Here is a 1,153,433-nt window from a genome sequence, read left to right on the forward strand (position 1 = left end):
GCCAACTTGAACCTCTTGGTAATTAAGGAAACCACTTCCTTTTGAGGAATAGGGGACACTTTCCCAAGGACCCGTGAGTGGTAGGACAGGAAAGAGGGAAGACTTGAGGTGTGTATTGGGGGTGCAGGCTGGGACCGTGGCATTGGCCACAGTCTGGCTGATCTGTGACTCATCAAATGCTCTCTTGTGGCGTTTGACCACACCTGGGGAGAGAGACAGACTCCAAAGTGCAGAATGAGGAGGTCAGACCTTTAGACCCATGGCATGAGCTGTGGTGGTGATGCCTTTTCTAATCTCCTGGTAGTAAGAGTCAGAAATGTCAGATTATCCTCATAATTGGCAGAGGAATCTGGGATTCCTCAGAAATGAATGTTGGTGGAGACTGGTTGATCTGATGTAATTATTTGTGTGTTTCCTCCAGGGTGTCAGGATCCAGATCAAATGCGTTCATGAGGTTTAAGACAACTGCCAAAGACGGCCTGTTGATGTGGAGGGGAGACAGCCCCATGAGACCCAACAGTGACTTCATTTCCTTGGGCCTTCGGGATGGAGCCCTGGTGTTCAGGTAACCCCTACTCCAGGTGCTTTCTACATCACCTCGCGATTTTTCTCAGACGGTACAGATCACGCCAAACAGAGGGTTGCAGAGGGAGCCAGAGCACAGTCTGCTAGAATTAGCAGCTGCCTGCAGCTCCGAGTTAGTTTGAGGCTCCTGGTCCTTCTTTCCAATATCCATCGCTAGAGCAGCAGTTGGTCAGCTATAGCCTGACGGCCAAATCTGGCACGCCACCCATTTTTGTAATGAAGTTTTATCAGAATACTGCCACCCTCATTCATTTATGTATTGTCAGTGACTGCTTTCATGAGACAGTGATACGCTTGAGTAGTTTCAATAGGGACTGTATGGCAAAGCCTGAAATATTTATTATCTGGCCCTCTAGAGGAAAATTTTGTGACTCCTGTTCTAGTATGTTACTGCCATATACTCCCCACTTACAAATTAGGAAGTAGTCGAAAGAGGACTTTGATCCTGCCAAGCATGGACTCGGGTATTTGGCCCAGTGCTCTCCAGCTCAGGAAGATCTGAAGATTTAGTCTAGAGAACTTTCTTTATATTCTGACTCTGCTCCCTATTCACTCTGGAGCCTTGGGAAGGAGAATGCCTGCTTTGTCCAATCTCCCACTGCAAAGAACAAAGCACAGATTCATATCTCAATAGGGCAACCCAACATTTGGATTTTTAAAAGTGCTTCTTGGGTGATAACGGATAAGCCAGTTCCAGAAGTTCTAACATCTTTTACGTCGGTTTAGACTGCTCTCAAATTTGTCAAATGGGTTCCTATGAAGTAGCTAAAGGATTACCTGGATGACTTCTCACCACCAGAAGCTGGGTGGCAGCTGGGTGCTAGCGGGATTCCCAAGGGGCAGGCGCCAGCTGTGTACTGTGGAAAAGCTTCTCTACAGATTGTGATAGCACAGCCTCACTTGAGGTTAGAAATCTCTTGTTTAGACCAGTGATCCTCAAATTGTGGTCTCCGGACCCACAGCATCAGCATCTCCTGGGAACTTATTAAAAATACAAATTTTCAGGCTCCACCCCGACCTACTGAACCAGAAAAATTCTGGAGATGGGACCCAGCAATCTGTTAACTGTTTCTCCACGTGATTCTGAAGCCTGCTAAGGTTTGAAACCCCTACTCACCATCTGTTCCATGGGGACAGGAATTTCTCTGGCTTTTCCTTCTTTAATCCCCCCTCTGGTGACTAGCACGAGTGTTCATTAAATGATATGGAATTAATTGGAATTGAAATAGACGAAAGTGAGAGCGGAACTGCAGAGAAGATGAAGGCTTAATTGTGAGGCTTCAGTGGGTCATGCGCTGGGATTGCTGACAGCCAGGGTAGAATGCTATGTCTTTGCAATTCGAATAAAAGGCATTTCGAAAGGAAATGTCACTTGTCCAACAGCACGCTTGGCCCTACCCAGCAGAGCGTGCTCAGCGATGTAACCCTATGGTTGTTGAGGACTTTGGGGTACCGCGTGTGGTTGAAAGCTGGAGAGAGCAGTTCTCACCACCTCCGTCCCCTCCCCCGGGCCCTGAGGTCAAATGCTGAGCTCTTCACACCCCAGTTTCAGGCTGGCTGCCGCAAAGCCATTTTCTTGTGGTTTTCCTGTGGTTAACCTCGCCAAGGCCTCAAGTACTTGATTGTGCCCAGAAAAGGGAACTGAAACAGTAGCTCAGCCGTGGGTGGGAGGCCCAACTTCCCCCTAAACCGCCAGTGAAAACCCAGCTGGACAGGGAAGCTCGATCTGCTCGGGGCCCCTCACAGCCCCCGCTGGCTCTCACACCCGGCCCTGGGCAGACCCCCAGGCCCCCGGGCACCCTTCTTACAACTCCACGCCATCCCGATGTATTTCTTTTCTTACCATCTCTTTCTCAGGTTTCTGGAAATAGGCCCCGTGTTTTCCTCTTAAGCCTGGAGTTCTGGCTGTGCTCTGCGTAAAGGGCACAGCACTCAGTCTCCACCGGAGGCAGGCAGACATCTGAACTCTTCCCTGGGCCCCAGGCCCAGCGCGGCTGCTTTGCTGCATTTCCTGCCTCTGGGCAGCCACTCCCCCCAACATTACTCACCCAACACAGAAGTATGGAAGCCCTGCGGGAGGCTGGGCACAGAGAGGAATCAGAGTGTGGCCACTGGTTTGAAACTGTCAGCATACAGAGAGTCATCTGCGGGGCTCGTGTTAGAGGTTACTGGATTCCTGGGCCCACACCCAGAGATGCTGGTGGAGGAAGTCCCGCTGTGCGCCAGAATCTCATTGGAAGCCATCAGGAACCACCACACCCTGAGAAACAGGGTCTGAAGTGGTCACAAGCATGGGCTTCAGAGTCAGACGTGCCGGATTCCCACGGCCACGTGATCTCCTGCAAGTTACTGACATCCGTAAAAGGAAACGGTTAGTCATGAGGACTGAATGAGTTAATTCATAGAAAGGCCTTAGTGCAGGGCCTGGCATATCTAGTTATTAGTGATAATGATTATCCTTGATCGGGTGTTTTCTATGTTCTAAAAACTCCGATCGCTAACATATGTCAGGAAGTTGGCACGATATATCTACGAAATAAAATTTAGCTATTATTATTGTTATGGTTGTTATTATTCTGAATAAGGCCCTGCCCTCAAGCAGCTTACATCAGTGGAACCTAGAGAATGAACTGGTTGATTGGGTAGATGAACCATTTTTGAGGTTTTGGTGTTTGATCCAGGTCCAAAGCAAACAGTAGGAAACCTAAGATAATACAATATAATCTCAGCTTTCTTCACCTAAATGCTTGTCCTTTTGCTAATTTGGAGCTCAGAGCACTTCAACCAGAGAATAAGGAAAAACAGTGGAATTCTAAAAAAAAAAATTATGTATGGTTTTGGTGCAAGGTGAAGTAAAAGAAAGGGAATCAGCGTGCTCAGTGATGAGTGTCGTTTTTGCTGTTTGTTTCGTTGCATTTTGTTTTATGATTATGTTTAGGGCATGAAGCCAGGTGTGTGAATATCACTTTACGGGCGATCTTTCCCACTAATTTTCCATGTGACCTTGATAACATTTTCATGCAGCAGAGAAAGGAAAGCAGTCTGACATTAGCAGAGTACCCTGTGCTATACTTTAAAGGAGGCCTAAGTATAAGTGCCACCATAAGGACCCCACCTGATGGCATTTCCTGGTGGCCCACCTTGGCGCTCAGCCTCCTAGCCTTCCATGAGCACCAAATTGAGTAGGTACTCTTGGATCAGGTTAACCGATTCACTCTAACCGGATACACAGGACGTTGATAGAGAAACCAGGTGTGCATTTATTGGTTCATTTATTCGTTCATTCACGTGTTTTTACCTTTTTTAAAAAATTGAGGTATAACTAAGTGAAGTGAGTCAGAGAAAGACAAATATTATACGATCTCACTCGTATGTGGAATCTAAAAAAAACGTGATGCAAATGAACTTACCTACAAAACAGAAGCACACTCACAGACATAGAAAACAAACTTATGGTTACCGAAGGGGAAGGGGGTTGGGAGGGATAAATTAGGAGTTTGGGATTAACAGATACACAGTTCTATATATAAAATGAACAACAAGGTCCTACTGTACAGCACAGGGAACTACATTCAATATCCTGTAATAGCCTATAATGGAAAAGAATCTGGAAAAGATTCTGGAAAAGACTGGTATATACTTCACTGTACACCAGAAACTAATGCAACGCTGTAATTCAGCTATACTTCAGTTTTTAAAAATTGAGGTATAATTTACATAAAGTGCAAAATACTAGGCGTACAGCTCAGTACATTTTTAAACATGTAAACACCTGTGTAACCACCACCCAGAACAAGGTATAGAACATTCCCCCACCCACACCCAGGAAGGCTCCCTCATGCCCTGTCCCAACGAAGGCAACCACTAATCTTGGTCATTTATTATTTAAAAGAAAGAGAAGTTCCAGGGTGATGTATCAGGTGTCTGGGGGAGCAGGAGTTTATTCGGAGGGTCTGAAATCAGAGAAAGTCGGTGGGGGGGGGTTGGAGAGTCAGGCCAGAGATGTGCCAACTGGGCCACACCACCACCTGCAGTGATGGCTGGATTCCTGTCTGCTGAGTTCAGCGTTTGCTCCCTTGAATGCAGTCTGGCTCATTGCATGAACAGGCGTGTTATCAGGCTGGAGAACAGAAGAAGAAGGCCCGGCCTTCGTCCGAACACAACTGAAAAGGTTTCCATTCACTTGATTACAATCACATTCCAGTCTAGTGCCACTGCAGCTATACCCAAGTCACCTTGATTCTGACACCTGGGTGTTTCTGGACGTTCTGGTTACATATTTACAGCCTGTTGGTTTACTCTCACACATGACTACTCTTCCAGGAGAGGCTTGATAAGTTTATCTCTTGGCGGCAACTTTCTCCTATTGCTAGCTCCCCCAGGTTGTATTGTTTGATGCTATATCCAAGCTGCATTAAGTACTGCGTATATTTGGGGCAGTGGGATTATTTGTTTGGCTCCTACTCTGTGCTGTGCTCTTTACATATGTTATCTTACTGAATCTTCCCTAAGACCCTTCAGGGAAGGTATTATTACCCCATTTCACAGATTCGAAAATTTAGGCTCAGAGAAACGAAGCAAATTGCCCAAGATCACAGAACTAGTAATTGGCGAGGCTGGGAATTGAGGCAGATTCATCTAATCCAAGTGTCTAGGCTCCTTCTATCACCCCGTTCTGCCTCTCATAAAAGCCCACATAGTAATTCAGCTGCATTTCTGCCAACCAGCTCTCAGCCCTTCCTTATACTCATTCATTTCTTCAACAAGCATTTGGCCACTAAATAATGAAATCTGAAAATTCCACCTCCAGGCTGCTTCGTACAAGGAGACACTTGATGTGGGAAAATTCATTAGAAAACAGTGGAGTTTTCTGGGTCAGAGCAACAGCTTTGTCTCAGAGTTTGTCAAGTCACCCGAGTTCTATTCTTGGTTAAATGTCGATGGGCTGTGTGACTTCTTTGAGGCTCCAGTATTAAAGAAAGGACCCATAGTGCTTCCCTGGGGAAAGCCAAAGCTTTCTATTTTTGCTCCTTTCTTATACTGAGTGCATGCAAGAGCTCAGTGACTAATGCGGGTTTCCTCTCAATATTCCTGTTTCTTGGCCAACGAGCTAAAGGAGAGACATGTCCCCTTACAAGATGAGGAGAGGGTTGTCTAGGTGGAATACATTTTCCTTCAAAAGCATGATTACATAGGCTTTATTATTTTATCAAGGGGAGGTCTAGAGAGCTGGCCCAGTGCCCGGCCTAGAATCGTCACTCACCAAATATTTGTTGTATTGAATTAAATTAGAATAATTGAATGAACACTGAAATAAGAGGGTTATTTCTCTCTGGTAAACAACATATGCATGTCTTCTGATCCCCTTAGCATATCACAGTATCTGGCAACCGAAATAGGAAATAGAAAGCTACCGAGTAAAATGTGGCAGGGTCGGGGGCAGGGAAGACACCAAGTTCAAGTCCTGTACGTTAGCTCTGAGATTTTAGGCAACTTCCCGTAAATTCTTTGGGGCTCAGCTTGCTCTGCAATGTTTCGCTCTGTTTTGTCTTTTGAAAAGTAAAAACACATGTATTAGTTTCTGAGGACTGCCATAATAACTCACCACAAATTGGGTGACTTAAAGCAATAGAAATGTATTCTCGCACAGTTCTGGAGGCTAGAATTTCAACCTGGAGCTGTTGGCAGGGTGTCTTCTTCCTGGGAGCTCTGAGGGAGTCTGTTCTATGACTCTCCCCTGGCTTCTGATGGTTGCTGGCAATCCTTGGTGTTCCTTGGCTTAGAGATGCAACGTTCCAGTCCCATCTTCATGTGGCGTTCTTCTCCGTATGTCTTTGTCTCTGTGTCAAAATCTCCACTTTTTATAAGGACACCGGTCATATTGGATTTAGGGCCTCCCTAACCCCATATAACCCCCGTATAACCCCTCTTAACTAATTACATATGCAAAGACCTTGTTTCCAAATAAGGTCACATTTTGAGATTCTGGGCGGACATTAATTTTGGGGGGATACTATTCAACCTAGTATTGATACAGCACATTACAAACGATAAAGCCCTTTTGTTCCTTATACTCTAATACTGTACATAGAGCCTAAAATAAATCAACCTTGAGGACATGATATTAAGTGAAAAAAGCCAGTTACAAAGAGACAAACACTGTATGACCCTACTCATACAAGGTACATAGGGCAGTCAAACTCATAGAAACAGAAAGAATGGTTGTTGCCGAGGGCTGGGGGAGGGCGAGATGGCAAGTTGTTTAATGGGTAGAGGGTTTCAGTTTTACAAGATGAAAAAGTTCTGGAATTGGTTGCATAGCAATGTGAATATACTTAACACTGAACTGTACACTTAAAAATGGTTAAGACTGTAAACTTTACCACAGTTAAAAATAAAAAACCAGTTTTGGTCACTCATGGCCTAATCTGGGGACCTAGTGTCTTTATAACATTGTTTTGTTTTGTGTTAAAGAAACTACATCCTGAGCTCCAAAGAACTTTCGCAGTGAGAATCATTTGTGAACGACCATCGGTGTGTACATCAATGTTTTATTCTGTTCTCTGTCTTGTTCTTCTCCGACACCTTTAGCTATAACCTGGGCAGTGGTGTAGCATCCATCATGGTGAACGGTTCATTCAATGACGGTCGGTGGCACCGAGTCAAGGCTGTTCGGTGAGTACCTGCCACAGTGTGAGACAGAGCTGACGGGATGTACTCTCCAATTCCCTTTAGTCCCATTTCCTGTTCCCCATCCTGGCCTGGCATCCAAGTATCCTTGATCCGGGTCATTAGGTCATCTCGGTACCAACTCCCACCTGTGCCCTTTACTAACACTAGCGGGCCAGAGAGGCTGAACTCCCGAATCTTCACTCAGCAGAGATCTTCTAGAGAAAGAACTTCGATGGCTAAACTTGAAGAAGCCCTCACCTTCCACGGAGATCTAGATATCTCTAGTGAGATAAGATTTTAGGGCAGGTGGACTTTGAGGAGATTCCAGAATGCTGGAAGCCAGGTCTATACCCCATAGTAAGAAGAATAGGAAATCCAGGTATTCCCCCAAGGAAATGACTGAGCCAGGTCACAGCACAGTCAACAAAAGCCATCCAGCACACAGGGCTTCCAGTCTGCTTCCTGGTGCTCAACACTTATCTGTGTGGCAGTTGGGGATCACTAGGCATTTGAAAAAAGTTTCCAGTATGAAAGATGGATATCAGAACAAATAGATATAACGAAGCAACTTGGAGGAAACAGAGACTATGAATGAAAAAAATGATGAAAACATGAATATCATCAGTGAGGTAGGAGAGGCTATTAACCCAAGAAACAAGAAGTGACTGCTATAAAAAAGGAACATTAAAAGACCAATAAAGAACTCGTCAAAAAAAGAGGAAGAAAAGAGGGAGAAGGAGAAGAAGTGTGGCTGGTTTTTGGAAACCACCTTAAAAAACTGCAAAGCCCTTGCCACAGATGAGCACCTCCATTCCACTGTCCTCAGAGTCACTTTTGGGTGACTCTCTGGGTCCTTTAGAAACCTCAAAGCCATTCTTCGTCCTCCCTGAGAGTAATCTTCTACAAACAAAGACTACTGCATTGGCTTCCCATTGTGTTTAGAATCACATCCACACTCACCATGTGTCACCATGTCACCACCACTCCTCCTGTTAAAGTTCTTCTCTGGTTCCCTCTCACCTTCAGGATAAATTCTAACTAAGCTCCTTATGCCCTTCACCATCTGCTTCTGGCTTCATCTTTTACTACTCTATTCCCACCTCTAGAATTCTCTATGCTCAGTCTGTACCAACCCCTATGTCTTTTCTCTCACTGCCGTTGTCACTTCCTGTCTGCATTAGCCTTCTCCTTCACCTGACCCACCCAGCCTTCAAAACGCACCTCAGAGTCTTTCTTCAGAAGCTTTCCCTGGGCTTCTGTTCTCTTCCCGTAGAATTCCACAGCTCCCGGCAGCCATTCTTCTACCATAGAGCGGTGACACTGTGTGATCACCAGCAATTTGATTTTTTGTTTGTCTTAGGAATGTCGGTGGTTTTTTGTTTGTTTGTTCTTGTTTGTTTCATTTTGGCAGCTCCATAATTTAGTATAGTGCCTGGTGCTTAGTAAGGACTTCAGTAATACATTTGTATTAAAATGAATGCATGATTGAATTATTGAATGAAGCTCCAAAAATGGTGGCGGTTTTTACAGGGATGGCCAATCAGGAAAGATAACTGTGGATGACTATGGGGCCAGAACAGGCAAGTCACCTGGCATGATGAGGCAGCTCAACATCAATGGAGCTCTGTATGTGGGTAAGTGACCTTGACCTTTGACGAAACCTAAATTAGGCCAGTGCGTTTTCTTTTTAGCCTTCCGTTTGTCATGCTGGGGCTTCCCAAAGCTGTGTACCTCACTGGGTCGGTCAGATACTTGGAAATCAGGAAGCTCTCCAGATATTCCATTCTTCCATGTTTTGAACTTCTGACTCATGGCTGAGGGGTCAGGAAGCACTTAGATGATTTTGTGCTGTGGACCGATCCACCAGGAAAACCCTGCTTTTCTTGTTTATAGAACAGGAGCCTGCTAAATATAGCTCCTTGAATTCTCCCTGAGGAAGGAGGATCTGTCTTCCCGGCCCCCTCAGAGTTAGAATGAGTGGTATTTTTGTACATAGCTTAGAACCCACTAATGCTGACACATCAACATGAAAAGATACCTCTATCTGTATGATATTTCCTACAAGTGAACAATCAAAAGCATTCAACATCAGTGTATTTCTCTTGGTTTAAGATAACATCACCTCTTACCACACATACTACATTTTGTTGACATTATACAACATTTCAAAATTTACCAGGTACTATTTGGTTTTAAGTGGTCAAGTAGGTCAGAAATCACTTATGAGGTGGATACTTCTAGGCTCTGATTGTGTATCAAATTGATCCAAGTCAGCTTGTTCCTTCAAGGATAATTATAAATTAGACAGCTGCGATGTCCTGAGTTCTAGGTACCGCAGCCTCACCTATCCTGTCGGCTGAGGGAAGCCTTGGTCAGCAGACACTCAGGCATACTGAAGAGACATCCTTCCCTTTGACTCACGTCATCTTCCTTTGGCCTCCTGGCAGGTGGAATGGAAGAAATTGCTCTGCACGCTAACAGGCTGTACACGCGGGGCCTCGTGGGCTGCATTTCTCATTTCACCCTGTCCACCGATTACCACATTTCCCTCGTGGAAGACGCCGTGGATGGGAAAAACATCAACACTTGTGGAGCCCAGTAACACCAGTTGGCTCTGCCCAAGGGACAGAACCTTCTATCCTGAGAAACCCGGGGGCTCCAAGACCTTGCCTGACACCACACACAGAGGCACGGGGACCAGGTGTGTTTCCTTTCATCAAGGAGCAAGTACACCCTGATGGGAAACTAGGACCAAGACAGGAGTCCCTGGGTGGCCTTTCCTGCTGACATTCTGTGGGCCAAACCCAACGGAATGCTCTGTGTAGGAAGCATCGGACTTCGTCCGTTGAATGTGTAGTGGCCGCCAGAGATCACACATCACAGCGAATTTCCGAGGCTGTCTGCTGTAGCTCAATGACTGTGTTGTGATTCATAGTTTGTAAGAAAAAAAAAAAAGAAAGAAAGGAAAAAAAAAGAGAGAGAGACCCAAAGGGCAGTATTAAAATACTTCTCTCCTCCCCTGACTCTTGACACTCTTACTGATAGCAGAATGACCGTAAGACCTTGAACCTCAAATTTCTCTACTTTGGCCCACAAATTACTAGGATTAACCCCTTCCCCTCCTCACTGGCTGGTTCAATGTGCTCTGACTATGAAAATAAGGATTAAGGGAGACTAGAGATAGAATCATAATTATAAAGCTGCCCCCTGGAAGTTTACCTTTAATGAGAAATCCTTACTTTTTATAATGCAAATCTAAGAAAATGGGCACCATGACTTCGTAGCTGTCCTTTTGTATGTGTATATTTTTTATAGCTACAGATTGTCCACACAGTATACTTTTGCAAGTTTGGGTGGACAACCCTGAATTCTTTGCACACTTCCTAAGAATTTTCTCTCAAAGGAGACTTGTCTGGGCCCTTTGTGGCATTAGCAGAGTGGGGTAGGTAACTTGGGGTGGGCACTTCGGGGAGCTGACTGTTCTCTCTCGGTAACTGATGACTCAAGGAGGTGACTGTGAAGCTTCCAGAAGAAGCAGATGGAAAGGCACATGTATTACTGAGGTGGGTCACTGTCATTCTGGTCTGAAGTGGGGGGGTGTCTGTAGTGAACTTGAATAAAGAAGATGAACAAGGCTACAGCACATTCATTTAGTCATTCGTTCACCTGTGGAGGGGTTACGGATCCCTCCCGAGGCGGTGTCTAGAAATGGACACGAATACAGTCAGTGCTTCTCAGGCTGGGCTGGGGGTGCCCTCAGCCTGGTCTGAGCATCTGGGCAAGAACCAGAGAAGCGGGGCTGCTTCCTTCTGAGCCATCACAGTGCCACGTGGTGACCCCGGAAACAGCTGGCTCACTGGCAGATCCCCATGGCAGGACTTGCTAAGGGCAGGTGAGATGAATGCTACCACCAAAGAGGTGGGAAATGTGATCCACCTCACACAAGCGCCTATAATTAGTCCCATCGTGACTCTGCTCTTGCTTGCGTAGCAGGCGGTCGGTGAAGGCTTCGAGCTTTGTGCCAAGCACAGTTTTAGGCACATTAAGGGTTCTAAAAAAATGAATAAACTAGAGACGTTCACCTTGAGCGTCACCCTTCCGCCTCCTGTCTTTAGGAACCTTCGATGACCAGGATCCTTCCTCTCAGAGCAATAATGCTCACAACAACAGCGATCTCTCCTCTCCTGCGTACATCACCTGTGAGTGCGGAGTGGAGAAAGCCACGTGGTAGAGAGTGGGTGTCACCCCCAGGTGACCTCCCCGTCACCCTCACCTCAACACCGTTTCCTTGGAGACATCCGGGGTCAGTGCTTCCCAAGATATAATGGAGTTGCTTTCACAACTCCAATTGATTCACATTTTGAATCGATAAAAAAGTCACGGTGATTTTGGAAAAATGTCCAGTTGAGCTGAAGCCAGGAGAGTTGTGCTGCGGATGGGCTGTTGTGCCCTGCAAGTGTCATCCTGAGAAAAAGCACGGTAGCCCGGGGCTGGGGGCTCGGGAGTGATGGACAGGATGAATTGCCTTTCCCTAGGTGGGCTAGAAAAAGAGAGGTGACACGTGACGAAATCAGAGCCGTAGAGAGGCTGCGGGTGAGAAGGCAGCAGAATAGGGGGACCCAAGAGGAGCTGATCACGTGGGAGGGCTCAGCGTGGGAGAACAGGGTAAGAGACAGTATATCCCAAGCTCTTTCACCCTCTCAGTGGCCAAAATTCGGGAAACATGGGATGAGTTTACAGCAGAGGTGGTTGGGGGAATATAAACTTTGTCCTGAAGCTGAGGGATTAGACCCGGGTTCAGATGGGCAGGACAGCCGAGGAGAACTCAGCCTGGTTTTGTGGGTCCCCCGGTTTCCTCTCTAAGTGTATCTGCTATCTATCGCCACAATAATGCTGCACGACAAACAACCACAGAACCTCAGCGGCATATCGCAAGGTGTGCTGACTGCTTCCATGCCTCGAGGGGTCAGCTTGGCATTTCTGCTGATCCTGGCTGGGCTTGACTAGGCGGTCCTTCTGGTCTCAGTGGGTCTCGTTCACACGTGTAGGGTGGCCCGCTTGTCGTCGCCTTGGCTGGGATGGGGAGGTGACTTGGGTCTGCTCCACCCTCCTGCTGGACCCGTGAGCTAGGCTGACGCGCCCTTCACACGGTGATGGAGGAGGGTGAGAGCACTGGAACTGAGGTCCAAGGCGTTTTACAGCCGGGGATTGGCGCTGCCTCATGTCGCCTTTGCCACATTGTGCTAGTCAAAGTCCGTACACCCAAGAGATGAAGAAATAGACTGTCTCCATTGTGAGAGCAACTACAGAGTCACGCAGCACCGGGCATGGATTCAGGGAGGGTGGAAAATCAGGGCCGTTAGTGCAACCAATCCCCCACCGCAAGTCCTGTGCTGTTGGGGAAATGGTGCAACAGGGATGAGGTGACCCCTGGCAGGAGTTCATCCGTGGGGTCCCTGGGGCTGGGCGGAGGCCTGGGAGGTGGTGGTCACGGGCCCAGCGAGGGGCGCCTGCCTTTTCCAGCCCCGCCTGCTGTGCCCCTGCTGTGCCCCCTTCGTCCACCTGCTGCCTGGTACCCGGCAGCCGTGTTGTCATGCTGAGGAGGAGGGCCTGGCAGGGGATGGGATCTGCGCCACGGCTTTTGGGCAGCGGCTCTGTGCAGGGGCATGTCAGGGAAGGCTGGCTGCGCGCTTGGCTGAAGGAAGAACTTTGAGGAGAAGCCAGGGAGCTCGAAGGTTAACGCCATCCCTGTCCCGCCCAGGAAGGATATTATGAAGCCTGGGTTACTGAAAAGCTTTTGTCCCACAATCAGCATCTGAGAAAATTCTCCAGAACTTCCCATGTGTTCTAAGCAAGGACGGCTGGGGTGCTGTCAAGAAGGGGAAGGGGAAGCTGTGACCAAGTGAGAGAGTGGCATGGACATATATACACTACCAAATGTAAAATAGGTAGTGGGAAGCAGCCGGATAGCACAGGGAGATCAGCTCGGTGCTTTGTGACCGCCTGGAGGGGTGGGAGGGAGACGCAAGAGGGAGGGGATATGGGGATATATGTATACGTATAGCTGATTCACTTTGTTATACAGCAGAAACTAACACACCATTGTAAAGCAATTATACTCCAATAAAGATGTTAAAAAAAAAAAAAAGGGGACTGTTCTTGCTTTTCCTACAAAAACTGACTTGCGCACCGGCATGTGCTTCCTCTAAGCTCGCCTGGGGGCTCTTTCTCAAAAAGGTCTGCGGGGTCATCTTTGTCCCCGTGCTGCCCCAGGGCCCGAGGCGCGGCAGCTTGGTGACCCTGCCGCTCAGGCACCTCTGAGCGGCTGCTGGTCTCCCGCCCTCTTCTTTGCCTTCCATTTCTGGGCCCGGGCCTGTCCAGCCCCCAGGCCCCTCCAACACAAACAGGCCCTCTGCTTTCCACATGCCCACAGCCCGGGCTTCAGAGGAACCGGTGCTTCCCTTCCGGTCCCCTCGCCTCCCTCCCTCCACCGCCCACCTCTTCTCTCCCCCTTGCAAGGAGCCGTCTCCTCCCCGAGTGGGCGGAGGGATCTCGGAAATGTGCCCGGAGCTGGCGGGCCCAGTGCTTTCCACTTGGAGGAAGTGCTGCATTTTTCACCTTTCACCCAGAAAAATAGGATTCTCAGCAAGCTTGTTTTTAGCACAGAGAGCTCCCAAAGGAAAGAGAAGAGCGGGTAGGAGGGGCTCGCAGCCCCTCGCAGAGCTCTGACAGCCGGCCCCCTGCCGCCAAGGCTGCTCTCCCCGGGGAGGGAAGCACCAAGGGGCAGCCTGGGGGCGGGGCTGGCTGAGGGTGAGAATAAAGGCAGAGAATTCCAGCTCCACATGGAAAGACGATTCATCCTTGAGGAGAGGGGCTTGGACGGAGCATTTACTGCTTGCTTCCCCGTCCCTTCCTGGTCTCTTCTAGGAACACCCAGTCGCTGCCCTTGCAGGTGGAGGGGGGGGCGGGTAAGGTGTGTGCCCTGAGACAGCCAGTCCCTTAGCTGAGAAGGGTGTGTGTTTAGCTTGTCAAAGGCAGGAAAGAAGAGCTCTGGGACTACCATCCAGAAGGAGCCCAGAGGGACGAGGGCTGCCAGCACGAAGTCCAAGATGAGAATCCGAAGTAAGGGATTTGTGCTGCTTTCAGCCCAGTCTGCATCGTTACTTGCCAAGATGGAAAAGGGGGGTCATTCAAGTGCATCAGCACTGGGTATTCTACAGCTCACACTGAACAAACAAGGGAAATATTAGTGGCCCCGCCTCAGCCTCGGGGAGGCCCTGGAGCACGAGGTCTGAAGGCATTTAAGCTGGTGCGTCCTGGTGGAAGTGACAGGCTGTCATTAGGAAGTTCCAGTTTACAGGTGGCTGCATTCAGGCAGCAAAATGACTAATCCAGTTCTACAGCATGGTCTTGCTGCTGAGACAGGCCCTGTGAGTAACTGCACTTCAACCTCATGTTCAAAGAATGTTCACATATTTGATCTCAGCAACAGACCTCCTTTGATGACAGCCAGAGCACATGGGCAAGGCCAGTTTGACTCACAAAGACGAACGCTGGCCAGAAAGACCGAGTGACTTGCTGCTGGTCCTACCACAGGACACAACCACGGTGCTTCACTGTGGAACTTTGCTGCCCCTTACCCAACCTTCAGTCAGATGCAGCGGCCCGTGGCTTGTTCAGGGGCGCTCTGGGGCTCCCTCCGGTTAGCTGTCATTGGCAGGAGAGTCTTGTGGGTGAGGGGCATTTGGGCAGAGGCCAGTCCCCTAGTGTCTGCCTGCTGGGCTCTCATCACAGCTCCAAGTCTGCTTTCTTCCAAAGCTCTCCCATCGCAAGGACTGTGGGTTGAACAAATCTGAAAGCAGAGACCAGAGCCACTCCATCGGAGAGGGATTCAGGGCCCCCGACGGACAATGAGGTCTGGGCTTGAAGTCTTTTCCTTCTCTCCTCTGGCTTCTCCTCCACAAATGACCTCCAGCACTCAGGGGAGTTGCTGCAAGCTATTTCCAAGCAGTGGTGTGCCCCCCTGGGCCCCTGCCCAGCCCTGGCCAAGCTGAGGGCAGCAGGAGCAGGGCAGGCAGCAGAAACAAACTCCCTGCCTCTCCTCCTGCCCTTGCTAAGACCTCTTTATCCTAGAAAGTGCACGGCTCCCAGGAGCACCCGCCTTTTCCTGGAAAGACGTGCGAGGAACTATGTGTCTCAGCGCTTGGGCTGCGTTTGCTGCCTTTCTCGTTGCCTCTTTTTGTCTCTCTGACTTGATCAAGGTCCAAAAGGTTTACCAAGGCACAGAGATCTTTGAACACGTGGTAAGGCCTCCCCCCCATGTCCCAGCTGCCCACCTTCAAGCAAGGGCCCGGCCTGGGGCTCTGGCCGCCTCGGACAGCCTGGTGCTAAGGGGCTGCACCTCCAGCTTGGCTAAAGGAGGACTTGGATGGGAATATCTGTGAGAAGGAAGGCCAGGGAAGCGCAAGGAATCTGCTCATCTATGCTCACTTAGAAAAAAAAACAACTGGCACCAGGCCAGAGGATTAGCTATGGAAATCCCTGTTAGGAACCTGGCTGAAGGAAAGTAGAGGCAGAGTAAAGGGACTCTCAGTCAAGAGGACTGTGGAGGAGACAGGGTGAGGGTACAAGGCCTGCTGCATGGTGACTCCCAGCCCTGGCGGCAGGCATTCCTTGCTCTCACAGACCTTAGGGTTCACGGGGCAACTGTGGGCAGGGTGGGTATGAAACGGGGGGGCACTGTCCAGTAGAGTAGAAAATGAGCCCACTAGTTGTCCAGGCCACATATTCGCCTCAGAAATAAGAATAAGCTGTGTGATCTCCTGGTCCAGCGCCTCAGAGGATTTGCCCAGGGTTGGGGCCTGATTCACGGTCACATGACTACCTTCGGAGGCTGTGGGGTTGTTAGGATGGGGTGTGGATGCGAAATGCTTTCCTGGATCCTCACAAGCACTGCTGGAGCGGCCCCTCCGTGGAAACTCACTGTATGCGAACCAGCCTGGACGAGGCACCGGGGAGACATAAAGGCCAGTGAAGTCTCTGTTCCTCAAACCAGCATCGGCCAGGCCTGTGGGGTCCTTGGAGACTCGGGCCCTCTTCGAAGCCCACTGGGCACCTGCTTCTTCCGAGGCAGCAGGAGACCGTCTTTCTGAGCGGCCTGGTCTCTCTTGTAAGAGCTCTCCTGATTAGGTTAGGCCCGCCCTGTGCGGCCTCCCTTTTCATTAACACAGGGTCCACTGCTGAGCAACCTGATTGTGGGAGTGCCTTCCCGTCATAGGCACAGGCCGGGCCACACTCCAGGGGGTGGGATTGTACCAGGTGTGTAGAGCCGGGCCCAGGAGCCCCAGGGACCATCTTAGAACCTGCCTCCGCCAACCGTCTTCACCTCTGACCCCAGTCCCTCCCACCTCCAGACCGTACTTCCCCAGAGACCTGCTTTGTCTCCTTCAAGTGCACTTTATGCCCTGTGCTATCCCATCTGAAGAATGTGCCACAGTCTGCTACTTCCCCAAACCATGCGTCAAACCAAGACTCCCAGGATAAGAGAACTTCTATTCCCAGAGAGCATGGCAGTCTTTTACAATTTCTCCTTATATCAATAAGTAATGCAGTATCCTGTTTCCCCTGGGTCCTGGAACCGTCACCAATGACTAGGGGCCCAGCTTGGAATTCAGTGGATGAGCCCTGAGCAGCCCCTGTTCCAAGCTCCTGCTGGCCGCCCCATCATCCTAGAGGACACAGCACGTAAGCAGTAGGACTCTGCATTAGGTCACAATCTTCACTAGTCGCTCAGTGGTGAAAACCACATATGGCAGCATAGGAGAGCTGGTTTGGGAGTTCTTGAGCATCACGGGCCAGTGGTACCTAGTGTGAATTCAAGTGTGGCTTCTTAATACTGAAAAAAATCAGTGCCAAACAGCTTCACCTGAGTTTTAAAGTCATCCATTATTTAATGAAAAGTGTGAACAGTACAAACGTCCAGAATGCTGAATTTAAAGAATTCATCTGTACTTTGGAATCTTATATATCCATGAAAGAATAATGTCATAAAATATCTTATCGATATTCAAAGATTTTCAAAATGTTATATATAAGAATCAAGGTTGGGCTTCCCTGGTGGCGCAAGTGGTTAAGAGTCCGCCTGCCGATGCAGGGGACACGGGTTCGTGCCCCGGTCCGGGAAGATCTCACATGCCGCGGAGCGGCTGGGACCGTGAGCTATGGCCGCTGAGCCTGCGCGTCCGGAGCCTGTGCTCTGCAACGGGAGAGGCCACAGCAGTGGGAGGCCCGCGTACCGCAAAAAAAAAAAAAAAAAGAAAGAAAGAAAAAAAAAAGAATCAAGTTCCAAAATAGAATATACAATATAATTATATATGTATGCATACAGGTACAAACATATGAAAATATGTGTAAATATATATATATACATACACATTCACATAGAAAAATGTCTGAAAGGACAAAAAGTAAAACGTTAAAAATAGCTAATGCTGCATGAGAAGGTTGAGGGATTTTTTTTCTTTTTCCTTTTATCTATTCTCTAGGTTTTCTTCAGGGAGTCTATAGTGCCAATTTATTGTTCTGTCCACTCAGAATATCACCTTCCTTCTTTTGGGGGACTGGTCCTCTTCCAACTCTAACGATGTGGTACTTGTGGAAGTGGCCCTTGAATAGAACTTCTGTTGGGCCAAACGACTGCACCAGCGATGGACACGTGACACAGGCCAGGCCAACGAGAGTCCTCCCTGGGAGCCGAGAGGAAGGGCACCCTCTTCTCTCTGAATGTAAGGCTGTAGACTTGGAGGAGCCTGGAACCATGGGTCCAGCTCTTTGGGGACGTCTGGCCTGAGAGTTTCGGTGTAGAGGAGAGCTATGTGTCAGTTCTGGGTGGAGTACGAGACTATAGCCCAGTGCAGCCTGCAGCAAGTACCAGGGCACCTGCCCATCAAGTAAATGCCTGGGAGATGGGGCAAGGATTGTCTCCTAGAGAAGCAGATATGCGATTGGGGAGAGAGAGATGCGGGCAGGAACGAATCGCTTGATGATGCAAATTGTCACTTTGCAGGAAGGATGGAGAGAACCCCGACAGAGAGGGTGAAATACATTTTAAAGCGGGAAGAGGTGGGGAATGGGCAGTGGGTGGGAGAAGGGCCCTAACCTGTGGTCACTTCCAATAAAGCCCATTTATCCCCTATCTGCTCCTGTCAAAGAGATAACAGGATGACGGCAAATCTCCTTTGAGGAGAACAAAGGGTAGCTGCATGCAACAAATACTGGAGCATCTACCATGAACAGCAGGATCTTCTCCCAGATGACCTGGGAAGACTCCTTCCTCTTCCGAGGCATGCCAGCTCCACGAGGACTGCCCTGTCTTTCCATCCTTGGAGACTCTTCCACAGGCGTGTCACCTCTCTGTAAGATAATATTTCTAATATCTACGGAAACATATTAAACTGCTTTTTCTTTCAAGGCGCAATTGTTTAAAGAATATTCATCAAGCACTTGTGATGCGGCGGACACTACGCTAAGCTCTGTGGATGCAGCCGTTCGACTCCTGCTATCAACCGAAGCCTTAGGAGTGTGCTCAGACCGCGGAGAGGTGGGCGCGCTGGGAAGGCAGACGACGGGGCTCCCAGGAGCCTGGAAAGACTTACTCTGGCAGCGCCGCTTAGACGGAGACCGGAAGTTACCCAAGTGAAGAAAGGTGAAGCCTACAGCATCCGGTCCCATGGGAAGAGATCCCCTGCTTTAATTAGCAGGCCTCCTGCTGGCTAACTCCCCTCTGGGTACCTGAGCGATGTCACTAACCTAAGGCGCATCTGAGCCAGTTTTAAGGCATTTACATCTTTAAGGTGCTGGTCAGAAAGTCCGAGGTGCTCCTGAGGTTTCTCAAGGGATACAGGAGCGTGTAACAACCCGACATCTGTTCTGTCGGGAGCGTTGTGTCCGCTACCTGGCATCTCCGCAACTGCGCAAAGGTAGGTGATCAAGACCCACAGCTCGGAGCTGAGGTCAATGAGGTGAGAGGTGGAGGAATTTCTCTGGGGTTGCCCAGGTAGTCAGTGGTGGTGAAACTGGCCGGGAGCCAGGGCTGCGCAGCTCACACGAGGCAGCCGCTGCCCGGGGCGTGACACCTGCAGAAGCCACAGAAAAGGAAAGGAGCCACAAAAGGTGACCGAGAAAGTCAGACTCCAGGTCAGACTCCAGGTACATCTCTGAAGACGGTGCGTCGTCTGCACTGGTCCTTGGGCAATTTGGGACCAGGAAGGGCCACGTGTTAATGCTCTGCTTCCTCAAGGCTTCCCGCCTCTCCATCAACTCGAGGAAAATGTGGGTGGGGTGTGTGTGCAAGGCCTCTAGCGCCAGGAAGAGAACCAGACCCGCCCTGCTTCTGAAGGCTGAGTCCAGAGTGAAGACCCAGCTCTGCGGCCGAGATCAAGTTGGCTGGGGACAGCAGGGGGAAAAGGTTTCAATGTCAGCTGAGACTTGAAATTCTTTCTCATCTTGCAAACTTGTGGGGATGGATAATTACGAGCTCCATGCACGGCAGTTGTACTCATTTTAACCTGATTCCCACTTAACAGTTTCTATCAAAATCATCCTTAAAAGCTTTTCTTGTTTCTTTAATCTGAAAGTAATTACTCTGGGATAAAAATCATCTCAGGTTTAATCCCAAATCAGTTTAAGACATCTGTTACTTCAGCTTCATTGGTTCTTGCAGACTGAATAAGTACTTTTAATTCAATTCTATTATTAGTCACTCCGGGGGAAGGGTAATGGATCAAATGTATAGGCCATTGAAAACCAGTTCTTACACAGGCCTTTTGTAATGAACTTGTTTGTACGCTAACATTTTAGTGTGATGTTGAATACCATACATGAAAAACATTACTCATACACCTCTATTTTGCTTTCCCCTAATAACTACATCATTCCTCTCCTTTCGATCCTTTCAAACTTCCTGGGGTTGATGGTGCTATACATTTTGGCTCAAGAACTCACCATCTGGGAAACTAGATATGCACTGAGGTCTCCATAAAGGGCAGACCACATGTATGAGCTCTTAAATAGTACTTAAATAGTAACATGTGTTTCACAGTTAATTTAAAATTGGTCTACAGTTTCTTCATAATACATCAGTTGTTACTCTGGGTGAGCGTAGGCTACATAAGACTGAAGACTTAATTTCTCCCCTTATGAAATTCTATTTAAGATCACTTCATCCTTCAAAATTACTGAGGTTTTGCTGAATCAATGACTATATTTCCAAATTCAAAAACTTGATAATAAAATTTTGATATATTTCTAGAATTTCAAGAAATGTTTAGGTTATCCTCAGAGAAGAACAATTAAAAACCATACTTTAAGGGCCAGTATTTATTTAGTATGTGTTTTATGATGTTGGCTCCCCACTATCTGATTATTTTATGGTAACCTGTCCGGTAAATAGAATATAGATTTAAGAAAACTTATGGGAGATTATATCAATGGCATAGCAATATATTAAAATATTAAAAATTTAGTCAGAGCCCTATGTGACTGCTTCATAACCACTATAATTCTTATGAGATAGAACCAAAAGTATTAACAACAACAAAGCAGGAGCCACTTCTCCTAAGTGCCTAAAACAGGAGTAAAAAAAAAAAACCCAAAATAATGCCCAAATCTGTCAGTGTAAGTTGTAAGAAAATATATTTATTTTTTCCATGACAATACTATGATAAAATTGTTAAATACATGCATGTTTTAAAAACAAACATAGGTAACATCTTTAGAGTTAACAGCCAAGCATACTAGTTTAACATTTAAGGTGTCTTAGTAATAGGTTACTTATATTCTATGTTCTTGCTATTAACCATGTCTCCCAAAAGATATGGAAACTAAATTCTGAAATTCTACAATATAAAATGTCCAAATTTTTCCTTCTAACAGCAACATAATCTCCAAATTTGCATAAGGTAGAAAACACTTCAGTTGTCGTCTCTGTAAGCGGAGTTGTTTTATTCCATATTAAACTCGGACTTTCGTGAATCAGACTGAATATCACACAAATATACTGCAATCTATAGTCTGCTTCCTGCATATGCATATTTAAATGTTTCCTGATATGATTAAGCACGATTTTAGGTACAGAACATCACAACTGATCATTCAGATTAAAAAAAAAAAAGTCTGTAGTGGTAACGTTTCAAGAAATGAAAAATGAAACAGTTCTGGATTTGCAGTTTCTCCCTATCTTTCAGCTACATTTGCACACACCTGACCAAACAAAAATTAGTAAACAGTTACTAGTATTTATACAAAACTGAAAATATTTAACATATAACATCCCCTTTAAAAAAAACACTCATTCTACAAACAACCTTATAAAAGACAAAAACTTATGTCTGTTCACAGTATGTGTATTTTGTAAACAGTAATTCACTATAATGCAATTTTGAAAGTAAAAAATGGTAACTTCCTAGCATTATAAGGACCTCTGACTTGTGGCCAGCTAATGAAAGAGAAAGAAAGGTAACATACTCCTACTAGGAAAACTGAGTGTTCTAAAATGACTTTACCTTTGGACATACCTTCAGGTGGCACCATCTCAAATTTAGGATGTCTCTCTATCCAAGCCTATCTTTTTCAAGCAATTCTGAATTGAAATGTAAGAAAATGCCTTGCTCCTTTTGGAGAAAATAATTGGATAAAACAAATCCCAATCCCAGGGTATCATGTAATACCTACCCTTCCACAACAGTGAATGGAATAGGGTTTCTTTTTGTGTGTTGTATTCATAACGTATTCACAGTTTTCTGAAACGTTATGTTGGAAGGGAAAAATTAAATTGAAGGATATATCACAAATAATGGGAAAAAGTATTGAAAATCAAACTGGGGACAGAGTATTTGAAAAAAAATTATGAAAATCATTATTCAGTACTGTTTTCTACGATCAACTACAAAAATACTAATGTTAAGGTTAAACCTAACAGTTAACTTGTCCATGTTTTTTAATGAAAATTGCATTACCACCTAGAAATCTTCCGACCTTTTATAATATACCACCGGAATGCTGAGGAAAAATAGTAAGTTCAGAAATTGAAAGTTACCCATTTAAAATGGAGTAATTCTTAAGGGAAGTACATTTTAAATGTATAAGGAAATCCAATACATTTAAGTGAGCCATTCAGTCAGGTATACAAAGTATTTTTGGCTTAAGTGCAGCATAAGGTCTATATTGTTAGTGTTTTTGTTTGTTTTAAAGTTCTGATTGGCTACTGCAAAGGCAATCTTAGAAGATATATGTAAATGTAATAAAAACCAATTCCTTAGCAATTAAACAGTCATTTTTTTCCCCCATTCACATCTCTCTGTTTTTAGGGTATTCAGTTTTAGCAACCAAAAAGTAATATGTTATTACTGTTTTGTATTTGGTTAGTATTTAAGAGCTTTTGAATTTATTGTTTCTACGTTTCTTCAACTAGGCACTTGCACATAGGAAAAAAAATTCAGAGAGTTTCCCTCTTAAAAACATCACTTTTCATTTTCATAAAAATGTTGCACAGTTAGAATTTGTCTTGCACAGGTAAATTCTCTTGATAACATGGACATGTATAATCCAAAATATTAACATTCTTAATAGAGGAAGAAACAAATGCTACCCATGGTCAAAATTAATAGAATCCTGTCATGACTCAGTGTCATAATTATAAGGGTTTGGATATATTCAAATCACATCCCCTGAAATTTTACCATATACAATAAAGCCTGACATTTCAATGAACAGAATGTTGTTCTTTAATCCATTATCAGCATTAAAAACAGTTCCTTTGTATTATAATTAACATGAATATGATCATGTAATAGTTAAGACAAAAGTACTAACTGAAAAGGAATAAAAATCTCACCACCCTATTGAAATAAGAGGTTTAAATATTAATAGCCCTGGTACATAATCCACGGAGGTATCAATAGACCAAATTCAAAACAAGCCATTAACAATGATATTCTAAGGTCATGTCTAAAAGCTGCATTTCCAGTAGGTTTAGTCACAACTCATTCTCTTTTGTGAAAGATTTTCTTCTGGATATAAAAAATAAAGATGGGCATGGTACCATGAAACGTTGTTTCAGCAGGAAATACCAGTTTAAAATAATGCTTTGAAGAAAGAGTTTATCAGGAGAATGAGTGCTTATCCTAGTCAGTTAAGCGCATACATCAATGTGTTGTTGATTTACTAGAAACACCTGGTCGGTACAAACATGTCCCACGTTGTGTACCCATCAAATAAAAAGATACTGTGAACACTCAGAATTAGGTTGGAATAAGAAAGATATCTAGTGATGCTTTTGCATGAGTCTTTCTCAAGTTTTCACTCAAACTGTGGAGTCACTTCTAGAGTAGATTTGAATCTTCAAGCCAATGGTCTCAGATCTACACAAGCTAGATCTTGACACATACCACCTTTCAGGAAAACTCTGTTGAATCTGCACATTCTGGGATGGAACTCAGTCAATAAAAAATTGACTGAACTTCCATTGATTAGCTAATGATCCTACATTTGACTTCCGAGATGCCCGATTTTATACTTTCAAAATAAGGATAAAAAGGCATTTTATAAAAGATATACAAATTTTAACATGGTTCAAAACATAAAACAGTAAAAATTAAATAGAAAAAAAAAGTTTTATCTGGTTATGTGCCTGAGCAGTAGAAAACTTTGAGATAACATTTTCTGCATACTGACAGGTTAGGGAGTACTTTCATTTCAAGCTATCATAAAATTGATTCCAAATTCCTTTTGGAAGAAAATGTTCCCTAGTCTCCTTCACTAAACTACATCTAATTATTCAAATACAGAAAAGCCTGTAATGTTCTTTAAATATGGACGGTATGAAGACAATTAAGAAATTACAGGACTAATTTCCAACAAGAATACAAGTTGCATGAAGGTTTAAGAATGTGACTTTTACCACAGTTTCCAAGAGGGCAAGAGGAGTAGATGTTCTAAACGCAATCCTTCAGATCCATGAACCATGAAAGCAATGCTGGTATGGAAAATGAGGCTGAAACTTTTCCGTGAATGGCTGCCTCTGTGTCTAAGCTGCAGGAACAAAGCACCTCTATCACCTAAGCACATAAACACCCAATTCAACTACCCAGATACTCGGGCCATAATGTCAAATCCAGGCTTCTACAGGTTCAGCACACTGAAGACTTCAATCGTATATGGATGCTAATCCATGCAATACATAATTTACAAGGTCTGTCTAATGTCAAAAGCCTAGCTAAGTCTTCCAAGAATACTTTTATGTTAAATAGTGTTTATTTAAGATGGCCACTCGCAAGAGAAATGCAGTCAAAATGACCACCAGAATCTCCATTCCTCACAAGGGAAGCTTGATCTGAAACTGGCTGATAAGTTAACTGGCTTGTAGGAGATGTGAAAATGTATCCTTTACACAGCACTGATCAAGACATAATGGGATATACTTCTGCTTCAGACATTTAGAATTCTCTAACCAATGACTGGTCTCTAGTTGGAAACTTTAGCAGGAAAGAGGGGTTTCCCAATTATTCTCCCAGTCAGGAAGCGCTGGAGGGAACACATCTAGCCTCCCCTTCTAAGCAGCCTTTAGTTAGCCCTCCCCCAGAGAGAGGAGCGAATGTGACTGGACAGAGAAAGGCCCTATTAGACCACCTGTCACCCGTGTGCATGGTCCTGGCACTGACAAACAGTGCACGTTTGCCAGGGTCTCCAGTGCCACAAGCAACCAGAGATATGTGACAGAGGGTGTTTTCTCTCTCCCCAGCTCCCTCCTCTCGCCCTGTCCCCATGTGCCCAGGTGGGGCAGGGGTTGGGAAGTAATCCCTTCCCATCTGTAGAGCAGGTCTAGCAATCCTCAATTCACCAGGAAAAGATAAGGAAAACTGTTTTGACCTCAGACCTAAACCACACTCTTCTAAGCATATCCCAGGTTATAAGGAGCCTGCCCAGACTAACAGAGTGATACTCTGCTTCTCATTAACCCAGTGATCTGGCGTATGGATCTCCAGAGGCAGGGGAGAGGTAAGCTGCACTCTGGATCCTTTTCCTGCAGAAAAAGCTGTGAAGTCTTGGATGGTCTGATAGGACTCAAGAGCCCCGGTGACATTCACCATTAGCCAAACAAATGAGTCATAATGTAGGTTAGATAGGGCTCTGGATACAGATGGTCACAGTTGAAACGCATATGCATTAATGGCAGAGATCAAACAATCTCTTCTGGCCTTTTCCCGTTACCTCAGGTTAGTGGAGTTTAGATCAGTAAACTTCTACCTTGGCCAACACTTATCCTAAAGAGAGGTGGTACACGATTGGTGAGTTTTGATGGGGAAAAAGGCATGAGCTGGGGGCAAGAGGGGTGTGGTAATGACAAACTTCTGCAGGAAGAGAAGGCAGGCCCAGGTCTGAGTGTCTGGGGTGGAAGCAAAGGGAAGGAGCCCAACAGGAGAAATGAGAAGACAGAGCGAACTGTTTACAGGTGGCTCTGGTTTGATATAATGTTCATTGTTGAAAATTTCTGTGAGCTATTATGTAGTTTTACTACACTATTTGTATACATAATTAATTGTATTTCACTCCACATGTTCATATATCAAGAAGCTCAGGAATTTAATTGAATCCTAGCAATTAAAATCAGGATTCATAAACAGAGTACCTAAACAGACTTTCTCCCTTGTCACCCTTATTGTGGGTTTTTTCCACAACATGGTTTTTACAATGATACATTATGGGCTAGAAAAAAAATAACTGATCCACTATGTGCAAACACATTACAGAGCCTCAGATGATAAAAAAAAAAAAAAAGGCATATCTTGACTTCTTTAGATCTTCCAAATTCTCAAGTACTTTGGCCTTAACTCAAAATACATAGACAGCCTGAGGGCAGGGAAAATATACACTTTTTAGATTTTCAGTTTGCTTTTCCAAGAACCACATTCATTCTAGACATCACTTATGAAAACCAGTGGTGGGCAGAGGATGCTGTGAGGACACAACTCTGGACGACTCCCAGAGCAACTGCTGCACCTTTAACACAGGTATGCCCACGAATTCAAAGCCATCTTATGATATTCCACATAAAATAGCCCTTGAGTAACTGTCCCTATAAGAAGCATTATCTTTTTAGTTTTACATGTAAAAATCTGAGGACTGAATCAGATAGTCTGGACTGATGACCCTTTAATAGGGAGGAACTGCTAAGATGCACAGTGAGGAGGAACACCTGCTAGGAGGTGTCAGAGGTCGTCACTGCCTGGGCAACCGGGGCTCAAAGCGTGGTCTTCTCAGGAGGGACTGAGGCCAATCCGAACTATACAGACGGCTAATGCCGCCAGATATTGCTTAGTAGTCGTCTCAAATAGTAAGTCACTGGAATTACATGCTTATGAGGAATACTGAATTTGCTCATATATTTATAAAGCTGACACTGTCACCAAAAAACAAAACAATGAATTTTTAAAAAATCTTAAGATCTACAGTCCTAGAAACTTAGTTTTAAATATTAGGGCAACCTAATAAAGGAAGCTAGCATAAAAGCTAAAAAATAATGGAATGGTGTGAAAAATCTTCTAAAGCAAGAAGACATGATTCTGATTTGAGCTGGTCAGTGTCACGCTTGTTTTCCAAGTTTGTACCCCTGAGAAAACTGTTTGGTAACCATTATACAGTAGGCACAGAAATCAACATACTTTATCAAACAAAACACTAAACAGGTGTTGCTGTTGATACATTAAAAATTATATTAGTTTTCTTAAATGCTGTGGATAGAGAATAATGTTAAAAGTTTTAAAATCTGTGCTTGTTTTTCATCTAGAATGGAGCAAATGTCAGGCAAATAAACTTCATCTGTTACTCTGACATTTTTCTCCCTTGCCTGCAAATCTGCTTACAATTCCATAAGGTATATGCATGAGAAAACCTGATGAACAACAGAGCAGAATACAGTTGCTGTGGGATTTGTTTTGCACGTATGGACCAGGCAGTATCCGTTATTGAAACGCTTCCTAAAGGTAAAGCAATGTGAGAATTCTTTGGCTCGAATCACAAATAGCTCCGAACTGTGAGTTGTGTGCACTGAATTTCTGAGTTACTGTGTTTTGGCTTTGAGACCACATCAGAAGCACATTAACACTTTCAGTGTAACTTGCATGAGTAAAGTCCACCTCACTTAGCAACACTTCACAGGATCCCTCCAATGAATGCCAGTGCTGACCCGGCAACAGGAGCTCATTGAGATGGTAGACTGAAGTGACAGGGAGACACTGTTAATCGTTTGGTTTGTTCTGAAAAAAGTTTGTGAAGGACCAGCCTCCTCCATTAGATTTAGGAGAATCTTCATCTTTAGGAGGAATCAAAAATTGCCGGGAGTTAATGGAGCATGGACTTCCAAAAGAGACAATTTCACTGTTGCTGTCTGTGGACCTAGGTGAGTCTGGAGATACTAAGTTCCAAGTATTTACATTTGCCTGAGGTCTGTAACCTGCACTTTTGTCTAAATCATCTGTAGCCAGATCTTCTACAGTAGAAGTAACGAGGAGGTGCATTTGTGGCTTATAGCCTGTCCCCGCTGCAGGGTCGTTTTTGGGTTCTTCCTCTGGTTTTGCCTGAGGCTGGTACATGGACTGAATGTCAATGTAAATGACTTGTGAGGCCCCTCCGGCTTCATCCGCTCCTGGGTTCACTATCTCTTCCTCAATGACCGGTGGACAATAGGATACAACCACATGGTTTTCCGGTTGCACATCAGTGTTATCTTCTGGACGCTCAGCTACTGGAGAAATTATTTCTGTATCTTCTATTTTAGGAACTGTTGATCGAGTTTCCAGAACCTCGACATTATTTGGGGTACAAGGATTCATTTCCAATGTTTTAAGAGCGCTGTTTCCCTAGAAATAAGTTTTAAAACAGGGATTAGGATGCCACGAAACGCTGCTGCAATGCCTCTCCTACAAAAAGCAGCATTATTTTATATTGTTTTTCACAGTTGCTCATAAAAATGTGTCTCTACTATTCTGTAGTGCATACTAGAGCAAAGCTACTTTCTTTTCTACATATCAGTAATTTTCCTTGGTCTTAATAGTAGTGAAAAAAAAGACCATGTACAAACAATTTAAAACTAATAATTTTAGAAGTTCAGCAGTTCAAGCACTGCTATTTTCTCAATACATTTTACTCTGGATGACACTGACATGTTAAAAACTCTTCACAAAAAACTAAAAAGGGAAGTCAGTACTTCAAAGGTAAACGTAAGAAAATAAAGGATTACCTCACAGACACTCTTTTGAAACTGTAAAGCTTTACAATTTTCTGGATTTGGAATATCAGGGTAGAAGGTTTCTTTAATCCTTTAAATAAAGATGATTAAGTACATTTAATAATAAGATTATCAATTAGACAATAAATAAGTTAATAAGTTATCAGGCTTATTTTGACGTTTCATATGAATACTCTAATGAATATCTGAGATAAAAATGGAAGATCATTTTCAGCGTGATCAGTCACTAGAGCTTTCAATATAATGCACTGAGAGGTTCCTATCTGAAAAGCAGAAACAGTACTTCTGTTCCTAGAACTACAGTGTCTTATGTTTCTTATGGAAATGGAAAGCAAAGAATTAAAATGGTGATTGTGCTATCAAGTCAAAAGTCAAATACGGGCATTACTCATGGCCAAAATATTCATACTGCAGACAGTCAACTACTTGGGAACGTGTTTGCATTATGTAGTTCTCTACTGCTCAAAACAGGCTCTGGATTATCAGAAAAAGGAAGGCTATCAATCTTGAGCAAAAACTAAACACAAACAAAAAGGAAATTTGCTTAGTGCCCTATCATATGTATAGCTGTTAAAAAACCTTTATTATTTGAAATTCCTGCAGGAAAAAGAAATGTTGTTAATGTAAGTCCGAAATGCTCTAACTTCTAAACTATCTCCTAACTTTATCTTTTTTTTTGTATTGAAATCATTTTTAAAATGTGATTTTGGGTAATGAGAATATGGTTACCAAACAGGGTATTCTACGGTTCTAAACTGTTACTATTTTGATTTATAAGCCAGGATTGCTAGAGTACATTCTCTTCTTTATCATGAATGACGGCCTTTTTAAGGCCAGTGAGGACAGTCTATGCATGAACATAGCCAGGTGCCACAAGCCCAGCCCAGGACAGCTCCTGCTGGCTGACCACGAGGCACTCTCTCCCGAGCCCCGCGCTTACCCTACCTCACTTCGCTCAGCTCACACCACTCCCTCCGCTGCTGCACCGGGACACACACTTCTCACTTTCTCCAGAAGATCAAGCTCTTTCCAGTTTCTGGGCCCTCAGAGAATCTATTCTCTCTGCCTGGCACATTCTCTCCCTCTCCTTCCCCTTTGGGACCCTGCTGCAGTGGAACGTCCACAGGGAAGCCTGACCACCTCCTGTGACGTGATTCCCCGCTATTCTCCTCATGCCGCCCGTGTCCTTCCTAGCACCCACTCACAATCTGTACCCATATATTTATTAAATGCTTATGGGTTTCACGTCCATCCTCCCCACTATCCTATAATTCTAATGACCATTCTTATTTTAGTTCACCACTATGTCCCCCTTCACATGGGAGGGGTCATTCTTATTTGTTGAATAAATGACCAGATTTTCTAAATAGGTCACCAGGACAAGTGATACCTCAATCATTAAACTACATTTAATCTTGCATATAGCTATTGACCTATTTATGCCTATAAATATTTTTTTAGTACAACTGCTATTACTTTAATTAGTAAATATAGTAGGGAAAAATTTATACTTTTACTTTGTAAATTTTAAAACCTTTAAATAATGTGCCATGTTCTTGCCTAATGTTAATTCCAATATTAATTCTGACCAATACAAATATTTTTTACTACCTTGTTTCCACCAAAAAGTTGTACTTATTTTTTAACACATAAACTAAATAATCATGCCCTTAAGAACAAAACAGCAAGGGTAAATCATTACCATTCTCGTTTCCGATAGCAAAGGATACTCGTTACCACTCCGACAATGACAGCCACTGCCACTGGGATGAGAATGGCAATAATCAATGCCACAGCTGAAAAGAGAATGTTGTAGGTATTCAAATCAATATTTTTAGTATGAACCAGAGAATAAATTCGCATTATAAGATATTTAAGTCAGCAGATTATTTGAAAAAAAAATCCAAACTGCTCCAGGGAAACTGAAAAACTATTAAAATATAATCTTAAAAAGTATTGTAATAATTTTTATACTAACACTTAAATTCTTCAGAGCAGTGTTCCTCTACCTTGGCACTACTGACATCTTAGGGCAGATACTTCTTTCTTGTGTGCTTTGCAGGGAGGAGGCTGTCACATGCATTGTAGGAAGTTTAACAGCATCCTTGGGCTTCTAATGACCAGATACCAGTAGCAGCAACCAAAACTGTCACCAGACACTGCCAACTGTCCCCTAGGAGGCAAAATCACCCCCAGCTGAGAACCATCTCTACATGGTCCTTTATTTAAGGGCATGTATGAACTCCAGCCCAGGGCTAGAGAATAAGCCCGTGATCAAACGAAAGTTCTTTGCTGTTGACAAGCTAGTCAAGTCCATCACTCTTCTCTAATTTCCATCTCAAATTTATGAGTGTTGTGCTTTATGCTTTTTTTTGTTTTGTTTTGTTTTTGTTTTTTTTTTGACGGTACGCGGGCCTCTCACTGTTGTGGAGCGCAGGCTCCGGACGCGCAAGCCCAGCGGCCATGGCTCACGGGCCCAGCTGCTCCGCGGCATGTGGGATCTTCCCGGACCGGAGCACGAACCCGTGTCCCCTGCATCGGCAGGCGGACTCTCAACCACTGCGCCACCAGGGAAGCCCTATGCTTTTTTTTAAGGCTATTTCTTACACTCTTCCCTGGATATGCCAAAAATCACAGAATATTTTGGGTAAAAAAAATTTTAAACCAGTTGACCGTTATTATAAGTTCAACATGAATTTAGAACTCTAGACTTCAGAGGTACCCTTAATTCATTAATTTCTTAAGTACGCATTAGGCAATAACTGGTAAGAATAAATATGAATATCTCATGGCCTTTCAGTACTGCCCTCCACCCACTATAAAAGTGTAACAAAATATGAAATTTTAAAAAGCGGCATTCCTATATAAACAAAAATCACTGGAAATACAATGCACTTAAGTTCGGAAAGCAACTCGATGACAACATTTAACTCACAATTTTCCTTTGTCACCACAAACATGCTCTTCTCTGGCCCCATTCCTCCATCTGTATAGGCTCGCAAGACCAGATGGTAACTTGTTTTACCTTGAAGATCAGCAATTCTCAGTGTCTTCTGGGATATGTCGGTAATATTCTTAACCTTTATGTCAGAACGACCTATTTTTAAAGTGAAGAAGATTATTACTGATCTCTATACCATCTTAATCACATGGTTACTCAAAGCTGTCACATTCACATCCTTTTTAAATGAGTCTGAATGCTGGTCGCCTCCAGGGCCAAGGCCCGTGGAGCCAGCCAGAGCCATGTTCAAGTTCTACCTCTGCCAGGTAGTAGCTATGTTATCTGTACCTATTATTTAAATGCCTCTGAACCTGAGTTTCTCTAACTATGAAATAGAATATCATGACTTAGCTCTCAGGGCTCTGTGAAGTTTTCGTGCACATTCTCTAGAATAATACCTGGCCTATAGCAGGCAATCAATAAAAGTCTCTTCTTTTTCTTTTACTAAGAGCATGAAAACCCACCGCAACCAAAACTCACTGGGGCAGGGACACTGTCACTCAGGCTGATCATGCCTGTGAGTCAAGCGAGAAACTCAAGGAAGCGAGATCATAAATCAACAGAGATCGCTTCAAACCACGCAGGAAACGAGGCAGTGCATCTGAGTTCTCAAATGAGAGATTAGAGAGGACGCCCTTGAACCATTTTGAAAGGAAGTGTGGAGAATTGTTTAAATTGTTAAATTATTTTTTAAATTTTAACCAAAAAAATGCAGCTTAATAGTTTAAAACTAAATCGTACTATATGGCTAAAAACAAAAAGTAGCAGTTTCCTGCCAGCATCTTTCCCCACCACGAACAATCACTTCAAAATCAAGTTACCGGTCTCTTTGGGTACTGACTTCCATGTTTTGAAATAAACTTAAATTGGCAGTGCTTGATTTTTAAATATTAGACATTAGCTCTAACACACAACCACTACCCCTTCTCCCCTCGAGCCCACGTCATTCATAGAGAAACATCAAGACATTTGGTAACTTCAGTGTTCACACTGTAGTGGTCATGTAAATACAAATTGCTACTAAGACAAACTGCTTGGCATGATCGCGTTTCCTTTCTTATCTTTCTGTTGTTATAACTGCTTTTCTTCCTTATTTGCTTAATGTACCAATTACTGATCCGTCCAACACCCTCCAACGAATATTCCATACAAGTTTCCATGTGGTCCAAAACAACAACATCCCAGGGCCGCTGCTTCCCCCAGCTGCGGGCCACTCCCCCCAGGCTGCTTCCCGGGGCGTCTGCTCTGGACTGGAAGTCTTCTAGGTGCTCTCATCCTAGAACTCCCTGCCCCACTATTTCCTCGTATTGACACACACTCTTCTAGGAGCTTCTGGAGAAGGGATACATGGGGGAAGTAATATGTGCAGCCTTCCATGTCTAAAGAGGTCTTCATTCTACACTCATAGATAGTAGTACAGATACTACTGTATCTGTAGATAGATTGGCTGAGTACAGAATTTAAGGTTGAAAATAATTTTCACTCAGTACTTTGAAGATGTAGCTGCGATATCTTCTAGTATCTGGTACATTGTTGAGAGGCCTGCTACCATTCTTATTCTTGATCCTTGCACAAGAGATGCTTTTCTGATCGTTTCTAGGATTTTTTCTCTACATATCAGGTGCTCTGAAAATTCATGGTGACATACTTCAGCACAGATCTTTTTCTCTATTTATTTTACTGTGTGTTTAATGGCACCTTTTACTGTATATACTGAGGTCTTTCAGTTTTGGGACATTTTTTTCTTGTGCTATTACTTTGATAATTTCCCTCTTTCCATTCCACTCTTCTCTCTTAACTCTTATAAAGGAGGACAGTGCAGGTCTTTGACTCAAACTCCAACTTTCTAATCTTTTACCTCCAAGTCTTCTCCTTTGCCTTTGTCTCAATTTCAGAAGAATTTCCCCATTTTTCATTTAATTTCTCCACTTGTATTTAATTCCTTAAAAATTTCTTTGATCACATTTTTAATTCTGAGGAATTCTTAACTGTCTTCTGTTTGTTCCTTTTTATAACATCATGTCTTTTCAATAAATACAGTATACGTCAACTATCCAAGGATAGTTTTGTTTCAAATTTCTCTGTTTTCCCACATTGCATCCATTTCCTCTGGTTTCTCCTGGTGTCTGTCTTTCAGGTTAGAAGCTTTGTCAATCATCTGGTTACCCCTGGTTGTTCGTCATGTTCGGGAGTGAGCCACTAAAAGGCTCACTGGAAGCCTGGTGTACATAGGTGGGGTTTACTGGGGGGTGGGCTTCACTTATATCATGGATGAGGAATGACCAGGTGGGTTCCTGGCTTTTCATTGGGATAATCCCCCAAATATCAGCACCTTTTATGTCTTTCCTCAGGAACCACTTACTCTAATCCTCTCATCTCCTGCCCAGAAAACAGGCCTAGCTGAAGATGTCCTATGAAGCAGATGGGAAGGAGGAAGAGGGAGAGTCACAGGGTTTGCTACAGTATCCCTTGTCTGGAAGCTCTCTGGTCCAGAATAAACCTCTTGTTCTCATGCAGGGGAGAGAGCACTCACATGAGCTACATGAAGCTGGTGTAGGACTTGGGGGTTCTAACTGCTCCTTACAGACTTACAATCAACTCCCGCTGTTCAGCCCAGATTCATCCTAACCATTGGCCTCCGCTTCTGGTGCTGCAGAATGAACCAAATTACTTCTCACTGATGCCCAACGGTCCACCTAGACTGCCCCGCCCTCCACTCCTCTAGGTCACTCGGCCCACTTCCACACCCAGCGTTTCCAAATCCTCTTTTGTGCCTCTCCAGTTCTCTGTGTCTTTGTGGCTTTATGCATTGTTCTTTTTTCTCTATTTTGCTCTAAGTTTTAGTGACCAATCCACCCTAACTAGAAGTCTACATGTTAGAATTTGAACTGGTTCAAGTGTAAAATTTCTGAGCACCTGAGGGAAATGACACTAGAGTCTGGATGTTTGCAGGATCTGATATTTAGGGTTTCCCTCAACTTTGAAGGTTCAGGAAATGCAGAACTTAGTGGTCTGTGGGAGGCTCATGTTTACGCAGCTGCTCTCGGGACGTGACTAAGCTAATGCCCAGTTGGTCAGCATCTCCCTGTGGCGTTGTTGTTCTCTACTTGTCAGGCATTAAATATTATAATTAAAATGGTTTCTTTCCAAGGAAAGGTCATTAAGGAAAATAAAAGCTTTCAAATTGAAGAGATGATACGCTTGTGTTGTTCAGCCATGAATAAAAATCATCTGGCTTCCAACAGAAATGTAATTTAGGGTTTAAAGCCCAAAGTCTGCACAAACATTTCTGTATTTGTAAATTTGAGGATTCTCAAAGGTCTGTGGACATACGCTTACCACTTGTCAAGGACTAACTGTACTTTTTAAGATTTAATAGATACACACATCCCCAATCAAATCAATTAAGTTTCGTAGCTCATTAAGGTCGTGGCTAACTGTGTGGATGGCTCTTTGTCAGATAAAAGGAGACTCTGAAGCCATTCTTTAGGTTCCTGAGTTTTCTCCTTCATTAGTGTAAGTACAGGAAGACCTTTTTTTTTTTTGCGGTACGCGGGCTTCTCACTGTTGTGGCCTCTCCCGTTGCGGAGCACAGGTTCTGGACGCGCAGGCTCAGCGGCCATGGCTCATGGGCCCAGCCACTCCGCGGCATGTGGGATCTTCCCGGACCGGGGTATGAACCCGTGTCCCCTGCATCGGCAGGCGGACTCTCAACCACTGCGCCACCAGGGAAGCCCAGACCTCTTTTTTTTTTTTTTTTTAAAGTAACCTTCATAAGATGCTATGTTATAGATCAGGCAAGATTAGGGAGATGCTCTCTGTCCTGTGGGGCTCACAATCAAAGGCCTCGGAATAAATGATTTAAATGATTTCTGAAAGACTACATGCCATTGATCACATAATAAAATCTTTAAAATCTCATATTCATCAAATGACTGCATTTTCCCTTCCTTATTTTTCAGAGCATTCTGGAAGTCTGAATAAACTACTCAGTAGCTTCTTTACTTCTTGTTTTTCTTTCCTCCTCTTTTTTTTTTTTTTTGTAGTTAATAAAGAACTTCCAAGAAACAGTATACTTATTCTAGTAATTTACTTACCCGATTCCAAAACCCTCATCTTAGATGTGTCTCTCTCTCCTTTTTCAAAGTAAAATAAATACCCTCTTAAAAAGCCTCTAAGCTCTTCCACAGGAATTTCTTCCCATTTCACTAATATCGAATCTGCAGACGTATCCTCAACAGTAAAATTTGGTGCAACAACTGGAGCTGTAAAAGGAAAAAAGTCAATAGCTAAAGGAGGGTTTACTAATACAGAGCAAGACATTAAGGTTTAATGAGATTTCTAGCCTCAAAAATAGCTAAACTTGTAATCAGAACTTTATTTAATCATAAACTTTCACAGATATTATCACAAGCACTTTTGCTGTGAAGATACAAAGGCAGAACTTACAACTTTCACACATAAAACATATCTAGGGAGGTAACCTATGCAAAATCTTTAAATGGCTACTAGAATAGGCTTTACTCACACTTCCCCTCTTTACTGATAGTCTTGAATAAGTTAATAGTCTTAAAACTTTGTGTAAGTGTAAATTAAATATTTTTGACGTCCAAATTAAGATTTAATTTTCTTAATGACAACAGTAAAATTATGAAACATAAACATGAAACAAATGAAAAATAAGTAATTATAATTTTACAGTTATCATACAAATTATTTTTCTTCCTTGTACTAATAAACATCTCAATTCAACCTATTTTTAGAATTCAATCTGAAAACTGATGTTGTTTTATAATTTCTCATATTACCTTGAACGCTAAGAAAACTTACCCATTTAACTTACCCAATTCTTCTACATATCCAATTATAGAACGTAGTAATTGATATCCTTGATTTCTGCACCCGTACACGAAAAAATTATATCTTACACCTGGCCGAAACTGATCTATAAGATGAACACAACCAGTAAACGTTCCTAAGTACATATTACTATGAATATCTATTTTAGAAATATCAAATTTATAATAACTCACTTTGAAATTTCCAAAACTAATTTTAAAAAGGTTACAGAAAATCCACATTTTCAAAATTGGTAAATATTCAGAGTGAAAACTGACTCAATAAAAATTAAACTCACTTCTGTTGTAATGAAAAGTTTAGTATTATAACATGACATCACCTTGAAGGGCAAAAATGGTAATCAAGGTTTTCATTTTGTTCCTTCAAATTAAGCAATGACAACTTCTTCCCAGATTTGGTCTAGGGTCAGTTTTCTAACCAATCCCAGGCCCATGTCATGCCTCTGAAAAAGCCCTTCCCTAACTAGTGTTATCTGTGGGTTGGAAAGAACCCACTGCTCTTCCCTTGTTCCAAGAAGCAGATACTAAAATGTCCACTCTAGTTGGACACTTCAGTGTTAAAGGAAATGGGCCATAGAGTCTATTCCTCTTTACAGCATCAGCATTTAGTGCCCTTGACTTAACTCCACAAGACATAGAAGAGAAGCACCTTAACTTCGATCAAAGTTAATCACTTTTAAATGCCTCCTCGATACAATGCAACGTGTAAAGTGTTAGGACCACAGAGGTGGATGTATAACAAGGCCCCTGGCCTGGAGCAGTTGGCAGAGAGGTGGCAGGACAGATGAGGAGGGGTAACCGTAAGACCCTGTGTTAGACTAGAGGGATCTATCACAGAGCCTGTGGCCCCTTCAATGAGGGACCAAGTGAGCCTAAGAAGATCAGAAAAAGCCACCAGGAAGTGACGTTTGAACAGAGCCTTGAAGGGTACTTAGTAGCTCACCTGCAGTGATCAAGGAAAAAGACACTGCCTGGGGGGAAAATGGCAGCCTATGGGATTGCATTTAATTTGTGGAATACAATTATTCTAGTGTGGTTAAAGCACTTGGTCCCGGATTCAGAACACCAGTGGTCTTCAGGCTCAAAAGTGAGATGGTTACCTCTAAAATCACTCTGCAACTTTTGCTGGGGGGGACAAGTATACTTGAGGTTCTGATTTTACACCACATGTATGTTAGTAAACCTGTACCTAGTTTTATATTACGATTATGCATACCAAAATTCTATAGGGTTCTTCCGCCTGAAAAAGAAAAAGAGCCTGAGGGGTTAGAGCATCAGGAATGTGTTTTGAGATCATAAAAGAGAGAGGATAGTTGAAAGAGTGGGTGACTGAATAAGAAAGGAACAGGAAACATGCAGGTTTTGTCCACACCCTGTCCTAGCAGCCACTTAAAGCTCTGAATTGCTTTAAAGTTAAATCCTGGTGTGATCACATACTAGTTTTGTGACCTTGGGCAAGTTACCCAACTTCTCGGAGCCTTTGTCTTCTGAGCCACTACAGGGCCTTTGTTCACCTGCCTCAGCATCAAAAGTCTTCCTTTTCATCCTACAGGTCTCAGCTTAAACTCACATCCCAGATATTCCATCTAAAGAGACGCCTCTTCACATCACTCCACCCTGCCCCAGTCCATTCTGATTATTCTCAAGTCCTTTGTACTCAGTAACCTGGGCCCTGGGCAAACAAGGGCAAAAGGATGGTGAGTGACATCATTACAATTATAAATAATGCTGTGTTGAACACTCAGGTGTAAATCTGTGCTGCTCTCGGATTATTTCTTAGAATAAACCCCTAGACAAGCAATGACTAGATCAAAGCCTATGAGTCGTTTCACACACATACTGCCACAAACTGCCTTCCAGAAAAGTTAAACCAATCCACACCCAGCCCAGTGGTGAGGGGAACAGTCACTGCATTGCAACCAGTCACTCCATATGTTGCTCTTTTTAAAAATATTTTTTTGGTAGGGAGCATGCTGTAGTGTATACGGAAGTAGAAACATAATGGTGTACACATAAAACTTACATAATGTTATAAACCAACGTTACCCCAATAAAAAGTAAATTTAAAAAATATCTTTAAAGAACTTTAATTGCGAGACACTCACCAGATTCTATTACAGTTTCAGTGCTGTTTGAAGGGACTTTTTTCCAGTCCATGAGGCAGGGTTCAGACCGAGATGAGTTACACCATTTAATCACATAGTCACAAGTCACGTTGGGGTCATAATTCCAAGTGAGCAGAATCCCATTTCCCATTCCAACAGCCTGCTCTATTTTGAGATCATCTTCAAGAAAGAAGGATATTTTACCAGTGTTAAAAATAATGTTTTAAGGTACATCTCATGAAAATGGGCAAGAGTTATAAAAATCACTTTACCGTGCAGACATTGCAAAATAGTGCTAAACTAGATAAACCTTTAGCAAAGTTTAGAAGTGCTGCTCTGTTGTTTTCGTTTTAACTAGGGCAATTACCTGTGCATATATATTAACTCAGCAGCTGGAAAAAAAACAATGAAAAAGCACCTAGGATCAGGCAGTGACATAACTGGGCCGGGACACGAGGATCAAGAGCCATGAAGGATGGGGCAGAGGGAATACAGGCACTAGAGGGTGGCATGGCAGCTCGGGGGCGGGGGCGGAGAAGCAGGCGGGAGGCTGGTGAAGAACACGTGTGGGTGTCAGAATCCCCCGTCTCCTCGTCCACTGTGGGTGTGAGCTCCACGAGAGCAGACGGGGGCTTGTGCCTGCAACTCCAGCCCTGAGCACAGGTCATGCAAAGCAGGAGCACGATGCCATGCAGTGAATGAGTGGGTGGGCCAGCCCCTCTCTTCCTTTCAAGGGAGACTGCTACCCCATGGGTGGGCTGAAGGCATTGTGGAGACACGACAGTGATGAAATGCTGTGGGGTGAGGTGGGATGGGATGGTCGGTGTGGGCAGAGAGGGGAAAGCATCCGCGAGCACGGATGGGTGAGGTGCAGAGGCTGGCAGAAGGGGGCCATGCTGAGGTTTGGTTTCCTCATCCTGCCAGATCTCAGCCTAGGCGATAAGGGAGGCCCAAGGTTGGGGGTGAGGAATTAGCATGGGTTAGGACAGCGTGGCCAACGGGAGAGGGAAATTTTCCAAGAAATAGGGGAAAGAAGTAATTTCTCTAACTGATGTATATTTAAGGGTTCAGTAAAAAGCCATGGAAAGGTTTTTTGAACAAAATTTGCATTCATAAGCAACTACTACTAGACACAAGACCACAACTTGGCTGGGAATACAGAAGACTTCGGATATGACAGCTTCTTGACTCAATGTGACTAAAAATCCACAAGGTAGCCTGCGCTGAGGCTGCAAGGCCTCTGAGTCGGGAAATCCTCAAGGAACAATGATTTGTTCCAAGCTGCAGTAACTGTCTGGAAGCTGATAGCCAGACCATTGTTAGTTCTGTAAATTACTGTGTCCTGATGGACACACAGAAAAGGTAGGAATATAGTTCTTGAATTAAAAGATAACATAGTGAGAGCCATTAAATACCTAATTTAAACCAGCAGGTTATCTTGCTATGGGCGTTCACATCTCTCTCCCTTTTCTTTCTTTTGACTCCATACCACTACCTGCAGACCTCTCTTCTACGGTATGCACTGCTGTCTGGGCTCTGGACAATATTGTGTGTCTCAGAATGTACGGTGTGTCCCCAATTCCCTCCTTCTGATGTGCCCACAACTGACTGAAATGAAGAACCAGTTACATAACAAGCAGTAAGACACTGCCTCAAGCAAGAACTGGAAAGATACTTAGGACCCAAGCCGGACCAAATTTTCTGCCTCTCCGAGTGGGTAGTCATAGAAAGGTGCTCCCATATTAGTGTGGGATAGCAAGGGGGACCAGGGAATGACTCAGAAGAGGAGTTAACTAGAAGAGGCAGGAGTGGCCACTGAAAACTTGTGACTCAAAAAGCTGTCAAGGCAGCTAAGGAGGAATGGACTAGGCACTGGTAATCCATCAAATTTACAGGGGGGCACTAAGGAATTTTAAAATTACACTGCAGTTGTTTTCTTAAAGCTTACACTGAAGATCTAATTTAGACATTAAGAAGAATTTCTTATCAGTAAAGGATTCCTATTAATAAAGAATGCCTTATCAACAGAGCTGCCATTTAAAATGAGTATTTGTTCCTGCCTCACAGTTTGAAAATAGCCCAGCTGGCTAAGTATCAACTGTCGTGGTCTTGGGGAGATATGTGAAAATGGTATCTGAATAAACTGTTAAGATATTTCTAAGAGTAAAGTCCACTACCATAACTCTACAACATTACGTGTTAAAGTAACTGGGTTTAGTAATATTTTATCCATCCGTGTAGATGCTTCGAGTCAATATTAATGACTGCTGCCTCTCAACGTCAACACGTGACATTAATCTGCCTGTTCCTCCGTACGCATCAGGAGCAGCAGGGTATACGAGAAGAAAGCTGACATTTATGAGAGCAAGCAACACCTTCCAAATGTTGCACCTTAATTTCTTGTTCTTATATACTGCTTTTATCTTAAGTACTCACCATTTGGAATTTCCATACTAGCTATTTTAGAAGGTGGCGATGAGCCCACAGAATTTTTTGCCACCACACTGATGATGTAGTCACTTTTATCAAGTTGTATTTCTGCCTTATGTTGAGGATCAGGAATTTCAGAAAGGGATTGTGTTTCCTCGTCGGACGAACATGATACATTATAGGAGAGTATTTTTCCATTAGCTTCATTAATGGGTAAAGGCTACAGAAACAGAAAAATAAATTCTGTTATAAAAACCTGCGAGGAGTGATTATGTGACAAGGCAAGGCCATCGGGTCCAAACTGGACACTCTGCTAATCTTAAGAAAGTAACGTTAGAAAAGATGAAGTCGTTAACAGTGCACAACACAGATTTAAAATCCACTGAGATAAATCAGGAAAGTGATTCTGAAGAAACACTACACTTGCTGTAAGCAGTAAGAGCACACAGAAATATAAAAATTAAGTAACAAAATATTTAGCCTCATATTTTTCAGAACTAAACCAAAAGGAGTGATGAGCAACATTCTTCTACTTAAAAAATAAAATATTAAAAAGTATGGCATCATGTTTTTTTAAACAGTTTTTGCTTTCTCATTTTAAAGGAGTACTTGCTGATTATAGAAAACATGGAAAATACTAAAAAGTTGGAAGAAAGCAAGAAAAGTCTCCCATATTCCCATCTCTTAAATACACTTACCTTGTGATATTTCCTTCAAGTTGTTTACCTAGATGGAGATTTTTATTAAAATTGTTTCAATCATACTATACAATTTACATTTTTTGCTCTTCTATAATAAAAATCTGTCCATAATACAGTTATATACATTTTAATAGCTTTATATTTCATGTATCATTTTTATCACTTTACTTGAATATTCCTTAAATAAGTGAAATTTAAGTTGTTCCCAATTTTTCACAATACTAAAATGAATCTTTTGGTGCAACATATTTTTTTCATGACTAGGATTAATATTTTAATGTGAGTTCCCAAAATTGGACTTACTCGATAAAAGGAAAAAAAAAAAAAAGAAGTTTGAATGTTTAACATCTTTATTGGAGTATAATTACTTTACAGTGCTGTTAGTTTCTGCTTTATAACAAAATGAATCACCTATACATATACATATATCCCCATATCTCCTCCCTCTTGCTTCTCCCTCCCACCCTCCCAATCCCACCCCTCCAGGTGGTCACAAAGCACCGAGCTGGTCTCCCTGTGCTATGCAGCTGCTTCCCACTAGCTATCTGTTTTACGTTTGGTAGTGTATATATGTCCATGCCACTCTCTCACTTCGTCCCAGCTTACCCTTCCCCGTGTCCTCAAGTCCATTCTCAACGTCTGTGTCTTTATTCCTCTCCTGCCCCTAGGTTGTTCAGAAACATTATTTTTTTTTTAAGATTCCATACAGATGTGTTTGCATATGGTATTTGTTCTTCTCTTTCTGACTTACTTCACTCTGGATAACAGACTCTCTAGGTCCATCCACCTCACTACAAATAACTCAATTTCATTTCTTTTTATGGCTTAGTAATACTCCATTGTATATATGTGCCACATCTTCTTTATCTATTCATCTGTCAATGGACACTTAGGTTGCTTCCATGTCCTGGCTATGGTAAATAGAGCTACAATGAACACTGTGGTACATGACTCTTTCAATTATGGTTTTCTCAGGGTACATGCCCAGCAAAGGGATCGCTGGGTAATATGGTAGTTCTATTTTTAGTTTTTTAAGGAACCTCCATACTGTTCTCCATAGTGGCTGTATCAATTTACATTCCTACCAACAGTGCAAGAGGGTTCCCTTTTCGCCACACCCTCTCCAGCATTTATTGTTTGTAGATTTTCTGATGATGGCCATTCTGACTGGTGTGAGGTGACACCTCATTGTAGTTTTGATTTGCATTTCTCTAATAATTATAGATGTGGAGCATCCTTTCATGTGTTTGTTGGCAATCTGTATATCTTCTTTGGAGAAATGTCTATTTAGGTCTTCTGCCCAGTTTTGGATTGGGTTGTTTGTTTTTTTGATATTGAGCTGCATGAGCTGCCTGTAAATTTTGGAGATTAATCTTTTGTCAGTTGCTTCATTTGCAAATATTTTCTCCCACTCTGAGGGTTGTCTTTACATCTTGTTTATGGTTTCCTTTGCTGTGCAAAAGCTTTTAAGTTTCATTAGGTCCCATTTGTTCATTTTTGTTTTAATTTCCATTTCTCTAGGAGGTGGGTCAAAAAGGATCTTGCTGTGATTATGTCATAGAGTGTTCTGCCTATGTTTTCTTCTAAGAGTTTTATAGTCTCTGGACTTACATTTAGGTCTTCAATCCATTTTGAGTTTATTTTTGTGTATGGCGTTAGGGAGTGTTCTAATTTCATTCTTTTGCATGTAGCTGGTCAAGTTTTCCCAGCACCACTTATTGAAGAGGCTGTCTTTTCTCCATTGTATGTTCTTGCCTCCTTTATCAAAAATAAGGTGACCATATGTGTTTGGGTTTATCTCTGGGCTTTCTATCCTGTTCCGTTGATCTATATTTCTGTTTTTGTGCCAATGCCACACTCTCTTGATTACTGTACCTTTGTAGTATAGCCTGAAGTCAGGGAGCCTGATTCCTCCAGCTCCGTTTTTTCTTTCTCAACATTGCTTTGGCTATTCGGGGTCTTTTGTGTTTCCACACAAATTGTGAAGTTTTTTGTTCTGGTTCTGTGAAAAATGCCCTAGGTAGTTTGACAGGGATTGCAATGAATCTGTAGACTGCTTTGGGTAGTAGAGTCATTTTCACAATGTTGATTCTTCCAATCCAAGAACATGGTATATCTCTCCATCTGTTTGTATCATCTTTAACTTCTTTCATCAGTGTCTTATAGTTTTCTGCATACAGGTATTTTGTCTCCTTAGGCAAGTTTATTCCTAGGTATTTTATTCTTTTTGTTGCAATGGTAAGTGGGAGTGTTTCCTTAATTTCTCTTTCATATTTTTCATCATTAGTGTATAGGAATGCAAGAGATTTCTGTCCATTAATTTTGTATCCTGCTACTTTACCAAATTCATTGATTAGCTCTAGTAGTTTTCTGGTAGCATCTTTAGGATTCTCTATGTATAGTATCATGTCATCTGCAAACAGTGACAGCTTTACTTCTTTTCTGATTTGTGTTCCTTTTATTTCTCTCTCTTCTCTGATTTCTGTGGCTAAAACTTCCAAAACTATGTTGAATAATAGTGGTGAGAGTGGACAACCTTGTCTTTTTCCTGATCTTAGAGGAAACGGTTTCAGTTTTTCACCATTGAGAACGATGTTGGCTGTGGGTCTGTCATATATGGCCTTTATTATGTTGAGGAAAGTTCCCCCTATGCCTACTTTCTGGAGGGTTTTTTATCATAAATGGGTGTTGAATTTTGTCAAAAGCTTTTTCTGCATCTATTGAGATGATCATACGGTTTTTCTCCTTCAATTTGTTAATATGGTTTATCACATTGATTGATTTGCGTTATTGAAGAATCCTTGCACTTCTGGGATGAAACCCACTTGATCATAGTGTATTATCCTTTAAATGTGCTGTTGGATTCTGTTTGCTAGTATTTTGTTGAGGAATTTTGCATCGAAGTTCATCAGTGATATTGGCCTGTCATTTTCTTTCTTTGTGACATCTTTGTCTGGTTTTGGTATCAGGGTGATGGTGGCCTTGTAGAATGAGTTTGGGAGTGTTCCTCCCTCTGCAATATTTTGGAAGAGTTTGAGAAGGACAGGTGTTAGCTCTTCTCTAAATGTGTGATAGAATTCGCCCCTGAAGCCATCTGGTCCTGGGCTTTTGTCTGCTGGAAGATTTTTAATCACATTTTCAATTTCAGTGCTTGTGTTTGTTGTGTTCATATTTTCTTTTTTTAAAGAAACTGCTTTTATTTATTTATTTTTGGCTGTGTTGGGTCTTCGTTTCTGTGCAAGGGCTTTCTCTAGTTGCGGCTAGCAGTGGCCACTCTTCATCGTGGTGTGCAGGCCTTTCACTGTCGCGGCCTCTCTTGTTGCGGGGCACAGGCTCCAGATGCACAGGCTCAGTAGTTGTGGCTCACAGGCCTAGTTGCTCTGCAGCACGTGGGATCTTCCCAGACCAGGGCTTGAACCTGTGTCCCCTGCATTGGCAGGCAGATTCTCAACCACTGCGCCACCAGGGAAGCCCCCATATTTTCTATTTCTTCCTGGTTTAGTCTCAGAAGGTTGTGCTTTCCAAAGAATTTGTCCATTTCTTCCAGGTTGTCCATTTTACTGGCATAGAGTTGCTTGTAGTAATCTCTCATGATCCTTTGTATTTTTGCAGTGTCAGTTGTTACTTCTCCTTTTTCATTTCTAATTTTGTTGATTTGAGTCTTCTCCCTTTTTTGCTTGATGAGTCTGGCTAACAGTTTATCAATTTTGTTTATCTTCTCAAAGAGCCAGCTTTTTATTGATCTTTGCTACTGTTTTCTTCATTTCTTTTTCATTTATTTCTGATATGATCTTTATGATTTCTTTCCTTCTGCTAACTTTGGGGTTTCTTTGTTCTTCTGTCTCGAATTGCTTTAGGTGTAAGGTTAGGTTGTTTATTTGAGATGTTTCTTGTTTCTTGAGGCAGGCTTGTATTGCTATAAACTTCCCTCTCAGAACTGCTTTTGCTGCATCCCATAGGTCTTGGGTTGTCATGTTTTCATTGTCATTTGTTTCTAGGTATTTTTTGAGTTCCTCTGGTTTCTTCAGTGATCCTTGGTTATTTAGTAGTGTATTGTTTAGCCTCCATGTGTTTGTATTTTTTACAGATTTTTTCCTGTAATTGACATGTAGTCTTATACCGTTGTGGTTGGAAAAGATACTTGATAAGATTTCAATTTTCTGAAATTTACCAAGGCTTCATTTGTGACCCAAGATATGATCTATCCTGGAGAACGTTCCATAAGCACTTGAGAAGAAAGTGTATTCTGTTGTTTTTGGATGGAATGTCCTATAAATATCAATTAAGTCCACCTTTTTAATGTATCATTTAAAGCTTCTGTTTCCTTATTTATTGTCATTTTGGATGATCTGTCCATTGGTGAAAGTGGGGTGTTAAAGTCCCCTACTATGATTTTGTTACTGTCGATTTCCCCTTTTATGGCTGTTAGGATTTGCCTTTTGTATTGAGGTGCTCCTAGGATGGGTGCATGAATATTTACAATTGTTATATCTTCTTCTTGGATCGATCCCTTGATCATTATGTAATGTCCTTCTTTGTCTCTTCTAATAGTCTTTATTTTAAAGTCTATTTTGTCTGATATGAGAATTGCTACTCCAGCTTTCCTTTGATTTCCATTTGCATGGAATATCTTTTTCCATCTCCTCACTTTCAGTCTGTACGTGTCCCTAGGTCTGAAGTGGGTCTCTTGTGGACAGCACATATACGGGTCTTGTTTTTGTATCCATTCAGCCAGGCTATGTCTTTTGGTTGCAGCATTTAATCCATTTACATTTAAGGTAGTTAACGATATGTATGTTCCTATTACCATTTTGTTAATTGTTTTAGGTTTGTAATTTTAAGTTATTTCCTTCTCTTGTGTTTCCTGACTCGAGAACTTCTTTTAGCATTTGTTTTAAAGCTGGTTTGGTGGTGCTGAATTCTCTTAGCTTTTGCTTATCTCTAAAGCTCTTAATTTCTCCGTCAAATCTGAATGAGATCCTTGCTGGGTAGAGTAATCTTGGTTGTAGGTTTTTCCCTTTCATCACTTTAAATATGTCCTGCCAATGCCTTCTGGTTTGGAGAGTTTCTGCTGAAAGATCAGATGTTAACCTTATGCGGATTCCCTTGTATGTTATTTGTTGCTTTTCCCTTGATGCTTTTAATATTTTTTCTTTGTATTTAAGTTTTGATAGTTTGATTAATATGTGTCTTGGCATGTTTCTCCTTGGATTTATCCTGTATGGGACTCTCTGCACTTCCTGGACTTGATGACTATTTCCCTTCCCATATTAGGGAAGTTTTCAGCTATAATCTCTTCAAATATTTTCTCAGTCCCTTTTTCTCTTCTTCTTCTGGGACCCCTACAGTTCCAATGTTGGTGCATTTAATGTTGTCCCAGAGGTCTCAGAGACTGTCCTCAATTCTTTTCGTTCTTTTTTCTTTATTCTGCTCTGCGGTAGTTATTTCCACTATTTTATCTTCCAGTCACTTATCCCTTGTTCTGCCTCAGTTATTCTGCTATTGATTCCTTCTAGAGAACTTTTAACTTCGCTTATTGTGTTGTTCATCATTGTTTGTTTGCTCTTTACTTCTTCTAGGTCCTTGTGAAACGTTTCTTGTGTTTTCTCCATTCTATTTCCACGATTTTGGATCACCTTTACTATCATTACTCTGAATTCTTTTTCAGGTCGACTGCCTATTTCCCTTCATTTGTTTGGTCTGGTGGGTTTTTACCTTGCTCCTTCATCTGCTGTGTGTTTCTCTGTCTTCTCATTTGGCTTAACTTACTGTGTTTGGGGTCTCCTTTTCGCAGGCTGCAGGTTCGTAGTTCCCGTTGTTTTTGGTGTCTGCCTCCATTGGATAAGGTTGGTTCAGTAGGTTGTGTAGGCTTCCTGGTGGAGGGGACTCATGCCAGTGTTCTGGGGGATGAGGCTGGATCTTGTCTTTCTGGTGTGCAGGACCACGTCCAGTGGTGTGTTCTGGGGTGTCTGTGACCTTATTATGATTTTAGGCAGCCTCTCTGCTAATGGGTGGGGTTGTGTTCCTGTCTTGCTAGTTGTTTGGCACAGGGTGTCCAGCACTGTAGCTTGCTGGTTGTTGAGTGGAGCTGGGTCTTAGTGTTGAGATGGAGATCTCTGGGAGAGCTTTCACCGTTTGGTATTACGTGGAGCTGGGAGGTCTTGGTGGACCAATGTCCTGAACTTGGCTCTCCCACCTCAGAGGCTCAGGCCTGACACCCGGCCTGAGCACCAAGACCCTGTCAGCCACATAGCTCAGAAGAAAAGGGAGAAGAAAAAGACAGAAAAAAATAAAATAAAGTTATTAAAATACAAAATAAAAAAAATTATTAAAAATAACCAAAATTGGGCTTCCCTGGTGGCGCAGTGGTTGATAATCCACATGCCAATGCAGGGGACACAGGGTCGAGCCCTGGTCCAGGAAGATCCCACATGCCGTGGAGCACCTAAGCCCATGCGCCACAACTTCTGAACCTGCACTCCAGAGCCTGAGAGCCACAGCTACTGAAGCCTGCGTGCCTAGAGCCCGTGCTCCGCAAGAAGAGAAGCCACTGCAATGAGAAGCCTGCGCACAGCAACAAAGAGTAGCCCCCACTCGCCACAACTAGGGATAAGCCCACGCACAGAAAGAAAGACCCAATGCAGCCAAAAATAAATAAATAAATGTATAAATTAATTAACTAATTAATTAATCAAATAATTAAAAGTAATAAAGAAAATAAAAGAAGGGAAGAAGGGAGCAACCAAACCCAAAAACAAATCCATCAATGACAATAAGTGCTAGAAACTATACAAAAACAAAGAAAACAAAAAAAACGGACAGACACACCCCTAGGACAAATGGTAAAAGCAAAGCTATACAGACAAATTCACACAAAGAAGCATACACATACACACTCACAAAAAGAGAAAAAGGAAAAAATATATGTATGTATATAAAAAAAAAAGGAAGAGAGCAACCAAATCAATAAACAAATCTACCAATGATAATAAACTCTAAATACTAAACTAAGATAAACATAAAACCAGAAACAAATTAGATGCAGAAAGCAAACCCCAAGTCTACAATTTCTCCCGAAGTCCACTGCCTCAACTTTGCGATGATTCGTTGACTATTCAGGTATTCCACAGACGCATGGTACATCAAGTTGATTGTGGAGATTTAATCCGCTGCTCCTGAGACTACTGGGAGAGATTTCCCTTCGTCTTCTTTTTTCACACAGCTCCTGGGGTTCAGCTTTAGACTTGGCCCCGCCTCTGCGTGTAGGTCACCTGAGGGCGTCTGTTCTTCGCTCAGACAGGACGGGGTTAAAGGGGCAGCTGATTAGGGGGCTCTGGCTCACTCAGGCTTGAGGGAGGGAGGGGAACGGAATGCGGGGCGAGCCTGCAGCGGCAGAGGCCTGCCTGATGTTGCACCCGCCTGAGGCGCACTGTGTATTCTCCCAGGGAAGTTGTCCCTGGATCATGGGACCCTGGCAGTGGCGGGCTGCACAGGCTCCCCAGAAGGGAGGTGTGGAGAGTGAACTGTGCTCGCCACTCACATGCTTCTTGGTGGCTGCAGCAGCAGCCTTAGTGTCTCATGCCTGTCTCTGTTGTCCACGCTGATAGCCGCGGCTCATGCCCGTCTCTGGAGCTCGTTTAGGCGGTGCTCTGAATCCCCTCTCCTTGTCCACCCCAAAACAATGGTCTCTTGTCTCTTAGGCATTTCCAGACTTTATCCCATACTTCCTCCTGGCTAGCTGTGGTATACTAGCCCCCTTCAGGCTGTGTTCACGCAGCCAACCCCAGTCCTATCCCTGGGGTCTGACCTCGGAAGCCCGAGCCTCAGTTCCCAGCCCCGCCCACCCCGGCGGGTGAGCAGACAAGCCTCTCAGGCTGTTCGGCACCGATCCTCTGTGTGGGAATCTCACCTCTTTGTCCTCTGCACCCCCGTTGCTGCGCTCTCCTCTGTGGCTCCGAAGCTTCCCCCCCCGCCACCCCCTGTCTCCGCCAGTGAAGGGGCTTCCTAGTGTGTGGAAACTTTTCCTCCTTCACAGCTCCCTCCTAGAGGTGCAGGTCCCGTCCCTATTCTTTTGTCTCTGTTTTTTCTTTCTTTCTTTTGCCCTTCCCAGGTATGTGGGGAGTTTCTTGCCTTTTGGCAAGTCTGAGGTCTTCTGCCAGCATTCAGTAGGTGTTCTGTAGGAGTTGTTCCATGTGTAGATGTATTTCTGATGTATTTGTGGGGAGGAAGGCGATCTCCACGTCTTACTCCTCCGCCATCTTGAAGGTCTCCCTCACATTCAAACTTCTTTATTTATATAGCTAAACTGCTTTTTAAAATAATTGCTCCAATTCATATAACAGTGCATGGGACCCTCTGATCCAGACTGACATTGACATTAATACTCTGCTGAAGACACTGCTCCAGCAGAGTTCCCCGATGGCTCTCCAATGGCCTGGTAAAGTGGACATGTTACCATCCTAAGACTTGTGGGTTTCATTTGATACTATTCATTCCTTCACACACACCCCCTCCCCTGGTTTCTGCAAAAGCTATTTTCTTCTGGTCTTCCTGCCTCTCTGGCCTTCCCAATCTCCCCTGCTGGATCCTCCTCCTTTGCTGGTCCTTTATATCCTGCCATCACCTACAGTTCCACTCTTGGCCTCTTTCTACCCTGCATGCTCTCCCTGAGTGATCCCAGTTATTTGCTTACTCACAGCTATGCCTTTAGCTCAGACCTCTCCCGAGCTCCAGAGCCTTACATCAAACCACCTCCTACTGAACTGTACTCAGATCTCCTTGTGGCACATGTTTAAAAAACTTAACATGTCCAAAACAACTTAATTTTCCAACCAAATATGGCAGAACCGTCAACTAGTCACTGAAGTTAGAATCCAAATTGCTTCAGTATTTTTAATCCTTGGTTAAACATTTATCTCGTTTGAACAATATTCTAAACTTTCTCACATTGAAGTAATTTATATAATTGTTACTATATTATTGTGAAATCTGACAGACAACTGAGAGTAGCCAGGGGATTTGCTAATCAAGAGTAAGAGGGGATGCACAGTCATATACAGACAACCTCGAAGCAATGGAATTTGTACACAACTTGCTCACAGACTTCAAAGATTTACTTTACTTAAAGCTGTAATGATGTCAAATTTTTATAAAAATAATAGTTTAAATTTAAATAACAAAATTCACTGTTTAAAAGAATCTGGTTATAAAACTGTTCCTGTGAAATCTGGTGTAGAAGACAATTGTTCATGGTTTTGATGTTCATAAATCAGATAAAAAAATATAGCAACAAAAACATCTGCTCTGGTAAGGAAAAGCTAGTAAAACATAATGCAGTTCATATTTTATCTAGAATTTTAGAAAACTATGTAAAACTTTATAATTGTCATATGATAATGCAATTTACTTAGGGGACAACAAATTACACATGATATATATATAAAGTTGGTTTCCTAGTCATTGAATTGAAAATGTAACATAAACACTTGAGATTCTAACTTGTGGTTTCTGGCTGCATTTCTGACTAAAGTGAGAGAGATGGAATTCATGAAATCTTTACAGGCCTCATAAAATCAAACTAAAGAATGCTCAGCTCTTGACACAGACATCCTCACTACAGTGACTGGTGCATCTGCAGTGATGTGGAATCTGGGGCTTTCAGAAGCCAGGTTACATTCTCAGCAATACTGTACGCTAAGCCAGTCTGGGAAATCCTGGCTGCCTGATAACCCAGGTACCATATGTAAGTTAAGTAGTTCAGCATAATAAAGTTATTTAAATATTCAAGGAAGAATTAGATATTTACCTTCCAATATATTATTAAATTTTTTCCGTCAGAACTCCACTCTCTCCAAGTATCTGGTCCCTTTGAAGGAACTAGAAAAGAGATTTTAAAGTTGGTATTTGAAGATGCATACTATGTAAGTTGATAAGATCAATAAGTGGGATGGTGGTATTTGAAATTTTTGTCTAGGTTTTTGAAATTCTCAATAAAAATGTGAAGAAGTCAGTGGCTTCCACTCAGAAAATGGAGCAATGGAAAAGCTGAGCTCCAAATGTCTACAAAACACAAGGCCCCTTACAATGGGTTAAAATCACCCTCAAGTCCCTCAGAAATGGGTCCAAGGCTGCCTCTCCATCTCACATCCGTCTCTCCCCCCTTACTCAAGCTGGCTCTGGCTACACACTGGTTTCCTGGCTGCTCCTCAAACATGCCAAGGACACCTGCCCCAGGCTTTCTGCACTTCCTATGCCCTCTCTTCCTCTGCCTAGAACTTTTCTCCTCTGAATTAACCACGTAGCTTCCTTCACCACTTCCTTTATATCTCAGATCAAGTGTTACCTATTAGTGAAGTCTCTTCCAGCTACTCTATTTAAAATTGCAACCTCCCTCCTCAACCTCCTGGCCTTCATTCCCTAGCCCTCTCTCTAGGTTTTATTTTTTTCTGTGGCACTCACTGCCACCCAATATGCTACTGTATACATATTTTTAAAACTCATTTCTAATCCTTTATCCTATAAACTCCATGGACAGAGATTGCTGTTTTATTCCCTGCTATATTCCTAGTAACTAGAACAATTCCTGACACATGGTGGATACTCAACAAGTATTTGTTAAATGAATTAATGCCTTCATCTTAATGAGGCATAAATAAAATGTTTCCTCTTGGCAACAACAGCTCATCAACTGAAAGCAAAAGCAGCCAGTCTCCAAAATGACCAATGATATTGGTCTCGCTTCCTGACATTCATGCCCTTGTGTGGTCCCTCTCACACTGTATCAGCGTTGGCCTGTGTGACAAGTAGGGTACGGCAGATGTGATGTATGTCCCTTCTGAGGCTAGGACATAAAAGACATTGTGGAGGTTGCCTTGATCTCTCTTTGATCACTAAGTCTGGGACTTGCTGGTTGCCATGTTGAGGACACTCCAGCAGCCCTATGCAGAGGCCCACGTGGTGAGGAACCGAGGCCTCCTGCCAACAGGCATGTGACTGAACCATCCTGAAAGGCAATCCTCTAGCCCCAATCAAGCCTGCAGCCCCTATCCACATCCTGACTGTAGCCTCAGCTAAGCTGTCTAAATTTCTGATCCACAGACACTGTGAGATAACAAACGTTTGCTGTTCTAAGCCACTGAGTTCTGAGGTAATTTGTCATAGCAATAGATAACTAACACACTCTCTCCCTGGACTCAAGCATGATCCAAACAATTCTTACATGTACTGTAAGGATCCTCGCTCATCTTTCTAGTCTTCATGTAGAGAGACAAAATCTGGGTTAATACCTGTCCTTTTCTGTCTTACTGTTTGTTAAATTTTTTGGAAGAAGTTTTATATTCCCTGTATTATATAGTTCAAATAAAGCTTTTGCTATCTTTTGTTGAATGATTTCTGAAAATTACACCTATTTCTAAATTTTTTGCTTTGTTTTAAAGCTGACATCTGCTTAATCAAGAACAGTATCTCATTCTGTCTTTAGAAATTATCATACTTAGATAACCAGTTACCTGATTTTATAGACATATTGACCTGGGCGTACCACAGAAACTAAAGTTCAAGAACTTGTAGTCCCATCCATTTCTCAGGCCTAGGTCACAAATAAAAATTCCACCAAATTAGCTTTATTAAAAATTGTTTTCAATAAAGGGATACTCTAAATAGGTTATGAAAACTCCAGGAATAGGAGGAAAGAGTGTGAGAAAAATCACTCCATAATCTTACTATGGTTTCAAGTTTGGTTTCCTATGTATCATTTTAATACAGTTGCAATCATATTGTGGATAGGGTAGCCTAGTCCTTTCACATAACACATGCCAAGCATTTTTCCATATTATCACAAAACTTGAAAAACCATCATTTAAAATGTCTGTATGATATTTTACTAGCAGGCATTATATAGTTACACAATTTATCTAAACATTCTCCTGCTTTTAGTCACTTTGGTGACATTTTCTTTTAAAAACAAAATTTCAGGATCCATAGTAATAATTAGCCGTAAGTCATTCAGTTAACTTACTGGCTTCTGTGGTTAAATATTGTTTTTCATTGCTCCACTTGCTCCATTTCCAGAAGGGGTCAGTACAACAACGAATCCGAAAAGTATATATAGTATATGGATTTAATTTATCCACAGCAGCAAGATAACTTGAATTTTCTATTCCTTTCATTGTGACATTCCGCTATTAGAAACAAATATATATATTACATATATAATATCACATGTATATAAATACATACATACACTCATATACTTTTTTTAGAAGAAAGCCTCCCAAATTTGTAACATAAATTGACTGAATGTCATAAGAGTTTACCTCTATAAAACCAAAGACAGTTCATCCACTATATTTTAATTCTTATATAAATGCTAAATCAGTGAAATTATGTTCTGCAACAGCAATAAATAAAATTGAAGTATCTTTTTAGTCCAAATGTTGGATCTAAGTAATAATGGTCAATTAATTATGCAGAGAAGATGATATTCAGTCAATGGTTAATGGTAATGCAATATACCTTAATATAACTTAGTAATCTAAGATGACCTTGAGGATTAAATACATTATTCAGATGATATCTGGAAACTGACTGGGGGCAGGCATCATCTTATGCATCTTTCTTTATATGGCACTTAGAACCTCTAGTGTGGTGCTGAACATGTAGACTATTCAATATTTTTAACTAAATAAATTAAGATGAAGCAATTCTAAACAAATTTGAGGATCTGCATGTCTCAGGAAGGTCTCTGAGTTCCCAATTACTTATTGCAAAGAGGCTTTCTGGGTTACGTTTTGCAGTTTGACTGATTTTCTAGAAATTATCAATAAGTTTCCAAGTGACTATTTAAGTACATCATTTATTTTGGACCTACCCCAAATTACAAGATGGTGCAGCATAAAAGTCAACCTAAGTATGTAAAGTGTACTAAAAAGCCGTGCTTTGACTTGTAACGCCCCATTATAACTTGCTCCTACGGCTGCACTTAGCAACTTTAAAAATCACATCTTCTCTTTGGTGCCGATTAGTCCATTAACTAACACCAACAGTTACAGCAAAAACTACTAATTCATTCACAAGTTTATTGAGCACCAGTTACATGCCAGGTACTATACCAGACCTGGAAATAGTCTGAGTAGTAGAAGTCAAACTTACGTTCTATAATATCCGGTATTATAACTGTTTTTAAGTGCTAAATATAATGCTGTTATGATATTGATATATAATGTCTTCACACTTAGTAAATCTCTATAATAAGTAATCTGAGCGCTTGTGCATACCAATTTACTTAATTCTTTTTGAAAACTAAGTATTTTATCCAAAATAATCTCAAAGGAAGTTTATAGAAGAATCTTACTCACCAATTCATGTACTGAGTTAGTTTTATTAATTTCAATTTGACATAACAGTTTAATCTTTGCAAAGCTGCCCGGTAAATGCCAGGAAAGTGTAACAGCTGTTGAACTGATATCCTTCACTTTGACTGAAGTAGGAATATGGGGATGAACTGTAAATACAATTTTCAAAGATTACTTTGAAAGCTCTTTTCTAATATGACAAGTGAGAGTCAAAGAAAACAAAAAACAGAAGAGATGTCATCAGTGCTGATCAACAACGTTCCACCCACTGTTGTGTGGAATACAAATCTCACCTTTACTGCTGACACCAGGCCAGCGTTGTTTAAGAACCATTCACGCTCAAGGTTTCTCAGCTGGCATCAGAAATACTAAAAGGTAGTAAGTCAGTCTCTACCTTTAAGGACCCCCTCATTTACTTGGGGACTGACAAACAGAAAGAAGGAAAATCAACAAGAGTATATACATTAAGTCCTAAATGCGTGGTACAGATATTCACTGCTACAGGAATTTAGATGTAAGTGCAGATATACAGTGAAGATAGGACTTAAGATGAGCTTTGAAGGATGAATCAGAATGAAACTGGCAAAACAGTTGCAGAAAATCATTTCAGGCTGGGGTCTTGGCAAGAACAAAGGTACAGTGAAGCAAACCGCACATTACACTGGTGATAGTGCATATACCAAATTGAGTGATGGGAAAGAATCATGTGGAAGATATGGCTGAAATGGCAGAGGGCAGAAAAAAAATATAGAACTGCCATGCAAGTATGAGATGTAGCTTTTGTGACCTTATGGGAAAAATCAAGACATAACAAAAAAGATGAGAAGGAATAACTGATAAAAGTGACATATTCACAAGTAAGGCAACCTCGCGCCCCTGACTGTCTCTAAGAGGAGGCCTCTACGCCACTGCTCTGTGTGTTGCAGAGCCTGGCACAGAGTAGATACACATGGAATGACCACAGGAATGAGTGCCAAAAAGACAGGCCTCCTTTATTTCTATTTTGAGCTGTGCCTTAATAGGGTTGGTAAAAATCCAGAAATCATCAGCAGTAAAAAGGAACAAACTATTTACTGATACACACTTGGATGGATCTCAAGGACATCATCCTTAGTAAAAAATGCCAACCTCTAAAGGTTAAATAGTGTACAACTCCATTTACACACCATTCCCAAAATAACAAAACAATAGCGATGAGGAAGAGACTAGCTGTTTTCCAGGAACAGAGATTCTAGCACGCGCCTGTGTGTGTTGATGGGGGTGTGGGTGGTGTTGCTACAGTGACAGCGGGAGGCGGTTCCTGTGGGCGACAGAAGAATTCTGTATCTGAACTGTATTGGTGGGTTACATGAATCTGTAAGTGGATCCGGTGCACAGAACTGCACACACACACACACACACACACACACACACACACACAATTAAATGCATATAAAAACTGGTGAAAACTGAGCAAGGTCAGTAGTCTGGTTCAGTGTTGAACCAGGGTCAACTGCCTAATTTGGACATGGTACTACAGTTACATAACATGCTACCACTGAGAAAGTCAGATGAAGGACTGTAATTATTTTTACAACCACCTGTCAGTCTACAACTGTTTCAAAATAAAAAGGTTTTAAAAACTGGGCAGGGCTTCCCTGGTGGCGTAGTGGTTGAGAGTCCACCTGCCAACGCAGGGGACACAGGTTCGTGCCCCGGTCCGGGAAGATCCCACATGCCGCGGAGCAGCTGGGCCCGTTAGCCATGGCCGCTGAGCCTGCGCTCTGCCACGGGAGAGGCCACAACAGTGAGAGGCCCGCGTACCGCAAAAAAAAAAAAAAGAAAAAAAAAATTGGGCAAAAAACTATTTCAGAAATCAAAAACTATCAGATAAAGCCACTTACAATTTCTATGAAACAATTAATTCAAATTTTTATTTGAATTTAATAAAACAGTGAAACTTGAAATTATAAAGATTTTTAAATGAAATTTACAAAATTAGTATTAAGTAAATATAAAGGAAATAATCAGTAAAAAGAAATCCCTAGAAGCACTTTTCATTAATCTCGAGACATTTTACCACTTCTAAAGTTATGTTTAAGACACTGGTTTAGGCAGCAGCTTACCTTTTTCAGTTATGTTAACTAAAAGTGTTGATTCTGATTGACCCAGAGGATTTCGAGCATTCAACGTAAAATTGTATATTTCTTGATTTGGAAGCATTTGAAAGAATAACTGATAGCTTTCATTTGTGGGCAACTCAACTCTTTTAAATCTAACATATTTTCCTGAAAAACTGAATTAAGAGAACATTAAAGAATATTAAAATAATTTCAAAATGGCAAGAGATTTATTGCAGGAAAAGACGAACGGGTAAATTTCTAATAAATGTTTTTTTTTAAAAGTCTGTATTTCTAATTATAGATACACTACATACTCAGGGAAGAAAATATATACAAGGCAGAAAACAGAAGAAAAAAATCAGCCATTAAGCCCACTACCCAGAGGATTCATATATGAGGATTCTTCCTTCTAGAGGCTTTTTAAAAAAGACAACAAGATATCGAGTCTGCATGTGTTTAAAATGCAGTATTTATAGTATACCCAATTTTCTACAGCATATTTTGTTTTATATTTGTTCTCATAAATGAAACAGAGCATCTTCTTATATCATTTAATATCCTTCCAAGGTACTCCTCACTGTTCTGACAACCTTTCCCAGAGACTTTTACCTTTCAAATAAAGTGTAACTTGTATTGCGTGGGCCCACCAAGAACGTCGGTCTTCCTGGATTCCAAGTGCATATAATCTCTTTTAAGTCATATGTCTCACAGTTCAGTTTTTGAGGAATATCAGGTGGATCTAATAAAAAAAAAAAGAAAAAAAAGTAGTTACTTTGATTATGTATATTTTCTCTGAAAACGTTATGTTTCATAAATGTTAATTACATTTTGGACAATTTCCTTAAAAAATCATTTGCTTACATTTTGAATGGTGCAGGAATTACCATTCTTTGTGTAGCATGTTGTTTCAGAGTTCATATTACATTAGGAGTGATGGATTAACATATACTTAAGAGTGACCATTAGCTCATTTGGAAACTCCCCAATAGCAACCTGAAGAGATCAACTATCATGTTTTCCCCTTAAATCCCATTTCAGAGTCCATCAAATCTCTCAAAGGAACCTTTGTCCAACTAGTTAAATCAGAAAAATCTACAGGTTAATAGTATTATTACCTATCCTCTTTTTACTGTGATTTGAAAAGAAGTACCAAATCATAAGTCAGTATAAGCCATGGTACAAGTTTCAGAGTTCTTAAATAAGTTATAAGGACTATTATTTACAAAGTCACTCTTGGTAAAATTCTACATATCCCTATATTCCAAGTGACTACTGATCTTTTGTTGTTTTTCTTCTTTAATGAGACTGTTCTGTTTTTGTAGGGGCAAGACTAGAAAAAGAAAAAAAGTTGTTTTGTTTTTGTTTTGTGAGACAGAGTGATAAATAAAAATTCTACAGTCTGACACTGATTATAGAAAGTGATATTTCTGTAATCTTACTTAACCAAGCATATACAGAAACTGATATTTCCTACTGTCATATTTATCCAAACTATCTTCCATGGAGGTAAGTTTTGTTAAACGACTATCTACTCATTGAAAAAGTCTAAAAGATAACTTTATTTTTAAAAACCTGAATTTTTAAAATAGTCCTTAGTTTATCAAACAAGACTTAGAAAATTTCACATACTTTCCCCAGAGATAAGCATTACATCCTTCAAGTATCTTAGGTAACATTAAGAGAAGTAATGAGTATTTATATGAAAGTTTACCAACTGGATAATAAAACTAACACTGACATATTTATTTTGAAAACTGTTTTAAACTTAAGGACAAACTTTTGGTCGTTTTATTAAATTCACATACCCCAAATTTTGAGGATATTTAAAATGCTGATTATTTTAGGATCTGGCAGATATATTAAGTTGACTTAAAATCCAAATAACAGGAGCAAACTAGACAGAAGTAGAAGGAAAAATTGAAGGAGAAATAAATATGAGAGGGCAGTACTTGAAATATACTGATTTTCTTTTCAAAGAAATTCACTTACAAAAGAATCAAGTGAAGCTAAGTAAAAGCTCAGTATAAATCAATTGTCTTTCTATATAGCAGTCTATAGAAAACGCAATTTAAAAACATCAATTTTTAATAGCACCAGAAAACATCAAACACCTAGGAATAAATTTACCAAAAGATATAAAAGACCTCATATCACTAAAATAAATCAAAGAAAATCTAAATAAATGGAAGGCTATACCATGTTCATGGTTTGGAAGACTCAATATTGTAAGAATAAAAATCCTCCTAAATTGATAGATTTAATGTAATATCAATCAAAATCCTGGCACGTTTGAATGTGTATGTGTGTATGTAGGGGAAAACTGACAAGCTGATTCTAACATTCTTTTCAGCCTTTTCAGTAATGGATGGGATAACAGGCTACCCATAAGGGAAAGGAAAGTAAATCTTGATCCCTAACTCACACCACAGTCTGCCCTTGCTGCAAGTTTCTAAAGAGCTCCCTCTGAAGTGAAGTGTTACTGTTGTTCCTGAAATGACAAATATTGATCAATATTTCAACCTCCAAATGTTATAAATGAAAGCTAAATTATGAACTAAATAGCACTATGATAAAAGATTAGAACATTGTTAGAAACAATAAAAACAGTGAATATTCTCATCTTTTAAGTTTTAATTTTTTATTTCATTCTTTTAAGTGAGTATCTCACTTTTTGGTATCACTTATCAAGCAGTTTCACTACACTGGTTCTTTACTTAGACTCCATGATCATTTGTGAGGAATGTTGCACATCACTTCCTAAAATTCCATTTAGGAAAGAAAATTTAATTTTTTAAATTTCTAAAATTTAAATTTGAATATATCCTCACTCTCACTTGAATTCCAAAATGCCTTACTGGAAGGCAAAAAGAGAGTAAGGTTACAGCCATCAAGCTGAGAAGGGCACCTAATCCCCTTCCCTTGGGAATCTATCAGCAACTGAATGTAATTTATCATAAATTTCTATGGAAGTAAAAAAGTGACTGAAAGCGGCTGATCCACAGCATAACTGACAATCATAAGGAAAAAAAAAGCATAAGAAAAATCACTGAGTGAGCAAAAGAAAATGACAAAATCCATTCACTACATTTCACACACTTTATTCATGAGACCCTTGGACCACTAGAAACTTTAAGTTCCGAATGTGAGCAGGAAGGGAAGCACTGCTGGAGGCAAAGCCATCAGTGCATTATAACATTACAGTTACCACAGGGGAGGGGACAGAAAAACTCTAAATACAAAAGTATCTGTGGGGCTTCCCTGGTGGCGCAGTGGTTGAGAGTCCGCCTGCCAATGCAGGGGACATGGGTTCGTGCCCCGGTCCGGGAAGATTCCCACATGCCGCGGAGAGGCTGGGCCCGTGAGCCATGGCCACTGAACCTGCACGTCCGGAGCCTGTGCTCCGCAACGGGAGAGGCCACAACAGTGAGAGGCCCGCGTACCGCAAAAAAAAAAAAGTATCTGTGGATGCACAACACAAGCCATATAGGTAGGGCAGTCCACCCACAACAACTTTTGGAAACGTCATGGAATGTAGAAGTGACCAGGTTAAAAGATGCCCCTGCATTACGGAGAGTACATCAGACACAGAACACAGTGAGAGGGGGACTCTTCCTCCCCCCATGTCCTGCAGCCACCCTCCTCTCATCAGAGAAGTGTAGGTTATGCTTTTGAAAGATTTTGTGTAAAATCATTACAATTTCTTTAATTCAGGTACTTTAAAAAAAGGTATGCTTTAATTAGGTGGGAAATTAATTTATATGAAAAAATTCCTAAATGATGTAGGAGTAAGAAATATTATATACTACCTGCCCTTGACTCAACAAAGCTGTTAACTAAGAATTTAAACTAAAAATTAGCAGATGAATGTTTCAAATCTTTATTACAAAAGCTACAAATTATATAGATACAGGTATGTAGAAAACAAGCTTAGAACTCATCTTAAAACAAGCAAAAATGCTGGTACCCTCATATGTCATTTGTATCAAAGAATAAAAAAATAAGAAAGAAATAAAATCATCCCCCGGAAAAAGCATTAAGGCTTTCAAAGAGGACCAAAACAGATTAATAGGAACTCTTTTCTTAAAAAAAAGAAAATTATATACTTACATCCTGCAAAAATAACTGTTCCAAACATGTTATCTTCTACGGAGAAAACCACATTTGTTCCACTACTTTCGGAAGCAGAAATATTACGGATCTTGATTGCAACATTTTTCCCATCAAGATGGATAAGGGGACAATATGTACTGCCAATCTGTGCTGATAACACTTCTTCTTGAGTCACACAACATACTGTTATATCTGAGCCTACAAGTAGCACTCTGTCTTGAGGAAAAACCTTAGTCTGAGAATCAGGAGACCCTAGAAAGAGCAAAAGGAATTATAAATACTTTAGAAGTCTTTTACATAAATTAGCCCAGTGTACATAAAACACACTGTTAGGTACTTTGTAATTATGGTGGCCCAAAGATAAGGTATGCCCCCCAGGTTTCAAAGGAGCAAGACATACACAAGAAATAAAAATGTGTGTGGTTTTATTTACTTATGACGGGGTGATGGGGGGGGGAGTAGAGGGGACTGCAGGTCGCCGTGTAAGGTCACAGGTTAATATCTAAGAAGTCTAAACGTTCAAATTAAGTGGGTCTATCCACATGTGAAAAATCCACACCAAGAAAAAGGTACACATTAAATAATTCCATTCCTTTGAAATTATTCTATGTATTTAGATCAGATGTCCTAATTTCCATCAGCTTACATGCATGGTTAAATACTCCACATCCTAAAAAGCACTTTCTAAAAAAAATCCCAACTCTGTAGGTTAAAGTCACCCTTTTGTTTTTATTTTCCTAAATAGCCAATTTAAAAATATTATCTCTAGTCTCCTTTCTACCTACTCACTCTTTAATCTACTGCAACCTGGCTTCTACTCTGGCCACTTTACTAAATGGCTCCACGGCCTAACTGCTCAATCCAGTGGCCACGTCGTAGTAATCTTTCCTTCAGCTTCCACAGCATCTGGTATGTTGCCTAAAGTCTTCCTTCTCAAAACTCCCTTCTCTCTTGGGGTGTAGACTACTTACTTGTGCTACTCTTAACCCTCTGGCTGCTGTTTGTTTTGCTGGCCTCATTTTCTTCCATCCTCCCCTCCTCATACAAGCTTCTAAGAGATGTGTCCTTGGTCTTCATGCCCCTTTCCTTGAGTTACGTTAACCTCCAAGATTTAAAAATTTTCACATCACGTATGTTAACGATTCTCAAATACACAGTTGACCCTTGAACAACACGGGTTTGAACTGCATGGGTTCACTTACGTGTGGATTTTTTTCAATAGTAAATACTACAGTACTACAGGATTTGCGGTTGGTTGAATCCTCGGATGTGGAAGCACACATACGGAGGTTCCACGGGTATGGAGGGCTAACTATAAATTATGTGTGGATTTTCCACTACATGGAGGGTCGGAGCCCCTGGGGGTTACCCAGTTGTTCAAGGGTCAACTGTATATCTCCAGTTCGAACTAATCACCTGGATGCCGAATTTGTATTCCCAACTGACAATGAGAAATTGCTCCCACGCACTTCACAGCTACCTCAAGCTCAACACATTAAAATTGAAATTTATCTTTCCCACCTAGTTTGTTCATATAGTTTCTGTCTCATTGGACAGCATCACCAGCTACCCAGCTGCCCAAACTAATAGTCATCTTCGGCTCTATTTCTCCCCTACCAGTCACTAATTCTAATTCGGTCTCTTCAGTGTTTTCATACTTCTTCCCTCTTTTCATTTCTAAACCCAGGTGTCCTATTTTATACCTTCACTGTCTTTTGCTGAACTACAAGATTCTCCTTATTAATCTGCCTGCTTCCAGTCCTTCCTCCCTCTGATCCATTTCTCCATATTGTCACTAGAGTAAATAATCTACAATGATTACCAGCCTTTTAAAGCACTTTATTTTATTGTCAACAATTTTCTAGGCCCTCTCTCACACTGCCAACATTATACCTGCATGAGTTTTATTCAATGTACAGATGATTTTTGATATACCTGCAGATTCACACTGTTAATTTTATTTTATTTTTTTGGCATGCGGGATCTTAGCTCCCCGACCAGGGGTCAAACTTGCGCCCCCTTCATTGCAAGCTCGGAGTCTTAACCACTGGACTGCCAGGCAAGTCCTATACTTGCGGATTCCCATGTTCTCTGCAGTAACTGCAGCTCACAGCAGTCTGCTCTATGGGCAAGAAATTGGGAGCTCTATTTTAAAAATATGGACTTGATCTCATTACCGCCTACATAAAATTTTTAAATGTTCTCCCAATGTCTATTCAAAGTGATTTTTTAAACCTGGATGTTTATCTAATCACTCAGTATGTTCTTTAAAAATACAGATTTCTGAAGCCTATCTCAGAGTTTTTGAATCAAAATGTTCTGGGGCAGAAGACTTGGAAGATCCCCAGGTGACCCTCATGCATCCAAATGGGGTTCAGAGAACTAAAACCGTGAGCTAAACCCTACCCTTAAGCAAGACTAATCTAATTCATCTGAAATGAAAATCCTTTAAATATGCACTTACAAGAGATGTTCTTCAGTGGGCTCCAGTCGCTCCACTCTTTGCGACCAGAGAACTGAGGATCATCAATGTAGCATCTAATTCCCACATAGTGAGTGGCGCACTCCAAGGGCATGTCTGAGGTCCAGCTCCAGTGATGAATTGTATCTCTGCCATTCAGAGTTGTATTGTGGGTCACCTACAAAATGAACACAAACACAAAATTCTATTTCCAAGTACTATGTCCTGCTTTCTCTTAGGGTTAAAAAAAACACAACAGACTGTATACAATTACCAGCTAAGTAAATCAAAGCTTTGTTCTTTTGTAAAACTATCTGTTTTCTATAAGGCATAAAAGGAGAGTTGTAGTAACAATAATTATGATTCATTTATGTTTACTTCTTCAACTTTAGGGCCTACTTCATTATTACACAAGTTGTTAATATTCCAAAACATTCAATACAGTTCATGAGAAAATACACCATTGCCTAAAATGGTCCCATTTTCCATGGAGAAAAAACAGTTAATGCTTTTTTTATCTCCAAGGGTTAAAGTCAAAGAGAGGAGAGCATTTCGACAAAATAAACTATTATTTTAGACTGGATTATTTTTTTATATAAGTGTCATATATTTCAAATTTTATTTTTAAATATGCAACTTATAATAATATAGAAAGCTTAATTTCAATTGTGGAAAATGGGCAAGATTTCAACCAAATATATGAGGATATACTAAAAGAGACCTTGGGACTTCTGGTTAAAGACAACAGATTAAATAAATGTACTTCCTTCTCTTTACTTCATGAAATTCCTCTAGAACAAAAGTACAAGATTTTTTTTTTTTTAAAGGCACAGATGCACAAGGGCAAAAAATTGAAGAAACAATACTGGTAAGATTCTGGACACTGGAAAGCAGATGGGCAATGGTAACTAACTACGCATTCTAAAGGCTGGGGCACTCCTGCCTTCTTCCCTACTCAGCCCCCAGGATACTGATGGCCAGGTACATACTCACCAGGTAAGAGTCTAAGCAAACTTTTCTAAGGAGCATATGAACAGGTCAAGATAAAAACCTAAAATAATATTAAGATTTTTCCAGCTTGACAGCCCATCCTAATCACATACAGTGATGCCCCAGCCAACAAGTCCCACCCAGGCAAACAAAAGTTCCAATTAGACTTGTTTTATTTTTCAAGAACCACTCACTTAAATATGAGCAGCAACCAGGATGACCAGAAAGTGGAGAAAAAGTTCTAATGTGAAAGTCAAAGATCAAAACAACAACAACAAAAAAGCAATGTGAAAAAACAGAATGCACAGAAAGAAAAAAAATTTTAAATCACTGATATCCTCAAAGATAAGAAGAGATATTGCATCCATGAAACAAGAAAATGATAAATTTTTTTTAAAAAAAGGACTAAGAAAAGGGATCGCTTGTATATTAAAAAGTATATTAATAGAAATTCAAAAGTGCAAGATAAACTTTAGGAAAAATTGCTCAGAAAATAGAGCAAAATACTGATGGAATGTAAGAATGATAAGATAATTAGAGGAAAGGTCAGAAAGGTACAATTTCTAAAGAACAGAAGTTCTAAGAAAAAAAGGAGGAAAAAGAGATGAGGAAATCAAAGACATAAAATAAGAATTTCCCAAGCTGACAGGCATGTGTTTTCAGACTGAAAGGGGCCTAAAGAGTGTCCAGCACAAGAGATGAAGATAGATCTACAATGAGAAGCAAATGGAACAATGCCTTCAAAATCTTGAGAAAATTTTCCAACCTAGGATCTTTTACCCAGCTAAACTAGCAATCATGAGTGAATGCAGAATAGACATCTTCAGAAATGTAGTATCTCAATGTAGTCATCAAGTAGCATCTTACATTCCCACCGGAAGGGTATGAAAGTTCCAATCCTTCTGCATCTTCTCAATATTTGGAATTGACAGTCTTTTAAATTTTCCTGGCAACTAATTTAAATTTTTTTAAATAAAATATATCTGTAAGCCACCACCGCAGTTAGCAGAGAGTATCTACAAAAAATAGCAAATAACTACTAGAATTTATGCTTCCACCAAAATGAGGAAACAAGGAATTCAGGAAAAAGAGGATCCATCATAAGACAACTATAAAAGGAATCCTCTGAATGAGGATAAACCATAGCTTCCTAACAAATGTGTTGAAAAACATAGAGGTTTGTCTTGAATGGGTTATAGGTATACCCAGGTATTAATCTCTTCAAACCAAGGGTTGGCTACTGGGAGTGGAGGCTGCTGGAGCTCCTGAGAAACCTCAGAATACTCAGCTATTTGCCACACTTTGTGCTATACAAATATTTGGCAGCATCCACATGAGCTCTTACATGAAAAGGGTCAGGAAGTAAGTCAGAAGGCCCCCCGAGAGATGTATTCAGAAAGACAAAACTGATGTTTGTTTGAACATTTCGACAGATAGAAAGAATTTAGGATTGAATTAATGAAGCAGACAAATAAAAACTATAAGTACAAGACAATACAAGAAGATGTACAAAAAAAAGGAAAAGAATAGTAAACACTATTTGGTTCAGTTATAAATAGTGTTTACATTACTGTAATCCAAATAATGAATACTGGTCTACCAAAAATTATAACATAATGATATTGGAAAAAAATAAGAAGTGGAGAGAGAGAGAGAGAGAGAGAGAGAGAGAGAGAGCGCGTGCGTGTGCGTGCACACGCATGTGAGTGCACATACGTGCGAGTGTGTGTCCCTGGGCTGGGAAGTGAGGCAGGACTAAATTCTCATTTTCCATTGTGGGAAGTTAATAAAACATTGCTCAAAAACCTGAAATAATAATAACAGCAACATAAGCAGGCTATCTGGAAAAATGGAGACAAATAATAAAAGAATCAGCTAAAAGAATTCCTTGTTTACAAGAGAGAAAAATGAGAGGAGGAGAGAGGGCTGCATAACTCCCAGGCATCATTCACATCCTGGCTTGCGCAGTGCAAAGCTTCCACAGCTGTTTGTGAGGCTGCGGGCAGAAAATGTCAAGTTATAAATGAAACACTATAAATTAAACTTATAAATGAAACTCACATTTATAGTGTTTCATGATCTTTAAGCTATTACAAAATAATAGCATTATAACCTGTCATAAAATGACTGATTATAAGCAATTCTACCTTAAATACTAATACTAATAATATAATTATAAATAAAAATGTCATATTTTACTATGGACAGGAGTAACTTTTTAAAATTAATTTGTTCTAGCTCTATTTTTCTTGCCTCTTGCTATTTTTCCCCATAGAAAGATTTTTCTCCAAAGATCATATTCCAAAAAGTAGGGAATTACTATCTTGCCATTGCTGTCTTGTTACACACCTTGTGGCAATGAGTTACATGACCTTAGAATAATATTTCTATTCATTTATGTTTGATTTCACTTACATGTCAAAGAGTATCCCTCTTACTCCAGCATCCCTAAGTCAGTTAAAAAAACAAACAAACCATCTAGCTCCCAAAGGAAGTAATAACAACTAATAGCTGTTTAGTAGCTTTATAAATATCATATCATTTACTACAGCAAATATTAGCACCATTTTACAAATAAGAAAAAGGAGGTTTTGAGAAGTCATCCTAAGCCAGTAAGTAGTAACGCAGAATATAAAATGTTAGGCCATAAAAAAAGCTACACAATACAATTTTAAATAAGTAATAGTTTTGAGACAACAATGGTAGAGCTATATCACAGTCAGCTGCAAATCGGACTGACACACAAGAATTGCCATTAAAACTCAAGAAAAGAGAGAGCATTTTTACACTGAGGTAATTAGAATGGGCTTTAAAATAAGGGATAGGATTTGACCTGGGTCTTGAAATGTGTATTCAATTTGTATAGGTGAAAAGGAAAGGGAGGGCATCTTAGATGAAAATAAGTATACTGATTATGTAATACAATACAGATGGTACTGGTTAAGGAAGAGCACAGACTCTGGAATCAACTGTCTGGGTTTGATTCCTGGCTCCTCCACTTAATGTCTTCCTGTGACTCTGTATCTTCATCTGTAAAATGGGGGTGATGCTAATAGAGCCTCCCCCAGGGGCCTGTTGTGAAGATGCAAACTATTAACATATAGAGAGCTTTCACAATAGTGCCGGGAAGGGGAATGCCAGAAGCATTGGAAACAAGATAACTACAATTATGGCTGCTATTGTTTCAGGATGTAATACATAGGTTGTCAAAAAGGAAAAATAATACAGTGACTACGAAATACAGAATAATCCTATTTATTATCTTTACTATTTTATCTATGTACTTAGGCAAATAAACTGTAAAATCATGGTCTTCTAATTCTTAAGTCTGTAACTAGGCATATTTCAAGTGCATTAAAGAGGAAAAGAGGAAAAGGATGAAAGAGGGAATTCCCATGTACTAGCTGTCAATACTTTTCACTGCTATATCTCACTATTCCTTAGATTAATAACAAACTAAAGATGGATCATTAGGAAACTATTCATAAACAAGATTTTAAAATTAGATAAAAAAAAACCATGTACTATTAAATATAAGAATGTTATTTTGGATTCAGATAAATTCAAACTTACAGATTTATTCCAACTTACAGATTTATACAAACTTATAGATTTATACTTATAGATTTCTCAACAATTACTATGGCTAAATATGTTGCAAAACATTTATTTTTATGTCTGTGTTAGATAATTTATAGTAATATATAAATTAAATTATATGTATATTTTTAATTTCATTTATGTAAAAACATGCATATAAAAAAGGTTTGACAGGAATACACAAAGATATTGTTTACTATGTTCAAGTGGCAGAATCATGGATCAATCCTCCCTTAATTTCCTGAACTTCCTATAATGGTTACACATTATTTCATTAATTTAGTGAGTTTTTTAGGCATAGCATACAGTTTTTAATGAACCCCCAAAGGATATCTGATTTACTTCTTTAATAATCTAAAGGTTCACTGTTGCCACTTTAAAATTATAAAAAAGTATTCAGTTTCTTTAATGTCACAGGAAAAAAACTATTTTTGTTCAAACTTACTAATTTTACGATTTCCATATTCTTTTTACGTAGAACTTTAATTTCCCAGATGACATCTGAGTGATGTGGAAAAACAGAACCCTTGTCATTCCACTTTAGGTGTAATGTAGAAGTTGAGAAATCAGCAGACAAATCCAAGATCTCTGGAACATCTGGAATGAAGGCTTAAAAAAAGGAAACAAAAGATAAAACTTAGTCAAATAAGTAACTATTTTTCATATTATAATCCCATTAATCAACTAATGTTAAACTCTACTTCTTGATCAAAAAACAATTAAGGATTAAATTCTTGCACCTCCTACTGAAAAAAGAGAATAAATACATGTATTTATTTGTATAAGCAGCTCCCAGTTGTTCATCAGCCAAATCTGAGAAAATTATTTACCAGCCCGCTGTTTCAAATCCGTAATACATCTTCTAATACAAACAGCAACTGAGTTCCCACAACATGCCAGTGTCACTGGGTCTGAAATCTCCAAGCAGACAACATTGGAGAGAAGTAAAAAAGCTCCCTTTGTATAGATTATGGAGAGCTGGCCTTGGTAAACCTTTCCATCTGTTTTCTCTGCACCCTTCCCCACTCATCTCCAGTCACAGCCTGCAATGCTAGGGAAAGTTACCCACTTGAGGATGCAATGAGCTACTACTGGCATAGGCAGCAGTAAACAGCAGCAAGACCGTGGTAGTGACCAAAGCACTGAGTTGAGGAAGCCAACAAGGTTCTAAGAAGTACTTGGCAGGATCTGGGAAGTCCTTCAGAAAGGCTGGTTTGCAGTGGTGTGCAACAGGTCTGTAGGTGACTGAGAAAGAGATAAGGTGATCCAGCAGGAGACAGCTGGAGAAAGCCTGGCTATAGTAATAAGGATGTGGCTCAGGACGCCATATATGGAAAAGAAAGGACAAAATCTAATGGGCATTTCAAAGAAATCACTGGATCAAAGAAATGAAGGATTAGTAATAACAAGACATGAAAACATCTAAGATTTCTTCAAGTCACTAGCCCAGAAAGCAGGAAGAAAGGCAAAAGGAACCAGGGACAATTGTGAAGAGATGTGGGGGTCTGGCCATGGATGACTAAGTGTTGGGGAAAAAAAGACCATCAACGGAGGGGGGAGGTGCAGACAGTAAGTGAGAATGGGGACCAATCAGAGAGTGCACACAGACTCAAGAGGAGCTCGCTGAGTGCAGCTCAGAAATGAACATAACACACCGACACAAAACAGCCGAAGCTTGTTTGAGAGCTAGTGACACAGTCACACCTTCAAGGAGCCAGAGACCCCAGCAAGAATCCCGAGAGGGAATGACGTAGAAGCAGAAGGAAACCAGAGGAAATCTGGGATCACTGAGATACAAAGAAATGGGTTGCCGTCCAGGCCCAAGAAAACAGAGTTCAGAGAGGAAGGCTGAGAAAAGACCACTGGTGCTCTTTTGATGCTGGTGAGGGTACCGTCAATTCCTGAGAAAGAAGGCTGGCAGGGCAGTAGGCTCTGAAGCTGTAGTACAAAAGGTTAAGAGAAAAACCATGCTCAAGGATAGAGCCTCTCACAGGGAGAAACTGGTAAACTTAAAAAAAACAAAACAAAAAGGTAGCCGAAAGAGTAAGGTATTCTTCAACATCTTCAAGTCTTCCTACCTATAAGGAATGAGTATATTAATGAAAAATGTGGGGATCAGTGGAAAACACACAAGGTATGAGCCTGTTCCGTTCTATGAAATTCAGGCTTTCTGGTATGAAGGGCTCTTTCTTGCCTGTGCTCTCCTCAAATGACAGCAAGGTGAAGGTAAGTTGAAAGAAATCCAGAGTCACAGGCTCTCAGGCCCCATATCTATCCTAGTGCTGCCCCACGAAGTTCAAGGACCATTAAGTAAAGTCACTTCCAGCACAACTGCGAGAGCTGACAGAGAGAGGGTGGCTGAACGTGCTGAAGAACAAAAATGGCAAAGCAGACTAATATAATATAAATTATATGTAATATAACTGAGTCCTGGAACTTAAAAGTAAGTTTTTACTAAACTTACTTAAAATGTACTGATCACAGTGCTCTACACTGGATTTACGTAAAATGTTTAGGGTTGCACAGGAAACAGAACATGTGGATTAAAGCCTAAAATATGCAGCAGTCAACAGTTACACAGCTACATAAGGACAGTGGAGGATGCTTTACACGAGAAGTTTAAGTGGGAAACTGCTTTTAAAAAAGAAGGAGCAAATGAGGAGTAACAAGCTGATTCAGTGCCAGGAGGGACAAGTTCAAGGTGGCAAGGCAACCACACAGGGCAGAGGCTGCCAAGAACACGGATCCTTCAAATGTTCCAAGATGTCACAACGTAGTAACTTGAAATTATTAAACATGAGAGTACTTTATTAAGGCAGCACTCATCTATTAAAATGCTTCCCTCCCTGAAAAGTACACATAATTAACATTTTATCTAAATAGCAGTGGGCTATTCTTCAAAACCCAAGTCGTATCTAATATTTCCAGCTAAAGACAGTAACAGCCATAATTACAAATGAAAAGATTAAACACAGTTTTTTCACGACTTCATAGTATACTTCTTCATTGTATGCCAGGGAAGTTCCCCTAAGCTCCCACGAACTGTCATCTGCATTTTTCTCCAGCTAAAATACACTTGAGGACAATGTTAGCTTGCTTTCTAGAAACTACAAACTCTGCAGCTAGAAAAAATTTCATCAGTCTTGTTTATTTTTTAAATAAAGCTGGTTTATCTTTACCCATAACCTCCATGCCCCTTCTGCCTTAGAACATCAGAAGATGGTAGCTTTCCCAGCTCTTTTATAGGATCCACATTATTTATTCTGCCTCATACAGATGCAAATTTTTAGGTTATTTTAAGAAACTTAGAGATTAAAAATCTTACAAAGACTTATTTTTGTGCTTTCCCTTGTCAATTAGAAGCTTATTAGAGGGGACTTTCCCAGTGGCGCAGTGGTTAAGAATCCGCCTGCCAATGCAGGGGACATAGGTTCAATCCCTGGTCGGGGAAGATCCCACATGCTGCGGAGCAACTAAGCCCATGCACCACAACTACTGAGTATGCACTCTAGAGCCCGTGAGCCACAACTACTGAGACCGTGTGTCACAACTACTGAAGTCCACGTGCTCTAGAAGCCTGCGTGCCACAACTACTGAGCCCGCATGCTGCAACTACTGAAGCCTGCGCACCTAGAGCCCGTGCTCCACAACAAGAGAAGCCCGCGCACCGCAACAAAGAGTAGCCCCCGCTTGCCACAACTAGAGAAAGCCCACGTGCAGCAACAAAGACCCAACACAGCCAAAAATAAATAAAATTTAAAAAAAGAAGCTTATTAGATATATGTATATGTGTTAAACATCTTATTTGCTTTATATGTATACTTTTGAAAGCATCTTAAGATTTGGAGAAAACTTAATTTCTCATACTTTTATTTAGTAGCAAACTGCCAAAGAACCCAAATCTTCTAATGCACAGCTCCACTATCATTTCACAGCATCTCTTGCATATGACAGGTGTTCAAAGGTTTGCTGATGGACCCACCTCCCTCTCTTATATTCATCTAATTTGCTTTTCATTTTCCTATCAGTATTTTTCTTACTTGAGTAGCAGTAGTAATATCTTAGTGTTAGGATACTGTTAATCTAATATTCAAATCACAATGAGGCCCATTATTATTAAAAATGCTGTCAACAAATTACATGCTATGCAAAAACAGTGAACTATTAATCAAGTAAGTCACCTAGAGTCTGTCCTGATTTGCCTTTCGAATTCTAACACTTATCTTCAAGTAGCTTCCCAGACAGAACCTTCGCAATCCCTACTGAAAAAGCAGACAGCACAAACTGGCTCTCTGACAGAGTCCTGGGGAAATTTTTAAAAATCTGGAATAAAATTAAGTTAGATTCCCTCATACCTTAGTACAAAATAATTCCAGATGGATGAAAGATTTAAGCATGATAACAAAACCAAAAACTCATGAAGAAAAATATCAAGAGATTCTATTATATAAAAATGAAAATCGGTGGTATAAAAAAACACCACAAAGTTTAAATTTTAAACTTGGAAAAGTATTTGTAGCAAATAGGACAGAAGTGATAACCATACTATACAGAAAGCTCTTGTGAACTAATGAGGAAAAAGATGAATTTCAACATGAGAGAAAATTTACAAAGGATATAAATAGTTCAGAAAAGAATAAAAATGATAATTTAGAAGAGTAATCACAGAAATATAAAAACAACAGCGCTATAATTTGGGGGCCATCAGATTGAAATCGCAAAACTAAGAGAGAGAGACAATACCCAGTCCTGGCAAGGATGCAGACAAGCAGGCAGGCTCTAATATGATGTCTGTGGGAATGCAAAAAGATTCAAAATGTGGGGGGAACAACTGGTAGCGGACATCAAGAGTCATAAAAAGCGGATGTCTTTAATGTAGCATTCCCAATTCTAGTAATTTAGCCTAAGAAAATCATCACACAAATCCAGCAACATATATGTGCAAAAACTGTTCATTAAAGCATTGGTAATAATGCTGAAAGACTAGAAATAAAAATCTCAATGTTAATAATCAATGACAATCCCAAACTCCCTAGCTATCCCTCCCCCACACACTTCCCGCCCCCCGCCCCGGTTTGAAATTGACATGTACACACTGCTGTATCTTAAATGGATAACCAACAGTAGGATGACCTACTGCATAGCACAGGGAACTCTGCTCAATATTATGTAACAACCTAAATGGGAAAAGAATTTTTAAAAGAACAGATACATGTATATGTATAACTGAAAAAAAAAAGACATCAATCTAGTTCAATTTTAACAAGGCCTCTATTTAAAAGGATGTGGTAATTGGTTATAATAAAATAGTATAAGTAAAAAAAATTTTTAATAAAATATATAATTTGCTAAAAATAAAATAAAATACAATTTGCTAAAAAAAAAATCAATGACAAAGTAATTATGGTACCTCCATTCAATGGAATACTAGGCAGCTATAATGTAGATTTATTTACATAATAACTTGAAAATCTATATCTTCTGATAAGCCTATAATAAAGTAATATAAACTTTACTGTTTAATACACACACACACACACACACACACACACACACACACACACATAGAGAACACATGTAAGCATTAACAATATTTCTTCCTGGGTATTGGGATCATGGCTGATCTGCACAAAACCATCTCACATGTATCTCACATACAACTACAGAAAGAAAATAACAAACATGGCTCTTCTCTATCTTGAAAACAGCCCTAAGTAGCACTTTACCCAGACAATACTTCAGCCAGAAAATGAGACCGGTTCTAAGTCCCTGGACAGCATGCTTTGCTATTATCCTTTCAAAATCTGTGCTATGTCAGACACAGACCACTCCAAACATGCACCTTGCCTGTAAAATTGGAGAGATCACCAAGTTGCTTATATTTTCTTTCCCTTGCTTCAAAATAAGTCATCCTTATAAGACTCACTGTAATATCATTATGATGCCATCCCATAATAGTTGTCAGAAGGCAACAAACCTGCCTACCCCACCATTAAGAGAGTCAAGACCACTGGAGTTTTTAAGGTCTCATTGCATGGCAAAATTTCCATCTCCAAGAGCCTGGATTTATTTCATGCTTCCACCCAGCTTGTAACATACGTCCTAGGCATTCGGTCAACACATCTATAAAAAATGCCTGCTATGTGCAAGGCACTGGACTAGACACTAGGTGTAGAAGACAAAGTCTCTGCCCTCAGGGAACCCATTTTCTTGTAGAGGAAATACACAGGAAGCACCTAATTATATAATAAATTATTTATGCAATTGTGAGAAATACCACAAAAGAGAAATACAGACTGCCTAAAGGAACGTTAAGAAAGGAATGGGGTCTCCTCTGGGAGGGGATGATCAAAGACTATTTCCTAAGGATGGCTGAGGAATTCTGAAAGGCATGCAGGAATCGACGAAGTAGAGGGGTAGGAGAAGAGAATCCAACCGGGGGAAGAACCTTAACTTGTGTGACGTCTATTTGACTGACCAGAGGAAGAGTTTGCTTCCATCTTGATCTTGACTATGCTCCACAATTGGAAGTATGGTCGCAGGGTAAATGAGAATATTAGTTTAACAAAATATATAAAAGAATGGTAAATTCCTGTCAATTATAAAGCAGCACAATACTAACAAAGGCACCATTCTGAGTTATTTTCAAATCAATTTTCTTTTCAAATACTTACAAACGTTTTTTTCATTTAGTGTGAATTTACTTATAAAACTTCCAAAATCATGTAAAGGGTTTATTGTTATTTCATGATCACCAGGTAAAAGAGCTGGGATTTTAACATTTTTCTCCAATCGATAACAAGAATGGGACCTGCAATATAAGAAATCAAATTTTAATTAGCAGATAAAATGGAGCGCAATTTTCATAAAAACTTGATTAACACAAAATTCAGTGGAAAATACTTTGTTCTTTTGTATACAAAAATATGACAGGTTACATCGCATTTTAAGACTGCAAAAAAGCGAGGTAAATGGAAAGTCCATCAATGTGGTGGTAGGAAAAATAACCAGACTGTATCAGAAAGTCAAGAGAGTAAGCAGAGACGATTCTATCAAGAAACTCAGGGCTTTAGCATGGCCTTCAAACCCCGCCCAACCCTGCCTTTGCACACACCCTGCCCCCCACACCCCCCTTCTGGACCGACCACTACAGGGTCCCCATCACTGAGGCTTCAACCAGCTTGTCTGCTCCTCTGTTTTGCCTCACGGTTCACTCGTACAAAATGTTCTCATGTTCTCATCAGCTCCGCTTTCAAAGTGCTTCTAGTTCCCACCCATTACCTCTCAGACAAAAGTGAATTTTTCTTCTGTGGTTCCATGGCCCTCTGTATCTTTATAGGGCATGTTTACACGCTTTGTTATTCACATACATTTCTAATTTCCCATAAAATTTTAATTCAAGCAAAAGGACTCTGGGTGTCTCCTGCATCACCGCCCTGCCCCGCACAGGCCTCTTCACATTCCTAAGCGAATTTAGGACTGAGGACTTGAAAGGGTCGGCTAACCTCACGTGTGTGGGTTTCTTTACGTGCCAGCAACACAAAACCACCCGAATTCTCTAAATCATGCTTTTTCATACATTGATACCATTGTACCCAATATTCTCTCAGATTGGAATGGCTTTCTGTCCTGTTTCTGCTGAGAAAACTGAGTATTCCTACTCCACCACCACGCTTCTGACAGCCTCTCTGGACCTCACACTCCTTAGTCAACGCTCCCTCAGACCATCACAGACAATTAGCATCAGCGCTTAATCCACAGCCTCATTATGCTCTGCTTCTCGTGAACTCCTGGAGCCAGGATAACTTCTTCTCTGTGGATTCTGCAGTGGTCAGTAGTGCTATTTACCAGATTTTTCGGATTCTCCCCTTCTGGATTCACAGGAGGATTGCACTTCCCTGCTCCTCTGAAACAAGGCACGGCCATGTGATATTAGTTGTAGAGAAAGTGAGTGAAAGTCACAGTTTCTAAAAGCCAGGAAGGCTCTAAAAGCCAGGCAGGCTCTGCTCCCCTCCCATCCTGGTGCACTGGGAGATGAGGGCCCCCTGGCCTGTGGCCCTGAGGGAGGGAAAAGGGGCAGAGATGCCAGCTGACCTCAAGATAGACACAAAACTCAAGCAGGAGTAATCCTTTATTTTCACTGCAGAAAATAAGGACACAAGATTCGAGGGTTGTTTCTGCAATAAAACCAAGCTCGTCCTGGCTGATAAATTACCATCACACTTAGACTAATGTTCAACAAATGTACACCAACTGGGAAAAAATCTGAGTGTATTTAAATCCACATTTATGTCAATTTACATTAGGACCACTTATCAGCACACTGGTGCTTGGAGCTCTGCACTGAACTTCTCTGGAATTGCTAAACAACTCAGAGCCCTGCCGGGATTAGGAAGGAGCAAGGAGAGTGCTCTGACTTCCAGACAGCCCGAAGGCTTCCACTCCAAGCTCCGGGACTTGCAGCCACTCCAAGATTACCTAAGACGGTAAGGCAGTGTGACGGAACCTACCACTTGCCTCCTAATGTCCACTTCCCCCCTTTCCTTAGTAACACTGCCCCAGGTTTATCCGAGTACATTGCCATCAGCTATGAGAACACATCACCTAGCCTCTTATGCAAATAAGTTTAGCCACTGCACTAAGTTCTGCCAATGAGATGTAAGCAGAGGTGTTGTACAGGACTTCTTAGAAGTCTTCCTAAAGCAAACCATTTCCTTCCCGCTTTCTGGAAGGCAGAAATGACAGCCACTCCTGAAGCATCATCTTGAACCAAGAGATCACACCCTCAAGATGGCTGAGTAGCATGAAAAAGAGGAACCTGGGCCTCTCATGGCCATGTGCACCCACGTTGGCCTTGAACCGCCTACTCCAGACCTTTCACATGACAGTAAGTGCCTGTCTATTACTGACATTTTCTGTTAGGCAGAGTCAAACTTGAACTTCATTGATACAGGTAGGCACTGGTTTAGGATAGACCAGTAAAACTTCCCCACAGACGATCAGAATCCACAGCCCATGAGAAGTGTTTCCCATGCTCAACATTCACACGATAAAAGAATCAAAGTTGTGGCCAGGAGAAGGGTTTGTTTCTATCCTGACTGAAGTAAGATTCAGATTTTTAGAAAATAGAGAGCTAAGATTGAAAATTTCTTTTAAAAATTTCCAGAATAAAATCTTCATATTCTAAATTTAAAGACAAAGAACCTTCAGATTATAACTATAAATTAACCAAAGTATTTCCATTACCCGTTTTCAAAGCAAACTTCATAAGCAGCACCATGGCCTGCTCCAGAGGGTGCTCTCCAAGAGCAGTCCCACACTTGTAAATTGTTAGTTATACACTTCAAATCACGAGGAGTCCCTGGAGAAGGAGAAACAAAACACACACATACGCACACGCACACGCACACGCACATGCACACAAAATGCTTATTAATTTAACTGCACTGTAAAAGTCAACAAGTGAAACCGTCCCCAGCCGTAAGTACAAGCATATGTGTCTGCAGAAGGCCCATGTTCTTTATGCAGAGATGAACCTGCAGTCACAGGAGGTGACTGGTTTTATATTTCTTTTTGTAGCTTTGGTTTAAAAAAGCTAGTGAGTAAACTGATGAAAGAGGGTCAACCACTAGACCACTTAGGGGTTAGGCCTCTCTCAAAAATTCCACTTCCAGACAACTAAGATAAATAGAGGGAGTGGCTATATGGATTCAATGAAGGGACCAAGAGAGCGCCTGGGAGAATTTTAGTCTCCAGTGACCCCATTTGCAAAAAAGTAAAATTAAAAAAAAAAAAAACAACTCTAAGACTTTAAGTAAAAACTATGTACCTCCTATGCCACAAACACAGCTCCTAAGTACTCCTAACTACTAGTGCTTCACAGCTTGTTACCAGACTGCCACCTACACAGAAATCCCATAGCCAATCTTTAGATTTTTATGAAGCACATCACATAAACAGTAATAAACTCACATGAGTCTCTGAAAAATATATATTTTGTGTAGGCCTAAACAACTGAAAAGTAACAAATAATTCAGAAGATTACAGTCCTAATAGTATTTACTCACATCTATAAAATAACATTAGATCATGGAATACATAAGCACTATACAATGAAAAACTGTCATTCTAAAAAGACAGTGAAAAGAAAGAAAGGAGAGGACTTGAGGGAGGGAAAGAGAGAGAACAAAAGGAAGGAAGGAAAAGAGGGAGGGAGGGGAAAAGCAATTAAGAGTGTGTAAAAGGTATTCTATCTCAAATTCTCTATATAAATGTCTATTAAAAAGGGTTTTTCTTTAATTTTTACATGTGATTGGTATCATATTCACTACAGCAATGAATTATAAAGCTCTTTATGTAAGACAGAAAACAAAAACATTAGAAACACATTAGAAATCATTAGTAATCATAATAAAGTTATTTAGTAGTAATTTGGGGGGAAAAGAGAAGACCTCTTTAATTATGGAAATAATATAAAAACTAAACTCAGAGGCAGAAGGATGAAAATGCTCTTTATAGAGTAAGCTAGATAACACCTACAAACATTCTTAACGTTTTTAAGTAAAATGAAAACAAATCATATATTTCTTAAAGCAGATATCTGGATTTAATTTATGTGACATTCTGAAAGGCAAAATTACAGACAGAAAATAGACGAGTGCTGGCTGGAGGTGGGGATGGCGGGCTGTCAGCAGAGGAGCAGGGGCATTTTCTGGAATGACGGACTGGTCTGTATCTTGGCTGTGCAGGTGGATACATGTCTGTATGCATCCGTCAAAACTCACAGAACTTTATCCTAAAAGGGTGAATTTTACTGTATATAAGTTATACCTTAATTTTTTAATGGGGAAAGAATATTTAGATCTATCTTTATGGGCCTTTTTAAAAGAAACTAGAAGTACATGAAAAAAAAATCACATAGAAATGGATTTTAACCACAACCTGAAGCGTTCAATAAAGTCTCAAGATCGCTTCTTAAGTAAAACAGTAATGACATTGCAATCAGTTCATTTTCTCTGACTCTGATGCACTTACTTCTTTTCTGGCTGTTTACTTGATTCATTAGATATAGAAGAAGAACTGTTAATAAGAGCCACTGGAAATTTGAAGTCATCCTCATTCTTTTACTGTCCCCCATCCGGGATGGTCGTTTCAAACATAAGGAAATGTCCATCATCTGTGCAATGTAGTCAGTTCTGCATGAGAAGAATTTCAAATGGTGTTCAAACTGGTCCAAGGACACTCCTTATCCTGTGCACATCAACACTGAAAATGGATACTGACAAATACCAAAACATGCTGCACATTAAAGCCATGGAGACACCAGACTCAGCTACCCTGGCTTTAGGAGATGTGACAATCGGACACAGCTGTTGCTCCAGGATCCATTATAGGGTCAGGATAGGCTTCAAATTCAAGATTATAACTAAGCACATATTTATCAACACTCCAGTACTGCTAGAGTATAGAAAAGCAGTGCATAAAACTGAGGTTTTGACAATTTTAAGTGATATGGCATTTTTAATTTTAATTAGTATATATTAACTTTTATAGTCACTTCTTCATGACAAGTAATGTTGGTTTTCTTTTCCATGTACACTGTGATATTAAGTTTCTATTTTACATAAATTTAAATAGTTTAAAGAAAAAATTAGGGTCATTAATCACATATGGGGGATTGCAGATGTGACAAAAATACTGACAATGACATACAAATGACTAAAGTGTAACAAACACTTCAACAACTGTAACGGGGAAGGGACTATCAGTAGACGAGAGATTTCAACACATTTCTGTTGAAAACTGAGAGCGCGCAGACGAGCGGTGACTGCATCTGGCGGGTGGTAGGGAGGGGCTTCAGCGGAGGGAGGCATTGTTCAGCCCAACATACCCATCAGCCTAGCGAGTGCCAGGCCCTGCTCCAGGCACCAAAGGTGCAACACCGAGCTAGACGAAGTCCCTGCCCTCAAGGAGCTTAGACGCTAGTTCTAGAGACACATACATAAACAGGTAAGGTCCTGATACGAACTTTAAAAACTCGAGTAAGTCAATGTGCATGACAGTGTGTGAGTGAAGGTCTAGCATCTGAGCTGGGATCTGACTGATGAGAAGACTGACATGGTAAGATCAGGGAAAGAGTAGCAAGAGCAAATACAAGGACCTAAGACAAGGACAGCTTACCAGGTTCAAAGGTCAGGGAGAGGGGCTGACAGGAGGTGGGCTGGCCAGGCCACAGAGGGCCTTTGGTCATCAAAAGGATAAGGGCTTTAACAGGTCGAGATAAGCAGCAGCCACTGGAGTGTTTTAATCAGGGGAGATCCATGAACCGACCTGTACTTTGGGAAGATTTCTCTAGCTGCTACATAGAGAACGGACTCTAGGGGAGAAGAGAGGCAGAAGAACCAGAGTCCAAATGAAATAATCAGTGGTGAGGACCCTCTGCTAAGGTTTTCAAGAGTGGAGGTGGTGATAGGTGGTCAGATTCAGGATCTGTACAAGAGATGGAGGGTATTATCAATCCACTACAGGCAGGACAGAGTGGTGGTTAAAAACACAGGCTCTGAATCCCAGCTTTTGCGCCTACTGTGTAACCTCAACCACTCTGTGCCTCGGTTTCCCCATCTGTAAAGCAGGGATGATAACTGTATTTTTCTCATAAGTTTGTTGTCAAGATTAAATGAGTAAATATATGCAAAGCACTTGGAATAGTGCCAACAACATTTATGTGCTATAAGTGTACTTTGTGTATTATATGAGGTATAGGGAGAAGAGAGAAGGCAAACATGACTACTAGATTTGGTGGAAAAACAATACTGGATGGATATGGTGCCACTTAAATCTTCTGTGCGTGCGTGAAGGAGGATGCAGTGATTCATGGGGCTGAAGCTCAAGGATTCCAAGATTTGTTTATAGAAGTCAACTCTGACATGCTCCTACACCCCACTCCCAACAGAAATGTTCTCCTACAGAACATAAAAGAATTGTTGAGGACACAGAGCAGCTAACAAAGACATGGGTGTCAAAGAGGAAAGCCTTCCACACCTGAACCTGAGGGATTCCTCCGAGTAATGATGTTCGCATCCACTGTTGTTGAATGAAGCTTGCCAGACAACAAGTCCTCCGAATGTGCTGAAAACTCCTTGTCAGACCTAATATTGCCTCATTTTTATATTGGGATAGACAACTAAGGATCATAAAACATATAAGAAAGCCTAAATCATTGAAGAGAAATTAAGGATAAACAGGATCACCAAAAGGAAAATAAAGATTACTCCCAGAGGAAATAGGGATAATGTGAGAAATAGGAAAAGTAAAAAAAAAAAAAAAAAACAAAAAGAAAATCACCTCTAAATAGTACTCTCTGAGCGGGCATGGCACAGTCATAAAAACAAGAAGACGATGCAATGAAAAAGGAATAATCAGAAATAAAAATAACTCTTACACATTACATACATTGACTGATAGTAAAAGATTTCTAATGACAGATGAAACATTGAGTAATCTTTCAGAATACACAAAAGACAGAAATAGAAAATGTGAGAAGAGATATGAGAAACAGGAACTTGAAAAAGGAAAGGTGATCGAACATCTAAATAACTGGAACCCAACAAGAGGATTCAAGAAACATGTTTCTTAGTGAAAGCAAACAGCAAGATGGCTGCCTGGCTACTGCTGAGCACTGTCACAAACCCGGGAAGCGAATCCCAATAGCACAAATGATCATGACCAAACATACACGAGGCACAAGCATACATTTCAAAAGTGTTCACAATTATTTTCTGGATGAATAACTTCCTACTCAATCACAGCTTCGCAGAGCTTACTTATTAAAATGAAAATGTATTCATGGAATGTCTAAAATGCCAATTGCTAAAGTTATAGAATTACGTGGCGTGTACAGGAATAACTTAATAAAGGAGACCAAACCATGACCAAAATAATCACAAACCATATTCACTGACTGTCTAAACATTATCCTGAAATGAGACCATCCCTCACGACAAGTTCACAGTTGTCTAGGAGAGAGGAGTGTGTCCCACGAAGTGGCAGGCGGGGGATGGAGGCGGCTGAGGATGAGCTTGGGACTGGGTACTGTGGGCCAAGGCTCTCATCCTGGCTCCGTTACTAATTAGCGGTGTGACTGAGTGCAGATCACTTAATCCACCCCCCCGCCAACCTCCCCGGCTTCAGCCTCAACCGGAGTGGCACGGAGGCAAGCTCTGCCCAGAGTACCTAGGAGAGACCTCCCCAAGTTAAGTTGGGATATTCCGTTCCTGTTGGCAGGCACAAGCACAAGGTCAGCAGTGCCAGCAGCACTGTGCCAACAGTGCCAGCCCCACCCATGAGGGACATGACTGAGCAGGTCTGCGAGGGTCAGGGTGGGGTGCTTGGGAATAGAACAATCAATGGCACTGTCGCCAAGGCCAGCTTACCTGAAAACAGGCAAGATGATAAAGAGGACTTTCTTGTTATAACATTTACACAGAAAACTTTGAGCAAGTCATTAGGCCATATTATATTATGCTTGTAATAGATCTGACTCCTCTATCAAATGGACTTATTTGAGGCCGGAACAATACATGAACAGAGCCCTCCAGTGCACCTCCAGGAAAACAGGGACCCATAAAACTTGTCCCTGCTCCCTCCTGATAGATGCATTGTCAGAACTTACTTTTTTCCCACCAATGGCTTATTCTTTAGAGGAAAGCACATTTTTATCAAATTTCAGGAGCTAATTTTCAAAATTAGAGTAGCTGTCTTTTGACATCAGAAGAATGCAAATGTAAATTTCTAAAGGGGTGAGACGGGGAAGAAACTACTCAGGCAGGTGCCAACCAGAGCTCTGTGTCCTTGGTGGGGACAGCCACCTGCTCTAAAGGTGGCAGCAATGGGCCTTGCTTTGCCAGATTTTCCTTTTTCAAGACTAGGTAGAAATCTGGGATTTTACATGAAATACTCAAATTTGTAAACATAAGCAACTAACTCATATTTTTATACATTCTAAAGGCCAAACAAAATACACCTTCAGGCTGCATCCTGCCCAAGGGCTACCAGGTTCGTATCCTGCTCAATGTAATTATTTTAAAGGATTCAAAAATGTCAAAAAATGCTTCAGTTTAGGAAAACTGATCATGCAGAATCAATGTATAAAATTGAACACAAAGAAAAAAATCTGTCTTCTGCTTGTTAGTTCTTGTGTCTTTGCGTGTATCCTGCCCTCTGTCTTAGGCGTCTGAGCGGCCGGGGCTCGGCCACCAACCACATAAGCGTGGTCCCTCCCTTGAACGTGGGCACACAGGTGCTCTGTTTGCTTTCTCATCGGCTTTGACAGTTCTGCCTCTAGGCTACGTGAGGTTCTGGACTTTTCTGCTGAGGATACAGTAGTTAGAAAAAAGAGTGGAGAAAAGTGAAGCTGAAGGCAGAGGAGCACCAGAAGCTGCAGTCCTGATGTGTTCTGTTTAGTTGTTACGCTCGTTTTCTCTTTTCCGGGGGGTGGAGGGGAGATAGGTGGGCAGAGGGGGAGCAGGAACATGACAGAGAGTGAGTGAGCGCGTTCTGCTGGTGAGAATCTACTCCGGCCTGGAAGGGGGCTTGAGAAACACCTGCTCAGGCACAGATCGGTGAGCAAAGACGACCCAAAGCGTCTTTATTCCGAGCCTCTATTCTTGTAGCCACAGTGAGATAACTCCCTTGTCATTAACACACGAAGGAATGAAACACTGGAAGGAGAAAGCTGCTTAATCACAGCACAGCAAAATAAATGTGCAAGTAGTTCGGTGAGCCTGCAGGAGAGGAGGTGCCTGGGTGGCCACCCCGACAGCCAGGTGGGAAGGCAGATAGTGTCCTACTGCCAAGTCCCATCCTCCTTAGTGTCCCTTTTTTTTTTTTCTCACTGTTTCCTGTTAGGGAACATAAAAATCATTAAAAAACTCTGACCAGCAACCACTCTCCTAATTCCACTCCCCACTCCTATCCGCCTACTCACAAGAGCTTAAGTTCCTCAAGCACTGCCCTCTGAAGGAATGCTCTCCAGGAACAGAAACTTTGCAGGTAGGTAGACTCTACTGTATTATTAAAGTGAAGTGTGGGGATTTAAGTAAAATGAGAGATGTACCTATGGAAAACCCCAACCTGGCCGGACTGGAAAGCTCAGTTTGGGAAGGCAGATGGAGACCAGACTGTGTAGGGAGACGTAAAGGTTTGAAGGAAGAGGGAAGCTTGAAGGAAGTGGTGTTTAAAGGAGACCGATTAAGAGAAAACTGCAATAACAAGAACATACACAGAATCCATATTCAACTGAAAAAATCTAGTCCTCAAAGATGCCACCAAGTACCCAGCACAATGAATTTAAAAAGACTCCTTCCACAGTACAGCACCCATAATAACTGCGTAAAAGAAGCTCTGAAAAGCTTCCAGGGAGGGGGAGGGGGAGGGGGAGGTCCCATCCAGGACCCAGGAATGAGCGCAACATGGGAGCAGCTCCCTGAGCCAGGACTCTGCGACTGCCCTGTAAGCCCCACGAACCCTCTACCGTCACACGGGGAAGGTGACGGCGCTATCTCCAGAGCGGGCCACGGGTGTACAGGAGACACTGGGTGTGTGGTCAGTAAGCACTCTGGGGGAGGAGAGGGGAGGCAGGGAGGAGAGGAAAACACAGACTTAGCACTGAAAGCTAAAGAGAACGTCTTCCAAAAGCCGAGTGAAAATTACTTTCACGCTTGACTTCTATACTCAAACTATTAATTAAGTGAGAGAATAAAATACATTTTATAAAGACATGCCAGATCTCAAAAGATATTTCTTCCTTGCAGCCATTCTCTGGAGACTACTAGAGGACATGATTCACCAAAAAAATGAGGCAGAAAACCAAAAATGAGAAAAATGATCCATGAAACTCTTTTAACCCAGGAAAGAAGCCCTGTGCCTCCCCTCCAATCTCATTCCAGGTTACACTAAAATTGATTCCATTCTCCAAGCTGCCGGACCCCTTCATGACTCTTTACATTTGCACATGTTTTCCCTTCTGCCTGGAGTTCACTCTGTACTCCTTTCTGCCACCCTCTCCTCAATTCACCTGGAGACTGCTGGTGGGAGTCAGGAAGAGCTCATTATCACCTTTGTGATACCTTCCTCTTCCCCAAAGGTCTGATGCTCCTTCTTCTGCTTCCAGGACACTTTAATTACATCTCTATTACAGAGGTTGCACAAACTGTGACCTGTGGGCCAGATTCGACCCACCTCTGCTTTTGTAAATAAAGTTTTACTAGAACAGAGCCACACCCATTTGTTTACATACTGCCCAAGGCTGCTTTCACATCCTCATGTTGGGACTGAACAGATTCCCCAGAGACTGCAAGGTCAGCAAACCTAAAATACTGACTACCTGGCCCCTACTAGAAAGTTTGCTGATCTCTTCCCAATTCTGTAATTCCTCCAACAGACTATAAGCTCCTTGAGAGGAAATGCTGTCTCCCTGTTCACTGTAAGGCACTTCCCCCTTCCCCCCACCCCATCAGTGTCCAAGCACAGCTCCTGGTCCTCAGCACTCGAAGCTCAAGCTGGCTGACAGGTGAGTGAACACCAAGATGTAAATGAGTATGTATATGTCTGCACACTATGCTCTGATTGCCAGGCTTCACCACTAACCCAAGTACTGCCAACACTGGGAAGCTAAGTTCGGGCTGTAGTTCCCAAACCATGCACTAAAGTGCCCCAAGGCACAGAAGCAAATGAACTGGCGTACCACAGCATATTTTAAAATTTCAGAGGAAACACAGTGACATCTATCCAACACTATGCGAACCTATAGCTAAAGGTAGTTTGGTTTCAACACTAGGTCATGCCACATTCCTCTCAATGACGTCATATCTTTGTGAAGTGGGAGGGAAGGCTTGTTGGATGCTGTGATAAAACACAAGTACCAACCAAAAATCAATGTAGAGGTGGAAACAAGAGTGGCAGTGCCCAATCTGTTTCTAAGGTTTGAGAAGCTGTGCGGTACCCAAACAGGTACATATACGTGGCTTTTTAAGAATAAAATAAAGATATTATTTCCTTTACGTTGATATGCATTATTCTCTGACACTGCTACTCAAGTGTCAGGTCATAAATACTCATTAATTTGACTGGACCTACTACTTCATAAAAAGAACTGTTAGGTTACTTCTTTTGACCTGGGGGTACTATAAGAACATTAATGAGAGAGGGCAGACAGCAGAAACAAGAAGAACTACAATCCTGCAGCCTGTGGAACTAAAACCACATTCACAGAAAGATAGAGGAGATGAGAAGGCAGAGGGCTATGTACCAGATGAAGGAACAAGATGAAACCCCAGAAAAACAACTAAATGAAGTGAAGATAGGCAACCTTCCAGAAAAAGAATTCAGAATATTGATAGTGAAAATGATCCCGGACCTCAGAAAAAAATGCAGGAAAAGATTGAGAAGATGCAAGAAATGTTTAACAAAGACCTAGAAAAATTAAAGAACAAGCAAAGAGAGATGTACAATACAATAAATGAAATGAAAATTACACTAAAAGGAAACAACAGCAGAATAACTGAGGCAGAAGAATGGATAAGTGACATGGAAGACAGACTGCTGGAATTCACTGATGCGGAACAGAATAAAGAAAAAAGAATGAAAAGAAATGAAGACAGTCTAAGAGACCTCTGGGACAACATTAAACACAACAACATTCGCATTATAGGGGTCCCAGAAGAAGAAAGCGAGAAAGGACCAGAGAAAATATTTGAAGAGATTATAGTCGAAAACTTCCCTAACATGGGAAAGCAAATAACCACCCAAGTCCAGGAAGGCCAGAGAGTCCCATACAAGATAAACCCAAGGAGAAACACTCCGAGACACACAGTAATCAAATTGGCAAAAATTAAAGACAAAGAAAAATTACTGAAAACAGGAAGGGAAAAATGACAAATAACAAACAAGGGAACTCCCATAAGGTTAGCACCTGATTTCTCAGCAGAAACTCTACAAGCCAGAAGGGAGTGGCATGATGTACTTACAGTGATGAAAGGGAAGAACCTAAAACCAAGATTACTCTACCCGACAAGGATCTAATTCAGAATCGATGGAGAAATCAAAAATGTTACAGACAAACAAAAGCTAAGAGAATGCAGCACCACGAAACCAGCACTACAGCAAATGCTAAAGGAACTTCTCTAAGTGGGAAAAACAAGAGAAGAAAAGGACCTACAAAAACAAACCCAAAACAATTAACAAAAGGGTAACAGGAACATATATATCGATAATTACCTTAAACATGAATGGATTAAATGCTCCAACCAAAAGACACAGGCTTGCTGAATGGATACAAAAACAAAACCCATATATATGCTGTCTACAAGACACCCACTTCAGACCTAGGGAAACATACAGAGTGAAAGTGAGAGGGTGGAAAAAGGTATTCCATGAAAATGGAAATCAAAAGAAAGCTGGAGAAGTAATACTCATATCAGACAAAATAGACTTTAAAATAAAAAATGTTACAAGAGACAAGGAAGGACACTACATAATGATCAAGGGATCAATCCAAGAAGAAGATATAACAATTATAAATATATATGCTCCCAACATAGGAGCACCTCAATACATAAAGCAACTGATAAGAGCTATAAAAGCGGAAATTGACAGTAACACAATAATACTGGGGGAATTTAACACCTCATTTACACCAATGGACAGATGATCCAAAATGAAAATAAATAAGGAAACAGAAGGTTTAACTGACACAATAGACCACATAGATTTAATTGATATTTATAGGACACTCCATCTAGAAACAGCAGATTACAGTTTCTTCTCAAGTGCACACGAAACATTCTCCAGGAGAGATCATATCATGTGTCACATATCAAGCCTCAGTACATTTAACAAAACTGAAATCATATCAAGCATCTTTTCTGACCACAACACTATGACATTAGAAATCAATTACAGGGAAAAAGACATAAAAAACAGAAACACATGGAGGCTAAACAATACATCACTGAATAACCAAGAGATCACTGAAGAAATCAAAGAGGAAATCAAAAAATACCTAGAGACAAATGACAATGAAAACACAATGATCCAAAACCTACGGGATGCAGCAAAAGCAGTTCTAAGAGGGAAGTTTACAGCAATATAATCCTACCTCAAGAAACAACAAACATCTCAGGTAAACAATCTAACCTTACACCTAAAGGAACTACAGAAAGAAGAACAAACAAAACTCAAAGTTAGCAGAAGGAAAGAGCTCATAAAGATCAGAGCAGAAATAAATGAAATAGAAACAAAGAAAACAGTAGCAAAGATCAATAAAACTAAAAGCTGGTTCTTTGAGAAGATAAACAAAATTGATAAACCATTAGCCAGATTCATCAAGAAAAAGAGGGAGAGGACTCAAATCAATAAAATTAGAAATGAAAAAGGAGAAGTTACAACAGACATCACAGAAATACAAAGCATCCTAAGAGACTACTACAGGCAACTCTATGCCAATAAAATGGAAAACCTGGAAGAAATGGACAAATTCTTAGAAAGGTATAACCTTCCAAGACTGAAGCAGGAAGAAATAGAAAATATGAACAGATCAATCACAAGTAGTGAAATTGAAACTGTGATTAAAAATCTTCCAACAAACATAAGTCCAGGAACAGATGGCTTCACAGGTGAATTCTACCAAACATTTAGAGAAGAGCTAACACCCATCCTTCTCAAACTCTTCCAAAAATTGCAGAGGAAGGAACACTCCCAAACTCATTCTGTGAGGCCACCATCACCCTGATAGCAAAACCAGAGAAAGACACTACAAAAAAAGAAAATTACACACCAATATCACTGATGAATATAGATGCAAAAATCCTCAACAAAATACAAGCAAACAGAATCCAACAACACATTAAAAGGATCACATACCATGTCAAGTGGGATTTCTCCCAGGGATGCAAGGATTCTTCAGTATACGCAAATCAATCAATGTGATACACCATATTAACAAACTGAAGAATAAAAACCATACGATCATCTCAATAGATGCAGAAAAAGCTTCTGACAAAATTCAACACCCATTTATGATAAATACTCTCCAGAAAGTGGGCATAGAGGGAACCTACCTCAATATAGTGAAGGCCATATACGATAAACCCACTGCAGATATCATTCTCAATGGTGAAACACTGAATGCATTTCTTCTAGGATCAGGAACAAGACAAGGATGTCCACTCTCACCACTATTATTCAACATAGTTTTGGAAGTCCTAGCCACAGCAATCAGAGAAATAAAAGGAATACATATTGGAAAAGAAGAAGTAAAACTATCACTGTTTGCAGATGACATGATACTATACATCGAAAACCCTAAAGATGTCACCAGAACACTACTAGGGCTAATCAATGAATTTGGTAAACTTGCAGGATACAAAATTAATGCACAGAAATCTCTTGCATTCGTATACATTAATGATGAAAAATCTGAAAGAGATATTAAGGAAACACTCCCATTTACCACTGCAACAGAAAGAATAAAATACCTAGGAAAAAACCTACCTAGGGAGACAAAAGACCTGTATGCAGAAAACTATAAGACACTGATGAAAGAAATTAAAGATGATACTAACAGATGGAGAGATATACCATGTTCTTGGATTGGAAGAATCAATATTGTGAAAATTACTATATTACCCAAAGCAATCTACAGATTCAGTGCAATCCCTATCAAATTACCCATGACATTTTTTACAGAACTAAAACAAAAAATCTTAAAATTTGTATGGAGACACAAAAGACACCAAATAGCTAAAGCAATCTGGAGGGAAAAAAACAGAGCTGGAGGAATTAGACTCCCTGATTTCAGACTATACTACAAAGCTACAGTAGTCAAGACAATATGGTACTGGCAGAAAAACAGAAACATAGATCAATGGAACAGGATAGAAAGCCCAGAGATAAACTCACGCACCTATGGTCAACTAATCTATGACAAAGGAGGCAAGGATATACAATGGAGAAAAGACAGTCTCTTCAATAAGTGGTGCTGGGAAAACTGGAGAGCTACATGCAAAAGAATGAAATTAGAACATTCCCTAACACCATACATAAAAATATACTCAAACTGGATTACAGACCTAAATGTAAGACCGGACATTATAAAACTCTTAGAGGAAAACATAGGAAGAACACTCTTTGACATAAATCACAGCGAGATCTTTTTTGATCCACCTCCTAGAGTAATGGAAATAAAAACAAAAGTAAACGAACGGGACCTAATGACACTTCAAAGCTTTTCCACAGCAAAGGAAAACATAAACAAGATGAAAAGACAACCCTCAGAATGGGAGAAAATATTTGCAAATGAATCAATGGACAAAGGATTAATCTCCAAAATGTATAAACAGCTCATGAAGCTCAATAGTAGAAAAACAAACAACCCAATCCAAAAATGGTCAGAAGACCTAAATAGACATTTCTCCAAAGAAGACATACAGATGGCCAAGAAGCACATGGAAAGCTGCTCAACATCACTAATTAGTAGAGAAATGCAAATCAAAACTACATGAGATATCACTTCACACCAGGAAGAATGGGCATCATCAGAAAGTCTACAAACAGCAAATGCTGGAGAGGGAGTGAAGAAGAGGGAACCCTCTTGCACTTGGTGGGAATGTAAATTGATACAGATACTATGGAGAACAGTATGGAGGTTCCTTAAAAAACTAAAAATAGAATTACCATATGATCCTGCAATCCCACTCCTGGACATATACCCAGAGAAAACCATAATTCAAAAAGACACATGGACCCAATGTTCATTGCAGCACTATTTACAATAGCCAGGACATGGAAGCAACCTAAATGCCCATCGAAGGATGAATGGATAAAGAAGATGTGCTACATATATACAACGGAATATTACTCAGCCATAAAAAGGAACGAAATTGGGTCATTTGTAGAGACGTGGCTGGATCTAGAGACTGTCATACTGAGTGAAGTAAGTCAGAAAGAGGAAAATAAATATCGTATATTAACGCATATATGTGGAACCTAGAAAAGTGGCACAGATGAACCGGTTTGCAGGGCAGAAATTGAGACACAGATGTAGAGAACAAACATATGGACACCGGGGGGAGAAATGTCGGGGGTGGGGGTTTGGGGGTGTGATGAATTGGGAGATTGGGATTGACATGTATACACGAATATGTATAAAATGGGTAACTAATGAGAACCTGCTGGATAAAATAAAATAAATAATAAACAAATTTTAAAAATGTATATTTCGTCATTCCTTAAGGACCTCATTTGAGTGGATTTGTGCAGATAAGCAAGCAATTGTCCAGTAGATGGTTAAACAGTAACTGGGAAGATACCTGGAAATACGTATTTAGAAGTCATCAGTTATAAGTGATGGTTAAAGCCACAAGAGTAGAGGATGCTGTTCAGTGAAGGAATGTGGGGTGAAGGAGCAGTGGGTTAAAGGAGTTCCACCAAGGATGTTGAGAAGGAATGGGGTCCTAATGGCATCTCAAGTCAGTGGAGGAAGGATTGTGTTATTTAATAAAAAGTGTTGGGACAATTGGTAGCATTTGGTGGGAAGAGGGGAAAGCTGGGCCCCTGACTCATATTGTTCACCAGAATTAATTTTATATGGATTAAACCTTAAAATGTTAAAAGGCTTAATTGTACTTGAAGACAATATAGGTGACAATTTATAAAATATTCACATGAGAAAGAGGTTTATAGTCAGAAACCATAAAGGACAAAATTGAGAAATATGACTTAATGAAAGTCAAACAGAAACCTCGCTAGAAAGTAAGAGAACTGGGAGATATATTTGCAATGTATATAACACAGTTAATATGCACATTGTGATATTTCTTTCTAATTGAGCAGTAAGGAACAGATTAATGCCTAATTAAAAAGGTAGACAAAAGATAGAATAAGCAGTGTACAAATAAAGCATTGTAACTCACCAATAAACATGAAAATGTATTTTGATTACGTAAGCAAGGAAATGAGATTTATGGCTAGCAGTTGGAAGAGATTAAAATTTAAAAAAAAAAGATAACCCTTGATAGTAGAGAGTGTGGGGAAGTGTGGATGGGGAATGGAGCTGACCCTTGATAGTAGAGAGTGTGGGGAAGTGTGGATTGGGGAATGGAGCTGTTCCTCATTCTTTTTGAAGGTGAGCTTTTATCATGTTTTTTTTCATGTTAAAAATCTCTTGACATGTTTCTGAACAAGAAGGAATGTTCTTCAGGTCGTTTCTTTACTACAATTTCACCTTTGTGATAGAAGGAAGAAACAAGTTCATTTGTCTGATAGACGCTTGTTGACATTTCTTGAAGGCTGTTGAAGTCACTCCTATTATAGCAGAGCTGAGGTGAGACATGAGTGGATAGATGTCCCTCTTTGGTGGGGTGGGGCTTCCAGGGGCCTCTGCAAGATGGGAAGCGTTGGCAAGTGGAGAATGTTGGTGGGTGGAAAGAGCCATTCCCTGGAGCTGTGGTTTGAGGAGAGGCCTGAGGCCTGTGGGAGTGAGGAAGTTTGGGGAGTCACCGGTCTTCAGCTGTACTGTGGAGTGCATGGAGGTAGCCCGCTGGTGTCCACTGGAAGGGCCTGGTCTACCAGGCAGAGCAGGGACTTGATGCTGGAGCAGCAGGGGCCTTCGAAGGGTTTTAAGCACCTGAGTGATGTGCTCCAATTTGTTATGACATGCTGAAGTTGATAACAAAAAGGTTCTTGAATGAACAGGGAAGTCCTCGCCGGAATGATGACCAAAACTGACAGAGAGGAATGTCAGGATCCCGAGAAACAAAAAATCTGGATGACAATGTACAAAAAATTCCTAGGACATTCAGAAAAACATAAGCTAGATTCTTATAACATAGCAAAGGTTGAATTTCAGTGTTATTCTCCTGCATGCACAAGGCAGACTAAAATATGATACTGGAATCCCTAAGCACTTGATCTGTCCTCTAATTTATATTCCAAACTTTCTTGGTTCATAGTGTCCTTAGTGTTTCATTAATGGTTTTTTTTGTTTTTGTTTTTTTTATAATACAGCAGGTTCTCATTAGTTATCCATTTGATACACATCAGTGTATACATGTCAATCCCAATCCCCCAATTCATCACACCACCATCCAGACCCCCTGCCGCTTTCCCCCTTGGTGTCCATATGTTTGTTCTCTACATCTGTGTCTCAATTTCTGCCCTGCAAACCGGTTCATCTGTGCCATTTTTCTAGCTTCCACATATATGCGTTAATATACGATATTTATTTTCCTCTTTCTGACTTACTTCACTCAGTATGACAGTCTAGATCCAGCCACATCTCTACAAATGACCCAATTTCGTTCCTTTTTATGGCTGAGTAATATTCCATTGTGTATATGTACCACTTCTTCTTTATCCATTCATCCTTCGATGGGCATTTAGGTTGCTTCCATGACCTGGCTATTGTAACCAGTGCTGCAATGAACACTGTGGTACATGACTCTTTTTGAATTATGGTTTTCTCTGGGTACATGCCCAGTAGTGGGATTGCTGGGTCATATGGTAATTCTATTTTTAGTTTTTTAAGGAACCTGCATACTCTTCTCCACAGTGGCTGTATCAATTTACATTCCCACCAACAGTACAAGAGGGTTCCCTGTTCTCCACGCCCTCTCCAGCATTTGCTGTTTGTAGAATTTCTGATGATACCCATTCTGACTGGTGTGAGGTGAAACCTCATTGTAGTTTTGATTTGCATTTCTCTAATAATTAGTGATGTTGAGCAGCTTTCCATGTGCTTCTTGGCCATCTGTATGTCCTCTTTGGAGAAATGTCTATTTAGGTCTTCTGACCATTTTTGGATTGGGTTGTTTGTTTTTCTACTATTGAGCTGCATGAGCTGTTTATATATTTTGGAGATTAATCCTTTGTCCATTGATTCGTTTGCAAATATTTTCTCCCATTCTGAGGGTTGTCTTTTTGTCTTGTTTAGGCTTTTCTTTGCTGTGGAAAAGCTTTGAAGTGTCATTAGGTCCCATTTGTTTGCTTTTGATTTTAGTTCCATTACTCTAGAAGGTGGATCAAAAAAAGATCTTGCTGTGATTTATGTCAGAGTGTTCTTCCTATGTTTTCCTCTAAGAGTTTTATAGTGTCCAGTCTTACATTTAGGTCTTGATTCCATTTTGAGTTTATTTTTGTGTATGGTGTTAGTGAGTGTTCTAATTTCATTCTTTTACATGTAGCTCTCCAGTTTTCCCAGCACCACTTATTGAAGAGACTGTCTTTTCTCCATTGTATATCCTTGCCTCCTTTGTCATAGATTAGTTGACCATAGGTGCGTGGGTTTATCTCTGGGCTTTCTATCCTGTTCCATTGATCTATGTTTGTTTTTCTGCCAGTACCATATTGTCTTGATTACTGTAGCTTTGTAGTATGGTCTGAAGTCAGGGAGTCTGATTCCTCCAGCTGTTTTTTTCCCTCCAGACTGCTTTAGCTATTTGGTGTCTTTTGTGTCTCCATACAAATTTTAAGATTTTTCGTTTTAGTTCTGTAAAAACTGCCATTGGTAATTTGATAGGGATTGCACTGAATCTGTAGATTGCTTTGGGTAATATAGTCAATACTTTCACAATATTGATTCCTCCAATCCAAGAACATGGTATATCTCTCCATCTGTCTGTATCATCTTTAATTTCTTTCATCAGTGTCTTACAGTTTTCTGCATACAGGTCTTTTGTCTCCCTAGGTAGGTTTTTTCCTAGGTATTTTATTCTTTCTGTTGCAGTGGTAAATGGGAGTGTTTCCTTAATTTATCTTTCAGATTTTTCATCATTATTGTATATGAATGCAAGAGATTTCTGTGCATTAATTTTGTATCCTGCAAGTTTACCAAATTCATTGATTAGCCCTAGTAGTGTTCTGGTGACATCTTTAGGGTTTTCGATGTATAGTATCATGTCATCTGCAAACAGTGATAGTTTTACTTCTTCTTTTCCAATATGTATTCCTTTTATTTCTTTTTTTTCTCTGATTGCCGTGGCTAGGACTTCCAAAACTATGTTGAATAACAGTGGTGAGAGTGGACATCCTTGTCTTGTTCCTGATCCTAGAAGAAATGCATTCAGTGTTTCACCATTGAGAATGATGTCTGCAGTGGGTTTATCGTATATGGCCTTCATTATATTGAGGTAGGTTCCCTCTATGCTCACTTTCTGGAAAGTGTTTATCATAAATGGGTGTTGAATTTTGTCAAAAGCTTTTCTGCATCTATTGAGATGACCGTATGGTTTTTATTCTTCAATTTGTTAATATGGTGTATCACATTGATTGATTTGCGTATACTGAAGAATCCTTGCATCCCTGGGAGAAATCCCACTTGATCATGGTATATGATCCTTTTAATGTGTTGTTGGATTCTGTTTGCTTCTATTTTGTTGAGGATTTTTGCATCTATATTCATCAGTGATATTGGTGTGTAATTTTCTTTTTTTGTAGTATCTTTCTCTGGTTTTGCTATCAGGGTGATGGTGGCCTCACAGAATGAGTTTGGGAGTGTTCCTTCCTCTGCAATTTTTTGGAAGAGTTTGAGAAGGATGGGTGTTAGCTCTTCTCTAAATGTTTGGTAGAATTCACCTGTGAAGCCATCTGGTCCTGGGCTTTTGTTTGTTGGAAGATTTTTAATCACAGTTTCAATTTCATTACTTGTGATTGGTCTGTTCATATTTTCTATTTCTTCCTGCTTCAGTCTTGGAAGGTTATACCTTTCTAAGAATTTGTCCATTTCTTCCAGGTTGTCCACTTTATTGGCATAGAGTTGCCTGTAGTAGTCTCTTAGGATGTTTTGTATTTCTGTGATGTCTGTTGTAACTTCTCCTTTTTCATTTCTAATTTTATTGATTTGAGTCCTCTCCCTCTTTTTCTTGATGAATCTGGCTAATGGTTTATCAATTTTGTTTATCTTCTCAAAGAACCAGCTTTTAGTTTTATTGATCTTTGCTGCTGTTTTCTTTGTTTCTATTTCATTTATTTCTGCTCTGATCTTTATGAGCTCTTTCCTTCTGCTAACTTTGGGTTTTGTTTGTTCTTCTTTCTGTAGTTCCTTTAGGTGTAAGGTTAGATTGTTTACCTGAGATGTTTGTTGTTTCTTGAGGTAGGATTATATTGCTATAAACTTCCCTCTTAGAACTGCTTTTGCTGCATCCCATAGGTTTTGGATCATCGCGTTTTCATTGTCATTTGTCTCTAGGTATTTTTTGATTTCCTCTTTGATTTCTTCAGTGATCTCTTGGTTATTCAGTGATGTATTGTTTAGCCTCCATGTTTTTGTGTTTTTTACGTTTTTTTCCCTGTAATTGATTTCTGATCTCATAGCATTGTGGTCAGAAAAGATGCTTGATATAATTTCAATTTTCTTAAATTTACTGAGGCTTGAGTTGTGACCAAAGATGTGATCTATCCTGGAGAATGTTCCATGCGCACTTGAGAAGAAAGTGTAATATGCTGTTTTTGGATGGAATATTCTATAAATATCAATTAAATCTAACTGGTCTATCGTTTCATTTAAAGTGTCTGTTTCCTTATTAATTTTCTGTTTGGATGATCTGTCCATTGGTGTTAGTGAGGTGTTGAAGTCCCCCACTATTACTGTATTACTGTCGATTTCCTCTTTTGTAGCTATTAGCAGTTGCCTTATTTATTGAGGTGCTCATATGTTGGGTGCATATATATTTATAATTGTTATATCTTTTTCTTGGGTTGATTCCCTGATCATTATGTAGTATCCTTCCTTGTCTCTTGCAACATTCTTTATTTTAAAGTTTATTTTATCTGATATGAGTATTGCTACTCCAGCTTTCTTCTGATTTCCATTTGCATGGAATATCTTTTTCCATCCCCTCACTTTCTGTCTGTATGCGTCCCTAGGTCTGAAGTGGGTGCCTTGTAGACAGCATATATACGGGTCCTGTTTTTGTATCCATTCAGCGAGCCTGTGGCTTTTGGTTGGAGCATTTAATCCATTCACGTTTAAGGTAATTATCCATATGCATGTTCCTATTGCCATTTTCTTAATTTTTTTTTTTTTTTTTTTTTTTTGCCGTACGCGGGCCTCTCACTGTTGTGGCCTCTCCCGTTGCGGAGCACAGGCTCTGGACGTGCAGGGTCAGCGGCCATGGCTGATGGGCCCAGCCCCTCTGCGGCATGTGGGATCTTCCTGGACCGGGGCACTAAGCCGTGTCCCCTGCATCAGCAGGCGGACTCTCAACCACTGCACCACCAGGGAAGCCCTGGGTTTGTTTTTGTAGGTCCTTTTTTTCTCTTGTGTTTCCCACTTAGAGAAGTTCCTTTAGCATTTGCTGTAGAGCTAGCTGGTTTGGTGGTGCTGAATTCTCTTAGCTTTTGCTTGTCTGTAACACTTTTGATTTCTCCATCAAATCTGAATGAGAAACTTTCCAGGTAGGATAACCTTGGTTGTAAGTTCTTCCCTTTCATCACTTTAAATATGTCATGCCACTTCCTTCTGTCCTGTAGAGTTTCTGCTGAGAAATCAGCTGTTAACCTTATGGGAGTTCCCTAGTATGTTATTTATTGTTTTTCCCTTGCTGCTTTCAATAATTTTTCTTTGTCTTTAATTTTTGCCAATTTGATTACTCTGTGTCTCGGCCTACTGCTCCTTGGGTTTATCCTGTATGGGACTCTCTGCCTTTCCTGGATTTGTGTGGCTGTTTCCTTTCCTATGTTAGGGAAGTTTTTAACTATAATCTCTTCCAATATTTTCTCCGGTCTTTTCTCTCTCTCTTCTCCTTCTGGGACCTCTATAATTCGAATGTTGTTGTGTTTAATGTTGTCGCAGAGGTCTCTTAGGCTGTCTTCATTTCTTTTCATTCTTGTTCCTTTATTCTGTTCTACAGGAGTGAAGTCCACCGTTCTGTCTTCCAGGTCACTTATCTGTTCTTCTGCCTCATTTATTCTGCTATTGATTTCTTCTAGTGTATTTTTCATTTCAGTTATTGTATTGTTCATCTGTTTGTTCTTTAATTCTTCTAGGTCTTTGTTAAACATTTCTTGCATCTTCTCGATCTTTGCCTCCATTCTTTTTCCGAGGTCCTGGATCATCTTCACTATCATTATTCTGAATTCTTTTTCTGGAAGGTTGCCTATCTCTACTTCATTTAGTTGTTTCTCTGGGGTTTTATCTTGTTCCTTCATCTGGTACATAGCCCTCTGCCTTTTCATCTCATCTAACTTTCTGTGAATGTGGTTTTAGTTTCACAGGGCTGCAGGACTGTAGTTCTTCTTGCTTCTGCTCTGACAAAATATTTTGATGCTACATATCCACTGAGATATTTCACAGATTTCTCAAAAAACTCCACTTGTGCAAAATAAACTCACCTTCTCTTCCAAACCTGCCCCGTGACAGGCCCATCTCCATTCATGGCACCAGTCTCTCCTGGGTCACACTCAACTCCTCCTCCTTCTCACCCTTCCCACCTACTCACCAGTTTTACATCCAAAAACACACCTTGACTCTCTGCCCTAGAACCTACCCCTACTTCCATTCCCACTGCTCTGGCAGGCCCTCATCAGCATCTCTGGCATAGGTCGTTCACATCAGTACTTAATTCATCCCATGGCCTCTGGCAAGGGCCTCCCACAGTCCATCTCTCACATGACTCACCTGGCTCTGAGCAGCATCTCCATCTAAGTCTCATCATTCATCCAAACTCCTGGCCAAATGTCTGGAGGCTGTCACACCAACTGCCCCTCTACTCCTGTCTTTGGGGCAGCTCTGGCTCTTGGCTCTCTCAAAGACCATCACGTCCAGATACTGGTGGTCTCTTCATGTTTCTGCTGCACTGTGGTGAATCTCCACTTTGGTCATTTATCATATCACACCAAGTATTACAAAGACTATTCTTTCCCTCCCTCCCACTCTCATTTCCCATTAATTATAAGTTCCCTAACAGCAGAGATTTGTCTTTCCAACATTCCTACATCTAAGAGGGCTTTACATGCACTACATATTCCAGATTCATTTAGTGAATTAAACAAATCCATCCAAATGACATCTTTGGTAAGGACTTAAAATATTTTGATAACACCCAGTTATTTCTTTACATTCTGAAGAGAAAGTTGAATGCTATGCTTTTGAATGCACCTGTCTGCTACAGATAAATTTATGAACAAAAAGCCAATATTGGATCAAATTGCTGGAGGCTTTTCACAAAATAGATGGAGTAAAACTATCCTTACTGCCCTTTCTAAACTCTAAGAGGAAAAAAATTGATAATTATGTAATCGTTTTGAGTGATTGAAATGTTGGTTTTAGCTAAGTTTACCATAATACAGAATTCATAAATACCACTTTTGAGATACCATGCACTGTTTACGTATTGTTTATTACAGGCAAGGCACTGTTTTAAGTTCTTCAAATGCAATATTGGATTTTAATCCCTATAACGACCTTATGGCGGTCCGTATCATCATTGTCCCCCTTTTTATAACACAGAACACGAGGCACAGAGAGGTTTTTGATGCTTGCTTGAGGTCCGGCAGCTAGACAGGGGCCAAACTTGTATTTAAATCCAGATCTGGCTATAAATCTCATCTCTAGACTATCACACTAAACTGAAAAACATGGAGCAGAAAACTCACTGAAGCAGAGTCAGGAATCCAGGGCTCCAGTCCCCACTCCACCACTGACTGGGTGGCAGGCATGAGACCTCGGGCAAATCCCTCACATCTCTAAAACCACACAGGTATGACCCAGGGCCTACTTTCCCCACTTCAAATGTCATAAGAAATTTATAGCTGTTTTCTTCTCAGGACACCTTGCTTGTCACATCTATGAACTCGGATATCTAGAATGTGAGCAGGAATGCTGCTCCCCCTACCCTGCCCAGCTGAGTGCCATTCCTGGCAGAAATACCACTTGCTTTACCAAGCCCTTCCAACCATTACAGTAGGACAAAGGTCAGGCAGTCGATGTCAGGAAACAAAACAGCCAACAGCTACCATCTTACTGTTCTCCTTCAAACTCAAAGTACACTTCCGATTGGTTAGCTCTTGACTCAGCATGTGTAAGCCCAGACATCCCCCGAGGGCCAGGCCGATGAAGGGGGTGACGCTGGCCACAGGAAACACAGTGAGGAGGACGGCAGGGCTGTGGTGGGCGGCCTCCAGCTAGCGCCTAACTCTTGTATTACCACCGGTTAGGAACATGCGCCCAGTGTAGTCACAGACTTTCAAGGTTTTCAAAAACAGCCAGAAATGCAGGGTTTTTTTTTCTTTAATGTGAAATCACCTTATTTTTAAATGCTGGCAACTAATTCCAATTTTTTCAAAAAAACAGTATGTGGGCCAAACAAAACACATTTGCAGGCCCAATAGAATTCTTGGAGCGCCAGTTAACAACCTGTTTCAAAATGTATGGGCGTGAAAAAATTCTTGTCTTGCTGTTGAAATAATCTCAAAATATAAACGGTTTGAAGACATATATTTCAGGGCACAGATATTGACCAAAATGTGCCTGAATGTTTTAACATTCTTTAGGGCTGGAATCTGAAAGTTCTGTTCTCCAAAAGAATTCGAATGGCTTTTTCTTTCTTTTTTTTTTTTAATAAATTTATTTATTTATTTTTGGCCACAATGGGTCTTTATTTCTGCGCGCAGGCTTTCTCTAGTTGCAGCAAGGGGGGCTACTCTTCGTTGAGGTGTGCGGGCTTCTCACTGCGGTGGCTTTTCCTGTTGTGGAGCATGGGTTCTAGGCACGCGGGCTTCAGTAGTTGTGGCACGCGGGCTCAATAGTTGTGGCTTGCGGGCTGTGGCGCGCAGGCTCAGTAGTTGTGGCACACGGGCTTAGCTGCTCTGCGGCTTGTGGGATCTTCCCGGGACAGGACTCGAACCCGTGCCCCCTGCATTGGCAGGCAGATTCTTAACCACTGCGCCACCAGGGAAGCCCCAGTGAATGGCCTTTTCTTGATTGGTCATATTATTCAATCCCAGATCTCAAAATCCTAAGCATCATTTTAGAATACAAATGCTTCTCAAAAAAACCAAAAACTAAAATAAAATCTTTAGCATTTGACCAGGGTTACAAGGTCTTCTAAGTATGTGGAAGCACAGCATTCACCTAACGTTTACTTGAGTCTTCTACATAAGATGGAACAGAGAATGAAAAATACAACAGAACCTGAAATAACTGTCATTTGTCAAAACTATCTTGGAAATGGGCATCTTATCAAGATAGCAGATTCTACAGACTAGAAACATGTGAGCCTGATGCTGATCCTGGATAAGATTACAGAACACATTAGGAAAGGGACCCTAATCCAATACACCCCAGCCCCACCTCACCCCCAACTTGACAAGGCCAATGAACTGGGAAAGCCAGCATCAGAATCAGACATGAAGTGTCTGGCTTTGAAGAAGACCTTTCCTGACGTCTGAGAGATGTTTATGAGCAAGATGAAGGTTGTATAAAAAAGAGTGAAGGGGGCTCTTTCACCACGTGATCAATGATACTCAAAGGGTGCTAATTAATCGATGATGCCAACCTGGACGAAGATTATGGACAGATGTGACAGAGTTCTGTTTTCTTAACATTTTCATTAATGAAATGGAGGAAGATACAGGAATCACATTTCTCAAATTTGTGGACCAAAAAATGGGCAAAGTAGCAAATATATTGTACATAATAATGAGGATGCTAACAAATTAATCTAACAAACTAATCCAATAAGATAAATTTAGCATTGATAATTTCAGGGTCCCAAATAAAATGGTTATGATGATGACAATAACACACAGAAAATAAACAAATACAGTTTGGAGGAGATATGACTTAACAGCAGCATGTGGGAAAAACACAAAAGACCGGTTAGTGAAATGGACCAATAATGTAATGTAACTGCCAAAATAACAAGAAGAGGGACAACTCTCTTGTCTCCTCATTTTATGATAATATCTAAAATCCTGTCCTCTGGTGGTATTAAAATTGAGGGATTCATTTTTAGTCTAAAAAATGAGTAAGTAGGTAATCTAACATTAAAGTATTATTAATATGAAACATAATCTATTATTGTTGTCTTTATTACTGTCCAAATTATTATAAATTCTTGCTTCAATATAAACCTTACTCAAAGTATTCTTATCCCTTCTCTCCATAGGTGCAACCTGCTCCCTATTGTTTTTCCCCAGCTTTACTGAGGTACAACTGACAAATAAAATTGTATGGATTTGAAGTATACAGCATGATGATTTGACGTGTGTATATGTACGCTGTGAAATGATCACCACAACCGAGTTAATAAGACATCTGTCACCTCATAGCTTTCTTTTCCATGTGTGGTAAAAATGCTTAAGATTTACTCTCATAACAAATTTCAGGTATACAATACCGTATTATTAACTATAGATCCCCAGAATTTATTCATCTTATAGCTGAAAGTTTGTGCCCTCTGACCAACATCTTTAGCTCAAGCGGCTACTTCATCACTCCCACTTCACCTACTCACTATTTTATAACCACCCACACTTAGGATCTCTCAAACTTTTAGCAATGTAAGGGTAAGGCATCAGTAGATCTGTGTTTGATAGCTTTAAACACATTGAATGCTTTCTCACCATTTGAGTTTAATCAAAAGCTTTAAGAAAAGGGCATGATGAATTGAGCATGGGAAGAGCAGAGTCATTACTGCTGCACGTGTCACTATTAGGAAATAATGCCTCAACATCATTAGGAAAGTAAAGACAAACTTCCAGGGCCGGGCCTGGCTAGGGCCTTGTTGGGGCTTCTTCCCCTTGGTCTGCACTCCTGCCAGGTTGCTCCCTGGTCTCTGGATTCCCAAGCCTCCATGACACAAGCTGGAGGCCCCCTTCTGAATCGTCGGTCTCACATGCCTGAAATTTTCCATGGTTCTCCCTGGCCTACAGAGAAGGTGCCAGCTGTCAGCATGGCATGAGGCTCTCTGCTGTTCCAAGCCGCCTAACTTCAGTCCCACCTACCTTTGCCCTCTGACCCACACTGGCCCTGTGCTCGAGTCCCAACAAACACGGCAGGCTCTGCTGTCCTCTGTGTCACTGCACACCTTATCCTCTACCCAGAATGTCTTTCCCACCCCACTCTTCCCTGTCCATTTAACAAACACCAACTCGCCCTTCAAAACTCAGCTCACATCAGCTCAAGGTTGCTCCAGATCCAACCTTCCTCTGTGTCTTTCCTTATTGGTCCCCAAAACTGAGACAAATTTCAGTTGCCATTCATCGAGACTATCAGTGTTGTCTATCTTGTAGTAGAATTAAGAAGTAAAATATTCCTTATGTTTTTATCAGAAGCATAAAGACAAAAGGCAGATCAGACCCACTCAGCAATGTCTGTGACCTCTTCTGTCCCTGTAAGCATTTGAGTTTTTGATCCCAGCAATACAGCCCATAGAATGCGTGAGTACAGCAATCACAACTTTGACTATTTGTAAGTGAGCTGAAAAGTTCCAAAACAGAGTCACCTGTACTTTTATTGAAGCTTGCATTTGAGAAAGAGTAAGTTGGCTAAATTCTACGTCTAGACGACAGCCTGAGGTCTGCAGGTCAACACAGTTTGGTTGTTCTCCCTTTACTATTACATACTCAGTACATCTCAAGAGAGATAAAGGGTATTTCTTTGTGAAAAGAGATCCCCCCACCACCATTAAGAAAAAGAAAGCTAATTGCTGGCTCCAGCGGAGGCCAATGGAGTGGAATAGGCCATGGAAAGCAATGGTGTAGATGGAAAAAATGTGAGATAAAGAAAGAATAAAATGTTGGCTTTGCTAGTGGCTCCAACCTGTGACATGACTTCTACATTCTTTCTACACAGGAACAAGAAAAAATGATTTATGAAACTGTCTTCTTTTATTAGGCTGTATCAGGGAAATAAAATGCAAGGTCAGTATTTGTCATAAAGGTCCCGAGACTCTTCTCATGAACACTGAGGGTGTACTTTATATCAAAACATTTACAGCTGCTGCCAAAACTGTCCCTACACAAGGAACACATTACAAAATTAATGTATTCTTATATACCGTCAAATGGAAACCTTAAACTGCAGGCTTTCTGCCCTCATCCTCAGTGAGACCACGTGCTGGAATTTCTCAAATGGGGTATCGATAAATTCTATCCACCCTAAATTTATTAGTAGGAACCCACAGCAGTAATTTTACACTAGATAATCTCAAAAAGGCATATCCTTCACAGAGGATATAGAGTAGCAATTTTAATACTATTAGCCCAGGATATTCTCACAGATACATAATGCAAGTCATCACTAAATCATCAGTAAATGTCAAGGTGAAATAACCTAGTCTGCTCCTCCTGTACTTGGTAGAACAAGCAAGAGGCAATGTTTGTGTTCATTGAAAAGTAACATCACAACAGTTTCTTTTAAAATCGCAGGAGAGGAAATGAGGCCCACTTGATTGTCAGCTGCTGTAACACACCTTTTACCGAGTGGGTGTGCCTCCTGGCCCTGAAGTGCTCTGATCACTTTCCTTGTCATGCAAGTAGTGGGGGCGTGTCTGCCCTGCCCACTGCTGCATATCTGATGCCTACCTGCTGCCTGGGGAAAAAAAGGCCCTTAATAGTTGCTGAATGAATGAATCACATTTCATTTTAACAACTCTATAAAAGGAAAAGAGATCGGACCCTGACTTTTGAGAACTTATCATACAGAACTACGGAAACCGATAACAGAAGGAAACAGAAGAAGAAAAAAAGCTTTTGATTCAAAATAAAATTTCTTGGCACTGGAAAGCATTTCAGTTTTAAAGTAAATAATAACTCAACAAAATATTTCTCAGTGACCAGAAGCAATGAAATATTTTGTCAGAATGTCATAAAGTGCTTCTTACAACAGTTGATATGTTATTCTGCTTAGAAATCCTACATTAGTAGGAATATTGGCCTTAATCATAATAGAATAGTGAGGGAAAGGTAACATTTATCTAACACATACTACTCGCAGGCATGATGAGGTGGAATTATTCCCTTTTACAGGTAAGAAATCAGACACAGAACCTGTCCAAGTTCTGTGGGTTGCCTAACCAGTAAATGAAAAAAGGAAGCTGCTCTCATTCTCTTTACTACATAATATGCTCCTTATGTAGGAAATTCAGGAAAATAAAACTAGTAGTCACCTGTAATTTCAGCACAAGGAGATATTCTCACCTAACATCTGGTGTATAGTCTTCCCGGCATTTTCCTACGTAACAGGTAGAAAACTGCACACTCCTGCTCGCTCGCTCACTCTCTCTACCTCTTTCTCCAAAAACAAAAAAAAAAACCTTAGATCCACTTACACGTGCTGTTTTGCAATCTGCTTTTTCACTTTACAAATTTTGAGTATCTTTCCAAATCAATAAATACTTCTTACCTCACTGTCAATGAAGAAAGGGTTTTTCATTACAAGTATTGATATATACCACAATTTATGTAATCCATCTCCCTATTATTGAGCATTTAAGTTGTTTCTAGCTTATAACTATCATAAAGAAAGCTACAAAAATCATTTTTGCAAACTAAAGGTTGGGTTTTTGGTGTACTTTTTGTGGAGGTCACCAGAATCTGGAGACGAGTTTCCAAGCTTGGGGGAGCACCCCACCCCTCGAAATCTGAGACACCCCACTACGTGGACTTCCCGCCAAGTGAAGAATCACTGTGCGGGGAGAAAGCTACTGACAGGAATACGGTGCCCACAGGCACCGCGTAGGCGAGAACCACTGCTATAGACTGGTCTCTGTGCACACACTTTATTTTTTTTTCCTTAGTTTAAATTCCTAGTGGTGGAAATGCCTGACTAAGGGACATGGCACATTTTTGAGGCTTTCGGTGAGTAATAAACAAAATTGCCCTCCTGGAAAGTTATAACAATTGAAACAGCCACCAGCAGCATTTGAAAGTGACAATCCCCAAAAACCTAATGGTTAGCTAGATTTGTTTGTAACCAACCAAATCCCTATATGGCTCTAAGTTTTAAAAATAGTGAAACTATTGATAAAACATATCTAGAAAAATAGCAAACAATTCAGACAACAAATGCTAAATTTTGAAGTACATATGTTTTCAAATACAAAATATAAAACTTAAATGACACCGGATCCCAGCAGACTGAACAGAATGAATATTACAAGATCTAGTGATACCAGGCTCTGAAAATTGCCAAGTTAGTCAGTAAAACACATCTTCATTTGCCCATCTGGCTAATATTAGGCTTAATAGTTTGGGCTTTAATAGCAACATGCTCTATTGTTTAACAAGAAAAGAAACTCATGAAATCATGTATTCTTTCAAATTTTATAAGTATTATCTTATAGCTAATGTGCAATCTTAAGTTCTCAAAATTCTCTTATGTATTCATTTATTCAACAAATATCTGGGCTGGGCACTGTTCTATGGAGACACAGCAGTGAACCCCACAAATTTCCTGCTGTTCCAGAGGGGAGCTCAGAATCCTGCAGTTAGGAATCAGCAAATCGTGGTTACAAACACCAGTCTGGAACTACTGGATTCTTAGGCAAATTAGAACACCTGTGGGGCTTGGTTTATCAGTAAACTTAAAAAAGTTGACCAGATGATCCGAGGCCCCTTCTGCCCCTTAAATTCTATACCTTCTTTGGTTTTGTCGGAATGCGTAAGCTCCTATTACTCGTAAATGTTTTGCATTTTAAGTTATATACAGGACTATATATAGTCCTTCCTTAGAAATCAGAATGAAGCTCTCAGCCCCCTCCTCCCAAATTTTACATCTACAGTAAAACTCTGGTGATCCAGGTAACTTCAAGGAATGATACAGAATAAGGTTCGTGTTAGATGAAGACTTATGCTCCCAATTTTAACTGTGTGTTTGAAAAGGATCCTAAGATGTTCTTGCCTCCTTGCCTTTTGAACTGCACTATAAATACTACAGCATGAAACATGAAACAGGACCCACTGGTGTGGCGGCAGGTCTCCAAGCCTGGGACTGGGAAGGCTGGCACCCAGCTTTAAGGTGGCATGCCGGCAGCTGCAGCACTAAGTCGTGATGGTGGAGTCTCACCTCTCTCCAGCTTACCCTCAACCCCAATTCAAAGGCACATTCTGTCTACAGAGTGTCTACAATTCACTGCCCCACCAGCATTTTCAATATGAGAAATGGGAAGCATTACTTCTGCCACCACTTGTTATTTTCCACCACATGCTCCCACCACCGCTGTTTCAACTGTCCTCCCATCCAGGGTTTCCTTGGAGAAGGCTGCTCCTGCAAGCAGTGAGAAGAAGGCAAGGGGCCTCAGTATCCCAAGTCACCCTTAGGGAAGAGCCACACACTTTATGGGAGTATTAGCGCCTTCTTGTGGTCTTCCAGGATACTGCCACTTAATAATACAGATACAGATTCTCAGCCAGGGGCACGTACTGATTCCAAGTCTTCCTCTGTACCTGCCCTACAAACCAGAAGAATGGGTAGAGGCAAGATTTTCTCACCTCTCTGCAAAAGTACGTGAAAAATTCACCCACCAGAAGGTTTTCTTCAACTTCCAACATAAACGCATAAAACAGTATTTGATAAGCACAACCTTTGCTCACACGAGCAGCAGCAGCAGCAAGGACTGGTGAGGAATGCATATGCGTCGTAAACTTTAGGCAATGTAAGACAAATCTGGACCTGCTGCATCTCTGTAGTTCACAAAGGAAAGGTAAAGGTAGTAGTAAAAGTACTTTAACTCAAGCATCTAAGCCTCAATGTACCACAGACCTATAAAACAGATGCTTGTGGGCTTCCGCAATTTGCCTGAAGACCTTTCACTGCAAGGAGAAAAACAAAGGTAACTTGATTTAAGATTTTAAAGTCACAGAATCCATCCTTTACATAGCATGTGCACAGAGCTTAAGAGAGAATGCTGGAAGATAAAATTATCTTATATGGGAACAACTTATTGGGTTCAGGTATCAACCAATTAGGATAGGAAATAAAAAATCAACCCCCCTCATTCTGCAAGATCACAACTCCTGATATGGAACAGGACCTCAAAAGTCACAGTTAAGAAAAAAACAACAGATTCTAATTAGGCATCTTACAACAATTGCTTGGCACAAAATTCATTTCCCAAGCTTTCAGTTAATATAAAGGAACATATATTCAGAATGACAAACAGATTAGAAGTTGGGAAGAGGAAATACCACAGTTCCTGATACTCCCTAAAATAGAACACACACACATTCTTCCTGTGAGAATAAAAGTACCTGCATAAAATACATACATTTTATGTGCTCATTAGTCTGTCATCTGCCCAAAAGGATTCAAACATTCACTATACCAAAAAAGGCATCTCTGAAATTTTTACCCTTGGGCAAATGGCTAATCCACTAAAATCAAAGATGGAACTTTTAACTAAATTACTCAGAAATCACTATAATGTCCTGGAAAATTAGGCGTGCTTTTAAGGCTTCATACTCTAATTTCAGGGAATAGAAATCAAATGCAACTGACTTAAAGCAACAATTTGAGAGGGTGTGTTAACAGCAGACCAGATTTGGTAATGTCAAGGGCCAGAGCCAAGATGGAAAACTCAACTAAAAGACTCCCAAGTCTAGGTATTCTGACCAAAACCAGGCAAGATTATTTCTTAAACTCTCTAATTATTCATTAATTCTATAAATATTCACAGCCCATTCTGACCAAGGCTGTTCCTGGCATGGGGGAAGCAATGAGGAACAAGCAGATCAGTGCCTGCCCTCCTGGAGCTTCCAGCAGATGGAGGAACTCCACCACCCAAGGTCTCCTTCCCACTTCTATAAATGTTCCTTGACATATGCAAATACCCAGGACACTAATCCCAGTGCCTTCTCTCTCCTGCCAGCCACTTTTTCATCATAAATTCCAGCCACACAGGCAGCCCTCTGTTCCTCTGGCGTGCAAGGCTCAGCCCCACTGCAGGGCCTTTGCATGTGCTGCTCCCTCTGCCTGAGTCACCATTCTCCAAAAACACACTCAACTCTCAGTTCAAATCTCTCCACCTCAGAGAGGCTTCCAGGGCCACTCAGTCTAAAACAGCAGCCCCTACCCTGCCCCTGTTTGCCACAGCAAACCTATTTTATCACTTTTCCAGCACTTATCACTCTCTAATATTATTGCCTTTATTGCTTCTCTGCTTTTTATCCACCTCCCTCACTAAGATGTGAACTCATTAGAAGGGCATCTATCTGTCCTGTGCACTGCTATATTCTTAGTTGCTAGAAAGTTGCCTGGAATATACAGATGCAATATTAGCAGTCCTGTAGCACAACGACAGGTACTGAATAACAAAGGAAAAAGAAAACACCTTAAATGTGAAAAGATTTGCTTGGTCAGTTAAAAAAAAAAAAGGATTATTACAGTTTCTTACATTAGTCCTAAAATCATTCTCAGAAATAAGCATAATGGAAATACAAAGCTTAACATTGGCTAATATTCAAATTATATACTGTATTTGGCTCAAGTGCTAGCTAGCATTAGTCTTACTTCTACAATTTACTCTGCTTTAAAAGCACTCTAAGAGACCTCAAATTTTAATTTAAAAGGGCCAAATATTTTCTAAAAGCATACTCCCTCTTAAAAGTTATGAATAACCTTCTCCCAAAGTGTACAATTTATAACCATACTATAGCAACATTAAAATATGAGATACTGGTGATAATCTACAGAAGGCAGGGATGTTAGTGCCTAATGGCAAACAAGTTTTACAACTGATAAACTGCCTTTAACTTCAACTTAATCAAAGGTACAAGCGTTTTCTCCATGTTCAAAATATTCAAACTCTTAAGAATTTTTCTTACAGATTATTCTTTTTTTTTTTTTTTTGCGGTACGCGGGCCTCTCACTGTTGTGGCCTCTCCCGTTGCGGAGCACAGGCTCTGGACGCACAGGCTCAGCGGCCATGGTGCACGGGCCCAGCCACTCCGCGGCACGTGGGATCTTCCCGGACCGGGGCACAAACCCGTGTCCCCTGCATCGGCAGGCTGACTCTCAACCACTGCGCCACCAGGAAAGCCCTCTTACAGATTATTCTTAACAACTTATATCTATTCTTTTATTTCTTTTGTTGAAACAAAGAGCTAAGGTGTTAATCAAGGAATATGACCTTAGTAACTGGCCTTGATGTCTCAGGCTTCACCACAAAGACACCAAAGATCCTTATGGATTGCTTTGAAATTATATAAAAGGAAAGGGTGTACATTGGAGAGAAGGGGCATATATTTCCTGGACATGATGCAAAGAAGTAAGTTACTCCTGCCTTTGGGCCTTTGGGAATAATTGAAACCCACTTAAAAACCTCAAAAACTAATGTTTTACAATAATTCTACAGCAAAATAGTAGAAACAACCTACCGCAATGAAGAAGAGGTTAAATAAATTACGTTTCATCCTTAATGGAGTACGCAGCAGCTGTTAGAGAATGAGACAGCTCTTAGGTACTGATGTAGAGACTGCCAAGATTTAGTACTCTGCAGGGAGGGGAGGGCAGGGAGCTGGTGCAGAACAGAGTACACAATGCATCCTCATTTGTGGAAACACAAATAAAAAGAACACATACAAAATGTTTATACTAGCATAGGCTTTATCTGGAAAGATATACACAGGAGTTAGTAACCCTGGGTCCTGGGGAGAACAGGGTGCAATGAGGCCTGGCGGGGGGGAGAGAGGTATACTTTCCACTCTATAGCTTTTTATACATACTGAATCTTCTACAGTGTGCACAGGTTGCCTGTCCCACAAATTAATATGATAAATCTTGATGTCATAATAATTTATACTATTGCCAACATATTATTCAGTGAGGACCATCAATAAGCAAAAGCTTTCAAAAATCACAAAAGTTTGTTCTCTTCAACAGCAAAGTTCCTGATCCTTATTTCCCAGAAAAGAATCCCAGTCTCCACTAACTAGAGAGGAGCACTTGTGATCTCACCTATTACAAAGCAAATAAGCCTCAGTTCAACTCTTGGAAGGGAAATCTAAATCGAGCTTGTACCTACCTAATGAAGCCTCCAAATCAACAGTTTCCCCTTGGCTCTAAAACAGAAAGTCAACGTAAGAAACAAGTAAGAGCACAGTGTTTTTAAAAACACACGCTATACTTAGGTTTCCTTTCCCCTGCCAGGCTTAGACGAGGAACCCTCCGATACTTGTGAAATGTGAGTTCAGATCTGTGGCAAAATCAGCATTTAAGGGAAGGGGCAAGCATCATTTGCACTAAACGAACGCTTTAATTTTTCTCTTCTGGGGAGGGGAATTTGCTTTAAATTTAACCTAAGAATCATTTTGGGACCCCTGACTAAATGATACTACTAAGTCACTTAATTTTACTCCAAGCAAATTTTTTTTTAAAGACAAATCTGAAACTGAAAACGAACAAATCAGAAGGCAAACTTTAAACTGAAACCTTTCTGTTGAAAAATGTATCTTAAAAGAACACATTAAAAAACTGCAAAAAATTCATTTCCATACAAACGCCATTTGGTATCAGTATATATGCTATATCAATATTTGACTGCAATAACACACCCATACAAAAAGGAACACACAGGTACCCAACCGCAAATAAAACACCTCATATATTTCTGGTAGCCAAAGGTGTGGACGCGGGATGGTGGAGGCCAGAATCATGTTATTCAAGGCGTAAATTCACAGCATTTGAAGCACAGAGTTTTCTGTCAGACACAACTCAGGATTCCAGCTCTGTCTTTTGAAATGACGCATTAAAAGTGTCATCCTTTACGAAGCCTAACTTTGATCGCCAACTCTTTAACTGGTTTTCATCAGTATAGCGCCTTCGGATACAAGCACATAAAATACAGGTGAATCAAATACACCATGAATACGGAAGGGACAGAGAACTAGTTTAATGAAAAGTTGAGGCACGGGGTCACGAAATCACTTGGTTGATTACATCCCTTAACAAAAATAAAAATTCAAGCTCCTTCCCATCCCCCAGGTAGCCTGTGGCCTCAGAGCTCGCTGCCCTACGTGGGGTAGAAGTTCGCAGCCGGGGAGTCGGCGTCCTCTGGGAGCCGAGGGTGGCCCAAGGGTGCTTGGAGAGCGGCGCGACCTGGCGCGCCCCACCCCCCGCTCCCGGTCACTCCTCTCGGACGCTCCCCGACACCCGGGCCGAAGCCGGCCGGAGCGCTGCCCCCCGCCCCCCGCGGGCCGCCGGGCGCTCGCGGCGACGCGCCCACGGGACTGGGCTCCAGGCTCCGCGGCTCCCACTCGCCGCGCCTTGCGCCGCGCCCACCCGCTCCCCGTACTCACAAGCCGCTCCCGCGCCGCTATCTCGCCATCCCCGGCCGTCAGCTTGGCCGCCTCGGCCGCCGCCCGGGGGCTGCCAGGAGTCCGCAGTCGCGCGGGGTCTGGAGGCGTAGAGGAGGGGGGCCGGGCACAACCCGCCGCCGCCGCCGCCGCCGTCTTGCCTCCCCGGTCCCAGCGCTGGGCTGCACCAGGCGGCCACGGGCAAGGGTCGGCCCGCTGCCCTCCGCGAGCCCCGGGAGCCGCCGCCGCCGCCAGAGCCGCGCGGAGGCAACAGTAACGGCCACGGCCAGTGGCGAGACGCTCCAGCGGGGACTGCGGAGCGCGGGGGCGGTGCCTGCACGCCGCTCGGCGGGGGGCGCTGCTGCCCCGGCCCCGCCCCCGGCCCCGGCCCCGGCCCCGCCCCGCCGCCCGCGCGCCCCCGCCGGAAGCCTTCCGCGCGCCCCCGCCACCGCCCCCCGCGGCGGGGCCGCGCGCGTCCGGCGCTCGCCGCGGGGCCGCCCCTCGGAGCAGGAGGGGAGCGGCCGCGCGCGGGGGCCGAGCACCGAGGGAGGTGCTTCCGCGGAGAGTCCAGTCGCGAGGCCAATCTCGGGAGGTCATGGAAGAGTCGGGGAGAGGAGCGGCCCAGCTGGTGCAAATGCTCAGGGAAGGCCTGCCTAGCGCGCGGCGGCCCTGTGCGGAGAGCAGCTCCCAAAACGCTGTCAGTGCGCTTTGCAGACATTGCATAGAGGAGAGGACGACGCGGGGCCGTGTTTTAGCTTCCTTTGTAAGGGCACACGAAAACCAGCCTCTACGCCTGGGCGGGGATAGGGGGAGCGATTGCTTAGATTTTATGAGTTACCTAAAATGTCCCCATGGCTGGGGCGCTGCCACTCAGGCCACTTTCCTCCTCCCCGATGCAGGGCTCCTTCAGCCCGAGAGGGCCCGCAGGAGCATTCTGAGAGTATCCTGGAGCCATCTAGTCTTGCCTCCAAGGCGTGGTGGGCTTATTTGTGCGGAGAAAAAACGGATCCCTTAATGGGGTGAGATTTTTCCTCCTTGCATTGTTCCCATTTCCGCAGTTTCACTTGGCCTCGATTTTCTTCCAGAGTAATGCACCAAATGTAATTAGCTGGAGAGTGTTTGATGGCGCAGAATCGTGGTTTGAAGATGTTTACGCTCTATGCCGGACGCGTTTGATGATGTTCTCTTCGACACAATTAATTTTGCAACGTTCAGAAATGTGCCAGATGGAGCCCCTGGCACGCAGAGTCACAGGGCTCTGCAGACACACCTTCAATAGGAAGCCAGCTTGTTTGTTTCATTTGTGATTTATTTGATGCACCAGCACCAAGGCCAACGTGTTTTTTAGAGAACTTTGGATGAAATTCCAGAGCAATTTCTAAATTAGCAAAACGAAGCTTATTTTCTGAGATAACATTTCCCTGTTGATAATGTAACTAAAATGGGCGCAAAACACCAGCAAGTACATTGATTGAAAAGTAGGCTCCCTAAATGAAAATATGTGTTTCACAGTAAGACATGGTCCCCACTAGTCTTCTAAGGGCCAGCTTCATCTGTGTTCATATTTTGAATGCCAAAACTAAATGCTTCCTATTATCCCTAAGACCTAGTTTGCAAAACAGTCTTCTACTATGTGTACTGGAACCTCTGTTTAAGATGTACAACGTTGCTTTTTCCGTTACCCTGGTTCTTGAGTCCTTGGTGGTTTGGGAAATTTATCTTATTTTTAAATTTTTTAATGGACAAAGGGGTTCAACAAAGGCACAAGTGCCTAGGGTCTAAGAAAATCGTGATGCAGCCCCTACATAGAGTTGAGAAATTCCTTTCATAGGAAAAAATTCTAGTTAATTTTAAGCATATTACATAGAACGCTAACTTCTGTGACTTTGTTTTATATATATATATATATATATATATATATATATATAAAGAGAAAAAGATACAAAGAAAAAAGAGAGAGACATAGAAACATTTGGGGGAATAATAATGCCTATCATCTATTGGATACATACTGTGTCTGGCACCATCTGTCACCTCATTTGATCTGCACAACACACCTGTAAAATAGGTACTGTTATCACACCTAGGGGTTGATGCAGGTTTTATGAGAAATTTACACAATTTGGGTGGTCCTCCCAAAGGAAAAAGAAAAACAAAACAATATAGCACACCCAAGCTGCTCCAGCACTACCCAACCCAAGGGAAAGTGACAAAGGGAAAATCCAAATAGAAAGAGACCTCAATCTCAGCTGATGGTGGTTAAAATATCTTACTTTTGCCAGCTGTACAAAAACATGACCACCTGAATGTATTGCTAGGTCTCCTGCCAGGGTCTTGGATGTGGGGCTGGAAAGATGCCTTAAAGCTTATGCTTTGATTAGCTAATTGCCTCCAACGTATACCCTCATTTCATAGGTTAGGAAACTCAGGAACTTGCCACAGCTTCTAAGGAGCATCTCAGTTCCCGCACCGTGCTGAGGTCTGAGGTCTGGTTTGAAAAGCGGTGTTAGACACACTTTTCATGAGAAATAATGGATTTTATATCTCCATAACAAAACCAGGGCTTTAAAAATATGTTAGTAATTTTCAGATTATGACCAGAAACTCAGTGTGCAGTACTTGATATGGTCCTGCTATCTGAGTTGATAGTAGTAAAATTTCCTTAACTATTGTTTAAAAGGTGAATTAATCACTGTGGATTCTTAAAGGAATTTCAACTCAATTTTGCCTGCCATGGATTGACACCATTTTTATTTCCCTTGTCATAGACCAGTCTATGTTGTAAATACTATTTTATATAATAATTACTTCTTTTTTTACAGAAAAACCTAAGATGTTGCAAACTAAGTATCAGAACATAAAGTTGTTTCGTTTGAAGTTTATGTTGTATAATATGAAGAGTCTGACAGTTCTCATTCAATGTTTGTTGAACAAATGAAGAATGAAATGGAAATGATTACATAATTAGAAGTAAGAAGGTAGATTATATAATAAGCTAAAATTGAATGGGAATGAAGCAGCAAAAATGTTGAACTTAAACTACTTGCTGGATAAGCAGAGCTGATTTCTTTGTTAATTATTTTATGCCCAAGATTTGTGCTCTTCTTTCTAGCTATTGGCTTTTCTTTTCTCCCTGCATTTCTGTTTTATTCATTAAAAAAAATTTTTTTGTAAATAAGATTTCATTTGAAATGCTTAAATATAAAAAAAATCTTTAAGTGAAAGAAAAATCATAATCACACCTGTAATGAAAATTTTGGAAATGAAAGGCTTTATTCTTTGAAAGGATCACTCACAAAAGCAGCAAATGTAAGATGATGGGATTTTGTTATTAAATTACTCATATCTTGGCCCATACACAGGCTTCTTGGGATGTGTGATCTAACATGCATACTGTTTACCAATCAGTGGGACAAGATATGGCTTTGTTCCTGGAAGAAATTTTGGAAACAAATAAAAATCTACAAATTAAGCATAGCTATTAGCCAGCGAATAGTTGAAATGAGTGAAGTGCTTCATTTTAAGCCTGACTAATAAATGTAGATTTAAATTGGTTTATTTTAGAGCGCAGTTTTGGACAAGATACAAAACTTTAATTAGATATATGACAGGAAGATACATGAGCATAATCATCTAATTTTCTCTAGATGTTATGTTCTTTACCCAAAGTGGTTTGGAATGTTATTTGAGGGGCATGAAAAATGCAATAAACACCATGAAAGATATTATCTTCCCTGGATTCTGTTTAAAATATTCTCTTTCAAATAGAAAGATTTCAGGGGTGTTATGTAAACTATTTTGGTAAATTATTATATCCCCATCATGGCCACAACAGGATTGCATTTTGTCTTTTGCTTATTTATACTGTGCCTTCTTTCAAAGAGACTTAAGGTGGTTTACAATGAAAGACAAATATTAAACAAAAAAACAAAAACAAACAAACCTTAAAACTTAGCACAAAACTTAGCTCCAGGTTTCCCCATAGCCAAATGAAATAGGGGAAATGAAGGTTTTTGTAACTCTCATTGTCAAGTGCAAGGAATCATAAAGCAGAATTTATTTAGGAGAAAGTCTTTTCTAGCTCAAGCTTGGAGAGGAATTTGTCATAAGGGTCCTTATATGATGGATATTCAAACGTCTAAGTTAACAGGGACACTGGACAACGCATCACTGGTTTTGGCCATCTTTTGATGACAGGCAGAGCTGATATATTTTTTCTGGTGAATAACTTTGAAATTGCTATTGTTGAAAGTAAGTAGTGAGACTCCTATAGAGTTTTTTTTTTTTTTATTCTACCCTACGAAGGCAAGCCAAGGACATAATATCAAATCTTGGTTTTCCCAGTTTCTTTCTTTATAAAAAGGACTAATTAAAAGTACCTGTCAGAGGGTGGCAGAGAGGACAAATGAGTTAATTTCTATAAAACCTCTTACCGTGCTGCGTTGAATATTCTATAGTTTTCCTCAGGCAAGGGGTGTACATAATAGTTTTTCCTCCCTTCTTATAATGTCTTTCATGGTATACCACCTCAAGTCCCTCTTGGAAGAATGCATGGTGTATGTGCCTGACAAAAAGTCAGCAGTAAATATTAGCTACAGATAGTATCATTATTACCACTTCTAAATCTATCAAAGCAGGTAGATGAGCCTGTTTGGGGCTACATGTAGTAGGGAGGGGGTTATAAATCCTGTTATCCTCAATGGGTAAAGCTTAGGAATTAGAAATTGTTTGATTTGAGAAGCACTGAGTAAGGGGGCGTCCTTTCCCCCGAGAGACTAACATTTAGTTAACTCCCTGGGTCCTAAGACCTGTCACCTCAAGAATCCTGTTAAAATTCTCATACTTCTGAGAGGTTAAAAGTCTTAAGCTGTTAAGGCTAACTCCCAGAGCCAGAGCCTAGGGTTGGGGAGGGAGTACCAAGAGTGTGGAGAGAGCCACTGAAGGCAGGAGAGGACGCCACTAGCAAATCCTCTCTTTCTGGAATAAACCCTGCCTGCCCCCTCTGCTCTGCCCCCTTCTCCATCCCTCCCTTTAGGTCCCAATGAACTGCTGTCTGATTGAAACTTCATTTCAAATCCTTGCCGTCCTCTCACTCAGTCACTTTCCTGTTTCTCTTCCTGCCTCTCCCATCTTCTCTTTTCTGCATATGTGTCCACTCACATCACACATCTTATCTTTCGGTCCTCCATCGCTTCAAATTTTATCTCTTCCTTTTGACTTACCAAGCTCTCTCCTCTGTCCTTGCTTTTCTCTTTCTTTCCCTATATTCTTTATGTATTGTCTAGAATCACTGAGGGGCAACACAAGACATTCAAATTGATGCTACATTATTCCTTATAGTCCATCATAGACCCAGAATCCTGTGCTCATATTCTCAGTTGAGCTAATGGATCCCACAAAAGAGCTATTTACTCCAATCTCGGTGGCGATATTAAGCCCATTATTTAATTTGTTCCTACAGCTACTGCACTCAGTGTGTTGCCAGAGGCATCTTGCACAGATGGAAAAAGAAGCCAAAAGATTAAGGAATTGAGCTGCGGTCAAGCCAGAGGTAGTGGAGTGGTTCGAAATCAGACCCAGATTCCTTAAATCCTTGAATGTATTATTCTAACTAGTGCACTTAATCCACAGCCTTCAATGTACTGTACAAGACCAAAAAATCTAAAACCGAAAGAAAGTGAGTTTTTGCTTCCAGTTTCTGACTGTGGAGAATTTTCAATGGCTACATATTTGCCAGCAGAATTAACTGAAGGTCTCTAACATCGGGTAGCTGAAAAATAACAAGTCAGTTAAATAATTAATTTTAATAACTGCAATGTCCCTGGAGTTTCCTTTGGGCACCTAATCTGGTATACCGCCTGGGTCTCATATTGGAAAACAGAAGTGGCCATCCCTGTGGCAGCTCCGGCCAACAGCGACATTGCTATTGATGATTTCCCTGCTGGAACTTAAGGTAACTGAGGATACCACTCTCAAAGAAGTCTGCAGCTCTGAGATTCTTTTCTGTGACCTGCCCAAGAAATCTGGGTTTTCTGGTTGTTTAATCACAGAATCTTACACTGAAAGAGCTGCCAGAAACCTTAACGCTACCTAAATTAAGATACCATCCAATTCAAACCCGAGTGCTCATAGAATCTCATTCTACCCACCTAGATAGGCCTAACCTGGACTACATCGATTAATCTAAGCTCGCTAGATTTTTTTCTTAACGCTAGGAAAGAGAAACAGGTGTACTTGTGACCCTCAAGTTGAGAGATGAGTATTGATTGGTGATTAACATGAATAGTCTCAGCTCTGGGCACTTTCTTTGTGTTCTAGGTATTAGTCCCACCTACAGGTGAAGAGACCGAAGCTCAAAGAAGTAAAATAACAAAGATTTGAATTCCAGTCTAATTCGAAAGTCATTATAGTGATTTAGAAGACACTGGCTAAAAGTAGGGTTCAGAACACTTACTTGCTAGATACCAGCAATGAACATTTATTGAGCACTTACAGAGTGCCAGGTACCGTGTACCAACTCACTCCATCCTCTTTGCAACCCTGTGAGTTGCAGGGAGGGTTGTCACCCCCATTTACAAAGGAGGCCACACGGACGTTGACAACTGTGTAATTCAAGCCCCCGCAGTCTGCCTCCAAAACCTACACTCCTGATTACTGGACGCTGTGTTCCACTATCAGTGCCAGTCTGACTGCTAACCCTTTTGCCGCTTCTAGTTTCAGGAGCTTCACTAGGATCTCACCTACAATTTGTTGCTGCTGTAGGTGAGGTTCTGACAAAGTTGAGCTTTGACCGAGTGCTATACAGAACCCTTCTCAACCTGAAGGCATGGTCTGAATGTTCTCCAGTCTCTCCTTAGTGCAATTTGCTCCTCTCCTTTGCCTCTGTCGGCATGAATCTAACTCTTTCTCTCATTACATCCCTGTTTCGGATTTTATTACTCAGTGAGATAGATGACGTGCTGTTTCTTCTGGGTATTATTTGCATTCTGCCATCTCGTACAGGACTGTGTCTGCAGGGCCTGGCCCATCCCACTGTCCCCAAGCTTCTCCCCTCTGCACTGAGACCCCACGATCAGATTTTCACACTACCGTTTACCTCTGTGGGGTTACTGCTTCCCTCCAAATGAAAGTGTCTCTGTATTCAAAACCCCAACAGCCAGGAGCATCCCCAGATGCTTCCAACGGATTTAAAGAGAGTATAGGTTTTGCTTCTGCCATACGACAACATCTTTACACACAGCAGTTTTGCTAGGAGTTTCTTAGAATTACACAAGAATTATATTTATTGAGCCCTGGATTTTCAATACAGTTGTCCATCTTTAGGAAATAAGAAATTTCAGTTAAAGAAAAAAGAATATCAATAATTCACAAATACAGTTTTCAGTATAATAAACATGAGTGAAGACTGATCAATGACGATTCCTTTCCTGCACATGGTAGAAATGCAACCCTTACTAAGTTTGCAATGCAGGGCAAAAAAGGGGTTGGGGAGAGAGCATGAAAAAACATAAAATCTTTTAGATGACCGTGGAGATTTGTGATCGGGTCTGTGGAAGGAAGATCAATCCTAAATGAAGGGATGCGTGATGGGCAGGTTTATGAGGAAACATAAGATGGGATAAAAACATTCCTCTGTCATCAATTTTAGATTTTTAAATTCAATATTCAATACATATTCATTGAGCCGCTTACTACATACAAGTGCTAAGGATACGACAGTGAGCAAAACAAACAGAGCCCTTACCCTCATGAAGTTTGCATTGTAAGACCCTTTCAAAACATAGTCAGAGGGTAATCAATTTCCTATTAGTTAAGTAAAAATAGTTTTCTATTGCTCTCTGTTTTTCATTTTTTGTTCCTATCATATCACTAGATTAAGTTTCATGCTTAAATGCTTAAAACCTTAACATCTGATTTCTCAAAGACCCAAGGTTAATTACAGCTCACAAAAGTATTAGAAATTAACATGTACTATCCAGCCTAAAATACATAGGAAATTTGTTGTTCCTTTGATTTTAAACCTTTTTTATTGGCTAAAAGTCAAAATAAAATATGTATACACCTTAGTTGGCTTTAAATCAACTCTTTCTTTACTTTAGGTATTTTCTAATTGCTATTCAAGGGAGAGGGAAACAAAAGAATTGGTTTTTTTTCCCAGCCACTAACACAGCAATAGATCTACATATTAATATTATTTTTATTCTTAGTTCCCTTATCTGCTGTCTCTATACTCTGGCTCACTAGTTTCCAAAGATGTTAAGAAGTTAATCCGAGTTTTATGAAAAAAGGGACTCCCTAATCAGAGAAGTTTGGGTGACAATGGGTTAAATAAGTCAAACAGCCTTTTAGATTATAGGCCATTGTAGAGCCATTAGTTCATTACAGATCTCCAATTATAATATAATGTGATGTGATGCAATGTGATAATACAATATAACATAATATACGGTGTAGAGGACACCGCCCAATATTCATTCTCCCATCTTTCTGTAACAATATCCTGATTTCCCATTAGAGAGCCACCCCTACCCCATTCTTAGTCCTTCAGTTCTGGGGGTCCATTTCCCATTGCCTTGCTTTAGAAATGGTCATAAGATGAGTGATGTGCTGGTAAGTATTTAACAACCAATTCTCCACAGAAAAAAAGCCCTTGATTTATAGCATTTGCCAATTTCCATGGTGTAAATATCACCGTGGCCAGTTTCAAGCTACCAAGTGAAATTACTGAATGTGGAGTTGGGAAGAGATGTGCAGAGTTGAGTTGTAGGGGCCTCTAGCACACCATATCAGATACATCCCAGACTCAGAATCAAAACACATCCCTCTGGGTGCATGACTCAAGCCAGACCAGCTCCTTAGGTCTGATTCCCTGAATTTTTTTTTTTGGTGGGGGGAAACTGTTGTGGAAGAGGCAGTGTGTTTAGCTGGGTTTGCTGATTGAAGGAATTGGAACCAATTCTGGTGATCTACTTGCCATTTGGTCCATTTCAAAGGAGGCTGGCTGAGAGTGCAGTAACTCAGAGAAGAGAAGGACAGAGCTGAGAGGTGAAGAGGGACCAAGTTCTGGTATCGCTCTTTGAGTCCCTGGATCTGGACCAGCCTGAGCCTCTGGACTCTGCAGTTACATGAGCCATTAAGTCCCCTTCCCCTTCCTTCCTTTCTCTGTCTCTCTCTGTCTCTGTCTCTTTCTTTGCTTATTTATTTATTTTTCTTTTATTACATCTGTTTGGATTGGGTTCTGTTCCATTGAAAGAATATGGCCATGCTATTCTTTTTTTCAAAGAGCCTCTCATGAGACTAATATTCCCCAGAGCAACTTGGGAACTGCTGTTCTAGCTTATTCTCCCCCATTCACTTTACGGGGTACTGGACACTCTGAGGAACTTCCACTTCTCTGTCTTTACCTAGAAACCTGAATTGGTAACCGTCTTCTAAACTTCTGATGTGACTATTCTAAAGACTGTTCAGATTCAACATATTCAAAATGAAACTCATTTTTCTTTCTACTGAAAGTACACTCCTCCTATGTCCCTGGTTTTCATTAACTTATACACAAATTATGTTCCTGGCCAGAGATATAACAGAGAAGGACACAATTCTTGTCCTCATGGAGCTCTCATTCTAGAGGGAAAAACACACCATCAAATAGGTAAATAATACAATGTCAATGTCAACTTGAAATAAGTACTTTGCAAAAAAAATAAAGTGGGTTTGAGGGATAGAAAATGACAGAGGTTGCTATTCTAAATGGGGTAACTGGGGAGGCTTCCCAGAGAAGGAGTTTTTGAACAAAGAGGTATAAATTAAATGAGAGATGGAACCTAGGGAATATCTGGGGACCAATGTGTGCATGGCTGAATGTTCCAGAAATGCAAAGAGGCCAGGGTGACTGGAACGTGGGTAGCGTGGGAAGCATGGAGAGGTTGGAGAGGCATCAGGGGGCCAGGTTAGGGGGTGCATTGTAGGGAGGATAAGGACTTTTTATTTTCTTCTGTATGTGATCCCTCTGGCATATGTGTGAAGAGTGGATCATCCCTGTGATGGTCAAGAAGAGAAACAGGGAGGTCATTAATGGGCCTTTTACAGTTGTCCAGTGGAGACACCATGATAGCTTAGACTGTGATTCTTCTAGCTACCTTGGTTGGGCATCTTTGACTTGCCTTCTCTTTCACTTGCTTCATACCCGCAGAGATGCCCAACGGTGGGTTTTGTTCCTGCAAAGCACCATGTAGCCATTGGAAGCAGGTTGATTTTCCCAGGATGAAGACTTAAGGCAGGAAGGAGGAGGTTGATTAGGGAGTGCTCTTGGGATAACAGCCTTTCGAAGAGAAAAGGAAGGAGGCAGGATTGGGCAGAGAAAAAAGTTCAACTGCAATGCAAGGAGTTCTGAAGCTGGGATGATCCTTCAGAGCTGTCCCCAGCTGGAGTGAGGGGTAGGGGCCTTTATACCCCTGCAGCAATCAGTCACTGGATGCCGGTCATCCCGGCAAGAGGGCATGACCTTGGATAAAGGGTCTTGACAGCTGAGGGCTCTCTGATGGCAGCATTCCCGGTGACTTAGAGAGTAAGACCTTTGTTCCTGAAGAGGGGTCTGGGCACTATATCACAATATCCACTACACCATCCCTTTTTACATTTGTTACTGAAACTGCCCTGATTTAATTTCTCATTCCTCCTGCTTAGGCTATAGCCCACCATGTTATCTCCAGAATTATACTCCAAGGAAAAGCCAAATTGCTCCTTGTTGCCTATAGAATTATATTTAGTCTCCTTAGCACAGTGTTCAGAACCTTCTAAAAGCCACCCATCATCTCCCTACTGCCCGTCTCACAATCTATGTAGACAAGCCTATTTGGCACGCCGTATAATCCATGCTGTTGCTTGAACCTGAAATGTTCTCCTCCCGCTTTATCTATCAAAATTGCATCCTTCAGGGCTCGCTCAAATTCTACCTTCTTCTTTCCCCAGAATTTCTATTCTAGTAATTCATTCCATTCAGCCGGGACAGAGTTGCTTATTTCTTAGCTGGGTAAGCACAGTAATGAAGTCCTCATCATTTCACCCCCCTCAGTCCCCAGCAGCATTTAGCAGAGTGGGCTCTCCATAAATGTGGGGTGACTTGCACTATTTCAGCTTTCATCAAATGCTAGACAATATCCTGAGATGGCAGTAGAGCAGAGTGGTCAAGCAGGACTTCTAGATCTCTACTACCTGGGTTCAAATATGGCTCCATCACTTACTAGGTCCATAATCCTGGGCAAATTTAACCTTTTATGCCCCAGTTTACCCATCTGTAAAATCCTCATTTTCATAATCATTACGCCTACTTCATAGGGCTGTTGTCAGGATTAAACGAATTAGTATAACTAGAGCATTTAGAACAGGGGCTGCTACTTAATAAGCACCTATAAGTGTTGGCTCATAATAGGGTCCGTGTCACACCAGTGCCCTGTTGACCTGTGCTTACCCGTGCTCATCAAGACAGCCACAGAGGAGACCGTTGCCCTCTCTAAGCATGATATATTTAGTGAAGGGGCCTTCACACAGCTCTTCTGCAGGGATATCTGTTAACAGAGCTCTTGTTTTCCTCTTATGAACATTCCTTTAATGAGTGAGGATATTCTTGCAAAATGTTCTGGAATTCTCTGCTTTCCTGGGGCTCTTTCAATCTGGACTCAGACCTGGTTTTATAATGAATATTATGCACTTTTCCAATGTTGCAAGCGCAAAGCATAACATTTTTAAGTGAACAGATTCACAGACACTTTTGAACTGGAAAGATCTTTAGAGATCACCTAGTCCAGGAGACAAGAAAACAAGGAGATTATGTGACTTGTCTAATTGATAATATAAACATATCCCAGTTATTAAAGGACAAAGTTACTCAATAACATTAACCAGTTTTTACCCAAAGACACTAGTTTCTTCAGTATGTATAACTCAAACAAAAGTAGATCTAACTTGCTAATTCTCCATAGAACAAAAAAAGGAACGTTGTTTATTTCTCAGACTTACTGTTTAATTGAAAATTTCGCCTTGATTTGGTACAATACCTAGTAGTTTCATACTTAGCTTTTCTTGTGAGAACAAATAGTGTCCATTATTATTCAGTTACGTATTCATTCATTTACTCAAAAGATATTTGTGGAGTGCCTTTTATGTACCAAGCAGTGAACTGAAAGTTGGAAACTTTTAAAATGAATCAGCCCTAGTGTTCTGAGACTGGCCCACATCTGTGGAATCTGTGTGTCTGCTGGGTCGTTCAAATTCAAGGGACTTCAGAACATGGGTTCAGGCTAGGAATTGACCTTTATCAGCCAAAGGTTAAATATTGTCAGTTGCAAAGTCATACATATACAACCAATATACAATCAACATACGACCATATATACAACCAATTCTTATTAAGTGAGAATGGTTCTCTAAAAACAAGCAAATGCTACAGACTGGTCTCTTCCTCCCTCTCTCTCTTTCTCCCACTGATTGAGCTCCACAAAATCCAGGACCAAAAAAGATGGCATTCCAAATTTTTTTGTAGCACAGCATCATGTTATTATAACACAATATCAGTGCAGATGTTATCATGTTTCTCTGATATGTTAATAAGTGTTAGATGAAAAAAAATTTCCACGGTCACATCAATTTGGAAAATTCTGGTGCAAGAGCATTAAAGAGGTTTCTTGCAGTGTGCTTCATTTCCTGAACCTTTAACTTGCTGATATGCATCATGGATCTCTACGAGGGGATAAAGTATTTGACCTAAGTCAAATTAATTTGCCTCTGGAACCCTCTGTTTGCAGTGCATTGTCCGTGAATATTTCTGAACCCAAGGTCAATTCTGTAAGCCTCTATAATCCACCGTCCATTAGGTACTGCTTTTTTTTAATTAAAAAGAAATCCTTTTATAGTTTAAGCCTATCTTTCATATCATATGATATTTCATGTTATATTTTAATATTATTTTTATAGAGAAAAATGACTCAAAATCATCAGTGTAAGAATCTTATCTGTACTTGAAGATCGTTATTAAAGCACTCCTCTGCATATGTGCTACCAGCTGCTGATCCAGCTCTCATGGCAGACATCTCCAATCCATCAAAGAACTCTTTCCATGCAGATCTGAAAGAGGTACGAAATCTTTCTCAATGCCAGGCTTTAGACAACAATTTCCAATCCATGAAATTTGGCCTGCTAGATTGAAATGATCTTGCCTTCATTGTTAACAATATCCACCCCTTACACTGTGCCTACTACGTGCCAAGCATTTTGTGAGTCCTTTTACTTAGAATCCCTCACTTCATCTCCATTTTGACTGCCATCACACTGGCCAGCATCTCTCACCCAGACTATTTCAGTCACCTCCTAACCAATCATATTGCTTCCTTCTGCACTAAGAGAACAATGTGAAACACTTCCATGGTCTCCAAGGCCAGCAGGATTTGGACCCTCCCCAATCTCTACACCTATCACTCTCCTGAGGTGCCGTCATGGATCCACAGCTGGATCGGCAAGTCTGAAAGCTCAGCCTTCTCAGTCCACTATGAGGGGATGAAGCCCTAGGGAATCGAGTCATGCTAATCAACTCACCAGAGATGAATGTGTACTGCACAATGTTAATTTATTAATTTACAATGAGAAGTGGAGCAATCCAACCGACCAGATGTTCGTGTTGGCATGTTTGTGACCTCTTTCTGGAAGCTATAAAGAGTAGTCATTGAGAGCTTGTGGGCTGGAATCAGACTGCCTGAGTGTGAATCCTGCCTCTGTGCTTACTAACTGGGTGATTTCAGGCAAGTCGGTCAGTGTTCCTTTCAGTGTCTACTTCCCCGTCAGTAAAACGCGGATAGTAATAAAACATACCTCCCTGGATTGTTGGGATGAGGATTAAATGAGAATATATACTTGTTACGTCCTGCTTAGAATGGAAGTTGGTACACAGTAACGCAATAAATATTAGCTACTGTTACTAGAGTGGAGATCTACTCAAACTAAGTTAATATCAGCGCAAAAAGAATTAAACAATATTAAACAGATTTTTTTCAAGTTGTGTTAACTTCATAAATTACTATTTATGTATTCATCCATTTAATAGTTATGGATACTCAAATAATTTCATACACCATGAGATTCACTTTGTAGTCCCATATCCCATAAATGTAAATGAATTCATGGATAAATATGGAAATGCACAAATCAATCTGTATCTTTGCACTTATCCCATTTTGTCAATTTCCCAGCTCTCTCCTTACTTTCAGTTTAAAACCTTTAAAAATCAATTGTTGGGCTTCCCTGGTGGCGCAGCGGTTGAGAGTCCGCCTGCCGATGCAGGGGACACGGGTTCGTGCCCCGGTCCAGGAAGATCCCACATGCCGCGGAGCGGCTGGGCCCGTGAGCCATGGCCGCTGAGCCTGCGCGTCCGGAGCCTGTGCTCCGCAACGAGAGAGGCCACAACAGTGAGAGGCCCGTGTACCGCAAAAAAAAAAAAAAAAAAAAAAATCAATTGTTATAAATTTCATCACTTAAAAAGTCTGCCTGCCCCCCATCTCATCTCTCCCTGCTCCTCCGTGTGCCTTCTGTCTGCACACTCACTGGCTCTTTTCCTCACACCTGCCAAGCTTCTTCCCTCCTTAGATTTCCCTTGTGCTGTTTCATCTGCTGCAATTCTCACCCCAACCCTTGTCCTGGCTCATGTCTGCTTGGCCTCAGAGAAGCCTCCCTGACCCCCAGACTAGGTTTGATCCCTTCATTGAACTTACCATAATTGTAATTAACTGATCATCGTTCAGTGTATTATTCCCAGTAAAATCAATGAGGACAAGGACCCTTCTTTTTTGTTCACCGCTGAGTCCCCAGTACCCTGCACATAGGTAAGTATTCACTCAATAGGTATTGAGTGAATGAATTTAATCTTCTCAACAGCCTGTATTTCCTGCAATGGAAAAGTCAAAGCTTCGAGCTGTCAAGTGATGCACCCAAGTCACACAGTCATATTTGGTAGAGCAAGGTTCACACTCAAGTCTTTCTGACTCCTACCCAAGCCCCTTACTACCCCACATGGCTGCCACTTGATTTCTGCAAGTTACATGCCTATCTACACACATTGTTCTCTGTAGCTTCAACTACACTCTACTCTGCATCCTTGCTGTCGCAGTGTTTTCTATCCTGGGCTCTGGGCTTTTTCTTTCATTCTTGAACTAATCCAAATCTTCCCTATCATATTTATACAACTTGTTTACTGATCTAGCTATAATATGCTACATTTCATCTTATTAAGACATCTTTTCTCTCCTACAACCCTGCAATTCCACTCCTAGATGTATACCCACCAGAGATGTGTACATGTGTTCACTAAAAGGCATGTACTGGAATTTTCATAGAGCGCTACTCGTAATAACCTGAAACTGGAAACTATCCAAATGCCCATCCAAGTAGAATAGACTATTTTATCTTCACACAATGGCATATTATATGACAATGAGAATGAACAATCTACAACTTTACGTGACAGTATGGGTGAATCTTACAAACGTAATGTTGAGGGGAAAAAGTCAAGTACGTATTATATGATTCTATTTATAAAACGTTCAAAAACTGGCAAACTAATTTATAGTATTACAAGTCAGGATGGTGGCTACTCTTGGAAGAGTAATGATTGGAGATTGGAGGAAATGGTGAAGGTTTTCATGACACCAATGCCGTTCTGTTTCTTGATCTGGGTGCTAGTTAGGTATTGGTGTTTTGCTTGTGGAAATGCATCAGTATGTGCATTTATAATGTGTACACTGTTCTTTATGTATAATAGACTTCAATAACAGGTTTTATGAAACAACTTCATATTTGTTTGTTTCTGACTACTTCAATTTACAGAGACTATTTTGAAATCTAATGCTAGTGTCCGACCTGCTGGCCACTATTTGCCCAGATGGGAGCTTCCTGTGCATATAAAGAGCTCACTTTGAATTGTTTAAAGTCTCACTTGGAAAAAAAAAAAAAGCCCCCAGTGGTGTCAACCCAGAATGTCTCCAGACATTCCCAAATGTCCCCTGGGAAACAAATTGACCCCAGTTGAGAACGACCGGCTTAAAATGGCTTAGATGATTTCCTCACCTACATCCCTCACCGGCTTTCTCTCTCAACTTCCTTTCTGCCCCTCACTTGTACAAATCCAGCCATCTGGCCTCCTTGCTGTCCTCTGAATACACCAGACACGCTCTCACTCACTTCTGCACCAGCTGTTTCCTCTGCCTGTAATGGTCCCCTCCAGGTATCTGTGGGCTCACCCCCTCACCTCCTTCAAGGATATGCCCAAAGGTCACCTTCTCAGTGAGCCTTTCCCTGGCCTCTTTATTTAAAATTTGAATCCTCCATACTCCCTGTCTCTCCACCTGGGTTTATCTTTCTCCAGAGCACTTATTGCCTGATAACCTGGCAAAAAGTTTATTTATTTTGTTTGATGCCTGTCTCCCTTATGAAAATATAAGATCCAAAGGGGCAAGAATTTTGTTTTCTTCACTGCTCTATCCCATGCCTCGAACAGTGCCTGAAACATAGTAGATGCTCAATTAAAACTTGTTGAATAAATGAATGAATAAATAAATAAATGAATACAATCTAGAGCCCAGTTCAGTGTCTGACATTCAAATGACATCCAGAATGCTTTAGGATTTAATCACTGTGCTTCTTCTGTCTTACTGTTCTTCTTGTAACCCCCATCCCCCAAGATTAGGGTCTACCCCTTAACTCCAGATGGCACCATGACTTTGGTTGACTAGCACTCTTGATTGTGACTACTTCCTTCCTTCCCACCACCTCTGGTCATGCTAAGCCCACCTGCCAGGATATTCACCTCCTCATCCCTCACATCCACCTTCCTAGTGCAGGCTACTTGTCTGGATCACCACCTTCCTGTCCCTAGATTCTCTGGGTGTTGGGACCCTCTGTTGCCTCTCCTTCCCTGCCCTGAACCTGCACACTGTCCTCATCCCTCCTCTTCTCTCAGCAACACCCTCACCCACCACCTTCCCAGAGGTAGAGATGGGTCTGATCCCCAGTTCTGACATGACCTACTGATGTCCCCAACTCCACAACTTCCTTCTGTCAAAATCTTGGAAAACTCAAGAGATGACATCTCTCGTTTCTCTGTTTGTTTACCACAAAACCTGAAATTGTGGCAGGCCTTTCTTTCCATGAAAGGCTGCCGGAGTTTTCTTGTTTCCACTTAACTGTAATGCGAGCCAGCACTCAGAGCCATAGAAATCTGATACCATTCAGTAATCGAACAACTGTAAATGCCAAGAGTCAAGATGCCTCACGTGAAGGAGAACTTGGAGTCAAGGTTGGTCATCATTTTTGTTGCGTTAACGTGACAATAGACAGTTTCCTTGGCAGACATCACAATAATGTTAGCAGGGACTTCAACTTTACGTGACAGTATGGGTGAATCTTACAAACATAATGTTGAGGGAAAAATGTCAAGTACGTATTATATGATTCTATTTATAAAACGTTCAAAAACTGGCAAACTAATTTATAGTATTACAAGTCAGGATGGTGGCTACTCTTGGAAGAGTAATGATTGGAGACTGGAGGAAATGGTGATGGTTTTCATGACACCGATGACGTTCTGTTTCTTGATCTGGGTGCTAGTTAGGTATTGGTGTTAGTAGTTAGTAGTTAGTTGCCTGTGATAAGCAAGAATCAAGTAACCAGACACATAATATTTCTACCTCAGGTTCGCTTGCATGCCTGTTGGGGGGAGGCATTTGGGGCAAAAATCCAGATATACCCAAAGTAGAAACCTGTAAAACTTGGCAAGGCAACACTCTTAAAACTAAATTTTTACCTAGAAATAGATCTGTGGACACATTCCCTAAGTGCTCACACAAACAAAACCATTGCTGGAACCATAATGCGTTTGCCTGTGATAAAATTGAAGATCATTTATCAAACTGTCCATGGAATCCATGATTTGAACTGACACTGATGACATAAACAGATACTCGAGGTTATAAGAATCATGAATAGCTCAAGGAATTCAAGGACACTAGTTGAAAAGATTATTATGATTTGGTTTCTGGACATCTGGCCATGAGATCCCGCCAACCCACTCTCCCTCCTCCCTCCTCTCTCTTCCCATGATGACTTCTAACAGTTTTCCTACAAGCTACCAAAGGAAGGAGCTGACAGACATAAGCCCTCCATGCCCTTGAACTTTTCAGTGCTTGAGTGCTATGCGGGAGGACAGCCATCTATCCCCCTCACAATGGCCAGGAGGCTGTGGGGGCAGGACAAGAGTCTGCTTTTCTGGCTGGTTCTCTGTTTTCTACACTGATCTGAAAATGATAAATACCCTTGTTACTTTATCAGGCCTGCAGAGGAGGAAATGTGATGTGAGAAAGGGCAGAAACGGCTCAATCTCTGTGATCACACAAGTTATGTATGGATTATACACATTGGAGCTACTTCTCTGCAGTCAGATGTTGAAATCTTGAGTGCTAAGGTTGTCAACATCTAGATAGAGTTTAATAGTCTTCCTAAATACATCTCATTCTATTAATTGTGCTCCCTTTATGTTTTGAGCATTAACAAATAAAAGTGTTATGTTTTGATTTTTTAAAAAAAGGAAGCGATATTTTTTAAAAAAAATCTCATGTTTGGAATTTCCCAAGTCTCTGGTAAAATGCCCAAATATCTAGATCTTGGCAGAGTTCCAAATTGGCTCAGAAATGTCTCCACAGTGCTTCAGTGAATGGTGGCATAATGCAAAACATGTTGATCCTGTGTTGAGTCATTAATTAGTGACATTTATTGAACACTCGTTGTATACAAGGCATCATACTAACACAGTATACAAACAAAAATAAGAGAAAGGGAGCCTAATTATACCAGGGGGACAAGCAGAGGAAGCTTTCTTTAGGTAAAAGGAAAAGGGTAATGGAGAAACAACTTTACTTATAAACTTCCTTACGTTAGCGTTGTTCCCTGATAATGAATAAGTGAAAATACAAGCTATAAATAGAAAGACACAGCAAAATCCAAAACCTGTTTTTGTCAAGAGACTTGATGCAGAGCATCTTGGTTAATACTCATAAGTGAGTCAGTAAAGGTCATAATAAAGACTGAACTGCTTTTCTCTGTGATATTTTGAGAACTCTGTAGCAAACAGCTCTGATCTCAGCCTTTGGTAATTGACTTAAAGGGACAAGAGGTTGCCAGCATTTTTTCCCCTTAAACTTTATGCATCTATAGAAAATCTGGCCTCCATCAAACTAAATAATTGTGAATTTCAAGCAAAATTAATTAGGTATGTAGGCTCAACATATCTAGTGGAAAAAATTCATTAACATGCAACCTTGAAGTAGAAAACACAGGTTCCTATGACTGCACTTAGACCTAACTGCAGTCTGTAACATTGGGTTCCTTTCTGATATTTTCCCAAGAAGGAATAGGCACAGGTTGCTTAATTGAAACACTTTGGAATAAAATTGCTTGCTTTATTCATTTTAGAAAAAAAAAATCCCCTTTGGGGGAAAGGAAAATCCAGTGTGTGAGTTCCCTTCCCTGTCAGACTGCTGATCCAGAGCAGGAGAAGTATCATCAAGTCTATGGTAGACAGATTGAATTTTCCCTGCCCGGTTTTCATTATCCCCTTCCTGCTGGGAATAGCAGGAACTTTTTTCTTTTGGGGAACATTTGTGATTCAATAGCTGTAACCCATTCCTGTCTCCAGAGATGAACACATGGCCCAATAGGGCATTTCTGGCCACAATGACTGGGTCAAAGATTGGCCTTGACCCAAGCCAGACCAATGAGACCCAGTTTGGGGATTACTAAATTGGTGGCCACCATCTTGTTCCTCATGAGAGAATCTGCCTGAGAGTGAAGCTAACACAGAGGAAAGCAGAGCTGAGAGATGGAAAAAACCCCCAAAAAGCCCCCAAAAAACCCCCAGGTACTTGAAGCTATCTTTTGAGCATCTAGATCCAACTATAAGTGAAACCCTGATTCTGGCTGACATTCTTTACACTGTCTACCTCCCTATTCCTTACCTGCTGGTCATTCCCTGTCCAACTTCCAGGACTTCTACCTGATCACATCCTGCCAAACTTCTCTGGTGCAAATCACCTGCCTAGACTTCCCCCTGCCCCCGTCCCCAGACCCTCCAGGTAGTGCCCTGCTGGTGGGTCTTCCTCCCATGAGGACCTACACACTACCCTCATTTTGCCCTCTTACCTGCAACATCTCCCACTCCCAACACCTTCCCAAAGGCAGGTCTGGTCTCCAGTTCCAACATGTCCACCATGCTCAACCACCAACTAAACTTCATTCCCTCAAAACCATGAACATTTTAGTTCTGTAACCAACAAATTTGGTTCACTTCAGGCGGTTTGAATTCGGTTTCTGTCACTTGCAACTTGAAAGTGCTTGATCTTCATAGGTAACAGAACTTAATTTTTTCGAGCAGATTGATTTCTTTGGAAGAGTCAAGGGTTACCTAGAGTCAGGCTTTTTGAATATTACAGGCATTCAAGCACAGAGTAGCATTTTGTGCACAAAATATTTTTCAGTAAAATATAATGAAATATAAACTAAAATGTGATGAAACTAATTATACATGCATCTAGTAATACAAAAGAGGAGTCTCTATGGTGCCTCTTTAAATTGAAATGACATTTCTTTAAATACGTGTTATACAACTGGTAATTAAATGAGTGGCTTTAGAGCAACACACTCAATTGTGGCTGACAGACCACCTGCACTGGTAATATCTTGGGAGACTGGTTTAAAATTCAGATTCCCTGGACACATTCCAGGGCCACTGAATCAAAATTTCTGGGAATTAGGTCTCAAATTGTTCATTTTGGATGAAATTCCAGGTAATTTTCTAGGCATACAAGAGTTTGAGCGCCATTTGCTTTAAGTCTTATTGCGCATATATATATATATATATATATATATATAAAATATTTAATAAACCTTCAAGTGTTACTGTCTGAACCTAAAGAATAATTCAAAGAACATCTCATCATTGATAAGACTGAAACTGAATGGGTGCACCTGTAAAAAGCAGTAAGGTTCAGGTAATTTATAAATGCTTAGAGGCCAGATGTAGTCAGCTCAGGCTAACATCACTGTGGTAACAAATAACCTAAAATATTAATGGCTTACAACTTGAAGGGTTTATTTCTTATGCATTTCCATTTCCAACACAGGACATTCCAGAACTCAGGGCTATTGGAACAACCTTTCTCTAGGACATAGTTGAGTCGGTCTTGTAACGGAAGGTAAAGAGAAGAGGGTGACTGCAGGCTGGCTCTTAAAGTCTCTGCTTGGAAGCGACACACGTTACTTGCAGCCATATTCCATTGACCAAAGCAGGTCACATCACCATTCCTGTGTTCAGTGGAGTAGGGAAGGATAATCCTATAGAAGAGGATACTAAAGGGAGGAACAGCAAACATTTTGAACAGAAATATAATCCACCACATAGGACATTTGATAAAGAATTTCATGTGTTCTTGAAAAAAATAATGGGGGGATCTATGGTCAGGTAAGTCTGGGGACTGCTGCTTACTCTAGCCCTCCCTGGAGCTGCTAAAGACTCTCAGAAGTCCTGCAATGGAAAAAAAAAAGTTAATCATTTAACCCCATGTTTCCAAGCTTTGTTTCCATGGATGCCTTTTTGAACACCATCTCAACACACCTCAACAATCTGAAGTTCACTGGGCAAAGACGTCATTTGTGTGGTAGAAAAAATAACATTTTCTTCATCCTCTACTACAAAGCATGCTTGTGGGATGTTCCTAGCCAAATATTGTGTAATAACTTCTGTGTAGCTTCAAGCTCTTCATGCGTTTAAAAAATTCTGGTATTTTACTAAGTCATCAAAAAACCTTAGTATTTTCTAAGTCTATGCAAATATCCTTCATGTTATTCCAACTAGTTACAGGCTGTTGAAATTTAGTAGCGTTACTGGAGAGCACTTAAGGAGTGAATCTAATAAGCCGGTTCTTCCAGGTATGGTGAGAGTGTTCCAGAAAAGATTTTACTTTTAAATCTTTCTCATTACCATGTTTGGAATTAGGCAATTCCTGTAAATTGAAGCGATGCACTTTTTTTCCATTTGCGGGAACCTGTCATTTTAAAAGATCATAAGCATTTCTGCAGTTATTAATAAGCATAAAAGTACTCAATTCTATGAGTGTCATGATGGGGGAGATCATTTCCTGCTTTTTCTCTACCTCCACCCAATGCATCCTTGCACCTCCACTGGGATGCTGGTGATGTATGAGGTTTTTGCTGCTGTGTAAGTGGAGGTTCTTGTTTCTTAGTCATTGCGTGGCTGGAGCATATGCCACAAGCAGAGGTGGTTGTGGCCATCTCCCAATTTTTCCAGTGTTAACACTTTTATGGTGTTCACTGGTGGTGAACACCTTTATGAAAACCCATCCTCTGTTCTCTGATGCTTTTCTCTCCTGTATCACTGCCTCTCAGTCTTCCCCTGGCTCTTCCTCCTATCTACTCCTTAAATTATTGGGTTCTTCTGATTCTTCCCTTGGCCTTCTCTCAACTCACTCTACACCTGCCAAGATGAATGAGTCCACTCTCTCGGCCTTCTGCCCCACCTGGATCTGTCTCCACCTTGCTCCTCTGCTTTGGTACCATATTCTAAGTGCTGACGAATCATCTCCACCTGTTGCTGCATATCGGCCTCACAATGAATGTATCCCAAACAAAACTCTTCATTTTCCTCCCAAACTTGTTCTTGTATTCCCTGTTTCCATTCATTGTTTCACTACCTGTTTAGTCTCCTGAGTATAAAATGGGACCTTATCTCTGACCTCCCCATTTCTTCTACCCAGAGCTCCAACTCATGCCACATTCTGTGCAATCTCAGAAGTATGAGACTTGAGACTTCCTCTCTGTCTCCAAGTACTTCCTTGGTTCAGATGCTGGCCCCCATTTGCCTGGATTCTGAGTGTGTGGTGTCACGGTGAAGAGTATGGATTCTGGCACCCGGACAGCTTGGGATGGAACTCTGACTCTAACTGCTTCTTGTAGACTGACCAAGCCAAGTTATTTAACCTCTCCATGCTTCAATTTCCTCTTCTACAGGGAAGGATCATTGCAGTACCTACCAAGTGGGGTTGTTGTGAAGATTGCTTTGGTAAATACATACAAAATGCCTGGCACAGAGTAAATACGCAATAAATGTTAGTTTCTAGTATCATAACAACTTTTTAGCTAATTTCACTGGTAACAGTATTTTTCCACTCTCATTAGACTCATCTTCCTAAGAAACAAATCTTATCACGTCACTCCTTAGCTTCTACTGGCTTTCCACCATTTAAAGAATAGCATTCAACTTTCTTAGCAGGACCTGTAAGACCCTTCAAAAATCTCTTCCTAACTACCATTTTGGGTTTATTTCTGGCCACCTAGGCTTTAAACGCTGAGTCTACACTAAACTTCTCACCATTCCTCAAACACTCCATACCCAGGGATAATTCTGCACCTTTGCCTGTTCTACTTCTGTGTTAGTCAGCTCTCCTAAGTTATGATGCTATAACAACCATCCCCAGGTCTCAGAGGTTTTTCAACGACACAGGTTTATTTCTTACTTACATTACATATTGTCTGCAGGGTAGCTTCAGCTCTACTCCAGGAGTCTTCTTTACTCTGAGATCCACGCTAAATGAGCAGTCCCTTTCTGGAAATGGTTTTATCGTGTGGCAAAGAGAAAAGAGTGACTTTGGAATGTCATGATGGATTTTAAAGGTTTGCTCAGAAGCGGCACAAAGCACTTCTACTCAAATTTTATTGGCCAAAGTAAGTCACCTGGCCAAGTGTGACCTTAATTGGGGCGGGGAAGTATAAACCTCTCCTGTCCCTGTATATCTTTCCCTATACTAGGGACATGAAACAAATAATTAGAAACAAGAATATAGTCTCCCGTCGTTCCCTATATTTGAAATGCCATCACATGTCCCTGCACCAGGAAGTTAGTTCACTTCCCAGCATCCTCTCAGGACTCCACTCCCACTTTTAATAAAGTGCTTGTCAGACTATACTAAGAGTATCTGTTTACATCCCCCTTTCTCTCATGGGCAAAGGCTACAACTTCTTGATTTCTCTATCCCTGGCTCTAAGCCTCCTAGGACTCAGAACATGTCAACAGAATGAATGAATGAGGAGGTTTGTTGCTTGGCCATTTATAGGCAAGGCTGGTTAAACTTTTCTGCTAATATGCAGTGGTAAATGGCCAAGTAACTAAGGAACTCCTTCATGCACGCAGAAACAAGACTTGACCAGTGAGAAGCCAGTGTGTTTTTTCTCCTCCATGCCCACCAAATATTGTCATTTTCTTATTTTGCTCTTAGTCCATTGCTGTGTACCAAGAAAAAATGCCTTGGAAAGATAGTATTTCTGCATATAGTCTTAGAAATTTATATACATGTAATATTCAAATGAAAACAGATTATGCCTATATAGTATTTGTCAAAACTTTGTTTCAAATCCAGTTATCTATTGAAAAGACTATACCAGTAAAAACCATCTTGATGAACCATCAATAAGTATCATCTTTGGTAACGTTCTGGGAAGATACTAAATCAAATTGCTAAGATATTCGGTTTAACCTCCTAAGTATTGCAAGTATCTTCCCCCGTCATCTCTCCCCTCCAGCACTGTCTTAATTTGGGTTCTCCTCACCTGCACTTTTACTACAGAGTCCTACTTGGTTTCCCTCTGCCCAGAATACTCTCCTGCAATCAAGAATGCCTTGATTGATGAAAGATGCCTTTGCATCAGGCATCATCTTCCTTCTGAACTCTCTCCAATGTCCTCTCTTTAGCATCCAACAACAGGGTTAAATCCTGTCCCTGTATATCTTTTTATCATTGTGTTTTATCACATCGCATTGTAATTATTTGTTTATGCATCTGTTTCCTCTTAATGGAGTGAGTCTTTTGACAGCAGGTATTGTGGTGTCCAGTTCTTAATCAGAGCAGAGTGCCCTTGCACATACATAAGGTGCTCAATTAATGTTTGTTACACTGAGTTGCTGTTGAACTGAAGGCAAAAATTATGGCTTACACGTTTTGTGCTATGTAATACAGTACAATTGAAAACACTTTTTTGATCTGGTGTTTTAATGTGTGAGAATATTTTCATGATTCATGAAGAATGTAGTGTTTCTTATGTTTTGATTTAATTAATATGAATTTTAACTTTTATATGTAAGCTCTGTGGAAAACTTTTTGGAAATGAACCAATTCTTATGAGAATTTATTAGTATCCTAAGAAAAAAGTCTTTAAAAAATATTCTTCATAGGACACTGTATGGCTACAGAAATTTAGAAGATACAATGTCTCTTTATTATCCTTGCCACCAAAAACAAAAATGAAATTTTTACTGAGACGTAAAAACTACAGAAAGAGAATTTAAGCTATGTGTGTCTTAGAAAAACAGTACAACATGCTAATTTGACCAGATCTTCTGAGAGAAAGGAAGCCAAGTGCAAATACATTTACCTAATTTAGCTCAAGAATGAAATTTTCAGTTTTGGTAACTCTAACACATGTTATGTAAGAGATCATGTGTATAAGAGGGAGAGAAAAAGGGTGAAAGAGGTTGTAATTAAAGTAAATCTTCCCAGAACCCTGGATTGCACCAGGAACGTGGCCAGAATAAGCAAGGCTACTGACTTTTGCCAGGGTCATGTTTAGAGGTTACTTTATCATAGCCCTTGCTTGAAAAACATAATTTGAGCAAAGAAGAGCTCCCAATGTTCAGTGATCTCCATGTGCTTCCCATTAGGGTCGGAAGAAGAAATGCTGTGGTATCTTCCGCAAATGGAATGGAATGGGAATTTTCAGATCCCTTTCCGACTTGGCAAGAGATGTCATGCTGGACATCAGGAAGATCCAGCTATTTCTAGAGTACGGGGACACACAGTCACACAGAGTCACCTAGGAACCATCGTGAATGGTTACTTAGTCACTCGTCTTCTGTGTAGGAAAACATCTAGCTCAGCTCAGAATGGCTATCTACCTTAATCTAAATAACATCATCATTTTTATTTAAATTTATTTATTTATATTTTATTTATTTTTGGCTGCGCTGGGTCTTTGTTGCTGCGCACATGTTTTCTCTAGTTGCGGCGAGCAGGGGCTACTCTTCCTTGCGGTGCGCGGGCTTCTCCTTGTGGTGGCTCCTCTTTGTTGTGGAGCACGGGCTTTAGGCACGGGGGCTTCAGTAGTTGTGGCTCGTGGGCTCTAGAGCAAAGGCTCAGTAGTTGTGGCACACGGGCTTAGTTGCTCTGCGGCATGTGGGATCATCCCGGATCAGGGCCATGTCGCCTGCATTGGCAGGATTCTTAACGACTGTGCCACCGGGGAAGCCCAACATCATGAATTTGAAAGTCTAAAATATTAGACAAGCAAAATATTATTAGTGAGTTCCTTTGCTAGCTGAGCTCAGATTTGGAAGCTCCCTGAAATGGCCTGTCAAATCTTCACTTATTCACCCAGCCCTACTAAGAGAGCATGACAGATCACACAGGAGTGTCAGTGCCCTTCCCCACCTCCCATCGGCAACCAGGATAGTGTGAAGACCAAGCCAAGTGTAGCATCACTGTCAGTTTCTTATCCAATATCCACTTCCCTCTTTTTCCTCACTAAACACTCGTCCAGCTAAATATTCTCTTTCCCAGCCCATAAAACACAAGTAGATATTTGCCTGGGAGTTCTGATAAAGCCTCTGACTTCCTGTTAAAAGGAGACAGAGATAACACTCTCTTCCTGCTTTCAAAGCACATGTGACGTCTGAACTATGGCAAACATCTTGGAACATCTTGAAACATGAGGCTATAAGGATAGCAGAGCAGAAACATAGAATGACTTGGGTCCCTCATGGCATTGTGAGCTGCAAACAGTGCCAGCAATCACCTAACTCTGGATTTTTGTAATGTGTGAAAAAGAATCCCCTATTTGTTGAAGTTACTATTGTTCTATTACTTGCAGCCAAACATATCCCTAACTTATATTCCACGTCTATTAACGGAAGCTCAATTAGGGATGCTCAGAGAAAAGCCAGTCTCAGGCTACTAGTAGTAGAGAGCTAATAGTTTAGAAGAGGTAGCAGATAGATTTTTCTCCCCCTTTCCAAATGTTCCTTCATTTCCCCTGCAACACACTCATGAAATTTTGGACCAGTCATAGAAGATGGAATTAAAAGTTCCCATTTTAAAACATCAGTCCTGATACATGACATACCAACATTATGACTTCATTTTTTTGAATCATGAAGTTTATTCCAATACTAAGAATCATCAGTATCTATCCTACCCATGTTAGACTTCAGCAAAGTTTGTAACTTAAGAGGCCTGGTCAGTTGAAAATAAAAGAAGTCTCACACTTATTTATAATTTTTAATAAAAGAAGATACAACTTTATTACATCAAATTTTATATAATCTGGTCTCCATTATGAAAATCCTATCTTTAAATTCCAGCTAGAGGTACAGTATTCACCTTTTATTACTCAAGTTTAAGACTCAGGTATAAGACTTTCATGTGGATTCCATAATTATCTTTTGCAAATTGTATTTTTATATGATATTGACTACAGTCATTTTCCATGTGCTAACATGTAGGTTTCTATAGGCATAGATCCTATTTCTGTTTAAAAAAAAACTCTCCGAACTGGTAACATCTGGTTGATGGACTGGGTTATGGATGTTTGCACCTGGAGCATAGCCAGACCCGAGGTGCATGCAAACATACAATTACACTCGATCCATCACATCAAAGCCATTTTCTGTCCTGGCTCCAATTTTGGTTTGGCACATTGTTTCATCTTGTTCTGCTCTAAAACTCTCCAATTGTATTTAGAAGAATGGGTACAAATGGGCAGCTTGCTTATCTTCCTTTAACTCTCCCATTTGGAGAAGTGCCCACCAAAGAATTTAGAAATGAAACAAATTCATCACTTAAACATTTCTATTAATGATAATAGCCAACAATGGCTGAGATATTTACCAGGTGCCAAGAGTGGTTCTGAACTTGATACAACATCATCTCCTTTAGCCCTCACAAGTCTGGGAGGAGATCTCAGTCTCCTGATACTCAGTCCTTCACGCATCCAGTCAGTGTGTGTTACGAGCAGCCACTGTGCTGGACTCTGGGACTGCAGTAGAGAACAAGGTAAGCCCAATGCTCCCTGCTCTACGCCGGATCCACCCTCTACATGTACACGGATATCTCATGGAGTCTAATGCAGTGGGAAGAGATATCACAGTGCAGCAAGGCTGAAGAAAGAGGGAAACAAAGAGCACAGGAGGAGCCCTAACCTAGGGTGGGGTGGGAGGTAAAATCTCACTCAGCAAATGACGTTTAAGCCTAGACATTCAGGGTTATTCACTTAATGGGGGAGGAGGTACTGGTGCTGGGGATGAAATCATTCCAGGCAGATGAGACAAGATGTTGTTGGATCACACAGGGGCAAGACAGGGCCAGACAGCACTTCCGAGGGGACTGAAAAAGAGCACTATTGCTGGAGCTAAGAGAAGCAGGGATAGAAGGGTGAGAGGGACCAGATCTCGTGGGCCGTGCTTGGGACTTTATCCTAAAGGCAAGGTGAAGCTATCTAGAGTGGTAGCTGTCACTGTTTTGTGTGACTGGGAATGTGGGGGGGGGGAGGGGGAGGGGGATGGAGAGAGAGAAGAATGATCAGATTTAAATGCAGATTCAGAGAAATTAGCATCTTTGTCCAAAGTTACTCCAAAGCTAGAATCTGATCCCAGCGTGCTTGATTCCCATCCTTTGCTCTGAACCCATCATTCTTTACCATCTTTTAACTTTACCAGCTTCATCCTAGTCAGGGTACCTTATTTCTATCGAATCCACCAGAAGACCATTCAAAAACACGCGCATCTAGTGCTTACTATGTATATAAGGTGTAGGGATTCAAAGGCCCTGCCTTCTGTTCCTTCTCCGTGGTGACAGTGGAATTTGGAATCTGTATTCTGACCCCATCCATTTATCCATGTCCCAAGGTTCATTTTTTTTAATTTTATTTTTTAATTAATTAATTTTTGGCTGTGTTGGGTCTTCATCGCTGTGCGTGGGCTTCCTCTAGTTGCGGCGAGCAGGGGCTACTCTTTGTTGCAGTGCACGGGCTTCTCATCGCGGTGGCTTTTGTTACGGAGCACGGGCTCTAGGCGCGTGGGCTGCAGTAGTTGCGGCACGTGGGCTCAGTAGTTGTGGCGCACAGGCTTAGTTGCTCCGTGACACGTGGGATCTTCCCAGACCAGGGCTCGAACCCGTGTCCCCTACATTGGCAGGTGGATTCTCAACCACTGCACCACCAGGGAGGTCCCTCATTTTATTTTTAAAAAATTTATGTACACTAACATTCACTAATTTTTTTTTTTTTTTAATTTTGTCTGCGTCGTGTCTTCGCATGCCGCGACTAAGAAGTCCTCATGCTGCAACCAAGGCCCATTTTATTTTTGACCGATAGCAACATCATGTCAGAGTGAAGGTTAACTGCAGCTGGGGGTGGTGAAGGAAACCATTCTCCTGCTAGCAGAATCCCCACCATCTGATCTAATTCCGACAACAACCTTGGGAAGTGGGTACCCTGCTGCCGATGAGTAGACTGGGGTTCAGAAGGTTAAATCACCAGCCCAAGGTCACACAGGTAGAAAGTTCCAGAACCGGGAGACCAGCATCTGTCCTCTCGGAATCAAACTCTCAGGGCTACACAGTCAAGCAGTTTCTCTCTGATTAGTTCACTCCTGACAAGGGAGGTAGGGAGACAATGGGAAGAGGAAGGGGCTTAAGGGAAATTATTTTAACACAAAGAATATTGTATAAAGCGTGGTATGAGACTGTCCAATTATTCTCCATGGCTTTAAATATTTTTAACCAACCCTATTGTTATAAAGCCCCACAAAAGTCATTACTACACAGAAAGGAAATGGATTTTCAATTCTAACTAAATCCCAAAGCACATTTTTACTTTCCAATTTTTTTTTCTTTAGGTTAAAAGTTGTACCTATTTAGGGTTGTTAGTAGGACATATGATTTTGCTCAGACAAATAAGTAAGGCATAAAATATTTACAAAATGCAGAGGTAATATTTGCTTAGGTCTTTGAGTACCTTTTTAAAAAGGCCTTAGATCCCTGCGGATTAATCAAGCACCTCTCAGATCTTGTCTTTTCAATGCTCAGCAAAGGAATGGCTCCTAATAGGATAAAAGGTATATGAAGACCTGAACTTGGGAATTTGCCTGCATGTTTTTCTTTAGAACTAGGTTTGCTTTGGCAAGTTTTATAAAATGCTCTGAGCTTTTCACTTTATTTTTCAGATCATCTACCCCATCATCTCAACCATTTACTATAGGTTAGCAATGTTTTTATATACTCTACCTATCTACCTATCAGAATTAAATGGATCAGATTATTATTGATAATGGATCAGATATATATTATTATATATTTCTTAATATTAATTGTGCTTTTACATTGAGGAGATCTATGATACTGTTGTCATGTTTTACATGGAATGTAAAACTGGAATACTGCCGTCTTTAAGTGTCATGCTAATCCCTCTCCCATTTTTTTTTTTACAAGTAACTATTGATCTTGCTAGACCATGTTTAAACAGGAAATAGTAACGCGTAGTGTTATACTTCAAAGAACTATGAATACTAAAGTGAATGCTCCTTAATTGTAAAAAAAAAAAAAGAATAAAATGGATCAAAGTGATTTTGCTTATTAAAAACAATTAGATTTTTAGCAAAAATCAATTCTCAAATAAATGAAATTGAACCTCAAATTATATGGGAAAAAACTTGTTCCTGAAATGCTGTAAAATTCAAATCTAGAGTCATTAAATTCAGAAAATTAGGGGAGAGGGTAGGGATAAGAGTTGATTACCTTATTCAGTTAAAGAAGAGTATATAGAAAATACTGGAATGGAAGTATAGCATTATTCAAATTTTACTTACATATTAGAGAAAAGGTCAGAGGGCAAAAAAGAAAAGAAAGTGTGTGTGTGTCCTTCTCCACCTCTCCTTTGTCCTCAGATAGGAAGTAGCCCCACCATTTAAAAGTGGAGTCCCTAGGGAAAGGAAAAAAATCCCTCGCTAAATCTCCCAGATCAATTTGGACACTCAGAATGACTGGAGTTGGAAGGGTGGCAAAATTTGTTCCTTTCACAATTTAGAAACTCTCCTCTCTTAATTGGAACTAAGGCCTTTGCACGCTTATCTCATTTAATTGTCATAAGCCCAGAGGTAGATCACATATTGATTATTCCCGTCTAACTTATACTATTCTGAGACACAATCAATCAAGTAACTTACCAGAAGTGACTCAGTTAGTAAAGGCAAGATCTAGAATTAGACTCAAGTCTTTTTTCTTATTTTCCCTTCCTGCCCTGAATATAAAAATATAGGCTTTTATCATTTACTTTCTGGCAATAAATTATTTCCACAAGACAATAGATTGCTGAAAAGCATCCTTTAACGGTGATGGGTAGAGACAGATCCTATAGGGGAGGTTGATTTGCAAGCTGGGGACTTTCTGGGACAACTGGCCAAGTAGAGATGAGGGGAGGGTACCAGGAGGTGGGAGAGGGATCCTGTAACATACGGAGGTGGGAAAACATTTTGTCACTTTTCCCTGGACCCTAGAGACCCATGTACCATTGTGAACATCGTTTTGGTGTTTCCTTTGACATGCTGTGTCCACACGTGTGCCTGGCATAGCATACAAAGGGAAAGCAGCCGTACTAGTATAGTAGAATACGTAACTGAGGACCTCCATATAACTGCTATTTCAAAGGGCAAACACTGTTTCAAAAATGATAGTAAATAATAAGAACTGTCATTTATGAAGTGCTTATTACACGTCAACTATCATCGATTTTTAATGATTAAAAATCATTAACATTTAATGATTTCTCTCTATGTATCAGACACTGTTCTAAGATCTTTGCATATATAATCCCACTCGACTCTCACAGTTATTCAATCCAGTAGATACCGTCACTATCCTCCTTTATAGACGAGGAAACGAAGGCACAGGCCGAAGAGCTACTTGTCCAAGAACACAGGAGCCAAGCCCGGGGATTTGACTCCAGGGACTCTAAATGATTTACATGTTTTATTCAAAAGATTTGTGTTGACTCCCTGCTACATGCCAGGCTCTGAGCGAAAGGTGACAAAAACCCTGCCCTCCTGGAACTTACAGTCTAGCAGGGAGCAGCGAGCAGGCAAGTGATAATATAAACAAATGCGTAATTGGTGCCGGGAACTCTGAAGGGTTTACAGTGCTATGCCCTAGTTTCCTTTAGTCATCACAACACTATTCCTATTCTTCACTGCAGAAGCAAGGTTTAGGGAGAGAAAGAAAAAATATTTAAGCGTTTGGCTGAGGACAATTGACTCAGACCCTCCCAAGTTACGAATCAATTATTTCTTCTGGGGGCATGTTGCCATTAGCAAATCATTTAGCTTGCAAGCCTAAGCGGTAATTACAATTACGTGCACATTAAGAGTTCCAGAACACGAGTTTTACTTTAGCACAACTTGCCCTATTTTTATATGCAAAGATTTCCTACTACTTATATAACAGAGACCCGGCATTTAACTGACGACTCACATGGGCACACAGGCAAGAAACACTCAGCCAGGGAGTCCGTGCTTATACTTTAAATTTTCATCTGTTTTGTGGAATGTAGACTTTGGATTAAAGACTGTTTATTTCTGTTCAAAGCACTGGAAATAAAAGGTTTGTGCAGATGTTTTAAGGACACCATATAGATTATTCACAAACTTTTGTGGTCAGTTGAGCCACTATAGTCAGGACTAATGACTCACTCTGAACTAGGTTTTGTTGGTTCTTAAAATATTGTTTCAGTCTTGTCCTTAGCAAAGTTAATGTGTTCATCACAAACATTGCTAGCTGGGGAAGCAGTGGTAGGGGTGAGATTCTGTGAAATATTCCACGTGACCAAGTCTGTTTCCAATGTCCCAGTCATTCCCAGGCTACTTTTGACTCAAGGAGCATTCTAAGCTGGGAGACACCTCGAACTGGAGCCTCTGGTCCAAACCCTTCATTCCATGAAGGAGAAAGCTGAGTCCCTAATATGACCAATGTCACGGGCCTGCTGGTGACACAGATGTGCTCAGAATGCCAGCCTCCTGACAGCCACCATCCGCATCTCCTTACTCATGCCGTGCTGAGTGCTGGACTGAAACTCTTCATTCTGTTCATTTCCTTTGATGTCATTGTTTCTTCTCTTCCCACTCTTTCAGCCCTTAAGTGTTGTGTCACAATCCTCTAAAATGGCGTGTATTAACCCACTTACAATGGCTTGTAGAAACTGCCAACTAAAGCATGAGTTATGTAATTCTACTCTGTTTTCCAGGGGTATTAGACAGAAAACACTTAACAGATGGAGACATAAAAAGGCATAGACAAGGAACATGGGAGAGCCTCATAAATAAATTTTACAAGACACCTTAATGTTCTGTGTAAGAAAAGAATATATTGGATGGTGATAAACGTGACAGATGTGGGAGCTGTGTATTTCAGCAATGAACGGGGTCAGGCAGAATTTAGTTGCTTTTCTAACTTGTCAGAGAAGATTCAAGAGGAAAGGGAGGATTTCAAGTATAAAGGCAGGGGAAAATTTATGAATGCTATCAGGATGGGTGATCTGGCATAGGCAAAAACTTAAACCTGTGCTGTCCAAAATAGTAGCTATTGGCCACATGGGGCTAAGGTGAAATTATTAAAATTAAATAGAATTTTAAAATTCAGGGCTTCCCTGGTGGCGCAGTGGTTGAGAGTCCGCCTGCTGATGCAGGGGACGCGGGTTCGCGCCCTGGTCCGGGAAGATCCCACGTGCTCCGGAGCGGCTGGGCCTGTGAGCCATGGCCGCTGAGCCTGCGCGTCTGGAGCCTGTGCTCCGCAACGGGAGAGGCCGCAACAGTGAGAGGCCCGCGTACCGCCAAAAAAAAAAAAATTCAGTTCCTCCATTGCACTAGCCACATTTCAAGTGCTCAGTAACCACATGAAACTAGTGGCTACTGTATTGGGTGTCACAGGTATAGAACATTTTCAACATTGCGGAAAGGTCTTTGGGACAGCATTGACATAAAAGATGTATCGTAGTAGGGGAGGAAGGGATGAATGGAGAAAGGGGACCATAAAGTAATGTTTACCAACAAATAAGGTTGTACTAGTTAAAGAGAAACAAGGGAGATGGGATACACTGAAGTCATCCAGAGAAGGAACCTAAATTAGGTTTGCTCTTAGACTCAAGGCATTGGCTAAATTAAAAAAAAAAAAAATCGTGTGTCTCTGTGCAGAAAAAACCCTGTGGTTTTAGCTGGTAGACATTCCTTTGTACAAAGAAAAGTATACCTTCCACCAAACTATAAAACAGTAAAACGATCAGTGGTTTCCAGGGCCTGGGGAGGGGAAGCAAGGGAGGGAGGTGTGGGGAAGTGAAACACAGGGAGTTTTTAGAGCAGTGAAACTCTTCTGTATGATACAAACATGGTGAATACAAGGCATTATATATTTGCCAAAACCTGTAGAATGTACAACACAAAGAGGGAACCCTTTAGTTCATAATAATGGATTAATATTGGTTCATCCATTGTAACAAATATACCCCAACTAATGAAAGGTGTTGATAATAGAGGAAATGGGAGGTGGGGCGGGAGGGAGTGCGTGAGAGTATGTGGGAACACTGTAATTTCTGTTCAGTTTTTCTGTAAACCTAAAATGCTCTAAGAAATAAAACCTAAGAATTAACTATTTCTCGTAAAATAGTTTCAAGCACTCTAAAAGTCTTCATTTTCACATAAACACTGAGATGACAATAAAACCCATTAATCTAGTGTCAGCTGATAACCTAATGTGATTGTGTTGATATATATATATAGACTTGTCACGTAAAAAGAAAACAAAACAAAACAGCGTACCTTCTTCCAGCTGTCCACAGCACAATGTCACCCGCTCATCTTGGTGAGCAGAACACGAGCTGGATTTCAGTCCACACTTGCCGCCTTCCTGAGGTGTCTTTGTGCAGTGCACGAACTGCACAGCTGTACACAGTGGCTCTAGTGGACCCCATCCATTGCTATTGTGGGGCTCCAAACAGTGACTGGGGACAAAGAAGGACCCTCTCTCTAGGGTGCCAGTGACTGACTGGAGGAAGAGTCTATTGAGAATAGATCACAGTAAACTATATAAGAAATAAAGAGCCCAACACTCAGAAGTGCTAGGAAAGTTGAGTGGTAAGATGCCAAAAGGGACACAGAAAACAAAGCCAGGAAGACAGGAGCCAATACTGTGCCTTGAAGCCTACATCTGAGATGCAGCAGCAGCAGCAGTTCCCTCTCTGAGCTGGAATTCGGAGCTGATAGTGGTCTTGGCAAACTCAGTTCTGCACGGTGAAGGGCCGGGTATCTGGTGGGAGAGACAGCTTTGGGAGAGAGGGTTAGGATTTGAGGATGATCACCCCAGGAGGCTATATATGCTCATATGGCATAGGCTGGGGGCTGGAGGGAAAGAGGAGAAGAAAAATGCATCCCAGCAATGCCTGGAATGCATCAGCTGGGCAAAACAAAACTCCTGGGAAAACCAAGCTGTGTCTTGGATTGTGGTTCAAGGAACTAGTAAGGGGATACAGAGCTTTTCCTTCTAAGCTATCTGTGCGAGCCCAACCCAGGTGAGGAGTTAGCAACGTGCTTCAGATGTCAGCGTGAAAGGAACTGATGGGGCCAGTCTGACCTTCTAGTATTTGAGTAATCCTGAAAAGAACCACCTGTCACAATAGGTAACCCTAGCAGCCAGCTTCACGGAATGACTGGGAAGGGAAGCTGAATTGTCTCAGCCACGAGGGGAGTCTCTTCAGAACAGAAGTGGAGCGCTGTGGAAATTTTCTCCTGCCCCTGTGTGTCTAAGTCAGATCTTCCTCAAGCCTGGCTTTGGATCCTGCATCCAAATCACCCTGGGATACTTATTATCAAGGCAGACTCCCCAGGGCCCAACCTGGACCAAATGAAGCGGTATCTTTAGGGACGGAGTCTGGGAACCTGCATTTTCATCAGCTCCCTCAGTGATTGTTAGGTACTCGGAAGTTTGAAGGTTATGGATAGAGACTGGTTCTCCTCAAACTCTAGCGTGCATTAAAATCACCTGGAGAGGGCTTCCCTGGTGGCGCAGTGGTTGAGAGTCTGCCTGCCGATGCAGGGGACACGGGTTCGTGCCCCGGTCCGGGAAGATCCCACATGCCGCAGAGCGGCTGTGCCCGTGAGCCATGGCCGCTGAGCCCGCGCGTCCGGAGCCTGTTGCTCCGCAACGGGAGAGGCCACAACAGTGAGAGGCCCGTGTACCGCAAAAAAACAAAAACAAACAAACAAACAAAAAATCACCTGGAGATAATTGTTAGCACAGATGCTGGCCACACTTCCAGAGCTGCTGATTCAGTATCTGGGGTGGAGCCAGAGAATCTATATTTCTAACAAGTTCCCAGGTGATGCTGTTGGATTTAGGGCCTACACTTGGAGAACCACAGCAGCACATAGAGAATCTTTCTTCACCTGGTAATTTCTTAAAAGCTACGGAAGTAGAAAATTCCACTTATCATTCATCCGCATAATTGAACTAGTTCCTACCACCTTGTTATTCAGGTGACTAATACCCATGACCTCCTTCTCACCTTGTTAGATAACTTGGAGCTTTAAATTGACAACATGAAAAGGAATCTCACCTGGCCAGCCCTAATCTTGCCTCTTGTCCTGCTTCCAAATGTTTATATTATTATCAGCCCTGTCCTTTTCTCCTGTTTGGTGGTGACCTGCAGAAAACCATTCAGCTTTGTGTTACTCTGGCCTTCAACAACTAAGATCAGCCCCTTTCTTTACTTGCCATAAAGAGATACCCTGCAAAAAAAGAAAACTGCTTACAAAAAAAGAGAAACCTGAAAATATTCTGAAATTCAAAAAGTGTTATTTTGGGGAGTCTTCTGGGACAGGATGTCCCCATCATCAGCTAGAGGAAGCCCAGATGCTGACAAACGCTATTTTGCCTTGCACAGATCAAAGAGAGGCATTTATTGAAGGAAGGGATGGAAGTATTTGATGAGGCCCTTCTGCAGACTCCTCGTAAACAGGATAGGCCCTATCAATGAAAGCTTATACGCAGCCAGGCCTCCATGCCCAGGAACAATGGAGCAGCGAGCACAGTGGATGGCAAGGAAAGAGCCTCGGTCCTGACAAGATTGTTCTGCCAAGAGAACTGCCGTAAACAGGATTAGCTGTAATGAGATTATCAACTCAGGACCTGGAGATCTGAGCTGGAGAGTTCAGTGTTGCATAAGGAAAAGACACAGAAGTAGCTTGTAGGGTGAGAGGATTACAAAGCAAAGGGCAGGGGCTTTCCCTTCCTGGACCCCTCTGGACCAAGGATGCCATCTCTTGTGGACTGAAACAATAGTGTGCTTGCAAATATTGCTTTGCAGGAGCAGAAGAACCTGCAGCTAAAGCCTTAAAGAAGTGGTTCTCGGGCTTCCCTGGTGGCGGAGTGGTTGAGAGTCCGCCTGCCGATGCAGGGGACGTGGGTTCGTGCCCCGGTCCGGGAAGATCCCACATGCCGCGGAGCGGCTGGGCCCGTGAGCCATGGCTGCTGAGCCTGCGTGTCCGGAGCCTGTGCTCCGCAACGGGAGAGGCCACAACAGTGAGAGGCCTGCATACCGCAAAAAACAAACAAACAAAAAAACAAAGAAGTGGTTCTCAATCAGAGGACACAGGCAATGTCTGGAGACATTTTTTGGTTGTCACAACTGGTTGGGAGGTGCTATTAGCATCTAAGGGCAGAGGCCAGGGAAGGTGCTCAAAGTCATACAAGGCACGGGAACAGCTTCCCCCTTCCAACAAAGAATTACCCAGCCCCAAATGCTTGAGAACACCTGTGCTGGAGTGATTAAGAGGGAATCCAGATAGGATTTTGATAAATGATAAGCTGGATCCTGAGCATGGGAAGGGGGAAGAGGCAGGGGGGTGGGGGGGGGGTGAGGGAAGGGAGGGGCGTTGGGAAGAGCGGGCAAGCATTTATGGAACCTGAATCTTGAGAGATGTTATCGCTCCCCAGGAGGTGAAAACTAATTCTTGGGGAATGAAGACACATAATTATTTATGTATAAAGTACAGTATGTCTATAGTACCTGAACACTTGAGCGGCATTTTTGTGATATTAAAATTTCATGGGAAGCAGCAAAGTGATTAGGGAAAAAAAATGTCTCAAAAGGCTCCTTAGGGAGATGATAATGAAAGAAAGGTCAAGAAACACTGGTCTATATTAGAATCTGGATGGACATGCATCCTGTAGCTGCATCCAGGAATCATGTGGTGGGATCCTTCTAAGAGATGAATGGGTGGCCGTGGCTCCGGGACTTAAGACTGGTTCCTTTTTGCCTTAGGGATAAAATATAAATAGCCTTGTGTTTGAAGGCACACTTTCCCAGTGGCCACCACCACAGCGAAAGTCAGCACTCTTATTCTCAGCCACAGTGAATCACTCCTGTGCTACTCCCACCTCACTGGGCCCTTTCCTCTCCTTCCCCCAACATCCTTCAGGGGCTAACTGCAGCTCCTCCACGAAGGCAAAGGACTGACAGCAGCTCTAACTCCCTCAGCCCCTGGCTGCCTGCCCCTTCTCTGTGCTTCCCTAGAGGAGAAAGGTAGTTTATTTTTATTGTAGCATCATTTCCACTTTATTGTAATAACTCACTGTCTCGAGGGCAGGCATCTGCACCCCACACAATGTCTGGCCCATAGTAGACCGTCAATACTTATTTGTTAAAATATGAGAGAATTTGCACTCACTGCCCTCTTTGAGATAGCAATGAGCATCCCCATCCTACAGAGAGATGCCTGGATTTCCTGGATGAGGAATGGGTGTGCCCTTCCATGCCCCTTTTTGGGTCCTAAACCTCACCCAGACCTTGGCCAAGAAAGAGAGGAAGAGCAGGCTTCCCAGGATCTGTGCTTCCAGCGAAAGAACATCACTTAGAAATGGGTCACAGATAAAACAAAGAGCAAGGACAGAAAGTGAGTCAGAGATATGAGTTTTAAAATTCAAGGCTTTTCCTTTCTCTTGACTCCAGGGGACGAGTCAAGACGGTGGAATAGGAGGACGCGGAATTTGTCGCTCCTCACAAGTGCACCAAGAATTCATCTACAGATGGAACAGTTCCCACAGAGCACCTGCTGAACATTAGCGGAAGACTTTTGACACCTAAAAGAATGAAAGAAAGAAGGAAAAAAGAAAAGAGGAATCATAAAAAGGACCAGCAACCCTGGCAGGAAGCCAAAGGTGAGGGGAGGTCTCCACACTCAGAAAAGCTCCCTCACGGTGGGGAAATCAGCTGGGACAGAAAAGGACCTTCAGGGGATCAAAGGAGAGCACAGCCGACAGTCCACGAAAGGTAGGACAAAGTAAGAACTGCACGCATGGTCTACACTGCAGCTCTGCACATTCCAGGCTGAATCATGAGTCGTCTGTTGTGAAAGGGAGCTGGCTGCTGGAAAGTGGGGTTTGGAGGGCGAACCCAGGGAGGGGACAGCTGTTGGCTGTGAAAAGACAGCCTGAAGGGACAGGAGTAAGGAGCTTCACAACCAGGAAAGTCTGAGGAAAAAGCCTGAAATACCATAAAAGCAAGGTGTCATTGTTGAGTGGTACGCAAAGGGTGGAGCCCTTTCCCCAACTGCTGACTTCTTCAGCCTCCACGGGCACTGGGAGGGCTCCCACCTGAGCAGACCTGCTCCCCACTTGGGCCAGGGTCTCCTCCACCTACGTGGGCTCCGGGGGCCTGAGCACTGCCCATCCGAAAGCCTCCTTGGGGATCAGCCCTGGGTGCCCCTTCCTGGGACGAGAGTCCGCTGATGCTGGCAGGGACTGAGTGCTAAAGCATGGGGTTGGGAGAACGGATCTGGGGAGTGGAACACCGTTGGCTGCATGGATACAACAGAGGGGACGGGAGTGAGGGGCTCCGCAGCCAGGAATGCCCCTAGATGAAGCATGGTGCCATTGTTGAGAGGTTGGGGGTAGGGGCCGCCACAGCTCCCACACACCAGCTCCTGCCTCCGTGGACACTGGAAGGGACTCCCACCAGAGTGAGCACGTCACAGTCTCTTCCAACTGCCTGCTGGTCTCCACTGTCACAGGCAACTTGCGGACACTCCAACTGTGGCCACGGTACCCCTGCCCCGGCCTGCGTGAGTAAGTGTGCCCCAAGCAGCCTCTGCTTTTTCTCCCTCTCACCTGGGCTGGGAACAGACACCTGAGGGCGGCACACATGCAGAGTTGGGGTCGAAACCAAAGCTGAGTCCCAAGGGCGGTGCGACTAAGGAAGAGGAATGAAAATCCTTCCATGTAGCTGCGCAAGCTATGGATTAAATCCCCGAGATCAGCTGGGTAAATCCAGCCTCTGTGGCATACCTGAATAGACAACAAGTGTTCCCACCTCTGAGACCAGTCTAGCCTTTGCAGCAGTGGACTTTGGGGGCAAGTACACGTCGGAATCGGGCCAGGTCAGAGTCTGAGCTGCCCCTACAATGCTCACAGCAGGTGCAGAGACCTACCTAGAGGTAGTGGAGGGCCCCCTGGGGAGGCAGGGATAGGCTCTGGCTCACTGTGGGAGCAAGGACACTGATGGAGGAGGCCCCAGGAAAATAGTCTTATTACTATTATTCTTTATTTGCTTCTTTTTGCTCAGTTGTTGGTATTGTTGCTTTTATTATTTTTTATGTTATTTTAAATTTTTATTATTTAAAAATTTTTTAATATTGATATAATTTAAAGTTTCTATTTTTATTTTACTTTTTTGTTGCTTTGTGGTTTTCTTCTTGTTTTTTCTTTTTTCCATTGTTTTTGTCTATTTTATGTTTTCTTCGCTTTTTTGTTTGTTTGCTTTTTGTTTTATTTTTCATTCTTTGCTTCTTTTAGTTTAGTCCTTATTGACTGTTCTCATATTAAAATTCTTTTGTTTGTTTGTCTGTTCCCTTCGTGTTTTTGGTCTGTTGGTTTTTTCTCTGTTGTTTTTTCTTTTTTCTGTGTGTGTTGTGTTGTTGCTGCTGTTTGCTGTTGCTTTTGCTATTTGTCTTGGGTTTTGTTTGTCTTTTTCTCTTTTCATTTTTTTTTCCTTTTCTTTTCTTTTCTTTCTTTTTGCTTGGGCTGCCCTGTGTGGCTTGCGGGCTCTTGGTTACCCGGCCAGGAGTTGGGCCTGGGTCTCCCAGGTGGGTACATAGAGTCCAGGATGCTGGACTGCCAGAGAATTCCCAGGCCCAGGGAATATTAATTGGCGTGCATGCTCTGGGAGGTATCTGTATCGACACTAAGACCCAGCCCCACACAACTGCCTACAGGCTCCAGTGCTGGATACCTCATGCCAAACAACCAGCAAGACAGGAACACAACCCCACCCATCAGTAGACAGGCTGCCTAAAGTACTAACCTCACAGACACACCCAAAACACACCACCTGACAAAGCCCTGCCCTTCAGAGGGAAAGGACTCAACTCCACCCGCCAGAGCACAGGCACCAGGCCCTCCCACCAGGAAGCCTACACAAGCCCCTGAACCAACCTCACTCACCAGGGGGCAGACGACAGAAGCAAGAGGAACTACAACCCTGCAGCCTGTGGAAAGAAGACCATAAACACAGTAGGTTAGACAAAATGAGATGACAGAGAAATATGTTGCAGATGAAGGAGCAAGGTAAAAACCCACAAGACCAAATAAATGAAGAGGAAATAGGCAATCTACCTGAAATAGAATTCAGAGTAAAGATAGTAAAGGTGATCCAAGATCTCAGATACAGAATGGAGGCATGGATCGAGAAGATACAAGAAATGTTTAACAAGGACCTAGAACAACTAAGGAACAAACAATCAGTGATGAACAACGCAATGACTGAAATGAAAAATACACCAGAAGGAATCAACAGCAGAATAACTGAGGCAGAAGAATGAATAAGTGAGCTGGAAGATAGAATGGTGGAAATAATTGTCGAGGAGCAGAATAAAGAAAAAAGAATGAAAAGAATTGAGGATAGTCTCAGAGACCTCTGGAAAACATTTGAATTATAGGGGTCCCAGAAGAAGAAGAGAAAGGGAAAGGGCCTGAGAAAATATTTGAAGTGATTATAGTTGAAAACTTCCCTAACATGAAAGGAAACAGTCAATAAAGTCTAGAAGATACACCAGGGACCATGCTGAGGTTCCACTTACACAGTTTGAAAATCATTGCCTTAAAGTCCTAGAGCTAAGATAAGCATTTTTGGTAAAGTGCCCCGAAATGTGATTGTCAGTGTTCTGGCACCAGTACTAACAGGGTCACCAGCCCAAGTACATAGTCCTTCAGGCAGAGTAGTAACAGCGAAGATGGAAAGACTCGGTGGGCAGGCAGAAGTGCCCATGTGGAGAGTGGAGGGCAGGCCACGAGCTAAGGTGCGGCTCCGTGTTGTCATTAGTAGAGAGAAGGCTGAGTCATAGGTGGTCCTTGAAACTGTGGGAGTGGGTGCAATCACAGAGGGATGAAAGTTTATAGTGACAACAGGGTTGAGGGGGGAAGACGGCAAACTCAATGTCTTGTATTTTCAGTTAATTTTTTAGGTGCAGCTTATTGTCTCAATTAGATCGCAGACTCCTTGGTGTTGTGGGGAGCTTTGGACACTTAAAAACATTTTTTTTTTTTGGTCATCTTAGTGCCTTGGACCAAGTAGATGCTTAAGAATTAAATAAATGAATGAATTAAAACTGTTTCCTCCATCATTAAACTTCTGGAAAGAACTTTCTTTTTGCCTCCACTTCCCTTACTTTCAACAATTTGGGTTCTCCACCGTCTTGTGACTGACATGTCTCTTTAGCAAGTTGCCTATGACTTCTGTGTTGCCAAATCCATTGACCTCTTCTCGAGTCACAGTTACCAAACTCAGGTTCAGCTGCTCACCACTCAAAAGCCAAAAATTCAAGAGGCAAATGTCAATAGAAAGGAAAGGTGCTTTAATCAGAAAAGCCAGCAATCTGGGGAGAAGGTGGACACATGTCCCGAGACTAACTCCGAAGATTGTGCTCGGCTATGACAGTCTTTAAAGGGCAAAAAGGGGAAAGAATCCCAGTGAGTCACTGAGGCAGGAGGTTGGATACTGCATCATTATCCATTGCATGCAGACTGGCTGACTCTTTCTTCAGATATTATCTTGCCTGTGTGATCTGCCTGCAGGATCGCTAAGGGGGCTGTTGGGGGTAAGGAGCTAGTCATTTTTTAACTGCTTCGTTCTTCATTCTTCTTTTTATCTAGGAGAAGAATCAACAGGTTAAGCAAGGCATGGTGTGCCTTCAGGAGCCCGTAAGTCAGGAGTTAGGTTAAATTGCCTAGTGATCTCATTCCTATAATAGGTTCTTTTCAGGTTAGAGGAGAATAGAAATGGGCAAACAAGAAAAGAGCAAAAGAGCCGCTTTCATCGTTTTCTGCAAACTCTGCAGCGTTCAGCACTGCGACCACCCCTCCTTCATTTACTCTCACCTCCCATGGTTTCCATATCACCACGTTCTCTTGGTTCTTTTTCAATTTTCTTGACTATTACTGTATAGCCTCCCTTGCTGGCCTTGTTCCTCTCTTAGTCCCCTGAAAGCAAAGGCTAACTTAAATTTCTTTTTGTCTCTCTCCTTTTCCAAACTCTACCTTGACAATGGCATTCATGGTCTTAGGGACAGCTTCTATGAAGAAGACTTCTGAATCTAAGACTCAAACCCTGATGTCTTTCCTGATCATTTTGGACCTAGTCCTCTGGACTTGAGTGAAGGAGCAGAGTGCAGGCTCCCTTTCACAAAGTGGCCAGCAGCCCTGGGTTAATGCTGAAAGACAACACTGGTCTGGTGGACTAGACAAGGACAGAGGCAGAGTGGGGGGGATGCAGCAGGAAGGTTGACCTTAGAGGGAGGGACCAGTCAACTAGGACACAAACTTGAAGGACTGGAGTAAAGATGGGAGGAGGAAGAGGTGAAAGGTACAGGCAGATCTGGTGTCACCTCAAGTTTTCTCTCATGGACCTGGAGTTCTGACCATGGCACAGCTCTTCCATGGGTTAGTGCCCCCCTGAGAGGATCAGAAACAACAGTTAGGTGCTGATTTCCACATCACACTTCCATGAGGCTCTGCCACACCACTGCACTGGGACCTCCTTCTTCCTTCAGGCTCACTTGGCATCTGTTCTCCAGAGTTCTGCACTTGGCTCTCCTCTTTTTATTTCCAATTTCACTTTGCTGGGTGATCTCACCCCCTCCCATGGCTTGAGACATTATTTTTAGGTTGACAACTCCCAAATATATATCTCCAGCCTAAAATCCAGACCATTAATTCTACCTATTGATTCCATAAAAACCTAAAAAATCAACATGCCCAAATGGAAGCTGTTGTCTTCTCCAAGCTGACTCAGTTCCTCTACCGGTCCTCTCTCTCCTGATAATGATACAATCGGCCACCTGGTTATTCAAACCAGAAACTGAAGAGTCATCTTTGACTCATCTACCTTCTTCCATTCCTAAGTCAACTCTGCCTCTTAATCATTTGTTCATTTTTCACACTTTTCCTTCTCTACTGCCAATTTCTTGGTTATCCCCCATCATCTCTCACCTGGATGGTCCAACAGTTTCCTAACCAGTCACTTGTGTCTTTTCCCAACCCCCCAATCTGTCCTCCAGGTCACTCCGTAACTTCCTTTTCAAAGAGGGAAGTTGATGAGCTCTCTCCACGGTTCAATAACTTCTCACTGCACACGGCCAGATAAAATGTAAACACAGTGCCTGGCCCACAATCTCCTTCCTCATTTGCTCTCTTCCTTCTAGGTTTATTTACAGCCATTTTCCAAGTAGCACTTCAGGCTTCATCTACATCTAGTGGCAATCTCCCCAAGAGCCTTTCTCTTTCCTAATTCCATATCTTTGTGCATGCGTGCCATTAGTCGGCATGCCCTTTTCCTTTATCCTGGTGGATGCCAACTCATCCTTGAATGCTCAGCTCTTGTATCAGCTTCTCTTTGAAGTCTTCTCTGACGTCTTCTTATTTCTCTACACCCTTCCACCACCACATTCCTGTACATACCTGGAATCTAGCACTTAGTGGACTGAATTGTAATTTCTCCTTGAGGCTTTCATCTTCCCCACTAAAATCTGAGCTCCTGGAGGACGGGACCCTGTCTTGCGATTTCTCTCTATTCCACAGCTAGCACTGGGCTTCTAAAACTGTGTTCTTCAGAATTCTAGTCCCATGAGTTATTGAAAGGTATTACTCACAGGAGGATGTAGGGTCAAATATGTTTGGGGAAAGCTGCGTATTGACAATACATAAGAGCTCAGGGAAGGCTTTCAGCAGAAACCTGTTTGATCTGGTTTAACTCAGTCCCTTCAAATTCCAGGGCAAGAGGAGACCTTTAAACAGATCCTTATAACATATGTGCAAGGGACAAATGTGGAGATGTGCCTTGGGTGACACGGGAGAACAGAGAAGGGGCTGAACCAGGCTCAAGGGGCTCAGGAGCATATCTGGAGGAAGCAATCTCCATCTCTCACAACAGGATAGTCACCAATGTAACCCCCAGGAGGGAAACTCTCTGGTATTCTAATACTTCCAGAGAATGACCTTCAGAATTGAATGTGAATATCAGAAGCATTTCATTATGCAAAGCAAGTCAAGTCCTCCAGGATGGCCCCCCCTCTCTTCAAAGCTGTGGTCAGAATCAACTTGGAACTGGCCTTCCCCAGGCTGAACCCCATCCCCAAACTCAACTCACTTCACACCTTCCAGCTATTACCCTATGGTTGTTTATATTTTCTTGTGTATGACCTAGTGGTCTTTAATCTCAATACTCTAGGCTTCCTGAGGGCAGGCATTGGTTATTTACACTGTTCTCCTGCAGACTCTGAAAGTCCCAAGCACATAGTGGGTACTCAATGCATGTTTACTGAATGTAGTAAACACAAGCATAATTTAATATTTGAGGTAGCAAAAATGCAAATGTGATAACACAGAACCTGAGCTTGGATACTTGGGGCCCTGGGGGATGGGACAGACACTTTTTGCACTGCTTCTACCCAGAAGAAAGTGAATTCACTAGTTCCAATTTTTTAACTCCCAGACCCATGGATGGGAGAAAGGGGCAGAGGAGCATCTGTGACTTGGATATCCAGCACATTCCCCCAAAGAAGGCCAATCATTTTAAAGGCATCAAGCTGTATTTACAGCTTTGCACAGAGGCAGCACCACATAGGGGTTTAGGGCAAGGGCTGTGCTCAGTGCATGGACTGCAATCCTGGCTTCACCACTTGCTACTCTGTGACTCTGGGGAAATTACTTGACCTCTCTGTGTGTTTCCTCATCTGTAAAATGGGGATGATAATCCTAGTAGCTACCTCCTAGGATTCTTATGAAGACTAAATCTCCTCCTCTCCATTTGACATACAAGGAAAACAATGCCCAGAGAAGGTAAGTAACTTTCCCCAAATCCCACAGCAAGCCAGTGGTAGAACCAGGATTGTTGGAAGACTGGTAAAGTCAGGTGCATGGGGTTATATGCAGTAGTATAGGTAACAAGAGTCACAAACTTGGAATTGACTTAGAGGTGATCATGATGGTATCAACAATATCTTTCAACTTGCCAATCAGAATATGGGACTGTGCATCAACCCTACCCCTGTCTCTAGAAAGGATGTTTCTTTCAGACATAATCTATGCATTTATAAACATTTTTTTTTAACTAGACAAATGAGATCATAGTTTCATAGTGATACAGGCTTCATCCCCAATGCACAGATGAGGAAAAAGACGTACAGTGAGTGACTCAGCAGCTCACCACTAGAATCTCCTGGATGCCTGCCTGGGCTTCTGTCAGATGCACTTGGGTGAATTTCTATTCCGTATTATTACTGAGGTCTTCTTGTTAAGAACACGTTCTTTGGGTTTCCTGCTTATCTCTAAGCTGAAGAAAATGAGTGTGTGTTCTTTTCTTTTCTTTTTTTTTTCCTGTTTGCCTTTTCAACCTTCAGCTTCCATGACCTTAAAAAAAAAAAAGGAAGCACAAGCTGAACTGGTCTAAAAGCAGCCTGTTTGCAACATGATATGGGACCTGGACCTGAGCAGCTAAACCCTGGTGTAGGGTTCTCTAAACACATTTCAACCATTTTTCCAAGTGGCAATTGGTTTATTTCCATCGAGACACTTGAAGATGATAAATCTGCAGTACATTTCCTACTCCACTGAAGGAGCAATGGTAAAATGGTAGTTACGTATATCAGAAGGGAAAATAGCTAATGGAAATTTTTTTTTTTTACTTTGAAGAATAGGCACATTCTAACAGTCCTTGTATTTAGCCAAATGCATTGTTAAGGTTAGAATCGTTAATGCAACATTATCATAGTCCACAGTTTTATTAAGATTGATTTTTTTTTTTTTTTTTTGGCGGTACGCGGGCCTCTCACTGTTGCGGCCCCTCCCGTTGCGGAGCACAGGCTCCGGACGCGTAGGCTCAGCGGCCATGGCTCACGGGCCCAGCTGCTCCGCGGCATGTGGGATCTTCCCGGACCGGGATACCAACCCGTGTCCCCTGCATCGGCAGGCGGACTCTCAACCACTGCGCCACCAGGGAAGCCCAAGATTGATATTTGATGGACCAGATAACCTCTAACGCTCGGACATCACTTTCTGCTTTAAAATGCATGATTCTGTATAAAAATAAAGTCATTTGCTCCTTAAACCTGGGAAACCTGGTGAACATGTGAACCAACTCTGAAAAGTGTTACTGAGTTGTTTCTGTTTGTTTCAAAGAGTTTACTGTACATATGTAAATAAATGTGTGTATATATAGTACTATCCATTGTTTTGCCAAAAGCCATAATCCCCTTTGTCAGTATAGGCATAATGAGGGATCTTTCTGTATGAGAATGGCATAGAGAAGCACAGATAAAGTGACGGTCCCTTCCAAGTCTAAATGGTAGAATTCTATGATTCAAACTGTGGCGTCAGGACTAATCTCGTAGGCTTTGGCAATTGCTCCCTCTTCCCTTCTCTAACCTCTTTCTCCTCTTTTATCTAAGGAGAGTGAGGTAGGTAAATATGACTAAATTTATGAGTGGAAGGAAATGCAGTGTAACTTTAAGGTCCTCCTTTAATACCTATGACTAATGAAACATTCATTATGGTGTTAAATAAATCCTCAGGAGATTTCAAAACAAAGTTGCTCTTCTTTTCATTCCATTAACTTACCATCCAGGGGTCCCCACCTTATCAAAGATCGCTCCTTCTCATTGGCTGTCCTCAGTAGTCCAATCCAAATACAACTGTTTCGTCCTTTAAAAGTGGCATTCGAGTCCCCTCCCAACCCTTCTACAAGCCTCCCATGTTTCACTCCATTAGCCCCAAGGTTGAACCAACATCTTCCCTCCTCCTGGAGTCCGTTACTGCTACCACCTCCTGGCTGCGTGGCATCGCTCCCTTAATCCAGATCCTTAGTATGACCAGCTGAGGTCTCTCCCACCATCCTCTAGCCCACAGTCACACCACTATGACCACCTTCAGGGTTCTTCTTGCTGCCTTGGCCAAAATCCCCATCTCCACCAATGTCTTCACACTGACACAGCCATACTTGCCTTCCTTTGCCAATACTTACAAAAGCCATGGCCTCCCAGTCACCACCAAATTCTCCATCAGAGCTTCTGCTGCTGTATCTCTAAAATATGTCAACCAAGAGTGATTTTGCACGCCCTACCCGCCACCCCACTGGGGGTCATTTGACAACGTCTGGAGACAGTTTTTGGTTGTCACAACTTGGGGAGGGGAGTGCTATTGGCATTTAGTGGGTAAAGGGGTGCTGCTAAACTTCCTCACAATGCACAGGACAGTTCCTTGCAACAAAGAAGTATCCAGCCTCAAATATCAACAGCGCCGAGGTTGAAAAACCCTGCTCTGGGAAATAGTGGAGGCCTCTATTCTCTTTTGGTACCTTTGGCAGAAAAACAAAACAAAACAAAACAAGACAAAACAAAAATCTATCCTCCTGGCACACACAGTGGAACCCACTGTTCTTTCCCCCACTCCTCAGCTCAAGACTGGAGAAAACAAGCAGGATCTTGTAGAACCAGCATCTTCATTCCTCATGTGGGTTCTTCTCTCTCCTGGGCAGGAATTGGGAAAGAGGGGCTCCATCTGGGCAGAAGAACCCATTCAGACCAATGGTTTTCAAACCAGACTACATCACACAATCATGTCATTTCAAATATTTTAAATATTTAGAATGCAGATACTCAGAACTCAAACTGAATTTGTCAGGGATGGAGTCTGGGTGATATTTTTTTTAAAACCCCCCAGATAATACCAACGTGCAGCCAGGGCTAATAACCCCCTGGGCTGGCAGCCTGATCATGGCGGGGAGAGCAAACCTCCCCAAAGAGCTGTGGGAAATTATTCTTCTGGGGCCTTTTAGCATTATAGAGCATCCAGCCTCCCAGCAGGAGTGAAATCTTTCAACAGTGTGGTCAGCCTTGGTCATCTGGGCAAATGCAGATTGTCTGAGGGTCTTTACTCAAAGTCCTTCTATATCTCACACTGGGGCTTACTCTAATTTTTAATATTTATCAAAATCAGGAAAAGACAGTAAGTCAAAGGTTAAAAGCTATCTTCATAATTAAGCACTTCCTGATAGCTATTTATTTGTCTTGGGGAAAAAATGCTGTTTTCCTCTTGCAGAAAGATAAAATAATCCTAAATTAAAGCTTTAAGATGAATTATGGCTTATGACAAATAATGGGATAGTATCATGTCACAAACATTGTCTCTATGAAATATAGCCAGTCTAATTCTGGACATTTCCTCCCTGTTTCAAAACAATGGAGTCTTTACAAGGCAAACTCATCTAGCATTAACTTTGGAATCATTACTGTGCTCTCACTGATGAAACTGATAAAATAAAAATACTTTTCAATGCTTAAGAATCTCATTAAATAATCTGTAACTTAAGTAAATCATATCTGATTTCCGTTTCTTCCTTATTCTTCTGCAGCCACACACTCAGCATTCTAGAGTAGAATAAACATTGGACCCCAAGTTGAGAAGCCTGAAGCCTAGTTCACACCATAGTATCACTTTAGCAAGTCACTTTCTCTAGACTGTTTCTGAGTCAGTATAGTGATGGTGCCACCAGGTGATAGGTAAAATCCTTTTCAAGTTAAGGAATTAGCAAGAAGGCAACTTTAAATAACAATGAGGTGCCTGGTTTTCTGCCTTGGCATATAGTGTGGAAACATGGTATGTATCAATCAACAAATATTTACTGAGCCCTCTTGCTAAGAAAAATATGGGGCATTGCTATAGAGAATTCAAAGAAATAGCTATTATATCTCTCAGGTTTTACTATAAATAAGATTGTAACTTGGTTGGAGAGATACAGTCACATCGGATAAAAACATTTAGAAATGCCAATTGGTATTTCATTAAATCAGTGAACATTTATTGGAAACCTATTGCACGAATTAGATCCTAACCTAATGAATATCACAGGTAACAGTGCTGCTAGGTTTAGGGAGCGGTGGAAACTTTTCCTTTACATAAACTTCAGTAACAAACTCCATTAACACTGCAGTTTGTGGCATGGTGTTATCTACTGTCTCAAGTATCTTTCAAGTACCTAACTTACTGCTGTGGAAATAATATCTGTTTCTCCTATTTCTGGGTAATTCTAGAAATTCTCTCCCTGTCATCTGTTCCGGCTGAGGTGATCACCTCTCCTGTGAATGTTCCAGTGAATGTTTCTAAGTTGAGAATAATTATCAATAATTTGGCAGCTAATTTAATTAAATATGCATGAACTGTGTACTTAGTAGGATACGCGCATCCCAAGCATTGTGTTGAATGCTGGCAATACAGAGAGTACCTATTATTTATAACTTGCCTATGTAGCTCATAGTCAAGCAAGGAAAAATGCATGGAAATAATTAAATTGCGGTACACTGTGATAAATGTACAATAAGGTCTGTTCAGTGTTCAGAGGTAGCTCATTCATTCATTCATTTAACAAATATGTATTTAGTGCCTATTTCCTCTGGTCAGTATCCCAGGCATGTAGCATACATTGGGGAAAGAAACAGACACCATCCTTAGCCTTAAAGAGCTTGCAGCTTAATGGAAGAATAGACAATAAACAAGTGAACGAACAAACAAGAACAGTATGTAATTTCTAAAAATATTAAGTTCTATAAAGGAAACAAACAGGTTGCAGTGACAATGGAAGAGGTGGACCTACACTTTTTTTAAAAAAATTTATTTATTTATTTTTCGCTACATTGGGTTTTCATTGCTGTGTGCGGGCTTTCTCTAGTTTTGGCAAGCTGGGGCTACTCTTCGTTGTGTTGCACGGGCTTCTCATTGCAGTGGCTTCTCTTGTTGCGAAGCACGGGCTCTAGGCACATGGGCATCAGTAGTTGTGGCACACGGGCTCAGGAGTTGCAGCTCACGGGCTTCATTGCTCCGTGGCATGTGGGATCTTCCCGGACCAGGGCTCGAACCTGCGTCCCCTGCCTTGGCAGGTGGATTCTTAACCACTGCGCCACCAGGGAAGCCCTGGACCTACACTCTTGAAGTGGTCCCTAGAAAGTTTTCTCAGACGAGCCCATCATGCCAAGAGCAGAGGTGAGATGCCCCCAGGTCAGGGGGCACAGCACGGGCTAGGCCTCAGAGACAGGAGGGAGTGTGGTGTGTCGGGGGCCTCAATCAGGTGCATGGTTAGAGAGGAGTGGTGTGGAGATGAGGTTGAAGGCAGAGCACACAGGGCTCTGTGCACCATGGAATAGAATGTAATATAAAGCCCAAGGAAAAGCCGTTAGAGGCTGTTCAATCAGGGATGGTGAGGATCCATTTAGGTTTTAGCAAATAACTCTGGGTGCTAAATGGAGACTGTATTCAAGTGGGACATTTGTGTTTCTGGGAAGGCCATAGGGGAGGTTGAGTGACCCGGACTGGGCTGGTGGCAGTGGGAATCCAAGAAAAAAAAAAAAAGCCCTGGAGTTGAGGTTTATTTTGAAGAAAGAAGCAGTAGGACTGTGATGGATGGGGGGAGAGCAAGGGAAAGAGAAGGTTCCCATGAAGGTGTCAAGGAGGTCAGTGCACACACATGCCTGAAGCTCGGGAAAGGGCTCAGAGCTGGGGACAAAAATGAACAAGCCTCTGGCAATGGCCTGGTGTCAAATAATAGAAAGAGGTAAAGTCAGTTACAGAATTGGATTGAGAGGGAGCCCTGTCCCGAGTGATCCCAACATTCATGTGCTCTGCTCGAGGTCCCTGAACGGTTTCATGTCACCACGTATAGGAAGCAACGCGGTGGGAATGGATTGATCAGGATACAGCATTGACTGTTGTCTGTTTCCATAAGCAGAAAGAGTAGAAAACAGAAAGCTCCTTGATCCATAAGAGAGGAAGTGGGGCAGATTCCTGGGAAGCTAAGGAAGCACATCTTCCAGCTCCTGCACTAGTACCAATGGACCCCTTACAAGGCCCTGGATATAATTTTGTATTTGGAAATTTGGTACTTTTTCTTGAGAGGATCCCCAAATTATGTAAGCTCAAGCCTCACAGAATCTAGCTCTACCTCTGATGGAGAAAATTAAGGAACAGAGCATGAAATCAAAGCCCCCAGTGACCTGACAATTTGACTCCTGATGGGGCCTTTTGATGCAACTGAGTGCTGAATCAGCTAGAAGTTGTGGCAGAGTCTTTAAGAAAAGCTTTATTGTTGAAAGCTACTTCCCGACCTATTCACATGCACCTCAGCCAGAAGTGGTGACCACATTGTGCAAAAGAAGGGAAAAGCCTAGGTCAAGGTTGGGAAAATGGAGTTCAGCCCCGGGCAGCAAGGTGGCCACCAGAACACCTTGTGTGCAACTAACAGAACGTACCCATCCCGCCAACAAAGAGAACTTCTAATTATGCAAACCCAAAAAGCTTGAAAAAGAGGAGGAAGAACAAAAATGGATAGGCAGACTAGCTACCTAATTTGCAGGGCCCAGTGCAAAATGGAAATGTGGACGGGCTTTTGTTCAAAAAGTATTAAGAATTTCAAGATAATGACAGCAGAGCATAGAGCCAAGTGCAGGGGTGGTTCTAAGCAGGGGCCCTATATGGCTCTACAGGTCACGTGCCCATGAAGTCAGACCTGGGGACAGGAGAAAACTTAGGGATATCACATCTATTGGGAATGTACTATATTGCAGACACAGGGCAAGACATTCATAATTCATTTTATCTTCATAACCACGCTGTAAGAGAAATACTACCAACATTCCACAGGTGAGAAAAAATCTCAAAAAGTTAGTTTTTTGCACACACACAGGTAGTATGTTTGTGTGAGTTTAAGGGGAGGGAGAAAAGAGACGAGAAGTCATTGCCCAATGACTTCAGAACCAGGAACATATGGGCTTCTATTATTAAGCTCATTTAACAAAGCCAAGATGTCAAAACGGCTTGATTCCTATTCTTGCGAACCACAGTTGAGGCAGTGAATAGGAAATTGAAAACACAGTTGTCCTTTACCATTTCCTTGAACCATTTAGCTTTGTGCTACTGCAGGGAGGTTGTCATTCCAACAAAAGCAGACGTGTTTGGAAGCTTCTAGACTTTCAGCTTTTGTATTTAGCTACTCTGGTTGGCACAGGGTTAAATGACTACTGCTTTATTTGCAATTTATTTATATTAAAAGTGAAATGTCAAGTTCACACAGGGTGAAATAAAGGCCACTTTATAAACATGCAAACAAACACAAGTGTTCGCTGCCAAAAATATCCAATCAAACCAAACCAGAGACAAGAAATATCTCCTCAGCTCAAACGGTACAGTCCTTCCACATGGCCTCTTCAACAGAGGAAAGAAAATCCCGAAACTCAGGACCAAACTTAATCAAATGCTAATTTAAGGTTGTCCCTTAGTGGACACCAAGTTAAAGGGGAGTTGCTACTTATCCAGTTAATGTGAGCACTGTGGACACCCACATTACAAACTGAGGGGAAAAATAATCTAATAAGGAATTGGAATTTTTAGTATTTTGCCAACAGTCTTTACTGGCTTGAACACTTTCCTATTGTCACTCATGCTTGTCCATTTACACACACCTATAAAGCATCATTAAGATTCCTTTTATACAAAGAAAATTGTTTACTTGAGTATAAACATACACACACATGCTTATATGCTTCAAACATAGGTGTTCTTAGCCTTTATGATGCTTTAGCAAGGAGGGTAATAGTAGGACCTGCATACTCCTGAATCCCAGAGATGACAGATGTGCGGCTTGTAAAGTACATGGGGATCCGACATGATTATCACCAAGGAGACACGACCTGGTATCGGTACAAAGAGCTGGAGTTGAGCCTGGAATTTGCCTGTGCCAACTCTGTGGCCCTTGAAACTGGTGAAACGGGTTTGGCACTTACTTTGTTCTCTACCCGTGGAACTCAGGGATTCCACTGAGAGGTGAGTCTATGGGATCGTGGGTCTGGTACCTTTTCTGAGAAGGGAGGAAATGGAAACTGGCATCTTTTCTTTCACCCATCACCTTATATAAAAGTAACAGGGAGGCCTACAAATTCAATCTCTCCATGTGAGGAAACAGTCCCCCATTGGTATGAAAACAGCAGGTATAACATGTTTGGTGAGCTCACAGGTCTGGTCTTAAACGAGGAATTTAGGTTATTCTCACAGCCTGGTCACTAACTGAGATATGTTTTGGCCTACTCCACGAATAAGACACAGTTGAGATCTTGTTCCTAATTCCAGAGGTAGGGGAAACCCTGCATTTCTTAAGCAAATAGCACAACATGAAACAAAGCCCAATACTTATTCCAGTAAAGCTTGAATCAATTTATTAGCATATATGTGGTATAAAATTAGCTGACTTACCTACAGGAAGGAAGTCACTGGAAGAACAATCTTTATTGATCTTGCAAAAAAAGGAGGCCAGAATATCCTCGTATCTGTTTTTATGGAATGTCACTACCAATGACGTGCAGGGGCCGAGTGCTCAGAGCAGGTGGTTTCTGCTGTAGCGATAAAGTGCACAGAGGCCAGAGTTAGGCAGCTGGTTCAAATCGCATCTCCGCTAGTTTCTGACTTTGCTAACCTCTCAGCATCAGTTTCATCGTCTGTGAAACAGGGATATTAATGTCATCCCCTGAAGGTGCTGCTATTTCCTACTTATAATCTATGCTTCCTTTCTTCCTTTTCAGAAGCATGAGTTTCTTCAGTTTTGTGATATTTTGTTAGAACTTTGTTTCCCAGACTTTGATAAAGTTAGGGTGGCCATGTGACTCAGTTCTGGTAAATGAACACACGCAGATGTCATTGAGTGGGACTCTCCCGATGGAGACAGATTCAACTGGCAAACGCTTTTGCTCTTCACATCCCCCCTCTCCCTGCCTGGAACGTGCTATGGCACTCAGAGATGGAGCAGCCACTGAGAAATGAAGTCACACCCTAAGAGCGAAGGAACAAGGAGGCTTAAGAAGCCTTGCTTCTTGAGCAGTTGCACATATCCTGGATTGCCTATTCCTGAGGTCCTTGTTATATTGAGAGAAGAAGAAGGAAGAGGAGGAGAAGGAGGAGGGGGAGGGGGAAAGGGTGGGAGGAGGGGGAGGGGGAAAAGGTGGGAGGAGGGGGGGATAGGGTGGGAGGAGAAGGAGGAGGGGGAAAGGGTGGGAGGAGGGGGAGGGGGAAAAGGTGGGAGGAGGGGGAGGGGGAGGGGGTGGGAGGAGAAGGAGGAGGGGGAAAGGGTGGGAGGAGGGGGAGGAGATGGAGAAGGGAGAGAGGAGAGGAAGGGAAGGAAGGAGAAGAGGAGGACGCTGCCGCCTGCTAAGACAAGCCACATGTAGCCAAATGCAACCATGGCTGATATATTACCTATCAAGGTTGGTGTGAAGAATTTATATGAGTGACATTCTTAGCACAGAGCCTGGAACAAGGACTTTAGGAATAGTGATGTATACTGAGTTACTTATAGGAAGAAACTATTAGCAGAGTAACATGAGGGCCATCCCCAGCCGTAGAGGAATAATTCCCTGCTAAGGCAGGTACCTACCTCCGCCTGAACCAGGTGACTTGCCTTCTGGCTGCATCGTTCCTCCCATGGCACTGGGGAAGCCTGTGGAGTGCTGCTTCCCTGGCAGCTGCACAGCCCCTGTCATTTCTCTTGCCCCCTACTTGCCTCTAGAAGTGGTACCATGTCCAATGTCGTTTCAAGACCGGTGGACCCAGTATGATGTTGAATCCCATTAAAATTCTTGTCTGTTTTCTTTTAATTGCACTTCATAGGGAATGCTAATTAAACTCTTAAAAGAACCAGATGTGGTACCTGGCACAGGAATTTGTCTGAAAATCTAATTTAATGACTGTTTCTCCTAATAACTTCCACACCCAAAGAGTCAAGAAAGGCGGTCTTCCCAGGAATGGAGAGAGTCTTCTAACACTAGCAGTACCAAAACTGTGATGGTAGCACCTCAAAGACCCCACACGTGTAACATATGTGATGAACATGGGATGACCTCGCCCTTGCTGGTTTCATCACAGTTTCAAGATGACAAAAGAAGCATTTACAACACGAAGTAAGCTTGTATTGCCATTCAGATGTAATGTTAGTTTGGTTCATTACAAAGGGAGCTGTTTGTCAAAGGCACAAACTTTCAGTTATAAGATGAATAAGTTCTGGGAATCTAATGAACAGCAGAGTGATTCTGGTTAATAATTATTATATACTCGAAAAGTTGTGAAAAGAGTAAATCTTTAACGTTCTCACCACAAAAAAAGAATTAACTATTACGCATTAGCTAACACTATGGTGGTAATCATTTTGCAACATACAAGCGTATCAAATTAACTTGTTAAGTGTATCAAATCAACACCTTAAACTTACACAATGTTATATGTCAATTATATCTCAATAAAGTGAAAAACAATCACATAAAAGAAAAGAAAAAACAGAAGAAGAAGAAAACTGCCAAACTATTTTCCAAAGTGGTTGTTCTGTTTTGCATTCCCAGGAGCAGTGGATGAGAGTCCCAGTTTTCTTGGTTTGTTCGCATAAATTTGTACTTCCATCTGGTACCATTTTCCGTCCGCCTGAAGGACTTCTGTTAACACTTCTTGTGATGAAGTTCTGGTCTGCTGGTGATGTATTCTGTCAATTTTTCTATGTCTGAAAGTCTTTATTGCACCTTTGTTTTAGAAAGACAACGTTGCTAATGACAGCTTCAGGACTTTAAGGTATTGCTCCACTGGCATCTTGCTTACATTTTTTCTAACAAGAAATTTGCTGCCATCCTTATCCTTGTTAATGTGTCTTTTTTACTGACTGCTTTTAAGATGTTCTCATCGTCTCTGGTTTAGAGTAATTTGATTACGATGTGTCTTATCGTGATTTTCCTCATTGTTTTTGTGCTTGGAGTTAATTGAGTTTCTTGGATCTGTGGGTTTCTAGTTTTCACCAAATCTGGAAACTTTTTGGTCATCATTTCTACCAATATTTTTTCTATATGAGTTATTTAATGCTGTGTGACAAATAACTCCAAAATTTAGCAGCTGAAAACAATGCACACTTATTATCTCACACTCCCTGCGGGTCAGGAATCTAGGTACAGCTTAGCTGGGTGCCTCTAGCTCTGAAGCTCTCATGCAGTTACAACCAAGGAGCTACTGGCAGATGTCAGAAGACCTGATTCCAAGCTCACTCACATGTTTGTTGGAAGTCTACATTCCTTGCCAGGTAGACCTCTCTACAAAAATGCCTCATGATGTGGTATCTGGCTTCTCCAGAGAAAAGACATCCCAGAGGGTGAGAGAGAGAGAGAGAGAGACCTCCCAAGATAGAATCCAGAATCTTTTTGTAATCTAATTTTGGAATTTATAGCCCATCACTTCTGCCATATTTCCTTTATTAGAAGTGAGGTAATAAGTGAATCCCACACTCGATAGGTGGGGATTAAAGAAGGTCATGAATGCCAGGAGGCAAGGGTCACTGGGGGAGCCATCCTAGAAGGTGCCTACTACTCCCACTTCTCCTTCGGGAACTACAATTACACATTTATTAGGCCACTTGAAGTTGTCACACCTCAGTGATGCTCTGTTTTGTTTCTTTGTCTTTTAATTCAGTTTTCTCTCTGTACTTCATTTTGGATCATTTCTCTTGTTCTGTCTTCACATTTGTTAATCTTTTCCACTAAAATGTCCAGTTAGCTATCAATCCAATCCAGTGCATTTTTCATCTCATTCATTGTACTTTTCATCTTTAAAAGTTCAATTTGGGTCCTTACTATATCTTCTACATCTCTACTTAACTCTTCAAACATGTGAAATAGACTCATGGTCATTGTCAATTCTGGGTCAGTTCCAACTGGTTGCTTTTTCTCCTCCAAGTTTCCTGCTTCTTGGTACTTTTTTATTAGATGCTACACATTGTGAATTTTACCCTGTTGGGTGTTGGATATTTTTGTATTCCTATAAACATTTTTAGCTTGTTTTGGGACAGAGTTAAACTCCAACAGAGTTACTTGGAAAGAGTTTGAGCCTTGTGGATATGCTTTTTAAGATTTGTTAGGTGGGAGTGGAGCAGTGTTCAGTGTTCAATGATTAAAGCGAATTAGTCCTCACTACTGAGGCAAGACCCATCTGTGTACCCCACCCCATTCCGCATGAATCAGGATGGTGTTCAGTCTATAATGTAAGAACAGGCATTATTTCTGGCCTCATATGGGAGCTGAACATTGTCACCTCTTGCCCTTTTGGATGGTTCTTCCTGTGGCTTCCAGTAGTTTATCACATACCTGATCTTATCAGTTAAATACACTCAAAGGAGCATCTTTCTGGAGTTTCCTCTCTGTGGATCTGTCTCTCCTCTCTAGTGTTCTGCCCTGAGAACTCTGGCTGCTTTGCTCTCCTCCGTATCTTAGATGTATCTCCTCAACCCAGGGTGTCCTCTGGGTTTCCCTTCCCTGCACTATGTCCTGTAAATTATCTCAAAGCAGTGAGTTGGGACAATGACAGGTCTCACTTGGTTTTATTCCTGTCTCACATAGATCACTGTCCTTTGTTGCCTGATATTCAGTATCTTGAACACCATTGTTTCACATACTTTTAAAGGTTTGGGTTGTTTCGAGAGAGAGAGAGAGAGAGAGAGAGAGTCATTCTGGTCCTTGTTACTCCATCTTGGTTGGAAGCAGAATTCTGGTCTCCAGGCAAAACATTTTTTGTTTGTTTGTTTTGTTTGCGGCACACGGGCCTCTCACTGTTGTGGCCTCTCCCGTTGCGGAGCACAGGCTCTGGACGCACAGGCTCAGCGGTCATGGCCCACGGGCCCAGCCGCTCCACGGCATGTGGGATCTTCCTGGACCGGGGCATGAACCCGTGTCCCCTGCGTCGGCAGGCTGACTCTCAACCACTGCGCCACCAGGGAAGCCCCAGGCAAAACATTTTGAGTGGACATCAGCAACCTTGCTGACGTTTATTCTTTCCTTTCTTTATAGTGGATAGGGATAAAGGAGAAACCCTGGTGTGTATGGAGACAGGTTAGGGGAGAAGGAAAGGAAGGGTTAATTTTTTCTCCACGTTTAGAAGCTGCTTTTTACAACCCTACCCACATATTATTCCACTAAAACTCATCTCTCATGCTGTCATTGGATTTTTTTTTAATTAATTAATTTATTTTTGCTGTGTTGGGTCTTTGTTTCTGTGCGAGGGCTTTCTCTAGTTGTGGCAAGCGGGGGCCACTCTTCAACGCAGTGCGCAGGCCTCTCACTATCGCGGCCTCTCTTGTGGCGGAGCACAGGCTCCAGACACGCAGGCTCAGTAGTTGTGGCTCATGGGCCTAGTTGCTCCGCAGCATATGGGATCCTCCCAGACCAGGGCTCGAACCCGTGTCCCCTGCATTAGCAGGCAGATTCTCAATCACCGTGCCACCAGGGAAGCCCCTGTCATTGGATTTTTGTCATAGGCTATCCACCCATGGTTTTGAGGCTCACAAATGTTCAGATCTTTTTCTTACAACCTGGCACTAAGTTAAGGCCAGATTCTGGCTACAAGTGTCTTAGAAGATAATCTTTCTTGGTTCATGTCTATGTGGCAAATTAAGAAGCTGATTCATCTCTAGTAGTTACACCAAACCATTTGGTGCTGTTCAACAACGGCCATTAATATGTCAGCAGCATCTCTGTACAAATCCCATCCTCTGCCTGTGAAAAGAATACTAATTAGTTTGACTATACCAGAATCCAATTAGCATTCCCTCTTCTCATCTAATTTTTTTAAACATAATTTTGTTAATGTGAATTTTAATAGTGATTTATGGTCACCGCATCCCTTTAGCTTCTCATGTAACTAGGTACCTCCTTTTTGAGGTCAAAGTCCAACAAGAGCTGCCTTGCTCATAATTCTCGTTCTTTTCCATTTCCTGTTACAATATTTTTGTAATATTTGTAATCTTCTACTTTTAATCATACTTAACTACACCCCATTCTCAGGCTGACTTAGTGCGCTCTTAATGGCAGACTCCACAAAGCACATGTTTCCTGGAAAGGCTGTTCTGCATTAGCTGGGAAGGACAGGAAATGTTCATGTCAACACTCTGAGAACCATAGTCTCCTACGACCAGAGGAAGCGAGTTCACACCAAGTTATGTAACCCAGAGGGTTTGTCAAATGCTTTAGTCAGGGGAGGGGGACAGTATCAGCTTAAAAGCAGCTTGGACATTTCTGAAAGGAGGAAAAGAGCCTTGATAAGCACATCTGATTAAATATTTTTTTCTGCCCTGGAATTTGTTATGAACCTGACATTTTTCTTAGTAATACACTGACTTCCACAATCTACATAGATAAGTACCAAATAATTACCAGAAAAATAATGCTGCAGTGTGGGAAATGGCACCCTCCCAATCTGAAGGAGTCAATGTGCATTCCTAAGCCCTTACTGGAGAATCACTAAAGCACATAGGAGAAACAGATGTGACAGCCTTGAGGTGAGAGGAAGCTTCTTGGAGCTCTAAGAATTTGAGGCAATCAAGATTGTTGTGGGTAAGGGCACAAGTTCTAGGGCATGACTCTCCGGGTTCAAACCTCAGTTCTACTACTTTCTAGCTCTGTGAACTTGGGAAAATTACTCAACATTTCTGTGCCTCGATTTTGCCTTCTGTGAGATGGAGACATAATAGTATCTACTTCATAGAATTGTTGTCCTGTGACAACTGGATTAAAATAAGCTAATAAATGGAAACTTTTAGACCAGTGCCTGTCACATAACAGTGTTAGCTGCTATGTTTCCTTTTTTGATTAATTGAAATATTTTTGAATATAACATTGTGTAAATTTAAAGTGTACAATGTGTTATATATTGTACAGTCAGACCTTGAGATATTGCTGATTTAGTTCCAGACCACAGCAATAAAGCCAGTATAATGATAAAGCGAGTTGCAAGAATTTTGTGGTTTCTCAGTGCATATAAAAGTTATCTTTACACTATACTGTAGTCTATTAAGTGTGCAATAGCATTATGTCTAAAAATACAACCGCATACCTTAATTAAAAAAATACTTTGTTGCTAAAAAATGCTAACAATCATCTGAGCCTTCCAAGAGTTGTAATCTTTTTGCTGGTGGAGGGTCTTGCCTCCATGTTGATGGGTGCTGACTGATCAGGCTGGTGGTGGCTGAAGGCTGAGGTGGCCGTGACAATTTCTTAACATAAGACACAATGAAGTTTGCAGCATTGATTGACACCTACTTTCACAAGCCATTTCCCTGTGGCATGCAATGCTGCTGATAGCATTTTACCCACAATAGAACTTCTTTCCAAATTGGAGTCAATCCTTTCAAACCCTGCTTCTGCTGGATATGCTAAATCCTTTGCTGTCATTTCAACAACCTCCACAACATCTTCAGCAGGAGTAGGTTCCATCTCAAAAACCCAATTTGTTTGTACATAAGAAACAATTCCTCATCCACCAAAGTTTTATCATCAGATTGCAGCAATTCAGCCACATCTTCAGGCTCCACGTCTAATTCTATTTCTCTTGCTATTTCCACCACATCTGTACTTATTTCCTCCACCGAAGTCTTGAACGCCTCAAAGTCATCCATGAAGGTTGGAATCAACTTCTTGCAAACTCCTGTGAATGTGGATATTTTGACCTCTTCCCACGAATCATAAATGTTCTTAATGGCATCTAGAATGGTGAAACCTTTCCAGAAGGTTTTTAACTTACTTTGCCCAGATCCATCAAAAGATTCACTATCTATGGCAGCTATAGACTTATAAACTGTATTTCTTAAGTAATAAAGTTGAAAGTCAAATTATTCCTTGATCCTTGGACTGCAGAATGGATGTTGTGTTAGCAGACATGAAACATTAATCTCACTGTACAACTTCATCAGAGCTCTTGGGTGACCAGGCGCATTGTCAGTGAGCAGTAATATTTTTTTTTGAATTTTATTATATTTATGTTTTTATACAGCAGGTTCCTATTAGTCATCCATTTTATACACATCAGTGTATACATGTCAATCCCCATCTCCCAAATCATCACACACCCACACCCCCGTCGCTTTCCCCCCTTGGTGTCCTTACGTTTGTTCTCTACATCTGTGTCTCAATTTCTGCCCTGCAAATCGGTTCATCTGTACCATTTTTCTAGGTTCCACATATATGTGTTAATATACAATACCTGTTTTTCTCTTTCTGATTTACTTCACTCTGTATGACAGTCTCTAGATCCATCCACGTTTCTACAAATGACTAAATTTTGCTCCTTTTTTATGACTGAGTAATATTCTGTTGTATATATGTGTCACGTCTTCTTTATCCATTTGTCTGTCAATGGACACTTAGGTTGCTTCCGTGTCCTGGCTATTGTAAATAGTGCTGCAGTGAACATTGGGGTGCATGTGTCTTTTTGAATTATGGTTTTCTCAGGGTATATGCCCAGTAGTGGGATTGCTGGGTCATATGGTAATTCTATTTTTAGCTTTTTAAGAAACCTCTGTGCTGTTCTCCATAGTGTCTGTATCAATTTACATTCCTACCAACACTGCGAGAGGGTTCCCTTTTCTCCACACCCTCTCCAGCATTAGTTGTTTGTAGATTTTCTGATGATGCCCATTCTAACTGGTGTGAGGTGATACCTCATTGTAATTTTGATTTGCATTTTTCTAATGATTAGTGATGTTGAGCATCCTTTCATGTGTTTGTTGGCAATCTGTATATCTTCTTTGGGGAAATGTCTGTTTAGGTCTTCTGCCCATTTTTGGATTGGGTTGTTTGTTTTTTTGATATTGAACTGCATGAGCTGCTTGTATATTTTGGAGATTAATCCTTTGTCTGTTGCTTCATTTGCAAATATTTTCTTCCATTCACAGGGTTTTATTTTAATCTTGTTTGTAGCTTCCTTTGCTGTGCAAAAGCTTTTAAGTTTCATTAGGTCCCATTTGTTTATTTTTGTTTTTATTTCCATTTCTCTAGGAGGTGGGTCAAAAAGGATCTTGCTATGATTTATGTCATAGAGTGTTCTCTATGTTCTATGTTTTCCTCTAAGAGTTTTATAGTGTCTGGCATTACATTTAGGTCTTTAACCCATTTTGACTTTATTTTTGTTTATGGTGCTGGGGAGTGTTCTAATTTCATTATTTTACATGTAGCTGTCCAGTTTTCCCAGCAGCACTTATTGAAGAAACTGTCTTTTCTCCATTGTATATCCTTACCTCTTTTGTCATAGATTAGTTGACCATAGGCATGTGGGTTTATCTCTGGCTTTCTATCTTGTTCCATTCATCTATATTTCTGTTTTTGTGCCAGTACCATAGTGTCTTGATTACTGTAGCTTTGTAGTATAGTCTGAAGTCAGGGAGTCTGATTCCTCCAGCTCGGATTTTTTCCCTCAAGACTCGTTTGGCTATTCGGGGTCTTTTGTGTCTTCATACAAATTGTGAAATTTTTTGTTCTAGTTCTGTGAAAAATGCCATTGGTACTTTGATAGGGATTACATTGAATCTGTAGATTGCTTTGGGTAGTATAGTCATTTTCACAATGTTGATTCTTCCAATCCAACAACATGGTATATCCCTCCATCTGTTGGTATCACCTTTAATTTCTTTCATCAGTGTCTTACAGTTTTCTGCATACAGGTTTTTGTCTCCCTAGGTAGGTTTATTCCTAGGTATTTTATTCTTTTTGTTGCAATGGTGAATGGGAGTGTTTCCTTAATTTCTCTTTCAGATTTTTCATCATTATTGTATATGAATGCAAGAGATTTCTGTGCATTAATTTTGTATCCTGCAACTTTACCAAACTCATTGATTAGATCTAGTAGTTCTCTGGTGGCATCTTTAGGATTCTCTATGTATAGTATCATGTCATCTGCAAACAGTGACAGTTTTACTTCTTCTTTTCCAATTTGTATTCCTTTTATTTCTTTTTCTTCTCTGATTGCTGTGGCTAGGACTTCCAAAACTATGTTCAATAATAGTGGTGAGAGTGGACATCCTTGTCTTGTTCCTGATTTTAGAGGAAATGCTTTCAGTTTTTCACCATTGAGAATGATGTTTGCTGTGGGTTTGTCATATATGGCCTTTAGTATGTTGAGGTAGGTTCCCTCTATGCCCACTTTCTGGAGAGTTTTTATCATAAATGGGTGTTGAATTTTGTTAAAAGATTTCTCTGCATCTACTGAGATGATCATGTGGTTCTTCTTCTTCAATTTGTTAATATGGTGTATCACATTGATTGAGTTGTGTATATTGAAGAATCCTTGCATCCCTGGGAGAAATCCCAGTTGACCATGGTGTATGGTCCTTTTAATGTGTTGTTGGATTCTGTTTGCTGGTATTTTGTTGAGGATTTTTGCATTGATATTCATCAGTGATATTGGTCTGTAATTTTCTTTTTTTGTAGTATCTTTCTCTGGTTTTGGTATCAGGGTGATGGTGGCCTCATAGAATGAGTTTGGGAGTGTTCCTTCCTCTGAAATTTTTTGGAAGAGTTTGAGAAGGATGGGTGTCAGTTGTTCTCTAAATGTTTGATAGAATTCACCTGTGAAGCCATCTGGTCCTGGACTTTTGTTTGTTGGAAGATTTTTAATCACAGTTTCAATATCATTATTTGTGATTTGTCTATTCACATTTTCTATTTCTTCCTGGTTCAGTCTTGGAAGGTTATACCTTTCTAAGAATTTGTCCATTTCTTCCAGGTTGTCCATTTTATTGGCATAGAATTGTTTGTAGTAGTCTCTTAGGATGCTTTATATTTCTGCGGTGTCTGTTGTAACTTCTCCTGTTTCATTTCTAATTTTATTGGTTTGAGTCCTCTCCCTCTTTTTCTTGATGAGTCTGGCTAATGGTTTATCAATTTTGTTTATCATCTCAAAGAACAAGCTTTTAGTTTTATTGATCCTTGCTACTGTTTTCTTTGTTTCTATTTCATTTATTTCTGCTCTGATCTTTATGATTTCTTTCCTTCTGCTAACTTTGGGTTTTGTTTGTTCTTCTTTCTGTAGTTCCTTTAGGTGTAAGGTTAGATTGTTTGTTTGAGATTTTTCTTGTGTCTTGAGGTAGGCTTGTATTGCTATAAACTTCCTTCTTAGAATTGCTTTTGCTGCATCCCATAGGTTTTGCATCGTTGTGTTGTCATTGTCACTCGTCTCTAGGTATTTTTTGATTTCCTCAGTGATCTCTTGTTTATTTAGTAACATATTGTTTGGCCTCCATGTGTTTGTGTTTTTTACATTTTTTTCCCTGTAATTGAATTCTAATCTCATGGCATTGTGGTCAGAAAAGATCTTGATATGATTTCAATTTTCTTAAATTTACTGAGGCTTGATTTGTGACCCAAGATGTGATCTATCCTGGAGAATGGTCCGTGCGCACTTGAGAAGTAAATGTATCTAGTGAGCAGTAATATTTTGATAGGAATCTTTTTTTCTGAGCAATAGGTCTCAACAGTGGGCTTAAAATATTCAGTAAACCATGTTGTCAACAGATGTGCTGTCATCTAGGCTTTGTTGTTCCATTAGTAGAGCACAGGCAGAGTAGATTTAGCATAATTCTTTAGACCCTAGGATTTCCAAAATGGTAAATGAGCATTGGTTTCACCTTCAAGTCACCAGCTACATTAGCCCCTAACAAAAGAGTCAGCCTGTGCTTTGAAGCTTTGAAGCCAGGCTTTGACTGCTCCTCTCTAGCTATGAAGCTCCTAGATGTCATCTTCTTCCAATATAAGGCTGTTTCATCCACACTGAGCATCTGTTGTTTAGTGTAGTCACCTTCATTGATGATCTGAGATAGATCTTCTGGATAAGTTGCTGCAGCTTCTACATCAGCACTTGCTGCGTCACCTTGTACTTTTATGTTATGGAGATGGTTCCTTTCCTTCAACCTCGTGAACCAACCTCTGCTAGCTTCAAACTTTTGTTCTGCAGCTTCCTCACCTCTCTCAGCCTTCACAGAATTGAAGAGAGTTAGGGCCTTGCTCTGGATTAGGTTTTGGCTTAAGGGAATGTTAGGGCTGGTTTGATCTTCTATCCAGACCACTCAAACTTTCTCCACATCAGCAATAAGGCTGTTTCACTTTGTTATCATTCTTCTGTTCACTGGAGTAGCATTTTTAATTTTCTTCAAGAACTTTTCCTTTGCATTCAGAACTCGGCTCCCTGTTTGACACAAGAGGCCTAGGTTTCGGCTTATCTCAGCTTTAGACAGGCTTTCCTCACTAAGCTTGATCATTTTTTGCTTTTGCTTTAAAATGAGAGATGTGTGGCTTTTCCCTTCACTTCAACACTTAGGGGCCATTGTAGGGTTATTAACTGGCCTAATTTCAATATTGTTGTATCTCAGGGAATAGGGAGTGAGAGAGATGGGGGAATGGCCCATTGGTGGAACTGTCAGAACACACACGTTTATTGATTAAGATTGCCATCTTATATGGGCGCAGTTTGTGCCCCCTCCCAATTACAATAGTAACATCAAAGATCACTGATCACAGATCACCATAACAAATATAATAATAATAATGAAAAAGTTTGAAATATTGTGAGAATTACCAAAATATGACACAGACACAGGAAGTGAACAGACGCTGTTTGAAAAATGCTGCTGACAGGCTTGCTGGATACAGGTTTACCAAAAATCTTCAGTTTGTAAAAAAATGCAATATCTTTGAAGTGCAATAAAGTGAAGCACAATAAAATGAGATATTCCTGTAACATGATTGCCATTGCAGGGATAATGGAACTCCTAACTCATTCCATTAGTGTCCTTTCTTGTTTGTGGTGGAAATTGTTAAGATGTACTCTTAGCAAGTTTGATGACTATAATGCAATATTGTTGTCTATATTCACTATACTTTGCAACAGATCTCCAGGACTTATTTTTCTGCTAGTTGTAAATTTGTACCCTAAAACATCTCTCCTATTTCCTCACCATACCCTGTCTCCAGTAACTGCTATTTTACCACTATTTTATTTTACCTAAGTTTGACCTTTTTAGATTTCAAATATAAATGATACCATACAGTAGTTGTCTTTCTTAGTCTGACTTACCTCACTTAACATAATGTCCTCAAGGTCTTGTTTTTTTTTTTTAAAGGGCAAAGATTTAATTAATTTATTTATTTTCGTTAAGGGTTTAATGCCCTTTTTTTAAAAGAACATCTTTATAGGAGTATAATTGCTTTAACATGGTGTGTTAGTTTCTGCTTTATAACAAAGTGAATTAGTTATACATATACATATGTCCCCATATCTCTTCCCTCTTGCGTCTCTCTCCCTCCCACCCTCCCTATCTCACCCCTCTAGGTGGTCACAAAGCACAGAGCTGAGCTCCCTGTGCAACGCAGCTGCTTCCCACTAGCTATTTATTTTACGTTTGGCAGTGTATATATGTCCATGCCACTCTCTCACTTTGTCCCAGCTTACCCTTCCCCCTCCCCGTATCCTCAAGTCCATTCCCTAGTAGGTCGGCATCTTTATTCCCATCTTGCCCCTAGGTTCTTCATGAGCATTTTTTTTTCTTTTAGATACCATATATATGTGTTAGCATACGGTATTTGTTTTTCACTTTCTGACTTACCTCACTCTGTATGACAGTCTCTAGGTCCATCCACCTCACTAAAAATAACTCAGTTTTGTTCCTTTTTATGGCTGAGTAATATTCCATTGTATATATGTGCCACATCTTCTTTATCCATTCATCTGTTGATAGACATTTAGGTTGCTACCATTTCATGGCTATTGTAAATAGAGCTGCAATGAACATTTTGGTACATGACTTGTTTTGAATTATGGTTTTCTCAGGGTATATGCCCAGTAGTGGGATTGCTGGGTTGTGTGATAGTTCTATGTTTAGTTTTTTAATGAACCTCCATACTGTTCTCCATAGTGGCTCTATCAATTTACATTCCCAGCAACACTGCAGGAGGGCTCCCTTTTCTCCACACCCTCTCCAGCATTTACTGTTTGTAGATTTTTTGATGATGGCCATTCTGACTGGGGTGAGATGATATCTCATTGTAGTTTTGATTTGCATTTCTCTAATGATTAATGATGTTGAGCATTCTTTCATGTGTCTGTTGGTAATCTGTATATCATCTTTGGAGAAATGTCTATGTAGGCCTTCTGCCCATTTTTGGATTGGGTTGTTTATTTTTTGATATTGAGCCACATGAGCTGCTTGTATATTTTGGAGATTAATCCTTTGTCAGTTGCTTCATTTGCGAATATTCTCTCCCATTCTGAGATTTTTATGGTTTCCTTTGCTGTGCAAAAGCTTTTAAGTTTCATTAGGTACCATTTGTTTATTTTTATTTCCATTTCTCTAGGAGGTGTGTCAAAATGGATCTTGCTGTGATTTATGTCATAGAGTGTTCTGCCTATGTTTTCCTCTAAGAGTTTTATAGTGTCTGGCCTTACATTTAGGTCTTTAATCCATTTTGACTTTATTTTTGTGTATGGTGTTATGGAGTGTTCTAATTTCATTCTTTTACATGTAGCTCTCCAGTTTTCCCAGCAGCACTTATTGAAAAGGCTCTCTTTTTTCCGTTGTATATTCTTGCCTCCTTTATCAAAGATGAGGTGACCATATGTGTGTGGGTTTATCTCTGGGCTTTCTATCCTGTTCCATTGATCTATATTTCTATTTCTGTGCCAGTACCATACTGTCTTGATTACTGTAGCTTTTTAGTTTTGTCTGAAGTCAGGGAGCCTGATTCCTTTAGCTCCGTTTTTCTTTCTCAAGACTCCTTTGGCTATTCGGGGTCTTTTGTGTTTCCATACAAATTGTGAAATTTTTTGTTCTAGTTCTGTGAAAAGTGCCACTGGTAGTTTGATAGGGATTGCATTAAATCTGTAGATTGCTTTGGGTAGTAGAGCCATTTTCATAATATTGATTCTTCCAATCCAAGATATCTCTCCATCTATTTGTATCATCTTTAAATTCTTTCATCAGTGTCTTATAGCTTTCTGCATACAGGTCTTTTGTCTCCTTAGGTAGGTTATTCCTAGTTACTTTATTCTTTTTGCTGCAATGGTAAATGGGAGTGTTTCCATAATTTCCCCTTCAGATTTTTCATCATTAGTGTATAGGAATGCAAGGGATTTCTGTCCATTAATTTTGTATCCTGCTACTTTACCAAATTCATTGATTAGCTCTAGTAGTTTTCTGGTAGCATCTTTAGGATTCTCTATGTATAGTATCATGTCATCTGCAAACAGTGACAGCTTTACTTCTTTTCCGATTTGTATTCCTTTTATTTCTCTTTCTTCTCTGATTTCTGTGGCTAAAACTTCCAAAACTATGTTGAATAATAGTGGTGAGAGTGGGCAACCTTGTCTTGTTCCTGATCATAGTGGAAATGGTTTCAGTTTTTCACCATTGAGGACGATGTTGGCTGTGGGTTCGTCATGTATGGCCTTTATTATGTTGAGGTAAGTTCCCTCTATTCCTACTTTCTTGAGGGTGTTCTATCATAAATCGGTGTTGAATTTTGTCAAAAGCTTTTTGTGCATCTATTGAGATGATCATATGGTTTCTCTCCTTAAATTTGTTAATATGGTGTATCACATTGATTGATTTGCATATATTGAAGAATCCTTGCATTCCTGGGATAAACCCCACTTGATTATAGTGTATGATCCTTTTAACGTGCTGTTGGATTCTGTTTGCTAGTATTTTGTTTAGGATTTTTGCATCTATGTTCCTCAGTTATATTGGCCTATAGCTTTCTTTCTTTGTGACATTTTTGTCTGATTTTGGTATCAGAGTGATGGTGGCCTCATAGAATGAGTTTGGGAGTGTTTCTCCCTCTGCTGTATTTTGGAAGAGTTTGACAAGGATAGGTGTTAGCTCTTCTCTAAATGTTTGATAGAATTCGGCTGTGAAGCCATCTGGTCCTGGGCTTTTGCTCGTTGGAAGATTTTTAATCACAGTTTCAATTTCAGTGCTTGTGATTGGCCTGTTCATATTTTCTATTTCTTCCTGGTTCAGTCTTGGAAGGTTGTACATTTCTACGAATTTGTCCATTTCTTCCAGGTTGTCCATTTTATTGGCATATAGTTGCTTGTAGTAATCTCTCATAATCCTTTGTATTTCTGCAGTGCCAGTTGTTACTTCTCCTTTTTCATTTCTAATTCTATTGATTTGTGTCTTCTCCCTCTTTTTTTTCATAAGTCTGGCTAATGGCTTATCAATTTTGTTTATCTTCTCAAAGAACCAGCTTTTAATTTTATTGATCTTCGCTATTGTTTCCTTCATTTCTTTTTCATTTATTTCTGATCGGATCTTTATGATTTCTTTCCTTTTGCTAACTTTGGGAGTTTTTTTCTTCTTCTTTCTCTAATTGCTTTAGGTGTAAGGTTATTTTGTTTATTTGACATGTTTCTTTTTTCTTAAGGTAGGATTGTATTGCTATAAACTTCCCTCTTATAAATGTTTTTGCTGCACCCCATAGGTTTGGTTTATCGTGTTTTCACTGTCATTTGTTTCTAGGTATTTTTTTATTTCCTCTTTGATTTCTTCAGTGATGTCTGGATTATTAAGTAGTGTGTTGTTTAGTCTCCATGTGTTTGTATTTCTTACAGATTTTTTCCTGTAATTAATATCTAGTCTCATACTGTTGTGGTCGGAAAAGATACTTGATATGATTTCAATTTTTGTAAATTTACCAAGGCTTGATTTGTGACCCAAGATATGACCTATCTTGGAGAATGTTCCATGAGCACTTGAGAAGAATGTGTATTGTGCTGTTTTTGGATGGAATGTCCTATAAATATCAATTAAGTCCAGCTTGTTTAATGTATCATTTAAAGCTTGCATTCCTTATTCATTTTCATTTTGGATGATCTGTCCATTGGTGAAAGTGGGCTGTTAAAGTCCCCTGCTATGATTGTGTTATTGCCGATTTCCCCTTTTATGGCTGTTTGCATTTGCCTTATGTATTGAGATACTCCTATGTTGGGTGCATAAATATTTACAATTGTTACATCTTCCTCTTGGATTGATCCCTTGATCATTATGTAGTGTCCTTCTTTTTCTCTTGTAATAGTCGTTGTTTTAAAGTCTATTTTGTCTGACATGAGAATTGCTACTCCAGCTTTCTTTTGATTTCCATTTGCATGGAATATCTTCTTCCAACACCTCTCTTTCAGACTGTATGTGTCCCTGGGTCTGAAGTGGATCTATTGTAGACAGCATATATACGGGTCTTGTTTTTGTATCCATTCAGCCAGTCTATGTCTTTTGGTTGGAGCATTTATCCCATTTACATTTAAGGTAATTATCGATATGTGTGTTCCTATTACCATTTTCTTAATTGTTTTGGGTTTGTTATTGTAGGTCTTTTCCTTCCCTTGTGTTTCCTGCCTAGAGAAGTTCCTTTAGAATTTGCTGTAAACCTGGTTTGGTGGTGCTGAATTCTCTTAGCTTTTGCTTGCCTGTAAAACTTTTAATTTCTCCGCCAAATCTGAATGAGATCCTTGCTGGGTAGAGTAATCTTGGTTGTAGTTTGTTCTCTTTCATCAGTTTAAATATGTCCTGCCACTCCCTTCTGGCTTGCAGAGTTTCTGCTGAAAGATCAGCTGTTATCCTTATGGGGTTTCCCTTATGTGTTATTTTTCTTTGCTGCTTTTAATATTTGTTCTTTGTATTTAATTTTTGATAGTCTGATTAATGTGTCTTGGCGTGGTTTTTCTTGGATTTATCCTGTATGGGACTCTCTGTGCTTCCTGGACTTGATTAACTATTTCCTTTCCCATATTAGGGAAGTTTTCACCTATAATCTCTTCCAATATTTTCTCAGTCCCTTTCTTTTTCTCTTCTTCTTCTGGGACCCCTATAATTCGAATGTTGGTGCCTTTAATGTTGTTCCAGATGTCTCTGAGACTGTCCTCCATTCTTTTCATTCTTTTTCCTTTATTCTGCTCTGCAGTAGTTATTTCCACTATTTTATCTTCCAGGTCACTTATCCGTTCTTCTGCCTCAGTTATTCTACTATTGATTGCTTCTAAAGAAGTTTTAGTTTCATTTATTGTGTTGTTCATCACTGTTCGTTTGCTCTTTAGTTCTTCTAGGTCCTTGTTAAATGTTTCTTGTATTTTCTCCATTCTATTTCCAAGATTTTGGATCATCTTTACTATAATTATTCTGAATCCTTTTTCAGGTAGATTGCCTATTTCCTCTTCATTTGTTAGGTCTGGTGAGTTTTTACCTTGCTCCTTCATATGCTGTGTGTTTCTCTGTCTTCTCATTTTGCTTAACTTACTGCGTTTGGGGTCTCCTTTTTGCAGGCTGCAGGTTCATAGTTCCCGTTGTTTTTGGTGTCTGTCCGCAGTGGCTAAGGTTGGTTCAGTGGGTTGTGTAGGCTTCCTGGTGGAGGCGACTAGTGCCTGTGTTCTGGTGGATGAGCCTGGATTTGTCTTTCTGGTGGGCAGGTCCAATTTTGGTGGTGTGTTTTGGGGTGTCTGTGATCTTATTATTTTTGGCAGCCTCTCTGCTAATGCGCAGGGTTAAGTTCCTGTCTTGTAAGTTTTTTAGCATAGGGTGTCCAGCACTGTAGCTTGCTTGTCGTTGAGTGGAGCTGGGTCTTGGCATTGAGATGGAGATCTCTGGGAGATTTTCGCCGTTTCATATTACGTGGAGCTGGGAGGTCTCTTGTGGACCAGTGTCCTGAACTTGGCTGTCCCACCTCAGTGGTACAGCCCTGACACCTGGCTGGCACACTAAGAGCCTGTCCTCCACATGGCTCAGAATAAAAGGGAGAAAGAAAGGAAAGAAAGAAAGAAGAAGATAAAATAAAATTATTAAAATAAAAAATAATTTTTAAGAAAAACATTTTTTGTAAATAATAAAAATAAACAACAAAAAAACGGATAGCCAGAACCCTAGGACAAATGGTAAAAGCAAAGCTATACAGACAAAATCACACACAGAAGCATACACACACTCAGAAAAGGAGAAAAAGGGAAAAAATATATATATATATCATTGCTCCTAATGTCCACCTCCTCAGTTGGGGATGATTCGTTGTCTATTCAGGTATTCCGCAGATGCAGGGTACATCAAATTGATTGTGGAGATTTAATCCACTGTTCCTGAGCTGCTGGGAGAGATTTCCCTTTGTCTTCTTTGTTCGCACAGCTCCCGGGGTTCAGCTTTGGATTTGGCCCCGCCTCTGCGTGTAGGTCGCCTGAGGGCGTCTGTTCTTCGCTCAGACGGGACGGTGTTAAAGGAGTAGCTGATTCCGGGGCTCTGGCTCACTCAAGCCGGGGGGAGGGAGGGGTACGGAATGCAGAACGCGGGGCGAGCCTCGGGGGCAGAGGCCAGTGTGATGTTGCAACAGCCTGAGACGCGTCGTGTGTTCTCCCGGGGAAGCTGTCCCTGGATCACGGGACCCTGGCAGTGGCGGGCTGCACAGGCTCCTGGGAGGGGAGGTGTGGATAGTGACCTGTGCTCACACACAGGCTTCTTGGTGGCGGCGGCAGCAGCCTTAGCGTCTCATGCCCGTCTCTGGGGCCCGCGCTCATAGCCATGGCTCACGCCCATCTCTGGAGCTCCTTTAAGCAGTGCTGTTAATCCCCTCTCCTCGCGCACCAGGAAACAAAGAGACAAGAAAAAGTCTCTTGCCTCTTCGGCAGGTCCAGACTTTCTCCCGGACTCCCTCCCGGCTAGCCGTGGTGCACTAACCCCTTCAGGCTGTGTTCACGCCGCCAACGCCAGTCCTCTCCCTGGGATCTAACTGAAGCCCGAGCCTCAGCTCCCAGCCCTGCCCGCCCCAGCGGGTGAGCAGACAAGCCTCTCAGGCTGGTGAGTGCCGGTCAGCACCGATCCTCTGTGCGGGAATCTCCTCGCTTTGCCCTCCGCACCCCTGTTGCTGTGCTCTCCTCCGCGGCTCCGAAGCTTCTCCCCTCCGCCACCCACAGTCTCCGCCCGCGAAGGGGCTTCCTAGTGTGTGGAAACCTTTCCTCCTTCACAGCTCCCTCCCACTGGTGCAGGTCCTGTCCCTATTCTTTTGTCTCTGTTTATTTTTTTTTTCTTTTGCTCTACCCAGGTACGTGGGGAGTTTCTTGCCTTTTGGGAAGTCTGAGGTCTTCTGCCAGCGTTCAGTAGGTGGTCTGTAGGAGTTGTTCCGCGTGTAGATGTATTTCTGATGTATTTGTGGGGAGGAAGGTGATCTCCGCATCTTACTCTTCCGCCATCTTGAAGCTCCTCTCAAAGTCTTGCCGAAAGATTTAACCAGGGGTTAGGTCTGAGTGGTTCAATATGGTATCCAGTAACATGTAACTATTAAGTGATTCAAGTGAGTCTAAGGTGACAGAATAATTGAATTTAAATTTTGGGTTTTTTTAAATTGAAGTAAGGTTGATTTACAATATTGTATTAGTTCCAGCTGTACAGCAAAGTGATTCAGTTATACATACATGTAAGTTTTCCATTATAGGTTACTACAAGATATTTAGTATAGTTCTGTGTGCTATACTGTAGGTCCTTGTTGTTTATCTATTTTATATATAGTGGTGTGTAACTGTTAATCCCAAGCTCCTAATTTATTCCTCCCCCACCTTTCCCCTGTAGTAACCATAGGTTTGTTTTCTATGTTTATGAGTCTGTTTCTGTCTTATAAATAAGTTCATTTATGTCATTTTTTTACATTCCACATGTAAGTGATATCATATGATATTTGTCTTTGTCTGACAATTCACTAAGTATGATAATCTCTAGGTCCATCCATGTTGCTGCAAGTTACATTATTTCATTCTTTTTTTATGGCTAAGCAGTATTCCATGGTATATATGTACCACATCTTCTTTATCCATTCATCTCTCAGTGGGCTTTTAGGTTTTTTCCATGTCTAGGTTATTGTAAATAATGCTGCTGTGAACATTGGGGTGCATGTATCTTTTTGAACTAGAGTTTTCATCTTTTCCAGACATATGCTCAGGACTGGGATTGTTGGATCACATGGTAACTCTATTTTTAGTTTTCTAAGGAAACTCCATACTGTTTTCCATAGTGCCTGCACCGATTTACATTCCCACCAACAGTGTAGGAGGGTTCCCTTTTCTCCACACCCTTGCCAGCACTTACTACTTGTAGACTTTTTGATGATGGCTATTCTGACCGTTGTGAGGTGATATCTCATTGTAGTTTTGATTTGCATTTCTCTAATAATTAGCGATGTTGAGCATCTTTTCATGAGCCTGTTGGCCATCTCTATGTCTTCTTTGGATAAATGTCTATTTAGGTCTTATACCCATTTTTTTAAAAATTAATTAATTAATTAATTTATGGCTGTGTTGGGTCTTCGTTTCTGTGCGAGGGCTTTCTCTAGTGGTGGCAAGTGGGGGCCACTCTTCATCGCGGTGCGCGGGCCTCTCACCATTGCGGTCTCTCCTGTTGCGGAGCACAGGCTCCAGACGTGCAGGCTCAGCAATTGTGGCCCACGGGCCCAGCTGCTCCGCGGCACGTGGGATCTTTCCAGACCAGGGCCCGAACCCGTGTCCCCTGCATCGGCAGGCGGATTCCCAACCACTGCGCCACCAGGGAAGCCCCTTATACCCATTTTTTGATTGAGTTATTTGTTTTTGTTTTTTGATATTGAGCTATATGAGCTATTTGTATATTTTGGGAAACTCTGTTTATTTTTTGTTTATTTGTTTTTTTGCACTCTAATCCTAGCTTTATTCAACACAATTCTTTTAGTCTACACAACAAAGTACAAACACAACATTATCTAAAATGCTACAAAGCTGCAAAACTCAAAGCAGAAAATTTATAGTACTGACTGTAAAATAAAAGCCAAAAAAAGCAATGTACACATTTCCAAAGTGACCTGCATGACCACCATGAATACTAGCACAACAGGGGGTTCTGTGATGACCCAGCAGAGCTGGCTCTCAACTTGCTCACCAGTTTCAGAGAGAAAGGGAGACGTGGGTGTGAGTGTGTGCATGTGCCTGCACGCACATGAGTACATGTGAAAAGAACCATTTGGGGCAGATAACAGGGGCTATTTGACCCTAGAGGTCAGAAGAGGACTCAAGCAGGGGAGCAGGGCCAGACGAATGGGAATGGCAGTTGCATAAAAGCACGCCCTTTCTTAATTTTTTTTTTTTTTTTTTTTGCGGTACGCGGGCCTCTCTCTGTTGTGGCCTCTCCCGTTGCGGAGCACAAGCTCCGGACGCGCAGGCTCAGCGGCCATGGCTCACGGGCCCAGCCGCTCCGCGGCATGTGGGATCTTCCCGGACCGGGGCACGAACCCGTGTCCCCTGCATCGGCAGGCGGACTCTCAACAACTGTGCCACCAGGGAAACCCTATTTTTAATTGATTTTAAACTAATACTTGATTCAGTTATGGAATAATTTTAAGTATGTTTGGAACAATTTGGATATGCAAATTTATTCTTTAAAGTATAAATTTTATTAAATCTAAATACGGATCAAGTATTTCTGATAAAAATTTGGTGTCCAGATTTTGTAGATAAAGTATAAGAAAAAAAGATGGCAAAATATTGATATTTTAAAAATATTGAGTGCATGTTAAAATGATAATATTTGGGATATTGAGTGAAATAAAATATATTAAAATTATTTTCCCCTTTCTCGTTTTACTTTTTAAATATGGCTACTAGAACATTTAAAATTATGTACGTGGCTCATATCATATTGAACAGGGCAGGGCTAGAGTATGAAGGAGCTTATTTGCTCTGCTTAAACGTTTGGGCTTTATCCTGAAAGCCATGGGAAGAAACAGGATCGAATTTACATATTCCATATTTACCTATCAGAAAATTTACCCTGGCAGCAATTTTAAGGAAATGGATTTGAAGGAAATAAGACCAGAGCTATGGAGATCATTCAGCTGAAGAAATGTAGGCAAGAGAAAATCGTGGTGTGAATAGTGGATGGCGGTGTGGATAGGGGAAGCAGGCATATTGTAGATTGCATATTGTAGATTGCATACTGAGGTAGATTTCCTCAGTAAGACTGAATGAGCAGTGTCCAGGTTGACTCTAGGCTATGAGGACTGGGGACCTGGATAGATTCTCTGGGACGAAGCCTAGAGGATGACGAATGGAACTTAATTTACGTGTCAGACTAAGTGCCACCCCTGATTCCTTCAGCTCATTTAATCAAATTGCACTGGCTCCCACAGCCAAAATATTGCTTTTAGGAACTACTAGCTTTCCTATACTTTCCCAAATATGCTCCTAAGTTAAGAAGCACAAAATTAAGTCCTGAAACTACCTCTCTCTACCTCTCCTTAAAAACAACAACAAACAATCCAGAAATCTTGCAATCTCGTCACTACCACTTGGTGAACATAGTTAACAGCCCTCATTTTGTACTCAAAGAGCTTCTGGAATGCAAAGGGAATATTTTAAAAATGAGGATGAAAGAGAAGGTTTGGGGGAGACATTCCTCCCCAAGGGAAGCAATGCAGTTCCATGGAAACAACGGAGGCTTGGAGTCCAGACACATCTGCCCTTAGATCCTAGTTCTGCTCCTTTCCGGTTCTAACTCCTGGCACATGAAAGACTCACGGTGAATATCTGTTGAACAGATGCAGTTTACGTAACTCCTCCGAGCCTCAGTTTCCTGATCTGAATAAACGAGGCAATGATTTTCACTATGAAGAGTTGTTTTGCCCATGAGATCAGCTTGTATATCTGACACTTAAAACTCATTAAATGATATTTTTGATTACATCTTGGAATAAAATTAAAATTTGAGGCAAAACTCAAATGCTGCGCATGACCCACTTTCCATCCAGACTACCATTTTTCAGATTTCCAGGGCAAGGTGGACATGGCTGGCATATATCACCTAAATCATAAGGTGAACCTAAGCCCCAGACTCTTGTGAGCATCAACCTTCAGCTTTCTCTCCAGCAAGTCTCCAGGCAGCACAGTGGGATCACTACCATGGCTTTTGTTAATTGTCTTCTTTTCCTTGTCCTTCTCCCCCACCTCCATGCCCCCTGGGGAAGAAATCTTAGAAACTCAAAATGCTAAAAAGAGGACAAGAGGGATCTGAGCCAGAACAAAGGTGTTGGATTACCCACATATTCATTAACTAAAGTTGGCTGTTCCTGAAATGGCAGCTGACGCTATTGTGTATTAACTGAAAGGATCACCGCCTGTGACCTGCCCTCCTTTCCATGCTGAGTGTGTAGCAGCAGTCTCCAAGTTTTGCTTTTTATCACAGCTTAACAAATATTTAGGCGTAAAGTACAAAAAGCAGGCCAATCACTCTTCTCTGTCATCTAAGAACAACTCTTCTTCCCAAACATTTTGCAAGGAACTAACCCACTCTCACCCACTGGGCTGGAAAGGGGACACCTAAGAGCCATTAAGAAGTATGGGGCAGGCTGCACGTCCAGTGAAATGGCCAAGAAATGGAAAGCTTGTCCAGACATTGGCATGATAACGTTCCCAGAGAAACAAGGTCCTGAACCTTTCATCCATCAAACCAGCGTTTGCAGAGTGGCTCTGTTGTATCCTCTAATGTCTGATCCCACTGGAAGATATGATCCGGGTCCTCGAGAACCTTATCATTTATCAAGATCAGCAAAACACACACTTGAAAGAAATAGAAGTCAACTAAGCACTTAATGGGTGATATTGGCTCACAAGTGGAAGAAGTGTTTCCAGAAAGGAGAATCGATGCGGGCTGCCAATGCTGAAAAGGTGTACGTGAAGAGGATAGAGGTTAAGCGAGGCTATGAAGGGTGAGTAAGATTTCAGTAAAGAAGCAATGGAGGGAGGATGTTGGAAAGTTCTGATGTGTTTGGGGTGGGGCTGGGGAGGGAGGTTCAGAGGCAAGCAGGTGCTGATAAGTGAAGTACATGCTACCCACTCAACATCCTCACCCTCACACTATATTTCACTCAATCCTCTCCTCAGTTTCCCTCCTCTCTCAAGCCTCACCTCACACTTTTCTTTTGTTAACCTTAAATTCCCTCTCTTCAATATCTGTATCCACCACCGTTGCTCGTAAATGGACTTAAAATCACTTCTAATGTCTTGTGTATGGAATTCTTAGCTTCCAAACAAAAGTAAAGACCCTTGTGAGTTCCCAGCACAAGGCAGAACGCATGCTCAGTGAATACTACCCAGGGGCTGAAATTGAATTTATTTCCCTCCACAGCAAGCCCCTGAGAGGACCAAAGAGTTCCATGGCTGCTGTCCTGGCATTCTGGAGAGACGTGGGGGACCGAATTTTGCTAAAAACTGCAAAAGAATCCTTAGGGGAGACAAGAGCTCTGAAATTGTAGGGTCATTTGATAGCTAGCATTGAAAGCACTCAGTTTGTCTGTCTCTCTGTTTCTTTTTCTTTCCTGCCTTCTCTTTATTTATTTAAATTTTTTTTTCCAGAATTTCCCACAAGTGGGTTCATTCACAAAGAGAAAGCCAAGTTTTGGGTACAACACCTTCACAAAACAGAGGCCTTTGAAAACATTGGTCTGGATCCAGACACAATGCCCTTCCCCCACCTCACTCCATCCCTAAATTACTCCCTATAATTTGTTCAGCTTGATGCTGCCCTGAGTGTCCAGGCGGTTGGGACCCTCAGCCCCTTTGGGACAAGAAGGGAAAGGCATCCTTCCTCTCCTCTCCTCTCAGAGGCTCTGAGGCAGCTGGCCCTCTGCCTGGCTATGCCAGAAAGTGGCATGACCACCAGGGTGACTGTGGTCAGCACAGGAAGAAAATCTCGGGTATTCACAGCTAAACTATGGTCTGAGAAATGCTGGCGACTGAGGGTTGGCTGGGTAAAGGAGCGAGAATAGCAGCAGAAATGCACTCTTTGACTCTGCTTCTCCCCAAAACAGCCTCTGCAAGAACCAGAGAAAGGATCCCAATGTTCATGGTGGGGCTGGGCAGTGGCAGCTCCACGGTGAATGCCAGTGCTGGCTCAGCAGGGCTCTCCTTTGGGGTCTTCTTGAGGGTAGCAGCGATTCTCAAGGTCCTTCCCATGACATGGGAGTAGCATTCTTTGACCCTAAGAAAGAGTCCCCTGGAGCCCAGGATTTTCCAGTCCAGTTGAAAATCCCAGATGCCTCTTCCACTGGAGACACTGTTCCCATTATTTCTGAGCTCTAGTCACATCAGCTTGTCCTGCGGAGACCCTAGGACCTGCATCACCGAGTTGAGTAAGGAATCTACCCATATTAGTTGGACTTTTTCTTTCAATTGCTCCTTTTCACAGTGGAACAGAAGTAGGGCAGACTTCTCTCATGGTACCTGTGTCTGGCCTCTGCATAACTAAACTTCTTCTGTCCTTAACTCACCGCCTTACGTGGGCCCTAAAGAGCTGGGAAACAGATAGGAAGTTCGCTCTTTCTCTTTCACCCCCTTTCTGTTTCATCTTGTTCTTTAAAACACATGAGCCTGGATGTGGACAAACATATTTGTAGCAGAAGCTTGCAGCCTGGGACAGGGTCATGTGCTCTATGCTCCTTATTATTTTTATTCACTTAAGAGAATCAGAAAAAGCACAGGAGGCCCTCAGGACATGCAAATTAAATGTGGCAGCTAAAATTGGCATCTTCAGGAGCAGCTCAAGCAGGCTGGCACCCACCAAGCAAAGCATTTCAAAGAAGTTGAGGCTGCTTGGCCAAACTGAGGAACACCTTGGGGTGGGAGTAGGGGTGGCAGTCGAGAGGAAGCAAGTCCTCTCTCCTTAGAAGTGAGCTTTGCACACTGTCCTCCCGCTAAAGAAAACAGGAGCGGGGCTCACTTATCCACAGGCCTGCAATGTGGACGATCGTTTTTTTCTTCCGTAAAGGCTGATGTTTAAAGAAAATCCTCTGGCGGGCCGACTGCAGTTTTGTTGGTACCAGAGCAATAGAGCTCTTGGTTATAAATACGCGAAGCATAATGAAAAGATTACGGCTCCGTGGCCAGGGTGCAAATTGGTCTGGGTTGTTTACTGCCTGAGGAATGCCTTCCCTCCACCCTTCTCTCCCAGTGCAATCCCACACACAGAGGAGAGTCCACGAAGACAAAGACCTTTTCACATCCCATTTCTCTGCTTCCCAGACCTTGCTCCATTGTGGACCTGGCCACGTCAACGTGAGGATCCACCCCTGGGCAGGAAGGGCAAGATGGAAGGGAGGCAGTGAAGGAAACAGACTCCCTGATCCAGGACTGGCCAGTCTGTTGGGGGCCTCATCGGGTTCTGTACAATGCTTGGCTCACACAGAGAGGGTTGGTATTGGACTAGCCATGGATTTGGGTCGGCTTCAATGATCTCTGAGAGATAAGGGGAGGACACTGAACTTTCCCAGTGTCCATGCTGGCGTGGATGTACATCTTTAGGGCCAGGCTAAATCTGTTCTAGAAGAGGGTGACTGAATGGGTGATTAAATCCCAGGCTTGGAATCCTGGCTTTGTCATTTATGAGCCCTGGGTTCTTGGACACGTGACTTGGCCTCTTTCCCCACATTGGCTTTCTCTGCCCTGTGAAGTTGAAATGAGCCAAGGAACACAAAGTCTCATGCCCGGGACATGGGACGTGCTTAGTCAGTGAAGGCTATCACCAGAGCACCAGATACCGGGGTGATGGGGAGTTAGGAATGGCCTTTCACTGTCTGTCCGCGGCTTCCCAGGACCCTGAGTTTACTTGAAATCTCTTTCCTGCCTTAGCTCTGCTGAAGCCTCTGGTTTCAGTCTCCCATCAGCCTGGGACTGCTACTACTTGCTGCTGTTCTTATGCCAAATCTTAGAGTTCACCACTCTGTCTTCATGGGCAGCTTAGTATTTTAATCCTTCTCTTCTCCTGCCCTGTCACTTTCCTCAAGAAAATAACATCATGTACCACAGCCCAGAAATGGGGCAGAAGAGTTTCCTCACTCGATTCAGGGTTAGGTTTTAAATCTTTGCATTTGATCCCAGGGGTTTCCTCGGCTAGATCAGTGAGGCAATTTGCACATGGATGCTTAGCTTGTCTGTAAAAGCCAGGTCTGGAATTTAGTCTCCTAAGCATGAAAGAGATAAAGGGAAGATAATTCTATCAGAGCCCTGACGGTAAACAGTGGCGCCCTCAAACTGGATAATGTGAGGGCTTGATGCAAGGACTATTGACAAAGATGTGGGCAGGGTGTAGGGGAACCACAAGGGATAATGCAGTACCCCAGAGCAAGTAACAATGGGGATGGTTAGCACCTCTAAACCAGAAGGGGCCGGGAGAGGGGGCTGTTACCAGAAGTGGATTCACAGAGCGGTGAGGAAGGGGCTGTTTGACAGAAGCTGTGACCCTCAGCTGAGGGATCCAGGCTTGGCAGCCCCACGAGATAGGAGCAGGGGGAATAGTGCCCCCAGCCTCGCTCTCCTCCCTCCTCCGTATCTCCTGCCCATGCAGAGCTCCCCTCTGGCTGAATCTGCTCAGGAGCTGGAAGGGATGAGACCCATGTGGGAATCCCTACTGGTCAGCCTTCCCTGCCGTGGGCAGAGAGCAGGGTAGAGAAGAGCACGTTAGGGAAACAGAAGACAAGAAGCCTTGTGTGTTGGAGCAGGGGTGCAGGGAGTGGGAATCAGTAATACACAGAAGACCTGCACTGATCTCAGTAAGTATAAAATCTGGATACCCTTGTCAGTGAGCCCTCACCCTCTCAACCTACAACCTACTGATTCCTACTAATTTCTCTCCCTGTCTCTCTCTCTCTCTCTCTAGCAAAATATCCAATTTCCATGGAACTATTTCTTCTTTTAAACAGGCTACAAGTTGTTTAGTAATATATTATGAAATTTACAAATAATGAATAATTAAACTAGAGTAGTCACAACAAAACAAAACACTGTATGGTAATAATATCAGTAAGACTTGCAGTAAGAAAGAGCCTTACTAGAATGTTTTTCCATATCGCTCACCTCCCTCCGGAAAGCTGAGGCATGTGAAGTACACCTACGCCCACCACCTTTCTCCTCTCAGTGCCCATCCATCAAGGAAGGAGACACAATGCTTCCAGCCCCTTAGTGCTTTCAGAACATGCTCAGTTACTTTTTCTTTGTGGCCACCATCAAGTCAATCAGACTCACTGATGCCAGCACTTTTCTCCTCCTTGCCTTCATGAAAACATTTGTCCTGTGTCCCATGCCTTAGAGACCATATTCTTCCAGAAAACTACTAAAATAACTTGTGAACAAGATTTTAGGTCCAACAGTACTTTCTGTAGTATCTTCTTTATTCAAACTTCTTTCGTATCTTTCCACCTCAGAGCTTGTTATTTTTAGTTGTCCTGTCTCTGGGGTTAACAGTGAAGAGCAGAACTTCTCTCTGGCCTCCTTTTTTCACCGTGTTGACTGAAGATTAAAATCCTTATATGGAAGTTTTCCTTAGGTTGGGTTCCCTGGAAACAGATTCCGAGGCAGAGAGTTGCAGGCCGAAAATTTATCGGGGAAGCGTCTTGGGAGATGGATGTACCCATAAGAACCTGGGGAAGGTAGGACTGGGGAAGGCAGAAGCTGAGCCACAGAAGCGTCAGCCATTCCTAGGGAAGCTCTGGAGCTGGGATGGACCTTCAGAGATGTCCTAATTGAGGCAAATGTAACAACATTTGCAGCTTCACATCAGCCAGTCATTGGCCACTAGCTGTCCCTGGGAAAGAGGAGAACCTTAGGTGAAGTGGTTCTCTGTAGCCAAGGACAATTCTTAGTGAGCCATGTAGCTATGACCTGCCAGCAGCTGAAGGTCCTAAGACCCAGGGCACGCTGTTCCTGAAGAGAGGACCTTGACAGAGTCCCGCAGCATCCATTCTAGGCCACTCAGATCCACTTGCATCTCATAGTAATTTTGCTCCATCTGGAAACAGCATCTCCAGGGTTCTGGTTAGTCTTGTTTCTTGCTAAAATTTAGAAGCACTAATGGGATGAACAATAGCCCAACAGCTGCAGTTGACCTTTCATTCATAACTGATACTCATGGTCCTTATCCTCTACCACTCACCCCAGGTTTCTCTCACATTCAGCCAACACATCTACTTGTCCAGGTAGATCAAGTAGTGGGGGTCCTAGACCCTCTTTGCTGAGTTACCAAGTCCTTCTCAGGCTGTGGCTGGTGCCTGTGCATGAACCACTAAACCCAGGCGTGGGAGCACCAGAAGACACCCATCCAAGGCCCTACAAGCAAAAAAGGCAAACCCATACCTGGAACGTGTGTCAGTCCTAGTCAAGATAAACTACTCCTCCACCTAGAGTGGAAAAGATTCAAAGGAATTGATTTGATACCAAACTGCTGACTGGTCTACTTGAGTGCCACATTGGAGACCCGCCATTACTCTTTGTTACAGGCAGGTCGGATGGACATTAACAGCAACATTAGCTAAACCAGCCCTTGTGAGTGAGTATGCTGTTGGGCCCATGCATAAGCCTTCATCTCCGCCATCATGGCAGCTCTATTCATGAGTCCATTGTACAAGCATTGGGCTGAAGAAAACAGAGGCTGGATGACATTTACTAACAGAGCCACTTGGTTATTTAGTACCTCTTCTGCAGTGTATGCTATCTGGTAGTGCCACCACCGCAGGCCCAGCCAAGTGCCTCCTTCCCAGACGTCTTTGTCCCCCATCTTTCAATTGTTCTCTTAAAAACCCTGGCACGCTAGCCAGGCCATCTGCCACATGCTCTGCTTCCGAGGACCACTCCAGATACCACCTGTTCTAGGTGGGGTGCCCTGGAAACCAGACTCTGTGATAGAGTGCAGAAGGTTTATTTTGGAGTGCACTCAGGAGACACATTTTTAAGAAACTGAGCAAGCAGAACTGGGGAGAGGGGCAAATTGAAGCAAGGAGTGCAGACTTTTTTTATTCTCACATCAGTTAGTCGTTGGCCACAGGGTGCCCCAGTGAGGAGGTCATAATCTTAGATGAGACATATCTTCAGCAGAGGGCAATTCTTAGTAAGGGATAAAACTATGTGTTGTCAAGAGAAAATATTTCCAGTAGCTTGGAGATGGTTATGTCAGTCCTGAAGAAGAAACTTAGGCAGTGGATCACAGTAGCCACTACAGTGTTAGACCATCAGTTTGTTCTAATTTAGGTTCAAGTTTCCTCTATTTCTGTGTAAGAAACTACCCAAAGCTTAGTGGCTTAAAACAATATGAACATTTATTATCACACAGTTTCTGTGGATCAGGGATTTAGGAGCAGCTTAACTGTTTGATCCTGGATCAGGGTCTCTCACAGGTTGTAAAGAAGATGTTGGCTGAGCCTGCAGTCCTCTGAAGGCCTGACTGGGGCTGGAGAATCCACTTTCACAATGACTCACAAATACTGCTTGCACATTGGTGATGGCTGTTGGCAAGAAGCCTCAATTCCTGGCCACATGAACCTTTCCATAATGCTGCTACGAGAGTCCTCATAACAGAGTGGCTGACTGATCCCTGGGCACGTGATCCAAGAGAGAGCAATGCAGAAGCCGCAATGTCTTTTATGACCCAATCTCAAAAGTTATACACTGTCACATCTATAAATTCTTTTGGTAATCACATTGTCCCTATTCATTGTGGAAAGATGCTATACAAGGGCATGAATACTGGAAGGCAAAGACCATTGGGGTCATTTTGGAGACTAGCTACAACAAAGAGGTAGCTAGTCTACCTCTACTTCACAAATCTAGAAGTCTTGAACCAAAGGTCCTTCTGTCAAATGCTCATGTCATTTTAATATTAACTCAGTGTCTAAGAGGGGTGGGGGCTAAAGAGCTATGAATAGCCAGGACTTGAAGGTGGTTGGAATCCATCACTTCCCTCCCTGCTACATTGTTTAATAGAGTACATGCAACTATGTTTCCGGAAAGCAGTCCATCACCATAATAATATTCTTGTGCTGTAGATTATACCAACATTTAAAATATATTATTTATTGCCCTAGAAATAGGTTGAAAAGTCATATTATTGTGCTCAAAGAGCTTGTGCCAAAAAAATCGCATTGCTTCTGATTGAGGTCTTCTCACATTTTCCAGGATTCTGTAGAAAAGCTTATATATCATCATCTTGGAAATCCAAACACTAAATAGTGGTCTTATGATTATTTTACACTTTTATTCAAGACAAAGTATCTAAGTTAATGATTGGTGACTACGCGCATAAACAATTATTAAGGCCTGTTAGCTAGTGCTCCAAAGGTAAAGACCTAAACTTGGCTTGGGGGACACTACAAAGAAAGAAAAATACATGGTTCCTGCTCTTAAAGACATTGGTATCATGTGAGGGAGATAGCACAAACCCATAATGATCTCATAAGAACTAAGCAGATGTAGAAACCAAACTGGAAACTTCCAAGGAAACAAAATCTTAGCAAAGTTCTCTCTGGCCTCCATTGATCATCAAACACTTTTCTAACCTAGAAACAAGCCCAATTTGAAAATTGAAGAGCAAATCCCTCCTGCTAGCTTTATGTCAGGGATGAAATGGGAGAGGTGAGGAGGGGTCTGTAGTCCTTACTGCCCGTCACCTTAGTGGCCCAGAGGAGTCAACCCCAGCTATAAATGGAACGTTGCCTCCAAGATGCCCTCTCTACCCACCAGATCACTCCACATCCCCTTGACTGAGGGATGCCCTTTTGCCCAAGGTTGTAATTCATTTCCATGACTACCAGGAAGGCCAGAACAACACATTCCTCCCAACAGGAACTACATTTATTTTGTAGGTAGAAAATCAACATCCTTTATTTTGTGGAGACGTGTACAATTGGTTTAAAAGCATTGTACTCAGGTCTGATAGGAAAAGTCTATGTGACCTGAGCTTAGCTGACATGCTGGGCTTGGAATCAAGTGGACTGAGATCTTTCATTTATTTACTCACCCATTCAACAAATTTATTGCTCATGCAGGTACTGTGTTAGGCAAGGAGAACATAGACCTTAAAAGAATAAATAAATAAAAGAGTCCCTGTTTTAAGATCCTCAAGTTTAAAGGGAAAATAGACAAATATGATATTAATTCATAAACCCTGTGATAGAAACGTGCGATGAGCGTTGGGAGAAAAATCTTAGAATTTGTTAGGTAAAGATAGGGAAGAAAATGTGCTCTAAGCAAAAGAAACAACATTTTCTAAGATACAGAAACCAGAAAGAACATGATTTGTTCAGTTAATTGCGAACTCTAGCTGGACTTTGGGGAATTTGTGGGGAACAGGTAAGAGATAAAGCTGACAAAAGTCTGATCTGGACAGATTTGGCGAGCCTTGTCTAAGAGTTAGGGTTTATTCTGAAGGTAGTTTAGAGCTTCTGAAAGATGTTAAGTGGAGTGCAATGATTATATTTGCTAAAAAAAAAAAAATCACTCTGGGAACAGTAAAGAAGAAGGATAAGAATGGATCAGAATGGATCCCCAGGGAATTCCCACATTTACGAGGGAAAACAGAGCCAAGAGGAAAACCGAGATGGAGTAGTCAAAGGATTAAGAGGAAATCCAAGTGAGAGTGGTTTTGTGGACTAGAAGGAGAGTATTTCAAGTAGGGAGAGACAAGAGCATCCAATGCCATACAGAGAATAAAGAAGGCAAGGATTGAAATATGTCCATTAGAGTAGCAACCAGGAAGGCATTAGAGACGTTAGTGAGAGGAATTTTGTGAAGTGGGAGAGGTAGACTGTGGGTAAGGGGAAAACGGGAGCCAGGAAGAAGAGACAGAGAGGACCACCTTTTTAAACATCCTGGCTCTGAAGGGATGAAAGTCCCTCATTAGAGGAAACATGCAATGTAAGGATTTTATTCTATTTTTTTTTTTTGAAGATCAGGGAGATTTGAGCATATTCCCATGTGAGTGAAAGATACAGGAAAGAGCGCAGGTAATTAAAGGGGCAAATTCCTGAAGATGTGGGAAGGAACAGGATCTAGGGCATGGTCGCAGGGCTTTGCCTGAGACTAAAGACACCTCTTCCATGGTCTAATGAGAGTGCGGGGGAAAGATGGCAGTGCTGAAGTGGAGGGGTCTCCCTCTGACACTTCTGCTGCTGTCTGTGAAGTAGAGAGTAAGGTCTCTGCTGGGAGTGTAGGGGCAGGTGTTGGTGGGCTTGAAGACTTGGGACAGCTAGAACAGTTGGAAATAGGCACTGTGGAGAGTGGGGGAGAGAGCCTGTCTAGGTGAACTTGGAAGCAGTCTTGTGTTAAGAGGAGGGCTTCTCTCCTCTGATATGGGAGGAAAGAGAAAGTCTGGTGCTGCGAGATTCTGTGATGTCGGGGAATTCAGGTAACTTCCCAGACTTCCTTCTTCCTTGTGTGAATTCTCTCTGAGGTTTCTCCCATGTTAGCTCTCAGTTCTGTTTCTTTTCTTACTCCTTTAAAAAAAAAGTAACTATACATCAACAAACTGGCAGTGTGTCATAACTGAGGGGAGATGGCACTTCCTCTCTATGTGCCTGAAATAACAAAGTGATTCAGCTTCTGGTGTATTAATTAGAGTCCAGTTAACTTCCATGAAAATAGAATCTATTGTACCATCTTTATATATTTAAACCTTTAGTGACAGCAACTCCTGGAACACATCCAGAGCAAAGCCCTGGCAAGGCTCTCAATCTACGACAATGCTTGTTTTCTGAACATGTTAGATGGTTGCGCTCAATTCAATAAGCATTTAGGAAGCAACATCTGTGTACCTGCAACTATCTCGTCAAATCTAGATAAAATTCTCCTGTTTTGTTTGGGGCACAAATAACAACTCTATATCATTGTGTATCTCATTTATGGAAAATTCTATAACCACAGTAATGGTATAACTCTTAGAAGTTTATTTTTGACAATTCTTTCTTCCAAAATTCTTCCATGATTTAAAAACAAAACAAGAACACACACACAAACAAAATTCAAGCCCTCCTCTAGCTAATTACTGCTCACTCTGACAGCCCAAGCACTGAAATGGGGGGAAAGGCTTGAAGATGAGATCAGTTTATGAGAATGGAGAAGAAAATAATAAACTCAAATCCCTCAACCAATTATTTCTCAGAAACAAAACTTGTGTCTCTTTGGCCTTGCTTTTATTTTGGGAAACGCAGAAGCCCTGGGCAGGGGTGGCCTTTCCTTTGACTTGGTGTTTGGGCCATTCCCACTGAGAGCTCAGGGAACTGGTTCTCCTCCCTCCAGAGCTATTACTTTCATTTGGAGAGCCTGACACCTCATCATGGTGGGAAGGTGGGACAATCACTTGGCTTGTGCAGCCAGCACTTTCTCATTTTAATTATACTACAGGGAGAAGCATGCAGCTTGCTGCCTTCAGTCCAAGGGCAGCCATGGTGCTGCCTTCAACCCAAGGGCAGGATTGGAGAATGGGCTCTTCTGCTTTTCTCCTTCTGATGACCTGGGTTCTATTGTTCAAGGACCACATCCTTTCAAAACATTTTACATTAGCAGCCATACTCCATATCATTTATCTAGTCATTTGTTGAGTTTACTCTCTGTCTTCCTGTGAAACTGTACAACCAAGAAGGTGGCATTAGGCCTCTTTTCTTTACTCCTATTTCCCCAGTACCTGGAACAAGTAGGTGCTCAGTAAGTATTTGCTCAATAAGTATTTGAGTTAATTAAATGAGAATTAAACTGAAAGAACTCATGTTGATTCTCTTTCCACAATCATATATTCCCAGAGGTGGGAAGGAGGTAAGAATGGTGAGGACTTTGACTTTGATTCCTGAGCATCTGTAAACTATGAAGTTCCCAGCTTAAATGGTGGAATAAAGTTTTCTCTCCCTTGAAACTCATGGCTAGAAGTATGAGGATTGTTATAACTCCTGCCTCTTCCAAATGAGGCTGAAGAGACCTGTGGGTGGCTGTTCATGTCACTCTCATGGGATGAATAACTGGTGTTTTGGGTAATGCCAGCAGCATTACAGAGTCATACATTTTGAGCCACTTTCTAAGAGAGTTTAGCCTATGGAATCCTTATATATTTCTAAAATCAAACTATGTTGGCTCTTATTGGGATAATCATACACATTATTTTTCAAATGGGATACTTAGAGATTGAAAGGGGGAGCTATTAATTACACTGGACAAAAGGCATAAATTGGGACTTGCCTAGAAAAACCAGGTTGAATATATGATTACTTAGTAATTGGAATTTATTTATAAGACTTTTAGAAACATGAGGTCCATGGAGAGCAAAACATATCAAAGTGGAGTGACGAAGCCTTTAAGAAGTCTTTCTTCTGCTACTGGGCACAGTTTTTCACAAATTATCCCAAGTAGGAAAGACCAATCCTCAATCACTGGTGGGAACCTCTCCCATCTCAACAAGTTCCTTGATACTCACACTTTCTATCCACATAAATCGTGCATACTTGTTGTGAAGACAGAAACGCCAGCTATGAGCAATTAGGAACAACCTTTTTTTTTCCCCCTTGAGCCAAATAATTCCAAGGCCTTTATATCAGTTTCCTTCTTATGTTATTTTCCAGTCACTTTATCAGATTTCCTGGTCTCCTCTGTGCCTTTTCCAAGGTTCTCTTTGGGTGCCCCTAACATGTGATACACAGAATCAAGCCCAGTATTGCAGGAAGGATCTGGCCGACTTGATTTACAACTGTACCATAGCTGCGAAAACGATCTCGCAAGGGAATGCAGCCCTGGTTCTCAGCCTCTGTTACAGGTCAACATTCATCTCTGAACATTCCTTTAAGAATTTAAAGCCTACCAGTGCTACCCGTTAGGCCCTGACCACACTGTCATCTCCCAGACAGCAACAGCTTGTTCTGGAGTAATCTTTCAGTAACGAGCTACCACAAAGACCTCTAAGCTTATCTTGCCTAAACATGAGATGTGAACGACTTTGTTAATTTTGCCATTGTAGAGTACTCCTTTCACAGGCATTTTGCACAGGAAAAAGTGAGCAGGTACTTGAATGCCACAAACAATGTTGAGAATGTGGGAACTGTCTCATGCTGCTGGGACAGTCAGCGCCCAAGAGGCCCGCCTGGCAAGAGGAACACGATGGTTGAATGCACGCATTGTGTCATCCTTGATTCTTGCTTGGCCGACCCAGACACGCAGACTCCAAGACTGACAGGGCCTAAAGGGCCCCTCCAGGTGGGCAAATGCACCCCCCTCACCTTATGAATGACAAGACTGGACGGCAGGTTCTTCCTGTCAAGACAGGCCTTAGAGAGGATGGAACAATGTGTCTCTAAACATCATTTGGGGTTTTAGTAAAGTCCGTGCCTCTTTCATCTGATATGATTTCTTCCAAAAAGCAAGAGCTGTTCCTAACTTCCGGATCTCTTTCAACACAGTTGCTTTAATAAGGAACAAAAGAAAAATGAGTTTAACATCTCTTTACACTGAAATCTTCTATGGGGGAGATAAATCAAGCACTCCTCATTTCTGTTCAAGCTTCAACAAGCTGCAAAACATTGAATCTTACCTCCACCTGGAAAAGTTTGGGGAGAGTTGAACTATCTCACAAGACTGAGGGGAGTTTGTTATTTAAAAGATCCCTGAAGAAATCTTTCTGTAAAAGAAAGAATTCCTCATTCCATCCTCTTTTCTTTCTTTCTTTGATGTTTTATAAATTATATTTTCAGAGATTGTGGCTGGGCAAAGTGAAGACTGTTTGTACTTTCAAAGTCTGGAGTTTATACTAAAAATAATTGGTATTAGACCAAAGGATGTGGAGGTATGTTTCCCTTCCACATGGGCTCTCCTTCTGAAGAGGGTTATATCCGTCCCTGTGCGCCACCCTTCCCACGCTCAATTCAAAGCCAATAATTGTAGTAACAATCATTTTCATTGTATGCCTTCCCTATCATTCTTAGCTTCTGTGGGCAGATATCTGAAAACTGGGCTTTGCTTGGTCAGTCACACAAACTGAAAGTACATTTTTGTCCTGTCATTGACCGATAGCTTATTCCTGACAGCAAGAATGACCCCAGATCTTGTCAGAAATAGAAACACAGAAATTGAAATCATGTGGCCTCCCTCTGTAGAGGTTTTAAATGGGGCCAGGAAGGAACAGGCTTCATCCTTGAGGGGCGTTTCACCTCCAGGAGCCCAATCTCTCACTCAAAAATATCTGGTATTTATCGGGCAATAAACTAGCGATTGCAATTAAGTCCAGTAAATGCTGATGGCTCTTCATTTTACATTCTTAATATCGACACTATATTCTGACAGACCTGGTCCAGGAAGTCTCCCCAGCTTGACTGAATCAGATTCATGGGGATTTCTGTGCTTGCCTATAAGCTGAAGCGCATTTCCCCTCTTCCTTCCTTCCTTCCCTCCTTCCTTCCTTCCTTTCTTCTTTCCTTCTTTCCTTCCTTACCCCCTTCCTTCCCTCCTTCCCCCTTCCCCCTTTCCTTCCTTCCTTCCTTCCTACCTTCCCTCCTTCCCCTTCCTTCCCCCCTTCCTTCCTTCTTTCCTTTCCCCTTCCTTCCTTCCTACCTTCCTTCCCCCTTCCTTCCTTCTTTCCTTCCTTCCCCCCTTCCTTCCTTCCTTCCTACCTTCCCTCCTTCCTTCCTTCCTTCCTTCTCTCTCTCTCTCTCCTTTCCTTCTTCGCACGTTTTTGGAAGAGAAAATTGTGGTGATGGACAGTGACCAGAAGGGAACTCCAGCCTCTGGAAAACCTTGTTAGTGATGTGGTAAAAAGAAAATTTGTCAAACTCTACGGAGGCCAGCTGAAGCCAAAGTTATGGATTGATTCCTTTTATTTTCTCTAGGATAAAATTACTTAGAAGGCAGAGAGCAGATCCCTTCTATATGAGATACAATATTAGTAGATTGTGGGAGGTTGATAAACAAAGTTAGCTGAAGTTTAGTAGCATTTGTTAGTAGCCTCCCAAGCTCCCATATACTAATCTGACCTTCCCAATTTCGATCTGAGAATTCATATCATCCCAGGGAAGCCAGTCTAAACGAATCCATGTATCCATACTCCTTTCTACGGGGATCATTGGGGTGAACGTGCAACTTAATCTAGTCCAACAGCTTCTAAGGACTTCTGTTGGGAATGCTGGGACAAAGATGCTCTCTCCTCTGGATATGAACAAGGATTCACATGTTATATAACAGAAGCTGCTTGCAGCCATCCCGCGACAGAAAGTATCACAGGATAAAGCCAATTTCATGGGAGGCAAAGCAGACAGAAAGAAATCAGGTCCATTTTGGCTTCCTTGAGCCACTGGATTGAACTGTACTTGAAACCAAACCTACAGCTAGATTTTTCGGTTAGGTTGAGCCAATAAATCCCTTTTACTGTTTAAGCTGAGTTGAGTTGAATTTTCCTGTATACACAACCCAAATATTTTTAATTTAGAAAATCCACATCTTTGACTAAAGGAAACAATGTGGGGCAGGATGGTACACACACACACACACACAGAAAGAGAGAGAGAAAGAGAGAGAGAGAGCACTTGGTCTCTGCACAATGCATTAGAATTCTTTGGGGAATACACACTGTGTAAGACACACCCTTAACTTGGTAGTCTAACTGTAAAATAAAATCAATGCACATGTTCAGTATTAGAAACTAATATGCAAATGGCATGCAGTGGTACAAAATGTAGTGCTCCCAGAGAAGGGGGAAGGTCAATGAAAGAGGATGAGAGGCTTCACGGAGGAGGTGAGATTTAGGCAAGCACATGTGGGAGACAGCTGGATGAAGAAGAGAAAAATAAGGTGAGGAACGTAAGCCAAGAGACCCTGAGCTCTAAGGCACCTTTAAAGGATTGTGACCCCCAAAGCCCCAAGCTCCATCAGCTTGCTTTGTATACTATCCAGCATGGTTTCTGGTGATGCGATAATAATAAGCTGAAACTGACCCTTTACTAAGAAAACCAATAGAAGCTCTCTCTGGGCGCACACCACCACTTTCCCATGTGCAAAAGTCTAGGTGAAATTCAGCTGTCTAGGCTCTTCCCTTTCAGTTCCCTGCATAATTTCTGCCTCTGAGTTACAGGAAATTTCTTTCTGAAAAGCCATTTGGAGACAGATTGTAATATAATGCTCTCGAGCATTCCACTGTAACGATCGATAAAGGCAGCACTCCCTGCAGAAATAATCAAACACAGGATGGGATCTAATATGCACAGAGCTGATGTTTTAACTAGACTCAAGAAACTCACTGACTCTTTGCTCGAAGCTGTGGCCCAGTTCATCTTCCTGCCTTTGTCTTATATTTTTATATACTTTTAAGGTCAAGCTTTTTGAAGTAGCTTATAGTTATTTTATTCTATTTTAGTTGTTCAAGGCTGCAACCAAGGTCAAATCTACATAAAAATAAGCATGCCAGCAACCAGCAAAGAGTCTGTTATTCTAGGAAGAAATAACATGGCATCGTGACCCTGGGTCCCCCATGCGCCCTCCTCACACTCTCCCTTTGACTCTTTAAGGAAGAGGCTGAATGCTCATGGCTAGTATGTGCCAAGTAAACCAGAAGTGCTTTCTTGGAGAAGATAAGCTTTTCTAGTAAAAAGACATCCTGTCCATACTGAATCACCATGGAGTGGAGGATGGGAGATCGTGGCGGGACATCATTTTCATTCTATTAACTGGGTTAGGAACAAGATGAAAAACAGTGTCTCTTGTTCTTTGTCTTCTCACCATGACTGTGTTTGCCTTCCCTTTCTGGAACTGTTCTCTGTGGATGTGTCCCACAGTCATCAGATCAACATTCTGAGCTTGTGCTTAAAAACCACCTTTGGAGGATGCTTAATGCATCTTAAATAATAATGAGTCATAAGCAACAACAACACCCTCTGCATAAGATTTAAAGAAAATCATTCTCACTACGATGGTTGTTTTTAAATCTTTAGAAAATGTGAAGGAATTTATATTATAGTAACTAAAGAAATAGGATCCTTCAGATATTCCTGAGCTCAAGGCAGCATTCAGAGCTTTGACAAAGGGATTTTGGTGTTATCTTTAAGTGAAAATTGGCATCACTACAATTTATTAAATGGATGTTACTCTTCCCACCATCCCACCCATGGTGGCCCCCGCCCCCTACATATTCATATAATTATAGAATTAGAAGAGGACAGTGATATCAGAGCCCTGTATGACTGAACTGGGGTCGGAGATGTTCAAGAACGTAATGATAGTGCAAGCATTTATTCTCGTGGGAGTAGGTTTATCAAGAAAGTGTCACTTGCCCCAGGCGGTTGAGAGGCCAGTACCTCTTCAAAAGTACTAAAGACATTAAAGACCCATTACTACTGCTCAGCAAGGAATGAACTATTGACACTCAGCACAACATTGATGAAGATCAGAGTAATTATGCTCAATGAAAGTAGCCAGATTCCATTTATACAAATTCTCAGAAAATGTAAACTACTCCACAGCGATAGAAAGTAGGTCAGTGGTTGTCTGGGGTAGGGAGGAAATGCAAGTAGGGGCACAAGAAAACTTTTCAAGTTGAATCATACAATCATTATATTAATTGTCAACTAAAAAATTGGCACTTGCCGTCTACCTCTACAAGGATTAAATCACGAGCTGCTACAGCCGCTGCCCTTCAACACCCCCTGAAAGGAGTTCAGGGTGGAGATCAGGAATGAGGCACTCTGTGCTCTGGGAAAAACTGGCAGAACAGGTCTTCGGATACTTAGATATTTTCAGAAGCAGATTTGATGAGCCCAATTCTTGCATCTCCTCTTATCTAGAAAAGCACTAAAATCATGAATGATGACGTCTGCTCCTCGTGACCAGCAGCAAGTCTCTGCCATACAGTGTGCTTGACTGCACATCCCCCTTCACCAAAATCATATACAGCACTGACCTTCCCCCTACCTCTTTGGAGCGGCTCCTCAGGGCTCTCTGAAATGCTGTCTCCCAGGCTATAGTCCTCATTTTGCCCCAAATAAAACTTAACTCACGACTCTCACGTTGTGCTTTTTTGTTTTTCAGTCAACAAATTGTGGTGATGTTTTTACAGGTGTATTCATACCTCAAAATGTATCAAATTATACACTTTAAATGGGTGCACTTTATTGTTTGGTACCTCAATAAAGCTGTTTTTGAAATGCAGTGATGGAACAAATAGACAACTGGGGATGAGGGAATGACGAGAGAAAAAAAAGTGAGGGACTATTTCTCCTAGTGCAGCCCAGACACTTTTACTGGGGTGCAGTTCCTTCCAGTTTCAACCTAGTGTCTCAAAAATGAATTCTTGTCCTGATACTTTATGCCTCTAGAAAAGGACCTTACCTAAACCACAGCAAATGGATTACAAGATAACCACTTGTAACTAATACATTTATTTCAACATCTAAAGAAATCCTCTCTTACTTTTTGGATATATCTTATCACCTACACACCGTATATACATTAATAATATCTTTCTTCTGGATACTTAATACCCCTTTTTTATATATATATAAATTTATTTATTTATATATGGCTGTGTTGGGTCTTCGTTGCTGTGCATGAACTTTCTCTAGTTGCGGTGAGTGGGGGCTACTCTTCGTTGGTGAGCGGGGGCTACTCTTCGTTGCTGTGCGTGGGCTTCTCATTGTCGTGGCTTCTCTTGTTGCGAAGCACGGGGTCTAGGCGCACGGGCTTCAGTAGTTGTGGCACGCGGGCTCGGCAGTTGTGGCTTGCGGGCTCTAGAGCGCAGGCTCAGTAGTTATGGCTCAGGGGCTTAGTTGCTCCGCGGCATGTGGGATCTTCCCGGACCAGGGCTCGAACCCGTGTCCCCTGCATTGGCAGGTGGATTCTTAACCACTGCGCCACCAGAAATACTTAATACTCCTTATTGGTTGCTGTAAGAGTTTTGATGGGAAAGGTTTTACAACGCTCAGTCCTTAAATAATACATGTAATTGTGGGAAAATAGATGGGCACTGGATGATTGACTCGGCTCCTCCAAAAAAAAAAAATCTGTGGCAGGGAAGAAAAAGTTAAACACAGATGGAAGATATGTAATAAGCAAATGCAATGAGAGGCCCTTGATGGGATGACTGTTGAATCAAATCAATTGTAAATAGACTTCTTTGTAACAACTGGGAGCTTTTAGGTATAGTGAGTGGGAAATGATATTAAAGAGCTTCATGAGCGGGAAAATGGCATGGCTGCACATGAAAATATCTACAGTGCTTAGAGCTGCGTACAGAAGTACCAGGGGGAGATATGACTGAGGCCTGGGATTTGCCTTAAAATTCTTTAGCTGAGAAAAGTGGGGAAGGCATGGAGCAACTGTGGCAAAACTCTTAATAACTGTTGAATCTGGGTGATGGCATTGGGGGATTCAGTAAGCTATTCTTTTTACTTTTGTATATACTTGAATGTTTCAAAATGAAACATTTTTCAAGAATTTGTTAAAGGACTTGTTACATTTAGAAAGAGGAGAGGGGCATGAATTCAAGAGGTGACCAAAGAAGAAAGGAAAGAATTGACCTGCGAATGAGCACAGGGATTGAGAGAGTGGGAGCTGCGGTGGGTGGGCTGTTGGGTGGTGGGTACGGAACTGCCTCAAGTCTATTTCTAGACTAGAAATACAGCCTGCCTGAGTGACATTGGAAAAACTGGAGAAACTGCTTGACCTCCCAGGTGTGTGTGAGGAGTAATGGCCTTGTCTGCAGCCCCAGTGGATGCATTGAGTTATTCAAGGGCCTCATATTCTCCCAACTGCCCTTCTGAGCTATGATGGCTCTGTCCTCTCCAAACTGCTCCTGGATCAGATGACAGGAGGCCAGCCCGCACGTTCTGCTCCTGTCCCCAGTGACGTTGATTTTCCAGGAGCCACGTAATCTCAGAAACACTACCATTTTCTCTGATGCATTTGAAGTTGGAAATCCATCTCTCTGTCTTGGGACTCTTTATCCCTTGTGGTCCCCCTCCCAGTGGCACCACAGACAAGGACCAGGCGACAAGAAAAAGTGAGATGACCCCAAACAAGCTCTCCCTCTACGTTTACAGGGCAAACCATGACTTCTCAAGGCCCACAAATTATAGGGAGAGAAAGGGTGGAAAAATCCAAGAAAAAAACACCCAACCATACCACCCATAAAAACATGCCAGATGGGAGGGGAAGATGACTATAATTCTACTGGGTTTCAAATGTATTTATTTAGTTCAGTCATTTATGAAACAAAACCCAGAAATTCCAGGCATCTCTCCTAAACAAAAGAACCACTAATGTTTGTTTCTGGTCAGCATGGAAAACTTGGTTAGAACCCAAATGTTAGACATAGGTTCCTAAGGAAGGTCCCTTACAGCCAGGCCTCAGATATGGAGGGCCTGCCATGCACATTCTTATCTAGCTGTCAGAGTTCAACACAGAGTTACCAACAACTGGAAAAACATTCAAGAGATGCTCTTCCTACCTATGTCAAGGGGAAACTTCCTCCCGAACAGTCACCAAAAAAGAAGTAAAGGTAATTATTCAAACCACAGCACTGCTAAATTTTCTCACTGCCCCGAGCCCCCCAAAGAAATCTTCATTCAGACTATGTAGATTCTACAATGTTATCAGTCATCAACAGATTTCAACCTTCCTTGAAAGTGCTTCCAATTGTTTCAGTGGCTAAAACAACCTAAATCAACACTGGATATAGCAAAGAAAACAAACCACTTATAAACGTTCTCATACCTGCCAAAACTGGAAAGCTATAAATAGGGCAAGCACTGTTCAAAAATATTTCTCAGGGAGAAAACAGGCGGAAAAGAGTGAATAATTTTCAAAGAAGGATTTTTTTTAGTTAGTTCATTTTGCAACTTGGAATTTCTGTGGCCATAAGGAAGGGAGGAAAACATAACTCAGCCATGGTAATATGTTTCCTACACCCATAGGATGTTAAAATGCTGTCAGCTTGATGGAAGCAATCACATTGCATACGATATTGATAGAGTGTTTCAGTCAGTGTGTCATTTCTCCTATAGCTTCTGACAGAAAGCAATTTTTTTAATACCATTATTAGCCCTTTTGTACTTTTAAGAAAATAAGCTGTTTTCTTCCCAGAGAAACCTTAGTTTGTCAAGGTCATTTAACTACTAAACCAGAACCAAGGTTCAAACAATACTGAACTGACCAACTCTCTCATTAATCATGCAATCTGCTGTATTTGTTTTGCAAGCATTTAACTCTATTGTTAAGCGGTCACTATTGTAGTTCTAAGGACCAGAGATCTTTGGAGTTGAATTATTTTGAGTTGGAATCTTGCTTCTGCCATTACTAGCTGTGTAAGCCAGGGTAAGTTCTTAAACTCAACCTGCTTTGGTGATTCCAGAAGTGTCCCATGTGGTTTGCTTCTTAGAACCTTGTGATTAGTTGATCTGGCTACTGATTCAATGATTGAAAATACGTCTATTTAGGGGAAAAGTCTGAGGGGATAAAATTATGTCTTTCGTGTGCAGAATACTACCACACCACTAATTTTCTCTTCTGTAAATTGAAAATTAAATGAAATAGCGTATGTAAAGTGCTCAACATAATGTGTGGCAATACAAGTATTCAGTAAATGATGTAGTTATTGTTAATAAATACCTTCTGATTAGAATTACAGATCCATCATTTCCTAGATTAAAAGGACTTCATTTATATGTACATATATGAACATAAAATGACAATAAATGCGATATACATGTAAATGACACCATTTTTCCAAGGGACGGTTTGATCCAAAAATGCTGGTGAAGCCAGGAACTTCATCTTCCTCCTCTACAGCCCAGCCTTGGCAACCCTGCTTCAAAATAGATGCTTTGTTCATTCTTTCACTAGTTTCCTCCCTTCTGTTTGGAATCTGAAATATTCTTTTTTTGGTTTCTGACCCTATGAAGGAGAAGAGCTACCAGACCAAGAGTATTCAGAGCCTGGGATTAAATCCTGAGGTGGCCCTGCCTTTATATGTGAAACTGCAACCTTGCTGCAGACCCTGAAGGACTTGTCACTCTAGGAAATGTTTCTCAAGGTCAAAAAGAAAATCAACAGGACTAAAGACTGACTATGGACCCCAGCATGTTGAGCTGTTTCATTCCTTTTGAGGGGCATTTTTAGAAACATGCCATTGCTTAATTTATGTAAGAAATACATACTGTGTGTGGTCCCCCAATATGCATATGTGCTACCCATGTGTAGGTTTTAATATTGTTTTTCGTTCTTTCTTATCTTAAGGTCTATATGTCCTAGAAAAGCATGGTGGGAAGGCTTTGTTTCTACTAAGCGAGCTGCTCTTCCAGAAGAGACGGGTAAAAAGATGTGTTATCTGGGTCCCCTGAGAAGCAGATGCCAAGATGGGATTAAACATGCTAGGATTTAATAGGGGAAATTTCTGTGACAGACCACATGTAGGCAGCTCATGTGGCTGGGAGTGTCCACGTGAGACCGATTCCAAACAGAGAGGAGGAAAGAAGTGTGGGCGGATGCATCCTAGATGGCCCTGCCGGCTACAGGAGTTTATCCGGGTCGCCAGGGAGTCCAGGAGTGAAAGTCAGCTGTCAGAGGAGTCCTGAGTCACCCAGGAACAGGCCTGCCTTGGAATCACTGCTGTGTACAGTCACGGGCTAGGCCCAGCCTGAAGACAGTGTGACCTTGGTGCAAACAGGAGCTGGATCTCAGATCACAGCAGCTGGAGTCAGTTCTGCTCCCTGCAGCTGGAGGTTTCTGAGACACATTCTCATGGCTGCCCCAGGAGAAACAAGCACCAACTGCTGCAGGATCTCTTACAGAGAACTCAGGCGGCTGGAGAAGGGAGAGAGGCTGCCTGCGGAAAATAGGGGCTGACCCCTTCCCACCCCAGGACACACACACACACAGTGAACACATATACAGTGCGGGAGACCTACATATTCTTAAAGGCACAAATACGCCTCTTTCTGCAAAATAGTATGCATCAGAGAAAGTCCCCGCAGCTCTGTGGGCTTGGGGTGCTGGCAAGGGGACCACTGTCATGTTGACCATGGTTACTTACAGCCAGCTCCGAAGCAGAGGGAACAATGTGTCTTCCTTCTGGACAGGAAACATGTCTTAGAGGGGCAGTTAGCTGAAGAGATGAGAAGGAGAAAGAAGAAAGAAGAAAAGGAGAGAAGAGCAGAGAGAGAGGGTGAGAGAAAGCCAAGAGCTTCTGATTCACATTCAGGCCTCCGTTCTGTGCTTTGCGTGTAACAGAGAAAAGGCCAGTAGAGCCCAGTGAGCTCAGTCAAATTCCCCCAGAGGGAGGGGACATTGGCAGCTGGGGGCAGGAAACCTTCTGCAGTGGGTCAAGTCAGTCAATGAAATGCCTCTGGCGAGGTCGGTGGGGTCTCAGCAGAGCAGTGTCAGTGATGATCTGTAAGCACTGGAACCCACCCTCCATGGGAGGCACAGAGCCGAGTGGAGGACAAGCCTTCCACGGGGTAGAAACTGGATAAACTGAGAATCCAGGCCGAGCCGGAGGGGAAGAGCCCAGAGTGGGAGCAACCATACCCAGGCAATGCCCTGCTAGTCGATGTTTGAGGAGAGCCTTGCAATTCACTCAACAAACAGTATGGACGACCTGCCAATCTTTATGCCCGGTACAGGGGATGCAATCCATTGTGAGAAAAAATAGAGGTCGTCCTTGCCCACATGGGGCTACGTTTTATTTGGGGAGATAGTATTAATAAAATAACCTGCAAATAAGTGTCAGATTGTGACTATGGTAAGTGCTCTGAAGGGGGATACGCACTGGTGCCATGAAAAGATATTTATCTGGTTTATTCCAGAAAGTCAGAAAAGGTCCCTTGAGGAAGTGACTGTCAGCTGAGATCTGAAGTGTCAGACAGCCTTAAACTTGCACACAGGAGAGGGCAGAGTGCTGCAAGCAGAGAAAGCACGTACGCCCCAGCCCTGCGGTGGGAGCAGAAATGGTGCGTGGGATACTGGAATAGAGACAGAGGCCGGGGGAGCCTCCAGACAAGATGCTGGAGGTGCGGCAGGGGCAAGATTAAGGTCTAGTGGGCCATGTTAGTGTCTTCATTTTTGTCCCAGGAGCAGGCGGAGGCTATGGAAAGGCTTTAAAGTGGAGAAGGGATATGATGAGATTGGCATTCTGAGGAAAAAAAAAAATCATTCTAGCTGCAGTGTGGAGCTGACTTGGAGAAGGTGAGAGAGAATGCAGGCAGAATAGTTAGTGCAAGAGAGGCTGGTGGACTTGAGCAGGATGGAAGTGAAGGGGATTCAAGGGATGATTAGGGGACCAAATCGAAATGAGTTGGCAATGACTTAGACATGGGCTGAGAGAGCCGGAGTCCTGCTGAGGTTTCTGGCTTGTGGGGATGCCTTCACTGAGAGGGGGAACACAGCAGAAGGACCAGGCTTGGGATGGAGATGGGAAATGTTCCTCTGAGACACCCAGGAAGAAATATCAAGTAGGCAATTGTATTCATGGCTCTAGTTTCTGACAGTCAGGGTGGGAAGGTAGCTTCTGTTGCATTCTGTTGCACTCTCCTTAGGATGGATGTATGGGGGAGAAGGGATACACTGGCAAAGAGAGTCAGTGGGCCTGGGCATGTGGGTGTTTGCACCTCCGTGCCTCTCTCTCCAGGGCAATTGGAACCGCTGTCTATCCTGGGTGCTTGAGTTAGGCTGCTCAAGAATTTCTGACACTGGATAAACAGCGCTTGAAAGAACCCGGTTAGCAAAGGATCAGAGGAGACCTAGGAGGGGGCTCTTGAGTCCTTGACAGAGGGAAGTTCTGGGGCCTCGTATTTGTCCTTCATACCCCTAATGTGAGCCACTCATAGTCTAACAGCACTGCTGACCTTTGCTGTGATTTGGTTTCCTGGGAACCCAGAAAAGCACAGCATGTTCCTGTACGTGGACACAGTGTTATCTTTGGCTTGGCCTGAGGCTACCCCAGGTGCAGAACAGTGGAGGTGGTGCTGCTACCACTTGGAGGACAGAAGCTGGGACCATAGCCGGGTCCTCCTGCTTCCCTCGCCCAGAGTGTGGGGTACAGATGCTCCATGAGGAGAAACAGAGAACTGGTTTCCCCATGAAGTTGTACAAATGAGTACCAACAGGTCCAAAAGGGTTCCAGGAAGTTGGGTACGGGCACCAATGCATTGCTTGAGAGCCCGGGGGGCAACTGGACCCCCTCCTCCCATGGAACACCCCTGGGTGCTACTATCAGCAAGGGAATAATGGGTGGCTGAACCCTGGGTCTGTCTGATTGATCTGTTTTTATATTTCCTTAGATGTTGAAACTCTTTCCACCCGGGCACGGGGACAGACTTAATCCCCTGAATTTGGGAGAAGGAATGAAGGATGGTGTCTCAGTTCCTGCTTCTCCTCTTTTAGGGTCTATTTGCATGAAACATGTATTTTCATGTGTTAGAGAGTTTAGCAGTAAAGACCCTGCCCCTGTGGGCAAGACTTGCAGTTTTCCCTCCTCGCCTCTGATGGGGTGGGTAAGTTGTATTCTGCAGTATCCTCCTAGGAAACCCGTCTGGCCTTCCTATTAATCTCTGCTTTCTAATATCAGCTTTAGCAATACTAAATGTGACTTTAAAAACATCTCCATCTGCCCACTTTTCATGTCTATGTTGAGCAGAAAACAGGACTGTCACTGTTGGGCCTTTTAAAACTCCAACATATACAGAAGAGTATGGAGAACATCAACCCTAGGCGAGCTTTCTACGGCTTAAAAGTGAAGCATCCTTCCAGGTGAGAGAATTTACCCCATTGAGAGAATTGAGCTTAACCTGCCAACTGCTATATCGAATATGATCTGGTACAAGTATAGAATGGATACTTTTTTCCATCAATAAGTGTGAAGTGGTCATACAGCGATTATAATGCAGGGAAAACTGAAGCAAACTCTTTTTGTGTCTTTCCCGCACTCACAGACTGGCCAGGGAGAATATGTTTCCATTTGCTCCTTCAGGTCCATTTCCACCCTTCTCCACTCTGCCATGCGCCCCAGGAGGCTGGCCGGGAAGAACAGCATCAATGGTTCAGCCAATAAAAGGCACCGGAAGGAGGAGAGAGGTTGACAGAGAGGTCAGGGTATTTTTGACCTTAGTCTCTGCTGTTGTGGTCCTGTTCTTCTCCTGAGGGTCAAACTCCTATCAGACGGCTCCTCTCCCACATTACAGCTCTGACTAAATTCCAATAACTCCACCTTTTCTTTGGCCCCTTCAAGCTTCAGGGCAGTAATGGCCACTCCCCATCATCAGCCCCCTTGGTGCTTCACCATCCCTTCTGACTCCATACCCCTGGCCATGCCTCTACAAATAGCACCCCCCCCTTTTTTTTGTTTTTTGCGGTACGCGGGCCTCTCACCACTGTGGCCTCTCCCATTGCGGAGCACAGGCTCCGGACGTGCAGGCTCAGTGGCCATGGCTCACGGGCCCAGCCGCTCCATGGCATGTGGGATCTTCCCGGACCCGGGCACAAACCCGCACCCCCTGCATCGGCAGGCGGACCCCCAACCACTGTGCCACCGGGGAAGCCCTAGGCCCCTTTTTAATACTCTTAGATTACCACCTTGAATACACTGTTTTCTGTTGAGACCCGAGCACTACACTACGTTACCAAGAGTGGATCAAAAGACATCTGAATTTCAGTCCAGATTCTTTGCCGTGTTCACACATTCGCTGCCGTGTATGCAACCAGTTACCAACTAGGGAGATGTCTCTTTGGGACACTCTGCCGCTCGCATGCCTATCTCCCTGCACAGACACAGTTCCCAAGCTGTCTCCAGTCAGGCTACCAGCAGGGAGAGCACTTAAGCATTGTGGGTATCTGCATTAGAAACACCTGAAGCTCCATGTGACTTAGAACCTTTGCCACCCTAGAATCTGCCCCACCCCATTAAATTTAGAGATGGAGAAAAGTTATTAATGTGATTATAAACTTCACAATGCCTTATTTGATTAGAAACTCTTTTACTCTTTGCTGTGTCCAAAACTAAATAAATTATTGGGATCAGATATGGTATTCATTAGTCTTAATCCATGGGACATCCAATTTGCTTTCATAGCATCTGGTGAATACCCTAGAGTTAGGCAGGTGCAAAAACTTAAGGATGATTTTCTTTATTGGACATTTTCCTGCTGGTCCCCAAAGTAGAGGAGTTTGGCTTTACTGATTCTGGATAACAGAGAATAATGCACTTAACTAACATTTATCCAGCATATATTGCGAGGTAGATGCTATACTAGGCATTTTACATGTAAAACTCCCAATATCCACAACAATGGTGCAAAAAGTTATTATCACTTCATTTTACAAATGAGGAAACTGAAGCCCAGAGAGGGGAACTGATTTTCCTAACGAGAAAGAACTAGTATTGATCAGGATTTGGACATGGGTTAAAAACTTCTAAAAGACTTATTTCATCTGCCATTTTGGTCCCTTGTTTCTGGGCAGACATACGGTTTGAACTTTGTCATTAACGAGCTTTGTGATGTTGGACAATTCTCTTTACCTCTCTGGGCTTCAGTTTCCTTATCTGTGAAATGAAGAGGCAGAGCTAAAGAAATTTAAGCTCCAAAATTACTGGATACTAATGTGTATGTAAACGTATTACCCCATAATGGGTTGTTTCAGTCAGGATTCAGAAGTCACTCTAGCTATTTAAACAGAAAGAAATTCAATACAGAAAGTTAGGTGCTTACAAAGGCAATTGGAAGGAAGAGAGGAGCAGGAACTGGGGTGATCTGCCAGGAATGATGCCCAGAACAATCCTGCTGAGATGCGGGACCCCTGGGCTAGAGGCAGGTGATAAAGCAAAACGATTATGGGCTTGACATCAAATAGCCCTTGGTAACACCTCCAGCTTTCCCACTTATGAGTGTGGCAATGTAGATAGCCTTTCTGAGCCCTATAAAATCAGATGACAAATGTGAAAATATCTAGCACATAGTAGGTAGTCAATTAAGTTGTGCCCTTGTGCCCTCTTCCCTCCTCCTGAGGTAGAAATATGCTTATCTGGAAATAGAAGGAAACATGTGCAAGCTGGAACAATGGGAAATAATGATAAAGAGGTAAGATGGGGCCAGAGAATAGGTTTTCCTAAAAAAAAGGTAGGTAAACAAGCTTGAATTATCTAGGCAATAGGGGCTGATGGCAGTTTTTAGATAGAAAAATGATATGAGAAATTTGGTGCTTTGGCAAGATAAATATGACAACCATATTCAAGAAGTTGTTCTCTCAATGGTTAATAAGAGATGCATTCCTTTGTCAGTCTCTTTAAAAGAATGTTCCTTCTAATTTCATGGAAAATGCCCCTTGGGAAGCCACAGCGTAGACTATAATCCTTGTTTAGTAGGAAATATTTAATTGAAACAATGCCTCTCTTAGTTAAGCATAGAAGAATATTGTATCCTTCCAATAGGTGTGGTACTGTGGGCCTGGGACATAGGCTCCCTGAGTCCTAGACAGAGGGCTGAGAAATAGAGTGGTCATGGTAAGAAGACCTAACTCCAGTAAGATAGTGTCCCTCTAAAGGTACACAACAGGGAAGCCACGGAACAAGAAGTTACATCAACCAGGAAAGCTAAAGTATACCCCATCCCACAACTATGTGGGAATCACACAGATAAGAAAACAGCAGAGATCCTCCAATCGGCCCAGGCATGAGTTTTCAACCTCTTAGTAACATGGGATCTGTAAAATCACTTAGGATCTCAAATGATTACAACTTGAGTGACCTTAGACATAGAAAAAAGTTTGTAGTTCCTTCCAATGTCAAGAAATTTTACAAATAAAATCTACCTTGGAGTGTATCTAGTAGTTGCTTAAATACACATCTGGTAGGTGCTTAATAAATTTGGAGTGAACAAATTATCTACCAAAACTCTCTCATGATTTTTTTCAGTTCTATTGAGATATAATTGCCATACAACATTGTACTAGCCCAAGATGTACTAAACATAATGATTTGATACATGTATGCCTTGCTAAATGACCACAATAGGTTTAGTTAACATCAGTCACCTCACATAGTTGCAGTTTTTTTTCTTGTGATTAGAACTTTAAAGGTCTACTTTCTTAGCAACTTTCAAATGTGTGATAGGGTATTGTTAACTCTAGTAACTGTGCTGTGCATTACTTCCCCAGGACTTATTTATCTTATAACTGGAAGTTTGTACCTTTTGACCACTTTTACCACCTCGCTCCCTGCCCCATTCCCTGCCTCTGGCAACCACCAATCTGTTCTCTATTTCTGTGAGTTTGGTTTTTATAGATTTCACATGTAAATGAAGTCATACAGTATTTGTCTTTCTCTGCCTGACCTACTTCATTAGCATAATGCCCTCAAGGTCCATCCATGTTATTGTAAATGGCAGGATTTCCTCCCTTTTTATGGCTGAATAACATGTATACTGCATTTTCCTTATCCATTCATCCGTTGATGGACGCTTAGGTTGTTTCCATGTCTTGGCTATTATAAATAATGCTGCAACAAACATGGGGATGCATATATCTTTTCAAGATAGTGATTTCATCTCCTTGGGATATATACCCAGAAGTGGAATTGCTGGATCCTATGGAAGTTCTATTTTTAATGTTTTGAGGAATCTCCACTGTTTTCCATATCGGCTGCACCAATTGACATTCATACCAACAGTGCACGGGGGTTCGTTTTTCTCCACATCTTCACCAGCACTTGTTATCTCTTGTCTTTTTGGTAAGAGCCATTTAACAGGGGTAAGGTGATATCTCACTGTGTTGATTTGCATTTCCCTGGTGATTAGTGACGTTGAGCACTTTTTCATGTACCTGTTGGCCATCTGTATGTCTTCTTTGGGAAAATGTCTATTTATTTCCTCTGCCCATTTTTACTCAGATTAGTTTTTTTTTTTTTGCTATTGAGTTGTGTATGTTCTTTATATATTTTGGATATGAAACCTCTATCAGACATGTGATTTGCAAATTTCCCCATTTCGTAGGTGCTTTTTCATTTTGTTGCTTCTTTTGTTATGCAGAGGCTCTTCAGTTTGGTATACTTCCGTTTGTTTATTCTTGCTTTTGCTTTTGGTGTTAAATCCATAAAAACGTTGCCAAGACTGATGTCAAGGAGCTTACCACCTATGTTTTCCTCTGTGAGCTTTATGATCAGAAGTCTTACATTCAAATCTTAATCCAGTTTGAGGTTAATCTTTAATCCAGTTTGAGTTTAATCCAGATTTTTGTGTACAGTGTAAGACTGGGGTCCAGTTTCATTCTTTGAATACAGCTGTCCAGTTTTCCCAACACCATTTATTGATGAGACTATCATTTCCTCATTGTATATTCTTGGCTCCTTTGTTGTAAATTAATTGACCATATAGGCATGGGTTTGTTTCTGGGCTCTCTATTATATACCATTGATTTATGTGTCTGTTTTTATGCCAATACTATAATGTTTTGATTACTATATATTTGTGATATAGTTTGAAATCAGGAAGCATGATGCTTTCACCTTTGTTCTTCTTTCTCAAGATTGCTTTGGCTATTTAGGGTTTTTTGTGGTTCCTTACAAATTCTAGGATTATTTTTTTCTATTTTTGTGAAAAATGCCATTGAAATTTTTGATAGGGATTGCATTGAACCTGTAGGTCACTTTAGGTAGTAAAACATTTTAACAATGTCAATTCCTCCAGTCCATGAGCACATAGTATCTTTCTATTTATTTGTGTCATCTTCAAGTTCTTTCATCAGTTTCTCATAGTTTTTAGTGTACAGATCTTTCACCTCCTTGGTCAAATTTATTCGTAGGAGTTTTATTATTATTATTTTAGATTTATTTATTTATTTTGGGCTGTGTTGGGTCTTCATTTCTGTGCGAGGGCTTTCTCTAGTTGTGGCAAGCGGGGGCCACTCTTCATCGCGGTGCGCGGGCCTTTCACTATCGCGGCCTCTCTTGTTGCGGAGCACAGGCTCCAGGCGCGCAGCCTCAGTAGTTGTGGCTCACGGGCCTAGTTGCTCGGCGGCATGCGGGATCTTCCCAGACCAGGGCTCGAACCCGTGTCCCCTGCATTAGCAGGCAGATTCTCAACCACTGCGCCACCAGGGAAGCCCAGTTTTATTATTTTTGCTGCAATTGTAAATGAGATTTTTTAAAAAATTTGTCTTTCTGATAGTTTGTATTAGTGTATAGAAATGCAACTGATTTTTGTATATTAATTTTGTATCCTGCAACTTTACTGAATTTGTTCATTAGTTCTCACAGTTTTTTGGTAGTCTTTAGGGTTTTCTATATATAATATCATGTAATCTGTAAATAGAGACAGTTTTACTGCTTCTTTTCCAATTTAGATGCCCTTTATTTCTTTTTCTTGCTTAATTGCTCTGGTTAGGACTTCCAGTACTATGTTGAATAAAAGTGGTGAGAGTATCTTTGTCTTATTACTTATCTTAGAGGAAATGCTTTCAACTTTTCACCATTGAGTGTGATATTAGCTGTGCACTTGTTACATATGGCCTTATTATGTTGAGGTATGTTCCTTCTTTGCCCATTTTGTTGAGAGTTGTTATCATGAATGGATGTTGAATTCTGTTGAATGCTTTCTCTGCACCTATTGAGATGATCATATGATTTTTATCCTTCATTTTGTTGATGTGATATATCACATTGATTGACTTGCAGGTGTTGAACCATGCTTGCATCCCTCAAAAAGTCCCATTGGATCATACTGTATAATCTTTGTAATGAATTGTTGAATTCAGTTTGCTAATATTTTGTTGAGAATTTTTGTATTATATTCATCAGGGATACTGGACTATAATCTTTTTTTTCTTGTAGTGTCCTTGTCTGGTTTTGATGTCACAGTAATGCTGGCTCCATAAAATAAGTTTGGGAGTATTCCCTTCTCTTCCGTTTTTTTGGAATAGTTTGAGAAGGACCAGTATTAATTCCTCTTTAAATGTCTGGTAGAATTAACCAGTGAAGCCATGTGGTCCTGAACTTTTGTTTGTTGAGAGATTTTTGATTACTGATTCATTCTCCTTACTAGTAATTTGTCTGTTCAGATTTTCTATTTCTTCATGTTTGTAGATTATGTTTCCAGAAACTTATACTATGTTGTCCAATAGAAGAAGAAAGAGAACAAAAGGATTACAAAACAACCAGAAAATAATTAACAAAATGGCAATAGTAAGTCCATACATATCAATAATTACTTTAAGTGTAAAGGTACTAAATTCTCCAATCAAAAGACACAGAATGACCAAATGGATAAAAAAACAAGACTCAATTATATGCTGTCTACAAAAGAACCACTTCAGCTTTAAGGACACACACCGACTCAAAGTAAAGAAATGGAAAAAGACATTCCATGCAAATGAAACCAAAAGAAAGCTAAGGTAGCAATACTTTTTTAAAAATATTTTCTCATCCCTCACTCAGAGGCTGTAGATACACAGAGTGATTTATTTTATTTTATTTTATTTTTTTAAAGGGATTTTGCTTTTTTAAAAATTTTTATTTATTTATTTATGGCTGTGTTGGCTCTTCGTTTCTGTGCGAGGGCTCTCTCTAGTTGTGGCGAGCGGGGGTCACTCTTCATCACGGTGCGCGGGCCTCTCACTATTGCGGCCTCTCCTGTTGCGGAGCACAGGCTCCAGACACGCAGGCTCAGCAATTGTGGCTCACGGGGCAGGCTGCTCCGCGGCATGTGGGATCTTCCCAGACCAGGGCTCGAACCCGTGTCCCCTGCATTGGCAGGCAGATTCTCAACCACCCAGGTAGCTATACTTATATCAGACAAAATAGAAGCCCAGGTAGCTATACTTATATCAGACAAAATAGACTTTAAAACAAAGAGTTTAATAAGACAAAGAAGGTCATTATATAATGCTAAAGGGATCAATCCAACAAGAGGCTATAACATTTATATATATTTTTGCACCCAACATAGGAGCACCTAAATATATAAAGCAAATATTTGACACACCTGAAGGGAGAAATATACAGCAATACAATAATGTAAGAGAATTTAATACCCTACTTTCAACAATGGGTAGATTATCCAGACAGAAAATCAATAAAGAAACACTGGACTTAAGATACATGTTAGATCAGATGAACTTAACAGACATTATAGAACATCCCATTCAAAAGCAACAGAATACACATTTTTCTCAAGTACACACAGAACATTCTCCAGGATAAATTATATGTTTAGCCAAAATCGAAGTCTTTAACTTAACTTTACATCTCAAGGAACTAGAAAAAGAAGAACAACTAAGAACAAACAAAGCCCAAAGTTAGTAGAAAGAAGGAAATAACAAAGACCACAGAAGAAATAAATAAATAGACTAAAAATACAATAGAAAAGATCAATGAAACTAAGAGTTGGTGTTTTGAAAAGATAAACAAGATAGATAAGCCTTTAGCTAGACTCACCAAGAAAAAAAGAGAGAAGACTCAAGTAAATAAAATTAGAAATGAAAGAGGAGACTACAGCTCATACTACAGAAATACAAAGGATTATAAGAGACTACTATGACCAATTATATGCCAATAAAAGTCTTCATTTTTAAAATGAAGTAGCCAAAAACTGAAGTGTTAAGTAACTGGACCAAGGTCACCAACAAGATAGAGCCAGGTCTAAAACTCAAGTCTCCTGACTTTCAATTGAACGTTTTATCTTACTCCATGTTGCCTTTGGCTCTTGTGTCTGAGGGAATTGGGTGTACATACATCATGGTATTGCCTATGAGCAATGTTTAGGATCAAAAACAGATAATTATAGCCATCTTCCTGGGCCTCTATTAGGTTCTTGTGACCCACAGGTCTCCATGGTGACATCCAGGAGTGGAAGCACCATTTCTACAATGCACTCAAGAGAGTCATACCAAGAACATGGCTTGTAGAGCCAAGCTGAAGGACAAGTTATGGGGTAGGGGCTGGCTCAGTATGCATGGATTTCTTCTGAACCCTCAATTTTTACTGAAAGTACTAAACATCTCCTCTGGCTTCCTCTGGTGTCAAAACATGAACACTACAGAGGCAAAGTGGGGTCTTGAAATACTACTAACAAATCTGACACATATACAAGGGACCAAGAAAGTAAGAAGGAAAAAAATGAAGAGATAAAAGAGGAGAGAGAGAGAGGGAGAGGGAGAGAGACAGACAGAAAGAGAGACAGAGAGGGAAAGTGAGAGAGCAGAATAAGAGCTAGAACAGGGAGACAGTAAATAGATGCATATGCCAATGAAGCCATTTTTTCCTGGGCCACACCCTCCATCAGAAATCTGAAAGCTGGGCTCTTTTTCAGGATCTCTGAAGCTGTTTTGAGTTTCTTTCCATAGTTTCTAGGCGACTGTTTTTCACCAGGATCCCTGTGGGTTATTCTCTCAGCTCAGTGAGGGCTATTGACAAACACTGGTTCTTCCTTGGAGGTAAAGAGTGACTTCTGTGAGGCTGAGGGAGAAAGTCTAACATCTCTAAGAGTTAAGACCCCCCAGCTTAAAAAGTTGTCACAGCCGCCACTCCTGCCAGTGGGAGCATCTTGCCAGTTGCCTCAGTAACAGCAGATGCTTCACAGTGCGGCCCTTGGCGACAGTAACAAGGAGCACTGACTCTGCTCACAAACAACAGAAGCTCCTGTGATGAACCATGGAGATAACTGTCGGCATTTACTTATGTCAGTGCCTTTTTTAAGCCTCAGCATCTCTCAACTCATCTAGCAGCTTCTGTGCTTTGCAACAGGAGGAAGATTGCATACAACTCTCTCAGCCCTACCTCTAGAGGCCAACTCCCAGCAAGTTCCTGGTACCCTTTGGCCAACAATTTCACATTTTCATATACACCTTAGAAAAAAGTCTCATATTTGTTCGCAAGGAGACCTGCAAAGTGACTCACTGAAGCATTCTTTGTGATGGAAAAATCTTGGAAACTACTTAAACATTCATCCACTGGATATGAGATAAACACACGTTGTGCATTTGTAGAGTTTACATTAAATAGAGTAGATAAAATGAACAAAACGGAGCCAAATGTAGCAACCAGGCTGAATTTCAGAAATATAATAGTGAGGAAGAAAAACTATATACAGAAGGATACTTTTTATATAAAGTTTGAAAGCATGTACAATTATGCTTTTTACTATACATGGAGGGAGTGGGAAGGAACCTGAAGAAAGTGAGAAAAAAATCATGGCAATATTTGGGGAAAGAGGATTCAAAGTAGAGAAAAAAGCAAGGGCCTAAGGCCTGAGGTGAAAACGTATTTAATGAGTTTCAGTAAGAGCAAGCAGGTGGATGTGGCTGGAGCAGAACATGTCGGGGAAGGGAGAGTATAGGAAATAAGGTCAGAGAGGTAGCCAATTGTCAGAACATGAACGACGGCCTTGCAGTTGCCATTGGAAAGTTTTGGCCCAGAAGCCTGTGGTATGAGGCCTAAAATTAAGGCCCAATATTATGTCCTGCACTGACATGGGTGGGGGGGGAGTAAGAAGGCCTCCAATGTCACACCAGAAGGGCTGCCCCCCATTCTGCTTCTGCAGAAAATATCCCCTTGCCAAACACCCCTCTTAACAACTGGACCAGTTAGAGTTCCTGCTTACCCCAGAATTATTCAACCAATCACATCCTCCTGTGGGAACCAGTGGGCACCATTCCCTCTTAATACTACAAAGCCTCCCTGTTACCACTCCTGGCGCTTCACTCTGTTCCTGAGTGCAACTCCCACGCAGCCATGTGTGGTGTGCAGTGGACTCCTCCCCTAGACTGTGAGTGTATGTGGATGTGCTGTCATCAGTCTCATCTGTCCAGTGCCCAGGAAATGGCTACAATGGTCTGTGCTTGATCCCAGACACAGAATCCCCCCGTCGCCAATGGGGTGAATAGGAAACAATGGTAACAGAGTCACATGATTTGACTTATGCTTTAAATGGATACTGGCTTCTGTTGAGAATGAGCTACGAGGAGGTGAAAACAAAAACACAACTACCAGATATGGGGTGGGGGCCTGATCCAGACATGACCATCATCTCACATAGAGGACAGTGGAAGAGGCGGTGGAGAGATGGGCCTGGATCTGAGATCAAATGTGGGTGTGAAAGAAAACGTCACTACTTTTGTTCCGATAACTGGTTGCCATTTTTTCATGCTGGAAAACTGGGAGAAGGGCTGTTGTACAGTGAAACTCCCTGTCTTATACAAGTTGTCGCACAAATCAGAAAAAAAGGGAAAGAGTCTAACTCATTTGGTTTTAATACCATATCCAGGGCAAGAAGACAAAATTGTCTATAGATATAGGTTCACTTATGAACATGCACATGAAAACCCTAATTAAAATATCAGCAATTAGAATTCAATGATGACGAGGAGCTTCAAGATGGCGGAAGAGCAAGACGCGGAGATCACCTTCCTCCCCAGAGATACATCCGAAATACATCCACATGTGGATCAATTCCTACAGAACACCTACTGAATGCTGGCAGAAGACCTCAGACCTCCCAAAAGGCAAGAAATTCCCCACATACCTGGGTAGGGCAAAAGAAAAAAGAATAAACAGAGACAAAAGGATAGGGACAGGACCTGCACCAGTGGGAGGGAGCTGTGAAGGAGGAAAGGTTTCCACACACTAGGAAGCCCCTTCGCGGGCGGAGACTGCGGGTGGCGAAGGGGGAAAGCTTCAGAGCCACGGAGGAGAGCGCAGCAACAGGGGTGCGGAGGGCAAAGCAGAGAGATTCCCGCACAGAGGATCAGGGCCGACCAGCACTCACCAGCCTGAGAGGCTTGTCTGCTCACCCGCCGGGGCGGGCGGGGCTGGGAGTTGAGGCTCGGGCTTCGGCTGCCGGGACAGGACTGGCGGCGTGAACACAGCCTGCAGGGGGTTGGTGCACCACGGCTAGCCAGGAGGGAGTCCGGGGAAAAGTCTGGACCTGCCGAAGAGGCAAGAGACTTTTTCTTCCCTCTTTGTTTCCTGGTGCAAGAGGAGAGGGGATTAAGAGCACTGCATAAAGGAGCTCCAGAGACAGGCGCGAGCTGCGGCTAACAGCGCAGACCCCAGAGACGGGCATGAGACACTAACACTGCTGCCGCCGCCACCAAGAAGCCTGTGAACAACCACAGGTCACTACCGCACCTCCCCTCGCGGAAGCCTGTGCAGCCCACCACTGCCAGGGTCCCGTGATGCAGGGACAACTTCCCCGGGAGAATGCACAGTGCTCCTCAGGCTGGTGCAACGTCACTCTGGCCTCTGCCGCCGCAGGCTCTCCCCGCATCCGTACCCCTCCCTCCCCACGGCCTGAGTGAGCCAGAGCCCACGAAGCAGCTGCTCCTTTAACCCCGTCCTGTCTGAGCAAAGAACAGATGCCCTCCGGCGACCTACACGCAGAGGCGGGGCCAAATCCGAAGCTGAACCCCGGGAGCTGTTCGAACAAAGAAGAGAAAGGGAAATCTCTCCCAGCAGCCTCAGAAGCAGAGGATTAAATCTCCACAATCAACTTGATGTACCTGCATCTGTGGAATACCTGAATAGACAACGAATCATCCCAAATTGAGGAGGTGGACTTTGAGAGCAAGGTTTATTACTTTTTCCCCTTTTCCTCTTTGTGTGAGTGTGTATGTGTATGCTTCTCTGTGTGATTTTGTCTTTATAGCTTTGCTTTTACCATGTGTCCTAAGGTTCTGTCTGTCCTTTTTTTTTTTCTTAAAAAAATTTTTTTTAGTAATTATTTTTTATTTTAATAACTTTATTTTATTTATTTCACTTTATTTTATTTTATCTTCTTTCTCTCTTTCTTTCTTTTCTACCTTTTATTCTGAGCTGTGTGGATGAAAGGCCCTTGGTGCTCCAGCCAGGCATCAGGGCTGTGCCTCTGAGGTGGGAGAGCCAAGTTCAGGACACTGGTCCACAAGAGACCTCCCAGCTCCACGTAATATGAAATGGCAAAAATCTCCCAGAGATCTCCATCTCAATGCCAAGATCCAGCTTCACTCAACAACCAGCAAGCTACAGTGCTGGACATCCTATGCCAAACAACTAGCAAGACAGGAACACAACCCCACCCATTAGCAGAGAGGCTGGCTAAAATCATAATAAGGCCACAGATATCCCAAAACACACCACCGGACAAGGACCTGACCACCAGAAAGACAAGATCCAGCCTCATCCACCAGAACACAGGCACTAGTTCCCTCCACCAGGAAGCCTACAAAACCCACTGAACCTACCTTAGCCACTGGGGACAGACACCGAAAACAACGGGAACTATGAACCTGCAGCCTGCGAAAAGGAGACCCCAAACACAGCAAGTGAAGCAAAATGAGGACAGAGAAACACAGAGCAGATGAAGGAGCAAGGTAAAAACCTACCAGACCTAATAAATGAAGAGGAAATAGGCAGTCGACCTGAAAAAGAATTCAGAATAATGATAGTAAACATGATCCAAAATCTTGGAAATAGAATAGAGAAAATACAAGATATGTTTAACAAGGACCTAGAAGAACTAAAGAGCAAACAAACAGTGATGAACAACACAATAAATGAAATTAAAAATTCTCTAGAAGGGATCAATAGCAAAATAACTGACACAGAAGAACGGATAAGTGACCTGGAAGATAAAATAGTGGAAATAACTACTGCAGAGCAGAATAAAGGAAAAAGAATGAAAAGAATGGAGGACACTCTCAGAGACCTCTGGGACAACATTAATGCACCAACATTCGAATTATAGGAGTCCCAGAAGAAGAAGAGAAAACGAAAGGGACTGAGAAAATATTTGAAGAGATTATAGTTGAGAATTTCCCTTATTTGGGAAAGGAAATAGTTAATCAAGTCCAGGAAGCACAGAGAGTCCCATACAGGATAAATCCAAGGAGAAACACACCAAGACATATATTAATCAAACTATCAAAAGTTAAATACAAAGAAAAAATATTGAAAGCAGCAAGGGAAAAACAACAAATAATACACAAGGGAATCCCCATAAGGTTAACAGTTGATCTTTCAGCAGAAACTCTGCAAGCCAGAAGGGAGTGGCAGAACATATTTAAAGTGATGCAGGAGAAAAACCTACAACCAAGATTACTCTACCCAGCAAGGATCTCATTCAGATTTGATGGAGAAATTAAAACTTTTACAGACAAGCAAAAGCTAAGAGAATTCAGCACCACCAAACCAGCTATACAACAAATGCTAAAGGAACTTATATAGCCAGGAAACAAAAGAGAAGGAAAAGACCTACAATAACAAACCCCAAACAATTAAGAAAATGGTAATAGGAACATACATATCAATAATTACCTTAAATGTAAATGAATTAAATGCTCCAACCAAAAGACATAGACTGGCTGAATGGATACAAAAACAAGACCTGTATAAATGTTGTCTACAATAGACCCACTTCAGACCTAGGGACACATACAGACTGAAAGTGAGGGGATGGAAAAAGGTATTCCATGCAAATGGAAATCAAAAGAAAGCTGGAGTAGCAATTCTCATATCAGACAAAATGACTTTAAAATAAAGACTATTACAAGAGACAAAGAAGGAAACTACATAATGATCAAAGGAACGATCCAAGAAGAAGATATAACAATTGTAAATATTTGCGCACCCAACATAGGAGCACCTCAATACATAAGGCAAATGCAAGCAGCCATAAAACGGGAAATCGACAGTAACACAATCATAGGTAGGGGACTTTAACACCCCACTTTCACCAATGGACAGATCATGCAAAATGAAAATAAATAAGGAAACACAAGCTTTAAATGATACATTAAACAAGATGGACTTAATATTTATAGGACATTCCATCCAAACACAACAGAATACACATTCTTCTCAAGTGCTCATGGAACATTCTGCAGGATAGGTCACATCTTGGGTCACAAATCAAACCTGGGTAAATTTAAGAAAATTGAAATCATATGAAGTATCTTTTCCAACCACAATACTATGAGACTAGATATCAATTACAGGAAAAGATCTGTAAAAAGTACAAACACATGGCGGCTAAACAACACACTACTTAATAACCAAGAGATCACTGAAGAAATCAAAGAGAGGAAATTAAAAAATACCCAGAAACAAATGTCAATGAAAACACAACGACCCAAAACCTATGGGATGCAGCAAAAGTAGTTCTAGGAGGGAAGCTTATAGCAATACAATCTTACCTTAAAAAATAAGAAACATCTCAAATAAACAACCTAACCTTACACCTATAGCAATTAGAGAAAGAAGAACAAAAAAACCCCGAAGTTAGAAGGAAAGGAATCATAAAGATCAGATCAGAAATAAATAAAAAAGAAATGAAGGAAACAATAGCGAAGGTCAATAAAAGTAAAAGGTGGTTCTTTGAGAAGATAAACAAAATTGATAAACCACTAGTCAGACTCATCAAGAAAAAAACGGAGGAAACTCAAATCAATAGAATTAGAAATGAAAAAGAAGTAACTGCAGAAATACAAAGGATCATGAGAGATTACTACAAGCAACTATATGCCAATAAGATGGACAACCTAGAAGAAATGGGCAAATTCGTAGAAATGCACAACCTTCTGAGACTGAACCAGGAAGAAATAGAGAATATGAACAGACCAATCACAAGCACTGAAATTGAAACTGTGATTAAATATCTTCCGACAAACAAAAGCCCAGGACCAGATGGCTTCACAGGCGAACTCTATGAAACATTTAGAGAAGAGTTAACACCTATCCTTCTCAAACTCTTCCAAAATATAGCAGAGGGAGGAACACTCCCAAACTCATTCTACGAGGCCACCATCACCCTGATGCCAAAACCAGACAAAGATGTTACAAAGAAAGAAAACTACAGGCCAATATCGCTGATGAGCATAGATGCAAAAATCCTCAACAAAATACTAGCAAAAAGAATCCAACAGCACATTAAAAGGATAATACACTATGATCAAGTGGGGTTTATCCCAGGAATGCAAGGATTCTTCAGTATACGCAAATCAATCAGTGTGACGAACCATATTAACAAATTGCAGGAGAAAAACCATATGATCATCTCAATCGATGCAGAGAAAGCTTCTGACAAAATTCAACACCCATTTATGATAAAAACCCTCCAGAAAGCAGGCATAGAGGAAATTTTACTCAACATAATAAAGGCCATATATGACAAACCCACAGCCAACATCATCCTCAATGGTGAAAAAATGAAAACATTTCCACTAAGATCAGGAACAAGACAAGGTTGCCCACACTCACCACTATTATTCAACATAGTTTTGGAAGTTTTAGCCACAGAAATCAGAGAAGAAAAAGAAATAAAAGGAATCCAAATCGGAAAAGAAGAAGTAAAGCTGTCACTGTTTGCAGATGACATGATACTATACATAGAGAATCCTAAAGATGCTACCAGAAAACTACTAGAGCTAATCAATGAACCTGGAAAAATAGCAGGATAGAAAATTAATGGACAGAAATCTCTTGCATTCCTATACAATAATGATGAAAAATCTGAAAGAGAAATTAAGAAAACACTCCCATTTACCATTGCAATAAAAAGAATACAATATCTAGGAATAAACCTACAAAAGTAGAAAAAAGACCTGCATGCAGAAAACTATAAGACACTGATGAAAGAAAGATGATACAAATAGATGGAGAGATATACTATTTTCTTGGATTGGAAGAATCAATATTGTGAAAATGACTGTACTACCCAAAGCAATCTACAGATTCATTGCAATCCCTATCAAATTACCACTGGTATTTTTCACAGAACTAGAACAAAAAATTTCACAATTTGTATGGAAACACAAAAGACCCTGAATAGCGAAAGCAATCTTGAGAAAGAAAAACGGAGCTGGAGGAATCAGGCTCCCTGACTTCAGACTAAACTACAAAGCTACAGTAATCAATACAATATGGTACTGGCACAAAAACTGAAATATAGATCAATGGAACAAGATAGAAAGTCCAGAGATAAAGTCACGCACATATGGTCACCTTATCTTTGATAAAGGAGGCAAGAATATACAGTGGAGAAGAGACAGCCTCTTCAATAAGTGGTGCTGGGAAAACTGGACAGCTACATGTAAAAGTATGAAATTAGAACACTCCCTAACACCATACACAAAAATAAACTCAAAATGGATTAAAGAGCTAAATGTTAGACCGGACACTATCAAACTCTTAGAGGAAAACACAGGCAGAACACTCTATGACATAAATCACAGCAAGATCCTTTTTGACCCACCTCCTAGAGAAATGGAAATAAAAACATAAATAAACAAATGGGACCTAATGAAACTTGAAAGCTTTTGCACAGCAAAGGAAACCATAAACAAGACGAAAAGGCAACCCTCAGAGTGGGAGAAAATATTTGCAGACGAAGCAACTGACAAAAGGTTAATCTCCAAAATATACAAGCAACTCATACAGCACAATATCAAAAAAACAAACAACCCAATCCAAAAATGGGCAGAAGACTTTAATAGACATTTTTCCAAAAAAGATACACAGACTGTCAACAAACACATGGATGGATGCTCAACATCACTAATCATTAGAGAAATGCAAATCAAAACTGCAATGAGGTATCACCTCACACCAGTCAGAATGGCCATCACCAAAAAATCTACAAACAATAAATGCTGGCGAGGGTGGGGAGAAAAGGGAACCCTCTTGCCATGTTGGTTGGAATGTAACTGATACAGCCACTGTGGAGAACAGTATGGAGGTTCCTTAAAAAACTAAAAATAGAACTACCATATGACCCAGCAATCCCACTACTGGGCATATACCCTGAGAAAACCATAATTCAAAAAGAGTCATGTACCATAAATGTTCATTGCAGCTCTATTTACAATAGCCAGGACATGGAAGCAACCTAAATGTCCATCAACAGATGAATGCATAAAGAAGATGTGGCACATATATACAATGGAATATTACTCAGCCACAAAAAGGAACAAAATTGAGTTATTTGTAGTGAGGTGGATGGACCTAGAATCTGTCATACAGAGTGAAGTATGTCAGAAGGAGAAAAACAAATACCATTTGCTAACACATATATATGGAATCTAAGGAAAAAAAAAAAAAAAGGTCATGAAGAACCTAGGGGCAAGACGGGAATAAAGACACAGACCTACTAGAGAATGGACTTGAGGATATGGGGAGGGGGATGGGTAAGCTGTGCGAAAGTGAGAGAGTGGCATGTACATATATACACTACCAAACGTAAAATAAATAGCTAGTGGGAAGCAACCGCATAGCACAGGGAGATCAGCTCTGTGCTTTGTGACCACCTAGAGGGGTGTGATAGGGAGTTTGGGAGGGAGGGAGATGCAAGAGGGAAGATATATGGGAACACATGTATATGTATAGCTGATTCACTTTGTTATATAGCAGAAACTAACACACCATTGTAAAGCAATTATACTCCAGTAAAGATGTTAAAAAAATAATAATAGTCGCTCTCGGCCGGGAGGTACCGAGCCCTCCCAGCACTCCCCTCCTCTCCTCCCTCCGGCCCTCCGGCCTGCCTTTCCCTGCGGCACTGCCACCCCCCCACCTTCGCCCCAGCCCTCTTCTCTTCCCGCCGAGCGAGCCGCGGCGGCGGCGGCAGCAGCAGCAGCAGCCAGAAGAGGAGCCGGAGGCGGTGGTGGCCGGGTAGCCCATGGCGTACAGTCAGGGAGGCAGCAAGAAGAAAGTCTGCTACTACTACTACGATGGTGATATTGGAAATTATTATTACGGACAGGGTCATCCCATGAAACCTCATAGGATCCGCATGACCCATAACTTGCTGCTAAATTATGGCTTGTATAGAAAAATGGAAATATATAGTCCCCATAAAGCCACTGCTGAAGAAATGACAAAATACCACAGCGATGAGTACATCAAATTTCTACGTTCAATAAGACCAGATAACACGTTCGAGTATAGTATGCAGATGCAGAGATTTAATGGTGGAGAGGATTGTCCAGTGTTTGCTGGGCTCTTTGAGTTCTGTCAGCTTTCATCTGGTGGTTCAGTGGCTGGGGCTGCGAAGTTAAACCGACAACAAACTGATATGGCCGTTAACTGGGCTGGAGGATTACATCATGCTAAGAAATCAGAAGCATCAGTATTCTGTTATGTTAATGATATTGTGCTTGCCATCCTTGAATTACTAAAGTATCATCAGAGAGTCTTATATATTGATATTGATATCCATCATGGTGATGGTGTTGAAGAAGCTTTTTATACAACAGATCGTGTAATGACTGTATCATTCCATAAATATGGGGAATACCTTCCTGGAACGGGAGACTTGAGGGATATTGGTGCAGGAAAAGGCAGATACTATGCTGTCAATTTTCCGATGAGGGATGGTATAGATGATGAATCATATGGACAGATATTTAAGCCTATCATCTCAAAAGTGATGGAGATGCATCAACCTAGTGCTGTGGTGCTACAGTGTGGTGCAGACTCGCTATCCGGTGATAGACTTGGCTGCTTCAATTTGACAGTCAAAGGTCATGCTAAATGTGTAGAAGTTGTGAAAACTTTCAATTTACCATTACTGATGCTTGGGGGAGGTGGATACACAATCCCCAATGTTGCTCGATGTTGGACATATGACACTGCTGTTGCCCTTGATTGTGAGATTCCCAGTGAATTGGCATATAATGATTACTTTGAGTATTTTGGACCAGACTTCAAACTGCATATTAGTCCTTCAAACATGACAAACCAGAACACTCCAGAATATATGGAAAAGATAAAACAGCGTTTATTTGAAAATTTACGCATGTTGCCACATGCAGCTGGCGTCCAAATGCAAGCTATTCCAGAAGAGGCAGTTCATGAAGACAGTGGAGATGAAGATGGAGAGGATCCAGACAAGAGAATTTCTATTCGAGCATCAGACAAACGGATAGCTTGTGATGAAGAATTCTCAGATTCTGAGGACGAAGGAGAGGGAGGTCGCAGAAATGTGGCTGATCATAAGAAAGGAGCAAAGAAAGCGAGAATTGAAGAAGACAAGAAGGAAACGGAGGACAAAAAAACAGATGTTAAAGAAGAAGATAAGTCCAAGGACAATAGTGGTGAAAAAAACAGATACCAAAGGAGCCAAACCAGAAGAGCTCAGCAATTCTTGAATTTGAGAGTCTCATCACTTTCAGTGAGAAAATATTGGGAAGAAAAATGTTTTCTTTTTGAAGACTTCTGGCTTCATTTTATACTACTTTGGCATGGACTGTATTTATTTTCAAAATGGCTTTTTTTGGTTTTGTTTTTCTTGGCAAGTTTTATTGTGAGTTTTCTAATTATGAAGCAAAATTTCTTTTCTCCACCAAGCTTTATGTGATAGTATTTAAAACTGATGTGTTATTATGTCAAAAAACTGCTCTATTCAAGAAGTAATTGGCCGTTCTGAGCTGATTCTTCCATCTTTTGTAATTATCTTTATTAAAAAATTGTACTTGGTAAAAAAAAAAACAAACAACAAAAAATAATAATAAATAAATACTAAGAATTCAATGATGAAATTAAAACATAAAGCATGATCAAATAGGGCCCATTTAAGAAAAATGGTTTAAGAAATGAAAATATAAAACTATTAAAATAATTCATCACGTTAATGAACTAAAGAAGCAAAATTACATGAGTATCTCAACAAAAGCAGAAAAAGCACTGGATACAATTCAATTTCTATGTTTTTTTAATAAACTCTTAGAAAACTAAGAATAGAGGGAAGCTTCTTTAACCTGATAAGGGCTTTCTACCAACCATCTACTGCAATCATCAAGTTTAATTTAAAAGTTTAGCTGCAATTTCCTTAAGGTCAAGAACAAGACATGAATGACTTGGTATCATTGCCACTCTTTAACACAGTACAGGAAGTCCTGGTCACTGCATTAAGAACATGAAGGAAGGAGACCAAATTGTTATTATTTCCAGTTAAAATATCATGATCAAATGCACAGAAAACCTAAGAAATCAGTAAACTGCTAAAATTAAAAGGGAGTTCAGCAAGTTTGTTAGGTATAAAAACAATGTGTAAAATTTAATAGTGTTCCTATGAATAGGCAATAACTCGATAGGCAACGTAATAGAATGTAAGATACTATTAATGGTAGCAACAAAAACTATAAAGTATGTAGATATCAACCAAAGAAAGAACATCTTTATAGAGAATAAATTTTAAACTATTAAAGCACAAATCAGAAAACCTAAACAAATGAAACATTAAACAACATATAGATTAACACCTTGCTCTGACATCATCGAATTAAGTTTTCCTTGATTAGTTTCGAAATTCAATGCAATTACAATCAAAATCCCAGAGTGAAATTTTTAACATGAAAAACAATTCCAAAATTTATGTAGAAAAATAAGAATTTTCAAAGAGTTAAGGCAAAATCAAAAAAGAAGATATATCAGATATCGGAACACATTACAAACGAAGGAAACCTTTATTGATAAAGCTAACAGAAGTGGCAGACTGTTAGCTTTATCAATAAAGTGGCAGACTGGGAGAAAATAATGACAACAGCTAAAACCCACAAATAATTAAATTTTAAAATACGTGAAGAAACTTTTGTAATTCAGTGTCCTCAAGTCTATTCTCCATGTCTGAATCTTTATTCCTGTCCTGCCCCTAGGTTCATCAGAATCATTTTTTTTTTTTAGATTCCATATATAAGTGTTAGCATATGGTATTTGTTTTTCTCTTTCTGACATGCTTCACTCTGTATGACAGACTCTAGTCCATCCACCTCACTACAAATAACTCAATTTTGTTCCTTTTTGTGGCTGAGTAATATCCCATTGTATATATGTGCCACATTTTCTTTATCCATTCATCTGTCGATGGACACTTAGGTTGCTTCCATGTCCTGGCTATTGTAAATAGTGCTGAATGAACATTGTGGTACATGTCTCTTTTTGAATTATGGTTTTCTCAGGGTATATGCCCAGTAGTGGCATTGCTGGGTCATATGGTAGTTCTATTTTCAGTTTTTTAAGGACCCTCCATACATGGCATGTTTAAATCCATGTGGCTGTCAGTATTTCTGGCCAATGGAGCACTGTGAAAGGAATGAAAAATACAGATAATAGAAAAGGTCATTTATCCACACTGACTCTTTTTAAAAGATATACAGTAATGCAATTTCCAAATCATGCCAATGATTGTCCAAAATTAGAAGGAAAAGTGCCTACAGAGTTAGGAAGAGGAAATTACAAAGCAGGGTTTTAGGTATCAGCGTGTACTAAGCCAGGTAAGCAGACTGTGGAGAGTACCTCGAGGGCCATCATTTTGAGACCCTGCAAAGTAGATAAGGAAGGGAAATTTAAAACCAGGGCTCTCCACCCACCCTCCAGAAGAATGCTTTAATTTCTTTGTCTCTAATATCAAACGTGGGGGCTAGCAAGCTGCTGCCAACAGCTGGAAGCCTGCCATTCTGACGGAATGCTGCTATCCCTGTGAAGGCATCAATATCATGAACAATTCTGAACACATGAGAAGAGCCACCAAGGCCATACAAAAATCTGGGGGCCCAGCCAGGATCAGAACACCAGCCTCAGCCACAATGTTAAATACAGTGAGAGTGCATATGGGGGTGGGAGTCAAAACAGGATGGTTTCCAAGAACCCAATGCTTGAAAGCCCAAAGACAGAATCTTGAGGATGCCCTGGCGTAAGCAGCATTGTTATTCAACTAAATAGACCCCTGCCCTTCTTGCTTACTTTCCTTCTCTCTCTCTTCCTCAGCTATGTCCTACTGCTTTTTCATGCCTCCAAATGTAGAGCTTTTTGGTATTGGCTCTGTAATCCAGTGCATACGTTCCTATCTCTGGGGGCAAACAATTGCACTGTATGTGAATTTTCCCCTACCGCGTGCCAAAAGAAAGTCAAATGTCTTCTGTTCGCTGTCCTTTACGCTGTCTTTCTATTAGATTTCTTCCTGTGAACTCTGACTTCTGCTGGTAATCTATTTTCACCCTTTCAGCAGCAATGAAAACTCAGAGTGATGTTCAATCTTTGTGGGATAACAGAGAGCAAATCATTAACTCTGAGTACACTCCAACGCCAAGCAAGGTTTTCCCCAAAAATCACTCCTTGGAAAAAAGAGGGAATTGCTTTATATTCTGAGTTTCTTACTAGAGGATGTTCTCATCCTTATTTTATTTCTAATAACACCATTCTTTTCAGGGAAGACACACTATCCTGAAACACTCATAATCAATGCAAGATTCTGATGTTTATAAGTGGAATCGGTGAACTTTAATACATATTTATTTTTTCTTTCCCTTGTATGAATGGCCTCATATTTGCAAGAGTGGATGTTGATGGGAACAAGCCTTCTAAATATCATTTTTTTAAATATTACAGTAAGTGGTTACATAGTGGATGTTGAAAATATGTAACTGCAGGATGAAAGAAAACAACTGTCACAGTACTATGCTGTGGCTTGGAATAAAACTGAAATACGATAGTGGAGAAAATATGACTATAGTAACATTATGTAAAATATGAAATAATATATAAAGTGATATTAAAATATCAATTTTCTAAGTGTACAAAATGATTAAATATATGTAACTAAGTTAATAACTTAAGTTTTTATACGTAGGTGATCGGTGCTTTTTAGGTACATCTCTAAAATTTTTGGTGAGGGGGGATGGGGGGACTTATTCAGAGGATGGCAGAGGGTCTCATGTTTGGCATTGCCTTCTACTAGGGCATGTACAGTAGATATACAGACAGTGGCTGAATACTAACTATGGTTCCTGGGGAAGAACTACCAACACTTCACAGCGAGTTCTTTTCTTTCCTCAGTGTTATTGTGAAAGTATGTTTGCCTAACAGTCCTTATCTTGATTCCAGATCCTTAGTAAATGTTGGCTATTTTCTACACATGACCATGGTAGTTTGTGAAAAAAGCACTCTGGGTCCTACACAAGGAAATGAGTGTTTGAAGTATTACTTCAAAAGTAGCCACTTTAGGAGACTCTATACATCTATTCAAAGAATGCCAGTCACGGGCCAAGGCTGCTGCGGAAGCTGTTTTGAGGATTGACTTCCAAGAGTCAGTTCATAGGCCAAGTGACAGAGCCAGGCTCTGCCCTTTATAGGCAGCCCTGTTATTCTAGTTTTTAACCCCAAATGGTTACACTCACGCCATTTGCCAGATTGGCCTCTGGATGACTTTCAGCTCTTTCCAGAAATCGTTAAATCCACTCCCTTCCACTGGCTCCCATCCCCCAACCCCAGCCCAAAGGATGAAGACTTGGCACAGAGCGGGACGCTCAGAAAAATGCTTCGCGAACTCCGAAGACAGTTCCACAAGAGGAGTTCCAAATGTTTAGAGGAAAAACAACACAGTTAGAGTAAGTATATGACCTCCCAATGAGAATGAGCTGAAAAGAGACAACATTCCTTTGAGTTTAAGTACAGGGAGATTTGTTTTTAAAAATCACTTTATATTCTTACCTCATGTTTGAAATGTGCAAGCCTTGCATTTCATACCAGGTTGTCAGGTATAGCAAATACTTGTATCTGCTTACTGTTTAATCAAAATAGAAAGCCTTAGGCTTTTTTTTTTTTTTTTAGGGATGAACCTTATAAACCGAAGCGCAATTTACAAACCTGCTATGTCCTTTAGCAAGAATCAGTGAAGTAAAATGAATGTGCAAACTTGGATTCTTTAGCAAAACAGTGAAAGCATCATCTCAAGTAACAATGCTAAACATGGAACTACAGGCAAGGATGATGCAGTATAGCTCATCTTCAGTTATTCATTAATAGAGTGTCTGAAAGTTAAAGTCATACGGACTTGTCTCATTTGCAGCCCTGGTTAATAATATTAATATCTTTCCTCCTACATTTTGGTTCCAACATGTTACATTCTCTTCATATATCATATTCTGGTTCTATCTTTACTGGGCAGTTATTTTGTTATAAATTTATTAGTATTCATTTTTCAACACAATCTCCCAGCACATAACCTATTCCCTGTTTGGAAAGTACGCATTTTTAGAAACTTATTTTTATTCTTTCAAGCCACTAGGGTATCTTTTAGTAAGTTCACTGAGGCAGTAATTTCCCAAGTAGGAGTAGCTGACCCTTTAAATATTGTCAAATGGCCAACTTGTGAGTTGATAGGAAGATCCAATAAACGCAGACATAATGCAACCCAAACCAGTTAAGAAATATGACTTTGGGGATTTAAAAAGAGAAAGTGAGTCCAGGGAGATGTGCTAATTCTTTTGGAGAGAACTGTAAAATTAGGGAATGAAGGAAAACAAATTAGACTTTACATGTTTGGATATCAGAAGAGCATTTGATTCAGAAGAGGAATCTTACGGTTAGATTAATTCAAGCTGGGTTGACTATTTGAAGAGTAAGATGCATAATTGTCATATGGTACTGGTTAGACTCACAGATCTCAACGCCTCTAGAGAGAGCATGGGGGTGCCAAAAACAGACCATGAAGGTGAGTCCTTTCACTGTGCAGTAGTTTTAGGAAACTTCTTCCAGGAACTTCACCCAGAGGAAAACCCAAAGGAAACAAAAACAATTTACATTTGTCCACACTACAGCATTTCTCTGGATTCTGCCAGGTACTTTTTAGGTATTCTCAGATCAATTCCTCACTCCCACCTCCGGCACCTCACTGCAGCAATAGCGACATTGAGAGTGTGTTTGCAGTTGTCAAATGCTTTCCGCCTACATGATTGGCTCAGATCCACACAACCATTTTGTGGCTTAGATTTGTTTCTTCCACTTGAATGTAAGCTCCAGGAGGGAGGAATTTTGTCTCTCTGATCTACTGTTATATCCTCAGAACCCAGAAGAGTGCCAGGTACGTGGAAGACATCAGCAACCTTTTGTTGACTTTTATGGGTGAGGAAACTCAGGGACTTCCAGAGAGTAATAATGACATATTTGTTTAACTCCCTGAAATCTTCAGACAGCTGTTCTATTTATCCTGTTTTTGCAGACTCCCATATTCTACGAGGGCGAGGGCACTACCTTCCTTTTTTGTCATAATTATTATACACACATACACTAATACATATATATTTGCTATTGTTTCTTGTTTTTTACTTAACCTTTCTCCTGAACAATTACATCTAAGAAATCATGAGTTTGGTGTGCTAGTTATATAATAAATTGTTTTCTAATACACATAAAAATAAATACTAAGCTTTAAATTTAAAAAGGAATAAAAACTTTGGGCATGTACCACCAGAAATCATCTCACATGGTACAAGGTGCTATGCCTACCACATTTGGGCCGACACTGTTATACTGGATCCTTATAATAACCCTGTAGGAGAGGTCTCATGAGCAAAGCAGAGTAGGCACTGTTAGCTCATTTACCAGTGAGTTAACTGAGGGGGATGGACACAGGGTCACACAGCTAATAAGTGGTAGATTTAGAACTCTGAACCCCGCAGTATTCCTCATCGCCAATTTACTCTCTTCCACTATTTTACTACTCCCCCAGCATTCCTGGGGAAATCTACAGCTAAGCTGGTATCTGCTCTTTCTTGGGGTGGCTGCCTACACTAAGGGTCTAGCTTAGAGCTGTTTGAAAGCAATCTTGAAAGCGTGAAACAGACACCTTAGGTAGGCCTTAATTTGTAATTGTAGTCAAAGGAGGAAGCACGTGCTAAAAAATTGTTGGTGAAAACTGTGTCTCATTGGTAATAATGAGCACAGGACAGAAAAGGGTAGAGAGTTGGGCGGTGAAAGGAAAAAAATAGAAATTAGCTTAGAAAAACATACTCCCAGGACGCTTATTTGCATGTACTATAAAACCAGGTAAGGCTCATTTGACATAATCGTGTCAACAACAGTTCAAGTAGATGAGCCTGCCTACTATGTACCAGGTCTGTTACCTGCACTATCTCATGTATTCCTCATGGCAGGTAGGTTTCTCGCTCAGAGTAACCTTCTCAGGGTCACAGACCTGAGAGAGAACAGAAACAGATTTTGAACAGGGTCTCTCTAGTACATTCTTTCCTTTCCCTCTCTGCAGTTGTTACCTCAGTGGTGGTGAAGCATTCATATTAGCCTTCAGTACATGTTTACATTTTGGTCAGATGACGAGACCAAATAATGCTGTACACCAAAGCTAAAAGCTTACATGACCTATAGGCCTGTTGGGATGGGCAGCTCTGAGATGTGGTCATGGCTTTGTGGTCCATATTCATCTGAGATCTGGCCTAGACCTTTGGACGACTATGAAGCAGCTATAGGAGCTGTTTTATACCAACTTACATTGAGTGGACCAAGGGTCCCTACTGAACTGTGCAGTAAAGTCCTGAAGTTGCCTAAGGTGCCCACAAAATCCTTAGGACTGGTCTGAATGAACAAAGTGAGCCAAGGTCAAGTGGCTGAAAGTCCAAAAAAGAAGCCTTCCAAGGCTGCCATAATCTTGGCCCATATTTTTTAAAGTGACTGGAATGATCTCGCATCTGAGTTCAAGAAAAGATGATAAGGGAAGTGTCAAAATCTATCCTCCCAGCTATCATTCTGCTGACTGATAGCTTCGTGTGCTATATATACAGCTCTCAGCTCTCCCGTGCATTTAGCATCATGTTCTGATAGATGGTAGATGTCAAAGAACAGATGGTCTAGGGAGCCAGAGATGTTTTTTTCCAAATACATCCCCTGTCTTTAACCTTTCAGCAGGCTATGATGAAAACACCTTATAAATCTATTTTTTTAAACCACTTAGTATTTTAAACCAAAGAGAGAAAGTAAAAAACAAAACCAAAACTCTTTAGCAATGCATCTCAGTTCACACACCTTAGGATCAGGAAGTCTTGACCAAAGTCTAAACAAAACACCCTCTGTAATTCCAGCCCATTACTCTATCCTCAACAGAAACTAAAGAGAAAGCTCTCACAATGGGGAAAACGCCCACATTTTGAAGGGTCGGGCAAGGAAGCTCCAGTTGACTACCTATGGAGGAGTGGAGAGAAATTAGGAATTCCAGGACTCACACGAGGCTGGTGGCTTTATATGGCAAGGAAGAAACGTCACAGAACAGGATGTACAGAGCTGCAGAAAAACGAGTTCCATATGGAGAGGGGAAAGGAACAGAAGGCCTGCCTGTGTTTCTTCAGACAGTATCTCTTTAGAAAAGCTAAGCTTGTAATTAGGGTCATAATTTCTTAAATTCTCTCTTGCAACTGTGCATCACTTCAGGGTGTTCCTTAAAGGTTATTTAGCTATTTTTAAAAACTTCCTTACTCTAGTTTTTTTTTTTTTCTTTTACTGAATTCTTTTAAAAAGCCAACTGTTCCCTCAAGAAGTCTAGCGATTCTAACTCAGAGGCTCTGGTCCAAATCACCACTGCTCACCTGATAACACACAAAGTACCTAGAAGGAACTGTGAGCTTTCTAACTTCTGCTATAAAAATGGGATCAACATCACAATCCTGTGTCAAAGCATTAGTCACTAAAATGTACCCCAAGACCCCCTTGATCACCCAGCCTAGGAGAGGACATTCAAAGAAAATAGGTAACAGTCAGCAACAATCAGTAGCTCTTGTTGGCTCTTCCATGAGGGGTTCTAAGAACCAGGCTCCCCTAGGTGTTTCCCTTCCTGGAGGACAGCAAGGTGATTTGGGTGGCGTTTAAGTTCCCCTGCTCTCCCCCTACATCTCCTGGTGACTTCACTTAGTTGCTATAGCTGCTCTTACTTCTACGTGATGGTGGAGTTAGGCTTATTGGCCATTTCTGTATCACCTCATTCTTCCCATTTCTGTGGCTTTCTTTTCCACTCCCTCTCTCATGGAGGGCTCAGGATGGCTTTTTCTTTGCCATAACTGCTGCTGTTTCGCTGAGATGGAGAAAGGAGGAAGGGGATGAGAGGACGGAAGATTGAGGTGTCAGGATTTTACTCTTCAGTGTTACAGCTCTCACTAAGCTCCTCAAAGCTACTTTTACTCTCCTGATTTCTCACTGTGTCTAAAACGGACCACTAGGGTGTCCATTCTTTCACAAATCACTATTTCCAAGAGGGACTTGGAAAAAGTTCCCTTGGACATTTGGGACTCTCTACATAATGTCAGATTCCTAAGCTTTTAAACTAAACTCCCGGGACTTCCCTGGTGGTCCAGCGGTTAAGACTCTGCGCTCCCAACGTGGCGGGGGGGGCCGGGTTCGATCCCTGATCAGGGGACTAGATCCCTCATGCCGCAACTAAAAATGATCCCGCATGTCCCAACTAAAAATGATCCCACGTGCCCCAACTAAAAATGATCCCGCATGTCCCAACTAAAGATCCCATGTGCCACAACTAAGACCCAGCACAGCCAAATAAATAACTAAATATTAAAAAATAAATAAATAGATAAACTAAACTTCCCCCAATCAGCCAGATGCCTTGGGACCTTTTCTCTCTCCTGCTCAGGAGGAGTTGTCACTCCTGTCCAATATGCTACTACATCCATTCCCTATATGCCCCAGTATCTTCGACTATCAGTACAAGCATCCAGCCCTTTCTCCTTAAGTCTCCTTTACTCCATTAGTGTTTCTCCCAGGGATCTATAAGGTTCTCAAGCAAATGGGACACTCAGAAGCATATTGTGAGCCATGATGTTTTCTAAAATGGGTGTGTAGATTAATTCCTCACTTTCTCCCAGGGCTCTTAAACTCTAACAGCAAAAATTTTGTAACCCAAAGTGGAAGACAAGTTATAAAGCATGCCCAGCCCCCTGCCATGTCTATCAGCTTCCTTTAGCAGGCAACCTAGCTTCCTCCTGGCCACCAGCCATACCTGGGGACCTCATATTGCAGGAGGTAGGATTGAGAGCAACTGGCAAGTCTCTATTCTTGAACTATTGGTGACAGACCTATTGTGTCACTTGTGGGGACCTGCCCTCTCATCCTGGAGCCATTCTTCTTCGTTGTGATGTGGGTCTCTCCTCTTGACCTTCCCTTCTGAAATCATATTGCTTTCAGTATTTTTTGAGAATCTAGCTGGTGGCTCCAATCTGCTTCCATAGAAACTGCTTCCTGTGCTCAAGAAACTCTCAGATTCCGAATTCATGGGGTCAAGAGGAGGCCCCTCTTCTTAGTGGCTGTCTTCTTGATTGAGATCCTGTTGAAATGCAGACAGCTAAAATCTGCCTTCCCCAAATGGGTCAATTTGACCTACATCCCTGGCTTCTCCTATGCTGCCACCCCGAAACCTGGGTGTTGATATACCGGAAAACAAACCAACCACAAAACAACCACATTAAAGTGTGTGTGTGTGTGTATCTACACACACACACACACACACACACACACACACACCCCTCATGCATTCCATTGTGTTGTAGTGGCCAACAGCAGTCTTTAACATTTAAGAATTGGTGGAATCTCTTTTTTTTTTTTTTTTTTGCCCGTGTCCCCTCAGCCACTGCGCCACCAGGGAAGCCCAGTGGAATCTCTTTAATTAGTAACATTTAAAACTAGAAGAGGGCTTCCCTGGTGGCGCAGTGGTTGAGAGTCCGCCTGCCGATGCAGGGGACACGGGTTCATGCCCCGGTCCGCGAGGATCCCACATGCCGCAAAGCAGCTGAGCCCGTGAGCCGTGGCCGCTGAGCCTGTGTGTCCGGAGCCTCTGCTCCGCAATGGGAGAGGCCACAACAGTGAGAGGCCTGCATAACGCAAAAAAAAAAAAAACTAGAAAAGACTCAACATCAAAAGGAAATAATGACAATTTTGAAATATTAACACTTTGAGCTTATTAGAGTCCTCCCATAGCTCTGAAAGGACATCATGGGTATGTTCACTTTTGTTTTTTTGGCCATGCCGTGTGGCTTGCAGGATCTTAGTTCCCCGACCAGGGATTGAACTAGGGCCACTGCAATGAAAGCGCCAAGTCTTAACCACTGGACTGCCAGGGAAATGCCCCATATGTTCACATTTATTCTTTGATTTATTTTAACCTTTCTAAAGCTATGGTGCTTTTCACACATAAACAAAATTGAGAAAGTAGTATACCGAATCCTTGTGAACCCAACATGCAGATTCAACAGTTATCAACCCAGACTTAGTCCTATTTCATCTATAAAATACACACACATTCCTCTTCCACGCTCCCTGGATTACTTTTTTTTCATTCAGTTGGATTTATTTCATAGTACCAAAGTGTACTATTCAAATTAATGGTACAAAAATGAGCGTTGAGTTAAAATCTTACAAAACCTCATAATCTCTGCAAAACCTCATAATTTTATGAGTTTTTTTGTTAAAGAAAGAAAAAGTATAATTGACTTACAATATTATAGTAGTTTCAGGTGTACAACATAGTGATTTGATATTTTTAGACATTACAAAATGATCACCACAATAAGTCTAGTTACTATTTGTCACCATACAAAGTTGTTACAATATTATTTCTATATTCACTATGCTGTACATTATTTATTTTATAACTGGAATATATCTTCTTGTTGGATTGATCCCTTTATCATTATGTAATGTCCTGCTTTGTCTCTTACAGTTTTTGTTTTAAACTCTATCTTGCCTGATATAAGTTTTGCTACCTCAGATTTCTTTTCATTTTCGTTGCAGGGAATACTTTTTTCTAACCCCTCACTTTCAGTCTAGGTGCATCTTTAGTTCTGAAGTGAGTTTCTTGTAGGTAGCATATACATGGGTCTTGTTTTGTCATTCATTCAGCCACTCTATGTCTTTTGATTGGAGCATTTAGTTCATTGGTAGGTATGTACTTATTGCCATTTTGCTGTTTTCTCGTTGTTGTTTTACTTCTTTTTTGTTCCTTTCCTCTTTTGCTCTCTTTCCTTGTGATTTGGTGACTACTTTTAGTGTTATGTTTGGATCCCTTTCTCTTTCTCTGTGTGTGTATCTATTATAGAATTATGGTTGTGGTTACCATGAGGTTCGTATATAACAACATATGTATATATGGTTATTTTAAGTCGATGATCTTTTAAGTTCTAACGCATTCTAACAATCCTGCCATTTTACTCCTCTCCTCCCTTCCATGTTTAATGCTTTTGATATCATATTTTACATCTTTTTGTTTTCTGTATCCTTCAACTATTTATTGTGGATATAGACAATTTACTACTTTTGTTTTTTAACCTTCCTACTAGTTTTTTTTATTTTAATTAATTAATTAATTTATTTTTGCTGTGTTGGGTCTTCATTTCTGTGCAAGGGCTTTCTCTAGTTGTGGCAAACGGGGGCCACTCTTCATCGTGGTGCGTGGGCCTCTCACTATTGTGGCCTCTCGTTGCGGAGCACAGGCTCCAGATGTGCAGGCTCAGTAGTTGTGGCTCACAGGCCTAGTTGCTCCATGGCATGTGGGATCTTCCCAGACCAGGGCTCGAACCCATGTCCACTGCATTGGCAGGCAGATTCTCAACCACTGTGCCACCAGGGAAGCCCTTCCTACTAGTTTTATAAGTGATTGATCTACTACCTTTACTGTATGTTTGCCTTTACCAGTGAGATTTTTCATTTCATAATTTTCATATTTCTAATTGTAGTCCTTTCTTTTCCACTTAGAGAAGTCCTTTTAACATTTCTTATAAAGCTCCTTTAGTGGTGCTGAACTCTTTTAGCTTTTGCTTATCTGTAAAACTATTTATTCTCTCATCAAATCTGAATGATAGCCTTGACAGGTAGAGTAGTCTTGGGTTTTTTCCTTTCATCACTTTGAATATATACCATGCCAATCCCTCAGGCCTGAAAACTTTCTTCTGAAAAGTCAGCTGGTAGTCTTATGGGATCTCCCTTGTACATAACTAGTTGCTTATCTCTTGCTGCTTTTAAGATTTTTTCTGGATCTTTAATTTTTGCCTAAATTTTAATTGTAACATGTCTTGGTGTGAACCTCTTTGGGTTTATCTTGATTGGGGCTCCCTGTGATTCCTAGATTTGAATGTCTGTTTCCTTCCCCATGTTAGGGAAGTTTTCAGCTATTATTTCTTCAAATAAGTTCTTTGCTCCTTTCTCTCTCTCTTCTCCTTCTGAGATGCCTAAGATGTGAATATTATTAAGCTGATGTTGTCCCAGAGGTCTCTTAAACTATCCTGATTTTTTTAAATTGTTTTTTCTTTTCTCTGTTCAGCTTGGGTGATTTTCACTACTTTGTCTTCCAGTTCACTAATTTACTCCTCTGTATCATCTAACCTACTACTGATTCCTTCTAGTGTATTTTTTACTTCAGTAATTGTATTTTCAGCTCTATTTGGTTATTTTTTATATTTTCTAACCATTTGTTAAACTTCTCACTGTATTCATCCATTTTCTCTGAAATTCACTGAGCATCTTTATGATCATTACCTCAACTTCTTTATGGGTAGATTGCTTAGCTCCACTTTGCTTAGTTCTTCTTCTGGGGTTTTGACCTGTTCCTTTGCTTTGAACGTATTCCTCTGTCTCCTCATTTTATCTAATTCTCTGTGTTTATTTCTATGTATTAGGTAAGTTGGTTACATTTCCCAGTCTTAGAGAAGTGGCCTTATAGAGAAGTCTTTGGGGTCCAGCAGCACCTTCCCTCTGGCCACCAGATCTATATGCTCTAGAGGTACCCCCTATATGGGCTTCATGGGCCCTTCTGTTGTGGCAGGACTGACTACTGTGGGCAAGCTGGTAGGCAGAACTTGCTCCCAGCCCAGCTGGCTGCCAGGCCCTGCCTTGTGCAGTGGCTGCCAGCCCATTGGTGGGTGGGACCAGGTCCTGGGGCTACTAGATTATTCTGAAACAAATCCCACATTTTATACCATTTCATCCATAAGTATTTCAGTATATATCTCTAAATGATAAGGATTCATTAAAAAATTATACCTAAAACATTTGAAATAATTCCTTAAATGTCATAATAGATCCAATTAGTATTAAAATTTCCCCTATTATTTTATAAAATTGTTTCTAATAGCTGCTTTTTTGAAATCAGGATCCAAAAAGTTCCACCCATTGCATTTGGTTGATGTGTCTCAAGTCTCAAAAAATACAGCTCCTTCCCTCTTTTCTTTCATCTTTGCAATTTATTTGTTAAAGCCACTAGGTTATTTACCCTGCATAGATTCCCACTGTCTAGATTTTGCTAATTTTATTTCCAAACTGTTGTGTAAGATGCTCCTCGACCCCCTTATTTCCTGTGAACTAAAAATTAGATCTAGAGTGTCACCTGATTCAGGTTCCATTTGTGTGTGTGTGTGTGTGTGTGTGTGTGAATACTTCACAGATGGTGTTGTGTACCATCTTCAGGAGGTATGTTATTATTGTCTCTCTTTTTGTGATGTTAGCAGCCATTATTTATTAAAAACTGCTTAAACCCAAATTTTTTTCTGAGGTGATATTATACATACTTTAAACTGTTCATTAGAAACACCTTCAAGTTTTATTGCAGTCTTAGCCCATTTTCATTTCCATTAGCTAAATAACATTCTTTTAAGCATCAGCTTCCAAAATTTCCGTCAGTCACGCCCGTACGTCATTTCTTCTGAAGTGAGATGGTTACATTTGCCCTGATTCTTCCTCCACCTCCTTCCCACCCCTTACATCCCCCAGGAAGGGAATATGAATATCTTGATGGTACATTTCGTATTTTATAGCAATACCTTTAGAGTACTGTCTTGTTTTTACAGTATTTTTCCTCTGCCTGTCCCATAGTGACTGTTTTCGTAAACTATTGAACTTGCCTCTAAGATTCTGATTACCAATTTCAATGTGTGGGCTTTTTTCCACATACCACCGAACAATTCTCTGACACCAGTCAGATGACTTACAATTCAACTCAATTCCTGAACTATCTGCCTGGAGATAGCATCAGATTCTAGAAATTAAGGGCTCTGTCCCGTAAGATCGCCCTACCACTTCAGATGTCAACTACAAGTCTAGTATTTTACCTGTGATTTGGACTGACTGGTAATGAATCAGAGGTCCCCAGAGCCCCTCCTTGGGTTTGATTAATATGCTAGGGCAGCTCACAGAGCTCAGGAAACCAGCGTACTCACTACATTATCGGTTTCTTATAAAGGATATTAAAGGATACTAATCTATAGCTAGAGGAAGAGATATATAGGCAAGGTCCCAAACAAAGGAGCTTCTGTCTTTGTGGTTTGGGGCCTGGCACAGAGATACATGGAAGTATTCTGGTTTGAGAATGTTCCTCAAACCCTGTCCTTTGGATTTTTATAGAAGCTTCATTACATAGACATGATCGATTATATCATTGGCCATCACCGAATGATTCAACCGCTAGCCTCTCTCCTCTGCCTAGAGGTCCAGGGGGATGGGACTGAAAGTTCCAACCTTCAGTCATGTGGTTGGTTCCCCTGGCAACTAGCATCCATCTGTAGATTCTCTCCAAAAGTCACTTTTATATAAACTCAGCTGTGGTTAACAGGGATTTGTTATGACTATCAAGACAACTTTAATGTTCTTATCACTTAGGAAATTCCAAGGGTTTTAGGAGCTCTATGCCAGAAACGGAGATGAAGACCAAATATATATTTTTTACTATAAATCACATCTTCCTTTTCTTTCTCATTTTGACTTCTGCTCATGCACAGTATTCACAATACATGAAAGTTTTGTTTCTCTGCTGCTGATAACCTAAAGTCCCATAAGTTGGAGGTCTTGGCTCAACCTTCTCTTTTGTTTGTCTTCAGTCTCTTGCCTAATCCAGGCAATGTTGACCACTCTTACTGAAATGCCCTTCCTTTTCTAGGATCACTCTCTCTGGTTTTCCTCCTACCTCTCATATTACTTTTTCTTGTTCTCCTTCAAAGTCATCTCTTCCTCTGTCCATTCCTGAAATGTGAGTTTTGCCCAGGATTTTGTCTTTGGTCCTCTTCTCCTTTCACATGACGCTGAGTGAACTGATTCATCCTCTTGGCATCAACAACCAACATAGGAGCATGACTCCCAGTTCTAGATCTTCTGCCAAGGCTTCTCTTCTTAGCTGTAGGACTGCACATCTAGCTGTTTACTAGAAATCACTCCCAGATAATTCTGCCTCAGTAGGAATGGAACAGAGCACATTACCTCTCATTTCCAGCTTGCCTTGCCCCCCACCCTCCCACCCCCACCTCCTTACTTCATTCTCTAGCTCTGTGAATCACACTACTGTCAACCACAGTCATCAGCTCAGAAACCTGGGCTCCTCCTAGGCTCCTTTCTCTTCCATCACGTCTGATCCATCACCATTCATGCTAACTGCTCCTATTCATGCTTTCTCATACTCGTCCCCTTTGCCATTACCATCAGCCCTTATTGCCTAACTTGTTTGCCTGCTTCCCAAATTCTGCCCCTTCCATTCATCCTTCACACTGCTGCCAGAATAATCTTTCTAAAACACAAATCTGAGTTATGGTACTTTACACTTAAATTCCAAACTCCTTGATACGGCAGTCTTCATTCAACCTTTGGCCATGGTCTCTGCAGCCCATACGATGTACATTCCAAAGGTTATATGCAGTAACACATGACCGTTTACTAATACATTGCCTGGCTCGATATACAGCAACTAGTTTCCATTTTTGGCCTAAATGTTTGCTCTTCTTCTTGTGTCATATGCCATTCCATGCCATTGTGTATTTGTACATGCTCTCTCATCCTCCCCAACCCCTCCTGGCCTGTCTTCCCTTTTTCCACCTGGGTGGTACTTACTTATCTTTTAACCCTCAGTTCAACTCTATTCACTTCAGGAAGGCTTTTTTGAAACCATATGTAATTAAACACCTCTTCTCTGTGTTCCTAAAAATTCCTCCATTACTTCTGTCATGGCCTCTACATAGTTCAGTATTGATTTACTTGCCTCACAGACTGTAAGCAATGTGTAGTAGTTCTTGAGGTTTAATATTTATATCCCCAGTAATAGACTCAGTGCCTGGCCCATTGTGGGTGTTCAGTCAAGGCAAAAATGAATGAAGCCCAGAGAAAGACAAATACCATATCACTTATATGTGGAATCTAAGAAAATGATACAAATGAGCTTATTTACAAAACAGAAACAGCCTCACAGACACAGGAAAGAAATGTATGGTTACCAAAGGGGGAAGGCAGGGAAGGGATAACTTAGGAACTTGGTATTAAGAGATACACACGACTATATATAAAACAGATAACAAGGACCTACTGTGTAGGACAGGTAATTCTATTTGATATCTTAGCCTACAATGGAAAAGAATATGTATATATAAATATATATATGTATATTTGAATCACTTCACTGTACAACTGAAACTAACACAACGTTGTAAATCAACTATACTTCAGTTTAAAAAATGAAGCCCAGTCATTTCTACCTCTATACACTCATAGTGTGTTCAGGCCCTCATCGTCTCTACTTGGATAACCATAATTACTTACAAGTTGCTTTTCCTGGTTTCAGTCTCCATCCCAGTGAATGCATCTTTCAGCTCTGATCGTACCATTTTCCTCCTTAAAAGTCCACCGCTCTCCAATTCTGATATGGCCCCTCAGTAGAGCAGGGGTCCTATTGAAAGCTGGGATCGTTGTACTGTGCATATAAAAGGTGTGAAGGCAGAAAACTGGTTGAGAAACACTAGCCTATAAAATTAAATCCAGGATTATCAGCATGGTTCCAAAAGGTCATGTGATTTGGTTTCTCTTCTAACCTCCTAACTGCCTTGGACCCAGCTATTCTAGACCTTCACTCTTTCACCCAAACCAGAATGCCCTGGGCTCTCCTGCATTGGTTTTTGCATAATATGAAGGCTTGAATTTCTTTCTTTCACAAAATCTTCATCCTTCAAGATCCATTAGAAATGCCACCTCCTCTGTGAAACCTTCCTTGACTCTGTGTCCTCCAGCATGTTATGAATCTCATCACTCTTCCACTTAAGGTCCAAATTCCTATTTCAGTGACTGCATTTTATCTTTACTCCACTCTGTATCATGTTATGGAGGGAGGTGCTGATATCACCGTCCCTCAGTAGGGTATAAAATCCTTAATGAAGATGGAAGGTGTTTATTGTACTTATTTTGTAGCATCATACCTGCCTACGCCCTCCTCTAGCCCCGAGCACCTAACACAGTTCTCAACTGTCAATATTCGCAGATCTGATTTGCATTTTTCTTAGAAAAAGTGGTTCTTCTCCTACAGCCCAGTTACTGGAACTCACCATTCCCTCCATTTGTGGACACTAATTCCTAAAGTCTCTTGCTCTTTTGCTTCTCATAGTGGACCTTTGGCCTTACCTCACCTTGAATCCTTAAATTCTTCATATTTCCTTCTGTCAGAACTTTCCTGGGGGAAAAAACATTCTACCCTAATCCCTTTAAGAAATACTATCATTTTAGCACGCTCAAGATTTCTTTCATCTCATTCCCTTCTATTCATACTTCAGACCCCACATCTGTTTCCTTTAAGAGACCAATCATTCCCTGCATACCCTGCTTTCATATACTAAGCCTTTATGTCTCTCCATTTCTGCTTCCCACCTCCAGTGGAACACCTTCAGAACCTCTTTTTAAAATCTTGACTCTTTAAAAACTCTTATTCTCCATCCATTCTTATGCTGTCTTCCCAACACAAAAATGAGAAATGGAACCCTCTTCCCTGATTGAAAAAACCTTGCTCAGATAAAGCCCAGGCTTCAGCATCCCAACTTCATCCACTAGAACTGAAGTGTCATTGTTGCCTTTAATCACATTTATTTTATAGCCTCCATAAAGCAATAAAATATTTCAATCCACACACTATGCAAACAGTCGGCTGCAGCCAGCTATAACTTAGGAAGAGAAAAACTTGGCCCAAGCTATTTCATGAGGTGGGTTTGGGTGGAAGAGGACATTCCTCCTGTGCTTTTCTTTTCCTCTCACCTTCTTCCTAAGAGTCCCTCTGTTATCTCCCCTTTTCCCAATTTGCTTTTGCATCCTGCTTCCTCTCTATTTGGATTCTAATTGGACCTTCCTTTCCCTTTCATTCTCTTTAAATAGCTTCTGCCTTTGAACACCTCAGTCTGTACTGATGTGAATTATCTTATCATCTCCTTCTCTGCACATTCACTGTACATTTTGTGTGGTCTGTTTACTGCCATGTGTTTGCAGAGGGAGTACATCATGGAGATCAGTGTCCTGGCTGGGGCATCAGGTAGCATTTGGATGCTCTGCTCAGCCTCTTTCTAGTTGTCTAATCATGGGCAGGTTGTTTAACATCTCTGGGCCCCAATTTCCTCATCAGTAAAGCAGATGTAACAGGAGTACTTAGTTCATGATGAAGATTAACATTAGCACTCATTACCATCACTCTTTGGCTCAAACTGGATTAAGGAACATTGGTCTTTCACCCAGATTTGCATAACCATATAGGCTCGATTCATCACCCCCACTACCGTTTTTTTTTAATTTTTTAACTTTATTTTATTTATCTTTTTATACAGCAGTTTCTTATTAGTTATCCACTTTATAGATATTAGTGTATACATGTCAATCCCAATCTCCCAATTCATTCCACAACTACAACCCCCAAGACTGTCCCCCCTTGGTGTGCATACGTTTGTTCTCTACATCTGTGTCTCAATTAATGCCCTGCAAACCAGTTCATCTGTACCATTTTTCTAGGTTCTACATATATGTGTTAATACACAATATTCGTTTTTCTCTCTCTGACTTACTTCACTCTGTATGACAGTCTCCAGATCCATTCACGTCTCTACAAATGACCCAATTTCGTTCCTTTTTATGGCTGAGTAATATTCCATTGTGTATATGTACCACATCTTCTTTATCCATTCAACTGTTGATGGGCATTTAGGTTGCTTCCATGTCCTGGCTATTGTAAACAGTGCTGCAATGAACACTGGGGTGCACGTGTCCTTTTGAATTATGGTTTTCTCTGGGTATATGCCCAGTGGTGGGATTGCTGGGTCATATGGTAAATCTATTTTTACTTTTTTAAAGAACCTCCATGCTGTTCTCCATAGTGGCTGTACTCAATTTACATTCCCACCAACAGTGCAAGAGTGTTCCCTTTTCTTCACACCCTCTCCAGCATTTGTTGTTTGTAGGTTTTCTGATGATGCCCATTGTAACTGGTGTGAGGTGATACCTCACTGTAGTTTTGATTTGCATTTCTCTAATAATTAGTGATGTTGAGCAGCTTTTCATGTGCTTCTTGGCCATCTGTATGTCTTCTTTGGAGAAATGCCTATTTAGGTCTTCTGCCCATTTTTGGATTGGGTTGTTTGTTTTTCTACTATTGAGCTGCATGAGCTGTTTATATGTTTCAGAGATTAATCCTTTCTCCATTGATTCATTTGCAAATATTTTCTCCCATTCTGAGGGTTGTCTTTTTGTCTTGTTTATGGTTTCCTTTGCTGTGCAAAAGCTTTTAAGTGTCACTAGGTCCCATTTGTTTATTTTGTTTTCATTTCCATTACTCTAGGAGGTGGATCAAAAAAGATCTTGCTGTGATTTATGTCAAAGGGTGTTCTTCTTATGTTTTCCTCTAAAGTTTTATAGTGTCCAGTCTTACATTTAGGTCTCTATTCCATTTTGAGTTTATTTTTGTGTACGGTGTTAGGGAGTGTTCTACTTTCATTTTTTACAGGTAGCTGTCCAGTTTTCCCAGCACCACTTACTGAAGAGACTGTCTTTTCTCCATTGTATATACTTGCCTCCTTTGTCATAGATTAGTTGATCCTAGGTGTGTGGGTTTATCTCTGGGCTTTCTATCCTGTTCCATTCATCTATATTTCTGTTTTTCTGCCAGTACCATATTGTCTTGATTACTGTAGCTTTGTAGTATAGTCTGAAGTCAGGGAGTCCGATTCCTCCAACTCTGTTTTTTTCCCTCAAGACTGCTTTGGCTATCTGTGATCTTTTGTGTCTACATACAAATTTTAAGATTTTTTTGTTCTAGTTCTGTAAAAAATGCCATTGGTAATTTGACAGGGATTGCATTGACTCTGTAGATTGCTTTGGGTAGTATAGTCATTTTCACAATATTGATTCTTCCAATCCAAGAACATGGCATATCTCTCTATCTGTTGGTATCATCTTTAATTTTTTTCATCAGTGTCTTATAGTTTTCTGCATACAGGTCTTTTGTCTCCCTAGGTAGGTTTATTCCTAGATATTATATCCGTTTTGTTGCAATGGTAAATGGGAGTGTTTCCTTAACTTCTCTTCCAGATTTTTCATCATTACTGTATAGGAATGCAAGAGATTTCTGGGCATTAATTGTGTATACTGCTACTTTAACAAATTCATTGATTAGCTCTAGTAGTTTTCTGGTGGCATCTTTAGGGTTCTCTATGTATAGTGTCATGGCATCTGCAAACAGTGACAGTTTTACTTCTTCTTTTCCAATTTGTATTCCTTTTTTTCTTTTTCTTCTCTGATTGCCGGGGCTAGGACTTCCAAAACTATGTTGAATAATAGTGGCGAGAGTGGACATCCTTGTCTTGTTCTTGATCTTAGCGGAAATGCTTTCAGTTTTTCACCATTGAGAATGATGTTTACTGTAGGTTTGTCGTATATGGCCTTTATTTTGTTGAGGTAGATTCCTTCTATGCTCACTTTCTGGAGAGTTTTTATCATAAATGGGTGTTGAATTTTGTCAAAAGCTTTTTCTGCATCTATTGAGATGATCATATGGTTTTTCAATTTTTTAATATGATGTATCACATTGATTGAGTTGTGTATATTGAAGAATCCTTGCATCCCTGGGATAAATCCCACTTGATCATGGTGTATGATCCTTTTAATGTGTTGCTGGATTCTGTTTACTAGTATTTTGTTGAGGATTTTGCCACTATATTCATCAATGATATTGTTCTGTAATTTTCTTTTTTGTAGTATCTTTGTTTGGTTTTGGTATCAGGGTGATGGTGGCCTCGTAGAATGAGTTTGGGAGTGTTCCTTCCTCTGCAGTTTTTTGGAAGAGTTTGAGAAGGATGGGTGTTAGCTCTTCTCTAAATGTTTGATAGAATTCACCTGTGAAGCCATCTGGTCCTGGAGTTTTGTTTGTTGAAAGATTTTTAATCACAGTTTCAATTTCATTCCTTGTGTTTGGTCTGTTCATAGTTTCTATTTCTTCCTGGTTCAGTACTGGAAGGTTATACCTTTCTAAGAATTTGTCCATTTCTTCCAGGTTGTCCATTTTATTGGCATAGAGTTGCTTGTAGTAGTCTCTAATGATGCTTTGTATTTCTGAGATGTCCATTGTAACTTCTCCTTTTTCATTTCTAATTTTATTGATTTGAGTCCTCTACCTCTTTTTCTTGATGAGTCTGGCTAAACGTTTATCAATTTTGTTTACCTTCTCAAAGAATCAGCTTTTAGTTTTATTGATCTCTGCTATTGTTTTGTTTCTATTTCATTTATTTCTGCTCTGATCTTTATGATTTCTTTCCTTCTACTAACTTTGGGTTTTATTTGTTAATCTTTCTCTAGTTCCTTTAGGTGTAAGGTTAGATTGTTTATTTGAGATTTTTCTGTTTCTTGAGGTAGTCTTGTATTGCTATAAACTTCCCTCTTAGAACTGCTTTTGTTGCATCCCATAGGTTTTGGATCATCATGTTTTGTTGTAATTTGTTTCTAGGTTTTTTTAAAATTTCCTCTCTGATTTCTTCAGTGATCTCTTGGTTATTTAGTACTGTATTGTTTGCCCTCCATGTGTTTGTGTTTTTTTCCATTTTTTCCCCTGTAATTGATTTCTAATCTCATAGCGTTGTGGTCAGAAAAGATGCTTGATGTGATTTCAATTTTCTTAAATTTACTGAGGTTTGATTTGTGACCCAAGATGTAATCTAGCCTGGAGAATGTTCTGTGTGCACTTGAGAAGAAAGTGTAATATGCTGTTTTTGGATGGAATGTCCTATAAATATCAATTAAATCTATCTGGTCTATTGTGTCATTTAAAGCTTGTGTTTCCTTATTAACTATCTGTTTGGATGAGCTGGCCATTGCTGTAAGTGAGGTGTTAACGTCCCTCATTATTATTGTGTTACTGTTGATTTCCTCTTTTAGAGCTGTTAGCAGTTGCCTTATGTATTGAGGTGCTCCTATGTTGGGTGCATATATACTTATAATTGTTATATCTTCTTCTTGAATTGATCCCTTGATCATTATGTAGTGTCCTTTCTTGTCTCTTGTAACATCCTTTATTTTAAAGTCTATTTTATGTGATATGAGTATTGCTACTCCAGCTTTCTTTTGACTTCCATTTGCATGGAATATCTTTTTCCATCCCCTCACTTTCAGTCTGTATGTGTTCCTAGGTCTGAAGTGGGTCTCTTGTAGGCAGCACATATATGGGTATTGTTTTTGTATCCATTCAGTGAGCCTGTGTCTTTTGGTTGGAGCATTTAATCCATTCACGTTTAAGGTAATTATCAATATGTATGTTCCTATTACCATTTTCTTAATTGTTATGGGTTTGTTTTTGTAGGTCCTTTTCTTCTCTTGTGTTTCCCACTTAGAGAAGTTCCTTTAGTGTTTATTTTAGAGCTGGTTTCGTGGTGCTGAATTCCCTTGGCTTTTGCTTTTCTGTAAAGCTTTTGATTTCTCAGTCGAATCTGAATGAGATTCTTGCCGGGTAGAGTAATGCTGGCTGTAGGTTCTTGCCTTTCATCACTTTAAATATATCACGCCACTCCCTTCTGGCTTGTAGAGTTTCTGCTGAGAAATCAGCTGTTAACCTTATGGGAGTTCCCTTGTATGTTGTTTGTTGTTCTTCCCTTGTTGCTTTCAATAATTTTTCTTTGTCTTTAACTTTGGCCAATTTGATTACTATGTGTCTGGGCGTGTTTCTCCTTGGGTTTATCCTGCCTGGGACTCTGTGATCTTCCTGGACTTGGGTGGTTATTTCCTTTCCCATGTTAGGGAAGGTTTCGACTATAATCTTTTCAAATATTTTCTCGGGTCCTTTCTCTCTCTCTTCTCCTTCTGGGACCCCTATAATGCAAATGTTGTTGTGTTTAATGTTGTCCCAGAGGTCTCTTATGCTGTTTTTATTTCTTTTCATTCTTTTTTCTTTATTCTGTTCCACAGAAGGAATTCCACCATTCTGTCTTCCAGGTCACTTATCCGTTCTTCTGCCTCAGTTATTCTGCTATTGATTCCTTCTAGTGTGTTTTTCATTTCAGTTATTGTATTGTTCATCTCTGTTTGTTTGTTCTTTAATTCTTCTAGGTGTTTGTTCTTTAATTCTTCTAGGTCTTTGTTAAACATTTCTTTCATCTTCTCGATCTTTGCCTCCATTCTTTTTCTGAGGTCCTGGATCATCTTCACTATCATTATTCTGAATTCTTTTTCTGGAAGGTTGCCTATCTCCACTTCATTTAGTTGTTTTTCTGGGGTTTTATCTTGTTCCTTCATCTGGTACATAGGCCTCTGACTTTTCATCTTATCTATGTTTCTGTGAATGTGGTTTTTTTTCCGCAGGCTGCAGGATTGTAGTTCTTCTTGCTTCTGCTCTCTGCCCTCTGGTGGATGAGGCTATCTAAGAGGCTTGTGCAAGTTTCCTGATGGGAGGGACGGGTGGTGGGTAGAGCTGACTGTTGCTGTGGTGGCAGAGCTCAGTAAAACTTTAATCCATTTGACTGCTGACGGGTGGGGCTGGGTACCCTCTCTGTTGGTTGTTTGGCCTGAGGCAACCCAACACCAGGGCCTACCTGGGCTCTTTGGTGGGGCTAATGGCAGACTCTGGGAGGGCTCATGCCAAGGATTACTTCCCAGAACTTCTGCTGCCGATGTCCTTGTCCTCACGGTGAGCCACAGCCACCCCCTCCTCTGCAGGAGACCCACCAACACCAGCAGGTAGGTCTGGTTCAGTCTCCTATGGGGTCACTGCTCCTTCCCCTGGGTCCCAATGTGCACACTCCTTTTGTGTGCCCTCCAAGAGTCCCCACCACCATTTTTAAAACAAGTGTGTGTTGGGGATGTCTCTGGCAAAGAAAAAACTGGTAAGTTGTACATCATCTCTGTCTTAAACGATCTGACCCAAGGACTTGGGGTTCTGTTAGGTTTCTGAACCTACCCATAAGCTTTATAGCCACCCGGGATGCCTTTGGAATTTGTTCCTGGTTTGCTAAGATCCCCTGAGAGTATATGGTAGGCCACCATAGTATCCAGGAGCAGCAGGACTAGGGGTGGAAAGATCCAGAAATTTTCTCCCTCTGTGAGGTGTCACCAGTCCTCCAGGAAAAAAAAACAGAGCTCTAACTTCCAGGGGAATCCCATCATCCATTAAAGTCTTCAGAGCTGGGTCCAGAACAAGCACCAAGCTGGGACAACAAGCACCCTCAGCCAATTTCCCAAGGACCAGGACACCAGGTCTTCAATTCGGACAGGAAAAAAAAAAAAATTCAAAAGGTTGGGTGACTCGGGCATATTAACCGTGTGACTCTAGGCAAGTCGATTGCCCTCTCTGGACCTTGGTTTCCTGATCTCCGGAGGAGAGGGCTGGATCTATGAAGAGTCGGAATTAGTTGATCATTAAGATCTCTTTCATCATGAGCATTCATAATTCTATAAGGCAGCTCTTCCTCAGCCAGGCCCGTAATGTGCCCAGGTACATAGGTATCCATACCCATCCTGGATTATCCAGTACAGCAATGACTTCAAATATTTTCTCTAATTCTCAAAGCAAGTGCACATTATTTACTTTAGAAAATATTGCGAATTTGAGAGTAGCTCCTGCTCATTGACAATAACGCCGGCTTATTTCCTTGCATGTGTTCAGTCGCAGCCCTCTTGATAGAGGCCAGGGCTTGATAGAATGTGTGACCCCACTTATACCCTCATCCCCAGAAGCTGGCTAAGCCCAGCTTGGGAGCAAAGCTTTTTTCAAATTTAACCAGCACTTATGTGGCACTTACAGTATGCCAGGCAGTGCTCTAAGACTATGCAGACAGTAATTCATTTAATGTTCATACCACATGAATCGAGAATTTTTAGTATTCCCATTTACATATGGGAAGCAGAGGCAAAGAGAGGTTAACAAAGTGGCCAAGTCACACAGCCAGTGGGTAGCCTAGCCAGCTCTTAACCCTACTCTAACCTGCTACTGTCAGCTCCAGGCACTTGGGTGGAGCAGTTAGTGTTGCTGGACCCTCTGCCCTGGCTCATGGTCTGTGTTTCTTCCTTACTTTACTGTCTCCAATTTCCAAGGGCTCGTCTCAGTGAATCTCTTAGCAGATCTTCAGGCTTCGATCTCTACGTGACTGTGATGTAGTGGAAGATGCTCTGTTCTCCCAGTCAAAACACATGTGTCACATCCCCATCTCACCTTTTACTGGTTCTGTGACTTCAGACACCCATCACCTGCCTCTACTAGCCTCATTTTAAAATGAGGCTATTAGTACCTGCTCAGCAACAGAGGGGAAATCCACTGAGCCCACACCTGGAAAAGTACCTTGAAAGTTACAAAGTGACATATAAATTAAGGGATAATGTCAGCATCTGGCACCTCGCATGTGATAGTCATGTATTACACATTTGTTGAATTGATCGTAGGCAAGAAGCAACACAAAATTTAGGAGAGCATACTGATTCAGGAACATGTCTAAGCCCTAGCTAGGCTTGCAATAGAGGAAACCATCAAATCATTATTTCCCTAAGCCCTCGTATCTCTAAAATGATCTGCTCTAAACAGGCACATTTTCCTCAAAGAAGCTCAGAAGCCAGAGGTTCTGGAACACACGTGTGTGTCCTGTGGAACCAGGGATGAGGTGGGCCAAACCACAGGCCTGGGTTCGGGGGGATGGGTGGTAAAGGAAGCGGCCTGGGGAACTTAGGTCTGTGTCTACTGAGGTCAGTCATCTGCTCAGGGGGTCCTGTAAGCTTGATGACAAGGACCAAAATGGGTGCCAGCCAGAGACAAGTTTTAGCTAAATCTAAATAAGAGACTTAAAATACCTACCTTCTCGACCCCTGAAAATAGAAACTTGAAATCAACAGCCCCTGATTCCACCCTGAGTCTGAGACGGGTCCAGCTAGTCCCCACTGATGACAATGGCAAACGCCCCAGCCACCACGGGCACTGGTGGGGCGCCTCAGGCTTCAGGTGGCTCTCAGTTCAAGCTCCGCTCAGCTCTACTGACTTAGAGGAATTAGGGAGCCTCTGAATGTCAGCATTGTCCCCTTTTCAATGAAAAAACAGTTGTTCTAAAAAAGTAATCAAATAAACAGGACCTGCTGGATTAGAGGAATCTCTGTGAGCTTCCAGGAAACAACATTCCCACCACCGGCTCATTTTCATGGGGGAAGCACAGCCTGCGGGCAGAGTGGAGACTTGTTAGACACCATCTGCTCTGTGTACCGGAGAAGTGGGAGCACTGGGGCAGCCAGGGCTACTGAGAAACTGCGGTGCCCAGGAGGGAAATCAACACTGCCCCACATATATTCTAGGAAGAGAAAGTGTGGGCTTGATGTGAGAAAGGCAGAATCCGCACCACTGAATCCCCAAATATTTTTACGGGGGGTTGAAAGCAAAAAAATTTACCAAAAACTCCCCACAAGCCCAAACAAAGCTTCAGTGTGTTCCCATTTGCAGCCAGCCTGATAATCACACCCTTCGTGTCTTCTGCAGCTGGGCTGGAACTCAGCGAGTGGAAGGCGCTTCCTATAAACAAAGGCTCCTTGCCTCCTCCTGTTCCCGGGCCTCCACCTCCGCCCCTCTCTGCAGAGCCAGCAGGTCAAACAACTGCTTAACCTCTTGGCTTAATTAAAATTTTGGTTCCCTCTTGCAAACTAAGAGCCAGAGATAAAGGAGAAATAGATTGGTCACTGGAACTCATGAAGGAAGCTTGCATGCAGGCAACGGGCTGCTCTGTGTCCTACCCACCCCCGATACTGGATCTGTGCAAACTGAGGCTGGCTGAGATCCCCTCCGAGGCTGCAAGGCTCTGCTCTTGGGAGAACACAGCATCACTCTGCCCACCTGAGCTCCAAGCAAGGGCTGCAGTTCTTGGAAGATGGTTTCAGTAAGATAGTAGAAACTCAGAATTCTAATCCACAACCAAACCATGGAATCAGTGAATGCCCATTCCAGACCTTTGTTTTTCTCCTAGCCTTCGCTCCCCCAAAGGGAGCCCTCTCACTCCATTCTATTTATTTTACGCACCTTCCTCCTAACCCCCACAGTTTAGCTCAGCTTCCCCAGCCTTCACCCACTTTCTCACCATCCTTGCAAGGCCCCGTGTCCTTGCTCACTTCTGAACTTAGAACTCTGGGTGATGTGGCTCTTGCTTGAGCTGTATGGATCATCTCTTGGCTTCTCTGCTGTCTCCTCTGTTACTTCCATCTTCCTGTGCTTATCACGCTTTGCCCTCCTTCCCCAACCCGCCCCCCCACACACACTGTAAGTGTTTAAAGTCCATGAAAGCAGCTACACAGCCTATAAGATACCAAAATCTTTTAAAGGTTGAATACCTCTTCAACCAAATGTTAGCTATCCATAGTTTCTCCCTCTCTCAAGGTCAAGCTTGGGTTCTGTTGCATCCATGCGTTTCCCTGCCACGATCCAACCAGCACCCATCTCTTACTTTCCTGTCTACCTTATTCTTTGCCTCTTTGATGCATCTTGTTTCATAGGTTCTAGCAGGCGTAAGGGGTCTACAGGGTCTTCTCTCCACCTTTCCAGCAACCCATGGACTTCACAAAACCTGGTCACCTAGATGGTGCTTTATTATTTGCAACTCTATAAAGCATGGGATTTTGTTGTGATAACTGCTTTCTGTTTTCTGTATAAATTTTGTTTCCTTTAGAAGACTGTATGGCAGTGGCTGTTTGTCTACAGTATGTATAAGTATCACTTGGACACTTATTAAAACATAGAGTCCAGCCCCCTGCCACAGAGATTTTAAGAGATCATAGGCTTAGAGTCAGGCCTAGGAACCTAGGTTGGATTTTGAGAAAGTTATTCTAAAGCTACTCTCTGTAGATCAGGTCTTAAATTGTTTCTATGTTGTCCATGGTATGGGACAGAAATGAGCCTGGTGAAGATGGCTGCCCCACGGGGTCACCAGATGGTTGATTTAAATGAGGTGAGATTCCCATCTAAGCTGGTTTTCTGAGCCAGCCTGTCTTCCACTGCAGGGTTAAAACTTTTCACCTGCACCCTTGCTACCCCCCAGATAAATGACCTCCATAAAACACATCAGGAAAATCCCTCAAATTCCAAGCTAATTGACAGAGATTCCGGGGATAGTTAGCAAATAATTCTCTCTTCTCTACTGACAATCAGCAAGAACAATAGCTGGCCCTCAGCCCACCCAGCAAATATCATTCCATCAAGGTTCTCCGCGACTTTGTCTCTTACTACAACATCTATGAGAATCGAAATTCTCTAAAATCAAATTCCAAGCCTAAAAGAGAAAATGTTATGATACCTGGAAGCAGACCATTCAGATGTTTTGAGTTAATTTGGCATGACTGAAAGAATTTTCACACTTGCAAAAATATCAGAGTTCATTTTTGGCCTCCAAAGAGCTGAAATATAGCTCTGTTTTCAAACTCTAATGAATTTGGCACGAACACTGTTCTCAAAATCAGTGTGAGTTTTGGAAGACCCAAAAAGTGATGTGTGAACTCATGTAATAACAGATTTCAGAATCACAGATTGCTCACACTGAAACAATGCTAGATAGTACCTCATCCAGACCCAGCTTTTAGAGTTGAGGAAACTAAGGCTTTGCCCTATATTCCTAAATACCAAAACAACAATTAAACCCACAGTTCCCAAAGGCTACTTTATTCCAGGTGGGGGGTTTTAGCAAAACATAAATGAAGATAACTTTTAGGAAGTACTTTTAGGGGGGCAGGATGGTCTGTGGATGCAGGGTGTTCATTGAGGCTGTAGCAGTGCAGAAAGAACAACAGACCAGGAGGCAGAAGACATGGGCTCTGTGTCCCATCTTGGCCAAGTAGAAACCTCAAGACCCTGAACAAGTCATGACTGAGGGTTAGTGTCTTCATCTGTAAAATCAGGGCTGTATGATTGATGAAGTGAAGCCAAGCGTGTGAAGTACACTACAAACTCTCCAATTCTATTGTCCCAGCAACGCCCACAGTTGTACCCAGATGGTCTGCTTAGAGTTAAGTCTCCGTGTCCCCTTACTTCAACTCCTTTTGCCTAACCACTAAATCCAATTTTTGATCCTGGTTCTTTGTGGCTTTTTTGCCTTCTCTGATCTCGCCCTGCCCAAAAAGGAGCAGCCCTGGGCCCAGAGATGCCCATTTCCAGTCTGGAACTAGCAGAGCAGAAGTACAAGCCAATGTCTTCCATTTCTGTCTCCCAGGATTACACAGTTCCCTGACCCACAACAGTTCCTTGGTGTTTATTAACTTGTACCAAAGGAAATAGAATAGAATGGAAAAGAATGGAATTGAATTTTGTAAAAATGAACTCAAGCCCATCCCTCCCCAAATTCCAGTCTCCCTTACAGAGAAGACCTAATTAAGAAGGTCTTATCTGGTGAGATACAGGTTTTTTAACAGGTGAGTTCTACCTATTACCAGAAAGTGAGAAAGATTTTTTTCTTTTTTTAAAAAAACTGCACTTTTCCCAGGTCTACTATCTACTTTTCCCAGTAGAAAATGATCCTCTTTCTTCCAGGAGGAAGTGTATAGGTATTTTCTATGTGGGAGGATGGTGCTGATTTGCCAAAAAATTTTATTTGCAAACTCTCATTATGGGCAAAATTATTATTATTTCTCTTTTGTGGCTCTGAGGTTTTTCTAAGAACCATAATGAGGAGACTCTGAGAAAAGGAAGACAGTAACTCAAGCAAACTCATTTTTCTGGTTTGCTTTTATGGTCCAGTCTAGAAACTGTGGCTCTCGCCACATACCTATCTGTGGGTCCAGTTGACTTTGCCCAAAAGGAGGTCCTCACTTAAACAGCATCTCAATGCAAACTTAGCTCAGCAAAACCTCCAACAGGAGGTACCAGACACTGATTACGTCTGAGTCAAAGATGTTACAAAATGTATAAGTGCCACAAAGTCTATCAGCTATTGGAGTTAGACTGTGTTTATCACAGCAAGGGGCAAGTAGAAGAGGGTGGTCTCTCTTCGAAGATCTCAAGTCTTGGCCTGTGGGTGAACTCCTCCACCTTTTGGAATACATGGAATATTCTGGAATGTTGTGGGATGCCCTCCATGCTGGCAGGAACCCCTCCTGGATTCCTTGGGATGAAGTCTTCATCAACACTTTCACCTAAACTCTCACCTTCTCCACCCGCTAGAGAACGAGGCCCATCAGGAAAGGAAGACTAAGCCATGATCTGAAAACATGTTAGCAAACATTTAAATTTTACCCAAGAGATCATCGGAAGCCACTAGAAGAGAGGAGAGTGACACCTGAAGGAGACAGTTTGGGCTCCTCTGTTTAACGACTGAAGCCATTATATGTTTTAATGGGATTGCATATTTGTAAAGCACACTAGAGTATACAGAATTCTTTGCACAGGCATGGTCTCATTTGATCGTGGCACCCTGAGACACAAGGGGATTGCTGCACTCACTTAGAGATGAGGAAATCAAAGCTCAGAGGGTCTTCAGACCCAGGGCTCTTCATCTCACTACGCAGCCCCCAGCCCTTCAGCAATCCCGGTAGGGCAGGTGGCTGATAAATGCTGATCCAGAAGGTCAGCCGATGGGCCATCTCTCAGCAACACTGTGAAGGCAGGAAACGAGCCCTCAGTGACAGGCAGGAGCTAGATATTTTCTCTACATTTTCTCACTGAATTCCCCCAACTCAGGCTTCTTGGGTTCAAATCCCATCTGCAACAATTGTCAGAAGTGGGGCTCTTTAGGCAAACTGTATGCTCAGTCTGTGCCTCAGTCTCCTCACGTGTAAAAGCGAGATGATGTTACGCCTTCCTTTCAGTGTTACTGTGAGGGTTAAATGAAGCAACCCGCTAAAACACAGAGCTCTGTGCTAAGGACTCATCGCATATTACCTATTACTACCATGGTTATTTCCCTTCTTTTTATACATGAAGAAAGAACGCTAGAAAAGTTTAAGTGGGAACGTTGCTGAGATTGGAATCTAGTTTGACTCCAAACACCTTATTGTTTTTACTGCCTCCTGCTACCCTCTGCTTCCTCACGCTCTGCTCTGCTTCTCCTCCTGGCCTCTTCCTCCTCGGCAAGCAGCCTATTATCCTTCCAAGTGTTTCTGATCCCGGGCTGCCTGCATCAGAATGATCTGAGACCTTCCCCATATGGACAGAACCAGAATTTCTGGAGTTGAAGCCCGGGAATCTGCACTTTCCACAAGAAGCGCAGGTGACTCTTCGGCACCTTGACGGAGGTCAAGAGCCGCTGACTCAGAGGGACCACTGCAGCAGCGGTCACTGCCCAGACCGCCCCACCTCCCCCTTCACCCAGGAAGTGCTCCAAAGCTATGCTGCTGTGGACCCTCCCTCCCCTGCACATCCCTCACCTGCTCTTTCATGATGGGCAATTAGAGATACAAGGCTGATGCAGCTCACTCTGTAATGACTGGTCATTCCAATCCACTTTGAGTAACGGCTTATTGAAGTAATGCCTTATTTTGCCTCAGAGTCAGGCAGGCTCATCAGAGTGGGTAGCGGGTAGAGAGCGGGGAGGAGAAGCAGGGGTCAAGCTACATACATTCTCTGCACGAGACACCCACCATGCACAAAGATGTAACAACTACCCACCTAGAAAATCACAAACTGTACCAGGGTCAAGCCTACAAAAAATGAGATAACACAGCAGAGTAAGCAAGCGCAGAAGGGGAGAAACTAAATCATTATTTGTATTAGAGTTTTATCTTATCTCACAAGTGCAGCAGACCTTTTCCAGAGAGGAGGCCGGGTGTCATTGACTATTTGCTCTCATTTGTTCCAGCTTTGCAGAGGCTAGTCAACTGCCCCACCCCCGACCCAGGTGTCCACAAGAAGCTTTTACCAGATGCTCCTCTGAGGCTGCTAAGCCTGAACCTCAGAACATAGCCCCAAGGCGAACATTTCTGCTTTCTTAGCATGATGACTGCTTTTTTTTTGCCCAAATTTCTTCTTAAATTGGACTTAATCTCTGGTTATATAAACAGCTGAAGAGATCCTAATTCCTGGGAGGATACCAGAGATCAGTACTTGAGTAGGGAAGGAGATGATGGAGTGGAGAAGAATGAAAGGAAAACAAGTATTAATTATTAAACATTTACAAGATTTACAGAATCACACACCATCTGGCACTTTTTCCCTCCAAGTGCTCTGTCCTCATTAAAGGGGAGGAAAGGCGGGCTTCTCACCATGGAGAATTTACCTAATTATGTTTTCTCTCTTCTAAGGTGGGAAGGGTTTCCATGGCTGGCTTTAAAAACATGCGGCCTATGGGCAGCCACCTTTGCTCCGAATGGAAATGCAGTTACCCTATCTGCCTTGATTTGATGCTATCTCTTATTTTACAAACCGGACTTGGAACCACTTCACAAAAGGCACTATGCAAATATATGTGAATAACATGCAAATATATGTGAATAACAGGCAAACCGCCCAGGATTCTGAGCATGTTTTTATAACAGGCCGGAAACACTGCCCCCAGCTTAATTTTGCCTGCTGGTGTTTGGGGCAGGGGAGCAAGCAGTTCAGGGTCTGGGTGTGGAAGGAGAGGTGGGGTGATAGAAATAAAGAAGTTCCTGATGTGCCTCACCCTCCCTAAGATGGTAGGTGTGGGTTTACCCACCATATTTTCCATATACTTGAATTTCTAGAGCAGGTTTAATGTCACTATTGCAACTTATTGTCACCCAGTAGTTCGGTTAATGGGTGTTTTGATTTGGGACTTGGAAATCCTGTCATTGCATTCGTAAGCGCTGTCCTCCCAATCCTCAGATCCCAGGTGGGGACAGTCCAGGTGAGTCTTGCCCCAGAGCCCCTCTTAGACCCTGGGGAGTCACCCAATATTAGTGGCTGAATCATCCTCAGGTACCATCTAGTCCAACTGCCTCATTTTACAGATGGGCAAATTGAGGCCCAATGGCCCAGTGTCACTGTGATACACTGAGTTGGTGGCTACACAAAGGTAAGAATTTGGGCCCCATGAGTCTTGGTCCAGGAACTGCCTTGCTGCTCTTTAAGAGTTTACAAAGTATAGAAAAAATATGAATATACTTTCTGAAATCATCATTTTAAAAGGAGAGAGACAAATGGACAAAGGTAAAGAAGGAAGCTACGTCTAATAGTGGGGCGGGGGGCAGAGTGGTCCGAGCCTGAGCTCTGAGATGAGACACAGCACGGACCAGCTGCTTAGTTGATGTGTGGACTTGGAATCTGACCTAACCTTGCTGAGGCTCAGCCCTCATCTTTAAAAGAGAGATCATAGTGCCTATGTGCCCGGGTTGTACAAGGATTAAAGGAGATAATGCATAGATCCTGGCACACGCGAAATGCTGGCTCTCGTTATAACCTCGGTGCAGCCATCCAAGGATTTGAATAGACTGCCAAGGCATCAGTCCTGGGGGGCCTGTCCTCAAGCCAGATTTCCTCCCTGCCAGCTCCTCTCTTCCGGCCCAGGACCCTAGCTGCCCAAACCCGCCCCTCTACCTCCCTCAACAATTAAGACAATCATGACAATTTTAGTACTCAGCTCTACGGATCTCTCCAGAGGGTGGCAGGGCACTGACTAGAAATGAAGTTGCAAAAGGACACAGGTTAAAGGGTACTGGTAAGGAAAAGAGAATGGGAAGAAAAGGAGAGCTATTAGGGGGTTCCTTTCATCTGTCATACCAGTGCTGGATGATGTAAGAAAATCTTTACAAGAATGGGGAACGTGAGGTACGATCACCAGCATGTCAGTCCTCCATGGAAGTTACATGGTAGCAAAATGAATGCCCATCACTTTTGTCTTGCTTTGCCTAAGTTACCAAATACCTTAAGTTAGTGCAAAAGCTTGGCTTTCCCCTCCCCCAGGACCATTAAAACCATGTCCCGTGAAAGCTGGTTTAAATAACATTCTAATCACGGACTGCTCAGTCGTTATACAATGATAATTAGTATTTTATAAAGATCCTGATTCAACAAAGAAAGATCAAATAATATTCAGTACAGTTTTCATGAGAAATACATTTACTCATGTTCTGAGTCTCTGAAACCTGGCCTTTCATCTTTCATGCATATTAACCAGAACACCCTATTTTCTGGCTGTATCAGAAAGGACAATCCACTCTCTTTCTTAACTCTAGATCTGCAGTTTTCCCTTTGAGTCCCTATTTATCTTCTTGCGAAACATGTGCCCAAAAGAACAAGAGGATAACATTTTCTCAAGACAATATTTGTTTTGCAGAGTGTATCCCTGATACTGGACACCACCCAGCTGTTGGAGACCCTGGAGGTCGAGAGTCTGAGGTTCCGACATTGCAATTCAAACCCCAAAGCACAGTGGATCTTCATCTTGGTTTCAGAAAAGTCATTATCTTCATTTTTTTTTTTTTTTTGGACACTAGAGCTGACCCCCTAGAGATAAGAACAAAGAGAATGTGTTCCGTCTTCCCCAAGACTGCTGCCCGAGCATATATTTTCCACTTAAAGCTTTTAAGTATTTGACTTATACGTTGACGAACACCCCCAGTGGACTGCTAGGGTTTGGTTTAATCTCCAAGAAAACTGGCATTAAAATAGACCTTTTCCCGGCAATAATCATCTCATTTACGATAAATTATTCTATTCTCAGTACCTTTGAGACACATGAGAGCTTTCATGTAATAAAGAAGCCATTTGTTCCTGAATATTTTAATGCATGTTTCCATATTTTTCTCATTTTTAATGCAAGTGACATTGACAGTATTGTAAGACAATGTCTTTTAAAAGCAAATTTATGGCAAATGTTCCAGTGAAATGGATGGCAGCATGCACCATTGCAGAGCTATTCTGCTGAAAGGAGCAGGGCAGAGATGCTCTAATTCTCATTTATGTGCATAAAAGAGTAACTTGGACAGAGAAAGACAATGTTATTGGGCAAATTGATAAGATATGGGAGATCTCCGTTCAAGGTGGGCACCATCCTTTGATTTGCTGTATGTACTTAGTCATTGCTGTGTCTCAGATGCCACCTCTGAAATACAGGTGGAAAGGGACAGATGTTGGAAAACGCCATGGTGACTACTTAGAAAGAGTTGAGTCTGAGCTTTTATGTGTTAACTGGAAAAAGAGGCTGTTTTGAAAGGACAGAGAATCCGGGAGCAGACGGTATGGTCTTTGCTAGAAATTTGACTATTTTGATTTTCTAAACTTGCATTTCAGAGCTGCCCATTTGGGTACTATCTATCTGAAAAGCCACCATGATGGTGGTTCTTGATTGGGAAGGTGGTAACAGGGTCTGGAAAGGGAGACAGTGTCAGAATCAAATATACCTGTCCCTGCTTCTATGATTTTAATTTATGCTAGACTCTTGGGGCAGAAAAATCTTTTGAGAAATCTCCTCATATATAATTCTGATATGCTTCCTAAGAACCACTGCATTACTATGAGATTTAACCTCAATCATATGTACTGACAAGAAAATCCATTCTTGACATGAGCAATATAGCACTTCTGGGATAAGAAGCCAACTCCCATGGACAGCTAATGTTCTTTTGGTAAAATGCTCAGTTCATGTTCTGGACATTAATACTGTCCATCAGTAAGAGTGAGCCATTGTCTAGGGTCAAGCTAATTCAAAGTCACACTCTGGCTAAAAGAGTTAAAGTCTTTGCGGTGAAGAGTTTACAGAGTAGGGATCTAACTTTCGTTTTGGACAGATGAGCTATTTTGGCCTTGGGGATGATGCCTAACTCTACTTTAAACATTGCATCTAGCTCTCAGTTCCCTTCCAAGCACCCGGAAAAAGGAGAAAAGATACAGTAAGAGGGAAATGATGAGTCGGTGTGAAGATGATTTAATAGAAGCCAAAGCTAGAAGGAAAGAGTAACGCATGCATTGCCTTCCTATTACGTGCCAGGCACTGTGTTATATGTTCCCATTGTTAGAATGGAGACGTGTAATAGGAAATGTCTAAGGATGGTGGATCCTGGGGACCAATGGCTCACATCTGCTCTAATACGGTAGCCAGTAGCCATGTGTAGCTATTGAACACTTGAAGTGTGGCCAGTGCAAATTAAGCTGTGCTGTAAGTGTAAACTACGTAAGAGATCTTAAAGACTTGGTTCAAATAAAAAGAACATAAATTATCTCATTAATAATTTTATACTGAATACATGTTGATCTGTTAATGTTTGGAATATTGGGTTAAATAAAATGTATTCTTAAAATTAATTCACGTCTTTCTTTTTTACTTTGTTTAAATGCACGAGCACTAGAAAACAAAATGACATACGTGAGGCTTGTGTTTGTGACTCTTGTTATACTTCTGTAGGGTCGCACTGGCTCAGACTGTTAATAAAACTCAGCTCTGTCATCAAGAAGGGGAAAAAAAGACCTCCATTTAACGCGATAATCCACTGTTACCCAGGGGCAAATGTTCCAAACTCTTCATATGGACCGAGCCTCTGAGTTGCTGAATTTAAGTGGAGGCACTTTGAATCCGCTAGGGATACATCAATGGCACAGGCTTTGACCAGGGGCTGCAGGGAAGACTGCAGACTCAGCCCCAAATGGACAGAAGAGCCAAGTCGCTGTGGAACAAAGAAAGTGGTGATAGAAAAGTGTGAGCACTCACAAGCCATGTGAAATGGCTGAGGGTAAGGGAGCGGCACTGAAATGGGGAAAAGGGAAAGAGGACTTGGAGAAATCAGGAATCAAAAGGGAATCTGTTTGCTCTTTCCAACCTCGAGACTTCCAAAACCGAACAGGAATTTTGTGCACAATAAAAGCTGATATTCACTACATCTTCCAGAATGCCCGTTACTGTCTTAAATGTTCTACATGTATCAGCTCCTCTAATCCTATGAAAAGTCCTGTTAGGCAGGCATTACTATTATCCCATGGAAGATGTAGAAACCAAGCCTGGAAAAGTTTGATAACTAGTTGAGTTTTCTCATTTGCTAAGTGATGAAGCTGGGCTTGAAGCTGAAGAGTCTAAGCCTACCTGCGTGGCTCACGCCCTACACCACTACGTGCCTGAAAACCCAAGCCCTCCCATCTCACGGGGCTGTAAGAGCCTTGGGGAGAAGACAAGGGGTGGGAATGGGTCCCGGTCAAATTCCCTTCCATTATTTTCAAGATAGCCTGGGAGCTGGGACCACAAAGAAAGTACATTTACACAGGTAGCTCTGGGAGTTGAGAATCTGCGTTTGGGTGACTGGGCAAGAAACCTAGTATAAGGTAGCTACTGAGGGTGTGGGCTCTGTGAGCCAGCTGTCAGGGTTTGAGTCCCAGCTTGACTACTTCCTAACTGTATCCAAAGTCACAGTTTCCCCATCTATAAAACAGGTTAATTCCAGTAGTTGCCTCAAAGAGTCGTAGAATTAAATGAGATGCATGGAAAGTGCCTAAGTTTCCCCATCTATAAAACAGGTTAATTCCAGTGGTTGCCTCAAAGAGTCGTAGAATTAAATGAGATGCATGGAAAGTGCCTAAGTTTCCCCATCTATAAAACAGGTTAATTCCAGTGGTTGCCTCAAAGAGTCGTAGAATTAAATGAGATGCATGGAAAGTGCCTAAGTTTCCCCATCTATAAAACAGGTTAATTCCAGTGGTTGCCTCAAAGAGTCGTAGAATTAAATGAGATGCATGGAAAGTGCCTATTAAGTACACATAGTGAGCCCAGCAGTAGATATTGGCTGTTACGACAGCAGAGGAGATGCAGGATACAGCTCTAAAGGCTGCCACCCACAGGTGAATCAGCACATTGAGAGTTGAAGAAATGTAAATAGAAGTACTCCTGAGCAAGCCAGCTTTGCCCTGAGTCAGAGGAAAGATATGCAAAAGAAAAATGCTGTAACCTTGGATCTTCTTCCTCAGGAGATGAGAGGCTGTTGAGACCCTTGAGGACATCTCCTGGATGCTCATCAGTACAAGAAGTCAGGGTTAGTTTGACTTCCCTTTGCCCATAGTAAAGAAAGAGTCCTTTGCCTTGAGTGGTGAAGCACCTCTCTAGGGAAGAGGACCGCCACCCTGGACCCCTAAGACATCACACTGTGGGCCCAGCCTCAATGGACTGGCATAGCGGGTTGGGCCAGAAGTGTACCCAGGAACTGTCTGTATCAGGCATCGAATGGGTGAGCTGGGACAGCACAAAGGGTTGAAGCAGGATTGGAGAATTTCTGCTCATAGTGGTCAAGGAGCAGCATGTCCGCAGCAGGCCACAGAGGAGGAGGAACATAAGGAGCTTCTGGAAGCTTCTTGAGTAGAAACTTCTATTTACAACTCATCCAACCCCACTTCCCTGTCTTTGGGCGGGATGCTTAGAAGCTAGAGATATTTAAATGTGGTTTTCCTAGATTTGGTGCGTCTCCTAGGAGGTGTTCCTCTGAAGCTCAGGCCAAGAGGACCACAGGGAAGGAAATTTTATTGTGGCCAATGGAAGCCAAGGGAGCATTTCAGAATGAGGGCATTGGCTGTTTCACTACATTACAGAGGAGTCAGGTGGAGGTTGATCTTGGATTGGAACTAAGGGGAAAAAGTTTGGGGCAGACCTTGAAGGGTGGGCTCACCTTCCTTCCCATTTCTCTATCAAAATGTTATGGGCAACCTAATCTCTGAGCAGAGAAAAGCAGGCCCTTGGATATTACTGGCAAGAATTATAACATCCCATCGAGGAAGACATTCTCTACCACAACAGGGAGTCTCGAATTAGTCAAAGACTTGGAATGGTTTCTTGATAAATGAAATGTAGTCAATTTTAGTGACTTCTTTGGGGGATATTACATGTCTTGTTCCTTTCTCTTTGTTTACTTTGGATTGCCAGTGAGGTCAAGTGCAGTTGTTGATCTCATCCCAACAGCCCAGAATACGTGAGCACATCTGCAGCCCAAGAAACAGTACTCAAGTGACCAGAAGTAAAATGTGGTGCTAAGTGACCCAAACAATTGAGAGGATACAATCTGGCACAATCTGTAGCCATTAGAAAGCCATATATATATATATATATATATATATATATATATATATATATATATATATGGTAGTGCCATTTTAAAAAGAGATATGACAGCACAAAATGTTGAACTCATATGTTGCTGGTGGAAAGGTAAACAAACACCTTAGAAAACTGGGCTGAGCACATAAATACGTTATGCTCCAACAATTCCACTCCTATGAACATACCTAACAGAAATATATACACGTGTGCACCAAGACACATTTTCTCGTTTCCACACTATTCAAAAAAGCCAAAATGGGGACACCTCTTTTGCACGACATCAAAACCTCCCTAGCCCTACCTTTGCTGTTGCAACTGATTTCATGCAGGCTTTGGCTGCTGCAGGTACAATCAGTATAACACCTTACCTAGGGCCTGCACCATGTACACCTGACTTCCTGCAATGCAGTCTCTCTGACTTGGGATTCCCTTGGAAAACTCATGCATGTATGACCTGGGAGAACAGGAGAATATATGCTGGTGGGACCATTCTTGGTCGATGGGAGACAGGAGCCAATAAGCAATGGATAAATATTTCTACTTCTGTTCTCCCCGGTAAACAGTTCTGAAACGCATTTCAGACAGCCCCTTAGAAGACACTGATAGGATTGAACAGCAGCTAACTGTAGGAGTAGTTAACGTAACAAAATATCCATATATTGGCCTCCCCTCTTTTCCGATTTCACACTCCGTCACCTGCGTGCCTGTTCCCAGGGAAAATGTTCCCAAATGAAGTGTCCACAGGCAAACCTCTGTCTTGGGGTCTCCTTTTAGGGGAACCCACGGCTAAGATAGCTCAATTTGGAAACTACCCAGTAGTAGAATGAATAAATAAATTGTGGAATATTCATAGGAAGAATTGTTGAATTCCATTCCCCCCAAAATGAATGGAACGCACAAATACCACGTCAAATCAAACAGCTAGCTAGAAAAGAATATATGCTCTAGATTCCATTTATACAAAGTTCAAAAGCAGGCAAAAGGAAATCACGGTATTGGAAGTGAGGAGAGTGATTACCTTTAGTAAGGAGGAAGGAGGCAGTCATTGGAAGAGGTTATGGGGGGACTTCTGGGTACATTGTCAACTTTCTCTTTCTTGAACTGGGTATTGTTATGCGGTGCTCACTTTGTGATAAATCCTTGCACATTTGTGCTATATGTGAATAAACATGGTTTTCAAAGAGCTTAAGATCAAGAAATTGTGATGACCAACTCTTTACTCAACAATGTACAATCTTGTTTTAGGAAGATCACTGTCTACGTCTACAGTCTATTGTAGGAGATGCCAATCCCAGTTCCTTCCCTAGCTGGGAAGGTAACATGGACAAGTGAAAATGGTCCAGTGGGACTGTGATTTTCTGAACAGGGTGGGTTCTCTTCAGTTCCAGCCAGTGTTGTGGTAGTAAACTGGTAATCCAAAAAAAACAAAAAGGCACAAGTAATTGAGCAACTGGGGTTTGGAAAATTAGGTCCTGGTCCCAGTTTTAGAATTGAAATTGCTTTGTTTACTAGGGCCTCAGTTTCCCCATCTGTATTAGGATGCCTTCTGAAGACACTCTTCTCATATCAGAACTTCTAGGTTTATGTAATGAGCATCAAACCATGTGAAGCTGTCCTTTGGGACTGGACAAACTTCACAACGTGGCAGGGACAACTTAGTGGTTCTGGGCCATTGACAGACATTCCAGGTTTGAAGGTTGCCGCTTTCCCTCCTTCCACTCCTGTCACTTATCAATGGGAGGGTGAGGCTTCCCCAAGCCATCAGCCTAACAACGTCCATTGGCCTGCTGGGGAAGTCCAGTCCTGATGCTCCATAGTCCTTGAACTTCTTGATTTCTGGGGGAGAACAGATCCACTTTCTTGAAAGGAAACAAAGTAGAGCAGGGAGACTTCACCTGGGCTTGTACTGTGGCTCTGCCACGTGATAACTACGGATTTCAACCTCAGTTTCCTCCCCTGAGTTCCTGCCTCACAAGGATTGTGACAAAAAGCATCAGCCCTTTAAAGTGTCTATATCACAGAGTCTCTGAAACAGGGTGTCAAATAAATGTTAATCACCATGATTATTGTTACGATTTATCAAGGCATCTCTTTAGAGGTGCTGAACAGCCAACGGCTCAGGTCCTCATTAAAATTTAAACTTGTGTCTCCTTGTGTTTCATTTGGTCTCCTTTACTCTGTTATGTTAGAGAGTCAGCCAGAGCTAATATTTCTGCAAGATCCAAACAGGTCTAGACACGGATATTCTAATCTAATCCCAGATTGCAGACTCAGGAATGCTCACAGAGAGATGCTGCTATGTATTCTGCTGGAGAAAATTCACATGCCAGGAGGCAAAAGATTCAAACTTTGAATATCTGAGAAGGCAATTAGGTAGCTTAATGTGTGCTCTTAATTTATTTTCAGATAATATGTATAAATTCTCTAGACAGGATCAGTAACTATATCAGAGCTTGAGATAAAGGGGAAAAAATAGGTCATACCAATTCTGTTTTAATTTGAAAATTTGATATTTTGTTCTTCAAGGGCTTTTTAATTAATTTTGATTTTTAAATTTTGCATTAAAATCTTACGTATCTTGATCACTGAATTTTTTGGCACCCCTTTAAATTTTGCACTTGAGGCAACAGTGCCCCACTTGCCTCACCCTAGTCTTAGCCTTACTCACAGTCCTGATAGTGCCCTAAGCGAACAGGCGCTTAGTGGAAGACTTTTTTTTTTTTTAATGTATTGATCACTTCTAGTTGAATTCAATCAAGAATATGATTCAAGGGCTTCCCTGGTGGCACAGTGGTTGAGAGTCCGCCTGCCGATGCAGGGGACGCGGGTTCGTGCCCCAGTCCGGGAAGATCCCACATGCCGCGGAGCGGCTGGGCCCGTGAGCCATGGCCTCTGAGCCTGCGCGTCCGGAGCCTGTGCTCCGCAACGGGAGAGGCCACAGCAGTGAGAGGCCCGCGTACCGCAAAAAAAAAAAAAGAATATGATTCAATATCTTCACATAATGAGTCAGGTTTTCGTGGAGAAATCACTAAACTGGAGTCAGAAAGGCTGGTTCTAGCTTTAATCTGGGTGTACTAAATTGCTTGAGTACAATACTAGACTTCTCTGAAATTCTGTTTCTTTGACTTTAAAATAAGTACAAGCAATACATGCATTTTTGGTGTAGGCTCGAATACCTAAATGCTTTAAAATATTATGTTGAAATATTCATTTTGATCACTGAGTTTTTTGGCATCCCCTATATGTGCAAGGAGTATTAGTAAGAGTTCTTGGTTGCAGACAACAGAAATCACTGCAGTTGCCTCAACTGTAGTCACAGGACTATATTGGTTATTTCACCAAATATCATTGAGGGCTAGATAATTAGGTTTGGAGACTACTCAGCTATGACCAACACTCTAATTATTACCCCAGGAAAGACACTGCTGTTACAGCGCTGCAGGGAATCGCCACTAGGACCATCGCAACCTCTGCCTCTGCGTACCAAATGTCTCCCTGTCACCCACAACAGAAGTCTTCCACTCAGCACTCCTGACTCTGCAAGCTGTCCTCCAAATCAAAGTTTTGCATGGGTACATTTGAGAAGAATCGGCCCATGCTTCTATCTAGCTGCAAAGGAATATGGGAAAATGAGTTTCTGGCTCCTTCCTGGGGTAAAGGGCTCATAAATGTGGAAAATTTCAAACTAAGGAAGGGTACTGGGTAAGTGCTGGGCATCCAGATGGCATGATGCGTGTCCACTGCAATAAAGTGGTTTTTTGCAGGCTCGGGCAGCGTTCATGGGCATATGTACAAACATGGGGCAAGGGACTAAAAGTTCACATGGAAAATCACCTCCCTCTTCCCTGAAGTTACACTCACACTTGAAGCCACCCTTTTTCCCTGCCTCTCCTGGAAGCACAAAGTGTTGATGATACTCACTCCTGGTGTCCCCATCACTCACTTAAACCCCTAGACCCCCCCATTTCCCTTCTGTAATCTGGGAATAAGTGACTGAGCTGCCTCAAGGGATGCTCTCTGGACTCATTACATCTCAAAATGCTTGGGACATGCATCTGCTCAGGCCTGCAGCCAACTATCATCATGGTCAGCTTACAGACAATCTCTCAAGCAGCAAAATATTTTCAAGTTCTAAAATCCTGACCCTAGCCCATCCCTTTATTTCCATCTTACCTAGCCTGGCTAAATTCTCTGTACAGGACACAAACATTCAAAATGAAAGTTCCTTCTATCTCCCTTTATATAGATTTCCAGGGGCCCATGGCACCAACACAGAGAGGTGTGCTGTGAAAAGAAACAGTGAATTTCCTGGGAGTGCTTCCTCCTCTGAACTGATCTAACTTAAGCTCTCTGAAGCTCTTCTCTTTCTTTAGCTTCTGAGAATGGGGTGCTGGACTGAGAGGCAAGGATTTTTCATTGGCATAGCCATTTATCTTAATTAATATGGACTTCTTGTGTCCTGCACTAGTTTGAAATCTGTGGCTACGTCAGCGTGTGTGTGTGTGTGTGTGGTTGTTTTGCTTCTTCTTTTATATTGTGAATTGACTGACAATGGAGACCAAGACTCATCTCTGCCTTCCCCCCAACAATGCCTCAAGAAAAAATATCTTTAAGAATAAACAAGGGCAACTCTCACCACTATTATTCAACATAGTTGTGGAAGTTTTAGCCACAGCAATCAGAGAAGAAATAAAAGGAATCCGAATCGGAAAAGAAGAAGTAAAGCTGTCACTGTTTGCAGATGACATGATACTATACATAGAGAATCCTAAAGATGCTACCAGAAAACTACTAGAGCTAATCAACGAACCTGGAAAAGTAGCAGGATACAAAACTAATGCACAGAAATCTCTTGCATTCCTATAGAATAATGATGAAAAATCTGAAAGAGAAATAAAGGAAGCACTCCCATTTACCATTACAACAAAAAGAATAAAATACCTAGGAATAAACCTACCTAAGGAGACAAAAGACCTGTATGCAGAAAACTATAAGACACTTATGAAAGAAATTAAAGATGATACAGACAGATGGAGAGATATACCATGTTCTTGGATTGGAAGAATCAACATTGTGAAAATGGCTATACTACCTAACACAATCTACAGATACAGTGCAATCCCTATCAAACTACCAATGGCATTTTTCACAGAACTAGAACAAAAAATTTCACAATTTGTATGGAGACACAAAAGACCCCGAATAGCCAAAGCAATGTTGAGAAAGAAAAAAGGAGCTGGAGGAATCAGGCTCCCTGACTTCAGACTATACTACAAAGCTTCAGTAATCAAGACAGTATGGTACTGGTACAAAAACAGAAATATAGATCAATGGAACAGGATAGAAAGCCCAGAGATAAGCCCACGCACATATGGTCACCTTATTGTTGATAAAGGAGGCAAGAGTGTACAATGGAGAAAAGACAGCCTCTTCAATAATTGGTAGTGGGAAAACTGGATAGCTACATGTAAAAAAAAAGAAATTAGAACACTCTCTAACACCATACACAAAAATAAGCTCTAAGTGGATTAAAGACCTAAATGTAAGGCCGGACACTATAAAACTCTTAGAAGAAAACATAGGCAGAACACTCTATGACATAAATCACAGCAAGATCTTTTTTGACCCACCTCTTAGAGAAATGGAAATAAAAGCAAACATAAACAAATGGGACCTAATGAAACTTAAAAGCTTTTGCACAGCAAACGAAACCATAAACAGGACAAAAAGACAACCCTCAGAATGGGAGAAAATATTTGCAAATGAAGCAACTGACAAAGGATTAATCTCCAAAATATACAAGCAGCTCATACAGCACAATATCAAAAAAACAAACAACCCAATCCAAAAATGGGCAGAAGACTTTAATAGACATTTCTCCAAAAAAGATACACAGATTGTCAACAAACACATGGATGGATGCTCAACATCACTAATCATTAGAGAAATGCAAATCAAAACTGCAATGAGGTATCACCTCACACCAGTCAGAATGGCTATCATCAAAAAATCTACAAACAATAAATGCTGTAGAGGGTGTGGAGAAAAGGCAAACCTCTTGCACTGTTGGTGGGAATGTAATTGATACAGCCACTGTGGAGAACAGTATGGAGGTTCCTTAAAAAACTAAAAACAGAACTACCATACGACCCAGCAATCCCACTACTGGGCATATACCCTGAGAAAACCATAATTCAAGAAGAGTCATGTACCATAAATGTTCACTGCAGCTCTATTTACAATAGCCAGAACATGGAAGTAACCTAAGTGTCCATCGACAGATGAATGGATAAAGAAGATGTGGCACATATATACAATGGAATATTACTCAGCCATAAAAAGAAACAAAATTGAGTTATTGGTAGTGAGGTGGATGGACCTAGAGACTGTCATACAGAGTGAAGTAAGTCAGAAAGAGAAAAACAAATACCATATGCTAACACATATATATGGAACCTAAAAAAAAAAAGGTCTGAAGAACCTAGGGGCAGGACAGGATAAAGACACAGACGTAGAGAATGGACTTGAGGACATGGGGAGGGGGAAGGGTAAGATGGGATGAAGTGAGAGAGTGGCATGGACATATGTACACTACCAAATGTAAAATAGATAGCTAGTGGGAAGCAGTCGCATAGCACAGGGAGATCAGCTTGGTGCTTTGTGTCCACCTAGAGGTGTGGGATAGGGAGGGTGGGAGGGAGATGTAAGAGGGAGGGGATATGGGATAGATGTATATGTATAGCTGATTCACTTTGTTATACACTAGGAACTAACACACCATTGTAAAGCAATTATACTCCAATAAAGATGTTGAAGAAAAAAAAGAATAAACAAGGGCAGTTAATAAAAGCTTTTTCAATATAACTTCTATTTTTATACAATAATCTTCCTTTGTTCCTTTCTTCTTTTCATCATAAATTAGTTGGTTTTTCCACAGAAACAATGTAATAAGTGGTGATTATATCTTAAGGGTAACATCACAGATGCCTATTTAATCAATAATATTGTTGGGAATTTTTATTGGAAATGAAAGAAATAGGAAAACCCCTTTTTTTTCTATACTGCTACTTAAAAAACCCATAAAAACAATAATTCCAAGTAAGAAATTATTTTGGAAAGAGTCTATAACTTGAAGGAGGCTGGAACTCAAGGAATATCAGGTTGCTTTGGGAAGAAGGAGGCAATGGAAACATCTGTGGGGATGCTTAAAGGACTCTGCAGACATGAAGTTCTGGCAAACCAGAAGATGCCAACATTGGGTCTTAGTTCAATCTAATTTCATTACAAACACCAGGGTACTTATATCTCTACAATTCTTCTCAGGTTTATTAGACTTATTACAGCTTGCCTTTTGGCTCACAAATGGGACCAATAAAGAAGAAGAAAGAACACATTTCAGGGTAATAGGCAAGAGTTGAAAGAAAGTGGGAAGAAGATTAAAGTGCATGTGTCACCGTGTGTGAGAAAGAAATTCCCTGGCATGGAATTAATGGAAGTAGAAGAGTGTATTATTCTTCTACTGTGTATGTTCTCCTCATAAAGATTGCTCCTCATGTAAGGCCTTATAGAACATGGGAAATAGGAAGAGCATAGGTGTGACATGCTGTGATTTATATTCTTTAAGGGGTCCCTCTTGCTGTTGTATTTGTTGGGGAAAGTGAGCAATGGACTGGGCAGTAGCAGGGGAGGTGGTGAGAAGTGGTCATATTCTGGATATATTTTGAAGGTAGAATCATCAAGATTAGTGGATGGTGGTGATACCTTCAGCCCAGTGGATTGGTTTACGATAGAAGAATATAAGATAAAGTCAGGAAGAAGCTCCTTGTCTGGGGTATATGGAAAATGCAGATGTTCAGGGGCTTATTGTCCTATGTTAACTCAGTGGCGGAGCTGCAGCAGGGTGGATCGAGGAAGCATCTGGGCTCTGGACTAGACTCATCGACTGGCACAATGGAAGAGAATGCTCATCGCTCTAGACTTACATTCAGTAAATACTTATTGCAGGCCGACTGTGTACCAGGCACAACACTGAATCCTAGGAATAGAGACAAGCTAGTGAACAAGGTTCTTGACCTCACAAAGTTTATAATCTATCTACTAGATTGCTTTATGGATATGGGCATAAAACCTCCCAGTATACTTTGTACTTTCTCACTTCTATTCAATTTTTCTCATGTCCTTTCCTCTTGTTAAAATATTTTCCTTTTCTTGAGGTCTATTTTCACCTATCAAAGCCCTCTCTGGTTCATTTCCCCAGCTGCCTTCTTCATGAAGCCTCCTTGATTTTTTATCTTCAATTTTCAAGGCCCTTTTTGATACTTTTCCTGTAATACTCATTACACTAAAATATGCTTTTCATATACCTGACTCTTCTCTCCTACTAAACTGAAAATTCCTTGAGCCTGAGTCTTGCCACTCATGTTTACATTGGCCAGAAAACTCAGCACATACTTGATACCCAGGAAGTGACAAAAGAAAGAATGAATACATTTTCCCAAGGGAGAGAGCACTCAGAGAGAAGTGCAAAGGGTCAAGGGCGTATGCACTGATAGGGGGAGCAGAAAAGAGAAGTCAGAGGAAAAGACAGAGAAGGAGCGCCTGTGGAAAGAGCAGATAACAGAAGGAAACAGGGTCAAGGAAGGGAAGAGAGGCAACAAATCAGCAGAGTTTCCACTACGGTGAATCTCTGCAAGGATGGCGTCACTGGATATCAACTAAAGGACGTTGGGTGGTAGAACAGAGGCCAACTTGTAGGTGGCTAACAAAGGGATGCAGTGAATGTGGCCATGCCCAAATCAGCTGTAACTTTCTCTGCATTACTCTTTATCTGCAGGACTGGTTCACTGGTCATTCAAAGTGTCTCTGTTTCTCAGGGTTCAGTGTAAGACACACAAACCACTCTAGGTATTTCATAATGAAATTGCTACAGGAGAAGTCAGGGGGCTGCCAGTGGATTTTGGTTTCAAGATCAAATCACTGGTAGCATCCAGGGAACAGGCTACTGCTCCTGCTGTTACTGAGATGACCACTTCTGTGGCCCCAACTGCCCCAGCCCATGAAGCTAGACGCTGGAGGCCAGGTTGCAACACTCAGATCTCTTGGAGTTGACTCGTAGGCATCACCACAGCCACTGCCTCATGTTTGCCTTCCAAATCTCATGCAAGGGCAGCTGTCAGGTGGAGTCCAATTCTCAAGTAGAGCTGTAGCTGCAAGGAAGCCTTGAAAGGGTCATTTTCAGCTTTCCAACCTCTCCAATTAGAAAGAGGGTCAAATGGGGGTTGAGAGCACTCATCCAAATATGTCCCACAGCATCCCAAGTGGTCAGCTAAGGCAGGAGAGCCACGGCCACGTTACTGTCACTTTGAGTGGAGGTTGAGTGTGCCAGGGGCTGCCAACTCATGTGTTTGCTAGGAAGACTTTCCTGCCACCCATCTCCAACTTCAAAATTTATGTCTCCGTCCTGTGCAATTCTATAGCTCTTTATTATAATATTGCTACATTCTCCCATGTTTTATTGTTAATTGGGTATATGTGGTTCTTCCTCACCAGATTACACATTTCCCCCAAAATATAAAAGCTTGTGTCTTAATCTGTTCAGACTGCTATAACAAAAATACCATAAACTGGGTGGCTTATAGAAAACAGAAATTAATTTCTCACAGTTCTGGAGGCTAGAGAGCCCAGGATCATGGCACTGGCAGATTTGGTGTCTGGTGAGAGTTGGCTCCCACCTTGACGGCTGTCTCCTGTCTGTGTCCTTGCATACAGGAAGGAATGAGGGAGCTCCCTGGGGTCTCTTCATATGGGCACTAATTCCAGTCACGAGAGCTCTGCCCTCATGACCTAATCATCTCCCAGTAGCCACCCCCTACCAATCCCATCACCTTGTGAATTAAGTTTTAACACATGAATTCGGGAGGGACACAAACACTCAGACCAGAGCAGCTTGGGATAGAGTTTAGTCACAGAAAGTGCTCTATTATCATAGTTATTATTGTCTTGATTTATCTCATTCCTAAATCCTAGTGGTTCTATAGGTGCTCTATCTTGGCTTTTTAATGAGTGGATTCTTAATGCTCTGCCTTTATAAATAGTAACTTTTCCTCCCAACACCCCCTCCCCTACTTCCCAATCCCCCCCGCCCCACCAAGCCTTCCCTCACATCATTCATCCTACCCCTAGGTCCCAGATACTTGTTGTGGGAAAATAAAAGAGAGCACTACTATACACAAAAGTGAGGGCATCTATTTTAATGAAATAAGATGCTTAGTTCTCCCTGGGTAATGAAACGTTATCTGGCTGCCTTGACTCCGGGGGTCTAAGTCGCTGGGGAGCTGACTTGCTGAGTAAGACTTGCACCCACACAGCTGTTGCCTTACTCTGTCTTTGGGGCAATATTGCTGAAGATGAATGACAGGTTGTTTGAGATCAACATCACCTCCCGTGTCCCATACAAAACCTTGATGCGGCTGCCAATATCTCTCAAATTAGTTTACGACCGAGTTGCTATAACATACTTTTCTAAGGTGACTTGCTGTAAGTTCTGTATACTGAAAACGGTATGAACACTTTATACTCTGAATAAAGTACAGTTATATTGGACAGAGAGCCTTTCCTCTAACTTCACGTGTGGCTACCTAAGACAGTCTTCCACACGGTGAGCAGAGCAGAGAAAGGCCTTCAGAGGGCAGGATCCAGCCCTTCTGTTGAGTTTGGTTCCAGGACCTTTGCACAGTTACTCTTACAAGACAAGCAACGTGGTGTTTTGTGCATTTAAAGTGCCTCAAAGGGGCTTCCCAGGTGGCGCAGTAGTTAAGAATCCAGTGCAGGGGTCACGGGTTCGAGCCCTGCTCCGGGAAGATCCCACATGCCGCAGAGCAACTAAGCCCGTGCACCACAACTACTGAGCCTGCTCTCTAGAGCCAGCGAGACACAACTACTGAGCCCACGTGCTACAACTACTGAAGCGCACCTGCCTAGAGCCCGTGCTCTGCAACAAGAGAAGCCACCACAATGAAAAGCCCGCGCACCACAACTAAGAGTAGCCCTAGCTCGCTGCAACCAGAGAAAGCCCGCGTGCAGCAACAAAGACCCAACACAGCAAAAAATAAAAAAAATTTCTTAAAAAAAAAGTGCCTCAAAGATATTTTCTTAGTGTTAGAGGATACAGCAATAATACACTGACAGCTGAATTTGGAGGCAAAGTCCAGTTGATTATGATCTCTCTGACTGAGATGTCTTATTTGCCAGTATATAAATTTAGTTCCAGCTGGAGGTGGGCATCTGCTGCATTTGAGGGCTCTTGACCGACAGCTCATTCCTTTGAATGAGAATCAGCAAGTCTAGATCAAAGGTGAGTCCTTGGGGAGGGCCCGCTTACAAAGTGGTTTCGTCCTGAGGAAAGAGACTGTCTCCAGCTGGTGGGAAAGGAAGCCCACAGCCATGCCACCGGCAGGCAGGGGTGAGGCCCAGTGGGTCACGGGACTCCCGGCCTCGCCCTTTTCCCTTGGCAGTGCCGCTCTTTCTCTCAGTCCAATGCAGAAGCCTGAGAGGGAGTTGGCTGGCCTCTTCACGTCTGCTTGTCTCCACTGGGTTCCAAAGCTCCTCTAGGTCCTCTCCGTGGCAGACATTCATCCCCTAGGCTGAAAAGGAGCATGGCTCCATGGGAGCTGCGTGGGATCCGGGCCAGGGACGCCAAGGAGTATACAAGACGGACAGGGTCCCTTCCTTTGAAAACTGAGTTCCATGGCAACCCACCAGGATGTCCCTGCTCCGAGCCCACTTCCCTACCATTGCCTTGAATTATTCATAAGCTTTTGCAGAGGAACAAAAGGCAGAGTCATTTCATCTCTCCAGAACTGACTGTCCTCAAAGCAACTTAAAATTCACCACGAGCATCCTGAACTCTCCCACGCACTTTGGGAAGGGACAGCAAAGTGCCCCATCGTCCCCCCGCCGCCTGCCCCTCCCCTCCTGCCTGGCTGAGCCCTGCTGAGCGGCTGTCTCTGGCTACTTGGTCCTTCATGCTGCACTTTGTTCCTCTGCTCACTGGTCATTAGGATGGGCACGTATCCCAGGCATCCCACTGGATGACCTTGACATCTTGTTAGGCCCCAGGGGTTGGGACAGATGCCCTGGCTCGACCCTAGGGCCACACTCTGTCTCCTTAGGCTTCCCTTCCCTCCCGTTCCTTGTCCTGGACAGCCCTGATTCACACAAGGACACAAATGGGAGAAACAAAAGAGCCTTTGTCCCCTCACCAGGGACCTCACCCCCTTTACTTTCAACCCAAGTCCATGATTCCTAGTTCACCAAGGAAATACAGTCCACCGGGCAGAACCTGCTTACCTTCTTCTGCCTCTGAACTTACTCAGAGAGGCACCCACTGTCTTCACACCACTGTGTCTTCCCTTCCTGACTCCAAGGAATCTTACCTCTTAAACACTCTTGTCTCTAGCTATGCTCTTTGTTTAAAAACCTGGCCCTTCTGTTAATACCCCACTCGCTTATGTTCAGGGTGGCAGTGTGGCCTGTGGATTAGAGAGCCGGAGGCTTGGGCTGAGCACCCGTGCTTCCCACTACCAGCTGAGTGACCTGGGGCAGTTGCAGGCTGCCCCCAGCAATGGGGTAGTTCAGCAATTGTCAGGGTTTCTGGCAGTAGTACCCTCTGGAGATCAGAGGTAGGGCAGTCCCCAACAACCTCACTAACAGGTGCATGTCACCATGGCGGCCAATCTGTGATCAAATTCTGAAACAAGTGCAAACATTTATTGGCAAGCAGGCACAAAACTGTCACCACAGATCTGTTTTTGCAAGCTTGACTTGGCCCTGCTCCATCCTCAAACACTCCAAAAAGCACCTTGCGGAAAAGAGTCACTTCAGGGTGTGGAGAAAAGAGAATCCTCCTACATTGCTGTGGGAATATAAATCGGTGTAGCTGCTATGGAGAACTGTATGGAGGTTTCTCAAAAAACTAAAAATAGAATTGCCATATGACCCAGCAATCCCACTCCTGGGCATATATCCGGACAAAAGTATAATTCGAAAAGATACATGAACCTCAATGTTCATTGCAGCACTATTTACAATAGCCAAGACATGGAAGCAACCTAAATGTCCACTGACAGATGAATGGATAAAGAAGATGTGGTACAGGGACTTCCCTGGTGGTCCAGCAGTTAAGACTGCACTTCCAATGGAGGGGACCCGGGTTCGATTCCTGGTCCGGGAACTATATCTTGCATGCCACAACTAAAGATCCCACATGTTGCAATGAAGATCCCGCATACCACAGCTAAAGACCCAGCGTAGCCAAATAAATACATATTTTTTAAAATGGGCAAAAGATTTGAACATTAGAAAAAAAAAAAGATGTGGTACACATACACAATGGGATATTACTCCACCACAAAAAAGAGTGAAATAATGCCATTTGCAGCAACATGGATGGACCTAGAGATTATCATACTACGTGAAGTAAGTCAGACAGAGGAAGACAAATACCATATATATCATTTATCTGTGGAATCTAAAATATGATACAAATAAACTTATTTATGAAGCAGAAACAGACTCACAGACATAGAAAACAAACTCATGGTTTTCAAAGGGGAAAGGGGGTGGAGGGATAAATTAGGAGTTTGGGACTAACAGATACACACTATATCTATATATAAAATAGATAAAAAATAAGGACCTATCGTATAGCACAGGGAACTATGCTCAATATCTTATAATAAGCCATAATGGAAAAGAATATGAAAAAGAATTATACACACACACACACACATATCTGAATCACTCTGCTATACACCAGAAACAAAACATTGTAATTCAACTATACTTCAATTTAAAAAAGAGTCACTTCAAGTTAGATGGAACAATACTCGGACAGCACGACAAAGATTGGGGCGGGGTTTTGGGGACACGACTACCTCTGGGGCATGAATTCCTGATTAGCGGAAGTCAACTGCTAACTACTTACCCCGAGGCTAAGGTTAAATTACACATACAAACATCATACTGAATTTTATCCTGAAATATCTTAAAGTAAATGGTCACACATTCAGTATAACGGTAAATGACTTCGCCTCCCTGTGCCTCCATTTCCTTATTCTGGAAAATGGCAACAATTGTGATGAAAACCTCACAGGGATATTGGGAGGATGAAATTAGTTAATACACAGAAAACACTTAAGATAGAGCCTGGAACATAGTAAGGACTCAATAAAATTTGTTTGTTATTATTGCACTTCTTGAAACTCACTTATTTCCATCAACCTACAGTACTTTTCCTTACACCTTACCTTTCCATCCATTCATACCCTTTGTTGCTAAACTTCTTCAGAAACTAACCTTTACTCTATGTTTCCACTCAATCAGATTGACATCTACATCAGTTTTCCACTTGACTCTACCTTTTCATCACATTTCTTATTTAATTCCTCGAACATTTGTTAATCTCATAACAATCTCATCCTGTGTTAAGTGCAGGGAAGGATTTCAAGAGGTATATTTGACAAAATCTAACCCCTTAAGAGGCTCATGATAGAGTTGGAGAAAAGAAGGCACAACTCTAAACACCTTGAAGTCCAGGGCCTCCTCCTAAAATGTGATTTTAAAGTAGAAGGAGGACTGTTCATGTGTCACATGTGGAAATGATTCACTGTCCCCAGTAGAATACACATCAGCTTCTTCATATTCCTAAGAATTGTGAGGTTCTAAAAATAGAAGAGATAAAACATTGCAGGATTCTCTCAATTTCAGGGTGTTTTATGTTTGACACAAAATACTTTTTACATATACTTTTTAATACTTTAATACTTTAAAATACTTTTTTAAGACGCCCCCCAAAACAAAATCCATTCAAATGACATGTTTGAGTGGAAGTTAAAATTTTCCTTGAGTAGCAGCAGAATTAGTTATTGTCTAACTTGAATGTAAAAGCCATGCCTGGGGACACCACTTTGAGTGTTCCTGACATCAGGACAACAGATAAGGGTCTAGTCAGTATCTGGGCCAAAATCACTGATTACTCTGCAACCTCCAGCAAACTGAGAAAGCAACCCTAAAAATTCCATAGGAAGGGAACTCCCAGAATACGGCAGGGTGATCTAAATTATTCCCTAATTTGTTTTATTTCAGAAAAAGTTAAGATTGTTATAAGAATATTAGAAAGTATCAAACAACAGTATTCATAGTTTGTGTTAGGAATCTGTACATATTTGGTATTTTAGATATGTGAACATTTAGGATAATTTGGCCTATTTGAGTTATAAATAGGTCAGCGTTGAAATCTCAATTTAAAATCTTAACTGCGTAACTAATTTAGACTTCTGATTTTAAGTAGAAATCTCATTGTTTTATATAGTATTGAAACAGCCAGGAAAACTTAAGCCTCATCACACATACAAGATTGTGACTTGTTAATTCTTTCAGAGGTTATTTGGGTGCTCAGGATGCTTTGTTAAATTAGGCAGTTGAGTAACTTAAAAGGGAAATCAAATGTACTAAATTCATACATGCATTTTTAACATGTTTAAAGTAGTTCAACTGAATTTGTAAGTGATACATTTAATCTAAGGCCTTCAAAAGTGATTTTTCAAATTTGCCAGATTTACAAATCCTAATCTATTTATAAGCCGATTTGAGAAATGAACTTGAGTTTTAAATGTGTAGCTTGATAAACTAAATCTTAAAGAAATAACAAACACAAAAACATAACCCCCTGAATGATTCTTTTTTTCACAGAAACTCCCCTCCAGTAATTAAAGCAATTAAACAATTACTTTATACTCACCTAGCCTTTGCCTTCTAAATCCTTACAATACTACTTGGGCATATGTCTCAGCTCTCTAACAAGCTCGTCTTTGGTGTAGACTAATCACCTGTTTCTGCTGTATTCCCCAGAGGACGAGGCACAGGGTAGATTCCCAGCAAATTCTTTCCTCACATGGCTCTGTGACTTTAGCAAGTCACTTCACCTTTCTGAGCCTCTGGCATCTGGAAAGGAGGAGCTGGACCATCCTGCTAGAAGGTGGTCTCCATGAGAGAAGAGCCTGTGTGCGTCTTGCCACTGCTGTACCCCCAGAGCCCATACCTGTGTGAGACACATGGCGGGTACTCAACAAACACCGCTGAATGAATGGGCAAATACACTAGATACTTCTAAGACTCTAACTGCCATGCTCCACAAGGTCTGAAAGGGCCTTGAGAGCGGTACATTAACAGAAAGAAGATAAACTTAGTCACAATAGACTGGGATCACAAGGTTAGGATCCAAGATATGAAACAAAATAGACCTTGACTGTTTCCATCTGGTCCCCTTTCAGTCCAAAGTGAGTCTGCTGCAAACCCATCCTCCTTGCTCTGCTGCTTCATCGTACCTGCTCCGTCCTGGACCGACCTGCTCCCGGCTCCATCCAGGGAAACCTAACATCCTTCCGAAAGGACCAGTGATAAACTTTACTTTTCCAGTCTTGTTACTGTGAGTGGCCTCCTGTAGCATGGTTCTGTTGCATCCTCTTACACTGAAAGACCCCCTCTTGCCCGGGGGCGGTGGGGGGAGGCCGGAGGCAAAAGGCGCACATAAGGCCCTGCCCCATGTACTCGGAGGGAAGTAAGGGATTATATGAGAATCACTGCTCTGGCGAGTAGTTAAGCAGCAAAGTGACCTGGGCACCGTGGTGCATACAGAATATTCTGCCCGACTCTGCCTCAAACTCTGTGTGATCTTAAGCAAATGATCTCCCCTCTTTGGGACCTCGTTCTCCAAATCTACAAAACAGGTGCTGAAATACAAGCTCTAAGACGGCAAGTCTTTTGGCCTCAGGACTTCTTAGCACTCTTAGAAATTATTGGAAACGCCAAAGCTTCTGTTATACCTACTGGATTATATCTACTGATATTTACTGTAATAGAAATTAAAACTGAGGAGCCTTTAAAACATAAGAACACAGAAGCACACATTCTATTTGCCATCAGAGCAAAGATGTCATCGGATGTCATGGAGCCTCTGGAAAATTCCAGGGTACACTTGAAAGAAACCAGAGTGTGTCACTCTAAAATATGCCTCTTTGACATATCTTGAGCTGAAAGCAATTAAGAAGCAGTAAACATAGAAAAAACTCCCCCCTATCTGCCTAAAGGCAGGAAATAATTTCTTCTTTTACTGGATATAGACTCTTATCAGCCCAGTGATGGCACTAGAGGAATCTGCAAATAAACCTTATTAAACTAACCCTTATCTTTCTGGTCACTTTTTTTTTTTTTACCATTCCTATGTCTAGCCCAAACTTCTTTGCCTTGTCAATCTGTCACCAATTTACTGTTTCTCTGTCTGAAAGGTATAAAAGCTTCCTGCTCTGGGCACTTCTTCAGGACTTTAGTCCCTTGTGAAGGCTCCCATGTACATGTAAAAATTCAAGAGACTGGGTATGCTTTTCTCCTGTTAATCTGTTTTTGTCAGTTTACTTTTTAGACCAAGCCAGGGGCCCTAAGAAGGCTGAGGAAAACATTTTCCTTCACTATACACTAATGAGAGAATGAATATTAAAACAGAATCTTAATATCATTATGGGAATAGTTTTGACCTCATGGACTTCACATCCCACCCTGAGGACCATTGATCTAAAGGCCATGGTGCAGTGAGACCCTCCCATCATGAAGGTGACTTTTGGTTTCATTGAGGAAAGGGCAGACTGGGAAAGTTACTATTTTAAGTGAAAACTGGAGATGCCACTTCACACCCTCCTGCTTTCTCTGTGGCCTTCAGAGCTGTCAGGACCCCATGGCTGTGATTGCCTGAGAACCCCCTTTGTTTCCATATGTCTTGTTTGTTGTTGCCAGCAGGGCATCCCAGCTGGCCTCAGGTCATCCCTCCCACCTGCCCTGTTCCTTCCAGGCCAGGCCCGGGGCCAACACTCCTGGACACAGCCTGTCCTTGTGACAACTGGGCGCCCCAAAGAAACGAACTTCTGGAGCCGCTGGGAAACTGACTTCTAAAGGGACTGGCTTTTCCTTAGCTCAGAGAACCCAGTGTACCTTCTTCCAAAACAGGCTTTGCTGGCAAACATCCTACGTAAGTGGCGAGACTCCAGTGAGGTGTAAGAGAGGATGATGAAATGCACCAAGCAGGCAGCACCAGCAGAGGGTAGATGAGGTCATGAGAGGGGTGAGCCATCAGCACTGACAGGGGTGCCAAGGGGTCCATCTACGCCTGGGAGCCTGAACTTGGAGAAGCCTAAGACCTGTGCTCAGAATCACCTAGGGCTCTAGGCCCTGAAGGCTAATAGGATAACCCATGTTCTCCTACCCATTCCATCATGTATTTTTAACACCACATCTTTTCAGTTAAATGGCAGCTTCAACAGATATCTCTTGCATTCTTATACACTAATGATGAAAAATCTGAAAGCGAAATTAAGGAAACACTCCCATTTACCATTGCAACAAAAAGAATAAAATACCTAGGAATAAACCTACCTAAGGAGACAAAAGACCTGTATGCAGAAAACTATAAGACACTGATGAAAGAAATCAAAGATGATACAAACAAATGGAGAGATACGCCATGTTCTTGGATTGGAAGAATCAATATTGTGATAATGACTATACTACCCAAAGCATTCTACAGATTCAATGCAATCCCTATCAAACTACCAATGGCATTTTTCACAGAACTAGAACAAATAATTTCACAATTTTTATGAAGACACAAAAGACCACGAACAGCCAAAGCAGTCTTGAGGGAAAAAACGGAGCTGGAGGAATCAGACTCCCTGACTTCAGACTATACTACAAAGCTACAGTAATCAAGACAATATGGTACTGGCACAAAAACAGAAAGATAGATGAATGGAACAGGACAGAAAGCCCAGAGATAAACCCACATGCCTATGGTCAACTAATCTATGATAAAGGAGGCAAGGATATACAATGGAGAAAAGACAGCCTCTTCAATAAGTGGTGCTGCGAAAACTGGACAGCTGTATGTAAAAGAATGAAATTAGAACACTCGCCAACACCAGACACAAAAATAAAGTCAAAATGGGTTAAAGACCTAAATGTAAGGCCAGACACTATAAAACTCTTAGAGGAAAACATAGAACACAGAGAACACTCTATGACATAAATCATAGCAAGATCCTTTTTGACCCACCTCCTAGAGAAATGGAAATAAAAGCAAAAATAAACAAATGGGACCTAATGAAACTTAAAAGCTTTTGCACAGCAAAGGACACCAAAAAAAAGATGAAAAGACAACCCTCAGGATGGGAGAAAATATTTGCAAATGAAGCATCTGACAAAGGATTAATCTCCAAAATTTACAAGCAGCTCGTGCAGTTCAATATCAAAAAAAGCCCAACACAATCCAAAAATGGGCAGAAGACCTAAACAGACATTTCTCCATAGAACATATACAGATTGCCAACAAACACATGACAGGATGCTCAACATCACTAATCATTAGGGAAATGCAAATCAAAGCTACAATGACAGGGCTTCCCTGGTGGCGCAGTGGTTGAGAGTCCGCCTGCCGATGCAGGGGACACGAGTTCATGCCCCGGTCCGGGAGGATCCCACATGCGGCGGAGTGGCTGGGCCTGTGAGCCATGGCCGCTGAGCCTGCGCGTCCGGAGCCTGTGCTCCGCAACAGGAGACGCCACAACAGTGAGAGGCCCGTGTACCGCAAAAAAAAAAAAAAAAAAAAAAACCTACAATGGGGTATCACCTCACACCAGTCAGAATGGCCATCATCAAAAAATCTGTGGAGAAAAAGGTGTGGAGAAAAAGGAACCCTCTTGCACTGTTGGTGGGAATGTAAATTGATACAGCCACTATGGAGAACAGTATGGAGGTTCCTTAAGAAACTAAAAATAGAACTATCATATGACCCAGCAATCCCACTACTGGGCATATACCCTGAGAAAACCATAATTCTAAAAGAGTCATGTACCACAGTGTTCATGGCAGCACTATTTACCATAGCCAGGATATGGAAGCAACCTAAGTGTCCATCGACAGATGAATGGATAAAGAAGATGTGGCACATATACACAGTGGAATATTACTCAGCCATAAAAAATGAAATTGAGTTATTTGTAGTGAAGTGGATGGACATAGAGTCTGTCATACAGAGTGAAGTAAGTCAGAAAGAGAAAAACAAATACCATATGCTAACACATATATATGGAATCTAAAATAAAAAAAGGTTCTGAAGAACCTAGGGGCAGGACAGGATAAAGACGCAGATGTAGAGAATGGACTTGAGGATACAGGAAGGGGGAAGGGTAAGCTGGGACAAAGTGAGAGAGTGGCATGGACGTATATACACTACCAAATGTAAAATAGATAGCTAGTGGGAAGCAGCCACATAGCACAGGGAGGTCAACTCCGTGCTTTCTCATCACCTAGAGGGTTCGGATTGGGAGTGTATGAGGGAGACGCAAGAGGGATGAGATATGGGGATATATGTACATGTATAGCTGATTCACTTTGCTATAAAGCAGAAACCAACACACACACACACAAAAACATGGCAGCTTCACCAAGACGTTCGCAACCCAGGGAGCCTAATTAGCTCCCCCACCCCCATATCCCACTCCCATTCTCTTGTAGGATTGTGAGCACTACAGGGTGACTGCAGGGCACACTTACAGTCATGATCCACAAGCGGAGTCCATCATCACGCCTGTTCACATCTGAGCAAGCACTCTGGAGAATGAAGTATTCCAGCTCAAGTCCGTCTGCTTCATATCCTCTCAGAAAGCCAGACAAGACATCCTGACAGCAAAGCGGTGACAGCTCAGAAATGACATGGGGCACAACCACACATCCAGGCAAAATGGTAGCATGGGTTGGCACATCCTCTGCTACCCCCTTCCCTTTCTGCATTCGTCTCCCACATCTTAGGGCAGAGATCTTACAAATAAATCTTTGGGAAAATATTTTGTTCTGGAAAATCTTAACATTCTTCGAAAAATTATATATCTTCACACATTTTTAAGTTAACATATAAAATTTTTATTGCAAGTTTAAATAATTGAGAAATACATAACTTCTGGTACACTGACTTTTAGAACTGTTAAATCACTCAAATGTATGAAATACCTACCTTCATCTATTTGAAAAACACATGAACAAGCTCTTTTTTAACAGCAAGAAATTATCCATCATTTATTGTTCCTCCTTGCACTCATATTTCCATCTGTGTTACCCACGGAATTTTCTTTTAGTGAAATACACTTTTAAGCTTAGAAATACGCTATTGATCACCATATCATCATTCTTGGCAATAAATATGCACATAGTTAAAGTTTTACATATTAAATTTTTCTAGATTGAATATTTATTATGATTATTACTACTTCAAAATTGAAAAAGTTGGCTGCAGTCCTGAAGATGGTGGAGTAGAAGGACATTCGCTCACTCCCTCTTGCGAGAGCACGGGAATCACAACTAACTGCTGAACAATCATCAACAGGAAGACACTGGAACTCACCAAGAAAGATACCCCACGTCCAAAGACAAAGGAGAAGCCACAATGAGACGGTAGGAAAGGCACAAGCACAATAAAATAAATTCCCATAACTGCTGGGTGGGTGACTCACAAACTGGAGACCACTTATACCACAGAAGTCCACCCACTGGAGTGTAGGTTCTGAGCCCCACATCAGGCTTCCCAACTTGGGGGTCCAGCAATGGGAGGAGGAATTCCTAGAGAATCAGACTTTGAAGGCTAGTGGGATTTGATCACAGGACTTCAACAGAACTGGGGGAAACAGATTCCACTCTGGAGGGCACACACAAAGTACTGTGTGCATCGGGAACCAGGGGAAGGAGCAGTGACCCTATAGGAGACTGAACCAGACATACATGCTAGTTTTGGAGGGACTCCTGTGGAGGCGGGAGCGGCTGTGGCTCACCATGGGGATGGACACACTGGCAGCAGAAGTTCTGGGAGCTTCTCCTTGGCATAAGCTGTCCCAGAGTCCGCCATTAGCCCCACCAAAGAGCCGGGTAGGCTCCAGTGTTGGAGCGCCCCAGGCCAAACAACAAACAGGGAGGGAACCCAGCCACACCCATTAGCAGACAAGTGGATTAAAGTTTTACTGAGTTCTGCCCACCAGAGCAACACCCAGCTCTACCCACCACCAGTCCCTCCAATCAGGAAACTTGCACAAGCCTCTTAGATAGCCTTATCCACCAGAGGGCTGACAGCAGAAGCAAGAAGAACTACAATCCTGGGGCCTGTGGAACAAAAACCACATTCCCAGAAAGATAGACAAGATGAAGAGGCAGAGGGCTATGTACCAGATGAAGGAACAAAATAAAACCCCAGAAAAACAACTAAATGAAGTGGAGATAGGAAACCTTCCAGAAAAAAATTCAGAATAATGATAGTGAAGATGATCCAGAACCTCAGAAAAAGAATGGAGGCAAAGAACGAAAAGATGCAAGAAATGTTTAACAAAGACCTAGAAGAATTAAAGAACAACCACCTAGAAGAATTAAAGAATAAACAGAGATGAACAATACAATATCTGAAATGAAAAATACACTAGAAGGAATCAGTAGCAGAATAACTGAGGCAGAAGAACGGATAAGGAACCTGGAAGACAGAATGGTGGAATTCGCTGCCATGGAACAGAATAAAGAAAAAAGAAGGAAAAGAAATGAAGACAGACTAAGGGACCTCTGGGACAACATTAAACATAACAACCTTTGCATAATAGGGGTCCCAGAAGGAGAAGAGAGAGAGAAAGGACCAGAGAAAGTATTTGAAGAGATTATAGTCAAAAACTTCCCTAACATGGGAAAGGAAATAGCCACCCAAGGCCAGGAAGCCCAGAGAGTCCCAGGCGGGATAAGTCTAAGGAGAAAAAAGCAGAGACACATAGTAAAGAAACTGACAAAAATTAAAGACAAAGAAAAACTATTGAAAGCAACAAGGGGAAAATGACAAATAACATACAAGGGAACTCCCATAAGGTTAACAGCTGATTTCTCATCAGAAACTCTACAAGCCAGAATGGAGTAGCATGATACACTTAAATTGATGAAAGGAAAGAACCTACAACCAAGATTACTGTACCTGGCAAGGATCTCATTTGGATTTGACGGAGAAATCAAAAGCTTTCCAGACAAGCAAAAGCTAAGAGAACTCAGCACCACCAAACCAGCTCTACAACAAATGCTAGAGGAATTTTTCTAAGTGGGAAACACAAGAGAAGAAAATGACCTACAAAAACAAACCCATAACAGTTAAGAAAATGGTAACAGGAATATACATATCAATAATTACCTTAAACGTAAATGGGTTAAATGCTCCAACCAAAAGACACAGGCTCCCTGAATGGATACAAAAACAGGACCCTTATATATGCTGTCTACAATAGACCCACTTCAGACCTAGGGACACATACAGACTGAAAGTGACGGAATGGAAAAAGATATTCCATGCAAATGGAAATCAAAAGAAAGCTGGAGTAGCAATACTCATATCAGATAAGATAGACTTTCAAATAAAGAATGTTACAAGAGACAAGGAAGGACACTACATAATTATCAAGGGATCAATTCAAGAAGAAGATATAACAATTTTAAGAATACATGCACCCAACATAGGAGCACCTCAGTACATAAGGCAACTGCTAACAGCTCTAAAAGAGGAAATCAACAGTGACACAATAATAGTGGGGGATGTTAACACCTCACTTACACCAATGGACAGATCATCCAAACAGAAAATTAATAAGGAAACACAAGCTTTAAATGACACAATAGACCAGATAGATTTAACTGATATTTATAGGACATTCCATCCAAAAACAGCAGACTACACTTTCTTCTCAAGTGCACATGGAACATTCTCCAGGACAGGTCACATCTTGGGTCACAAATCAAACCTCAGTAAATTTAAGAAATTGAAATCATATCAAGCATCTTTTCGGACCACAATGCTATGAGATTAGAAATCAATTACAGGGGAAAAAACATAAAAACCACAAACACATGGAAGCTAAACAATATGTTACTAAATAACCAAGAGATCACTGATGAAATCAAAGAGGAAATTAAAAAAATACCTAGAGACAAATGACAATGAAAACACGACAATCCAAAACCTATGGGATGCAGCAAAAGCACTTCTAAGAGGGAAGTTTATAGCTATACAAGCCTGCCCCAAGACAGAAGAAAAATCTCAAATAAACAATCTAACCTTACACCTAAAGGAACTAGGCAAAGAAAAACAAACAGAACCCAAAGTTAGTAGAAGGAAAGAAATCATAAAGAACAGAGCAGAATTAATTGAAATAGAAATAAAGAAAACAATAGCAGAGGTCAATAAAACTAAAAGCTGGTTCTTTGAGAAGGTAAACAAAATTGATAAACCATTAGCCAGACTCATCAAGAAAAAGAGGGAGAGGACTCAAATCAATAGAATTAGAAATGAAAAAGGAGAAGTTACAGTGCACACCGCAGAAATACAAAGCATCCTAAGAGACTACTACAAGCAACTCTATGCCAATAAAATGGACCACCTGGAAGAAATGGACAAATTCTTAGAAGGTATAACCTTCCAAGACTGAACCAGGAAGAAATAGAAAATATGAACAGACCAATCACAAGGAATGAAATTGAAACTGTGATTAAAAATTTTCCAACAAACAAAAGTCCAGGACCAGAAGGTTTCACAGGTGAATTCTATCAAACATTTAGAGAAGAGCTAACACCCATCCTTCTCAAACTCTTCCAAAAAATTGCAGAGGAAGGAACACTCCCAAACTCATTTTATGAGGCCACCATCACCCTGATACCAAAACCAAAGATACTGCAAAAAAAGAAAATTACAGACCAATATCACTGATGAATATAGATGCAAAAATCCTCAACAAAATACTAGCAAACAGAATCCAACAACACGTTATAAGGATCATACACCATGATCAAGTGGGATTTATCCCTGTGATGCAAGGAATCTTCAATATACACAATTCAATCAATGTGCTACACCATATTAACAAACTGAAGAATAAAAACCATATGATCATCTCAATAGATGCAGAAAAAGCTTTTGACAAAATTCAACATTCATTTATGATAAAAACTCTCCAGAAAGTTGGCATAGAGGGAACCTACCTCAACATAATAAAAGCCATATATGACAAACCCACAGCAAACATCATTCTCAATGGTGAAAAAATGAAAGCATTTCCTCTAAGATCAGGAACAAGACAAGGATGTCCACTCTCACCACTGTTATTCAACATAGTTTTGGAAGTCCTAGCCACAGCAATCAGAGAAGAAAAAGAAATAAAAGGAATGTAAATTGGAAAGAAGAAGGAAAACTGTCACTGTTTGCAGATTACATGATAGTATACATAGAGGATCCTAAAGATGCCACCAGAAAACTACTAGAGCTAATGAATGAATTTTGTAACGTTGCAGGGTACAGTATTAATGCACAGAAATCTCTTGCATTCCTATACACTAATGATGAAAAATATGAAAGAGAAATTAAGGAAACACTCCCATTTACCATTGGAAAAGAAAGAATAAAATTCCTAGGAATAAACCTACCTAAGGAGACAAAAGACCTGTATGCAGAAAAGTATAAGACACTGATGAAGGAAGTTAAATATTATACCAACAGATGGAGAGATATACTATGTTCTTGGATTGGAAGAATCAACATTGTGAAAATAACTATAGTACCCAAAGCAATCTACAGATTCCATGCCATCTCTATCAAGCTAAAAATGGCATTTTTCACAGAACTAGAACAAAGAATCTTAAAATTTGTATGGAGACACAAAAGACCCCGAAGAGCCAAAGCAGTCCTGAGGGAAAAAAAACGGAGCTGGAGGAATCAGACTCCCTGACTTCAGACTATACTACAATGCTACAGTAATCAAGACAATATGGTACTGGCACAAAAACAGAAACATAGATCAATGGAACAGGATAGAAAGCCCAGAGATAAACCCACACACCTAGGATCAACTAATCTATGACAAAGGAGGCAAGTATATACAATGGAGAAAAGACAGTCTCTTCAGTAAGTGGTGCTGGGAAAACTGGACAGCTACATGTAAAAGAATGAAATTAGAACACTCCCTAACACCATACACAAAAATAAACTCAAAATGGATTACAGACCTAAATGTAAGACCGGACACTATAAAACTCTTAGAGGAAAACATAGGAAAAACACTCTTTGACATAAATCACAGCAAGATCTTTTTTGTTCCACCTCCTACAGTAATGGAAATAAAAAAAAGAAAAAACAAATGGGACCTAGTGACACTTAAAAGCTTTTGCAAAGCAAAGGAAACTACAAACAAGACAAAAAGACAATCCTCAGAATAGGAGAAAATATTTGCAAAGTAATCAACAGACAAAGGATTAATCTCCAAAATATATAAACTGCTCATGCAGCTCAATATTAAAAAAACATACAACCCAATCAAAAAATGGGCAGAAGACCTAAATAGACATTTCTCCAAAGAAGACATACAGATGGCCAAGAAGCATATGAAAAGCTGCTCAACATCACTAATTATTAGAGAAATGCAAATAAAAACTACAATGAGGTATCACCTCAGTCCAATTAGAATGGACATCATCAGAATATCTACAAACAACAAATGCTGGAGAGGGTGTGGAGAAAAGGGAACCCTCTTGCACTGTTGGTGGGAATGTAAATTGATACAGCCACTATGGAGAACAGTATGGAGGTTCCTTAAAAAACCAAAAATAGAATTACCATATGATCCAGCAATCCCACTACTGGGCATATACCCAGAGAAAACCATAATTCAAAAAGACACGTGCACCCCAATGTTCACTGCAGCACTATTTACAATAGCCAGGTCATGGAAGCAACCTAAATACCCATCGACAGATGAATGAATGAAGAAGATGTGGTACATATATACAATGGAATATTACTCAGCCATAAAAAGGAATGAAATTGGGTCATTTGCAGAGATGTGGATGGATCTGGAGACTGTCACACAGAGAGAAGTAAATCAGAAAGAGAAAAACAAATATCATATATTAACGCATATATGTGGAACCTAGAAAAATGGTACAGATGAACTGGTTTGCAGGGCAGAAATTGAGACACAGATGTAGACAATAAACTATGGACACCAAGGGGGGAAAGTGGTGGGGGTGGTGTGTGGTGGTGGGATGAATTGGGAGATTGGGATTGACATGTATACATTAATATGTATAAAATGTATAACTAATAAGAACCTGCTGTATAAAAAAATAAATAAAATTCTAAAATTCAAAAAAAAAACATTGGAAACGTTAAAATTCCCTGTCACCATAGGACTCTACATGTTAATCAATATTCTAGGTCGATTTATCATTACAATTTATATTGGTATATAATTGAGTGAAATAAATAATTATAATATAAAATTTTAAAATAATCATTAAACATACAAAAGGAAACTAGCCTTTTTTAAAGATCAATTTATGTATCACAGATGAATTTTGCTCATTGCTAGAATAAGACAATATTTTGTGGAAATTACCAGCAAAAAGAAGAGAAGCTTTTGGGTCACTAAAGGTGTAGAAAAGTTGAAGCAAACAGAAAAATTGTACCCAAATTAAAAAATAAATACAGATTTATAACACTCAATAATCTTCAGGCAAAGCTAAAGGAACTTGCTCCCCCATGAGTTTGAGTAAATATTTAAGAAGATAACCCACATAACTTACTTTAATTTGAAACTCTAATCTCAGTCTTTCACCTCCTCCTACTTGAAATCAATGCAAAATATGTACTTGAGACCCAGAGCCTTTATTTGGCACCAAGTTGACCCTTTATTTGGTGCCCTGGAGGATTTTTCTCTGCGAGGCAGTGCACCATAGTAAGATGCTACCTGCATGACAGGTAGAACTTACTTTTGAAAAGTACCGCAGGGCCATGGTCAAAGGTGAGGTGGGGAATGAGAACTAGCAGGACACCTAGGATCTGCCCTCAGGGGGATCATTTTGGGAAATAACATGCAGGGAAACAGGGAGCTGAAAATTCTCTTGAAATTACCCATGTCTGTGTACTCTTTGTTGGGACTTTGTGTGCCCCTAATGCTGGGTTGTTCTGGGTGCCCTCTGTCCATCATCTGTCCCTTGACTGCACCCACCCCAATGTCTATTTCCTTCAAGCCAAAGATCTCAAGCTCCCCATTTCAACAGGCCAGCCAGAGCCATCTTCCTCTGAGTTCCAGTCGCTCATTTCTCCTTCTTTTTCTCGTCTCTCCCCATCCTCAATCTTCCAGGCTCAGTTCTCACTCCCAAGGACCTCAGATCACATTTTCTGATTGTTGCACAGTAAGATGTGCAGGCTGATGAGTTGAGATGGTCCAGATATACCATTTGCAGTCCAAAGGGAGGCCATTGCTAAAGGCCTTGCCCTAGTTGATGAAGTAGGTGAGGACGCTCCTATCTTCATACCTCCTGCGTTCTTTCTGAGTTCTTTCCCATCTCCTGGGGCCTCTTCAGTCTCTCAGAGTTTCTAGGCGCTATAAGCTGCAAATGCCAGAGGTGCCAACCAGAAATTTCTCCCGAATATCACCTGTTTGCTGGGCAGAGATACCCCTGGGTCCCTAGCTCAAAAGGCTCTCCAGAGCCTAGCTTCTGGAGGAGGTGGCGTTGGAAGGGGGATGCCACTCAGTAAAACCAGGTTTCCTTGGCATCCTCTCACTTTCTCTCCCAAACTCCTCCCATCACATCTCCACGCTGCTTCCTCCCTCCCCTGCCCCAGCTCCCTCCTGGGCACGTATATCTAGGCTGAGGGGCCTCCCTTGCTGAGGGAGCAGAGAAGAGGAATACCCAAGCACTTGGATCCCCTGGGTGTCCTTTACTCAGAAATCCAGGGGTTCCTCCTTCTTCAATCCTCAGCCTGACAGCTCAAGAAGTTTCTGGAAGTGGTGCCATTAGATCTGAATGAGTGATCTGCTGAAGAATTTTCTATCTATAAAAGGTTTAATTCATTTCTAATTTTATCAAGTGGTAGTTTGTAGACTGCTTAGCAAGGCCATTGGCCATACTGAACCATATGTTTAACAACTTCTGTGGGGCAACAAGACATTTGTATGTATTGAGTGAGATGTCAGTATCATTATCCTCATTTTACACATGAGAAATTAGTTGGCCAAATTCACACAGTAAATATCTGACAAAGAAGAAATGTGAACTTGGGTATTTCTTTTACCTGCTTCTAAGACCACACTTGTCCATGGCGCCCCACTGGCTCTCAGCTTCCTAGCCTGACATTCGGTGCCCTCAACAATCTGGCTCTCTCCTGCCTTTCACATCTTCTTTTCCTATAGCCAGGGTATACCCGGGGTAAGAGGCAAAATACATAATAATCAACATAGCAGGCACCCACCTAACAACAGACAGTTGGAAAGGTCCACATTTCAGCCCTGCGCATGCCCATGCAAATTCCACCCGCTACCCTGAGGATGCCTGCCATCCTACTTGGATTCATACTGTCCTCTTGACCTTGACATTCATCCCAACCCCACTCCCCATGTACTTTTAAGTCAAGGGCTGCTTTGAGCCACTCTTAAGGTTTCCTGTTTGTGCTTGATCAATCCATAGCAAGGTTCTCTTTCTGCTAATTGGGTTTCTTCCACTCTCCAACAGTTAAAGAGACAGTTAAAAGGTAACTTATTAACATTTATGTGTGTGTTTCTCACCTACAAGCCTAAAGCTTGAGAGCCACATCCCCGTCTGATTCACCTTGAATTCCCCAGAGTATCTGACCCCACACCATCCCACCTGGTCGGTAGCACTTGATACATATTACATATTTGTGAATAAATGGGCAAATGTTCCTTTTTTATGAAACAGAGTGTTACATCTTATCAGGCAGCATCCTCCAATTTGCCATACACTTAATGTATCCCCGATATACAGTTTCAAGCCACATGTAACAATTTTCAGAAGTAAGTTCTTTGATATCTCTGAGTTATCTCTAAAGCAGAGCTGTGGAATTCAAAACAAAATAGCAGAACAAAAACATCATATTACTAAGTCCCAAATGTTCTTATCCTGTTGCCATATTTTTTGTTTACTGACTAGAACTGATGGTGTAAATTAATACTTGATGTCTTCTTGAGCAAACTACATTCACTGGATTTTTCAACCTTGGATTCCCCAAAACAGGATGTTTGCAAGTAGGCAGGGATTCCTAAATTGAGATAAGAGAACATGGAAGGGTGATGTCCACTGAAAAATGTAAGGTACTATGCCTGCTTTCCATAAATTTGTAATTTCTTTGGGTCAGCTACACATGGAGAAATGATAACAAGACCTATCTTGGTGCCTAGGTTCAAATAAGTAGTAAGCTCTTGGGCTGGGAAGGAAAGGCTGCAGAAGGAGTTCAGATCTGAGCTGGGTCTTGAAAAATGTTGAGAATCTGCGGGAGGAGATGAAAGGTCTATACGAGAGGGCTAAGGGTTAAACACCAGAAAGAGTTCAGGATCAGAGAGAACCTGATTCCCCTGGGTGAGATTTTCTACACACTCTTCTCTCTGTGCCAGCCTGAGTCTTGGCGCCTTTGCTCCCTTATTCCCCATTGAACAGCACCATCGCTTCCGCCCACTGTTGCTACTTTCTCAGCCCTCATGGGAGATGGAGATTGGCTGTGTGTGGCAGGGACTGCTAGTCAATGCAGTGTCCGTCCTCCCTTTTTTTCTGGAAATAAAACTTAGTGCTGACCAAGGAGATACAAACAGAAGTGTTGTGCACCTTCTGGAAGATGTCCTTAAAGGGAAGTGGCTTATCCCACCCTGGCCCACATCCCCTCATCTCCTTCCTGCCAACTGGAATGCAGATGCTGTTGCTAAGGGTTATCGAGCAACAACATTGACCAAGCCGGGGCCCCTGACAACTTGGAGTGCCCGGCAGCACTGGACTGTTCCCAGACTTCTTTTATGTGAGAAAGAAAAAAAACACCGTTAAATTTTTTGTCCTTTGGATTTTCTTGTTTTTATCATTTGAAGCTGAACGTGATGTTAATTTTACACTCTACAACTGGTGCAGACTCCACACAAGAAAAATGACTCTGGGTAGTTTAACAGAAGGAAGAATTATTGCTCTACTTAGAAGTTACAGAAATGGAAATTAAAACCAGGAGAGGCCATTTTGTCTGCTAAATTCTAAAAAAGAAAAATGATAGAATTCAATGATGACAAGCCTTCAGGGAAATAGGTAGGCTGATGGCAGTGTTATAAATTGCTACAACCCTTCTAGAAAACACTGGACACTTAGCTCACTTGCCTCAAGTATGTTTCTATACTATTAACCAGTGGTCCAATTCTTAAAAGATTGGAAAATGTATCAATCAATGAACTCAAAAGTAAAAATTTATAGAGATGACGATAGCAGAGTTATCTTAATAGCAGAAAACCAAAACTGCCTAAATAAGGTACTACAGGGGACTGGTAAATGATGACATATTAATTTGATGGACAACCATTTAAAACAACATATGACAAACACCATAAAATAACTTGCAAACATACATGTAAAATCATGTTAAATTAAAAAAAAGTACTTCAGGAAACTGAATATACCTTGGGACAGCACCTGTCAAATTATGGCTGTTTGCCCAGTCTTGTGCCTTCAATCAAGTTGAACCCACGCACACAACATCCAGTGAGAACGGAGTATACCAGATGGGATTCGGTGCAAATTCCCAGTCTCTCTCTGTGTTGTTACCCTTCCTGTTCTTGCAGAAACGATTCCTTCCCGTTCTTTTTTTGAAACTTACTTGTTCATGAATTTGGGGTTTGGGGTTTTACAAGGTGGTTTCCAGTGGAATATCTCAGGTGGAACATCTTCTAAGAATCTTAGGGTATTGTTCCATAGCAGCCAAACATGCTCAAAGTAGAGAGATTCCAGTCTCAGAAAGAATTATCGATGTGGCTTGGAACATGTAGTGGACATAAGTTACAATAATACACCTATGACATTTTAAAGAGAGTTGTACTAAAACAAAAAAACAAAAACAAAAACCATAGTAACATTCTGGAAAAGGCAAAACTATGGAGACAGTAAAAAGATCAGTGGTTGCCAGGGCTTGTTGGGGATGAACAGGCAGAGCACAGAGGATTTTTAGAGCACTGAAAATACTCTGTATGATGCCATAGTGAAGGATATGTATCATTATACGTTTGTCCAAACCCATGAATGAACCCTACGTAACTGTGGACTCTGGGTGATGAAGATGTGTTAATGTAGGTTCAGTGATTGTAACAAATGTACCATCTGCGGGGGAAATGTTGATAATGGGGGGCTATGCATGTGTGAGGGCAGGGATGTATGGGAAATCTCTGCACTTCCCCCTCAATTTTGCCATGAACTGAAAACTGCTTTAATAAAGTCTTAATTAAAAACAAACAAACAACAAAATCATAGCCAGCTTGGAGTAAAAGGGTCTGAGATTTCACAAATTGCAAAATGGCCTTTGAGCCCCCAACTTCCTTTTTTTGAGTAAGAGGTAGGCTCAGAAAGCTACTCAGGGGCCAACACAGGCTGCTTCTTCTGGAAAAGGAAGGTTGTCTCAGAAGGTAAAGCCAAGGGCTGGACAGAGGTGCCAAGAGCAATGGAGAACAATGGATTGGGAAACTACTCCCGGGGAGCAGATCTGGGTCCTGCTATCAGAATAGGGAAACTTGGCAACATGTGCCTGGCACGGTTCCAGAATTCTTAGGAGTCAGTGTGTCTATGTGTTTTCTTTTAATTCCCTTTTTGAATGGAAATATCTACTGCAATTGTCCTGTCTCTGGCTTACACTGCTTGTTGAGTGTGTGCACAGCATATAACTTGTCTCTTTCATTTACAGGTTTCTGGATCCAAAAAAGTCACAGCCAAGGAACTGCCTCATCCTCATTTGAACTTGATAGAAATCACAAGACTCTAGACTCTGAGCCTAACACTATAGTTAAATGAGACTTGGGGGGGGGCGGGGGTTCAGAGGAAGACAGTAGAATTTGCACACGAAAGGAGCATAAATAATTGGAATTAGGGGGAAGGCTAGTGTCTACTTTTGTAGTAATGGGCACCAGTGATTTACGCCATTAAATAGCCCCTTCCCACATTGGCTTTAGGTTTGGCCAGTGACTTGCTTTGGTCAATGGGACATCAGCAAATGTAGTGCAAGCAGCAATTTGAAGAAAGATTTGCTTGTTGGGGCTTGCCCTCTCTTGTTGATTCTACAGAGCCCTTCCACCACCATTTGAAGACGCCCAGGCTGACCTACTGGAGGATGAGAGAGCACGTGGAGAGAGGCCCCAAGCTGTCCCAGCCGTCCCAACTGAGGTCTCAAAGATGTGAGTGAGCCCCACTCCAGCCCAGCTGGTCCAGACTAGAAGAAACATTTACTCATCCCATAGAATCATATTTGTTGTGTTAAAGCCGTAAAGTTTTAAGGTGGCTTTTTAATCAACTAATACAGGAAGGTTCAAGCTGGGGTAAATCCAGCATATGGAAGAGGCGGGAGGTGAATCTGAAGAGGAGAAATCTCTGGGAAGAATGGGCCTAGTGTGTGGGCAGTTTGCCAAGAGAAGCTAAAGCAGGTTCACTGAGGGAGATCATACTATGGTGAACGAGGAACCAAGGAGAAAATGCCAGAAGTTAAGTCCAATGGGAAAGTTGAGGATGGAAAAGAACATGAGCAATAAATTTGGACATTTGTGGGATTAAGAAGAGGCAAAGTGGTGGGAGGAATGAGTGGGTCAGGACAAGTGATTCAGAAATAAAGCCTTGAACAAGAGTGAGCTGTAGGTCTTCTTTTTATGAAGTAGCTAACCGGTAATTAGCATAGTGTGCAACAGAAATACTGAATCAGAATCTCTGAGGGCGTGATCGTGGAATCTGCAAGCTTAGCGAAATCCCATTCCCACAAACATAACCAAGGATGATCGGTGATTCTCCAATGTAGGTGCACATTAGAATCATCTGGGAAACCTAAATATATTTATATATATATATATATATATATATATATATATATATGGATGAATGCCTAGGCCCTGCCGCAAAGGAATTCAATCTGAATCTTTGGAAGTAGCATACAGGTGATTAGATCATGGGGTAGAGGAAGACTCTGGAAGAGATGATGTAATACCTAAACCAACAGCCCCTAAAGTTTCTGAGAAATGAGTAATAAATTCAGAATTTCTCTGAATCTCCTCATTTTCATATATTTTGTGATTGATCTAAACGGCTATTAAACTCGAAGAGCAGTGTTAGGAATTTGGTGACGAATGGCTACTTCTGAGTCAAACATGAAATAGCACTTATTTTCATGACGTAATAAAAGTCAAGTGGACATTTACTCAGACCCAGTGAACCAGTGAATGTGATTATTTGAACAGAGTCTAAAATCAAGTTATCTACGAAAACATATTTTGCTTAATTTGTTGCACAAGATTTCAAGATTTTGGTAGAAATGTTTAAACTACTAAAAAAAATTTTGGTATTATAAATGAGTAAAATTAGCCTGATGTTTAAGATAATAAAGAGTAGTTGGGAGTTGTGACAAATCAAATTTGTGGGGATGGGAAAACCTTTGTGCCAGCCAAACATAAAAACGATTGAAGGTCAATTTAGCTTACAGGCTGTCAGTCTATGAATCTCTGAGTCATAACAGAAACTGTTATAATACAGAAGTAAACATAATTATGGAATTATAATAATTAAGGGGTCAGGAAAAGTTTTAAAGAAGGGGTGACCATGGAAACATTTTAAAGGCTGAGGATTTTTTTCATTTTTTAAAAGTTAATTTAAAAAATGTTAAACTTTTCATCTTGAAATGATTTCACTTGCAAGCATGTTATAAACATACTACAAAAACTTCCTGTGTTCTCTTCACCCAGATTCTCCAAAAGTTAACATCTACCATAGCCTCTGCACAAAGATTAAAATCAGGAAATTTTCTCTAATACGATACAGTTGTCTTTTACAAATACCACCGATTGTCCCACTAATGTCCTCTTTCTGGTTCAAGACCTAATCCAGGATCACACTTTGTATTTGGTTGTTATGTCTCCTTAGTTTCATTTAATCTGGAGTCGTTTTTTTTTTTGTCTTTCATTATCTTGACATTTCTGAAGGATGTTGGTCAGTTATTTTGTAGAATGGCCCTCGATTTGGGTTTGCCTGATGTTTGCTCATAATTTAAGTTCAGCTTATATATTTTTGGAATAAATAATGCAGAGTGGTGCTATGTCCACCTGAGTGCATCGTAACCAAAGACAAATGATGATGACTTGGACCATTATACTGATGAAAAGTTTGATCACTAAATTAAGGTGGTGCCTGCCATCTTTCTGTATAATAATGTTATTATTTTCCCCTTTGTAATTAATAAGAAACTTTGGGGGATTTTCTTCGAGATTATGTAAATATCCTGTTTCTCATTATACTTTGTCCACTGGTTTTAGCATTTATTGATAAATCTTGCTTGAAACAATGATCACTGTGGTGTTTAACAAATGTTTGACATTATTCCTTCTACATTTATTAGTTGGACTATTTCTTCTCTCCCACTTATCTGTTTGTTTGTTTATATCAGTATAGTTTGTGGATTCTTATTTTATTCTATGATTTATAATCCATTACTAGTATTATTTATTTTGTTATTCAAATTGTCTCAGATTTGATAGTTGGGAGCTCCTTCAAGTAGGTTCCTGTGCCCTTTTGACATAGTCCCATCATTTCTTTTTTAATACTTCCTTATTTTTGGCATCATGAGACATTTCCTGACTATCTTATACTTTCTCTGCCTAGAATCAGCCATTTCTCCACGGAACTTTTATTGGAGAATAGTGTTCAGAAACCAAGATCTGAGCAATTAGTGTGTTTATTATTACTGGCATTGCTTCTAGGCTCTCTCTGCAGATTGAGCTAGGAAATAAATGTGTGAACACAGAGGCATATATTTATGTCTATTTCTATATGCATCTACAGATTAAAAGCCATGAGTCTATGATGATAACCTCCCGTGCTAATCCGACACTACATTCACTCTAGTCTTTCCCCTTTCCTTATTTATAACTTATTTTCCTGACCACGAGAAACCTGGTTCTCATTTTCCATAATATAGTAACTTATTTGCTCAATCCTAGGATACACATTAAGTGGTTTTAGACAGTCCATCCCTCTGACTATGCAATACCTACATACACCCATCTTCCCACACATGCATTTTTTAAAGTCTTCATTCATACCTACATACAGTACACTCATTCTGTCCCCCAAAAGAGACAACTAAAGTATCATCCAATTACTACATCTAGTTCCAAGTCCAAGACTTCTGGGTGATATAAAAACTTTTTCTTTCAGTCTGGGTGTCGCTCTTCATGCTTTATTAAAACAAATGTATCAGTCACCAACACATTCAATATATAATAGTAGAGAAAGAATATAGGTAACTTCAATTAAAGAAATCTCAATTATAAAAGAGGAGAATTGGCAAAACACACACTCGCATGAACACAGGCACACACTGGCAAATAATACATAAAAGACATAATTCCCCTGGGATGGGTATGTGACCTGGGGATGAGAACATGACTTAAACAGTCTAATCAGGGGGAGTCTAAGGACTCTGGCTTGGAAATGCTGGTACTAAGGATTTTCTTCCTTTTTCTTAGCATCATGGTCTGATAATGCTTTGTCAGTGGAGGAGTAGTTAATCAATCAATCTGGCAGCCTCTGGTTTTCTTCTTTTGGAGACTTTTCTTTGTTCACTGACATATCTAGAGAAGTTTCCCTTTCCAGGGGCTGAATAAGTTTAGCATCCCCTTTTCTGTGTGTGTGACTTCAAAGAGTCTGAGATTGCCATAGGGTTTGAGCAGTCATAGACTGTGGTTGTCCAGGATTGAGATGTCTTTGGTAATACAGCTCCTTTATAGGTTTAGTTATCATCAAGATATTTGACTAGTCACTTCTGCAGGCTAGAAACCATGGACAGAATGCTTGTCTCTGGTTGTATTTGAGTTTAGGAAGTTCTATTGTCTAACAGCAGGCCTCTGTTGTATTACCATTCCCTTAGACCTCAATGTAATGGCTGCAACTTTTATCCTGGCTTCTGCCGGACAGTTTCTGACAATAACTTGGAGTGGAATGATGTGTTGCCTGTCCTTGATTCCATCACAGCTGCACTTGTTTGTTTTGTCAGGTGGGGACTGTTTCATAGGAAGTATTTAAGAGTGACCTAAGCGGACAGACTTGTCTTTTGCCCCAGCTTTACCTCTTGTCTTTACCTGTATGAACCTTAACTTAGAGTCGAGTATTTGGTCTTTGTAACACTGCTAGATTCCAGTAATTTTTCTTCCAGTCATACCCAGAGAGGGTCTTCTAAGCAAAAGCATACTCTCTTTCTTCTGCTTTCAGACAGGTCACTTCATCTTAAGATTGTTGCTTTAACTATGTACAATAGCCAGGACATGGAAGCAACCTAAGTGTCCATCAACAGATGAATGGATAAAGAAGATGTGGCACATATATTTACAATGGAATATTACCCAGCCACAAAAAGGAACTTAACTGAGTTATCTGTAGTGAGGTGGATAGACTGTCATACAGAGTGAAGTAAGTCAGAAAGAGCAAAAGAAATACCGTATGCTAACACATATATATGGAATCTAAAAAAAAAAAAAAAAAAAGACGGAAAAAAAATGGTCAGAAGAACCTAGGGGCAAGACGGGAATAAAGATGCAGACCTACTAGAGAATGGACTTGAGGATATGGGTAGGCAGGAGGGTAAGCTAGGACAAAGTGAGAGAGTGGCATGGACATATATACACTACCAAATGTAAAATAGATAGCTAGTGGGAAGCAGCGCATAGCACAGGGAGATCAGCTCAGTGCTTTGTGTCCATCTAGATGGTTGGGATAGGGAGGGTGGGAGGGAGATGCAAGAGGGAGGAGATATGGGGACATATGTATATGTATAACTGATTCACTTTGTTATAAAGCAGAAACTAACACACCATTGTAAAGCAATTATACTCCAATAAAGATGTTAAAAAAAAAAAAAGGAAATTGAGTTTTTTGTAGTGAGGTGGATGGACCTGAGTCTGTCATACAAAGTGAAGTAAGTCAGAAAGAAAAAAACAAATATCGCAAGCTAACACATATATATGGAATCTAAAAAAAAAAAAAATAGTTCTGATGAACCTAGGGGCAGGACAGGAATAAAGATGCAGACGTAGAGAATGGACTTGAGGACACAGGGAGGGGGAAGTGTAAGATGGGACGAAGTGAGAGAGTTGCACTGACATATATACACTGCTAAATGTAAAATAGATAGCTAGTGGGAAGCAGCTGCACGGCACAGGGAGATCAGCTTGGTGCTCTGTGACCACCTAGAGGGGTGGGATAGGGAGGATGGGAGGGAGACGCAAGAGGGACGGGATATGGGAATATATGTACACATATAGCTGATTCACTTTGTTATACAGCAGAAACTAACACAACATTGTAAAGCAATTATACTCCAGTAAAGATGTTAAAAAAAAAAAAAAAAAGATTGTTGCTTTATTGTAGGACCTTACTGTAATCCCAGGTCCTAGATTTTTCCTACCATTTTTCCTGATGTGCCTTATAGGCACAGGCCTGAGTCCCAGCAGGCCACTACTCTTCACATCATCACCTCTGCTCAGACAAGTCCACGTTTTAGGTTTATGTTTACTGCACCCTACTCCTGGAACCAAATTCTGTATCCTTTATGAATTCTCTGGTGCAAGAAACAGAAAAGTTGGTTCAAATTAGCTTAAGCAATACGGTAAAAGAATTTATTCACTTTTATCACCTGAAGTTCAGAGATAAGGCAAACCTCAGAGTCAGCTTACCTCCCAGTGGGATCCACTCACCGCACCCTTCTCTTCTTGTCGGCTCCATTCTTAAACTCCTTCCATTTTAGTGGCAAAATGGCTCCAACAGTCTCTGTCTTTATATCTTCATCCTCTGATTCTGAGAGGAAAAGCACAAAAAACAATGCTCAGGATTGCACGCCAGAGTCCCAAGATTTACCCGACTGGACTGTTTAGCTTAGGTAGCTCCCCCAAACCAACGGGGAGTTGAATATGTTTGGCCAAGTCAATCAGTACCCATCCCATGGGTGGTATGCGGCAACAGTAGACATCAAATTGAAAACAGCATACCATTAGAAAGGGGAAAGTGGACTCTGGGTAGACAACCAATAATAATCCATTACCAGCCCTCTTAAAATAAACTTGCTACCAAGCCTTTTAAAAATAACTTCACGTTATCTTTTTTTTTCTAAGAAAGCATTAATCTGTGTTTGAAATTGTCTTATTTATTGTATGTCTCTCTTTGAAGAATCTCAGGCTCCATGAGAACATTGACTTTACCTATCTTGTTCATTTCACTTATAATTCAATGGCTGGCATTCAGCAAATATTTGCTTAAATGAATGAATGAATGCATTGTGTTTATCTTGCATCTCTGAGACTTTAACAGCATAATGTCCCAAACCTCTAGGGCATGAATACTTTATTTGAGATGCTTGGGCTTAAAGCTTCACAGCTGGTAAGTGAATGGCCAAAGCCTGAACTCAGGCTGGCTGACCCCACATATCATGCATTTCTGACCATTCCAAGCTGCTCTCCTGTGATGAAATAAGCCCTCAGTTTTAGCACAGCTGTGTTCAGAATACATGTAGGAAATATATAAAATATGTTGACAGCTAATGTCCAAATAATAATTTGGAAGAATGAGAGGAGTCTAAAACTGGCATGAGTTGATATTTGTTTTTCTGATCTGGAACTATCAACATGCTCTGAGTTAAAATCATATCCTGCCTAATAGTACATGAAAGAATGGGGTTGATCTGTTGTTAATCCCCTTTCATTTTCCTATGGCAATAATATAAGGCACATTATAATTTTGTTTATTGCATGTTGCTTCTGTTGAAGATAGCAGAGAGGTCTGATCAACAGAGAAAAGTACTAATATTAATTGATTGTTTACTATGAGCTAGGTACTTCATTCATTCATCATTTACTCATTCATTTACATCTTTTCATTCTTATTCATTCATTGAATATTTATTGAATACCTTCCAAGTGGCAGGCATCATGCTAGGGGCTAGGGATACAACATTTAGCACAGTCTAGGGAAACACTGTAGTGCATCGATTCAGATAATGAACTCTGGAGTCAGCAAGATCTGAGTTCAACTCCTGGCTCTGCTGTGGTCTGTGAGATCCTGAGCATGCAGTTAACTTATCTGTGTCTTATATGCTTCATTGCATGAAATCATTCTTTGACTCACATGGAGTTGTTTTGTGAGGCTTGAGTGAGATAAAATAAATGTTGTATTTGCCGTGTCTGTCACATAGTAGTTGCTCAGTTCAATGTTCTTTTAAATTACCAGATGGTCCCTATTCTCAAGTTGCTTACAATGAGTGGAGAAAACAGACACAAGTCTTTACACTTAGTTTTCCCCCAGATACTCTGACATTAGCGTTATCTTTCCTGTTTTATAAGCAAGACAATGAGAATAGTTCGTCCAAGCCCTCAGTTAACGAGCAAGTGAGGCAGAATCCAAAATTCAAAGATGTCTGAGTCTGAAGCCATGTGCTCTCCAATTGTCTGGATGAGACATTGAGAGACAGTTCTTCTAGTCCTGATTTCCGTCCAGTGGTTCTCAACCCTGAAGAGCTTTTATAAAGCACCAAATGCCGGGACCCTGTCGCAATTCAATGAAATCAGAATATCAGCATCAAGGATGACTAGGCATTGAGTATTTTCAAAATCTCAGATTTTAATGGGCAGCCAGAGTTGAGGCACATTCAACTCTCTCAAGACTCTTCCAGCCTTGACAGTCTGATCCTTCTATATATGGCAGCAATCGTCAGGATGAGATCAGCCCGGTAGAAGCAGGGACATTCCAGGACTTTCCTCCACTGGGGCCCCATGGTCACCACTGTGTACTTTAAGGGAAAGGCTGGTGTTGGTAGAGCTCCCTTTGCCTAAGGCTACCGCCATGGGGTTATAAGACACAGCAGAGTATCCATGTGGCACACCCGGCAGCTGGGTGAGTGCTGCTGCAGGACACTGGTGAGAGCTCAAGCTCCCTCTTCAATGTTGGTATGACTACAGCATCCTTCACACATGGAGCAAGGAGCAGCCTGGGAAATGTCCCAAATAAATGCAGCTGTTCTTTGTTTCTGGAGAGGATGCCAATAATCTTTTGTTCCTTGGGGTTCTCAAGAATGAAATTCTGTGCATAGCTATAAAAACAAACAAAGCCCTAGGGATAAGGATAAGTATCATACTAACCAATACGTCATATAGATGCTTATTTAAGTTAATTAACCACAACAGGTATTTTGATCTATATGCTCCCAGACTTTATATTGAGATATTCAATGAAGGGAAGAAGAAGAGTTTATCAGCCACTGGATGCCCTCTGGGACATTTTAGTCAAAGTCAAAGCTTCTGCATCTCCCTAAATTGGGGTCATTTCAGGAACTCATCCCAGAGTCCGGTCCATGTAAATCCAACCTGCCCACTCTCTGATTCGCTCCTCATAGCAGTTCTGTGGGATACATGGTCAGGTATCACTGTGCTCATTTCACAGGGTTGGAAACTGATACTTAGAAGGTTAAGTGACTCACTCAATGACTAGAAAACGCATATCCTCCATTCAAGCATACATCTCTGGATTCTAAGTTCTCAGGTTATTCAACTGAGTCAGGAGGAAATTACACTACTCAGGCACATCACAGACCGAGAAACCAACCAACCAAATGAAAGCAGAGACATACTAGTTAAAACACTGCCATCGGATTCTGATGATTTGTTACTGACATGTTACGGCTTTAACTACTTTACTCCCGCTCTGGGAAACAAGAAGAGCATGTGTCAGGTTAGCAGGCGGGACCCAGACTCTGGCTGGGTCAGATCTTCCTCCTTCCTTGTTACCTCACCCCAGTCTCAAGTAGCAAGTGATGTGGAGCCTTCATGTATCCAGTCTCTGGCACAGGACAATTACCCCCAAAATGTTCAGTTAGAGGTTGAATAGGAAAATTACCACCCATGAGAGACAGTTGACAAAGAGCTATCATAGCTAAGGATGGGTGTGAGAACTCTCTAGACCAGCACTGCCCAATAAAAATATAAGCCACATGCGTGATTTAAATTTTCTAGCAGCTATGTTAAAAAGAAAAAGGTGAAATTTATTTTAGTAATATATTTAATTTTAGTCATATATTATAAATTCATTTTAGTAATATATCCAAAATATTTCAACACGTAATTTATAAAAAAATTAGTAATGAGATGTCTCACATTTCTTTTTTCTTCTTCTTCTTTTGTACTAAATCTTCAAATTCTGGTGCGCATGTTACACTGACAGCACATTTCAATTCAGACTGGCTGCATTTCACATGCTCAGTAGCCAGACATGGCCAGTGGCTACTGTACAAAACAGTGCAAGTCTCGACCATCTCCACACAATTATTAGGCTGTTTTATTGATACTTACTATATAGAATCAGTTTTGAAGCTTTCTTATTATTTGGGGTTTAACTTGTAGCAAGTTGGATTTAACATGAAAGATAGGGTTTTGGTTGGTGAAGCAGCAGAGTTTTATTGAGTACTGTAACGCCAGACACTGTGTTTGGCTCTGAGAGCACAGAAGTGAGCAAAACCAGAGCCCTGGAACCCTCTGAGTGAAGCCATTTAAGAAAAGGATAACTATCCATCCATCTGAAATTCTGGGGGTACAGTTCTAATTTGAAGCTTATGGGGATTCAGGGAGAGATACTGAATAATGGAGATGATCTAAAATTAAAAATCAACACGTACTGGAACTCCTATTGTGAGCTCTGCAATTCCCACGGGTTGTGGGTGATATGAAAAATATATAAGATAGAATTTTAAGCGTCTAGAAGACTTACATATAAGAGAGCTGCCTTAGTTTTGGTTTCCCCAATGCTCCCCACTAAGCTAAGGATTTGTGTTTAAGTCATTTATTTGGGAGGTGATATTAGGAACCACGAAACAGGAGGGGGGAAGTGAGGAAGAAGAGAGGCAAGCCAATACACGATGCATTAATGGATGAGTTACTGCTGTGGATGACTGGGGCTCCATCCCACTGGGGATCCTCTGAGAGCTTGTGTAGAACATGCCTCAGAAACCACTCACTGAGGCACAAGGGAGCTGGGGTATTGATCCTCCAACCCCAGCACTCATTGATGAGGGCTCCCTCCTGGGGTGTTAACTCCTGGCACTTCTGACCTGCCGTACACTTGGGCTGAGCTCACCCGTGCTGCCAAAGAACTCTCTCAGGAAGACAAGAAAGGAACAGGAAGCTATGGGTGTGTGTGGGAACTAGCACAGGCAATTCTGGAGTGCCAAGAAGATATGACTCGGGGGAGATTGGGATTGACATATACACACTAATATGTATAAAATAGATAACTAATAAGAACCTGCTATATAAAAAAATAAAATTCAATAATAAAAAAAAAAAGAAGATATGACTTGGGCTCTGACACAGTCTCCAACAATGATTAGCATTCTGAAGTGCTTACCATGGTACCAGACCCTGTTCTAAGCACTTTACATGTTGTAATCCACTAAATCCTTAAAACTCTATGAGACAGGTACCTATTACCATCTCCATTTATAAAAGAAGAAAATTGAAGGGTAGAGAGGTTATGTAGTTTGCTCAAGGTCACACAGTTAGGAAGAGACACAACCAGTCTCTGAGTTTGATGTCTTAATCACTGTGCACTCATTTACCAAATACTAGGATTCTATTAAAACTGGAATCTTCCTTTCAGGGAAAGCCTTCCCAGTTGTGCTTTAAAAATACTTGATATTATACTTGAACAGAAAACTTGCCTTTTGAGGTTTCAGTTTTACATTCTGGACTATCTACACAGCTCTTAATAGGAAAGTCTCTTCAGAGTAAGTGGGAGAGAGAAGCTCTTCATATCCAGAACTAGACTAGATCAGCTGATCAAAGACAGAGGTTTGCCAAGGTGTGTGCTGAAGAAAGGAAAGCAATATTTTTATAAAAGTCAAGTACCGAGACTGTATGTCTCCAAAGTGTTCACAAATCCACGGTATGCAAAGATGCCTCTTTGTGGAATCCTTGCTCAGATAACTGAAACATTAAGGGGCTGAACCCTCATGGAACAAATTCGTTTTTCTCCCACCCACTGACTGCTAACCTTCTCTGTCGGTTGGGTCTCTTTTCCTCACACCTTGGTGGGAACTCAAGTTGACCCCTTGTCTTTTCCAGTCAGTCACGTTTCAAGGATGCCTCCTTCTCAGGTAAGCAGTCTAGTCTGTCGAACCCAAAACTTCAATCTCATGCATTTCGAAGCTCCTCTCCTGCCCTACCGCAGGCCTGCCCTGGGCTCAGATACTTGAATTAAGGAAGGGAGGAGGGTACTGATTGGCTCCTTATTCACCCTGTAACACCCTCTCCCCAGCTTCTGCTTCTCCTAACTCCTCCAGAGCCAGGGTAAGGGGAGGGCGGAGAAGGACAGGGGCAGAGCCTTACTGACCAGCGCTGTAGCACCACAGTTGTGTGCCCTCTACATGGCAAATCTTGGCTTTTTCTTTCATCCTTCCTTTTTGCTTGTTCTTTGGAGACCTCCTTGCTGGGCACATCTCCCTGAGGAGATTAATGTCTCCTGGCTGACCACTCATGACCCCCTCGGCTCCTACATGACAGTTGACCCTTCAGTCTCTTTCTGCTGGGTTGTCTAGTCCCTGTGGACAGACCCTTTGGGTGGGGTGCTTTCAAGGCAAACAGAGCCTGGCTTCCACCTAAGGTGGCCCCCCCGACCCACAGATGACAGGATGATGCCTACCTTTGCCCACCCTAGAAGGCAGTGTTATCTACTGTCCCACCAGCCCTCTCTCTTCTCCCAACCACTGGGGACAGTTCCATCAATCTTTCCCCTTTGGAATTTTGTAGGCCCTGTGACCTGTCAACTCTGGAGAATACTTGTCAAACTTTTCTCAAAATTCTTTTTAGGGACTTCCCTGGTGGTGCAGTGCTCCCAATACAGGGGGCCTGGGTTCGATCACTGGTCAGGGAACTAAATACCACATGCCTGCTGCAACTAAGAGTTCACATGCCACAAGTAAGGAGCCTGCATGCCACACCTAAGGAGCTGGTGAGCCGCACCTAAGGAGCTCGGGAGCCGCAACTAGGGAGCCCGCCTGCTGCAACTAAGATCTGGTGCAACCAAATAAATCAATAGGTATTTTTAAAAATTTCTTTTTAAATCCATGGCAGCCTTTGGTTTCTACAGTAATGCAAGCAACTAGCTCAGGGGTAAATGGGCAAGATTTATTCTCTCCTCTTGGCCCAAACCCCAGTGTCCTCTATCCTTCCTCACTCCCAGCACACATTTGATTTGAGTAGGGGAAGGGGGGGAAATATTCTGGGCTCAGAGAAATCCTCTCTTACTAACCTTCTTTCAGCATTGTTGTTGCCTTATATATGGGCAGGGGAAGTTAGTGATGCACTATGGGTTGCAAAGTTGGTTCCAATCGCACAGCAAGTCCTGCTGATGGTCTAGCACCCACTGCCCTCAGCTTTGGAGCTTGAGCAATAGGGCCCATCTTATTTCATATGCTGCTACAGAAGTAAGAGAGCTGACCACCTCTGTAAGCAGCTTAAAGGCACTTTAGTCACACTGGGAGTAAGCAAATTACCTCAAGATGTCATCCAACATCCGGTTTTAATATTCATAATCTTAAGCTTTGCTTGCTGTTTTTTCTAACCACAGGATGACTCCTAACATTGCTTGAAAAGTGGGGGAAAAACTTCTCTTTCTTTTAGGCATATGGAAAAATAAAGCAGGTATAATAGAGAAAAAGCAATTCAAGGATCCTTAGTTCTACCAATATACCAATCGTGACGATAAAGAGGACTTAGCAAAAGTATGATCGGAATATGAGCTTTTGAAAGCAGTCCCCACCCCCTCCACTAGTGCCGAGTAACAGAAGAACTTGAATTAACATGAATTCCTAGAATAAATAAATTCTGTTTCCACGCCTGGGGAGGGAGAGGAAGAGAAGTATCATGGGAATATATTATGAAATGCCTAGTGAAACTTCAAATTCAAAGAAATACAAAGAAATATAAATCTCTCTCTCTCACACATTACAGAGAGACTGACAGATAGATAGATAGATAATCTCTCCTACTTGAACAGGTTCATCTACAAGCTGTTCTTTCCATGTCATCTTTTTGCCTTCTTACAGAGACTCTGTGCGAATCATCACAGCCATAAAACTATATGACTGAACACTGATAATTACATGACTTTTAACTGGAAGAGAACAATGGCTTTAGTTCCCTTATGGAGCCATAGATTTTCTGCCAACGTGCAGCCAAGAATCGTGCTTCGCTGGTCAGAGGGTCTGATTTTCTATCTTTGTGGAAGATTCAGGCTCAGTAACCAAGACTCCAAGGGGCAGCAGCTGCAGATTTCCCAGAATCCCTGTCCAAACCAAGGGGAGCAGCCCATTCCCAGAGCTGGCAGTGCCCCAGCCCCCCGTACCCTGCCGGCTCTCTGTCTCCTGGGGCCAGATCCCTTGGCCTGAGCCTGGATGGTGGCAGGAGGCCAAGGCAGATAGGGACAAACTTTCCCCACTTCCGCTCTCACATGACATCAGTTGGCACAAGAAGTGCCAAAGTACAGGAGATTGGCTTAATAACTGTGATTTAGTCTCTTCCCTCAAAATAAAAATAATGTGCCTTCAAATTACAACATGTTCCCTGAACAATATTGAACAGAATATTTATGGAACAGCAGCTCTAGCTGTGGCATCCAGCTCAGTATCTTCCTTCCAAGCATCTCACATGCGTTAGCTTGTTGGGGCCTGACACCCCTAGGGGGTAGATGGCACTAATATTATGATCCCTCTTTTAAGCCATGCACTGCTCCACTGGATGTGACTTTCCTCCAGTCACACAGCTGATTATTTTCAGGGTCACGACTGAAAGCCAGTTTCCTCACACTCAGAATTCTACTGCCTCAGTTGAGGAGAGGAATGCTACACAGAATTTTTTTTTTTTTTTTTTTTTTTTTTACGGTACGCGGGCTTCTCACTGTTGTGGCCTCTCCCGTTGCGGAGCACAGGCTCCGGACGCGCAGGCCCAGAGGCCATGGCTCACGGGCCCAGCCGCTGCGCGGCATGTGGGATCTTCCCGGGCCGGGGCACGAACCCATGTCCCCTGCATCGGCAGGCGGACTCTCAACCACTGCGCCACCAGGGAAGCCCTACACAGAATTTTTGAAAGGATTTTTTTTTTTTTTTCTGATTCCAGAAGTAATCTGTATTCATCAAAAAAAAAAATTGGAAAAACACTAGGAAGCACCAGGAAGCAAAGAAACATCACCCATATTCCCAGTCAGACATGATGACTGCTATTAACATTTGGCTGTGCAATCTCATATGTCCATTTTCTTTTAAAAATGGTTTCATACTGTGCATACTGGTTTTTTAGGGAGTTTCTTACATTTTCTTCCCAGTCATAAAGGTAATACATGCTGATTATAAAAAACCCAGAAATCACAGACAATTATAAAGACCGTCAAACCCACGCCATAATCCCACCCGCCAAGAGGTAACCATTAAAAAGCAATTTCATTGAGTGTGACATTTAGAAAGCCCATCGACTTGCAACATGCCTCTAAGGCGAGAGTAAGGTGTTTTAGGGAAAATGAAGAAACGAATACTTTGCCATTATCCTTATTTACAATCGAGGCTGATTTGTCTAGAATGAATGTCTCTTCATTTCAGCCTCCCTATTTATATATAGAAAGGGAAGGGTTTCCGATTAACTTCGTAAGAATATTTTCAGGATCAATCTTAAAACATTGGTTGAGAATTCTGACTGTTCTGAAAGAAACCTACACTCTCCAGGCCATGAGCCACGCTCATTCAGTTAGAGTTTCTCCCTGCCAGGCCGGGCCACACAGAATTGGGGTCACATGAAAATAGTAGAAGGTGGCTTGGCTGGAGATCACACTCCAGCTTTATCTGGGCCCGAGAATAGAAGGAGCTGACAAAGCAGAGGAGGATGTGTAAGATCGCTGCTCCTCTGTACAGTCAAAACCATCCAAGGCACATCCATGTGCAGGTGCTAAAGGCTTTGGCAGGGAGAGAGCTCTCTTTTTCAGGGCATTTATATTGACTTTTCTTTGAAACCTTTTTATTTTGTTGCTATAGCTCAAAATTGCCTTGAAAATAGTAGTCAGCATGGGGAATGGTCCACCATCTGACTTAATAACTCTCTTAGGGATACGGCTGTACCTACAAAAATTGAGTATTCTCCATGGCTTAATCAGCCCGATGGCAGCACTGAGATTGAAAGAGGAAAGTGCTCTGATGCTACAGAACAGAAAGTCTCAATGGTAACTTACAAGACAGGTGGAATTTTGATTATGGCTGTACAGAGGCCCCTAGAAGTAAGCACTCAGGCATGTGCTACCTTGCTAAAATACAACAGAACCAATCAAACGGATGAAAACCTCAATCACACTCCTGATGTGTACCACTGTTGTCTCAGGTTATCCTCATTCCATGTGCTCCCCAAGGCCTGCCCCTTCTCCTGAATGTCCTATGTGTATATGGCAAGTGGCACCGCTATCTACCCGGCTGCCCCCAATCCAAATTCCTTAGCATCATTCTTGACTTCTCCCTCTGTCTCATTCCCCTAATCTAATTAGCAAGTCTTGTTGATTCTGCCTTCTAAATATGTCTCAATCCTCTACTGTTTTTCCATTCCCACTTTGTCCAAGCTGCGGTCATCTGTTAACTGGTCCACTGCTACTGACCCCTCATTGGGGTCCCATTTCCATTCTTGCTGTCCCCTAGGCAGAGTAATCCTTTGGAAACACAAATCTGACAGTGTTACTCTCCCGCTGAGAACTCTCCCATAGTTCTTTTAATCAAAGCGTAATTTCCATGCAGTAAAAATCACACTTTTGAGTATATGATTATGCAGATTTTCACAAACACACAGTGGTGTAACCGTCACAGCATTCAAAATATAGAACAGTTCCTTTTGGTAATTAAGAATAAAGCTGTTATAAAAACTCACGTAGCGTCTTTTGTGTGAAAGTAAGTTTTCATTTCACTTGGGTAAATACCTAGGAGTGGTATCTCTGGATTGTATGGTAAATGTATTTTTAACTTCATAAGTAACTGCAAAACTGTTTTCCAAAGTGGCTGTACCATTTTGCATCCCTATGTTGGTAGGATAAAGTCCAGACTCCACATTAGGTCTTCAGAGCCCTCCACACCTGCCTCCTACCTGTCTCTCGATTCTCAGCTCTCTCCATTCCCCCACCCTTTCCACGCTTTATCACCCAATCACACTCAACTTCTTTCACTGTTGTGACAAACTCTTACTAATCTCTGGGACTTCCCACATGCTGAGTCTCCTGCCGAAGACACAAGTGCATCTACCTCCCTTCTTTACCTGAACAACATTTTTCTTTTGGTAGTTCAGATCATTTTATTTATTTTTTTAAAATTGGGGTATAGTTGCTTTACAGTGTTGTGTTAGTTTCTGTTGTACAACGAAGTACATCAGCTATATGTATACATATATCCCCTCCCTCTTGGACCTCCCTCCACCCCTATCCCCCCATCTAGGTCACCACAGAGCACTGAGCTGAGCTCCCTGCACTATACAGCAGGGTCCCACTAGCTATCTATTTTACACGTGGTAGTGTATACATGTCAATTCCAATCTCCCAATTCATCCCATCCCCCCTTCCCCCTTTTGGTGTCCAAACGTTTGTTCTCTACGTCTGCATCTGAACAAATTTTTAATCTGACAGACTCACTGGCTTAAACATCACCTCTGACAGGAAGCTTTCCTTGAACCTCAATTAGGATCCCCCATATATTTCCCTCATTCACTCACTCAACAAAGGTTTGATAAATAACAACCAGGGTCTAAGCTCTGTTCCAGGCACAGGGGAGATAGCAGTGGATGAAAGAGATAAAAGTCCAGACTCCGATGAAGCTGACAGACAATGAACAGTAACAACAAGACAAACATATACTAGAACATCAGGTGGTAGCCAGTGCTATAAAAAACTAGAGCAGAACATGTGGGGTTGCTATTTTAAATAGGACAATTGGAGGACATCATTGAGTAGAGGACATCTCTCTGAGAACAGGTATGAGTGAAATAAGGGAGCAGCTCTGCAAATACCTGGGGAAAGATAATTCCAGGCAGAGTGAACAGCAAGGACCAAGATGTTAAGACAGAAAAGAGGTTGGCATGAAAAGGCTGGTGTGTTCAGGAAGCAGCCTGAAGACGGGCGATGGGAACCTAGGAAGCTGGGGAAGAGGCGAGGAGGATGAGGTTGGATCTCGGGGTGTTTCCATAGCGCCCTCCACCCCATCACAGCGTTTGTCACACTGCATTGTTACTGCTTCCAAAGTTGTCTGTCCTTCCCTTTCAACTGTGTGCTCTCTGAGGCCAGGGACTGTGTTTGTTCTGCCTATTACCGGTTCTAAGTACTTACACTGTGTCTGCTGCCTGGTAGGTTCTTTTTTTTTTTTAATTTTATTGAAGTATAGTTTATTTGCAATGTTGTGTTAATTTCTTCTATACAGAAAAGTGACTTAGTTATACATATATATATATATATATATATATATCTCCTTTTCCATTATGGTTTATCACAGTATATTGAATATTGTTCCCTGTGCTATATACAGCAGGACTTTGTTGTTTATCCATCCTATATATAATAGTTTGCATCTGCTAATCCCAAACACCCAGTCTTTCCCTCCCCTACTCCCTCTCCCCCTTGGCAACCACAAGTCTGTTCTCTATATCTGTGAGTCTGTTTTCGTTTCACAGATATGTTGATTTGTATCGTATTTTAAATTCCACATATAAGTGGTAGGTTCTTAATAAATACTCAGATGAATGAATGAGTGGATGGACTACCTCAACAGCACAAAGTTTCTTGATTGAATGACAAATCCCTGAGAAGATGGCATGAGTCCATATTACCAGTGGAAAGAAGGAGGCTCAGATTGCTGAAATGACTTTCTCAGAGGGAGAGGTAAGTATGTGGCTGGAATTCAGCTTCCTCGTGATTGCAGCTCCCTCTCACAATACCTGCACAGTCTTTCCTGAACCAGGAAGTAACAGACTCTCAAATCCAAACATCCTTCTGGGGGCTTCCCTGGTGGCGCAGTGGTTAAGATTCCGCCCGCGAATTCAGGGGACACCGGTTCGAGCTCTGGTCCGGGAAGATCCCACATGACGCGGAGCAACTAAGCCCATGCGCCACAGCTACTGAGCCTGCACTCTAGAGCCCATGAACCACAACTACTGAGCCCGCACACCACAACTACTGAAACCCGCACACCTAGAGCTTGTGCTCCGCCATAGCAATGAGAAGCCCGCGCACCGCAACAGAGTGGCCCCCACTTGCCACAACTAGAGAAAGCCTGCACGCGGCAACAAAGACACAATGCAGCCAAAAATATAAATAAATTTAAAAAACAAACGTCCTTCTGCCCATCCTCATTCACTATGTCTGCTGACCTTAAATTTGAAAGAATATCTCTGGACCATCCTTCAGGGCATCAGTTGTTGTTGTTGTTTTAAAGCAGCCCAGGAGCCCACAAATGTTTTTTTATTTATTTGACCCACAGAATGATTTCAAAAAACTGGCAAACATCATCATAAAAGAGCAAAATTTCTGGCTTATTTTGAAAAATCTGCAGATGTGGCAGTGCTAGCTCTGTAATTTCCATGGAAACACCCAGCAGACTGAGGAGTGACTGTCCCTTTATGCAGGATGTGTTCTCTCCAATTTGCCACAGCTCTCAATGCTCTTTGGTGCCAAGTACCTGGTCCATGTCACTAGGTGAGGTTACTTGTTTGGAGGGTGATAAAGGATGGGTTAATGCCCCATAGCACATGCAGTCAAGGCCCATGGTTGAGGGGGTTTGAGGACCAGGGCCAGCCCCCTGTGTATTCCATTTCTCTTTCCAGCACATGTAGGTGGTTGAATTCAGAATGAATTGACTAGGTAGGGTAGCCCAAAAATCAGGAAGTGAGGAAACAAAGGTGATGCCCCAAAGATCTGCATGCAGCAGAAGAGATTATGAGAAGGGCATAGGGAAGGCAGCAGTGAAGGCTGCAGGGGAGATTGCATCCCTCCACCCAGCTCAGGGCGCCGGCCTCGGGTCTTACCTGTATGTAAGTCCACGTGGTTTGCAATGCCAGCTGACAGAGCCCCTGCTTCCCCCTTGATTATATAACTCAGTACTCCAGTCGTTGCACACTGTCTACATTACTGTTCTATCGAAGACATCAATGCATATCAGGCAGTACCAACTCAAGTCATAGTCTGGCTTAGGAACTCTGGAAGAGAGCTAGAAGGAATTTTTCATGCCAAGTTATGTAATCCAGGGCCTACCACAAATCCTGGCACACTGTCGCTGAATAAATACTTGCTGAAGATGAATGAACCTCGTACGAGTTACTTTTCCTCCCACTTCATCTATAAAGTCAGGGGTTCTCGTTTAGCTATTCTTTAAGACCTCGTAGAGCTCAGACATCCTGTAGTTCTATGGATTTCTAAGTAGTTACAAGCAAAGTAGAGGTCGGCAATAAATACCGGGGTCTCATCCATTTCCTGAGCAGAATAAAACATTTTAATGATGGCAGAAAAAGAATCAAGAAGGCTCTGATTTTCCACTGCTGAGCTGAGATCATGCCATTAGTCACAGCTGTGTTTCTCAGCATTGGTGTTAAACCAGGTCCATCCAGAGTTTAGATCTTGCATGTGTGTGGAGTTTATTGGCCAAAAATGAATGCATCAGAAATTTGCCTCTGGGACTCAAGACACGTGGCTGTAATGGATGTGATGTACAGGTGAGGCCAGCCTGCACAGGCCAGCCAGATGGCGGGGGCCGCCCGGCTGCTATAATTTAAAGAGCCATCCTGGGCCCCTTGCCCGATGATTTTCTTCTGTTAGCCTGCTTCAGTGCCTAAGATCCCCACTATTAATCACACCTTTGAGTTAAGGCCTTGAAAGATGGCCTCCCGATACTCCAATATGCAAAGAGGGATTTTAAATCAAAACATTTGCATTTATTACCATATTGGAAGAGGAATTTTCTCCAGCAATAATGATGATATTTGCAATCTATTATTGAGCACTAATCCTGTACCAAGCACTTTACACACTGCTGAATGGTTTTTCATTTCACCCACACAATCCCCTCTGCAACGAGTACTATATTTAGCCCTATGTATAGGCTTGGCAAGAGCCAGAGGTCACAGGACCCTAAGTGGAGTCAAACGCAGATTCTAGCTCTTCTCTTTCTCTCTCTCTCTCAGGATATAACTTGCACACAGTGCAGTGCACAATCTTAAATGCACAGCTGGGTAAACGTTTACATATGCATACCCTCATATAACCATCACTCAGACCAAGATAGAGAACATTTCCAGCACCCCAGGATGCTCCTTCGTGTCCCCTCCCAGTTGGTCCCTCAGTACCCCTCCTCTGCAAAGGATTCACAACCCTAACATCTACCTGTTTGGCTATGTGAAGGGAGGTGGTAGCCCAGGCAAACTCGGGGTGGGGGGGCGGGAAATAGTCCAAGAAATATAATATTAGGAGGGAGCAGGGTAGTGAGGCAACAGGAGGGAGCTGTCTCTGGGGAGAGGCGAGGGCTTGTCCTCAGGTGACAGTGTTCCCTGCAGCACACCCAGCTACTGCCCAGTTGGCTGGCACCACCAGCAGCATCTCCAAAGCCTGAGGACCTAAGTGTGCAGAGACCATTGTGGGAGCGCAGGTCCTGCATATGAAGCAGTGCTGGTCTCTCCCACTGCCAGGAATCCCAGCCTCTAACAAGAAACAGAATGCTGACAAATGAAAAGGAGATGTGTTTGCTGGCACAGAGTCCACGGAGTGGGAGGGCAGGCCAACGCAGTGCTCCCACAGGAAGTTTCGAACCCACTTTCTAATTCTTAGTTTAGCTATCATCAACTCTTCCCAGATCCAATGTGGCTGTTTTCCCTTTGCCGTGTTTAAATCGAGCTTCTCTTATTGTCCTTCCGTCTGCCCTACAGTTCAGGATGCTAGTTTCGAATTGTACAACCTCCCCGGGCTTCTGCACGGTGTTGACGGCATTCTCTTTAAGACAGCTCTCCTGCCAGCTGTCAAGTGTTGACCGTCAGCTTGTATTTGATTATTCTCAGCAGTTCTTCTTTAACTATGCATCACCCTATCTCCAGATCTGAAGTCCTAAGTAGTTGGCAGGCACTAGGAGACACACTTCAGGGAAACCCTGTGACTTAACCTGGAGGGCAACTGCAGATAAAGATTAAGAGCTATGCACTTAGGTTTTTGCTGATAAGAGGAGTGAGATTTCGCAAAGGGAGGGAAGGCTGAAGAAAGAGGGAAGACAAGATGGAGGAAAGGAGAATGAAGGGTGGAAGGAGAGAGGGAGAAGGGGAAGGGAGAAGAAGAAAGAAATAGAAAAAGAGGAGCATGAGAGGGAGAAGGCTGGAGGAGAGGGACAGGAGGAACGGAGGGAGGGAAACACTGAGAACAAGTGGAGGAGGGAGTGGGCAGATGGAGTTCAGACTTTCAGAGGACAAGAGAGGAGCCTGTGCCAAGGAAAATGGACTTCGGAAGGCTTGATTATTTTCGTTAATTGTTTACGATAACCGAGCAGCTAAACACTGCCAGGCATCTACATCAATGGATGCCTATAGAAAACTAGACGTCAAACGTTGCAAATATTAAATATTCTGCCCTGTGATGTCCCCGAATGCACTCACACTTAGCAGATAATGGGTTAATTATGTAGATAGATCAGGAAATACGTTTGGCCCTTGTCAGTCACGTCCCATTTCACACAGCTGAGAAATTATAAAAGATGGGAGAAATAGGTGCAAACAGAAACAGTGGGGCTGCCCACTCTCCTCTTTACAAATTCAATTGGAGAGATTTCTTTAGCTATAACCAACCATGTACAACTGGACATGAGGCATTTTCAGAACATTCCATCTAAGGAGTCAGGGAAGCATGTAATGCATCTTGAAAATATTTCTATCTAAACCATTTAAAAAATTTGTGCCATGTTTATAGGGGGTAAACCCTCAGGTAAAAATGAGCTCCCCAGATGGTGCATCCCTGCCCATTCTCCTCCAGGAGTTCTAGAGGACCCATGTTTTCTTGCATGTGTTTGTCATCAAAGTTAGAGAAGGCCTCAGAGACCTGCTGAACGATGGGTCTGCTTGGTTAAGTTTTGGGGGCAAAACAAAACAATTCACTTTTCAGCATTTATTGTTCAGTAACATTCCTTGCTAGTCAGAAGATTCCTACAGTTCAAAAAGTTAAAACTCTACCAATAAAGAAACTCATTTTTAAGCACATAAAAATAATAGTTCAGATGTATAATGATACTCTATTTGCATTTTTCCTAAATTTATAAACACAGTGCTGATAGCCATAATATAGAAATTAAAATTCTGAATCTAATAATCTAAGTTCAAATCTTAGAAAGCCTGTTTAAAGAAGGCATCTTAGTGAACTAGAAAAACTAGAAATTAGGTGAGTTTAGTTTTAGTACTTCCTCATCCACTAAATGAACATTGCTCTTTGAATAAGTCATATATTTATTTATTCATTATTAATTTATTCATTAATTCCAAAAATATTTTGTTGAACTCAGTGTGTGCCAGAGTCTACTAATCTCTGAAGATATGGAGAGGAAAGGCTCATTCCTGCCACCATGTACTTCCTCACAGAATGTAACTTCAAAAAGTACTTATGTAATATCTGTCTCCTCACATTAGATTATTAACTTTACAAAAGAAATGACTGTGCTATGGTTTACTTTTCTCTCTCCATCACTAGCCCAACACTGAGCACGTGGCATTTACTCAGCAAATATTCATCCAATGGATATATTTATCATAAGTTAACATTTAAATAGCACTTACAGGGACTTCCCTGGTGGCACAGTGGTTAAGAATCCACCTGCCAATGCAAGGGACACGGGTTCGATCCCTGGTCCGGGAAGATCCCACATACCCGAGAGCAACTAAGCCCGTGTACCACAACTGCTGAAGCCCACGCGCCTAGCACCGCAACGAAGAGTCCCCCGCTCGCCACAACTAGAGAAAACCTGCCCGCAGCAACGAAGACCCAACGCAGCCAAAAAAAAAAAACCGAAAAAACCCAGCACTTACATCCATTATCTCTTTTAATCTCGACAACAACCCTGTGAGGTGGGTCCTAGTCTCCCTATTTTACAGTTGGGGAAACTGAGAAAAAGGGAAGTAAATCTGGGCTCTCTGGTGCCAGAATCCGTGTTCATATCCACTCTACTGCCTATGACTGTATCAATGAATTAATGAATGAGTGAATGAATGAATTGATTTAAGTAGTTTACAGGCTCTGGGCTTTAGGATCATTAATTGCAATATGAGGATACTGGACAGTTTTCCTAAACTTTTCCACCAAAGTCTAGTACAAGTTCTTTTAACAAATCGCTTTACCAGATTATCATCAGGTGCTCTCCATTTGTTGTAGACAATGTACTATCTGATGCCCAGGAACGGCTGAGACTAGTGGCCCGTATACTCTCTGCTATGCCCTTGCATTTCTGTTCCCTCCACTTGAGTTGTATCATTCCCAAACCTGTTCGTGCCTTTTGTACTTACTCTAATTACATAATTGAATTAAATATTATTTAAGTGCATAGAAAATGATTGCAAAAAGAAGTAAAGCTGTTGTTTCTATGAAAACTATACTGGTGGTAGATATGCAAGTGTGGATTCCTGTCTGTTTGAAATCTTTTAAAATAAATAGTGAATGCTGAAAAAATAAGTTAAAAGATTTGGAAATACTTTTTAAATGCAAGAACTTGCATTTGAAAGTTGCTTCCAAATAATGTGTGGAGGCTTCTGCGAAGATGGCAGAAGAGTAAGACGCGGAGATCACCTTCCTCCCCAGAGATACACCAGAAATACATCTACACGTGGAACAACTCCTACAGAACACCTCCTGAACACTGGCAGAAGACCTCAGGCCTCCCAAAAGGCAAGAAACCCCCCCCCCACGTACCTGGGTAGGGCAAAAGAAAAAAGAATAAACAGAGACAAAAGGATAGGGACAGACCTGCAACAGTGGGAGGGAGCTGTTAAGGAGGAAAGTTTCCACACACTAGGAAGCCCCTTCGCAGGCGGAGACTGCGGGAGGCAGAGGGGGGAAGCTTCGGAGCCACGGAGGAGAGCGCAGCCACAGGGGTGTGGAGGGCAAAGCGGGGAGATTCCCGCACAGAGGATCAGGGCCGACCGGCACTCACCAGCCTGAGAGGCTTGTCTGCTCACCTGCCGGGGCGGGCGGGGCAGGGAGCTGAGGCTCGGGCTTCCGTCGCAGCACTGGGAGAGGACTGGGGTTGGCGACGTGAACACAGCCTGCAGGGGGTTGGTGCACCACGGCTGGCCAGGAGGGATTCCGGGGAAAAGTCTGGACCTGCCGAAGAGGCAAGAGACTTTTTCTTCCCTCTTTGTTTCCTGGTGCTCGAGGAGAGGGGATTAAGAGCGCTGCTTAAAGGAGCTGCAGAGACGGGCGCAAGTCGCGGCTAAAAGTGCGGACCCCAGAGACGGTCATAAGATGCTAAGGCTGTTGCTGCCGCCACCAAGAATCCTGTGTGCGAGCACAGGTCACTCTCCACATCCCCCTCCCGGGGAGCCTGTCCAGCCCGCCACTGCCAGGGTCCCGGGATCCAGGAACAACTTCCCAGGGAGAATGCACGGCGCGCCTCAGGATGGTGCGACGTCACGCCGACCTCTGCCGCCGCAGGCCCGCCAAACACTCCGTGCCCCTCCCTCCCCCACGGCCTGAGTGAGCCAGAGCCCCCGAATCAGCGGCTCCTTTAACCCCGTCCTGTCTGAGCGAAGAACAGACGCCCTCCAGCGACCTACACGCAGAAGCGGGCCAAATCCAAAGCTGATCCCCTGGGAGCTGTGAGAACAAAGAAGAGAAAGGGAAATCTCTCCCAGCAGCCTCAGGAGCAGCGGATTAAAGCTCCACAATCAACTTGATGTACCTGCATCTGTGGAATACATGAACAGACAACCAATCATCCCAAATTGAGGAGGTGGACTTTAAGAGCAAGATTTATGCTGTATAGCTTTGCTTCCACCATTTGTCCTAGGGTTCTACCCGTCCGATTTTTTTTTCTTTTTCTTAGTAATTACTTTTTTATTTAAATAACTTTATTATGTTTTACCTTACTTTATTTTATTTTACTTTATCTTCTTTCTTTCTTTTTTTCCTTCCTTCCAAACCTCCTTCCTTCCTTCGTCCCTCCCTCCCTCCTTTCTTTCTTTCTTTCTACTTCTACCAATTCTTTCTTTCTACTTTTTCTCCCTTTTATTCTGAGCCATGTGGATGAAAGGCTCTTGGTGCTGCAGCCAGGAGTCAGTGCTGTGCCTCTGAGGTGGGAGAGCCAACTTCAGGACACTGGTCCACAAGAGACCTCCCAGCTCCACATAATATCAAACGGTGAAAATCTCCCAGAGATCTCCACCTCAACACCAGCACCCAGCTTCATTCAATGACCAGCAAGCTACAGTGCTGGACATGCTATGCCAAACAACTAGCAAGACAGGAACACAACCCCACCCATTAGCAGAGAGGCTGCCTAAAATCATAATAAGTCCACAGACAACCCAAAACACACCAGCAGACGTGGACCTGCCCACCAGAAAGACAAGATCCAGCCTCATCCACCAGAACACAGGCACTAGTCCCCGCCACCAGGAAGCTTACACAACCCACTGAACCAACCTTAGCCACTGGGGACAGACACCAAAAACAATGGGAACTACGAACCTGCAGCCTGCAAAAAGGAGACCCCAAACACAGTAAGATAAGCAAAATGAGAAGACAGAAAAACACACAGCAGATGAAGGAGCAAGATAAAAACCCACCAGACCTAACAAATGAAGAGGAAATAGGCAGTCTACCTGAAAAAGAATTCAGAATAATGATAGTAAAGATGATGCAAAATCTTGGAAATAGAATAGACAAAATGCAAGAAACATTTAACAAGGACCTAGAAGAACTAAAGATGAAACAAACAATGATGAACAACACAATAAATGAAATTAAAAATACTCTAGATGGGATCAATAGCAGAATAACTGAGGCAGAAGAATGGATAACTGACCTGGAAGATAAAATAGTGGAAATAACTACTGCAGAGCAGAATAAAGAAAAAAGAATGGAAAGAACTGAGGAAGTCTCAGAGACCTCCGGGACAACATTAAATGCACCAACATTCGACTTACAGGGGTTCCAGGAGAAGAAGAGAAAAAGAAAGGGACTGAGAAGATATTTGAAGAGATTATAGTTGAAAACTTCCCTAATATGGGAAAGGAAATAGTTAATCAAGTCCAGGAAGCACAGAGAGTCCCATACAGGATAAATCCAAGGAGAAATATGCCAAGACACATATTAATCAAACTGTCAAAAATTAAATACAAAGAAAACATATTAAAAGCAACAAGGAAAAAATAACACACAAGGGAATCCACATAAGGTTAACAGCTGATCTTTCAGCAGAAACTCTGCAAGCCAGAAGGGACTGGCAGGACATATTTAAAGTGATGAAGGAGAAAAACCTGCAACTAAGATTACTCTACCCAGCAAGGATCTCATTCAGATTTGATGGAGAAATTAAAACCTTTACAGACAAGCAAAAGCTGAGAGAGATCAGCACCACCAAACCAGCTTTACAACAACTGCTAAAGGAACTTCTCTAGGCAAGAAACACAAGAGAAGGAAGAGACCTACAATAACGAACCCAAAACAATTAAGAAAATGGGAATAGGAACATACATATCAATAATTACCTTAAATGTAAATGGACTAAATGATCTCACCAAAAGACACAGATTGGCTGAACGGATACAAAAACAAGACCCATATATTTGCTGTCTACAAGAGACCCACTTCAGACCTAGAGATACATACAGACTGAAAGCAAGGGGATGGAAAAAGCTATTTCATGCAAATGGAAACCAAAAGAAAGCTGGAGTAGCAATTCTCATATCAGACAAAATAGACTTTAAAATAAAGACTATTAGAAGAGACAAAGAAGGACACTACATAATGATCAAGGGATCGATCCCAGAAGAAGATAAAACAATTGTAAATATTTATGCACCCAACGTAGGAGCACCTCAATACATAGGCAAATACTAACAGCCATAAAAGGGGAAATCGACAGTAACACATTCATAGTAAGGGACTTTAACACCCCACTTTCACCAATGGACAGATAATCCAAAATGAAAATAAATAAGGAAACACAAGCTTTAAATGATACATTAAACAAGATGGACTTAATTGATATTTATAGGACATTCCATCCAAAAACAATACACATTTTTCTCAAGTGCTCACAGAACATTCTCCAGGATAGATCATATCTTCGGTCTCAAGTCAAGCCTTGGTAAATTTAAGAAAATTGAAATTGTTTCAAGTATCTTTTCCGACCACAACGCTATGAGACTAGATATCAATTACAGGAAAAGATCTGTAAAAAATACAAGCACATGGAGGCTAAACAATACACTACTTAATAACGAAGTGATCACTGAAGAAATCAAAGAGGAAATAAAAAATACCTAGAAACAAATGACAATGGAGACATGGTGACCCAAAATCTATGGGATGCAGCAAAAGCAGTTCTAAGAGGGAAGTTTATAGCAATACAATCCTACCTTAAGAAACAGGAAACATCTCAAATAAACAACATAACCTTGCATCTAAAGCAATTAGAGAAAGAAGAACAAAAAAACCCCAAAGTTAGCAGAAGGAAAGAAATCATAAAAATCAGATCAGAAATAAATGAAAAAGAAATGAAGGAAATGATAGCAAAGATCAATAAAACTAAAAGCTGGTTCTTTGAGAAGATAAACAAAATTGATAAACCATTAGCCTGACTCACCAAGAAAAAAAGGGAGAAGACTCAAATCAATAGAAATGAAAAAGGAGAAGTTAACAACTGACACTGCAGAAATACAAAAGATCATGAGAGATTACTACAAGCAACTCTATGCCAATAAAATGGACAACCTGGAAGAAATGAACAAATTCTTAGAAATGCACAACCTGCCAAGACTGAATCAGGAAGTAATAGAAAATATGAACAGACCAATCACAAGCACTGAAATTGAAAATGTGATTAATAATCTTCCAACAAACAAAAGCCCAGGACCAGATGGCTTCACAGGCGAATTCTATCAAACATTTAGAGAAGAGCTAACACCTATCCTTCTCAAACTCTTCCAAAATATAGCAGAGGGAGGAACACTCCCAAACTCATTCTACGAGGCCATCATCACCTTGATACCAAAACCAGACAAGGATGTCACAAAGAAAGAAAACTACAGGCCAATATCACTGATGAACATAGATGCAAAAATCCTCAACAAAATACTAGCAAACAGAATCCAACAGCACATTTAAAGGATCATACACCATGATCAAGTGGGGTTTATCCCAGGAATGCAAGGATTCTTCAATATACACAAAACAATCAATGTGATAAACCATATTAACAAATTGAAGGAGAAAAACCATATGATCATCTCAATCGATGCAGAGAAAGCTTTCGACAAAATTCAACACCTATTTATGATAGAAACCCTGCAGAAAGTAGGCATAGAGGGAACTTTCCTCAACATAATAAAGGCAATATATGACAAACCCACAGCCAACATCTTCCTCAATGGTGAAAAACTGAAAGCATTTCCACTAAGATCAGGAACAAGACAAGGTTGCCAATTCTCACCAGTCTTATTCAACACAGTTTTGGAAGTTTTAGCCACAGCAATCAGAGAAGAAAAGGAAATAAAAGGAATCCAAACCAGAAAAGAAGAAGTAAAGCTGTCACTGTTTGCAGATAATATGATACTATACATAGAGTATCCTAAAGATGCTACCAGAAAAGTACTAGAGCTAATCAATGAATTTGGTAAAGTAGCAGGATACAAAATTAATGCACAGAAATCTCTTGCATTCCTATACACTAATGATGAAAAATCTGAAAGTGAAATCAAGAAAACACTCCCATTTACCATTGCAACAAAAAGAATAAAATGTCTAGGAATAAACCTACCTAAGGAGACAAAAGACATGTATGCAGAAAATTATAAGACACTGATGAAAGAAATTAAAGATGATACAAATAGATGGAGAGATATCACATGTTCTTGGATTGGAAGAATCAACATTGTGAAAACGACTCTACTACCCAAAGAAATCTACAGATTCAATGCAATCCCTATCAAAGTACCACTGGCATTTTTCACAGAACTAGAACAAAAAATTTCACAATTTGTATGGAAACACAAAAGACCCCGAATAGCCAAAGCAATCTTGAGAAAGAAAAACAGAGCTGGAGGAATCAGGCTCCCTGACTTCAGACTATACTACAAAGCTACAGTAATCAAGACAGTATGGTACTGGCACAAAAACAGAGAGATAGATCAATGGAACAGGATAGAAAGCCCAGAAATAAACCCACGCACATTTGATCACCTTATCTTTGATAAAGGAGGCAGGAATGTACAGTGGAGAAAGGACATCCTCTTCAGTAAGTGGTGCTGGGAAAACTGGACAGCTACATATAAAAGTATGAGATTAGATCACTCCCTAACACCATACACAAAAATAAGCTCAAAATGGATTAAAGACCTAAATGTAAGGCCAGAAACTATCAAACTCTTAGAGGAAAACATAGGCAGAACACTCTATGACATAAATCACAGCAAGATCCTTTTTGACCCACCTCCTAGAGAAATGGAAATAAAAACAAAAATAAACAAATGGAACATAATGAAACTTCAAAGCTTTTGCACAGCAAAGGAAACCATAAAAAAGACAAAATGACAACCCTCTGAATGGGAGAAAATATTTGCAAATGAAGAAAGTGACAAAGGATTAATATCCAAAATTTACAAGCAGCTCAATAACAAAAAAACAAACAACCCAATCCAAAAATGGGCAGAAGACCTAAATAGACATTTCTCCAAAGAAGATATACAGACTGCCAACAAACACATGAAAGAATGCTCAACTTCATTAATCATCAGAGAAATGCAAATCAAAACTACAATGAGATATCATCTCATACCATTTTTTGGCCATCACCAAAAAATCTAGAAACAATAAATGCTGGAGAGGGTGTGGAGAAAAGGGAACCCTCCTGCACTGTTGGTGGGAATGTAAATTGATACAGCCACTATGGAGAACAGTATGGAGGTTCCTTAAAAAACTACAGATAGAACTACCATATGACCCAGCAATCCCACTACTGGACATATATCCTGAGAAAACCATAATTCAAAAAGAGTCATGTACCAAAATATTAATTGTAGCTCTATTTACAATAGCCTGGAGATGGAAACAACCTAAGTGTCCATCATCGGATGAATGGATAAAGAAGATGTGGCACATATATACAATGGAATATTACTCAGCCCTAAAAAGAAACAAAATTGAGCTATTTGTAATGAGGTGGATAGGTCTAGAGTCTGTCATACAGAGTGAAGTAAGAGAAAGACAAATACCATATGCTAACACATATATATGGAATTTAAGAAAAAAATGTCATGAAGAACCTAGGGGTAAGACAGTAATAAAGACACAGACCTACTAGAGAATGGATTTGAGGATATGGGGAGGGGGAAGGGTAAGCTGTGACAAAGCGAGAGAGAGGCATGGACATATATACACTACCAAATGTAAGGTAGATAGCTAGTGGGAAGCAGCCGCATAGCACAGGGAGATCAGCTCAGTGCTTTGTGACCACCTGGAGGGGTGGGATAGGGAGGGTGGGTGGGAGTGAAGAGATATGGGAACATATGTATATGTATAACTGATTCACTTTGTTATAAAGCAGAAACTAACACACCATTGTAAAGCAATTATACTCCAATAAAGATGTAAAAAAATAAAATTAAAAATAAAAAATAGATTCTAAAAAAAATAATAATGTGTGAAAGAGACAACGGTAAAAGAATTGTACAGCATCTTGAAGGACTATTCACTTCGATGCCTTTGCCTGTGGCTTTAGATTCTCACATAGAGAAAGCTCTCAGGGATATTAGACAATAAGGAATCTCAATCAAGAAACCCATTTTCATAGATATCCACTGACATCAAAAGATAAGGAAATGAATATGCATTTATATATTTTAAGATAAAATGAAGCACTTTGAAACCATGCCCCAAAGGCTTAATAGAAGCTGGCACCTTAATAGAAGTCCTTGAGTGTATCTTACAGAACAGTAGATAAGGGGAGAGCTGATAAGGGAACAGCTTACTAAAACCCCTCTGTTTGTAACCTGCCTTTGCTAATCAAGCCTACTTTCGCTTTTTGTTTTTTTTTTTCTTTAATTGCATACCCTCCAAGCTTCACATAGCCTAGGTTATATATCACCAGACTTCTTAACCACCCCTATAGATTATGTCTTCATCGTATGTGTCCCTATAGTAATGGAGGCGGGGGGTGGGCAGGGGCTTAAGTTGTTTTTCAGGAAACTGGAGTTGGCTCCTGCCCAGTTAAAACGGGCCAAGATTGTTTGGGACCACCGACCCCAAAACTGGGACTGCACAGGTGTCCGATGAGTGACCTTTTGACATCAGAGGGCCAGAAGCTTCACCCTCAGATCATGCTAAGCACCTCCATTTTTGAACATGCAACCCATGAAGAAGCATGCAACCCAGATACTCCTGTGCAGAACACTGATTACCTCACCTTTTCCCCACTTCCAACCCCGTTTCTTCATGCCTAAGACCACCCAGCTTCTTTTATTCCATAAACATCTCAAACCCCTCACCTCTGGGGAGGTGGATCTGAGGTTTGTTCTGCTGCCTCCTCCGTTTGGCTGCCTTGTGAATAAACTCCTTCTTGGCTACAAATTTGGGCCGCTTAGCGCTTAGCTTGCCTGGTTCAGTAACAACTTTAGGCAAGTATGTATCATTTTCCTTTATTTAATCAACATTGAGTAGGTGCACATGGATTGCAAGAAACTTCTTCAAAGTCTTGTTTCATCCTAAAGTTTCTATGAAATTTGCATACTTCACTCAGTATGACGATCTCTAGGTGCATCCATGTTGCTTCAAATGGCATTATTTTGTTCTTTTTTTATGGCTGAGTAATATTCCATTGTATATATGTACCACATCTTTATCCATTCCTCTGGACATTTAGGTTGCTTCCATGTCCTGGCTATTGTAAATAGTGCTGCAATGAACATTGGGGTGCATGTATCTCTTCGAATTATGGTTTTCTCTGGATATTTGCCCAGGAGTGGGATTTGTGGGGCATATGCTAGCTCTATTTTCAGTTTTTTAAGGAATCTCCATACTGTTCTCCATAGTAGCTGTACCAATTTACGTTCCCACCAACAGTGTAGGAGGTTCCCTTTTCTCCACACCGTCTCCAGCATTTATTGTTTGTAGATTTTTTGATGATGGCCATTCTGCCAGCTGTGAAGTGATACCGCATTGTAGTTTTGATTTGCATTTCTCTAATAATAAGTGATGTTGAAGACAAATATCATATGATATCGCTTATATGTGGAATCTAAAAAGATGGTACAAATGAACTTATTTATAAAACAGAAAGAGTAACAGATGTAGAAAACAAACTTATGGTTACCAGGGAGAAGAGGGGAAGGGGTAAGTTGGGAGATTGGGATTGACATATACACACTACTATATACAAAATAGATAACTAATAAGGACCTACTGTAGAGCACAGGGAACTCTACTCAATATTCTGTAATGACCTATCTAGGAAAAGAATCTAAAAAAGAGTAGATATATGTATATGTATAACTGATTCACTTTCCTGTACACCTGGAACTAACACAACATTGTAAGTCAACTATACTCCAATAAAAATTTAAAAGACATTTAAAAAAAGAAATTTGCACCCCATTCTGTGGTAGATATTAATACTTCTCACAAAATAATTTTAGTTCTTCTGGGCACGTAGTAGGATTGCACTTCCCTGTCCCTCTTTGAAGATAGGTGGGTCTCTATGACATGCTTCGGCCAGTGAAGTGTGTGTGGACATGACAGGTGCCATTTCCAGATAGATGTATTAGGATCTAATCCATGATTTACCGTAGTTGTCTTTCCTTCCACTAAGACAATAGGCAAAGTTCTACAGAGAGACTGCTCCTTCAATCCAGATCCTATAATGAAGACAATGTGAAACACAGGCCCTAGCTGACCCTCATGGATGTGTCCCATGAATAAGAAATAAGCTTTTTTGTTTTAAGTCACCAAGACTGGAAGTTTTTTGTTATCAGAGCATAATCGAATCTACCTTGACTAACACATATTCCATGATGCATCTTACTCATTTAAATACAAAAATATGTCCCCCTCCAAATTTGCAGATACACTTAGCACCCCAGAGAGACACACCACATCGATCTAGTGACTGTGTGTGCTGCCTTCACTTTCGTCCCATGTGAGAAGCATAGAATCAGAAGCTTTGGGACCCCTTCAAATGCTGATGTTATGTCATGCTGTGTGCGAGGAGAGAACAGGCACCCATGAAAACTGTGTCTATGTCACTTAACTAAACCAAATAAAATGAAATTAATTTGATTGGAGAGCTGTTATATCTGATTGTGGAGCAATTGATTAGATTTCCATAGAGTCAATCTGATTTCATTGTTACTGCTTAGTTGTCTTAATGAGGGAATTGGATTGCACAGTGATCCAACTGATCATTTTGGCAATTGGCCTGCCAACTGTTGGCCATTTAGCCAGAGCACCACTGTCTGACCCTAGGACAGGATGTGTAATTAATTCACTTGAATGTTGAATTCAAGCATTTTTTCCTACAAGCTGCTATGTGTCAAGTACTGTCATATAATGAAAAATATTTATCAGTTGTAAATATTTAAAATGTACAGTCCTCCCTGAATACACGCCATACCAAGAAATCTAAACATTGTACAATGCTATAAACTTTGACTGGATCAAGCTTCAATTTTAAACTCTGTGCAGGCCTCTACTTCCCCGTAGGGCTTCATTCCAACATTGCTTAGGATCAAAAATAGATTGTTCCTGCCCCTTAAAAACAATTGATTCGATTCCATTGATTCAAAGTGAAACTACTTTTGCAATCGTGGAAGAAAAGACTCTGGGCTCCAGGAGACCAGTGACTTGTATATTCTATACATTATTGTGCGCACTCAAACAATGCCTGAGTTTGTTGTAGGTACTTAACAATATTGGAAGAATAAATGAATGAGTAATTAACTAATGATTGAAGAGCCCCAATATTCCTTTATTTCAGTTATTTTCCGGAAGTGAAAGAAGTGCTCTTCTGAGCATGTGAAGCAATATAACTTCACAGTTAAGTTCTATGGCTTTGCAGTTTGTTGAGTCTGAATTTGATTTCTGATTTTGCCATTGTTGCAAATTGCACTTTCAGATGGTCACAATGATATCTCCCATTCCACACATTTTTTTGCAATATGAACTTGACACGCCCTCATAATGAGGTAGCCAGTTTCTCCACTTCATTGAATCTGGGTAAACCTTATGACTGGTTTGAGCAATACAATTTAGCAGAAATTATGATGCACCAGTTACAGATATAACCCTTAACTGGCCTGACAGTTTCTGTTTCCTCCTCTTGGAAGCCAACCACCAGGTAAAAAGCACAATCCTTTGAAATCCAGCACAAGGTTCTGGCTGGATTCCCGAAAGGATGATGAAAACATAAAGGGATACATTTTTTTTTTTCTTTTTTTTTTTTTTTTTTGCAGTACGCGGGCCTCTCACTGTTGTGACCTCTCCCGTTGCTGAGCACAGGCTCCGGACGCGCAGGCTCAGCGGCCATGGCTCACGGGCCCGGCCGCTCCGCGGCATGTGGGATCTTCCCGGACCGGGGCAAGAACCCGTGTCCCCTGCATCGGCAGGCGGACTCTCAACCACTGCGCCACCAGAGAAGCCCAAGGGATACATTTTGAGAGAAAATTGGATGGATTCATTATTGGGCATGTTGAATATGCCTTGCCTTTGGGACACACAATTTTAGTGGGGAGTTGGCTTTTCAGGTTTGAAACTCAAAAGAAAGATATAAATTGGAGATATAAATTTGGGAGTCAGCAGCAAATAGATGGTGACTGAAAACATGGACACAAATGAGAGTATCTTTTCAAAAAGCATATAGGATGAGAAAAGAAAGTGGGTTTGGGGCATAAATATGAGGAATATCATCATTTAAGAAAAGGGTAGGGGGCTTCCCTGGTGGCACAGTGGTTAAGAATCCTCCTGCCAATGCAGGGGACAAGGGTTCGAGCCCTGGTCCGGGAAGATCCCACATGCTGCGGAGCAACTAAGCCCGTGCGCCACAACTACTGAGCCTGCACTCTAGAGCCCACGAGCCACAACTACTGAGCCCACATGCCACACCTACAGAAGCCCACATGCCTAGAGCCTGTGTTCCGCAACAAAAGAAGCCACCACAATGAGAAGCCTGCGCACCGCCATGAAGAGTAGCTCCTGCTCGCCACAACTAGAGAAAGCCCGAGCACAGCAACAAAGACCCAACGTAGCCAAAAATAAATAAATTTAAAAAAAAAAAAAAAAGGGTAGGGAATGAACAACCGCAAAAGAGATAGGGAACAGAGGTCCAGAAAGGTAAGTGGAAACCCAGGAGAGTTCTGTACCATAGACACAAGGGAAGGGGGTTTCCAGAAAGAAGGTGTATTCATCTGAGTCAAATGCTGCTGAGATGTGAAGAGAGTTGAGGACAGATCTATCTGGAAAGGCTGGAAAGCTAAAGTCTCCATCTGCCAGTCTCCCTTGCAGCTAGGGTTTCACCAGTTAGATGCACTTGCTTGAGATTTAGAAAGTGGAACAGAGCAATCTTTCTGGAGCTTTTGGTTGCTTCCCTGCCCTTTGATGGTACATTCATGAAAGCTCTCACTCAGTTCTACTTCTAGAGGACACACAAACCAATAATGTCCTGATTATCAAGGCCATCAAAAGCCAAGTCAAAAATGGTGAAAATGCTTTTTAAAAGACAGTATGGATATAATGCAACAACAAATGCTGCCAAACTGAAGGTCCACAGAGTGACTCTTCATCAGACTTTGAGATCTGGACATGCCACACGAAGAGGCTCTGGAGTATCATCAGTATTCAATTCAAATAACAAGACCCAGTTAAGCTGTGAAATGCATCAGTTTGCATTAACTTACTCTTTCAGCAAGGAGAGCTGAATATGGAGAAGCAAGGTGGGGAGAAGGAAGGGTGGGCATGCAGAAACCCAGCTCCAGTGATGCAGCAGGGCTTTGGGCTGTGGAGATGCTACAGCAGCAGATAGATTAGTGAGAGAACAGCAGACAGACTCAGGCTGGCCTCTGTTGTGCCTCACAGAACTCCCACAGATGGCTGAGAAGGTACCAAGTTCAGCAGATGGTGGTTGGTGAGTGGAGCTAAAGGATGATGCTCACTTGTAAGGTGTATAAGTGCCCTTGACAAATACCAGACTTTTCAGCTGCTATAACTGGTGACAATTTCCAAAAGAAATCTAGAATTTACAAAGTCTTCCCATTTAATATCTCTCTTCCACAACTGTCTACTGAGAGATAGAGGAAAAGGAATTAATAATCTCATTTCTCCGTGGGCTAAATCGTGGCAAGGCTAGGTTGAAGAATTTCCCAAGGTCCTAAGGAGAAGAGATCTTAAGACTCACATGAGTTGCTAAATAATTCGGAGGAGACCTCCCCAATACATATATAGTTGTTTACATTTTTTAAAGGACTCTCTCATTTCATGCTTGTCACAACCCTGGAAGGAAAACAAGCCATTTCCATTTAACAGATGAGGAAACTGAGATCCTATGGAGTTTGACTTAACCAGTTCATCTTAAAAACAGCAGAGCAAAAGTAGAACCTTGCTTTTCTCTCTCCTGGTCTTCGGGTGAATTCTGTCGATTGAGATGAAGCACATTGCAGCTTGAACTTCAAAAGCTGGAGCTTGCACAGTTACTGAGCCTGCACAGCTCATGGAAAATAACCAAGAAACACATTCTGGGATAGCCTGGGACTTCAAGGTCAAGAGCAATATTCAGTGCTGTTCTAACCAAGCTGTGTAAGGAACAGCTAATTTGACTTGCTGAGAACACGATAATATGCAAATATAGTACTGTAGTTAATGGTTCAGCATTGATGATTAGCAAATATTTCTTTGTAACCCAAGTTTTCCCAGTCTGGTGTGGGGCTGGTCTGGAGGCTCAAGAGGGTCACGGGTGTCCCTAAGAAAATGGCCATTGCTCTCATGTGTTTCCTCTCTGTGGGTCCCCTCTCACCTCCTTGAAACTGAAATATAATGAAGAATGTGCAGTCATTTTTCACTAATTTTCCCTTTGCCTTTAGCAGAGATCAGAGTTTTGGCATCTTTATTGTATCATTAATTTTAGTTATGTTCTGAACACGGAAAAAGGAGGTCTTCAAGGCTACGGGTGACTGACAGTGTTCAGACAAGTCCAATTAAGCTTCTTATGTTTGGAGAGTCTTGGAAAGATAAATAAATCACTGAAACTTTCATTATGAAAACCGCCATTTGGCCATGGCAATGCTTCTCCTGGGAAAGCAATGAAGATTTGTGTAGGAGGAAGGGGACAGTCAGTAAAGCAGCCCCTGCCAGGAGTAGATTCCCACTGTGGACTGAACTGACCTAAGCCTCCAGCTGAACTCTAAGCGTGCCCCTGTTCTCCATCTCCTCACACCCCCTTTGCAGTTTTTTTTTTACTTGGTAAATTTGTGACCTGAAGATACTTCCTTCACTCATGTTGCCGGCACAGGCTTCTGGTGAGGAAACAGTGTCCAAAGGCAATCAATCGATAATGATTTGGCCAACACACCTGAATCCTGCTGTTTGATTCCCAGGACCTCCCACTACCCTGTGTCTGCCCTTAAAGCTCCTGTCTTCTCCCAGGAGTCCTTCCTATCTCCTTTCTAGCCTTAAGACAAGTGAAAATGACAGGGGGTTTCTAGTTCTTTAGGAATTCCCACCTGGAGCAGTTCCCATCCTTCCATGTCCCTTGTTCCTGTTCCCTCCCTACACCCCAAGGGCATCTGTGAATGATGCTTATGAAGATCTCTGAGGTCACTGGGAAGATCAAGGAAATTTGCATACACACTAATTATTAAATGGAATTGAGGAATTACTGTTAACTTTGTTTGTTAATGCCATGGTGGTTATATAATTCTCTTAAATGCCTGTACGTTGGACATATATTCTGAAGCACTTACAGATGAAATGGCATAATGTCTGAATTTGCTTTTAAAATAAAGGGGTAAGGGGTAGGTCAGTCAGGATCTTGTCAGGAGACAGAATCCACGCCACGTATTGCAACAGAGAATATACCACGAAGAATTATTAACCAGGTCACTGGAAGGCAAAAAGAGAACCTAAGGTATCATGAAAGTAGCAACTGCAGGAAGTAGTTACTGCCCTAAGATTGGGGAATAAATGGAAGGGGTTGCACCTAGCAAAACCTAGAGCCTTGGAGAAGGGTCCCTGCTCAGCGGGAACACAGACCTCTGAGAGGATCGCTAGTGTCTGAGCTCAAGGAGGGGCACTGAAGCTACCCCCGGACTCCAGACAGTGCTCTGGCCAACTGGGGCTGGTGCCTTTGAGGGGGGCAATGAGGCTGGCTGTGTGAATGTCAGAGGAATTGCAACTAGATACCACTGTTAGTCTGGAAAGGGACGGCTGCTTTAGGAAAGGGTGGTGGTGTTGGCAGGAAGCCAATAGGAAGAGGCAAGTCCCTTCCTCCTTCAGCCATTGGCTGAGTCCAACAGGGAGCCGGCTGGTAAAACAAAAGTGGGGTTTCAAGAGCCCCAGATTCTCAACGAGGACACAGAAGTATGGGCCTGAAGCTGAGGTAATAGCTTAACGACTGGCGTGAAGGGGGTACACCAAAGAAGACTGGCACTAGCTATCTGTTTTACATTCGGTAGTGGATGTATGTCCATGTCACTCTCTCACTTCGTCCAGCTTACCCTTCCCCCGTGTCCTCAAGTCAGGGAGGTCAGCTCAGTGCTTTGTGTCCACCTAGAGGGGTGGGATAGGGAGGGTGGGAGGGAGACATAAGAGAGAAGAGATATGGGGATATATGTATACGTATACCTGATTCACTTTGTTATACAGCAGAAACTAACACACCATTGTAAAGCAATTATACTCCAATAAAGATGTTAAAAACAAACAAACAAAAAGACTGGCAAACAGAGGCTAATTGTTGAAACTCAGTGGTGCACTCATGAGGGCTGACATACTATTCTCTCCACTTCTGTATATATTCAAAAATTTTCTATAATATTAAGATAAAAAAGGAGCCGACAGTTTCACTTTAAAAAGACTTTTTTTTTTACATCTTTATTGGAGTATAATTGCTTTACAATGGTGTGTTAGTTTCTGCTTTATAACAAAGTGAATCAGCCATACATATACATATGTTCCCATATCTCTTCCTTCTTGCATCTCCCTCCTTCCCACCCTCCTTATCCCACCCCTCCAGGCGGTCACAAAGCACCGAGCTGATCCCCCTGTGCCATGCGGCTGCCCCCCACCAGCTATCTACCTTACGTTTGGTAGTGTATATATGTCCATGCCTCTCTCTCGCTTTGTCACAGCTTACCCTTCCCCCTCCCCATATCCTTTTAAACAGACTCACAGACATAGAGGACAGATTGTGGTTGCCAAGGGGGAGGGGTGTGGGGAAGGGATGCATTGGGAGTTTGGGATTAGCAGATGCAAGCTATTATGTTTATGTATAACTGAATCACTTTGCTGTACACCAGAAACTAACACAACATTGTAAATCAACTATACTTCAATAAAATAAATATTTTTAAAAACTTCTTTTAAACTGTACGTCTTATTATTAACATTATATCAAAATAATTTTAATGGAAATCAAAAACAAATTAAAAGATCTATCTACAATGATGCCATTCAAAAAAACCCCACAAATTTTCTTTTTTTTAACAGCATTTTCAAGATTTGCTTTATTAAGAAACTCAAACCCCAGGGGTAACTGGCCCCCTTAGTACACTGAGAGTTAGGTTTTAACCATCCCCACCCTTTCTCTATCTATAGTCACTTTTCTGCTTTAAGACAGAGTGAGTTCTCAGCCTCCATCTCCATTTGAGGATATGACCTAAAGACACATAGATGATAGACAGATAAATAGATAGATAGATATCTCTTTAACTTTTCTCCATATATCTTTTCTTTTCTTCCATTCCTCTCATCATTCCTGCTCTCTTTTTGAACTCCCTCCAGTTAGTCCATGGACATAGCATAATCCACAGGGTTCAGTGGAACCACAAACAAACGCTGTTACTGGACATGACCAGTTAGCCCAAACGGTGCTCTCCATGTCTCCCGGGCCGTGGTGGGGCATTTCATTCTTTACAGGCTACAGGCTGCCTCTCAGGTCCAATGCGGAAATGGTCATAAAGTGGTTAGATGGCAACTGGAAGAATATGAAGGATTCTATGCAAACTCCTACCTGTTGAATTTGAACAGCTTAATATTTCAGAAAGATTGCCCTTGCTGGAATGCAGAGAATGGATTAAAGGGGGGCAAGACTGGGGCCAAGAAGAAGAGTCAAGATTCTGCAACAAGGATCCAGGCAAAGTGGATGGTAACCTGAATAAGATAATGGCAACAAATGGAGAGAATTGAGGGGTCTGAGGATATTAAGGAGATGGAATCCATAGGGCTTGAACGTGAATTGCAAATGGAGCAGTGAGGTAGAAAGAAAAGTCAAAAACGACATCCACACTCCCTGTTTGTGCAATCAAGTGAGCGGTGACGTTCTCATTCGCTGAGACAGGAAACACAGGGCAAAAAGTGGAGAGGAGATGCTGACTTTATTGGGGGGGCACTTTAAAGTAAAGATTCTGAGAGATATCCAAGTAGAGGTGTACAATAAGCAGCTGGGTGTATGGTCCTAGAGCTCAGGTTTTGAAGGGTCTGGGATGCAAATAGAGATGGAGAGTTATTTTTTGGTATTTGTGATTGTATTTTGTTTCTTTGTTTGGCCGTGCCGCACAGCTTATTGGATCTTAGTTTCCCGACCAGCGATTGAACCTGGCCCCAGCAGTGAAAGTGCCAAGTCCTAAACACTGGACCTCCAGGGAACTCTCAGACTGTATTTGTTTTTAATTCAACAAATATACATAAATATATGAGTTGTAACAAATTAAACAGCACATGTGAATTAAAGTATCTATTGAATACTCTCTCCACATGCCAGATACCTCCCTAAAGATATCTGTTATTGTCATTTTCACCTATATTCTTCCAGAATGTTTTCTCTGCCTTTATATACATCTATGAGCTTCCAGAACTGTGTTTCGTTTGTTTGTTTACCTGAAAGGTATTAGGCTGCCTTACATCAGTTTCCCCAAGAAATAGACTCTGAGATGGAGGCTTACATGCAACAGATTTAATGGGGGGAATGAATTGCTGGAACAAGGCCTGTAAGGGAGTGAGGGAGCGGTGCTGGACAGAGGAACAAGTGAAGTATGATGCATATCCAGCACTCCAGATACGCCTTCAGAGTTGACCTTTAAGGTAAAGGGACTGGGCCATCGTACCTTCATATTAACCAGCCATCGAATGGCAGCTGCCCCTGAGAAGGGGATGTACTTTAGAAAACATGGCTCTCTTCAGCTGAGGGCAATTTCTAAAGCGAAACTCCACTGTGATCCTTCAGCAGCCAATGTTCCTGGCAGCTGCAAGAACAAGTGCATTGATCCTGAAGGGAGGACCTGAGAGGCACACCCCCACTGTACAGGCTCTAGTACAATTCTGAAACTTGCTTTTAAACCAAGAGTATTTCCTGGTGCTCTCTCCTTTTTAGTAGTCAGGTTAATCTTGTTCTTTTTAACAGCTACATAGTGTTCCAGTGGATGATGGACAACAGTCTCTTTAATCTTTCTCTGTTGATGGCCATTCAACTTGTTTTCAACTCTTTACTGTTAGAAACAATCCTGCAGGTCAAATGGATTTCCAGCTTCTGAGAGTGATGGAATAAGTCCCTCCCAGAGGATGCCCTTTCCCCTCTAGAAACAATGATAAAACCTGGATATAATACAAAAGCAACTGCCTGAAGCAATTGGAGAGGGAACAGAAGCAGAAAGACTCTTGTGGGGAGTGAATGCTTGGAGTGCTATGGTGTAAGTGCCCCAGTTCTGCGGCTTTTAGTTTGAGATTGATGTGGTCCATTTGGCATTTGGCAGCCTAGTGGTGAGGGCACTGATTGAAAAACGCAGTCTTCCTGGTTAGCAGAATCAGAAAAGTGAAGCTGGGAAACTGTTACTGAAGTGAGTGGAAGAATTCTGGAAGGGAAGAGGAAGGAGACAGAGAAAGGATCCCTAAATTCTGTCTAGCCACATCTCAGACTGACCTCTGAACTGTGAATGCATGGAACAGAATAAAGCAGCTCAGTTACAGCGAATGATTTGAATCAAGACTAGAGCTGCTGCCCAAAGAAACAGAATTTGCAGTTCGAGCCTAGCCAAGAAAATTGCCTGCTAAAGCCAAGGCAACAACACACACTAGAGAAAAAGAACAAAACCCAGAAACTTCATAACTTTACATTCATAATATATGTGATAGAATCACAAATAACTTGACATATAAAGAATCAAGAAAATGAAGCACATTCTCAAGAGAAAAGGGAATGAGCTACATCTGACCCTGAGATGAAGCAGTTGTTGAAAGTAACAGATAAGAACGTTAAAGCAGCTATTTTAACTCTTCTTGATAAAGCAAAGCAAAATATGCTCTTGATGAATGAAAACATAGGAAAACTCAGCAGAGATACTTAAACAATAAAAAAGTGAAAATTCTAGAACTAAAAATATATCTGAAATTCTAAAATTATTGAATCAACTTAATAACCAAATAGAGATGTTAAAAAAAAAAGAGTAAGTGAACTTGGAAATAACTCAATGAAATTATCTAAGTAGATGAACAGAGAGAAAAAAATTTTTAAAAAATGAACATGGGCTCAGATAATATCAAGTGATTCAACATACAGGCAGTGTCAGAGGAAGAAGAGAGAAAGCATAGGGCAGAAAAAAAATATTTGAGTAAATAATGGCCAAAAGTTTCCCAAATCTGTTGAAAAATAAAAACTTAGATTCAAGATGCTTTGTCAACACCAATTAGAATAGACACGAAGATACTAACATTGAAATACATCATAGTTAGACTATTGAGCCAAAGATAAAGGACAAACCTGGAAAGCAGCAAAAGAAAAATGATGCGTTATATACAGGGGATCAGAGTCCAATTAAGAAATGAATTCTCATCAAAAACCATGGAGGCCAGAAGAGAATGGAACATCGTTAAAGTGCTGAAAGAAAAAAAATAAATAAACTACCAACCCAGAATATCTTGTCCAGCAAAAATATCCTTCAAAGATAATGGCAAAATAAAAACTATTTCGGATAAAAGAGAACTAAAAATTTGTTGTTAGCAGATCTACATTATGAGAATGCTAAGGGAAGTTCCTTAGCTGAAGGAAAAGATTCTAGATGGATATCTGTATTCTCAGAAAAGGATAAAGAGCATCAGAAATGGTTTTTTAAAAAGCTGAAGAGGGCTTCCCTGGTGGGCAGTGGTTGAGAGTCCACCTGCTGATGCAGGGGACACGGGTTCATGCCCCAGTCTGGGAAGATCCCACATGCCGTGAAGCGACTAGGCCCGTGAGCCATGGCCGCTGAGCCTGCGCGTCCAGAGCCTGTGCTCCGCAATGGGAGAGGCCACAACAGTGAGAGGCCCGCGTACCACAAAAAAAAAAAAAAAGCCGGAGAAATGCAAAAGATTAATTTTTCTTTTTTCTCTTAATTTAAAAAATAGATCTGTTTAAGGCAAAAAGTATGACATTGCCTTGTGGGATTTATAAAAAATATAAATATAATTTATAATGTAATACACATAACAACTATAACAAAAAGGACATAGCAGGGGTGGATACGGCTCTATATATTTGCAAGTTTTCAATATTTTACACAAAGTGTTACCATGTTATCATGTTAACTGTGAAAAGTTAAGAATATATGTTGTAATTACTAGTCAATCACTAAGAAAAACTGCAAAGAAGCACATCTAAAAAGCCAATAAGATAATTTAAATAAATTAAATTCAAATATTTTTTAAAGGCAATAACTGAAAAGCATAGGCTAAAACAATAGAGGATACAGGTAAACAACAAAAAATAAAATGGTTGGTCTACCCAAACATATCAGTAATCACATTAAATATTAATGGATTAAACAATTCAATCAACAGAAAGAGATTGTCAGAAGGAATTTAAAAACTACTGCCTAAGAGACATACTTTAAATCTGAAGACATAGAGAGTCTCAAAGTAAATGGATGGGAAAAAATATATGTACTACGCAAATAGAAAGCTTAAGAAGGCTGCAGTGGCTAGCTATATGGATATCGGACAAAAGAGATTCCAAGATGTTGTGGGTTGAATTGTGTTTCCCAAAAAGATATATTGAAGTCCTAACCCCTGGTACCTGTGAAGGTGATCTTACTTGGAAATAGGGTCTTTGTTGATATAGTCAAGTTGAGATGAGGCCATAGCGCATTAGGGCAGACCCTAATGCAATGACCAGTGTCCTTATAAGAAGAGGAAAATTTGGACACAGAGACGTGGAGAGACACAGGGTGAAGAAGGCTATGTGACGACAGAGGCAGAGATTGGATTGACAGATCTACAAGCCCAGGAATACCAAGGACTGCAGGCAACCATAAGAAGCTGGAAGAGGCAGGGAAGAGTTCTTGCCTAGAGCCTTCAGGGAGGATGGCCCTGCTGATACCTTGATTTCGAACTTCTAGCATCCAGAACTGAGAGATTATAATTTCTGTTGTTTTAAACCACCCAATTTGTGTTACTTTTTATGGTAACCCCAGGAAACTAATACACAAGTCAAAAAGTATTATCAAAGATAAAGAGGGATATTTCATTATAATAACAGGGTCAATTCATGAGGAAGGCATAGACAATCAGAAATGTGTATGCAACTAAAAAAAGAATCTCAAAATACATGAGATAAAAACAGATAGAATTAAAAGGAGAAATTGAAAATTCTACAATCTTAGAGATTTCATCAATCTTCTCTCAGCAATTACTGGAATAACTAGACAAAAAAATCAGCAAAGACATAGAAGATCTGAGAAAAACAATACCAACCACATAAATATATAAAGGAAAGAAGAGTTGCTAGCCTTGGAACATTCTTTTCTACTTTCTGCAATTTTCCTAGTGTCCTTGATTATAGACTTGGTCTTTCTTATGATATGCAACGTATTTATCCTATTTCCCCCTCAAATTTGTGGTTGCAAATGTTTTTAATTTACTTTTTTTAAAAATATCTTTCATCTTACATCATTTATGCAACATTTCTTTTTTTCTTTCTTCTTGGTCAATCATTTTAAAAGTTCTCTTTTCTTATCAATGTTTAGATAAACATTGATATGTTTATCAATTTCTCCTTTTTGTTCTGTTTTAAATTTGTACTTCCTCTTTTGGATTTCTGGTTTTCTTAAAATAATAGTAGCAAATACTTGCAAACGCTCTAAATATACTGTCTTTTAATCCTTTACCACAACCCTATGAAGTTAAGTTCTGTGGTCATTACCATTTTATAGATGAGGACATTGAGGCACAGGGAAGTTACGTAACTATCCCAGGTCACACAGCCAGTAAATGATGAAGCCAGATTCTAACCAGGCAGTTGAGTTCCAGCATCTATGCTCTTAACTATTGGGCTATGAAGTTTGCCTCCCTAGATTGCCAAATTAAATATTTTAGTTCCTATTTTATAATAACTTTTATTTCCTCTTTATCAACTTCCTCATTTTCAAAGGCTTTGCTCATTTTATGACATATTATTCTTCATCAAATTACTTCTTCTTGTTAACTCTTTCGTCATCATAAAAAAAATTTATTTCTAAGCCTCCTGTGGTAGACTGAAAAATGGCCCCCCAAAAAGATATCCATGCCCTAATCCTTAGAACTTGTGAATATTATTTTATATGGTAAAGTCTTTGTAGATGTGATTAAGGATCTTCAGGTGGGAAGGTTATCCAGAATGATCTGGGTGGGGCCTAAATGTAATCACACGTATCGTTAAGAGAGAAGCAGAGGCAGATTTGACACACACAGGTAGGAGGAAGCAATGTGAAGACAGAGCACACAGAGATTTGGAGATGCTGGCCTTGAAGATGGGAGCGGTGTAGCCATAAGTCAAAGAATGTTGGCAATCACCAGAAGCTGGGAAAAACAAGGAACAGATTCTCCCCTAGAACTTCTGAAGGAAGCACAGCCCTGCTGATACTTTGATTTCCACCCAGCGATACTGATTGCAGACTTCTAGGCTCCAGAACTGTGAGAGGATAAATTTCTGTTGTTTTAAACCACCCAGTTTGTTACAACAGCCACAGGAAACTAATACATCCTTTCCCTCAGTCACACTGTTAAGATCTCACACTGTTAAGATCTTTTTCTTGCTGCCTCTTTCAGGAAGAGAGAGAAGTTTATAATATCATTTTTTAAAAATATTGAATATAGGCCTACTGTGTGCTAGGCTCTAGGGATAAACATGTAAAACAGATAGTGTCTTTATTCTGAAAGAGCTTGGGTAAATGTTGGGCAGTGCTCTGCAGGGTAATTTCAAACAAAATACAATAAAGACTGTATTTTGAGACTGAGAAAGGCTATGAGATCACAGAGGAGGGGTATGAACTTGAGAGGACCGAGGCTGGCTTCTTCAAGGAGGTGACGTCTAAGCTGAATCTTGCACAAGGAAGTAAGGGTGAACCAGGCACATGGTGGTGTTCCAGACAAAGGTAACAGAATGTGCAAAGGCATCTCTCAGGTCCTTTGCATCTTAAGACACCCTTTTTCCCCCTTCTGTTAACTCATTAGGCCCATAGAATGTCTTTTGTTCTGTACCATGTGCTTGGTAATGCTCTATACATATGTACTAATAATTCAAAGGATAAAGCATAATTTTAACATAATCAGTGTCCTTGTTTTCTCTTCTTATAACATTCCTCAGTTAAGGGTTGGAGATGGGAGTTCTAGTTCCCATTTCCATTTCTCATGGGCCCATTTTCATAACGTAGTTTCCCCCCAGTTCAGGAGTTTCTTGATAGGACAAACGGGACATAGTAAATGTGAACATGTTTCCAGAAGTATAAAGTGTGGCTCAATCTCTAAAGATGACCTTCAGAAACTGGCTTTTAATTTTCAGTATTTCCAAAGACCCAGGAAAGCCACAGGGTGAGTTTTCTGCCTCTATTGAAAAGATTTTAACCATCCCTAATGCTGGCATGACCTCGCCATCCTGCTAGATAATTAACTCATTGTGGGCAGGAATTGATTCCCCCATCCTGCTGGTATCTACCCCTGGGTCTCTGGCCAGAAACTGCACATAGAAGGTGAAGAAAAAGTGTGTATCAACAGCTGTGTTTTCTTTTTTCTTGCCTTTGTTGAGAGAGAGAGAGACTCGTGTTTGAGTCCATGTTCTGCACAGCTCTTAGCTCATGAGGGTCCCTTATCAACGTCTACTAAGATATTTAAGGTGTTTGCTCACTATTATCATTAACATCATTATAATAATGTGACTTTTATATTTTAAAAAGCAAGAACAAAAAAATTAGACACTGTGTCTTTATGTGCTTTGAACTTGCCAAATGGCTTTGAAGATCAAAGGAAGCAGTTTGATAATAATGAGACCAAGAATTAGAACATATTTTCAAACTTTCAGAATTGAAGGCAGGAGGGGCGGGATACGGAAGTTCAGGAAATGGATGACACTGTAGAGAAAATGGTGTCGTTTCAGAGTACAGCTGAATATATAGAGCTACCCCCCCCTTTCCTCCTCATTTTAACAAACATTTGCTTAGCTGAGTTCTACCGCTTCCAGCTTTGCTTCAGAAGGTCTTTGTTGATCTTTGCAAGGACAATTAAGTGGCAGGAATGTGTAATATAGGGAAGCACTGCCAAAACAAACAGCTCTCTTAAAACGTTATGTCGAAGTGGACATTGCTGCTGGTGTCTCTGCAAGAGTCAGAAACCACTTGCTAATAGCTTAATTCCATTTCTCTGCAGACAAGCCCATCTGATTGCAGGAGAGGGACCCTGTGGTCTGCCGGTTAGAGAAAAGTCCTGGAAGCCTGAACGGGTCCACAGTTTACAGCATAGCTGAGCAACTGACTCACTCTGGAACCCGGGGTTACATTGCTTAACCTCATGGGGCTTGTTGTCCATCCAGCTGGAAAATGTGGCAAGATGTGAGGCTGGACTGAAAATCATTTGTGGCCCAGCTGATTTGCTGGGCCACAGGGTACAGTTTGAGACTGCCAGGTTGACTGAATAATAGTCCTGTGGGCCGTGATTGGTAAAGGTACATCTCTCAAGAAGCAAAGAGAGTTCAGGCTGGTGAGAATATCCTTTAAAGGAGAGGGAAGCCTCTCTGAAGAATCAGTGGGTGAGTATTTCTAGTCTCTGTCCCCAACTGGCCTCAGTCAATCAACAGATTTCCCTAAAATGGACCTTAAATAGATCTTAGCAGCATCTAGACCCCCAGCTCGCTGGCACAGTGACTGTGCTTAGCAGGGCAAGTACTCTGCAGAGCCTCTCATGTTCCTTGCCCCAAGGATCTGCAGAGTCTGCGGGGACTTAGGGTGAGATCAGCTATGCTGAGACAGGATGGACTTGAGGCAACTGAGGAGCAGGCCCCGGTCTCCAAAGGGGAGAGAGTTTACGTAAAACACATGCACTTGAATGGAAAGAAAATTGATTGAAAATTGATGAGTTAAGCTAAAAGGGAAACAATTCGAGGAAGGGACTGTTGATCTCATAGGAAATTGCCTTTTGGTATTGCCTTTGGGTTTCTGAAAGGCATGAAAGGTATCCCAGGGATGATGCCTTCAGATCCAGGAACTGACAAAATTTTGGTAGTGCAAGACTGGCTTTTGAAGGTGGGACTTCTGATAAAACCTACAAAAGTCTAGATTGGTAATAGGTGGTTTACTATAAGCCACAAGGGAGTGTCCAAACTGCCTGGGAACCCAATAAAGTTTGCTTGAATTGACTCTTTTATTCCCAAGGCTAAAAATAGTTGGTTTGTGTTTAAAACACTTTTTAGCTTGGCTAGTCCTAAGCAGGTCAAAGAACTGTTTGGGGTAAATAAACTTTTAGAAGTGGAGGAGAAGTAACAAGACAAACATGGCTGTTTTCTGTACTAACTGTTCACAAATCCACATACAGCAGCCGATAGAGTTGAACATATTTATCCCTTCATCCTATCATGGATGAAAACGGTCATCTCTATGAGTGGCTGAAAAGACACTCAGAACCCACGTGAAGTCTGTCCTCTGCCTCATGATTCTGGACATGACTTTCAGGGCCTGGCTCAATGTTTGAAGCCTTTGCTGTCCTGTATAGGAGAAGTACTAGGTTCTACCATTAATTCCCAAAGAATCAAGAGGAAAACAGCGCTATCATCCTGGGGTGAATGAGATTAATGAGAATGATAAGAATCAAGAAGGAGAATAAGAAGATGAATTCAGAGGAAGCCAAAAGCATAAATTCTTACTAGTATTTTGAGCCTAACTTACCTGAGTAGAGAGATTGGGATGACAGAGGACTTCCCAAGAAATAAGAAATGAGGAAGACTTCTGAACACTCCTGACAGAAACAAAAGTACACTTGAACAAACAGAAGACATCTCTTGTTTTGGAGAGAACAATTCAGCTCATAAAAATGTTATTTTCCCCCAAGTTAATTTATAAATTTAAAGCATTCCCAACACCAATACCAAAAAAGGCTTTTTCACAATGGAACTACACAGGTTGATAGTAAGACTAGAAAAACACAAAATAAGAAAAGTTATTAAGAGAGGATTAAGGATATAAAAACATCATAATTAAAACAGTATGGTGCTGGTGTGTGAATAGACAGACCAGAATATGATTGAAAAAACCTAGACCCAAGTACCTGTGGAAAATTAGTGTATGGAAAAGTATTTCAAATCACTGAAACAACGATGAGTGTTTGAATTAAGGTGCTGAGACAAACTGGATAACCATTTGGAAAAAGATACAATTAGATTTATAGCTCACACCATAGATAAGAATAAACTCCAAATGAATCAGAGAGAAAAATGTAAAAAATGAAACCATATAGATGCAATAAGTACACACAGGTGAATTCCTCTATAACTTTGGTGTAAGGAAAGACTTTTGATTATCACTTGAAATCCAGAGGCAATAAAAGAAAATAAAAATTTAACTACAAAAAAATTTACATGGCAAAAAAATACCATAAATGAAGTTGACAAAAACAAACTGAAAGATATTTGCAACACATAGATAATTCTAATGTATTAAGAATTCTTAATATATAAAGAATTCATTTAAAAGTCACAGAAAGAGACCTGATAAGCTTGATTTTTTAAAAACTAGCAAAAGACATGAACAGACTATACACACACACATACACACACACACACACACAAAACACACACATATGAACACTGCTTAACATAAGAAAAGTAATAAACGTTAAACTACTCTGAGGTACCATTTCTCACCCCATGTGATTGGCAAACATGTTAAAGTTTGACCATACATTTTGTTGGTGAGGCTTTGGGGAAACAGGAACCCTTAGACCTTGCTGGTGGAAATGAAAATTGGTACAACCTCTGAGGAGGAGAATTTGACAATATTTAATGAAACTATATATGTGCTTATCTTTTGACTTAGCAGTCCCATGTCTAAGAACTTACTTTGAAGATACACCTCTAAAAATATAAAAATATATATGCAAAAGTTTTCTCATACAGCATTGTTTGCGATTGTAAACACTGGAAATATAAAAAAGTCATTAAATAAACTATGTTGTATCCACATAATGGAGCACTATGAAGCCATAAAAGTTATTGAGGATGGTATTTATGAACCACATTTGTCAAATGAAAAAAGCAAAGCACAAAAGGACTTGAACTTGTAATCCAATTTAACATGGCCAATAATGGAACAAATTGAAGTCACGTACCTATTGATGTGATACACTAAGGAGGACCTAATGTGAGATCTATATTGTGCCACCTCTTCTGTAAAAAAAGTGGAGAATATAAGATAACATCATGTATCTCCTTAATTTCACAAAAACAAAACAAAGGATACATCAGAAATACAAGAGTAGGTGAGAATGGGTTAGAAGAAACAAGAGGTAAAGGAGTGACACTTCTCTGAATATTTTTGACTTTTGGAATTATGATTATATACTCAAAATAATTATACAATGATAAAATTTAAAAGAACGGGGAAAACAAAATCTAAAATGGAATACAAACAAAAACAAATAAACTTGTATTTCAAATCAATAACAATCTTACTAAAGGAGGGTAAAAACCAACCCAAGTAACTTTTGAACACAGTTGTTTTCTATATACCCTCAGACTGAAGATAATAAGAACTGTAAACAAATATGAATTCTAGTTAGTTGAATTGTTTGTCACAGTTGTATAGGTCAGTAAGTATGAAACTGCTTTTAGTATATTATAGGATTAAAACGTAAATATATTGAGGATAATGGGGACAGGTTTCTCATTGTCAGAGAAGGTTGTGTTAGGCTAGAATTGGAAGTATCAGTATACCTCATGGTTTATTTTATATCTATATCATTACAGATATATATTTTACTTCCATATGTTTATGGGTGGATGTATATATACATTATCTATTACTTATGTCCACTGAAAAGGCCTAGAAGCAATGATACCCCAGTAGCAATGAACACACCTATTGCCCAGATCCTAGTTTCTAAATACCATACCATTCTCCACTAAAGCAGGGTCACTTGAAGAAACGGCTGATTTCAAAGCTAGGACAAGAAAAGTTCAAGGTGAGTCTGGAATATCTTCTTGTATAATAAATTAAGGAAATTCTCAAAGAATAAGGGCACAGAAGGAAGCTTAAAGAGGCTCACTCTGCCAAATCTGGGATAATTTGAGCATGAAAATACATGATATTTACAGATCACCTATTGAATAAAATAGAAATCCGTAAGTTCATACTGATATGCATAAATGGAGTAAATGAAGTAGGAGGAAAAACGATTCCCTATTATAGATTGCCACAAAATAAATATAAAAGGAATAAAAGAGTTTTAAAAATCATTTCACAAACATCCTTATAAAAAGCAATTCAGCAAGAATCATCCACAGATGATAAAACTGGTAGGTGAAAGTTTGAGAAGTTTGATTGATAATGGTACATTTACAGAGTCTCAAAATATCTTCTCACAAAATACTTATTAATGGCAAAGGGGAATGGTGAGTTGAATGAAAAGAACCTGCCAAACATCTCCTGAACCTTGTAATCCCACTTAACATTGCCAGTAATGGGACAAATTGACATTATGCACCTACCGATGTGATGTGCTAAGGACACAAGGTGACCTCTGCAGTGCTCCTGCCGAAAATACATAATCTCACTGTCATCATGAGCAAACATTATGGACACCTGAGTCAGATCTTCCTCTTTGGTGTGTTTATATTTTTCCATGAATATTTATAGCATTGCGTTTATCACATGCACTATGAATATGCATTGATGATACTTCTCCTGGACTGCGATTCTTAGCGTCAGGGACAGATATTGTTTCTATTCGTATACCTCTAAGTATACTGCCTTCCCACGCATAACTCAATCATCACATATATTGTATTTAAAATACTACTTTGTATGGCTTTCTCCCTCGTTTGAGTTAGAAAACCCAACTAATAATGGCTAAAACAAGAAAGGCACTTGATTACCCTACAGAAAGTTAAGTCTGGACATGCACAGTTCCACAGTTGGAGCAGCAGTTCAATGATGCTACAGCACAATGTGACTGCATCACGTGCATCTCTGATTCAATTGGCCTTTCCTTCCATTTCAAGATGGGCTGCCGCTGCTCCCCACATCACAGGACCCCAAGAAGTAAGCAAGTAGGTGATTGGCTCATGCCTTTTATCGGGGAGATAATTCTTCCCTAAATCCTCAGTAGAATTCCCCTTAAGTCTCATTCACATGTTTACTTCTAGACAAATTACAAATCATCTCCTCTGGCCAGGTACATTACTGTCTGAACAAAATTGGGGGCCGGTTAAGAAGAAAGAACAGGGGTTATCTACTGAGTGGGCAGCATTAGTGCCTGCCATACTCCCCTACTAGACCATAAATTCGCTGATGGCAGAAACATTCTCCCTCATTTTTTTGTACCTCCAGGGTATAGCATAACATCTGATAATAGATGCTCAATAAATATCTGTTGAATAAATGAAAATGACCAAACATGGTATAGTGTAAAAAAACAACAAGCATGGGAAAGTTACATGACTGTACAGATCCTTAGCATCTTGGACCCTGGTCTTTAATTCTCAGTTCCCTTCACGGAAGATAACTTGAAGAGAGGAATGAAGTCATAAAGGTTTGTGTGTTTTAGGATTGTTAGTCTGGCATGAGTAGGATGAAAAGTGGGAAGTTTACAGGCAGAGAGGCTGGTGTATCTGTTGAGATGCTTTGTATTTTAAAATTTGGACAGCTGAAATTGCACATCACGAGAAATACCTGGGAATGATTGCTGGAGATTCTGTTATCACATCCAGAAAAGACAAAGAAACCAACTCTTCTAAGTTTTAGGACCAAGGAAACCCTCCAGAAGGTCCATAATAGACATCCCCTCACACTTTGAACAGAATCAGGCCACATGCCCATTCCTGAGCCAGTCACCAGAAAGGGGAATGGGATTAGTGTGACCAAGTTTAAGTTAACCATTCAGGGTGGGGTGGAAGCTGACGAGAAAACCTGCATGGCCACTGGGCCAGTTTAGGAGTTGTTACCACATAGTAGGTTAAAATGTTTCAAAAGCCTAAACCTATTTTATTTACTGTGGTAAAAATAATTATGAAAGTAGGATGTAAGAGGTATTTTGAAGAGAGAACAGTCATTAACTGAATACGGGGGAAGGGAAAAAAGCAAGTGAAAGGGAGGAACCAAAGAGGTTTTGAGGTTAAATTTCTCCTCAGAATTGATCTATAGCAACAACAGAGAGACAAGGAGCCACTTACTATTTCCAGAAACTTGGAAACTATTCCCAGACTTAAAGTTCAGTTGTGGTTAACAGTGAACAAACAAACAAAACCCAAAGTAACTAACCAATGCAGGACTCAGAGGATTTTACTATGTGGCAAGACAGGCTTAAGGTCACATAAGAACAACATACACAGACAATTCTTCATGTGGCTTATGACCACTTCATCTCCCACAATGTTGAAAAAGTGATAAGGAGAACCATTATTCTGCCCCAAATTTTGCTCTCTTGGGAAAAATGAGCTAAGAAGAAAAGAGCAACTAGGCAGAAAGGAGCAGCTTAAACTTCAGGGAAAGCAGTGGGGAAGAGCCTGAGCTCAGTGAGACATGGACTTCAACGTTAGTGGGGTGGAGTCTTAGCGTTCAGAGAAAAGATGGAAGGTAGGAGACCCCCATGAAGACAGTCTGACTACAATTCCACCCAACGCAGATGGCCCAGGACTGGGAGGGGGGTGGCCACAAGAAGTTATGTGGCTGCCTGTGGTGCTCTCTAATGACCAAGATTTTAAAAGAATATCCATGAAGAGATGGAAGGAGTCATCATCACATGGTGGATAAAACCTTGGCTGTGGAATCTGACAGAACTGAAGGGCAGGTGGGGGGAGATCCTGGCACTGACTCTTGGTAGCTGTGTGGCCTTAGACAAGCTGTACAACTGCCCTGTGCCTTCATTTTCTCGTCTTTAAAACCATGTATAAGTCCTCCCCCGAAAAGGGAACCCTCCTCCACTGTTGGTGGGAATGTAAATTGGTACAGCCACTATGGAGAACAGTACGGAGGTTCCTTAAAAAACTAAAAATAGAGTTACCATATGATCCAGCAATCCCACTCTTGGGCATATATCAGGAGGAAACTCTAATTTGAAAATATACATGCACCCCAATGTTCGTAGCAGCACTATTTACAATAGCCAAGACATGGAAGCAACCTAAATGTCCATCGACAGAGGAATGGATAAAGAAGATGTGGCATATACAATGGAATATTACTCGGCCATGAAAAAGAATGAAATAATGCCATTTGCAGCACCATGGATGGACCTAGAGGTTATCATACTCAGTGAAGTAAGACAGAGAAAGACAAATGTCATATGCTATCACTTACATGTGGAATCTAAAAAATGATACAAATGAACTTATTTACAAAACAGACTCACAGACTTAGAAAACAAATTTATGGTTACCAAAGGAGAAAGGGGAAGCAGGGGAGGGATAAGTTAGAAGGTTGAGATTAAAATATACACACTACTATATATAAAATAGATAATCAGCAAGGACCTACTGTATAGCACAGGGAACTCTACTCAGTCCTCTGTTATAACCTAAATGGGAAAAGAATCTGAAAAAGAATAGATATATGTTTATGCATAACTAAATCACATTGCTCTACACCTGAAACTAACATAACATTTTAAATCAGCTATACTCCAATATAAAATTTTAAAAATAAAAAAAGAAGTCCTCCCCCAGGGGGTTGTTGTAGGGCAAAGAAGATAATAAATGTAGAACATATACATTACCATGGTGCTGGGCACGAAGTGAGTGCTCCATGTATATATATATATATATATGTTGCTGTCGTAAAAACAACCAAAACGTGGTTGTTTCCACCTTTTAAATATTTTTTAATAAAAAGAGAAAAATTAAGAAAAAAAACAGAAACATGTTCCATAATTCCATTTTCTAGATGAGTCTCTCTGGCATGCCCAGAGAATTCAACCAATAGAGAAAAACACCAAACAAAAACTGCCCCCAACAAGCGTGCCCCAGCACTTCTCCCCAAGTGGAACCACGGCTAACAATTTCTTATGAGTACTTCCAGGAAAACATTCTAAAAACGTTTTATATTTAATTAAATGCTAAATAAGATGTACACAAAAAATTTAGAAGTCGATCAAATAGAACGTGTGGTGTAGTAAAAATTGATGACAGGGGCTTCCCTGGTGGCACAGTGGTTGAGAATCTGCCTGCTAATGCAGGGGACACGGGTTCGAGCCCTTGTCTGGGAAGATCTCACATGCCGCGGAGCGGCTGGGCCTGTGAGCCACAACCACTGAGCCTGTGTGTCTGGAGCCTGTGCTCCGCAACAAGAGAGGCCGCGATAGTGAGAGGCCTGCGCACCGCGATGAAGAGCGGCCCCCCATTTGCCACAACTAGAGAAAGCCCTCGCACAGAAATGAAGACCCAACACAGCCAAAAATAAATAAATAAATAAACAAAAACAGACCAAAAAAAACCAAGCCTTTAAAAAACAAAAAAAATTCATGACAGGGCCAGAAGAGCACACACTTAATTCTCCTCCTCCAAGCACCCGGTGGACCTAAATGAGATCACCAGGTGGGCTGTGGTGAAATTTCTCTCAGGGAACTGGGGGGACCTAGGGATAGAATGATGGAAGTGCTGCTCATTGTGTTTAAGGAACTTTGGCAACGGAAGGGGAACTGGACCCTAAATTTCAAAAAGTACACCAAAATGGATGCCCAAATAATAGACTAGACACCTTCTAGAATGGGTTATTAAAGGAGATTTAGAGAGCCAAGTTGGACCGGACCTACCTCATTCTGTTTTCTGACAGGTTTATTAGACCAAGAATTAATAAGCAATAGTGTAGACATAGTGGATCTGGATGTCATGAGGCAGTTGACAAAGTCTCTTATGAAGTCCTTGTGGAGAAGTAGAGAATGTAGTCTAGGGACAAAGAGATTCATGTGACTTCCTAACTAGCTGGACAACCAGAGGCAAAGGATGCTGGGGAATGGTCCACATCAACCCGGAGGGGGACCTGGAGGGTGGTGTCCAGAGAAACATCATCCATATCATCGTACTCCACAAGGACATGGTTGGTAGGAGACTTTAGCCTTATCTGATATCCTGTTTTTAAGGGAGAACATGCTTTAATGTTACATGTGTAAATGAAAATTAACTTTTAAAAATGTTAATATAATAAATCAATAATATAATACAATATAATAAAAAATTAATAATAAAATATTTAATATAATTTTATAACATTTAATTATTAAACTACTGTATATTAATAATAAAAGTTGAATAATATATCCTTTTGATGTTTCCCCATCTTTTTCAAGAGAAATTCTTATCATCTATGTCACTTGTGCTGGATTGACTGCAAAAATGGCTGCAATTACTCACCCCTTCCTATGTATACATCATTTGCAACAAGACCTTGCAGCATCTCCCATTAAGAGATGTCCCTGTCCCTTGAATGAAGGGCTCTTGTGACTTGCTATGGCTAAGAACATGGGGCAGAAGGGATGGTATGCCAGTTCCAAACCTAGGCTTTAGGCAGCCGTGTGTTTCCACTTTCTTTCTGCCACCACTGTGTGACCAAGGCCAGGCTAGCCTGCTGTATGATGAGAAGCACATCACCTTGACACCCAGCTGACAGCCAGCAAACTGTCAGCATGGGAGCGAGGCCATCCAAGATCAGTCAGCCCCCAACCTGCCACCTGACTGCTGACTCACGAGCAAACCCAGTCGAGATCAGACAGTGTTGGGCCACTTCAACAGAACTTCCCAGCTGATCTGTTGACTCGTGAGCGGTACTAAAAGCTTATTGTCTTAAGTCCTTGGGTTTCGAGGTGGTTTGTCACGGAGCAACAGCCAGGTGTTACAGCCCATACATACTGGTTCTACTTTATCTGTCTTGCTACTCTGACGCTCATCATTCTTTGCTTCTGAACAAACCATTATGTTAAATTCTCCACAGCTTTGCAAATGTAAAACCTCTGCCTGGTCTACCACCTCCTCCCTCAGGCATCCTTCATCCTGCTGACTTCTCCTCCTCCTTAGACACTCATCTCAGGCCGCACCTCTGCCAAGCAGCATTCCCAGAGCTCCCTCTCTCCCCACCTCTTCCCACCTCGTGTTGAGTGCCTCTCCTGCGGCTGCTGACAGCCCTTATCTATACGTTTGTCACAGCACTCATCCGAGGTTAAAATCGTCTGTTTACTCAGCCTACTACTCTTGCTGCCCTGTGAATTCTGTGAAGATAGACATCGTATCCTTTGTCCGTTATCCCAACAAATAGTACAATTCTTCCCAAGTAGTTGGTGTTCTCTAAATGTTTGTTACATGATATGCATTAGATGTAAAAAGACAGAGAAAGAGGGGGGTGGAGGGAGAGAAAGAAGAAGAGTGTGTATTTAGCCTTGAAAAGAGAAGACGTAAAGGGGCTGACAAATTTAATAAAGATACCATCAGCTTGGGAACAGCTACAGGTTACCAGTTAGATCTTCACTGGTCCAGACTAACCAGTTGATAAACTTCAGCTCCTTTAGCCATCAACCCCTAGGAGGTAACAGGTGTTCCTTGAAGCAGAAGATGTTACCACTGATGGAAACTTTTATCTGTAAAGGGTGGCTGAAAAGACACACGAAGTCTATCTTTTAGGTGGGGACCAAGGTCATGCGATCCTATGTCTGGGAGGACTGCCTTCCATCCACAATTGAGTCACTGATTCTATCATTTTCAGGAATCAGAAGAAAAACAATCCTAGATACAATGTAATGACTGCATAGGCAGCATGTATTCCTCACTCCAAGGAAAAGACTTCAAAGTGACATGATCACTTTCTTCAAATAACTCCTTTACGGGTTGTTATATGGAAAATAAATTTGCTCTCTCTGGGCCAAAAGGCAAAGCTGGGACCAGTGGAGGTTGAAGTCAGACAGATACATGGGTGGACCTCTTAATCATTAGATCTGTCAAAAAATGGAGTGAACAACTCTTGAAAAATAGTGTCATCTTTGGCCTTGGAGATGTCCAAAGAGAGATTGGCCCACAACATATCAGCAAAGTTGCAAGAAAGTTTCACATTTATGGGGGCAGATGGAGTCCCCTTTGGTTGGCTATTCATCAAAAGATGGTACTGTTTGGAAATCATCATGTACCACTTCCCACAGGCTACCTGCACCAACGACAACCACCTGCCCAGTTGTTGTAAACACATGTGAAGGTGTCTGCCTTGCTCCAAAGAGACTCTCATGCAAAAGCATCTCTGCCTCAATCACACTTGCTAGGAAACCCTAGCAAGTGTGGAGTTGACTACTCAGGAATAAACATTTGACACCAGCCTGAATTTCAAAGATGAAAATTTGGGTACTGAGGGGTGACTGCATTCTGACATACCCACAGAGGAATGAAGGAAGCTGCTCTGCAGAGAAATAGAGTAATAAGTGCTGATTGAGCAACTACTACATGCCAGGCACTGTTCTAGGCACAGGTGAGCCTGCAGAAAACAAACCTGGTTCCTGCTTTCATGAAACTCACATTAAGTAGGGACCAGGAAACAAAGACGAGAGGCAGAGAGACAGCAAAAGCGCATGTCCTGTGTTTCCTGACAGGCCCCTGAGACGTTCCTGTGACTTCCGTGAGAAGCCCCAATGGTTCTCCAGTAAACGTCGTGCTTTGCTTACGCCAGCTGGAGGGTGGTTTCTGTGAGCTGCAGCCCCAAGACTCCACATGAAACGCATGTGACTCCACGTCCATTCTTGTCACCGCCACTCTGGGGCAGGGGGGCCAGGGAACTTTTAAAGCTCAATAGGTCAGAAGCTAGTGGAAGAGAAGATAACTTTTTCTTGCCATCCTTCCATATATCAGTTCTCAAATTTAGGGTCTGTGCGTTTCTAGTTCCCATAATAAGGAAGACAGAGAGAAGCTGCTTCCCCAGATACTCAGGATGGCAGAGCAAAGGTTATACGATAGGCAGAGTTCTATGATCTCTACTGCATCCAGGTATTATTGTTATTTAATATTTCTTACATAACTGTGCGATAAGCAAGGAAGTGCATTCTCCACCCAGGCTTACAATAATAAATAAAATCATTCCAAAACAAGAAAAGAAAAAGAAGCTCTTTCCCCCCAAGAGCTTACAGGGGAGAGGCAAGTCAAACAATACAGGACAGAGATATGGCCTGAGACGAGTCCAGGAAGTTTTAAACAGACTGTGTCACCGAGTGGTCAGGTTTCCAGGGGCTTTTTGCGAGCATGAGGGGAGAGCTATCAGGATGGCCATCGGGCTGACATGCTCAACAGAGGGGTGCAGATCCTAGGACAGTATGTATCCCATCCTCCAAGGAGTCTGTGTTCCTCAGGCTTTTAGTTTTGGAATTTTCAACTTATTAAGTAAGAAAGTAGAAGAGAGATTAAAAAAAAAATAGAAAAAACTGAAAAACTTTGCCATTTTGCCAAATCTGCTTTTATTTTAATGACTCCTACAGCGAGATGCAGATCTTCTTTCAGTTTTCTACTTGCTGATTAATTTCCTGTTGACTCTGAAGGTAACTGAAAACCTTTTGGACGAAGCAGAAATAGCCTTAATGCCAGTGATTCTTGGTAATGGGATGGAGTCTCTCCGGGCCAGCCTTTAGGGGCTTCCTAGGAGCTCTGGGTAGGTGGGTGGTTTGGCACATGTTAATTTAAAATGTGTTCACTCATAAACACGTTCAACATAAAGTCATTCTTCTCCTTCTGCTGGTCTCCTGGGGTGGGGGGTGCGTGGTGCGGAGAGGGAGGTCCAAGCCATGCTCAACTCTGGAGGTCCGTGCTAGTCTGAGTTGTGAACTCAGCTCTGTCTGCCCTCATCGTGGGCAGACCCCTTTCTTTGACTAATGAGACCTACCCAGACCCCTTTCTTTGACTTCCACCATCAGTCTTGACACTTTCCGCTCTCTTCCAATGTTCAGGTCTCTAAGTTTCATGCATCCCACCCAGTTATAACGGGCTGTAAAGAAAGTACTTTTATATTAGTCATGTACACTTGAGTATGAATTTAAGCCAAATTACTTCTCCTGAGGGCCCCAACATATTAACCCTTGCATTGGAAGGGCAGGGAGGTTTAAGAGAAAAAGCAGTGGGCTGGTTGTTCAAAGACTCCACTCTAGTCTTGGTACTGCGCTGAGCATCTGTGTTTCCTGAGCCAGACACTTCACTTTGCAATTTTGATTTTTTAAAAAAAATTCTATAACATCAGAGGTTCAAGTAGATAATTTCTAAATCTTCCTGTGAATTTTAAAGCTGTTGGTTTTTATTCCCAATATTAGAAGGGGATATTTGAGGAGAGCTGGCTCAAGTCTCTGAGCCAATTACATTGTATGCAGCCACCTTCAAGTGGATGCCGGGGGATCTGAGGCACCTTCCAGCAACTGAGATGCACTGTCTGCAGATTTTCTTTCTGGGAAAGTTCCTGCCAGGATTTTATGCAAGGAAAGTCACAATTGTTTTTCTGAATATTTATTCACACCTGAAATTCCTAATATTAACTTCCTAACACTCACCTAATCCAGCATGACCACCATCACACCAGCTTTAAGCTTCAACCACATCCTTCTCTGTAGAACTGCCAGTCCCCCTCGTGTCCCCACGGGTGTGCTTCCCACATGGCTCTCCAGACAGGACAGTGGTTTCCAACCTGGGCTGCACATTAAATCCCCTGAGGAGCTTTTAAAAGTCCTGTGCCCAGGTCACCTCCTAGACCACTCTCGTCAGCCTTTCTCCCTGTAGTGGACCAGAGAGCAGTATTCTGCAAACCCTTGTAATTCCAATTTTCCTCAGAATTGAGGATCCCTTTTAAGACATATGCAGGACCCGAGGAACATCTGAGGTGGAGTTGCATCTTCTAACCCCTGCCCGGGGGAAGGCGTTACTCTACCTCACCTTTCTTCTTTTTCTCAAAATGTATGTAGATTATGGAGTCTCGGGACTGCCCTGGTGGCCCAGTGGTTAAGTCTCCATGCTCCCATTGCAGGGGGCTGGGGTTCAATCCCTGGTCAGGGAACTAGATCCCTCATGCCACAACTAAGACCTGGCACAGCCAAATAAATAAATATTAAAAAAAAAAAACCACACACATTAAAAAAAAGGAGTCCCCATTTTATTATTCTGTATTTCACTGGGGATATCATACTGTGTACTTTCTTTTATCTCAACCTCTTGTTTTACCTTGAATAACCTACATGTCAGCCTCCTGGGTATCCCAGTCCCTCAGACAGTAGGATCTTTCTGTCCCTTCATATGTTAAATTAAATTCCTTTAAACCTACTGTTCACCCAAAATATCTGAGCATTCCTAGGGGGACCTAAGTTTCTGTTGATCCCCCTTCTCGCTTCCCCTAAACGTTTCCTCTCTACTCTCTATCTTATCTCCTGCCACCATCACCGTCTGCCTCATTGTTTTTTTTCCATATCAACACCATCCCCATTCCCTCATCCTCTCAGGGCACTACTAACAAAAGAATCTATGTGTCATTTTATGGACAGTTGAGTGCTAATGAAAGGCATTACCACACAGAACAGCAGGCATCACCATCCTCAAAACCAGCAGCCATGGAAAATTCCAGTCCCATTGAATTCTTCTTTACTTTTTGAGCCGCATCCACTCAAGAGACTTTTTCATCTTTTCTCTCACTGTTAGGCTCTATTCCCTCAGATTCCTGATAATTTTTTATGCAGGGAAATTTACCTTTCAACATCTCAGGCCAAACTTTATCCTTTTAGCCAGGTCACTTTTTTGAGCAGAGCCACCCTCCTAGGTCATGACTTCCACGTGTCTTCCCTCCTCATTCTGCTGCCCTCATTCTGGTCTGAGCTCAATTCCTTGATTTAATAATCAATCCATGGCCGGGTAGTGCCAGACCACCCATTATATGACATTCTACCAGGTGCTGGTGGGAGAAGCAGAACATCAGAGTTGGGAAGTTGGACCAAGGACGGTCCAGCTCCTCCACTTAAGGAGTGAACAAAATCAAGAGCAGCCTGGTATCAGCCGGGGAGGGTGGAGTAGTTCATGGCGGGCACTCCGGCCTCCTGGGTTCACATCCTCCGATGCACAGTGCTGTGGCCCTGAGCAAGTCACTAACTTCTCTGTGTTATTATTAACTCTGAGGCTAATACTAGAGCCTATCTCATCAGGCTGATAGGACAGATGAACAAATACATGCAAAGTACTTGGAATAGTGTCTGGACATAGTACACATTCAATCTTATTATGACCCAGGGTCCCACAGACAGGCAGGGAAAACCAGGTCAAGAATCCAAGCCTTTCAGCTTCCCGTCCCCTGTGCCTCTTACTCTTCCAGGCAATAAAGCATAAGACATAGGTGAGTCCATAAGACCTTGCCACTGAGCTGAGTAAACAAAACCAGTACACCTGAAACAATCAGGGGCAGCCACTAGGGAAGGACTGAAGGGATAAAACAAAGATTCTCAAGCCTGGCCACACATTAGCATCATCTGGGGGATTTTTCAAAATCCTGATGCCCAGACCATTAAATCAGAATCTCTAGGGGTGGGACCCAAGCAACAATATGTTTCAAATCTCCTAGTTAATTTCAAAATGCAGCCAAGGAAGAAAATCACTGGCTGGAGCAATCATGACACCTTGATGGACCATCTCATCTCAAAGGGGTGATGCAATTTGCTTCTGATGACTACAAGGACTTTCAGGAAAGCCTGAACTTGACCAAATCTTATGACTCCTCCTCCAGTCATTATGTTCTTAAGCTATCTTTGATTAGGCCTTTATCATGCGCCAGGCTGGACACTCATCATGCATTACCTCATTGACCCAATACAGTGATTCTATGAGACCAGTCCTATAATTAGCCCCACTCTACAGATGTAGAAACTAAGGGTTGGAGAGATGACATCATTTGTCCAAGGTAACACAGATGGATCTGGGACTCAGACACAGGTCTTCCAACCCAGGGCCCACAGAACCAGACCATGATTCCATCTCACTGCTCTGCCCGCTGGGGCAGACTTTTCCAGAAATGCTTCTCTCACCTGACACCCACATCTGAGGGCAGAACTCTCCCCAGCCTCTCACCACCATCACCTCCATCTTCTCCAGCACCATGACCCCAACCCCCATAATGGTCATTTTTGTAAAATACAACTTTTTTGGCCTTTGCTTCAATCCCTCCACCCTAAAAGAGATCAACTGTCTCCTTTCTCTGTCACAAATATTTATACAGCCTTTTTTGGTTTTTTTGCTAATTCCCACTGTTAGTTTCCTTTCTGGTTCCAGCTACTTTTGTACCTAAAATGTTGAATTTCCAGCCTTCTTTGTAGCCATCTGGCCTCCTCCCACTCAAAAATATTTAGCAGAGTATAAGGAAAACCTTTGTCCTCATCTGCTGTGTCTTCCGGAGTATAATCAATCATCTTAATCATCTTGCTCTGAAAAGCCTTCATCAAAGGAATTTGTATTTTCTTTTCCTTTCTAAGACCACCAAACTCCTTATTTCATACATATATATGTGTATATATATAATCTATTGCTGTGTAACAATTTTAAGGTTTGTGCCAACCCTGCATTGATCAAGTCTGTCAACACCATTTTGCCAACAGCATTTTCTTATTTCATGTCTCTGTGTCACATTTTGGTAATTCTTGCTATATTTCAAATTTTTCCATTATTATTATATTTGTTATGGTGATCTGTGATCATTCATCTTTGATGTTACTCTTGTAATTATTTCGGGAGGGGGCCACAAACCATGCCCATATAAGATAGTGAACTTGATCAACGTTGTGTGTGTTCTGACTGCTCCGCTGACTGCCCGTTCCCCCATCTCTCTCACTCCCTATTCCCTGAGACCCAACAATATTGAAATCAGGCCAATTAATAACCCTACAATGGTCTCTAAGTGTTCAAGTGAAAGGAAGAGTCACACATCTTTCACTTTAAATCAAAAGCAAAAAATGATCAAGCTTAGTGAGGAAGGCATGTCTAAAGCCGAGATAAGCCCAAAGCGAGACCTCTTGTGTCAGTTAGCCAAGTTCTGAATGCAAAGGAAAAGTTCTTGAGGTAAATTAAAAGTGCTACTCCAGTAAAACACACAAATGATAAGAAAGTGAAACAGCCTTATTACTGATGTGGAGAAAGTTTTAGTGGTCTGGATAGAAGATCAAACCAGGCACAACATTCCCTTAGGTCAATGCCTAATTCAGAGCTCAGTCCTAACTCTCTTCAATTCTGTGAAGGCTGAGAGAGGTGAAGAAGCTGCAGAACAAAAGTTTGAAGCTAGCAGAGATTGGTTTATGAGATTTAAGGAAAGAAGCCACCTCCATAACATAAAAGTGCAAGGTGAAGCAGCAAGTGCTGATGTAGAAACTGCAGCAAGTTATCCAGAAGATCTAGCTCAGATCATCAATGAAGGTGGCTAGGCTAAACAACAGATACTCAGTGTAGATGAAACAGCCTTATATTGGAAGAAGATACCATCTAGGACTTTCATAGCTAGAGAGGAGAAGTCAATGCCTGGCTTCAAAGCTTCATAGGACAGGCTGACTCTCTTGTTAGGGGCTAATGTAGCTGGTGACTTGAAGGTGAAACCAATGCTCATTTACCATTTTGGAAATCCTAGGGTCTTAAGAATGATGTTAAATCTACTCTGCCTGTGCTCTATTAATGGAACAACAAAGCCTGGATGACAGCACATCTGTAGACAACATGGTTTACTGAATATCTTAAGCTCACTGTTGAGACCTATTGCTCAGAAAAAAAAGATTCCTTTCAAAATATTACTGCTCATTGACCATGCACCTGGTCACCCAAGAGCTCTGATGGAGATGTACAGTGAGATTAATGTTGTTTCGTGCCTGCTAACACAACATCCATTCTGAAGTCCAAGGATCAAGGGGTAATTTTGACTTTCAAGTCTTATTATTTAAGAACTATAATTCGTTAAGCTATGGGTGCCATAGATAGTGATTCCTCTGATTGATCTGGGCAAAATAAATTGAAAACCTTCTGGAAAGGATTCACCATTCTAGATGCCATTACGAACATTCACGATTCATGGGAAGAGGTCAAAATATCAACATTCACAGGAGTTTGAAAGAAGTTGATTCCAACCCTCATGCATGACTTTGAGGCGTTCAAGACATCGGTGGAGGAAATAAGTACAGATACGGTGAAAACAGCAAGAAAACCAGAATTAGACGTGGAGCCTGAAGATGTGACTGAAATGCTGCAATCTGATGATAAAACTTGAACAGATAAGGAGTTGCTTCCTATGGATGAGCAAAGAAAGTGGTTTCCTGCTCATCTAGTCCTGGTGAAGATGCTATGAAGATTGTTGAAATGACAACAGGATGGAATACTACAGAAGCTTAGTTGGTAAAACAGTGGCAGAGTTTGAGATGGTTGACCGTGATTTGGAAAGAAGTTCTACTGTGGGCAAATGCTATCAAACAGCACTGCATGCAACAGGGAAATCGCTTGTGAGAGGAAGACTTGATCGATGTGCAAACTTCATTGTTGTCTTGTTTTAAGACATTGTCACGGCCGCCCCAGCCTTCAGCAACCACCAGCCTGATGAGAGTCAGCAGCCATCGACACTGAGGCAAGGCCCTCCCCTAGCCGAAAGATTACAACTTGCTGAAGGTTTAGATGACGTTTAGCATTTTTTAGCAATAAAGTATTTTTAAATTGTATGTACATTGTGTTTTTAAACATAACACTATCACACACTTCATAGACTACAGTATAGTGTAAACATAACTTTTATATGCAATGGGAAACCAAAACAAATTCTTGTGACTCGCTTTACTGCAATATTCACTCCCTTGCTGTGGTCTGGAACTGAACCCACAATACCTCTGAGGTATGACTGTAATACAATTTGGCAATGCAACCCAGAGCAAAGAGGGACCAAATCCTCCCCTTAAAATAAGAGACCCTCAGCACTAATATGCATGAAGTAGACTCAAATGTGTATGGATAGGAAGAATATGACTTTTTTGTGCCAATCAAATATTTATATTTGAAAGGAAATGAATCCTTGTTATGATGAGGTGGGTTTCATTTTGAACATTCAAAGAGAGAGTAAGCCATAAACCAGAGTGGAGGCCCTCTCCCTCTTTCCCGTTGGCCAAAGCTCACCTCTATATATACACTGCTTTCCTCAGCCAGTCATCTCAGAAACCAAAACTCACCCTTTTTGCTGCTCAACCAGCAGAAGTTAGTCCAAAGAGAAAGGCCATTAAAGAGACCACAAAACACAAGAAAGTACCAAGTACGTAGGACTTAGTTATTTTTCTAGGGAGTGGTGGGTTTAACTCCGGCAAAATGTATAGAAAAAGGAATATGAAAGTCTAAATCAGAATTAGTTTCAGCTGCACAAAACAGAAAAGCCCAAATAAGAATGATTTAGAAAAGAAACAAGATTCTCTCTCTCTCCCTCTCTGTCATGATTAAGAAGCCTGGAGGTAGCCAGATTAAGGTTGGTAAGTAATCCACGGAGGCAGGGAAGCAGGCTCCTTCTCAGTGCTGCTCTGCCATGTGCACTCTCCATTACCAAAGTAGTATCACCGTCAAAGTGGTTGCTGGTGCCCCAGTCATTGCATCTGTCTTCCAGTCAGTAGGAAGGAAAAAAGAGAGAAGAAAAGCACCTGCTCCTCCACTTAAGGGCACACTGTGGAAGCTACACACACACATATCTACTGACATCCACTGGTTAAAAGAGAATCATACAGCTACACCCAGCTGCAAAAGAGGCTGGGAAATGTAGCCTTTATTCTGGGAGCTTAGTGTCCAGATAAAATCAGGCACTTAAAAGGGGGGTAAATGTCTACTGGTGGACAACAAGCAGCCTCTTGCACAGGCTCTCTTCCCTTCAAGAGAAGGCTCACTGTCCCAGCTCTCGGGAGTGCCATCAGCTGACAGCCTTCAGTTCAGCCCCATAGGTCTGCTCAGCATCGGGGCACAGCTGACCCAAGGGTCTGTCCACGTTCAGTGACCGACTGAGGTGGGCACATGGAGGCTGGCCTTTCAGCCGAGTGTGGGACAACTCTTACAGGCCGTTTTCACTCCAGAGACCCCCTATGGCTGAGATTGCTACTGGAGAACTTTGAAGTTCAATTTCTCCTTCATCCCAGTCCTGCACAAGCTCCTTCACAGCTGTTGCCCACAAGGGCACTACCTAAGAAATCTCCTGAGCCCTAAACTCTGTTTCCCAGGGAAGCCAACCTGCCATGACAGGGGGAAGAGGACTTTAAGAGAAAAGACTACAGGAAGCAAAGAGAAAGAGTCTGGGGCTTCCCTGGTGGCGCAGTGGTTGAGAATCTGCCTGCCAATGCAGGGGACATGGGTCCGAGCCCTGGTCTGGGAAGATCCCATATGCCGCGGAGCAGCTAGGCCCATGAGCCACTACTGAGCCTGCGTGTCTGGAGCCTGTGCTCTGCAACAAGAGAGGCCGCGATAGTGAGAGGCCCATGCACCGCGATGAAGAGTTGCCCCTGCTTGCCACAACTAGAGAAAGCCCTCGCACAGAAACAAAGACCCAACACAGCCAGAAAGAAAGGAAGGAAGGAAGAAAGAAAGAAAACTCTAAAGTTTAAAAAAAAAATAAAAAAGAGAAAGAGTCTGGAATTGCGGAAGCACATGAGGGATATACTCTTAGGGCTCTCCAGAGAAACAGAACCCACAGGGTGTGTGTGTGTGTGTAACTAGAAAGAGGCTGATTGTAAGGAATTGGCTCACACAATTTCAGAGGCTGGTGAGAACGGAATCTACAACGCAGGCAGGCAAGCTCGAAACCCAGGGGAGCCAATGGTGCAGATGAAGTCCAGAGGCAGTCTGCTGGAACATCCCCTCTTGCTCAGGGAGGCTGCTCCTATTTAAGCCTTCAGCTTGTTGGATGAGACCCACCCACATTACAGAGAGCAATCTGCTTACTCAAGTCTACAAAGTTAAATGCTAATCTCATGCAAAAATACCCTCCAAGTCCACAGATAAAATCAACCATCAGAGACACCTTTTCAAGGCCCAGAAAGCCCCCTCTGGAACCTCCATGGATCTCCCTTCAGCCCCCAATACACACACGCACACGTGCACTCACGCACTCACACGCATGCATGTACACAGGCCTAGGTGGTGAACTTTTGTACCTAAGGGGGGACAAGAGAGTGAGCTGCATGATTTCAGCATCCCCTCCCATGCCCTGTATACTCATAAGACTTTACAGAATCCTTGGGTAGAGAATCATTCCAGGAATTGACTATTAACTTTGGGAAAGGTAAGAGAGGTTGGGAACCAAACATACAAAAAGAAGAGTGTCTCCCTCCATCCAGGAGAGAGATGGTAGCAGCTGTTTGGTGGATCACTAGGCCCTGGGGCATGGATATGCAAACAATAGCCAAGCCAGAGAAGGTCATTCTTCCTTACTTTCCATGCCCAGGGGAAACAGAAAAGAAGAAGCCATCCCTGGGGTTTCAGCAGGAAAGGGCTGAGCTGCTGCCCAGCACAACCTGCAGTCTCAAGGCCCATCTAACTCTATTCATTCTTCAACTATCTTTACCCTTATTTGTCCTCATCAACTCCTTTTTTTTCTGTATCGATCTAAGTGTGCATCACAATTGTTTTTATCTTTTCTGTTAAATCACTGGCAGCCCAACTAGGAAAGTTTAATACGTACCTAAGAGGGTCAAGGATGGTTTTACTTCTCACGTGCACTCAAAAAAGTCAAAAACAAGATCCTATCATTAGAAATACAGATTATACCAGAAAGGATATTGGTAACGTGTTACCATAACTTTCTTGTCCCCCAAATGTATATACATATATATTCTATCAATGATAGGTGGGAGGTTTAGAAAATAGAAATTGCTGGTCCTCCACATCCTTGTTAGAAGATATCCAAGACACACCAAAAGAAACTTGGAAGACTTGGAAGAAAGTTTAGAGCTGGGCGGCTTGTACTGATTAAAAAGCCCTCCTGGGAAACTGAGACCCAGAGAAATAACATGATTTGTCCACAAACAGCGAGTTAGTTGTGGGGCTGGGTTTTGAACACAAGTCCTGACCTCCGTGATACAGCATGAACATGTTTTCTTGACCTCTAATTTCCATTCAGTAAACCTGTCATTTTCACAAAAACAGTTTCACAGGCACGTGGGACTTTCCATTGTTTGCTGATGGATAGGCAGGTGGTACTTAAATTCTCACTGAAACCCGGCTTTTCTTCTCGTTACATCCACGGTGGTGCCTTGCCAGACACAGAGCAAGAAAGGATTCTGCTCATGCTTCCTGATTCCTTGGGGTCAGCTAAAATTGCCCCAACCTTTAGAGATTTGCGATACCTGACATTTTATCGGATCATATGATAGTCAACCCCTCCCCACCCCAAGCCCCCATCAAAAGTGCAGTCAGGCACCTCAAAATGACTTTTTTAAAAAAGAAGCTGAGCATACCTCCTTGAGACAAATACAGCTATGCTTCTGGTGTTGCAAATCAACCAAGGCCCTCACAGCCCCTCCAGCCAGGAAAATTAATAATCCATGAGGGTTTTCAGGAATTGCTAGAAGTATGACACCCACCCTTTCTAGATTTCCTGGAAAAACCCTGATTTCTTTCTGACAAATGAGTTCATTAGGCATGTAATGAAATTTGCTTCGATTTTTAGACCTCTGTAAATGTTTCACGTCCATCAAACCATTCATCAGAAAAAACAACCCTGTGTTGGACCTTGAGCCCTGACTGTTTGGAAGAGCGGGTGGCTATAACCCAGTGGGAAGAACAAGCTAGAAGAAGAGAACAGCATCTCCACCTAGGCCTGGTCCGCGACTCCTCCCGCCCAGCTACCCCAGCCCCCAGGTCGCTGACTGCAGGCAGCAAACAGCTGCACTCCAGTCCCGCACAGTCATGGGCAGCACCCGGCTTTTCTCCCACAAAGCAAAGTTCATTTTGCCTTTTGCAGAAGATGCATCTGACTCATTTTCCCCTCTGGGGGTTACGTGATGGCCAGCTACAGGCTGCAAATTCAACGGAGCCTTGAGTGGGGAACTGCCGGTTGTGCCCATTCAATCACATTGAACACTCAGAAGTTCTATAAAACCCCAAACCCACAAAAGCAACTTGACAACAGGGCCCAGACCAGATCAGCGGTGGAGGGCATCTCACCCACTGCTGTTCCCTCGGCCTTCTTTCCTGAAGCCCACTCAGCCCCTCTAGCTGCATCTTTTTTTTTTTTTCCAACTAAAAATAAATAATATAGATATTTATTTTTTTGGTTCCTCAATACCATTCTTTTTTATTATTGAAGTATAGTTGATTTACGATATTGTATTAGCATCAGGTGTACAGCATAGTGATCCAGCTTTTTTTTGCAGATTCTTTTCCATTATAGGTTATTACAAGATATTGGGTATATTCCTTGTGCTATACAGTCAATCCTTGTTGCTTATCTGTTTCATGTTTAGTAGTTTCATTCTTCCCACCTTTCTGTCCTCCCCTCTCTCTCTGCACCCCTGCATCTCCAGTCTGGTCAGACCTGTGTGTAAATGTGCAGGCACGATCTCTCTCCTCCTTGAGGCTGTTGTCAGTTTCTGGCTGCAGGAATAAGAATCTCGCCAACGGCCCTGAGCCAGGGCGTCCTGTGCTCCCCACCCTTTCTCCCTGTCACCTTCCCATTCATCTCCTGTGAGCTCTGACCCATTTTGGGGAGTGATAATTAACCATGTTGCTTTTTTTTGAGAATTCTAGGAAAGTGGATATCCGTATGACTCACACTTCTGCAGTTTAAAGCAGTTTTTACTATATTGAATTGAGGCAGATGAGTTTTTCACTAGATCCTCACTGTATGGATTTACAACCATCTGTAACCACTCTTGGAAAGAAAAAATAAATCAGCACTGCTAGTTCTTAATGAGGCTTTGCCATATCACTAAAACTCTGAGTGAAAACATATGGGACGGTTATCTTTAAATGATCTCATAAATGTCTTTACTTAGGAATACGACAGATTTCCTTTATAATGCTCGGTTTTAATACAAAGCTAACACCACCATTAGAAATTATGTTCTACCACTCTGCTTGACAAGAGGATGCTTTTACAACCTATATTGTTATAAACTTTAGGAGAGTTTACAATTTATACAATCATGAGCTTGTTAAGTAAACTATGTAAATTTATGTGGACCAGGGTCTAAATTAATTCAAGCCTAAAGAAATCAAACTCTAGCTAGACCATGATTTAATTAAAAATTGACAATATGACTCATGGCACTGAAGTTTACTGCCAAAAGAAGCATCATTGCTGTGACAGAGATAAATGTAGGAAGGCTGATAGGTTCTTCAAGGTTAAAATAGACAGAGGTATCAAGATGGACACGGCATTATAAGAGTTCCTATAATTGCTCAAATCAATGTCTTCAGGACAGTTTCAGAACAAGTAATCTCACAATGTACTCATGAAAATCCATAGATGTACATCTTTATTTTCAGCTTTTCTCCCTCTAATCTGGGGTTTGGGGGTTTTTAGGTTTCTCCTTACCTTCTTGTGAAGGTATATCCATATAGATACAGATATCTGCATATCTATATATAGAGAGATCTTGTGAATATTTATATAATATATATATTTTTCAGATTTAATTTTTGCTCCTGTTTTCATTTTCTATATACTACTTTTATAGAGTATTTTCTCCTTTTCATCTGTTTTCTGAAATATATCCCCTGTGACTGGCATCCTACTTGTGTCTGAGGTGCTTGTGCAAGTTTGACTGTTTATGAGGTTTCCTTCCTGGAATATATGCTGATCACCTTTCACCTGGCTAAGGCCCCTCTTTAGCCTGTCGTCCCCATCAAGGTCCGGCGACCACTGTCAGGTATCCCTAGGCATGAAGCAGATTTCAGGGGAGGGCGAGTGCAGCAGGAATGTGTCTGAGCCAAAACCAGGATGCAGGAGCAGACAGGTATGTGTGTGTTTGTGGAGATACTGGGACAGTATTTGAAGCCCAGTCTCTCCTAGAAACTTGAGGGCACATGGCCTCGGCCATCGCAGAACTGTATCTGACTCCAAACAGGGCAGGTGGAAAGGAGGCTATGGTCCCACAAAGATGCCAAGTAGGTGACCTTTGTTTCCACCTTAGCTCTCCTGTTGCCTCAGCTCAGCCCACCCGCCCTGCCCCACCCCACCCGCCCTGCCCCACCCCACCCATGACTGGTTCCTCCCTGGGGTTCTCTCTGCACAGCGCCATTTTGCAATGGCTTCCTCCACCAACTTTTCCAATTAAAACCTTTACGTCACATTTATGTTTTAAGGAGGGTCTTTAATGCCTTCGGACATAGGAGTCAGTAATTTAGGAGTTTCAGGCTTCTGGCATGGTGGGAAAGGGGATTCTCCTTTAAGACTAAAGGTCCTCTGGTGTCCTCCACACCATCCAAGGCTTCCTGGACCTGTGCTCCCCCCTCCCTACAATGGGGCCCTCTATTCCTCTGAGAGCTGCAGGGGTGCAGGAGGCTGGGAAACACTAGGGATCTCAGGGGAGGACAAGGGTCAGGACTTTCTCACACCCTGACCTCGCTCAGGAGATGGGGAGGGAACTGGTGCAAACCTTTGAAGTACTGCTCCTTCCTTTTATTCTTCGAGATGAGTTTGGTCCTTCCTCCCCAAATTCTTGAGCCACTTTTGGGAGATTCAGATGGAAAAAACACAATATTTAGGACAAAGTTTAAGATCCTCCAGAATTTTCCTCAAGGATAGCCAAAGCCCAGGACCTAGAAGCCCCCCTCCCTGCCAGCTGTGATCAACCAGGAAGGTGAAGGGGGGAAAAAAGGAAACAGTTCATAAAATGACAGAGGCCAGAGCCTTGGCAAATAGACCTCACCTCCTGTCCGTGGATCTGATGATCCTGACTAACTTGAGGAGAACGGCAGCTTCTTTCCCTTCCTACCCTCCCACAGAAGGTGGCCACCTGAGAGCTGAGCAAGGCCCGTGAATTAGCCTACGGCGCCACCTAGCAAAACCAGAGGGTACTCAAGAAACACTGAGCTCGCAGGGCTCAGGGTTGGTTTTTTTTTTTTCCACACCCAGAAAAGGGGGTTTCCATATCATTCACGGAGTTCTGGGAAATGGAATTTGTATAAAATCTTTCTTGCACACGATGGAAAACATTTATTAGCACCTAATGAGAGAATGTGGCCTAAAAGCAACTGTAATAAAAACTTAGGAGGATAAGAGTTTAGCGCTCTAAACTTGCATTTTTCCCTAATAACATTTGTGACTATGCAGTTTTTGCTTCAAGAAGAACTTGACTCTGCCTTAAGTTACTGATTCTGCCTTACGTTATAGATTTGATTCAATGACCAAGAGCTACTGTTTCTTCTATTTTCTTTTCTTTTTTTTTTTCTTTTCTCCTCCAGATCAGATGTAGCTCTGGTGAGGGCTAGAAGTCCTGAAGGGAACAGAAGCTCATCAAAGACAGATTCTATGGGGAAACTTAGGCACATTCTGACAAATTTATGATATCATGGGTTCAGTCAGATGAGACTTCCCTGGCTCCCTCAAATCCAGCTGCAGGAGGAAACACTGGCCTTACATGCTGAAACCAGCTTATCAAGAGAGCCAGGTCCACCCGAACCATAAACGACACGGTCCTGCACAGGAAGCTGGAGCCATGCTTCCCATCTGAGATGGATAAATCTCTGAAGCCAACAGACTCACAGCTGCCTCTAAAGCTTCCAGGAAACAAAAACTGTTTCAATGACCACATGGGGAAGAGACACTCTTTGCCTTTTAAAGGCTCAGGAGAACTTGAAGTTTGTAAACATGGACTCTGAAGCCAAATGCCTGGGTTCCACGTGTGCGTCTCTGTCACTTAAGCCCTGCCTCAGTTTTCTGCACAATGAGTGTAATTCTAGTATTTATTTCATAAGGTTTTGGTGAAGATTAAATGAGATAAACCATATAAGTGCCTCAGATAAGGCCTGACACATGGCAGGCACTTAATAAACATTAACTAACATTTAATTATCCTAGAATTTAAAGGAACAACCCAAGTTTTCTTGCACTGAAGCAGTCTTTGTTAATTAGCATAGCAAATTGTGCCTGTGTAGCAAGTCTCAGTGGCAATTTCTTTGGCTATCCTCACATTGGCAGCAGAAACAGGAGGTATACATACAGCTTTTAAGAATTTTTTTTAGTAGAAAGCATGCAAAAAAAATTGAAGACCACTGATCTATCTCAAGGGATTCTCAGTTAATGCTGTTAGCTGATTGATAATCAGCGGGTTTTTTTGCTTTTTTGTTTGCTTGTTTCACTTGCCATTACTATCCTTCTCCGAATCACAGCGCCATCTCGGGTTGATTCAATGAACTTTCCTGAACAGTCCTATGGCCATATAAGGCTTTCTTTCATGTTTCATTTATTAGTTTGTAAGTTTCTTAGGTGCAAATATTCTGCCTGGTCACTCTATGCCACCAGACAACTAGAAACTGTTATGTAATTTTGGGTTAAACACCTAGAAAATTTGGAACGTGGTGCTTTTTCTGAATCATGGTAACATCATTAAGAGATATTATTAGTCAACTGAATTCACACTGTAGTCAAGTGAAAACAAGTTTTAACTTACGGAGCATCTCTTAAGGGTCAGCCTCTATGTTTTGTCATTGACTCTGGGCCACTATTGTCTTCCATCAACGCCTCACAAGAATCAAATTACAACACAACATTATGAACAGCCCATTTCTTAGGAAGTGGCAAACTGATGCCTTTTTCCACAAGGTGAGTGCCTGAAAAATTTACCAGAAAACCTTGACATGGTGAGTAATGCCAGTGAAACAGCACTTTATCTTTAGGAGACACGGGATACACCTCAACATACAAGCCTTTTAAAGCTGAAGCCAAAGTGCAATGCTTCCCTGAGCTTCACTGACCAAGATAAATGAGGCTGTGCTCAGGCCCTGGTGGGAGGAAAAATGGCTTGACAAGTTTCATATGTGTGGTGTCTCTAGGCTTCACCTTGCTTTTTTAATTTAGCCCTAATTAAACTGCAAAAAAAAAGATAAGAAATATTCATTTGACCTAAGAGCAGAGTATCACACTCTTCCTAATTTTTAATGCTCATCCTGCAGCCATATTGCAGAATCACAGAATCTCATCTGAATTGGCTCTATAGTCCTAATAAAAAAATTCTTACAGATTTTTTATAGATGAGAAGACATGGATAGATATAAAAAGGCTTTACTGACTGCTATATCATATAGCATTTGCTTCCAGGTCTAGTTGCAATGTTTTGTATTAGGCATACCCAGAAATACAATATTCATTGGTTTAAAGTGAAGTACTCATGTAACAGTCATTGCAGTCCATGAGGTCTTCTAATTTAGGGAACAGCTCTTTTTAATTGAAAACTCTGTGGCAACTCGAGCACATGATCTTCTTCTATATTGTTATCAGATAGCGTTATACTGCAAGTGGTAAAAAACCACTGGCTTCTCGTACCTCCATACTGAGGCAACGCCCAGCCTCTGATATGCCCCAATGACCTAATAAAGTACAGTGCAGTACAAATGGTCTATTTGGCTGAAAAATGTGGTCAAGTACATATACACATACACTTGAAGATATATGATTTTGTGAATTCAACATAATTCCATTCAAAATTCCCCTGGCCTTTGGAGAAACGTGGCAAGCTGATTCCAAAATGTACATGAAGGAGCAAAGGACAAGAAAAGACAAGACACTCAAAAAGAAGAACCACATGAGAGAACTTGTCTTCCAGATATTAAAATTATTCCAGGGCTAAGATAATAAGATATGGTGGTATCAGTGGGAAAACATATAGATGGATCAGTGCAGCAGAATATAGAACTCAGAATCAGACAGACACATGCATAGATATCTGACTGACTTTTTCTAGAGCTGACATTACAGATACCCAGGGGAAACATAAATTTTTTTCAAAATATGGGTATGGGGAAAACAAATTACCCATATATTTCAAAAATAAAATTGAATCCTTCACATCACACATAAAAGCCAAGTATTGGTGTAGTAAAAGCTTAAATGTAAAAGGAGAATTAGAAAATTTATTAAGGATTGATATAAAAATAATTTTATGATTTTCTGGTTTATAAAAAACTTCCTTGAAAAAACATATACTATAAAAATATATGCTAAATGAAACGACTCTTAAAATGAGATTAACTATATTAAAATTAAGAGTTTATGTTCCTTACAAGACACCATAATGAAAGTAAAAAGTTAAGTCAGAAACTAGAAGAAGGTTTTTGCAACACAAAGGATTAATCTCTGGAATATATAAAGAACTACCAGAAATCAATAAGAAAAAGACAAACAACCCAACTGACAAATGGGCAAAAGTGTTAAACATGTATTTCACAGAAGAGAAAGAAACAGAAAAAAATAAGTGGAGGGATTTCCCTGGTGGTCCAGTGGTTGAGAACCCGCCTTCCAATGCAGGGAACGCGGGTTCAATCCCTGGTCGGGGAACTGAGATCCCACATGCCGTGGGCCAACTACGCCTGCGTGCCGCAACTACAAAGCCCATGTGCTCTGGATCCCACGCAACATAGCTAGAGAGAAGCCCATGCACTGCGCCACAATGAAGAGCATGCATGCCGCAACTAAGACCCAACACAGGACATAGCTTCAAGATGGCAGAGGAGTAAGACATGGAAATCACCTTCCTCCTCACAAATACATCAAAAATACATCTGCGGGCTTCCCTGGTGGCGCAGTGGTTGAGAGTCCGCCTGCCGATGCAGGGGACACGGGTTCGTGCCCCGGTCCGGGAGGATCCCACATGCCGCGGAGCAGCTGGGCCCGTGAGCCATGGCCGCTGGGCCTGCGTGTCCGGAGCCTGTGCTCCGCAAGGGGAGAGGCCACAGCAGTGAGAGGCCTGCGTACCTCAAAAAAAAAAAACAAAAAACATCTACATGTGGAATAACTCCTACAGAACACCTACTGAACGCTGGCAGAAGACCTCAGACTTCCCAAAAGGCAAGAAACTCCCCACGTACCTGGGTAGGGCAAAAGAAAAAAGAAAAAACAGAGACAAAAGAATAGGGACAGGACCTGCACCAGTGGGAGGGAGCTGTGAAGGAGGAAAGGTTTCCACACACTAGAAGCCCCTTCGCGGGCAGAGACTGCGGGAGGCGGAGGGGGAAAGCTTTGGAGCCGCGGAGGAGAGCGCAGCCACAGGGGTGAGGAGGGCAAAGCGAGGAGATTCCCGCACAGAGGATCAGGGCCGACCAGCACTCACCAGCCTGAGAGGCTTGTCTGCTCACCCGCCGGGGCAGGTGGGGGCTGGGAGCTGAGGCTCGGGCTTTGGAGGTTGGATCCCAGGGAGAGGACTGGGGTTGGCTGCGTGAACACAGCCTGAAGGGGGCTAATGCGCCATGGCTAGCCAGGAGGGAGTCCGGGAAAAAATGTGGACCTGCCTCAGAGGCAAGAGACCATTGTTTTGGGGTGCCCGAGGAGTGGGGATTCAGAGCACTGCCTAAACGAGCTCCAGAGATGGGCGCGAGCCACGGCTGTCAGCACATACACCAGACATGGGCATGAAACGCTAAGGCTGCTGTTGCAGCCACCAAGAAGCCTGTGTGCAAATACAGGTCACTATCTACACCTCCCCTGCTGGGAGCCTGTGCAGCCCGCCACCGCCAGGGTCCTGTGATCCAGGGACAACTTCCCCAGGAGAACACATGTTGTGCCTCAGGCTGTTGAAACGGCATGCCAGCCTCTGCTGCTGCAGGCTCGCCCTGCATTGTGTACCCCTCCCTCCCCCCCAGCCTGAGTGACCCAGAGCCCCCTAATCAGCGGCTCCTTTAACCCCGTCCTGTCTGGCCAGGGGACAGACGCCCTCAGGAGACCTACACACAGAGGCGGGGCCAAATCCACAGGTGAACCCCAGAAGCTGTGCGAACAAAGAAGAGAAAGGGAAATCTCTCCCAGCAGCCTCAGGAGCAGCAGATCAAACCTCCACAATCTGCATCTATGGAATACCTGAACAGACAACGAATCATCCCAAAATTGAGGCAGTGGACCTTGGGAGCAACTGTAGACTTGGGGTTTGCTTTCTGCATCTAATTTGTTTATGGTTTTATGTTTATCTTAGCTTAGTATTTAGAGCTTATTATCATTGGTAGATTTGTTTATTGATTTGGTTGCTCTCTTCCTTTTTTTAATATATATATATATATATATATACTGTTTTTTTCCTTTTTCTCCTTTTGTGTGTATGTGTATGCTTCTTTGTGTGATTTTGTCTGTATAGATTTGCTTTTATCATTTGTCCTAGGGGTCTGTCAGTAATTTTTTTTTTTTTTTAGTATAGTTTTTAGCACTTGTTATCATTGGTGGATTGTTTTGGGGTTTGCCCTATTCTTTCTTTCTTTTCTTATTACTTTATAATTTTTAATAATATATTTCTTATTTTAATAACTTTATTTGCCTTTCTTTTTCTTTCTTTCTTTCTTTTTTTTTCTCCCTATTCTTCTGAGTCATGTGGCTGACAGGTTCTTGATGCTGTAGCTGGATGTCAGGCCCAAGCCTCTGATATGGGAGAGCTCAGTACAGAACATTGGTCCACCAGACACCTCCCAGCAACCACATAATATCAAATGGTGAAAGCTCTCTCAGAGATCTCCATCTAAACGTGAAAAGCCAGCTCCACTCAACGACCAGCAAGCCACAGTGCTGGACACCCTATGCCAAACAACTAGCAAAACAGGAACACAACCCCACCCATCAGCAGAGAGGCTGCCTAAAATCATAATAAGGTCACAGGCACACCAAAACACATGACGGTATGCAGTCCTGCCCACCAGAAAGACAAGATCCAGCTTCATCCACCAGAACACAGGGACCAGTCCCCTCCACCAGGAAGCCTACAAAACCCACTGAACGAACCTTACCCACTGGGGGCAGACACCAAAAACAATGGGAACTATGAAGCAGCAGCCTGCAAAAAGGAGACTCCAAACACAGTAAGTTAAGCAAAATGAGAAGCCAGAGAAATACACAGCAGATAAAGTAGCAAGGTAAAAACCCATCAGCACAAACAAATGAAGAGGAAATAGGCAGCCTACTGGAAAAACAATTCAGAGTAATGATAGTAAAGGTGATCCAAAATCTTGGAAATAGAATGGACAAAATACAACAAACATTCAACAAGGACCTAGAAGAACGAAAGAGCAAACAAACAGAGATGAACAACACAATAAATGAAATTAAAAATTCTCTACAAGGATTCAATAGCAAAATAACTGCGGCAGAAGAATGCATAAGTGACCTGGAAGATAAAATAGTGGAAATAACTACCACAGAGCAGAATAAAGAAAAAAGAATGAAAAGGATGGAGGACAGTCTCAGAGACCTCTGGGACAACATTAAACACATTAACATTCGAATTATAGGGGTCCCAGAAGAAGAATAGAAAAAAAAAAAAGGGACTGAGAAAATATTTGAAGACATTATAGTTGAAAACTTCCCTAATATGGGAAAGGAAATAGTCAATCAAGTCCAGAAGTGAAGAGAGTCCCATACAGGATAAATCCAAGGAGAAACACACCATGACAAATATTAACCAAACAATCAAAACTTAAATACAAAGAAAAAATATTAAAAGCGGCAAGGGGAAAGCAACAAAAAACATACAAGGGAATCCCCGTAAGGTTAACAGCTGATCTTTCAGCAGAAACTCTGCAAGCCAGAAGGAAGTGGCAGGACATATTTAAAGTGATGAAAGAGAAAAACCGACAACAAAGATTACTCTACCCAGCAAGGATCTCATTCAGATTCGATGGAGAAATTAAAATGTTCACAGACAAGCAAAAGCTAAGAGAATTCAGCACCAGCAAACCAGCTTTCCAACAAATGCTAAAGGAACTTCTCTAGACAGGAAACACAAGAGAAGGAAAACACATACAATAACAAACCCAAAACAATTAAGAAAATGGTAATAGGAACACACATATCGATAACTACGTTAAATGTAAATGGATTAAATGCTCCAACCAAAAGACATAGACTGGCTGAATGGATGCAAAAACAAGACCCGTGTATATGCTGTCTACAAGAGACCCACCTCAGGCCCAGGGACACATACAGACTGAAAGTGAGGGTATGGAAAAAGATATTCCATGCAAATGGAAACCAAAAGAAAGCTGGAGTAGCAATTCTCATATCAGACAAAATAGACTTTAAATAAAGACTATTACGAGAGACAAAGAAGGAGACTACATAATGCTCAAGGGATCGATCCAAGAAGAAGATATAACCATTGTAAATATTTATGCACCCAACATAGGAGCACCTCAATACATAAGGCAAATGCAAGCAGCCATAAAACGGGAAATAGACAGTAACACATTCATAGTAGGGGACTTTAACACCCCACTTTCACCAATGGACAGATCATCCAAAATGAAAATAAATAAGGAAACACAAACTTTAAATGATACATTAAACAAGCTGGACTTAATTGATATTTATAGGACATTCCATCCAAAAACAACAGAATACACATTTTCCTCAAGTGCTCATTGAACAATCTCCAGGATAGATCATATTTTGGGTCACAAATGAAGCCTTGGTAAATTTAAGAAAATTGAAATCAAATCAAGTATCTTTTCTGACCACAATGCTGTGAGACTAGATATCAATTACAGGAAAAAATCTGTGAAAAATAGAAACACATGGAGGCTAAACAATACACGACTAAATAACTAAGAAACCACTAAAGAAATCAAAGAGGAAATCACAAAATACCTAGAAATAAATGACAATGAAAATACGATGAACCAAAACCCACGGGATGCAACAAAAGCAGTTCTAAGAGGGAAGTTTACAGCAATACAATCCTACCTCAAGAAATAAGAAACATCTCAAATAAACAACCTAACCTTACACCTAAAGCAATTAGAGAAAGATGAAAAAAAATTCCCCAGTTAGCAGAAGGAAATAAATCATAAAGATCAGATCAGAAATAAATGAAAAAGAAATGAAGGAAACAATAGCAAAGGTCAATAAAAGTAAAAGGTGGCTCTTTGAGAAGATAAACAAAATTGATAAACCACTAGCCAGACTCATCAAGAAAAAAACAGAGAAAACTCAAATCAATAGAATTAGAAATGAAAAAGAAGTAACAACTGACACTGCAGAAATACAAAGGATCATGAGAGATTACTACAAGCAACTCTGTGCCAATAAAATGGACAACCTGGAAGAAATGGACAAATTCTTAGAAATGCACAACCTCCCAAGACTGAACCAGGAAGAAATAGAAAATATAAACAACCAATCACAAGCACTGAAATTGAGACTGTGGTTAAAAATCTTACAACAAACAAAAGCCCAGGACCAGATGACTTCACAGGCAAATTCGATCAAACGTTTAGAGAAGAGCTAACACCCATCCTTCTCAAACACTTCAAAAATATAGCAGAGGGAGGAACATGCCCAAACTCATTCTACGAGGCCACAATCGCCCTAATACCAAAACCAGACAAACATGTCACAAAAGAGGAAAACTACAGGCCAATATCACTGATGAAAAGAGATGCAAAAATCCACAACAAAATAATAGCAAACAGAATCCAACAGCACATTAAAAGGATCATACACCATGATCAAGTGGGGTTTACCCCAGGAATGCAAGGATTGTTCAGTATATGCAAATCAATCAACGTGATAAACCATATCAACAAATTGAAGGAGAAAAACCATATGATCATCTCAATAGATGCAGAGAAAGCTTTTGACAAAATTCAACTCCCATTTATGATAAAACCTCTCCAGAAAGTAGGCATAGAGGGAACTTACCTCAACATAATAAAGGCCATATATGACAAACTCACAGCCAACATCATTCTCAATGGTGAAAAACTGAAATCATTTCCACTAAGATCATGAACAAGACAAGGTTGCCCACTCTCACCACTATTATTCAACATAGTTTTGGAAGTTTTAGCCACACAATCAGAGAAGAAAAAGAAATAAAAGGAATGCAAATCGGAAAAGAAGAAGCAAAGCTGTCACTGTTTGCAGATGACATGATACTATACATAGTGAATCCCAAAGATGCTACCAGAAAACTACTAGAGCTAATCAATGAATTTGGTAAAGTAGCAGGATACAAAATTAATGCACAGTAATCTCTTGCATTCCTATACACTAATGATGGAAAATCTGAAAGAGAAGTTAAGGAAATGCTCCCATTTACCACTGCAACAAAAAGAATAAAATACCTAGGAATAAACCTCCCTAAGGAGACAAAAGACCTGTATGCAGAAAACTATAAGACACTGATGAAAGAAAATAAAGATGATACAAACAGATGGAGAGATATATCACGTTCTTGGATTGTAAGAGTCAATATTGTGAAAATGACTATAGTACCCAAAGCAATCTACAGATTCAATGCAATCCCTATCAAATTACCAATGGCATTTTTCACAGAACTAGAACAAAAAATTTCACAATTTTTATGGAAACACAAAAGACCCTGAAGAGCCAAAGCAATCTTGAGAAAGAAAAACGGAGCTGGAGGAATCAGGCCCCCAGACTTCAGAGTGTACTACAAAGCTATAGTAATCAAGACAATATGGTACTGGCACAAAAACAGAGATATAGATCAATGGAACAGGATAGAATGCCCCGAGATAAACCCACACACATATGGTCACCTTATCTTTGATAAAGGAGGCAAGACTATACAATGGAGAAACGACAGTCTCTTCAATAAGTGGTGCTGGGAAAACTGGACAGCTACATGTAAAAGAATGAAATTAGAACACTCCCTAATACCATACACAAAAATAAACTCAAAATGGATTTGAGACCTAAATGTAAGACCGGACACTATAAAACTCTTAGAGGAAAACATAGGAAGAGCACTCTTTGACATAAATCACAGCAAGATCTTTTTTGATCCACCTCCCTAGAGTAATGGAAGTAAAAACGAAAATAAACAAATGGGACCTACTGAAACTTAAAAGCTTTTGCAAAGCAAAGGAAACTACAAACAAGACAAAAAGACAACCCTCAGAATGGGAGAAAATATTTGCAAACGAAGCAACTGACAAAGGATTAATCTCCAAAATATACATGCAACTCATGCAGCTCAATATCAAAAAAACAAACAACCCAATCCAAAAACGGGCAGAAAGCCTAAACAGACATTTCTCCAAAGAAGATATACAGATTGCCAACAAACACATGAAAGGATGCTCAACATCACTAATCATTAGAGAAATGCAAATCAAAACTACAATGATGTATCACCTCACACCAGTCAGAATGGCCATCATCAAAAAATCTACAAACAATAAATGCTGGAGAGGGTGTGGAGAAAAGGGAGTTCTCTTGCACTGTTGGTGGGAATATAAATTGATACAGCCACTATGGAGAACAGTATAGAGCTTCCTTAAAATCTAAAAGTAGAACTACCATATGACCCAGCAATCCCACTACTAGGCATATACCCTGAGAAAACCATAATTCAAAAAGAGTCATGTACCACAATGTTCATTGCAGCTCTATTTACAATAGCCAGGACAGGGAAGCAACCTAAGTGTCCATCGACAGATGAATGGATAAAGAAGATGTGGCACATATATATAATGGAATATTACTCAGCCATAAAAAGAAACGAAATTGAGTTATTTGTAGTGAGGTGGATGGATCTAGAGTGTGTCATACAGAGTGAAGTAAGTCAGAAAGAGAAAAACAAATACCATATGCTAACACATATATATGGAATCTAAAAAAAAGAAAAAAGGTTCTGAAGAACCTAGGGGCAGGACAGGAATAAAGATGCAGATGTAGGAATGGACTTGAGGACACGGGGAAGGGGAAGGGGAAGCTGGGACGAAGTGAGAGAGTGTCATGGACATATATACACTACCAAGCGTAAAATAGATAGCTAGTGTGAAGCAGCCACATAGCACAGGGAGATCAACTCCGTGCTTTGTGTCCACCTAGAGGGGTGGTCTAGGGAGGGTGGGAGGGACACACAAGAGGGAAGACATATGGGGATATTGTTTATGTATAACTGATTCACTTTGTTATACAGCAGAAACTAACACATCATTGTAAAGTAATTATACTCCAATAAAGATGTTAAAAAAATAAAAAGATCCAAAACAGCCATAAATAAATAAATATCAAGAAAAGAAATAAATATCAAGAAAATACCATAGGTGTATGAATTTATTTCTGGACTCTCTCTGGCCCATGTAACTGTGGTTGAGTGAGAGAAGAGTGGTGGGAGATGAGGTCAGAGGAATCAAACCTGGATTGTTCAGGGTCTTGCAGGCTGTAGAAAGGATTTTTTTTAAAAAATGGAAAATGGGCAATTGTACTCGAAATTAGAAAAAATACAAAAATTAAAGCCTCCGTGATCAGATAACATTTTATAGTTACCATACATACAAGAAGTAAGAATCCTGGCAATACCCATATTACTGAAAATACACAGTAATAGTTACACTACTTGGGAAAATAATTTGGCATCATCTAGTAAATTAGGAAAGTAGCAGAAATCTCTGAGTAACTGCACCCCAAGGTAGAGTCCCTAAAGAAACTTTTGCACAGTGTACTAGGAGACATACAGAAGAATGTTCATAGCAGAACTGTGTGTTTGTAATTGGAAAAAAAATTGAAACCAGACCAAATGTTAATAAACAATAGAATGGATAAATAAATCATGGTGCTTTCCCAATGAATACACCAATGAACAAATCAAAAAGCTACACTCACCACTGATGGAATTCAGAAAGGAAACACCGAGTAAAAAAGTAATTAGTAGTAGAACACAAGCAGAATGATTACATAATATTCAAGAACACTCAAAACTAGACAACATATTCCTTGGGGATTTAAATGTATGAGGTAAAACTACAAAGAAAAGCAAAGGGATAATGAATATAAAGATCCAGGTAGTAGTTATCTCTGATGGGGCAGAGGAGTGGGAGGAAGAGAAGGCTTCCAGAAACAATGGTAATGCTTTCTTTCTTTCTTAAAGTGGGTGGTTGATAATGGATCTCTCTTGAGTTATTACTATTTAAACGCCCCAATTTTTAAAAGCTTTTTCTTTTTATACTCACATAGAAACGTCAAAAAGAGCACAGAGTTCCTAGGTATCCTTCATCCAGCTTCCCCCAATGACATCATCTTACATAAGCATAGTTCAGTTAGCAAAACCAGAAAATTGACCTTGGTGCAATACTATGATGTAAACTGCAGACCTTATCCAGATCTCACTTGTTTTTTGGGTTTTTTTTTGTGGTATGCGGGCCTCTCACTGCTGTGGCCTCTCCCGCTGCAGAGCACAGGCTCCAGACGCACAGGCTCAGCAGCCATGGCTCATGGGCCCAGCCGCTCCGTGGCATGTGGGATCTTCCCGGACCGGGGCACGAACCCGCATCCCCTGCATCAGTAGGCGGACTCTCAACCACTGCGCCACCAGGGAAGCCCCAGATCTCACTAGTTTTTACATGTACTCTTTGTGTGTGTGTGTGTGCATGCACGAGTGTGTGAGTGTCTGCATGGGTACACTTTATCCCATGTATAGATTCTTGTAATCACAACCACAATCAAGATACAGAACTGTTCCATCACCACAAAGAAACTGGATAGTCACAACCTCCCTCTGACACCAACCCCTGGCAACCTCTTGTCTGTCTTCATTACTATAATTTTGCTACCCTACACATTTTTTAAAATATTCTTTTGTATCTATTTAAATTCTTTTAGAAACTTAACTCAGATGGGGAAAATCCTTAGTACCTATAAAGGTGATCCCCATCATTTATCCCTGGCCTACGTGGTAAAATTTCCCTGGGCTTGCTGAACTGTTCACCCCAACTCATTTCCCTCACCCCTGCCAAAGGCATCAAGGGGAAAGATACGTACACTTTTTTCTCCTCATGAGAGAGCCATCTTAGAATCAGGAGATCACCTTGTCTTCCCCAACCTGCCCCTCCCACTTGACCTCAGGCTACTGCCACAGGTGGCAACTTTTGACAGTCTCTGTTTCAGAGGATGAAGTTAGCCCAGCGTGGGGAAAGTTACCAAACAAATCAAACACAGAGGGAGAAGTTACAGATACACTGAGATTCATTTGATCTTGACTGACAGCCTTAGGTGTTACTAAATCATGCTTCACAGTTTTCATCCCTTTCCCCCAGGCTGGCTGGTTCCTTTGGAAGCAGAGTCCCTGGCTGATCTCAGACTCCTGTTGTCCAGCTGCTACAGGTACAGCCAGTTTAGTTTGAAACAAAAGGCTATAATCCACCTGAACCCCAGTCTTGTCTCCTGCCTCTCCTGGAGGCTACCTGACCTGTCCTTTAACGTACCTACTTTCCCTCCATCCATCCTACTGGGGAAAAAGCCATCCCCTACTCTATTCCTTTTTATGTAAAAACGAACAAAACTGTTTTCCATCTGGACTCTTGTAATACCCCTGATGTTTACTGCATCTTTCAAACCTGGTTCTAAACAGCCTCCAGCCCCTCCCTTCTTTCTTCCCCTTGTTTTCTTCTTTCTGGTTAGGTGTGTTTTGTTTTGTTTTGTTTTGTTTCCATTTTACAGCACTCAACCAGGCATGTATAGGCAGACCTTGGTTTCGGCCACCATCAATCAGTACTTGGAATTGTCCTCCTAAAGGGAATCATATTTCCTTTTAAGAACAATGCTGGAATTGGAAGTTGCATTCCTGGAGAAAGCCCAGCCACAGTTAAATAGGTTTATTAAAGTGTATTCTTTAGGATATTATCATGTGATTTGAATGTTGTGGACAAGTAACTCTGGGAAAGACAGGACTTAAAGTTAATCCCCAGCCCCTGTCACTAAAAGAATGCTCAGATCTTTTTGCGGGTAGAAGGAGTTGTTTCCTAAGGGCAGGCTACTTGAGTGTAGAACAGCTACCAAATTATAGGAGAATAATGTATCATTTTTTTTAAAGCAAAGTTAAAAGAGCTGAAGGCACTATTCTCTAGCCTCTGTAAAACGAGCATAAACATGCTGTATGTGGTGATTAGTCCTGCTTGCTTGCAGATCCACCCTCCACCTTGCCATCTCCCTGTGCGAGCTGACCTGTAAGAGCAGGTTCCTTTGCTCTTCACTCAGCCCTCTTCCACAAGTTGTTGATCCAAGAGCCATCCCAATAAATGAGCTCCAGAGAACTCAACCTGTAATAAGAGCTCTATTGATCTTCTTACCTGAAGGAACAGCCTCTTCCCTTCCCTCTCATTTCCAGAGGCGATTAGTTTCAACTCCTTTGATATATTCTTTGCATATCTCTGGAAAAAAATGTTTATGTTGCTACTTTTTGATAATTTGTTTTAGACATTATTCATCAACTTTCCTCTGTAGAGACTGAAGATGTTGTTCTTTTTTATACACACACATACACATACATGTACACACACAAACACACACAGTACATTTTCCATTCCCCCATGGTCCAGTAAAGTTAAAATCAATACTCAGTAAATGTATTATTATGACTATACGTAAATGATAAAGTTCAGCAATGTAATATACTATGATTGCTTTTTCCTACTTACGTTTTTCTGTCCCTAAAGTTAATATATGTCTTTCTTTTCCATTTGCTTATTTTTCTATGTATTTATTACTATTTCCAAACACTCCCCCTGTAAATCTCCTCTGGATATATTCAAACAAATTAAGTACTCCATCAATTTCATCTTCTTGAAGATGACTCTTCTAAAGCCTTCTGGCCTGCAATTATCTGGGTGGATTGATTTCTAAGACTACCTCCTGTTTTCTTGGAATATCCCTTTCTTATCACCCTGGGAATTTCCTTTATATCTCTTTTGGATTGGGTTTCTTGTTTTCCTCTTTATTGGTTTACTTCCTTGTTTTGGTAGAGAATACTCTTCAGTAGTTTCCTTAGAAACAGTTCATGGGAGGTAAATTTTTGGGGATCTTGCTTATTTGAAAAATAGGTTATTTACCTTTGCATTTCGTTGATTTGGGAAGGTGGCTGATCTAACGCCTCCTCCTTCTTTAAGCAGATAACTCTGGTAAAATCTTATCAACTCTGGTAAAATCTTATCTCTTATACAGATGAGGAAACTTATACACAGATGAGGAAACTGAGGGCTGGAAAGGTTGGGACATGCTTAGTGATAGAGCTGGTTTTAAATCCAGCAGAGTTTCCACTGCAGAGACATGAAAACTGAAGATATCTTTGGAGTAAAGTACACTAAGTCCCCTACATATGAACCAGTTCCGTTCTGAGAGCACATTTATAAGTCCAATTTGTTCATAAGTGCAACAAAGTTAGCCTAAGTACCCAAACTAACACAAATGGCTATATAGTACTGTACTGTAATAGGTTTATAATACTTTTCACACAAATAATACATAAAAAACAAACACAAAAAATAAATAAAACATTTTTAAAATCAATTTTTAGCTTTATTAAAAGTGACACATTCACATGATTTAAAAAATAAAATGATACTACAAAACTTATAACAACAGCAAAACCCAGAAGCTCCATGCTTCCTTCTCTACCCCCATTTACTCCCCCCAGAGTCATCCTTTACTCTGAACTGTTTCTTTTGGTATTTACATTACAATATTTACATTCCTATAGGGCTTTCACTTTGTTGGGCTTATTTTCACCTAAATGATTTCTTCAAATTTTCTTTTGTTTACTTGTTTCATTTCTTCCATATTATTTAACAACTATAAAATCCCACCCTATACTGTTTTCCACATAATCAAATGTATCAGGAATCTATTAGATGCACTTATGTTGTTTTTGTTTGTTGTTGAATTTTATTTTATTTTATTTTTTATACAGCAGGTTCTTATTAGTTATCCATTTTATACATATTAGTGTATACATGTCAATCCCAATCTCCCAATTCATCACACCACCACCATCCCCTCTGCTGCTTTCCGACCTTGGTGTCCATACGTTTGTTATCTACATCTGTGTCTCAATTTCTGCCCTGCAAACCAGTTCATCTGTACTATTTTTCTAGGTCCCACATATATGCATTAATATACAATATTTGTTTTTCTCTTTCTGACTTACTTCACTCTGTATGACAGTCTCTAGGTCCATCCACGTCTCTACAAATGACCCAATTTCGTTCCTTTTTATGGCCTTTTTAAGTAATATTCCATTGTATATATGTACCACATCTTCTTTATCCATTCGTCTGTTGATGGGCATTCAGGTTGCTTCCATGACCTGGCTATTGTAAATAGTGATGCAATGAACATTGGGGTGCATGTGTCCTTTTGAATTGCGGTTTTCTCTGGTTATATGCCCAGTAGTGGGATTGCTGGGTCATATGGTAATTCTATTTTTAGTTCTTTAAGGAACCTCCATACTGTTCTGCATGGTGGCTGTATCAATTTACATTCCCACCAACACTGCAAGAGGGTTCCCTTTTCTCCACACCCTCTCCAGCATTTGTTGTTTGTAGGTTTTCTGATGATGCCCATTCTAACTGGTATGAGGTGATACCTCATTGTAGTTTTGATTTGCATTTCTCTAATAATTAGTGATGTAGAGCAGCTTTTCATGTGCTTCTTGACCATCTGTATGTCTTCTTTGGAAAAATGTCTATTTAGGTCTTCTGCCCATTTCTGCATTGGGTTGTTTGTTGTTTTAATATTGAGCTGCATGAGCAGTTTATATATTTTGGAGATTAATCCTTTGTCCATTGATTCCTTTGCAAATATTTTCTCCCATTCTGAGGGTTGTCTTTTTGTCTTGTTTGTAGTTTCCTTTGCTTTGCAAAAGCTTTTAAGTTTCAGTAGGTCCCATTTGTTTATTTTTGTTTTTATTTCCATTGCTCTAGGGAGGTGGATCAAAAAAGATCTTGCTGTGATTTATGTCAAAGAGTGTTCTTCCTATGTTTTCCTCTAAGAGTTTTATAGTGTCCGGTCTTACATTTAGGTCTCAAATCCATTTTGAGTTTATTTTTGTGTATGGTATTAGGGAGTGTTCTAATTTCATTCTTTTACATGTAGCTGTCCAGTTTTCCCAGCTCCACTTATTGAAGAGACTGTCTTTTCTGCATTGTATATCCTTGCCTCCTTTGTCATAGATTAGTTGACCATAGGTGCGTGGGTTTATCTCTGGGCTTTCTATCCTGTTCCATTGATCTATATCTCTGTTTTTGTGCCAGTACCATATCGTCTTGATTACTGTAGCTTTGTAGTATAGTCTGAAGTCAGGGAGCCTGATTCCTCCAGCTCCATTTTTTTCCCTCAAGACTGCTTTGGCTCTTCGGGGTCTTTTGTGTCTCCATACAAATTTTAAGAATTTTTTGTTCTAGTTCTGTAAAAAATGACATTGGTAATTTGATACGGATTGCATTGAATCTGTAGATTGCTTTGGGTAGTATAGTCATTTTCACAATATTGATTCTTCCAATCCAAGAACATGATATATCTCTCCATCTGTTTGTATCATCTTTAATTTCTTTCATCAGTAGCTTATAATTTTCTGCATACAGGTCTTTTGTCTCCCTCGGTAGGTTTATTCCTAGGTATTTTATTCTTTTTGTTTCAGTGGTAAATTGGAGTGTTTCCTTAATTTCTCTTTCAGATTTTCCATCATTAGTGTATAGGAATGCAAGAGAATTCTGTGCATTAATTTTGTATCCTGCAACTTTACCAAATTCATTGATTAGCTCTAGTAGTTTTCTGGTGGCATCTTTAGGATTCTCTATGTATAGTATCATGTCATCTGCAAACAGTGACAGTTTTTCTTCTTCTTTTCCAAATTGTATTCCTTTTATTTCTTTTTCTTCTCTAATTGCCATGGCTAGGACTTCCAAAACTATCTTGAATAATAGTGGCGAGAGTGGACATCCTTGTCTTGTCCCTGATCCTAGAGGAAATGCTTTCGGTTTTTCACCATTGAGAATGATGTTAGCTGTGGGTTTGTCGTATATGGCCTTTATTATGTTGAGGTAGGTTCCCTCTATGCCCACTTTCTGGAGAGTTTTTATCATAAGTGGGAGTTGAATTTTGTCAAAAGCTTTCTCTGCATCTATTGAGATGATCATATTTGTTAATCAAATTTGTTAATATGGTGTATCACATTGATTGAGTTGTGTACCCTGAAGGTTCCTTGAATCCCTGGGATAAATCCCTCTTGATCATTTTTAACCTTACAGTACAAAACCTTGAAAAGTACAGTAGTACTGTACAACAGCTGGCATCCAGGGGCTGGCATCGAGTGAACAGGTAAGAAGAGTTACCGACTGGAGGAGGGAGAGGAGGTGGGAGTCGGTAGAGCTGAAGGATTGTCAGCAATAGGAGACGGAGGGTAAGCTGCAATTTCACTCACACCTGATGTTGACGGCACAGATTCTGGTTCCTTGCTGGACTCAATTCTATCCACCCTCTTGAAAAAAATGACCCAGTGATGTCTGGGTAATTCTGTACCAGCTACATCACCACTGCTTTTATGCTTGCTTCTGGACATCCTGGCTTGAAATAAAGATACTGTACTCCCTCTATACAGTACAGTACAGTAAAGTAAACAAAAGCGCTACCACTTGTAAAGGATGCAGGCACATGAAAATATATGCCAGACACATGAACTAACTTACATGATGGGACATGTGAACGCACACTCGCATCTTTGAAAGTTCACAACTTGAAGGTTCATAGGTAGGGGACTTACTGTAATTTATCTGGAGGCGGGATGGTGTGAAGTATTCGAGGAGTGCACAGAGCAGACAGATGCCAAGCCTGAGTGTCCTAATGGAGTTCTCTGGCCGGCCTGCTGTCTAAGAGCCACTCTGAAGTGGCTGCTGCCTGGTCTGTGAGCAGCTGAGATGGCAGGTGTGGACTCTCATCATCTTCTAGGAAAACCAGAGAGCCCATCTCTTTGGGAAAACACTTGAATGATGCCAAAGGTGCTGGTCAAACCGGACCTAGATAGGTTCAGATGTGAGCCTTGCATGAACTGCATCTGCTATAGTCACCAGCACGCCCTCTGGCCACCAATATTCATTTCTCTCTGCCTGTCTCTGCCTCTGCTCTATGCTTCAGGCATGGGACAGTGAGGCTGGTTCTGCCCCAGAAAGTCACCTTGCCTTCTTGAGTGACTCCTTCGAGCTTGCCCTCTCTATGTATAGTATCATAGTTTGCTCCCTTTCCAGATTTTTTATTGCTTCTCCAACAGAGAGAAACATGGTTTCTATCATCCTTGATTTCCTTATTTGATCAAAATATTTAACTAATCTCCCATTTCCACCACACATGGGCATCTCCCTCACCCTGATCAGACTCTTACTCTCCATGCAAGATCAAGGCCGTCCCTTAGAACAGACACTCAACTCACTCTGCTTGGGCTCTGACTCTCCATGCCAAGCCAACCTTAGTAAGAACAACTTTCCTCACCCTGCTGGAGCTCTCACACCCCACATCACACCACCCTCCCTAGGGATGCCTTCCTTACCCTAATCTGGCTATGACTCTCCTACTTCAGCCTTCATATGAACACCTTCTTAACCCTACTTAGACCCTGACATCCCACTCTGAACCACCAGGTCTCTCCTGGACCCCCCAACCATGGACTCTATCTTGCTCTGTCACATCTAATCACTTTAGGGCTGAATTGTTTAGGAAGGAAAGAGGAAGAGGATGAAAATATGGATTAAAAAAATTTAATGGTTATGTGTTTATGTCAATGTGTATGAAAGTATGATTAGTACATCAAACCAGTGGTTCCATAGATATTATTGCTTAGGACAAGGCTAAAGTTTTTTTTTAATCATTTAAAAAATATTAATATTAACTCAGCAACTTCTGTCTGTTCCAGAGGATAAAAACATGGCATTGTTATCATTCTTAGTATTTTACATCAGGGTGTTTTGTCCCCAGAAGTAATCTGTTGGGATGAAGTTATTTCCAAGACAGGCAACCTATTAAGCCACTATCACCCATTAACCTCACAACACAACTGGCATATCGAGTATTCCACTCTAAGTTTTGGAAAGCAGATTGGAGGTCTTTGAGGGAATAGGAATGCTGTAGACTGAATGTTTGTGTCCCTCCCAAAATTCATATGTTGAGACCTAATTCCCAAGATGATGGTATTTGGAGATAAGGCCTGTAGGATATGATTAAGTCATGAGTGTGGAGCCCTCATGAATGACATTAGTGCCCTTGTAAAAGAGGCCCCAGAGAGCTCCCTTGTCCCTTTTGCCATGTGTGGTTATAGCGAGGAGACAGCTGTCTATAAGCCAGGAACTGATCCTCACCAGACACTGAATCTGCCAGCACCTTGATCTTGGACTTCTCATCCTCCATAACTGTGAGAAACAAACGTCTGCTGTTTATAAGCCACCTAGTCTATGTTATTCTGTTATAGCAGCCCAAACAGACTAAGACAAGGAATTAAGTACAGCAAAAGGCATGGTGTTAGAGTGGACCAGCAAGGCAGAGAGAGATTCAGAAAGCAGTGCGAAGACATATTTCTTCATTATAAAGGGACATGTCAACCTCTTCATAATTTCTGAAAGGCTATTGCAGTAAAGGTCAAATAATTTTAAAGAAAAACAAGAAAGAGGTATCATGGCAATGAAAATTTGCAATGATGATTTTTTAAACTAGTTGGCAAGCCTCCGATGCTTAGGGCTCAAGTGGGAGTGCTATTGATCACCCTGAACCTCTCCAACTGTACACTCACACACACCACCACCACCACCACCTTATCTTCAATAAGCCACTTGGGAAATGCTGATGATAATAGTATTAAATGGCGAATTCCCTGGTGGTCCAGTGGTTAGGACTCAGCGTTTTCACTGCCATGGCCTGGGTTCAATCCCTGGTCGGGGAACTAAGATCCTGCAAGCCCCATGGCGCAGCCAAAAAAAAAAAGAAAGAAAATTTTAAAAAAACAGCAACAGTATTAAATGACTTGGAGTTAAAACATTTGAAACTTGTTGGAGAGGCAACAATAGAATGCTATAGGGACAGCCCTCAAAGTTTGATGGCTGGCTAGTGAAACCAGCGTGAAAATGTATCCTGATGTATAAGGAGAAAAGAAAGTTGATTTGCAGGAAAATGTAGAGCTCAAAGGACATTTCAACTAAGATACTGGGGAACACACGATTTTCTCAAGATGGATAATTCCCTAGAAAAGTATTCAAGAACAGTAATAGGAAGAATTTAACAAACTGGCAACTGAGCAGGAAACCTCTTGTTTTGAATTTATTTAAAATAAATAGAATCAAACGGTTCCAATTACAGTAGCTGAAACAACATGTTCAGTGCTAAGTTTTATAGATTAATGCCTCTGCGGTTTATGCTCTGATGCTCATAGAAAATGATTATTGTAGTTATTTGAAACAGTTGTAAATAGTGTCTTACCAAAAAACAACTTTGCTCCTTAATAGCAATTTATACATTATGCTTATTTATTTTTTAATTTCTTTTCCTTTTTGTTTTTCTGTTTTTAATTATTATTTCCTTCTTTTTTACAAACCCTTGTGGCGAGGGCTGACTCTCAATAGATCACAGCAAGGGAGCTGCTCTGCTACGCATTATGCTTACTTAATCTATAATATTGATCCTGACAATGATATTGGATTTTTTAAGGAACCCTTATCTTTTAGAGACAATACTAAAATATTTGCATTTGAAATGATAGAACTGTTTCAGATTTGCTTCAAAGTCATCCAGTAGAATGGAGGACAGTGACTTAGACATAGAAATGGTGTAAGATTGGCCAGGAGTAGATACTTGTCTCAGCTGGGTGATGACTACATGGGTTTTGGATACCACTTTTTAAAAATTTTGTGTACATTTGAAATTTTCCATAATACAAAGCTTTAAAAAATAAGATTAGATCCCTTAGGTAAGAAGCTGGGGACTTTTGGTGGTTTTGATGGACGTAGTCTCTAGAGAATAGAATTAAATTCATCCCTCTGATGGGTAGCAGATGAAGTCCCTTGAAAAGGTAAAGAAACCAAACTTGGCCACAGACTAACGGGCCTTCATCCTAGATATCTTAACCCTTGGTTCCCAGAAAGCCCTGGGACCAGGCTCCTCCATGACTTCCAATTTTCATGGGCATGGGCTGCTCTCACCTTTGAGTCAGGGGTTTTCCTGATTCAGCTTAAGTGGTAAGACTGATTTGGTAAAAGTCAATTGTATAAGAAGGAATACATCTATTTTTTTAATAGATTGTCCAAAAAGAGTTTATTCCAGAGGTTTCATGTTTTCCTCTAAAGCAATTATACACATTAGCAGAAACCCTGAGAAAATGTTGGTGGGAGCCCTCTGAACTTCCTTATTTATCTCTCTCTTCAGAAAAAATAAAATACTCAAAATCAGGTGCATTTCCAGATGAAAAATTCATCAGAATATTAATACTTTAACATTTAATTTGGGTGATTAATTTGAAAACTTAGTAATATAATAAAAGTTATTTCAGGCTGCTTGTTGACTTTATATCTTTTTAAATGGCAAAAGAGATTTTCTTTCCAACAATATATCAGTATTCATACAAGACCTTTCTTTCTTTTCTAATGGGGTTTGTTTTTGTTCGTTGTAGTTCTCATAGAGTTGAAGGTTCAAGAGGGGGAACTGTGAGAGAGAAAAGAAAAAGTTAGATCACCAAAGGCTTTTTTTTGTTTGTTTTTGGCTGCACCTCACGGCATATGGGATTTTAGTTCCCTGACCAGGGATCAAACCCCTGTTCCCTTCAGTGGAAGCATGGAGTTTTTAACGACTGGACCACCAGGAAATTCCCAATCACTAAAGGCTTTGATTGTTAAATTTCCATCCCCATTTAAAGGAATCTTTAGTTGTCCACACACATGGGTCCTAGCCCCTCTCTAGAACATCCTTTCTCTGCAGAAGTCACCTCTATCTTTTTAGCTTTTCCTGTTTATTTTATGAACTGGTAGCTATTAAACAGTAGGTAGGACATGGTCATCTTTGCGGGCAGCCTTGGAAGCAGCATCAGCACAGAAAAGATGTCTGACATCTGGAGCCCAAGAGCAATATTCTAAGCTCAATATGTACATTGGAAGTTGAGATAAATTTGATTAATTTTTAGAAAGTATGAATCCCAATTTCTTCTCCCCCGGAGGACAAGTATACCGCCCTACCACACAGACTTTGGCCTTGACCAGGTGAATCTCTTTGGCCAAAAAATGTGAGCAGACATGATGAGAGCAGGTTTTAAATGTGCTTGTGTGATTTGGCTTCTCTTAGGCTTCTGTGATCTGCCATGGGAAGAACATACCCTGAGTAACTGTCCATCACAGAGAATGTGAAGATACACAGAGCAAAACTGAACCCAGCTGAAGCCTGAAGCCAAGCCCAGGTGACCAGCAGCTGAAGCAGAGCTGTGGGCCAAAAAATATAGAAGTTCTTATTGCAAGTCACTGAACTTCGTGATGGTTTGATATGCAGCATTATTGCCTCAGTTGGTGACTAACACAGAAATCATTTACATACAGAAGGAAATTGAAACCTGAGAGCAGATGCATTTTCTAGGAAGACTGTGTAAAGCAGTGACTCTTAACCTACTTTAGAGTTATGGACTTTCTTAAGATTTCAATAAATACCTTGATCTGATTCTTCTCCAAGCTTCCTTGATTCCCTATGTCTCTCCCCAGGCTTCCATGTGAATCCACCTGATTGGCAAAATCTAGAACATGTCTGAACCACTAGCTGCACGGGACTTGGGGACATGTCATATTAGCCCTGTTTAGCTTTCTAGCCATTGAAACCTAGGAGGAGGTTGCAGTGAGACTTGAGGGGGCCAACCTACTCTTTCTAACACATCACCCTGAGGAGGAGTTGTTTAGGCAGGAGAGGAATGAGAAAGTGAAGCCGGGGAGAATTAGGAGAACCTGGCATCCCAGAAATTATGACAAGAGGCAGTATGAAGAAGTGAAGGGTCAATCACTTAGATTAAATGATGCAGAGAAACACTATGTAAAGTTGTAAAGAATCTGTTGAATTGGGCAATAATGATATCCCTAGAGGCCAGAAGAGTGACTACTTCACGGGGATGGTGAAAAGGTGAGAAGGTAGAGATAAGGAGTCCCACAATATAACTCTTTCCAGAACCTTGGTTGAGAAAGAAAAAGGAAGGATGTGGTTACCATCTCTGTGTCCTTGTGTAATAGTGAATCATTCCCCACTGAGGGACTGGTAAAGCCAGAGGCTAAAAAAGTCTCAATCTCTCTCTCTTCTTTGTCACTTTCTTCATTGTCTTCTCCTCATTCTCTGAAAGAAGGGGTCTTTTCCTGGGTCTCCCAAGTCTTCCTGTGAGTCAACAGAAATGACTCTCATATTCCCTGTGCATTTTCTTGTTGGTTTATCAGAGCCCACAACTGTGGGACAGTTCCCTGAAACAGCAGCCATTGCTGTGTCTGTGCTCCACTCTCTCCTGGCCCCGCACAGCCTGCATCTCATTACTACCTCCTGGCAAGGTCTGGCCCTCACTCTGTGTCTTCTTTGCCCTGCAGTTCATATTAATTCTCACACTGCACCCAGAGATCTCAGGCCTCACAGTTTTTTTAAGTCAAACCATTCTTGGCCTCATGGTGTTGGTAAATATTGCTAATAATCTCTCAATATCCATCTTGTCTTCTTCCTGTTAGTAAAAGAACCTCCAAGTTTTCCCTGAGCCTAAACAGAGACTAATTAGTCGGCTTCTCAAGCAGCTAGGTATGACCATGTGATTACATGTGAACCAAAGGGAGTCTCACTTCTCCTTCCTTCTAGGTGGAGAAAGGTGATGGCTGGAGCACTGTTGGAAGCCATGCATTTAGCATGTCAGAGCTGCCCTTCTACCCAGACCACTCACCTCTAGACTGTCAAATAAGGAGAAGATAAAGTTAGGTTTTAGGTAGACCACAGTGTTTGGTTTTAGACTGTGCATTAAATGATACAACAGGCACAAGACCCATCACTCTCCTTAGTCACAATGACTGCATGGCCGGGCTGCCAACCTCTAGGGCTGGCTTCACAGTGACCACTGCATCTTTCTGGTCTGACCTCTGGTCTGATGGTTTGTTCTCTTCCTCTTAGCAGTCTCCTCTGACTAAAATAACATCTAAAGACGTTTCTTATTTCTTATGATATTTGGAGAATTGGGGGCAAGAATGAATAGCAACTGGTAGGATTCCCCTGGAAGCTTCATTTCCTTGGGAACAATATACATATTCTCCATGATCCTCTGGCATTGGCATCAGTCAGCTTGCAACAAATCCAAGCTCTACCACTTAACAGTAATGCTAATTAACCTTCCTGTGTCTCAGTTATAAAATAGAGATAATAATTGTACCTGTCTATAAAAACTTGCTATGATGATAGTTTTAAGCGATTACAGTTCAATGACCTTATTTTTGCAAATTTTGTGGCAAAATATGACCACATGAACCAGTGCTTGAACCCCTCCCTGGATCTTGGCAAAGATTAGCTTCACAGGAAACCCATCTCTGCCTACCTTATAGGATCATTAGAGGATGACACAATGTAGACCCATGGCCACTAGCACATAAGGCACATTTATGCTTCTTACACAAAGGTAGGAAGCTCCAGACACATGACTCAGGGCTTGGCCAGAAGAGCAGGGTTAGGTGTCAGCCCTCACTCTTCCCTTGGCTGGGTGCTTTCAGCATCACAAAAATGCAACGCCGATGGTACACCTGCGAGGTGGGTGTATTCTCCAAGGTGCCCGGACAACGGGCCGGGGGTGACTGGGAACTAAACTGAAGTCCTTTTCTCTTGCCAAATTGTTATGTCTCGGCACGCAGTTACATATGCCTGAGAAGAGGGCATTTTTGCTTTCACACAAAGGCTCTGTCTCTCTGCCAAGCCCTGCGCCCACTTCTTGGGAATGTGCTGAGGTACCATCAGGCTGTGGGTGGCCCAGTACATTACACCAGCACCTGTGGCAGCCCTGACACCTGGCACCAAATAAGCACTCTGCACGTATCCGTGCTGCGCTCTGGGGCCTCTCATTCTTTCCAGCCTGTGTGATCTTTTCCTTACTTGCTCACTCTTGCATAACTCAAGGTCAAGTTAATTTGCGTATTTTCAAGGAAGCGATCGGAAACCTAAGTTGCTCCAGGGAATTGCTTTACCAGTGTGTCCCTGGGCTTTATGGTGGGGGTCCACACAGACAGCACCTTTGGGATTTTGCCAGGCTCCTCGGCTGTCTGCATCGACACACCGCTGGGAAGGAATTTGGAGTTGCAGCACCCGGGAAACACCCAGCACTCATTTTAGGCAAAGCCAAGCCAAAGGACTGTTCCTGGCCAGTACTGGAACCTGGAGGTAGGGGGCGTGGGAGGCCAAGTATCAATGCCTCTCGACGTCAGATTTGTCTTTTGGTGCCTTGGTGCGAAAGCTTGAAGCATATCTTAAAGAGCCTGTTCTCTAAAAGGCAGCCACTAGAGGGTACTTTAGGGTCTCTTTCTCTGCAGTCTGTCCTGCTGTGAACTGACAGGTTTGCTGAGCTGCTTTGGACCTTACCAGGCCTGCCAAGGGATTGAGGACAGTTTTACCTCACAGGTTAGGGTATGAAGGTGGACAGCAGGAGAGCAGATGCCTTGGGCATCCACCTACATTATTTCTGTCAAGTGAGTTACCCTTAGACATTCAATTTCTCCATCAAAGGAAACATACATTTAAAATTTTCAGGGCTTCCCTGGTGGCGCAGTGGAAAAGAATCCGCCCGCCAATCCAGGGGACATGGGTTCGATCCCTGGTCCAGGAAGATGTCACATGCCGCAGAGCAACTAAGCCCGTGTACCACAACTACTGAGCCCATGTGCCATAACGACTGAGCCTGCAAGCCTAGAGCCCATGCTCCACAACAAGAGAAGCCACTGCAATGAGAAGTCCGTGCGCTGCAACAAAGAGTAGCCCCCACTCACCGCAACTAGAGAAAGCCCACATGCAGCAATGAAGACCCAGCACAGCCAAAAGTAAAATAAAAAACAAAAACAAAACAAAAAAATCTCCCCTCCGTCCCTCAGTTGTCTTCCCAAGAGACGATTAATTTTGTTTCTTTCATATCTATAAAGAGGTTATAATTGATTATAACTTGCACATAGCAACCAAAGTAAGTAACAAATGAGGTTCCTTGTATTCTTTGATTTTTAAAGGTATTTCTTTAAAAGATAAAAACACGTGATAAAAAAACTAATCTGTAAGACAAAGCTAAAATGAAAAGTACCAGCCTCCCTTACACATTACCCCCCATTTTTAGCCCTTCTCCCCAAGAACATCCACAGTCACCAATTTCTTGTAATCCTCCTCAAAACAGGCTCATGCATATATGCCATAAACATCAACAAATTAAACAGATACATGGACGCACCAAATACACATTTCTGACTCTTAATTTTTTCATTTAATTATATATCTTGGATGTATTTCCATAGCAGTACATAAAGCACATAAGCTTCCTTCTTTCTTTTGAAAGGATGAATCATAGAGTTTTCAGTATTCTATTGGATGATTTTAGTTTGTTACTAGCTTTTGCTATTACAAACAATATTTTTCCTACCATCTCCCCCACAATGTTTTTCTAATGAGAGTCTGTATGTGTGTGTGTGTGTGTTATAATTTTGCAACTGTGAATGTTTGTAAGCCTAAATTTCCAGGTAAGTGAATATTCTTTATTATTATTTTTTCTTTCTAAAAAGAAGGGGAAGTTTCAAAAGAAATTGTCTATTGTCATTCTTTTCCAAAACATTTATACCTTCATCTTTAGGCATCATTTTCCAATAATTTCTAGGAGAACAAGTTTTTATGATTATTTTTGCTACAGAATCTATTAACATTAATTTAATAACATTTCTCTCCTTCTTGAGTTTTTCATCTTATTTTAGTTTAGCTCGATTATTTTGTGTTGAATTTGAATGAACATTTCTCCCTGGCCTGTTTCCCACAAAATGCCCTTGGAATGTGGAAATTACCTGAGCATTATTCCACGGTGACTACATGTCATCTGATAATATTTGATAATGGACAAAACAGTTGCTGTTGTGTTAGAATTAAATGAAAGAGGCTACATTTAATAAGCTGACAAGATCGAATATAGAAGTGTATAGAAGTGAGTGCCTTTAGGAAGTTTTCATTTCAGTCTAGGTAAAATTAATTTAAACACAAATGGAATCACTAGATAAAGATATAGCTTACCGTAACTCCCTCAAATAAATTTCGTTTTTGGCCTTTGAACAAAGTTCACAGGAAATTCAAGGACAAGTTTGACCCATCCTTTTTTTGTTCCTAAAATTCTTTCCTTAGTAGTGTAATGTGATTAATACTCACAAATTTTTACCCTAAAGTGATGTTTAAGATAATAGATTAACCTTACTTGATTCCAGTAGGCTTTCATCAATTTCCAGATTGAAGTCTAAGGCAAATATATTTCAATCTTTTGAAAAAACTGGATTGTTTCAGAAGAATATTTTATTGGAGAGAAAACTAACCTAGCAAATGGGAAAAAAAAAAAAAAAAAGAGTTCCTACCATTTTCTCCCAATAATCTCATCACTTAGCACTTCAAAATATAACTGTAGGGAGTACCCTTCCAGTCAGAGCTAAGTGGCTCCTATTAAACTGCCCCTCCTACATATGACAATATAAAACACTAGGAAAAAATATAAGAAGCAGTTAAAAGCAGAATTGACAAAAACAGGAAGATTCTGGAAGGGAGTTAACACTTCGAAGCAGGGAAAGGGTAGGGAGGGAGTTTCCCACATTTTATGGCCCTTAGCCTGAGATCACACAAGTCTGGCAGCATGGGGGTAACTAGAGCTCTGTTAGAAAGACTACAACATTTCTGGCTTGAAGAACCAGAGGTCAGAGTTTGAGGCAACCACATCCTTTGGAAAATGAGGTGGGAAATGGCAGAAAAGAGATAGCTAGAGAGGGAGAAGCTTATATTCTGTGTTTAAACTTACATCACGGATAATCTCTGAATCATGATTGTGCAAGGCAGACTCAAAGGAGCCCAGCTAAAGCCAAAAAAAAAAACAACTGAACTCGGATTTGAGCTTCTACTACTGAGATCAATATCATGTTTGGAGTTTGAGTCTCACCATGTTTACTGCCCATTTAAAAAGAAAATCAATACCTTGGAGGAATGTAACAGAATCCAGTTTTCATAACATAATATTTACAACATCTAGGTTGCAGTCCAAAATTACTTGGCAATCCAAAAATGAGTAAACAAGCCAGGAAAATGTGATCCATTGTCATAAGAGAAACAATCAATAAAGACTGGCACTAAGGTGTCTAAATGTTGGAATGAATGAGCAATGCTGTAAAAGCAGCAATTAGAACTATGCTCAGTGAGGTAAAGGAAAAGATGCCCATCATGATCTAAATGATAGTAAATATCAGTAAAGAAATAGAAAATATATATAATAAAGAAAAATTTGAGAACTGAAATTTACACTATCTATTTAGAAGATGAATTTGATAGCAAAATTAAGATTATAGGATAGGAGTCAGTAAACTTAAATACAGTTTGATAGAAGTTATACAGCCTGAAAAACACAAAGAAAAAGTTGGAAACAATTAATAAAGCCATGTGGGTATTTGGGACTATATGAAGGGGCCTAACATATGAGTAATTGGATTCTCAGGGAGAGATGAGAAAGATAATGGAACAGAAAAAAAAAAATTAAAGAAATACTACCTGAAAATTTCTCAAATTTGTTAAAAGACATAAATTTGCAAATTCAAGAAGCTCAACAAATGTCAAACCTGATGAATAATTATAATAATATTTTTTAAATCTCTAGGCACATCGTTGTCAAATTATTGACAACCAAAGAGAAAGAAAAATTTTGACAGCAACCAGAGAAAAATGACACATTATATATACAGGGAAACAATGATTTGAATAATTGATCATTTCTCATCAGACACAATGGAGGCCAGATAACCACAGAACATTTTAAAAGTGTTGAAAGGAAAAAGCTGTCAACTGAGAATCCTATACCCAACAAAAATATCCCTCAAGGATGAAATGAAGTAAAGACATTAAAAAACAAAACAAGACAAAAACAAACAAACAAAAAAAAACAACTAAGAGAACGTATCTCCAGTATACCTGCACTAAAAAAATGCTAAAGGAAGTTCTTTAGGCTTAGGGAAATGAGATAAGATGAAAACTTAGATCTCTGGGAGGACTGAAGAACATTGGGGTAAAGGTAAATATGTGGGTAAATATAAAAGACTATTTTTCCTCTTAATTTCTTTAAAATACATATCACATGCCAGTTTTATCTTGTCATAATGCAATACATTTTACTACTGTAATGTAAAGGACCGGAGGCATGGTTAAATGGTAGGTGAAATGGTACAATATTATCTCAACCAAACAGTAAAAATTAAGGATGTATATTGTAATCCATTAGGCCACACACCAAAAAATCCTGTCAAGAGGAATAACAAAAACCCAAAAGGTAAATTTAAAATAAAATTCTTTTAAAAGTCATTTAATGTAAAAGAAGGCAGAAAAGGAGAAACAGGAGAAGAAAAAGCAGAGGGAACAAAACAGAAAACGTATAGTAAAGTGGTAGGTTAAACCCAACCATATCAATAATTACCTTAAATGTAAGTGTGATAAACACTCCCTATCAAATTAAAATGCAGAGAATGTACTTTTAAAAAAAGTCCCAATTACATGCTGTCTATAAGAGATGCTGTTTAAATATAAACACGACTATAGACTTATTTTAGGTCAAGCTTAGCAAATCGTTTTCAAAAGTTCTCAAAGCTCCCACCTAACTCTCCCCCAAATCACTTCCTTCCTAACTGGATTAATGTTCTATCCTCTAGCATTAATTACTGCACTCATTTTTATTAATCCCCATAACCACAGGTCAAGAGAATAAAAGCAGCTATCCAAGCAAACACATATTCAACATTATCTCTAAAGCCCACGGAGCAAAAAAAGATAAAGATTCAAAAAAGTTCTCCCCACTGTCTGGTTTCTGATGATTCTGGAATAAGGTGTGAACATAACTGCAATATCCAGGAGAGGGTGGAATATGTAGAATCAATCAATTCATCACCCAATCTTCCAGTAATATTTAGTTCAAGCAAGAAACTCCTTTAGAACTATTAAGGTTGATGTTATCCCTCACTTAAATTCACTTAACAGACATTGAAGGAAAGCAATTCATACTCAAGTACTTATAGGTCATCCTCTGAAATTATAAAATATGAAAGCTCCACGTGGCCCCCTAACACTCAACATCTTGCTTTGTCATTGCCAGCTCCCTTGTTTTACTTGCTTTTGGATTATATATATATATATATATATATATATTTGGAAATAATAGCTATCTCTTAACTAACCAAGCTTTATGATATACTTTAGATTAGAAACTTTTCAAAAGGCCTGTTTAGTTTTTCACAATACAAGAATACATTTACAAAATAACATTTTAATTTCCATTAAGTTTTCTTAGAAATAATGCCAGTATCACCAATACGATCATAACCACAGCAGCATGCTTTAAGACCTAAAAGTGAATTTTTACTATGTCAAATGTGATAACATGCCCCCCAAAATAGAGAATTCTTATCTATGAGGGTAATTGTAAATCATCATCTAGTACTTACTTGATGAAGCCACTTTCTTCAGAAAACTCCCAATTCCCTCAAGTTCTATCAGTTCGGTTACCAAATACTGCCAAACATGTAATTACAGATATTTGTAGCAGCTGAACAAATAGAATAATTATTATATTTCACAATTTACATAGCTGATTTTATATACCTATATCTATATCCATAGTTATATCTATATAATGTTACTAACATTTATAGAACTATATTTCCCCTGAGAAATTTCATAGGGTAGGGCTACATTCCATTCATGCCTCCCCTGTCATAGTTACATATATGAGACTTTCTGGTGGAAGATGGCAGATGAGGGAGGATGGATGAAGGGTCATTCCCAGGTTTTTTGATTTGGTACCTGAATTAAAGTTTTGGCCATTCACTTAATACAAGAGAATCAAAGGGGGAAACATGAAGCGTTTGAACCTGGACATATTGATTTTGAAGTACAAATAAGTTGGTCTAGAGTTCAGATGAAATAATTGCAGTGGAGAGGAAGATTCAAGGGTCATCAGAGCACAAGTGATAATGGAAATCAGGACCATGGACGTGATCGTTTGGGAGACTGCGGATTCAGAGGAGAGTGCCGTGGATGGAGCCCTGGGACACACCAACACCTAGGGGACACATGGAGAACAAGAAGGGGCCAGGGAAATGATAAAGGAAATTTTCACATACTGAGGTACGAGGAAGTCACTCTGGCTTATGCATGAGTTAACTTGAATTTTATGCTAACTAAAACAGCCTGTTTGTGGTGTATCAAACATACACTGTATGTCTGCTTTAATTATGAAATAAAAGGGAGCACTGACCAGAAGTAAAGAATGTCCATGTTAAAAATAAAGATTAAATGCCTTCCTTCCTGGGATGCTAACGCTGGTACTCCTTCAATGACAAGACTCCCTCCCCAGATGCCAAGGCCATACTAACTCCCTGCGTACGTGCTGATATGGGCTTTTTGAAACCTTGAAGGAATTTATCCCCGACTTGTTTAATGTTCTTTGTTTTGACAACATATGAAACTGTGTTTAAAACCATGCGTCTCTGTACCTTTCTTCTGGCCTTTGCTGGTGGCCAGCCATCCTTGGCATTCTTTGGCTTGATGCAGAATAACTCCAATCTCTGCCTCAGTAGTCACATGGCATTCCTCCTGGGTATCTGTGTCCAAATTTCCCTCTTCCTATAAGGATAGCAGTCATTGGATTAATCCAGTCTGACCTCATCTTACCTTGATTAAATCTGCAAAAACAGTATTTCCAAATAGGGTCATATTCTGAAGTTCTGGGTGGACATGAATTTTTAGAGGACACTATTCAACCTAGTACACCATCCTAAGGGTATGATCACAGATTTACAGGTGCTATAGTAACTAGTCTCTAGAAAGAGGAATATATTCAAGAAATTAGAGTGGTGCACAAAATAAATGAATTTTTTGTGGGCACCTGTTTGAGGATGTCATTGAGAGGACGTGACCTCCGGTTGACCCTCCAACCCCAGGCAATTAGAGTCTCTTTATCCCCTCCCCTGTCCTTAGGATGTATGTTCTGTCCACTGTTCCTGTACCAGGAGCCATTTTCAAGGATGTAGCCTTGAGAGAGCAATGTGTTGTTGAGATCATGTGGTCTGTACACTGGACTGAACCCCATTAAGGCTTCTGTGTAAACTTTTAAGATTCTGGCAGGCAGGAGAGGAGATGTATTTATCTTGCTTCGCCTGAGACAAGCCTTCTATGTAAATTCCCTGCCTATTAACACTGCCATCTACCAATCTGAATGGGTCTACCTCTCCTTGACCTTTGTGTAAGGGGGCAAGTTTAGAATTTCACTAGGGGAATTCCCTGAGGTCATGAACCAACAGCACCGACTTTTTGTAACTCAGTTTCTTTCAATTGTTATAGGAGCCCAAAGTAAGTGAAGACTCACTTTGCAGAAATTCATCACACTCAATATGTTTTATTTGGCATCTCATCTGCTATAAGAAACACCCCTCTGAACTGTTTCTGTAAAGAAGAAATTAACATTTTTTTTCACTCAGTGAAACAGAGAATCAGAAAGCCTTCCTAACCCTTCCTAACCCTTGGGTAGCCACGCAGATGGCTAAACTAATGTCTCTAAAAAAACTCTTGGACTCCATTTAAAAAAAACTCTTGGACTCCATTAGTTTAGCCATCTGTGTGGCTACAGAACCTCTGTCAGCCCAGGTAACCAAATGTAAAATAGCTAGTGGGAAGCAGCCACAAAGCACAGGGGGATCAGCTCCCTGCTTTGTGACCACCTAGAGGGGTGGGATAGGGAGGGTGGGAGGGAGGGAGATGCAAGAGGGAAGAGATATGGGGATATATGTATATGTATAGCTGATTCACTTTGTTATAAAGCAGAAACTAACACACCCCTGTAAAGCAATTACACTCCAATAAAGATGTTTAAAAAAAACACAAACTCTTGGAGTAATGAGAGGTGTGGCAAAGGACCATTCATTTATTTAGACAAAAGTACCTTTAACTGCATTATCATCAAACATTTACTATATGGAGCACAGTAATGCTGTCTTTGTGGCACCATTAGATATTATGTGTATTTAGGCCTAAAAAGAATTCTTTCCCTGGGATGGCATTGGGAGAGCAAAAAATGACATAAAGGAGCAAAAAGGACAAACATAAAAGTAACATTTGGGCTGATTCTGACATTATTTTGAGCCATCCAGTCAATTCCATAAGGGATTCTAAGATATGATTCATGGGCGACCCTTCTTGATTACTCGTGGCTCCCCCAGTCCCTGCCATCTGTGGTACTTTGCAGTACCTGAATCCCACCAGGCTTAGCTGACCAAAAACTAGGCCCCATGAACAAGCCTCCGGAGCTGCGGGGCATCCCTTCCCGACACCTGAGCCCCCCACTCTCCTCTCTGGGTCCAAGGCTACCACCATAGCAACCGTATTCAGTTGGTTTCCATACCAGCGCCAAAGTCGATAAGCCTTTACAGAGTCCATCATATAACTACGAGGAGAGGGCAAGTATGCATGTCAAAGGCCCTGTATTTGAAATACGTATTTCAAAGTCTGGACGGCATTATTAAGAGGAAAAGTAAGCCATGCTGCAGCACACACAGCTCTTTGTGAAACTAAGGTTTCAGGACAGTTGTGCAGGCGAGACTGTGACAGGGTGTTTCTAGAGAGGAACGCAAAGCAGGATCCTAGAACTACCTTTTATTTGTATTGCTCTGAACGCCAAACGGAAACACAGTAAGAAGTTTGTCTGCGGCGCTTGTCTTTTACCCAAAGACTTTCTGCCCGGGAGCCCAGGGGTTCTGCCTCTAGGTTGGGATAACAAGTGGCCCCGCGGGATCCCACCGGCTTCGCTCTGCGCCCGCGGGGTGGCCGGCCGGCGGGGTCCGCAGCGCGGCACGGGTGCGCAATGCCCGGCCTGCCGAGTTTTCGGTTTCCACTTTTCCCTTCCAGGCCTCTCCCACTTCCTTTCCCCCCGGTCCCCACGTCCGGGGGCCCGCACCTCTGCTGGGTCCCGTCCGCTCCCCCCGGGGACCCAAAGGAGGCGAATTCCTGTGAGCCCCAGGAATGCCAAGAGTGCGCAGCGAGACGGGAAATTGCAAAAGTCCTCGCCCCTCTGCCCTCCCCCGCGGCTTTCCCGTAACTCCCGCCCCTGGGCGCACGCCCCGCAGCTGATTCATTGCCTGGGCGCGGGGCCGGCCCTGCACATCCACACCCGCGCTCGCCCCCGCCTCGCACCGCGGCGGCAGCCAAGCCGACGACTCAGCCCGGCTCACGGAGCCTTACCGCCCGCGGGGTGAGTACCCACCCGACCGCCCGTACCGCTCCCCTCCGCGCGCCCCGCCTCCCTCCGTGGCTCTTCCGACGTACGGACCTGGGTGGCGTCCTGTAGAATCCGACCCCTTTGCCGGCCCTTCCCGGCTGGACGCGGCCTGGAGCTCAGCCGTCTTCTCCCCTGCTTGGTGCCGCCGAGGCCCCGCGTTTGCTTTGGTTCGGGATTCGCTCTGCTCCGAGACGGTGCTTTGAGGGGTCCTCACCCGTGGCGCGCCAGCCTGGTGCGTAACACTGGAATACTAATTCTTCCCAGAGCGCACGCTGCTGGGGACACCACGACCGTTCCTACCCTGCTTTTACGTTCGCCATCCCACCGCCTCCTTCGCAGGTAGTTGGGAGTTAAAATTCCCATTTGACCCACTTTTGCCTCTCTCCCAACACTCCAGAGTGAACTGCTGTCTCCAGCCTCCCCTCACGCTCCCTTAACCCCCACCTGACAGTCATTCCTCTCGCAGTCCGCGATCTCCCTCCACCCGGTCTCTTGTTTACACCTGGAAGCGGGAGGCGCTCACGCGCAGGTGGAGCAGGAAATCCCAGGGAGGTGTCTGGGGTAGACGCCAAGCGAATGCAAGGAGCGCCGAGGTGTCTGGCCGGGCGGTGGGAGCCTTGCGTTTGTAACTAACCCACCCCTCATCCTTTTATAGACAAACCTTTCCTAGGCAAAAAGCACGGAGGGGTTCAATAACTTGTCCAAGACCGTAGAGCTGGCCGCGGTGGCAATGACGTTGCGAAGCGCGGGGCTTTGTCCCTGACACCGAGAGCCCTTTCTTGACAGTCCTTGGCCCGCTCACGCATCCATCCTACCTGCCTGCCTGTCCTATGGTGGGAAGCACAGTGCGCCGTGCCACTGAGCAGGGACGCCTGGTAACTGACAAGCCTGAAGACTGAACAAGCTTAGTCTCCAGCTCGAGAGGTCGATGTAGGCAGAGGATATGATAGAACTGAATGTAGTGTATTTCATTTGAGCTAGAAGGAGGGGAGCTCTGGGTCTTATTCTCGTCTAAACTGACTTTGGGACTTGGGTCAGGTTAACTTTATGGCCTCAGCCTCTGTCTCCTCCTCTTCAAAATAATAATGGTTCACACTTACTATGGGACCAGGCAGCATTCTAAGTACTGTACATATGCTAGACGATTTAAGCGTCACCAGTGAGGTAGGTAGCAGTTTTCTCATTTTGATTTTATCAGTGAGAAAACTGAGACCCAGAGAAGTTAAGTAACTTGTCTGTGGTCACACAGCTAGCGCGTGACAGTCAGGATTTGGTGTTGGAATCTGCTTATAACCACTGTGTTGTGCCTCAAACTCTAGGACCCTTTTTAGAGTGTTTCCCACCCCACCCCACTCGTGGTGCTTCATTATTGTCCTGCTTTGTCTCTCTCCTTGGCTGTTTTAAAATGCACTCAGAGACCCTTGAAGCTGAAGGGCCCCAAAGGGTCATAGTGGCCAGGGGTTTCCAAACTTAGCTGTGTCTTAGAATCATTCTTGAAGCTTTTCAGAGCGCTGGCCTCCAGCTTCACCTGCCTACGCAGAATCATCACGGCATGCTAAGTTTGGCATCTCCCAGATAGCGTTCAGTATTGTTGGAATGCCTCCAGTGGCAGGGAGCTCACCAGCTAACGTGATTGTTGGACAGAGCTAATTCCCAGCTGTAACTTGCCTCCTTGTGGTACCTGTTCTGTCTCCTGTTGTCTCAGCAAATGTGTCTAAACCTCTAAACTTTCTGTATCAAAGGCCACCTTGAGAGGAAAGGGCTGGTCTTAGGTGTCCAACGGGGACTGGAGCCACACTGGGGAGAACACTTACACACTGGGTCTTTTCCTTCTACCCCATTCTTTAACCTGAAAGAGCAGAAACACCTACAGGGGTGCAGAGAGGTGTTCCAGAGTCTCTGTTGTTTCTTGTAACCCTTTGTCCTGAAAAAGGAACCAAATCAGGAAAACTATCAGGGTGTTGAAAGAGGAATCGGTGGTGCTGTGATTTGACAAGAGGAAGGTGTGTGTTTTCCTTGTGGGAGGGTTTTTGGCTTGGGTGGAAGGAAAACTGAGTGTCATCTTGCTCACTTACAGGAACAGTGAGCCCTGGCTCTCTTTTCCCTGGGGGAGGAAGTCCTCCTTGATTGAAAAAAATATATGAAAGGAGGAAATATAAGACAAATAAGATTTTGTGAGAAATACCCCTCCCTCCAAGCAGGCTTCCTTGCTCTGTAAAGCACAAGTTTCTTCTCCAGCAGCTGTGTCCTTGCTTTTACAAGGTTGTCTATTTTATTTTTGTGTTTTAAAGATAATGCAAATAATAAGTGAATATATATATGAACTATATGAAATGAAATGCACTCCTACTCCCACACAGAAGAGGGTAAGTTCAGGTTGGTACCTACTATTCCAAGATTTCTTCTTTTCTATACAATTGCATGATATGTATATATACACTATATTTTTTTAAGATATTTTTCTTTTTTTAAAATTGTACAATTATCTATTTATTTATTTTATTTTACTTTATTTTTGGCTTTGTTGGGTCTTCGTTTCTGCACACGGGCTTTCTCTAGTTGTGGCGAGCGGGGGCTACTTTTTGTTGCGGTGCACGGGCTTCTCATTGCGGTGGCTTCTTTTGTTGCAGAGCACAGGCTGTAGGCGCGCGGGCTTCAGTAGTTGTGGTGGGAGGGCTCAGTAGTTGTGGCTCCCGGGCTCTAGAGCTCAGGCTCAGTAGTTGTGGTGCACAGGCTTAGCTAGTCCGTGGCATGTGGGATCTTCCTGGACCAGGGCTTGAACCCGTGTCCCCTGCATTGGCAGGCAGATTCTCAACCACTGTGCCACCAGGGAAGGCCTACACTATGTTTTAATATATGTAAATGAGATCTTACTATCATTGTGCAGCTTATTTTTTCACCCCCAAGTCTTAGAGCTCTAACATCTCTGTATGTACCTCTTTTGCTAATGGCTACATGTTATTCTAAAGTAATAATGCTTATTCTTATTATTTTAATTAGAGACATTTATTCATCCTTTCCCTTATTGATGGACATTTGAGTTGTTTAAAATTATTCAGCATTAGCAACAGTGCTTCAGGGAAGATTGTGCATTCATCTTTGTGCTTAAGCCCGAGTATAATATCCTAGGAGAGAGATTTGTGGGTCCAAGTGTTTATCCATTTTTCAACTTGATAGATAAAACCCTTCAAATTGCACCACTGACCCACCCCAGGTACTAATTTAAACTCAGCCCATGAGACTCTATTTCCCTCATCCTTCCTAAAACCAGGTGTTATCTCTTTTTTTTTTAATTTAAATTTTCAAATCTGGTAGATGAGTGAAACCCAATAAAGCATTTTAATTTGCATTTTGCTGATTATTGCTGCCATTTAATATTTCTAAACACAATATTTATGGATCATGTGTGTCTCCTGTCAATTACCTGTGCGTATCCTTTGCTCACTTTTCTGCTGAGTTGCTTTCTCTTATTTCTGTTTACTGCAGAAGCTCTAAGGTACTCAGTTTCTTAATCTTTTGTCTGTTGTAGATGATGCAAATATTGCTTCTAGTGTAATGCTCATTTTCCAAATTTTTTTGATTATGGTAAAATACATAATATAAAATGTACCATTTTAATCATTTAAAGTACACAGGTCTGTGTCATTAAGTATGTGCAACCATCCCCACCGTCCATCTCCAGAACTCTTCATCTTGCAAAACTGAAACTGTACCCATTAGACAATAATTCCCCATTCCCCCTCTCTTCCCAACCCCTGACAGCCATCATTCTACTTTCTGTCTCTATGCATTCAAATACTCCAGGTACCTCATATAAATGGGGGAATCATATAGTCTTTGCCTTTTTGTAACTGGCTTATTTCACTTAGCAAAATGTCCTCAAGGCTCATCCATGCTGTAGCATGTATCAGAATTTCCTTCCTTTTTAAGGCTGAATAATATTCCATTGTTTATGTATACCACATTCTGCTTATCCATTTATAATGCTTTTATTTATTTATTTTCAAAATAAATGTATTTATTTATGTTTTATTTGTGGCTGCGTTGGGTCTTCGTTGCGGTGTGTGGGCTTCTCACTGCAGTGGCTTCTCTTGTTGCGGAGCACGGGCTCTAGGCGTGCAGGCTTCAGTAGTTGTGGCACACGGGCTTAGTAGTTGTGGCACGTGGGCTCAGTAGTTGTGGCTCACGGGCTGTAGAGCGCAGGCTCAGTAGTTGTGGCACACGGGCTTAGTTGCTCCGCGGCATGTGGGATCCTCCCAGACCAGTGATCGAACCCGTGTCCCCTGCACTGGCAGGTGGATTCTCAACCACTGTGCCACCAGGGAAGCCCAATGCTTTTATTTTTAACTACCTTTTGCTGCACAGAAGTTTTAAATGTTTGTGTAATCAACTCTGCAATCTCATGCTTTCTGTGCTTTGTCTAGCTTAGAAAGGTCTTTTTCACCTAAAAATTATTTTTAAGTTTTTTTCTAACACTTTTATTATTTAGGTTTTACATTTAGCTCTGCAAATTTTCAGATTTTTGTATAAGATGAAAGGTAAAATGTAACTTAACTTTTTTCTTAAGTTTTAAGCAGTTGATCCAATACTGTTTATATAATCATACAACTTTTTTCTAACTCATTTGAAATTCTATTTTTACAGTAAAATAAATTCCTATTTATATAAGGCCCTGTTTCAGGATTCTACCCTATTTCACCGATCTATTTTTGTCTCTTCTTCTGCCAGTATCACCTGTGTTAAATGCTACAGCTTGATGGTATATTTTTATATCTAGGAGTATATATTTGTGGTTTTTTCCCTCAGAACTTTTTTTGAAAATGATTCTCATACATTTTCATTTTGTATAAACTTTACAAATAACTTGTCAAGTTTAATAAAATCCTATTGGAATTTTTCTTAAGATTTTCTTGGCTTTCTAATTATCAGTAATTTTTTTATGCCTTAATGTCGATTGTCGTATGCCCTTCACACATGCAGGAAGCAGCGTGATGTGACTGGCGAGTGACTCACATGGCTCAAGCTCTGAATTGACTGTGTCAACCTGGACAAGTTACTTTTAGCCTTTCTTAGCCTTAATTTCCCTATCTTTGTATGGGGATAATAATTGAATCTCCTTTCAGGGGGCTGTTATAAGGATTCTATTAATGAATGCATGTAAATCACTTAGCAAAGCACCTAGCAGAGGGTTAGCACCCAGTACGTGCTAGCTGGGATCATTTTCACATTTCCCTTCCTATCCTGCTGTGGGCACTGCAGTGTGCCTTGTCAGAGCAAGAACTGCTAAATCTTCTCCTTCATATATCCATAGTGTCCTAGGAGACAAAAATATGTAATAAATATTGAATATAGTAGTGCTTCTCAAACTTCAGTGTGTATCTGCATCACCTGGGGATCTTGTTTAAATGCAGATTTTTATCCCACACTTTGCATATGTAGTCTCTCACTGATATATATATATATATATATATATATATATATATATATATATTTTTTTTTTTTTTTTTGGCTGTATGTGGACCTCTCACTGTTGTGGCCTCTCCCGTTGCGGAGCACAGGCTCCGGATGCGCAGGCTCAGCGGCCATGGCTCACGGGCCCAGCCGCTCCGCGGCATGTGGGATCTTCCCAGACCGGGGCACAAACCCGTGTCCCCTGCATCGGCAGACGGACTCTCAACCACTGCGCCACCAGGGAAGCCCCCATTTATCTTTTGATGGGCACATGGGTTGCTTCCATATCTTGACTATTGTAAATAATGCTGCAATGAACATAGGGGTGCATACATCTTTTAAAATTAGTGTTTTCATTTGTTTCAGATAAATACCCAGAAGTGGAATTACTGGATCATATGGAGTTCTATTTTTAATTTTTTGAGGAAACTCCAAACTGTTCTCCATAGTGGCTGCACCAGTTTACATTCCCATCAACAATGCAGGAGGTTCCCTTTTCTCCACATCCTTGTCAGCATTTGCTATTTGTTGTATTTTGATGGTAGCCATTCTGACAGGTGTGAGGTGGTAACTCACTGTGGTTTTGGTTTGCATTTCCCCGATAATTAGTGATGTTGAGCATCTTTTCATGTGCCTGTTGGCCATCCATATTTCTTCTTTGGAAAAATGTCTATTCAGGCCCTCTGACCATTTTTTAATTGGGTTGTTTGTTTTTATGATGTTGAGTTTTATGAGTTCTCTGTTTATTCTAGTAAAGCTAATGGTCTTGCATTTACATCTTTGTTCATCTGGATTTTATTTTGTTGAAGGAAATGAAGCAGTAGCAATAATGATCAAATTAACATATATTGGATTTACTGTGTGTATATTCTCATAATCTTATGTGATCCTCATGGCAATCCTATGAGGTAGGTTATTTATTCTCATTTTACAGAAAAGAAAATCGAAGCCTAGATGGTTTAATTAACTTGTCTATAGTCATGTAGTTATTAAGTGCCAGGGGGGGATTAGACCCTAAGTAGTCTTATGTCAGAGCAGCTGTATATAACTGTTACAGCTTCCTTTTCCCATACATGTCTGGGTTGGTACATTGTTCCAGTACCATTTGGGTGAATAATGTATCTTTTCTCAAATGAAGTATCACCTTTAGCATTTACTAAATGCCTACATATTCTTTGGGTCCAAAATATTCCTTGGATCCAGGTTTTCCAGTTCTTTCTTTGACTTCACATACAACTTAGAGACTCAACTTTACTCCTATCTGGAATCACAGATTGCAAGAATCGTTAACTAAACATTGCTTAAAAAAAGATGAGCTGTGAGTCAATTCAGTCTCATAAATCAGGATTGACCTTACAAAACTAGTAGAAACACTTAATGGTAGGTTTAGAGGGCGGGGAAGAAGTGCTTGAACCCTGTGCGTGCCTCCGAGTGATGGATACTTAAGGAGGAAGGGGTGGTGGAATTGCGTGCCTCCGAGTGATGGATACTTAAGGAGGAAGGGGTGGTGGGATTGGGGTGAAACCTTGTGGGTAATCAATCCTATGCTGTAACGGTGGAGGTCCTTTCAAAGGGGCTCCGAAAGACAAATGGCAGGGCTCTTAAAAAAAAAAAAAGAACAGAACCTAGAAGATGTGGGCATCCTCCATGAAGTGGCATGCAACTCTTTGTACTGCCACATAGAACTCTTTCACAAGGTACACACACGGATCCCGTGTCCTACTTGAACAGCTTCTTCTTTAAAATAGTATTTGCATATGACATCATTGGGGCACCCAGCCAATTTTGAAGAGTTTGGAAACATACCTATGTTCTTGGGAAGCAAGTGATCGATTAAGCTGCTTCCCATGGGGATTATTTGAGGTGGGGAAACTTCTCAGGAATAAATATTTCAGTAATGACAGAACAAGAAGTGCTGGTGAAGAGGGGCAGATTTTTCAAAAGCTGTGTTTTCATTACACATGTAGTTTTTATTACACATGTAGTAGATATTTGAATATCCCTCTAGTATTACACATGAGGGATATTCAAAGGCATCTTCTTTTTGCAGAGACAAGATTTGAATGAGAGGTTCTACGAAAGGAGTGGGTAATTTTTCTTTTCTTTCCTCCCTTTTTCCTCCAGAGAAGGAATGTCAATGAAAGACTATGAATTCGGCAACATTTGGCAACAGAAAATGTAGAAGGGCCTGAAAAAGAATCTATTTTAATTAAAATAAAATTGAGGGCTTCCCTGGTAGCGCAGTGGTTGAGAGTCCGCCTGCCGATGCGGGGGACACGGGTTCGTGCCCCGGTCCGGGAAGATCCCACATGCCGCGGAGCGGCTGGGCCCGTGAGCCATGGCTTCTGAGCCTGCGCATCTGGAGCCTGTGCTCCGCAACGGGAGAGGCCACGACAGTGAGAGGCCCGCGTACCGCCTAAATAAATAAATAAATAAATAAATAAATAAATAAAATTGAAAGCAAGGAAGAGAGAATGCAAGAAAATTGGTACAAGTTTTTGTTCGTTTACTGGCTATTGACTGGGTGGCAACTGCGTTCTGGCACTGTGACAGACGTGGGGAATAAGGTGTAGACTGTCCTCAAGCAGCTCATAGTCTGGGTAGGAAAAATGGAGATCTGAAAAATAAAGATCAAGAACAGATTTTGTCTGGATTTGTTAATCCCATAATCCTAATAACAGATACAAACTACTATATATAAAATAGATAAGCAACAAGGAATTACTGTGTAGCATAGTGAACTATATTCAGTATCTTGTAATAACCTATAATGGAAAATAATCTCTCTCTGTGTACACACACACACACACACACACACACACACACACAAACTTACTGTATGCCTGAAACTAACACAATATTGTAAATCAACTGTACTTCTTCTTTTCTTTTTGGCCGCACTGTGCACCTTTGTGGGAATCTTAGTTTGCTGACCAGGGATTGAACCTGGGCCCCAGCAGTGAGGGTGCTGAGTCCTAACCACTGGACCGCCAGGGAATTCCCTCAACTATACCTCAATTTTAAAACACTGGGGAAATTTTTTTAAAAAAGAGAGAGAACAGATTTGGGAAAGGACAATGTCATGCAGATGGGGCAGGAAAGTATTTTTCCTTTCTGAATTCTGCCACTTCGTACTTCCCAGACTTCCTTTTCTTACTGGAAAGTGGACGTGGCAATGCTCCTTGCTCATGGTCGTGGAGAGAGAAAGCCTGTTGAATGAATGGGAGAGCTGGGTAGCCTCTCTCGGGTCAGAAGCAGAGCTTCAGAGGAAAAACCAAACCCTGCTTGGTGCACCCTGAGCATCTGTAGGGGAACGTGCCAAGCAGCCGCCTGGTGCTGAGGGACTCACCAGCCCTCATCCTTGAGGTGATGGGGGAAAGCCTGGCCTAATCTTGGATTTTCATTTTGATCTGCATAAGGGGGAGTACTGTAGGGTGTAGAGCACCCCAGAGCTATGTGCTCGGACCTCTTTCTCTTTTCTGTCTGTACACCCTCTTGGAGATCTTTCAGTCCTATGGCTTTAAATACTATTTGTATGCACCAGGCATGCCTGGATTTATACCCCCAGCCACGACCCCTCCCATGGCCCCTCCACATGATGTATCCAGCTAGCTACTTGACATCTCCACTTGGATATCAAGTGAGCATTTCAAATTGAGATCTCGCAGGTTGGGTCCTTGATACAGCCCACTAAATCATTCTTCTGCTTCTCCATGAATGGTGATTCCATTTTCCCAGGGACTCAGGCCAAAATTCTTGGAGCCATCCACGATGTCTCACTTTATCACCACCCCGCACACCCTGCCAGCTCTATCTTTAAAATTTCTCCCATTTCATCACCGTTCCCATGGCCACTGCCGTGCCCCCCGCCGGGTCTAAGCCAGCATCAGTCTCCCCTGGACTATGGCCGTGACCTCCACCTGCACTCCCTCATGCTACTCTTGCCCCCTTCAATGTCTTCAATACGGGGTCCTTCCTGTACAATATAAGGTAGACCGTGTCACTCCTTTGTTTAAAACTACCCAGTGGCTCCCATCTCAGAGTAGAAGCCGACGTCTCTAAAGCATTTTCCCTGTCTGCTCTGCCTCGCCGCATGCCCTGTGATTGCCCCGGTCGCTCACCTCCTCGCCCGTGCCAACACCCGGCTCCGTGTTGTTCCTTGACTATATGCCCAGCGCTTTGCCACCTCAGGATCTCTGCACAGGTCACTCCCTCACCTCCAGGCTTTTCACTCTGTTACTGGGGGTCTCACAGGGAAATAGCTGATGCACTCAGAGTCCGATAACTCGAGGAGGATTGACATAGGAGGCGTGGAGGGGAACCACGTGGGCTGTGCAGCGGTCACCTGGGGCTTGGAAGAGGCTGGCCCAGAGCCCTTGGTGTCTGTGTTTTTCCAGCAGCATCAGGCTCTGTGCCTACAGGAAATCTGTTCATAGGGCATTTCCCAAAGTGGGTTCCACAGGGGTCTCTGAGAGGTTCTCCCATCTGCTGACTCTTGTTCTGCAGGTTTTGATGAACTGTTTTGATTTTAGGATCTCAGACAAGGCTAGGACTCGTAGTCCTTCTGCAAAAGGTCCTGAGGTGGTCTGGAGCCTGAAGTATCGGCATGGTGGCTGCCCGGTCACAACACTGGAAATAAGCACTTTGTTCTGTGCAGGCAGTGACCACTGGGTCACGGCTACCACCTGTCCAGCATGTGTAAAACCATGCCCATCAGAACTGATGAAAGGAAAACCAGGAAATCTAAGTGCCTGCTGGAATGAAGGTCCTCAGCTTCACAACCTGCCATATGTGAGATGGTGGGAAAGGGCAGGGCTTCAGACAGGATTGTCCTGGTGATTCTCAAAGACTGTCCTGAGATACTCAGACCTTAGAAGTACATCCCTTGTAAATACTTTTATCTTTCAGTTTTGTTATATGACAACTTGTATTCTTTAGTTTCTGGTTACCTTTAATTGGTAGGTGGCCTCTAACTTCTAGTTTTAAGTTTCTCTGCCCCATGACTTGTTTAATTTTTGTGACATGTAAAATATTTGATTTACTAAAACTCCACCTTTTTACAAACATCTTAAATAGCCCTTTCGTGCAGAGGACATGAGGCAGCGTCCATCTCACCCCCGGAATCACCTGCTTTTTTTTTTTTTTAATTGGGGTATAGTTGTTTTACAATGTTGTGTTAGTTTCTACTATACAGCGAAGTGAATCAGCCATATGTACACATATATCCCCTCTTTTTTGGATTTCCTGGAATCACCTGCTTTTGAATTGCAAGGATGAGCTCTCCTCATGGTGGTGGCTCCTGTGTTCCCTGGGTGACGTAAGTGCCAGGAGGATGGGACCCTGTGCCGTAGACCAGGATTGGATGGATATTTGAATGAACAGTGAGTGTCAGACAATTCACTGTGCCATTTTCCTTTGCCTCCCCTTTGGTTCTCAGCAGAAGATCTTTTCTCTTGAGTCAGTTTTCCCCCAGCTTTGATATGCAGTTGTAATAGGACCCTATCTGAAGTTGCCAGTAGAGACTTCAGTGCGGTATGGATGACCTGTTGCCAAAAATTGAAGTAGCAGAAAGCAGTGCTTAAAGAATCAGGAAGTAAAGCTGTCACTTGAAGACTTGTGCTCCTACGTAAGCAGGTTTGACCACCCCAAAGTAATTGAATGGTTTGGTTTACCCTCTTCCTGTCTTCACTGTCGTCCCCATTTCTTGTAAAATACCATTTAAAGGAAATAAATGGAGGGTGTGGGCAGTGAAAATGAATGATCTGGTTCATGGAATTTTGAGCTTTTGATGAAGCCCAAGGGGACTAGATGGGGGCAAAAGATGACTTTGAATTTTTCTTTGTTTCTCTCCATGATAAGTCAGAGTTTGAAGTAGAAAAGTGAAATTCAGTACTTCCCCTGACTAAACGTTTCTTATGAAATGAACATATTAGCCTCCTTAAGGCCATCCAGGCTTATTCTGTGTGCCCTCGGATTGTCCAATGGTCTGAGGACCTGATGAGTCAGTGAAGCTCTTTGACCTGTAGTTCACAACCCTATTCTAAGACAAGGAAAACCGGAAATTATCTTGAACAATGAAACTCTGCCTGTCTTCTTCGGTGCCAAGTGCTCATTTCTCTCAGGTGACATTTTAAGGAGGGAGACAGGGCAGGGTGGAGATGACTCCCCCATGAGGAATTCATTCAAATGTAGCTCTTCTGTGACTGTTTTTTTAATATTTAACTTTTGTTTCTCTGCTTTATCTTTCTTCACCAACCTTTGCTTGGTTTGAAGAGATTGGTGGATCGTTATCTATTGCCACACAGACTCAGTGGCACATCTGGGAACAGCTGCTCTGGGCTGGGGCGTGGCCGGCTGCTGGCTGACCGAGGCTGGCCCCTGCTGGAGCAACTCAGGGGCTCAGCTCTGCCTCAGGTTTCTTGTCCTCCTCCTGGGTCTAATAGAATAGCCCAGAAATGCTCTTTTCATGCCAAAGGTGGAAACACAAAAGAGCAAGCAGAAATACATAAAGCCTCTTGAGGCCTAGGCTCCAAGCTGGCCTACCATCACTTCTGCCTCATTTACGGGCCAAAGCAAGTCAGATGGAGCAGGGAAATTGCCTCATTGTGGGGCGAGGGGGGACTCCAAATTCACAGTGACGGGGGTATGGACATAAGGGGGAGAGAAGAACGGGAACCTTAATGCCATCGTCTTCCACAGTTGGTTCAAAGAAACTTGCTCACAGCTAAAATTAAATAAAATTTCCCTTCTTTGCAATTTATCTTTTTCAGAAAACCAGAACCTATGGCTCTCTTTGCAGTTTTTCAGACAACATTCCTCTTGGCATTGCTGTCCTTGAGAACTTACGAAAGTGAAGGTAAGAAGTGGAAAGAACAGTAAAAAAAAAAAAAAAAAATCACCTAGGGGAAAAAAAACAAGGTGACAGGTACTTTGGAGAAAAATCAACAGGTCATTTTTCTTTGAAAATTACTTGGAATTGGTAAGTAGCAGTGATTACCTTAGTCATGAGCTTCCTAATCTTGATGGCTCATTTTAGTAAGCTATACCTTAACCTTGATTTCCCCGTCAATGGAGTAAGCTATACCTTAACCTTGATTTCCTGGTCAGTGGAGTAAGCTATACCTTAAGCTTGATTTCCTGCTCAATGGAGTAAGCTATACCTTAGCCTTGATTTCCTGGTCAGTGGTAACTTGTCAGTGAATCTAATCCCAGAGAATGTCATGATCAATATATGGTCCATGGCCATTGCCAGAGGAGTTCCTTCTAAACTTGCTGGGTAGAGATGGGTTATGTGTCCAGTGTCAGCTGCAAGGTTAGAGCAAGTTGGGCTGTGCCACAACTGCGTTCGTTGACAGGCTGTTACCTGCAAGATAATATGCTAAGTGCTGAAATGCTGTTTATGGGTAAAGAAATAGTATTTGTCTCTTAGCTCCTCCCACAGCGAAGGTATTTGGCCATAAATCAACTTTGTAAATAAAGTCAGTAAGAATTCAACACCATTAAAATGTTTATGCATATTTTATCACTTTGAGCCAGTTTGAAGACAGATTCAAACTTGAGAGAGTTTCTATGGGTTTATAAAGTTTGTGTTGCTTTTACCTGCATTTTATAAAGCTTTACCTTTTCCTCTTTCTGCATTTATTCTTTGCTGTATACTCCCTTTGTAACAGAGGGTACAGGCATATGCTCTTAGTAATTACTCACACAATTCCTGTCCATGGATTCATGAAAATGATGTTTGCAAGAAATATCCATAGAAGTTATCCATTTCCCTTGAAACTCTGTGATAAGCTATTTGGAAATAAAAGGAAGATTCTGTTCTGATAAGAGCTCAATTCTCCGTCTGATACTCTTGAGGTCTGGGTTTAGTTTTCTATTAGGTTCAGGGCACATGAGAAGGTGCTACTTTTATGGGTTCTTAAAAATCACAGTTTGATTGTTGGTTTCTTCCATAATCTGGAGCTGAAAGGTGGAAATTAGGAGAACTCCTCTTTTGTAGTATCGATACCCCTCACTCCATCGATCTTACTTGCTAAAATCTAGGCATGACACACTGGGGCTGAGTGGGTGGTCTGTACCATAAGAATGTCTAGGCTCAGTTAGAGCTCCTGATTCCCAGACAGACCCAGGGCCCCAACTCCAGGCTCTCCAGAGAATCCAGGTGTTTAACCCAGGTGTTTAACCCTAAGCTTTTGGCCCAGCTCACTTCCCTAGTGAAGTCTCCATATCTGATCTGACAAGTGTTTACTGTGAGCCTTCTACTTACAAGGGACTCTGCTCTCAGGGCAAGCTCTGTTGCTCACCCTTTCAGCTTCCTTTATTTAGATCAGACTTGCATTTACCTGTTTTTCTCTCCACCAGTCTTTGTTTCTGCTTCCAGCTTTCTCAGCTAAGCATACCCGCTTTGCGAAGTGATCCTGCTTTGTCCTCACCTTAACTGCTTGGATTTCTTGTCTCGATTTCTGCTGCATCTGACCCAGTACCTACTAAATGTCCACTCAAACCACTGGGCTTCTCACTCAATCACTCAGCCAGGCTCAGGCCTGAGACTCCCTTTCAGGTAACCTAGCTTCTCCTGTCCAATGAGACAGAGCCCAGGCTCACTTCCTGTTGGCCCTGGGCTCACTCTCCATCAGCCAGAGATCATGACTAGCATTTGGATGTATTTTCTTCCAGTCTCTTGTGCGTATGTATGCACAGACAGAGAAAGAGATATAAATGTGTAGGGTTTTTTTTATAGAGGTAAAATTATACTATATGTACACTGGGAGTATTTATACTATACATACTTTAATAAGTGTATATAGTATAAAGTTTATATATAAAGTATACTTATTGAAGTATAACTAGTGTAGAGTATATATGGTTATTACAGTATATATAGTATAAAGTATATATATTATATGTAATATAAATATATATACTAGGAAGTTATACTATATACACTTATTAAAGTGTATACAGGTAAATTATTAAAGTGAAGTATATATACTTTAATAAGTTTACTTTCGTATATACTTATCAAAATAATTAATACAATATATGATGAGAGTTTTTACCTTTGATGTTAAAAGTTTTTCTAGAAATAACATTATATTTAATGGCTGCATGGTATCCCACCTTACGAATGGGCCACGGTTTATTTCCTTAAGTAGTGTTGTTGGGACCAGACAGAGAAACAGGTTGGGGAAAATAGGAGGACAGTCTGTGACTAGATCTAGGTCTGTCTGCTTCCAAGCCTGCCCTTTTTGGCCACACGCCGGTACAGCGTTATAAATTAAAGAGTTGGGCCAAGAGCCCTGGGTTCTGGTTGGGTTGTGTGGCCTTGGGAAAGTCACTCCCCTTTTCTTAGTTTCAATTTCCTCATCCTCAATTTCCTTTATCTCTCTGACTTTCCCTTGGCATTTCCTGCTATTGCCCAAGGATGTCCTAGATTGCTTTCCACCCAGTTATTTCTGACTGCTGTCTCTCGAGTACCTGAGTCACTCAACACTCACCAAGAGCATATGTCAATATAAAGAATTCCCCTTTTGTCTAAAGCGTCATATGGCAGCCTTCTAGAGCTTCCAGAAGTAAAGTTGATACTTGTAGGTGACTCACTCATTCAGCAACCAGCCATGAAGTGTCTATACCGTGGGAGGTGCGTTACGGTCTTGGTTCCAGTGTGCTGAGTAAGACTCAGTCCCACCCGTGTTCAGCTCACAGTCTGCGGAGAGACAAACACAGAACAGGCTATGACAGCACGCTGAGATCAGGGCTCACACGCTGGGTGGGAAAAGCAGCCCTGGGGAGAAGAGAGTGCCAGGAAGGACGAATTATTAGTGAGGGGCTGCTTGTCAGGCAGGCACTTGATATCATGGTGATGCTGGATCTGTCATTTGAGATCCGCATCTGCTGTGGGTAAGACGTCATGCCAAGTTCTGGGGACAAGAGTTCGTTCAAAGGTGCATAAGCCTCCGCCTCTGTCCTGCAGGAAATTTGAATCTAGAGTGAGACTGACAGCAACGAACGACCATACAGGCAAGATGAAATGAGGGCTAGGAAAGGTGGGGTGACTTTGCATACACCCTGCTTTCCTGGTGCTGATGGCTCCACGGCTACTAAAACAACTTCCCCCGTTCCGTAAGGGATCTGCCCTTTCATCTCTCCCCATCTCCCTCTAGTTCACTGTATTAGGCTTGGAAGACACAGGTTTAGGGAGAGAATGAATAACAGCTGTTGCCTCTAACTAGAGAATTGAGACATTTTATTCACAAAGGAGATAAAACCTCTAGCCAAATAACAATAGAATATGACCACCATGTTTGGGCTTTGAGCATTCAGGAATTCCAACTTACTTCATTTACCTTTGAGTGAATAGGGCCTGATACATGATTCACTCTGCCCAAACTTGTTAAGAATCAGAATGCCAATTCATTAACTTTCAGTGGGGAATAAAACTGGAAAGATAACTGGGGCTCAGCCTTTTGGTGTAAATTTAGAAGACTAAATTATGCATTCTGCAGTGTCATTGTAGTGAAGTGAACCAGGTATCTTAATATTTCTTTTAAAATCTAGCATATTAAGCTCAATATAAAAAACAAACAACCCAATCCAAAAATGGGCAGAAGATCTAAATAAACATTTCTCCAAAGAAGATATACAGATTGCCATCAAACTCACAAAACGATGCTCAACATCACTAATTATCAGAGAAATGCAAATCAAAACTACAATGAGGTATCACTTCACACAGGTCAGAATGGCCATCATCAAAAAGTCTACAAACAATAAATGCTGGAGAGGGTGTGGAGAAAAGGGAACCCTCCTGCACTGTTGGTGGGAATGTAAATTGATACAGCCACTATGGAGAACAGTATGGAGCTTCCTTAAAAAACTAAAAATAGAATTACCATATGACCCAGCAATCCCACTACTGGGCATATACCCAGAGAAAACCATAATTCAAAAAGACTCATGGACCACAATGTTCATTGCAGCACTATTTGCAATAGCCAGGACATGGAAGCAACCTAAGTGTCCATCAACAGATGAATGGATAAAGAAGATGTGGCACATATATACAACAGAATATTACTCAGCCATAAAAAGAAACGAAATCGAGTTATTTGTAGTGAGATGGATGGACCTAGAGTGTGTCATACAGAGTGAAGTAAGTCAGAAAGAGAAAAACAAATACCATATGCTAACATACATATGGAATCTATAAAAGAGCTTCTGAAGAACCTAGGGGCAGGACAGGAATAAAGATGCAAAGGTAGAGAATGGACTTGAGGACGTGGGGAGGGGGAAGGGTAAGCTGGGACGAAGTGAGAGAGTGGCATGGACATATATACACTACCAAATGTAAAATAGATAGTTAGTGGGAAGCAGTGCATAGCACAGGGAGATCAGCTTGGTGCTTTGTGACCACCTAGAGGGGTGGGGTAGGGAGGGTGGGAGGGAGACGCAAGAGGGAGGGGCTATGGAGATATATGTATACATGTAGCTGATTCACTTTGTTATACAGCAGAAACTAACACACCATTGTAAAGCAATTATACTCCAATAAAGATGTTAAAAAAAAATCTAGGGCTTCCTTGGTGGCGCAGTGGTTGAGAGTCCATCTGCCGATGCAGGGGACACGGGTTCGTGCCCCGGTCCGGGAAGATCCCATGTGCCGTGGAGCGGCTGGGCCCGTGAGCCATGGCCGCTGAGCCTGCGCGTCCAGAGCCTGTGCTCAGCAATGGGAGAGGCCACAACAATGAGAGGCCCGCGTACCGCAAAAAAAAAAAAATATATATCTAGCATATTATATGGTTCTGAAAGTAATACGTGTTTTCTAAAGAACATTCGCGAAGTACAGAAAAGCATAAAAAGGAAAGTTAAAATCACTCAACCTCACCATCCAGAAATGACTGTTAACATTTTAGTTTTACTTCTCTTTATAGCTTTTTAAAAATAGTGTAAGTACTTTAAAAAATATAAAATGGAGTGCATAGTTCAATATGATTTTTTTAAGTGTATGGAAAAAAGTCAAGCAAAACATACATGATTTGAACTTGGCAATGGAGTGAGAGTGGAGTTGGTAGGATGCTGGGGATTCAATTTCTGTATTATTTGAACATTTTTATCATGATCATGTATATTTTAAAAATAATTTTTATTGAGGTGAAATTCATGTAACAAAATTAATCAGTTTATGGTTAAAGTGGACAAATCAGTGACAGTTAATACGTTGAATATGTTTTGCAATTACCACCTCTATATAGTTCCAAACGTTTTTATTATCCGCAAAGGAAAGCCTGTAATCATTAAGCAATTATCCCCTATTCCTCCCTCCCTCAGCCCCTGGCAACCACCAGTCTGCTTTATCTCTCTATGGATTTATCTATTCTGAATATTTCATATGAATTGAATCATACTATGTGTATGAGACCTTTTATATCTGGCTTCTTTCACTTAGTGTAATGTTTTCAAGGTTTGCCTAATTTGTAGCATCATTCCTTATTCCATCGAATGGATATACCACATTTTGTTCATCCAGTCATCTGCTGATGGACATTTGGGTTGCTGCCACCGTTTGGCTGTTGTGAATAGTGCTGCTACAAACATTTGTGTACGAGTATTTGAGCCTCTACTTTCAATTCTTTGGGATATATACGTAGGAATGGAATTGTTGGGTCATATGGTGATTTTAACTCTTTGAGGAACTTCCAAAATGTTTTCTACGGTGCTAAAGCCATTTTACGTCCCCACTAGCAATGTACAAAGGTTCTAATTTCTCAATATCCTCGCAATGCTTATTTCCATTTTTAAAATTATAGCCATCCTGTGAGTGTAAGATAGTATCTCATTATGGTTTTGATTTGCGTTTCCTTAATGACTAATGATGTTGAGCATCTTTTCATGTGCTTTTTCATCATTTGTACATCTTCTTTGGAGAAATGCCCATTCAAGTCATTTGCCCATTTTTTAAACTGAGTTGTTTGTCTTTTAGTTGTTGAGTTGTAAGAGTTCTTTATATATTCTGGATGCTAGATAAGTGATTTGCAAATATTTTCTCCCATTCTTAGATTTTTTTCTCTTTCTTGACAAGGTCCTTTGATGCACAAAAGTTTTTAATTTTGATGGAGTTCCATTGATCTATTTTTTTCTTTTTTGGCTCATGCTTTCATGTCATATCTAAGGACCCACTGCCAAATCCAAGGTCATGGGAGTCCATACTGAGATTTTAATTGGTACTCTAGCCATCCCCAGCACCGCATTTACAAAATATTACAAAGGATGGGTATCTTTTTGGGAAGATACTCATTGATGGCTAATAACTTGGATTTTATGGACACTCTTGTTAACCTAACTTCCACAGAATGAATTTTCTGAGATTTTTTCAAATAAATTCTGAGGCTAATGCTTTACTTGGATCGTGAACCTGTCTACCATGTGGACCATTCACATGAAAAACTTCATGCTTATATCTACCAGGAATGCTTCTCAGCTTATCTGGCTGGGTCCAGAGCCCCGTCCTTTTCATTTGTACCCTGAGTTTGGCAGGACATGGTGGGAGCCATGCAGCATACTTCTCAGACATTCCATTCCATGTGACCTTTGATTGGGCAGGATGCTCCTGCCTTAACAGTTGGCGGGCAGTGCAATAAAGGGGAGCAAGGTTTTGGTATTAGAGAGATCTATACTTAAATCCCATATAGCTTTGTGTAAATCATTTAAGCTTACTGAACTTTAGTTTCCCCATCTATAAAAAATTACTGTCTGAGTTTTACAGTGGGCATTACACGAGACAACGTATGTAAAGCACCTAGCACTGTGCCTGGTAAATAGTACGTGTTCAATCTTGTCGCTGTTATTTTTACCTCTCTGTGAGAAAAATAGCACATGTAGAATGGCAGTTTTGGAACATTTTTTTCCAGTATTAGAGATTCTTTGCATTTTTATTCTCAAAAGAACATACTCTCTTGCCTTTTAAACTAGGTGCCAGAGGGTCTCAGATCACTAGGGGAAACCCCCAAAGAACTAGAAAAATGAGTGCTGAAAAGATGAAATCTGCTCCACCGTGGACCATCAATTATCAGTTGTTTTTTCTCTACAGTCTTAATCTTTTCAGTACCTTTGCACCATTCCCAGTTTACTTTAGACTCCCTCAGAAGGGAGTGAAACCAGTCGATTCGGCAATACACAATTCCTTTGGAATCTGTACGGCATTTCCTCTGCTTATAGAAAAAGTGGTGCTTTGTTCTTCTCCAAGAATTAGCAGTGATCTCACTCGCTCCATCAGGCCCCATCCTCTCTCTGGGCTGTTTCCTAGCTCACTGACCTCAGCAAATCTGTTTCGTGTTTGAATCTCTACTCTTTGACAGACTCTATCACACCACTAAATATTCTAAACTTGCAATGACTCATTACTTCTTACGAGTCTGTTGTATCTCTCCAGCTAGGTTACTTCCTTGAGCTAGAAACCTTGTCACAATTATTTTATTTCACACTAAGTGCCTAGTCTCAAACGAAGAGTCCAGTGAATTCTTGCCAGAGGTGTTTTAAGTTCAGTGCATGGAGATTTAAGCAATAATATCTAGAGATGGAACTTGCTGTCACTTTATAGCTACTTAATAAACTATGAAATACTGACTTCCAAAAAGAAAACTTTCATTTTAGATGTCCTCTTATAGCAAATTTATAGCAAAAAGTCCTCTTTCTTTATTTATAGCAAAAAGTCCTCTTGAAATGAAATTTATAGCAAAATGTCCTCTTTCTTTATTCAACCTTATTACAAATTTCTGAACCATTTAGATTGTTCAATAGAGCATTCTTTTGTCTTGTGAAACTGTTTATCAATTTATTAACTTGCTGTGTATCATTGAGCAAGTCATTTCATTCATCTAGGTCTTAAATTCTTTATCTGCTGAGTGATTTCTGAATTCCCTCCAGGTTTTCAAAGTGTCTAATTCTAGAATGTATATGTGAGCAATAATTTCCACAGCTAAACAATGATGATATTGAACAGTTTAATTATCTGTGACTATTCAATCATACTCCTATTAAATGTTATTTCATATCTTGTTTTGGCCTTTCAGTCTTATCTGAACCTTTACCATTAACTCCTGAATCGCTGAAAGTTTCTGTCAATTCTACGTGTCAGTGTTTGCATTTACAATGGACTGTCCACAGCCTCGCTTATCATCAGGAATTGAAAATGGTTTTTCAGATACAGATCAGTAGATTTAAAACATCCAATGTCATCTGGGTGGTAAGTATTTTTCTTTTTCGCTCAATATTTTAAAAATCCTTTTCTGACACTGTGTTTTATCTTTTATAACATCCCCCCAAATCCCAATATGGAAATATTTGGGCAACTCAGAATAGGTGTCCTAAATAATCACATTTCTGTGTTTTTAGTTAAGAGGGTCCCGGACAGGGCTTCCCTGGTGGCGCAGTGGTTGAGAGTCTGCCTGCTGATGCTAGGGAACACGGGTTCGTGCCCTGGTCTGGGAAGATCCCACACACCGCGGAGCGGCTGGGCCCGTCAGCCATGGCCGCTGAGCCTGCGCGTCCGGAGCCTGTGCTCCGCAAAGGGAGAGGCCACAACAGTGAGAGGCCCGCGTACCGCAAAAAAAAAAAAAAAAAAAAAGAGGGTTCCGGACAAAATAACATGACAATATTGGTTTGGTAGGTTGGATGGGCTGTGCTACGTATCAGATCATTTTCTCAGTTCTGCTCTGTTCCCTGTGGAAGCTGTTGGGGTCTGTCCTTGTGAATACTGGATTCCAAAAATCCATGAAGATCAATCACCTTATTCCTCCTCCTTCTTCCTTCCCTGTCCACCAGAGATCTTCCTAAATCAGATGTAAGAGTTTGGCAACATTTTTCATGCCCCTGTGGCTCGCAGGCTGTTTCTTTACTAATGCTATGCTGAGATGCAAGGAATAAACCATTCTAGCATTTTCTGCCCTAATCAGCGAAGAGGTTCTCCATGGGCCATGTTGGAGAGTAACTTACAGTGTCCTTTGTTGCCTCATATGTGGCTTTTTCTACCACAAATTAAATTAAGAAAGTCCTGAATTTCACACACTTTTTGCCTTTGAATTATTTGGGATCCATTTTTCACTTGTCTGGTTTAAATCATGGTTGTGTCTGTTTTGCGTGATGCTTCCCCATCTAGTGCATTGGGGCACTTTGGTAGTTGATTTATTTATTTTTCCTAACATCTATATTGGAGTATAATTGCTTTACAAACTTTGGTAGTTTCTTTCAATTACCATTTATGGTGCGGGGAACCTTAATAATCTATGCCCACATCATGATCATTTATTAGCATGGGATGTTGAAGGACAGTGAGATATTTTCCCACTGAAGGGAACAGAGAATTTGCGTTGGAGGGAAGGGCAACACAGTGCTGTGTCATTACTGGGGACCTCCGTTTGCTAGTGGACGGCCACTCTCCTCTCAGGTGCTGGAGGCGTGAGTACAGGGAGCCAGGTGGTTAGTTCCTTTAGCGAAGCATAAAGGCTACTAGCTTTAAAGGCTCCAGTTACTTTCCTTATCCATCACTGCATTTGAGATCTGAGTGAGTGGCCTAAGTTAAATATCATTCTGACTGTTGATTTAGGATTGATACCAGGTCTAGAATTCCACCCCTCAAAGGGCAGCCTCCCACCATGAGAGTTGTTCGGTGTTGGGTTTTTTTTTTTTTTTTTTGAGGCCAAACTTAGTTTATTATTGTTAGTTCTGCAGGCCAGGAGACACAGATCCAAGAAGCACTTGCATTGTGTTCCCTGGTGTTCTGACTTTAAACAACAGCAACGCTTATGTACAGCTGTTCCCTCCCCGCCGCCAGCCCATCTTCCCACCATCCCCCTCATGCTAATAATTTTTGTATTTTCCTATTTTTTGTATTGTTGATGGATACACTGGTTGTTGATTTGGACCCAGTACAACATCGAGCAGAGGTCATATTGAGGCTAAGAATTATCTAAGAAAAAGAAATTTGAGAGAAGAGCTGGAGGAATTCGTGGAAAACTAGCACTTAACACCATTAGCGAAAGTAACATTAACCATAGACCAAGTTGATCCCATTCTTTATTTTTCTAAAAGACACTTCTTTCTGCTTTCATAGTAGAGAAAATAACAACATGTGAACAGACAGTTGTTCGTATCTGTTTACGCCTTTGATTCAGGTAGTTCTCTTTTCAAGGTAAAGCCGCTGGTGAAACCTTGTGTAACCTACCAAGGCTGGAGATGTTTGAGGGTAGAGTTTTGCGTTGTCGGTTATACGGTCCCCATAACACCCAGGCCAGCCTGATCCCAACAGAGGAGAAAACTAAGGCACAGAGAGGTTTGTGGTGCTGCTTTTTTTTTTTTCTTCTTTTTCCTGTCATTTATTCATTTGACAAAAGATGATCATACCTGCCTATGCCAGATGTCAGGAACAGGAAAAGAAAAAACACCTTTGACTTTGAATTGTTTACAGCACAGTTGAGAAAGTCCAGGACAAACAGAACAACGCTAAGAGGACAATTTAAGAAAAACTGAGACGGCCTCACCCTGACCGTGTCCACACAGAACTCTCCCTTTTCCTGCTGGGGTTGGGTGGTGGAGGACCTGCCACACCCAGAGGAGGGAACTGCCCCTCTCAAGGCAGCTCTGTTTCTGGCTGGAGCCCCGGGCCCCCCACAGGGGTGACAGCCGCATGCAGTCTTCCCAGGTCATCAGTCTCCACGTGTCCCAGAACAGACGATGCCAAGAGAAGCCCTTGTCTGAACCTCGCAGGCCTGAAGTCAAGGACAGACATAAGGTCCCCCTCCAGTTAAGGGTCAGACAAAGCAGCTGAGAGAGGTCGCTTCCGTCTGGACCGTGATCTCCCTTTCATAGGGCAGGTCCCTGTAATGCACCCTCACTCATGCCTCAGACTGTTTTGTTCCCAAACAAGCCACAGGAAAAGCATGTTGACCGAGGCTGTCACAGCTGGACCAGGGACTCTGAGCTGCCTCCTGGCCGGCGCTGGCCACTCAGGCTGCACTACGTGCTCACCCTGGCCAGGGTTCTGCCCGCAGCCTCTCCAGCCGCTTGCTTTATGGTTCCGTCAATGGCAGGAGAAGGCAGAGTAGAGTAGCAGCTCAAGCTTGGAAGGAGGCTTGGAGTGCGAGTCAGTGAGGGATGAGCTCACTTCTCAGGAATGAATCAGTGATCTCAGTTGGACTTCTGTGTAAATGCCAGGTTTTTGTAACATACTAATGTCTGCCAGGGCCCAATTAAACTTGCCACTTGGATGAATGAAAACAGCCCAGACACAGTCATCACATTTTTAAAAGTTGCTGAATTGATGCATTCAACGAAAAGTTTTATCTCCTCCACAATGGGCCTATAAAGACCACAAAGCACAACTTGTGGTTAGACGGAATCCACACAGAGAGTGTCTGGGAAAAACAGAGCTCACTGCATAGTAATGAACGGATGAAATCCTTCAGCACAGAGTTTTAGACTGTGGGCTCAGGTCCAGGCATTATTCCAGGCATGGGGCTGTGAGTGCTGAGCAAAAATAAGGAGATGATCACACAATTCAGAGTATCCCAGGCGTGAGGAGTGCAGGTCGCTGACACGGGGCTGTGGGGTGAGATTAGGCCTGACCTTCTCCAGCACCTTGGAGGAAGGGCAGTTGGAGCCAAAATAGGAAAGAAGATTAGAAGCTAATTTAGCATGGAGGGTGAGGAGGAATGTCCCAGGAAGATCCAGCTGGGGTGAGCAGAGGTCCTGAGTGAAAGGGGCTGGGAGCCTTCAGGCCTGAAAGCGCGGGGCATGTGGGGTGGGCAGGACAGGGCTAGACCACACACACACCGAGGGTCGTGCCCAGATGCTGTTTTATATCTAGGGAGCGGTGAGAAGCAGAGTGATGAGCTCTGATTGGAAGTCTTAAAGAAAGCTCACTCCGGCCACACAGTGGAGAGAAGTTGGGAGAACTGGAGGAGGTGAAGTGTGACCAGTTGGAATGGAAGCAAGCAGTGGGGTCGGTCCAGAGGAGAGGGGCCTGGAGTGGGTGGTGACCGTGGTGACAAGAGAAGTGGCCGAATTCCCAAGAGATGGGGGAGGCAAAATCCAGCCGGCGGCTTGTTGACATTACAGCGAGGTCACCGGGACTGACAGAGTTCCTTTTATTTATTTATTTTGGTATTGGTTCTTAAATAATAATTAAAAGGTACCTGTGATCGCTCGTATTAAATAGTAAGTGTTGCATGGATCAGGACCACAGAACTTGTAGTTAAAAATGTATGTTTTGGGGCTTCCCTGGTGGCGCAGTGGTTGGGAGTCCGCCTGCCGATGCAGCGGACACGGGTTCGTGCCCCGGTCCGGGAAGATCCCACATGCCGCGGAGCAGCTGGGCCCATGAGCCATGGCCGCTGAGCCTGCGCGTCCGGAGCCTGTGCTCTGCAACGGGAGAGGCCACAACAGTGAGAGGCCCGCGTACCGCCAAAAAAAAGTATGTTTTGTAATCTAGGGATAAAGGAATACAATAAACCGAAATAATATAAATGTTTTACAAATGGGAGTTCTGCTTAGCATGAGAAAGGACGTGCATGACTAGATGCCTTTCAGGTGGACGAAGTGCTTCTCCTTCCGGGGCTGTGTTTGGTTCGGCCAAGGCCACTGTTTAAGGTTGGCGGCCTGGGGAGGGGAAGGCACAGGTGGAGGAAGGCCTCCGAGTCTGGTTGCGTGTGATATGTGTGCCGCCCCCCTCGTCTTCACTGTAGGACTTGCCATTGGCCCTTAGAAAAATGGATGCAGACTCAGTTTTCCACAGGAAAGGCAAGATTTTTGTTGTCCCTGTCTCCCAGCTGTGGGTGCAGAAAGCAGGCGTCCTGAGGGGCCCACTGAAAGCATGGGTGCCTGGAGCTATGGTCCACGAAGAAGAATGAAGCCCAGTCCCCGCTTTCTGGGTGCCATACTTGAGCCAGAGGCATAACCACAGATGAAATGCCACCAACTACCCCCAGTATGCAGGGGAGCTCAGGCAGAGGTGGGGATGGGAGGAAACCAGAGGAAAGAGCAAGAAAGACTTCATGAAGAAGATGGGGTATAACAGGGGCTTGAAGGTTGGGACTAATTCCCAATTCAGAGGGAGAGTTGGGGATGCGAAACCCGGAACGCCGCGTGAGCAAGTACTGTGGAGTAAAGCATACAGCTCTTCCCGAAGTGTGGGGCGGACCACTGTGTCTGGAGACAGGAGTCCTGCAAGGGAGAGGCAGTTGGAGTCATACTGTAAATGGCCTTGGACGACAGGGTCAGGTGTAGAAGGAGCTGTTGAAGTTTATTGCGTTAAAGAATGAAAATACCACTGTCTTAGAAAGATTAAGACTAAACGCTGTGTGGGAAAAGCAAATTACAGTACAACTTGGACAAGCTTCCCAAGAGCACAGTGTAGGACGTTCCCATGAGGTTGACATCTCTGGGGACTAAAGATTCTGAAGGTTAGCGCTCAAGGGAGGGGCGATGGTCCATGTGGCCACCGTATCTGAAAAGACAAGAAACAAAAACCAAAGCAATCATTGGGAGCCATCTGTTGACTTCTGGGAGACAGTGGAATTCCTGGGAACCATGAAGGACTGCCACTACTGAGATTTGGCCAACTTAATCTGATGAATATTAGAAAATTCTCATCAATCTTGCTTATTTTTAAAAGGGTGCCTCAATTAATTCTCTAGTGTGCAAGAATCTTCTTAGCACGCTCTTGTGACCAGCACTGTGTGCACACCTTCTTTCTCTGATCTTTTCCCCCAAGACTCCAGTAGCTTCTGTTTTCTCTCTCACTTGAGCCCTCTGGAATTGGAGGCCCAGAGGGGCTGGGAGCCAAGTTTTCGAAAGGCAAGAGGCCAAGGCTGGTTCCTTGCTGGGCCGTCAGAGCTCGGAAGCTGGCTGGCTGAGAACGGACTGCATTTGTCCATATCCTGGAGTTACAGTGGACTCTTAGGTGTGTGCTTTGGGATAAGTCCAGCCAAGCCATTTCCCAGGACCACACGGCTATATGTTTCCAAGTTTTTCTCTTTATTTCTAGGAGAACTACAGCACCACTGTGAAGCGGAACCAAGTCCTGCATTGGAGCTGGGAATCCGAGCTCCCTCTGGAATGCGCGGCACACTTTATAAGAATGAGGAGTATGGTGGATGACGCCAGGATTCCCAAGCCAGGGTTCTGGAGCAACTGGAGTTCATGGGAGGAAGCAGATGGTAAGAAGTGAGGTGATAAAAGAGTGAAGGGGTTTACTATCTAATATTTCTCGGGGACCAGTAGTCAAATAGTGGAAGTCCCTGTTGAGAAACTCTGGGTAGACACCAGCATTATTTTTCTTTGGCTCCTATTGGGTCTAAAAAGCATAGGTGTGAAACTTGCCACCAGGAGACAGAGGTCTAAGGATTTTCCCTCTGAATTTATTCATTGAGGTAATTATGCAAATTCAGACAATTTAGTATTCATTTTCCATAGGTGTGAAGTGTGTATATTATAGAATGCTAAGTGAACAAAACAGGACATAAATTGTACATATGTTTTTATTAGAACAACACAAAACGTGTATTCATCTAGAGCAGAATTTGGGAAGCTTTTTCTGTAAAGGGCAAGATAGGAAATACTTTAGGTTTTACAACCCTACATTCTCTGTCATGACTATTCAACTCTGCCATTGTAGCATGGGAGCAGTCATAGGCAGAGTGTAAATAAATGAGTGGTTGTGTTCCAATAAAACTTTATTTACAAAAACAGATGGTGTCTGGAATTGGCCCATGGGCCATAGCTTGTCAACCCCTAATGTAGAGACAAGGGAGGGAAATATGGAAAACTGGAAGCAGTTCTTCATTTGAGATCATGGATAATTATGAGAGAAATCATGGATAATTATGTTTAATTACTAAAAGGTCTCTTAATTTTGATTATTTTGTTATTAAAATTTAGCATTTTGCACAATTTCTTATGCTTCAGCTAAGCTACAGGTTAGTTGTAAAGCACTGATTTTTGGTGCTCTCAACTATATACGTTGACAGATTATCTGAAATTCCTGTCAAGAGAACCATTCCTTAGCTAAGTGTTTATGCAAATTTATTCATTCAAACTGATAGCATGTTAACTCATGAGAGGCCCAGTGATTAATTTAATACTAATAATAGAATCAAATCTGCATTCTAGTCACTGCTTTCGGCACTATATGTATTAATTTCATCTTCACATCAGCCCTATGAAATACATATAATTCTTATCCCTACTTCACAGATGAGGAGACTGAGGCACAGATAGCTTTAAAAAAATCCCATGCAGGGCTTCCCTGGTGGCGCAGTGGTTGAGAGTCCGCCTGCCGTTGCAGGGGACGTGGGTTCGTGCCCCAGTCCGGGAGGATCCCGCGTGCCGCGGAGCCGCTGGGCCCGTGGGCCATGGCCGCTGGGCCTGCGCGTCCGGAGCCTGTGCTCCGCTGTGGGAGGGGCCACGGCGGTGAGAGGCCCGCGTACCGCAAAAAAAAAAAAAAAAAAATCCCATGCAGAGTCATCAGGCTACAAAGTGGTAGAGCCAGAATTCTAACCTGGACAATCTGGCTCCAGAGGCCATTCTCTTAACCATCACATCCTATTGCTGAGAGACACACTTAACAGAAAAAATAGAGATTAAAAAGGTAGCAATAGAGAAAGAAAGAACAACATTATCAACAACTTTCGTACAGTGGACTAGGTTTATCAAAACTATAACCTCCAAACTAACTCAAGAAAAGCTGATTATTCCTTTAAAAAATTTTTTTTATTGAAGTATAGTTGATTTACAATATCCTGTAAGTTTTGGGTGTACAGCACAGTGACTCAGTTATACATTTTTTTTTCAGATTTTTTTCCCTTATAGGTTATTACATAATATTGAGTATAGTTCCCTGTGCTATACAGTAGGTCCTTGTTGGTTATCTATTTTATACATAGTAGTGTTTATATGTTAATTCCAAACTCCTAATTTATCCCTTCCCCCCACCCTCCTTTCCACTTTGGTAATCATAAGTTTTTATTTTCTGTATCTGTGGGTCTCTTTCTGTTTTGGAAATAAGTTCATTTGTGTCTTTTTTTTTCTTTTAGATTCCACATATATGTGCTATCATATGTTATTTGTCTTTCCCTGTCTGGTTTACTTCACTCAGTATGATAATCTCTAGGTTCATCCATGTTGCTACAAATGGCATTATTTCATTCTTTTTTTATGGCTGAGTACTATTCCATTGCATATATGTATCACATCTTCTTTATCCATTTATCTGTCAGTGGACTTTTAGGTTACTTCCATGTCCTGGCTATTGTAAATAGTGCTGCAATGAACATTGGAGTGCATGTATCTCAAATTATGGTTTTCTCTGGATATATGCCCAGGAGGGGGATTGTAGGATCATATGGTAGCTCTATTTTTAGTTTTTTAAGGAACTTCCATACTGTTCTCCATAGTGGCTATACCAATTTACATTCCCACCAACAATGTAGGAACATTCCTATTTCTCCACACCCCCTCCAGCGTTTATTGTTTGTAGACTTTTTGATGGCCATTCTGACCAGTGTGAGGTGATACCTCATTGTCATTTTGATTTGCATTTCTAAAATGATTAGTGATATTGAACATTTTTTCATGTGCTTTTTGGGCCCTCTGTATGTCTTCTTTGGAGAAATGTCTATTTAGGTCTTCTGTCCATTTTTTGATTGGGTTGTTTGTTTTTTTGATATTGAGCTGCATGAACTGTTTGTATATTTTAGAAATTAATCCCTTGTTGGTTGCTTCATTTGCAAATATTTTCTCCCATTATGAGGGCTGTTTTTTCATTTTGTTTATGGTTTCCTTTGCTGTGCAAAAGCTTTTAACTTTAATTAGGTACCACTTGTTTATTTTTGTTTTTATTTTCATTACTCTAGGAGTGAAACCAAAAAAGATAGTGCTGTGATTTATGTCAAAGCGTGTCTTGCCTATGTTTCCCTCTAGGAGTTTTATAGTATCTGGTCTCACATTTAGGTCTTTAATTCATTTTGAGCTTATTTTTGTGTATGGTGTTAGAGAATGTTCTAATTTCATTTTATTACCTGTAGCTCTCCAGTTTTCCCAGCACCATTTATTGAAGAGACTGTCTTTTCTCTGTTGTATATTCTTGCCTCCTTTGTCATAGAATAAGTGACTATAGGTGTGGGTTTATCTCTGGGCTTTCTATCCCTTTCCATTGATCTATATTTCTGTTTTTTCTGCCAGTACCATACTGTTTTGATGACTGTAGCTTTGTAGTACAGTCTGAAGTCAGGGAGCCTGATTCCTCCAGCTCCATTTTTCTTTCTCAAGATTGCTTTGGCTATTTGGGGTCTTTCGTGTAGCCATACAAATTTTTTGTTCTAGTTCTATGAAAAATGTCATTGGTAATTTGATAGGGATTGTAGATTACCTTGGGTAGTATAGTCACTTTGACAATATTGATTCTTCCAATCCAAGACAGGATATATCTTTCCATCTTTTCATGTTCTTCTTTGATTTCTTTCAAGGCTGATTATTCCTAATCCCCAAAGCACTGATTCTCAACCATGGCTGCACATAGAATCACCTGGGGACCTTAAAACAAAATCCCACACCCAGGCCACTCCACTTGGGTGACCTTAGTGATGGCAATTTTAGAGAGCCCTGGTGGGCCAGCAGCCAGACTGCAGGGGCCTAGCTGAGCAGGGGGTGATTGACAGCTGAGCGATGGGCACAGGCAGGTCCTGGGGGAGGCTGACTGTGGAGGAGCGGGTGGAGAGGAGGCTGGAGGGAGGCATGGAGGATGGTGAGCTTGCCTAAAATGACAGAGACCTGAGGATTCTTATGTGCTGATGGGCCACACAGACGGAAGATGGAAATGAAAGGAGCTCTTTGGGTGAATGGCATCTGAGAAGGTGGAAGAGGCGTGATCTACAGGACAATTTAGAGATTATGAGGGACACGTGGCTTGGGAGCTGGGCAGACCTGGTGGGTGTGAATGTGGCTTTGCCACTTGCTGGGTGAGTGAACTTGGGCTCAGTCCTGCCCACCCCATTGCTGTAAGGTGGTAAGGATGACAAGAGAGAATATACATAAGCACTTAACACAGGGCCTCCCACATGGCTGGGATTAGTACAGAGTAGCTACTGCTGTCCTAATAACCTATAAGCAGGAATGACACGATCATCCACAGAGCGACAGTCATGGTGCAGTCTACATAGTAAGAACAAGAGCAGTGGTATTATCGCGACAGTGGGAGTGATGGTACAGAGGATTGTTTTGCACACACCAAAGTTTATAGATTTGCTGTAGAAATTTTAGGTTCCTGTTTTCTCCAGGAGGCAGAAAAAGCTAAAGTTATCTGTTGAGAGTGAGGCAGGAGGGGGCTGGTTTGACTTTTGTGTCCAAGTCTAACTGAGCTGTCTTCTTTTATCTTGCAGCACAGAATATGCTTGGACATGATCCATTGTTTGTTTTCCCTAAAGATAAGCTGGTGGAAGAAGGCTCCAACGTCACCATTTGTTACGTTTCTAGGATCCATCAAGATAACATATCCTGTTATTTGGAAGGTGTACAGATATATGGAGAACAGCTTGATCGAAGTGTGTCTGCATTCGAGTTGAAGAATGTGTCTTTTATTAGGGAAAAAGGGACAAATGTCTTCTGTAAGGTGGACCAGGGAGGTGTTTTGGGAGGCATCGTTCTCTTTGTCTCAAGTGAGTGTACACATCTCTGTGCCCCCCTCCCGTTTCCTGTGGAATAGATCAAATTTCCTTTCCCAGAAGACAAGGAAACGTTTCCACTCGTGGCCTCAATTTTCTTTTGTTTCCCAAGTCTTCTAGGAGAGACTCTGGCAAAGACAGTCTGAAGCAATACTTGTCAGATTTCCTGTTGTTTTCTTGAGTTTACTGACAGTTTTATTCCTAGGAAGCAAGAGCGTTCGGGAGAAAGTTCAGGTCATGACCTGGACCACTGGGAAGATGTCCTGCTTTGCGTTAGCCATGCTGGAATGGCTGCAGGCTGGGAGAGGGAGGAGAGGGGCTGCAGGCTGGATGGCCCTAGAGAGACAGCCGAGGTGGTGGCCGAAGACCCAGGTTTGACTCTTCTTGCCACGGCTGGGAGTGCCTTCTTGGCCAAGTTTCCCAGCCTCTTCAGCTCAGTGTTCTCCTTTATGAATGGGCCCAGTAATGGCTGTTGTGAGGGTTACTGCATACGGCCGGGGCCCCGCCCCGGTATGGTGGCGGCACGCAGTAGGACTTCCACAGATGAGGCCGCTGCTGTTCTTAACTGGGTGCAGAGGTGTCAGGTACCTCCATGGGTGATGGCGAAGGGAGAGAAGGCAGCGTTTCACTTTCCCTGTAGGTCTCAGTGTGCTCACCCAGTGGCCTCCCTTCCCCTGCATGGTGGGGTGGTATCTGCAACTCCTCCCTCCCTGCTTCCCCTGCCAAAGGCTGTTTCTGATCTCCCAGACGCTTGGTCACCTGTGCCACTTGGCGTGGCCTCCGAGAACTGCGGTGCCTCGGGGACTTGGCCGCCCGTACATTTCTTGGAACTCTCAGCCTCCAGCTGCTGAGTTTAGCAGGGTCCCCAGATCTGGCTTCCCGGCATCCCAAGCACAGCCCAGGTTCCCTGTAAGCCAGGGCATCTACAATGAAACACCAAGCAACGCTGACCCCCCATTCATTCGTTGTTCTGTTCACTCTGTCTGCATGTAGCAGTACTGTTGAATGTTGCTAGCAGGCACTGGAGCTACAACTTTCATCAGGTAGACAGAGTGCAGACCACATGCAGTACACGTCTGCCATCCTCGGTGATACCCCAGCAAAGCACCAGGGAAGGAAAGAGTAGGGACCAAGATGAGGTACCCGCAGTGTGCCTTTCTGGAGCTGCTGATGGGTTGGCCCCCATTGAAGTAATCTTTTCATTGTTCAGAGCAACTCTGTGGCCTCAGACCCCAAAGAGAACTTTCCATTTCACTTGTCTTTCGATAAAGAGCTTCAGCTAGGTCTTTCATCTGTTTTTTCCTTGTATGGACAGAAGTGCTTGAAGAGCCCAAGGACTTTTCTTGTGAAACCCAGGACCTCAAGACTTTGACCTGTACTTGGGATCCCGGGAGCGACACTGGCTTGACTAAACAGCCTTCCCAAAGCTATACTTTATTTGAATCGTAAGTGAGCTTTGGTTACATTAGTGACGGATTCTTCCTTGTTTAAGGTACTTGTGACAGTGTTACAGAAAATTTGAACAAATATTTTCAAACCACCTGCCAGGGTCAGGAAGAAATCTTCAAGTGGTCTCAGGTATACAATACTTTCTACCTGAGTTTTGTTAAAGGACAATGTAGCATAAAAATGATAAGAAAGGCTGTTAATGGTGAATCTTGATATGAAAATAGTTCCATGTGGTAATCTAGGTCTACCTAATTTCTACCTTTTTAAGGGTATCCAAAGTAAACTAAGGAAAGTTTTCACCACCCAAGAGGAGAAGTCAGCAATTCATCATTACACATTTAACCGCATAGGTCAAATTTTTTGAAACAATATTTTCGTCATTGGTATTTGTTGGTGACGGATCGATGCTGTTGTGTGGAACATAGTTTGAAAGCCACTGAGTGTGTCTCAGGGGTACTCAGTGGATTCAGGGATACATATCTGCATTGACAAAAATGTAAACCCTGAAATTGTTGTGTGGTGTTTTTTGTTTTTTTTTTTTCTTTAAGATTTTCCGGAAAAAAGACACTTTGTAAACACAGAAACTGGTGTGATTGGCAAGTAGCTCAAGACTCACAAGAAACTTTTAACTTCACACTCCTGGCTGAAAACTACTTAAGAAAAAGAAGTGTCAGTATTCTTTTTAACCTGACCCAACGAGGTGAGACTTGAGTGTAGCCCACTGTGGTCACGAGCGAATCTTTGTTTGACACACTGTGTGATCAAGTAAATGTGCCGTAGATTTTCACCTAATTCACATCCTAAGTGAAGGTTTTAGTTTATAACTTGTTTGTGCCAAGTTATAAACTTGGGTGCGTGCATGACTTGTGGTCCCCATTATTTGTTTATTTTGATAATGTAATAAACACCAACGAGCTTACCTCAAGTTCAAAATAGAAATCTGACAATAACTTACTTCATCTCCCATCCCACAGCCCCCCACCCTGCTCCTTCCACTAAGATAACAGATTTAAATCATGTGTGTGCATGTGTATATATTCTCATTTTCTTATGAAATCCCCAAAATACTGTTTTTATTTTGTTTTAATGTATATGACACATCAAGCTAGTAATTGCTGTTATACAATATTAAATTGCTAATATTTACCCATATTATTGAGTGTTGTTGTTGTCCATTTTCACTGCTGTAGAGTATTTCATTGCATAAATATACAGTGTTTTATTCATGCATCTCTTTTGGTGGATTTTCAGATTTTCGCAAGGTTTATGCTCTTGGATACAGTGTTAATAAGAGCATTTTGATATACATATCCAGTACACACCTAGAGTTGTAGCTGTTTTTCTTGCGTATATACCTATATACCTAAGAATGGAATTGGTGAGGACTCAGAAAATGTGAATGTTCTTCAACTTACAAGATAATGCCAAATTCGCTTCCAAAGTGGTTGTACCAATATATTCTCTCCAAGCTGGTTTTGTCACCCTTTGCATTTTTGTCAGTTGAATGGATGTTAAGTGGTATTTTGCAATGGTTTGGATCTGCACAACCCTGAAGTTGAATATCTCTTTCTATGTTTTGACCACACCCCTGCCTCTCTTATGAAATGCAGTATCTTTAAACTCGTTGTTCATTTTTTCTGGAACTCTTGTACTTCTCCTTTGCCTTCTTAATTCTACACCTCATTTAGATTTCAACTTAATGATCACTTCAGTCACCTAATTACAGGGTGCCACCAATGTAGCAGGCACTGGGCACCCAGCAGTGAACAGAGTTGAGTAACTGCCCCTAATGTGTGTACATGCTAGTGTGTGTTTGGAGAGAGGGTTGAGAGTGGGGCATGGAGACACACGGTAAACATGTAAACAAGTTAATAACATAATTTCAAGCATCGCTAAGTCCTGGAAAGAAGATAAAATTCAGGTGAGGGGTAGAGAATGCCTGGGGTGCTGCTTCAGTTGGGATGAGGGCACTGAAGGATGAGGAGGCAGAAAACATCGAGAACATTTGGAGCAAAAGAACAGGATTTGAGGGCTTCCCTGGTGGCGCAGTGGTTGAGAGTCCGCCTGCCGATGCAGGGGACACGGGTTCGTGCCCCAGTCCGGGAAGATCCCACGTGCCGTGGAACGGCTGGGCCCCTGAGCCATGGCTGCTGAGCCTGCGCGTCCGGAGCCTGTGCTCTGCAACGGGAGAGGCCACAACAGTGAGAGGCCCGCGTACCGCAAAAAAAAAAAAAAAACAGGATTTGAAAAGGCCTTGAGGTGGGAACATGCTCTGGGTGTTTCATGCAGGGAAGAATATCTTTGTGTCTTTCCCATGAGAGAAAGGAGATTGGAGTGGTAGGCAGTGGCCAGGTCACATAGCAACTGTGGAAGTCCGTAAGGTGGAAGGTTTTTTTATTTCAGATATTCTATTTTTCCATTCTGAAATTTCCATTTAATTCTTTTTTTAAAAAAAATAGTTTCTGTTTCTCTGCTGAGAAGTGTTTTCCTTTTATTCATTTCAGATGCAGTTACTTTTGGTTTTTTAATAAATTTATTTATTTTTGGCTGCGTTGGGTTTTCGTTGCCGTGCGTGGGCTTTTCTCTAGTTGTGGCGAGCGGGGGCTCCTCTTCGTTGCGGTGCGCGGGCTTCTCATTGCGGTGGCTTCTCTTGTTGCGGAGCACAGGCTGTAGGTGCACAGGCTTCAGTAGTTGTGGCACATGGGCTTCAGTAGTTGTGGCTTGTGGGCTCTAGAGCGCAGGCTTAGTAGTTGTGGGGTACAGGCTTAGTTAGCTGCTCCACGGCATGTGGGATCTTCCTGAACCAGAGCTCGAACCCACGTCCCCTGCATTGGCAGGTGGATTCTTAACCGCTGCGCCACCAGGGAAGTCCCTGGATGCATTTACTTATACCTCATGGATCTGTTTTAAACTCTTTATCTAATTGTAGCATTCTAAGGGAGTCATCTTGAGGCGTGGGTCATCTCAAAGTTGACATATGCTGATTGTCTTTTTCCTCGAAAATTGGTGACACTTTCTCTTTTTTGGTTTTGTTTCGTATGTCTAATAATTTTGGATTGTATCCTTGAAACTGTTAATGTTATGTTGGTTAGACTCTGGGTTCTGTTACATTCTCTTTGATGGGCCACTCCCCTCTGCATTCTTGCCTGCTTTTGTTTAATTTTAAGAGTCCTCAGTTTCTTTTTGTATTTGTTCAGAGTTTCTAATGTAATCAGAGAAAAGGCTATACTTGGCTTACTCCATCTTGGCTGCAAGTCTGGTTTTGTTTGCCATTTTCTCAGAAATAAACAAAAATGCTTATTGAACAAATCAATGTAAAAATGAACTGCCTATTTACCAGTCCTTTTGGATCTGTGCTTGAAATTTTTTCTTTTTTTTTTTTTTTTTTGCAGTTCATCCAATGACTCCCTATAACTTATTACCTAAAAATGTTGGTGCCACAAAAGCCACCATGACCTGGAAGGTACACTCTATTGGAAACAATTCCACACTTTTGTGTCAGCTTGAACTCCTTGCTGAAGGAAAAGTGATACAAGTAAGTGTTTAACTTTCTATTTTCAAGAATTTCTTTGTGTCTAAACAGAGAGACTGGTGAGTGAAATCTCTTTAAACTCTTATTCCTATGTGTGTTCAAATGATATGGGTCATCTGTTTAAAAGGTCCAGGAAATTAATCATAAACTTTTAGAGTTTAGAGATTTTTTTTTTTCTCAAAGAAGAACTAGTCTTACTCCAAATCAGGTCTTACTCTGTGTGTGATTTGGCTTTGCAATGAAGTATGCTCACCAATACTTCTGTCTTCTTCTCCCCCCAACCTTTTTTTTTTTTTTTTTTTAATTAAGCAAAGCAATGTTTCCATCAAGGTGAATGGTGAGTACCTCTTAAGTGAACTGGAGCCTGACACAGAATATGTGGCCCGAGTACGCTGTGCTTATACCAACCACTTCTGGAAATGGAGTGAATTGATTAGTCAAAAATTCAACACAGCTGAAGCTGGTACGTTCCGCTCCCTGACATCCCAAGGATCTAAACTGACTGACAAGAGACGGGTGGGCTTCTCTGAGAACTTTTGTTTGTACCAAAAACTCGGGGGAAAGAGGCTTGGTACCATCTTTAAAACACAACAACAACAAAAGACTAAATTAAATGCCTAATGAAATATGAGTGGGAAGATATCTACCTCAGACATTTGCCATCTGAGTTATTTCTACTGAACATTTTCTCTCTGATCTTCAATTTGCCAAAGTGGTTTCTAAGCTGAAGGTATTGCTGGATTCCCGTTGGATCTGGGGCTGTGTAAATTAGTACAAACTTTTAATTCAGGACTGGGGACAAGCAGTAGCTTTGTGCTGAGGAAAGCACTGATCTCATGCTAAACAGCCTTGGGCTGTGTTTGTTTGGAAATGTAATGGTATTTGGAAACTGAATCCTCATTGTAAAGTTTTTGGTCGCGCCCCCCACCCCCATGACAACAAACTGGGAGCCTTCTCATCATGCTTTAAGGGTCATTTCCTCAATAATGACTGAATGAATGACTTTTTCCCCCAAATAACTATGTCTTAGACCTCAGATAAACCTCAGGAGATGAGATGGCCCAGCCTTGCTTTCACCTCCTTCCAATCCCAGATGATAAAGTCTTACTGTTGCCCACTTTACACATGAAACAACTTGGGCCCCTAAACTGGGGAGACATGCCTGGTTTGCAGAGTTAATGAAGGGCAGAGACGTGACAACAGTAACCAGGGCAGTTACCGTTTATCTAGTGTTTAGTATGTGCCAGACACAGCTCCAAGTGCTTGCAATGTTTTCCCTTCAAATCCTCCCACCATGCAGTAGGTCCTGTTATTATCCTCACTTGATAGATGAGGCCGCGGAGGCCCAAGGAGGGTGAGGAGTTTAACTGGCCCCGCTAGCAAGGGACTGAGCTGTGAGTGTAGCTCAGGCCCAGGCTGGCTGACTCCAGAGCTCCCCCCTGATCTGACCCAGACTGGCATCTGCGTGGTCTGTCTCTCGGGGGTGTCATTACAGCCTGGAGATCTTTGTGATTCAAGTCCTGGCTATTTTGCTGCCTAAGAAAGGATTATATCTATTTATTTTATTCCATCTTATTATTTGTGTTTGTAAGCTGGTGAGTTCTTTCTGTTTCAGCCTGGGGGGAACGTTTTAAAGCAGTGACTCTGATTGGCGGGCTGGTGAGGGCAGTGCCTGAAAACCCACACCCAGGGCTGGTCACCAGAGGTGCTCAGCAGGCCTCCTCCCCTTGTCAGCCCCCCACCACTCCCCTCCAAGAGTCCAGTCATTTTTCTTGGGGGGTAGTCCCCTCCAGAGCCCTGTTCCTGATGGTAATTTGGTTTATTCCTCGGTTGTGTTTCATTAAAGAATTTTTACTTTATTAATACTGCATTGCTTTGGGATTTTTTTGCAAATTTATTCCAACATTATACCTAAAATTTAGTGTAATGAAAAATAACAGAAAGATGGCATTTTTAGTAAATAGTTTTTTTTAGATTATAGTATCATAAACTTGCAAAATACTTAACTTTGCTTTCGATGATGACAAGAAAATGAGATGAATCTACTGATGGTGAATCCATAGATTTTGTTTTCATCTTGAATAACACTTTGCTTAATGCTGGCAAAGTCAATGTTTATGTGTATTATAATCCTACTTAAGCAGAATCATGGTGAGCAGAGCTAAATGACACCATGGGAGAAATTATATTGACATAAAGATGGAGCACCGTCAACTGTGCTGCAATTCTCTTTTCTTGCAGGTAGTCCTGTACAAACCAGCTGAAGATTCTGCATTGAGCTTGGGGGTCTCTCATTGAGTATTTCAATATGTTTTTGATTTAATATTGGCTTCTCTGACGGCTTGTTGAGAAAATTGAAATCTGCCTCTAATAGATTTTAAAAATATATGGTCACCTTTATGTTGAGTAGAAAGTGTCAGTAACTAAGGGGGAAAAAAAGGACTTTCTTAAATTTCAATTATTGGGGACTGTAAACTATATTTTTATGAAACAGAGAACTAAATTTGTATGTGTTATGTTGCAAAACAATGCTTCTTGAACAGAGATGTGTTGAAGCAAATCATAAATCACTGGTCCTACCGTTTACTGGCAAGAAAGACAAGGAAGCAAGCTGTTCTAGAACAGAGTGGGGAGAGGCATATGCTGGGGAGAGGCGTGCAGCCAGTGCCCTGAGGGTCCACATGCAGGCAGCTGGCCCAGGCCAGGAACTTGGGGGGCTGGGCGTGCATGGGGAGGAGGGTGACAAGGAAGGGGTCCCAGGCTCTGACTGCAGCGACAGGCCAGCCTGTGTGCAGTTAGGAACTCGGGGAAGAGTGCAGCCTTCCCCTGGGGCTGTCCACTTGGGTGTGTCCATTGCAACCTTCACAAGTGGGGCAAGGAAATAGCAACAGTCTGCTGCTCCTAGAAATTCCAAATATGGGAAATTTACCTGACTAACCTCCTAGAATTGGACTGACAAAGGATTCCAAAATTCCTTGGTGGCTTCCAGAAGCTCTGAGGCTTGAGTTCACAAAGGCCCCATGTGATGTCCCATTCAGATGTAGCAGCCCTTTTGTAAAGCACCTACTGTGTGCCCCTAGTGAGGCGAGACCAGTATGGCCGCGGCCAAGTGGGTAGAAATCACAGAGAGTGAAAAAGCGAGAAGCAGGCTCAGGCAGGACAGGCCGTGGTCACTTTTGTTGACGAAATTAGAGAAAGGTTGAATGTATTATTGTATGTGCATATTGTGACCCTAGAGCTTTTCTTTGGTTAATTTCAGCTCCCTCAGAGGCTCCCGATGTCTGGAGAAACTTGAAGCTGGTGTCGGGACATCCTACTGTGAGTTTATTCTGGAAGGTGAGATGCAGACGTTCAAAGAGACAGATTTTTGCTTGGCATTTATCTTTCACTGAAACTAGACATTGGTGCAGTCTTCTGATGGGGAGGGCTGTTAACATGAATCCAGTAGAATTTGTTACCCAGTGGAGGAATCCCAGCTCCACATCCATGTCCCCAGCGCCGGACCAGTAACTCCTTCCTCAGCACCCTCTTGCACAGTGGTGGCCAGTTCTGCTTGTTAGAACTGCATCTCCTAACTTCTCCTCAGGCCTGCCCCTAACATCTGCAGGGCCCAGTCCATGAGTATAAGTGGAGAAATATATACCATAATTAAAAGTTATAAATATTTAACTATTCAGAGTATTTATATTTAAAAGTTATAAGTCAAGCTAAAAAACTGCAATATAAAATTAATCTTGTCTTTCTATCTTAACTGACATGCCTTCACGACAACGTGGAAGGCCTGGTTTGCGTTAAGAACTCTCGGATTCCTCAGTGTTTGATGCTAAAGCATGGCCATGCTGAGGGAGCTGGTCCTTGGCCGCAGGCCACCCCACTCTTTTTCCCATCTCCACTCCGGTCCTCCCCACCAGGGAGGACCCCCATGCACACACATGTGGACGTGCCAGTCTGTATGTCCAGGTTTTGTCCACACCCCAAGCTAACAGTTGCCCCAGCCCAATCTCAGGTCTGGGGGTGCACACACCAGGGGCACTGTCTGTCCTCGGGAAGGTAGGCCGGAGGTTCAGGCCCCTTCCGTCTGGGTCTACTCCTGTCTTTCCCACTCCATACTCACTGAGTGTGTTTTAATCCAGGCTAAAGAGTCCCCCTTTCTCTCTATTCCTGACTTGGTCACTCCTCTCTGGACACAGTATACTCTGAGATCTCCCCCAAATGATCCTATTCTCTGCTCAATTTTAGTTAGAATAGAATGTCTGGTTTCAAGCTTGGTTTAGAAGGTTATTTTCTCTCTTAAGCTGTTTTAATTAGCCAGGTGTGTGTGTGTGTGTGTGTGTGTGTGTTCAATCAAGGGACAGAAACTCTTTTCAGAGGAAAGCCCATTTTGAAATGATTGTTTAATATTTTTTTCAGCCACTATCAAAAGTGCATGCCAACGGGAAGATCCTGTTCTATAATGTAATTGTAGAAAATCTAGACAAGCCATCCAGGTTCGAGGTCCTCTCCATCCCTGCTCCCGCCAGCAGCACAGAACTAACCCTCGATCAGTGTTCTTACCAAATCCATGTCACAGCTCACAACAGTGTGGGTCCTTCTCCTGCTTCCGTAATTGTTGTTTCTGGAGACCCTGGAAACGGTGAGTGTTTTTGGTTTTGTTTTTCTTCTCTAGAAAAGTGTTGATGGTGTTATTAGGCAGAGATGGATAAATCAGAAAGACAGTAATTTGGGGAGACAAAAGATCTAGCTGCCAAACACTGTCCGTCATTTTCTTTGGGTTCAGGCGTGTCAGCGGGTTTCTGGCGCAGTCCTCCTTTGTGTGGGAAGAAGGTTTCAGCCATATCTCAGGGATTCTTCCACCAACTTGGGAAATTGTCTCAAATTTATTCAAATAAATGCAACACCGACAAACAGTCCCAGCTGAGAGTTAGAGATGGTATGAAAGTGCTTTGTGGCTTATGAAACATGAGCTGCATTTATTATGTGGCAGAATATTTTGTCAGTCTTGGCCACCTATAAAGAGCCCAGGAACATTTCTGGACATCATGAGGAGAGCTAGCATCATCTTTCGAGAAGGGCTTTGCCAAAGCTGTGGAATAAAATGGTGATAACTGGCTAAACCCTTAGCCTGTGAGAGACCAAACAAGGTGGAAATGACCTTATGTGTACAATTAATAATGGTGTAAATTTCCTTCTTGGGAGAGCTGTGAAAAGAGGTTGGCTGCACTAACCCCGCCCCCAGCAGTACACACTCTGAGACACTGCACACTTGGACATGACCCAACAGACATCCTAAGGTCATTCATGAACCTTGCAATAATGTCACCCTTCAGTTACTGCTATAAAAATTTTCAGACCCTGCTTGTAGGGTTATGTCACGTTGCTTTATACCTATCATTCAAATTAGGCTTAAATTTAGGTTAAGTGGGCTAGATTAGAGGGTGTTATTATTTTGTTTTACTTACTTTGTTTAAGAACTATTCCGTGTGTCAAGTAAGAAAAAGAAATTGGGATTGTGCCACAGGAGAAAAACTAAGGAGTCACTTAACCTAATCTTTGCTTGTCAAGAACTGTATTAGAGAAGGAAGTGAATAGTTGTATTCTGTCTTTATTAGGGCCGAACGGGAAAGGTGGGCATTTCATTCACCCTGGGGGAGCTGACAGATTAAAAAAACACTGCCTCCAATGAGGCTCAGCTCAAACAACTCTGCTAAACACTATTATCTGTATGGGGTCATCCCTATCTGTGGGTTCCTATCATACCTTCCTTCCCCATGCCCTGCCTTTAGAACCCATTCCTTCACCTTGTGAAGCCCTATCCAGCTTTCCTGATGTGGTCCACATTCTTAAGTCTCTAGAGTGGATAAAGGCACTGACGTGCTCTGAGACAGACCAAGGAGGTTTAGCCAATTCACACTAGAGTGTGAATGACTGAAGAAAAAGAAAATAGACAGATTCCCTTTCTCTTTCCCTCTACCTCCACTCCTCAAAACATATTTGCAATTTTAAAGAAGCAGCTTAGTAAGAGTCATGCTTCTAAGTTTGGGGTGAAATTTTAGTCAGTGTGAATAAGTGAAGTAGAAAATGTCAGTTTTAATATGAAAGAGATTTGTCTCTCTGATGAAGGAAGACAGAGAAGCCATGTGGGTAGGATAGGCACAGGCCTTCTTGGGGAACCTCTCGCCTCATGCCTGGGGCTGCACATTCCTTTCGGTGTTCCCAGCTGGGTGATAATTTGGTGCCCTAGAAAATGTAATAGCATCCTGCTTTCGCATCAATGTTCAGCTCTAATTAGAATTGCCAGATAAATTAAAGATGCCCAGTTAAATATGAATTGCAGAGAAGCAACAAGTACATTTTGAGTGTTAAGTCTGTCCCATGTAACATTTGCGCCACACTGGCTGCCTCTCTGAACAGCTGCTTGCAGGTCCACCCCTTGATCAGAGTCTGATTTCACTCGACTGACCACCAGGGACCACTGCCCTCTGAACAGTGGCAGGCTGTGGAGTTAGCCTCGGAAATAGGAGAAATTCTCATCCCTCAATATCTAGGCTGACCCGCTTGAAATCAGTAGAACTGTAGTCCATTGAGACCGTATCACCTTTTTTCCAATTGTCAGACCTTAGGAAAACTACCCTGGTGCATAAAATACGTTGAGGTGGTATCCTAGGTCATAAGTAACGTGCACATCCGTTCATAATCTGGCTTAGTACATACCTGAATTGTTCTTTCCTTTTTTCTCCACACTCACCTCAGTTTCTGCCCCTAAAATCTAGGAGACAGTAGTTAGTTCAGGAGCAGCCAGCATTATGTGGGACAATTAAGCCAAATTATTCATTCATTCAACAGATGATTTTTGAAAGCAGATCAAGTACCAGACACAGTTCTAGGTCAAGGATCAACAACATTTTCGGTAAAGGGGCAGAGAGTAAATATTTTAGGCATTATAGACCAGACAGTCTCCAATCTATATTCTGTATTTTTTGTTTGTTTTTAAAAACTCTTTAAAAATCTTAAAACAAGTCTTAGCTTAAGGGTCATATAAAAACAAGCTTCCAAGGCTGGATTTGTCCTGCTGGCGGTGGTTTGCTGATCCCTGTTTTAAGGGCTGACGTCCCTTTGGGTCTCAGAAGATCAGGACAGGGGGCATCTGAAGGGCAGGTGTGAATATTTGTTTGGAGTGAGAGGCAGGAAAAGATCCCTCCTGCCCTAACCCAAGCCCCGTAGCAATTGCAGAGGTAGGGCTTTTACCTGCTAGATACACTGCACGTTCAAGTTTATTTTCTTCTTTAGATATTTTTGCAAAATGTATGATTAATTAAATCTGAAGCATTGCCCTCTTTGTATGTACAGAAGAGGTTGAAAAAGGAAGAGTTAACGGCACAGAGGATGGATTTTCTGTGTCTTGGAAACCCCAATCCGGAGATGCCACAGGCTATGTTGTGGAGTGGTGTGATGGTCCCCAGGACCTGCCCTGTGTTCTCCAGTGGAAAAACCTAGGCCCCAATACCACAAGCACAGTCATTCGCTCGGGTAAGAAGAACCTTCTGTATTACCATGCTGCTCCATTCACCTGGCAGCAACTTCAACAGGGGTTTCTGGATCATCTCAGATACTTTGTGCTCAACTGATAACTACAAGTCCAGCGTGGGTCTTGGAGTTCCAATTTTGCAGTGATGTGGTCTAAGTTTTGACCTTTATATCTACTTTTACAGAGACTATCTGGACCAAAGGCTGGAATAGGTGTTCATGAGTTTCATGAATTTGTTCAGCAGTGAGTCAGCAGTCTCAAATGAATGGCAGAGGGACATTATAACAGTTGTTCTGAGAGCTTTTACAAAAGCAAAGAAGTGTGTGGATTTGGGAAACATGGGAGTAGAGCTGATGGGAGCCAATTATCAACTTCAGTTTCAATGGAACATATAGAACTTGGTCTCTTTCCTCCCACACTGGATTTGTCATTTCGAGATTACTAGTGTAGCAGTTCAAGGAGCCTAGGTTTGTGGCTTGATTAGGGGTGGGGGGTGGGGGGTGGGGTGTTGGTGGCGCCATCTGCTGGACTCAAGATAAAGATGTGGGAATTGTCCGGGTCCAGAGGGTGATTGATGAGACTCCAGGAGGGCATTCAGTGGCTGGTGGGGAGTGAGAAGGGGAGTCTTCCCTTGGCTTGAACAGTGTCAATGGCATGGTTCAGAGGTGTGGGGTGAGGGGAAAGTGACGTACTGGAAGCAAATCTTCCAGATGCTTGCCCTTCATGGGCAGAGAGAAGGCCAGTCGCTGGCAGGGGATTTGGAGTCAAAGGAGAGTTTTACATGGTTTTCTGTGTCTGGTTGAATTCTGCGCCCAGTTGCATGCACGTGGATAAGGGCATGTTTGCGAGCTCTTGATCAAGAGGACGACGTAGAGGACAGTCGCCCAGACTTCGTCGGAAATGCTGGAGGATTCAGGGGAAGGAGGGAAGATGGTGGCGATGAAGGGCAGAAACCCCGAGGAGGAAATGCTTAACGGGACACAAATTCATTTTTCATTCTTCTTCTTTTCAGAAGTAAAGAGAATGGCATCCTGTGCTATTGAAAATCTGTTGACTTTTCTTCTCTAGGTGCTTTTAGACCAGGGGTTCGATACAACTTCAGAATTTATGGAATTTCTACCAGAAGGATGGCTCATTTATTAGAGAAAAAAGCAGGATACTTGGAGGAACTGGGTAAGTTTAAAGCATTTAATGTGTCCATTGTTCAGAACAATCCAGAAACTCTTCACTTTGGGTTTAGGAAGATTACAGCACCTTTCCTAATTTTCAGTGTCCTGTTTATTCTGGCAATGGGGTTTTTTAAAAAGTTATTTTTTAATCATACAAATAGAAAACATTTTCATTAAAGACAACTTATAAGATGTTATGCAAAAGAAGACAAAATGATTGCTAATTTTACCACCCAAGGGCAAATACCCAGAGTTAATATTTTATGTGTATCCTTTCTCAGTACAGATATACACTTTTAAATAAACATGGGATCTTTTTTATTACTACTCTATGCAGTTTTATAAAGTGCTTTTTGACTCATGTCACTAAGTAATATTTAACTGTATCAGTTTTTAGTACTGCAAAGTGCCTCGTGGTTTGCATATGTCAAATCACCTGTCGTTGGACTTTTAGGATGATTACAAAAATATTTCTCAATTAAAAACTATAAAATTCACCTTCAGTTATGTTGCAGTCTCAAATACTCAATCTCTCTCTTCTTTCTTGGCCAAATCTCTTATGCCCTATCTGACTCACCATCATTTTAGCTGAATCTTTGTTCATTGCTCTGATAATGGTTTTTCAACAACGCCCCGGAAGTAGAGTACTCGAGCCAAAAGGTTTGAACTTCTTAAATACAATTTTATAATTTTTAAGACTTTTGGTAGATATTGTGAAATCGCTGCCCCCCCAGAAATTGTACCATGATCCCACCAGCAGTGTGGGGGAGTTTTGATCCTCCCATGTGGTTGCTAATTCACCTTCTCGGCATCCAGGGTCTCACACCCACTGGAAGCTGGGCAGCTGTGTCCTTGATTGCCTCTCAGCAATCAGACCAGTTCTTGGGGTTCTCCGTTGGGTGGGAGCTACCCCAGACAGGCAGGAAGGGTGTGTTGTGTGTTTTGGCGGACATAGGCCAGGTGTGCACCAGCGTATGTGGCTGAAACAGGCTCTCAGGGAAGCCTCAGAATAAACGCTTTCCAATTCTCCCTGTGACACCTGGACAATTGTGCACTGCTACCACTTGGGAACTAGAGTTCTTCAAAGTTGCCCATACCTCTTCAAACATAACCCTTCCTCCTCCTCCCTTCCTCCCTACTTCAGTTCATCTTCCCAAACACTGTTGAGAATTCAGACTCAGAATGAAGTCTAGGAAAGCCTTTCTTTTTTGCTGTGTGACCTTGCCAAGTTACTGAGTCTCTCTGGGCATCCATTTCTACACCTGAGAGATGTAAGGCTTGAACAAGATGATTGCTCAACTCCTTCCCAGCTCTCACGAGCTAAGTCAGGGCGTACATCCTCTAGAAAAAAAGATGAGACTCCTTCACTTGGCACATGCGCCTACAGTGTGGGCCGTGGTTCTGCTTTCAGTTTACACCAGTGCAGTGAGACTCTTACCAAATCGTAAATCTTACATTATCCCAACTTCCTTTCCTAGCTCCTTCAGACAACCCTCAAGTGGTCATGAGTAAGTTGACCTCCCGCTCCTTCACTCTGAGTTGGAAGGATTATTCCACTGAATCCCAACCTGGCTTTATACAAGGATACCATGTCTACCTGAAACCCAAGGCGGGGGAGCAGTGCCACCCGGCATTTGAAAAGACAGTTCTTCCAGGTGACTTTTTTTTTTGGTCTCTTTACCGTTTCAAGGTCTCATTATTTGAAATCATTGGAAAGGCTGCCGGCCGTCTCTGACTGTGGCCAGGCTGAATTCTGTGCTCACGTGCTTTTATGATGGAATGGTGTTCTTAAACAAATTAGTAGGGTGGACAAGACCATGGGGGCCAGGATTTTAACTTACTTAAAAACAATGTGGCCCAGTATTTTTAGAAGCACCTGAAATACCCTCAGCTCCTTAAGAAAACCTACCACTTAGGAAACATTCTTGCTAACCTCATTTTTTCTTTGACTTCATTAAAGTTTATTAAAATGTATATCTAAGAAGCACTGGCAGGCTCTTACTCTCTCTCTGGCAGGTCTGAGTGCTTCCCCTGGATCAGGAACATCCCTTGTTTAGTGGGGTGCTTGCTTTGCTTGCCGTCTCCCGAATATTTTACCAGTGTCCCCAGTGTGATGAAATTATGATTTCATTTTTGGTTGGTTTAGAAATGTTGGCAGTGCCAAGTCAACAAGAGTATTAGTGCCCCACTGTCTCACAAGATCTTTATCACGCTCTTAATAGTTTTTTCTTGAAAAAAAAAATTTTTTTTTTTTTTTTAAACTCACAGAGGATTCAGTTTGTTGCAAATACACAATTGACAACCCGGAACAAAAGACATTTGTTGTGGAAAATCTACAGCCGGAATCCGTCTATGAGTTTATCGTCACTCCTTACACAAGTGTTGGCGAGGGTCCCCTGGATGCCTTCACAAAGGTCACAACTCTGGATGAATACTGTGAGTTTCTCCAAATCAAAACTCTTAGCAGTTCTTGGGAAACTGACAGATGACACACACCATGGGCATGGGTTTTGTCTAGATTGGGAATTTTTAAACCTTTCTTCTCTTTCTGTGTCTGTCTCTTTCTTTCTCTAGATGAAACTCACCAAAAAAAAAAAAAAAAGGAAATGTTACGCAGAATCCCACTACATAAAATAGATAAGAGTGAAGCTAATCCAACTGATCTATAACCTGGAACCTTCCTCTTGCCTCTCTCTGGCCCCTGAGGCACTTCTCTGGAACTCAGTCCCAGAATAGTTTGAAAATCACTGGTGGTGTATTTTAGTGTTGACTTGGGAAGAGCCTTGTGAGTTCTGTCTGCAAGAGGGGTGGGGATGTTCTTCTCAGCAGAACTGCTGTCTGCAGCCAGCCTTCTGGCTGGTTTCTCTCAGTGGCAAATTACTGGCTTCTTGACCTTGCGTCTCTGGGGGTACTAGAAAGTATGGTGGGGCAAGCAGTGTTGGTTCACGAACCCGGTGTTTGCAGATTTGATGGGGAAAGGGTGAGATAAAGAGAGCCATCCTTTCAAAATACATTTGTCTTGAAAGATGGAGAAAGAAGAGGAAGGGAGAAGAATGGCAGCTTACTAGTAAATAAGATTCTGCTGGTAAATCCTGCCCTCCAACAAAGAGGAAGGTGGTGGGAGAAAACAGATACTGACAGAGGAAAGCGGGGAAAGTAGGTAGCAGATAGGCATCATAGGAGGTCCACGCTGGAAAGGACCTCTCGAGATACGCCTCCATGAAAAACAAATAGGCTAAAATATCTGCCTGAGTTGCCAAGTAGCATAAGGTGGGGCTCTGGGGATGGGGTGGGCTCGTCAGGTAGAACCACTGGACCTGGCTGCCTGACTGGTGATGAGGATGCCCAGGACCACAGTGGCAGGTTGGGGCTGAAACATGGCCCCAGGTCTCTAAGCCAAAGGCCAGAACTCTCATAGTCAGGTTAAGATTTCAGTCAACAACTCACATTACTTGAGCATGCTTGCCATTTTAGAGTTAATTTTAAATTTATTTTCAGGATGTTTTTCTTCCAGCTTCAGTATTTACTTGGCTGGTAGAGGTGTGTGTATGAGTATGTGTAAGACACACACACACACACACACACACACACACATACACATATAAAACATATGATTATCTTTATCTCAAGTATATTTTCTAGACTTCATTTATCTCCCTTACGCATGAGAAACCTCCTTAGCCTTGGCTGTGACTCGATTATACTGATTATTATGAAAAAGTAAACTAAGTTGCTGCATAATTGCAGCAGTGAGAATGACAGTCCACAGTTAGAAAAATAGTATGGAGGACTCACAAATGCAATGGTGAGTGACAGAAGCCGGGCCCCGCTCTTGCTGCACAATTCCACCCATAGAGTATAGACAGAGGCAAATGCTGTTTATGTGGTTGAAAGGCAGGCTAGTGGTTACCGTGGGAGGGGAAGATGCCTGGATGGGGACACTGGGGGACTCTCGGGGGAGCTGGTAACGTTCTTTTTCTTGATCTGGGTACTGGTTACGTGGGTACGTTCAGTTTGTGAAAACTCATTGAGCTGTACACTTAGGAGCACTTTTCTGTATGCACATATTATACTTCAACAAAAAGTTTAGCAAAGCCTGTCTGAAGTTTGGAAACTACTATGGGTAGCTCCCCAGGCTTCTTCTCAGATACATTACAAATTCGTAATTTAACCAAATTTTAAAACCAATTGTAGTCATCAAAAGTACTGCTCTTGAGAGCAAGGTGTTCTTTTTTTTTTTTTTTAAACATATGTGTACTGATTTATTTTTATTTATTTATTTTTGGCTGTGTTAGGTCTTCGTTGCTGCATGCAGGCTTTCTCTAGTTGTGGTGAGCAGGGGCTACTCTTCGCTGCGGTGTGCGGGCTTCTCATTGCAGTAGCTTCTCTCGTTGTGGAGCACGGGCTCTAGGTACACAGGCTTCAGTAGTTGCGGCACGTGGGCTCAGTAGTTGTGGCACAGGGCTCTAGAGTGCAGGCTCAGTAGCTGTGGTGCACGGGCTTAGTTGCTCTGTGGCATGTGGGATCTTCCCAGACTCGAATCCGTGTCCCCTGCATTGGCAGGTGGATTCTTAACCACTGCGCCACCAGGGAAGTCCAAGAGCAAGGTGTTCTTTAGTGGTGTCAGGAGGAGTTTCTTTCGCCTTACCTGGTGTCAGGGATAATTTTAGGCCAGTTGTCGAGGTGCTTTCTCTGCCACCCTCTTACCTTCCCATGTCCTTTTCTCCAGAGCCCTGTGCTTCCTCAGAGCACTGGGTTGGGCCTGCCCTCCCTGACAAAACTCCAGCGTTATCCACCAGCACCACAAGTCAGGCCCCATTCCTGCAGGACAGCTGTGGAGGGGGATGAGGAGGGCAGGGAGGCAAAGGGATTGAACAGGAATATATGTACATGTGAATGACTGTCAGCCTCCAAACCCCTTCGTGCGATCTGCTTTTATAAAAGAGGATGTTTACCAACCCAGCTGAAATATTCTTCGGCGGATTTGCAAGCAGTGAGACCAGGAAGATGGGCATTTATGAAAATGAAGTACAGGTTGACATATGTGAGAAATAAAAATAGAATAGTTATCCCGGCTGATGACTTAGGTAATTTTCTCAGAGCCTAACTAGAAGGGGTGCATTCATCAATTTTTGACATGTAATAAAATACCTCAAAATCTCAATGGCATACAAAACTAAATCTCTCTTTTCATGCTCCTGGCTTGGCTCATGTAGGCTGGGCCAGGTGGGACTCCAAGCTTCAGGCAGGTTTGTTCCATGTAGGTTCACCCTGAGGCTTAGGCTGAAGGGACAGTGGCTCTGAGGGACCAACTCTTCTCAGAGTGGGTCACAGGAACACAAGAGAGCAAGCCAACTACAAGCACACTGAACGCAGCTACCAACCAGCATGACCACTACTCACCTCCCATTGGCCAAACCAACTCACGTGGCTGAGCCCACAAGTCAAGTGTGTGGAGTGTAATTCTCATACAGGGAGGGAGTAAAGAATGGGGAGTAATGATCCAGTCTGTCAGGAGAGGTATGGGTTTGAGTCACAAGTGTTGAGAGCAAATGGTTCCCTGTGTTGGCTGGTTGGTCTCACTGCCCTGTCCCCCAGCAGTCAGACAGAACTCATATTGAACCTTGCACAAATGGAGTTTTGAGGAATAAAAGACATGTAAAACTATTTTTATTCCTTTGAGGGAAAAGCAGTCATTAAAAATATCCCTTTCTTTTTCCTCTCCAGCCCATACACTGATACACATCATCCTGCCCATGATTTTCTGCATTTTGATCGTCATGATAATTTGCTACTTAAAAAGTCAGTGGTAAGTGTGCGGGGAAGGTTTTTATCCAAGAAGGAGTCAAAGAAAAATCTAGAAAGGAGACAGAAGTCACACCTGATAATATGAGGAAAAGTGCTGAAAAGGAAAGAACAAAGGAGGATTTGGTGGAAATATGATAAGTTTTAAACAATCTTGTTTATCAACAGATAAGCAATAAATCAATACATAAGGAAACTAGACTTCCCTGGCGGCGCAGTGGTTAAGAATCTGCCTGCCAATGCAGGGGACATGGGTTCGAGCCCTGGTCCGGGAAGCTCCCACATGCCGTGGAGCAACTAAGCCCACGTGCCACAACTACTGAGCCTGTGCTCTAGAGCCCGTGAGCCACAACTACTGAGCCTGTGTGCCACAACTACTGAAGCCTGCGCACCCTAGAGCCCATGTGCCGCAACTACTGAGCCTGTGCTCTAGAGCCCATGTGCCGCAACTACTGAAGCCCTTGTGCTCTAGGGCCCACGTGCCACAACTACTGAGCCTGCGTGCCGCAACTACTGAAGCCTGCGCACCTAGGGCCCGTGCTCCGCAACAAGAGATGCCACTACAATGAGAAGCCCACGCGCCTCAACTAGAGATAGCCCGCGCACAGCAACAAAGACCCAACGCAGCCAAAAATAATAATAATAAGGAAACCAACTATTTTAAAATGTTGCCAAATTTGTTCATAGCAATAGCTAATATTTATATTTCACTTACCATGTACTTGGAAGTGTTCTAAGTGCTTTACATATAACAATTCATTTAATGCTTCCAACACCACCATCACCACCGTAATGATCTCCATTGAACCAGTAAGGAAATTAAAGCATAGAAGGGTTAAAAAGCTTGCTTAAGGTTACAGTGTTCATGAGTGATTGACAGAGCACGGATTAGAACCCAGGAGTCTGACTCCAGCGTTCTCACTCTTAACCATTCCGCTATATTGCAAAATTCAGTCTAATTTTCACTGTTTTTCTAGGCTGAAGGAGAAGTGTTATCCTGATAGTCCAAACCCTTACAAGAGCAGTGTCCTGTCATTAATAAAATCCAAGGTAAATGCTGGGAAATTGTATGGATACTCATATGCTTGTTAAAGACCAACCCAGGGCTGGGGCTATAATAATCATACACTCCTAGACCTTCTCAGGAAGATGTCACAAAGCAAAAGCCTCTTCTGCTCCCATAGCCATGAAAGGGTTGAACACAACTTTGATTTCTTCTGTCGGGATATCTTTTGGTTTTCAACATCACCTCCAGTTAACTTGTGACCAGGATAAAACAACAAAAACTGAAGCTCTAAGTGCGTTTCACATACTTTATATACTGTGATACACACACACACATTATCTTTGCACATTTTTTGTTTCTGTTCCAGGAGAATCCTCATCTAACAATAATGTATGTCAACGACTGTGTTCCAGATGCTATTGAAGTTATAAACAAGCCCGAAGGGAGTAAGATACAGTTCTTAGGCACTAGGAAGTCACCCACAGAAACTGAATTTACTAAGCCTGCCTACCTTTACCTCCTTCCGACGGAGAAGAACTACTCTGGCCCTGGACCTTGCATCTGTTTTGAGAACTTCACCTATAATCAGGCAGCTTCTGACTTTGCTTCTTGTGGACATTTCCCAGTAACCCCTCAAGCCCCACGACATCAGCTGGGACCACTGACTTCACCTGAAAATTTACTAAAGGCACTGGAACAAAACTACATGAATTCCCTGGGAGAAATCCCAGCCGGAGAAGCTAATTTGAATTATGTGTCCCAGTTGGCTTCACCCACCTCTGGAGACAAGGACAGCCTGCCAACAAATCCACCAGAGCCAGCACTCTGTTCAGAGTATAAAATGCAAACGGCCATACCCCTGGGTCTTGCCTCCGCTCCCCCAAGTGAGAACAGCAGCCTCTCCTCCACTACCCTTTTAGGTCAAGGGGAACACTGCCGCTAAGCAGTGTACCCATTTCGTATCCTTACGCTACACAGATCCTAGGAGCAGCATAGCTGGCACCATTCCATCACCAGATACCTCAGGGCTTAATCCCAGTGAGCTATCATCACCATTGTCAGGTCTGATTGATTTATATAATCTTGCTAGGTTTTGAAGGTCAGAAGCTATGAAACTTAACATTCATCCTTGGAGCAGGCTCACTGTAGAAATGGCAGGATCATGGGAACAGGCTTACCTTGCTGCTGCGAGTTCCACGTTCACCTTTGCAACAGCAGACTTGGCACTTGACAAAGGGATAGACCCCATCCACTCAGTACTGGACAGGTCCTTGAAGTTCAGTTTTTAGTAAGAAAGTACTTCCATTAAGTTTTACCCCACATTTAATATCTCAAGAGTAAAGGAACTAGACTTCAGGCTTTAATAAAGGCTACAGAAGATTCGTTACTGGAGCATAAACTGTCAATGTTAATTTATTCTGGGTGTGTTTAATGAAGTCGCAGATATTTGAGACCAAAACAGATTTTAGACTTGCCTTGAAGTGATGATAATTTGTAGTTCATTGATGTAGTAAAATGAACTCTTCCTATTAGACCTTATCTAATAGGTAAGACATGCGAATGAATCGATGAGATCCCCACAATTGTCCTGTTTAGTTTACCACGGTTAAAGAGTGGGACTGGCATGGAACCCCTGCCTCAGCGTCAAGATTATAGCACTCCTACTTAGTAGGCATGTCTTCTACCACAACTTTTGATGACTACCTCAGAACAGATAAAAGGATAATGTCATTAATTCCATTCACATTTATGGTTCCTCTTTTTTTCAAGAACTCTGGTATATAAATGACCTATTTTCAGTAAGCATCTTTTGGACTCTGCAGTAGGCTGTCTGGGTCAAGATAATGCCTTCACTGGCTCCTTATATTCCTATTATGCTAACATAATAAAGTGAAACCTCATTGTTGAACATCATTTAGATATAACTGCAAAAGGCTAAATGGAGTGGGAACTCCTGTAGTGGCTCAGCAGCAGCTTTGTCCCTTTGAACCAATATATGCAAAGCACATACCTGGTACATAGTAGGTGTTCAATCATGCTAGAGTTCTTTTCACTTCTTTCTGCCCGACAACCCTTAATGTTTACTTACCACACTTCTAAACAAGCATAATTAGGGGCTCCTTTTTCTTTGTTGTGGTGGACATGACGCTGCCTGTGCTTCTGGTACCGAATGCCCTGCGCTGTGCCATTCCACACTATGAAGAATGAGAGAGAAGGAGCCACAGCTGAAAGGAAGATGGCTGTCAACTGACCTAAATATACACAAACCCGGACTTCTGTTCAGGCTTTTCAACTTTTTCCTTCTATATAACTAAGCCTTTGGCTGAATAATGGGCTATGTACACCTAACATAGTACAAACAAGTATCTTGATTAAGAGTTCTGAGAAGACTCTGGGGCCAGTATTGTTATCATTTAGCCTCTTTGAGTTTGTCATGATGCAATTATAAAAGTACATAGAAACATCAATGACAGTGATGATTGATTTGTAAATAGTATCTTTCATAAAGATTTTCTTTAAAAAAAATAATCCACAAAACCTTGAAGGCATTTTTGTTGCAATAAGCTTTAATTAAAATATTTCACCATTGCATTATTTTGTTTTCTCTACCTCAATGAAATGAAAACCTTAACAATTATTATAGCCGATAAATAAGCTTACTAGAAATGTAAATTCCTGGGTACCAGTCCAAATCTCATAACCAGAATCTCTGTGGTCCAAGGCCTGGAATCCATATATTTCATAAGTTCCCAGGCATTCAGATGCACACTTGACTTTGAGAATCATTGGTCTAAGTCAAACGAAGATGTCTTTCTGAAATATAACGACATACCAATAGGAAATGCTGGGCTATATAACTTTGTCCTTACAGTATCACTATGACTATAGTTTTGGCTGTAAACATTCTTCTCCCATCTTTGTGAATAACCAAATAACTTAGTATTTGAAACCTATATGCCATTTAACAGCATCATTTTAAGAAGTGTTATTCAGAAACTTTGAAATTTGTATTCATGTGTCAGAATTATTACGATTAAAAAAAAACAACTCATGGAGAATTTCAAATATATACAAACGGAGAAGAGTTTAACAAACCCTTATGTATTGTCATCAATCCGAACAGCCACTAAACCATGTTTATTTTAGTCCATCTGTACTCTTATTCAGTCTCCCTCCTGATATGATTTTGAAGCAAATCATTTCATCTGTAAATATTTGTTTCTCTAAATAGGCTTTACTTTTTCTAATATAGCCATAATACCTTTTAAAAGATCATACCTATCAAAAAATCAAACAACCCAATCAAAAAATGGGTAGAAGATCTAAATAGACATTTCTTCAAAGACATACAGATGGCCAAAAAGCACATGAAAAGATGCTCAGCATTGCTAATTATCAGAGAAATGCAAATCAAAACTACAATGAGGTATCACCTCACACAGGTCAGAATGGCCATCATCAAAAAGTCTACAAACAATAAATGCTGGAGAGGGTGTGGAGAAAAGGGAACCCTCCTACACTATTGGTGGGAGTGTATATTGGTACAACGACTATGGAGAGCAGAATGGAGCTTCTTTAAAAAGCTATAAATAGAACTACCATATGACCCAGCAATCCCACTACTGGACATATAGCCTGAGAAAACCATAATTCAAAAAGATACATGCACTCCCCAATGTTCATTGCAGCACTATTTACAATAGCCAAGACATGGAAGCAACCTAAATGTCCATCAACAAAGGAATGGATAAAGAAGATGTAGTACATATATACAATGGACCGCTAGCCATAAAAAAGAACGAAATAATGCCATTTGCAGCAACATGGATGGACCTAGAGGTTATCATACTAAGTGAAGTAAGTCAGAGAAAGACAAACATGGTATCACTTACATGTGGGATCTAAAAAAAGCTGATACAAATGAACTTATTTACAAAACAGAAACAGACTCAGACTTCAAAAACAAACTTATGGTTACCAAAGGGGAAAGGTGGGGGGGTGGGAGAGATAAATTAGAAGGTTGGGATTAACATATACACAATACTATATATAAAATAATCAACAAGGACCTACTGTATAGCACAGCGAACTCTATACTCAATATTCTGTAATAACCTACATGGGAAAAGAATCTAAGAAAGAATGGATATATGTATACATATAACTGAATCAGTTTGCTGTACATGTGAAACTAACACAACATTGTAAATCAGCTATACTCCAATATAAAATAAAAAATTAAAAGAATTAAAATTAAAAAAAAAATCACATCTAAAACCTAGTTAGTAATATTCCTTAGCAATATCAGGATATTTTGATGGTGGGAAAAACTGGCAAATAATGACCTACAAATAAATAATGCCTCGGCCTGGTGACTGGTCCTCAGCTGCAGGTAGATAGGCTGGGAGCAGGGACCTAGTCACATAGCAGAGCTATGGACCTGCTGAAAGTGCCTGCTGACATTCCAACACCTGACTCACACTAATTCTAGTGAAACTAATTCTCCACTAGAATATGATTAAGAAAATCAGGTTGAATTAGACAACATCAAATATTTCTTCTAAGAGCTCTGTGGAAAGATTAGCTTTCAAAAAAATTACAAAACATACTAAACATTTTGCATAAAGTAGGACTTTGAAAATCTTTGAAGAGGTACTTCCCTGGTGGTCCAGTGGTTAAGACTCTGCAATTCTACTGCAGGGGGATGCGGGTTCAATCTCTGGTCAGGGAACTAGGATCCAAAATGCCAAAAGGTGCGGCCAAAAAAAAAAAAAAAATTAAAACCTTCGAAGAGATACAACAGACGATTAAAAGCCTTCAAAATTAGCAGTTAAAATAATACTTACAATGACTAAATACATTCAATTTAAAGGACTAAGCAAATGTAGTTGTCTTTGTCCTCTAAGCATTAAAGAAACAAAGTTTTAGTACATTTTGGGTTTTTTTGAAATCAATACAAAATTAGTTGCTATGGTTTGAATGATGCCCCCCCCAAATTCCTATGTTGAAATCCTAACACCCAAAGATGATGGTATTAGTAGATGGGGCCTTTGGGAGGTGATTAGGTCAGGAGGCTAGAGCTCTCATGAATGGGATTAATGCTCTTATAAGAGACGCTACAGTTTCCTAGTCCCTTCTGCCATGTGAGGACACAAGACACAAGAAGTCTGGGACCTGAAAGAGGGCCCTCACCCAAACATGTTCACACTCTGATTTGAGACTTTCAGCCAACAAAAGTGTGAGAAATAAATTTGTTGTTTATAAACTGCCCAGTCTGTGGTATTTTGTTACAGCAGCCCGAATGGACTAGGACAGTACTTTTTTAAAAATTTTTTTAAACTTTTTATTTTGTATTGGAGGATAGCCAATTAACAATGTTGTGATAGTTTCAGGTGCACAGCCAAGCAACTCAGCCATACCTATACATGTATACATTCTCCCCCAAACTTCCCTCCCACCCAGGCTGCCAGGTTGCCACTGAACAGAGTTCCCTGTGCTATACAGTAGGTCCCTGTTGGTTATTTTAAATATAGCAGTGTGTACATGTCGATCCCAAACTTCCTAACTATCCCCTTCCACACCCTTCCCCCCTGGTAACCATAAGTTAGTTCTCTAAGTCTGTGAGTCTGTTTCTGTTTTGTAAATAAGTTCATTTGTATCGTTTCTTTTTAGATTCCACACATAAGGGATATCACAGGATATTTTTCTTTCTCTAGGACAGTACTTTATATACCAAAGAGTTTTAAAAAATGAAACAAACTGTCTGAAGTTCAGCTATATCATCACAGTTTTCAGAGGTGAGCTGTGTGATGATGGTTAAGCGTGCTTTTAGTTTATTTGGGGGCCAACTACGTTTTTGTTGAAAAACAATAGTAGAAGGCAATATGAAAATGATACACATGTGCTTAAAAACCAAACTATCCAAAACAAATCTATTTCTGAATACATTTTACCACATTTAATCAACTGTAACAGACCCTAGCTTTGACATTGAATTTTATTCTCCAGGCTTGTAATTCCCCTTGTGGTATTTTCTTTTGCCACTAGGTGGCTGTAGGTTAGCTTCCTTGATCCAGGCCAGTTTCTGTGTGAGAAATCAAATAGCTTATACAGAAAAGTTACCATCATACCATCATTGCTCATTCTGTATATTAATCACTAAAAGAATCAGAATTGTTCTATAGATCGATCCACTTTTTCAAACCCTTTACAATAAACTGCAGTTAAAAAATAAAAACTGTAAAGATATTTGATTAGATTATGAAGTGTTTAGAAAGTATAAATAGCTATTTTAAAACATTTGGAACAAGCCGCTATGTGTTACTGAACCAGATTCTTAATTATGGTACCTAAAAGTCACTTTTACCAGCCTCAGTGGTACATAAATCAACACTGATGGTTTTAAAATTTCAAATAGAATGACACAAGTTTAAGAATTTTTAAGTACATTTTATTAAGAATGTATCCCTTTGATAAGATTATGCTTCAGGAGGCTTTTAATGCCCTTGACATAAAACTGTACACATTATACAAAAACAAGAAAACCACAAAAAAAAATCAAGGTGAGCAAAACCGTTAGAGGACAAACCTTATTTAAATTATACACAACTCAATGAAATATTCTTACGGAAAATATATAAATACTTTTTCTTTCTATGTTACAGTTATACAATATAAATCAGATTTCAATGTCTGTTCAGTGACCTACAAACACCAGAACCTCCAAATATGTAGCAGCGTATTACTAAATAAAAAAGAAAATTTTGTGGTTAGGGAGCATTAAGTCAGATTTTTTTCACAATCCCTTACCACTTTTCAAAACTAATTTACACCATTTGTTTTACAATGCAGCTTTAGGGTTTCTGACAGGCCAATAATGGAACATTTTCAACTATTATCTATGAAAGTTTTAATCTCCCCCCTCCTCTGCCCCAAGACTTTGCATTTTGTGCTAAATCAACCTATTTAGTGGCAAAATTACAAGATATACTTTTTTGGCATAAATTATATTTTTCAAATTAAATATTTTATAAAGAAGGTCAAACAAAATGTGCAATTTATGCATGCTGTGGCATAGCTATCCACCTATATTACAAAAATACTCTAAAGGGGAGAAAATCCACATTCTGTGTGAGTCATAAAACACTACTATGAATGAAAACTACCCTGGGAACCTAAAACTAAAAGAAAAAACAAATGCTCCTAGAAAGATTCTCACAGATTTCAATATTGTCTGATAAGCACTGCTATTAATTTTACCGGTATGCTTTTATAATCAAACTCTCACTGTAGTGATACTCTTGAAATGAAGCTGGTAATAATGTATTCCCTGAATGGGGAGACAAGGGAGACCTTTCCCAACTTACATTTTGGAAAATGTGAAATGTTCTTTTACTCCAACAGCTCTTCTCATAAAACTCTCTCAATTAATTGTTTCTTTTTTCCCATGTTCAATGGATTGTGAATTTGAGACCAAACTGGAAGCATAGGACAAAAGGGGAAAAACCTTACTTCCAAAGGACCTTTTCCCAAGGTAGTTTACAAAGCTCCTCTCACACAAAATTAGCACCTCACTCTTACCATGCAAAAGTAACTGCAGTTATAATTTGGATGACAATTTGATTGCTTTTTATTGCTTAATGATCTGTGCTTTAATGTGGGAATAAAAGGCATCCTCTGAATGGAATGAAAAAAAATTTATATAAATAGCAGGAGACAAATCTAAATAAGCATTCCCACCTCACTGCTGAACACTCTGCCATTGTAATATGCCCAGAAAAACTCAGCTTTAATTACCTCAAGCTCTGGATAAAAGAGCTCAAAATTATTAAAGCCACCCCATTTCAAAAGGACTTATACACCTGATGTTAGAGTAACTACCATAATAAAGTATATACCTTCAAAGAGCCTCTTTCAAAGTCAATGTCTTACAGAATGCCCTTATGCTACCAATCTTCATTAGAAAATTTTTTATTAGGGAGAAAAGACTTTTTCCCTCCTCAAGTCTATCTAAGCATAAATAGGAAGTAAAAGTATAAGAAATTTTAGACCATATTTAATTACAAATACTAATTTCTAATTTCCTTATTTATCAGTATTTACTTATTAGTATGTGAAGCTGAAATCTGTTCTTGAAAAAAATTTCAATTAGAAATGACAATTCACTTTACAATTAGAAATTCACAGTTTACAACCAGCACAACTGCCCAAATTCCTCCAAATTATTCAATAATTACCAGTAGTACAAATTTATATGGACTAAGATTAATTCTAAAATCTTGGAAAACTACAGTATTGACATTATTTTGGTATTTTATAGTCTGGTAATATCTATTACATATAGGTGCTTTTCTCAATTATTTCTATTACCACTGACAACATTCCTAACCTTTTCTGCTATAATTTAATATTTTAAACACTTAAGTAAATCACTTGGCACCGCATGTGAGCATTTTTCATCATAGAAGTCTACTTTTATACAAATAAGTACTTAAAGGAAACATATTAGACCTGTCAGTGAAACATGGATAAACCAAACAGCACTATACATTTAAGTATAGACATCTTTTTTTCATAGATTACTGAGAACCACAAAGCTCTTGTCTCCCCAAACTAAGTGCTATAGGCAAATATTATGATATATACACACATCTTTCAAAGTAATAATCAAAAAAACTGTTCAGGCTAATAGTAATGAAGACTTCATTTCAGGATGGATGAGTGAGGTGGGGTCCAGGGATGGATGGATGGGGGTGTGTGTGTGTGTAACAAAAAATTTACTGTTAACTTTTGAGGGATTAAACCACAGATTTTATATTAACTGAGGTAGTGTTTAAAATGAATGTCTAAAATATGTTAATCCCATTATTCATAAGATTACTACATCACCTCCTTTGGAGTTTTTAATCACTATTTGGTCTAGTATCTCTGACATTGGTTCTCTGGAAGGCAGTTTAATAATCCAAGACCAAAGACCAAGGTGACAGGCAACGTTCTTAGAAGTACTGTTAACATTTAAATAAACACTTGGGTTCAGTGATAAATTAAAGTTAAAAAAAAAAAAGCATTTCTTTTATCTTCAATTGGATTTTATGAAAGAAAATCTGAAGAACCACTTTTTAACATAAGCAGAAGCTTACAGCCCTTATCTGCTTTGTTATAATGTAAGTTGCTACACAGTGCACATAAGAACAATTCACTGAAGTGCAGTCAAAGAGGTGTTATGAAGTGAGATGAAATGCTTCATCCCAATTGGAACTTTCAGTGCCAGTATATTAAAAAAAAAAAAAAAAAATCTCTGTGAGTTACGTTTTCTAGTTCACAGGGTTCTTTACAGAGATCTCAAAGAACAAGCCCATTATAAAAAGGATCTGTAATATGGGAGGATATTAATCCATGTACTATGACTGTGTCAGAGCTGATGCATAACTGTAAAAATGGTCTAAACGAATTAAAAAGGGTCCTAATCAGTCCAGCTGGATTTTTTTTTCTATTTATATATAGACCTCAAAAAAGATAATCCTTTCATTTACAAGCATTCTAATGAGGATGGCCATGCTTTTTTATATACAAATTTGCATATATGTTTAATTCCTGTAAAGATTTCCAAATATTTTTAGACATACACAAATTAAACACACAAATAAACAAAACCTTGCCCTCATCAACTTAATTTTGCAAATGTGATAAAGGCAATTACTGTACTCATAAACTCACCTATCACTGCATTTAGTTTGTGCAAAACAAGAACACTGATATAAAAATTAAATTACTGCTGCTTTAAAATTTGGTACTTAAGGCTTTTCACTACAATTTTTAATCGTAATAGTAAGTTTCATTAATGATTTTTTAAAAGGAACTATGGCTTTTCTTTTCCCATGGAATGTATAAATTGTAGGCAAACTTATCTTTTCCTCAAGAGATGCAAGATTTTATTTAATGCTTTCTTTTGCTTTAGGTCTAAATTAATAGTGCTTGTTCAAGTTACGGTTTAAAATGGTGATATGGGAAGCTGATGAAAATGGAAGTCCACTGAAAATATATGCATTCTATGAATGGAAAATACTTTGAATTATAAAATAATTTTCTGATTTTAATCAGGAACTGTAGTGAAAAACCTTAATTAGTTCAAATAGCCTACAATAACACATTGCAACAAAACTGAAGAGATGGAAAACAAGAAACTTTATGTAAGTCTAGTAATGTAAAAATAATTTATAAGTCCTGGTTGTTGAGGCTCTTCTTTCGCTGTGAGGCTACAAACCTCTGAAGTAGTGTTATAAACATGAAGAAAAAAGTGGAAGGGCCAAAGATCCCCCTCTAATACCAGCAGTTACAGCACACCCCATTGTGCTAATAGGATGCACCCTCAGAGACACTGATTCCTAGTTTCCACAAATTAGTTAACAAACAAGGCATCTTTATATTTACCCTAAAAAAAGAATTCAGAAATAACGGTGTGAAGGGTGCTTCTGCATATCTTATTATTGTTCCACTGTTATTATGCTCTTAAAATGAAAAAACAGAAAACCTATGTAGGTATTCAGTGCTTGGCTCTTGCATACAATGGTAACTAAAACTCTTAAAACTGTGGTAATGAACAATGAACCCCTAAAAGGGCTCAACGGGGGAGAGAGGAAGTTGTTTCGGTTAGGGAAGTCCGCAGTTCCAACTGCTCATGTACCAGTAATTGCTGAAACAGCGTAGAGAAGATACTCCTATCTTTGCTGCCCAGTCAATCGGCATTTTCTGAGGCTTTTAGAAGTCCACAAATATGAATATATATAGTATACATCTATATACATCATAAATATGAGGTCAGGATTCAACAGATGTATCAACTATAGGTTGCTTTGGTGGTGTTGCCAAGACAGCCTCTGCTTCTTCATGCATCTAGAAAAGAAGTGGTAAATTATTAATGACTTTCTAGTGTATCAACAGATATAATCTCTTTTAACTTAATTCAAAGAGATTTTTGAAAGATAAAGTTCAAAAGTACAAATCTTACTTACTTGTAAAAACTGTACATCCTGAAATAATTCTTGTATGAACCTCCGACATGGAAGTCTAAATGTGCAATGTGACAGCAAATGGGAAACCTCAGAGTAAAGGCATATGTCATCAAATGTTTGAGGATACTTCTCCTTAATTCTAAAATGGAAGAAAAGACTAAGATGTGATAAAAATTATAATAATGACTTTGCTATTTTCTTTCAAAATATCACTTTTTAAATATCTTTTTCCTCCAGATATTGATTAAGTGGCACATCTGGGTGATGGCATAAGAATATAAAATAGTAAATATTCCTACCTCACACTTACATTAGCTATTTTAAGTTTGGGATTATCTCTTAAAATGATAAAAACACAAATACTTCTTGGAAAGTCAGAAATATTCTTTATCACTGGCATGAGAAATTACAAAATTTATTTATCAGCCTAGGATAACTCAAGTATTTTCAAAACTAAGTTTTAAAATAGAAATAAGTTTTTAAAGTTAGACTGAAATTATTAATATCCTTGACTGGGCTCTCTATATCTTTCAACCTTTAACAGTGGCTTTTAGCTGGCAGAGCATCTCAGAGTCAGTGGTGGTGTGGGGTAATGCACAGATTAAGGACACACTATACTTAGAGCTTCTGACCAGGAGGTCTGCAGTGGGACCCTGGCATCTGTGTTACTATTATTTTGTAAAGCCCCACAGGAGACCCTGAGGTGCATTTTTTTTTTTTTTGAGGACCACTGCTTTAAATAGTGCAAATCAAAGATGTTGAAGATTGCCTGAATTTTCTTTTATCATGTTGCTGTGATTTAGAAAAGCAATAAAAATTCTGCAACTTTTATTAAAAGAAAGGAGTAAAAATAGGGAAAAATTAAACCAAGAAAATATCACTTATTTTTATGTATGCCAGCTTTTCTTAAGCTTTATGGTCTCAGGATACCCCTACTTTCTTAAAAATTACTTGAGAACCCCACAAATTTTATTTTTTGTGGGTGATAGCCATCAATAATTACCATATAAGAAAGTAAAACTGAGAAAATTTCAAAATATTTATTAATTCATTTAAAAAATAAAATTATTACATGTTAACATAAATACATATACTTTAATGAAAAAAAACTATATTTCCCAAAACTAAAAAAGTGAGAAGATTGGTATTGTTTTACATTTTTACAGATCTCTTTAAAGTCTGGCTGAATAGAAGATAGCTGGATTCACATACCTGCTTCTGCATTCAATTTGTAACCGTACGCTAGTTTGGTTGATGTATGTAAAGACAATCTAGTCTCACTCAGATATGCCATGCAGTTGAGAACCACTGATGTAAGCTAATTAGTCTAACTTTTGAAGTATGTCAAATATCTTTTTCACCATAAAAAGCAGAACAAAGAATACTCATGCTCATAGCTTACTTACGTTAAAAGCCCAGTTTCATGACATTTAGTTGAAACTGAACTACTCAAATTAATGACTAATCTCAGAACTTCTTTGCGAAGGAGTATACGGCACATTGGTGTATCATCTGGAATTGTTTTAACACCTGAAGAGAAGATTAAAATATTTTATCTATATCACAATAGAAAAGTATTATAACTCATGGAATTTGTTTTTTCAACTCTACCAAATATATAAAACTGAGATAAATTGCACATGACCTGCCAATCATTTTGGGAGCAAAATTCTTTCTAATGAAAGCAGATAGCTAAGAGGGTATGTATCAGCAGCTGATATAGGTGCAACAGTTATCTAAACATACCTCAGTAAAACTGACTTGTCATAGTTATGAGACAACTTTAATTAACAGTATGTATCTACAACAACAACAGACTAAGTATAGTTATGTTAACAGGACTTGGATTTAAATCTGAAAACTTACCTAGTAGCAGTTCTGTGCTTTTGGTGCTGCTGGCTGATCCTTCTTGAGACACTCCATCACTGCATCCAGAAATGCCCGAAAATTTAGAGGGAACTACTTCTAAGGGATTATGGATAGTCTGCTCACACCAATCAGAATATGGAATGTCTTGAAGGTCTGAAGAAAAAATTAAATCAATTAACAGATCATAATGGCTTAATTCCTATGCTTGCACTGTATACTATAGAAGAGATGATTCCTTGTAATCTCTTTCCAGTCTTCAATAATTATTTTCCCTGATGAAGATTTTCAAAGTAAATTCAGACCACTCAGATAGTAAAATTTGTTAAATTCTAAAGACATATATACATAAAATTTTATACTCCTAAATTATAAAAAATACATAAATATGTGTTTATTTAAAGAATTCAAATAAAGATGTATACAGAATAAAAAATGAAGGTACCTTATCTACCCCCTCTCCCATCCTTCCCACCCCCAAACTAAATACCCCTCTCTTAAATATATAAAAATTCAGATATTTGCTATTTTAAATTTCTCTTTCTTGCTCTTTTGGTGCATAAGTGGGATTATACTGTATCTATTATTCTATCACTTGTTGTTCCCACCATTTAATGATTACCAATATTAGAATCACAGTTCCCTGGGCTTATAAGTTCCTTCCTTAGAGTTAAATTTACTATACTACCCATGCATTGCTAAGGTATACTCCTATATGGGATTTTAAGGTCAACCAAACATCTTAGTGCTGTTAAAATGACATCAATGTTTTTTATTTAAAAATTTCCTGAGCACTTGAAGTGATTAGAGCAAATGGAAATCAGAAAGTCTTTGGTTATCCTTTTAGGAAGTAACATTGGGCAACCCAGAAAATCATGCAACCTCAGTAGCTACAAGAGATTGAGAGAGAAGAGACACACTCAGCCAGAAGGTGAGACCTCTTGATAGCTAGTTCAGTCCTCTTTCCACTACAACACATTGTGAGAGTATTAAAAAGAGCTTTTAAAAAAGCTTTTTAAAAAGTCCAGGAAACTAGACCAATGTAAACACACACTACCTCTCCCTATGCTGTTTTCAACAGAATAGATATCACCACCTCATCTCATCTTTAAGCACTTCCTAAGATTAATATTTACATAGTACTAAGCGGAATATGCTTTGGTTCCTCAGAAAATCAATTTAGCATAGCTTTAATATTAAGGAAATCATGCATCTGTCAGGCACTTAAAAGTAATGTATGGTACTTAAATTATACATTGATTTAAAATATAAAACTACTGCCAAAAGATCTGAGAACTAAAGATGTACTTAAAAACCAGCAATGCTGAATAACCAGGTAAGAGATGACTATGTTATTTTAGACTCAGTTGATGAGCTTCCCAGGGAGTAAAATGACAAAATATTCCAGTGCAAGGAACAGTAAGAAAATTATACTTCTTTTAATCAACATGTTTCTGAAAAGTTATAAACTAATTCATTTCAGCCTCACCTTCAACCAGTGATGACTCCTAACATTTCTAACCTGTTACAACCACATCTTATTTCTAAAGATATCATTCATTCTCATTAAAAAAAAAAAAAAATCATGAGTCTAACTAAGCCAGGCCAAAAGAATTAGTTTCTCCCATTGGAAGACGTGAAAAAGCATCCTAAGTATAGTGATAACAGAAGGCTTTTACTACATGGGGTATTTTTTTGTGTGAAACCTGCTATAAACCATATGAGTAAATTTTTTAATGAAATAACTACATGTGCTAAATGGAAACTTCAGAGAACAAGTGGGTAGAATATAGGCACTATTTATAAATTGGCACAATAAGGAGAACCAAAACTTCTTGAAACTGGGAAAGGACCAGCTAGTTGGCCTCCTTCTTCTTATGCATGGAAGGTAATGTCTAGGACTCTGCTGAAGGCAAAACTGTGCATACTATATTGATGATACTGACTTTTAGGGACCTTTATTTTCTATCTTCTCTTAAAAAGTATTCAATGCAATGATACTTATACTTTTACTCAACACATTTTATTTCAAGATTATTTTTAATTTGGATGAAGCATTATGTCCATAAACTGAACCATTTTATCTATGTGATTGATGTTTAGTTTCTTCACTGTAGTTGTTTGCTTTTACTGCTTCCTCTCTTTTTAATTAACAATATTCTAGCTCAGCTTTATTTTATCTTTTAATTAAAAATGGAGACATGAAGCACAGGACAGACCAGACTCTAAGAAACTGGATACCTTCTTTATTCCCTGTATCTGGGCATAAGGCTGACTCCAGCCACTATATGTGGGAAAGAACAAAAAGCTCTAAGCAAAAAATTACATAAGTCCATATGGGTTAATTAAGAAAAATCATAAGCTCAATTTTTCCTATCAGAAAGTAGTCAAGTCGCCAAATAGCTTATCTGAAATGCTGAAACAATTCTTTATGAAAAACATTAAGAATTTCTGTGAGGAGCTCTGTCTCTGGTAGATATACCCACCTGATCACCAGTTCCCCTTGGCAGCAGGGATGTAAAATGAAATGAACAAGGAGATTTTCCTTAGGAGCACAGTAAGATCATTCTAACTGACCTATCAGAATTTATGAAAGAATATTATTTCTAACATAAACAACTTAGTGTGAGTTACCATTAACGGAGAGCCTACTGAATGTTAATCTTACATGTTAGTAAGTACCAAAACCACACCATAAGGCAGGTATCGTTATTCCTATTTAGAGATTTAAGAAAAAATTAAAAGTAAAGCTCAGTGAAACTAAGTAGATTGCCCAAGATCAGATAACTAATAAGATGGAAAAGTTTGGCTTTGAGCCTAAGTCTCCTTGATACCAAAACTCACACTCTGCTATGTTTACACCAGGGGTCTTCAGTGTTTCTTGAAGCCCTGGCATTTCCTAGCCTCCTCTACCCCCAATTTTATACTTGGGCAAGGCTAGTAGATGGAGTGCCACCCCACTGTTCCCCTTACATCCTCATCTGCATACCACTGAGCTTTTGTATACATTTTGATTGAAACATGGGTTTTACAGCTAAAATAATTTTGAAAACCACCACTGTCTCTTTAGGGCCCTCCCCTACCCCATGTAGTTTCTACCCACTCCTCACAAATTTGTCAGTTTAATAACCTAGACATTCAAACTGATCTCTTGCCATTATCTTTTATAGTTAGCTGATTTTTTTTTCCAGTGCTCTCTCTTTCACAGATGGACTGGTCTACAACACTCAGAAGGTTTCCCACTCAGTTGGTTAGCTACACTAGGGCAAATGTGGTGGTATACATAAAAGTGGACCCAAAAGAAACATATAATACTAAATGTTGAAAGGCCAACATGTTGCCTTGCACACTAAACAATACAATGCACAAATATCTGTAAAGGTGGTAGACACAGAATAAAATGTGAGGAAATATCCTAATAGCCTTTCCACTGAGCTTTAACATTTTTTGAACAACTACCACTACCAACACTACCAACACTACCACCAGACTGAAAGTTTCAAAGAATGAAAAGTCTTGTGTTCAAGTCCTGACATCCCTTTAAAATGATCATTACATAGTAGAGGGGGGACAACTTCAGACTGTAACTACAAAGCTACAGTAATCAAAACAATATGGTACTGGCACAAAAACAGAAATATAACATATAGACAAAGGGAACAGAATAGAGAGCCCAGAAATAAACCCATGCACTTATGGTCAATTCATCTACGAGAAAGGAGGCAAGAATATACAATGGGGAAAAGAAAGTCTCTTCAATAAGCGGTGCTGGAAAAACTGGACAGCTACATGTAAAGGAATGAAACTAGAACATTCCCTGGCACCATATACAAAAATAAACACAAAATGGATTAAAGACCTAAACTCCTAGAAGAAAACAGAGGCAGAACACTCTTTGACATAAATTGCAGTAGTATATTTTGGATCTGTCTCCTAGAGTAACTGAAATAAGAACAAAAATAAACCTAATTAAACTTAAAAGCTTCTGCACAGCAAAAAACAAAACAAACAAAACAAAAAAAACACCCCATAAACAAAATGACAACTTATGGACTGTGAGAAAATATTTGCAAACAATGCTACTGACAGGGGATTAATTTCCAAAATATACAAACAGCTCATACAGCTCAGTATCAAAAAAAAAAAAAAAACCAAACAACCCAATCAAAAAATGGGCAGAAGACCTAAATAAACATTTCTCCAAAGAAGACATATAGATGGCAATGAAAAGGCCAACAGGCACATGAAAAGATGCTCAATATCACTAATTATTAGAGAAATGCAAATCAAAACTACAAGGTATCACCTCACACCAGTCAGAATGGCCATCATTAAAAAGTCTACAAACAGTAAATGCTGGAGACTGTGAAGAAACAGGAATGCTCCTACATTGTTGGTGAGAATGTAAATTGGTGCAGCCACTATGGAGAACGGTATGGAGGTTCCTTAAAAAACTAAAAACAGAGTCACCATGTGATCCTGCAATCCCACTCCTGGGCATATATCCAGAGAAAACTCTAATTGGAAAAGATACATGCACCCCAATGTTCATAGCAGCACTATTTACAATAGCCAAGACATGGAAGCAACCTAAATGTCCATCAACAGATGAATGGATAAAGAAGATGGAATATTACTCAGCCATGAAATAGAATGAAATAATGCCATTTGCAGCAACATGGATGGACCTAGAGATTATCATATTAAGTCAGAAAGAGAAAGACAAATATATGGTATCACTTACATGTGGAATCTAAAAATGATACAAATGAACTTATTTACAAAACAGAAATAGACTCACAGACATAGAAAACAAACAATGGTTACCAAAGGGGATGGGGGGGATAAATTAGGAGTTTGGGATTAATATATACACACTATTATATATAAAATAGGTAAACAACAAGGGCCTACTGTATAGCATAGGGAACTATATTCAATATCTTGTAATAACCTATGATGGAAAAGAATCTAGAAGAGAATATACATACACACACACAACTGAATCACTTTGCTGTACACTTGAAAGTAACACAAATATTGTAACTTATCTATACTTCAATTTAAAAAAATAGTATAGGAACTATTTTTTAATTATCTGCCATGGAAAATAAAGATGTCTCCTTTCTGATACACAAAATACTTAATATGGCTGATACCAGTGCTTCTCAAACATTCATGTGTACATGAATAACCTGGGCATCTTGTTAAAATGCTGATTCTGATTCTGCGTGTGGCGCAGAGTCTGCATTTCTAATAAGTGCTCAGGTGATACTGATGCTGCTGGTCTGCTGACCACACTTTGGGTAGGAAGGGCTCTGCAGGACTTCATCCCTACCCGTTTTTCTAGGCTGATTCTGTATTTCCTCTCCCTTTGCTTTCTGAGCTCCATTCCCACAGGTGTCTTTTTAGTCCTTCCTACTTCCCATACTTGCTCCCATCAGAGAAGACCTTTGCTCATGCTGCTTCCTCTCTCTCAAAATTCTCTATACTCCAGCCTTCACTTAGGTTCTATTCATTCTTTCAACCACAGCTCAACAGCAATTCTTTGGAAGTCTCTTCTTTGATCTGCCTACTTGGTTATATTCCTTTGTTAATACCATGTACCTATCCTTGATGGTGTTTGTTACAAACGCAGTATTTATATTAATATTTGTGTACTGATTGATCGAGTGGTCAGTCAATCCATTTCCTTCTCCATTGGATTAAAGCTCAAAGAGTGTAAGAATAATATCTATTTTTCTCTCTCTCAATTGTTTTCCTAGCATCTAGTTTAATGCCTGATCCACAGTAGTGATGTAATAAATATTAAGTTGAACGCATAAATCCATAGAGGTTCAGTGACTTTTTAACAATTAGACTGCCTCCCTTCATACCTCCAAGAGGGGTATCAATAGTAAACTGTAATCACTTCCCAATTAAGAGTTATTCTCCTCCCCACTTTGTATCACTAGAGCAACAGGTGGAGGGGTTCTGATCCTGTGCCAAGGTGAGAGCCTTGCTGACTGCAGCAAGTCTTCCACAAGTCCCACACTTGATGTGACGCCACTTGATTACTAGCTCAGTAATCACAAATGGATTAGAACTAGCTGGGACTGTCTTGTGACTGGGTAATTAGGGAGCTGGCTTCCCTATCTCGTTTGATAAATAAAGAGAAAACACTTACATAGCAAACCTCCACAGTAAGTGCTTCATAAGTATTTGTTGAACGAGTAAATGAAGAAACAGAACTTAGAAGAACTAAAATATCATAAACAATGTATAGACAAATGATTTTAAATAGCATCTTCTTTACTGTGTACATCAGAACAATAATGCCCAAACCTTTCGCTCACAGAAAATGAAAATAATTATAGCACTCTGGGTCCCTGGACCGGACTGTTCACAGTGGTAAGTGCCTAGTCCAAGGGTTTGTCAAACCCAGGCCCAACTGGCGCATGGAGCCACGGAGGGGATTAATCTCTCAGCACATCCATATCCTATTTGTGGATGTGGTACAACAGTGTGCTGCAACCCATCAGTTGGGAAGTTCTGAATCAGGATGCCATGGAGAAACGTGGATGAATGACCCAGAGAACTTTAGTTATAACTAGATTTTTTTGAGGGTGTCTAAGTGATATTCACCAAGAAAAGCTATCTACACATATTTATAAAAAAGCTGAATCTGGATCTGATTCATTCACTCCCTCACCAAAAAAATATTGAGTGCCTAGTATATAAAGCAGTACGCAGCTGAGTATTAGAAAATAAAAATGAAAAGGCATGACAGACCATACCTTGAAGGAACTTATTGAGTAGAAGGGAAAAAAATAACCAAGCAATAATTATCATAAGAGATCTATGTACAAAGAGCAATGAAAGTAAAGAGGAAGAAGTGTCAACATACGACTAAGAGGGTCACAGAAAGCTTTGAAGATAAAACAGCCCCAACTCTGAGGATGAGGTGGGCTTGCCAAATGGACTGTGTGTGAGCTTGCATGTGTGTGAGGAGGAGAAGGCGCAAGAGGGAACAGTAGGGAACACACACTCTTCATGCCTAGAACCATGAAAAAGAGCACAGTCTGTTCAAAAAACATCTAGTCAGTAGCAGTGTATCAATTATAAGATTGGAGAATGGTAAAAAAAACAGTAGACAGATCACACAAAGTCTTGTGTGCTGGACTTGAATAGGCAGTAAAAAAAACTGTCAACAGCCTAATCCAAGGCAGTAGTAAGAAAGATGAATTGGAAGGGGAAAAAACTGGAGACAAACTTACTAACATTCCCACAGGGAGATGCTGCGTGACCGTACTAAGGCTGAGGTAATGCGAATGGAGTAAGAGGGATGATCAATCGGGCTGGGAGATGACTTGTGACTGGAGCAGATTCAAAGGCAGGTGGGTTCATCTTGAAGGACATAATCACTCACCTGAATGACTACATATTGCACTCAGTTGGTTACTGGGCTGGAAACCCAGAATTTCAATACAGACACAATAAAGGCAGTTATCATCTGTATGTTCCTGTAGTCCAGTGTCTTCTGTGCTTTCTAAAAACAGAGAAGCATCTGAATGGATTGAATTCATTATTTCTGTAAGACTCATCTGCTGTCGTAGCAAGTGAAAAGAGTTTTTTACAAGACCTCCAGTTCCAGATGGAAGACCTGTGCATAAGTAAATATAAAACATAATCTGATGAAGATGGTATCAATGACACCTCTTTCAAGGTGCCTTAAACTATGTGAAATTTTAAAGAAGGGAAATTAGGGAAGAAAACCAGAACTCCTTTTATGATTCAAAATCTAACCTTAACTGGGGAGAAAAACAGGATAATTTGCTTTAAATTATGAAAATAATTAACATCAGCAGATATACTTATATTACTTTAATATGGGGTTTTAAATACAAAATAAAAAATTAAGATTATACAGTTAGGTATCATTTCAATTCTTAATATTTGTGTAATCAATTCTTAATATTTGCGTAAAGAAAAGTAATAATTCCGAGTCTAAAGAGGTCCTTGTTAAGAAAAAATCATCAAGATTTTAAAGCTTTAAATTTGTGGCTGATACGCATATATTAATTAAAATACCACAGCTCATAGCAAAGAGAGATCATGTAATGTATAAGTACATTTTTCTCTCCTTTCCCCAAACAGCTGTTGCTTAGACCTATGAGTGTAAGTGTTAAAATTTTTTCATGTATTGTTTGTTTAAAACAGAAGCAACTGATCTGGTCTTTGTCTTCTTGAGAGGCTTGTTAGTTGGAAAAACACTTTAAGTCTCTCGCAAAAAAATACTGTGGTTTAATTTTAAATTGACTCAAACAATTATTTTGCTATAATTTTTTAAGTTGACCCAAAAGTAAGTATACCTGAATTTTTAGTGTCATCCCACTGAAAAGAATTTTCTTTTTAATATAAAGAGAACAAAAACCATGCATTACCTCCTGCATCATGGGCAAACACTCTTGCACCTCGATCATCATGTGGAGGTATGTTTTTTGCCTGAAAATAGGGAATATCCTTTACCTAAAATAGATATGTCATGGTTAAGTCCTGTTATAAAAATTCACTTTATGTATATTAGCATAATTAAATGAAATGTAATTTAAACAGAATTACTATAGCACATGAACCTATAATGAAAAGATACTGAAGAAGGTTAAATCACCAAAACTTGACAAAATAGCATAAAACCCTTAAGGTCCTTATCTATTCTTGGTGACTTAAATGGATATTAAAATAATTATTTTAGAATTTATCTAAAATGTTTTTACACTTCTAAACAAATGTGTATTCTTTAGTACTATCTACCTTCTAGAGATTTGTGAGTATTTCATGGGATTAGCACAACATGTGGCTGCCATGTTTGGGATAAATAGGATCAAGGATTAAATAAAACAAGGAATACATTGTACATTTCAAACTTACACAATGTTATATGTCAGTTATACCTCATTTAAAAAAACAATAAGGAATAAGTCAAGTGTGACTAAAAAGCAAGATTAGGCATTAAAATTTCTATAGAGAATATACTGATAAAGAAATCAAACCAGATGCTGATTTAGTGTGAGGAGAAGGATAATGTGCTGGGGACTCAGAGATGCTAAATAAAAGAGTATAGAATAGTTGAGAAAAGTGAAATAATTCTCATGGTAAAATTTCTTTAAATAACACTGCCTAAAAATACCACCTTCCCCCAAATTAGTATTTGCTCTAAATTATAATTTCTAATAAGCAGTTATAGAATATGAAAAAAACCGTAAACCAACTCATAAGAAAACAATAGAATTTATGATACCTGGAATATATCATTGATGTCTACTGGAAGAGCAAGACCAATATAGTCATCTGAGCTACCATATGTTGCACTGGACACCATGGACCTCACTGAGGAGGATCGCTGCAGGGTATTTTGGTTAATAGGACTTAATAAATCTTCTTTATCTAGCGAAGCATAACTTAAAGCTTTCATGAACCTATAATACCATTAAAAAAACTATATTAGTTTCTTGATTTGTTACAGCAATCACATAAAGAATTATAGTTTATTTTCATACCTTCATAAAAGAAAGGAAGCTAGTCAAGTACTAAAGAGTGCCATCTTATTTACTGAGAACATATGAATACTTGAAAGTATTTCTCTCTTATAAATTGATATATAAAGGGTCGTCAGTAATGTTGACTGTTGACCAAAAACAACTGTTACGGTCTCCCAGGTAAAAGTGAAAAGGTGAGCAATTAAGATAACTTTCAACATCTAGCAGTAAAAAATAAATAAAAAACTGACCTCAGAAAACAGAGGTATTATCCAAGAACTAACTTCACAACCATTTGAGACTGCTAGATTTGCTATCATACAAGTAAGGGCACGTCTACTAATTCTATTTAAGATTATTTTTATTAAAATAAGGATAATCACTTATTCTTTGTGTGGTAATTACTTTATCAACATAAGATTTTGTAACACAGAAGACAGACACAAAACAGTAAAAATGGGACTCCCCTGGTGATGCAGTGGTTAAGCATCCACCTGCCAATGCAGTGGACACAGGTTTGACCCCTGGTCGGGGAATGCCACAGGGCAACTAAGCCCGTGCGCCACAACTACTGAGCCTGAGCTCTAGAGCCTGCATGCCACAACGACTGAAGCCCGTGCACCCTAGAGCCCGTGCTCCGCAACAAAAGAAGCCACCACAATGAGAAGCTGGTGCACTGCAACAAAGGGTAGCCCTCGCTCGCCACAACTAGAGAAAAGCCCGTGCGCAGCAACGAAGACCCAACACAGCCAAGAATTAAAATAAAGTACACATCTTAAAAAAAACAGTAAAAATGGTATCATATATAAATATTACAAGAGACAGTTTTATATGAAGCACTGATATTTCCTCAATGCATTCCTTACCAGTTATTCCATAACATGGAATAATGACATTTCCATAAGATACACCTTTCTTATACAGATTTTTATTCATGCAACAGACATGCTAAGATATTTATCATACGCCTGCTTTGTATATACAAGGCAGTACACAAGGTTCCACACTATATGTATACTGCTATTTGAAAACTCAAGTCATTTAAAATGTAATAACATACCCTGATATTAAAATGAAGAATTATTTTGAAAAGAACACAAAATAATGTTTTATAAATAGTAGCTATTAAAATTATCATAGCAAAACCCACTGATTTCTACGAATTTCCACCTAAAAACCACTCATAATTGAAATTTACAAATTTTATAAAATAGGTCAGTAGTTTTTAAATTGTACTCTGTTATACCTCTGTGATTCCACAGAACTCTTCAAAGACTACTGGAGTGAAGGGGAAGAAATTACTGGAATACTCACCTCCACAATACCTATTTCAACCAGAATAGCTCTGTTTTTACATATTCTACGTTTTGGGTTTCCATAGCAATGTTTTTGTGAAGAAAGGTTTCTCTACTTAAAAAGCGACATTTAAAAAAAGCTTAAAACCACTTGATCTAGTCCAATCTCCACTAGATTAGGCAATTGAGGCCTACATACTGCAAAATTCATGAACTTTACCATACAGATTTACCACGGTAAACAATTGAGAGGTTTGCCTGGGTTTGTTCTGCATTGATGAGGCTTGCAAAACTTTTGAATTTCAAGCAGATGAGACATTATAGCATAATTTATGGAACTTTTTCCAAGTTCATTCATTCAGTGCCAGGATTATAACTCAAGATTAAGGATTCCTACTTCAGTGTTTTTTCTGCTATGCCCCAAGGAAATACTCAGTAAGATATGGTTTTTAAGAATGCTGGATTCATGCTAACCATTATACCATAGGTATCAGTATGACTACTCTTCTAATTTTATAAGAAAAAAAAAAAATCTTCTCAGCCTAGATTCCAAACTATTATTTTACAGTAAATGTGTAGTTATCGTCCATCATTTTCATTTTCTCTGAACTAACCAAAGGAAACAAGTGGGAATAGGAAGACTAATGTCTACACAATTTTTTCCTCCATGGAACCCAGTACACAGTTAAGTACTAAACACAGTTTGAAGAATAAGTGACAGATTTGACCAACATGAGATTTTTGTTAAGCCTCATGCCTCTGTACAGCTGTTTCTGTTTCTCTTGACTGCTTTTTCTTTTTTTTTCCCCTCCCAAGAAATTAAAAACATCTATTAATCCTTTATAGTGCTGATAACTCGGCATTTTATTCCAGGAGTAAGATTTCCAAATATCCTTCTCTTGATCTAACAGAGAATACAGGAAATAAGATCCTAAGAACCCAGAATGATTAGGAAATAGTGATTTGGAATAGTTGTTTCTGGTTTATTCTAATGAATATTTAAGCAATGAAACTTTTTATCTGTGCTTTAATCAGTTTAGACAGAAATGCCTGCTTCAGTGAGAAAGAATAACCCTAACTGGGTGCTTCAGAGTTAACAGCACTTTGGTTATTGTACTGAGCTCTAAGGTGGTGGTACCCTTACTGCTTATTTTGGTGTGCTACATTACTGCCCCTGGCTGAATGCTACTAGCTGCTGTAGTCTCTGAGTTTCCAAATACTTCGTTGTAGTATAAAAGTTTCCTCCTTTGCCACCAATTTTATCAGCTCTCCTTTCCTGTCACAGTGTTCCTACCAGTAGAAGCTTATAACTGTTGCTTCCATAGGCCTGAAAATCTGATATACAAACTTGTTAGAATAAACATCAACAAACTATGAATGTGGGTCAGAGGTACTTCCTTTGAATAAAATCTGTGAAGTTCACTGCATAGGTTTATACTAGTGAGCTGTTGGGAGGGACGAGGCTGTCAGGTAGATAAGACATTACTGCGTAATTTATGAAATTCTACCAAAGGGAATATAATTTATTATTTGCTACAAGGGATCTCTTCTACTAAATGTGTTAACATTCCTGAAACAAAATTGCTTAAAAACTTAAGAATTTGGTTATATAAGAGCCAAATGGATTACATGAAAGAAATAACTATCAATAATAATAGTGATGATGATGATAACAGCTAACTTTTATTGAGCGCTTAGTATGTGCTAGGCACTAGTCTCAGTACTTGACAAATACTAATCCATTTAATAAATGAAAATGAACAATCTAAAACTAAAGAAAGTTTTTAGAGGTATTTGGTCCAACAAAAAAGGAAGGTATAGAAATTTTTGCAACAATAAAATTTAACACTGCATATCTTTTATAGGTAAAATCTACTACTTTGACCAGCTTGATATAATCTTTAGATATGGCATAGAAATCTCCCAAATGCTCCTGAGCACAGGCAAACTGCTATTGCTGAATTCTGAGGGCCAAGTAATTCATTTAATGTTCACTTGGTTCCTACTTAATAATCACAGCTACTTAAACTGAAAAGAATTATACTGAAATTTTCAGTTATCTTAAAAAAAAAAAAAAAAAAAAGTCAACTTTTGGAGCCTTAAATTGACCTACCTGAAAAGGTTGTTTGTTATTGTAGGTCTTAAGCTCCTGATTCCCCCGACATGCTTCTTTTTAAAATCGATCCTTGCAGAAGCGAGAAATAAATAAAAAAAAGCTTGTGACTTATGTGTCATTGTAAAGCATATATGTTTATTTTCAGGACCTAAAGGAGTTTCTTTTCCCCCCTCGCAGCTGCAAGAATCCATTTCAAATCATATCGGGTAACTAGGAGCTTATAGCCTACTATAGTAAACAATTATAATAGGTCAGTTCTGAGGTTTACGTAGATGTAAAACCTGGCTAATGCTTTACATTTAAGTCTGTTAAAATGCAAACATTATTGTTCATTTTAAAATGTATATTTGCTCACCTGCTTGGTGTTAACCTGGACTCAAAGCTGTTGGCTTTCATGGTGATGGTATCAGTAAACAGCACATCTTTTGCTGGAGACGCCAAAGCTTCAGAATGAGATAAGGATGGATGCATTCTTTGCTGCTGTAATCTTTTCAGTGTAGCGTAGCCAAAGGCATCTCTAGAACTTGTGTAACTAAAGTTACAGTCTGCTAGACTTTTAATTGTAGCAATAGAGGGTGCTTTAAGGGACTGTGCTCTTCTAGGAAGTGTATGAGAAGAACCTGGAGGCACCAGGGACACTGAGTTTGATTTAGAGAGAGAGAGATGGTTAGACTGTGGCGTCAAATAGTGGCTTGTCTTAACAGTTTTAGTACTTACCACAGTACTCATACTTCCACAGTCAGTGTCCACAGTCGTAGCATCTACACCTACTGTCTCTCGTGAAGGACTTGAGCTCATCGAACTTATGCCACTTGTTGTAGTGTCTGTATTAAAACTTTGGCTACGTATCTTCATATGTGAGCTCGCTGAACTTTCTACAACTAATCTCTCTCGGCTTGTGTTTTCTCTGTGATTCTCTGTACCAAGACTCTTGGTGAATTTTAAGTCATTCTCTCCAATACTTGGAGTACTACCAGTGTCTTCAATGTGCTTATTCCCAACAAATGAAGTTTCTAATTGTAATGTTTTCTGTACTGTGGATATGGGTGTGAAATCATCACTATGATTAAAGTCAACACTGGGCTCTGTAAGCGTTCTGATCCGCCTGTTGCTTGTCTTATTTTCAGATGACAGTTTCCCTCCTTTTGGATCACTGCTACTACGATGTTTTTTATTAGGCAAAGTAAGCGAATTTAAGATACGATTCTTCACAAGTTTACTAGAAGCAAAGAAAGGGAATGAATTTTTATCCTTCATAGGTCCAGATCGATCATAAAATGCTGGCTCTGCATCTTCATTGATATCAAGGAAAAATGTACTAGTAGAGCTGCTGCCAAACCGGTCATCCTCCATTATGAACATACCTATGATCAAAGGATTAATAAAAGCAGATAAAAAAGGACAAATAATCATAGTAACTATTAGTGACATAATTCAGGAAATTTTTGTTTAATAGTCACCTGGGGAAAAATTTTTCAAAAATAAAGAGTTAGACTGCTGAGCCACATAAAAAGAGCTTCCTTGAGACTCAGAATTTGTCCTTGAATAAAATATAAAATTTGTCATTATGATGATCTTCTGTTATTTCCAAAGAAAAACTACAGAACTCATTATGTCACAGCTTGCATAAAGTTTCTTTTATCTCAGTGAGTTTCCAAACCCTCCAAATATTCAAGATAAAATTAAAGGCAAAAAGGAGACTTGACCCTGGATATTTACTCAGTTGGTACAGATTCCTGGTGGTTTATTCCTCAAATCACAAGAGGCAAGAAAAATCAATCTTATAAGAAATGAATGTCCAATCTTAAGCAAACTATACTTACAAAGAACAGAGTCACAACATTTTAAATTCATGTTTAAACCAATTATATTTATTTCTCACTTTGCCTTAGGAACTAAGAAACTCATCTAAATTCAGGGCCTCTAATAAAAGACTCAATCCAGGTGCCTAATGACATCTATGGGATTTTATTCTATTTTTATTTTTAATTTTCTGTTGAATAGTTGTAAATTACTTCAAATATATTCTGAAAGAAGGCAAAATAAAATCTTAAACTTGCACACTGCACTGTATTTCCATATTTTGCCAATTCTAAGATGCACATTTTTCACACTTAAAATCTCTAAAATCAGCATGCATCTTGCAATAGGCAGCATTTTTTTTTTCTTAAACAGTGGTGCATATTATAATTTATGGTATCTTAGATCTGGTGAAATATGGTTTGATAAATATTGCACTATCTTCTTTAAAAAAAAAAGTGTCTAAAATTTTCTGCACCTAGTAGCATTTAGCACAGGGCTTAAAACCGCAAACCATTTTTCATTTAATTGATTTTTGATACTCCATCTTTTAACAGTTTCGCTAATTTTAAAATTTAGCTCTTCTTTCAAAGATGAGTATATGAATATAATATCTCTTAAATATATTCTAGTTCAACAACCCTATATCTGAAAAATGAACAAAAGAATTAGGTAAATGAAGAAAGTAGATGAATAAACATTTACTTATTAGAAATTGCAAAAAAGGGGAATGGGTCTTCTGGGACATGGCTTATTATTTAACTCTGTAAGTAAACTCTGTAAGCCTTTTCCAAGGCCTATTTAGAAAGCAAAGGGAGAGAACAATGTAGGCTGGTAGCTATACTCCCTGTTGTGAAAAGATATGCATTCTCCAAGACACTATTACTGCCAAATTATCTCAGAGAAAAGTAAATTAAGAATGTAAAATTCATTTAAATTTCGATATCACAAGTGTTAGTTTCGGCTAACTTTATTATGACCCTGTCACAATACTCACTTGATGGCGCAGATTCACTTTCACTATTATGTCTAGAGCTGGTTGACTCTGAGTTCAAACTCAGAGTGCTTGGAACAGATGAGAGTTCATTACAGAGTTGTTCTACATCATCTGGAACCACTGGCCACAGATGTTTGCGACTGTGCCTTACAGCATCCCAGTTGTGACATTTTAGAATATCACAGCCTTGTTTGGTTTTGGCTATGAGCCCAAGCACATATACACAGGTCCTGTAAGTAAAAGATACAGTAATGACAGTTTATAATTCCAAACTGAGATTTCTTAAAGCAACCATAAAATATTAGTTTGCTATATGTACATTTGCGCTTTCTTTAATAGCCATTAAAAATAACATGAAAACCTTCATAATAAAAATATTAATTACAAGGAAAAAATCTAAAAGAACATATTGTGATCAGGGAAAAAATATATATACATTAGCTTTTCTGAAATAAATTTGGAATATTTGCACTACTAGATTATTTGGACACACTATACTCTGTTTATCTGCAAGGTAAATGTCAATATTACAATGATAAGAATAAAATATCAATAATATTAATAAACAAGGAGTTCCTTAAGATGTTTAATCTGATGCACTGAAAAACTGCAATCATAAAATACTCTTCCCTCACACTCATCTGTGAACAAAAATATATACTTCAGAAAGATTTGAGTTAAATGACACACCCTCTGATGGAAAGAACTTCACACTGTTTTGCAAGTTTTAGTATATCTGGAATCACATTTTCTTCCTGTAGCAAATTGAGACCCCAATTTGATGAGCCAATATTTCCCTAAAAGAAAAGAAATCACATATCAAATATATTTACAAGACTAACTCCTTCAAGAGATTTGGAAGGCTACCCAAAAAACCAAAAAATTTAACCACGTCTGTAAGAGAGAAAGAACTGTGAAAAAAACCTCACATAAGGAACTTTAGGAATTAAAGTTCCATCTGTCTCAGCAAGAAAACTAACAGTTTAATCATTTATTTTCCAACATAAAATAATATTTAAATGGGCAGGAACAATCTTTGCTTTAGAATACTAATCTAAGAACACGTTCCAAATAAAATTATTTTTATTTATTTAATATTAACAGGAAAATGAGTAAAATCTAAAAATTAAGAAGATCTTACAGAAGTGTTTATTACAAACCAAGGCCCATAGAGATGCTTTCAGTTTTTTAATTTCTTCCCATTTATCCAAATCTGGTGTGCGGACACTGTGACAGAGTTCTGTAATAATATTCTGGAGAGAGGAAAAAAATACCATATGATTAACAGTATGTCTTTAACATATTTTCTTATTGTATCTTAAAACCAATTTAAGGTTTGTATTTAGTAATTTCTGCATATTTAAAATCCTAAAATAATTTTATGTCGAATTTCTTAAGAAGCAGCATTAGGACATGGGCTCTGAATTCATATACTAGAGTTAGAACTTATTAGCTAAGTGGCCTTGAGCAAGTTACTTAATCTCCCCATGTCTTGATTTCCTAAACTCTGTTTCATAAAGTTTAATGATTTAATGAATTATTACATAACTGTAACAAAGTACTTGGGACTTAGTATTAGAAAAATGTTAGCCATTAACGATCATTATTTCTTTTAGATAGAAAATAACAAATTAACACCTAGACTTTATCATACTATGTAGGTAATGATACTGAGAAAATCATTTAAATTTTCAGTGAATTAAAAAAATATATAGTCTCAATAGTCTTCACAGACAATATAAAAATACATGAAACTGTGGAGTACATTTATGCAAAACTTTTGCTCCTGAAATGAACACTGATATGAAAAGGAACTAAACTGCTAGGTTACTATTGTTCAGAAACACACACAAATACTTCTATAACCATTCTTAAAATAAGGGTTACATTTATTGAAAACACCTAGTAGCAAGACATATTCCCAGCCAAAATCTGGCGTGCATACTATACTCAAAGAACAACTGCTTGTCTAAGCCTTACATTACATGAAATATATGAAAACAGTGAGGCACTAACAAACAGCAACTGATACGTTCAGTTTTTGCTCACCAAAGGTAACTGAATATGTTTCAGGTTCAGTTTAACTTCCCAACAAGAGGAATGAAGAAACTCAGTTTTTCAGTATGTTTTTATTAAGGAGATGAACTTCCCCAATGAACTAGAAAGCAAAGAACTCAGACCTTCACTGGATTACTTACTCTACATAACAAATTAGCTATGCAAATAGTCATATGCAAGTCAGGGAAATGCATGCAAGCCAGTAATATCTCTAAGCACTGCAAACAAAGAATGCTAAGTCAATTACAAGATGGATGGCTTTAAAAGCAACTATGCCACTGACTTTCTGAAGGCTTTTGAGAAGTTTTTGAAAAGATAATACTTTAGCAATACTAAGTTTTTTCTACTACTGTAGCTATTTAAAATAAGCAAATTATGTTTTTACCTGTACTTCCAACAAATGACAGCCTGTTTTGTGGTGTACCAGTTGTCCATAAAGGTGTACAGGTAGGTAGACATGAGGACGCTGTAATCTGGTATAATAAAAATGATTGATATACCTATTGGTTCATTTTAAATAAGCTAATTTTTAAAAATGACTTATAATAAAGTACTAGATAAACAGAATTAGACATAATCACTCAGCATAAATAAAAATACGGAGGTGGAAAGGCATGAGAATTCCTCTAGAAAAATAATAGTTTAGCTGGTCTCTGAGTAATGCTAAGAGAACTAAGACAAGAAATACACACTAGGGTAAGGACATGGAGGGATCTGAACACTATGCTATATTAGTCAGGGTATTCAAGTTATGAATGCCACTGAATTTTTGAACATTCAATGCTGTGCTTTAAAAAGACTTTTCCTATGTCAGTGTAAGAAACAAAATAACAACTCAGAAAACTTTAAAAAGTAATGATTTACAATAATTTGGTTTTAAATTTTATGTTTGAGGACTAGCAATAAATTATTCCATTAACTGGACTATATACCTTTGGTTACTCCGACGAACATAGTTGTCACCATCAATTGGCTTTCGGTAAGTAGTAAGTGCTTCATTAAGTTGTTCTTCAATCAAGTCAACATATTTTGAATTATATTCCTAGAAGATAATATTGTTTTAATTATATATATCATAACAACATTCACTAAATTTCTAATATGTTAGGTACCTAACAAATCTTTGGAAGCATAAATATGAGAAAAATGAACATCTGTTCAGGAAATTTAAGAAATTTTTGAAAAGAGTAGATAGAACAAGGTATTATGAATGCAAATGTTCTATCACATCCATACCTATAAGCTTTCTGCTTATACGCTTTTCCTCATTTTCAATTAATATTTTAGGGTCCATACAAGTAAGCTAAAAATTTTTTTGTCATATTTGAATTCCTGTCCCCATTAAAAAAAAAAAAGAACAGCTTTTTATTTATTTGTTTATTTATTTTTGGCTGTGTTGGGTTTTCGTTGCTGTGCACAGGCTTTCTCTAGTTGTGGCGAGTGGGGACTACTCTTCGTTGCAGTGCGCGGGCTTCTCATTGCCGTGGCTTCTCTTGTTGCAGAACAAGGGCTCTAGGTGTGAGGGCTTCCGTAGTTGTGGCATGCGGCCTCGGTAGGTGTGACATGCAGCCTCAGTAGTTGTGGCTCACAGGCTCTAAAGCACAGGCTCAGCAGTTGTGGTGCACGGGCTTAGCTGCTCCGCGACATGTGGAATATTCCCGGACCAGGGCTCAAACCCGTGTCCCCTGCATTGGCAGGCAGATTCTTAACCACTGTGCCACCAGGGAAGTCCCAAAACTAGCTTCTTAATATTAAACCCTGAAGATATTCACTAGAAATTTTAAAAGGAAATTAACTGAGTTCTACCATTTTAGCACCGTTTGGTAAGAAACAATCTCTCTCCCTTTAAATCAGGTCAAATGTAAAAAATATTTCCAACTAAAACTTGGAAATTTTCTAGTTAAATTCTTTAAACCGAGACAGTCAATCACACCACCATCTTTATTGCAAAGATCTCCACTTTAAACTGTTTAGAAGGAATTGGTAGAAACTCTGAAAAGCAATTTGGCAGTATTTATCAAAACTTTACATTCACATACTTTTTGACTCAACAATTATACTTTAGAAATTTGTTCAAAAGATATACCTGCACAAGTATGCAAAGATATACATGCAAGAATATCCAGCAAACACTGTTTACAAAACTAAAAAAGTTGGAAACAGTCTAAATGCCCATAATACAGGTGTGATTATAAAAATTAGGGTACATTGCTATAATTTACTATGCAGCCATTAAAGAGAATTAGACAGCTCTAAATGCATAGCTCTGAAAAGATCTCTTAGATACACTGCTAAACAAAAAAATTAAATACAATTTTATTTACAGCTGTGAATGGATTCATTTGTATTTTTATATGAAGAATATATACTTATAGATGTATAAAACATCTTTCAGAGCATACAAAATATTAACAGACATTATCTTCAGAAAAGATAGAAAAAGGGGGCAAGGAGACATTTTTCATTTTAAACCATTTTAGACTACTTAAATTTGGTGGGTTACCTTAACTCCCTACTTAGAGACTCTAAAAACTTACTTTTCCTGCTTTTCTTTTAGGTTCTTTACTTTGCAAAAGTAATACAAGATTTTAATTATATTATCAGCATACCAAATTTCTACTACTGCTACTACAACCACTATATTACTCTATATACTATACTACCATAATCTCCCTATACATGAACATCTCAGTACAAAAATTCTAATTAAGGAAGGTATTTTGAGCTTTATGCAGGAATAGTTACATTCACATGGTATTGCGTGGTTAGCCTTTTGACCAGTGGCATCCATGTGGAGAACACTAGCAAAGTTGAGGGGTATGGTTTATAGCTATGAAATGCACTGAGTTTCTGATGTGGATCATCTTGAGGATTCTGCCCAAAAAGGACCTACTGGAGGAGCAAGAAGACCCCAAATGAGGGTGAACCTCTAGCTACTAGGAGGTATTGTAAGTAGGCAGCCAGAGGAGCCATTGATCCAGTCAAGGGAACTGCAAATGAGAGATCCCCAGAATGAGGTCTTCGAGGAATTCATGAACATAACCCTCGAGTAAAAGAATCAACATCTGAAATCTGCCCCGCTCAAAGCTAACAACCCCAGATAACAGTTGCATCAGTTGGGTAAAACTGTCCATGACCCTGTACCCCCTCCTCCTCCTGCTCTAAAGCTGGAGAGGCTCCAAATTTGCACCTGGTAAATGGGGAGGAGATAAATAACAGAGTGATGAAACGAACCATATCCTCCCTCCATTGCAGGTTTCTAAGTCTATAGCAAGCCTGGGCTAGGGATGAAAGTTTTAAATTGAATGAGTGAATTTTCAATATTATTCAGGCCTGGATGCTTTATTACCTAGAAAAAGCGACAGTCTCAACTTCATCTTGGCATGCTGCAAGCTACTGGGAGGAAATCAAATATAGTGGAAAGAGCATGGGCTTTGGAATCAAAAAGTGCCCCTGCTCTGTTATTTTCAAGCTCTGTGACCTAGGATAAATTAGTTTACTCATCTTAGCTTCCACATTTTCATTCACAACATAGAAATAATACAAAAACATTTCCCAGGGTTGCTGTGAGGATTAAGTGAGGTAATACTTGAAAGGCACTAAGTTTAACTGTAGGCAATCACTAAGTTAGTTCCCCTCCCTTTCTCCCTTTCTCTAATTTGAGAGAGTAGACTATACTGTCTTTATTTTTACATCTCGCATTTACTGCCTAACTAACTGCAATTCAGCATCTGTTTATAACTTGTTACTGAAATTGCTCTAGCAAAATTCACCAATGACTGGTCACCTTCAACAGGCTTTTTTTCTAGTGTTCACCTTACCTGACCTCTCTCAAGAATATATACCACTGGCCTCTCCTTCCTGAAGCATCCTTTAGTGAAGCCATGCTGATAATTTTTTCCTCAATGTCCCTGTCCTTTTATTCTCCTCATGAAGGCAGAGTGTTCGGGCTTCCCTGGTGGCACAGTGGTTAAGAATCCACCTGACACGAGTTTGAGCCCCGGTCTGGGACGATCCCACATGCCGCAGAGCAACTGTGCCACAACTACTGAAGCCCACACACCTAAAGCCCATGCTCCGCAACAAGAGAAGCCGCCACAATGAGAAGCCCGCGCACTGCAACGAAAAGTAGCCCCCACTCTCTGCAACTAGAGAAAAGCTGCACACAACAGTGAAGACCCAATGCAGCCAAAATTTAAAAATAAATAAAGTTATATATTAAAGAAAGCATAAAGATAAAAAAAAAAAAGCAGAGTGTTCTCTAGGGAGCAATTTCCAGTTTTATTTCTTTGTTCTTTACATTTTCCTTGGTGATCTCACTCAATTCAAATTTCAACTACTATTCACTGACAACTCCCAAACTTCTATCTTCAGCTCATATCTGAGCTCCAGATGCACATTTCCAAATATTTTCTGGATACTCTCACTTGCCATACAACAGGCAATACCAGTTCAACTTATTCAAAATTCATTATCCTCATTGCTGCAAACCACCTTTTGTAATCACAGTCTTTTAATGGTAAGCCATTATGTATTCAGTCATTCAAATCAGAAACCTTAAGGGTCAAGTGGGACCCCTCATTCATTACATCCAATCAGTTCACAAATCCTGTCCATCTTATTTCAAAAATGTGCAGAAAATGTGTCCCTGACTATGGAACCTAACCACCACTGAAGTCCATGCTCTTATCAATTTTGCTTCTAAACTGGTCTCAGTATTCCTAGATTTCTTTACCTTGATGACCATACTTCTGCTACTACACTGTGATCTTTTTCTAAAGTATAGTTCTGACTATGAATATTCTTTACACTTGTAAAGATTCCCCCTACTTCCTACAAAATTGAAATCCCTTAGTACGACATAATGTGGCTTATAAAAGCCTAGTTCTAATTCTAATTCAATCTAGTTCTAATTCACCTTTCCATCCTCATCTTGCCACACCCCACTTATCCTAGCCCCAACCGCACTGGAATATGGCTTTCCTCACAAGTCTGTGAAGTTTCAATAACCTATACAGATTTATTGTTCTGCCCCCTCATCCTTGAACATCCTTCTTCCAATTTGACTATTTACTCCTCAAGACCACTTCAAATATCACATCCTCTCCTCAGCCTAACATTTTTTTTTGCTAATCCCTAAGGCAGAATCATTAACCCTTCTTCTGTTTCCTTATACACGACACATGATTTTGTTATATCAGTTAATATTTTGTACCTACTATCTGAAAGTGCTGTACCAGATTTGCTAAGCAATTTCCTAATATAATTTGTATAATAAAGTGACCAATCTTATTACGGTAACTAGTTTAAACATCTTCTATTTAGAAAATAAAACTATCATATCTCTTTTTTTTTTTTTTTTGGCTGCACTGAGCTTCACTGCTGCACGTGGGCCTTCTCTAGTTGTGGCCAGCGGGGGCTACTCTTCATTGCAGTGTGCGGGGCTTCTCATTACGGTGAGAAGGATAGGCTCTAGGCATGCAGGCTTCAGTAGTTGCAGCACGCGGGCCCCAGAGTGCACAAGCTTCAGTAGTTGCGGCGTGCGGGCTCAGTAGTTGTGGCGCACGGGCTTAGTTGCCCCACAGCATGTGGGTTCTTCACGGACCAGGGATCGAACCCATGTCCCCTGCATTGGCAGATGGATTCTTAACCACTGGACCACCAGGGAAGTTCAAAACTATCACATCTTTATTTTAGTTTTCTAATTCACCAATTACTGAAAGACTTCAGGCCTGAAGTTGTACACTTTATAGTTATAGTATTTTCTTCCCTTTTTTTCTTCCAGTTTTATTGAGATGTAATTGACATACAGCACGGTATAAGTCTAAGGAGTAAAGCATAATGATGTGACTTACACACATCGTGAAAGGATCATCAAAATAAGTTTAGTGAACATCCATCATCTCATACAGATACAAAATTAAAGAAATAAAAAAAAAATTTTCCCTTGTGATAAGAACTCCTAGGATTTACTCTCTCGACAACTTTCATATATAACATACAGCTGTGTTAATTATATTTATTATGTACATTATATCCCTAGCACTTATTTATAACTGGAAGTTTGTATCATTTGACTGCCTTCATCCAATTCCCTCTCTCCCCACACCCCACCTCTGGTAACTATAACTATAGCTATAGTATTTTTTAAAAATGAGAATATCTTATGAAACATGGTTCAATATAGACAATATAAACAATGATCTGAAATAATGGAAAATCTGAAAATCATTTACATTAGGATTGATTAATCCATGAGTTTCTAAGATGCTTTGACAATTTACAATGCGTCAAATGAAACTGAAGTCACAGTGATGACCACCTAAAGAAAAGCTAGGAAGTTAACTAATACCTTCAAACTACTCCCTTCTTCCTAGATTTCCCTATTATATACAACAGCAAGAAGTTTGCTCTCAGATTTATGAAAAGTACACCTTAAAATGAAGTTTAATTAGATGATTATATCTGCTTGGTAGAACTGTTTGTTAATCTTCATTTAGGAAAATTGTTTTAGTTTCAGCTTAAAAGGGGTGTGAAAGGAACCCAAGAATAAAAGAAATGATGGTAAGTAGGGTTGACAAATGATACCAATAGATTATATCAATTAAATTGAAAGCAAAATTTCAACAGAATTTACACAAAATCAATAGTTCTCTCTAAAATAACTATAGTTTAAAAAGTGGACAAATATAAATACAAATAATTATACAGAATTTTAAGACTTGACTTCACATGAATGTTTAAATATTTAACTTTTTTAGTTTCAAAATACTGACAATATTTTAAAAATCCTCTAAATTCACAATCTATTTCCCAAGATAAAAAGATACAAATTGAAACTTATTCAATAGCAAGTTACCTTGTGCCACTTTTCCAACTGTTTTGCTACATAACCCCTTTCATTCAAATAGGAAAACCCTTTTGGAATGGAGAGAAATCTGTAAATTAAAACAGGCAATAGTTTAACATTAAGTCTCACAAAAAATGTTTAAGGAGCTAAAACATCTCAAACAAAATATGTTTAAGGAGGTAAAAGACTTTAAGAACAGCTCCTTCCTAAAACTAAAAGGTCAATTTTTATTCATTGTAATTTCAAATACAAATAAATTTTCATAATCTTTGCAAAAACACATGAATCCAACCACAGTAAAGAAAATGTCATGAAAAGAATGAGGACACATGGAAATGTAAAAGAAACATTAAGAAAAACAATGAAAAGACAGAGTTTCAGTATTAAAGGATGTCCAATATTCTAAAATAGGCCTCTTTCAGAAGTTAACAGCTAAACTCTTTAGAGTGCTTCCTTTACAGATTTGAATACAGCTTTAATACACACTGCCAGAGAGAACACAACAGAAAACATAACTATAAGAAAAATTTTCTTCAAATTTACCTCAGGAGGAGAAGCAAACCCTTGTCCCCAAGGTGAGATAAAGCTGGCTTCATCTGAATAAGAGCATGGAGATTGGCCTAAAAGAAATAATTATTAGGCAAATTAATAACTGCATGAAGGTAGTAAATTCTCTATTTCTAAAACCACTATATTATATACATTATAATTTCACATAATTTTCTATCAAATTTGAACGTTTTAATAAAAATTCATGTCTAAGGGTTTTATTATAAAATAATGAAACTTTACCTTGTCTTCACATGCTTCATCGAGAATATCAAGAGCTTCAGAAGAAATCGTTTTGTTTTTATCATGCAGTTGGGTCACTAGTAATTCAATTCCCCAATTATTGAAGAATTCAACATTAGCTCTCAATAATACTCTTAAATGTTTTGTTGCATACAGCCTGCAGGCCTATAAAGATAAATAAGAACATTAAAAAAAAAAAAAGAAAGAAAAAAACCACCACCCAAACTTCACTATGGACAGTCTATTCGACTTTGTTTTGGGACAGTTCTGCTACTTGAAAAGGGCAGAAAGACTGGAATTGATGGTCTAGCCCTTCATATGAATATTTTTTTACTCCAAGTAAAGTAAAATACTTCTGTTTCAATCTAGCTGCTTCTTTCCCTTTATATAAAAATATGTGTACTGTATCGAGTTCTTTGGAGGAACTAAAATTTTAAAGTAAACTAAAATTCCATCCCATAGTCTTAGAATTTATAATTAGTTTTATTAGGCCAAAATTTATAAAATACTGAATTAACTGGTTATGAAATATATAGTTTTATTGCCTATGTTATACTCACATCAGTGGCTGCTGTTAAGATTTTGGAAAGTATGACCCTAGCCAATCCATCTCTGCTATAGTCCAAGCTCGAAACAGTCAGTTTCAGCAAGTGATCTTGGTTTTTCAAGGAGCAAAGGTTAAGTAAACTAAAATAAGGATTGAAAATAATGAAGGTTACTAGAAATTACTGTATTGATTCATCAATTCAACAAATATTTTTAAATTCCTAATAAACAAGCATTTCTAAAAGAAAGCACTTAATAAATATCACATTTTAAAAAAAAGCATCGGAGTAGAGCATCAAGACAGCTCTAATTAAATATTTTTTGTATTTTAATAAAAACTTACCAAACACAGGTACACAGACTAAAAAGCATGCCCTTTCTGATCACATTAAAAATAGTTTAGGTATATACTGAAACAGAATTTAGGAATGCTCACCATTGAAACACACTGCATTTTTCCAGCATTTTGACTCCATGAGGGTGGCAAGAAAGTGTTCCAATAAATAAAAAGTAGTGTTGACTAAGAGTAGTCAATAAACCATTATTTTGAAGACTTCTTTCAGGTTTCATGCCAGATGAGGCATTGAGCCACTGAACAATATCCTTTACTAGATCTTCTAAGTATCCTTGCCCATCCTGAAAGCAAATACATTATGATACTGCTAGAAAAGGACTTAGTGCCTACAATTAGAAAAATCAACTCTAATAAAGTCCAAAAAATTTACTGATAATGATGAAGTTACTAATAACAGATATCAATCACTGAGTATCTGTTGTTTTTAATCCCATTCAACACAGTGCTACATGAGATGGTATTATTTTCCATCTTACAAGGAGAAAACCAGGTCTTCTAGAAGGCAAATTAATTGTCCAAAGTCACATAAATAGCTAGTGACTAAGTCAGGATAAAAATCTAGGTTTGGTCTCATTCTCGATGTTTCTAAATATAGCTTATGCCTCTTCAGAAATAAAAGGAAGGGGGCAAATTCAGTGAAAAACGTTTACTCTGGAAAATATACAAAGTGCTTATTACCTCTTCAGACTCAAGAAGAAACTCTGTAAACTGGCAACCTACAACTGTGAGCTGCTTGGACTTGGCAAAATCCAGATCCAGATTGGCATATAATTTACTGCTGGGTTTGTAAAAATAAAGTAGTCTTCGTACAAACCTAAGATCAAAATAAAAAATCAGCAACAAAGTAATAAACCAAATAATTCTTTTAGAATCTTAACCACAACTTATGATATAATAAGGTTTTGAATATGTTTTGGGTTTAAACCATTGAGCTAAATGGCAAGAAATTTAATAAACACATTTGGTACATTCCACACACAAACCAACCATAAAAAACAAAAAATCCCCTTCATTATAAAAAAATCTTTGTGAAATAAGAATTTTATGGTGAGATGCCTGACAGAAATAGTGGAGAAGAAAGATGCTAGCAGGAAAAATGCAGATATAACATAGCTAGAAGATACAGTTGGAGAAATATGAGGAAGGCACCTGGATATAAATTTTCATTCTTTTTTTTTTTCTTTTGAAATGCACACATTTTATTTTACTATCAGGTCTTTTTTTCTTTTCAACTCTCTTTTAATCCAGAATATATAAATTCTTTTCTACTGTACTTTATCAAGAACTTTGTCCCATGGCTCTATAAAATAATCTTATACTAGATAACTGTAAGCAAATGTTACCACACTATGATTTTATCAGTTTTTCACAATTAGGCAAAAAAGTCAACCATAAAAGTTCCAGGTAAAATTTAAGCAACTGAATTTATAAAGCAATGGATGATATTTCAATGTTATAATTTTCAACATTATGTTCTAAGCTTCCATGGAATTTAGTTCAATTTAATTTCGAGCACTACAATCCAATCTAATAAAGGTGCCAGATCCAGGAGTTGGAGAAACAAAGTTGAATGAGACGTCACCTCTGTTCTCAAGGAGTCTGAAAAGTTAGTGCTAATGCTTCTTTACCCCAATGTAATTCTTATGTTCTATATATTTCTCAAAACTTAATACAGATATTAAGTTAAATATCACTGAGTAGATGAATTCAATCAATTATAATGTCAATGATATGAACTTCTCAAAAACATGAAGTAAAGCCCCTCTTATCCAATGAGATCAACACTGGTGGTTGGTTAGTCTAAACTCAGAAGGAGTAAAAATGCATGGGGTACTAGAAAAGAGCACAATACCCTGAGGTACTGTATATGCTATAAACATTAGCATGTTTTATGGAAGGTGTGGTTGGTTACAAGGAGTGTAAAAACGAAGAAGAATGAATAACCCTTCAAAGTCAGATTCAAAAGAAAGTAGAATTGGAATATTTTAAATGGCCATCATTTTGAAAGGGAAACACTATGCCCTTATGTCATTCTCATACATTAGGGCTAAGATAAGTACATGGCTGATATTCCTCGATTTGAGAAACTTTAATCTCAAGTATTTCATTTGTTCCAAAACTAAAACCAGAATGTAAATAACCAGAAAAAGAATTCACTGATGCTTTTTGGTTGTAAAATACAAACTATGTATAAAAAAAATATATATGTACCTACTGAATACCAACTATTAAAATGTATGTATGTATCTTTAAAACATCAATTATTACTTTTAGTAGGTATCAGGCATAATATAATTCAAATCTAAGTTCTTTAAATGCAAAACAGTTCTTACATACCTGTGCAACTGTTCATCTTTATAGTTTCTTAGATTTACATTTGGCCACTAGAAAAACATAATACGTTATATTATGTATTTATCAATTCCTAAACATATAATTATGATGAAGTACAATGAATAAGAAAATGAAAACAATCAAGCCATCACCAAGAAGTATCCTATCATACCTTAAGAATGGTCCCTATAAGATTCCAATTCCATTCAAGATTCTCTTTATGTTGAAGGACTTGGCTATCTCTAAGGTTCATTAAAAGAGCTTCCTCTGTATCCTAAAATCACCAGAAAGTAATATGAAAAATTAAGACAAATTGGCCTCACGTCAAAAAACTAACTTCAAATATTAAAAACAAAATGAAAGGTTTTTCATTTAAGGAAGATTATCAAGATTTTGTAACTTGAAAAAGTTATAAAAACTCAGCTCCACTGCCTAGTCATTATAAAACTTAGAAGCCTTCTGAAAATCCATATGCATGAATAAAACTGCAAACTCAAGCATGTATGCCTACTAAAATACAGTGGTTAAGGATTAGGAAATTAAATTGAAAATTGCATCTTCACATCAGTACCTTAAGAACAAATATATCTTTCTGAACTCGGAGATATTGATCCCGTTTCTGGTGTGTTGCAATTGCTTTCTGAATAATGTGATCTAAATGAAGGCTATAAGGCTTAGGTCCTCGTTTCTTCATTTCATGGAAGCGTTTTAAACAGTTCAAGGCTGCACTGGCTCGCCTAATGAGAAAAAAATTAGTACAATTAATACAAGGCTAGCGTAATTTTAAAGAGACCACTTTGGTAAATTATTCTATTAAAACTTACATAAATCTATGCTAGAGAGTGTTACTAAAAAGTAAATTATTTAACCAAATTTGGAACCACAAAGAAAAAAAACAAGAACACTGCTGATTTGTATGAAGAAACACTAATTATTTAGATTCAATGAAACATACTTACTAATCTTTTCTTCTATGGTGGTGGGTACTTTTGGTATGTTAGTTTTAAGAACTCCTTCCTCAAGGTCAGAACCTAGTGACCTTACTTTCTTATTAAAGTTTTAAAACTCTGCTTTTCACATTTAAGTCCTTAATCCATATGAAATTGATTTTTGTTTGTGATATGAGGTTGGATAACCAATGATTCCAGTATCAACTGAACAGTCTGTATTTTCCCCACTAATCTGCAACTGTAAATGGGATCCTTTTAAAAATTATTTTATTTTGAAAATTAATTATTTATTTATTTTGGCTGTGTTGGGTCTTCGTTGCTGTGCACGGGCTTTCTCTAGTTGCGGTGAGTGAGGGCTACTGCTCATTATGGTGCACAGGCCTCTTACTGCTGCGGCTTCCGTTAGAGCATGGGCTCTAAGTGCACGGGCTTCAGTAGTTGCAGCATGCGGGCTGAGTAGTTGTGGCTTCTGGGCTCTAGAGAGCAGGCTCAGTAGTCGAAGTGCATGGGCTTAGTTGCTCCGTGGCATGTGGGATCTTCCCGGACCAGGGATCGAACCCGTGTCTCCTGCATTGGCAGGTGGATTCTTAACCACTGTGCCACCAGGAAGTCCCTAGAAATTATTTCAAATTCCCTTTTTGTGGTGCATAAAATACAGTTTTCTAGAATTTGGTAGCGATCAAGTGTCAAGAAATTCTGGTAAATACAAATCAGATTTAAAATTTAAAAACCTTAGGATGTGTCCAGATTAGCAAGTACTTGTCAGTAAACAGCTTACCGAGCTAAAAAAATCATTCTTAGATTATTACTGGAATTTTGAAGGTAAATTTGAATTCCTGATGAACACTAAATACCATGGCCATAATCTGACCCAGAGAGTTCAGGTCTACCAGGCTTTGGGATAGTACATTTTCCCATCAAGAAACTACTAAAATAAAAGTTGAATGCCACCACTACCGATGTTAGCTTAAGAGTCAGAACTGATGGTCCTTAATGCCCTCAGTTTATAATACAACTTCAGTCTGTTAAATAATAGTATTTTCACTGACAGATTTAAAGCTAATAAAAAGAGTATTATTTATTTATAGTGAGGCCCTTATGTGTACTTTTGAATTAATAAAGCTAACTAAACTTTTGAGAAATGTATTATAACTTAAAAATTCCTAGTTCTGAATAGCTAATGAACTACATTTCAAAACATTACAAAAAAAACAATGAAGCCTAAATATATAAATTCCAACTTTCTTTTTCCAACATTTTTAACCACACATACAAAAGAATACACTGTTAGTCTTTGTGCTTTAATTTGAAATAATTCAGACATTGAAAAAGAGACTGAACTGTTGCTCAAAACATAAAACAGTCCAAAAAACTCTCAATCCCAATATTTTTACTGATGTGGTAGAAAGTTTACGTCCTTGTCCAGAAACATGCTAGAAAAGGTTGATTTTACTAAACTAAAATACTCTGTAGCCTAAAATACAAATTATTTTTAAAAACTGTTAATTTTCCTCTTATCCAAAGGCTTCCCTAAATAATTCCCAGACATAACCTATATATACTGCTTCCTTATAAAGAATATAAGGTCATCTAAGTGGGTATTAAATATACAGGCACAAGCTTTGCTAGAGCTCTGATACTTACAGTCTCTTTTCCTTAGGGATATCAAAGGATGCAGCCATATTCATTAGGGTTGGCAGGCAGTGCAAATGATGGCTATGTGAATGAGGAAGAATTGTGTTTGCCTAAAATGAACCATAATATTTTTGAAAAATTGATTATTTTATGTTACAGATTATCCACAGATATAATGCTAAAAGGTTTTACTCATGAATTATTCATTTTCTAATATATACTTATAGCTAACTTTTATCTCATCTACTTTCAACAAGGATGAGCTATCACAAATATAAAGATACAGGCTCATATTACGTTAATAGAACTCTAAATTTCATACATCCTTTCTTATAACATTAAATTATAATTTTAAGTGGTACCCAATTAAACTCACTTCTTAAATAATCTAAAAGGACTATATGTCAAAACTTGGATCCAGTGTTATAATGTTATGTTAAAAGTAGCATTTAGGGCGTCCCTGGTGGCGCAGTGGTTGAGAGTCCGCCTGCCGATGCAGGGGACACGGGTTCGTGCCCCGGTCCGGGAAGATCCCACATGCCGCGGAGCGGCTGGGCCCGTGAGCCATGGCCGCTGAGCCTGCGCGTCCGGAGCCTGTGCTCCGCAACAGGAGAGGCCACAGCAGTGAGAGGCCCGTGTACCGCAAAAAAAAAAAAAAAAAAAAAAAAAAGTAGCATTTAAAATGCTGGATGCAATATCCTAACTTATGAGTTGACTTCTTAGGTTTAAAAACCACCTTCTCAAAACAGGTTTGTCTCATAGTCCAACAATCTTTAAATAAGAAACTTGTCTTCTGCTTTCCAAATGAAGTCCTACCACCCAATCTGCTTTCTACCAATAAAGATAAATTAATTAAATGTGGAAGCCAGAAGATGTAAGAATAACAAGCGATGAACTAACACTGCTATACTCAAACTGACTAGCTTTTATATTTCAAGGGAATCACAGAATTCTGGTGTATGGGGGAAGGGAATGGATGAAATTTATTAAAGAGATTCCTTCACACAAAGGCAAATAATTCTAGATATTGATATCCTTACAGAAATGATATCTTAATTAAAATAAAAATAATCACACCTGAGATTCTGCAATATTACTTAATTATCTCATAGACAGACTGAAGGAAAACAGAGCAAGTGGCTAAATAATTCACTGATAAACAAGACAGTTACCATTAAACTCTGTTTAATTCTCTTTTGCTCACTCACAAAGCCCAACTGCTATGTAGAAAAAAAACCCTGGTGATGGAGGGGACCAAAAACAACGACAAAAACAAAAAATATTCTGCCAATAATAAACCATAACATAATTTTAAAAGATTTGCCATAAGTTTACTTAATGAGTTTAAAGTGGTTCTTTTTATTTAGTGTTTATTAACTAATTGGTGACAGAAATATAAATTTCTAATTTGCAAATAATCAGAGTACCCTCACTGCTTGATCTGCTGGGAGTAGAGAATGATCAGATTACTTTGCTAGCTCCTTGTTTCCAGAAGTTACTGATGTCATAAAATCGTGGCCAAAAAAAGATTCCCACCCTCTAAACCTAAACCTACAAGTTTACAGAGAAGTATGTGTTCTAATGAGGCAGTTATATTTAGATTTTTTTCCACAAAGTTTTCTAAAATTCAGGCACTGACTATTATATATCAATTCTATTTAGCTGACTGAAGTAATACCTATAGTTTTGTAATTTCATGCTTTTTAGGTAGGAAGTCATTCTAAGAGAAAGACTTTTAGGACTCAAAATGTCAGCATCAAAAGTGAGTATAAAAAGGCAATATTCAGTTCTCTGTATTTTTTATATTTGTTCCATTTAAAAATCTAGCCTCTATATATAAGATACAAAGTATCAAGGGTTCTTTGTAATGCAAAGATAAACATTCAAATAAATGCAAACTTATTTTTTTGAGATAATGCAAAGTAACATCGTTAAAATAGCCTGTTTCATAAATTAAAACATTAATAGTATGAAACATAATCAGAAGTTGTTAAACTTACCATATGTAAAAGCTCTCCTAAAAGGATGGTAGCTCTCACTGAGATATGGTCATCGCTGTTTGTTATCACCTCAACCAAACCCTTTGAAAATAACAAGAAAATATCATAGTTGCAAAATATTATATATGAATACAATTACGCATCATATATGTTTGTTGCTCTGAAAGAATTCTGTTAGAGAAAATAAAATAAATAAAATAAGGTTTATAACTCTTACCTCTAAAAGCCCATTACGAATAAATGCTGATAGTATCAGTGCCAAATAATTATCCATGAGGTCTGGCCTGGAAATAAGCACGGCACAGAAAAATTTAAATATTGTTCCATACACTACAAAATTTAACATAAAAATAGTAATTGTAATAAGTGTGAACTATTTCTATATCTAAGGTCTACCTGGATCTGGCACGATGAGGAAGAATAGTTTTTGCCTCAGCTGCTACAAAACCATCTGAAAGCCTCCAACTGTCTTGGAATCTACCTGGATCTAAAATAGTTAAATTTAGATAGTTAGAAGAAAATAATATACCAATGAAACACTTCAAATAACCATCAGCTAAGCAGGCTACAAATAATTTTCTTAAACGTTCGTTAAAAAAAAAAAAAAAGAGGGCTTCCCTGGTGGCGCAGTGGTTGAGAGTCCGCCTGCCGATGCAGGGGACACAGGTTCATGCCCTGGTCCGGGAAGATCCCACATGCCGCAGAGTGGCTTGGCCCGTGAGCCATGGCCGCTGAGCCTGAGCGTCCGGAGCCTGTGCTCCGCAACAGGAGAGGCCACAACAGTGAGAGGCCCGCGTAACGCAAAAAAAAAAAAAAAAAAAAAAAACAGACTCAAGAAGGCATACAGAAAAAAACGATTTATGTAAATGAACACAGATTTAACTTCCTTCACTGAGGGACTCAGAGTCATTTGGGCTAAAATAAAATAAGAATCAAATAATCCACTGTGAGAATCACATAAGGTTTCTTATTAACTCCTCTCTTCCTTTCTTAGTCCATCCTTCTATTAAATTCACTGCTCGTTTCAGAAGCTAGGGTGATGGAGAAGAAATTTAAATTTCTTTTTAGAAATTTATCTGAGATTTTATTTTTATATTGATTTCAGGCCACAAATATGCAGTAAGAAAATGATATTTAGTTCAGTATTTTTCCTTTGAGGAACTCTGTCTCCATTAGATAATCCATTTAAAAAATTACAATATATGAGTAGTGAATGCACTTCAATACTTACCTACACTGAGCAGTGCTTCTATGAACTCTTCAGTCACAACAGGTAGAGGAAGACGAAATATATCATAAAGCACTTCAAGGAGACCTCGCTGCAAGTACAAATAAATACAGTTCATTTGCTTTTATGGAATAAATCTTTGTTTGCAATTTTTTAAATGTCCTATTCACAGATTAAAAAATCGATAAAAACAGAACTACTGTATTTCAGACAACTACCATTATCAGGCCTATATTACAAAAGAGATAACTACTGAATGCTTACTACATATACATGATGTAATCTTGTCAATAAATCTTTTATTATCCCCACTGTACACATGAAGAAATACATTTAAAGGTTAAAAATAATTTGCCCAAGGTCATGGAGCTATAAATAATAAAAAAAGGAGTCAAACCTCAGTCGGCCAGACTCAAAGGACCATGTTCTTTCACCATTTGCTGAGTAAGAAGTCAACTGAATTGGAACCTTTCCATCTATAATTACAACCTTCCATGGTCTAAATGCTTTTATTTTTAGTTCACATTTTAAGCAAGGCACCTGTAGCTAATATTTACTACTAATAATAAGAAACAAAGGGGCAAATTTTGTCCCTTTGAACAAAATTAAAACAAAAACATTAAAGAGGAAAAGGAAGAACCACATGAAGACTTCATTTTTTTCCTCTAATTTCAATTTGTTTTAGTTGTTTAATACAATTCCTATACACTAATAACTTAGGACTATGTCTAAAAAAAGGATATAAATACCCCAATTTTAATCAGAACCACTACTCATAACATATAAAAACACAAATTAGAAGGCATAAGTTGCATAAATACTATATTTACTTTTTAAGTATATTTTTCTATATTGCTTGAACCTTTTACAATGAGAATGCCCCTGTGTATTATTTGCACTTTTTATTGAATAAAGCATAATTAATTTCACATTTTTAATCTAATTTTAATACAGCCCTAGTTCCTAACAACAGCAGTGTTTCAAATGATTCATATTATATTCTTAGGGTTCAACTAAGTAGTAAATATTTATTCATGTATTTTTAAAATGCTCTGTGATACAGATTAACAATTCATGAGGAAAAAGCATTACCTGAAATAAATTTTTTCCAATTAATTTCCTCCACTAAAACTCCATGAATGAAATAATCATAACTTTTACCTACCCTTATTTCCATATTTGGAATGCAAAGGACTCCAATTAGAGACTGAATCCCAGAATTTCCAGGCTTACATAAATTAATAATACCTAAAAAAGATAAAAAGAAAAAAAAATAGCTGATTTGAATTTCAAAAAAATTTTCTATAGTAATGTATCCATAATACAAAATGTGACATTTTTCCATGCTAAATTACACTATTACATTATTTGATTATCATAATTGATAGTATATTTCAAACATTCTCTGAATTTGCCAACTAATTAGAGGTTATCAATAATTTTATCCTTTAAATTACTTCTTCTATTTGTTTCATACCCAAAAAGTTTTCATGAATCTGACTGCCTATTATTCCCATTTGCTGATGAGTGATTCTCAGGGATATTGGAGAGAATAAGACAATGTCTTGTTTATTTAACACTTTCTCAACCTAAACTGATAAACTTTGCTTGGCATTTGCCTTTTAAAAGTTTAAGTCTAAAACTTAACGAATGCACAGACGAGTATAACCAACAGACTTCAAATAAACTGAATGGATCAAAATATTAAGTGAGAGAATTTACTCAAACAATTTTAAACATATTAACACCATGTCACAAAAGAAGATATGTATCAGTAAGTAGCCAATAAACACAAAAGTGTCCAATATCATTAGTCACTGGGGAAATGCAAATTACAGTCAAAATAAGATACTGTCACACACCCACTAGAGTGGCTGAAATTAAAAACTGATAACACCAGATGCTGGCAAGGATGTAGAGCAACTGGAACTCACATACCTACATGATAGGAGTATAAAATAGTGCTTCAGTATTTTGAGAAAAAGTCTTGCAGTTTCTCATACAACTAAACATATATCGGGACTTTCCTGGTGGTGCAGTGGTTAAGAATCTGCCTGCCAATGCAGGGGACAGGGGTTCGAGCTCTGGTATGGGAAGGTCCCACATGCTGTGGATCAACTAAGCCCGTGCGCCACAACTACTGAGCCTGTGTTCTAAAGCCCGCAACACAACTACTGAGCCCACGTGCCACAACTACTGAGCCCACGTGCCACAACTACTGAAACCCACGCACCCTAGAGCCTGCGTCACAACTACTGAAGCCTGAGCGCTGCAACTACTAAGTCTGCGTGCTGCAACTAATGAAGCCCATGCACCTAGAGCCTGTGCCCTGCAACAAAAGAAGCCACTGCAATGAGAAGCCCGCGCACTGCAAAGAAGAGTAGCCCCTGCTCGCCATAACTAGAGAAAGCCCGCGTGTAGCAACGAAGACCCAACACAGCCAAAAAATCCCCATATATCCACCCTGTGACTCAGCAATTCTATTTGGTATTTACCCAAAAGGAAACAAAGCTTATATCTGAAAAAAAATTTTACAATGCTGCTCATAGTAGCTCTATTTAGAAAAATCAAAACTGGAAACAGGGGCTTCCCTGGTGGCGCAGTTGTTGAGAGTCCACCTGCCGATGCAGGGGACACGGGTTCGTGCCCCGGTCCGATAAGATCCCACATGCCACGGAGCAGCTGGGCCCATGAGCCATGCCCGCTGAGCCTGCACGTCCAGAGCCTGTGCTCCGCAATGGGAGAGGCCACAACAGTGAGAGGCCCGCGTACCGCAAAAAAAAAAAAAAACAACAAAAAAACAAAAAAACAAAAAACTGTAAACAGGTCAGGTATTCACTAACAGGAGGAAGGCTAAAAACACAGTGATATATTTACCCAGTGGAATACTACTCAGCAATAAAAAGGAACGTATTATTGATATATACAACATGAATCAGTAGCATTATGCTGAGTGAAATCAGAATCATTAAGTTGAGTGAAAAAAGCCTACACACAAAAGTATACATATACTATGATTCCACTTAAATAAGTTTCAGAACAGGCAAAAATGATTTGTGATAAAAAATAAACAGAGCAGTGGTTGCTTCTTACAGGAGTGGGGTCAGGGATTAACTAGGAAGGGACATGAGAGAACTTTCTGCGATGATGGTAATGTTCTATATCCTAAAAAGAGTTTGGATACACAGGTATAAGCATTTGTCAAAACTCATCAAATTGCAGACTCAAGATTTGTGCATTTCACTGTAAGGGGTAAATTTTACCTCAAAATGCCCCCCCCCAAAAAAACCTCAGAAACAAACAAAAATAACCAAATAAGAACCCTAAACAAATAGTGAACTTTAGGTAATAATGTGCATGCTGAAGTGTTTAGGAATCAGAACTTAATTTTGCAACTTCTTTAAAATGCATTAGAATAACATGAGGACTGATGAATTCTCAGAGGACTAGGCAGATGGGTAGATATGTAATAAAGCAAATAGACCAAAATCTAAGTGGTAGGAGTATATGGTGTTCACTGTATAATTTTTCTGTATAGTTGAAATTTTTGATAATAAAATGTTAGGGAAAACATTTTTTAAAAGTAAAGGAAAACATTTTTAAAAAGTCATATAGGATTCTGAGGTTCCCTGTTACTTCTACTTAAGCACATATATTTATATTTATGAATAATATGTATCTTTTCTTTGCACTTAGGTTCAAATTAAAACATAATAGACAGACTTACTTAAAATACCAAAATAGTGTTTCTCAAACTTTGATGTCTGACAGTAATTTGAGAGATTATAGATTAAGATACAATAATCTGCAATCATAGTCTGCACTAATAGGGAAAACAGGCTACTGCAACTCAAGAAGAAACTGTGTTCTAAAAGTTCATTTTTCAGTCAGTTTTTTGGATTTTGAAATATATGATAGAAATAACATTACAAACATACAAAAGCTCATTTAACCCAAACACAGTATCACAGAATCTAATACTATTTAGGAAATTATTTTTGTGAGAAAATGTTTTCAGAATTCTAACTTGAATAATATTCCAGTTCTTACTTCAATAGAAGGGAAGAACACTCCGACCTTTTAAGTTTCTAATGATGGATCAGTGCATTAAAGGACTCTAGGACAAACTGAAGCACAGCAGAAAAACGTTTAAGAGAAACAAGAGACTGGCAGAGATTAGAGGTACAGTGACTGGAGAGCAGAGTCTACAGTAGGGAGAATGAAGACAGTAGCTAGGCTGTACTGGTGGTCAGAGTTGGATAGAATTCATTCTTGGGGGGAAGAAAGAAACCACTTTAACGGCAAGGAAGCTGAAGAATGGTGAAGGACGGTAGCTGTAGCTACAGAAAATAAAGTTATACGTGATTTCTAAGGCAAGGGCACTGACAGTTAACCTTGGCAGGAGGACTGTGTTGGTTTTCTATGTTGAAAGAGTGTGTGGAAGCTAGTAAAGTATAAAAAACGATGTGTGATGGTTGAGCCCTCATAGAATCCTAGGTTGTCCATGAGGATAAGGGGAAAAAGGCAGTCATGAGGTATAGCAAGGTTGGGATTTTTACCAAAATGTGAGAGGCCAGAGGAAGTCCTTGTACATATATTGGCTAGGGCTGGGATAGTCTATGGCTGCGATAGTCATTTTTATGGAAAAGATGTTAACTGGTTACTTAAGTATACAGAAATGTTCAAGTAAATTTTCCTGTTCTATTTATTGCTATACTCCTTTGTATGCTATCCCTTAAATTATTCTGCAAAGTCAAGAAGGAAAAGGTTGGCTTCCCTTGTGGTGAAGTGGTTAAGAATCCACCTGCCAAAGCAGGGGACACGGGTTCGAGCCCTGGTCTGGGAAGATCCCCCACGCTGCGTAGCAACTAAGCCCATGCACCACAACTACTGAGCCTGCGCTCTACAGCCCACAAGCCACAACTACTGAGCCCATGTGCCACAACTACTGAGGCCTGTGCGCCTAGAGCCCGTGCTCTGCAACGAAAGAAGCCACCACAATGAGAAGCCCGTGCACTACAACAAAGAGTAGCCCCTGCTCGCCACAACTAGAGAAAACCTGCATGCAGCAACGAAGACAATGCAGCCAAAAATTAAATAATAAATTTTTTTTAAAAAAAGAAGAGGTAATCATTAATACAAAATAACACATTTAGTGCTGGTATTATTTTAAGAAAAATGTTTGCTTTTTATTCCATGGAAAGGTAAAACATGTATAATCCCTCTTTTCAAGAAATATTGGACTACTAGGCAATAGAAATAAAAGCAAAAATATGGTTTTCTCCGGGTATATGCCCAGGAATGGGATTGCTGGGTCATATGGTAGTTCTATTTTTAGTTTTTTAAGGAACCTCCATACCATTCTCCACAGTGGCTGTACCAATTTACATTCCCACCAACAGTGCAAGAGGGTTCCCTTTTCTCCACACTCTCTCTAGCCTTTATTATCTGTAGACTTTTTTTTTTTAATTTTATTTATTTATTTATTTATTTTTGGCTGCGTTGGGTCTTCATTGCTGCGCGCGGGCCTTCTCTAGTTGCGGCGAGCGGGGGCTGCTCTTCGTTGCGGTGCAAGGGCTTCTCATCGCGGTGGCCTCTCTAGTTGCAGAGCACTGGCTCCAGGCGCGCGGGCTTCAGGAGTCGTGGCTCGCGGGCTCTAGAGCGCAGGCTCAGTAGCCGTGGCACACGGGCTCAGTTGCTCCACGGCATGTGGGATCCTCCTGGACCAGGGCCCGAACCCACGTCCCCTGCACTGGCAGGCGGACTCCCAGCCACTGCGCCACCAGGGAAGCCCTATTTGTAGACTTTTTAATGAGGGCTATTCTGATCGGTGTGAGGTGATACCTCACTGTAGTTCTGATTTGCATTTCTCCAGTAATTAGTGATATTGAGCATCTTTTCATGTGCTTTTTGGTCATCTGTATGCCTTCTTCAGAGAAATGTCTATTTAGATCTTTTGCCCATTTTCTGATTGGGTTATCTGGTTTTCTGATACTGAACTGCATGAGCTGTTTATATATTTTGGAGATTAATCCCTTGTCGTTTGCTTCATTTGCAAATATCTTCCCCCATTTTGAGGGTTGTCTTTTTGTTTTGTTTATGGTTTCCTTTGCTGTGCACTTTTAAGTTTAATTAGATCGCATTTTTTTTTGTTTTTATTTTCATTACTCTAGGAGGTGGATCAAAAAAGATCTTGCTGTGATTTATGTCAAAGAGTGTTCTGCCTATGCTTTCCTCTAAGAGTTTTATAGTGTCCAGCATTACATTTAAGTCTTTAATCCATCTGGAGTTTATTTTTGTGTATGGTGTTAGGGAGTGTTCTAATTTCATTCTTTTACAGGTAGCTGTCCAGTTTTCCCAGCACCACTTATTGAAGAGACTGTCTTGTCTCCATTGTATAGTCTTGCCTCCTTTGTCATAGATTAATTGACCATAGGTGAGTGGGTTTATTTCTGGGCTTTCTATCCTGTTCCATTGATCTATATGTCTGTTTTTATGCCAGTCCCATACTGTTTTGATGACTGTAGCTTTGTAGTATAGTCTGAAGTCGGGGAGCCTGACTCCTCCAGCTCCATTTTTCTTTCTCAAGATTGCTTTGGCTATTCGGGTCTTTTATGTTTTCATATGGATTTTGTGTTCTAGTTACATGAAAAATGTCACTGGTAATCTGACAGGGATTGCACTGAATCTGTAGATTGCTTTGGGGAGTATAGTTATTTTCACAATATTGATTCTTCCAATCCAAGAACATGGTATATCTTCCCATCTGTTTGTGTCGTCTTTGATTTCTTTCATCAATATCTTACAGTTTTCTGAGTACAGGTCTTTTGCCTCTTTAGGTAGGTTTATTCTTAGGTATTTTATTCTTTATGTTGCGATGGTAAATGGGATTGTTTCCTTAATTTCTCTTTCTGATCTTTCATTGTTAGTGTAAAAGAATGCACCCCAATGTTCACTGCAGCACTATTTCCAATAGCCAGAACATGGAAGCAACCTAAATGTCCAACAACAGAGGAATGGATAAAGAAAACATGGTACATATATACAGTGGAATATTACCGGCAATAAAAAAAGAACAAAGTAATGCCATTTGCAGCAACAGGGATGAATCCAGAGATTATCATACTGAGTGAAGTAAGTCAGACACAGAAAGACAAATATATGATATCGCTTATATGTGGAATCTAGAAAAAAAAGGGGGGTTACAAATGAACTTACAAAAACAGAAGTAGAGTCATGGATGTAGGAAACAAACTTACGGTTACAAGGGGATAAGAGTGGGGGAGGGATAAACTGGGAGATTGGGACCGACATATACACACAACTACATATAAAATACATAACTAATAATAATCTGCCATATAGCACAGGGAATTCTACTCAATACTCTGTAATTGCCTACATGGGAAAAGAATCTAAAAAAAAAAAAAAAAGGGCTTCCCTGGTGGCGCAGTGGTTGAGAGTCCGCCTGCCGATGCAGGGGACACGGGTTCGTGCCCCAGTCCGGGAAGATCCCACATGCCGCGGAGCAGCTGGGCCCGTGAGCCATGGTCGCTGAGCCTGCATGTCCGGAGCCTGTGCTCCGCAACGGGAGAGGCCACAACAGTGAGAGGCCCGTGTACCGCAAAAAAAAAAAAAAAAAAAAAAGTGGATATATGTATAGCTGATTCACTTTGCTGTACACCTGAAACTAATGCAATACTGTAAATCAACTATTCTCCAATAAAAATTTAAAAAAAAGAAAAGAAAAAATAAACAAATGGGACCTAATGAAACTTATAAGCTTTTGCACAGCAAAGGAAACCATAAACAAAATGAAAAGACAACCTATGGAGTGGGAGAAAATATTTGCAAATTAGGCAACCAACAAGGGATTAATTTCTAAAATATACAAACAGCTCATACAACTCATAACAAAAAAACAAGCAACCCAATCAAAAACTGGACAGAAGACCTAAATAGACATTTCTCCCAAGAAGACATACAGATGGCCAATAGGCAAATGAAAAGATGTTCAACATCACTAATTATTAGAGAAATGCAAATCAAAACTACAATGAGGTATCACCCCACACCAGTCAAAATGGCCATCATTAAAAAGTCTACAAATAATAAATGCTGGAGAGGTTGTGGAGAAATAGGAACCCTCCTACACTGTTTGTGGGAATGTAAATTGGTGCAGCCGTTATGGAAAACAGTATGGAGGTTTTTTGAAAAACTAAAAATAGAGTTACCACATGATCCTGCAATCCCATGCCTGGGTATATAACCAGAGAAAACTCTAATTTGAAAAGATACATGCAGACTGTCATACAGAGTGAAGTAAGTCAGAAAGAGAAAAACAAACATTGTATATTAACGCATATATGTGGAATCTAGAAAAATGGTACAGATGAACCAGTTTGCAAGGCAGAAATAGAGACACAGATGTAGAGAACAAACGTACGGATACCAAGGGGGGGAAAAGTGGGGCGGGGAGGGGATGAATTGCGAGAGGGACTGACATATATACACTAATATGTATAAAATAGATAACTAATAAGAACCTGCTATATAAAAAAAAAAATAAAATTCAAAAAAAGAAAACATGAAAATAAATAAATTTAAATAAATAAAAGATGCATGCACCCCAATGTTCACTGAAGCACTATTTACAATAGCCAAGACATGGAAGCAATCTAAATGTCCATCAACAGATGAATGGATAAAGATGTGAGATACACACACACACACACACACACACACACACACACACAATGAAATATTACTCAGCCATAAAAAAGAATGAAATAATGCCATATGCAGCAACATGATGGACCTAGAGATTATCATCATACTAAGTGAAGTAAGTCAGACAGAAAGACAAATACCATACAATATCACTTATATGTGGAATCTAAAATATGATACAAATGGACTTATTTGTGAAACAGAAACAGACTCACAGACAGGGAAAACAAACTTATGGTTATCAAAGGAGAAAGGGAGTGGGGGAGTGATAAATTAGGAGTTTGGGATTTACAGATACACACTACTATATATAAAATAAACAACAAGGTCCTACTGTATAGTACAGGGAACTACATTCAACATCCTGTAATAAACCATAATGAAAAAGAATGTAATTTGGGATTACTAATGGCCTATCTTGCTTATTTGGTATTTATGACATTCTACATTACATTTTTAGGAACAAACTTTAGTTACATATTCAACTAACACTCTTAAAAATTTTTTTTGCTATAGATCTTGTTTAAGTTTATTTTAATGCCCAGGTTATCATTAGCATATTGACTTACAAATGGTCAATTTTAAGACTTGTGTACAAACCCCTCTTGGTTCTAATGATAACATATAAAGAAAGACTAGGTTAACATCTAAAGCAGATGCTACAATAATAATTTAACATTTGAAAAAATAGCCAAGCTTTTCTTATTGGATGTTATAAAGCAGCACAGAGGAACTTACCTGCCCATGACCGGAATGTTGCTATGATTCCCATTTTACTTGCTAGAAACCTTGCTTCTCTGTCTTCTCTGTTGGGTGAGGTGGGGGGGGGGGGTCAAAGAAATTAAATGTTAAAATAAAAAGTGAGTTTTTCCTACCACTATATCAGAATAAGAGCTATCATTACTTAACATTTAAATATTTACATAGGAAATTCAACAATATATTAAAAGAAAATAAAGATCAGATCTACCTCAAAGCAAATTACCCAATTATGTACTGATCACACGTCCCCCCATTTAAAATTCACAACATCTTTTAAAACAAATTATAAATTCCGCTTTCCCACTGAGTTCTACTTTTCCTGCTCTTTCTGAAAACTATTCTTAGGTAGCTCATTAACACCTTTAATTGAGCATTAGAGACAACACCAGCCTGCTTAATAAGCATCTCTGTCAAAATACTGCCCCTTAGCAAAGAAAATTACCACATAAACCTCTTACTTTTACCACATGTATTCTCTTTACTTCAAAAATCTTGTCCCAAATTTATTTGAGCATTTCTACCAAGCAAGCTCAACAACTCAGATATTCACTGAGGTATTATTAAATAACTAGATATTATTATTGATCCATTTCTAAGCTCATTCAGGTTGTTGGCAGAATTCACTTCCTTGGTGTTATTCAACTGAGGTTTCTGTTTTCTTTCTGTCAGCTGGGGCCTACTACCAGCTACTTTCTTCTTTTATAACTGGTATCCAATCATCTCACTTGTTCCCTTCTACGTAATAGTTTATGACAATTAATTAACCAACAGTATTACTTACATTGTTAAACATATTCCATATATGGTCTACGGCCAGTTTTAATACTTAATAGCAACCTTGTACTCTTTATTTATGCCACCTCAACCATCTCTACCCTGTAAACAGTCCATTTTTTTTTCTGTGCCATCTTTTTTATTTCCCTAATGTTAAAGTTCTTAACAGTTGTGAGAATACAGAAATCCAGAGAACTGGGAAAGAAAAAAACAGAAGGGATAAAGAACAATGACAGAAAATCAAATTAAAGAATGGTAAGCAAGCAGATAGTTTACAAAAGAGAAATGAAAGTTAAAAACATCCCCCACACATACAAACCAACCACACTAAGCTCTGTGGTACTAATCAACATGACACTATAACAGAAACTAAAATGGGGAGGGGGGTTGGTGGAAGAAATGAGAATCAGACAACTGTGTGATTAAGCTTTTGGTGCTCCTTCTCTTAAAAATGTTTGTGACATACTTATACTGATTGCCTGGTAATCCAATCTCTAACCTATTTGATAAATTAGTAGTATTGTTAAAAAAAAAAAAAAAAAAACCACCCATTTCCTTATTCCCTAGCTATAATGTACTCATGCTCCAGAAACTGCCCATACTCCAGAAACTTAAGGAAAGCAAAGTATTGAACCAAACAGAAAAGAAAGGATTTTGGTGGAATGTACTCCCCCCTCCTCAACTCTAAAAAATATCCAGGTTCGTCTCTTGCTTATTCTGGTAGGCAGAATTCTAAAAATGCCCCTATCCTCTCAAGATTCTAGGTCTTAATCCCTGGGTCCCTGTGAATATGATATCATTGCCATGACTGTGATTATGTTTATGTTATATAGCCCGGCAGACCTTAAGATAGGGAGATCATCTGGTAGACTTGATCGAACTGGAGAGCTTTCTCTAGCTGGAGGCAGAAGAAAAAGGTCAGAGAGATTCAAAGCACAAAGATTCAAGGAATTCCTGCTGTGTTTGAAGATGGAGAGTACCATGTGCCAGGAAAAGAGGGTGGCCATTAGAAGCTGAGAGTAGGCCCCAGTTGACAGTCAGCAAGAAAACAGGAACTTCAGTTGTACAATAGCAAGGAAGTGAATTCTGCCAACAATCTGAGTGAGCCTAGAAATAAATGGCTTCTTCACCAGAACTTCCAGATAAGAACCATGCCAGACCTCTGACCTACTGAATTGTGAACTAATAAACTGATGTTATTTTAAGCTGCTATATTTGTAGTCATTTGTCATGCAGCAATAGAAAATGCATACATTCTTTATCAATAAAGAGCATGCCCAAGTGTGATAGGAGAAGCCAAGAAAGGGGCTTAAGAATCCCAATTCATAACTTAGTTAGCAAGAATAAGGTCTGAGAAGTCTTAAACAGAGAGCGACTATTCTAATTTCTTAGCTCAGGTCATGATATGTTAGCATGCAATGAGTCCACAGTGATGGAGGTGATTAAAGATATGAAACCACTATTTTTAATTCAAGAGAAAAAAGAAAAACAACAAAAATATGCCCATTTCACAATGTTCCCAAACTTAGTGAGGAATTTTTAAAACATACTATCTCTCAAAATAAGTGTGTCTACAATCCAACAATCCTACTATGCTACACCTGATAGCATATTTATTGGAACTGTGTCAGCGGCAAAATCTTCACAGACAAGTTCATTATTTGATCTATAAATCAATTTAAATAGTTATTCCAGAATACCTAGTGAACATGTTCATTTCTCTCCAGAAAAATTGAAAATTATCCTGCCTCATTTCTAGAAAATAATCTTTATCTCCTCTTACTTCCCTATGAACCTTACTCTCAAAATTCTACACAGTATATTTTTCTGCTTACTCAATTTAGGCCACTCTTCATTCTACTCACAATTAATTCCTTTAGTCTCTCAATGTAATTGCGCTAAAAACATGTACAATAGAAAAATTATTAAAGATCTAGGTTTCTACTCCTACCTATCTTACATTTTTTAAAATAAGAAACTAATTCCAAGTCTTTAAATATCCCGATGCTTACTTTTAATTTTTTAAACCACAGCTAATTATGAGAGAACTATAACTCCATGAAATAGGAAATTTACTTAAACTCATTTTTCTCTGGCTCTATGTACAATCAGGCAAATCTAAAAGTTTTAACAGTAACACGCATGGTACTTACTTAAGCTGTCCTTCAGCTGTATCTGGACTATGTCTGTAGTGAAAATCAGTATAGGGTGCTAAAATTCGCTAATAAAAAGAAAAGGGAAAAAAAGAAGAAGAAAAAGAGTCCTTATTATAAAATGTATTCTTCCTGTAACAAGCTAAAATTAATTCCACTTCTCTGTATCTCTAACTGGTACACTGCTTGAGAGACTTATTTCTTCAAACTCATCATCAAGGAATATATTTGAGTGATTTTTTTAAATGTACAAACTGAATTTCTGAACTTCTAAACTGACGTTTAACATACATATTAAGCAGTGCACAAATCATGAATGTGAGGTTTGATGGATTTTCTCAAACTAAGCACGTTCCCTATAATCCTCAAAGCCTCCTTATTCTCCCCTTCGTTCTCACCACAGGACTACTATCCTGATTTCTAACACTATGACTTGTTTTGCCTATTTTTGAACATTATTTAATTATTTTTACTTTATAAATTATGTTCATTTTGTTACTAGTATAAGGAAATCCAAATTATTTTTGTGTATTGCCCTTGTATATAGCAACCCTGTTAGGCTCACTCATTTTAGAACTTAAACCACTGTATCTCATTTACCAACCCCCCTGGCCCAGCCTTGTGCTGACTGCATTACTGTGGCCTGAATTTTAATTTTAAAATGATTTAAAATACCTAAGACATTACAAATATTGTTTTAGACAATCAGTAGTCTTTTATATTTTGTCATGTGTACGTTTTTTGCCACGCTTCATTCCTTCCTGCATTTCCTTGTTTGTCTCGGGTCATTTTCCTTTTAAGGATTCACTTTAACCTTCCTTTGAGTCTGTCTCATTTTCTTTTTATTATCTTTATTGGAGTATAATTGCTTTACAATGGTGTGTTAGTTTCTGCTTTATAACAAAGTGAATCAGTTATACATACACATATGTTCCCATATCTCTTCCCTCTTGCGTGTCCCTCCCTGCCACCCCTCTAGGTGGTCACAAAGCACCGAGTTGATCTCCCTGTGCTATGCGGCTGCTTCCCACTAGCTTTCTATTTTATGTTTGGTAGTGTATATATATCCATGCCACTCTCTCACTTTGTCACAGCTTACCCTTCCCCTTCCCCATATCCTCAAGTCCATTCTCTAGTAGGTCTGTGTCTTTATTCCTGTCTTACCCCTAGGTTCTTCATGACATTTTTTTGCTTAAATTCCATATATATGTGTTAGCATATGGTATTTGTCTTTCTCTTTCTGACTTACTTCGCTCTGTATAACAGACTCTAGGTCTATCCACCTCATTACAAATAGCTCAATTTTGTTTCTTTTCATGGCTGAGTAATATTCCATTGTATATATGTGCCACATCTTCTTTATCCATTCATCCAATGATGGACACTTAGGTTGTTTCCATCTCCTGGCTATTGTAAATAGAGCTGCAATGAACATCTTGGTACATGACTCTTTTTGAATTGTGGTTTTCTCGGGATATATGCCCAGCAGTGGGATTCCTGGGTCATATAGTAGTTCTATTTGCAGTTTTTTAAGGAACCTCCATACTGTTCTCCATAGTGGCTGTACCAATTCACATTCCCACCAGCAGTGCAAGAGTGTTCCCTTTTCTCCACACCCTCTCCAGCATTTATTGTTTCTAGATTTTTTGCATTCTGACTGGTGTGAGATGATATCTCATTGTAGTTTTGATTTGCATTTCTCTAATGATTAATGATGATGAGCATTCTTTCATGTGTTTGTTGTCAGTCTGTATATCTTCTTTGGAGAAACGTCTATTTAGGTCTCCTGCCCATTTTTGGATTGGGTTGTTTGGTTTTTTGTTACTGAGTTGCATGAGCTGCTTGCAAATTTGGAGATTAATCCTTTGTCAGTTGCTTCATTTGCAAATATTTTCTCCCGTTCTGAGGGTTGTCTTTTGGTCTTGTTTATGGTTTCCTTTGCTGTGCAAAAGCTTTTAAGTTTCATTAGGTCCCATTTGTTTATTTTTGGTTTTATCTCCATTTCTCTAGGAGGTCAGTCAAAGAGGATCTTGCTGTGATTTATGTCATAGAGTGTTCTGCCTATGTTTTCCTCTAAGAGTTTGATAGTTTCTGGCCTTACATTTAGGTCTTTAATCCATTTTGAGCTTATTTTTCCATGTGGTGTTAGGGAGTGATCTTATCTCATACTTTTACATGTACCTGTCCAGTTTTCCCAGCACCACTTATTGAAGAGGCTGTCCTTTCTCCACTGTACATTCCTGCCTCCCTTTATCAAAGATAAGGTGACCATATGTGCGTGGGTTTATCTCTGGGCTTTCTATCCTGTTCCATTGATCTATATTTCTGTTTTTGTGCCAGTACCATTATGTCTTCATTCCTGTAGCTTTGTAGTATAGTCTGAAGTCAGGGAGCCTGATTCCTCAAGCTCTGTTTTTCGTTCTCAAGATTGCTTTGGCTATTCGGGATCTTTTGTGTTTCCATAAAAACTGTGAAATTTATTTTTCTACTTCTGTGAAAAATGCCAGTGGTACTTTGATAGGGATTGCATTGAATCTGTAGATTGCTTTGGGTAGTAGAGTCATTTTCACAATGTTGACTCTTCCAATCCAAGAATATGGTGTATCTCTCCATCTATTTGTATCATCTTTAATTTCTTTCATCAGTGTCTTATAATTTTCTGCATACAGGTCGCTTGTCTCCTTAGGTAGGTTTATTCCTAGATATTTTATTCTTTTTGTTGCAATGGTAAATGGGAGTGTTTTCTTGATTTCACTTTCAGATTTTCATCATTAGTGTATAGGAATGCAAGTGATTTCTGTGCATTAATTTTGTATCCTGCTACTTTACCAAATTCATTGATTAGCTCTAGTAGTTTTCTGGTAGCATCTTTAGGATTCTCTATGTATAGTATCATGTCATCTGCAAACAGTGACAGCTTTACTTCTTCTTTTCCCATTTGGATTCCTTTCATTTCCTTTTCTTCTCTGATTGCTGTGGCTAAAACTTCCAAAACTATGTTGAATAAGAGTCGTGAGAGTGGGCAACCTTGTCTTGTTCCTGTTCTTACTGGAAATGCTTTCAGTTTTTCACCATTGAGGACGATATTGGCTGTGAGTTTGTCATATACTGCCTTTATTATGTTGAGGAAAGCTCCCTCTATGCCTACTTTCTGCAGGACTTTTATCATAAATGGGTGTTGAATTTTGTCGGAAGCTTCCCCTGCATCTACTGAGATGATCATATGGTTTTTCTCCTTCAATTTGTTACTATGGTGTATCATAGTGATTGACTTGCGTATATTGAAGAATCCTTGCATTCCTGGAATAAACCCCACTTGATCGTGGTGTATGATCCTTTTAATGTGCTGTTGGATTCTGTTTGCTAGTATTTTGTTGAGGATCTTTGCATCTATGTTCATCAGTGATATTGGTCTGTAGTTTTCTTTCTTTGTGACATCCTTGTCTGGTTTTCGTATCAGGGTAATGGTGGCCTCGTAGAATGAGTTTGGGAGTGTTCCTCCCTCTGCTATATTTTGGAAGAGTTTGAGAAGGATAGGTGTTAACTCTTCTTTAAATATTTGATAGAATTCGCCTGGGAAGCCTTCTGGTCCTGGGCTTTTGTTTGTTGGAAAATTTTTAATCACACTTTCAATTTCAGTGCTTGTGATTGGTCTGTTCATATTTTCTATTTCTTCCTGATTCAGTATCGGTACATTGTGCATTTCTAAGAATTTGTCCATTTCTTCCAGGTTGTCCATTTTATTGGCATGGAGTTGCTTATAGTAATCTCTCATGATCTTTTGTATTTCTGCAGTGTCAGCTGTTACTTCTCCTTTTTCATTTCTAATTCTATTGATTTGAGTCTTCTCCCTTTTTTTCTTGATGAGTCTGGCTAATAGTTTATCAATTGTGTTTATCTTCTCAAAGAACCAGCTTCTAGCTTTATTGATCTTAGCTATCGTTTCCTTCATTTCTTTTTCATTTATTTCTGATCTGATCTTTATGATTTCTTTCATTCTGCTAACATTGGGGTATTTTTGTTCTTCCGTCTCTAATTGCTTAGGTGCAAGGTTAGGTTGTATATTCGGGATGTTTCGGAACGTAGGATTGTATTGCTATAAACTTCCCTCTTAAAACTGCTTTTGCTGCACCCCATAGGTTTTGGGTTGTCGTGTCTCCATTGCCATTTGTTTCTAGGCATTTTTTAATTTCCTCTTTCATTTCTTCAGTGATCACTTCGTTATTAAGTAGTGTATTATTTAGCCTCCATGCGTTTGTACTTTTTACAGATCTTTTCCTGTAATTGATATCTAGTTTCATAGTGCTGTGGTCGGAAAAGATACCTGATACAATTTCAATTTTCTAAAATTTACCAAGGCTTGATTTGTGACCCAAGATATGATCTATCCTGGAGAATGTTCCATGAGCACTTGAGAAAAATGTGTATTCTGTTGTTTTTTGGATGGAATGTCCTATAAATATCAATTAAGTCCATCTAGTTTAATGTATCATTTAAAGCTTGTGTTTCCTTATTTTCATTTTGGATGATCGGTCCATTGGTGAAAGTGGGGTGTTAAAGTCCCCTACTATGAATGTGTTAGTGTCGATTTCCCCTTTTATGGCTGTTAGTATTTGCCTTATGTATAGAGGGGATCCTATGTTGAGTGCGTAAATATTTACAATTGTTATATCTTCTTCTTGGATCGATCCCTTGATCATTATGTAGTCTTCTCCTTTGTCTCTCGTAATACTCTTTATTTTAAAGTCTATTTTGTCTGATATGAGAATTGCTACTCCAGCTTTCTTTTGGTTTCCATTTGCATGGAGTATCTTTTTCCATACCCTTACTTTCAGTCTGTATGTGTCTCTAGGTCTGAAGTGGGTCTCTTGTAGACAGCATATATATGGGTCTTGTTTTTGTATCCATTCAGCCAGTCTGTGTCTTTTGGTGGGGGCATTTAATCCATTTACATTTAAGGTAATTATTGATATGTATGTTCCTATTCCCATTTTCTTAATTATTTTGGGTTTGTTATTGTGGGTCTTTTCCTTCTCTTGTGTTTCTTGCCTACTAGAGAACATCCTTTAGTATTTGTTGTAAAGCTGGTTTGGTGGTGCTGGACCCTCTCAGCTTTTGCTTCTCTGTAAAGGTTTTAATTTCTCCATCAAATCTGAATGAGATCCTTGCTGGGTAGAGTAATCTTGGTTGCAGGTTTTTCTCCTTCATCACTTTAAATATGTCCTGCCAGTCCCTTCTGGCTTGCAGAGTTTCTGCTGAAAGATCAGCTGTTAACCTTATGGGGATTCCCTTGTGTGTTATTTGTTGTTTTCCCTTGCTGCTTTTAATATGTTTTCTTTGTATTTAACTTCTAACAGTTTGATTAATATGTGTCTTGGTGTGTTTCTCCTTGGATTTATCCTGTATGGGACTCTCTGTGCTTCCTGGACTTGATTAACTATTTCCTTTCCCATATTAGGGAAGTTCTCAACTATAATCTCTTCAAATATTTTCTCAGTCCCTTTCTTTTTCTCTTCTTCTTCTGGAACCCCTATAATTCGAATGTTGGTACGTTTTATGTTGTCCCAGAGGTCTCTGAGACTGTCCTCTGTTCTTTCCATTCTTTTTTCTTTATTCTGCTCTGCAGTAGTTATTTCCACTGTTTTATCTTCCAGGTCACGTGCCCGTTCTTCTGCTTCAGTTATTCTGCTATTTTTCCCATCTAGAGTATTTTTAATTTAATTTATTGTGTTGTTCATCGTTGCCTGTTTCATCTGTCATTCTTCTAGGTCCTTGTTAAATGTTTCTTGCATTTTCTCTATTCTGTTTCCAAGATTTTGGATCATCTTTACTATCATTATTCTGAATTCTTTTTCAGTTAGACTGCCTATTTCCTCTTCATTTGTTAGGTCTGGTGGGTTTTTATCTTGCTCCTTCATCTGCTGTGTGTTTTTCTGTCTTCTCATTTTGCTTATCTTACTGTGTTTGGGGTCTCCTTTTTGCAGGCTGCAGGTTCGTAGTTCCCGTTGTTTTTGGTGTCTGTCCCCAGTGGCTAAAGTTGGTTCAGTGGGTTGTGTAGGCTTCCTAGTGGAGGGGACTAGTGCCTGTGTTCTGGTGGATGAGGCTGGATCTTGTCTTTCTGGTGGGCAGGTTCACGTCTGGTGGCGTGTTTTGGGGTGTCTGTGGACTTATGATTTTAGGCAGCCTCTCTGCTAATGGGTGGGGTTGTGTTCCTGTCTTGTTAGTTGTTGGGCATAGGGTGTCCAGCACTGTAGCTCGCTCGTCGTTGAGTGAAGCTGGGTGCTGGTGTTGAGATGGAGATCTCTGGGAGATTTTCACCGTTTGATATTATGTGGAGCTGGGAGGTCTCTTGTGGTCCAGTGTCCTGAAGTTGGCTCTCCCACTTCAGAGGCACAGCACTGACTCCTGGCTGCAGCACCAAGAGCCTTTCATCCACACGGCTCAGAATAAAAGGGAGAAGAAAGAGAGAGAGAGAGAGAGAGAGAGAGAGAGAGAGAGAGAGAGAGAGAGAGAGAGAGAGAGAGAGAGAAAGAGAAAGAGAGAGAAAGAAAGAAAGAAAGAAAGAAAGAAAGAAAGAAAGAAAAGAAAGAGAAAGAGAAAGAAAGAGGATAAAATAAAGCTATTAAAATAAAAAATAATTATTAAGAAAAAAATGTTTTTAGAAAGAAAAAAAAAAGGATAGAACCCTAGGACAACTGGGGAAAGCAAGGCTACACAGACAAAATCTAACACAGAAGCATGCACATACACACTCACAAAAAGAGGAAAAAGGGGGAAAAATAATATATCTTGCTCTCAAAGTCCACCTCCTCAATTTGGGATGATTCGTTGCCTATTCATATATTCCACAGATGCAGGGTACATCAAGTTGATTGTGGAGCTTTAATCTGCTGCTTCTGAGGCTGCTGGGAGAGATCTCCCTTTCTCTTCTTTGTTTGTACAGCTCCCAGGGTTCAGCTTTGGGTTTGGCCCTGCCTCTGCATGTAGGTTGCCGGAACGCATCTGTTCTTCACTCAGACAGGACGGGGTTAAAGGAGCAGCTGCTTCGGGGGCCCTGGCTCACTCAGGCCGGGTGGAGGGAAGGGTGCGGATGCGGGGCCTGCCTGCAGTGGCAGAGGCCAGCGGGACGTTGCACCAGCCTGAGGCACGCCGTGAGTTCTCCCAGGGAATTTGTCCCTGGATCCCGGGACCCTGGCAGTGGCAGGCTGCACAGGCTCCCCGGAAGGGAGGTGTGGAGAGTGACCTGTGCTCGCACACAGGCTTCTTGTTGGCGGCAGCAGCAGACTTAGCGTCTCATGCCCGTCTCTGGGGTCCGCGCTGCTAACCGCGGCTCGCGCCTGTCTCTGGAGCTCCTTTAAGCAGCGCTCTTAATCCCCTCTCCTCGCGCACCAGGAAACAAAGAGGGAAGAAAAAGTCTCTTGCCTCTTCGGCACGTCCAGACATTTTCCCGGACTCCCTCCTGACTAGCCGTGGTGCACTAACCCCCTGCAGGCTCTGTTCACGCCACCAACCCCAGTCCTCTCCCTGCGCTCCGACCAAAGCCCGAGCCTCAGCTCCCAGCCCCGCCCGCCCCGGCGGGTGAGCAGACAAGCCTCTCGGGCTGGTGAGTGCCGGTCGGCACCAATCCTCTGTGCGGGAATCTCTCAGCTTTGCCCTCCGCACCCCTGTTGCTGTGCTGTCCTCCGCGGCCCTGAAGCTCCCTGCCTCCGCCACATACAGTCTCCGCCCGCGAAGGGGCTTCCTAGTGTGTGGAAACTTTTCCTCCTTCACAGCTCCCTCCCACTGGTGCAGGTCCCGTCCCAATTCTTTTGTCTCTGTTTATTCTTTTTTCTTTTGCCCTACCCAGGTACGTGGGGAGTTTCTTGCCTTTTGGGAGGCCTGAGGTCTTCTGCCCGCGTTCAGTAGGTGTTCTGTAGGAGTTGTTCCACGTGTAGATATATTTATGGTGTATCTGTGCGGAGGAAGGTGATCTCCATGTTTTACTCTTCCGCCATCTTCCTGTACTCTGTCTCATTTTTTAAAAAACAATAAATATTTATTATCTCACAATATTTCTGCGAGTCAGGAATCTAGAAGAGTTTAATTGTGCAGTTATGGCTCAGGGTGCCTCATAAAATTGTAGTCAAAATATTGATCAGGGCTGCAGTCATCTCAAGACTTGACTGAAGCTGTAGAATCTGCTTCAAGATGGTTTACTCACAACGTGCTAATTGTTGGCACAAGGTCTCAGTTCCTTCCCACGTGTGCCTCACCATAGGCTGCTTTACTGTCTTCATGACATAAAGGCAAGGAATCGAAGAAAGAATAGTGTTTCTTTAAATTTCTTTGGGTCGTTTTTCTTTAGTCTATAAAATCTTTATTTTACCTTTGTTTTTGAAAGACATTTTCTCTAGGTAGGTTGACATTATTTTCTTTCTGCACTCTAAATATGCCATTCTACTGTCTTCTGGTTCCATTATTTCTGTTGGGAAATCAGCTGTCAGAGTTGTTCCTTTGAAAGTAGAGTCTTTTATCTCAAGCTGATTTTAAGATTTTTATTTATCTTGGTTTTTGACAACCTTACCATGATGTGTGTACATGTTGTTTTCTTTGTATTATCTTGAGTTTTCTGAGCTTTATGAAGTTTCATCAGTTTTAGAAACAAAAGTTTTGACCACTGCTTCTTTGGATATCTGCTTCTGCTCATTTTCTCTCTCTTCTCCAAAGACAACAATTATGTTTTATCCCTTTTGTTATGTTCATTTCTTTTCTCTTCCCCTGCCCCCAATGTTTTACTTGATATTTTTATTGACTTTTATTTCAATTTACTAATGATATCTTCTCATCCAAAATGGATTTTTAATTTCACTGAGTTCAGAATTTCAGGTTTTATATTTTTCTGTACTAGTTCCATTTGATTCATTTTGCACACTGCAATTATATGGTGAAATTCTCCATTATTTCATCTATTTTCTTCTTCTCCATTTTCCTTAACAAGTTAATCATGCTTGTTTTAAAGTCTTTTCCCTCTAGCTGTAATATCTGGATCACCTGTAGACATGCTTCTATGGAATTTCTTTTCTTCTGAGTTTTCAGTTACATAGTCATGTCTTTTTGTATGACACTCAATCATATTTCTGACTGAATGTCAGACACTGTAAATTTTATTAAAGGTTCCAAGTGATGTTATCTCCATCAGAGACGGTTTATCCTTTCCTCTTTTAGTCAGGTAGATTAAAGGGACTGATGAGCTTATCCTAGTCACCAACTGAGTTAAATTGAGACTATGCTGCAATTTTGTTAAGATTTGAGTGTACCTCTGGTTTTCTTGTGTTTCTAAAGTATGGATCTCCAAAACTTTCAAGAGACTTTAGCAAGTTTTTTTTTTTTTCTCCTTAGCAGTGAGATATTGGGGATTTTTTCTACACACTTCATAAGTTTTGAACTTAGATCTTTAGGCACTCATCCACAATTACTTCAGAATTTGGGACATGTCAAGAACAGGAAATCAGCTATGAAATACCCAGTTTGCTACTTGAATACTACATAACTGCCAAAAGCTGTTCTGATTTTTCAGGTCCTAGGAAAAGCGTACCAGGATTTTCAGCTTCTAATTATGTCCTGATCAGTAAGTCATCCCAGGGAAAAAAAGCAACTGCACATAATCAGTGTAAATTCACTACTTCTTAGAGGCCTTTCCACTTCTGCCCATGACCCCCCTTCCTGGGAGGCCTCTGTGTCCTATGCACAGGAGACCATAGCCTATTCCACTGTGTTTTCCTCAGTGGAAACATTTTAACTTCTGCTCTCCACAGATTCTTATCTCAGCAAACTTCTAGAAGGGTAAATCAGACTTGATCTGGGGGCTTCTCACATCTCAAGGCTTGTCACTCCACATACACATATGCTTGCCAAATAGTCTGGTCTTCTACCTAGGCCTAGGTCATATTCTTAACCTCTAGCCTGTGGCCTAAATCTACAGTGCCCTCAAGGGCATCTCTAGATTTTTCACTCCCTCTGGTCCTTATTGCTTTCACAGCTCTATACTGCTTTAAATATATGATTTCCATAATTATTCAACTTTTCTAGTTTTCCATAGCAGATGCTATGAACTACACTATCCTACTCTGAAGTTTAAAAAATACATTGTTTTTAAACTTTACTATAAAAAATTAAAATTACAATTTTACAATCCTTACTGACTGCTTATTCTAATAACATTATCATATTAAATGTACCTTTTTTTTTTCCTGTGTGAGGTCAAAATATATTACAGATTATAGAAATAGAAGCCAGGGTAAATTTTGAAAGGGATTTTTTTTTTTTAACAGAAGAAAGATTTGGGCCTAATGAGACAGTAGCAATGAAAATAGCTCCTTTGTATGTGGAAAAGAAAAACCAAAGTTATCAAGTTAGAGTGAAAATTTATAAATATAATTAATAAAACTGAGGACAATATTCTTGTAACAGCAGACTCTAGGATGAAGATAATGATAAAGTAGAAGATGATAATGATTAATATCCAAGGCAATCAGTATTTATTGAATACTTATTATGTGCCAGGTACTAAATAAAACATTTATGTAGATTAGAATGAATATATGTAAAGCACCTGGAAATATTGCCTAACTCATTATAAGCTTTACAAGGGTGTTAGTTGCTGCTATTACTACTACTACTATTATTATAGTATTTATTCTTCACAATAATTCTTTAAGGTAAAAAATCATGACTTTTATTTTACCTAGGAAAAAATGGGTCCAAGAGAGGCTAATAACTTGCCCCAAATCATAAAGCTAGTAGGATACAGAACAAAAAACCAAAACCAGATCTGTATAGCCCGAAGTCTATGCTCTCAATCACTATGATACCTTAGGGGGATCTTGTTAAGGAAAAAAAGAACATTTGTGGCTTTAAAGAACTTATGCAAATATAGTCGTGTACTTAAATATCTACCATATTCTTTTTGAGTTTTTTTCATTTACACAAAGGCTTTGCTAATCTGCTGCACAATTATATAGGAATAAAAACCAGGCCTATACACAATATCTTCCTTTATTGCAATCATCTCTCCAATCTTAAAATATCATTTTCTCCACTTGATAAATAAAAAAGTTAAATCGAAATACACTGTAAAATATCAAAAATGCCAGCTTATTCCAACTGGATTCCCATGAATAATGTATTTAAAATCACTTATTAAGGAGAATATTGTACCTAAATTTGTTAGTTAATGATACAGGCTAATGTCAATTTTATAATCTCAAAATATTTCTAGTAGCCCTAATAAAACCAGAACTATAACATTTAAGACAAGTTTCATAAAATGATTTAAACAGGCAAAGTAGGGAACAATAAATCTTTTGTAATTTGCATAATTTCATACCCAAAAAAAGCCTTGGTTTAAACTTACTCTGAATGATATCTGCAATGGACAACAATGTAATACATTCACACAAATAAACTATAAGAGTACATTTTGTGGTAACTCCCTGGTGGTCCAGAGGTTAGGACTCCATGCTCTTACTGCCGAGGGCCCAGGTTTAACCCCTGGTCAGGGGAACTAAGATCCCACAAGCCATGGGGCATGGCCAAAAATGAGGGGAAAAAAAAAAGAATACAGTTTGTGATAATTCTGTTCCAACCTCTACCACATACTTATTATAGAAAAGGGCATATGGTAGCCTTACTATTTTAGACCAACTGTAAAAAAAAAAAAAAACTGAATTAGTAAAAAAAAAAAAGAAATTGTAGAGTATTTTAAAAAAGATATGTATTCTATTTCTTTCAGTTATATGTGGTCTTTAGTTGCCAACAAGTGTCTCCAAGTTCAGAGAGTTTTAGCATGGTTTAATAAATAAATAGTATATAATTAGCAGGAGCTATTCACACACAATTAACATACTATAGTCCTTAAAAAGAAATGGTCTTCTTAAATAAATATGTAAATGTCTATGAAACCTTACTTGTGCTCTAATTTGCTCAGTCAAGTTTTCATAGATTATAAAAAAAAATAAACTTCACTTTACATGTTGATGAAATATTCTTGAGAATTTTTTCAATTCAGTCCAAATTGAATGAGCTATAAAATACTGCTGGGATAAGCCAAGCTTATTAGTTAATTTAGGTTTAATAATTAATGCTGTGCTGCATATTAACTTTAAAATTTCAAAGTAAGAGTATGTATTTAAAGTCATATTTTAAAACTAGAAAGAATATTAAAGTTCCTACCTCTAATTCTACATCAGCTCGTACATACTGTCGGGTCTTTGGATGATTAAGGAGGTGTAAAATTGTAGTAATGAGAGCCTCATTTATTCGACTTAATTGGCAATCGATCACATTTTTCAAGATGGTGTTTAGTCCACCTCGAAGGGCCACCACCTCTGGATTCTGAAGTGCTAAAATAAAAAAGAAAAACTTAATATATTATATAGGGGATAATTAATAAAATGTAATCAGAAATCTGGGATTTTAATACTTAATTTGCTTTCTGACTTGAAAAACTTTCCAGTCAATGACATTTAAAAGGACACGTGGATAAATTACCTAATAAGAGTCACTGAATATACTTTCCAAAACTCTGATTTGTTTCTTAATGTCTCTGAACTTTTTCATACCTTTTGTTCATGTTTTACTGACTGGTTCTTCTTTCCTATCAATTGCAAGGAGTTCTTTATATAATGGGAATATTAGCCTTTTATCTGTTTCAAATCTTTTATCTGATTTGTAACTTAACTTTAGATTTTAGGCTCAGAAACTCCTCCCTTACTTCAAATATCAGGCATTTTCTCTGTATGCACGCACACCCATGTGTGTGTTTTAAATGAGTTCATGATTAACATTTCAGTTTTCAATCTGTCAGGAAACAGACTTTGGCTTAATATTGATAAGCTCATTTTTTCCCAAATATTTATTCAACTATCCCAGCATGCTTTCCAAACAGATTTTCATACTTTTGATATACTGAAGTCTTCTATGTATCAGGGTCTGCAACCCTTGATTCTTTTTCATTTTTTTCTCTCTTAATAAGCCAGCTTAACTTTTTTAAAATATGAGAAAAAAATCTTTGCCTTCTCCTCCATTTAGTCTTTTTCAAAAATGTTTTTTTTTCATAGTTGAATTTTTCCTGTTTGTTCTGGTTGAACTTTAGATTTAGGTTTCTTCTCCATTTTTTCTAAATTGAGGTATAATTACTTACAGTAAAATACACAGATTTTAATGGTACAGTTCAATAAATTCTGAACAATATCTATACCCCTGTAACCAATACCTCAATCAAGGTATAGCACTTTCATCATCCTAGAAAGTTCCTTCACACCACTTTTCAATCAGTCTCCCTCCACAACAAAGGCAACAAATATTCTCATTTCTACCTATAGATTAGCTCTGCCTTCTTGAAAATCAATTAAACAAATTGAAAAGTACCCCCTAAACACACACACACGTCTTCCACATTTCTTATTTTTATTTGTTATATATAGTTTTCTTGTCTACTTTGCAAATAGTATCATTTTTTTCCATTATATTTACTGATTATTGCTTAAACACAAAATAAATCGATTAAATCTATATTTTCAGGTTTCCACTGTACTGAATTACTGAAGTTGTTCTTCAGTTGATTCAGAGTTTTCTAGATATATCATCTACTATGTATGATGCCTTCTTTCCAATATGTAAAACTCATTTATTATTTTGTCTTGCTAACCTGGTTAAAATGCTAATTAAGAGCTTTTAAAATGATGTAGTATTTGTAGAGATCCACTATTAAGAATATGATTGGTGGACTTCCCTGGTGGCTTAACAGTGGTTAAGAATCCGCCTGCCAATGCAGGGGACATGGGTTCGAGTCCTGGTCTGGGAAGGTCCCACATGCCACCGAGCAACTAAGCCCGTGCGCCACAACTACTGAGCCTGTGCTCTAGAGCCCGTGAGCCACAACTACTGGGCTCGCATGCCACAACTACCGAAGCCCATGTGCCTAGAGCCCATGCTCCGCAACAAGAGAAGCCACTGCAATGAGAAGCCCACGCACTGCAAGGAAGAGTAGCCCCCGCTCGTCGCACCTAGAGAAAACCTGCGCTCAGCAACGAAGACCCAACGCAACCATAAATAAATAAATAAACAAATTTATTAAAAAAGAGTATGAGTGGTGATTTGAGATGAATATTCTACAATGTTAACATAGTAGCATTCTAATTATTTCATTTTATGTATGCGTGTATTTGTGTGTATGTGCATATCTGTGTGTTTATGTATATAAAATGCTAGTTTCATTTAAATTAAAATTGGTAAATTTCCATATTTTTAATGCTCTCAATTAGATTATACTATATGAGAATTATTTGTTCCTTGAAACAATTTTTTTAAGACAAAACTAACTAAATGACTCTTTTTGGAGGCAATTAATTCATCAAGTACTTCTATGGTTTTTGATCCATCACGTGTTCTACTCTTTTGAGTCAAATGGATATTAAAATTTTCTCTGAAAACCCATTCATTTCAATAAGATTTTCAAATATATAAAAAAATTATCTAATTTTTAAAACTATTAATTCTCTTTCTCATTCTATTAATCTTTTCTCTGACTTTTGCATTTTTCAAACAATAGTGTATGTTTGCCTGTGTATCATTTTTTTCTTCTTCCATTAACACAGATTAGATTAAATAATCTATCTTGTTCTCTAAGACTCAGAATCATTATTGCTTTCCTCCTGCTTATGTTAAAATTTATTTTTTTCTTCTTTTCTTCTTTTTCTATTTCTTGGGTTCGCTCACTTATTTTCATTACTTTTTGCTTAATTATAAAAGCATCTTATAGTGAGACGTTAACTCGAGTATATAACTTTCCAGGCATCTCATACATTGACATGTAGTCAAATTTTTATTATTTTTCAGAATTTCCTTAATCAAATTTCTGACTTTTTCTCTAAATCAACAGGTATTGTAGACAGTATTTTTAGACTCTCAATGATAAGGCTTGGCTCTTTTGTTTCTTTAAACTTTTGTTATTCATTTATTTATTATATCAAGAGTGAATGTAACCTATACCACTTCTGCTTTTGGTGGGGAAAAATATTATCTTCTCTTGTCATTAAAAATTATATTTCTTTGGTTATAAGTGAGGTTGAACTTTTAAAATACTTTGACTAGCCATGCATTTCTTTGAGAATTACTTATTTTTCCTACTGATCTGTATATAAGTAAGTTCTTTACCTGTCATGGTAAAGAACTTATTTATTACATTTATTTTTTTCTTTGTTCTGGTACTACATGTTTTCTTATCTCCTTATAATAAAATCTACAGCTGCTGAAATCTGTTTGATTTCTTTTGATAATTCAAAATTCCTTTTCCTTACGTGATCAGATAGTCATCCATTCCCCCCCCTATATTTTCCCCATTTAACTCTTAAATCCTTTTTCATTTAGAATTCTTTTTTAATGTAGAGTGAATTGTTGTTTTGCACTCACATCAAGATACAATGTGGTTAATTAATGTCTGAGAGCCAGACTTTAAGAGATTTTATTCTAATTACTGGAATCTGGACAATTCGTATATATTAAATTTCATGATGAGTAAAACTTTAAAATTTATAGAATTTTAATGTCACTTTGAAATGATTTGTTAAACAACAAGTCCACTACTTCCTTATCAGGAATGTCCTACTTTTTCATATCTTTTTACCAATACCTAAAGAATTAATGTATTAAAGGCATTAAAAAGTGTTATATATTCTTTCTAAAATACTACATTTTCATTACTCAAAGAAAATTCTGACCTAGTTCACAGATAATGGCAATGCATGCTCGAACCATTCTGTCTCTTTCTTGGAGTCCATCATTTCCAACTGCTATTAATGAGTTGGCCACAGAGCTAGGAAACAAGGAAGCATTCACAGTAATCATCTGTAACAGGGAGAAATCAGAAAAAGAAGTTACTTCATAATGCATTTTTCAAACCTATTTTATTCAGACTGAAGTGTTTAAGACCGTAGAATATTTATAAGATCCAGGCACTAATTTTAATCTTCTCCTTCAAATGAACATGTCAAAGGACTAATATAACTAATAACTGATGCAATAAATGTTAATAATCATTACCATGGAAAAAAGTGTTGGCTTTTTTTCCCTAATAGTCCAGACTATAAATTAGTTGACTACCAAGATATAACGTTTCTGAGATTCTAAGCTCCTCTAGGATAGGAACTCTATTTTAAAGAACTTTTCAGTAACTAGACAAAGTAAATCAGTGGTGACAACAGCTGCAAACATACTACTGTACTACTACATTCCTGACTCCTTCCCCATTTATTATCACCACTACATCCTATCAATTTACCTCATTAACTCAACTCTTTCCACCATCAAACTCTGACTTGGGTCCTCATTCTTACTTTGATTGCTGCAACTGATGTCTCATCATCTCCCTATGTCTCTTACTTGTTGCTATACTGAAAGGCAAACTTAATAATCCATAATCTATTTTTTTTGAAGTCCCCATTTTCTTTGTGGTTGTTATGGGGACTGCCCTCAGCTCTTAGAGGTTGCCCTCAGGTCCCTGTCATGGGCAGCTCACTTACGGTTATTTGCTACTTCAAGGCAGGCAGCAGTTTCTCCATAATCTATTTTTAATATTTCAAAAACTGTGATGGAAACAGTATGTCTCTGGTGACAAAAACTTTTGTCGAATCTCATTTTAAATGAAAAGTTTAATTGGCAATAACATATTTGGAATACTGAAAACAGATAACATGTATCTTCAGTTTGGAAAACAGAAAGAAAAATTATGTAGTTAATTACTCTTTAATAAATAGAAGACTATTTGGTAGATGAAGTATTTCAAAATAGCAGGTCCTTGGAGTGGGAGTAGAAGAAAATGTTTTATTCTGTTTGGGTAGTGATAAATACTGGGGATAATTAATCTGTCCTGGGTGTTACTATTTATAATCCTGTTGAAAAATAAGACTTATACTCTGACAAAATTAGGGGACACAATATAACTAAACTAATATCCAGTTAAATCCTATAGAGGTTCAAAGGAGAGATCTATATTGGATAGAGTACTTGTAAATGGTTTACATCATTTAAGCAGCATTATGTGATATGACAAGTTTCAAATGAAATTATAGAATACTGTTCCACAACCATAAAATAGATGTCTAATAACCTTAGAATCTACAAAAACTTACACATTTGTTTCTAAACAGTATTTTTCATTACTCAAAAATGTTGGAGAAGAAAGAAGAGGAAAGGGAAAAGAGGTATAAGAAACTGATCTTCCTCAGTGAGAAAATTCTAACTTCTTATGATATTAATTTATATTTTAATACTTATTGATCTATTATTATACTTACAAGGGGCTTGTAAGAAAAATTCCCAAGACAATAAGACGTATGTAATGTATTTTAAAAAGAGTTGGCTAGAAGCCAGACCAACCGGCTTCCAGGGCCAAATCTGCCATTAATAAACTGTTACCTTGGCAAACCAATCCTCTCTGTGCCTTAGTTTCCTCATTTGTAAATGAGGATGTATAGGATCCGATGATTTCTAGAATTTCAAGTGTAAAATTCTATTCTATGAATCTCAAGTGTAGAGCTATGAAATGGATATCAGTAATTTAAAGTTTTTACAAGTGAAATCACTCTTGTTATTTTTCAGGGAAAATATACACAAAGAAACTCTTAAATTCTGTGTAAATCAGAGAATACTTTTCTTGTAAATCAGTGAGTAATCAATGAGGGAAAAGTCATAGAATTTAGTCTCTGCTGAAATAAAAGTTTAATCATCTTTTTTGCATGATAGAACAGACATATATAAAACAAATCAAAGATCATAAGTAGGTAATAAATTTGTAGAACTGCTATAAAAGAATGAGAGAAACACTGAGTTCTCTAAGGGAAATATTTAAAATTTCAGCTGAGACTGCAAGATGAATATAATATAGAAAGGGGTGGAAATGAGAAGAATAGGATAGAAGCAGTGATCAAAGCAGTGGTGGAGGGCAGCTTGTCTACACATAAAATGGCATAATGAGATGGGTCATAATTGGTTGCCCCAAAAGTGGGCTCTGAATGGCAAGATAAGCAGGTTGTGCTTAATACCAAAAGGATTTGTGGGCCAGTGTAGGTTTGGAAATTTGGAGAACTGGGCTTTTCATGCTGGCTTTGACAATATCTTGCTGTGTATCAAGGGCAAGTGATTCCTTTAAATGAATCCCTTTCAGCTACAAAAAAAAAAAAAAATCTGTGATATATTAATCTCATATTGCATGAATATAGAAATGATATATGAAGAAAATAATGGCTTAATTAGGCAGGCAGTAAGAAAACTTTAAGTTGGATAAAGAGTAGCAAGAGCTGACTAGTGTGAAAATAATACAGATAATGAGAGAGACAAGAATCAGGAAGGATTGCCTGGATTAGAGCAAGAAAGAGACATGAAAAAATCAGAGACATTGAAAAAAAACCAAGCAAACAAACAATATCTCCTAAATGAATGAAATAGGTGAAAGAGAAGAAAAAGTAACATAGTATTCCTTAATTATTCATAAAGCAAGTTATCCTAAAGCAACAAATGTTTTTGCTTTTCCTTTAAAAAACATTATTACTTTCACAGAAAATTTTAAAACTGTTCTGAACGCATACAAAGAACCCACAGTGACCTAGCAATTATATTATTAACATTAATTTCTACTAGCTCAGGGGCCAAAATGTTGCTGGAAAAAAAGAAATATGTGCTTCAATTGTTAAAAGTATTAGTGAAATTATAGTTCCTCTGGCCAATAGAGGCCACTGTTCATTCAGCAACCTTGCTTTCCCTTTTACTCTGTTTTTAGCTAACCCAAGGAGGAATCCTGTGACATAACTCTACCTTTGAGCCTGTATTTTACCACCAGGTACAAGCAGTTTTCCCGCCCTTGAATCCACAAATGATATCTGCCTTCTTCAAAAGATAACAAAATAAAATTACGTTTTTGTTATGGCATTTCTGAATTGTTTCAAGGGTCTGTTTATTTTTACCGGGCTATTTTATAAATTACACTGTAACTTGTACAAAACATTGTACAAAACAGAAATAAAATATTTAGTGAATAATTCAAAGAAGCTGAATTTAATTTAATCCATTTGGGGTTCTTTTTTCATCTGAACGCAGTTTCTAAGGCAGCAACTCTCAAAGTGTGGTCCAGAAAACTGAGGGTCCTGACGATATTTTCAGATTCTGCAAAGTGAAAACTATTTTCATAGTAATTCAAAGACATTATTTGTCTTTTTCACTCTCACAAGTACATATGGAAGTTTTCCAGAGGCTCCACTGCATGTGAAATCACAAGAGACTGAATACAAAAGCAAATATGACAATCCAGGTATCTTCTATCAGGACAAACACTACAGAAATTTGTATAAATCTAAAATAATGCCACTCTACTCATTAACTTTATTTTTGGAAAATATAGTTATTTTTATAAAAATATGTTATTTATGTTTACTTGTAATGAGTTTATTTTTTAATATGTTAATATATTTTTTAATTTCTCATTTTTAATTCCTAGTATGATAAATACTGACATATATATAACTCAAATAACCAAAGAGTTATTCTAGGTTCTTCAGAAACAAATTTTGTTTTCTTATCTTGAATTCTCAAAATCATGCAGAAGAGGTTGTACGTATAAGTAAAAATCATAAACCTAATTTTTATATTTAAATATGAAGAGTCAAATCACGGTGCCAACATAACAATTTACCCTATAACAAACATTTTTTAAATCTATCTCCAATATCACTCTTAACTAGAACTGCAAACTTCTTTTAAGACAACTCATCCATTTACTTCTTCCTTACTATGCTCACCTGTGGGTACTATTACTAACCATAAGCTGAACAACTGGAAGAAAAGGAAAAAGAGGAGATCTAGTTAATGCACAAACTCAACAGTCTGCAATTCTGGAGCATGCACTGTATTCAAAGGTGGGAAAAAAGGAGAAGAGCTAAAAAAGTTAACTGTTAAATAATCTTAGATGTTTTTACATTAAAACAAACATACACTGCATCAGTTTTATGAATTTTTAAGATGAAACATGATACTTTATGATGAAACATGATAAAATTCTTACACAAACTGTACCCTAACCAAATTAACTCTCAGTTTACTCTATTCCTCTGCCATTAGGGCATCACATCACATTAAATAACAATAAAAAAAACTCATGGAAGGCCTCTCTCATTAGAAGCAGTATGGATTATCCTCAACACCCTCTCTTGGAGAGTTTAGATTTTGACCTTTTATCCTGTACAATGGCCTGAATTGTTTATTGCAAGTGCCTACTGATGTATCCAAATTCATCTTCAAAACAATCAGCCTGTAATTATTTTTTGACATTCATTTAATAGAATTAACTCCAAGCATATAATTAAGAAAAAATAAGGGTTGGGGGCAAGTAATCCTCTTTCTCCAATAACATATAAAAGCAGTAATTTCATTTATATGCCTACTGCAGGAAGAAATATTCTTTACAATAAACATTTTATAAAAAATACTGCCCTAGCTATACCCACATAGAATAATTACACAACATATTTATGCTTATCTTGAAGTTTTAATACTTATTTAACTCATTTTAACAAAATAAAAATGTTTAATGAGAATTCAATTTTAATAGAAAGATTTCACAGTCTAAATCTAAAAATGTAAAATGCTTAACATGAAAATCATAAATCTGCCTTTATTCTCAGACATAGAGCCTACCTTTCTGACTAATCGAAGTGCTTGTGTCCTCTCTACCTCGTTGCTCTGCTGTATGTCAATGCACCTAAATGATACATAAAATATTTAATTATTGATAAAAATCTTATTAAACAATTTTTTGTATAATACCATGATCAGACCCATGTTCATGTCAATATAGTATCTGTAAATGTTAATACAAGTTATTTTTCAGTACCAGCAAATATTTATTTAATTTAGTATCTCTAGTGATAAATACTTATTATAATAAAACATTTCAAAACTATTTCACTTAAAACTCCAGGAAAGAAGAATACCGTAAGTAATTTATAGAATTATATATATCTATACAGAAATAATAAACATATTTATAAAGCAAAATATCAGAAATCTACTGAAAAAATATTCACCTATCTTTGATAAAGTTCACAGGTACTTCATAAAAATTGTGAAGGAGAAATATTTCAAAGCCTATGTTTTAGTTTAATTGTGATTTTAACCAGAGCCTAAATTTTACATGTTATAACTAAGTTAAAAGTCTTATATTAGCCACAATAATTCTATTTTACCAAAATATAATTTGAAATGTGACTGTACTTCAAAAGTTAATGCTCATATATCACTTAACTGACATTTCTCTATAAAATTTATTAAATTATTCAATTTCTAAAGAGTCTTTGGTATATGTGGAAGAATAATTCATTTTTACTTATGCTTAGACAGTTCACAATTCTAATTAATACTTTATATATCAATACATAGATAGTTTGCTATTCAAAAGCATTTCTGCTATCTGAATATAATTAATCTAAAACAACTTTAATAAGAAGCAAATAGACACATATAATTTCATTTCTGGCCACAACAGATCAGACCAATCCTCCTGCCAAAAATAACTATAAAGGCTAAATATAGTACTTTGTAAAGCAACTGTTAAAAGGGCAATGGATAGTAATCCCTGGAAAGAGAAGCACAAGCTCCATATCCTCTCAGGCTTTGTCCCTGGGGACACCTGCCAATCCCCAGTTTTAGGGGAACAGAATCCTAAAAGAAAGCAAAAATCTTCCTGTACTGGAGAGACAGACTGAACTTTAGGGCAACCAAAGTGGCTGGGACTTGAGGGGAAAAAAATCTCAAAGAAAAGAAAATAGGAATATAAGCAAGAATCTGCATGCCATCCCCTTTACAACGCACACTTGCCAATTTCTATGTTGTACAAATGCAGAGTTAAAGTCCAAGAAACCAAGCAAAAAGCTACTGCTGAGAAGCCAAGGAACTGAGCAGACATTTTAGCAGGTACATAATATTCTAAGAAAGATGTTAGGGCTCAAGGCTGGTCGGGATGAAGAGGTTCTGCTAAATATCTACATTTTCACTTGAGACTCCATATAGCCACTTCCTAGAGCAAAGGCAAAGGAAAAAACAAATTTTAACACAATCAGTGTGATAAGCCAACATTCCAGAATAAAGCTTAACCCTTTTAAGAGAAAAATAACATGATCCAGAGCCAAAAACTTTTAACATACAATGTTCACATCCAATCACATATAATATGAGGTATGCTTTAAAACAAAGGGTTGAGTAACCAAAAACCAAGAAAAGAAAATGATAATAGAAACAGAACACAGGTGATTCACATACTGGAATTGTCATAAATAACTATGATTATTATGCTCAAGAAAATAAAGCAGAGGCCTAGAATGTTTAAGTAAGAGTAAAATATAAATCACAGAAATACAATAACTGAAATTAAAAATTCAAGAGACTGGGGGCTTCCCTGGTGGCACAGTAGTTGAGAGTCCGCCTGCCGACGCAGGGGACACCGGGTTCGTGCCCCGGTCTGGGAAGATCCCACATGTCGCGGAGCAGCTAGGCTCGTGAGCCATGGCCGCTGAGCCTGTGGTCCGGAGCCTGCTCCACAACGGGAGAGGCCACAACAGTGAGAGGCCCGCGTACAGCAAAAAAAACCAAAAACAGGTAAGTAGAGAGTAACAACACTGAAGCACAAAGATTAACAACAACAAAGATTGAAAATACAGTAAGGGCATTAGAGACATGTGGCACAGTGAACAGATTCAACACTCTACAGCTGGAGTACCAGGGGATAGGAGAGAAAGTAACAGGAAAAAAAACCTTTAAAGTAGCCAAAGGAGAAAAAAAAGCAACAAGAAGAGACAACTTACTGTTCAACAAAAAAAAAAACAAAATCCAGAAGACAGTAACTTATTTAAAGCATTGAAAAATAGTAACTGGTCAAAAAAATACCCTTCAAATGGGAAGGGAAATAGAGGATTTATAGACAAATAAAACATGAGAGAATTCAACTCCAGGTATACCTACACTATGAGAAAATAGTAAAGGAAATTCAAGAAAGTGACCCAAGATAAAAGGGTGGAAATGCAAGAAGGAAGAATATTGGAATGGGTAAATAACATAGGTAAATATCTCTAGTTCCAATTTAATACAATAACAGGACTATCCTGTGGGGTTACAAATATATGTAGAAATAAGGCAGAGGGGAGCTGATGGTCAAGCTGGAAGAGGTTTCCTGCATTGTTCTGGTTGTAATAAAAATGGTAAACCTTAACATATCAAGGATAAATGTAATCTCTAGGGCAACTGCTAATAGAAGAAAAGGCTTTAAAACCAAGACATTAATAGAAGAGGAAAAAAATTCTTGATTATTCCCAAAGAAACAAAAAAGGAGCAATGCAAGACCAAAGAATAGACGTGACAAATAGAATATGAACAGCAAGACAGCAAAGTCAAATATATGAGAAAACTAATGGCAAGGTGACAAACTCATAAATATAATTACATTAGATAAAGCACATAGACCCTGCATATAAAAAACCACTAGACATAGTCTAATCCAATTAGAAGACAAAGATGGTCAAACTAGATTTTAAAAAATCTATATGATGTTAACGGAAGAGAAACTTAAATGTAAGAACAAAAAAAAAGAAAGTGAAAGGACTGAAGAGGATATATTGTGCAAACCCTAAATAAAATAAAGTTAGTATAGCTATATTAACATTAGATAACATGAACACTCATAAAAGAGGTATTACTAGGAATAAAGAGAGACATTTCATAACCAGGAAAGGATTAGCCAATGAGAAGGTTTAACAATTCTAAATATGAATGCAATAACAAAGTTTCAAAATATATAAAGCAAGAACTGACAGGGGGACTTCCCTGGTGGCGCAGTAGTTAAGAATCCGCCTGCCAATGCAGGAGACACGGGTTCGAGCTCTAGTCCAGGAAGATCCCACATGCCGCAGAGCAACTAAACCCATGTGCCACAACTACTGAAGCCCTCGTGCCCTAGAGCCCACGCACTGCAACTACTGAAGCCCACGTGCCTAAAGCCCATGCTCCGCAACAAGAGAAACTACTGCAATGAGAAGCCCACGCACCGCAATGAAGAGTAGCCCCCGCTCGCCGCACCTAGAGAAAGCCCACGCAGAGCAACAAAGACCCAACGCAGCCAAAATAAAAAAAAATTGAGTCCATGATATTAAAACTTCCTAAAAAAGAAAACCCCAGGGCCAGACAGATTCGCCAGTGAACTCTACTAATCATGTAAGGTAAAAAGCAGTATCTTACATAAATTCTTCCAGAGAATATAAAAAGGGGGTAACATTTCCTTAGTTGTTTTATAAACATACTCTTGATACCAAAACCAAAAAGAATATTAGAACAATGGAAAAATATAGGCCAATACCTCTCATAAACATAACTGCAAAAATTTTTCCACAGAATATTAGCAAACCCAATACAGTTATATGTGAAATAAAAAGACATCATTAAAAAGTGGTGTGCGCTTTTTAATTCCTTGCAAACAAGGAATATAAAGAAATCCACTAAGAGTCTACAGCAAGTATCATAAATAATGGCAAAATACTGAACACTTTCAACTTGAGTTCAGGAGCAAAACATAGTTATCCAATTACCATTTCTAGTCAGTGCAATATTCTAACCAGTGAGATATGGTGAGGAAAAGAAAAATATAAGTATTGGGAAGGAAGAAATAAAAGGGTCATCATTTGCAATTAATGCTAATGTACACAGAAACTCTAAAATAACCTTAAAAACAATTAGAAATAAAAAGTGAATTTAGTCAGATCACCGAGATAAGAATATACAAAAACAAAAAATTAAAACTTACAATTATTTTTCTATATATTAGCAGCAAAAACTATGAAAAAGAAAAATTTTAATTACATTAATACTATATCTAATAAATGCCTTACGATAAACCTAACAAATATGTGCAAGACCTCTCTGCATAGAAAACTACAAAATGTTGAGAGAAATTAAAGTTCCAAATAAATAAAGGTTTGGAAGATTCGATATTATTACGATATCAATTCACCCCAAATTAACACAGAGCTTCAATGCAATTACTATAGATATCCCGGAAAGTTTTATGGAAATAGACAAGTTGATTTTCTAAAATTCACATGGAAATACTGAACCCAAAATAGAGGAAAAGCTGGAGGACTTATACTAATACATATCAACACTTACTGTCAAGGTGCAGTCATTTAAGACAGGGAGAAAACGGAGCAAGAACAGACAAACAGACCAAACAAAGAGAATAGGGAAAGCAAAAACAGAAACATACTTATCAGTTACCTGACTTACAACAAAAATGAAACTAATTTAGACATGAAAGGAGAATCTTTTCACTAAATGCCTCTAATATTTATTAGATATTGATAAAAATGAATTGTGACCTAACACCTATTTCAACATATACGGAATAAAAACTTTAGAAGAAAAAATAGGATATTATCATCCAAAAAGACCAAAAACATTAACTATAAAATAAAAGACTGCTATATTGGATTTTATTAATTAAGAAGAGTAAGAAGACAAGGTAGACTGACTTGGAGAAGATATTCTCAATACATATACTGGAAAGGAATCATATCCAGAAGATACCAAGAACTCCTACGCAAAAAGATAGACAATCCAATTTATAAATGAGCAAAAGATAAAGAGGATATCCAAATAGTCAGCAAGCAAATGAAAGGGAAACAGAAATTAAAACCACAATGAAACTCACAATGAAAACCACAGCAGAAAAGGGTATAATTAAAAACTGAAAAGAGCAAATGCTGATGAGGATGTGGAGGGATTGGAACTCTCAAACATTTCTGATAGGAGTGTAAATCAGTACAATCACTTTGGAAAACTGTTAGGCAGTAACTACTAAAGTTAAATAAACATAAAACTTATCACCCAGCAATTCCACTCCTACATATATACCTAAGAGAAATGAGTGCACACGTCCACCAACAGACTTGTGCAAGAATGTTCAGGGCAGCTTTATTCAAAATAGCCAAACACTGAAAACAACCAAGAAAAAATCAACAGAATGGATTAAATAAATTGTGCTCTATTCACAACATAAAATACTACACAGGAATTTTTTTTTTTAAATCAACATGGATAAATCTCACAGATAACACTGAGGAAAGAAAAGAGTAATGTATACTTCCAATATATGATACTCAAGAATAGGAAAAACTAGTCTAGGATGAAAAAGGCCAGAGTAATGTTTCCTACTGACTGGGGACACAAGGAAACTTGATTGGGATGCTGAAAATGTTCCATATCTTACTCAGGATAATAGGGTAATTGGTTGTATCTACCTGTAAAAATTATCAGGCTTTACACTAAAAATGTGTATACTTTATGGTAGGTATGCTAAAACTTAATACACAATTTAAAAAAACATATAAAAACATAGGGAGCTCTAAGAAAATTACCTAGCTATTAAATAGTCCACTTTCAATTTTAGCACCTTCTGCAGAATACTGGAGTCTTGGATGAGATACCGAAGAGCTCGTAGCCCTGCCGCCCGCACTTCTTTTGCTTCATTCAATAAAGCTAACCGCAAGCTATATGAAAACAAACAAACAAAAACTCTTGCTGCATGAGTTTCAAATACACATAAAATTATGATACCAAATCCTTCTTCAGTTGAAATAAGCAAAGCTACTTGTCATTTTACATATATAAAAATCATTCACTGTAAGCCATGGAACTTCACTAATGTTATTTTTTAATTTTTGTCTCCTTGGTATATTCCTACCAATCAAGAAAATGTTAAGAGTTTTGTTCTACCTTCTGTAGTTTATTTTATATAAACAGTGGGAAATTAAATATGCCTTTTTCAAGCTGTATCACATATGCCTCTACAGTCTATCCCCCTCTACCTACTTGTTTCACTTCTCCCAAAGAATCATTGGTTTAAACCAATAAATAAAAATACTTTAAAATGACAGTAGGAAGAAACTACTTATACCAATTTTATTTTATTTTATTATTTATTTATTTTTTTTGCGGTACACAGGCCTCTCACTGTTGTGGCCTCTCCCGTTGCGGAGCACAGGCTCCAGACGCGCAGGCTCAGCAGCCACGGCTCACGGGCCCAGCCGCTCTGCGGCATGTGGGATCTTCCCGGACCAGGGCAAGAACCCGTGTCCCCTGCATTGGCAGGCGGACTCTCAACCACTGCGCCACCAGGGAAGCCCTATACCAATTTTAAACGATGCCAAAACAATGGCTATGAAACTGTAACATTAAGCCTCTCGTGGGCTTGAGCAAATCAAGTTTGCCATAGCACACTGTGTCTTAGGTGAGATCTAGAGATAACTGTACAGGTTCTTCTTGCTCTTGGGAATAATATGAGAACTTTTATTCTGCGATTTAACTTAGAAGTTTAGACTGTAGAAGTCCAGGTACTTTTCGAAAACATTAGCTTTGGTTCTTTATATTTGATAATTACAAAATATCAGTAAGAACAATAGGATAACAGTTAAAAATGCTGGAGATCCTGAATTTTTCTAACATTCAAACTGTTTCTATAAAATCAAAACAAGGTGTTATACTCTATTTTTAGTTTAAAATTACTAAAACTGAAATTACTAAAATCCAGAAGGGATGAGGAAGGCAACTGAACTATACTTACCAAATTATGATATCCTCATAGCTAAAACCCAGTTTTTCTTCATTGTGGCCAATATCACAAAGCAGCTGTCAGAAAAACAAAACAAGTATGCATAAACATAAGCATGTATTTTTGCTTATTTACATACATTACCTTTTTAGACTGGAATAAAAAGATATTTTTCTCTAATAAAATTTTGAAAAATATATGATTCTACTGTCCAAATATGACTTATTTCTATCATCTTATCGTTTATTTGACCTGACAGTTCTAGGTTTCTTGCCTTTGTCTGAATTAACCAGCTGTTTTTTATTATTCTTTTTTCCCCCTCCATACTCTTACTGTTTTAAAAACTATTCCTGGGACTTCCCTGGTGATAGAGTGGTAAAGAATCTGCCTTGCAATGCAGGGGACATGGGTTCGATCCCTTGTCAGGGGACTAAGATCCCACATGCCACGGGGCGACTAAGCCTGCGCGACACAACTACTGAGCTCACGCACCTCAACTAGAGCCCACATGCTGCAAACTACAGAGCCCACGTACCACAACCACAAAAGAGAAAACCCACACGCCACAGCTAGAGAGAAGTCTGCGCGCTGAAACAAAAGATCCCGCAGGCCTCAATGAAGATCCCACATGCTGCAACTAAGACCTGACGCAGCCAAAAATAAATAAAATAAATAATAAATCTATGAAAAAAAACTATATTCTTTTAGTGGTTACCATAGAGATTACAACATGCATTTTTGACTTATTACAGTCTAACAGAAATTACTACTTTACCATGTTCTCAATAATGAGACCCCAATACTTCAACTCCATTTACTCCTCTCACCTTTCACTTTTTGTTTTTTCTATCTTTTAAGCCCCACAAGACATTATTTTTATTTTTAGTTAATATTTAGTCAATATCAATTTATATTTACTCTCAAATTCACCACTTCCATTACTCTTCACTCCAGTGGTACATTTATAGGATGTTCTCTCTTCTGCCTAAAGAATCCTCAGTTCATTGTTGTTGATCTGTTTTATTGGTATCTTCATTTGTTTTATAGCCAAGGTTGCTGGCAATGGATTTTTTTGGTTTTTGTTTGTCCAGAAATGATTTTTTCCCACTTATGTTTCTGGAGGACATTTTGCTGGATTTATATAAATTGTTAGGTTTGCTCTTTTCTTAAAACAATTTCAAGATGGCTTCCATTGTTTGTTGAGAAGTCTGATATGAGTCTTACTGTTGGCTCCTTTGAAGGTCTTATCCTTTTTGTCAGACTCCTTTCGAGATTTTTTTATCTTTGATTTCAGCACTCTTGCTGTTCAAGGGTGGTTTTATTTGCATCCCTGCTTAGGGAAAACAGAAATTTCCGAATCTCTAGGTTGATATATTTTATCAGTTTTAGAAAATTCTGTATCTCTTCAAAAGTAGTTTTGCCCAATTCTCTCTCCTCTTTTTCTGGTAATTCAAATGTTCAATCTTTTTGTGTATACCACAAATCTCTAAGTCCTCTTTTCTGTTTTCTCCTTTCTCTTTTTTTTCTGTCCTTCAGCTGGGTATTTCCTATTTATTTATCTTCTGAGAAGTCTAATCTTCTATTATACCTACCTAGTGAATTTTTAATTTTACCTATCATGTTTCCATTTAACTTTGTACACATCCAATATCATAATGAAAAAATCTTTTTTCACCTATTTTCTCCATAGTTCCTCTATTTTCTTGATATATTAACTACATTTTAAATATTTAAAGTGTTTATCATCTAAATGGAATGAATGATGTAGATAATCTCTAAGTTTGTTTTTATTATCTGTTTTTCCATTTGTTCTGGTCATGTAGTCCTGTCTTTTGGTGGATCCTATAATCTTTGTACATAAAAACTTGCAGAGATTCCTGACTACGTTATCTTTCTCCACAAAGCACTGAGATTCCTGACTACATTATCTTTCTCCACAAAGCGTTCATCCTTTTCTTTGTCAGGCCAATAGACAATGGTGAGTCCATATTAGGCTGCTGCCCTAGTAATACTCAGTCTACCTCTGGTTTTTCCCCCAGGTTTCAACTGAAAGCTTGTTGTTCAGGGGACCAATCTCAAGAGGATGACATGTCTCATTTTTGTTTTATAAAAACACTAGAAAGTCCACCCTGATTTTCAAAGATTTTCTGCTTAGGATTTTATATTTCCCATCCCAGGATTCAACAAATAAATGTACTGAGGGGAGAATCTCCTTTTACTTGATTTCTCCCATTTGATGGTCTCCATCAAAAGCTCTGTGCTGTTTTTCCCATGTTTCAGCAATAGTACTCCTGGGACTACAGTCTAAATATTTAGCTTCCTGTCCACATTCCACATTAGCCAGTATCCCCCAGGTAAATGTTGCTGGAGAAGTTAGATCATCTCCACAAGATTCTCTCTTCTCTGAAGTCTTGGTTCCTATCCCACTTACAGCCAGAATAGTTGCCTGATGCCTTCAAACAGGCTTTCTTTTTTTTTTTTTTTATTAAGAATACTGATCTAATACTAGCTATTTGCACCCCACCTGGATGACAACATATCATGTTGATCTAGTGTGAGTTTTGAAAACTGACTTTTATCTAAAAGTTACATAAAGCTTCGCAAGTTATTTATTGGGCCTAACTGAAAAGGATTAAAGAGAAAGTTGATCATTTCATTAACATGAAGGATCAGAAGGGTCTTCAAGTGCTGTTATTACTCTTCCTCAGTATGAAGTTATGAAGTTAAAAACCAACCAAAGTGACCAGCACATCCGCCTCTGTGAAAAGCACAATATTGTAGCAAAAAAACTGGTGATATAAACTCACTGTTCTATTGGTAGGATCCTTGTAAAACTTCCTGTCCAATTTCTTCTTCAGAGGCAAGAACAAAAAAAAGAAAGATGTTGCAAATAGAACAGGGTAGGGGATAGGAATACAGGAACCCTCAGATACTGTAACATTTTCACAGCAGGGGAAAAGACTATAAAAACGATCACTTTATGTGGCAGGAAACTGCTGTGTAAATAGGTAAATAGGCGAAACAAGCTAAAAAGCTTTCCTTCACAGGCCTTTATCCAAAATGATTATACTGGTATTCCTATAAATTCCTTAAAATTCTGAAACATGATAAACAAAGAAGGTTTAGAGTGTCAAAGAGTATGAAAAAATTTTTATTTGTTTTTATTGTATTGTTATACAATGTTGTAAGTACTTAAATACTGAGAAGGATGAGACTTTTTATACATACGTGTATCAATAGAACTAACACACCATTGTAAAGCAATTATACTCAATGAAGATGTTTAAAAAATAATAATGTAAGATTTCCTAAGCTTTGGGACAAGACAGGAAAATTTCTATACCTCTAGAAAACCAATGGCATACCTAAAATTAAAAGTTAAATAACATATTAGTCAAAAATATTTGGAGGGCTTCCCTGGTGGCACAGTGGTTGAGAGTCCGCCTGCCGATGCAGGGGACACGGGTTCTTGCCCCGGTCCGGGAAGATCCCACATGCCGCGGAGCGGCTGGGCCCCGTGAGCCATGGCCGCTGAGCCTGCGCGTCCGGAGCCTGTGCTCCGCAACGGGAGAGGCCACATCAGTGAGAGGCCCACGTACCACAAAAAAAAAAATTGGAAAAACATAATAGGCAAAAGGTTTAGGCCCTATATTAGTTTGCTAGGGCTGCTGTGACAAATACAGCAAATCTGGTGGCTTGTAACACAGGAATTTATTTTTTCATGATTTTGGATGCTAGAAGTCCAATATCAAGGTGTCTTGACAGAGTTTCTTTATTCTGAGGGCCTCGTTCCTTGGCCTGTAGATGGTTATCATCTCTCTGTGTGTCTTCACATGATCTTTCCTCTATGTGTGTCTGTGTCTTTATCTTTTCTTATCAGTACATCAGTCATATTGGATTAGGGACCACCCATATAATTCCGTTTTACCTTAATTACCTCTCTAATGGAATTATCTCCAAATAGAGACACATTCTGAGGTACTGGGATAGAGCTTCAACAAACAAACTTGGGGGCAGGGGGTGGAGGATGGAGCGCAATTCAGCTCGTAACACTCCACCCTCACAGCAAAGTAATATGGGCAGGACCTTATAATGTGAAGGTCTAAACAAACTGCAGAAAGATTTATCAGAAGAGGTAAATAAAATGCACAGAGAATTTACTGAAGAAATAAAACTGATAAATAAACATGACATATTTCCTATTTCCTAAAATCTGAATCAAATACATTGGAAAATGCCATTTAAATAAAGCTTACCAAACTGGCAAGAAACTGTTTTTTTAACATGATTATACCAGATAAGAAAATGCACTGTTGACGGAATTATAAACTAAACACATATTGTAAAATAAATTGGAAAAATGCACCAAAGTCAGGACCTGCTTTTGGTGATTTATAATAATAACTTAAAATATAAAGTAGGTTCAAGCACAAGATCCTTAAGACATAATTTACAATAATAAAGAACTAGAAACAAAATGTTCATAAAGGAGGAACCTTATGCAGATGTTAATATTACATAATACTGAAACACAAGAAATAACCTGCATAATGTATTAGTGAGTTAGGGAAAATATTCTAAAAGATATACATTTTTAAAAATATATACATTTTTAAAGTACATTTTTAAAGAAGTCTATACATCAACATTTTAACATCAAAAAATGAAAGTACACTAATAAGGACCTGCTGCTAAAAAAAACAAAATTCTAAATAAATAAATAAATAAATAATGAAAAAATTTGAAGTATCATAGGTGATTTATTTTCCTTTCTGTGCTTTTCTGTATTTTATAAATGTTTACAATGAATATCTATTACTTACCTAATCTGGGAAGGTTTATACATACAGTACAGTATTCATAAATAGTAACAGAAGTAGCATTTATTGACTATTAATCTTGTCAACCCTAGAAAGTAAGTAATATTTTGGTAAATAAAGACTACTGAGGCTAGAGATGGTAATATGACTTCCAAACACCACAAAGCTATTAAGTGGTAAAGCCAGAAATCAAACCAAACCAGTCTAAGTCCAGAGCCCAATGAAATGTGACTGTACTTTAGTACTAAAATTATCTACATGGGAAAAGAAAAAACAAAAACAAAAAACAAAAAAAATTTACATGGGGGCAGGGGATGGATTTAAAAATAGAATAACTGAACATTACCATCTTATTTCATTTCTCCAGCCTCAAAAATGGTATGAATCAAGAGTCTGGAGAATCACACTCTGGCTATAAACACATAAAATGAGTAAGTGAATTTATTATTTTTTTCCCAGAACAGCTAACTAAAAACACACATACAAATATTGCCCATTTCAAAGGATTAAAACACACACAAAAAGAACCTTATCACTACACTACTAAAAATAATTTAGTATTCGAGATTCCCCAGATATTTCAGATTACTAGCACTGTCACTATATGGTACCATATATTAATGAAAAAGAAAAATAAAAGGGCTCCTTAACATGGTGTTATCACTTAGACCTTGGATGTATTCTAATTCATAAACTTAAAAAAAAAAAATCTAAGCTTCATTTTTCTATTATTAACATATAAGATACTGTGCTTTTAAAATGGGAGAAATGTTTTCTTAAAACAACTCCATTTCTAAAAAGGCAGTGTTTCCTTTCTTCTGCTACAGTTTGTTAATAAAATGAAATGCTTTGAAATGTAGAAGTATAAAAAATCTTACCCTGTCAAGGGTTAGTTTCTCCCCTAAGTATGCACTTGGTTCTCTTTTCCTGCATTTTCTTTTTCACACTTAGATATCCTTGCAGAAAACTACAGATTCAGAGAAACATAATTTCAAAATTACTCCCCTTCTCAAACCACAAAATGTATAACTGTTCACTATTTAACATTAGCAGTTTTGTTGAAAAGGTAAAAATTTTTTCAAAGTTATTATTATGATTTCCAAAAAGCACACACAATTTGGAAATTATTTAGAAAGGAGTTTCATTTTCTGCTACCCAATATAAATGTATTTGAACTGCAAGAAATGTTTCTGAGAAAAATGTCCACTCAGTTGGAAACTGGAAAATCACCAGTAACAACTAAAAAACACTTTGCAATGAAACACAGCATATTAGTCATAATCATCTGTCTATTTTCCAGGGACAGTAAGAGACATTAGGGCTATGCTTTCAATGGTGGCTAAATTGTGCTGTCATATTGTTTACAGAATTATAGAAGGGGGTCTTATTAATCAGTCTTAAATGAAAATATCCCTTTTGAATTAGAATTATCCCAAGTAGAGACTAAATTTTCTATATGTAAGTAATTCACATATATCAGGAATAAGAAATCAGAGAAGGGCTTCCCTGGTGGCACAGTGCTTGAGAATCTGCCTGCCAATGCAGGGCACACGGGTTCGAGCCCTGGTCTGGGAAGATCACACATGCCGCAGAGCAACTAGGCCGGTGAGCCACAACTACTGAGCCTGCACGTCTGGAGCCTGTGCTCCGCAACAAGAGAGGCCGCGATAGTGAGAGGCCCGTGCACCGCGATGAAGAGTGGCCCCCGCTTGCCGCAACTAGAGAAAGCCCTCGCACAGAAACGAAGACCCAACACAGCCAAAAATAAATAAATAAAGATTTAATTTAAAGAAATCAGAGAAGACAGTGATAAGATTCTAAATTTTCGATTATCAAAGACACATTACGCTTTCACTTTTAATCACCAGTTCATCTATTGTTAAGTTTCAAAATATTAGGAATAAGAATTATTTTAATAAAAAATTTTTGTACTGACTGACTCACTACCTTACTAATCTACTGATTTAAATAAACAAACCCTACAAATCAAACCCTTTAACTCTTTTTTTTTTCACATCTTTACTGGAGTATAATTGCTTTACAATGGTGTGTTAGTTTCTGCTTTATGACAAAGTGAATCAGCTATACATATACATACATCCCCATATCTACTCCCTCTTGCGTCTCCCTCCCACCCTCCCTTTCCCACCCCTCTAGGTGGTCAGAGAGCACCAAGCTGATCTCCCTGTGCTATGAGGCTGCTTCCCACTAGCTATCTATTTTACATTTGGTAGTGTATATATGCCCATGCCACCCTCTCACTTCGTCCCAGCCTACCCTTCCCCCTCCCCGTGTCCTCAAGTCCATTCTCTAGTAGGTCTCCGTCTTTATTCCTGTCTTGCCCCTAGGTTCTTCATGACCATTTCTGTTTGTTTTTTAGATTCCATATGTATGTGTTAACATACGGTATTTGTTTTTCTCTTTCTGACTTACTTCACTCTATGACAGACTCTAGGTCCATCCACCTCACTACAAATAACTCAATTTCATTTCTTTTTATGGCTCAGTAATATTCCATGGTATATATGTGCCATATCTTCCTTATCCATTCACCTGTTGATGGACACTTAGTTTGCTTCCATGACCTGGCTATTGTAAACAGAGCTGCAATGAACATTGTGGTACACGATTCTTTTTGAATTATTGTTTTCTCAGGGTATATGCCCAGTAGTGGGATTGCTGGGTCGTATGGTAGTTCTATTTTTAGTTTTTTAAGGAACCTCCATACTGTTCTCCATAGTGGCTTTATCAATTTACATTCCCACCAACAGTGCAAGAAGATTCCCTTTTCTCCACACCCTCTCCAGCATTTACTGTTTGTAGAGTTTTTGATGATGGCCATTCTGACTGGTGTGAGATGATATCTCATTGTATTTTTGATTTGCATTTCTCTAATGATTAATGATGTTGAACATCCTTTCACGTGTTCATTGGCAATCTGTATATCTTCTTTGGAGAAATGTCTACTTAGGTCTTCTGCCCATTTTTGGATTGGGTTGTTTTTTTGATATTGAGCTGAAACCCTTTAACTCTTAACTCTGGGAAAGAGATAGGCAGAAATAGCATGAAGAACGCTGAATTGGTAAATTTAAACAATGGTAATCTCATCCTGCCTCAACTACTGAATGAATTACTAATTAACCTTCAATCATTAGGTAGCAGTTTCTTCAATTCTATCTTATAACAATGCCTGCCCTACCACACAGGTTTGTTAATATTAAGAATAAATTACTGTTGATGCTTAGAAATCAATAAAGACCTTTCAAAATGTAAGAATTAGCATCCTAACAGTCACTTAAAATGCTAAATTATTAGACATCACATATTTCACTGGAGTTCAGTCACTCCCCACCCCATGCGTTTTTATGACTATCAGTCACAATATCTAGCTTAATGTCACTAAATAGGACCAGAGTTCATGTAGAAGTTGTAAGAGAGGGCTACCCTCTCCTTTTATGACTGAAAGCTATAAATACGATGTATCTTAGTCATATGGAAAGTGTTTGAGGATGAAGCTAACCTAAAAGAAAAGAGCTGAGAAATGGAGAGACAGAATGTAATTAACATTTTTTCAACCTGTAGGTCATTCTGCCTGAAATTAAGACCTGACATGTGGTCCTCCTCATCATAAGAGTAAATAACTTCCTTTTATGGATACTTTAGCTCAGTTGAATTAGGTTTGTTACATTTGTTACTTATAAACCAACTTAAGTATTCAATATCATCAGAAGTCCACAATTATTTTATGAGCATAACTATTAAATTTAATTTTTTTAATATAAACAAAACAAATACTGTTACATAATATCTTATTTTTAAATGGGGTATGGGGCTTCCCTGGAAGTCCAGTGGTTAAGACTCCGCGCTTCCACTGCAGGGAGCACTGGTTCAATACCTGGTTGCGGAACTAAGATCCTGCATGCCACATAGCATGGCCAAAAAATAATATGAATGAATGAATGAATGAGGTAAAGGTTTTGATAACATGTCACTGGTATATTTTGCCTATTAGAATCCATGTGCAACATCAATCTATTTGTTATCATTAATCCATAGAATTTTCTTACAAATACTAAAATAATCAAAGGGGGCTATCAACAATATTATATTCTGACAAAGTTAAAATATAAGTCTAAACCGTCTCTAGGTAATAGAAATGTCTGAGCTGCTTATTAAAATTATTAACTTTAAAAAATATATAATGATCAGTTAAAACTGGGCAGTTAAATGCTATTCCCATTTTACTTTTATGGCTCTGAAGGTTAACTAAACAGTTCTCCTCAATGAGCAACAGAAAGAATAATCCAAACTTCAAAAAATCTTATCACAAATTAGAATTCCACAGCATAGTCTTTTCAGAAGGCAATTTATAAGTAGGTTTTAAAATATAAAGTACAAATGTTCTTGGCTAAATAATTACACTTTTAAAATTCTATTCTACACAAGACAGTACACAAGAGTGTTACGAATGCATTAATTTAAAATGCAAAAAGGAGGAAAAACTTCTATTTTCTAATGATGGAATGATTAAATAAATTACGGTATATGTATTACGCATATGTATGTATACTTGGATGCACATACATATACATACATACGGATGGATATGCACACACACATACATCTATCAACACACATAAGCAGCTACTAAAAAGTAGATCTACATTTATAGAAAATAAAGGACTCTATGATATATTGGAAAGTGGAAAAGACACAAACTACAAATCAATAAATCTCAAGATCTCATTGAAAAAAACCTTTATGTATACATATAATAAATGGTAAATAAACTGAGCATTATATTAGACACTTCGTTTTGTTTAGCTTATTTCTCACAACTCACTGAAATACACACACACACACACACACACACACACACACATATTTATAATTATACCACAGAAGAATAAATACTTTCTAGTGGTTACCTGTGAGAAACAGTATTTTTGTCAGGGTAAGGAGGTGGATGGGAAGGAGATGTGAAAGAGGAATTTCACTTTTTACCATATATTGTTTAGTACCATTTAAATTTTTATATTTAACTTACATAATTTTGAAGTTTTTAAAAACAGAACAAAATAAAGATTCCTCTGGAGCTTTTAATATATGAGAAATATAGGAAAAGAGAACATTAAAATGTAAAAGAGCTAAAATATTTTCATCTTTAAAAACAGGTCTTTAGATTATGAGCATGTTGTCAGTTTTAAAAATAGAATACTAAGATTATATTCATCAGCAGCCTGTTATACACATTACTTTATCTAGTGAAATGATGTCAGAAGGCAAGCATGGGTGTGTGACATTCACATGGTTCTAGGATCACAACACTAGCACCCTCTCTTCATACCTTAAAAGGAGGTTTAATTCTGTAGATAAAGGCCACCCTCTACAACATTTTAGCCCCACTGATCTACTAAATTAACTTAATCCTAGTTTGTTTTGTTACTTAATAACAAAACAAATGCTAGTACAACAAAAACTCTTATTTAAACTGCAAAATCATCCCAATGTAATACAATACCTTTAATTAAACACTTGATATGTGCCAGGATTTGGGGAAGAGAGGGATATAAGAGTAAAAAATTAACTACTACATATTTCTTGTATTTAATAAACTCAGTTTAATAAGATAGTCACACACAATAAATAATAATGATAACAAAAGAGCAGATAAAATTTAGTAGACACACATATAACCTATTATAGGAACAGTGAAGGGTGACCAACTAACTCCTGTCTAACCAGTCTCCTGGAATCATAATCCTGTTTCTTATTTTCTTATTCTATAGAGCTATTCTTAGAGATTTCTAAGAATTTATAAATTTTACTCTGTAAATTAACGAACTTACAGATTTTAAAAGAATACCAGCTCTGTAAATATTTATTAACGTAGCTCGCTAACAAAATGGAATTCAGACACATTGTATTATGATTAAATTCAATAAGCATTTATTTTGTGCTAGGTGTTTGGAGAAATTTTATAATAAAACCTACAGACCTTTATTTATCACCTAGGGGATGACTCTGTCCCCTAGGAAACATTCGGCAATGCTTTGAGACATTTCTGCTTGTGACAACTAGTGGAGGTGCGCTACTGGTATCTAGTGGGTAGAGGCCAGGGATGCAGCTAAACACACTACAATGAACAAGACAGCTTCCCAAAACAAATAATTATCTGGCCCAATATGTCAACGTTGCTCATGTTGAAAAACCCTGTTACAGTAACAGCTTACCAACCTGCAACTCAAGCTATTAAGCAGACTCACCTTTTTAGCGTCAACAAAAATTCCTGAAAAGTGGCAAAAAATGCAAAAGAAAACAAAAAACAAACCCTAGATTGTAAGGCATTACCTGTTATGGAGTATATATGATGTACCGGCACTGTACTGACACCTTGCTTCTAATTGCAGCAAAATTATCTCTGAGTAAAGAAATCTGCCCAAGACTGCCTTGTTAGGGTCAGAGGTGGGCTGTAAGACCCCATTTACTTGATCTGAAGTTCATGCTTTCCTCACTGTATCACCAGGCAGCCAAGTGAGTTTTTATCAAGTCTCATGTTCATGGATTTTCCTAATTGAACAGCCCCTCACACCCTGACCCAAGGTTTAGTCCCTCATACTGTAGAAAAATTCCAGTAAGTATGTTTATCTGATTTTTAAATCCATAAATAATTTAAAACAGCATATAAGAGGGCTGCTACAAGCCCTTTTCAGAGAGAAATATGAAAACTGTAAACAAAGGATATGGCAAAACAAAAAAGGGGAGGAGGAAAGTGGAGGGAAGGAGAAACGGGAGAAGAGACTGGGAGAACACAAATCAAGGAGAGACCAAGTGGAGGGAACAACTTAGTGAAATACTATGGGAAAAACTCAAAAAAACAAAGAAATGGAGCAGGGAAAAAGGGAGAGAAGGCAACTGACCTTAACCCTAGAGAAACTGGGATCTAGACAGAAATAAATGGAGAATAGACAAGGGAAAAAGAAAGGTGTGCAACAGATTCCTAGAAATAGATGTTTAAACCACTCCCATTCCAAAAAGTTCTGTAGGTACAATGTCCATTATGGTTAGTAGTTACTAGCCACACACAGGTGGCTGTGAACATGGAAATATGGCTAGCCTGAATTGAGATGTGCTATAAGCATAACATACACACTTGATTTCAAAGATTTAGCATGAAAAAATATTAAATATCTCATTAATATTTTATACTTACATAAAATGATAATAATGTGGATATACTGGACTAAAGAAAATATATATTAAAAATAACTTCACTTTTACTTTTAGTGTGGCTACTAGAAATTTAAAATTACATATGTGGCTCACATATATGTCTACTGCATAGTGCTACTGTAGATTTTTAAGATTGCTTTAGTACCCATTCTGGTGCCAAAGTGGAATAACAGAAATCATTGCCATTCTTACATTCATTCCCAACTTTCAGAATCCCAGTTGTCAAGAGATTCGGAACTACATATCTAGATCTCAACCTGACTGTGACAGGAACCATGAGTTCAAACAGGACAAAAACCTCTACTAATTGTTTTTAACAGTTAAATCTAGGCAAGTGGTAAGACGTATTATTATTAGGGTTGGGTGAAGAATGATGACATAAAACTGGGAAATTTAATAGAGGGAGTGAAACCAGGAGATGCCATTTGCAACTGTGGAACAACTCTAGGTCTTAAAAACTTGGTATTATCTGACTAGCACACTGAAGAAATTATTTGAAGACTTGCATTACATTGATAAAAATGAAAATATACACAGGGATATTTTTTTAAACATCTTTATTGGAGTATAATTGCTTTACAATGGTGTTAGTTTCTGCTTTATAACAAAGTGAATCAGTTATACATATACATGTGTTCCCATATCTCTTCCCTCTTGCGTCTCCCTCCCTCCCACCCTCCCTATTCCACCCCTCTAGGTGGTCACAAACCACCGAGCTGATCTCCCTGTGCTATGAGGCTGCTTCCCACTAGCTATCTATTTTACGTTTGGTAGTGTATATATGTCCATGGCACTCTCTCACTTTGTCACAGCTTCCCCTTCCCCCCTCCCTGTATCCTCAAGTCCACTCTCTAGTAGGTCTGCGTCACAGGGATATTTCTGAAAACCCCTTCACAAGCACTCATTCAGTGTTTTTGAAAGTTGTTTTTAAAAAAATCACTTTGTCATCCCTCATACAAAATAATTTTCTCATCTGTTATATAAAAATAAAATGCCAGAATATTTCAAAGTTTCACTAAGAAAAAATAAATGCATATCTATGTTTCCCTAACTATGAAAAGAAAAAAAACTAATCTATTTTGTAAATATTTATCACACAACACCATACTGAAAAAAACAACTTGGTTACATAGTGACTATATTCTTATCCCCTTCTATTTCTATGAAATAAAATCAAATCCAAGCCACAGTCTAACTACCAGGTAGCAGAGAATTAAACATTTTGGAAGGATTAAAACAGTGCCGCTCAAACTTTAATGTACACCCAAATTCACCTGAGATATTCATTAAAATGTAGATTCTCGCTCAGTAGGTCTGGGGTGGGGTCAAAAACTGTACATGTCAAACAAGCTCCAAGGTGACACCAATGCTGCTGGTATATGGATCACACTTTGAGTAGTAAGGGGTTATAACAAACAATTATTCCTACATTTAAAATGTACAACAGGGAACTATACTCAGTATTTTGTAATAGCCTATAAGGGAAAAGAATCTGAAAAAGAATACATATATATGTGTATGCATATATATGTAATCTGAACCACTGTGCTGCACACCTGAAACATGACATTATAAATCAACTCTACTTCAACAAAATTTTAAAAATAAAAAAATAAAATAAAATGTATAACAGTTTATATTTAGTAAACTAAAAAGGGAAACAAATTTTCCCAAAGAAGGCATTTTGCTCTCTATTTATGGCATCACCTCAAATAACGGCATTTTAGTGTTTCCAAGAGTTGGCTGTCCAGCGTTACCAGGCTCAAAAGCACACCAATCCATCTATCAAACTTGGGAATTCTTGGCTGCTGACAGAGATCAAGTCAATATTTATCTGGGACAAGGGCCCCTACATTTATCTTGAGCTCTAATTGAGATCCAGATAATGGGAATAGAGTATTAGGGAAAGAGAGAGGAAGTTGTAATACTTCTCTGGAAATTATTACACCTATGAAAAGCAACACACACGTACTTATGTACAAACATACTTATCCTATAGTATCACATAAAAATGAATATAAAAAGGCAAAAGAAATACATCATTCTGTGAATAATAGTGGAGATTGAATTATGGACTTCTCAGTGTTTTTTTTACTTTATTCGCTTCTGAACCTACCAAATTTTTTACAAGTATATAATGCTTCCCATTATTCAAATATACTTTTAAATTTAAAAACATATGACAAAAATCCATGAGAAGCAGCAGAGGAAAGCACTAATACTGAAGGAATACTCAAGAATTTCTTGTTAATGGTGGTTAAGAAGCATCTAAAAAGTACAATAAGGAAAAAAGAATTTAAGATGGTAATACAAAGAATGAAGTTACTTACCTTAGTAAAGTTATTCAGATGGCCTAGCTTTCTCATATTTGATACTCCTTGCAATTTGGCCACATTTTGGAGAATCTCCCTTAAGTTATCAGAAGGTTCTAGAACAGACAAAAGAAATTTAACATAATTTTAAAAGAGTATTTTCTTAACCAAACACACAAACCGTGTAGTATTAAAACTTCACAACTTTGGCTCTTGGCTTCTTTAAAGTCTTACACTCTCTCTGAAATCTATCTACTTAGGAGACTTCAAAGTCCATGTGGATGACTCACTGAATGACCTTCACATCTCTACTCCACTTATACCTATGGTGCAACTCTGTGTATCATCACCTGGAATTATTCAACCACTCATTCTTAAATTTCAACCCCAACCCCAAGCACAACTTTCACTTCTGGCCACAATGTACTGACACAATAGTAACAGGCACCAAAAATACTGTCCTATTTGAATCAACCAAAAAACTGAACAAAACATACAAAATGATAGTTCAAGACACTGGACATCAAGAAGTAAAGAAAAATAATCCCTGAGAAATGAGAAATAAACAAGCATGCTCTACAACTGCCCCAGCTTACTGTCTTTAGAGAGTTTCCAGGCCTTGGTGCTGAGAGGAGAAACCCAGACAAACTGTCTGAGTTGAAGAGACAGAGCTCAGAGTCCCAGTAGACCAAAAAGTGTTACAGAAGAGAGCACTGCACAGAGAGAGAACGCTGGACACCTGCAAAGGGATCCCTTACGTAGTCAATATAGCAATGATTGGTGCATGTTTGTGAGGAAATTACCACTCGAAAGAATTAAAGGGATGAGTACCTTGTGTTCACACAGGGCAGGGAGCAGTGCTTGTTCCTAATGTCCATATTGAAAACCTTAATAGTGCATGGGGCATTGGTTACAGTATTCAGAAAAGTCTTGGCTTAGTGGTGGGGAACAATCAGATATAGACTAAACATTTCTTTGATCCCACCTAACAAATCTCCAAAGCAAGACTTGAAAGAATTAAACTGTTTCCAAGTGACTAAAATGTGTCTCAGACCAAAGCTCAAGAAGAATCATAAGAACAGAAAAAATAGGGAACACCTAATGAAGCAAAATTTACAATGATTAGCATCCAAATATCATCAGACATACAAAGAAGCAAAGTCATACTATGACTCATAGTAAGCAGAAAAATTAATCAACTGAAAATGACCCAAAACTGAACTGTTAGAATCAGCAGAAAAGGACATTAAAACAGTTTTTATAACTGTATTCTATATGTTCAAAAACTTAGGGAGAGGCATGAAAAGTGTAAAAAGCACTCAAATTGAATTTCTGGAGATGAAAACTACAATGTCTCAGATGTAAATATACTGGATGGGAATAAAAGCATAACGGCTTTTATAGAAAGTAAGAATTGTGAATTTGAAGACAAAGCAATAAAAACTAACCAAAATGTAACACAAAGGGAACAAAAAATAAATGAAAAGACTATCAGTGAACTACGGAGCTTCAAGCAGCCTAACACAATTACAATATGTGTAACTGGAGTCCTCAAAGGAAAAAATTAGGCGATAGAAGAATTGAGGAAATAATAGATGAAAACTTTCCAAATTTGATCAAAATAAGCCAATAAATCCAAGAAGCTCAATCAACCCCAAGCACAAGAAACAGGACCAAAACTAGACCAAGGCACATCATAATCAAATTGCTCAAAACCACTGGTAGAGAAAAGTCTTAAAAGCCACCAGATAAAAAAAGACAAGTTACATACAGAGGAATAAGAAGAATGACAAATTTCTCGTGGAAAACAGGCAAATGAGAAGACAGTGAAGCAACATCTTTAAAATACTGAAAGAGGGACTTCCCTGGTGGTCTAGTGGTTAAGAATCCGCCTTCCAATGCAGGGGACATGGGTTCGATCCCTGGTCCCTGGGTTCCCTGGGGAACTAAGATGCCACAGGGCAACTAAGCCTGCACACTCTAGAGCCCATGCACCACAAGTAGAGAGCCCTGTGCACCGCAACTAGATAGAAGACCATGCACCGCAACGAAGAGCCCGCACACCACAACTAGAGAGCCCACGGACTCTACAGCCCGCACGCCACAACTACAGGGAAGCCTGAAGCCTGCATGCGATGAAGATCCCACGTGCTGCAACTAAGACTCAATGCAGCAGGTATAAATAAATAATTTTTTTTAAAAAAGGCTCATCTATATAACACGGCACTATGCAGTGATTAATGACCTGTGTGAGATTATTTCAAAAAAAAAATACTGAAAGAAAAAAAAAAAAGCTTTTAAAATGTAAAAACCATTCTTAGCTCACTTGTTTTACAAAAACAGGCCAAAGCCAGAAATTGCCCTGCGGTTGGTAGTCTGCCAACCCCTGGAATAGAGTGTCAATATTCCTGAAGCTATTTTTCTATTAATATATTCAGCATCCTACTTGCTTTAAACAAAAGCACAATCTAAAGAAGAAAAAAAACCTGTTACATTACGGGTATTTTAGTTTAAGAGCCATTATGCCTTCCTTTGAGATATTTAGATGTTAACACAGAACTAAGAGGCTATTTGTTTTGAATCAGTCTTTTCCTCAGCAAATGAAACTGGTCACATTGTTCTATAAATTTACCTTGCATCTGCCTACATTCCGCCATTCTATTATACTCAGTGTAAGCCGTGACAACCATAAATTGGCTAGTGTCAAACCACTAAGCATATTACATAACCCAGTTGTTTCCAATCACTTTGAAATTACTACATACTCAGATCATTCATTTGATTTCAGAGCATTTCCTACAAATTTCGCATTTTTTTTAAACTCCAATGAAATTCTATCTACTTTTAAATGGTTTAGCATATGACTTTAAAATTAGTGACTCTTTTAGGTTGTCTTAAATATGGAATGAAAACAGCTCACCATTGGGTGGGATCAGAGCTCATTAAAAAAACTGCAAGGGACCATGAATAGATCACTGCTAGTACTCAGTAATATCTTTTTGTTATAAATGGTATCTGTTTGGAGACACTGAGGAAGAAAAATTATGAGTAAGCCAATGATTTTTAAATGATTTAACTATACTTGCGAACTTAATACAATTTTTATAACAACCCTTACAGTAATTCAGAACCTACAGTAGTTTGCAAAACCAGAGTTAAGGATCTATAAAGCCAGTATGAAATCTACCTAATGGAAATATATAACCTAACCATTTTACATCAATTTATAATTAAATTGTCAGGCATCAAACAGTTTCGCTAACGTGAGGACACAGTTACTACTATGCAATGTGATAGGACTAATAGTTAAGATGATTAGTCTGAAGATATATTCTTCACAAAGGCTTGCATATTTCTAATTATTGCCTATTTTCTAAGTACAAACTGATTGCAGACATTTTTGAAAAGCCACAATTTTGTGACAAAAATAAAATCTCGAGTCTGAGTTCATTCATTCAGAAACATTAATTGAACACCTATATGGTCAGGTACTGTTTTAGGTACTGGGAAAATACATCAATGAGCAAGACAGATCGTTCCTTACTGGACCTTACATACAAATGGAAGAAAACTGATAAACAACAACAACAAAAACCCCTATGCACACAATATGAAAACTGACAGATGGTGAGAAGCCAATATTGGGTCAAATCTTTGCCTGATGAATAATGACATATAATGAACCTAACATACAATGCAGGTGTTGTTGTCAATCCAAATCAAAATGAATCAGCCTTTCTTCTTCTTTGCCCTCTTTACCCCTTTCTCTTTTATATAATTAATTACCAGGAACACCCAACTAGAATTGTAATATGGAAGAATTTCAAAGTTTCTTCATAATATATTTCCTGAAAGACAGAACATGTTTCCTCCCAGAAACTATGTTACTTCCTAGACCAATTCAAAAATAGTATTCAGGGCCATCTTAGACATGAAATACTATGTAATCCTCATGTGCTACAATGTTCCTATGAGGAACTCTAACTTGAAATATTAGGGTAAAGTTCCCCTGGTAATGAAATAAGAAGTCCCTGGTTTCTTCCTTACATGCTAGATTAGGAGTATACAAACTTTTTAATTAAAAAAGGCCCAGACAGTAAGTATTTTATGCCATAAACTCTCTTTTTCTGTTGTAACCTCAACTCTGTTGTAACCAAGAAAGCAATAGTAGAAAATACATAACTAAATGAATGTGGCTATGTTTCAGTAAAACAGACCTGGCCTCATGAGTTGTAGATTGCCAACTCCTATGCTAGACAGTCAGAACTTAAACTATATGAGCAAGCTGAGATCAGTGTGCTTTTTATTGGCTGGGGGCGGGGACGGGGAGAGAGACTTTGGGGACAGGGGAGAGGCTTTAAGGAGAGGTTTACCTCTCTTTATTTCTTCCTATTCTCACTTAATGTTTGCAGTTCAGCCTCTCCAAAACTGTGCTATGTGAGAAGTATTGATATAAAGCACAAATGAGATAATCCACTAGGATTTCTCTGAAGCCCAGTAGTTTAGCCCAGAGCTGCATTAAGGGAAAAAAGCAGGGGGTGGGGGGGCGGGGGATGTGGCTAGGAAAAAGAGAAAAAAAAGTTGTGGCTAGCTGGCTATGATGGCCAACCATTCAAATGCGAGGAAGCAAAACACAAAAGAACTGCTAAAATTACAGTTGCTCTTTTCCTCTTATTGTGTAACTTGTAAGTCCTATGAGTGTTCCCAATGACTCTTTCTGGAGGTAATGGAATAACTATAGTCAATATCCAGCAATTTAATATTATATAAGCACATACATGTATATATAGATACATATATACATACAGAAAACCACCAAGAGAAAACTACAGTAAAGAAACCTTTCATCTATATCTCTATACATCTACAGACATATACACACATACATAAATATATTCTTTCCCCCTTTAGCTTAATTCTCCATGTATGTGCACATATGCACACGCACACACGTATATGTATATATGTGAGTAAACATGCATTTATTTTAAAATGTTTTCAATATATACTGCTTTGTAACATGCTGCAATAAATCATATTAATAGCTTTACCTGTCAAAAAATATACAACATAAAATTGATTTTTAAATAGTTAGTTTCAAGTACACATAGTAAATTAATGACCAAAAACTACTCGCATACATCTATTTGGGAATAATAGAAAGAACTCTGAAATAAAAAAGAACTGGATTCAAATCTAGCTTAATCACCTACAAACCATGTAACCTTAGACTAAGTCACTAAACCTGACAGGCATCCATTTTCTCATACCTATAGTGAATATACTAATTACCTAACCTAGAAGGCATTGTTACAAGGTGTTAGGTGCAACTTACTTAGCACAGTGCCTAGCCCAGAAGAGATATTCAATAAATAGTAGCAACTATAATTAAAATTAGTTATTATTTGCTTAGCAAAAACAATTTTTATGGATCAATCATGTGAAAGTTATGTGGCTAGCCCAGGCAAATGCTTAATTCACATATCTAAATTAATGAATTTTGGTTACATGTTTTAGTGCATTACTTTTATTTTTTTAATAAATTTACTTTATTTATTTATTTTTGGCTGCATTGGGTCTGTTGCTGTGCATGGGCTTTCTCTAGTTGCAGCACGCAGGGGCTACTCTTGGTTGCGGTGCGCAGGCTTCTCATTGCGGTGGCTTCTCGTTGTGTAGCGCGGGCTCTAGGCATGCGGGCTTCAGTAGTTGTGGCTTGTGGGCTCTAGAGTGCAGGCTCAGTAGTTCTGGCGCACGGGCTTAGTTGCTCCGCAGCATGTGGGATCTTCCCAGACCAGAGATTGAACCCGTGTCCCCTGCATTGGCAGGAGGATTCTTAACCACTGTGCCACCAGGGAAGTCCCGTGCATTACTTTTATGATCCATGATCTGCTCATTTTTGAAGTAAAACTTTTATTGTCTTATTTGCCTTCTTGAAAATGTCAGAGGAATTAGGAGTGGGAGCACAGTTGAGCAATATTTTCTGTGATTTATTTGTGAATATACGTGAACAAATGCTAATAAGCAAAAAGCTAGAAAAGTTGGGTGCATAAGAATTTAATAAAATTAAACACGACTACATAAATTGGATATGTATTTAATTATATATTTAATATTATCTATGATTACTGTGAGCAGACATAAAGGATTAGAAGTACATGGCAGGGCTTCCCTGGTGGCACAGTGGTTGAGAGTCTGCCTGCCGATGCAGGGGACACGGGTTCGTGCCCCAGTCCGGGAAGATCCCACATGCCGCGGAGCGGCTGGGCCTGTGACCAATGGCCGCTGAGCCTGTGCGTCCGGAGCCTGTGCTCCGCAACGGGAGAGGCCACAACAGTGAGAGGCCCGCGTACTGCAAAATAAAAAGTATATGGCATAACTACAGTTGGTATTACCTCTGTAAAAGCCAGCAGCAAATCTGTCTCCTCTACCAGCCAAGGACACTGGGAGTACACCTTCTCACCATTACCCACAGGTCCAAAAGTTGAGGAAGCATCGCTTCAAACTCTCTAACATTTCCTGAAATTCTAACAATTATTAATATCAAAGAGTTATATAATTTAGGAGGGAAAGGATCTATCCCAATGATAGCATCCTGGAAAAAGGGCCTTCCTTTTACCTATAATGCAGAGGAACTCAAAACTTCCTAAGAGAGCCTATTCCATCTTTGATAGAGTAGTCGAATATTGTCTCTTATACTGATGCCAAACTCTGTCCCTTTGTAATTTTCATCGACTTGCTCTGGATTAACAATCTGGAATGCAAAACAAGTATTATCTACCCTCACATACTGAAAATAATAATTTTTCCTCTCAAACAACTGTAGCAGATAACCTTTTTAATCATTGGTATATTTTAAATATGAATACTGTAGTAGAGATAGGCAAGGAAAACCTATCAATTACTACTGCAAGTAAATCAGTTTAGTTATAACTTTTTTGTGTGTGTGGTACGCGGGCCTCTCACTATTGTGGCCTCTCCCGTTGCGGAGCACAGGCTCCGGACGCGCGGGCTCAGTGGCCACGGCTCACGGGCCGAGCCGATCCACGGCATGTGGGATCCTCCCAGACCGGGGCACGAACCCATGTCCCCTGCCTCGGCAGACGGACTCTCAACCACTGCGCCACCAGGGAAGCCCTTCTAACTTTCTTAAATGTTAGGTTTATTATACTAAAAATTGAACACTTTCGTAGGGCTACTTTAGAAGAATGATGGACATGAAGCACCTCTTGAGAGTGAATGATGCGTACAGAGGCAAGACTACACAGACAGCAAGATGGCACTAGGTTTCTTCAGCCTGGCATGCCCTTTGTTTCCCTACCCAATTTGGAGGAAATCCTCACTCTTCAGAAGTCTTACTCAGATGTGTAAAGGTTTTCCTTAACCTACAAGCTCCCTTCTTTATGTTCTCATGATACATTCTTCATACCACTATTGCAGCAGTTATGACAGAACACATATCTCAACTGCCTAGGTTCTAACTTATACCTATTGTGCCAGTGTAATTATTAGTACCACCTCCTTTCACTCCCCAAAGTATCCCAGGTTGTATTATAAATGACATGACCACCATAAGAGTAGACAGTTAAAATTCAACGACTGTTTGTAAAATTTTCTTACAACTAGATCTCTTCTCTATCTCCTTTTCCCAGAGGCTGGAAGAGAACAGTTTTGTTTGGGTTCCTGTTCCAGTTTCCTACTCTTATCAATACAATTTTGTAAGAAGAGGTTAAGGCAGCTTCCGCTGATCTGCAACATTTTAAGATTGTCTTCCCAGTGACCCAGGGGTTCAGGTCTCTTTTCCTCCACTTCAATTTTGGATTTAAAATTACCTCATTTTATACATTCCTCTTTCTATTTTTACAAAAATATGTCTTTTTTTCTATAATCCCAAAGAATTGCTCATTTTGAATGATTTCAAGGGAAAAAGATAAAAGCACTAATGGGGGTGGCAGAAATGTCCTCCTTGAGGCTTCTCATTTGTACCTTTGACTGGATAAATTAAACAAGTGACATCTACCAGTTCACTGATGTGATCATTTAAAAATTATATGAACAAAACCATGTCTTTATTTGCTTTATTACAAGCATGTCATTATATAACTGTAAGATACAGACCAGGTCTGACCTAGGCATAAAACATTAAAAATAAAGTCAGCTGGAAATAGTTAATAATTCACTTGAACAGAACTTCAATTAAAAGTTGTATGGATATATAATATCAATAATTAGAATACTGTCTATAATCTTTATTTCAAATCATTATTTTGAATAAATCGCAAAATAAATTGATATAAATGGCTTAAAATACTTTTAAGTTTCAAATGACAGAATATTCCTCCCAATTTTCCTTAAATATTTTCTGTAAAGAATAAAATAACAATGACATTATATAGTGGGGACAGTAGAGTGGGAACACAGGTTTCCCCTCTAGATTGTATTTAGTCATTTTATTACTTATATAACTGAAAGTACAAATGTCTCCTACAATGTATAGTTTTGATCTATCCTGGGAGTAGCTTTATATTTAGATTCCTAAGTTTTATTCAACTGTACATTTCAGGGCTCACCAGAAGCCATATACTGTGCCAACTGCTTAGGTGAGGAATATTAATAAATACAAGATACGGTCTCAGCCCTGGAGATCAAAATTAAATGGGAATAGAGGTATATATAACACTTCATAGTAATAATATGGGAATAAGATAAAAGGAGGGTGTTTGATAGAGACTTCACTTAGACTGTATGACAAATGAAGACAGGAAAACTGTCTTGTTCACACATGCATCCCTGGCCCGGAAACAATGCCAGGCACATGGTGGGTGCTCAATAAACACTGGGTAAGAAAGACTGAGCAGAAGAGTGAGACAGTTATTTGGGGATGGATTGACATGGGAACTGATTCTTGACTATAAGCAATAAGTTTTCTAGGCATATACAACAGGAAAAAGCAGAATGTACACAACAAGTAAACATGAAAAAAATATGGTATTTTCTCAAGGAACGGCAAGAAATTCAATAATCCCAAGAAAACAAGATGATAGGAAATATAGGAAAGTGGAGCTTCATTCCAATGGCCTTATAAGATATACTAAGAAATTTAGACATCTTTGGGCAATGGATAATTATTAAGGAAGACATTTATGCAAGTGGATGGCATGATCAACTCTGTGTTTTAGAAAGACTGTAGGGGAGAAGAAAGTCAAGTTTAAATAGAGGTTACAAAAACCTTCCATGTAAGAAACTTCATCAGTAATGGATTAGAGCTGGAAGGAAAGGTAGGAGGAGGAATCAAGGATGAATCCAGGATTCTAGATTGGATATACTGATGTATGACACTATTTACTAATAAGTAATCCTAGAGCAAGTATAGATTTAGGGGAATTTTTTTTACCATTTGTAGTAAGCATATACACCAAAAATAACAAAAAACACCTTACATGTTATACCTTAAAATGATGAGACAAAATAATTGACTATTTGGCCTGCATCGGAAACAGACTTACAGACCAGTGGTTTTCAAACCTGTGTTTCTAAGAAATACATGAATTATAAGAAATACTGATTCCAGAATCAATATGCCTGGAAAGTGACCCACATTTGTACCATTTGTAGGAGGCACCCCAGTCATTCTTATGCACACTGAAATTTGGAACATGCTATAAAGACTACCACAATGTCATGTAACTAGATTCTGATATCTCTTTGGATTTATCTGATCTGAACTTTTGAAGAACAGATAAGAGCTACTCTATGAAATATGCTTCTGTATCATTTTCAAATAAGAATACATTACAATGTGAAATAATATCCAGACACAAAAATAATAACTATTAGTACATTATATGCTACAATATACTGTACTAATATTTTTACATGAAAAATCTGTTTTAATCTCCATACGAACCATAGAAGGTAGGTGCTATTATCCTCCTCATGCTAAAAAGAGTCTTAGAGACATTAATTCACTTGCCTGAAGTCACACAAATACCAGACATGGTAATAAGATTTGAACCTAACCAATCTGACTCTAGAGTCTATCTCACTCCCCAAAATGCAATCGCCCTACAGTCTACCTCATTATACTGTTCTGCCTTTCAAAGGAGAATGTACCTTCAGTGTACACACCAGTTTGCAATTATACATTTACTTGTATGATTGGTTGACATTTTTCTCCCCATAAGTCAGCTTTGGTTCACCATTATGGTGTCATCCTAATACCTAGAATGATGTCTGACACACAGTAACCACCCCGCAAAAATTTTATTGAATGCCCCAGGTCACACTGTGAATATTAAAACACAAGAATTTACAATGGAAATACTGTCTTATGATTATAATAACAATAACTGTAGAAGAGATGTATATAAAAGAGGAGCAAATAAGAAAGATCACACTGCTTTAATGTATCTATTTTTCAAATTCTGAGGACCAAAACAAATTTACTCCCCCAAAACCTAACCATAAGTAACATCTTTCTATTGCTTTGAAAAGGAATCTCACCTTCTAAGGTAAGAACATACCTATTTAATATAATTAGCAATGTAACTGCCATGACCCATTCAAATTTGTCAAATATAAAAATTTTAAATGACAATGTCTTGAAAAGGTAGAAATTTGAGCCTGCCATTTACCTTCAGAAAATCACCTTCCTGATCTTTGTCTACACACCCCCTCCCTCCAAGCATTATATCGATATTTACATTCATACCAGCACTAGAAATCATGTCCCCAGGTTGTACTAGTTAGATAAAGAACTAAAGCCTAACTATTTACCTAATAATCTTCTAATCATTCCATCATTATCTGTTTTTAAATGGTAAGGAATTTGTGAATTTTTAAAGATTTTTCTGGTAAAGATGGCTCAGATGTTTGTGGTGGAAAATGAAGAAGAGCTGCTTGTTAGGAAAAAAAATATGAAGTGCTTTCTTAGAGTTCATCTCTTTCCCTTTTTCACAGTAAAATTAGAGATCAGTAGAATGCTTGGGCCTAGAGATAACTGTAGTACAGAACTGTAACCAAATTCACAAAGCACTTTTACTTTGTACACACGTACGAAGTATACACAAGTATATACAAAGAATACACAAAGGACATTCGCCAGGCTACAGAAAAGATTCAAAGAATCTTTGCCATGGCATTTATTTTAATGCTATTTTTCTGCAGAAAAACAGTATGAAAAGTACTGTCTGCAATTAGAACATTTTCTAATGTTAGTAAAAATAACTAAAAGCAATTACTATATAAAGATTACAATCACTGGATGTTCTGCTAAAACTTCTATGTCTTAATCTATTAAATCATTAGGTTTCCACAGTCCCCTAATTAGATATCTTTTATTGTAAGAGAAAAATTCTGTTTCTCTCTGAAACAATTCACTATGTAAATGAACCCTGTAAAAGAACTGAACAGCTGTGCCTAAAAGCTGAGGCAATTAATTGTTATATACACCCAGCCTATTAGATTTATTTACAAAGTTAGTTGTACATTTTGCTTGTACAGCTACTTTCACGTTTTTTATGAAACATGACTGTAGTTCAGATCACTTGTCTGACAGGTGGCTTCTATGAATGTAATTAAGGACTTCCCTCTTAGAAACTAATAAAGGAGCAAAGAGTACAAATACACTTTGGCTGCAAGACACAATTTGAGTGTGGGTTAGAAATCTGAAAAATGCTATTACAATGTTATTTTCTAACCTTTCCATTTGTATTCTTGGTTCTACATCTTACTGCCTAATTCCAGTACTTCCATCATTTAATTATTCACTATTTCTCATTGACCTAAGTCTCTCACTAGTTTTTACCCATCTTTTAAAAAAAAAAATGCTTTTGCCCACTGTTTCCCATTTTTTGAAGTGACATTACACCTTTCTTCTACCAAATCTCTCTGAGGCTCAAGTTAATTAATTCTTACCTCATCTTCTAAATTCTACCCATCACGTATCTAGGCCACCATTCCACTAAAGTTGTTCTCTACGAGTTTACTATTTACCCAATACAAAGGCTTTTTCTCAGCTTTTCAAACTCCCTGACTTTTCCATTAGAGAACTACTGGCCAATGCTAACCAAATTCACCTTCTCTCCCTCGGTTGCTATAATTCACTGTCTTGGTCTTCTTCATACCTATTTTTCACTGTTCCTTGTGTACTTCTCTCAAAGGTCTGCATTCCCTCCTCCTATTTTATACTCTTTAATATTACCTAAAGTTGTATCATTTGCCCTCAGGTTTCTCTTTTCACTGTCTCCATAACTCTAACAAATTCAATACAATGCCTCAAAATTTCAATTCTACATTTTATCTTCAATTAAAGAAACAAATCTCTGTTTTTATGTTTGGTGGTCTGTCTACATCGAATTCAGTATGTCCTGTGATCAAATTAATTCATCCTTTAAGGGAAAAAAAAAAAGCTTTCCAAAATTTCCTTCTTTAGGCAATAGTAATATTGTCTGAACTAGAAAATTACATTCAGGTAGTCAACAAATATCATTGAGACATCTTAGCATATGTATCTTCAGCACCTCTTCTACAGACTATATCACAACAGTATCTTATTTTTATAATACTACTAAGTTCTGAATCAGTGCCTTGCTGATATTGCCGTATTTGGCATTGTTTATGTTTTTATGGTTATATACATCAAAGAAGACACACCTCACCTAAAATTATCAAGACAAAAACATATTGACTACTCTGGAGTCCCATGCATATGGGAAACACATGATAAATTAAGCTTTTTCATGAACATTGGGCAATGGTGATCTTAATTGTGCAAAAATGCCATAATATACAATTGATCTGTGTAATTCAAGTGCAAACAAGTCCTCTAGTTACAAATTTTCTACTTGTTATTCTTCTGTACATTCCACTTGGGCATGCATAAATAGTTGCATTAACACCAATAATCAAAATCTAAAAGTAAATTTACAAATGCTGTTTGAATTTTAACCTTTAAAAGCTCTGAACTATTATTAATATAACAATATAATGCATTTCTTTGGTTATATCTTGCATGAACAGGAGGTCTGAATATGATCCACCCTAACTGCTAATATTTTTATATTTATTTATGCATTCTGATAGTGCTTTTAAACATAATTCTTTCCATACTTCTACTATACGACCTTCAGATGATCCTTCATCGGACATGCTGGGGTTAGATAGGTTTAGGAATTCAAATTTTTTTTTTATTTTAAAGGTAATATACCACAGATTTAACAATCCCAACAAGGTTAGGGGCAGTATTACATATTCACATACAGTAATATTTTTTAGATGAACATGTGAGGAGACACACTGAGATAATATAAATTCTGGTCAGGTTTTGCTGCCAAATGAGTTTAGGTCAGGTTACGTTTTGTCAGGTCACATTATTTCTGAAAAACAGCTTTCATTTTCAGAGTTTTTGGTTTTTCAAAATTGTGGATAAGAGATTGTGGGTCTGTACAATTAATATTACCAGCAGTCCAGATCCTTCATTCTTTTCTACAACAAAGTCATTGAAAGTCACTTTTTCCATTCTCCCAATGACACAAAATATGCCAATATTGAAGTATAAATTTAGATCTCCTTATTCAAGTTGGATAAAGTTTAATACGAAATAAACCATATCACTCCAGGAAAAAAAACTTGTTTGTCAGCACAGAGAATTTAACCCCCAACAAAAATCTTTTCTACCAATTCAGAATAAAGACTTATTGTTTATGATAAAAATACTATTGGAAAGAAGGACTTCTGGCCTTCAGGGCAACTACCTGGCTACTAAAGTACATCTGTGAACTACCGACATGGATACTACCTGGCAGCATGTTAGAAATGCAGACTCTTGGGCCCTCCCATACCTACCCAATCTGACTCTTCATTAAATCAACATCCCCAGGTGCTTCATTTGTACATTTATGCAGAAAACGTTAAGCTAACAGGCCTAACTGCTTTTCCTTAAAAATGTCTGCTTACCAGTTCAGTCACTGGCTTACATCTGGAAAAATACTTGCAGAGGTTTCCTACAGCCCTAACTGGTTTAAGAGTGGCTCACTGGGCCTAAACCATTTATGCAAACAATATGGTTTTTGCCAAACGTCTGCTTTCATTCTGTTAGTCTGGAATTTTGTTACCTGCCAGGCAGAGGCTGCCTACTTCTCAAGTCCTCAATAAAAACCCTGGGGCTGAGTCTCTAACAAACCTCCCTGGTGGACAATATTTCACGTGTTATCACAATTCATTGCTGGGAGAATGAAGCATGTCCTATGTGACCCCACTGGGAGAAGACACAAGACTCTTGTGCCTGGATTCCCCGAGATTTCATCCAATGTACCTTTCCTCTTTGCTAATTTTGCTTTGCATCCTTTTGCCATGAGTCTTCCTAGCAAATTACTGAGGTCGTGGGGACCTCCAAAACAAGACTAGAGCTTGAGGACCACTGCTGTAGAGCTTAAGTACATGACTTGAGGAGTGTGGGCTTACCCCAAGACAAGGAATTCATCAGCCATAAAGTCTGATACACTGAGAAGAACACTCATGCAAAAGGGGCAGAGAACAAAGAAAAGTATCTCTGGGTAAAGCTGAAAACAAAAACAAAACAAATAAAAAGAGACTTCCCTGAGATTCTAAGCCAACCACAGGTGTCTTTGGAATATATTCTTTTGCATGATCCAAAAAAAAAAAATCTCAAAATGAGAATTTTAATTTAAAGTAGCCCTTGGTGTACCATATTCCTGGGCAGCAGAAGCAAATTCAACCATCAACCACCACCTCAACCCACCCACCCACCCACCCAACTAGGTAGCCACCCTTAGTCTGAGTAACCTAAAAAATTTAAGTGCACAAGCAAAAATCATAAACACAGAAGGAAACGTGAAAACAAGCCACTATCAACAGAAACAATAAACAAAAAAATCTTAAAAGACTATAAATATTAGAAGTACCACATACATAATACAAACAATGAAATAATTATGTTTTATATATCTAAAGCAGGGAGTTTGGCAAACTTGTTCCATTAAGGGTCAGACTAAGTATTTCAGGCTTTGAAAGCTATAAGGTCTCTTTCGCAACTAAACTCAGTAGCCGTAGCACCAAAGCAGCTGTAGGCAATACTTAAATGAGCACAGCTATGTCTCAATAAAACTATTTACAAATGCAGCATCTGTAAGCCTTACTTGCAAAATTTGCAGGCCATAACTTGCAAGCTTCTGGTTTAAAGGAAAGAAAGGACTGAAAATATGATTCAAAATTTACAAACATCCAAGCAGAACTTCTTGAAATAAAAATAGCATGATTGAAATTTAAAAAACTCAATGGGGGGATAAACAGAATAAACACAGCTGTGGGGAGAACTAATGAACTGAAAGATACATCTGAAGGTATTATAACATGATCCCCAAGAAAAAAGGAGACAAAATACATGAAAACATTTAAAAAACAAGAAAGATAATGAGAAAGTCTAACATGCATTTAATAAGAATTCCTAAACAAGAAAAAATGCAGGAGATGCACTACTCAAAAAGTCAGATTGAGAATTTTTCAAAATTGTTCAAAAACATGAAAAATACTTCGAATCAGGATGCCCAATGAATTTCAAAGTAGAACAAATAACCATCTAAACACATTTTATTCAAGATGTTTCAGACCAAAGCAAAAGAAATACTACAGACTGAAAAGACAGATTATGCAGAAAGAGAAGCAATGTGATAGACATATTCAAAAAATTAAATTAAAAGTGTGTGAACCTTGTGTATGAATCCTGACTCAAAATGATATCTGTAAGACAATCAGGAAAATTTGAACACTAAATACTAGATGATATAAAGAAATCATTGTTAATTTACTTAGTTGTGCTAATAGTATTACAGTTATATATTTAAAAGTCCTTATCCCTTAGAAATACACACTGATGTATTCACAAATTAAATAATACTTGCCTAGGATTTGCTTTAAAATTATCCACAAAGGGAGGAGGAAGATATACACGAGGTAAGACTGCCCCATATGTTTACAATAGTTGAAGTAGGATAAGGCGTACATGAGGGTTCCTTATATTTTTTTCTCTGCGTATGTGTATGTTTGAAATTTTTCATAATAAAATATTTTTAATGAAAGTCTGATAATCCCAAGTGTTGACAAAAGTATGGATCAAGAGCAACTCTTACATATTGCTACTATGGTATACATATATTTTTTCATATAAGCAGTAATTCTACACCAAGTTATATAACCTAGAGTAACTTACGTATGAGTACCAGGATTCATGTACAAGACCATATATAAAATCATTGTTTATAAGAGCAAAAAATTACAACCAAATGTCCATGATTAAAAGAATGGATAAATCACTATTATTTATTTAATAGCATTTGCCTTCTGGGTTTTCACCCTAGCACTTACCAGACACTATACTAGGGTCTTTGAACAAATTTTCTCATGTAATACTTATACTTCAACTATACTATTTCTTGCTTACCTCTTCTAGTCTCACATCCTCCACTCTTCCTCTCCTCAAGCACTTTCTTTCTCTGGTTCTTTCCTATCTCTGGGCCTTTGGATCAATATTTTATGTTCCTTCTACTTGTTGAAGACTTTCCCCCTACTTCTTCACTTGGTGCCTCCCCATTAGTCCTGGATCAACTAAATATCACTGCCTCAGAGAAGTTTTCTCTGACCAACCCCCTAACCACCTATCAACTCTCTTTCACATACTCCAATTTTACATTATTCAGAGCATTTATTCATACTTAAAATTCTGTGTTCACCTGTTTACTGTCTGTGTTCTCCTTACTAGAACATAAACTCCTCAGGGGAAAGATTCAATGTTTTTCACCACTGAATCACCAGCAAAAGAACAGTACCCAGCACACAGTTAAGGTAAATAAATATCTGTCAACTATGACTGAGGGAGGCAGGAGTGAACAAATTATTACAATATTACAAGAAAGGTAACATACAATATACTATAGAAGCCCAAAGAAGGAAGATATTCCACCCAGCTGAGGAAATTAAGATTAACTTTGTAGAAAGTGTGTTTCTAGCTAGAGTGAAGAGAGTAGATTGGGAAAGGATAGCACTAGAACAGGGATAGTAGTTATGAAGCCAATGCAATCACCCAAGAAAGAAAATGAGGCCTCAAGAATGGCATGGCAACAGAAATGGAAAAAACATTTTACCAGTATTTCAGAGATAAAATCATTATTATCTGGTCACAGATTTGATGTGTAGAATAAGGACAAAGAATGAGGCTAGAATGTCTCCTGGGTGTCCTCCTGGGTGACATGGCCCCATTAAAGTCATTCTCTTAAAACCCAAATGGAAAATATAGAAAGATTTTTAGAATAGTAAGATAATTAGTTAAGTATGAAACACAGAAAGCTTGAAATACATGACTACATTGTTAAGATGTTGAGTAAGCCATGAAAAAATGGGCCTGGAGCCCTCAAGCTAAACACAAATTTGATGGTCATTTATTCAGCTAATAAAGACTTATCAAGCACATATAATGTGCTGGAGCTGTTCTAGGCTCTGGGGATACAATGGTGAACAACACAAAGTGCTTGTCCTCACAAAACTTACATTCCAGGGAGACAGACAAACAATAGTGTAATTGGCAGCAGTGACAAGGGCTACAGAAGAAAACAATATAAAAGAATAGAAAGTGGGCTTCCCTGGTGGCGCAGTGGTTGAGAGTCCGCCTGCCGATGCAGGGGACACGGGTTCATGCCCCGGTCTGGGAAGACCCCACATGCCGCGGAGCGGCTAGGCCCGTGAGCCATGGCCGCTGAGCCTGCACGTCCGGAGCCTGTGCTCCGCAACAGGAGAGGCCACAACAGTGAGAGGCACACATACCCATACCGAAAGAAAAAAAAAGAATAGAAAGTGATGCAGATGAGGGCTACTTTAGATAAGATGATCAGAGAAGGCCTCTCTGATAAAGTGATATTTGAACAGAGTTAAATAAAGTGAGGGAGCAAGCCTCCCAAGATTAGGGGAAGAATAATCTAGACAGAATGTAACAGAAGTACGAAGGCCCTAAAAAGAGAATAAGAGTAGGAATGAATAAAAAGGAGGCTGTTTTGCCAAATATAGTGAACAAAAGGAAAAGAGTTAGGAAATGACAACAGTTGTGAGGAAGCCAGGGACTAGATTATAATGGCAGTCATCACATATAGTGGTTGTATATTTTTTAGAAAAATTATCTTCTCACACATATTCCAGTACAGTGCTAAAATACAGCAAATGCTCGATGAATTCTTTTCAAATTAATGAGTGAATAAATCACTGAGTTAATGAATTCCCACTACATTTGAGTCCACCTTATATTTAACCGTTTCCTGAACTCCAATTCATCCCAAAGGACAAACCAAATACCAATTTAAAAGTCTAAATTTTAAGCTTTAATAATCTTCAGAAGCAGAATTTTTAAAATGTTTAGAACAGTGACATCACCACTAGAACAAGTACATGCCCTTCCAAGAGGAATGCTTAGAAGGAAAACATTTACTTCGAAGTATGTAATTTCTAGATTGCCTGCTAAAACAATACATCATGTGATAAATCCCTCACACAATTTGAAATGTTCTGATAATCAAAATATCATTTTAGACCAAGTCCTGATCATAGTAGACAGCAAAAAATTACCACACTAGTTCAGCTCTAGGCTAGGAAAAAATCATTTAAAATAATTTGGAAAAAAATTCATGTCCCAGTAGGTAACAAGAGCAATAACTAATATAATCCTGAAAAAGATGGTTCAAAATATAGATTTACTGCATTTTACCATTCCTAATACAATCAAACAAGCCCTCACTCAAAATTCACCACTAAAAACAAGTATTCTTTCTTTCTTTTTTTTGGCTGTGTTGGGTCTTCGCTGCTACGCATGGGCTTTCTCTAGTTGTGGAGAATGGGGGCTATGCTTTGTTGCAGTGTGCAGGCTTCTCATTGCGGTGGCTTCTTTTATTGCAGAGCACGGGCTCCAGGTGCGCGGGCTTCAGTATCTGCAGCACACGGGCTCAGTAGTTGTGGCTCACGGGCTCTAGAGCGTACGCTCAGTAGTTGTGGTGCACAGGCTTAGTTGCTCCGCAGCATGTGGGATCTTCCCGGACCAGGGCTCAAACCCGTGTCCCGTGTATTGGCAGGCGGATTCTTCAGCACTGCACCACCAGGGAAGTCCCAAAACAAGTATTCTTTTGGGAGCTAATAATCCACACTCAGTTTAGATCTGTTCAATGAACTGAACAGTCTAGACTCAGAATCAGCAAGGATATTCCAAGGTTATTAAATGTTCCCACCTTCAGGGAATTCCAGTCATTGTTTTCCATAATTCCAAAGAGTAGATGCATAAAAATATTTTAAATGGAGTGAATACTAATATCTTTAAAATTACCAACACTTAGAAAATGCACTTCATCAAAACTTCTTCACCTTCAGTATAGTTGAATATTTGTGTTTCACTTTCATATTTACTCTTGCTTTTGCATATTGAAATAAGTAAAATGCTCTTTATTTTACTCATCTATGCTAAGTACATGTTGCCAAGTTGCTGTCAAGTATTTAATCAATTTCCTATGCAATACTCAGTTCTAAGTTCTTCGGGATATGCATACCAAGAGATGGGCAGTGGAATCTTTCTCTAACAAAGCATCACCAACTCAGAGACAAAAACCTAAAATTCAATGAAGAATTTAAAAAAAAAAAAAACTTGACAATTAAAATTTATTTTAAATCAAGGAATATAAAACACTATCAAGTACAGGAAAAGAAAAATGTGAAGAGTCACCAGAAGACTAGAAATAGAATAAGAGAAATACAAATCGATGAGAGAAATTGAAAAAAACAAGGGTAAGATGGAGAAACAATCACACGAAGATACTTTAAAACTATTAATGATGTCTTCCACATGAGATTATTGCAGTGAAGACCAAGAACTGTTTAACATCCTCCCTTTTTCTCCATAGAAATACTAAGCCAATTTCTGTAACCATTCCACCAATTTAATTAGGTCAACACAAAACTTTTATCGGATTGGAATTCTAGTTTTTCCAACTTTCTAACTGGTAGCTTTGAACTCTTTACGGTGATTTGACTATCTATAATTTTTCTTTAAATAGCCATTATGAAAAAAATTCAAGAAAAAAAATTCACCTATCTAGATGTTTTCATGGCTAAAACATTAAAAGGTCAGGCTGAAGAGGAAAAAACAGAGATATTCAGAAAATGATTTTAAATGTTTTAAGTTGGAATTAGTGTAATTATTCCAAACTCTAACCACTCATATAAATCCACTGCCCAACCAAATAAAAAAAAATCCATACACATCATGACATACCTAACACACATAAGCAGACTTGGATTAAAATAACTTTAACTTGGGCTTCCCTGGTGGCGCAGGGGTTGAGAACCCACCTGCCAATGCAGGGGACATGGGTTTGAGCCCTGGTCACAGAAGACCCCCACATGCCACGGAGCAACTAAGCCCGTGTGCCACAACTACCGAGCCTGCGCTCTAGAGCCCGCAAGGCACAGCTACTGAGCCCGCGTGCCACAACTACTGAAGCCTGCGTGCCCAGAGCCCGTGCTCTGCAACAAGAGAAGCCACCGCAATGAGAAGCCCACGCACCGCAACGAAGAGTAGCCCCCGCTCACCGCAACTAAAGGAAGCTCGCATGCAGCAACAAAGACCCAACACAGCCAAAAATAACGTAAATAAATAAATAAATTAGAAAAGGCAGCTTGTCCAGAGTCAAAAAATTCTAAGAGGCAAGGTCAAGATTCAAATCCAGATCTATCTGGTTCCAAAGCTCAGGCCCTTAGTTACAGTGTTAGACTGTGTTAATGTATCATGCAGGTAGCATGTTCTTAAATGTTATTTTGTCCATATTAGTACCCTACTATCTATCTTTATACATATAATCCTACTATCCATATTGTAGACATATATAACAACTTTGTCGAGTCATACCTCACCTACCTTGAACTATGCTATGAAGCAATTACCTATCTGGAAAACAACTAGGATGCAAAATCAAGCACTCCAAAAGATACCAATAAAAATTCAAAGTATGTATCATCACCAAGCTTATTCACTACAGTTAGTATATGTTACTGACAGCAGAGCCCCTTAATTCCTCAAAATCACAACCTAATTATCCCTATTTTCCATATAATGTTAATAAGTCCAGTTATATAGTTTGTATTTTACAGCACAGTAAAAGTAAAAAAATAATTTTTAAAGTAGCTTCCATATGTGCTTAAAAATAGAAATAATATTTATACACACACATCTGCCCCAAATCTACTCATATTCAAGTACCCCCGGTGAATATTTAGTGGTAATATTGTTACTTACTTTAAAAATAGTTACACTTTTTCCTGTGGTACTTTTATAATAGAGACACAATCACTGATATAAGTAAAAAATTTTTCCTAGGACTCAAAAATTAAATCTAAACTTTTTTAACAAAACAAAATAACTATTACAAGAAACAATAACATAGCAAAAGGCAACTGCCATAGTTTATCCAAATCTCTTAATCTTTTTATTTCCTTTTGAAAACTAACCAGCATTTTGAAAAATTTCTTCCGTTACGCTAGGTAAAACAGTATACACTTATATATTCAAAACAATGTTGAAACATGAACACACAACACTGAATTCTCCCGTGACAAAGGAGAAAAGGTCTATTTTAAGGTTTATTAAAAATAAAAAGTGATTTAAACTTTTTTAAGACTACACTAATCTAAAATTATAACTTTTTAACTCATTAAAAAGTTATAAAATCTTATGTTAAGAATTATTCTTACATGACATACGAAATCTTATACAACGTAAGAATTAATCCGACCTGCTTTATACCAAGTTATGACATTCGAAAATACCATTAGAAATTACAACATATAAAGTAAAACCACAAGTCACTCTAAATAAACAAGATAGGAAATAGCTATCTGTATTCAAATATCCCATTACCATGATTTTATACGAATGTTATGTGACAGATATGATTAAAATCTTACCTACAACACGTGTTAAATAAAACTTTCCACAATATTCCACTTGCCACCCCAGATACTGCTGTATAGCTAAAGGTTCGAGTTCACAGCTCACCTACCTCCAACCTGGAGTCTTCTCACTTTTTCTGCAACTCTATTCCCGTCAGTTTTTCTTTTTCTCATTTTTCTTGGGGGAAGGGGTTGTGGTGATGGTGGTGTGGTGAAGGTTAGGGAGTGTATTATACAGAATTATGAGTGGAAAAAAAACCAGGGCAATTAAATGTTTTATAGGGATGAACATTAAGCATGGAAATAACTAGCAATACTATTTTAAGATGTGATTTCTCAAAGTATGAAACTATTGATAAAAATATATATGTACACACATCTAAAAACAGTTAAAATACACTTTCATCTGGCAAGTTGTTTCTTCTTAGCAACTAAAAGTAAATTACTTGGCAATCTTCTTTGTTTACAGTTTCTGTGTTTCTTCACTATTTATTCATTATAAGAAACATGTGAAATTACACTGGGTTCTGAACAAGATTACTAAAATCCCTGCAAGTGGCAATTCAACTCTTGTTTTGCTCCTTTAATAGAGTGTTAATTTCCCCAAACACTGTTTATCCTTTACCCAAATAACTAGAGGGTAGGGTGTCTGGATTTGGCAATGAAACAGTCCATGTTTTTCAGGATAAGCTTAATTTCAAATATTCTCTCTCAAATATAAACTGTCAGGCCACATGTTTAAATTTTGAAATCAGAAAATACGGTCATTTTAGCATGGAAAATAACAAAAACACTACTCATCCCACTTATAGTCTCTATTTCCAAATTGCACACATCTAGAAATAAGTTTGATACAAATTTATAGAGCCCTTTGAACATGCAGTATTAATGAAGGGGAGAGGAGACACATATACTACAAAACAATGAAAGAAAAAAATCATTTATGCTTGGGTTTGGAATGCAGCCAAGCATCTATATACTCTTAATCAGAAGCACACAATTACTTCACAATATGCCTAAAATCTCTCAGTCCAGTCCACCACTACCTTCAAAGGTTTGAAAAGCCCTAGCCCAAAATACAATCAGTCTTCAATAGTTAAGAGATTTATATACAGAACTCATCATCAACCTTTCTCAACATTATCTTCAAATACTGAATAATATGCCAGGAACATGTTAGTTCACAAAATTAAGCATGATTTTTATTTAAAACACTGATCCAGGGCTCTAACTATTCAAATACTACACTTTTATGCAAAGGTCCTAACAGATGTCAACACTTCTATGAGGACTCTCCTCTAGGTCATTCCTTACCTATCTCCCATTTTTTTCTGAATTCCTCTGGCTTATGATTCCTTTATAAAGATAACTGGCAGGTGCTTCAAATACTATGCCCTGTTACACGTATATCCCAAATATAATATAAAACTCCTTAAAGCCAAGAATTATGCCTTCCTGATTCACATTAACACTTACTAACCTGATAATATACTAAAAATATGCTGTCTTGATATTAACAAACCACTACAAATCCAAATTCTTCAACATTTTGGGATTAAAAAAATGGCAGAGTAATTGAAGGAGCCAGATCCTTTAAAATCCAGGTAATTAAGGTTAAAAAGCTCTTCTATACTGCTTACTGAACTCAACTGACTCCTTGAACAGGCATGTTTGAAGCCCTGGCACATCCTCAATTTTATTATATTATATATAAATTTCATCATTACAAGGCACATTGCTCAGTTTATGCAATCTGTATGGCTAGAGGACTTTGTAACAGGAATTTTAAGAAGGTGCTTAGGTTTAGGTTCTCTTTCAGCCCTATGACTCTGAACACATGAATGTTATATTCAGCTAGTTTTACACAATTATTTTCAATTTAGTTTGGCATCTATATAATCTTGTAAGTACATTCATCATAGTGATATAATTTAAAAGTAGCTATTCAGCTTTAACCTGGCCACACTAACAAAAAAGCACAGATAATACAAAACAATGGATGATCCAAAAAGCATTAACAGTCAACTCTCAACTATTCATATTTGGATTACCTAATAAATATTTTAGCCTGTTTACATCCACTATTCTAAGAGTATTTGCTTAGGAAATAAAAATTGATGCTAATAATTCAAATGAAAGATACATCAATCTACTGTAGGGGAGGAAAAAATATAAAATCTTCCCAAACCATATATAAATAATGCTATTGAGATTATATTTAGCAATCTTCCACCATTATTCACCTTTTTCTTAAGCGTAGGTAACTGAGAGTGGACTGTATTTAGCTTGTAACAGAAGTACAGATACACAGGCACGCAAACCAGTCACTGACCCCACTGTGCTTTTCACAGCCCTATTTCAGTAGCCTGAGACCTGAGAGGGGGAGGAGGTAGCAAGTCACTGCAGATGATCACTTACAAGGAAATTGAGAGTTGACTATAATTTACATTTAAAGTGCTATGAAACACCATACTGCTACATGTATTCATTGCTGTTTATGGGAATCCTTCTCACAGTAACTTAACAAGAGATTTAACAAGGCTTTCTCTTTAACCTTTCAATATCCCAGAAACATCGTGATATCTGAGAATCACAAAGACTGATGGTGAAAGTGCTACGCATGGAAAGTAGTACGCATTTCAGAGATCAGGAAACTGAAGCCCAGATAAAGTAGCATGCCAAGATCATCCTCAGATTAAAGAAGAGAAGAACTGAGTTCTCCAGAACCCAACTTCAGTGCTACGCCTCTCAATCTCTTCAACCCCAAATTCTCCACTTGGCTTCAAAGATCACAATCTTACTAATTTTTAAGTTTCTTCTCTGTTTTTCACCCCTTTCTTCTTATTGATTCCTATGCTGTGACATATACTCTAATCAGCTTATCCTCTAACATTCAGATCTTCAGCTCTTCCTCCATTTACATTCTTCCCTCTCTCAAGGCCCTAAAGCAGAGAACAATCTGATCACAAGAACAGCTACAAAAACATCCATTTCAGCATTCACTACCTCTTACACATCTCTGACAGAGTCAATCATCTGAAACTCAAAGTGAAAAGCTGAACTCATTATCATCTCTTCCAAAATGATTTCTCCATTTCTTGGCACCATCGCTTTCATTGTCCCTCAAGTTTGCAAACTTAAACTTTTATTTCTACTCTCCTTAATACTGTCCTCCTTTTCTCATCTCTCTCTCCATTCCTCCTTGCAATAAATGTCTCGGTTATTATTATATGATATATGCTGAGGAAGAAGCTTAAATTCTAGTGAGAGAAGTAGTGAACAAGGAACTTAAATAGGCAATGGTAAGTGATATTTACAAAGTAATAAACAAAAATGTGGAAAAGTAGAGGAGGAAGCAATGAATTCCCACTGGGATGATAAGGAAGGATTTTCCCAGAAGTGGCATATGACCTAGACCTTAAAGAGTTAGGATTTCTCTAAAGAGTGCTGAAAATGGAATTCTTGGCAGAGAAAACAACCTATGCAAAGAAAAGTAAATAGACACTGCATGCCATGTGCAAGGAAGAACAAACAGACGTCTTTGACTAAAGCAGGGATTCTCAATCACGGGCATAACACAATCTCCAAGGGGAGAAGAACGGGAATGGGGAGGTAGGTACTTTAGGCTAGCAAATTCTCCCCAACCCCCTTTGAAAATCACTGTGTGAAAAGAAGGGAGGAAGTGCATTACACAAGTGAACTATGTGGAGAGGCAGACTGATTTAGAATAGTATGGTTAAGATAGTACAGAAGAAAATACTTCTAGAATAAATCATAAAAGGCCTTCAATGCCAAGCTAGGAAATTTGGACTTTATTCTGTGAGCAAAAAATGAAACCTGTAAAGTGTGTGTATACAGTTTTTTGTTTGTTTGTTTTTGTTGTTGTTGGTTTTGTTTTGTTTTATGTAAGGGAATGAGATCAGTTCCAGATTTCAGGGAAATAATCCTGGCAATCATATAGCAGAGGGAGTGAAAAAAAGAGAAAAAAAATTTTACTGTCATCCAAATGAGATAATGAGGATGTGAACTAGACCAATGACAATGAGAATAGAAGGAGAGAGAGATTTCAGAGGCAAACTGGGGAAACGTGGCAAATGAACCAAGAAGATAAGCAATAGGTCTCTAGCTTGAATAACAGAGGATGGTGGTGGTACCTAGAAAGCGAAAAGTGGGTATGTGTTGGAGTGCAAAATTTTATAAACCACAACTCTGAGATGATTACCAGACATACATGCTAATATGTTTTGCAAGCTTAGAAGAGAAAGTATGAATAAAAATGTAATTACTGTAACCATCTCAATTCATGGATTCTTGAATCCATGAGTGAAAAGGGTGCTCAGGGAGCTAGCATCAATAAGAGAGCAGACAAGAAAATCAAGGACAGAACCTTAGGGCACACTTGCTTAAGGAGCTGGAAGTCCAGCCAGCAAACAGAGGAGAGGTAGGAAAAGAACCAGGAGTTTTAAGAATAGCAATAGTGTAGTAGCTACAAGTGCATGATCTGCAGTTAGTCACTCACTAACCCTGTGACCCTGGCTGAATAACTTACCTTTCTGAGTTTCAGTCTGTTAGAATTTGAAAGCCTATACCTTCAACTGTAAAATACGGATAATAGGAGTACCTCAAAGAGTTATCGAAGATTAAGACAAATAATGTTTTAGTGCCTGGAACAAAACTACTAATACAGTAAGTAGTCCTAATAATAGAATGGGGAACTTAAAAATACCAATGAATTTTGCATGAGGTTACTAGCATCCCTTAAGAAACTATTTTAAGTACAGGGGGAGAGCTGTGTTTACAAGACTAAAGGAGTTAAGGAAGAAAACTGTGTGTAGAGCCTACGAAAAAATAACTGTTTTGAAATCTTTGTCCTTATCATTCCACGCGTCTCACCATCATTCCATGCTTAGCAAAGTACCTGCTCCATATGAATACAACAAGAAATGCTGAATACGAGAAAACTGAGCCAAAAGAAGGAAGAAATGAAGAAGCAAGAAATCTTAGTTCTACAAAGAATCTTAGGGGAAACAGAATTAGGAGCATAAAATTCCTTTCCAGTTTAGCCTTGGAAATGAACAGAGATGATTTATCCTCCGACTCAGGAAAACAGAAGGTAAGTACAGGTGAAATACAAAGGGGAGAAGACAAGGGGATTCACATTAGACAGCCTCTGTCATCCTAATAAAGAAATAACAGTTCTCTGCGCAGAGTACGAGGATTCCAAAGTCAGTTTAGAATCTGGAGAAAACAAATTAGTTGGTTCCTCCATTCCAATATATATTCAACTTCATTTCTGTCTCCAATACCCTGGTCTAGTGTCCCATGATCTCTTAGATTCTACCAGGGGCCTCCAGAGCAGCTCCTCTTCCTACAGACTTTACCTTTCCCAAGGTGTGGTATATTCTCTTGAGAGCCCACATTTCCTTCCACTATGTCCACAATTCTTATAAGACGTCAACCCCTCTGTGAAGCTGCCTGATTCTCTACCCACCAGAGTTAATCATTCTCTCCTCTAGGTTACTTCTGTTCCTTGTACAGTTTGATTACTCAGTTTATTGTTCTGTATCGCAATCACTTCTTTATGTCTGTTCCAGTAAACTCCTAAAAAGGGAGTAACATCTTCCTCATCTTTACTCCTCCAGCACTTAATTCAGCATTTCTTATATAAAAAGCAGTCAATGTTTGTTTTGTCTAACTGAAGTAAGGGATTAAACAACATGAGCAATCTCTTGACTAGAAGGAATCACAAAACAAAAAGTTAAGTGTTCAAATCTGCATCATTCAGATAACCTTCCTACTTTCCTAGCTATTAAACAGCAGCTAAGACAGTCAATCTTTTTATTCCTACTAATGGAAAAGTAAAAGGATTGGACAGTCAAAAAATACAAAACTCAATACTTAAAAATAAATTATATTCTAACAGTTATATTTGAATATACACGTTTCCATGTCCCTGGAATTCACCTTGAACACAATAATTAAATTATACTAGGAAGGGCTTACACAGGAAGAATATTCTGTCTCTCTTCAAGTTATTCAGTACCAGGAAGAGATGTACTAGTGGACTGATAAAAAAAAACAGACTATCCTTGCAGTGGAAGTGGTTAAGGGAAGCATTTTGGTTTCAAAATAAATTGGCATGCAAAACAGAGAGAGTATTTAATGATACCAATAGCAAGTATCAGGGACTTTCACGATTAAGTACAGTAGTTGTCTGAACAAAACTTAAAGCAACAATCACCAGTATATCAACTACAGGATCTCCTACAGTGAAGTTCCTGAACTAGATCAAAATTAATCCAAAAACAATTTTTAATTAAAGCACTTTCGTATAAACCATAGCACTAACATCAATATGAAAACCAAAGAACCTTAAGCCTCTCCTGGGCTTAAAGAAGCTTGCAAGGCTGGCCACGTCTTATTACTAAGAAATTTTCTGGAGTCTGGGAGAAAAATTCTAAGGTTCTGTTAAAGAAAATATCACATTTTTTCTTAAGTACATATAATAGATTGTTCCTTGCTTAGGTCTAATTCTGGTAATGCTACAGTTTTTTTTGTTTTTTTTTTTACAGTTGTTACATTCAAGAACTTATACAGTGCTGTATGTCAATTACGTCTCAGTAAAACTGGAAGAAAAAAATGATCACAGTTGGGGTGGAGGCACGAGGAAACTAAATGATGGGGGACATATAAGAGCTCCTTATATTTATTATATTCATACATTCACATATACTTTATACATTTTGAAGCTTTTCTTAATAAATTAAAAAAAATAAAAAGAACTCTAGTTCAGAAAGACTATATACCCAATTAACTGTATGTCTCAAAAAAAGAAAGCTTCACTACCATAATTCCTTATTAACAAGTTTATAATATTCAAAACAATCATCTGAAATATTTTAAATGTGATATAAATAATTTTGATTTCATAGTTTAGGAAAGCAACTAACATTTAGTTAACATCACTCACAAAGTACTAGGTCCCACGCTGAGTACTATATGGCCTAGCTCATTTACTTATCACATTCTTAACAACCTTCAAGAATAACCTGAAATTAATCTCTTTTTTTTTTTTGAGCTGAAGAAACCAAGAGTTAATCAAGGTCAAATAACCTGCCCCAAATCACCTATTATGTATCACAGCTGAGATTACAACTCAGAACTATTTGACTTTATACTACACATTGATAGCTCCTTCAAGAATTACAATGATCATGGCCTCTATTTTATAATGAACTTTGTTATACAGCTACACAGTGAATTTCTCAAAGGTTACATAAAAATAATGAGAATGAGAGCAAACACTGCCTTAGCGTTAAAAAAAATTTTTTGGTTACCCAAACTTTATCTAAAACATGCCGTAATCCAATCCACAAACAGCTGCCCTTCAGCTGCAACCCAGACTGCCCCACAGTTCTCAAATGATTACTAAAGTTTAATTCCTCATGAACTTTCTTCATGTTAGATCCACAAGCCTTCTTCTAACAATGAATGTTTGGCAGAATAGCAATTTCTCAAACAACAGAGTCACTATACAATGAATCTAACTCAGATTACTTTTTCAAAACTTCCTTAAGACTCTGCAACACAGTTCTCAAATGCCCTCTCACTCCTAGTTGTATATTGCTTTTGCAATCAGATTCAACTGGCTGTGTATATTTCATTCCAAACTGAAATACATCTTGTCAGGGCAAGCAGAAATAGCATTTTCTGCACTATTTGTATTATCCCAGAAACACCTAAGGACATAGGTATTTACTGAATTCTCAGGAAATATAGTATTTTAAATAGTAAATATACAGTTATCTGTGTACTTGAGTAAAACTGGAGTAAACCAAAGGTATCAAATTTGTACATAAGCTCTTTTACTACCCATAATTTTGACACCAACCAGAGAAACCACTATATATAGGAGCTCAGTAAAGTCAATTTAAAGCACAACTATAACTTATTTCTAGCACCACATTCAAACAGGTCTTCAATACACAAATTAGACCCAAGATCTATCTAATAAATGGTCTTTTCACCTCCATCTAAAACATATGCGCATGTATAAAATAAATCACTAAAACTACATCTGTTACAAAACTCAAATGCTAAATTGAGCCCTGTGGGAATTTTGCTTATTTTATTAGCAAATTTACTAGAAAATCTTTTTCCACATATATTGCATATAGACTTTTCATATGTGTGTTATACACAGTCAAGTTTCCAGTACACAAGTCAAAAGTTTTACATCTCCCTACATTAATATTCAAACCCTATCTGCTGAAAAAATGTTCTAATTTAGTGCATTAGTGATCTAATTAGTTGTCATTTCTATTACTTAAGCCCTATTTTATTTTAGAAACTCTTCTACCTGTAAAAGGACCTAGTTCACCCGAATCAAAGTCCTAGAACTTTCAGAATAAAATATTGTTACAAAAGTGTACTCTTGTAGCTAAATAAAAACTAGGCTTTTAGTTTACAAAACAGTAATCTTACATTATGATACACAAAATAAAACAAATTAGAGAATGCGCTATGCTTTAACTACAGAGATGATCCTCAACAATGAGCCCACATCTAACAAATACTGTAGATAATAGTCATTATGTTAAGTAGAACGTAGGTTAAAAAAATTTTTTTAATTTTATACAGAATGTTTAAAACGACGTTTTTTCAAACTTCCTAAAGTGCTTTTCAGATCTCAAAAAGGAAACTGAATTCTATACAGCTGAACCAGGTTACACGCTAAGTTACAGCCCGTGTGAAACACGACTTCTTCGGAATCAATAGACCAAATCTTGTTTACCGTGGAAGAGAAAAGAGAAACCTTGTATATAACTACTAAACGCTCAACGAGATATTGTCGAATAAACTCCAGTACGGTGACTGATAGAAGATATACTGGCCAGTAGCCGGCGGGGGTCCTTAAAAATATAGCAGGGGTTTACCCAGTTCCGAAGGTGTAAACAAACCCATCGCCACTGCAGAAGGTAAACAATGAACCTGCAACGAGGGTGAGGGGCCGGTTTTTGCCAACTACAGTCTCAGAGGCCCGGGAAAGGGAAACAAGAGGGAAATACAGCGTACACCAGACACTTCGCAGAAATCACGGGCTCCAGGTTTCACTACCGAGTTATCAGTGCTGCGGGTCCCCCAGGGCAGTGGGCAAAGAGAAAAACAGTCACGCAGTCAGCAAGGACCGAGCAGGTCCGGCTTCGGCGCTGGGGGACGGGGAGGGCAGGATGTGGTCGCTCTTCCCTCAGACGTCCTCCGGCAACCTAAATAACAGCCTCTACCTCCCTCCGGCCGTCCCTGGGATTCAGCTGCTCGAGCTCCGGGACAGGAGAACAACGCTCCCCCGCGGGTCTAGAGAACCCAGAGGGTCGGCGACTCCACCGAGTCCCGCTCGGTGCTCCCCGCAGCACCCAGAGGCCCGGAGAAGGGCTCGGAGCGAGGAAAGCGGGCACCGGGAAGGGGGATGGGTCCGGGGAGACTGCCCCCGGCTCGGCTCCCGCGGGCCGGCAGGCGGGGCTCGGGCTCTGCCTCCCGCACCCCCGCGGGTCCCGTGCGGGGCCGGACCCTGCCCACGGCCCCGAGCCCCCGGCTCCTCCCCACTAGGATGCCCTCGCCGGCGCCCGCGGCGCCCCGCGTTACCTCGGGTCAGATCCAGCGGGACGTTCTCCTCGCCGCTGTCATTCCGACCTGCGCGAAACAGACACATAGCCCCAATTAGGATTCGCTCCCAGGCCAGCGGAGGCAGCCCTGGCTCCGGCCAGCGCCCCAGCTCGTTCCCCCCGCCCATGACCAAGGGTAGGCAAGTGCCAGGGGTGGCGGTTGCCCGGCGGCGAGGGGTGAGGGCCGCAGCGGACTTACCTCGTATTCGGAGGTTCTTCAGCGAGCGGCCGCGGCCGACCGCCGCCATATTGACGGGTTTCAGTCACAACACCGGAAACCTCGCCCAATCGCGCGAGAACCCCTTCCCCTCCCCTCGCGCCGCGCCCGCCCCCCGCGGCGGCTGGCGGCGGGCGGCGGGTGGTGCCGGCTTAGCCCGGGGCGCGGAGGGAGTGCGGCGCCAAGTCGGGATCTTGATAGAGTCTGCGGAGCGCGCGCGCGCCCGCCCGTCCCGGAGGCGGAGGGCGCGGCGACGCGCTCGGCCCTCCGGGAGCACGTCCGCCAGGAGGGGGCATTTCCCACGAGGGGAATCCCATTGATGCGAGTTTGCAGCGTGGAGGATGCTTCCCCTCCAGCCGCCGCGGAAACCGTAGTCAAAACCGACACGAAGTGGGAGGAGGCCTTCATGCGCCTGGCTGGTCACCTGCTGAAACCATCCTGCATGATTGTTTTCAAGTCCTGAGATAGCCCTCCTTCCTTATTCGTCAATTAAAACGATTTTATTAAAACAACAACAACAAAAATACAAAACACTGCGCAGTTGTAACGTAACTAAATCCTGCCTAGAGTCGCTTTGCTCCAACCAAGTTAACACGTAACAAAGTTTATTTTCCAGCCTCACTGACCACCGTGCTAAGCAGCCTTGCACTTGATCTTCAAAGCCACACTCAGCCAGGCTGGCCTCTCTAAGTGGAAGTAGTCGGGTGGAAGTTTTGCTTTTGACCGCTTGTAGTAGGACCCGAGAACGGGGTGAAAAGTCGGGAGTGCCGGGTGGTGGTCCCTGGCGGTGGGTGGGATTGTTCCCGCGCACGCGCGGGGGCCTGGAGGCCCGAGGAGAGGGTTTCCTCTCTGCCTGGAAAGAGAAGCTGCTACAGCCTCTGTCTGGGTTTTCCCCTCTGTGTAGCTCCTGAAACAATGGGCAATGTGGATGTTGTGGATTAATATTTTTTATAGATGAACCTAACAAGTATTAAGTGTAGAGACTTTAATCAATATATATACACCTGGCCCCTGACCCAGCAACTTTCTCTTAAACTAGATTAACTTTGAAGAGAGGGGTGAGCGTTTTGTCGCCTCCTGTTCCTCAACACTTGTCTTTCTATATTCCATGAGACTGGAGGTTAATTAACAGTGGAGATCTTGCCTTAACCTGTCTCATCCCGGCTACTAGTTAATGCAGTGCCCAGCATAAATAAGTGTTCAATAAATAATGAGGTAGCTGAGTAAATGCCCTGGATTCCTTCTTTGTTTCAATGTTCTTTCTGCTGTTTAAAAAAAAAAAAAAGTTATTTGGAGATATCAATTGCAGTCGTTAAAAATAGGGAACAATTGGAAACACTTAAATAACCAAAGTAGGGATTATGCAAATTATTGCAGCCATTAAAAATGACGATGCAGGTCTAGTTTATAGGAAATACTGTTCATGATATTAAATCAAGCAAGAAATTACAAAGTTCCCTTTTTTTATAAACACTTAAAGTACATAATAAATTAAAAGTATAACTTTATAAAATATCTTACATGTCTATGTATGGAGAGAAAAATCTGAGATGTACCTCAAAATGTTAACTTGTTTTTTCTCCTTAAATTGTGGAATTACACATACAGTTTTTGTTCTCGTTTGTCTGTACTTTTAAAACGTCCTATAATTAATACATATCAATTGTAAAATAAGTAAAAACTTTAACGAGAAAACTAAAAGCAGCATAGGGTAGCATCATCAAGAAAATAAAAGAGGAACACTGCTTCCTTAGGATACTGTTCTCTGTATATTCCAGGTCCTTTTCTTAGGAGAGCTGCAATCAGTATCTGCTGCTGATACTGCTCTTAGATTCAAGGAGGCAACACAATTAGAGTGCTTTTTAAAAATGTCCTCTGACATTACCAAGCAGTTACAGCCTAAGGCAAAAATCACAAAACTTGAGGTCTGGATAGGACATTAAATTTTTGTATTTCATCTCTTCATGTATCACATTTCACCATTTTAGAAAAGTAGAAAATCTGTCAATGAAAATTCTACCAGATTCTTAGAATGGTTTCAATTTTCAACCAACCCCTTTTACCCTATTTCTGAAATTCCTATCTATTCTGAATTAACCCTTTCCCAGTACAATTTAACTTCATTTTCTTTTTCAGTCTTCGTGAAAACTGAGAACAACCGATCCACTTTTAAAGTACTTAGGGTACATGAGAGCCTGAATCTAATAGTCTTTCATCTTTATAACTATATGCTCCTATTTAAAGATCATTATTCAATTACTCCATCTCTTTCAGGAGAAAAAAAATCATCTTTCTCCAAGACTTACATCTTACAGTGAAACTATTTTTTTCCTCTGTTACTATCCCAGTCATTTGACTGGCTGTGATCTCCATGTTTGTTCTTAAGGCGAATGGCATTTCTGGTAAAAAGAACACGTTCTTAGTGTTTGCAAAAGACTTTCAACTAGGAAGCAGGAGTTTCGGTAAATTTTAGTAAGGAACACATTTTACAATGTTATGTTTGCTTTTTAAACCATAACACTACATTATCGATCTTAGTCAGCTTGTTGTTAAAATCTCTAAGTTATTTTCTAAACTTGCCAATAGCTAGCCATTCCTCTTTTTGAAACTTGTTTTTCTTCCCTGTTTATTTTAGCCCACTCCTCTGTCTTACTCATTTTGTTTACTTCTTACTACTTCTCCAATTTTCCAGGTCATTTTGGTTCTAATCTGGTCATTGAGAATGTGACTTCCTCTTCTTAGTTTTCATTTCCCAATTAAGTTTCATTTACTGTGTGAGTGACTGTTTTTTCTCATAGTATTAGTCATTGATAAAAAGTGTTATATGAGATTAGGTCCAGGACCACACCTCTAAAAGATAACTGCTTGTTTTGGAAGATACAATGACTTCATTGATAGTCACTCTGGGTTCTATTCCCTATCCAATTACATACAGTTAATAATTCTAGTTTATACACCAAATTATATGTTTCAGATATAGTGATAACATTGAAGAGAAACAAAGCCTTGCCAAAATCTTTGTTCCCTTTATCTATCTGCCTTATTACATAGGCCATACGAAGATAAAGCAAGTCAAAGACCACAACATTTGGTCAGTCTATTTTTTGGTAATTTCTCTTCTTAGTTAAACCACACATTTAACATCTAGATAAAGGCCATTAAAATGACAGGCAATAGACTAAATTAAACAGATATTATAATCCTACACAGGGTTAATTATGAAGATTCAGCCTTGGTCACAGCACAAAGTTGCCTCTTAGTATTGTTCCTTTAAATTTTAATCTCTGTCCCAAAATCTCGTGTAAATTTAATTTTTAAAAATTCTGTAAGATATAAAGGCCCTCAATGAAAACAGCTTTAAATGAAGTATAAGCATATGTTTGTGAAAGAAGATGCACAAATTCATAAAATCTGGAAGGGTATGCACTAAAATTTCAACAGTGATTATCTCTGGTTGGTAGAAATTTGAGTGATTTTATCTTTTTTTTTTTCTCATTTTAATTGTTCTAAAACAAATTTTTACTTGTGAAAAAATTTTTTAAGGAAAACTGTTTTAGAGAAATTTTGTTGGCTACCCTAAACCACAATTATAAACATTTGATTATAATAATTTGTTAAGCAGTGGACCTATCAAAATTTATGTATAAACAAACAAATCATTTAAAAAGTGCATTTGTGCACATACTCCAATACATGTGTATTAACTTTCTTATTTACTAGAATATAAAACATAAAGATGAAATTAAAATGGTTCAAAGTAATTTTTTATGTTGCTTTACTAGTGGCAAAAACAAAAGCAAAGGAGCTGAATATACTTCATTATTTAAAAAATCTGTTGTTAAAATCTTTGTGGTACAGCAATTCAAAAGTCCAATTCTAAGAGTTTATTTGGATATTGAGTTTTAGTGGCTGGAATCACAAAATACAAAGTTAAAAGTGGAAGAATTACTCTGTTGGCTGCAGTTTCTAAATCATAACACTCATTTTTCAAATCCATCCAAACTCCATCCATTCAAAAAAATTTTTTTAATGTAATTTGGCTACTAAATGTCCATCTTCCCTAGTGTCAATTCATTTTCATAGCAAACTGGAAGGCATAACATTTAGAAATGTTTAGCAAATGATCTCAAAATGGTTTTGAAACTCTTAATCTGAAACTCTGTTAATCTAATCTAACTTAAGAAACTTAAGAAACTTAATCTAACTCATGTTAGAAACTCTGTTTCCATGATTTTTAAGTGTAGATATAAAACTTTATGTAGATGACACATTTATATTTTTGTTTTCAGAAAAAACCCCACAAAACTATGGAAGTGTTTCCAAATGCCTATTATCTAAATGCTCTCTTCCTAGCACAAATCTCTCTGAAAATTAATAACTTTCTTAGCTATTGTTATATTTACCTTGAAGGGAAAGTTTAGATTTAATATTTTTTTAAAATTTCTGTTAAGATACAGTGCTACTGGAAATCATCAGCCATCATGAAAAACAGTTTGGCACTAAATAAATATCAGACATCTGCATGGTACAAAAGATTTTCATAGTCACTCCTCATTTCAAAGTGTGTGAAAACTAAACTGCATTTTTCTATTCTTCTGTGAATCCCTTTTAAATTATCATTTATAACAACTGCTTTGTTGATTTTTTTCATAAAACATTGTTTTTATTAAGGAAGTTGTTTACTGATAAGAATATATATTCTTTGATACACCTTTACTTTGATCGTGCAGAAAAAGAGTAGTTATTAGTGTATTTTACCACTGAACAGAATTTAGCAAACACCATAAACTGAGACGTGTAAAAACATCTATGCTTCCATCCAACTGCACTGAAAAGCTTCCATAATGCCTATTTGTTCAAGTACCTTTTTCTTCAAGTCTTCAGTTTGTTTGTTTTTTCTTTTCCTTTTTCTGTTTTGGTTGATCAATGGGACTGCATTTTAGTTTTGTCAACAAATTGTTTTCTTTGTGTGTTTTCTAAGCTATTTTTTTTTTTACCATAGCAGGAAATGCCACTATATTCCCCACTGGTATGGACCTCTTTGTTGACAAAAAGAAGGGTCTTTCTGCAAAGCAATGAATTCAATACTGCATGGCTTCTAACATTACAGGAAACAATTATTTTCATAATATCTTCAATTATCTGCATAATATTTTTAAATATTTTGCTAATCAGATAGCTTTATACTATCATTAGCTAACATCCTAAGGAACAGTATACACTTAGAGTTAAATAATATTAAAGGATAATGTGCATAAATTTATATTTCACATAATCTTAATAATTTCAATATTTTTAAATGTTGGCTGACATCGTGACATCTGATTACATTATCATTGCTTTTTTCTTGTAATGATGTTGTTAAAGTGCTAATATCAGGAATAAGAATATCTGATCTTTCATATTTTAAAATCTTGTGCTTGTGCTTTCATTCTTTGTGTTACATACACATAGTTCCTTTGCAAGATTCTTTATAAACCATGTATCCACTTTGTTAAAGATAGTTTAAAATATACTCCTTAAATCCAATTATCTGGATGTGATATATGGACATATGCCCAAGTGAAAAGACTTCCTAGGCGAGTGTTGTGAGTTCCCCTGAGTTGCAGAACCCCCAGTTTTCCCTCAGGATACCTTACATGACTCATGCCAATATAACCTACTAATCAAATGACAGGTTGATTGCTAATCTGTATAATAAATATCAATAGCTTAATTTATTCTATCTTTTCTTTTCTTTTTTTTTTTTGGCTAAAATAAATCTCCAAAACTTCTCCACCAAAAACCAAAAACCTAACACTGTACTAAAATTAGAACAACACTGAACAAATAGAAAACTGGAAAAGCCCAGCTATCTAGAGGGCAAATGCCAATAGTATACCTGGGCTTTGAAGGTTAAGCAACTACCAGAAGGTAGAAAAGCAGAACATGACACTTCTGCGTTAAACCCAGTATCCTAGAAGTGGACCGAAGTGGACCCAGGTTGGTAGTGCCCCCTGGCTTCCAGAATTAGCAATTACAAATCCTTTCTGGAGAAAAATACCCACTACATAACTCCTGGGCTCTACACATTTAAGATCAAACAAATAAAAGTTCATGGTCAAAGATCATTAAACTCATAGGAAAAATTCACCATGAGTAAGAATCAATAGAAATAAAAATCAGCAGAATTATAGCTCATGGACTTCAGATATCATGATCAGAAGCAGAATATAAAAAGATATCTTGATAGATAGATAAATAGATAGTTAATTTTTTTTTAATGAACAATTTCTGATTCCATCCATGATGGAGAATAGGTATTGGATTTACTTTCCCACAATAAACAACTATTAATCTAGACAAAATATATGAACGACCGTTTTTAGGCATTGGACAATAGATAGTGTGGATCATGACCTTGAGATATAAGAAACAAATAGGGTGAACTCAACATTCTCTCTGGCTTTTTGCCTGAGGACACCTTTCAAAATAAAACACAAAGCTGTGGAAACCAAATAGAGAACAGTAGTCTCACTGAATAGAGGAAAGAAAGATTAAAGTGAAGATTAAAGATTAAAGAACCAAGTGAAAATTCTAGAAATGAAAAATACAATATTAAAATTGTAAAACTCCATTAGATGATGACATATTGGACACTAAAAAAGAAAGGAATTTGAAGACAGACCAATAGAATGACTAGAGAAGAAAAAGAAAGAAAGAAAGAAAGAAAGGAAGGAAGGAAGGAAGAAAGGAAGGAAGGAAGAGCAAGCCTCTGTGATCCATATTGAAAAAAAAAAGGAAGTTTAATAATCTAATCTGGTTGTTATAGACACTAAATAAATTTTGTCCACCACTCACTCACACAAAAAGGCCCCTCATTATTGGCAAGTTGGATAGCTATAGAGTGGCCTGTGCTACATCTATTTCCCATCATAAATGGCTGACGTTACAGATGGACCCCATGGGTCAAATCTGGCCCATAATAATTTGGGATAATAATTAGGATAAACTGTTTGGTCTGAATAGTGCTTTTAAGAAAACTTGAATCAGCAGTAAAAAAAAAAAAAGTAGGAATTATATATATAAACCTTGATATCGCTTCTTTTGAAAAATTGGAGACTCTACCGACACCAGGCCCATAATCCATCAGATTTGAGTCATATATCGGTAGGGCCTAAGTGGGAAACAAATGGCAAACTCAAACTGGGGAATTTGAGGAAGGCTTAATAAAGAGATTGATTACACATGTGTGGACAGTGTGTTGGGAAACCACAGTGTAAAGAGCAGCAGCCTGGAACCGGTATAACCTCAGGGAGCGATTGCAATCTCAGAGGAAGCAGAGGGAGAAGCATTGGAACCAGAGAGGCAGCACAATGGAGAAGGCTGTCTGGCAGAGCTGTGACTTTGGGTGAAGGACACAGCTAGCTCATGACAATGCCTCAGGGAGGAAGCCAGACGAATAAATATCCAAACCTCACTCTCTGTCTGTGTCTGGTAGTGCTCCTCAATGGCCAAATGAACCCGGAAGCTATAAGTCAAGGGAGCCTCTTGAGTCAGCCCATAAAGTGTAGTCCTGAGGGGCACAGAGCAGGGTGGAAAGCATTGGAGGGGGGATCTCGAGGGCCAAGCAGGAGATATCCAGTATAATTAGCAACTGACTCCTGTAGACAGAGCTTATATTCTACTGTTTGCCACAGTCCCTACCATTCTCTATTATCCCCACATCAAAGATGAGTATCAGTTGCCAGTGATCATCACGTTGGCACTATGGTGTTTCTTATAGGACAGAACCTTTGCTCTATGTCTCTATCAAAAGTGAGCAAGGAAAGATAGAAGACCAAATTCTTCAAGGAAACTGAGAATATATATATATTCCTTGTAGAAGAGAAATATTACTATGTGTTTAATATATAAACAAAATATATCTTTGTCTTTCATATAAATATATATAACTAAATATATATATGTGTGTATATATATATATATATATACACATATACACACATACATACCTTGCCTGCTTTACTGACAAGGTTAGGTCCCCTTTTGTTAGTAGCACTCTGATTTTTGTATTGGGAAATTATCTTGAGTATAGTCTTGCTTGAGAGGATAATTTTAGGTGACTCTCTTTCACTTGGGAGCCAAAGCATTAGGAGCCTCCCTGCCCCCACCATGTGGGCTGGCACATGACTTAACCAGTCAATGGAGTTCTCTCTCTAGGGACTTTGATTCACGAGTGAGTTATGTAAAGGCAATAGTTAATTTCTGTTGCTTGTAGCCAAGAACTCTGAATCTTTATCTAAACTTCAGTAGGAATACCATTAATAAGTTGGTGTTTAAACATGCTTTTTGACATTTGCAAAACTCTTCTAATTCAATAGATTGTGGAGACAGAGAGGAATTGCTACATGCAGATGAACCCCCGGAGACAAGAGGTGCCTCTTGCACATCCATTATTTTACCAAATTTGCAGTTAAAGCTGAAGATTGTGACTATGCCCCAGCCTACTCTAGGAGAACATATACACAGCCTAATATATATATATTTTTTGCGGTACGCGGACCTCTCACTGCTGTGGCCTCTCCCGTTGCGGAGCACAGGCTCCGGACGCGCAGGCTCAGCGGCCAAGGCTCACGGGCCCAGCCGCTCCGCGGCATGTGGGATCTTCCCGGACCGGGGCACGAACCCGCGTCCCCTGCATCGGCAGGCGTACTCTCAACCACTGGGCCACCAGGGAAGCCCCTAATATTTTCCTTAACGAAACAGGGTGAAAACTGTCACTGAATTAGAAAACAGATGTTTGTATTATGAAAACCAGGATGACTGTCTCCCTAAGAGTTGCAGGAAATATCAAATAAAAAATGATGTCCACACTGTAACCTGAAACTCAGATGCAGGAACTGGACCTGGCTCAGGCATTGGGTTTATTTATTATTATTTTATTTTTGTTTATTGTGTTTAATCTTAAGTGTTTCTATATTACTCTCAAATATCAGCTGGTAAATAACTGGGAGTCAGAGCAAGTTTGCCATCATTAAAATAATGCTCATCTCAACAGAATTCCATTCAGTTGACATGTTCAAAACGTATAATAGCAAACAAGCAAGCAAGGTGATAATGATAAAATTAACATGGGTCAGGGACTTCCCTGGTGGTCCAGTGGTAAAGAATCCACCTTCCATTGCAGGTGACACGGGTTCAATCCCTGGTTGGGGAACTGAGATTCCACATGCCTCGGGGCAACTAAGCCCGCGCGTCACAACTACTGAGCTCGCGCACCTCAACCAGAGAGCATGTGTGCCACAAACTACAGAGCCCACGCACTCTGGAGCCTGCGCACCACAACTAGAGAGAGAAAACCCACACGCCACAACTGGAGAGAAGCCCGAGCAGACTGTGTGCCGTGATGAAAAGATCCTGCATGCCTCAACAAAGACCCCATGTGCCACAAGTAAGACCTGACGCAGCCAAAAGAAATAAGGAAAATAAATAATAAATAAAATAATATTAAAAAAAGATAAAACAGTGTATCTAGATACCTTTTAGAAAAAGTTAATATGGGTCAGACACTGTACTAAATGCTTAAGTACATAGTTTCAATTAATTTTCACAGCACTGTAAAGTACGTACTTTCATATTTTATAAATGAAGATCCTGAGTCTTAACAAAGTTTAGATTCTTATTCAAGGTTATGTAACTTAGCTGATAATCTCAAGCAGGAGGCAGAAGAAATGACATACGTAGTCACTAAAATAAACCCTTAAGTATGTGGCATAATTGTGACAAGCATCAGCATGTATTTCAAAATTAGTCATAATAATAATGTGATAATATTTGAGTCCTTATGATGTGTCCAGAACAATGCTTAGCATTTTACAGATGTAATGACACATAATTTGCCAGGGAAAAAAATTGTAATTTGCAGTCTATTTCTGTCCAATCCTCCATCTTTTTACCTTTTTCTCCCAACTGGATCCTTCCCATCTGGTTTTGAATAAGCTCAAGTCTTTTCTCTCTTAGAAACAATCTATTCCCCAGAACAAAATAATAAAGCCCTTTCTTCACTTTATTTTCCCATCTGGCTATTACTTATATCATTTTCCTTACTTTTGCAGTAAAATTTCTGGAAAGAGGTGTCCATTATGTCTGTCTCAATTTTCTAACCTTCCATTCACCTCTCAGTCCATTTGTGGACATGGGATGCTAACCTCCTTCAAGGAAGTACTCGCTGCCCAGCTGAGGGGAATGTGATCTGCAGACTGCCTCAAACTGTCTGCTTCTTCAGGGTCTGCCTCAGACTCAGTGTCATCTTGCACAAGGTCATGCCCTTCCCAGGGTGGCCCATGTATGGTGATGAGTGAGGTAAAAGGACTGGCCATTTTGGCCTGGGTAGAGTTTATTCCGAAGGCCCCCATCTGGTTGGCTGAGGATGTTGGGCTTGGATCCCAGTTTAACTGCTTTCTCTGCTCAGTCATATTTCTTTCCCTTCCTTCAACAGACGTTCATCCCTAATAGATACTCCAAACTCTATCCCAGAATCTGCTTCCTAACGCAGGGCACCATTGCAGTCAGCTTGGGCTTGATTGCTTCAGTCTTTCTAAGGTCACCTATTATCCACATGTTGATAAATCGAATTGGCATTTCTCAGCCATCAATTTACTCAACCTCTTATGGCATTTGAAACAGCAATTAAGGAAAAATTACAGTGGCAGCCTACTGGATTAACACATTCTTTGCAGGCATCACTTATATTTTCATTGTCAAATATACAATAAAAGGCTTCAAATACCATGTAAAGTATAGGAGTATAAAACAAGTAAGACAGAGTCTTTATTTTGGGGACCTCTGTTTAATGATGAGTCATTGGACACTGAGAATGAATGAGCAGAAGCAGAGAAACTTCTGGTTTTGAGCTTGGGCAAATGGACGATACATTTGTCACTGAGATAGAATCTACAAGAGGGATCATCAACTGAAAGGGGGAAGAGAATGAGCTCAGTTTTGAGTCACGTGAGTTAGAGGTACTTGTGGGATATCCACAGAGAGCTGACTTGAGAGTAATTGCAGCAGAGATCAGACTGCAGCAAGTTGAAGATTGAATATAACTCAAGAATGTGGCAGAGGGTGAATAGAGGCCAGGGATTCCCAAACCTGGCTAAGCATTAAACTCATATTTAGAGTTAATTAAAAATTGATGGAAACCCCCAAGTTTCTACTGTGTAGCACAAGGAACTATACTCAATATTTTATAATAACCTATAAGGGAAAAGAATCGGAAAAATAGATAGATTATATATGTAAAACCGAATCACTTTGCTGTATACCTGAAACTAACACATTATAAATCAACTATACTTCAATTAAAAATAATGATTGAGGGCTTCTCTGGTGGCGCAGTAGTTGAGAGTCTGCTTGCCGATGCAGGGAACACGGGTTCGTGCCCCGGTCCAGGAAGATCCCACACGCCGCGGAGCGGCTAGGCCCGTGAGCCATGGCCACTGAACCTGCGCGTCCGGAGCCTGTGCTCCACAGCAGGAGAGGCCACAACAGTGAGAGGCCCGCGTACAGCAAAAAAATAAAATAATAAAATAAAATAAAATAATAATAATAATGACTGAAAAGTTTCTTCCCCAGAGATTCTGATTCAGTTGATTTGAGGAGGATGTGTATTTTTACAAACTCTCCAGCGCTACTGTGTTCAGTGCAGGTCCTCTGGAAAGCAAACACCAAGATGGAGTGAAAGTGTAGTAATTTTCTGTGCAGAGGGGGAGGGTGGCACAAATATATGTGTCAGAGGAAATGGGAGGGAGGTGGGGAAGGCTGGAGGAGCCATCAGGCAGCAGTGCAAGTCTGACCTCATGAAGGGAGGAGGGGGAGATGATTGGGTAGAAGCATCTCAGAGTGCTATGTGGGATAAGGAAGGGTTAGCCAGGCTGCTGGAAGCTTATGTATCTTTCAGGAACAGGCCTGCCATGCTCAATTGCTGGCTACACAGGAGCAGTCTGTGGGAAACGTGGCATTGGCACAACTGTGGGGATGGATTTCAGAGTGCAGAAGCTGGGGTCTTTGGTTAATTAAGCTCTCCGTGGTTGAAAGTCTGTGAGGCACATTCTCCTGGCTGCCACATATACCCTACTTTTTTTTTTTTTTTTGGTCACACCGGGCGGCATGTAGGGGTCTTAGTTCCCCAACCAGGGGTTGAACCTGTGCCCCTTGCAGTGGAAGCATGGGAGCCCTAACCACTGGACCACCAGGGAATTCCATATACCCTACTATTTTAAGACAATGAGATGAGGAAAGGAAGATAGAAATGGGCTGTAGTTAGAGAGGTATTTGGATTCGAGGCAAGGTTTCCTGCTGTTTTTCAAATAGGAAAGACTTCGGTTTGTTTGTAAGCCTAGAAGAGGGAATCTGCAGAATGGAAGATGTTAAAGATAGAAAAGAAGAAGGGAAGGAGGGAAAGAGGGATGGGGAAGAGGTGCAAGAGGGAGGTTGAGAATGAATTAATTGTGGAGGAAGAAGACTCCAGAGAAGGTAGAAAGACGTGAGATAACAGGTTGTGGCTTTGACTCTAAGCAGTGACATCTTATTTTCTGGGATAGTGTCTGGATAGGGTTAAGGTTGAACGTTGTAGGAAGTTAAAGGGAACTGCACTTGGTTATCTCAATTTCTACCACAAAACAGGAGGCAAAGTATCAAGGGCACCAGTGGTGGAAGGTTTGGTCTTGAACAGGAGGTACCACCCCATCCGCTGAGGCGGAAATCAAAAGAGGTAAAAATGGGCTCAAAGACTCATAGATTTGGGATCAAGTTACAGGACAGAAGGGCTGATGGCCTTGATTTCTTGATAAGTAGGAGGCAAAGTTATCTGCTGAAGGTATTATTTATTTGTCGCTCTTCTCACACGACAAAATTCCTCACATAAAACCATAATAGAAATAATATTTAGTATATTAAAATTAATACTTCAGATATTTCTTTTATATTAAGATGATTGTCTATCATATAAATCTTTCATAAACATGTGTCTGTTTCTTGGTGTATAAACCATAACTCTGAAAGATACCCTTGATATAATTTAGAATTTTAAAAACTGACATTGGGGCTTCCCTGGTGGCGCAGTGGTTGCGAGTCCGCCTGCCGATGCAGGGGACACGGGTTCGTGCCCCGGTCAGGGAGGATCCCACATGCCGCGGAGCGGCTGGGCCCGTGAGCCATGGCCGCTGAGCCTGCGCGTCCGGAGCCTGTGCTCCGCAACGGGAGAGGCCAAAACAGTGAGAGGCCCGCATACCGCAAAAAAACAAACAAACAAAAAAACCCCCAAACTGACATTGTATTGAGTTTATACCATTCTCAATCAGAAGATAAAATTACTGGAAACATAATGTCAGTGTATGTTGTATATTTGTTACCAAATGTAACAAACAAAAACCACTTCTGGATGCTGTAATTTTATCTAGTATTAAAATAAATTCATCACGTGAGCAAATACTGGCTCTCCCTATCAAAAAGTAGACATCAAAATATTTCATAATTGGAGGGGGTCTTTGAGATTAGTGGCTTCTAATTTGGGGGCCTCAGACCCCCAGAGTATACACATTGAACAATAGTAGTTGATGATCTATTTTTAAATTTCAAAGCACCTAATAGAAATCCCACTTTACCCACATGAAGACTTTGAGTTCCTTTACAATTACTTGAAATTATTTCAATTAAGTGGGGCTACTCTTCAGACTCTCCAATGGGCCTCTGCAATATTAAAACATGGATAATGCATTAATCATTATTTAATCAATGAGTTTTAAAAATCAGCAAAACTTCTGAAACACAGGGCTAGGGTAGAGGGAGGATTATAGGCATTTGAGGTAACTGATAGTGAAAACGTTGGGAAAAATTGACTTAGTCTAATCCTGAAATTTGCAGATGAGAAAACTAGGAGGAGGATAAATAATTTATCCAATAACACATCATGGCTCATTAACAGCAGAGCCAGCATTAGGATTTGCTCAATTCATATTTTGGAAGCTGTGAAAAAATTTCCTAATATGCTATTTTCTTGGGTGTTAGGTTTCTGCATTTTGTATCGTGGTGTTTAGTGTTCTTAGCATTTGGAACCCAAATGCTTCACATTTTGTTTTGGGGTTATTTTTGGTTGAGTACGTACCAATAGGAAACACCCCAGCCCAAATGCTAAGGTTTATTAATTTGTATTTCCTCTGCTGGCCAACTTTCCAGTAAAGTGGTTTAAAATTTTTTTTCCGTAGGGGTAATAGAGAAACAAAAACAGAAACCTTTAAAAGAGTCTTCATAGTAAAGAGGTGCCATGAAAGGCTAGTCAATTTTGAACTCCATTCTTCCATTCTTCATAATTTTGGGGTGGTCTTCATTCATATCTACTCTAGTTACAACAGTATTTTAAACAGAATTATATGGTAAACTTTATACAAAAGTTCTGCTACTACTATAATGTTTGAAAACATTTAACCCACCAGTAAGAGTGGAGACAGCCCTGCCTTTTAAAAGATAGATAATTTGAATAGAGAATATAAGATAGGATCATTAGAAGTACAAACAAGAGTTTTTCTTCTTATGAAACATTTAAAGATTTCCTTCCTTATATTTTTGTTGTTCTTTATATTTCTTTAGACAACAGCCATTTTTTCTCAAAAGATTTTTTTTTTTTTTCCGGAAGGGAGAGTTGTCTATTGATGGTCTAAAAGAAGTGCTTACATAATTGTAGCTGAGGCAGAACTGGGTATTTAATATTTCTTACATCTCATTGATGCAGTCTTCCAAGATGTTGATTAAGCAGGGAAATCATTTTCTAAGTCCAAAATCTCAAAATGTATAAAAATAATCATAATTTTATAACAAATGGTAATAACTAGCTTTGTGCATTCATTTTCTATGATACCCGATAACATAGGACAATTAAAACACAGACTTCACATTGTCATCAAATGAACATAGCAGAATGACCAAAGCTGAGAACTAGTCATTGTCATAGATGCAACCTAAAAGAAGAAAATACAAATTTAAATTAGTTACACAAAATACATATCCTCTAAGTGTTCCAACGCTGTAAATGTAAATGATTCATACTCTCCTGGTTTAGGATAAAAATAGGAGAATTGTCTCACTTTATGAAAAAGCATTTAAATCGAAGGCCATATATTTATTTAACATTCATTGCTCAGTGTACTTTTCCAAACAAAGTTTCTGGACAAATCTATTCTCTATCAAAATGAGACTCAAGATTATTTTACCTGGTACTTAATTAAATGTACTTTTTGATAGTAATTCTGAATGAGGTTGAAAATATTAGGTATCAGTAAGAATCATACATTTAAAAGGAGACTAAAAGGAACATAATTAACACTATGCTTCATTTCAGGTGAGATTAATGTTTTAGATCATAATTTAGAAATGTACAATGCTTAGATAATACTAGTGAGTAATACAGGTTATGAAATAAGTACCTACTTATTGTCGAGGCACAAATATTTTTGTGGATAAAGCAATTCTTATTAAGATTCATGGTATAATGAAAAATATTACTAATATTTCATTCTTTTGTTTTCAAAGAAAATAAATAAGAGATTTTTCCTTGATTTTCAATCATGTTCAAAAATAATTTTATTTCATTATACCATGGCATTTACCTTTCTTAACATTTTCAGGTGATTCAAATTCTAATCAGATTGGAAGGCTCTAATTAATCCAGCAAGCTATTTTCAGTATTTGTAAGAACAGTAAATTCACCATGACTGTTCTCTGTGCTGGATGCCACGTGAGACTTACCATCAGCAATATCGTCATAAATCTCTCCATCACTGTAAATGTAGAAAATAAATTTTATTTTAAAGAAAGAATCTTCTTAACATTAAAGCAATATTTAGGTTATAAGTTTAATAATGTGATTTTACGTGACATAAGGCATTTAAGGGTGAGAAGTTACATTTATAAGTGGGAAGAAATTTCATATTCATCTGTATCTCCTTTCATTGATTTAATCTAATCCTCTGTTTCATTCTTATAGCACGCACACACACACACACACACACAATTTATTCCATATCATAGACATACAGAATAATGAAAACATGCCCCAAGAGCATAGACCATGCCTTACTCATCTTTAGATAGAACTATAAGCCTAGCACACAGCTGTCCTTGGTCAGTAGTGTTTGTTGAACTGAACAAACTGAAAAATCACGGCACAGTACTCCACTGGGGGCCCTAATCCAAAACTGTGATGGATTCTTTATGTTCAGTAATATCAGATTTATACTACTTTCACTTGAACTTCAAATGTTGAATCAAATACAGAAATATTTGGCATAGGAAATGGGTGCATCATTTCTGCAATGTTTCTAATTATAATTTGTAAATATTAATTTAAAATATATAAATATTGGTTACAAAATAAGCAGCCAGGATATGGTTTGTATGGTGATTCTTTATTTATTTATTTATTTATTTATTTATAATTAATTAATTAATTTTATTTTTGGCTGCGTTGGGCCTTCATTGCTGCATGCCAGACTTTCTCTAGTTGTGGCGAGCGGGGGCTACTCTTCGTTGTGGTGCGTGGGCTTCTTATTGTGGTGGCTTCTCTTGTTTCGGAGCACGGGCTCTAGGCACGTGGGCTTCAGTAGCTGTGGCGCACAGGCTTAGTTGCTCCGCGGCATGTGGGATCTTCCCGGACCAGGGCTCGAACCTATGTCACCTGCATTGGCAGGCGGATTCTTAACCACTGCGCCACCAGGGAAGTCCTATTTTTTACTTTTTAAAGTTTTTGGCCACGCCGCGCAGCATGTGGGATCTTAGTTTCCCGACCAGGGATCGAACCCATGTCCCCTGCATTGGAAGCATGGAGTCTTAACCGCTGGACTGCCAAGGAAGTCACTATATGGTGATTCTTATGTTATGTAATTTAAAAAATATTTGTGGTTATAGGCGGCAGCCATAATAATCGTTCTGGTGAGTTTTACACATTTTAGGTTTTATCTGGTCCTGAATCTTTGTGAAATATTCTATTCTACACACACACTGAGTCCCTCCTATGTACCAGGAGATATAAGTAAGACACAGTTTTTATTTCAAGAAAGTTCTAATCTAATGGAGGAGAGAATGATATGCAAGTAATTAAAGTAGAAAGAATTATAAATATTAATATAGCCTTGAAACGTAGGATACACAAATGTAAGGTGACTTTGTCATTTAGACCAGACCTACTCTTGGTTCCTATACTACCTCTGTGCATTTATCATGGAAGCAGCAGCAGGCTTTTCAAATTGCTGCCAACTATGGCAGATGCTGTGAGTTCCCTAGGTCTTCTGTTTGGATCCTTTCTCTGAGATTGAGGGAGGATTTGGCTAATGGAAATCTGATACAAATGCAAAGAGGACAGATTTTTTTCTATTATTCATTCAATAAACTTTTATTAAGTATTCACTTCAATAGGTAGTAAAGCAATAATTACTTAGAGAGTACACTTTCTGAATTCTCTCTTAATCATCCTGTAGTAATCACTGATGAAGACGTGGTCCCGTTATTTGTCACGCATTCTTTCCTTGAAATTTGTATCTTTCACAGAGTAAAACCTATTGAAAAGTCCCATGCCTACTACTGTGATTAATGCTCTGAGGAAAATAAAAGTATTGTGATTATTTTTCTTTTGACTCTTTCCTGGTTTGCTGGCAGAGCCCTTAACATTGTTTTGCCTCTTTCTGATTGGTGTCAGGTTATTTATGGATACAGTTTGTGAATCGTCCTTGATTTCTTAATCATGCTGAATTCTGTAAATCTCTGTATTGGTATATGACCTACCCTGATAATGGAGTTCATTTCTTGCACTGGTTTACTTGGAATAGGATCTTATAACATTGTGGGTGGACTCTAATAGCACTAGTACCAGACTGTGACAATGTCCTATTCATAAAAATAGAAGAATCATTGACCGCTATCTTTTTCTGGCATGCTTCCAAAAAAGGCAACTTAATATACTCTACTATGCCTAGTGTGAGTAAAGAAAAGCCTTCAGTTAGGCGCCAAGCCATAAACCGTTAACAGGTGATATTTGTACCTACTCTGCAGACACTAATCGATACCTGATTAATTCAATTCAATCAACTGCATTAATAGCTAGTGAAATGCAAAGTGTTAGTGGTTTTGACCTGTCTCCAATATTTGCAATGTGTGTATCCAATGAATATCTAAAACTATGAACTGTATAATCATGAATGAGAAGGGCTCCTCCTTTATATTTAAAAGAGTGACACTTTATCAAAACTAACTTCGTTATGGGTACTACCATATTGACATTAGTATAGCATATTGTTTTAAAATTTATTTATGATAGTTTAGTAGATTATATTATGTAAGTGATATTAGGAAACTTTCCTAAAGAAAAGCATATAATTATTTTCAGAAGTATAGTAGTAGAAGAAAATGGGCTTACTTGTCTACCAAGTAACTCCGAAGGACATAACCGTCTAAGAAAGAAAAAGAAAATAAATTTTATTAACAGTACAAACTAGAAAAATCCCTACTATTTTTAAAGAAATTGAAATAGAATTTAATAATTAAAAGAATATGATATAATATATTGAATAATTATATCTATCTCCAAATATGACTTATTTTTCTTATTTGTGTCCACTTTTCTCTCCTTCCTTTTTTTTTTTTTAACATCTTTATTGGAGTATAATTGCTTTACAATGGTGTGTTAGTTTCTGCTTTACAACTTTTCCTCTTCTCTCTAACTTTTTTCTCTCTCTCTCTCCTACATGACTCTTTTCCTCCATTTACAATCTTTCCTCCTTTCCCCCTTAAATTAAAAACCAATATTTTCTTTTCTAAGCTACTGTAGGTTGTAGCATAATTTTCTTTCACATTTTAATCTATTTCTTTAAGGTGTTACCCATTTGACACAGTTTTAAGAATTTATTAAGCATAATTTCTTCTATGAAAAAAGTAGGTCACAGGTAGGGATTTTAAATAGCACCAGGTCTAAGACTTAACTTTTCAAATTTTATTATACTGAACAGTCAGAACTGTGTTCCATTCCCCTTTCAGATCCGCAATCTAGTGTGTACTTGGGGGAGTGTGCATTCTAAATGGTTTCAAAACAGCTCTCTTATAATGAGCGTGAAAGATCTTTCACTATTGCTTTTGCCATCTGACAGAGCGGCGATGTTTGCATTTTCATCTTTCATGGAATACATAACTATTAGAAGAGCACATATCAGGGATTCTAGTGATTCCTCTGTTAAATGGAAAATAAACATTTTATACAAGAAAGCAAAGTTTTTTTCACTTTAGTTTTGCCCCTCTTGTGCAAAATACTCCTAAGAAAACATATGGGCTATTTTTCTTAAGAAAATGTCTGCTGACGTCTAATTAATGTTACTAGCCTTTGGAATTATTGGTTTTGTGTCAGCACCTAGCCACTGTTATATGCTTGATATTAGTACCATTTACAGTCTTGTCAATACAGCTTCTAAATAACTTCTTTCACTGAGTCAATCTATTGGTTTTGCTCCAGCTCAGATCTAGTTTTGGTTCTAAATAAGAGTAAATGTGTAAAAAATGATAAAGCAGGAAGCTCACAAGCAAAAATTAATACCAACGTTAATAAACTTACATAAACATACTAATATCATATTGCCATTGATTTAACATGCAAAATTTTTTTAAAGTTAGAATCATACAACTGAAATTGTGGATTAAAAATTAAGAGAATGAACTTTCCCTTGAAATATTCCAGGGTAAAAACAATTCCACCAAAATATTTTGTCAAGAAATTAACTACTTGTTGATGAAAATTGTTCATAAGAATCATATTTGGAAAATAAAGAATCGAAGTTATCTCTGAATTCCTGCAGCATGGCAGTAATGAAGCATATGTCAAAATGATAAAAGTACAATAAGTAATATTTTTCTCAGAGTATGAAAAATTAGACAATGTTATACCTTCCTTTTTATTTCAATTAAAGAAGTGGAAAAATTAATATAAAGGTCATCTAAAATTAATATCTATGATCCTTGGGTAGACTTTGATTCCACAGTTCTTTCAGTCATTTCACGTTAACAAACTTTAAAAAAAAGTTAAGGTAGACATCATCATTTAGCGTAATTTTTAAAGGGGGATAATCTCATCTCTAACAAATTCAACTCTATGTGTGTCTCTCAAAAGAGAAACTCTGTGCAAATAACAGACTTTTTGAACAAAGTGTGGATTTTGTGTCAGGCTTCCAATAATTGAAGTCTGTCTTTACTCGTACTTCTGTTTAGGGCTAACATAAAGTGTGAACCATTTCTACAGACAGTAAGAGTCACAAAGCTTTTTTTTCGTTAGTTAAAATTGGTGGTTATGTTTTCATTTTGAATTTTCTCTTAAAACAAACTGGAAAATAAAACAATACAAGTAAGTGTTCCCATTGATATTCATGTTTAAATTAATAATTTTAAAATAACGACTGAAGCCTTTAACGATGAAATCAATCTCATTGTGAGTTGTCTGGGCTTTGTAAAGTGTCTGAACTAAAATTAGCACGTAGACAATTAGAGAAATGTATAAGAAGTAAGAAAATATTGCCAGAGATTGGAATTATTCTGGCCTCAAGTATATTTCTGTTGTTGTTTGTAAAAAATATTTAGAAGGTCAAGAGAAACAAAATCCAAAACAAAGAGAATATAATCACCATTTCTGGAAATAAAAGGTTTTTATTTTCTTGTGCTTGTAGGTCATCTACTTTTTAAAACTCAGTTATGCTAAAATTGTGTAGACCTGGATAAAACACTATCTGTAATTAGGCATAAAACAGTCCTTTCAATGACCAAAGTTACTAACTCATGATATAGAGCTTAATTACCTAACCTCACAAAGTTTATTATAAAAAAATATATTTTCCTAGCTTCTCAAATCCCTATTACATTTCCTCCTATATCTTGACTCTTCAAGAGTTCTATGGAGCAGCTTTTTCTTTTGTTGAAAGCTCTAACGTTGTTGCCGTTTTGTTGTTTTTGTTATTGTGTGAGCTACATAAACATCAACGATTGTGAATATTATTTAAGAACAAACTTATCAAGGGGTTGGGGTGTGGGATGGTACTGTGCTGCTCTACTTTAGTTCCCTGAAATGATGTGATCATTTGGGGCTCATAAACTATGAAATCACTATTATATAGCACTTTTGTAGGGTTAACGACTTTTAATACAGCATAGGTTTTGCTGTCTAGTACCTTTAAAAATCTCCGCTGAAACTTCATTCTATTACAAGCATGATTCATGACAGTGTCAAAACAAGTGTCTTACCATGAAGTTTTAAACAACTTCTCCATGATAGTTCCTAAACACAATTTTTTTTTTTTGGAAGTAGAAAAATGTTCTCTGCTCACATGTTCCATGAACATTCATCATAGGGAATGTAATGAAAAATACAAACAAATGAAATAAACAGAAAACCTCATCATAGTTCTGTAACACGCAGCGTGGCTGCTGTGTTTAGTTAGCTCTATAATATCGTGGGCACTGGCACACCAGGGATGCTCACACATAATATGAAATTATCATTAGGAAATCTCACATTCATAGAGCAGAACACAGTGACTTGAAACAAATGTTTTGAAATATGTGGTGGGTAGAGTTGGTTAAGAAAGTAACACCCACCCACCATATGTGCCAGTTAATTTCTTCCCAAAACATTTACTTGCTACAGTGCAGATGTGTCGCAGGACTAATGACTCACCTTTCAGAAGGGTGTTGTGAATATAAAATTACCAAGGATATACAAAACCATCTTTGGAAAAAATATCTTTGTTCTAATATTTTCAAATTTTTTACTCAATAAAAATGACAAATTTTATTATTTCCTTATTATTTCGTTTGTTGTGAGCAAGTCCAGAAATAAAGTTAAACTTACTCAATTTGGCCTCATGCAGTTTAAAAACAATAGTCATACTGCATAGATTTACTAAGGCAAGTGGAACAACGTCCGACTTCAAGAGAAAATGCTCATAATGTAATAGAAATTAAAAACAAAATGCAGTGTATAATGCTAAATATAAATTATTATCCTAGTTCTATAAAAATGTTCTCTTTCCCTCTCTCTTTTTCTCTCCCTACTTATTTTTAGGGCTTCAAATCAGGTGACATTAAATTTCTGAATACAAAAATTTTCTTCAGTGAACATGTGTTGTTTTAAAATCGAAACCAAAATTACCTAAGCAAAGAAATCATCAATTGGATTTGGGGACACCCAAAACACCTTTAAAATTCCCCTTCCTTTGGTGCCCAAAGGAAATGGACAACATTTTGATCACAAATAACTCAGCTCATGTCTCATTCCACACTTTTCTGTAGAAAAATTTTCTCCAGTGACAGGAGGTGGGAAAACTCACAGCTTATGAGACTTTGAGTTGAGGAACATGCACAAATATTAGCGAGAAATTCTAAACATTTGGGAATGTGCCAGAAATATATATTTAAGATCTCAATGCCTCTACAATGTGCTTTTCTACAAGTCAGTGGGTGAGACCTGATCAAATGTGATAATGCCTGTAAAAGTGGCTTGTACTCTACTCCACAGTGGGAAGGGATTACTGTTAATGATTTAGCCTCTCATATCTATCATTACAAATTAGGTTTAAGTAAACTATGGTTTTCTTTTTTTTTTTGGATGGATTAAAGTAAGGAAAATGTTAGGGTCATCATGATGTTGGACTGCAAATGTCGTTACTGCTAATTAGATGTAGAAAAAAGGAACTGAAAGATTCAGAGTCTCCCAAATGATACACAACAAGTGAACCACATCACTATGGCTAAGACAGAGAACTTCTGTCTTCTAACAAGTTAAACTATTCAACGGACTTCTTCCTGTGAATGTCAGTATGTCAGATTTTCATCTGGTTATCCAACTGCAATCTCCAAATTGTTATACTCAATTCAGCAAGCCCCAAACAAGGTGCCAGGCAGTGTAGAATGTGTTGGCAATACGGTGTTGAGAACATTTCACTGAAGCTACTCTCAAGCTCCGTCTCATAAGAGTAATAGATTGGAAAAACAGTAAGGACAGTGACAGCAATAACAGTAGTGGCATGGTGCAGCAAGGGAGAGATTAATTGTGTTAGGGTGGCTGCAGAGGAGGGAGTGAGTGTGCTTCCAATTTTAGATGACAACTGGGTTGTTTTTAATAGATAATTTATGGGCATTCCAAGTAGAATAAAATAGCATAGAAGGATGAAATAGCATAATTTATTTAGGGAATGACAAATGAGTAGTTTACATTTCTGGAGTGTTAGTTGCAGATGGGAAATAGTTGATGAAGGTGACGCTAGATCACAAAGGGCTTTATATACTAACCCTAAAGACTTCATGTTTTTAAAAATAATATTTGGGTAACAGTATGGTGAGTGGATTGGCTGAGAGAAGGGTAAGGGAGACATATCATTTGAAAGGCTATTGCAATAATCCAGGTGAGGAAGGGTTAAATTCATACAACAATTGTCCCAAATCCTATGGAGGTATTTGAGGAATAGATCAGAAATTAAGAAAATTAAACATGTTAAGGATCTAGTTCAAGGAAAGACTAACCAGCAGTTTTAGAAATATTAAGAAAAGCAAGAGATTTGGAAAAATAAAAGGGAAATTAAGCAGATATGATCATTGAATTGTGGAATAATGAAATCGCAGATGCTCTTGGTGGCCCTCCCACCTGCCCAGGAGTAGGCTTCAATTCCTGATGGACACGGAGTTGATGTATAAGTACCCCAGTTTGTTTCCCACCAGATGGGATAACACTGCCACTCCGATTTCCCAACTGATTAAACTCCTACTACCCAAGTGTACCTTTTTTTGATAACAAGATTTTATTAGCTGCCTTCTCTTCCCAGTTTATTAACAAGATTTTATTAGCTGCCTTCTCTTCCCAGTCTACTTCTCCACGTGCTCATGGGAGTATCCCAGAATCTCCTCCCAAATGGGAAAGCCAAACTAAGACAAAGTCCAGGCCAAAGAAAGTCTATAAATAAAAAACAACTAGTACGCAAGTGCTACTGATATAATCATCTGGTTTTCATTCTGTTCGAGGTGGACCCTAAAACCACCTAAGAATTGAATTAGTTATCAGTGAGCTTGAGAATTGTAAAGTGCATTGGTCCTGCCACAGAAAAAAAAAAAGAAGAGAAAAGTTACAAGGAACTCTTGATTTTATCTACCAGAATGTCATGTAATGTTTTCACCTCTCATTTTTAACAGATGATAAACTCTAAGAGGATAGGAGTCCTCCAGTATTCATAGCAGTATTTAGAATTATTGATGTCGAAGTAGAAAATGATAGCAGATTACAAATTATCCCAGAATGGCTGTTGCTTTTCCTCATTCTTAAGGTCTACTGGCTCCTAGGTAGGAGTCTCCTCTGAATTTCTGTTTTTGATGCTGAATCTACATCTGCTCATCTGTATCTATACATGTTTGTTGTTGAGGTCATTTATATCCTGTTACTCAGAGTATGTTCTGCGGACCAGCAGCATCAATTACCTGCGAGCTTGGGAAAAACACCCTACCTCAGACCTACTAAGTTAGAATCTGCATTTTTAACAAGATCCCCACGTGAAGTGTATGTACTTTGGAGTCGAGGAGCATTGCTCTAGATGGGATTTGTTGCGGGGACACAAATCTCAGGACAGCAGGTCAAGATAAGTCTGAAGCTTGTCCTCTGGAGAAAGGTCCACATGACAAGTACTAGAACAATTCTCTGTTGTGAAAAATGTGAAATAATTTGGAAAGTAGAGGGAAGGAAACATATCATTTAGGCCCATCACCCTAATCAGCCACTATTAGGATTTTAGTTTGGTTTCTTTTATTTACATATTTTTTAACATGGCTGTAAATAAATCCTATCCTACTTTAAGCAGGCTTCTTATTCCTCTTACTGTTGTATCATGAGAATTTCCTCATGCTATCATAATCACCCTGGAAAATACACAGTTTATATATTTATCATAACTTATTTAATAATTTTAAAAATTTGAACATTTAAAAATATTTTGATGACCTTTTAAAGCATGTAGTTATTCTGCATTTAAGACTATTCCTTGGGGTACATCTTCACAAATCCAGGTCTGAATGGGGGTTTTCTTTGTCTTCTGGAGCTCCATCTTTGAATTATCTCCAGTAACCTTCAAGTCATAATGCTACATACCCCTGCCTCTTATCCTTTGCACCCACATTCCATTTTTTTCTTTTAAAGCCAACCACACCCCTTCCATAAAAGCTTTAGATCCATTTTCCCCACCCTTGAGTCACTGTATTTTATTCTTAAAACATCTACTTCGGTTCCTGTCCCTGAGTCACCTTCCTGTCATTAAAATTGAACTCAGAGTTTGTGTTTTCCGTGCAGACTTACCGAGCTGATATGGGACAGCCATGTTGGCCATTCAATTTTAAATATAGGACAACATAATTTTGACTTACTCTTCCCTGGACGTTAAATGAAATAAGCTTCCTTTTAAAACTGGACAAAAACATTTCCATCTGCCAGCTTTAGTAGCTCAGAAAGTCAGAGAGGACAGGACACTCTTGTGTTTATTTGGAATAGAATGTCGTATTAAATGTGGCCGAACAGGAAGTGAAAGCAAGTGAATTTGCAAGGTAGGGAAACTGGAGATTCTAGGTGTGACATATGCGATATAATTTCAAACCAGACCAGAGCAAGAACCACTCACTACTTTAGCAGAGTGGTTCTCACTTTAGTGTACGTAGGAGCAAACTAGGGAAGCCGTTATGATCACAGACTCTGTCTGACCCACAGAGTACATGACTCAGCAAGTCAAGGGTGGGTCCAGGGTGTTAGAATTGTAATACACACAGGAGTTTTCTGATGCTGGTGGTCTGGGGGACCACATTTTCAGAAGCACACATTTGGCATAACTTTGGCAACTCAGTGCCAAATATAGCAGGTGGGAAATGAAAAAAAAAAAAAAATTAAAGTAAAATACATTGATTCCAGCACAGCAAGGTCTCCAGTTTCTTAATGTTTTCCACAACTCACAAAGCATGGAGCAAAAACAGTTAATACAAATAGGAGTGATCACTAAGACTTGTTTAGTCGTTAAATTCTGGGGTGTCCTATCGATAAAGAATAAATAGTGACTTACATTTTCCTTCTTCGTTCCTGCAGAGAATTTTTGTATCATCTGTGTTTTGTATAACTTCCAGGGATTCTCCAGGCTTCACCTGTAGATCTCTGTTCCCCCACTTTTTAGAAGTTAAGTAGGGTGCAACTTTGGTGTAATAGAGGACTCTAATTTCACCATCATACTGGAAAAATAAGGAAAAGCATTTACCTTATTGATTGATGTGTATTATTAAAGTAATTCATTTATTGACAGATTTATTAAGAAAATCTTTATCAAATAACTAGTTCCTTGTTTTCAAAAAATAACAAAAACTTCTTTGGAGGAAAACCACTCATAACCTCACCAACCTAATAATAATAATAATTATTATTATTTTATTTTTTTTGGCGGTACGCGGGCCTCTCACTGTTGTGGCCTCTCCCGTTGCAGAGCACAGACTCCGGACGCGCAGGCTCAGCGGCAAGGGCTCACAGGCCCAGCCGCTCCACGGCATGTGGGATCCTCCCCAACCGGGGCACGAACCCGTGTCCCCTGCATTGGCAGGCGGACTCTCAACCACTGCGCCACCAGGGAAGCCCCTAATAATTATTTTTAAAATAAAAAGTTTTTTAAAATTTAAGATGTAATGCATGTGTTGATTTGTCGCACTCATATATTGCAAAATGATAACAATCAGAACGTAAATTCTATTGGCTTGATCACCTCGCAATATTACCATTTCTTTTTTTATAGCGAGAACATTTAAGATTTGCTCCGTTAGGGGCTTCCATGTATATAATACAGTATTGCTAACTATAAGCACCGTGCTGTAATTAGATCCCTAAAACTTACTCATCTAACTACTGAGTATTTGTACCCTTTGACAGGCATCTCCCCATGCTCCCCTCCTCTGGTAACCATGATTTTACTCTTGATTTCTGTGGGTTTGGTTATTTTAGATTCCACATATAAGTGATATCATACAGTATTTGTCTCTGTCATTCTGACTTATTTTGCTTAGTATAATGCTCTCAAGGTGCATCCCTGTTGTCACAAATGGCAGGAGTTCCTTGTTTTTCATGGCTGAATAATATTTCACATATATCTATCTATCTCACATCTTTTTTATCTATTCTATTTTTAGCTTACCTTCTTATTAAGTTTCAAAGGACAGCTAAATTTAGATGATTATCACAGTACATATATTGTGCATGTATGAGAGTTTACTTAATTTCTTATAGGAATAAATTTAAATCTAAAATAAATTTTGTAGAAAATAAAGGAGTTGTGATGGAGAACTGTGATATTGATAATTACACTTTTAAAAATCATCAATTTTTTCATTAGCACTTTGAACTTTGTATGATATTTAAATGTAAACATACTTTAAATTTTTTCCTGAAGTCTTTTTCTTCTTTTTCTTGCTTTTTTAGTTTCTTAGGGTCTTTTTCTTCTGCCTTGGCCTTGGCTCCTTGACTAGGATGGCAGAACACACATAAAATAGCATTTAGTTTCAAAATATAAGAAGAATAGTATATAACAGACAATTCATAACATTACATTTTTGTTAAATTTCATTTTCAATTATCATTGTTAGAAATCTAGTACATTCATTGTAATAAATGATGACATTTCATAATGCAGAATAGATTTTCAAAAGAATACAGACTGAGTTAAAATGGAAGTGAGAGATAATGTATTATGTTGAATGGTATAAAATGACTGAAGTATAGTTTAAACATGGTTACATATCAGCAGTTTCATATGATTCAACCTATTCTTGAACCCCTTATATTTTTCAACCCTTCCTAGATAATTAAGTGGTTTGGCTAATGTCATAGAAAAGGCTTTTTAAAAAAGAACACTTTGTGAAAGACTGATTTTTATGGCTTAAAAAATTTATCTATATATAATCTACTTAAAACAAAGCCAGGGTCACATCTCATGATACCAACTAAAGCCAATTATTATAAGAGAGGTGAACAGCTCTGAGGTAGTGATTCTCCAGCCTGGCCACATATAGGATCACCTGGGAAGTTTTTAAAAATACCACTGCCCTTGTCTAATTCCCAGAAATTAAATTAATTAAAAATTCTAATTAATTAAATTGAGTGCAGTCCAGGTACTGACGTATATATTTTAAAAGTTCCCAGGTGATATTAATTTGCAACCAAGGTTGTGAACAATTCCTGGGTTAAGTATGGATGTTAGGGAAAGGCTGTGACTCTCTGTAGGAGGGAATTTAAAAAATCAGAATATTTGTGAATAATGAAAAATTTTAAACACTGACATTAATTTTGATTACCTAAGGTAAAGTTTTGTTTGTAACTGATTTAATTAAAAATTTTGAATCTTAGAATTTAGTTCATTCACCGGGAAATGAATTAGCACACTGTCCTGCCCTAGGTTCTGCATTGTCCCTCATACCTTCTCTCTGATGGTACCTGGGTAGTAGTGGAATCGCTGGCCCGGATTAGCACTCTGGAGCGATCAGAATATACATGAATGTTAAAAATGCCCCACAAGCTCTCTTTAAGGGTAATTTATTGAAATTTATTTAAAAAAATAGAATGCTGTGTTAGAGACACACGATTGCCTTAAACTCTGAAAATAAGCAACGGGAAAGAAATTAGTACATATCGCACAAAGTTTAATCAGCTGGGGCTTATTTTGCTTAAAAAAAAGGGCCAGTGGGTGACTCTGGGTTCCTAGAGAGATATTTAATGGAATGTGGTGGCATTTCTACAGTAATATTAAACACAAAAATGTGCTTAAAACTGTCAGGAATAGAAGCGACTTCCCAATGGTGAGGAATATTAAAACTTAACATATTTCTGAAGATTAGATTTTCCTTTCATGGAGAACTGAAAAAGGAGAATGATTCTCCTTTCATATTTCTGGTGTGTTTTGCCTGTAGAACTTGATCTTCTTATATAAATAACAGGATATTTTCCCCTCAGTTTCTTTGATCTTGCTCTTGTTGTGTAAAATTAGTTTAACAATGTTGGTAAAAAAAAACAAAAAAGAGGGGCTTCCTTGGTGGTGCAGTGGTTGGGAGTCCGCCTGCCGATGCAGGCGACACGGGTTCGTGCCCCGGTCCGGGAGGATCCCACGTGCCGCAGAGCGGCTGGGCCCGTGAGCCATGGCCGCTGAGCCTGCGCGTCCGGAGCCTGTGCTCCGCAACGGGGGAGGCCACAACAGTGAGAGGCCCGCATACCACAAAAAAAAAAAAAAAAGACAAAAACAGAAACTTAGAGTTCACTCATACATTTTTATCAGTACAGCTCAGAAGACACCACTTACTGTATTCCATTGATGTTACTTTTATCCTTTAACTGATCAACTTCAAGATCTTTTTATTCATCTTTCTTTTTTCTTGAAAAAGCTAGAGAGGTGTTCTTGCTTCCATACATAGCATGTATCAGATCATCTCACATATTTATTGGAGTATAAAAAAGCATCCTAACATGTTATTTTCTATTACAAAAGAATTTTCAAAAGGTACTCCTCTTCTATTAATTGATTTTAGATTTTCTTACAACTTTTGTCTAAAATTAAATTGAAGCCTTAGGTAAGCTAAAGAATGTCACTATTCACTGTTGACTGTTTTTGTTTGAATAGAACCTTTGAGAATCAGATGATTTTGTGAAAAAGTGACATAACTCGTAAAAGTCCTTTCAAAACACAAATCTGCTGTCTCTTTTTTTTTTTCATAAAAGGAAACGACCTTCTTGTGGAGGATGGAGGAGGCTTGAAGCAGGTGGGTTAGGATTGAGACATAAACTAAGCAGTGTGTTCAAGACAAAAAACGTTTTGAGAAAAAAGTAAAAAAGGGAGCGAATGAATCAGTGAGAGCAGTTGCGATCAGGCTCTCAAATATTTTCCCAGTGAATGAGTGAATAAATGAATGAAGACATTGGTGAGTCATAGGTCAGAAGATAATCAGGGGACAGGAAGAAGGACCACTGGGAAGGGGTGAGGGGAAGCGAGAGAGAGAAGGAGGAGGAGAACCTGGGCTATCCATCCATTCACAAACCTGGCAGAGAGCTCAGAGTTGGGATCAGGGAGAGGACGACAGAGCCAACAGAATGGCACACAGTACACACGCCCTCACTGGGGTTTTATTCCAGCTGAATTTTCTTAAACCGTCTGATTTTCATTACTTCATTGTAATGAGAACATTTAAATTACCTCATCTCTGGTGGTGCAGCAGGGAAATCAGAGGCATCCACATCATCATAAACTTCATCTCCCATGTCTAACAAAAGACAGAATAGCAAATGTTGAAACACTGTTAATGTACATTTTGATATGAGCATTCAATGGGATTTTAATATAAAGATTGTTTCAAGGACAACAAAATAAGTTTTCCTGAGGTCTCTGTACATTTCTCCTGGAAGCACTGCCTATTCCTTAAAAGGGAGAGAGAGGTTCCTCTCTTCCTTGATGCTTGTGTTAAATATCCCTCAAAAAGAAAAACAACAACAACAAAATAGTGACAATGATAATAACTATTGTTATCAGGAAAAAAACCCTAAAGCAGTGACTGAGATTATCTGAATATCCACAAGTGTGATGAATTGTAAGATTAGTAGATTGCTGACAAGCAAATCAATATTACCGGCCATCAGCTGCAGGTAGAGATTGAAGTAAAGATTTTTATGGGATTTGGGGTGCTAGGATAATATATATCACTTTATTTATATGTCTTTGTCTTTGTGCCTATCTATCTATCATCTATCTATCTATCCCTCTTTTTTACTCATTGATCTGTCTTTATTAACTTTTACCTTATAGGAATATTATGTGTGGCACTATAGTAAAATAAAAGACACTTCTGATACCAGCAGGTCTTGAGAATCAGTATTGGTGGAAAAGTTGCTATGACCTTAACTGGTTCAATGGCTTTTCCAATATGTAGACATTTTTCTTGATCCTAGACTTCTTGTTGATAAAGTCAGGAGGAATGCATCCTCTCTACACCTATTAAGTTGCTCCACAGCAAATTAAGCTGAAGAGATGAGTTGAAGAGAGTACAAATGTTTTAAGAAATGATTATCACAGAAAGTTTAAAATGCTCTCTGGTAGTGGTAAGGATTTGATTTCCTTTAAAAAATCCCCCCCCCCCCACCTTGGGACTTCCCTGGTGGCACAGTGGATAAGACTCTACGCTCCCAATGCAGGGAGCCTGGGTTGATCCCTGGTCAGGGAACTAGATCCCACATGCATGCAACAGCTAAGAGTTCACATGCCACAACTAAGGAGCCGGGGAGCCGCAACTAAGGAGCCTGCTTGCCGCAACTAAGACCCGGTGCAACCAAAAAAAAAAAAAATCCCCCTCTTCTGTATATATGCACACACACACACACACATATATATATATATATGCTCTGTATATGTATGTATATATGTGTGTGTGTGTGTGTGCTTGTGTGTGTATTTTCCTCCCACTCAGGTTAAGTAATTTCACAGGATAAAACGTGCTCAACTATATGAAGAATCTATAATAAATATGTAAAAATATTACATATCACTGGTTTCCAGAAAGGGAAAAGTTACTATTCCACGCACATGCACCTTTGAGAATGAAAGAAAATTAAAACAAGAAACACATTTTTTACTTATTTGATCACATTTTTTCCATTTTGTACCTACTATTTGTGGAGCTAAGTTTCTTTTTTTTTTTTTTTTTGTGGTACGTGGGCCTCTCACTGTTGTGGCCTCTCCCATTGCGGAGCACAGACTCCAGACGCACAGGCTCAGCGACTATGGCTCACCGGCCAAGTCGCTCCGCGGCATGTGGGATCTTCCCGGACCGGGGCATGAACCCTCGTCCCCTGCATCGGCAGGCGGACTCTCAACCACTGCGCCACCAGGGGAGCCCAAGAGCTAAGTTTCTTGAGTACTTTTTGAAAATTATAGATTAAGATATAAGCTTATCAGTTATTGATCAATTTGAGTTAGAGCCTTACATATTTTCAAATTGATAACTGAAAACAAAATCAGATAAACAGTCTGGAAGAATAGATTATCTTTGTGTTTGGTTTGCTCTTTCTATTTATTTATTTATTTTCATGTTGGGGGTAGGAGTTTATTAATTAATTAATTTATTTTTGCTGTGTTGCATCTGCGTTTTTGTGTGAGGGCTTTCTGTAGTGTGGCAAGTGGGGGCCACTCTTCATCGTGGTGCGCGGGCCTCTCGCTGTTGCGGCCTCTCTTGTTGCGGAGCACAGGCTCCAGACGCGCAGGCTCAGTAGTTGTGGCTCATGGGTCTAGTTGCTCCACGGCATGTGGGATCCTCCCAGACCAGGGCTCGAACCCATGTTCCCTGCATTAGCAGGCAGATAGATTCTCAACCACTGCGCCACTAGGGAAGCCCTCTTTCAATTTATTTACAAGTCAAAATAAACTTTTTAAAAGCCCCTGAATATTCTTGTGAGACATTTTATTTTGTTCAAAGTAAACTTAAGAAAACTCCTTTAAAGATCTGTCTCAGCAGGGGTAAAAAAATAAGCTGATCAAAATTGTACAAAGAAGAAACTGTTTCACATTGAGCAGTGGAAAATTTTCCAAAGACAATATAAGTGATACATTTTAAAAATCAAAGAAATTTAGATTTAGAAGGACCTTCATGGCATATAATGTGGCATGTTTTCAGAAATCTTTATGCATAAGTCCAATACACCAAGCTCTGACTGAATTGGGGTGGGGAGGGTCCATGGGGAATGTTGGGGTCCATCCCTACTCGGTCCTTTCTCCATAGTGATCCTATGGCTGGAAGAACTGTTTAAAATTCATGATATTTTAAAATTTCCTCTTCCCACTATTTTACTGTTGAGAAACTGTGGTGACCCCAGGTGCAGTTACTTGACAAGGTTACACAATTTATTATTTTCAGAGTCAGGACTTTAATTCAGGCAGCGTGACTATAGCCAATCCTTTCCACTACCTCATCTGCAAGAAGTGAGATATAAAATATGCAATTAGCTTTTATTACTTACCCACTTGTTTAGGAGGAGAAGGGAAACTGGAAAGAAAATGATAACACAGTTATAATCAGACCAATATAAACACAGAAATTGAGTCTTTTATTTAGGAGAGATATGAATAGCCTGGAGGCTTATAAAGTCTAATTAATCTGTTGACTGTCATTCCTTTCTCATCCTCCATTTCTCTGCTAAGTCCCAAGTTTTTGTCCATCAATCTGGAATTTAGCAAAACTTTTTGTGAACTCCAGTGTTGACCAAAAATTCAAGAGTCAAGATATCCAGTGGTTTATTTTGCTCACAGCCATTAGACCAATGTTTGCAGATTTGTTCTATGAAGTTTGGGCATATTATCATACCAGAGTAATTAAATGGTCTCAGTATTCTGGAGTCACTGTGGCATAGCTCAGGCCCAGAACTGTTTATTTGACTCAAAGAATAGAAATGCAGAGTCAAAATCAGCAGAGGTCATAGGAATCTTTATATGACCATGTTTCAACAATATGTACATGTATATCTCCAAAAGAAGAATGGTGAATAAGAGAGGAATATCCACTGAAACTAGAGAGTGAGAGCTTATTAACAGAAGTGATTTGAAATCAGGATTGGGTGGCTTTTAGTTGCAACAGAAAAAGACCTTTGCTTTTATTACTTTCTGAGCTTTAAACACACACACACACATCACTGGAAGAATGGTGCACAGTTACAGTAAAGTGTGAAAGGTCATTAGTTCAAGTGATCTAAAACCAGAATTAGCTGGTGTGTAATTAGAGCAAAAAAAAAAAATCTCTTCTTTTATTTCTAAGGACTACATTTGAGTAATGCTGCATGAAGAGAAGATTTGCTATGTTTACTTATAATTTTAAGAGTCCTGTTTATTGAGTGTTGTTTTAGTGTCTCACAAAAGGGTTTAAAATTAGGACTTCTATGTGGAATTAACATCTTATAAAGACTTCAGTTAAGTGTGGTGAATCTATTAGGCACATATAAAATAAGGATATCCTGTACCAGCGAGTGTAATGAAGATCCTTCAAATTCATACACATGGAACTTATACTAAAGGGTTATTTTTGTATGGAAAGGTAAAATTTATGCTTTAGTTTTATTTATACAAACTGAAGATATTTAGAATAATTTTATTATAGGATAAATATGTAATTCAAGTAGAATTAATATATCACAATTGTGATATAGAGTTACAAAGACTTTAAATACTGTACTTAGAGAAAAGAAATTCCAAATTGTGTCCTTTATTTCTAGCAATTAATTTTTAAAAGAGAATGTATATTTTGAAGAATAGTCAGTATACAATATGATATAATAAAATGTGGCATTGGAATTGTGAACATTCAGATGTGATGCCACAGTTAAAAAAAGTCCTGCTAAATGGAGGGTGAGTGTGTATGAATGTGTGAGGGTGTGTGTGTGTACACTTGTGCGTGTGTGTGCTTGTACATGTCCGAATGGGAAGCAAAATATATTTTTGAACCATATGATGATTTTCGAATACTTTGTGCTCCTCTTATATAAATGCATGAGTTTAAGGGTGACACAGTAAATGAGGCTAGAATAACTAATGGAAAAAACACATTAAATTGTTAAAAGTTGGTCAGAAATTGGTTATTGGTTATAAAATATTAGCAGCATTTGATTAAATTATTAGTGCTGTTATCGTGCACTGTATTTGGTGGTTGGTCAACTCTTACGATGAACCTTCATTGTCTGACTCAGAGTCTTTTGGTTTCTCTCGTATACTTTTCTTTCTGTCATCTTTTCCCTTTAACATCTTCAAAATCCCCCAGGACCACGTGTTACTCTTCTCTTCAACCTGTAGCGTGGAGCTTTGGAGCATGCAGGCATTGATCAGATTTTTTATAATTATACTGCTTTGATCGTTCAGGCTGTAAGCTACTCATTGTATTGAACAAAATGAAGCTATTACGTTTATAGGTTATGGTCTTTGAATACTGCTTCTGCTAGGTAAATAGGTAAGTTATTTTTTCTTATTTGGTAGATTTCTCCTGGTTCTTAAACTAGCGAGCTGAGTCAGGATTAAGTTTTAGACATCAATTTAGCTATACTGTATTAAAAGTAAGTTGTTAATAGATTAAAAAATTTTTTTAATGTATTTAAATTTTAAAATAGACCATTTCAAAAGTTTAAACACCCAAAGGATTCAATACTGGTTTCGCCCCAGATAGCATATGATCTCAGTTTATTTGGGTTGCCTACAACTATGATTAATATACAAAGGATAGCCATGCGACTGATTAACTTTCCAGATTGTCATAAAAATAAATTATTGATTGATAAATAAATGATAGGGAAAAGTTTGAAAAAAAATCTGCAACACTTCTAATCCTTTATCCCTTTTTCATTTCACTTCTTTTGACGTAGTTGTCAAGGTTATTCCAAACAATATACCACTTCATTTGAAGTGTGGTGCAGTTACACTTCCGCATTTACTAATGATGTTAATTAAACATTCAAATAATTTTTGGTAATGTAACAGGGAATGCTATTTCTGCTTTTTATTTTAAATAGAAATCAAAACTATACAACTCCAGTATATACAATACTTGGCAAAAAGGCAATTCGCTGATCATTCTTACCCATTAACAGCATCCTCCTCTTCTATCCCATCATAAATATCATCGTCTGGGGGAGGTGGGAACATCCCTTCATGTGAATTAGGGGGGAAAAAGTCTTCTGTTAGTTTTATAATTTGGTCACAAATGTTCACTCAAAATTTGATAATAAATCTGTCTTATTTAATTGCAGAAAGCATCCTACTTTCATATCAACTATTTAAATAAAAACTAGCTTTATTTCCCACTCTCACATAGGTAGTAGGTAAATTAATTATTTTTAACATTATCTTATAAGGAATTTTTAGAGGTGAAATGTAATAAAAATATGAGGGAAGATAAAGAGTAGTATGCATGGGAGATGAAAGAAATGGGGGAAAATAACTATGAAAAAAGTCAAATTAAATAAAGATAGAGTTAGAATTTGTTGTGGAAAAAGAAGGGAGAGGTGATAAGAAAAATTTAATTAATACTGAGGAGACATTCAGAAAAAGCTACTGATCAAGATATAAGTAAAGAAAAGCAAATAAAATGAAAGGTGAATTTATAAACATTGATGGGCTGACTTTTCATTTCTTTATATCATTTCATCAATGTGATATTTTAAAAGTTAAACCTTTTTTTGATTTGTTATCCTATAGTCCTTAGGAACCTTTCTATTTGACAAATATTTATTTAACAAATCTTTATTGAGTACCTTCTCTGTACAGGAATATGTACAATCAACTTGACATTTGATTTTTAGGATGAGAATTTTAGCACTGCCAGGTATTAGTAACCCTTATTTTGTTGATGAGATAACGAGGAGTCTTTAGGAGTCAGAGCTAAGGTGACCATGTAAGTTATCATCCAAACAAGGATACTTCTGAAAGTGAAGGGGGATACTACTAAAAATTGTGCTCAGACAATTGGCATAAATCAAGACTGCCCTGGGCATACTGGAAGTGGAGTCACCCTATGACCGACCCATAACAAACTTGGAAGAAAGAACTGACTTGCTCAGGGTCACTCAGTGGCCAGGGCTGGACTCCAGGTCATTGGTTCCCAGTCCAGTGTTCTTTCTACCACATTAAGATCCTCCTCATTGTTTGCAGACAAAAGCATTTTGTCATTAGTACACACAAAAACGTTGAAGACTTGCAGAAACTGCCGATGAAAGTGTGTGGCTTACCTCCACTTCCACTCTGATTGTGGCTAGGAAAAAAAAAGTGGACCAATTAAATTAATATATGAAGTATTTAGCTATCAGGGAGAGAAGTAAATATATTGAGCAGTTATACAAAAGAAAAAATAACATTCCAATCAAAAGTTTAGCAGGATGTTATTTACAATAGCCAAGATATATCAAAAGAAGCAACCTAAATGTCCATCGACAGATGAATGGATAAAGAAGACATAGTATATATACACAATGGAATGTCACTCAGTCATAAAAAGAATGAGATTTTGTCATTTGCAACAACACTGGTGGACCTACAGGGTGTTGTACTTAGTGAAATAAGTCAGATAGTTAAAGACACATACTGTATGTTATCACTTATATGTGGAATCTAAAAAAAATAAAACAAATGAATGAATATTACAAGACAGAAAGAGACTCGCAGATATGGAGAACAAAGTACTGGTTATCAGTAACAAGGGGATGGGGTGGAGAGGCAAGCTGGGGATAAGGGTTTAAGAGGTACGAACTACTATGTACAAAATAAATAAGCTACAAGGATATATTGTACAGCATAGAGAATATAGCCAATATTTTATAATAACTTTAAATGGAGTATAACCTATAAAAACATTGAATCACTATGTTGCATACCTGAAACTAATATAGTATTGTAAATCAACTATATTTTAGTTAGAAAAAAAGTTATCAGATATTATATGTGAAAAGGAAGAAAAACTGTTCCTTATTGTAATAGATGAGTAGTAACAAAGCAAAAAACAAAGCAAAACAAACCTAATAAGAATCAAGTGAGATTCAGCACCATAAAGTATTCTAAACAATGATACTGTTTGCTTCTAGCATTTTCCCATGAGGCAGTTTTCAGATTATACTGTATTACGTCATTCCATAGATGGACTTATTTATAAAAAGAGAGTATTATTCCAGAACCATTATTGCATTAAATTCAATTTTCTTTTGCTATCTCATAGTCACAGCATTTAACTCTTAGTCCAATAGCATTATATTTTTTTAAAAGGGAGAACTTAAAAAAAACTGAAATCCTCTTCATGGGGCCTTTGTAGAGTGTGGCTCCTGATTCTCTAAATCCAGAATTCTGAGTTTTAATTTATTTTGATAACATTCTATATTTCCCCTCTTTTATAATTGTCTGTTTTCTTGTCCATTTCTGCCACTAAAATATGAGTTCTGTGAGAACAAAGGAAGTGTAGAGTGTGAGAACTAAAAAAAAAAATCTCAGAAGTCATCTAGTTCATTTTGCAGAAAGCAATTGAGGTGCTGAGAAATGACGTGATATGACCAAGCCCACTTTTAAGTAAATGAACAGATGAGAGGAGAACTTCAGCATCCTGCCTTCCCTTACAATATGCTTTTGGCTACACCTCGCTGCGCTCCCTGTGTCACCATTTGAGCCTTTTGGATAATCTGCCAGTAACAGATATCAGTCTGATATTACAATCGTATAGTGTAATTATACACTCATATCTGATTCCTCAACCTTTAAGTCAGAATAAAAGAAATTGGTCCGACGCAGATCTACTGCTGATCTAGAAATAAAAAGTACGTTTGTTAATGGAACTTTGGAGAAAAACATGCTATAAGTGTCCTAATATATAAATAAGAATTGATTTTTGATGAATTTTTAGTATATTCTCTACTTGCTTACAAACTATTTTCACATTCATTGTCCTCAACACTTCCCTTTGAGCATGAAGCAAGCAGATAGAATTATGTGAAAAATTGCAATTTGGGTTGGCTGCCACTCCTGGCAAATACAATATATTCCCTTGGAGAGTCTCACACCCAATTCCTAAAGAACAGAGTTATAATCAGGAGCAAAGCCACCATACATGATTTCATCTCTATAGCCGTTCTTCAATTTCCTATAATGGTCTTTTTGGAATACAAACCATTGATCAGATGAATGAGAGGTAAGGAGAGGAGAGTGTGAGAAGAGAGGAGGAAAGAGAAAGAGGAAAGGATAAATCGCAGGGAAAAGGTTGGAAACATACACAGAAGAAAGTTTTTTTATGTGATGGAAGAGTGGTATTTGCACTTGTAATTTCCTTTTGTTCAACGTTTCACATTTAGCACAAAAAATTGCTTAGTTGAGAAGAAAGGGAGAAGAACCGCTGTCAGGTCCTGTGCTTTTAAGCCTCCTGTCTGCTCACAGAATTTGAAGTACACAGTCAGCTCTCCTTACCCTGGAGGAATTGGGAAAGAGCTGGTAAAGAGTGCAAGGAACCAGGAGGCATCTGGGGGAGGGAGAGGAGAGGATGGTGCCTTCTCTTATTCTCGCCAGGACAAGCTGCCAGCTATACTCAGCATCTTTCCTTCTTCCACTGAGGACAAAGCATGTTCTGTCATGAGATCTCTGCCAGCAGCAGCTGTAGTTTCAAGAAAAAAACTTGTGTAGAAGTGATGTCTCTTATTCCATTTTCTTATTAAATGTGCATAAGGGAGGAATAGACGCTAGTAAATATTGTGGGGCTATACTTGTTTAAAATACTAAGCATAAAAACCATACACCTCCTCCAACCCCAGTTTATTAAATGGAAGATTCTTTTTCTGCTACATGTTTACTAACTAGAGATATCTTTTAGAGTTGTGGTATGTATAGACTAGATAAAAGGAAAAGGTAATAGCATTAGTTTTGGGAAATAGTCACCTATTATGGAAAATAATGCTTCATTTTAAGGATATCATCCCTTTTTGTGGATTTATCATTTTTTTCTTGAGTATGTTCATCAGTGTAAATATGTATATATTAATATAACTGGGGTTCTTTAATTCCAAAATAAGAGAAATGTGTGTGTTTTTTTAAAAAAGATAAAAGTCAAACATAAGGTATATATGTTGCTAATATACATGGTATGGCATACTCATGTCCAGAAAATTCTGTAACTCTCAGAATATGGCCATTTGGAACTTTGACCCCTAAATTAGCATTTACTGACTTTCAAATTAGGTCAAGGTGTTTCTTATTACTAAGGCCAATTTACAATCTGTAAACTCCAGTGCATATATCGCATGTTTTGCTATATATTGCATAATTTATGATCATAACATGGTAAGAAGGCATGGAAGGCCATCATTCTTTTTTTTTGGCTGTGCCACGTGGCTTGTCTTAGTTCCCCAACCAGGGATTGAACCCAGGCCCCAGGCAGTGAAAGCCCAGAATCCTAACCACCAGTCCGCCAGGGAATTCCCTATTATTCATTTTAGAAAGACAAAACTGCCAGAGAGCAACATAAGTTTAATTGATGCCATGAGCTCAAAGTCCACAAGAGGGAAATTTAATTCTTCATATAGTTCAAAAGTATATTACTGTTTTGATCATTTTACATTTTTAAAATGGTTGATAATGAAAATATTTTTCCTTTAAAATTTGAGTTATGAAGAATGCAGACACATTTTTTCCCAAGTGAAGATCTAGCACAGATCATGTGTTTTGGGATCACGTGGGGGATTTCCCAATTTCACAAATGGGCATTAAAAAAAAAGAGGATTCTTCACCGTGCTGGAGATTTTCCTTCTCCTTTTCCTTCAACTTGAAGGGATTATGGCTTTACCAGAAAAGGGAGATATTGGAGGCAAGAAGGAATGAAAAGAAAAGGGGAAAGGAAAAGGAAGGAGAAGAAAGGACAAGGAAGATCAGAGCTAGGAAAAAGAGACAGAAGAGGAGGCAAGGATAAAGGGAGCTGGAGACGGAGAAAAGAGAGAAGGGAAGGAAAGGTACGTGGGAGAAGATCGCCATCCTCTCCTCTGGACTCCTCTACCCCAGAAAGATGTTCCCATAATTCTTGCAGGGAAGGTCATGCCATTCTGGTGGAATGAATGGAAAGTTGGACCCTTAATTGATTGCCAGGGATCATAGGGGATTTTACATTTTTACTCTTAAAGAGCAAAGTAGAGTTGGCTTAAAAAAGCATTTTTGTCTGTTATGTTTTTAAATAAGAACGATGAATATATTTAGACTCAGATTTCAGAGAAAAACACTTTATATTTTTCAGAGCTAACTTCTACATCTCATCCTTCAGTTTTACAAAGTCATACTTACTTTAGGCATATCCTTAAGATCAAATCAGAATAAATACTGTAAAACAGCATTTTGGATTGACAACACGTTTGGCAATATCTGGCAAATGGCCCATTATATTTCAAGTAGTATTTGATACATACAATCAAAGAGTAAAATAAAAGACTATGGAGTTTCAAATGACTTTTCATCCATATTGAAGTGATTGTAAATAGTAATTCAGTTTAGTGATAGAGGGCAGTAGGAAATAGGGAAAGTAAAATTCTAGCATCTTAAAATCCACAATATCTGACAAAGAGATGATTTGATTTGCTTTACAATTTGTATTTACACATACCTGTTAACATCTTCCTGCTCTGCGACATCATCATATACTTCCTGGTCATCTTCAAAAGGTCTTGATGAAAGAGCACCAAGCGAATTTTTTTTCCGTTTCAAGGAATCATAGTCAATCTCTACAGCCGTTGTTTTAATATAGCCATCTACCAAAAGGGGAACAACTTATGTTCAGGTAACTGTAGTTTAAATATCATAAAGTTGTGGATAAAATATTAACTGCACACTTACTCTTTAAATTTTCCCTTTATTTCTTTGCTTGCAATTCTGATTTATAGACTTGTTGACACATGTTTCACTGTACTTTGTCAAAGTCTTATGCTGTTGTGGTTTGGGGTAAGCCTAGAGTCTATTTTCAAGATTCCAAAGTGATTCATATGAATCATTTTTGCCTTTTAACCTCAATGAAGAACCTAATGCTCTTTGCTCCTCCCTGAGATACTATAAATATTTACATTTTTCCCCACTAAAAAGATTACACAGATGAGGTGAAGATGGAGCTATACCTGTCATTTAAAATCTTCCTATCTTTGTCCACCCTGTAACGTGCTCCCAACTTAATGCTTATGAGTAGCTTTGGAAGAATTTTCACATTAATATTGGCTCAAATAGAAAACACTTCGAAGTCGTAGGAAAATGTGCACTCACATGACCCCCTGGCTGTTTTGCCCAGCCATTTTCCTTCAGGGTTGTCTGTGATTCTGATTATCTCAATTTGCTCTCCTTGCTTGAAGCTCAGTTCATTCTTTCCTCCTTTGACATCACAGCAAGCTTTTGCTTGGTGGATGACTTGAATAGGGCCTGTTAGCTGCAAAGAGGAAAAAAAAATCACGACCGGCTTCTTTACTATTCAGAACATCTTTAAGGAATGCGGTTTTGAAAGACAATATGTCCACCACTTGCCAACCTGCCTATTACCAACATTTACAAGTTTGAACTAGAAGTTGAGGGTGAATGTCATTCCTGGTGAATGTTCTTAGAGGAGGGGTTAGGGGAAAATTGCAGAGGTCAGACAGAACCAGCAAAGAACAGGTAAGCACATGCTCGGGGGCCAGGAGAGAGTGGCAGTGATCTGTTGACCTCGGGAACTCTGTGGAAGATTTGCAGAGAAAGCCACCGATAACCGAATACCACTTATGTACGACATGCTGGGTGCTATGTGTTTTTATGGGGTATGCTGGTGGTTTGCTTGGTAGACAGAGAAATAGCTTTGTGAATAATAAAAATAACAAACAAATATTATGAGAGGTTTTTAAATTAATATCCTGAATAGTACAGTGTTTTCTTGACAGCAGGGGAATAATCTAGTTTAGAGGCCATGAATCCTAAACATTTCCTAATCCTAAATTGGTCTTTTCAACAGAATTTCTTGGACCTTTTGATATGAAAATATGCATTGTGAGTTTTGAAGGTCTACTTTATTTTATTGAACTTGTGATGTGATGAATTGTGAGACATATCATTAATTATGCACCACCAAGAAAGAAAGAAAATAGCTTAAGTTAAATTTTTGATATGCCAACGATGTTAAAAGGCATCTTAATATCAGAATTTTAAAATGTGAAATATTTTGTCTTGGAATTAATGAAATGTGAAGCTATGTAACAGTTCTCACATTTATTTATTTAATTGGAACATCTATTAACATTTTGTGGAAGAAATATAGCGTGTGAAGTCCTAGTCTTGACAAACTTTTGAGTTCATATTTGGTGGTATATCTTCCATATCCTATTTTTTTCTTACTAACAAATGTTATTCAAATGAATGAGTGAAACAATGCAAAATTGATTTCTCAAAAAAAAACCCACAAGGGAAAGCTTCATACCATTCCTTCAAAACTACAATCTCTTCATAAAAAGTATGTTATAAAGATTTTCATTTAAGAAATTAGTTTTTCATGTTTTCCACTTGAAAACTATAAACATTGGTAGCCATACATTCTGTATGAGTAAAATATTTTAGTATTCATACTGTAATCTTAATTTTGCTTAATGTAGTAAGCAAAATTGAATGAGATCCTATAATAGATACAGTGCCTTCCGTGCATTATTTTATTTAATTCCATAAAAATCTTTCAGGAGAGGTATCATTGACTCACTTTAAAAATAAGGATCTGAGATTCAGAGAAGTTTAGTAATATGCCCATGATCACATAATTTGCATGTGCAGTTGGACTTTGAATCCACATCTGTCCAACTGACTCTAAGCTTTACATTTTCCCTTTGCCCTGCTGTTGAACCTTTGTTTTACTATAATCAATATACTGGGAAATTATATATAAACCACATTTTTATAATTCAAACCATATTGTAAATGTTCAGGAGGAATTAAATATTTAAAGGAAACTTGATATGAATCCTTTTTATAGTGAAGAATAGTTTTGTAGCTAGATAATCACTCTATAGCTGACATACTAGACCCACCCCAGATGGGCCATGTCATCAAAGACGTACTGGCCAAAAGAGTATAGTGCGCAAGTATAGTGGTAGTGGTGGTAGTAATAGAAATCACACAATTAGAAATCAGAGATCAGAGAAGACAGAGGTCAGAAATCCAGGTGGATGAAGAGGGAGGAGAAACAGCAGGTATCAAGTCAGAATGTAGGTCAGCTTAAAATAAAGGCAAAAATGTAAGTCAGGTCTAGACAGCAGCAATCAGGTAGCTCACGGAGCTTTATTACGACAGGTCTGGTTAATCCAGAGACACTTCTGTCCCTCGTACCACTATAATACATGCCACAGGGATGTGTATGTGTGTGGTCCTGAGCTCATATTATGAGTAAGATAAAATGAAATGCATAACAAGGAGGGTCAAGATGGGTCTGAGAAATCAAGTACTCTTTCACTCAATCTACATAAAATTTCCTGAGCTCCCACCATATTTTATTTGGACTTTATTGCATTAGTTTTTTAGTGCAGGGGTAAAGGAGATTATTGGACAAAAACATTACTATTGTGAAGGTAGCTACTCTTTAGAAAACAATGATTAAGTAGTTCTCCAACCATGTAAGGTTTCAAGAATTGTGCCCCTTTTGTGTGAAAGTTATAAAAAGAGGTTACTCTTTTTCACCCTTCGGCAAGCAAGCTCGTACTTTAAATTTCTTCTTTATTTCCTGTTCTTTCTTTTCTCTCTCTTTCTGTTCCTTTTTCTCCAGCTCTAATCTCTTCTTTTCCTCCTTTTCCCTTTTCTTCTCTCTTTCTTTGGATGTTTCTCTGTGGATTAAAATTGTAAGTTTGTTTTAGCATCCACGGGCATTGACGTGTCAGGGCTCCCTATCCAGAGAGGTTTCTACCCAGAACAGAAGATAGTATGTGAAGAAGTATAGGTGAAGGTATAAAGCCAAGGCTTGTCAAAATTCCTGGGTGTATGAGACTGTTCTTAGAACCAGCAGGAGGCATTCAAATGAGGATGCCTTCCTAAGGTTCTGCTGCCCTTACAGCTCGTGCAGGCAAGTGGAAAGCAAAGTTTATAACGGTTCTTGCGGCCTGTCGGCATGAATAGAATTAATCCCTCTCGCTCTCTCTCTCTCATGCACTCACTAGTACAAGTTCACGTACATACATGCACTTGCACACACATGTACAAACCTTAATTCAGAAACTTTAGTCAGAATTAGTTGAATAAGAACTGGGTAGGGAAAATTAACATATTTGAATCAACAAAAGATAAAATAACATATTCATTCTACTTCTACTCATTTTCCAAGAAATTTCTTAGTCTCGGGCTACCCAGAAACCCATTCTGGAACCCTTTCTAACACCTTTCTGTTTAGCAGGCTAAAACTTTGGCATCTGGTGCTGTGTTAAATCGTCTCTCATAGCAAGGTTGTGAGGTGAAGTGCTGTCTAGGTGAGGACATTGTAACGTATACACGAATTCATGTGCCCAAGGACACACCGAGAGCAAGAAATCAGATTCCCGGTCCCTGTGATTCCCTGCCTGTGGGCTATCTAGTGGGCTGCAGGCCTCTGACCTCTCCGGGGATGACATTTTAATAGAATCCTCTGTAAAATCCTTAGACAAGAAAAGAATCTTTAGTCCTTTGTATTGAAATAAAGGTTATCATTATATGCCCATCATTTGAACAATACAGCTTTTCCCTCCCAGTGTTGAATATCCCTCCACTCTCCCTCATACAAATCATTATTTTCATCTTAGAAGGAAAATATCATGGTAAAAAAATGTAACTCATACATGTCTTCATATGTTTCTCCTTCACTCTCTTGTTCCTGTCAAGAAAAACATTAATAATGATTAACTGTAATTATTTAATAAGGGAACATACACATATTACATTGCTCAAATAATCAGTAAAACAAGCATACATTTGTGTGTCAATTTGGCTTATTTAAAATATTTTTGTTTCCTTTTTAGAGACAGACTGGAAAAGGAAGCACAGAAAGATTTCATTTTATATCTTGCTATGTAATTCAGATGTGTAGCCAGACTTCAGTCTATGTTTAGCATTACAAAATTACTATGAGTCAGTGTAATAATGGGTGTTTAATGTCTCAAGCATTTTAGATGAAATAAGATTATAAATGGAAAAAAATCACCATTACTCATAAGGATTTTCATTTGTTGGTTTATATCAATAGAAAATGAATCACAATAATTGTTACATATTCTAGTTACAGCAATATAATATGAGAAGGAAAAAAAAACTGACCTCATCCAGATTTCCAGTTCCTAAAGTGTTTAAAAAAAGAATACAATTTAATGTACTGTAATTAAGAAGTGCTTTAATACAGGATTATTAGATGTAATATAATATTCAAAACAGTTCATCATGTAACAGAACTTATAATTTACCAAAGGTATAGAAGTACAAAATAGAATATGCAGTTTAGATTCTTACTATGGCTTTTTTGAATCTTGTAATTTAATTATAAAATCATTTCACTGACTTTCATAAAATAATGCAAAAGCCAAAAATTAATGAAGACACTCTTTATTCTCTTTATGAAAAGCATGCACGTTTGGTTTTGTGGGCTTGCAGTATGGAACAAAGATTTTACCAGAAAATCACAACTAGTTCACACTTTTCGACTTACTTGTTCCCAAGGATTTGCTTTCATGTGTCAAACAAAGCAAGTTAATAAGATATTTTAAAAAGATATTTAACTGCTCAAGGGTCAATAGAGTTAATACAGTAAATGTGGCATTATAAATTAATGAGAAAAGGGTGGATTTCAGAGTATGGTAATGGGAAAGCCGGCTTTGTACATGAGACAACAAATCTAGATTTCTACTAACGCCTCAAAAGTGGACTGCAAAGAGATCAAAGACCTAACTATAAAGGATAAAGTTCATAGAAGATAATATTTGTATTTCCTAGGGATAGGACTTCTTAAATAAAACTTAAAAAGTATAAATTACAAAGTAAATGTTAATGAATTTGATTATATCAAAATATATTTATGTTCAGTGAAGGACAGCATGGACTAAGTTAATAGACAATGGACAGAATGAGAGAAGATATTTGCAGTGTCTACAACTGACATAGGATTAATATCTGGAATACAAAGGAACTCCTGCAAATCATCCAGAAAAGGATACCAACCCCAAGAAAAAAATGGTCAAGGAATAGGAACTGGCAACGCACAGAAGAGAAAACCACAAAGGCTATTAAACAAATCAAGTATTCGAACTCAGCAGCAAGCAGAGATATGAAAATGAAACAAGTCATCATTTTATGCATGTAAGACTGGAAACAACTGGAAAGCTGCATAGTACTATGCACTGGCGAAAGGTAGGCATCTTGGAATCTTCATGCCCTGTGATGGGAGTACACAGAGATGCAGCTCTTCTGGAGAGCACTCTAATCCTACTCAGTTGGAATGAGTATGCCATTGCTTACAAGCAGCCACTCTACTGCCGGATATACATAAAGGAAGGCTCTCAGAGGTCCACATGGAGATATGGACAAGAAGGTGCATTGAACTATTATTTGTGGTACCAGCGAGTTGAAGGTGAAATGTGAATGCATAGGATGCATACCATGGAGTGCTGTGCAGTAGTTAACAGAAAGAAATTAAATATACATATATAACATGGAGGAGCCCCCCAAAACACATTATGCTGAATATAAAAAAAAAGGCCAGAGTGAGCTATAATATACAGCTTGTGTAAATTGAAATATGTACATATACACATACAACAGCATGCAAAGAATATGTACAAAAGACACACACTAAGTACATTAGAATATTTGTCTCTGGTAAAGGGGAGGAAGGAAAGGGAGTGGGTCATGGAGATAAAAGGAAATAAATAAGTAAGTAAAATAAGAGACGGGTCTTGCATGGACCAATGACGATAATGACCCATTAATGATCCTATGAGAATAATTAACTCAAACTTCCGTATCGGAGGGAAAAAATAAATAAAACGTCTTTCGCCTCTTACCATCAGAGTGCATGACACTATCTTGATATTCTTCATTTACAGGGCTTCTGAAAACAAGAGAGAAGAAAAAGTGAAAATGGAACAAGTAGATGCTCCCCTTACAATGAAAAAGGAAAAAGAATAAAAGGATCATTTAAAAATAACTCTTCTCTTTCATATCTGCTCTGATTTAAAACTTCAGAAGTCAGTAGAATAGGCTTTAGCCTTGTATTGATGCCACTACTGCTGCAAAAAATGGAGAATCGGGGAGCTTGAGCACAGCACTGCCCATTCAAAGTGAGTATCTACAATTAATCAGTAGTTTAGTTTCAGAGCAGAAATATTTTTCTGTTAAAAGGACAGTATGTCAATAAGTCAATTCTGGGTTCTGAAGGTATATGATTGGCTGTACAGTACAGATTCCAAAGATCATTAGTTCCAATCCTGACTCATCACCCTTTTCCAGATGTTTTCCATCTGGTTTTGCTTCCATCACTTGTGGCTTGAACTCCAAGGTGCTTCATTCCAAACCACTTCACTCCAACTGCTCATAACAGCTATCAATACCTGGGCTTCATGAATCCCTAATGATTTATGGAACCATCTATATTTTCTATTTCTATTCTTGGGTTGATTTGCATAACTGGGGAAAATTGCCATTTTACTGACTTAGGATATTACCAATAATTGACATTCAATCTCAGCTATACCCCCAACACTATTCTATAATCTCATTACACTTTTTTTCTAGTCAACCCTCTCTTGCATCATCCTTCCCAATTGCTATTCAAAACGTTCATTACTTCCCTCAGATCTCCTATTCCTCTCCTTTCTCTTTTCATCAGATGATCTTGTGTCTTATTTCACTGATAAAATAGCACTTATTGGGGGTGAACTCTCTTAAAATACATTCCTTTAACTCCCAAGCTTATCTACAGTTACGCCCATCCTTACCTGTCCCTACAGAAGTTCCTTCCATCTGTGTTCTGAATCCTATCTGAATGATCAATTATTTTACTCCTTTTATTCGCTATCTTCTGTGTGTCATCATATTATTTATATTACTATTCTTCTTCTTCTTTCACTCCCCATCCCTAAATATCTCACTACTGTTTTCTCCCTCAGCCCAAGTTACTCTCATTCATGAAGGACAAACACTTCTCTTCACCTTTCTAAATACTCCACATTACCATAAGGCCATCATCCTTTTCCCAAAGTAGAAAAAACTGTCCATACTCACCGACTTTACTTGCTCTCCTCCTCCTCATTTCTTCATTGACTACAATCTGGTTTCCCTTGCTAATCCTTCACTGAAACTATTCTTAAAAGATTTGATTACCAAATCCATTAAACACTTCTCAGCCAGCACCTACTTGATTGCTTTGTGGCTCTTATCACAGTATTGGCTATTTTGCCTTCCTGGAGTCTCCTTTGTTTCCATGAGAAATCTCTCCCACTCACTTCTTGTCCCTCTGGTCACTACCCCACAATTTCCTTTGTGGGTTAATTTGCTCTGACTTCCCCTTTTAAGTGATGGTGTTCTTTTGTGTTCCAGTCTTGGCTTCCTCATTTCTATTTTCACTCTACATTTGCCTCTAGATGGTCTCATGTTCTCATATAACTCCATAGTTTCACATATTATCTTGGTGACTACATGTTGAAATCTCTAGCCCAGATCTCACTTCTGAGTTTCAGACTCATCTATCTATCTATCTATCTAACTATCTATCCATCCATCCATTCATCTATCTATCTATTCATCTTCCTATCTATCTTTATTTGTGTGTCTCACTGACACTAAACCTGTTTTTCCTACTAAGTTTCTTACCTTGGTCAATCGCACCACAATTCCCTTAACCACTTAAGCCTTAAGTCATCCTTTATTTCTCACTCTTCTACAGTCCCACATCGAATTAATCAAGTTCTGTAAGTTCTGCAAGTTCTGAGTATTTAGTGTCTCCTATAATGCACTCCCCCTTCTGTCTCCTCTATCCTGCTAGACACAAGAACAGGATTCTATCATTGCTAGTGTGGACCCATGAAGTAGCCTTCTGGACAGTCTTCTAGTGATGAGAATTGCTCTTCATCTTTCCTACCCTTAAAGTCCCTTCTACATGCTGCTGCCAAAGTGATCTTTCTAATGTGAAATTGACACCATTTGAAGAATGTGAGCAGGAAGTGCCTTGCTATCACTGAGACCATAAAAAAGGGCTAGTGGGTACTCTTGTAGCCCAGGAAGAATTGCCATGGATATACATGTCTCAGTTTCCACCTGAGATGATAAACATACGTGGTCATAAACTGTTATCTAATAAACTCACTTTTTAAAAAAATCAAACATTTAAAATTTAACACATATGCATAGCTTACTACCTAGGTAAGTGTAAAGGCCCAGTGAAATTGATCATGACATGACACTTGTTTTTCTTAGTAAGCCTTTTTTAGATCTTGGATGATTCAGAATTAAATACAGAAACGATGAAGTAATTCAAGCCCATGGTACAAAAATCTGTTTCTAATCATTGGGACAATATATGTATGTTCAATATTTTAAGTATTTGTAGTATTTAAGAGATTTACTATATTAGATATTCAGTTGAAAATCTGTGTCACATCACTTAAAAAATTGTCAGTTAAACTTAACATTTTAGTTGAAAACTAAGGACTCTAAGTGTTAATGTCAATGGCTGCTGGCCTCATAAAACAGAGTCAGCCAAAATTATGAACTCCTAATAAAAGAATATATCATCACCAAGGAAGGAGTCTTACCTAACTAAAGAAAGAAGTACATTTAGAAAATAGAACTAAATTTGATCAAGCACCCATCTGTATCCAACTACCAATTTCCAGAGGAGTAGGGAACACACAAGCTATACTGTGAGGAAGCGATCAGTGCAATCTAGACTGTGGGCAACTATAACGCCCACGAACAACTTGATTTGCTCAACAAATAAATTGTAATAATTAAAAAGAAAGAAATAGAGGGTGAACCTAGAGATTGAAAGAGAATTACAAAACATATAAGCCATAGACTTTGCTTGGATTCTTATTCAAAAAAACAAGAAAACCCATATACAATTTAAGAGAAAACTGGAAATTTGAAGACTTTATGTCTTAAATTAATACATAGAGTCTATTTTTAGGGAAGCCTACTGAAATATTTATGGTTATTATTACATGATGCTTGGTATTAGTTTCAAAGTAATATGAGAAGAGAGAAGTGGGGGAGTATAGATGAAACAAGATTGGTAGTGAGTTAAAAACTGTTGAAGTTGGGGAAGGGTGCATGGGTGCATACTATGCTATTCTCCTTGCCTTTTATACACTTAAAATTTTTTAAAATAAATGTTTCTTAAAAAGTATAAGAAAAGGACTAGGAACCAAGATGGCAGAGTAGAAGGACATGCTCTCACACCCTCTTGTGAGAACACCAGAATCACAACTAGCTGCTGGACAATCATGGATAGGAAGACACTGGAACTCACCAACAAAGACACCCCACATCCAAAGAAAAAGGAGAAGCCACAATGAGATGGTAGGAGGGGCGCAATCACAGTCAAATCAAATCCCATAACTGCTGGGTGGGTGACACAGACTGGAGAACACTTATATCACAGAAGTCCACCCACTGGAGTGAAGGTTCTGAGTCCCACGTCAGGCTTCCCAACCTGGGGGTCCGGCAATGGGAGGAGGAATTCCAGCAGGAGGAGGAAGAAGCAAGAAGAACTACAAACCTGCAGCCAGTGGAACAAAAACCACATTCACAGAAAGACAGACAAGATGAAAAGGCAGAGGGCTATGAACCAGACGAATGAACAAGATAAAACCCCAGAAAAACAACTAAATGAAGTGGAGATAGGCAACCTTCCAGAAAAAAAATTCAGAATAATGATACTAAAGATGATCCAGGACCTCAAAAAAAGAAAAGAGGCAAAGATCGAGAAGATGCAAGAAAAGTTGAACAAAGACCTAGAAGAAATAAAGAACAAACAAACAGAGATGAACAATACAATAACTGAAATGAAAACTACACTAGAAGGAATCAATAGGAGAATAACTGAGGCAGAAGAATGAATAAATGACCTGGAAAACAGAATTGTGGAATTTACTTCTGCGGAACAGAAAAAAGAAAAAAGAATTAAAAGAAATGAAGACAGCCTAAGAGATCTCTGGGACAACATTAAATGCAACAACATTTGCATTATAGGGGTCACAGAAGGAGAATAGAGAGAGAAAGGACCAGAGAATATATTTGAAGAGATTATAGTCGAAAACTTCCCTAACATGGGAAAGGAAATAGCCACCCAAGTCCAGGAAGCGCAGTGAGTCCCATACAGAATAAACACAAGGAGAAACATGCCGAGACACATAGTAATCAAATTGGCAAAAATTAAAGACAAAGTAAAATTATTAAAAGCAGAAAGGGAAAAACGACAAATAACATACAAAGGAACTCCCATAAAGTTAACAGCTGATTTCTCAGCAGAAACTCTACAAGCCAGAAGGGAGTGGCATGATATACTTAAAGTGATGAAAGGGAAGAACCTACAACCAAGATTACTCTAACTGGCAAGGATCTCATTCAGATTTGATGGAGAAATCAAAAGCTTTACAGACAAGCAAAAGCTAAGAGAATTCAGCACCACCAAACTAGCTCTACAACAAATGCTAAAGGAACTTCTCTAACTGGGAAACACAAGAGAAGAAAAGGATCTACAAAAGCAAACCCAAAACAATTAAGAAAATGGTCATAGTAACATACATTTCTATAATTACCTTAAACATGAATGGTTTAAATGCTGCAACCAAAAGACACAGGCTTGCTGAATGGATACAAAAACAAGACCCATATATATGCTGTCTACAAGAGACCCACTTCAGACCTAGGGACACATACAGACTGAAAGTGAGGGGATGGAAAAAGATATTCCATGCAAATGGAAATCAAAAGAAAGCTGGAGTAGCAATACTCACATCAGATAAAATAGAATTTAAAATAAAGAATGTTACAAGAGACAAGGAAGGATACTACATAATGATCAAGGGATCAATCCAAGAAGAAGATATAACAAATATAAATATATATGCACCCAACATAGGAGCACCTGAATACATAAGGAACTGTTAACAGCTATAAAGAGGAAATCAAGAGTAAAAAAATAATAGTGAGGGACTTTAACACCTCACTTACACCAATGGACAGATCATTCTAAATGAAAATAAATAAGGAAACAGAAGCTTTAAATGATGCAATAGACCAGATAGATTTCATTGATATTTATAGGACATTGCATCCAAAAACAGCAGACTACACTTTCTTCTTAAGTGTGCATGGAACATTCCCCAGGATAGATAACATCGTAGGTCAGAGATCAAGCCTTGGTAAATTTAAGAAAATTGAAATCATATCAAGCATCTTTTCTGACCACAATGCTATGAGATTACGAATGAATTACAGGGGACAAAACGTAAAAAACACAAACACATGGAGGCTAAACAATACATTACTAAATAACCAAGAGATCACTGAAGAAATCAAAGAGGAAATCAAAAAAATACCTAGAGACAAATAACAATGAAAACACAACTATCCAAAACCCATGGGATGCAGCAAAAGCAGTTCTAAGAGGGAAGTTTATAGCTATACAAGCCTACTTCAAGAAACAAGAAAAATCTCAAATAAACAATCTAACCTTACACCTAAAGGAAATACAGAAAGAACAACAAACAAAACCCAAGGTTAGCGGAATGAAAGAAATCATAAAGACCAGAGCAGAAATAAATGAAATAGAAACAAAGAAAACAATAGCAAAGATCAATAAAACTAAAAGTTGGTTCTTTGAGAAGATAAACAAAATTGATAAACCATTAGCCAGACTCATCAAGAAAAAGAGGGAGAGGACTCAGATCAATAAAATTAGAAATGAAAAAGGAGAAGTTACAACAGACACCACAGAAATACAAAGCATCCTAAGAGACTACTACAAGCAACTCTATGCCAATAAAATGGACAACCTGGAAGAAATGGACAAATTCTTAGAAAGGTATAACCTTCCAAGACTGAACCAGGAAGAAACAAGAAATATGAACAGATCAATCACAGGAAATGAAATTGAAACTCTGATTAAAAATTTTCCGACAAAAGTCCAGGACCAGATGGCTTCACAGGTGAATTCTATCAAACATTTAGAGAAGAGCTAACACCCAGCCTTCTCAAACTCTTCCAAAAAATTGCAGAGGAAGGAACACTCCCAAACTGATTCTATGCGGCCACCATCACCCTGATACCAAAACCAGACAAAGATACTACAAAAAAAGAAAATTACAGACCAATATCACTGATGAATATAGATTCAAAAATACTCAACAAAATACTGCAAACAGAATGCAACAACACATTGAAAGGATCATACACCATGATCAAGTGGGATTTATCCCAGGGATGCAAGGATTCTTCGGTATGCACAAATCAATCAATGTAATACACCATATTAGTAAATTGAAGAATAAAAACCATATGATCATTTCAATAGATGCAGAAAAAGCTTTTGACAAAATTCAACACTGATTTATGATAAAAACTCTCCAGAAAGTGGGCATAGAGGGAACCTACCTCAACATAATAAAGGCCATAAATGGCAAACCTACAGCAAACATCATTCTCAATGGTGAAAAATTGAAAGTGTTTCCTCTAAGATCAGGAACAAGACAAGGATGTCTGCTCTCACCACTATTACTCAACATAGATTTGGAAGTTTTAGCCACAGCAATCACAGAAGAAAAAGAAATAAAAGGAATACAAATTGGAAAAGAAGAAGTAAAACTGTAATTGTTTGCAGATGACATGGTACTATACATAGAGAATGCTAAAAATGCCACCAGAAAACTACAAGACCTAATCAACGAATTTGGTAAAGTTGCAAGAAACAAAATTAATGCACAGAAATCTCTTGCATTCCTATACACTAATGATGAAAAATCTGAAAGAGAAATTAAGGAAACACTCCCATTTACCATTGCAACAAAAAGAATAAAATACCTAGGAATAAACCTACCTAGGGAGACAAAAGACCTGTATGCAGAAAACTATAAGACACTGATGAAAGAAATTAAAGATGGTACCAACAGATGGAGGGATATACCATGTTCTTGGATTGGAAGAATCAACATTGTGAAATTGACTATAGTACCCAAAGCAATCTACAGATTCAATGCAATCCCTATTAAATTACCAATGGCATTTTTTACGGAACTAGAACAAATCATCTTAAAATTTGTACGGAGACACAAAAGACCCCACATAGTGAAAGCAGTCTGGAGGGAAAAAAACAGAGCTGGAGGAATCAGACTCCCTGACTTCAGACTATACTACAAAGCTACAGTAATCAAGAAAATATGGTACTGGCACAAAAACAGAAACATAGATCAATGGAACAAGATAGAAAGCCCAGAGATAAACCCACACACCTATGGTCAATTAATCTATGACAAAGGAGGCAGGGATATACAATGGACAAAAGAAAGCCTCTTCAATAAGTGGTGCTGGGAAAACTGGACAACTATATGTAAAAGAATGAAATTAGAACACTCCCTAACACCATACACAAAAATAAACTCAAAATGGATTTGAGGCCTAAATGTAAGACCAGACACTATAAAACTCTTAGAGGAAAACATAGGAAGAACACTCTTTGACATAAATCACAGCAAGATCTTTTTTTTTTGGTGGTACGCAGGCCTCTCACTGCTGTGGCCTCTCCTGTTGCGGAGCACAGGCTCCGGACGTGTAGGCTCAGCAGCCATGGCCCACAGGCCCAGCTGCTCCGCGGCATGCGGGATTTTCCCAGACCGGGGCACGAACCCATGTCCCCTGCATCGGCAGGTGGACTCTCAACCACCGCACCACTAGGGAAGCCCGCAAGATCTTTTTTGATCCGCCTCCTAGAGTAATGGAAATAAAAACAAAAATAAACAAATGGGATGTAATGAAACTTAAAAGCTTTTGCACAGCAAAGGAAACCATAAACAAGATGAAAAGACAACCCTCAGAATGGGAGAAAATATTTGCAAACGAGTCAATGGATAAAGGATTAATCTCCAAAATATATAAACAGCACATGCAGCTCAATATTAAAGAAACAAACGACCCAATCCAAAAATGGGCAGAAGACCTAAATAGACATTTCTCCAAAGAAGACATACAGATGGCCAAGAAGCACATGAAAAGCTGCTCAGCATCACAAATATTAGAGAAATGCAAATCAAAACTACAATGAGGTATCACCTCACACCAGTTAGAATGGGGACATCATCAGAAAATCTACAAACAACAAATGCTGGAGAGGGTGTGGAGAAAAGGGAACACTCTTGCACTGTTGGTGGGAATGTAAATTGATACACCCCCTATGGAAAACAGTAGGGATGTTCCTTAAATAATGAAAAATAGAATTACCATATGATACAGCAATCCCACTACTGGGCATATACCCAGAGTAAATCATAATTCAAAAAGACACATGCACCCCAGTGTTCATTGCAGCACTATTTACAATAGCCAGGTCATGAAAGCAACCTAAATGCCTATTGACAGACGAATGGATTAAGAAGATGTGGTACATATATACAATGGAATATTACTCAGCCATAAAAAGGAACGAAATTGGGTCTTTTGTTGAGACATGGATACAGAGTGTAGTAAGTCAGAAAGAGAAAAACAAATATCGTATATTAACGTATGTATGTGGAACCGAGAACAATGGTACAGATGAATCGGTTTGCAGGGCAGAAGTTGAGACACAGATGTAGAGAACAAACATATGGACACCAAGAGGGGATAGCTGTGGGGTGGTGGGGATGGTGGTGTGATGAATTGGGTGATTGGGATTGATATGTATACACTGATGTGTATAAAATTGATGACTAATAAGAACCTGTTGTATAAAAAAATAAATAAAATAAAATTTAAAAAAGAAGTATAAGAAAAATCCAATTGCAAATGCAGTTGGAGTAGATAAGAGAAATGGATATGGTTTAATAGGTTTACAAGAGTTGTTTAAGTTCTTGGGAGGTTTTGCTGAGTGGAGTTATGAAATTTGTTCAGTCAGGTAGGTATCAGAAATGCTTAAAAACAAAATCCAATATGTAAATTTATACACATAATGGGAAACATGTAAGGGAGTTTAATTACTTAAATTTATTATAAACATAACTATTGATCTGAAAGAAGTTAGTCTGAGTTTTCCAATCATTAATCAGAGATCCCCCTGAAAATAATTATTCTTATTTAAATAAAAATTGCTAGGTGTATAAATTGCATAGCAAGTTATATTATGTGAGTTTAAGTATTTAAAATAAATTAGGCCTTTGCATTATTAACTTTAGTGAATTAAATATTAATTAAAAGCACAAGATATAAATACCTTAGACATCAAAATACACTGACATTTTACAGAATAAAATCTATAGTTCTTTTCATGGTATATAGTTCTTAAGATCTGTCCTGCTCTTTTAGAGTTTTATTTTCCATATTTCCTCTTCTTACATTGTCTTCTTTTCACATATTAATACTGAATTCACTTATTCTCTGAACACTGCTTTCTTGTTTCTCCATGCTTAGCACCTGCTGTTTGCCTTCTCTGGAATAATTCTCCCTTCTCATCATCCCCTGCTGTGGCCCTCCTTAATCTTTAAATCTTTAAGCCTCTTCTTAAACACTCCCTCCTCTGTGAAGTTATCCCAACTCCCCCAAGCTCACACAGTTGCTGCTTCCATATGTCATACATTGCTCACTACAGAGATTATTCTGGATTGCTATAATTATAGAGCAATTACTTGCAGGTCTCTATTCCTACTACAAAACCATAAGCCCTTGGAATAAAGAGATTATCACTGTTAGTTAATTTATTATTATGACTGTCATTTTTAGGAAGCTATTAGAATAATTCCTGTTATGTATAGGACTTTGATTTTTTTTGGCCAAATTAACGATGTCTTGGTAATACTAAGAAACAAACGCTTATTACTAAGGTGAATTGTTTATTATCATTTTTGAAGAAGAATATAAGTTAAAAAGACTACTGGACTTGCAGTTTACTTCCTGAAACACTTGGATGAATTACAAATATTTGCAAAATGAAGGGGATCTGCATAGCACACTCATACATATACACCTGCACTTTAATGTCCACCATTTATTACTTGTAGATAATGTTTGTATGCATATATATATTCATGGAACCAACATTATAGCATATAAATTTTAGTTTTATATAGGTCTGAATTCACCATATATAGAACATTAATATAGTCACTAAATATGAAATTGTGTTAAGAATAGGAATAACAGTGAAGAATAAAAGGAAGAAAGATGAGGGGAAGAAATAGGTGAGTGTCAAGGATAGACCCAGATCAAACTGTCACCAACTGCTCAAAAAAGTGTTCCAGGCATTGAGAAAAGCCACACAGAGAGATAAAGAGACAAACAAGACACTAGCCACAACCCAAGTCCTAGAAAAGTAAACAGAGGGAGCGGGTAAAGAAGAAAAGGAAGCTTATCAGTTGTTACAATAAGTACATCTATTCAAGAAGGCCTTTCACCATAGTTCTTTGTTTTAGTATAAACAAAGCATACAGAATTAAACAGGAAAAGCAAAATTAATTTAATGTTATGACTGTCATGTTTAGAAAGCTATTAGAGCTCTATTTCCTGACTTTTAAAGATGGGAACTGTTGACCTTTATACCTTATTCACTATTCATGACCTTTATTCCGTGACTTTAGCTCTTAATTCTCAGTTTGATTTTTAAAGAAGAAGGAGGAAATCTAAGTGACATATAAAACTTTGTTCTATACCTGACCTTACTAAAAACGAAATCCCATGAATTTTTCTCTGGAATATGACTTCCTGTATTTAACACATGAGAAATTATAAAACTATGACTTCTTAAAGCAAATGGACTTAGGTAAGACTGTCTGGGAGTGCATGACTGATATGGCAAGTCTCAAAATTCCAGAAAGTGTTAAGCATTTCTTTTTTTTTTTAATGTTCAAAAAATGTTGAAGAAAGTGTTACTTTATTTTTTTTAACATCTTTATTGGAGTATAATTGCTTTACAATGGTGTGTTAGTTTCTGCTTTATAACAAAGTGAATCAGTTATACATATACATGTCCCCATATCTCCTCCCTCTTGCGTCTCCCTCCCTCCCACCCTCCCTATCCCACCCCTCTAGGTAGTCACAAAGCGCTGAGCTGATCTCCGTGTGCTATGCGGCTGCTTCCCACTAGCAATCTATTTTACTCTTGGTAGTGTATATATGTCCACACCACTCTCTCACTTTGTGCCACCTTCCCCTTCCCCTTCCCTGTGTCCTCAAGTCCATTCTCTAGTAGGTCTGTGTCTTTGTTCCCGTCTTGCCCCTAGGTTCTTCATGACCATTTTTTTTTTTAAGATTCCATATATATGTATTAGCATATGGTATTTGTTTTTCTCTTTCTGACTTACTTCATTCTGTATGACAGACTCTAGGTCCATCCACCTCACTACAAATAACTCAATTTCGTTTCTTTTTATGGCTGAGTAATATATGTGCTACATCTTCTTTATCCATTCATCTGTCGATGGACACTTAGGTTGCTTCCATGTCCTGGCTATTGTAAATAGAGCTGCAATGAACATTGTGGTACATGACTCTTTTTGAATTATGGTTTTCTCAGGGTATATGCCCAGTAGTGGGATTGCTGGATCATATGGTAATTATATTTTTCATTATTTAAGGAACCTCCACACTGTTTTCCATAGGGGGTGTATCAATTTACACTCCCACCAACAGTGCAAGAGGGTTCCCTTTTCTCCACACCCTCTCCAGCATTTGTTTTTGTAGATTTTCTGATGATGCCCATTCTAACTGGTGTGAGGTGATACCTCATTGTAGTTTTGATTTGCATTTCTCTAATCATTAGTGATGTTGAGCAGCTTTTCATGTGCTTCTTGGCCATCTGTATGTCTTCTTTGGAGAAATGTCTATTTAGGTCTTCTGCCCATTTTTGGATTGGGTTGTTTGTTTCTTTAATATTGAGCTGCATGAGCAGTTTATATATTTTGGAGATTAATCCTTTGTCCATTGATTCCTTTGCAAATATTTTCTCCCATTCTGAGGGTTGTCTTTTTGTCTTGTTTGTAGTTTCCTTTGCTTTGCAAAAGCTTTTAAGTTTCAGTAAGTTCCATTTGTTTATTTTTGTTTTTATTTCCATTGCTCTAGGGAGGTGGATCAAAAAAGATCTTGCTGTGATTTATGTCAAAGCGTGCTCTTCCTATGTTTTCCTCTAAGAGTTTTATAGTGTCCGGTCTTACATTTAGGTCTCTATTCCATTTTGAGTTTATTTTTGTGTATAGTGTTAGGGAGTGTTCTAAATTCATTCTTTTACATGTAGCTGTCCAGTTTTCCCAGCACCACTTATTGAAGAGGCTTTCTTTTGTCCATTGTATATTCTTGCTTCCTTTATCAAAGATAAGGTGACCATTGTGCATGGGTTTATCTCTGGGCTTTCTATCCTGTTCCATTGATCTGTATTTGTTTTTGTGCCAGTACTGTACTGTCTTGATTACTGTAGCTTTGTAGTATAGTCTGAAGTCAGGGAGCCTGAATCCTCCAGCTCCGTTTTCCTTTCTCAAAATTGCTTTGGCTATTCGGGGTCTTTTGTGTCTCCATACAAATTGTGAAATTTTTTGTTCTAGTTTTGTGACAAATGCCAGTGGTAGTTTGATAGGGATTGCATTGAATCTGTAGATTGCTTTGGGTAGTAAAGTCATTTTCACAATGTTGATTCTTCCAATCCAAGAACATGGTATATCTCTCCATCTATTTGTATCATCTTTAATTTCTTTCATCAGTGTCTTATAATTTTCTACATACAGATATTTTGTCTCCTTAGCTAGGTTTATTCCTAGATATTATATTCTTTTTGTTGCAATGGTAAATGGGAGTGTTTTCTTGATTTCACTTTCAGATTTTTCATCATTAGTGTATAGGAATGCCAGAGATTTCTGTGCATTAATTTTGTATCCTGCTACTTTACAAAATTCATTGATTAGTTCTAGTAGGTTTCTGGCATCTTTAGGATTCTCTATGTATAGTATCATGTCATCTGCAAACAATTACAGTTTTACTTCTTCTTTTCCAATTTGTATTCCTTTTATTTCTTTTTCTTCTCAGATTGCTGTGGCTAAAACTTCCAAATCTATGTTGAGTAATAGTGGTGAGAGTGGGCAACCTTGTCTTGTTCCTGAGCTTAGTGGAAATGGTTTCAGTTTATCACCATTGAGGATGATGTTGGCTGTGGGTTTGTCATATATGGCCTTTATTATGTTGAGGAAAGTTCCCTCTATGCCTACTCTCTGGAGGGCTTTTATCATAAATGGGTTTTGAATTTTGTCATAAGTGTTAAGCTTTTCTAACTATTAAAAAGGTTATAATGGTAAATTCTTACTTTTCCTCTAATTTTAGAGCCAGGAAAAGAAAAGTCTTACACTGACTAAGAATGACCTCAGGGTAAGAACTGCTTAACATTTCCTTTTCCAACCTTAGTCATTTCCATTATTTATTACTTCACTTTTCCTGTTTCATTACTATTAGTAACCATGTAATTTGCTTTGTATACCACAATATTCAACCACTGGTTCTGTGTTCATATGAATGAGTTATACTGTTAAAATTATAATTAATTTTTTAAAATGGTACCAAGAAATGCGTTACCCTAAAGATATTGATTTGAACACTAAAACTGATAAATGAGCTCCTTTGACCCATTTCAGTTCCTCTTCAGATGTCTGAGTAAAATAGAAAATGGAACTAGCTGATTTCTGACCACTAGGTGGGGAAACAATACAATTTAAAATACAGTATAACTTTGGCCTCAACTACTGTCTTTTTGAAGATGTTTATTATTCGTAATTCTCACCTGCCTCCAATTCTTCACATTCTTAAGGCATACTGACCTGAAAGATATAATTACAAGTGACTTCTGGGAAGTAGGCAGGTGACAAAGCCCGGGAGATCTCCTGAAATTCTTTCTTTGATCCCGATTCCTTTTCTTGCCATAAGCAATACAGACTCTACACCCTGGGGAGAACTGTGAACCTTATCAGTCATTTATGCCTTTGGGAAGCCAGTCCCTCACCTGAGCACTAGTTCTTCGTTGTTCTAATTCTTGGTTCTAGGAATTCACTTCCTTAGTGATCTTAACAGTGTCAGGACTTTAAGTGTGTAATATACACCCATGACCCTCAAATATATATTTTTAACCGAGAACTCTCTCCCAAACTCTTCACTTCTTATACCTAATTGCCTCCTCAACATCCGCGCTTGCATGTTTACGAGATGCCACAAGCTTAACATAGCTGGGCTCTCCTGATCTTCCCCAGGCCCAAACTTGCTCACCTTCAGCCAATCCCATTTCGGTTGATGGACACATCAGCCTTGGAGTTACTCAGGCTCAGACCTTGGAGCCACATTGGATCCTCTTTTTATTTCATACCCCAAATCCAAATTCTGTAGTCTCTACCTTCAAAATACATCCAGAATCTGGACCTCACACCATTTGCCCTGCACCCTCCTGGTTAAAGCCACCTCTGCACCTTGCCTGCACTTCTGCCCTATCTGCCTAACTGGTTTCCCTTCTTCAATTTTTGCCAACTGTCCCTTTTCAGACAGCTGTTAAGGTGATATTTACAAAACATAAGTGTGAGAACGTCACTGCTCTGCTCTAGCTCTTCAGGGTTTCCCATTTCACTTAGGATAAGAGCTGTAATCTCTATCATGACCCACAGGGACCTGCATGAGCTGAATCTTTCCCTCCTACTCCTTCCCCTGTTCATCTACTCCAGCCCCAGCTACCTCCTTCTGAGTCTCTGGACATTCTAGGGCTCTGTTCTGTCTGTCCTCTCTGCCTGGAATGGTCTTCCTCCAGATATCTGCGTGACTAACTCCTTCACTTCCTTGAGTCTTTGCTCCAGTATAACTTCCTATAAGGGGAGTGACCCTCACCTGTCCCTTTAAAGTTGCAACACGCTGTCCCCAGCCCTCACACTACACCACTAACCTGCTCTACTTTCTCCTATAGTACTTGTTATTTCCTAACATGCTATATCCTTTACTTGTTTATTTTTTTTTTTCCCCTTGTGTCTCTTGCCCCCTGCTTTATGTGGGCAGGAATCTTTATTTTGTTCACTGATATTTTGTGAATTTCTATTGCAAAGGCACAAAGTACTGGCTCAAAAAATTATTATTGGAAGGGTGGTGGTGAGAAGAAAAAGCATAGAACATACATCACTCACAATTTTACTTAAAAATCATTCCATAAATTTCCCTCTCACATGAAATATAAATTTGTGAGACTGAATATCAAGACCGATGTTACTTTCATTTCCTCTTTGTGTCTTTTCTAGCTTCTCCTCCTTGGGGGAAAGTTTCCAACCCAGATATTTCTTCATTTTGGATTTTACTTGAGCTCTCTGACGGGAGCTTGAAAGCCTTACACCATACACCACATTTTTACTTTAAAAAAAAATTGTCTTATAGATGTCCCTTGGCTTTTGTTTTCTCTGTTCTCTTCATCTGACATTTAACTTTCAGATGTGCCAGTTCTAGCTTATCTAGGCAATGTAACATCTAAGATTCTTGTTTCTCTCCATCTTTTTTCTGAGAGTAAGAGTAACTCTTAGATGAATCAAACTTTCTTATTAGGAGTCCTTAATAAGATGGAAATAGGGATGAGGTTAAGTTTATTACAATTGATGGATTTTGCTGATTTCTGATGAAAACACTATTACAAGTAAAAATTTGAACCTGGCTGGTTGGCGGGCTCTTTTCAACTTTGTACGAATTTCCTACAAAGTTGGGAAATTGACCAGCATTGGTATGATGTTGTAGTCCAGGCTACTGGTCTCTTTTTGAAATCCTTTCTTCTTTTTATAACTTTTTATTCTCCACCTTATCACAGTGGATTCTAGGGTGTAGGTTTACAGAAAAGAGTTATCATAGCAGGCCTGAAGTTGCTATTTTTAAAAGAATCTTCTATCAAAATGGGCTGTTAGTTTGTAACTGGGAACTCAGCTCCGAAAGCATTTCCTGCACTGATAGGAAAAGTTGCCTAATGATAAGAATGCTTTGCTGTGCCTAGATTGTATAAACAACATGACTTACGGTGAACACCTGCTTTCCTTCTAGAAGTCTGGTATTTTGGTAGTTGCTAGGCAGAAGGTGCCTAGGTGCCAGCTTTCAGTAAAAGCTGCCTCTAAAAGGCTTTCCTGAGAAGCAACATTACACTTGTATTGCATTTTTGTACATGGAGAAAAGAGCAGTCCTACTCTGTCCACTGCCAGGTTTAGAAGGAGAGTGTGACTGGGATAAATCTTAGCCATGAGTACTACTATGTGCTGAGTCCCGTGTGTCCTTTTAGTGGATCATCAAACATATGGGTGGTCTTGGGGACTCCCAAACAGCAGGAATAATGCCAAACCCTCCTCCTCTCCATGATTTCTTCAATCAAAGAGTTACCAGTCTTTATGCCTTAGAAATTATCAGGAATTCATGCTCAAGCTATTTACTGAAATTTCTCACTAGAATTAAACAGGATCCAGAAGCCTAACTGAAGCCAGGAGCTGGGATAGAGTCATATAATAAAATTCAAAAGTACTAAGATCGAAATCTAATGGGTTAAATTCATCAGAGTAAGAACAAAATTAGGAAAAAGACACAGGATTTAATACATGTGGAAGGAAAGTAATTTACACAGAAATCAAGTGTATATAAGAACACCTATTAGTTATTTTAATTAAACTCATATTTATTTGACACATATCTTAGTAGGCAGATGGCTAACACTCTTTATTTGGTAGCTGGTAATCATAAATTAGGATTCATAAACTCAAACGCCTGGAAGGGCATGTAGTTAACATAAATGCACAGTGCAGCTTATACAGAGGATTGTAGCCACTCAGCTGCGCTAACACCTTCTAGTTAGTTGAAGTTATGCCTTTAACCACACCCCCCACCCAAAGCCTAATAAAGTGAAACGCAGTGGTGGCTACCCATGACAAACCTGTTTCCAACCCCTGCTCTAAATTGTAATCACCAGCATTAAGGGGAAGCCGTCAGTCGATTTTGATATTAATAGATTCTATCAGAAGGATTAAGGATATTAAGTACTTTAAATGTAACGAATATCAATCTGATAGGGGATTGAAGTGAAGGAAGAACAAAAGTAACTAAATATTTTGGCATATTACTTACTTGTGGTAAAGGAGAATCATGCAAAACAATTTTCTAGAAGAGGAAACGGAAGATCTACTCTGACTTGCCGAAGGAATCTACGCTTGCCATCGTCTGGCTATTTCTTTTTAAAACATTTCATCTATCCCAATCTTCTGCTTGCTTTTTCCTCAACCAGCTATTCTGGTAAATCACGGATAAAGAGCCCGTGCATACAACCCATACAGTTTTGACATTTCTAAAACTACCATCTAAGAAAAGTGAGAGTGGGCTTGAATAAGTTTCCTAGTGTTTTAATACACAGTCAAAAATCTGACTATTCGGAGAAAATCTCCATTTTTTACTTAAAGGAGGTTATTTAGCAGAGTGGTTAAAAGCTCACATTTTCTTTGGACTCAGACTGACATTGACTCACATTTGGAGAAGTTACGTAGCCTCTGTAAAGTTCCATTTGCTCATCTGTGACAGGATGATAACACTATCCACTCAATAAAGTTATAAGGATTATACATGTAACGTGCCTAGCACATCATAGGCAGTGAGTAAAATACGGTGGTGGTGGTGGTGATGATAATGGTGGTGATGGTGGTTGTGATAGTGGTGATGATGGCAATGATGGTGCTGGTGGTGATGATAATGGTGATGGTGGTGATGGCTGTGGTGTTGGCGATGATAATGGTGGTGATGATGTTAATGGTGGTTGTGGTGATGCTAATGGTGATGGTGGTGGTGCTGACCTGAAGAATGCTTCAGAACTTCTAAAAAGGCACTGGAAAATTTCTTCAGATGAACTCTTAAGGGGAAAACCACTGAAAAAACAGAGAAATAAGAGTTGCTCAAAGGTATGGTGGTGTGAGAGCAGCTCGCTCAGCCATCTTTTCCCCCTGCCAACTGCTCATCTTTGTGGATCCATTAGCTTACCATGGAACCCACAGCATTCAGCCAAACATAGTTTGAAAATCCATGGCAAGAGACTGACAAAGAAATGGCAAGATAACCTTTTGCTTACTTGAGATCTAAGGGAGGTTTAATGTTTCTGGGAGGTAGACTTGGGACTGCCGATTGTGTTGGGTGAGATGCTGGCAATGGTGGCTGGCAGGCTGGATGGGATGGTGGAGGTGGTGGTAGGGAAGTTGTTGAGTAGGACGTTGAGACCTTGCTGGTACCTAAGAAGCAAAGCAAAAAATACTGTGAATTAAGACAAATCTTCAAACTATAAGAACTGGCTATTCCAAGTATGTAGAAATGAGGATTTTTAACATAAATATGTAAGAAATGCATTCTAATTATTCTAATTAATGCTGTAAAGAGTTTAATACTCTCAGTATCATGCGACATGGCTTTTTTATTTTCTTTCTGCATACCAGCTTTTATATTTACACAATTAAAACATCTACATATTTTTATTCTTAAATGCTTACAAAATCTCTATAGCATCATGATTCTCTGAATCCTCCTCAACCCTCTTGCCCTCATAAAGTCATTTTTTTTTCTTTCTTATTTTTCTTTTTAAGTTCATTTTTTTCACACACACACACACACACACTGTATTTTATTTTTACAAGAGATAAATAAACTGACACCAAGCATTGTAAATGGATGACCACAACAAAAGCAACAATGGTTGCAATTACCAAACACGAAAAACACTCATACTCTGTCATAATATTGACATTCAGTCCAGGAATCCTCCACTGTAACAGCTCCTTTACTTTGCAGTGAAAATTGATTTGTATATTTTTTGCCTCTGAGTCCTTGTGGGATTTCTTTTTTTTAATTCAAACAGAAGGTCACAAAAATTATAATCATCCACATCAGTTCACTCAGTCCCATGTAATTAATTTGTTTTTATCTTGATCTTTTGTTAGCACTTTTATGAATTCATCAGGTTTCCTTTAGAGTTCTGAAAATGCTCATTCATTCAGTTCAGCAGTATAGTCAGTTACCAGAAACCTGTACTTGTCAGAGACTTTTCATAAATTCCTTGAAGATGAAACCCTTTTATAGGAACACTTTTGCAAAAGCATCAGACTACACTCAGAAATGTCTGTAAATGACAAAAGACTTAAAAATGACCACGGTTAAAGATTTGATGGAAGTTCATAATAATGCAATTGACAAGGAAATTTATTTATTTCTGAGATATACATTTTACATTTTAAAGTAATAACTAGAATTATGATTTATAACTTTATACCAGAACATATAAGATTTTTAGAAGTTTCGTGTAACATCTAAAACATTTATATTAACATATTTCCATACAAATAACCCAAAGAAAGTTTAGTATTAGTTGTTTTTTTTGTTGTTTTTGTTTTTATACTGCAGGTTCTTATTAGTCATCAATTTTATACACATCAGTGTATACATGTCAATCTCAATCGCCCAATTCAGCACACCACCATCCCCACCCCCACCCCCGTGGTTTTCCCCCCTTGGTGTCCATACGTTTGTTCTCTACATCTGTGTCTCAAATATTCCCTGCAAACCAGTTCATCTGTACCATTTTTCTAGGTTCCACATACATGCATTAATATATGATATTTGTTTTTCTCTTTCTGAATTACTTCACTATGTATGACAGTCTCTAGGTCCATCCATGTCTCAACAAATGACTCAATTTTGTTCCATTTTATGGCTGAGTAATACTCCACTGTATATAAATACCACATCTTCTTCATCCATTCGTCTGTCGATGGGCATTTAGGTTGCTTCCATGACCTGGCTATTGTAAATAGTGCTGCAATGAACAGTGGGGTGCACGTGTCTTTTTGAATTATGGTTTTCTCTGAGTATGTGCCCAGTAGTGGGATTGCTGGGTCATATGGTAATTCTATTTTCAGTTTTTTAAGGAACCTCCATACTGTTCTCCATAGTGGCTATATCAATTAACATTCCCACCAACAGTGCAAGAGGGTCCCCTTTTCTCCACACCTTCTCCAGCATTTGTTGTTTGTAGGTTTTCTGATGATGCCCACTCTAACTGGTGTGAGGTGATACCTCACTGTAGTTTTGATTTGCATTTCTCTAATCATTAGTGATGTTGAGCAGCTTTTCATGTGCGTCTTGGCCATCTGTATGTCTTCTTTGGAGAAATGTCTATTTAGGTTTTCTGCCCATTTTTGGATTGGGTCGTTTGTTTCTTTAATATTGAGCTGCATGAGCTGTTTATATATTTTGGAGATTAATCCTTTGTCCATTGATTCCTTTGCAAATATTTTCTCCCATTCTGAGGGCTGTCTTTTCGTCTTGTTTATGGTTTCCTTTGCTGTGAAAAAGCTTTTAAGTTCCATTATGTCCCATTTGTTTATTTTTGGTTTTATTTCCATTACTCTAGGAGGTGGATCAAAAAACATCTTGCTGTGATTTATGTCAGAGAGTGTTCTTCCTATGTTTTCCTCTAAGAGTTTTATAGTGTCCAGCATTACATTTAGGTCTCAAATCCATTTTGAGTTTATTTTTGTATATGGTGTTAGGGAGTGTTCTAATTTCATTCTTTTACATGTAGCTGTCCAGTTTTCCAAGCACCACTTATTGAAGAGACTGTCTTTTCTCCATTGTATATCTTTGCCTCCTTTGTCATAGATTAGCTGACCATAGGTGCGTGGGTTTATCTCTTGGCTTTCTACCTTGTTCCATTGATCTATATTTCTGTTTTTGTGCCAGTACCATATTGTCTTTATTACTGTAGCTTTGTAGTATAGTCCGAAGTCAGGGAGTCTGATTCCTCCAGCTCTGTTTTTTTCCCTCAAGACTTCTTTGGCTACTCAGGGTCTCTTGTGTCTCCATACAAAATTTAAGATGATTTGTTCTAGTTCCATAAAAAATGCCACTGGTAATTTGATAGGGATTGCATTGAATCTGTAGATTGCTTTGGGTGGTATAGTCATTTTCACAATATTGATTCTTCCAATCCAAGAACATAGTATATCTCTCCATCTGTTGGTATAATCCTTAATTTCCTTCATCAGTGTCTTATAGTTTTCTGCATACAGGTCTTTTGTCTCCCTAGGTAGGTTTATTCCTAGGTATATTATTCTTTTTGTTGCAATGGTAAATGGGAGTGTTTCCTTAATTTCTCTTTCAGATTTTTCATCATTAGTGTATAGGAATGCAAGAGATTTCTATGCATTAATTTTGTATCCTGCAACTTTAACAAATTCATTGATTAGCTCCAGTAGTTTTCTGGTGGCATTTTTAGGATTCACTACGTATAGTATCATGTCATCTGCAAACACTGACAGTTTTACTTCTTCTTTTCCAATTTGTATTCCTTTTATTTCTTTTATTTCTCTGATTGCCATGGCTAGGACTTCCAAAACTATGTTGAATAATAGTGGTGAGAGTGGAAATCCTTGTCTTCTTCCTGATCTTAGAGGAAACACTTTCAATTTTTCACCATTGAGAATGATGTGTGCTGTGGGTTTGTCATATATGGCCTTTATTATGTTGAGGTAGGTTCCCTCTATGCCCACTTTCTGGAGAGTTTTTATCATAAATCGGTGTTGAATTTTGTCAAAAGCTTTTTCTGCATCTACTGAGATGATCATATGGTTTTTATTCTTCAATTTACTAATATGGTGTATTACATTGATTGATTTGCGCATACTGAAGAATCCTTGCATCCCTGGGATAAATCCCACTTGATCATGGTGTATGATCCTTTTACTGTGTTGTTGCATTCTGTTTGCAGTATTTTGTTGAGTATGTTTGAATCTATATTCATCAGTGATATTGGTCTGTAATTTTCTTTTTTTGTAGTATCTTTGTCTGGTTTTGGTATCAGGGTGATGGTGGCCGCATAGAATCAGTTTGGGAGTGTTCCTTCCTCTGCAATTTTTTGGAAGAGTTTGAGAAGGCTGGGTGTTAGCTCTTCTCTAAATGTTTGATAGAATTCACCTGTGAAGCCACCTGGTCCTGGACTTTTGTTTGTCAGAAAATTTTTAATCAGAGTTTCAATTTCATTTCCTGTGATTGATCTGTTCATATTTCTTGTTTCTTCCTGGTTCAGTCTTGGAAGGTTATACCTTTCTAAGAATTTGTCCATTTCTTCCAGGTTGTCCATTTTATTGGCATAGAGTTGCTTGTAGTAATCTCTTAGGATGCTTTGTATTTCTCTGGTGTCTGCTGTAACTTCTCCTTTTTCATTTCTAATTTTATTGATCTGAGTCCTCTCCCTCTTTTTCTTGATGAGTCTGGCTAATGGTTTATCAATTTTGTTTATCTTCTCAAAGAATCAGCTTTTAGTTTTATTGATCTTTGCTATTGTTTTCTTTGTTTCTATTTCATTTATTTCTGCTCTGACCTTTATGATTTCTTTCCTACTGCTAACTTTGGGTTTTGTTTGTTGTTCTTTCTGTATTTCCTTTAGGTGTAAGGTTAGATTGTTTACTTGAGATTTTTCTTGTTTCTTGAAGTAGGCTTGTATAGCTATAAACTTCCCTCGTAGAACTGCTTTTGCCACCTCCCACAGGTTTTGGAGAGTCGGGTTTTCATTGTAATTTGTCTCTAGGTATTTTTTGATTTCCTCTTTGATTTCTTCAGTGATCTCTTGGTTGTTTAGTAACATATTGTGTAGCCTACATGTGTTTGTTTCTTTTTTACGTTTTTTTCCCCTGTCATTCATTTCTAATCTCATAGGTTTGTGGTCAGAAAAGATGCTTGATTTGATTTCAATTTTATTAAATATACTGAGGCTTGATTTGTGACCCATGATGTGATCTATCCTGGAGAATGCTCTGTGCACACTTGAGAAGAAAGTGTAATGTGCTGTTTTTGGATGGAATGTCGTATAAATATCAATTAAATCTATGTGGTCTATTGTATCATTTAAAGCTTCTGGTTTTTTGTTTATTTTCATTTTGGATGATTTGTCCATTGGTGTAAGTGAGGTGTTAAAGTCCTCCACTATTATAGTTTTACTCTCGATTTCTTCTTTTATAGATGTTAGCAGTTGCCTTATGCATTCAGGTGCTCCTATGTTGGGTGCATATATATTTATATTTGTTATATCTTCTTCTTGGATTGATCCCTTGATCATTATTTAGTGTCCTTCCTTGTCTCTTGTAACTTTCTTTACTTTAAACTCTATTTTGTCTGATATGAGTATAGCTACTCCAGCTTTCTTTTGATTTCCATTTGCATGGAATATCTTTTCCATCCCCTCACTTTCAGTCTGTTTGTGTCCCTAGGTCTGAAGTGGGTCTGTTGTAGACAGCAGATATATGGGTCTTGTTTTTGTATCCATTCAGCAAGCCTGTATCTTTTGGTTGGAGCATTTAATCCATTCATGTTTAAGGTAATTATCAATATGTATATTCCTATGACGATTTTCTTAATTGTTTTGGGTTTGTTTTTGTAGATCCTTTTCTTCTCTTGTGTTTCCCAGTTAGAGAAGTTCCTTTAGCATTTGTTGTAGAGCTGGTTTGGTAGTTCTGATTTCTCTTAGCTTTTGCTTGTCTGTAAAGCTTTTGATTTCTCCATTGAATCTGAATGAGATCCTTGCTGGGTAGAGCAATCTTAGTTGTAAGTTCTTCCCTTTCATCACTTTAAGTATAACATGCCACTCCCTTCTGGCTTGTAGAGTTTCTGCTGAGAAATCAGCTGCTAACCTTATGGGAGTTCTCTTGTATGTTGTCATTTTTCCCTTGCTGCTTTCAATAATTTTTCTTTGTCTTTAGTTTTTGCCAATTTGATTACTATGTGTCTTGGTGTGTTTCTCCTTGGGTTCATCCTGTATGGGACTCACTGCACTTCCTGGACTTAGGTGGCTATTTGCTTTCCCATGTTAGGGAAGTTTTCGACTATAATCTCTTCAAATATTTTCTCTGGTCGTTTCTCTCGCTCTTCTCTTTCTGGGACCCCTATAATGCGAATGTTGTTGCATTTAATGTTGTCCCAGAGATCTCTTAGGCTGTCTTCATTTCTTTTCATTCTTTTTTCTGTATTCTGTTCCACAGCAGTGAATTCCACCATTCTGTTTTCCAGGTAACTTATCTGTTCTTCTGCCTCAGTCATTCTCCTATTGATTCCTTCTAGTGTAGTTTTCATTTCAGTTATCATATTGTTCATCTCTGTTTGTTTGTTCTTTAATTCTTCTAGGTCTTTGTTCAACATTTCTTGAATCTTCTCGATCTTTACCTCCATTCTGTTTCTGAGGTCCTGAATCAACTTTAGTATCATTATTCTGAATTTTTTTTCTGGAAGGTTGCCTACCTCCCCTTCATTTAGTTGGTTTTCTTGGGTTTTATCTTGTTCCTTCATCTGGTACATAGCCCTCTGACTTTTCATCTTGTCTGTCTTTCTGTGAATGTGGTTTTTTTCCCACAGGCTGCAGGACTTTAGTTCTTCTTGCTTCTGCTGTCTTCCCTCTGGTGAATGAGGCTATCTAAGAGGCTTGTGTAAGTTTCCTGATGGGAGGGACTTGTGATGGGTAGAGCTGACTGTTGCTGTGGTGGGCAGAGCTCAGTAAAACTTTAATCCACTTGACTGTTGATGGGTGGGGCTGGGTTCCCTCCCTGTTGGTTGTTTTGCCTGAGGCCACCCAACACTGGAGCCTACCTGGGCTCTTTGGTGGGGCTAATGACACACTCTGGGAGGGCTCATGCCAAGGAGTACTTCCCAGAACTTCTGCTGCCAGTGTCCTTGTCCCCATGGTGAGCCACAGCCATCCCCCACCTCTGCAGGAGACCCTCCAACACTAGCAGGTAGGTCTGATTCAGTCCCCCTGGGGTCACTGATCCTTCCCCTGGGTCCCGATATGCATACTACTTTGTGTGTGCCCTCCAAGAGTGGAGTCTCTGTTTCCTCCAGTCCTGTCGAAGTCCTACGAACAATTCTCACTAGGCTTCACAATGTGATTCCCTAGGAATTCCTCCTCCTGTTGCTGGACCCCCAGGTTGGGAAGCCTGATGTGGGGCTTGGAACCTTCACTCCAGTGGGTGGACTCCTGTGGTATAAGTGTTCTCTAGTCTGTGAGTCACCCACCAGCAGTTATGGGATTTGATTTGACTGTGATTGCACCCCCCCTACCGTCTCATTGTGGCTTCTCCTTTGTCTTTGGGTGTGGGGTATCTTTTTTTGTGAGTTCCCGTGTCTTCCTGTCGATGACTGTCCAGCAGCTAGTTGTGATTCTGGTGTTCTCGCAAGAGGGAGTGAGAGCACGTCCTTCTACTCCGCCATCTTGGTTCCTCCCCTCATATGCTCGACATGGCTTTCTGAATATTCCATTTCTTTCCCTACCTCCCCCCACCCCCAGTTTGTACGTATAATTGACAAATAAAATTGTAAGTTGTTTAAAGTGTATATATGATGATTTGATATACATATATATTGTGAAAGGTTTCCCCCCATCAAGTTAGTTAACATTCATCACCTCACATATTGACCTTTTTTAGGGTTGGTGGTGAGAATATTTAAGTTCTTTTAGCAAATTTCAGTTATGCAATACAGTGTTATCAACTGTAGTCACCATGTTTTATTTTAGATCCTCTGACTTTACACATCTTATAACTGAAAGTTTCTACCCTTCGACCAACCACTTCTTCCTTTTTTTTCCCCATCCCAGCCCCTGGCAACCACTTTTCTACTATTTATAGATTGTACAAAAAGCTTCCGAATTCCTTTTAGATATTTCTGCCTCTCTCCAAAATTTTTCACTTGTGGTGATTATTAAAAATACTACCCTCTCTCCTTTTTCTCACAGTCCTCTTGGAGTTTTCAAAATTGCTCAGCCCCTGCACCCCTGACTTGTGACACTTCTTGCAAGGTGCAAATCTCACAGGAATAGCTCATTTTCTCTTTTGGCACCTATGTTTTTGGGTTGAGGTAGGGAGAATTAGTTCCCTTATAAATCTGGTAAATAAAAATTTCTAAATGATTACATTTATGTTAAAAATATTTTGTCTAGGGCTTCCCTGGTGGCACAGTGGTTGAGAGTCTGCCTGCCAGTACAGGGGACGCGGGTTCGTGCCCCGGTCCGGGAAGATCCCACATGCCGCGGAGCAGCTGGGCCCGTGAGCCATGACCGCTGGGCCTGCGCGTCTGGAGCCTGTGCTCTGCAACGGGAGAGGCCACAACAGTGAGAGGCCCGCGTACCAAAAAGAAAAAAAAAAAATATATATATATATATATTTTTTTGTCTAGTTCATTTTTGTCATAAAGTTAATTTTTTTTGATATATAGGACTTACTACTTTTTCTCTAGTTCAATTAGTAAATTCTTGGGAATTCCCTGGCGGTTCAGTGGTTAGGACTCCGTGCTTTCATTGCCAGGGGCCCGAGTTCGATCCCTGGTGGGGCAACTAAGATCCTGAAAGCCCCACAAGCCTTATGGTGCAGCTTTCTGATGGGCATCTGGGATGCGTCCCTGCTCTTCTCCCTGCCCAGCATCTACTCTCCCTCCCCTGGGTAGAATAACTTGAACTGCCCAGAAAGGGGTGTCACTGCTTTTCCACTGGACTTGGAACGCCAAGGGGGTCCTCTGGGAATTCTGCAGCCATCTCACCACCACCACCAGAGGGCTTGCCTGAGGGTACAGCAAAACCAAAGGAAAGCAAGGCTGGGAGATGGAGAGGGTTTGGTTGGATTTTTTTTTACTTTTGGAAAATTGTTAGAGATAATTTGACAGGTTTAATGAGACACTAAACTATGTAAGTGTCTTATTCCTCATTAAGTTTGGGAGAACACATGCTAAAGTCTTCCTATGTTACACTAGTATTTAGCAGTGGAATGTTTTGCTTTGCAAAATTTTTTTTTTAAAAAAACATGTATTCATACAGTGATCATTTGGTTAATAGGATTTTTTTTTTTTTAGATGTTGGGGGTAGGAATTTATTAATTAATTTATTTATTTTTGCTGTGTTGGGTCTTCGTTTCTGTGCGAGGTCTTTCTCTAGTTGTGGCAAGTGGGGGCCACTCTTCATCGTGGTGCGCAAGCCTCTCACTATCGCGGCCTCTCTTGTTGCGGAGCACAGGCTCCACACGCGCAGGCTCAGTAGTTGTGGCTCACGGGCCTAGTTGCTCTGCGGCATGTGGGATCCTCCCAGACCAGGGCTCAAACCTGTATCCCCTGCATTAGCAGGCAGATTCTCAACCACTGCACCACCAGAGAAGCCCTTGCTTTGCAAAATTTATGGTCACTTTCAAATACTACAGGGAATATATTTGCATGTATACAAAATAATTCTAAGGAAAAGCATCTTAGTATTTCAGGGGGAAGAAAACAGGTAGACTTACCTTACTATAATATGATTGGCTCTAAAATCTTAATGTGGACTTTATAAAATATACCAAAATATAATTAGTAATATTGGAATTCTCAAAAACAAAAATCTAGTCTGATGTGATGGAAAGAAAAGTGTGGATATTGAATTATAATAAAGCAAGTAAAGAAGAAACAGAAACAATAAATCTATAGGAAATTTCTGAGATTAATGATAACATTAATAAATCACTTTTTTGCTAGGAACCGTTTTAGGCATTTTGCATATGGAATTTTATTTAACTTTCATAACATTCCTTTGGGTATATATTATTATCTAGCTTCCATTTGATAATTAAGAAAACTACCCAAGTTCAGAAAGTCAGTAAGCAATAGAGGTGGAATTCAAACTCAGCCAGTACTTGAACCTTAGTTGATTTCTTATGATGTCTGTGCCCTTTCTGCTATGCTCTGCTCATGCCCTCAAAGTGATGAAATGGAAATTAGTGATATGTTCCAATGGACATATTAACACATTTTTGTAAGTCCGGCTTTTCTAATTGGTACTTTTCCTCTTAGTGCAGTTTTGACAACTGTTCAGTTTCATTAGGGCAGTACTAGCTCTGGAGACTATAAAGTAATCTGTAAAGGAATTCAAATATATTGGTGTTTTGGATATATGTTTCAGAATTTGATCTTGGAAACCAGATAGCAGGAAAGTAGATATTCAGGAGTTAGTGGAAAATGGGCCCCCAAAGATGGATGACTGATGTGGGCTGACAGGAAAAAAAAAAAGTCTCATGAATTGGAATTGAGGAGTTTGAAATAAAATCATGAAAGGATTTAAAAGATATGAAATAAATAAAATAAAGGGAAAGAACAACAAGTTTAGAATTTGGTTGGCATCAAGAAATAGAAATGTAAAATTTGAGACCTAACACACAAAACTCTGATCTATCTGTTTATCTATCTATCTGTCCATCCATCCATCCATTTATCTATCCATCTATCTATCTATATGTGTTTGTGTATGTGTGTGTGTATATATATATATATATATATATATATATATATATATATATGTCTTATCCCCCAAGTCTCAGGGGATATTGCCTAGGTAGTCTGTGGCTTTACAAGAATTGAAAAGACAATTTGGAATTTCTTCCCCAAAGAATGACAAGTTTGTGTAGGGATATGGGCCTCATAGCAGTAGGCAGAGCTAGTCTCTTGGACAGTATAGGACAGCTCGGTGGCAGTGAGCTCATCAGGTGAATATGCATCCTACTGCCCACTCTCATCCCAAGTCAGATTCAGGAACTGTGTTCCTGGGCCTTTTAACTGGAGCCCAAGGCTTCAAGGAGATAGTGAGCATTTTGCTAAAAAGCTGAATGGGAGCTTGACTTACACCTTGCTGTAACACTTGAACTTCCACAAGAGATGTAATTTTGATAATAAAATTCTTAGACATAATTTTAAAAATGTGACTAATAGAACTCACTGTACTTATAGTAGGGAACAGTTCATACTTGTTACAGAAAAACTGGGGAGAGTTGAGAATGAAGGGGAGAGAACTTGCAAAACCTTCTAGAGCAGGAAAACAACTCTCAAGAATCTGGGAAGTTAACAACCTCTGATTCAAACTTCATTCTCTTTAATTTTGGAAGCTCAGAAGAGGTCTTGTGCAAGTCATGTGCCCTGGCTCAGGCCGGCCTGGACGGGTGGAACACAAGGGTCATTTTACCAGGAGCAAACTACTAGGAGAGGCTTCCATGAGTCAGCAGTGCCTAGGGGTTATCTGCCCTTGCCCTGAAGGGTGGCTCCAGGTTCACTGAACCACAAACTACCCAAAGTGGTGACATTATGTCAGGATTTAAAACTATAAATGGGGGGCTTCCATAGTGGCGCAGTGGTTGGGAATCATCTGCCAATGCAGGGGACACAGGTTCAGGCCCTGGTCCGGGAGGATCCCACTTGCTGCAGAGCGGCTGGGCCCGTGCACCACAACTACCGAGCCTGCGCTCTAGAGCCCATGAGCCACAACTACTGAGCCCACGTGCCACAACTACTGAAGCCTGTGTGCCTAGAGCCTGTGCTCCACAACAAGAGAAGCCATTGCAATGAGAAGCCCTCGCACTGCAACGAAGAGTAGCTCCCACTCACTGCACCTAGAGAAAGCCCGTGTGCAGCAACAAAGACCCAACACAGCCAAAAAAATAAATAAATAAAATAAATGTGAAAAAAGAAAAAAACTATAAATGGAAAAACAGAGTTGAGCGGGAAGGAAAGAAGAGATGCGGAGAAGGGGAGGGGGTGATTAATGAAGAAATGGTGATGGTGGTAATGTACTCATGTTATAGAAAATGGAAATCGTATTATTTCACAAACTTTGCACTTTAGATTTTTTTGACAACTAAATACTGGTTCCTGATATGTCACAATAATCTTGTAACACAAATATCTATGAGGACTCGGGAAATCTACCCCACAGATTCTGACATTTATGACTTTTGATTAAGAAGGTGCTTGTAACCTTCATGTCCCAAGGCGTCTAAGGAGCATCTTGAGTTGTGGTTCTGGATTTCCTTTTTAATCCATGGATTCCTCTACAAAACGAAAGACACTATCACCCAATTGCCATAAAACCCTGACTCTATACCTAATTTCTAATTATGGTTTTGCTGGGATGTCTTAGAACTGAACCAGGAATTAGAAAACTTTAATTTTACCACCAGCTCTGTCACCAAAGAGCTCTTTGTCGTTGGCAAATCATTTAACTTCCACGTGATTTAGATTTTCCAACTGTCAAAAGGGAGTGATATGACCCCAACTACTTCACATAGGTTTAAGGATTAGGTGAGCTGATATGTATGAAAGCATCTTGAAAAGTCTGAAGCATTATATGAACATAAAAGATGATCACACAACGATGGGGGGGGTGCCACAAATAAAATCACTACTGAGTTATCCTGACTTGAAATACTTTAAAATCATTTATATAAGGTCATTTATTTATTTGGGAATTATTATGTGCCTGCCCCAAGATTTAGCCATTGAACTGGCAACATGGAATATAGACTTTTATTTTCTCTAGGCCTGGATAAGCATATGGCTATTGCCCATCCAGACAGGATGAAAAGCTCTAGCAATTGTATGGCATTTCCAGAATCTGGACTGGTGAATTCTGCACTAAGAACAATCTAAGTGCACACTTGATGGAACCTCTAGCAGTTGCCTGCCCATGCGCAGTCATTTACACCTAACTAAACATGGGCTTTTTCAGGACGGAGTCTCACTGAGATCTTTTCACGTTTACCATAATAGTGGTTTCAAAGTTCTCCACATTACCGGACCCTACTCATGCCTTCCTCATTCACCACAGATTTTCTTACCTCTTGTTTTACTAACCGCATGGAGAACACTCTACCTGACCATTCCCACTTACCCTTCATTCTAACTTAAAGTCTCCTTACATCTTGCTTCCCTCATTTCCTTTACCACTGATTCTCTGGAAAAACATCAGTCTTACCAATACTAGCTGCCATTCTTGGTTCGTATTAGTGCCCGCTTCCTTATAGACCCTGCTTCATTAATCACCAACTCCCTCACTTGCATCAGGTAAGAAACATTTATTATGAAACTACTATGTGCTCTGGACTGTGTTTCATCCTTTACGATGCACTTCCACATCTTAAACATGGTTTGATCTCCTCTACTCTAAAGAAACACAACAATATCCTTTCTTCTTTGTCCCCCACTCTAGTTACCAGCTGCTTTTTTTCCTTCCCTTCACAGCCACACTTCTTGGAACACAAGTCTATATTTGCCACTTCTATACCTTTATTGTGCTTGGGTGGCTTCATGGCAGAGGGAAGAATGAAAAGTTTTGAGGTAGAGAGGCTTGGGTTAGAAATCAGACTTCACCACTCTTATGTTAACCTTTATTTAATTGTTTATTACTCAATTTGGGGCCTTAAGTAAGTTGTTTGACTTCTCCAAGTCTTCATTTTCTCATCTGTGAAATGGTCATATACACCCACCTTGCAGAAGCACCTGAACATTGCAGCTCTTAATAAACATTCCTGTTCTTAACTGTTACTTGATCAGGCTGCATCATTGATATATGGCAGTCTGCCCACCTCAACTGTAAAAACCAAGACCTTTTCCCCAAACCAACTATGCATAATCTTGGTTCTGTTAAGATATCTTAGAATGGGTTAAGAATCAGGAAGTTTAACTCCTTATCCAGCTTGTTAGGTACCAAACAAACAAACATTACTTTCACTTTCTTGATTCCTAAACAACACCAGAAGCGAGTTTTCAACATGGGAAGTAGAATGGTTTGGTAGAAACAATATTTGTGCTGGAATCATTCAGATCTGGGTTTGACTACCAATCCCAACTAGTACTAGCTGTAGGACACTGGGTAATGTATTTTGCTTCTCTGGGTTTTATATTCCTTGCCTGTTAAAATGGAACTACTGCTTCCTAACATGCAGGATGGTTATGAGAATTAGAAATGATATGTGTACCTACCCAGCACATAGTGGGTGTTCTACTTAAGAATTATCTTAGAACCTAGAACCGTTGTGTTCTACATGGGACAGGCTCTCATTAAACCCCCGAGGGCACGTTTATGTCTCTCTGTGTACTGAGACTGGGATAATCATACTCTATTACGATTGACATTTGATCCAGTATAGAATATCATGTACAATATAGGCATATAAGTAGTATTGCCATTTATGTTAAATCATAAAATTTTTCAGAAGATCCTCAGTAGCTTTCAAAAGTAAGGATTTGAAACCCCTGGGTCACAGGCTTAGAAAATCCTGTTTTACAGAATTTTTTTCTTGCCTGATTCAAAGTCATCTATTCTTATCTTCAAAGAATTTATAAACCCATAGTGGATGTAAACCCATAGAGGATGGGAAATTTTGAAAACCAATTTAGTTGAAAACAAAGTACTGTAACTATATTAGTAAAAAAAAAAAACCAAACCTTTGCTTTGAAAGAAAGCTGCCAAGAAAATGTTGGCCAGCTTAGAATAGTCCATCAACATGGAAAGAAAAGTAATACTGAAACGTTCATGTTTTCATAGATAATCAAGGCAGATATTAAAAAGAAGGTGAAGAGGTAGAGATCAAAACAAATATGATCAATTAGAGGAAAATAAGTAAAGAAAGCCTTTGATCACTACCTTAAACTTCCCTATTTCAGCTCTCACTGTAACATTCAATGTCTCCGAATACTTTTTTAATTCTTAAAACTTCACTTGCCCAATAACTCTGTTGGCTATCCATTTGTTTATATCGTTATTTTCATAATTAGACATAATCATGAAATGTAAGTTGTTTTTATAAAAGTTTTTATTCCTTTTTTTTTTTCTTTTTGCGGTACGTGGGCCTCTCACTGTTGTGGCCTCTCCCATTGCGGAGCACAGGCTCCGGATGCGCAGGCTCAGCGGCCACGGCTCACGAGCCCAGCCGCTCCGTGGCACGTGGGATCTTCCCGGACCGGGGCACGAACCCATGTCCCCTGCATCGGCAGGCGGACTCTCAACCACTGCACCACCAGGGAAGCCCTGTTTTTATCTATTTTCAATTCAGAAAATAACATGAAATCAAATCAGACAGTAATTTGACTGAAGACTGCTGACTTCTGAACCTTTCCTTGTAAAAAAATGTTAAGTATCATATGAAAAGGAAAAAAGCCAGTATATAGGAAAAGTTTTTTGTCAGATGCTGATAGCTTACAAGGTGCCTTTCTTGTTCTGATATAGAGCATATTTGGGCAGAAGACAATAACTGAATTTCTTTTCTTCAAATGCTAAAATTGTTTTAAAAGTATACTAAAACTCATATAGGAGTAAAGGAAGTACTAGAACTCAAGGTTTAGAAAATCCTCATATGAACTGTTTTATATGTTGAAGGAATAGTGAGTGTTTTGAGTAAATCAATACTTTAAAAATAAAAATCAATCCAGAAACATAACATCTATAAGCAGAGAAGGAGTAAACATTGTTGATGCAGAGACAATATTACAGCTTCAGAATGTGAGAAAATAGAGGGACAACTAAAGCAGATGCGTCAAACTCAACTGTCAGTGGAAGCCAGACAGGAACATGCATTTGTACGTAGCTCTGGGAATCGACTAGTGAGCAGGAGATTCATGCCCTGGCTCGATGGAGTGGCTACTGCAGGGCTCCAGCCAACTGTAAATTTGTGGAGAACAAGTCTAGACTTTTCTGTGAAATCTTTCAATTTTTGAATGTTGGCAACTAAGTAAACAAAACAAAACAAATACATAAAGCAAACAACGTCCCCCAAATTCTGCACACCAAACAAAGTGCACTTTTGGATTAAACTACTTTGTGATAGACACCTTTTTTAAGTTAAGTGAGAGGAAGTGCCATAAAGAAAAGGTCTATTAAGGGAAATTGCCTGATCATAGGTTCCTCCAGGAACCTAGTTTTTTTCCTGCTAAAACTATAAGGGTTTGAAAGGGGTAAATTAGACCACCAGACCAGGTAGAATCATGAATTGAGGAAAGAGGACCAGAACTGCCAACAAAGAAGACAGAGCTTCCCTGCAGCGCCTGGACAGAGACTCCAAAGGAAGAAGCGCTGGAGAAGCAAAGTGACCACGACCCAGTATAGCTGAAAGAAGCACAGCTATGTAGACAGATGGATGTAAACAGAAGGTTCAGTTCAATTAATGTTTGTCATTTCTATGGCAATGACTATTCTTGTCATTGCTAGTTTTGGAAGATCACCAAGGGAGAAGAGTGAAGGGTCCCTGAATCAAGAGACAGCACAAAAGCATCAGGTGATAAATCAAGACCTAGAGGAGAGAAAGACATAGAAGAAGAGAAGACCCAAGAGAGAAAATATAAAAGCCACAGAGAAGCTCCTACCAGAGGCGTGACCTCAGGCAGGTCTTGCCCTCTTCCTTCTTTTATTAAAAAAAAAAGGTATTTTAATTTACACAAATAACATTAATTATTTCTTGAAAAAGTTTTAGGACAGAAAAAATAAAATTTCACATGACATCTCACTCCCCATTCCAACCATTGTTTATCTTTGCAGAACTTTTTCTATGCATCTACTCACCTACGGATGTATGCATAGAAATATCTGATTAAAAACCTAAATATTGCTGTATGCTGAGCATCATATCGCATAGCATGGGCCTAGCTCATTCTTTGTAACTGTGGCAGAGTGCTTTGTGATCAGGATATTTCATGGTTTGTTTAGTCTTTACCCACTTTCTACTAACAATGCAGCCATGAGAATCTACCTACATGGTTCTCCGTATATCTGTGGCAGTAGCTTTCTAGACTAGGTATGTAAGAGTAGAATTATTGAGATGAAGGATTTGCACATTTTATATTCACATGGTTTCTGTGAAATTGTCCTCCAGCGGAGCTTTAGCAGTAGAGACTCTCTGAAGGCTTGCCCCCTCATACCCTCTCTACCACTGGACATTTTTAATCATTTTTTTTCAGTTGTGTCAACACCAACACTTAACTTTTCTGAGCCTCAATTTCATCTGTAAAATGATAAAAATCCTACTTCCCAGTGTTAGGATAATTACATTAATTAACAAAAGTGCCTGTCACAAGTGCCTAGCTCACAGTAGGTAATCCATGAACTTTCATTTCCTTCCCTTATTATGTATTCCTCAGTGAAGGACAATTTAATCTAGTTAGTTGCATTTGTATAATTTTCTTATGGTGCTAATAAACCTTTTCTATTAGTAACATGTGTTTAACCATTGAGTACATCCATTTTTAATTTTTAACCCATATTCACAGTCTATTTTTAATTAAAGTGCTCTAATGAGGAATATTTCTTTTAGAGTTTAGTATTGCTATAGTATTATGTCCTGTGTTATAAGCCAATTTTACCACTACATTCTTTTTCCAGTTACTGTGAAACCTTTGTTTTTATTTTCATTGTGACATTTTTTGGCTTTCACTTGTACTTTTCATTAGTCTGGGGTAAATAAAGGTGTATTTTAATGAAAATTAATGTAAATGTATGCTTACATTAATTTTTTTTTAGATTTTCACTAAAATGATAATTTACAAGTTTGTCTAGAAGATCTAAGGAACTCTGAGAATGTCTGAAGACCTCACGTTGAAATATACTACCTTGTCTCTCCACAGCTCAGTCAGGTTTACGAATCGCAAATAAAGATTTCTCCACCTCATTTATCTCATCTGTGTGCTTTGCTTAATGATTCTAACTGATCAAACAATACCAAGTTTTACTGCTTCTAAATCTAATTCATAAATTTCTTCACTATATTATGCAAATTAAATTAATATAGTCACATTTACATTGTGTATCTAATCTTGTATGAAGTCCAAATATAATAGTAAATTGGTGAAATCAATGTATAATATTTAACAACCATTCATATTGATTCCTGTTTTGTGTTTTCTTACTCCCTACATCCAGTATGTGAACAATTCCTATCAACGCTACCTCTGAAACATATTCTAAATTCATCTACTTGTCTCCCTTCCACCCTGGTCCAAGCCACATCATTTCCCACCTGAAAATCTTCTAACCTGTCTTTCAGCTTCATTCTTATGTGCCTACATTTTATACTCCACTCAGCAGTCAAAGAGAAGTCCCAAAATGTAAACCAGATTATAATACTCTTCTTCATAATGGCTCCAATTTCAATGGCTTCCTTTTATAAATTCTGAACCATGACCTTCTAGGACCCACTGGATTTGGTCAGTGCCTACTGTTCCAGCCTCATCTTGAACCACTCCCCCTTCACTTATGGTATTCCAGCTGACTGAGGTCTTACTAGTTCTTTAACCAAGAAATAGGCTGATTCTTGCCTAAGGAATTTGCACTAGCTGCTTTCTGGCCAGACATTCCTCTCCCATATCATTGTATAGTTGGACTCTCTCATCATTCATGACTCTGCTTAAATATTATCTTCTCAGAGAGGTCTTCACTGACAATCTCATCTAAAGTAGCTTCACTTTGTCTGCTACCTCTCAGTCGCATCATTGTTTTTATTTCATTCACAACACTAAGCCTTCTCTGAATTTGTTTATCCATTTACTTGTGTATTATCTGCTCCTCCAACTAGGATGTAAGCTATATGAAAGCAAAAACCATATAATCATTCTTATTGCTATATTCCCAGGCATAAACACATGGTAGTCACTCACTAAATATTTGTTGAACGGATATATGAATAAATAATCTTCTGCTAGAAAAAAAATGTCAAACCCTCTTGGATCTTTCACTCTTGGAACAAAGCAAAGGTTAAACACAATAAAGAATTTATTATGTAATTCATGTTTATCATTAATATTCACACTAAGGGTTATCATTTTTTGCACGCAGTAGTGAAATTGAATGTTACAGGGCACTGAACAGAAAGAATGACAGTCAAATATAGGCATAAGTCATATAATTAGTAGAAAGAATAACATTTAATACCAGACTTGGAGTTGGAGTAAGAAGTCATCCAGTAGAAAAATTCACTGGGTCTAAATACAATTAAATTTTAAATCACTGACTTGACTGAAAGAAAGGAAATCTTTGGTAATAAGAGAGCAAGGCCAGTAAGCGGTATAGGATCAAGACTAAGGATTCTGAATAGATCAGAATTGGATGGGTCTAGATTCATCCAGAAAGGTCAGCCAGGAAGGAGAAAAGAGTCCAAGATAGCCAGCCAATGTAGAGTTCCAGTCAAAACCGTGTACTTTGGAGTCAATCAGCCTTGGAGTCAAATCCCCTTGACCTTGCACATAATTGATGCTCTTGTCCATATTGGAGTTTTAGCATGATGAAACTGGGAAGGGGGGAGGATAAGGGGCTTGGTAAGACCCCATTTTGCTCTTTCCACATGTGCCAGGAATTCACAAACAAAACAGTACATGTCCAACATATAATGGAACCAAGCCAAAGTTATCTTGAGGAACCAGGAGATATAGAAAACTATGACCACTGAAACTGCCCCAGCCTGATTTCTTCTGATATGCTTTGCTAAAACTGCATTACTTATACTTGTCTTGGTAAACTTTGACGGCTACAAATTGCGTCATACTGTTCATTTTGACCAAACTTCCAATGCAGTCTTTTGCAGGACTGCATCAAAGGAGCACACTTAACTTAGATTGTTGATAACACCTTGTTGAAGGGCCTACTGCTACTTTAGAAGCTAAGAATTATATTTAAAGAAACCCCAATAAGTTAGAGAGCTCTAACTAGAATGACATTAAACAGAAAAAGTACAAGTTAATTACTCAGTGACCAAAAATTTAGTATGTGATGGGGAAAAATCAAGTATGTACAGCAATCACAGAAAAACTTTTAGGGTACCCTTACTTCATCATAGATCAAATATTAATAAATTATATAGCATACCTATTTTAAAACTTAAAATATTTAATATTGTAGATATTTCAACTGAAATATGACCCCTAGTTTCAAAAAGGAATCACCTTTTAGGCTCTTATTAAATTGTCAGAATTTAATTATTCAGAAATTGAGTATAAGGCTGATTATTGAACTTAGATCTACAGCAGTAGTTTCAAAATTTAAGAATAACTTGGGTGCATATTTAATAAACAGTTTCTAGGAACCCATCCTTAGAGATTCTGATTCAGAGATGCTCTTGGATGGGGCTCAGTGATCTGCATTCTTGCCTAGAATCTCAGGGAGTTCTGATGCATGTAGACTATGGACCACATTTTGAGAAATGTTAATTTTGCTTTCTTCTCCTTTAAAGAAATAGTGAAACTCAAGCCAGCTAATGTTGGCACTACTGATGTGGTAAGAGTTTTAGATTAAGGTGTGAAGAGATGCTTTAAGTAGATTGCTTAAAAGAATTAAAAAAAATAACTTAGAGATAGTATTTGTCCATTTTCTTCTATTTAGCATAGGACAGTGTTTCTTGAAGTGTAGACCCAGCACCAGTAGTATCAGCATCATCTGAGAACTAGTTAGAAATAGAAATTCTCAGGCCCCATCCCAGATCTAATGAATTAGAGATTTGGGGGCTGGGACCCAGAAATCTGCATCTTAGCAAGTTCTGGGGTTGTTCTGACGCACAGTCAAGTTTGAGAATCCCGGTGCAGACTAAATGGTGGTAGACCAGGGCTGTGAAGAGGCTGGTAATTTTAAGTAGTCATTGTGCTACTAAGGTGTGTAACTTGTTGCCTGAAATGTATTATTATCACAACCTCTCTTTCTTAAAGCACAACTTGTTTATTTTTGACCCTCAATAATATCATATTGGCTACTAGCTGATGCTTTCAGTTTGTACTTCATTTTCTAAGAGTTCCTTCTGGTTCTTTCTTGTCCTGTCTACAAGAACCAAACCTTACATGATCCACCCATAGCTGAAATAAGAGAACCTCGTGATTATGAAATGGGAAAAACCTCATTAAGATGACACCACACTGAATTAGGAGATTGGGATTAACATATACACACTATTAAATATAAAACAGACAACCAAGAAGGACCTACTCTGTAGCACAGGGAGCTATACTCAATATTTTGTAATAACCTATAAGGGAAAAGAATCTGAAAAAGAATACATATATACATATATATATATAACTGAGTCACTGTGCTGTATACCTGAAACTAACATGACATTGTAAATCAACTATAATTCAATTTAAAAAAAGAAGACCACACTACCCCTTTTATAAATGGATGGATGAGGAAGTGACAAGTAGGGGTGGTGAGTGATAAAGGCAAAGGGGAAGATCAGAAGATAACTTTAGGATATGGCAGACTGAAAAGATCGGAGAAAGGAATACAAAGTGATCAGGAGCAATCTTTAATGTACAGTTTATAGAATACTGACCACCAGTTTTCTCTCCAGAAAGAGAGAAAGAACCAGGCAAAGTGGATTCGTCAAGAGGGTAGAATCCATTTTGACTACCTACCCTATACAGTTTATGGAGCAAATGGCCGAGGAATTAGAATCTCTGTTCCTAAAGACAACCATAAAATTGTAGGACTGGAAGTTCTTGTGAGTTTACTGTTTCTGTGCCTTTCACATAATTTGGCATAAAAAGTTGATTCTTTACGAAGCCATCTTCCTGCTTCTGCATAGGACTTTGAAACACAGAATGAGAGAATCATTTAGCCTTATGGATGACAAAGCACAGAATAACTCTTTAAAGCACGCTCAGTTCTGATCAAAGATAAGAAGTCTGAGGTCCAGATAAGTTTGGTGATTCATGAAGGAACGCAAATCTTAAAATCATGAGATCCTGATACTAGAATCCTTTTTCCTTATTCAAGTCTTATGTTCTTTCTACCATCCCAGGAAAGCAAATCTCTCTCTACCTCATTTTTTCCAAAACCCTAAGGAGATAAAAGCTTAACACCTTCCTTTTGAAAGTTTTTCAGTATCTCAATGGTGAAATAACTGAAAATGTACATGTTACTCTTCAAGATGAAAGAAGCAGCTACGGAGAGACTAGGCAAAACAGAAAAATCAACAACTAACAGACTAAAGGCAAACATAGCAGGCAGAACTCTTCCGCCACACAGAAACAGTTCTCCCAGTTGTTTTTGTGAAGGGGAGGACCTTAATAATTCCCCAAAGTCATGAGTATATGTTTGCTTGCTCATACATTTGTGTGCATGTGTGTGCTGAGATGATTCCGGCTGTGAGCAAGGTTGATACCTAACTTCCAGGAAGGAGGGGAATTGTTGATAGCCAGATCTCTGAATTGAGGGGAGGAAGAAGGGATGTAGGGTGGGAAGATAGAGCAGAGTGGAGATTCACCCAGGCAGATTCTATGTCGGCTGTTGAGCCTTCTTTATGGAGAATCCAAGAAAACATCAAAGAAGGGACCCGGTTGGTGGCGGGGAAGGTCATGTGTCAACAGCAACTGGGTTAGACATCTCTTCAATAGGGCTTGGAGAAGACCCTAGTTGATTGATGTTCCTGATATAAGCAGTGAGCTGGGTTGGATTGAGTTGAAATGGTTCTGAAATGAGAATGTCTCACATGGCTGGAGTATGGGTGTGTGAAGTGTGGAACTAGAGAGGGACTTCTTTTGACCTCATTGAGCAAAACACCTGCCTTCTTCTGGAGACAAAAAGAGAAGTATGACAAAAGTTGCTATGAAAGTATGTGGAATTGCCACTCTATAATTTCATAACGAGCTCAACTCTTAATGTACCTTTTACGTGCAGGTTTCCTGCTGTGTAGGATGTTTCCAAAAGATTTTTAACTGCACGCTCATACTGCTCAGTGCTCTTCTTGGCCATCCTGATAGGATGCTAGGCAGAAAAGAATATCCATATGCATCTGGTCAAGGGTCCAAATGGGGGTGGGCAGTACAAGCTTCCAAAGAAGCATTTGGAATTGGGGATGGGGTGGGGGAGAAGGGGTTGATCTTAGCTATTCCAATGGCTACTGGCTTTTCAGTGGCTAGAGACCAAGGAGGCTAAAATTCCTGAACTAGGCAAGACAGCTCTACCTGAGGAGGAATAGTGTGTCCCAGCCTGCTGGTGGCATTCCAGAAAACTGAAGACCTCATTTTATACACGAGATCCAGGGTGTTAAGTGCCCTAGAGGCAAGTGCAGAGCACAGAGCAGCCCCCTCTAAATACAGCAATGTAACATCCCTGCCCCAAAGTGGCCCCCTCATGGTTGTCCTCTTTTATTCAGAAAATCCCAGGTTGTTTTTATATCCACCTAAGGACTGTGTGATTATAAAGACACACAGCTGCCATACTCCCCATCATCAGCAAAAGCAAATCTATATTTTCAAACAGCTAAACATATAATAGCTCACAGCTCTGGATGACCACATGGTTAGCCTTCCTTCGGCATCACGATTAGGAGTGGCTTTACTTTGAAAGTGCCGGTCTCTGAAAAGATAAACACCATTGATCTCTCAAGACGGTCATAAATGGTAGGAAAAGAAACAAAGATGGAAACCTTAGAGTTTTTCAGAAATGAGCCTTTTTCTTCAAGTTCAGAGTACAATAAAAATAGTGATGCAACTTCCTGATTTTCTGATTCAAGTCGTTTCATGCACTAGTCATTTGGTTTGCTTTCCCAAGCCCAGTTTAATTGAGATGGTGTAGGCAGTGAAAGCTGCACCAGTGAAACCACGGCGAAGTTTCACCCTGAGAGACAGGAGCAAAAACAGGAAGGTAAGAGGTTAGCCTAATTTCCAGAGACTGGGTGGTTACAATTTCAATTAGGCATTAGGAACCCATGGGAGGAAGCCAGTGATCTTCCTTCTCATATATATATATATAGTATTTCTGATTTTGTGGACTCTGTCTTAGGAGATTTTGCCCTGGCAACACTGGAAGATCACAGCTGTCATTATTTCCAGCCATTCATGGCCTACTCTTACTATTTCAGGCCCATCCTGAATTTAGTAACATGACACAGTGGCCTGCAGGCTACAGCCTAGACACCTATCTGGTTTCCTCAGGGCTGTGGCTAACCTCCAAAGTTTATTGTTTCTGTTGGTGCCTCCTTACTGCCATGCCCCTGCTATCCAGATAGGTCTCTATTTTCTTGGGGAATTAACGACCAGAAGAGGTCTGTGACCCACCTCTTCCTTTAATTTCACAGATTTCCAGAGCAGGAAGGTACCTTAGGGGTGATCCAATTCAACCCTCTCCTTTTGCAAATGAGAAGGCGGTCAAAGAAATTGCTTGTCCAAGATCACCCAAAGTTGACAGAATTGGGCCCAGAAAGGAACTCTTGACATTAAAGACTGTTAATAACTGTGGGTTGATCACAGTCACTGCAACTCATGGTGCTGAAACTGCTGGTTGTCATAGAATTAGTGAATCATTTAGAGTGCAAAGCTACTTTTTTTTTCCAGTAAGTTTTTAAACTTTGCAATTGCTTTACTTCCAGCTTTTGAACCTCAACTTTTATATATAAAAGGGTGCCACCAAAATCCCCAACGTTCTTCATCACCTCTCTCTGGTCCTTGAGGTTGTGTGTGCATGTGTGTGTGTGCTCTCTGAGATAAGGCATCTTACAGCTCTGGCTCTGAACAACAAAGCTGCTGAAGCTGTTAGAAGCTGCAAGAGTACCCACTTCCTACTTTACTGGTGACATATTTTTGCAAAGTTGTTCTCGCTCAGCTTCCCCATCTCAAGCAAATTAAGATTTAGAACAATGACTTCAAATTCTTTTTTATGCAATTTCTGCTCTGTACAGTAAAACATCTTTCCTAGCAAACACAAAATATTTTTCACCAGTGAATTTGAATTGTAAGTATTATGTTACTCTGCATTTATATCATGCAGTATTTCCTTCAAAGTTAGTTCCTGAGAACATTGGTCTTACTGAGCTATTTTGAGAGAGGGAGGAAAAAAGAAAGAGGTCTGTAGTCAAATATGATTTGGAAATTGCTGCAAGTTATATCCTCCGTTTGATATTCATAGTGCTCAGTAGTATATTAAAGACCTTACACTAAAAAACTAATTTAAATTTGCTTAACCCAGGATTTCCCAAACATACTTGAATTACTTTTCCCCATAACATTTATAACATCCTGCAGAAATCTCAGTAGATGGGCAATTCTGAGATAACATTAGCCTTTCAGTATGTCTGTGTTCCAAGCACCATATGATAATGAAGTTTTTTTAAGGCTCAAATATCAGAATACAAATGCAGACTCTATAGTCAAAAGGCTCAGGGTTCAATTTTGGCTACATCTCTTACTAGTTGCATAAGTTTGGGTAAATTACTTAATTTCTGAGCCTCAGTGTCTTCATTGCAAAACGGGGAGAATAAGAATGGATTGTAATATAATATTAGGAGAAAAGAAAGAAATACTGGTAGAATATCCAAATAAAGTAAAAGAACTTGAGCAATACTTGTGTTTTTTAACTGAACCAAGATTCAAAAAAGTACCGAAGGCCTGATTTTATGTTTCTGATAACAACTGAGGCTAACAATTTTTAATCTCTAAAGAAATATCACTCAGGAATTTATTGTTGGGTGTGGTAAGACAGATTTTTCTTTTTCCTCAGATCTTTTAACATATTGCAATAGTTTTCTAAGGTACCTGATAATTTTCTCAAAATCTTGGGAAATCCCTAAAAAACACATTATCTCATGGAACCCACAGAAAATTTGCTAAGTTTAAAAATCTTCCTAGCCCCGGCTCCTAGTGGATTGGGACACAGAGAAGTTTGTAAGTTGTTTCCCATGGAAATGTAGGTTAAATGCTTTTTTCCACACTAGCTAACAAGAGTCTTTTTAGCCTATGCTAATAACAAATAGCTTTTGTAGGGTGCTTCCTATGTGCCAGGCACATATGTTCTCAAAGCTCTGCTTTTGGAAATATTTCTGTAATTCCTCAAAACCCTCAGAAGGTAGGTAGCATTATTGTTCTCATTTGTAGGTGAGGAAACATGCAAATTATTATAACTTGCCCAAAGTCTGACAGCTACTGGTGTGCAGAGCTGGGAATCACACCCACACAGCCTGGCTCCAGAGAGTGTGCTTTTAACCACTGTGCAACCACGTGTTGTGACTGAATGGCAGGGTTGATTTAGATTCCTGTGGGGGAGGAAGAAACATGGGGCAGAGTAGGAAAGGAGAAAAAAAAAAGATGAGATCTTTTCCATTTCTAGGGGACAGAGAACAGTATGTAGGCTTTAACTTTTCAGTACTTTTTTGTACTTCCCACACCTTGCCACTTCTCCCACTGATACCCTGAGTTACAGAAAAGTTCACTTTGGGGCCCCTGACAGCTCTCACTTCTCTTCAGACATCTGCACGTGCTCATCTATCTCCCCACTCTTCCCTCACTGGCCTGATTGACACTCTTTTCTGAGGGCTCTGCTTAGGTGTCAATTCCAATAGGAAGCCTCCTCCTCTAAGTCTCACAGCATCCAGCCCGTGCTCTCCTTTCCTTAGCACTTGTCAGGGGTAGTATACATGCCCACTGACTTGTCCGTGGCTCCTAGTACAAGACAAGCATCAGGAGAGTAGACACATCTGTCTCGTCTCTGTTGGATCCCTAGGCTCCTGCACAGTACCTAGGGCATACTCAGTGCTAAATAACTATTTGCTGCTGTCCACACCGTACCATCACCCAATGATTTACCATGTCCAGAATCATTATCTCTCACCTACAATTTCCTTCTTCCTTGTGCATAAACAGGAAAATTATATCAGAACATTGTGCTGCTGGGATAAAGGAGGAGAAGTACGTTTCTGCCCAGGCTTTGGCACTCCCGTCCTGTTCCGTTTTCATGTGCCTCATCATTCCTCCTGGGACCTCCACCGACGTTTAATTTCTATTCCAACCCTCCCATCCTTATGTGTGAGGAGGCAATCCCTTGCAGCAGCATTGTGACGAGCGTATGCAGATTGGGTGTTGACTAAGGCTCTTGGGGAAATCCTTATCGTGACACTGACCAGTCCCAGGAAGACTCTGCGGCCAGAACTCTCAACAACACCACGGTTATCTGGCAAGGTGTCCTGGCCATTTAGGGGCAGAACACTTGAGGGATGGAAACAGAGATGCTATACAACAGATGCTAGTGCTGCTGCTGTCTCCGTGAAGTGGTACATGGTGGTAGGTGTTACCCACTGAATGCTGGTCTCGTTAAAACTGAGTACAGTAGAGGCAGAAGGTAACTCGGGAGTACACCATCTACTTTCTACCTCTCCTGCCTCTACTCTAATTATGTTATAATTATGTGTAATAAACCCTTTTACTGAAGCTGTCTTATAAACCAGGCTATAGTATTCTATGGTTCCAAATTTCAGTAGTTATCTCAACAGTATAAATCTAAGAGGTTACATAAGTGATTACTTTTCTACATATTTTTGGGACAGAATTTTAAATATTGTCTTGCTCAGTTACTCATTCAATCAACCAATGCTTGCCAAGCACATAGTACAAGAGCATTTTGCTGGTATGGGGGGACTTGAGGATGAGTAGGGCATGGTTCTTGCTTTCATGGAACTCACAGTTTTCAAGAGTTTAGGTACAGAAATAACCAGCACCATAGAACATGTAATTGGTGTGATATTGTTGGTGATATTAATTCAGTTTTGGAGATGTAGCTGAGGCACCAGGAGGTCATTAGATGAGTGTAGTTCAGTAGACTGTTCTGGGATGATGGGAATGCTTAATATCTGTGCTGTCTTATACTATAGCCACTAGCCATAGGCGGCTACTGAGCATTTAAAATGTGGCTAGTGCAACTGAGGAACTGAATTTTAAATTTATTTGGTTAATTTAAATTTAGAAAGCTCCCTGTGGCTAGTGGCTACTATATTGGACAGGACAAACCTAGATAACAGCCTATCAGACACGTGGAAATGTAAACACTCAGAAGAGTATTGGGTCCCAAGAGACAGGCTGAAGTGTCAACAATGTAGAGAGAGAACTGAAGCTCCTATGAGCTCCAGACCCTTGTAATTATCTGCCTCTGCGACGTCTCAAAGACTCCTCTAATTGAACATGTTCAATATAAAGACCGTGGTCTTCTCACGTAGTTAATCCATCATTTCCTAGTCTAGATATCTCTCAGATTCACTCTCTTTCGCCATCTCTACTGCCACCTCTGTAGTCCAAGCTCTTGCCTGGATTACTGCAATGGTCTCCTACTTCTTTATACTGCTCCTAGAACAATCCTTCCCAAACGTTAAATCTAACCAGGTCACCTCATATTTAGGCAAACGTCCCAGGTCTTTAACATAGCCTATAAAGTCTGACCCCTGCCTACCCCCCTGGTCCCATCTTTTACTGATTTTCTTTCTTTTTTTTTGTATTCTTTTTTGGATCTTTTAATAAAGAATAAAGCATACAAAATATTTTAAAATAGCATCATTCTCACATTTAAAAATAATAGTTTCTTTATTTTGATATTTTTGCCTTTTTAAAAAGGAGTAGCCAAAAAACTTAACATTTAGCTACTAGCTGTTTTACACACTTAGGAGCATGTGTCAGAAATCTTTTTTTTTAATTTTATTTTTTTTAAGTTTGAAGTTTTATTTATTGTGGTAAAATACATATAAACTTTACCATTTTAACCATTTTTTTCCTCCTTTATAAATTGAATTATAGTTGATTTACAATGTTGTATTAGTTTCAGGAGTTCAGCACAGTGATTCAGTTATACATATGTATATATCTATTCTTTTTCAGATTCTTTTCCCTTGTACGTTATTATAAAATGTTGAATAAAGTTCCTTGTGCTATACAGTAGGTCCTTCTCATTTACCTTTTTATTGCTCATTAAACAATGCTGGTGTGCATGGAGAGCAGGTGGCATGTACAGATGCCACTAATGTATGTGTGTGTGTGTGTGTGTGTGTGTTTGTGTGTGTGTGTGTGGTCAAATATTATCTACCACTGCCATTTGGTTTCACTAAAATTTGAGGAAGCTCCAATAGGTGCTGTGCAGGTGGCTCTAACCAATAAAAACAGATGCTTTTATTTCGGCCTGAGGTCTATCTCTGTTTTAAAAAAGCTTTAATTAAATAGAAGGCTTTCAAAGAGACTCAGGTCATATACATCCTTTTTACTAGGTTAGTGTGAACTGTGCAGGTACAATGTGGGAAAAGTAAGCTTATTTTAGCATGATCATATCCCTTGCTAACTGGTTCATCACAGATGCAAATCAGGGTGAAAACAAGGAGCCAAAATTTAAGATCCTTGTAGGTCAGAGTACTTAGCATGTGGGGGATGTGAAACATTTGGTAAAATAAAGTACCCATCTGGAGATAGAGGAGTAGGAGAAGGCTTTCTTCACAACACTTTCTCTATAATAGTTGGCACCTCAGTCTGACATACTTTCGTGCTATTGTTTCTTTCCTGTTTGTTGTTGTTATTATTAGTTTTTTTAGGTGTTTCAGGAAAATTTCATTATCCTCATAAGTTGTTCAGGGCAGAACTGTCTTCTCAGGCAAAAGGAAATAAGTGTAGACAGGCCTAGCTCTAAGCAAAACTGAGTTGACAAAGTTCATCTTCAAAGGCACCCATGTCCCCTATTTGTAAATATTGGTATTTGTTTCTCCTTTTAGGTACTCTCAAACTCTGGTCCAGGAAGGAAAGGGGTTGGTTTGGTTTAGTCACAGCCAAAACCAAGCATAATCTATGCATTTGACATGTTTGGATCTATCCTAAGAGCGCTTAGCTCTTTTAGGAAGATTGTCTGGAATTCCTAGCATGATGGGAGAATGAATGTTATCCAGCAGTCTCCTCTGATTCTACACAAGCTAACTGTCAAATGCCAGCTCTCGTAGCACTTCAGGCCAGCGTCTATGACAAGGCTGTGTGGAATGGTTCAGACCAACTGCCTGGTTTACCAGTTGTCCTTTTCCTTGATATCTCTACCTTTCCGCTCCTATTCAGTCCAGGGCTTCCCTAAGGAACATGAGTTTCTAACACTGCTCAAAACAAGCTATTATTTACTTTATAACACAAGCAAAAGTATTTGCCAGTTAAAGAAGGGCTGATCCGAGTTAAAATTTTTCTATTGTCAATGTGCACAAGCATCTCCAGGGCAGTTATTAAAAAATGGAGATACCTTGGCCCCAAAGCCAGAAGTTCTCATTCACAAAAGTGGCTATGGTGGTGGTAGAATTGTGGGGATGCAGTGATTCTAAGTTTTGTAAAGTGCCTAAGCCCGTTCTGATGTAGATGGTCAACAGGCCACACTGGGAGAAACACTGCCTTGAGAAACAATGGGTGAAAAGGAAATTTTATAATAGTTGTCAGGTGAGATACTTTGAGATGATGAAAATTTACTTCACCTAATGGCAGACCCAGTCCTATTTAGCAACTTAGAAGAAAACCCAATTTTCAATTATTAGAGAAAACAGAAAAATGTATTATAAATGGATTTGCTAGGCTAGTTTCGTGACCATATCAGAAAATGTGATCATAATATTCATGAAACTTTCTAAAGCAGATAGTCGCCAAAGTTATGAGGTAAATTATAATTTAACAAATTGACCCATGAAGTCTAAAACTTTTTTTTTTTTTTTTTTTTTTTTTTGCGGTACACGGGCCTCTCACTGTTGTGGCCTTTCCCGTTGCGGAGCACAGGTTCCGGATGTGCAGGCTCAGCGGCCGTGGCTCACGGGCCCAGCCGCTCCGCGGCATGTGGGATCTTCCCGGACCGGGGCACGAACCCATGTCCCCTGCATCGGCAGGCGGACTCTCAACCACTGCATCACCAGGGAAGCCCTAGTCTAAAACATTTTGTGTTGCTGTATGTGGAACAGAATAACAAAAGTTAAAATAATAAACAATTCAAGTATTTTAACCAAAAGAAAGTTTGATGAGTTTTCTTCTACAAGGAAGGTACAGTTATCTTAATAAAATCAGTAATGTTGTTGCCTGTTTAAATTATTTTAAATGACCAAAAGGTGAAAATTTGAAAACAAAAGTTAAACGGGTTATTTTGGTGAGTTTGAATGTGAAAATCCTAAACTATTGGGTAGTATAATTAAGTCAAATCTCTCTTTTTTCTCTTCACTCACAGACTACAAAAAATTCCAAGAAAATTCCCAAAGAATTTTCACATTGGGTGATAAGTCCATTTGAAGGAAAGACTCATTTCATATTTGCAGAGTATGCTATCAAATGTGCTACTGCTACTGCAAACTGGGCTTTTACTTAAATATTCTTGGTTGAATCAAGATGCTGAAGTAACTCCCATCAGTTTGCTGCTGTGGCTTAAAAAAAAAACTCTTCAGTAATTCGTATATTTTTTGATAGTTCACCTTTCGCCCCGAGATTTCTTTAATAGTGTTATAGAGAGATACTTGTTGAATATATGCTTTGAATCAGTGTTCATTTTAAAGTGAGAGATGATGCACAACCTATTCTGACCTGTAGACCTATAAAATCTTACAGAAATTATATCGATTTTACTTATCAAAGGTTAATTAATCTCTATCCCATGGATATCTTTCAACATGAATTTATATTATTTTCCCCTCAATTAAATGGAAAGCACTTTAAGTAAAAACAATTTTGCCCCAGCTTTAGTTAATCTTGATTCCAGCTCATATGCTGTTAGCATTTATGCCTTAATTCTGGAATCTAAGTAAAAATCTTTTTTGGAGAGTATGTAATTTTTAAAATTCCAGATAATGAATTATGTGTCCCTTTAAGGCACTCAAACACATTTCTCAAAGTTCTTCCTTTAGATCTTACAAATCCTTGTAAATAGGGAAGAGTACTCAGTATATACAAACATTGTTTTTCTTGTAACATAATTCAAGAAGTGAAAAACCCATGTAAACAATTATCTTCTTTAGGATGGTTGTCATTTATTATGACCAGGTGCAAAGTCTACATTGACATATACATACTATCAATACATGAGGATGGTTGAATTTTTCACTGTTTTTTACATTGTGTAAATCCAAACTTTAGATGATTCATGTACGGTAACCCATTAAGTACTTCTTCTGATATTGATGCTTTACAACAGTTATATGCCTTACTAATGTTTTCCCCCTTAGATATATGATTAAAAGTTCCCAGTCAAGATGGCCAGTTGACTACACGCCATAGCAAGCTCTGCTCACCCCAGATCTCTAGAAATGATGGAAAAGATAATTAATGAAAACAAGCAAGCAAGCAAACAGACAAACGATAAACGTACTGGAAAACAAGAAGGTAAATCCACAATGGACCAGAAGCCATGAGGAATCCCTAAAAAACAGATTTGAAGAGAGATCTGTTGAAAGAAGAAACAGAAGCCCAACCAGAGCACACGAGAGAGTGGGACCCCACCCAGAGTGCTCTGCACTCAAAAGACAGAGAATGGGGGGGACAGGAAGGGGCTTTGGGGGAGTACTTGGAGGGAAAGATGCAGTATAGATATGGCTAGGAATCAAGGGAACAATGACTGAGCCCTTGGGTGGGCGAAGTGGAGCAGAACTCCGGGGGCTGCAATGCCCAGGAGGCAGGGGCTGTCCTGGGGAAGACTAACCATCAAGGCCCTACCCCTCAGCACTCAGCCACTCCCTCACTCCACTGAACTCTGTCTCGCCCAGAGCTGGCTGCACAAACAGAAACGGCAAACAGCCGAACTGCATCACCACTACCAACCTGTGCACAAACAAACAACCTCCAGAATTCAAGAAAAGCCAGCGCCAAGAAAGGAGAACTCTGTAGTGAACAAATAGTAGAACTCACACCTAAGGAGACAGTAGTACTGCAAGAGGGATGCAAGGCGATGCTGCATCTCAAAGAGGACCAAGTTGATGCTGTGATAATGAAAATCTTGTATGTTGTGTTGAAACAAAATAAACTATGATTTAAAGTCTGCAACAATTGGATGACGTTCTTACTAGTACTGATTGATACCTGAGGCGACTTCTAATGGCTGCCATCTATTACTCATGTATTTTTCAATGAGGTCTTTATTTGAACATTATCTCCGTTTCCCCTTTAATACATGTAATTAAATTACTGCTAATGGTTTGAGTCTTCAGGATACACCAGGAACTTTAAAAGTACATTATATACATTTTCATTTAATCCTCACAATAACCCTATGACAGAATTGATTTCTTATTTCTGTTAACAGATGAGAAAACCGAGGCTTGGAGAGGCTAAGAACCCTTCTCGGGGTCCCACAGTAAGTAACGGAGCTTGTACTAGACCCCGAGTCTCTCTAGCAACAAAGCAACTGCTCTGAACTCTCTCTGATGAGAAACAATTGTGTAAACACTTACATTTTTCAAAACAAAAAAAGCACTACTGTCTTTAGAACACATCTCACTTCTCATAGATCATAAGTGTCCACAGCGCTTTCCGTAAGCTCACCTATCAACTTCACAGCGAGATTAAAAAGAAAGTTTCCAGCTTACAAAATTACAGTGACAAGCTTGAAAAGAATCTGTTTTTATCCATGCCACATCCACCCTCTCCTTTTATCATTAGGCTCACAAATGCAGGACTCTGCAGCATCGGAACTTGAGAGAGCTTTTCTCCAAACTCGAATAGCTCTGAACATCAACTGAACAGCATTACAGAGGAAATCCACCCTTTATTTTGGGACAAATGCCCAGCTTTCTTTTGCATTGGCTTAATTGCTCTTAAGTACTATATGAACATAGGCCTATTTTGAAGATTAGTGACTTAATACACTAAATACTGTTAAAGAAAAAGGATGAACGTTGTTACCAAGTGATGAGTTATATAGGTAGTGGGGTAACTAGGCCAGTACAGTTGCACTTGGGCGCTGATGAGATTCAGAGCACAGAAAAACCCAGTGCTTTTAACTCTGCTTATCCCCTGGCCCTCCTGGTCAGTTTCAGTGGAGGGGACCCTCCATCTCCAAGCATGGAGACCTCCCAAGGGAACAAGTACAGCCACCTTGGGCAGGACTGTGGGCTCTCCTGTCATCCTGGCCTCCATCAATATAGTGGTAGTTCTTACAGTGATACACGATTATTCAGGTTTCCAAAGTCTGTTTATTTTAGCACTTACATTGTTTTTCCTTTGCCTTGAGTACCACCAGTTGTGCTAAATATGGCTTTTTAATTTGATGAATAGTAAGAATATGTGCCACGTGAAAAACACTGCTGAACTAACCTGAAGGCCACTACAGGGCAGAAGGGGAGAAAAGGAATGAAAATAGAAGGGAATAGAGAGCAGACAAAAGGAAGAAAGGAAAGAAGCAGAGAGAGTAGTGAGAATCCCTGATTACAGGTGTTCTGTGGGGGAGATGGGAAGCACTACGCTCCTCCAGGCTGATGGGCAGGGTGAGCTGGGGCGTACCAGCCAGCTGGTATGTACGATTTAACCATCAACTTTTAAAACACTCTAACTAGCTGAAGCCCTCTGAGGGTTCCAGATGCCCCTCAGTAACCCCTGGATGTCTTTGCAATCCATCAACGAACAGGTTAATGTCTGATATAACAAAAGACTTTCAGGACTCTGGTGCCAGCCACCCAGATGTTAGATATTTGAATAGCATCTTTGCACTTTCCCTAACTAAGCAAATTTTTAAGCTCAACCCTAGGATACTACTTGTTTGCTTAAAGAGATCACTCACTCATTTCCATGTTTGATATAATCACTAACTTCTAAGATCCTGTCTCAGTGTTACAGCATTTCTTTTGTTTTCAGGAAAATACCGCTGGTTTAGAAACCCTTCCTCTCCCCATCATCCCCTTTACTCCTCCCCCACTGTAACAGTTCTCATAAATGGCAGTATTTCTCAACTGTGGTCAGGGAACAACTTGCATTAGAACCACTTGATGATGTTGATAACTATTCCAGTTTCTGGGTTTCATCTCAGGCTTCTTGAACTAGAAACTTTGGGGGCATTCCTAAAGCAATTTAAAGTTTGAGAACTTTTGAAAGACTAAGGCCTAATTTTTATGTCCTCTGGCTCCTTCTGAATACATACGATGTACACATTGTTGATCAGAGCCACTATTCATTTTGGTCATCTTTCTCTTTAGGACCCATTTAGTGTCACAATGATCATGAAGACATGTAAGAGACATTAGTTTGCATGGTTGTCCTTATATTAAGGCAAAAGTCTGAAAACTTGCAAATCCCAGATCTGATAGAAGAAAACTGCTCTCCAGCACTCGTATTTTTAAAGAATCTCTGGTTATTAGGCACTGAAAATAGACAAAAGGATGAAACAACCTGACTCTCACACCAATTTGGAACAATTCAGTTCCTATACTTCTATCAGGATAGACCAAACTCTCTTGGATGTATTCTATTTATCAGCAGTTGGTTTCTAGTACTAAAATGGCTACCAATCACAATAAAAAATAAAACCACTTCCACCCCCCCGGGCCATCCCATCCCACAAACTCCTTCCATTCTTAAAAGAGATGGTGAGGGCTTCCCTGGTGGCGCAGTGGTTGAGAATCTGCCTGCTAATGCAGGGGACAAGGGTTCGAGCCCTGGTCTGGGAATATCCCACATGCCGTGGAGCACCTAGGCCCGTGAGCCACAACTACTGAGCCTGCGCGTCTAGAGCCTGTGCTCCGCAACAAGAGAGGCCGCGACAGTGAGAGGCCCGCGCACCGCGATGAAGAGCAGCCCCCGCTTGCCACAACTAGAGAAAGCCCTCACACAGAAACGAAGACCCAACACAGCAAAAATAAATAAATTAATTAATAAACTCCTACCCCCAACATCTTCTTTAAAAAGAAAACGAGCTAGTGAAATGGCCTTTGAATAAGAAACTCCCGCTTATGTGCAAGGGAAGACACCAGCTGAGTTCAAGGGTTTGGGTTAGAGACAGCTGAACTTTTCTGAATAAGAAAATGGAAAGTGTGTTCTCATTTTTCTTTGCCATTGAGAAGGAGGGGTCAAGGAAGTGAGGAAAAGAAAGAAGAAGGTGAGTCACAGTGCAGGGGACGGGAAGCTGAGCTGCAAAATGCAGTTGCTTTTGAAGAACCGTGGTTGCCGTTGTTCCATTTTACATTTCTAGCCTCAACGCAATGTGAACTCCTGTCTCCACAGACCTTCACTGAAGTCTGTCACTCACGCACACAAATGGCTTCAGTGAGTGGTTTGCAGTGAAAGTTAAAGAAAATAGCCGTGTCTTGTTTGGGTGACTGCAGTACAGCACAAGGTCAGGGGGGCAATTGCTAAACCAATCCAAGTTAGAAGCAGGAGCTGAAAGACAGAAATGACCTTGAGAATTCAAGCCACGTGGTTATTCATTTATCTTCTGTGGAGACCATTAAATTCGTCCATGAAACATGGGCTAGCATTTGGAATGAACTTTATCCAGATTTTCAGGAGCACACTAGCAGATTTTATTTATTTCCTACTTTAGCTTTTCCATTTCAAAATCATGTTGACACATGTAATTAGCCATGCTTTCTTAGTAGTTTAGAATCAGCAACCTCTTTGATCCTCATGCCTTCAAAAAGCTCAGCATTTTCTGTGGGTTTTACTCCCAGGCTTCATTGTCCCAAAAGAAACGAGATTTGTGGTGATGGTGTGGAGGGATGGAAAAAAATAAGATTTATTAAAAGGAACCATAGGTTAGAAGATGAGAAGGAAGAAGAAAGCAAGAAAATAAGAGGGAGACAGATGGTTGGGGAGTAGTAGACTCTCATTTGCAAGTCTGAGTGGCACAGGAATGTTTTTGTTCCTCCAAAGTTTACATGAAACTTAATCACTAATGTGATGATATTTGGAGGCAGAGCCTTTGGGAGGTAATTATGTCGTCATGAGAGTGGAGCCCTCATGAACGGGATTAGTGCCCTTATCAAAGAGACCCCAGAGAGCTTTCTAGCTCCTTCTGCCATGTGAGGACACAGAGAGAAGACAGCCATCTATGAAACAGGACATGGGTTCTCACTAGACGATGAATCTCTCGGTGCCTTGATCTTGGACTTTCCATCCTCCAGAATTGTGAGAAATAAATTTGTGTTGTTGCAAAGCCACCAATCTACGGTATTTTTGCAATAGCAGGCTGCACTGACTAAGATACTACTGCACTTTGTAATAGTTCGCCCAAGGTCCATTAGATAATCACTCGGAGTCAGTGGAAAAAGTAGGCGTTCCTAAATGGTAGATAGAGATGTAGCAGAAGACAGTGATCTGGAAACGTCATCTGGTTGCACTCTACTCAGCCAGAGCACAACTAACTTCTCCTCCTGAGGACTAAGAACTCAAGCCTTCAGAGAAATAGAAGACAGCCTCTTAAAGAGTGAGATTTCCTGCTTGTCAAACTGTTCATATCAGGTCTAGAAAATTCTCTTTAATTTAGAGTAACGTGAATGACTGAAATGTATTTTATAGACTTACCTTATCCTCCTTTCATATAAAACAGCTTTTGAAAAAATGGCTGAGGAGCAAGTCAAGGCTATGTTGTGTGTGTGTGTGTGTGTGTGTGTGTGTGTGTGTGTGTGTGTGTGTATAGCTTTACCCACTCTACATGAACCAGAAGCTAAAGGCTGGAAAGCAAGGAGAAGCCACACTCCAGACCCTCCGTAACTGAGAACACATGATGTATCTCAACTTCCTTAAGGAGACAATTTGGAAGAGAAATAGGAACTACTGTAGGATTTAAAAACAAACCACTAAAGACTGTTGCGGCCTCTCCCGTTGCGGAGCACAGGCTCAGCGGCCATGGCTCACGGACCTATCCGCTCCGCGGCATGTGGGATCTTCCCGGACCGGGGCACAAACCTGTGTCCCCTGCATCGGCAGGCGGACTCTCAACCACTGCGCCACCAGGGAAGCCCGCGGGGACAGATTTTTAGCTGCCTGGTCGCAGTAATCCTATCACCACACAGGCTGCTTTGGAAAATCAGATGAGCTACCTTATTGCTCTAAGAATTATAAAAAAATCAAGAAAAGAGAGCAAGGGGTGGTATGTGGCAAGAACTTCCCTGTGCCGCTCTTTACCTCAACAGACCTACTGCCACCCCTGGAGAAACACCTGCCCAGTCGCCAGTAGCATGCTGGCAGAAAGAGCTGTTGTGGTGTGCAGAAGCACAGCTGCAGAGAGATGCAGACTTTTGTAACAGATACGAACAGCTGATTCGACAATGCAAGTTCTTACTTTGGGGAAAGAAAAACCTCACATGGGTTTTTGTTCAGACTTTTTTTTCTACTGCCAGATGTCTCATCTTTGGTTGCTCTTTCCTGATGGTATCTATTGCTATCAGCTGTTCTAGATGTTTTTTTCTAGCTTGCTATGCCAGACAAAATGAAGTATAGTCTTTTTTCTTTAGTGGCAATTTAATGGAAGAGAAATAGGTTTCTTGTCTGTGTATTTACTAGTGGTTAATGTAGCAGTCACATTCTCCAGCATGTGGACCTTTTTCTCTTCTTTGTTTCTCATATATTGGAAGAACAAACAATCTAGTGCTCTAGATGTTTCTCTGGGCTTTAGAGCCACGCCACAACTATCATGATTGTGCTTACTCTAAAAGGATAAAACATTTCCAGATATTTTTGTAAAATCAGGTAGCTGGATTTCTGCTCCTGAGGCATACTTTTGCTCTTCTAATAATTGAAGTTATTCTTGTGTTATAAAAGTTAATTCGTTTTGTTTTGAGAATAAAACACATATGCACAAGGAGGTACTTTTTGCATATGAACTCATCATATTCAGAAACAGTTGTCATCAGGGGAAAAAAGGAGCCTTCAATGGCAAATGACTATTCTGGAATTCCAATTCTTAAAACAGAAAAAGGTTTTATTTGGCTTGAATTGGAAATTATTTTAGCAGATTATATGAAGCAAGGCATCTCCTGCCCAGTAACTGGACTGAATTATCACATGTACATTTGTCCTAATCTTCCTATCTAATGCTTTTCTTTAAAAACATTTTTATGTGTAAGCACAATTGAAAGTAAATCAGGAAAAGCTTTCAGGTATTTGATTACTTGACTCATATGTATTTTTATTTGACTCTTAAATGTGACTTTCTTTTTTTACCCCCTTCCTTCCTCAAGTAAATTGCAATTTCATTTTAATGCTTTTACCTCTAAGGGTTGCATGCCTGTTTTTTTCCAGTTTTATTGAAATATAATTGACATACAGTACTGTATAAGTTTAAGGAGTCTACAGAAACATAATAATTTAACTTATATACTGCATGAAAAGATTACCAAAATAGGTTTAATGAACATCCATCATCTGAATATGGCTAAAAATTAAAGAAATAGAAAAAAAGTCTCTTCTTGTGTGAAAACTCTTAGGATTTACTCTCTTAACAACTTTGCATGCCTATCTTAAGAATTAAATAATGTTGATCAAATTTTTTATATATTAAATCATCTCATATGCATTTTATACTTTAAGGGTAAGTCAGCCACTGTAAAACAAAATATGCATTTATATTACAAGTGGTCATAGCTTCTTTGATCTAGCGCGTGTTACAAACGTTGATATAATGCCAGTTGGTTGGGCAATATTTCCAAATTTTCCTTTGTAAGTGGCTTAAAAATATACCGACTTCTAGCCTCTTGATCACAGGAAGAGTTATTATTACATCATGGTAAATCACGGCATGTTGCTCCAAATTGGGTTTACAGAAATTTCTCTTCTCATAGTTAAGAAAACAATAGTCTGTTTTACAGGCCTGGTGAATATCACTGTAAGGAAACTTTTTCCTGTAAATTAAATAATAAGTGTGGTTTATCGTGTCAAAATTAATATTAAAAGACTAGCTGATGCCCAGGCCATTAAGAAAGAATTTTGATGGCCCAACTGAGCGCCCGGCAAGAAACCAGGAACCTCAGTATGCTTAGGGGACTTTTCAGTGGTGACGGTGGCCCTGAAGAGGGGGAATCTGCCTTCCCTAGGGGTCAGTTCAGTGGTCCTTTCCCTTTCCTGGCTCATCTGCATAGTCAGTATTCGAATCCTCTCTTAGTCCAAGTATAAACTGATCAGCTGTTAAAGGCTTAAAATATGACTGCTCTCAGGGATTTGCAGGTTAGTGGAGGTCAGATGCTATCAACAGTCTGAGTGAAGCCCTCATGGGTTGGCTGGATCTCTCCCTAGCCCCTTCTTGATTGCGTCCTGAAGACTCCTCAGAATAGGAGACTTGGGAAGGGGATAGGGAGTGGTCATCCAAGTGTCCATAACCAGTGAGCACAGTCCAGAGGATACGAAACACAGCTCTCAGTGGGCACTCAAAGTCACATGAGTTTCCTTTCTGCCATCTTGCTGCCTGCCTTGTGAAGGGGTGAACCTATGGTCCCTTTGGAAATACCGCTGACTCCTGGATTATAACTGAAATATTTAGTTGGTATTAAATAATGAGGGAGGGACTTACAGGATGTCCCTCCTCCAATTCCCAAATAAAATAGGAAAAACAAAATAAGGCAAGATAAACATTATCCCAAACTCACTAGAAGCCATGGCACAAGAAAAGGAAAATAATTGCATTAAATGAACTTCAAAAATTAGTGGCTAAGGGAAGAAACAGAAGAGTCTGGTGCCACAGGAGGCAAGTGAAGCTTCCCACTTGTTCCCCGGGCTGAGAAGCAATACGGGGGGCAGACAGTGATCCTAGGAAAACCTGTGGATTCTCCCTAATGCACTCCAGGTTGGAGAAGTGGACTCAGAGGTGGTGAACAGCTGGGGGAAGGTTAAGGCAAAACCTATAGCACAAAAGCCCTACATACCACAACAGGACCTTCCCAGAGACAAAGGGGGAATGAGCTGCCATGGTTGGCCTTGTCCTGGTACAGGGCTCTGAACGAGATGTCAGAAAATGGAACAGCATTCAGGTCCCCAGCAAGGACTGCCCTCAAGACCAGCACAGCTAACCTTCATTTTACAAATGAGGGGATTAAAAGCAATACTCAGAACTCAAATCACAGCTCTGAAGGGAAGACAAATTTATCACACTGGATTAGAGTGAGTAGATGCGTTTGTCATCCATCAGCCGGATCAAAAGAAGTGGTGGGCCCTCCTTATACATGGGACAGAAAATATCTGAGAGCTAAGAGGAACATCATCTCAGAAAACACTGGTGATAAAATGATTGACACAGATACATCTTGGCTGTTTTTAAATCTTAAAGACAGATTTCTTTGGGAATCTAGACAGAAAAGCAAATCATTTTCAAAGTAATTGCTAAGCTATAAAGAGTATGAATACTAAATTCTGATTAAACGATTTCGGTGGGAGGGCAAATCTGAGCAATCAACAAGAATATATTATTTCTATGCTCCAAATAAATAATGTTAAACAGACTGGCCTCTGTTTACATGGAGCTTATAGTGGTATTTATAGTAAAACAAAAAAATGACGTGTTTTAACCAAAGGACAGAGAAAGGGAGAAGAATGAAGATTCTTTGGGTTTCATTTATGCTTTACTTATTATCTCATAATATCCTATGTTTCAAGAGAGGGACCATAGCAAGGAGGGTGGCAAGGGGGGGCACAGGCTCTGAAATCAGAGAGACAGGAGGACCAGCCCTGTCTTTGCCTAGTCACATTATGGCCTTGGGCAAGTCACCTAACCTCTCTGAGCTTTAATTTCCTCATTGAATTCCCATTTCGTTGGTTTCTTGGGAGGAATAAACAGGGGTAACATGTATCTAATATGTAACAAGTCCTCAATAAATGATAAGCACCCTTAATGGCTAATATATTGGACAGAGATGATAAAAGAGGGAAGGTAGATCTGGGGAAGAGGTTTAAGGAATTAGATGTGAACCTGGAAAGGAAGGAACCATGTAGAAGCCTAAGAAAAAAGTTCTAGAGTTTTGAAAACCTACAGAGTTACTAGGTGAAGCTTCAGTTAATTTGAATGCTATTATACACTTTCAAGTTCTGGTATTTTTTTTAACCTTTCTAAATGGAGTACTAAATTACTTAGTATGGTTTAGGAAAAATAGCAATGGTAGGATTAGGAGTCAGCAGACCTGATTATTAAGAAATTCTCTGTGTTCAGAAAGTAAATGCTCATTTTGTGACACATATACAAGGTTATTTTCTGTAGCACTGTTTGGAAGAGCAAAAGTTTGGAAACAATACAAATTGTTAAATCAATTAAGTGAGTCATCCATTTACCTGAATATCATGCAGTTTTTAAGAATATTCAATAACCTCATTAAAATGTGGAAAGATAGACAGGAATTTTATTTTTATTTTTAAAAAGCAAGGATCAAAGCATTGCATATAGTATTTTACTTATTGAGTAAAAAGCAAGGAGATTAATATCTATATTTATATTTGCTTGTGTAAACACAAAGAAACTTTGGACAGATATACAAATGAAGAAGAGTGGTTTCTGTGGAGCAGAGGCTGAGAAGACCCAGGAAATGGTGGAGACGGACTAAAGTACTTTTTACTCTATATCATTTTTGAGCCAGATGTAAATTTCTATTTAAAAAATAAGTTAAAAATGTAAATGCTTTAAAAAAAACTGTGAATGCTGTAAAGGGGTGTTATGAATCAGATTGCTTTATCCTGACATCAACCTGACATCAGTTCAAATTAAGAAGATTGAGTTTTGATTTGTGGAAGAGGTGGATGAAGAAGGAACAGGGTCCACTTTGAAGCATAATATATATCGAGGGATCAGAGGGTGGAGGTAGGGTACATTGATGAGAGGATTTCGAATCTAAACTGTGTCATGGGGCATATGAGCAGGGGGGAGGCATGTCAGGATGGAGACAGGGTTGCAAGAAGGAGGAAAAAGAGGACAAGGATCAACTTGGCTTCCTAAGCAGTTTTGCCTGGGTCTCTTGGAGCTATACGGCACTGAAAATCAGCTCAAGGCTGACCTTGCCAGGACTGCAGAGCCAAAAGAGGACTTCACAGGCATTTCAACAGCACAACAGCAGCCATCTGGGTACTACCACTCAAACCAGGTAGTGGAGTGTAAATAAAGATGGAAGACGTGGAAGAAAACTCTCAAGGATTTCCGCTTCACATCAGGACAGTTTCCTTGGCATGAACTCAGAGCCGTAAAATGGAGGTTATGATAGTTAATTTTTTACCGGGGGTGCAGAACTATGACAGGGAATTAAGAAAGGGCTTTTTTAGAAGGTTTCAGAAAAACAACATTTCTGAGTTATGGCCCAGTATTAAAATGAGAAGGTGACACACGAGGACACAATAAGTGTAACAGGCTAACTCTTTCTAGAAGAAAGGTGATCACGGGGTCATTCCAAACTTGCTTTCTACGAGACGGATTAATGGGGGATTTGATTCCTAACATGTTGGTTGACACCGAGAATATTGGTCTCAGGAAGATGACACTGTGAGATGCTTCTACAGAGCCAAAATAAAAATGAACTACTTTTATACCCAGAACTGCACTAATTAGATCCACTTTCGTAAGTAAAAAATATATATAGTTGTGGTGTGGTCACTCGTAAGTATCCTTTTTCCTTTCTCACAATAAACAACGGTTGTACATTATTTGCCTAAAATATTAATCATTTCAAGCATAAATGAGCTTCTTTCATCACTATGAGGGTTACAAATCTTTACCAAGTCATTCAGGATCAACTTTTAGCATGTGCCATAGTATGGTGGTAACATCTCTGGTAGAAAATTAAACTATTTACCCAGGAGGAAAATAATGTATCCCTTTGTCTGGCTTATTATCTTAGTTATGTACTACTTTATGAATCAGAAACGTTCAGAAAACTTTTTGCTGACGGAGCAATAGAAAACAGTTGAAATATAAAACAGTAAGCACCATTTCACAAGAGTCCCGTGCATCTCTTATTTGAATATTGGGCTTAGGAGACCTATGATAAATTTGTGGACATTTAAAATCATTTGGAAAAAGGTTTCTCAACCTCTGTACCATTGACATTTTGAACTGGATAATTCTTTGTTGGGCGGGGCTGCTCTGTGCATTGTAGAATGTTTAGCAGCATCCCTGGCCTCTACCCGCTAGACGCCAGTAGCACCCTCCAGCCGTGACAGTCAAATGTCCCCTGGGCATCCACCACTGACTCAGAGGTTTGCTCACCTTCTAGCTCCTTTGTGGTAGTAGAGGGAACACACCTCAGTCGCATTCAACAGAAATGAAACCCAACAAAGGAAGTAAAAGAAATGGTTATCATTAAGCGAAACCACTTGGCAATCAAATGGATGTATTTCTCCCCACGCCCCCAAATCAGCCCCCCAAGGCACTTCCTCACAGAATGCCGACCTAAAACCAAGGATTTCAACCTTCTCAGACGTCCCACAGCAGAGGAAAAAAATGCCAAACAAAAGTCATCATACACACAGGAGTACCGGTGACAGCATCGGTTCCTTGTTACAAAATTTTCCCCGGAAGCTAGATCACCCTCTGCTGGGAAAAAAACATGCGCAAAATAGCAAATGAGAGAAGAACTCACTGTTTCCAGAAGCGGCTTTCCAGAATTTCGTCAAGTCAACGTGCGGCGGTCTGCTGGGCTTTTGTGGAGGGGGGCCCAGGATAAACAAGGAGGGCAGGGGTTTCCGCTTGGGGGTGGCTGAATTCTGGTCCTCCTTTTCCTTTTCTTGACTTGGGCCCCAGGGCCCTGCCGTTGTCCGCTTCGAAGGTGTCTTCAGGAACTTGGCAGGAGGGGCCCCAGAGGCCGGCTCTTCCGGATTCACTTGGCTCAGGAAGACGTTCTTAGCAGCATCCACCTTCCTATCTTCTCTTTTCTCTTCAGCATTTTTGGAGAGGCCTGGGGACCCTCTGCTTGCAGCAGGTTTCAGAACGACTCCAGGAAAAGGAAAACTTGACGTCTCGCCTCCACGCTCTTTATTCTCTAGGTCGTCTCTGGCTGGTTTCAAAGGGCCGGATTTGGCCTTGGCTCCCAAGGGGGCCGGGGGGCCTCTCTGTTGAGCCACAGTCTTGGTGGGGCTTTTGTCTTCCTGGGGGTCATCTGTATTCAGGGATGGCTTCTGGCCAAAGACAGGTTTGGGGAAGAGGGGCGTGGGGTCCTGATCTTGTGAGGCTGACATAAACTTGCCTTTAGCCCCAGCCAGCTTTGGGAAGACTTGCTTCGGTTCATTTTCCTGGGCTGGATGATTTGACCCCGGCTTGGGGCCTGGTGGCTTCAAGTCATGGTCTTGGTTTACACTGTGAAGTGAAGGCTTATTCCCAGGAGGCCAGGGAACTGCAGGTTTGGAATCTTCTTTGTGCAAGTTGATGGGCTTGGGGCCTACAGGTTTCAGAAATCCCGGTTTCACCTCGGGGTCTCTGGTGGCCGAGTTAGCCTGTGGTCCAAACCTGGGATTCACTCCGGTCGGCTTTAGAAATGGAGGTTTGGGCTCCTTGTCAGGCTTTTCCTCAGAAGAAGGTTTCACCCCCAGAGGGGGCTTTGGGGACCCAAACCTGGGCACATTGCTCGGTCCTGCAGGAGGGCTGGCATTTCCTTGGTTGTTGAATAAGTTCTTTTTGACCTGTACTCCTGAAGGGGAGTTTTGGCCCGGGACCTTGAAGGGCCTGCTGTTGCCCGAGACCTCCTCCATGGGGTTGCCCCCTGTGTTAAACTTCGCCATGAGGGACTTCACATTCGCTTTCCCATCCTGCAAGCACAGGGAACAAAAACTCACTGAGAGCCCAAAGTCTCACTTGCACAATTTAAAGTACTACACTTTGAAGGGTTTCCTGGTTTGAGGCCTGCAGCGTCGCTGATTGGTTTGTGAGATATTGTAACATTTATCTTCCTCTGTGGCAAAATAAGTTGTGAGAATTTCTTGAAGGGGGAGGGCTATGATACTTAGACTTTTCTTTTTTTTTTGGTTGTCTTAGACTGACTTGCTTTTTTTTGTTGTTGTTAAGTCACAGCTTATATTTTCTCCTTTCCTCTCACTGGTTCTCTAACTCTCTTGTTGGATTTACTCTGAACTTGGTATTTATGTGTTTTGTTGAACTTGAAAAAATATGAACGTGACTAACAGATGACCTCTTCCATATTTTATAGCTGAGTCTCTTAAATAGAAACTGCATTTAAAAAATGAAAGCAAGCTCTTCTGTAAATCTGGGCTGCATGCTTCACACAGCATAGCCACATTTGACATTTTGTGTTTGCAAGCCTGTTCTTGTTCCCACCTATATTTAAGGTCCATCTGTTTCCTAACAGGGAGATGTGGCAGAAAAACCCACTCAGTTTTATACACAAGCAATAAAATGAGTTTTTCTACTTATTGATACATATGAGTGTAAATGATTCAACTGGAACCAGACTAGCAGGCAGACTGCGCTCGTTTTCAAGGGGCATAGTCTGGAGCACAGGGAAGGTGACAAGGAAAGAGCAGGGACAGGCTGGAAAATCTCATTTCCAGGTGCTGGTTTCTCCAGTCTCTGTCCCCCTGGTCTAGAATTAGGGTATAACCTAGTAAAGAGGGCGGGCAGTCACCTTTCTCTGTGACTATAATCCCATGTAACCTGTAAGAATTCATGGTGGGTTTGCTTTTTCTCTCAAAAGCCAGAGGTTGAACTTTTCTAGTTCTTTTAGGAATATTTGAAAATCTGAGGCTTAGAAAAAAAAAATCACAGGTAGCCACAACAGTTTCCATTTTTTTGCCTTAAAATTCACCTAGAAAACTTTTTCTTACTTCCTATCCTCACCTGTCATTGCTAAGCGTATTTCTTCTCTCAAGGCCCCACTCAGATACTACAAAACCAGATCCTGTCCGGTTGGGAGGAACTGCTCCCTCCTCTTAACTCATGTAGCACAGCAGGCCCTGCTACATGCCCCTGTATTACTTCCTTTCCTAATACTAAGAACCACCGTTTAGCACGTAAACACATGCGCTTGATTCTGAACCAGGCAAGTTATCTATGTCGCCTCATCTCATTCTTTTGGATGATGACATTATTTAACTCCATGTCACAGGAAAGAGGATTGAGGTTGAAACTGCAGGAGGACATCACGTAAGAGCATGGGAACTTGGTTGGAATCCTAGTTGATTAGCAGGGCCTCAGTTGCACAATCTGTACAATGGGGATAAGAGAGCATATCTGCCAGAATTGTCATGTGTGTTAGAGATAGAATTTGTAAAGTGCCTGCCTGGCCCTCAGCCTGGGCTCAATGTAAGGAAATTATTATTAGAAACGTTAAGTAGCATATTCAGGGGCTCACAGCCAGGAACTGTGAGGACAGGGGTGCAGACTCAGGTCTGTCTCGGGCTCCAAAGTCCAGAAACTGTCTCATTCCCCTTTGTATAGAACTCTCGGGATTCTAATATATTTGGGAAATTGTTCAGGTTGGCACTGAGATGAATACTGTGAATGGTGATTTTAAAAGAAATGGTCCCTTCAGCAAGAGTTTCTCTCCATACCAAACTATAGTCTTTCAGGACTGGGGTAAGCAACCTAGGCAGGAGGCGAAAATGAGGTGAAAGGAGCAATTTCCAGCTTGGTTTTGCTTCTTTAATTTACTACCCTGTATCCAAGTTGCTGAAAATATCTTGTTTTCTACCTTGCCTCCTTTGACCATTTTTTTTATCCCCATGATTTTCTCAAATCCTCAAGTAATCCCCGGAGGTAACAGGCAGGAAGGCAGCAGAACCAGGGAGAGTTTGGGTGCTGGCAGAGGGAACAGGTGAAGACGGATCCTACCCTGTGCCTCCTGGGAGATCATAGCTGCAAAGGACTTTAAACCTGAACACAAGATGCATAAAAAAGTATCAATACAAAAATTTTCTCCCCACCTGGAAGAAAGTCTGTCTCTAGGGAAGAATCTTTTATTCTAGACTCACTCTATATTTTGTCACTTATATCCTAGATCTACAATTTAGTCCAGAATGATAAGAGGCTGCAGAGTAAAGTGGTTAAGAGCATCGACTAGGGAGCCAGGTTTTGAGTCTGATCAGCTCTTTACTGTAACGTGAGGTATATAAGCTCCCTGGGCCTCAGTTTGCTCACCTCTATTAAGGGAATAAAGAGTCGTGTCATAGGGCTTTAAAAGAAATCAATATCTGTAAGGCACTTTAAAGAATGCCTGGAACCTGGGAGGGTTTCCTATTTTTATAAAGAAAGTGAAGACTTTGAAATTATCTATTCTACCTCTCTCACTGCATTGGTGACAAAACAGAAACTAAAGGATTTAAGTGATATCTTATTTAGTCACAACAACTTCACAACTTGGATTTCATGGGGGGAAATCCATGAGACACACTAACACATTGTCAAACTGCACACCCTGGTTTTAGTTTAGAAAATATGGAAGTGGTTGATTTGGAATTTAAGTCCCAGATGCCAACTCAAAACCAGGAGGCAGGGCTTCCCTGGTGGCGCAGTGGTTGAGAGTCCGCCTGCCGATGCAGGGGACACGGGTTCGTGCCCTGGTCTGGGAAGATCCCACATGCCGCGGAGCGGCTGGGCCCGTGAGCCATGGCCGCCGGGCCTGCGCGTCCGGAGCCTGTGCTCCACAACGGGAGAGGCCACAACAGTGAGAGGCCCGCGTACCGCAAAAACAAAAAACAAAAAACAAAAACAAACAACAACAACAAAAAAAAACCAGGAGGCGGTGCAGTATCATGGTTAATAGCAACGTCTCTGAAATCATTGACTTGGGTTCCAGCCTTGACTTTGCTACTCACTAGCTGTGTGATCAAGCAAATTACTTAACCTCTCTGAAACTCAGTTTTCTTTACCTATAAAATGAGAATAATGAGTACCTATTTCTCACCGGGTTTTGTTTTTTAATTAGGATTAAATGAGTTAATGCATGTAAAGTTCTTAGATAAAGAATTGCATGTAATATACATCCAAGGATTGTCTGCCACCACGATTTTTTTTTTTTCGAATTCACTAGTCACATAACATCATTTCTCCAGGTGACCAAATTCTGAAGTTACAATCATTAATGTTGCATCTTAATTTTAAATTAATATGACTGAAACAAACATACTGCTGGATAACATCATAGAGTTTATGATGTTTGAGTTTGGTTTCCCCCACTCTGAAACTTTCAACTGTATATTGAAAGACAGGGAAAGAAAGAGCCACAGGTTCCTACGTGGGACACATTGAAGAAACAGTAACAGCATCTGAACTTACTAATATGTCTCGTAAATCAATAGCTTGAACTCTACAGCTATTTAATCTCTTATACTGACTGCTTAGCTTTAGAGGTTTTTAGTTGTTATAACTCTTAATAAGTTTATCAGATAAAATTTTCAACACCCAGATTCACCCTTAATCTTAATAGCTAGATTTCTTTCTTTATGATAACGATAGACCAGCAAAAATGATTAAAAATTTTTTGACATTCTCTCATTCTCATTTCATTCCATTTTCTAGGGCTCTTTTTACTCTAAAAAAGTTTAAAAGAGGTTAAGAGCAATGTATTTCATGAAAAAGGGAAAAGTAAGCCTGCTCTAAACCCTGACCCTCCAAGCCCTCATGCCCCAGTTCTATGGGGATCATAAATACTGACTTATCGGTACAGTACAAGTTCATGCCTATTGTTCTGGAAAAATTATTAATAATGCTCCCTTTTACTCTCAAAATTGACCTGCTTTAAACAATAATTACATGGTGAATTTACCCAGTTCCTCTCTAGAGTCAGTCAACCACTGTTATCAGCTTTTTATGTATATTTCTAACTGTGCATATACAAATATATAAAAATAAACACACACGCACATCCTTTCTGTCCCTGCTTTTTGCACAAATGGAAACCCCTGCTTTGCACCTTGCTTTCTTCCTGAACCGATACTAAGTTGCTACACACCAGCTCAGCTGGATGTGTGGTCAGCAGCCACTCTGATTGCTTGGTGCCTGTGCAATTCCAGTTGTTAAATATTTTCAATATTAATTCTCCTTTTTCCCCCTTGATAATTGGATCCATATCAGTGCATATTATTTGCACCATCTCTTAAAAAATAGACTCAATTTCTTTACTTTTTACAACAGGTTTAGATTTACAGAAGAATTCAGAAGATAGTACAGAGAGTTCTCACATAATTTACATCCAGTTTCTCCCTTACTAACCCCTTACATTAATTTGCAGGACCTCTTTAACTTTTAATGATTTAAAGATGGGGCTTCTGTTTATTCTTAAGAAGAGGCATTTCACAATCTAGGAGATCTCAGAGTTTAAGATATTTAAGTAAAACAAACATTTTATCTTGAAATTTACTTGAAATTTATTTTCCAAATTTATTTGAACAAATTGTTATTAATTCCAGCTGTTAATGAGTTTGTGCAGCTTTCTCCACTTATGATAGTTACATCCAGATAAACCCATTGTAAGTTGAAAATATCCTAAATAGAAAATGCATTTAATACACCTCACCTACCAAGCATCATAGCTTAGCCCAACCTCAACCTACCTTAAATGTACTCAGAACACTTACATTAGCCTATAGTTGGGCAAAATCATCTAACACAAAGCCTATTTTATAATAAAGTGTTGAATACCTCAGGTAATTTATTTAATACTGTACTGAAAGTAAAGCAGGATGGTTGTATGTGTATGGAATGGCTGCAAGTATATGGGTTGTTTACCCTCATGATTGCACAGCTGACTGGAAGCTGTGAGCATCACGAGAGAGTATCGTACCACATATTGCTAGCCTGGGAAAAGATCAAAATTCAAAGTTCGGTTTTTCGTAGATGCATATTGCATCATTATAACGTTGAAAAATCCTAAATCAAACCATTTTAAGTCAGAGAATGTCTGAACAATGTTTAGCCAAAACTACTCCCATGCATTGCTTTATAATCATACAGGTGTAATTGTAGAGATGCTCTTGACAGAAATGAATTTCCTTTAGCCCCCATGTTTTCCCCTTCCTCAGAATTATATACCTTCACTAACATAAATTTAACATGCTTTTCACAGTCCCTGGGAAGATGCAAAAATGCTTTAGCTATATCCTCTGTACTTCTAGTTAACAACTCCAGATTCCAGAAAATCTTTTTTGCTTTCAGCAACTTACATAAAGGCAATAAATCAAGTACATACTTAAACAAAGGCTGAGATGGCATTTAGGACAGACATCAAGAAACTACACATCAAGAAAATGTTTTCTTTTGCAGCTAGTTCATCTACATATTTTCATATGGAAAATTAACAACATTGGTAACTGGATTTTGTTTGGTTTTAAACATATCCTGAGCATTAGGTTAATGCAGCAGTTCTCAAATTGGGGCAACTTTGGCAATGTCTGGAGATATCTTTGATTGAAATGGTGGACTGAGAAAGTGCTCTTGACAACTAGTGAATAGAGGCCAGGGCTGCTGCTAAACATCTTACAATGCCCAGGACAGACCCCGAAACTAAGAATTATCAGTCGAAATAGTGCTGAGATTGAGAATCCCTGAGCTAATCCTCTTGCTCCTGAATAATTGGAACTATCTTACCAGAAATTCTGCTTTTAATTTTTATAATGTAATACACTCTAAAACCTACAAGTAACTGTAGAGAAACTAATAATACAAAAGACTATCACTAGATTGTTTTCAAAGTTCCTTGTCTTTGAAAGTCTCATCTTTGTAAAGTCTCATTTGTAAAGCACAAAAGAAATAAAACACCCATGAATCGTGGGTAACTAATGAATTTAAAATAACTTTGAGCCTAATTTTACCTCCTTAATATGTGTTAGTGTCACTTTTGTAATTAAAGCATCAGGAGAATGAACCACTCTTATGGATGCTGTTATTCTTTCCTAAATAGAGCCCAAAGAATAAGAGAAGAAAATGATTTCACTTGATTGCATCTAATGCTTTTAATCATGAGGGAGTTGGTAAATAACAATAGTTTATCCAAACTGGTCTCTTTCTCCCTCTATCTCTCTGACTCTCCTTGTTCTTTCTTTCTTTCATCATTGATCAATTCTACCATGTGTAGGTTTTCTTTTTTTTTTATTGCTATGTTGAGATAACTTGTCAATACTCATGATTTATTTGGTCCAAATTGCTAGTGCTTCTCATGGAACAAAATTAGTTCCTACCACTGCCACCACTGTCCAGAACAGAACCCCAGGTAGAGCGGCATCTGTGGCATCAGGGTGCAAGGAGATGCATATGTAGTGGGAAACTGTTCCAGGAAGCCCGCCATAGTCCTGCCCAGCACGGGTAGAAGAGGAAAGAAGGCAGGTGAGGGTGGCGTGCTGCATGGGAGAACACAGCTTCTGCTGAGGTGATGGCTCATGTTATTCAAATTTAGGATCCACTCAGCCCAGGATTGACCAGAGGTATAGTAAAAAGACAGAAAAGATAGTTCTTCTGTTAAGCCAGATACATTTACCATCCTTGAGGTAGGAAGCAGGCTGGTGAAAATTTGGAATAGACTCAAGCAGCTCAAACTTTCATAGAGCAATAGTAGTATTTAGCATCATGGATTTATATTGCCTAGATTAAAGAAAATAAAACAACAGATATATTCCTCATGACCAAGCCAAGCCCTCCCCCACTTCCCAACACACACACACACACACACACACACACACACACAGAGTGATAAGTTGTCTTTTCTTTTCAAAGTGACTTGATCTGCTATACCCAGTAAACTTGGAAAAGGGATTTTTTGGGGGGAGGGGGATTAGTTTTGTCTGAAAATAAATTTTCTTAGAACTTCTATTGTTAGAAATTATGTAATAAAACGACTTTAATTGTTTTTGGTTGTCAAGATAGAGTTAATGGTTGAAAACACAGTACTTATGACAATGCTTCACAAGATAGTAGATGGCAAGCTCCACTCTAGACCCTGAAACTGCAGTAAACTTTTTTTCATCCCTGTTAACACTGTCTAAATATTTAGGTACTTAATGAATCATAATTTATGTATTTAATGTGTGTACTCTGTTTTCTTAAGGAGATGTAAAAGCAGGGACCTGGTTTTATTTTCTTCCTCAAAAACAACCCCCCTCTGCCACCCCATACCCAAATAAGCACTCCCATAATGCCTGCACATTTCTTTCCGTAATCGCTATTAAACATATGGCTGACAGGCTGAATTTACTTGAATTTCTTCATGACTGATCACACAGATGAAAGTAGGAAAAAAGATTTCCTTAGCCTCTTAAGGAGCATTGAACCCAGTCATGAATCTATCCTCGAGAGCTCCTTGCTTAACGGAATGTTTACTTCATGGCGAATGGGCTGTGATGGATTCCAGTTGGCTGAGCCTCTGATGCTGAAGGGAGCATCAGGCCCCTCTTCAACAGGATGTGGGAACGTGCTTCTCACCACAAATTGAGTTCTTGGGGTGGGAGCGGGCTGCTGCAGGCTGGGCAAAGCATAGGGAGGAGGAACTGGCAGTGGAGAAGTGGTGGCAGCCCCAACTGTGACAACCCCTTACATTTTTGTCAGTGACTTATGAAGGTGGAGAGGGAACTGCAGACCACCCCAACCTCGTGTTGTGAGGTGAAATATAGTAGGAAGAAAACACCTGGCATGAGTGGGGTCTCTCCGGGAGCTGTGTGTGCATGGCTTTCCTTGATGCAGGTCAATGTGGCCTTTTGTCCTCAGGAGGCTGGCCTGGGCATCTTAGCAGAAAACCTCTGCATTTGTCACTGTGTATCATCATTCCCTCTTCTGGGATCTCTGGCACCTGCTGCTCTGCACTCTTTCCTGGTTCCTACTGGGTTCTCTCTTCTAGGGTGAATTGAAGTAGAGGAAGCCAGGTCACACAGCAACTTAAAGCTGGTAAAACTTTACTGGTAAACTTAACCAGTAAAGACCCACCTCCCAAATGCTGTGGCACCTTGAACTCTCCAGGCATATTGATCAGTTAGGCTTTTGGGTACCCTTTGTCTTTAAAGACAGGCTTGAAAATCACCATCATTCTACAAATTAGAACCTTCAAACCTCTTCCTGGTCATCTGACCAAATAGCTCCTGCACAAATACAGTTTTGACTTTGGCATGGTCTCTTATGGCTTAACCATTAATGGATGAGGAAATTACCTATGACTTTCTATGTGTTTCTGAAATTTGTTCTTCTGTAAGTTTTTGACTTCTTGATGCTAATGGAATGGCAATAGGATGTAGATAATATAGAACAACAAACAGTCCTGACGCCATGTGTTTTTGTTATTCCATTTTATATAGCTTTTATAGCAAGTTTATCTTACATTTGCTTATGATGTTACTCACTTAGCCTGCATAAACTATACCAAATCAGAGGATAAGCTCAGAGGAATTTACATTTTGTCTAATGAACTTGTAGATAATTGAAGTATTTTCATAGAGCTCTTCCTAGGGGCTTATTTGGATCTTAGAATAATATTTAATATCCACATCATAATACAATATAAGTCCTTTCATTTTTCCTATACCTCCAACTCTGTCACCTCAAAGAGATCTTATTTTCATGTACTATTTCTAATGGTTATTCTATTTTCATATAAAAAGAGTATAAACCAGCAAAAGAAAATTCACTTTGCTAAAAACATATGAAATTTGAAATAAAACATTCTTGATGGCTGAGAAAGATACTCCTTGGCATAGGAAAAATAAGATAGAAATGTCCTGCTCTCTTTTTTTTCTCAGCCCCCAGATCCCTCTCAACACACATAAACACACCTTGACACCAAGCCTGGGACTTGAGTTCCTTTCTGCAGTTGACGAGAAGTTAGAAACTGAAAGTGCCAGGGTGGGGAGAGGAGGCCATCTCTGGGGTTTTCTAGACACTTCCTTCCCAGCTTGTGAAAAGTTCTGTGTGAAGAGAACTGCTTAGAAAAGGAAGATTTCAACAAGCCCATCAAGACAGGGGGCGGCACTAACAAAAGATCAAGATGAAAAAAAAAATTACATGGTACTGAGTGAACTGATAAGGATGATTATAATTTTTGTGACTTGTTTGAATAATAATAAAAAAACGACAGGGGGCGGCAGCTCATCAGCGAGGGATCCAGAATGTGATTTGAGGAAAATAAAAACTAGATATAAGAAATGGAGGGTGGGGCTTCCCTGGTGGCTCAGTGGTTAAGAATCTGCCTGCCGATGCAGGGGACACGGGTTCGAGCCCTTGCCCAGGAAGATCCCACATGCCACGGATCATCTAAGCCTGTGCACCACAACTACTGAGTCTGTGCTCTAGAGCCCGTGAGCCACAACTACTGAGCCCACGTGTCACAACTGCTGAAGCCCGCACACCTAGAGCCCGTGCTCCGCAACAAGAGAAGCCACAACAATGAGAAGCCCGCTCACCGCAATAAAGAGTAGCCCCCGCTTGCCGCAACTAGAGAAAGCCTGTGCACAGCAAAGAAGACCCACACAGCCAAAAATAAATAAATAAATTTATTTTAAAAAAAAGAAAAAAAGAAATGGAGGGCTATGGAAGATTCCACACACAGAGATGGTTGATATTTGAAACCTCAGTCTACAGAATATGTGGAATCCTTCCCACACACCCCTCCCCAACTCATTTTTATTCTATTTGTTCTCCTTTTGAATGTGGAAGAAAATGCATTCAGTATTTTGTAATCAGGATTAAATAATATAATCACCTCACAGTTCTGACCTCACTTTTTCTCTCCTATAAGTCACAGTAACAAGACTTTGCCATGAAATGAACAATTTCTCTCACCTTGTCATCATGGGGCTCTTTACTGTCAGTTGCACCTTTTCTCATTAAAACTGTGATATTCTCAATTTCAACCTTTCAATGGTGTATATCCTGATCTTAACACCTAGCCACCCTCTTTTCCCAGGGGCCCTCAATTTTCCAGGGTGCTACATGACTTCAGCTACTCTGGGTTTTCACAAACCCTCTCATTCATGCATTCCATCATTCCCTCCTGAGTGTACTGGTGATTCCTTGCTTATGTGCTAGTTTTGGTACGTGGCACTTTGCCATTATCTAGATTAAAGTCTGTGCTTTACTAAGATCGCTTATTCCAGGCTATAAATGATCTCAATATTTTTCTATGAACACTCGTATATCTGGCAAAAGACAATCTGGAGTTTGGTATTTTACACCCATTACTAATTCTATTATTAGAACTATTAATCACATTTTAAAAAAATTCCGTATATAATATCTCTTTTGATCTTCCCAAAAGCCTGGTAAATTCTTATTGTTACAGAAAGGTAAACGGAGTTCAAGCACATGGTAGAAAGGAGATCTAAAGCCAGAGTTTCTGATAAGTCCTGGTTTTCCCTAATACATCATAGGATCATGACTTTCTTTCTTTTTTATAAATAGGTTTTTTCTATTTTTTTTATACAGCAGGTTCTTATAAGTCATCAATTTTATACACATGAGTGTATACATGTCAATCCCAATCGCCCAATTCATCACACCCCCACCACTACCTTCCCCGCGGATTTACCCCCTTGGTGTCCATACATTTGTTCTCTACATCTGTGTCTCAATTTCTGCCCTGCAAACCGTTTCATCTGTACCATTTTTCTAGGTTCGACATATATGCGTTAATATACGATATTTGTTTTTCTCTTTCTGACTTACTTCACTCGGTATGACAGTCTCTAGATCCATCCACGTCTCAACAAATAACCAAATTTTGTTCCTTTTTATGGCTGAGTAATATTTCCTTGTATATATGTACCACATCTTCTGTATCCATTCATCTGTCAATGGGCATTTAGGTTGCTTCCATGACCTGGCTATTGTAAATAGTGCGGCAATGAACATTGGGGTGCATGTGTCTTTTTGAATTGCGGTTTTCTCCGGGTATATACCCAGTAGTGGGATTGCTGGATCATATGGTAATTCGATTTTTAGTTTTTTAAGGAACTTCCATACTGTTCTCCATAGTGGCTGTATCAGTTTACCTTCCCACCAACAGTGCAAGAGAGTTCCCCTTTCTCCACACCCTCTCCAGCATTTGTTGTTTGGAGATTTTCTGATGAAGCCCATTCTAACTGGTGTGAGGTGATACCTCATTGTAGTCTTGATTTGCATTTCTCTAATAATTAGTGATGTTGAGCAGCTTTTCATGTGCGTCTTGGCCATCTGTATGTCTTCTCTGGAGAGTCTTCTGCCCATTTTTGGATTGGGTTGTTTGTTCTTTTAATATTGAACTGCATGAGCTGTTTATATATTTTGGAGATTAATCCTTTGTCCGTTGATTCGTTTGCAAATATTTTCTCCCATTCTGAGGGTTGTCTTGTTTATGGTTTCCTTTGCTGTGCAAAAGCTTTTAAGTTTCATTAGTTCCCATTTGTTTATTTTTGTTTTTATTTCCATTACTCTAGGAGGTGGATCAAAAAAGATCTTTCTGTGATTGATATCAAAGAGTGTTCTTCCTATGTTTTCCTCTAAGAGTTTTATAGTGTCCATCACTACATTTAGGTCTCAAATCCATTTTGAGTTTACTTCTGTGTATGGTGTTAGGGAGTGTTCTAATTTCATTCTTTAACATGTAGCTGTCCAGTTTTCCCAGCACCACTTATTGGTGCTGTCTTTTCCATTGTCTTTTCTCCATTGTATATCCTTGCCTCCTTTGTCATAGATTAGTTGACCATAGGTGCGTGGGTTTACCTCTGGGCTTTCTATCTTGTTCCATTGATCTATGTTTCTGTTTTTGTGCCAGTACCATATTGTCTTGATTACTGTAGCTTTGAAGTCTGAAGTCAGGGAGTCTGATTCCTCCAGCTCCGTTTTATTCCCTCAAGACTGCTTTGGCTATTCGGGGTCTTTTGTGTTTCCATACAAATTTTAAGACTTTTTGTTCTAGTTCCATAAAAAATGCCACTGGTAATTTGACAGGGATTACATCGAATCTGTAGAGCTTTGGGTAGTACAGTCATTTTCACAATATTGATTCTTCCAATCTAAGAACATGGTATATCTCTCCATCTGTTGGTATCATCTCTAATTTCTTTCATCAGTGTCTTATAGTTTTCTGCATACAGGTCTTTTGTTTCCCTAGGTAGGTTTATTCCTAGGTATTTTATTCTTTTTGTTGCAGTGGTAAATGGGAGTGTTTCCTTAATTTCTCTTTCAGATTTTTCATCATTAGTGTATAGGAATGCCAGAGATTTCTGTGCATTAATTTTGTATCCTACAAGTTTACCAAATTCATTGATTAGCTCTAGTAGTTCTCTGGTGGCATCTTTAGGATTCTCTATGTATAGTATCATGTCATCTGCAAACAGTGACAGTTTTAATTCTTCTTTTTGAGTTTGTATTCCTTTTATTTCTTTTTCTTCTCTGATTGCCATGGCTAGGACTTCCAAAACTATGTTGAATAATAGTGGTGAGAGTGGACATCCTTGGCTTCTTCATGATCTTAGAGGAAATGCTTTCAGTTTTTCACCATTGAGAATGATGTTTGCTGTGGGTTTGTCGTATATGGCCTTTATTATGTTGAGGTAGGTTCCCTCTATGCCCACTTTCTGGAGAGTTTTTATCATAAATGGGTGTTGAATTTTGTCAAAAACTTTTTCTGGATCGATTGAAATGATCATATGGTTTTTATTCTTCAGTTTGCTAATATGGTGTGTCACATTGATTGATTTGCATATACGGAAGAATTCTTGCATCCCCGGGATAAATTCCACTTGATCATGGTGCATGATTCTTTTAATGTGTTGTTGGATTCTGTTTGCTAGTATTTTGTTGAGGATTTTGGCATCTGTATTCATCAGTGATATTGGTTTGTAATTTTCTTTTTTTGTAGTATCTTTGTCTGGTTTGGGTACCAGGGTGATGGTGGCCTCATAGAATCAGTTTGGGAGTGTTCCTTCCTCTGCAATTTTTTGGAAGAGTTTGAGAAGGATGGGTGTTAGCTCTTGTCTAAATGTTTGATAGAATTCACCTGTGAAGCCATCTGGTCCTGGACTTTTGTTTGTTGGAAGATTTATTTATTTTTTTTGCAGTACACCGGCCTCTCACTGTTGTGGCCTCTCCTGTTGCGGAGCACAGGTTCTGGACGCGCAGGCTCAGCAGCCATGGCTCATGGGCCCAGCCGCTCCACGGCATGTGGGATCTTCCTGGACCGGAGCACGAACCCGTGTCCCCTGCATCAGCAGGCGGACTCTCAACCACTGCGCCACCAGGGAAGCCCCGTTGGAAGATTTTTAATCACAGTTTCAATTTCATTACTTGTGATTGGTGTGTTCATATTTTCTGTTTCTTCCTGGTTCAGTCTTGGAAGGTTATATATTTCTAAGCATTTGTCCATTTCTTTCAGGTTGTCCATTTTATTGGCATAGAGTTGCTTGTAGTAGTCTCTCAGGATGCTATGTATTTCTGCGGTGTCTGTTCTAACTTCTCCTTTTTCATTTCTAATTTTATGATTTGAGTCCTTTCCCTCTTTTTCTTGATGAGTCTGGCTAATGGTTTATCAATTTTGTTTATGTTCTCAAAGAACCAACTTTTAGTTTTATTCATCTTTGCTATTTTCTTTTTTCTATTTCATTTATTTCTGCTCTGATCTTTATGATTTCTTTCCTTCTGCTAACTTTGGGATTTGTTTGTTCTTCTTTCTCTAGTTCCCCTAGGTGTAAGGTTAGATTATTTATTTGAGATTTTCCTTGTTTCTTGAGGTAGCCTTGTATAGCTATAAACTTCCCTCTTAGAACTGCTTTTGCTGCATTCCAACAGTTTTGGATTGTCGTGTTTTCACTGTCATTTTTCTCTAGGTATTTTTTGATTTCCTCTTTGATTTCAACAGTGATCTCTTGGTTATTTAGTAACGTAGTGTTTAGCCTACACGTGTTTATGTTTTTTATGTTTTTTACCCTGTAATTCATTTCTAACCTCATAGCATTGTGGTCAGAAAAGATGCTTGATATGATTTCAGTTTTCTTAAATTTAATGAGGCTTGATTTGTGACCCAAGATCTATCCTGGAGAATGTTCCGTGCACACTTGAAAAGAATGTGTATTCTGCTGTCTTTGGATGGAATGTCCTATAAATATCATTTAAATCTATGTGGTCTATTGTGTCATTTAAAGCTTCTGTTTCCTTATTTATTTTCATTTTGGATCATCTGTCCATTGGTGTAAATGAGGTGTTAAATTCCCCCAGTATTATTGTGTTACTGTCAATTTCCTCTTTTAGCTGTCAGCATTTGCCTTATGTATTGAGGTGCTCCTATGTTGAGTGCATATATATTTATAATTGTTATATCTTCTTCTTGGATTGATCCCTTGATCATTATGTAGTGTCCTTCCTTGTCTCTTGTAACATTCTTTATTTTAAGTCTATTTTATCTGATATGAGTATAGCTACTCCAGCTTTCTTTTGATTTCCATTTGCATGGAATATCTTTTTCCAACCCCACTTTCAGTCTGTATGTGTCCCTAGGTCTGAAGTGGGTGTCTTGTAGATAGCATATATATGGGTCTTGTTTTTGTATCCTTTCAGCAAGCCTGTGTCCTTTGGTTGGAGCATTTAATCCATTCACGTTTAAGGTAATTATCGATATGTATGTTCCTATGACCATTTTCTTAATTGTTTTGGGTTTGTTTTTGTGGGTCCTTTTCTTCTCTTGTGTTTCCCACTTAGAGAAATTTCTTTAGCATTTGTTGTAGAGCTGGTTTGGTGGTGCTGAATTCTCTTAGCTTTTGCTTGTCTGTAAAGCTTTTGATTTCTCCATTGAATCTGAATGAGATCCTTACTGGGTAGAGTAATCATGGTTGTAGGTTCTTCCCTTTCATCACTTTATATATATTGTGCCACTCCCTTCTGGCTTGTAGAGTTTCTGCTGAGAAATCAGCTGTTAACCTTATGGGAGTTCCCTTGTATGTTATTTGTCATTTTTCCCTTGCTTCTTTCAATAGTTTTTCTTTGTCTTTAATTTTTGCCAATTTGATTACTATGTGTCTTGGTGTGTTTCTCCTTGGGTTTATTCTGTATGGCACTCACTGTGCTTCCTGGACTTGGGTGGCTATTTCCTTTCCAATGTTAGGGAACTTTTTGACTACAATCTCTTCAAATATTTTCTCGGTCCTTTCTCTCTCTTTTCTCCTTCTGGGACCCCTATAATGTGAATGTTGTTGCGTTTAATGTTGTCCCAGATGTCTCTTAGGCTGTCGTCATTTCATTCTTTTTTCTTTATTCTGTTCTGCAGCAGTGAATTCCACCATTCTGTCCTACAGGTCACTTATCCGTTCTTCTGCCTCAGTTATTCTGCTATTGATTCCTTCTAGTGTAGCTTTCATTTCAGTTATTGTATTGTTTATCTCTGTTTGTTTGTTCTTTAATTCTTCTAGGTCTTTGTTAAACATTTCTTGCATCTTCTCGATCTTTGCCTCCATTCTTTTTCCGAGGTCCTGGATCATCTTCACTATCAATTTTCTGAAATTTTTTCTGGAAGTTGTGTATCTGCACTTCATTTAGTTGTTTTTCTGGGTTTTTTTCTTGTTCCTTCATCTGGTACATAGCCCTCTTCCTTTTCATCTTGTCTATCTTTCTGTGAATGTGGTTTTTGTTCCACTGACTGCAGGATTGTATTTCTTCTTGCTTCTGCTGTCTTCCCTCTAGTGGATCTCTTTCTTTCTTGTGTAGTTAGTATTGGGAGTTTAAATTCTCAGCTCACATACAAAACTTTCTAGTTTCCTTTTCTGATATAAAAATTTTCCACCAAACTCTCATAATTTACCTTCTGTCCAAGAATCCCTAATCATGTCAGGTGATGTGTTAACATTTGTTCTACCCATAGGATGAGATGAACAAGGAGACAGAACAAGGTGTAGTGGGTGTATAGCTCTGGCCAGAACATCTTGATCGACTTTGCAACATCACAGGCAACTTGGAAAGGAGAAACAACTAAGAGAAGACAAACAATGCTGCTTGCTTTTTTTGATATTTGGTCTAAGGGTGTCTTGGTGTGGGGGTGGGGCTTTAGGCAAGTGACTGTATTAGTGTCTCTTTCCAGCAAACAGCTGCCCCTAGAGTCCATAAAATGAGTCGTCCAATTGTCAGTTCAGGGACCTGGGGCACCATTCTGGCTCATCCAAGTCCCCTGGGGATGGTGTTGATTGCTCACCTGGCTGAAGTTTAAAGTTTATTACCCGAATGAGATTGAAGATGGATGTGAACTGATGTGAAAAATTTGATCTTATATTTTCCCACAGTGAGATGTTTTCTTTCTTTTTTTCTAAGTTACACTGATTGCAAGAGCAAAGTGAAAATGTCTCAATCCCTCAAACCATACATAAAAATAAATTCAAAATGGCTTAAAGACTAAAGTATAAGACATGACACCATAAAACTCCTAGAAGAGAACACAGGCAAAACATTCTCTGACATAAATCGTAACAGTGTTTTCTTAGGTCAATCTTCCAAGGCAATAGAAATGAAAGCAAAAATAAACAAATGGGACCTAATCAAGCTTATAAGCTTTGGCGCAATGAAGGAAACCATAAACAAAAGCAAAAGACAACCTATGGCCTGGGAGAAAATATTTGCAAACAGACAAGGGCTTAGTTTCCAAAATATACAAACAGCTCATGCAACTCGATAACAAAAAAACAACAACCCAATCAAAAAATGGGCAGAAGACCTAAATAGACATTTTTCCAAAGAAGACATACAGATGGCCAACAGGTACATGAAAACGTGCTCAATATTGCTAACTATTAAAGAAATGTAAATCAAAACTACAATGAGGTATCACCTCACACCACTCAGAATGGCCACCATAAAAATATCTACAAACAATAAATGCTGGAGAGGATGTGGAGAAAGGGGAACCCTCCTACACTGTTGGTGGGAATTTAAATTGATACAGCCACTATGGAGAACAGTATGGAGGTTCCTCAAAAAACTAAATAGAGAGCTACCATATGACCCAGCAGTCCCACTCCTGGGCATATACCTGGAGAAAACCATAATTCAAAAAGATATATGGACCCCAGTGTTCATTGCAGAACTATTTACAATAGCCAGGACATGGAAGCAACCTAAATGTCCATCAACAGAGGAGTGGATAAAAGATGTGGTACATTTATACAATGGAATATTACTCAGCCATAAAAAGGAATGAAATAGTGCCATTTGCAGAGATGTGAATAGACCTAGAGACTGTCATACAGAGCAAAGTAAGTCAGAAAGAGAAAAACAAATATCATATAATATCGCTTATATGTGGAATCCAGAAAAATGGTACAGATGAAGTTACTTGCAAAGGAGCAATAGTGACACAGATGTAGAGAACAAACTTATGGATACCAAGGGGGGGAAGAGGGGGTGGTGCACCCCAGTGTTCATTGTAGCACCATTTACAATAGCCAAGATGTGGAAGCAACCTAAATGTCTATCAACAGATGAATGGATAAAGAAGATGTGGTGTATATGTATGTATATATATATATATATATATATATACACACATATATATGTATATACATATATATGTATAAAATGAAATATTGCTCAGCCATAAAAAAGAATGAAATAATGCCACTTGCAGCAACATGGATGGACCTAGAGATTATCATACTGAGTGAAGTAAGTCAGAGGAAGGCAAATATCATATGATATCATTTATATGTTCTAAAAAATAATAAAAATGAACTTATTTACAGAACAGAAACAGACTCACAGACATAGAAAACAAACTTATGGTTACCAAAGGGGAAAAGGGTGAGAAGGGATAAATTAGGAGTATGGGATCAACAGGTACACACCACTATGTATAAAATAAACAACAAGGCTTTACTGTATAGCACAGGGAACTATATTCAATATCTTGTAACAGCCTATAATGGAAAAGAATTTGAAAAAGAATATATTTATATATATATATTTATATATATAATATATATACGAATCACTTTGCTATACAACTGAAACTAACAGAGTATTGTAAATCAATTATACTTCAATTTAACAAAACAGAAAATGACTCAAAAGGGAGGAGAAAATGGCATTTCAATAAGATCAAACTTACATGTAAACATCTTACACTCCAGATGAAATTTTGTTTGATTCAAAATATTTTTTTAACTTTTAGAAAAAATTAAATGACTTACATATAAGTGTGGCTAAAATGTAACAATGGACCAATGTTAAATTTCTAATATGAATAAAAACAATAAAAATGACTTGAGAGGTACAAGCATATTTGTCACTGACTAAAGTTATTTTTTGACTGATAAGGTAAATAAAGGTATTTTGGATATCCTCTTTGAGGTGAAGACAAGGAAAGAGGAAGGCAAGAAGCACTGGGTGTGATAGAATCACCCTGGAGATTTTTTCAAGCTGCACATGCTAAATGTCCCAAGGCATCCTGCTTTGTTTCTCTAAAAATTTCTTTATGGAGAATCACCAGCCCAGCCACTACAAATGGGAGGGTGTAGAGTCCCCTAGTGTATTTAAGTACAAAAATGATGCAAAACCATTGGGATCCTGGATGCCTCTTGCTCTTATCCTCACATCTTTATTGATTAACTCCTGCTAACAGAGTTGCAGAAATTCAATGGCAAGGACTGGGATATCTTTCGGGGCTACCCTGATTTGGCATGGATGAATGGAACTGGGGTGCAGATGTTGGCTGCTTGTCTTTCTAAATTTCCCCTCTATCTTCTATGCTCACTAAGTAAGTTCAATGGTAGCAATCTCAAAATATATGTCCATGTCTCAGAACCTGTGCATGTGACCTTATTTGAAAAAGGGGGCTTTGCAGGTGTAAGAATCACGTGAGGGGATCATCCTGATTATCTAGGTGGCACTAAATCCAATCACAAGTGCCCCTATAAGATACAGAAGAGGAGAATACAAGACAGGAGAAGATGGCCATGTGAAGGCAGAGGCAGACTTGGAGTGACGCAGCCACAAGCCAAAGAATGCAGGCAGCCACCAAAAGTTGGAAGAGGCAAAAAATGGATTTTCCTCTAAAGCCTTTGGAGGGAGCATGGCCTTGTCAACACCTTGATTTCAGAACTCTGGTCTCTAGAACTCTGAGAGAGTAAGTTTCTGTTGTTGTAAGCCATCTAGTTTGTGATAATTTGTTATAGGATCCACAAGAAATTAATACATCCACCCTCACAAAGATTCAAAATGCCTTTGTTCTGTATTTCTATAAATGTCCAAGCACTTGCATGGATGAGGTTTAGGATGAAGGGCAGAAAGTCTTGTTTCATGATTACGTTTACTGAGCCACCATTTGTTACCACCCCAGAGCAAGGTGTCCATGCTGGGATGGCCCCTGGCTTGGAACAACAGAGGGGGGAATTAGTCATGTGCAGTAGGTGAGCTTTGGTGGCATTTAACGTGCTCTTGGAAGAAAGATCAGGTACTAGTTGAACCAACATTGGTGGCACAGACTTGGCAATACTACTAATAAAGTATATATTGAATTTATACAGCTCAATGGTTTTGCTGGTTTCCTGTCCATGTAAGGAGGCTAGTTAGCAGAGATTAAAAAACAAAGCAGGTTCTAAACCCTCCAAATGTATCAGAGAAACCCCAGACCAGCTTCTGATGGGGGAATATTCTTCAGCTTCTAGGACTTCCCTTTGGATTCTCATCCCTGCCCAAACATGTACTTGGTCTATTCCTAGTGGCTGATACAGAGACAATTCCAATCTCTATTTCTCATCAGTCAGCAACTATAGAAATAAATGCCTGGGACATGCTTGCCCCTGGGCTTTGGTAAAATGAAAGATCAAAATGAGCCTTAAAGGTGGGCCAATTTTAATGGGAAGACTTACCTTAGACTCACAGTGTTTGAGAAAGAAAATAACCTTAAACATCAGTGAGTTCAAGCTCTTCATTTTAAGGAAAGGAAACAGGGTAAGTGATCTGTCCAAAGTCACACGGCTACTTAGTGGCAGAACCAGAATCTGGGACTCCTGTTTGCTCGTCCATTGGGTCCACTGTCCTGTGCTACCTGACCCGTGAGATATCAGCTTCTACAGCATCTTCCTTTTAAAAATAGTCACGACAGGCTTCCGGGAAGATGGCGGAAGAGTAAGACGCGATCACCTTCCTCCCCCACAGATACACCAGAAATGCATCTACACGTGGAACAACTCCTACGGAACACCTACTGAACGCTGGCAGAAGACCTCAGACCTCCCAAAAGGAAAGAAACCCCCCACGTACCTGGGTAGGGCAAAAGAAAAAAGAATAAAGGATAGGGACGGGACCTGCACCAGTGGGAGGGAGCTGTGAAGGAGGAAATGTTTCCACACACTAGAAGCCGCTTCGCGGGCGGAGACTGCGGGTGGCGGAGGGGGAAGGCTTCGGGGCCGCGGAGGAGAGCACAGCAACAGGGGTGCGGAGGGCAAAGCGGAGAGATTCCCGCACATAGGATCAGGGCCGACCGGCACTCACCAGGCCGAGAGGCTTGTCTGCTCACCCGCCAGGGCGGGCGGGGCTGGGAGATGAGGCTCGGAGCGTTGGAGCTCCGGGAGAAGACTGGGGTTGGCGGCGTGAAGACAACCTGCAGGGGTTACTGCGCCACGGCTAGCCGGGAGGGAGTCCGGGGAAAAGTCTGGAGCTGCCGAAGAGGCAAGAGACTTTTTCTTCCCTCCTTGTTTCCTGGTGCTCGAGGAGAGGAGATCAAGAGCGCTGCTTAAAGGAGCACCAGAGACGGGCGCGAGCCGCGGCTAAAAGCGCGGACCCCAGAGATGGGCAGGAGACGCTAAGGCTGCTGCTGCCGCCACCAAGAAGCCTGTGTGCGAGCACAGGTCACTCTCCACAACCCCCTTCCGGGGAGAGTGTGCAGCCCGCCACTGCCAGGGTCCCGGGATCCAGGGACAACTTCCCCGGGAGAACGCACGGCGCGCCTCAGGCTGCTGCAACGTCACGCCGGCCTCTGCTGCCGCAGGCTCGCTCCACACTCCGTGCCCCTCCCTCCCCCCCCCCCCCCGGCCTGCGTGAGTCAGAGACCCCGAATCAGCGGCTCCTTTAACCCCGTCCTGTCTGAGCGAAGAACAGACGCCCTCCGGCGACCTACACGCAGAGGCGGGGCCAAATCCAAAGCTGAGCCCCTGGGAGCTGTGAGAACAATGAAGAGAAAGGGAAATCTCGCCCAGCAGCCTCAGAAGCAGCGGATTAAAGCTCCACAATCAACCTGATGTACCTGCATCTGTGGAATACTTGAATAGACAACGAATCATCCCAAATTAAGGAGGTGGACTTTGAAAGCAAGATTTATGATTTTTTTCCTTTTTTCCTCTTTTTGTGAGTGTGTATGTGTATGCTTCTGTGTGAGATTTTGTCTGTATAGGTTTGCTTCTACCATTTGTCCTAGGGTTCTATCCGTCTGGTTTTTTTTTTTTTTTAAATTTTTTTTCTCTTAATAACTATTTTTTATTTTAATAACTTTATTATATTTTAACTTACTTTATTTTATTTTACTTTATCTTGCTTTTTTTCCTTCCTTCCCTCCTTCCTTCCTTCCTTCCTGCCTTCCTCCCTCCCTCCCTCCTTTCTTTCTTTCTTTCTTTCTACTTCTACTAATTCTTTCTTTCTACTTTTTCTCCCTTTTATTCTGAGCCATGTGGATGAAAGGCTCTTGGTGCTGCAGCCAGGAGTCAGTGCTGTACCTCTGAGATGGGAGAGCCAACTTCAGGACACTGGTCCACAAGAGACCTCCCAGCTCCACATAATATCAAACGGCGAAAATCTCCCAGAGACCTCCACCTCAACACCAGCACCCAGCTTCATTCAATGACCAGCAAGCTACAGTGCTGGACATGCTATGCCAAACAACTAGCAAGACAGGAACACAACCCCAACCCATTAGCAGAGAGGCTGCCTAAAATCATAATAAGTCCACAGACACCCCAAAACACACCACCAGACGTGGAACTGCCCACTAGAAAGACAAGATCCAGCCTCATCCACCAGAACACAAGCACTAGTCCCCTCCACCAGGAAGCCTACACAACCCACTGAACTAACCTTAGCCACTGGGGACAGACACCAAAAACAACGGGAACTATGAACCTGCAGCCTGCAAAAAGGAGACCCCAAAGACAGTAAGATAAGCAAAATGAGAAGACAGAAAAACACACAGCAGATGAAGGAGCAAGATAAAGACCCACCAGACCTAACAAATGAAGAGGAAATAGGCAGTCTACCTGAAAAAGAATTCAGAATAATGATAGTAAACATGATCCAAAATCTTGGAAATAGAATAGAGAAAATGCAAGAAACATTTAACAAGGACCTAGAAGAATGACAGATGAAACAAACAATGATGAACAACACAATAAATGAAATTAAAAATACTCTAGATGGGATTGATAGCAGAATAACTGAGGCAGAAGAATGGATAAGTGACCTGGAAGATAAAATAGTGGAAATAACTACTGCAGAGCAGAATAAAGAAAAAAGAATGAAAAGAACTGAGGACAGTTTCAGAGACCTCTGGGACAACATTAAACGCACCAACATTCGAATTATAGGGGTTCCAGAAGAAGAAAAGAAAAAGAAAGAGATTGAGAAAATATTTGAAGAGATTATAGTTGAAAACTTCCCTAATATGGGAAAGGAAATAGTTAATCAAGTCCAGGAAGCACAGAGAGTCCCATACAGGATAAATCCAAGGAAAAATACGCCAAGACACATATTAATCAAACTGTCAAAAATTAAATACAAAGAAAACATATTAAAAGCAGCAAGGGAAAAACAACAAATAACACACAAGGGAATCCCCATAAGGTTAACAGTTGACCTTTCAGCAGAAACTCTGTAAGCCAGAAGGGAGTGGCACGACATATTTAAAGTGATGCAGGAGAAAAACCTGCAACCAAGATTACCCAGCAATGATCTCATTCAGATCTGATGGAGAAATTAAAACCTTTACAGACAAGCAAAAGCTGAGAGAGTTCAGCACCACCAAACCAGCTTTACAACAACTGCTAAAGGAACTTCCCTAGGCAAGAAACACAAGAGAAGGAAAAGACCTACAATAACAAACCCAAAACAATTAAGAAAATGGGAATAGGAACATACATATCGATAATTACCTTAAATGTAAATGAACTAAATGCTCCCACCAAAAGACACAGATTGGCTGAATGGATTCAAAAACAAGACCCATATATTTTCTGTCTACAGGAGACCCACTTCAGACCTAGAGACACATACAGACTGAAAGTAAGGGGATGGAAAAAGATATTCCATGCAAATGGAAATTAAAAGAAAGCTGGAGTAGCTATACTCATATCAGATAAAATAGACTTTAAAATAAAGAGTGTTACAAGAGACAAGGAAGGACACTACATAATGATCAAGGGATCAATCCAAGAAGAAGATATAACAATTATAAATATATATGCACCCAACATAGGAGCACCTCAATACATAAGGCAAATACTAACAGCCATAAAAGGAGAAATTGACACTAACACATTCATAGTAGGGGACTTTAACACCCCACTTTCACCAATGGACAGATCATCCAAAATGAAAATAAATAAGGAAACACAAACTTTAAATGACACATTAAAAAAGATGGACTTAATTGATATTTATAGGACATGCCATCCAAAAACAACAGAATACACATTTTTCTCAAGTGCTCATGGAACATTCTCCAGGATAGATCATATCTTGGGTCACAAATCAAGCCTTGGTAAATTTAAGAATATTGAAATTGTTTCAAGTATCTTTTCCGATCACAACGCTATGAGACTAGATATCAATTACAGGAAAAGATCTGTAATAAATACAAACACATGGAGGCTAAACAATACACTACTTAATAACGAAGTGATCACTGAAGAAATCAAAGAGGAAATCAAAAAATACCTAGAAACAAATGACAATGGAGACACGATGACCCAAAGCCTATGGGATGCAGCAAAAGCATTTCTAAGAGGGAAGTTTATAGCAATACAACCCTACCTTAAGAAACAGGAAACATCTCGAATAAACAACCTAACCTTGCACCTAAAGCAATTAGAGAAAGAAGAACAAAAAAAACCCAAATTTAGCAGAAGGAAAGAAATCATAAACATCAGATCAGAAATAAATGAAAAAGAAATGAAAGAAACGATAGCAAGGATCAATAAAACTAAAAGCTGGTTCTTTGAGAAGACAAACAAAATTGATAAACCATTAGCCAGACTCATCAAGAAAAAAAGGGAGAAGAGTCAAATCAATAGAATTAGAAATGAAAAAGGAGAAGTAACAACTGACAATGCAGAAATACAAAAGATTATGAGAGATTACTACAAGCAACTCTATGCCAATAAAATGGACAACCTGGAAGAAATGGACAAATGCTCAGAAATGCACAACCTGCCAAGACTGAATCAGGAAGAAATAGAAAATATGAACACACCAATCACAAGCACTGAAGTTGAAACTGTGATTAAAAATCTTCCAACAAACAAAAGCCCAGGACCAGATGGCTTCACAGGCGAATTCTATCAAACATTTAGAGAAGAGCTAACACCTATCCTTCTCAAACTGTTCCAAAATATAGCAGAGGGAAGAACACTCCCAAACTCATTCTAGGAGGCCACCATCACCCTGATACCAAAAGCAGACAAGGATGTCACAAAGAAAGAAAACTGCAGGCCAATATCACTGATGAACATAGATGCAAAAATCCTCAACAAAATACTAGCAAACAGAGTCCAACAGCACATTAAATGGATCATACACCATGATCAAGTGGGGTTTATTCCAGGAATGCAAGGATTCTTGAATATATGCAAATCAATCAACGAGATACACCATATTAACAAATTGAAGGAGAAAAACCATATGATCATCTCAATAGATGCAGAGAAAGCTTTCGACAAAATTCAACACCCATTTATGATAAAAACCCTGCAGAAAGTAGGCATAGAGGGAACTTTCCTCAACATAATAAAGGCCATATATGATAAACCCACAGCCAACATCGTCCTCAATGGTGAAAACCTGAAAGCATTTCCACTAAGATCAGGAACACGACAAGTTTGCCCACTCTCACCACTCTTATTCAACATAGCTTTGGAAGTTTTAGCCACAGCAATCTGAGAAGAAAAGGAAATGAAAGGAATCCAAATGGGAAAAGAAGAAGTAGTGCTGTCACTGTTTGCAGGTGACATGATACTATACATAGAGAATCCTAAAGATGCCAGAAACCTACTAAAGCTAATCAATGAATTTGGTAAAGTAGCAGGATACAAAATTAATGCACAGAAATCTCTGGCATTCCTATACACTGATGATGAAAAATCTGAAAGTGAAATAAAGAAAACACTCCATTTACCACTGCAACAAAAAGAATAAAATATCTAGGAATAAACCTACCTAAGGAGACGAAAGACCTGTATGCAGAAAATTATAAGACACTGATGAAAGAAATTAAAGATGATACAGATAGATGGAGAGATATACCATGTTCTTGGATTGGAAGAATCAACATTGTGAGAATGACTCTACTACCCAAAGCAATCTACAGATTCAATGCAATCCCTATCAAACTACCACTGGCATTTTTCACAGAACTAGAACAAAAACTTTCACAATTTGTATGGAAAGACAAAAGACCCCGAATAGCCAGAGCAATCTTGAGAACGAAAAACGGAGCTGGGGGAATCAGGCTCCCTGACTTCAGACTATACTACAAAGCTACAGTAATCAAGACAGCATGGTACTGGCACAAAAACAGAAAGATAGATCAATGGAACAGGATAGAAAGCCCAGAGATAAACCCACGCACATATGGTCACCTTATCTTTGATAAAGGAGGCAGGAATGTACAGTGGAGAAAGGACAGCCTCTTCAATAAGTGGTGCTGGGAAAACTGGACGGGTACGTGTAAAAGTGTGAGATTAGATCACTCCCTAACACCATACACAAAAGTAAGCTCAAAATGGATTAAAGACCTAAATGTAAGGCCAGAAACTATCAAACTCTTAGAGGAAAACATTGGCAGAACACTCTATGACATAAATCACAGCAAGATCCTTTTTGACCCACCTCCAAGAGAAATGGAAATAAAAACAAAAATAAACAAATGGGACCTAATGAAACTGCAAAGCTTTTGTGCAGCAAAGGAAACCATAAACAAGACCAAAAGACAACCCTCAGAATGAGAGAAAATATTTGCAAACGAGTCAACGGATAAAGGATTAATCTCCAAAATTTATAAGCAGCTCATGCAGCTCAATAACAAAAAAACAAAAAACCCAATCCAAAAATGGGCAGAAGACCTAAATAGACATTTCTCCAAAGAAGATATACAGACTGCCAACAAACACATGAAAGAATGCTTAACTTCATTAATCATTAGAGAAATGCAAATCAAAACTACAATGAGATATCATCTCACACCAGTCAGAATGGCCATCCTCAAAAAATCTAGAAACAGTAAATGCTGGAGAGGGTGTGGAGAAAAGGGAACCCTCTTGCACTGTTGGTGGGAGTGTAAATTGATACAGCCACTGTGGAGAACAGTATGGAGGTTCCTTAAAAAACTACAAATAGAACTACCATATGACCCAGCAATCCCACTACTGGGCATATACCCTGAGAAAACCATAATTCAAAAAGAGTCATGTACCAAAATGTTCATTGCAGCTCTATTTACAATAGCCCGGAGATGGAAACAACCTAAGTGTCCATCATCGGATGAATGGATAAAGAAGATGTGGCACATATATACAATGGAATATTACGCAGCCATAAAAAGATACGAAATTGAGCTGTTTGTAATGAGGTGGATAGACGTAGAATCTGTCATACAGAGTGAAGTAAGTCAGAAAGAGAAAGAGAAATACTGTATGCTAACACATATATGTGGAATTTAAGAAAAAAAAATGTCATGAAGAACCTAGGGGTAAGACAGCAATAAAGACACAGACCTACTAGAGAATGGACTTGAGGATATGGGGAGGGGGAAGGGTAAGCTGTAACAAAGCGAGAGAGAGGCATGGACATATATATACTACCAAACGTAAGGTAGATAGCTAGTGGGAAGCAGCCGCATAGCACAGGGAGATCAGGTCGGTGCTTTGTGACCGCCTGGCGGGTTGGGATAGGGAGCGTGGGAGGGAGGGAGACGCAAGAGGGAAGAGATATGGGAACATATGTATATGTATAACTAATTGACTTTGTTATAAAGCAGAAACTAACACACCATTGTAAAGCAATTATACTCCAATAAAGATGTAAATAAAATAAAATAAAATAAAAACAGTCATGACAATAGATAATGCTATGGATTGCCTTCTTTGCTAGGAGCTCATAATAAACCATGAAGACGTTATTGTTATCCCCATTTTATAGAAAAAGAAACCAAGGCATGGGGCAGTTCAGTAATTCACCCAAGGCCCATAGCTGGTGAATGGCAGACCCCACCCCACCCCATTCAAACTCAGATCTTGATTCTGGAACCACGGTCTTAGCCACAACCCCTGGGACCACAGCCTTAACTTTGCCAGTAGGCTACGGTCCTCTCCCACATCCTTGTTCTTAGAAATGTTCACCCAGAGGCAGCCCGTGCTAACACCTCAGACCAATGAAAGGTCTTGTCTACTCCCCCTGAGCGCGCTCTCTCTCTCTGTCTCTCTGTCTCTCTGTCTCTCTCCCTCTCTCGTTAACATGGGATTCCAGTACTAGAAAGAAAACGTGAGTTTTAAGGCACAGTAAGGCTAGAACAAGCTTCAAAGCAATCGCTTGCACTCAGCTTTTGCGCCACTAGGTGGCGGTGTGACTGCTCGATAAGGCCACCATCACTTTCAAGGATGTAGAATTTCCCCCCAAACCACCTTTACTGAACTTCAAGTCCAGGAAAGGGGCCTCTGGATTCCCACAGGAGCTGGGAAACATTTAAAGTGCACTGGCAGTTAAATAAATGGATGGAAATAACATGCAGGCACCATGGATTTGAACTTTTAAAATAATTTCCCAAGAGAAATGGAGTCCTTCCCAGACATTTCTGTTTGAAACAGAAGGCTAACTTCTCCAGGGTGTCCCATGAATACACCGCGATTCCTTTGACATTCATGATCAACTTTAATGGAGCATTTTTAAAGATGTGGTTTTATTGGAAGGAACAATCTCATTCTCCTGCCCCTCATTTATCATTAATTTCTTGGAGCATCAGAATCTGAAGTTTGTGCCCCATCTTGTACATGCACGTGTTTTGATCAACATAAAATCTCCCCTGACAGTTTCTCAGCATGGACAGAAAAACACAGCCATGATTTTGCCTTGTGTTCATAAACCTATCTATTTTTCTACACAGAATAATCCCTAATGCCAAAATATTTAAAGTGGCAAATATTAATGATCTTTTATTATATATTAGTACACAATAAGTATATATAATTTTATACTCACAACAACCCTGTGAGGTAAGTACTATTATTATCCTCATTTTTTTAGAGGAGAAAACTGAGGCACAGAGAGGTTAAGTGGCTGGCCCAAAGTCACACAGCTGGTAGGAGACAGAGTAAGAGGCCTATGCTCTTCTTTTAATTACCTCATTGTAAGTTTAGTTAAAATGGGGGAGGGGTGGGGAAAGGCCCTGTGATTCTTTTCATGAGAGGTAGCAATTCATACAAGTGGGCCAAAGTCTCCAACTAAATTTTGGAGGTACCGGTTGCTCTGAAAAGATTTCCTCGGATGACTTGTAGCAGTTTGTCATCATTTGTCCCACTTTGCCAGGATTCCTTCTGAGAAGGCAGGGCTGATGGCAGCAGAGCCCCCTTTCCCTAGTCTGTGTAGGAATTCCACATGAATCCCCACTTCCTGCCAGCTCCTTAAGCTTTGGGGGAAGGTGAGATTTGTTCCTCTTCATCAAAAGCTAAGCACAGGCTTGTCAGTAGCCAAGATGAAATCAATTGTCTGTGCCCAATTAGGACCATGGCTCTGCTTTTGTTTCAAGACTTCATTTAATACCAGCAGCACCAGAGCTTGGAACAGGCATGTGTGACAGGCCCTATCCGGTTATGAAACAGCAAGTGACAGACACATTTTTATCTGCTTATCACCCTTCTGGTTACAATGAGGCTGAGTTGTGGTGTCTGATGTCCACCTCTTCTGCTATTTGCCAACAGAACATGCTTTTCTGTCAATGATTCCAGCCAGAATGCGGAGGCGGTACCTTTTCCTGCTGTAAAAAAAAACCACACATTGGTTTGAAAAAGGAAACCTGGATAGAGCTGTTACCTGAACTCCTGAAGCATGAAGTGGGAGGGTGGTCTCATTGAGTAGGTCTTCCTGGGGCCAGGGGCTGGGCTCACTCACTTTTGGCTGTTGTGTCTGCTTGGCATGTAGAATCCAAGCCCTGTGGCACTTTTCTGAGCCCTGGCCGGGAGACATCCAGGGCAATGGTTGAGAGATCCACTCTTCCCCGCTCCCCGCCCCACCAGGCTGACTTAGACAAGAAAAGTTCTATTGTGCCCTCAGGATACTGAGTAAGAAGGAGGAGAAAGAGGGGAACTAAAAAGAGCCTATTCGGCCTGAATGCTTCTGCTGACAGTCCAACCAAGCATGTGATATTAAAAGAGCAAAGCGAAGTCAAGGCTCTTCTGCTGCCACCATGGATGTCAAAGGGAAGAAACCGGAAGGTCTTTGGTTCTGTAATCTGCTTGCACACCCGGGGTTGTCCGCCTGCCGTGGAGGTCAAGGACGGGGGGCTGTGACTAGGGATGTCCACTCCAACATGTGGAATGTTTGGGACCCAATTGCATCCTGTAGTTGGGAGGTGAAGTGGGCTGCTTGACTGCAGGAACTGAAGGGGATTGCAGCGGGTGGAAAGCCCAGTGGGTTCACTCTTGTCTGTTCTTGGTTAGACTTTTCTTCAAACTCTGGAGAAAATGGAGTATTCAAATGACAATCCATGTTAAGAGACTGCCATTGGCACAAAATGGGATTTTAAGAAATTGTGGCTATTAAATTAACCTCCCCTATCTCCCTTCATTCATTCATTCATTCATCAGTCATCCACGTTAAGCACCTACTGTATATGCCAGCCCCGTGCTAGTCAGAAAGGTGAATGAGACGAGGCTCTTCCCCTGAGTGGTTTATAGTCTTGTAGAGGTTATGCCAGGAATGGCCACTTTCCTTCTTATATAATTTTCCTTTCTTCCGTAGGGTTGACAGACTTTGACTTGTGTGCCCAACCTGGCCTATGGCCTGTTTTGCAGAGCCTCAGGTAAGAATGGGTTTCCCATTTTTAAAGAGTTGTAAGAAAAACAAAGAAGAAGAGCAACAATACATGACAAGGACTGTATATGGCCTAAAATATTTACTATTTGGCCCTTTGCAGAAAGTTTGCCAACGCCTGTTCTATAGTAAGATAATTCTTGCCTTTTAGCCAGGCATACAACTACAACTACATTTTCTACCCCTCTTGACACTAGCTGTGGCCATATGACTAAGTTTTGAACCGTGGGATCAAGGCCGAAGAGATCTGAAGAGCTTCTGAATCTGAAGTGCTTTTAAGCTGGGTCCACCATGCTTTTCTCTGCCAGAATGCTGTGCGGGCCTGAGCCATTCAGGTTTATTGATGACTAGGGCTTATTAATAACCTAGTGATGGCAGAGCCAGAGATGGAAGGAGGCTGGGCCCTGGCACCAGAGAGCAACTCTACTATCCCTGGATTTACTGGATGGTTATGAGGGAGAGAAAGAGAAAGAAGAAAAATGTTAACTTTTTTTTCTTTCACTCTCTAATTTTTTCTTTTATTGGAGTATAATTGCTTTACAATGTTGTGTTACTTTCTGCTGTACAACAAGGTGAATCAGCTATATGCATACATATATCCCCTCCCCCCTGGACCTCTCACGCACATCACCCCCTCATCCCACCCATCTAGGTCATCATAGAGCACCAACTGAGCTCCCTGTGCTATACAGCAGGTTCCCACTAGCTATCTATTTTACACATGGTAGTGTATATGTATGTCAATCCTAATCTCCCAATTCGTCCCACTCTTCCCTTGCCCCCCATGTCCACAAGTCCATTCTCTATGTCTGCATCTCTATTTCTGCCCTGCAAATAGGTTCATCTGTACTGAAAAATGTTAACTTTTAAAAATCAGTCTTATGTCTCTGCTCCTGCACCAACCTGCCCCTGATGTCAAAATCAAAACAAAATCCTAGAACCCAGAATGTGCCCTGTCTTCATGGAATGCATCTCCTTTCTTTTCTTTCACCTGGTTAAGTCCCACTCATGGCCCAAAGCCCAGTGTTGATTTATCACTGACTTCTGACCTCAGTCCCTAAAGACTGGGGAAGGTGGCCTGCCTTTCTTTGGCTTCTGTGCTATCTTTTAGTTGTTGGAATCTGTCTCTCTCTAGACCTTGAGCTCTGTAAGGGTGGTCTGTGACATTTTGGTCTTTGATTCCTAGCTTCTAGTACGGTGCCTGGCACACAGAAGGTACTTTATAAACATTGTGGAATTGAATTAATTTATTAGAGGCCAAGGATGGCTTCCTGGTTTGTGGGGCAGTTGATTTTTTTATGCATTTATCCCAGGTAAAGGTGAGTCTAGCAATTTCTACCTCTGAGGTGTAGACATAAATTTTGCTTTCCAAAATGGGGAGAAGAAATATACACGTTTAGAAAGATTATATTTTAAAAATTGAACATTTTATTGGGTTTGGATGGTAACTCTGTTTGCTGATAGTTCTGAATAGGTCTGAAGATTTAATAAAAACAAGTAAAAAGCCGTGAAGCCAGTTTAGTAACATGATGATACGTTCCTGAAATAAATGGAAGTATGGACATTTTCCCAAATCTATCTTATCTTGAGCTAACCTTATAATTATGGAATAATAAGCACTCAGTTTTTTCCTATTTTTATAAATCCTTCTAAAGGAAAATTTGTGCAATAATCTGTTATTATTGATAACAATTACATAATAATGAAGATAAAAATTCCATTGGGTTCTCCCCATTCCTCTCTATGTTATATAGCTTATAATCAATAAGTGCAAAAACAAAAACACTGTTTTTGGTGTAAACCTCTTTTACCATATGCTCTGGATACATGTAACCAATTTTCTGAACCAACAAATTAATATAAGACTTTCAAGACATGATATAGCAGTAGTATTTTTCCCATTATTTAGAGGAAAGAATACAAGATAGGAGGGGCATATTTTTTTTCACATATAATCCTTCTTGAGGTGGTGTTAACAGAAGATAGAGTTGGACAGAATTACTTGTACTATTTTTTTTTAAAGGAACCAATAATGTAATATGGGATTAGTAACTGAATATCTACTTTTCATTATTTTTGTAGTTACTCCCTAAAGCTTTTCATAAATTACAAGGAACGCTGAGCAATAAAATAAAAATAAAATAATTCAAAGGTTTCTTAAATCAGATGTTAGATCTTATATTACATCTGCTACAGAATCATAGCTAACACCTCAGTGCTTCTGGGTATTTTACTAAATGTTTAGGGCTCTCCCCCGCCCCCAGCAAAAGCAATTCTAAGCAAATGCTGAAGATCTCAGTGAATAGCTCATTCTTCGTGCTCCTGAGGGCCAGGCTTTTTCTTCCCCATCCTGATCAATTCTATTGTGCCACACAAGGAAATAAAATACTGTAGGAGGAAAATTAGTGAGTTGGGGGATTATGGATGAGGTTGGAGGAAGTCAGCTTACTCAACTCGTGACTACTAGTAGCAATACCTATTTAGGATATCAGAATTTTGGTCTTTATAATCCAGGCAAATCCTTCTACTATCCTTATCTCATCCCATCCTCTCCTCTACCCCAGGCTGAGGACCTTACCCTATCTCTATCTGGTAATCACTACCTATAGCACTGGCCTGTTTATACCTATGGCCCGCGAACAAGCTTACTTTTCTGACTCTAAATGAGAATACTGTGTGTGTTATTGTTCTTACACTTTAGCAATTATGACGTTTACTTTCCCTCAGTTAAAAAAGAATGATAAAGTTCATCTTCTAGTTCCGATGGGAGTGACACAAAGCCGATGGCCGATCCAACCACCGCTCAAGGAGAGGTGATCTGCTTCCCCAGGGGCTATGCCCGCTCTGCTGTGCCATTTAGAGCCTCTAGCGACTTATTCAGAAAACAAATCCTGAATGTGCTTGAGAGTGAAAATGATTTGGCCTGAAGTTAGGCTTTTGCGCAATCCTGATGGCTTCCTTTCCTAGGGGCATCAGGGTGTAGTGTGAAGACACACGGGGCGGGCGGGCTTCGACCTTCTGCTTGCTCAGCACGCGAACGCCTTGGGCAGGAGAGCCCGAGCCCCGCACCGCTCCAGACTATGGAGCGCAAGATGAAGCCACGCCCTTCCAACAGTTCGCCCTTGCCCTGCTCCGTATGCCTGAGTGTCGGGAATTCTGTCTGTAAGCCAATGACGTCCTGATCACAGGTCATCGAAGGTGCGTGTTCCTGGAATGAGTCTACTGCCTGCCGTCAGAAACACCCTACTGCCAGACACACTGGCGATTAGGATGAGAATGCATTGTGTAAGGCTAGCAAAAAAAAAAAATATATTTGAGCATGTGCCCCTAATATCTGGGTATTTATTACTGATATCTATCTATCTATCCATCCATCCATATATCTTGCTTTGGGAATATACTTTACCCATTATAAAATGTAAACAAAAATAGAAAAGATGAGATTTTTTAAAAAATCTAGTATTTCTAACAATTTCTCTTCATGCTCAACAAGCTGTCTTAAACCCTCCTTTGAAGGGTCCTCCACTTTGGAGGCCACTAGAGAAAGGAGTGGAGAGAGGAAATTGTAGCACTAGGAGTCAGCAAAGGGCACAGGGACATCAACAAAACCAGGGTCCCCTAGTGGTTGGTTCCACCCATTCAAATGGGTTCACCACTTGCTTTCTGTAGCAGGCAATCCAAGCACACCCTCTGTCTGATCCAAAGGCTGGCTCTTCAAGCGGTTCTGCCCCAGTGCATGGCCTCTCCTGGGTCTCTCCTGGGTCTGAGGCTCTCACTACTGCTCTCTTAACCAGGTAACCACCTAAGGAACGTTGTCACTTAAATGTCCAGCAGGCACTGCAATCACCTATTCACATGAGACCGAAACATGAGCCCAGAATCAGCTTTAGCCTCCCTCCTCCAACTCCCAGGCTCGCGTCTCCACTGCCCATCCTGTATTCTCTGTCTCAAGAGCTTGCCCTCCTGCCCCACTGCGCTGCCTCCATCACTTCCTGCCTCTGTAGCTGCGGTGGCCTCTTACAGAATTGCTCTGCCTCTGATCCTTCCTTCTCAGGCCTATCAAACATGGTCTTCCTATGATCGACTGGATCATGGCTGCTTAAAGCCCTCCAGTGGCTCTCCAACCCTTCAGAAAAAAAAAAAAATTAAAACCCCTCACCATGGATGAGACGCTCCTTCACCCATTCTTGGCATACCTCCAGGTGCACGTGGCAGAGCTTCTGCTTCTCTCATTGCCATACAGTTCCCCATCCTTCATCTGGTTAACTCAGCCTCCATCTTCAAACCCCACTCAGAGTTCACCTCCCCACCCCCACCCCAAAGCCTTCTCTGACCTTCCCTCTGGGTGTCCGGAGAACTTATTGCCTCAGTGATAACGTTTTATGTTTTGGTTCTACTAGAATTTGCCAGGGGTAGGGCCCCATCCTTAATTTATCTGTGTGTCTTTAGAATAGTAATCCTCAAACTTTAGTGTTCAGAAGAATAGCTGGAGGTGTTTTTAAAATAAGTGTGATTCCAGATTGAGCAGGTTTGAGGTGGAGGCCAGCCACTGGCATTTGTAACTAGATCCCTCTCCCTAGTGACTCTCATCCAATTCCTCCTCAGAGTTTCACCAGGTATCAGTGCTACGACCTTCAATTAATAGCAGTGAGAGAAGGAATTCTCTTTCTCTTTCTCTCATCTTTCCGTCCTTGATAAATGAATGCACTAATATGGGCTGAGACAGACCATATTGACTCTGCTTTTGGAAGTGGAACCTTTGACGGACTACGCTTGGGTGCAGAGATGTACCCCACAGTGTGAAATTGGCCTGGGGAACTGCTTTCGTTGCCTATGTGTGGGTGTGTGGGTGCATACACCCCTCCACACACACACTCATTCATATAAATCATATTCATTACCGACAATTAAAAATAGTTTTGAAGGGCTTCCCTGGTGGCGCAGTGGTTGAGAGTCCGCCTGCCGATGCAGGGGACATGGGTTCGTGCCCCGGTCCGGGAGGATCCCACATGCCGCGGAGCGGCTGGGCCCGTGAGCCATGGCCGCTGAGCCTGCGCGTCCGGAGCCTGTGCTCCGCAACAGGAGAGGCCACAACAGTGAGAGGCCCGCATACTGCAAAAAAAAAAAAAAAAAAAAAAAAATAGTTTTGAAAAATAAAAGAGGGTAGAAGAACTCTTCTAGATTAAAAGATACCAAAGAGACACAGCAATGAAATACAGTATGTAAATCTTGATTGGATCCTGGTTTGAACAAAAAAAAAATTATAAAATAATGTTGGGACAATTGGAGAAATTTTCATGTGGGCAATTCAAAGATAAAGAAATTGTTGCTTTTCTTAGGTGTGATAATGGCATTATGGTTAAAAGGGAGAAGGCCCTTATTCTTAGGAGATGCATGCTTAAATTTTTACAGATGAATTGTCATGATTTGCACAACTTACTTTCAGATGGTTCAGGAAATTATTTATACATATACATAAAATATGGCAAAATGTTAGCAATTGGGTGAGTCTAGCTGAAAGGTACAGTTGTTTGCTGTGCTATTGTTTAAGCTTTTCTGTAGATTGAAAACTTTAAATATTAAAAAAATGGGGAAATGTAAAACTAGAGTGATTTCACATAATTATTTATATTTGTGGCTTTCATTGAAAAGTCCAATTTCCCAATAAAACAGTTGGCTGGAGTTTCACGGAGCCTCCATAATTTGCTGTGACTACTTAGCTCATTAAAGTCACCTACCTGGCCAGAGGAGGCATTTGATTTGCAACCCATGAGATGAAGGTCAAGAGCCCTTGAAATTCTCCTCCTGGACTCTCTTTATAGGATTGTGTCTCTTGAATCCAAGAAGACTGATCTAAAGTGTCTTTTGTTGGGCAAGTCCTTCCACCTTGAGGAGGCCAAGTGGGAACCAGGGAACCAGGCTTGGGCTCATACCATGTAGGCTGCATCTGTTCTTGGCACACACAGAACCTAGAGCATCTCTCCAAGATCAACAACCAGATCAGGATATGATGTGAAAGACCCACTCAGCAGCAATGGGTCACTCTTAACTGGAGCAGTCATCATGTCCATCTAATGGGGTTTGGGATCCTGGCCTCACAAGTCAGGATGAACAGCACTGACCTTGGCTAGTAGGTAAAGAAGTAACCCTAAGAGAATCACAGTGAAATCATGATGGAGTCTATCTTTGGGAAGGCCTGAGGAGGAATGATGACTGATTTCAACTTTCTATATACAGTTTATTCTTTTCATATTAAAAAAGACTTTAAGCAAATATGACAAAATTCTTGGTCATGGATCCATTGGTATTTGTTATATACTTTTTTTGTGCTTTTTTCTCTTATTTTAAAAATTTCTCAAAAACAAACAAACCAAAATATTGCTTCTACCTCCCACAAGTGTTCCATGCCCTGGATATGCAAACTTGGGAAATGTTGTCCCCTACAGAAATGTGCTGTCAATCTCTTTCCAGAACTGAAGGAAGCAGAAGTAGAATCATAAGCCCTAATTTTCCTGAAGACAAAGAACCACAGATTTTAATTTTAAATCACCAGGGTCAATGTTTTTTGATACTGTATTTCCCCTTAATTTCCCAGCAGTTAAAGGAAGAGGTTAGCAAAGGAAAATACAAGACAAAAAATGTGGGAGATCTTTCTTATGTATGATATAATTTCCCTTTTCTCTTTTCTGACTCTGGAAACTAATAAAGTAAGACCCCTCACTTATGATGTAATCTTCCCTCTTTTTTGATTTTGGAAGCTAATAAAATTTTAAAACACAGTTCTTCTACTACAATTGAAGACTTTAGCTAAGCATAGCCTTTTCTCACTATAAAATTAGGCAGGTTCTTCTGGCCCATTCTAATTCTCAGCAATGCATGAAAATAAAGCAGGATAGTAAAGGGGGTTTGTCTAGTGGTAACATCATGCAGAGGGTCTCATCTTTCTGTGGGACAGGGTGTGGCTGCCACACAAGGCTGGGGTCAGTCTTGATTGAACGTCCCACCTCATGGGCTGGGATGGGGCTTGGGCTGATTAAAAGAACCTGGGGCTTGGGATCCCAGGCGTGGTGAGCTGAGTCTTTTAGAGAACGGGGAATGGTACTCTTTTGCTAATGGAAGGACTTAAAAACACCAGTAGGACTGTGAGCCTTGTTGGGATGGGCCTGAGTTTATACTATCCCCATGGAGACAGCTGGCTGTGTGCACATGATGCTAAGCTGATTTGTCCTTCAGGCTCTACTGTGTGAAAGGAGAAAACCCAAGGAGAAACCAATCATCACCCAGAACCAAATGCAAGGACGGCAGAAACTAATAGCTCTCCTGACACATATCAGTTTATAGGCAATCTCAGCAGAATTAGTTGGAACCCTAAACTTCCTTAAGTCTGATCAAGATGGGTGAGTTTGGAGCATATTCTTGGAGATTCACTTTTGATATTTATGTTTGCCATTGCTTAGGGATGTAAGTTGGCCTGCTCTGTAAAATTGATAATTATGACTACCTTTTATTGAGGGATTAACATGTTCTAGGCAAGGCACACAGGACTTTATATATATTATCTAATTTAGTCCTCGTATGATTATTATGCCCGTTTTTTAGATAAGGGCACTCGGGTTTAGAAAAATAAAGTGAGTGACCTAAGGGGCTGAAGAGGTCCGCAGACTTAAATTTGTGTGTTGGTCCAAATCCACTTTCTTAAATACACCCAGTGGCTCTCAAATCTCGCTTCACAACAGAATAATCTAGGGTACTTTTAGCAAATGCTGATGGCCGGGCCCATGTGGCCCAAGTAAATTTTATTATTTGGGTGAGGTACCTGGGCATCTATTTTCTTTAAAGCTCCCAGATAATTCTAATGTTCAGTCAGGATCAGGAATCTCTGACTTAGCTTGCACAGCTTCCAGTATAATCAAAACTGTCCTATAGTGTGGTAGACAAAGTAATGCCCCGCCTACCAAGATGTCTACTTTCTAATCCCTGGAACTGTAGATATGTTACTCTACATGGCAAAGGGGAATTTGCAGGAAAGTGATCTTGAGATGGGGAGAGTATCTTGGATTATCCAGGTGGATCCAATGTACTATATGGGTCTTAGACAGGGAATAGGGAGGCAGGTGTGCCAATGTCATAGTGATGCAGTCTGAGAAAGACTCTATCAGCCCTCACTGGCTTTGAAGGTGGAAGGAAGACATGAGCCAATAAATGCGGCAGTCTCTAGAAGCTGGAAGAGGCAAGGGAAAAGATCCTCCCTTCGGGCCTCCAGAAGAAACACAGCCCTGCCCACACCTTGATTTTGACTCAGTGAGACCCATTTTAGAGTTTTGCTCTATGAAACTATGAGACCATAAGTTTGTGTTGTCTTAAGCCACTAAATGTGACCTTTTGCTTATACTGGAAGTGGTATAGTTATGTGTCAGACAATTTTACATATGCTGATGGCTCTCTATCCAACCGTCCATACACCTGCCTACCCATTCACCCACCCATCTATCCATCAATTCAGGAAACATTTACTGAAAACCTACTAATGGTGTGAGGCAGGGATTGTCATCTCCATTTCACAGATGGGTAAAACAGGCACAGAGAAATCAACAACTGAGGCAGGACTTGACTCCTAGTCTTTGGATCGCTGGGTGCACTGATCTTTCTCTGTAGTATGTTACCTCTAGAATTCCTGATTATTAGAACCCCAGGCCCTGTAAGCATTCAAATATGGCCATAGCTGACCAATAGAAGAAATATTGTGGTGCATGTAGATTTCTGTAGCATCCTTCAAGTCATAAAGTTGGTGAAGTGAGTTTGCCCTTCATTGCTGTAAGGCTGGCTCTGGAGTAGTCATGCCTAGATCAGTGTTTGGTGTCTTCTCTGACCTCTATAGCATGGGACACCTAGCAGTGATGAGGTCACATTTTGGCCTCTCTCTGAGATTGGTTCCTATAGCAGCATAGAACCCAAGATCTGAGACTGGGCTATAGCTGATTTCAAAAATTTTAAAAGCTGTAGAAGACTTTCTTTTAAATGAAATTTGCGTTAGTAAAAGATATATGTTAGGACTTCCCTGGTGGCGCAGTGGTTAAGAATCTGCCTGCCAACGCAGGGGACATGGGTTTGATCCCTTGTCCAGGAAGATCCCACATGCCGTGGAGCAACTAAGCCCGTGCTCCACAAATACTGAGCCTGTGCTCTAGAGCCCATGAGCCACAACTACTGAAGCCCATGTGCCCTAGATCCCACGCGCTGCAACTACTGAAACCCGCGTGCCTAGAGCCTGTGCTCGGCAACAAGAGAAGCCACTGCAATGAGAAGCCAGTGCACCGCAATGAAGAGTAGCCCCTGCTCGCTGCAACTAGAGAAAGCCCGCGTGCAGCAATGAAGAACCAACGCAGCCAAAAAAAAAAAAAAGATATAAGTTAAAATCACTCCAGTAGAGGCAGAGATGTCAAAACTCATTTCTCCTACCCCAACCCGCTGATGTGTCTCCCTGGAATTCCCAGGACTCCTCAGGGCAATTTGAAATTACTGGGCTATAGTATTAGTGGAGAGTGGGACATCTGGTTGCCCTAGGCTAGCCACACTAAGAATGGAGCATAACCGTGTACAAGTATCTTTTCACTTTAACAGGAAAATATACTCATTTTATATCATGATATTGATTGATATTGATTAGGAAAAGGAGGAAGATAAATATGAGAAGAGCTATTAATCAAGAAATACTTACTTAGGGAGGCAGTGTGATGAAATAGAAAAAGGTGTTTAGCTCAGAGCCAAACAACGCTAGCCGCCAGCCCCAACTGCTGTTACTCTTGGATTGCTGTGTTATCTTGGACTAGTCCCTTCATCATTTTGAGCCTCAAGTTCAAGGATTAAATTAGATGATTTATGCAAAAGCACTTGGCACAGTGCTTGGCACATGGCAGGTATGGAATAAATGTTGCATCTGTACTGAGTACTTTTCAGGCTTACAAGGCATTTTATAATCAAAGATGAATAAGAGAAAATCTCTGCTGTCAAGAAACTCAAGGCTATTTGGAAAAACAACACATTTTTGGAAAATTCATAGTATAATGATTGCTACAGAGCAATAGAGTTCAAGCACCAAATAAGAAGTCCAGACATGAGAAATTATGCACTTGAAGTGATCCTGAAATGCTGCTTGAGGCATGGCCAGGGTTTGGTGGGATGAGAGACAAGGAGAACAGTGTAAACAATGGGAGAAAGGGTGCTAATAAGGAGGACCTCAGAGGCTACATAATTCTGGGAGGTGAATGGGCAAACAGATAAGTATTTCTCTTCACCGAGTGGGGAACTGATAGAGGGAAGTCTATGTTCTCACAGAGTCAGCAATTCCCACATGCACCCTGTCCACCTAGGTGTCAGGCATTAGCCCACATTGCCATCGATGTGGTCTTTGAAGGGGTGTAAAGGAAGGTTGGATCACCCAAGTAATAATAGAATTTTAAATAGGTGAGGAGACTTGAAAAGTGACTGTAAGCAGGATACAAGCCAGAAGAGAAGCTACAAGACACAGAGAAGTACATCATCAAATATTTTGGCTTAGTTCTGAGCTCTTGGGAAATGGATCAGTGTAGAGCAATTAGGAGTGGTAAACTTCTTCTGAGCCAAAGATAAGATTGGTTGAAAAAAGGAGACTGAAAGACATCTATTTGAGAATGTGCACACAGGCACACGCACGCACATGCATGTGAATACCAATGCCCTTCAATAGTCAGTTTTTATTAAAATGAACATTGCATTCTTGTATAAAAAGGATCAAATTAATATAAACATTCCTGGTATCATTAGCCGTATTACTAAAAATACATCATGTGAAGCTAAACAAACTAATAAGCCATTAGGAAAATAGTCAGGGCTGATTTGGGCACCAGTCTACCCATTCCCTTTGCAGTAACCCACAGGTGCAGCAGGTCTCAGAAGTAGCATCCGTGCGCTGTGATCACACGTCCAACCTCAGCCCAGGTTGCCTACAGACCTGACCATGTTCTCAAATTAAAACTGAATTGTCATTACCTACTGTCTAGCACAGGGAACTCTACTCAATACTATGTAATGACCTATATGGGAAAAGAATCTAAAAAAGAGTGGATATATGTATATGTATAACTGATTCACTTTGTTGTACACCTGAAACTAACACAACATTGTAAGTCAACTGTACGCCAATAAAAATTAACTAAAAAAAACTGAATTGTCATTGAAAACCATTGTAAGTATGACATTTTAGAGTAAATATTTTATGAAACAACACAATTTGTATGCAACTGGAAAGAGTTGGCACATATTTGGCTGGCAAATGAATGGCTTGGTTTATGAGAAGAGAGTGAAGTAAGACTTAGATGCAGCCTTCAAAGAGCTACGTGTAATTAGTTGATTGGACAAACAACAATGGTCAGCATTTTTAGCAGAGTCTTCTGGTCAAGCTTAGAAACAGGGTTCCATTTGCTTTTTCCCTTCCTCAGTTAGTCATTGTTTGGGAGCCTATTTATTTTATATTTATACTCATCATATTCTAGTACAGTGGTTCTCAAACTCTTTGGTTTCAAAACCACATTGACTGCTTAAAAATATTCATTGCAGCACTATTTACAATAGCCAAGACATGGAAGCAACCTAAATGTCCATCGACAGATGAATGGATAAAGAAGATGTGGTACATTTATACAATGGAATGCCACTCAGCCATAAAAAAGAATGAAATAATGCCATTTGCAGCAACGTGGATGGACCTAGAGATTATCATACTAAGTGAAGTAAGCCAGACAGAGAAAGACAAATGTCATATGATTTCGCTTATATGTGGAATCTAAAAAATATATATATATATGTATACAAATGAACTTATTTACAAAACAGAAATAGACCCACAGATATAGAAAACAAACTTATGGTTACTGAAGGGGAAAGGGGCGGGGAGAGATAAATTAGGAGTTTGGGATTAATAGATAGACAGTACTTACTATATATAAAATAGATAACAAAAAAGGACCTACTGCATAGCACAGGGAACTATACTCAATATTTTGTAATAACCTATAAGGGAAAAGAATCTGAAAAAGAAATATATATATATGTGAGTGTGTATATATATATATATATGTGTGTGTGTATCATTTTGCTGTACACCTGAAACTAACACAACATTGTAAATTAACTATACTTCAATAAAAAAAAAAATTGGAGGGCCCTAAATAGTTTTTGTTAAGGTGGCTAATAGCTGACAAAATTTTCATTTATTTATTAATTCATTTAAAATAACGATAATAAATTATTACATTTATGTAATAATTTTTTATGAAAATATACCTTTTATGAAAAATATATTTTCCAAAACAAAAAATTTAGTTAGAGGCATAGCACTGTCTTACATTTTTGTAAATGTCTTCAATGTATGGGGTAATAGAAAACAGCTGTATTCTCATATTTGGTCTACATTCAATCTGTGGTGACATATTGTTTTAGTTGAAATATATGAAGATATGGCCCCATGCAGATATGCAGTTGGAAAAGGGAAAACTAACTTAATAGCCTTTTCAGATAATTTGGGGGTCTCTGGAAAATTCCACTGAACATTCATGAGAGAATGAGAATGGAAAAGGCAAATAACATCTTAGTATCATTATGTAGGTAGCTCTGACCTTGTGGATTCTTTGAAAGGGAGTTGGTGATTCCCAGGGGGTCTTCAGACCATACTTTGAGAAGCCCTGCTCTAACCTTTCTCTAGCTTTATACGGGCCAGATGTATTTCCAGGGGACATGGGGTTTCCTGTTATCTGTGGATGATTCTTCAAGTAAACTAAGTGTGCACTCCAAATGCATGATATTCAGGCTTCCAGGCTTGTTTCTAGGTATTCTAACAGAATCTTCCACCTAGTTCCATTATAATGGCCCCATGACCACAGCACACATATGTCAGATAGTCTGATTTTGCATGAAACTATGAGGAATCTGAAAAAAGGTCATTCATGGAGGTTGTTTTGTTTTTAACTGTATTTTTGTTTTATTGTTAATATGATTGACTTGAAGGACTTAACTCCAGGCAAGGAGACACATTTGTTAATCTTAGTTAATTTATTTAAAAATACTTATTGGTAAACAAACAAACAAAACTTATTTGTTATCTCCTATGGGGCCATGTCCTAGGTAATGGGATTATAAAACTGAATCAAACAGCCCTATTGTGCCAAAGCTAACAATCTTAGAAATATGAACAAGTAATCACAAAACCATACAGTTCTTAAACATAAATGCAATAATCAATTTAAATTCCATGGAAGAAAAGAGTTCAATTGGCTCGTGAAGCAATGGAATTACTTTCCTGTTTGTATTACAACTAGGAATGGAGGCAAGAAGTGATGACTGTCAGAAAGCTTGAAATGAAGAGGGAATTATGGATAACACCCTAAGGAACAGCTTTTCCTTTCCCAGTCAGTGCTGGATCTTAAAAATATTTTTCTTGAGAAATGAACAAAGGTGACATTTTTACCCTTTGGGCTTAGAAGCGGGTCATTGCACATTTTGAAAATAAATAACTCCTGGCTGATTTGATGCAGATGTCATTCACAGCTGTCCAAGCAGGGGCAGAGGGGGTGTCGACAATTTGCCACAAATTTACATTTAGAATTTGGCAGAATTCATGAAATGTAGATTACTTGTGTATAGAATAGCTTGCTTCTCTATATGCTGCTTAAATATTTCCTTTTTAAAAAAAAAATTGTGATGTCAGACAACTGAGTATCTAGTGTCTGTATAGGAGCTGCCATCTTTATCCTACACAACTTGTTAAACATTTCTAAGCACTTATTAGGCACCAGGTATTACACTGAGTGAATAAAACGTGAACAAGACCCTAACTTAGCTACTCATTTACCAGAACTTGTAGCTAATATATCATCAGCTGCTATGAATTACATCAAACATACATATTTTTCAACAAGACTTAGAGGAGTGCTGTCCAGCAGGATTTTTTGTAATGTAGGAATGTTCTATATCTGTGCTGTCCTATGTGTAGCCATTAACCATTTTCCACTACTGAGCACTTGAAATGTGGCTAGTGCAGCTGAGGAATTGAATTTTAAATTTTATTTACTTTCTAAAAATTTTAATTTAATTTAATTTTTTAAACATCTTTATTGGAGTATAATTGCTTTACAATGGTGTGTTAGTTTCTGCTTTATAGCATAGTGAATCAGCTATACATATACATACATCCCCATATCTACTCCCTCTTGCGTCTCCCTCCCACCCTCCGTATCACACCCCTCTAGGTGGTCACAAAGCACCGGGCTGATCTCCCTGTGCTATATGACTGCTTCCCACTAGCTATCTATTTTACATTTGGTAGTATATATAAGTCCATGACACTCTCTCACTTCATCCCAGCTTACCCTTCCCCCTCCCCATGTCCTCAAGTCCATTCTCTACATCTGCGTCTTTATTCCTGTCCTGCCCCTAGGTTCTTCATAACCATTTAATTTTTTCCTTTAGATTCCATATATATATGTTACCCTACAGTATTTGTTTTACTCTTTCTGACTTACTTCACTCTGTATGACAGACTCTAGGTCCATCCACCTCACTACAAATAACTCAATTTCATTTCTTTTTATGGCTGAGTAATATTTCATTGTATATATGTGCCACATCTTCTTTATCCATTCATCTGTTGATGGACACTTAGGTTGCTTCCATGTCCTGGCTATTGTAATTAGAGCTGCAATGAACATTGTGGTACATGACTCTTTTTGAATTATGGTTTTTTCAGGGTATATGCCCAGTAGTGGGATTGCTGGGTTGTATGGTAGTTCTATTTTTCGTTTTTTAAGGAACTTCCATACTGTTCTCCATAGTGGCTGTATCAATTTACATTCCCACCAACAGTGCAAGAGGGTTCCCTTTTCTCCACACCCTCTTCAGCATTTACTGTTTGTAGATTTTTTGATGATGGCCATTCTGACTGGTGTGAGGTGATACATCATTGTAGTTTTGATTTGCATTTCTCTAATGATTAGTGATATTGAGCATTCTTTCATGTGTTTGTTGGCAATCTGTATATCTTCTTTGGGGAAATGTCTATTTAGGTCTACTGCCCATTTTTAGATTGGGTTGTTTGTTTTTTTGATATTGAGCTGCATGAGCTGCTTGTAAATTTTGGAGATTAGTCCTTTGTCAGTTGCTTCATTTGCAAATAATTTCTCCCATTCTGAGGGTTGTCTTTTCGTCTTGTTTATGGTTTCCTTTGCTGTGCAAAGGCTTTTAAGTTTCATTACGTCCCATTTGTTTATTTTTGTTTTTATTTCCATTTCTCTTGGAGGTGGGTCAAAAAGGATCTTGCTGTGATTTATGTCATAGAGTGTTCTGCCTATGTTTTCCTCTAAGAGTTTGATAGTTTCTGGCCTTACATTTAGGTCTTTAATCTATTTTGAGTTTATTTTTGTGTATGGCATTAGAGAGTGTTCTAATTTCATTCTTTTACATGTAGCTGTCCAGTTTTCCCAGCACCACTTATTGAGGAGGCTGTCTTTTCTCCATCGTATATTCTTGCCTCCTTTATCAAAAATAAGGTGACCATATGTGCGTGGGTTTATCTCTGGGCTTTCTATCCTGTTCCATTTATCTATATTTCTGTTTTGGGGCCAGTACCATACTGTCTTGATTACTGTAGCTTTGTAGTGTAGCCTGAAGTCTGGAAGCCTGATTCCTCCAGTTCTGTTTTTCTTTCTCAAGATTGCTTTGGATATTCTGGGTCTTTGGTGTTTCCATACAAATTGTGAAATTTTTTGTTCTAGTTCTGTGAAAAATGCCGTTGATGGTTTGATAGGGATTGCATTGAATCTGTAGATTGCTTTGGGTAATAGAGTCATTTTCACAATGTTGATTCTTCCAATCCAAGAACATGGTATATCTCTCCATCTGTATGTATCATCTTTAATTTCTTTCATCAGTGTCTTATAGTTTTCTGCATACAGGTCTTTTGTCTCCTTAGCTAGGTTTATTCTGAGGTATTTTATTCTTTTTGTTGCAATTGTAAATGGAAGTGTTTCCTTAATTTTTCTTTCAGATTTTTCATCATCAGTGTATAGGAATGCAGGAGATTTCTGTGCGTTAATTTTGTATCCTGCTACTTTACAAAATTCATTGATTAGCTCTAGTAGTTTTCTGTTAGCGTCTTTAGGATTCTCTATGTATAGTATCATGTCATCTGCAAACAGTGACAGCTTTACTTCTTCTTTTCCAATTTGGATTCCTTTTATTTCTTTTTCTTCTCTGATTGCTGTGGCTAAAACTTCGAAAACTACGTTGAATAATAGTGGTGACAGTGGGCAACCCTGTCTTGCTCCTGATCTTAATGGAAATCGTTTCAGTTGTTCACCATTGAGAATGATGTTGGCTGTGGGTTTGTCACGTATGGCCTTTATTATGTTGAGGTAAGTTCCCTCTATGCCTACTTTCTGTAAGGTTTTTATCATAAATGGGTGTTGAACTTTGTCCAAAGCTTTTTCTGCATCTATTGAGATGATCATATGGATTTTCTCCTTTAATTTGTTAATATGGTGTATCACGTTGATTGATTTGCCTATATTGAAGAATCCTTGCATTTCTGGGATAAACCCCACTTGATCCATTTACTTTTAATTAATTAAAATTTAGGGACTTCCCTGGTGGTCCCTTAAATTTAGGCAGATTTAAGAATCCGCCTTACAATGCAGAGGACGTGGTCGATCCCTGGTTGAGGAACTAAGATCCCACATGCTGCAGGGGAACTAAGCCCACGCACAGGAACTACTGAGCCCACACGCTGCAACGGAAGATCCTGCGTGCCACAACTAAGACCCAACACAGCCAAAAATTAAATAAATATTAAAAAAAAATTTAAATAGCCACATGTGGCTAGTGGCTACAGTATGGGACAGCCGCATTCTAGAGTACCAGGGCCACACACTCTACCTTTGTTTTCTAAACCTCTTAGCAACATGAATTCTAGGCAGGTAATGGGTTTTTTGTTTTTGTTTTTAATAGTACAAAGTTAGAGCTCTTTATTCAGACAGTAGAGTGGGGCACAGCACAGTGAGATGGCAATGCGGTCTCCATGGCAACAGAAAGTCTCATAAACAAAGTCCTTGGCTTCTGTCAGGCCGACTCTTCCTGGCTCAGGCGAAACATGTTTTAACTTGATAAAAACAAAACCAGGCAGCCTGGCTACAATGTGGAAGGGTAACTGGCTGTATGGTCTCTGGTCAAGCCTTCTGAAGTGCTTGGTGAGAGCATCCAGCAGCTCCTGCTTCTTCATCCTGCTCTTCAGTCTGTACACCCTGCAGGCTTCCTTCAGTGTGGGCACAGTGAGATTACCCAGTGTGCCCTTGCTGACGTGGGCCTTCAGCTCCTCTTCAGATAACTCCACCTTAGGCCTTTTGCTTCCAGAACTTTCATCATCTTGTTTTCGCTTGGGAACTTTTTCCTCAGGATTGTAAGCTGGTGGGTAGACAAGTTCCTTAAACTCATCCACCAGGGAGCCCAGTCTTTTGTCCATTACTTCAACCTTGGGCAGTGTCAGATCCATGGCTTGTTCAGGCTTCATCAAATCCAAAGCCAAGGCCTCCATGTTCCTAAAGTGCTGCAGCAGCACTGGGTTCTCAAAGCTGTCACTTCTGTACTTGAAGTGGAGCTTCTGAACAATAGCCTTCATCTTGTCTACCTGCTCTGGGTTTGCCATGACTTTTTCAGTAAAGGGCACCTTCCGTTTGTCATCAGCATAGGGCAAGAAGATGAGCTGGAAGCCTGGGGGAGTCACCTGAATTTTCTGGTCATCCAGCTCTTCTTCCTGTGGCATCAAGGTCACAAAACAAGGGAGGATATTCTGGCAGGGTGTGTATCTGCACACTGTCATGACCTCCTTCTTCAGACACTTGGTGAGTAGAGCACTGAATAGGGTTGAGCTCCCATTTATCAGGGACTCCTCGGGGTACACGAACAGGGAGGGCCTCAGGTAATGGTGCTTCTTCAGCATTATCAAGGTCTTGAAACCGATGAGAATCAAACCTGGTTCATCAAACCATTTAAGCTCTTCTGTTTCCTCTTTCTCTAATACAATCTGACAACCCCCATAGGTCTGGGACCTCTTGGTGTCGCTAGGCAAAAGCAAACTGCCTGTATTTACATTAAATGTCCGGGTCTTGGTTTTCACTGGTTCATTTGTTTCCCAATAAAGCCTCACTGGAGAAGGTTTGAGAGCCTCTGGACCATATTATAATTGCCAACAGTAAGCGCTACATCTTCGTTGAGCTTAAGCTTCAACCTGTAGAGCACGCGCTTCCTGGTCTCCTTGGCGCGAACCTTCCTCAACAGGTCTTTGAGCGTGCTCAACTCCTCAAAGTGGACCCCTATGTCCTCATCCTCTGCTATGCTGATAATATCTCTGTAGAACAAGCATATGTCAAAGCCCTCACGTTTCTTTAGGTGCAACAGGTCAAGGAACATACCTGTGTCACAGAGATCTCCAGCTTTGGTCCTGGCCCGGCTGGCTTTGGCACTGTCATTCATGTGGGGGTCATCTTTATTGGTGAAAAGCATGATCCTCGTATGACTCATCTTGAACTGGACATCGCTAAAGAGGTTGGCATAGACCCACAGTACTTCACTTAGGGAGTAGTCAGATCCATGGCCAACTAGGTCTTGGAAATGTTTCTTCCCCTCCTGCCCCTTAAAGTGGTCAAGCTCTAGCACTCGTTTAGCACCTGGATTACCCAATTCCTGCAAGACGTAAATATTTTTGAAATTCACTGAATTTTTGTCCTTATTGGTACCATAGAACACCGCTGCCAAGAGATCTCGATCACTGCTTATGATCTTATTGGTGTATACACTCCAGATATACTGGATGCTAATGTCAAAAGGAGTCAACTCATCTTCATCCTGAGTTTCAAACATGGCCTCGGAAGCATCAGTCAAAAAAATCAAACTATGTCTTCCTGAATATTTATAATCTCCACCTGCTTCAAGGCCCTCCTCTTGATCTTCTTCTTCCTCATCACCCTGATTTTTGTAATAAGACTCCCACCCTGACATGTTGGTTACTTGAGCACAATGAAGAGATCAATTTGGGCAGAGGTAATGGGGTTTTAAAAGATACTTTTACATTAAATTATATTAGTCATATTGTTATTAAGGCCCAAATCTGGGTTAATGAGAAGATTAACTCACTACTTACTTTGCTCTGAAATTAAGAACAGATTTAGAACCTTCACTTTAAGAGTTGTTAGTGTATCAAGACAATGTTTGTTCAAGCTCAGTAAAGTGCAGTGAGGAGGGAAGGGTCCTAGATAAGAAGTTGGAGGGCCGGGCCTGGGTCTTAGACCCCCGTCTGCTTCTGACTGGATGTGTACTTCACCTCTGGCCTTAGTTTCTTCATTAGTGAAAGAAGGAGGAGGAGAAGGAGAAGAAGAAAGAGGAGGATGAACTAAAAAGGGAGGAGGGAAGGAGAGAAGAAAGGAAGCGAGAGAGAGAGGGAGGGAAATAGGAAGGAAGAAAAGAAGAAGAAAGAAGGCAGTTGGACTAGATAAATGATTTCAAAATTTCCCTCCAGCTTCCTGCTTTGTGTATTTCAAAGTATGTTATCAGGTGAATAAACATTTAAAATTGTTAAAAAAAAAAACAGAACAGATTTGGAAATAATCACTAGAAGATTTATGGGACTAGATCTCTCATTTACAGTGCCCAATTTTCTTGGAAAATCTGCCAGACAGTCTGGACTATCATAGGCTAAAGAAGGCATTGGGGCTTTTTGATATTATAATAATCTATGAACTGAAAAGTTAAGGTATTAAATAACTGGCAAAAGAGTAAAAGCAAATGCAGAAAATAAAGGCCATTAATGTAAATTCAATTTCTTGGGCATAGTGTGATGTAACACATGTGGGCCAAAGGAACTATAATGCTTTGGCAAAAATTCGGAAATTGAGATGTATCCATAGAGACGTAGCAACACCTAAGACTTATAGGGGATCCAGGTTTTACAGTCATAGGTTCTCAGTACAGTTGGACAAATGAAGACAAAAATGCAGATGGCTACATAACAATGCAAGAATCAGAGAATAAGAAAGAATGATCAAAGGATTATCATATGATAGCAAATTTTTAATTGCCAAATGAGAAGTTTGGAAAGAAATGTTTTGAGTTCAGAGTAAGCTAAATTTACATTGGACAAAGGCAGTAGAAAGAGTGTGTTGTTTGAAGTTACACTGAGATTTGAAGTCTTAGCTCTTCACTACTTAAATCAATTTTTCTTTTTGGCCAAGTTACTTAACCTGGGTTTCAACTTTCTTATCCATAAAATCGGAATAACATTAGCTAACAGGAAAGATTGCTGTGAAGGTTGGCACGGGGCCTAACACCTAATAGGTACTCAAGACTACAAGACTACTCAAGTAGTTATGGCTACTAACTACTACCACCAGGATCTTCTGGAAGCAGAACAAATCTAAGAAATGTGATTCTGTTGGTGATAGGCAGTGAATAAGTGAATTTAACTTTAATAGAGATTGTTGGAAGAAGTAGTAGGAGATAAGTTTAACAGGTAAGATGGGCCTAAATAATTTCTTTTCCTTGAAATCTTGACAAAAGAATTTAGGTTTTACTGTCATTGGTAACGGGAGACAATTGTAGACTCATGCCAAAAGCAGTGGGTAAGTAGATTCGTCAATAGCACCACCAAAGATAAGCTTGGGAAAAGGCAAGGAAAGCAGTTAGGTGGATGTTACAATAATCCCAGTATGAGATAATGACCTTGACTAAGATGGTAGCTGCAGAAATGGAAATAAAAGGGCAAATATGAGATATTTTAAGAAAGTGTGGACTAAATTTGAACTTCCCAGCTGTGTGCCCAGGTGTTACAGGTCAGTTGAGATACTGATCTGCAAAGGCCTTGGGGGCTGTGGGGGACCCCTTACCCACCATCAGGCAATAAATTCCAGACACAAGTAGTGTTTTTTGTTTACACAGCTAATCTCATATTGTCATTTCCTGTGCGGGACATGAAAAATTCTGAACTAAAGTGCTTAATGCCAGTCTGGATATAAGGAAAGAAGGAAAGAAAGAATTATAATGACCACAACACTTTCATTCTTCAAGACAAGATGGGGAGGTGTGGATGGAAATGGCATAGGTAGGGAAGAAAACTAGTTTAGAGAATTTGTTTTGGATATTTCAGGGGCTCTGCATGTGAAACAGTTGTGTGAATAGGTCATTGGGAAAACAGGATTAGAACAAAGATGAGACATATCTTAGAGATAGAGATTATTTGCAATTGTACTTGATGCCACTTAACTGATAATGGAATACAGTCAACTACATTTGGTTAAAGCACTACTCACAGGATGTGAATTAATGGTTTGCTATCAGCCTGCTCTATCTCCCTTGTCTTTAGGTCTGTTCTATTAATTATTTTAACCTTCATTGTAGATAAAGGTATGGAAGCATTCTGATATTTACAAATCATACAAATATGGGAGAACTAGCTAAAACATTGGCTGATATCATCAAGATTCAGAATGATTCATTGACCCTAATCTAAGAAGATAAAAATAAAGTAAGTGTACCTAACAATGCAAATGCACTTGATGCCACTTAACTGTAATATACACTGGGTTGGCAAAAGATTCGTTCGGGGTTTTCCATGTGTGTATATATAAACACACACACTCACACACACACTATATATGTTTATAAAATTACTGTGGGTGGAGGTTTTAAGGAAGCCTGAGAAGAAAAAGAGAATGCTTTACCCTTTGCTAAGTAAACTTTTAGTTTCTTTCTTTGGGTCTCTCTTAAATAAGTCACTGCTAACTTGACAAAGATCACAATATTTAATTAAGCCAAGATCCATTTGTTTGCATCACTGTTGCGGGACCGTCTACATGCCTCCTGAGGAAGGGGCAATATTGTGTGAGGAGAAAGCTGGATGAGACAATGCAGTCTCTGTAGTCAGACACGGAACTCTTACCAGGATTCAGGGAGAGAAAAAGGAGCTCTCAAGCCCTCTAAGTATCTGTGTATAATTTCTTCAACAGCCCCCATCAAATCAGCAGAAAGTGTGTCTAGCGGCTTCTCCAGGATAATTAAACAAAAAAAAAATGAAGTAACACAGTTGAGAAAGTTTTACTAAGCCCATAGGAAAGGTGAGAGGGTATCAGAATGGAGCTTTAAGTTTTGTTTACTTCTTGCCTCCAACAGGTAGGCTTTCAAACCACTTCCCCTCTAACACGTGAAAACTGGCTTGTTGTGTATCAGATAACGCTGAAGATTTCTGCACATGCCAATGTGTCTTGTTGGTCAATCCAGCTTGTTTATGGAGGCTTGGGCATAAGTGGAGCTACTCTAAAGGAAGTGTCACCACCCCAGGGTGTCCCAGACTTGATTCGGGGACATGGGCAAAGTAGAAGGGGACATGAGCTTCAGTTCCACTCCTGGGCTTTGGAGCTACATGTTCTCAGCTCAGTGTATTCCCACCAGTTTCCCATTTATTTCCACCTCCTTCTCTTCCACTTCCCCTTTACTCTTGTTCCTCAAAACCTAGAGTGATAGAGAGGTGGTAAAAAGGAAGGGAAATGAGGTCCAGCTTGGGAGTGGTGGAGGGGTTCCACCTTATTTCCTTTATTCTCTCATTTCTAGGGGTGGCTCTGCGCAGGCAAAGGAACAGGTATGGTTGAGTTGATTGTGTTCTGCACAACCCTAGGGTGCGCCATTCACAGTGTGGCATACAATGAGGAAAACTTCCCAGTGAGAAACCTACCTTATTTGAAAAGCAGGTGCTTTGGAAAAGAGCCTTATCATTTTGGCTCATCTGATTTTTTCCTGCTACATTTAATTACTGGAGAGCACCTATTTATAACCATGCTCAGAGAATTTGTTATTTAAAGTACAATTCTCCTGTAAATTTACATTAAAGCCCAAAAGAAAGTTTTATCAGGCCAAGAATTTTGCATTATGTTCCCTCTTGGCTGTAATCCACCCCTCCACCCCTCACTTTTTCAGTCATCCTGAGGGTATATGCTGCTGAGATCCTTCAGGACTCTTACATGCTGTTTCACAATCCAGAAACTGTTAATCACTTCACTGTTGGTTTTTCTTTCCCCCCTCTGGTTCAAATAATCCCAAGTCTCCTAGGTTGTCCCAGAGTTTTTCTTTTCAGTCTATTTCAACAATTTTCTTAAAGCTGTCAAATGCTGGAATCCAGAGTTAATTTCTTAAAATTTCATTTTTAAAAAGTGTATGTGTGCGCATGAATTGGGGGAGGGGGTTCTTTCATTTTGTACAGGAATATTTTCCCAACTCAAAATGAGACATATGTCATAATAGCTATAAATCTCTGCACTAAACAAGTTGTTAGTAATTATTTGTCAATGTTTGTGTGTGTGTGTGTCTTTGGGAGAGTGAGGTAGAGGAGATGGAGAACATAATTTATCAGGTTTCTCTGAGAGAGAAGCAAGAATAAGATGACCGTTAGTTAGATGGTTAGTCCTGTGAATTTTTTTTTTTTTTTTTGCGGTACGCGGGCCTCTCACTGTCGTGGCCTCTCCCGTTGCGGAGCACAGGCTCCAGACGCGCAGGCTCAGCGGCCAGGGCTCACGGGCCCAGCCGCTCCGCGGCATGTGGGATCTTCCCGGACCAGGGCACGAACCCGTGTCCCCTGCATCGGCAGGCGGACTCTCAACCACTGCGTCACCAGGGAAGCCCAGACCTGTGAATTTTTGAATGAGTTCTAGCTGAGAATTCACTACGGTCTCACACGACCCAACAGCCCCTTAGACGAGAGACGGCAGAGCAGGGAGTCGCGTTTAGGGACACCTGAGAGAAGAGGCTTCCTGGATTGGGATGTCCCAGCAAGATGAGGAGGGACAGGCTTTTGTACAGCTTGGCAAACAGAGTTAGTAGCTACTAGAGGATCCTTTTTCAAAGAAGACTGCATGTAAGACTTGGAGGGGGCCATTTCGTTTAATTCTACTAGAAGAATTCTAATTTCTTCTTTAGAAATAGAGACGCAGACGTAGAGAGCAAACGTATGGATACCAAGGGGGAAAGTGAGGGGGTGGGATGAATTGGGAGATTGGGATTTACATATATACACTATTGATACTATGTATAAAATGGATAACTAATGAAAACCTACTGTACTCAATGCTTTAGGTACTCAGTGCTCTGTGCTGACCTAAATGGGAAGGAAATCCAAAAGAGAGGGGATGTACATATACATATAGCTGATTCACTTTGCTGTACAGTAGAAACTAATACAACATTGTAAAGCAACTGTACTCCAATAAAAATTAATAATAAAAAAAGACCAGTGAGCAAAAATAAATAACTTACAGACTTGAAAAAAAAAAAAAGAAGAAATTTCACAGCAACTCTGTGTGCCAAAGGATAAAGAAAAAGATTTTTTTCCCCTCTGTTTTGTTTTGTCCATGCCTAATGTAGAGAGAAAAAGTAAAGCAGTGTACCTCTGTTTGGGGTGGACAGGTGGCCCAGAGGATAAAAATGACAAAACCCTAAATTAGAGGATGAAGCTTAGAGGCAAATGGACAGGGACTCCTGGGGCTAAGAAAGACCCTAACCTCAGAAGTGTTCTACAAGTTCATCACTGTGTCTCCTAAATCATGAAATTGTCATTTTTATTTCTTTTTCTTTTTCTTTTCTTTTCTTTTTTTTTTTTGGCTGTGCTGCATGACTTGTGGGATCTTAGTTCCCCGACCAGGGATTGAACCCAGGCCATTGGCAGTGAAAGTACAGAGTCCTGACCACTGGACCTCCAGGGAATTCCCTGAAATTGTAATTTTTAAAGCCCAGGTGTAAGAATTATCTTTTCCCTTGTATGATAACCAATAAATGCATGGGCATATATTACATAATAAACATAATTGTATGATTACAAATCAGCCTGGGTCTATTGCCTGCCAATTTCATTTTTATCATAATGGTAACTACAAATGATTAGGTAATTTTTCCACATCAATATCCTAATCCTTCTGAGCTCCTATCACACAAGATATCATTTCCTCCCAGGAGAGCTCCAAGTTATACTGTCCACACACTCTTTTCACATGGTTCCTCTCTTATGTCACACAGGCAATTGTTCTGAGAGTTGAAAGTGACTTTAATAGTGAAAAAATAAAAATTGAAAGTCCACAGATAGGGAAAAGTTTAGACAGCATGTAGTATATTGAGAAAAGGGAATATTATCCAGCTATTAAAAAGGTTTAGACAACATGTAGTATATTGAGATAAGGGAATATTATCCGGCTATAGGGACTTCCCTGGTGGTCCAGTGGTTAAGACTTCGCCTTCCAACACAGGGGGTGTGGGTTCGATCCTTGGCCTGGGAGCTAAGATTCCACACGCCTTGAGGCCAAAAAACCAAAACATGAAACAGAAGCAATATTGTAATAAATTCAATAAAGACTTTAAAAATGGTCCACATCAAAAAAAAAATCTTAAAAAAAAAAAAAGGTGCTATAGATCCATATGAACCGAAGGGAAAAGACGGTCATATGACAGTCATGTGACAAGGAACAAGATGGAGACAGCATCATCCCATTCAAGGCAGAATAACACAGAGTTTTAGAGCCTGGACCTTGGAGCAAGACGGCCTGGGTTTCAGCATTAGCTGTGGGAGCTTGGCCAAGTTACTTCTCTGTGTCTCAGTTTCCTCATCTGAAAATGGGAATAATGATGACAAGAGTACCGTCAAAGAATCGTGTGAATATAGGACAATGCTACACACTCAAAGGAAGTCTTAAAGTTTAAATACTCCCCAAAAAGATGCCTTTCAAAAATGGTCACTTTCCTGTCTAATGAATTATAGTTCCCAGATCTTAGTTTTTGAAATATTTAGAAAATTTTATATTTTGCATATTTTTATTTGGCCCTGCACAACTGAATATTTTCCATCATTACATAGCATATGCATGAAAAATTGATCCCCACATAATTTTGACACATGATAAAATCTTTAGTTTGTATTTACAAATGGAGTCCAATATTCTATTTGCCTTAAGTCCTTATTCCAAGATTTTTAGTTGTAAACAGGATAAATATTTATAGTTTTAGCTCAGCTCAATAAACTGAGTTCATGTCTCCAGGTTAGTACCCCAAATGGTAAGATCTATGATTTAAAAAGAAAAATCTCCCCAAATAAAAAAATAGAAATATCACTTTTATAACGTGTCATTTATATTGGACATTTCTTACCCTAGAAGTATATTTATAGGCATTTTTCTTTATGTGTCAACTGTGACATTTCACCATCTTTTAATATATTACATGAGGGAAATAAACATCTTCATGGCTAATTTTAGCAAACTTCATTTGCCAAACATTTGTTGGGCATCTAGTATATGCCAAGATCATACTGTGCTTTTAGTAAAGTTTGTACTTATATATATTTGACAGTTTGATCCATTGGCAATATTTCCTTTACTAAGCTCTGGGTGTACTTTCCTGTATTTTTTTCAGAGAGCCTGTTTTCCCTCTTCTGAGGTTTTGGGAATTTGGTCTAGCAACTTAGAAGAAGTCAAAGCAAACTTCTTTGGTAGCTCCTGTGTAATAGAGGGAAAAGTATTCCTATTTAAGGGGGTCCCTATGCTGTGGCCACTCTCTGGGTGGGTCAGGAGTCAGGTGGAAACATTCTGCAATAATCCATTTTCTAAAACTCAAAGCCTCCTATTCAAGTTCACTGATAATATTTGGTTCTTTCTTCCATATCCCCCAAGAAATCCCTGCTGTTTCTGAGCATTGTTTAGAAAGTACACTATTGATTTTTTAAATAAGAATTTTGAACCCCTCAAAACCATTTTGAAGGGAATCAAAAGCTTTCTAATTTTAAACCAAGGTTGTGAAAGCATTTGCATTTGAGGTTTGAAGCATTTTAAGCAAGACAAAATATCAAACATTCCACGAGTGCCTATTCTGTGGTAGGCTCACTACTAAAGGCTCCTGGAGTATTGGCTCATTTGATATGCATTGGCACCCACGGGGTGGAGGTTATCATTGCCCCCATTTTACAGAGAAGAAAACTGGGCCACTGAAAGTGAAGCAGTTTGCCCGAGGAGAAGCAGGAAGCAAAGAGGAGAACTTGGATTTGTACAGACTGTCTGGCTCTGGAGACTGTTCACAACCACTGTGCTAATCCATGAGACAGGTGATGTCCAGGAGTGTGTATGGGCAACACTGACTACTTGGTAGGAGGATGAAAACAGAAGTGATCTGATACACAAACTGCACCCTCATCATTCATCATTTTATCTTTTTCCTCTACATTCCTGATCCTACAGGGATAAAATACTAGAGTATAAATACGATATTAGAGCCTTGAAAACCACTTGAAATGGATTAAAATTATCTGATTTTAAACCTGAACAATTGAAAACATGTCAGCGTTGAGAAAGTGTAAAGCATTTTGAAGTAATTTACCTTAAAGCATTCTTAATTCTACACAGGCAGAAAGGAGTTCCTAAAATTGTCAGTATTTAAGTTGGAACCTCAAAAAGGAAGTGTGTGGAAGCTTTGCTTTGATATTCTGAATGCTGAGAACATGCGTAGTTGTAGATTCTTGGCTGACTTTGAAAGCTGACCGGGCTACATTCTCCAACATTCTCAGAACTGGTGTTGACAATTTTTGGCTCTTCCGGACTGTTGATTGTTGTCATTTGTGTCACGTGCACAACTCAACACACTGGGCTCATGTCGGTGGAAAACTCAAACTCTAGAGTTTCCTGTCATCCTTAGTTTAGATAATGTTAAAAGTTGCTACGACTAAATAAAAAACAAATTAGCGATAGTAGCTAAGGGGTCACATAAGCCACAAGTAACCAGTGTGTTCTCAAAAAAGGCCGAATGAACACATGTCATAGAGGTCAAACAAGTAGGTTGGCGGAACGGTCATGGATTCCCCATTACTACTTTTAGAAGAATGTGGCATTTCTGACTCTAAGTCTGAACGATGCTATTATGAAAGTGAACTTTAAAATGTGTGAACAAAATCAGGTTGCTGAGGGGATTGTTATCAGTTATTTTTCCCAGACAGAAGTCAACATCTCATGGCGGGGGAGGGGGAGAGGGGGAAAGGGGTTACTAGGATATTTTAGCACTTGTACAAGCAGCCATTCTTCATCTGTCAAAGAACTGTAAGTGAAGAAAAGAGACTGACATGTTGAGAAAGAAGTTTGAATGTGGAATTTATCTATTTGACCAATATTAATTAAGCTTCTGGCACAAACTGGCCACTGGATTAGGGGCTTTTTAAGCAGGCAGAGACAAGTTGGGCCAGGATCTGCATTCGGGGACTGCTATACTGGTCGGGGGAGATAGATCAGAGTCAAAAAAAAGTTTTCCTGGTCATATGATGCCTCAGTGAGGCCACAGAACAAATACCCAGTCCTTTGTGAAGAGACCAGGGTTTAGGAGTCAGAAAAGCCTCCTTAGAAGAGGTGAACCTTAAGTTCACTGTTGAAATGTGTCTCCCAGATTGACAGGGTATTCTAACTATTTTAAATATTCCTGTTAGAGTGAACAAAGATATGGTTGGAGACACAGTCTCGAATAACACTTTCCAATGTAGTAGCCGCTAGTCACATGTAGCTTTGCTTAAACTTATGTCGATTACAGCAAAATACAATTTAACATTTAGTTCTTTGGTTTCCCTAGCCACGTTTTAAGCTCTCAACAGGCACACGTGGCTAGTGGCCATTGCACTGGACAGCGCAGGCACACAACATCTCCATAACCACAGAAATTTCTACTGTTCAGGGCTGGGGAACTGAAAGCAGACAAGCACTGCTAGAGGGTCAGTTTTAAGGGGTGCGTGGCAAGAGCTAAGCCTGGGGGTAGAGGTTGCAGCCAAAGGATGGAGGTCTCACATGTCATACCACAGAGTTCAGAATTTACCCACTGGGCTAGGCATTAGCAAAATTTTCTGTAAAGGGCCAGATTATAAATATTTTTGGCTCTCAGAACCACATAATATTTGCTGAAACTATACAACTCTACTCTTGTAGCATGAGATCAACCACAGACAATATATAAATGAACAAGTGTGACTGTGTTCCAATAACGTTTTATCTGTAAAAACTGACAATGGGCTGTATTCAGCCCACAGACCACAGTTTGCTGACCCCTGCACTAGGCCGTTAGGAACCCCCTGAAGGGTTTGAAGCCAGAAATTTGCATAATTAGATGTGTGCTTTAGAAAGACCATTCTAGTAGCAGAATAAGGATGGATTTAAGGAGTGTGAGATGCAAGATTGTTAATAGTCCTGTCAAAGAGGATAAGGGCCTGAATTCTGAATGCAGCCTATTGAATACGGCTGGAGAGAAGGGAATGTGTATGCGCTTTTAAGTTAGGTGGTGGGGCAGTGGTGGCAATGGAGATTAAACGTCGTAGAAGTACAAGGCTCAGGTGACTGGGTAGGCGGTGGCTGTATCATCTTGGCTGCACCAAGTTATACAATATAGGAAGAACAGATCTGGAGAAGGATGATGACTTCACTTTGGGTCAGGTGGCATTTGAGATGCCACACATGTGAGTCATTAGCAGAGGGTAGTAGCTGAAGCCTTGAGAGGGACAGAAAATACCCAGAGAAGGCGGGCAGAGGGAGAGGGAGGCAAATGATGGTGCTTTGAGTGTTACCAAAATGGAAGACATTTGGTAACAAGAAGGAATTGTTACAGGCACAGGGAGGAAAACCAGGGAAGGATGGCATTGCAGAAATCAAGGGAAGATTGTCAAGTGCTGTTGAGAAGATTAAGAGGATTCCATTATGTTTCGCAATTAGGAGTCATTTTTAGAATGTTTTCCTGAATAGATTCCATAAAAGGAAATAAGATATATTAGTGGAATGATAGCTATGACTTTTCATGTTCTTGGTTTGTGTGTGTGTGTGTGTGTGTGTGTGTGTGTGTTTTAAGCATTAGGATTCCTTAAAAGCAAGGAGAAGGTTAGGGTCCTTTGAATCTGCCCTTGTACATTGATATGGTCCAGCAATCACTCTATTTGTGGCTGGAAGGGCAGGTGAGATCTTGACTGGTCTTTTATGAGGTGATCTTTGTGCAAACCTCTTGGGAGAGCTTCATGCTTTGAGTGCCAGAAAGCAGCTAGATAGCCTCTTAAAATGATATGTTTTCTGATTTTAGGGTATGTGAGAACAAAAATGGACTTCTTAAGACAAGGAACCCTTGAGTTTTATGTAAGAACCACGTTTGATATATATAAATGTTTTATCTTGAATCCACCTTAATAAAAAAAAACTAGATAATAACAGCTTTAAAATAGAATCATGTGATTTGGGAGTACTCCATTTCACAATTTAATGGTCAAAGCATTAGTCATCCCTTCAATGGAGGAGTTTCAAATGATTTATAGCCACCTCGAAGAGGTTTATATTAGGAAAATATTTTACATGCCTAGTGGATGAATATAACTCACTCAAACTTTGCATGATTTGCTGTTTAAAATTTTGTCTTAAAATATGGAAAAACTGACACAAACATGCTTGTGGTTTTCAAGAGTATTTCGTGAGAGAATAAGAATTGGTATTTGTTCCTGAAGGAATTGCTTTAGTAGAGCATGAAGATCTAAGGAACACGCATTTCTGAACACTTTAAATAACTTTTACCTCTCTAAACCACAGCAAGGGAAAAGTGAAGTTGAATGACAATAACACAACAATAATAGCAATAACAACAAAAATAAAAGAAGGACCTTCTTCATCACCAGCGACCAGTTGGCTCACTAGGTTGGATGACGGAGATTAGCCCTATTAGATATCAGAATATATTATACAATAATAATTGAAACGGTATGACACTACAAAAATAAGATACAGATGGCTCAGAAGAGAGCCATAATATATGATAATCTAAAAATAACAAAAATAGGGAAACAGAATATGCAAATATATATTATTTTAACTTCACAGTGAATTACTTCTGTAAGTCAAAATAAGTGGCAAATAGACTGTAAAATTAAAAGGAGGGCTTCCCTGGTGGCGCAGTGGTTGAGAGTCCGCCTGACAATGCAGGGGACACGGGTTTGTGCCCCGGTCCGGGGAGATCCCACATGCCGCAGAGTGGCTGGGCCTGCACGTCCGGAGCCTGTGCTCCATAACGGGAGAGGCCACAACAGTGAGAGGCCCGCGTACCACAAAAAAAAAAAAAAATTAACCTAATGTAACTGAGAGTGTTCAATAGTAATTGAAGAAAATTTATTTAAAATGGTTCTTTAATATTGTCTTATTTATTAAGTAATTAACCTGAAAAAATTAAAAATCCCATTCTGTCAGTGTATATATCCATACAGTACTAACAAATTTATTGATTTATTTTTTGATTACCTTTAAGACTTTAAGAAAATCATCCAGATTCAGAAAACAACTATCAATTATATGCATGAAAATGTTTATTGCAATTTTTCTAATTGGAAGAATCCTGGCCGTAACCAAAATATCTAAGTAAATTATGATATCTTAACGTCATGGAATGTGTTGCAATCGTTAAAAGAACTGTGAGCAACATGTAACAACATGGAATAATGTTCATGAATTACCTTTAAGTGAAAAAATGCTATGACAATTATGTAAAAATATATATATATCCACTTGTAGATAAAGAATGAATGGGGCTTCCCTGGTGGCGCAGTGGTTGAGAATCCACCTGCCGATGCAGGGGACACGGGTTCGTGCCCCGGTCCGGTCCGGGAGGATCCCACATGCCATGGAGCGGCTGGGCCCGTGAGCCATGGCCGCTGAGCCTGCGCATCTGGAGCCTGTGCTCCACAACGGGAGAGGCCACAACAGTGAGAGGCCCGCGTACCGCAAAAAAAAAAACGAATGAATGGTCATATGATACAAGGGAAATAGTTATGACTGGATTATTTCTCTTTTCAAATTTCTTTTATTTTGCATAACAGACACAAAAAGAAAAAAAATCCGTTGTGCACAGGAGAAGAGGCAAGGAAGCAGAAGTCAACCAACATAAATTCATTCTGATTTTTTTAGAAAACATCGAAGCATATGTCTTAAGAGAAAGGCTCCTAGCAACAATTTAGTACAGTTAACTAGTAATCTGATACTAACCTACTAACAGCCACCTAGAGAAAGATAGACTCATTCTAAATTTATGAAACAAAACAGTAAGTTCCCATCATGCCCTATCTCTAGGCTATTCTAGTGCCATTTCTTTGTAGCCTAGAGAGTCAGCCAGGTGAAATGGTTTAGGCAGAGGCCCTGGAGCCAGTCTGGGTTTGGATTTTAGTTCTACCACTTACTTGCTCGTTGTGAATTGTTTAGTTTCCTTTGGTTTCCAGATCCATAAAATGGAGTAAAAGTAGTATATCTCCCAGAGTTGTAAGAATTTAATGAACTGCTATTTTTAAAACACAGCACAGTGTCTGGCATATAGGAAGCACTTAGTAAGATGTTAGCTATTGTCACTATATTTCTTATTTCCTTAGTAGAAAATTTGAAAAGTGATTCAAACCTCGATATAGCTCCAGACAGTGCTGTACTAAAAGGAGGAAGATAGAAACAATCCATTTTTCTAGTCCTAAAGAAACGTACACTTTTATTGCCAAGATTATCTAGCCTATTAATCTATTATTTGAGATTCCCTGAAAGTTTTTGATAGGAACAAGTAAGATGTTTCTATAAAATCAGGAAGCCACTTAAAAATTTACAGTGCAAAAAAGTGAACTCATAGAAACTCCTTGAAGTAGATTTATTAAAGATAATTCTCGAATATGAGTAAAGAATATTTCTTTTTGCTCTTAAAGAATCAAAAATCTAGTTTTATTTCCATGAAATAAAAATGTCGATAAAAACTTCCAATACCCATCTAGGGAGCCTGAACCTTCCCTGCTCTGCAGAGACTATACCAATTACTCATTATGAGCCCTTGGGAAATGTCAATGACAAAATCTAAGATAAAACTGCGTGAGCTGAGAGGTTGGCTTACAGTTTCTGAAATAAGAATTCTGTGTTATAATCTCTGTGTTTCCCATGATTTAGCAGAAATGGATTGGCATGTATATCCTCATTTCTGTCTCAAGTGAGAATTTTGTTTTAAACTATGTAGTTACTAATTAAATCAGGAAGATATTTACTTTAATCAGATTAGGCTCACGTAAAATTATGAGTCAGACAGCAAACATGTATTGGCAGCTTAAGGTATGCAAGATAGCATGGTAGGATGCAAAATAACTGGGGAGAAAATGCATTTGAATATTAGAGGTGCTTGATGAGAATTTCAAGGCATTGACAAGAGAAATGCTGAAGGCATGGCAAGTCAAGGGGGATTAAGAGTGGGGTAATATAGTCTGAAGTCAGGGACCCTGATTCCTCTAGCTCCATTTTTCGTTCTCAAGACTGCTTTGGCTATTCGGGGTCTTTTGTCTTTCCATACAAATTGTGAAAGTTTTTGTTCTAGTTCTGTGAAAAATGCCAGTGGTAGTTTGATAGGGATTGCATTGAATCTGTAGATTGCTTTGGGTAGTAGAGTTATTCTCACAATGTTGATTCTTCCAATCCAAGAACATGGTATATCTCTCCATCTGTTTGTATCGTCTTTAATTTCTTTCATCAGTGTCCTATAATTTTCTGCATACAGGTCTTTTGTCTCCTTAGGTAGGTTTATTCCTAGATATTTTATTCTTTTTGTTGCAATGGTAAATGGGAGTGTTTTCTTAATTTCACTTTCAGATTTTTCATCATTAATGTATAGGAATGCCAGAGATTTCTGTGCATTAATTTTGTATCCTGCTACTTTACCAGATTAATTGATTAGCTCTAGTAGTTTTCTGGTAGCGTCTTTAGGATTCTCTATGTATAGTATCATGTCATCTGCAAACAGTGACAGCTTTACTTCTTCTTTTCTGATTTGGATTCCTTTTATTTCTTTTTCTTCTCTGATTGCTGTGGCTAAAACTTCCAAAACTATGTTGAATAATAGTGGTGAGAGTGGGCAACCTTGTCTTGTTCTTGATCTTAGTGGAAATGGTTTCAGTTTTTCACCATTGAGGACGATGTTGGCTGTGGGTTTGTCATATATGACCTTTATTATGTTGAGGAAAGTTCCCTCTATGCCTACTTTCTGTAGGGTTTTTATCATATATGGGTGTTGAATTTTGTCGAAAGATTTTTCTGCATCTATTGAGATGATCATATGGTTTTTCTCCTTCAATTTGTTATTATGGTATATCACATTGATTGATTTGCGTATATTGAGAAAAAAAAAAAGGTCCTGAAGAACCTAGGGGTAAGATGGGAATAAAGACACAGACCTACTAGAGAATGGACTTGAGGATATGGGGAGAGGGAAGGGTAAGCTGTGACAAAGTGAGAGAGTGGCATGGACATATATACACTACCAAACGTAAAATAGGTAGCTAGTGGGAAGCAACCGCATAGCACAGGGAGATCAGCTCGGTGCTTTGTGACCACCTAGAGGGGTGGGATTGGGAGGGTGGGAGGGAGGGAGATGCAGGAGGGAAGAGATATGGGAATATATGTATATGTATAACTGATTCACTTTGTTATAAAGCAGAAACTAACACACCATTGTAAAGCAATTATACTCCAATAAAGATATTTTAAAAAAAAAAAGAGTGGGGTAAGAGTGAAAGGTGGAAGGTTTCTCGAAGGAAGAAAATGGGAGCCATGCATTAAAGGAAGGGTCAGAGCTGGTTGGGCAGAGCAGAAAGTGGAGAAGTAGCACAAGCTACAAGAGGAAGATCTTAAACTCTCTGTAGTGATATGTCTAGAAAAATAATTCTAAAATGTTAACTGCTTTTTTTTTTTCAGATGGTGAAATTTTTACTTTCTCTACATTTTCCTATATTTTTGGAAAATATTCATCATCATCATGCATCTCACTTTTATAAGAGGGGAAAACAATAAAGCTACATACTTTTAGAGGAAAAAACATTTTTTGTTGATATCTCAGTGGATAAATGGAAGCTGTATAAATAAATGCACTGGTTAAGAATACAAAAAATGGAGTATTGTACTAAAATACCCAGCTCCCTTTGCCCAGTTTTTTGACCTTAAACTTTTTACCCCACTTTTTATTATGAAAAATTGCAAGCATATCCAAAAGTTGAAATTGGAATTGAAAGTGAATGCCAAAATACATCCCCCCTCCCCAGATTCTACAATTGTTTGCATTTTGCTATTCTTGCTTTTGCTTTATAGCTATTCATTTATCCATTCATCTTTGTTTTTTGATGCATTTCAAAGTGAGTTGCAGACATGTATACCCTGTTTGATACTAAATTTTATCCACCCACCAATTCCCTCTGCACACATACACTAGTCCAGAACCTTCCAGCCAGCTGTTATGCACTGAAATCTGATCTCATTTCCCATATCCAGACACAGCTTCCAATCCAAACACATCCCAAATCAGCTGACAACCCAGAAGGCAGTTTGCCAAACTTTACCCTGACTGTTTCTATATATCCAGAACTATGTAATTTATTCAACTCATAGGATATTAAAGCCAGAAAGGGAAACTATCTGCCCTGGGGTCAGCAACTCCAACCTTTCCAGGAACTAAGCAGGTAGTATAAAATGTGGTGTCTCCTGTAAAATAATCCAGTGGATCTGATAACGAAGACTGACCCGCCTCCGTGTGGGGAGGCGACAAGGAGCAGCAGAATGACCCAGGGAGTTGAGAAAACAGAATTAACACTGGGGCAAGACTTCCAGCCTCAGCCTATGGTTCCAAGGGCCTGGCATTTTAACAACAGCTCCCTTTTTGTCTCCTCTGAGGGCCTAGGACACCTCTTAAAGGCATGTATTTGTTAGAATAACTGGAAGTGTACACTGTTAAGTAGAATCTTTCTTTACTTAAAAGTATTTATGGATGCAGTGTTTATTGCCTCTCGGTTAAACACAGACCTTAATGGTGCAAACAGTAGCACAGATATTATAAATGCAATGATGTGATATATGTCTAGTTTTTGCACGTTGCTTGCGCAAGAAGGCAATATTCCCCCACCTCTGGTGGATTGACTACCTGTCTGTAATGAACCCAAAGAAGAGAGAAACCAGTTTTCTCACTGATCAAAGGGTAGATGTAGCGTCATTTCTCAGAAATGTGCCTGCATTTATATATATATATATATTTTTTTTTCTTGGTCTGTGTGGCTTACAAATTAAATAGAAGGCGTTACCGTGTGGAAGTGGGGAAGAACGGTGAGAAAAATGGGATGTAGAAGGGTCAAGATGAATAGAAACTATGTCTGGTTTTTCATGCCCATTAGCCACCTAGACATGGTTATTTGGCCTACTTTCTGGAACTTCCTCCCTCTCTCCTTGCCCTGCTTATCAAATTCAACCAGTGTTTGCTCAGGTTGGCTAACTTTTACATCCACTGAGAACTGAAACCATCTATTGATACTTTTCACGTGTGCAGTAGCTACAGGTGGACGTTGCTTAGAAATCAGAAGTTATAACAATTCTACCCTCACAGTCATTTCTTTGTATGCTTGATAATTAACAAGAGATAGTTTGGAAACTCCCCCCTCCCCCAACCCCCCTCCCCACCCCGGGAAACTAATTTAAACAGTGTGTATCTCAGCCTTACTGTGTTAGTATAGCTAGTTCTGCTACTAAAAAAAAATTCCACCCAGGCCTGAAATGCTGTCTCATGCAGTTGTGGGTACATGTGATAAAATTAGTTTCTTTTGGGTGAATGTTCTCTTGTGATAAAGTAAACTCAACTCCTTTTCTTCCAAAGTTATAATGAATAAAATTGCCAGTAGTTCTTTTGGACTATGCCCATACATTGACAAATCAAAATGTATTAATGTAAGTTAATCCTCCTAAATGTCTATCTATTAAAGGGTTTTTACAAGATCTCACATGAATTCTTTCAACTTAATGTCTGTCATAGATCAAATTCAGCAGATGTTTATTTCAACTCCACTTCTTTTGATTTCTACCAGGATTTACATAAGGATCGAATTTATTGTTGGCTTATCAGTTTTTGTAGCTCAAAACTGACTACAGACCAGTGATTCTGAGCTGTGGTTTTACAATCCCACTAGCTGGTTTTAAAAGCCATATAGTAAAATTCTGAACATTTTAATTAAAAACGTTATTTTTTATTGAATTAATATTTAAAAGAGCATATAGCATTTTGAGGAAAAAGTGAGTCATAGAAAGCAAAAGGTCCCAATATGAAAAAAAAGAGAAAAATTCTTTAAATGCTTTTAAAATTCCCATTCTCAAAACACTAATTTTGGCTGGTTTGTTTTGCAAGTTCTTTGCATGTTTTACTTATAAAATAAATAAATAACTTAGAAAAATTTTGTAGAGCTTTTGCTATGCAACAGGCATTATTCTGAAGACATTCATTTGTAAACCTAAATAAGCCTCATAACAAACTTAGTAAGTAGTAGGTATAGTTATTCATTTTTTACACATAGGGAAACCAAGGCACAGAGAGGGTAAATTGATCAAAGTCACATAGCTGAAAATGGGCAGCACTGAAATTCAAATAAGGAAGTCCAAATCCAGACCAGACTCACTTTAAACTCTATTCACTAGAAGTTTACCAGTTTCCACTTAGAGTTCCCGAAACCCTGGGTAAGACTTGGCATAAGTGATCATCAAAATGGGTTAAGCAATAAATAAATAACTAAAGCAAACTTTGGATGTTTGAATCATTCAGGGAACTTAAAAAAAAATAGTAGCTGAGCCCCACCCAGGTCAGCCTGAATCAATATCTCTGGGGTGGGGCTTATGTAACTGTGTATTTTAAAGTCAAACAGCCGATTCCAATGTGCTGCCAGATCGAGAGCCACTGATCCAAACTTCTAGCTAAGTCTTAGCACAGGGGATCTCAAACTTGAGCATGCATCAGAATCACTTGGAGAGCACGTTAATACACAAGCGGCTGGGTCTGACTCCCAGAACTTACTCAGTCTTGGGTGGAGCCCAAAGATTTCCATTAAGTTCCCAGTTCAATGATGTTGATGCTGCTGGTTTAGCGACCACACTTTGAAAACTACTGTCTTAATAAGCTGGGATAGGGATAAAGGTGGGTAATAGAGACCTGGAGGAAACTGGACTAATTCTAGTATCTCATCAACCCTGATGCTGACATATTTCCTCTACTTTGTTGATTTACCCAATAACACTGACTGAGGATGAGAGAAGAAAAGAAAAAGGAAAAATATGAAGCTAAAGGGAAGTGAGGGAAAAGATAGAAGAGGAATTAACTTCTTCAGTAAACTAAAATCTGTGACTCTCTCACCGATCTAATCACCTGTCAATGATAGAATACGAAATGAGAAAATTTAACGATAGCTACACTCAAAAATAAATGCACCTTTCTATGTCAGAAACAGAAAAGAAACATAAAATAGTGAGACTGGAAGACTGGAGGGCTGGCAAGGCGGGCTGTTGGTTTAGGGTACAGAAGTATTTATTAATTCAGTTCCTATAGGTAATCTGAGAACCTGAGCTATAGTCACTCTTTGAAACCAAGGGCAAGGACAGTTATGCTTTTTTCCCATCCTTAGCACCATGAAAGGAGACCAAATGATCAGTGCTAAGAATTGCCTGGGGATAGACCAGCAGTTCTCAAATGAGGATGAGAACATGGCAAGGGGGGGGGAGCACATTTTGTAATATCTGGAAATGCTTTGTGTTGTCACAATGAGGGGGACAAGGGTGCTACTGGATCTAGTGGGTTGGGACCAGAGATTCTGCGAAACATCCTACAATGCAGAAAAGTGCTAAAGTTGAGAAATGCTGGGCTAGAACCAGGATCTGGACCAAGATGCCACTTGACTTAGTAATGAATATACTAAGTGTGCAAAATTATTGTGGGTCTGTATCAGCTGTCAATATAGACCTGGTTCTGGGCTGGAGGAACCTCAGAAAGAAGTAGTAGAGGTAAGCACAATATTAGAGATGGCAGATAGAAAGCGAAAACTAAGCAATCAACCAAAAAACCTTCTCAGATGGGTCTACCACACAATTCCAAACTACAGGAAGAAGACTATTAATAAGAAATAAAAACACAATGAAATCAACAATTGAAAGATGAGTTTACCTCAAATTAAATTAAGATAATAGAACAATCTGAAAGTGACCTTAAGAATTTAGGATATATCAAGAAAAAAATGAATAATATCTATAGGAGAGCATAAGAATATTTGAAACAAAAATGGGCAGACATTAGGCAAAAACAGCTGATTATCAAAAACAACCAATTTTAAAAACTGGAGATAAAAACTTAACCATTGAAACATAAATTCAATATATGGGATAAAATATGGTTTGGACACAGATAGGGTGAGCAACTATCCTGGTCTGTCTGGGACTGAGAAGTTTCTAGGGCATGGGACGGTAGTGCTAAAACTGGGAAAGTGCTGGGCAAACTGAGACAATTGGTCATCCTAGACACAGATGAAGAAAAACTTAGTGAACTGGAAGAAAAAGTTGATAAACTGATTTAGCATTCATCACAGAGGAACACAGATAAACAAATTTGGAAGAGAAGTTAAAATCATGTAGGATAGATTGAGTCTATCTAGCTTTTACCTAACAGGGATTCTAAAGAAACCAACTAGGAAGGAGGAAATGGTAGAGTAATAGTTTTTGAAGAAATAGTAGCTGAGAATCTTTTAGAATTGAAGAAAATCATTAGACTTTACATCAGGGGTTGGCAACTACAGTCCATGGGCCAAATCCAGGCCGCCACCTGTGTTTATAAATAAAGTTTTATTGGAACACAGCCACAGCCATTTTTTTATGCCATGTCTACAGCTGCTTTCATCTACAAAGATAGAGCTGAATAGTTGTAACAGAGACCACAAAACCTACAAAGCCTAAAATATTTACTATCTGGCTCTTCACAGAAATGTTGTAGATCCCTGCTTTAAATTGCTACTCTGAGTACCAAGCAGGATAAATAAAAATCAGTTCACATGCCTACGAAGCATAGTAAAGCTGCAAAACATAAAGACAAAGAGACATCTTGAAAGGAATGACAGAATTTCACCTACAAGGTAAGACAATTAGACTTGATAGCATACAATTCTGCAACACTAGAAGGCAGAAGCCAATGGGGTAAGTCTGTAAAGTGCTGAGGAAAAGTAACTACCAATTTAGAATATTTATATATGGCTAAACAATCATTTAAGAGTGAAGTCAAAATGAAAGTGTTTTCAGTTATACAAAACCCAATATACATTGTAGTATATAATATTACTCTTCTTCCAAATGGGTATCCATCTCTGCTATTACCCTGAATGCATAAAAATTATACATCCCTACATCTCTGTCCTGTTTATCTGAGGCATGACTATGCAACTTATTTTGGCTGATTAAATGTGAGTAAAAGTGAAGTACATCTCTTCCAAGCAAAATTGTTAAGAACTAGAAATAGGGTTGGAAGGTTATGTTAAATGGGTAATTGCGTTTTGTTTAGGTTCTTGCTGTGTTTGGGAGAATGTTAACAGAAATACTAAATAGTTGTAGAAATTGTTAGAAAATAGTTAAGAGCATGTGTACTTGGGTAAGAAGATATATGAATCCAGAGCACAAGAGTAAGATGTAAGAAACAGTGATAAACATGGAGTTTTATGAAGTATATGGACCAGTATGACAGAGTTAAGAGCTTAGAAGCAGAGTCACACGTATGTGGGAAATGGACATATGACAAAGGAGGCAACAGAAAGAAGTAGGGGAAAGAAACAGACTAAAATAAATGGTACTTGACAATTGGTTATCCATTGGGAATATATTAGATGCCTACCTCACACCACAAGTATAAATAAAGTCCTGATTATTAAAGACCTAAATATGAAAATCAAATCTTTAAAATATTTAGAGAAAAGGTTAGGAAAACAGCTTTAACATTTGAGAGTAGGGAATAACTTTTTTAAAAACGACATCAAAGCAGAAACGATAGACTTATTGTAAAATTTGACAGCATTAAGATTGAAAACTTCTGTATAAAAAAGAGACACTAAAAATAAAGTAAAAAAGAAGCCATAGATTCAGAGCATAAAATTAGCAATGCACACTGACTGACATAGAATTAATGCCTAGAATACATAAGGAATTCCTGTAAATCAACGTGAAAAGATAATCTGTAAGAAAATGAACAAAGCACATGAGGCGAATTTACAGAAGAGTTACCTGAACAGTCAGTAAGCTTATGAAAACACATTCCATCTTAGTAATAATCAGGAAAATTGAAACCAAAATGAAGTAGAGTTTTGCTATGCCGACGAGGGCTTAATTTCCAAAATAGACAGACAGCTCATACAGCTCAATATCAAAAAAACAAACAACCCAATCAAAAAATGGGCAGAAGACCTAAAAAGACATTTCTCCAAAGAAGACACAGATGGCCAACAAGCACATGAAAAGATGCTCAATATCGCTAATTATTAGAGAAATGCAAATAGTATGGAGTTTTCTGAAAAAACTAAAAATAGAGTTACCATGTCATCCAGCCATCCCACTCCAGGGCAAATATCCAGAAAAGACGAAAACTCTAATTCAGAAAGATACATATACCCCGATGTTCTTAGCGGCACTATTTACAATAGCCAAGACATGGAAGCAGCCTAAATGTCCATTGACAGATGAATGGATAAAGAAGATGTGATATATCTGTATCTATATCTAATAGAATATTACTCAGTAATAAAAAAGAATGAAATAATGCCATTTGCAGCAACATGGATGGACCTAGATATTATCATACTAAGTGAAGTAAGTCAGATAAAGACAAGTTTTTATGGTATCACTTATATGTGGAATCTAAAAAAATAATACAAATCAACTTATTTACAAAACAGAAACAGGCTCACAGATATAGAAAACAAACTCATGGTTAACCAAAGGGGAAAGGAGGGGAAGGGATAAATTAGGAGTTTGGAATTAACAAATACACACTACTGTATATAAAATAAATAAACAACAAGGATTTACTGTATAGCACAGGGAACTATATTCAATATCTTGAAATAACCTATAATGGAAAAGATTTAGTTATATACATATATAACTAAATCACTTTGTTGTACACCTGAAACTAACACAGTACTGTAAATCAAGTATAGTTCAGTTAAAAAATTTTTAAATAAAGTAGAGTTTTGCATATAATAAATTCTCAAAACTCTATCAATAAACTTGACAAAACCAAGTTTTAGGGATGATGCAGAGAAATGGCAACTCTCATACAAGGTTGGCGAGAGATAAATTGATACAATGATTTTAGAGAACAATTTGCTAACATCCAGTAAATTTAAAGGTGCCCAGACCCTCTATGCAAAAGAACATTTACTCTAGTACTGTTCAAAATGGAAAATAATGACAATGAATTCAACATTGGAGAATAGATGAATAAATTGCAGTATAAGTACACAGAAATTCAATAGGTTGAACCAGAGCTGCATGGGTCCAAATGGATACATATTGAAAACATACCAATGTTGAGTGAAAGATTGCAAATGCAGAAATCATAAAAATAAACTGGGCAAAACAATATTATATAGTATCTTATGGATACAGGCAGATGAAACAAAAATATAAAAACATGGTGGAGAAGGCGAGACAGCACTATCAGAGCAGGTGTTCCTCTGCTTGTGGTAAGAGGGGTATGGAACTGGGAAGGCCAAAAAGAGGGCTTCAACTTTGCCTTTTTTAGTTTTGAAAAGATGGCAAAATGGCAATAACATGAAAAAATGGTAACATGTGTGGACTCTGGGTGGTGAGTATGTGAGCATTTGTTATGTTATTTGTTTCTTAACATACCATAGTATTTGAAAAAGAGAAGCGCATGAGAAAGAAGGGGCAGATGGAATGCACCTCCAAGAATTGGGGAAGTGATATTGAAGTTACTAAATCCAGAGCTGGAGCCCCACACCCATTCGCTTCAAGAGCAAGTGTGTTGCACATTTAGCGGCTGCTCATACGTGCTCTAAACAAGTGCCTCTCATTTCCTCCTACGCGCATTGACCTGTGAATGAATGAGGTCTAGAATTTGAACCTCTCGCTCTTGGCTTAAAACTTGCTTGTCCATCGACAGATGACGGGATAAAGAAGATGTGGCACACGTATACAATGGAATATTACTCAGCCATAAAAAGAAACGAAATTGAGTTATTTGTAGTGAGGTGGATGGACCTAGAGTCTGTCATACAGAGTGAAGTAAGTCAGAAAGAGAAAAACAAATACTGTATGCTAACACATATATATGGAATTTAGAAAAAAAAAGATGGTACTGACAAACCTAGTTGCAGGGCAGGAATAAAGAGGTAGACATAGAGAATGGACCTGATGACATAAGGTGGAAGGCGAAGCTGGGGTGAAGTGAGAGTAGCATCGACATATATACACCATCGAATGTAAAATAGTTGGCTGGTGGGAAGCAGCCGCATAGCACAGAGAGATTAGCTCGGTGCTTTGTGACCACCTAGAGGGGTGGGATAGGGAGGGTGGGAGGGAGGGAGACGCAAGAGGGAGGGGATATATGTATATGTATAGCTGATTCACTTTGTTATACAGCAGAAACTAACACACCATTGTAAAGCAATTATACTCCGATAAAGATTTTTTTTTTTTAAAAAGAAAAACGTGGGACTCAAAAACAAAAAAACTCGCTTGTCATAACAGAGGAGCTATTTTTTTTTTTTTTAACATATTGGTACAGACCTTGCAGCAAAGGGGAAGCAGCCCATTTTGCAGAAGCAGAGGATATAAATAGATCGAGAGTAGAGAGTAGGGGTGTATGTGAAGGGAATGTGTGGAGGTGAGTGAATTTCTATTTGGGGACAGTAGTGTGTCATTCAGGACTGTGACTGACCCCCTCCAACTTACGTGATAAGCACAAGAATCACCGCTCTCCATGAAAGAAGTGGCTTGGAACCCCAGCTTCCAGAGGGGTTCTTCTAGCTCAGATTTTATTTTCTGATTTCCCTGGAACACCAGCTCTCAAGTGGGCCTCCACTGCAGCCCCTCAAATTATTTGCGGGGCCCCAAACTCATCATCCCCCTCAGAAATCCTTCACAAATTAAACACTTGGCTGTGTTTAAATTTGGCGTCAAAATTTAAAGGATGAGGGAGAGAAAGTCACTAGTGAAGCTCCACACCATGGTCAAGGCTGCCTGGAAAGAATGCACGTCACTTCAGAAGTAGCCCTCCCCTCAAAAAGTGAATCGGATAATGACACTCACTCCTTTGCTTGGGAGCCTCCAACGGCTGCCCGGGTGAACAAAATAAGATGAAATTCCTTGTCATGGCCCTCGAGACCCTGCAATATGTGACTGCTGCCTGCTTCTAGAAACCACCTCTTTGCCTCTCTCCTCTTCTCTTGCTTTTCCTCCTGCCACCCTATCTTCTTGCAGGTGCAAGCTGTCCCCTGCCTCTTGACTTTTGTCCCTGTCATTTCCTGTTCTTGAAATGGTCTTTACTGCCACCTTCCCTGTGCCCAGCTTATTCTCGCTCTTCGGTGCCGCAATTCTCAACCTGCACTGGACACCACTTCCCCCCTTAAGGGTTCGAGTTAACTGGTCTTGGCTGGGGCCTTGAGAATGGGTATGATTTATAAGCTACTCACGCGATTCTAACGTGCAAGGAGGGTTGAGAACCAGCGCTGTAAGTATCACGGCATTGAAGACCAGACCACTATCTAAAGAGGATGTTTCCTTCGTATATTCTATCTCAGTTCCTTATTTACCTCCTTCAGAGCTCACTGCCTGCTAGTTTACTTATTTGTTTTCTTGAATTAACTTTCCTTCTTCCAGGGAACAGTGGTTCTCCAGGTGTGGTCCCTTGACGAGCAGCATCAGCATCACTTGGAACCTTATTAGAAATGCCAATTCCCAGGCTCCTTCCCCAACCCTCCAGGTGATTCAGATACTTGCTAAAGTTGGACCCACTGCGCTCAATGTGAGCTCCAGGAAGCCAGGACCCACCTGTCTTCACCCTGCATTCTTGTCCAGCAGAGCCCAACGTGGAACAGGGCCTCAACAAACCCTCACTGAATAAAGAGTGATAACACATTTCTTTTGTTAGTTGCTCACATGTGAACTGCAAGCTGACTGAAAAGAGCAAAACAAACGAATAAAACCCCCAAAACAATTTTTACTTCATTTCTTAAAACCTTCTAAGGTTTATGGATAAAAGATTTTTCCCCTCACTAACTGGGAACATACAAAAATTTGTGCATGATTCGATATCTGCCCCTCCCTCTTTTTCAGAAAATCTACAACTTGAAAGGTACCTAAACATACTTGTCGTGTGGACAGGTATCATTCTGTTATTTCCCGTTAAGGCTGTTAAGTGACATAATTTGTCTAAGGTCACAGATTAAGTCAATTTCCACAGGACCGTCTGTTGAGAAGTAGAATCTTACTGTCGCTGCCTTCTGCTTCTGAAATGTGGAATCATAAAGAACATTATGGAACACCTAGCCCACCCTCTACCTTAACTGAGCTGCTTGAGAGAGCTGGAAAGCCGAGTCAAGATCCCACTGCGATTTATGGGGAGGCTGGGCCTGGAGCCCAGCACTCCTTGCCACCGTGTAGCTAAAATCTATCATTCTTTATAGCTGATATCCTTGTCCTCACAAAACCCCACGTACTATTCCACCTAATTCCCACAAGTTTCTACAGTTCCTCTGCCAATAAGTTATACGAAGAGGGTGATAACAGGTGAATTTCCCAATAACCACTTGGGCCATGATGTGGTTCCACTTTCTGATGCTCCCTTCCTGCACTCAGCCTGGAGCAGGCAGAGTTAGTCACACCAGTAACACATTAGGAGAGCTTGGAGGGAAGGCGAGGCATTTGATCATTGAATGCCCCTCTCTAAACCCTGGGGTGGAGAATCACAAAGCCAGGAACCCATTTAGTCTCTTATCCCAGTGGCTCTGCAAGATTTCAATAAAGTGAGCATTCTGAAAATAGGATATAATTCATAACGGTAATAGCAGAAGAAGTTACAACCACTGACTCCCAGATCAAACAGAGGCGGTCACCAGCCTGAGGAAAGGCCCCTGGCCCTCCTAAAAGCCAGTCCTGGGCTTTTCTAGGACCACCTTGCTGTCTTCCTCTGTACCTACTTTTTCTTGGATGCAGCATAATGCAGAAAAACTCAGGCTCTGAGAGCAGACAGAATTGTGCTCAAATTCCAGTGCTGTGGACTCTGGAAATTCAGTAGCTGTGTGGCTGCGAGTAAGGGAATCACCCTTCCCAAGACTCAGTTTTCTCACCTAGGAGATAGGGACGATAGCAGTAACTAACTATTTGTAAGGATTGTTACAGGGATTTAATGCGATGGCGTATGTCAAGGCTCACAAATGCTAACTTCCATTGTATTCTCCTCTTTGTGTTCATTGAAGTCTTTATGCCTCCTTAGGAAATCATTTATTTGGGGCTGGAAAGAAAGAAACCAACATTCATTCAGTGTCTGGCTGGGGCCTGCACTTTAATAGGTGCTTTGTGATCACAATTTTATTCACTCCTTAAAACAACCCTGCGAGATGGTTACTGTTACCATCGTCAACATCTTCATCACGGCTGGACAAGGAAACAAGCTCAGAGCTCAAGTGACTGATGAAAAACACACTAGTAAGCAAAGCATAAGAAGCCAGGAATAGGGACTTCTCTGGTGGTTCAGTGGTAAAGAATCCGTCCTGTAACGCAGGGGACACGGGTTCGATCCCTCGTCAGGGAAATAAGATCCCACATGCCGTGTGGCAACTAAGCACACGTGACACAACTACTGAGCCGTTGTACCTCAACTAGAGAGCTTGCATGCTGCAAACCATGGAGCCCGTGCACCACAACTACAGAGAAGCCTGTGGGTCATGACAAAGAGCCTGTGTGCCGCAACGAAGACCTGATGCAGCCCCCCCCCACACACACACAAAAAAGCCAGGAATATGGCCTTTTGACTGATCTATGATGTCTTCCAAGGAGAAAAAGGAGAAAGAGTTTTTTCCTTCTTGTAATATGCTATGTGCCTTTCTGTAACTTGTCGTAGAATGTCAGAGGCAATGTTAGGGAGAGAGAAATTAAAGGAAATCTACTCCCTCTTTAAGTATATCCTTGATATGCTACAAAGATAGGCATGTATATACCATAACTGCCACTGGGAAATTCATTTGCCATGCATTATATAGTAGGTAAACTTAAAATATATTGCTTAACAAGAGGGTAACTGTGTTCAGAGTCTAAATATATGTTTTTTCACCTACCTATTCTTCTAGTAGTTCTGACAATGGAAAATTATAAGGCAATGTATATAAAAGAATGCTTATGACAGTCTTGTCTATATTACCATAAAGAAAGAAAAATAAAATAAGAAGCAATCTCAATGTCCAGCTATATGGAACTAAAATAAATTATGGAATACAATGCAGTCATTAAAAATGATTCATTATTAAAAATGCTATCGTAACTCAGATATTATTCAAGATATTTTAAATTATAAAGCAAGTAAGGAAATAGTTTATAAAGTATGATAGTACTTGTAGAAAATTATATTTATAAGATATAGTTTTAAATGACAAAATTCTAAAGGGATCTGTATTAATTTAACAATGATTGCCCCCTAAGTGATAGAACTATAGAAAACAAATATTGTGTCATTTCTTCATTTCTAAGAAATTTTCTTTAGTAATATGCGTTACTTTTGTAATAAGATGGTGATCTCTTAAGAAAACGTTATATGTAACACCAAACACACACTATCCAATTAAACCTCTCTCCTTTTTTCTTCTATTACCATCTATTTTTCCCTAAGAAAATGCAAATTACCCTGTCAACCACAGTGCCCTTATTTATTTTTGAAGAGGATATCGTAATTAAGGTCAAGATCTTTTCTAAGAATCCTGGATCTGAAGACCGAGTTTGGAAACACTAGAGGGACTTGTAAATCCCATCTTGATAGGTGACCACCCTCCTCTACAGATGGGGCTGCAGGGACAGCCCACGGGCTACCGTTTCCTCTCTGTGGTATTCCCCTCCCCATGACTCTGCAAGTCTGACCTCAACTCTTCTCTCCCTCTCTTTCCCCTATGGTGAGGTTACGTTCTCTCACCTCTGCCCTTTCCCCATTCTGGTGCAAGAGATTTTAGACTGCATACTCATGCCATGAATCTTTCTACCCTCTCTATTCCAGAGCCTACAGTGCACTCCCTGCCCCACTGAGTACCTGCAGGGATCATTGCCTCAGTCCCCATCTTCTCACTGGGAGGTGGCAAAGGAAGTAATCCTCTCCATAACAAGAGAAGGGATAACCAATCTCTATCTTCTAGGGGCTGAGGAGTCTGGGAGGGGTGTGTGGGATAGAAAGTTGACTCTCTTCCAGACTCTGTGAACCTGAGGACACCACACGTATAAGAACACAGCCAATTATACAGCGAAATAATAGGAAACTGTGGCAGAATCTTAATGCTGTAGTTCAGCTACTTTATGGATTAAGCTAGTTTTTATGGTACACTGGGAACCCAGTCACGATTTTAAGTGCGCTCCACATAATGACTTTCAATTAACTTTGGAACACAACCTGTCTCTAAGATTTGGACTACTTGGACTTTGCTTCTCTTAATTAAAATAATAAAATGCATTTTTCTAAACAAAAGAGCTCCTCTTGTAAAATTCACCACGTTGTCAAAATGGCACTCATCCTCTGCAATATTGCCCAATGTATATCACTGGAGTTCTCTTCAGGGCTCCAAAGTGCTCATAAAAGGAAACGACTGCACTTCTGGTTATAGCACCCAACCATCTTAAGAGGCAAGACAAAGAATGCAGCTTTTCTTTCTTTAAGGCATAGCTCTTCCTCTATTCTGAAGGCTAGAATCAGAAAAGGGAACTCTTGCAGCCACAGTCCCTCAGCTGATATAATAAAGCCTTAGCACTTTATAAGCAAATGGAAGTATGATGAGATAAGCAAAAATTCCAAAGGCTTGGAGGACCTGGCCGTGAAGCACTCCCACACCTCTCCGCTTTATGTAGAAGAGATTAGACGTTTGCTAGGAGACCAAGGAGAGTCATGAAATCTATTACTTACCATTTTTATTGAAAAGAGTTGACGTGCCCGGCACACAGTGACCCCGAAGATGCTGTAACTCGGACAGTGAATGTGCAAGTTAGCTATGCAGGGTGTACTTCCTTTTTTGAACCGTGTGGTCTGTCCAGTTTTCACACATTGTTATATAAGGTTTATTTGCATGTTATCTCAGCCCTCGGAGCGTTTGTATAACTGGGCAGGTTTATCCAGTTATTATGCTTTAATAATATGAAAACAGCTACAGGTGAAGCTTTGAAGTCTTAAATATTGACACAGAATTTTTTAAAAAGTGCCTGAATTGTAAACTCTGTGTATGTTATTAACCCATTTTATATAAAATGTGTGTTTGTGGACCTATCTATGTATCTATTTATTTATCTGCCAAGGACCCACATTAACATGTTAACAGTGGTTCACTTCGGTGGAGGTATTATTACAAATAATCCTTATTTTGTACTTTGCTGACTTTCTGACTTTTTAATTTTGAATATATGGCACGTTTAAAACAGAACTATAATCTTAAAAAGAGCAAAAAGATCATGATAATTTTAATCATCAATTCCAAATGCATTTAAATCTATCTCACCAATATTTGAATGGTGGACATATTTTAAGCTTATCATAGGATGTTACTCATTTCATTAAAAATATAAAGTACATGTCAGTCTAGGTTCATGCATTAATTTTTTGGTAATATTTGTTAGCATCAGATGCCTCAATCTCTCACACTGGTGAACTAGGTATTCTTGAGTTAAGGGCATAATATTTGATCCCAACTAGTCAGAGTTCCCACCAATCTTCTCTAGTGCTTGTTTGAACTCATTCTGGTACATGGATTTTTACCTCCTTTATTTTTAATATATAGTCTATATATATATACTGATACTAAAGTAATTTTAAGAGTAGAAGATCATCTTCATGTCCTATTGCAAAGGAAAGGCAACTGACTTCTTAATTTTGGGTTGCAAATTTCTAGATCTTGTATGTACTACCGCATTAACCTAGTAGAGAGACACCAATTTTTTTCATTTGATCCTGACCTAATATTAATTACTACTGTGACAATAAAAATTCTTTATTAAATGGATACTCCCTATTATTTATTTCTTAAAATGAAAATATTTTTCAAAATCAAGATGTGGTTAGAAATATGGATAGAATCATTGCCAGGACAAGGCAGAACGGCAGGGCAAGGGTCAGGTCCCAGGGGTAGAAAGGAATTTGAGATTGCCTTGAAACTGTAGGTATTTTAAAGAGAGGTAGGGCTTGAGGGCTTGAGGATAGTCAGGAACTAGGAGGGTAGTCAGAAATTGCACTGTCTCTGGCACATAATAAATACTCAATGAATTAACAGAGGAGGAAGATCAAAGCAAGGCAGATATGAGAACCATGCATTCTTTTAGACATAAGCCATTGCCAGAAGACCTTAGAATGGAGACAGTCTCTAGCTTAACTGAAAAGCCTCTCATCTACTACCTGTTGGAACAGTACAATTTAGGGTCTAAAGCAGAGGGTTTTCATCTGGCAGCACGTTAAAATCACCTGGGAAGCTTTTAAAAATCCAAGTTTCCGGGCTTAACCCCAGACCATTAAATAAAAATCTCTACTTTGAGACCCACGCATCAGTGTTTTTTAAAGTTCCCCAGGTGGCTTCAAAATGCAGGCAAGCCCAGGCTCTAAAAGGGGGAGCAAGTGACTCGTACGAGGAAGATGATAGATTAGGAGGCAATAACTTGATAGTACTGTAGAAATAATCCTGATGCTCTGGCACTGTTTACTACCAAGTTTATCAACATATTTTCACCATGCGCTCCATAATAATTACTTATTCTTGGTCATTCTATGATTTTCTCTCTGGGCCGGTAATTTGGACAAAAATTACACGATAAACGGAAATCGAGCAATTTCCATTAACAATGTAGCTAACTGTACAAGTCTCTGGTTAAGAGAATGTTCAGTTTCAATTTATTCATTTGAGTTCCATTTCAATTTGTGTTTATTTCTAATTGCAGATTAAGGTGAGTTTTAGTTGTTATTGACATAAATTCAGCAGTCTCTCAAAAATATATTTAAGAGAAGTATCTTGGCTAAGAAAAAACAGGCTAGCTGTAGCTCTCATCCATAACTCACCAATAAGTTTTTATTTTTAGTTTTTGGAGCATAATCATTTTACTTAAAAAAACATGTTTCAAGTATCACTTATGTGAGCACATTTCCTGTGAACTCAATTAAGTATGTAAATCCTTGAGCAGGAAGAGGAAACAGGAAATGCAAGAAAGCTGACACACAGCATAACGATACCATCTGAAGAAGATAGTTATTTTTTTGTGGTATGGGCGCTGCAGTTATTCCTGCTAGTGGAAGGGAGAAGTAGACTAGAGAACACAAAAATGGTTATAATTCTTCAAATCTCTTCATAAATTTACATTCTAGAGAACTGTTTTTGTTCAGGCAATGGTAAAATGAGGCTGTCTCCCTGGTACAAAGTGACAGTTAGATGGAGACTGTGAGGCCCAGAGACATGGTGGGGTTGGGGGAGACTGGTGAATCCAGCTTCATTTTTTTTAAGTCAATTTACAAGATGGAGGGCGAGAACACTGATGACAATGTAAGTAACAGTACTTATCGAGCCTTATTTAAAAACGTTGTCACGGTTGTATCTATCAGGTTTTAAAAGGAGCCTGGTTGAAGTTGTTAGCACAGAGGGTTAGAAGGACTTATAAACTCTTACACAGTTTCAGCTTTATAACCTGAATGGCTAACATTTTAGAAAAGAAACAGATGATCATCTGTTTTACGTGCCCAACAATCACAGGCCTGGGCAAGAGCCCTGAGATAGGAGAACAGGAGGATGTTGAGTCTCACCTCTCCCAGAAAGCCTTCTGTGCCGCTGGCTCACTCATCTCTCCCTTTTTCTGGACTCCTGCAGACTGCACCACGAAATGAAGCTCTTTGATATGTTTCCCTTTTACGGGTCTCCCATTGTATCGGTTGCATTAAGTTTGGCTCCCTAACCAGATCTGAAACTCCTCCAGTACGAATTAATTTTATTACTTCCTTCTGTCACCCTAATATCCTAGAGTAGCTTTTATTTTTTTAAAGCTTTTTTTGTGACTCATGGGTTCCTTTCAGAATCTGATGACAGCAGTATATGGTTTGCACACTAATTCTGCATGTGTACAGCCTCCCTTGAAGCCCATCCTTTATGGGAAGCTGTAGGAGAACTCTTGGCTAAAATATTGTCAAACACTGGGAGATGGTCACTACATTAGTGCTTTCTGATGATGAAGTGAAAGCACAGAAATGTTAAGTGACCCCTTATGTTTCCAGACTAGGGAACTGGTCAGCTAAAACTTCATTATTTTGTAAACTTGTCTTTTATCGACATGCATTTGAACCTTGCCAGGAAAGAACAACTGAAACTCACAAAATAGATTCATAGAAATTCAAGGAAATTCTAGTTTCCTTGCGTGGAGAGATATGGAATAGCCACATGGAAAGGAGCAGGAAAAAAGCAGGATAAGAAAAGGCACGCTTTAAAAAGTTGTGCGGGAGGAAACGGCTAGCTCCTCGATTTGGCTTATTTCTCTTTCACTTTTTGTTTTGAAAACAAAATGGATTTTTTTCACTCTTGCACTTTCCATTTTTGATGAAAGGAGGCCTTAATCCTTTCAGAACATCAATGCACTAGGAAGAAAAAACGTATTAATCAACTTCAGTGAAAAATCAATTCATCTTTCAGTAGAAGGAGAATTCCTACTATATTTCAATAGGATTGTTACCCCAAAACTGGGTTTGCCTCTTGGTGGGTGTTGAGCTAAAAGACACAACCAAGCCAAAGCCCAGGAGAAGGAAGGACTGATTACTTGCAGCCAGTAAGCAGAACACCAGGGATCTTTCTCAAAGCAGCATCTCCCCGAACAGCAAGACTGGGGGAGTTTTAAGGTAAGGATACATGCATATTCATGGAGGAGCTCGGGCAGTCAACAGAATCCAAGCTTTAGTTGACTGAAGTCACGTGGGGCAGCAAAGGTCAACATCATCATCTCTTAGATCCCAGTTGATCTGGTGGTTGAGGGCTTCAGGCTAATCTTTACCCTTAAAATAGAACTAGGAGTCTTTACAACTGATATATTATCTTTGCTATTGTTATTTTTCTTGCCTGATAACAGTCGTTTATTTGTTCCTTTAAGATCATTAATTACTGAGACCTGTTAAAGGACATTGTGGCCAGGCTTAGAGCACCAAATGGCTTAGGCCAAAAATGGCTTCTCTTATGCCAAGAAAGCCATGCCTGGTTCTTTTTCTCTAGGGACCCCCTACCCTATCTGCTTAGAAGATGAGTAAACTGTATTTAAACTCAAGAAGGGCAGGGAACAATTGTCTCTACAATTTAAACCCAACCCCAGGCAAATGTTTACTAAACTCTAAAAAAAACTGTTGAAATAGGACAATGGAGAAATAATCTAAACTTTACTTAAGGAGTCTTTTATCAAACCAATTAACTTGGAGAGCAAAGAGACAAAGAACAAGGCTTCTAGAAGAATCCTATGTTATATATTAATTTACTTACTACTTTCTCATTTGGGATATAATTTGTATCTTACCCTCTCTTGGGATTTGGGGAACTCCTAGAGAGCTCTGTGGGAGTCTGTTGAGTCTTTTAATCCTTTTATCTCACTGGATCCCCAACAAAAGATTTAACTGACACCATCAAAATACACACCCTCATTGGATTGATTGTTGCCCTTGAAGATTTTTTAACAATAATTGCTCTTTAATGAATAAAAGAAAGAAAAGGTCCTACATGAAAAATAGATCTATTTTTCTTTTTGTCCTTCCGCATTCATTCATTCATTCCCAGTTTCCTTCCAAACAGGAAGGTTAGGCCAGAAAGTTTGGAAAATAAACTGATGTGCTTTGGGAATTTACAGACTCAGAGAAGATGACAAAGGGGAAATGGATCACTCCCCCATTCCTGGAATTCTTATTCTGTCCCACTGTCAATTAAGTGCAGGTGTGAATATACTCATTTTCCTAGTCTGTTGTCTAATTTTAAAATAGAAATATTTCCATTTCAGTACAAGATAAATACTGATGAAGCCTTACACCTTTCTTTGCACTCAGAATATATTTCAAATTTGTTTAAATTAGTCAACTTAAAAGCATCTCCAGTTTATACTCTTTTTCCTTGAGTTTCTTTCTTTTTTTTTTTCACTTTAGAATCACCCTATTCTCTCCTTCTCTCCATTTGAAAAATTACTCAACCTGTCTTTCTTTTTTTTTTTTTTAAATTTTTATTGGTGTATGTAGTTGCTTTACATGTTGTGTTAGTTTCTTTCAACCTTAGTCTTTTTGGTACCCTATTTCTCAAATGAAGATTTGTCAGACTGGAAGCCTTCCTAAACACAAAATTATTTATGACAATACAAAATTGGTCATACCTGAGTGTAACCTAGTGACAACTTTCTTTTTGGTCAGAAGGATAGGAATATTTCTATTTTCAATTCTGTAGTACCTTTTGGAACTAAATACTACTACTTAATAATGCTATACGGCAGACTTAGGGGTATCTATAATGTAGCTATGAAAACAAATGTAATAGAACACAATTTGTGAAATGACTCAATGTCACCCTGATCCTCTTTTCTCTTGTCCTTTCCAGGTAGATTGACTTTAGTAGGCTAACACACGGTTAAAAAAATCACTGTTCAACAAATGATACTGGGATATTCACATTGCAAAAGAATGAAGTTGGAATCTTACCTTATACCATATACAAAAATTAACTCAAAATGTATCAAAGACCTAAACATAAGAGCTAATAAAACTATAACACTCTTGGAAGAAAACATAGGGGAAAAGCTGCATGACATTGACATTGGATCCAGGGATTTTTTGAGTGACACCAAAAGCACAGGCAACAAAAGGAAAAGTAGATGAATTAGACTTCAACATTAAAAACTTCTTGCAAATCAAATATCTGATAAGGGATTAATTTCCAGAATATATAGAGAACTCCTACAACTCAACAACAACAAAAAACCTGATTAACAAATAGGCAAAGACTTGGACATACATTTCTCCAAAGAAAATATACTAAAGCCAATAACCACATGAAAAGATGCTCAACATCATTAATAATTAGGGAAGTGTACTTTAAACTCACAATGAGATACCACTTCATACCCATTAGGATGGTTATTATAAAAAAAAAAACTAAAACTCTCAAACACAAAAGATATTACACTAAGTGAAATAAATCAGATACAAACAGACAAATGTTTTGTGAGTCCACTTATCTGAGGTACCTGAAATAGTCAAATTCATAGAGATAGAAAGTAGAATAGTAGCTACCATAGCTGGGGCAGTAGGGAATGGAGAGTTACTGTTTAATGTGTACAATACAACGTGCATTGTATTGAAACTCTTCACACGGAGTTTCAGTTTGGGATGATGAAAAGCTTCTGGAGGTGGAGAGTGGTGATGGCTGCACAATGTGAATGTGCTTAAAGCCACTAAACTGTACACTTAATAGTGACCAAATGGTAACTTTTATGTAATGTGTATTTTGCTACAGAAAAAAACACCTCCTCTTTTTTTTTTTTTTTTTTTAAAGTATCATCAGGGTAAAATTATATTCAGGTAAGTGGTTACAAGAACAGAAAGCATATTCAGAACTTAACAGTTTGTAAATCTAACCAGGTTAATTTTTTTTTTTTTTTTTGCTGTTAAGTTTTTTTTTTTGATTTGAATTTTATTTTATTTATTTTTTATACTGCAGGTTATTAGTTATCTATTTTATATATATTAGTGTATATATGTCAATCCCAATCTCCCAATTCATCCCACCACCATCTCTCTCCCCACCCCCCGCTTTCCCCCCTTGATGTCCATACGTTTGTTCTCTACAACTGTGCCTGTTTCTGCCTTGCAAACTGGTTCATCTGTAGCATTTTTCTGGATTCCCCATATATGCATTAATATATATTTGTTTTTCTCATTCTGACTTACTTCACTCTGTATGACAGTCTCTAGGTCCATCCACGTCTCTACAAATGACCCAATTTCATTCCATTTTATGACTGAGTATTATTCCATTGCATATATGTGCCACATCTTCTTTATCCATTCTTCTGTCAATGGGCATTTAGGTTCTTTCCTTGACCTGGCTATTGTAAACAATGCTGCAATGAACATTGGGGTGCACTTGTCTTTTTGAATTATGGTTTTCTCTGGGTATATGCCCAGTAGTGGGATTGCTGGGTCATATGGTAATTCTATTTTTAGTTTTTAAAGGAACCTCCATACTGTTCCCCATAATGGCTGTATCAACTTACATTCCCACCAACAGTGCAAGAGGGTTGCACTGTGCAAGGTAGATTGCTTTGGGTAATATAGTCATTTTCACAATATTGATTCTTCCAATCCAAGAAAATGGTATATCTCTCCATCTGTTTGTGTAATCTTTGATTTCTTTCATCAGTCTTATAGTTTTCTGGGTACAGGTCTTTTACCTCCTTAGGTAGGTTTATTCCTAGGTATTTCATTCTTTTTGTTGCAGTGGTGAATGGCACTGTTTCCTTAATTTCTCTTTCTGATCTTTCATGGTTAGTGTATAGGAATGCAAGAGATTTCTGTGCATTAATTTTGTATCCTGCAACGTTACCTAATTCATTGATTGGCTCTAGTAGTTTTCTGGTGGCATCTTTAGGATTACCTATGTATACTGTCATGTCATCTGCAAACAGTGACAGTTTTACTTCTTCTTTTCCAATTTGTATTCCTTTTATTTCTTTTTCTTCTCTGATTGCTGTGGCTAGGACTTCCAAAACTGTTGAATAATAGTGGCGAGAGTGGACATCCTTGTCTTCTTCCTGATCTTAGAGGAAATGGTTTCAGTTTTTCACCATTGAGAATGATGTTTGCTGTGGGTTTGTCATATACGGCCTATATTATGTTGAGGTAGGTTCCCTCTATACCCACTTTCTGGAGAGTTTTTATCATAAATCGGTTTTGAATTTTGTCAAAAGCTTTTTCTGCACCTATTGAGATGATCATATGGTATATCAATTTGTTAATATGGTGTATCACATTGATTTATTTGTGTATATTGAAGAATCCTTTCATCCCTGGGATAAATCCCACTTGATCATGGTGTATGACCCTTTTAATGTGTTGTTGGATTCTGTTTGCTAGTATTTTGTTGAGGATTTTTGCATCTATTTTCAACAGTGATATTAGTCAGTAGTTTTCTTTTTTTGTTGTATCTTTGTCTGGTTTTGGTATCAGGATGATTGTGGCTTCATAGAATGAGTTTAGGAGTGTTCCTTCCTCTGCAGTTTTTGGAAAAGTTTGAGAAGGATGGGTGCTAGCTCTTCCCTAAATGTTTGATAGAATTCACCTGTGAAGCCACCTGGTCCTGGACTTTTGTTTGTTGGAAGATTTTTAATCACAGTTTCAATTTCATTACTTGTGATTGTTCTGTTCATATTTTCTATTTCTTCCTGTTTCAGTCTTGGAAGGTTATACCTTTCTAAGAATTTGTCCATTTCTTCCAGGTTGTCCATTTTATTGCCATAGAGTTGCTTGTAGTAGTCTCTCAGGATGCTTTGTATTTCTGTAGTGTCCATTGTAACTTCTCCTTTTTCATTTCTAATTTTATTGATTTGAGTCTCTCCCTCTTTTTCTTGATGAGTCTGGCTAATGGTTTATCAATTTTGTTTATCTTCTCAAAGAACCAGCTTTTAGTTTTATTGAGGTTTGCTATTGTTTTCTTTGTTTCCATTTCATTTATTTCTGCTCTGATCTTTATGATTTCTTTCCTTCTACTAACTTTGGGTTTTGTTTGTTCTTCTTTCTCCAGTTCCTTTAGGTGTAAGTTTAGATTGTTTATTCAAGATTTTTCTTGTTTCTTGAGGTAGGATTGTATTGCTATAAACTTCTCTATGAGAACTGCTTTTGCTGCAGCCCATGGGTTTTGGATCATTGTGTTTTCATTGTCATTTGTCTCTAGGTATTTTTTGATTTCCCCTTTGATTTCTTCCGCGATCTCCTCGTTATTTAGTAATGTATTGTTTAGCCTGCATGTGTTTGTGTTTTTTACATTTTTTTCCCTGTAATTTATTTCTAATCCCATAACATTGTGGTTGGAAAAGATTCTTGATATGATTTCAATTTTCTTAAATTTACCAAGGCTTGATTTGTGACCTAAGATGTGACCTATCCTGGAGAATGTTCTGTGTGCACTTGAGAAGAAAGTTTAATCTGCTGTTTTCGGATGGAATGTCCTATAAATATCAATTAAATCTATCTGGTCTATTGTGTCACTTAAAGCTTGTGTTCCCCTATTAATTTTCCATCTGGATGATCTGTCCATTGTTATTAGTGAGGTTTTAAAGTCCCCCACTATTATTGTGTTACTGTCAATTTCCTCTTTTATAGCTGTTAGCATTTGTCTTATGTATTGAGGTGCTTCTATGTTGGGTGCATATATATTTATAATTGTTATATCGTCTTCTTAGGTTGATCCCTTGATCATTATGTAATGCCCTTCCTTGTCTCTTGTAACATTCCTTATTTTAAAGTCTATTTTGGGGGGACCTTGAAGATGGCGGAAGAGTAAGACGCGGAGATCGCCTTCCTCCCCACGGATACACCAGAAATACATCTACACGTGGAACAACTCCTACAGAACACCTACTGAAGGCTGGCAGAAGACCTCAGACCTCCCAAAAGGCAAGAAACTCCCCACGTACCTGGGTAGGGCAAAAGAAAAAACAGAGACAAAAGAATAAGGACGGCACCTGCGCCACTGGGAGGGAGCTGTGAAGGAGGAAAAGTTTCCACACACTAGGAAGCCCCTCCGCGGGCGGAGACTGCGGGAGGCGGAGGGGGGGGCTTCGGGACCGAGGAGTAGTGCACAGCGACGGGTGCGGAGGGCAAAGCGGGGAGATTCCCGCACAGAGGATCGGTGCCGACCGGCACTCACCAGCCCGAGAGGCTTGTCTGCTCACCCGCCCGGGCGGGCGGGGCTGCGAGCTGAAGCTCGGGTTTCGGTTTTGGACGGAGCGCAGGGAGAGGACTGGGGTTGGCGGCTTGAACACAGCCTGAAGGGGTTAGTGCACCACGACTAGCCGGGAGGGAGTTCGGGGAAAAGCCTGCACCTGCCGAAGAGGCAAGAGACTTTTTCTTCCCTCTTTGTTTCCTGGTGCGCGAGGAGAGGGGTTTAAGAGCGCTGCTTAAAGGAACTCCAGAGACGGGCGCGAGCCGCGGCTAAAAGCGCGAACCCCAGAGACGGGCACGAGCCGCGGTTAAAAGCGCGAACCCCAGAGACGGGCGCGAGCCGCGGCTAAAAGCGCGGACCCCAGAGACGGGCGGGAGACGCTAAGGCTGCTGCTGCCGCCACCAAGGGGCCTGTGTGCGAGCACAGGTCACTCTCCACACCCCTGTTCCGCGGAGCCTGTGCAGCCCGCCACTGCCAGGTTCCCGGGAACCAGGGACAACTTCCCCGGGAGAACGCACGGCGGACCTCAGGCTGGTGCAACGTCACGCCGGCCTCTGCCGCAACGTCACGCCGCCTCTGACGCCGCAGGCCCGCCCCGCACGCAGTGCCCCTCCCTGCCCCCCTCCACCCCCGGCCTGAGTGAGCCAGAGCCCCCGAATCAGCGGCCCCTTTAACCCTTTCCTTTCTGAGCAAAAAACAGACGCCCTCCAGCGACCTACACGCAGAGGCAGGGCCAAATCCAAAGCTGAGCTCCTGTGAGCTGTGAGAACAAAGAAGAGAAAGGGAAATCTTTCCCAGCAGCCTCAGAAGCAGCGGATTAAAGCTCCACAATCAACTTGATATACCCTGCATCTGTGGAATACCTGAATAGACAAGGAATGATCCCAAATTGAAGAGGTGGAATTTAGGAGCGAGATCTATGAATTTTTTTCCCTTTTCCTCTTTTTGTGAATGTGTACGTGTATGCTTATGTGTGAGATCTTGTCTGTATACTCTTGCTTCCACCATTTGTCCTAGGGCTCTATCCGTCCATGGTTTTTAAAAAAAAATTTTTTTTCTCAATAATTAATTTTAATTGTAATAACTTTATTATACTTTACCATCGTTCCTTCTTTCTTTCTTTCTTTCCGTCCTTCCCTCCTTTAGACAACGAATCACCCCAAATTGAGGAGGTGGTCTCTGAGAGCAAGATTTATGATTTTTCCCCCTTTACCTCTTTTTGTGAAGGTGTATGTGTATGCTTCTGTATAAGATTTTCTCTGTATAGCTTTGCTTCCAACATTTGTCCTAAGGTTCTATCCGTCCCTCTTTTTTTTTTTTTTCTAAATATTTTTTAATTCAATAACTATATTATACTTTATTTTATTTTTACTGTATCTTCTTTCTTTCTGTCTTTTTTCCTTCTTTCCCTCCTTCCTTCCTTCCTTCCTTCCTCCCTCCCTCCTTTCTTTCCTTCTTTGCTTCTTTCTTCCTTCCTTCCTTTCCTCCTTTCCTTCTTTCTTTCCTCATACTTCTACTAATTCTCTCTACTTTTTCTCCCTTTTATTCTGAGCCGTGTGGATGAAAGGCTCTTGGTGCTCCAGCCAGGAGTCAGGGCTCGGCCTCTGAGGTAGGAGAGCCAACTTCAGGACACTGGTCAACAAGAGACCTCCCAGCTCCACATAATATTAAACGGTGGAAATCTCCCAGTGACCTCCATCTTAACACCAGCACCCAGCTTCACTCAACGACCAGCAAGCCACAGTGCTAGACAACCTATGCCAAACAACTAGCAAAACAGGAACACAACCCCACCCATTAGCAGAGAGGCTGCCTAAAATCATAATAAGGCCACAGACACCCCAAAACACACCACCAGACGTGAACCTGCCCACTAGAGAGACAAGATCCAGCCTCATCCACCACAACACAGGCACTAGTCCCCTCCACCAGGAAGCCTACACAACCCACTGAAACAACCTTAGCCACTGGAGACAGACATCAAAAACAACGGGAACTACGAACGTGCAGCCTGCAAAAAGGAGACCCCCAAACACAGTAAGATAAGCAAAATGAGAAGGCAGAAAAACACACAGCAGATGAAGGAGCAAGATAAAAATGCACCAGACCTAACAAATGAAGAGGAAATAGGCAGTCTACCTGAAAAAGAATTCAGAATAATGATAGTAAGGATGATCCGAAATCTTGGAAGTAGAATGGACAAAATGCAAGAAGCAGTTAACAAGGACCTAGAAGAAATAAAGATGAAACAAGCAATGATGAACAACGCAATAAATGAAATTAAAAGTACTCTAGATGGGATCAATAACAGAATAACTGAGGCAGAAGAACGGATAAGTGACCTGGAAGATAAAATAGTGGAAATAACTACTGCAGAGCAGAATAAAGAAAAAAGAATGAAAAGAACTGAGGACAGTCTCAGAGACCTCTGGGACAACATTAAACGCACCAACATTCGAATTATAGGGGTTCCAGAAGAAGAAGAGAAAAAGAAAGGGACTGAGAAAATATTTGAAGAGATTATAGTTGAAAACTTCCCTAATATGGGAAAGGAAATAGTTAATCAAGTCCAGGAAGCACAGAGAGTCCCATACAGGATAAATACAAGGAGAAATACGCCAAGACACATATTAATCAAACTGTCAAAAATTAAATACAAAGAAAGCATATTAAAAGCAGCAAGGGAAAAACAGCAAATAACACACAAGGGAATCCCCATAAGGTTAACAGCTGACCTCTCAGCAGAAACCCTACAAGCCAGAAGGGAGTGGCAGGACATACTGAAAGTGATGAAGGAGAAAAACCTGCAACCAAGGCTACTCTACCCAGCAAGGATCTCTTTCATATTTGATGGAGAAATTAAAACCTTTACAGACAAGCAAAAGCTGAGAGAGTTTAGCACCACCAAACCAGCTTTACAGCAAATGCTAAAGGAACTTCTCTAGACAAGGAACACAAGAGAAGGAAAAGACCTATAATAACGAACCCAAAACAATATAGAAAATGGGAATAGGAACATACATATCGATAATTACCTTAAATGTAAATGGACTAAATGCTCCCACCAAAAGACACAGATTGGCTGAATGGATACAAAAACAAGACCCTTATATATGCTGTCTACAAGAGACCCACTTCAGACCTAGAGACACATACAGACTGAAAATAAGGGGATGGAAAAAGATATTCCATGCAAATGGAAACCAAAAGAAAGCTGGAGTAGCAATTCTCATATCAGACAAAATAGACTTTAAAATAAGGACTATTACAAGAGACAAAGAAGGACACTACATAATGATCAAGGGATCAATCCAAGAAGAAGATATAACAATTGTAAATATTTATGCACCCAACATAGGAGCACCTCAATACATAAGGCAAATACTAACAGCCATAAAACAGGAGATTGACAGTAACACATTCATAGTAGGGGACTTTAACACCCCACTTTCACCCATGGACAGATCATCCAAAATGAAAATAAATAAGGAAACACAAGCTTTAAATGATACATTAAACAAGATGGACTTAATTGATATTTATAGGACACTCCATCCAAAAACAACAGAATACACATTTTTCTCAAGTGCTCATGGAACATTCTCCAGGATAGATCATATCTTGGGTCACAAATCAAGCCTTGGTAAATTTAAGAAAATTGAAATTGTATCAAGTATCTTTTCTGACCACAACGCCATGAGACTAGATATCAATTACAGGAAAAGATCTGTAAAAAATACAAACACATGGAAGCTAAACAATACACTACTTAATAATGAAGTGATCACTGAAGAAATCAAAGAGGAAATAAAAAAATACCTAGAAACAAATGACAATGGAGACACAACGACCCAAAACCTATGGGATGCAGCAAAAGCAGTTCTAAGGGGGAAGTTTATAGCAATACAAGCCCACCTTAAGAAGCAGGAAACATCTCGAATAAACAACCTAACCTTGCACCTCAAGCAATTAGAGAAAGAAGAACAAAAAAACCCCAAAGCTAGCAGAAGGAAAGAAATCATAAAAATCAGATCAGAAATAAATGAAAAAGAAATGAAGGAAACGATAGCAAAGATCAATAAAACTAAAAGCTGGTTCTTTGAGAAGATAAACAAAATAGATAAACCACTAGCCAGACTCATCAAGAAAAAAAGGGAGAAGACTCAAATCAATAGAATTAGAAATGAAAAAGGAGAAGTAACAACTGACACTGCAGAAATAAAAAAAATCATAAGAGATTACTACAAGCAACTCTATGCCAATAAAATGGACAATCTGGAAGAAATGGACAAATTCTTAGAAATGCACAACCTGCCAAGACTGAATCAGGAAGAAATAGAAAATATGAACAGACCAATCACAAGCACTGAAATTGAAACTGTCATTAAAAATCTTCCAACAAACAAAAGCCCAGGACCAGATGGCTTCACAGGTGAATTCTATCAAACGTTTAGAGAAGAGCTAACACCTATCCTTCTCAAACTCTTCCAAAATATAGCAGAGGGAGGAACACTCCCAAATTCATTCTACGAGGCCACCATCACCTTGATACCAAAACCAGACAAGGATGTCACAAAGAAAGAAAACTACAGGCCAATATCACTGATGAACATAGATGCAAAAATCCTCAACAAAATACTAGCAAACAGAATCCAACAGCACATTAAAAGGATCATACACCATGATCAAGTGGGGTTTATTCCAGGAATGCAAGGATTCTTCAATATACGCAAATCTATCAATGTGATAAACCATATTAACAAATTGAAGGAGAAAAACCATATGATTATCTCAATAGATGCAGAGAAAGCTTTCGACAAAATTCAACACCCATTTATGCTAAAAACCCTGCAGAAAATAGGCCTAGAGGGAACTTTCCTCAACATAATAAAGGCCATATATGACAAGCCCACAGCAAACATCATCCTCAATGGTGAAAAACTGAAAGCATTTCCACTAAGATCAGGAACAAGACAAGGTTGCCCACTCTCACCACTCTTATTCAACATAGTTTTGGAAGTTTTAGCCACAGCAATCAGAGAAGAAAAGGAAATAAAAGGAATCCAAATCGGAAAAGAAGAAGTAAAGCTGTCACTGTTTGCAGATGACATGATACTATACATAGAGAATCCTAAAGATGCTACCAGAAAACTACTAGAGCTAATCAATGAATTTGGTAAAGTAGCAGGATACAAAGTTAATGCACAGAAATCTCTGGCATTCCTATATACTAATGATGAAAAATCTGAAAGTGAAATCAAGAAAACACTCCCATTTACCATTGCAACAAAAAGAATAAAATATCTAGGAATAAACCTACCTAAGGAGACGAAAGACCTGTATGCAGAAAATTATAAGACACTGATGAAAGAAATTAAAGATGATACAAATAGATGGAGAGATATACCATGTTCTTGGATGGGAAGAATCAACATTGTGAAAATGACTCTACTACCCAAAGCAATCTACAGATTCAATGCAATCCCTATCAAACTACCACTGGCATTTTTCACAGAACTAGAACAAAAAATTTCACAATTTGTATGGAAACACAAAAGACCCCGAATAGCCAAAGCAATCTTGAGAACGAAAAAAGGAGCTGGAGGAATCAGGCTCCCTGACTTCAGACTATACTACAAAGCTACAGTAATCAAGACAGTATGGTACTGGCACAAAAACAGAAATATAGATCAATGGAACAGGATAGAAAGCCCAGCGATAAACCCACGCACATATGGACACCTTATCTTTGATAAAGGTGGCAGGAATGTACAGTGGAGAAAGGACAGCCTCTTCAATAAATGGTGCTGGGAAAACTGGACAGGTACATGTAAAAGCATGAGATTAGATCACTCCCTAACACCATACACAAAAATAAGCTCAAAATGGATTAAAGAGCTAAATGTAAGGCCAGAAACTATCAAACTCTTAGAGGAAAACATAGGCAGGACACTCTATGACATAAATCACAGCAAGATCCTTTCTGACCCACCTCCTAGAGTAATGGAAATAAAAACAAAAATAAACAAATGGGACCTAATGAAACTTCAAAGCTTTTGCACAGCAAAGGAAACCATAATCAAGACCAAAAGACAACCCTCAGAATGGGAGAAAATATTTGCAAATGAAGCAACTGACAAAGGATTAATCTCCAAAATTTACAAGCAGCTCATGCAGCTCAATAACAAAAAAACAAACAACCCAATCCAAAAATGGGCAGAAGACCTAAATAGACATTTCTCCAAAGAAGAGATACAGAATGCCAACAAACACATGAAAGAATGCTCAACATCATTAATCATTAGAGAAATGCAAATCAAAACTACAATGAGATATCATCTCACACCAGTCAGAATGGCCATCATCAAAAAATCTAGAAACAATAAATGCTGGAGAGGGTGTGGAGAAAAGGGAACACTCTTGCACTGCTGGTGGGAATGTGAATTGGTTCAGCCACTATGGAGAACAGTATGGAGGTTCCTTAAAAAACTACAAATAGAATTACCATATGACCCAGCAATCCCACTACTGGGCATATACCCTGAGAAAACCAAAATTCAAAAAGAGTCATGTACCAAAATGTTCATTGCAGCTCTATTTACAATTGCCCGGAGATGGAAACAACCTAAGCGCCCATCATCGGATGAATGGATAAAGAAGATGTGGCACATATATACAATGGAATATTACTCAGCCTTAAAAAGAAATGAAATTGAGCTATTTGTAATGAGATGGATAGACCTAGAGTCTGTCATACAGAGTGAAGTAAGTCAGAAAGAAAAAGACAAATACCGTATGCTAACGCATATATATGGAATTTAAGGGGAAAAAAAATGTCATGAAGAACCTAGGGGTAAGACAGGAATAAAGACGCAGACCTACTGGAGAACGGACTTGAGGATATGGGGAGGGGGAAGGGTGAGCTTTGACAGGGCGCGAGAGAGTCATGGACATATACACACTAACAAACGTAGTAAGGTAGATAGCTAGGGGGAAGCAGCCGCAAGGCACAGGGATATTAGCTCGGTGCTTTGTGACAGCCTGGAGGGGTGGGATAGGGAGAGTGGGAGGGGGGGAGACGCAAGAGGGAAGACATATGGGAACATATGTATATGTATAACTGATTCACTTTGTTATAAAGCAGAAACTAACACACAATTGTAAAGCAATTATACCCCAATAAAGATGTTTAAAAAAAAAAAATAAAATAAAAAAAAAAAAAAAAAAATAAAGTCTATTTTATCTGATATGAGTATTGCTACTCCAGTTTTCTTTTGATTTCCATTTGCATGAAATATCTTTTTCATCCCCTCACTTTCGGTCTGTATGTGTCCCTAGGTCTGAAGTAGGTCTTTTGTAGACAGCATGTATACAGGTTTTGTTTTTGTATCCTTTCAATGAGCCTGTGTCTTTTGGTTGGAACATTTAATCCATTCGCATTTAACGTAATTATTGATATGTATGTTCCTATTACCATATTCTTAATTGTTTTGTGTTTGTTTTTGTAGGTCATTTTCTTTTGTGTTTCCTACTTAGAGAAGTTCCTTTAACATTTGTTGTGGAGCTGGTTTGGAGGTGCTGAATTCTCTTAGCTTTTGCTTGTCTGTAAAGCTTTTGATTTCTCCATCAAATCTGAATGAGATCTTTGTCATGTAGAGTAATCTTGGTTGTAGGTTCTTCCCTTTCATCACTTTAAGTATATCAGGCCACTCCCTTCTGGCTTATAGATTTTCTGCTGAGAAATCAGCTGTTAACCTTATGGGAGTTCCCTTGTATGTTATTTGTCTTTTTTCCCTTGTTGCTTTCAATAGTTTTTCTTTCTCTTTAATTTTTGTCAATTTGATTACTATGTGTCTCAGTGTGTTTCTCCTTGGGTTTATCCTGCCTCGGTCTCTCTGTGCTTCTTGGACTTGGGTGGTTATTTCCTTTCCCATGTTAGGGAAGTTTTCAGCTATAATCTCTTCAAATATTTTCTTGGTCCTTTCTCTCTCTTTTTCTTCTTCTGAGACCACTATAATGTGCATGTTGGTGCCTTTAATGTTGTCCCAGTGGTCTCTTAGGCTGTCTTCATTTCTTTTCATTCTTTTTTCTTTATTCTGTTCCACAGCAGTGAATTCCACCATTCTGTCTTCCAGGTCACTTATCCGTTCTTCAGCCTCACTTATTCTGCTATTCTGATTCCTTCTAGTGTAGTTTTCATTTCAGTTATTGTATTGTTCATCTCTGTTTGTTTGTTCTTTAATTCTTCTAAGTGTTTGTTCTTTAATTCTAGGTCTTTGTTAAACATTTCTTGTGTCTTCTTTATCTTTACCCCCTTTCTTTTTCCAAGGTCCTGGATCATGTTCACTATCATTATTCTGAATTCTTTTTCTGGAAGGTTGCCTACATCCACTTCATTTCGTTGTTTTTCTGAGGTTTTATCTTGTTCCTTCATCTGGTACATAGTCCTTTGCCTTTTTATTTCGTCTGTCTTTCTGTGGATGTGGTTTTCTTTCCACAGGCTGCAAGATTGTAGTTCTTGCTTCTGCTGTCTGCCCTCTGGTGGATGAAGCTATGTAAGAGGCTTGTGCAAGCTTCCTGTTAGGAGGGACTGGTGGTGGGTAGAGCTGGGTGTTGCTCTGGTCTGGCAGAGCTGAGTAAAACTTTAATCTGCTTGTCTGCTGATGGATAGGGCTGAGTTCCCTCCCTGTTGGTTTCTTGGCCTGAGGTGACCCAGCACTGGAGCCTAGAGGGTCTTTGGTGGGGCTACTGGTGGACTCTGGGAGGGCTCATGCCAAGGAGTACTTCCCAGAACTTCTACTGCCAGTGTCCTTGTCCCTGTGGTGAACCACAGCCACTCCCCTGCCTCTGCAGGAGACCCTCCAACAGTAACAGGTAGGTCTGGTTCATTCTCCTGTGGGGTCACTGCTCCTTCTCCCTGAATCCTGATGTGCGCACTACTTTGTGGGTACCCTCCAAGAGTGGAGTCTCTGTTTCCCCAAGTCTTGTCAAAATCCTGCAATCAAATCCCGCTAACCTTCAAAGTCTGTTTCTCTGGGAATTCCTCCTCCCATTGCCAGACCTGCAGCTTGGGTAGCCTGATGTAGGGCTCAGAACCTTCACTCCAGGTGACTTCTATGGCCTAATTGTTCTCCAGTTTGTGAGTCACCCACCCAGCAGTTATGGGATTTTATTTTATTGTGATTATGGCCCTCTTACCATCTCATTGCAGCTTCTCCTTTGTCTTTGGATGTGGGGTGCCTTTTTTGGTGAGTTCCAGTGTCTTCCTTTTGGTGATTGTTCAGCAGTTAGTTGTGACTCTGGGCTTTCACAAGAGGAAGTGAGAGCATGTCCTTCTACTCAGACATCTTGAACCAATCTCCGAAAACACCTCCTCTTAAAAAAAAAGTCATTGAACCCACTAATTATTTAGAGGAGAGTACTAAGCTACTCTGCCGTATACAGTTATCCTCCATTTTCAGGTTTAATCGTCTTGGCTGTCTAATGTCACAAACATTAGAGTGAAACTTGAAAAGATTTGTATCAGTAGCCTTGCATGATACCATAGCAACAGCTACAATTTATTGCTATTAGGCGCCAAGGTTTTTATATGCTTTATCTCAATGAATCAACTTAACAATTCTATGAAGGAAAAATCACTAACCCCGGGCATATCTTGGGGTTTAGGAGTTTAATAATTTGTCCAGTGTTAAAAAGCCACACCATTCCATTCTCTTGAACCATTTCACTGCTCTTAGTATAGTAGGGAGTAATGAACGTGAGGTGGTGGTGGAGGGGCTGGGAGAGGGTTGGTGGGCAGAAAGATAGATGGTTGTCCTACAAATTATTTATATGTGTGTGTGGCTGTGTGTGTGAGTGTGTGGAAGAGAGGGAGAGAGAGAGAGAAGTTTTATTTTCTTTGAAAATAAATGTAAGCTGAGCCTAGTCTTTATTCACCATTTTGGGTTGATTTTCATAAATATTGGGACACTAACTCAGGAGCTTCTCTTGTGGGGTTTTTGGATGCAGTGTTCTGCTGTGTTTACAACCAAATATACACTCAAAAGGTCCTGGGGAGACCATGGTGTAAAGCTGGTATGAGTTGGCAGTGAGCAGGTATATGTCTACCAATGTCATCAGTAGAATGAATAAGCAACCTGAGTTTTACATATAAAAAGGGAAAAGCATAAAAATGTAGCAATTCTCTGAAGGTTTTTTTCTTATTAAGGCCAAGGAAACATGAATGCCTGTCCAGCTTTCTCAGGTCCTTTGATAATGGCTGGAGCTCAGCTGGAGCTCAGTATAATGATCTAAGTGTATGGCCTGAGCATTAGAGGACTGTTTCCCTCACACATCCCTTGCTCTTTGAATTTGTGGTGTGCCCTCTCAGAGACCACGTGTGGGTTAATACTGCACTCAGTCTGGCCAGACCAAGCTAGGACTTCCCTTCTCAGGAAACCTCAATCCAGGACGAGCCATGTAAGCATTAGCCTCTGGGAGGTCCTCATTTCCCCCAATTTCTGGTGATTATTCCTCTATGCTGATTCCTGCCGGGCAGTTTCTGGTGTCTTAGTGTTGCACCCTGCTGGAAATGCTCTACCAGATATGCCACCTTTGGAGGAAGTTGGAGAGTCTCACTGTCAACGGTGAACCGACAATCTTTCCCCCATTCTCAGGAAAGGGACTCTGATAAATCATTAAGCTGACGCTCAGGAGTCTGGTCGAGGATCAGCAATTTTCTTGTTTGACAATTTGTAATTCACAAGGATGCAAGGAATTCCCAGTAGTTACTACGGTAACTCTACCTTAATCCAGATGCTCTACATCAGAAACTCAACAGTGGATTGTCTAAGAACACACTGGAGTTCAATATTTGTATGTATTTAACATCCTAATTCTTTCTGATTCACTCAGGTTTCTGGGGGGCAGGAAATAGGTATTTTCTTGAGCACCAATGCTATTTTATACCCTAAAGGGCCTGGCACTTTTATTTTTAGAGAACTATCTCTGTGTCCTACCTTACATTAAAATACATCTCATATCCAACAATATTTTCCTTTGCTGGAAAAAAAACCTTGAAAATTAGTTTTTAAATTTTTCTTTTGAAATTATTTGTATTGTGATTTCTCAGCAATCATGTACATTCTTGAGAATTTCTGTGAAGTGAGGAAAACTAACTTAAATTTATTTATAAAGGTGTGAAAATTTTATTAATAAAAAAACAATGAGCAAATTGACATGATAATGTTGTTGACATTTAATTAAATATTTATTAATTTTGATTTTGCTTTTTTCCCCTTGTACTTTGAGCCCTTCTTTTCTCCTTCCTTCTCCTTCTTCTTTTAGGGTTCTCGGACCTTTTCAAAGCTCTCAGGTCTTAAGTACCATGCTATCTAATGAATAAAATTGTATAGCCAGCTCCTTTAATTAGCTCCTTTTGTGGGTAGACTTAACCTTACGCAACTCATAAGGCTAGGTATTAAGTTGGATCATATGAAATCACTGGATTTGGGGTTTTGTTTTTGGTAAAATATGACTAAATAGAGACAATTTCACATGATTTAACCTCATGCTTTTTGGTTGCAAATACAATACATTTTTCTCCTTGGAGACATAGAGTTAAATCGGAGAGCTAAGACCTAAAAAAGCAGAGTTCTGTGCTTGTGGTAGGTGTTCGGCAAGTATTTGCAGAATGAATGCATGCATGTATCCAAGAATGACAGAACAAGACGCAAGAACGTAAACAAGAGCACAACTGCATGATACAGACTTGTGGTAATGGAACTGGCAGAACGTATTCATCATACAAAGAACTTTCACAATTACTTTAAGTCTTTTTAACCAACACTCTCTTTTTAATTCAATTTTGTTTTGCTAGCAAGGGATTGGCATTGGCTGTAGGAGAAAGCAGTCCTGGCATATTTCACTGCTGACTCTCCTCATTAGGGAATAAAAAATGGAAACATCATAGGAGTTTAAGGAGGAAAAGAAGCATTGTGGATCTAAGAGAGAGGAGACTTCAGAGGTTGGCAGGATTTTCATGAAGCACGTTGCTTTTCATTTGGCAGCAAGAACTATCTCTGGAAGGTCCTGATGTTTTTCTTTCCATATGATCCCAGGGAAACAAACAGCAGCTCTTTTTTTTTTTTTTTTTGGCTGGCAATACTAGGAAAAAACCAAAAGATTATCAAATCTTAATGATTAATAGAACTTCAACTTCGGGTCAATCCACCCACCCATTTATTCATCCTTTTATCTTGTTGTACCATAATGTGCGAGATATTGTCTAGGTGCTGGGAGAAGAGTGAGATTTAAGATATAAGACACATTTCCAAACTAGAGGTGATGTTCATCTTGTGTTGGGTGAATAAGTGTGATTACTGCTGAAAGAACAAGGGGGAAAGCACTCAGGGAGCGTAGACAGAGAACTGATGCCTGAAGATGCTGGAGGAGATTTCATCGGAGGTGTTAATTGGTCTGGGTCCAGAATAGAGGTTTTTAAGCCTGGCTATAGATTAGAATAACCAGAGGATTTAAAAGAAGAAAGAAAAAAAGAAAGAAAGAAGAAAGAAAGAAAAAGAAAGAAAGAGAAAGAAAGAGAGAAAGGAAGAAAGAGAGAACCATGGCCAGGCAATATCCACCACAAAGGTTCTGGTTTAATTAACTTGGGCTGGATATCTATTTTGTTATGCTTCTCTTTTTGCCCTTTTTAAAAAAAGTTAACCAGGTAAATACAATGAGCAACTTGATTGAGAACAACTAGTCTGGAAGAAGTAGAAACACATAAGGAGAGGGAAGTTGGATTGGTTGACGGAGGAGAAAGTTGCAGAGCCTTTCACCCTAGGTAAATAGTATGCAAAAAGAAAAATGACGTCTTAAGGTTTTCAACCTCATGAAGGGGGTTGGCCCAGTTTGTGTGGAAAGCTGGAACTGAACATTCTGCAGAAAGCTGGATGCCTGGAAGAGCTCCCTCAACGGAAAGACTCAGCAAGAAAGGTTTCACTGTGGTCTAGTGTCTCAGCAAGGAACTCGTGGACCATCATTGGTCAGGCATGAAAAGTCAACCAGAAGATACCAGTGTTTTCAAAAAAGTGATATACATATAGGAGGAGGCACCTTGATTTTCATTATCCATAAATCCAAAATGTAGAACTCAAACCAAGACATTTACATGAAAAACTGGTGCAAAGGGATGAAAACAATGGGGCTTCCCCAGAAGCAAACAACCCTAAGAATAGCTTCACTACCCAGAGTAGACAAGGTTCCCACAGGAAACAAATTCCACTGAAGACTAGGCCTGTGATGAAAAATTCTTCAGTACTCGAGGAAGAAAAAAATGCCATGAGAATGAGTACATGCAGAAACTATATATTCTGGATCAATCTGAGAGAGACTTCTATATAAACATATTTAACATGTTCAAAGAAATAAAAATAGGAAAAATCCAGTAGGCCAGGAAAGAAAAAAATAGACTTAAAACAAAACAAAACATACAGAAATTAAATTTATTTATAGTTTAATTAAAATTATTTTATAATTAAAATAATTTTTAGAAATCCTCTATAGATTGGTTAAAGGGTATAGCCTATATATACATAGCTGAAAAAAGAACTGAAAAATTAGAAGACAGAGCTGAAGAAATCACAGAAAGCTGTAGAATAGTCCACAAAGAGAGAAATAGGGAAAAAACAGTGGTCTTGAGTATGGAGTTTTGGAGACTACTAATGCTTTTTGGAATACAGAACAGTGGGTTGACATTTTAGATACATGAGAGACAGAGATAGTATATAGGAAAAATCAATTATCCTAAAATTTCAGAGAAATCTAAACATGTATATTGTCACCATGTTGTTGAGTTTCTGTGTTTGCTAAGAAGGGCAAAAGACATTCTTGTAATGTTAAAAATTTTGTAAAAAAATTTTTGTAGCAGTAGTTGAAAGTATGTTTGAATGATAAACTTGAGACTGTGAATCTTTGTTTGAGGAAACTACATAATTGTTTCAGACATTTTGTTGTAGGAAACTGCTTATTCAATCAAAAATGTAAGCTATGATTTTCATAGGAAGTTAATCTAATTAGCTGATCTTGTGATAATTAACAGTTGAGCTAAATCTTGCTTATCTATTAGGATTCTAATCAATTCTACCAGAATGAAAGACCAAGCAGATCCTCTTAGTATTAGAAACAGAGCTAAAGTCATTCTTCCTTGAAAAAAGTAAAATAATATGATTTCAGATGATTAGCTGTAAAAAGTGCAGAAACTCAGTTTTCTTAAACACTAGTAAAGTTAAAACTGCAAAATTAAAATTCAGTAAATACCATTTATGTAAATTTTAAAAATCCAAAACAACATTGAGTATTTTTTTAATTGGTATGGATGTATTTAGTACAAGTAAAAAATATGGACCAGAAGGATACACTCTAACTTAATGAAAGTGACTATAAGAGAAGGAGGGTGAAGGAAAGAAAGGAATAGGTGAGGGAGAGTAAGAGGTACAAAATATGAGTCAGGAGTATGGAATGTACAGTGTAAAGAATGTAGTCAATAACTACATAATATCTTATATGGTGACAGACGGTAACTAGACTTACCATAGTGATCATTTTGAAACGTATAGAAATATCGAATTACTATGTTGTGTAACAGGAACTAACATAGTGTTTTAGGTCGATTATACTTCAAAACCAACAAAATAAACAAACAAACTCATAGAAAAAGAGATCAGGTTTGTGGTGACCAGAGGCAGGGTTGGCAGGAGGGGGAAGTGGATGAAGGCAGTCAAAAAGGTAAAACTTCCAATTATAAGATAAATAAGTACTAGAGATGTCATGTACAACATGGTAAATATAATTAACACTGCTGTATGTTATATATGGAAGTTGTTAAGAGAATAAATCCTGAGTTCTCATCACAAGGAAAACATATATCTTTTTATATTTCTTTAATTTTGTTATTTATAGATGAGGTGATGGATGTTCACTAAACATTGTGGTAATCATTTCATGATCCATGTAAGTCAAATCATTATGCTGTACACCTTAAAGTTATACAATGCTCTATGTCAATTATATCTCAATAAAACTGGAAGAAGAAAAAAAAAAAGAAAGTGACTGTATCTGAGTAGTGTGGGAGAGAAGAATGGACCTGGGCTTTTTTAGCGGGAGAGGTGATGTGTTACAAAGTACTCTATTGTATCTGTGATTGTTTTTCTTATAAAAAGGTTCTGAAGTATTTACCTATATGTATACACACACATATATGTACATGATGAGTATATGTCCACCTGGATGTTTGTTATATTTCTGTAAGCTTTTCTCTTTATATGAATGGTGCTTTGTGACCATCTAGGGGGGTGGGATAGGGAGGATGGGAGGGAGGGAGACGCAAGAGGGAAGAGATATGGGAACATATGTATATGTATAACTGATTGACTTTGTTATAAAGCAGAAACTAACACACCATTGTAAAGCAATTATACTCCAATAAAGATGTAAAAAAAAAGTAATACAATCATTACTATTTATTATTTGTTTATAGTTCTGTTTAGATGTAGAGGAAGATTTTTAAACTGTGTGCTAAATGACACATAAAGGCTGATTTGTCCATTTCCACTATTCATTCAATCTTTATCCTCTGTTTATATGGATAATCTAGAAGTTTAGCGCAAATTAATTCAAGAGCTAGTTTTCAAATTAAATAACCCCCAAATGTATATTTTTGTCCTTAATAATATCAAACGAGTTGTTCTCACCTTCATAGATTTTCTATTTTCTGATTTCACAGGCAACTCCCTCAAACTTGTTTGGGCAGGAACACAAACATTGTCCATCCAGCAGAATCACACTCCCTCCATTTTGGCACGGTTGGCATTTTCTTACATTGAATTCATTGATGTAGTCTTCAATGGCTCTTTCCAAATTTTGTTTCTTTAGGTGTGCATCTTTTATTTTCACTGGAATCAGATCATATATCGGAGACAGCTGCAGGAGAGCAAAACATTTAATTTTAGGTCTTTTTCTATAGACAGAGCTTGTGCAGTATTTTTCACTAAATTATTTATTCATTGCTTCATTAATTCAACAAGGGCTTATTGAATGATAATTATTGCCAGACATGATGTTAGCTTTTAAGACTGCCGGTGATCAAAACTAGTCATGATCTCTGTAATCATGGAGATCCCATTATGGAGGTAAGGAGACTGATATTAAAATAATCATACAGACAAATTTAAAATGGAAACTGTGACTAGGTGCTATAAAGGATGGGTATATGTATTTTAACAATGAACAGTCAGGGATTTAAAGTTTTAGCAGGCTAATTTACTGACATATTGTGAATCCTTTTTGCTGCCTTTATTCTGCCTCCCCTTTTCCAGAAGGTAGGCAAGTGCTTGCGATCTCTTGTCTAAGAGGAGGCTTGTGTGTGATGCCAGTCCAGAATGCCCCTAAAGGCAAATACTTTATTGATTTTTTTTCTTTAAAAGCCTGAACTTATTGATAAATTTTTGTTGGGAGAAGGAGTGTGGGAAGAATGCCACCAAGGTGGGGCATTCCTTCAGTCCAGGAAGTGGGTCGAGTTAGCATGTACCTCAAGTAGCAGGAAACCATAGCTAGATCTCTAGCAGCTATTCTGGGAAGTAGCAAAATCTTTGGAGTGCCCCTAGGGAAAGTGGCTATCAAGGAAGAGGCTACAGCTTTATCAATGACTCCCATGCCCAATCTTGGCATGGAAAGTTTGCAACCACCTGACTTCAAGTGAACTTGTAAAGTTGAACAATGAGGTTATCAAGATGACCACCATGGACTAAATACTTACATATATCATATCTTCATTTCCCAGACAGAAGCATCAGGACAAGCAAGAGCTACCCTGAACCCCATCCAACAAATGAATGAAGGATGAATTTTCCAGCAGCATGGAAGGATGGGATCTCAATGTCAAATTTAATTATACTAAAATAAATGAAGTAAAATGATTTATTTTGTACACTTAAATTCCTGGAGTAAGATACATAGTTGCTACCATTGAATCAGGGAAGTTTGGAAAGGCTTTCCTGATAAAATGACTATGAAGTTGAGATTTGAGGGTGTTAAGACGGAAAGATTACTCTAGTAATACAGGGCAGAATTCAAAAAATGCTTAGTTATGTTACATATAAAACACATATAGAATATACAGGGCTATGTTTTATGTACATATGTAAAACATGTGTAGAAAACTTGTATCATATGTCTATTTAACGTAAGCAAATTTAATTGTGTGACTATAAAGGTGTTTGAGTAGATAAACTGTAAGAAATTGAGACCCTTTGGTGGCACAGTACTTTGAAATAAGAGACCACAAAATTTAGAAGCAATTGGAATAGAAAAACAAGATTAAAAAATATACCACAGGACTTCCATGGTGGCACAGTGGTTAAGAATCCACCTGTCAATGCAGGGGACACGGGTTCGAGCCCTGGTCCGGGAAGAGCCCACATGCTGCTGAGCAACTAAGCCCGTGCACCACAACCACTGAGCCTGCACTCTGGAGCCTGTGAGGCACAACTACTGAGCCCACATGCCACAACTACTGAAGCCTGTGCGCCTAGAGCCCGTGCTCCACAGCAAGAGAAGCCACCACAATAAGTCCATGCACCACAACGAAGACCCAATGTAGCCATAAATAAATAAATTTATTTTAAAAAATAGTTTATATATATATATATATATACACACACACACACCACAAATTCCTGCCAAAGAGTAATGATGGATTAAATAAAGTCAACTAATCCTTTTTCTGAGGACGATGAGAAAACCTGAACAAGTTAAAAATAAAATTAAAAAATTTCCTTGAAAGCCCTGGAAAGCTAACAAGGTAACAAAACATTACTAGGCCAAGATCTGGGAGGAGGTAGAAGTTCAGTGAGGTGAGCCCAGTACTTCTGGGTCGCTAGTCCCCTTGACACATTTCCTAAATCAGGAAGAGGCAGTCAAGGAGCTAAGAGGTAGAGCAGCACATTACTGGGCTGGGGAAAAAAGGTTGGAATTCAGGACAGCAAAGGTAAAAAAGCTGTGCTTTGGGTTGGGTCCCAAAGGACTGCAGCCCTAGAAGTAAAAGGGAACTGGAATTGAGGTGGTCCTGGCAAAGACTGCAGCTGGTTTTAAAATAATCCTGAGTCATTAGTACCCCAGAGGCTTTTCAGATACAAATATATATTTCTTTTGAAGACAATAAAAGCATCTCAGGCCTTAAGCTACTCTGATAGCAATTTTTAAAGTATAATATCCAGCCCACAATAAAAGTAACTAGGTACACAAGGAAATGAGCCAACGTGAATGAGAATCAGTAGAAATAATAGAAATGAGAAACAGAGCTTGGGAATGCCAAGATTTGAGTTATCAGATGTAGACTTTAAAACAGCTACGTTTACGTAAGCATAAGAGACAAGATTAAAAATTTTAGCAGAGAACTGAAAATTATTTTTAAAAATAGAAGATTTGAAAAAAAATAAACAAAGAGAATTGGAATTTGCTATTATAATATACAAATTAATGGACTGGTTAAATAGTAGATTTAACACAACTGAAGTAAAGTTAATGAATTGAAATATAGGTTAGAAGAAGATATTGATAATGAAGCATGAAGAGATACAAAGCCAGGAAATACAGAAAGACAATCGGAAACATAAAAGAGAGAGTGAGGGGATTCCCTGGTGGCGCAGTGGTTGAGAGTCTGCCTGCCGATGCAGGGGACACAGGTTCGTGCCCCGGTCCGGGAAGATTCCACATCCCGTGGAGCGGCTGGGCCTGTGAGCCATGGCCGCTGAGCCTGCGCGTCCCGAACCCGTGCTTTGCAACGGAAGAGGCCACAACAGTGAGAGGCCCGCGTACCGAAAAAAAACAAAAAAAGCCATAATATTTTACTATTTTTTGAACTTCTCCAAGAAGATAAATTTAAAAAGTGTTTCATGGTGGACTAACTATGGTTGCCTTCTGCTTAGGCAGAATATTGATATGAAAAGTCCAGGCTTTCAATTCATGAAGAAAGAAACATAGAGATATTTTAGATGGAATGCCCACCAATCTAAAAATCTGGGGGTCAATAGTTGACCTTGAAAATAGGATAAAACTATATTTTGCATCCAGCCAGTAGGACTGTGCCAACAGAGTTGATGAAGGTTTTTGAATAGTTCTAGTAAATCTTCAGCAGATACTTTACTGACTTGAGATTTTAAAAGTCAGCTCTAGAATGTGATGGACTCTTATTAAGACCTCCTCAGAGAACAGTCTTGGATCCGTACAAGGACAGTTGAACTCCCTTTGTAGAAATGAGAAGACAAGACACTTTAGGTGTCCATCTGAATGTAAACATCCACCTAAATCAATTTTTTTCTTGTTTGTTTGTTTTGGCCAGGCAGCCTGTGGGATCTTAGTTCCCTGACCAGAGACTGAACCCAGGCCCTTGGCAGTGAAAGTGTGGAGTCTTAACCAACTGGACCGCCAGGGAGTTCCGAATCAATTCTTTTTTTATTTAAGATCTTCTGAAACAGATTTATTTCACTGAGTTCAAGATAGTGAATTTAAATATTATTTAAATATGACAAAATAAAAGGGGTCTCTTCTGATTTTAATTTTATATATGGGCATGCTAATTTGGACAACTATTTTCCTCTCTTTGTCCTAGTTTTGGGACAAAATATGTGAAGACTCTCACAGACGTGCTCGCATATTTACAACTGGGTAGATTTCCACAACCTAAAGGGAGAGTACATTACAATTTTCCAGTTTCTGAGTTTCTCTCTCACATAAATGAAGTTGTTTTGGTGGTTTCACTCACTCTTTAAAGACAATAATGAAGAATGAAGGAACACAATTCTCTGATAACTAGTCCTATCAAAAATGTCAACATGTTGGACTTCCCTGGCAGTCCAGTGGTTAAGACTCCACACTCCCATTGCCAGGGGCATGGGTTTGATCCCTGGTCAGGGTACTAAGATCCCGCATGCTGTGTAGTGCGGCAAAAAAAAAAAAAAAAGTCAACATGTTTATAACTCAAGTTAATCAAAAGGAAGTAGGGGACAATCAAAGATAAATTTGACCCGAGGGAAGAAAATTGTGAAACATACAGGGAAAATTGAAAGCTATAGAAGAAAGTAGGAAAAATACTTTCTAATAATTTCAGGAACAAAACAGCAATAAAGGAAAACACATAGCCTTTATAGTTAGTTTGGGGAGAGAATGGTGAGGCTAAGTAACATTGGCATTTATATCTTTATAATTATAATGTAGCTTTTTCCCCTTAGGAATAAGCACCAAGACTGTAAAGTCCCAAAAGTTTTATAAACGGAAGACTATTATAATCAAGACACAAAAAGGAAAGGATTTCCTGACCATGAGAACTGTTCACTCTTGGTCTTATTTTCTGAGAACTTATGAACTTCCCTTTCACAAAGGCCCTTGAAAAATACAATTCTCCTGTGTTGGAAGTGGTGGTATGATGTCACCTGAAGGCAAGGGACAACTGGGGCAGAAGGAAGGGAACTAACAATTTCTGTGCAACTATTTTGTACCAATCTGTGCTATAGTCTCTATACAAGGAATCACATTAAATCCTCAAATAAACATGGAGCCCTGGAGAATTCAGTGTTGCAGAAGTCAGAAAATATTACACATCTAGTGAGGAGCAGAGACTCAAACTCAGCCCGGTTGGTCTGATGCCCCCTCTGTGCCTTTCTTCTACACCATGCTTCTTTCGGGGATGGGACGGGAGTGCATTTGGATGCTCACGTCTCTTTCAGATGAAGTTAACTGTTCATCTGAACCAGCAATTACATTTAGTAAGAAAATGACAAAATCTTCTATTTGAAAATAAATATTTCTTACTTTTTGATTTATGAGCACTGGAGCATCGTTTAAGGAAGAGGCCCAATTTACAAAGTCAGTCACATTAATCACCCTGGCTCCTTTGAGAAGCTTCTCTTTCAGTTCAGTTGCATATTTTCTTGTTCCTCCTCTTATGAATGAAATAACATCATCGATGAGGCTTTCACTCATGATGTTTTCTGAGAAGAGAAAGAAGGTATAAGTGAAGCATGTATAGTTCTGTGACATCTGATAGACATTTATTGAACCCCTTTCATAAGGTATAGTCTAGTACATTTATTGAATTTTACTTATAAATATTACTTATGTAATTTTTTTCACCCCAAATATCCAAGGGTCATTTTTATTAGTAGTCAGTTATAGATTTCAATCATTTTTTAAAGAAAATATAAATGGTATGATGCTTGAGATACATTAATAATTTAAAGTTCATCACCTAAGCACATGCACACATGGGAACACGACTCTTGATTGGATACATTTGTTGTTGCAGACTTAGCTTCATAATTATATTTTGTATAAGTTTGCTTTAAACTATTTTAATATTATAAAAAACTTCAGAGCATAAAAAAGAATAAAGTAAAAAGCATAATTTCTTTCCACCCCAATTTTTACGTTATTTCTCCCTCAGTCTCTCCCAGACTAAACCGCTTTAAAAAAGTTTTGGTGAATCATTTAGAGTTGTGAATTTTTTGAACTAAAAGTAATTTCAAGGTGATTTTTGTTCATCCTGCCTTATTTCTATAGATGAGAAGACTGAGCCTCAGAGAGATGGAGTGACTAGCCCAAGGTCACACAGTAAGCTTAATGGCCAAATTTTGAAATTATGACATTTGATGGCAAGGTCAGTTTTCTTTTCACTTCATCAGTAGTTTCCAAGCATGGCCACATGTTAGTGGCTGGTATGCTTTTAAAAATATTAGGTTTTCCTCTCTTCTACTTCTCCACTATCAGCTGACCCTTTTTTTTTTTTACATCTTTATTGGAGTATAACTGCTTTACAGTGGTGTGTTAGTTTCTGCTTTATGACAAAGTGAATCAGCTATACATATACATATATCCCCATATCTCCTCCCTCTTGCGTCTCCTTCCCACCTCCCTATCCCACCCTTCTAGGTGGACACAAAGCGCTGAGCTGATCTCCCTGTGCTCTGTGTCAGCCGACTCTTTAAATCACTCTTCAAGTGAGTCTCAAGCATTTGTATTTCTGAGAATGCTCTCAAGTATTTCTGATTAGAGTAAAAATTGAGAACTCCAGCACTACCTCATGCTTATAAATCTGCTAATGATTAGCAACAGAAGTAATATTTATATCAAAAAAATTATCTTTTTAAAAATGTTATGCACTGATTTAATGTTAAGGCTGGATTAGGTATTTTCTTTTTTCACCCAGTTTTATTGAGATATAATCACATACAATACTGTATAAGTTTAAGGTGTACAGCATGATGACTTGACATACATATATATTGCAAAATGATTATCACAATAAGTTTAGTTAACATACATTACCTCATATAGTTACAGAAATTATTTTTTCCTTGTGATGAGAACATTTAGGATCTATTCTCTTAGCAGCTTTCAAATACATCACACAGCAGTGTTAACTATAGTCATCAGGTTGTACATTACATCCCCAGTACTTATTTATCTTATAACTGGAAGCTTGCACCTTTTGACCAATTGGGTGAAGGTGAGTTAGGGATTTTGAGTCAGGTGGAATATTGAGTTAGGGAGATGGCTTTGGCCTTCTCTTTTCTTGATGGACACAGACAGAACTGCCACTAGGCCATTTGGAAGCTTTGTTTAAATTAGGGGAAAAAAAGAAAACTTTCCTCAAGATATTTTTCTATCATCGGGCTTCTACCATTGCCATGATAAAAATACAAATCTACAATGACCACAGTGTGAATGGCTGTATTCCCCAGAGCTGTGCAGTTCACGACCTGCACAATGATGATACCATTGAATACATGTCCCCAGGTTACTTGTGTTTATAATGGTTTGGGAACCACTGTGAAGGTAAAATAGCTTTTGGGAATTCCCTGGCAGTCCAGTGGTTAGGACTCTGTGCTTTTACCACCGAGGGCCTGGGATCAGTCCCTGGCCAGTGAACTAAGATCCCACAAGCTGGTGTGGCTTGGCAAAAAAAGAAAAAAAAAAAAGATAAAATAGTTTTTAAGCACTTTCGGTTTGTTGTTGTTGTTGTTGTTTTTTATAAAGAGGGGAGACAATAAAGAAGGCTCATAGTGACAGGGCAGTGCTCATTGACCTTTCCTCCTTCTTTTCGCCCTAGTAAGTTAGGCCATACTTACCAATTTTACCATCACCCCTCTTTAAGCAACTGTCTGAATTAATATTTCCTGTGATTTCAATTCCAGCATTCAGAGATAAATCCAGATTAAACCCGAGGCATCTCTGTATATCCCTTAGTTCAACACCTGTTTAATATATTTAGTTAGAAATTATTAGATTATGTCTATCAACATCATAAATAAATTCTAATTTTGCTATTTTGTAAGAAACATACTTACTTGGATTCCTAGACATTATTACTGAACTCAAATGCAAGGTTATATCTGCCCTGCTTTGCCCTCATATTAGAATCTAATGGTCTCCTTTGACTTTGCTTGTCAACTTAATGGTGAAGGACCGATAAATTTACCCTTTGTTAAAAGGGACATGAGTCAGACAAGGGTGGCTATAGTCCATCCTTACCTCTAATGCCATAAAAGGGAGACAATATCTAACATGTATTGAATGATTGTATGCCCAGCATCATTCTAATCATCTTGTGTAAATCAACTAATTTAATCCTCTCATTGACTTTCTGAGATAAGTTTTATTATTATCCTCATTTTACAGATGAGCATGAGGAATAACAAAGCAGTTAAGGAACCTGCTGATGGTACTCAATTAGTAATTAGCCAAGTAGGTATTAGAAACAAGAGCTGTCTGGCTATTAAGCACTTCTCTGTATCAACTTCATAATTTGGTCATGGGATGCATCAACATCTCCTGATCCTCTTTGGAAGACTCAGTTCATCATTGAGATAGCTAGTTCGTTGCTTTGGGCAGATGGCTTAAATATATGACACTTTATTCTGGTCCTACTAATGCTGTTTAGTAGACATTGGTCTTGGGAGCTGACTCATTGTGGTGTGTGGCTGCTCCAGTTATAACGAAGAAAACTCCCAATATTTACTCAAGTATATAATTTATTGTCTATTCTCCTGATTTAAAAGAGGAAATTATTTCTTCATTTTAAGAGTAACTTCCCAGGTCTGAGCTCATTGATCATATCAGTTTTTGCTCTTATTTATCATTTCAGATCACACACACACATACACACACATATACAAACACGTGGTTGTTTGTCCTGGAAGCCAAAATGCTCTACGAAAAAGGAAAGGGAGAAGTTAAGTTAATCCCAGGATCCCATGGTGAGATGTAGAAGTAGAGATCTGAGGCATTTAGTCATTCATTCATTCAACGAGTATCTTTTGTGTATCCACAATTACTGAGAACTTAAGAAATATCCAGTGGAATTTCCCATGGTAAAGGAGGAGGGAGGATAAAAATGGAAGATAATGCTAGAAATTCAGAATACTAGATTTCCAACCTTAACCTAAGAAGCATGAGAATTCTGATTCGAAGATGAGGATGAAAATACCTAAGTGAGACCCTAAAGCTTAGATTCTCTACCTCAGCTGTGGACCTCTCCACGACCAGACGGAGTCTGGATGCCCCAAACTGGAGGACGTGGCTTGGACCTTGGGTGTGGCAAAGCAGAGAAGTGAGAAGAATGACTTCCTCTTCAAGACCCAGAGTCCACCTAATGATCTTTGTCTACTAAGGCCAGAAGGTAAGTAGATATAAGTAGGTAGCTCTGAGTTGTCCAAGATGAAAGATTTCAGCCCATGGAGTTTTTTCACCAAAGCAACTCTTAGCCTGAAGAGTTCTTTGTGTTTTGATCACCCTTGCTGATCCTTTCTCTTCTGATTTTCAAGTTACTCAAGACACATTCCTCTTGTGCCCCTCTCCCATGTGATATCTATCAATATAGCCTACTGGGCAGGGCTCCTAGAGACCCCATTATGCCATCTTACTGGAATAACCTTGTGAGGCAGTATAAACCAAGAAACCTCACACTCTACTCCCCTGGAAATGCATCTACCAGCCCAAGACTAGACTGAGGCATCAAGAGCAACTGGTTCTGGCCATTCATATTTGTTTCATCCTTAAAGGGTTTATCCACGGTGGGGACAGTGTCAGGCTTTAAGATCAGAGCTGAATCCCATCTTTTGCTTGACACAGCCAGAGGCTAAGGAGAAAGAGCTATGGAAGTGCTTTTGGCAACACTTCCTTCCCTAAGAGACACAACCCAAATCTTTGAGGGCAGAGAGAGGAGCTATGCTGGCATCTTTCACCTCTTTAAAGAGTGCTGTAACTAAGCCTTAATTAATCACAAAATAAATATTAAAACTTATTAACATAGAAACTTGGCATCTAGTTTATTCTTAAAAGGCTTTGAGGAAGTCTTTAGGTCAGGATGGTAATTATGTAGCACATAGGCCTATTCTGTGCATATAGCAGACACTGATGATCAATCATAGACTCTTTTCCATGATTCAAGTGTGGTCAGAAACCTATTTATGGACCCAATTCAACCACCACCCCATAGTTAGAATTGTCATCATATGAGGTAAAACGAATTTTCCACTCTTGCTTTAGACTTACATGTTGTTAACATTGTTTCTTCCTTCCTCTCTTAGAGAAAATTTAGAACATTTCCTTTCCAATTCTGAAGAATGCTTTGGAAGATAATTGGCATACATATAATTGAACCAGTCTATGGATTAAGCAAGAGGTTATGTAAATGATGCCTTTTGTACTTTTCACTTTTTAAATAGTACTTCACTAAAAGCAGCACCACCAAATAATATTATATTGCAGTACGATTTTGTGCGTTTCTCAGTAGTGCTGCTGAGAAGTGCAGGGCCAAGTCATCTTGTTTGAGGTGGAAGTCAATTTGCTGTTTGATAGGAGTTCAGAGGCCAAAGGGCAGGGAGAGAGTTCTCTCAAAGAAGCAGGTTACAAAACTCTACTTTAACCATTGGAAGAGGATAACACTAGAAATAGTTGATGGTTACAACAATGTTGGAAGTTAGAACTCTATTTCTAGCTATACCTTTCTGGTTCATGGAAGCTTTATCCAAAACATATATTAGTTCATAGAGTCCTCCTAGAGACCCAGAGCTACTGTAGTGGGTTCCATAGGTTTCCAAAAATGCAAAATATTCCCCCTTTTCATAGGTAGCTGGTAGAGCTTTTATAGAATCCAAGAAAGTTGTTGCCAGCATGACGTCCCGAGTTCTCATCACAAATCTTCCCAGGTGAATGACTCCTTTTACATGCAGAAATACTTTTTCCTTTGTTGTAGAGTCAAAGAAAAGAAATATGAGTTTTATCACCATTATTTTGAATTCAAAAATCACAAAATTTAGAATTTCCATAGTCAATACGTTTTTAGCAGTGACCGCAAGATATTGCTTTAACCCGCTTGGAATGGCAAATTTAAAATCATATCAAAACTGTTGATGAAGATGTGCGGAACCTGGAACTCTCTCACAGTGCTGGTGGAAGGGTAAAGCGGTACAACCACTCTGGAGAACTGCTTGGTAGTTTCTTGTAAAAGTCAACACACATCTACCCCAATGGCCAGCAACTTCACTTCTACGTAAGATGAGTAAAAGAGTAGTTCACAAAAAGATCTGTATGAGACTTTTATAGTGGCTTTGGTCAGAATAGCTTAAAATTGAAAATGATAGATGTCCACTGACAGGGGAGTTAATAGACAAATTGTAGTCTATTCACACAAAGGAATACTAGTTAGCAATAAAAGGGAACAAACTACTGATACAGGCAACGATATAAATAAATCTCAAAAATATTATACTGAGGGCTTCCCTGGTGGCGCAGGGGTTGAGAGTCCACCTGCCGATGCAGGGGACACGGGTTCGTGCCCCGGTCTGGGAAGATCCACATGCCGCGGAGCGGCTGGGCCTGTGAGCCATGGCCGCTGAGCCTGCGCGTCTGGAGCCTGTGCTCCGCAACGGGAGAGGCCACAACAGTGAGAGGCACGCATACCGCAAAAAAATACATATATATTATACTGAGCGAAAAAGTCAGGCACCAAAGAGTATATACTGTAAGATTCTATTTATATGAAGTTGTAGAACAGGTGAAACTAAGCTGTGGTCAGAGAAATCTGGTCAGAGTTGCCTCTCAGGCAGTAGGGGATTGATGCAAAGGGCATGAAGGAATTTTCTTGAGGTGATGGAAATATTCTACATCTTGTTTAAGGAGGTGGTTACAAAGGTGGATACAATAGTCAAAACTCATCATGGAACTAAATGCTCAAAATATTTTCATTTTATTGTATGCAAATTACACCTCCCTAAGTTGACTTAAAAATGTTAACAATGGAAGGAAATGTAGACGCTATATACGAAGCCCAATTTTATTTTACACATGAGGAAACTCTGATACAAAGGTATCAAATTATTTTCCCCAAATCACACAGAGTCTGTGGTAGAGATTTGTCCCAAAAACCTAGGTCTCAGGTCTCTCTGTGCCTTCTACTAAGTCCTCTCAGTTTTTGATAACAGGAGGGACAGATAATATTTTAAGCTGTGGCTTTCAAGCTAATCTAAACACCTCAGCAGTTAATGTTCCCAGGGATGATGGCTTAAATTTCCAAAGGAAAACTGGGGCGGTCACAAAGAACTTTTTGATTTAATGCTATAGACTGTCCTGGCCAAAACTAAACTACAACTGACATCCACGATTTTGTGGAAGGTTCTTTTGAAGTTCTCCTGCTGTAGCTGTGGTTAGCACGTGTTGATCGCATAGGAGTTTAATACGCTTTATTATTTTTTTAAAGGTACATCTTGGTGTATACAAACATCACACCAAACTTTTTATGTTTTAGAAGCACAATTGTTCACACTGCATGACTTAACTTTAGGCGATTTTGGGTGATTCAGTATCTAACAAAAATCTTAAAGAAACTTACTCCATATATATATGTTCTCCACCTGATGACTTGCATAATAATTCTTAATGCAACCTCAAAGATGCACAAAACATGTTTGGAATCCCTCTCGTTTTTGCTAAAATTAGGTGTATCTTGTCAGAAAGACATTGTGTTCTTTGACTCAACTTATTTTAGAGGTAGATCTTAGATTATTCCCAGCCAGATATACTCTTGTTTCTTCCATCTTAAAGGCATAAAAATAATCTCTTGGCCTTACTTGTTCGGCCGTTTGCCACTAATTTCTTCACCCTCATTAGAAGTAAAATTCCTTTAAAGAGTTTTCTGTACTAGCTCTTTCTAATTCCTCTCTTCCCAGTTTCTCTTAAATCTAACCCAGTCATGCTGCTGCCTTCACTACTCCAACAAAACTTCTCTTTTGTTCAAAACCTCTTCTGAGGGTCACCAGTGACCTTCACAATGCTAAAGCCGGTGCTTCTTAGTCCTCATCTTTCACATATTAGCACATTTGACACAGTTCATCACTCTTTTCTCTTCGATAGAATTTATTTACTTTTTGTTATCTAGGGTAGTTCTTCTCAAAATGTACAGTGTGAACAAATCACCTAGAGAATCTTTTTAAAACACAATTTTAATTCAGTAGGTCTGGGGTAGGGTCTGAGAACCTAACTTCCCAGTGATGTTGTTGCTGCTGGTCCATGGACCGCACTTTGAGTAGCAAGGTTCTAAAGCATTACACTGGCCACATCTTGCTTTCCTTCACTCCTCTTTCTTCAGACCTCTTTCTATTGAAGTTCCCTGAGTTTAGTCTTTGATCTTCTCTTTTCCATCCACACTAACTTCATTAGTGGTCTCACCAAAGCCTATGACTTTAAGCACCTTCTATATATTAACAACTCTGAAACTTAGAGCTTAATCCCAGACCTCTTTCTCAAATTCCAGACTCATAACATCAACTTCCTATTTGATATCTCCAGTGGAATGTCTAATAGACATCTCAAACTTAATCTAACTAAAATTTAACTACTGGTCTTCTTCTCCAAACCTGCTCTACCTGAAATTTTCTCCATCTCAGTTGATAGCAACTCCATCTTTCCGGTTGCTCAGGCCAAAAACTTTGGCGTTTGTAGAATCATGTTTGACTCTACAACTGTCCTTTCTGAACTGTCCTCATCCCTCACCTGGATCCTTGCAATAGTTTTAACAAACCTTCTTCCTTTTGCTCTTAACTTTCATAATCTCTTCTCAACAGTATCCAGAGTAATCACTGAAGATATATTAGAATATGTCAACCTTCTATTCAAAACATTCCAATGGTCCCTCATGTCACTCACTGAAAAAACCAAACTCTTAGAACAGGCTGTGAGGCCCTTTATGATCTGATTAAAGGTAACCTCTCTAACCTTTTCTCCTTCTGTTCACTTTGGCCCAATGGGCAGGTATGTTCCCATCCTAGGGACTTGTCTTTAATAGATCCTTCTGCCAGATATATCATCCCAAATATAACTATTTGACTATTTCCTCTCCTTCAAATCTTTATTCAGAGCTCATCTCCTCAGTGAAGCCTACCCTAAGCTGCTTTTTTAATACTGCCATCTGCCCAGGAGTCCTGATTGCCATTATGCTACTCTACATTTCATTTTATTCTATAGCATCTATCATTTTCTAAATACTATATAGCTTCCTTTTTTACTGTTATGTTTGTTTCTGTCTATCTCCCCCTGCTAAACTTTCAGCTCCACGAGAAGAATCTTTATGAGTTTGGTTCACAAATGTATTTTAAGCACGTGGAACAGTGCCTGGCCACATAGCAAGTCCACAATTAAATATTTGTTGAATGACTTAAAAGATTTTCCAACTGCACCCTTTGGGTGAGTGTGCATGTGGATATAGAGGCAATGTATTGATCAACCCATTATACAATTAGGCATAGTATAAGTACTAAGAGTGAATGAGTATTATTTTTTAAGTGGAAGAAGGGTATCTAAATAGGTGACTGTGTTATCAGAAAAGAAAGAGTGAGCATTTTACCAGCATCATACTGACTACAGAAAGTATATTCTGTATTTATTCCAAAGGCAATGAAACAAACTTCTAAATCTGGCTTAAATATTAAAAAACAAACACATTTTCAAAGTCTCAAATTAAAGGTATGATTACAAAGTAAGCAGACCAATTTCATATGCAATGTGTACAATTTCATGGCATCGTTACTCTAGAAATACACTTTACAGTAAGTAAATAGCCATCATTCTAAGACATTACAGTGAATTACCAAAATTCCTTAGTATGATTTTTCATTGTACTTCTGAAGAGAATATAAATTAAACAGTCTATCACCACAATCTCAGTGAAAAAGCATGCTCTGAATTCCCTTTGTTTTTTTTGGCTGTGCCACGCGGCATGTGGGATCTTAGTTCCCTGGCCAGGGATCAAACCCGTGCCCTCTGCAGTGGAAGCACGAAGTCTTAACCACTGGACCACCAGGGAAGTCCTAAAAAGTACGCTCTGAACTCTTAATATGCTTGATCTGTTGACAGCCACAAACATCTCACCCACTTATTACTGCTATACTGAAGAGATTTTTCTCCAGTTAGCATTCTTCTTCTGGGCCTTCAAACTACCTACACATTTGAGGATTTGTTGAGTATTATTTTTCTTTCTCTTATGCGCTCTATCTGCTCTAAACGATTAAACTTAAAAGAGGACATTTGGTTAGTTTGAAAAATATTCCATTATATTCTCTATATTAAACGTTTGGTCTTACCTTCTTCAAAGAAGATGACAACAACAGTTTGTAAGATTCATTTTTGGAATATGTAAATCGGAAGGTACCCTTGGCATTTAAAAGACTTGAAAAGTCTTTTTTGTCAGAAGGTTCTGAATCTTTACTTTCAAACTGTCCAATTGCTTCATGAGGTGTGTATTTTATAGATAAATCTGCATTAAAATTTGATTTCTTCTCTTGGATGATACTTCTGAATACTTGCATCTGTTCATCATAATGTTCAGTTCTGAAATTTTTGTCGGCTTTGGTCTAAAAGAGAATAGCAAAGTGTTTTTGAAAACAACATACAAAAAAAACACCCAAAATAAACAGGAAAAGACAAAAATCAGGCAACTTATTTGAAAGGGAGTAGAACAAAGAAGTTGAGCCACGGCAAGAAAGTGAGACTGCGAGGGTTCAAATACAGATCTGATGACTTTGAGAACATTACACGATAACCTCTCTGTGCCCAGTCTGATTCCTAGTGTGTAAAATAGGGATACTCACCATACCTGGACCAAAGATTGTTATAAGGAGTCAATGAAATAAAGCATATGAAGGACTTAGAACATAGCAAGCTTTCAAGAGTTAATATATTAATAATTAAAAAGCAAGTTGCATAACAGATCAGATGCACAATATACTCCCATCTGTGTAGAAAAAGAAGGAGAGAAATGATAAAGCTAAGCCTTCCTGAAGCCTTGTGGACCAGGCACTGTTTTAAACATTTTATACATGTTAATTAATATAAGTAGAAAGGCCAGGACTTGAGCCCTGAACTGCCTCCTAACGTTTACACTCTACTGCTTATTTAAAAAAAAAAAAGCCGTTATGTACATAGAAAATTACCGGAAAAATAGACAAATCATGGAGTGATAACCCTGGGTAAGGGGAACTGTGAGTAAATGTATATCTGGAGTGACAGCAGGCTTGCTTTTTCTTGCATCATCTTTTATGTGGTTTGGACTTTATTTATTTATTTACCACACTCATTTTTGCATAAAAAAACTAAGTAACCTAGTTAAAAATTAAAACCTTCAATTAAAACAAATGAACTTATTTACAAAACAGAAACAGACTCACAGACATAGAAAACAAACTCATAGTTACCAAAGAGGAAAGGAGCGGGGAGGGATAAATGAGGAACTTGGGATTAACAGATACACACTACTATACGTAAAATAGATAATCAACGAGGTATTACTTATAGCACAGGGAACTATATTTAATATCTTGTAATAACCTATAATGGAAAAGAATTGAAAAAGAATAAAACTGAATCACCTTCCTGTATACCAGAAACTAACACAACATTGTAAATCAGCTATACTTCAATAAAACAAAGAAAGAAACAAATAAAAACTTTCTTTGCCAACTTGGTTATTGTCAGGCATCAACGGGAGGGCTGTAAATCTCAACAAACTCTCTTTCCAGAGGTCCTCTGTAACAGGCTGCAACTCTTGTCCGGAAAGAGACACTCATCTCTTCAGTCAGTGGAACAGACTGGACTCAGTGGCATGCACTGGGTGACTGTTCTGCACGAGGAATGCTGTGGTCTGAATGTTTATGTCTCCCCTTAAATCCATATGTTAAAATCCGAATGCCCAGTGGGATGGTATTAGGAGATGGGGCCTTTGGGAGGAGCCTTCTTGAAGAGATTCGTGCTTTTATAAAAGTGACCCCACAGAGCTCCCTAGTCCCTGCCAACCATGTGAGGATACAACGAGAAGTCTGTAACCCAGAAGAGGACCCTCACCCGACCCTGCTAGTGCTCTGATCTGAGACGCCCAGCCTCCAGAACTGTGAGCAATAAATTTCGGTCGTCTCTAAGCTACCTGGTCTCTGGTATTTCGTTATAGCAACCCAAACAGACTAAGACAAGAAACCTAAAGTCACCATCTAATGGGAAAGACTAAAACGTATATAATTTTCATTAAAGAAAGGCATGCTGGGAAAAATGCTCAATGCAAAGGGAAGAGTAGCCTAACCATGTCACTTCCCTGTTTAAAATCTTTCCACCTTCCCACTGCCTTTAAGATAAAGTCTAAACTAGACTTATTCCAAGTTAATCTCTCCCTGACTGTACTCCAGCCCTCTGACCTCCTTTCTATTTCCACAGCCTATGCTTCTTCCCACCACAGGTTTACTTTCTGGAATGTTCCTTAATCCCCCAGCCTCCCCCAGCCTCCCATAACACAGACATTATACACACTCACACACACATACTATATACCCCTGGCCTGGTGAATCCCTACTTCTATTTCAAGTCTCAGCTTAACCATCACTTCTTTAGGGAGACTTTTACTGATCCCACAGACTAACAAATCTGTTTCCTATAAGCTCTCATAATGGCTTTTTTTTTTTTTTTTTGCGGTACGCGAGCCTCTCACTGCTGTGGCCTCTCCCGTTGCGGAGCACAGGCTCTGGACGCGCAGGTTCAGCGGCCATGGCTCACGGGCCCAGCTGCTCCGCGGCATGTGGGATCTTCCCGGACCGGGGCACAAACCCGTGTCCCCTGCATCAGCAGGCAGACTCTCAACCACTGCGCCACCAGGGAAGCCCTATAATGGCTTATTTAATAGACCTTCAGATGGTAAACTCCAAGAAGTCACGGACCACATCCATCTTACCCACATGCCTCCATAGCCTCACCACTTAGTAAAGTGCCTGGCAAAAAGTAGATTATAATAAAGACGTATTAAATTTAATATGCAGATCCAATACAGCTAACAATAGTAACTCATATGTATTGAGTGCTTACTCTCTGCCAGCAGCTGTTCAAAGTGTTTTATGTAGAATAAATATTTAACTTCCTACCTTTAAGGTAATTTCTATAATTATCCCCATTTTACAGATAAGAAAACATAGGTTAAAAAATTTGTCCAAGATCATACAATCATACAGCTAGGAAGTGGCCCAGCCAGCAATGAAACCCAGGAAGTCTGATTCCAGGGTGGAGCTGTTCATTCTTATGCCATACTGCCAAAGAGGGCTTGACAAGTTCTAAGTGGTAAAATGAAGAAAGGATTCATGGAAAATGTTGCCCTGAACATGGCCTTGGGAAAAAAAAAAAAAAAAAAAATATATATATATATATATAAAAAGGCGATTCAGTTTGCTGTACACCAGAAACTAACACAACATTGTAAATCAACTATACTTCAATTAAAAAAAAAAGAAAGAAAAAAATAAAAAAGAAAAAAAAAGAAAAAAAAAGAAAGAAAAATGAATAAGATTTCTATTGCCTTGAAATCTAAGACTAGTAGAAGCAAATGAAGACAATCCCACTCAGTCTTCCATGATGAGAAGTGCCAAAGCTGAGCAAAATGGCACCAGGAAACCACGTCTCCCTCACTCTTCTAGAAGGCTAAGGTCTTCTTAGCTCACTGGCTTCTAATTGGTTGCAGGATAGGAGTGGCGTAATTTGTAGGCTCTTGCACTTATACCTGAACTGGTTAGAAAGGAACTGGCACTGGGCAGGGATCAACTTAGCAGTGTGAAGGATTGCTTGCAGGTATAAGGGAATGTTGGTCAGGGTGTCAATTAGAACGTTGTTGAATGGTCCTCTTTCACTAATGCTAGGATGGTAGTAGTGAGTAGAGTCTGAAACAGTGAGGGTGGGGTCACCCCAGAAAACCTAAAGACAAGAGCTGGATTGAAAAGCCAAAAATCCATCCATCAAAAAGAAGTCTGAGCTGAACAACAGGCATTCAGAGGTGGACAAATATGTAGAATCGTTTTGAAGAGAAGAACAAAAGTCTTTGAAGAGAGGTCAAGAAGCAAGATTATAGAAATTAGGAAGACACACAGATGGAAACAAGTTTCTTTATGAGAACCAAATGAACAGATGTTGGAGAAGCAGAAATCAGAGAGAGGGGCAAGGGTGCTTACATCTTCCAGGAGGCCAGGCATATTATAGGAGTTAGTGAAATCTATCCTGTTTAAAGGTTTATCAGCTAATGCTTCTTGAAAAGAAATAAACATTACTCTGGCACTGGGAGTGGAGGAGATAGAACACCTCAACACACATTCCAAAGTTCAAATTGAGGAGGCTTGGAGAGCAAGCGGGAATAAAAGGTAAAGAGAAAACTGTTAAAGACGCCACTAAGATTTTGTATGTACAAATAAAGGATAAAACCATATACTATTTACTATTATTATTAAAGCCATCTCTCACTAATTGAGAGAAGGAACCAGGAAAGAGCAGATTGCTTGCAACCTTATGAGTCATCCTCGGCTAAAGTACCTAGCCAAGCCACACCCACATTCCTAAACTTTTAGCCGTTAAATTTTTGGGTATTTTGAAATTTAGCAATAGATAATGAATACAATTATCTTCAAGAGATCATCTTCTCTGCCTAGATCTTCAATATTGGTGTGTTCTAGGACTCCATTCTCTATGTTCTTTTCTCTCTCATTGTACACCTCCTGGATGATCTCAAGCACTATCAAGACTTCAGTGATCCTCTCTATGCTGATGGTACTTAAATCTCTGCCTCCAATTCAGGCTCCATCCTCACATTCATATAATCTACTCTTAGCAAGATAACTCCATCCAGATGTCAATCATCTTTTTCTTGGATTTAACTCTTCTTTTGGTAGATCCCCCACTCCCCCTTCCAACACACACACACACACACACACACACACACACACCCCACACACCACACACCACACACACACACACACTTCTCAGGTCTTCTTTGATGGCCTATCATCCACTGGGGGTCTCCATATTTTTCATCTATTGTGAGTTTATTTTGTGTTAGACACTCTTCTAAGCACTTTGCACTTATTAACACATTTAACCTTTCCAGATTACTACGAAGTATGTACTGTTATTATACCACTTTATGATAAGAAACTGAGATTCAGGAAAGATAAATAAGTTGCCTGGAGTCATATGGATGGTAAGTGAAGGAACTTATCAGAATTCAAATCCAGGGAATTTAATTCAGAACTGGGCACTTGACCATATGCTCCACTATCTCCAATTCTGTACTGAACTCTTAGTTCTCAAAACTGAGCTGGATTTCATCTCTTCCTCTCAGCCTCTACTATTATAGACACAGTTCAGTTTTTCATCATCTCCTTCTTGGACCATAAAATAGCTTCCTTCTGTTATTATCTCTGGTACTGTCTCCTTAAAATTCATCTCCACAAAACACAAAGATTTAAAATGAAACTGACCACATTGCTCTCCTCAGTGGCTCCATTACCATGCTCAGGATTATGCCCAAGTTACTTAGTATGGCATACGAGCACCTTCATAATTGACCCCTGCCTATGACTCCAAATTTGAACTCATATAAGTTCATTGTAGGCTGTAGTTCCTTTCAAGATAGCAGTTTCTATAGGCACAGTATTATTTATTCCTTGGGAGCAGCAATATGTAATAAATAAATCACTGTGTATATAATAAATTTTATCTGTACACCCCCAGGTTTTCTAAATGGGCTCAAGCTAACAGTAGAAAGAGTAGCTGAAATGTTTATTAAGCCTCTGTTTTCAGTTGCTGTCAACTTTAATGACGATTCCAATTATATGTTTTCTTGAATATGGGTTCTTCCCTTCATTAAAAAAAAAAAAAGCATTTGTTTTTTGAAAGAAGAGTGTCAATATACTGAATACATTTATTTATTAATTCAACAACCACTTATTTAGCCTGCTTTACAATGTTAGTTTCTCAGGATTCCATGGTAAATAAAATGAGTAGAAATTCAGCTAAAGGTATATATGATACAGCAAAACAAAGACCAGAACAGAAAGGAAAGCAAAGGCTATTGCATTAATTTGCAGGAAAGTCCTGTAATGGAGGATTCAGAGGAGATAGCTGAGGGTAACGTGGCAATCAAAAGCAGATCAGGAATGACCTTTTTCCCCTGCCAAGGGGATTGATTATTATCCTGCAGGCTGCAGGGAGACGTCACTAAATTTAAACAACAGATTTCAGAGGCAGCGTAGTTCTGGTGAACACGAGGTTAAGGATGTGGCTGGAGATGTGAGTGACCCGAGTGGGACAGATATAGGAAGTTAAGAGATAGCAAGAAATTATTGGCAATTCACATGATATAAAAGTTATTCAGGGGGGCTTCCCTGGTGGCGCAGTGGTTGAGAGTCCGCCTGCCAATGCAGGGGACACGGGTTCGAGGCCTGGTCTGGGAAGATCCCACGTGCTGCGGAGCAACTAGGCCCATGAGCCACAACTACTGAGCCTGTGCGTCTGGAGCCTGTGCTCTGCAACCAGAGGCTGCGATAGTGAGAGGCCCGCGCACTGCGATGAAGAGGGGCCCCTGCTTGCCACAACTAGAGAAAGCCCTCGCACAGAAATGAAGACCCAACACAGCCAAAAATAAATAAATAAATAAATAAATAAATAAATAAATAAGCCAAGCATTTGAAGCCCTTTAAAAAAAAAAAAAGTTATTCAGGATTTTGTGAGGATTTGGGGTGGAAAGGATGATTATAATCCAGGTGCATTTTACAAACATTTGTTGACCTACAAAATCTTACATTCTCATGGAGATCCAGATTTCAAGAGAATTATAGTGAAAACCTGAAACTGATTTACAAGTTGTTACTTTCAACAACAAAAGCAGAGAAGGCTAAAGAAAAACAAGTGAAAAGGAACTAATTCCTAGATGTAATCGTCACTTTTTTCCCCCATAACTGCAAGCTTCAGTTGTTCTTGATCATTACTTACAAAGCAGCCAGTAAACTTTCACCTAGAATGTAACCACTAATTATGCATTTAACCATAGCTAAGTCTTTTACCATAGCTAAGTGTTCTTATATTCTAAAAAAGAATAGAAAATTTTTTTTTATTGGAGTACAGTTGCTTTACAATGTTGTGTTGGCTTCTGCTGTGCAGCAAAGTGAATCAGCTATATGTATACATATATGCCCCCTTTTTTTGGATTTCCTTCCCATTTAGGTCACCACAGAGCATTAAGGAGAGTTCCCTGTGAAGAATAGCAAATATTTATTGAGTGTTTGCTAGTGCCAATAACTTTCTGAATGTTTCACATACATAGACTCATTTATCTTTACAAGGTAGGCATTATTATTTCTGTTTTACAGATGAGGAAACTGAGGCATGATGAGGATAAATAATTTGCCCAGATCTCACTCCTGTTTGGGGCAGAGTTGGGATTCTAACCTATGCAGTGTGTTCTAGAGCCAAAGCCGCATTTGAAACAAGAGGCACTGAGGGAGTGTGAATGTATCAGAGTAAGGGGTCATTATCAAGGGATATTCCCCATGGAATGATAGGTCCGTAGAATTCTTTCAAAAAATGAAAGACAGTAAGTTATTGCCAATAAGTAACTAAAACAAGATTTAAAAAATTAATTCATCCAGTAAAATGTTGTTGAACACCTACCCTATACATATATTGAGTATTGGTAATAGCTATAAGGAAGAAAAATATGCATTCTTTGCCTTCAGGCACTATAATAATAACATACACGAAAAAGTAGGTCAAGTATGTCATTGAATATTAGAAAGTGCAGAAAGTAGCCCTCTCTAAGAAGTCAAAATCGAGATTTCCACTCAATAAGCTCACGCACGTTCTTTTATGTTCAGCTCTTCATTTTCCAAGACCATAACAGATTAGAATAAGGGGAGCATCAGTATTACTAGCACCAAGGGTGTGATCTGGGGACTTTAACAAGCCCGCAGCCAACTCCCTCAGCACTCTTTCTCAGGTGGCACCAAATTAATACTCAGGTGCACAATCCCTGTCGGTTTTTTTCTAAGCTTGATGCCAAAACTCATTTGAAGGCCTTAATCTGATCTGAACTGATAAAAAGTTATCGTCTTCATTTCTTCCACTTTGTGTGAACATGGGTTAATTTTGCCACAGACATATTAATGTGTTTGATTCTAAGATGCTGCTCCCAACTCCACCTGGGGTGTAAGTAATATACAGGGTAAGCACCACATCACCTTTGTAAGATCCAAACCCTCTGAATGTGGAAGTACATCTGTTTCCAGGGTTGTAGATGAGGGAAAACAGCATGCTTACTCTCCAAATGCAACTTCAAGACCAGTCCCAGGCAAGCCCCCAGCCCTCACTTCTTGGTTCACACCCGTTACTAACCCTACAGAGAAGCTAGGAGGCTGGTGACAGTGACAAAGACAGGAAGGCTGTACAGCACAGATCTGAGAACTAAAAAAAATAAAACAACACAACAATAACCCTTCTTGCATCAGAAGTGACAGAGGTTCCCTTATCTTTGGCATACTCTTTTGAAGAAAGTAGAACATGTATAATTCTTAGAAAGATGATAATCTTCCCCTTGAAACATATACTTAAAGAAGGTTAACCTAGCATGATGGGAAAGATCAATAATCCAAAATGTTCCCTGTGATTTGTGAGAAACTGATTTTATTCTGGACTTATAGGCACCAAAAATATGACAATGTGGTCATATGTGAAAAAAGATGCCAGTCAAGTAAGTAGGGACATTAAGTCGTTACCATTCATGGGAGAGCATGATCACTTCAGGCTGCAATGGGTAGGGCTTGACTTACAACATTGTTAGAGATAAAAGGAATATTAGCTACAATTATTGAAAAGTATATATGTTTTTCAAACTGGTGGGAGTGTCAATGATAATGAAGGACATTGTAATGACTGAATAAAGTGAATTTTATGGGTCACCAATGGGACCAATTAGAGAAACAGATTATTGTAGCTACTGGTTCAGAATAAACTATTATTTTTTATTATATCTTGTTTAGAGCCCTCCAAATATCTCTAAAGGTGGTAAATATTAATCCTTTGAATGAGGAGGTAGGGTTTGTGGATGGCTCTAGAGAATTTAGGTGACTTGTGGAAAGGTGGTAGGTTTGAGGTAGCATTTTGTAGAGTAAAAATCACTTTAAGAAACAGTTTCACCAGAACTGGAGGGGTTTGAGGTGAGTGACTACAGCCACTCACACTAGTCAAGCAGGTTTTACAAGGGGGACTAGTGAAGGAAACAAATGTAAAGATGGTTTTTCATTGGTAGGTTAGCGAAAACCGAGCCTCAACAGCATGGAAGCAGTGTACACAGTCCTTAAATCAGCACTCATTTAATTTTTAGTTTCATCAGAACCTTAGATGATTCTTTTTACAGAGTTTAAGTATTTCCCAAAACTCTATCACTGCGTGCATGTTACTGAAGATTGATTGTAGACTATTCCATATATATATATATATATATATATATATATTTTGCAGTACGCGGGCCTCTCACTGTTGTGGCCTCTCCCGTTGCAGAGCACAGGCTCCGGACGAGCAGGCTCAGTGGCCATGGCTCACGGGCCCAGCTGTTCCGCGGCATGTGGGATCTTCCCAGACCGGGGCACGAACCCGTGTCCCCTGCATCGGCAGGCGGACTCTCAACCACTGCTCCACCAGGGAAGCCCTATTGCATATTTTCTAAAGAGACCCAAGCTACATCTCCTCTTCTTTAAGTCAGTTCACATTAAATTTTCATTCTACTGAATTTTTCATATTTTTCAGTAGGAAACATGGAAACAATTTTTCAGCTAAAGCTGAACAATGTGTTTTCTTCTGAGGATACTTACTTCATAGACCAGGGAAGCCACGTTCCAGGGTCTGCGGTAGTACGTCAAGGTGTTGCCATCCCAAACTCGGTCACAGAGTCCGTTGTAGTACTCGTTGTTGAAAGGGGTGCTGAGGGGATCCATCCCTAAGACGTTGATCCTGAGTGAACAGAGTAACATTAGGCGTGGAGACACCAGGAGCTAATGCGAGGCAGCCCTCAGTCACTGGGGGAAGAGAGCTTCAGCTCATGTCCCCATCACCCATGTGATGATGGGATATAATCAGGAACAGAAGCAAGAGCCTGGTCACCTCTGCTCTGTGTCCTGGGCGGGAAGTACATATTAAGAAGGTCTTATAAACTCTTCTAGGCAACTAGGGCACCGTTGAGCACAATGAAAGAAATGCAGTAAGTAGGAAGCAAGGGTCCATCTGGCTTCAAGAGTGGAACTCCACTGATGTAACCCTTAGCTAGCCTCCCTTGGTGAGCTAAAATCCAATGCTGTAATACCACCGCTTTACATTATTTGAGAACAGAGCATCTCATGGGGGCAGAATAACTTACGCATATAATTTTTAATCTGTGAATCAACGTTGGGGCTCTTTCCCTCTCCATTCTCTTTAAACTTAAACCTTTCCCTCCAGCTGTCTCATTGATTGTCAAGAACCTTGTTCCCTCCAGGCTTATTTTGCTCCTATTATACTTACAAGAGGAACACTAAAATGTCATCATCCAGCAAGGCATTCTCAAAAGTTCTACTTTTTTCTCCCAGCAAAATATTTTCATTTGGCAAGCTTTAATTCAGAAATAGGAATCTTGTTTAGCCTAAAAAGTATTTACTTTGATTCGTAGGCCAAAAACCAATGCATGCAAAAGAAGCAGTTCATTCTTTGTGAAGTACTAATTGGCGAAATAGTCATTGCTGTCTAGACTGTATCTGGAATAAATGGCCCCAGGGCAGGGAGGCCAAATGGAGGTTTGCTCCTCACATCTATAACTTAGCTTGGCACAAAAGCATAAAGCCTTCCATTGTTCTGGACCACATCCCTAACTCCAATGAGCTGGATTACAAAGCCGGTTGTTGGTTTCAAGAGGAATTTGTCAAAGAGTGTGGATGACTTACTGCAAACCCATGGCTAATGCAAGGAAAATAAGTGGACGAGTATCCTATTGCCAGTTGGTTAGTTAAAAAACATCTTTATATAAACAGCACATTCTTAATAATCTTTGAATCTACACAGAAAATGAACATTATAGCTCAACTTGAATAAAAGGCAAGTTAAGGAACTGATTCAGGAGTACCTTTCTCAAGGCTGACTGTATAGTTAGAATTAACTCCTTCTCACTTTTTTGCTCCCCCAAAAATACTTTTCATGAAAAACGCTATGGCCCTAATTTCTAATAAAGGGCCAAAAATTAGACCTAGTCACTCGAATAAAAAAGAGAGGAAAAAAGAAACACTATATATCTAGTTTACTTTCTTAAATATCTTATCCTGGATGGGAGATTAAAATTTTGGCTTTAATTTTTCACCCATCCCTGCATCTACAGACATGTGAGCAATAGTTTAAAAAATATTACTAAGGTTTCAATACAAAGACATAGAATACTGGAAACAAATGATCTGTGTTGGTTTCTTAAACAAGACGTCAAGTACATTTTCTTTATTTTGTAGTGAACTTGTCTTCCATATATCTCATTAACGGAGACGCTGCACCTCTTTGTGTTCAGTGAATAAGGACATTCATCTTTGCTTATAGTGGTGATGAATTCTTAAGAGTACTATATCTACGGATAGTGTAGTGTTTGTAATAAACAGTGGGTAATATTAAGACAGTTAATACAGTCCTTGATCTCATTAAAATTATATTCAAGGTAAGGGGTTGGATATAATTACCAATTTCAAACAGTAGTCCAAGGACGAATATACATGTGCCAAATGAGTAGTACAGGTAAGTGATGTACAATGTTCCCAAGAGGAAGAGGTCCCCATGGCAGGGTCATCAAAAGGGTTTTAGAAGGAGTAGGTTTTGATTTGGGTTTTGAAGGATGGGACCTGAAGGGCAGAAGGAACAAGGGTGCAAAATTCTGCAGGTGGAAATGTATATGGCATGTTTTTGGGTAGCGGTCTTCAGATTTTTCTGCTTGTCTAATCTATTAAAAATGTTGATAAACTATGCCTCCTTAAACAGTTTTAGTTGGACATCTAAAATGTTCCCTCTTAAGTTTAAGTAGTTGCAAAGGATATAACTTCTCAGCAAGCTGTAAATATTTATGCTTTAAAATATAATTATTTTGCCTCTTCTAAAAATAAATCCAATGGAATATAAATTCTATAGTGATGATGGGTATCAAGTGACTACAATGTTTATATTTCTTTAACAGTTGGATATTTTATGGTATTCCTTTGGATTCTTTCTTCTTTTAAAAATAGACCTTATTTCTTAGAGCAGTTTTAAGATTCATGGCAAGATGAGTGGACGATAGGGAGATATCCCATATGCCCTTATCCCCCTTTTATGCTTGAATCCATATTTCTATTCCATTTCTGCTCCAGAATTTTAACCTAATGTAATGTAGTTTTATGCTTGGAAGTTTTAATTGATCACTTTTTCACACTTTTCTGTATGAAAAAGGTATTAATTGAAAATTTTAAAACATTAAGTATCCTTTGACCATAAGGTCTAAGTATTTAAAAAATTCTTCTGGATTTGATTTACCATTATTAGTAGTATATTTCAGTATATTAAAATTTAAAAATAGTTAATAAATCTAAGTAAAATTTTATTGGATAGTTATCTCTCAATGAAATGAATGGGGCTTCCTTTTTAATTAATTGATTAGCTACTGTACCCATGGGTGAATATTACTTATTGCTAGAAGAAGATAGGGCTGAGTACCAATTTTATTTCTACTTTCCATTTTTATAGAGGTAAATGCTGAGAAATTTAACTCACATAAATAAGTAGATAAGAATAGAAAGAATTTTGTCACAGCAATGTCACTCAATTCTTTGATCTTCTGAGTTTTATGCCCCCCCCAAAAAAGAACACATACTAGTCTGTCATTAAAAGTTATTTTTATAGTCCATTACCTGACAATTGATTAGGACATCATTCAATGCTGTTGGTAAAAAGAATTGGAGACCACTTGACTTACAAGGCTTGACTTACTTGAGGAAACTATTATCATAGAACTCACCTACCTCCCCCTTGGAAGGTCATTTTGTACCCCATGCTATACATACCCCAGCTTGAAGGTTTTTGTTTCACAGAACAGCAAATTGCCCAGTAGGCTAGATCCATCTGGAAAGTTACAGTGACGCTGATCCACAGTCTAAAGTACAACTAAGGAAGAAATGTTTCAAAACTTCTGGTCTGGTTCCACTACTACAGAGACAGCAAGTCTAGTCTAGAATGAGCCAATATTTTTTTCTGCCAAGAAACATGAAAACTTCTCATGGATGGAATGTCATCGCCTGGGAAATAAAAAGCATGTGTTCTTCGGCAGCACTTAGAGATGCCTGTTTTCACACCTGCACCTAGAACCGTAGGCAGTTCCAATTTACCAAGTGGACTGAAGAGCAGGCTCCCTCCACAGAAGTGGTGTTATGCTTAGATCACACACAAAAGTAATTCCTTGTGTATAGCACATCATTTACAGCTGGTTTGGATTTATATTTTTTTCAATGAATGCAAGATGGGTTGGGGGTTTCCCAGAACACCTGTGGAGAATCTCAGATTCCTACAGGACAAGAGGCTGAAATACGTGTGATACAGGTGAATTCTCCTGGCATGAGAATTTAAATGAGAGTCCTTCAAATGAAAACAAGTATAAATGTATTACTATGAGTACTTGTGACTTTCATGTGTAAAAGGATCTGACTGTATATTACTTCTGATAAAACTTGTTGAGGTTTTCCAGACTGGACAGTTTAGAAGCATGTTGCTGTGATTAGGATGTTTACTGCTGTTAGTTCAATTTTGGTGTAGTCCCATAGCCCCATATAAGCATAATGAAGATGTATAGTAAATAAATATGCAATATCAATGGTATTGAACAATATCATAACTATAACAAAACATGTTATTTTGAAACCTCTTCCTAAATCTTTTTTTTTTTACATCTTTATTGGAGTATAATTGCTTTACAATGGTGTGTTAGTTTCTGCTTTATAACAAAGTGAATCAGTTATACATATACATATGTTCCCACATCTCTTCCCTCTTGTGTCTCCCTCCCTCCCACCCTCCCTATCCCACTCCTCCAGGCGGTCACAAAGCCTAAATCTTAATTACTGATTTATACTACTCTTCTATGCTCTTAATTCAAATATTTGGGTAATAAATAGCTACTTAAGGAGTTTCATCTTCTAAGGTTAGTTTTGCTTTGAAGTCAGGGAGTTGACCTGTGGTCTTTGTAGTGATGTAGGGGGAGTGACGTCACTGCTGATGGGCATGTGGGGAGAAAGAGAAGGTTAGGTGGCAGGGTAAAAAAAAACGTAGTTTCTATCAGTCAGGGAAACTTGGATTTTAGTTCTACTAGCAACTAATGTGTCAAATAGCCTTATTTATTTCACTCAGTTCTGATCTATAAGGTGACTGTAATACCACCCCTAACCAGCTCCACAGGATTTTTATGAAAAGCCAAGAGAGGGAATGTGCAAAAAGATCTTGAAAAATTCAAAGTATTATGCACATGAAAGCTGTCAGACAACAATAGGTCATAAAGACTAAGTTAGCTATAGGTGACTGCTCATGGTAATGGGGAACTTAATCAAAACCGTTGGTGGGCTGATTCTATCAGAGCCTACCTCATTTTCCACCTCTCAGCCAACCTTTCCACGCAGCTGGGTCCCCACTTTCTCACTTAGTCCTGAAGGCTCAGCCCTGTGACGTCCGTCATCACCAGCCCTGACCGTGCTAAGGCAGGCATTTAAGGGGTCCTGGCCACTCTCGGGTGTGCCTCATTATGAAACTCCCTGGCAAAGGCGATAGAACAAATTTTCTCTTCCCCGAATGAAGGAAACCTACAGATTACAAATGATTGTTTTTCAGCCAAGAGAGCTACGGTTTCTGTATCCTTTTCCTATAAAATCAGGTGTAAATTTGCATAGAAGGAGACATACGTAACACAGGTAATGCCCTGCTTCAAGCCTGTTTGTTTAGATTAGAGAGAAAACCGTTTCTTGGATCCCAAATAAAGCAAGTAAAGTAGTAATGGGCTTTCACCATGGACTCACAGTCTCTCGCTGAGGAAAGCAGCAAGAAGAGTCAGGACTCATTGGAGCACGCTGTGGCTATAAGGTTTCGGACAACCCCCATTCCATTTCTGCCAACTATGAAGAGGCCCTGCTGAGTGTAGGGCTCAAGACCATCCCATGTGATTCGAGATTCCTACTTTTAGGCTCTGGGAAAAGGCACTGTGGGTTATATTTGGACTCTGCTAGGATAAGATTTTATGAAGGGATAAAGGATATGTGAAATGTTTTATCTGGGGTCTGACTCTTGGTATCCTGAAATTTTTTTCCTATGGTGATTAAACAAGTGGATGTTTCATCTGCCTTAGAGAGAGGAGACATCTCTTTTTTCAGCCAAACCTGATACACAGGTTCTGTCTTAGGAACTGCCCAGTTCCTCAGTGTAGGGTTCTTCTCAACCTCAGCATTCCTGACATGTTGCTGTCCTGTGCATTGTAGCATCATCCAGGGTCTCTACCCACTGGATGTCAGTAGTTTTCCCTCACCACCCACCCCCCGGAAAGCTCCCCACTTCCATATCCCACAATCGTGGCCACTGACAACTTCTAGACATGACCAAATGTCCCCCAAGAGGAAAATCCTCTCTGGTTGAGAATCACTGCCCTAGCCCCTCTATCAGGCCTTGATCTTACCATCACCCCCATCTTCTTTCCTCTCCTCATTTCCATTCCCAGGACTCCAGTCCTGAGCCTGAATTTCTTTCCAGGGACCCAGTTTCAACCTTACCTGATGCAATTGACAGTATTTTAGAAACATTTATTTTAATTAAATAATAAATTAACTCACCTATTTATCAACCCACCAGTATTAATTGAGTGTCTATTATGAACAAGGCACTGGGGTTATGAGGATGAAGAGACACATTGCATTACAGGCCATGAAACAGAGCCATGTGCCATCGCTGTCAATATACCACTGGACGGGGGAGCACCTGTGTCTCTGTTGGGGACAATTTGCCAACAAATCCACCCAAAGTACCTTTACTGAAAACAGATCAGAACAGCTAATGGAAACTTTGCTGTGGACATCCCTGGAATGTTCTCTAACTAAATGAAATAGAACAGTACAGAACCTCAGGCCTATGTTATTTTCCAACTCTGAGAGCCCAGATGTCTGCAAATGGTCTCTATTCTGTGTAACTCTAAGTTCTAAACTGTCTAAGACGTCTCATCCGAGCTGAACCTGCTGCTGGAATGCCTATAGTTTGTGTGGGAAACAAGTGAAATTTCAGTTCTTTGATGAGAACCAGAGTCTCAACATCAGCCCCATCTGGCATCAGAACTGTTTCCTCTGTCCTTTTCCTCTTGGGTAATCTCTAGAATGCTGGCACCTCCTGAGAGAGAATTTCTACCCAGGTATATATCCAAGAGAAATTCCAGCAGAAGACAGGCTTCCTGGCTATACAAATATTTGAATTGAATTGTCAGACCTACTACTGGCAGTTCAAGTTCAAATGTTAACATGTCATTTCAATATTGCTATGGTCTTCCAGAGGTTGATACACAAGGTTTCTCGTCTCTTACTGGCCTCGGAAGTAATCACCTATCATCCTGATGGTCTAGTCTATTCTACAGATGCCTCCCGAGGCCAGGCAGTTTGTCCAAATGATCTTGAGATACTGATTCAGCATTTAGCTTCTTTCATGCTCAAATGTAATTCAAGCAGAATACAGACTCAAAGGCTACTCTGTACCAGCTCAAACCCTCTACCACGTGGGGTACAGACCCGTAGCCTGCTGTCCGTGCCAGCTCCGACTCTCCCACCACTTTGTTGCGGCAGGGAGGACGAGGGTCATTTTCACAGTTATCCTCATCTGAAAAGTCTCCGCAGTCATTGTCACCATTACACAGAAGTCGCCTCTTTACGCATGTGCCTGCAATCAAAATCAGGAAAGACAGAAAGACACCGTGTCTCTCAGGCCAGATTCTCTCTCTTTTTCTTAAGTTATCAAACATACTTTAACGATAGAGGGGAGGGACCACACCTATATTTGAATTTTTTGTATAGACTATATAGATGGCCCTTTTCTCAGCCCCTTTTCATGCTTGGAAGCATGAGCGTCTGGAAGCACATTTCTCTTCTTTTCGCTCATGAGGGCACATCGAAACCCACACTAGGCAACGGGAGAATTACCTGTATGGCATCGAAAGTCATTTTCACAGTCATCCTCAGGGTCTTTGCAGGTCTCCGTGGGCACGCACTGACGTCTATCTCCTACAGCGTCCACGCACTTTTGCCCGTTAAATTGTCCAAAGAGCTCAATGCTCCTTGAGCGAAACTGCCCAGGAACAGCTGGAAATGTTAGCGTTTCTAAGGCCAAGAAGGGATTCTGATCTAAAACTGCATCCACACCACTGCAGCCCTCCAAACCCAGCTGAGTCAAAGGTTTTAAGATAGAAGCCCGATGTCACTTGAAGGAACAACCCACATGGTGGGGTTGGCGGGCTGTTCTATAGAATATGTTTCCTCCCAATACTCATTTAGTCACTGTGCGACACTCAGGTTTCCCAGCAAGGTTAGTCTCATCCATTTAGGTATTTCCCTTTCCTTCTGGGTTTGGAACTCAGCTGGGGCCCTCCCTGCCTCATAGTCATTTTCCTGGAGATGCTGGCAGTACAGTTTCCACTTGGGGACATCAGTGGGGAATGGCAACGAATGCTTACCATTTGTTTGAGGCAAGGGTCACATTTGGACCAACTGCTCCAGGAGCTCATCTTGCAGTCTGTGGGCAATGGCGTGCCACTGCTTTCCACGGGCTCCGAGTCATGACTAAGACAATAAAACACATCAGCTTATAATGACCATCGTGTGTGCTTCTTTCTAAAAAGTCTTCACAAACCCGTTTAATTTTATTTACTCCTTTCCCCCTTCTGAACCACAGTGTTTATCCTTTTATTCCATCTCTCATTTGACACTTGATCACATGCTGTTTTGTATTTTCAACTCAACTTTTTGTTTAATTCTTGTACTGCATTGTAATTTAACCTTCGCCCTAACAACAACAACAATAATAATGATGGTGATGAAGAAAACTGGCAAGTCATCCGGCTATGTGTTCTTCTCTGATTAATCTTATATTTCCAACTAGTGTACAGATTCATTGAAGCTAGAAGCCTTGTTTCACTTTGTACCCCCCAGAGAGCCTGGCAAAGCCTCAAATTGCTGGGTTTTCTTGCAAATTTAAGCCAGCACACCCAGCCGTTCCTGTGGTAAGCGCCTCATAAATCAAGCTCTCCTGTCCCTAGATTCTGTATGTGCTGAACTTCCCGTTTCACAGTCCATGTCTGGACTTATTCCTCATCTTTATGAATTTCAATGTATATTTTTTGGCACTTCTAACCTTCCCTCCCACCCCCAGCTGTGCTTTTCTGGCTTTGAACTGTTCTATCTCTCTTGGTTCACCATTTGGATCTCTTCTGGTTGCAACACCCTCTCGGATTACTCTTATTCAGTGACAGAAAGAAATCCAAAAACAGAAGCCATGAAACAAGAATCTTATCAACTTCCTGCCCCACTTTCCCGAACTGGCACCTATCCTTTTTCTGGTGCAGCCTCTTATTTCAGAGGGATGGTAAGGCCCATCCCTCCCCTAAAGCTCTAGATCCCAGCATCTCTTTGAGCTCTTGATAACCGAGATTCTCCTCCATTTAAACCTCTCCCTTACAACCAGCTCCTTTCCATTTGTAATACAGTGTGTTCAAGTCTTTGACATTAAACATAAACAAACAAAGGAATGAACAAATAGAATACTCTTCCTGAACTTTACATTTCCTTCAAGCTACCCCACCTCCCTCCCACCCTTCACAATGACACTCAAAGGAATTGCTAGAAACATATTTCTGTTTCTCTCTCTTCCAAAATAAAAACAAGTCTCATCTCCTCCTTTTAGCTACCTCCAAAATTCTCTCATCTTTTTTAGGCCAACTTTCTGGAAAAAGTAGTTTGCACACTGGTTTCTTGTTCCTTACCTTCCAATTACAGCTCAACCCTCCTGACCCAAGGTCATCGCTCTTGCCAAAGTCAGCAATGACTTCAAGTGGCCGGCTCCGTGGTTTCCCTCAGCTCTTATCTTACCAACTGCTTCACAGCTGTCAATACGGTTGACCACTCTTGCTCTTTAAAATAATCTCTTCCCTTGGACTGAATGACATTAGACCCCTTTTATTGCTTCTTTTCCCTGCATCCTGCTCTCCTACTCTCCTGTTCAGGATCCTCCTCCTTTGACAGTCTCAGAAATGCTGTTTTTCCTCAAGCTCCTGTCCTTGGATCTCTTTTCTTTTTCTTTCTACACTTTTCCCAGGGCTTTGGTTTCCATGTATATGTTAATGACACCCAGAGCTAAGTCTGCAGGCCAGACATCTCTTCTGAATTTTAAACCCTTGGATATAACTCCCAATTGGACATCTGCACTTAAATGTCTTCATGGCTCATGAATTTAATGTATCCCCAGACAAATCCATTCTTTCTCCTCTTCTCTCAAGGCTTCTCCTCCTGTATTTATTGTCTTGGTAAACAGTGTCTCCATTTATGCAGTCAACCTAACCAGACTAGGGTGGTACTTGTCTTATCGAAGCTCATCCCCAATATCGAATCAACCACTAAAACCGGTTCTTTACAGTCATAAATGACTCTCAAATCCTTCCACCCTTCATCTCTTCCAGACACTTCTCTGGTCTACACTAACATTTCATCTCTCCTAGATGACAGTCATTTTTTTCTAATCCTGTTTCCCTAAATCGCCCAGAGCGATTTTTTTTTTTAAATGTTGAGCCTTCTTTTAATTTATTTAATTTATTTTTTTTGGCTGTGTTGGGTCTTCGTTTCTGTGCAAGGGCTTTCTCTAGTTGTGGCAAGCGGGGGCCACTCTTCATTGCGGTGCGCGAGCCTCTCACCGTCGCGGCTTCTCTCGTTGCAGAGCACAGGCTCCAGACGCGCAGGCTCAGTAGCTGTGGCTCATGGGCCCAGTTGCTCCGCAGCATGTGGGATCCTCCCAGACCAGGGCTCGAACCCGTGTCCCCTGCATTAGCAGGCAGACTCTCAACCACTGCGCCACCAGGGAAGCCCCCAGAGCGATCTTTTAAAAATGCAAAGCTTATCATTCATTCCCCTACTGAAATTCTTCAGTAGCTTCTCTCTGTTCTGAGGATAAAGTCCAAATTTTCTAACATGATATGGTAGGCAGAGTAATGACCCCCCAAAACATCTGTGTCTTAATCCCCAGAATCTGTGAATATGTTACTTTACATGGAAAAAGGGACTCTGAGCATGTGATTAAGAGGAAATTATTCTGTATTTTACCTGGATGAGCCCATTCCAATTATGCGAGCTCTTAAAAGCAGAAGAGTGGTTCAGAGAGATGTGCAGACAGAAGTGGCAGGAGAAATTCAAAGCATGAAAAGGGACTCCATCCACTGTTGCTGGCTCTGAAGACAGAAGGAGTTTCACCAAGGAATGCAGGCAGCCTCTAGAAGCTGGAAGAGGCAGGGGAATAGATTCTCCCCTAGAGCCTCCAGAAAGGACCGTAGCCCTGCCAGAGCCTTGATTTTAGGCCAGTGAGACCCATTTCAGATGCCCGACCTATACAACTGTAAGATAATAAATCTGTGTTGTTTAAGCCACTAATATGTGGTAATTTGTTACAGCTGCTACAGGAAACTAACACACATGGTCCAGAGCTGTCTACATGGCCCATCTTCTTCCTAATTCTTCACCTTCACTTTTCCCCCAGCCATGCCGAACTTGAAATGCCCAAGATAAGCTACATTTTCTCACAGCCTCAGGCCTTTAAACCTACTGTTTCCTATTCACCACACTGATCTCATCTTCAACATATTTTTTTTCCAGAAAACCTTCCCTAACCCCTCATGTAATTTACTTTTCTATGTACATATTCTTATAACGTCTTGTTCTTCCCTATATCATGAGTGCCTTTGCAATGACGTGTTTAATTTATTTATTCACTCATCAAATATTTACTGTCTATTATTTTCTAGGCTTTGAGGATACAATGGTATGCAAAACAACAAAACAAAATAATTCAGAAACCGTGATCCCCAAACTAACAGATCTTATGTTCTAGGTAAAAATATCAGTGAGTTAAGGAAATTTTCAATCTTGCTCAGCTTACATATCAAGTGTCTGGAACATAGTAGGTGCTCAGTAAATGCTTTACAAATGAATAAATGAAAAACTAAGTGCATGAAGAGGAAGAGAGTTCTTGATCGTGTGGTCTAGGACAGACCTAGGTCTGTATTTCTCTAGGTTATCATCTCCTGGTGGACCACTCATATCATATTTTTGCAAGACTTGCTTGTCATTAGGCAACCCTAATGACTAGAGATACCATTTCTGTGAGCCTGACCCTTGCCTACATCATTCAGAAAATCAGGAGGCTTGATGAGCTTCAATCTTCTAAAAGTGCAGGTTAAAAACATATTAGACAAGCTGCCAAAACTCCTTGAAGAAACTGATTTCATGGAGGTTTGAGTATTAGTGTCTATCTGAAACCACATGGCTGAGAAATTTGCTGCTAGAACTTTTCCATCAGACTAAATCCTCATCTGGAGCTGACCGGCCTCATCAAGAGGCAATGGCAGATGCACTTTTATGACCTATAGCAGCAGGTCTCACTACTGATTGCATATCGTAATCCTCAGAGAGTAAAAATAGGAACTGTAAAATTGAGATTCCCCATTCCACACTAATTAAATCAGGCTTTCTGAGGATGGGCTTCAGGCATCAATGTTCTTAAAAAGTAGGCCAGGTGATTCTCGTGTTCACACAATGTTGAGGAAAACTTCTTGGCACCATCTGGTGGGTATCCATGAAATCTGAAGGGGTGGAGTTCAAGTATGGGGGTGCCCATTTCATCACATAACCCAAGCTTGAGGTTGCCACTGACCTGAGTCACTGAGCTGCTTTATCATTGGTTTTAGGAATTACTCTAGGCTTTGCCTATTAGTGTCCCTATGGATCTTTGCAACCTGTGGATCTAGTTTTTCCAGTATTAGTTAGGCCTGCTGCCGTCAACTGGATTATCTGTTCCTGTCTGTCCTTTTTGTATTTATCACTTACTTAGAAGATCATGTCAGCATTTTGTTTCAGCATCTCCCCCAAAGAGATTGGCTCTAGAAACCACACCCTAAATAGGCCTGTGGTATGACACCTTAATCTTTCTCACCTGCCACTGAGGCCAGCTTCAATGAATAACTAGTTCAGAGAGGACAGTACAGAATGGGGGATCATGTATGGAAGGTAAAACTCACTGCAAACACTGCAGAGTGAGTTACAGTCCTTTGATGGGCAAGCCGAGAGCCCAGTCAGTGAAGGGGGCCGATCAGAAAGGCTGTTCATCTGATCAGTGACCAGGACCCTGCTCCAATGATACTGGCACTGCCTGTATATGCTTCTCTAACATCTGTCACATTAATAATATCCCCATATTAACAATGTGCACACTAATTCCCTTCCTTCTAACTTCAGGACTCCTTTTTTGTTTGTTTGTTTTTACATATTTGACTCACACCTTGGACTTAGAATAGAGCACCAGAGCTTCGCCTTTGATCTCTTATTGCCCTCCTAGATTGTGATTTAGATTCATTTCCTGAATGATCCAACCTGGTCCTGTGGGAAGGTCTGCACAGATCCCACCCTTGCCCTCAGAGTGGCACTTACACCCCACTAGATATCAGGCTCAGTGTATTCTTTCATTTGCTAGGACTCTTTCATTTGATTGCAAGGTATCACAGGCTTAAACAACAGAAATTTATTTTCTCACAATTCTGAAGGCTAGAAGTCTGAGGTCAAGGTGTCTGTGGGGTTGGTCCCTTCTGAGGCCTCTCTTCTTGACTTGCAGATGACAATCTTCTTCCTGTGTCTTCATTTGGTCTTTCCTCAGTACATGTCTGTGTTCAAAGTTACTCTTCTTTCAAAGACACCAGTTGTATTGGATTAGGGCCTGCCCTAATGACCCCCAATATGGTCACATTCTGAAGTCTGGGGGTTGGAATTTCAACATTTAAATTTTGGAGGGACACAATTCAGCCCATAACACTCATAAAAGTTTTTTGATTAAGCAATGCCTATGTTTTCTACTAGTTTTACTAGATAATTTCCAAAGCTCATTTTCTCATTAAACCTTTATTCTACCACTGAGGGTACATTTTATAGGTGTTATACTTTATAGGTGGGAAACTAAAAACAGAGAATTATGCTAATTATTCAAAGTTGGACAGTTAGTAGCAAAACTGGATTTGGAATCTATGTCTCTCCACTCCTAGTTCACTGCAGTTTTGCTCTCTCTCTTGTGCTGCCTTCCCCTCCCCCACCAACCAACTCAAATCCTCTTTGAAATAACCTAAAGGCTCATGGCTTATCCAGGAATTGCTGGATGTAAGAGTCTGATGATTTGTAGACATTTGGAGACACATTAAGTTAATAAGAATATATTTAAAATATAGCAGAATATATTTTTAAAGAATGTATTTATATTTTTAAGAATACATTTTTAAAATATAGCAGCTCCAGGTAAAGCACAGCAATTGGACAATCTGGCTCTTGCCTGGATCTATTTTTGAAGCTTACGCCTAAATGTTGTCAAATTAGGCAAAAATAAATTGAAAATTGCGGGAACACCTGGATGTTTTGCCTTCACTGCACCAGGTACCTGGATATTTAGAGGCAAAATAAAGGCAGGACTTGAGGCAATTATTAAGAGGAAATAATAGATTATGCAAGGGGAATATGTTATTGAAATGAATGCATTCCATAAATACTAAGAAAGAGGGTGAGTGATCTTGGATAGCTCCTTCTGAGCCCAGCACCCCCTCCCCAGCCCCTTTGACTCACTAGACAGACAACTTTTGTAGCTCAAAGACTGTGTATGTACAATACTTACCACCTGCCTTTCACCCTGCTGGGCTATTAGGCTGAGTGGAGAAGTATTTGTAAAGCACTTTCTGGATTCGTAGATGAAATGTGTTTATCAAGTAAAGCCTATTTCCAAGTGTTTCGATCTCAGCTTGAAAGTCATTTCCTAGATCAAAGTGATGTACATCAACACGGCAGGAGGTCTAACTCTGGGCCAGAAATGCACTGAATGAAGAGCCATTTATGTACACCTGGTCCCATCTCCCTGCCATGAAGAGAGGTTTCCAACTTTAGATAAAGAAAACCTCAGGAGCAGTTCACACCCCAGGACACTTTGTGGTGGGCGCAGGCAGGAAAACACCTGCTGTAGGAAGGAATCTTTTTGTCAATAAATAAGACAATGTGGCTCCTTTGAGTGGAGAAATATAAGCTAATTAGGACTGCATCCTTAACCCATGGACCTGCCAGTTTGTTTAGTTCCTGCAATTCATCAAGGTGAAGAGATAATATGACAGCAGTGGCCAACACTCTAAAATTTCAGGACTTTTCTGGTTTCCCAAGTCTTAGTCAAGAGCTTCTCTCATGTGCTTCCAATGAGCCAACATTCAGTAACATTTATGGAGGGTCTGCTCTATGTCACGAATTGTTCTGGTAACTGGGGCCACAAGGCGACATCCTGACCATCACGGAGCCTGCGTTCCAGTGGGTGAGATACAATAAAAGAGTATACTAGAAAATACAACATGCAGTATCAGTTAAGACATGTGAGCTGTGAAGGAAAATAAACCAGGGTAACAGGACAAAAAGTGCCATAGGGCTGCGCTGGAGCCCCACAGGGCTGGGCGTTTCTTATAGAGCGTGGTGAGAGGACCCTCTCAGAGCAGGTGTGGTGCTTTACAAATGTGTTCACAAATTCTTCGAAATTAGGCTCATCAAAGATGGGGTCTATGCGTCCGCCTTTTGAGGCTGGTAGGGTCTTTGTTAATGCTTTTGAGGAGTAGAATGCAGTGGAAGAGAGCCTGCATGGTTTTTAAGTCTAGGTTAGAGAAGCCCATGCTGGTTTATCTAAAGACACTTGCTCTGGGAGCCTTTCACCACTACGTATGAAGCTAGCTACCCTGAGTCCACCATGTGGAGAGCGCACACACACACACACACACACACACACACACACACGAGAGATTCCTAGGGAGACTCAATTGCTCTAGTCCCCCAGCTGTTTGGGTCTTCCCAGCCCAGGTGACAGACGTGAGTGAAGAAGTTGTCATGATGACCTCAGACACAGCCACCATCTGCCTGCATCCATGTGAGAGACCCATGACAACCACCCAACTGAGCCCAGCCAACACGCCGCTTCAAGAACCAAAGAAATAATTGGTCTTATTTTAAGCTACTGTTTTGTAATGATTTGTTACACAGTAAAAATGACCAGAACAGGGAGGTGCTGTTTGATTAAGTATCTGAATGATATCAGAGAGAATCTATGCGAGGATCTGGGAGAAGAGTGTTGTAAGCTAGGGGAAAGTAAGTGCAAAGGCCCTGAGGTGGCATGTTGGAGGCACAGCAAACAGAGCAGAGTGACCACAAAGGAGAGTGAGGTGCATCTGGAGGAACAGGCAGCAGCAGCTCATGCCTTGTGGGCTGTAGCGAGGAAGTTGGATTTGATTTGGAGCTTGATGGGAATCCTTAGAGGAATATGAGAGCAACAGTAACACTTAGATTTACATTTTCAAAATCTTTCCCTGGTTTTTGGGTGGAGAGTTGACTATTGGGGAGTGGACAAGAGTGGATGCAGGGCAGAAAGGATAGTGATTTGGGCTAAAATGGTCACAGTGGAGACAGGGAGAAGTGGGTAGATTTGGGACATATTTTCGAGGTAAGGCCAACAGCACCTGCAGTTACATTGCATGTGGCAATGACACAAATAGAGGAGTCAAGTATTGTTCCCCGGTTTTTATGTGAGTAACTTGTTGAGTAGTAGTGCAGGTTGGATGAGGATGGGCAGAGAAATCAATAGGTATGTTCTGGACATGTTAAGTTTGGGATGCTTGTTACATTTTCAAGAAGAGATGTTGACTAAGTAATTGGACACTGGGCTCAGGAAAGAGATCAGCATCATAGATATAAATTTGAGAGATGTCAGAATATAAGCGATATTTCACACCATGAGGCTGGATGTGAGTGGGTGTGTTGAGTAAGTCTGAGGGCTGAGCCAACATTTAAAGGAAATGTTACAACATGTCTGCAAGCTGATGGGAATGATTTGGTACAAAGGGAGATACTGATAATGCAGGAGAGGGGTCAGAATTAAAAGAGCAAAGTCCTTGATGAGGCTGGAGCAGATGAAGCCAGTGCACAAGTGAGTGGTTAGGCTCAGGGGAGCGTGTTGCCCTTAGCATCACAGGCCTCACTCAGAGAACTTGGTTGAATTGCAATTGCCATTTACTTGTTGGTATTCTCCTCTAGTCTGTAAGCTCACTGAGGGCAGAGACCCTTGGTAATTACATGCTCTGTATTACACTACAGCTCCCGAAGCAATGTCCAGCCCACGTTGCAAACAATAAATATCTCCTGTATTAAACGGGTGAATAAAAAAGACCATACTTGGCCAATAATAATTCATAAACAAATATCTGTTAACTTATATTAAATATGGATATTAAAAACACAGATGGATACAACCAAAGAAGGAGAAAAAAACCCGACATTTTGGGTATTTTCAATTCTGTTTTTTTTTTTGTTTTTTTTTTTGGCCACACCGTGTGGCTTGTGGGATCTTAGTTTGCCAACTAGGGATCAAACCCCATGCCCTCCGCAGTGAAAGCATGGAGTCCTAACCATCCTCTGGACAGCCAGAGAATTCCCTGGACATTTTCAATTTAATAGTTATTCCCAACTTTAGTGAGTGTTTGGGTATTTTTCCTGATTGTTAAGTTTGATTAAAATAAATTGAATGATAATTTCTAGCATTTCTGAGTGCTTAGTTTATGTCAGGGTCTCTTCTAAACTTTTATATTCATTATCTCATTTAACTTTTTACATCAGCGCTATGAGATATCTTCTACTAGTATTATCATTCTTGAAAGATGAGAAACTAAGCCGCAGAAATGGTGAGTAATTTTTCTCGGATTACACAGCAGCTACTGGTGGCAGAGTTGGGATTCAAACCCAGGCAGTTTCTCTCCAGAGGTGACCTACTCAGCTACTCTCTGGATTTCTAACTCCCAGCCTAGAATTCCTTAACTATTAGAAAATGAAGAATAAAATAAATATGACAACTATAAACACCCACATATGCAGCCAAAAAATGAATGACAAACTGGGAAAGACGTTTGTAATTCATACCAGAGAAAAAGGACTAATATACTAAGTCATCATAGAAATCTCTAAGTGAAAGACAAGAGACTCAATAGGAAAATGGGCAAAGAATATAGATAGTTCACTGTCCCCCAAAATACATATAACCTTTAAACATACGACAAGATGTGTAACCTGATTAAGAGAAAGGCAAATTAAAACTATTCAAAGATACCATTTTTCACCTATGAGGTTGGCAAATATCAAGCTGTTGGCCTAGAGCTCCCATGGGCAAAGCTTTGGAGAAACAAGCCCTTTACACTCCGCTGGTGAAAGTGTAAAATAATACCCACCCACAGGACTGTGGGGCAATTTCAGCAAAAGCTTGAAGCCGATACCTTTTGATCCAGTTATATCACTTCTCGGAATTAATCCTCAGGTACGATTATCCATTTGCAAAATGATATGTGAATAAGGATATTCACTGCAACATGGCTTATAATACAAAACTGGAAACAACCCAAATGTTCGTTAATAAAAGCGGTTATCTGAACTGTATATCCAGACAATGGAAAATTAATCATTTGTGAGGAGAAAGAGGAAGTTCCTTTTCTACTGATACAGAAAGGTCTCAAGGATATATTGTAAAGTAAAAAGAAGAAAAGCAAAGTACAAGATAGTATATATGATATGATGCCTTTCATGAAAGAAAGAGGAAGAGGAAGATTATAGTTAGCTCCATGCTTTAATCCACATAAAGACATACTGGAAAGATACAGGAAATTAATAAAGGGTATTCCCTGTGGGGAAAGGGTGAGGTGGGAGACGGGGAGGGATCTAAGTACTTTACATATAACACAAATCTCATGAAAAGCTAGGAGTAGGGAAATTAAGACTTCTCAATGTATGCTTGTTATATTTTTTGACCCTTGAACCAGGTAAATATTTTGTTATTTACAAATGAAAAGGAAGAAACTAACGATAGCTATACTCACAGCCAGCTTGCCTGTCACTGTGCTAAGCAAATTGCATTTATTATCTCGGGGATTTCACAGCAGGTCACATTTTTATTCCTATTGTGTAGGTGCTAGGAACAGGCTTAGAGAAGTTAAGGAATTTGCTTAGGGTCACACAACTAGTAAATTGTGGACCTCAAACTCAAACCCAGCTGCCTGGCTCTGGAACCTATATTATGAGCTGTTACTCTACTTGTACAGGGTTTGTTTTTGTTTTTTCACATTTCTATTCTACCTTGAGAGACGTAAGAGATGATGTCCCCTCATGACCTAGTCTCATGGGCATGCTTGTGTTTGCAAACAAGTGATTGTTGGAAATCCCCAATCGTTCAGCAGTTGCAATAGCTCACTGTAGCAATGGCTTAAGATACAATGTCTGTGGCCATGTGCTCTCCCCCGAAGGCTAGCTGTAATTCCGTCCCCTCCTCTCCTAAACCAGAAAGCATATCAAAGTGAAAGGAATAGCAAGGTTATTATTTTAAGGAATACTTCACATTTATTCAGTTCTTACAGCGTGCCAAGCACAGATGTTGTAAGTGTATAACATGTATAAAGATTTAATGTTCACGTAGAACCTTATTAGGTAGGGACTTTCCTTGTCACTGTTATGGGCTGAATTGTGTTCTCTCAAAAAGATATGTTGAAGTTCTATACCCTGTACCTCAGTATGTGACTTCATTTGGAAAGAGGGTCTTTACAGAGGTTGTCAAGTTAAAATGACTCATTATGATGGACCCTAATCCAGTATGACTGGTGTCCTTCTGAAAAGGGGAAATCTGGGGCCAGACAGACATGCACAGACAGGAGAGGATGTGAGGATGGCCATGCGATAACAGAGGCAGAGATCAGAATGATGTAGCTGCAAGCCTAGGAATGTGAAATATTGCTGGCCACCACCAGAGACTAGGAAGGATCCCCCACCAGAATTTCAGAGCGAGCATGGCCCTGCTGACACCTTGATTTCAGACTTGTAGCCTCCAGAACTGTGAGACAATAAATTTCCATTCTTTGAAGACACCCAGTTTGTGGTACTAGGAAATGAATACAATCACCATCTTACAGATGAAGGAACCAAGGTACAGAGATGTTGAGTAACAGTTCGTAGAGGTTGCCCAGATTTATACAGTTGGTCAGTAAGTATTGGCACCTCAACCTGAGCTTGGGAAGGCTGGTTCCAGGGGAATGCTTCATCCTCATCAAATCTGTATCTTAAAATCATTTGCAAACCTCAGTTCTTTGGCTGAACTGTGTGTCCCGCTTCATGGCTGGTCTGAACACTCTGTTTGACCTCAACCCTGTATCAAAGGGCAGAGCAGAGTGTTTGGAGCGGGACAACCCTACCACACTCCCGAGGGCACAGCAGTGAGGGTGATTGCAGCCAAATCCCAGCCAGAGGTGCAGCTGCTCAGAGCTGGGGGGCAGCCAAGGGGGCTTTCTGGTCCTCCCTGAAACAGATGAGTGTGGCCAGGACCCAGGGGGTCCAAACTTCAAAGCGGCGGAAGCCTTCCTCATGGCCTCTCATTTTCTGACGAGCAAGAGTCACAATCCAGGAATTCGGGTTTTTAAATTACTTTTTAACTTAAGAAAGGGTCAGGGTAAGTACAAGAGGGCTACAGCCACTTTCAGTAACTGCCTTCCCAGATCCCCTTTGTACCCGATGCCCAGTAAATGCAAATATTTTTCTGAATAGAACAATGCTGCTGCTTCTTTATTTATTTTATTTTTTGCAGTACGTGGGCCTCTCACTGCTGTGGCCTCTTCCGTTGCGGAGCAACAGGCTCTGGACGCGCAGGCTCAGCGGCCATGGCTCACGGGCCCAGCCGCTCTGCGGCATGTGGGATCTTCCCGGACCGGGGCACGAACCCGTGTCCCCTGCATCGGCAGGCGGACTCTCAACCACTGCGCCTCCAGGGAAGCCCTAGAACAATGCTTCTTAAGTAATGTGGGAAGAGGAAGTGATGGGATGAAGGAAACCCTGGCGGAGCACTTCACCCAAGCCCTGGCTGGTCCGTAGAGTGTCTCTGTGTGCCCCCTCCTAGAAGGGAGCAAACCACGTGCCTGGTGGGGTCCAGGCGGAACGGCAGCCTCCACTGCAGCCGGGAGGCTGGCAAAAATGTGCTTGAGATGGACATTATCGTCCAAAACAGAATTTGGTGAGACCGAGACTCAAATGACCAAAGGGAAATTGGATACAGGTCACAGTCACAGCAGGCAGAGGGACAGTGTTTGGGTAGATAATTTCCCCCAGCTATATTGTCAACGGCCAGAATATTTTAATACCATCACCAGATGAGATCATGCTGTATCAGATGACACAGGACTGTGTGTTCTCCAGCCACTCTGGGTACAGTGTAGACAGTCAGTGAGCACATCTTGTCTGGTTGGTTTATCTCCTGGATGGGCTTGGTGTGGGCTTCATGTTCCCAATTAGGATCAGAGCATAAGAAGAGAAAGTGTCTTTCCTGGACGCCCGGCCAACAGGTCTGCACCATGGTGATTCTCCTCGAATGGAAGAAAATACCACCCTAAACCTAAGGACAAAATGTGTGCCTCTGGATACAACTTGGGATGTCACGGAGGAGAAGCAAAATGCTTAAGCTTTGCCTGATGTGGGGCAAAAGGAGGCTGTAGCCAATAGTTAAAAGAGTGTTAGACACTGAGGCAGAGTGAGGGAAAGATTTATTGCCTTAAATTTAAACTTCTCAGACCTTAGATACTGATATACCCAGGTTTATTATACTCTAGTAAAAACCAACTTTGTTTCCTAAGTCCAGTATTTGAAGACTATCTCAGCCTTCACACTTGAATACCTTGTTTAAAAGAAATCCCTGGAAACAGCAGCAGGTATCCTCAGAAGACTCTGAAAGACACACTCAGGTTTTTTCTCACCCTTTTTCAAAGTTTAAATTCTGGGGTTCTATGTCTCGATGTGCGTGAAAATGTTTTACCTACTTTGCTGCTCTGCTACTAAAGCAAACTCTGAAATATCAAAGCCTACAGGGAAATTCCAGAGACAAAGGGAAAAGTGACTCACCTGGGAGCGGGCCCCGCTCTCAGCAGACTTATTTCTAAAATGCATATTGCAAAGGCGAACCTCCGGCTGGTAGACATCTGCTCTAGCTAGGCAGCTCCGAGTGGAATGGCCAGATGGTTCCTGGAAGACATTTATTTGCAAAGGACTGGGGAACAATTATTGTTTGTTTTTGCTTAGAACTTTTGTCAGATTGGGCTTCCTGGGTGCCAAAGTCCAATCAGAGGAGAGTCATTTCATAACTTGGGCTTACTGTTTTGGCCAAGAATATACTTATCAATTGTACATTCAGGCAAGGGGCCTGTGGATGCTAAATGGCTGAGATTAGCAGCAGTACTGTGTTGAAAAAAAAAAACAAGCAAACAGAAGACTCCGGTGGTTTTCATTTTGGGAGACTCTGGAAGGGATGATAAGAGACTGTGTAATTTGGGGGAAAAAAGGTCTGTGGATGATTCTCATAGAGGCAGAAACTCAAAGTTAGTAAAAGAATTGCACCGACCAGAAATGGAGGCACAGACGTAGATGTTCCAATCTGAGGATGAGCTGTGTGGGTTATTTCCACATGGGCAAAGTGTAAAATGCATTTACAAACCTGGCTTTTTTTAACAGGTATAGTGGGTCATTTTGAAGAATCCAGGTACCCTCCCTAAGGCCTTTCCAATATCTTCCAGAAGGATATGGTCTCTTTATCTCAGAAACACACCTGTCAGCAAGATAGAGCCTAAGATGGAATAACTTGGTCTAAACCCATCGGAAAGAATTTTTTCCCCCTCACTTTTATGTTCTTCAGGACTTGTGGAAAGGGCAAGATATTTTGGAATTACCGGAAAATGGGGACATCACAGCGGCTTTTAAAACACTGGTTGCACAATAGAATGACTTGGGGACTTGTGAAAAAACACTGGTGCCTGACCACTCCCACCTGATACTAATTATTGATCTGGGATGGGGCCCTGCATCAGTATTTTTTAAAGCTTGCTGGGTCATTCGAATGTGTGGTCAGGGTCGAGAATTCAAATGACTACCTGGAGAAAAAACACATGAGATGCGGTATGTTATTGATTTTTAAAAATTCGCTAACACTTAAGGGGACTTCATAAGTATTCATTAATCAAAAATAGGCAATTTTCAACCACTAGCACATACAAAGATGAGCAAAACAGAGGGTAGGGTTGAGGAGATAACAGATATAGAGCTAGTTTTTCCAGTACTGCCTACCTTTTGATCTTTTCAATGGTCTTACCTAGAGTAAAATTACCTAGCCTTATCACCCTTTCTTGCCCCCTCTTTTCTTTTTCTTTTTTTATGCAGGGCTAGAGCTCTCTAATGGGACTAATTTCATCAGTTCCTGAGTCTGCTGTGTAGACAATTTTCATGGTCGACATGTAGGTCATGCAGAGTTGCCAAGTAATAAGGTGATGCAAATGTGTGCGGCGACACTTATAACTACATTGATGAATAGATCTATGCAACAAGACACTTCTTGGGAATCTTTGCAAATGACAAGTGGGCTGTATCCAGATACGGTAGGAATCTGTCAGATATAATGGAAGAATGCTGAGCCCCCTCTCTTACATGGCCTCTCTGAACCCTGCCAGGATATGTATGGAAAGAAGGACTTGGAAGCAGGCAGGGTACAACGATGCTTTATGCTAATTAGACTTAATGCTAATTGATTAGACTTCATGATAATTGACTTCACAATTAGATGTGACTGGAGATTGAAAAATCACGTCTCTCCTTGGAGACTGACTCACTGGAGGCAGGGAATGGAGTATAGGGGTGTTTCTTCGCTGACTGGTTTGAATGTTGAATTGCTCCGTAGAAGTTATATTTATTTTTTTCTCCATGGTTCAGGCAAAATGTAATGTAGCAAAGTAATGGAAGCAGTAAAGTATAATAATAATATACTATAATAATAATTATTATAAAAATATAGTATGTCTTACATTTTTGTAGCACTTTTAACTCTTCTTTGCCCTTAACATATGTCATGTATAGGACATGTTTTGAAATGAGGTTTGTGTTTATCTCAGGGAAATGAAGACTACAGCAGTGAAAATGGTAACATTTTTAATCTGTGTAATACTTAATGGCTTCCAAAGAACAGAATGAATAAATGTTTATGAAATTTCTGTAATATGCCGGGTTATATATGCATAATCTCATGTAATCCTCAAGATAATCCATTTTACAGTTGAGGAAACTGAGGTGCACTGAGATGACATCGTTTGTCCAGCATCACCCACCCCCAGTGGTGAGTAGCTAGAATTTGAACTTGGTGAATCTCAGGCTCGTCCATCAGTTCTGTTGTTACTATTCTAATTATGTAATGTGAAACAACATGAAACTATAAAATTCCTCACTAAACCCTCTCAACTCCATGGAAGGTAAGCTTTCAGTCTAGCCTCACAGATGAAGCTCAGAAAAACAACAGGCAAGGTGACATGTAAAGAAATGGCAGAGGTGGGATTTGAATAAACCATGTCTTCAAACTCTAATTCCAGGGTTTCCCACTCTGTTGAGGGTTCTCAAAGTTTTCACCACTCAGGGGCCTTTTAAAATCAAAAAAAAAAAAAGAATTCCCACTGGTTTCAATTTGCTGGGGTACTTTGCGAGGTTAAATTATATTTATCGCACAATAATAATACTTTTCCCCATTTTTAAGGCAGAGGCATGCACACGTGGACATTAGGATGTGTGCCCATCAGGCAGAAACCCTGAATTTTTACTGAGGTGATATAAATGCATTGAGCAAAATTTCCATTTGGCTCTTTTAAAGTGGTAGAATCAGTTTTTTGAAAGTTTATTATTAGTAATTTCATGGACTCCCTTTTAGGGTCCAGAGATTTCAAGTTGGGAACAGTTGTCTCATTCCATATAGGCTTCTAGCTGAGTCCCAAAAGATCCATGTGTCTTACAATGCTATGGACTTGTTGTGCTTTTACTTACAACACATGCACTTGCTGTAGATAATTAGAATCATTGAACAGGGAGAACTTGGAGATGACTGTCAACTGTAGACCCCTTGGTTTTAGGTGTGTTTTCCTTGCTGCTAGGTCCTTAACATCTAGGATTGTGCCTAGCACATATTAAGCTTCAATAGATATTGCAAGTTATATGCATTAATAGATGAATGAATGAATACAGGTGGGGATAGTGATGTCCAGGACAGGTAAGTGACACATCCAAGGTCACACAGTCAGGGGCAGAGGCAGCGTCAGATTCCAACTCTCTTCACTGCTGGTTCTGTGCCTGTTCATTACAATATTCTCAGCTGAGCTCTTTTACAAGAAAAGGGAAAGAATTTCTCTATGGAGTGGTTTTGGGGCTATTGTGAAGCTCAATGGGGTGATGTAAGTCTGGCTATCCCTTTACAGTAACGAGGATTCCTGTGGCTCAGATCTGTTTACAATCACATGGAACTACTTGGGAACCACTTGATTGCATTACAGCACTTCATTTTAAGGGAAGATTCCACACAGTCCCTTTCTCTTTGGAAGTTCACAAAGTCTGGCTCTGTTACCTCCTATCTTTCTGTTTACCAACACTCTTGACCACTTACCTTTACGGAAGGCTTTGACGTCACGTTAGAATCTCCCTCTTCACTCACACCCCAGCATTTACTTTAGTTATTTCAGTATTCTTAAAGGCACCATACTCACTGCCTTGATTTCATCAGTTCTATCAATATTTGTCTTAATTCCGTTCAGCCCACTGCCATGCTCAGCTTCATCCCAACACCTGTCATGGCTTTACCTTGAGAACATCAATGATCTCTTCTCTGACCACAATTTCCAATTCTTCCAGCTACCTCACTCTCATAATACTCTCAACATCCCCGTTCTTTGGCTTTACTGAGACATCCAGCTCCTCGATTTCTCCATTTTCCCCCAGATTAACACCCTCTTGCTGGCTTCTTTTCCTTTCCTCCTCTGTGTGGATTCCCTGCCCATTAATGGGCCCTTCTCACAAGCTCAACCCCCTCGCACCTCTTCCATCCCTTGGACCACCGTCTACAAACTCATCCTGGGATCAGTCCTACCAGTTCAGTTTTCTGCTGCCCTGCCTAAATCGAGTTGGACACTCATCTTTGTTTACTCATTGGACTTTGGACAGATTCTTTCTCCATTTCTCTTAAAGGCTCCTTCACCTCTTGCTCTACCGAGAAATTCAGAAACACTTTGGCTTCCAGTGGGTGCCTGTCATGTCAATTTCCATGCACCTCAATCAAATCTCGGAGGAAGGGGAGGCTTGCTTTTATTTAGGAAAATCTGGTGCTCTATAGTTACCTCTTGACTTGCCAGGATTCTGCTGTATTAGCTGTCCTTTCCCTTGTATCCTCCATTTCTTCATTTTGATCAATTTCTTCTCCTCAGCCTTGTGAATATGCCCAAATCTCTTTTATCTTTATAGAGTTCTACTGAATTCTTTGATTTTTTTCTCATTGCTACCACCCTTGCCAGCCAAACTTTTGCGGTCTGTATCAATTTTCTTCCTTTACTACATGGTTCTTCCTTTACCTTCAACTTATTGCAGCCTGCCTTTTATTCCATTGAAGACCTCCTTACTGCTAAATTTGAGGTACATGTTTTGGCCCTATCTTTGTCTCATAGAGGCATTTGACCCTACTGGCCACTCTTATGCTTTAAAATTCTCTGTTCCTTTGGCCTTTGTGATACAACATTTCCTGTTCTTCTGCTTCTCAATCGTTAGCTCCTCTCCCTTGTCCATCATGTAAATTGTACTATTCCCCAGGGGGGTCTGTCCTCTGTCTTCTTCACTTCTCAATATCTACCTACTTTTCTTACCTACGCTTTAAGAGTAAACCTATCATTTAGAACCAGAAGTCTCAAAGGGTGGTCTGTTGAAGTTCCTTTACCAAAATCTTCTGAGTTCTTATTTTGAAAGTATAGATATCTAGAAGCAATAATTTTCAAAAATGTAAAGCTTATTGTGTTACTTTCCAGCTTAACAATCTTCGAGTAGTTCTAAGAAATCTCCAGGTGGATTTTAATTTGTCCATAAGTTGAACTTGCCATGTCTAAAATCAGATGCGTAATTCTTTCCCTGCCCCTGTCAAGGAAGCTCTTCTTATATCCCTTATTTCGTTAATGAGTCACCACCTGCCTTGTTTTTCTGTTTCTATATCTCGAAATCATCTTTGTCTTTTATTGCATTAATATTCTGACAGTATTTGAAATGTTAAACAGTTACTTCATACTTATTTTATAGTTACTGAATGATTGGTTGATTTCACTTGCTTCAGGTATATTTGGCTTCTGGAACTTGGGACTTTGACGGAAAGAAACTAGCATTTGAGGACCAAAATATATACAGACTTATTAGTTAACGATATGTAAACCCAGCTAAATATAATAGGGGATTGAATTTTTTTTCATTCAATTTTATGGTAAGCATATTGGTTATAGGAAGTATAAGAGGAGAGAAGGGGCTTCCCTGGTGGCGCTGTGGTTGAGAGTCCGCCTGCCGATGCAGGGGACACGGGTTCGTGCCCTGGTCTGTGGGGAGAATACAATCTGGGTGAATGTAAGGTATGCCAGCCTAGAGGCAATGGTACCAGTTTTTGGAGGCAGTGAAGTGGATAAGCGGTTAACTTGAGGTTAAGCGCAAGGACACTGGAGCCTGGGCTGGGATTCCACTCTGGCCACTAGCTGTATGACTTTGGACGTGACTCAAGTTCTTTGTGCCTCAGTGTCCTCTTCTATAAAATGCTGGTGGTAGTAGCAGCCCCCCTCATAGAGTTAATATGAAATTAAATTGTTTATTGTTACACTCTCAAAAGAGTGTCTGCCTGTGGTACATGCTGGGTAGGTGTTTGGTGGTATTATTCCACGACTCCTGTGGACCATCCTTGAATCCACTACTCTTGCTTTTCAAATCTGGCAGCATTGTGCCTGCAATGAAGAATTGCAACGTCCTTAAAATGAAGAATCTCAAAGCCCTTTAGCAAGTAATTACTCAGGAGTTTCACAGTCCTCCCCTCAGGATCCTTTTAACTGAAATGGCACATCCCTTTGAGTTCAAATTAGGTTGTACTAACATTGAAGCCTCCTGGACTTCCCTGGTGACGCAGTGCTTAAGAATCCACCTGCCGATTGGGCTTGACATGTATACACTGATGTGTATAAAATTGATGACTAATAAGAACCTGTGGTATAAAAAAACAAACAAACAACAAAAAAAACAACTAATACTAAATTTTCTTTGGGTTATTTGTATGGAAATATGTTAATATAAATGTTTCAGACATTACATGAAATTTCTAAAAATCTTATATGTTCTGGTATAATGTTATAAGTCATAATTCTAGTTATTACTTTAAAATGTATATCTCAGAAATAACTAAATTTCCTTGTCAACTGCATTATTATGAGCTTTCATCAAATCTTTAACCGTGGTCATGTTTAAGTCTTTTGTCATTTACAGACAGTTCTGGGTATACTCTGATGCTTTTGCAAAAATGTTCCTATAAAAGGGTTTCATCTTCAAGGAATTCATGGAAAAGACTCTGACAAGTACAGGTTTCTGGTAACTGACTATACTGCTGAACTGAATGAATGAGCATTTTCAGAACTCTAATGGAAAACTGAGGAATTCATAAAAGTGCTAACAAAAGATCAAGATGAAAAAAAAATAATTACATGGGACTGAGTGAACTAATGAGGATGATTATAATTTTTGTGACTTTCTGTTGGAATAAAAAAAAAAAAGTAGTGGTAACAGGTAGGGAGGCTACAAGCTGTAGTCATGTGATATGATTATTGAACTGCCCAAGGCACGATAACAAAAATCCTATTTATTTTGAAAACAGAAGTGCATTAGTTATCGTGGGAATTTTTACATGCTGTAAAACAGTTTTATGAAAAGATTTAGTAATGAGCTCCTAGCTTTTATAGGCCAGGGGACATATCTTATCTTTAAACATTAGGTACTATTTTCTCTCAGAACCATTTATGTTCTTATACCTTGTCTGTGTGACTTTTCATTTACTAAATATCAATGTTGTTGAAGATTCATCTATTTATATTTATGAAAACTGAGCCTCTTAAACCTTATACAATTAAAAAGAAAAAAAAAAAAGAATCCGCCTGCCAATGCAGGGGACACAGGTTTGAGCACTGGTCTGGGAAGATCCCACATGTCGCAGAGCAACTAAGCCCGTGCGCCACAACTACTTAGCCTGCACTCTAGAGCCCGCAAGCCACAACTACTGAGCCCACACGCCACAGATACTGAGCCCGCTTGCCACAACTACTGAAGCCTGCGTGCCTAGAGCCGGTGCTCCACAATAAGAGAAGCCACCACAGTAAGAAGCCCGCGCACCGTAACGAAGAGTAGCCCCTGCTCGCCACAACTAGAGAAAGACCACGCGCAGCAACGAAGACCCAATGCAGACATAAATAAATAAATAATAAAAAACGTTGAAGCCTCCTGTGCAGTGACTTGTAGTTTCCCACCCCCTTCCATTTTATCATGTGTGGTGACCTTCATGGTACTAACTCACAGAGACTAGTCCTCTACATTCTTTAGCTTCTACCTTCTAGTAAAAGTGCCTTACCATTAGCTTTGCTTATTGTGCTCTCAGCTGTGCTTCTCTTCTGCCCTGAGGGTGCTATGGAGTCAAAGGCTGCCCTGATCTACATTTGGAGGTCGGCCAACTTGGGGTTAACCTATGACCCAGGCATGTGGGAAACACATTAGCTGATCCATTTCCAAGGCCCTCTTGCCAGGACTGGCTTCATGGACATGTGAAGTAGCACAGGGCTCAGCACTCAGGAGGGCCCCAGGCTTTGTTTAATGCTCTGCTGGTGCCATCTTGAAATTCTGAATTTTACGTTGGGACTTCTGTTTTGAAAGCAAAGTTTGACGGGAATGTGGAGCCTGTGCACAAGCAGAAGAAATGTGCACTGTGCGTCCCCCTTTCCATGACACCCCATTTGCACAGTGTTTATGTTGCCCTGTGAACATGGGATTCGGGTGGATTTATGATGTGTGGGAGTTCAGTGGCTCAAAGTAAAAGTGAGTATAACTAAGTGTGTTACGTCTAAGACTAAGTTGGGGGGGTGAAGTGGCTGTGGGTGGGACACTGACAGCCCTGAGAAGTCACACTCTCTGAACCAGAACTTCCTTCCAACCCACACAAAACCCCACAAATGACCAAGAAACATTATCATATCTTTCTTCCTAGTGTTCCTTCCCTGCATCAGCATTCATGTAATGCTGAAAATAACAATATAGAAGGAAAGAAAAAATAGGGCAACACGTAGTTTCTTTTTTTCTATCTTTTTTTACTCATTAGTGAGATGTGCTGGTAGGATGCACATGTGTCAAGAAGTGAATTAAAAACAGTTGAGTTAGCTTTGTGCAGTGTTTCTAACAGTTCTGGGAAGAATGAAATACATGCAAATACATGTGCATATATGAGTTATGAAATACAAAAATTGTGTAATTTCAGTGATTCCACATATAAATTACAGATTAGAGTTAAAATTCACGCTAATATTTTAACATTTTAATTTTTCTTTACTTAACATTAAATGGCAAACAAAATACATCATGTTAAGAGAGAGATTTCAGAAGAAAGGAGATAGCTTTATATTTTATTGCCTTTCATGGTACTTTTTCCCCTGCTTTTTGAACAATGGATTTTGGCTCCTTTTTTTTTTTTTTTTTTTTTTTTGCGGTACACGGGCCTCTCACTGTTGTGGTCTCTCCCGTTGCGGAGCACAGGCTCCGGACACGCAGGCTCAGCGGCCATGGCTCACGGGCCCAGCCGCTCCACGGCATGTGGGATCTTCCCGGACCGGGGCACGAACCCGTGTCCCCTGCATCGGCAGGCGGACTCTCAACCACTGCGCCACCAGGGAAGCCCTTTGCTCCATTTTTGTTTTTATTTTGCTCTGAGCCCCACAAATGATCTAGCCAGCCCTGCCTCTTCCTTCCTATAGAAGTTGGTAAAGTTAAAAGCTTGATTTCCCAGCCTCCCTTACACTTAGCAGTGGCCACGTGACCACATTCTGGCCAGCGAGCCATAGCTGAAGTCCACTGGAAAGACTTGGGGAAAACTGAAATGCCTGGTTCGAGGAGCAGACATTGATTGTACTGCCTTTCCTCTTCTGCCCTCCTTGAACAGTAATATCCTCTTTGGTGCTATGCAGCCATCTTGTGACCATTAGGAAATAAACATAAGAAAAAAACCAAAGGCTATAAAAGTTGGAGTGAAAAGCTAAGCGTCTGTGTCCTTGAGGGTCTTGTTGAGCTGCTCAACCAACACCAGCAGCCATCAATCTAGACTTTTTTGTGAAAAAAATAATCCCCTACTAATTTTAGCCACTGTGAGCCTTCCATTACTCTTGTCCATTCATTACTTGTGGACTCGTGGGCCCTGAACTGCCTGCCTTGCCCAAGTTCTTTCATCAGAAGAAGAAAATTCCTCCTTCTTTCAGCCCTATTGTTTCCACCATCAAGGCTCTCTACCAGTTTCACAGGCCAGTGAGGGAGACAGGGAGGCAATGTCCTATTGACCCTTGCTTCTCTTTCTCACCCCTCTCTGCTATAGCTCCTGTGTTCCAGCACTCCTGTTAGCTGCTCCCAAAGAAAAGGTTCTGTGACGATCCATCAGTGTAACTAGGTACCTGGTGGAGGCAGCCTCAGACACACCCCGGAAACATCCAAAACCCAGACTCAGACCAGTCGGGTCACCTGTAACTTTTGGACCAGGAGTAATTTCTCTTTCTAACAATTAAGGTAAGATAATAGAGATTGAAGTCAAGCAAATGAAAAAGAATTGACAGAAAACTCCACAGCTAACATTATAAGGAAAACTTAGTCTGGAGCCCTTCATAGTTGGAGTTTTTTTTTTCTTCTTCTTCTTTTTCTTTTATGATCACTCCATCTTTGGTTCCTGCAGGAGCCCAATTTCCTTGCCACGAGCAGCCGCCACTGTCATCTCCCTGGGGACTGTCACTCGTATGATTTCAGCACATGGTAGAGGTCCAGTAATTAAGCACATACTTTCAGAGAAGCAAGGGAGAACAAGGGGCTCAGTCCCTCATTAAGTGAGACGACACCTGGGTGGGTCTTGTCCATCAGCATTGCTGTAATTAGGACACGTTAACAGGGCTGCTGCCGCCACAGTCCATGTGTGTCCATGTTTGGCATATCGACTTAGGACATGAGATGTAGTTGTTTTTAATAGAAGTGGGTTCGTTAAAACATAGCATTTCCCAGCAAGAATTAGGCATTTTATTATTTAGCAATCTCCTCCAACGGTTATAATAGCTTAAATATTTACCAGGGACTGTTGGGGAGCTCCTGTCTTTCACTAAGAGACTTTGTATTGAAGCTATTCCAGGAATATGGGTCAGAGTCCTCACTTGTCAGCTTATTGCAGGGTCAACCAAACTCCTGAGTTAGCTATATCCTCTGTTCTTTCCCCTCCCTGCTGTCAGAACAGGAAAGACACAGAATCATACTCTGTTTGTCTCTCGAGACATGATGGTTAACATTTTGACAGAGGAGTTTGAAATCACTGCCTGAAAAGATCTCCCTACATAGCTGAATGAGACCTCAGCTATGGCTCATCGTCTAGAATGTGGTCACATGGCCACAGCTACGTGCAAGGGAGGCTGGGAAATCAAGCTTTCAGCTTTACCAACTTCTATAGTAAAGGTAGTTAAGATGCACAGTTCCACAATCAAATACCTTGGAAACCACTCAAAGAGTTGAAGCAGATTGTAGCCATTTTAAAGCGTGGATGACATTCTCAGATGAGCTGGAACAATAACAGATCCCACCTTGCAGAATTACAGTAGCAACAGAATGAAGTTATGTTGTGTAAATGTTAAAGCACTTCACAGATGCAAGATTATTTTGAGAAAATCAATACCTTCTCCCTTTGTACTGCCTGTATGTGAGAGAAGTGGAGGCCCAGGCTGGCTGTTAAAGTTCAGCTTTTAGCTTAGATCTATGTGATGCTTAAATGAAACCCTCTTCTGCGATAATAGTGTTACCCTAAAAGCTGAATTCCCGGCTTACAGGTGTGAACACCACTGCTGCTAAGAGACTCTAAGGAGGTCTGTTTCTACTTTGCAGGGACACCTCAGGAAGCACCTCCCTCGGCTTGGTCAACAGTAGTTCCTACTGCACTGAAGTGAATGTCATCCCTTGTACACACGAGCAAGGGTTAACCTCTGGCAAGATCTTGCTTAAAGCACATGGCAATATCACACAGGTTCAGTGGGTTAGACACACTGCAGAGCATTTGGATAAGCCCCATAATTTGCGCAACCTGTGCTTATCAGCAGCCTTTTCCAGTTCATCTGTGGTTTACTGGAAGCTGCTTTCATGTGGAGTCTGTTTCTCTATATTCTACTCCTGGTCAGAAAGAGACCAAATGTTTCAGTTAAAGGGAAAGGTAAGGCAGTACTACCAAACATCCCCTAACAGTATATGCCAATCAATGACACCTACTCTGTCAAGTTCATCTTACGCCCTAGAGGAGTCAAGTTTAACACCAAGACTTCTACAGTCAAGCAGGGTCTGCCTTGGGGTCATCTTCCCTGTAGCTCTAGGTCTTCTTGAAATGAATGAGAGCCTTGAACTTTTTTAATAGGGGAGAGTGTTTAAGAGTGTCCTAGTGCTAAAGACCTCTGAGCATCGGCCTGACCAACTAACTCAGAGGCTCAGAAGCCTCTTCTGAGTAGCTAATACAAGTCTGGACCAGTCCACACAGTTGTGTTTTGATGAAATCAGACATGGCTAACTAAAGAACAAGGAGAGGCAAAGGGTAAAAGGCATGAACCAACAGTTCACTAAAGAATGATTTTTATACTAGACATAATTGAGGTTGCTCTGGTACAGGTCTTATCCGCTAGACTCCCATTAAACTCCCAGGGAAGGACTATGTATAGGTCTGAGAGAGAAAATAGAAGCTTGAAAGGCATGAGACAGTAATTTACCTGTGGTCCTATTTCATGGATCTCCACTTTTTCATTCTTGTGACAATCCAGAATCTATTACAACTAACTTTTGCTGACCTTACCCTGGTGTACACTATACCTTGACTCTACTACATCAACCGAAAGCAGGGGTCCAATGAACTGACGATAACACGTGAGATTCCGCCATTCCAGTTTATTGAAATGAGTACATTTATAGCTTTCTTTGCATACAGAAAAGTGCACAAGAAAATAAGTATGTACAAAACAATTGTGTGGCTGTTCATCACTTTCAAAAATTCAATTCCCTAGAAATAGTTGCCTCCAGTTAGCACATTTAGGTACTTGGACATATAAAATACTATTTCAAGTCTGTGTTGACAATGACTGAGTGGGAAGTCAGATGGAAAATGATGCCATACGTGATCAGCTATTATCATTCAACGTAAAACCACAGGACTTTAGCTCGGACTACTTGGAGCTAAGCAGTAGAGGTTCAGGAGGCCACCATCTTGTTTAGATCCTGAGCAGTCATCCTCTTCTTCCACCTAAAGATAACATTGTATGTGGTTGATTAACACCCACAAGAACCTGAGCACTAGGGGTCAAGAGACAACATTAAAAAACCCAACATACACAAAACAAAACAAAACAAAACTCATATGGCAAGAACAAACCCTTTGAACTGTGCTGACAATAGGACTGAAAATGAACTGGAAAGGTTTCCAAGGTTAGGAGGAGAAAAATATCGCAGGCATTAGATTTTTAATGATAACACCGCAGATTTCTTCTCCCATTTATCATCCTACTAACCGTGAGACTGTGTGGCATCAAGAAAGCTTTCCAGTTACTTGATAAAGGCCTGGCATTACCCCAAATAGGCACCTAATATGTTTGGCACTATCACATTGAACTTTGTGATGTGTTTCTCTTCAGAACACGGTCCTTCTTTGCTGAGTTGAGTTCAATTTTTCTTCAACATGAACTGCTCTTCTGGAACTTCAGCTCAGGAGGATGGCCTCCTATTCCATAGAAAGGATAAAGGTTGTGCCCATTTGCAATTCTAGTTACTGGGATTAAAGATTACTGAGAAGGCAGAGAGGCTTCAGATCTGTGAATCATTAGATTTTTTTTTGCCCCATAAAACTCTGTTGTTTGTGAAAGAGAGGTAATGTTATATAAACCCAGGAGTAAAAATGACTGAAAAGAGAATCAGAGGGAAAAGAAGAGGAGAGATGAAAAATGATTTTCCCTCATTTGCAATAGCTAGCAAGAGATTGGAGAAAGGACAATCTTGCCCTTGAGAGAAGAATAATGTTCAGACAGAGAAGTTATATCTTTAAAAACGTTCTTAGGTGTGTTCAAAGTCCCCAGAGAGAAACTGAACTTTTACTTTATTTTACTTTAAAAATACTCTGTAAGTGATGGTCTGAAGCAAGGTTTAAGAAGGTGCCTTTTTCTACCACAATCTTTAGGTTTTATGCTCTGAAACAGAACCCCGAGACACTCTGAACCGTAAGGATTTTAAAATTTATTCAAAACAGTATGATCTGAGGGGTTGTGGTGGCTGCATCGCCCAGCCAGAGGGTACACAGCACAGTGCTCTAGAAGGTTCTAGGGACACAATAAACAAGGGTTCAAGGAGGGAAACTACTTCATTTACATTTAAGCTAGAGAGTTTAGGTTCTTAATTTATTTAAATCCATAGATTCAGTTTAGCTAAACAGAAAGTGGAAGGCATTCTACAAGTGGAAGAGGCAGCAAGAAATAGGGCAACAGATAATATGTCAAAGCTAGAACAAGGGCAGAGGTCAGGACTTGTCTGCTTATTAGCTTTGTCCTTGACTACTAAGGCCAACCTTTTTGTTCCTCTGGACAGTCAGCATGCCAAGTTCCTAGAGAAGTGTGGAGAAGAAAAAACCCATGGTTAGAAATTTTGGATTGACTATCAATGTATTAAATATTAAGTCATTATTTAAAAATGTCAGTCATAGTATCGCCTAGGACCGATTCAAGAGGATTGGATAGAATAGTCGATGTAGAATCTGTAATAAAGTGATTAACACAAGTGATTAATAATGTTATCTATTTTCTCCCATGGCAATTGTCCCCCCTACCCCTCAACCTATATATTTAGCAGGTTGACCAAAATTATCCTTCCATGACCTAAAGAAGAAAGGGCCTCCAAAGAGAACTCTGTAGTCAATTCAATTTAGCGCAAACAATCCTTCTAGATTTTCAGTGCGGTTTGTTCCTTTCTATTGTCCGTGTGCGCCTCCCCTGGAGAGGAAGCAATAATGAGTCTCTGTCAAGACTTCTAGCCCTTCAACATCTTCCATATATTACACTGCTTTATTAACATTAGAAACCATCTGGACGCCTGTTAAAATGAAGCTTTTCCTCAGCACCGAGGGGGATTCCTTAGGGCTGGGGCCCGGGAATTTGTCTTTTCAGTAATCTCACTCGGTTCTCTGAAGCTGATTTTGCGGAAAAGCACTTTCCGAAATACTGTAATTACAGAAGTGGAGTGAGGGGGGCTAATCCAAATTGCAAATAAACTCAAATCTTATTGTTGATCTCAGATTTAAGATATTTATCTATTTAAAAGAATTCAGCTCTACGTGGGTCAAGACAGTTTGGTAGTCTCACTTGAATGGGGCAAGACTGAAAAAAAAATGGGTTTGGGTTCTTTTCATTCTTCCTGTTGTTCACCCCTTTCAAAATGCAGATAAGTCTCCTCTCCTCCACTAACTTCAACCTTTTAAGATGAAAGTTGCTTCCACTCACTGTTGAGAAAGAAAAACACCCCTCTCCCTTTCCCCTTCCCGGGTCTCAGTCTAAGGTGGTTACACACAATAACTCACCGAGGATAAAACCCACCAGCAGACTCATGTGAGCTCATACTACTTTTGAAGGAGGTACCGGCAGCTGTCACCACTTTGGGATTTAACATCGCCAGACTAGTTCAGACTAATTTGAGGCCCCTCACAAAGAAATACGTATTGATTTGGGAGGCAAGAAGTGTGATCATGATCTGTTTGGCTGACCTGTTTGGTGGCTTCAGAAGGTCCCCAGATTTTGAAAGTTCTACAGAAAACTGAGCAATTACTAGGAAGCTTTGCGATCACTTCAGTATGAAGGTCAAAAATCTAGAAGGCTATGCGTTATATTGAGTTTTACTTCCATACAGAAGTGAAATATCAAAAACAGGATGACAGAAATCCATATCCATATGAGTATAGTACTGTTTTTTATATGTATGAGAACTCTATTCATAGATGTCCAGCCTATTCATTACTAAACTAGTTAAGTATAGTGTTCCATATCTTTTACTTCTCCATGACAGAGATTTAACTTCTTTCCGATTCTAAAATTAAAATTTCACCCTTACCCCCATGCCACCCTTTTTCACCAAACCTAAGCTTAGTAGGATCTTCTACTTACAGAAGTTAGGCAAAAGGATTTCCAAATGGATCCCTATATACATCGGAAGATGTGGATTGAGGAGAAGCCATCTATGGAGATAAAACCATCTAGTCAATAACCATAATTACAATTGTAAGAAAACAACTATAATTAAGACTTCTCAGATCCCTTTAAAAGAAATCACTTAGGTCACAGACTAATCAGATATTGTATGTGGGTCTATGATGACTTGTGTTTGCCTGCCTGTGATGTGTGTGTGTGTGTGTGTGTGTGTGTGTGTGTGTATTATTTACATCAAAACCAAGTTTCAGAATTATGTTTGCCTCCCAATGCAAAATATTATTTTTATGAGCTAAGTAATTATGGGTGGGAAATTAGGAACTTAAATCTTTGAAAAAATTGTAAAGATACTATTTTGGCTCAACTTTCTTTCAAACTTGCTTTCCCGAGCTAGGTTAAGTGAGATACAAAGGACTTTTCTATATGTTATTTGTTTCTCAAGTTCAGGAGAGTAGTTCCTGCAAAAATAATCTTTCCCCAGTTTGAGTTGAGGTTTACACTGCGATGGTCCTCAATGATCAATCGTATTCAAATGTCCTTTACTGTCAAAGATACAAGCAAGGTTAATTCAGGAGGTGGTAACTCTATGTGGCGTGTACTTTGGAGCATCATCTTCTAATAGTTGATACTTACAGAGGCTGGTGATGAACGGAAAGAATCTTTAGAGAAGGGGTTCTCAAATGCATTGTCAGCAGATTTGGAAACTGGCAGGGCACCTTGTCTGGGAGCTGGCTTTGGTAGTTCTAGAAGGTGAAAAAGTAGTCAGTAGACAAGCTTTCCCCAAATACATGCACAAGTTCTCCAGTCAGGCTTATCTTGGAAATTAAGTTCCATACTTGCTCCGAACGCACAGGCTCAGCGGCCATGGCTCACGGGCCCAGCCGCTCCACGGCATGCGGGATCTTCCCGGACCGGGGGCACGAACCGGTGTCCCCTGCATCGGCAGGCGGACTCACAACCACTGCGCCACGAGGGAAGCCCTAAGTTCCATACTTTTGAAACTGACATCAATGGAACAAAAATCACCACCAAATACCAGGACTCCCAGTGATTATTACAGGCAAATTCATCCCTTCTTGGAAGAGGAACCATGCATATTTGCTTGAAGTGGAAGAGATTCAGAATTCCCTCACTTAAAAGTACCTACATGGGGCTTCCCTGGTGGCGCAGTGGTTGAGAGTCCGCCTGCCGATGCAGGGGACACGGGTTCGTGCCCCGGTCCGGGAGGCTCCCACATGCCGCGGAGCGGCTGGGCCCGTGAGCCATGGCCGCTGAGCCTGCGCGTCCAGTGCCTGTGCTCCGCAACGGGAAAGGCCACAACAGTGAGAGGCCCGCCTACATGGCAAACCTTCACCAAGCCTTGAGGCCAACACAGAAGTAAAAGCTCCGAGAGATTAAATCACTAATACAGTACAGCGAGCATTCAAATACTGGCTGCATTTTGAAGCGCTTTCGTTCTACCACACCTTTTTAACTTTCCTCATTAGATGGGTAGTACAGTCCATACATACCTACTCATGAAAAAATGGGTCCTTATCACACATACAGCCTCCAGGTGCCATGACCCATTGAACTTCAATAGCTCCTGGCAGCCCTTTTAAGAATTGTCACAAGAGGGCAGCATTGGGCCAGCCCTTAGAAACAGCTAACTAAGGTAAAGTTAACTCTGTAAGGTAAATGGTTAAGTTGTCTCCATCACCCCTGCTAGGCAAAAAAAGCAAGAGTAAAGCTATTGGTGGGTCGGGAGAGGGTTCTTCTGAGGGACTCTGTGGGCCCATATGACAGTGGAATACTTGTTGGTACAGCTGACAGAGAAGTAGGTAGCTTACCATTGATTTTTCTCAACAGTTGATGAGCGTCAAAGTCATCATGGTCTGCATTCTCCTGAGGAATGCCAACTTTGTTGTTGAAGTAGTTGGAGAAGGCACTTGAAGTCCCAGCGGAATTCTGCTCTCCTTTCCTTGCTGGCACAGTAGGTGGCTGCCGCAGTTGGAAGTCCTTAAACATTTCTTTCACTTCCTTCACTTCTTTGTCCCCAAGTGGGTCCAAGGCAACGAAGGCATCGCTGGAGACGTCCTTCGGAGGGCCAGTTCTGGGAGGTGGCTGAGGAGGAGTGACCAGGAGAGAGGAGAGCATAGAAGGGGGCTGGGCTGACACAGTAGGAGCTGGAAAAACATTGCTCTGAAAAGGATTCCCCAGCGGGCTGGTTGATGACCAAGTATTGGGTGTCACGGATGCTGACGGGCCCCAGACTACAGGGGCTGGAGGTGAAGCTGAGGCTGCAAAGGATGAAGGCTGGTTCCAACCTGGAACAGCTGGGCTTGTGGTAAAGACGATTGGCTGACTGAATCCTGAAGGCTGACCAGCCATCATAGTGCCCGGGACCATTGTAGTGGATTGACTAAAGACTAAGGGCGCTGGGTTCCATGGTCCTGTCTGAGCAGATATAACTGGCACACCACCTGAAGGAGGGAAATGGGATAAAGGACTTATCAGTAAACTAGCCTGAAGAGGATCCTTGAGTTTCAGAGAGTCAACTCTCCGGAGAGCATTTTTAGAGAGCATCTACATGCCAAAACTTTATTAAGCCTTGAGGCTGACATGGCTTTTATTAGATTATTTCACTCCAAAGACGAAGTAGCTGTAGCAAGCATTTAAATGCTGGCTGCATTTTGAAGCCCTTTCTTTCTTCCACACCTTTTTCACTTTCCTCATTAGATAGATAATACAGTCCATAAGTACCCAGTCATAAAAAAGAAAATGAGCCCTTCTCGTACGTACACTGATGTCATTCAAACAGCTAGAACAGAGCCTGTCAATAGCATGAACCTACGTATTGAGTAAATACATTTACATATAGAAACCATGCTTGTTATGAAGTAAATTAATATAATCCATCAGGGCTTCCCTGGTGGCGCAGTGGTTGAAAGTCTGCCTGCCGATGCAGGGGACACGGGTTCGTGCCCCGGTCCGGGAAGATCCCACATACCGCAGAGCGGCTGGGCCCGTGAGCCATGGTCGCTGAGCCTGCGCGTCCGGAGCCTGTGCTCTGCCACGGGAGAGGCCACAACAGTGACAGGCCCGCGTACCGAAAAAATATATATATATATATAATCCATCAGATACTCTTGAGAAACTGATTTAATGTTTTCATTTGGCAACTGGCTCATGTCTGAGGTCTTATGGAGACTAGCTATCAGGCATGTGCATTAGGCTTTAACATGTTTACATCCCAAAGAAACCATTTCAAAGCTTCCTTGCTTTTAAATGCTGCCAAGGTGGACACAGCTACATAAAAGGATGATAAAATTTGGTTGATGCCAAGATAGTTTTAGACTTTTATATACAAAAATGAAGAAAAGGCTAGTTTTCCTAGGAGAGCTGTTTCAAATAAAAGTGCTTCCTGCCATGTGTCACTCACTAAACTTTGCCAGAAGTTAGAACAGAGTATTTAAAAGAGGAAGAGGAAGAGAGGGAGACGAGATAAAGTGAAGCAAAAACACAAACAAAAAAAACCAACCCTTGCAATGTAACTAACAGCCTGTATCCAGGCATCTGCTCTTTGTGGGGAAATGGCTCTATCACCTGCACCCTTGCCATTGTTGATTTGTAATTCATTAAATCACTAAAATCTAGGTCTCGCCAATGTGCGCCCTCCTCTTCTTGAGAAGCTCATTCCCTACATCTTGTTCTAATACGTAGCACATTTTCTCTTCGGCCTCTTCCCAAGTGTATTAATGACCCAGTTAAACTGTCACCACTAACAGAAAACCTAAATTCAGCCTCATACCCATTCACAAACGACACTCTGCTCTCAAACCCTACTTGCTTTGAGCTTTGGAGCAGAGCATTCTTTAGTTATGAAAGTTTTCTAACCAAAGTAGGAGAAGGCCTTCAAACTTGGGTTAGGAATGTTTTTGTTTCCAGAGTGAGAAATATTTTTAAAACAATGTTCAGGGGCTGATATGGTAAGATGTTGTATCTTGAATTTTCTTGGGACTGGAGCTTGGTGTTACTTGACTCAACCGTCATCAGGAACGACAGCCATCTGGCCGTGAACACGAGGTGTGCTCACGAAGACTGCTGGGTTTCAGAGGTGGGTCATCTTACTAAATCAACATGCTTATTTTTGGGGTGAGGAAACTGGGCACAAGAATATTAATGATTACAATTGAGAGGGTCACAGTCTGTGAAAGAGACTAAAACTCAGGCATACCACCTCCAAATCCAGCACCCTATCCTCCTGTTCTGTCTCCTTGGCATCAAGGAACAGAACTATATTTTTTATTAGAATGTTAATTCAAATACTTATTTGACATATACCGAAATGAGACTTCACGTACACTCAAGAGTATACATACAGGCAGACCTCAGAGATATTGCAGGTTTGGTTCCAGACCACTGCCATAAAAGGAATATGGCAATAAAGTGAGTCACACAAATTTTTTGGTTTCCCAGCCCATATAAAAGTTATGTTTACACTATACTGTAGTCTAGTAAATGTGCAGTAGCATTATGTCTAAAAAAACAATGTACATATCTTAATTTAAAAAATACTTTATTGTTAAAAAATGCTAACCATCACCTGAGCCTTCAGCAAGTCATAATCTTTTTTGCAACAGTAACATCAAAGATCATCAATCACAGATCACCATAGCAATATAATAATAGTAAAAAAGTTTGAAATATTGCAGGAATTACCAAAATGTGATACAGAGACACGAAGTGAACAAATGCTGTTGGAGAAATGGTGCTGATAGATTTGCTCGACTCAAGATTGCCACAAACCATCAATTTGTAAAAAACTCAATATCTCCAAGGTACAATAAAATGAAGTGCAATAAAATGAGGTATGCCTGTATTCCTTTCACAACCAATCAAGGGAACAGTTCTCTTAGATCCTATAATACAGGCTTCTAGAAGTGGCTTGAGTTTGAACAAAGTTATTGCTGGCATTTTAAAACAAATTACTTAAATTTTATTAACTGAAGCTAGAGTCACTCACTAATAATTTACACCAATTGGATGTGCAAAAATTGGATAGAATTTTACCATCTTTCATGTTGGATGACTTGCCTTCCCTTAGGAAAATGTGTGGCTTTAGTCCTAGATGGTATTAGTGGGAGTGGTGGTAAAAGAGAAAAATACATTTGAGAGGAATTAAAGGCTTTCCCAGTGTATACTTAGGCCAGCCTTCATTCCCGTCTACCAGATCCCATGCATCACGTTTCCAAGATATTTAAGGCCCTGCTGGAGAAAGGTAAGGAAAAAGAAAGTGTGGGTATAAAAAGTTAGTTTTATTAACCTTTAGATGCTAGATTAAAGCGCAGGGCAGCTAGTCAAAGCCAAAGGCTCAGCTTTCTACAACGCCCTTTCCCCACCCCCAGTTCTCCAGAGGAAACGGTCCCCCAGCTGGGTCCAGCGGAAGCCAGACCTACAACCTTCCATGGCTTGGCTGAGGATCCCTGCTAGTGGACAGGGGCTATACTGTAGGGCTCAGTTTGAGTCCCATGTCCAAACTGGGAAGAATCATCAGTATTCTGCAGTTGTATACCCCAAGGCCTCCACAGGGGCACCTAGCCAAAAAGCTTCACTTCGTCCGAATAAATTAACAGTTATAGGGTCCAGCTGTATTTTCAGGCTGACTCGTTAAATATTGGCTGTAAAAATCCTTCGGGGCATTGATATGAAACTACAAAGCTCTGCGACGTGACCTAGTCGCAGGCACTGCATGCAAGCTCTCTATCCTTCTGCAGGGAAAGCACCAACTAGCTCCACTTGAGGGTGGAGGAGAAAGGGATGCAGAAAGGGGAAGACCCCAAGAGATATGAAGTGCTTGGGGAGAGTCTCCTGATGGTGTAAATGCCAAGCAGAGACCTGGAACAAGTGGGCTTCTCACACCTGCAGGGATTTCAGCCACTCAGCAGGTGGGAAACAACCCTCCTGTTGCTACCACACTCCAGATACGATGGAACAGATTTAAGATGACAGAACCAAAATATTTTCCTTTGGCGGAAAACAGCAGGAAAAAAGAGTCCTGATGATTGACTCAGCAGGAGGCAGAGAAAGCCAAGATCCCTGGTCAAATTTTACAAAATAGGGGAGAGTCTCTCTTCACCCATAGCCGCCCCCCCCCTCAGCCCCCTCCCAAGACAGAGTCTATTTGGAGCTTGTAGAGGTGATAAGAAGTAGAAAAACAAAGAGAAGCCCCAGCAGGAGAGCAAAGACCATTGTCGGGGTTTCTGAAGACTGTTCCATGGAGGCAGGAAAGAACTGGAGGCTTCAGGCAATGAGTAGCAGGGCCAGCCCTCGGCCGAGCGGCCTTCCCCAACGTCCTGCCACAGAGTGGCCCAGTAGCTTGCAGAGCTGGTGACACATTTTTGAATGACAGCAGCATCACCTCTCAGGTATCTGATAAAATTCCATCTCTTCCCTTATTTCTGTGTTCTTTTCAACTTCAGACTTCTGTACTGTGGACTTACTAACTCTACTAAGGCACCCAACTAGCCAAAATACCAGCAAGGAGCTGCTAAGGCTTAACTATTCAGAGACTGATCAGGATATATGCCTGTCTCACACCCACCATATGCCTAGAAACAGAGCTGGGCTCAGAACCTGGCACTTTCATTCAATTACTCACACTTGCTTCAGATTTAACTTATAGCCCTCTTGGGGTGTATATCCCTTCCTTTAACCAAGAGGTTAAATAGGGGATAGCGCTTCAATTTAGTAATGGCAAATTGCATGGAAGACATGCATGTTGCTACTTTTTCAAATAGAGATGATAGACAAGGCTCTCTCATCTCAACCCTGTTTCTCCAATGAAGCTGGTCTGGGCTTCAGAATCCCTTCCAACTGTCTTCAGTAAGCCATGACCGGTTGGTTCAGGTAAGTGCAATACTAAAAATGGATTTCTTCTCACATGCCAATTCAAGGAGTCAAATTCCAGTTACAGGTCAAGAGTACCTAATAGGGGTGGGTTGTACAGAAGTAAAAGTGGGGGAAAGGCTCCCTAGGATGCTCAAATCTTATGCCCCAGGAACCCCTATGGATATGAAGTTCTCCCTCCTATGAATTACCATCTTAGGAGTGAAAGTAACAGAGCCAAACCTAACTCCATCTCTAAACACCTACCTAGACCCCCAAGGGGCCCTACTGGGGCAGCAGCACTTGTTTTGAAGAGGTCCAGGGGCTTGGTCTGTAGGGTTGCAGGTTGTCCTGGAGATGTCTGGCCTGGAGGTTCTGAGACGAGAGGAGCAAAGATGTCTGATGCAAGTAAGTCTTTTGCTGGAGACTGACAGGGCAGAGAGGGACACAGAGCAGTTACTCAGGAACAGTGAAATCCAGCTCTATTCTGTTTCCTACTCTGTACCTCGAATTTGCGAACACAAAAAGAGAGACTTTTCCCCATTATTGATAAATTATTATAACAAACTCCAAAAGACAAAAAAAAAAAAAAAAAAGACACGGATCCTGGCAATGGACAGAATATTGGGTCTTGGTGACTGATGCAATGGAGGACCTACAAAGTGAAATCTATTTTGCTCATTTACACATTTGATTCTGTCTGGTCTCCTTAAAAGCTAAAAGCTTGAAGCTGGGAGAGAAAGGGCAACTGTAAGTAAGTAGCCTAAATATTCTGATCCTTCTTCCGGATTTAAATCATTCTGCATAAAGATGATACAGTAGTTTAATCATTAGGCCAGCATATTTAATGCGATTTTTAAAATGAAACTTATATAAACCCCATTTTAAATTGCTTTTGAAGGAAGTGGTAATAGTAAATATATAAGTTTCTCTTAAGACAATGGATTGTTCAGTCATTAATCAGAGGAGACAAACTCGGGAATTTTAGACCACCACCTTGGACATGAATGCCATATGCCGGGGTGTGTGGAGGCGTGTGTTAGTAAGGGGAAGGTACAAAGGGAATCACAGGAACCCTTCCCCTCCCCTCCCAGAACATGATGATCAAACTTACCGGAGGTACAGAAGCATAGCAGCATTAAAAACGGAAAAACTTGTGTTTAGTTAATAATATGTGACGACATGCAAACGGAAAGCAGGGTGTGACAAACACTGCCGAGTGAGAAGCTTAAAAAGGGTGACAGTTAGAGGAAAGTATTCCTGGAGAACGATGTGCCTTATCCCACCTCCTATGTTACAGCCACACAGGAAACTACAATAGCAGCAGGAAAGAGAGCTTGCATCACACCACCCTTCGGTACCGAACATGCATTCTGCCAATGGATATGTGGAGACAATTCACCTTAGCAGTCCTTCTGCCTCTTCCCGGTTTGGTACTTTGTGGAGGTGGGATAATGGCTATGGAGTCATGTGGTAAGGACTGGACAGAGCTTTCCAAGTCCTGCTTTACGCCATTCGGTACGGGCAGTCCTTTGGGAGGGCTTCCCACAAAAGGGTTCGGGGAGGATTTGATATGGAAGCCGTTCTGTTCTCTTTCAGATACCCCATTGTGAGTTCTCACTGCTGGCTGTGTTTGCGTACTTGATAAGGGCCACAGGCCTGCCTGAGCTTCCTGTTTGCCAGTCCGGTTAGAGATTTGGTCAAATTGCTGACCAAAGTAATCAACATCCCCGTTCAGGGGCCCGTTACTCAGAGGGGTAGACGAGCTAGTCAAATTCTCTTTCTTCTGATCTGGAGATTTGAGAGAATCAGACGAAGAGGGTGCCGATTGGTCTGGCTGTGCAAAAGGATCGTCACGGAAAGGATCAGGATTAGGGGTGGGAAAGAAGTTGAGATTGGCAGAAAAGGCATTTTCAGGCAAGAAAGATGCCTGAGGCTTTGGTCGAGGAAGAGAGCAGGAGGTGATGCCATTTGTTAAGAATAGATTTTCTCGTAAAGAATTCTGATTGGTGTCGATTTCAGAGTTTAGATCCACTAACAGGATATCTTTGCTTTCCTATCACATTTGGAAAGAAAAAAAAAAGAAAATGTTAGTCCATGTTGTGACTTCAAATGAGAAAGCTACATAAGATGACTAGGATTATCAAAATTTCCATTCGGTTTCAGTCTTACTGGTTGACCATTACCTCCTCCCATCGCGTCCCTGAGTGCATTTACTAGTTGTAGAATAGGTCCTCCCTGCCCCTCCCAGGCCCTTTTAAGTCTCAACTTCATTGGCCCTTCATTCAGTGAAATCTTACTGTTGTTTACTTCACATGTCTCCCCTCACACTTTCAGACTGGCTGAGTTCATAATCATCATTGTTTCAATTCATGCCTTTGACAGTCTTAAAGGGAATTGATTTCGAGTCCCTCTAAGTGACCATCTAAGTATATTGAGCTTGAAGGAAATGGCCTAGCCCCTCTTCCTACATGATGTACATTCCTATTGTACCCCCAGAGTCACCTAATATCACCTCTCTAAATGAGTGAATTCATTGCCTAATATAGTCATATCTTATCATTCTAGTTATAATAAAGTTGAAGGTCAAATATATTTCCCTACAATTGGTCTTTCCTCTAGGGGGGCAAAGAAGATTTTCCCCTCACATCACAGCCTGCCAGGTATGCCTCTTTAAATACTTAAGGATCTTTTTGAAGGTGCAGCCAAGTTGGATCTCTCATTCTCATCATCCTAGTCTCTCCTCTGGACGTACTCTTTTGTCTACGTCCTTCTAAAAACATGATACTCAAAATACTGATATAATCTAACATAATATATCACATTAACCTCTCATAGTTGCACCTTTTTTCGTAATATAGTTTAGTGTTGCCTGTGTCATGACAGGAGTCTCCTCTACTTAGTGGATAAATTCAACTAATGTTTAAGTCACCTTTAATTTATGTATAATCTAATCTGTAATTTATGTATAAGGTGGAGATATGGGTTTAAGAGTTAATCTGAAAGACATACTAAATGAATAACTCTACAAATTCTATTCCTTCCCTATCATTTTTCAGTTATGTTAATTATTTGGATTCTCAATTGTCAGATATGACATTCTTCTCAGCATAAAAGCAGCAAATTTGATAAATCTGACATGTCTTTATTCAGGGCAATGACACAACTAATTAGGATTCACCCTGGGATATAGCTATCATACTGACAGACCTTCTTTCTGATTGACTTTGATCAATTAAATACTTAACTATGCTAGCCACAGAAGAATATAAACAATAAAAACTGTCAGGCTGAAACGGAAGTTAGTTTTCTAGCATTCTCCTGGGCAGATTATTAAATATTTTGGTCATTGGGACAATGATCAAGGCGATCTCAAGGGAATATAAAATTCTCAAACTAGCAAATAAAAAGGGAGACTGAATAGGTCTCCTCAGCTTTAAGAGAAAAGAACAAAATTTTTAAAAGTTTAGGTCCTAAATCAGACCTAATTGGTATTCTATATTTTGGCTTGCTTCACTGTTAGGTATAAAGGCACAATTTTTAAAAGCCAGCTTTTCTCTTTATAACCAGAAGAACTTGTCAGAAGAGAGAGCTTGTAATTAAAAAACAAAACAAAACAAAACAAAACTTTAAAAAAAATCAAAGAAATTGATTGGAAGGCTTCTTAATGCAGGGATCTTTAACAATCAAAAGGTAGGACAAAATGTATTACGAAAGCTTGTGATTGTAATATTTGTTCATTTATTATGAGCCACCTCTGGGTTAGAACAGTTGGGTGTTCACAGCTGGTAGAGTTCTCCTTCATTTACTTCAGAAGAAGTCCTTAGGACACCAAACAGGAGCCACAATGTTAGACTTCTGAATAGTCACCCTATAAGTAAAATGTATAAGGCTCTCCTCAGGTTGAGGTCGTTGTTAATCCAAGATTAAGGGTCTGATTCATAGACTACAACTGAAAGATGTAAGACTTCTCGTCCACCCCCTTGGTCAGCATTTCTTTAATTCTCTGCTGTACTGTAAACACTGCATCCACTTGGCCGTCATGTAAGCACCAGAGAGACAAGAACTGAGCATGAAATATAGTCCCTGCTGTTAAGGGGCTCCAGTAAGAGGGTCAAGCAGGCAACCAAGAAGGTGTGTCTGCCCAGACAAGGTTTAAAATACTAAGTTCTAGCCTAGCTCTTCTGCAGGTAGCTCATCTTGCCTAACCATTCCAGCCTACCAAATCCTGGACCTCCCTACTCAAAGCCTTCAGTGACTTCCTGCTACTCCCCAGTATTAAAATAATCTCCATTAGCCAGACTTTCAAAATGACCCACCAGGAGACCTTTACTTTTAGCCTAACTACTACTCTATTTTCCTACATACTTCAAAGACCCAACTCAAGTTCAGGTTCTTTACAAAGCTTTTTCCCATTGATCCTTCTATTTCAACTTCACCTGTGCCCACCCATGGCATCTTACGTATATATGACACTGTGCTTTGTGCCCTGATACCCATCCCCATACCAGATTTAATGGGGAAACCACACTTTATGTTCTTTTCATAATAACCATGCTTTCAAATGGTCAGGTTTTTAAAGTTAGAGATCATGTCTTTTTGGTCTTTTTTTCTTTCCTTTTTCTTTTGAGATACAGTGTGGAAGAATATTGTTCAAGTGGTTTGGCGAAAAAAATTACATTCTAAGGTATGCTACTTAGTTTGCAACATGAGCTTTACTTGAAATGCAGAAAACTATTTTGTATAAATGTTGGGGGAAGGGTAGCTGGGTTAGGGAACCACTAATAAGGTCTAGCTAATTTAGATTTCTGCCTTTCTTCATCTCTTCCAGAGCAACTGATGTGAGATTTCAAAATTTTTAAACATGCTGGTTTTATCAAGTAGAGATAAATCTATTTCGTGACCTATGAATATGGAGTCAGTATGTAAGAACACAATGGCAAAGTCTAACTAGCACATAATTAGCGCCATTAGCATTCTTTTACTTATCAGATACCATCACTTTGATGGTATTTATCATTTTAATTTATTGTTAGTTTAGCTAAAACTTGCATTTTATTTCAACAAGCCAAAAATTCTTAGAATGCGTAAGGTCTCATAAGAATGAGACTCAAGATTACTCGTGTTGTTTTTCATTTCCTTTTTTAGAACTTTCTAGAAGTCTACAGAAGCAGATTAAACAGTCAGTGCCTCCTTGCCTATCCCACTGGAATTCTACATCATAGCTTGAGTGTTTTGATCTCTTTTAATATACTACTGGTTTCAACGTCAGTAATACTTGGAATGAAGGTCATCCAGATGTCAATTTACTTTGGGAAGGGAGCTACTCACGGAGGAGGGGCAAAGTTGCCTAGGAATCAAAAAACCTCAGATCTACGATGGACCTGTCAGGATTATCTAATCTGGTATTTCAAAAAGTTTATCCTTACAATGGTAACAAATGTTACGAAAAACATTTTATGTTTTACAGACAAACATAAGGTTTTACAAAAAGTTTTACAGACAAATGAGTTAGGACTCACTACTTGAAAGAACATTAAATGGGCTTCTCTAATGCGGGCTTTTTAGGATCTCTAAACGCTATATTATGCATTGTGATTCTCATAAAAGGAGGGGTAGAGAAGAGGGTCTGCAGTCCCTGCTCCTACCCGTCTCATGGGGCCTGGGCATTTGTGTGAAACTGCATAGGCATGCCATTCTCTGCAGTACTCCAGCAAGTGAGACTTTTAGTCCTCAGTCTGCAGCTGCTTTAATTCCTATGACCCTCTTGGTCACAGAGGCTTGCTTAATAATTTCCTGATATAAGAGACCCCTAGATAAACATTCTCCCCAACGCTCTAGACTGATACCCTTTTTATCTAGTTATTGCCTTCTCATTTTTATGTTCAAGTCCAGAAACTCACTTACTCAGAGGCATTACCTGAACCTCTAAACTGGATAAATACCTTGTAAGTAACATCAACTGTTAGGCCTTGTGATTAGTTTTAATGTTGGTCTCCCTGCTAGACAGTAAACTCCATGATGTCATTGATATTGTGCCCTGCAAACAGCAGGTACTCAAGAAACTGTTAAATAAATAAAATAAGTTGTAAGAAGTCATTCAAAATTACAAGTAATTTCACTTGAGGACTGTTTTGGAAGGTCTGAGACTTAGGCTTAAGCCTTGAAACTGGACCTCTGCTTGGGTAAATGAGAGTTTTTTTGAATCACCATTTCCTTATTTGTAAAGAAAAATACTGCTCCATTCTCACAGAGTTGTTACAGATCAATCAATAATAAGACTTGATACACTATAATATCCTGTAAAGAATGAGCAACTTTTTTAACAAAGACAAGCTTTGGTTAAATATAACTGAGCCTCTTGTTTTAAGTCTTATTTTACACCAAGCTTATGCTGCTAAATCACAACAGAAAGAATAGAAAAAAAAAAAAAATGAAGAGGCCAGGAGTCTATACAATTAGTCATCTAACAAACATGTTTCCTTCAAGGAGGCTTACACCAAGGACTAATATTCAGCTCCTCCTTCTGGTCCTAAGTAATACCAAGACGGACCACATTGCCTGACCTATTGCTCAGATTTAACTTCTAAGCAATATTAATGTATCTGAAGTAGTGCTGATAGGCTCCCGTGGTGACTTAAGATGCAAATTTGTTCTAGTAGCCATTTACACTTTATGCAGAAAGATCAGCAGTCACCTTCCAAGTTTCAATGAGATGCTCAAGATTTCTGGTTAATTGCCAGTTTGAGTTATAGATGTCATTTCCATTACATTGCAAATTTAAAAACAGACACTTACTGTTGGACTACTTAGGTCAGGAGGTGTAGACATGTCCCCAAACAAATCCATCTGGTCAACACCCTTAAAAAAGTATTTTGATTAGATTCAGATGTGTCTATTAAAAAAGATGATTTTGTATATTGTTGTAATTGTTGCCTAAACTAAAGTTTAGGAAAATAGTTGTCACAGCTGGATTTTCACTTAACTAATACAGATTTGATATTAGGTTATTTAGGTCAGGAAGTGTAGACAAGTCCCCAAACAAATCCATCTGATGTACACTTTTAAAAAAGTATTTGGATTAGATTCAGAAGTGTTTACTAAAAAGATCACTTTGTATATTGACATAAATGTTATACTAACAGTTAGGGAAAGAGTTGTCGCAACTGGATTTTGTTAACAACATCTTTAGGAAGCAAATCCCGTGTTCAGGTAAGTAAGAATCATAAAAAATCACATACGTACCAATTTCAGTTTGCAAGCTTGGTCATCAAGATTCATTAGGGCCTCACTCCCATTCTGAAAAGATGGCAAATATTAAAGGTTTAGTTGGTGAGTTTTCCCTACACAGTTTAATTTCCTAGTGTATTGGCTTGCTAAGAAGTTTAGATTTTGGCACTGCTCATTCAACTGTACATCTTCTATGACCAGAAGGGTCCTGAACACATAGTAATAAAACTAGGAGGGAAGCCTGCTTGAGCAGGTGGCAAACAAGGGCTTATACACATCACACGTGCAATTCACGAGAAGTAAAGATGCAGTTTTACCTCTACTGCTTTGCTGGCTTCTTCCATCTAAAAAGAAAGACACAAATTCAGTGATCTTAGTAAATTATAGTTAAAGAGAATTAAATAAAGGAATAAATATACCTATGGGTTCACAAAGAGAAAGCAAGAGAGAGTCTTGCATATTATTTCTGCCCTACATTCTCCTCCCCTTTTCATATCAATACTGGATTTGAATAGCATTATTGGACTTGGTAGTCCTGGAATCAATGTGAAGTTTATAGGGAGAAAATACAAGAGTCAGGCACTAGAAATCAGAAGGGCCTAACTATAACATCCAAACATTGCCCTATTGGGAAGAACAAAAGATATATCACTTTCTATACTTTGAAGAGCCACATAGACGCCAACACTCCAGGCAGGCCATGTGTTCACATAATGTTCAGACATGGTCTTGAATGTTGTATTAAGTCTAATAGAGCCTGTATTAGATAGTACTTGCCTTTTTCTTTTCTTCTTCCTTTTTCTTTACATTATAGATAACTTGGAAAAGGTCTTTAAGATCAACAACTAGTGGCTCAGCCTGAAGCAAGAGAAAGCATCTTTATCAGAATTTTAATCTTACTATTTTCTTCCCTTTGTCCCCCATCAGTTCTGATTAGTAATGTTTCCTTCCTTTCTCTTAAAGCTCCTTCCTACCCTCCCCTGGTTTGTGGAAGATCACCACCACTCCCCCCCCCCAACCCTCAGATACATAAAATACTTAGATAAAACAAGAAGCACAATGATAATTTTCCAAGTCCTTTCAAGATTTCTGGGAATAATTGACTATCGTTCTAAAATCAGCAATGATCTTATGAGAAGGTCCGTTCTAACAATGCTTGTGCCACACACTACATGGGTATCAATGACATTTAAAGAACATTCCTTAGACTAATTAAAGATAGTCATCCTCTGAGGTACTGTTTAGTCCTCCTACATCCAATTGTTTCCAGCAAGCTCTCTAGTTGAGAGACACACACTCTCATGTTCAAGTCCCCCTCCAGGTATACCTCAAGGCTTAGAGCTTACCTGTTGCCCTGTTTTTATGGCAAAAAACTGGTGTTGGCCTTCCCCTCCACACACATAACCAAATGCTCGGTTGTCTGTCACATCACGGGCAATGAAAGAAATCTTATTTACTGGGTGTTCATGCTCTATTACCTAAAAAAGGGACATCAAAAATGGTGTATTGAGAAAACTAGAATCTATTTGTAGATTCTCTCTGGAGCACAACTAAGCATCAGATACCAAGGCATATATGAGAAGGCTAAAACATTTGAAGATTTTTTCACTCCTGGTTGAAGGCTACTGCTACATTTATCGTTGCTAGGAAGGGCTCAAAAGGGGAAAACAAAACAAAAAACCTAACAACAAAGAGTAGAAAACAGAAATAGAAAGAATGATCCTTCTTAAACTATCTATACTTGATTCTCTCTATCCCAAAGGCGTGATGCCACATCGCAAGGAAGGACTGAGGATTAGAAGACCAAGAATTTCTAAAGCGAAGATGGAACATATCACCTCTAAAGCATTCCAGGGAGGTCTACTTTCTCAACTCAACAAACTCAAGTGAATAGCATAATTAAGCTAGAGGAGTGTTCACAAGCATCCTTTGACTGCCTCAGACTGGCCAGAGAACCCTCCTAAGTATTATTGGGACAGTTACCCCCAATACATTCTGGAAGTCACCAGATTCTGTCATCAAGTATTTGTCAACATCACACAGATGTCCACGTCATTATACAGGAGTTTCATGTGGCAGGGCTTATTGGTTTAGCAGTGCTTTTCCTGCTATTCCCCTCCCCCGTCTCTCTTGACCCTTTCAAGTAGATGGTAGGGCTCAACTCTTCAGGCATATTTGTAGATGCTCAGAATGTGTCTTGGCTTTTGTTTCCAAGCACCTAAGACCACTGAAAAGTTTAGACTGGGCATCTTAGGAGGTTTGGGAGTGAGAGAACGCTTGTGTGGGAAAAGTGCCACCATTCTCTGGCAGGCTTGTGAAAACAAGAGTCAAAAGATAAGGGACAGTGGAGACAGCAGTGCATGAGGACAGCAGGGTGGGTGAGCGTGTACCCGGGTTCCAGGGCCCTAAGTCTGACCAATGGATTTTGCATATTAGATAATGGGAATCTCTAGGAAGGGCTGAGTAGTAACTTGAGGTCTTCCCACAGTATCCTGGTACAAAACTATCGTGCAGCAATGAAAAACATTTTAAGCAGGTGAACCTGATGATGTTATATTGAGTAGAGGGAAAAGAGTCCCAGAAGACTGGAAGTATGATAGCTTTTGATAAGGCCCAAACAAACAAACAAAAAATAAGCAAGACTGTTCATGTGATAGAATAAGAGTAACCACAAAAAATGAGCAAGCTTACATCTATGGGGTAAGGAGGAAGGGAAAAGAGAGAAGGAGAGAAAATGGAAGACGTGTTTCAGGTAGTATTCTCTGTTTGGTTAGCCAGTAAGTTCACCCGTGACCTTATATTAAAATGAGACCCATACATAGATCTATGATAGCATCACAAGCCAGTGGTTAGGATTGATCTCGTGCTGTACATCTTGGTCCAAAAAATACCTAACTGATATCTATGGCATACCGGTGTTTAGGTTAGACTTATAGACTTGAGGTTCGCATCTATTATAGGAAATAAGTTTCAAAATAAAGTATCTTGACCCCTCACCTCCTACCCTATCTGTTTTTTTGCCTGTTACTTCTGGAGAAGTGCAGTAATATGTAATTTTTTCTTTTTCCCCTACAGAATTTTGAAAAGGGAAAAGGGGAGCTGAAATTTATGTCACAAATGATTTGTCAGACTCAGGTGGTCAGAAAGGTGTCAGTGAATTCTTACCCCAGTTTTCTCATCAATGATCTTTATTCCAGAAAGAGAAATGTTGACCCAGATCCTTTGTTTGTGTTGTCCCTGAGACCGAGCAGCGGCCGCCATTCCCTGATGAAATTGGGAAAACGAGGAACATCTAGTTAAAAGAACCCTATGATGCTTCTGATTCTAACATTTTTAAAGGCAATCAGCTTTGTTTTCAGCTTGGTTTACCATCTATGAAAGGATTAGGCATCTTTCATAAGAGACAGCAGGATGAAATAGAAGACGTTGAGCCAGGCAATTACTAGTCAGCTCTGTGAACTTGGACAAGTCCTCATTCCCTTGGCCTCCGAATAGTCATTGGCAAAGACAAGAAGACTGGACCAGAAGATCTTCAAACACATTCAAAGATGTTCCTTCTAGGCCTTGTCTTATTTAATGAGTATTACTTCCTTAATTAGTTTCACAGCATGGCAGTATTAGAATTTAAAAATTTAAAAAAACCAAAGGGCTAACACTAAAGAACACCAGTTTCGAAGCCTACTCCTGAATTTTACCTGAATACTTCCAGGCTCAGAAATTTGGTCTGCTCAAAGGAAAAGGCATCTAGGGTCCTGCTATACTTGATTAAATCAGGTCTCTGGACAGCACTCAGAATATGCAAACAAACTCATGGCTTCTCATAAAATGCAGCACCGCTGGATCAATTACGTGATTAGAAAGGTTTTTCTTTCAAATAATTGAGATATAGGTAAATACAAACTTCTAATATTTCCTCTGCTGCATATTTGCTTAAGATAGAGACAAAGTATGCTTTTCCCCTTTACCTTTAGTTTCATCATAGAATCTTGGCTCATTTTATCCCCTCTTGCATCGGGCACATCATCAATGCCGATTAGCTTGGCCTTGTATTTCACACCATCCCCTTTGAATCTGGCCAAAAGATATTCATCTGTCTTTTCAGTGCCTGAGAAAAGAACGAAATAGAGGATAAAGTTTATAAATGTATTGAAATATCAGCCCCAGGTATGACCAAATATGCTCCAGGATCTAAAAATCTGAGTAGTAAATATCTTGATTATTCTACAATTGATCAAGTATGCAATATTCTACCCTTATCCTTACTTCCTTTGAGTAAAAAAAAACACTGTGTAAAACTGTGTATGGCATTGGGGCGGAGAGAAAATAAACTCTTAAAGATGCAGAATGGGCTGAGTTATGGGAAACTTACGGAAATATGTGAGATGGGATTGGGGGATATTCTTCAGCATAGTTTTAAAAATATTTTTTAAAATGAATATAAGGAGGATAATACTTTTTTTTTTAATGAAAGGAAAATAAGCCACTGCACAATTTACTAGCATCTTTGAACTGTCAATAAAGTGAAAGAGAATTGTGGGTAAATTCCCTTGGAAATAACTAAGATAATTATCCATCTTTATAACTTCTTCTGCTTCTCTTCTCATTCTCATTTCTAAAGCGTGGACATGAAAGGCAAGGAAATCACGGCATATTCTCAAACTATGAATGATTAAGGATGCTGACACTTTCTAGTGGTACTTCAGGTCAAAAGAAGAGGGTCTCATAAAATAAAGATCTTGATTTTTCTAAAACGGCTACTTCAGTAAAGCAAAGTGGTATATAGGTTACTGAAAGATAACCATGTAATACTTGATAGTTGCCATTTCCCAACTGAACAAGATGTATGAAAGCTTCCCAGCAGGACCCAAATTGGTGCAACCACAGAGTTCAGAGATACGTCTTATTGTATATGGATCGGACCAATCTCCTCTGCCAAAGTTTTACTTTCCTGTTTAGGAAAATTTGACACTTGGCTGAGATTGAATTAAGGCAAGGGCCAGCTCTTACTTTGCCTTGAACGTCACACTTCGTCACTGGTAACCACCACTAGCTCCCCTCATTGGCCTCAAGAGGACTTCTCCATACCTTTCTTCCTTTCCTTCTTTGATGGTGCCTTTGGTGCGGCCTGTTGGTCAGGCTGACCATTAGTTGCACTCGTTTCTGCTTCGTTAGACATGGCAAGGAGGCAGACAGCCAACTCCAGCACCAGCAGACACTTAGTGACACCCAGCGATCCCCGATGGAGACGTCTCAAACAAACATAACCTGCTGCACACACCTGTGGGCAGAGTTTAGAGGCATAATGAGATCATAACATAGCAAACCCAGACTTTACGTCCTAATAGGCCCACAACCCGTGATTTGGGAGCGTAGTTCTTCAGACTCATTTTGTTCTTTCTTCTCTGTTAGACTGAACTCGGACAGCAGGGGAGTGGGTAGGACTGTTTCCTTTGTAGTTTCCAAAATACAAAGAGGGTATTTACCAGATGTTCCTTTAAGTAGTTGATATCTGATAACATTTAATGTGATTATAGGTACAAACTATTGATACTATGTATAAAATAAAAAAGCTACAAGGATATATTGTACAGCATGGGGAATATAGCCAATATTTTATAATAACTATAAATGGAGTATAATCTTTAAAAACTGTGAATCACTCTGTTGTACATCTGAAACATATAATATTGTAAATCAACTATATCTCATTAAAATTTAAAAATAATGTTATTATCTAGCTCAGAAATTCATATTGGAACTTTGGCATAAAAATGTAGTATTAAAGATAGGGATCAAAACGTGTCACACGTAGATGAATAAGTTTTCATAGCAAAGTTTAAATAAATTGAATGCTGAGCTGAGAAGATTGCACTGGCATCTGAAATTGGGCATTAAAAATTCTGGTTCCTGGGCTTCCCTGGTGGCGCAGTGGTTGATAGTCCGCCTGCCGATGCAGGGGACACGGGTTCGTGCCCCGGTCCGGGAAGATCCCACATGCCGTGGAACGGCTGGGCCCCTGAGCCATGGCCGCTGAGCCTGCGCGTCCGGAGCCTGTGCTCCGCAACAGGAGAGGCCACAACAGTGAGAGGCCCGCGTACGGCAAAAAAAAAAAAAAAAAATCCTCAGAACCCTTTGGTATGTGCTCCACAAAGCTCCCCTATGTATCACAGTAGGTAAAACAAAAAAAAAGTCGTCATTGCTAGCACACAGAAGTCAAAACTAACATTTCAAAAGGTTCTTTCACCTCCCAGGAGTGAAAATTTCTACACAGCTCCCGAGAGCGCTAGGGAAGGTTAACTTTCGATGTGAACTGAAGGCTAAAGCAAAGAAAAGCCACTCATGGTGACGTAATGCTGTGAAGACCATGAATGGGCTGGTACATTCGTCCTACCCCCAAAAGCTCTCTTCATTTTTTTATAATCTTAATAGTCTTTTAAAATACATACATACACAATTACACAAATCTGTATATGATTAATGTTATCTGAATTATTTCATTTGAAGATTTAGTCATTAATTTGTTTATTAAAAATTAAAAAAAAATTGTTTTTAATATTTATTTATTCATTTTGGCTGTGCCGGGTCTTCGTTGCAGCATGTGGGATCTTCGTTGTGGCATGCGGGCTTCTTAGTTGTGGCATGCAGATTCTTAGTTTTGGTAAACATGCAGGATCTAGCTTCCCGACCAGGGATCGAACCCGTGCTACCTGAATTGGGAGCATGGAGTCTTACCCACTGGACCACCAGGGAAGTCCCGTTAGTAGTTAATTTTGCCCAAAGACACCTGACTGGTAGGTGGCTGGGGAGACAGTCTATTTACAGGTGAAGACTATAGGGGACTCAAAGCCTTATTTACTCAAGATTTAGTTGGGGGCCAGGCACTATTAGCCCTTTAACTGTATTAACTGCAGAACGTTCATGGTAACCCTATGGGTATTATGATACAGTATTATTTCACTTTTCCAGAGGGAAGGCCAAGGCACAGAGGTTTTGAACAACGCAGCTGCTAAGTTGAAACCAGGTCTCCAACCCAGGCTGTCTGGCCCCAAGCCAGAGTTCCTTAAACACTACACTGATGAGTCTCACATGGGAAGCCTCATGCTAGCTACAGAGGTGCTCTATTATATACTTATAGTGCCCCTCACCTCCCCACAAAAAAGATACATCCAAGTCCTAACTCATGAACCTTTGTATGTGACCTTATCTGAGAAAAGGGTATTTGCAATTGTCTTTAAGTTAAGGCTCTTGAGATGGGATCATCCTAGATTTAGGGAGGGTCCTAAATTCTGTAACAAATGTCACTATAAAAGAAAGGCAAAGGGAAGTTTGAGACACAGAGACACATGGAGGAAGTGATATGAAGACAGAGGTAGAGATGGGATTGATACATCTACAAATCAGGAACGCCAAGGACTGCCAATGTCCACCAGGTGCTAAGGGCGAGGCATGGAATGAGCTCTCCCTCAGAGCCTCCAGAAGGAACGAACTCCAATGACACTTTGATTTGGGGGCTTCTGGCCTCCAAGACTGTGAGAGAATATATTTCCGTTGTTTCAAGTGACCCAGTTTTTTGTAATTTGTTATGGCAGCCCTTGGAAACTAATACAACACCTCTATTTTGTGTGCCTTGGTTGGCTTCATGGTTCCAAGATTTATTTCCTGACAACATGATAAATCTCTTAGTCATATCCATACTCTTCTAATTTCAGGAAGCCAACAATAATTTTCTTAATTTCAGAGAACGTATCCCAAATCAAGAGGATATTTACCCACATTAACAATGTCAGGAGGTGAGATAAGCTCTGATCTAAGGAGACGCATCAACATTCATCCTCCTGCATCCTCACCTTCTCCCCAGTGGGCCCTTTCTTTCGTCAGTTGCTCATCTCATCTTAGAAATAAGGAGAACACTTCTGTGTGACCCTGTAGTCCTCCAGTTATCATCTTATGATCTAAACATCTACAATTGATGGGCACTTACCCTCCACCTTTTCATATCCCCTTCCCCTCATGGGACTGTTCACCTTAACGTTAGTCGCAGCAAGTCAACTTCAGCTGCTAATGGCTCTCTTGACCAAATCCAATTACTTCGCTTTCATCCTTTTGGGGGTATCCGACTGCATGCATCAGATACCTACACCTCTTTGAGAGCCCTTTTCCCACCATTTTTTGCTCCCATGACAACCCTGAAGCTCCAGTCCATGGCTTGTGTTTATTGAATTGGGATAATCCAGATTTTTGTTGTTAAATGATGAAGCTCCCTAAATTTTAGAATAACATTGAAAGATTTCCCACTTAATCTTGGGGCTCCCCTTGCATTTAGGACAAAGATTGAGACTTTTTCACTTTATATATGAGACTCACATATTTTACCCCTACTTATCTTCAACATCCTTTTCTTTCATTCTTGGATAGAAACGCCAATACTTCTCATTTGTTTTAGAAAACATTTTGGTTTTGACTCCTTCCCTTTTCAAATCAGCATAGCTCCCTTTTCCCCCATTTTCCTGCCCATCCCAGTTACCTATTTGTCCCTGAAGACTTTCCCTTCCTCCCCTCCAATTCTGGCTGGAAAGTAACCTGGCATAAGAGTTTGTCGCCCACCTTTGAAGCTGATACCATACTTTTCTGTAGCATGCATATTATTTCTGAGAAGAAAAGACTTATTAGCTCATTAAGCATGGGAAGTTTTATCCTAAAGTGAGAGTATTTTAATGGAATTTGAGAAGTGCCACAGAGCACTTTGAGGGGGCTTGGGAGAGGGAATGGTGGTGTGCGGTTTAGTCATAAAAGTGATACAAGATGTAACAACCTTATAACTCAAAACCAGCATCAAATCTGGTGTCGGCAGACAGGGCCAAAATGGAAGAGCTCTAAAGTGAGTGGTGCTACCTTGGTTTTACAGCAAAAAATTTCTCTTGTTAGATACTGAACTACAACTTTTCACAGCACTGGGATTATTTTAAGGTACTTGGTATCTTTTGACTATATCATTTCACTGTTGGGGATGAGCAGTTACAAGGGGCAAGGGAGAAAAAAGTAGGGAGAAAAGGTTTCTTTAGCATCTTAGCTTATTCCTTGAAGAAAATGGATGTGTATGGTGGGTTGTAATAGCCAAGGGCAGGTCTCCATTGTAGGCCATACAATTTAAAATGTATCCATGCTCCCTGAAATGATTGGAAGGTAGATTCTGCCCATAGGCTCCAAGACTCAAAGATAAATCCCCTTACAAAGAACCATTAAAGTTTATCGAAAAATTTTAACAGAAGTGTACATCCAGTTATGTGTATACCAGACTGATAAACATTCTTTCTCCACAGGTTTAAAGAGAACAGATATCCCAAATGTCCAAGTTACCATTTGACATGTGGTAGACAGAAGAAGTCTTGCTTCCAGACTTAGGTCCCTCCACAGGAATAATCAACTTAAATCCAATGTTTAAAATTCAAATGCATAATCCTTCCAACAATGTTACAGAATTGTCAGCTGTGCTCATAAAACCTTTAGCAGGTTTTATAATGAACTGATTTTTGGAAAGGCTTTGGGCGTGAAAAAGGGACCTGGGGACCAAAAGATGCCCTACCATTTCCCGTGACTGCTTTCCCAAACCTAGGCTGAAGAAAGTGTCTAGATTGCATTAAGCTAAGGGATTTTTTAATAAAGGGGAACAAGTGGGTGTAGGACAACCAGCAGGTCTAGTCCTTCTCATTCACTGGGTTTAGTCCCAGGGACTCTTCTGATCAAGGACCAAAAACTAATCAGGAAACAGACACACAAGGGATGTTATCATAAAAGAGGGATTACTAATTAAAGTTCAGAAACATATACAAAAGGTCACACGAACAGCTCCCCATCATTTTTGACTCCTTTTTAAGGCCTAATATAGAATAGAAAGTTGTAAATGAAATTATGCTGAGTCAATAAAATTAGCTTCATTTGAGTGAAGATATCTAACTTGGATTTTGGACTTAATACAAACCATGTGGGGACTTGCCCTTTCCATGGCACAAGAATCAGATGACCAGGAGAGATTCTGCAACACGTTTTTTTTGGGGTTTCTGAGAAGGCTCTGAGAAACGTATACCAGAAGACTGTGTGAGTCATCTTCAGATGACTATGTCCTTTGCACTAGAAAACGATCTGCTATAGTTTATTTAGCACTTAAAGTGATTCATGCAAGTATTTAGAACCTTGGAATACTCAGAAGGGACAAATTTGTGTAGGGACAAATTTGGCTGGTGCCTCCTTATTCCTCCTTACCTTTTCCACCAATAGGAGTGTATTGGTATCAGCAATGATTCTAATTAATGATTACAGCGTTCTAAAGCAATATCATGACACATGTTTGCCACCTCCCTCCCAATCTATCTTTTCACCTCCTATCCTGAGCAGAGAGATATTTTCTTGGTCATTCTCAATGCTGGTAAAAGGAATAACTTGAGTTAAGAACTTATTTAACGGTAGCCCCATTCCACAAATGGTAGAAGACTTGTTTTTAATGTTAAGGGGGATGGTACAAACACCTAACCTACCAAGTCCTTAAAACACTTACCCTGGCAGCTCTATGGAATAGACTGTGTATCTATTTTATGAATACTGAAATGGACTCGGTAACACAAGGTCAATCACTAATAAGTCGCTGGGCTCAAACTGAACATGATCTGTGTTCCCTTTCCTACTGTATATGCTGCTGCACTTAATTTTTTTTTTTTTTAATTCCACTGATTTTAACCTGTATTTTTTCAGCTGGTCTCAAAGTCATAAGCCCATTGACTTTAACATATCAATTAACTTTCCGGACAGAGCCACGTAAAATAGACACAGGAAAGCGAGTTAAGGAGAATCAAGAACAAAGCAACATAAATGTCTTTGCTAGTGTCCAGCACTTTGTACAGGTCAGAAATGTGCTTTCTTGTCCTTTGGAACTTTATGCCTGTCTCAGCTGAGCTAATGAACTAGGACATGTGAAATATTAACCTCTAGGGCAGATCTCGAGGTCCAAGAGGGCAGCAAACAGCCTTCACCACTATCTTCAAAGTAGCCTTTTGAGAATAAGGGACCTTGCCAGAAATGATGCAGCCAAGTTTCTGGTGTTTGATGTAAAGCTATTCTCCTTTAACTGCTTGACTTTCTATGCTTTTAGGAAGGTTTATTCTTCTCTGCAAAGGCCAAGTTGAGTAGACAGTAAGATTTTTGCAGCTTATTTAACTGGGGAAATAAGATTATGTTAACACACACTGAAAAGGAGTCCTTACGAGATTTTCTTGTAAATGCTGACACTGCTGTAGGGGCCTCAGGAACAAAACATGCCTAAGTCAAGGAGGTATACACTAGTTATGCATTTACAGAGAGCACGTATCATTGCTGTTAACCCCTAGGAAGGATGCTGCAGGACTGACAGGACCTATAAAGCTCTGAACCAGAAAATTTTCCCCTATCTTTGGAATCAAGTCAGACCAGAGTTAAGAGTTCCTCAGACAGTTAATTCTGGGTAGAGGTGAAATAGTATAGCAGCTCAGAGTTCAGGCTTGGAAGTCTTACATACTTTCACTACTTTCTAGCACAGTGGCTTGAGGCAACTTATCTAATATTCATTTCTCCACCTGTAAAATGGGAATATAGCTTGCAGAGTTGGTATAAAAATCAGTAAGAACTGATGTAGAGGCCTCAGTGCCTCGCCTACAGAAAGCGCTCAACAAATGGCAGCTGTGATTAAATCACAGCTGGTTTCATGGACACTATGTGTCGTGTAGGCAGTCTTGCGTTGTAGCCAACATTGCTCTTCCACAGCAAGTGTTTAAACGATTTTAGAACAAGCAGGGCCAATAGGTGAACAGCTAGTAAGTAGAAACACTGTTAGAGCCACATCCTGTCCAACTCTGGCTTCTGTGACTCTAGAAGGTAGGTTCTGACAGGAACAGGACTGTGGGGATAAAAACTACTCTAAGTTACGCAGAGAGGCCTGTTCTAATGAATCCCGAGGCAAATCTAAGCCTACATCATTACCACTGGCAGCTTAGAAGGTCTACCTCACACCCCCTGGGGAATTTTATGTGGAGCTCTTAAGACGCTGAAGTCCATGTCACACCCAGATCCATCAGTTCAGAATCCATGAAGGAGGAGATGCAGGGACCAATATATTTTCAAGATTCACAGATGATTCTAATGTACTGGCAACTCTGAGGTACAGTAGTCTAACTTCCATAATCCTTTGTCCCCTTGAAGAAATACCAAGTGGGTTAGACTACTGAGCTGGAAGAAACCTAGGGAATAATTTGGTCACACCCTTTCATTACAAAGATTAGGAAACTGAGGGCAAGAAAGAGTATATAACTTGTCTAATTGTTAAACAGCTGGTTGCGGATAAGAGTTGGTGCCAGGAGAAATCTAGATCCTAAAATGAGACTCTAGTGTCTTATTTCTAGAGATTGTACGGTCAGCTTTTTTTGTTTGTTTGTTTTGGTTTTGTTTTTTTGCAGTACGCGGGCCTCTCACTGTTGTGGCCTCTCCCGTTGCGGAGCACAGGCTCCGGACGCGCAGGCTCAGCGGCCATGGCTCACGGGCCCAGCCACTCCATGGCATGTGGGATCCTCCCAGACCGGGGCACGAACCCGCGTCCCCTGCAACGGCAGGCGGACTCTCAACCACTGCGCCACCAGGGAAGCCCGAGTCAGCTTTTTTTTTAAACTGTTTTTTAAGAAGGCTGTACAAGGCCCATGATATAGAGACTGAACCAAGAACACCTCCCATTTAGTAGATATACCAAGCCAACAACAAGAAGATAATTTAGCAGAATAGTTTGAACATGGAATTTCATAGATGTTTTCTGAACCAAAACAGAAAAAGGATTTTATGCAGTCTAATGATACATTGTCACTGGATTCTCTTTTGCCTATGTAGCTGGAGTCCTGCTTGGTCAAACTGGCTCATTAATGCTAATTTGGCTGCTTGGAAGAAAGTATTTGGCTAGGTTTGAGATGCAACCCACAGATCAAAGAATCCACATTATTTCAGTACATTCTCTACTATTCAGGGCTTGGCCTTTTAGTGTTTTATTTTGTCGTTGTTGTTGTTTTTAAAGCACGATAGGAAGTTTGAGTTCTTGAGTTGGCAACTTCCAACTTCCAATATTCTTTTTTTTTTTTTTGCGGTACGCGGGCCTCTCACTGCTGTGGCCTCTTCCGTTGTGGAGCACAGGCTCCGGACGCGCAGGCTCAGCGGCCATGGCTCACAGGCCCAGCCGCTCCGCGGCATGTGGGATCCTCCCGGACCGGGGCACGAACCCGCGTCCCCTGCAACGGCAGGCGGACTCTCAACAACTGCGCCACCAGGGAAGCCCTTTCCACTATTCTTGACTCATTATGACCTCTCCTAATTTTGTATTCACCTCCGCCCATTTTGTTTTTAAAATAACCTTTTATTAGGAGTATCTCCTAACAGGGCCTAAAGAACAGTCATCATAATAAAAGTGTTTGGGAGAGTTTAAGGCTTTAAGAGGAGCTTAATGTTATCTGAATGAAGGCCCATTCTCTAGACTGGGCAATGCAGCAGATTCACTAGAAATGTCTAAAAATAGCTCACTAGTCTAACTGAAGTATTATTTACAATCAATTTTGCAATCACATTACTTAGTTGTTTCAGTGCAATGACTGTTATTTTGAACACTTTACTAGGGTTAGAAAAAGTAGAATGTGTAGATTCACAATTAGAGTATGCTCTAGCCTCTTGGCAAGCTGGGCACAAGTTAATATGCTTGTGTGAACAAAGGCATAGCAGACTGATTCTAGAATCCCTCCTTACACCTAATCAAACTCTAAGAGAGAAAGTACTGTTGGAATATCTCTGCAGTCGTTGGGCTGTGTGGAATTTTTGTGAATATAGACACATGAAGCTTGGGGTTGGATTAATTGACATGAGAGAGTATACCCGTCTCAACTTTAACATCTCAGCTAATCATTCTACCCCAGTTTTTGAGTATGACTTCTTCTAGCTTAGACTGAACAGAATAGGAAAACTGAAATCCAACTTTATCCTTTAGCTCCCTTCTACAAAGGGAAGGAAGTGACATTGATACTTTGGAGATTTGAAAATCATGTTTGTGCCACTGCTTTACATTGCTAGCATTGGATCATTTGGGGTAGGCTGTGGTAACCCTGACACCAGGGACCATTTGGACTGGCTCAGCTAGGCTATGGTGCATGTGCTCTGTATATCTCGAGTGAGTTGGGCAGGGTGATGTAGTGGGTGCAACTTGACATGGAAAAGAGAATGGGGGATTTCTGGTCTAGTGTGCAGTGTGCTTCAACCTAGATTTACCAGAGCTCTGCATCTGGTGGTTATTGGGCCCTGATCCCCCTAACGATGTGGTATTTGTTCCTTATCTGTTGCTATTGTCCTTTTTTCACTTGTCCCTCAGGAGCTATGTGGGGAAGAGAGATTGGTAAGGTAATGACTGCATCCTTGAGTGAAGTTCATAATATTAAGTATCATCTTGAACTACCTTATTAGCTGCTTCTCTTTCTATTAGTGAGATACCAAGTCACCTATGGAAGGAGCTAGGAGTGATTCCCTTTAATTCTAGGAAAGGCTATTAGGAATCCATTGTTCTGGGGGAAAGGATAGTATGGCTTTTGAGGGGGTGGGAGAGGCTTGACAAAGGCTGACGATCTAGTGGGTAAATTTGTATACCAAGCCAAGACATTTCTGGGAAATGGCCAGTGGATTGAAGTGGTCCAACATGGGGTGGTGTGTGTGGGCAGAGATGGGAGGGAGGGGTGGAAAAACTCCTTATGTCTGAGGAACGGGTAGAAGACAAAATGTCTAGACTCAAGACCTGGGCTCAAATGTCAGGGTTCCCATCGAACCCAGCCAAGAAGGTATGTTGGCACTTTGGGCAGGCCTCAGTACCCTGGCTGGTGGGTGATATGTATGAGCACATTGAATGAGCTGTGTGACTAGAGGGCCTGTGGGGACATGATGGAACTCTGCAGAGCACTTCTCCCCCTACCCTGGGTCACCACTGCAGGACCTGAGAGAGTAGCACCTGCTTCAGTCACCAGTGCACTTGCTTTAGTGGACAAAAGCCATCATGGTTTAGTGGTAGCACAGTAGCTCACACTGGTGCTGTCATAACGCTGGGAACACCATGCTGATGGTGACAGAAGGGGGTCCTCACCGAGTCTGGTCTAGTTATGAAGCGATAGTAACCAGAAAGTATACCAAAAAAGCAAGTGGAAGGAATAAGATTCTGAAAAGCTAAACGTTCATAGATAACCAGAATGGGTGAATGGAATAAACTAGTTTTAAAATCTGAGTTTAGAAGAACTCTATCTTGTACTATTAGATGGTAAAGTAGAACACTATACTTCATTCTGCTTACCTCCCATCCTAAAGGTAAGGGAAGAGAGTATTCTAAGGATTGAACAATTTATATGAAATATTTTAGGGTTTTAAATTAAAAAAAGAAACAAGCCAAAACTACTAACATGGAAGCCTCTGGAATTTTTCTATTGCAGGGCCTCTGGGGCAATAATTTGAGAAGCATTATGATACAAAAACACATGATTTTTACTTTGAATTTGGTATCTAAATGTACAGTGGATATTATGCTTGTCGCTTACAGGAAAATGTAGTCAAAATACCAATGAATCAGAGTGAGGGAAAAGGACTGTCATTGCACATTTGATTTCTACGTCAATACACTGACACTATTCCTACCTTCTTCAATAATCTTCCCTCATATCTACATATACTTACCCAGCTGACGAGCAAATACTTCATCGTTTTCATGTCTATCCTTCCCAGGTTACTTTAACATACTTCTACCAAAACTCACCCTTCTTCCTAATTCCAAGCTAGTTTTTAAATAAATCATACAAATGAATCTTAGCAGTTTGTTTCCTAGAATGCACAGTATCAAGTTGTGCTTTCTCGTTCCCAAACGAAATAATCTGAATGACGTCAGTCCAGCCATGTAGCACACCAAGCACGTGGATTTCAGGACACACAGTTTATTCATTTGAGTCCCTCTGTGATTTCACCTATGATGCTTGCATATGTAAATCTTAACTGTTAAACATGTTCCACTTTCTACTTGAGTGCCATTACAATAGTCATCTTGAAAGTCCACGTGGATATTAGAAGAGCTCAAGAAAGCATGTTATTTAGAAGCACCTGCATCTTATTTATTTACTTAAAAAAATTTTTTTGCTTCTGTGTCTGGTTTATTTGATTCAACATAATATTTATGAAGTTCCAGCCATGTTGTATCTTGTTCATTATCATTGCCGTGTATCTCATTGTATGAATACGCCACAAATTTTATCCACTTTGGAGCTGTGTTGGACACTGCTTCTATGAATATTCTACTACGTATCTTTTGATGCATGTATGTGTGCATTTCCTCTTATTTTACTTTATTTTTTATTGAAGTATAGTTGATTTACAATGTGGTGTTAGTTTCAGGTGTATATAGCACAGTGATTCAGTTCATATATATATATATATATATATATATATATATATATATATGGTCTTTCAGATTCCTTTTCCTTATAGGTTATTACAAATTACTGAGTATAGTTTCCTGTACTATACAATAAGGCACTTGTATTTTAAACATTAAGCTATAAACAAACATTTACATACACTAGTAGAATTATTTTATGATATACCATATCAGGCCATTTTAAAAGCAGGCAGGTCATCTTAAACTTTCCAAAACCAGTGCAAGAAACACTGCTTGATATTTAGTTTCTTCTTTAATAACCTGGCTGAATTATGTTAAATTCCAACGTGGTTTCCGTTCCTAGGCAGAGCCCCACGTTCATATAATCTTCAAAGCCATGGCTTGAGTGTTTCTGTATCTTTCTGTAACTCACGTTTCAGAGGTGTGCTGTATTTTGGAGAGTTTAAAGGGAGAAGAATCCAGCTGCCTTGTAACACCTGCACAAAGTAGTCAAACTGAGGTGTACGTAGTAAGTGTGTGTAGACAGTCAGGACTTCTTTTTTGTTACATTTCTGTACATAGACCAAAACCATGAAAAAAGTTCTTATACCTATGTAGACCCAACATAAGATGAGTTTAAGTTATTTGATTCTAATATGTTATCTCTGGTTCTGAGTGGCCTTTTCAGTAGAATATGCCCTTTGTTTTAGTGTTCAATCTACCCTTAGAGTTGGTATTAACCTTCCATGAGAGACTTTGCCAATGGCTCCTATTTCCACGTCTGACATGATCTCTTCTAGTTGGGCAAGATATCTACAGCCAACAGGGCATTTGGGCTTCATCTCCAAGAATGACAATGGCCCTGCTAACCCCATAGATAAGAATAGGTTGGGTTTTTTTAAAACACTTACTGTTACCTGTGTGCTGAATATATTAACTATCACTTTAAGGATTTTTTTTTTAACCATTTAAAAATGAACTTTTATTGTAGTCTGAGAAAGACGCTACTGCAAAGTGATTAGTGTAAACTGCCCTAAGGAGGAGAAACGGGAAAAAATGCAAATCTCTGAGAAAAGCCTACTAATAAAAACCATAGATTGAATCACCTGTTTAATTTAGTAGTTACTACAGTGAAATCCACAGAGAAAAACAGAAGCCAAAACATAATTCAATATACGAGTCAAACGATATCTTCTTCATGATTTAGCTGATTTCCCTTAGAGAAGACTTGGTTGTTTTCAAACAAGATGAAGGAAAAAGGAGTCATTTAAAAATAAAAAGGGGGACTTCCCTGGTGGCCCAGTGGTTGAGAATTTACCTTCCAATGCAAGGGACACAGGTTTGACCCCTGGTCGGGGAACTAAGATCCCGCATGCCATGCGTCAACTAAGCCAGCGTGCCGCAACTACTGAGCCCACACGCTCTGGAGCCCAGAACACCAAAACTAGAGAGAAGCCTGTGCGCCACAACAAAGATCCTGTATGCCGCAACTAACACCCAATGCAGCCAAACAAATAAATAAATAAGTAAATATTTTAAAAAATAATAAAAATAAAAAGGACTTTCTCTTTATTTGTTGAATTTCAGGTTTACAGAGAACCAGGAACCTGATAACCAGCCCTCTCCCCCCACCCGACACCAGTGCTCTACCATGCCGAAGGTTAGGAAGTCTCCAGAATGCTATCTAAAAGGCCAGGGGAACTCGTCCAGAAGAAAAAAGCATATAGGCTCATTTGCTTACTTTTTGGTTGCTGGCCAAATTAGATAAGTTAATAGATGAGAAATCCCCAGGTAATTGCAGATTCTGTTAGACAAGGAGAAGGGTGAGTCTGCCAACTTGTTTTCTTGCTTCTTGTGGTGATATATTAATTCTACTCAAGTACTAAAAATTTAGGAGACAGGTTCCAAAAATGGTCTGAAATAGCTAGCCCACCTGCTTTGAACTTGTGTGCACACAAATACTCTAAGAAGCTGTTGCATGGGACTTTCCTGGCAGTCCAGTGGATAAGACTCCATGCTTCCAACTGCAGGGGGCACGGGTTCCATGCCTGGTTGGAGAACTAAAATCCTGCATGCCACGCAGCCAAAAAAAAAAAAAAAAAAGCTACTGCAGAGTGAGACGGACAAAGTGGTGGAAATGCACAAGCATCCTTGAACTTGACCTAAGGTTCACACGACATCATTATTCTCTCATTTTTTGGGAAATGGTATTGCAGCGGTCCCTGACCTTTTTGGCACCGGGGACCGAATTTGTGGAAGACAATTTTTCCACGGAGTTGGGGGGATGGGGGGATGGGGGATGGGAGACGTTTCAGGTGGTAATGAGCGATGGGCAGCGGCAAACGAAGCGTGGCTCGCCTGCCAGCCACTCACCTCCTGCCGTGTGGCCCGGTTCCTAACAGGCTGCAAACTGGTACGAGTCCGCGGCTGGGGGTTGGGAACCCCTGAATTGGACCAAATAAGCACATGGGTATAAGTCAGTGCATTTTTAAACTGAGGGATGGAAAAATTCTATATGGCAGCATATTAACTCATGCTAAATGAAACAGATTTGGGATTTTAATTGCTTCGCAGTTGAAGCAACTACATTGAACAATGTATGTAACAAAGTGTTCTAGTTTATCGAAATATCTGTATATGGTTCATTCACTGCAGAGATAGATGAGCAAAGGAAGTTCCAATTACAAGAAAAAAAACCTACCACTTAATATCAGACTTTCGCTTATAAAGTCTAAGTAGGTGAGACAGGTTTTGTTTCATGAATTCTATACATAAATTCATGAGAATGCAACCAAAATTTTACCTGTTACAATCATGTAAGTCATCACCATTAACTGGTCCTCCCTTCCACAAACATGTCTAGACATCTACCTTAGGGATCATGATGTACAATTAATTGGCAAGTCTGGAAGAGTAATTCAGGGAACCTTGTATCTACTAAAGCCTTCGGGAAAAAGCCACCCCTATATGATTCCAAACATTAACCATTATTAATCTAAAGAAGCTTTCAGGAAGTCAATTTCTATTCCACCTTTGGCAATCATTTAAGTGATTCTACAAATAAAGTTAAAATAATGGAGGTGGTGTTTCAGAGCACCAAGTTAAGAGTTCTTAGAAAATGAAGATACAGCTTACTGATTTTCTTTCTTGGTTGCAATAATCAAAGAACACAAGGAAAAATCTCAAGTATCACCTTAATCTGTACAGATTTCGAAAAGTTTATTCTGGGATTTAAAGAGTGACTTTGGAGGTTTTCTAACATATATATTCCACTGGATTGTTTTCTTAAGTCATTTCTTCTAATATTAAAATCATTCCAGAGCTGGGAGAAAGGGGGAAAAAATCAAATTTGTACCAGCTGCATAAAAACAAGGTATCTAAGAAAATTGCCCTGGTTATGTCATTATACACCATTTTCAAAGGCTCAAGTCTTGAATATTTCATTTACTGTTTTTCTCTTTTTTTAAAGGTAAGTTCCTCGGGTGGCGTTAACCAATGGCTTGGAGGAGCCTAGGAAAATGAGATTTTTCTTCCCCAGGTCCAGCATAATTTTTCTTTTTTTACTTTTGACCTAATATTATTTTGCAAGATTGAAGAAGTAATCAGTGTCTTAACTTTATATTTACATGAAGTAATATTCAATGCAGTATGCTGTTTCCTATAAGCCTACACTGGTAGCCTGATAAACAACTCAGTTTGGGTATTTTAAAAGGCAATAAACGCCTTAACTAAATAAACCATCAATTCATATAGAGACAAAAGAATTGCTACTTCCCAACGAGCTTAACAGATTTGAAATGATAAATTTATATACTAGGACAATCTAGTTTCTCTGGCTTTTTGGACTGTAAAGACTCATTTATTAGATCTATGTCTGTGTCTTTTAAAATGTGTTATTCAAAATCATCTCCAGCTGCAAATGTCGTTAGTGTGAGTCTAATGCTGGTTAACCCTCTACTCCTTCCCCGTTAAATGAATTTGACTTAATAGTGAGAATACCGTACTGTCTAACAGTTGCACTAAAAACCTGTGAAGTGTGTCTGTTTTCTAGCTCTCAGAGCTTTGGCTAGAAACTGTAAGAAATTAACACAACATTGTAAATCAACTATACTTCAACAAAATTAAAAAAAAAAAAGAAATTGTGTCGAGTATTTGCCCTTTGCATTGTCATTATTTATAACCTGCCTAGCACTCACAGTCACAGGTATCACCCAATGGTCAAGGCTTGGCTTTAGGGCAAGCGATTGGTCAAAAATGTGACTTACTATGAGGAGACTTTCCCAGAATAAGCAGATGAGATGAGAATTCTTCCTTCTCCCAGGCCTGCTGCATGTACACCATCCTTGTTGGGTTTCATTGCCTTCTTAAGACGACAAATCATGGGGGTGCCACACGGGTCTATAGTTTTAGCGTGAGATGAACTAGTAGGCATGGTTCCTTATTGCCGGCCACTTTGCTGGGCTTGCACTGAGACCTCCTGGCCAATTACGAGATGTCATATTTATATTCAACTACAGAAAAGTTTCTGATTAGTCTACACAGCAATGTCAACATCAATGATTCACTGTGAAGGAAATTTACTTGATTCATAAAAAATGCAATATTTAAGCAAGCGGTTTCATTAGCTTTTAGAGCAATCTCATCTGTTCTCTGAACCATTAATGACCTGTTGCAAATTTCTGTGTCTGCTAAGTAATTGACATTTAAATACTTGAGGAAAACATGAATGGATATAAGTGATTAGATAAGGACTTCATTTGTAGCTTCTCTTTACGATCCCTGTTATATATGGTCATTAAATAAAAGGAACTTCGGTAGGTCCTTGAAGATTTAGATTCACCCCACAGTGGCATCTGCTATTTTCTAGTTTTATTACGTAGGCATTTTTAGCATCAGAGAATGCAGTTAGATCATTTGTTTCCTTAGCTGAACTCTATAGTCCTGTGCAAAGACAAGTCTTTGAAAGCCACTATTAAGTTCCTAATCCAATCTTTATTAAAAAGACTCGATATTATGGACCAGGAGGTTAAGACAAATCCTTAAAAAAGTAATGATCAAGCTTTTCTATAACCCAACGATGCCTTCTACTGCAGTAAAACCTGAAGTTAGGAATATGTTTATAGTTTTAATGTTTTTTTTCTTCTTTTCCAGTATGGATTATTACAGGATATTGAATATAGTTCCCTGTGCTCTACAGTAGGACCTTGTTGTTTATCTATTTTATATATAGTGGTTTGTAATATAGTTGTAATGTCTTTAAAAAACAGAATGTGATCCTTAAACTATAGATGTGTGTAGACAATGAGTTCCACCAAAGAAAACAGTGAGAGAAACAGCACTAACATGCTTTCTCAGTCTCTCTAAGGTAAGCAAAGTTTTACTTTCAGGACTAATTATCACAAGTAGGATGTGAATAAAATTTCTTTCTCAGGGTCATTCTCTCCAGCGTTGAGGTTCTCTAACTGAAATTTCATTCTACATTTGCACCTCCACCTAAGAAATCCCATAAGAGTCAAATGCCACCTAGGTTGACTCTCCTTTTTTTTAAAATAAATTTATTTATTTATTTATTTTTTGGCTGCATGGGGTCTTCACTGCTGTGCGCGGGCTTTCTCTGGTTGCGGAGAGCTGGGTCTGCTCTTAGTTGCGGTGCACAGGCTTCTTTTTGCGGTGGCTTCTGTTGTTGTGGAGCACAGGCTCTAGGCACACGGGCTTCAGTAGTTGTGGCATGCGGGCTCAGCAGTTGTGGTTCACGGGCTGTAGAGCGCAGGCTCAGTAGTTGTGGCGCACGGGCTTAGTTGCTCCACGGCATGTGGGATCTTCCCGGACCAGAGCTCGAACCCGTGTCCCCTGCACTGGCAGGTGGATTCTTAACCACTGCGCCACCAGGGAAGTCGCCACCCCTGTTGACTTTTAAGAGCATGTCATCTGTCTCACACTGTGCTCAGTCAGTGTGACTCTACAGATGGTAAATCATTGGCTATCCTAGAGTTTGCTCTGAAGCCATGCTAATAGGAAATTAGAAAGGCCTTCAAATACGGGTAGCTTTGTTTCATATGTTTTTGAGAGCATATGGGGTTTGGTGACTGATCCCTGCTCAAAGCCATTACGATTTAGAGACTGGAAACAAAGTTAGCTCCTGAATGCCAGGGGTCAGTGCCAACAAGTCAATTCATGTAATAAATCTACATCCCTACTATGTGCCAGGCACTCTTCTAGCGCTTAGGATATGTCAGTGAGCAAAATAAAGATCTATTCCCTTATAGGGTTTACACTCTAGCAGGGGAAAGCCATAAATGGATTATAGTCTTTCAGAAGGTGACAGATGCTCTGGAAAAAGAGGAGAGTAAAGCGGGTTGGGAGTTCAGGGTTGGGGATGGCTTTAATAGTTTTTTTAGTGGGGTGGTGGGATGAATTGGGAGATTGGGATTGACATATATACACAAATACATATAAAATGGATAACTAATAAGAACCTGCTGTATAAAAAAAAAAATTAAATTAAATTCAAAAAAATAGTTTTTTAAGAAACACAGAAGGGATACCAACGTTTTAAAAGTTAAATTTATCTTCATCCCTTTCTGACAAGAGTGGAAGCTGAAGTACGGAAGTTAATCAACCCCCTGAAAGTCACATGAGTCTAATATCTATGCTCTTAATGTCTTTGTTGTAGAACAATACAGGCAAAAGAGAGAATTAATCTAGTTCTTCAGATAGGTGGAATGGGTGTTAGCCAGAAAATACTTTTGGGAAAGAGGAATTGATAGCAATGGGAAAAGGATATTTATGTAATCTTGACTAGAATACCAAACCCGCGCTGGGATATATGATGGGAAAAGGTTGAAAAGTAGGTCAGACTGGATTAGGGTGGGTTAACAGAACTCTATTTTGTCTAGACGGTGCTGAGAAGACCTTGAGGTTTTGAGCAATGGTGTAGAGGTCGGGGTGGTGACAAATCTGTGTATGGAGCCATGGTATCAAAGAGTCAGATAGCTTTGTAGTAATGATAGTTGCATGAACTTGCCATTTTGAGTGATTCAAAACTGCCGGTTTCTTTCATTTAATTACTTGGTTAATCTTTTGGAAACAAAGCCTTTTAACTGAAAGGTTAAGGTCTAACAATCTCAAATGTCAGATTCAAGGTTATCCCATCTTGCCAAGCTATGATGCTTGGTGACCCTCAAACTTCAAATAAACAACATGTCCTTAAAGGTGGCTTAAAAAAAAAAAATCAAAGGCCATTATGTCTTGTAACTTTCATTCTAAGACCCTAGAAAAAGAATTCCCATAATGTCAGTTTTATAAAACCTTATGTAAGTATAATGATATTTGAAATGTGAGCGACTAAAGGAACTTGTAAAAGGGAGCTATTGACTAAAGTAGTCATGTCATTATAGCTCCTTGCTTAAAGCAGAACAGATAGCATTTTCCCATTGTATATATGTTTCTCCATATAACTATTGAAAGACTAGAAGGAAGAGTTGCAAGGAAATGCTGGTCAAGAAGGGTGGCAGTAGGGTGAGAGACAGATTTCTGCTTCTTATACATTTAGAATAGTGATATTAGGGTGACGTGTGCCTTTCCGCATCTTTAAAATTAAATTCCTTAGAGATGTACTAATTTGTCAGATAGCAATATTTAAAATGTAGGCAAATCTGTAGTCTTACTTGGGCTAAAGACAGAATCATAAAGCTACTCTAGTATCAGTCACATGAAATTAAACTCAAAAGCTAAGAGAACCTACAAATTGAACTTGAACATCTCTGCAAGCGTGCAGAACGCTGCCCATGGAAAGCTTTCCACACTGTCATCTTAGACTTCGTTAAATGTTTACTTGTCCAAAATTGTTGAGAAAAGCTCCTGATATATTAAAACAAATGAACAGTACGTTTTGAATCAATTGCTCACTGGGGTTTGAAAAAACTCTTATGCTAGCATTTTCAAAGTTGATCAGAGTACGGTCTATTGCCTATTTCCAGACTGGTTTTCTTGGATCCAATGGGGTCTGTGTAGATAGGAACAAGTTGGCAACCTAAGTTAAGAATTAAAGAACCTAATTTGTATGTTCAGTACAGCTGCACATACAAATTTAAAAAAGCAGCTTTCTTTGATTTGAGCAGAAATTGTGTTAAGTCAAAGGGATAACCTTAATTATTCAGTACTGAGCAAAAGGTTTCATCTATTTTCTCAATTTTTATTAGTTCTTTAGTAAATAGTTTGGTAGATGCTCTTAAAAGGAGAAAACAGGAGGAGAATAAGAAGTTGTCCTTGGACAACCTGATGAAATATCAGGTTGAAAACTATTCGCCACTATGATTATTATTGGCCCTTGTGATAATATCTATTGGGTTAGATAGATGTATGAGCCATGATGAATACTCCAGTGGCAGAAGTTAAACCAAGGCTTGACCACACCATGTGGAGAATTTCAGTAACAGCTTGTTGGCTTTTCTCAGGCCCTGAGAAGATATAAACTAGAGGAACCTAGGGATATTGCTCATTATAAATAACCTTAAAGTCAAAAAAAGACTCAAAACTCTTTTGCTTATACCAACAGATAAGGCAAGCTGAAGTTCTCTGTTTTGCTCCCTTTACAATAAATTCCAATTAATGTTGCAGATGAGAGCCGCTTGAGCCACTCATTACCCTGGCGATCTGGTTAGTGTTTACCAAATACCCACTGTGTTCCAAGAACTGTATTATGTTGTATATACAGTGACAAAAATAGATATGGTCTCTACTCTCAAGGGGCTTACAGTATAGACAGGGGAGAGAGAATAAGCAAGCAATAGTTACAACTGCTACTAAGTATTTCAGAGGAAATGTTTCTGATTAGGGTAGAAAGTTTCACTGCCATTAATAACGTTTAGAAGAGAAGGCAAAATTAGACTACTTCAAGGAATTCTATATACTGTTTTCTTATTAATATCAACCACGGAAATATGAAAATTTTGTCTTAAGGGTTTAATTACCCTCTTCAAGAGACAGTTTTAAAACGATGACATTTACTTAAAACATTAATTAGATGGGAGATATTTAAATTAAATATTTGGGAATCTCCTATAGTAATATTGCAATCTGGAAGACCATCTGTGTGACAGAGCCAGTGGGAGGAAACAATCTTGTGATATGCTAGGTTATGAAGAAATGTCAGTGATGTTTCCTGCAAAGTTATCTTAAAATCCAGAGTTCTGAATCAACACTCTTTTCATAAACACAGGAAAGAAACATATGCTCACTTGGCATCAGTTTTGCCACTTCAGGAGTACAAGCAATTCAGAGATGACACAAACCTCTATATTCTAGAACCAAACATGTTCTGTGGTACTCTTAATTACCAGATTTCTCTAAGAGTACAACAGGGTCACTTTCAGATAAGGCCAAACTACTGAACTGTGGATTTAAATGAAGCAATATTTTGAAAACGTAACCATGGGTCCCTACTAGTGGCTTCAGTTATTTAAGGAGCACTACCTAGTTTACGAGAGGACCAGCAAGAGAATATTAGGTAACAACTGGTTAAGGTTAGCCTTCATCAGGAACATGGACTTTATTATCACCCCAAATAGTAAGGTGCTCAACAAGTGTCGGCTGCATGAAATATAAGAATTTGGATGCTAAAACAGAGCACAGTTGCATCCATTGTTTCTGTTAAAGACTTCTTGTATACAAAGCTGAAGATTTCTATCTCTATACACTATCTGGAAACTGAAGTACAGATTTTCTTTTGTTCATGGATATACCTAAAAGATCCACAACAGTATTGTCTATAGCTTAGAATGAAGCTAAGATTTTATCTTAGACTGTTCACATATCTACTGAATCTGGCAAACTTTCGACCCTCTATTTTCCATAATTACCCTTTATTTCCATACCTCTCCTCCCTCTCCACCAAAAAAAATTTTTTTTACTTAGTTCCGGGATTCCTCCCCAGTCTTGCTTCATCGCCATTCCGACGAGTTCCTGCTTCCAAAAAAGCTATACTGTCTTGTGTCACGTACCTTGTTCCTGACAATTAGCCAACTCTTAGTACAGTGTTATATTTTTTATACACACAGCACAGGTATTTCATATTTAGAATACTTGAAGTAAAAAAAGCTCTTTGTGGGATTAATTCTCCCTTCCATCTTCTCAAAAGGATCCAATGAGAATCTAAGTTGTAAGAGCTTCTAATTGTCTCTGACCCACTTTCATGGCTGAATTCTTGTAGTGGTGCCGTATCGGACCTCGGGGTCTTCCTGATTTTGTATTAATCAGGCGTCAGTGCTCAATTCCTCTATTTACAGTCAATCTGAGATGCAAAGCCTTGTATATTTAGAATGCACAGTAGATATATACATAGCCACCTGTTCCCTGGAGAAGCTGATCTCTTCCATTTACCCTGGACACACACACACACACACACACACACACACACGTGTGTGCACACACAAGTACACAGTGCCTTCTCTTGTTACCTCCCTAGCCTGTAATACTTACTGCCTTCACCTACTTAAATTCCTACCTGTCATTCAAAGTTCACTCAAGATGTGTTGTCTTAGGTCTTCACTTACCTCTCACCGGCCCTACCATTTCTCCACACTTGACCTATTGTTGTCCTCTGATTCCTGTGGAACTCTTCCCTTAACTCAATGAAATTCTGAGGTCAGGGAATCATTTACCCCACTTTTCTAGCCCCCATGTAGTCTGGTAGAAGGAGTGCACTTAAAACATTAGAGGTAATACACAGTTGCAATTTGTTCCTTAATATTGAAATCTTTTCTTTACCTTGCTGATTTTCCATGAAAGAACAGGTCTTTCTTCAACTGCTAAGCAATCGCTACTCAAACTCATCCTGCCAATACAGCCAGGTTAATTGATCTGAGTCAGCATTTTGTTTTCCGGATTTAATAAAGAGATCTACCGCTTAGCAGATAAAGATCTAAGTCCTTGCCCCGACATCCAAAGCTCAGTGCAGTCCATCTCTCCTTTCCAAATGATATCACCCCTTACCTCTCTACCACCTGTACTTTCTCTTAGCCAAACTGGCCAATCAGTATTCTTTGGGCATACATCTGCATGATGTACTTATGAGCTTCTGCCTAGAATGCATTTTTCTTCCTACCTTTGCTGATTTGACTTCCACCATTCCTTTGAAAGCCAAATCCATCATCACACCTGCGTCTTTTTCTTTCTGTACCACTCTGTACCACTTAATTATAATAAAACCATACGTTAGTTGAGCGGTTGTCATTTTCTCTGAATTTCAGGTAGGCAGCCATTGTTGACACTTATGTGTTCCCTAGCAGGTGTTAGGTAAATGTTTTCAGCCAACTTTCAATTACAACCAATGAAAAGTTTAGATCACCTGGACAAATCAGAAACCCCAAGAACAAGTTATCAGGCAGCCAAGCAAACATCTATGCATCAAGATATCCTTCAGAAGGCAGGCTGGACATTGAATAAAACTATCATTTCAATTCAAGTACACGAATTCTTCTGAAAAGCCTTAGCTATAGTTGAACCTTGGTCCAGGCAGAAATCCATATTAAATCTCCTTATCGTCAACCAGCTATGGATGGAAGAGCCTGTTCTACTTGTTTTCTACTTCAAAACTGGGATTTTATTTAAGATATCTGACTTCAGAAGCAAAGGGTAAAAAAAGAAATCCCAAAACAAAAACAAAAAATAACACGACCACCACCCAATGCTGATGCAGTAAAGCACAGATGGCATTTTCCTTTTAGGGAGGTTTGAGCACCTACTGTGTGTACCATTCCAACTTCTGATCCTCTGATCTACAAGTAAGTTACATGTTTCTCATCTGGGCTAACATTGTGCCCCAAAGCCAGACTGGTTTGGCATTCTTCATAGGACTATGAGAGCCCTCTGACAAATAGCCAAACACATTTGGCTTATTTCTGCTGCCCTAAATGGTAACAAAAAAACACGTTAGCATCTGCGTTACATATTATAGAAGATTAGAACAGCTCTTGGCCCCTTAGTAGGAAACTTCAAATATGAAAAATAAGTGAGATCCTTTGGGTGAAATGTTTAGAACAAGGAAGGCAGCTGTACCCAACACGGATACATTAGTGAAGATATTTTTAACTTTCCAGTTACTTGGGCATGGATTAATTCTAGACCTCAGGAGGACTCAACTGTCCTGCCCAGAGGAGGTTTAAGTGGTACCTTAAGAATTAACATCTGTGTGCCTGTACTTGTTTAGCAAGCATTGCCACATTTTCCTGCTCGAACTTCACATTTAATAGTTTCACGGTAGGTAAGAAAGATGGTCTCATTTTCAGCCTGAATGTGTTCATCTCTAGATTTTAGCTTGCCAAAAGGCCACAAACGATGAGAACAAGACCATTTTCCAATATCAACTTAGTTATTTCCTTGAGAATCATAGTCCTAGAGCAGGTACACTTCTGAAGCAGCAGCTCTGCGGAAGTTTTTTTTTTTTTTCATGGCTCCTCCTTTAATTTTAGTTTGGAGGCAACTCGTTCTATTGACGGAGAAAATGAAGCTCAGTTGTTATATCCCTCGCCTTCAATAGCAAAGCTGGGTTGTGGACACCATCATTTGTAGTTCAAAGCCCAAGCTCTTAACCACTAACCTATGCTGTCTCTTCAAAGCCAGAGTTCCAATTCTCTCCTTCTAGATCGCACCCTTGCATCTTTCAGTCTAAGGCGCGATCTCTGCTAAACACCCGTCTCTGATGAACACTGGTCATTCTTAGGACTGTTTTGCAAGGGGGGCGAGGTGACTAAGGGTCAGGGACTAAGAAATGGCAGTGCTGTCATTCCACTGCAGGAGTAGAGCCTACATTCTTTACTTCACGTAAAATAGAATTTCTTCTAGACTTCTATTCACTGGGAGTTCTTCCGTTGCTAGCCTAGCAACATACTTCATGTGACAGGTGTTTACTAAATATTTTGACAACCATCAAGATTTGAATCATAAAGATTCACGCTTGAATCCTGGCTCTACCACTTAATGGTATGACCTTGGGCAGGCTGATATCTATTGATCATATTGGAGTTAAGAAATGGAGATATCTTTTCTACCTTAAGTGATTTAAAGTGAAAGTCAAATGGGAGAATGGCATAGTACTTCATAAACCATAAAGCGCTATAAAAACTAAGTGCAGCAGATTCATTTACCATGATGGCAAGGCCTACATCCGCACTCCGGGCAAGGCATGAAAAAACAAAATACAAAGTTTTATAGGTTAGAGAGAACCATCTGGTTCAAGAGTAATGATGTAGTTTACGGAAATCTTTTTAAAAAGAAGCAACTGGGACAGTCTTCTAATAAACGGAGATTAATTATGTTTTTTAAAAACCCCAAAGGGAAAAGGATTTAGAAGCGAACTGACAATATAAAACTAAGGAGTAGATCGGTTTTCCTAGAATCAAGAAAGCAGTTATGTGAGATAGCAGGAAGAATGTCAAGGTTTGTGCTTTTTCATCTTTCTCAGATTCAGTTAAACTGAGCGACGTTTAAATGCTTTATTATTTCCATGACTGTAGGAATTCAGTTACTTTGTTATGCTTTCCACTGAACAAGTGAAATCTGAAAGTTAGTCTTAGATCACGTGAAGGGCTTGCTGAGATACAGCTGGACGGGCCCTACTGCTCATATCTGCTTTAGTGGATGTGGCATGGGAACCAAGAATGTGCATTTCAAACAAGTTCCCAAGGATGCTGATGTAGCTGGTCCGGAGACCGCACTCTGAAAGCTAGTCTGAGATGAGTTCTTTCTAGCTGTGAACGATACACTCTAGCTAACTACGTGTCCAATCTTGAAAGAATGAATGAATCTGACTGTTAAATGAGAACTTACACAGCTCATCGGTTACATAAAGTTCTAAGTCTGTTTCAGAATAACACTTTGCGTCACATTGCTAGGGAGAAATAGGGTAGCTTTTTACCCAGAGAGAACATTAAAACGTAAATTCCTCACCCAAATCTCTTCCAGTTTGAAGAACATTTCAAACCCAGCTTTTCCAGTATTCTCACTTCCTAACCTACCGGCTCCATGGTTACCTAAAAATATAAGTGACAGCCCTAATGCATTCTGCCTCACCGTAGCTCCCCTGCCCTGAACGCTCACTCAGCCTGCTCTGTTCACTCAGAAAGAACTCTTACTAGTTTAAAGGAGTTAAAGGTCACTTGCCTCTAGCTAGCTTAGGGGCTAAGTTATAAGTTACAGCAGCAGAAAAACATTAACTGGCTTGCTCTGTATTGAGGCAACAGCTTTTATGTTCCTGAAATTTCATAAGCCATAATGTTTGTGTCGTGATGATGTAAGAATTAGCAAGAGCTGGACAATTTGGATTACAGTTTTGGATGAAAATAACTTTAGAAGAGAAGGATGAGGTAGGTAGAGAGGAGATTCTACCTCACTTAATAAAAAAAAAGTAACTTCCATTTTTAGACCAGGAAGCAGTTTGTTCAGATCCTGCTTACCCTAGAGTGACAGGCTTCCTTCCAAGGTAGGAGAAAGATTCGGGAAGGGGAGTAACGGTGGCAACCTGCCCAGCTACGTGGGCAAGGACAGCATGGGGCCCTGTGTACTCAGAGGACTTTTTATTTCTAGCCTAGTCCCTCAGTTTAGTTCCCGCGGTCCTCTCCCTTCCCACTTCCTTCTGCTATAATGCTGACTTCAGGCAGAAGGATTGCTCCTTCTCTGTAGGGGGTCTGGGGGTAGGGGGTGGGGGGAAAGACTTAAATGAGGCCAGAGGAGGTCAGCTTGACCAAAGCAAACTGCAGGCTCCAGGCAGAGAGCAGAGAGTAACTCCCAGGCGGTTTAGTGTTAACACAGCAAACTCCCTGGCTTTGTTAATATTAAGTGCTTAAGTGCTTAACATTTTTCAGGTAGACAGGCGGTGTCCAACTTTGACAAAGACATTCCCCGTTCTGCATTTAGTTTTCACAAAGATACATAATTCGGTGGTTCAGGGGGCAACATGAAAACAAAACATCAGAGTAAACGATTCTAAGCATACCGGATTAACAGTCTTCCCAACAAACCTGGGGGTAGGTATTATTATTCTCTCCAGATAAGGAAGCTTAAGGTCAGAGAAATGATGCAATTTGCTCAAGGTCACGCGAGCGGCAGTGCTGTCCCTGGGATTTGAACTCGGGCAATGGGGCCCCAGAACCCACATTCGCAGCCGAGCAAGGTGTGAGGTGGAAACGGCCTGTGTGCCAGCCCTTTGTGTCCACACGCAGCGTCATTTGTTCCCCTCACCAGAAATCAGCGCTCTCTTTCTAGAAGGGGGCTCGGTGGCCTGCTCTCCTTCTGAGTCATGGGATTAATCCAGTCAGGGAACGCTACCATGAGTTAGGTCACCCCTAACTACATAGATCTGAGGTTACAGCTCTTTCGGCTAAATGTGATTTTGGCCAACCTCTGTGCAATCCAGTGGCACAGCTTCAACTTTAGAATTACACAGCAGTGCCAGAGAATTTTCAAATACCACATCCTGTTCCTCAGGTGTTTCACATTTCGAGTCGAGTTCTCATTCTGGTTCTGCTTGGGGTGTAGACAGCCTTATGCGTTTGGTCAAATACCAAAACCTCCCTAACTGGTCCAGTTTCAAGGCTTTCCGCCTGGGGAGGCATCTTCTGCTTAACACCCTGGAGCTCTGTCTTTGGCAGCCTTCTCAAGTATTTCAGCATCCTAGGTTTGTCTTTAAGAAAAGCGTTAATTAAATCCTCAAGTCACTAGAGACTGAGGAAGGGAAACACATGGAAACTTCAAAACTACCCAGGTGAAAAGTATCATGGTAGCAAGTGTAGGCTTACAGACATGAGGGTAGAAAGAGAGCTGAAGCAGCACATACTGGCTGTACCACCGAGAGCCCAAGTCTCCACAAAGCCTCCTGCTGACCAGGAGCCGTGACCAAGGTTTCCGTCTTCCTGCTCTCTTAAGTCTTCAGGTAATGGGAGGCATGGCCGAGCAGGCCAATAATATCACCCCGACCAGCTGGTCAGCAGCTTCCAGGTCCCTGTACCACCTTCCTTCGTGCCAACAAGTGTCTTGAAAGCAATTCCCTTCAACCCAAGCAAGGTGGCTGAAATCCATTCAGCCTTTTGGGCAAAGGCAAGACGTAAGGCTAATGCACAGGAATTTGGACTTTTAGTTGAATCTCCAACTATAAAAAGTCTTGAGTGGAAATGCAGACCCTGGATTCTGTCCTTAACAGTGCGGCAAGGCTTTGAACGAGTGCTGTGGCTCCCTTCCTCTCTCACATCCTCAGGAGATCAGCTGTGTCCAAGATCCCCAGGATGGCGACTACCTATGTGTCACAGCTCAAAGTTGGAAGACGTTCTCCTACCATCTACTTTAAAATGGAGGAGGGTATAGCTTAAGAAGAACTGGTTGCTAGGGCATCCATTTGGATAAGAAGGGAGAGAGTTGGGAGTGGGAAGGGAAGGGGAAGTGAAGTTAGTCACCACCAACAAGAAAAAGAACCCAGTCTGCCTTAGGAGGGTACTGGCTAGGGATTTAGAAGTAATCTCTGCCAGAAATACACATTGGAAAAAACCACTAGGCCTCCTTTGTGCTTTCTCAACAAGATTGCACATTGCTTTAGGTGTACCATTGTTTATTAGCACATACGGAGCACTTCAACCAAAAGGATCCTTCCCCAAAGATGAAGGACAGCTCAATCTCAAATACTTCTGAATTCTCATGGCAATAAACCTTCTTGCAGTGTCATAGAGGCCTATCTCCCCTCGAGGAGGGAGAGACAGAACCTGCGGGCGTAGGGGGCAGGCACCACGCCCAGAGAAGAGTAGCCTAATCGAGGTCTGGCTGCTGGTTTCAGAAGCCAGTGGAGGTGTCGCAGAGCGTGGAGGCAAGCCATTTGGTAGCTGTCAGGCTCCCCCATTCCAGCTAGTCCCTCCTGCCCCAACAGCCAGTAGATGCTCCTGGGTGGGGAGCAAACCTCAAGCCTGCAGGAAGATCAATGACATACCCCATCAAAGCCATTCCAAGAGCCTTATCGGACCTCTTGAGGGCATTTCTGCAGCTGCCTTCTTTCCTCAGCCATTCCTTCTGTTTGAGTTAGCTCTGTCTTACCTCCCTCTCCCCCCTTCCCCTGCTTTGCCTGATTAGGGCCAGAAATTTTTTCATTAAGTCACTTTATAGTGCAATAACAACATTTACTATTCATGAAGTCGCCCCTCCATAATTGTTAAGTCTTTCCATGTGTCTGGAAGCTTATTTCGGCTCTTCTCATTTTACAGAGTGCCTCTCTTCCTTCCAAACACAAGCTAAAAAGAAAGAGGATAAGGTGGGGGGAGGAGGGGAAAGGATGGGGTGCAGATAACATCCAGATTCTTTAAGTGTTTTTAATCCAGTTCGATTTCCCTTTGGACTCAGAGGGCTCCCTTCTAAAATTGACTGCGGACCTGAATTCCAGGCTAAGAATTAAGTCAAGAGGAAAGGACGACAGAAACAAATAACAGAGTCAGCTCTAGGCTATGAAACCCGCTATGTTGACTGGGGCTCCAGTCAACCATTCTTTTTTTTTCCCCTTTTCCAAAATTCTTACTTAATCTTTCCAGATTACAGCAAGCAGGCAGACACCGCTTAAACCCTCGGAGTATTTCAAACAAGTTTGTTCAGTCTCTTGGGCAGATACTTTCTTAAGAATCGGGTGTAAGTTCACATTTTAATGCCATACGTTGTCAGTCACCGGGAAAAAGCTTCTCGCGGGCACAAACCAGGTCCCCAACCTTTGTCACACGGCAAAAATAACCCCCCTTGGAGGAGTTAATTAGGCGGTCAGCAGCCACACCAGCGTCCGATCCGGGCTGCCCACAGAGCTTTTAAACAAGCACACACACACACACACACACACACACACACACACACACACACGAGGCGCTTGTTAAATGTCACTAGCTGGACATCTGGATTCCGACCCCAAAGATAAACGCATTTCGTGGGAGCATTCCTCGGATGTCAGGCCACAAAACCGCCTGTTTGCCCAAGCACACCGTCTCCTTTCTAAGATGCCCCAGCAGTCCCAGGTCTGCATCCCAAGGCGGAGCGGGAGGGAAGCAAAGGAGGGAAAGAGGTCGCCAAAAATGGAGCCAAAGGGAAGAAGGATCGGAAAGCTACTCACAGACTAGCTAGCGCCTCCGCGATGCGAGCATGACTTCCCGGTGGTGCCTGAGCCTCCTGGCTACCGCGCAGCCGACACGGCGGCCGCGCTTAAATAGCCGCCGGCCCGGGAGCCTCGGAGCCGCGGGCCGCTCCCGGCGAGATACGGTTCTAATCAGATGCTGGCAGCTGAGGACTCCCCAGGAATGCGCCGGGATGTTTTCGCTGCCTGGGCTGGGTAACTCCCCCTCAACGTGTCTGCTGAGTCTTCCAAACTTAACTGTTTATTAACCCGAGCTGGGGCCGCGCAGAGGAGCCGGCTCCCGTGGACTGGGAGCCCCACCAGCGCGGGGCGATCGCCCGGAGCCCAGCGAAGGGGAGGAGGAAGGAGTCAGGGCGCCGTCCGGAGCCCAGACTCGCGGGGCTGGGGACAAGGGACAGGGGAGGGTGCGCTTAAGGACAGGAAAGGGAAACTCCGCAGGAAAGGGGTGGGACCCAGCGACCTTCATCTCACAAATTCCTTCTCTGCGTTGCCGCTTCCAGTGATGTGGCGTCCCAAGTCATCCTAACCCGGTAGGGCCCTTTGAACAAAGGGCTGCCTCTACTCCTGACTTTCCTGGCAAGAAGCAGTGGATGCTAGCTCAGATCTGCTGTCGCTACAGTTGCACGTGTGATTGCCCCCTTTAAAGGAATTCGTGTCTCTTTCACGGCAGATGTGGGCGCACTTAGTGCGCCAATTTAAATTGGTGGGTAATCTGTGCGTATATGTAAAACATACTGTATTTATGTATGAAATATAATCCTGTATATACAGATATAAAGACAATACTCTCTATGAAATTGATATAAACAAAAACATGCACGCCTATATAACCTAACTAATTAAGCTATATACTTGATATAAACAGAGAGATTATATACTGGCTTCTCCCACAGTATGGGCATCCCTGTGTAGACACATAACATGACTTTATCTGCAGTGATTTCTATAGTGTTTCCTATACTTCTAAGAAAAATCTGAAATATGAGAAATAAAATGTTTGAAAATAGTGACATACAGTAGTCAGCAGTAGAAGGCACTCCATAGCGTATCTTAGTGGACCTTAACAAGCTGGGGATTCATCTCCGTATTTTAAAATCATGAACACTTGTAAAACATCCCCAGAAGCTTTGTTGATTTCTAAGAGTTATGAAATTATTCTTGTGAAAAGTATGTCTATGTTTCCTTCTTTTTTTTTTTAAGTCTGAGACAGTGTGTACTAAATGTGAAAAAAACTAAATTGTGACTTGGATGGGAAGGGGTTATTGATTTTATTGAGTAAGTAACACACAGTGGATTTGCATTTTACCTCTGGAAACTGGGGGTTCAAATCAGGCTCATGGGACACCAGATATGTATTTTGTGGTCCCAGCCTAGATCCGACTGCAAAACCACATAATTTGGGACAGCTCAGTGTGAGTGACAGTCCCTGCTCTCAAGTAGGTCAGGCTTGGGACAGCCCTGGAGCCAGGCGTGCAGAGCAGCAAAACCTGTCAACGATGAGAATACTACCTCTTTTGACCTTTACTCTTTCTGCCACCTGTCTCATCCCCTCATACCTGCGGAGGTAGAGGTGAGGAGGGTGGTGCTGACAGTTTTCAATATTCCTCTGAGGTAATTTGCTATTATTTTAAAAAAATGACTTTGTGTGAATGACAAGAGGTATATAAAATTTAGTCTTGGGACTGTATTTATAACATTTGTGCAGAGAAATTTATTTATTTATTTTATACCACATTCTGTGTTTTGTTTTATTATTTTTTTAACATCTTTATTGGAGTATAATTGCTTTACAGTGGTGTGTTAGTTTCTGTGCAGAGAACTTTAATTTTGGTACATTTTAGGACATAGTGCTTTATTTTTAAGATCCAGAAGTACAGAGAGTTGGTTTCCCTTCCAAAAGCTAAGTAGCTGGAAAAATGACAGCAGATTTCAGGCAAACAGAGACTTTGACAATTTGAAGAAAAGAAAATGGGTCTCTCTTTTAACCTCACTATGTAACACTTTCTCAGAAGTGACCACCCACATCCTTTTTTTTTTAATCGAAAGACTCTTATCAAGAAATGTTGACTTATGTTTGCTCTACGCCACCAAATGGAAGGGATTTGTCTAAGAAGCCAGAGGAAGAAAATGATTTCATCTGCCATAACCTGTAGTTTCAAGAGAAGATTTTGGATGAAAACAGTGCATTTATGAGCAGTGGACTCACACATACAGCTTGAAGTGGACAGCTCTGTCATTTCACACAGATATCTTAAGAGTCAACAGTGGAGAACTCTGATTTGACTTGAAGTGCGTTTTTATATCTCTAGGGCTCTGATATTACTCTGGCAGTAATTCAGTATCCTGCTCACATTAAGAAAGAAAGAAAGAAAGAAAAAGACAGAGAGAAGAATGAAAATAAATGTAACCCTTTTTATCCCTGGTAGAGCATAGTCTCCTGTCCCATGGAAGTTGTTGGCTTTTCAGTAAATCTAAAATGAACATCCTTGCTCCTGGAGAATCACACCCAAACCCACCCAGACATTAACCCTGCCTAAACCACGGTCTTTTCTTATCACTTCTGAAATTAATGTTTAGACAATTAAGGTGAGGAAAATTGAGTGCAATGTTTGAAAAACTGTGGTCCTTGCATGACTCTTTCTTTGCACAAAACCTGCTTGTGAGGGAAAAGGAAGAAACCCCCCCCAAAAAAACTGATGACTGTTCCCAGCCTAGGAAAGGGGTAGTTAATCCCGTGATGGCTTGCTGAAGAATGCATGGTTTATTATTAAAGTAATCTCTTAAGATTTTCCTGGAATGTGCTTCCACAGCAACTCTGCCTGTGCGAGCTATCCTATGTGTGTGTCTTTTCTTCCATAATTAAGCTGTTTTTTTTTTCCCCCTATAGCTCACAGACGAAAGGCTTTCTCTCTCCCTTCTCCAGGTTTTCTTCTATCTCCTTCCCTACTGTTCTTGTTTCCCTTAAACATCCCATTTTGAATCCTGCCATTTCCCATGAATTGTAAATGGTTCTTTAGACTTGGCCATAGGTAGACTGTCTGTGCACCTTGATTCCTTGCTGGATGCTTCCAGATGTTCTAATCAAACAAGGACTGGTTGAAGTCTGTGGATCTAGCAAGATCACATCTTTTTTTTTTTTTTCCTCCTCAGTGTTGTAAAAAAAAAAAAAAAAAAAAAGAAGAAGAAGAGAATAGCTATTGTTCCCAGAAAATGTTCTTTGACCTTCACTCATTCTGCACATTCATAGATGCAGAAAAACTGGCCCTATCAGATTTGGCTGTTGGCAAGGCAGGGCAAACATTAGAGGGTTTTCCCTTTCATCTATCTATCTATCTAAAATCTAAGATACTTGGAGCGTAGTCTACTAAAGGCAGCCTGTTTTATTGGTTTGTTTGTTTTTTCTTTTGTTGGTTGCTTTTGTTTGGTTTCTTGGTTACACCTGTATCGTACCTCAGAACTCAATATTTATTATTTGCTTCTGATGTGAAACATTAGTGAAACTCAGAAGTTACCTGAAGAGCTGGAATGTTGTAAAGTGAAGGAAAAATTCAATATGATAGGTTTACATAACTAGTTACATTTTGCTATAATAAAAATTTTTATAATAAGAAGTTGAAAAGGGGAAGAAGAGTCCTCATATGAATTACTCGTTAAAGTATTATCTTATTTGGAAGGTAAGTTGGAAAGAGTTATTAAAAATAAAAATACTACAAAATGCTAATATTAATTATTATTGTAGCAAATGCTTATACAGTTCTCTATCCTATGAACAAGAATCTATCCCCTAGAAATAAAATATACATTAAAAAATACAAAGATGTTACTTGCTGCATTGTCCACAACAGCAGGAACCTGGGAAAAAATTATGTCTGTCAGTAAGAGGATGATTGAATAAATTACAATTCACCTGCACTATGAAATCATATGCAATCATTTAAAAGAATAAAATTGGAGTTGAACCTTGTAATATGGAAGGATTTCTATTAGGTAGTGTTGAGTGAGAAAAACAAGATATAGAAAAAAATGTAAAATATGTTTCTATTTTAGTAATACAAAAAGCAACACTTAGCTATGTAGGTTTGAGTGTGTGTGTGTGTGTGTGTGTGTGTGTATGCATGGTTATCAGGGACACTAGAGACTAGTGACAATACAGATTACTGGGGACCCAATGGAGATGAGGGTAGACAGGGGGAGGAGAAGGGTGAGAGCCCTGCAAAAAGGGAAAAGAAATTAAAAGAGCCTGTATGCAGATATAGTTATAGATCTCATTTGTGCATTTAAGTGAAATGATATATCCATAGGTTTGTATAATTAAAAAAAAATACACCAAGTGATTTTAAGATAAGGAGAGAGAAGAGTTGTAAAAGCTATAAAATGGCTTTTCCCTGAGGAGTTTTCCTCAAGGTCTTTCAGAAGTGAGTGTTCATCAGTGTCCTCCTGATCTAATTTGGCCTCTAGAGCACAGTTCTCAAACTTTGCTGTTCGCCTCAGGCCTCCTGGGAACTTGCTTCCGGGAAAATTCCTGGGTCCAGCCCCAGAGCCTGGAAAGGTGTGTGGGTGGTGGGGGTGTTGGTGTGGGAGGAGAGGCATGCAGCGCATGGGAATCTGCAGGTTTAACCAGACCTTCCGGGTGATTCGGATGCTGTGTTTTTGGAGACCCTCTTTGAGAAACACTGAGTTTCTCCTGTGGTCAAGAAGACACTCATTTTGTTCCTCTCTGAGCCCTGAGAACTGTGTGGAGGGAAAACAGCAAGGTTGAGAGGAAGCAGGTGCCACTGGTCTTTAGATACTGCCCCTTCTCTCTCCCCTGATTCTCTGCAGCCTTAGACAGTGTCCTGGCTCTGGTGGTGACTTCTCTCCCTGCCCCCTCCCCTGTCAAGACTTGTTTTCAGAGAAGGATCTGATACCAGTCATTTGCATGGACCTGTACTGAGATATTTGCATTTCCAACCATGACCCTTACTTGGTATGAAAGGCACTGCCCAGTGTTAAAAGGATCTCAGACATCAGTAAGAGCAGGGACCGATTTTTTTCCTATTTTTGAGCAGGCGGAGGTGATTGTCAACTCCACTCTGCATCCAGCTTAAGGTTACCTAGAAAGAGAAGATTATAGGACCTCCAACTCCTGGAATGGCCCTCTGCTATCCCTGACGTCATTTTACATCTTGGCTTCAAAGGGGCCATTCGAAAATTGAAGCTGTATATTATGTACATAATTGTTTTTCTGATACAGCAAAGGAAAGTGAGATTTAAGATCAGATCTGGGTTAAAATTCAGGCTCCATCTCTTACCAAACTACAAGATTTCTGCAAGTTTCCTAACTTCTCAAGGACTCAATTTTCTTATCTATAAAATGGGCATGCCCTGTCTTCCCCTCCCATTTTGGCTTCCGGTGGGAAGAAAAAGAAGTTATATACCTGGGAGGACTTTGGAAAGTTTGACATTATATAAATACCATAAATTATGCAAAAATTATTCAAAAAATACATTATTGCAGGGGAGGGGGACAAGAAAGGTGCTTTGTCCCAAATGATTTCTGCCACCAGCATCAGAAATTCTATCACTAGTAAATCATGTGTTTAGATAATGATGCTCCTCTGGCTGCAGTGAACTTTCCTAAGGCTGACCCCTTGGGCTAATCCCAGACCCTGATTTTCTAACATATTAGTGAGGATTACTTTAATGGATCAGTTTCATCCTGTCAAAGAGAGATGAGTGAATTTCTGCTGAAATGGGAATATTAAAAGCAGGGGAAAGGCAGAAAATCAGAAAACGAGCACCAACCTCTTTTACTTCGGAGATCTGTTGCTACTACTGAGAAAGAGGCCTCAAAATCTAGACACTCAATTCGATCCAAAACAGATTCCACTCTGCTCCAACTATGGCCACTTGCTGTGCTGGGGTTCCTGGGTTGGCTTAATAATCTCAGTTCTAAACTGGAACAGCCACTTGTGAATCAAGGGGGAATACTATTTGCTGCACTCATTTAATCCTCAGGCTCAAAATCACTTCTTAATTAAAGAATGAAGGGAAACCATGTCTGGACTCCAGGGTAATTTAACTCCCCAATTATTATTATTTTTTTGGCGGCATGGCTTGTGGGATCTTAGTTGCCTGACCAGGGATGGAACCCGGGCCCCCTGCAGTGGAAGCATGAAGTCCTAACCACTGGACTACCAGGGAATTCCCTCCCCAATTACTTTGAAGCTTAGGTATATGTGTGTGCCCATGCTCATGTGCATTTTCTGAAGAGGTGCACCACAGATTTCACTGGATAATCAAAGGACCCCATGGCGTAAAAGAAGATTAAATTCCATTGCATTTTGGTTGTCTAGTCACATTCCTCCTATTCATTTTTATCTGACGATTTTTATCTGAGTGTTTTGTACCAATCTGATTTGTGTCCTCACAACATCATTGTCAAACAGGTTAGGGCAAGCATTCCTTTTTCTAAAGGTTAAGAAATATAAGCACAGAAACCTTGATTTACTTCTGTTTACAAACTTAGAGACAGAGCTAGAACTATTACTCAACTTTCCTGAATGACCTAGAATGTATGGCTTACGTAGTCATGACCCAACCATAATTATAGTGGTTAGTGACCACACTTAGGGTTTACTGTTTCCTGTATCGGTCTGTCCAATATCTGCTGTAGATACCCCTTCATGCAAAAGACGCTGGCAAATGGAAGAGCGTCCAGAGCAGGGCCACTTGGACAGTAAGGGGATTTTCTTGGGGACTGAGAACTACTGGATGCGCTGCCAGCATGGCCTGACCGAATCGGGCACGTTTTGCCAGGGGCTGGGAGTGGAGATCTATGGGTAGTAGAGCTCTTTCCGAGTATCCGAAGGCCTGCCCTGTAGAAAGTAGATTAGACTCTTCTCTTTGGCCACAGAAGATAGAAGGGGATCCTTTGCTGGGTTAAATAGTGTTCCCCCCAAGATTCATGTCTACCCTGGAACTTCAGAATGGGCCTTATTTGGAAAGAAGGTCTATGTAAATGTTATTAGTTAAGATGAGTTCATATTGGATTATATGAAGTCTCATCTCCTTCAGTGAAACCTTTTTATCTGCCTTGTGATACTTTTTGGTCAGAATTTCTTGGCTTTTTGTTATATCCTATTTTCATTTAGCATAACTCTGGAACCGGTGTATCTAGGTGTGAATCCCAGCTCCACAGCTTACCAAATGTGAGATCTGAGAATTGCTGAACTTCTCTTCAGTAAAGTGAGGGAAATAATAGAACTTCCTTCATAGTGTTTTTATGAGGATTAAACAAGTCAATTTGTCTAAAAGACTTGTAGTCGTAGTTAGCACAAGTAGAGTGCTGATGAAAACGTGTTTTTTGTCTGAATATCTTAAAAGAATAATTTCTAAAATATCAAGTAATTTTGAAAAGAAGTTTACCCTAAACCTCAGAAATTTCACTTCTAAATCAGCTTAGAAGAACTCTAACTCATTCGCTAAGAAATATGTCTAAGAATGCTTAGAATAGCAAAAAGTAGAAGCAACTTAAGTGTCCATCATTTGGATAGCAGATAAACAAATTGTGGTGCAGGCATCCATTGGGAATACTCTAACAATAATAGCAATGACATGGATGTATGACCAAGAACTGCTTGCATCAACACAATGAACTGTGTAAGCAGAGCAAGGTATAGATGAATACGTAAATACTTCATAGACGGTTTAAAATACAAAAAATAAAATTGTGCATTAGAGACACAATACTCATATAAATGAATACAAAGATGCATGGGGATGATAAATCACAATTTCAAGATGGTGGTTTCCTTTGAGAGAAGGAAGAGAGATAAATAAAAGAGACGTCCAATCATGCTGATCATTTTTTTTCTAAGACTTGCCGCAGGGTGCATGGATATGTATTGTTTTACTTTTATGGCTTTTTTTTTTTTTTTTTTTTGCGCTACGCGGGCCCCTCACTGCTGCGGCCCCTCCCGCTGCGGAGCACAGGCTCCGGACGCGCAGGCCCAGCGGCCACGGCCCACGGGCCCAGCCGCTCCGCGGCACATGGGATCCTCTCGGACCAGGGCACGAACCCGTGTCCCCTACATCGGCAGGCGGACCCTCAACCACTGCGCCACCAGGAAAGCCCCTTTATGGCTTTTTTATATAGACTCTCTTCTAAGCACATTATAGATATTACCTTACTTAATCCTTATAACAATCCTGTGAGGTAAAACCTGTATTATTTTCTCCATGTTACAGATTAAGAAACTGAGGAAACTGATGAACATAACAGGCTAAAAAAATGCCAAAGCCAGGTTTTAAAGCCAGGTAGTGTGGTTCCAGGGTCTGTGAATTAACCCCTATGCGATCCTGACTCTCGTTAGAAGTTATGAAGAAATGAGAAGGCTGTAAGTGACACGGACTCTCCAGCACAACTCTGGAAGGCACGCCAGTCACTTCCGCTTGCTGGTTCCTGCTGCTGCTCTGCCCCTCCACTGCCCCCCACTTCACACCTCATCTCTCCTTGCTCTTCTCCCCTCCCTGGATCTATGACCTCATTTGGATTCATTTGTCTCTGATCATGACTTCAGCATCTTTCCAGGCCATCTCTGGTGTCTAGATGTTGAGCACAAGGAGAAAGTCCTATCCTGACCTGAAGCCTGGGTCTGGCCCTTTTGGACAGTGGTCATGAGAGGGAGAAGAGAAAATGGGAAGTTATACACTCCAGCTGAGGACAGCCGTGACGAGGCCCTGCAAAGGAATGTTTCTCTGAGAAAGGTTTTAAGAGAGATTGGGTAGGAGTAGAGGTGGTAGCAGGTGTGTGTGTGTGTGTGTGTGTGTGTGTGTGTGTTGGTTCAGGATATAAGCTGCTGTTTTTTAAAAGAAATACTGGTGGGGATCTGGGCCCTGCTCTATATCCACACAGTGACCACTTACGTGACAGCCACCAGTTCTCCCCTGTCTATCTCAGGACCAATCAGGGAATTCTACCTCCCCATTCCGTCTCAGGCCTCATCTTCCTCATCTGTAAAATGGGGATAATCAACACTCTCTCACCGGCTGTTGAAGGACAAAATGAGATGACACCAGTAAAGTGTCATGACATCTCCAAAAGGATGTTTCTAACTCCTTTGGTCCCCTCCCTGCTAAGGATGGCTGCCACATCATTAGCCGCAAGTTCAGGGCGCGCTACAATGGGAGTAGGGGGTGTGGTACCAAAGGCCTTCAGGGACGCTCAGCCTTTAGATCAGGGTCGGCAGCCTAAGAGTGTCCAGTGGGTCAGTGCTGATGCCGCCTTCTGGGTTCTGTGAAAGCAAGTGCCCCTGAAGAACACCAGGGATTTGTCTTGTCTTGGACCTGGTGAAGGAAGTTAGAGATGTGAGTATGAGAAGAACGTGGGGATCAACAGGCCTCCAGCAGGTCTGGGATAGTGGATCCTCAGGCATGCCCTTTCTTCCTGCAATCCCTGAAAGCTCCACAGTTTTCCACATCAATAGGTCTCAGCAGAATAGCCTCTGCTAGAGTGGCCTCCCTACTCCCTTCCCCTGGTCCAGTGCAGGGGTAGGCAGTACAACGTAGGGCATGGATTCTCCAATGTTGGCCCATTTCAGAGTCTCCAGGAAGGTGGAATAAATGCACATTCCCAGGTCCTACATCAGAGGTTCTGATTCATTGGGTCTGTGGAGAGGCCCAGGAATCTGCCTTTTTTTCCTTTTTCTTCTCTTTCATATTGTATTTTTTCTAGTTTATTGAGCTATAATTGACATATAACATTGTATTAGTCTAAGGTACAAAACATAACATTTGATATATGTATACCCTGTGAAGTGATTGGCACAAGTTTAGTTAATATCAATCACTCACGTAGTTAACAAAAATTTTTTCTTGTGATGAGAACTTTTAAGGTGTACTCTCTTAGCAACTTTCAAATATACAATACAGTGCTGTTGACTGTAGTTACCATGCTGTACATTTATATCCCCAGAGGTTATTTATCTTATGACTGGAACATTTTACCTTGTGACCACATTCACCCATTTCCCTCACCCCTCACCCCCTGCCTCTGGCGACTGCCGGTCTGTTCTCTGTTTCTATGAGTTTGGTTTTAATAGATGAAATGTATAAATGGGAACATACAGTATTTGGCTTTCTCTGTCTGACTTGTTTCACTTGGCATGATGCCCTTAAGGTCCATCCATAGTGTCACAATGGCAGGATTTCATTCTTTTTTATGGCTGAATAATATTCAATTTGTCTGTCAATGAACACTTGGGTTGTTTCTATATCTTGGCTGTTGTAAATAATACTGCAATGAACAACCCAAGTGTCCATCAACAAATAAATGGATAAACAAAATGTGATATATCCATATAATGGAATGTTACTCAGCCATAGAAAGGAACAGAGTTGTGATACATGCTACTCTGATACATGTGGATGGACCTTGAAAGCATTGTGCTGACTGAAGTGAGCCCGACACAGGGGGATAGATATTGTGTTATTTCACTTATATGAAATATCTAGAATAGGCAAATTCATGGAAACAGAGAGTAGATTGGAGCTTGCCAGGAGCTAGGTGGAGAGGATGTGGAATGGGGCGTTATTGCTTAATGGGTACATATTTTATGTTTGGGGTGATTAAAAAAAAGCTCCGGAAATAGATAACGGTAATGGTTGCCCAGCATTGTGAGAGTAATGAACGCTTCTTAATTGTATACTTAACAATGGTTAAATTACATATTTATGCTATATGTGTTTTACGGCAAATGAAATAATTTTAAAGTGGCAAAAAAAAGAAATCCTGGTGGAACATACAAGGTGTGGGGATGATTCAAAATAACCAATAACCCTCAAACAATTTCTCCTTGGCTTTCAGAGGCCATCACTCCATCTAGATGAAGGTATCCTGATTTTTCCCCATGGCAAGGAAAGCATACTTATTTTGGTTAATATTCAGGCTGATTCCTCTCCTCAGTCTCTCCTTGGTGAAAGAGCATTCCTCCAGGCCAGCCAGGCAATTGGCCTGCCTCTGCCAGGATTGCTGTGGCTTTGATCTTCCGTGGAGGAACCGAGCTCACCAAAGGTGTACTTGCTGAAGAAACACCACCTGCCAAAGCTAGGCTAGGTGTGTTGGTGTTTAGGGAAAACCAGTCTAGAACTCTGCAGTTGCAGGTGAATGCGCTTAAGTCCTATAGTCATTTTGCTGAGGCCAACCAGGAAACGTGTAATCATAAACTTTAAATGTGTTTATCTGTCAAGCGGACACTTTCTATTATTTCGTTTTATACTGAGGCAGTTCTTAAACTACTGTTAGACGTTAACTATACTTAGTAATTTGATAACACTCTGCCCCTCCCCCATCTCTGCCCCTCCCCCATCTCTGCACGTCTCCCATCTCTGTCCCCCACCGCACACCTTTATATTTAGTTGTGATTGAGTTATAGGCAATAGTATGTTGGTAAACCAGGTCTCTGAAAAAGAAAGCTCCGCTTTAGTGTGTTAGCTGAGTTCCACGAGGTAACTACACCCACCAGGGCTTATTTCAAGGTATGATGTGACGTCACATCACTTAATGTAGAGATGGAAAGACCTGCTCTTGTGAGCATGGGTGCCGGCTGTAGCACAGCCCTGGTATAAGGCATGTACTAGCCTCTTTCTCTCCCAATACCTTCATTACTGAAGGGTCTATTTTCACAATATTCCTGGTCAATAACCATCGGTTAAATTGATGAATCAACTACCTATAAATGAAGAATGCTTCTCTGGAATAAGATCTGGGCCATAATGATTAGATACGGAAACAGAATAATGACTTTTCCTAATTCACACTGTAGTACAATGAAAATCACATGGGATTGAGATTAAGTGTGTATAAATTCAAACTCTGGCTCTGTCATTAACTGTTCATATGACTGGATGAATTGCTTAACTTCTCTGAACCTTAAACTTCTTATGTGTAAAATGGGAAACAATGCTTGTGGTACAGGTTTATTTTCAGGATTAAATGATATAATAACGGATGTAAGATAACAAATTCTTGGCAAATAACTCATATTCTTCTCATTTGAAGATTTTCTTATGAAAAGAATTCTTAAACTTTTGGTGCTGCCTCCACTGTCTGGGGGTGAGTACTAACAGGTGACAAAACACTCGATAATGTAGTAGATAGGTATTGATGGAAACAAATTGGAACTTTTTAATTTATAGTTCTTATTATCTGATAGCCTCCAACTGCCTCCACTGTGGTCCAAACTGTCATCATTCCTCACATGGATTATTAAAATAACCTTTCTCTACTTATGCTCTTATCCCTCCCACAGTCTATTGTCATCAGAGGAGAGAGTGATTCTCACGAGAAAGGTCCAATAATATCACACATTTGTTTAGAACCCTTCAAAACTCCTTCTCCATCAAAGTCAAAGCCAGAGTCTTTAGAAATGGCCTCCACGGCTGTATTGACCGCCCTCCACCCCCGTGTTACCTATGTAACTGCCACTCTTACTGACCTTCCCCTCACTCGCTTCACTCACCAGGCCTGTTCACATCTCAGACCTTCACACTTGTTATTCTCTGCCTGGACTGTCTTTCTTCAGATTCATGACCAGTCAGCTCTCTAACTACTTTAGGTAGTTGCTCAATCGTCACCTTCTCATGGAGAGTACTTTTGACCATTGTACTGGGTTGAATAGTGTCCTCCAAAAATTCATGTCCAACCTGGAACTTGTGAATGTGACCTTATTTGGAAATAAGGTTTTTGCAGATGTAATCAAGTTAAGGTCATACTGAATTGGGATGGCCCTAAATCCAACAACTGGTGTCCTTATAAGGAAAAGGAAATTTATGGAATCTAAAAAACAAACAAACAAAAAATGAACAAACAACAAAACGGAGTTATAGATACAAAGAACAAAACAGGTAGTTGCCAGAGAGGACAGGGGTTGGGAGAGAAAAGAAATAAGTGAGGGAGATTGAGAAGTACAAACGACTTCTTCTTCTTCTTTTTAAAATTTTGGCCACTCTGCATGCCTTGTGGGATCTTAGTTCCCGAACCAGGGATCAGGGATCGACCCGTGCCCCCTGCAGTGGAAGCACGGAGCCCTAATCACTGGACCATCAGGGAATTCCTGAGAAGTACAAACTTCTGGCGGCAAAATAAATGAGTCATGGATATGAAATGTACAGTGTGAATAACTATGTAATATCTTTGCATGGTGCTGTATTGTAATTAGACTTATTGTGACCATTTTGAAATGTATGGAAATATACATTTCTATGTGTGTGTGCGTGTATATGTTGGGTAACAGGAGATAACATAGTGCTATGGGTCAATTATACTTCAAAAACAAACAAGAAAAGGAACTCAGAAGAAGAGATCAGATTTGTGGTGACCAGATGTGGAAGGTGGGGGAGGGAGAATTGGATGAAAGCAATCAAAAGGTACAAGCTTCCAGTTATAAGTGCTAGGGATGTAATGTACAACATGATAAAGATAATTAGCATGGCTGCATGTTATATATGAAAGCTGTTAAGAGAGTAAATCCTAAGCCTTCTCATCTCAAGGAAAAATATTTTTTTTCTATTTCTTTAATCTTATATCTATATGAGATGATGGACGTTCATTCAACTTATTGTGATAATCATTTCATAAGTCAAATAATTCTGTTGTTTACCTTAAAATTATAGAGCTGTATGTCAATCATATCTCAGTAAAACTGGAAACAGAAACAAAAGGGAAGTTTAGACACAAGACACATAGGGAGGAAGGCGAAGTGAAGATGGTGGCAGAGGTTAGAATGATGCTGCCGCAAGCCTAGGTAACCACAGATTGAGGCTGTTAACAGAAGCCAAGGGAGAAACATGAAAGTGATTCTTCCCTAGAGCCTTCGGAAGGAGCAGGGCCCCCAATGCCTCCTTGATTTCAAACTTCTAACCCCCAGAACTATGAGAGAATAAAATTCTCTTGTTTTAAACCACCTAGATTTTGGTAGTTTGTTACAGCAGCCCCAGAAAGCAAATAAAATCATTTGATTTAAAATTACTGCCCCACTACCTTCTACCTCCTACATAGCTTCTGATTTACATTTCTCCATAGCACCTCTCACTAACTGACAAGAGCCTGATGGTTTCTAAGTTTCCCTTGAGCAATATGGTTCATGACTGTGGCGATTAGCAAATCACTGTAGTCTCCAAATATTACTTAACTTTCCCTTCTCACCTACTCTTCCAACTGGAAATGTTTATCCCTACATGTGTGACATTGCTTCCTTAGTAAGGGGAATACCTGCTAAACTCATCTAACTTCTCCTGTTCCTCCTGTCTCAGGTTCAAGAAAATAGCTGTGCGTAGTTACTGCACCAATACAAATCCATTAAAACAAATAAGACCAAAAAGAGAGAGTATATGTTACTTAACTTGAGGATTGAATTTCTAGTATGTCTGGAATATGCGCCTGCTATAACCTATATATGGCATATAGACAGACCAAATTGATTTCTTGCCATTTGATGCTTTTTCAAAGATCACTTCTGTGAGATACTGTAGGAAGTACCCAGCTAACTATGAAGTATATTTGAAGCAGACTGAATCTAAGAAAGCCTCTAGATACATCTACCAGTTTAGGGGAGATACACATATAGTGAATCAAATTAGATGACACCACCAGGCATGTAAGCCAAATCCAGAATGTGGCACATTCTACAGAAAAAGCCTGCTTTCTTCAACAAGTCAATGGTATTAACAAAATGGAGTGGGGTGGGTGGGAAAGACCTCTATAGATTTATGAAGACAAGGAAAAAACTATGCAGTTTTGTGAGTCTTGTATGGATTCTGATTCTAGCAAACAAACATTAAAAAATATTTTTGAGGCAGAAAAATTGGAATTTTAGAAGATACTAAGGAATTATTAATTTTGCAGGTGTGTGAATGCATTGTCCTTATGAGTTAGAGATGTAAAGTGTTTACGGGTAAAATGATAACCTACTCCACCCCCCAAAATGAAGGAGAATAGACAAAACAAGATTGTTGAAGCAGAGTGATGGGTATATGGGGGTTCTGTATACAATTCTCTCTATTTTGGTTTATATTTGAAAATTTCTGTAATACGAAAAGTTAAAGATCACTGCTACCATTAGGTGTTCCGTGGAGTTCATTCATTCAATTTTTCCATGGGCTAGCTACTGTTGGGCTACCAGTGAGTGCTGTAGATAAACAAGCCTTAACTTACCCTAGGATTTCCATGATTTAGCTCAGAGAACTTTTCACATGGAGCTATTTTATAGGAAAACCAATATTCTGTCAGTGTTGAGAAGCTCAGGAATCAGACTCCATATATAATAGTACCCCTTGTCTGAGAGGGTGATTTTGTTTTACCCTAATTCCTCTCCAGAGGGGATCCAGACATCTGTGTTTGCTGGAGGAGTACCTTCTGGGATGAATGATCAACTGAGTCATACCCACCACCCTCCACTCAACATTAGGCCTTACCAGCAAGCCCAGGCCTGGCCCCTTCTTTGATGCCCCTATGGTCCCAAGATTTTTTTCCTCTGGGTTACTGACTTCAGGCTGGAGTCAGATGACTTGCAGAATGACCTCGTCTCTCCTGTCTGCTTCACACCACGGGGGTGAGAACAAATAGGTGCAAAGTCTGTTTGGCTTCTGAGCCCTAGACAGAGGCCCATATTGCTGTCATGTGCTTGTCTGATGAGATGTTCCAGAGTTTGTTTTTTCTTTTTTCTGGCTTCATAAAGTCAGGAAATCAACCACAGTGCTTCAAGTAGATTTTTTTTTCAGGGGTGTCTTTGGTAGTCAGGATATGGCTACCAAAGGCAATTCTACATTGTGAAGTCACTGCTGATATTGGGGGCGGGAGAGGTGTGAGGGATTTCACTTCTCCTCCTTTTTCTTCTGTTGCTCAAGAGTTGTGGCACCTCTGTCAAGGGCAGAAGAGGGATGGGATAGAACTCAGAAATTGTTTGACCTCGATGAAGACGATGCTGGTTATGCATTCTTTGCATGCAACTTTATAGTTTAATAGACTTTCAAATATATTCTTATTTGATCCTAATATTCATCTTGCAAGTTAAACCAGTATAACTGTCTCCATTTTAAGGATGATACAATTATATCTCAGAAAAGTCAGGGAACTCCTTCAAGTGCACTTAGATTGCTTGTGAAGGTGCCAAGATTCAAACCAATTCTTCTAAGTCTTATTACCCCACCCAGTGACTTTCAACTACTCTGTATGACCTCTTAAACATTTGATGAAAAGCAAGGAAGAAGCGTATAGATATTAGAGTGTTAAAATTATCCATGTCTTCATTAGCACAGATGCTGTGAACTTAGCTATGTTTTATTATTATTATTATTATTATTATTATATTGCTAGACACATTCTCTTTTTAATCTCCAAGTATCTCTGGGCATTATAATGTAAAATCATAGAGTCTTCTATTTTGCCTAAAATATTTTCATTGGATCAGAATATTATTTTGGTACTGTATATAATATATGGCACAATTCAGGGCTGTCTCCAAACAAGTTGATTAATTGCTAGACAAAGGTAGGATCCTCTGGCTTATGCCTGCCATCCAGATAAGAAAACTGTCCTTGGTTATTTGGATTAACGTAAGTCTCAGAGTAGTGGTAAGTAGTGGTAAGTCAGCACACTTGTCCCTTATGAAGGAGGACTGCCCAGAAGACACGTGAGAGGAACATTAACATCTCTTCATGGCCATCTGGTTCTTCTTAGCTGAGGAATGCTCACTGATTATGGCACTCCTAAGCAAAGCCCATAAAAGAGATATAGCCTTCGATCCAAGCAAGAAAAACAATGTGAAGAAATAGAGGTAGGGTTGGCAAAGAAGTGTTTATTCACACAAAAAAGTAAAGCCTGAGATGAATCAGGTGGAAAACTTACTCTTTGGATTGGGAAAACTTTGGGGTTGAAGTTATCTTTTTTAAGAATTTGTACTCTTTTTATTTTTGGCTGCTTTGGGTGCTGTGCACAGGGTTTCTCTAGTTGCGGCATTTGGGGGCTACTGTTTGTCGCGGTGAGTGGGCTTCCCATTGTGGTGGCTTCTTCTGTTGCAGAGCGCGGGCTCTAGGCGTGCAGGCTTCAGTAGTTGCAGCACGTGGGCTCAGTACTTGTGGCTCGTGGGCTCTAGAGTACAGGCTCAGTAGTTGTGGCGCACGGGCTTAGGAATTTGCCTGAGGTCGCATAGGTAGTAACCCAGAATTTGTCAGGCAGTTCTTTTTATTTTATAAATTTATTTATTTTTGGCTGCATTGGGTCTTCATTGCTGAGTGTGGGCTTTTCTCTAGTGGCAGAGAGAGGGAGCTACTCTTTACTGTGGTGAGTGGGCTTCTCATTGCAGTGGCTTCTCTTGTCGTGGAGCATGGGCTCTAGGTGTATGGGCTTCAGTAGTTGTGGCTTGCTGGCTTAGTTGCTCCACAGCATGTGGGATCTTCCCAGACCAGGGATCGAACCCGTGTCCCCTGCATTGGCAGGCGGATTCTTAATCACCGCGCCACCAGGGAAGTCCGAAAAATTTGTACTCCTTATTATTATTGAATCATCTCCAAGTTGAACTACCATGTAAGTCCAGACACAACAAAAATTCAAGAATTTTTTTAAAAGCAATAAAAGTATTATGTTAAGTAAAGAAGTAAGTAAATATACTTGTTATTTATCTGAATGGATCTTCTTAAAATATAATAGAAGACACTGTAAAGAACACAAAAGCTATTGAGGACACAAAATCATAAGATAATTTACTTAACAAAGAAGGTTGAAGTTTGAGATTTCTCAGTAGAAAAGATACTCTTTTTCAATCCAATAGAGGGTACACTGGGCTGAGGTAGAGTTGACGTGGTGATTAATACTGTCCCAGTCACTACTTTGTGTCCTGTGGCAAATGACTGATCTCTACATGTGGCATTCTTCAATTTGAAAAATACCTGTCCTGCATATTGTGATAAAAGAGATAAAATCAATCATGATAGAAATGTTATATAGAACACTTCTACTGTTGGAAGACCTCTCATTACACATTTTTGGTGTGAAAGGAGAATGAAACATATGTTTCTGCTTTCAACTGGTTTACGTAAATCATCAAAATTTTAAATTGCAGATAATTTGACAATGCTCTGAGTTAGAGATCATTTTACTTTTTAGGGGACCCTCAACATGCTTAGTTAGCAAGATTTATGTTTATTAATCTTTCTCCAAATTACAAATGAAAGATCAGGCAGAGAAAGACGTTCTTATTGCATTGAGTATACAATATGTCTACAGAGTCTAAATAAATACATGTCCCAAAGCAACTGGCATTGGAAATTGAAAGTGGATTATGACTCATTTATCAATAATGATATTAGATGATTCATATTTGTCTCCTAGCAACTAAATACTATGGATAGGTAAAGAAAAATTCTGAATCTGACTTTAATCACTATTATTATTATAACATATATAAACAGAGTGTTTAAAAATGTATCCAAATATATAATCTCCTTTCAGTTATAAACATTATGCAGAACCAACTAGTGGATTATACAGTGATGAAGCCAAAATATTCCAATTCAACCTTCTAGGAAGTAATCCAATGAAATAGATTTTTTTTCTCTTATTATGTCTACAGGCAGCTATGAAATACTGAGTAGACTTTTTAACTCTTCTGATAGCTGTAGGATAGCTCACAAAAAATTTTATTCTGGCACAATTCCCAATTTTACTCTTTCATGCCTCCCTCTTTGTATCAATTAGAAGTTGATGTTTGTAATAACCAAAACCAGAGTTTCTCTTAAAATAGTTAGATTTTATCATACAATATGATATGAAACTGATTTAATAGAATAAGAAACATTCTGCTTCTTGGGGATACATTTTGGAAGTTACTAAATATTAATCAATGTGTCAGGAATTCTTGGTCTAAATACCAGGATTTACTTTCTCTTCAGCTTAAAGTTGAGGTAGAGAATGAATATTCCTTTAAGAGTTACTATAGCAATACAATTTGCATTTGAAACTGTAAACATTAATGAAAGCTTGGAAGGTGACACCTTGCAAAAATATTTCAGTTATTCTGAATAAGACTTGAAACAACATTTAACTCTGGAAGAAGGCAGGAGGCTTGGACATCCAAGGAATGCTGCTTCTATTAGAAAGCAGGCCTAAAATGAAATGGAAATCATATTTACTTTCATTGCCCTCCCTCCACTCTCTTTCTCTCTCTCTCTCTCAAAAGAGAAAGAAAGGGAAAAAAAGCAAAGAAAGAAAGACAAGCTGAATCAAACAAAAGCTGTTCGGACATATTTTAGGAATGTTGCATGCATATGTGTGTGTGTTTATGATTGTGTGGGTATGTGTATGTTGGATTTCAACTAGAGAGTATTTTCTACATCTCCACAATTTCTACACCAGCTTAAAACCCAATAATATTTAATCACTTCCATAAAAATGCCAAAATAAGAAAAACATGCATGAAAAAGGCAGCAATAAGAAGAAGGCATGCTATATATGATATAGCTGACCACAAACGTCATTCACAAAACAAGCAAGTGGCCTAACCAGGAATTTTCCAAATGCTTTTTTTGGGAGATGTTAACTCCCATACAGAGAGCTTCAAAATAGAAGAGGAAAATGACAGGTTAGCACAGACCCTTTTTACTGATTTATCCCTAAAATAAAGACCACAGCTTGAATTAAAATGCAAGTCCCCAGAGGGTGCTTATGAGAAAGCATCATAAATACAAATAATAATTTAGCATGCCAACCTTTTTCAGAGGAACAAAAACCCAGTTCCGACCAGGAGGAGACCTCTGTGTAAGCCACTGGCCCTGCTCTTTCAACCTGGCCCAGACCTCCTGGTTTTGGAAGCTTTTCTACTTCTGACTCTGTTCACTTTTCCTTTTGGTGTTTTAGAGAATGATAGAGTTTATCCAACAGGAAATACTGGAATAGTTTTTGCAAGACCTCCATTTCTCCACCACTGGCTTGAGCAAGAATAAGGACTACCATGTGGTGGTGTTGAATTTTGCTAAGAGAGCTTTGAGGCATTATACATAACATCTGTTTAACTTTAGCTGCATTTGGGGAAAATTGAAATGGTATGCGTATCACCTAGAACCATAGACTTTCAGGATCTTAAAGAACCCCATCCAGTCCAGTCTCCCAGCCAGCCCTTACATTTCTTCTACAGTACCCTCCCTGACCTAAGAAGTTATTCACCTTACCCTAGAACACTCTCAGCAAAGGGGATGTCCTGAGGCATTCTGTTGTGTCTTTACTTAGCTTAAATACCTTTTCTGTTTGATTCTCATCAAAAGCAGATATAGGAGAAGATTCAGCCTCCTTTTGCAAGCTACAGGTTTCGCTTGCATCTTTTTTTTTTAAGGCTCAGAGACATTGCATAAAACTAACCCAGATGTCAGCTGATGTATTATGAACTTAGAGTGGGAACCTTGAGTTCCTTCCTATCTCTCTGTGGATTCTGGAGGGGAGATGATTTACAGTTTTCTTGGCTGGCTTGGAGCTCATGTTTCTCCTACTTTTTTTTCAGCTCATTGTTCACCCTGCTGCTCCTTGTCTGCCTTGTCTGTTTTGCACCATGTCAAACTCAACATCCTTCCTTGATCAATTCACTGTACGGCATATGAAGCCCATGTAAATAAAGACGTTTGTGATACAGCAGTCTTTTCTGAAGGTGTATGGAAGTGAAATGGGATTTATTTATTTATTATTTATTTTTATTTATTTATTTATTTAGCGGTACGCGGGCCTCTCACTGTTGTGGCCTCTCCCGTTGCAGAGCACAGGCTCCGGACGCGCAGGCTCAGCGGCCATGGCTCACGGTCCCAGCCGCTCCGCGGCATGTGGGATCTTCCCGGACCGGGGCACGAACCCTGCATCGGCAGGCGGACTCTCAACTACTGCGCCACCAGGGAAGCCCCTACTTATTTATTGTTTAAGGTGTTCTTTTTTTCTTTCTAGTTGTATTGAGGTATAATTGACATACGGGACTGTATAAGTTTGAGCTGTACAGCAGAATGATTTTACCTACATTATGAAATGATTATCACAGTAAGCTGAATGAACATCCATCATCTCATATAGATACAAAATTAAAGAAATAGAAAAAAATTCGTTTTCCTTGTGATGAGAACTCTTAGGATTTACTCTCTGAACAACTTTCATATATAACATACAGCAGTGTTAATTGTATTTATCATGTTGTACATGACATCCCTAGAACTGATAACTGTAAATTTGTACCTTTTTACTGCCTTCATCCAATTTCCCTTCCCCCTACCCCCTGCCTCTGGTCACCACAAATTTGGATATCTTTTTCTATGAGTTCTTCTGTTTGTTTGTTTTTGAAGTATAATTGACCTACAACACTGTTAGTTCCTGTTACACAACATAGAGATTCAATATTTCTATACATTTCAAAATGGTCACCACAATAAGTCTAGTTTTGATCTGTCACCATACAAAGGTATTACATAGTTATTGACTATATTCTTCACACTGTACATTTCATATCTGTGACTCATTTACTTTGCAGCTGGAAATTGGTACCTCTTAATCTCCCTCACTTATTTCTTTCCTCCCACCCCCCTCCCCTCTGGCAAGCACTTGTTTGTTCTCTGTATCTATAACTCTGTTTCTGTTTTGTTATGTTTGTCAGTTGTTTTGTTTTTTTTTAGATTCTACATATAAGTGAAATCATACAAAATTTATCTTTCTCTGTTTGACTTGTGTTGAATATATACATTTTATTTGATGTACATATATTAATTAAATATATATTTTAATAGATATTAAAATTCATATATATTCATTTGGACATATATACAACACAATATATATTTGAAGGTTAGAATCCCTATTGTTAAAAGTCTTATTCTTTGCTCCTTTATAGAGTCAAACTCTTTTCCCAAGCCCAAATTCCTGTTCTTTTCATACACAGAGTGTTTAGAAATCCCTTTTGTTTGCTCCCTAGTGTCTTTGCAACCATAAAACTCCTAGAAGAGAACAGAGGCAGAACAATCTTTGACATAAACTGTAGCGATATTTTTTTGGATCTATCTCCTAAGGCAAAGGAAACAAAAGCAAAAATAAACAAACTGGAACAAATTAAACTTAAAAGCTTTTGCACAGCAAAGGAAACCATTGACAAAACAAAAAAACTACTGAATGGGAGAAAGTATTTGCAAGTGATGTGACCGATAAGGAGATAATATCCAAAATATACAAATAGCTCATACAACTCAACATCGAAAAACCAAACAACCCGATTAAAAAAAATGGGCAGAAGACCCAAATAGACATTTCTCCAAAGAAGACATACAGATGGCCAACAGCACAGGAAAAGATGCTCAACATTTTTAATCATCAGAGAAATGCTAATCAAAACCACGGTGAGGTATCAACTCACACCTGTCAGGGTGGCTATCACCAAAAAGACCACACATAACAAACATTGGTGAGGTTGTGGAGAAAAGGGAACGCTTGTACACTGTCAGTGGGAATGTAAACTGATGCAGCCCCTGTGGAAAACAGTATGGAGTTTCCTCACAAAACTAAAAATAGAGCTACCATATGACTCAGTAATTCCATTCCAGGGTATATATCTGAAGAAAATGAAAGCACTAATTCAGAAAGATACATGCACCTCAATGTTCATAGCAGCATTATTTACAGTAGCCAAGACATGGAAGCAACCTAAGTGTTCATCAACAGATGAAAGGATAAAGAAGGTGGAATGCTACTCAGCCATAATAAAGAATGAAATTTTGCCATTTGCAAAACATGGAAAGACTTGGAGGGTATTATGCAAACTTCTAAATTCTTGTTGGTGACATGCTGATATATGTTTATCCCTTTTACTTGAAGCATTTTCATGCTCTCAAGTTCTTACCATCCACCCCAAAGGTTTACCAAGACATTTTAAATTAAACTATTCCCTCCTTGGGGGGAATATACATATGTATATATTTAGAAGTTTTTGGTGTCTGAGAATCTTTCCAGGTTTTGCTCCATTTACATTGCCTTTGTTGAGAAGGTTACAAGGATGACGGAAGAATTCAAACAACTGAGCAAGAGAATAGTGAATTCTGGATAAACTCACTGACTACCACAAAGTACAGATTTTTAAGCCTTAGTTGTTGGTTCAGTTGTGCCGTGCCACATGTGAAAAAGTAAAAATAGATATCCTTCTGAGCCAAGAGTGGAAAAGTTGGCCGTTATCTAGATTAAAAATATGTCTAAGTCTGAAATTGGATGTATAAATTCCTTGGAGTATTGGTGAAAGTACTCTGGGGGAAGAGAGTGAGAAAGCTGGGATTGGGGGCGAGAGTTTCCTGGGTTCAAGTTTTTCTGACATATTACTATTTCATTTTGGCTTATGACTAGAAAATTTAATTAAGCCTATAAAATGTATGAAAATGAAGCAGAGAATAGGTGTCAGTTAGGAGCTATGATTGTACACTCTTAATTTTTCAGGGTAGCTCTGATTGCATATGTTCTGTGGTTATTGTCTCTCATAACGTTCATATCATGCTTATTAATTTATGGTTCACAAAATATGTTTATTCCATATATGAGCATAAGAAATTATTTGAGTTAAAATGTTGCAAATCTAAATTGCAAATATAGTATTCAGTTAAAGAAGGCAGACTGAACTCATGTGTTACCCTGTCTCTCTCCCAAGCCCCCATTAAACTATTATTAAATGAGTACAAGGCTATAAACCCAAAAGGACAAAGAGAACAGAAGAGGGCATCAGCAGGCAAGCTGTTTGAACAAATCATTGAATAATGGAGAGTGGATGAAGGTGTAGACGTTGGTTTATTAAGGCAGAAAAATCCAGACCTCATGTACATGCAAGTAGCACAATAACTATAAAGAAGCAGTTGACACTGCAGAACCCTGGAGAGGCTTAACTCACGGCAGTAGCTGGTAAGGTAGAGGGAGGATTGAGGCATGGGGCTGGACCAGGGAGTAGATGGTAAGGTTATATAAATCAATCCTCTCCTCAAGTAATAGAACATTAACAACCAGGTCCTTTCAACTCCCCAGTGCCCACCATGAACAGAACATCAATGCCTACCATATCCCTGACTTTGCCCATCATTACCATAAGAAACCAGAGTTTTATTTAATAACTGGAGAAATTAAATGAGAGTGGCTGATGATTCATAGACACCAGACATGGTGGAGGGTGTGAAGGTGACAGTCATAGTTCAATACAAGGAAACAAATAAAATCTGCTCTCATTGGAAACTTCTAGAATAGTTTGATTCTTGCAGCCCCCTTTTCCTTCCTATGCACACAACACCACAACCAGGAAGCTGTCCCCAAGACAAGAGGTTAGAAGGTCTCTAGAAAAACTGAATCATGTAGAAGAAAGACCCCCTATAGACTAGTGGTTGGGAAGCCCTAATGGAATGGCCAGCTGCCTACAAGATCTACTTGAAGGGTAGTCAGCTAACCCTGTCCATGTACACTGAGTTTCCACTCAGGTCTTGAAGCTCCACTCTTAAATATGAATGAAAAGCCTTGTATCACCAGAATGTAAAGGGATGCTCTCACCACGGAGAGGGAGGCCAAAGTAAATGAGGTGAAAACAGGGAAAGAGAAGAGAATGGAGATAATGCAGGGCTAATACATATGCTAAAACTCTATAATAATATTCTTAGGGAGATGTGAAAAGCTATTAAATTCATAAACAATAACAGATTGTTGTAAAATAAACCCTATAGAGCTCATAGAAATTAAAAATACAATAGTGCTATTCCTTCCATAAAAAATGAGTAGTAGGGTTGGAAGATAAATTCTAGGAATGCTCTCTGAAGTAGAACCATAAGATGAGGAGGTGAAAAATTTGAGTAAGAATCATAGAAGATCAATTTAGGGAGTCAACTATATGACTTGTAGGAATTTCAGAAAGAGATATTAGAGGAAGAAAATTATAAAGAATTAAAGGAAATTTATCGAAATGGATAGATAGGCATCTCCAGAAGGAAAAAACAAAGCTGAGTATTCAGTACAAACACAGTGAAACTTCAGAAGCCAAGGAGACAGAGATGACCCAATTATTCATGATTAATTTGATCCTTACAAAGTAAAAGTAAGACAAATTAAAGGGTTAAACTAATCTTGTCACTTTATCCTTAAGACCTTCACTGGTTCACCAATTTCTTCAGAATCAATTTTCATCTCCTCTGCACAGTAGGCAAGGCCATTCACCAGCTGGTCCTAGCTCACCTCACTTCTTCCAGTCCAGCAGTCTTACGGAGATTCTTGCATTCGCCAGAACACAATGCTATTTCCTTTACCTGAGTATCCTTTCTTCATCTGCCTTGTCCTTTTGAACAAGGACGCCACCTTTCTTTATGGAGTGCTTTCCATAACTCCTGTAAGGCTGAGTTAGGTCACCTTTCACTGTGCTCCCATAGAATTCTTGCTTCTGGCTAGTATGGTGATAGTCACTCTATCATAATTCTCTAGCTGCTTTCGGTATCCATTCCCCAAGCGAAAACATCTCGAGCACAAAGACTGTCTCTTGTTTATTGCGTGTCCTCAGCACCCGCCACAGGACCTGCACATGGTAGGCTTTTTTTTTTTTTTTTGGAATACAGAAAGTGAGTGAAGGATGAGATGGTCAGGGTTGTAGACAATTGGTAAGTCAAAATGGAAGAAAGTCAGTGGTTCTGTTCATGCCTTTATAAGGATATTTAAAGGTATTCTCTTTTCTTCTTGCCTTTAATTACCATAGTTCATCAATGCTACGATAAAATTTTTTTCACATTTTAATATTTCTGAAGTTGGCATATGTCATACGTTTGATGGCTTGCATAGATTTTTTAAGCGGCAGCATTACCAACCTTTTTAGTGGTAGATAACATAATGGTGCATCTTGCAATCAAAGGAGTGGTAGAGTTCATGAATTGTGGCACATATAAGTTAAGTATATGTATAATATGTATGCCAAGTTTGTGAAGGAATAGAATGGGAGTCCTGAGTTGGACTTCTAGAGCACGAGGAATAAGGGCTGTAAGATCATGGAGCTATCAAAGTTTCCTGGCTCAGAGAGAAAAGAGGAAACAGAGTCATGGAAGAAGAATGGGGGCAGTGTAGGGAAGTTGTGGGGTTTCTCCTAAATAAACAAGATAGGCTGCAGGTTGATAAAACTCCTTACCGCAATACACTTATCCAGGTCTATGACAAAGTAAGTTGTAAAGCTTAGTTTCACTTATTGTTTGGTAGTGTTGAAATAACATGTTTTAACTGAGTTTCACAGGCCACCCTGCCAGAAGGGGGAACAAATTATTGAAAAGAAAAACAGGGATTCTTGTTTCAGGTTACGTCATCAGTGAAGAAAACTTGGAAAATGGAAACCCTCCATGTTCTTATAGGCCACGACGCCAAACCGAAACCCAAATTAGCCGTTGTTGGACAAAACCCCTGATTTTGCAAAACCTAGTCCCAAACCAACTCTGGCTGAGTACAGTCAAGTGACAGACAATATTTAGAAAGTATTTGTCAGAAGAATAGCAGAACGTTCACTCCACAAGGAACAAACCCTACCATCAAACCACTACTGAAATTTAGTGACGGCAGGTTACAATAATATTAGAGACTTGATTGTGCTAAAAAATATTTATTTTGGCAATTTGTGAGCAACTTAATAGTATATATTTCCAGATAAGCAGCACTTCCATCAGTGGCTTTTGGCAGTGTACGATATAGGACATATAGATTAACTTAACCTGAAACAGAATTTAATAGATATCCTGACTGCATATACTCCCTCCTTTCGCCATCACTTTATTAAGGTTTCTATTCGTTTACATTTTGTCTAGATTTTATTTAGTTCTAAATGTACAGTCATGAGTAGTTCTACAAAAATCATTGTTAAAGGGAAAACAAAGAATTCATTTAAAACATGAATCCTAAAAGGACTAACTAATAGTGGTATCTCTTTTTAATGCTGAGTAAACTGATCTTTGGGAATAAACAGCTCACCTCTAAGAACCGAATCAACTGTTTCCTGGTAAGAAAATTCTGTTTAAGTACAGCAGAAAAAGCCCATGATTGGGTGTTGCTTAGCCAGTGGGATATACCATTAAAGTGCTCACAGATTGTATAACCATTAGTTTTTATCACAAGTCAGTCATAGGTATTATTGTAAAGGTAGAATTTTTATCTTTTAAGTGATAATTTTTCTTTTTTTTTTTTTCCTGCTGTGAAGTTGTGATTCTCAGGCCTTAATTATCAGGGGACATTTTATTGTTTTCTTTAAATCAGAGAGGCAATGAAGAAATGTTATCCTTTACAATTGATTGAAGAAAGAGGGTAAATTTAGATCGTCAATTTTCTGAGCTACTTCACTGTACAACTGGGTGGCAAACTTACTTTGATACAGAGCTTCATTTTTGTAACACATTAGGTTTGATTTTCTGACTATTATTGAAAAGTCCAAGTGATTCATGATTGCACTTTCCCACAGCACTTCTGAGAGCTCTAGATATATTTCATATTTCCAAAGAAGCATCATTGTTGTTTTTGCCCAGGTGTAAAGAGTTTTGTGTGAATTGGTGCTGCAAGCAAATAGCATGCATCTACAAATTGAGTGAGTGTTTCTTAGACAAAGACAGCTACTGTAGCCTCAAACAAGTCCATTTATTTGGGTGAAGGGAGTATTTTGTCAAGGAAAGACAAGCTGACATATACTTATTAATGTCTCTCAAACTGTGTGACAAAATCTGGCAGAGTAACAGTGAATGCAACAATTTGTCACAATTTTATGGAATCCTTTCACATACAGAATTCATGCCTTTGTTCAAGCTGCCTAAAGTATTTAAGTTTTCTAAAAGATTTCTTGGGCAAAATTCCCACAAAATTTCCCCTATTATTTTCAAGGCTTTCAGCTCTTCCTTATATACATGAGATAACTTTCCTGTTCTTAACATTTTCCCCAAGAGAATATGTCTCTTTAGGAACATCTTGGAAATAAGACTTGAGTCTTCAAAGAAAAGTTGTAGAACTTACATTTATACTGGATATTTTCTTATAAAAATATTAATCAAATTATGTGATGAGCATTTGCTACGCATGTATTTGAAAGGATCAATGTCAATGAGAATGTGGCCACTTACTGTTTTTTAGATAGCTGATTGCTTGTATTATCCAATACTTTCATTCTGGCATTTTTCCTTTATCTGGTTGTTACTTCTGTGATATTGATTTTTTTTGATATTTACCTCTAAGAAGTGGTTGTAATTGCCACTCAAGTAAGACATGTGATAGAGCCCAAAGATGTCCCACAATATTTTAGTAGTAGTAGTGTAAATGTATTTTTAATATATTTTAATACATTCTATAAAATATATATTTACATACACGTATATATAAAATTTTAAATATTAAATATACATGTGATTTTGCAAAGCTTAGATGGCTGACTACAGGCAGAATGGTGAAAATTTTAGGGAGGCAGAATTTCAGTATCTGCTTTCTAACCATCAGGGCTGTCCTGGCACAGAAAAGGCTGCTTTGGGAGCAGTAGGTTTTTCATTCCTAGAAGTGTTCACACAGAGACTGGGCCTTTTGCTGAAGATACTGTCAAGCACTGCAGGCATATACAAAATGGTCTCTAAAGGCCCTTTTACCTCTGAGACTCCATGAACTAAAAATATCATTTGAGGGAAATTGAGTTTTAATGACTTGTTCTTTTGAACCAAAAGGAAGTCTTCTGAGTGGGGGAGAGAAACACTGTTAAAATTAATTGAATGCCAAATGTTGAGATTTGGAAGATCAGTTTATACAGCATGGTATTTGCTGTCCAAATGTTTATCTCAGAACGGATCAGGACCACAAATAACACTTAATCATGCCTGTATCACTTAACTAGTAGTCCTTTCTTATTAACCAGTTTTACTCTCAGCCCAGATGGCCATATCCTTCTGTTATGGGTTGAATTCTGCCCCCCACCCCCTTGGCAAAATACGTTGAAGCCCTAATCCCCAGTATCTCAGAATGTGACCTTATCTGGAAATAGGGTTACTGCTGATATTAAGTTAAAATGAAGCCATACTGGAAAAGCATTGGTCCCTAGTCTAATACAATTATTGTTCTTATAAAAGAAGACCATGTGAAGACATAAAGACATGGGGAGAAAGTCATGTGAAGATAGAGGCAGAGATGGGAGTGATGCATCTACAGGCCAAGGAACATCAAGGATTGCCAGCTTTCACCAGAAGCTAGGAGAAGGGCATGGAACAGATTCCCCTTCACAGACCTCAGAAGGAATCAATTTGGCCAGCACCTTGATTTCTGGCTTCTGGACTCCAGAACTGTGAGGGAATAAATTTCTGTTGTTTTAAGTCGCCCAGTTTGTGGTACTTTGTTATAGCAGCTCTAAGAAGCTGATACATCTTCCTTATAGTCAATCACCTATAAGAGACATCTATGTATTTATATTTTTCCAGAAAATTTCTATGTAAATATCTTTACATAGATATCTTTTTTCCTTCCAGTATACATGGGAAGTATATCATATCCACTCTATATTTGGCTTTATTATCTATTTTTATATTAACATAATTGAAGATTTTTCTATATCAATATATGAAAAGCTACTCTGTTCTTTTGAATGGCTGTGTGCTAAGCCACTGCATGGATTTAATAATATATTTGACTTGTCCTTTACTGATGGTCATTCCAACTCTTTAATTACAAACAATGTTGCAGTGGACATTCTTGGATAAATGCCTTTGTGAACACATTCAAATATGTATACATGATAAATTCCTGGAAGTAGAAATGTCACATCCAAAGATAGGTGCATTTTCAAACATGACAGTTTTTGGCAAATTGTCTTCCAAAAAAGTAGTTCTAGTTAACATGTTTATCTACATATGACAGTTACTGTGTCTCGCTGAATCTGTATGGGACCACACTTTTGATTTTTTCCCTGTCTTTAACTATGAGTGAGGTTAAGTACGTTTTCATATATTTTGGCTGTTTGTATTTCGTTTCTTTTAAAATTAGCCAGTTTTTCTAATGGGCTATTCTTATTTACGTGTAGGAGTTCCTTTTTAAAAATTTATTTCTTAGCCCTATTACATTGCTATGAGGGATATAGTGTAGGTGACAACTATTAAGTATGAATATTTTTGTCTTAAAAGTAGTTTCTGTATGTAGAAAAGACTATTCAGAGATTTGCTTTTGCTTAAAAACTTAGCATTTAATTGATTAAAATTAAAAATCCAAAGCCATACTTCTTACTTAAGCTTTTAAATTCAGTTTACAGATTTATTACTCCATTTATAAATCTGGATGATTTTGGTAACCATTTTTAGGGAAATTTTGAATGTGTGTAATCACATTTATGCACTTAGTTAACTAAACTCTTCCATATATGGCTGCGTTGGGTCCGTTGCTGTATGCAGGCTTTCTTTTAGTCGTGTCCAGCAGGGGCTACTCTTCGTTGCTGTGCGCAGGCTTCTTATTGTGGTGGCTTCTCTTGTTATGGATCATGGGCTCTAGGCGCACAGGCTTCAGTAATTGCAGCGCACGGGCTTAGTAGTCGTGGCACGCAGGCCCTAGAACACGCGGGCTTCAGTAGTTGTGGCACATGGGCTCAGTAGTTGTGGTGCACGGGCTCTAAGGCGCATGCGCTTCAGTTGTGGTGCGCAGGCTTAGCTGCTCCGCAGCGTGTGGGGTCTTCCCGGACCAGGGATCGAACCCGTGTTCCCTGCATTGGCAGGCGGATTCTTAATCACTGCGCTGCCAGGGAAGTCCTCCTCCATATATTTTTAAACTCATTTTGTAAATTTCATCTGCTGGACTTCCTTTTCAAGTATGTCGATCATCTATCTGAAAAACTTTCCCAAATACTTAATATTTTTAAAAAATCTTTAAAAAAACCAAGCACATAAAAATAGTGAAGGTTAATCTTCTTTCATGTTCCAAAGCTTATATATATATATATAGTATGAATTAAAATTGCAAGTCTATATCAATTATTTCATTATGCATTTTAAATTGCAATTACTGACCTCATTTCTCATTTTAATATGCCAAGTTCTTTCCAAACATGGATATATCACTTAACCAAAAACATTAATAAGATTGTTTTGATCTTCTTAAACATTTCTGTACTTAATTCTAAGTTTCTCGAGGGTTGAAGGATGCTTAGCTACGAAAGAGATTATGTCATCTAATATCATTTTTGGAGTTGACTTCTCAGCTTGCTTGAGGTTACTTAACAACCAGAAATTTAGGTCAGGACATTCACTGAATTTTGATAGAACATACTGAGGCCTGTTTAAGAGTTCATAACAGGGACTTCATAATTTGAAGTCTGGTATTTTAGTCCTACCTCGTGTTAGCAGAGATCCATGGTCTGTTGAAAGGATCGCTTATCTCTCATCTAATTGATTACCTGAGAAGTTTAGCCGTTTTTTTGAGTTTTAAGATAGGAACTGATTTTCATATCTAACTCTGCAGTTTGTAAAACTTGGTGGGAGCCTGCATTCTTTATATATACTTTCAAATGTAACTCTTTTGTATATTAAAATAATATCAACTGAACCTGTATATTGTCCCATGGCATTCCCTTGCTATTCAGTTGCAACCTCAAAGGACATTCTACTGACAAGAAGAAAGCGGGGCATTGGTTTCGATCCATCTGAATCTCAACTACCTTTGTTTAATCGCTTGTGATTTGATTGAAAGACCTCATACATCTTGATAATATGGTCACCAAATGAAGGTCATATACGTAACATATACACATAATCAGATGTATCCACAAAGGCATTTATCCAAAAATGTCTATGGCAGCATTGTTTATATGAAAAAAATTGGAATCAATCCAAAGACCCATTAATAGAGGATAGGTTACATAACCTATTAAAAGGCACTTAGAATTTTTCTGCACATTTCAGGACTGAAGATGACATATTATTTGGCTTTAATGCTTTAGTTTCTGGCAAGCTCAGCACCAAACCCTCCTGACTCCTGACTCCATGATTCTTGGATGCAGGAAAACAATCTGAACTGCTGATGCCATAGTACAGAGAAATAAGGACTGTATTTGGATGGAAATAGTCATCCTGATAATTCATGGCACCACTACCAGTATATTCATCTGATCTACTTTTCCTTAAGTGTGATGTTTGTGATGAAAGAATACACAGTATTTGGAAAGTAGTAGGTTTGAACATCCTTTCCCCACAATGGGTAATGTTCTAGGACTATAATCACGAGAGTCTGTTTCTCTGTGCATATATTTTAAAAACAGGGACTATTGAGGCACTAGGCACAGCTTTGCTTTCAGAAATTTATCATCAGAAGGAGGAATATTTATCTATTCTGATAAAATTTTATATTATGATGAATAAAATGTTAGAGCTGGAAGAAATTGTAAACTTCCTCTTTGCATAAATAAAGTAGAGCCCAGAGAGCCTAAATGATGTTCTCCATGTTCTATCAGTGAGGGTAGAACTCTTAGTGCTGGGATCCAAGAACCATGGAAGCTGGGTAAAGAATAGTCCCTTCATTCATTATTATGCCACGCTCAGACTGAGGATGAAGATAAAGTCCATTTTTCTCTGAACTATAGGTCAGAATCCAACCAATACTGACTTTCATGAATTCCAAACAGGGATATTTGAAAAAAATTCTAGAACCTCTAGCAAAAAGATAAAGAAAAGCAACACATTTCCTTTTTTTTTTTTTTTCTTATCACTTTGGGAAGTTGGTTTGGATGAGGTAGGGGATCAGGAGTCAACTGTTGAGAACAGGGATTGGTTGTATTGGTTTGGTGCAGGCAGGCCAGGGAGCCACATTTCCCAACTTTTTTTATTTTATTAAATTTTTTTTTTTTTTTTTTTTTTTTTTTTTTGCGGTACGCGGGCCTCTCACTGCTGTGGCCTCTCCCGTTGCGGAGCACAGGCTCCGGACGCGCAGGCTCAGCGGCCATGGCTCACGGGCCCAGCCACTCCATGGCATGTGGGAGCTTCTCGGACCGGGGCACGAACCCGTGTCCCTTGCATCGGCAGGCGGACTCTCAACCACTGCGCCACCAGGGAAGCCCTTCTTAATTAATTTTTATCGGAGTCTAGTTGATTTACAATGTTGTGTTCGTTTCTGCCGTACAGCACAGTGAATCAGTTATACATATACACATATCCACTCTTTTTTAGATTCCGTTCCCATATAGGTCATTACAGAGTACTGAGTAGAGTTCCCTGTGCTATACGGTAGGTCCTTATTTGTTATCTATTTTATATATAGTAGTGTGTATATGTGAATCCCAATCTCCCAATTCCCCCCCCCCCCGCCATCCCCTTTAAACACACACACAATATAGCTGGGCTTTTAGATACAGGGCAGTAAATAAAGCCCTGAAATGTTATGCAAACTTTTGCATTTAAGTGAGTGTTCTTCGCCTGGATGGAAGGTCCACAGTTTAAAAAAGATTCTCAAAGTTCCATGGAACTAGAAACAGGCAACAGTAATAATTTCCTCCTAGGCACTGTGACTGAAATTCTCTGCTTGGCAAAGAATATGCAAGCAAGAGGTAACCCCTTCTAGGGTGTAACATTTAGTCCACAAGCCACTCAATGCTTAATTTTTTTCCTATAGAGATTGTAACATTTTCATAAAAATTAAGGATTTCAACAAAGATAATTATAAATTACTATTTTTACAAGCTAAAAACATGCCAATATGACATAATATGAGACGTGAAAACAGCTGCATTGGAAATTAAATAATTTCTCCCAATGAATTTACCTATCGTTAATGCTTACGTAATCCACATGTCAAGGGGGACGTCTTCTCTTTCAGATTTAAATACAAATGAGGTCCTATACCTCATTTTCTATTCTTACTGTTTCTCTAATATATCCAGGAATTGGTGGTGCGGCGGGGGGAAATCTTGTGTTTCCCTTCCTGTCTCATCAACTGAAGCTCCTCTTTTCTCTCTGCTCCAGGCCATTCTAAGGTTGAACAAAGCCTATTACTTTGTAATTTTTGAAAAGCCTTGGTGCACACGTGTGTAACAGATTTTGCTGACGCTTTAGGGCAATGCAGGGGATTTCCATCACAGCGCTACAGATAACTTTAAACTGAGCATTCACACTGCTGTTCACAAGTGACCCCCAGTCCCCCGCCACTGGGCTTTCTCATGGAGCCCTGCTTCTACAGGCTTTGCAGCCTGCTGTGTTTCTTAGCTCCTTTATCCTACTCTTAATTTTAATCCCTCTTTTCTCTTTTTTCTTACCCCAATCACTGATTAACTGTTAGCTGTTTGTGAAGAGCAGCTTATCTAATCTCTAAAAAAAACCTGTCATTTTACACACCATGTTTTGGGAGAGGTCTCATTTTTTCTACCCAAAGCAAACTTTCAAGGTATTTTCCTAGATGAAGATGGTTGATCTCTTTAAGTGACCTACAATTAAAATTACATTTGTATATATAATTTTAATAAGAAATAAAATACATAATAAAACTATTTTCATTTTTTTTCCCATCATGCTACCCTTAACTTTCCTCTTTATGACCAGGAATCTCTTATTTCTTCTCACCTGGTGTGTATCCAGCTGTACTGTATGGGGTGTCAACATTTCCTTGCTTTCATCTAATGCTTGATTTGAGAACCCTTGAAGGCTTCCTCTTCCTCAGTTCTCAAAATTTATATTTTTTTGTGAGAAATAGTGTTGTCTTAAAGTCTTTGGGAAGGCTTATATTTATCTCTTCTCTACACTTAGAGTGCCTTTATTTTTTTCCTTTTTTTTAGCATGGTCAGAAAAGTATGGGGGAGGATCCCACTCTCTACATTGCTAAAACTATCCTCCAACCCCGAGATGCTTTTCAATTAAGAGAAAACAGCCAATAAACACACGACTGACTCATTCCATTTACTTTTCCTCTCCCTGCACTATCAATACTCAGTTTGCAATGCAGCCTCTTTTATAATTCTAACTCTTTAAAATAAACTTTACTCTTATTTAGGGACTACATCTTTTATACTCTGACTGTTTAAAAACACATGTTGAACAGAGCATAGCAAACATTTTACACTGAATCGCCTGGTATTCCACTGATATCAGCAGCTAGTGGTGTTTTGGAGATGTCCGAGAGGTTGGGATTTCAGATAAGGCCATGTGGATGCTCTTTTGGAGGACTAGAGACACAGAAGATGTAATCAGGAATGAATTAGAAAGCCCTTCTAGGATTTCCAGGTAACAGGATAAGATGCTGCTCTGGGAATGGCAGTGAGAGAACATATGAAGGGGATGGTGTTGGGAAGGGGCTGCCCAGAAGGAGGAAGGTGATCCAGATGAGAGAAGATGAGAGCCATAGGGTTAGAAGTGGAGCAGTTGGATTAAAGAAGAAGAGATATGAGCTACAGAAAGTACATGTCATGTTTGGTTAACTGACTGAACACAGAATGCCAAAGACAGTAAGAAGCTGAAGGTTTCTCAGTGTCCATACTCAGAATATTTGAAAGATGATTCATTACTTGCTCTGATAAGAGATACAGGAAATGGAGGATAAATTGTTAAAGCTTTGTAATATTCAGGGTCAGTTGATATTTCTACACTCATTTCAAGTGCATCACATATGACTGATTTCCTGGGAAAATTTATGTATCCGAAGGAAAAGAGTTTCTAATTAGGATCTGTTTCACTGAGACCATATACATGGCAAAGACCATCCAGGCAATCTGTCATGTGTTCTAAATTATTTGAAAAGCTGTCTACATTAATCAAATTAATTGTGTAGGGCCAGCCTTTGGGTTCTCAGACTATTTTTAAACATACATACAAAAAGTTTCTACTTGTTCTGTAAAAAGTCTATTTATTAAAACATGGTTATGTCTAATGACTTTTTTCCCTTCAAAATCCTGTGTTTAGAACAATCACAGATGGCTTGCAATAAATCATTTCCAATTTCACTCCCTTCTCAGGCAATGTTATCCAAATCTGTGGTTTAAAAAACCATTTATATACCAAGAGCTCCTAAAGTTATCTTCCAGCTCTGACCTCTCTCCTGAACTCCAGACTCAAATACCTGCTGCCTGTTATACATCTCTACTGGGAGGTCTAAGTGGCATTTCAACCTAACAGGACCAGAACTCTTAATTCTCTCTGTTTCTCATTCTTCAACCTGCTTCTTCCTCATTTTTCTCAATTGATGGTGCCAGGGTCCACCTGGTTGCTCAAATAAAAATTTACAAAGTCATCCTTGGTTCTTCTTTTTTTTCTCTCACACTCAACATTGACACTGCTAATAAATTGGGTTTACGCTATCTAAAAAAGCTCTTTGTGAACCTTCCCACTTTTCTTCATCTCCTTAGCTACTACTTTGGACTATCTTTCCTTCCAACATTGAATCCAGTATAGACAAGGTAGCCAGAGTAATCTTCAAAAAATTCAAATCAAAGCATGTCTGTCCATCTCTCTCACACTTAGAATGAAAACCTATGTGATCCTGCATCCATCTGCCTCTCCGGCTTTAACTAACCGCTGTCCATTCTCACACGATGGTACAGCTGCACTGGATTGCGTTATGCTTCTTAGAAAGTCCAAGGCTATTCATTCTTTATGGGCTTTCATGTTTATCAGCCTGGACTGTCCTCTTTCTAGAGCATCATACGTCTGGATCCTTTTAGTTTCCTAGTTCTTTTCTTAAACCTCGCTTCTTCCGTTTAGTCTTACCCGATACTCTGTCACAGTCAGAGTCTATCCAGGAAAATGAAACCACTCAAGTATTTAAAACAGGAATTTTAACACACAGTGTTGTTACACATGTGGTGGGAGAGCTGAGAAGCCAAAAAGGAGATGGAAAAATAACCCAGAGCTTGAAAACAGCAGAAAGCTACTACCAATTCTGGGTTGGAGAGACAAAAAGAGGAGGTAGGTTTACTGAAGTCCAGGACCACAGCAGAAGCTAGAAGCACATCAGGCATGACTGGCAAGAGTCAGGGAAGCGATGTAGCCTCTGCTGAAGACATTATCCAAGGCAGGGGGAGAGGGGAAAAACACGTTAATTTCTCCCTTCTTGCAGTGCTCCAATCTCGGTGATTCCATTTGTTAAACCCAGCCATAGGTTAGCTATGTTAATAGGAGCCTGTAGAATGTAACCTGCAAGGTCAGCCCCACTCTGGTACAGAGCAGAGCAGGACATGGAGGAGAAATTAATCTGGGTGGAATCAGATCAAGGATGGGTATATCGGGACGTCCCTGGTGGCACAGTGGTTAAGAATCCACCTGCCAATGCAGGGGACACGGGTTCGAGCCCTGGTCCGGGAAGATCCCACATGCCACAGAGCAACTAAGCCTGTGCGCCACAACTACTGAACCTGTGCGCCACAACTACTGAAGCCCGTGCCCCACAACTACTGAAGCCCATGCCCCAGAACTACTGAAGCCTGTGAGCTTAGATCCCGTGCTCCGCAACACAGGAAGCCACCGCAATGAGAAGCCCGCGCACCACAGCAAAGAGTAGGCCCTGCTCGCTGCAACTAGAGAAAGCCCGTGTGCAGCAACGAAGACCCAACGCAGCCAATAATTAATTAATTAATTAATTAAAAAAAAAAAAGGATAGGTGTATCACCCAACTTAAAGTAGCCACCCTTACCCAGACACATCCTAACTCGTTGTTTTTTCATCACAGCACATATCATTCTTGAAAGTTTCTTATTTGTTTATTTTTTATCTGTCTTTCTCTAGTTCACATCCAACACAGCATCTGGCATATCTTATGTGCTCAAAAATGAATACAAAGAGGAGAAATTTTTCTCTGTAAGGTCACAATAGGAAAGATACGTAAAGAAGTCCTTTAATAATCTTCCAAGTTTGTACACAGTGTAACTAGAACTCCAAGCTGGGTTATTGATTAATAGATGCACATTTCTTATGGATTCTCTACCTTAGCGGGGGAGAGTGGTGCTATATTTTCTGAAGAGACAATTATAATGCTTTTAAAATAAATACCTCTTGATTCAGTCTTAGAGTTTAGCTTTTAGTAACTTTCTTTTTTAAGAAAAACTTTACTGAAATATAACACGCTTTAAAAATATTGTAGAATGCTTTCGGTTACAGATGAATGTTTCTAAAATCAAGAAATGCTAAGAAAGACTTAAGTATGTAAAAATTTCTGAGGGCCTCCTTTTTCTTCAGTTCCCCCGGTTAGTAATAAATACATGTGTCCTCGTTGCTTATAACACCTTCAGCTGAAAGATCTCGGAGCACTGTAGACACAAAGTTACTATTCTTCTGTTTTTAGCTGAGAAACATGAGATTTAGGTACCAAGCAGTTTCTTTCAGCATTATAGCATCACAGCACCAAAGGACCCTTAACGAGATAATCAAATCCACTCCCTTTGCCTCCAAAGTATGCATTGAATTATTGAGCTAAAACAGGATTATATCTAAATCCTCATTTGTTAAGGCTCTTGGGGAAGGAGATTGTAATGACCCCATTTTAATAGCATTTACTGTTCATAAATGTTTCCTGGTATTTATTCTCCATTCTTCACACTACAATTTCAGCCTGTTTTATCTCACTGTTTCCTGACCTCCCATAATGTGCTCAATTTTGTATTGCTTTTTAATTTTTTCATACACAAAAATCTCATCTCTATAACAACATCATCAATAGGAATTACATTGCTTTACACTGTTTCAGTTTGCCCCAGAGTACAGGTTCAGGGATGTGTCAACCAGCTGATGGGTTGTAGTGTTAGAATCTATTTTGAGTGGAGAAAGTTAGTGATTGAGTGATAGCCACATGATATTGGGGCATAAGGAGATAGAAGAAGAAGAAAAAGAATCCAACCTTTTTTGAGTACTTGTTATGTGCCAAACCTTTTACACGTATTAACTTGGTTAATCTTCACAATAACTCTATGGGTTGGCACTATTATCCCATTCTAAAAAAAAAAAAAAAATGGAAAGCTGATGTACAGAAAAATGTTAAATGTCCAAGAGCATGCGGTTGATAAGTGGCAGTGCTGACATTCAAATCCAAGAACCCATGCTCCTAACCACTAAACTACAGCTTCTCTGGGTGAGGGGAAGGGGACTTTAATAGAAAGTGTCCAGGAAATGGCATATGGTGGCTCTGGTTTCAGTTCTCACTACAAGAAGAAGTGACTGTTGCTTGCGACAGCAGACAGAAGACCGCTGTTCTCCCAGAGGAAACGCAGCTGCCAGGGAGAAGGCACTGCAGACACAGAGTAGAGTTCAGCAAAGCAGAGTCAGCATTCAAGCGAAGCAGAACTTTATGAAGAATTTCATCAATAAAGAGTCACCGTGGCATGAATAATGACCTAGACTTAGGAATAAGGATCCTAAAGAAAGAAATGGACATTCCAGCCAGACAACCCAAACCAGACAACACATTGCGCAGATAACTGTGTACACACAGAAGAGCATCAGACAGGATCAGATCTGTTTCCATAGCCCCTAGTCATGTAGACAAGTCTTATGACTAGTTGCTTAGTAGGACACGTTGATGGTCTTCTTTACATCATTGTTTATAATTAGAAAATTAAAGTGCATAAAATTCTTATTTGAGAGTGAGGATGTAATCATTTTAGGTAAATTCTTTCATCATCTTACAAAAGTTTCAAGTCAAAGGGTTCTTCTATATATTGCTAGATATGAGTTCCTGGTTGGAAGAGTAGGATGGACGCACACTCTGACACCAGAATTCTTTCATTGTCGACAAGATTTAAGTGCTACGTGCTACACGCACATAATCTATATGTTAGCATTATCACCTGATGTTATGTTGGAAATGGAAGTTTCAACAGTTTCCCCAGCTGTTAACGAAATACACATGTACATACACATCTATAACCATACATGTATTCACACCCTTATTCCTCCAGTGCACTGCCCTCTCTCATTCCAGTCTCCTCAGTTGATTGTCAAACTCCTTCCACGGTCCTGCCCCACTATACTGAATGGATATTAGTTTACAATTTTCCGTTATTTTCTGCAGGCCCAAAGTGATGCCAAGTCCTCCACCGCCACGTGCTGCCAGGCTTGTTCTTATTGCTTTGGCCGGGAATGGCTATCCGACTTCTAGATTTATCCAAATCCTGTCACTCTCTAAGGTCCAAATCAAATTCCTCAGACGACATTCTCCACAAATCCCAAGCATTCCCATCTCTATCCTCCTTTGGTACCTCCTGTGAATGCCACTTTGATAATCAGTCACATGGCACCCTGCGCATTGCTGCTGTTCATGTGTGGGTGACTTTTCTGACAAATCAGTCATATACTTATTGGGCCTAGGAACTGACTCTTAAACTTCTTGCCCTTACACATCCCCTAGGACAATGGCAGACGTACAGCTGACTCTCAATGCACAATTGTTCGAGATAAAATGAATTGAAAGCACTTAATTGTTCTCCTTCAGACTAACTGACGTCAATAAGTAAATTATTTTTGAAGGACTTTCACCCCCCTTGTGTCCCAGAAGGACCTGTGGGTCACACTGCATATCAAAAAGAGTCAGAGTTCCCTTTAAATCCACAGCATGTTCAATGAGATGGATTGAGTATATCATGTTCTCTCCACATGCTTTTTTAAATCCGGGTAATTTATGCATCTCTAATGTTGGACACAAAAGCATTTCACTGGGAGGGAATTGGAGGGGAAAAGTCTTACTATTATAGAAGCATGCAATTGTTTGAGCATAAACATATTTTTATGATAGTCCTGCAGTTGAATTTTCTCACACGGAGTTGATGCCTGTCATGACAGTTTGAGTCCTCTGTGTCTAGAAACTGGTACAATTCTGTTTTATCAGCATTGGTATTTGGGCAGGCAGCCTGAATAGATTAATGAGAAATGATGAACATAGAATATAAGATTTACCCAATGGGTTAAACTCAATGATCAGATACCACAGTGATATGCCTTGGCCTCAAACGTTCTGATCCGCCTTGAGAACTACAGTACCTGTGAATCCATCAACTATGCAGTTACCTAAAACACTCTTCAACTAATTTGTGCTTTTAGTCTCAATCACCTCCTGATGTGATGACTTTAATAATACTAATAATACCAGCAGCTAACATTCAGGAAATACAATAGGCCCATAATCATCTCAGCTAAAATCCTTACAACAACCTTGTGTAGGGGGCACTATCATTACTCTCTTGTTAGTTGTTCTTTGGACTTTATTTTTTCTTTCCCCCATTTTCAGTATTTTGAGTGAACTTTTAGGGGATTACCTCTAACCCTCAACAACAAATTATTTTGTTTGTATTTCTACAGTCATTTCTTCAATCCTTTACGGGCTTCTTAAAAAGGTATGCTAAGAGAAGGATGATGCTAAAATCACATTTACAGAGAGATTCTGTTCATCTTTGTATGGGGAAAGTATCAGTACCCCTAAAATCATTTTTCATGTGCCCAGCATTGTATTGGCTCCCTCAACCCCAGTTTTATTGAGGTATAATTGACATATAACTTTGTTTTAGTTTAAGGTGTCCAACATAATGATTTGATATATGTACATGTTGTGAAACGATCACCCCAATAAGTTTAGTTAACATCTATCACCACACATAGTTACACACTTTTTTTTTTTCTTGTGGCTTTTTAAACAAGTCAGGGACACACACTGACCAGTGGCCTTAAGGAGCAATGACTACCACAACCTGGGCTAAAAGAAGTGCTCACTAACTATGTATGAAACAGGAAAGAATGAGGCAAAAAAATATATTCTGATTCTTTTGCTCTAGCCCTAAATTATTCATTCACAACCATTCATTCCATAATTGTAACTGAATCCATGAGTCCCTGCCCCTCCGTGCTCACATTATTTCCTAACTCAGTGAATGACACACCATCTTTTCAGTTATTCAGACCATAAATCCAGGGGCCTTCCTTGATAACCCTCTCAAATCATTCCATTCCCTCAGAAGCTGCATTAATCCATGTCACCATCAACTTACTTTTTTTTTTTTTTTTTTGCCGTACGTGGGCCTCTCACTCTTGTGGCCTCTCGCGTTGCGGAGCACAGGCTCCGGACGCGTAGGCTCAGCGGCCATGGCTCACGGGCCCAGCCGCTCCGCGGCATGTGGGATCTTCCCGGACCGCGGCACGAACCCATGTCCCCTGCATCGGCAGGTGGACTCCCAACCACTGCACCACCAGGGAAGCCTAGTCACATTTTTATTAACTTATTTTTTGTTAATTTATTTCAGAATATTTATTGCTCACTGATCAACGCTAGCTCATTCCTCTCTATAATTCCTCCAGATATTAAATGATAATACCTGTTTGGGGAAAAAGATCTGAAGTATCTGGGAACATTAATTTTCTATTTTTAAGCTTTATTCAAAGTTTCTTGTTCATATCTAAACATTGCGCCCAATTGCGCACTGACTGAAGTTCTGAAACGTATTTTATAATGGCTTTCAAAATCTGAACGTATTATGCATCCTTGTTACTTCCTTCCCATTTCTTGAAAAAACAGTATTTCTCAATTTAAATTCTAAGGGTTCCATGGTCAAATGCTACTGGCTTAAACAGCAAATTTCTTGCTGCAGCATTTCATAGAGCCCTTGACCAGTTATTTAACGCTGTGTATTCCTAAGTCCGTGTGTGTGGCGGGGAGAGGGTGAAGGGGTGGGAGAAGTGGAGGGATGGTGGTAGTACATTTTCAGAACACCAGCTTTTTCAAAAACATTTGATAGCTGCACTCCTTTCTCCAAGAGCTCTTGTCCATACATTTTGGGAAATGCTGCTTTTAAATCAGCCTGATTCTAGATGTGGGATAAAATGTTGGCGGCTCACTATTTCGGTCATCATTAAAAAAATGAACTTTTGCAGTTTTCTCTGGAAGTCAACTGACTCCTGAAAGAATGTGTGTCCAATTCAACCCAGCAAATGGTTATTGAACATCTATTATCTGACCGTCTAGCGCTGGTAGTTTTCTTGGCTAAGAAGACTACAGTGATGTTCCTGTCCCTGTGGATGGCGAAGACAAGATCATTGGGACCGAGTCACTATGTTCCAGGCCTGCTGCAATGCCAACGCACAGCACCCCTGAATGTGTACGTTCTTACTCCTGATGATAAGACAAGGGACGCTCAGGTCACACAGTTAGCAGAGAGGAGAGCTGGGAATCAAAACAGGGCCTCCTTGCTTCCAGGCCTGTCTGTCTCTTCTTCCCTGGCCACAGCATCCTGATTTACGTACAATCTTGTGTGAGAAGTTCACTAAAAATAATGTGAATATTGTATAAATAAGTCCTATGGAAAACATCAGGGCTGTTTTCCTGTTTCCAACAGATGGTATTCTTCCCCTTGCCTAAACTGGGTTTTCGCCCAGAACCCAGTTTGGAGAGTGTGTTTTGGAGAAATATGTAGCTAGCAAACCCTCTGCCTCCACTGCTCTGTCTTCTTTAAGTAAATTGTGAAATTTCCATTAATGCAGAAGTAGAACTACTTCTCAGCAGAAATTCCTAGCTTGTGTTTGTGGTTTAGGTTGGTGGCAGATGTGATTTCCTTCATAAAATCTTAGAACTGGAAGGAAGTGAAAAGATTGTCATAACATCCCACTCAGGCACAACCAGGGCATTTGAAACCTGGAAAGAGTTAGTGATTCGTCCAGAATCACATCAGAAGTAATAATACAAGTAAATATTAATGACGATGCCAGGGTGATTACTCCTGTGTATTGAGAATCTACCTTTATAAGGTCCTCGTTATGTAGTATGTATCATCCCTATTTTCTGATAGGGTATCTGAGGATCAGACAGGTTAAGTGACTTATCCAAGGCCACACAGTTAATAGGTAGAGCCCAGATTGAAACAGTCAGTCTGACTCCAAGGCTTAGGCCCTTTCCACCATGCTGCTCCCTGCCTCCATTCTGTGGGCTCAAGGTAAGCAACAAGGTGTGATTCAGTCCAATCTCCCTCAACCCCAAATCAAATGGAAAATTGGGGAGCCCAAGGAAGCCTTGAAATCACATCATTTACATGAGGTATGACTGAAGAGAAATGGGCTTGAATTTTTAAAAAACAATGGTCATTGATCCAAAGAAGGGCATTTGCTTCACGTACTCATCGTAAGAGGATGTATTATTTCAGCAGTGATGCCACAGCCTGAAACCACTTTGGAATTCCTTTCAATGCAATTATTTTTGTAACCTGCCATATGTTTCTTTGAATAACCTCGCTAGTGGTAAAATATTTTCCTTTGAGAACAGATTTAATTTTTCCCATTATTTCGAATTCAGCTTGGTGAATAAGTGGGATCAAGTTTGGTGATAATGGTCAATATCACGTAATGAGACCTGTTTTCTTGAGTGACTTGATATACAGACTCAGAGGGTTTTAATTAAAGTTAAGCTTTGTCCTTTGGATCAACAGTGATGTCAGTGGAATCCAAGACTCTCTCAGATCTGCATGGAATCTGAGAGAGCTTCTAGAACCAGCTTATATGTGCTGTATGAAGATAAAATAATTCAAAACAGCTACATATGAATAAACATATTCTTTATTTCAAGTGAATGTAAGATTATGATGATTGTTAGAATCATTTAATATTTTTTTTTTTTTGGTAAAATCTGTTCTTTATTTAGAGTTCTTACCTGTCTTTGAAGGCCCAGCTGTCTCCTACTTGGTTCAAGACAACACCCTACCAAGAAGAACCTCTGAACCATTACATTTGCTCTCTTTTCCAATTTCTTAGAATCTAGCCAAATACTACACTGCATTCTTATTTTACCTTTCATGGTGTCTGCCTTATCTTCCTACAAAGACTGTAATATTTTTAAGGAAATAACTCAATTTTTTTGGTTTGGTTTTGTTTTGTTTTGCTTTGCTTTGTCCTGTGATGGATGCACTATAAAATGAATGTTTTGGGGATGCAATGCTTCTCTCCATCACTTCCTCATTTTTGTATGTCTGTTCTCTATGAGTACAAACTGAGCTCCTGGAAGATTGTCAGTATTCAATACCTTCTTCCCTTTGACCTTACTCACCCTGTTCTCAATTTTCCCTGAAAAGTTCCATTTACCATCATTTCTTTTTTATGTGAGGAAACTGGATTGACTATGGTTATATTCAGTGGTTGACTGAAGTGTAAAGTTGAGCTATTTTCAAGGGCTTTTGGTCAATGTAGGCAGCCTTCAACACTAATTTAGGCCCAATCTTCTAATAGAAAGTTTGTATATTAAGAACTAAAAAAGTTTTCTGGGATAAACAAAATTCCTCTTCTACTGGGTTAAGAGGCAAGCCTTTCTTGAATTTATGGCCTCAGGACTCTCTGCCACAGGTCTGTTTTTGCTGTTTGATAAGACGGAGGCCAAGTCAAAGGTATTTGTTGTAGTGTGTTTATAAAACAGCTACTTTCTGCCCAGCCCTTGCAGATTTTCTCCTTTCTGCGGTACTAGGTTGACTCTTAGCTATAATTGCATTCTGAGAGCCTCAGAACAAAGTAAGGCAGTATGGGTGAGCACCCAAATCTCAGAGTTTAAAATCCCTTAGCCCCACGTAGAGGAAGTCAGCGGCGAGAGGGAAAGTGGACTTTTCTGCCAGTGGATAAGCCTCCCCTCTGAAAAGGAAGTATGCTTGGTCATAGTAGAACTGGAGAAAAATGCAGAGAGGGTGTCTTTCTACTTTTTCCATTATAGAGAAAAAGTCAATTGAGAGGCCTGGGAAACCACAAAGAATAAAATATTGCTGGCTAATGGAAATAGGCACATTTGGAAAACAGGAAGTCAACCTTCTGCTCCAGCAGTGGTTCAGTGAATGACACTCCAGCATTGGAGGTCCTTTAGGAGAGCAGGTCTGTCTTTAATGTTTGCTAAAGGGAAACTTTCAGAAGAGTCAGTCCAGGGGGGAGAGACTAGAAAGGTAGGGTGATGTATTATGGTAAGGGTCTATGATGAAGCTCAGTTTTTAAAAACCCGATGTCTTTGTTTCCTTCCTGGTTCATCATAACGTGTGGCATGAGTGTTCACAGAGCATATCAAGCAAGGAATTCCAAAAGCCCAACACACAGATTTATAAGAGCGGTCTTTATCAAAGCAGTCTCATTATCTTGTAAAAAGTTGACAGAGAAAAGCCATCTGGAAAGTTAATCTTGAATTGTGTTGTATCAGGCAAACTCAGGGTAATATTCTCAATAAGACTGAAAACAGTCTGAACTAAGTAGTATGACTTAGCAGATTACTCATTTAAGCAAACCAAAACATGAAATCAGAATTGTTCCTAAGAGTTGGGATGGTAAAATGAAGTGACTTCCCATAAAGTACTCTTAAAATACAGATTTCTGTCTCTTATCACCATGTCACCACACCCCCAAACCCCTCCTTCACCCACTCCCACTCTTAAAGACTTTGATTCAATCCTTCTGTACTTAGGAATCTGTTTTCAACAGCATTTAAACAGCTATGTCTGGGAACCTCTAGTCAAGGCAACTAACGAAATCAGGATAATTTCTACCAGTGGGTTTCCATTCTGAACGCATGCTGAATCACCTGGGGCACTTTTAACAATACCAGTGCTGGGGGTTCCTCTCCCAGAGGTTCTGTTTAACTTATCTGAAGAGTAAATTTCTTAAGAGCCATTCAGTCAATCCTAATATGTAGCCAGGGTGGTGGACCACTGAATTGAGACAAATCAGACCCCAAACTTCCCATTCTGAGACTTTCTGGCTGACGTTCATTTGACTTGCAAAATAGTTACATCCAATTTTTTTAAATTTCATACTGTATTATTTCTACACTTGATCAAAAATCCCAGACTATTATAAAGCAGACGTTTGTCTTTTAATATTAAAATTAATTTCGTTTACATAACTGTTGACCATTCTTAGGATATTACTTGGCTGCAATAGCGGCAGGAGTGGGAGTCTGTGACACAAGACCTTTTTCCCCAAATGTTTAAATTTCTCTTGCAAATCCCCCTCTGCTTTTTTCAGGGAATGCACCTGCCAAAAGATAGAGAAGGTGAGGCCACCTATTCAGAATAGACAGAAGATCCTGTAAGCCCAAAAGGCTGGCCAGGAATAAGAAGACTGAGCAGGGATGCCTCAGTTGTCCTAAGAGAAAAGGAAGCAGAGGCTTCTGGAAGCCGCAGTACAATTCTTGCCTGGAGACATTGAGCTGCTCCAAGCCAGGCTCTGCTTCCTGACTCATTTGACTAAAGTCCACTAAGCTGCCCCGTAGACTATCCAAGACACCACACGCCAATTAAATCTGCATTTAATTTCATCTGCAATTAAAGTATTTGCATCTTCTGTACTGCATCTGAGTCCTGGAGATCCTGGGTACTGCCAACGTCATGACTATCCAATCCCTCATCGTTCTATTTAACTTGTCTGAATTCATGTTGATGACCTGAAGAGTGTAACCCCTGCCTACACTGCTGGCCAGCGGTCTAAGACCCAGCATAGTAAAATGGACATTCTGGACTGTCCCTAGATGGTTATGCCACTCTCTTTACTTTTTATTTGACCTGTCCAGGTCATGGTAATGACTAGATGGAACCTTGAAAATATTAACCATTACACGGTAAAGTCTTTTTGGTACAGAGTTCTAGGAAAAAACTATTTTAGAGTACAAGAGGGAATTCTGTCAGAAGCTTGTAAAATGCATGCTGTGAATGAAGTAGTTAGAATACACTTCTTCTGACGAACAAAACTTCCAAAAGTGTTTTAGGAAAGGGAGTGTATGGGAAGGGAAAACAATATTCAACCATCCCAAAATAGCTGGTTCATTACTACAGGAAAAAGATAAGACGAAGGCAGATTAGTCACATTTCCTTATTTGTTATTGTACCAAAATTATCCAGTGAATTGCAGTGTCATTTTGCATTACTACTGAGACTTCTTAAATGCATCAAATCACTGAGAATGGAGTACAAGAAAAAGAATTACTTAAATCAAAGCACAAGTTTTTAAAACAGTGAGGGACTCAGGTTAGTAATATGTATTCCTTTTTTTTTTTTTGGCAGCAGTCTAGCCCTGTTCACTCCAGGTGTACAGAGCTGACAATGAAACCAAGTCTTGGCCATCTTAGTTTGCTTCTATTTTCTTTGCTGTTCTCATATTCGTACAGATTAGCTTTAAATCTTCTTGGCCTACAAATGGGACCCTCACTTATTAATATATCCATTCAACATATATTTATTAACCATCTGTCTTGTGCCATGTACCACCCTGTGATTTGTCATCTTGGCTACTCCATCTCCTGCCGCAGGAGTGATTCACGTACAACAGTGATGTTTCCAGTTCTCTTTTTGTTTCTCTATTCGCCTGTCACAATAAAAATAACAATAGCTAATACTATATGGCATTGACCTTGTGCAAGGCACAGTTCCAAGTGCTTTATATAAGTTAACTTTTTTGATCCTCCTGAGAACCCCATGGAGAAGGCTTCATTTTTATCTCTATTTTCTAGAAGAAAAAGCTGAGGTACAGTTTAGATGTTAAATAATTAAATAATATCTCTGAGTATAGCACAGCTAGTAAGTGGCACAACTTGGTTTTGAACCTGGGCAGTCTAGCACCAGAGGCTGTATTTTTAATCACCATGGAATCTCTGGTTGCATCTACAAAGCCCCCATTAGTGGCACATCTCTGCTTTGACCTAGCCCTCCATGGAAGTGCTTCCACCTCATTCATTCCACTCTGAAGCAGAACTCGGAAAGGACATTTGAAACTGAAGACCTGCCTACTGCATACTTTTAGCCTTAGTTACAAAGACAGTTCCGGTAAATATAGTAAATTTTTTTTCTAAGCTAGAAGTTTCTTTTTTTTTTTTTTAATAGTGTTAATTAGAACATTTGCTTCCCCTAAATGGAGACTGTATTTTCTTCATTAGTAAGATATCATATGTTCTCATCCTAGTTAATTCTAAGATGATTTATTTCTGTCATGTCAAGTGTTTCTTAAATATGAGGTCATTCTGTGTATTTAATTTTTCTTGGCTAATGTTCAGCATAATCATTTATACATTAAAAGAAGTAAAAGTTTTAATTCAAGGTCAAAGCCTTGGGCCCACATTACATTTAGACAGCTCCCTTTGTGGCAGAAGTCATGTTATTTAGCTCATGATCCAAAGATGGCACATGGGCCAGTATCGAGTAGCCCATGAGCCATTTGTCATCACCACTCATTTCTTTTCCCGACACTTCCTTGATTTTCCATGGACCTTCTCTTAGAGTCACCAAGATTCCTCATCTTCCACTCATGAAATTATACTGATTCACAGTCTCTGTTTTCTGTCTTTTCATGTGAGAGGTTTACTGGGATATAAATGAATGATTGAAAAGTTCTAAATAGAAAAATATATTAAATAGGGAGAAAGTCCTTTTTAACACTTTATAGCAACTAATAGCTTCACAATATTCAGAAATGGTCACATAAATCATCTATAAAGGGAAAGAAAACAAGAACTTTAGACTTAATGAAGGTCATGATGATTGCTTTCGTGGTGTGTGTTTTGGTAGAGAATGTATTTGAAGATCGTAGGAATTCCTAAGACCTTGCTGGGAAATAACAGGATGGCAGGAACTCAGATCCCCCATATAGCACCCCTACCCCATTACACACTCAATTCTGATATGCCATGAGTTGCCAGGAAAACTCTACACACACACACACACACACACACACACACACACACACCACACCACACCATACACCACATACATATGCTTCAACTCTTTTCTCCTTTGTCTCTGCAAGGTCCCATATCTCCTTCTCTTCCCAAAGTAAGCAGAGGAATAGGCATATAATTTCAAATGACAGACTTACTAAAGACATCTCTTGATGTGCTAATTTGACAAAATGCCTTCACTTGGAAATACGTTATGGTCCAGACAGGAAATCAGGAGGTGACATTGTAGTCCCAGCTTCAATTCATTGATCTCCTGAGACAGATAAGTTGAATAATTCAAAATGAAAAATAAAAAAAATTACTCTGAGAGCTGAGTCATCCAGTTTGTATCCCATTGATCCAATTATCTGGACGAATGCCAAATCCATTTTACTTTATGCTGTGAATGCCTTTTTGGTTGGTATGTCTTGTGAAAGTACTTTGTGGTTCCTGGGGGAAAGTCACCCTGTGGTACTATCAGCAGTTTTTCTCCTTCTGACTTGTTAGGATAATAACTTTTGTTTTTACAGTCAACACTTAGAAATTCAGGATAATGTAAAATGCCCTAAGCTTATGACCCAATTTTTATAGAACTATCTTCATTTGAAATATTTTATCTTACCATCCCCATAAACCACTGTCTTAGAAAAGTGAAACTCTTACAAATGTTGTCTTTGGATTTGGATGGACTGAAATTTGAATCACAGCTCTGCCACCCACTAAGCTGTGTGAACTTAGGTAAGATGTTTTACGCTTTGAAGCCTCAATTTTTTCATATGTTCTTCCATTTTAGAGTTTGAGGATAAAATAAGATTATGCATGCAAAGTTGTAGTAGAATGGCTGTCTAGAAAATGCTCATTAATATTAGCCATTATTATTGGTTAATTCAAATATTTGGGGGTCATACTGTTTATTCTAGATTGCCTTTTATATCTAGAAACTCTCCCCAAATTATTTTTGAGGCCTAACGTATTTTATTTGTAAAATATGATGACTCTATCTAAAGAGAATGGAGATTATATTAAACAGATAATCTCCATGTCTGTTTTAAATTCGTATTTTGAACTTTCTTCTCCTCAGTTACAAAGAAATGAGTAAGTAACTGAATGGATTTGCTTGAAACTTACTTTTATCCCTTCTTTAACTATTGATGTTTTATGAAATTGCTAAGTGAAGTAGTGCAGGGAAAGAAAAGAAGAGGTAAATGACACAAATAGCAAATTGCATAATTATTTCCTGTATATTTAGATAAGACAGAACATTTCTTCCAAAGTGTTAAAATAAATCCCTGTTTGTTCTAACTGCAACTTTGTGACCTGGTGAAAGGGAGGAATGGTTAATCAGTTTTATGGTGGGGGAAACCAAATATGGAATATCCCAGAAAACCTTGGCCCAATTATTCATTGCTTATTAATGTTGCTTCCTCCAATCACTGAATCATATTGTCTATTGGCTGATCCATTCTTTTATTTCGATTAGGCAAATATCTATTGAGCATCTTCTATGTGCCAGGTACTATTCTACATGTTAGGGATAGAGAAGTGAGCAAAGCAGACCAAAACCCCTCCCTTCGTGGAGCTGACAAAATAAGTAATTAAACTGCCTATTATGTTATATGGTGATACATTCTATAAAGCACATTAAAACAGGAAAGCAGGATGGGGAGTAGGGTTACAATTTTAATGAGAGTGGTGATTAGCAAGGTGCTCCCTGATCACATGACATTTGATTCAAGGCTTGAAAGAGATGAGGGAGAGAGTCATACGGGTATCTGGGGGATTTGCCTTCCAAGCAAAGGGAACAGCATGTGCAAAGACTTTCAGTAGAAGGATACATACAAATTTAGGAACAAACTGTCCAGGACTGAGTGGACAAAGAAAGGAGTAAAGGAGGCAGGGGGAGTGTCAAGAGTTACAGGGTCTGGCAGGCCATTCCGATGACTTTGGGTGTGAATGGGACTAAGCTGCGAGGGCAGTTGGAGGTTTCTAAACAGAGGAATGGCATGGTGCAGCTTCAGTTTTATTGGGATCACTCTCTCCTGGGTGGAGAATTGACACTGGGGACCGAGGACTGAAGCAGGAAACCAGCTAGGAAGATAGTGGAGTAATCGTCACAAGGCTCTAGCAAAGCAGGTGGTGAGGAGCAGCAAGGGCTGACAGAATTGGTTGAATATACTGGATGAGGTCTGTGAAAGAAAGAGAAGAGCTGAGAATGACTCCCGGGTTTTTGGCCCGAAAAACCGGAAGGGTTGAGTGGACACCATTATCTGAAAAATTCAATGTCTTTGGTCCAGAAATAAAGCTGCGAATTCAATCCATGGTAGCATCATTTTATTTGCACTGTGCTCATTGGAAATGTGTAAATGTAATTTAAGTGGGGGTTGGCATAACATCTACCATTGCTTTTCCTGGAAATAATAGGTGGTCTAAAGAAATAAATCGTATAAACAAGACTCCAGAAAATGCTCTTTGGACAGGAGTCTGTTTCAAAACTTAACAAACAGATTTTTAATCAAGAATATTCTCCTGCCTCCATCGCAGACTTAAGCAAAGATAATGGACAGGGTGGGTCCCAGGTTTGGGTATTTTTAGAAGTCTCCCTAGATGATTCCACGCGCCCGCCTTCTCCTTCTCCTTGCCACCCCTTCCCTTTAGTCTGGTGAGAACTACTGTAGCAACTTGGAAAGGGTTTGTACATTATAAACCACATATTCGTTATGTTTTTGCATTCCTTAAAGCGGGTTCCTTCAGGAGCTCCATCTGCATTTTGGAGTTACAGTGCTCCAAGAATCTTTGAAATCATCTTAGTGCCATCCTAGACTTAATGTTGTAGGCTGAGGCTGAGAGATTGATAAATGTGTCCTGGAACTCTATGCTAAGACACATTCTGAGGCTGCTTCTGGGCCCAATAGAAAGTTAGCTGAGACAGATTAGTAAAATTGGCCATGGGAGAAGGATGGAAAGTTATTCTGCACATACCACGTATCTGCCATCCTGCCTTGGCCCAATCTCTCATTTCAGGGAACTTTGCCTGAGGCCCAGAGACTGTTAGGGGTCCCAGTGCCCAGTCCAGCACAGTTCACATGCTAGGCCATCTGTGTTACCCTAGAAAAGAAGTGCCCCCATACACACACATGCACCTATCTCTAAGAACCTAAATGTTGAAACTCTAGAGGCCTGCAATCCAGACTTTTCACTGATCTAGACAGACCTGAATCACTGAACTTTTATTGTATATGAAGGGCAATTTCCTTGAAAGAGCCTTTCTGTTGTTTAAATTTGTTTCTTCCTTTCATTTTATTTTATTTTTAAAAATTTTATGATTTGGCATGAAGTAGAAACAATGAAATAAAAACAATATCTTGTAGACTACAGTGGATTTACAACTAACATTATGATCCACAAAACCAGGCATAAAGAATTTGTTCTTTCTGTCTCCCGGGCCATGGAATGTAAAGGAAATGGCTGAAGAGCAGCTGCAAACAATTACTAAGCATTTTCAATGGTCTTGCGAAATGCCCTGAATTCAGAGCATCCCTTCGGAAGCCCGGATTGCACTCCTCTGAAGAAGTGCCCCGCCATTGGCTAAATCCATATTCTGCCCCTCCTTGGCAGGGTTTCCTCATCAGACTTTATGGAGGCTCTGTCTCCTGACACCCTGAAATAAAGAGCCCCTCTCTCTTTTTCTTCTTGAACTCCCTCTCCTTGCCTTGCCTTCATTCTGTCTTCCAGAATGTATTTCTTATGATTCCTCTAGTTTCAGCACATCACAATTGCAGACACTGGCTGCTGGAGAGACACAATCCACCCTGCACACGCAGGAGGAAATTTTCCTTTCGTCCTGTCCAACACGAGTGAGCTAATCATGAAAGACCGCCCGCATGAACTTTCTTATTATTGCACTGGGGATTCCTGAGTTTTAGTCAACTAGAAAAGAGACTTTTCTGAAGAAACTTAACTCCTTAGACTGACATGTGAAATCCACAACATAAAACGCAACTAGAATGTGCATGGTAAACTGTGGTTGCCATAGCCAACTTTCACTTGTGTCCAGAGAGAGAATACACTGTGGGTGATTGGTAGGAAGGGTAGCTGAAAGAAATTTCAGTAACTTAAACGAAGAGCTGGATGGGAAGACTGGATGTACTGATAGCATTTCAGCCCTGTTTATGACCATCACACCAGGCTCTTGACTACACAGCGGCCTCAACTGACATCACAGAGACCCGAGAATGTCAGCAATTATGGACTCACCTGGTCTTTTGTTAACAATTTACCTCTCTGTTGTGGCCACAGTGAAAGAATAACTTTGCACTGCAGTTATTCAACCCAACCAGGTCAGGATACGGATGACCAGAAAACTGGCAGAGGCTTTAGAAAAGACACTTTGATCTCTCTTTTTCTATATTTTAAAGGAGTAAATAATTGGATGAAATAGAAACAGTTTTCTGACTACCATACACTCAGGTGTTCTACATGTAGGAAATAGGAAGAAAGGGCTGACTCTGTGCACTAGTCCATCTGGCAGGATATGGTAACTGTGTCCCCTGTCCTGGGTCGCAGCATGAGGTGCAGGGGGAGGAAACGAGCAGAACAGCTCCCTTTACGGGCCTCCTCGCCACCTCTCTGCCCACACATCTTGCCCCCTTGGCATAGATGTTCTTAACCAACTTCAGGCATAGGCTCAAGGGGAGGGGAGTAGAGACAGCAAAGCTCTAGAATCCTTGTCACTTCAACACTGGGTGGTCTCAGATCTCAGGGTGAAACCATGTTAAGGAAAATGATTCTCTTGGTGAGTCCAAAGCAAAATAACATGTTCTAATGGTCTGTCCTCAAGTATGGAAAATATTCCTGAGAACGTCATATACGAAGCTTAAGCAAAAGAATGTTTGCTGGTGAGGTGTCAAAGTTGAACTTCGGGACGCAATTGAGAAAGCGTAACAAAGGTGTTTAAATCGTGTAACGAAAAACACATAGTCTAGATTTAGGATTAGAAAGAAAGTGTTCCCATAACTTTGGATAAATTATTAGGAAACAAACATTTTAAATTGCAGCCATCTGAAGCAAAGTTTTAGTAGCTGTTTTTTCCCTTTTTCTGCCCCCGCTCCCATATTTTTAGTAAAGAAACGATGTTTTGTCCACACGTGGTGTTACTGTCCACGGGGCCACATGACGGGATCATCACCTGCATGGGCTGGGCCCATTCTCAAATAAGGAGTTTTGGTAATGAATGACCAATGAATGACCTCTGTGTTTATTTTTTTTTGAGCAGTTCACATTAAAAATTTTTTTAATTTAATAGGCAAACTTTGTAAAGAGAAAATAAACACCCACCCTATGGTTGTAGATGTTACAAAGATTGGCAGGTAGTGAACCAAAAACTAATTGGAGAACTATAAGAAGTCCTACAACTGCTGAGATTTACAGGGACCCGGCCAAAAACTGGGACTGTTTAAGCTCAAGTAGCTAAGGCCGAGGATACTGCATTATTACTGAAAGAAAATGAAGTCATATATATATATATATATGAAGTCATATATATCTTGTCCATTTCCATTTTCTGTGGAGATAGATTAAACAGGAGCACAGAGGAATTAGGTAAACTAGTCGACATAATAGATTGTTGATGAAAGATTTAAAAGAACTAACAAACTAGGGATGTATGTAAGTGTTCAGATGGGTGAATCATATGCAGGAATTGAAGAGAGTGAGCCCTTCACTCTTTAGAGACCCATTCAGTTGATTCTTTGGCATTGTTACTGGCTTCACAGACTTTTTCAGAGAAGTTACTCATTACGTTAATATTTATAACTTGTTTAACCATTTCAACCAAGTACAGTTTTACATGTAGAGCCAGTTTAGATCTCTGAATTCCTTCCCAAAGAAAATAAAAATAAAATTTTAAAAAAGGAATGTTTTTGGCTCATAGTTTGCCTTGTTCTGGGAAATGAATATGCTCCTAATCGTAGAAGTTAGTTTCCTAATTTTGGAATCTTCCTACATCACACTTTGACTCCCAAATGTCTGTCATTTCCACTCCAACCAAGAATTTGATTCTTCAGTAGAGATTCTAATTTTCAGGCATCAATCCGCTAGTCTTTTTAAAAAGTTTCTTTCTTTAAACTTTAAATTCTGCAACTGTGAAATATAATGTATATTCGGAAAAACAAAATCTAAAACTAGGGTTTAACAAAGTGGTTATAAAGAGAATATCCACGCCACTATCACCCAGAACAGAAATACAAAGCATAACCCACCTGAAACTGCTTCCCTCTGCACTTTCCTCATCATAACATCCTCTCTCCTTCACTGTAATAACTTTTATGATATTACTTTCCTTGGTTTTCTTTATAGTTTTACTACCACTATACACATGCTTAAATAATATAGTCTTATTCATCCTATGTTTGAACTTTATATCGAGGGAACCATACTATAAATATTCATTTACTCAATATTGTGATTTATTCATGCTGGTTAGTTAGAGCCTTTTCATTTGCTTTGCAGTATAGTATTCCAGTGTATAAAGACAACCCATGCTACTGTTGGTTAATATTTGTGTTGTTTCCAGACTGGGGCTATTATGAGCATGCTATGAGCATTCTTGTTTATGTGCCTTGGAAAAAATGTCCCGCATTTCTGGGTCATAGTGCTATATCACAGGCTTCAACTTTACCATATGATGTAGAACTGTTTTCCAGAGTCATACAAATTTATCTTCCCACCTACGGTGCATGAACGTTTCTCTTTCTCCACACCCTCACCATCACTTGAACTCGTGACACTTTAACTTTGCTCATCTATGTATTCCTCATCATGGTTTTAATTTGCATTTTCCTGGTTATCAAAGATGAGCATCTTTTCATATGTTTATTGCTGATGTAGTTGCCCCTCTTCTGTGATATGACTCTTCAAGTCTTGACCATTTTTCTGTAAGCTTGTCCTTTTTTCCTTATTGATTTGTAGGTCTTTACATACTTTGAAATCTAGTGCTTTGTCGCAGTTTTTATATATATTATAAAATTATATATATATATATATACACACACACATTGTATATATATAAAATCTCCCACAATGTACTAGAATATATTCTATTTTATTCATATATATATATATATATATATATATATATATATATAAAATCTCCAATCTTTTCTTCAGTGAGCTTTAAGAATAGAGGGTGGGCTGTGTGCTAATATAATGATTGATATGGATTTAGAAGACAACATAGTGTTAAGATTTACACTGGCTTGATGTTAATATTGCACTGCCTTCTTATTTACTATTATACTATCAAATTCAGAGTGTATGAAATCATTAGCAGAATAGGCTCATGCATCAAAAGAACAACAGAAGACTCTAGACCTAGAAAGGATCTTAAAGGTAATTATTAATATAGCCCATCAAAAAATTCATGTTGCTGATTTAAAAATGTGGCTCAGCCATGGTTCACGAAGTGCCCGAGAACTCAAAGTAGTGAATCCTAGGTCTTGACTCCTCCTCCAGTGCTCTTAAGAGTTGTTAAGTGTTAGGAAGAAATCTTCCTCCAACTATTCCAGTTAGCATAAGTCTCCTTTTTGGGGCTTGCTCCCTAAAAACTGTTTTTAATATTAAACCAAAAAAAATCAGAGTCTTAAGGAGATGGCAGCAAATTTAGTTGTTTTGTTACTTCTTCTTTAAAACAGGAAATACTTGGGGAGAAAATGTCCCTTATTTATTTCCTACAGAACGCTGGCTTTTCAAGCTTTCCGATCAGGCTTCCTGCCTAGAGGGCTGGGGATCTTAATTCCAGAAATCTGCATTGTCGCTCAGATCCAGAATCCATCTGTGGTCTATGGCTGCTGGGAGGCCCAGTGCCCCTGACCTATACAAGCATCATCCCTTCTTGATTCCCAAGGCTCCAGGCAGTATGTTTATTCAGGACTTTGGCATGTATGTTTGCTTGGCACATTTAGTCCAATGGAATCTTTAATGGCCACTCTGACTGTTCAGTGCCAATTTCAAAGCTGGGCCTCAAAGGAAAGAAATAGGGAAATAGGACTAGAACTTGGTAGGGAGGAAGACAGCTTAGAGAAATGGCAATTAAAAATTTGTTTTTTCATGTTATGCTTTCAGGAGTTATTCTGTTTTCTTGACGGCATTAATAGAAGCATTTGTTGGCTTATGCTTGAGTCTTTATAAACTGTATTTTATATGACTCTAAAAATGAAATAGAGGAAAAAAACTAATTTTAAACTTGCTGTATCTCCCCAGAGCAGAAAAAGGATGTGGCAGTGTATAAGTGAAGCCCAAACTGACCATGACAAAATGATAGAGCAGTGTCATTTTAAAAAGGAAGCTCACTATTGGGATATAAAAATAGACATAAACCGGCAGTTCTCTACGTGTGGTCTGATGACCACTGGTGGCCCTTATGGATCCTCCAGGTGGCCGTTGGGCTGGTCTCTTATAATTTTAGTATTTAAATACAACTACCTTAATACTTTCTCTGTAGTCTAGAATAAATCAGTTTATAGCCCTTATCACTGTCTCTTTAAAAACAGCATCTCTCAGTCATTTTGGTCAGGATATGTGGTCTCTGATGCCCTGTGCCGTATGGAAATGGTCTGTGGGCCAGAAATATCTAAGATGCCCTGGAATCACATAGATAGACCCTTTAAATAAGCTAACATTTATTGCATGCCCAATATGTGAGAGGAATTGCACCAGGTAGTCCTAAAAAAGGATTTACTGCCCCCAACTACTTATTGCTCTTTCCTAGCTTATGATGGAAGGGAATGAGTTCTAGAAGGGTTAGGAGTGTAGACTTTAATTCTTTTATAATCTTCTGAGTGCTCACATTTCTTCCAGAAAATGGGCATCTATCCACTTACAAAAATCTTTAAAAAATATAATGTTATCTAAAATTGATCGAGTGATTAGCCAGTGACAGGCACTAGTCTAAAGCCTTACGTATATTAACTAATTTATTCTAAGGTTAAAAATGCTAAGTTTGGTGTATTATTTTCCCTATTTTATAGCTAAGGAAACTGAGGTACATGGACATTTCTTATGGTCACACAATTAGTAAGTGATGGAGTCAGAGTTTAATCTCAAAAGTCTAACTCTAGATTCTCACACCCATCTGAAACTTTGTACTGACTTGATTCCCTAAGGATTTTATATTTGGGGGAAAAATCAGCAACAGAGAAATTCAAGAAATAACAACAAACATAGAAGTCTACCATAATCAGCATTGGGTTCAGGGATGTTTGTGCAGACTCTAGCTGGTAATAGAGAACCGTTGATTATACACTCTTACGGCCCATTTGGATAAAAGACTATGTATCCAAAAGCTTACATCAAAATCTCACCCTGACATGGTTACATCAAAATGTCTTACTTGGGGGAGCACACTGCTAGGGTTCCATTTAGCAGCCTGGAGCTAAGTGACATTTTAGTACCTCTGGGAGGCCCTGCGCTCATGTCATGAGCACAGGAAGAAGTGAGTAGTGGGTGTAGCAAAAGTGTGGGCAGAACCCCTGAGAAAACAGGCAGCCACACCCATAGAAGGCTGGCCGGCCCAGGGCTGCCCCTGAGTCGAAGGTCCATGAACAGTGAGGCCTCCAATCAAGCACCGAGGCTGCACCAGGGGAGGCTGCTGCAGGTACAGGGGTTATCATGGAGGTTGCTTGTTCCTTGGGGCTCTCCTCTCTTCCCACCACTTCTCAGGTGGCTAGGAACACACATAGGTCAGTCCTCTAGCTTAATATCTGAGAAAGGGTATTTAAGAGCAACCTAGGAACCCAGGAGCATGTATGCATGCAGTTTGGAGAAATTCCCTAATGCACATTTTCTTATTCATATATGAGTAACAGGACAAAACATCATGGGGCCCATTAAAAGCTTTCATAAGATGGAAGAAGAGATTTAACTAAAGGTGTTGTGGGAACCACAAGCATTTGCAGAAATGAGAAATAATTTTACAAGTACCTGCTTTGATTCTTAATAAAAATCAAGAGCGTATGGACTTGTGAACTAAGTATGAGGTGATATGACAGCAGACTGGGATTTCAAAACAAAACACAACAAAACTTTTCTGGCTGGGAGGCAAGCAGAAAGAAATAGGAAACTGTAAAGGGGACAGAGAAAGAATAAGAGAAACCAAACTATGATAACAGGATTACATTTACATTAGAAGAAGAACTGGCACAATGCAAACTGTAGGAGATAAATGGAGTGAGTAGGAAGACACAGATGAAAATGTGTTCCAGAATCAGAAGGGACAAAGACACAAAAATGATTTCAGAAGACATTCGATATAAAAGGCATAGAAGGAATCTCCAAATATGAATAACATATGTCCCAAAGGAAGAGATCAGAATAAATAAGAGGGAAGGAACAACAACAAATATAATAGAAGAAAAATGTGCTGAAGACAAATCTGATCCGGTAGGTTGAGTGTCTTATCCCATCTCTGGTAAAATCAGTTTAAACACCAACACTTTAAAGGGCTTCTGCTGCACAGGACATATCCCCCTCCTTGAATTCTTCTTAATGTAGAAGGACCTCTTAGTAGGATTAAGGGAGTGGAAATCAGATAAAAATAGAAAGATAGATGTGAGCTCTCAGACATCGCTTGTGCTCTAAGATACTAAAGAGGGATATAATTAGCATATAAAATAGATGGAACCTCATGTGCTTGTGGGTATATTAATAATCTAAGCACAAAAGTTAATTAAATCTTCCATTTAGCTAAGAGCACAGGCCACACACTCAGAAGGTTGGAGCACGTAGCCTGAGCCCACCGCCAATTCAATGCGCAGCTACACATTTCATTTATCCTCTCTTACCCCACTTTCCTCCCCTGTGAACCCACTGCAAGATGGCGTTATAAGTAGGTGAACAAAACCACACACATAAAACTTTCCCATAAATGTGATGTTACTAGGAGCACAGGGACCGCTATGTCAAACCTGGTGACTGGACTGCATCTCTCAAGGTGAAGGAGCCATACCAGGTGATTCTCTAAGAAGAATGTAAGTTGAAAAGCAAGATCTCCAATTTGTGGATAAAAACATCTCCACTTGTTAAGAAAGACATGTACACTCACCTAAGCAACTGCATTTCTCCAGTTCCTGGACACATCAGATAAAAACCATTAAACATACATCAATCATGTGAAATAATAGAAAGAGTCACAAGAGTGGAAAGTTATTACAAGAGCCACGTCTCTTGCCTTGAAAATAAGCTTGTCAGCGTTGCTTCATCATTTATTTTCCATAATGTTTCCACTTGGCTTGATCAGTGTTCACATACCAGCAGGAGACTTCTATCTCAGAATAAATAATATGTGCTTCAAGATATTCTCTTCACTGTACTTTAGAATTTTGTACTTACTATAAGAGCACCTCACAGCAAAACTCAATACAAGAACAAAGAAATGATGTTATAGAGAATGTGTCTTTAGGCTGTACTCAAATGTTTTCCAGAACATTTCTAGAAGGGTTCCATAGAAACACAGCTGCAGCAAGAGGTAGGCATGCTATTGTCTTTCTGGGTTCCAGCACTACTGACCCTGGTACAAGGGAGTTTATTATTAGGACCTCATGTTTTCATGGATATATTAGTATTTCCAAAGAGCTTTGGCTGCTGGGGCCATGACAGAGGGAGGGTAACGGTTGTCCAATCCCTGAGTGTAACCCTGCTGATCAGGGCCACCACTAGGGCAAGGCCATGGAGTCACTTGTTTTGGGAACAGAATGTACAGAGTGCCAAAAACCTCAGTCATCAAGACAAATAATATTTGAATGCAACATTTTGAAAAAGAAAATAAGTGCAAAAAAATCCACGGTGAACAAAATCTGGAGGGAATCATTGTATCAAAATTTCAAATGAAGACAAGATCAGAACAGCATTTATGGAGCTGAAATCAGATTACAGTGAGCACAAGGACTGTCTTAAAGAGGGGGTAAAATTAGGAAAGGACAGACCAAGGAAAATGTACTGAAGAGGGCAGGAAAACACTTCTGACTGACTGATGGTGAAGGGGTTTTAAGACTGATTATTGGCAGGCTCATCTCAGGAATGTTTTTTTATCCCTGGCTAGAGAGAGCCACGGCCCAGTTACCAACAAAACTCTTGCAAAGCCTAGAATTTAAGCGGAGGTGTAGGGGGCACCAGGCTTCCTCTGCCTTCAACGCAATTTATACAGATTCATTTGGAAGCAGCAATGTGCTCTTGTGTTTGAGGGACTGGGGTGGATATTTAAGTGGATGTTAACCCAAGAGGATAAACGTTTATTCTAAAAGAAGAAACCGCCCTTAGCCACACTTTTTTCAATCCTTGATACACAGACGCTGGCCAGTGAGCGTGGGTGGAGCAATGTTCTTCTCCAGAGGGGACAGTGAGCTCCTCTGGGGGTAACTCTGCTGCCCTCGTGCATGGTTGCTGGCTGCACCGCAGGCTATTTGGATAATGTATGCGTGGCGCGCTGCCACAGCCCAGCAGGTCAACTGCCCGGTCATAGAGGGGGAGTCATTCTCCCACCCACTGCCAACCTAAAACAGTTATGGTTGTTCGGGGTACTGATTCCATCCCTTTCCCTCAGCAAAGAGGAGGGAGGTGGAGAGGAATACGATTATTAAAAAAAAAAAAAATACATCTCAAGCTGAGAAGTGAATAGATGATTCAACAGTCTTCCACATTCTTTCTACTGCCTTGCTCAAAGTAAATGGCAGGGATTTATTTTTCTTCTTCTGTTAAATTCAAGTGTGGGTTACATGGCTTTCTGGGTGGGCGGTTTATTCTTTGGTCCACTTTCAGCTTTAGTTCATATCTTAGTACTGGAATACATATGTGTGCTCCTAAATTAACATCGATTCTAAGTATCTGCCCAATCCGAAAGGTTTAGGATCAAACTCGGGGGCAAGAGCCACAGTGATATGCTAACCACTATTCCAGCAGGTGAAGGATGAGTGGTAGAATTTGAAACTTGTTCCTGGGGCCTTAGCCAGAGGGAAGTCTGTGCTGGCCTTCCACGCACTAGAAGCACCCCTGCCGCACTACCTCCAAGTATCAGATGAGGCAGCAAACTTGAACATGCACAGAGTCACTGAAGCTCAGTTTATCATTCTTTCTTTTCTATCAGCATGATGAAATAGGCCCGTAAGAATTGAACAACTCTCTAAAGTAGATTGGGAAAAAGAATTTTTATAATCTTAGGTTAGGAAGGGCTTATAGCTACTGTTCCTCACTCTGTATATGGAATGCTCCTCTTCAAAGAAGTTTCCCTGCCATAGTTGATGCCACATGAAAGATGCCATATTTCACATGGCATTTTTATACTGCCTTGTATCGCAATTACCTGTGAATATGTCATCTATTCACATACATGCATATGAATTTCTGAAGGGAATCACGGTATCCTATTCATCCTGGAATTCCTGGAATTCCTTGTATAGTGCCTTGAATATACTAAGTGTTTACTAAGTGTGTTAAATGAATGAATGAATAAAACCATAAAAGTTTCATAAATTCAAGTTGGTCACCATGCCATTAGGCAAATATATTTTTAAAAACTTGGGGCCTGTAGCTTGTAATACTCCCCAAATTGATCTACATGCTCAATATAATCCCTATCAAAATCCTGGACAGCTTTTGCAGAAATCAACAAAGTGGTCATAAAATTCATATGGAAAGGAGCTGGATAGCTAAAATAATCTTGAAAAGGAATAAATTTAAGGGACTCACACTTCTTAATTTCCTTAACTTACTACAAGTTTACATCAGTCAAGACTGTGCAACACTGGCAAAAAGATTGATATACAGGTCAATGGAATAGAATTATCCAGAATAATCCAGAAATAAACCACATTTACAGGCAACTGATTTTTGACAAAAGTACCAGACAATTCAATGGAGGAAAGAATAGTCTTCTCAACAAATGGAGTTGGGACAGTTGGATACTCACTTGTAAAAGAATGAAACTGGACTCCTACCTCACACCATACACAAAATTACAAAATGGACCAATGACCTAAATGTAAGACCCAAACCATAAAATTCTTTAAAGAAAACATAGACTAAATCTTTTTGACCTTGGATTAAGCAATGGTTTCTTAGATAGGATACAAAAAACATAAGCAACAAAAGAAAACGATAAATTAGACTTCTTCAAAATTAAAAACTTCTGTGCTTCACCATGAAGAAAGTGAAAAGACAACCCATAGAATGGCTTTTCAAATCTTCTAACAAAGAAATGAATCTTGAAGCAAAATACCCCTTTCTAACTAGAACAAAAGTATTTTAGCAGTGATACAGTTCAGATTTGGTGACTGGGGGAACATAGGTGCTTTCATTCCCTGCTACCTTTTAAGAGTGCTTTGGCAGTACCTATCAAAACAAAACTCTAATGTTCCTTGCTTCTTATTCAGAAAGTCTACCTCTATGAATCTACTTTACCAAAATGCTCACAAAAATACACAACAATTAATGTACAAGGATGGCTATAGATGGATCGTTTATGGTAGCAAATATGGAAAAAACCAAGGCCTATCAAGGGGGAGAGGCTTAATAAATCATGGTAGAGTCTTCATTTATATGATGGCCGTTATCCCATTTCCACAGGAATGAATAAATCTGTATAAACTGACGTGCAAACTTGTGCACAATAAATACAGTGAAAAAAATTCATGATACATGACAATATGTGCAATCACTTATTTCATAATAAACATAAAACAAAGCTATTGTGTCCATTTTCTTCTGAAAAGACACCTAAATATTATTAATTAAACAAATACCTGCTGTAATTTATCTTGGCTTATGCTGTAGATCAGTGCTCACATGAGAAGCAGCTTAATTCCAAATAAAAATACATGGAATTCAAATATTTGCCCTTTTCATGTTCAATGTGGAGTAATATTGCAAACTGCTCTTGTTTATTTTATTTAAGATGTCTTCAAGTATATACTCGAAATTTGGTGACTATTCACTGAGCCAATTTCACGTGATATAGTAAAAGAGCGATAGGCAGAAATATGATTCAAATTTAAAGACATGCACATATAAAAGCCTGGAAATATTTACACCAAACAATTTTCAGTGGCAACGTCTTAGATAGAGTATGGATAGAAAAAAAAGAAGAAACGAACAGGGCGGGGGGCAAATTTCACCTTTTATTCTCTCCTCTTCTAAATATATTTGAATTTAACACTGGCATTTAATACTATGCTTTCATAATTAAAAACTAAAGAAAAAGTGAGCTAAATTATACATAAATTAAAATTACTAAAGGATTAAAATGCAACTACATTTGGAAGATAACTTTTTTTTTTAAATAGTGTAGTTTACTTTTTTTTTTTTTAATTTACCCTTTTTTTTTTTTCTCTATTCCTGGAGCAGTAAAAATCTGTCCACTTCCTTGAGTCCAGTTTTTCTCTCTATAGATTTGTCTCTTCCTAGTTAAGCAGTATTGAGACAGACTAGCTTAAACTTATCATATTTAAAAGCCCCAGCATTTTGCAGTCTCTAATATGCCTTGCATTCTGTCTCTCTACCAGGATAAGGTCTCATTTGTGTTCAACTGTTAATATTCACTCTTTGTTATTCTGTTGGTCGGCCTGACTTTGTTTAAGATTGCATGAAAAGATCTGCCAAATGGCATGACCCATTATTAAGAATCTAGGGTGTTCCAAGTTTTGAGACTTGCACCAAGTGTTTTCAGTATCACTTACTGTTTTATGTGTATGCTTGTCAAAAGCAATTTCTCCTGATTCAGCAAAATTCAATGCTTTCTAACAAATGATCGGGAGGGTAAACAACTCATTTACATGCGGAGGTTTATATTTTCAGAAATGCCTCAAGGGAACCTTTCCAAGAGGCCAGAAAGGAATTCAGCGAAAAAGAAACAGCAGGAGGATCCTGTATTTCTCTGCAATTCAGCAGTACTGGTTGCCAATACCAACATCATAACATTTCAGAGCTCAATTTTCCATATTTTGAAACTTCATACAGAGATTCCATCAAGCAAGTCAATGTGCTATCAAACTCGACTTTGTCTGTTAGTTGCTGAACTTTCTACTTCATGGCTCCTGAGCTAAGCTGCAAAAGTTTTACATCCTGAGAATAAATCAGAAATGATGGGGACTTGTATTATTAACTCAATGATTCTCAGACTTTAGCTTGCAGCAGAATTGCCTGGAGGGTCTGTTAAAATGCAGATTTCTGGGCTCAGCCACAGAGCTACTGATTCAGTGAGTTTGGGAGAGAGCTTGAGAATTTGTATTACTAGCAAGTTTTTAGGTGATGCTGCTGTGATTCTGGGCACCATGCTTTGAGAACTGCCATATTAACTCTTTTGGCTACTAGGGCCCCAATAACTAGGTATTTTAGCTCACTAAAAGGTATCCTTCTGGCTTTCAAATTTTAAGGAACCCAGATATTAGTGACATGGTCTCTGAATCTGGTTATTCTAAGAGGAGAAGAGGATGGTACATGCCGCTACAGATTTTCTAAAAGAACTCATCTGGGAGCTGGTGGAAATGATTCATCAGTGTGGAGATGCAGATTGTCTTTTACAAGGGTGCTGATTATTTCAATGTAAACAACTCCTCTGACCTTTGTTTGACACTGTTGAACTAACTGGGGGAAGTGGAGACTCTGGGCTTAAAGGTAGGTACGGTGCTTTACGATTTCATAATTTTAACATTCCAAAATAATGGCCTCTAACCCTGTCCCAGTCCTTGCTGGAATTATCCATAGCCCCCAGGGACAGAATATTGAGGAGTGACAGATGCTTCTAAGTCACTTCATTAGGCTTCTGATCACATAGATAGTTTTTTTAGTCTTTAAAGCAACACCTATGTAGTTCTGCTGTGTCATTCAGCAAAATCACCATATTTGGGATTGGTTTCTTCTGGTGTGGAAACTCTGCTAGTTAATTAATAATTCTATTATTAATTAAAAGTGAAATCTATTAGTATTACAGCATAAACTGGATCTGTGCCAGGAAAACTGGGACCATATAAATATCCAACTGAATCAGCAAATCCAGTGTTCCAGATGCAGTGTTAATTGTTTTATATACACTTCAATGTTTTCTTTTCACTGTGTTCTATTGAAATGGGCAGAACTTTCATTTTACCACCAATTTAGTCAAATTGATTTTCAACTGAATCATACTCATTGGCACAGTTTTCCAGAAAGCTGAGGTTTGCCTTATGAGAAGCCAAAGGCAACTCCAATTTTTGTCTGAACCATCACTTAGAGTGGGAGGAGGCTGTATGAGCCTTCACTCCACACACACTTAGCATGCAAGAGGACTACGAATTCATCTTCACTGGGAATTTGGGGGAATTATAAAATTGGAGCACATTATTAAATTTATAATGATACTTAGTATTTATAGATGTTTTCACCATTTAAGTATTCCTATAAAAGTGCAATTATCATTTCCATTTTACAGTTAAGAAAGATGAAACATAAAGGGGTAAAGGGGTTTCCTTAGGCCCTAAAACAGCTACCTTGTAATACAGAGGGGGCAGCATGGGGAGACTGCTGGGACTGGAGTCGAGGTTCCCTCACTCCTACTTTATAGTTAATTATATGAAGGAGAGAGTGGACTTTCTAGTCAAAAACAGCTGGTTTTGATTCCAGCTTTTGTCCTTATTAGCCACATGACAGTGAACAAATTACATAACCTCTCTGAGCCTCAGTTTAGTTATCTGTAAAGTGGGGCTATTGTCTTCTTACTTCACACAGTTGTTGTAAAGGTTAGAGCTAATTTATGTAAAGTACTGAGTGCATAAGTATTCAAAGAATATGGTGATTATTAGCACATATGGGGTATTGGGATTCCAAATAGTAGACTCTGTGAGGCCAAGAAACAAGTCTCCCTTGCTCACTGTGTGCCCAGAATCTAGCACAGTGCCTGGCAGAGAAGGCATTCATTGAATATGTGTTGAATGATTAAAGCACCACAAATAGTAGCTACCTGTCATTTAATTAATCACACTCTTGACATGGCCATCCTTATCCAGACTGTAAAATGCGCGAGAGGCCATTCCTGTGGCCTGATCACATCTGATTGCAAATAAAACCAGGGAATCATGATAGAGACCTTTTACCATTTGCGATGCTCTCTCCTAAAGAAAGAGAATAACAAATTGCAGTTTTTACTCAGAAACCTGGTGGAGATGGAAGTAGAAAAACTTGGAGTGGGGGTGTGGAACTCCTGAGCTATTATTGAAAACCCAAATAGATTCCTGATCCTGGGGTGGGAATGCATAGCCCAGAGTTAATTGCTGTGGAATAGACCCTTGTGTCAAGACTTATGAGGCCCAGGCCACTAAGGGCAAGCCATGTCTTCAGCTTGTACACAAATGTGTTTATGCACACAAAGTATTCAGAGTAGTACGTGGGGAGGAACCTCTCCTTAGATAGATTTTGGGATGTGCCTGGTGTCCACCTCCCCTAAACTGGTAGCCAAGATTGATCATGTATGAGGTAAGTGTATGGGCCAGACAAGTCTGGATCTGAAACCCAGCTCTTCTACATTCTAGCTCTTTACCCTGTGCAAGTTGCCTAACCTTCCTGAGCCTCAATGTACCCATCCATTAAATGTGGATGATAATAAAACCTAGACACTTAATAGGGCTGTGGGTGTTAAACGTGATAACGCATGTAATATGCCTGCACAGAGAAAACACTAGATGGATACTGGCAATGATGCTGCTGATGACGTATGAAGTTGAAAAGGGTCCCAAACATGATACACGGGTCAGGGAGGCTTGGAGAGAGCTCAGGATACAGGATTTTCAGGTGGGTGGACAAAGGGGAATCGGTGGGTGTCAAAAGCAGAGATAAGGGCCATCCAAACCATTTTCATCTATTTAACAATTTTACTTGATGATAACTCTGAAAGTTGTGAATATCAGTGAAAACTGTCATAGTTATTGCACTTGACAGGTCAGCACTATCTAGTTTTTTTACTGTTCTGCAGATTCAAGGTTGGTTTGAAATCTGAGTTTTTTTGCATACCTTTGCAATGACAGAATAAGAAAAATGCCAGAATATGTTCAGAGATAACACTCCTATTGGGATCCAGCAGACCAGTTTACCATCACCATCCATCTCACTGATGATGTTGCAACTTGTGTTTTCTGACGTTCTCTGTTTGACCACAGACAAACTTAGGGTTTATCAGTTCAGTCCCTCTCACCTCCAGGCATCTTGTAATCCCAATGTGACATTCTTTCCCCTCATCCAGGAAAAGTAGGCTGATACCACACAAAGATGTTAATGATGTGTATATTATTTCTCTCAAACCATTTGCAATTTGAAAAAAAAGAGAAAAACCTGGAGAGTCTAATCCTTACATCAAAGGAATTAATATTTAATGATGGAATTTCAGGTTTTGTAGTACATGGGAATGAGCACGCACTGAGGTAGAAACAGGATATACATTGGGGAAAAAAAAAAAAAAACTAGGATGGTTTCTTCTCATCCCTACTATATTCCCCCAATTCTGTATGTCTCTGTCATCCACTATTCTAGATTTCACACTCAACTATCGAAGGGAAAATTCACAAACACACAGACTTTGGAATGGTCGTGCGGTCAAATACATTTAAGAAATACTGACTTATGTAATTGTTCAATCCAATGTATTAAAATTAAAAGATTAGGGTAGAACGCAGGCAGGATCATTTTATATAGTTGTGTGCAGATTCTAATAAGTAAATGACAGCAAACTCAGTCCCCAGATAGACACTTTCAAGTAAGATCCAAAGTAGTCATTTTCTTAACCATTAGCAGTGGGCAACATGTCTCTAGTGAAGGAGAGCCTCATTATCAGGCAGTATTTTCAAGGGTATTAATACACTCTACAATATAATCCACGAGGGTATAGACTTTGCTTGTTTCCTGTAGAGTCTACAGTATGGGACATGGTGCCTGACACATACTAAAGTCTCAGTAAAGATTTGTTCAATAAATGAGTGAACAAATGTGATCCCCAAACTTTGGTTATGACGATGCTTTTATTAATTAAAACATTTTAAATTGTGGTTAAAAAAACATAAGAGTCACCATCTTAATCACTTTAAGGGTGCAGTTCAGCAGTGTTATGTATATTCACATTGTTGTGTCCCAGATCTCTAGAACTTTTTCATTTTGCAAAACTGAAACTCTATATCCTTAAACAACATTTCCACATTCCTTTTCCCTCCAGCCCCTGACAACCACTGTTACTTTCTGTTTTTAAATTTTGACTACTTTAGATACCTCATATAATGGAATCATACAGTATTTGTCTTTCTGTGGCTGGCTTATTTCACTTAACATAGTGTCCTCAAGGTTCATCCACATTGTAGCATATGTCAGAATTTCTTTCTTTTTTTTGAAAGGTTGAATAATATTCCATTGTACGTATACAACACATTTTGTTTATCCATTCATCCACTGATGGACACTTGGGTTGCTTCCAACTCTTGGTTATTGTGAAGATAACCACCACTTGGTTCAGGTGCAATGAACACAGGTGTGCAAAGATCTCTTTGAAATCCAGCTTTTAATTCTTCGGGATATATAGCCAGGAGTGGAATTGCTGGATCATATGGTAGTTCTATTTAAAATCTTTTGAGGAAGCTTCGTATTGTTTTCCATAGTGGCTGAACCATTTTATATTCCCACCAATAGTGTACAAGTGTTCCAATTTCTCCACATCCTTGATGAGGCCTTTATTGACAGAGGGTGGTGGGCATTAGAATGTGTTGTTCAAGTCAACTTCTGTTAGGGAGCATAACTGACAGAGGGTCTCAGCTGCCACCCCTCTGAATCCATCACTGTGTCTGTGCTCTGGTCATGTCTCCCAAGGACTGCTCCTAGCCATGACTGAGTACAGGGTGTGAGCTGGGGATGGGGGAGACTAACACAGGCCAATTGCTGTGAGATGCAGGACTTTCCACCAGACCCAAGGAATTCCCGTTGGCCTGGCCAAAACTTTGAAATTTCATTGCCGTCTGCAACTCTTCCACCCAACCCTCCTTTTCCTCTCTCCTCCTACTGGTAGCAGACCTGCGGCCCCATATCAAGGATCTCTTTGCCTTTTTTTGCTTCCTTCCCCAGTAATCTCTTGCATATCTAATTCTGTCTTGGCATCTACTTCTAAGCAATCCTGAAATAACACACAGATATATAATGGCTAAATCACAGAGAGGCTGGAAAGTTCTACACTATGAACAGTTTAAATTTAACCTGTGCAAATCCAGCCATGTAATTTGTTTTTTAAAAAATGAATAAGCAAATACATTTCATCATATCAAAATTATCATTAGTCTTACTCAAATGGACTCAGTGTCAACCTTTTTTCTTAGAAACATCCTCTCTCCCTCTATCACAAGAAGGTCACCCAATAGACATGAAATGAGAAAACTATTGATCAGAATATACATTGAGAAGCAACAAATGCATTTATAGAACACCCACAATTTCAGATTTAGATGAAAATCCATCCATGTGCGTTAAAAAAGCAGGGACAGAATTACTTACATGTTAAACTTACTGCTTAATATCCCTTCACAGAATCCAGCTTCATCTGAAACCCTGGCATGTGAACCAAAGCTTAATTTTACAGCTGGGTTTAAAATCTCCACTTTAGGTAATTTCTGATATAGTGACACCTTATGTGCCTAATACACTTACACATGAGAATATTGCTTGGAATTTGTATGTCTACCTAATCTTGACACTTAATCATATATCTAATCTTACAGGAACCAAGAATTTTTGGCTCTGTAAAAGTTTTTTATTTCCTATAGAATGCTCATTCCAGATAATGTTCGTGCAATGCAGAGAAGAAGGTAGTAGGTATTCAATATCAATTTGTCGATGACTATATGAAAAAATCGATTACTAAGATATAGAAACATTCAAATGGACATTTTAGTATTAAGGTCAAGATGTCTTCAGCAGACACAGTTGGTTAATAAAACCCAACAACTGAAATGCAAAAGACAATATTTGTTCTTGAACTTAAAAATGATTCTTTCCAGCAGGCAGGGAAGGCCATTACCCTGAGGACCCATCTTGCCAGGTCCAAGCCGTTCCCAGGGATCTCGCAGCAGCCAGCATGCACAGTCATGAACTAATATAACACTTACTGGAATGGGATGGAGAGGCCTCGAGGGTGACTCGAGGGTGATTCACAGGAACAATTTATAAAATTTTCACAGGGTCTCAAATTCTTTCTTGTTTTGAAAAATGTAAGTATTTTTACACACAGGGCAAAGGAAGATAAAGAGGGAAGGGTGCATTCTCTGGTGAATTCAATGCAGTTCATTGTCCCTGGTGATTTCATTGCAGACCCTGTGGTCGCTATTTTTTAATTTTTTTTAATGTAATCCAAAAGGTTAAAGGAAACACAATCCATCAGCTGTGAAAAATGACTAAGTGCTAGCTGTTTGCAAAGGTATTACCCATGTGACTCCTACACTTTGATGGTTAAAAAAAGCCAGTGTGGGTTTCTTTTTCATGCCTGCGTGTGTGCTCACGTGCATGTCTCAGGCTGGGTCGGGTTTGCTCTTGGCCTGGGTCTGTCCAGCTCCGGTTTCAGTTGTAGGCAGCCATGGACAACTTGCCTTTTTATTCTCTTTGGAAGCTCTGCTCATAGAGCTGTTTAAAGGGCTCAGGTGCTGACAAACTGGGCGCTGTCAGTATCTGGGATTACAGGAGGTCCATCAAATCACAGAGCTGCTCTCCACACATGGCAGCAGAGAGATGAGCATGTCGTTGTCCTCTTTCCTTGCCTGTCTGTCACTGGCAGCCCGAGCCCCTTCTTCCAACTCTGATTCAATGTTAATTCTGTATTCATGATGTTTTAGCAAATACATCATGCCATTACTATAAATAAATAATAATCCCTTGAATGTTTTTCCTTTAAATTTAACAAATTTAAGCTTTTATTTTGAGAATCATATACTCCCTTCCCCTAGCATCTTGAGTGCAGCACAAACACACACCTACACATAGGCCGCAAAAGCCTGGAAGACAAACTGGGTCTTTGTCATGTTCACATGCAGTAATGAGACTCAGAATCATGAGGTGAGGTGGGTGTTGGTAAAAAACATAGACTTCCGTGTCTTTACTCCAAAGGCTCTGATCGGCATCTTTAGGACTGAATATCTATATGTTACGCACCAAAGTCTAAGAACAATTGATATATTAATTCTCTAACGTGGTCTCTACCCAGTACAGTAAGACTTTCACCTTTCTTTTTTTTTTTTTTTTTTTTTTTTTTTTGCGGTACGCGGGCCTCTCACTGTTGTGGCCTCTCCCGTTGCGGAGCACAGGCTCCGGACGCGCAGGCTCAGCGGCCATGGCTCACGGGCCCAGCCACTCCGCGACATGTGGGATCTTCCCAGACCGGGGCACGAACCCGTGTCCCCTGCATTGGCAGGCGGACTCTCAACCACTGCGCCACCAGGGAAGCCCTCACCTTTCTTTTAAAGCTCCTTCTCCGATCGCTCTACCCTCTGCCACGAGCTATTTCAAGAGTGCAGTCTCACTTATCCATCTTAGCTATTCTGTGGCTCTGGGGTATTTCTCTTGCCCACCTCAGCTCCCTTTGGGCACATCTTGCTGAGGTCTCTGCTGTAAACACATTCTCTGGCTGGTTCCATTCCCATACCTGTGCCCAGAGTATTCATTTACTCTCCCACTCCTGTCCAAGCCTTTGCTGCTGGCTCCTTTCTGTAGAACCTGCCGCCCACCCAAGTACAGCAAGTCCTACCAGGTACAGTGCAAACCGCCGGCTCTTTGAATTACCAGCTCTGTGAGTATGATGAAATTGCTGATCTGTTTCCCGATCTGTATAATAAGAGTTGTAGGAGGTACATTTCTAAAGTTCTCTACTTCTGGACAGCCAGTAATTTTCTGTACTCGCATCGTGTTGAACTGTTAGCATGTCCCACAGCAGCTGTTCTGGCTCATATGATTTCCCAATCTGTCTGCTGGCCGCCTGTTTGGGAGGTGTCCTGTCCCACTGGACAGAACTTAGCAGAAATAGTCTCTGGGGGTGTGACTAGTCCATTACAGGAGGTCAAAGAGAAGGATACACTAACCATAGATGGGAGGGTGGAGGTCAGAAAGAAGCCCAGGAGGCAAATGGGGTAATCGTGAACAGAGGGTGAACATTTGGGTAGTCTAAGCTAGTAGCAGGTATACACAGATCTTAAACCAAAAAGCAAAGCCCATTTAAGAACCAAAGGAAATTCAAGTATTATAAACAAATATTGGGGTTGGCATTTATAAGAGAGATGTTTGGGGAACCTAGGCTACTGGCAGGCAAAAACTCAGATTAAATCCCCAAAGCCATTTAAGTGGCTTTGGGGATTTAAATTTAAATCCCAAACCCATTTAAGAACCAAAGGGATGTTAGGTATCATAGAAAAAATCTGTGGGATGGTTGTAAAAGGGTGTCAGGAAAAGAACTGCGAATTCCGAGTTGGCGGGCAATGACCTCTGACTCACCCTCTCTATGAGGCATCAGCTGTGCCTGCTTTGCTATCTTTCCCTACAGGCACAGGGAATTTCAGCCCTTTTGTTCTCGACCCACTCAGACATTGGACTGGCCAAAGCACTGCGGTGTAAGGGGAAGCTTGGGCCCCCAGTGGGTAGTGTGTGAGATCGGGCTTGCTTTCTTTCCAGTGCATGGATTTGGGGGTGGGGGGGGGACTGAGGTGGCATGGACAAGTTGTAGCCATCCCCTCCTTACTTCTGCCACATCTGCCTAGTGCCCGTGACTGCCCTTCTACCTTATGTCCCAAGTGTTGCATGGTGCCCCAGCTCCCTGGAGCTTTGCCAGTTGACTTGACTGGGGGTTTATATTAGTTTCCTGGGGCTGCCCTAACAATATACCACAAAACCAGTGGCTTCAAACAACAGAAATGGATTGTCTTCTAGTTCTGGAGCTGGATGTCTGAGATCAAGGTGTCAGTAGAATTGGTTTCTTCTGAGGGCTGTGAGGGCTGCTCCATGCCTCTGTCCTCGCTTCTGGTAGTTTGCTGACAATTTTTGGTGTTCTGTGGCTTCTGCCATACTACTCCACTCTTTCTATAGTGTTCTCCCTGTGTGTGCGCGTCCAAATTTCCCCTTTTCATAAGGACACCAGTCATATTGGATTAGGTGCCCACCCTGTTCCAGTACGCCCTCATTTTAACTAATTACATCTACAATGACCCTATTTCCAAATAAGGTCACGTTCTCAGGTACTGGGGGTAGGACTTCAATATACGAACGGGGGAGGGACACAATCCAACCCATAACAGGATTCTTGCCCAGTTTTTTACCAATGTATTTTTCTTATCTCTGCAACTTCCCATCTGCATCCCTAGCTGTTCACAGGAGTTGAGCTCTAAGCCAGATGGACCACTTGGAATCACGATACTGATCATTGGTCACCTGATTCACAAAGCACTCCAGCCTAGAATCTTGCCATTATGCTCTGTCTACCAGATCAGACCGCCCTGGAAAGCAGTGCTGATCCAGGAAAAGATCTGGCATGGCTTGAAAGTTATTTTCAGTGCTTTGACCTCTTTCCTCTCCCCTGTTTTGAAGCCCGTTCTGTAGACAGGTTAGTGCTCTCCATCTTTCTCTGTTTCTCAGTGTCTTCTTTACTTATTCATATACTCTTTCTTCAGACAGCTCTGTGCAGGCAGTATCTCTGCAGACTCATAGCTGACCTCTCCAAACAGCAATAGTGCTTCCACAGGCTATATGCGTTATTAATTAAACTAATAAATCATACGGGTCAAAGCAACACTTTGTGCTTTAGAATTCACAAAGTACAACGAATAACACTACCAAGAAGTCACATATGACCTACAAGTACTTCAATTATGAGTACTTTACAGGAAATCTCTAGGTAGTGCGACAACCATGTGTTGAATTACCAGAAAGTTACTGGATATCTACATATCTATTTTACCTTTACATGTAACTCACTGGAATATTCCTGCATTCTTATGAATCATTCATTTGGCAAACCTTCTGTTTTGAGCATTGCTCAGCACCATGATGTTAGATTTGGGGGGGGGGTACAACAATGAATGAGAGTCTGCAAGAAGAGTGTGGAAAAACTGATTGTTATATCTGGGAGTGAAAAATGAGTGTAGGAGGTGGGGAATTCGGCCTGTGTTTTTTGCTCAAACACTTAGACCATCGCATTCTCTGGAGACGGGTTGTTATTAGAAGCTAATTGATTCTCTTGGAGTGAACTTGGACAATTTCTTCCTTCTGACATTAACTCTGAATCCTCTCCAGGCTGGAGTACATCAGGGCCAATTCCTGTAGTTGGTTGATATGTCAAAGAATATTTCCAAGAAAAATAATGAGTCCAGAGAAGGAGCAGGGGTGGGGATAGGTGGCAGGAGTGTGAGGGTGGGAAGTTATAGGGGGGGTGCTAAAATAAAAGGGATTGAGAAGCTGCTAGATTTTCATAAAAACACAGCAGTAATAGATTCTGCCAACACAGCTGCCCTGAGCTCTCTCCTGTTTACAGTAATATGGCAGTTAAGGGAAATTGTAGATGGATATTACCCAAGGAACGAGTTTTTTCTCAGAAGTGTAAGTTGGCCTTTAGGCAAGTTAAGAAACAAGGCAAAGAGAAAAGTTTCTATATGGGACACAAGACAATTTTCTGTCAGGTCAGGCTGCAGAGCTGGATCCACCTCAGCTGCCTGGGTGGACATTCCCCAACACTTGCTCCATTACCTGAGGCTTGGGTGGTCCACGGCTACAAACTTCCCATATGGCACTAGAGTCTGCCCTGTAGCAAACCATTAGGCCACCAACATGAGATCAGCACAGTCATGTTAAGTAAGTGAGAGAGGGAGACTGTGGACCAATGTGGTCAACCCAGCTCCATAGGCTAGACAGAGATTTTGGACATCACTGCAACTGAATTCCCTTGTTCTGGGGAGCTCTGGGTATTATATTCTAATTTTAATCCAGACTTTATAGCTGAGGTTCCTCAAGTGTTCTGATTTGAGCTGAGCGAGTCCTCCCTCGGCGTCATAGAGAGTTCTAGTCTTCTGAACCAATAGGTTTTCCTCTTTCTCTTATTCTTCACTTTCCTCTTCTTCCACATCCTACTTTAATTCCTCATCTGTTTTTGTTCTCATAATGGTTCTTCCCTCTGTGCTCCTTAAGCTGTTGATGACTAGCACTCTTACTGCGTGTCTTGCCTTTAGGACAGTTATATCTATGCAACCCTTCTACCATCCATCTGTCTTCTTTCCTGCCACCACCTGAACTTTCCTGGGGGCAAAGGCTGTGTCTCAGTCACCCAAGTCTCTGGCACAATGCCTGGCAATTTGTCCTAACCTGGAGGTGACAGAGGGGCAATTCTGATTCCCTCACAAACATTTCCTGGTGACACCACTAGCATTTCACATCAAATCCAGCTTTACTTCTTGAGCATCTATGGAGTGAAAGACACCATGTGCAGGAGAGTATGTAAAGGACAGGGTCACAGCTCCTGACCTCAGTGAGCTTGCCATCCAGTTAGAGTGACAGGGCACAGATAAAGGAATGGTCCTGTAATAACCTATAGGTAAGTTAGTTGGATGACGTGGGTTAGTGCACAGAGCTCAAGATCAAGAAACTCGAAGACTAGTCTCACTTTGTCAGAAGCAAGGTAGGAACCCATTTTCTCTGGGGCTAAATTCTTGAGCAAAGTGAAGGGAAAAATTCCATCAGTGTTTCTCAAAGTATAATGCATAATATTTTGTTTCTGGTGACATATAGACTCAGAATTAAGTATGATTAAATCACAAGCAGAGAAGGTCATTTCTTTTCAAATTTTCCTTTCGGTCACAAAGAAATGGGGCAAGAAACAGTGTGAAGCTCAGAGTCTGCCTACTCTAGCAACTAGGACTGAACAATGTCTTGTTTTCATTTTATTTATTCTCAAGCAAATTATTTTGCAAGTTTTTCTCCATTTATGTTAATAAGATTTACTTAAAGAATATTGTATTTTAGTAAAATAAATGAGTTGATTTAAAGAAGTTATCAAGAAAATAATAGACTATGACGTGAGTATAACAAAAGTTGTAAATATTAAAAGTTTAGGAAATACCAGATATTTGCTGAAATATTAAAAGTTTAGGAAATACCAAATAAGTCAATTCTGAGATTCTTTTCAGCCCTACACTTCCTCTGATTTTGCAATCTTTCCAAAGGAATGGTGTGGCTAATAGGAGATAATAAGTGCATCAAGATGATTTGCTGACAACACAATATGGCAAGTGATCCATTAGGATATGATCTGTGATACAGGTAGCTATGCAGAGAGAGATACAGATAGATAATAGAGATGTAGATATAGCTATAGATTGATATATAGAAAGATTCAGATAGTTAATATATAGAAGTAGATGAGTAGACATTGATAATAGCTATAAATATAAATAATTACCTGTGATATAGAAAAAAGATGTGATATGTTTTCATTTCCCTCCCAAGAGGAGAGAGAAGCTTTTGAATTCTTTAGTCTGGATTTTTCTCAAGTCAGGGAAAACATTATTTTTTTCTTTATTTTTTCAAGTTTTAACCTGCAGAGATGTTTAAACTGCCTTGTCTAAAATGGAGAGGATTCTTGAAGATATAAAGAGGAGTGGTCTCACCTCAAGAAGGTGGTTGGATGGTGGGGACTAGAGAAAGAAAGGGTTGCAACTTTCTATCTCTCAAATGTGGCAGACTCTCAGGTTGGGGGGTGGGATCTGTACTAAAAAACTTGGCATTAAGACCAGAGGTTCCCACCATTGTACACTATTGGTGGGAATGTAAATTGGTGCAACTGCTATGGAAAATAGTATGGAGTTTCCTTAAAAAACAAAAAATAGAACTACCATATGATCCAACAATTCCTCTCCTGTATGTATATTAATAAAACAAAACCACTAATATGAAAAGATACATGCACCCCTATGTTCACAGCAGCACTATTTACAATAGCCAAGACATGGAAGCAACCCAAGTGCCCATCAACAGATGAATAGATTAAGAAGATGTGGTATATATATACACAATGGACTATTACTCAGACATAAAAAAGAATGAAATACTTCCATTTGTAGCAACATGGATGGACCTAGAGGATATTATGCTTAGCAAAACAAGTCAAACAGAGAAAGACAAACACTACATGATATCACTTATATGCAGAATCTAAAAAATATTACAAATGAATACATATGCAAAACAGAAACAGACACAGATATAGAAAACAAACTTGTGGTTACCAAAGGGGAGAGGGAAGGCGGGAGGGACAAATTAGGTGTATGGAATTAACAGGTACAGAATACTATATATAAAATAGATAAGCAACAAGGATATACTGTATAGCGCAGGGAATTATACCCATTATCTTGAAATAACTGATAATGGAATATAATCTGCAAAAACTCTGAATCACTATGCTGTACACCTGAAACTAACACAATATTGTAAATCAACTATACTTAAAAAAAAAAGGCTAGTGGTTCCCATGATACCCATGGACCACCTCTGCCCCCCTCACCAACACACAGCCCATCCAAAGTGTCCTGGGCAAACATCTGCACAAGTGTCCACGGTGTGAGACCCCTGATGGAGTGTCACACCTAGCCAGCTTCAAGGTCCTGGAAGGAGAAAACATAGAAGGTTGGATGGGGACGGAAAGTCCTCTTTCTGGACATCTATGAGACTTCAGACCCCAAGAACAACTGATATCAAACTTCTTATCAACCTTGCTGAGTGAGGCACTGAAATTAGGTTTATTGAAGAAAGAGTAATGTGACATCTGTGGCTTAATTTGTGGAAAACTGCATTCTCTTGACAGAGTAAGGAGGAATGGAAACATCTGGAAAGCACAGGCTCTCTTTCTTCTCACGGTCTTGTCCCTTCTTTCCTTCCTCCATCCCCCACCCTGTCTTTATTTTCTTTGTACCTACTCATCACACATATGTGCACATAAATTAAATGTGATTTTATATAATATATGCAACATACTATTATAATAATAAACCATATACCAATTTTACATGAATAAAAGATATAAAAATAATAACATCTGAGACATGATGTCCTGGAAGTAAAATAGATGGTTTATTCCATATCCACACTTGGAAAAGACATGGCCACAACGCTGATGGAATGCCATTAGCATGTGCTATGACAGTTGTCATCATCACCTTAGGAACACATATTTAATTAAGCCCAGTCTGGGGCTGTATTCTCACAGTTTAGGTCATTTCTGTGTTAATCTCCAGAAGCATCATGCACATCCATTGGAATGTGTCAACTAAGTGTAACTTGTAATTGTACAAAATTACTTTTCAAAAGTTTCCTCATAGCACCCAGCAGAGTGCCACGTAGATAATGACTATTTGTGAAATAGATAGGTGAATACCGAATAAATTATTTTTAGGCTGATTTTCTCTAGAGTCAAATCTTCCACCCCATAAAAACTTGAGGAAGGCTTTCCTGCGACGTTTAGCTTCCAGCTCTGTGAAGTGGAAAACCATGATGAATATGGCACCATGAGCCCTCCTCCCAAAACTGTGGCTTTTAGAAATGTGGTGTCGTTTTCAGACACACAACCGATTACAGCGAGTGCGAGTTAGAGACTCCAGAAAGAGAAAGACCCCAGGAAAAGTGTCTAGCCAGGAGAAAAAGGGAAAATGGGCTCTACCTCACTGTCTGGTCATTGAGCTTTCTGGTTGATAGCACGTGAGCCCTCCTTTATTTCTGAGGATGAAACAGGAATATTTAGAGTTGCCAAGAGAAAGGATGCACGGTTCTTTCCGTGAGAATTCTGGCTAAGGGGACATTTTGATAAAATGGATTCATAGATCCTGGTTCTTGCCTGGTTTCTATTAAATATTCTAGCCTTTCCTGTGAAAAATGGGAGCGATTTCATGCTTTCATTATTCCAAATGATCTGATTTCACTGGACACTTCGTGGCTATAGTCAATTCAAAGAGATGAAATACGCTTCCTCAATTTTACATGAAGTTAGGAGAAAAGACTGCTCGGTATTAGACCCACTGTAGGGGCCATTCTAAGGGGTACTTGATGGCAGAAACAGGGGACAACAGAAACCCAAAGATTATTTACTTGTACTGAGAATATTGAACTTTGCCTTAATTTTATCCATTTAGTTCAATGAGTTTTATCCAATTGAGAATAGGTGCTTAAAAGTCTCCAATTTCCCCAATGTCCCTACAACACCTACAATTCTATTATAAGGAATTATTTATATTAAAAATTAACAATGTCATCACCATTCTAATTTTTCTGCCCCATTTCCACCCAGGGTTGCCTGGAACCTCACGTCCTAAGACTGCCATCGTTCCCTGTCTCCTCATTATTCCCTCATAGCCTCTCCGGCTGGGTGCCCTCAGGGTTAATGAGCACTGATTATGAGTTCATTCTGACTGAAGGTTAGAATTAAAAATAGAGCAAGGTTCTAAACTCTTCCAGAATGAAAGAATACTGGATTCTTCCTGTTGAAAATAACATTAACCCAATATCCTTAGCTCATGCATGGAATGAGCCTACCTAAGCCACAGTTTCCCCAACTTTAAAATAGAAATAATAATGCCATCCTCATGGGGCTGTTTTGAGAATTAAGCAAGCTATATGCAGGGTGCCTAGCATACTGTGTGTGGCATAATATGTCCTTCATAAATGAGTTATTAATTTTCTGTTGAAAACAATAGTGTCTCTCTGTGTATGCTGTTAAACCTACCCTCTTCTGTACTTCTTAACTAAGAACCACTTGAAGGCTCTTCGTTGCCAAAAAACAAAAATAAACAAAAGTGCAAAAAGCACAAATATTCCTTCAAAGATGCTGAGAGACATATGGATAAATCATTGGTAAGTGTATCTGATGAAAAGAGAAGCCAATGGCTAAGTGTGGCAGAAAGAGATTCTAATGTAGGTTTTATTACTTATCCTGGGACTATTTTAACAGGCTCTGAATAAATTCTGTGCCATAAGTTTGTCTCCTGCTCTGTCCTTCCTATACATTCCTGCTGGGTGAATACAGTTTTGTCCAACTGTGAAAATTCCTTGCTCAGAAACCCTCACTGACTTCCTGATCTTTACTGGATTACATCTCAAACCCACGTGATCAGTTTCCAAATTCCTTTAAAACCTCAGCTCTTCCAGCTCCTTTTCATAAACTCCAGCCAGATCAGACATGTTTTATTCCCGTGGCATGCCCTGTTCTTTCCTGCGCCCCGACTTCTGTCTGTGGCTTCCTTCTCTATAAATCTCGCAAGGAGGCCAGTTCAAAATACGATATTCTCCTTAATATTCTTCCCTGTTCCTCCCAGTAAGAAGAAATCTCTTGGACCTTTGAATTTCTAAGTTCTTTTTATGTACATCTGTAATGCCTGTTAAAATATTCTATACTGCATTATGGTTATTTTTCTGAATTTTATCTCATAGTCACTTAAGGCATCGAAGACATTTTAATTATTTATTATGTAAGACCTAACACACAGCGCTGGTGATCAATAAGTGTTTGCTGAATAAATGAATGAATGGCAGTGATTGTATTAAAATTTCTCAGTGTGGTTGAGAGGCAAGATAAAAGCCTAAACATAAATGACAATGAAATCACACGTAGTGCTAGTACCAGGTAGGGGTCTGAGCAACTGGTTGCAAATTTCAGAGGAGAATGAAGTAATGAAATTGACAGGGAGATTTAATCTTGGCCACTGAAGATTTTAGTCCTCTCTCCACAGGGTATTAACAGTTGAGAATAATGCCAAGACCTCATTACACACAAAGTAAATTAAAGCCAAAAAGCGGAATCATTTTGCTCCATATATCAAAAATTGCTGTATTTTCTGCATATAAATATTACTGTTTAAAATATATTAAAAGTTTTTTCCCCCCGCCTTGGGACAAAGAAACATTCTAGTACTCACAGGTAGAACTCATATACTATCTTTGTTGAAAATGTGCAAACTCTTTTTAGGCCATGATTTGGGTTAAAAAAATCTACAACTTCTCCTTCATGAGGAGAAATCTGTAGCAATGACTTAAACCTTAGTAGTTTCTAAAAAGCATTAGGATGATGACGTTTGAACGAATTATAACACACAGATTTATATTTCTCTTATGGAAATCATTAGTATTAAAATAATGAGGGTTTTTCACATATCTGGAGTTTTCTGAAGCTTTAGAAAAGCATTCAAGAACTGAATGAATGAACCCATAAGACAGTGAGTGGGAATGTACTTATTTGCAATTTTAATGTGTTCATTTGGGATTATAACGCAGTGAGGAAGATTGAGAAAAGGGAAAAGAATGCTTCCCCTCATGGCCTAGGTCAAATGTCAAGATTCAGGAACCCAGAGGTGGACACTGGTAGTGCACAGGGATCTGAGGGCTTAAGGTCCATCTTTTCTGGATGGTGTTCCCCATCCACAGTGAGGGGATCAGTAGCGCCATCTGAAGACACACGCAACATCTCCTGTGACCACATGGCAGGTGGAAAGCCAGCACAGGACGCACTCCAGGCCCACAAAAGAGGAAAGTACTCACTGACCTCTCTGCAGAGGGGCCCAATGCACTAGTCCTACAGCTAGTGTGACCAAGTTATCCTGGTCTGCCTGTGACCTGCTTAGTTTTAGCACTGAAAATTCCATGTCCCAAGCAGCCCTTAGTCCTGAGTCAACAAGGACAGTTGGCCACCCCACCTCCAGTCAAGGGTGTCATTTAACGCGGTGCTTCTCATCCTTCAGGATGCACCCCCTACATCTGCAGTACTTGTTAAAATTCACATCCACATTTGGTAAGTCCCAGGTAGGGCCTAAGATTCTGCATGTCTAACAAGTTCTTAGATGATACTGATGCTGGGGCTGGCCTGGGGACCACACTTTGAGTATCAGGGTTTAGAGCACACTTTGTGGACTTCGAGGTAGATGGAGACCTTGCTTCACCATTTACGAATTGAATATCCTTGGTGAAGTGACTTAACCTCACTGAGCCCTGATTTCCTCATCTCTAATAGAGATTGATAGAACTATCTTCCTCACAGTGCTGTTGTGAGGATTAATCAAGATAATTGTGAGCACAGAAGAAGCACTCAATAAGTACTAACTGCTTTTTTTTATTATTGGCATTTTTATTGTGTGTCACTGAAGTAATCGAAGAGGTGGTTGAGACTAAAAACACAAATAAGTTGAAGAAAGTTTCACGTAAACTCATGGTTGAAGGAGTCACAAGCACTGGTGTTTTCAAGGCAAATTAGAACGTTTGAGGCAGAGGCGTATCACCAGGTTGGATGGAAAATAGGTTTGACCCATAAGGTAAAACTTAAAATGTATGTTCACCATAAAATAGTAGTCTTTTACACTTTGCTGTACAATCTGCTTCCCTATTCTGAGTTCCCTGGAACAGTAGGCAGATTACAAAAGTCTGAATATCTGGCTAATGCAGAGGAAATTGGACCCACTAAGCAGTTATGCCCAAGGCTCAACCTCAAGTCCAGCTGGGACTTCATGGACTTCACGGCCTGCACTGTCATTTACTCTGCAAACTTGGAGAAGTTACATAACAACTTTGAACTTCAGCGTTCTTACAGCCCACAAGGATAATAATGCCTACCTCATAGACCCATATGAGGATCAAATATGAAGTACAGGTCTGGCCCATGTTAAGTGCTCAGTAAATACTGACTAGTGTCATAATTATCCTTTTGGTGCTATAACAGGACTATTTATTATATAGTATTTATTATATATAATATTTATATTATATAAATATATATATAATAATATAAATTATTAATAATGTAATTATAATATTTATTATATATGTTTATATTATATAAATAATATTTATTATATATAATATTCACTCTTAATATTCATTAAGAAAGGAGAGCCATTGGATCAAGTGCTTCTTGGATGTACTGGTTCTCACAGTGAATAAAGCCTTCAGACCTTGATTGTCAGATCCTGCTGGTACCTGACCAAAAGGTGAGAAGCCATCTAACCTTAATTCCCTACTCTGTTATGAGACCCCTTGAAGCATAACCCATTTTCATCCTTACTCACTGGAGCAGGGATAGAGTTTGATTATTTTCTTTACAAAGAAAACCGTTGTTGGAGCAATGGGCTGTACCTGAAGATCATCACTTTCCAGGCCCTGGCTGATTTGACCTGTTTTATTACAGGGGCTGAACCGGTGGATTTGAGAATGAAAATTTATGAAACCAGTGTTAGGGAGTGGCAGTTCCTGGTGGTGATGGCCCAGGGAAGATGCAGAAAATTTTTAGACTTGAGAGCTGTGAGGCAGTGATGGTCGTGTCAGCAGTTGGGATAAGTACTCATTTATATATAAATCCTCCCTTTTACGTACGAGACATATTTTCTGAAGCAAAGCCACATTTCTGATGTTGCAAGAAAGAGGATCAGAAATACTTAATCCCAAATCTAAGAATCAAGACTATTGTCCTGTCCAAAACTTGGCAGGGCCATGTCTCAGAAAAATAAAACAGACGCTCACAGACTCTTCTTTGGAATTACTTGACCAAACCCACACATGCTGTTTTGCTTTTCATACCTGGATGCCCTCATTGGATACAGAACTGGGTTATGAACTCAAGGCTCAGTTCAGTGGGAGGAGATTTGGTTTGGAATGAGTTCAAATTCTGGCTACTCCACTGAGGAATAGTGTAATTTTGAGGAACTTATTTAAACTCTCTGATCCTCATTTTCCTTTTTTGTGAAACAGCTATAATCCCTTCCTCAAAGGGTATTGGGAAACTTAAACGATATAATGTTCAAAGTGACTCCCATGGAGCTCAGCTCATAGGAAGTATTTAATACATACTCATTTTCTTCCTCTCTTCCCTTGTGCTTTGCACCTTAATGCACATTTGTCTGTTCCTCACATTGCTGTCTGCCATTTTCTCCACCTTTGAGTTATAGACAAAGTTTATGCCTACCTGTAGATGTTCATGATCTGATCTGGGGCATCTCTGGTTTCTATGTCCTTCAGGTCACTACTGAGCGTTGGGTACCATAGGCCCTCGATCCAGCTACCCTACAGAATGACATCGTCAGCATTCCTTACCTAATATTGATTTGCATTAGTGGGCATAAAATCTAAATATCTCCTGTATATCATTCTCTGGTGGCCAGGACATGTTGACATGGCAATGGTGCCATTGCGAGGTCAGTGATCTTTTGTCCTACCACTTACCAGCTGGAACAGAGCAGCTATCAGTGGAAAACCCTGTTGTATTTCAGAAGATTTCTCAGTTTGGCTAAAAGAAAAAAATTGAGCGTCTCAATTTTGAAATGGCCACACTCTTCTTCGAGTAGCTATAATGCCCTTTGGCTATAACCTTATGGGAGACTTCAGTGAGTAATTGCAATTGTTTCCTACAGTTTTAAAAACAGATGAATCTAGAAGTCCAATCACAACCTGAGAACCAAGATCTATATTCATGTTTATCCCAAATTCCTCTAAATCTTGGCAAAGTGGGCCACACAGTTTCCTGCTTTTTGGTCTTCCATTTTTCATATTTTAGAGCTACTAAGACATGAAATGTATAGGTTATGAAACTCATTCTGTTGGAAGCTTGGATCAATGAGGATAAGTTGGTCCTAGACGAATATTCAATAAAATGGACTCATATAATGATTGAATGAGAGCTTTAATTTATTTTTCCTTTATGTCTTCCTAAGAATCCAGTTTCCTTCATACACAGCAAACGTATGTGTCCCTGTGTGTTTCTGAATAGAAAGAGCAAAAGCCATGGAATTAAGTAATTTGAAGTTTAGTTAGAACTTTATCTTTTTGATTAAGCAGTTTTTTGAAAGTGGCTAACATCTTTGGGTTTAATTTTCTTTATCTCGATAATGACAGTTTGGACTAGTAAACTTTAATGGCAATCTCCAACCCTGAAATTTTATAATTCTGTAAAAAAAAATCCTCATTTTTTAATCTAAAATGTGCAGTTGTTAATTTTGCTATCTGTTGTTCCTCCTTTGTAGAAATGTATGGAAATTATTCCTAAGAATGTATATTCAATTGTTCAATGTATTAGAAAGCAACATTCCTTATGGTAGAGCACAATGCCCTCATAACTGAGTGGGCAATGACTTAACAGCCTGGGCAAATTAACTGGAAAGCTGAACAACCATAGGTGACCCAACATAATTGAAATTAGGTCATTGGTGACCCAACACAATGGGGAAAGGGGGGAATGCTGAGATTACATTCTAACTAAACAAGTATTTTTTTTTTCTTTCTTCCCTCACTGACAAGTCATAGGGCACATTGATGTTTTAGGTTTAAAGGAAAATCCATCTGTACTTTTCCTAGACAAAAGTGAAATATTAGATGGAAGCTGTGATTTTCAAACTCTGTAACGATATGTATGGCATGGGCTCCCACCCATCAGAATAGATGTCAACCACAAAGAATAACCATTCTGGATACGAGCCTTAAAACACTAAACCAAATCAAAGAAAAAACAACATATAAAAGTACTTTTCCTGTCCCCATCCTCAATGAGAATAATTTATTTTTAACCAATATGTATATCTCCATTTTGAAAAGAAACAGTCAAATGGGGAAGCATGCATCTGATTCCTGCCTCCTTCCTATTCCATCTCACCCCACCTCCCTCTCACTCTCACCATCCATCCACATGGGCCTCCTTCCCACCTCTGCCTTGACTGCTCTCCCTGCGTCCTTGGACAACAGATTCTTAGCCATCACCTGTTCTGTGAATAGTATCGCACCATATCCCGAATAGGCTCTCTCGGCCATCTTAGCTAGTGGTCACTCCTAGTAATTCCCAGAACATTACCCTGTTTTGTTTTCTTCCCAGCATTTAGTGATAGCTGAAATTCTGTTTTATTTATGTTCAATATTTGTTTATTTTCTTTCCATTCCACTAAGGTCTGCATAGAACAGAAGACTTGGGCCATCGTATAAATGCCTGGCCAATAGTAGGCCATCAATTAATATTTCAATAATGATAACAATATTAATGATAAACCTAAAAATGTATGGGCATCTCCTACATGTCACACTCTACCTAGATTATCTCCCTAAATCTCAAATCAACTCTGTGAGGTGGATTTTCACTTCAACAAAGGAGGAAAAAAGAGGCTTCTTAGAGGTTAGAAAAGATAACAGGCTCAAGATCTCAATGTTCTTAAGGGTGTTAACTGGGATTTTAATTTCGACATCTGAATGCATTCCTTGCTGGACTGCCTCCTAACTAAATATGCCTCCATATTTAATAAATCAAGCAAAACATGTGCATTGCCTTGTATTATCAGAGACTATTGGATTTTATTACTCTTCAGTGAGCAGTAATTCTTAACATTTTTATCTTCAAGTTCTTTGCACCCCCTTCCCTAATGAACCACATTTCTGGAAGAAATATGTTACCACGGTATATCATTTCTTACCATAAATAAAGGTTTTAAAATGTAACACCTTGAACACTCAGATCAATATATCTAATATTTTTTTCAGACAGACATTTATAGAATTAATATTTGTGTCCCTCCAAAATTCATATATTGAAACCTCTTCCCCCAATGTGATGGTATTTGAAGGTGGGGTCTTTCAGAGGTGTTTGGGGTCATAAGGGTGTGGAGCCCTCATGAACGGCGTTAGTGCTCTTATAAAAGTGACCCAGAGAGGCCCCTCATCCCCTCTGCCACGTGAGGTTACAGCTAGAAGGCGTCATCTATAAACCAGAGGGTGAGACCTCACCACACACAGAATCTGCTGGTGACTTGGTCTTGGACTTCCCAGCCTCCAGAACTGTGAGAAAAAATTTTCTGTTGTTTATAAGCCACCTATCTATAATATTTTCATTATACATGGGCTAAGAGAAAGATGTTGGAACAATGCGAAAGGTCAGATACTGAAATAGTAATAAGATTTAAGATTTTAACAAAAGGATAGATTTCCTGAAAATAATTCAGAAGCTAATAAGTTAGAATAAAAATAACCAGGAATAGTAGATTTGGTGGCTGTTCACAGGTATAGTCTTATTTTTGGCTTTTGTAAGGTTTCTTAAAAGTTCCTAAAGGTGTCATACTGGGTCCTGAGAAAGACTGGAGGTGATTCTTAAAAACAGAAATTCCAGAGCCCAACCCTAGATCTACTGATTCAGAATCGCAGGGTGGGGTGGGGGGTAGGAAGGAAGAGGTATCCCAGAAGAATATTGGATTTAAGCAAATTTGGGAAGACTGAGCCAGAGAATGCTTGTTATATGAGTAGTCCAGGATGCACAGAGATGATTACATTAGGCAAGCAAGAAGACTTTACGAAATTCTTTACATAAAGAAAATTAAACCTACTGTCTGCTCACTATCGTATTTTTGTCACTTTCCATTGCTTCTCATACATCTAAGATCAGAACTCAGTAAGTACTTTAGATGAAAGATTAAAAAGTTTAAGCATTCAAAACTCCCATCATTAAGGTTTTTCGTGTTGTTGTTTGTTTGTTGACTCTAAGGGTCTATTTCTTTCTTTGACTTTTCACGTATGTATGCACGCCTGCGTGCATTCATACACACACACACATGCACACACATTTGCACAGTTCCATGGCAGCAAAGAAATCCTCACATTCCAGATACGTCTTAGTGAAGCATGATGGTTAAGAATTCTCAATATTTTAGCGTTACTTAGAGCACCGGTAGGTATGTTACCCTGGCTCCATTCCCAGAATTTAACAGTAGGGGCCTTGTGAAATGCTAAACGATGTGTATAACAGTATTCAGACTCCCCAAGAGCCAATCCGTCAAAACATTTGCTGCTTTGAAAATGTGTTCTTCAAAAAAATGGGCATATGGAACTTATTACACTGCTTGGTGGAGTTCAGGCAGCAGGGTCCAAAGTAAGCATAAAAACCTTTTGAGGACACAATCCTACCTAAAGGTAACAGGGTCTCTAAAACTGTCCTTCCCTGACCTAAGAGGTATAGAACTCTCACAGGAAATAGCAGAGTTCCAAATATTTTCCTGGGCTTCAAGTGTTAGAATAGCACAAAAGTCGGTAGAAGTTTTGAAAAGATCAAAAAAGTAATGTTTAAGTAAGAGTTTGTGAAATATTTGACCTGTTTCAGTAATGATCCCTCAGTTGGTATCACTTTATTTCTCAGTTCTAGCACAGTCGTTGGCCCATAATTGTTGTTTAATAAATATTTGTGAACAAATAAATCTGACATTTTACTGCTATATGTTCAAGTAGAGATTAGAATGCATAGCTACATACGTGTGGAAATTTGATGGATGAAAGAGAAAGAAAATCCTTTAATCTCCATGGAAATAAAAGAAACAATTTAATAAAGAAGAAAATAATCAAAAGAAGGACCATGATTAGCTTACTCTTATTTCCCCCCCACACTGCTGATTTCTATGACACCTGGATTTAAGAGGATAGACTTTAAAAAAAAATTTACATGTCCTTATTTAATTGAAATATTGAAATATCAAAGGAAGCTAATTGATAGAATTTATGAAGGATTAACTTACTTTGAACCTGCATTAACGTAACGTGTGCTATGTGCCGTACTAGGTGTAAAAAGAATATCCTTGTTTCCTTTTCATTAGCAGCAAGGACAGAAAATGCTATTATCAGTCATTGCAGACAACAAGAACAGAGTTTAGGTTTTGAAGCTGAAAAGCCTCAAACTCCTTGCTGTGTTTTATTATGCATAACTGAAATTCTTCACAGTTACAATAGTGTAAACTCCTCTTGATTACATCAATATGTACTTGGAACAGGGAGCTATGTAGACCACTCATTGTGAAGGAACTCTGCAGCTACATTTTGATTTGCTTTGAAGGAATAAAAGTAAATCAAGAAAGTGTGCTTTTTTGTGAAAGCCATGGGGGTATTTCATTTCTAACTTCTTGTGGATCATAAGGTGAATTCATTTGCCTTGTAAAGTCTCCCTCACTTGAAATTTCCTGACAGTTAGAGATATTCCCTTCCCAGCATGTGTCATCACCCAAAGAGCTTTGCGGGGACCACTCTTTGATGGTTTAGATTCTCCCAGTGCAATGCTCACTTCTTCTCGTTACCTTATTTTTCACAATTTCATGATTCGTCTTTTATATTTTATCACTGCTTCCTCTGGGATTTTTTTTTTCCCAAGAAAAATGACAAGAATGATCCACATAAGTCCATAAGAGAGGTTGTAAAATAAACATTATACCATGTGTGGGGTAAAAAAAAAATAACTACAAATGAATGTTCTCACTTTCTGGCATTTACACACATGGCCATCTGTTTCAGGGCTGTTTTACTTGGCTTTTTCCCAACATTTATGTAACTGGCCAATTGAAAGGAAATGACATCACCAAGTTTCCTGAAGACTATCACTGGAGACACAAAAAAGTTAGGAAACAAATTGCTTAGTAAAGAGAAAGATGTTTTTCAAACGTCTCTTTTCCATTTTTTTCTTCCTTTTTTTCTAGCATTTCTAATAATGTTTTTCCCTACTTCTGCACCTTCTGTGTTAATACTTAATATTTTCAATGTCTCCTTTAGGGCTTCTCCTCTTTGAATTGTGAGGAGTTAAGAGAAATAAAAAATGCTCTTTTTTGGATCTACATGATATGATCACAATGTGTTGAAAAGTAAGGAGCTCTCGGACCTACCAAACATCCAGTAATAGATTTGATTGCCTTCTTTTCCTCAAGTGACAGCAGACTTTGAACCTGTAGATCTGGGCCTTGAAAAGATCTGAAGGAATTCTCACAAGACCTAAACATTTCTGCTACCAAAGGGATGACTCAACTATCCCTTACAGCTAGGTCCACAGAGCATGATGGAATGAAGAGGAACATTTGGAAAGTATATCATATTTGTTGGCAACACCAAGATGTCAAAGCTAGGAATGGTAGATTTTTTATAGCATAGTTTATAGATCCTCTTATCCCAATATCTCAGTAATTTGTACCACTGGACCAAGAAGGCCTTTCATCTGATTCCAAAATGAAGCCATCTCTAGGGGAAGTATAGCAGCTGTTTTTAAGGCTCACAATTGCATGGAAAAAGTATTAGTGTTAGAAGAAATTAAGTATACCTGCTTAATATTTTCTCAGGAGTTCAGAGAAAATAGAGGGTTCATCTAAACAGGAATCTCTTTAAGCTCCTATGTTAAAAACTTTGAGATTTTAAATGCCTTATATATCATTCCAGTCTACTCATGGTCTCCTATAATACTGGACTGTTGCAGCTGCATCGCCCTGAATCAGCATTCTTCCAATTGGGATGGGAGCATTACTTTGAAAGTGTGCCCTTTTGACACTACCTGGATTGGTTGGAAACTCTCCTCCTCACCTCCATTTCCTTCTCTTCTCTTTTCCACCTTCATCATCATGGGTAATAGATTCTGTTGGTTCCTCACCCTGATTGCCTTTGCCAGCTGGTGCATCTGCCCCTCAAGTGTTTTGAGTTCTTTCTGGAGAATTGCCAATAGCTGATGGGAGCCAACTGCTGGGACAGTGACAGCATCACCATTCCCCCCACTGTCCTGAGTGGCCAATGACTGACAGGTTTAGATATATAAAATCCTCAAGGCCACATATCCTCAAGGTGAGACAAGTCTGTGGTGGGATTTATGTTCCAATCTCCCATGCACCAGCCAAGGCTACACTTTACCTGAGTCCGCATCCTTCCTTAGCTCTTTCCAGCTTGATCTACTTCCTTTCACGCTTTTCCTAAAGACTACTCCCTTAATAAGTTACATATATCTGAAGCCCTGTCCTAGCCTTGGCTTTTTAGGGCCTCCTATCCAAGACACTCTGATTATCAACAACGATATCTGAATGATGCGAACACAAAGAGAAGTTCTATAGGAGTCTAAAGCAAGAGAAGGGTCCCTATCAGAGCTTATACAGCAAGACAAAGGGAGCAATTGGGAGACTGTCAGCAGCAGCATCTAAAGAAAACAAAATTTAAGGTAAGCATGTAAGAAAAAGAAAACATCAGTGATAGGTTACTTGACAGATTTGAAAGAAGTTGGTGGAGAGTGCAGAGGTAGATTAAAAAAATGTTGCTTGGATTAAAAAAAATGTTAACACATATGGATGAAGAAAATTTGGAAAACACAGAAAAGTAGAAAGATAGTATCAAAATCACCTGTAATCCTACTATCCAAATATAATCACTTTTGATATATTTCATTCCAATTTCTTTTTTTCTATCATTTATCTATATTTGTATTTTATTCATATGCATTTATTTACATACATTTATACATGGGAATTGCTACATATACAATTTAATACCCTGCATTTTCTTCTTGAACATTACTAACTTTTCATGTCATGAACTACTCTGAAAATCTAATTTTCAGTGTCTACAGAACATAAATTCTATAGATTGACTATAATTTAAATATACACCTATTTTCAGAATTTGGGTTGCTACCAATCTTTTGCTGTTTATAACACTGCTGTAAGGAATAATAGACTTGTACATAAATCTTGATGTTCATTTTAGATTTTCATTTATAGACTACACTAATAGTAGTACAACTACCAGGTCAAGTGCATGCAAATTTTAAATAAACCATCAACTTATGTTCCGATTTTTACCAACATATTGGCAGTTATTTTCCAAAAAGGACATGCCAATGTGTAATGCCTCTAATAAGAATACCATTTTATAACGCCATTGCCAACATTCCATATTATTGTTAAAGTAAATTAAATAAAAGTAAATTCAGTAATTAAAGCAAATTTTATAGTAAACACTGTATTCATGTTTTTTCTTTTTTTACGTGTGTGTGTGTGTGTGTGTGTGTGTGTGTGTGTGCGCATGTTGCTTGGACCTTGTTTCCTCTTATTTAAAGTGAAAGCTTTTGTTGCTGTTGTTGTTAAGTTTAAAATAAGCATGTTCCTTGGAAGCAACCTAAGTGTCCATCGATGGATGAATGGATAAAGAAGATGTGGTGTGTATATATATATATATATATATATATATATATGCGCAATGGAATATTACTCAGCTGTAAAAAAAGAATGAAATAATGCCATTTGCAGCAACATGGATAGACCTAGAGATTATCATTGTAAGTAAAGTAAGTCAGACAGAAAAAGACGAACATCATGTAACTGCTTATATGTGGAATCTAAAAAAATGATACAAGCGAATTTATTTGCAAAACAGAAATAGACTCACAGACATAGAAAGAAACTTATGGTAAAGGTAACCATAAGTGGGGGCAGGATAAATTAGGAGTTTGGGATTAAAATATACACACTATGATATATAAAAGAGATAACCATAACCAACAAGAACCTACTGTATAGCACAGGGAACTATACTGAATATCTTATAATAACCTATGATGGAAAAGAATCTAAAAAAGCATATATGTATACCTAACTGAAACACTTTGCTGTACACCTGAAGCTAACACAACATTGTAAATCAACTATATTTCAATAAAAATTTAAAAACAGAAAGTATGTTCATAAAAAAATAAAATAAAATAAGCATGTTCTTGGTTGTCTTTTTCCTCTTTAATATGCCTTATTCAGGTCTAGAGAAAGATACTCCCATGAAACCCTAGGTTTCAAAAACATGAAAACAACCTAAATTGTTGAGGGAGGAGGGAAGAAAAAGCTGGTCAATCAGCTCTTTGTTTTGAGGAACATGAGGCCAACACTCATGAATTTCTTCACTCCACTACAGTAAATTGATCCTTTGCTCCACTTGAATTTTCTTGATATGCTGACCTACTATATCACAAACACAACTACTGCATGCTTTGTCCTGTGGACATTCATCCCCAAATGAACATTACTTGTACCTGAATGATCGAGGAACTGTGAACGATACCATAGGACTTGGTAATAGTGAGAGCATATAAATCAGTATGGTATAAGCAAATTTCAAATAATGTGAAAATATCATGTGTCAAGAAGAATCAGGCCAAGGACTAAAAGAATCAGGCCAAGGCTTGTAGGACTGAAACAGGAAATGCAGAAGGTGAGGTGGGTACTAACATTATGTGGTTCCGGGGCTGCCGATAGGAAAAGGGAATGAACCATCTTCCGATTTCTCCTCCATCTCCCCAAATGTCTCTTACAGAATTGAGTCTGGTATGTTCCTTATTTTATAAGGCACCAAGGGACACGCTAGGTAAAGTGTAATGCCGTAATGGTTAATTCACTCATTTATTACGTATGCTATTAAAAACAGCCACAAATTTCTTTATGTGTTTGATTTACAACAGTAAGCAGACTGTACATGTGTGTGTTTGCTGTATGTATACATATGGATTTGTGGGCATATGATTTCAATAATAAAGTGGCATTTCAGTGTCTAATGAATTATAGGTTTTCCCAACAGTATAGAGAAAGGAGAACAATGGAACAGGTAAGAGAAACAAATAAGGGAGGGGATCCCCAGAATGACTGGGAAGGAGTGGAAAGGCAGAGGAAGGGAAGGGGTCAGGATGCATGCCTGACAAACTCTGCTGAAGTGAACATTTTGATAAGAAACAGAGTGAGGCTCTGTATGACCTGATAAGTCACTTTCCATTTGCTGCTGCTTTGACATCCAAGCTCCTCAGTGGTTGAGGTACTTCAACCAGTGCCCCGATTCTGGTTTCCTTTCTTTTTTTTTTCTTTTAAGTATGATGCTGTTGTACTTCTAAGAAACTTGTGTCTTGTCTTAACACCTTGATGCGCATAAATGCCACAAAATATACATATTACCATATCACTTTAATGGATACTTTTTACAAACAAAATACAATTTGAGATGTTGCAGGTTTTGTCTGTATATCAAAAATAATTTGACTAAATCTTAGTTTTAAAAATCTGTTAAATTCAGTCAAGTGATATTGGCTTTGGACTAAACTGTATTACTTAAACAGTCTGCTCTGGTATCGTGCAGAGCTCTATTTACCTCTGCCCTTTGTTCTTGCCCTTTCTTGTCTACCTATGAGTTAAAATATGAACCCCATGAAGTATTTACCTCCCTGGATAGTTACTGCTGTGCTAAATTGAACCATATAAACTTTCACATTCTCTAGCTTGTAATTTAGAAATTTGATATGCCTTGAATCTGAATTTGGGGCTGCTAATATTTAACAAGTGTGGACCATAATTTATCAATTCCCTAAGTTTTGTTTTCTACAGATGGAATTTTTTTATGCCAGGGGATATCTTTAAGTGGTAATCCTTGAGGCCACTTCTGAGATGTACATGAAATCTTTAAAGCTACTGCACCACTGGGTTATTTAGTGCATGGAGTGGTTATAGATGGAAACTGAGACAGGCATCATGATTCCAAAAGTGCCTAATTTTCCACCTCTTCCTCTCAAGGTGTAGTAATGGATATGACTGCTTTAAATGACTGGTGAAATAAGAATTGAGCCTATGGCTATTTTAAACATTCTTGTGGAAAGATTTTCACGAGTAGACTGCCCAGTAGACAGTTCAGCTGAGATAATTTTTTATTATGTGGTATGGATAATTTAAGAATCCATGTTTAAAAAGCACATAAAAGACACACTGTACTTTACCCATGTGTGATTATATGCATATAGACATACATATATATGTATATCGTTTTTGTGTGTGCGCACAAAACTTTAATGAAGAATACTTTTGTAAACAAACTTAAAGAAGGGAAGGAAGCAGAACTGAACAGAGAGAACTGAACTGCTACAGTATAAAATTACAAGACTTAAGTGTGGTCTTGGTGGAAGAATAGACAAATATTAGAGTCAGAAATTACCAATACATATACAGTCAATAGGTATCTGACAAGATGCCAAGAGAAATGCAACATGAGAAGCTGTTTATTCATACAGAATATAACTTGAGAAGCTGGTTATCCATACAGAAAAAAAATGAACAATATATATATGTATGTATATATATGTGTGTGTATATATATATATACATATATATAGTTTTGACACATTCCACTCTAGCTATGTGATATTATCTGTGTGTATATGTATGATTTAGAAACCCTATTTGAGCTGTGTGTTAGTTGTTTCCCTTCTGACCATATGATTCTATTTTAAATATGAATTAAAATGGCTTAAAAGTATTAATTATAGAAGGTAGGCTTCTCTGAGTCATGCAGTGCCCTTCTTCCACCCTACCTCCAGCCCACCACCTCCCACCGTTATTTTTGTATATTTGGCATAACCTGTTTTCTTTAATGAAACAGATTTCCTTTCCAAGAAATGAGTGCAAGCTCCAGACCGAAAACGTGAAAATGTGGATGGCGGTGTTTAGTCTATACAAGTTCATTTCTCCAGGTATGTGCTATATAAGTGCTGTTATTTTGCTGGTCTCTTAAGAGTTAATTCTTTTAGCAGAATTGTCTCCTATCTCTAAGGTAGCAAGAGTGACCACTAAGAAAAAAATATGTATGACATTACACTGCTGAGAATTTTCTTGCTTTTGCCCCTCTTTTCGTGGTGGAAGGACCTTTGTCTTGCAAAGGCAAAACTAGCAAGAACTTCATACTTTTGGCTTAAACATTAAACAGAAATGTTCATTTAAAACTTTGAGTAGACAGATGGGTTTAGGTTCAGCCTCAGGAAAAGTTGGAATGGGTTTAAGTGTGAAGTGGGTAGAAGGCACTGTTTTGTCTTTTCATGGCAGGTTTGATCCAGAGGAAGTGAAAGGCTTTATCTCTGAGTCTAAAGAATTAAAGGAGGATGAAAATGGGATTACAGTATCTGATATGGACTCCCTATTGTTTGTGTGACAGTTTAAATCCTTTGTTCACAGTTGGTCACAAGACCGCAGTCTCTATTCCGTGCTAGGAATATATTCTTTCAAAAACAGGAAGCAACACTTGAAGTAACTGCAGTTTTACAGTGACTACCAGGTTGAACCCTGGTTTTTGTCGCCGCTTTCCTGTTGGGTCTGGAGGAAGTGGCAGAGAGAGAAGAGAGTGGAGGAGGCAACTCGATTACAGCGACGGGTTAGACTGAGCCTGGATTCATCTTAGTGGAAGAGTGATGAAAGCACGTTAAACAGTTGCCAGCAGCTCAGTAGAAAGTATTTGACATCTCACCTACATCAACAAGCAAGAGTTAAAGGTTAAATCACACACACTCAAGTGCTGGGAAAAGGATGTGTTTATGTCATCAACTTTCTTTGTTCTAGGACCGCCCTATGTCAACAAGGGGACAGACATTGCCTGGTTGGAGCCACCAGGACAATAGAGACAAATCCACAATTTGTGCATGACAAATCCCCTTCTAAGCATTTGTAGTTTGCTCCTAGTTACATGGGCTTCTTTATTGTTCTCTATGTGCTTCCAAATAGCTATGTGTTTAGAACAATGTGGTTTTGATCTTGTCTCTTTCTTCATCTAGATTCTTGGGGTCCCAAGCATGAACCTCAGTTTAAAAAGAGGAAAACCTGGGAAGAGGAAGGTTTTCTCTTTTTACACGGTTCCTGTGTTGACTCCAAATTCAGAGAGCACCCACTCTAAACTCCTTCAGGTGGTGGTGGTACGTAACTGGTGCTCACACACTAGAGGGGCTTTTTTGGAAAGGAATTTAGTGCCCTTCACAAAGTTCTGAAAGACTGAACAGGAGATTTCTTGACCAGGTTAAGAAAGATTTAGATTGAAATTGTGAAGAAAAGAAAATATACCCAAAAGAGCAATGTAAAGCTATTGCCAAGGAGATCAGCAGGTGTGCCCTGGAAGGAAAAAATAGTTTAGAAAAATGCTTCTTATCTTTTGGCAGGTCAAGTCCCTTTTGAGAATCTGGTGAGAGCTGTGGATTACCTATTTGTACTAAAGTTTGTACCCATGTTCAGGACGATCAGAGACTCCTTGATGACTGTCCACAGAAGTCCTAAAGGTCCTTGTAGTATAAGGGGACCAGCAAAGACAACTCCCTTTCTTCCTCACCGTATTTTGAGAGTTAAACTAAAAGTCTCAATACACAGTAGGTAAGAATAGGTATAGTCAAAAGCACCTTTACAACTAAATGTTTTCTAAAAACAAGATTCTGGACCCTGGATGGTGCTCGGTGAGCAAGGCTTTCTACCTTCACATTTTCTGTTACCTGTAGATTTTGTACACCCATCATTTGCTGGATTCTTTTCATATATGAAAACTGTCATTTAAGCTACAATAAAAGTTACTTGCTCTTCTTATTTTTGGCCTAGAAAACATTTACTTACATCTATGGACTTATTTTCTTTCTGGTCTCTGTGTTAGGAATATGTCTAACTTGAGATGGAGACATTAAGCCATCATCATCGGATACCGTGAAACACTGGCGACATCGAAAGAGCATCCTTCACCAACAATCCGATCAGTTTTCATGTAGCATTACAGTTATTGTAGATATCTCAAGGTAAAATTTAGATTCATTACTTAAGAAGATCTACAGTAGTTTTTAAGCCTTACTATTCAACGCTTTAAAAGAGAAGCACAATTTTTATTACGTTATTTTTGATAACCGCATTCCAATGTAATTGGCTTTCTTTGAAATATCATGGGGTTTTTTCCCCTAAATATATTTTAAAACATTATACCAAGAAGTAGTCCACTCTGTGTCCAACTGCCAAATGGGTCTATGGCACAAAATGTTTAAGAACCCCTGGCAAAGGGATGATGGAAATAAATTTTCACTGATGTTTCACCGGCATTCAATACTGGTAGATGTGCTGGAAATGCTGTAAAGGTACCCGTGTCCTTGCATGAATGGAAGCAACCTAACGAGGATAGAAATATCCTGCCGCTCCACGAGGATCCTGTAACTTGGTCAGACTAGGAGGCTGGCGATTCAGCTGCTAGAACATCACTACATCTGACCTGAGTACACCATTCCTGCAATGTGCTTGAGGTGGAAGCTGAGATTTCACTAGATTTTTAAGGCTGTGTGACTCTATTTTTCTTCTGTCTGGGTGCCACGAAATGTTGAAAAGAATGTCAGAATTTAGATTGAGACTTGCTCTCATTACAGTATACCAACATGGCGTGGGGTGGCTCCTGGAAGGAACCTATAGCCCTTACCTACTTCTGACTGTCAGAGGCTATACAGATCCTACCAAGAGAACCTAACAGTTTTGAGCAGCCAACTTGGCTTATGTCAATTTGCTCCCATTTTTTAAATTGGTCTTAGCATTAATTTGTGTTTTCCACGGGTAACTGGTTTGTTTTACTTTACAACACTATGAACCTTGTATCTGTTTTCTTTCCTCTTTGTGTTGACTGTTTGACAGTTAAGAGTTAAATCTGTTGGTCGCCTGTAGCAAGTTTATAAAATTTCATGGCATAACTTTTGTACTTCTATTTCATTTTTAGAAGGCAGCATAGTGAGTGATTAAGAACATGAGCTCTACAGACAGACATCTTGGGTTCAGATCTACTAGGTCACTAGCCAAATGACCTTGGACATGTTAACCTTTCAGTTTCCTTATCAATCTTCATAGGGGTGGCTATGATTGTTAAGAGATAGCACATGCAGAGCACTTAGAGCAGTATTAGAGTCCCAGGAAGAACGAATAAACATTAGTATTATTCCTGGCTCCATCTTTTTTTCCTAGATTATTTTTGCCTGGCCTCATGTTTTATTCTTTTGTTTGTTGAAATCTTACTACTGTACAGAATACATGTTTTATAAAAATGCCTTAATTCCTTTTGGTGTTCAGACAGCAGTGTGAAGGATGTATTTGGAGAGAATGGAATTAGAAGTATGGAAGTCAGTTAGAAGAATATAAAAATAATCCATCTGATAGAAGATAACTAAAATAGTAGCAGTAGGGATACAGAGGAAGAGAAATATTCGAGGTATTTATGAGATTGAATTGACAGGACCCGGTGACCCATTTTATGTGAAAGGTAAATAACAGTAAATCTGGGGTGACTCCTAATTTGCTAGTTTAGGTGACTGGGCAAATGATGATACCATCAATCAAGATCAGGAATATAGAAAATATCCTGGAGGTGCTAAGGTGTAGTGATAAATAATGAATTAAGTTTTGGCCATGTTGAGTTTGAGATTTTTTGGGGATAATTAAGTCAAACCCAGTAAAGCACTGAAAATAAGCATTTAGAGCTTAGGAGAGATTATAAAGATGGATACATTGATTCAGAATTTAGCAGAATATATGTTTTTAGCAATGTTTATAGGTAACATTGCACAGTAGTAAGTGAAGGCCAAGGGACTTTTGGGAAATGAGCTGGAAGACAAAGGCTGTGTCTTTTTCATCTTCGTATTTCCATCCAGAACACTAGCCCAGTCCCTGGCACAGAGGAGGTGTTCAGTAAACTTTTATTTCATGACCTATCAAATGGACGAGTGAATAAGTAAATACAAGAAAGCCTCAGAGGAGACTGAGAAGGAGCATTAAAAATATGACAGAGTACTAAGAGAGAGTGATTTCTCATAAGGGAGAGAGTTTTAAGAATGTGGGTACAGTCAACATTTTGGGGTGTTGGATGATATAAAACTTAGACAGAGAGCAGGTGCACTGGATGACAGAACCAGGACTTGAAGAGATCTCAAGGGCGTGAAAATTAGAGTTAAATCTCATTGTTATTTACTAGGGATAAGTGGAAAATCCTAACTTAGGTTCATAAAATCAAATGCATAAGTAGTAGACATAGAGGACCTGATTTAATTGCATTCCTGGGGTTTAAGTGTAAGCTGAAAGTTCAATGTAAATTAATACTAGAGCCTGCCTGCCAGGGTGTGTAATTAGGCACTGCTAATAAAAATATCCAGCATGAAAATATGGGGATAATAATACCTTAGTATATATCACAGGTACAGTTTGGGACAGTGCATTTCAAGAGAAACAATTATAAAACTAGAGTATGTGCAGGGAACAACAAGCAAAGTAAAGAAAAGTCTGGAAGTCACGTCATTCACTTGAAGATGGGTGAGGGAAGTTGGCATGTCCCAACTTCATACTGAACAGGAACTAATCTTATTCTGTGTAGTCAGGTCTAGATCAAAGGGCAAAACCACAGAAATGACAGACTGAGAGACTCCAACTCACTTTGAGAAGGAATTTTCTGTAATTAGGCCTGTCTCTCAATGGAATTAGCTATTAGTGGGAAAAACAGTTTATTTATTTATTTATTGAACTAATACTTTAAGGGCATCTACCAATGTTTCTAAGATACATATCCTTTGGCAGTAGACCAGTGATAGATGACTACTACCCTATTGGAGTTTACATTTTAGATTCATTTATTTATCGAGTGTTTATTGGGCTCATGCTGTGTGTTAGACTTGTCCTGTGCCTCAGGGATATAGTGAGAAATGTCTCCGTTCTCATGGCCTTGATTGTCTGTGGGTGAAGAAGATATTAAACATATAAATATATAAATATACATAAAATCATAGACTAGAGGATCATTTGTCGTATGTAGCCAGATGAATTCTAAACAGGAGAAACTAACGAGGGGAACTAATATAGTTTGGTGAGGTCTAGAATGGTCGTTCTAAGGATGGGCAGACTGTGGGTAAACACGGAGGGAACAGTACATGCAACGTTGTGTTCAAGGTTGGAGAGAAGGCCAGAGTCACTGGAGCAAGGTCAACAGGGAGATGAGTTTGGTGAGGGCAGTGGTCAGCCCAGGCAAGCCTTATGAGTCTCTGTAAGAACTGGTTTTATTCTGAGTGCAGTGGGAAGCCACTGAACAATTTTAATGAGGATAGTGATATAATAAAACAGAATACATTAAAGGAAAAGGAGTTCTTTGGATTCTGTGTGAAGAATGCATTAGAGAAGGGAAAACTGGATGTGGAGAGAATAGGAGCCTATTGCCTCAGTTTCGATGAGAGGTAATGGTGCTTTGGAAGAGGATGGAGGCCGTGGAGATGGAGAGGAATGGTTGAATTCCAAGTGCATTTCAGAGCAGGCTTAATAGTAACTGAGGACCTGATCTGAATTGCACTGATTTTACGTGAGGAGTTAGGATGAGGAGGATTTCAAGAACATTTCTCAAGATGCTAGCTGCTATAACTGGCTGCACTCTGAGAGGAGGCCCTTGGAGAAGCTCCATGTTTGGGGGTGATGGGGAGATTGACCGTGGATATGAGTCCTCTTTGGACAGGTGACATTTGTTTGGATGAATCAAAGTCAGCAGATCAGTGTGTGTCCTATGGATAGGCCCATTATATTCCTTGGTGTTCAAGAGCTCTGTCTCCCTTCCGCTTTCCCCTTTATATCTAGGATGGAGGGAAAATATGAAGCTCCCTCCCTCCTTTTTGTCAACAGAAAACCGTGTGCCACTGATTTTTCAAGGCTTTTTTTTTTTTTATTTGAAGGAATTCAGATAGAAGCCTTGTTATCTGTGTTGATTCAAATTCGAGCTTTAGAAATGCTGTTTTTCAGACTATCTGTGGGTTTTTACCCATGGCTTTTTTTTTTTTTTTTTTTGCAGTACGTGGGCCTCTCACTGTTGTGGCCTCTCCCATTGCGGAGCACAGGCTCCGGACGCGCAGGCTCAGCTGCCATGGCTCACGGGCCCAGCCGCTCCGCGGCATGTGGGATCTTCCCGGACCGGGGCACGAACCCATGTCCCCTGCATCGGCAGGCGGACTCTCAACCACTGCGCCACCAGGGAAGCCCTTACCCATGGCTTTGTAGTCCTCATTCGTTGTTAGTACTGAGGGTGACTTCAGATGCCTCTTCCTGTAATTAAGATGGTTTCTAGAGGTTTGATTGCTTGTTAGCAATCTGAGAGAATGCATTGAAATGTATGTCGCAGATATTTCTCCCACTGAATTATATCGTATGAATCTCCTATGAGAAATTGAGAAATCACCTAGAAGTTGTTAAACAGCAGAGTTTTTTGATAATATTGGTGACAGATATGAGAGAGAAGACCATTAAGTCAGGGAAGATAAGATAAGCATTCCTAAGAAAGTATACTTCAGCAGCTGTAATTAAGTGCCAAAATGTCTTTCAAATAAACACTTACATTAGGAGAGAGGAAAGAGCCATCAAATAGAATGACACTGTTTCATCATTCTCCTTCATCCACAATACCAAGTCACTTTTCTTTATATATATCAAGTCGTTTTTCTTGATCCACTACTTCTACACTTAATCCAACAATTTAGTTTACCACCTTATTTTAACACATTATCTGATATGTGGGCTCTTGAAATAAGGTCTTTGGTCTCCTCTCCCTTCTGCCTTCCTGCACTCTATCATCAAAGTAAATCTGCAAAAATGCTTCTTTCATAATACCTATCTTGGGTTCAAAATCTTCCACTCGGTCCACATGTTATGATGGTAAAAAATCCCATCTCCTTTGGCTGATGGTTAAAAAATTGCAAGGACTCAACCAGTCCTAGCAACTGTATTTCCCCCCATTCACTGTAAGCGCACTGAAGTGTTCCCACCTCAGCGTTTATGTTGTTCGCCCCTTCTGGAATGCCTAACTCCTCCCTGACTTTGCCCTTCTTTCAATCCTAACACTGACCTCCACCTCTAGAAACACCCCTAGGACACTTGATCCTTACAGACTCTGCATTTCTTGCCACTTGCTTCTTTATATCATCATGAACTTTCTACATGTATATGTCCAAGACTTTGTATCTGGGTGTTACTCTCCTCTACTGCAAGAGAACCCCCCTTCTGATGCTTTCCCACCCCAGTTCTCAGCAACCCTCTCCGGAGTGCCCCCCGAATGCCTGGCTTGAGGTCAGTGGCATCATTGAGGTCATCTATATTTAGATTCAAGGCATTTTCCAGTGAGGAAGGAGACAGGCTAATTTGAAAGTCTAGTTTTGGAAGTAGGAATGAAGAAAGACAGCTTTTGCCAAATGCTCTAGGAAGCATACTGTGCAATAAAATGTAAGACATTTTTATCTCTTCTCTCTTTCTCTGTCTCAACTTTTAGAACGAATTTCCCCATTTCTTGAACTGACTTACATTTTCTGGTTTCTTCCAGAACCTGCTTCCTCATTCAGTCTTTTCATAACCCTTAAGCATTTGCCCTTTCACTATCTAAGACTCTTTTTCTCTCCCAAATCATCTGAACAAAAGTATTTATTTCATTGTCTAACCTTTTCTCTCTTTTCAATTATAACACTTGATTTCCTTTTTATTTATTTATTCCTTAAGCTTGGTTTTTATTCATTTGTATTTTCTTGCTGAGTCAAGAGAGACTTCCCCTTCTCTTTCCTTCCCCCTAAATAGTTCATCACTAAAGGCATTGACAATTCTATACAGAGGACATCTTGCATTCAGAGCAGTACCACAGAGCAGTAGCCTCTTTTTATTCCTTGTGTTCCTGGCCAGTTATAACTTCGTGTACATTTTAATATCGTCTGACTGTTTATTTGGAATTGAAGATTAGGTTTTATAATAAATTACTTTAGAGTAATTGGTTTTGCATTCAAATATGCTATCCTACCTACCATATTACCTACTATTTACATATGAGCTCGATTACTGTTTTTAAATGGCTTTGAACTATCTAATAAGCAATAAATGCTTTTCTTTGTCTTTGCCTTTAAAGTTCTACCATTTAAATCTCTTGTGTCTAAAGGAAAATGTTGCAGTAGCTTATCCACATGATATGCAGTAAACAGTGCTGTCAGATACAGCTAGAGGATGGGGACTGTTGTTATTTTTTAAATAAATGGATGTCTTTCCTAGCCACATAATCTCCTCAACTCCTTCTCAGATGAAGTAGTAGTTTCCTTCCTTTTGATTAAAATAAGTTCTTGTTTGAACAGTCCTAATCTTGTGGACTCTATTTACTCAGCATTATAATAGGGAGGAATAAACTCAGAACAGTTGTCCAAATGGGAACTCTATCTGTCCTGGGAGAGGAAGTGGGGAGTGAGGTGCATAACATTTAGGTGAGTATTTTTCCTGTCAGTACTTGGTGGGTAATTTATCCCTGACTGGGACCAGAAAAGTCAAAACCCTTCTACTCCCAAAGATTCCCAGGATGCAAATGAAATATTCATTCATGTGAAAAATGCTACTTTTTTTTTTTAAGGCATGGTTTGAAATTGTGCTTCCATTTCTATTTCTATTTTTTTTCGTCCTTCCTGTCCAGTATTCACTCTACTTAGATCTTGAATGTATATTGCTGTAGCTTGCAGGGACTTTGGCTTTTTTAGCTGAGTAGCATGGATTCTCATTTAAAACAGGACAGGCTTGAAGGTTTTCATATATTTTGGCATTCCATATTGCACCTTGTCTTAGCTTGCTGTATTTTCAGGAACTGAGTAAAATGAAAACAATAACAGTACTAATAATAGTTTATTAAACACTTAATGCATGTAAGGCACTGTCCCAGAAATTATCTATAAATTACCTTAACACATCTTTGCAATAATCCTATGATGTAGGTACTATTGTTTTAATATCCATTTTCAGTTGAGGAAACCAAGACACAAAACTATTAAGCAATTTTGCTCAAGGTAGCTCAGATCCACCTGGGGGAGCCATGATTAAAATTGGACTCTATTTCTCATTATTTTAGTGCTACTTCATAATAAAATCATAGTGACAGAAATAAGAATATTTTTATGACGTGGCAACGTTGTTTGACTAGACAGAAGATAGAATTGATCTTCCAAATTTAGTTAGCTTGATTTCTGTAGTCCCTAAAATGCTTGATGAGGTCAGGAAGTGGGATTCTTTACTGGATGCTAAAATTCCATGCCCCAACTTTATCCAAGAATATCAGGGCTTCAATGGAGACATCATGCAGATACTTGAGAGAGAGTAATTCTTTTACTTTACTGAGAATACAGTATCCAGAAGAGAATCTAGTGGCAGGGTATTAGGGAGTCAGTAGGAAAGTTTGTTGTGAGAAGGGGAGTTTTGGGGAGAGGACAATGAAATGTTTTATATTAAGCCCATGGTGAAAGGATCATGCTGATTGCAGTGTCATTGGTCATTGTTCTCCAGTGAAAATCATTCTTGAAACTCAGAAGTAGTCTTATTCCTTGCTTGTGATACTTGCCATTATTTCATGGGTTTGAAAATACCAACTTTGGAAGTTCAAGCCCTACGTGGGTTACATATTTCTTTTTAGGATCATATGCATTCATGACAACTGCAATGAAGTGATGGAAGCATACGTCCAAGGACAAGGTCATTCCTGTGTGTGAATAATAAAGAGGAATGGGAATAAATAGTTAGAATAGCACTTGGGCTTTTAATATAGAATAGCCTTGCTCTAAATTATGCACTAGGGCTTCCCTGGTGGCGCAGTGTTTGAGAGTCCGCCTGCCGATGCAGAGGACACGGGTTCGTGCCCCGGTCCGGGAGGATCCCACATGCCGCGGAGCGGCTAGGCCCGTGAGCCATGGCCGCTGAGCCTGCGTGTCTGGAGCCTGTGCTCCACAACGGGAGAGGCCACAACAGTGAGAGGCCCGCGTACAGCAAAAAAAAAAAAAAAAATGTTTAAATTATGCACTAAACAAGAAACATGACTTTCCTTCAGAATCTAATGAATGAGACTATATAGAACAATATTTAAAACCAATATTTAAAAAACACTTAAATGTCCCTAAATTGTCATAATTACCGTTTAATATAATTCTGGTATTTTCCTTAATCCAGGTCATCCTACTCTCTCTTTATGGTGAGAAACCTCCAGATTATGCTCACACCCTGAGGGAATGTGATGTGTTAACTGGATACTCCTTCCTCTGTCCTTTACACTTATTATGTTATTTAATTCTCACAGCAACACTTCATTACAATTGAGACCTAGAGAAATTAAATAATTGGCCTCGGGCTACATAGCTAGTGAGCGGATTTGAGTTTTGGCAGTTCTACTCAGAGCCCAGGCTCTTAATCACTACCAATGTGCTCCTTTAGTTCTGTTAACTTGTTCTGGAGCAGAGTTCCAACGATCTCAGTATAACAGTGTCAGGAACAAACTCCCATCACTCCACAGAACAAAACAAAGAGAATACACCATCTTGTAAAAAGATTTCACTAAAAAGATCACTTGTACATTCCAGATAACTTCAGATGGCTTGTGAATCAGGTGAATTGCACCCTTCAGCTAACTCCCTCAGCTTGGCTTTCTCAATATTAAATCACAGCTGGATTATTTTTACAATCTGTTCCTTAGGGGATGGGGGCACATTTCAAACATATTTGAACAAAAGAATTTTTAAGCAAGTATAATTGCCTCTTTTGATAGGAAATAATGATGGAAATTAAATATTTTGAGTGCCCCTTAAAAGTATCAGTGTGTCACTAGGGGCTAGCCTATTATTTATTTCAGTTAATCTTTCCAAAGAATGTGTGAAGTAATTATTATTATCTCCATTTGGCAGATGAGAAAACTGAGATTCAAGAAAGCTTACTAACTTTCCTAAGGCCACAAAAGGCAAAGCCGGATTATAAACCCAGATTTTTTGGTATTCAGAATCCACATCTATCATTTTAGGGTGCCCAAAGTTTCTTCTGTTGGATGCAGAATATGGTTTTTAATTTTAGGGATAGATTTGCATTAAGCTACCCACACTCTTGTATTCAAAGATGTGGGCTTGGGAAAGATGCCTTCCCCTAAGGATCTCTGCAAGAAAATGAATGTGGCAGAGGAGTGAGGGCTTGGAGATTTCTAGAATGGCGTCTAGATGGATAGTGGTGCATTCACTGAGGATTTGACTTGCTTGAAAAACTGACTGACTGCAAAGGAATTTAATGAGTCCAATTTGGGAAATATTATGTTTGAAGTGACATTGGAACATACTGACACAGCTGGCTGGTAGGCAATTGGGAAGGGAGCTCAGGAGTGAAGTTTGGGCTTAAATTGGGAGCACACAGTGTACAGTTGAAGATTTGAGTTAGTGAGAGGATGAGATCTCCCGGGTTGAATATGTACAAAGAACAGAGGACCAAAGATAGAATTCTGTGAATTGCCAAAGCGCTGGGAGCTGAGAAGGTAGAGTCAGTGAAGGAGCCTGTAGAGCACTCTTGGAGCTAGGAGACCTTTCCAGGGGCCAGTGCCTGTGAAGAAAAAGCCGGGGAGACTTTCAAGTAGAAAGGAGCTGTCACTCATATACAACAATAAAGGTAATTGAAGATGATGAAAGCTGAAAAAGGGTCACATGATAAAAAATTATATAGTAAGGCATGAGGGATACATTTTAAAAAAATAATGTGTTTTATTAATGGAGTTTCTAGACAGTGTTTTCAAATCACAGACAAAGCTATTTTTTCACTGTAGACCAACCTAACTATTACAAGCAATAGAAATCATACTGAAAAGAGAAAACCTGCTGGGAGATAATTAGGCATGCAGCACATAATCATTTGAGATGAGGTGAGTCTCCCGGCAAGCTTGAGGAACTGTGTGGAAGCCTGTGTGGTTGGAGCAGAGTGAGTGAAGAGGAGAGCTGCAGAAGATGGAGTCAGAGAGAGAACCATGAGGGTAGAGAGCATGGGTCCTGAGAGATTACTGTGCAGACTAGGATGCCAATCTGAATGGGATGGGAAACTTCAGTGGGATCTGAGCAGAGTAATGGCATGATCTGACATATGCTTTCGCAGAATCACATCCAGATGCTACGTTGGGAATAAAGTAGGGCAGACTAGCGGCAAAAAATGGGAGGACCACTTCAGAGACTATTGGGATCCAAGAGGGACATGATAGTGGCTTGGGCCAGAGTGGTAGTGGAACATGCGATGATAAGAAGTCAGACGGCCGATGTATTTTGAAGGCTAAGCCCACAGAGAAAACATCAGAATAGGAAATGGGAACTATAGACACACCGCTTTCTTTCCTAAGATTTTTTTTTTCCCCCTGTAAAAAGTAGCTGGTTGGAGGTGGAAGCAGGGTTGAGATGAATTGTTTTCCAGGCTGGGAGAAATCAGAGCATGTTTGTGTGATAATGAGAAAGCTGTAGCAGTAAGGAGAAAGTTAAAATGGGCTAATTGGCAGCGTGATGTCCTCGAATAGATGAGAAGGCAAGGGAGGCAGCTACGCCAATGGGAAAAAATGGCTCACTTCTACTCATTACTCTGGACTCTGACCAGGTAGGTCCCGAACTTTGCATGTACGGATGTCTTTTTAACATGAACGATTTTCAACGACTGTCTATGTTAGCTTTGTACTTTGAGTACTCATGGATGAAGAAAACAAAATTATGACTGTGTTGCTAATTATAACAGCTGTAAAGTTCCATTGAAGAAGAGTCCAGTTATGTGAGAGGCATCGTTTTTGTTCAATCTAGCCCCAATGTTTGGTGCATACATAGACCACCATATCATTGGAAACCAAAGATTCATGCCTACCGCCCACTGCATGGCCCCTCGTTTTCTGAACATGCCCGGGCGCTTCTGCATGTGCAGTCTCCTTCAGGATGCCCTTGTATCTAACACATCCTTCAGGGTGTAGCACAGCTCCTGTTCCACAAATTATTTTCAGTCACAGGCTTCACCCTTTCTTTGCATTCCAGAAATTAATTTCTTCCTGTCCTTTACCTGTATTCTGTTTGTATACCTCTGGACCCTTAAATACTTTAAATCTGTGTCCTATGCAAACACATACTTGTCTACGCATCTTCTCTCTTCTATTACCTGAGATTATTTCAGCCTGAAATGATGTCTTGTTCATTTGGTTTCCCAGCAATGGACAGTTCAGTATTGAATGGAATGGAAATACTTGAAAACTGGATTTATTTTGTGGCATTCCAGGGGATGGAGTTAGTATCAGTGGGCAAAATTAAGAATACGATTTTGGCTTAATCAACGGAAAGACATTATAACATTTTGACATCTCAAAAATGGGAAAGACTATTATTTAAAAAACAAGTTCCAGGTAACTGAAAATAACAGACCCCAGTCAGTTCTTCTCCCGACTACCATTTAAGCTTGGAGCGCTATACCAAGTGTATAATATATAGCATCACATTTAGTCTTTACACTAGTCCCACAAATGAGGAATTTTAATCATCCCCATTTTACTTTAAATGGTTAAGCAACTTGCCTCAGTACACAGCTTATAGGTGACAGTGCTGGTATTGGAACTCAAGTCTGTGTGATGCCCAGGTCTAGATATTTGACTCAGATGCCTCGCTGTGTGTGGGGGGGATTCCCACATTGGGTAGGATGTAGGAATAGATAAACCTCTGAGGTTATAAAGGAATATACAGTTCTAGGAAAATGCAAATTAGGTAGACTCCTATGCTTTTATGATAGTTTAGCAAGCCTGATTTCCAAAAGAGAGCCAAGAGATAGAACCTAGTCTATCCATAGTGACGTGCCAAGATAATCTTTCACTTCGTTCATCTGCATTTATTCTTAGGTCCAAGTTATCCCTGATTCAGAATGAGGACAGGTCCACAGTCTTTGCTAACCGCATTATGATAGGATAAACACTGAGTGGGGCTTGGGGAGCTTAGAAGACCTCTGCCAATGTTGAGGACGCTCTAGCTCTTTGAGCACTGGACACAACTCATAGACGCTGTCATTAATATTACCAGAATTCTCAGCATGTGCCTGCAGTAGGCAATTAATTTTATCTCCTCTCTCCTTCATCCTCTTCGAGTCCACACATACCTTAAGATACTTTCTAGAGTAGAAATAACATAAAGATATCATTTTTATTTGATACTGTGTCATCTATGAATATAAGAAAAAATACTGTATATTTATATGGTGAGCCATGGATCCAATCCTTCACAAAAGGCAAGTGCCATGTTTTTAAAAACGTTATATTTTGGATGTTTTGTTCAAGAAAACATGCATTTAAATGCATACAGTGGAACTAGAATAAAGAATGTTGAATAGAGAAATATCATTTATGCACTTTCTCATCATATTTCAAGATGTTTACTCTTTCAGCAAATAATCTGACTTGACATTTAGAATCTTGGAGCACGGAGAGAGGAATTAGCACCCCAGCCTTTTGTGCTTCTGCTGGCTACTTTGACAGTCCAGTCAGGATAAACGAAGAAAGCTTTATTCAAGTGAACATCAACTTCACTTTTCATTGAACTATGACCTTAAAAAACCAATCTTTTAACTTCCTTCAGGGAGCCCTGTGACTGACTGCCTTGTCAGCAAGCTACTTTTCCTGAACCTAAGTTATTTCCTTTCCTACAGAGAAAAATTGCTGTTATCACTTCCAACCCTTTCAGTAATGGCCATTTTCATGTATAGTTTACCCTTTCAAAAAAAAAAAAATGCATGTCTTTTCCTTTTTGCTTATTTGCTAAAAAATTGTTTATCCTAAAGAAAAATGTAAGGATATAAGCACATTTCATGGTCTGTGGAAAAATCAGCATTTGCAGAGATTTCTGATCCAAGAGACAGCTAAAAGTTCTCTAAAACACCTATTTTAAGACATTCATTTCAATTATCTAAACATAAGAAAAACATGGTCTGGTTAAAGCCAGCATCACCCAAGTTACTTCCCAATTTATCTCATTACCTTTTTTTTTTTTTTTTCAGTTTCTATTCTGCATACTTTTCTCTAACATTTAACACTGGGGCTACATCTGTCTTGTTTGACATAACCCCAGCCTTGGCTTTTGAGACCTGGTGCAACCCGATTTCTCCTCTTACTGATTTTTCTCACCCTTTTTCCCTAGCTCCTCTCTCACCTCTTCTGGCCCTTTAAATTTTTTATCCTCAGCAACCTGCTCTGTTTCTACATATTCTAACTGGACATTCTCACATCCACTCGCCTAGCCTCAAGCCTTGTCTACTCACTGATTGTTCCCACATTTAACCTAGACTTCTCTCTTGAACTCCTGCCCAAATACCTCCTAGATGTCCCACAGTTCACCTCCAGCTTAACATGTCCCAAACTGCACCCAGTATCTTCCTCTCAGCCAGATCTTCCTGTTCTCCTTATCTCATGAATACTTTCATGCACCCAGACACCCAAGCTTAAAATCACTGAGTAATTCTCCTCTGAAAGATTTCTCCTATCTGTCCCTCCTCTTCCTTCCCGATGCTGTAAACTTAGTTCAGGCACTAACCAATTCTCCCCCAGGTGATCACACCTGTTTCCTAACTCCCTGGTTTCTTATCCTTGTCTACCTTGATATCAGAGACTTATTATGAAAATGACATTTGGTGTAACATCTTTTTGCTTTAAAACCTTTGATATTCCCTATTTCATATACAGGAAAACCCCAAACCCCTTCACAGACAATTTAAAGCTATCTGCAGTGTAGACTCAAGTGACTCTGCTGGGCCCATCTTTTACCGTCACCCCACCCCAAAGGCATGTGTGCTAAATTCAGCATAATGTCTATATCTTTTTGTCATTGCACATGCCATTATTATCTCTACTTGAGAGGTTTTCCTCTATTTTCTTTTCCCTACCTAATGACTGATGCCATTCATTTTTCAAGAGCCCCACCACATGCCATCTCTTCTTTGACGTCTACCCTGGCTTCTGCAGGAGCACGTCCTCCGTCTGCTCTTAGAGCCCTTAGCCTACCTTCCCACTAGCATCAGGATGCCCAATTGTAAACATTACACAACAGTGAAGGACTCTTAAAGAGCAGGGCATATGTCTCCTTCTCGCATTACAAAAGTCTATCATTATGTCTGATTTGTGATAAACTTTTAGTTCTTATTTATTTGTTACAGAAATGGAATTAATAGGTAATAATGAAAAATCTTAAGAATGGCCCACCTGATTCCAAATATCTGTCCTAAATATTTATGGTTACTCCATATTTTCTTTCTTCCAAAGATCTTTGTTCACTTCTAATCTATAACAAGCTATCAGTGGGGCACCTGGGATTGGCAACTAGGACCCAAGACTGAGGACAGAGAAAGAATTCAATAACTTCGCTGACAGACACTGGAGTCAGAGCCAACATTCTTAAGAGATGATGGGTGTGGCCAGCAGCTACCAGCCTCAATCCGCTACATTATAAAACTGGGAGCTAGAGAGAGAGGTGGTAAATCTAAGGGTCATTAGAGTACAGTGTGTGTGAGATGAGAGGCAATTCCCTCCCCTTCCCATGGGGAATGGAAATGCGGGTACCCGGTCTTTCTCCCTAAAACCTCCTTAGGGGTTCTAAGAGAATTATTCACAAAGGCTGTTGTATCCTTTGGTTCCCTATTTGAGCATTTCTGAGGAAAAGGACTTGTGAATTTATCATGGGAGCAGGGGAGATGAGTATTAGTGAGAGCGGGACTATAGGGGGGCAGTGTTAAGCTGGGGGCACCCGGTTTAATGGCCAAGACAGGAGATGTCTGTGGGCCAAGTGGATGCTACTTAGAATGTAACTGAGGTTGTTTCACGCCAGTTCCAATACAGTTTTCCCACCACACTCCAGCTGCAGAAGACTGTGGAGTATATGGCCAGTGACAAGAGCTGAGGGGCTTGAATGGCTGAGATGGATTTCCAACTTCCCAAATCATTGGGGCTCAAAGGACTCCTACCTCTAGTCCCCAGAGACAGCCAGAATCTGGAGGCCTGCCTCCAGAGGGCATAAATGGCCAGGCTGTGTCCACAGAAGCAGCACTTACCAAGAGAGAGACATTATGGTGGTGGCCTGTTCGCACGATGCTCTTCTCGTTCCCTGACTTACCTCTCAGCTCGACACCCTGGAAGGGGAATCCTAGAAGAGGGATACAAGGTGGTGGTGCCCTGAAGCAGCCCTCCAGACAGGCAGGGCACCAGTTCATGCTTGTACTGGGTAAAGTGGAGGAGGGCAGAAGGTGAAGATCAACTCATGTTTAATGACTGGCTGGACTGAGGTTTAATATCTGAAAACAACTGGAAAATTATGGAGCTGCCTCAGTTGCCTGAGCAGATCCACTACCCAGCAGAGAATTAATACTTGATATAGTACAATTGGAAAGAATGATTTAGAAACACAAAGGCTTTATATTTCTTGTTGAGTGAACACTGCTTTATAAATTAGGTTCATGTGGAAACCCACTTAAATTCAGAGACACTCTGCACAGAAAGAACAAAATTCAACCTCAAACCACTATCAAAGCAAAACTTCCATTACTGATTTATCCCTGAATCTGACAGGTAACACCATTCACTAATGTCCCTAGTGGGCCCTCTGGGGATCAGAATGTGGTCAGAGGTTCCCATGGAGGACACGCAGAGATGAAGTCTTGCTCTGACCCAAAGGGGCTCACAGGATAAAGATTAAGTGAAGATATATGGCAGCTCCTACTCAGATCACAGTTTAGAATGGGTACCTAAGCACTTTCAGGATGATCTGGAACTTTCTGGAACCACTGAGAACTCTGCTGATTAGCATATCAGGAGATATTCACTATACTGTAGAAGCCAGCCATGTTTGGAAATAGCTGATATGTTTGTTCTTCTCTCAAGAGCAGGAGTGCAAAGTATTTCATGATGCTACAGAATATTAACAGTAATTTCTCCCAAAATTCTTCTGAGGGAAGACTAGGCCATCCTTGAACTCCTTCTAATTCTCTCTCTGTTACCTCAACTCTTGCACCTCCATTGTATACATACATATTGCATAACGTAGACTCTGTTCCTGCCAGTCCTTTACCAGTCTATTTTCTGACCAATTTCTTGCTTTCTCGGATCATTTTCCCATAATGCCTCTGAAAATCTGAGGCACTCTGCTGTAATAGAATTCCTTGCATCATATAATATTAGTCTTTCAGGTATTGGATTACCCATACACCTGTTTGTAGAGGTCTTTGCTTTTTCAACTTCCTCCCTGAAAGATGTCTCTTCTCCTCTTGAATCTTTTGTGTTCCAGCCAATTCCCCGTTATCTCCCTCTTCTCTGGGACTCAATTTCCCTGAACTTCAGCATTCTCTTTAGCCAGCTTTCCCTGGAAGCCTATTTTACTACTCCTGGGGGCATCCTTGACAACATATAAGCAACAGCCACAGAAATGTGTACGAGAAACCACAATAACTGTCAAAGTTCAGCTTCAGAAGGTTTCATACATACGGGTTCTGTTGATGCTAGAAGGAACCAAGTAATCAGAGGTAGGCAGCCATGAGAATTAGCTAAAATGCACTAACATTTTCAATAGTAACATATGGTTACAGATAGTAGAGTATACACATAGTAACAACACAGTCATTTTAATCCTTAACTCTGTGTGACGTCACATTTTGTGTTTTAATGTAGGACCACAAAACAACCCAATAAGAAATCGAGCAAAGACTGTTTCTAATGATAAGCAGTGAGTCTGGCCTCCCTCAATTTTTAAATGGGCCCAAGTAATTTAAAAACCAGAATTACTGGACAGAAGTAGTCTGGGCAGCCCTGATATACCTTGTGTGGTAAGGATAGGTGAATTTTGGTGCGGCAATTACAGTGGCTCTTTTTTACATCCTGGAAGTCCAATTTTACACATCCGCTTCCATCGGGGACTCTGGGATTGCAATAAACGGTATGAGATACGCTTTATTACACGGTGATGGAAGTAATCACGGAATACTCTTATGCTTTGCAGATGCTTGCAACTTCTTCCCTTTTGATGTAAAATATAACATGAAGTCTTTGCATTAAAATCAGAGGTATAAAATTTGCTAGCATCTGTAAATATTTTATTCTTTAGGTAGTCCCTGGTCCTGAAAATAAAAGGTAGGGAACGTTGACTGAATTTCAGAAATCACCTCCATCCAAGAAGAAACCACCCAGTTTCCTTATCATAACAGCTCCCCCTGCTGCTTCAAAGTGAAGGTTTCGTGATTGTTTGCCGTTTTCCTTTCATTCTTTGAGGGACTCTGGAAACATGGCTGGAAAACATTATCCTCAACTGAACCGTAGCCAGGAAAGTCTCAGGAGGGAATTCTTTCCTGACATAAAATTAAACCTGGCTTCAGCATATCTTTGGGGGGAAAAAGGAGGAAAACTTACTGTTGATGTTTCTTGGCTTGGCTTTCTTTCTGTTCTTAAAGCAACATTATTTTTAAAATCTGTAACAAAACCTGTCAACTGCCAAGTCAGCCCAAGCCTCCCAGCCTCTCTCAGCTCAGCTCTCTCCATCTTGCCCTCTTCCGTTGCCTCACTCCACACAAACTTGGCAAAATTTATCCATAAACAGATGCCTTTTAACTCACCGATGTTAGGAGCAGTGGCTCTCTCTCTGCCGTGGAAGGGAACCTGGTGCCGAAAGTCCCACGGAGTCCCAGGTGGCACCGACGTGGAGTGCCCAGACCTCCAGGTGACTTGTCTTTCAGCCCTGCCCCATCGATAGCTGTCTCACGACTTCAGAGGTGGCTCAGGAACAATTGGCCGCAGGCAATATATTTTCAGGTCCAACTGGATGCACTGCTTACTGAGAGTGGAAAATCTGGAAGCTGTGGTTGGAGAAGGCCTTTGCCTCTCTGTGCCTGTGGTAGATGGTGTGATGAACATTATCGTGTGACCTGATGCCACTGGTGGGGAGATGCCAAGTTATTCACCCAAGGGGCAGATGTTTTTAGAATCATTGACTTTAAAAAAAAAAAGAATTGCCTCCATCAGGGCTCTGATGCTCTGGTGGATGAAAGAGATCTTGCATCTCAAGATTAGCCCATTTTGAGCTTATTTTTATGTATGGTGTTAGGGAGTGATCTAATCTCATACTTTTACATGTAGCTGTCCAGTTTTCCCAGCAGCACTTATTGAAGAGGCTGTCCTTTCTCCACTGTACATTCCTGCCTCCTTTATCAAAGATAAGGTGACCATATGTGTGTGGGTTTATCTCTGGGCTTTCTATCCTATTCCATTGATCTATCTTTCTGTTTTTGTGCCAGTACCATACTGTCTTGATTGCTGTAGCTTTGTAGTATAGTCTGAAGTCAGGGAGCCTGATTCCTCCAGCTCCGTTTTTCATTCTCAAGATTGCTTTGGCTGTTTGGGGTCTTTTGTGTTTCCATACAAATTGTGAAATTTTTTGTTCTAGCTCTGTGAAAAATGCCAGTGGTAGTTTGATAGGGATTGCACTGAATCTGTAGATTGCTTTGGGTAGTAGAGTCATTTTCACAATGTTGATTCTTCCAATCCAAGAACATGGTATATCTCTCCATCTGTTTATATCATCTTTAATTTCTTTCATCAGTGTCTTATAATTTTCTGCATACAGGTCTTTTGTCTCCTTAGGTAGGTTTATTCCTAGATATTATTTAAAGACCTAAATGTAAGGCCAGAAACTATCAAACTCTTAGAGGAAAACATAGGCAGAACACTCTATGACATAAATCACAGCAAGATCCTTTGTGACCCACCTCCTAGAGAAATGGAAATAAAAACAAAAATAAACAAATGGGACCTAATGAAACTTCAAAGCTTTTGCACAGCAAAAGAAACCATAAACAAGATGAAAAGACAACCCTCAGAATGGGAGAAAATATTTGCAAATGAAGCAACTGACAAAGGATTAATCTCCAAAATTTACAAGCAGCTCATGCAGCTCAATAACAAAAAGACAAACAACCCAATCCAAAAATGGGCAGAAGACCTAAATAGACATTTCTCCAAAGAAGATATACAGACTGCCAACAAACACATGAAAGGATGCTCAACATCATTAATCATTAGAGAAATGCAAATCAAAACTACAATGAGATATCATCTCACACCAGTCAGAATGGCCATCATCAAAAAATCTAGAAACAATAAATGCTGGAGAGGGTGTGGAGAAAAGGGAACACTCTGCACTGCTGGTGGGAATGTGAATTGGTACAGCCACTATGGAGAACAGTATGGAGGTTCCTTAAAAAACTACAAATAGTACTACCATATGACCCAGCAATCCCACTACTGGGCATATACCCTGAGGAAAACATAATTCAAAAAGAGTCATGTACCAAAATGTTCATTGCAGCTCTATTTACAACAGCCCAGAGATGGAAACAACCTAAGTGTCCATCATCAGATGAATGGATAAAGAAGATGTGGCACATGTATACAATGGAATATTACTCAGCCATAAAAAGAAATGAAATTGAGCTATTTGTAATGAGGTGGATAGGTCTAGAGTCTGTCATACAGAGTGAAGTAAGTCAGAAAGAGAAAGACAAATACTGTATGCTAACACATATATATGGAATTTAAGGAAAAAAATTTCATGAAGAACCTAGGGGTTAGACAGGAAAAAAGACACAGACCTACTAGAGAATGGACTTGTGGATATGGGGAGGGGGAAGGGTAAGCTGTGACAAAGCGAGAGAGAGGCATGGACATATATACACTACCAAACGTAAGGTAGATAGCTAGTGGGAAGCAGCCTCATAGCACAGGGAGATCAGCCCAGTGCTTTGTGACCACCTGGAGGGGTGGGATAGGGAGGGTGGGAGGGAGGGAGATGCAAGAGGGAAGAGATATGGGAACATATGTATATGTATAACTGATTCACTTTGTTATAAAGCAGAAACTAACACACCATTGTAAAGCAATTATACTCCAATAAAGATGTAAAAAAAAAAAATTAAATAAATAAATAATAATAAAAAGAAAAAACAATAAAAATAAAAAGATTAGCCCAGACATACTAACTAAACCAGTGCTGGCCTGGGGTCGCTCTTTTCTCTGGCATGACCTTCCTTTCTATTCCCATCAAAAACAATGACTTAGAAAGTTTGTCTATGGTGTGAGAGGATTACAGCAAGTACATTAACACCTGTCAGAAGTTTTGTACAATAGCACACAGCATGATCATTACAGGTTCAGGAATGTTCAGGCATTGGTGTCTGGCTCTGAATCTACTACTCTCATTAAAATGCATTTGTAGGATAATAGAATGCTGTGTTTGGCATTATCTAGTTAAACTGTACTCTGTGTAGACCAGGGAACAGTATATGACACACTCCATGTACTCTGTAGGGAAAGGGGCAGAGATGGGGTGCTAGGATGCTAACACACTGAGAACTTGCCTGTGTGGTCTGGTTTAAGACCTAATTGTTTTCCTTGCTTAAGAATTTCTCCTTCAACTGGCCTATATAAAAGGCTGCTTTTTGGAGGTGAAGGTATTCTCCATCTGAGGCATTCATTTAAAATTTAAATATTTCAGAACAGGATAGTAAAGTAACATTTTACAGTGAGCTGTGTTTTTAGAGGAAACAGCTAGGCAGTTGCCTAGCTAGGCCCTGAGGACAGGATGACATTGTGAAGTGGTTCTCTGAAGAAGGTGAGTTGAAGCAGAAGGGTCAGGACAGAGGCAGTGGGTGTCACCTGGGAGGGTCTGGGAGGGCCTGGGGGGGATCACAGGTGGGGACACCTGGGCATCTTGGGGACAAAATGAGAGCACTGTGAGCTGGGGCTTGGTCAATAGGGATGGAAATTGTGGGATCTTGTGAAGAGAGAGGTGCAAGGAGAGTAGGCTCTAAAGACAAATCCGACTTCTCTTTCATAGTTTTCTGAGGCCTAACCTGAGAATTGGTCCTGCGTCCCTCAATGTCCAGACACTTACAAAGTGATTTCATTGTTTTGCATCCTAACAGGTGACTTTCCTCTTCATCTGCTTGATCAGGTCTTAGAATAGGGAGTTGGGTTCTGGAAGAGAGGGCACAGTTCATTCCAGCTGTCGCAACTTTAGCCTGCCTGTCATCATCTCCTTCCTGGATAGGAGCAGTATTATTCTCCTCTCCACTCCCCCTGTTCCAGATTCATCTCATCCAAAGGCAACGCTGATGGTGTCACGAGCCTACTAAAAGATATTAAATGTTTATATTTGGTCAACTGAATGATTTCTCACCTGTAGTAGATAGATTTATTGTTACCAACTATTTAGCCCTCTTTCCTGAGAGAGGACCATACATCCTCTTTCATGGCAATGTGACTTTTAGTGCTTCCTGTGTTGGAGGGGTATCTTTTGCTCTGTTAATGTCAGGGTTGGCCATATGATTTATTTTTGCCAATAGAATATAAGCAGATATGACATATGGCTTGTTTCTGGCAGAAGCTTCAAAAGCCGTCATATGTTTCGGCCAGTCCTTTGCCTTGGGAAACCAGGTTTCCCAAGCAGGAGCAGATCCTTCAGTCTGAGTCGAAGAATAAGATGAGAAGACACATGATATGGAGTCATAGCAGCCACCAGCAGGGAACACAGATGAGAAACAAATGTCTGTTGCTGTAAGCCACTGAGATTTGGGGGTTGCTTGGTACAATAGCAGAATTAACTCATATAAATCCATTCCACAATTTATCCTCAACCTACTTTTCTAGACTTACATGGCATTACAACAGCACATGTACCCTACACTCCAGCCAATCTAGAAGAATTTCCATTCCCCAGCCTCTGTGTTTCTTTTATTATTCTCCTAGCTCAAATTGCCTGTCCCCAATCTTCAACAAATCTCACTTTAGAGAATCTTCCAGCTAGCTCTAAATCTAACTCACCTACAAAATCTTTCTGAATGTCTTGGTTTGAAATGATTTTTCCCTTCTCTGAATTCCCACGAGCATTCATGGTTATGCTACCTATCACTCCATTCGTTAATAATAAAAAGCACTATTTATAGAGCATGTACTACATACCAGGGATAGCTGTACATATATGTGTATCTATGAATACCAGATGTTGGTTTTTACCATCTGTGTTTGTAGACACTAAGACGGGGTAAAAACAAAAAGGCTTGGGCTTCCCTGGTGGCGCAGTGGTTGAGAATCTGCCTGCTAATGCAGGGGACACGGGTTCGAGCCCTGGTCTGGGAGGATCCCACATGCTGCGGAGCAACTAGGCCCGTGAGCCACAACTACTGAGCCTGCGCGTCTGGAGCCTGTGCTCCGCAACAAGAGAGGCCGCGATAGTGAAAGGCCCGCGCACCGCGATGAAGAGTGGACCCCGCTTGCCACAACTAGAGAAAGCCCTCGCACAGAAACGAAGACCCAACACAGCAAAAATAAATAAATTAATTAATAAACTCCTACCCCCAACATCTTCTAAAAAAAAAAAAAAGGGGCTTATTGTGGGTGAAAAACCTGTAAAGATAAAAGGGGAGAAAGTAGTAGAAAGTGGCAAGAGTCTTCCTACCACAGTGATCATCTGACACCTGTGGAAGAAGACAGGGAGGACGGAAGCTTGGGTAGAAAGAGTTTCGAGCTGCAATGCAATTCCAAGAAATGTTCTGCCAAGTCAGTGGGAGTCTTTAAACCAAAGTCATCTTTGGGAGGAAGGGGTCTCATATCTCAAATGACCTGCAATTGTTCCCCTATCATGCTTGGCCATTAGCTGGGAGCAGCCTTGTGGGAATCTATTATAGTGGATCCCAAACAACAAGAGCTGGGGTTGTCCATCAGTGATGTTCCCACAGCATAAAAGATGAACAGTTCTTTATCATGGCCATCACATCAACATTAGCTTATTGAATCTTCACAAAAACCCTATGAGGTTAGGACTGGTATCATTTTTGCTTTAAAGTAAGGACACTGAGGCCTAGAGAGGTTAAGTGACTTTATTGCCATCACCCAGCTAGTAATGGGCTGGAGCCTGAGCTTGTCCTCTAAGCTATCATTGTAAGCGCACGAATGAGTTAAATGCACTTTGGTGTTGCCTGTGAGAAGGTGGAAACCTGAGCGGGCAGTGATCAATGCCACTCTTGTTCTTGTTGGATCCAGAAATGCACAAGCCTCCCTCCAGTTTTCATGACACACAAGCTCTTCCCCTATCTGTGGGTCAAGGAATAGAACCAGATGTTTCTGATAAAATATTATGAAATATTTTATGAATAAAACAGCTCCATAGAAGTGCTTCCTAAAACCCTAAGGAAACAGGGTTCTCAGATGCTTTATCCTATAATTCTTTTTTTTCTTTTTAAGAGAAGGAGGTTGAGAATAGGGTGGTTGATCAGAAGAACAAGGTTTCAGAACTCTGAGCAGGGTTGGAGAAGAGGTCCAAGAGAATACAGAGAGCCTTATGGGGTAAGAGACTGGAAATGTGGAAGAGCTGGCAGGCCCCGGCTCCTTGAGACCACAGGCATAGGGCACCCCGAGGGGCAGGATGGCAGGGACCGACCATTTAAGGCATAACCACCTGGTGGTCAGGCTGGCTTGAATTAGGGAAGAGCACGGAGCCTGTAGGGCGGCTGAAGTTTCTGTTACCTGGAGACGTTACTTCCACAGAGCTGATAAAACTAGCTCTTGGATTTGGGGTTGCTGCCACTCTGAGAGCTACTGAAAAAAGTCCTTGGGCCAATGACAGCAACAGCATAGAGTGGTAATAATGAAGACACTCACCAATAACTTGCTTAAAAACCCGCAAAGGTCAATGCCATACTCAAACTAAAGAGAGCCACCCACCGGCTGCAAGTTGGCAGACGAGACCAAAATGGGGAGAAAAGGAAACAAGACCGCCCTGCGAAGGTATGGTGGGCGGAGCCACGGCTGCATGAAACCTCGCGAGAAAAACAGTACCTCACTCTGGAAGGGCAAAGAGGAGCAAAGTGATGAAGAAAAGGTGAGGAAGGCAAAGTCTGCTCTTTGTTGTTATGAGAGGAGGTACACCATTCCTGGAAAATACCAGGTCCAGGGGTGGCGTGAATGGAGCAAAGTCCTATTCCAATTCCCAGCTCCAAAAATGTGCTCCATTTACTGTATTGTCCTCAGATATTAACCTGATGAGAGCAGATACTACACTTGATCGTAGCCAAAAGGCCGGGAAGCGATTCTTTCCTGTAATTCCTGAGCCATTATTCCAGTCCTATTTCCTGCTGCATCTAATCAATGATGTGTTGTTATAGTAAGCCTATTGTTTTAGTCTTCTGAATCCATATCTTTTTTTCTCCTGAGATTAATTTTTTTCTTTCTTGTTATGTTTCCCATTATTGAGAAGTTGTGAATGGTCTTGCTGAGAAAAGCTGATAAGGACTGACTCAGATAGATAGTTGGTATTTTGAAAGGAGACCAACTACCTTCCCCACCCCCAAAAACAAATAAAAGAAAACAGAAGGACTTTTAGGGTTAGGGTAAGTAAACCATTGCTTCCTGTTTTCCTATAAACCAAGCACCTTTTTCTTACCTTTCTCTTTGGGTCCAGTTTAAAAAAACAAAGCAAAACAAAAACACCCAACAAATAACTCACAGCCATTTGATTATATGTATATCTATTATATATATATAATCAAATATGTGTATCTATTATACATACACATATATGTATATATATAATAGAGAGATGAGTATATGGTATGACATATAGATTTATCTATATATATGGTATGAATACACAAGATAGACTTCTTTCTACTGCAGTAGGTGGGGTTACATAGAATGCTGGCATGTGGTAGAATCAAAACACTTCCTAGGCCGAATGCTATCCGCAGAAGTTGCAAGGAGAAACTAAAAGACACCAAGCAAGCAACCATACAGTCAACCTCCCAAATCCTCCCTGGATCCTTGCACTTATCACTGTTCCCCTGACCACAGTGTGTGGCATTTTACTTTTCAGCTCAGGGTCAAGACCTGCCCTGGACATGGCACTGGAGGTGGGATCAACTATCCTATAAACTCCTTTAACGTGTGCCATAAACAAGCCTAGTTAATGCGTTTGTAATTAAAAGGCATTTTTCTCCCACAGCCACTTAAAGATGAATTCATTGAAGAAGATTTTTTTTTTTTCTGTCTGCCTTTGGAAGAAAACTATCAAGCACCATGACATTTCTGGTCATCCTCATTTTATAAAAAGAGGCCTCCGAATCTCCTAAGTCTTATTTCAGAAATTAGGATCTTCAGTCATAATATGTTAATTAACACTACGATTTGCATTTGCAGATAAGACTTGTACTCCATTTGCTAGCGGTGGCACTGGACAAGTCTGTCTTTGGAGAAAAGGATGTGATGGGTTTCTTGCTTCCTTGTCCATCTTTCCTGTCATCCAATAGCTGTTCTTTCTGACTTGGGGCTTAAAATAGGAGAGGAAAGACAGATAAAGGGGAAAGAAACACTTAATTGTCCTGCCTGTAAACTGGCTTCTTGTGCTCATAGCCTCACAGATGGTCCTCCAGACTCACGACCTGCTCGGCCCCTCAGACAGTAACAGACAACAGTTCTCTTCACCTTTGACCTATTGTTCCTATTACCCCTCAGCCTCTGATTTTCAGGTGCTTCATTTTACACAGATCCTCTCAGTCCCAATTCCCTTGTCCTCTGGCAGAAGTTCTTTAAGGCACGTCTTTAGGATCCCACATAAAAGGGTCCCCAGCGGGCATCCCTTCCCCGGAGCCTCCACCTGGCTGTAGGCATGCCAGATCTTGACTTGCAGTCAGAGGGGAGCAAAGTTATCTCCTAGCCACAGTTCTCTCTGCTCCCCCAGAACACCAGAGGGAATTTGGTATGTGTCAGAGGAACCTCCCAAACCCAGCAACAAAAGCAGTTTCTCAGAGCTGTCTCCTTTGAAAGCCCTCCCACTAGACTCCAAGTCAGGAGCCAGGTCTCACCTTCACCCCTTGCCATGGGGTGGAGGGTAGAACTCAAAGTACAGCTTTTTCTATCTAAAGCTTTCTCTTAAAATCTTCCTCTTAATTTCCAGTTTGGGGAATCTTTTTACCCTTGAAGTGGGTCAAGGCCCCAAATTATGTACCTGGTTCTGAGCAATTTCCTTTGAAGTTTGCATCTTGATTTTCAGCCTCTCCTCTCACTTGATATCTGATGTTGTTTACATGGCATTTCAGTTGAATCTTCCATTTCATACCATGTGTCATCTTTTTTCAATGTTCTCTGCCCCTTTTAGCATCTTCTGTGGAAATTTCCATGTTCTTATGCTGCATACTCTACCAAGTCCCTAAAATGTGTCACCTCCCTGGGGCTTAGCCTTCCTTGGTCCTCCTCCTCCCTTTTTGACAACTGACCTGTCCCAGTCCTCCCAACAGCACACCATCATATTTTAGATTTGGGGCTTCCATCCTCAGGGCCCTGATCTTTGCTAAGGGAGCTTCGGCGACTCCTGTGAATGCTCTGTCCTGTGTTCTTTTTCCACATGGCACTGGGCATGTTCTTACACTATCAATTGAAAGTAACAACTTGACCCAGAAGTTTTCTAAATTTGAGGATGGCTTGTTGTTCTTCTTCTTGTTGTTTTTACTTTTTAGCAAAACCCTTTTTACAAACTAAATATTTCAATCCATTTGCTAGTAAAAGTTTCAAACAGATAAAACATGAATAAGTGGGAATAAAGTGAGAGTGGGCTCCCAGAGACCACCCATCTGGCTTCCTCTGCAGCCCCACAGGCACTGATAAAGAAGCCTGGGGCATCAGGAAACACACTTGGAAAATCTCGACTTTTAAACAAAACGTGACTTTTAAAATGGGAGCAAAGCATGGAAGATTGATTTTGGGGAAGGGTTGTGTGCCCCACAGCCCTTCAGAAGTCACACCATATGGGCTGCCTCCTCTCTATGAAAATTAGTGAACGCTAGGGGCCCCAGCCCCAATTCCCGGCTTACTTCTGATACAGTCAGCTTCTAAATGCCACCTCTTGGCAAGACCTCAATGTGCCTTGGAATTTGGTTTATTTATTTCTTTAAAACCCAAGCTTCTGAAATGGAATCCCTATGAAGAGACTCATAAAGGCAAGGGCTTCTTTTCTTTAAAAAACGAAAAAACGAAACTAAAAACAAACAGCTCTCAAAATTTTATTCTGTGGATTATGTTTATGGCATTTTAATGCCATTCCTTAAATCTCTAAACCATATGAACTGCTGAGACTTTAACAGACTAATTATGCTGCTGGCCTTTTGAACCTGGACTGCTAGGGACTATGTTACTGCTTTGAGTTTTAAAAGGAGAGCCAAAATGTCCCTTTACCTTTTCCATGTCAGTTTTTTTTCCTATAAATGTACCAACACTCTGTGATATTGACATCATCTGGCCAACACAGAGGAATGGACCCTACCCTTTAGCTGTCCCACCCGCCAGCCATGTGGGTGTTTAGACATTCTCATACATATTCAGATTTCCTACTTAGGCATGTGGAGCAAATCAAGTGGTTGCTACTTAGGGAGGAATTGGCAGGATGACTTTTCTTCTTTTTGGGTGAGGAAGGATTCAGGAAGAGTAGAGGGAAAAGGATTCTGAAGTAACACTAGAAAAAGAAAATAGTCTCTTTTCTCCCTCACAATCATTTCTCTATTGGTGACCCCATAAGATTTGGTGTTTGTGAAATAGGACTCTTAAGGACTCCGCTCTAGTGAATAAAACAAGCTACCATGATCCTGACAGGCCACACACTAGGCATGGTCAGAGTCTGAAAGGCCTGGACCCACAAAAATTTTGAACTGATTATTTTGCATTGCCTGCACTTTATCCCTGGGAGGAATGAAGCCTAGAGCTGAGGGGGGAAGCCAAGGAAGCTTGTGAGGGCATCTGGTGTGCTTTCCTTACCCCCTGGGCATCCTTGATTGTTGAGCAGTCTAAAGAGAGCTGAGATTCTCAGAGCTTTGTTGAGGAATGACAAATGGCCAATGTGAGCTGTGGAAGCAGCTTTCAGGAGGCATCTGCTCTGATTAACCTCTTTTTTGACATCTGAGGTGGCAAGAAACCCTCTGCACTGATTGGAAAACATTGTTTAAAACAATTGCTACCTTTAGAAAGTAACCATTTTTACTTAAAATTTACTTCCGAAGAATGTTGGACTGAAGGATTGATATCTAATGATTAAAATCTAGTAATTAATCTCCAGAAGCCAGAAAGAGAGGAATCAGAGCTACTTCACCAAGGAGGTCAGCTCAGCTCCTCCACAAACACCCATGAACACCCCAAACCACTTTTCTCTCTTTTGATGTTTATAGGTCACACATGCAACTTGACACAAGAGTATGTACTGTCTTACATGGTGAATGATTGTTTTATATGTTCTGTCTTGACTCCTCAGTGATCTATTTCTTAAAGGCAAAGAACGAGAACATGGGTTACATTTTTAATATACCACACAAGGTTTCCCTGCTCAGTGCTGGGCACAGGACAGGTCCTCAGAAAATCTTGGTTTGTTGATCAGTGATTGGCAAGTCCCAGTAATTGTCAAATGCATTGAAGAGCCCAACACCAAGCCTTGGTCTGCTTCTGCTGATTGATGGTATTGGCCAAAGAAGCAACAGCCACGGGCATTCGGGAAGCTGCGGTCAGTTTTATGGCATTCCAGGCAGAAAAGTATCATCTGTTCAAAATGCTTAAAACTAACTTGTATATTAAATATGACTAATTTTTTCTTCCTCGTCAATTTTTGTGCCTAAGCATTCTCACTGCAATATAACATAAAAGCTAACACAGACCTTGGAGCATTCACATTCCAGCTCTCCTATTTATTGGTTGTGACCTTGAGGAATTCTATAAACTCTAAATATCTTTTTATCTCTCATTTTTTTTTTCTTTTCTCTTATCTTCAGACAGCATCCCTAAAATTGTTGCAGGATAACTTGTTTGCTTGGAAGTTAAATCTCCTGCTCTGCACTGTTCAGGAGACTAACCATTGATGTATTTCAAAATACTTCCACAGATATACACAAAAACATACCTAGATAGAGAATGATAGATAGATAGATAGATAGATAGATAGATAGATGATAGATGATAGATAGATGATAGATAGTAGAAGGTAGATAGATGATACATGATAGATTATTCTAATTACTCTCTTAAGAGGATAGATTATGCTAAAGAGAGACTCACTCACAATCTAAACCAGGATGGGTTGAAGTGTGCAGTTTGGGATATATACTTGGGGCAGAACATTGATATTTGTACAAATGGTAGAAGCATAGAAAATGTTGAGGCAAGGAGGGGACCCGGGAGAGAGGAGAGCAGGGTGGTTGGAGTGGAGCACAGGATCAGAAGAGGATGAAGAGCTGGGAGGTCCCCACTGGTAGAGCAGACCAGAAGGAGCTTTGAAGAGAAAAATTACTAGGAAGTTATTAATTTGTTTGCCATGGGGTATGTTGGCATCTCTCTCCTTGTGTGTCACCGTCGTGTCTTTAATGGAATACCCTTGACTGTATTATGCTCACTGAGGCTTTTCTGTGAAAATTCTTTCCATTGGGAATATTTAGAGGATAAACTTCACTTTCTTTATCTCTAAAATGGTGATAATGATGAGGTTAGAGCATAAGCATCAAATGAACTTATGAAATGCTGGCATATAATAAATGATTTTTTTTTACATTTTAAATTCATTGTGAATTGATTTATCTATAAGTTCATAACTGCCTATGATTTTATACTTACTATTGATTAGAATTGCTTTTGTGTTGCAATATAATGAATGTTTGAGAGTGCAGGTATTGGAGTCAGACAAACCTGGGTTCAAATGCTGACTCCGCCCCTATTTTTGTGTGAATTCAGGCAAATGCCCTCTCTTTTCTTATTTGTAAAATGGGGATTATATTCATGTCATAGAGACATGGTGAAGGGAGAAGGCTAAGGAGACAACATTCCAAGGCTGTATTACTCAAGGTTCCCAAAGGAAAAAAGATTAAACACTCAAATGGGGGTAACTGGAGGAGAATCTAAGAAAGGGACAATTTATAAAGTTGTGGGTAGGCTGTAGGGGAAGCAGCACAATGGCTGGTACTGAATCCTTAGACTAGCAATAGAGGGCATGAGAGGTGTGGAGAGGAGCGGTGAGGGGTGGAGAGGGTAAGGACTGCAACCTGGAAGGACTGTTGTGTGGAACAGAGAATAAGGGAGTCACTTGATGTGGTCCACACTGATCAGTATCTCTGGGCACAAAGCAGAGATGGGGGGCAGGATGGAGGTGGATACAGAGAGGCATGGAAAGTGTCCAACATGAAAATGATTAGCAAAGTGCCTGGTGTAGTAGTACTCAATAAATGATTGCATATACTAAACAGAATAAGATATATATATTATTAATGATCATGAATCTATAGCTTTTTTCTGTACCCCAAGAAATCAAAAGAATATCTAGTTTTATATGCCTAGTGAAATCAGTATGATTAAAATATTGGTTCTTGCCAATTCACCAGGGTTCATTAGAATCCCCTCATAGGTATCCCATCCTCAGGAGGCAGGGGCAGCATTTCCAGATTCCCTGCTAAACTGTCTTTCTCATGACAGGAGTATAAATATGCTCTGTGAGGAGGAACTTCACTGCCAGTGATAAAATACCCTGGCTTGCTCACTTTCCAGCCATGCTACCCGAGCCAAGGTACCATACCTCTTTGAGCCTCATGTATAAAAATGATCTTCTATTTTTGTGGCAACACGGATGGACCTTGAGGGTATTATACTAAGTGAGATAAGTCAGATGGAGAAAGACAAATACCATATGATTTCCTTCATATGTGGACTATGAAAAAAATAAAAGAAATGAAAAGCCAAAATAAAAGAACTAACCAAACAGAAAACAAACACATAGATACAGAGAACAGAGTAGTAGTTACCAGAGTGAGGTGGGGTAGGGTGAAATGGGTAAAGGGATCAACTCTATGGTGATGGATGGAAAGTAAATTTTTTGTGGTGAGCATACTGTAAGGTATATAGAGGTAGAAATATAATGTTGTCCATGTGAAATTTATATAGCGTTATAAACCAATGTTACTTCAATAAAAATAAATATTAAATTTTAAAAATGATTTTCTAAACATTGATGTACCCCAAGCCTTAGTCCCCTGCCCTTTACTCTTCTCTGTCTAATCTCAATTCTTGAGTGATCTCATCTAGTCTCAAGGATTTAACCATCATTTATAAGAGATGACCTCAAGCCCAGACTCTGTTCTGAGCACCACATTAGTACATCCAACTGCCTACGTATCATCTCCACTTGGATGTTAAAAGTCATCTCAAATAGAATTTGTCCTAAACCACATTCTTGATTCTTCTCCTACCCACATTCGTCTCACCTAATGGACCTCCATCTCTCTAGATGCTTAGGTTTAAACCCCACATTCTTCCGTGACTCCTCTTTCCCTCATACCTCACATGCTATCCAACAGCCAGTCCTGTCAGCTCTGTCTCCAAATCACATTCACACACTCAGCACCTTTACAGAAGAGCCCTGGACTGAGCCCCCATCACCTCTCAATTAGAATAATTTGGATTAACTGTCTCTAACTGGTCTTCCTGCTTCCACAGTCTTCTTTCCCACACCATAGTCATAATCTCCACAGGGATGATATTTGTAAATATAGGTCATATCATACCACTTATCTGCTCAGAACTCTGAATTGCTTCCTGACTCACTCCAAGTAAAAGTCAAAGTCTTACCATCATGTCCTGTGAAGTCCCTACAAGATTTGTGTCCTCTCTCCATTGATTGACCTCATCTCTTATTTTTCTATCCCGTAGTGACTCTGTTCCAGCTACACTGGGCTTCCTTGCTGTTCTATGAACATGCTAAGTACTCTCCCATTGCAGGCAGGTTGCTTGCATTTGCTGTCCCCTTTGCTTGGTACTGTCTTCTCTGTCCCCAGGTATCCTGAGCAGTCCTACATTTCCATCAGATTCTGCACAAAGTCCCTTGCTCAGCAAGGTCTTCCCTGACCGTGCATCTAAAATAACACATCTCACTCTCAATTCTACTTCCCTGCTTAATATTTTCCATGGTGTTACTATCATCTTACATATATTCATACTCATTTCTTTGTTTGTGTTTAGTCTCCTTCCTCTAGAATACAAGCTCCAGGAAGTCAGGACTGTGTCTTTTATATTCACTGCTATGTTCCCATAGTTACGACAATGAACGAATTAGCTCACAGCTTAAAGTTGTAGGGACCATTAACAGTTGGTGGTTCAATGAGATGAAAGTCCTGAAAGGGTCTTTCTTAAATAAAATACACATGGTCTGGGATTCTGGGCTAGTCTGTTAAATACTTACTTATTTTATGTTCTATTGCCAATAAAAAGTACTAATAAATAATGTAATTTTAAGTTGTTTTTGGTGTTAAAGGAAATATATGTTCATACTTAAGTATACTTTTTATGTGTGAGTTTTAGGATACAAATATTAAGTCCACAAAAAGTTCAATGAAATGAGATAACATTTGTGAAATTGTCTGTCATGGGGCCCAGAATACGGAGGCGTCTTAGTAGATGTTTGTTTTCTTCCTGCCATCCTTCTGGAGGCAGAGGAATTTCTGTTGCTCCTGAACTTGGGGTTGGAGTACGCATTTTATCAAACCTGTTACTCCATTTACACACCTCTTTCAATTCCATTCAACAGAAGTCAGTGGGCAATATGCAAAGGTAGGAACACTGCCATGAAGACGTGTGATGATTTCTGCAGATTTCCCAAGTGTTCTCCCTTATAGTCAACATAAATTATTACACAAATAATTTCTAGAGTATCTTACAATGGCATAGTGCACTGTTTCCCAAACTGTGTTCCAAATCAATGCAAGCATCTACAAGATATGAATTGAAGTTCCTCAAAGGCAATGTTTCATGGTCAAAGAAATCTGGAGAAGATGGGGTTAAAGAAGACTAAACAGATTCCAAATTACAGTCCTTCTTTTAGTGTTTTATCTAATAACCTGTGTTGTGAGTCTTCTCGAGAAAAGTCATACGTGTAGGATTTTCTAAACTTACTTCACCATAGAACCCATCTTTATAGACCCTCAAGTCCAACTAAACACACTTTGGAATATCCAGTATAGTTTAAAAAGACTTGATTCGATTTTCATATAATCCTCTAAGTTAACAGAAAAAAACATAATTATCCCCATTTTACAGATAAAAGGAAACTCTCAGCATGATAACTGGTTTCTTCATGGGTTGTAAAAAGGTAGAGTGAACTAAACTAAGAGCTTTTGCTGAGAATTTTAATTTTCATTCCATTGCAACATATTGCCATCTAATTGGTATTAGTTTCCTAAGGCTGCTGAAACAAATCACCGTAAACTGGATTGCTAAACAAGAGTTATTTTTCTCTCTCATGCTTCTGGAGGCTCTGAGGGAGAATCTGTTCCATGTCTCCTTCCTAGCTTCTGGTGGTTGCCAGCAATTCTTGGAGTTCCTTGGCTTGTAGCTGCAACACTCCAATTTCTGCCTCTGTCTTCACATGAGTTTCTTCCTCCTGTGTGTGTCTCAGTGTCTCTCTCCTTATAAGGGCACTGGTCTTTGGATTTTCTAAATTATTCTGCTGCAGAAAGGCTTGCTATGTACAAGCTTGAAGCCTTCATTTTTCTAGGCTAGAATCAAATCTTTATTTTATGACCCAATCGGGAGTCCTCGTCACACCTTTAGTCAGAGTAATTTTCTCTGAGTATTTGGCAGCTTATTTCTTTTTCTTTATTGGAATTTACCAGAATTCCATGCAGTATTCTGGCACAATGCACCTATATGACACAAAGAGGCTGTGATAATAATTTTCTAATGATTCTCAGATTTCTTATGGCTTTGAGGTCATGCCAGCCTTTTGGGACATTCTCCATCGAGCTATTGGAAAGAAGTGTCCTCCCCTTTCAAGACTGCTCAGTCAGTAAAGTTTAAGTCTAGAGCTGCTGGCACCTGTCTTTGTCACTTCTGGGAAGAAGACTCCTGAGCATCGAGACAACTTCCAGGAAGAAAGAGGAAGGATGGAAGGAAAGAAAGAGGAGGAGGGAGGCGGAGGGGGGAGAACGACGAGGGGAAGGAGAGATCTAATCCAACTGAGGCCCTGGATCCAGCCATCCCTGAACTGCCCTATTACAAAGAACAAAAAATTCTTTTTCACGGGTCGACTTGTATCCTTTGCCTGATATTGTCCAGACAAATACAGTATGAAGTTCCTTACGTCCAATTATAATCTGCTAAAGGCGAGGGAGATGGAGCTGTGAGCAAGCGCCTGCCTTGGGTCAGGCTGTGTTAGGTCCATTATATGTTATGTCATTTAAGTCTTATAATGACTTTATCAATTAGGTATTGCTAACCCATAAACTAAAAAATAAAAACATTAGGATATTTTCCTGTAACTTGCAAGAATAAGGTTTAAAAATAAAATGAAGATATATGTGTATATATGTCTGTGTGTTTATATGTATATATAGATACATTCTCTCTATATACATATATCTCTTAATGTCATTTACATTAAGAGATATATGTATATGTATGTATATATATATGTGTGTGTTTATATATATAAGTGTGAAACAAACAAAATTGACCTGCTAGTGGTGAAGAGACTTCAGCTCCCTATTTAGAATCAGTGGGAGGGTTTCCAGGGCTGTCAACTCACTCGCCAGGAAAGCCAACTCTCTATTGAAACCTTGAATTGTACATATAAATACTGAGAAATGTATTTTAATTCCCCACAGGCAAGTATTCTGAAAAAAGAGACAATGGGGTATTCTAAATTCCTGGAAATCAGGTGGAGGAAGGACTGTAGCCATAGGAGAATAGGAACAAAGCATCCATTTCTATGTTGAGTACCCTGGAGGGAAATGTGTGAGGCTTTTAAATGGAACTTCATTCCATTTAATGCCCCCTGGCTGCATGAGTTCCTCTGAAATGGCCATACTGTTTAATGTCAAACTGAAGTGGAGTACCTAGAGATTATCATACTAAGTGAAGCAAGTCAGTCAAAGATAAATATCATATGATATCACTTGTATGTGGAATTAAAAAAATGATACAAATGAACTTTACAAAACAGAAACAGACTCACAGACATAGAAAACAAACTTACAGTTACCAAAGGGGAAAGGTAGGGGGATGAGGAATAAATTAGGAATTTGGGTGTAACATATACACACTACTATATGTAAAATGGATAAGCAACAAGGACGTACTGTGTAGCACAGGGAACTCTACTCAATACTCTGTAATGGCCTATATGGGAAAAGGATCTGAAAAAGAATATACATTTTATATATATATATATATAAAACTGAATCACTTTGCCGTACACCTGAAACTAACACACATTGTAAATCAACTATATTTCAATAAAAAAATATATGTAAAAAATATTTTAAAAAATAAATAAAAATTTAAAAAATGAAGTGGAGTGACCCTACTATGGAAAATAATACAGTAGTTATCTACTTTCAGTTTCTTACCCTTGCCACGATAGGCTAGCTGTGTCACTGCCGCCTTCACACACACATCGAATGCCTAGAATCTTCTAGTGACTTGACACCATTCATGGGATAAAAGCTCCTTATCTCCAAGCCAGGGAATGCACTCTCCCAAAGTCCCCATCTGACCAGATCTGACTCTTGTCTACCTGGCCAACCTCATGTCCTCACCTGTGGCTTACGCTCCAGCTAAACCAGTCTGCTTCCAGCTACACCAACACGTCGTGCTCTGCAGTGCTGTCCAGGCTTTGCAGGTGTGTCCCTTCTGTCTGGACTCCCTTTCCCAGTCCTTTTTGCTTGACAAACATCATTTTAATCTCTTGCAGGGATCTCCTTGATGAGGCACATAAACCCAGAGTTAATACCTTGTTCCCTGTGCTACTTATATCTTTGCTTCCATAACACATACATTTCTTTTTCTATCTGCAATAGTAAGGATAACACTTCTGTCTAGTACCCATATAAGTGGGGGATTTCTGCTTTGGAAAAATAGTCCATTATAGTGTATACAGCCATAGGCTTTGGGATTAAACTGCTTGTATTTAAATCTGAATTCTACCTTTTATTACCTGTGAGACCTTGGATATTTATCTTCTCTGGGCCTCAGATTCCTCATCTATCAAATGGGGATGGTAATACTAACACTCCAGGGGATTTCTGTGAAGATGAATTGAGATAGTCTAAGCCAAGTGATTGTTGCAGGTATGTTCTCAACAAAGGTATATTATTTTGTCTATTAACTTAGGGAAGAAGGATGCTCTTTGTCAGGAATTGGCCAAAGTAATGCTAGAGCATAATTAGGCCATTTTCAAGACACTGCAGGACGTCTGTTCTATTTTCCTCTCTTGCTTGTGCACGTCAGCTGCTTACAAAGCTGACTCAGGGTAAGGACACCAGCCTTGTCAGTCACCTAGGGAGACGCCTCTGTCTTGCCGTTTCCAGACTCCCCCAAAGGTTCCAATCAAATAGCATATAGTACTGCTGGTTTGGGGCACAGACAGCCCCTAATTCAGCCTTCTCCCAAATTCCATGCCATGTTTTGTCACCTGAGCCTTGAAAGTTTTGCCATTTTAAGTCTCTTTTGAGTAGGTCTAGCTGCTTCTGAACCCAACACAAGAATCTTCTTGGGAAGGAATGAAGGAAACGGTTCTGGCAGGTTCTAGCACTCCTCCTATAATCTGAGGATCTCAGACATTAGCCACCATTCTCTCCTTTACTTCCTGCCCCAAACGGCAGGCACATCAGTAGGCAAGTATACAGTGGGAGCTCTGCAGGTAACAGCATGGCTTTCCAGCACAGCCAGCCCCAAAGCTCACTTAAACCAGCTATACTGTTGTGGTTTGCTAACTATTGTCTTTACCAGTGAATTCTATGTTCTGGGTAAGTCCAGGGCGCAGACCACTGTGGAAAGCTTCCAGGCCAACCTTTGTGCTGGTGAAGCCCAATTAAACAGAAGTACACCAGGCAGGAAGCACTCCTGCCTACAGGTCAGGGTGTGTCTCACAAGTTGCTTTTTTAACAAAATCCAGTGCCATTTATTTGGTTAGATAATCCAAGGCATACTTTCATTAACCAGAGTCAATATATCTCTTTCCTCCAAAATGAAAGACACATTTAAGTTCTCTGGCTTTCTCTTTAGTGGTAGATGAAGGCAATTTAAAAAACCGACTAAGAAGAATTCCCCTTGGATTCATCCTTCTACCTTCCTCCAAGCACAGCATTAAAGATGAACCAGCATCACGGTGTACTGAGCAAGGCACCAGATTATACTTTAACAAAGCTAATGTGAGCTTTGATCTTTAACCCTTGAATAGTGGTCACAGAGAGCAGTTTCACTTAATCTATTAGCATCTATAAACACAGTCTCAGGCATTTACTTTTAGAGAAAATAACCTGCTCATTTCAGTGGAACAAGGTGGACAGCCAAGGTCAATGAAGCATCAAAAGTAAGTTTTCCAGCCCGTCGTGGAGGCGGGATGGGGGATGACTTTTTTTTTTTTAATGGTATTTAACAAATAGCATCTGAATGGAATTTTAAATCAAAACCCCAGATGATAAAATCTTGGCAGAAGAACCTACTATTTTTAGCACTTTTTTTTTTTTACCTTCTGACATCTGTTCTTCTCACTTTCTGAAATAACCATTTCACTTAGCTAATGCCGTGAGGTGTGGGCTGAGAAGTTACTCATTTTCTCCGTCACCCATAGAAACAATTTCTTAAGACTTAAAGGAGATTTTTTTACCCAACTCTTTCATATGAGGTAAATCCTTACCAAGCTTGAGAAACAATCAAAATTCAGAAAGTCTGAGAGCTACCTCATGGAATCCTGGCTTGCTTTTCTCAGGCAGGAGAAATATATCACTTGCCCCACCTACAGGTATGACTTGGAATTGCCTGTAAAGGGGATTCTGGGCGCAGAAGGTATTTACAGAATTTCAAATTTAAACCAAACACCATGAAAGAGATAAGAGAGAATTAAAAGATAACATTTCTATTCTCACAGAACATATAATGTGTGGGAAAAGTAAAACTACTTAGAAATTATAACAAAAGTGTAATATATAATTTTCCAAGGACTCTGTGAAGATGGTAGGTTCACTACATGTGCTTGACCCCTTTCTCTCCCCAGGGTCCCCACTAAGACCCTGAAGACTTGTTTTGTATAAGTTTGGGGCAGGAAGGAGGGAGGGAAATGTTAGCCAGCTGTAGAGTCAGGAGGGGGAGGGGTCCCACCTGCACAGCAATGATCAAGGGCTCCTGGCCACAGCCTGGGGCAGCCAAGTGATTTCCTTGTAAGGCCCTGGGACAGGGATGCTGAAAAACCCTAGCCCCTGAGAAGAGGCTAGCACACCCAGAGGAGCCTGGGACAAAAATACAAGGTTACCGCAGATACTTGAGGAGGTCAGCCGGCTGTCCAGGCCTGTCACCTCAGTGACCCCAGGAGGGGCTGCCAGTTTCCAGAAGAGGCCTGCCTGTCTGAGCCGAACTGTTCCCCTCTGGTGTTAACTTTCTTTGCCTCGAAATCAGGAGATGCCCAGGAATCTGGTGGCTTCTGTCGTTATCCATTAATCCCAAGATCACAGCTGGTTGGCCCATTGTCACCAGCCTCCTGGAGTAGTAAAGCAATTTTTTTTTTTTCTGTCTGCCAATTCACAACTCTCATGGAAACAGATCGCCAGTTCTAAGGAATCTCCCTCCTAATAATAATATGCTGGGCTGCTTGTGGGTCTGCAAGGATGGTGATAAAATTGAAGAGGCTACTGTACTTTGTTATTTTTAAAGAACATACAAGCATATTGTAGTCATAAATATTAAAAGACTGAGAAAAAATATGTTGGTGTTTATGAGACTATGCTGGAAGCTTATTGTGACAAGCTGTCCGCATGGGGTGCATGTTTCTGGATGACACCTGATGGGTGATCCAGATCTCCTGGATCTTGTCCTGAAAAATCTTGTTTGCTGCTATCTCTGCTTCAAACTTCATCCTCCTCTGCTTCCTGAGACTGCAGCTGGTAGGATACTTCCATCTGTAGCAGCCTTCTGTACTCTTGGGCTAAACCGTAGCCTCTTGCAAAATTCTCCTACTCTCTGTTAAGTTCTTCAAGACCTTCATTTGTGGGATCCTATTCCATAGCACCTTCTTCCTGTTCTTTTCCTTTTCTTTGCAAGCTTTGTTGCACTTGAACTTTTCTTGTACACATGGCCTCATTCCCACGTTGTTTCCTTTCCTTCCTGTCAAGTTGCAGCAAACTGTCCTTCTCAGCCAACTTCTCTTCCTTCTTTTCCTCTATTATTCTGTCTAATTCTTTCTCCCAAACATCCTCCTCTTCACGTTGCTCTGCTAAATATCCCTGAGAAAGCTTCCGTTTTCTTCCCGTGTCTTCTCTTTTTTTGCTTCTTTCTTATTAGTCTCTTCGTGGAACTTTTTTTTTTTTTTTGCGGTACGCGGGCCTCCCATTGCTGTGACCTCTCCCGTTGCGGAGCACAGGCTCCGGACACGCAGGCTCAGCGGCCATGGCTCACGGGCCCAGCTGCTCCGCGGCATGTGGGATCTTCCCGGACCGGGGCACGAACCCGTGTCCCCTGCATCGGCAGGCGGACTCTCAACCACTGCGCCACCAGGGAAGCTCTATTCATGGAACTTTTGAAGGGCCCTTTGCATGAGCTTCATGTTCAAGTCCTGCTCTGTTCTCTGTTCCTGTTGAATAGGTCCTACCTTCTCTCAGAGGGCTTTTTGCAAAAAGGTCCTAATTTCCTGCTTTGTCTTCTCTTCCTTTAGCTTATCCTGTTCTTTCCCAAGTTTACCCTTTGTACCGTTGCTTCTCCTCTTCTCTGTCGCTGCACCACCCGCTCTTGTGTTTGACGTTGGTGACCTGGGCGCCCAGCCCCAGGTGTGTGTTCTCCACCAGCTCTTTCTGTCTCCTCACCTCCCGGGCTTCTCAGTTTTTCTTGGCTCATTGGTCTTTCTCCCAGGATTCTGAGACCATCTCCTCTTCCACCAGCTTCTACCTCTTCAGCTCCTCACTGAATTCTGCCTGAGCTTTCCGCTCTTCACACACCTTCTGATGGATATAAAGCAACTCAACATGGACCTTCTCGCAGCATTACTTGAATTGCTATCTAACTTTTCAGCCACAAAACTCTGTCTTTTTCTTTTTTCTCTTTCAATAATGATTTTTCTTCTCATTCTTTGTTTTCCTCCTCAATTGTTTCTTCTTTCAACTGCATTTCAGTAAAATACTCATTTTCTTCTGATGTTAAATGTTCATGTAGCTTATTTCATCTTTTGTCAGTGTAGATGGAATACTGTACTTAAATTTTTTTTAATATATTGAGGTAACATTGGTTTATAACATATGTTTCATGTGTAGAACATTATATTTCACCTAATGTATACACTACAGTGTGCTCACCACCAAAAGCTAGTTTCTATCCATTGTGATACATAATTCCCTTTACCTGTTCAGACCTTCCCACACACCTTCCCCTCTGGTAACCATTATCCTGTTCTCTGTATCTACATGTTTATTTTTGTTTGGTTTGGTTTAATTTATTTACTTATTTATTTATTTACCACGCATGAGTGAATTCATAAGGTACTTGTCTTTCTCCATCTGGCTTATTTCACTTAGAATAATACCCTCAAGATCCATCTATATGGATCTATATGCAAATGGCAAGATTTCATTTTTTTTCTGGCTTAGTAGTAGTCCATTGTGTGTATATGTATATATATATATATATATATATATATATATATACCACATCTTTATATCCATTCATCCATTGATGAGTACTTAGGTTATTTCCATATCTTGGGTATTGTAAATAATGCTGCCATGAACACAGGGGTGTATACAACTTTTTGAATTAGTTTTTTCATATTCTTCAAAAACTATCCAGAGTGGAATAGCTGGGTCATATGCTAGTTCTATTCTTAATATTTTGAGGAATCTCCATATTGTTTTACCCTGCACCAATTTATATTCCCACCAACAGTGTGTGAGGTGTTTCTCCACCTCCTTTCCAACACTTGTTATCTCTTGACTTTTTGATAATAGCCATTCTAACAGGTGAGAGGTGATAGCTCATTGTGGTCTTGATTTTCATTTCTCTAATAACTAGTGATGTTAAACATTTTTCCACATGACTATTGGCTATCTGTATGTCTTCTTTGGAAAAATGTCTATTCAACTCCTTGCCCATTATTAAATCAGGTTGTTTTTTTGCTGTTGTTGAGTTGTATGAGTTCTTTATATATTTTGGATATTAACCCCTTATCAGATATATGATTTTCAAATATCTTCTCCCATTTGGTAGGTTGTCTTTTTGTTTGGTTGATGGTTTCCTTTGCTGTGCAGAAGCTTTTAGTTTGATGCAGTCTCATTTGTTTACTTTTGTTTCCTTGTCTGAGGAGATGTATCCAGAAAGATATTGCCAAGACCAATGTCTGCACGAAGTCTTGTATGCAAATTTTCATAGCAGCTTTGTTCACAGTAGCTGAAACCTAGAAACAATCCAAATATCTATGAAATACTAATATGAAATAAAAGGAATGAACAGTACTGCTATAAAAAACAACATAGAGGGATCTTAAAACCATTACACTAAGTAACAGAATCCAGACACAAAAGATAGCATATGGTATGATTTTATTCACATAGAGTTCTATCTGAAAGGAAAGCTATAGAGACATATAGTAGACCAGTGGTTGCTAGGGCTTGGGGGTCCCTAGGGGTTGGGGGTAAGAACAAGGGATATATGAAAAAGGGCATAAGACATATTAGGGTGATGGAAATTTTCTTTACCTTATTTGTGGTTATGGTTATTCAACTGTTGTCAAAACTCATCAAATTGTACCATTAAAATGGATAAATTTTAGTGTATGTAAATTATACTTTAAAAATCTAATTAATTTAAAAATATCTAATAAATTCTGTCATTTAATAATAGTACTATTATGAGTTGTGGGACTCACTGCTACCTCTTGGGATTTTTGCTGCATAAGCATCATACCTGTAGCAATATGCTTGATACTATCTATTAATTCTTAAGGGTTTACTATATGGCAGGCACTTTTTTGAGTGATTTTACAGTTTTTGATAAAATAATCTTTCTAACAGCCCTGCGAGGGAAGCATTGTTATCTCCATTTGACAGATGAGGAAACTAATCACAAAAATATTAATTAACAGCTAGTAAGTGTCAAATTTACATTTTGAAACAGGTAATTTGACTTTAGAGACCAGATTCTTAACCATGACTGCGTGGTGAAAGGCAAACACAGGAAATGTACATGTCAATACATTGCAGTCTGTTTAATCTCCCAAATGAAGGGTATATGCAAATAGTAAGTCCTATGAATTCAAGAAGGCTGAGACTTGGCATGGGAAACCTTCACTGGGAAAGATAATTCTAGTTCAGCGTCTTAAAGTTTGAGAAAGATTTGAATGGTTGAGTAGCATCAGAAAATGTGACTTTCTGAAAATCACCTGATGTTAGACAAGGCACTTTACTTCTCATAAAGCCAATCATTTCATTCTTAGACTCAACTGGCATATTCTCAGTAATAAAGGGTGAACACTCACAGTCTCTTCTAAGCAAAAGTTATGTCAATTTGTTAATTGTAATTTGGTGTGCTTTAAAATCAAAGGTAATTCTTACCAGAAACTTTAACATCTGCTATTAGATTAGATATTAAAGCCGTATTCAGAGAGAATTTTAAAATATTGAAGCCAAACCTTTCACACTTTTGAAAAAAGAAATTGCTTCAAATGTTGTGCTCCAGTCACTCCAGCAGATGGCAATACAATCATTGTTAAAAAAAATTGTTTCACTCTCCAACTTAAAAAAAAAAAAAAAAGACAAAACCAACTTATATTTATTTATTTATTTACCTCTGTGGTGAGTCCTTCTCTGTGGTAAGCTAAAACAATGAGTTCTACACAAGATTTTTAAAGATTGCAAAGTTTCTAACACCTTAATTATAAAGGACTTTAAATGCTAAACTAAACACTGATCTTTATTCTGTAGAAAATGGGGAAAAAGTACATGGTTTTTGAGTCAGGACTGACACGGTCAGAGCTGTACGTTAGGAAAATCACTTTGACAGGGAAAGGATGTGTGGAAGGATGTGGAAAGATAGAATAAATATTGCTTGAAATGGTCTAGAACAGAAGTAATAGGAACTTGATTTTGGCCATGTCAGTAAAAACTATGGCTTACATGAGGAAATAACTGCAGGCATACAAGTGAGAGACCTGAGCAATTGATTGAATGTTAGAAGTTCCAAAGAAGGAAGAGCCAAAGATAACTCTTTTGTTTGAATCCTGGTTTGGGCGAAAGCTTACTAGAAGGGGCAGGAATGGGTTTGGACCAAAGGGAATTTTTTGCAGTGCCTTGATGCACCTATATGCTGATTTAACTCAGCAGTTGACAAGCCAGTCTGCTGTTTAGATGAGAAGCAAAATTTAAGAGACAGATGCACACATGGTGGGTATTTGCAGCCACAGGAGTAGATGAGAAAGTCTGAGAGAGAAAAAGCCTGAAGTCCTAGAAACCTTCTGGAGAATGCTTGCATTTAGGAGAAACTGCTGATAGGATTAAGTTTAGCAGGATTTTCAGGTGAGCATGCTGTCTTCAAGGGCCTATGAACAAGGACAAATGGAACAAGAATAACATTGCACAAACTTTGAGATCCTTTGTAAAGAGGTCATTGGACTTTGAGAAACCATTAAACAAATGGATGGAGGCAGAAAGATTATTATGAGAAAGGGGTGGAGAGCTTAAGAAGAAGTGTAAACTCTCTTTTTAAAATTTTTAAAAAAATTTTTTTGACTATGTTGGGTCTTCGTTGCTGCATACGGGCTTTCTCTAGTTGTGGCGAGCGGGGGCCACTCTTCCTTGCTGTGCGCATGCTTATTGAAGTGGCTTCTCTTGTGGAGCACGGGCTCTAGGCACGTGGGCTTCAGTAGTTGCAGCACGTGGGCTCAGTAGTTGTGGCTCGCGGGCCCTAGAGAGCTCCGCGGCATGTGGGGTCTTCCCGGACCAGGGATCGAACCCGTGTCCCCTGCATTGGCAGGCGGATTCCCAACCACTGCACCACCAGGGAAGTCCCTGTAAACTCTCTTTTGAGAAGTTTGGCAGTGAAGGGAAGGGAAGACCTGGTTCTGTAGATTGACTGGACAGTGGAGACAAGGGGAAATTTTTATACAACACAGAGCTTTCCGTATGTTTGTATCTGCCGTGAAGGAGACATTTGAAATTATATGAAAACTGTTTTCCTTTTTCTTCTTAAATGGCATCTAGATAATTTAATGAAACTGCATAACTTCATTTTACCAGAAATTTGTAGATGTAAGAAAAAATGGGAAATATAATTTGACAGTGAATGTTACAACATGTTTCTCATTATTTATTATTTATCCAGTGTCTACCTGGCTCCTTCCTCTCTGTTGCTGATGCCTGAAGCTTTGGGACTATGAAACTTAGTCATGCTAATCCAGTCTGTTCCCAGAGTCCAAGATCTTTTGAAATGGCAGCAAGTATAGCTCTGAAGGGGCTGCTGTAGCATCAACCAAGCATTTAGAATCATAGAAAACTCTAAAGCACACTCCTCTGTTATGATATGTGAGATGTGTTCTTGTCCAAACTTTTAATTCTACCCTTTCTGTTTTTTTTTTTTTCCTTAAGAAAAAGAAAAATCAGTTGGCAATGCTTTATCTTGTTGGCAGAATTCCTGAGGTATAGAATTTGCTTCTTGCCACTAGAATTTTTGTGTCATGTGTCATTTTTGTGCAAAGGAATCTGCAGAGGCTGCCAGTTGAATCTGTCTGAAAAAATAATATAGCCTTGAGTTGCAAACAACCAAGTCTGCCATCAAATATGATAAACATACTGGTTTCATTAAAAACTAATAGCAAGGGGGGGCTTCCCTGGTGGCGCAGTGGTTGAGAATCTGCCTGCTAATGCAAGGGACACAGGTTCAAGCCCTGGTCTGGGAGGATCCCACATGCCGTGGAGCAACTAGGCCCGTGAGCCACAACTACTGAGCCTGCGCGTGTGGAGCCTGTGAGAGGCCGCGGTAGTGAGAGGCCCGCGCACCGCGATGAAGAGTGGCCCCCGCTTGCCACAACTAGAGAGAGCCCTGGCACAGAAACGAAGACCCAACACAGCAAAAATAAATAAATAAATTACTAACCCCCAACATCAAAAAAAAAAAAAAAAAAAACTAATAGCAAGACAGAATTTTCAAACACAGAGACAATGGAAAGTAAAGACAGGGAGAAGGTGGGGGGAAATCCTCCAGGAACTCTTATGTGTTCTTTACAGCACAAACAGTTGATTTATAAATTCCCAAACACCTGTCTCTGCTTTCAATTCTTTAAAACCACCCTGTACCACTTCTGTCAATAGTCCCATCAAGTGAAAGATGACGAAATTACTCCCGCCTGCTAGGTATCTCACCCCACATGTTGACATGTTTGGAGGGCCGGGAATGTTGTGGTCTGGTAAATGATAGGGCTACCATGGAGGGCTGCACAATACAATTTTTATGTATATCAGAACCCAAACAGAGAAAGCGAAGAAATCAACTTTTTTTTTTTTTACATCTGTAAAGATCAGAAATGCAATTTTAACTCTGACTTTCAATAAACAGAGATTTATTTTTAACGGGGAGGGCATGTCATTCATTTACTCCTTTTTATATTTTTTGCAGAATCGATTGATTAGGTGGTGAACACATTATACACCTATTATCCTGATCATTGCTTTGGAAGTAGTGGGAATCCAAATTCATAGAGAAAACAGATTCTCTAAATAGATCCTCCTACTTTCAATAAAGCTGTTTTCTTAGGTTAGATCTTAAGATCCTCAAGGACAGGAACTTGTTCTTATGCTTTTTTATTTACTTATGTGTTTATTTTTGTCATACAGTGTATTTTTAAAATACTACCTGTTTAACTCTTTTAAATTTTGACAATCACTTTCAGTTTTCAAGTCAACAGCCATTCCCACTTCTAAGCCAACAAAACCTTTATTCCGTTTAACTCTCTGGTGGCAATGGACTATAGGAAATGAGGGAGGTCCTCCCCCCAGCCCAGGAGGTGAATGGTGATTGGTTTTAAACCAAATTGGGCTGGCTCTCTTACGTCCTCATTTATGATTGGTTTACAGTGGGACATAGAAACCGGTTCTGGCCAATGAGACCTGAGGGGAAGCCTGCGGGGACTTTTGGGAGTTTTTTCTGTTCTGATGCGAAGAGGGAAACAGAGAAGAGACCTTTTCTACTTTTTTTTTTTTTTTTTCTGTACGCGGGCCTCTCACTGTTGTGGCCTCTCCCGTTGAGGAGCACAGGCTCCGGACGCGCAGGCTCAGTGGCCATGGCTCACGGGGCCAGCCGCTCCGCGGCATATGGAATCTTCCCAGACCGGGGCATGAACCCTTGTCCCCTGCATCGGCAGGCGGACTCTCAACCACTGCGCCACCAGGGAAGCCCACCTTTCCTACTTTTTAATACAACTGTGTGAGGGCATCATGTGTGTAGCAGTGCCACACTCGCGGGGTAAAGCTAGAGAACTGAAAAGAGCTGAAGCAGAAGGCCCACTTAGTGGCAGGATTCACCAACGCTGTTAATTACTTTTGGGCTTCCAGCCATGAGAGATGATAATAAATGCCCTCATGACTTCAGCCACATTTAGTTGTATATTTTGTACTTTGTAGCCAAAAACATTCTAACTGAGGCAGCAATTTAAAAAGATCTCTCTTATAGTAATAAAATAATAACAATTTGGTTATTACTTGGACTAAGCTATTCCCTTTCCAGGAACGTTGTATTAAAATTTAAATAACTTCAAAAAAATTAAAAAATAAAATAAAAAGATCTCTCACATTACCTCATTGATTCTGCTAATAATCTTGTGAGTGTTATCTGGAGTCTGCTGAGGACGTCGAGACCCAGAATGTTGAGCTGACTTGACTAATACTGCAAAACTAGTAGGTGGCAGACCTAACACTGAAATCCTAGTTTTGGATGACCCTGCACGTGCTCTGGGTAATGCACTTGATTAACTTGGGCTGAGTAAGGACGAGTAAAGATTTGCTGAGATGAGTGAAGCTGCAATCTTGGGGAAATTTCCCTTATTCCTCAGGCAATCCCTCATGAACTTTCAGGTCTGCTAAAGGCTGGTCTCTTCCTAACACTCTGGGGGAGTCCATTGTTAGTATTCCTAGACATAAAGATTTGGAAGGAAATTCTTTTTCACATTTGTCCCATCTTCTTCCTGCCTTTCACTGATTTGTACTGAAAATTCAGTCTGCTCTTACTTCTAATGGAATGCCCTGTTCCGAGAACCTCACCATTATCTGTGAGGTGAGATGGAGTCCAGCCTCACAGGAGAACTCCTGCCCTTCCTCTTTCTGATCATCTGTCTTCCTTGGGCATGGGTAAGTGCGATTCCCAATTCCACTTCGATTTCCAAAGGAGGGGGTAGCTTCTCTGCTTCATACTGGCTCTGACTTAGACCTGTGACCATCCCTGGATCTTACCAGGCCCATTTCCACACTCTTTAAACATCACAAATGCCTAGCACAAAATCCCTGCCACCCCTGCCTTATAAACTACTTCTGGGAGCAGGTGTGATTTTTATCACTCTCTGTCTTAACATGGGTTTCTTAGAAAACAAAGCCCAATGTACAAACTTAGAAGCTAATGCTTTATTGGGGGTTCAGTCCCAGGAAATCTAGAGTGCAGGACAGTGGGTGCGTTAACAGATCCAGCAGTGCTCTAATCCAGTTTCTTCTTGGCAGTTGGTGTCATATGTGGGATCTATAATGGTGACTCCATTGGCATTTGGTGCCTGCCTCTGGAACCACTCTTGCTGGCCAGTAATCAAAACAAGTGGTCAAGTGTGGGCAGGAAGGGTCTGTTGAGTTAGACTTATTGGCTTTGAGTGATGCAGAAACTGGGTCCGAACCCAATCAATGTTCCCAGCAAGCTGAGAAGGCATCTCTTTTTTTTTCCTTCTAGTTTTATTGAGGTATAATTGGCATACACTGCTGTACGAGTTTAAGGTGCACAGCATAATGATTTGAAAGACATTTCTTTTTTTTCCCCTCACTTTAAAGGGGTTGGATCTCTCCTAGAGGTTGATATCCTCACTCCTGCATCTCTAGCGCTTACCTGTTCCTCCAGAGCCATAGGTAGACGGACCAGTGCTTATTTTCATGGATGAATAAAGGAGTCCCTACCCACCCCCAAGAATGTGCAAATTATGAAATCCTATTTTATATCTTCACTGTGTGGAACATTCTTTAACCGTAAGGGAATAAATTCCTTTTTAGGATCTGAGATCCTCTTGATATTGGCTAACTTGTATTGCTACAGTCATTACACTTTATCAGAACAAAACGTAAATCGAAAACTTTTGTCTTGTACAGTATGTTTTGATGGGTGCACCAAAATGTTTATTTTCTCTATTGCTTTCATAAAACACACAGAAACTGATGAGTTTGAATTATATAAACCCAACAGGGACAGAAAGCATTAGATTAGTTCAAGGAGAAGGAGATGAGGCAGGAGATATAATTCAGATAATCAAAAATGGTTGTTTTAGTTCTGGAGCAGAGTTTTAAATTATACTTTTTCTTCTTGTCTAAATTTGTCTATGTTTGTAGAAAATTTTAAGAAAGGGTTTGCTTTTCTTTAATAATAAGCCAGTATCCACCAACAGAACTTCTTCTCTGTAAAAATCTCTGAGCAATATATTTGGAAAGTCATGTCTATAAAGGCAGATTTGGAGACATAAGACTGATTTAACTCCACATGTCAGCAGCAATACTTGAGCTGCATTCCTTTTAGCACTTGTCACCAACAAATACAAGTTAGCCAATGATTCTTGATGAAAAGCATCACGTGTGCCATGGGAAGCCCAGGGATCGCACTCTCTATGGTGTGGTGAGCTCTCAGGCTCACTGTACCACATTCCCGTCTCAGCTGCATATTGCAATGTGTTGACCAGGCCCTGCCTCTCATGACGTATTTGTGATGGAACTGGAGCATTTTAGCTGCCCCCATAGCCACAGACCTGGAGCAGATTTATGATCTAGGTGAAGTGCTCTGAGTTTTGGTCAACACTGTCAAAATAAAATAGCGTTTGAAGAAGAGTGGCTGCTGAGGAAAAAAGTCAGCTACGGATGTTCTGCTTGCTCTGATACTTCATTTTGGATACTAGAAAGAGCGGAGCATCTGGATTTAGACCCAGTTCAGTTTTATTCCTGGCTTCATCATTTATTAACTCTGTATATTAGAGTGTGTTTTAAAAAATTTCAGAATCTCAGTTTCTTCTCTGCAAAATGGGAACACTCATTCTGACCTCAAAAGGCTCCTGTGAATAGGAAATGAGAGGCTGAATGGAACTATAGGCTCACATCCTGACTCCTAGTAGGTCTTCATTAGAGTTCTACCTCTCTCTTTCTCCTTCCTCTTCTGCCCAACACACCCTCCCTCCAACATTTCTACAGACCAGGTATGCTGTAGAACCTGGTGCTTGGCTTACACAGCAGTTCTCTCTGATCTGTCTTGACACCTTCCACTGTCCATGCGAGGAAAGCTGTATTTTCTTTCCCCAGCTTCCTTTGCATCTAGAGATGGAGGACACACTTCTGGCCAATAGGACATAAAAGGATATCTCCCGAGAATTTTCAAGGAAAGTTTTGGCTTACTGATAAACAGAGAGAAGCAGCTGGAAACACTCTTCTTCCTACCTTGAACGCCTGGATCTGGGACAGCCATTTTGTCACCATGTGGCAATAAGCATGCTAGAAAATCCACAAGAATCACAGAGCCTTGCAGAGATGCAAGTCCTGACTTCGGCTTGCAGCTGCCTATTCCAGTTTTTCAGTACATAAGAAAACAACTCTATTTGGTCAAGCCACTTGACATATATAATTAGGTAAATGGGACAGGGGTTAGAAGAAGGGGAGAAAGAAAGGGAGAGAAAGAGGGAGAGAGTATGAGAGAGAGACAGAGACAGAGAGAGAGACAAACAGACTACTCCCATAATACGCAGCTGGGGAAGCAAATCCTCCGATTTCTGAAGTTCTAAATATCTGTGTGGCAGGCTACATAATGGTTTTCCCAAAGGTATCCAGGTCTCAATCTCTGGAACCTGTGAAGATTACCTTATATGGCAAAAAAGCCTTTGTAAATGTGATTAAGTTTAAGATTCTTGAGAATGAGCAGATTATCAGAGTGGGCCCTAAATACAACCATGTGTAGCCTTATAAGAGGGAAGCAGAGGGAGACTGACACAAACACACAGAACAGAAGACCAGTTGATCACAGAGGCAGAGATTGGACCCATGTGGTCACAAGCCAAGGAATACTGGCAGCCTCCAGAAGCTGGAAGAGGCAAGGAGTGGAAAGGATTGTCTACATGAGCCTCCAAGGGACCACGGCCTTGTCAACACCTTGATCTCAGCCCAGTAATACAGACTTTGGACTTCCAGTCTCCAGAACTGTGAGAAAACGCTTCTGTTGTTTTAAGCCACTCAGTTTGTGGTAATTTGTTACAGCAGCCACAGGACATTAAGAGAGTTAGCTGTCAAAAATTTTATGATTTTATTTTAGGATGTGAGTAATAGTGATAAATGATATTTATTGAATGCCCTCTGTGGACCAGGCAACCACACTAACCTCTCTGCATGGATTTCCTCATTAGTCCTCCCAACAGTCCTCTGAGGCAGCTTCTCCTCTTATCTCCATTTCCCAGCAAGGAGAGCCACTCCAAGGAAGGTAAGGAACCTGTCCAGAGTCACACAGCAAGTGAGCACTGGAGACGGAATTTGAACTCCAGTCACCTTGATTCCATAACCATTCTAGCTGTGCTGCTGAAGAAATGATGGTAAACTTGCTGTCTATGTTCCCAGTTACATCGCTAAGACAAGTTACTAAATAAAGCAATCATGTAGTATTGACATCTGTAATTGGACATACTAGGTCCTTCAACCTCCTCAAGAACATGTCCTTCACAGATTAAAAAATGAGTGCTTATCAAGTGTCAGATGCTGAGCTGAGCAAAGATGGCAAAGATAACTGAGACATACAGTCTTGTCTCCAGAGGCTTACAGCTCTGTACCCTCCCATCTCACACTATTGCTTTATGAAGTGGTACTGCATGGCAAGCCTAGCCATTATACCAAAATTCCATATCAAAATACAACTTCTAAACTGTTTACTTAAACCAAATATAAATTGATGTAAATTAATTGTAACTTTGAATGATCTACATTGCTATTCTTTTCCATATGTCTAAATACTGGAAAATAAATATATCAAAAGGAAGGAAGGAAGGAAGGAAGGAAGGAAGGAAGGAGGGAAGGAAGGAAGGAGGGAAGGAAGGAAGGAAGGAGGAAAGAAAAAAAGAAAGAAAAAAGAAATAACTATTTTCAGTAATCACAGCAGGATTACTAATTACCTCATACCTCTGCTGAAAAATTCCTTGGTTATTCTTTCTAACTGGCGTATCAATATCCTTCACATGACATTTTCTGAGTCTCTGATGATAAAATGTGTGTTTTGTTAGTACAAACCCCCTGTATTTTAAGGTTAAAATTTCCTTGTTTTTATTAAGCTTTTCATTGTTAATTCACCCCTGTGTTTCTTCTCCTGTCTAAAAAGTGAATAGCTGAAGAGAAGTTTTCTATTGCCTTCCAGTGTTCCACAGGATGGCTCTGAGCCTGGTTAAGTCACTGAGGCCTTAATTTGTGCATTTTATTGTTTTCAGTTTTCTTTCCTCATTCCATCTGGTCCAATGAGGTCGGCCTTTGTAGTTCTGTATGCTAGGGTTTTTGCCAAGGAAAAAGTAGAAATATCATCATGTCAATAGTTCTTTGTAACTTTTGTAAAGGACTAAACTATTTGTCCATGAACCCAGGTTAGATCCCTTGCATTAAAACTTCCTGCTAAGAGTGAAAAAGGGTCTGATATTGAAAGGTGTTTAATCAAATAATATGTCAGTGCAGCATCGGTTAACATAGATGATATATGTAGTTAGCACAGATATTAATCCATTTGCAGTGGAAGAGTATTTATACCATGTATTCAAACTGTTATTAACACAACTGTTTTATTTACAGCTCCTCAAAAATTTCTTCTTGAAAGAGAAATCTGACAACACTTCCTGAAAATAGAGATAATTGAAATTGAGACTTTTAATAAATGTTTATTTAGAGACCTGTAGCTTAATTTTCGTAAGATTTTACTTTTATGATTTTAAGTCAATTGTTTTTCCTCTTTTTAGTTTTGGAATTGATTTTAAAAATAACAAAATAAAAAATTACCTTCTCTAAGCTACTTATTTGTTTAAGTGGGAAAATAATTAGTTGTTGGCCTATTTAAAAAATGTCTTCCAAATGTTGAGTTAAGAAACAAGTCTGGATTTAATTTGTGAGAAATGCACACACAAATTGAAAAACATGAAATTCTGTCTTTTGCACTCCTTTGCACTTTCAAAAGCTGCTGACACTTTAAAGTCAACACTGAAAAGCATTTTTGATCCGCACTTATAATCTATGAGATTATGTTAAATAATCTTGATATTCTCTCTGTGAAATCTCCATACTTGTGGTTGTGATAGCATCATCCAAATCTGTTCCCTGAAATCTTGAAAAACAAAGATGCTCTTAAAATGGATTAAACAAAACCAGCTTGAGTTCTTCATGAATACACTTGGAAGAGTCCAGCTTTCTGTACCATACTGACATTCTTTTATTGAATTCCCTAAAATATTACAAAACAACCATTTAATAAAGCACAGCTAAATATTGGGTTGGCTAAAAAGTTCGTTCGGGGTTTTCCGTAAAATCTTATGGATTATGTAAGGTCAGTAGATTAGAAGTCACTGCAGTGAGACAGAACGCCATCTTGACTGATTTCAGCAGTATCTCACAAAAGGGAAGTATGAATGGACGTCTATAGGGGGTTAGGGTCTGGGCAGGTGTTTCAAGGTGTAGAGATGATGAAATCGCTCCAAATTTGTGACATGATAGTTTAGGATTGGTGGACAGAGTGAGTGTCTCAAGGGAAGATTTGATGGATAAACTGTTATTTGAGAAGACAACTCTTTGTTCAAGTAATCAATGCATGAATATTTTGAAAAAATAGTATTTATTGATTTATGGTCTTTTCTGGGCAAAGTTTTATTGAACAACTAAGTCAGTTTGATACCGGTAGTCTCAGTTTACACTTTTTGTCTCGATATATATTTCTAGTTTATTTTTTTCCCAAAGACTCAGACTTGTGAGCCCAAGGGGATGCCTTTTAGAGGTAAGCCTATGAGCTTTGGAGAAATTAACATACTGTTGTTATGTTTACTCTGCCACTTTCACCAAAAAGGGTTGTGGAAGGGTTAGAGTTAGTGGAAGACAGGAAATAGGAGAAGAAAGAAGTATGCTAGTAATTTTGTGGCAATGAGCAATCTTGCCTGTATTTGAGGAAGAATAACTTTTACTCTGTCCTCTTTAGGGTATGACACACCGGGGCAACTGATTGTGACTCTACTTTTTACAGCATTCTGTGTTCAAGTTGGGCCAGGGAACTTGGAGAAAGAGGCAACGTTTTCCATCAAGACTCTTTAATGCTCTTAGAATAGGTGTTGCTCAGAGTTTTTGTGTAGGGAAGGGGCAAGGTAGTTGTTGATAATATATCTGCCTGGCAAAGATGATGTAGATATTCATTCAAATGACATTCATTTGGCCTAATAAATCATTTTGGCTGATTAACAATAAAGCATGTTAGTTTCTAGCTTTTCCATATCTAGAAACTTGGCTTCTCTTAGCTAATGTTTCTAATATCAGATTTGGCACATTTTGGAGGGTAAAATTGATTCTTTTTGAACTCTGAAAGGTAAGTAAGTCCTTGACTAAATTCATAATTATATTTGTAGTCACTTGGGTACAATTTATATTTGTAATTGGTCTGTGACTCTATTGCTTTACTTCTATTGCTCATTGTTTAGCTTTTCTTCCAGGGAATGGGTGGCTGCAAGTCCAGCCATTCTTTGATATCCAGAAATAAGGCTGAAAGGACATCATCTCTATTTTCCCTGCTAAAGTAAGAGATGTGGCTGCTCAGGGGTATTAGAAGCGATGGCATGAATAACATAAGACAATCAATGGATGCTTACTGAGTGTGCCTCACTGCCACTGAATCTCACTGAACCTCAGATTCCTTATCTATCAATGGTGACAAACATAATGCTTATCTCTTAAGGTTGATATGAGGATTAAATGAAAAAAAATGCATATAAAGCATTGACCAGAGTACTTGGCACATAGTTAATGATAAGTGATTGCTGTCAACGTATTTATTAAAGATTCATTAAAATGTTATATATTTATGATATAATACATGGGGTGGAACAAAATAATTAGTATTTTTATCTTTGTACCCTCCAAATCAATGATTAGATGGATTGGTAACCTTGTCAGTAGAAAATCACAAGAAAAATAATGCCAGTGACATGATTGGAATATGGTGTCTGTTTATAGTTAGCGGCAGTTGTATGCCTACAACGTATGGGTTTGTAACTTATATCTTACACTTTAGTTTTTTCACTGAATACTAGTGATGCTCTAAGTATGTTGACAAGCGTATTCTCCCTGCTGGAGCATTAGTTTCCAACCAGAGTCTGAATAAAACACTAAGTGTTCAGTAAGTATCTCAGGGCTTTGTTGAAGAGTGTTTGGTCATAGTGATAAGCTAGAGCGCTATTTGCTCCAATCTTTCTCAGTAAATCTATTCCAATACCACACAGTGATTCAAATGATAGGATGTGGAAAATCAAGGAGAATAAAGCTCTATAGCTTCAGTATTAGAAATACAGCAGACAAGTGGGAAGCTTATGAATCTATATCTTCTCTTATTAAGATTTACCCCATAGAAAATGATTTTCTCCTCATGCCTTTGTTAAATCATCCTCAAATAGAAATTGAAAATTAGACTGAAGTTGGAGATCTTTAGAATGAAAACACTACAGAAGTCAGAGTCAATAATATTTTTATAATAAACTCTAAAGATAGAACAAATGTTATTTTTAAATACCACATTTCCATTTGCTTTGATTATGTTAGCTTTCTTTAAAAAACATACAAAATTAACTTATTGTCAGAAGTTTTCAGTGCCACTTCATTTTCATTGCATCTTACTTCCCACCAGTTTCAATGGACTGATCTACTTTAATGTTTTGGATCAGGCTTTTATTATTTGGTGGAAGACTATCAAAGTAAAGGGAAAGTTGTTTTTCCTTTCTTGTTAAGTATACAGCCAGAAAAAACAACAATATTTTCAAGTTAAAAAGTCACTGCAACCTAATTGAAAACTTCAGGCTAAAGGCTGGGAACACTGTGTGGTTAATTATTCTAAAACAAATTGAAAACAGATTCTAGTTGGCTTTAAAAATTAATCTGGCTAATAACCAAGGTAGATAATGAATAGACACATAAAGGACAATTAAAGAAGGAAATATTCTGAAATGAATAGAAAGGAGAACCAGGTTAAGTCAACGGAGTTAACAAATCCACTCATTTGGCTAAAGCATGAAGATTTTCATTTGTGTGGTTAATACAGAGTAACTTGATTTTCCAAAGATAACACTGAAGGAATGCTGGAGAGAGCTCTGATGTCTCTGGATTTTGCCCAGTTCTAAACAAGGATTAACACCAACCATGCATATATCTGCTGTGAACCCAAGCAATCTCTTAAGGTTGTTGCATCTTTTCTCCTATTCTTTGAGGATCAGAAAACAAACAAAAAATAAAAAAATAAACGCTAACCCTAACCCTTACAACCAAGAGATTTCATAAAACTCATGGAATTGGCATATTCTGTAAAATTTAAGCTAATTATCCACAAGGGGTAAGACATATGTTTTGAGTTATTTTCCCAGCTTGCAAGTGAATTCAGGTCACACATCTACTGGATTCTTTTTTGTTCATTGAAGAACGTGTGTGTGTGTGGGGGGGTATGCATATATATATATATATATATATATATATATATATACACACACACACACACATATAGACGTATAGATTTAAACATATATATAAAACGTATTTAAAACACACACACACACACACGTATGTGTTATTCGGCGAACAAAAAAGAACTCAGTAGAGGTGTAACCTAAATTCATTTACAAACTGAGAAAATAATTCAAAACATATGTTCTGGGCTTCCCTGGTGGCGCAGTGGTTGAGAGTCCGCCTGCCGATGCAGGGGACACGGGTTCGTGCCCCGGTCCGGGAAGATCCCACATGCCGCAGAGCGGCTGGGCCCGTGAGCCATGGCCGCTGAGCCTGTGCATCCGGAGCCTGTGCTCCGCAACAGGAGAGGCCACAACAGTGAGAGGCCCACGTACCGCAAAAAAAACCACAACAAAACAAAACAAAACAAAAAACATATGTTCTACTAATGGTGGATCAGTAGCTTTAATTTTATACTTATAGTAGCTTAAATATATATAAGTAGGTAAATGTATACCTATGTATCTATATATGTATTTTTTCCATTGAAAACCTACATCTAAACATATATGTTATATGTAACATATATATAACTTCAAATATATATACACACACATATATAAATAAATATATATATATATAATATCATATGTATCTATAACTTGAAGTTAGAAATCCTGAGATTGAATATTGAATTCTGGCTCTATCACTTCATAGCTTCATGCCCTTGGATAAGTTACTTAACTTCTTTGATCCTGCAATAATATTTGCAAAATGAGGATATTGTAATATACTTCTTAAGGTTTTGTGAGACTAAATGAGAATGTATGTAAAGCTCTTAGCATACTGGCTGGCATACAGCAAATATTCTATATGTGCCAACCACTGTGTGAAAAGCTTTACATATATTCTCATTTGTTATAATATAATATTTAATATACACATACACACATGTATGTGACAGAAAGAGAGAGAGAGAGGGAGGGAGGAAAAAAAAGAGAGAGAGAGGGAGAAAGAGGAGAGACACCTGTTTGAGGTCAGATAAACTACAGATCCCACTCAGGCCAATATTGTTGTATCCTTGACATTACTTCCATGAACCTCATGTCCTAAGCAACCAAGCTAATAAATTGTGAACCTGGGACCAGCCATCTTTGCAACATGATATGCAGCCTTTCTTATATAGGGACAAAGGTAGATTTGTTGATCCTGGTATGCAGGCTGGTGTTGGGGAGCATATTCCTGCCAGAGTTTCTTAGGCAGCTGGCCACAATGTCTCTAGAAAGCAATAGAGAATAGGTATTCTATTAAGTGTCAAGAGGAACACAGGTAGATGACAATCACCCACAAGCTACTCTTTTTGTTTGTTTGTTTGTTTTTGTTTTTGCGGTACGCGGGCCTCCCATTGCTGTGACCTCTCCCGTTGCGGAGCACAGGCTCCGGACGCGCAGGCTCAGTGGCCATGGCTCATGGGCCCAGCCGCTCCGCGGCATGTGGGATCTTCCCGGACCGGGGCACGAACCCGTGTCCCCTGCATCGGCAGGCGGACTCTCAACCACTGTGCCACCAGGGAAGCCCCCACAGGCTACTCTTGGCCCATGGGCTGTAGCCTAGTGTTCTGCAACAAAAATTATAGGACTCAGGAGAGCAATTGCCCATGCCTGGAAAACAGGGACTGCCTCATACATGGTATGCCTTGGAGTGTGTTGTATAAGTTTTAAGTCATAGAAAGAAATGAACTAATTTGAATTCACAACTGATTCTTAGTTCTGAGTACACATGTTAGGGCTAGCAATCATAACAACATCAGTAGTTTGCATAAGCATGACTGTAGCTAAACTTTTATTCCAGATTTTAGATGTTAGCATTTTTGCAATGATCAGGAATAATACATACCACTGGAGTCATATTATTCAACTTAAATATGAATCAAATTTAGTGAGTGGATTTTGGTACAAGAAAGCATAACCTTTCACTGAGCTTGTAGTGGACACTAGGTGCTGTGCTAAGTACTTTCATGCACTGATACCTAACCCTGTGGAGTAAGCACTACTGACAGCCCCATTTTTCAGATAAGAGAATTGAGACTCAGAGGATCATACAGCTAGTAAGTGGTAAAGCAAGCAAAGATCAGAGGGACTTCAGAACTCTTTCAAGCATGAAACTGTCTTGCTTCTCTAGTGTCTAGTCGCCGGGTTCTTAGAAACGGACGAAATACAAATAATTTAATGCAAAAACCTGAATAAACTTGCAGTTACCTCTTTTGACCCCTAGATGACAGTTCTGTATTTATAAGGTAAATTACAAACAGAAACTAATAGTTGGAAGCTGTGAAACAGTTAAAAAAAAAAGTACATACATACACATGTGTTCATGGCAGGGTGAATTTAGAGTAAAGGTAAAAATTGCCCTCATAAAATACTTTCTTTCAACTTCCCTGTATTATTTTAAAGCATGATTGCTCTATTTCATAATGTGTTTCCTATTAAACACATGGAACAGCTGGGTGCTTGTCAAAAATGCAGATTTCTGCTTGGGCTTTGCCTCAGACTGAAAGGTAAGAGTCCAAAAATCTGTATTTTTTAACAAGCAACAGGTGGTAATTCTACATATTAAAGTCTGAAAAGCATTGCTTAGCTGTATAATTCTCAAATCTGCTTGCGTATTAGAGTTTCTTGGGGAAATTTAATGAAATACAAATGCTTTGTCCCCATTCAAGAAAATCTCAGCCTTTCTAAGGGTAGGGCTCAAGTATTTTATGTTAAAAAGTTCCCTCACTAATTGTAGTGCCGAACCAGGGATGCATAGTTGAAAAGCAGGCAAGGTGGAATCATTAGTGACTGACCCCCTTCCGTTTGCTAAGACTGGAATCATTGCTGCCATGATTTCATGGAATCACATTGTCCACTTATACACACATGCATACACAAATGTACCTTTTGTGTTAGATAGATAGTTATTTTATTATAAAAATGATTCATGGTTATGGCAAAAGAAGGAAAGAAAGAAAAAGAAAGAAAGGAAGGAAGGAAGGAGAGAGAGGGAGGGAGGGAGGGAAGAAAGAAAGGTACAGGAGAAAACCGAAAGATAGAAACAAAGGCCATTTCCCACAATCTAGAAAACAACTGCCAACAATTAGATGTTCTTCCTTCTGGTTTTCATTTTTTGTGTATTTATTTCTACTTAGAAGATTTTGTTGAAATACTGGGACCATACCATACAAATAACTATACATAACTGCTATTTCATATAATGTCCTTTATGAACAATTTGTCTGATGGCTGAGAATTCTCTGAAAACAATTTGCACTGGCTACATACTCTTCCATTGATTAGTTACACCATAATATTCTTATTAATTCTTTTTCCAGTGGAGACTCTTGAGGTGGTATCTCATCTTTATAATGGTTAAATGATCTTTATTATAGAAAATAACACTTCATTTTTTTTTGTTTTGTTTTGTTTGCGGTATGCGGGCCTCTCACTGTTTGTGGCCTCTCCCGTTGCGGAGCACAGGCTCCGGTCGTGCAGGCTCAGCGGCCATGGCTCACGGGCCCAGCCGCTCCGTGGCATGTGGGATCTTCCCAGACCGGGGCACGAACCCGTGTTCCCTGCATCGGCAGGCGGACTCTCAACCACTGCGCCACCAGGGAAGCCCAGCACTTCATATTTTATACTTGGTTTATAATGTTTAAATTAACTTGAGGTGAGCTAGTTTCTAAAGAAACCACCTTGAGTGCTGGAAGAGAGATCCAGGAAAGACTGGCGAGGTCATCTAGATGCACATTTACTTCAGAGTTAGCATCCAGTGTGCATGCTCTGAGATGAAAGGTCCAGAGTATCATCTACATCACTAATTAGCATCATTTATTATTAACTTTCTTTCTTTGTTAATAGTATTAACATCATTACTATTAACTTTCCCATAACCTCTTATTGGGTTTCTTTTTCCATACGTTTTGCATATAATTTCCCCCAAATTATAAAAGTAATAATATAGTTGATAAAGGAAAGGAGTTGACTCCAAAGTTTAACTACAGAGTATTAATCTGAATCTTAAACACAATAGTTTTAATGTATTCAGCGTCATTAGGAGACCATTAAAAACCTCTAGGGACAATGTTTCTGCTTTTATTAATTTTTATTGGAGTATACTTGCTTTACAGTGTTGTGTTACTTTCTGCTATGCAGCAAAGTGAATCAGTTTTATGTATGCACAGTGTACATATATCCACTCTTGTTTGGATTTCCTTCCCATGTAGGTCACCACAGAGCACTAAGTAGAGTCCCCTGTGCTATACAGTAGGTTCTCATTAGATATCTATTTTACACATAGTAGTGTATATAATGTCAATTTCTAGGGACAATATTTCATTGTCATATTATGGATACATATATTTTGATACACATATTGCAAATATTTCCCACTTCATTATTTTTGTTTTAACTTTGTTCATTTAAAATTTTTCTACTTCAAAAGCTTTTCATTTTGACTCATGCAAATCCAATAACCTTTTAATTTCCAGCTTTTACCCTTGGTCTCATGGAAAAAAGATTGTTTCCTATCCCATGATAGCCTATATTTTCATCTATGACTCTTCCCCAATATTCTATTATGAAATATTTCAAACTTAGAAAGCATGAAAAAAAAATTCCTATCCCATGATAACCTATATTTTCATCTATGACTCTTTCCCAATATTCTATTATGAAATATTTCAAACTTAGAAAGCCTGAAAAGAAAAATTCGCAGTGGAAACCTATATTCTTACCATCTAGATTCTACCATTATCATTGTTCTCTTCCTTTCTTATATATCTATCCATCTTTCCATCACTCTATCCATCACATCAATCTATTTTTATTCATTTCAAAGTGGCACTCATCAATTACATTTCCCAAATGCTTCACTATGCATACTGTATGTATTTGATATATATATTTTGCCTTTTTACTTTTACATGTAGTTTTGTTTCCTATGGCAACTGAAACTAATTACTAAGAACTAGGTGGCTTAAAAGAACATATTTATTCTCTTACAGTTTTAGAGGCCCAAAGTGTGAAATCGGTTTCACTGGGCTACAGGTGGCAGGACTGGTTCCTTCTGGAGGCTCTAGGGGACACTCCGTTTCCAAGCCTTTTCTAGCTTCAAAATGGCTGCATCCTTTGGCTGGTAGTTGCTTTCTTACATTACTCCAACCTCTTTCTTCCATTGTCACGTCTCTTCTGTAGTCAAATCTCTCTTTGTCTTCCCCTTTCTTATCACACTTGTGATTACATTCAGTGTGTACCCAGATATTCTAGGATGATCTTTCCATTTCAAATCCTTAACTGAATTACACCTGCAAAATCTCTTTTGCAAGATAAGGTAACATTCACAGGTTCCAACGATTAGGACCTGGGTATCTTTGGGGCTGTTATTTAGCCTACCACATATGCAAACATTCATTTCATCTTTTTTTTTTTTTTAACAGCATGAAGTAAGAATCTGATTGCATTTTTTCCAAATAATTGCCCCATGTATTTGAAAATACAAATATAAATGATTTTAAAATGAAAAATTCTCTAATCTAATTGAGATGATACTTTTATCATATACTATGTTCCTCATGTTTTCTCTATACACTGATTTAAAGTTTAGTAACTTTTTGTCATTAGTATGACAAAATATGGTAATAATTTGATTTTTTGAGTCTAATTCTAGGTGTTTTTCTCATCAAAATTTCTTTAAAGTTGGAAAAAAGAAGTGAAAAATTTGAAGAATGTATGTTGGTTGCTGCAGGAAAATGGCTACCAAATTCTTATAAACTAATTTATTCTCTGCCAGAAAGTTTATATCAGATAATTATTTTATATGAGAGTAGGCTATGTCAATTCATTTGTGGAATACAAGAAAGAAAGAACAAAATAACACACACTCAACTCTGTCAGATATTAAATGATAAGGAGCTAAAACAAATGACACTCAATCAGAAAACAAGCCAGGAGGCTAAAAGCTGTGTATATCAGAATCTTCGTGCTAATTCTAAAATATGTAGGGCATTATAATTTGAGAGTTATCTTTGAGACTTAGCTTCCTTCCAGTAAAAGCAACACTTGTACTTAATAAACATTGTTTTTCCCAGTTGTCTGTTTTCTAAGCAAGTTATGGAATTACTAGCGTTAAAATATTTTAATTGAAACAAAACCTTTGGCACTGTAATATAGTCTTTAATCTTTGGTAAATAAACATATGACTTCACAAGCAAACACATTACGGGATAAATGCTCCATGTTGAATGGATCAGGCCCATTTCTAGAGAGTGTGTTGCCAGTTAATTGGTTATACAGAGCACGCTTTTTACAAAATAATGGATGATGCATCTATTCCCAGGGCCATACCTTAAATGAATAAATTGCCATGTTAAGGTTTCTTTGTCATTACTATCCTAAACTATGGACTCATGGCTCAATATGCCTGTAAATTGATTATGAATAAATTCTGTCTGCATGGCTCTTTCTTTTAATAGGATTTCTTTTTCAGGTTCACAGCAGAATGGAGCAGAACACTGAGAGTTCCTACATACTCCCAACCATACCATCCACATCCCACACAAGACTGGTATATTTGTTATAATCTATGAACCTATATTGTTACACCATTATCACCCAAAGTCCGTAGTTTATGTTCAAGCTCACTCTTGGTGGTGTGCCTCTTATGGGTCTGACCAATTTATAATGACATGTGTACTCCATACAAAACAGAGTAGTTTCATTATCCTAAAAATCCTCTGTGCTTTGGCAATTCATCCTTTCCTCCTCCACCACTCCCCAACCTCTAGCATTGATCTTTTTACTGTCTTCATAGTTTTGCCTTTCCAGAGTGTCATGGTTGGTATCATACAATATATAACTTTCTCAGGTTGGTTTTTCTCAGATCGCAATGTACATTTAAGATTCTTCCATGTCTTTTCATAGCATTTCATGACATTTCTTTTTAGTGCTGAATAATATTCCAACTGTCTAGATGTAACACAGTTTGTTTATCCATTCACCTATTAGAGGACATCTTGGTTGCTTCCAACTTTTGGCAGTTATACACAAAGCTGCTATAAATATCCATGTTCAGCTTTTTGTGTTTTGTGTAGACATAAGTGTTCAGTTCATTTAGGTAGATACCAAGGAGTGCAATCGATGGATCGTATGGTAAGAATATGTTCAGTTTTACAAGAAACTGCCAAGCTGTCTTCCAACGTGGCTGTACCATTTTGCATCCCCACTAACAATGAATGAGGGTTTCTGTTGTTCCACCTCTTTGCCAGCATCTGATGGTGTCAGTGTTTTGGATTTTTGCCACTTTCATAGGTATGCAGTAGTATCTCATTGTTGTATTAATGTGAAACTCCTTAATGACATATGATGTTGAACATGTTTTCATATGCCTATTTGCCATATGTGTATTCTCTTTGGTGAAGTGTCAGCTCAGATCTTTGCCTACTTTTTAATCAAGTTGTCCATTTTCTTATTGTTGAGTGTTGGGAGTTCTTTGTGTATTTTGGATAACAGTCCTTTACCAGATATGCTTTTGCAAATATTTTCTTCTACTCTGTGACTTGTCTTCTCATTCTCTTCAGTGAACATATATATTTTGTTTTCCTTGTTATTTTATATATCTGACATTTAAGTATATTTCTCTTTCCATTATAATGTTTATTAATTTAATGTTAACTATAATGATTGCTTAATTAATGTTTACTTTTAGAGGCATTTGAAAGAACTTCCTGTGATGTTCAGATACTCAATACAATGGCAATATAAAATCCTCACTATAAATTGTGTGGGTGACAAGGAGTTAAATGTTACAGAATCACACTGTGATGGATGTTGGGTCAGACAAGGCTTACTTATTAGCAGTGACTAACTTGGACATACCAGTCTCAAAGCAAAATTCAAATGGTTGCCTCTGCAAAATGACAAAGAACTGAATGCCAAGAACCTTCTGAGTTGCTTAAAAATAGCTGAAATATGGAATGCTAAATACACAAATGCTGAGAAATTACTACATTTCAAATGAAGAAATGTAAATATATTTAAATCACATTTGTTAAAGCTTGATTTTCTTCCCAAAGTTTTATAGACTGGGTTTCATGGATCCTTAGGAGATGCACAGATGCATTAGCAGTGTTTCTCAAACTATCTATCATGAAGGGTTTATTTTCTAATTTGTTGTAGGTTGATCATTTGCCTTATATATACCTCTCCTTTATTTTTACAATTATGGGTGTGTGTTTGTGTGTGTGTGTGAGAGAGAGAGATAGTGATAGTGATAAATGTTGCAGCTTTAGAAAGCATTTTGACTGTTTTCTGTTGTTTGTAGTCCCTAGTAAAGAGAGTGCTGTTGAGATTGGTTCCCATATTTCAGAGAAATGAAAGAATCTCAAGTTGTCAGAGACAAATGGGAGTTCTAAATTTCCAGGGAGTAGATGGGCTACGTTTATCAGAGTAGGCAGAAAGTGTGTAAAAGTAATCAGAAAGATCTGAGCACACAACAGAAATATATGTGTAACCCAGTAGTTTTATACTTGATTTTTATAACTGAAAGGACTCTAGTTCTGTCCACCAGAGACCTGATTTAGGCCATCACCATATAAAGTCAAAATATCTCACCCTTAATCCAAATCTAGCATCCCCTGAATTAAAAAGAAGCTGGGTAACTTTGAGGCAGGATGGATCAATCACTTCACAAATACTTTCTGTAAATTTTCTTCTTACTTTTCTCTAATATGCTTACATCAATTTATCAGAGTAAATGTGCACTGGGCAAAGGGAAATAACCAGACCCTTCAGGTTTCATTGAGTAGAGACTACGAGTCAACTCCAGCTCCTGGGATCACAAACACAACAGCCAACCAGGAATAGTGGAGCCTTGTGTAGTGAGAGGATAAATGTAGTTTTAATTTGATTCCATCTCACAGTAAGCCCAGTATATACTGAGTCCATCTCTATTTCCAAGTGTATGCTTGAAATAAATATTCTCTACAACTAGAAGAATCCCAGCCTGAGTTTCTGTCACTGTGAAGAGCCATACCAACCTGGACAGGATATCTCCAGACCCTTGACTATGAGATAGTAATAAGCAGCTAACTTGTTTAAGCCACTGTGATTTTGGGTTTTTCTCTTACAGTTAAAATTAATCTTAACCAATATATTATTTAGTATACTTTCATAATTATTCGAGAAATGCAAATAAAAACTACAATGAGGTATCACCTCACACTTGTCAGAATGGCCATCATCAAAAAATCTACAAACAGTAAATGCTGGAGACGATGTGGAGAAAAGGGAACCCTCTTGCAATGTTGGTGGGAATGTAGATTTATACGGTCCCTATGCAGAACAATATTGAGGTTCCTTAAAAAACTAAAAATAGAACTACCATATGACCCAGGAATCCCACTCACTACTGGGTATATACCCTGAGAAAACCATAATTCAGAAAGACACATGCACCCCAATGTTCATTGCAGCACTATTTACAATAGCCAGGACATGGAAGCAACCTAAAAGTCCATCGACAGATGAATGGATAAAGAAGATGTGGTACATCTATACAATGGAATATTACTCAGCCATAAAAAGGAATGATATTGGGTCATTTGTAGAGACGTGGATGGACCTAGAGACTGTCATACAGAGTGAAGCAAGTGAGAAAGAGAAAAACAAATATCATACATTAACATATATATATATATATATATATATATATGTGGAATATAGAAAAATGGTACAGATGAACCTATTCGCAAAGCAGAAATAGAGACACAGACATAGAGAACAAACATATGGACACCAAGTGGGGAAAGGCGGGGTGGGATGAATTGGGAGTTGGGGATTGACATACATACACTACTATGTATAAAACAGATAACTAATGAGAACCTGCTGTGTAGCACAGGGTACTCTACTCAATGCTCTGTGGTAACCTAAATGAGAAGAAAATCCAAAAAAGAGGGGATATATGTATACATATAGCTGATTCACTTTGCTGTACAGCAGAAACTAACACAACATTGTAAAGCAACTCTACCCCGATTTTTAAAAAGATCCTTTCAATTCTTTTTTCTAAGTTAAGTTGTTTCTTTATTTATAATCAAAAAAACTTAAATAGGACCTATTCAAATTATATCAATTCTCAAAACACCAAGAGTTTGGCATTATTATTTTTATATGTTAAGGCTCTGGTGCTCAGAAAGGTTAAAGATATTGGAAAACATCACAGGGGAGGAAGTAGTATATCAATGCTACAGGTCATTCTCTCTTGATGCTTACACAATATTACCTCTTAAGTTGAGAATACCCTACTTTATGGGGTCTATTTTCTCTGTGAAATAGAGAATGAGATAATTTCCTGACAGTGACAGGGACAGTGCTAGGTTAGTGGAGAGTGAGGGTGAATATTTGAAATAAGGGAAGGCGATAGAGCCTTGTGACTCAAAGAGTAGCCATTAGTCAAGTAGCTTTGGCATCCCCTGGTAGCTTGATAGAAATGCAGATCTCAGCACTCCACCAACTGACTCAAATCTTCTTTTTGAAATATCCCCAGGTGATTTGTGTGTACATTAATGTTTGAGGTGCACTGGGACAAGCAGGCGTATTGTCAAGTACCACTGAAGCGCCAGCTGAAAATGGAGACTATGCATTTATAAGCATCAATATTAATGTTTAGGAAACGCTTATTGTTGCCTATCCAGAAGCCAATCCGTGCTTGGTGACAAACCTGAACTCCTACTAAAATGCCAGATCCTTGCTTTCTCTCTCGCATTTATATCAAGGGCTTATGACCCAAACCTGGCCAATGAAAGTTTAGGGGAAATACACCGAGAGAATTTTCAGAGAGACTTTCATCTCATTCAAACAAATGAATAGGATTAAACTCGTGCTTTCTTGTTCTGAATATTTTTCTATCTATGTGTGATGCAGAAAACTGTAGCAACCATTTTGCAGTCTTAAAGGCATAAGCCCAATGACCAAGCCAAGATAACAATCTGATGAATCAATGTTAGGAATGAAGCACCATTCCTTTGGATTTCTTGTTATATGAAATAATAAACATCCTTATTGTTTAAAGCATTTTCATTTAGTTTTTCCATAACTTGAAGCTAAGAATTTCCTAAGTAAAAGAAAATGGTTTTGTGGTTTTTCTGTTAAAATCCTCAGAACAGGGGGCTTCCCTGGTGGCGCAGTGGTTGAGAATCTGCCTGCCAATGCAGGGGACACGGGTTCGAGCCCTGGTCTGGGAAGATCCCACATGCTGCGGAGCAACTAGGCCCGTGAGCCACAACTACTGAGCCTGTGCGTCTGGAGCCTGTGCTCTGCAACAAGAGAGGCCACGATAGTGAGAGGCCCGCTCACCGCGATGAAGAGTGGCCCCCGCTTGCCACAACTAGAGAAAGCCCTCACACAGAAATGAAGACCCAACACAGCCATAAATAAATAATAAATTAATTAATTAAAATTGCAACCTCCCTTAAAAAAAAAAAAATCCTCAGAACATTAGATTAAGGTAAAATGAAGCAAATTACCGAATTACCGGTGGAATTGTACCGGGTGAGTTTGTCTGAGTAAAAGCAGTTGAAGGTGTAGGCAAGTGTTTCCCTAAAGTACTGAACCAGGAGGTTGGTGCTGGGTAGGGACATGCCAACAGCCAGGATGGTGTTTATGGGATGACCAAAAACAGAAAGTCAATATTTGATGAGACTAAAAAATTGTCACATTGGGAGAAAGAGTTAGAGGGGAAGCTGTAGTCAGAAAAAGGGCTTTAGAATTTAAGATTCCAGAGGTGAAACAATTCCTATGGATGCCATCCATGTAGATGGATGAAATGGAATAAATATGAAGACCACTGGGGTTCAGGAAGTCAAAGAAGTGTCAAACTAGGTTGTCAAATGAGTCAACCACATGGATATTGGAGACACTTGGAATTATAATAGATATTGAGGTCGAAATAGAATTTGATGAATATGGGGGAGCCATTAGGACATTGGGGAACAACGAAATTAAGAAAAGCTTCATAAAAGGGGGGACATCTGACTTGGATCTCATAGAAAAGTAGGAATGATCTACATAGAGAAAATGTAATGGTAGGTATGTCTGGCAGAGGGAATAGTATGTGCAAAGTTCATGGACACAAAAAACCGCTCAGGGGATGGTGGGTGGTTCTATGCTGCTAGAACAGAGAGAGGAAATACAGATTTGTGCCAGCTTATGAAGGCTCTTACATGTTATAAAAAGGGGTTTGGATATATTCTGTTTAACAACTGTTGCTGGTTATAGTTTTCTAAACCTAGGGAAACAAAAGCTTTTATTTTATGTGTGTGAAAGGAAACATTCTCCACAATACAGATAAGACAAATATCTCACCTCCACCCCTTTCTTTTTGGACTCTGTGCATTGCTTGGGACGGTTAGGAGGCAAACAGGTCTGACTTAATTACAATTTTATTTCCTTTGCTTTATTGAATCCATTTGGGCCTGGGTAGATGTAGTTCATCACCCATGTCTGACTGAAGGAGGGGGAAAGGTCAGGTGATAAAGCATCTTCCAGGACAAGGATTTCATGGTTTATTGGTCAGCTTTGCTACAGCAGTAAACGATAGCATATAGGAAACAACATTCATTTCTTGCTGTGATTATCTGCTACTTTCCCGGTCTCTTCTGGGATCTATTGGATGTCACTGGCTTCACTGGGCTCTCTTGGGTTTTTCTAGGCCTTTTTGAGCTCTGTTGGACTCTACTTAGCCCTACTAGTAGGCTTTTCTGAGCTCCACTGGGTTCTGTGGGCTAGACTCAGCTCCATATATCTTTTGGTAGTTACTTTTGGGGATATACTGTTACCACGATGGAAGACCAGAGCAAGAGGGCAGCATACAAGTCATTCTGTGGTATTTAAAGCTTCTTCTGGACAGCGTGATGGCAAAGAGGGTCTCTCTGACCAAACTCTAGTCAAATTCCTCTGATCCTCTGATCCTTTTTCTCCACTAGGAGAATCTTGGCTCATAAAAACATCAGATCCTCAGCACACCCGTCTTCCCTTTCCCACTCACACACATCTTGGATGACCCCAACCCTTCTTAAAATGCATGCCTGAGAAAGCTCAGTACTGCCAGGAAAATTTACTGTTTGTTCCAGCCCAAACCTGGTGATAGGTAGGTTCCTAAACCCCCTCTTAGAGCAGTTACTTGAGAAAGCTTGCAATTATAAATCCCTTCTCTGCCTCTTTGACATGTAACTCTTTCACCAACTAGAACCATCTCCTCCGGGACCTGAGAACCATCTCTTTGAAACTCAAATATTTGATGACTCTAGCTTCTGGTCCCCATGGGAGGATAAGAACCTAACTTCTTACATCACTACCTCCTGTCATAAAGATACAGAAATTTGTTTCTCCTCCAGATAAGCACCAGTTAACAAACCCAGATGGCCTGGTCACATTATATGAGCCCCTTCCTGCTTTTTGTAAGTTTTCCCTTACCCGATTCTGCTCAATCTCTATTCCCTCACTCTTCCCTAAAATCCCAGTCACCTCTGCGAAGTTGAGTTCAGTTCATGTTAGACCCTTTTCCCTATTGCAAGAGTTTATTGCTGAATAAAATCCATCCTCACTGCTTTAACTAGTGTTTATTTATCTTCGACAGTGGAAAATGTCACATTTCTCATACAAGGGCAGAGAGAATAAGCAACTGGATAAACCAGTGATAACACACATAGCTTTTTAACAAAAATGAGTTCTTTAGGTTCCAGGAAGTGGTCTTCTTATCAGATTTCATAAAAGAAACGTTTAAAAAGTGTTTTGACACGCAAATATGAATAGAAAAAGTTACAGCCATGTTGCTTTCTTAATTGGCCAGTACAAAATTTCCTCAAGGGAACTAAACCCATAAATTGAAAAAGTGTATAAGTTTAATATCAGAAATATGTTAGGGCTTCCCTGGTGGCGCAGTGGTTGAGAGTCCACCTGCCGATGCAGGGGACACGGGTTCGTGCCCCGGTCCGGGAAGATCCCATATGCGGCGGAGCGGCTGTGCCCGTGAGCCATGGCCACTGAGCCTGCGCGTCCGGAGCCTGTGCTCCGCAATGGGAGAGGCCACAACAGTGAGAGGCCCGCGTACCGCCAAAAAAAAAAAATTAAAAAAAAATATGTTATTCATTTTCATTCTGAACTGATGAGTAATGTTCAAATGCTCTTTAAATCAAGCCAACTAGATGCACTGCCTTGTTATTATTAAAAATGTGTATTTGGTAGTGAAAAATAGGAAAAGCCATAAAAATTGCAGGCAAATCAGAAGTTTAAAAAGCATCTAAGATCCCTACTTCCTGTAAATTTTGTTAAATATCTCTCCACCAGATTTTATTTTTAGTTTACTTAACAAAATCAAGGTACACTGTGTGACTGCCACCTAATGTGCCTTGTCAGATCTTTTACAGCCATGTTTTTTAGGCCACATTAGGATAGATAATGCCAACTATTTAAGACAGTAGGGTATCTAGCGAAATTGTTCAGCCTTTTAAATTTCAGCTCACTATGCTCCAGCAGACAGTACAAAATGTACTACTTGGATCATATTCACAGCCCAGTGTTGACAAACAGTCTCAGAATATTAAATTCCACCCTAGTGTGTGTTCCCTTATGGTCTGTGATATTTGACTTGAAAGGAAAATACCTCTGCAATGTAGTGACAAATTTGAAGTGAGAGAGGTAATATATCTTCACTTCAAATACATATGCTTAACAGTTTTAGTAATTAGTCGGTGGGGGGGGGCAAGAGACACAATAATAAGTGGACAATTATATTGAAAGATTTGAAATTACTTTGTTCAAGGCATTAAATGATCATCTATTAGGTGAAAAGATTGTCTGCATTTTGCAGGTGGGGGAATAGAAAAAAAAGGAAAAAAATAATGAGGTATCATCTTTGTCCTCCATGAACTTGTTGGGTAGTGAAGAGTTCTAAGAATTGATGTTAAACATTTGTGTGTTTGATGTTGCTCGTGACATAATCTGTGTTCACAACAATATCATACTGAGTGGAGAACAGGAAAGAAAAGAGGAGGGAGCTGCTCTTTAGAGAGGATTAGATTTCAGAATTATTTGAACAAATTGGAAACATAAATAAACTCTGCCAAAATAACATTTAAGGAGAAACAAATTTATCTAAAAATAACTTGTAGTAAATTTGGAGAGATTGTTTTATATAAATATGAGTAAAATTTACATGGTTACAACAAATCAAATAGGAAGCCAAATGATCTAAGGAATTAGATCAGATTTAAAATAAAACTAATGACAGAAATAACAATATTAACAATAGTAAAAGCTACATATTCACTGAGTATTTGCTCTGGTGCCAGTCATTGTCCTAGGCCATTTATATACATTACTCTTTTTTTTTTAATTTAAAATTTTTTTGCAGCCATTTTTAAAATTGACATATAGTTGATGTACAATATTATACAAGTTACAGGTGTACGATACAGTGAATCTCAATTTGTAAAGGTTATGCTCCATTTATAGTTATTATAGAATATTGACTAATAAGAAAATAAATAAATAAACATTAAAAAAATACTCTTTTGTATTTAAAGGAAAAAGCTTTGTATTTAAAGATATTGCTTTCAGTGTAATTTATAATGATGAGAAACTGGAAATAACCAAGTTTTCCAAATAAAGAAAGCTGGTTAAAAAAAAAAATTGGCTATATTCCCTGTGTTGTACAACATATCCTTGTAGCTTATTTTATACCTAATCATTTGTACCTCTTTATACATTACTCTTTTAATTCTTAAAACTGGCCTGTGAGTTTTGGTGCTATTATTATCACTATTTCACCAGTGTTGAAAACTAAGGCTTGGCATGATCTGGTAAACTTTCCCAAGTTTGAAAGCTATTAAGTTAGTGGAACAAAGATTTGGATCTGACTCCAGAGTTTGTATTAGCCTGAATAATCAGCTGGGGTACCTTTTTCAGTAGTAAGAAGTAAAAAGTCTCTAGTTATATGATCACAGTATCATAATACTCTACAGACTACCAAATAGGGTACCATGAGTTTTTGGTTTTATTTTCTCTACAGAATAACTCATAGTTGGTCCCAGGAGAGTAATTCTTTATGTTGGTCCATGTCATCCTAGGGGGAGGTAAGTGACTTTAAATGGGGGTGAAGGGCAGGCACAGAGAACAGACTTGTGGATGCCAAAGGAGAGGAGGGTGGGGAAGGGAAGGATTGGGAGTTTGGGATTAGCAGATGCAAACTCATATATAGGATGGATAAACAACAAGATCCTACTGTATAGCACAGGGAACTATATTCAATATCCTGTGATAAACCATAATGGAAAAGAATATGAAAAATAATGTATATATGTGTATAACTGAATCACTTTGCTGTACAGCAGAAATCAAGACAACATTGTAAATCAACTATACCTCAATACATTTTTTTAAAAATGGGGGTGAAGGAGACGAGATTTTTCTGACTTGATTAGCTAAAAGAGACATGATTTTAGAGAAAACAAAAACTGGAACAATCTTATTCTGGAATCTTTCTTGCTAGAAAGAAGCTACTTACAAATATTATTTTGCCTTTTTGGAATTTTGCTATTTAGGAGTGAGGCCTGACTTCTCCCAGCTGTTGCGTCAGTCTATAGAGGGTAAATTATCCTGAGTCCTGGCATTTGGGAAATACATGTGAGATTGTCCAAACTCCTGGGGTAACATTCCTGCCATCTAAAGTTCCCTGAGCTGAGCATGGGGTCTTGGTGGCAGTTGAAGCGACATTTCCCCTCATCACTTGCTCAAGAGAATCACAGTATAAAGTCAAGTCAGTCAAGGAAAACTATTGATAAAATAGATAAACTCTGGTTTATGTAGAGAAATTCCAGACTGAGACTCCTGCTTCCTAGAGAGACACTTCTACCCCAGGAGTGATTTCAGTGATGCTTTACTGCTAACGCCCCTTCCTCACTGGATCTCCAAACCTAGAGAATGCTCTCTGTGCTAAAAAGATTTTCCCAGGATAAGTCCAGTTCCTGGTATAGGTCTTGGACATTGTCTTCTACAACTCCAAACAAACTGGCCCCGTCAGGACACAGAGGAGACTTGACGAACTCAAGAAGGTCTCCAAAGACTCTCTGGGGTCAACTTTTACTACAGTTTCAGCAATATTATGGTTTTAAAATGGTTGGATTAGATGATTTTTTAAGTCCCCTTAGCTCTAACACTTTATGACTAAACAGCTCTTGGGCAGGCCTAAGAACACACCCATCACATTTCTCTGGGAAAATACATTACATATCCACACAGGCTCAATAAATGGACTTCTGGAACACAACTTACTAAGGCTGGGAATAGGCTAAGTGGGGGCAAAGCATATAGGCTTTGGAAGAGAACATGTTGTGTCAATATTTGGGAGACCCTAGGGTCACTTTGCTACTCCAAATGCTGAAGTAAACATGGGGCCCATTCTTTTGGTCTAAGAATAATCCTGAATGCTTTGACTGAATTTGGTGATGATTTTTTTTTCTCTCTGAATTGATCTACTTAGCTGGCTGTTTTATTATTACAATGACTATTCACTTACAAGGAGAGTTTTGAAAGTAATAGAAACTTTGGAAAACTGACTTCATGAGAAAAAACTCAAATATTCAGTATATGATGCTATGAAGGAATTTAAATTTTTTATTTAATTTGGTGCTATGTAGGTAGCTATATAGATAAAACAATGTTACTTCCTGTACCAAAAATGAGGACACAAAATAAGCTAAATATGAATATTCTTAAAGGGCAAAATAGAAAATAGTTTTTACTATCCTTGAAAATCTGAGAACTATATGAGTGTCAAATTTATAGGTTTTGTATTTATTTCCTAAGCTTGGAAAATGAGAATGTGAGATCAGTGGACTAAAAGCTAAGAATGAGACAAAATCCTGTTTATGAAAAACAGGAGTTTTAAATGGTGAATAGTTGAAGATTCTTCTTTTTAACTTTCAGGGAATAAATTTCCTCTTCTTCCTCCTTATCAAATGTTGTATTTCACCAAGGGGGTGAGGAGATGAGGTTGGATTTTAAAAGTGAAGTGAGGTAATGTTTGGTATAAGACAGTGATGGTCTGAAACTTGGGAATCATGCATGCTGTTGATAAAGATTTTGAGCTGAGATAGAGAAGCACTGCCAGAAGATGACCCAACCCCAGAGATAGACTATCATAGCAGTAATGTGGTGAACTAATGGTAAGAATGCAATTGAGAAATCCAGCCTGGATACTATGTATGGTCAATATTTATTACATGTTTGTCCAATGAATGAAAGATTCTTTATATCAGGGATTCTTAATTGGGATTGCAAGAGGATGGGGCTATACCCACAGGGACAGAGTAAATCACAATCATAAATCATTTGGAGGATCATTTTTACACTATGTACTGTACTTCAGAAATGTATATCTAGGGTTGTGTTTTGTATTTTCTGCTCTCCTTCTCCTCTACCCTGACATTAAAGCAGTAAGAAACCCATGTGATTGGGGTGGGAAAAAGAAATCCTGACAACTAGTGTCCTATATGAAGATAGAATGTATATGAGAAGAATAGTTGCTGGAAGCAAACCAGAAAGAAAAAATACCCTTTTTTAAATATAAAACTTTGGTCACTCTGGTATCTCTGTAAAATACTTAGTTTCTATACATGTACCCACACCTCTCTTTCTTTCTTTTTTTTTAAGTGTATTACCCAGGTAACAGTTGGATTCTCCTGGCCTTGGGAGCATCATATGAACCTTGACAAGATTTTTACTAGTTCTCAGAGTTTATTCTATCTTGATGCTGTTTGGATCTGTGCACTGGCACAATTTGGAGTGGATAATATTTTTTGTCAAAATTCTGCTTCTACATGATAAAGTATTCTTAATGCTAATCATGAAATTAAATAATACTAGTGGCCAGAAAAGATAGTGGAAGTTCTCAGGTATTGCACTGTATATATATACATATATATTTTTTTCTTACATTTATACAATTATGACCATAAAAACATGAAAAATAGAATAAATACAACAGTACTGAAAGAAAAACTTATGGGTTAATATTTTTAAATTACATTGATTCATTTTTGAAACAAAGACATAAGGACTTATAACTACATATTAGTCTGTCACAATAATAAATGACATTACTGTGTCTGTTTTTAATCTCTAACTTCTGAAAAATTGAAGTGACTTCATAGAAATTATTTTTCTTTGTGTATTTATGTTCAATAGAAAGCATAGTCAGATTTTCTCATACTTAATGAAAGAACAATTTTTACTAATTTTAGCTTCAAAACTTTTCTTCCACATGCAGTAATAATTATATAAATAATCATGAAGCTAGCTCAAAGAGTTCCCATATACGAGCACCCATTTCCCCCTATTAACAAGCTACATTAGAATGGTACATTTGTTACAATTAATAAACTGATATTTAAGCATTATTATTAACTAAAGCACGTACTTTATTTATATTTCCTTAGATTTTTACCTAATGTCCTTTGTTTGCTAGTTAGGAAAAAATGTAAGCATAAGAATGTTAGGCAGAGATCCATAAAACCCCCCCCATTTTACAATACATTCAAGAAGTTGCAAAACTGTCATGTCTGCCTAGATCAATTTTAGTTAGTGGCTTTCAAATGATATATTCACCAAAAAAATCATAATTTCTGTATATGGTTTGAAGAAGTTTGAGATCTAATATTACATATTCCTGAATTTAAATAGTCAATTTGAGTTGATCAAGATGGCAGAGCAGGAAGACCCTGAGCTCACCTTGTCCTACAGATACACCAAAATTATAGCTATTTACAGAGAAACAAACTATCTATGAGAATGACCTGAAGACTAGCAGAAAAGATTTTCCAGAACTAAAGAGAAAAAGAAAGAGCCACAACAAGATAGGTAGAAGGGGTGGAGATGCACTCTAGTCAGGACCCACACCCCCTGGTCAGTGACCCATGAATGGAAAGGATATCACAACGACAAAGGTCCTCCCTGAGGAGTGAGGGGTCCAAACCCCACATCAGGCTCCCCAGCCCAAGGGTCCTGCCCAGGAAGATGAACCCCCCCAAAAGTCAGGCTATGAAAACTAGTGGCGCTTACATGAGGGCTATAGGAGACAGAGACTCCACTTTTTTTTTTTTGGCTTTAATCAGCAAAAATTTAATATTTCTCATAATTCCATGAATTGGCTGGGCAATTCTGGCCTTGGCTGGCTCAGTTGGGACTGGAAGGTCTAGAGGTCCTCTACATTCACATGTCCAGCAGTTGGCTTGATGACCATGCATCTCTCATCATCCAGTGGGCTAGCCCGGCTCCTCCCCACAGTGGTGACTGCAGTGTTCCCAGCAGCAAGAGGCAACAATCCCCAGTGCACAAGTGCTTTTCAAGCCTTTGCTTGCATCATGTTTGCCAGCATCTAACATGCCAAAGCAATTTACACAGACTGGAGAAATGGACTCCACTTCTTTTTTTTTTGCTCATGAATGTAAAATTTTTTTACATTTTAAGTTATTATCAATTTACAAGGTGGAAACCCATTGTTGTTTATGAGACCCCACACTTAAAGGGAGCATGCAAAAATCTCACATGCCCAGAGTCCCACAACAGAGAACAGTGGACAGACCCACATGCTGGAGAGCCTCCTTCAGAGGCAGGAGGCAGCAGGGACACCCTCTGGGGACTGATACACTGGTGGCAGCCATTTTGGGGAGCTTGGATTATTTTTTATTTCTTTCACTAGCCTGATTGCCATGGCTAGGATGTCCAATCTTCTTAGATTTACTGCGATTGTTTTGTGGCCTGTCATGTGATCTATCCTGGAAAATGTTCCATGTACACTTGAAAAGAATATGTATTCTGCTATGCTTGGATGGAACATTCTATACACATAACTATTAAGTCTATCTTGTCTAATTTGTCTTTAAAGCCAATGCATCCTTTTTGGTTTTATGTCTGGATGATCCGTCCACTGATGTAAGTGAGGTGGTAGAGTTTACTACTATTATTGTATTACTATCAATTTCTTCCTTTCTGTCTGCTAATATTTGCCCTATGTATTTAGATGCTACTATGTTGAGTGCATATGTATTTGCAAGTGTTCTATCTTCTTGTTGGATTGGTCCCTTTATCATTATGTGATGCTCTTCTTTGTCTCTCATTACAGTCTTTGTTTTAAAGTGTAATTTATAGGTATGCTACCCAAGCATTCTTTTTGTTTCCATTTGCATATAATATCTTTTTCCTTCCCCTCACTTTCCATCTATGTGTGTCTTTAGATCTAAAATAAGTCTGTTGTAGGCAGCATATATTTGGGTCTAGTTTTTTTATCCATTCAGCCACTCTTTGCCTTTTAATTGAAGCACTCAATCAAAATTAACACATGGGGATCTGTTGCATTTTTATACACTAATAATTAACCATTAGAAAAAAGAAATCAAGAAAACAATTCCCTATACAATTGCATAAAAAACATAAAATACCTGGGAATAAATCTAACCAAAGAGATAAAAGACTTATACTTGAAAAACTATTAAGATATTGGTGAAAGAAATTGAAGATGACACAAACAAATGGAAAGTTATACCTTGCTCAAGGATGGGAAGAATTAATATTGCTAAAATGACTATACTACCCAAGACAATCTACAGATTCAGTGCAATCCCTATCAAAATACCAATGGCATTTTTCACAAAACTTGAACAAGTAATCCTAAAATTTGTATGGAATCACAAAAGACCCTGAAGAGCAAGCAATCTTGATAATAAAGAAGAAAGCCAGAGGTATCATGTTCACTGACTTCAAACCATACTACAAAGCACAGTAATCAAAACAGTATGGTACTGGCACAAAAACAGACACATAGGTCAATGGAAGAGAATAGAGAACCCAGAAATAAACCCATTCTTATATGCCCGCTAGTCTATGACAAAGGAAGTAGGAATATACAATGGATGAAAAGACAGCCTTTTCAATAAAAAGGGCTGAGAAAAATGGACAGCTACATGCAAAAGAATGACACTGGACCACTTTCTCACACCATATACAAAAATAAACTTGAAATGTATTAAAGACCTAAATGTAAGACGTGAAACTAAAAATTCTAGAAGAAAACATAGGCAATACACTCTTTGGCATTGGTTTTAGCAATATTTTTTTTGATCTGTCTCCTCTGGCAAGGGAAATAAAAGCAAAATTAAACAAATAAGACTGCATCAAACTAAAAAACTTTTGCACAGCAAAGGAAACTATCAACAAAATGAAAAAGTCAGCCTACTGAATTTGCAAATGACATATCTGATAAGGAGTTAATAACCAAAATATATGAAGAACTCATACAACTTAATATCAACAAAACAATAGGATTTAAAAAGGGCAGAGGACCTGAATAGACATTTTCCCAAAAATGTGCAGATGGCCAACTGACTCATGAAAAGATGCTCAACATCACTAATCATCAGGGAAATTCAGATCAAAACCACAATGAAATATCACCTCACAGCTGTCAGGATGGCTATTATAAAAAATAAAATGAAATAAAATAACAAGTGTTGGCATGGATGTGGAGAAAAGGGAACACTTGTACACTGTTGGTGGAATTGTAAATTGGTGCAGCTACTAATGAAGATGGTATGGAGGTTCCTCAAAAAATTAAAAATAGAAGTACCACATAGTCCAACAATTTCCTTTCTGGGAAGGAAAGAAAACCAGAAGCAAAAAAACTCACTAATTAGAAAAGATATATGCACCCCTATGTTCATTGCAGCATTATTTACAATAGCCAAGCTATGAAAGCAACATGTGTCTACTGACACATGGATAAAGAAGATGGACTATTACTCAGTCATTAAATATGCCATTTACAATAACATGGATGGCTCTAGAGGGCATTATGCTAAGTGAAATAAGTCAGACAAAAGAAATACAAATACCATATTTTATCACTTACATATGGAATCCAAGACACAAAACAAATGAATAAACAAATAAATGGATAAACAAACCAGAATGAAAATAGACTCATAGACACCAAGAACAAACAGGTGGTTGCCAGAGGGGAGGAGGTGGGGGGATGGCAAAATAAGTGAAGGGAATTAAGCAGTACAAGCTTCTAGTCATAAAATAAGTAAATCATGGGAATGTAATATACAACATTAGCCTTATGGTCAATAATACTGTAATACCTTTGTATGGGGTCAAATGGTTACTAGACTTACTGTGGTAATCATTTTGTAATGTATTTAAACGTTGAATCATTATGTTGTATGCCTGAATTTAACATAATATTGTACATCAACTGTATTTCAATGGAAAAAAAAGAAATTTGAAATGAACAATGATACCACAGTGACTGTAAAATGAAAGAAACAGTTGACTTCTTGGTCTTGAAATGAATACATGACACCAAGTCTGCATATTTGGGGGTTGATGGTTTAATTGGAATTTCTTCAAATTAACTTCTATGTAGAACACAATGCTTATTAAAAGATAAGTAATAAAAGTGTGCCCATTTTTAGCTTACTTATATGTTATTAAATTTCAACAGTAATAAGGGAAATTGTTTAGATTTAGAACTTAGAGCAAGAAAAAAACAAAATTTTTTCCAAGGAAGAGTACTGTATCACTCATGTTGTTTAGAATTGGTAGCCTAAACAGACAGACATTTAGTTCATTTTAGTAGTGCCTTTAAATCTCCTACTGGCAATCCCCTTTCCCATCATTCACTGTGCCTCTCCCATTACCCACAGCTCTGCACTTGGTACCTCACTGGGTATGTCAGGGCTCATAGCACCTTAGATGCAAATCTCAGCTTCCTTCAGCTGTTTTCACAGGAACTCTGTTTACTCCAGTCAAAGAAAGCATTTTCCCTCCTCCTTTATTTTGGTATAATTGACAAATAAAATTGTGAGATATTTAAAGTGTACAGTGTGATAATTTGATATAAATATATATTGTAAAATTCATCCCATCTCGATTCATCCCATCGAGTTAATTAATACATCCATCACCTCACGTATTTATCTTTCTTTGTGTGTGTGAGAACATTTAAGTTCTACTCTCTTAGCAAATTTCAGTTATACCATAACAGTGTTATCAACTATAGTCATCATGTTTTACATTAGATCCTCAGAACTTTTTCATCTTATAACAAAGTTTGTACTCTATTATCAACCGCTCCCTATTTCCCCCCACCCCTAGCCCCTGGCAGTCACTTTTCTAATCTCTGTTTACATTAGTTCACTTTTTTTTTTTAAGATTCCATATATACCATGATATATGGTATATATATTCCATATATACCAAATACCATGATACTATGAGGGTATTTGTCTTTTTCTCTCTGGCTTGTTTCACTTATCATAATGCCCTTTGGGTTTATCCACGTCATTGCAAATAGTAGGATCTCCTTCTGTTTTAAGGCTGAATAATATTCCACTGTCAAATTTTAGAAGATGTACTGATGATGTGATGTGTTAAGGGCAGCCTCACAGAGTTCCATCTCCTGTTGGGGTCAAGGCTGACACTGCCCCACCCACCCATATTTTTCCTTCCTCTCAGAAGCAACAAACAAATCCCTATCTCTCTTTGTAGCTGCATGCCTGACAACGCCCCTTACCAACTCCGTTCCCCTCCACTGCCAAGATTATAACTGATTATTTTAACAAATGTGTGTCCCTCCATAAAAGAATTCTCATAGGGACTGCCAAGAGAATGGCATTTTACCTATTTTGTTTCATATATGACAGGTTATATGTAATTTTTTCAGAGAGTAGTTCATTATTTTCCCAAAGGATTTTAGCTTTGAGAATGTATTGATAGTCATCACTGGTCAAGTTCATGATCTGTAGCTAGAAAAACATAAACACTAAGAAGGAAAATTGGTTTCTCCTTTCTAGAAAGACTGACTGCAAGCCTAATTCTACAGCTTGTCCCAGATGCTTAAAAACTATTGCACTTAAGTTTTGTCACTGATTAAGCCCCTTTATTAACATTTTGAGGAAATTAAAGGAAACGCAAGAATTCTTTTATATATTTTTTGCATATTTATAAGCAATTATTAATAAGTGTTTGCCTGTCTTTTCCTTTTAAACCGATTGCATAAATTTCATGTGAAACTTTCTCTCCTGGTTACCATTTTCTAAAACTTTAATCATACCTCTTGCTCTTTTCCTAACTTTTCTGCATTTAACATTCTCTGCACTTATTTGATTAGTTGTGATTAAATAGTAAAATTATACACAAATAATTTGGATATTTTTACTGATCATAACATTTAATAAATATATTTTGATTTTAATTATATTGAATCCACATGAATTAGTGGATTCTAATTTCGTATAAGTACTTAAGTGTCTTCCATGCTCACATTTTGGTTATTTCCTTTACACAACCCATTTCCTGCTTTTACTGGAAGTTGAGCAGGGTTTTTCTATTTTTGTTTTTAATTTTACTGTTCCCCAAGGCTTTCTTCATTGTGTTTTTCTTGGGTAGGCAACATCTTGCCACGGAATATTTGAGCAATCACTAAAGTATACCCACACGCCACTTAGTAAATGAGTTGTTTTTTTTTTAAATGAAGTATTTGGTTAATAGGTAACAAAGACAATTTCCAATACATCACTCCACAGCCCAGTATCTAGAATTTTCCTAGTGAAATATAATTCTAGAAATGATCTCCTTTCATATTTGTTATTTAACTTATCACATTATGGATCTCAAGAGTTGGTGGTAATAGCCAATGAAATACTACGCTTAAGAAAGAAGGTAAATAATGTTATTTGAACGCATTCATTAGTTTTGTGCTTTACATAAAATATGTTATTCTATTCTCTCAACTGTCATAATATAATTAATTCCAAAATTTAGAGATGAGGAAGTTAGGATTTATAGATGTTCAAAACCTTGGCCAAGGTCATATTAGTAAGTGGTAATGCTCCTCTCCCCTACTGCTTAAGTTTTTTCGTGATTTTTGCAGAGCCCGTGAATTTTAAGACTAAATTGTTTTATTATCCTGGTGTACTTAGGCCTACATTTTTTAGAAGAATGATGTATCAAAAATAGTATCAAAAGGATTTTCAAATGAAATCAGCTCTACAGAAAGTCTTCCTGTTCCTTTCCCTTATTCACTCCTGTGATTGTGATGAGTGCAACAATGTGTTCTATTCCATATGCTCTTCTTGCAACTAAATTTTGACACTGTTTCCACCAAGGAAAGGGATCTGTGTTCTTTCCACTTAAACCTGGTTGTCAGTGGTAGTGACACTTTGTGACTTCCAATGCTAAATCATAAAAGGTGACTTTTTTATTTTTTGCCTTGTTCACTTGGGACCCTCACTCAATTCAGTCACCATAGTGTAAGGAAGCCCAAGAAGCTCGTAGAGAGGTACACATGGAGAGCCTCCAAGGCTCCAGTCATCAGCCATGTATGACTAAACTCCCAGCAAACAGCCAGCACCAACTTGCCAGCCACGTGAGTGAGTCACCTTGGAAGTGATCCCATAGTCCTCAGTTGAGCTGATGCCACGTGGAGCAGAGATGAGCCTTCCACACAGATCACAGTCCAAATTGAAGGTATGAAAGCTCAATAAACTATTGCTGTTGTTTTCAGCCACTAAGTTTTGTGGTGATTTGTAATTCAACCACAAATAACTATTGAAAAGATACATGCACCCCCATGTTCATAGCGGCACTGTTTACAATAGCCAAGATAATGAAGCAACCTAAGTGTCCATCAACAGATGAATGGATAAAGAAGATGGGGTACATATATATAACGGAATATTACTCAGCCATAAAAAGAATGCACTAATGCCATTTGCAGCAACATGGATGGACCTAGAGATTATCATACTAAGTGAAGTAAGTCAGACAAAGACAAATATATGATATCACTTATATGTGGAATCTAAAAACTAGTACAAATAAACTTATTTACAAAACAGAAACAGACTCATAGACATAGAAATAAAAACCAACTTATTTTTACTAAAGGGGAAGGCAGAGAGGAGGGGTAAATTGGGAGTATGGGATTAACAAATGCACACTATCATATATAAAATAGCTAAACAACAAGGATTTACTGTATAGACCAGGGAACTATATTCAATGTCTTATAATAAACTATAATGGAAAAGAATAAAAAAGAATATAGATATATACATATATGTATAACCGAACCACTTTGCTGTACACCTGGAACTAACATAATATTGTAAATCAACTGTACTTCAATTTAAAACAAACAACCTAAACAAGTATCAAATATTCGTTTGGATTCATGGAAAACTTACTTTTAAAAATCATTTTCATTGCACTATATTTCTGAAAGTTTCCTATCCATTAGGTGAACTCAGAACTACTCTGATAAACATGACCCAAGCAAAATTGCCCAGCTCCAGGAAGACTTGCACAAACAGAAATCATTTTTGTTTTGTACTTTTATACTTATTCTGCTTTACTGTAAAGCCCTGTTTATCTATTTTGACCAGAAAGTTCTAGGAAAAAGGAAATTAATTTATTTGATCTGGACTTGCTGCTGTGGTATGAGTAGAGGAAGTAACCTTTGTACTAGTTAACAATTTAAAATAAATGTATTTGAACCTCAGACCGTTCTATTGCTACAAGTTATCTAATTTCTATTAATTCTATAATTGGATAAATATTTTATTTAAGTTAAGGATTTTTTTCCTTCTAAAAAACCTGCTTCTTTCAGTCACAGCTTATCCCCCTTTAGTCCATTTTTTGTGTTTTATTCACAGATTTTTTAAAATGTGATTTTTCTTAGAAATATAATTTTTCTTTCTCATTTTCCTTAGTCTTACCATGATAATTGGTCATAAACATCAAGGTCATGGTTTTCAATTATCCAGATTAGACATCCATTTGATAAGCTTGTAAGATCATCAATTATATTGTCTATTTGCATATTTTAACATGACATAAATAGACCATATTCTGCAATGTTGTTGAATATATGTACCAATAAATACATGACTCATATTAACTATTTGAAAGGGTAAGTGGACAGGAACTCAGGAAATTTGTATAGGTGGCCTCAATTGTTTCTGAGGGTCCATTTTCTAGGGACACTAAATCCGAGTGTCTAGTGTCGCAACTGCCCTAGCCTCGGTTTCCCTTCCCTTTCAAACAAAGCTTGAAACAGGGGCTTGTGTGTAGGTAATTCATTTAGGAAGAGACCCCAGGTAACAGGAATGGGGAGTGAGGGAGTGTAACCTGGAAGGAGGTAAAGGAATGATTGGAGTAATTTATCAAACTGGTCATCACTGTACCTACAGGGGCTCAATTCCAGCTTCTGATGAGCTGTTTAGAAGGTACATGCACCATTGTCCCATCAGACTTCACTTCAGAAACACAAGTTCAAAAACAGAATAATTAAGAATTTCAAGAGAGTTACAATAGGGGACTAAACTCAGGTCCTTCTGAATGCAGGACCATGCATAACTGCAGTGGTTACTTGCTCATGAAGCTGGCCCTGCTTGTGATCTTTGAGATGTGACACTAAAAGGCTGGAGATGGTTGTCTCAAGGCAAAGCAGAGACTGAAGTGTGAACGCAGGAGCTGGGGGGCTGAGGGGATTGTGAGAACATGAGCTCACAAGCTTTAGGAATGCACGGAAGTCCAGGGAAGCATTTATATGTAAGCAGCTTAGAAATTGGCAATTCAGTGCAAGCTCATCTAAATCTAATTGAGACGAAGTCCCAGCCGGCATTTGGGTTACACCTGTATTAGGACAGCTTTGGCTATATTACCTTTTGGAACAGGTTTAACACATTTGCAATTCATATAGAGTTTTTGATGAGAAACTCTTTTTTTTAATGTTTATTTATTTCCTTATTAGTCAACCATCTTATACACATCAGTGTATACATGTCAATCTCAATCTCCCAATTCATCACACCACAACACCCACCCCCAGCCGCTTTCCCACTTTGGTGTCCATACGTTTGTTCTCTACATCTGTGTCTCAATTTCTGCTCTGCAAACCGGTTCATCTGTACCATTTTCTTGGTTCCACACATAAGCGTTAATATACAATATTTGTTTTTCTCTTTCTGACTTACTTCACTCTGTATGACACTCTCTACATTCATCCATGTCTCTACAAATGACCCAATTTCGTTCCTTTTTATGGCTGAGTAATATTCCATTGTATATATGTACCATATCTTCTATATCCATTCGTCTGTCAGTGGGCATTTAGGTTGCTTCCATGACCTGGCTATTGTAAATAGTGCTGCAATGAACATTGGGGTGCATGCGTCTTTGTGAATTATGGTTTTCTCTCAGAATATGCCTAGTAGTGGGGTTGCTGGATCATATGGTAATTCTATTTTGAGTGCTTTAGGGAACCTCCATACTGTTCTCCATAGTGGCTGTATCTATTTACATTCCCACCAACAGTGCAAGAGGGTTCCCTTTTCTCCACACCCTCTCCAGCATTTGTTGTCTGTAGATTTTCTGATGATGCCTATTCTAACTGGTGTGAGGTGACACCTCATTGTAGTTTTGATTTGCATTTCTCTAATAATTAGTGATGTTGAGCAGCTTTTCATATGCTTCTTGGCCATCTGTATGTCTTCTTTGGAGAAATGTCTATTTAGGTCTTCTGCCCATTTTTGGATGGGGTTGTTTGTTTTTTTAATATTGAGCTGCATGAGCTGTTTATATATTTCGGAGATTAATCCTTTGTCCGATGATTCATTTGTAAATATTTTCTCCTGTTCTGAGGGTTGTCTTTTCATCTTGTTTATGGTTTCCTGTGCTGCACAAAAGCTTTTAAGTTTCATTAGGTCTCATTTGTTTATTTTTGTTTTTATTTCCATTACTCTAGGAGGTGGATCAAAAAATATCTTACTGTGATTTATGTCAAACAATGTTCTTCCTATGTTTTCCTCTAAGAGTTTTATAGTGCCCAGTCTTATATTTAGGTCTCTAATCCATTTGGAGTTTATTTTTGTGTATGGTGTTAGGGAGTTTTCTAATTTCATTCTTTTACAGGTAACTGTCCAGTTTTCCCAGCATAACTTATTGAAAAGACTGTCTTTTCTCCAATGTATATCCTTGCCTCCTTTGTCATAGATTAGTTGACCATAGGTGCGTGGGTTTATCTCTTGGCTTTCTATTCTGTTCCATTGATCTATATTTCTGTTTTTGAGCCAGTACCATGTTGTCTTAATGACTGTTTTGTAGTAGCTTTGTAGTATAGTCTGAAATCAGGGAGTCTGATTCCTACAGCTCCATTTTTTTTGCTCAAGACTGCTTTGGCTATTCGGGGTCTTTTGTGTATCCATACAAATTGTGAACTTTTTTGTTCTAGTTCTGTGAAAAATGCCAGTGGTAGTTTGATAGGGATTGCATTGAATCTGTAGATTGCTTTGGGTAGTATAGTCATTTTCACAATATTGATTCTTCCAGTCCAAGAACATGGTATATCTCTCCATCTATTGGTATCATTTTTAATTTATTTCATCAGTGTCTTATAGTTTTCTGCCTACAGGTCTTTTGTCTCCCTAGGTAGGTTTATTCCTAGGTATTTTATTCTTTTTGTTGCAATGGTAAATGGGAGTGTTTCCTTAATTTCTCTTTCAGATTTTTCATTGTTAATGTATAGGGATGCAAGAGATTTCTGTGCATTAATTTAGTATCCTGCAACTTTACCAAATTCATTGATTAGCTCTAGTAGTTTTCTGGTGGCATCTTTAGGATTCTCTATGTATAGTATCATGTCATCTGCAAACAGTGGCAGTTTTTACTTCTTTTCCAATTTGTATTCCATTTATTTCTTTTTCTTCTCTGATGGCCGTGGCTAGGACTTCCAAAACTATGTTGAATAATCGTGGTGAGAGTGGATATCCTTGCCTTGTTCCTGATCTTAGAGGATTCACCATTCACCATTGAGAATGATGTTTGCTGTGGGTTTGTCATATATGGCCTTTATTATATTGAAGTAGGTTCCCTCTATGCTCACTTTCTGGAGAGTTTTTATCATAAATTGGTATTCAATTTTGTCAAAAGCTTTTTCTGCATCTATTGAGATGATCATATGGTGTTTATTCTTCAGTTTGTTAATATGGTGTATCACATTGTTTAGTTTGTGTATATTGAAGAATCCTTGCATCCCTGGGCTAAATCCCACTTGATCACGGTGTATGATCCTTTTAATGTGTTGTTGGATTCTGTTTGCTAGTATTTTGTTGAGAATTTCTGCATCTATATTCATGAGTGATATTGGTCTCTAGTTTTCTTTTTTTGTCATATCTTTGTCTGGTTTTGGTATCAGGGTGATGGTGGCCTCATAGAATGAGTTTGGGAGTTTTCTTTCCTCTGAAATTTTTTGCAAGAGTTTGAGAAGAATGGGTGTTAGCTCTTCTCTAAATGTTTGATAGAATTCAACTGTGAAGCCATCTGGTCCTGGATTTTTGCTTGTTGGAAGATTTTTTTTTTTTTTTGTGTTACACAGGCCTCTCACTGTTGTGGCCCCTCCCGTTGAGGAGCACATGCTCCGGGTGTGCAGGCCCAGTGGCCATGGCTCATGGGCCCAGCCGCTCCGCAGCATGTGGGATCTTCCTGGAGTGGGTCATGAACCCATGTCCCCTGCATCAGCAGGCGGACTCTCAACCACTGCACCACCAGGGAAGCCCTGTTGGAAGATTTTTAATCACAGTTTCAATTTCATTACTTGTGATTGGCCAGTTCATATTTTCTATTTCTTCCTGGTTCAGTCTTGGAAGGTTATACCTTTCTAAGAATTTGTCCATTTCTTCCAGGTTGGCCTTTTTATTGACATAGAGTTGCTTGTAATAGTCTCTTCTAGTTGCTTTGTATTTCTGCGGTGTCTGTTGTAACTTCTCCTTTGTCATTTCTAATTTTATTGATTTGAGTCCTCGCCCTCTTTTTCTTGATGAGTCTGGCTAATGGTTTACCAATTTTGTTTATCTTCTCAAAGAACCAGCTTTTAGTTTTATTGATCTTTGCTATTGTTTTCTTTGTTTCTATTTCATTTATTTCTGCCCTGATCTTTATGATTGCTTTCCTTCTGCTAACTTTGGGTTTTGTTTGTTCTTCTTTCTCTAGTTCCTTTAGGTGTAAGGTTAGATTATTTATTTGAGATTTTTCTGTTTCTTGAGGTAGGCTTGTATAGCTATAAACTTCCCTCTTAGAACTGCTTTTGCTGCATCCCATACATTTTGGATCATCGTGTTTTCATTGTCATTTGTCTCTAGGTATTTTTTGATTTCCTCTTTGATTTCTTCAGTGATCTCTTGGTTATTTAGTAACGTATTGTTTAGCCTCCACGTGTTCATGTTTTTTACGTTTCTTTCACTGTAATTGATTTCTAATCTCATAGCGTTGTGGTCTGAAAAGATGCTTGATATAATTTCAATTTTCTTAAATTTACTGAGGCTTGATTTGTGACCCAAGATGTGATCTATCCTGGAGAATGTTCTGTGCACACTTGAGAAGAAAGTGTAATCTGCTGTTTTTGGATGGAATGTCCTATAAATATCAATCAAATCTCTCTGGTCTATTGTGTCATTTAAAGCTTGTGTTTCCTTATTAATTTTCTCTTTGGATGATCCATCCATTGGTGTAATTGAGGTGTTAAAGTCTCCCAGTATTATTGTGTTACTGTTGATTTCCTCTTTTAGAGCTGTTAGCAGTTGCCTTATGTATTGAGGTGCTCTTAAGTTGGGTGCATATATATTTATAATTGTTATATCATCTTCTTGGATTGATCCCTTGATCATTACGTAGTGTGCTTCCTTATCTCTTGTAACATTCTTCATTTTAAAGTCTATTTTATCTGATATGAGTATTGCTACTCCAGCTTTCTTTTGATTTCCATTTGCATGGAATACCTTTTTCCATCCCCTCACTTTCAGTCTGTATGTGTCCCTAGGTCTGAAGTGGGTCCCTTGGAGAAAGCATATATATGGGTCTTGTTTTTGTATCCATTCAGCAAGTCTGTGTCTTTTGGTTGGAGCATTTAGTCCATTCATGTTTAAGGTAATTATTATATATGTGTTCCTATTACCATTTTCTGAATTGTTTTGCACTAGTTTTTGTAGGTCCTTTTCTCCTCTTGTGTTTCCCAGTTAGAGAAGTTCCTTTAGCATTTGTTGTAGAGCTGGTTTGGTGGTGCTGAATTCTCTTAGCTTTTGCTTGTCTGTAAAGCTTTTGATTTTTCCTTCGAATCTGAATGAGATCGTTGCTGGGTAGAGTAATCTTGGTTGTAGGTTCTTCCCTTTCATCACTTTAAGTATATCATGACACTCTCTTCTTGCTTCTAGAGTTTCTGCTGAGAAATCAGCTGCTAACCTTATGGGAGTTCCCTTGTATATTATTTGTTGTTTTTCCCTTGCTGCTTTCAATAATTTTTCTTTGTCTTTAATTTTTACCAATTTGATTACTATGTGTCTCGGCGTGTTTCTCCTTGGGTTTATCCTGTATGGACTCTCTATGCTTCCTGGACTTGGGTGGCTATTTCCTTTCCCATGTTAGGGAAGTTTTTGACTATAATCTCTTCTCGGGTCCTTTCTCTCTCTCTTCTCCTTCTGGGACCCCTATAACATGAATGTTGTTGCGTTTAATGTTGTCCCAGAGGTCTCTTAGGCTGTCTTCATTTCTTTTCATTCTTTTTTCTTTATTCTGTTCCACATCAGTGAATTGCACCATTCTGTCTTCCAGGTCACTTATCCATTCTTCTGCCTCTGTTATTCTGCTATTGATTCCTTCTAGTGTAGTTTTCATTTCAGTTATTGTATTGTTCATCTCTGTTTGTTTATTCTTTAATTCTTCTAGGTCTTTGTTAAACATTTCTTGCATCTTCTCGATCTTTGCCTCCATCCTTTTTCTGAGGTCCTGGATCATCTTCACTATCATTATTCTGAATTCTCTTTCTGGAAGATTGCCTCTCTCCATTTCATTTAGTTGTTTTTCTGGGGTTTTATCTTGTTCCTTCATCTGGTACATTGCCCTCTGCCTTTTCATCTTGTCTATCTTTCTGTGAATGTGGTTTTCATTCCACAGGCTGCAGGGTTGTAGTTCTTTTTGCTTCTGCTCTCCGCCCTCTGGTGGATGAGGCTGTCTAAGAGGCTTGTGGAAGTTATCTGATGGGAGGCACTGGTGGTGGGTAGAGCTGGCTGTTGCTCTCTGATGAGAAACTCTTGAGTCTTTGTCACATTTGCTATTCATCTTCTCTCTTCATCTTTTATTAGTATTGTCTTAGTCAGATCAGGCTGCCATAACAAAGTACCATAGTCTAAGTGGCTTTAAATAACAGAAATTTAATTCTCACAGTTCTAGAGGCTGAGAAGTCTAAGATCAAGGTGTCAGCTGATTTGGTTCCTGGTGAGAACTCTCTTCCTGATTTACAGATGGCCACCTTCTTGGTATATCATCATATGGCCTTTCCTCCATGCATACTAGTGTGAAGAGAGAGATAGAGAGATAGAGATAGAGAGAGAGGCACTCTTTTCCTCTTTTTATAAGGCCTCTAATCCCATTCTATTAAGATCTCACTCTTATAACCTCATTTTAACCATAATTACCTCCTAAAAGCCCTATCTCCAAATACAATCATAAAGGTGGGGGAGGGGCATGAGTAGGGCTTCAATATATAATTTTTTTTTTTTTTTGGCAGGGGATGCAATTCAGTCTATAGCAAGTATAAACTTTAAAATCCTAAGTGATAGATTTCATATTTATCAATATTCAATCTGATATAGTTTTATTTTGCCCATCTTTCTAACTGTCTGTAATACTTTGAGCTTTTATTCTGTGGAGTAGATACTTATATCAGTGTATTGCCATCTCATGGCCCTATACTTTTGGGAAACTCTTCACATGGAAAACTGGATGGGCTCCACCCCTCACCCAAATATATCAAAATGCTAATGAGAATAAAGGCTTCTTTCATTTCTCAAGATTTACCTCATTGTAAGGCAGTTTGGGCTGTAATAGTAATATTTTTCTGTATCAGAAGAAGTGTCTATACAGCAGAAAAGCTGGTTCTGCTTTCATCTGTTCTAAGGAGTTGACAATGGGAATTTGGCGTTCACTTCTGGATGCTACACTTAGGAGGGACACTGGGATGTCCAGCAGGGATGGTGAATGTCTACAGGAGCATGGTCTAAGAGGAACAGTTGAAATTCTTAGTAGAAAAGAAAATGGGGGGACATGTATCTGATTTTAAATGTTTAAAGGCTTATCATATGAAAGAGGGATTAGGGTACTCCTGAGTGCCCTCATAAAACAGAGCTAGTATTAATGGATAGATGTGAGAAGAAGGCAAGTTAGTTTATGAGGAAAAACATTTAAACAGCCAGAGCTGTGCAAAAAAAGGTGGCGATGGGAGGTTCTCTGAATCATGACATAGGAAGCTTTTCTTTATTGACAGTATTGAAACAGGGGAAGAGTATTTTATACCAGCGTCATTGTCCAAGACTGAATTTGTCCTAGGGCAGTGGAATTGTGTGTAAATAGTAGGGAATGGTTCTTAAATTGTGAAGCACCATTTGGTGCTCTGAGAAGGCTGATTTTCTGTTATTAAGTGCTGTGTCAAAGAATGCATAGTGTCTGTATTAATTTCCTAGGTATACCATAACAAAGTACTTAAAACTAGGTGGTATCAAACAACAGAAATTTGTTGTCTCAAAGTTCTACAGGCTAGAAATTTGAAATCCAGGTGTTGGCAGGGCCAGACTCCCTCTGAAATTTATAGGGGAGAATCTTTCCTTTGCTTTTCCTAGCTTCTGAGGATTGCCATCAACTCTTGGCATTCTTTGGCTTGCAGCTTTTTCACTCCAATCTTTGCCTCTGTTGTCACATGGCATTTCTCTTCTCATAAAGATACCAGTAATGCTCGATTAGGGCTCACTCTAATGATTTCAACTTAACAACATCTACTAACACCCTGTTTCTAAATAAGGTCACATTGACAGGTACCAGGGCTTACGACTTCAACATATCCTTTTGGAGGACACAATTTAACCGTTAATGGCATCTCCAGGAGGCAGATATACTGTGCTTTCATACTGGCTCTGTCCTTGCCATGCTCAATTACCTAAGCAAGTCAGTTTACCTCTTGGCACTTCAGTTATGCTTCTGTAAAATGAGAGCAGTAACTTTCTCTGGCCAGACATAGAGAAAGGACATGTGGACACAGTGGGGAAAAGGGAGGGTCGGACGAATTGGGAGAGTAGCGTTGACATATATACACTACCATGTGTAAAATAGATAGCTAGTGGGAAGCTGCTGCATAGCACAGGGAGCTCAGCTCAGTGCTCTGTGACCTAGAGGAGTGGGATGGAGCTGGTGGGAGGGAGGCTCAAGAAGGAGGGGATATATATATATATATATATATATAGCTGATTTACTTTGTTGTACAGCAGAACCTAATACAACATTGTAAAGCAATTATACTCCAATAAAAAATAAATGAATAAATAATATAATAAAAAAATAACTTTCTTTGGCCAACTGACAATGTCTGGTGTGACTACGTAAAATGTTCACACATGGTCATGTGATCTCAGAAGCCCTCATATATAGATATGTTTATTGTAACCCTCTCGATATAGGTGCATCTCCAAATGATAACCTTTGCTCATTTGAACATAATTAAAGCATGAAATGCTTAACCTCTAACAGGTATAAAAATTCTCAGACACTAACTACAAAAGGCCAAAAGGCAAGGTCTGCAATAAGAACATGAGAAACAGCACAGCTTTATTTCATTTTGGAAGAGTCTGAGAGAATGAACTAACTTAATCAACACAATCTACCCAGTCCACATGAGGAAGAGGAAAACACAAGAGGTCTGTTTTAGGATTTATTCTAAGATTTATGATCTAATTTTTCACCATGACAGTCACTTTGTTCCCACAACATCCTATTCAAAGACTTTCTGGTGACCTAAATCTGTCATTTTCTTTTAAAAGCCCCTGTTTTCCATCCTGTCCTTGATTTCCAGCTGTTCTTTGTGCTCATTGTTGATTACCATGAGTGATAATTTTGGGAGGCATGCAACATGTTTGCAAGCAAAGGGAATGAATGATCTGGCATTTGAGGAAGGACTAAAAGAAACATTTCAGTCTGGAACCAGGCAAGCTGGAAGAATATGTTCTCAACAGCTTAAAGTAATGGATATGGACTGAAAATGGCAAAAACAATCTTGAAAAAGAAGAACAAAGTTAAAGGACTCATACTTCCTGGTTTGAAAACTTATTACAAAGCTACAGTAATCAAGACAGTGTGGTAGTGGCATAAGGATAGACATATAGATCAATGGAATAGGATTGAGAGTCCAGAAGTAAACTCTTACATTCATGACAAATTTATTTCCAACAAATGTGCTAAGATAATTCAATGGAAGAAATAATTATCCTTTTAACAAATGGTACTGGGAAAATGGAATATCCACATGTAAAAGAGTGAAATTGGACATCTACCTCACACCATACACAAAAATGAACTCAAATGGATCATAGACTTAAATGTAAGAAATACATCTAGAAAACTCCTGGAATAAAACATGAGAGTAAACCTTAGTGACCTTAATTTAGGCAATGGTTTCTTTGATATCATACCAAAAGCAAAGAAATAGCAGAAAAAAGATAGCTAAATTGGACTTCATCCAAATTAAAACTTTCTGTGCTGTAAATGATACAATCAAGAAAATAAAAAGATAACCCACAAAATGAGAGAAGATATTTGCAAATCATATGTCTGATAAGAGATTTGTATCCAGAATATATAAAGAACCCTGACAACCCAATACTATAAGGACAAATAGCTCAATTAAAAAGTAGGAAAAGAATATTGAATATACCTTTATCCTAAGAAAATATACAAATGGCCAATGTGCACAGGAAAAGATGCTCAACATCATTAGTCTGTAGGGAAATGCCAGGCAAAACTACAATGAAATACCTATAACTTCAAACTAACTAGGATGATTATAATAAAAAAAAGGTGGATAAGCAAGCTTAGTGAGAGGAGAGTGTTGGAGAGGTCTCTGAGCCCTGACGCTCCAGGATGATTTCATCAGGCATAAGGATCTTAGACCACAGAAAGATGAATGGAAACAGAGGCAAAAGTTTCAGCCAGCCTGTGGAGGCCAGTGCAAATACCCAGAGTATGAATCACTGATCAGACACTCTCCACGTGCCTTGTGGCCTGATGAGGGGCCAGGGCCTCAGAAACCAGAATACTCTTAGCCAGTTGATGGAGATGATGGTGCATTTGCTGTAGATCACTGAAGAACATATCATGCAGCTGATGACCAAGCACATGCAGCAGGACCTGGTGCTGGAAGAGCAGGGGCATAATCAGGCCAACCAGGAGCAGGAAGCCCTCCTGGACCACTTAATATGCCAACTGGTCTACCTCCTGTAGTCTGGGGCCATAGGTGGCCTGGGACTCCAACTGTCTTGCCCTTCCCAGGACTCTAGGGGTGAAGTCAGAGGTGGGCAGTGGGCCCATCATCCAGGCAGCCTGACCAGCTAGTTCCTCAATGGAGTGATTTTGAAGCTGCATTTGCCAGCCATGACCTATTCAACTGTGGGATTGACATCTCTGCCTTGTACCATTCCAGCTTCTAGGGCTACAAGGACTGCCATGGAGACAAATACCATGAGGACAAGAACACTTTGGGTTTCATTAATCTTGGTACCAGTGAGAGTAAGCTTTGCATTGATCTGATTACTGAAATTTTGAATCAGAGTGACATGAACTGCATTGAGGAGATCCTGCTGCAATATCCTGATTAGAGAGGGCAACCATCCCTGTGGGAAGAAGTGGGCTCGTTCCTGACCTACTACTGCAAGACACCTGCCCACCTGGATCCAGAAAACTTGGTTGTTCTAAATGGCTGCCACTCTGTCTTCTCCGTGCTGATCATGGTTCTGTGCGATTCAGGTGAGGCCTTTCTGACCCCTCACCACCTTCTATGGAGGCTTCCTCTTCAGCTCCCACCGGTATGTGAAAGTTGAGCTGATGCTTGTCCACCCAGACAGTGAGATCATCGATGTGACCATCCATCCTTTCCAGCTCAAGTGTAGAAGGTGGAGCAAGCCCCACTTGAGGCTATGCTTAAGGGCAGTAAGGTCAGAGACCTTGTGTTAATTAACCCTCAGAATCCTCTGAGTGACCTCTACTCCTGGGACTCACTGAAGGAATACCTAGAATTTGCCAAGCGGTGCAACCTACGTGTCATTATAGATGAGATTTACATGCTTATCTGTGTTGGATGAATACATGATATTTCACAGTGTTCTGGGCATGGAAAGTTTGCCTGGTTTCAACAGGGCCCATGTGATCTGAAGCACCAGTAAGGATTTTATCATTTCTGGCTTCTGCTTTGGCACTCTGTATACCCACAACAAGGAGGTGGGTTCTGCTGTGAGCTCCTCTGGCTGCCTCTGCAACGTTTCTGGCATCACCCAGCACAAACTGTGTTGGCTGCTCCAGGACAGAGAACAGACTGACAAAGTGTATCCACCTGCTAACCCTCACAGGTACATCATTAACAAGTTGAAGGCATTGAAGATCCCCTTTCTCAATTGTGGCTCTGGCCCCTATATCTGGGTCAACTTGGAAAACTTCCTGGACCTGTGTGTGTTGGAGGAAGAGCTGTTCCTCCACTGCTGCTTCCTGAACAATAAGCTGATATTGTCCCGTGGTGAGACCTACAAGTATTAGAAGCCTGAAATTTTCCACCTAATCATGGTGGATAAGCTCATCTGGCTAAAACACACTTCCCCCATCAGTTCTATCAGGTGCTAGTGGAGCAGAAGCAGGATTTGATAGCGAAGCAGCTGGAGGATGCACAGAGGGAGTGAGCGCTCTGCCCTCCAGGCAGTCACTCCAGCCAGTCACAACGCTCAGGGATCCCTGCTATCAGCCTCTGGTGTAGAAGGCTGGGGCACTGAACTGGTGCTGTGACTGAGGAAACAATGGGCTCCTCCAGGAATGGGCTCATGTGACGCAGTCATCAACTTCCTTCAGCTGAGCATGTGTAATTTTTGGAAGCTTTGCATCTTTTTAGTCTCTGCTAGCCGTTGTGTGTGCAAAACATTTTTATGGGGTTGGGGTCGGAAAGCCTACAGGAATAAATGGAACTCCCTGGGGCCCTATTTAGATGGGTGTATTTTTGTATTTGATGTCCTCTAAATTCTATATTCTCTTAAATTCCGGGCCTGTTCTATGTCTTGTTGATATTTTTCATAATCACCTTTGGGAGCTAGATGACTTTTTTGTCCTTCAAAAATTCTAAAGCAGGTTGAATGTGAAGAATAATGTCAGAGGTAGGCCAGAAAGGAAGGGAAAAAATGATCTCTAACTGAAGGAGCACATTCCAGGCGTTGGAGGCACTGTCCCATAGGATCCTGACAAGATCACACCATCCTTACCCATGAATGACTGAAGGGCAGGGTGGGGATAGAATTCCAGAAGTTCCTGCTTCCAAACATCAGTTCTTTCCATTCTTGCCTTTTCAAAAGACTTTTAAAATGAATCTCTGTGACAAGCCTGGGGTTCTCCATTTCTATCTCTAGTGTTTTCAGCTGTTCTAATCACACCGCTTGTGCGTCTCTCTGCAAAGCTTTTGCATATCTGAACTTCAGGCCGAGCACTGATGCCGTGAGATGGGTGAGGCAGGGACCGCCATCATTTTATAGATGATGAAAGGGCTTTTAGCACCAACTGGTGGCTTTGGTCAATCACTTCGGTTTGTGGCCATCTTCCCTCTCTTGAGTCTAGGTTTGGTGGTTCTTGTTCTTCAGTGACAATTCTCCTTTAAAAGCATCAACAAAAAGCAGCATACCAACAAATCCCAATTCTTGAAGGTTTTTTTTTTTTTAATACCAGAGAGTGTTCTTTAGAAATCGACTACAGCTAATAAAAACATAAAGAGAATTCATTGGAAAGATGAAGGAGCTATTGTGACCAGAGATGCTCTTGGGATCTCTGCTAACAGCAGCTAATAGACAGTCTCATCAGGGAACTGTGCCTGGGATGGAAGCGTGGTGCCTTCCATGTAAGGGATAGGCTGTTCCTGTCTTCTGATCCACAGATTCAAGTAAGAGAGTGGAAAAAAAGAACATTTTCACATCTACACGCATCTCCCTCCATTATTTAGGTCTTTAATTTCTCTCAGCAACGTTTTTCTAGATTTCAGTGTAAAAATCTTACATACACTTTCTTAAATTTATCACTATATTATGCTTTTCATGTTATTTTAAAAGTATTGTTTATTAATTCATTTTCTAATTATTTGTTGCTAGTATATTGAAATAACTGATGTTAGTATATTGTATCTTGTATCTATCAAGAACGCTGAAGGCTCTAAGGTTTTACCCTACTTGCAAACTAACAGGTTTCACGAATGCTGACAGAAGGCATGAGAAGCCTGGGTCAGAGACAAATGACAACTTATTACTGACAGTAATAGCAGTAATCAGAGTATGACTTTTGCTTTGGTAGCCCAAGCCCTGCTTTCTACAGGGCAAAATGTGGAGGACCAAGTGATGCCTGCATAGGCAGTGGAGTGTGTTGCAGGAGAAGAGACCCACACGTAGGGAACCTGCTTCTTTTATAATCAGCAGTAAGCCTGCCTGAACTTTAGCTCTGAGAGAGCCATTATTTTTCCTATGCTGAATAATCATAGTCATAATTTTAGTTCAACAATCCTCGTTTTACAGGTAAGGATACTGAGCCCAGGGAGGAAACCCAAGCTTTTACATCCACTTCTTTTCTTCTTTTTGTCCCCATGGTGCTTATTCTTGGTCAGTCTATTACCTCTTGTCTAGTTTATTGTCACAGATTCCCATATACTATGCCAATCTTCCTAAAGTTCTTCTTTGACTATTTGTTAGTTACTTAATTAGTTAAGATGTTATTAATTCTTTAATAAATACATGTTGAACATTCTGTTTGTTTCACCCATGTTCCAGTCTCTGAAGTAAACATGACAGAGTTGTGCTGTTCATGCTGCATGAAGTTTATTTTTCACCTTCTGGTAAGGGAGACAGATGATAAATAAACAACAAAATGTATGTGTCGCTGTGTGAGAAGGAAATATGTTAGGTAATGCTATGAAGAAAACTAAAGCAAAGTATAAAAGTATAGAATGGTGGTGTGGAAGGTGCTATTTTTGATTTATCCCAGCAGGTACAACAGTGAAGTGAGGGACCCAGGTAAGCAAAGATCTGAGGGGAAAGCACGGCAATAATGATGTACCAACCAACAAGTGCAAAGGCCCTGAGGCAGGAAAACCTTGATGTATTTGACAAAGAGCAAGAAGGACAGTGTGGCTGGAACAGAGCAAATCTGGTGACGACTGGTAGGAGATAAAGTCAGAAAACATACAGAATGGCCAGGTCATCAGAGTCCCATGCTCCAACCTGTTCAAATGTTTCCATTATTTCAATGAACAAAAGTCAGACTCCTTGATTGGGTAACCGAGGCTCCCCACTGCCTACTTTTTTTTTTTTTTACCTTTTCTAACTTTACTTTCATAACCCCCTAACATGAATTCTTCACATCAGCCCAGCTAGTGTATTCATAAGACCCCAAGTTACTTTTCCTAGCTCTGCTACTAGAACTTGTTTCCACTATACAACCTCTGACTATTGAAATTGGCAAGATGGGTCTAGTTCAAAAGTCCTGCTTGTCAGTGCCATGTATGAAGTTATATCTCCACGTTAGACTTTATGTGTGTGTGTGCGTTTTGTCTTTTCTATAGTGCATTCCAAGCTCCTAGAGACTTGCTCATAGCACCTTTGTATCTCATTTATATCTGGTGTGAAGCCTTATAGATATTAAAATATGATTTAAAGGTTTTTTGATTGAAGAACCATATGTTTATAACTTTGGAAGACAAAAAGATTGCAAAGTTGCATCCTTTCATCTGAAGGATAAAATAGGGGAATGATAGAAACATACATTATAATTTATTTCTAGATTGTTAGTTAGCTGTTATTGAGTAAATACTTATATGAATGAGAAAATCTCATAGAGGAATGCTCTAGGTTTTTCTCAAGTGTGGTAAATTCTCACGTCCTTAAACAAAAAATACTTTTTAATCGCTTTTCATCTGGAGAATAGACTGTGTAAACTAAGTCATCACTTATGAATCTCCCATTGTAAATAATGAAACTATAAAATTGTAGATGATATACATTAAAATAATAATGTATTTATTATAATAATTTATAATATTATAATATTTGTTATAATAATAATAAACTCTTAATATACATTTCTTTTAAGAGTTCCAATACTCTCAGAAGATTTTATCAGTGGTATCATTGACAAGGAAATTGTACAGTTTGTTTCAAATACATTTAGGAAACTGGAATCGAATTTTTCTCAAGGCTTTTACAAACTCATCTTTCAAGACCTGTTATAATTTTGATGTCTCAAAGTAATACAAGCAACTTTGTGCCCAGTTTGTCTCTTTTTTTCCTTTTTCCTGTTCTTATTCCTTTTTCTTTCCTTCCAAATTTTGAGTTTTCTTTGTTGTTTTGTTAAAAGCATGCATACTAATTTTGAAGGTCAAATACTATGGAATATACATAACCAAAAATATCATTCACATAAAAATATTATTAGCATTTTAATTTAATATTCTTTAATCTGTATCTCTATTTCACTTAGTATTATTGGATGGATATCAATAAATATAGATCTATATCTTTATTTTAATTACCTCACAATATTTCTTTGCATGTTTGTGTATACTTAGTTCCCACTTATTTCTAAGGACCATATTTCTGGTTTCAGAAGGAATGCATTATCTTCCACTGAAATAATGGAAGAATTATTGTTATGAAATAATGCTTCCATGAAATAATTTTACAAGCAATGTTGAACATTTAAGGATGCTTTAATATTTTGTAGTGACATCAATTTTTCAATAGAAAATATTTGGCCAAGCGTGACATAGACAACATACATTTGAGCTTGGGTGAGTTTCTAGAGGTGATTTAAATGCTATGTGATAAAGTTATTTTTACCATAGCTCACTGGTTCTTAATCCTGGCTGCATATTATACTCATGCCTTGAACTTTTAAAAAATATTGACACCCAGACTACCTCCCAAACCAATGAGATTAAATCTTTGGATGAAACCAGGGCTTCTGCTGGTTTTAGAAGCTTCTAGGTGAATATGAAGAGAGAGGGTTGAGAACCACTGAGACTATTTCTAAAATAATTTGTGCAGAATTTATACCACAAGTTTAATAAAAAAAAATGTTTCTTTTTAATTTTGAGGAGAATGGAAGTTTATCTTAAAATCGGGGAAATGTGTATACATATAGAGTTTGTTCATTCTAGTTTGTAAAATCTCTTTTTGTGTATGCAACTTACTCCTAGATATTCTATGTGAATCAAAATTAAAGCTACTGGATGGTTTGAAAAGAATATCTTATGCCTACTTATCTTTCTACTGAGTACATGCCACAGTGGTTACCTTGAAAGCTCAAAGCTCCTGGAAATACATTAGTTTGTGAAAGTTTTATTCTAAGTGGAACATTTTGATAATGCAGCATTTTGGATTAGCTGAATTGAAGTATATATGGCTTCCTTTGAAAGAGGACAAAATGTAAGAAGGGGGAGGAAAACAGGAAAGGTGAGAGGGAGTCTACTCTCTAAGTCACGGAACTGGATTTTGATATGAATGATGCCTCAAGGCCGTAAGGATAGGTAGGGACAATATCTTACTTTTCATTTCACCAGCTACAGAAATAAATGGAACTTTGTCTACTTGCACAAACTTCAAAGCACGAAAACCTAAAAGCATCCAATAAAGGTGGTTTTCATTGAAATAAAGTCTATAGAAAGCAGTGTTTTCAATGAAACATTGACAAATGATAGGCAAAAATATCTCACGAAAACACTGATTTTTTTTTTTTTGGTGTTTCTCTTTCTTGTATATATATATTTTTTAATCACACATAAAATGATGGTAGGGTAATGGCTAAAGGGCAACTCTGAACAAATGGAAAACTTTTGTCTTCGAATTAACGTTATCTCAATTCTCAAATACCAGGAGTGTTTGCATTTTGAATAGAATTTTAAGACATACTGTCATGAAAGAAAAGTAATGAAAACATATTTGCTGCTGTTAAGAGTTCGTAAAACAGGCTAAGATGCAGGAAATAAATCAATATAACTGGATTTTTTCACCCAATTATTACTGTTTAGGTGTGGTTTTTTTAATCTAAGATTATTATAGAATACACCTCTCACAAAATAATTCAGGGGTGGTATTTGTTTGTGTTTCTTAAAAATTTCATAAGCAGTTATAACAAATTGGAATAAATTATTTGATGCCATTTAATGATAAGTGTACTTTGCAAGTTTTCTTTTTGAATTGTTTGTGTTTAAGTCCGTAAAGAACCCACATTACTGTTATAGCATAATTTATTGTTGTAGCAAATATTCACTGATCAGGACTGACTATTTAATAGTAGGTAGTCCTATAATTTCATGTGAAAATTATGTGGAAAAAAATAAACAGGATAACTCAGACAACTGTGGAGGTTTTCAATATCTAGAAATTTGACAATATGTAGATAAAATGGTCAAATAATTATTTCAATATTTTAAAATGTTGGGATAATGTTTAGGTATAAAATTATACTTCCTCTTCTCCATAAATTAAATGATCTTTCACTTAAAGAGTTGGCTTTAGATAACAGCACTTCACAGATAAAAGGGTTTTGTAAAAGCTCTTGAAATTCAGACAACACTCCTGGAGCACTGGGTTCACAAAATGATTTAGAACACTATCAAAAATAGAAGAGATAAATGAAAAGTTTTAAATGAGCAGAATTTCCAAATTGATCACTAGAGTCAATCAGAGTTTAAGTCATTTTTCCTGGGAATGATTTAGGGCAAATAGGTATGAGATGGTGGGACTGGATCAAAAAGTGTTCTTCTCTTTTTTTTCCTTCCAGTTTCATTGAGATATAATTGACATACTGTATACGTTTAAGCACTATATAAGTTTAAAGTGTATAGCATAATACTTTTACTCAGATATATCATGAAATGATGACCACAATAAGTTTCGTGAACATCCATCATCTCAAATAGATACAAAATAAAAGAAAAATATTTTTCCTTGTGATGAGAACTCTTAGGATTTACTCTTTTAACAGCTTTCATATATAACTTACAGCCTTGTTAATTATATTTATCGTGTTGTACATTACATTCCTGGCCCTTATTTATCTTATAACTGGAAGTTGGTACCTTACGACTATCTTCTTCCAATTCCCCCTTATTCCCACTCACCGTGTCCTTCTTTTTTAATCCTAAGAGGGCATACTTATATCAGTCAAAGAATTTAGTTATGACCATGTGATTTTTTTCACATCACTATTTTTTGTTTCAGTTCTGTTCTAGCCTGAGCTCAGAACTGTACTGCTTGAAGCAGTGTTACAGTAAGTCCCCTACATATGAAACTTCAAGTTGCGAACTTTCAAAGATGGAAACGTGCGTTCGCATGTCCAGTCAGGTAAGTTAGTTCACGTGTCTGGCGTACATTGTCACGTGCACGCATCCTCTACAGGTAGTTGTGCTTTTGTGTGCTTTACTGTACAGCACTGTATAGAGTACAGTAGTACAGTATCTTTATTTCAAGCCCAGGATGTCCGGAAGCAAGCGTAAAAGCAGCAGTGATGTAGCTGGTAATGCTAAGAAGCTCCAAGTGTTAATGATGGAAACAAAAGTGAAAATGATTGAGAGAGTGGAGCGAGGCAAAAAGATGGTAGACCTGATGGAATTGGAGGCCCAGAGAAAGGACAAAGAAAGAAAAGAGGAAGAAGAAGTAACTGAAGAACCGAAGAGATTCAGGACGCATGAAATGGCGAGGGGATTTTCTTTATTTGAGGAGGCGCTGTTAGTTTTTGAGGCATAGCACCCAAACATAGAATGGTACACGAAGGTTGGAGCAACTGTTCACCATGCAATCCAGTGCTACCGTGTCATCTAGGATGAGAAAAAAAGAGCTACTACCCAGACATCACTGGATCACTTTTTCAAGAGGGTAGATAGAATTGAATCCAGCAAGGAGCCAGAACCTGTGCCATCAACGTCAGGCGTGAGTGAAATGGCAGCTTGTCCCCCATCCCCGTCTCCTATTGCTGACGATCCTTCAGCTCTACCATCTCCCACCTCCTCTCCCTCCTCCAGTCCGTAACTCTTCTTGCCTGTTCACTCGATGCCAGCCCCTGTATGCCAGTACTGTACTATTGTACTTTCCATGGTACGGTACTATAAGATTAAAAATGTTTTCTTTATCTTTTGTGTTTGTTTTTTTATGTATTATTTGTGTGAAAAGTATTATAAACCTATTACAGTGCAGTGCTATATAGCTGATTGTGTTAGTTGGGTACCTAGGCTAACTTTGGTGGACTTAACGAACAAATTGGAGTTATGAATGTGCTCTCGGAATGGAACTTGTTCGTATGTAGGGGGCTTAACTGTAATTTCAGCCTATGTGAAAATTTCGTGTTAGAGTTAAATATTACTTTTATTTTGCACTAAATATGATAGTGGGTGGAGGGAAGCTATGAAAAAAATGTACAGTATTAGGTAAGCCCGATTGCATGTGGTGAGGAGAACATGTAAGTGGTAGCCAGGAGCTCTGAGTTCTGGCCTAACATTTGCCTCATTCTCCTTGTGTGACCGTAGCAAATCATTTAACTTCCCTGTGGTTCTGTTACTTCATCAGTCAGACGGAGACAATAATATCTACACATTCATTCACAGATTACAATTTCCTTAAGGGCAGAGATCTTGTCATTTTCAAGAGATTTTTCCTAGCATTTTTTATAGTGCTAGGCACTGATAGGTACTTGAAAACAATTGGTCTAAAGTTTAATACATGAATGAAATGAATTGAGGCATTAGGCATTAAATTTATTGAAAATTGTAAATATTAAATAATTATACCATGGTATTAGCAAAGAAAACATGTAGATGGATTATGGAGACATATGTCAATTAAGTTTGATTACTTTCATTAAATCAAAGATGATAACCGTACGATTTAGCAGAAATATCACTGCACTGGGAATCAGGAGACTTAGGGTCCAAGAACAGCCTGGAGTCCCCCCAAAGGCATTGAGTCATGGAGTTGTGTAGGTGGAAATGTTCTCCGAAGTGTACTTCTCTTTGTTATTTTATGGAAGAGGAAAGCAGCACTCATGTATCTGTGGACCTAGAGCTGCTGATAACCAGGTCTCTTTGCTTCATCTTTCGAGCTCTTCCCTCCATGACTTGGCCAAGTCCCTGACTACACTAGCTGGTTGTCTTCTCTAAAAGGTTGAGCTAGGTGATCACAAGAGTTTCTTAGGGTTACAAATTTCAGATCATTTATGGGGGATATCTCTTCCTTTCTTGGTTTTTATCTCCTATTCGCATCTTCAGTAAATTCAAACAAGGCTTCCTTCAATACATGGATGGATAAAAGAGACTTCAATAATGTTTGTTGTCACCTTGCTGACACTTTATTTCTGAATGAAACAAATGAACCACAAAATAACAACAGCAACTCTATAATACATTTTAAAGGAGCTTGATTCTCAGACTTCTTTGCCAAGGAATATGTCTGGCCTTTTCCCATTCTAACTTGTGCAAGGCTTAATCCTGTTTCAAGGCAAAACATTTCCAAAGTTGCTAGTGAATATGGAGCAAACAGTTCTGGAATCACTCCTGGTAACCTGAACAAACTATTCTGCAAACTTTCATTATATGGGGGGAAGGAGACCACAGTGACAGGAAGGCCCTTCTTGCCAAATGGGTAAAGTTAGAAAGAAAACAGGATGTTGACATGGAGAAGAAACAAAGAGTTGCCTGAAATCCTTCAGAGAATGCAGAAGTTTCCACAATTGTTTTACTCTCTGGTAATGATTAAGGATGCTTTAAATTTGTTGTGCCTTAGAAAGTTAGGTGTTGAAACATTGAATATCCATTAACATTTTAAAATATTACATTTTTCTATCTATCTTTCTTTTTAAAAAAATTCCCTTCCAAGAGATTTATTAGTTTCCAAGGAACCTGGGTCCCTGATGATTTTGTCAAGTTCGAGACTTCTTTTAAGTGAGAAAGAAATCAATTTCTAGTGTTTAAAGAATGCCATTAGTTTAGATTTTCTTGCTTTAGAACAGAATTCTAACTGGACTTCAACTTTTACTCAGAAAACAGTCAGTTTTGGCTTTACTGTAGAAACTTACACTCATCTAGAAGAGGGATATTCCCTACATCTGTTCTGATTTGGACAGTTCTGGGATTTCTGGTGCATTTCTAAGTCATTCATAGATCAGAGGACTCTTCAGAAATCAGTCCTTTGATGGGAGGGGGGTGGAGGCAATTTAGAAATTTTGAAATTGTCGTTTTACTGTCGTTCACCTATAAGTATTTTCTGATCTGCTTTATTTCATTCTCCTTTACACAAGGATTACTAAGTATATGTTATCTATTTATTTCTTTATGTACTTTTTCTTTATTTATTTTAGCTTCCATATGGTGGGGTTTTCGTTGCTTCATTTTGCTACTTAACTCACTGCAGTTCCAGGAACTGATTTCCTGATACTCAGAGGGCTAGGCTAGGCTGGATCTGGATTAGATGGTGTGGTAAGGCCTTTGAATCCTCCTTATGTTGGCATTCACCCAGCTGTAGGATATTAAAGGAAAAGGTCAAGCTCAGCCCTTCCATTGGCTCTGTGGGATTTCTTGCTCAGTTTGCCCAATCTAATAGTTTTTCCTAGTTCTAATAAGCCTCAATTTTTGATATGCAAATGTTGGAATTGTTTTCCTGAAGAAGCTCTCAATTCCTTGCTGCTTTTGTCCAATAAGAACACAGAGTGGGGGACCATTAGCATCCTGTGGGCCAGCATCATGCTTTCCATTCCTATTGGTATTACAAACGGACTGCTTTTCCTTCCTTCATTCAACAAATATTTATTGAGAATTCACTATGCTTCAGTGCCTGGGATGTAGCAATAAAATGGTAAATAGTACAAATAAACTTTCTTGATTCTTTCCTTTTAAAATTGTCTTCCTTTTTTTTTTTGTGAGGAAGATGTTCTGTTCCTCATTTCTTGATTTGAATTCTTGACTCTTATGTTTTCAGTCTTTCCTGTTTTCTAATATGACTATAGCCATTTGTCATGTAAAAGGGCTGCTTAGCTGCAATTCAGAAATTTTGAAATTGTCCTGTCATTGTCATTCACCTATAAGTATTTTCTGATTTGCTTTATTTTTTTCTCCTTCACACAAGGATTACTAAGTATGTGTTTATATATTTATTTATTCATGTACCTTTTCTTTATTTATTTTAGTTTCCATATGGTGGGGTTTTATTACTTCATTTTGCTTTTAAGCCACTGTAGTTTTCCTTCAACCATATAAATATAAATAATACATTTATATAAATAGAAGTTCCTGAAACATCTCTTCCTAATCACCACCCATGATTTCTTAGCTTCTCTCATAGATCTTTCTTCTCCTACCATTCCTTCAGTTTTATTTTCCCCCACGATTGATTCTCATTTCTCATGTGAATTCAGTTTAAAAATAAAGAAATATAAATAAAATAATGAAACTCATAACTCTGAGTAGACAAGGGGCTTTATTAACCTAGAAATTAAAATGTGTTAAGAAGTGCAGGCTGGTTTAGACCAGTGTGACTTCTAGCTCAGAAAAGTTCACAAGGATGTTTCTGAATTTGAATGTCATTCAAATGCTTTGGAAGACTTGTTGACTGATGCGGGAAGAATGGCAGAGGAAGTGTGACAGGTTCCAAGGAAATGAAAATATTTTCTCTAATATAGGATATAATAAATGGTAATAATAATAAAAATAAATTAAGTAAAAGGTTTTGGTGTGTGTTTGATTTTTTAAAGGAGTGGTTCATGATAGAAAGCTAAGTGATAAATTTCCTTGGCTGGGAAAGTGGAATCTACCTTGTCCCAGTTAACAAAATATGACCAGTACCAGGAGAGACTCATTAAAACGTTGTCCACATTCTCTGAGCAGAATGGAGAGTTTGAAGACAAACATAATTTATTGAATGTCAGATTATTTCAGGCCTATGAGTGTCATGCATTTTTACCAGTTACTTAATTGCACTGTCTCAATTGTATACATTTGAAATAATGTCACCTGCTCAAACATACCTAGAACTCTTTTATGCATCAGATAAAGATGTTCTAAAAATCATGTAGTTTCAAAAAATGTAGTATATCATTACTATTACATGTCGCATAGTAATAGTAATCATTTCGTTGGAATTACAGGTCCACAATGACATGAAATTTGTGTTATGACATTATTTTTAAACATAATTCTTAAAAAATACTGCCCAGAGAATAGCAGATAGAAATAATAACAGCTTGCATAAATTGAGCATTTTCTCTGTGTCAGGCACTATGTTAAACAGTTTTCATGATTATATCATCACATTCTCACAATACTAGCTATCGTTGCCCTTTGTAAAGAGGAAATTGAAGCTTAGGGAAGTTATGCCAACTTTCCTGGGGTAAAAGTATGTAGGGGTAATAAGTGGTGGCTCTTGAATTAAAACCAAGCCAGTCTGACTCCAGAATTCAAGCCTTTAACCAAAGTGCCCAACTGCTTCGCCAGTTTGAAATCTGAAATTTGATTAAACTAAGTGTATGAGAATCGTGAGCTTGGCCAGTGGTGACAGAAAAATAATTGTTATTTCAATATAACAAAGAGTCCAGAATTGTTATTGCCTCTGACAACCACACCTTAACTCTGGTCTAGACCTGCACGAGCCTGGTCATTCTGGGTGAGGGAAGTCAAGGAGATCAGGTGGGGTCATAGGTGCATGGAGGCTATTGTCAAGGACCTTGCTTTTGTTTGTGGTGGTGGGTCCATCAGGCTTACTACATTATTGAAAAATTTCAGTTCAAGAATTCGCTAACTGGGGCTTCCCTGGTGGCGCAGTGGTTGGGAGTCCGCCTGCCGATGCAGGGGACACGGGTTCGTGCCCCGGTCCGGGAAGATCCCACATGCCGCGGAGCGTCTGGGCCCGTGAGCCATGGCCGCTGAGCCTGCACGTCCGGAGCCTGTGCTCCGCAATGGGAGAGGCCACAACTGTGAGAGGCCCGCGTACCGCAAAAACAACAACAACAACAAAACTCACTAACTAAAAGCAGACCTTGCCTTAAATGCAACAGTGATGACTCTGTCATGAGCCGGGATTACGACTAATCCAAACTCCAATCCTCTGTACTCGATGATGCAAAATAAATGATAATAAAAGGGAGAGGGAGAATTAAACTTGAGTGTTCTCAGTTTGAGAACTTTCCTTTAAATACCATTTTAGAAGTATCTGAGGAGACAATATTCTGTTTTCCCAGCGTGTGGCACTCTTCTTCCATCTGATCTCCTGCCCTTCTCAGAAAACCATCTCCTGAGAACTTAAAAGTTCCTGTCTCACCTCTCAGTCTCACCTGATGACTTATTTTGTCTGGAGTCTACCTGTTAGAAGTTAAGCAAATTATTTTATTAAAGAATCTAATCTTGAAGAGAATTTGGGAAATTGGACATGTGGGGAAATTTTGAATCATTGGGTTTTAAAAATGGGGAGGGAACAAAATATAAAGCTGACCTGCCTGATGGACTTATGACCATGGATCAACAGTTTTAGAGAGAGTAGGACCAAATCTTCTACTTTGACTGACTGAATGTAGATCATGGCTGTTTGTGTGTGGTCTTTTCCACCTGGGAATCTGGAAACCGGAGCACTTTTCTCCTTGTCCCTAACTTTGTGAGTTAAGAAATAATAAACAACTCTGGCTTAGATTTTCTTTTCTTTAATATTAAGAGACTTGAGCAGATGGTATTTAAGCTTCTCTTTACAGAAATAGATACATAGGTAGATAGATAGATAGAGATACAGGTCTCTCTCTCTCTCTCGAAGTACCTTGGCACATTGAATAACGAGCCAAGTTTATCTAAAAGTATTCTTACTTTGCAAATTATTTGTTGAATACTGAATACTAAATGTCATAAGAAGATAAGTTTCTGCTTTGGAAGTTTAAACTGCAAAAGTCCTCTCTAAGTAGCCTGCAACATATGTGAATTGAATGCACATTCACAAATTGCTTTTATTCAGACTAGGTTCCCTAGGCTCTCTGCTATGCCTCAACCCCTTCCTTTCTATGTATATTCTACTCTCTTACTTCCTCTGGAACCCTTATTTATCCCTCCTTAGAGTATTGCAAACAGGAGTCCTTGTGTAGGCAACTTGCTTAAAGGAAGAGAATTGCACCTAAATTAGTCTGTTTTACTCTTTATTCTCATTCCCTGTGATTCCTCTGCCCAAGTTGGGGGTGGGGAGGGTGGAAGTTGGGGAGGAGTACTTCCATTTAAACAAAAGAAGTGTTTTTGTTTTAGACTTTGCAGCTGGCTTGCCTTTGGGTGGTCATAGGTTAGGGGGAAATACATGTCTATAAAACTCAAATGAGGAAGATCATTTACAATCAGTGTTTAACATTACTTCTTGTTCTTACAATAACTCTGCAAGATAGATTATTACAATCTTTATTTACAAATGAGGAAACCAAGGCTTAATGAGTTAAATAAGTTGTCTATGGTGGCAACATTAGTGAGTGGCTGAACTAGAGTTGTGGCCAGGTTCACTGACTGCAGGGTGTGGCACCCCACAGGTACGGGGTGTTTCGTGAACAAATTCAACAGAGCAGAGGTTGTGGGGTGCCCTCTTCAATTTATTCACCAAACACCCTGAACATTAGATCAGTGATCAGAAAGAGAAGACATCTAATTACTGTCTACAGTGGAACTTTAGCTTCCTAACCATCATATCAAAGAATTTCAGAAAGAAAATTTAAATTTTTTGCTGAATTGTAAGAAGAAAATGATTCATATTACTTATATAACTAATATCCTAACTGGGTTTCCCCACACAGTTGATGATATTGTTTCTTGAAGCACCTGAATTGAATTTGGCAGTATGACTACGTAAAAGGATCACTTTTCACATCTCACTGATATTAATATGGGAGTGAATCCACTATAACCATGGCAAATTCTGAAGCTAAAGGGCATGCTAAGAGAATTAAATTCAACCCTGGCTTGGCCTCTTCTTACTTTTGACCTTCAGTGACAATATATCCATGAATATGAACACATATACCTTACTTATTTCACACAGTAAAGAATAAAATTAATAAGGTTACAAACAAAAAAAGAATGTCCCAGAAGCTTTTGATGCAGTTCTAAGATAACTTCTTTAATTTGATTTTGGCCCTTATCACCATTATTGTTTTTAACTTTCTTTTTTTTTTTATTTTTATAAATTTATTTTATTTATTTTTATTTTTGGCTGCGTTGGGTCTTTGTTGCAGTGCGCGGGCTTCTCACTGCAGTGGCTTCTCTTATTGCAGAGCACGGCCTGCGGGCTTCAGTAGTTATGGCACACGGGCTTAGTTGCTCTGCGGCCTGTGGGATCTGCCCGGGCCAGGGCTTGAACCCGTGTCCCCTGCATTGGCAGGCGGATTCTTAACCACCGTGCCACCAGGGAAGCCCATTAACTTTCTTTTTTGATCTGTATTCTTTCCTCATTTTGAAGTCCAATGACGGATGAACTCAAGGGATGAACTTAGACATACACCATCAGTGTTCAATCATATCTGTATCATTTCACAGGGCAACAGTTCTAATGCAAAATTAATGGCACACGATAGTGGCAGGAAGATGTAGATTGCTTTAATTAGTGCTATAAATTGTCTAAGTATCTGTACATAAGAATCAAATGGGATTTACATTCAGCCTCCCAAGTTTCCTTACATGATCTAATTTTTAAGATTTATTTCATGTTTTACTTATCTAACTTTGTCATTACTTGGGATATAAAGGCTTAGTAAATCAAGAACAAACATTATCTACATGACATAATCTGCCTCTGGAACTATTGCAAAATGGTCAATTCTAGAAGTGTTGCTGCTGGAATATTTTAATAAGCCAAGCTACATTTTATGATTTGAATGCCAATTGTAAATATATGAACTAGATACAGTTCATGGCACCTTTGGGATATAAACAGAGCTTTAACATGAATAATTTAGTTACAACTCCTATGTAAAACTGAAGTTAGTTAGGGGTGCTAGTGGACTTTCTTTAGGAATCTTTGCTAGTCACAAAGGGAAATTGCTGGGAGGATCTAAAACTGTGGCCTTAATCTAATAAAAACAACTGTTTCCTTACTCTCATCCCTCCTCTATAGTTTCTGCTGCCCCAAGTGGAGTTGATAATGTTGTGGGATTGACTTGGAAGACACGATCAATGGACTTGGAAGAGAAGCTACAGATCCTCTTACGAACTCTTTTTTGATTTAACAGTGAGAAAAACCAAGGCTCAGAATCCAATTAGGCAGCCTTCTGATTCCCAGTCCCTTGTTCTCTTTTCTACTCTCCCTCTACTTCTGTTTAGCACCTTCAAACCACACAAGGTCAACAGCTTATTTGATGCATTAAGTCACTAACTGTCTGCTTTCTACCCAACCTAAATGAGGCTTCTAACAGGTTGTTGAAGAGCTGCACATCTCTTGTTTCTACCTATAATAACAAAATTCTCCTAAAGCAAAAGATCCCTTACTCAAAAGCTATGAGAGCCAGAAATATGTATTTCTTGTTATGCAGTAACAAGTTTTGAGAAAAGAAAAATAAACTTTTTAGGTGGCTTCAAATACCACTACACTCTGTTAGGTTAGATTTTTCCTAGCTTACTCCCATTCATCTCTTTAGGCATTTAGACTTTAAATTTTAACAGTGTTTGACTTCTATGATAATTTTATGATATTTAATGATAAGACTCTCATGCCATTGCACACTTGAAAAATCTATATAATGCATTTTGGACTTCATAGACTTCTTGGAACTAGGAAGATATTGTAAATAATAAAATGTAAAACAAATCCACTAAGGTACACTTCCCTGTTGGATGACATATGTACTAGCAAACCACGTTTTAAGAAATGTAAGTACTCTTTAATGACATATGACTAAGAGGGCCCATTTAAAAATGCTATTCGATATGTACTTAGTAGCAAATCAAAACCAAATGATTCCAGTGTCAAGGATGCCCCCTTTTCATATTCTATTATGTACATAATTGAAATTTGAAAGGGAAAAGTTTGTTTTTCTCAAAGAATGCTACATTTACTTTGAGCTGTAAGTGATTTATAAAAACAGATAGGAGTACCAAAGTACTTTCCAGATAAATGAATTACATGCTAATTTTTAAAAGGTAATGTCTTCTAAACTATTTGTCTTATAAATTTTAGTATACAAAGTAACTATTCTGGGTAGCGTCAGGGAAAAATGAGGTGTGTGAAAAAAGTATTTCCCTGCATGATAGGATATACATTAATAGGAACAGACAGAGGAAAAGCAAAGGGGCACATTTTGTCCTGAGCACCGCAGCTCTCTATGTTCTAAGCCTCTCATCTAGGTCAATGGAAGCGCTAGCCATCACAGACCTTCCCCGAGTAGTGGAATCAGTGGGAGGACCCTGACCAGGACAGCCAGCCACAGGCTCCCAGCCAGACTTCCTTTCACCTCTCCTTCCCTTCTTCTCCCTACAATCCTATGCTGGTACTCTTTATGGAGTTTCTCTTGGCTAATTTCTGGAATAGGGTGCCCTGGTTGGACTTTTTATAAGAAACTACTTGAGACTGAAAACAAGGTCCTTTGTTTTTAAATTTCATTTGATCAGATGGTGCCTTGTAGAGATGACACCTTAATGGCGGTATTTTAAGCATCCGGGGGAGGACGTAGGTGAGACATTTAAAAACACAGGCTTTCCTGGTTCCTCTACTCAAATTATACAGTCAGCCACCATAGCAAGCTGATCGGTTCCAATAATGTGAATTTCCCAGGCAGTTTGTATTTTCATTCATTTATTCATCCAACAAAAATTTACTGAATGCTGACAAAGGGCCAGGCACTGTCCGAGGTGTTGGGCCAACAGCAATGAACAAGATAGGCACAATCTTTGCCTTCATGGAATTTACAATATGACAAGTGAGATACATGTGATGCATATAATGAAAGGTGAAGGACAGGTTGTTATGGGAACACAGGACAGGGAGAGCTAACGTATCTGAAGAGGCAGAGAAAGACTCTGGGATGAATAAGCCAGAAACAAGGGCTGACCAGGTAAGTTAGCCACCCAGCAGAGCCCCAGATGCCTGCTATCTCGCTAGCCAAAGACATTTCTCTGCTTTCTGTCAGGCTGTTCTCGTCATTCCCAGCCTAATGATGGTTGGCACAGAAATGAGAGAAACCATAACCTTTGCTGAGGATTGACATTTATACTTCACTTTCTATTATTTACTTGGTTGATTTGGCTTGTGCTTCATTAAAGAGTAGAAACTTAGGACATTTTTTGTAAATGTGGTAGGTCTTCTGATCAGTTTTCATTAGTCTGACATGAAACTGAAGGTTTGGGAAATAGATAAGTACTTAGAATTATAAAAGATTAATACATAGTAGGGGCTGAGCCAGAAAGAATGCTTAAAAATAAGGCAAAGTCAGAATATTTACTTAAAACACGACTAAACAGTTCAAAGACTACATTCAGAAAAGAAGACCTTTTAAATGACCTGGTAAGAATTATAATTCACTTTTCATTGGACACTCCACACTAGAATACACACACAACACACACACACAACTCTCTCAATGACTATGTGTTTTTCTTAAGGTTAGAATGGTGCTTTAGTAATAGGAATATTTTAAACATTGTGCTGTCAGAAATTTTTGTCTTAAAACAAAGTCAATATTCTTTAAACAAATACTTTCTGGATAGCTGTGGGTGGCACTCTGCCACACGCTAGAAATGAGGAAGGGCACAGGACAAAAGCAGCCTGCCTCTGCACTGCTTGCAATGTATTTTGATTGTTTTACTCAATGTATTTTTATTGTTTTCACTGCTCTAAAAACTTTCAAATATGCTCTTTTATTGGAAAACTTCAAAACATTATTCTAAAATAATAGCATGTAAAATGTTGTCATCTACTTCATCTTAAGTGTTCTATAAAATACTCTCAAGGTTCAAACGAGTACGGTTTTCATTTGACCAATCCGCCCAATAAGCACTAGATTGCCGAGAATTTTACACAGTACCTACTTTTCACCTCTCAAGGGCTGACACACTGGTCTACTAGATTATTTCTTATATGACTGTACCATTAAGAGATTTGAGGAAGTTTATTTTCTTTATTGGACCCCTTGTTTCTTTAATGCCTTTTTAAAAAATTATTAATTCTTGTTAGGTGGCAATCACAAGTCAGGCCCTCTCCTATGTCTGTGTCTTTTGCTTCTGTATGTGCCATTTTTTCTGAGTTTGAACTCTAAGAAGAAAAGCATCATCATTTTTTACTCCACTCAGCACAAGTTTTGTAGGTGAAAGCAAGATACTCTGGGCAGAAAGCTAATTCAAATAAGATTGAGCACGGTGAAGAAGAAGCTATATAGACCTCCTTTTAGGAAATATTTAATGAGTGTAAGACAAGTATATATAGGAGGCACTAGTTAAAATGTGAAGGAGTTAGTTTTAGAATAGGCAGGTGCTAATTTTAACAAGGGAATAAAACAATCTATGAAACTCATTAATTTTAATGCCTGGTATAGACCTCCAGTAATCTTTCCATCAGGGTTGTCAAACTGCCCTGCAGGACAAATCTGGCCCATGGTCACTTTTTGTAAATAAAGTTATAGTGGGACACAGCCTTGCCCATTCCTTCATGTAGCAGTATGGCTGCTTTTACACTATAATGTCAGAGTTGAGTAGCTGCAGCAAAAACTATATCACCCACAAAGCTGAAAATATTTACTCTCTGCCACTTTACAGAAAAAGACCTACTCTAAACGATTTTGCTTTGTTTCTCCTTTTTTTGATTAACAGTAGATCAACTTCTACTATTCAAAGACAGTTGTCCAACAGAAGCCTTCAGTGTTATATAAAATTGGGCAAAAGAATCAGATTTATAAACCGATCATGAATTATATTGCCTTTTAGTACAGACAGTAAGTTATATGATATACGAACCCAACTGATCTCTGCAAAATTCTCTGGAACTCAGATGCAGGGAAGCAAAAGTTTGTAAAAATGCAAACTTAAGAGAAATATTGTGTCTCATTATGAAGCGAAAAAATTCAGAAATACCTCTGTGACTTTTTTCACAAACACAGATAGATATAGTGATTACACCCTCAGGCAGCAATCGTCTATTTCAAAAAGAATAGGCTATGAGGATAAGTACATCTGCTTTGAATTCTTATTGATTTTCTAAGTCAGTGTTTATACAACAAATGACCTGATGACTCGCAAATGTCAATTTCATCTAGGACTCAAGTAGAAAAAAATGCTAATTGAATGACTATTGTGAAATGTTTCATAGGTTTGTACAGGACTCAGGTTTAATCCATCAAAAATCATCTTCCTGTCTAAATTATTTACCTTTCCAGCCTACGGCTTTTTTGATGAGCATCTTTATATTCCTAATCTCTATATAGCTTTCTATTCTTTATAGTCCTATAACCTCATGCCTGAGCTTGATACGTGGGTATATGATAAAATAACAATACTAACCTATATCAAGTTATAGCAAATATAAATTATTATAGCTTATACAGAGCATGTGAATATTACCTGATCCCCTCAACAACTCCCTGAGATAGAGCAGATATCCTCAATTTGTATGTGAAGAAACCGAAGCAGAGAGAAGGTAAATTCTTTGTCTATAGTTTAATAATAATAAGTAGAATCAGTATAAAAAGCAGGTTTTTTCCCTAAATCCAGGGCTTATGTCTTTGAATCTACTGCCTTCTCAGACAGAGAATCAGGTTATTTTTAATCTGTGAAATGTCATGATATGTAACCATTATGTTTATTACTATTATTGTCATTCACAATGCAATAGTTGGTTTTCCCACTGTGAACACAGGCTAAAATTTGAGTGTTGAGAGGATCACAATAAATAGCTATGTTAAAAATATTTGTATAATTTGTAACTCTGATTTAATCAGGCACCATACTTGATTTTCATGGAACAAGTTTAAGGGTTCCCTGAGAGAATCAATGGGTTGGGTGGGACCATTATAGAAATTCCATTTGTGTATTATTTTATTATCTCTATAAAGCAAATTGTATACATTTGCAAGATAGCAGCAGATTTTTGAGGAGTAAGGGTGAGACACAAAGGCCAATGATATTTAATTAAATTTGTAAGCTCATTTATGTCTTTCATTCTTTCTTTCTTTTTTTTCTTTTTTAAACTGATGTATGATTGACCTACAACACTATGTTAGTTCCAGGTGCACAACATAGTGATTCAATAGGAGTTTTATGGTTTCAGATCTTATGTTCAAGTCTTTAATCCATTTTGAATTTATTTTTGTTTACAGTGTGAGAAAGTAGTCCAGTTTGATTCTTTTACATGTAGCTGTCCAGTTTTTCCAACACCATGTACTGAAGAGGTGGTCTTTCCCCCATTGTACATTCTTGCCTCCTTAGTCATAGATTAATTGACTATATAAGTGTGGGTTCATTTCTGGACTCCCTATTCTGTTCTACAGACTTTTCTGTCTGTTTTTTATACCAGTACCATACTGTTTTAATTACTGTACCTTTGTAGTATAGTTTGAAATCAGGGAGCATGATAACTCTAGCTTTGTTCTTCTTTCTCAAGATTGCTTTAGCTATTCAGAGCCTTTTGTGTTCCATACAAATTTTAGAGTTATTTGTTCTAGTTCTATGAAAAATGCCGTTGGTATTTTGATAACGATTGCACTGAATCTGTAGATTGTCTTGGGTAGATGATCATTTTAATAATATTAATTCTTCTGATCCATGAGCAAGGTATGTCTTTCCATTTGCCTTCGTTGTCTTCTATTTCTTTAATCACTGTCTTATAGTTTTCTGAGTACAAGTCTTTTACCTCCTTGGTTAGATTTATTCCTAGGTATTTTATTCTTTTTGATGCAATCCTAAATGGGATTGTTTTCTTAATTTCTCTTTCTGATAGTTCATTGTTAGTATATAGAAATACAACAGATTTCTGTATACTAATTTTTTTTTTAGATTCCATATACATGTGTTAGTATACAGTATTTGTTTTTCTCTTTCTGACTTACTTCACTCTGTATGACAGTCTCTAGGTCCATCCACCTCAATACAAATAACTCAGTTTCGTTCCTTTTTATGGCTGAGTAATATTCCACTGTATATATGTGCCACATCTTCTTTATCCATTCATCTGTTGATGGACACTTAGGTTGCTTCCATGTCCTGGCTATTGTAAATAGAGCTGCAATGAACATTTTGGTACATGACTCTTTTTGAATTCTGGTTTTCTCAGGGTATATGCACAGTAGTGGGATTGCTGGGTCATATGGTAGTTCTATTTTTAGTTTTTCAAGGAACCTCCATACTGTTCTCCATAGTGGCTGTACCAATTTACATTCCCACCAACAGTGCAAGAGGGTTCCCTTTTCTCCACAATCAATCCAGCATTTATTGTTTGTAGATGTTTTGATGATGGCCATTCTGACTGGTGTGAGATGGTATCTCATTGTAGTTTTGATTTGCATTTCTCTAATGATTAATGATGTTGAGCATTCTTTCATGTGTTTGTTGGCAATCTGTATATCTTCTTTGGAGAAATGTCTATTTAGGTCTTCTGCCCATTTTTGGATTGGGTTTTTTTTTTTTTAATATTGAGCTGCATGAGTTGCTTGTATGTTTTGGAGATTAATCCTTTGTCAGTTGCTTCATTTGCAAATAATTTATCCCATTCTGAGGGTTGTCTTTTCGTCTTGTTTCTGGTTTCCTTTGCTGTGCAAAAACTTTTAACTTTCATTAGGTCCCATTTGTTTTTTTTTGTTTTTATTTCCATTTCTCTAGGAGGTGGGTCAAAAAGGATCTTGCTGTGATTTATGTCATAGAGTGTTCTGCCTATGTTTTCCTCTAAGAGTTTGATAGTTTCTGGCCTTATATTTAGGTCTTTAATCCATTTTGAGTCTATTTTTGTGTATGGTGTAAGGGAGTGTTCTAATTTCATTCTTTTACCTGTAGCTATCCAGTTTTCCCAGCACCACTTATTGAAGAGGCTGTCTTTTCTCCAGTGTGTATTCTTGCCTCCTTTATCAAAGATAAGGTGACCATATGTGCATGGTTTATCTCTGGGCTTTCTATCCTGTTCCATTGATCTATATTTCTGTTTGTGTGCCAGTACCATACTGTCTTGATTACTGTAGCTTTGTAGTATAGTCTGAAGTCAGGGAGCCTGATCCCTCCAGCTCCGTTTTTCTTTATCAAGATTGTTTTGGCTATTCAGGGTCTTTTGTGTATCCATACAAATTGTGAAATTTTTTGTTCTAGTTCTGTGAAAAATGTCAGTGGTAGTTTGATAGGGATTGCATTGAATCTGTAGATTGCTTTGGGTAGTAGAGTCATTTTCACAATGTTGCTTCTTGCAGTCCAAGAACATGGTATATCTCTCCATCTATTTGTATCATCTTTAATTTCTTTCATCAGTGTCTTATAATTTTCTGCATACAGGTCTTTTGTCTCCTTAAGTAGGTTTATTCCTAGATATTTTATTCCTTTTGTTGCAGTGGTAAATGGGAGTATTTTCTTAATTTCACTTTCAGATTTTTCATCATTATTGTATAGGAATGCCAGAGATTTCTGTGCATTAATTTTGTATCCTGCTACTTTACCAAATTCATTGATTAGCTCTAGTAGTTTTCTGGTAGCATCTTTAGGATTCTCTATGTATAGTATCATGTCATCTGCAAACAGTGACAGCTTTACTTCTTCTTTTCCAATTTGGATTCCTTTTATTTCTTTTTCTTCTTTGATTGCTGTGGCTAAAACTTCCAAAACTATGTTGAATAAGAGCGGTGAGAGTGGGCAATCTTGTCTTGTTTCTGATCTTAGTGGAAATGGTTTCAGTTTTTCACCATTGAGGACAATGTTGGCTGTGGGTTTGTCACATATGGCCTTTATTATGTTGAGGGAAGTTCCCTCTATGCCTACTTTCTGGAGGGTTTTTATCCTAAATGGGTGTTGAATTTTGTCAAAAGCTTTCTCTGCATCTATTCAGATGATCATATGGTTTTTCTCCTTCAATTTGTTAATATGGTGTATCACGTTTGTTGATTTGCACATATTGAAGAATCCTTGCATCCCTGGGATAAACCGCACTGGATCATAGTGTATGATCCTTTTAATGTGCTGTTGGATTCTGTTTGCTAGTATTTTGTTGAGGATTTTTGCATCTATGCTCATCAGTGATATTGGCCTGTAGTTTTCTGTACTAATTTTGTATCCTGCAACTTTACTGTATCCATTTATTAGTTCTAATTGTCTTTTGATGATGTGTTTAAGATTTTCTCTATATAGTATCATGTCAACTGCAGACAGTGACAGTTTTACTTCTTCCTTTCCAATTTGGATTCCTTTATTTATTTATTTTCTTGTCCAGTTGCTGTGTCTAGGACTTCCAATACTATGTTGAATAAAAATGGCAAGAGTGGACATCCTTGTCTTGTTTCTGATCTTAGAGTAAATGCTTTCAGCTTTTCATCATTGATTATGATGTTAGCTGTGGGCTTGTCATATATGCCCTTTATTATGTTGTGTTATGTTCCCTCTATGTCTACTTTGTTGATAGATTATATCATAAATGGATATTGAATTTTATCAAAAGCATTTTCTTTGCAGCAACTGAAATAATCATATTATTTTTATTTTTCAATTTGTTAATGTATTGCATCACTTGGATTGATTGATGATGGTGTGTGATTCTTTTAACATGTTACTGAATTTGATATAGTAATATTTTGTTAAGAAGTCTTGCACCTATGTTCATCAGTGATATCGGTTTAAAATTTTCTTTTTCTGTATGTTGTGTCTTTGGTATTGGTATCAGGGTAATGCTGGCCTTGTAGAATGAATTCAGAAGCATTCCTTCCTCTTCAATTTTTTGGGAATAGTTTCTTTAAATATTTGGTATGTAAGCACATTTCTTATGTAAGCTAGTATATCCTTCTTTGTAGCTTCATGTTATATCTCTAGGATTTTTATTATTCTCCTTTATCATTAAAGAACACGAGCATATATTGATTGAATATGCTCCTATAATAAATATGCATATTTTCATTATTCTATGATTTATATGTGTATTTATAGTCTAATACATTATGCAAATTTTAAATAAAAATGAAATAGAAACAAAATAGTATGAGAAAATAATTTTAAATTAGTTTTTAATTTTAGCTATTTGCAGTCATCCTGTCTCTTTCCTTCCCCCCTAAACAAAAACAAAAACAAAACTGAGCCCATACAGACTTCTTGACTGCTATTTTTATATTAATTTCTATGTAGCTCTTTGTGATACTTATTACTACTGGTTATCATAGCTGAGGAAGATTCCCATAAGTGTATGCAAACCAGAATAAAACAAGTGCTTTATTGGCTGCTTTACTAACTCAGGATACTATTATTTTTAAATGTCAGTCACAGATTAAATAAAGGGCTTATTTGGTGATTTTATCAGTAAATTTATATAGTCCTTAAGGTCAATTGTTTATTCATACAAAACAATCAGATTTTGTACAATTTTAATAAATTAGTTCAAAATCCACTGAAATATCTCACCTGAAAAATTTTTAAATGAGTCAGATAATTTTATGTCCAGGTGATATTTTTCCAATGTTTTTGTACATTGCACGCAAAGTTTTATTAATTTATTTCTGAATCCAATCATGTAATAATGGAAATTTCTCCAAACATCCATTTTCAACATACTCTTTCTACAGCACAGATATTTTTTAAAAAGCAATTACTTCTTCAGTGATTAAAAAAAAGTCTTCTTTACAATACGGATATGGAAAAAGATCTTTTACTTTTTTCCCCAAATACATCCTAGGTAATATTAGCTTACGAGATCATTACTTGTCACCCCCTTGCGTCCGTGAGGCTAACAAAGACAGAAGAAGTCAGCTCTGCCATTATTTTTGGTTGACTGCTTTTGTTGATATGTGTAATAATAATGATATTATGTTCAATCCCTAGTTTCCTGGAAAAAAATTTTATGGACCTTCCGCATTTTAAAAATAAGTATGACTTTAATTATAACCACATAATATAGTTTACTAAACCACTTAACTGACTAGCTTCAAACCGTGGGACTCTTACTTTTCCATCAGAATAATTCTCTTCTTTATGCTATAGAGGTCTAAGTGAGCCTGACAGCATCAGCTTTATATTAATATTAGCTGAGCTTAATTTTGTATTTTTTCAAAGCAATTAAATATACAAAATATATTTTGTTCCAAAATATATTTTGGAACAGGGTTCCAAAATTTTCTTCTCTTGTTCTAGTCTAGTAGATGACCTTATACATCAATAGATGCACACAGTCCACTTTGGAGCAAACATGGATCCATGGTTCTACTGGTGAGACAATTGTAGTTGACTATGGAGCATTTGAAATGCAGATGCCTAAGCACTGACACCAAGCCTCTGGAATCAGATCCAAGGGTTGGAACCCCACTTCATTTAATGTATGAATCTAGAGCTTATGGAACACCAGGTCCTGGGGCAACAGTGTATGCCCCCATTCTGGTACCCTTTTGAGTAACTGCAGGAACTTTGGCAGCATTGGAGTTTGTCATACCTCAGAGCCTAGAGAATTGTAATGACCCGTTGTATCCTAGGATCATCTCTGTAACAGCTGGAGAAAATGAGTCCTGAGTTTTCAAAAATACTTCCAGCAAGATAGTAGCAAAGCTGGTCCAAATGTGATGACAAACAGGACTGCTGCTTTCATTTAGAGCTCTTACTCTTTTTTTTTTTTAACATCTTTATTGGAGTATAATTGCTTTACAATGGTGTGTTAGTTTCTGCTTTATAACAAAGTCATTCAGTTATACATATACATATATCCCCATATCTCCTCCCTCTTGCGTCTCCCTCCCTCCCACCCTCCCTACCCCACCCCTCTAGGTGGTCACAAACCACAGAGCTGATCTCCTTGTGCTATGCGGCTGCTTCCCACTAGCAATCTATTTTACATTCGGTAGTGTATGCGTGAAGTCACTACAGGTTTCTGTCAAAGTGAACTTTACTTGAACCTGTTTCAAAGGAAAATACAAGGGGCTTACATGAATGCATAAAATTTTCATAAGTTGGACATTAAAAAGAGCCAGATGTCCTTTTATTAAATATATACTCCTATTCTGAGCATAGTCAATATTAAAGGAGGTGAGTAGGGATGGGAACATTCAAAACAGAAGCAATAACACAGTGTAGTTGTTGCTGGAACATTTTTAGTTCTTGGGTATGATTACAGGTGTATCTTTGATGCTGGAAATTGAAATTATTTTATACAAAGTTGTTAAATATCTATGTCTAAGAAAAAAACAAGTTGTGTTACAGTTAGTGATATGTACCTTTTGTCAGAGACTAGCCAGGTGTTCACCAAAGGCATTTATTTTTCTTTCTGGATAAGCAGTTAGGCTACAAATCCCATTCTCCCTTGCAATCAGGTCTGGTCCTGTGACTGAATTATAGCCAATGGAATATCAGTGGAAGAATGGGTGCTACTTTAAGGCTTGGGCTATAGAATCTTTCTGTGCATGATTATTTCTTCCTCTGTCTGCTAGCCAGCTTCTGAGAACCTGGCAAAGACCTTGGAGATGGCCTAGTTGTAAGATGGAAGGAGCTGGGTCCCTGAATCACTGATTAGAAGATTCTGCAGTAAACACCTCATTGGACTGTGATGGACTCTGTATCGATGTCCAGTGGATTGTGTTAAGCCACTGAGAGCTGCCTGGTTAAGCAGCAAGACATTCTGCTGGCTGATACATCGTGTACCAGTCCCTTTCTCTTCTGCAAACTCATGCCACATCAGTGCCATGTACAAAAAAGAAATGGTCAATTTTATTTAAAGAGATGGAAGATACTATCCTTGAGTGGTAACTTGAAAAATCATAAGGTGAAGAGCAGTGTTATGTACAGGAGGACAATTCTTCTAAAAAGGAATCTGGAGTTTTGGGTAAGACAACTTTGAATTTATAAAATTGATTTTTTATGTAGAATAATATGAAACACAATAAAACCCCTTCCTTCTCCTTCCAGAAATACCATCTCCTTGGTCTGTTATGGTGTACAAAGGCCCCTTCAGCTTAAGAGACTATCTTCAGAAATCTGGTACTAAAACACATATTTTAACTAAAAGGGAACAAAGTTATGGGGACCATCTTTTTTCTAAGATACTGCGCATGTGTTCATTTATCCTAGGAGCTTGTCACTTTGGAAATCAGAGAGTAGAATATCTAAATATACAGAAATCCTTCAGCAGGATTTCTCTTTATTAATATCCAAATAAAAAGCTTGAGCTTCCAGTCCACATTTTGTGAGAAGTCTCCACCCTCTCTCAAATTATGTAATTTCACAGCGGACTATATTATTGGGTTTATTCCTTAGTCCACATTTCTGATAATGCTGAGTCATTAATCATGTCAATTGTTGCCTCATTTCCTTGGCTGTCTTCTTTTCTTCACACCACTCTGGGTACCATTCTTCCTTCCACTCTTCTTTAATTCTTCAAAATAATAATGTAAAACTTTTGAGTGCATCTGATTATGAAAACAATGATACTTTGCCCTGCTGACATCATGGATAAGTGGAAACTTCTTTCGATAAATAGAGAGAACAATCACTACATCCTGAGATAAGTCCAAACAGCAAAACAAAACCAACAGCAACAGCAGCAACAACAAAATAGGTTTCTGATTGAATTCTAGTCTTCCGAAGAAATGAAAACTCTAGCATTCGCCTTAAGTTGTTGACTTCCTAACACAAACAGCTTTATTCCTGAATTTTGCAATGTAGTACCTGATGATATGAAGACATTTGTGGGTCTGATATTCATATAAGGAAATTGCTTTACATTATGAATAGATGAAGTCTAAACT

The 1,153,433-nt window shown here is 39.7% G+C and overlaps 7 protein-coding genes, 1 long non-coding RNA gene and 6 pseudogenes across 36 annotated transcripts; 4 read left to right on the plus strand and 10 right to left on the minus strand.

The window, feature by feature from the left end:
- Positions 1-421: 421 nt before the first annotated feature.
- LOC149749529 (pikachurin-like) lies at positions 422-10,697 on the plus strand. Its single transcript, XM_089908786.1, has 4 exons — positions 422-565; positions 7,177-7,260; positions 8,788-8,891; positions 9,705-10,697. The coding sequence occupies exons 1-4, from the start codon at positions 450-452 to the stop codon at positions 9,857-9,859; spliced, it is 459 nt and encodes a 152-aa protein (XP_089764912.1). The 5' UTR covers positions 422-449; the 3' UTR covers positions 9,860-10,697.
- Positions 10,698-19,046: 8,349 nt separating this feature from the next.
- LIFR (LIF receptor subunit alpha) lies at positions 19,047-112,840 on the minus strand. Of its 3 annotated transcripts, XM_022598901.2 has the most exons (20): positions 112,562-112,840; positions 79,307-79,467; positions 77,519-77,633; positions 74,947-75,083; positions 68,718-68,881; positions 63,686-63,860; positions 61,219-61,473; positions 57,721-57,850; positions 57,115-57,284; positions 55,013-55,158; positions 53,674-53,836; positions 51,463-51,533; positions 40,963-41,176; positions 38,527-38,706; positions 36,406-36,507; positions 35,660-35,827; positions 31,497-31,658; positions 30,264-30,357; positions 28,553-28,631; positions 19,048-28,172 (listed from the first exon to the last, which is right to left on the minus strand). In XM_022598901.2, exons 2-20 carry the CDS (start codon positions 79,446-79,448, stop codon positions 27,552-27,554), a joined length of 3,288 nt encoding a protein of 1,095 aa, XP_022454609.2. In that variant the 5' UTR covers positions 79,449-79,467; positions 112,562-112,840; the 3' UTR covers positions 19,048-27,551. The 3 variants fall into 3 exon arrangements, with proteins under 3 accessions (XP_089764914.1, XP_022454609.2, XP_089764913.1); XM_089908788.1 differs by lacking the exon at positions 112,562-112,840 and having other exon boundaries at positions 19,047-28,172; positions 77,519-79,067; positions 79,307-79,391; XM_089908787.1 differs by lacking the exon at positions 112,562-112,840 and having other exon boundaries at positions 79,307-85,790.
- A 121,764-nt stretch (positions 112,841-234,604) lies between these two features.
- LOC111163223 (histone deacetylase 2 pseudogene) lies at positions 234,605-236,172 on the plus strand (annotated as a pseudogene).
- A 15,825-nt stretch (positions 236,173-251,997) lies between these two features.
- LOC149749530 (uncharacterized) lies at positions 251,998-418,698 on the minus strand. Of its 4 annotated transcripts, none has more exons than XR_016392632.1 (4): positions 418,582-418,698; positions 415,754-415,883; positions 414,704-414,770; positions 251,998-314,952 (listed from the first exon to the last, which is right to left on the minus strand). It is a non-coding gene; the product is annotated as an uncharacterized LOC149749530 (long non-coding RNA). The 4 variants fall into 4 exon arrangements; XR_016392631.1 differs by having other exon boundaries at positions 414,704-414,804; XR_016392629.1 differs by lacking the exon at positions 414,704-414,770.
- On the plus strand, positions 418,371-476,938 carry OSMR (oncostatin M receptor). Of its 12 annotated transcripts, none has more exons than XM_022598826.2 (18): positions 418,372-418,503; positions 430,752-430,837; positions 439,050-439,222; positions 445,019-445,190; positions 449,409-449,684; positions 451,006-451,135; positions 451,688-451,839; positions 454,532-454,674; positions 454,981-455,134; positions 457,931-458,007; positions 459,082-459,304; positions 462,019-462,198; positions 463,265-463,369; positions 464,844-465,020; positions 465,634-465,801; positions 469,093-469,174; positions 470,148-470,220; positions 470,544-476,938. In XM_022598826.2, the coding sequence occupies exons 2-18, from the start codon at positions 430,765-430,767 to the stop codon at positions 471,117-471,119; spliced, it is 2,934 nt and encodes a 977-aa protein (XP_022454534.1). In that variant the 5' UTR covers positions 418,372-418,503; positions 430,752-430,764; the 3' UTR covers positions 471,120-476,938. The 12 variants fall into 12 exon arrangements, with proteins under 12 accessions (XP_089764927.1, XP_022454534.1, XP_089764926.1 ...); XM_089908800.1 differs by having other exon boundaries at positions 449,409-449,570; XM_089908799.1 differs by having other exon boundaries at positions 418,416-418,503; positions 428,514-430,837.
- Positions 476,606-617,092, minus strand: RICTOR (RPTOR independent companion of MTOR complex 2). Of its 8 annotated transcripts, none has more exons than XM_089908791.1 (39): positions 603,837-617,092; positions 603,618-603,665; positions 572,007-572,104; positions 557,636-557,700; positions 556,431-556,562; positions 550,672-550,735; positions 545,706-545,832; positions 542,158-542,327; positions 529,948-530,015; positions 526,997-527,064; positions 518,694-518,776; positions 517,532-517,619; positions 516,697-516,787; positions 516,518-516,584; positions 516,301-516,381; positions 514,310-514,410; positions 512,287-512,452; positions 511,888-511,989; positions 511,719-511,765; positions 510,060-510,195; positions 509,463-509,662; positions 509,041-509,167; positions 508,481-508,645; positions 508,232-508,308; positions 507,698-507,776; positions 501,771-501,880; positions 501,224-501,311; positions 499,941-500,033; positions 499,471-499,577; positions 498,781-499,010; positions 496,339-496,621; positions 495,981-496,052; positions 492,335-492,512; positions 491,478-491,562; positions 490,463-490,696; positions 483,055-483,210; positions 482,595-482,718; positions 481,189-481,327; positions 476,606-481,069 (listed from the first exon to the last, which is right to left on the minus strand). In XM_089908791.1, exons 1-39 carry the CDS (start codon positions 603,883-603,885, stop codon positions 480,995-480,997), a joined length of 4,473 nt encoding a protein of 1,490 aa, XP_089764917.1. In that variant the 5' UTR covers positions 603,886-617,092; the 3' UTR covers positions 476,606-480,994. The 8 variants fall into 8 exon arrangements, 7 of the variants coding, with proteins under 7 accessions (XP_089764917.1, XP_022454500.1, XP_022454482.1 ...); XM_022598792.3 differs by having other exon boundaries at positions 490,463-490,582; positions 496,339-497,347; XM_022598774.3 differs by having other exon boundaries at positions 496,339-497,347.
- A 1,485-nt stretch (positions 617,093-618,577) lies between these two features.
- On the minus strand, positions 618,578-794,528 carry FYB1 (FYN binding protein 1). 5 transcript variants are annotated; one of them, XM_089908804.1, is made up of 20 exons: positions 794,415-794,528; positions 713,731-714,892; positions 669,750-669,906; positions 669,478-669,549; positions 651,493-651,539; positions 649,757-649,776; positions 649,282-649,316; positions 648,180-648,300; positions 645,737-645,896; positions 645,090-645,234; positions 640,705-640,727; positions 639,558-639,624; positions 638,652-638,786; positions 636,961-636,986; positions 634,151-634,217; positions 631,345-631,435; positions 629,999-630,161; positions 622,300-622,333; positions 619,638-619,669; positions 618,578-618,850 (listed from the first exon to the last, which is right to left on the minus strand). In XM_089908804.1, the coding sequence occupies exons 1-20, from the start codon at positions 794,415-794,417 to the stop codon at positions 618,828-618,830; spliced, it is 2,583 nt and encodes an 860-aa protein (XP_089764930.1). In that variant the 5' UTR covers positions 794,418-794,528; the 3' UTR covers positions 618,578-618,827. The 5 variants fall into 5 exon arrangements, with proteins under 5 accessions (XP_089764930.1, XP_089764928.1, XP_030615530.2 ...); XM_089908802.1 differs by lacking the exon at positions 794,415-794,528 and adding an exon at positions 744,312-744,931; XM_030759670.2 differs by lacking the exons at positions 669,478-669,549; positions 794,415-794,528.
- LOC149749531 (DNA repair protein Ku70 pseudogene) lies at positions 744,961-768,863 on the minus strand (annotated as a pseudogene).
- A 24,248-nt stretch (positions 794,529-818,776) lies between the features above and the next one.
- C9 (complement C9) lies at positions 818,777-866,265 on the minus strand. Its single transcript, XM_022598762.2, has 10 exons — positions 866,121-866,265; positions 852,569-852,674; positions 852,039-852,183; positions 851,631-851,778; positions 844,668-844,806; positions 835,092-835,361; positions 830,459-830,699; positions 827,583-827,708; positions 825,268-825,446; positions 818,777-820,380 (listed from the first exon to the last, which is right to left on the minus strand). Exons 1-10 carry the CDS (start codon positions 866,195-866,197, stop codon positions 820,165-820,167), a joined length of 1,647 nt encoding a protein of 548 aa, XP_022454470.2. The 5' UTR covers positions 866,198-866,265; the 3' UTR covers positions 818,777-820,164.
- Positions 866,266-878,261: 11,996 nt separating this feature from the next.
- Positions 878,262-930,664, minus strand: DAB2 (DAB adaptor protein 2). 2 transcript variants are annotated; one of them, XM_022598723.3, is made up of 16 exons: positions 930,235-930,664; positions 900,749-900,941; positions 899,629-899,768; positions 898,829-898,927; positions 897,010-897,141; positions 896,441-896,521; positions 895,981-896,007; positions 895,679-895,732; positions 895,232-895,294; positions 889,836-890,489; positions 888,701-888,860; positions 883,396-884,028; positions 882,200-882,309; positions 881,525-881,595; positions 879,940-879,975; positions 878,262-878,628 (listed from the first exon to the last, which is right to left on the minus strand). In XM_022598723.3, the coding sequence occupies exons 2-14, from the start codon at positions 900,837-900,839 to the stop codon at positions 881,530-881,532; spliced, it is 2,310 nt and encodes a 769-aa protein (XP_022454431.1). In that variant the 5' UTR covers positions 900,840-900,941; positions 930,235-930,664; the 3' UTR covers positions 878,262-878,628; positions 879,940-879,975; positions 881,525-881,529. The 2 variants fall into 2 exon arrangements, with proteins under 2 accessions (XP_022454431.1, XP_089764932.1); XM_089908806.1 differs by having other exon boundaries at positions 878,262-879,975; positions 930,235-930,663.
- Positions 930,665-1,053,269: 122,605 nt separating this feature from the next.
- LOC115801647 (U2 spliceosomal RNA) lies at positions 1,053,270-1,053,442 on the minus strand (annotated as a pseudogene).
- Positions 1,053,443-1,068,131: 14,689 nt separating this feature from the next.
- LOC111163217 (cilia- and flagella-associated protein 53 pseudogene) lies at positions 1,068,132-1,068,684 on the minus strand (annotated as a pseudogene).
- LOC149749532 (cilia- and flagella-associated protein 53 pseudogene) lies at positions 1,068,682-1,079,074 on the minus strand (annotated as a pseudogene).
- A 44,443-nt stretch (positions 1,079,075-1,123,517) lies between these two features.
- LOC111163212 (putative inactive 1-aminocyclopropane-1-carboxylate synthase-like protein 2 pseudogene) lies at positions 1,123,518-1,126,415 on the plus strand (annotated as a pseudogene).
- Positions 1,126,416-1,153,433: the final 27,018 nt, after the last annotated feature.

This window comes from Delphinapterus leucas, chromosome 3 (genome assembly GCF_059928025.1).
Source record: "Delphinapterus leucas isolate spDelLeu-1000000601 "Yukka" chromosome 3, BTC_Dleu_Yukka2, whole genome shotgun sequence".
Taxonomy (NCBI): domain Eukaryota; kingdom Metazoa; phylum Chordata; class Mammalia; order Artiodactyla; family Monodontidae; genus Delphinapterus; species Delphinapterus leucas.

What these genes read in the sequence shown, in the direction of transcription:
- DAB2 (XM_022598723.3), bottom strand. Translation starts at nt 900,839, where the DNA reads ATGTCTAACGAAGCAGAAACGAGTGCAACTAATGGTCAGCCTGACCAA. An exon ending in AAGCTTGCAAACTGAAATTG is followed by an intron (nt 895,295 to 895,678) that starts GTACGTATGTGA and finishes TACTTTTTTAAG; the next exon opens with GGTGTTGACCAGATGGATTT. An exon ending in AGGGCCCCTTGGGGGTCTAG is followed by an intron (nt 884,029 to 888,700) that starts GTAGGTGTTTAG and finishes TCCCTCCTTCAG; the next exon opens with GTGGTGTGCCAGTTATATCT.
- C9 (XM_022598762.2), bottom strand. Translation starts at nt 866,197, where the DNA reads ATGTCTACCAGCCGGAGGTTCGCCTTTGCAATATGCATTTTAGAAATA. An exon ending in TGTCATCTTCTTTGAAGAAG is followed by an intron (nt 830,700 to 835,091) that starts GTAAGACCAAAC and finishes TCTACAACAAAG; the next exon opens with GAAAAAGTATTTCTGCATGT. An exon ending in GAGGGGTGATGGTAAAATTG is followed by an intron (nt 825,447 to 827,582) that starts GTAAGTATGGCC and finishes TTCTCTTCTCAG; the next exon opens with AAAACATCATGAGTGAAAGC.
- OSMR (XM_022598826.2), top strand. Translation starts at nt 430,765, where the DNA reads ATGGCTCTCTTTGCAGTTTTTCAGACAACATTCCTCTTGGCATTGCTG. An exon ending in GAGAACTTACGAAAGTGAAG is followed by an intron (nt 430,838 to 439,049) that starts GTAAGAAGTGGA and finishes TTGGCCTTTCAG; the next exon opens with TCTTATCTGAACCTTTACCA. An exon ending in TTCTGGAGACCCTGGAAACG is followed by an intron (nt 459,305 to 462,018) that starts GTGAGTGTTTTT and finishes TTGTATGTACAG; the next exon opens with AAGAGGTTGAAAAAGGAAGA.
- FYB1 (XM_089908802.1), bottom strand. Translation starts at nt 744,464, where the DNA reads ATGTCTCCCGGCCAGGGCTCAGAAAAGTGCCACAGGGCTTGGATTCTA. An exon ending in CGGAGTTACTTGGTAGACAA is followed by an intron (nt 619,670 to 622,299) that starts GTAAGCCCATTT and finishes CTACATTTACAG; the next exon opens with TGATGGAGAGATTTATGACG. An exon ending in TTATGACGATATTGCTGATG is followed by an intron (nt 618,851 to 619,637) that starts GTAAGTCTCACG and finishes TTCTTCTTTTAG; the next exon opens with GTTGCATCTATGACAATGAC.
- LOC149749529 (XM_089908786.1), top strand. Translation starts at nt 450, where the DNA reads ATGAGGTTTAAGACAACTGCCAAAGACGGCCTGTTGATGTGGAGGGGA. An exon ending in GATGGAGCCCTGGTGTTCAG is followed by an intron (nt 566 to 7,176) that starts GTAACCCCTACT and finishes CGACACCTTTAG; the next exon opens with CTATAACCTGGGCAGTGGTG. An exon ending in CACCGAGTCAAGGCTGTTCG is followed by an intron (nt 7,261 to 8,787) that starts GTGAGTACCTGC and finishes CGGTTTTTACAG; the next exon opens with GGATGGCCAATCAGGAAAGA.
- RICTOR (XM_022598774.3), bottom strand. Translation starts at nt 603,885, where the DNA reads ATGGCGGCGGTCGGCCGCGGCCGCTCGCTGAAGAACCTCCGAATACGA. An exon ending in AAATGCAGTGTGTTTCAATG is followed by an intron (nt 509,168 to 509,462) that starts GTGAGCATTCCT and finishes TCCTTATTTTAG; the next exon opens with TTTACTTAACCTTTGCTCCT. An exon ending in TGCAATATGTAGTCATTCAG is followed by an intron (nt 483,211 to 490,462) that starts GTGAGTGATTAT and finishes TTTTTTCTTCAG; the next exon opens with ACCTTCAAGACATTCCATAT.
- LIFR (XM_022598901.2), bottom strand. Translation starts at nt 79,448, where the DNA reads ATGATGGACATTTCCTTATGTTTGAAACGACCATCCCGGATGGGGGAC. An exon ending in TGAAACTGTAATAGAATCTG is followed by an intron (nt 36,508 to 38,526) that starts GTGAGTGTCTCG and finishes TTCATCTTATAG; the next exon opens with ATCAGTTTCGGCCAGGTGTA. An exon ending in TGTGGTGACAAAGGAAAATT is followed by an intron (nt 30,358 to 31,496) that starts GTGAGTTAAATG and finishes TTCTCTTTTCAG; the next exon opens with CTGTGGCATTGATTATTGCC.